The sequence below is a fragment of the Cydia strobilella genome, chromosome 1 (assembly GCF_947568885.1).
Source record: "Cydia strobilella chromosome 1, ilCydStro3.1, whole genome shotgun sequence".
NCBI classification, from domain to species: domain Eukaryota; kingdom Metazoa; phylum Arthropoda; class Insecta; order Lepidoptera; family Tortricidae; genus Cydia; species Cydia strobilella.
In genome coordinates this window covers 17640011-18793443 of record NC_086041.1, presented here as the reverse complement: position 1 = coordinate 18793443, position 1153433 = coordinate 17640011, and the positions used below count along the sequence as shown (strand labels likewise).

The following is a 1153433-nucleotide window of genomic DNA, read 5'->3' as shown; positions in this document are numbered from 1 at the left end:
TAATGATGGTCGAAATACAAATTTTAAGCGTGCATTTACCTTTATTTGCTATCTAAATATTTTAAAAGAACTCCATTTTTAAATTAAAAGATAGTCGTTTTCTTTTTAAAATGTGCTTTACAAATAGTCTCCAATATAATAATTCAGTTGCCAAATAAATAATTGGTATAGATGGAATCATATCAATTGAGCTATGCACTTACCTGTTTACTCAAAGAGTCTCAAGAATACAATGCCATTAAGTGGTAAACCACAAATTAGGATAACTACCTCGTAGTAAAAGCAGATGATAAACGCCTTGAAATGTTAGTATAGATTAACGACTCTATTTTTTAACAATAGGCTACAAAATACACTAACTATATTTAGCCATTATTATAGCTAACATAACTTTATTTGCATTTTACAACCGTCGACACCCAAAACGAATGCACTCTGTAGAAAACCATTTGTTACAACATGTTTTTAGACCATTTTAACCCCATTCAACAAGGAATAAGGTTAAAAATTAAATATACATGCAATGCACTTCTAACTTATTTTGTAAGTAACTAGTTGGCGGCTACGAGAACAAAAGCAGATAATAGTATTGTAATAATACAATGCCATTGTTAGTACAGGTAAGTGCATTAGCTCAGTTGATATGATTAGATCTATAAAGCTGTAACGGCATTAAAATACTACTCATATTTAAATAATTTGAGGCTCCGCTTTAGGTACCAATTTAAGCTATTAATTTTAGTATCTATTTCTATTTTTTAAGCTACCGAAGTCCGATGAATTAGTTAACCGGTTTAATACGTGCCATTACAAATAACCCACTCTTCGACTGAATGACTGAAAAGACTGACTGAAAAGCTCTGAGTAAATACAAGCTCAGTCATTTCTCAGTCTCTTTTCCTTTATTGCACTTCTACTTACAAGGGTTTATAAGGATTACAGTACAAAAAAAACTGGTCAAGTGCGAGTTCGTTTAACTCGCGCACCGAGGGTTCCGTGCAAATTTTCAATTTTCTTATGTAAATAGAATCACGAAAGACTTGACCAGAAGTATACTTAGCGTTATTGTGTACAGCGCTATCTATCGGCAAATTGGCTAACTAATTTGCGCGACCTGTATGTATATTGGTTTTTCAAGGATAATTAATTATTTATCATGTGAACCGATTTCGACAATTTTTGTTTTATTTGAAAGAAGGTATGTATTTTTAGTGTAATCTCATAGACATTTCAAGTATAACAAACATCCGCAAATGGGCTTAAATTGCGATTAAATTAGAAAATTTTAGGGGGGGGGGTTATTTTTTTCACAGTTTCCTTCAAAGCCAATTTTTTTTTCACAATGAAAAACAAATAAAAAATTGTTTTGTAATGTTCAATTCGAGCTCTTTCAAATGATATCCCAATCAACCTAGTAACTAGACTGACTTTTTGCCCCCTCTTTATATTGGCCATGTTTCATAATTAATAAAAAAAAATAAAAAAAATTACACTTCCAATGTGTTGAGGTTAGCGCTGTTCATAACTATTCCAAATTTCAAATCGATAGCTTTAGTAGTTCTCGAGATATTTAGCAATGTGACAGACAGACAGACAGACAGCGTAAAAAAATAATACGATAGGCCATTTTAGGGCTAATTTTGCTTATTTCTACTAAACGGCTTAATCGACTAAAATTATTTTTAAACTAACAAAACTCTAAAAAAATCTAATTTTAACACGATGATACCAAAAAAAGAAATACAAAGTGACGGCCATTTTTACAATGTTTGACTACGAATTCATATTAAGGTACGTTTCGGATCCTCCAGATGTTAATTTTTATCATGATTAGAGCAAATTTTCCGTCGGACGTACATTTTTTGAACTACAAGCAAAAAACTGAAAAAGAGCAAAAAAATTCCACAACTGGAATGGAGCAAATCGGATTACACTAATTTTGAACCAAAAATTTCCAGCTTGCTGGCAATTAATTCCTAGAAATAATCTAATTTGCCTGGCCTATCTGCTAATACATTTATTATGTTTATGTGTATGTACATGTGCAGTTCTAAAAATGTAATTAACTTACTTAGTTTATTAGTTAAATATTAATGGCATTATTTATATTTATTTATTAAGGAGATAAAAAACTTAACTGTATAAACGCACTATACGCCTCAATTTAGTACCTGGCTCTAGATATTAATCTTAATCTGTCGTTTTGACTTAGGTATTTAATTGTAAGAAACGGATAAAACACAAATTAACTAATTGAGGCTTATAAAGTATAATGCATAGGGGAATATATTTTTATTATAATTTATGACCTCCACTAAATGCATGATCTACATGAGTAGATCATGCATCGAACGACCAAATATCTGCAGAAGATACTTACACAAATACGAGTATAGCGCCAACTGCGCGCCTCTGGCCTGTATCTTATTCTTTGAACCTCGTGGCGGTGCAGCGATACAAAATTCACGTACGATCGCAGTGAGCGGGGTAAGCGGGTGAAGCGGGTTACATTTGCCCAGACGCTCAAGGCCAAATGACCGAATAGCGAATAGCGTCTTAACGCATTCACTACCAACGTTTTCGTAGCGCTACGCTCGTATCCCAGCGTTTTCCCGCTTTGTAGAGGAAAGCGACTACGAAAAGAGAACCCGTGATTTTCATATTATTTTAGATCCGACCTTGAACATAAGCACGAATAAGCGTTAGCGGCTCACGCTGATTGGTGCGGACGAAATGGAATCAGGGAGTCGTCTCATAAGCATTGCGCTCAAACTTATTGGAGCGCGTGAGATGCCTGACTACACGACTCAAAGTCGTATCGAAATGGAATCAGGGAGTCGTCTCATAAGCATTGCGCTCAAACTTATTGGAGCGCGTGAGATGCCTGACTACACGACTCAAAGTCGTATCGAAATGGAATCAGGGAGTCGTCTCATAAGCATTGCGCTCAAACTTATTGGAGCGCGTGAGATGCCTGACTACACTTGAGTCGTATCGAAATGGAATCATAATTCTATCACAATATCACATTGTTGAAACAGAATCAGAAATATATCGCATTTATTCGGAGCTCAACTTATAGTAGTCAACGGGCAAAGGACAATGGGCCATCACTTGCCATCTTTATGACAATTTTAGGTCTCGGAATTGCTGAGAGATTGTTGTAAACGTTTCTCGTTACTCGGTATTTTTACGGTAGGTACTTACACTACTTACCTCGAAGAGTTACTTCACTTCGAATGAGGGGTAACATTGTTTGTCCTTGTACTACCTATGATCTAGTCAATTCTACGCTCATTTGTTATTTAATTCAAACCAAGACCCAAACGAAATCTTAGATACTATACTAATATTACTGATATTATGCTAACGCCGGGCTAGCACATGATTGGCGCGAGAGTATCTCGCCGCGACATAGACTACCCGTCCCTTTTTAATTCATACAGTTAGTAAAAGACGGGTAGTCTATCTCGCGGCGAGATACTGTCGCGCCGAGCATGTGCTCGGCCTACAGCTAGTATAATACAATATAAACAGATAGTATAATATACTGTTTCCCGCGATACAAAATGGCGCAACTATATCTCTTACAAAAGTGATCCACTGTGTCCCGCTGTCCCCTATCAGTTTATTGGCAGCTATTTTAAGAGTCCGCAGCAAGCTCGGCCGAATTTTACCTTCCCATAGAAACGGAGTGATGTCGTTCTCATTTTAGAACTAAGTGTTGTATTGTAATTAAACTTTGCACATACAATGTCATGAGGTATATCTAGGTCTGTAAGTAGTTTATATAGCTCCAGTTAATAAAACAAACGAAATAGAGCAAAAACAAGTTTTGTATGTAAAACATTTTTTTTAATTATGGTATCTGAAGCTAAATAAACTCAAATAAATAAGCGTTACATTGCCGGTCTGCTCCGACTTCAAGTACCTCGGTTCGCTCGTACAGTGCGATGGCGATATTGACCGTGACGTGAAAAACCGGATTAGCACAGGATGGATGAAATGGCGACAGGTTACGGGAACCATTTGTGACGCCCGTATGCCCCTTCGGTTGAAGGGTAAAATTTATAAAACGATCATAAGACCTGTCGTCATGTATGGATCAGTGTTGGGCCCTAATGGTGACGGATGAAAAGAGATTGCATGTAGCGGAGATGAGAATGTTAAGGTGGATATGTGGCGTGACGAGAATGGATAGGATAAGGAATGAGTATATAAGAGGAAGCCTGAAAGTTGCACCCATAACAGAAAAAGTAAGGGCAAATCGCCTAGCATGGTACGGGCATGTGATGCGGAGGGATGAAAGTCATGTGACGAGAAAGGTATTAAGAATGAATGGGGAGGGAGGTACGAGGAGAGGAAAACCGAGGAAAAAGTGGATGGACTGTGTGAAAGATGATATGAAACTAACGCAAGTAAATGATGAGATGACGGGTGACAGAGAGGTATGGAAGAAAAAGACATGCTGCGCCGACCCCAAGTGAATGGGACAAGGGCAAGCGAATGATGATGAAGCTAAATAAACTAATTACAGGACTAGATATACCTTGTCCTATTGTAAGTACTAATAGTAAGATATCTTAGATCCCGTTTTCTAAGGGGACCTTGCATTTTTGAGACAAAGCAAACCGCTTGGAACAGGTGTTCCTGGGGGTGATCTGAGCTGATTTAGCCCGGTTGCCACGAGGTTACGGGAACCATTTGTGACGCCCGTATGCCCCTTCGGTTGAAGGGTAAAATTTATAAAACAATCATAAGACCTGTCGTCATGTATGGATCAGAGTGTTGGGCCCTAAAGGTGACGGATGAAAAGAGATTGCATGTAGCGGAGATGAGAATGTTAAGGTGGATATGTGGCGTGACGAGAATGGATAGGATAAGGAATGAGTATATAAGAGGAAGCCTGGGGGGGGGGGAAGCGTATTTACAAAAGCTAAACTATTTCAGTCACGCCTCAGATTATAATCGGGGAGCTTTTGTTTATGCATATTAGTTAACAATATCTATACCGTTTCGGTAAAAAGTAGTCACTCAAATGGATTAGCTTTTAGCTTACATATTTTCGAATATTATTCACGACAAAACCTAGTCGAGTTTAGTAACGTCAGTATCGTTTGAATATGATATCTAAATTTTAATAATACTTATTTAGTCAAATGGATTAGCTTTTGTCGCGATAATATTCAAACATTTTGCTCTCACAAACCTAATAAGAAGTGCGAGTACCCTTTAGTACCGTTTGGTAACTAAAAATTGGTAACCGGCTTCGAAACGGGAAAAATAAATCCCGGGATGTAACTGGTTACAAAATAGGGCTTTTGAATTACCGATTCCTAGCCACGGTTGGCAAATGTTTTGTAACTGTCTACAAAATGGGAATCTAAAATTACACTAAATCAGTAGGTAGGTTAGTTTCGTTAGGTAGCTTTAAATGCCCGAAGGGCAAACCGCCTAGAAATAGGAGCCCCGCGAAGCGGGGCTCCGTCTAGTTAGCTAGAGTTCGTCGGACTGTTTCTTTAAAATAAAATGACTTCACAGCGTAGCTAGACGGAGCCCCGCTTCGCGGGGCTCCTATTTCTGGGCGGTTTGCCCTTCGGGCATTTGAAGCTACCTAACGAACCTAACCTACCTACCTATTGATTTAATGTAATTTTGTATTCCCATTTTGTAGCCAGTTACAAAACTTATTTACCAAACGGTTCCACTCTGGCCCAATTCGTAACTGGCTACATACAAGGAATTTTAGATTCCTGTTTTGTAGCTAGTTACCAAATTTAGTTACCAAACGGTAACACGCTGGCCCAATACGTAACCGGCTTCAATCTTGATTCCCATTCTGTAGCTGGTTACGAAATTTTGGTTACTCGTACCTATTAACTGAAATAATTCTAAAAGATAGAGAACGGTAATTTATTTAATACAATCGGAGTCGTTACTAAAATATTATTCAAATTTTAGATCGCAACAGACTAGCATTTGTATTAACAATATCCGTAATTTAGTTAATAAAGTCTATACGATTTCAGTAAATTTCTATACTATAATAGATTAGGGTTTTGTTAAGTTTTGTCCAATCAAAAGCTAATCTAGTTCAGTTCGCATCTGAACCATATCAGTATAGCCTTTGTAAATACGCGGGGGGGAAGGGGGAGTGCCTCCCTCCGGCGCGCCCCACTCTAAGCTTTATATCTGCATACATCTAGCAAATATATCAAGTTTGGTGTCTTTTTCGTATAATTCGAGGATGAATAATTCATTTCTGTGACTAAATTTTCACTCACACATACAAAAAATTCGAGAAATACAAAATTAAAAAAAAATCATTACACTTTTTTTTTCGAAAATCCTCTATAGAATTAAAATATGAGAATTTTCTCTAGAAAAAAAATACCCGTGAATAGCCCAGTTATCCTTCTATATAAAATAGTAAACTTGTCAAACATTTTTCTTTTATATCTCTGTTAAAAAAAAGTTTTGTGTCGCGCGGCGTACCCGCGTTGTAAGAGCGGTGTGCAGCTTTTAGGACTTTTAAGTATGTTTAGATGATTTCTGATAAGTTGATATTCGTCTGGTTGTAGATTACATTAATAAATTACTTCTGGACGTGATATATAGTTGGTCAAGCAAATCATGCTAGCAGAAAAAGGCGCGAAAATCAAATTTTATATGGGACGATATCCCTTCGCGCCTACATTTTATAAATTTTCCGCCTTTTTCTACTATATATATATATATATAGTTAGTCAAGCAGTCAGACGACCGGTCTGGCCTAGTGGGTAGTGACCCTGCCTGTGAAGCCGATGGTCCTGGGTTCGAATCCCGGTAAGGTCATTTATTTGTGTGATGAACACATGCAGATATTTGTTCCTGAGTCATGGATGTTTTCTATGTATTTAAGTATTTGTATAAGTATTATATATATCGTTGTCTGAGTACCCACAACACAAGCCTTCTTGAGCTTACCGTGGGACTTAGCCAATTTGTGTAAGAATGTCCCTATAATATTTATTATTATTATTATTATATATATGTCGGAGCGTGACTCCAGAAGGACACATTGCAGCGTTACATTTCAGTTTTAGACGCCTGTATACAATCGATTAGCAAAGTGTTGCTATGTATTACTTAGTTGATAATGTAATTTATCGAGTTATGTAGAGAGTAACGGCATCTATTGGCATTCTTGTTGAAATAAGATTAGGTTCAGGCTTCGGAACGTCAAGTGGTTTAGCTTCTACATTCATTTTGGTGGGAGCGATTAGGCTCCGCCGCTCCGCGGCATTCATTCCAAGATTCTCGATCGGACCGTGCTAGATATCGGACGTTAGCCAACCTCGTGCCTAAACTCACTACGTTCCTGAAGGCTTATACCTGAAGGATTATTCTGAAAGCTTATAGATTCCAACGTTATTTAATCATTTAGCTAAGTGTTTTATTCCAAGTGTTCATTTGATTTCTTATGAGTCATTAGAGGTTTACTATTGTAAAAATTAGAAAATAAGTGTTGTTTTGAAAAGATGTGTCCCGCCGAGTTTGTTGCCGGTCCCATATAGGGTTAAATCTTCTCGGGTCAAGAGGTGTACGGTTGGAACCGGAATAGCTTTGTTTGACGTTCATAATCGCATTGTAATATGCCCACCTACTTGAATAAAGATTTGAACGTTTAATTGTAATTCTTTTATTTTAAATTAAATCGATTTCCGTTGCTAGAGTAACTAGTTATTTTATCATTCAGTACGAAAGTATAGTAGGCACTAGGTTGATGAGTCCGTAGTATTATTTCATACACTGGTAGCAGTGGTAGTATACTATTTAGCTGTGTAGGCATACATCGATGTACTGCGCCCACTACCGCCACCGCTATAGGCCACCACACGCCCCCATCCACGACATATATATATATATATATATAAGAACTATATATACAAATATAAATTAAATATATAAATAAAGATGTTGCGAAAACTTTCGCCAGTAGTTATTATAAATGTGATAAAATTAACATAGTTAGATGTTTGACAAAAAATGCGGGTTAAAATTAGATATCTATTAGATATTTATTTCAGTTTAGATATCTATTGTTCGCAATTGCCACTACATGCACATAGGTCCGTACATTTTAGTTTTTTTAACGCAGTTGCACCTCCTTGCTCATTTTGTTTTGCAGCGGCAACGAATAATCTCCAAACAAGCAGCAGCCGCCGCAGGATATGGGCTCCCAATAACCATTTTGTTTGGACCAGCCCCAAACTCCTCCATGGTAAACTGCACGGAGAATATGTTTACGTAGGGCATCTTCTGTTGGAGGCAGATTCTCTAACTGGAGATTTCTTATTGTATAAAGTACTCTTCGGCACTCATTTACACTCGTACTTCGTACTTGTACCTGATCTGAAATCAGTAACAAAATGCATAGTGGTCAAATACTGTCTAGGGATCAATTTACACCTCGTAATTCAAATCTGTCCAGACTTAAAAATGTAAGACTCTTACTTGTAATACAAGACCATAACAAATTTTTCCAATATTGGCAACGCCTGCTCAATATTGCCTTGTTTGTCGTAATTAAAACCCTCCGTTACAGCAGGATATATATGCCCTCCAAGCTTGAAATACGCTTGTTTTCACCTTTCCACACAAAAAAGAAACAGTGTCGCAACCTGAAAAGGCGTGGAAGAATGCCAAGACTACTGTCCTTTCTGGTCCTGTGAAATAAATGGCACGAGAGGAACTGGTCATTCTTTCCTGTGCCAATATGCATTCAACTGCGAGAACAACAACATCAGTATCCACTGTGCGTAGCATAATTTTTGTGTGACCTGGGGCTACAGCATCAGCCACATAATGGACCATCATGCGCATGTCTGCTTTCTGTACGAGGGCAACTGGTCACGTGCTGCAAACTTCCTTTAAATATATGATTTTATGTGTCTTGCCATTCTTCCACACCTTTTCAGGTTGCGACACTGTTTCTTTTTTGTGTGGAAAGGGGACAAAAAGCGTATTTCAAGCTTGGAGCGCATATCCTGCTGTAACGAAAGGATTTAAATTTGGCAAACAAGGCAATATTGAGCAGGCGTTGCCAATATTGGACAAATTTGTTATTGTCTTGTATGACAAGTAAGTCTTACAATATTAAGTCTGAACATATTTGAATTACGAGTTGACCTAGACTCATTTTAACATTATGCATTTTGTTACTGATTTCAGATCAGGTGTAAGTACGAGTGTAAATGAGTGCCGAAGAAATCTCCAGTTAGAGAATCTGCCTCCAACGGAAGATGCGCTACGTAAACATTATTCTCCGTGCAGTTTACCAAGGAGGCTATGTTTGGGGACATATTATAGCCGCTCAGCAACAGGTTATTGGGAGCCCATATGGACAAGCCTACCTGCGGCGGCTGCTGCTTGTTTAGAGCTTATTCGTTGCCGCTGCAAAACAAAATGCGCAGGGAGGTGCAACTGCGTTAAAAAAAACTAAAATGCACTGACATATTTATGTGCATGTAGTGGCAATTGCAGACAACATATATATTATTTCAACCCGCATTTTTTGTCAAACATCTAACTATGTTAATTTTATGACATCCATACTAATTTATTTTTATTTTTATTTAATAATTTTAATCAGGCAACAAGGCCCATATTACGGCTACCTTACAGACTATATTATTACAATAACTTAAATAAATAAAACTACTACTTAAATAACTAACTTAGCCCAACAGCACTCCTGTTGTCCATGTGCATGGCATTCCATTTGTTTACTATTGGACAATCTAACCTGTCCAAAACAGTATTCAGAAGGCTGCTGGGGCTGTCCCTAACACGGCCAATCCTAATCCATACTAATATTTTAAATGCGAAAGTGTGTCTTTTTGTCTGTCTGTTACCTCTTCACGCTTAAACCGCTGAACCGATTTACTTGAAATTCAGTGTAGAGATAGTTTGAGTCTCGGGGAAGGACATAGGATAGTTTATATCTCAGAACTCACCCCTTAAGGGGGTGAAAAGGGGGATGGAAGTTTATATGGGGAATCAAAAAAAAGGAGATTGGATAAAAGTCGCGGGCAAGAGCTAGTATTATATATGCGAAAGTGTGTCTGTCTGTCTATCTGTTACCTCTTCAGGCTTAAACTTTAGTTGAAATTTGATATAGAGATAGTTTGAGTCCCGGGGCCGGACACAAGGTAGTTTTTATATCAGAAATTATTTTTTAAGGGGGTGAAAAGGGAGGTGAAAGTTTGTATGGGAAATCGATAAAAAGCATATTGGATAAAAAATAAGCTACCCAAATTACTAACTCCACGCAGACGAAGTCGCGGGCAAAAGCTAGTTAATAGTAAAGTTTTCCCAACGTCTTTATTTATATATTTGTATACATATATATCACGTCCAGAAGTAATTTATTAATGTAATATACGAACAGAAGAATAACAACTTATCAGAAATCATCTAAACATACTTAAAAATCCTAAAAGCTGCATACCGCTCTTACAACGCGGGTACGCCGCGCGACACAAAACATTTTTTTAACAGAGTTATAAAAGAAAAATGTTTGACAAGTTTACTATTTTATATAGTAGGATAACTGGGCTATTCACGGGTATTTTTTTTCTAGAGCAAATTCTCATATTTTAATTCTATAGAGGATTTTCGAAAAAAAAAGTGTAATGATTTTTTTTTAATTTTGTATTTCTCGAATTTTTTTGTATGGGTGAGTGAAAATTTAGTCACAGAAATGAATTCTTCATCCTCGAATTATACGAAAAAGACACCAAACTTGATATATTTGCTAGATGTATGCAGATGTATGCTTAGAGTGAGGCGCGCCGGAGGCACTTTTCCCTCCCCTCCCCTGCCCACCTGCTGGGGGGGACCTCGTGGCAACCGGGCTAAATCAGCTCAGATCACCCCCAGAAACAACTGTTTCAAACGGTTTGCTTTGTCTCAAAAATGCAAGGTGGTGGACCTAAGATCTCCTGCTATAAGTTTCAGAGCAATCTAGCTAGTCGTTTTAAAATGAGAGCGTAACTACGTTTGTATGGAGAATCGAGCTTGTTATATACAAATAACTATATAACAATAATAATCGAATAAAACAAGCATTTAAAGTTTACAATTAAAAAAATAATAATATATGTATTCAAATTACTTATATATTTTTGTTATTTAAATTAAGCTGTCTATTTACTACCCAAATCTACACTATCGAGTTGACAGCGCGACGAGATTGCGGACTACATATAAATGTTACTTGATGTGCATATTTCAACTTTCTAGCTTTTGTAGTTTCGGCTTTGTGTTGATCAATCATCAGTCAGTCAGGACATACGCATTTATATATATTATAGATAATAGAGTCAAATTCAGAAAAAACGGTACCCAAATGTGAGTAGGTAGGTATTTAATGCTTGATTGAATTATTTTACTGCTACAACGACTGACGTCAGATATTACCCGTGTAACCCCTTTTTGTATGACAGCTATTCCATGACAGTTAACGAATACCTACGCAAATAGGTAACCGTGTAAGCTAATTTGCTCCCGGAACGAGGTCGAGATAGCAACTCTAACCATACCTGCAAAACTGCTAGAAAAAACTTTAAAGAATCCACTAAGCAAGGAGTACTTAAATTCAAAAAACATATATCTATGTGAAGTTATTTTGTTACCATTCGCCCGTGCGTCTCGCTCGTGTCAATATAAAATGTACGAAATGCACGAGCAAATGAGATCATTTAGATATAATTTCGATGTCAATCAAAATGTACCTACGTTCGATTTTTTCTCCGGGACTGTAAACCAATGGGGAGACTGCACAGTTACATCGTGGATGATGACGTCAGGTGTTACCCGTGTAACCTACTACCGCGGTCGCGGTCGCCTGTTCACTCTTTAAATAACGACTTGTCAAGCGTGACTGGCTCGGAATGATTCGCAAAAAATATCTAGGCAACATTGCGTTCAATAGAAGTGCTTAAGCACAATTAAATATTATATTTTTAAGTAGCTTCGACAGTTCCTAAGTGCTTTTCAGTATATATTATATGGACGAGCACAATACACAGTTACTTATTCATTGTTGACAAAGACGTAATTGTGTTGAATGTGACGTAGGTACAGCGCGCAGTGTAGACTGTAGGCATACCTAGAGTAAATATTTGTTGAAGCGAATTTGTCTAAAAACGGTGTGTGGGGCCTCGGGCCTACTATCACTACCTATCACTTTTATCGCTAAATATTCTGCTTAGCAGCAAAGTGAGACAGGGATAATAAGTGAGCATTTAGATTTAATAATAATAATATTAAATAAAAAAACATTTTTTGCATTCTAAATTGGTAGCGCTATGAAACTTTAACACCAAGCCAAGGGTGTAGACTAGATAATCTAAAGCAATGCGAGATGACTTTTCTGAGACAGCTGAAGACTTTATTAGTCTCTGTCTGTCCCAATGACCAGGTCAGGATGTTAGTTCTCTATCATAGAGAGACAGCGACGTCCGTATCGGTGATCGTATATTGCCTGAATAAGCCACTTGCTCGCATGTAATCAATAAAAAAAAATACGCTTTAAATTCTTTAACGTACCTATATTATGTTTTTCTTTGTCTTTATAAATACCTAATTCAAATTGTTATTTATGTAGTATGTACCTAAATCTAATGATCCTTCAGTTAAATTAAAACTGATTTTTTTAAAGAATAATTTGCTTTCTTTTTCTTGATAAGACTAACGTCGCGATTCGGGAAATTAATTAGAGATTCACTACCACGGGTAAAGGTACCTTATGGCGGTTGGCGCTTACGCTATTATTAACGCCGCTCCAATTAATATTGGATGGCGCTTACGTCGCATAGCGTCCATAAGGTACCTTTTACCGTGGACCGTCACATATCTTTACTATTTCATATCTAGTGAATTTCTAATTCATTTCCCGAATCGCGCCGTAACTTTGCCTGCCTCTATCAACAGTGTATTTATAATGAAACTATTCGAATTTGGAACGTCGCGATCTCTCCCACGCCACAGAATAACCTAAATGTGCTAATCAGAGCGGATAAATTAGGCTACCGCCTTCATGATCAGTTCTTAGAAATCCAGTAAACGACTTGTTCTTTATTTCAGTAATCCTAATCGCGGGCACGGTAGTGCTCCCGCCAAGACGAGCAAAGCTAAGCGCAACATACCCTTTCTCGAAGCGTTTCGTCGTTTTTTTCGATCCCTCATAACTTGGGTTTGGATTATTGGGTATTAATTCTCGGGATATGATGTCAATAGCGGACTTACAAAGCGTAAAAATTTAAACTAATAATGAATAATTATTTATTAGTAAATGGTACATTTACACGTCAATACTCAATAGCAGGTACGTATTATGATACCTATTATATTATACATAGATGTAAACATTTTAATCTTACATAAGTACTACAATTTAACTTGCATAACATGTTATCATAGAGTAACTTATACTAGAGCGGTACTGTCATAGTAAATTTTGTAACCCCAGTAAATTCACTGCCATCTGTCGATGTCGACACACTTTAAAACTAAAAATGAAGATTTATAAAAATACGATAGAATGTATTTAAATATAGATAAATGATTTTTTTTATTTGCATTAATTATGTTTATGATTTTGACCCATGTTCTTTCACTGATATGCGTTAAAATGGTTAAATAACAAACGAAACCGTCAACGCCATCTATACGACTGTAGGCCAAAACTAGTAGCGCCCTCTGAACGAGAATCAAATTTTCTTGATTTTCGAGGCACGTTTTTTCCTTAGACTGTATCCATCTATTACGGAGTTATATCTATCTTTGATGTTATTAAATAACGTCAGTTTTCATATAGAGTTTTTTATTTCCTAATTATGATTGGGTGGGCCAATGATTTGTAGTTGGAGAAAAATCCTCAATTTTATAACAAGCTAATTGTATTAATATAGGTAGTCTTCAGTTTCCTAACGAACATGTTATCGGTTGGTGTTTGTTTTATATCATCATTTAATGTGTTATATAGTTTTATCCCGAGCGCATCCAGGGTTTTTTTGACTTGGCGAGCCGGCGCGGGGGCACCCGCAGTTGGTCGCGGCGCCTGCTGCGGGTCATACTGCCCGTCGTCTGCCCGTTGGTAGTTGGTAGGCAGCCAGACAAGTTTCCGTCTTGTGTATTTACATGTTTCAAGTATATACCTGTACACTAGGCAAAGTTAATATTTCAAATTTAATGAACAATTCCTTCGCCGGGTGGTCGAGAGGTTTCTGTGCACGTTTTTGTAACAAACATTTTATCGTGATCTGCAGCAATAGGTACCCCATAGGTCCACTCCATAGATGAGTATGGAGTGGAAATATCCAAAGTATGCTTTTTTTAGGTTTTCCTCGGAGAGGCTGTGTGTCAGTCTGAATAACGCATAACACGCCGAGGAGAGCCTATTACAGTTATTTTCTATATGGGCTGCCCATGATAGTCCTGAATCAATAATAAATCATAAGTACTTGACCTCGTTAACCTGCGGCACAGGAATGTCATTCATAAATATATCGAGTTTATCTTTTGTATTCTTTCTAAGTGTGTACTACATTTGTGTTCTCAATATTAAGTAGCATGCCATTCACAGAAAACCAGTTAGAAATATTTTGTAAGTTTCGGGCTAGTTTAGTTTTTAAGGCAGCGAAATTATCAGCTAATGATAAGCCCTTTCCAGAGTATGTGCGTGAATCGCGGCCACAGACCACCCCCGCGGCAGGCGGACAGGCGGTTTTCTGTGATCGCGGCGCGACTTCCCGGAGCGAACACATCGCGTAGTTGACTATGACTCCACACTCGCCCAACTTCACGGCGATTTCGCAGTTTGGACTGCGGCAAGATGGCGGAAAAGCATCAGCTGATCGAGTATAACTGTTATCTATGGCATCATACGTGATTTAGTTTAGGTTTTTCCATTTTGTTTTGTTGTAAACCGCAAAGTCCGGTTTCTTTTCCGTGGCTCGTCTCCCTGCCTCCCTCTACCCTCGAGCCCATCATTTACACTCGCGTCTCGTGGCGCGGCTCATGGCTCGGCTCGTGGCTCGCACGCGAATGTAAACCGGGCTTAAAGTATAGCTGCTTAATGTAATATAATCATAATAAAATTAATATTTATCTTGCTACTGAGGAGCCAAAATAGTGTGTAATGTGGAGTCTGGCAAGTTCGCGCTTTGCGTCTCCTTTGACGCGGGCCGAAAAACCGACAAAAAACGGAGAAGGCACGAAGGCGTGAACAATCTGCGAAATCGACGCCACACTCGCGTTCGCGGCTTCGCGCAGTGATTCGCGCACGAGTGTTGAGGGCCCTTTATAATGCACGTATCGTTTGCGAACATGACATAGGTATTCCGAGTCATCAGAGGCGGAGGTGATATCATTCACTTAAATAAAAACCGGCCAAGTGCGAGTCGGACTCGCGTTCCAAGGGTTCCGTATATTACACTATTTAAGAGCGCTATTACATTTCGGCGTTGAGCGAGTTTAGGTATTTTACGCGCTGCGGCGGGCTGTGCGAGCTCAGTATGCCGATCCCTTCTACCACGTTTTCCCGCTCGCTCGCACTACAATGATGGATTAAATAATCTTGATCCTTCGTGAAGCATACTGAAAACAATTATAACGACACTAACTGTACTTAAATTTTAAAATCCTAATTATTGTTATTTGGTACGAAAATACTAAATCCAGTGCAAATGTACTTACTTTTGTATTATAAAATAATTATTTTATAGTAGAAAGAAATTATACTCGCTTGTTTACATGTTTCGTCATTACATTTGGTACAGGTACAGGGTAACCGTACCGCTTGGGTAGCGAAACTATTTTAGCTATATGTAGCAGTGTTGGCCGTAATTGTTAATTTTAATTAACCATTGATCAATTGCATTAACCATTAGTTCCGCCATTAACCAATTGCATTACGCACCAATTGCATTAAAGTTAATTCGAATTAAATTTTTGAGACGTTAATGGCCATTGAAGTTAAAGTTTTGTTTAGTGTTGTTTGACATATCAGTCAATTTTGACAGATTGACAGTTTTTGTCTTTTTTTGTGAAAATGAACATGGTTTGTTTGCTAAATTATATCCCAAAAAGATAATTTTCACTGAAAATGACAAAAACTGTCAATCTGTCAAACTTGACTGATATGTCAAACAACACTAAACTGTCACTTAGTACCAAACTTTAACAAAACGTAAATTTTCACAAAAAATTACAAAAACTGCCAAACTGTCAATTTTGACAGTTTTGACAGATGTGTCAAACTACATTTTACATCCCATGACTAATGATGAAGGTCCTATCAAAATCGGACAAGCCGTTTCGTTTTGGGATCCAAAACTGTCAAAATGTCACAAACTGTCAATTTTGACAGATAGTATAAATCTACACTTAACAATGTCACTGGGTGCTAAATTCTATCCCAAAAAGATAATTTTCACTGAAAATGACAAAAACTGGCAATCTGTCAAATTTGACTGATATGTCAAACAACACTAAACTATGTCACTTAGTACCAAACTTTAACAAAACATGTTAATTTTCACTAAAAATGACAAAAACTGACAAACTGTCAATTTTGACAGATGTGTCAAACTACATTTTCCATCCCATGACTAATGTTGAAGGTCCTATCAAAATCGGACAAACCGTTTCGATTTGGGATCCAAAAATGTCAAAATGTCGCAAAATGACAATTTTGACAGATTGTATAAATTTACACTTAACAATGTCACTTGGTGCTAAATTATATCCCAAAAAGATAATTTTCACTGAAAATGACAAAAACTGTCAATCTGTCAAATTTGACTGATATGTCAAACAACACTAAACTATGTCACTTAGTACAAAACTTTAACAAAACATGTTAATTTTCACTAAAAATGACAAAAACTGTCAAACTGTCAATTTTGACAGTTTTGACAAATGTGTCAAACTACATTTTCCATCCCATGACTAATGTTGAAGGTCCTATCAAAATTGGACAAGCCGTTTCGATCTGGGATCCAAAAGTGTCAAAAATGTCAATTTTGACAGATAGTATAAATTTACATTTAACAATGTTACTTGGTGCTAAATTCTATCCCAAAAAGATAATTTTCCCTGAAAATGACAAAAACTGTCAATCTGTCAAATTTGACTGATATGTCAACCAAACCTTAGTTCCACTAGGTACTGCCAGGGTTCAGCATCAGCTCTATAGGTATTATGGGTACTGCTCTCCTAAGTGCTCATCAAGACGAGTCGGATGACTAAAACAGCGTGTGCCTATGTTGCACCAAACCTTAGATCCACTAGGTACTGCCAGGGTTCAGCATCAGCTCTATCATGGGTACTGCTCTCCTAAGTGCTCATCAAGACGAGTCGGATGACTAAAACAGCGTGTGCCTAAGTTGCACCAATCCTAAGTTCCACTAGGTACTGCCACGGTTCAGCATCAGCTCTATCATGAGTACTGCTCTCCCAAGTTGCTCATCAAGACGAGTCGAATGATCAAAACAGTGTGCGCCTATGTTGCACCAAACCTAAGTTCCAGTAGGTACTGCCAGGGTTCATAAGGAGGATGAGTAATACCAAAGATAGATATAACTCCGTAATAGATGGATACAGTCTAAGGAAAAAACGTGCCTCGAAAATCACGAAAATTTGATTCTCGATCAGATGGCGCCACTAGTTTTGGCCTACACTCGTATAGAGGGCGTTGACTGTTTCGCTTGTTATTTATAATTTAAACGCATACCAGTGAAAGAACATGGGTCAAAATCATATAAAAATAATTAATGCAAATAAAAAAATCATTTATCCATATTTAAATACATTTTATCGTATTTTTATAAATATTTATTTTTAGTTTTAAAGTGTGTCGACAGATGGCAGTGAATTTACTGGGGTTACAAAATTTACTATGACAGTACCGCTCTATTATAAGTTACTCTATGGTAATACATACTCAAAACTTATACAAGTTCAGTCTTAGTTATAACGCCATCGACAATAAGGTCCCTTTTTATAGGAAATACCACATTTTATTCTGTTTTTAGTATTTGTTGTTATAGCGGCAACAGAAATACATTTGTGAAACTTTCAACTGTCTAGCTATCACGGTTCATGAGATACAGCCTGGTGACAGACGGACAGACATACAGACAGACAGCGGAGTCCTAGTAATAGGGTCCCGTTTTTACCCTTTGGGTACGGAACCCTAAAAACAGAATAAAATACATATTTAAGTGGTGCTCCCATACAACAAACGTGATTTATTTACCGTTTTGTGCGTAGTACGGAACCCTTTGTGCGCGAGTCCGACTCGCACTTGGCTGTTTTTTTTTTTAATTTACTACCTATAAAATGTCAGGTAATTTCAAATATTTTTATTGTTGTTCGGAAGTTTGTTATGTTACTATACTATATTATAATACTATAACAACAAATACAGTACTCGGATCAAAGTTTCTCAGTCGCAGTTACACGCACACAGTATAGCGTTTTACACGGCGCCTGCCGCACACAACGATAAAAAACCTCGTTGTCGCCGTCGAAAACGTGCGGAGCCGACCGACACAGGTCCGACCTCTTCAAGCTTCGCCGCGGTACTGAGATCGCCAGCGCGCGTCATCGGCAATATAGAGTAGTTTTCAAAAAATTGCCAAAAAATTAAAGTAGAAATTGATAAACACAAATGTATACCAACAGTATAAGCAAACGTTGTAGATTGCTCGTGTATAAAAATGACTTCGATACTAAGTAGATTTTCGTAGGAATTTACACTTGTTTCGAAGAGAAAATTCAATTCGTTTAACATTGATTTTCTCTTTTTTAAAAGCATGTAGGAAGAATATCGTTCGATATTCCTAAAGTACAGGATATTAGTAATACAAAATATCCAACTTTAGCAGAGTAAACTTCTCAAAATTTACAAATAAGAGCTCACAATTCAGTGCTTCACGCGGTTTTTCGTAAACGACCATCAGAAAAAAAATCATTACTAATTTAATTAGTCCTTTTTCTAAAATGTACAACGATATTCCTAAAGATAAGAAGACGCTCTTACTGGAACAAGTACTCTTTATTTCTAATAATGAGCGTAAAATCTTAAATCTTGTCGGGAATATCATCAATTTTACATTATTTCGACTTTTCTTGTAAGAACGCTCTTAAACAATGTATTTTTTATGTGAAACGTAATGTGAAATGTCTTTTAAACCCGTAGGGGGTCGGATCAAAAACTAAGTAAGTAAGTCCGACTCACGCTTGACTGCAATTTCTAATAGGTTTTCCTGTAATCTATAGGTAAAGATCTATTTTGTTTATTTTTTTTCAAAATTTTATACCCAGTAGTTTCGGAGATAAAGAGGGGGGGGGGATGGTCATTTTTTGTCTATTTTCTTGAATAACTTCTAAATTGTTTATCCTAAAATTGTAAAAAAAATATATTTGAGATTCTCACAATGAGCTCTTTCATTTGATATATATAACATGATATAGTTTGAAAACCTTTATTTTTAAATTTTCTCATTTACCCCCCATAAGTGGCCCCCATGTTTAAAATTCATTTGTTTGCGTTACATGTCCGTCTTTGGATCACAAACTTACATATGTCTACCAAATTTCAACTTAATTGGTCCAGTAGTTTCGGAGAAAATAGGCTGTGACAGACGGACAGACAGACAGACAGACGCACGAGTGATCCTATAAGGGTTCCGTTTTTTCCTTTTGAGGTACGGAACCCTAAAAACAGTATTTCCTATCGATGAGCCTTGTGGGACTGCGCTCGAGCCTATAGTTATCCTCTATACACGAATAGATTCTTTAGATTTACACGAATTAACAAAAGTACTTTGTTTACGATCTGCCAAAAGGATTTAATTTTATTGTGTTTAAAAAACCACCATTTACACCGTACTGACATCTTGCGATCAGCATATCTCTTATACTTTAGATTATATTCATATCTGAAAAACCCCGATTTCGTTACTGACTCACTCACTGATGATCATCAAAACCTTTAGTAGACCTGTACCAATAACTTCTGAGGTTATAAGAATATTAATGTTGCTTATTTTTTATATATAGTTTCCAGACCATATACTAAACCTAAAAATAATATTTTGTGTCATCCTAGGTATTTGCTTAGGTAGAAATTTTGGTATTTCTTTTTTCAATCAGCATTCTGTAAAAAAAATATTCGAGACGAAATTCTTTGTTTCCCTGTAAAGGCAAAGTGGCTTCCGACGTACACACGCATTTTGTGTCATTTTCATCCACGGGTATAATGGCATTTAATAAATACCTACTATTGATCCTAAAACGCCTAAAAAAATATTAGAGTCGGTAAGTGAAGTGTTGTACTTTACAGAACATTGTTATATGTTATTCAAACAAATCTGTGTCAAATTCATCCACCGCTTTTATTTAAAAAAAAATTTTTTCTAATTAACACCCTGTATCTGCCACAAAAAAAAAATCATATTATTAAGTTTACGTCTACAATATTATAATACCACATTGAGACATCATTCATAATTTGGGTCATTTTGATCCACGGTTTTTTTACTATCTGGCAAAATAAAACTCAATTGAGCAAGAAGGGCGTGCGCGGGGAAGGGTACCTACGCGGGTGGGGTGCTTATTATACTTGCCGCAATATCAGCTGGCGACTGAGATCTTAATACTATCTCTTTTACCCTTGTTAAGACCAACCAAGAGATGGCATTATGAGCTGTCTCGCCACTTAGTTTTGCGATACAGTGGATTTATTTCATTCGGAGGCATAATTACATTGTCTTATCAATCTTACCGTAGTAGGTATATAAATATAATTAAAAATAAACTGTAGGCTGCACTCCTCATACTGACCAACATTTGTGACGTTCCTAATCAAAAGGTACCACTTTCTCTGACAGGTTATTTGTATAAAGATATAATCAAATTTCGTCTTTATGGTAAACGACAAAGTGGTACCTACCTTTTGATTGAGAATGTCACATCAGCGACTTAAAAATTACTTTTGTTTCGATTTTTAGTAGAATTTTTAAGTTTATTTAAAAGACGCAATTTATTGTGATTTTTGTTATGTTTAAGCGTGGCAAGCAACATTAATTACATTGATGATGATGTTCATTAAATACAATATTTTTTCATACTATACTGAACTGTCACCCTATACATGAGAATGAACAGCGCCCTCTTGACAATGATCATATATTACTGGTCAGGCTTTAATATGTGTCATAATTTAGTAAAGTCCCGTTTGTGGATTCTAAGTTTCCGAGTTACAGCAGTTTAGTGAAAGCGTTTTTTTTTTTAAATATAAATTAAGGGTTGAATAAAGAGGAAAGAAAATTTGATTATTTTTGCGCTACGACGCACGGTTTAGGAGATACAGCCCTATAAAGTTTTTTTTATTGTTTTTTTCTTTTTTTCTTTTTTACATTGTGTTTTTTGTATATTACTTTGGGGTTTCATAAAGGGGAACGAAAATTTAATTATTTTTGCGCTACGACGCATGGTTTAGGAGATCAAGCCCTATAAAAAAAACTCTTTTTTTTTGCGTTTTTTTTTGTATAAATTAATGGTTACATAAAGGGGACCGAAAAGTTGATTATTTTTGCGCTACGACGCACGGTTTAGGAGATACAGCCCTATATAGATTTTTTCTTTTTCTTTTTTACGTTTTTAAATCTTAATTAAGGGCTTCTTAAGGGGAACGAAAATTTGATTATTTTTCGCTACCATGCACGGTTTAGGAGATACATCCCTAAAGTTTTTTTTGTTGTTTTTTTTTCTTTTTTTTGTCATTGCGTTTTTTGTTATTACTTTGGGGTTTCATAAAAGGGAACGAAAATTTTATTATTTTTGCGCTACGACGCACGGTTTAGGAGATACAGCCCTAAAATGATTTTTTTCTCTTTTTCTTTTTTGCGTTTTTAAATCTTAATTAGGGGCTTCTTAAAGGGGAACGGATATTGATTATTTTTGCGCTACGATGCACGGTTTAGGAGATACAGCCCTATAAAGTTTTTTTTGTTATTATTTTTTTCTTTCTTTTTCTTGTGTTTTTGTATATTATTTTGGGGCTTCATAAAGGGGAACGAAAATTTTATTATTTTTGCGCTACGACGCATGGTTTAGGAGATACAGCCCTATAAAGATTTTTTTTTTTAATTTTGCGTTTTTTTAAATATAAATTATGGGTTGCATAAAGGGGAACGAAAATTTTATTGTTTTTGCGGTACCACGCACGGTTTAGGAGATACAGCTCTATAAAGTTTTTTTTCCTGGTTTTTTTTTGTTTTTTTTTTTAAGTATTAATTACGGGTTTCTTAAAGGGGTTTTTTTAATTATTTTTGCGCTACGACGCATGGTTTAAGAGATACAGCCCTATAATGATTTTTTTTTAAATTTTGCGTTTTTTTTTAAATATAAATTATGGGTTGCATAAAGGGGAACGAAAATTTAATTTTTTTGCGCTACGACGCATGGTTTAGGAGATACAGCCCTATAAAGATTTTTTTATTGTTTTTTTTCTTTTTTGCATTGTGTTTTTTGTATATTACTTTGGGGTTTCATAAAGGGGAACGAAAATTTTATTATTTTTGCGCTACGACACATGGTTTAGGAGATACAGCCCTATAAAGATTTTTTTTTAAATTTTGCGTTTTTTTAAATATAAATTATGGGTTGCATAAAGGGGAACGAAAATTTTATTGTTTTTGCGGTACCACGCACGGTTTAGGAGATACAGCTCTATAAAGTTTTTTTTCCTGGTTTTTTTGTTTTTTTTTTTAAAGTATTAATTACGGGTTTCTTAAAGGGGTTTTTTTAATTATTTTTGCGCTACGACGCATGGTTTAGGAGATACAGCCCTATAATGTTTTTTTTTTAATTTTGCGTTTTTTTTTTAAATATTAATTATGGGTTGCATAAAGGGGAACGAAAATTTTATTATTTTTGCGCCACCACGCACGGTTTAGGAGATATTATATCTATATATATATAGCTATAATAGCTCTATAAAGTTTTTTTTCCTGGTTTTTTTTTAAATTTTAATTAAGGGTTTCTTAAAGGGGAACGAAAATTTGATTATTTTTGTGCTACGATGCACGGTTTAGGAGATGCAGCCCTATAAAGATTTTTTTTTTGTTTTTTTTTTCATTGTGTTTTTTGTATATTAGTTTGGGGTTCCACAAAGGGGAACGAAAATTTGATTATTTTTGCGCTACGACGGTTTAGGAGATACAGCCCTATAAAGTTTTTTTTGTTTTTTTTTTTTTCATTGTGTTTTTTGTATATTACTTTGGGGTTCCGTAAGGGGGAACGAAAATTTTAATATTTTTGCGCTACGACGCACGGTTTAGGAGATACAGCCCTAAAATGTTATTTTTTCCTCTTTTTCTTTTTTGCGTTTTTCAATCTTAATTAGGGGTTTCTTAAAGGGATTTTTTTAATTATTTTTGCGCTACGATGCACGATGTAGGAGATACAGCCCTATAAAGTTTTTCTGTTATTTTTTTTCTTTTTTTTTTCATTGTGTTTTTAGTATATTACTTTGGGGCTTCATAAAGGGGAACGAATTTTTTATTATTTTTGCGTCACCACGCACGGTTTAGGAGATATTATATCTATATATATAGCTATAATAGCTCTATAAAGTTTTTTTCCTGGTTTTTTTAAAAGTTTTAATTAAGGGTTTCTTAAGGGGAACGAAAATTTGATTATTTTTGTGCTACGATGCACGGTTTAGGAGATGCAGCCCTATAAAGATTTTTTCCTCTTTTTTTCTTTTTTGCGTTTTTAAATCTTAATTAGGGTCTTCTTAAAGGGGAGCGAAAATTTGATTATTTTTGCGCTACGATGCACGATATAGGAGATACAGCTAATACAGCCCTATAAAGATTTTGTTTCTTTTTTTTTCATTGTATTTTTCATGTATTACATTTGGGTTACATAAAGGGGAACGAAAATTTTATTATTTTTGCGCTACGACGCATGGTTTAGGAGATACAGTCCTATATATTTTTTTACAATGCATGTGCTCGAAAAGTGCGTTTCCTACGGAGCCATATCGTGCGGAAAGTACTGCTTTTCCGCACTAGTGCTTTTTGTTTTCAATTTTTTTTTACAGTACATATGGTGCTACTTTCTCGCACTAGTGCGGAAAAGAGCACTTACCGTGCATATGTCGAAAGTTTAAAGGGCCATATGTACTGTAAAACGTACGATACACGTGCGAATAGGTAATTCGCAACTCGTGTCGATTTAAAACACTCCTTTTAATAATTAAACTTATTTGCCATGACATGTTTTTTTATTTACTCGCACAATGCATAGTAAAACATTGTATGATACACGTGCGTAAAGATGATTTCCGCACTTGTTGCATAAATAGCAATTTTTTTTATCAAAGAATGAAAGAAAGTCACGGTATTAATAACCAAATTTTACTTTAGTGGTACCTTTTCCCTATCACTGTCACAAATGTATGTGGCGTTCACGTAAACGCGATATTTTTAAGATTTCCCTGCGCAATGTTGCCAGCTCGCTCGCAAATCAAACATGTACTTACAGTTCTTTTGCATAATGGTGACATTGTACAATATCTATGAGTTTTAAATAGGTAAAAGATAATTCGACGCATTCTTTGCTTGCTTGTTGTTGTGTTGTTTGCGTAACTTCTTTGAATAAGTTGCGTTAATTTGGCGCACAGGCGAAGTAAACATGCGTTGCGTACGGCAAGGTCACGCCGCGGCCCCACCCTGCACGGCCTCCGTTGCCCATTCAGACCGCCCGCTAGCTTCGTTTGAACGCAAATAATATTTTTGTAATATTTGTTTATGCAGTGGATGCAAGTGACACAAATTCATACATCTTATTTATCCCGCATTTCAAATTAATAAGATGTAAACTCTAATATCTTTAATATTCTTTTGTAACGGTGACAGCCTGTTACAACAAAATCATCAAATATCTTATGAAGCTATGCCTTAATAAGACACAAAATCATTTAATGTACCTATTTAAATTTGTTGCTTAACAAACATAAAGAAGAGGACTAATCGCCAAACGTAAACTATGCGTCATTAAAGAGTTCCATTCTGATCATCATCAGCAGTTCCACTTCATCAAATGTCACTTTTTAAAATGGAAGTGCTGGATTTGTTTATAAAAATACAAAAATCACTATATGTATGCCTTTCACATTTGAGGAGTTCCCTCGATTCCTCATGGATCCCATCATCAGAACTCGAGCTTGACAAAAATGTTTCTTGAAAACCTTACTTGCTGAACAAACATAACGAAGAAGACAAATCGCCAAACGTGAACTATGCGTCATTGAAGAGTTCCGTTCTGATCATCATCAGCAGTTCCACTTCAACAAATGTCACTTTTTAAAATGGAAGTGCTGGATTTGTTTATAAAAATACAAAAATCACTATATGTATGCCTTTCACATTTGAGGAGTTCCCTCGATTCCTCATGGATCTCATCATCAGAACTCGAGCTTGACAAAAATGTTTCTTGGAAACCTAACTTGCTTAACAAACATAACGAAGAGGACAAATCACCAAACGTGAACTATGCGTCATTGAAGAGTTCCGTTTAGATCATCATCAGCAGTTCCACTTCATCAAATGTCACTTTTTTAAATGTAAGTGCTTGATTTGTTGATGAAAATACTAAAATCACTATATGTATGCCTTTAACATTTGAGGAGTTCCCTCGATTTCTCATGGATCCCATCATCAGAACTGCTTTTTGACAAAAACGGGATCAATCTGTATGTATATACTTACAATCAAAAAAAGAATTTTCAAAATCGGTCCAGAAATGACGGAGTTATGGAGTAACAAACATTAAAAAAAAACAACCGAATTAAGAACCTCCTCCTTCGAAATCTTGAAGTCGGTTAAAAATCAAGATTCTACATACAAAGTTAAAAAACGCATCAACGGACGCCGCTGCGAGATGCGGAGCGTGACGACCGCCTTAGTTCACGTTCAGAATTCGATGTCATTTATAATGTCTCTGCGTATAAAATTAATTTCTGACGATTCAATGCAATAAATGTATTGTGTTTTCTCACGTCGGTTTTACAAAGACATAGAGTTAAACCAAGAAAAGTCTGCAACGATTTTGATAGCACGCGCAATGCAAGTGTTATTTTATACGCCATAATTTCATAGAAGTATGACGTTTAAAATAACACACAACCACACTATCAAAATCATTGCAGACTTTTCTTGGTCTAACCTAATCCAGAATTAGCCATATAAGGACCCGGATTTGGCAGTCAATGTCATCACATCCGACCAATGGGGCATAACAATCTGACTTCACAACGCTGTTCGAGAATGCTGTTCACAAGGGTTATAACATTTTAAAACTTTCGCGTTTTGAACACATATTAAATTAAACGCGAGTGAACATCTTGCTCGCGCAATGATACACGCGCGGGCAGGATGTACTGGGAGTAATATCAAATCAAGATAAGATTTTTGTTCAAATGCCGCTCCAATCTAAGGGGTCTTTTAAAGTTTACCGAGCACAATAGCGAATAACCACTGTCTGGCCTCGAGATCCGTAACAACTATGCGTCATCGGAGATCACATTTAGACTGGTTCTGTCGAGCCAAGTGTCCCGTAAGGAGGAAACATAGCAGCCCTGATCTCCGAGTTTAATTTTAGCAATTTGGGGCGTTGAACTTTGTTCCACTCTCAGTTTTTGCACTACAAGTGGCCGCAATTGATAATTTAAACGACGTCAGTTAACAATTAACATGGACATTTTCCAAATTTATACACGTAGGGAACTCTCTGCCTCTCTTTGCGCTAATTTACGTGACTACCTACAAGGGCCAGTTAGACTAGGGATCAGATAAATAATAATTTGTCGTAAGTAACTCACATACGGAAAAGCGTTCGTATTCTTGACTGTCGCCTTAGGTAATATTCGACTACTTATAAAGTTTTCATGAATGTAACTTCAAAAATTGATATCCATTTTGGCGTCCAAGATGGCGGCGCTATGTCTATGTCTGTGTCATATTTACTTATATAGGTCGTGACTGTTGTTGTCAGTAACTATCGAGGTTTCCAAAAGTTACTAAAAATGACATTTTCACATCACCTATTCGAAAAGGGAACTTTTCTTCCCTGCTAGGAGGGATCAAAGTGGCACTTTTCTGTTCAAGGACATTTTGTTGCCAGTATGAAATATTGACACAAAGACATATGAAATTAGTATGCAGATAATCGATTACAATTTCTTTATAATCGATTACGTGCATACAATTTTTCTAACTTAAATAATATTTTGTTGTAATTGTAAACAAAAAATGTAATTATGTAATTAACGTATTTTTAATTAATTAATATCATATTTAAATTAAGTAAATTAATTAATTAGCGTAATATTTACAAAGAAACGTAAAAAAACTTTAGTTTAATAATTTAATTTTCATTTTGACATTTTAGGTCTCCTTAAACGCAGCCATACTTGTCTATGCAATTTAAAAAGTTTATATTTAAAAAAAATTGTACAAATATTTCACAAAGCATTATGCGGTTCTGTATTCTGTATAAATTTGTAAATACTTAGTTTAAATCAATAATAATAGGCCTTTTCATCTGTGTCAGATGTTTTAAGCAGCATCCTGGTAACGACACTAATAATAATAAATATAAGTGATATCAGTCTTCATAGTGTTCTTCCGAAGATTTGGTTCAAAGGGGTAAGAGCTAATTTGTTATCAGAAAAATCTACAAAAATAATGTACTTGATTTTCATTGTATCATTTTAGTTGTTTGCTGCTGTTTTTGAAAAGATATTAGGTACATAATTATGAGCTGTAGGTACTTTTAATTTGTCACTACAGTCACGTCTGAAAATATCGATACGGACAAAGTGCCAGAAGTATGTACCTATACTAAGGTCGTGTACACATATTTTTGGCACTTTGTCCGTATCGATCTTTGCTTAAAATAATAATGTTTTGAAACCTAATGTTAGTATGTAATTTCCTCATAGGTGATGTGAAAAACAGTATGTGTCACATGGTAGCAAAATTATTTTCACCTTGGGCGATAACACTTGAATCCCTCACTACGCTCAGGATTCTATGTTAGAATCCCTCGCTACGCTCAGGATTCTATTATAGAATCCTTCGCTTCGTTTAGGATTCAATTGTACGCCCTCGCCGTAAATATGTCATTTTGCTCCCTTGTGACACAATCTACTATTACAGATTACTGAAAAAAATGTAAGTAACTACAGTCAACAAGAAAAACGTCAGTTGTACGATACCCCTCGGTCCAGCTTTTATTATAGTTACCAAGTATCAGAATTATCTTACGTATTTAGTAATTTGCGCCAATATTAGTTCTAAGTGCTTACTGCTTATAAATAATTATTTTATGATGACATCAAAATTACTGCATTATAAATAACTGTCTTGTTAAAATGACCCGTCAAATCAACGTCCAGCGATTGCTTTTTGCGTCCTAGTATAATTTCCTCTAATCTACTGAGACAGTAAAACAGACCTTTCTCCGCGTCCGATGTTCGCGCTATATTTTAGTACTATAATATATAGTATCGTACTATATTTTAGTCACTTGTACTATATATTATACAAAAACAATATAGTATGAAAAATACTATATTTCATCACTCAAGAATGGGGTATACAAATGTCACCGATATCGCATGGTATGCAACTTGGATTTTTAATTCGTCTCAAATCGCTGCCTTTATTTCCCAGTAAATACTATATTTTTTCAATATTTTGACAAAAATACTATTATGTGTATAGAAAAAAGGTGGCAACCCTACTATATTTAGCAGGCCGGGGTATCGGGGCTATGCTTTTGAAACACCTTGGGCCTCTTGGGAGGGTCAGGGGTCTAATGCACTTGATACTTGTGATTCTATTAAGGATTAGCAGCTTTAACGAATTAATAAGGAAAGTTAATGTCCATTGGAAATTGCGTTGAAGAATAGTTATTTGTTATACAAGGGTGCAAAGTTGTATTTTACCCGCGAGTGTGGAATTGAAACACGAGCAAGCGAAAGGATTCTATACTTGAACCACGAGCGAAGCGAGTGGTTCTAAAAGAGAATCCTGAGCGTAGCGAGTGTTTTAACACACGAGAAGTAAAATACATTTGCACCCGTGTGTAACACAAAACTTTTCCCCTCACTATAGCGAGGAAAGTGCAACATCCACAGGCGTTAGATCATCTTCATCAACTGGAATCACTCATTTTTTTACGATATTATAACAAAAAACTCTCGAAATTCTGTACTTTTACGTAAGAAGTTTTAAAGCAAAATATTTGTTGTCAATGTTGACATTTCTGACGTATGAAATGTCAATGATGCGTTTTGAAATTGCATCGACTTAACTTGTGCGTTCAGAATTATATTTAACATAATTATTAAAAAACAAACGTTTATTATGGAATTTTAAGGTTTATGACTTAAGATCATTAAATAAAGCTAAATCTGGTATTTTTTATTAAATTTTCAAATCATTTATCTAATGATAATTAATATCGAACGAACCATTATTATGAGCGTTTTACGTTTTGTTATCTGTCAAGCTACTTAAACACGCTCTATCCAAGGTCAAATTACTTTCCCCACTAGTGGATAAAATGCGTTTTTCCCCGCTTGTTTTAAAGGATAAAAGACGGCTTTCCGAGCTAGTGAGGGGAAAAACATTATACCTAATATACCTATCGCTGTTGAGTTTAGGTACTGTAAGTTACATGTTTAAATAAATAATCGTAGAATTATCTGTTAATTTTAATTATTTACGAGACAATATCTAACCATCTAGATTTGATATCCTGTGCCTATCTGAAAGATTACAAAAAATGCTGCTTTCTGTGAAAATATTTATTAGGTAATTCATGAATCAGGAGTAACTTAATAGTTCGCAGTAAACTCGGCCAAATTTCACCTTCCCATACAAACTGAGTTTATCATTTAACTACGAGTTGAATTGTAATGAAACTTTGCATATACAATGACATACGGTACATAATTAAAGCCTGACCAGGAATATATGATCACGCGCCATGTTGCGGAATTTCACTGGAACTAATTTTTTCATACTATTCTGAACTGTCACCCTATACATGAGAATGAACAGCGCCCTCTTGACAATGATCATATATTGCTGGACTGGTCAGGCTTTAGTTTATATATATAGCTTCAGCTTATAAAACAAAACGAAATAGAGAAAAAGAAGTTTTGTATGAAAAACGATTTTTTTTAACTGTGGCAACTGAAGCTACATAAACTAATTACAGGCATAGATAGGGTTAACCAAGGGTTAACCCTCCAGTGAATGAATACCACCCACACATGATACAGGTACATACATACAGGTCGCGCAAATTATTAGTTAGCCAATTTGCCGATAGATGGCGCTGTACACAATTACGCTTATACTTCTGGTCAAGTCTTTCGTGATTCTATTTACATGAGAAAATTTTAAAGTGTGTACGGAACTCTCGGTGCGCGAGTTAATCGAACTCGCACTTGACCGGTTTTTTTGTTAAAAATGTTTTTTAGTGCTGATTAAATAAATCAAAATAATGTTCATTCACTGGTTTTTGCGGTGTTTATTCATTAGTTTTCATGTGCAGCAGATTAAGTTATTTAAAAGCCTTTTCGGGTGACAAAACAGTCTAGCGGTCTGGCCACGACATTGCGCGACTGGCTTCGGCTAAGGCGAAAACCATAGGTGGGAACGAAAGGTCCGCTCGCTGTGTCTCTCTCCAATCTATGGTTGTCACCTTAGCCGAAGCCAGTGGCGCAATGTCGTAGCCAGTGCGTAAACTTCACTTCAACGCGCTCGCTTTTATGTAGATCTTCATACACAGATGTCATTTGTAATTTTAATTTGGCTTTATGTGTAAAGTTCACATTTTACAAAACTAGTGACCTACGAGGAAAACTGCAAGTTTATTGATAGTTCGACGACCGACTGAATACCAAGAATAGGTACTAAGATACGCGATGAGTAAGCCTGACAACTGAGCTTTACTTCTCCAAACTTACATTTGCTAACCACAAACAAAATAACTCAACTTTCCTCGCAAAAGACAAAAATAGTCTCGATCTTATTCCTACTGCAAGGCATCCTTGTTGATGAATTCTTTATCATTTGAACTGTAGAAATAAGTTTGCGTGAGTGTCGTAGTAAATTATGTTTTACTTAGTGCATTCATTTTTGATGCAAAATTTATTAACGTTTGTGTTTTGCGCATGGTTACACTTTCGATATTGTTTGTTGCGGAAAATGCGGAGTTTCGTTTCCCACATGCGTGCTATACGGTGCACCAGGAGTCACCAGCAGGATAACGGTGAACTTCAAAAATCGAAATTGGTCTATTCCCGTCTTTAGCTTTTGTGATAGATAGACGAATTTAGATACTTATGTTTTGCGGCAGACCCCCCGTATAAAATATTAAGGTGGCATATATAGCCCCTAGACGATTAATTCACTATAGTGAGTCCCCGGCAAGCTCGGTTCTCCATACAAACGTAGTTACGCTCTCATTTTAAAACGAATAGCTTGATTGCTCTGAAACTTTGTACTTACAATAGGATAAGGTATATCTAGGTCTGTAATTAGTTTATGTAGGCTCAGATACAATAGTTAAATAATTTTTAAGAAAAAAAAAACCGACTTCAATGGGGGATGCCGCTGAAAGTTCACTTATTGTTGATGGTGCACTCTTAGATTCCAGACAATGAAATAAAAAAGGCAGCATCTTTTGCCTAATAATGTAGAAAAGGAGGTAAAACCACCCACTTTTCTAGTAGCATTTCGTTTCTGTAAGGGTCGCAGTTCTAACCTAACCTAACCTACTTTTCTGATAGCATTTCGTTTCTGTAAGGGTCACAGCTCTAACCTAACCTACTTTTCTGATAGCAGTTCTGTTCTGTGAGAATCGCAGATCAAAACCCAACCACCCACCTAACCCACTTTTCTAGTAGCATTTCCGGGTCCGGATCAGAGTCCGGGTCCAAGTTTGGGTCAGAGTTCGGTCCGGGTCCGGGTCCGAGTTGGGGTCCATGTTCAGACCCGGGTCCGGGTCCGAGTCCGGGTCCATTTTTAGGTCTGGGTCCATAAGGAAGAGAACAAATCGCCAAACGTGAACTATGTGTCATTGAAGAGTTCCATTCTGATCATTATCAGTCATCAAATGTCACTTTTTTAAATGTAAATGCTGGATTTGTTGATAAAAAAACAAAAATCACTATAAGTATGCCTTTCACATTTGAGGAGTTCCCGCGGTTCCTCGTGGGTCTCATTATCAGAACTCGAGCTTGACAAAAATGTTTCTTGAAAACCTAACTTGCTTAACAAACATAACGAAGAGGACAAATCGCCAAACGTGAACTATGCGTCATTGAAGAGTTCCGTTCTGATCATCATCAGCAGTTCCACTTCATTAAATGTCACTTTTTAAAATGGAAGTGCTGGATTTGTTTATAAAAATACAAAAATCACTATATGTATGCCTTTCACATTTGAGGAGTTACCTCGATTCCTCATGGATCCCATCATCAGATCTCGAGCTTGACAAAAATGTTTCTTGAAAACCAAACTTGCTTAACAAACATAACGAAGAGGACAAATTGCCAAACGTGAACTATGCGTCATTGAAGAGTTCCGTTCTGATCATCATCAGCAGTTCCACTTCATCAAATGTCACTTTTTAAAATGGATGTGTTGAATTTGTTTATAAAAATACAACAATCACTATATGTATGCCTTTCACATTTGAGAAGTTCCCTCGATTCCTCATGGAACCCATCATCAGAACTCGAGCTTGACAAAAATGTTTCTTGAAAACCTAACTTGCTTAACAAACATAACGAAGAGGACAAATCGCCAAACGTGAACTATGCGTCATTGAAGAGTTCCGTTCTGATCATCATCAGCAGTTCCACTTCATTAAATGTCACTTTTTAAAATGGAAGTGCTGGATTTGTTTATAAAAATACAAAAATCACTATATGTATGCCTTTCGCATTTGAGGAGTTCCCTCGATTCCTCATAGATCCCATCATCAGAACTCGAGCTTGACAAAAATGTTTCTTGAAAACCTAACTTGCTTAACAAACATAACGAAGAGGACAAATCGCCAAACGTGAACTATGCGTCATTGAAGAGTTCCGTTCTGATCATCATCAGCAGTTCCACTTCATCAAATGTCACTTTTTTAAATGTAAGTGCTTGATTTATTGATGAAAATACTAAAATCTCTATATGTATGCCTTTAACATTTGAGGAGTTCCCTCGATTCCTCATGGATCCCATCATCAGAACTCGAGCTTGACAAAAATGTTTCTTGAAAACCTAACTTGCTTAACAAACATAACGAAGAGGACAAATCGCCAAACGTGAACTATGCGTTATTGAAGAGTTCCGTTCTGATCATCATCAGCAGTTCCACTTCATCAAATGTCACTTTTTTAAATGTAAGTGCTTGATTTGTTGATGAAAATACTAAAATCACTATATGTATGCCTTTAACATTTGAGGAGTTCCCTCGATTCCTCATGGATCCCATCATCAGAACTGCTTTTTGACAAAAACGGGACCAATCTGTATGTATATACTTACAATCAAAAAAAGAATTTTCAAAATCGGTCCAGAAATGACGGAGTTATGGAGTAACAAACATTAAAAAAAACCAAAAACAAAAAAACAAAAAAAAAACATACAACCGAATTGAGAACCTCCTCCTTTGAAATCTTGAAGTCGGTTAAAAAATACAGCGAATATAAGTTTTTTATACAAAACTTGTTTTTGCTCTATTTCGTTTGTTTTGTATACTAGAGCTATATAAACTAATTACAGACCTAGATATACTTCATGTAATTATATGTGCAAAGTTTCATTACAATCCAACATATAGTTTTAAAATGAGAACAAAACTCCGTTTGTATGGGAAGGTGAAATTCGGCCGACCTTGCCGGGACTTAAATTACGTGAGTCCGTTTACAATCTCGATTGAAGCGATTGTCTGTACGGCTACCATGAGTTCCGTAAATGATGGTAAATGACAGTCGAAAGTGAGAAAGTTAAGGAAAATGTATGGAGTAATTGTACAGTGCCTCTACCGGTCACGTAAAAAACTAAAAAAATCAACTGGCACCATGAGTCACAAACGTTTTAACGTGAGTTTTCTATACATGCCTAACTTCACACCTAAAACGTTCTCTTTCTAACTATATAATGAAAACTGAGCCAGAATTATTCTAGGTAAATCTTCTTCTTCTTCTTTTAAAATTATGGCTTCAGCCCAGTGGGACTATTTCGCCAGTATCAAGGTATTGAGAGGTTTACAAACGACAAAAATTGTACGGTTGTACAAGACAGTGTACGGTGATTTGTTAGCTCTTGTAAATCGATAGCTAGACTTTACAAGAAGCACGTGGACTACCGGCCGTTGACTCCAAGATGGTGGTTAAACGCGCTTCAAAATTAATTCTCCATTCACTGCACACTACCACATTAGTTTACTGTATAATAAGCTATCGATATTACACTTTAAACAATATTAATAAGCAAAAAACAAAGTAATTAATCACGATGCTAACTATCAAGATGGCGCTCGAACCGGAAGCTCTAGGTAAATACTTTACGCCGTTTACGCGAATAAACGTGACAGATGTCATCGAAAAATACGTGCGTTTTCGATGTGACATTTTCTGTCAACTTGGAAACAACAATATTTGAACGAAATATTTTTATTCGGATGTTTATTACCGTTTTGTATGTGACAAATGCATTTCCGTTATTAAATTATCATTTAAATGCTTAGTTAATCATTGTAGTTTTATCACGACTTACCTAAAACACACGAAAAAACAGAAATATTTGAACGTACGCTAAGAGTGTCAAACAGTCAAACAAGAGGCAAGTGCTCGTTTAGAAAATAATATTAAAATAAATAACTACACTGTGTAAAGTTCGGTCGAATTAAACGCCTTATAGTAAAACTTTTGTTCCTCCAAGAAAACAACCCCACAAATATAATGATGGAGTGTTATTGTAAGGCCTAATCCTATCAGACAACCTGCGATGTCTTTATGATGTCTCGATACCTTTTCAAAATGCAAGGTAAATATACCATATGATTAGTGACTAATGTATAAAGTATGAATGTGTATAATGCTTAACGTAGGTAGCAGTAAACTTACTGAATAACCTATAAACTTATTCTTTTTCAGGAGTATAACAACAATGATAGTAGCTGATGAAACTTGGTAACTTAAGTAACAGCTATGGAACTGTATGATCACAGCCACATCATCTGATGTGGCCGAATGTGCAGTATTCTGGATGTGACTTGGCCAGTAAACATCATTACACATTCAGAAATTATAAAAACAGGAAGATATCTGAAGGATATAGTGTTATACAGTGCTTTTTAAAAACTAAATAAGAACTAAAAATATGTTGGTAGTGAAAGTTTGATGTATAGTTCATAAATCACCTAAACCTGAGTAATCTTTAGGTACTTTAACCGCTTCGAACTACATATCAATGCAATTTGTAAATAAAATAGGCCACAGGCAACTCTGGAAATTCTAAAAATGTTATATAGTCATAGAGAAAGATTATGCTAGATATTTAACTTTGTGAACACTCGCTAGAAAAATGATGTACCTTCTGGAACGCAACAATATTTCCAAGGTTGTAATAAATAAAAATAAAATGAAGTGGTATTTTTTGTTTAATAGGTTTGTAGCATATTTGGTAAGTATGTACAACTAACAGTAATAACTACATCTCATACTAACTTCATATATAAGTATATAAATAAGATTATATGAGATTTGATAATTTAGATTATCATAGTAATACCATTTTTTTGCTTTTGCGTGGATCTAATCTGCTTGTCATTAGACCCAGTTCACACATACAGTTTCTGATACAGAAAATCATGTGTAATCAAAACAACACTATGGTTTAGCAAGAGGTGCATAGGCATATATATATATGTATAACATTTAATACTCGCGTTTTGAACACATATTAGATTAGGCCCCATTCGCACGCGAGCTTAAAAAGCGTCGCATTAAAACCCGACGTTGGAGCTTTTTTACCGTTTCTGATATTTGTGTTCATATGAACGCTTAAAACTCACTTGTGAGTCGTACTCCCTGTAGGCCGAGCACATGATTGGCGCGACAGTATCTCGCCGCGAGATAGACTACCCGTCTTTTACTAACTGTATGAATTAAAGAGGGACGGGTAGTCTATGTCGCGGCAAGATACTGTGGCGCCAATCGTGTGCTAGCCCGGCAGCAGTCCCTGCCTTGTGGAAGTGTAGTAATAAAAACACGCTTCATTTTTTAAGAAGTTTATTTGCGTATTCCGGTAAAAATGGTCGGGACTCGACTTCTTGAATTTATAATTCGGGATCGAGCTCCCACATAGTTATTTGTTACGAATGTGACGATATGCGTCGAAACGCGTCTCGGCAGAGCCATGACGATTGACACTCGAAAGCCATCTGACAGCAGCGCCGGCGCTTTTATAACGCTTGTGAGAACAGATACACGGAGTTCCGTATGCTCAATTCAATTTACGGCCAACGCTCAACGCCGAAAATCGAACAGTGCTCGATAAAAACCGGCCAAGTGCGAGTCGGACTCGCGCACCGATGGTTCCTTACATTACACAATTTAAACAATGGTTTTTTTTATGTGAAACGTGAGTGAAAGGTAAATTGCGGTTTACGATTTGTGACGTATTAAAAAAAACTACTTACTAGATCTCGTTCAAACCAATTTTTGGTCGAAGTTTGCATGGTAATGTACATCATATATTTTTTTTAGTTTTATCATTCTCTTATTTTAGAAGTTACAGGGGGGGGGGACACATTTTACCACTTTGGAAGTGTCTCTCGCGCAAACTATTCAGTTTAGAAAGATATGATATTAGAAACCTCAATATTATTTTTTAAAAACCTATCCATAGATACCCCACACGTATGGGTTTGATGAAAAAAAAAAATTGAGTCAGTTCTAAGTAACCTCTAAAAATTTTTTTTTTTTTCTATTTTTGTGTGAAAATCTTAATGAGGTTCACAACATACATCTACTTACCAAGTTTTAACATTATAGTTTTTATAGTTTCGGAGAAAAGTGGCTGTGACATACGGACGGACAGACAGACAGACAGACAGACGTTTCCGTTTTTTGCCATTTGGCTACGGAACCCTAAAAAGCGCCGCGCTTAAAAACCGCCTTCGTGTGAATACATACATGGTTATCCATTTGTCATTTAAACGCTTTTTTAACGCGCGTTGAAAAAACTCTCGTGCGAATGGGGCCTTATTTACCGACTATAGTTGGTTAAACCAAATTGGCAGTAAATAAGAACAAAAAACTATACTCATCCTTTTCTTTTGGGTGCAAAGCCAGTGAAACCAGTGAAAGACAAAGATAGTATGATTCTCTGTGTGTTTGAAATGAGCATGAAACTAGATTCATGTTTGACAAACTATAGCAATTTTATTTGGTATGAAGTTAGCTGCATAGTTCGTACGAGCGCGTGTTTAATAACCAACTTCAAGTATATTATTATTTAGTCGATGTGGCCTTATTCAGTTACGCGTTTGTACTTACAATTTGTCCTCTAATTTGTTTGTAAAACTTATGAAAGTGGCTACATTAACTATGGATGAAGTCGTTTCTTGTGAAGGGAAGGGATGTGTCCACGTATTACTCAACGAAGGCAAGGTAAAATCGTTAAACTTTGTAGAAAAACGGGATATCATTTCCGCGCCAAAATACACGACTTTTGTATTCTCAGATAAGTCAGTGACTGACTGTCAGTGTGACTGTCAGTCGCATAAGAGAAAATTCTGTACGGCCGTTTACAAAACACTTGGGATTGTTGTTTTACTTCAATTAAGGCGTAAATAATTAGTGTGACAGAGAAAAATGCCTGCAACTTGCAAACTTCGGTGTTCGCGGTAGGCCCTGATATGTTTGTAAAATTCTATCTAGTAGTAGTATGAGTATGCCCTGTGCGCTATGATTAGCTCGCCTCGATACGCTAGGAAATTCATTTGAGTACAAAGAGTAAAGATTGGACAGTTATTACGAAAACATAATTTTTCGGCTTGCCTTACTCCAAAACTCTAGGCACGCCACTGATGATTTAGCCCAGAATTTTGAATTCAGAGAATTATAAACATTATATGATAGCTTAAATAATATTATTAATATTAAATTAACAATAAACACATACATATATACAAGAAAGTAAATTACGTTGACCGCGTAGACGTGAGTAAATATGTCAATGTCAAAACTGGTAGTTTGCTAAGGATTTCGATAGGTAATTGACCGTTTACTCATACGTTTGATATTTAGTTCTTTAGGTGACACCTAGAGGCGCTGTACAATACTCCGATATAATTCTTGCTCTGTTTTTTAGTATACTTAGAAAGGGACAGCATCGTTTGCAGTGGAGTGAAGTTGGGCACATAATACGTAAACAGACGTAAATATGTGACGTACGCCGCGTTTATTCACTTGAAGTAAGTGAAATTTACTCTGGCAACTGATGGTAGAGGTACTGTTGTAGTTTGCAGTTACGTGATTGAAGTAAACAAAAACTGGATGGTCGCCACCAGTTGATCTTGTCGCTATTTGATTGACAATCGCTTTCTATTGTTCCGTTTTTGTATTCCCTCAATTTGGTCGCGGCAGGATTAATAATAATAAAGCCATTTATTCCCACAAAAACATTCAATCAAACAATTATAGTTAAAACAACAAAAACGAAGTAACTTAAATATATTAATTCGTCATTCAATAATTATTTAAAATCAATCATAATCAAATATTTAACTACTTAATCATAACTTACAAAATCCATACAAGTAATTAAATATATTATTCTCAATTTTATTAACAATTTTATATTTCTAAGTATAAATAGAGAATTATACAAATGCAATTTATTGATTAAACATTTTTATTTTCTTGCGCATATACTAGTTAGATTTTTAGTTTTATTAATTCGTTTGTAATATATATATATATTTTTAATTTATTTATATATTCTAATTTACAACTTAATTACTAAACATTTATATTCTCGCCAAATTTAGTTTATTTGTGTAAATAAACATAAGGCTAGACATAATGTAAACTAATTAAATAAAATTAAATTATAATATTACAAAATTAAAACTAAAGTAAAACCTAGAAATAAAATAAAAACACAAACTAAAAAAAATTAGTTAAGGATTTAAGTATAACAAGTATGGAAATTGAAATTACATTCTCTAACTACTACGTAGCTTAAAATTAAGATAAATATTTATTATTCAATTTCAGTTATAAAGTTATAACATTACAAAATAATTGAAATAAATTGTCTTCAATTACAATTTTAGGTATATTTGTATGTTATTACTAACTAGGCAGACTCAAATAGAGTTAATATTCATTTACTTAATTAAATTGCATTTTTAATTTACAATAAGATAAGACTAACGACTGCTTTTGGGACCCAATTCTGGGTAAAGGCCTCCTCCATGCATATATGTTTTATTTTATTTTTTCTCGTCATATTTTGTGTTGAGTGTTGAGCGCGGCAGGATTAAGGAAACCAAAATTTTTGATCAGATTTTAAATCCCTTTGCTGGCTTTGCTGGCCTGCTACCTGCTACTCTGTCCGCCATTGATAACCAGGATCCAGACGCTCAAAATTGTACAGATCTCTTTCCGACTAAAAGACATGATGTGATCCAATCCAAGTGAATGCTACAAATTTTTTGAATGCAAAAAAAATACATTTAAGTATATTGTTAAACTATGTATTTTTATATTGCAAAAAAACTACTTTCTAAATACGTCTTTTTCTTTCTTTAACTTCCCTTTCCATAAATAACGATATTAACTGGTACCGGTATTTAACTGTGTATTTCTTCTGTTTGTAAATTGATTTCTAAAGTTGTGTGTGTTTGCAGAATTCAAATAAATGTCTTATCTATCTATCTATCTATATTTTTACCTAAATTGTTAATTGAAGAAATACCCTCAAGAAATACTACTGTAGTTTATACTTAGTCGTGTTGTTTAAATGCACATCTATTTTACTTTCCTCGTATTCGAAATGAAAAGTAGAAGTGCTTAACTACCTCGACAGTAACGGCTGCCTCTCATCCCTTGGTATATACTACTGGAAAGTATTTGATATGTTTTACTTCGCCATCGAAGGTATCGAATATCGCTTTGTGTCTCTCTATCAATCTTCCATATTAGTGTGACAGTGACAGTTGCGTTTCGTTCACTACGTAGCGTTAGCGATCGGCATGTTGTCTACTACAGGGCCAATAGAAGTAAGAACTTAGCCGTCGAATCTAAATCCAATGCTGGTTGTTGTTAAATACGCCGTCACAGCATGGACTCTATCAACAAGAAAAACCCGGCCAAGTGCGAGTCAGACTCGCGCACGAAGGGTTCCGTACCATTAAACCGACAAAAAACACGTTTGTTATATGGGAGCCCCACTTAAATATTTTTTTTTCTGTTTTTAGTATTTGTTGTTATAGCGGCAACAGAAATACATCATCTGTGAAAATTTCAACTCTCTAGGTATCACGGTTCATGAGATACAGCCTGGTGACAGACAGACAGACAGACGGACAGCGGAGTCTTAGTAATAGGGTCCCGTTTTTACCCTTTGGGTACGGAACCCTAAAAACTACGAAGGTAACACCTAGGTACCGACGCCAAGGTTGGCAAGGTTACTGAGTTTTCGTGTGATTTCCGCCCGCAGCGAGAACGCATATTTAACATACTTAGGTACTTAGGGTCAACCAAGCTAACTCTGCATGGCACTTGCTATGGCAATGTCATTATTAAGATCAAATTATTATGAAAATATGCCGTTTACAACGACACTCCCTCACTTTGTTTAATTAAAGTCGGTGCAAAGTTAGCTCAACCGGACTAGGTATTTCTGATCCTTTAATTATTTATTGCCTATTAATTATAACTACCTAATAAGGTAGTCACTGTGAACTCTCTGAAGTGGCCTAAATATGCAAACGTTCGTGTGCGTCACACTAAATAGAAACATAAAACACAATTGACTTTGCATGTCTGTGTGACAATACGTTCATAGATTGGCGAAGTTTTGATAAGCGAAATTTTACCGTGATCAGCAAAGCTCTTGTAATTATTATTTAAGTACTATTGTAAATAATAAATTCTTAGAACGTTTCACATTGCAATAATATGATAGGTGTGTTACATACAAGACACTTTTTGATACTGCTTAGGTTTTTTAATAGACGTTCGATAATAAAACTTCTCGCTCCATTAAACTCAAAGCGATTCAGCGATGAATGAGGTATTTCGATATACATATTTAACAATAATTACCTATATATTAAATCACATTTACAATCGGGTCTACCGCGAATTACCTATATGTTAAAATACCTCATCCGTTTCACGCAGCTCCATGCGAAGTCGATGAACTTGCCCTGTGCGAAATTGGCGAGCGAACCAGTGGCGCACACTAGCCGTCTCCCCGTCACCTTAACACCTTACACGCCTCAGTTTTAAAATACACTGCATCCATTGCGCATTTAAAATTACTTTCGTAGACGGCTTTAGTGTCCAGCGCGCAATGAAAATCGCGCACATGAACAGTGATAAACATGTGTTAGGCCAAACGTTGACTTGTGGTACGTGAACCGTCTCCGACGCAAGGTCGCGCCGCCCGACGCCCACTGTTATAAATACACGCAGACATGCGAAAATGTTATACATTATAAACATTATGTGCCCTAAGATGTGTGACAGACGGGCGAAACCTTCACTTGCAAAATCGTTGATCAGTTGCAAATGCAAGATTTTATTTTTACGGTATCAAAGAATCCATCTGGATAGGAAATGTTCAAATTTATAGTTACCGGATTATGGTAGGTAAAACCACTACCACTAGCTTTTTGGTGAAGGAAAACATCGTGAGGAAACCTGCATACATCTGCAAAGAAATTCAAAGGTGTATGTGAAGTCCCCAATCCGCATTGGGCTAGCGTGGGGACTAAGGGACTATAACCCAAGCCCTCGCGCGCATGAGTTGAGGCCTGTGCCCAACAGTGGGACGTATATAGGCTAATTTATTATGGTAGGTAAAAATGCTCAATATACATTACATATGTACAATCCCTAATGTTATAAATACGAAAGTAATTTTATCGGTCTGTCTGTTACCTCGTCACGCTTATACTGTTTAACCTGATTTAGACGACATTTTGGTGTGGATATAGTTTGAAGTCCGGGAAAAGACATAGGATAGGAGGTTTTTTTATATCAATCATCATTATCATCATTCCGCCCACACTGACGGTTTCGAAGGCAGAAGCTAGTAATTTATAAATATCTATTTTTAAGCGGTGGTAAAAAATATCATTGTACATACAAAGCGACAAACTTTAAATCTTTAAAGAATGAAATGATCTGTAGATATGTATGGTGCACTTGTCTCTTTTTTTAAATGCCTACATCCTGTAATCGCTGTTGGCATTTCTTTATAACAACTATATTTTTGACAGACACAAACAGCGATTACGGGTTACATGCCATTTTATAAACCGCGTCCCAAGTTTTCGTTTTCATATAGTAGCGTGTCATGCCGGGGTGCCTAGCCAAGGTGGGGTCGCTTGCGCTACGACAACGAATCGCTGTCTCTCTATCGTTCTTCCATATTAGTGCCACAGAGTCAGTTGCGTTTCGATCGTTACGGAGCGTAAACGATTGGCATGTTGGCTACGCGCCCTGGCCATGTTTAGTTTAGCGCTGGCCAGTATAATCAGCAAAGCGGGTATCGCGGATCGCGGACAAGCAAGGTCGCGGGTGAACGCACTCCGCTTCAGGTAAATATCACACAAGTCACAACATAAATAATAGGCTTATATATACCTACTGTAACCTCTGCAGATAACCTATATATACAGGGCCTAGTTTTCAGCAATAACTAATTTTTATATTTATATCTGTCGATAGGGTTCATCCATTAATTACGTCACACGAATTTCGAGGTTTTTTGACCCCTCCCCCCTGCTTGTCACACTTGGACACATTTGGCAAACCGGGAGGGGTGTGACGTCACATTTTTTCAATGAAATCGGCAAATCGAATTAAGTATTATTAATATTTGATCAAAATATTTTTGACAAAAGAAATATTAGTGATTTTATGTAACCCAAAACAGATAAGGAAAGAAAATTAAATGATTAAAAACGATTATCGTTCCAAAAACTTGTTATTTAACTGTACAGCGAAGAAAATAATTTAAATAAATTAAAGTGACCTCACAAAGTTTGTGACACCCCTCCCCCTTGTCACATGTCACATTTTCGTGAACCCCCCCTAAACGTGTGATGTAATTAATGGATGATCCCATACATGCGTATAAAAATTGATAGCGGTTACCGGCTCTAAACTATCTCTTCGACCGTTTCCCGTAAGGCATATATTATATATTATGAGTTGGGTTATGACTAATCAGTAATCATGGTCCAAGTGTCGTTGTTTTGTATTGTAGAGAGTAGTAGTTTATGTGACTGTTACATACATAATGAAAGGCATTGAAAAACGATACGAGTGTGAGGTTTATGAAACGAATAAAGAGTTACATAATAGGATCGCACGAGTGTTTTAATGCAATAATTATGTACAGTTACATACACTGTTTTATCTACACACATATTATAAGCTCACTATGTGTTTAGGAACCGCAAGTTACGACCGACATTGCGGCGTTGCTCTGTCCCGGACATCAGGTTATTAGGTAGCGTTATTGTGACTTTCGACTCCACGCATTTGCAAGACAAAACCTAAATCCGTTGTCCATCGACCATCGGCTACGGCGAAACCCATAACATACATACCTCTACCACTATTCTTAACCCTTGCCTTTGAAGGGGGTATGCCAGTATGTTAGGTATCACTAAAACCGTTGTAACAGGTACAAATAAGAGATATATACATACATACCATTTTTATTCTTAGAGTATGATTACATATAATATGTTTCACGGTTGAGACTCAACCTAGGTAAATTCACTGATCAATTTGTTTTTTTAACACATAAAATACCCAAAGGTTTAAATTAATACTCCGTGCCCTGTCCGGAACTCACTTGCTTGGACCGGATTTTCAAATTGAAATATCTTTCAAAGTTTAAAAATATTGGCTTCATTATAAGGCCTGTACCGAAAAAAAACTAAATTTCAAACGGCTGTAATTTTATTTCCAAGCAAGATGACGACAGCTTTCAAACCACAGTTAATAGTCCTGTCCAGTTATTAAATTATATAGTTTGTCAAGGGACTGTCTCATTTCAAACATAGACAGAGAGAATCATACTATCTTTGTCTTACACTAGTACCAGCATCCAAAAGAAAAGGATGAGTATAGTTTTTTTTGTTCCTATTTTCTGACAAGATTTGCTTGACCAACTATATATTCCAATATAAATAATTCAGATTTTTACGCCATGCGACGTTACACCGGTGAACAGAAGAGATCACTGAAATTTAATCTTTTCCAAATGGCAAGAAAATTTTCAACATCCTCCATGCTTGCTTTCGATAGTTTCGATACACTTAAAATTACCTCGAAGTTTCGTGCATTTCATAATATAAATAAATAATTTTGTACGTTGTCTCTTGAACAGAGGTCTCGAAGCGGCGGACCTCTAGGAACAGGTGACCCTAGGACCATCAGAAAGATTGTTAGGTAATATAATTTGCGCCCGCCCCCGCATGCCGTCACATTTATCGCGAAAAATTGGGATACGTATGCGGCTTAAGTGAAACGAACTATAAAGAGACATAGTATATAGATTCGTACAAAAGTTAGGATAGCTAAAGTACCCGAAAATTGGCGTTATTAATTTCTGGGCCAAGTTGAAAATCATACAATTTCCTTCGTACAAATAGTCGCATTTTGTAATAGACGATGAGCAAAGTAAGACCACCATACGTCCTGCAGTGCCGTTCTCTCGACTATTCATGGGCTCAAATCAAGAGTGTATTAAAAGAGAAGGATAAAACAGCCAAAAAACTTTAACAACTCCAACAGGCAAATATGAAAAGCAGCTCCGGACATAGCTGCTACTGAATGCGCTAGGAAAAAGCTTCTTATCACTCCTGCAGAGACTTACTAATAAAAAAACTGATAATTATTTAAATTAAAAGTAACTTCATATTCTAGTAATCCTAAATTCAATTGCATCAGTTTTTTTCATTTAAAGTTTACAGTTTTTTTTCGGTATATAAAACCAGTTTCATTAAAATTAAACAAAAATGCTCGTTTGTTTAAACAAAAAATCTCACTAAATTCATTTATTATACATTCCGGCAGCTTGAACGTGTCATGATATGTCTTTGCCCTTTGGTGGCGTCGTTGATCAGGTCGCCACTTTCCCGAATGAAGGTTGAGGGAGGCGATGTCTGAAATACGCGTCATACTCGTGAACGTGGCTGTGGATACATGTTGTGTGCTTAACAGTACTTTCAATAAAAACTATAGCCAACAACGGTCCAGCCGTTTTTGAGTTATCGAACGAGCTATGGAAGCAAAGTGAAATTCTTACATTCAACTTGGAACACGGCTGGCTAGGGGCACGTCCCGGCATTTCGATGTTTTTAACACATTCACTGTCTAATAACTTAAGTAAATTTGTTATTTTAATTTAAATGAAATTCGGCAAACGTGTAGATGAAGGCATTATATTTTAGTCATTAAATTATGAGCAGGCTCGATCAAGGGGTTATGGAGCTAGAAGAGCCTAGAAGGCCAAAAAGCCATTTGTGGGGGTCTTCCTATTCTGGTAATCATATTCTTACTGATATATAGATATAATAATTGTAATAACGAATAATAAATATAACAATTGTAATAATGAACTTTATCAATAGAACTACGAACACAAATTGTATATTGTAACGTAGTATAAATTTATTATAATTATATGGTTGATATTGTATATTATAGTATGGCTGAATTGACGTGTAAAATTTGTACAATTTTATCAATAAATGTATCTTATCTTATCTTATCTTATTTGCAAGAAAGCATACACCTAGCACAGACCTTGCAATAAATTGCACACGGTTTTCGATCCTTTGCCGACTAGGTTGGTGGTGGTAGGTAGGTGCATTCAATTGATGTAACTTTTTTGCAAACCGTGGTTCGGGGCGAACTACTAGTTGTAAAAGTCTTCTCTTCTTAGTAAAAAGACAAGCGCTGCGAAGGTACTTCCTTATGCATTGTAAAATTGTAATGAATGTACCTACATGATACTTACTAATAGCCGCCCTTTAGCCTATTCTGACTTCTGACAGAATGGTAACTACGAAACCCTAATACACAACACTGTGATTTTTTAAATAATTAGTTTGCCCGAGTTTTCGCGGTAGCCTTGTGGGTATTATGGGCCCCAGGCCTGAAACAAACAACCCCCTGAAACATAAGACGACATGCCGACCGATCGGGTTAACAGCGCCCGAATTTGGCAGTTTTTGTTAGGTGGGTCGGAGCCTAGTCAACTTTGGGAACCGCTGTGATAGAGTCGTGGGCGGTGCGGTGTGCCTTAGACTAGGGAATAATCTTAGGACCAAACAGCTGTCCCATGTACCTACGAGATTCGTTAGAAGCGACGGAGAAACAATTCTGCAGGCGTATTATGGAAGGCTTTATCTACGTGATAAAATAACTGTCACTTATTAACACCATGGGATTGAAAGCGACCGACACCGTCTTATCACGTTGTTACGTAGACCAGAACGACCATCATATCCGTACTGTTTTACCAATTTGATACAGTTTTGATCTTATTTTGACATGACTTAAATGTCATGTCATCAGGCGTCTCATGAGTATTAATAAATGCGATCAAAATGCCTCCTGATTGCATTTCGCGAGGACTAATCAGCGTAAGGTCACGCTGATTGGTGCAGCGCCGCACGCTGGCTCAAGGTCGTATCAAAATAAGGTGAAAACCGATAAACCATATCTAATGATTGAAACAGAATCGGCCTACAAGTCTGCGAATGCTGGTCGCGGTATCGACCCGCCAGGTCACCTTCCCGATCTCGAGACGTAATAATAATACGTAAATAGACGAATCAGACGAATGTGATTTGTAAATTTGACCGGAGTCGGTCAACTCTACAATAAGTGTGTGTTATTTTGAGACCGCGTAATTCAGCTTACATCTACAAACTCAATTGTATATTCATATTCAGCACCTAAATAGGCCACTCTACTAGTTGAATTTGTTTTCTAGCCAGCTTAAAGCTCTCGTAACTATATAAACCATAAATAATTTAAAAAAACTTTAGGTATACCGTACGACTACGTACCTACCATCTTTTGCACAGCTGTAAACAAATATAAGTATCTACGAGTACATACACATTTTCGCATAATTGGAGTGACAACACTAATCAATGTTAATTAGTTTCTCTCGCAAAAATATATAAGGTACGTAGACTTAATTTCAGATAACATTAGACTTAAGAAAGTAATATCACAAAATCAGAAAATCTAAACCTTTTCAGTGAAGTTATACTTGATTTTGATACTACGCAGTGAACGAATACAAAATAGACTGACAATTGAATAACGATACCTGACATCGAGCGATGTTGACCTCTGCCTGTAAGGGCCACTTAAACCACCCAATATTTCGACAATTATAGAGGGCGTTCCAGTCACTCGGCCCGATTCGGGCTTTAAGACACGTCAAATATTACGTCTAGATACGATATGGTCTAGATATGTCAATGACAAAAGCGACGTTTTTGTTTGAAGTGACAATAATTTACCTATTCATATTTGTGTATTTTTGCATGCGGGTTTCTTTTTCCTTTTTTTCTTTTTCTGTATTTTTTCTTATTTACTCGTAATGCGTGTTAATTATAAGATGTATCGTTTTGAAGAGATGTGTCCCGTCGAGTTTGTTACCGGTCCCATATTGGGATACTCTCCTCCAATTGAGGGAGGATTTAAATCTTCTCGGGGCAGAGGTGTAGGGTTAGAGCCGGCGTAGCTTTATTTGACGTTCATAAGCGCATTATAATATGCCTACTTGAATAATAAATATTCGTTATCTTTATCTTTACGAGATGTTGTTGGCATAGATATTTTGTGTTCTTTGGAACCAATTTCAGTTTCAATTTGGATGGAAGCAGGTTTTTTCCTTTTTGCCCAAAAACATTTTTGGGAGGCCATGGAACTATTTGAAACTATTGGCCCGAAAAATGTGCCATCCTCATAAAATTAAATAAATAGTACCACGAGTTGTTACCTACTTTATAATTAATTAATTATGATATACCTATATAACAAAATTTTCCAGAACGAGAACATAGCACAGAAACAATATCTTTTCAATAACAGACTCAACCGTATTGAGACATTTTTGCGAAAAAAGCCGAAGGCACGTCTGAGTCTATAACTGACCTTGCTGACAAGGTTGTGTAAGGTCGGGTAAACCAGCCCCCTAGCCACCCGGCCCCGGGTGTTACCGGGCCCTTTCGACCCCCTCGCGCGCCAGGGTGACGACGCGCCTGTTGCCAATCTAAGATGCCGCGCGAGTCGTGATAGCGAGTTATACTTAAGCTTCAAGATGTAGGTACTTATACAAGTTATAACTTGTGGTAGGTTAAATGATATACAGGGTGGCTAAAAAATAAGTGCATTCCCGTTGCCAGGGAGGTTTTAGGATGATACAGAGCAACTTTTACTATGGGACCAAATCGCGAAAAAAAATTTACCATCCCATAGAAAATGGACCAGCCAAAATATATGAAACTGACAATTTTTTTTTCACAATTTCGGGGTTAGTCCCATAGTAAAAGTTGCTCAGTATAATCTCAAAACCTCCCTGGCAACGGGAATGCACTTATTTTTTAGCCACCGTGTATAATAACTGTTATAACTTCGATTTAGAACATCGTTTTTAGGGTTCCGTACCGAAAGGGTAAAAACGGGACCCTATTACTACGTTGTCCGTCTGTCCGTCTATCCGTTTGTCTGTCTGTCACCAGGCTGTATCTCATGAACCGTGATAGCTAGACAGTTGAAATTTTCACAAATGATGCATTTCTGTTGCCGCTATAACATAAATACTAAAAAGTACGGAACCCTCGGTGGGCGAGTCCGACTCGCACTTGGCCGGTTTTTTTTTAGATTTTGGGCTAAAATATTAGTTTGTTTACAGTTAGGTTCTCCATTTAGTTTTGGGCTAGTAGGTACTCTAGTGTAGGCGATGGCCAACCCCGATAATTATCCGCGACGAAACTCGTGCTAAACGATTTGTAAGATTTAGTTTACCCAGTCTTAGTCCGACTCGGACTCCAAATCCAACTCCGACTCCGACAGCCACTGCCACTCCCACTCCCACTCGATAATCGCGAACAAACATCCGGGTCAAACTGAGAACCTCCTTTTTTAAGGCGAGTAAAAAAAAGTTCATCGATCCACCTAACTCGGCAACATAGGCACACGACGACGAGTCGGTTAACCAAAACAGTAGGTGCCTATGTTTTCCCAAACCTGAGTTCCACTAGGTACAGTCAGGGTTCAGCATCATAGCTCTATCTTGGGTACTGATGCTCTCCCAAGTGCTCATCAAGGCGTGTCAGATGTCCAAAACATAGTGTGCCTATGTTGCACCAAACCACTCAGGGTTCAGCATCAGTTCTATCTTGGGTACTGCTCTCCCAAGTGCTCATCAAGATGTGTTGGATGACCATCCAAAACAGCGTCTGCCTATGTTGCACCAAACCTGAGTTCCACTAGGTACAGTACAGCCAGGGTTTAGCATCAGCTCTATCTTGGGTACTGCTCTCTCAAGTGCACATCTGATGTGTCGGAAGACCAAAACAGCGTGTTCCTATGTTGCACCAAACCTGAGTTCCACTAGGTACAGCCAGGGTTCAGCATCAGTTCTATCTTGGGTACTGCTCTCCCGTGCTACTCAAGACGTGTTTGATGACCAAAACAGCGTGTCCCCATGTTGCACTAAACCTGAGTTCCACTAGGTACAGCCAGGGTTCAGCATCAGCTCAGATCTATGTATACTATAACCTCCAGAATGTAACAAACACTTTTCTGAAAACCGCATCAAAATCGGTTCAGCCAAACACGAGATAATCGCGAACAAACATACATACAAACATACAGGTCAAACTGAGAACCTTTTTTTTTTTAAGGCGGTTAAAAATAGAATGTCAATTCGAACACTATTTAGTTAAGTTTTTTACCTGGGGCCCATTTCTCGAAAGGTATTATACTAATATTATTAGTCCACGAACTGTCAAATCGTATGAGTTTCCATAGCAACGCACTAATAATATTAGTCTAATATCGTTCGAGAAATGGGCCCCAATAGGTACTTTTATGATCGCTGAAAGTATAAAAGTGTCAAATAGGATTTTTTTGTGCATGCCCATGGGTATTATCCAATCCGATGGATTGAATCCTTTATCATGGGTGAACCTTGGATGAACCTACCTATGATTTAATCGATGAACGAATAACTAACCGTTAATAACTGCCATTTAGATGAATTTATTAGAATAAACATTCGCTGCAAGTGCGAGCTACGCGCTACGAGCGTAGCCAATAACACGTTTTTTCCAGTTTGTAGCGAAAAGTGCCTACGAACAGACAACCCGTTTAGCCTAGCGGGTCGCTAACAGTATCCTAAATTTAATAAATGAATTCAGCAATAATAATCTAATTAAATTAAGCTAAACCAATTAAAATTTTCTCTTTCTCCTAATAGCCTAGCTAGTTCGTTCGTTGCCTTTGCGTGCGTTCCATGACTTCCATGACATGACACGGGTAAGGCATCCACTCGGTGTACCCATTCCATCTCATTAAAGTGTCAAAAAGGCCTCTTCATGTTGGCTTTGGCTCCGCCTCCCAAATGACCGGAACACGATTGCTCCGTGATGGATAAATAGAATATAATAGAATAGAATAGAATAGAAATAATTTATTCGTTAGCACACACAAATAGAAAATTATACAAAACAGAGAAACATAAATGAAAAGAAAAAGTGCCACGAAATGGTCTCACCTCAGCATGTTGCTGGCGACTTCCAGCGCTGATCTTCCGGTGAGACCATCCGGTGAAACAATCACGACAGGTAACAAGAAAAACAACAAAATTAATATATAATATAACATACAAAAGACAGAGACAGAGATAAGTATACATATTACAATAAACGCTATCACCACGTACAGCTGTCATATCCGGCCGAACTCAGCTTGGCCGTACATTATAACTAGCGCCATGCGGCAGATACGTAAACTAAACTAAAATTACAGCTAAGACAGGTCGATTTTATCAGAACTTCTCTTTGATTAGATACATAAAATAATGAAATGACTGACGTTATTTGTATAGTAAATATAAATAATTTTATATTAATTTACAAATACAAAAAATACAAATACAAATAATTTATTTCACTACTTTTTACAGCTGTTCTTAGTTACTTAATTAATTATTTAATTAGTGTAGTTAGTTAATTTACCTACTATCATGATCTATTTAAAAAAGGTTTCTATTTGTAGGCTACCGTTCGTCCTTTGGCCGACATCACGACCTCGAGGGTAACACCCTCCGTAGCTATATTTATTTACCTATTGTTTGTAGAGCTTGGGAATTGCTTGAACACATCGGACGAAGTCTCCTTAGGCTAAAACTTACATTGTTAGCATAAGTATACAAATACTATTGTAAGGGATAAAACACTGATGTATTGTGGGTACCGTCATACTGCATAATATTTAATGTCTTTGTTATATCCGGATTCTACTTACTGTACATACCTACATGAATCTAGAGTTCTTGAAATTTTCTTTTCCTGTACATCAGCAGAAGAATTTTCCTGTACATCATTAGAAATCTATATAGCTTGTCTTGTAATGTACCCTCTTCATTTTCCATTGCTTTCAGCTTCCTTTTTACTGTCTGTACGTATCTTTCAGCTTGGCCATTCGTCGAAGGATGAAAAGGAGCAGTAAATTTAGCCTGGATTCCATTTGATTTGAGAAATCTTTGCATTTCTTCTGACCGGAACTGTCTGCCGTTGTCTGAAACTTGCGTAATTGGTAGGCCAAGTATATAACTTTTTAAGAATATTTATTGTTGCTGTTGATGTAATTGAATTTGTTGGTGATGCTTCTAACCACTTTGTACTATATGCATCCACCACGATAAGAAAGTAATGGTTCATAAACGGTCCGGCATAGTCTATGTGTACTCGGCTCCATGGCTCTTTCGGATATTCCCAAGTGTGTACTGGTACTTTGGTAGGATTCTTCTGCATCAAACAACATACTTTGCATTTCTTTACCATATTTTCAATGTCCGTTTCAATATGTTTCCACCAAATGTAGCGCCTAGCTAAAGTTTCCATGACAAAAGGGCGTTTTGTAGTTCACTACGGCTTTCAGAGCAAATAGCCACATCGTCGGCGTATATAAACGTCCACTTTGCTGTATCTTGTGCCTCCTCGGTAAGTGAGCCTAAAGCCAAGCAAAACAGGGACTTAGTACTGAGCCTTGGTGAACACCTTCCGTGACCGCTACTGGTTTTGTCTCACCCACCACTGTCCGCACCATCGATCATGCATCCCTGTACATTTCGGCAATGACGTTGACATAGTGCTCGGGGACGTTCTTCTTGCGAAGGCTCCACCAGATTGTGTCCCTCGGGACACGGTCAAATGCCTTTTCCATGTCCAGGAATGCAACGAACAACGGTTTCTCTTTGGAGCGATATTCTTCAGCAATCGTACTCAGAGCAAAGCAGGGATCCGTAGTTGATAAGCCAGGTACGAAGCCATAGTGATGTTTTGATAGTGAGCACTCTGATCTTAACCGACTATCAATCACTCTCTCGTAAAGCTTCATAGTATGGCTCAGAAGCTTGATGCCACGGTAGTTATTGCACTCGTACTTGCTTCCTTTTCCCTTGTAAATCGGAACTATAGGTATAGTGCTCAATCTCCATGCCTCTGGCATTTTGGAAGAGAACAACCTGATTAAAGAGATAGGTAAGCAGTAGAACTCCATGTTCTTGTAGGCATTTCCAAGCTTCTACTGGGATACCATCAGGGCCTACTGCTTTCTTGTTGGACGTTTTTTGCAGCGCTTTCTTAACCTCATGTGGCTGTATTGAAGGTATAAGACCTACATTTGCTGCCATTTCTGGCAGCAGTGCAGCAGCTGGCGAAGGGTTTAGAAGTTGTTTGTAATACTGATGCCAGGCTGTTATGACATCTCTATCCCTATATAACAAGTCACCATTGGGACCCTTAATGGTTTTACACCTAGCAGGATCTTTTGTGCTCCGACATCGCTGTTTCGCAAGCTTATAAATGGACTTCTGGCCTTCTTTGGTATTTAACTGCCTGTAAAGGTTTTTCTGTGAGTTCGCCTGTTCGATGGCTATTACTTTTTTAGTACGCTTTTTTGCTATTTTGTATGCTTCTCGATCTTCATGGGTTTGGATGGACTGCCAGGTTTTGAAGGCAATTTTCTTGGCATGAATGGCATTCTGCACATCTTGTGTCCACCACCAGGTTTCTCTGTCATGTGCTCTTCCCCCTTTTGTGCGACCGAGAGTTTTATTTGCTGCCGTTATAATGGACTTGCTAAAAAGCTCCCAAAAAAGTTTTTCTGTTGTTTTTAGGGTCCCGTAGTAAACTAGGAACCCTTATAGTTTCGCCATGTCCGTCTGTCTGTCTGTCCGTCTGTCTGTCCGCGGCTTTGCTCGGTGTTCGTTAGAGCTAGAAAGCTGCAATTTGGCATGGATATATAAGTCAATTGACTAGCAAGCCAATAAAGTGGTAAATAAAAATTAAATAAAAAAATTAGGGTACCTCCCCTTACTACACGTAAAGTGGGGATGTTTATTTTTTCGCTTCAACCCTATAGTGTGGGGTATCGTTGGATAGGTAATTCAAATTGTTTTTAAATATATTAAATATTCCCATATATTTCGCTTTTAATAAGTTTAATAACATAAGAACTGCTGTGCTGAATTTGGACGATTAGTGTAATAAATCTAACGAAACAAGTCATCCCGATTTCGAAACAACGGGAAAAATGCTTCACGTAAACTTTCAAAATATATCAAAACTAGTTTTTGCCCGCGACTTCGTCTGCGTGAAGTTAGTAATTAGGGTAGCTTTAACAAGTTTTAGGATTTCGTCTAAAATCATGATTGATTTATTGAACTGTCACCCTAGCCAGTACAAAAAAATACCAAAGAATAAATTTGATTAGATAAACCTAATAAGTACATACATTATTTTTATCAACCGATAAAACTCATTTTAGCCCAATGCATTAAACTTGCAACAAAGCTTAACTTTCTTTAGACCAAGAAAAGTCTGCAGCGATTTTGATGGCACACGCGGTACAAGTCTTTTACTCATTTCGCTTCCTTTGGAATGATTTGTTTTAAAGTTTTATTGTATGTAAGAGTTAGGTTACATTGCAGGTGGAATTAAAAATACATATACCTACATATTTAGATAAACCGAAACTCTACCTTTTCAGGTGTACTTACATACATTTGCAGTATACATTTTGACGACCGGTCTGGCCTAGTGGTAGTGACCCTGCCTGTGAAGCCGATGGTCCTGGGTTCGAATCCCGGTAAGGGCATTTATTTGTGTGATGAACACAGATATTTGTTCCTGAGTCATGGGTGTTTTCTATGTATTTAAGTATTTATATATTATATATATCGTTGTCTGCGTACCCATAACACAAGCCTCCTTGGGCTTACCGTGGGACTTAGTCAATCTGTGTAAGGATGTTCTATAATATTTATTTATTATACATATAATAATAATACGTATTTAGTTAGGTACATACTAGGAACACTCATGAGAAACTTAAATAATCATTTATACAGTAAAATCATTTTTCTATTTGCTTTAAATAGTTGTAGATCCATGTCTTTAAAACAATTGTGAAAGTTATGTCATTCTCACAAATTACTACTAACTATACGGAATTTTATCCTAATTGGTTCAGTGATCAGGGTTTGACCGATGACAAACTCATTTACAATTTTAATTTTACTATATTAGTATGGATTAGAGTAGGTGATATTAGGGTCTACACTAATAAATACATCGGTACTCCTTAACAATTTTTTTTTATAAAGTTAATATTTTTAGAAATAACCGCTCCGAAAGAAAAAAATTGTCCCCCCCCCCTCGCCACTCTAAACTTTTAAACCATGGGTCCAAAAAAAATCTTAGAAATAGAACTTAAGAATGACATTAAATGAAAACTATAGTGAACATGATTAGTTATATTAGGCCGTTTTTGAGTTGTCGGAAAGTCTCCTCTTCATAGTAAAAAGACGTACCTACAGCCACAGTTAAAGGTAATTACGATATCAAATGGGTTTTTAAAGTTATTTGGCATTTTTCATATAAATAAAGTAAAATATAAGATAAAATTGCTTATTGTACTAATGAAATTGTTATTTTATAGTTTGAAAAAGTTTTTCTGTTGTTTTTAGGGTCCCGTAGTAAACTAGGAACCCTTATAGTTTCGCCATGTCCGTCTGTCTGTCTGTCCGTCTGTCTGTCCGCGGCTTTGCTCGGTGTTCGTTAGAGCTAGAAAGCTGCAATTTGGCATGGATATATAAGTCAATTGACTAGCAAGCCAATAAAGTGGTAAATAAAAATTAAATAAAAAAATTAGGGTACCTCCCCTTACTACACGTAAAGTGGGGATGTTTATTTTTTCGCTTCAACCCTATAGTGTGGGGTATCGTTGGATAGGTAATTCAAATTGTTTTTAAATATATTAAATATTCCCATATATTTCGCTTTTAATAAGTTTAATAACATAAGAACTGCTGTGCTGAATTTGGACGATTAGTGTAATAAATCTAACGAAACAAGTCATCCCGATTTCGAAACAACGGGAAAAATGCTTCACGTAAACTTTCAAAATATATCAAAACTAGTTTTTGCCCGCGACTTCGTCTGCGTGAAGTTAGTAATTAGGGTAGCTTTAACAAGTTTTAGGATTTCGTCTAAAATCATGATTGATTTATTGAACTGTCACCCTAGCCAGTACAAAAAAATACCAAAGAATAAATTTGATTAGATAAACCTAATAAGTACATACATTATTTTTATCAACCGATAAAACTCATTTTAGCCCAATGCATTAAACTTGCAACAAAGCTTAACTTTCTTTAGACCAAGAAAAGTCTGCAGCGATTTTGATGGCACACGCGGTACAAGTCTTTTACTCATTTCGCTTCCTTTGGAATGATTTGTTTTAAAGTTTTATTGTATGTAAGAGTTAGGTTACATTGCAGGTGGAATTAAAAATACATATACCTACATATTTAGATAAACCGAAACTCTACCTTTTCAGGTGTACTTACATACATTTGCAGTATACATTTTGACGACCGGTCTGGCCTAGTGGTAGTGACCCTGCCTGTGAAGCCGATGGTCCTGGGTTCGAATCCCGGTAAGGGCATTTATTTGTGTGATGAACACAGATATTTGTTCCTGAGTCATGGGTGTTTTCTATGTATTTAAGTATTTATATATTATATATATCGTTGTCTGCGTACCCATAACACAAGCCTCCTTGGGCTTACCGTGGGACTTAGTCAATCTGTGTAAGGATGTTCTATAATATTTATTTATTATACATATAATAATAATACGTATTTAGTTAGGTACATACTAGGAACACTCATGAGAAACTTAAATAATCATTTATACAGTAAAATCATTTTTCTATTTGCTTTAAATAGTTGTAGATCCATGTCTTTAAAACAATTGTGAAAGTTATGTCATTCTCACAAATTACTACTAACTATACGGAATTTTATCCTAATTGGTTCAGTGATCAGGGTTTGACCGATGACAAACTCATTTACAATTTTAATTTTACTATATTAGTATGGATTAGAGTAGGTGATATTAGGGTCTACACTAATAAATACATCGGTACTCCTTAACATTTTTTTTTTATAAAGTTAATATTTTTAGAAATAACCGCTCCGAAAGAAAAAAATTGTCCCCCCCCCCCTCGCCACTCTAAACTTTTAAACCATGGGTCCAAAAAAAATCTTAGAAATAGAACTTAAAAATGACATTAAATGAAAACTATAGTGAACATGATTAGTTATATTAGGCCGTTTTTGAGTTGTCGGAAAGTCTCCTCTTCATAGTAAAAAGACGTACCTACAGCCACAGTTAAAGGTAATTACGATATCAAATGGGTTTTTAAAGTTATTTGGCATTTTTCATATAAATAAAGTAAAATATAAGATAAAATTGCTTATTGTACTAATGAAATTGTTATTTTATAGTTTGTCAAAGGACTGTCTCGTATCAAACATAGACAGAGAGAATCATACTATCTTTGTCTTACCCAGAAGAAAGGGATGAGTATAGTTTTTTTTGTTCTTATTTACTGACAATTTGGTTTGACCAACTATATATTTAAATTTTCTGAAATAATTTAATTGTCTGTACGAGGAATGCTGTTGACAATTGGGCAGTTTTAGAACGAAAAAGTAAAAAATTGAAAAGTAAGAGGACTGCAGTTTGCTAAAATATGTGTTTTCCATAAATATTGGAATCTACATATTTTCGCTATGGGATATTTATCTACAGACATGCAGTCTCCGATTGCAAGTAAGTCCTAAGAAAAAAAATCATGGCCAGCTGCTGCAACTGCTGTTTGCACCCAGCAACTGTTGTTTTTTCTTACTCTGACTTTTATAGGCAAAGATCTACAATAGTTATTTACAGTACATATAGTGCTACTTTACCGCACTAGTGCGATAATTAGCACATTACGTAACTATGTCGAAAATTTAAAGGGCCATATGTACCGTAAAACGTTGTACGATACATGTGCAAATAGGTAATTCGCAACTCGTGTCGATTTAACACACTCCCTTCGGTCGTGTTTTAATTTATCGCCACTCGTTTCGATTTTCCTATTTTTCGCACTTGTATCGTAATGTACTATTGTGCAACAAGAGAGGAAAGTTGGTTTTTCTTGCGAGTGTTTATTTTGAGTCCCGAGAAAGCGAAAGATTCTATAATTGAATCACGAGCGAAGCGAGTTATTCTAAGTTAGAAGCTTGAGCGTAGCGAGGGACTCAAAAACACGAGATATAAAATAACTTTGCTCTCGTGTTGCACACATTATTTTTCACCTCAGCAGCTCGAACAAGCCTACTTTCGTCACTCCCTGGAGTGAGGAAAGTGCGACTTTCCTCACTCCAGGGAGTGAAACAATGTAGCTTTTTAATTTAGTGAAGGCCATGAACTTCATACTTTTATTACATTTTTTTTATGGTACGGTACGGTACGGTATGGTCCGGTCCGGTACGGTACGGTACGGTACGGTCCGGTCCGGTCCGGTCCGGTCCTGTTCGGTCTCGTCTCGTATCGTATCGTATCGTATCGTATCTTATCGTATCGTACATATTATAATACTTTTTTTTCTGTTTATTCTGTGTAATTCGAAATACATTTTAACCTTTAATATGTTCTCACTACTGAGGTGAAAAATTATGTGTGCAACACGAGAGCAAAGTTATTTGACATCTCGTGTTTTTGAGTCTCTCGCTACGCTCAAGATTCTACCTTAGAATCTTTCGCTTTCTCGGGGCTCAAAATAAACACTTGCAACTTGCACTTAAAGGCAAAGTAAGTAGCAAACAAAGAGAGTGCTGGGTAGAAGCTTGGATGGAAAACAGAGAGGAACAAGGTGCATTTTCAAATATCGTTTTTTGTATTTTGTAATGTGGTCAATGAAATCCGACGGATTTGGAAATTTTGCTTGTAGGTAGATAGCACTATTCATTTCAAAAAAAGTACAACATTTTGAAAGACAGACACCAGGACTCCTGTCCTGATTACATTTTGAAGTTGGAGTTTTAGCTATGGGCTATATATTATCCTCTGAAGTTGTGCAGTTTATTCACAATTTCCTCCGGAGTTGTATTATTGTTTCACTTAAGAGGAAAGGGCACGACTTCTCCGTACAAGGGTAGTCCTCATTTTCCTCTCTGGACATCAACAGGATAGAAATATTTACACAATTTGACGAACATTAACCACAGTTATGCCTCCTCGATTGATTAATTTTTTGGTTATTACAAGAGTTTGGAGCGTAAAACAAATTCCATACAACATTCCAACATTACAATATTCCAATATTACAACATTACAACATTACAACATTCCATATAACAAATTTCACAGCAAAGACCTACGTAAGTAACTTATCGATCCAATTCGATAAGTTGACAAATGCTTCCGTGAGCAACCTCAAGGCAGTTTACACTTATAATTTAATACAACTACACATAATGCCGCCTTAAGGAGAAAAACCATAAGTGACAATTTTTGCGAAATTGAGTTATTGACACCCTCGAAATCAGGAAGAAAAATGTGATTTTTCTATCTAGCAGTTATTTCTTTATCTCTAACAGGTCAAGATTTAGACAAGCATAACTACACGCCATTTTGGTAAAGTTAGTTCCTTTTTGAGAAAGAAAAAGCATAAGTTTATATTCATAGACAGAAAAGTACTAAAGTGACGACTTGTGTTTTTTTTCCCTTTTGTGTTGAATTTAAGCCCAACATCTATTTCATAAGAAGAAAAACCATAGTTTAGTATTACATAAAATTTCTATGTAAAAAACCCTTAAGTTGACAAAAATGTTCATTTTTGTTAGTAAAAAAATATTATTAGTCATAACTCTTGGAACCTAAAAAAACATAAGTTGCACATTATGTTTTTTCTGTCTCGTATGACTCTTCCTTATGCTTTTTCTGCTTAGTGTCGGTTTCAAAAACAGTGAACTTGTGGTTTATTTCTTAAACATTGTTGTCAGTTATGCTTTATCAGGCTAGTAGGTAGTCCCCCTCCGGTCTCCTCAAAGACAGATTTCGGGCGGTTCACTTGGCGCGCGCGGCTTGATCGGTTTTTTTCCTTTGGAAGAGGTTGCGAGTACGACGCAGTACGCACGTATTCATACTCCTGCCTATTTTGAAAAACATGAGAAGTGTTAACGTGTATTGGTGTACCGCATTCTGTTTCAACCTTAGATTTTACTACAAAAGGACATTTTTGCAGGTAAAAATTTTGGCTTGGCATTTGGTTTCAGTTTCAGGGTTATATTTGCCTTTTTAAAACTACCCCAGCTTGGTTCAAATACAAAAGAGCTCTTTTTTTATTTTCTCTAGATACGCCTAGCTGTTTAGTTGGAACATCTAGACATGCGGCAGCGTGTCCAGCCAAGTTAAAAGAAAAAGTAGCAACCGTGTGTAATATTACACAAACCATTTCGAGCTACTTTTGACCCCTTCATAACTTCAAACCTTTATATAACCTGCACATATGAAAATTGGCACATTTGTTCAAGCCTATTATATTTAGCTTGTCTAGAATACGAAATTTGGGTTAGGTATATTTGTAGCACCTAATGGCAATGTGTCATAAATGTTACTATTTAATTTTGTTATCAAGAGAGAGACCTTTTTTTTCCGAAATGTCATGTAATAACTTGTAATTATAACAATTCAGTTGTTCATCGTAACTCCTCCAATTTTCACCACAATTTTTTTCTAAACTCGTAATACGGAGCATGACTGGTGAGACATCTTAATGTTTTTGGTTTTTTCTTATTCTGGAAGCAATTTTCGTAAGTCGACGATACTCTGATTTGAGCCTGGCGATGATCGTAATTGTTTTATGAGTTGCGATAATGTATCCTTTTTTAATTCTTGTATTACCACTTGCAATTTTTATTTTAAATTCCTCTAGTAGTGACATTATCGATCTTTAGATTGTACCTCATTTTCATTACATTATTACCTAAAGATCTCTAAAAGCATATGTACTTAGTGGAATCTAATTGTAATAAATTTGAGTTTTGTATTACATTATTGCTATTATTAAGGGTATCTCAAAGAATTAGTAAGTACTTAGTGCAATCAAATTGTGGTTAATTTTAGTTTTGTGTTACATTATTACTCAAAGATTTCTAAAAGTATCTTATTTGTTTTCTTTTAATAAATAATTTTGATTCCTCATCGTATTTTTATGAATTCCTTTAACGAGATAAATCATAATTTGATTACTTTAACTAAGCAAAAAAACCACAAAGTACCCAATTGTGCTTTTTCAGCTTCTAGATCGATTAGTAACATAAGCACAACTGTGTACTTGTGCTTTTATTTCTTAGACATCATAGTGCAAAACTAACACAAAAAACATAAGTACGCACTTATGTCATTTAATCTTAGTAAAGATATTTTAATTCTATTTGTTTTACGAGGTAGTAACTATTTTTTCTAAATAACTTATTTAAATAAATAGATAATCGAATAATTTATAATGCATAAAAATTCTACACTATTTCTTTGTTCATTAACAAAAGTTTCAACTTTGTACTTAGAATTTAACCTATTTGAACAGGAGCGCAAAGTTTTTTGGCTTTTTCTCGAAACTTACTTTTTGTCAGTTATGGTTTTTTTCCTTGAGACGGCAGAGTCAACTACCGTAACTAGGAAAAAAATGATAAGCGACATACGAGGGTGTTTACATTTGCAAATTCACCATAAGTTACTCGCGTATGTTGCTTACTTGAATAAAACTTACAAGGTGTAAATCCGGCCTAAGAGGAATTTTCCTCCCGCGGACGCTCCGGCTGTGGAATGAGCTTCCTAGCGAGGTTTTCCCGAGGGTCTACACTATGGGGTTCTTCCAAAAAGGAGTATACAAGGTTTTAAAGGGTCGGCAACGCGTATGTAACACCTCTAGAGTTGCAGGCGTCCATAGGCTACGGTGACTGCTTAACATCAGGGCCTTATGCTTGTTTGCCACGGACGTTGTATTAAAAAAAGAGGGCACAAAAAGTAAAAAAATACACATAATTATTTATATTCTTTTACCAATTATCCTCCTACTCATAGAGGCTGCAACCAGTCCCTTACCCAATGAAAATGTAAATAATATTTTTTAAGAAAAAAACAACCGACTTCAATGGGGGATGCCGTTGAGAGGTTACTTATTGTTGATGGTGCACTCCAGACAATGAAATGAAAAAGACAGCACCTTTTGCCTAACTAAAAGGAAATAAAACCACCCACTTTTCTAGTAGCATTTCGTTTCTGTAAGGGTCACAGTTCTAACCTAACCTAACCCAATATTCTGATAGTATTTCGTTTCTGTAAGGGTCACAGTTCTAACCTAACCTAACCCACTTTTCTGATAGCAGTTCGGTTCTGTGAGGATCGCAGTTCAAAAAAGTTCCACTTCATCTTCACGGAGTTATGGAGTAACAAACATTTAAAAAAAACATACAACCGAATTGAGAACCTCCTCCTTTTGAAATCTTGAAGTCGGTTAAAAACCTCACAAACGGATATAATGTCATTTTTAACCGACGACATCCTTCGTGCTTAGCCGTCAGTATTCAGTGGGCAGGTATGCTGATAACTCTGTCCATCGCCGATTTGCGTGAGTAGGTAGGTGTACTGTTTTTCGAGCTTCGAACACTTTTCTCCCAGTAACATCCGCTAACACAACGCACTATTTAGCATTCCTTGGTAACGTCATGCAATCTAAATTTATTTTCACGTACACGAGCATCGGAACGCGTAGATAGCGTGCGCATAGATGTAATAAAATGGACCAATCATATGCGGGCGTTTTTTACTTTTTTCTAAACATAATGGCTTTCTAATTCCTGAGCGCTAGCTAGCCATAGCTTGCTGTCTACAAACTTCATTCGACAATACTGTGCGCACGTACTACACCGATATGGTATCGATATATACGGTAGATATAAAACTACACGCTTAAAAGCTAAAATTGCTTGTTTATATTCTCGTATATAAAATCCACAAGGAACTGAAGAAAATGAAAACTTCTGACAACCATAGATTTTTGAGACAATACTTTAAACGTCTTACGTTTCTGAAACAATAGGTACGAGAAAGTGTAATTGTGACTGTGCCAGCAGATAATAAAAATAAGATAAAAAATATATATAATAATGATTTTTTTTAAGAGAATTTGTAATATAACTATTGCAAATTATGCGTAATCTGATACGTAGCGCTTGATTCATTTAATGATTATTGGAAAGTAGATAACATAGAACACTTACCCAGAAGTGTTAATACTAACGCAATCTGTTAAGTTTGTCATTATCATAATTAGACAAAATTAGACAAAACGGTACAACATACCTTCCACAAGTGACAAAACACTTGGCAGATTTCGCATGTCACAAGTAAAATTGAGCCCTTGCTGTTTAGACAACTGCTGGTAGTTAGATTGGATTGTCCTGTGCTGGGTGAATTTCTTTTCTTGTGGTTTAATATTTCTTTCGAGATAGATCTCACTAACTGCTTAACACAAAACGAGTGGATTTTATTCCATTGAAATGACACAGTCAACAATCGCCTAGAAACCACTGATCAATCGTCTAAATAAATCTAAGACAAATATAAGATAAATCAAAAACTCTAAGACAAAAACAAAACGCAAAAAATACCCAGGTGGACTTTTTGTCCCTCCACCAGCTCAAGCCGAAAACTTCGCCTGATATTAGTTCTATTACACTAATTTTCGCCTACATTGCGCTAGGCAAACTGTATTGAATATTTTGAGCCTAGCACATTTTGGCAACGACGGATGTGACGTGTCTGCTAATGGACGGGAGGCCCAAGCACCGGCGTGACCTCGTCCTTGCGCGCGCGCCGACCCGCGCTGCTGGCTGAACCGAATAGCCGTATGTCACACTGAATCTTGTATGAAAAGACGACATTTTGACTTGGCACGGCCATCGCGCTTCCATTCAACTCGCCGCATACTGGCTTTGCCTGTGCTAATTTGCGAGATTACTCTTTTACCGACCCGCCCCGCCTTCACACGGATCACGGGTTACACAAAACCTTAACAAACCTTACCTCAAGATTCATGATATACAGTAGGTATACCTCAATACTGTATTCGACAAACAGAACTCCTCTTTGTCAGTTAAGTATGTACTTACAAACAGCTACAAACCTAGAAATAATAAAATATATGAAGTTCTTGTGACAATTTTGATCAGTTCGCCCTTGCAAATATCTTATTCCGTGTTAATTTTTTCATGGCTCTTGACTTAAAAATCAATATAAAAACTACAAATTTGCGTTAGCCCCCTCTTAAGTAGTGAGGCAAAAGCTGTCAATAAATCAATAAACCCTTTTAGGAATCCTCTCCCACTCTAGTCGTAAAGATAAACATTTCCAATGAAAGCAAGTGACTCTCAACGAAACAAAACAAGCCAAGATTTTTTACTCGAGTTCCTTGTGTTTCTGTGGACATTAAATACTTGGTCCGACAAACATCATAATATGAAGTCAAACGTGAACTTTATTTTTCCTATTAGTTCGATTAATCGGACTACAAGGAATTGTTAGTCCGCTTCGTCGTACCGATCGGACCAAATGAACTCAATTATAGCTAATATTGTCTTCGGTTACCGCGATAGTTACTCATGAAATAAAACTATGAAAACGGATTATATCGCGTATATTGAATTTATAATACATCCCGACGTTTCGAACCCTTTACAGCGTTCGTGGTCAACGGGTGACTGAGGAAAAATTACAAAGTGCAAAAATACCCACATACTAAAATAATGAACAATCATAGACTACAAACTTTAAGGCTGGTTGTACATGCAAAATCGGTTCATAAGGCTACAATATACACTACAATTATTTTCAAGTAAATCATCATTCGCTTGCCCTTGTCCCATTCACTTGGGGTCGGCGCAGCATGTCTTTTTCTTCCATACATCTCTGTCACCCGTCATCTCATCATTCACTTGCGTTAGTTTCATATCATCTTTCACACAGTCCATCCACCTTTTCCTCGGTTTTCCTCTCCTCGTACTTCCCTCCACATTCATTCTTAATACCTTTCTCGTCACATGACTTTCATCCCTCCGCATCACATGCCCGTACCATGCTAGGCGATTTGCCCTTACTTTTTCTGTTATGGGTGCAACTTTCAGGCTTCCTCTTATATACTCATTCCTTATCCTATCCATTCTCGTCACGCCACACATCCACCTTAACATTCTCATCTCCGCTACATGCAATCTCTTTTCATCCTTCACCTTTAGGGCCCAACACTCTGATCCATACATGACGACAGGTCTTATGATCGTTTTATAAATTTTACCCTTCAACCGAAGGGGCATACGGGCGTCACAAATGGTTCCCGTAACCTGTCGCCATTTCATCCATCCTGTGCTAATCCGGTTTTTTCAAGTAAAGATATATATATATATATATATGTATATCTTATTATATATATATATATATATATATATATATATATATATATATATATATGTATATATGTATATATATATGTATGTATATATATAAATTCAATATACGCGATATAATCCGTTTTCATAGTTTTACTTCTTCAATTATAGCTAGTCTATATCATTCATAAAATTTTGTTTTCCCCTCACTAGTTCGGAAAGTTGTCTTTTATCCTTCAATACAAGCGGGGAAAAACGCGTTTTATCCACTAGTGGGGAAAGTAATTTGACCTTGGACGGAGCGTGTTTAAGTAGCTTGACATATAACAAAACGTAAATCGTTTATGATAATGATTCGTTCGACATTAATTATCATTAAATAAATGGTTTGAGAATCTAATGAAAAATACTAAATGTAGCTTTATTTAATGATTTTAAGTCATAAACCTTAAAATTCCATAAGAAACGTTTGTTTTTTTATAATGATGTTAAATATAATTCTGAACGCACAAGTTGAGTCGATGCAATTTCAAAACGCATCGTTGACATTTCATACGTCAGAAATGTCAACATTGTCAACAATTTTTTTACTAAAACCGACTCGCGTAAAAATACACAACTTCCAGAGTTTTCTGTTATAATATCGTAAAGAAATGAGTGATTCCAGTGATGAAGATGATCTCACGTCTGTGGATGTTGCATTTTCCTCGCTATAGTGAGGTGAAAAGTTTTGTGTTATACACGGGCGCAAATTTGGAGGACGCTTGTGTGGGACGCCACCTGCGTTGACACGCTCGCGCCGTCCTACCTACAGGCGACCTCCGTCAAGGCGGGTGCTGCGGCCACAACGGCAGAACTAAACAAGCGGCGCAAATATGCTATCCTCGGCGAGGGCTACATATTTGCGCCGTTCGGAGTCGAAACTCTGGGACCGTGGGGGCCCAGTGCCAAATCATTATTTAAAGATATTTCAGAGCGCCTTGTAGACGCCTCTGGTGACCAGAGGGCTGGCAGCTACTTCGGCCAGAGACTAAATCTGGCCATCCAAAGAGGTAACGCTGCCAGTCTTCTGGGCACCATTCCACATGACAGCGACCTGGGGAGCATTTTTTATTTATAAGTTTATTTTAAGTTTTATAAGTTTAGTTTAGTTTTAGAGATTAGTTTATTTAATTTTAAATTTATTACATTATATAAGTTACCTGTACCTAAATAAAGGATTAATTTTACTTCTCGTGTGTTGAAACACTCGCTACGCTCAGGATTCTATTTTAGAACCACTCGCTTCGCTCGCTGTTCACCTATAGAATCCTTTCGCTTGCTCGTGTTTCAATTCTACACTCGCGGGTAAAATACAACTTTGCACCCTTGTATAACAAATAACTATTTCCCCTCACTAGCTCGGAAAGCTGTCTTTTATTCTTTAAAACAAGCGGGGAAAAACGCATTTTATCCACTAGTGGGGAAAGTAAATTGACCTTGGATGGAGCGTGTTTAAGTAGCTTTTGACAGATAACAAAACGTAAAACGCTCATAATAATGGTTCGTTCGATATTTATTATCATAAATGTAATAAAAATACCAAATTTAGCTTTATTTAATTATTTTAAGTCATAAACCTTAAATTCCATAAGAAACATGTGTTTTTTTAAATGATGTTGAATGTAATTCTGAATGCACAAGTTGAGTCGATGCAATTACAAAACGCATCGTCAGAAATGCCAACATTGTCAACAAAAATTTTCTTTCCGACTCCGACACGTAAAAATACACAACTTCCAGTTTTTTGTTATAATATCGTATTATCGTACAAAAATGAGTGATTCCAGTGCTGAAGATGATCGAACGCCTGTGGATGTTGCACTTTCCTCGCTATAGTGAGGGGAAAAGTTTTGTGTTACACACGGGTGCAAATGTATTTAACTTCTCGTGTGTTGAAACACTCGCTACGCTCAGGATTCTATTTTAGAACCACACGCTTCGCTCGTGGTTCAACAGTAGAATCCTTTCGCTTGCTTGTGTTTCAATTCCACACTCGCGGGGAAAATACAACTTTGCACCCTTGTATAACAAATAACTATTTCTTATTTTAATGTAAAGTACCTAAATCAATATCGTACAATAAAATGTCGGTTACGGCGCTCGCCAGCCGCTGCCGCGGCACACTCGCTTCGCTCGTCGTCGCACCTATCTAGGCTTTATGCAGTATGCATGTCGCGTTACTCATGTCTAGAACGCGTGATCCGATTAGTAGGACGACGTGGTCTAAGAAAACGACAGTTTCTATACTCCGATTCATTAACCGGACCAACAAGAAATCAAAGGTTCACGTTAAAGCATTCGCCCACTCCGTAAACAAAAAAAGGTAACAACTTCCTATTATTAGATAGTCCCATTAAAAATGAAATAATAAACCCGAAAAATAATACCGGTATATATTATAAGAAGCAAAAACCGGTTCCGAGTCTTGTATGTAACAAATGGCAAAGAAAGAGCAGAATGTTTTAAGAGGTAAGTAGAAAGTAAGTAAACAAATATTAAATGAAATATTCTTATGCCTAGTAGAAGCACTTAATTTATACTAAATAGAGACTGTACAATTTTGGCTCAAATATACATAAGTGGAGGTAAAAAGGTTGCTTTGGCCCCACAGTTGTTTAACCTACGGATCATACAACTCTTTTCAGTACTAGCTTTTGTTTGGTACAATATTTAGTTTTGAAAACAAATTGTGTAGCCCCACTTGTGAATTCTCATAAATTCTCATAAATCGGTGCAGCGGCTTAAGCGTCAAGAAAATTCATTTTTATTTTAAAAATATACCTTACTGTTGGACACATTGTTGTCAATTCAGGATCTGATGGGATGGGAATGTTAAGGCGCTAGTCGCTATTGTTGGCCGTAAACTCTTACTTTCTAGAGTATATATCTGCTTAACGGTTCAACAAAAAATTATGAAAAAAATATATATTAATCTAAATTTAATGTACAACATTTCTAACGTTTGACTTTTTCCCTGTGACTTTTAGTTTCTCCATAAAAGGAACATTACGACAGGCCGTTTTGCGACTAACTTTGCTTATATTTTTTAAACGGTTTATTCGATTAAAGTTATTTTTAAACAAATAAATGTTTTAACAGGCACTACAAATGCAACGTTTCATAATATTAAAAAATATTTTTTTTTAAAGAAATCGAATATTATTCAACATTTCGTGCGTATGTAGTTCGAAAAAGGCGTGGCCGGCAGTCGTGTGCTAGCTTTGAGACGAGGAGGCTGTGTCGCTCGTCGCTCCGTGCCTTCCTTGTAATCTGTATGCTTGTGCTGAGCCTAAGTGCAATAAAATTGGAGTTATTGTTACCAAAGACTAAATAACTGCAGAAAGTTGATTTGGTTCTGACGCGGTTTAGCGCGCTGAACACCGTGTTTCGCAGCCTATTATTACGAAAATAATGACAATATTTCCACTTATGTTTGAGAAAGCTTCATTTGAAATATAAAAATAAAAGTTTTCTAACATGCGCGGACATATTGCCATTTTTACGTTTTTAATAAAGTTCGATTCCTAACAAAACAATAATTTATAGGCTATCAATTTACGTTGTATACAGATATTTATTCATTTCAAGTTATTTTTTTTTTAATTGTGTTGGGAGATTGGGTAATCTCCCATTGATTGGTGGTGGTTGATGATGAAAACGAACAGTGACAAGTAAGAGTCAATTGATATTCTTTTATAAGCTAATCATAAATGAAGGTAGGCATAATCCAAATATAAACTATTTAATAATAATGACCCTTACAATTGTAACAGATAAAACACAAATTAACTAATTGAAGCTTGTAAAGTATAATGCATAAGGGAATATATTTTTATTATAATTTACAACCTCCACTAAACGCATGATCTACTCATACTCAAACGACAAAACATCTGCAAAAAATACATAAATACGAGTATAGCGCCAACCGCGCGCCTCTGGGCTGTAGCTTATTCTTTGAACCTCGTTGTGGTAAATTCACGTACGATCGCAGTGAGCGAGGTGCAGGTACAAAGACGCTGAGACGCTCAATGACACATCAGCGACTATCGGCTCAAGCCCGCTCCAGACTACGCGGCGCGAAGCCGCGAACGCGAGTGTGGAGTCGATTTCGCTGATTAGCGGACTAGACTCCACACTCGCGTTCGCGGCTTCACGCCGCGATTCGCGCACTAGTGTGGAGAGAGCTTTATTTTATGTTAAATTGGTCATTAATACACTTTGAATCGTGGTTCCAAAATAAAAAAATAAATAAATAAAAATAAAAAAATCATCTTGCATGGAGGGTCCAAATTTTCCAAGTGCGGTAGCGACCCCTAAATGTATTTAAAAATTCAGAAAAAAAAAACATTTGTATTTGAGTGGTAGATTTTACATTAAGCGGTGCCCCGTAGAAAAACATAACATCGACAAATAATGCACGTTTCTCTAAAGAGTTGTTAATCGATTAGCTTGAACAAACGGGTATAGAAAATGTATAGCGAAGTATTCAATAGGGGATATTACTGCAATGTTCTGCCACCAGAATGCACGACTAGCGTTTTTAGTAAACAATAGAGTAACTTATACATTATACTTATACGTTTTTGACAAGTTTTCAGAGATAATAAATATGACATTGATGCATAAGGCGGTTTGTTTACAGAGGACCTACCTGGAAACGCGAATCCGAAATTTCGCTATCTGCCTCTTTATCGCTCCAATATGCTGTAGCTCATTAAAGAGGCTAGCTTTGATGAAAAATTGGAGCGGTCTCTGAAGAAGTCTCTGAATTTCAACTTTTCGGGTACCGGTTCTGGTAATGAAAATCCCGGTTCTTCGGTACTTTTCGGTACTGAAAAGTTAGTAAAGTAAACCTCATTATTCACTTTAAAATTTGGCGCGTAATCTCCGTAGCACCCGTGTAGTACTCTCGGCAGTCTCGGCTGCCCAAGGTTTGTCCCGCTCGGTATTTTCCGGCTACGATAATAACCTTGACAGTCCGGCTCGAGTAGTCAAATAAATACTTATTATAAGTATTGTAGCTGTTGTAGTTTGATGGTCTATATATGTGAATGAAAACAAAGAAGTAAAGATTAGGGGGCCAATCCGAACGTACTTTTTGATATTTAAATTATTATTTTATGATTAGTTTTGACCAGTGATATCCGAATCAAACACGCGTAGTGACACCGTGAGTGTAGTGTGTTTGGACAGACCAACGAGTGTGAACGCGACCGGACCAACAAGTGTGAATGCGACCGTTGGTAACGTTGAAAGTGAACGCAGCCGACGCGCAAGAATGAGGGTAGACAGAGCGCTGTCTACACAACTTTGACACCCACCCGTTATCTTCAGTCACCCGTGAACATGATGCATGTAACTGCGTCGAAATATCGGGAGCTCACAAATAATACAAAAGGCGGTCTATATCCCGGTCAATATAAGTCTATTATTTTATGTGAAAAAGAAAAAGACAAACTACACACATCAGTGCGGAAAAGTTTTAAAAACGTTAGGTGGATCAACTTAGTGCTAATGGATTACGCAAGCATTTAAAAAAATGTTCATTTAATTGTCCTTGACGTGCAGCCAGACCCACAACCAGGACTCAGTACAAGAGATGATTCTTTGCACACAGACGTTTTCCCAACGCCAACTACTCAAGAACGTGAAGCTTATAGTCTACTTAATGAATTTGATTGTAAACCCAAAAATAACAAAAACGACAGAATTTGTCGCATGGTTCCATGCTTGTACTCGACAGAGTTCCTTATATTTCTCGATTTGACACCGCTGTTCGAAGCTGGTCAACCGCTGCCTAATAAATCTCCCAGCACAATCAGGGAAATTCCACTCAAGGAATATGACACAAAAAGAGAACGCCTTCGTGAAGGTCTACGAAAGTTAATGAGTGAAGAAAGAAAATATACTATTTCTCTTGATTAGTGAAAGGTTATGAAACTGTCGATTGTTCTTATGAGTCATTAATTGCTTTTCCATTTATTGATCATTAAAATAATAGTTTATGACATATTTTTTTATAGATCTTGTGCATAAAATGCCGCATTTTACGAAAATTATTGAATAAAGTAAGAAAGCTTAAGTACATAATTGTGATTTTTTGCTAGTGTCGATTTTCATCATTTTGTTCTTTTCTAGGTTGTGTTTGTACTGAATTACACAAAATTGAATCTTAATTTTCAGTTTCATATAAGTAATTCATCATATAACAAAAAATACAACAGTAAATACTCAGTACCGAAAAGTACCGAAGAACCGGGAAATCCCGGTTTTTTTCCAGTACCGGAAATGTCAGTCCCGGTTCTGGGAACAGTACCGGTTCCGCATTCCCTACTCTGACCTAAAAGTACTTTAAACAAAATTGAAAATTTTATTTGTATTTTTTTCGTATAGCAATATATCCAATAATTGATGTCATATAATTGTCATTACTATACGCACAACATACGTGACGCACGTCAAAATCGGCTGGCTAAAAAAAATATCGAAGTAAAATCATAATTCGTTTTTTTTACAAAAAACTATAATGTCTTATGGGATCTGAAATTCTGCATACTTGTTACTAATAGAAAGCCACATCATCAAAAAAAATTACAAGCCAAAACTCGCTGTGGGCAGATTCACTTAGCTTATGGCCTTTCATTCGATAGCGTGGAGTCCCTAGCAAGCTCGGCCGAATTTCACCATCCCATACAAACGGAGTTTCGTTCTCATTTTAAAACTACGTGTTGATTGATTGGATTGTAATGAAACTATGCACATACAATGACATGAAATATATCTAGGCTTGTACTTAGTTTATATAGCTCCAGTTTATAAAACAAACGAAATAGAGCAAAAAACTAGTTTTTTATGAAAAACTTAAATTCGCTGTATTTTTTTAAGTAAGTATGTAAATATGTAACTATGCTTGTACGGGTTAAATCTTGCAAGTTAAATTTGACCCACTTCCCGGTTTCCGATGAAGCTGAAAATTTGCATAGGTACGTGTGTAAGTTGGGTGACAATGCAATATTATGGTACCATCGAGTTGATCTGATGATGGAGACAGGAAGTGGCCATAGGAACTCCGTGATAAAACAACGCAACCTCATTGTGTTTGGGTTTTTTAGAATCTGTCTTGATGAGTATTAGTTGTATGTGGAAAGAAAAGTAGTCAGCGATAAAAGCTTGTACCAAAAATGAAATTTTTGCCAAAAACTTTTAACTATGGTGTATGATAGGATTTTTAACATCTGTCACTATGCCTGTCACTTTCGCACTTACATACTTGTTAGAACGTGACAGGCGATAAAAGTGCGACCATGCTACAACTGGGACTAGATATACATTATCCTATTGTATTTAAGTACAAAGTTTCAGAGCAATCTAGCTAGTCGTTTTAAAATGAGAGCGTAACTACGTTTGTATGGAGAACTGAGCTTGCTTGACTCTTTAGTGTCATTTTGTATGGGATTTTAACTTTCGAAAACGTCCCGCTTGGCGCGCTGTTCACAATTCCATACAAAAATATTGGGCTATGGGATATAACGCAAACGCAAATGCTCGTCACGCTATCCAATGAAATTTACACTAGGGGTTCAGAGCATGATTGGAATATTTTACAATGTATTCGATTTTTCTATTATGATTTTATTGTTTTAATAATAAAAACTAGTTACAATGTCAAGTACCTACCTACCTAAGTATATTGTGCTAGTTAAACCAAGAAAAGTCAGCAGAGATTTTGACAGCACACGCAGTGCCAGTGTTATTTATGCATCATAATTTAATATAAGTTTGACGTTTAAAATAACACCTGCACTGCGTGTGCTGTCAAAATCTCTGCAAACTTTTCTTGGTTTGACTATACGTGTATAACGTGTACAAATCCCACTGTAGCCTACCTATTTATAAATATTATAATTTTGTTATTTAAGTATCAACTTATTATACACGTGAACATCTTCAAGGCCGATGTAGGAGTCGTATTTTATTTTTTCCCTAAAAAATCAAGACCTTAATATTCTGAACGAGGACTTAAATAAACATAGGTAATATTTTCTTACTCATTGTTACAGCCAAGTAAGAGCGCCTGTTTTTTAACCGACTTCAAGATTTCAAAGGAGGAGGTTCTCAATTCGGTTGTTTTTTTTTTTTTTTATTATGTTTGTTACTCCATATCTCCGTCATTTCTGGACCGATTTTGAAAATTCTTTTTTTGATTGTAAGTATATACATACAGATTGGTCCCGTTTTTGTCAAAAAGCAGTTCTGATGATGGGATCCATGAGGAATCGAGGGAACTCCTCAAATGCCAAAGGCATTCATTGTGATTTTAGTATTTTCATCAACAAATCAAGCACTTACATTTAAAAAAGTGACATTTGATAAAGTGGAACTGCTGATGATGATCAGAACGGAACTCTTCAATGCCGCATAGTTCACGTTTGGCGATTTGTTCTCTTCCTTATGGACCCAGACCCAAACTTGGACCCGGACTCGGACCCGGACCCGGGTCTGGACATGGACCCCAACTCGGACCCGGACCCGGACCGAACTCTGACCCAAACTTGGACCCGGACAGCCGGACACGGACCCGGACTCGTATCCGGACCCAGACCCGGACCCAGAAATGCTACTAGCAAAATTGGGTTAGGTGCGTGGGTGGGTTTTGAACTGCGATTCTCACAGAACAGAACTGCTATCAAAAAAGTAGCTTAGGTTAGGTTAGAGCTGTGACTCTTACAGAAACGAAATGCTATCAGAAAAGTAGGTTAGGTTAGGTTAGAACTTCGTTATGTTTGTTAAGCAAGTTAGGTTTTCAAGAAACATTTTTGTCAAGCTCGAGTTCTGATGATGGGAACCATGAGGAATCGAGGGAACTCCTCAAATGTGAAAGGCATACATATAGTTATTTTTGTATTTTTATCAACAAATCCAGCATTTACATTGAAAAAAGTGACATTTGATGAAGTGGAACTGCTGATGATGATCAGAATGGAACTCTTCAATGACACATAGTTCACATTTGGCGATTTGTTCTCTTCCTTATGGACCCAGACCCAAACTTGGACCCGGACTCGGACCCGGACCCGGGTCTGGACATGGACCCCAACTCGGACCCGGAACCGGACCGAACTCTGACCCAAACTTGGACCCGGACAGCCGGACACGGACCCGGACTCGTATCCGGACCCAGACCCGGACCCAGAAATGCTACTAGCAAAATTGGGTTAGGTGCGTGGGTGGGTTTTGAACTGCGATTCTCACAGAACAGAACTGCTATCAAAAAAGTAGCTTAGGTTAGGTTAGAGCTGTGACTCTTACAGAAACGAAATGCTATCAGAAAAGTAGGTTAGGTTAGGTTAGAACTGCGACCCTTACAAAAACGAAATGCTACTAGAAAAGTGGGTGGATTTACCTCCTTTTCTACATAATTAAGCAAAAGGTGCTGTCTTTTTCATTTCATTGTCTGGAATCTAAGAGTGCACCATCAACAATAAGTGAACTTTCAGCGGCATCTCCCATTGAAGTCGGTTTTTTTTTCTTAAAAATTATCTTATAGGTATTTATATCAATGTTTTGGTTGAAGCGAATCGTTGTCTCATTTGTGGGTTAAAAATGGTATTGAGATGAGACAGCTAGTCGTCGCTCGATTTGGTTTCACCTTAAGGGTCACCCATAAATTGATTTTCCAGACTAACGAAGGTTATTTTGTTAACAATAAAGTTGTGGATATAAGGGACTAGTCCAGGGGGCTAGCTAAGGTGACAGTCGTTGATAGAAAACGCTAATCGAAACCTAAATATTGGATGGAAATAGTCACATGACTTGTCGTAGCATTTCTCATCCCGATACGTTTTTAAAGTGAAACTTATTCTATCGCTCCAAATTTATTTTACCATTAGTTAAATTCTTCTTTATTCGTAGTACTTAGAGTTCATAGTCTCTAAAATAAGCATACGACTTTTTGTTTTTGAACATCACGGGTACAATACTACTACTTAATACTTAATTCATTACAATGGCTAATATTTGCTTAAATTTTCATATGTTGGGCTTATGTCAAATTCAAATAGAATCAGTCAAAACAAAATATATAAATAATAATGGGTATGTACGTTAGTAAAATTCTATTTTAAATCTAGTAGTTAGAGTTCATAGTCTTTTGTCATTATTCTTTATGTTTATCTAAAATATTCGATATTCTAAATGTGAAACAACATTCGCTACTTAGATTCTGTTGTACTGTGAATGGCAAATAGTCACCCTGGCAGTTGTAACTTAGCAACTGTTGTTTACTCTTCTTTTTCTAATAATTTTGTTCACAACAACCATGTCCGATGACATTCTGCAAAAAATAGTGCGATTTGAATTCGCTAAAGGCACGTGGGAGGAACTAGCGCACCTGCTTATACAAGAGATAAGAACTACTTATGCCTGAAATTCTTCAGCTACAACATGGACCCGAATCATGACATCATTACTCATGTGTTAATTTGAAAGAATTTCTGGAGCAAACTGTGTACGGAGCTACAGAGCGTGGCGTGGCGATACTACCCGAAATTCTCCTAATGTTATACCAAGAAAATGGATATAGAGTCAGACGCTGCAAGCGGTGGATTCAGCCTACTTGGTACTTACACCTCTTATTAGTTACTATATTTGTATAACAAATTGAAAGCAATAAAAATACTTACTGTACTATTATGTGTCTGTTATTTTCATTCCACTCTTTAAAACCTTTAAATTTCAGTTAAATGCCTACAATCCGAAAAAAAGTTTCCTAAAACCACAAAATTAATTTTTGCAGAACTTTATTATGAAACCTATTAACTTTTGTTTAAATAACTTTTATTCCAGTTATTTAAAAAAACTCCATAGCATATACCAATACAACTTTAAAAAAAGTTTGCTCTAAACTATATTATTGTTTTTTCATTTCGTTTGTCGTTTGTTTGTCGATCAACGATTGTCAGCTTGGCTGTGCCCCTAGATCGGAACAGATTGTACATTGTTGTAGAAGCTAGAAAGTGAAGTGGTGTGGTGGACGAGTTCCACGCCGCTCCGAAAATATTATTTTACATAGTCAAATCCTGCTCGTCCTGAAAATTTCCTTTGTCCGGATGATTCACGTCCCACTCAGTGACAGTATTCAACTAAAGTGATGTATTATAAGTTTTGACTAATTTAGAAATTTGAAATGAAACTGACGCTTCGTTACCTTCACAGTAACAATTAAGACGCATTCCACTGAATCATCCACCCGAGACTTGTATTTTTATTGGCTGTTTGCATTATTACTTAGGTGCCTGTCTCGACAAAGATATATTTCACAGATAAGCAGAGGTAAATGAAACCTTATCTACTCGGTATAAAGTCTGCAATTAAATGTGTACCCCAGAACGGCATCGCTCTCGAAAGCGTTTTGAAATCACCTCGGTAGCGCTTGAAAAATGGCAATGCCTGACGTCACATGAAATTTGCCTACCAAACGGAAAATCTAATAGAGCGCGTAATACGAAGCAAATGTCTCCTTATTGGGGACAGCGACACTAGTTTCGCGCGTGGTTCTTAATTCTTTGTCTAGACGATTTTATGACAGCTGAACGTCGAGTAATATATTTTTAATGGATTCAATACCCGCTCCTAACACGAATCTCACTAGAATAATGAGTTCACAGACTAAATGACCGCAAGAATGCCACAGGAAAACGCCGGCGGCCTGTCGAAAAATACACAATAACCAGTTTGAGCTGCTTTGGTGCAGATTCGGCAGTTCGATGACTTGCATGTGTGCGAATTTAGGAGGGTGTGGCAGAGAGGGGGTGGTGCAGTCATCAACCGGTGATTCATTCCTTTGTTCACTCACCTGGTCCACGTGGTGCACTAACACGTGTTCTGCACTTGCCGAGAACCGCCGACACGGTAAGTGTACTCCAACAAGCGCCTGGAACGGTCATCACCAGAGCACCTGATGAAGTACAATGGGCGTGCGGCGGTGGCTTCCGAATCTTGGAAATATTCCATGTGGTTTATCAGAGAGGCTCCGCGCGCTACTTCAGGTACCTGACTCGTGAGGACAGCCCTGGCGCCTGGGTAGCACGCGGGGACGCTCCTACAGTATGGGGCTACATGTGTCGGAAACGCGCGGTGCGTGCACTCGGGGCGGAGGCCGAGGCTCGACTGCAGCTTCAGCCCGCCGACTCGCCCCCCGCGCGTCGCCAGACGTCAGCTGACCGCGGTTGCACCGGCCCTGACATTGGCGCGCCCGCGCCGAGGGGGAGGGGACGAGGTCGCTGACCCCGCCCGCGGTAGCCTCTTCGCGAATCTCCCCCGCACCGCCAATCCCCCCCGCCCCCGCAACGTCTGTCAGCGAACTGACATTCAACTTTTGGGACGCTGAACGATTTTAATGGGTTTTTTAGGTCTACATTTAAACATCACGATAGTCAGACGGCCAGGCTTATTCGCAAAATTTGTAGACATTAGAATCTAAACCAGTCTCCCATGCTTCAGTGGTATTCAGATATGAAATCGATAAATAAATAAAAACCGGCCAAGTGCGAGTCGGACTCGCGTTCCAAGGGTTCCGTACTTTACACAATTTAAACAATGTATTTTTTATGTAAAACGTGAGTGAAATGTCTTTAAAAACCCCGTAGGGGTCGGATGAAAAACTAAGTAATTAAGTCCAACTCACGCTTGACTGCACATTTCTAATAGATTTTCCTGTCATCTATAGGTAAAGAACTATTTTGTATTTTTTTCAAAATTTTTGACCCAGTAGTTTCGGAAATAAAGTGAGGGAATGGTCATTTTTTGCCTATTTTCTTGAATAACTTTAAAACTGTTTATCCTAAAATTATAAAAAATATATATTGGAAATCCTCACAATGAGCTCTTTCATTTCATATATAACACAGTATAGTTTGAAAAACTTTATTTTTTAATTTTCTCATTTACCCCCAAAAGTGGCACCCATGTTTAAAATTCATTTGTTAACGTTACATGCCCGTCTTCGGGTCACAAACTTACATATGTATACCAAATTTCAACTTAATTAGTCCAGTAGTTTCGGAGAAAATAGGCTATGACAGACGGACAGACAGACCGACAGACGCACGAGTGATCCTATAAGGGTTCCGTTTTTTCAAACAAAGCTCCAGCTAAAAATAGTAGCAGTATTTTCTGATAAGAGTTTTTAGGACAAGATAGTTATTTTCAGCGCCACATACATAGTACTCGTGTTGGCAAGAAGGAAGTAGGTAATACCTGTAATCGAAATCGGCCTCTACCGTCACATTGTATATATTGCATAATTCAACACAGCATTCAAGTACTTCTACAATACTAAGTAATTGAGGTAATTCTAAACTAAATACTTCTTAATACTTACTAAATTCAAGTAGTACCTCTCTACTATTGCTATAATATTTGTTGACCCAGTTCATCCTCTCCCAAATGTAACTAATTAATTAAAATGTAGGAACAAGAATAAACTCCAAAAATAGCCAAGCTACAGGAGTAATGGGCAGAAAAATTATCGAGTTTCGAAAATATAAAAGAAAAATTAGCGCCTAAAACTCTTGGTGACCTACTTATGGCACCGAGTATCTAAGATACGAGAGAACCTATTTCAAAATTATCCGCTTGATGCGTCAAAATGTTATCCGAAACAAATTGAAAGCGCGTGCCGCGTGCCTCCTTGCGCTAAGGGTTGAAAACAAAAAATAATATTAATATTCTTTACCAAATCGCCGCACTTATAGTATACTTACTTATACGCGAGTACGGGTGGCATTGGTGTTACCCTGTTATACATATTATTATATTAGTATCAAATTTAGAGTGTCTGCATATGCCCCACGCTGACTCCGATCATGCCTTTGACCTGAATCATGACAAAATGTCAAACGCCTTATCTTATCATTCCACAGAAATTATTGCTGAAATCATGCAATTCAAAGTTGTAGAGATGAAGTAGATAAAAGGGTAGCGATAGCGTCCTAAAAAACGTTAGGCAAAAATGCTTTAACTCTACATGTCCAGCTGTTCTCTTTCACAGGTCGCACTTTTCAACCGATTCTCGCGAAATTTTGTGAGGTGGTTCGATAATTATGTGTTTTTTTTAACAAAGCAGTATTTTTAAATGCAGGTCTACGGCTGACAGCCACTAATTAATCGTATGTTTTAAAGAGAACAATTGGGGATATATATATTTGTTTTGTAAGTAATTTTAACAATAGCTTTGGCTAGATATAAGAATAAAATGGGTACCTAGGTATATAACTATCTACCAGGTATTTCTTCAGTGTAAGTAGTTTGTTTTCACTGATTTGTGGATATGAACGTGAATTGGCCAAAAACATTGAAACATTATATAAATAATTATGTCACGGATTTAACAATGGAGCTTAAGATAACAAAAACAAAAAGAGCCTAAAAATGACGCAAACTAAAAGATAAACATATTCACAGTTATCTGAACAAGATAACATATCCAACGTCATGCTTGTTTTAATATTACGGCGAATGAACGACTATTTTCGCTTCGGTAATTTTAAGGCGGAAATACCTACACAGTTTTTGACGAATCCAAATTTGAATAATCAATTGATTCCGCCCACGCAAGACACATTATTGTCACTGCGTGTGTCACTGCTAACGCAGCGTATTAGGTACTACGTAGGCGAACAACACGCGAACGCGAAGCGAAGCGATGCTGCTCGGGGTGAATCGATCCAGATATATCGCCCACTTAGGACACTGCTATACTCTTACAGGTAGGTATCAAAGGATTGATTTACCCCGCGCCGCATCGCTTCGCTTCGCGTTCGCGTGTTGTTCGCCTAAGTAGTACGCTGCGGAAGTGCCAAGTCGAGTCGGTGGAAACTTAACATTTAATTTAAGTACGTTCAGAATTGAAACTGGCTTACCGGGCGATCGACGAACTGATATCGAAATCTTATTCAACGTTTCATAATACGCCTCGTCGTGACTGTAATCATCAATATAAAACAGGTAGCATCGTCAATATTAATATGTAGCTGGTACATCCAGCTGCAAAAGTGCATGGCCACTTTATGATTGAATTTCATTTATAATGTGTCCATGCAATTTTGCAGCTCGCTGTACAAACATTGGCATGTCTTAGACGGGTTTAATACAGGTTTAGGTTTTAATTTGGAAAGAAGAAGAAAAATACCTATAGGTAATATTGCCACAACTATAAAGTCTGTTCGGAAAGAGAAGCGCCGTGGCAGAAACGGGAACAAACATTATCAATTTTATATGGCAATCAAACCTTTGACGCCTGTCTTGTAAAAAGTAAACAAACTTCTGTCATTGTGTATTTTCATTTACAAAAACTGCAAGTTTTATGCATAAAATATTATCAAAACAGGATAAATCCGTACATAAAACCACAAAGGAAATTATATTCATTATTGTTCAGTTTTGTCAGCGGAAAGAAACGGCTAAAAGCCGACTATGTCGACTTACAAAGAGTAACACAACGTGCTTCGGCTATGACGGGTATTCGTGTTGTATTTAATATGAAATAATTACCTATTTAATAGTCCCCTGAAGTAATTAGTCTCCGGTACATAATCGGTAAATATATTCATTAAAAATATATTAATTAACGTAAATAATGAAGGTCATTCGTGATCTTAAAATAACAGACAAATAGTTTTGATACTTTACCATTTTAGTCATATTTAATATTTGTATAATTTATTTTCAGGACCGAGTAAAAGTACCTACGGTATCTCGAATAAGAGACAATTTTGTTAGATTGTATGCAATAATTTGTAATCCACATGTCAGATTCAAGCACATCCAGTTCAGATGAAGACAGCTCGATGAGTGTCTCGTCTGGTTATTCTGAAGCTAGCTCAATCATAAGTTACGTTGAATATTTAGATTCAGAGGGCCTACCGCGAACACCGAAGTTCCCGAAATGCGGGCATCTGTCTCTTTTACTCCAATCAAGACGTAATTAGAGTGACAGAGAAAGATACCCGCAATTTGCGCTTGTTCGCGGTAAGCCCTCAGAGTTCGATTTAAATAAAAGTTTTTGTTGAAAATATTTCCTTATTTTTAGTTATGAAATATTATTTCATATTTTGCAGAGACTTTCGACGAAGTAAAATATCGTGATTCGAATAATCCCAATAAGACCAACCTATCCACTGTTTTTATGTCCCCGATACTAAAATTACAGTTCAATTACCTACCCAATCTACCTATCCAGGTTTGTGCTAAAATAACTGTTGGACTGGGCAGATTGGAGTTTGCAAATGTTTATTCAATTCAATTCAATTCAATTCACTTCAATATCGACTGTTGAATTATGAAAGGAGCCTAATAGAATAAATTGCATTAGTCTTGTTCAACTTATGGTGGTCTTGCTTATGTATAAAGACCTTTCTTTCTGATTTGCCAGACTGTGGGATACTTCTGAGAGAAGACAACACAGTTGTCGCAAAATGAAATACCTACAGTATTTTTACCACAGTATTTCTGTATCTGGGAACATCTGGTAGTGGTGTGAAAAGAAACATTGCAATGTTCTCCTTAAATGCTGTATGTGTTAGAAGTGTCATGAGCAGATTGAGAAATAATAACGTAAGATTGCGGAGATTTAACGCAAATCGAACAATGAATATTTTGAAATTTCCTGCATCATTTTGAAGCTCCATATACCTACCGATGAAACATGTGAACGCTTGGTGATGCCCAGATGTTTTTTCTACATAGATGCTTTCACATTTTCAGGGATATAAAAATTGCTTTATCTATGCTTTCCTTCCATTTGAAATGAAATCTAAGGTATCAAAGTTCTAGGAAAAGAAGAAAGCACGGTCATTCGGGTCATTGTACCTACTCAAGTTTGACAACTTATATTTTTTCTCTGTCTGTCAACATGACAGTTTAGTGTTGCCGTGGTTATTTTGTAAAGGTGGCTTCACACTAATGTATGTGGTCGCCACACATAGGAATTGTATAGTTTGGAGCCCCAGCTCTCATTTACAAAAAACTTATTCCATTAACTGATTTCAAGTTTCAACAGCGTCCTATCCTGGTCATCCGGGAAGTGCCATCAGCCATGGCACGGAAGAGCGGTGGAGCGGCAGAAGGCGCGGAGAAGAGGAGCTTCCGGTTAGTGCGGCCAACAGTATGGTAAAATCCCTTGTGGCCAACACCATTAAGCAGTATGACAATAATTAAAACACTGGTATATGTTTTTTGTGGAAATAATTACTTTAATTATTTTATGGCACATGTTCCTGAAGTGCTTGCTGTTTTAAAAGCATTATGTAATGAGGGAGCTAGGTATATAAATGTAAACTTTTGTGAATTTGCTCTAATGGTTTTATTGGGAAAAAAGGATCTCCTCAAATGATAGAATGGAACGCTTTATCAATAACGATTTTTCGATTACACCCACCTCAACCTTAAAGTGTAAACTGGTACCCTTAATCAGTGTTAAATTATTTATCAACAACGTCACAAATTAATTAAAATATTTCATCACAGACATAAGGTCCGCTCCAGATTACGCGGCCCGAAGCCGCGAGCACGAGTGTGGAGGGACCTTAAGAAAAAGTAAAAAATTGCTTTATTACTTTAATTAGCTATTGTGATTGCACACAGAGTGTAAACCCTGTTCGTGATAAAATATCAAATTTTTACTAGTATTCTGATTTACTGTCTATATAGAAATTTTAGCAATCTTTGCTATCCTTAGCATTCATTTTTCAAGGGAAAAAAGATCATTTGAAATAAGGTTTGCGCAGGCCAAATATTGTTTAGCTATTATATACATGACGATGATAATATTCGTGATGGTAGTTGATAGTGATTACTTATTGCCCTCAAAAACCTCATAAGAAAATCACTTCCCAAACGATTTGGAAATGGATTACTAGTCAACTCTTAAAGATAAGTGTTACATATTGATGTTTTTACTTATTTATTATTTTCACCAGTCATTTAACCTGTTATGCGTTGATGTCAGCCGCAAATCATTTAGAAATATTGATGAAAGGAAAACATCAAAGTGGAGTGACACCTCTAATGTTTTTGCTCAATTTCATAATAGGGCCATAGTGCCATCCAATAATTTTGCTAGATCCTTAGTATCTAGTAAATGAGAAAATAAGTATTACATAGATTGTAAAAAATTGCATCTCATGCAATCCTTTGATTTCTTTGATAGTCCTATAATAATTAAGTTTTAATGTGGTACTTGGTAGTACTAATGAAATACCTATATAAGGAACAAATTATTTTTTGTTTCAACTATCATATGATAGGTAGTTTGATGAAATAATGATCTCGCTAGATCCCTAAATAATGTTGTAAGAACTAAATATCCATATTGGAAATACAGTTAATGATAACTGAAAAGGTACTTACTTTTTATAATGAAATCATAAATCATTGTTAATAATTGATTTCATTGTTGCAATACAAAGCCATAACAAACTTTGAATACTTATCTCTAAACATCTACAAGTTATACATCATTGTAGAAGTTTGTGCGGCGAAATATAATTAGGAATTAAACGAACTTACCTGTAAGTGAAGTTCGATTCTAATTATATGAGCCGCACAAACTTCGAAATGATGATCCTTCCCGCCCAGTACCCGCGTTGTCCTGCGACAACCAGGGATTCTAACAGTGTAAATCCCTGTCAAAGTTTAAGATATTATTGGCTTTGCTGAGTTGTGGGCCAGGCTGTTATGTCTGGTGGTATGTTAACTGCCAGCGCGAGCTACGAGTGAAGCTGATAACATGTGTTTTTTCCGCTTTGTAGCGACAAGCGCCTAAGAATAGAGAACCCGCCTAGCGGGTCACTGGCAGTGAAAGTGTTATGACTTGGCTTGTACTCTAAACTAAATGAGGTGACACTGACAGATGTCTTAGGCGGGAAGTAGGAAGTGTACATTCAGAAATCTGATCTAGTGTGAATTATTAATCGTTGATTTTTTTTAATTTTTACTCTGAATTACTCTGAAATACTCTGAATTATTGCTCTAAAAGTCATGATTAAGCACCTATCTACTTTTGTACTAATACGACAGTTGGTATGGGCATGTATTTTCCATCGAACTGTCACTGAGATATAATAAAAACAAGTTGGTTAACCTTTGGGTAAAAGGTGAAAAGGCTGTGCTAATTCATAGAATTAGGTCGCCGAGCCGACACCGGGCTCCCTTTAGTGAGCTGTGGCAAAAAGGCCGAAAAAAAGGATTCAAGTATCTAAGTACCTTTAGTGTCGTACTATAATTACGTCAAAGTGTTGTCAGCATAGCAAAATCCGTAAAATAGCACCGGCACGCCCTCAAATCCTACGACGCTTCTGTTTCCTTCTACGAGGGTTGATCCGTATGCACCACCCCTAACCCTCTTACAATGAAACTACATTCAAGATTTATTTTTATTTTTCTACATAGTCTCCCTCAACACTAATACACTTATTCCATCGGTGCTCCAGCATTTCAATAGCCTCCTGAAAAAAAAAATGTCCTACCTCTGAAAACCACTCCTCCACAACAGATATCACCTCTTGATTATCAAAAAAAGTTTTTCCACGTAAAAATTCCTTTAATTTTGGGAATAGCCTGTAGCCGCTGGGGGCCAAGTCAGGCGAATACGGTGGATGCTCCACCAATTCGAAGCTTGCTTGGTGTGTGGCAGCCTTAGCGACACAGGACGTATGGACGGTAGCATTGTTTTGGTGGAAGACGCCACTTGTCAACTTGCCCCGGCGTTTTTCTTTAATAGCTTCTCGCAATTTTACAATTAAGTTTGCATAATAGGCCCCTGTAATAGTCTCTCCCTTTTTCAAATAGTCAGCCAGGATTATTCCTTGAGCATCCCAGAATACAGACAGCATAACCTTTCCTGCAGACGATGCCACTTTAAATTTACGTGGTGGCGGAGAACCACTGTGTTTCCACTGCTTACTTTGAATTTTAGTTTCGGGATTATAGTGATGTACCCAATCGTCCATGGTTACGTATCTATAGAGAAAATAATCTTTATTAGCTTGGTACATATCCAACAGACAACTCTCGACACCAACATTTCACTATGTAATAGGATACTGCACGCTCCCCTACAGTTGCCACAATATCTTGATGGATTTGAGTTGGTGTAAAATATTTTTTTTGTAGATATATTATTACCGCCCTCTGCTCAACAAAATCCATTTTCATACAAAAAACCACGACTCAACAATTACAGTAAGCTGTAGCTCAATAATAGTTCGACATTTAAAAATGTTTTTTTTTTTAATAACCTCTAAATGTCTATAAACCTACAGCAAAAAGGTTTTAATAACCAAGTGACAGCAAAGAGGTCAGGCGTGGTGCATACGGATTACGGATCAACCCTCGTAGTAGAACGTAAATGATAATTATACGGCATTTACACAAACGTTAAAAACTACTTCAAACAAATGTATACCAAAACGGAAACTTAAACTAAAATGTAACTACAAAAAGTACTGGGTCACCAAAGGAATAAAATTATCTTGTACAAATAAGCGCTTATTAAAAATATTAGTAACAAAATCAAATAACCAAGTGCTTCGTAATTACTACAAAAACTATGAATTTTTTTTGAAACGATTGATAAACACAGCAAAGAAATTACATTACGTAAATAAAATAAAAAAATCAAATAATAAAGTAAAAACGATGTGGAGTGTAATTAACGAGCGGACTAACAAAAAAACGAAAAAAACTAAAACTAATATCAAGTTACAAATTGGTGACAACGTAATATCAGAGCCTAAATTATTAGCTGACACATTTAATAGTTTCTTTTCATCCATAGGTAAAGGTCAAACTGGTATTACACCTGTCACAGGACGACCTGTTGAGCAGCAAATCTAAAACTCTATGTTTTTAACACATGTAACCGTTCATGAAATAACTAAAATAATAAGAAATTTAAAAAACAAATTCAGTTATGGAATTGACGAACTTCCACCATCTTTATTTCGATACTGCGCTGAACAACTTGCATATCCGCTGTGCTCATTAGTGAACCAATCTTTTGATGAGTCATCATTTCCGGATCAGTTGAAAATGGCTGTTATAAAGCCTATTCACAAAAAGAACTCAATGTTAGACCCAAATAATTATCGCCCTATCGCTTTGTTACCAACAGCATCCAAAGTGTTCGAAAAGGCCATGTGTAACCGTTCCGTGTGTGTCTGTTCTGTGAAAAGTATAACATATTTAACGACCAGCAAACGGATTCCGGAAGCATAGATCAACAGTCTTGGCGGTATTCAAGTATGTTCAAGAAATCTTAGAAATTTTAAACTCGAAACAATATGCCATTGGCATACTTTTGGATATGTCCAAAGCTTATGATAAGGTACAGTACGACATATTATTAAATAAAATATATGGGATAGGAATTCGCGGAACTGCTTTCATCTTACCTAAAAGATAGAAAGCAACTAGTTGAGATAGAACACTTTAACTTTGCAACTGGACAAATAGAAAATGTTTAATCGAATTATGAAACTCTTAACGCCTCTATCCCGCAAGGAAGCGTTATTGGATGTTTGCTTTTCCTTATTTACATCAATGACCTCCCCAAAATCACAAATGATCCCTGTGTGCTATTTGCCGATGATGTGTCACTAATTACAGCTTGCCAAAACCCTGAAGACGTCAATGAGAAACTTACAGCTAACCTAAATGTAATCAGTTCCTGGATGAGAGACCATAACCTCGATATAAATTATAAGAAAACCAAAATAATTGCATTATACCCATACCAGAAAACGCCACTAGATATAGATTACACCTACGAAGATACTCAGCTAGAAGTCGTGCAAAGCGCTACTTTACTCGGTTTAGATATAGACAGTCACATGAATTGGAAATCTCATGTAGAGAAAATTAGGAAAAAAATATCTCAATTCGTCTATGCGCTTCGGGAGGTTAAAGTAACGACAAATTTAGAGACAGCCCTAACAACATATTACGCGTATGCATATGCCTGGCTAAATTACGGTATTATTCTGTGGGGTAATAGTACCAACGCTCCATTACTTTTTACCCTTCAGAAAAAGCTTGTTCGTATCTTAATAAATAAAACACTTGACGAAATCGAAACCCACAAACCTTATTTTTCTGAACTTGGACTGCTGACCCTTACATCTATGTATATATTAGAAATGTGTAAGTTCGTTCGAAAGCACAGGGAATTCTATATAAAACGAGAGGACCTACCTTCTACACGACCCATACGTAACAAGAATAGACTAATCCCACCACCTTGTAAACTTAAACTACTGTCATCAGGCCCTTTAGTAATGTCTATTAAAATATATAATAAACTCCCGGACTCAATAAAAGAAGAAGAAAATGATAATATATATATATAAATAAAATTAAACAGTTATTATTAGATAAGTCATATTACACTCTAAGCGAATTTTTTAATGACATATTATAATTCAATAATATCTATAGATTATTTGTTCTTGTTAATATAATACTTAATGTTTTGAATAATAAATGACAAATGACATTGCAATTAAAACTTTCGACACGAAGAGTGTATTTTTGACATTTTAATTCTTATTTTTACATTTGCTTATAATGATTGTATGTTAAAATAACTAATCATAAATTCTCCTCTCCTTGGAATTGTAAATTATAGTTATAGTTGTAGTTATAGTCAGGGGTCGGAAACCGGTATTTGCTCCATACAAAAATACCGGTATTATTACGTTCTTTTGTTTATAATTTCATTTTTAATGGGACGTTTTAATAATGCAAAATTATTTCCTAAAAACATGATTCAGTCCTACGTAATGAGCATAAGAAAATTCAAAATATTGGGCTATTTCGGGGTTTTAAAAAAATACCGGTTCCGAGCCCTGGTTATAGTATATTGCAGTGCCCAACAGGGTTCACAAAGACCTAGCTTATAAGTTTACCACCTGTACAATTACTTTGTGAATTTGCAATAAAATATTGAGTATTGAGTATAGATTGTTAACCAAGGGATGAAATGGTGCCTTTCACCCGAGTTAAACAGTCTACTTTTCATTTCGAATACGAGGAAAGTAAAATACATGTATATTAAAAAAAAGTGACTAAGTAGGTATAAACTTGTTTAGTATTCAATAACATTTATAATCTAATCGGGTCTATCGCGAATTTATTTTGTTACCTTTATTTACCGACGTTTCGTTCGACACAGGCACAGCCGGCACAGGTTTCAATGGTCGTGGTCGCGGCTAACTCTAGTATTTCTTGAGGGACCTTTAAAAGTATTGTTAATTATGGAATGGGGAGTTAAATATCAGAATGGAAAATTTACAATAAATCCATTTAATACCAACTATTAATTGCTAATCGTAAAAATAAAATTAAAAAACGTACTTGGGAAGTAAAATCACTTCCTGCACCCTTTATAGAACAACAATGACCCACTTTCAGAGCATGAGAAATGAAAAAAATATTAATTACTTACATTAAAATTTTACACATTTTGTCCTTTCTGATCCCGAAAGAAAAAAGGCCCAAAACTGCGTCAGCATGGGTTTTGGCCGATATAAGTCCCAATTAGAACTTATATAGGCGCTAGTGGCTTAGCGGTAAGAGCGTGCGACTTTCAATCCGGAGGTCGCGAGTTCAAACCTCGGTTTGTACTAATGAGTTTTTCCGAACTTATGTAGGTACGAAATATCATTTGATATTTACCAGTTGCTCTTCGGTGAAGGAAAAACATCGTGAGGAAACCGGACTAATCCCAATAAGGCCTAGTTTCCTCTCTGGGTTAGAAGGTCAGATGGCAGTCGCTTTCGTAAAAACTAGTGGCTACGTCAATTCTTGGGATTAGTTGTCAAGCGGACCCCAGGCTCCCTATTATATATATTATATATAAAATATTTAGAAACGCACTATGTTGGAAAAAATAATGTGAAACAAGTCATTGCTTCCACAGGTACATATCCTACTGGATTTTAATATATTAGCTTACTGGGTGGTTCCATCCCCTAAGATCATTTTGTAAAACTAATTTATTAAATAAAGAATTTTGTATTTGTATAAACCACTGAGCAGTCACTCGTAGAGTATCACTGTAACTATTCCTCTCACGATTACAGGACTTATTAAATATCAAATGTATGAAACTTAAAAGACAAGACATAGATAGGGAGCAAACAGAAAATCAGCACTGCGATAGGGAGCTGTTTTTGACGCCACCATTGTAGGCACCTTAAGTTCATGCACATTTGCACAATCTGATTTAATATATTGGTATTTAATGGTGACAACAAAAATTCTCTTATAAAATAGAGACGATTTAGAATATAAACAAACAAGATGGCGATCCACATTTCACAGATGACACGCGATTTTGGAATTATTCGAACACAGTGTTGCTAACCCGCGATTTTTCAAATTTACCGACTTCAAGATTTTAAAAGGAGGAGGTTCTCAATTCGGTTGTTTTTTTTTAATGTTTGATACTCCATAACTCCGTCATTTCTAGACCGATTTTGAAAATTCTTTTTTTGATGGTAAGTATATACATACAGATTGGTCCCGTTTTTGTCAAAAAGCAGTTCTGATGATGGGATCCATGAGGAATCGAGGGAACTCCTCAAATGTCAACATATAGTGATTTTAGTATTTTCATCAACAAATCAAGCACTTACATTTAAAAATAGCCACAACCGAATACAGAACCTCCTCCTTCTATGAAATTGAAGTCGGTTAAAAAAGTGACATTTGATGTAGTGGAACTGCTGATGATGATCAGAACAGAACTCTTCAATGACGCATAGTTCACGTTTGGCGATTGATCCTCTTCGTTATGTTTGTTAAGCAAGTTAGGTTTTCAAGAAACATTTTTGTCAAGCTCGAGTTCAGATGACGGGATCCATGAGGAATCGAGGGAACTCCTCAAATGTGAAAGGCATACATATAGTAATTTTTGTATTTTTATCAACAAATCCAGCATTTCCATTTTAAAAAGTGACATTTGATAAAGTGGAACTGCTGATGATGATCAGAATGGAACTCTTTAATGACGCATAGTTTACGTTTAGCGATTTGTTCAATAGTCAATATATTCTTTATTCAAATAGGCCTAGCAACAAGCACTTTTAAATTGTCAAGTTTTAAATATTACCTTAATCTAAATATCAGAGCAATTTATTGATACAGTTATTATTACCTATTCTTAAAAACCTTGAATTATTATAGATATGTCAAACTTAATAATAAGAATTCACAAAAGGATCGTCAAACACCAAAATTGTATAAAAAATTCTAGTCTAGAAACTTTCTAGAATAAAAATCTAAATGTCAAAAATACGGATTACCTAATATAGGTATTCATTGAATTATCAATTTCATCATTATTAACATAATAATAAATAATCAATTATTTACAATCACAATCCCACGGTGTTTCATCATTCATGTAGTTTTGTGTGCTATAATAGGCTTTAGAGATAAGTTTACGTTTTACATATTTTTTTAAATTTATTAACAGATAATTCAGTGATGATATTTGGAAGTTTATTATAAAATCTTACGTTCTCTTTCGTATGGACCCAGACCCAAACTTGGACCCGGACTCGGACCCGGACCCGGGTCTGAACATGGACCACAACTCGGACCCGGACCCGGACCGAACTCTGACCCAAACTTGGACCCGGACAGCCGGACACGGATCCTGACTCGGATCCGGACCCAGACCCGGACCCGGAAATGCTACTGAGAAAAGTGGGTTAGGTGGGTGGGTGGCTTTTTAACCTGCGATTCTCACAGAACAGAACTGCTATCAGAAAAGTAGGTTAGGTTAGGTTAGAGCTGTGACCCTTACAGAAACGAAATGCTATCAGAAAAGTAGGTTAGGTTAGGTTAGAACTGCGACCCTTACAAAAACGAAGTGCTACTAGAAAAGTGGGTCGTTTTACCTCCTTTTCTACATAATTAGGCAAAAGATGCTGTAATTTTCATTTCATTGTCGGGAATCTAAGAGTGCACCATCAACAATAAGTGAACTTTCAGCGGCATCCCCCATTAAAGTCGGTTTTTTTTCTTAAAAATTATTTCAAATGATTTCTAATCCCTAATCTGTTAAACAAAAGCCATTGTTTCTTTTGTGCGAGCGGTTAGCTCCCGTATTAGCCACGTTGCAAAGCAACAATGTCCTTTAAAAAGCAACTGTATAGTGGTGGGTGGTGGGTGGTTTTAAGGTTCAAGTCTATGTACATCTGGTAATGTAGGACGATCGACTACCTCCATGTAGGCGAGCGCTCATATTATTATATAGATTTGATATGTAGGTACCTTAAAACCAATACGATACAGCGCAGCTTTTTGTTGCTTTGCCACGCGCTTAAAACGGGAACTGACCGCTCACATAAAAGAAACAATGACTTTTGTTTAACAGATTAATAGGGTCTTAGGCGTAATAATCATTTGAGAAAATTCATACTAGTAGAAAAAGCGGCAACAATACATGACTACCGCGAAATTCCAAAATCGATAATTCTACTATTTGTTTGTTACTCAAGCGATAGAGAAGAGAGGCCAATTTTAAGGAAAGTACTCCACAGAATTTTTATATCAGAATCGCGAGCTATTTTGATCCTTTTGAAAAAAAGAGCACACCGTTTGAAAATATTAAAACAGGGATCATTTAAAAACATTTATTATCTACTGTTTAAACTTTAGTTACCTCGTCATGCCTCCGAAAAGATTACCGTTGCAGTCGTCCCTCTAAAGGTCGCACCCGTACCTACCCTTTAGCAGGGTTCGGGGTTCGAAGTTCGCGCCGCCAAAGTGAACTCGACCGGCTGTTCACCCCGTGAAACATAATTGTCTTAATGTGATAGGTACTTTAAAAAACTTATTAGGTATACTTACTTATTACAAATATTAGTTTGCTTTAAACGTCGTAATCAACATAAAAACCTACTGTTAATGTAAGAATACGAAAAATATGCATATTTTATTACTTACCTCTTCATCATTATAAGTATTACACGTTTATTTTTTAATGTTGAAAAACCGTTCTTAATAAGTTGTCTGAATGGAACGGAACGCCTGTCAAAGAAGAGGCGTATTTTCTTACTGTAAGAATTTTTTAAGTTTCCAAAGGCAACATTCGATATTGTTTTTAAAAATATAATATACGATACACAAATAATCGTAAATAACGATATTTAGGTAATAATAGTACAATGTTTTAATATTTACAATTGTTTCTGTTTTATAGAACATGCATTTGAAAAAAAAACTCATTGAAGTGGGTTCAATAATAATAACAAAATCTATTCTAGTCGAATAAAAGCTAGAAAAACACCTCTTCATAATGCCAATGTCAATGATGTCAGTGTCACAGAATTAATAATATAAAAGTTTCGAATGACTTCCGGTTCGAGCGCCATCTTGATAGTTAGCATCGTGATTAATTACTTTGTTTTTTGCTCATTAATATTGTTTAAAGTGTAATATCGATAGCTTATTATACAGTAAACTAATGTGGTAGTGTGCAGTGAATGGAGAATTAATTTTGAAGCGCGTTTAACCACCATCTTGGAGTCAACGGCCGGTAGTCCACGTGCTTCTTGTAAAGTCTAGCTATCGATTTACAAGAGCTAACAAATCACCGTACACTGTCTTGTACAACCGTACAATTTGTGTCGTTTGTAAACCTCTTAATACCTTGATACTGGCGAAATAGTCCCACTGGGCTGAAGCCATAATTTTAAAAGAAGAAGAAGTTTCGAATTCATTCGAATTCCATTCCTTACTTGTTGCTTTTCTTATTTTTTCGCAACTGTATTAAAAAACGTCGTTCGATACACGTGCAGATATGTCATTCTTCACTCGTACCGAGTAATGACATACTTTCCGCACTAGCATCGAAGTGTATGTACTATTGTAGTGAGTGTGTCTGATGTGATATTTTACATAAGCTGCATAACATGCATATAACAGGTAAGGTATATACAGTTGCGTGCAATAAAATAGCAGTCAATAGGAAAATAAAAATTAGGGGATAACTATAACTTTAGATCAATTATATTGGATCTTTTTTTATAATTCTTCTGCATTACTTAACATTGTTTCAAAATTAGCTGTAACCTTTACTTAAATAAGGCTTTTTTACTACCTCGCGGAACTTCTTATAAAAACGTAATAAATAACCTACGAAAAAACTACAATTGTGTACCATAATTGTATTTTAGTATCTTGTCTATTATTTCCAATTAAAGCTTTACATCTAAACCCATGTCATTCAGAAAAAAAATAAACTTTTCTATAAGACGATCTTCGTCTCAGCTTAGTCCTTCATTCGGATTTTTTTATTAATTTTTGACCATGTCTAATAAGTTTTTAGGGTTCCGTACCCAAAGGGTAAAAACGGGACCCTATTACTTAGACTCTACTGTCCGCCTGTCTGCAGTCTGGAACATCAGTCGTCCCTTTTCACCCCCGTTGCGTCCCTATTAAACCTCGTATTTTTTTCGAAATTTTCATGGATATATTAAATATGCTAATAACGGGTCACTCACGTATTTTAAGTCGAAAACCGCTTGACGTCCTCCTCGGTACGGAGTGAAACTTGTCGAGCGTTTTTCGACTTAAAATACGTGAGTGACTCGTTATTAATATATTTAATAAATCTGTGTCTCACGGAAGTTTTGTTATTAAAATTTTCATGAATCTCTATTTTCACACTTATTGCTGAAAACAAAGATTATTTATAATTACAATGTAATTAATAAGTTCTCAATTAAATGCCAAACCAATTTTTCACTATCAAAAGTGTCGCAAACAAGTAAAACCTTTGCTTTTAAATGAAGTTTTGGAGCTCATATCAACCATTCGTTGACAGACTCAATTTTAAACTTTTAGTTTGTCAATATATCACGAGTTCACGACTTTCATGCTTTTCCAGTCTTTCTATTACAAAAATAATATAATTTACTATTATTTTCAATCACGAGATACCATTTGTGACACATATTTTCTTAAAATTTATTAGGTAAATGTCATTCCCGGTTCTGGTCCCTATTCCCCCCGCCGTCCCTATTCACCCCATTTGACGGTAATTCAAATATTCTTTGTAGATAATAAAATTGTGGGAAATAGGTACCTAAGTGTCCTTAGCTGCATTATTGTATTATTAAAATGACAGTTCGATTGGCCCGTTTACTACTCCTGATTTTTTCTATACCACGTCGGTGGCAAACGCCTGATGGTAAGCGGTCACCCCCATACCCTCGAGAAAACCTCTGCAGGGTCCAATCGAGCTGATATTTTATCATACCATACTTATCATAGATAAAAATATTTCATTTCATGTCATAGTCAGGATAATTATCATATTTATCATATGATGCACACCTACAAAAATGTACCTGGCTGGAATTCCCTATTAGTCTTATAGTTATGTACCTACATGACGTCGGTAGGTCGACGCGCTGTGGTGACACGGGCGGCGCGACCTCTAAGCTAAGGGTCTACGGGCGAGTTCAGCTCAAAGGCTACAAGGTCAACACAACAATGCAACTGACCTGGAGGCTTATTCTGATTGTAATAGCAGATTATGAATTTGATCTGAATTTGTTAAAGATATGATCTGTCACCTGCCAACAGTGACATTTCTTTAACCAGAAATTGTGTAGGTACAGAGAGATCAGCTCATCGGACAAAAACAAAACCAGATTAAATTCGCAACCTGTTCTAACCAGAATAAGGCTTCTGAACTGTTGGAAAGAAATGAGCAGATGAACACGCTTATTCATTTCAAACATCGAATATTTCAATGGTGGTTAGCTTAGGATCGCTGACCGCTCCTAAGCTACGCTGACCGCTTGCTAAATTATATTGTACTAGCGGCTTCGCACCGGTAGTTCAACTAATTTACACAAAACCTTTACAAATTATACCTTCCTCTTGAATCATTATCTATTAAAAAAACCGCATCAATATCTGTTGCGTAGTTTTAAAGATCTAAGCATACATAGGGACAGATATACAGACAGCGGAAAGCGAGTTTGTTTTATACTATGTAGTGATGGGGAGTTTCATAGGTAGTTCTTTGTTGAGCGATGTTGATCAGTCCCCTAATATTGTTGTCGGTACAACTGGCCCTTAGTGAAGAGTAGGTACTTACATTTTCCTAAAAGTTACATTTTAGTAGGGTAAGTAATGACACTAAATGTATGGAACAGTATGCACTTTAGTCTCAGGCGATGCCGCTTGGCACAAATGTTCCTTAGGTCAAACAAAGCTGATTTGGCCCGGTAGCCACGAGATCGCACCGTGCCTACCCCCCCAAAAAGAGGGGGGGAGGGGTCGCCTCCCCAGGTCTAATTTCTCCAGGTCTTAGCAACTAGGGCAAGTTATATATCATTGTCGGATCATTTAGGGACGAGGAATTCATTTTTGAAATAATTGTTACATAAATATGTGTTCATACAAAAAAATGATTTTTGTGCAAAAAATGAAAATGTTATGTAATTTTTGTGACATTTTTGGCTGTTACAATCATAGTGTGGCGATTAACACTAAATAAAAAATTGGACCATGTTTTTATTCTTCATTCTATCATACATCTTTTCCAAGGAGGCATTCATACATTTTTTTTGTAGGAAAAAATAATTTATAGCGCGTGGCGGTGACGATTTTCATACAAATGGAACTATGGCCAAAGTCAAAGATTAAAAATGTTTACAAAAACATTGAATTTGGCGTTTTTAAAGTATGATTATAATGTTTTACCCACTTAGATATTTATTTTATTGTTTTTAGTATTTATTTTTATAGCGGCAAAAGAAATACATCATCTGTGAAAATTTCAACTGTCTAGCTATCAAGGTTTCTGAGATACAGCCTAGTGACAGACAGACGGACAGTGAAGTCTTAGTTATAGGGTCCCGTTTTTACCCTTTGGGTACGGAACCCTATCAAATACAGTATTAATACGACGTATAATTTATACGTCGTAGTACAGTCAGTTGGACAGTATTGCATGTTAACAATTTGTTGTCCACTAGGAGCCTAGCTTATGGGTCTTGATATACCGTAACTGGGTTTAGTGGGTTGCCAATAAGTATGGTCAATTTGCTATCTAATCTACCAGTTTTGTATCTCGCTATCAAGATTATTGTTGGAATAATAATAAAAACTATATAATCTTACCTACACTCTTGTATGTTTTATTTAGTTACCAAATTACTGTTTTATTTTTTATCAAACTATTGCGGATTTAGGTACAATTCAATTGCCCAAAGTACCCACAAGATACTTCTCGCATGAATCGCTCAATCAAGACTAATCTTGAAATAATGACCCTTGAATATACATAAAGGCTTATATACAGACTTTTAGTGTAGGTACGATTCTCGCGGTTAAGTAGGTACTTATTAAGTTTTTAGTTTTTCAACTCAATTGGGGAGTGTTGACGTCTATAACTATAAGAGTGCTATTAAAGAGTTATTCTTGGACGAAAGTTGCGGGCTCGCGATAAAAATGCAAATGATTTTTTTTTCTGCTGGAAGCAGTTGGCAAAAGCGGGGTTTAACGTCACGCCACAATATGGTCGGGCCAGTAGCAGCCGAGAGGCGGTAAACATGGAGTGGTGCATTTTATTAACGGTCGGCTATGGCTGTAAATCTCAAAGTGGGCAAAGTATATGTAGAAACAGTAGCTGGTTGCTTGATCGAATTTTTTGAAAACGAAGCAATAGAGAAACACAATATCCTGTTCTTTGCAGTTTCAATGATAAAACATAAATGCTTTAAGACTAAGTACCTAGTATTATTTAGTAATCACATTATTATGCACAACCTAACTCAAAACACAATTTACTTAAATTGAGGTATACAGAGGCTAACTTATCTCTATACGGGATTTCTTAAAGATAATCTTCGAGCAGATGAGTGTAAGGGGTGTACCGAAAAAAAACTGTAAATTTGAAATGAAAGAAAGTAATACGTTTCTGCTCTAGTGCAGAAAAGTGGTGTACTCCTCTAACGTCCCCGTCCCACGAGCAGGGTAGGTAGCAACAAAATGGAAAAATTGTGTCTTTATTTCCCCGCCTAGAACAATTGGTGATTGTTTTAATTTTACTAAACCCGCATTGAATCTCTTTTAATCAAAAATGATGTCAGTAAATTGTTAAAATAAATTATTCTTGATTTCTTTTGTTGAATTGTATTTACTCGGTTTCATAAGGCGGGAACCAAAAGGAATACACCAAAAGTATTTTTTACAGTACATATGGTGCTACTTTCTCGCCCTAGTGCGTCAAATAGCACTTTTCGTGCATATGTCGAAAGTTTAAAGGGCCATATGTACTGTAAAACGTTGTACGATACACGTGCGAATAGGTAATTCGCAACTCGTGTCGATTTAAAACACTCCCTGCGGTCGTGTTTTAATTTATCGCCACTCGTTTCGAATTTCCTCTTTTCCGCACTTGTATCGTTAATAACTATTTTAAACCTTACATTTGCGTAAATGAGCAAATGCAGAATCTTATACAGCCACAGTTAAACGTTTGTACGATATTAAATGTAGGCCAAGCAATAAGAAGGTATACAATTTTTAACTTCGTAGCTTTGTTTGGACTAGTTAGGAGATGAACATATCAAAAGTCCCCGGCCGTAACCCTGGTGCTGGGGGGAGGGGGGTTTGAAGGTTCCATTTTTCGGTTTTTCGATTATATCTCGGAAACTATGCGTCTGAGCGACTTGGCCATTTATACAAAACTAGCTGTTGCCCGCGACTTCGTACGCATGGATTTGTATGTTGGTGGTTATATATGAGCATAGAACACTATGCAGCAAAAGATATCAGTAGGGACGGTTAAACATTTGTTAATAATTATACAGCGCATGAAATTTGTCTTTCACAAAGTACGAAGTTTCAAGCCCCTAACTGAAAAAATTGTTCTCGATATAATCTTAGATTTTCAAGTCCACTATTTAAAAAAACGTTCGCTCCCAATGCAAACTTTATTAATACAAACTTTTCAAACACGGTGCAATCAGTTTTCGTCTATTTTAATATAATGCCCTTTTACCAAGTTTCATGTTCCTAGCTAAAACGAAATCTTGTACTACATATAAACTTACATCCCCTTTTTAACACCCTTGGGGGTAGAATTATTAAAAACGTTGAAATAACTTTTTTGTAATATTATACAATGCCTTTCTAAGAAGTTTCAATAAGCATTTGTAATGGATTTAAACTTTCAACCCCTTTTTAACCCTTTTAGGGGATGAATATTTAAAAGAGCTTAAATTACTTTTCTTGTATTCTAATAATATGCCTTTATACAAAGACTGAAGTCCTGTACTCAAAATTGGTTTGATCTCCATACAAACTTTCAACCTCTTTCGAACTCTGAAATAAGTTTTCTTCCCTTTTTAACCGACTTCAATTTCATAGAAGGAGGAGGTTCTGTATTCGGTTGTGGCAATTTTTTTTTTTTTTTTTATGTATGTTCACCGATTATTCCGAGACCCGTGGTCCGATTTGAGTCATTATTTTTTTGTTCGAAAGGAGCTACTTCCAAGTTGGTCCCATATTAATCTGGGTCTGATCTGATGATGGGATCCCTGAGGAATTGAGGGAACTCCTCAATTTTTAAAGGCACATGTATGGTGATTTGGGTGTTTTCATAAGCAACTTGAGCATTTTCTCTCGAAAACGACCAATTTGATGAAGTGGACCTGATGATGATGATTGTTTTGAAGGTAGTGATGATGATTTTTTTAATGTAGGATGTTCAGCGATTACTCCGAGACCCGTTGTCCGACTTGAACAATTCTTTTTTTTGTTTGAAAGGAACTACCTCCAAGGTGGATCCACATTAATCTGGTGCTGTTCTGATGATGGGATCCATGAGGAATTGAGGGAACTCCTCAATTTTTAAAGGCACATGTATGGTGATTTGGTCATTTTCTTAAGCAACTTGATCATTTTTTTCTCGAAAACCACCAATTTGATGAAGTGGAGCTGATGATGATGATTGTTTGGATGATAATGATTTCAGCGATTACTCCGGCACCCATGATCCGATTTGAGTTATTCTTTTTCTGTTTGAAAGAAGTTACCTCTCGAAGGTGTTTTCGTAATATTTTTGGTTTTGATCTGATGATGGAATCCGTGAGGAATTGAGGGAACTCCTCAATTTTTAAAGGCACGTGTATGGTAATTTCGGTGTTTTCTAAAGTAACTCAAGCATTTCCTCACCAAAACCACCAATTTGATGTAGTGCAACTGTAGCCTAACCACGAGTTTGGCACTAAATATTCTTCGTAACTTACTTTGTACACTAATATGCCAGTACGAGCGAGATGCATAAACAGTAAGTTACGCACACGATAGCAAATATATCAATGTCAAACTCGTGGTAAGGCTACTGATAACTTCCCTCGTATGTGTATTATGATTTTTGATGTAGGTAGTGTTGGAAACAACCAAAGAGACTGAGAGGTGAAGGTAGAGGGTATTAGTGTTTGGGGGGTTTGAGGTTGGGGGTTGAGGGGAGGTGAGTTGATGGGTCGGAGACTGAGGGGTTGGGAGTGGGATTGGGGGTTAGGGTTAGGAGTTAAGGGGTCTGGGGTTAGGGGTCGGGGAATGGCGGTTGAAGGGTTGGTGGTTTAGGGTCGAGGGGTTCAGTGATCAGGGGTTGATGTGTTGTGAGGTTGAGTGATCGGGGGGTTTGAGGGATTGGGTCAGTGGCGGGGCGGAGAATGGATTTACTGACAGGAATGATTTCCCAGACGGACTCGAGGAAAATTCTGATTATTTAATAAAGTTTACGAATTTACAGATAAACATGATTATGTTTTTCATTCATGCGTCACGCTCTTAACAATGTCTTAAAACAAAAATGGAAAAATAAAAACTTTTATAAAAAAAAAGATAAACCGACTTCAAAAAGGATGAAATAAAATATTATCCTTTTTAGGGTTCCGTGTTTAAGTATATGCGTTACCAACTGATATGTTTGAAGTCGGTGCCAAGCCAAGTACTCCAAGTAGTAACAATACCAGTCAAAAATAATCAGCTTTATGTCTATAAGTCCCATTACAACTGTACAAATGTTATAAACGTGAAAGCAATTATGTCTGCCTCTTTGCTACCTTTTCATGGCTAAACAACTGAACCGCTTTAGCTGAAATTTTGCATGAAGGTTCCTTGAATTGTTTTATATTTTGAAATGTAGTCCTCTGGATAAGCGACAGAAAATAACTCAGTCCCAATCCCACACTTGCGTGCTATGACTGTTTAAGAATTAGTAAGAAATGCTCTTTAAAAAAATACGACGACAAAACGTATTAGATTTACACTAACGTGCCGACAAGCATGGTACGAACTGCGGCAAGAAGGTTCAACCGTGTGTTCTGTTCTGAGGTGTACAGGAAGTTCGTTTATTGTCGTCGTGTAACGCTGCGTCTTACATAGGCGAACACTCGCGAACGCGAAGCGAAGCGACGCGGCACGGCGCGGCCGGCCCAATGCGTTCGCGTTCGCAACGAGATCGCCCACGTAGGACACTTCTATATAGGTATCAAAGGATTAATTAAGGCACCGTGCCGCGCGCGCTTCGCATTCGCGTGTTGTTCGCCTACGTAGTACGCTGCATTAGGTAATCCAACGTACATACTTATATAGCCGCATCATTATCGAATTGCACCAAAATCCCTGGTTTAAAATTTGGCTTGGCACCGACTTCAAACATATCAGTTGGTAACGCATATACTTAAACACGGAACCCTAAAAAGGATAATATTTTATTTCATCCTTTTTGAAGTCGGTTTATCTTTTTTTTTATAAAAGTTTTTATAATTAAATACCTTTCTACGAAGCTACCTAGCTTAAAATAAAATTAGGACCCCTACAAATTTTCTACCTATTTTTAAAAATGCTGAAATACTTTTTTGTATTCTAATAATATGCCTTTATACAAAGATTCAAGTCCCGCATTTAAAGAAATATTTGATCGCCATACAAACTTTCAGCCCCCTTTTCATCACCTTGGGGGATGAATTTTCAAAAACGCTAAAATCAGTTTTCTACTCTTTTAATGATACCTCTTTACGAAGTTTCTAATTCCTAGCTTAAAAAAAAATTGCACCCTATACAAACTTTTAAACCCTTTTCAACCCCTTTAAGAGGTGAATTTTTTAAATAGCTGAAATTATTTTTATTTTTATATTAATACAAAGATTCCAGTCCCGCACTCAATAAAATGTTTGATCTCCATACAAACTTTCAACCCCCTTTTCACCACCTTAGGGGATGAATTTTCAAAACCGCCGAAATTAGTTTTCTTGTATTTTAATAATATATCTTTTAACGAAGTTTCAAATTGCTAGCTTAAAATAAAACTTGAACCCCATACAAACTTTGGACCCTCATTTCATCCCCTAGAGGATGAATTTTGAAAAACCCCTTCTTAGTGGATACTAACGTTATAAAAACTACCTATTGTGAAAAATTCAGCTCTCTAGGTCCAACGGTTTGGGCAGGGCGTTGATTTAAGAGATAGATGAAAAGAGATTTAATTTGTTACAAGTTTTATTCAGTCAAGTTTCTCGATATCTTGTATAGTTTTTTAACCGACTTCAAGATTTCAAAAGGAGGAGGTTATCAATTCGGTTGTGTTTTTTTTTTGTATGTTTGTTACTCGATAACTCCGTCATTTCTGGACCGATTTTGAAAATTCTTTTTTTGATTGTAAGTATATACATACAGATTGGTCCCGTTTTTGTCAAAACGCAGTTCTGATGATTTACATTTAAAAAAGTGACATTTGATTAAGTGGAACTGCTGATGATGATCAGAATGGAACTCTTTAATGACACATAGTTCACGTTTGGCGATTTGTTCTCTTCCTTATGGACCCAGACCCAAACTTGGACCCGGACTCGGACCCGGACCCGGGTCTGGACCCATGGACCCCAACTCGGATCCGGACCCGGACCGAACTCTGACCCAAACTTGGACCCGCACAGCCGGACACGGACCCGGACTCAGATCCGGACCCAGACCCGGACCCGGAAATGCTACTAGAAAAGTGGGTTAGGTTAGGTTAGAACTGTGACCCTTACAGAAACGAAATGCTATCAGAAAAGTAGGTTAGGTTAGGTTAGAACTGCGACCCTTACAAAAACGAAATGCTACTAGAAAAGTGGGTGGTTTTACCTCCTTTTCTACATTATTAGGCAATATTATAATAATTAGGCAATTAGGCAAAATTAGTCAAAAGATGGATTAGGATAATTACGCAAAATATGCTGTCTATTTCATTTCATTGTCTGGAATCTAAGAGTGCACCATCAACAATAAGTAAACTTTCAGCGGCATCCCCCATTGAAGTCGGTTTTTTTTTCTTAAAAATTATGAGATATCCGTTCTTGAAGGTTTATTTAGGGCTCTCATTTTTATCTTGATTATCTACATCAGTAAAGCTGCTAGGCCGGGTTTGGTAACGTTTTCGTATAAATCGGGGGTGCTGAATTCATTTATGGTATCAACAATACACCTTTCCGAAGTAAAAATATATAACTTAATATAATATATAACTTTAAACAAATAACTTTTTTTTAACTCAATTTTTAATTTAATTTCAACTAAATCGGTTCAGCGGTTTAAGCGTGACTCGTCTTGGTAAATACGTGTTTTAAGTCCCGACACAGGATATAATATAGTTTTTATCTCAAAAATCATACTTTGAAGGTGTGAAATTTGGTGTGAGGGGAATTTGAATTCCTCGACTCCAAAGATATCAGTTGGTAACGCATATACTTAAACACGGAACCCTAAAAAGGATAATATTTTATTTCATCCTTTTTAAGTCGGTTTATCTTTTTTTTATAAGTTTTTATTTTTCCATTTTTAGTTTTAAGACATTGTTAAGAGCGTGACGCATGAATGAAAAACATAATCATGTTTAACTCTAAATTCGTAAACTTTATTAAATAATCAGAATTTTCCTCGAGTCCGGCTGGGAAATCATTCCTGTCACTAAATCCATACTCCGCCCCGCCACTGCTGTCCCAATCCCTCAAACCCCCCGATCACTCAACCTCACAGCACATCATCCCCTGATCACTGAACCCCTCGACCCTTCAACCGCCATTCCCCGACCCCTAACCCCAGATCCCTTAACTCCTAACCCTAACCCCCAATCCCTTAACTCCCAACCCCTCAGTCCCCGACCCATCAACTCACCTCCCCTCAACCCCCAACCTCAAACCCCCAAATACTAATACCCGCTACCTTCACCTCTCACACCTACCCCTCACTTCTCAGCCTCTTTGGTTGTTTTCAACACTACCTACATCAAAAATCATAGTACACATAAGTACGAGGGAAGTTCCACATTTCGTCTGTGGTCTTCATCATCAGTAGCCTTACCACGAGTTTGACATTGATATATTCGCTATCGTGTGCGTAACTTACTGTTTATGCATCTCGCTCGTCTGGCATATTAGTGTACAAAGTTACGAAGACGCTAGCGAATATTTAGTGTCAAACTCGTGGTTAGGCTACAGTTGCACTACATCAAATTTTTGGTTTTTGGGAGGAAATGCTTGACTTACTTTAGAAAACGCCGAAATCACCATACACGTGCCTTTAAAAATTGAGGAGTTCCCTCAATTCCTCACGGATTCCATCGTCAGATCAAAACCAAAAATATTACGAAAACACCCTGGAGGTAACTTCTTTCAAACAGAAAAAGAATTACTCAAATCGGATCATGGGTGCCGGAGTAATCGCTGAAATCATTATCATTAAAACAATCATCATCATCAACTCCACTTCATCAAATTGGTGGTTTTCGAGAGAAAATGCTCGAGTTGCTTAAGAAAACACTCAAATCACCATACATATGCCTTTAAAAATTGAGGAGTAGCCTCAATTCCTCATGGATCCCATCATCAGAACAGCACCAGATTAATGTGGGACCACCTTGGAGGTAGTACCTTTCAAACAAAAAAAGAATTGTTCAAGTCGGACCACGGGTCTCGGAGTAATCGCTGAACATCCTACATAAAAAAAATCATCATCACTATCATCAAAACAACAATCATCATCATCATCAGGTCGACTTCATCAAATTGGTCGTTTTCGAGAGATAATGCTCAAGTTGCTTATGAAAACACCCGAATCACCATAAATGTGCCTTTAAAAATTGAGGAGTTCCCTCAATTCCTCAGAGATCCCATCATCAGATTAGAACCAGATTAATACGGGACCAACTTGGAAGTAGCTCCTTTCGAACGAAAAAAGAATTACTCAAATCGGACCACGGGTCTCGGAATAATCGGTGAACATACATAAAATATAATAAAAAGATAAAGATAAACCCAAACCGAATAAATAAATAGCCCAAACCGAATACAGAACCTCCTCCTTCTTTGAAATTGAAGTCGGTTAATAAAACAAAATATAAGATAAAAATTGCTTATTGTTTCATTAAATTGTTATTTAATATTTAAATTTAGTATAAAATACTTTTATTATGTTGGCTAAATGAGTAGGATGCCATTGACTATTGGGAGTTTTAAAACGAAAAAGTAAAGAATTCTAAATAAGAGGTAGTCCCGCTGATTTTCATACTACATATAATGAACAAATTTAACAAATCATTTTAAAATTACTGCAGTTTATTAAAATATGTGTGTTTTCGTAAATATTGCAAAACAAATGTTTTTCGCTAGGGGTTATTTATCTTCAGACCTGTAGTCTCCGATTGCAAGTAAGTCCTAAGGAATAAAAAAATCATAGCCTTAGGTACGTACGTAGGTGGTATGTACTTTAATCACTGATTTAGCAAATTTGCCTCGTCTTGTTTGGTTTCCTCGTGTTCGATATGAAAAGTAGAGTGTTTAACTCGGGTGAAAGGCACCATTTCCGTCTCGGACTATTGGCGCTCTCACTGCGTAAGAGCGCCGAACTACCTCGACAGAAATGGGTGCCTTTCAACCCTTGGTTAACAATCTACTATTAAATTAACGAAATTAAGTTGATCTGTATACAAAAATACAGTGTCGTACTGTTGTCTGTGTTGGCTGTGCCTGTGCCGCATGAATATTCGCTAGGCGGCGCGGCGCGGCGGGCGTGGAGCAATTATCAGTTCTCGTTAACCGATCGCTTTAACACCCGTTTATTGAACTTGTAAACTTTTACCGTCTAATTAGACGAGATTAGCTCCACGATGAATAATTGACCGTATATATAATATTATACAGTTGTGACTAACAAAACAAATAAAAAAATAATAAAAAAATAAAAATAAAAAAAACCCGACTGCACACTAAAAAGAGGAAAACAAGCCCGACAAGAAATATTGTTTAATCAAATGCTAAAACCAAGCTATGGAATGTAATCGATAGTTAAATAAATAAAAACTTATTGTAAATAGTAACTAAATATAATTTATAAATGTTGATGGTAAGTATCGCAGGCGGGGACCAACACAGGGTTACTTATAGTCATTTTGGTTGTTGGTTGTTAAGTTCACTATTTAGCAGAATGTTACTTATGTAGGTATTTTCGTTGGTGGCGGTCAAGTTGGTCCCCGCCTGCGATACTTACCATCAACATTTATAAATTATATTTAGTTAGTATTTAGAATAACTTTTTATTTATTTAACTATCGATTACATTCCATAGCTTGGTTTTAGCATTTGATTAAATAATATTTCTCGTGGGGCTTGTTTTCCTCTTTTTAGTGTGCAGTCGGGTTTTTGTTTTTTTATAATAATTATTTTTTTATTTATAACTTTTTAGTTGAAAAAAGAACAAGTTATTACTTTACAATTTTCGATTCGGACGAGGAAGTATCAAAAAAAATCACTTGGAAAAGTCGACCGTCAACGACGTGTGCCCTCATGTCATGCGCGATGCGCGTGTGCCCGCGTTGGGCACTCGAGAATATCCCCCTCCGTACCGCACCACGCGCCACAAGGCAGGCCACGCCCTTCTTTGCCCGCTACCAGCGGGCGCTACGCGAGAAGTGCGCGGGAGGTGCAGAACAAGTTATTTGCTCATTGCTTGCTGACGCGTGGGTGGCTTGCGTTTACGAAGAATTAACATGTTCATGTAGGAATTTCGGGGTAAAAAGTCCTATGATACTCCCGTGATCAAGACGAATCTAATGATACCTCATACATCAAATTCTTTCAAAGTGAAAGTAAAGAAAATATTATCTCTGTATCCCGTAGGACTTTCGGGATAAAATGTATCCTACGACACTCCCGTGATCAAGACGAATCTAACGATACCTCATACATCAAAATCCATCAAGCCGTTTAGGCTACAGGAGGCCACAAAGAAACAGACATACATACATACATACACTCGAAAAACATTACCCTCCTCCTTTGGCAGTCGGGTAAAAAGAGAACTTGTGAAAGAGATATGAATGATGGATAGGTATGTAATGTATTTATACAGTATGGAAAAAAATTATGGGCCCTGGAGGGAAAGTGCCTTAAAACCTTAAGTTAGCTCATTTTACTTAAAGGAAACTTTCTTTTATTTTTAAAAAGAAACAAAACTGCATTCAAGGATTTTTTAAATCGCTTGCCTCGCCCGGGAATCAAACCGACTAAAAATTTCAAAAAATAAACACTCGCTATTTTTATTTTATTCTACTATTCGATACAGGTAATGTTAATAATAACATTTCTCCAATAAAATGAAAAATATTTGAATGCAGTTGTTTCTTTATAAAAATAAAAAAAATGTTTCCTTTAAGTAAAATGAGCTAACTTAAGGTTTTAAGGCACTTTCCCTCCAGGGCGCATTTTTTTTTTCACCCTGTATACAATATGTAGGTACGAACTGGCCACATACATTAGAGACTTTTTATAAAAGTTGTAGAACATTATCTACATGCAAAGTACTTATAGGTACCTAATAACGTAAGTAGGTACCTACACGAGACAGTTGTCGAAGCAGAGTACCTAAAGCAGAAATGTTGTAATGTTTTAAGTATTTACATTGTCAACGAAAATCAATAATTTATCATCATCACGAACATAATAGTTATTTGTTATACAAGGGTGCAAAGTTGTATTTTACCCGCGAGTGTGGAATTGAAACATGAGCAAGCGAAAGGATTCTATAGTTGAACCACGAGCGAAGCGAGTGGTTCTAAAATAGAATCCTGAGCGTAGCGAGTGTTTCAACACACGAGAAGTAAAATACATTTGCACCCGTGTGTAACACAAAACTTTTCCCCTCACTATAGCGAGGAAAGTGCAACATCCACAGGCGTTAGATCATCTTCATCACTGGAATCACTAATTTTTTTACCATATTATAACAGAAAACACTAGAAATTCTGATTTTTACGTGAGTCGGTGAGAAGAACAGTAAAAATTTTGTTGACAATGTTGACATTTCTGTTCTGACGTATGAAATGTCAACGATGCGTTTTGAAATTGCATCGACTCAACTTGTGCGTTCAGAATTATATTTAACATCATTATAAAAAATCTAACGTTTCTTATGGAATTTTAAGGTTTATGACTTAAAATCATTAAATAAAGCTAAATTTGGTATTTTTTATTAGATTCTCAAACCATTTATTTAATGATAATTAATATCGAACGAACCATTATCATGAGCGTTCTACGTTTTGTTATCTGTCAAGCTACTTAAACACGCTCCATCCAAGGTCAAATTACTTTCCCCACTAGTGGATAAAACGCGTTTTTCCCCGCTTGTATTGAAGGATAAACGACAACTTTCCGAGCTAGTGAGGGGAAAACAATATTTCCGAATATGTGGAGGAGTAATGTTTTGTCATATACAAAGATACCAACTAATTAACTATTAAAATACTTTAGATACAATACGAATCTAACACGATATAAAATTTTGCAATTAAATAGCTGTAGCGAGTACGTACCTAAGTACCTATTCCAGCAATCTAGGCCACAGCGAGATGGACTGGAAAGTAATTAATTTTTAACAAGCAGAAACGTCTGCGAACGATGCTATTAACCCTTAAATGCATAATGATGTATATATGCATCGTATATTTGATGGTTTTTTTTAAATACTATGATTTTTTTCTTTATTTTTCCCTCAATCTATACAACATGACACATCTATTTCAATTTATTAAAAAGTTATACAAAAAATCATGCATTTAAGGGTTAAGCTTAGAATAAATTTAAAAGTGGAAAAATTGCTGCCTTCGGTGAGACTTGAACTCACGGCCTCTGGATCGATACTCCAGCGCTGTCACGCTCTTACGGTAGATGTCGCTAGGGTCCCTAGACCCATATAGTGGGAAGATTTGCTGACTATGCACGAGGTCTTGGTGGCTTGGGTGAGTTCAAGTCTCACCCAAGGCAGTAATTTTTCCACTTTTAAATTTATTCGAAAGTAAGTACTTACTCGGGCCTCGGCAGACGTGGCCTAAAAGTTATTGAAGCTGCCTATAGACGGAGAACTAGTCGCGGGAAAACGATGACAATTATAATTTATAACGCCACGAAAACCCCTTAGTTAATAGTGTGCCATCTTTATTACGTTATCTTATCAAGCTCCTGACCTGACTGCTGTTCATTTGTTGCCGTCAGAGTAACAAGACAGCAAAGCAATTGTAAAATGAATTGAAGGTAAGCGTGCCATTTATGGAATTACATGTTAGGTGTACTTAAAAGGAATATTGACACATCTAATTTTAAAACAGAATCTAGTTAAATGGTCTATCCAATTATCCATACAGCGATCTATAAAATGGAACTTAAATATCGGTCTCTAACGTTTTTTTGCCATATTCATTATACCATGGGGGGTGATTAGATACAGCAAAGGGGTGAAAAAACACGTTTTGGGGTTAAAAGACACGACAAAATCATTTTATGCCAAAGAACTGTTTAACAGATGTATATACTATTTCCAATGGAGTATCAACATAATAATAACAAAATTCGATGTCTATGACAAACTGAACATTTCTATTCACTCCTTTATTGTCTATCGACCCCGTTTTAAGGTGGTTCGATTTTCATACAAAATTCAATCTGCTTTAATTAAGGCACTACACACTATTACTACACAAATATTTGCTCATTTATCTACTTTCGAATATTCGTTGCGCTAAATTAATAGAAAAACTTTGTTTCATACAGAAATCATACATAAATCAACGTAATCTTTTCATCAATTTTACGTATGTGTGTGTCACAAATGTCGTGTACAAATACGTTGCGTGCGGCGTTGCCACTCTATGACATTAGCGACGTTGCCTGGCCGACCTGGCAGGATTTGCAGTGCCGTCATGTTTAGTGCATTTTTTGTTGACAGTGTTGACACTGACACATAGGGTCATGTTTATTGTGACTTATCAATTTGTTTGTGTAAATTGAAAATGATAGCAACGTCTAAATCAAGTTACAAAAAGTATCGGTATTCTGGTCCGCGAAAATCCAGGAAAATTCAGACTCAATTGAAGCGGAATTCATGATGGTAAAGTTTCGTAAGGTACAGTTTCACTCCTTCATTGCACATTGTAATTTTCTCGTGCCGATCTTTTTAGAAAATAATTCTCACTTCTTCCGTAATGGTAGGATAATAAGCAGTGAACAATACCTGTATAATATAATTATTACTGTTTTGGTTGCCGAATAGTCAATGTGTCACTAACTAGGTTTTTTTAGGTATTGTGCAAAATGAAGAGGCATTCTTGGAAATAAAATGTTTTCCTTCATTAGCCAGAAAAAATCAGGACATCTTCACTGCAATAAAATATAAACTTTCCTGGGGTTGAAAATGATGGAATTTTGTATATGAATGAAAAACACAATTATTACTACCAGGTAAGTAAGTGATAACTTTATTAGAATCCATATTGTTGCATCATCTTTCTTCCTATAACATTAGAGATTTTGTGCTATCATGATATTATTTTACTTTCAGGTACAGGGACAACTACGGATAACAAATATAAAAAAATGTTATTTCATTTGTTGTGTGAATCCATCTACACCAACAAGACATCCACTGCTGGACATAGGCCTCCCCCAGGGATCTCCACAACGACCGGTCTTGCAAGACCGGCAAAAATATCGAGAAAGAAATAATATAAATAAACATGATAAATATCCCGTTTTCTATAATAGTTATAATTAGAAGGCCATGCAATGTTGTTACTCACTGTACTTGAACCCAAAAAAAAATATATAAAAAAGTTTTAATTTTATTTTACAATTACTACTTTATTATTAGTACATTACGATACAAGTGCGAAAAGTAGGAAATTGGTAACGAGTGGCGATAAATTGAAACACGACCGAAGGGAGTGTTTTAATCGACACGAGTTGCGATTTACCTTTTCGCACATGTATTGTACAACATTTTACAGTACATAATTATGGCCCTTTACATTTTCGACATATGCACGTATATGCACCATATGTACTAAAAAGTATTTTACAGTACATATGGTGCAACTTTCTCGCCCTAGTGCGTAAAGAGCACTTATATGTACTGTAAAACGATGTACGATACACGTGCGAATTTCCTCTTTTCCGCACTTGTATCGTAAATAACTATTTCAAGCAAGGGTACGATTCAAATTTCCCAGAGATAAGACCTAGCTATATCGAACCCCTTACAGCAAATTTCATCAAAATCGTTAGAGCCGTTTCCGATATCACTGAAATATATTTCGGTTATATCGGAATCGAACAAGAATTCGAAGAAGAAAAGGTATAAGAAAGATAAGATAACACAAAAAGAACAAAAAAAAGTACCCCTGTCGTACCAGTCTTGAACCCGAATCCTCTTGCACGTATTTCTACGAACATACCGCAACGCCATTGCAGCATACTTACACTGCATGAAATTGTCTACTACAAGCATCACGGAAACACTGTTTGCATGTGTGAGTAATAGTAGGAAATAGCATGACAGAAACACTCTAGTCGACATTAAAGGTGGTTTTTGCACAATGAAGTATTCAATGTTTATTATAATAGTTCAATATTTATGTAAAGAGTGCGCTAAACATACTTTTAAGTATACAGATACCAACACTATTCCACAAAAAAATAAAACCTGAAAATTTGCGAAAGTGACGCCATCTAGCGAGGTTTAAGCTTTGGGTAACCTAGTCGAACCACCTTAAGGATATGGAGAAAACCGATAGTTTTCTTTGATTTGATTTTCTCTGAATTAGGCGGGTAAAAATTGATTTCACAAATGTAAATGCATCGCATTCTTTTTTGAGTCGACTCAAAAAATGATGTCAACATTTTTACTTTTATCATTTGTATTATTGGTAAAAATCGTCATTGAAGTTTAAAATCGTGTCATTTCACCGCGGTTTACGGTACTCAGTACTCAACACCTTGACGATAGGAAAACAAGCACCTCGTTAGCTCCACCATATCAGATCTGATGGCATTTAGACTTTAGACCAACAAAAACGACATTCACGAGCGATTTTACGAGGTACGAGTAGAGGTAGGTATATGTGGAATTGTGGATATGCGATTCTGTAATAACTAATGAAATAAAAGTACAATTAAAGATTCAAACTGTATTAAACATATTAAATAAGTAGTATAATATTTACACCAGATTAAGATTAACAATCAATATATTTGAAATACAGTACAAAAAATAATATCTTCCATAAATAAAACGCAACTTTGTACAGTTTGTAACTTAGTCTAAATTGATCTATCTACCCTACACATTTCACTAAGTATTTACAACGCTGATAAGGTATGTAATTATTTCGCTTATTCAGCTTATTTACTATTAGTACTAAAACATAATTTTATGATTCGTGAGATTGTCTTCCAGTGTTTATTCCTATAATGTAAAAAAGTAGAGCGCATAAGGGGAAGGCGAAGACATCCAGAAACATATGCCTAAATGAAAGATTTTGGTCATCCACCATGACCTACAAATATTTTATTTTATTTTTACTAAACTTCATATGTCTGTTTCATAAAGTTCGGCCTAGTTGTATAAGCCCAATAAGATTATTCAGTATTATACATTGAACAGGCCCAATTATGGAACCATGAGGTCGAAGGTTGAGGTTGAATTTTGCAAAATATCAAGGCAACCTCTTCGAGTTTGAGCTTGTTGAACAGTAAAACAAGACAGATCTTTTTAACAAAGAAGATTAACGTTAACAACTAACAAGACCCTTAAGTAATAGCCGAAGTAGCATACGTTATGGCGGCGCTAGTATAGAAACTTGGTGGGTGAAAGGTGAAAGTAAACTAATCCACAAACAGTTTTGGGTTTCTTAGCCGAGATGGCAAATCGAAATCCTTTTTTTGTTGTCCTTCTGTCTGTCTAGCTGTCCGTCCGTATGTAACGCGCATTTATTTAGAAATGATTAATACATTTGGAATATATGCTCTGTACGCCGCCACATACTTTTGTGGTCTAACTACTGAGAAAGACCATTCTCAAACTCAAGTCTTATGTTATGCAAGGGTTATCTCTACGCAATACATACATACAGAACAACACATATACCGTATACTTTAAAAAAAAGTGACACTTGTATATAGGTAACTTATTATATACATAATTTCAATGATATAAAAACTGAGGACCTACGCTACAAGACCACACTTATTATCTAGTCATAAGGTTCGAACTTTTCAGTTCTTTATTACTGGTAGGTACTGAAATGTCATCATTAGGCATAAGTAGGTACAAATTCATAAGACCTGCCGCGCGATTTGTGCTGAACTGTCAAAATCCTCTTATATAAGATCCGCGCCATTTTTCGTGAATTATCCTACGTATATATATTCATATTACAAGTGCGTGTTTTGTTTTGACATCTGAAAAGTGCCCGGTACAACTGCGCTCACATTTGAACAAACCTTTTTAAACTTAAATTTTATAATTTGCAGCATAAAGTTGATTTGACATATGAAGTTGATTCTGATACATTTCATTTCAGTACATTTTATTATTACCTACTAAAGTTATACTTAAATGCGAAAGTAAATCTGCCTTAACCACAGCAAATAAATAATTAATACGTAGATGATTTAATAAAATTTGTTGTTTTTTCTTTCAGTCTTATTTTAGTACTTAAAATAATTAAGCCTTACATGGGTCCGGTACCTTATAGAGATCAATTTTATTATTATTACAATCGCTGCGGAGTGGACAAAACCAATACAACTCAAAAAACGTTGTATGTATTGACGTCTGCATACTCAGCTAAAATACCGTATAGATCACTTACGATGCATTGGATACAATTTAAAAATATACTAAACAACAAATTCCAATTAAATTCGCATTTTAGTAAAAAAAAATATATATAATACATTTTCCCGGTTTAATATATTTGAATCATAAGGGCCACTTGCACTATCCCACTAACCCGGGGTAAACCGGTTAAACCTGGAGTTACCATTGTTACCTACCAGTACAATTTGACACTGGGTTAACGGTTTAACCGGTTAACCCCGGGTTAGTGGGATGGTGCAAGTGGCGCTAAGAGGCAATTAAGTTTTATGAATGGCCGCGTACTTGCGGCTCTTGCAGCTACGCGGCACGTGACATTCGATGTCCAGCAAGAATCATTGTGAGATCTAAATAACAGCCAATCAATATGCAATCAATGATCTATTAAGGCAAAGCAAGCTGCGTCCATGGCATTGCTAAATCCACAGTCAACATAGAAAAAAGCAAAGATCTCACAGTGAATATAATCCATCAGCATGCGCAGCGCAGCAGGGGCAGACTTATTATAGCAGGCTGCGGGCCTGGCTGCTGCGGCTGCGCGGCATGTGGCGCGCGCGGGCTCTGGGCGCGAGTCGCGCGCGCGGGGCGCGGCGTCAGCGCGGCGGCGGCGCGCCCGGCGGCGTCCAGCGCAGGCAGCTCGCCTCCACGCAGCGCGCGCGCTCTGCCCGCCGAGACAGCTCCTCCAGGACGTCCTGCACGACCACGGCACACTCAAACGATATCAAATATCGGTCAATTTACATTAAGAATATAGGCCTATTTCGTCAGGTGACAAGCAAAACTCACTAATTACTGAAAAATAATTTTATACCACGTCGGTGGCAATCAAGCATACGGCCCGCCTGATGGTAAGCAGTTACCGTAGCCTATGGACGCCTGCAACACCGAAGATGGCGCGTTGCCGACCCTTTAAAAACCTGTACACTCCTTTTTTGAAGAACCCCATACTGTAGCCCCTCGGGAAAACCTCGGCAGGGTGCTCATTCCACAGCCAATGCGTACGCGGGAGGAAATTCCTCTTAAACCGCACAGTACGCGACCATTTAGGTGCTAGGGTGTGAGGATGAAACACCCTGCCGATGGCGAGCGGTGCGGTGATAGAAAGCGGCCGTTGGCATCATGTCAAACAGTTCTTCAGAGCACAGCCCATTGTACAAGCGGTAGAACACGCATAAGGAGGCGAAGTCTCTCCTTAGACTTAAAGGTTCAATACCGCTTGTGATTTTGGGATCGTCGACGATTCGTACAGCGCGCCTTTGGACTGAGTCGAAGGGTCCAAGCTGGCACCCGGCTAGCTGTGGCTGGCTGGCTGGCATAATTAAACATAAATCAACCTTATGCGGATAATAATACGGTTCACTATGGCTATGAACTTGTAGTGGTACTTAGTGACTTTTGCTTGTCACCCGACGATTTATTCTCAAGGGAAGCGCAACAACTTCACATCTCCAACAATGGCGTCCGCATGTCGTTTACCTACATTATACTAAACGAAACTGAAAATAAAAAAATTTTATACTCTCGAATATCGTGAGGTGAGGGCAAATAATAAATAAATGTCTGTTTCGTCCACTCACCTGTTTCTTCAGTACGATGTGCTTCCCCTTCCAATACTTCATGAGACCTCTCTCCTGCAACGTCGACACTATATCCGAGGATGCAATGGCGAGGTCCTTGCTCAAATCCCTGATGCACAGAGTAGGTCCGGGCGCGGAGCATAGTCTTTTCAAGAGCGCTTCCTTCCAATAGGAGCGGTACGAGATGAGACCCAAATCTGAGAGCGGAGTTTCTGGAGAACCGACTTTGCCTTCAACTTTGGTTAGAAGGTAACCTGTGGGAATAAATGTGTTGTAATACTTGTAATACGCACTACTTACACATAATAATATTTGTCTTGGTAAAAAAAATATAAATCTAATTGTTTTTGCAACTACCTTTAGTTAAGATTCAATTCTCTACAATGGTTGATTTTTAAAACCAAATATGCGAGAACTATTATGTTAAATACGGCTAATTTATTGTTGGCTGCTTAAATATGAACGGAGCAAAATATAAAGGCTTTAGAATTTTTAAAGAATAATAAAGAAAACTATATAAAATTTCACATTTGGTTGCGAAATGCTATGTTTATTCTTATAGTATGTAGTAGTATGTAGCATGAAGTTAGCAAACCGCGGTCCAAGACGACGGAATCTTAAATAAGTAATCAATAATCATAGATGATTTATGATTTTTTAGAGCGCTGGTGGACTAGCACTGGTGACTTGCAATCTGGAGGTCGCGGGTTCAAACCCCGGCTCTAACCAATGAGATTTTCGGAACTTATGTACGAAATATCATTTTATATTTACCAGTCGCTTTTCGGTTAAGGAAAACATGGTGAGGAAACCGGACTAATCACAACAAGGCCTAGTTTCCCCTCTGGGTTGGAAGGTCAGATGGCAGTCGCGTTCGTAACAACTAGTGCCTACGCCAATTCTTGGGATTAGTTGCCAAGCGTACGCCAGGCTCCCATGAGCCATGGCAAAAATGCCGGGACAACGAGAGGAAGATGATGATAAGGTGCGCAGGTGGGTATGGTCTTTCATCATCATCATCGTGGTCGCCTTTTGGTGATCCAATCTTGGATAGATAGATAGATAGAGAGAGATTTATTATTCCAAAATTATACATACAATTATACAGTTTCCTGCAAAACTGTTGTTCACAGTTTGCCTGCAGGTAAGATACTGAACTAAATTATTCTACTTGCTATGCTACTTAACTTATTGCTTGTTATGCTAAATGTCAATTATTGGTACACTTAAGCGACATCCTGTTTGTGATACAGGTGTCACTTAAGTGTATCCAGTAGGTATTTCTTAAGCTGTTTTTTAAATTTAGATTTGTCAGGCTGGTGTCTTATCTTATACGGTAGGTTATTGAGGTAGTACGGTAATTTTTTCTTTAGGGTTCTGTCACCGAAATAGTTTTGTACTCGTGGTACCTCATATTTGCCAGCAGACACTGATTTTGTGCTATGCGAGTGGTCGATCAGTACTCGGCTATGCGCTCAATTGCTATGGTTATTTACTGTTAGGAGATATTTGTGTTTTAAACTAATTGGCAAGATTTTGCAGATTTTGAATAATTTGAGTAATTATCTTTACAGCTGGTTTTCGTTTTATTATTGACCAATAATTTAAAAAACCTTATCTGTAATGGTTCTAGTTTATCTATGTGGGATTTGGATGCGAGTCCGTAGTAATCTAGAGCATAGCTCAGCGTAGAGTCTACCAAAGCAAAATATAGGCATTTCAATATATTACACGGTACTTTGTGCGTAAGTGATAAAATTTACCTAAAAGGATTCGAAGCTTATTGCTAACATAGTTTATGTGCTGGATCCAGGAGAAACCAGAGTCAACCTTAACTGATTCCAAGATTTGTCACACAGTCTACTTTTTCTATGGGTTCACACTGGCAATTACTTACATTATTGTGGAAACAATTGTAGCTGTGAGTATAGAGTAATGGGGGCCATCCTGGTGTGCACATGTAGGGAGACTGTATAATAATAAATTTAGTTTTTTCAGAATTTAGTGTGATCCCATTATCATGGGACCATTTCACTACTGCATCTATGTCTTGCTGAATTAAGTGACAGGCCTCGTTAAGATTGGTTCCTGCACGTAGCGTACATAGATCGTCAGCAAACATATATGCAGAACTGTTTCGCAATGCTCCACACAAACTGTTGACGTGCATGAGATAGCATAAGGGCCCACATACGAAGCCTTGGGGAACTCCCTATCGCACTTGTATCTCGTCACTTAAGCAGTTACTTATTTTGACGCGATATGAACGCGATGTGAGGTAGTCACGAAACCAGCAGTTTAGTGGCTGCCCCACTCCGCATTCGTCCATTACATTTAAAAGGGTGTTAGTTTCTAAGGTGTCAAATGCTTTTTTTTTATGTAGAATATGGCTACAACGAACTTTTGATCTAGATTAGTTTTTGTTTCATCTGTAAATTTCGATAAAAGTGTAGTTGTACTTTTATATCTTTGAAAACCATGTTGGCAGTCATTTAGTATATTATTTTTGTGTAGGAAAGAATTTATTTGATTAATGATGCATTTTTCAATTACCTTGTCTAGACTTGATAGAATGGATATTGGTCTATAATTGGAGTGTTCTTTGCGATCACCTTTTTTATGAACTGGGCGAACAATTGACTTCTTCCAATTATTAGGATATTTTTGTTGAGCTAATGATAAATTAATCAGTTTGGCTATCACTGGGCTAACCTTATCTATGATTTGCTTTAGATCAGACATACGCACAATATCACTTCCCGGTGCTTTATTTGCATCCATTTGACGAATGGCAAGTTTGACAGCTAAGCTATCCACGGGTTGCCATCTTATGTATACGTTCGTCTTACTTACATATTCATTTCGATCCAGCCATTTGTCGTTACAAGCATGCTTAATCTGATCTATTTCGTTTGAGAAAGTAAATGCGAATTTATCAGAAATTTATTTAGTGCTACCTTGTTTTTTCATATTATTCATGATAAAACTATCTATTGATGGCTTTTTGCTACCTAATAAATCGTTAATTTTATCCAAAATCTTTTTAATATTATTGTTACAGTTCAATATGCTTTTATTACACTTATTTCGGTATTTTGTATAGTTAAGCCTTTTTAACATATTCTTTGGGTCATTGCACCATATGTCAAACAACCAATCTCGTTCCAAAATATATTTTTTTTTAATTTTTAGTGACCCAGCTTTTATTATTTGGATGTAGGCCTCTTCCCTCTTCTTCCACCCCTTTGATCTTGTGCCCGATTCATCCAGTCCCGACCTCCGTGTCGTCGGATGTCGTCCACCCAGCGCTGCGGTGGTCTAGCGTTCCCTTGGGTGTCCGCTCTGGGCCTCCATTCAAGGACTCGTAATGTGCCTCGCCCATGTCCACTTTCTCTGCGCTATGACGGCCATGATGTCTCTAACTTTGGTTTTGCTACGGATCCAATCGTTACGTTTCCAGTCTCGTAGGGCGATCCCGAGCATCGCTCTCTCCATGCCTCTCGGCGGACTTCTGTGTAAGTGTCATAGTTTCCGTACCATATGTGAACATGACACACTGTTCGAAGACCTTGACTTTTTTTTGTAATACTACGTCGGTGGCAAACAAGCATACGGCCCGCCTGATGTCACGCAATCTCCGTAGCCTATGTATGCCTGCAACTAGCGATACACCTTCTGTCCTTTGGCTAGTCTCTATGTGTCGGGAGTTCGATAGCCACTTGCAGTCTTCTCCTGACCTGCCTAGGTTTTTAGCTAGTGCCTTGACGATAGGTTCCCGACAGTCCCTTGGCAATTTGCATCGGTAGTAGACGTGCTCAACCTTGCCGTCTAGCCGTCTACTACACGATATTACTTTAGTTAGGAAGTAAACCAGTTATGAATGTTAATGTATGCACCTGTATATTATGTATCAAAGTCAACAATAGTTATTTGTGCAACAAGAGAGGAAAGTTGGTTTTTCTTGCGAGTTTTTATTTTGAGTCCCGAGAAAGCGAAAGATTCTATAATTGAATCACGAGCGAAGCGAGTGATTCTAAGGTAGAATCTTGAGCGTAGCGAGGGACTCAAAAACACGAGATGTAAAATAACTTTGCTCTCGTGTTGCACACATAATTTTTCACCTCAGTAGTGAGAACATATTAAAGGTTAAAATGTATTTCGAATTACACAGAATAAACAGAAAAAAAAGTATTATAATATGTACGATACGATACGGGACCGGACCGGACCGGACCGGACCGTACCGTACCATACCATAAAAAAAATGTAATAAAAGTATGAAATTCATGGCCTTCACTAAATTAAAAAGCTACATTGTTTCACTCCCTGGAGTGAGGAAAGTCGCACTTTCCTCACTCCAGAGAGTGACGAAAGTAGGCTTGTTCGAGCTGCTGAGGTGAAAAAAATATTGTTGACATTGGCGTTTGAGTGAGACTCCTACCCTACCCTACAATTCTATATTACCATAATGTTTTGTGGGGTTGCACGCCAAGTGTAACCAAAGATAGATATAACTCCGTAATAGATGGATACAGTCTAAGGCCAGGATTACACTTGTAAGTTTTACTTACGTAAGTAGGGACAAAGCTATTTGCTAGAATGAGATAACGATATTCATATCTCATTCCGTAGTATAGCTGTGTCCCTACTTACGTAAGTAAAACTTACAAGTGTAATCCTGGCCTAAGGAAAAAACGTGCCTCGAAAATCAAGAAAATTTGATTCTCGATCAGAGGGCGCTACTAGCTTTGGCCTACTGTCGTATAGATGGCGTTGACGGTTTCGTTTGTTATTTAACAATTTTAACGCATATCAGTGAAAGAACATGGGTCAAAATCATAATAATAATTAATGCAAATAAAAAAAATCATTTATCCATATTTAAATACATTTTATCGTATTTTTATAAATCTTCATTTTTAATTTTAAGGTGTGTCGATAGATGGCAGTGAATTTACTGGGGTTACAAAATTTACTATGACAGTACCGCTCTATCTTATTATATCCTCTTTGGTGTAACTAACCTCGCCTAATACAGGTCCTAACGCACGCGATTCTTACGCCTATCCCGGCCCCGTAGATAACATGCCAATCGCTAACGCTATAATACGTAGCGAGCGAAACGCAACTGTCACTGTCACACTAATATAGAAGAGTGATAGAGACACTAAGCGATTCGATAGCGAAGCGCAAGCGATCGTCACCTTGGCTAGGCCGCCAGGTATGAATCATTCACTAACGTTTAGACTTGTGGCCGAGTAGTGTATGGCCTTATGCAGACTATAGACTTTATCCTCTTAAGGCCCTACCCGTAGTACTAGTTATTTCAATGTAATTTAAACCATTTTGAATTGGAACGTTGCTTTCGTTTTGTTTCGTTCGGACGCAAAACAAAATAAATGACATTTTTTGTATGGTGGGCCTTGTGAGATTTCAGATTATAAACGGCATAATAGCACAACCTCCACTCAAGTGTAGTGTCTGAGCAGAAAGTGATCTGTTATAATTGTTCTTTAGTGTATCTTGTAGATCAAGGTGATGACAAGTACTTCAATAAAACTTTGTAACATTAACTCCGTTTTATATGCAATATGCTTCATTGAGCAGTATGCTTTATTAAATCTTGTTTAAATTACTAGTATGTATTATTTATGGTGTTCCATAACAGTACTCGGTTGCAGAAATCGAGTTGTTAATTGTTATCCGAATGGCGAAATTTGTTTCCACCTCAGTACGAGTATAGTTGTTCGCAAAAATATGCAATAACATTAACGTGGAGTTTCTCCATTTCCGGTAGTTACTAGTTACGCTTGAACTTACAATTAATATTTAAGAGGAAAGGGGACGGCCGCTTCTCCATACAAACATAGTCCCCATTTTGCTCTATGGATATTGCCACTATGGAAAATATTGTTATATGATTGATGTATATTAACCATAGCTATAGGTTAAAAAAATTACTAAAACCCCTTTTACTTGTATGAGACGTTCCATATTTGAATTTTTTTATATGACGTAAGGTTTGCAGATTCAGTAATTAGTTAGTTAAGATTTTTGTTATTTTTTTTAATTTAACATTTAGGATTTGGAATAACTTTTAGTAAAAAAATGACTAGGCGAAGTTGGGGACGGGTGGAGAACGATTTTTTTTTATCTACTTTAAAACATATTTTACGCAACTGTTAAAAAAAATATATATTTCTGGGCGTAGTTGGGCCTGGTTGGTGAAATTAGTGTTCCCTACGGTATGTCTATTAAAACTATCTGGTTTTGCCGACCCTCGTATATTTTGAATGAATTCCAACATTAATAACGGGGTCTGTTGATTAATTTAGTTCACTCATAATTTAATTTCATAAAGATGATTGAGGAATAAATGTCAACGCTGAGTAATATATTTAACGCGTTCTTGTAAACTGTACACAACTACATGCAAGAGGGGCTTTAGCTAACTTTTTAGGGTTCCGTACCCAAAGGGTAAAAACGGGACCCTATTACTAAGACTCCGCTGTCCGTCTGTCCGGCCGTCTGTCTGTCTGTCACCTACCAGGCTGTATCTCATGAACCGTGATAGCTAGACAGTTGAAATTTTCACAGATGATGTATTTCTGTTTATTTATTTATTTAAACCTTTGGGAAACAAACAGCCAAAAACAACACACATAGTAAATCAGATAACACATTCACAAGCCACACCGTTTCCACTAATGAATGATAACAGTTATGTTGCTCAGAAACTAACATTAATAATACAATTGAAACTTAATTTAACATTAATACAATTTACAACATGCAAAACTAAAATACCTAACTCGAATTGTTGAAGACAGCATTTAAACGTTGGCAAGTAGATGATGAATAGATAATGGAACTAATGGATATTATTTTTATTATTAGCTGTATTTTTTATTACAGAAACAAACTGTTGTAGTGATAAATGGAAACATTAACTCCGTTTTATATGCAATATGCTTCATTTAGCAGTATGCTTCATTAAATCTTGTTTAAATTACTAGTATGTATTATTTATGGTGTTCCATAACAGTACTCGGTTGCAGAAATCGAGTTGTTAATTGTTATCCGAATGGCGAAATTTGTTTCCACCTCAGTACGAGTATAGTTGTTCGTTAAAAAAAATGCAATAACATTGCATGTGTTTTGCTATGTAACTTAGATGTAAATAGTTGTAAATATGAAATACTGTATTTGACATGTAAAACTATGTTTTATAAAGGAATAAATGAAATGAAATGAAAAATTAACGTGGAGTTTCTCCATTTCCGGTAGTTACTAGTTACGCTTGAACTTACAATTAATATTTAAGAGGAAAGGGGACGGCCGCTTCTCCATACAAACGTAGTCCCCATTTTGCTCTATGGATATTGACACTATGGAAAATATTGTAATATGATTGATGTATATTAACCATAGCTATAGGTTAAAAAATTTGCTAAAGCCCCTTTTACTTGTATGAGACGTTCCATATTTGAATTTTTTTATATGACGTAAGGTTTGCAGATTCAGTAATTAGTTAGTTAAGATTTTTGTAATTTTCTTAATTTAACATTTAGGATTTGGAATAACTTTTAGTAAAAAAAATGACTAGGCGAAGTTGGGGACGGGTGGAGAACGATTTTTTTTTTATCTACTTTAAAACATATTTTACGCAACTGTTAAAAAAAATATATATTTCTGGGCGTAGTTGGGCCTGGTTGGTGAAATTAGTGTTCCCTACGGTATTTCTATTAAAACTATCTGGTTTTGCCGACCCTTGTATATTTTGAATGAATTCCAACATTAATAACGGGGTCTGTTGATTAATTTAGTTCACTCATAATTTATTTTCATAAAGATTAATGAGAAATAAATGTCAACGCTGAGTAATATATTTAACGCGTTCTTGTAAACTGTACAAACTACATGCAAGAGGGGCTCTAGCTAACTTTTTAGGGTTCCGTACCCAAAGGGTAAAAACGGGACCCTATTACTAAGACTCCGCTGTCCGTCTGTTCGTCCGTCTGTCTGTCTGTCTGTCACCAGGCTGTATCTCATGAACCGTGATAGCTAGACAGTTGAAATTTTCACAGATGATGTATTTCTGTTTATTTATTTATTTAAACCTTTGGGAAACAAACAGGCAAAACCAACACACATAGTAAATCAGATAACACATTCACAAGCCACACCGTTTCCACTAATGAATGATAACAGTTATGCTGCTCAGAAACTAACATTAATAATACAATTGAAACTTAATTTAACATTAATACAATTTACAACCTGCAAAACTAAAATACCTAACTCGAATTGTTGAAGACAGCATTTAAACGTTGGCAAGTAGATGATGAATAGATAATGGAACTAATGGATATTATTTTTATTATTAGCTGTATTTTTTATTGCAGAAACAAACTGTTGTAGTGATAAATGGAATATATCTATATCAAAAAAATTTTTCATTATAATTTCTACACGCTCTAGCTAAGAACCAATTTCTAGCATATGTAGTACGACCAAAGTGAATTGCAAAAAGGTTTGTGGAGCGAGTTCGCCGATCGGGACATCGAATCGAAATTTTAGATAAAAGATCTGGTGAATCAATAAGGCCATGTAAGATTTTGAACAAAAAAATCTGATCTCGAATTTCTCTACGTGTTTGAAGAGACTCTAAATTGTCAGTGCTAAAAGATTTTAATTTATATTTCATTGTTCTAATAAATTTGTTTTGAATTTTTTCAATTGTGTAAATGTGAACATTGAAATGAGGATTCCAGACTGTAGTGGCGTATTCTAAGTTTGACCTAACAAATGCGTTAAAAAATAGAAGTTGCAGAGTCTTAGGGTTTGTATTGTAAAATTCTTGCTTTGTCGAAAAATGAATCCCATCATTTTGTATGCTTTCGCTGAAATTTTGTCAATATGTGAAATGTATTGTAATTCACTATCAAGATTTAAACCCAGATCCTTCACTTCAGACACAGCCCTTAAAATTTTGTTGTTTAAAGAACAATTATACTCTATCTTATTGCGTTTTCTTGTAAATGTAATGCCACAGCACTTTTCGACATTCAAGTACAGTTAATTCATAGAACAATATATAAACTCAGTCTATCAAGATCAGCTTGAAGTTTTATGCAATCATCTCTAGATTTAATAATTAGGCCAAGCAATAAGAAGTTATAGAGGGAAATGCTAGGAACACAATTTTTGACTTCGTAGCTTTGTTTGGACTAGTTAGGTGAACATATCAAAAGTCCCCGGCCGTAACCCTGGTGCTGGGGGGAGAGTGGGGTTTGAAGGTTCCATTTTTCGATTTTTCGTTTATATCTCGGAAACTATGCGTCTGAACGACATGGCCACTGATACTAAATGAAAAGTGATTTAATTTGTTATAAGGTTTATTAAGTCAAGATTTTCGATATCTTGTATAGTTTTTGAGATATCCGCTCTTGAAGGTTTATTTAGGGCTCTCATTTTTATCTTGATTATCTACATCAGAGAATCTGCTAGGCCGGGTTTGGTAACGTTTTCGTATAAATCGGGGGTGCTGAATTCATTTATGGTATCAACATTGACACCTTTCCGAAATAAAAACATAAACTTTAAACAAATAACTTTTTTTTAACTCCTCTTTACGCTTAAACCGCTGAACAGATTTAGTTGAAATTTGGTAAATAGATGTTTTAAGTCCCGAGACAGGATATAATATAGTTTTTATCTCAAAAATCATACTTTGAAGGGGTGAAATTTGGTGTGAGGGGAATTCAGCTTCTCCGCCGAAGTTGAATTCCTGAGGTTAATACTGTTTAGATTTAGGTTTGAAGTCATGTTTGGTATCATTTTCAACTAAATCAAACATGTAGACCATCCCAAATATTATTTAAATAGGTTCAGCGGTTATTGATTTCCCATACAAATTTCCATCCCACTTCTCACACCCTCAAAAGATGATTTTGGTTATAAAATCTATCCTATGTACTGTCCCGGGACTCAAACCATCTCTACACCAAATTTCAAGGAAATCGGTTCAGCGATTTAAGCGTAGATAAGTTTAAAAAAAATATCATTTTTTTAAATTTTGTTTTTACTTAGGAATGGTCTCAATGTTGATACCATTAATAAATTCAGCACCCCCAATTTATACGAAAACCAAGCCTAGCAGCTTCACTGATGTAGATAATTAAGATAAAAATGTGAGCCCTAAATAAACTTTCAAGAGCGGATATCTCAAAAACTATACAAGATATCGAAAAACTTGACTTAATAAAACTTGTAACAAATTAAATCACTTTTCATATTGTATAAGTGGCCATGTCGCTCAGACGCATAGTTTCCGAGATATAATCGAAAAACCGAAAAATGGAACCTTCAAACCCCACTCTCCCCCCCAGCACCAGGGTTACAGCCGGGGACTTTTGATATGTTCACCTCCTAACTAGTCCAGACAAAGGTACGAAGTCAAAAATTGTGTTCCAAGCATTTCCCTCTATAGCTATTTTGGGCATTCATTTCCTACATTTTAGTATCGTCGGCATATAATAATAAATCAGAAAATTTGAAACATTCAACAACGTCATTAATGTAAATATTGAATAATAATGGACCGAAATGGGAACCCTGAGGTACGGGAACAAAACTAGAAGTGTATCCCTTTATAGCAACTGCTTGCGTTCTGTCGCGCAGGTAGGAAGTAAGCCATCTCAAAAGATTACCGTGGATACCAAAAGTTTGTAATTTTTGAATAAGCAGAGAATGTGAAATTTTATCGAATGCTTTGGAGTAGTCGGTATAAATAACATCGACCTGATAGCCCTTATCCATTGCATTCGTCGCATAATCAATCAACTGACATAAATTGGACTCAGTGGAACGTCTATTGACAAACCCATGTTGCTGATTTACCAATTTCGGTCGAACTGCGTAAAAGAGTGTCGTAGATAATTTTTTCGAAGCGTTTAGGGATAACCGACAACTTAGAAATACCCCGATAGTTTTTTATATCATGTTTATTGCCACTTTTATAGATTGGAACTACGATCGATCTCTTCCAACAATATGGCAATGTCCCGGTTCTTAAAGAAAGATTGAATAGTAGGCATATGGGAAAAGCTAACCTCTCCCGACAGTTCTTTAAAAATATTGGATGGATTCCATCTGGTCCACAGCCTTTAGAAGTCACCAATCCTTTAAGGTAGCTTTCAACTAGAGAGGTAGTAATATTAACATTATTTATTAGGCAATTCGAAAACGCAGTGTTATTTAATGCAATTGAAGTAGATTGGCATGGTGGTTGAGAGGTAACATTTTTCACGAAAACTGACTGAAAATATGTATTAAATAAATCGGCGACCTCTTTGCCACTATTGCCAACACTGTTGTCCAAGAAAAGTGTGTTAGGAATTCCGTTTACATTCATTTTAGACTTTAAAAAGGACCAAAAAGATTTTGAGTTATAACGAATATTATTTTCAGTTCGTGAGATGAATAATTTGTAGCATAAATTTTCCATGGATTTAATTTTTGCTCTTAATTTTGAAAATGCTATGTAATCTGCGATTCGTCCATAAATTTTTTGTGAGTCTTTGTTTTATTTTTAATCATTTTTATTAACGGTCGGGAGTACCATACGGGATATTTATCCTGGCTAGAAATAATTATTTTAGTGGGGATCAGATCATCTATAATTCGGTTAAGAATATCATAAAAAGTATCGACAGCTGTTTCTATGTCATCTTGTGGATGACAAAGTTCCCAGTCCACTTTATCCAATTTTGCGTTTACAATGTCATAGTCTGCTGCATAGAAACGCCGTACTATACGATGCGCAGCTTTTAAGTAATTATCACTCGACCCTATACAAATCTTTACACAAAAGACCGGGTGATGATAGTCTATAGTAACCAAGGCTTCAACGCTTGATACACTACAATCAATATTAGATAAAACTAAATCTAATTGTCTACCATTCTAATTGGGAATGTCGTTGAATTGATACCAGTCGGTAAAACACATAAACGCAGATAACTGAGTCGTTAAAATATCGTGATTTGGAATCTCCAACATGAACTTTTTTTGGCTAGAAATATTAGGTACGAGTACCCAGGAGGCTCCCGGAATGTTAAAGTCACCTAACACTACGAAGTGATCGTTAAGAAAGTCAGTGTAAATGTTAGATAAAAATTCAAACAACGATGATTGGGACTCTATCTGGAACTTACTTTGCGGAAAATAACAAGTTAACAACCTTATTTTCTTACTAGTAGGTCCTTGAGAGATAGATACTGTTGCCGCTATAACAACAAATACTAAAAACAGAATAATATAAACATTTAAATGGGGCTCCCATACAACAAACGTGATTTTTTTTCTGTTTTTTCCGCAATGGTACGGAACCCTTCGTGCGCGAGTCCGACTCGCACTTGGCCGGTTTTTTTACCTATATGCCCCTACCCCACGTTAAACTTTTTTCGATTTGTTGATTACTGTAAAAATGATGAGCGAAAAACAGATTTTATACAATTTTTTAAATGCTTCTAACTCTAATAATAATTAAAAATTCTAAAATCAAACGTAGGGGCATAGCTGTGGCTGATAATATACAACAAATTGTGTCAAAATATTTTTAATGATGTTAATATCCAGAGATGTTAATATCCGTAGTACTCATTTTCCATGAGGACTACGTTTGTATGAAAAGGTGATTTTGCAAGGGCCCTCCACTTTCGTCTTAACCCTTAAGTGCATAGTGATGGATGCAACCTACCTACACAACAAAAAACATATAATTTTATGCATAAGTAGATAAAATCGATTGGGTCATTCATCATGTTCGTAATTATTTTTATCGTAAATTAATACACTTTCCGATGTTTTGTTCATGCGCAGTATTTTAGTTTAAAAAACCGGAAAAGTGCGAGTCGGACTCGCCCACCGAGTGTTCCGTACTTTTTAGTAAGTATTTGTTGTTATAGCGGCAACAGAAATACATCATCTGTGAAAATTTCAACTGCTTAGCTCCGCCGTGACCGTGATCGGTTGATGAGATACAGCCTGGTGACAGACAGACGGACAGACAGACAGACAGACGGACAGAGGAGTCTTAGTAATTGGGTTTTTACCCTTTGGGTACGAAACCCTAAAAATTACATTTGTTTAAAGACGAAATAGCGGTGGAAAAGTTGATAATTTTTAGTATGAAATCTAGGCGGTTTTTTTTCGGGGTTTGCAGTTATTTCTTTATTATAGGTAGGCATATTACAAATAGTGTACATTTGTAATGGTAGTAAGATTTTTTGATATATGTTTTACCAATAATTGTATACCTATTTTCATAAATTATAATCAGTAAACAATAATGTAAAAAACATGAATTTAAGAGGTAACAAGTGCTAGATTTTTAGCAATTTGCAAAAATTATTACTTGACTAGCTGATAAGGTAAATAATGAAAATGAAAATGAAAAATGAAAATGAAAATGAAAAATTGTTTATTTCGTTTAAGAATTACTTATACGGGTAAGTGTTGGTGCCTCTTTTTAAGTAAGAAAATACCTGTGTTAAGAGGCACCGCTCTTAATAATATCTTATAATATTATTACTTGACTAGCTGATAAGGTAAATATTATCTCATAATATTATTACTTGACTCGCTGATAAGGTAAATAATATCTCATAATATTATTACTTGACTAGCTGATAAGGTAAATAATATCTCATAATATTATAACTTGACTCGCTGATAAGGTAAATAATATCTCATAATATTATAACTTGACTCGCTGATAAGGTAAATAATATCTCATAATATTATTACTTGACTAGCTGATAAGGTAAATAATATCTCATAATATTATTACTTGACTCGCTGATAAGGTAAATAATATCTCATAATATTATAACTTGACTAGCTGATAAGGTAAATAATATCTCATAATATTATAACTTGACTCGCTGATAAGGTAAATACTAACTCATAATATTATTACTTGACTCGCTGATAAGGTAAATAATATCTTAAAATATTCTTCACATACCTTGGGTACGGTGACAGCTGTCATCCAATACATTTTGCAAGATTTTAGTTTTAAGGTAACATCTGGAGATGACAGCTGTCACCGTACTCAAACCATTGTTTTGTCAAACTTGTCTGGTGTGCTTTAACCCATGGAGACTGTATAAAGGAGCCAAATCTCTATGTATGAAAAGTGTCCATCAAAAAACAGTAATTAGGCGGCGCCACCATACACCGAAATACTACCAAAAACACCCTACGTAATTTGGTCGGGTTATTTGTTGCCTTATATGGTTCATGTTATACTCATGTCCCAGAGCCTAACTAGCGCCACCGGAGAGATTAGGAACTATTATTTAAAGCTTAACGCGGTCACTTTTACAACAATTCTGCCATAAGAGATTGCGATCCTTTCTATACCATCCATACTTTAACCTTTTCGACGCCGTGTCAAACACAAACGCTGTCACTCAGACGCCACGCCACCGAAGTTGAAGTCAAAACTGAAGTTGAACTTTATGCATATAGGTCTATATTGCTCTGTGGTTTGTGACGGATTAATCCATCTGCGGCGTTGGACCTATTGTAAATTGTAAATGTGTGAAACGTAGTCAAATTTATGTTGTAATCGGGTGCTTCAAAATTAATTTGTTTTGTTTGTAATGACCACTGAGTTTTGTCATGCAATGTCTAAGTAACGTTCGACTACCCCTGGTTCCTGGTTCAGTACGCAGAACGATAATTAACCGTAGCCGTCAGAACGCGCATCTACAATTCGTCGGTCGCGTCTCACGCCCCCCACGCCCACGGGGGGGTTGTCTAGACGCCAGACCGATCTATACTGCAGCCATCGATCCGGGTCGACGACCTGCCGGCCCAAAACAAACCTACGTAGCCGCTGCCCAGGGAACTCGGCGCCGATAGTTTTTTTTATTCTTGAGATAGGTCACGGTTTACAATGAGAAAACTGCTAATCGAGAGCATTGTCCAAGTATTTTTTCGATTCTGGGTTTAGATGTGTTTCTTCTGTTGAGCTCCACTGTTGCAATAGCCATGAATAAACGTTTGATTTATTCTACGAATCAGGAAGAAACGGGCTATACGGACTAAGTATTGGAAACAATGATGTTGTTATGTTGTTTACCTCTACATCTGCTGCTGTTTTCTTTCTGTATTGTTTTTTTATTGAGGTGTGCAATAAAGAGTACTTGTATTGTATTAATAAGCAATGTGGTTGCATACTCAATTCTAAATAACATTAGCAGAAGATGACAAGATGAGGTGTTCTAAACCTTTTCTGTGAAGTAAAGGCAATAAAAAAAGTGAATAAATTGTAAGTGAGTATTAGCGATTACTTCCGAAAATATTTACTTAATCCAAAATTATTACTTATTTAAAACCCCATATATTATTCTTTTTTAAACGCCTGGGCATCGTTACCCCACACCATGGGGTTGAAGCAAAACAAAATCATCCCAGAGTTCAATAGAAACGTAGATAAATTTTCCGAAAGTATATTCATCTTAGATATTTCATTTATAAATGGAATCATTTCAACTGAGCTAATGCACTTACCTGTACTAACAATGGCATTGTATTATTACAATACTATTATCTGCTTTTGTTCTCGTAGCCGCCAACTAGTTACTTACAAAATAAGTTAGAAGTGCATTGCATGTATATTGAATTTTTAACCTTATTCCTTGTTGAATGGGGTTAAAATGGTCTAAAAACATGTTGTAACATATGGTTTTCTACAAAGTGCATTCGTTTTGGGTGACGACGGTTGTAAAATGCAAATAAAGTTATGTTAGCCATTATTTAGTTAGTGTATTTTGTAGTCCATTGTTAAAAAAATAGAGTCGTTAATCTATACTAACATTTTAAGGCGGTTATAATCTGCTTTACTATGAGGTAGTTATCCTAATTTGTGGTTTACCACTCAATGGCAACAATGCCATGAGACTCTTTGAGTAAACAGGTAAGTGCATGAGCTCAGTTGATATGATTCCATCTATACAACTTGGTTTGGAGCGTATGAAAAGAAATTTTAGTTATTGAAAGATTTTTTATTAATGGACATGTGGACATTGTGGACATGAAAATTTCGCTAAAATAAAAAGAAGCACTTTTTCTTCTGTCCACTTTATCCATTATTTATGAAGCTTATGTAAGTCAAGACTGGAGCCTATGATATATTTCTATATATTTCACAAAAATTCTATAAATAATTTTTAAGAAAAAAAAAACCGACTTCAATGGGGGCCTTAGTTCACTTATTGTTGATAGTGCACTTTTAAATTCCAGACAATGAAATGAAAAAGACAGCATCTTTTTCCTAATTATGTAGAAAAGGAGGTAAAACCACCCACTTTTCTAGTAGCATTTCGTTTTTGTAAGGGTCGCAGTTCTAACCTAACCTAACCTACTTTTCTAATAGCATTTCGTTTCTGTAAGGGTCACAGCTCTAACCTAACCTACTTTTCTGATAGCAGTTCTGTTCTGTGAGAATCGCAGTACAAAAACCAACCACCCAAATAACCCACTTTTCTAGTAGCATTTCCGGGTCCGGGTCTGAGTCCGGATCCGAGTACGGGTCCGGGTCCGAGTTGGGGTTCATGTCCAGACCCGGGTCCGGGTCCGAGTCCGGGTCCAAGTTTGGGTCTGGGTCCATAAGGAAGAAAACAAATCGCCAAACGTGAACAATGTGTCATTGAAGAGTTCCATTCTGATCATCATCAGCAGTTCCACTTCATCAAATGTCACTTTTTTTGTAATGTAAATGCTGGATTTGTTGATGAAAATACAAAAATCACTTTATGTATGCCTTTCACATTTGAGGAGTTCCCTCGGTTCCTCGTGGGTCTCATCATCAGAACTCGAGCTTGACAAAAATATGTCTTAAAAACTTAAGTTGCTTAACAAACATAAAGAAGAGGACAAATCGCCAAACGTAAACTATGCGTCATTAAAGAGTTCCATTCTGATCATCATCAGCAGTTTCACTTCATCAAATGTCACTTTTTTAAATGGAAATGCTGGATTTGTTGATAAAAATACAAAAATCACTATATGTATGCCTTTCACATTTGAGGAGTTCCCTCGATTCCTCATGGATCCCATCATCAGAACTCGAGCTTGACAAAAATGTTTCTTGAGAACCTAACTTGCTTAACAAACATAACGAAGAGGACAAATCGCCAAACGTGAACTATGCGTCATTGAAGAGTTCCGTCTGATCATCATCAGCAGTTCCACTTCATCAAATGTCACTTTTTTTAATGTAAGTGCTTGATTTGTTGATGAAAATACTATTTATTTATTTATTGTATGGCTTCGTTATATGTCACTGGATACAAAAATAAACTTAAAATTAAATTTCGCCCTACTCAGGTAAGCAGCTGCTTCTTCAGCCAGGATATTGAAGTCACTCACATGGCCCGTGTATTTTGTGAGGGGACATTCCAGCACTATGTGTTCGATGGTCTGGTCTGGGTATCCACAGTCGCAGGCAAGCGAGGCGCTCCAGCCCCATTTGTGCCAGTGGTGTGCACAGTTACCAATTCCGGTAACCCTACACGTGATCCCCGGGTGGTGCTAAAAGAGTAACAAACTTGGCAGCTGCACTGTCCCATCAGGACCTCGCAGCGCTCACTGGATTCCTTCATATGCTTTCCCACTACTACCCTCCGAGAAGATGAAAATACTAAAATCACTATATATATGCCATTAACATTTGAGGAGTTCCCTCGATTCCTCATGGATCCCATCATCAGAACTGCTTTTTGACAAAAACGGGACCAATCTGTATGTATATACTTACAATCAAAAAAAGAATTTTCAAAATCGGTCCAGAAATGACGGTGTTATGGAGTAACAAACATTAAAAAAAAACATACAACCGAATTGAGAACTTCCTCCTTTGAAATCTTGAAGTCGGTTAAAAAAGGCGGTTTAGGAAATCCAGGATCATCGATGGCGTCAAAAAATACTTTACAGCATTTCTATGACCTAGACCCCCGTCGTGCTTAAAAATATACTAAGCATGTACTTACTGAAGTCGATGAGTAGTCTTCCATAGCCTTGCCTTTGGTACGGAGGAAGCGTCAGGATGCACGAGACGTTGTAGTTCAGGAACGAATTCTTTTCCTGTGCAGAAAGAAAATGTAGTTTCAAAAAAGTGCTGGGCCTCATTTACATTGAGGATTAAGTCGGAGGAACTACCTGATCCTAAGGGCATAATGTTACAATCGCGTGGGTTAAATAGTGACATAATGTCTTGCAATCTCAACTATATAATAAAATAAATAAATAATCGGAAGGAAATAATCGTAATCTTTCTTTACGGGAGCTAGAAGCTAGGAGCTAGGTAATTTAATTATTTGCCACCAAGGATTTTATGATAAAAATCACTATGAATTTTATTAAGGAACTTGTAACAAAATGAGTCGAACGTGGTCTACATACTTCTCATATTTCCCAAGATGAAGCAGAGCTGTTCAAAGTTGCTTATAAATATTTATTTCAATATCTTGATTTGATCGACCAGAACAGTACAACCAAAGCTAGTTCAGCAGTTCAGCACTGTATGTGCCAAATTAGATAGCCAAAATAGCCGTTTCCGTGCAAATTGGACAGTAATTTCGGTGATTGACAAATAGTGTTGGGTTTCAATATTAGGCATTGTAATAAGTTCATTATTAATTTTCGTTGTACTCGGCACCTCCATCACATATCGCACCCCAAATCCAGATGTAAAACGAGCAGCGAGTTCATGTTTAATTTGCATCTTTGCATGTTGTTATGACACGATTATTCCTAAACGTATATACGTGTACAGAAGTTGATGACGTGGTAGTTTAAAATCACATCTGAATTTGACCGCTTGGTCAACACAAGTCATACCGGTATAATTTGACCTGTGTTACATGTGGCAGATTAATCTGTGTATTTTTAATTGCCTTCCATTCCAAATGCAATAATTCCAAATATACAAGGATAAGAAATGGTCCCAAATTTGAACTCTGGGCACTCCAATCTACAGTCATACCACTAGACTCGGTTCCATTTACAACCAAGGGACGCACCACATTACAATCTATAAATTGTATATACAGATGTCAATTTCGCGAAATTGGTAACGCATTGTTGGTTCGAGTACCACGTTGGCCAGAGTTGATCATCGTTGATTTTTCATTGTGATTGACATCTGTATATACAATTTATAGATTTTCTGGGTTCTTTGGTTTAAGTAAGATTTAACCAGGCTTAGAGTTTAAGTTGACAGCACACAATCAAATGCTTTAAAGAGATCGCAGAAGACACCTTTCCCAGTAGTTACCAGTGGTAACTACTGGGTATTTATTTTCCCACCTTTTAATAGTGGTAGGAACGACTAGGAAAAATAAAAAACTGGCCAAGTGCGAGTCGGGCTAGCGTTCCAATGGTTCCGTATATTACACAATTTAAACAACGTATTTTTTATGTGAAATGTATTTACAAAACCCGTAGGGGTCGGATCAAAAATAAGTAATTAAGTCCGACTCACGCTTGACTGCACATTTCTAATCGGTTTTCCTGTAATCTATAGGTAAAGATCTATTTTGTGTATTTTTTTCAAAATTTTTGACCCAGTAGTTTCGGAGATAAAGGGGGGGGGATGGTAATTTTTTGCCTATTTTCTTAAATAACTTCTAAACTGTTTATCTTAAAATTATAAAAAAAAATATATTTAAGATTCACACAATGAGCTCTTTTACTTGATATGTAACACGATATAGTTTGAAAAACTTTTTTTTTTATTCTATCATTTACCCCCGAAACGTGGCCCCCATGTTTAAAATTCATTTGTTTACGTTACATGTTCGTCTTTGGGTCACACTTACATATGTCTGCCAATTTCAACTTAATTGGTACAGTAGTTTCAGAGAAAATAGGCTGTGACAGACGGACAGACAGACAGACGCACGAGTGCTCCTATAAGGGTTCCGTTTTTTCCTTTTGAGGTTACGGAACCCTAAAAATCCTAGTAGTTACCACCAAACCAAACCAAACTGAGTTGATGGTAACTACTGGGATTTTTTTTTCCCAGTAGTGACCGCTAATATTTTTTTAGAGTTCAATACTAATAAAAACAGTATAAAAAGTATTGTATACAAATATAGAGTACTTTAATAAATAATTGTGTATAAGTCGACTAGTGTTTCAGTAAACTGCCTCAAAAACAGGTTTACCAGTATAAGTGCAAAAACTAAAATAGTCAAGAAGAAATTAACGTTTGGATAAAATTTATCTTATTAATTGCAATATGAATTAATAATACGAACGAACATAGAAATCAGTCAAAAACCGACTATTTTTGATTTAAAAAAATCCCAGTAGTTACCACTGGTAACAACTTGGTGGTAACTAGTGGGAATAACCCATAGCCCATCTAGCGAGTGTTCAGGGGTCGTATATGTGCAATCTTTGCTGCCTAATTTACATAGAGGGATGACCTTACACACCCTACATCAGATTGGGAAACACACATTTTTTAACACAATGGCTAAATACGATGCCACGACGTCAATAATAGATTGCCTGACTTCACAAAGCTATTAAATATGCACAAACAAGTGGGCAGCCTGATCTATTCTGCGCGCGCCCCAAGTGACAATTTGCCAATGCAAACACGCGGGGAGTCTAGACGACGCACACACCTAACGAAATAAATCTGCTCCAGCCAGTGTTCACGTCTAGCTAAACTCACTTTATGAACTTTATGTAGGTACCTACTAATGTACCGCTTGTACTATCTCAAACGAAAACCCAACAAGTGTCAAACTTTTCAGATGGTTGATTGCGTTTTGTTACAACCCAGAAGATCGGTTTAAAATAGCATAAATTGCAATAAATTGAATGGAGGCTTAAAAACAGCACTGTTAATCCTTCATTCAACTGGACTGTATTGGACTGAAGGTAAACCTAACAAAAATACAAAACCAAAAACAATATTGACGTTGCGGGTTTTTTGTTAAAATAATAAAACCATTGTATTATTCTTTCGGGAGCAATAATGGGGCAGACCGTTAGATAGGTATTTAACGAAAATGAATTTTCATTTCTGCTTTACGATGGTATATTAATGCCGAAATCATGGGACCTGCTGTTGTAACTGAATACCTACCTACCTACAGGCACTGAATGTGAATTAGATTTGTTTAAAATAGTTCTTATATGTATACTCGTATATAGGATACTAAGTTGATTATGTGTCTCTTCATCCTCTTACCAAAAAAAAGGGACGGACATTTACACTTTTATAATAACTTGAAAGTGGAAACCTAATGTCTCGCTTCAGACATAAAAGCCTTTCTCTAAGGAGCTTATTTATCAAGAAGCTTATACTTTCTTAGGGGATTTTATTTTTAACGATTTGGGAAGTGGGGGGGGGGGGGGGCGGCTAGTTCAATAACCTGGTACAGACAGTCTGTGGTCACATCCTTTGTCTGGATTTAGGTGTACTTAACTTGTAAACTCGAGATACCTTTTGGTCGCGACACTTGTGTGGTGCATGAGTTATATTGTATCATGTTCATAGAACGTGAGGAAACATAGTCGTGTGGGGAAGAAAGTGGTAACAACATGTATGCCCTATATTTTATTGATGTTGACTAAAGCCTTCTGCTGACCAAACTTCAACATTATGTGGATTTTTTGGTTAGGTACTGGGCAGCCGTTTAGCAAGGAAAAGGTCATATGCATACCAAATACATGTCAAATTTAACCAGTTTTAGATATGGCTTCACATTATTACTTATGGTAAGATGGTGAACTTAATGTCCATCTAACCCTAATTCAATTTTAACAATGACACGAAACTTATTAGGACAATCCATATAATTAAGCGGTTTATTTTTGTTACAAGTGCATGTAACGGTAGGAGTCGAAACCCGGCAGCAACGCTGGGGGCTGGGGGAGGCTTACTGCTGGTGCTGGTACTGGTGCTGGACCGAGGTTATTGACCAGACGCCGTCTTTCGCCTGCTGAATATAAAACACTGCCGAAATGGTGAGCATGAGACTAAGAGAGATATATACTTAGCTATTTAATTCTTATAGTTTATTACATACTTATACAAAAAAAAGAGTCTAACGACACTACGTTTGTTTTGACATCTATGTGTCGTGTGGGCCGGAAAGACATTTTAACATGTCCTTAAAAGCCCGACTACGACTACCTTTAGTTTACAAGACTTAAAAAAAAATTGACAGTCTTCTTGCATTTCTTCCTTGAGCAAAATCACTAGGTACTTAAGTCAATAGATAGAGCATCAAAGTGGCTTGTGCAAAATTAAGGATTAGACAAGATTACCTTTATTCGTATACCTTTACCATAGGGTTAAAAATAAATATCAAGTTTACATTATACTCTTAGGTACTTTATTTTGTGATCACACCAAAGACCTATGTAACTCCGTATAAGATGAATAAAGAAATCCTTCCCATCTTATCCTTATATAAAAACCTTATATTTGGATATTTTTATACATTTTTAGTTTTATTCGTGTCATAGTAAATTTACTGTGGCTACAAAATTTACTATGACAGTACACTCTATCCTATATATTCTCTTTGGATCAGACCTACGAATAAATCACCGGTACCGTCACGTGCCTTTGCCGCATCTCCGAACCTCTTAAAACGCTGTAGCTCCTCGAAGTATATCGGTAAAGGTCTATGAGAGCGCTAAGAACATCATTTTGCTTCAAAACTGAAACGCAAGGCCCTCGACTTACTACGTCGTAGACGCTACGTCACGTAGTTTACGTTGAGAGTGCTACGGTGCTACGCCGTAGGCCATAGTAACTGCCGTGTCGTGAAATGGTTGCAGAAGAAAGTGTGCTTTGTTAACAGGGAATAAAATTAAAATTTCTTTAACGCTTTGTAGTGGTGGGTTATTCGATAGAAGTGTGAACGTATTTTGAAGTGGGAACAATCAAATTTGAGCCTTATTTCATACGCAACATGGTTTGTATTACCTAATATTATAATTATGCTACTGCAACATTGAAGTGAAAATACAAATGCTGCAGCATACAAAACTGCAACACGATTTAACTTTGAGACAAATTGTATAAATAAGTATCTACAATAGCTTACCAAAAACAGTAAAAGAAGTAACTACTTTATTTAGTTTTAAGAAAAAACTCAAAGCCTACATATTACAAAATATTCCGGTTGCCTAAATGCGGCCCTGTCCTGCACACTTGATTTCGTTGTCAAGCGTATACTGCAAGCATGGAATGCGTCAAATTATCCTTCTACCCGTTTTCATTTAATCATTGATACGCTGTACAAATCATTATGTTTAAATTAGTAGCATTTATTATGTAAATAGATTTAGTATATATGAAGGCTTTATTGCTCAATAAAGTTAAATAATAACAAACTAAACTAAAATAGGTATTATAAATTTAAAACTAGAATTAAACCTAAAAATTAAGTTAATTATAACACACTAACTGTATAATTAAGATTTAGCGTTAAGAATTGTAATTATGCTTACTGGTAAAAACCACTATGTACATATTCTAAGTTCTCGTTAAGTGAAATGTTAAATTTCTTATGAGAAAATAAAAATTCTTTAACCCGAAGTAAATAAGGTAATAAATGCAATAAATAAATTATGAACCCTAATACATAGGTCTACCACTTAACTGAGACGGTTCGTGGCAAATTGTGGCTGACTTCGGTGAGGATGTAGTTGCGACTTGCCTGTATTGTGCTCTATCAGTCAAAATCAAATATTAAACTAGCTGTAGCTCCAATCTAAATTATCTTCTACTAGGAAATCACTGCGGCAGTACCTGACAAACCGTCTGATTTAAGTGATGATTTCGTAAGGTTACTGTAATATAAACTGTTTTTAGTGAAATAACCTACTGTTTTCATGAAAATATAACATTCTAGCTACCTACGTTACATACTGAATATTTTAACAAATATAACAAATACCCAGTTGTAAGTATTTTTTGATCGGCCCGTATCTTGATCTTTTCAGCCTAAGAACCCGTAAAAAAGCGAAGCTATCCGCGTTGCGATAGATCGGCCCGACAATCGGACGCTCTGCCAAAACGGGATTAAATCCCCGACCAGCCGTGTAATTGAATCCAGGTACAACCAGACACAGCTTACACACACAACTTTTATACCCGGCCACATATTTCATTGATTGTGTACAGTATATTAGAAGCGTAAAGTCTAAGACAAATTGGTGCATCGAATTTGACAGGAAATGCAGATTGGGCTGTACGGTTCCGTAGATAATGCGGTAACCGGGAACTCTGGTTGTTAAAAGTTGACGATCACAATTCAGTCACCACCGAACACGGCGCCGTACCACAATTTGGGGGCCGCGATTTTTTCTTAAACTTTACTTATATTATACAATCAATGAATAGTTGTTGAACTTTATGACAAAAATCTGATACATTTTATTGCCGGTCTGTGCTTCTATTTTGACAATCATCTTAGTCGTCTCTATTCAAAAATACGAGCTTCTGCCCGCGAACTCGTCTGCGTGGAATGATGATGATGAATTATAAAAACTACCCTGTGTCCTTTTCCTTTACCGGGCTTTAAACTAATTGGTTAATGGTTTAAGCGTTAAGAGGTAACAGACGGAGACACTTTCGTATCCATACTAATATTGTTAAAGGAAGTCTGTCTGTCTGTGACCTCTTCACGCTTAAACCGCTGAACCGATTTAGTTGAAATTTGGTATAGAGATAGTTTGAGTCCCGGGGAACGACAAAGGGTAGTTTTTGTTCAAAAAATCACCCTTTAAGGGGGTGAAAAGGTGAAAGGTGGAAGTTTGTATAGGGAATCAATAACAGCTGAACCGATGTAGATAAAATTTGGTTTGGAGATAGTTTTAATCCTGGGGAAGGACGTAGGGTAGGTGTTACCCCAAAAATCAACCCTAATCTTATCTTACCTCTTCTCTTTGGACTGGACTAGACTGCACTGGAGAACAGAAGAGAAGAGTAGTGCGCTGGACTGGTTTGGACCAGACTGGACCGCTGAACCGATTATGATGAAGTCATTTATACGACTTCTCCATCTACTTTAACTTCTTCAAATTCTCCAACTTCTTCAATTTCTCCGACTTCTTCAACTTCACCAACTTCTCCTTCTTCTCCAACTTTTTTTATTTTTTCCAACTTCTTAAACTTATTTAACTTCAACTTCTTCAACGTGGACGTAGAAGTAAAGTGAAGAAAAATAAACGTGTAAATAAAATTATAATATTTCTTAAAAAATATCATCCCTTTTGAGGGTGAAAAGAAGGGTGGGATAAAAAGCAGATTTGTTTTAAAATGAAGTATCCCAAATTACTAACTCCACGCAGACGAAGTCGCGGGCAAAAGCTAGTTTATAATATTAGTAGGAATACCTATTATTCCCTAATTAGAAATATTGCGTTGCTAAACAAAAAATATAAAAAGACGATCAACATATAAATGAAAGACGCATTTCAAACAGAGTTTAGATTCTACGATGACTTGCATGTAAATGACCTCGACAAGGTGCATTACCATTTAAGGCTGAAACAAACATTAAACATTAACACCAAAACCGTCGGCGGGCACGTTAATTCACGCCCATACACATAGCCACCTACTACCGACCGCTTACTACCCCATTCAGCGTCGCGTCAGCTGTGGGGGCAACGACCTGAGGGGCTGCACTCCCTGCACCCCCCTTTGAACGTACACCGTACGTCGAGATTTTAGTAAATAACGCTTCGTGGATTTTGCGTTAATTTGAATTTCTGCGACTGCGTCGTATACCGGGATTTGATTTTTGAGGGTAGCGAAAGTCTGAGCCATGTCAAGTATAATAACGAGCATACAGCCGTACAACACAAGGGCTTACATTTTATTTTATTCGAAAGGGAGTATTTCATTTTTCGTTGACGTCATGATAATACATATTACACAATATTATAAATTGTAATTAATTTACAACATAAAATGGGATTCAATGTACAGCCAGTAATACTATTCGCCCGGGGGGTCCTTTTCTCTGCAGCTGACTGTAGATTGTACATCAGAACAAAAAATACTACTTAAAATAAAATCTTATCCGAGCTTTAGGTGGCACTACAACAATTCTCAACAACAAACTATGTGGGATATCTATAAAATATTGTATTACTATTTTTTATGAATTCTAAGGTTGCCAGAATTTTGTCATCGCCACGGCGGAGCAACTAGGAACATAGATAGATAATTTAAGTCTGTGTATAGATATAGGAGGTAATGTTACGTCTCCTCTACGGGATCAAATACTAGGATTGCTAAGAAAGTTTTTAGCTGCTCCGGCCCTACTCATGCAATTAATATTATTTATACCATTGTGAGGGATATTTCAGTACTTATAGAGGTGACGTCACTTCATTTTCAGCAAACGCAGTTTTTTTTTACCTAGACTAACGAGCTAAAAACTCAAACAATAGCTCTTGTTGATGGTAATTAAGACTATGTGATTGATCAGCTGATGATGATCATTGATCACTCCTCCTGCCGTCTTGCGATCAATGGTTTCTAGGGTAATTGTAACGGTTACCAAACGATCATTCTACGAAAAGTAAATCTATACTTAGTAAGTGTATGAGTATGAGACATATCTTTTTGTCTAATTTGACTAACTCTCTTGGCTCAATTTTTAGGGTTCCGTACCAAAAAGGTACAAAATAGGAACCCTTATGGTGCGACTCTGTCCGTCTGTCACATTCAAATTGCTAAATATCTCGAGAACTACTTAAGCTACCGATTAGAAATTTGGAATACGAGTAGTTATGAACAACGTTAACCCAAACACATTAAAACTGTATTTTTTTATATATTTTATTAATTATGGAAAGTATCCAATATGAAGAGGGGGCAAATGTTCAAAGTCTAGTTACTAGGTCGAGTGGGATATCATTTGAAAGAGCTTAAATTGAACATTAAAAAACAACTGTTTTTTTTATAGTGGGAATTTTTTTATGAAGGGAAATGTAAATATTTATCCCTGAAAAACCATCATACATACAGGTCGCGCAAATTAGTTAACCAATTTGCCGATAGATGGCGCTGTACAAAATTACGCTTAGTATACTTCTGGCACAGAATAACTAATAGTACTACCGTACAGAAAATTCACTCTTTCACAAAAGTCAGATTTAGGTATAAAATTATACCTATACTCGCCGCCTGCAAGCAAAATTGAAACTTATAACCGCGCACGAACCGTGAATCTTCTTTGCGCGCCGCAGTTTTATGACCGAGCTGTGAGTGTCGGCACAGGGTTGTCACGCGACAAGTTTTTGTACCTATACCTACTGATTTATTATTTTTAAGATAAATATGTAGGAATTACAAACGTTGATTCTGTAATTATTATTTTTTATCCGGAATTAGGAAGATAGTATGTCTGATTCTCACGGAAGTAGGTATGCCACAGAAGTACTTATTCCTTTGAAAATATGTCGGTCAATATAGTCCGGAATAAAAAAAAAAGTTATTTCTGCTTCCTTGTTCTTCCGTTTATTCAGACATCCGTAAACAGAACAATATCTATAGATTTAGGTTTCGAAGGCATTATGTGTTTTCAATTTTGCGCGAGTCGAGCGGCAGCCCATTGCCATACGCCTGCCCGAGAGGCGCGCCAGCCAAATGTACCTAAACTGTGAAGTGACACCCCCCCTGCTTCTGGTCAAGTCTTTCGCGATTATAGTTACATGAGAAAATTTAAAGTTTGTACGGAACCCTCGGTGCGCGAGTTAAACGAACTCGCACTTGACCGGTTGTTTTAAAATGATAATATGAAATTATGATTTTAGCTTTTTTAGAAACAACGCACACTTAATCAAAATATTGACCTCACCAAAATTGTTATCATAGAAAAGTCATAAGTCATAAGTCATTTATTCATAAAGCTAATTTACACGTTATAAAAATGAAACATATTTACATATGCCGTTAACAAATACACAAAATCAATTTGAAATAAACATAACATCACATAAATCACATTATTCGTAATAATATAGGAATAAAAGAATTAGCTCGTTAACATCCCTTTTGTGGAAATTTAGGTACTCGTCATAGTCATAAAACGGATGCTCAACAAGCCAGCGTTTGAGGCGACATTTAAAACTGCCCAAGCTCTGGGCGCTGGTGATGGTGTCGGGCAGCTTGTTATAGACGGCGGGCCCCATGATGTGGGTGAGCTTGGCCGACTTGGCCATTTTACAGCCGACGCCGACGAGCTTGTGGGCGTTACGAGTGTTGTAATTGTGTACCATGCTATTCGTTTTGAGTCGTGTAAAGAAAGGTAGATATTGGTTTCAAAGACATTTTCCCTGTACATATATTTATAGTTTTCCCTACATTTTTCCCTCGGTCAGCGTGGATTACACTGTGTTTGCCTGTATAGTGCATAGGGATCACTACTAGCGACATCTCGTATGAAAAGAAGGAACATACAACACTGAACAGACTCCACACTCTCCACAGTCCACACTGCAAATCCTGGCGCAGTTCATTGAAGCGTTAGGGTACAGATGGCGCTTTTTGTATACAACCCGTACTAGAAATGCAGTTTACATCAAATAGTGTTCCAAAAGACTCGAGCCTTTTATAGTCCGTTAACTCTCAGAATGACATTCGTTTTTCGGGTAAAATCGGACGTAATCGCGTAATAGAAAATGACAGCGTCTTACTGATTTAGTTGCAATCCAACACCCAAAGACTGCAGTCGTCTTTTCAGTCTTAAACTATATATAGTAGTTAATACCACCATAACTAGTAGATAACGACCATATTTTTTTTAATTTAAGCAATCATTCAATTTGAGCATATTATGCACACAAATTAGCAGGCACTTCATTAATTATCTCATTTCATTCCACCCCGCTTTTTACTTTCTTAAGGGATGATTTTCGGGATAAAAACTATCCTATGTCCTTCTCAGGGACTTAACTTATCTCAATGCCAAATTTCATCTAAATTGATTCAGTGGTTTAAGCGTGAAGAGGGAACACACAGACAGAAAGACAGACAGACTTTCGCGTTTATAATATTAGTATGGATTAATGCTATTATATCATAAAATAGATGTTCAAAAGTGTATACATAGTTTTGGCGTTGACTGTACCTATTGAAAGAACATTAGCGTTGTCAATAATATAATTGATTACTGACTTTACTGAAGTACCCGAAGACGTGACAGCCCTCCTCGTCAGCGCACGTCATGACGTAGAACAGAAAACGTTCCACGTTGTAGTATAACGTCTGGTGGCCGAAGAACTTGGCGAGCAGACACAGCTGCTGGCAGTATTGGTTGTGCCTCCGACCGTCTACCTGATAATTGATTACTGACCTTACTGAAGTACCCGACGACGTGACAGCCCTCCTCGTCGGCGCACGTCATGACGTAGAACAGGAAAGGTTCCACGTCGTAGTATAACGTCTTGTGGTCGAGGAAGAACTTGGCGAGCAGACACAGCTGCTGGCAGTATTGCTTGTGCTTCCGACCATCCACCTGCCACACGCTGAGTTTGTCCTTTCTGTACACCTGTCGGATAAATCGTACTTAGCCAATGATTACGGAGAAATGAGAAATGGGGTGGCAGCTGTCATCGCAACACATTTTAGCCCTTTTAAGGTTATAAATTGTATGCCTGTATGGAGATGACAGCTATCGCCGTACGCAACCTATGTGAAATATACTTTAGTAAGTTTTGCTCAGTTTTTTCTAAAAAACATGATTTAAAATAAACGACAATGAAAACGAAATGACAGACTAATATTTATTCTTGCCTACTGAATTGTCATCGTACACATGGTTTTCTTTGCAGAAATATTTTTTAATTCATAATATAAAACATTTTATTAGCATATTTGAAGGCGCGTAAAGTTATCTCAAGTGTTTGTGAACACTGCCCTCATCGATATTCACACATCCTAGGAGTTAAATAATTCTAGTGATTGAAGCAAAAATCGCACACGAATAGCCGCGTACAGACATCCGACAACTTACCGGCAGCAGCAGGCGTACAGGCATGAGCAAAGTTTAAGTAGAATTAAAGGTAGACGTCCACAGGGCCGCATCGCACGCCTGCGGTGCGGATCAGTGGACGCACTTGTGTGACTTTCTATACAAAGAATAATAAAATCCGTTGCGTGCGATGCGGCCCTGTGAACGTCTACCTTGTGATGATTTAGGGTTATTACGGAAGGGGTTGCAATTAAAGAAAGATCTTGACACTGCTTAAAATTAAAATTTATATATTAAAAAACACTGATACAAGAAATTTCATCCGAGAGAACACAATGAGAGGATAACAGAGGAACAAGGAAAAATAAACTTGTAAAAATTTAAAACTAACATGCAAATACAAAAATATAAAATACAACTCAAACATAAATACAAAAAAAGAACAAAAATAAAAAGTCAACTTCTCAGTTCTCCGTTGCTCAGGATCGAACCCGAACCCTCTTGCTTGAGAAGCAAGCGCGCTACCACGGTGCCTGGAATCGGTTTGCAAGTTACGACGAAATTAGCCTAGACACCCGGAGTATAACTTGCGCTTATTATCTGTGTATTGTAAAAAATGTCCAGAATCTTGGTAACAACTATGTAGCATTAATGTAAGTACGTCTCCTAAGACGTCAATGTGCAGAATATCGGAAAAGGGCGTCTCCACAGGCTGTGGACAAAATGAGCCATTGTTTACATCTCCTTTGCAAACATTAAGCTGAAGGACTACTCGTACATATTTATTGTTACGACTTACCCCGTGTCCTTTCTTTTGCACGCACACACACTTTTATGGCACAGTAACTGGCACTCTTTTTAAACTATCTGCTCCGTGATCCGGAGTTATTTACTATTTCTGCCGACATCCGTGGCCGTCCTTTGTTTGCACCGGTCCCCGCTCACATTTTTCTCCCTACCCCCAGATTGGGCGCGCGGTACCCTCTTTTTGACAAAGCAACGTTCCGAAACGAATAAAACGAATCACTACAACCTTAAAGCAAAGTTCGCACCTCGTCTCCAGGCGGGTGGCGCCACACGCACTTGGCGCGGTGTCGTTCGGCGCCGGTGGCGCTCTTGTGGTGGTTGAGGCAGAACTCGCACACGAACAGACGAGGCACGCGCGCCGCGTCGTTCGGGTACGGCGACTGGTACCACACCTCCATCATGTACTTGCCCATCACCACGAACCTAACGATAGAAGATAGATAGGGAGTTATAGTTTGTCAAAGGACTGTCTCATTTCAAACATAGACAGAGAGAATCATACTATTTCTGTCTTACACAGTACTAGCACCCAAAAAAAGGATGAGTATAGTTTTCTTTGTTCTTATTTACTGACAATTTGGTTTGGCCAACTATATATGTTAATATTTTTATTTAATTTTTTATTGTGGGACGTGCCACATTACACTCCAATGCGTTGAGTAGAATGCGTTCGACCGGCAATAAAAAATGTGGGTTCGAGTCCCACGTTAGCCAGAGTTGATCATCGTTAATTTTTTCATTGTGATTGACATCTGCATATACAATTTATAGACAAGGAGTTATTTACTTGAGAATTTATTACCAGTATTCGTTAAGCATTTTAAGTTTCCGATTATATTATGTATAACTTAATTAGATCGTAGTGTCGAAGCTATTATCTAGTGCAATCGGAAGTAGTGAATGAAATGCCTAAATCTAAACTGCTGTCGCATACTATTCTCGGTTTTGGCTTACTATCGTCGTCGTTAGTGTCAACGCCAATCTATAAGTATATCGGTCCCGCACAATTCTTCTTCTATAGTGAGGCTTCCAACTGAACATCTACTAACATTCACCAAAGAAAAGTTGCGGCTGAAGGATGACAAGTTTTAAAGGTTCACTGACACCGTAGGGTTGTATAAAGCATCGCACTCTTCTAATTTTAAGTTATTTTACATAATATGTATGCCATTTCTAAGCGTCTCGTCATCAGGTAGGGTTTCAAGATCTTTAAGCTTCTGTTGGATGATAATAATGACATATTTAATTTCATTCATTTCAGTAGAATTGTCCTCTGTAGTAATCATAAATACCTAGTTCCCTTATCAGTGGGGATGTCCCCTAGTTCTTCCTCTATCTTAATAGCAGCAAGCGCTTGAGCCTCCCGGAACAGCCGCAAGTCGTAATCCGGCGCAAATCCCTCCAGTATTGGCTCTCGTTCTTCGTTCATGTCGTCTCCGCCTGAAGCTGCCAGCTTCTCACGTAGCTCTTGGCTGCCCTTCCATTTGGAGCGCATATCCTGCAAAAAATGGCCTTGTAAGTTAAGGATTTCTATGGATAGGTATTGCTTTCGTTTTCATTATCACACACCACGCACGCTAACAAGTCCCAAGGGCCTAAATTTGCCAGCCGTGAAACGACTTTGAGACTTGGAATTTAGAATTTTATTTTGATTGTCATTTCAGAGTAGACACGATTTCGCGTTCGTGGTACTCATGTGTTTAAATAAGCTCTAATTCAAGCAAGATCTCATCGTCCTATTCAGCCATTCCTATCTTCTTCTTCTTCTACCTAGCGAAATCCCGGCCTTTGACAAGGTCCGCTTTCCTACTTGCCTTCTATAGAACTATATTAAATTTTATTTATTTATTTTATTTTATTTATTTCGAGATCCAACAGCTGTGACATTAACATAAAACTTATAGTAAATACAGGACGCCAATTATAGGAACTCACAGGTAGTGACATGATACTAAACTAATAGGTACTATAGTGGTACTATACTAAGGTTGCGCACTATCGCAGCCACATATGTGAACAGAGCGTATACAAATGATAACTAATAAGGGAGTAACTAAAATACAAATTAACTTAGCAACATAATGAAGACTAAAAGGCAAGAAAAAAAGAGAGAATAATACATAAGTAAGTAATAGGCATCCAAGAAGGCGTCACTTAAAAGACTCAAAATATCTCTGCACTAAATTACGTCTCACGCTAGGAATTCTACAGTTGAATATATCTACATCAAATTCTTTAGACAACTCATTTAGGTTACGACTGGCGCGCGTTAAAAAACTATTCTGCCTGTATTTAGAAGATGCATTTTTGATTGCTATTGGGGGATGATACCTTTTAGAACGAGAGGGGGTTTTGAAACACAGCTTACTTAGCAACTCAGGGCAATCGATTACACCATTAGTAATACTTAGAAGATAGGTAATATCGGCTATTTCACGGCGTTTTTGCAAAGGGACAATATTTTAAGGTTGTAAAAGTTGTGATATTTTAATTTAAAGCAAAGGTGTTTCATGAATTTTAGTCTTGACCTGAGTGAAGTGAACAGAATTGCGCATTATGAAACCTAGTGCTTTATAAGCGCCACTAATAAGGTTATTAATGTGGTTATCAAAAATCAGTTTAGAGTCGTGTATGACACCTAAATCTCTCATACGAGTACATGATAATTTCTGAAGAGTTTGACCCTTTAAAAGGCATAGGTAGTGTCGATTAAGTTGCGTTGGCGCGAGAAGGTCATTGCAAAACATTTAGAGGGATTCAAATCTAATCTGTGTAATTGACAGTAATCGTCAAGGCGTGCGAGGTCAGACTGAAGTAACTAAATACAATGATGGTCGCCAATGGAACTTCGAAATGAGGGACGTTGCGCGTTGTTAGAAACCAAATACATAAATTATACTTAGGTACCTTTCAGCATAGATACTTAGAAAGCATAGGTATGAAAACTTAAATATAAAACCAAGGCAGAGCAGGATAGCCTTACGGAACATTCAAGCGTGGCACAAAAAGCGCTAGAGTTAGACCAAGCTAAGCCTAGATTGAGAGGAACAAATAATAACCCGAGTAAATGATGCCTACGATCTATCCCTCAAGAGAGCACGTGCGTTGCGGCGACTCACCTTGACCTTGAACTGGTACGCCCGTTGCTCTTTAGTGGGCATGGCGCGCGGGCGCTGCTGCATGTTGGCGAGCGCCACGCACCACGCGCCCGCCACGTGGTGGTACAGCACGCTACTCACCTTGATCTTGAGCTGGTACGCCCGTTGCTCTATAGTGGGCATGGCGCGCGGGCGCTGCTGCATGTTGGCGAGCGCCACGCACCACGCGCCCGCCATTTGGTGGTACAGCACGCTACTCACCTTGACCTTGAGCTGGTACGCCCGTTGCTCTATAGTGGGCATGGCGCGCGGGCGCTGCTGCATGTTGGCGAGCGCCACGCACCACGCGCCCGCCACGTGGTGGTACAGCACGCTACTCACCTTGACCTTGAGCTGGTACGCCCGTTGCTCTATAGTGGGCATTGTAGTGTATTGACGCTTCGAGCGCTTACGTCATGGTGACGTCACTGACAGTTAGAGTCAGTCGATATTATACCGTGAGCAGAGCCGGACGTACCGCGTGATGTTTGTGTTGGCGAATCGTTGGAAATACATTACATCGTATGATATACTGAGGTAAATACAGTACATTACATGTGGCGACGAGGAAAACAAGAAAAGAGGAAAGGGAAGACAAGTCAGTCGATCTCGATTAATTATCAAGTTTTGTCAGTGTGCAAAAAAATGGTTTAAAATCGAATCCACTGTTTCAAACAAGTAATAAGTGAGAGTACGCACTGGTGGTACTTCTAAAAAACAAAGAAAACAATATTTCCATTCGGTAACGCCATCTAGCAATATGATCTTTGAAGCGTTGAACGTTACAATTATAATTGTAGTTGGATGTGCGACTAACAACAATAAAAAAATAAAAAAATCATCTCGGAGGCAGCCAATGTTAATAGCACTGTTTAAAGCTTATAGCCTGCCAGGCATCAACACTGCAAATAATTGCATGTTGACTTCCACTTTTAAACGTAGGTAGGTAGGTACAATGACACTACATTCATGGTTGACATGTTCACACTGGAGCTTTATTATTGCAACTTAGTTCCATCAGAACGCAATTGTGTGATGCAAATGTAATACATAGTTGGTTTATTTAAACATTATTGTAGTGAGAGGAAGAAAATATTTACTTTGCTACGAGTGAATATGTAAGGTGATTCCCAATCAGGAGCCCAAGTGACTTGATTATTTTGAAACAGCAGATTACCGAATCTGAACATTAAATTGTCACACGTAACATTATGGATGGCATAATGAAACCCATTTATGAAAACATAGCAGATAGATTTATCTGGTCATTAGATTGACATGTAACAGCTGTAGCTAGCAGATTACCGAATCTGGACATTAAATTGTCATGATTTATGAAATCATAGCAGATAAAGTTATCTGGTAATTAGATAGACATAAAACAGCTGCAGGTAGCAGATTACCGAATCTGAACATTAAATTGTCACGCAAATAACAGTTACGATAAAATCAGTTACGAGCGATAATTTGATCTGGTCATGAAATTGACATGGCGGGTTACCGAACCTGGACATTAAATTGTCACGTTAATAACCAATCTGATTACAAAATCAGTTACGACAGATAATTTGATCTGGTCATGAAATTGACATGGCGGGTTACCGAACCTGGACAATAAATTGTCACGTTAATAACCAATCTGATTACCAGATCAGTCACGACAGATTATTTGATCTGGTCATGAAATTAACATAGCGGGTTACCAGACCTGACATTCAATTGTCACGTAAATAACAAATCTGATAACAAAATCAGTTAAGACAGATAGATTGATCTGGCCATTAAATTAAGATAGCGGGTTACCGTACCTGGACATTACATTGTCACGTAAATAACAAATCTGACAACAAAATCAGTTAGAACAGATAAACTGATCTGACCATTAAATTGAGATAGCAGGTTCCCGTACCTGTGCATTAAATTGTCACGGAAATAACATATCTGATTACAAAATCGGTTAATACAGATGAATTGATTTGTTCATTAAATTGACATAGGTGCTTAGTACCCTAGCAGGTTCCCGAACCTAGACATTAAATTGTCGCGTGTATATTAAAATCTGATTACTAAATCGGTCAATGCAAATAGGCATATCTTTTGTCTGCTCATTAAATAATATAAATATAGACTGAAAACACCAGGTTTTAAAGCCAGGACTAAATAGTCATGCTGTGTATAGCAAAATTGATGTCAATCGACAGGTTCATTAAATCGGCATCGTACTATAGTACGGCCTATTGTTTAATACATTGATGTTGTATGATATCGTCATACAATTGACAGCAAGGTCACACGTTGTATTAAAATAAATGGGTATACCCTGTAATAGGTCATCCAATAAAGCGTTTCTAATATGACGCGAGAAATCGCTTGAAGACCTCAAGAGCGGGGTAAAGTTATAATCCAAACGAAATTATATATATATATTAAAAAAAAAACAATAATAAGTGAACTGTGTAGATATAATAAATTATCAGCGAACGCAAATAAAGTAAAATGTATCTGGCTTATTTATAGATTTGATTTTGAGGTACTGGCATGACCATCCATCCAGTTATACTAATAAAAAAAACTGGATAGTCTACAATCTAGTCAGTATACTTTTGATTAAATTTTTAAATAAATGAGGTGAGGTAAAATTTATTTGTCTACCCCGAACATTTATATAAACTAATGTCGGGTAGTTTAGTGTTGTTTACCAATATCTCAAATCTCAATTGACATTTGTGGGACGTCAGTCTTCCGTGACCACAGCTAGTGCAACCTAGTTGAAACGTCGGAAAAAAGGTGAAATAATGAAATTTAATCGCGTTAGACCTGGTATAGAAATTAATTATGTGTACAAAACGCGAGAGTTTAAAGTGTTAAATGAGGTTAGCTAATCAAACAGCTAAAGATATAAAGATATAAATTAATTAAACAATGAGTTAAGTAAGCTTATTCCATAATCTAGTGGATATCAATTGCAAATACTTTAACTTGGCTGCTAGTCAGCGACATACAATAATTATATAAAAAAAACGGTTGCAGGAAAACACTTACTGGTCATTCGTGACGTTTATATTACATAGCTAATAAGCTTCGAAGATTTAAACGAAATTCGCAGAACTTTACATGGACACTGCATTCATTTGAAAAGGAAGGGATGAAGGTGTCTGCTTGAAGTCGTGATTATTTAGCAAATTCATAATATTCACTATAATTAGTTACTAGTGGCTCTGTGTGTAACACTTGGTTCGTTGAGTCATTGTCATTATCATAGTGAACTCACAAGGGTCTTAAGCGCCATGGACGCTATTGGCACTAGTTATTTAATGCCAATCTACGCAGTTTGGAAAATTACCAAAACCTGGATCGGAAAAAATATATTTAATCTAGTCACAAAATTTCATGATAATCGGTCGAAAATTGTGACCTATAGAGGAGAAACGAAAGCATTTGGCTCAAGTTAAAACGGAGACCTTCGCTAACGCTTCGGCCAACTTTTGAATACAGTGTATAGTAAAAAACTAAATTGTGAACGTTTCATAACACAACTACGGTACATAAATGGATACTTGTAAATAAGTACCAGTGATATTAAAATAACATTGTGACTTCAGACCAAACGTCACATGTCACACGACTACTATAAAAAAAAGAAATTATGAAATAATAAACATCGAATGTTTTATTAGTAAATCTACGTCCGATATCTTCCATAGGCATATTGTTAGCTACCTACGGGTTGGTATGTCAAAGGTTGAAAATGTGAATATATGTTTAAATTTAAGTAGATAGCCATAAAAATAAATCCAACTAATAAATAAAATAAAAACTAAATAATTAAGCTATGCAGCTAGCTTATGTATGTATGTAGTTCGTAGTTTTAACCGTCTGCACGCGCATACTAGACTACATGCGGGAAAGTAAAGAATTCTAGAGAAAACATGAAGTCCATTTTAGTGGTGAACGATACCACACGATACCATGTACAATATATTTATATGTATGTACAAAGAACATAGCGAACAGTGCAGTCATTATCATATATAGGTATGTAATATGGGTAATGAATAAGCAACTGCCTGGTTTCACATTACCAAAAGTATCTAACGAATTTGCTCTCGATTGATGGACGTTGCGTTGTATTGTAGATATATATATATATATACACATAAACACATTTGCAAGTCTATAGATACTATGTATATAACTCGTAGTTAATGGACGGGACTCATACATTTGAAAACCGATTTATAAAGCATCTTGTGTATAAAATATAAGATTACAATAAATAAATATTATAAAATAAGTTTTTATTGGTCTAAAATGTAGGTATACATGTTATTTGAACATACACAGAAAATTGCACAAGCTAGCAATTATCATTGACCTTCTGAAAGTGATAATAAAAATAAAACTAATGTTGGTTCAATAGTTAATACTGTATCACTGACTCAGCACAAATTGCATAGGAAGCTTATCTTCATGAATTTGTATAAATGTTGCACATAATAAAGTAAACAAAAAATGTACGTGCACAAAGCGTATGTAACTAAACAATCACGTTTCAAAATAAAAAAGGTAAACATGAATTTCACCAGAATCAATGTGAGATTGATGTAAGTGATACTGATGGTTGTCAATTAATAATTAATTATATGTATTAAAAAAAAAAGAGATGTGCTACAAACAATCACATATGGGTTCTTGATTTTCTGAGAGACAAGGAATTTAGAATTTAAATAGCTAATCCGTAGCACTGAAAGAAAAGATACAGCTCCGTAGCTCCGTTCTGTATTCACTATAAAGATGAAAGTAGCAAGGTAATTACACTGCACTGTGGGTACTGTGTATCTTGTAATGTGGTTATAATATCTCATATTATTAGTGTAAGCATAATTAGATCTTTTATTCGGATGATTTGTCATTCGCTTCTGTAAGACTGTTAATTGTGTCAGAAGTTCAAACATGCAGTTAGAAAAAGGAGAATAAAAACTAGAAGTGGCTAGCGTAAATGGAGTCCTGTAAGGCCTCTTTTACTCACACAGAAGTATAAGAGTGACCTTGCCTGCTTGCCTTTCTTATAAAAAACTTCCAAGTCTTGTGGCCCACTTGAAAAAATGAACTTTTGACATACATATAATCACGCCTATTTCCCGGAGGGGTAGGCAGAGACCACGGATGAACTTTTGAATTTTGTAATTATACTGTTTAGTCCACAACCCTACCTTGTCAAATCAAAGTTGGTTGGAGTTCTGTATATTGTATTAATAATAATGCATTGTATATAAGAACAACTTGGTTTAGGTTGGCAGTGTAGCTTATAGCTTAAGTGGCATTGTAACCTGTAAGTACACTTGAACAGTATTGAAAGTTGAATATAAGCAAAAGAATGAGATAAGATAGTGAGCCATTATCGAGTACTCAAATAGGATTCGTTAAATCACTTTCGGGTCGTAGAAAGCTACACAAGGTGTAGAAAAATTAAATTTAACAATAGGAAATGTAAATAAATAACAAACGGACCAGAGATAAACCAAAACATGATCATCATGTCAGCATTCAATCGTCATGGGTTATAGAAAAAAAAATGAACCGTCATTGTCACCAAAATTGAAGAATGTCATTAATACTGTAATGATTGTTCAGCTCTTATTGTCTGGCTAATCAAATATAAAGAATTGGGGCCACAGTTTTATTTGGTAGAACTGTTTTGGACAACTAGGGGAAGAAAAATTAAAGGCCTTGCATCATAGTATTTCCACACAGACCACTCCCGGATGATAAGCTCATTAGCTCATGCAGTGACTTAGATGAGAGGTTTCTAGAGGGAAACTACTAACTCTTGGAGCAGTTGGAGCTTCATGAAATCATTTCATAATTAATACAGATAATAAACTCAGTACCTAAATAAGTTAATTATCACAGACTGAGTTGGCTACGAATTGTTTTGTTAGGCATTACCCAATGATGTAGTCCACTATCCATATCACGAACATTTTAGGAACGGTTTTGACGATTATAAAAACAAGGGGATTAAGTATAAGCACTTAGACTTTACGGAAAAAGGGGGAAAGGAAAAGGGATTCAGGTATCAGACTTACAGGAGCTATCGACAATACAGTAGAGAAATTGAAGATTACAAAATTCCCAAGTGGGGTAAGTCATAGATCTCGGAGTCTTGGAGATATCCACCCAAGGCAATGGTACCAGCGCATTCATAGAACGTTGGGTATGTAATTATGTATTGTTATGATTAACTTAGTTCTCGAAAAATAAACAAAGGAAGGGATGTAGTGTATTGAGTTACAGTTAGAGTCAGTCGATATTATACCGTGAGCAGAGCCGGACGTACCGCGTGATGTTTGTGTTGGCGAATCGTTGGAAATACATTACATCGTATGATATACTGAGGTAAATACAGTACATTACAGGCATGGCGCGCGGGCGCTGCTGCATGTTGGCGAGCGCCACGCACCACGCGCCCGCCACGTGGTGGTACAGCACGCTACTCACCTTGACCTTGAGCTGATACGCCCGTTGCTCTATAGTGGGTATGGCGCGCGGGCGCTGCTGCATGTTGGCGAGCGCCACGCACCACGCGCCCGCCACGTGGTGGTACAGCACGCTACTCACCTTGACCTTGAGCTGATACGCCCGTTGCTCTATAGTGGGTATGGCGCGCGGGCGCTGCTGCATGTTGGCGAGCGCCACGCACCACGCGCCTGCCACGTGGTGGTACAGCACGCTACTCACCTTGATCTTGAGCTGGTACGCCCGTTGCTCTATAGTGGGCATGGCGCGCGGGCGCTGCTGCATGTTGGCGAGCGCCACGCACCACGCGCCCGCCACGTGGTGGTACAGCACGCTACTCACCTTGACCTTGAGCTGGTACGCCCGTTGCTCTATAGTGGGCATGGCGCGCGGGCGCTGCTGCATGTTGGCGAGCGCGCGGCGGCGCGCTGCGGCGGCGGCGGCGCGCTCCTCGGCCGCGGCCACGCACCACGCGCCCGTCACGTTGTGGTACAGCGGGCACGCGTCCCAAGTGAAATGCCGGCCCGCTTTGCCACCTGCGTGACCAGTTTTTTTTATTAGGGTTCATGAAAGACTAAAACACGTGTGTATATTACAAAACATAGGAAAGTATGATCTTAATGAGCCACTTTCAGAGCATGAGAAATTTAAAAAAACCGGTCAAGTGCGAGTCCGTTTATCTCGCGCACCAAGGGTTCCGTACAAACTTTCAATTTTCTCATATAACTATAATCACCAAAGACTTTTGACCAGAAGCACAATTGCAATATACAGCGCCATCTCAGCCAGTATAATTTTTAAGAAAAAAAAACCGACTTAAATGGGGGATGCCGCTGAAAGCATTCTTAGATTCCAGACAATGAAATGAAAAAGACAGCATCTTTTGCCTAATTATGTAGAAAAGGAGGTAAACCGACCCACTTTTCTAGTAGCATTTCGTTTTTGTAAGGGTCGCAGTTCTAACCTAACCTAACCTACTTTTCTGGTAGCATTTCGTTTCTGTAAGGGTCACAGCTCTAACCTAACCTAACCTACTTTTCTGATAGCAGTTCTGTTCTGTGAGAATCGCAGTTCAAAAGCTACCCACTTTTCTAGTAGCATTTCCGGGTCCGGGTCTGGGTCCGCATCCGAGTCCGGGTCCGTGTCCGGCTGTCCGGGTCCAGGTTTGGGTCAGAGTTCGGTCCGGGTCCGGGTCCGAGTTGGGGTCCATGTTCAGACCCGGGTCCGGGTCCGAGTCCGGGTCCAAGTTTGGGTTTGGGTCCATAAGGAAGAGAACAAATCGCCAAACGTGAACTATGAAGAGTTTCATTCTGATAATCATCAGCAGTTCCACTTCATAAAATATCACTTTTTTTAAATATAAATGCTGGATTTGTTGATGAAAATACAAAAATCACTATATGTATGCCTTTCACATTTGAGGAGTTCCCTCGGTTCCTCGTGGGTCTCATCATCAGAACTCGAGCTTGACAAAAATATGTCTTAAAAACTTAAGTTGCTTAACAAACATAAAGAAGTGGACAAATCACCAAACGTAAACTATGCGTCATTAAAGAGTTCCATTCTGATCATCATCAGCAGTTCCACTTCATCAAATGTCACTTTTTTAAATGGAAATGCTGGATTTGTTGATAAAAATACAAAAATCGCTATATGTATGCCTTTCACATTTGAGGAGTTCCCTCGATTCCTCATGGATCCCATCATCAGAACTCGATCTTGACAAGAATGTTTCTTGAAAACCTAACTTGCTTAACAAACATAACGAAGAGGACAAATCGCCAAACGTGAACTATTCGTCATTGAAGAGTTCCGTTCTGATCATCATCAGCAGTTCCACTTCATCAAATGTCACTTTTTTAAATGTAAGTGCTTGATTTGTTGATGAAAATACTAAAATCACTATATGTATGCCTTTAACATTTGAGGAGTTCCCTCGATTCCTCATGGATCCCATCATCAGAACTGCTTTTTGACAAAAACGGAACCAATCTGTATGTATATACTTACAATCAAAAAAAGAATTTTCAAAATCGGTCCAGAAATGACGAAGTTATGGACTAACAAACATAAAAAAAAAAAAAAACAACCGAATTGAGAACTTCCTCCTTTGAAATCTTGAAGTCGGTTAAAAAGCGACAGTTTTGTGCGGGTGTGTTTCTAAAAGGCAACGCCTGGTGGATCTGGTACCGTGTCTTTTGTGAAAGGAAGAAATGTGTATTTTTGAGTGCAGATATTCAGGTTTTTTATCATTCATGACACCAAACAAAAGACTTGCAAGGTGTAGGTGTCTGCGAGACGAAATATTGAGTATAGAGGCCTTATTTAAATGTGGCGTTATGTGACTCCTAGGCGGGATTGAATAACAAAAACGGTAGCAGGCATTCTGCACTTGTTGTATAAGACAACGAGTTTTCTCTAGTAGACGTGGCCGTGGCCCAAACACTATGTCTGTCCATAATTCAGTTTGGATACGGTCCGGTGTCAAACGTACGGGGCAGCGCTGTTCGCTGGGTTGCATTACTTATCGCGAGCAAAGCGAAGTGAAGTTTTTACATTCAACTTGGAACACACGGCCGGCTAGGGGCACGTCCCGGCATTTCGATGTTTTTAAGCTGAACTATCAGAGGATAGTTTGATGGACAGTAACTTAAGTAAATTTGTTCTTATTTAAATGAAATTGGATAAACGTGTAAATGAAGGCATTATATTTTAGTCATTAAATTATGATCAGGCTCGATCAAGGGGTTATGGCGTTAGAAGAGCGTAGAAGGCCAAAAAGCTATTTGTGAAAGGTTTTGCTTTTCTGGTCATCTTATTTGCAAGAAACAATGATCGAGTTTGGTAGCAAATGAAAGTGCTCGGTTTACACATTTATAATATTGTTTTTTTAAATTACGATATTAAAATAATTGGCAAGATTTATAAAAACGAAATTTGACAAGTAGATTACGGGTTACCACAGATGCAGTTTATTTTAATCTCTATGGGGACTTAAATCTATCAGTTAGGCGGTCGTCACACTGCTCCGCGTCTCTCAGCGGCGTCGGTTGATGCGTTTTTTAACTTTGTATGTAGAATCTTGATTTTGTATAGAAAAATCGCATGGTACGACACACTGGCTCCGCCTCAACGCGCGAAGGAGCGAGACGCACGGCGACTCGCGCGCTCGGACGAAGACGCGGTGCGCGCCGCAGGGTATGTCACACCGAGTTCCGCAGTGCCGTACGGATTTTAGTACAAGAAAGACGTAGGCGCAATGGATATCGATATCGATAAGTTTATTTTTGAAATTGAAAGTCGTCCAAAGTTATTTATTCGAAATATTGTTTTTATTTAATTCCAAATCTATTTAGTTTTATAGTATCAGTTTTAATCATAATCTAAATATAAGAAATTCTTATAAAAGTATAATTAAATATTGAAGTAGTAGATAATTACTTACTTGAGTGTAAGCCAAAGCTTTTCTTCCGCTGTAATAGAACGTCGAAAATTTGTGTCCGCGCCAGTAATAATCACTCGAATTTTGCTTAGCAAATAATCAAATGACGCGGTTGACATTAAAAAACTATTCTTCGTATTACCTTAAATATTGGTAATTTCTACCCATTTATAGGTCTGGTTTGTAAATAGGGATGTACCCAGTGTCTTCTGCGTTTTATGACTCTATTGTACAAAAACCAAACTGAAAGTATCACCGCAGCGTTCCGAATAAGTTCCGTTTCCATTTTATCGACAAATAGGAACTGTTTTCACCTTAACGTTCGAATGTGAAATGAACGCGAGACGGAAGTAACGCGGGACGGCGCGCATCGCAGCTCCGGACGGAGATGCGGAGAGTGGTTGTCATTGTCACACTGCCGCGAGTCTCGTTGCGAGACGCGGAGCAACGGACTCGCATGCGGAGACAACGCACCAACGTCCGAGTTTTCTCCGCATCTCCGTCCGGAGCTGCGATGCGCGACGTCCCGCTTCCCGCGTTACTTTCGTCTCGCGTTCATTTCACATTCGAAGGTTAAGGTGAAAACAGTTCTTATTTGTCGATAAAATGGAAACGGAACTTATTCGGAACGCTGCGGTGATACTTTCAGTTTGGTTTTTGTACAATAGAGTCATAAAACGCAGAAGACACTGGGTACATCCCTATTTACAAACCAGACCTATAAATGGGTAGAAATTACCAAGATTTAAGGTAATACGAAGAATATTTTTTTAATGTCAACCGCGTCATTTGATTATTTGGTAAGCAAAATTCGAGTGATTATTACTGGCGCGGACACAAATTTTCGACGTTCTATTACCGCGGAAGAAAAGCTTTGGCTTACACTCAAATAAGTAATAATCTACTACTTCAATATTTAATTATACTTTTATAAGAATTTCTTATATTTAGATTATGATTAAAACCGATACTATAAAACTAAATAGATTTGGAATTAAATAAAAACAATATTTCGAATAAATAACTTTGGACGACTTTCAATTTCAAAAATAAACTTATTGATATCGATATCCATTGCGCCTACGTCTTTCTTGCACTTAAGGCGCTTCGCGCAGTTTTTAGCCAAAAACTGTTACTTTTTAGAGCTTATAACTTCTAAATGAGTCAACCAAAAATTATGAAAAAAAATATATATGCATCTTCACTCTATGGACAACAATCGCAACATTTGACTTTTTTCCTGAAATTTGTAGTTTCACCGAAAAAAAATCAACACGACAGACCGTTTTGCGACTAACTTTGCTTATAACTTCTAAACGGCTTAATCGATTTAAATTTTTTTTTAAACTAACAAAAATGTTTTAACAGGTTCTACAAATGCAACATAGCTTTTCTTAATCAAAAAATATTTTCTTAAGAAATCGCACGTTTTTCCACATTTCATGCGTATGCAGCCTGAAAATGGCGTGGCCGGCAGTCGTGTGCCAGCTTTGAGACGAGGAGGCTGTGTCGCTCGTCGCTCCATGCCTTCCTTGCACTATGTTCGCTTATGCACAAGCAAAGTGCTATAATATCGGAGTTATTGTGGCCAAAGAATAAATAACTGCAGAGCGCTGATTTGGTTGCGACGCGCATTAGCGAGCGCAACACGGTATTTTGAGGTCTATTACCTATACAATGAATGTAATGATAATATCCGTATATATTATACTATATACGTATGTTTGAGAAAACTTCATTTGAAATAAATAAATAAATGTTTTCTTCTGGATTTCAGTAATTATTTCATTGGGTCAACTTGGTGTATTATGTCTTCTAAATGGGTAAACAAAAAATTATGAAAAAAATATATATGAATCTTCATTTATTGTTCAACAATTATAAAATTTAACTTATTTCCTGATATTTATAGTTTTACCGTAATAAAAATAATAAAACAGGCCATTTTGCGGCTAACTTTGGTTACTTTTACTAAACGGCTAAATCAATTAAAATTATTTTTAAACTAACAATAATGTTTTAATAGCTGACGGTCTTTCCACCGCGATACAACCGGCCGACGATTTGCTTTATTAACAATATCATCTAAACCAGAGATGGGCATTAATCGATTAATCTTTTAGTTAACTAATCAATCGATTAAAAATATCAATCGTCATTTTTTAATCGCGATTAATTTAGTTGCGATTAAATTAGTTGTGAGAATGTTCGACTAACAACTAAATTAGTTTTAGTTTCAATCGACTAAATTTCACGATTAAACCTATATTAAAACTACGTAGTCGCCCGTTTTTGCATTTTTTATCTTGCAATATGTAACTACAAGTACGTATGTATGTAACATACGGATGTACTCGTATGTTGTAACTATGTTAGTTTGGGTAGAATTTTGCGACTTATTTTGAAGCAGATATCTTCATCCGATTGAGCTAAAATTATGTATACACGTTTAATTTGAAATGCTTGAACGACAATGCAAATAATGCCATAATATTATTATAACGATATATTGGTAATAACGACAAATAGCGAAAAACTGCATTGTTTACAAATCGCAAACAATAAAGTAGGTTGGTGCATTATTAATACTTTGAATTATACGATACTGAGTAAATCTTAGACATAGAAACTATCAATATTTTGCTGTCTCTGACAATAGTAAAACTCTTTTTAGTGTCACGCGGCGACAAAACAATGGGATAATCCTACTTACCTGGAACTGGAAGTTGTTTGTTGCATTTTGGTGCAAGTGCCGACGCATCTTCTAAAAATAACACGTTCTATTGAATGACACATCTGCATGTTGTTTATTATCTACGCGGTCTATTTTGTTTTCAACGTGTGGTCATTAAACTTACTTACTTTAGTAGCAAAATAATAGTAAGAACAGATCTCACTCCTTAGAAACGGTCAAAATATCGTAAGTAATACATGACTATTTTATTTTTAAACATCCGTTAAGATGTCCTAATCAGCCTGTCAACATAGCCATACCGAGGTATTCTATTCAATTTGCTTCTAACATTAGTCGCGAGAAAATAGTCTAACTAATTAGTCGATTACAAAATTTAGTTGTCCGAAATCAATCGGCAACTAATTTAGTTGCAACTAAATTAGTTGCACTCTATACAACTAAGATTGATCAATCGTCGTTTTCAATCGTCAGTCGCAATTAATTCTTGTAATCTTAATCGTTAATCGTTAGTCGATTACATTTTGCCCATCTCTGATCTAAACTACCATCTGACAAAGTATAAAATGGGATGCGATGACTGAAAAGATTTTTTTACATGTTCATGTGACCAGTTGACGGTCCACCGAGATACAACCGGCTGACCATTTTTGTAATTCACAATAGCATCTAAACTATCATCTGACACAGTATCAAGCGGGAGGCGATAACAATTTTTTTTGCGTGTTTCGGTGGCTGCCATTCCTCAACCCATCAACGGAGCGGCAGCTGACGTCCACAGGGGTTCATCATACATAGCCGTTAACCACTAAAAAAATAAATGACTGCAAAGCGCTGATTTGGTTGTGGCGCGCTTGTAATAAAAACCGGTCAAGTGCGAGTCGGAGTCGCGTTCCAAGGGTTACGTACATTACTCAAATTGACCAATTTATTTTTTATGTGAAACGTGCGTGAAATGTCTTTAATAAACCCGTAGGGGTTGGATCAAAAACTAAATAATTAAGTCCGACTCACGCTTGACTGCTCATTTCTAATAAGTTTTCCTGTGATCTATAGGTAAAGATCTATTTTGTGTATTTTTTTCAAAATTTTATACCCAGTAGTTTCGGAGATAAAGGAGGGGAATGCTCATTTTTTGCCTATTTTCGTGAATAACTTCTAAACAATTTAAAAGTGATTGTTGCTAGGCCTATTTGAATAAAGAATATATTAAATTGAATTGACTGTTTATCCTAAAATTATAAAAAATCCTTTTGAGGTACGGAACCCTAATAATGATGATATTCCCACGTAATGATTGAGAAAACTTCGAACTTCGAAAAATAACACATTTGTAGTAGTATATGAAGCTAGTAGGTACTTTAATTTTTAAGTTAACTATTAATGGCATTATTTATATTTATTTATTACGGATAAAAAAAACTGTATAAAATAAACGCACTGTACGCCTCAATTTAGTACACACCAAGCTTTAGCTATAAATCTTAATCCGTCGATTTGACTTAGGTATTTATTTGTAAGAAACAGATAAAACACAAATTAACTAATTGAGGCTTGTAAAGTATAATGCATAAGGGAATATATTGTTATTATAATTTACGACCTCCACTACACGCATGATCTACTCATACTCAAACAACAAAATATCTGCAAAAGATACACAAATACGAGGTATAGCGCCAAATGCCGCGCGCCTCTAGGCTGTAGGTTATTCTTTGAACCTCGTTCCGCCGCAGTCGCCGCACCGAGACGAAATTCACGTACGATCGCAGTGAGCGGGGTGCGGGTACAGAGACGCTGAGACGCTCAAGGCCAAATCAGCGAGAATCGTCTTAAATCCGTACGGCACTGCGGAACTCGGTGTGACATACCCTGCGGCACGCACCGCGTCTCCATCCGAGCGCGCGAGTCGTCGTGCGTCTCGCTCCTCCGCGCGTCGAGGCGGAGCCAGTGTGTCGTACCATGCGATTTTTCTATACAAAATCAAGATTCTACATACAAAGTTAAAAAAACCCATCAACGGACGCCGCTGCGAGATGCGGAGTAGTGTGACGACCGCCTTAAGATCTCCACAGACCGTGCAATAAATCGCACGCGGTTTACGATCCTTTGCCGACTAGGTAGATGGATTCAATTGATCTAACTTTTTGGCGAACCGCTAGTTCTCAGTTCGGGGCGAACAACTAGTATATATAAGGTGTTTAGATTTCAAACAGTCCCCTTACGGCTTATCCTTTGTCTATTGTTAAATGAAACCGCACGTGCTACTTACTAGCATAAAAAAATGGTAGGGCCGTTTTAACCGGTTATTGAATTACCACTCTATGAAGATTGCAATAAGGTTTAAAATGAACTAATGGGAAAACATATTCCATAGCTGTGTGGTCTTTGCGGTTACTGAGTGCCGGCAAGTCGAACGCTACAGAACCAGTCTAAAATGTGTCATCGATATGCGTAACAAAGGCGCGTTATCGGAGAGCGCACTTACACTGGTTTTTTTTAGCGTTGGACTAGCCTGCGCTCAGGTGCCATTTAAAATTATGCACGAACCAGGTAAGGGACAGGGACGAATTGCGATTAAAACATTTTGATGGATTCATGACAAGTATGTATAACGTGATCCATGTTCTTTACCGAGGTGTCCGGTGGAGTCGCAGCCGCGCACGGGGCAGCGCCGCTCGCTGGGCTGCGGCGGCGGCGGCGTGAGCTCTGCGATAGGAGACCGAGAAATGGGAGGACGGCCTTTCTTCTTTATCTCCTTACTGAAAAATACAAAATATCATCATAAGGCTTGTTTTAATCGTAAGGAATGTCCAATGTCGCTTGCAAACTGATTTTAAGAAAGATGAAGCTTCTTAGACTACTTAGTAGTGACCCTGACCCTGCCTACGAAGCTCCCGAAGCTCCGAAGGTCCCGCTATAAGATTCTAATAAGCCCTTCAAAATTACCTACTAAAGCCTAGGTTATTCACATTCACTGCCACTAACGCGATAAGTATATGCGATCACCGCCCTACAAATTTATTCCTAGGCCACGCCCCCTGACAGTGAACGGGTTAACAAACGGGTCAAAAGGCACTCGAGAACAAATTTAAAATACTCAAAATATGTCTCATCATGTGAATAAAGACAACGGGATGCCGTAATCTGGGAGAGTAGGTACTTGGAATTGATGAATTTTATGGAGAATTGAATGTTGCTTGTCACAACATAAACATATTAAAAACCGGTCAAGTGCGATCCGGACTTCCGGACTCCAATTTTTAACAATGTATTTTTTTTATGTGAAACGAGAATGAAATGTCTTTAAAAAACCCATAGGAGTCGGATCAAAAACTAAGTACCTAATTAAGTCCGACTCACGCTTGACTGCACATTGCTAATAGGTTTTCCTGACATCTATAGGTAAAGAACTATTTTGTGTATTTTTTTTCAATGTCCGTCTTTGGGTCACAAACTTACATATGTGTACCAAATTTCAACTTAATTGGTAGAGTAGTTTTGAAGAAAATGGGTGACAGACAGACAGACGCACGAGTGACCATATATCGCTACGGTCACAAATTAGCGGCAGTGCCACGTAGCTTAGCCAAAACGGCTAAATCTATACAAGTCATGGGCCCCGCTGTCTACAATAACTTACCAGCATCCATAACTGATGCGCCTAGTCTGGTGAGTTTCAAGGCAAAACTCAAAAATTGGCTTATTGAGCGGCCGTTTTATAGTCTCGAAGAATATCTGACCTCAAAATATGTATAAATAAGTTAATTATGTAACAAAACTAAATGACGTTAATAATAATAATTATAATAAATATTATAAGTAATAATGCTGTAATAATGATATAATAATAATAATTGATTTCATCCATTTATATTTCCGAAATGAACATATGTAAATCTTGACATGTAATTTATATTAGGTACCAATAAAGTATGAGTATGAGTATAAGGGTTCCGTTTTTTTTTTTTGAGGTAACCTAAATTTTTAGGGAAAAACTTTCTAAATACCGAATAATTACCAAATGTTCGGCCCATCTCTACGAGAAAGCTATGTTTGAATTTCGTGGCGCGTTTAATTTACGAGTAGAGTAGGTATGTCTGTACAGTTTCACCACAAATCAACATCCATTGTTACCTTTTGTCGTTTGCTTTTTCATCAACATCAGAGTCGGTGTCTGTGGTTCTGGGCCTGGTGGCCGTAGCCATGCGCGACACGCGAGCTGACAGGGAGCGTGTCAGCTTCCGAGGCATGTTGTTCGCCTGAGACTCGCCCGAGTCGCTTTTACCTTTCTCAACCTAAAACAGGATAATCATTGCCATGAGCAGCATGTCCAACACAACTGTTGAATTGAATCACATTATAGTTATACTATATGGAACTATAAATGTTACTATCATTATATTAATCATCAAATTAAGCCTTAGTATTAGTATAAGTAAGTACGCAAGTACTAAAACTAACAGTATATGGACCAAGGTCTGAAATAAATGATTTTTATTTTATTTATAGTATTTAGATAAGATTTGCCTACATTATTTTCATTGTCAGTAATATTGACACAAAATTTTATCAAGAAAGGCAATAAATAGAGTATAATTTGCAATACCAAAGCAACAAGCAAAATGCAAATGACAAAATGCATACGCATTTATCATATAACAAAGCAAAAAATATTTCAAATAAAGAGAGAGCTAATTCTCCTCAGAATAGATAATGTAATAACTTACTTTATTAACTGAAGAAGGTGGTTTTGTTTTTCCAGTTTTAATTGGCTCCTTTTTAGGAGTTGGCTCACTATCACTTTCGGAAGAAACTGTTTCTGCTGAAGATTGACTTGAGGAACATGAAGAGGCGCTTTTATTGTCCACAACTTTTTTGGAGGGGGGCCCACTGGGTCTACTTCCACTTCTACGTTTTATATTGTCTTTGGAATTTGAATCATCATTTTCTGCAGCTGTCAATGGTGATGGAGGAGATGTGTCCTTGTCCTCACTAGATTTCCTAGTACCTCTTTTATTTTTCGGTGAACTTTTAGGACTCTTTGATGATTTGCTCTCTGATTCAGATTCCGAGCTGTTGTCAGGAGAGAATATACTCTTCTTTTTTTGGTAATTGTTTGTTTGCTGTTTAGTCATGGTCTTAGGTATTGGTTTAGGTGTTTTAGCTCCTGCTGCTGCTTGAGGCGGTTTCCCCTTAGCCAGGACACTAGCTGCTGATTTAGGTTTGGTAGAAGAACGTCTACGGGGTGGTGCAGGTTTTGGTGGCTCTGGCTTGGGTACATCATCATCGCTGGATGATGATACTTTTTTATTAGTTGTTTGCCTAGGTTTTGAATCATCCTTCTTTTTTGGTGGGTGTTCATCAGGCTTAGCGGGTGATTTAGGGGCAGGATGTGCAACTGCAGGTGTGTCAGAGGTAGTAGATTCAGAGTCGGAGCTGCTTGACCCAGACCCAGAGCTGGTGGAAGAGCTGCCGCTGCTACTTGAGTCTGAGGAGGACCCAGAACTACTGTCTGTGCTACTGTTGCTAACCTTAAAATTATTATTTTTTATAAATGATTTACAATAGTTGAAATAAATATGGTTATAAAGTGTATGGCTGGTATTTAACTGATCACCAGATATAGTAAAATGATCACCAAAATATTTAACATCACATTATCAAATTATATTAAATTAATTAATCATCTTCGTCACCTTTTTCTAATAGCATTTTGTTTCTGTAAGGATCACAATTCTAACCTTACCTAACCCACTTTTCAGATAGCAGTTCAGTTCTATGATGATCACAGTTCGAACATAACCTAACCCACTTAATGGCGCGTGCGGTGCGGTGTACGGGGGGTTGAGTGGGAGGGGCTAGTAAGTTTGGCATCATTATACTTTATTTGGTGAAAGTGGTTTATTGAGGTGAAAATAGCTCATTAATTTACTCTTCAAGATTTGGTGGTCGTTAATTATAGTTGGTGATCACTGATCATTAATAATTATATTTGGTGTTTGAACACAATTAGATGTGCAGTCATGATTAAATCAGGTAGAACTTGTGTAAAATATTTATCAGTACGGTTTTTACTCACTATTATTTTTAGTCGCTTTTGGCGACATGTTTCGGATTCTTTGGGAATCCATCCTCAGGCACGAGTGTCCGCGGCGGTTGTAGGTCGTGCACTGCCACAGTACTGTGACAGTGTAGGGCAGTGCACGACCTACAACCGCCGCGGACACTCGTGCCTGAGGATGGATTCCCAAAGAATCCGAAACATGTCGCCAAAAGCGACTAAAAATAATAGTGAGTAAAAACCGTACTGATAAATATTTTGAAATATGTCTCACGATAGTTTAAGTGCGATTAGAACTTGTGTAAGTATTTAGTACATGTTTTGGTAAGTGATATTTTTTTATTTCGGGTACCAAGCTATTTTTTGGTGGTCATTATATTTGTTGCCAAAGTTAATTTGAAATAAGGTCATAAAGTTAGTGTGTTGTCTCAATTCCAATAGAGGTTAAATGTTTAGTTTGGCCTAAATGGGCCTATGTTTCACATGTGTGCTTTTCATGGTATCCTACCTAAAACATTTATTATGTACCCTAAGCAATTTTATTAAAAAAATTACTATCCTTTCAATACTGAAATATTTTATTAAAGCTTACTCCATGTAGTCCTCTCATCTTGAGTAACCAAGTTCATTTATTTATATCAGTTGTTATTATTTGAGGTGGGCAATAAAGAATTATTGTATTGACTGTATTGTATTATAAAATATGGCTTATATTTTGCACCAGCAATCTTATTATGTTAGACACTGAGATTTACTAATGGGTATTACTAAATTTATTGTAAATCAGCAAACAGGGAGCTGGAAGAGGTAAATAAAACTATGTAGGTACTGATCATGAATGTATATACTTATACACAGTAACATTGTCAAGTGGAATGTATAAATGTGCCTGCATTATTTGTGTTTTTATTGAGTTGATTCAGTCTTCATTAGATTACTTGCTAAATTAACTGTGGCACGTTTGTATTACATTCAGATATTTATTGCATTAATAGGAAGAGCTAACGCTCAGGGCATTATATAGGTATAGACTATTGTATTGTTGTTGGTGTTGTATATTTCAAGATAAATCAAACATTTTTACTATACATTCGGCAAAACAATAAAAAACAAAACGTTTTTACTCACATCAAGATTTGTCATGTTTGTAGAATTAAATTTAAATCGTATAACACTAGACACAGTGAGAAAATGTGCCGAGAATGGCTTAACACTGTCTTTCAATGAGCAAACTTTTATATGGCCATTGCAAAGCTAAATTCATAAAAACAGAACAGACTCCTATATCGCCTGCAGTATTCCCAAAAATACTATAATTACTATATCAAGATAGGCATGAAATGTAAAATAACAATAATGTCAATAATTGTACGTGAGGTACGTAGCAAAACAAACTGTCAATGTCACTGTCAAATGACTTACTTTTTTTTCGTCCATCTGGACAAGCTAAAGCTCTAAGCCATACTGCCTTGTCGTGAGTAGATGTTGGTATTATAGTTGGTCAAGCAAATCTTGTCAGTAGCAATGGAAAGCAAACTAAAGTAGGGCAACACTCAAAGAGCAATATTCATGCAGTATTGCGCTAAGAAAAGCAGCAATGTACATCGAAGTCATAGAACCACAAAATGTTTTTTTTTCCGCCGAGCCGTATCAATATAAGTTACTCTATGCTTCGTATATACGTCACAGTGTTGCCAGATCGTACCTTTTAGTACGGTTTTACGTACTTTTTGAATAGCATACGTACTTAAAACGTATCCCGCCCAAAACCGTACTAAAGTCGTACTTTTTGGCTAAACCGCACATTTTAGTACGATTTTACGTACTTTTCGTATGAGCGGTTCAAAAATATACTAAAATGGCGTAGAAATAATAGTGACAGACCAAAAAAGTACGATTTATTTGCGTAAATATTTGTGACTTTTTTGTTTTGGTATTTTTGTACCTTACTATTTTGCGTATTTTCGTGGATTATCAGTTTTAAAAAAATCACCCGTTTCTAAAACACTTCTGCTGTTTATATTGTTTTTTGGAACAAAAAATGAAATTGTACTTTTTTAACTTTTTTTGGTAAAATCGAACCTTTTTTATCAGGGTCGTATTTTAGATTTCAGTGCTCTGGCATCACTGATACGTTTACTGGTCAACTTAAATTGCCGCTCGCGGTTTATACTTTATTGAAACATTTTGAATTGTTATTATTATGGAGTAAAAACGATGTTAATATTGTTAATTAATATGATTAACAGGTTTGACAAGATCAAAAAATATTTAGAAACGGACTATGTTGGAAAAAAGAATGTGAAACAAATCATCGATTCCGCAGGTACATATCCTACTGGATTTTAATATTTTATTATGCTTACTGGGCGGCTCCATCCCCTAAGATCATTTTGTAAAACTAATTTATTAAATAAAGAATTCTGTATTTGTATAAACCACTGAGCAATCACTGTAACTTTACAGGACTTATTAAATATCAAATATATGGACTATTGACATTTTGATATAATTTTGTTTTAGAAGACATAGATTCTCGGTATATATAAGTTACTCTATGACATAGATAGGGAGCAAACAGAAAATCAGCACTGCGATAGGGACAAGATAGGGAGCTGTTTTTAACGCCAGTTCAGGAACTGAAGGAGCTCGGTGAGAATAATTGTACTTTTCCTGAAGAATGTCACATACTTGTGTAAATTTTTTATACGGTTGTATATTATACATATTAAAAATAAAAACAAACAATTTATGTGTTGGTGTTTATTTATTTTAAAGGTAAAATAGATATGGGTCACTTTAGCTTACACTATAATTCAGGTGATTAATTGAAAGAATATAATGAAGAACAGTTACCAATATTACAAGAATAATCTAATCCATTGATCTCAATATTTTTGTTAAATTTCAAATAATTAGTTTATTTTTCGACTTGGTTGCATTGTACACGTACATAAACCGCCGTAGGTAAGTTGTCTGAAGAGAAAATACCACGAACGCCTTATATTGAGCGAGTTTTAATCTGTGGTAAGTGTAGAGAGAGAGAGTGAGAGAAGTTGAGTGCCAGGCATAGGCATGAATTTTACAAGATAATTACAGGATATATACAATGTACAGAACTGTACAGAGGCATGCAAGGTGGCACACAGAGAGGAAACTGTTTTTGCTGCGAGGCGGCGTCATCAGGATCTTGAGGTCTTCATAGCTGTCCAATGTTGGAAGGTCACCAATGTGGAATGTGTAGAGAGAGGGCCAATAGAGAGTACTCTCTCCAGGCGGGTGTTATGCCTGGGGACCGAAGTCCACTGAGAGTTAGTCAGAAGTATATATAGTAAGTGACATTTGAAACTTCGTAAGCGCGATGTAGGTTTCTAGCTAATTGCGTTCTAGCTCCCTAACGCCATCTGTTAGATGACGTCGACAGTGGCAGCTAGTGGGGACGCCACAAATCCTTTGTAAAAAGTCGAATCAGTCGCTGAAAATATTAGACATTTGGGCCTATGGACGGTTTCCTCAACTCCATTTGTGGTCTTATTGGATAGATTTAGGCATACTTTGTAATTTTATTTATGCCTTTTGTGCTGTTTTTTTGTTTTAGGGTTCTAAAACAAAAAAACAGCACATAATCTTAAAATTACTGGAAGAATTTCTTCCAGTAATTATCATAACCTCAAATTTTAGAAATGTTTACCATCAATGAGCATGATTATACATTGTAGGCACCTTAAGTTCATGCACATTTGCACAATCTTATTTAATATATTGATATTTAATGATGACAACATTGACAACAGAAATTCTCTTATAAAATAGAGACGATTCAGAATGTAAACATGCTAGATGGCGATCCACGTTTTTTTTTTTTCATTTATATTGGCAACACGGCCATCAGCTCAAACATCAATACATCAGTACAAACTACAAACACATCCTTAACTACTTAGAAAAGAGCGATCCACATTCCACAGATAAGACACAGATGACACGCGATTTTGGAATTATTCGAACACAGTGTTGCTAACCCGCGATTTTTCAAATTTGCCGCCTTTTTCTACTGACAAGATTTGCTTGACCCACTATAGATATAAATTTTGTCTTTTCAGTATGAAACAAGGTTGGACAGTACGAACGTAGCGCCGGGCCGTGCTTGTCGACGTCACCATCCCCCATGATGAGAATCTCGTGAAGGCCGAGAAGGACAAGTCCAGCAAGCACCTAGACTTAGCTCACGAGATAACTGCCATGTGGGATGTTGACTCGACCATCATTGTTCCTATAGTCGTGTCAGCGGTCTCATAGCGAAGAGTCTGGACCAACACCTAGATACTCTCGTTGGGTGGTTGGATCAAGGGTCAGATGCAGAAGGGGTGCTACGGGCAGGAAACCTCCTAGAGTGCCGAATCCCTTCTCATTCCTCTTGATCAGCTGATCCGGGGGAAAGGGAAGGGCTCTCGGACGGTGCGCCCCGGGGAACGGTAAGTAATTGTGACGGTGCGTGTAACGGAACGTTACACTACCAACTTTTGTATTATTCCTGGCACAATACAATTCCTAAATTCGCCATTCAAATTCAAATCTTTCTTCGAATCCATTTCGTTGGTAATAATTTTCAGTTCAATACAAAACTTTGCTGAGTAAACATCTATTTCCTGCAGTCCATAGTATTCAGTTTAATGTTATATTGTGATCTATAGTATAGTGAATTCATACTGCAAGTGCATTGTCTATTGTGCACGAGTTATCGTAACCAGCGCATCTGGTCTACCTACATTCAAAGGCACATGAAATTGTAAGTTTTATAATAGTTAAGTAATTTAGGAAAAGTGTTTTATCTCTATTTGTTAGCACATCAGACAGCTAACTCGCTTGTATTGTTGCAAGTGCCTTTTTATTTACCAAATAAATACACACGTCGCCCTGGTTCCCTGCCTTTCATTTACTGTTCCATCCTGTTGAGGGAGGCTCACCGACCTAGATTACTGTGAGGGCACAGTAATCTCTTGGTTTCCAGGTAATTGCTTACCGGTGCTGCCAATGTCCTGTCCCGGGGGTTTAGGGGGGTTCCGCACAGGGTGTCCTCTCAATGAGGGAGAGTTTGCCTGAATGCGTGCTGGAGAGGGGCCTTTGGGCCGGGCGACTGCGGTCGTGGATGGGGCCTTCGGGCGCGTGACGGCACAGGAATGCCGCTGACCTGTATAAAACTGCGGTCCCCGTAACTGTCTAGGCAGAGGGCCTATGATTACGGCCGGGGGGGTTGCCACTGCTGGCCGACGCCGGCGTGGTGGCCACGAGGATGACCACCTCTATAAAAAATCGCTAAGGCAACCAGAGGGTGTGGAACCCGGGGTTTTTCCATCTCCTCCCGGCGTGGAGGTTGTCATGAGGGACCAGTGTGTGGTGTCGCCCTGCACACTACCTTCGAGAGGGGGAGCTTCGGCTCCAGGGCCTTCGGGTCCAAGGAGGGGACAGCTTCGGCGGTTCGCGGTGGAATGCTCTGCGATCCCGTGTTCACCGCCACCATTGCTGCGAGACGGGCATACCGTGGAGGGTTTAGTCGGTATTTGGCCCCTTGGCCACGAGTCCGACATATCCGTCCTAGTTCCCTGGCTAGGCGGAATGCCTAAATGCATTACTCCACGTAAAAAAAAAGGGTCAGATGCAGAAGGCGGTAATTGTGGACACGGCGCGTATAGTACGTCGCTTCCTCACTCTGCGGCCCTGACCACCGGCAGCTTGGGCCTTGCCCCGCTGCCGGCGGCACCTTAGGTTAGGTTTTTTATAATGTGTTTATTTGGTGTTTATATATAGTTAGTCAAACCAAATTGGCAGTAAATAGAAAGAAAGAAAATACATTTATTTAAGGCCACAACAGATTACGTATATGTATAAAAGAGGAAACATACAGACAGAAAACATTGGAAGCTAAAATAGGACCCCACTCAGCATAATGCCGCGGTAATCCGCGGCGCTGATTTTCAGTGGGGACCTGACTTTAAAACAGTTAAAACTATGAGTTGGCGGCGACACATACGCCAACGACACAAAAAAAAACAATAAAGTAAGTAACTACCACTAAAAAACTAAACATACTAAACAACAAAGAGAAAAAATAAAAAACAATAATGAAATATAAAATACACAATGAATTATATATAAAAAACATAGAATGAAAACTTACAAAAATTTACAAAAAAAAGAAATTAAAACTGTAACCTAAAAACTTAAAGCTAGCCACAAAACAGATATGGACAATGCTAGGTGATCATTTCAGCCATCAAACAATAGAATGCACGTGCACGTGTGTCACTCATATTGCACTGACGCTTCAACCTGTGCTTGTATAATAATAAGTGTGAACGACGGCTTCAGCGAACGGATTTGTGGAGGCAGGTCATTCCAACACTTCGTGGCAGCGTACCGAAAACTGCCATGACAGGCCGCTGAATCACAGATTAATAAATAGTTACTACGTAACAGATACACCATTCCCATACAAAAGCGAAAATACCTACGCTATGATAGCCTACAAATCTTAATAATAATACCTGCTGCTCAGGACGAGAAGAAATGTACCATAAGTACGCGCACAAAGAGTCGAGACTGCCTTGCTCGCCGTGCGAGTCACGTGCCAACGCGTCATCGTAAGAATGCGCTAGGGTTGTACTGTTACTTATGTTATTATTGTAATAAAACGAATGTTGCGAATCAACCATATTTTTAACCGACTTCAATTTCATAGAAGGAGGAGGTTCTGTATTCGGTTGTGGCTATTTTTTTTATTTTTATGTATGTTCACCGATTATTCCGAGACCCGTGGTCCGATTTGAGTCATTATTTTTTTATTCGAAAGGAGCTACTTCCAAGTTGGTCCCATATTAATCTGGTTCTGATCTGATGATGGGATCCCTGAGGAATTGAGGGAACTCCTCAATTTTTAAAGGCACATGTATGGTGATTTGGGTGTTTTCATAAGCAACTTGAGCATTTTCTCTCGAAAACGACCAATTTGATGAAGTGGACCTGATGATGATGATTGTTTTGAAGGTAGTGATGATGATTTTTTTAATGTAGGATGTTCAGCGATTACTCCGAGACCCGTTGTCCGACTTGAACAATTCTTTTTTTGTTTGAAAGGAACTACCTCCAAGGTGGTTCCACATTAATCTGGTGCTGTTCTGATGATGGAATCCATGAGGAATTGAGGGAACTCCTCAATTTTTAAAGGCACATGTATGGTGATTTGGTCGTTTTCTTAAGCAACTTGATCATTTTTTCTCGAAAACCACCAATTTGATGAAGTGGAGCTGATCATGATGATTGTTTTGATGATAATGATTTCAGCGATTACTCCGGCACCCATGATCCGATTTGAGTTATTCTTTTTCTGTTTGAAAGAAGTTACCTCTCCAAGGTGTTTTCGTAATATTTTTGGTTTTGATCTGATGATGGAATCCGTGAGGAATTGAGGGAACTCCTTATTTTTTAAAGGCACGTGTATGGTAATTTCGGTGTTTTCTAAAGTAACTCAAGCATTTCCTCACCAAAACCACCAATTTGATGTAGTGCAACTGTAGCCTAACCACGAGTTTAGCACTAAATATTCTTCGTAACTTACTTTGTACACTAATACGCCAGTACGAGCGAGATGCATAAACAGTAAGTTACGCACACGATAGCGAATATATCAATGTCAAACTCGTGGTAAGGCTACTGATAACTTCCCTCGTATGTGTATTATGATTTTTGATGTAGGTAGTGTTGGAAACAACCAAAGAGACTGAGAAGTGAAGGTAGAGGGTATTAGTGTTTGGGGGGTTTGAGGTTGGGGGTTGAGGGGAGGTGAGTTGATGGGTCGGAGACTGAGGGGTTGGGAGTGGGATTGGGGGTTAGGGTTAGGAGTTAAGGGGTCTGGGGTTAGGGGTCGGGGAATGGCGGTTGAAGGGTTGGTGGTTTAGGGTTGAGGGGTTCAGTGATCAGGGGTTGATGTGCTGTGAGGTTGAGTGATCGGGGGGTTTGAGGGATTGGGTCAGTGGCGGGGCGGAGAATGGATTTACTGACAGGAATGATTTCCCAGACGGACTCGAGGAAAATTCTGATTATTTAATAAAGTTTACGAATTTACAGATAAACATGATTATGTTTTTCATTCATGCGTCACGCTCTTAATAATGTCTTAAAACTAAAAATGGAAAAATAAAAACTTTTATAAAAAAAAAGATAAACCGACTTCAAAAAGGATGAAATAAAATATTATCCTTTTTAGGGTTCCGTGTTTAAGTATATGCGTTACCAACTGATATGTTTGAAGTCGGTGCCAAGCCAAGTACTCCAAGTAGTAACAATACCAGTCAAAAATAATCAGCTTTATGTCTATAAATCCCATTACAACTGTACAAATGTTATAAACGTGAAAGCAATTATGTCTGCCTCTTTGCTACCTTTTCATGGCTAAACAACTGAACCGCTTTAGCTGAAATTTTGCATGAAGGTTCCTTGAATTGTTTTATATTTTGAAATGTAGTCCTCTGGATAAGCGACAGAAAATAACTCAGTCCCAATCCCACACTTGCGTGCTATGACTGTTTAAGAATTAGTAAGAAATGCTCTTTAAAAAAATACGACGACAAAACGTATTAGATTTACACTAACGTGCCGACAAGCATGGTACGAACTGCGCCAAGAAGGTTCAACCGTGTGTTCTGTTCTGAGGTGTACAGGAAGTTCGTTTATTGTCGTCGTGTAACGCCGCGTCTTACATAGGCGAACACTCGCGAACGCGAAGCGAAGCGACGCGGCACGGCGCGGCCGGCCCAATGCGTTCGCGTTCGCAACGAGATCGCCCACGTAGGACACTTCTATATAGGTATCAAAGGATTAATTAAGGCACCGTGCCGCGCCGCTTCGCATTCGCGTGTTGTTCGCCTACGTAGTACGCTGCATTAGGTAAACCAACGTACATACTTATATAGCCGCATCTTTATCGAATTGCACCAAAATCCCTGGTTTAAAATTTGGCTTGGCACCGACTTCAAACGTATCAGTTGGTAACGCATATACTTAAACACGGAACCCTAAAAAGGATAATATTTTATTTCATCCTTTTTGAAGTCGGTTTATCTTTTTTTTTATAAAAGTTTTTATTTATTAGTCAATCAAATATTTAAAAACAACAATTGTATTACCTGACTCAAAAAACTCCTTCATTTACGATTTACCTCGATGTTCAAAGAAATAAATGGTGACAAAATTCATAAAGATAGATTTAAAATACTACTCGGTAAATACGACAAATTTTTCTTTGTTTTTTGACTTTTACACCCATCTACTGCACAATAATTACGTGGTTTCGGCATTTCGAAACGTAGGCGCGGAAAAAGTGCGGTGCGAGCGCTCAGGCGGGCGTTCGGCGGCCTTCTTGTATCGTCGACGATACGCCGAGCGGTAGGCATATAGCGCGTGGCCTTGAGCGAGTGAAGGAGGCCTGGCTGAATGGTGAGGAGGGCAAACAAGTTGCAGATACCTGGATGATCTGACCTCTGAGGATCTGGCGTTATAAGCCCAGGTTAGCTTATTGTAACGGTACGAAGGCATCTGGTAGTGCACAATTCCAAACATAAGCGACGCTAAATGGACCTTTTGACGCGTATCATAATGTGGTTTTTATTCAAGTAGGGTGTCACATGCGAGCGTGGAGGGATATCAAAACAAAATAAGAAGTATAAGAACCAAAAAACTATACTCATCCTTTTCTTTCCGGTGCTGGTACTAGTGTAAGACAAAGATAGTATGATTCTCTCTGTCTATGTTTGAAATGAGACAGTCCTTTGACAAACTATATACTTATTATATTTTTTGTAATGTTTTGTAAGTGTTTTTATTGGTTTTTATATTATACTTTTATACTCACATAAAACCCTAACCTAAGCCCCAAGTTAAATAAAGGAGATAATAATAAATATTCTTTATTGTGCACCATAACTACCTACAACAGGCGGTCTGGGTGGATATGGGTTACGGGATTTTATATGGGTCGCTTTGATCATATCTGCCAATTTCTCTCCAATCATAATACAAGGGGCATTAGTGTTACCACTAGTGATGGTCGGCATAACGCTAGCGTCACCTATTCTTAGCCTGTGAACACCTCTCACCCTCAATTCAGCATCTACTACACTGTGGCCCTCAACACCCATCGCACAAGTTCCGACTGGATGCCAAACGGTTGTAGCTGTATTCAGAATGTGACATTTCCAGTACTGAAGAGTGTTGAAATATATATTCTGACATTGAGGAACTCTCAGGTTAACAACCGTAGAATTGAGGCTCTTTAAATAATGTCTTTTAGTGATAGCGATGTAATTCATTACACTTTTTGCATGTGTTTCTAGATCTTGATCGTTGGAATAGTATCCTGTAAATATTTTTGGAGTCGCTTCTGGATTCTTGCTCCTCAACTCTACGCGTCCCCTGGACTGTGGATGCAGCAATGTTATCAACGTAAAAAGCGTTTCTTGTTTTTGGCCAATCTCTGCCACAGCTGTGCAAATTCTGTCATCGAGATCTATCACGTAGGAACAAATCATAGTCGAAATTAGAGTTGCCGCTGGGAGCGGAAATACAAAGGTTTGATAATCTGGGATCCCAGTGCCGTCGTTTAGAGTTTCGAAGCCCATTATAGTAGGAGTAGGAGATCGGTGAAGATTCGCTAACAATTTAAAGTTATGATATGCAGATTCAATGCCTTTTTTGCCTGTCAGTATTACAATTGTTGCAGCATGGTCTTGCAAGTTACTACCCACTAATGGTAAATCAACCGACACAGGAATACCCTTTTCAGTCAAATGACCTCTGGGACCGATTCCTGATAACATCAACAATTTGGGGGTGTTAATAGCACCGGCAGATAAAATAATTTCCTTTGTAGCATGGGTGTGGATGATTTTTTTACTGGGTAATTTAATCTCCACACCAAACGCTGTTTTATTTACATCGATAAGTACCTTAGTGCATAAGGAGTTCTTGAGAACGTATAAATTTTCCGGACGTTTGGCACGTCGGAGAAAAACGTTAGCAGAACTTTGTCGAATTTTGTCCCACATTGTGTACTGAGGGAATGAATACCCCAGCTGATCGAATTGATTCGTATCAAGGTGAACGTCATAACTCTCAAATGCTAAGAGGAATTTCTTAGTATACTGGTCCCAGGGAATCCATGTGACTCCCATAGGACCTTCTGTGCTATGCAGTTGTGGGGACGCCCTTACGATATCTGGACTTTTCATTGATTCGCTCTTCTTGAAATAGTCTGTAACGTTACGATAGTCCCACCCTACAGCACCTAATGCGCTCCACATCTCATAATCCTGCGAATTCCCTCGCACGTAGTACATGTAGTTGGCGCTACTGGAACCCCCGAGCATTTTGCCTTGGGTGAAGCGGATGTTTTTCGTCCTATGAGCCTGGCTGGAGTATCCGTCGTCTTCAGTGTAGTAGTTCCAGTCAAATTCTGTGTTAGCCACGAACGGAGTGAAGCTGGGAAGCTGTAATAAGGAAAAGGGCTTCTATTATTCATGTTGCTGCACATTTACCGTCAGTAGACAAGACTTTACGTCAAAATCTCGATGAATATGTTTAAATATTTTATTGTCGATTTATGGGCTCTAGCCCATTTAAAGTTGTGGATAAGGTGAAATATCTGGGGCAAATGAGCGCAGAGCGTTGGCGGTTCGGCATGGTAAGTAGGTACATATTACAAACAAATATATAGTCACATTATAATAGGTACCGTAAAATGAGGTGAGTAGGAGCAAAACTGACATTCAAACCTCGATAACATTTTATTTTTACATATGCAAACCGAATGATATATATAATAAGTGTTCCGGACGTTTGTATTTTAGTTTTTATTTTATTTTAGGTAGTTCCATTTCATAGCTTTGACGATAAACAGGAAAACCCACCTCACCCCGTAGTCCCTCGTAATTGGGGTGAGATGGGTTTTCATACAAAGGTGATTTTGGAAGATTGTTGGATCGATTTTTTTTTGAGTATTACTTTAGCTCCATTTTAAATTGGAATAGGTACATTATTTTTGTAGGATTTATGGGCTCTAGCCCATTTAAAGTTGTGGATAAGGTGAAATATCTGGGGCAAATGAGCGCAGAGCGTTGGCGGTTCGGCATGGTAAGTAGGTACATATTACAAACAAATATATAGTCACATTATAATAGGTACCGTAAAATGAGGTGAGTAGGAGCAAAACTGACATTCAAACCTCGATAACATTTTATTTTTACATATGCAAACCGAATGATATATATAATAAGTGTTCCGGACGTTTGTATTTTAGTTTTTATTTTATTTTAGGTAGTTCCATTTCATAGTTTTGACGATAAACAGGAAAACCCACCTCACCCCGTAGTCCCTCGTAATTGGGGTGAGATGGGTTTTCATACAAAGGTGATTTTGGAAGATTGTTGGATCGATTTTTTTTTTGAGTATTACTTTAGCTCCATTTTAAATTGGAATAGGTACATTATTTTTATAGCAGTAGCCTTAAAAATCCATCTCACCCCCTTTCAATCCTTCTCTCCCCATTCATAACCCAACTCTCCCTGCGAATCCTACTCACCCCAATTTACGGTACTAAGTCATGTGAGATGTAGTCCCAACACGACGACAATGACATGTTTTCTATCGACGACATTCATTGCTATGCAGACGACGGATATATTTTTTTGGAAGGCGTGCGTGGGGCCGAAGCCAACACGCCCCTGATAAAAAGATAGTTTACTCAAAAAAGTGATGTGACACCAACCGACGATATCCTTGTATGAGTTGTATGCACTATAGTAGTGCACCCAAGGTCAAGCCCCGGTTAGCGTAGGACTATTGCAATGAAAAGAAACCACAAGAAACAAAAGAATCTGGGCTATAATGTACTGGTAACCGGGTCTAAACACCTACCCTAATCAATGTTTAAAAACACGAAAAAAATGGGCGGGTGAATCACCAACTGATTAAAATATGGGAGTCCTGCGGCCCCTGCTCAGTGTTCAGTACAGCCGGCCAATCAAGGCAAGCCCCGCAAGCCGGAGAGAGCGGCCTGACCTGACCGACTCTAGGGGGTGTAAGACACAAAGAGGAACGTCACTTCCCATTCAGGACGCCACAAGCTGCCCTGGGGGCTTATTATTATTAAGTATTATTTCGCCCCCGGCCCCAACGATGAGCACCTCGCCCACCTCGGCTACCCATACAGCAACCACGGATCCCGCTGACCCCGCAGTCGTCATCACGATGAAGTGAAACTAGTGTCCACCAACTGCTAGTACTTACTCTAGAGTACTTATAAACCTCATGTGTCAAGAGGCGGGTCGCCTCTGCCTCGATAAACAGTACCCGCCATTCAAGCAACTTGGCTAGTCATACAGCAACCACGTATCCCGCTGACCCGCACTCATCACGATGAAATGGAACTGTTTACTAACTGCTAGTTTAGAGTAGATATATTTATACATATACCTCAGTGCTAAGAGGCGGGTCGCCCCCCGCCTCGATGAGCAGCACCCGCCACTGGAGCATCTCGGCTAGCCGTGCAGCAACCACGGCACCCGCCGACCCCGCACCCACCACGATGAAGTCAAACGATTCTCTATCTAGCAGATGATACAAAAATGTTAAAACCACTAATACTGGGGTAAGTAAGTGCAGAAATGTATGGAGAAATTGGAGAAGTATGCATTTTTTTCTCAGGCGATGCTAAAAACCTCCCAACACAAAAAACAAACTCGAAAAACTAACAAATAATAAATTAAAAACTGTAATAGATGTCATATATTAAAGAAAAAGTGACGAAGCCCTCCAGTGGCCTCCAGTGGTGAAGGCCGGACCACTGGAGGGCTTCGTCACTTTTTCTTTAATATATGACATCTATTACAGTTTTTAATTTATATATAGTAGTGTGACTACTTAAAAAAAAAAAAACACAAATCAAAATATTTAATAAAATAATTTGATTTGTTCCCAAACTTGTTAACAAATAATATTTTAAACCTATTTTAATTAATATCGTCACATTTATTATGTAAGTTCAAATATTTTTATTTTCCAAGCGTCGTCGCGTCGGGGACCGCTAATAGTACATTTCGATGCTAGTGCTGAAAGTATGTCATTACTTGAAGTATGACATTTCCGCACGTGTATCGAACGACTATATTTCATTCCTATTCCAATTAATTAGAAGTCTAAACACGGCTTCTTTTTAAATGGAATAGGAATGATGTAGTATAAGTTTTTGAGTGTTAAAAACTAAATCTATTTTTACCCGTGTCTTATATTTACCCCACCTGACCTAACCTATCTATGCTACTTGAATAGTGGAGCATCAAGTAGTGTGGTAGAGTTCTACACATGTTAAACTTACCGAAAACTTTAGCGTGATGCGGCAGGTAATAGGTATCTGTAGGAATGTAATATCTCAGAGGTAGCCAGGACATGCCTGCCAACGCTAGCTGCAGTAACCACATGACGGGCCTCATGACTTTAACTTCCGCTATTGCCACGTACGAATCCAGTATGTTCCACCAAGCCATCTTGATTCTTGTCAAAGGAGCGAGCGAAACGAAGTTCTTACATTCAACTTGGAATCACCTGTCAGCAAGTGGCATGTCTGTAAATTTCGGAAGTTTTTATTCATTTTTTCATTCATTTTTTATTTATCGAACGAGCGAGCGAAGCGGAGTTAAGTTCTTGGAACACACGTCTGGCTTAAAAACATCGAAATGCCGGGACGTGCAGGGGCACGTCCCGGACTTTTCGATGTTTTTAAGCTGAACTATCAGAGGATGGTTTGATGGACTATTATAAGTTAATTTGTTTTAATTTAAATGAAATTCTGTTAACGTGTAGATGGAGGCATTACATTTTAGTCATTAAATTATGAGCAGGCTCCATCAAGGAGTCATGGAGCTAGAAGAGCCCAAAAGGCCAAAAAGGTATTTGTGAGGGGTCTTGCTATTCTGGTCATTTTATTTGCAAGGAAGTAGGTATGGTCGAGTTTGGTATCAAATGAAAGTGAACGGTTTACACATTTATAATATTGTTTTTAAATTACGATATTAAAATTACAAGATTTATAAAAACGAAATAACATAATAGTATTTTTCCCCTCACTAGCTCGGAAAGTTGTCGTTTATCCTTCAATACAAGCGGGGAAAAACGCGTTTTATCCACTAGTGGGGAAAGTAATTTGACCTTGGATGGAGCGTGTTTAAGTAGCTTGACAGATAACAAAACGTAAAACGCTCATGATAATGGTTCGTTCGATATTAATTATCATTAAATAAATGGTTTGAGAATCTAATAAAAAATACCAAATTCAGCTTTATTTAATGATTTTAAGTCATAAACCTGCAAATTCCATAAGAAACGTTTGTTTTTTTATAATGATGTTAAATATAATTCTGAACGCACAAGTTGAGTCGATGCAATTTCAAAACGCATCGTTGACATTTCATACATCAGAAATGTCAACATTGTCAACAATTTTTTTACTTAAAACCTTTTCTCACCGACTCGCGTAAAAATACACAACTTCCAGAGTTTTCTGTTATAATATCGTAAAGAAATGAGTGATTCCAGTGATGAAGATGATCTAACGCCTGTGGATGTTGCACTTTCCTCGCTATAGTGAGGTGAAAAGTTTTGTGTTACACACTCGTCTCGTCGTCGTCTCGTGTGTTGAAACACTCGCGGGTAAAATACAACTTTGCACCCTTGTATAACAAATAACTATTATACAATCGTGATATAATAGGGAGCTTTTCAGTCGAGTACCGTGTTTAAGCAAAGAAGCTTGCTGAGTTGCTTAACTAAGGTACGAGATTGAAAAGCTTGATTATATCACTATTGTATACAATACTTTTTCTACGAGACAAAAAAATAATACATTCAACTAGTAGAATCATACCACCAAACCAAACCAAAACCAAAAGTATACAGCTAAGATACGCGAGCTGCCGCAGCCCGCGATACCTTCATACTCGTGCGCGCCCCGGCCGCCGGGCCCGGCGCCCCAGGCGGGTTTGTTTACGACACCTCCCTCGTAACTCATGAGGGCCTGGTACCTGCTCCTTGTTAAATTCAATTTTAACAGTTTTTTTCTCGATTTTGGCCACCGTAGCCTATGGAGACTAACAAGCAACGCTAAGCGGTTTTCGTAGGGTATGGATTGCTATATTTGCTACATGAAGATTATGAAGGGTGTCACATGCGCGTTTCTGACTTATGAAGTAATTGTTTACATATAACAAAATGTTTTTGTTGGCCAACCAATCACAAAGCAGATGCGACGCAGCGTGTTTAAGTAGGCTAATTTGCATTGAATCGAGTCTCCTTAAACAAGAAATATTTTATCGAAATGTATGAAGTTCTATTTTCAAAATTTTTATACTTGACTAAACCGTATCGATAAAATTCTTATGCTTGAGTCGGAAGTGCCATAGACTATCCAACGTTGAAAAGAGTAAGGTTGTGTAGTGTTGCATATGAAGTTGTAATACACAGATTATACTCGAAGAGTAGAAAAACATAATATAGGTATATTTGGGATTTCACAAGAAAAATTACGGCTTACCACAGATAAAGTTTATTTTAGTCTCTATGGCGACTTAACCCTTTACCTGAGTGAGTATGGAGGAAGAGGAGACTACTCCGACAGAGGACGAGTGGCTACAGACACACGAGGTAATCAGCCTGCAGCGCACGCAGTGGGCCATAAACAGCTTTGACTCCTTCAAGTCTTGAGGAATGGACGGGATCTTCCCTGCGCTACTTAAATGGGGCGGGGAACATCTCACCCTGAGGCTTACCAACGTTCTGCGCGCCTGCCTGGCTCACAGATACGTGCCGAAACGATGGAGAGAGGTCAAAGTTATCTTCATACCAAAGCCAGGTAAAAGCGACTACTCGGATCCTAAATCCTTTAGGCCCATCAGCCTGACCTCCTTCAAACTGAAAACCTTGGAGAGGTTGTGCGACAGGTATCTGAGGGAGAGGGTGCTGAGTAATGTGCCCCTACATCCCAACCAACATGCCTACAGCCCTGGCAAATCGACAGAGTCGGCACTTCATGCAGTGGTAAGCAAAATCGAGGTGGCGATCAAAAGCAGGTCCATGTGCTTAGGAACCTTCATTGATATAGAGGGAGCTTTCGACAGGACCAGGTTCAGCAGCATAACAGCAGCACTGGTAAGGCACGGAGCGAATGCAGTTATGACCAAATGGATAAACAACATGTTGAGCCAGAGAGTCATCAAACTGGGACAGGTGAGACACAACAGGCACTAGTGGAATGGAACCTAGTGGTGAACGACCTGATCACTACACTAAACAATAATCACTACTACACAATCGGCTATGCCGGCAACATAGTGATACTAACGAGCGGCAACCATTCAGGTACGGTATGCGAGGTTACCCGCTCTGCACTAGCCATCGTGGAGCGCTGGTGCAATAACAACGAACTTACAGTCAATCCACGCAAGACGGAGCTGGTTATGTTCACCAACAAACGCAATTTGGGAAACTAACGCCTTCCCAAACTGTTCAATACAGAACTCCAACTATCTGCAGAGGTAAAGTATTTAGGGGTAATACTCGACAGCAAATTAAGTTGGAGTAATCACTTAAACGTCAAAATTGACAAAGCTATACAATCGCATTCTAGTATTGTCGTAGAATGGTGGGTAAAACCTGGGGACTAACTCCCAGGATAACTCTTTGGCTTTACCAGGCAATCATACGACCAATAATAAGCTACGGCGCGATAGTATGGTGGCCACGCACCAAACTATCCACAGTGGAAGCTAGACTACAACGACTCCAGGGGCTGGCCTGTGTGGCGGCCACGGGCTGCATGATGAGGACAACACCAACTGCGGCCCTGGAAGCCCTACCGGGCCTGCCGCCGCTGCACCTCTTTATACAACAGGAAGCGTTAGCTGCGGCGGTACGTCTCAAAAAATCTAATCTCTGGAGACCGCCTAGGGTGCCACACACCGAGATCCTCTACGAGGCCATAGGTAAGGAACCGCTAATTGAGGCGGTGACTGACAGGATACCCAGGCAATTCGTCTTCGACAAAAAGTACAAAATACAATTATACGAAGAACCCCATGAAGGACTCAACCCAAGGGAGCTGAGAATCTTCACGGATGGATCAAAGACAAGGTCAGGCACTGGCGCTGGGGCATTCTCAGAGGACCTAAACATACACATCTCGACACCACTTGGTACACATAACACAGTCTTCCAGGCAGAATGTATGGGCATCATAGTGGCAGCACACGCAATCGTCTCAAGGAAAGTATTGGACTACCCCATCCGCATACTCTCCGATAGTCGGTCGGTACTACAAGCCCTGCAAAGTTATACTTTGACCTCAGGGCTAATCTACGAATGCCACAAAGCTCTGTCAGAGGTATGTACCATACATACATACATAGCGTAACTCTGCAGTGGATTAAAGGACACAGCAACTCGCGAGGTAACGATGCAGCCGACATATTAATAAATAAATAAAATAAAAATGTTATTTATTTAGGTATCAACCCATTACATTAAGAATTATTATTATTAATCTAATTTATACATTCTAAATATTATTATTATTATTCATTACTTTCATTTATATATTAGCAAGAGGAGGCTCGGAACTGAAGGTGGCAGGACCGGAGCCTATCCTACCTCTGCCATATGCCTGGCTCCGGAACATGCTGCGACACAACACCAATGTAAAACACCAACACTACTGGACTAACCTAGGTACTTGCAGACAGGCGAAGGAAGCCCTCCCGACGATCAACCCAGGTCTGTCACGGAGGCTGCGACTACTGAAGAGGCCACAGCTCCGGCTACTAACTGGAGCCATAACTGGCCACGCCCCACTAAACAAGCACTTACTAACCATGCGTCTTACAGATAGCCCCCTTTGCAGGGCATGCATGGAGGCAGAAGAGACAGCCGCCCACGTCAACCTCGAATGTCCAGGGGTGGCAGAATACCGGGCACAATACCTCGGTTCGCCGGGGTCTCTCCCAGAAGTCGTCGGCAACATCAAGGGTCTGCTAGGCTTCCTGGATTGGCAAGAGTAGTGCCGTCAACCCGTCACGCAAAATAGGCGCATTATATGACGTCGAGTTGCGGAAACCAAGCCCGCGAAAACCTATAATCTATTTCCTATATATTATACTACTCTTTGCTCTAAATCTATCAGTTAAGGGCATAAATCGCACGCGGTTTTCGATCTTTTGCTGACTAGGTAGGTGCATAACTTTTTGGCGAATCGCGAGTTCTCAGTTTGGGGCGAACTACGAGTTTTAAACTAACACGGGACTTAATTGCGTAAAAACTTACGTTAATTTATGGCCTGACGTTTCCCTTAGAATTTTTTATTGTTAGTTCTGTTTAGTATACACAAACTCCCTTTAACTGGTGCAATTGTGTAATCTACAAGTATGTATCATGTGTATGTACCTACATTTAATTCTAACTATTATGTATTTATGTTAATACTTTTAACTCTAAACTAAGGTTAAACTGCAGTTATTGCGCTGAACCCTAACACTCGCGACATTGAACAAATTTATCACTAACCACTTTATACTTTACATAGTTCCAATAATTCCCCAATCCGAACGTCTCACTTGAGTCATATTGTACTGTTTTTACTGACAGTTGGTGACATAACCCATTTTATTTAGTCATAGAAACTTACATGGGACAGTATATGAAAAAATTCGTTTAAACACAATGATGATGATGACTCAAGATTTGCGATATCCCGAACATCAAAAACAGAATGTAGAATTTTGCTGCTGTTAAATGTTTGTAAATTTCATGAAAACTGTTATTCAACACATTGTGGCTATGGCCATACCGATGATTGTAAAGAAAATATTTTTAGTGTAAACAGAACTTTATCCTGTTTAGGTTTCATTGTTTCTTTTTTCAGTCGTAACATACACGTATTTCTATTAAGTATATTATTTACACTTTACCTTTGTTGATTCCAAAACTCTTAAATATAAATGCATAATATAATCATTCTTGTTAATGCCCGGTCGGTGATAAAGACAAAGCATGGCACTATTTTCTCTTTCCTCTTATAGGAATCGCAATAAGACTATCTTTCTCTATCAAAGAGTGTCAGGCCCTTGCTTTCACAGTTCAATACAAGGACCTGACACTCTTTGATAGAGAAAGATAGTCTTATTGCGATTCCTATAAGAGGAAAGAGAAAATAGTGCCATGCTTTGTCTTTATCACCGACCGGGCATTTTTTCATGGTCGGGTTATGGCATCATAGTAAGGAGAGGCGGTGGCGAAATACCGAAATTTATAAGAATGAAAGAGAAAAAGGATTATGCTGCCATACATGAAACTTATCAGTACATGAATATGTCTTTCTGTTACCCCTGGTCGCTCGGTTTCATACGGAAGAAGGACTGTCTATAAATTCTTTGGTCTATAACAACACAACTACTTGTATATACTTGATACTATGTCTATGGTATCGAACGATATGGCCGAAAAAAAACATACAACCGAATTGAGAACCTCCTCCTTTGAAATCTTGAAGTCGGTTAAAAAGTGACATTTGATGAAGTGGAACTGCTGATGATGATCAGAATGGAACTCTTTAATGCTGCATAGATTACGTTTGGCGATTTGTCCACTTCTTTATGTTTGTTAAGCAACTTAAGTTTTTAAGACATATTTTTGTCAAGCTCGAGTTCTGATGATGAGACCCACGAGGAACCGAGGGAACTCCTCAAATGTGAAAGGCATACATATAGTGATTTTTGTATTTTCATCAACAAATCCAGCATTTACATTTAAAAAAGTGATATTTGATGAAGTGGAACTGCTGATGATGATCAGAATGGAACTCTTCAATGACACATAGTTCACGTTTGGCAATTTGTTCTCTTCCTTATGGACCCAAACCCAAACTTGGACCCGGACTCGGACCCGGACCCGGGTCTGAACATGGACCCCAACTCGGACCCGGACCCGGACCGAACTTGACCCAAACTTGGACCCGGACTCGGATCCGGACCCAGACCCGGACCCGGAAATGCTACTAGAAAAGTGGGTTAGGTTAGGTTAGAGTTAGAACTGTGACCCTTACAGAAACGAAATGCTATCAGAAAAGTAGGTTACGTTAGGTTAGGTTAGAACTGCGACTGCGACCCTTACAAAAACGAAATGCTACTAGAAATGTGGGTGGTTTTACCTTCTTTTCTACAATTATTGGGCAATATTATAATAATTAGGCAATTAGGCAAAATTAGGCAAAAGATGGATTAGGATAATTAGGCAAAATATGCTCTTTTTCATTTCATTGTCTGGAATCTAAGAGTGCACCATCAACAATAAGTAAACTTTCAGCGGCTTCCCCTATTGAAGTCGGTTTTTTTTTCTTAAAAATTATCCTTTTTGAAGTCGGTTTTTCGTTTTTTTTTTTTTTAAGTTTTTTCACATTCAACTCATTAGCCAGACTCTACACTGCTTTATCTACACACATATCACATATTATAAACTTTCTATGACATATTCACTAACCTCATATTACAGCCGACATTGGGGCATAGTTGCTCTGGCGGAATTGCCATGCCTTTCACATTTGAGGAGTTCCCTCGGTTCCTCATGGGTCTCATCTTCAGAACTCGAGCTTGACAAAAATGTTTCTTGAAAACCTAACTTGCTTAACAAACATAACGAAGAGGACAAATCGCCAAACGTAAACTATTATGCGTCATTAAAGAGTTCCATTCTGATCATCATCAGCAGTTCCACTTCATCAAATGTCACTTTTTTAAATGTAAGTGCTTGATTTGTTAATGAAAATATTAAAATCACTATATGTATGCCTTTAACATTTGAGGAGTTCCCTCGATTCCTCTTGGATCCCATCATCAGAACTGCGTTTTGGCAGAAACGGGACCAATCTGTTTGTATATACTTACAATCAAAAAAGAATTTTCAAAATCGGTCCAGAAATGACGGAGTTATGGAGTAACAAACATAAAAAAAAACATACAACCGAATTGATAACCTCCTCCTTTTGAAATCTTGAAGTCGGTTAATAAAATAATAGCAGAGGGGCCCCGGGCGCCATACAAGGGGGGCGCCAAAATGGGCAAAAGGCAGCAGCAGGGAAACTTTTGTCAGTCGTCAGGGGGCGAAAATTTGGTGACTGCCCCGGGCGCCATATCCTCTAGCTACGCCCCTGTATGGAGTTTAGCATTTTGCTAAGACTTTTCTTGGTTATTTCTTGTAGGATTCTATTGGCAAAACACTTTATAGCTAATATTTAAGTAAATACACTAATTTTTAAAATTTTCTTTAGATGGCTATATAACATGCACTATTGGGTATATATTGATTAAATTTCAACATGATACGTTCATAAACTAGGTGTTACACGGGCCGAAGTGTTTAAACATTTAATCGCGTTTTTCTCAAAACTATGTTTTTAGACCTGCAGCGTTCTACCATTTGACGCGGTGCGGTAGTCTGTTACGGCTATTATGTTGGCTAACTTGCTAACATCTGACTTTAAAATTACCAAATGTAAGTGAGTGGGTGTTGACTAAGTTGACTTTTTAATTGATGTTTATGTTTAATCTGTACATAATGAACGACAACGACGAAGTAAATCTAAACTGTCATGTTTACCTTTTTGTTGACAAAATTTCCCATATGATTATGGTGCAATTACTCTGATTTAATTTATATTTCCTCGCAACATTCATGAAAGTGTATAGCTTTACCACCTGCCTTCATCTCGTTTAAGAGAAAAATGTCTTCAAGCTCTGTAGAAGACATTCCGGAGCAGTGTAAGGTGAGCGTAATATCTAATGCCAGCACCACACTTCGCTGTATTTGGCGAATATTCGTGTTGCATCCCTTTTGTTTTGTATGTCAAAGGAAAGAGATGCAACACGAATATTTGCCAAATAAGGCGAAGTGTGGTGCCAGCATAAGGCCTTGCCTATTCTTTGTTTTGGTGTATATTAATACGACCTTGGATTAACTTTAACTAGGCCTAATCAAACATATTAGGGTTCCGCACCCAAAGGGTAAAAACGGGACCCTATTACTAAGACTCCGCTGTCCGTCTGTTCGTCTGTCACCAGGCTGTATCTCATGAACCGTGATAGCTACAGTTGAAATTTTCACAGATGATGTATTTCGGTTGGACTAAAGCAAAGGGGGTGCCGACACTTATTATTTTATCGTAGAGAATACGCTAAAATAAGCATGTTTTGTAGGAAAAACTTTTCTCTAAAATCAAAAATGGCCAAGATATTTGACCCTCAAGTTGAAACCACTACTTGACAAATTAAAATCAATCATTTGGAACAGTAAATTTAAGTAACAGAGACAAGATAGGTGCGACGACGAGCGAAGCGAGGAGGAGTGTGTTAGGTTGACCGCGATGATCGCGATCAAACAGAGCAGACATGTTATTGTACCTACTAAAAAAATTCTAAGTATTTTTTTTTGCACCCCCTTTGCTTTAGGCCAACCTGTATTTCTGTTGCCGCTATAAAAAGAAATACTAAAAACAGAATAATATAAATATTTAAATGGGGCTCCCATACAATAAACGTGATTTTTTTGCTGTTTTTTTCCGTAATGGTACGGAACCCTTTGTGCGCGAGTCCGACTCGCACTTGGCCGGTTTTATTTCACTTATGATTCTTCTTATTGCTTATTTAGATTTTTTATACTACCTCTTAACTTATCAGCACAGTTTGATACTATTTGATGATTTGTAGCTGTCTAACCGTGTAGTGAAAGTGTGGAACAGTTTGCCCGAATCCGTAATCAGTGCGCCTTCAGTGAACTCCTTTAAAAACAGTCTCACCAAACATTTTACGAATGGACAAAACGCAAGTGCAGGACATTGATATGCACGTATCAGCTATTTTAAGCTGCCTGTGCATTCGTATATAATAATAATAATATATGACGAAATTATAGCTATTTAGTACTATGCCTTATAGGAAACGGTCAAAGAGATAGTTCAGATCCGGAAACCGCTACCAAATTTTAGTATGCTGTTGGGCATGGTACTGGGTCTCCAAAACTGCCGGGAGACAGCGGCGCCGGCCATCTACTTCAGCGGAATGACGTCATCAAAATGACTCCCGCCTCGTTGCGAATATTGCATTTTGCACCCAAAGTATGCATTGCACATACACGTGTGGGGTATTAAACGAAAGCCAATAAAATATTATACTATATTTTACTAATACACTATGTACCAAAATATACAATAGTTTAAGAGAAATTTGTAATTAAATCAAAATGATGAAAAAAAATATTCGATTATTTGGGTTTTTCAACCAAACCAAAAGTCGGACGGTGAAGCAATGTACTACAAAATTAAAGCTGATGTCTCAAGCCATACACTGATATCGAAATAATCAAAGTCAGACCAAAAATGTGAAAAATGTATGTTATAATTCCACTCCAAAATATCGTTTTCATGTGTTTTATGTAATGTTCTTTCATTTAATACCCGATAATTAGGACTATTCTTTGCATAATATGAGCGCATTAAGGTAGAATTGTTGGCACGCTTTAGTTTTTTTTGTACAACTTCCACAGTTTTTGTCGGAAATTAAAAATTTAAGCTGTGACGTATAGTTCAATAACTGGTTTCTTTTATATTACTTATACGCAACATTGTTATAACGTTTTTAGTTGAGCTATAAAATATATATACACGAACTTTTCTCAAAAAAGTGGTTTTTCTTTGTTTGTAGCTCCTAAAATATACATTGTTTTTATAAATAATCATAATACCTATATATTTAATAACCTTTCGACACATGTATGTATGACTCATGGTATAGTTATACTTTAGATTTTGCAAATTTCGGCAGCGGTCACATGTATGACGCCATTATTTGTCACTCAGGCACTATAGAGATTGTCTCCCAGCAGTTTTATGATCCTTTTTATATTGCTAATAACATACTAGAAGCTTATGCGGATTATTCTGAAAATGACCAATTTCGATTTTTTTACTTTCATGCATTTGTTCTAGCAAATACCTAGATCTTGATGCATAATTTTCACATTTTTGGTCTGATTTTGATTATTTTGATATCAGTGTATGGCGTGAGACATCAGCTTTAATTTTGGTGTACATTGCTTTAACGTCCGACTTTTGGTTTGGTTGAGAAACCCAAATAATCGAATTATTTTTTCCCCTCACTAGCTCGGAAAGTTGTCTTTTATCCTTTAAAACAAGCGGGGAAAAACGCATTTTATCCATTAGTGGGGAAAGTAATTTGACCTTGGATGGAGCGTGTTTAAGTAGCTTGACAGATAACAAAACGTAAAACGCTCATAATAATGATTCGTTTGATATTAATTATCATTAAACAAATGGTTTGAGAATCTAATAAAAAATACCAAATTTAGCTTTATTTAATGATTTTATGTCATAAACCTTAATGTTCCATAAGAAACGTTTGTTTTCTAATAATGATGTTAAATATAAGTTGAGTCGATGCAATTTCAAAACGCATCATTGACATTTCATACGTCAGAAATGTCAACATTGTCAACAAAATTTTTACTTAAAAACTTCTCACGTAAAATACAGAATTTCCAGAGTTTTTTGTTATAATATCGTAAAAAATTAGTGATTTCAGTGATGAAGATGATCTAACGCCTGTGGATGTTGCACTTTCCTCGCTATAGTGAGGTGAAAAGTTTTGTGTTACACACGGGTGCAAATGTATTTTACTTCTCGTGTGTTGAAACACTTGCTACGCTCAGGATTCTATTTTAGAACCACTCGCTTCGCTCGTGGTTCAACTATAGAATCCTTTCGCTTGCTCGTGTTTCAATTCCACACTCGCGGGTAAAATACAACTTTGCACCCTTGTATAACAAATAACTATTTCATCATTTTGATTTATTTATAAATTTCTCGTAAACTATTGTATATTACTCCACTGGGGAGGACCTGTGGATTTCTTTGACTTTTGCTGGCGTCGTCTGTTACTTGTGTGTGGTTTACATTCCTCCTGGTGCTACAGACGATAAATACATGTGCTAGTTCCAAACTGTAGAACAAATGTTTGACAAACTAAATGGGATGGTGATCTTATTTGGAGACCTAAACTTAAATCCCATTTATACGTCGCAAAGTATTCAATGTTATTACTCTTATTTTCTAGCAACGTGTGGTTTGTATGAGATGAACGAAGTGATGAATGCGTATGGCGGAAAATTAGACGTTGTGCTGGTGTCAGAGCGTATCCGTAATGTTAGTGTCTCTGAAATCGCGGGCGGTGGATTGGTACCTAATCGGGATGCATATCACCCGCCGTTGGAGATATTAGTCCCTTTAAGTGAAGCTACTCTGCGACCGACTTCGGAGCGTATTAATGCTAGTAATTTAGACTCCCGCCAAGACTGGAATTTCACAAAAGGAAACTATGAATCGTTGTATAAACTAGTGTCTGCAGAAAATTGGCAAGAAGTTCTTCAGGCTAAAGATGTTGATACGGCAGTAGACGTCTTTTATAGGATAATGTATGGTTTTTTTGACATCTGTATACCTAGAAAGGTTCGCGCAAACAAGACTGGCAGACGCTATCCAGTATGGTACACAGCTGACCTGATTGCTGACATAGCGCGGAAAGCTAGTGTCCACCGGACCTGGAAGGCTACCAATAATTTGGATACATACAACGAGTTTGCCCAGCTTAGGAAAGATATTAAACATAGGATTGCCTCGGCGTATGATAGCTACGTGGATCAAGTTCAGAGTAAGGTGAAAAGTGACCCTCGCTCGTTCTGGCAGCATGTTAGTACTCTTAAGTCCAGGGGTGGATTTGCTAATGAAGTCGTGTTAGAAGGGCAGCGATTTACTGGTGTCGAAGCAGCTGAAGCTTTCTCTAAGTTTTTCTCTAGCGTCTTTCTGTCTGATTACCCTCGACTAGATGTAAATTCGCTTCAAAACTATAGCCAGATCGGTTCGGCGCAATGTATTAACATTACAAACATATCTATTCAGGAGGTGATTGCTGGTATAAAGAGACTTAAAGCTAGTAGTTCTATTGGACCTGACAAGATTCCAGCGTATATAGTCAAAGGATGCATAGACCAGCTAAAAGTTCCTATTCATTTTATGTATAATTTATCACTCTCGACTGGAACATATCCGAAGCTGTGGAAGACAACAAGGGTTACGCCAATCCCGAAGACTAGTGACATTGCCAGTGTTGACAACTATAGACCTATAGCTGTACTGTCAACATTGGCGAAGTTATTTGAGTCTATCGTCCATAAAATATTAGCAGTTCAGTTAAAACCCTTTTTGTCCAACTCCCAGCATGGCTTTAGAGCAAATCGCTCTGTTAACACCAACCTCTTAATATTGACAGACACTATCTCTGAGTATCTCGACAGGGGTAACCAGGTGGACGTCGTGTATTTCGATTTTAAAAAGGCTTTCGATCGCGTAGACAACGACGTGTTGATGAGTAAGCTGGATGCTTTAGGCTTCTCGCCAAAGTTATTAGCTCTTTTCGCCAGTTATCTGCGTGATCGAAAACAGTATGTTCGACATGGGTGTTTTATTTCAGCTCCGTACCATACCAGATCTGGCGTAAGTCAGGGCTCGATACTGGGTCCCTTCTTATATGGGATAATGATTAACGACTTGGAATCGGTCGTCAAGTATGCAAAATGTTTGCTATATGCCGACGACTTGAAACTTATTTATGAGGTTAAGAGTAGCGTAGACTGTGCCTCTTTGCAAGACGATATTGCTTCGGTGGTCAACTGGAGTATTGCAAACAAGCTTCTTTTTAACACAGCGAAGTGTTGTGTATGTACATTCAGTCGTTCCTCTACCCCTCTTCTTGCCCAGTACACACTGGGGACCGAGACTATTGATAGAGTTTTCTCTGTCAAAGATCTTGGAGTGGTTTTTGATGAGCGCCTTACTTTTCATGAGCATATGCGGACACTCGCTAAAGGTTGTTTTCAAAAACTTGGGTTCGTGATCCGCAATGTCAAGGATTTCCGAGATACTGGGGCCATTGCGATGGTTTTCAACGCCTTACTGAGGAGCAAGCTTGAGGCTTCATCTATTATTTGGAACCCGTACGAGTCCTCGTACGCCTTACTTCTAGAGAAAATCCAAAAGGCCTTTTTGAGATTTCTGTACAAAAAAAGATATGGGTACTACCCCTTTTTGTACCCAACAAAATTCTTACTAGGCTGCCTTGGATATAATTCTCTAGAGGTAAGGCGCAACAACATCTTGCTGACTACGGCTTGTCGCATATTGCGCGGTGACTCGGACTGCCCGGAACTGGTAGCTGGAGTCTTGAGGTTGTACGTCCCGGATATGCCTCGAGTCTGCTTGAGGCCGCGAACGCGTCCACTATTGTCTGTGCCGGCAGCGCGCACAGTATCGCACAGAAACTCGCCACTCCTCCGCGCGTTATCGCTGCTCAATGCACTCCTGACATCAGCACCAGAGTGCGACTTGTTTGCGTGGAGATGGGCGAATGTGTGCCAGGAGTGTCTGAGGTTTTGTGAGATGAAGGATGATAGGCTTTCCAGCACTTGCATTTGACTTGACTATTTGTATTTTACTTTATATATATTTTGTATTTGTAATTTGTATACCTGTAACTAGTTTAATTATTCGGTGTATTGGCCTATGCTGTGATGCCGTGTAAATAATTTAAATAAATAATAAATAGTGTATTAGTGAAATATATAATATTTTATTGGCTTTCGTTTTATACCCCACACGTGTATGTGCAATGTGCAACGCATAGTTTGGGTGCAAAATGCAATATTCGCAACGAGGCGGGAGTCATTTTGATGACGTCATTCTGCTGAAGTAGATGGCCGGCGCCGCTGTCTCCCGGCAGTTTTGGAGACCCAGTACCATGCCCAACAGCATAATAACATTTGGTAGGCGTTTCTGGATCTGAACTATATTCCCATAAGGCAGTGCACTAATTGTAGGAAAAATAATCTTAGTTTATCAATTATCCACGTCAGTTCTGTAATCCTTATTACAATGTATTGCCATTTTCATATACATTTAAAAATGGTTTACTTATTCTTTATAAGAAAAACTTTTTAAATTGTAATGTAAATTTTACAATAAGAGGCCCTATGTCAATAAAGTATTCGGAATTATGATATTAAAAATACAGAATTCAGATTCAAAGAATTTTGTTTCATAGAACACAGTTATGAGGTGTTAAAAACAATCTGTGAAATCCATAAAAGAAATGACAATCTTTATAAAATAAAAAAACATTTAAAATGTGCTAATAAATGACCTTCCTCCCAATTATAATTCTTTACTGGATATATTCTTAGCATTAGGCAAGCTAATTCCATTCATGCACAGACTACCCTACTTCTAACTCCTGTAACTGTGATTCAATACAAAATACTGATGAAATAAAATATAGTAATGTAATGTAAATAGTAAATATAAAATAAAGTAGATGAAAAACTGAATTTCAAAAACCACATTCACAAACTCCGCTAGAATAAGGAAATCCATATTTATTTTCAAACAGCTCCGAAACACTGCCGATGATTCTGTACTTAAATTAGTATACACCGCGCTCTGTCAGTCTGTGATTAGCGACTGCATCACAGTTTGGGGAAGTGCGGCTAAGACCCCTATGCTGGAAATTGAAAGGGCTCAACGCTCTGTTTTAAAAGTGATGCTTAAAAAACCCTTTCGATTTCCATTCATCGATCTCTATGCCGAAGCAAAGGTCTTGACCATACGTCAGTTATTTTTAATGAAAATCTCTTTACACACACATACATTCTCAAAATTGTTGCCTTGCTGTTCTCTAATCAAAAAACGCATCTTTAACTTACCAATTCCTGAAGGCTGTTCCGCCTTTGGGAAACGTTTCGGGGAAAGAATCCGAGTACTTTGCTTAAACATTGTAACTTTAAAGACTGCACCATTGTAAAAGCTAAGATACTCTTATTTAAATTTTTACATTTACTTTCTTATGCTGAGACAGAAGATATTAGAGCTAAAATATTTTAGTTTAGTTTTCAATATTGTATTTGGTAGTGCCTTTATACCAATATTTAAGCGGAAAAAAAAGATGCGGGGAGATATGTATGGGAGCCCTCAAGACACCAGAAGGGAATTGAAATATTAAGTGGACTGTATCTAAAATTAACGAGAAGTACTTGTTTGACGCTTAGAATTAAGGGTGTTAGAAGAAATGCCTGCGCACATACCTTTGGAGCTCGTTGTGTGTCTCTTCGGCTGGCCAGCACTTCATAAAACTTTCACCAAGACTTCAGCGTCAATCACGTGTATCACATTCACTCCAGTTCAACAGTTTTTTCTAGTTTTCACACATTTTGATTTATTCAAATTAGAGACGATGCTGTTAGTCAAGCATCAATTCGGGAACTGACTTCGCCAAGATGGCGTCTCATATAAGTGCCGTAAAACGAGACGGCGATACGGCTTTGTGCGCGTTGGCAAGGGATAGGTAGCTTGGAAGGGTTTAGAGCGTTTTCACAAGTACCTACATTTTTAAAGTATTAAGAAAAAAAATAGCTACCTTAAACAAAAAATATCAAATTTGAAACTCAACATCCCCCCGGCCTTGAAGGAACCCTTCAAAGAAAAGGAAGGGGAGAGCAAAAGTGCTCAAACTATAATAATATAATCGCGGCATATGGTCATTGTGCCAAGTTACTTGCTAAGTTCGTAATAAAAATTCAAACAAAAAATTTACCGAACACCACAACCAAAGAAAAAAGGTTTAAATAACAATGCACAACAATCGTGCTAATAACTAAATAAGTTACGTAAAACGCAAGTATAAGCTAAGCTAACTTAAGTATTATATTTAATTGGTCTATATTAGACGTGTACTAATCCTAAGATTCTTAACTAAACATAAGACTACTATTGAGTCGGTAACGGACATAACCGTATGACGGGACGTTTATACGTTCCAGTCTTCGTCTTAACTTCCGCCACGCGTACGACTCCGTCTTGGCTATTAGGATAGACGTTGGTTATGATTCCTAATGGCCATTGTAAAGGCGGGGCGTTATCAACGCTTAATATTACTACGGTACCAATTTTAATTGGATTTGAGGGAGTATTCCACTTTTCCCGTTGCTGCAAATTATGTAAATACTCCGATTTGAATCTCTTCCAATACGACTGCACTAGCGAGTCCATTAATGAAAACCGAGACAGTAAGTCGGGGCGTTCATCAGATAAATCAGCCGCGGGTAGAAATTCCAACAGAGACGTGGTCAAAAAATGAGAAGGGGTAAGCGCGAGCGGTTCGGAAGGGTCCGAGCTTAAAGCATACAAAGGTCGACTGTTGAGCAAAGCTTCTACCTGAGTAAGGACGGTTTCCATCTCCTGAAAGGTTAGGATCTGCTTTCCTATGACTCTAAACAGTAAGGTCTTAGTGCTTTTTATATTAGCTTCCCATATACCTCCGAAATGGCTAGCGGTAGGAGGATTCATTTTCCAAGTGATACGATGTTTCGCGAGCTCGTCGCTGAAAGACTTATAGTAGTCGTCCGATTGCAAAACATCGTGAAGCTCTTTAAAATAAGCTTTTGCGGATACGAAATTCGTCCCGTTATCCGAGTAAACAAAATTACAGGGACCTCGTCGCGATAGAAAGCGCTTGAAAGCGTCTATAAAACATGCAGAAGTTAGATTTGAGGCCAATTCTATATGAACGGCTTTAGTTACAAGGCAAATAAAAAGGCATATATAAGCCTTAACGCTGCGTATGCCGCGCTTCCGGTAAGGAGTAACATACAGGGGTCCAGCAAAGTCTATACCTGTATGCATAAAGGCTTTGCATTGCTCTAAGCGACATTTCGGCAAATCTGACATAAGAGGAAAAGTAGGTCTAGGGTTCAACCTAAAACAACGGTTACATTTTTGAGTGCGGTGCCGAACAATGCGACGCGAGGAAATAATCCAAAATTTAGTTTTTAATATAGCAACCAAATGCTGAGGCCCTGCATGCAGGTTTTTGTGGTGATAGAAATCAATTATTAATTCTACTATATGACCTTTTTTAGGTAAAATTATAGGGTGCTTAGATCCATAATCAAGCGATGAGTTCGATAAGCGACCTCCAACGCGTAAAATCCCATCAGAAAGGAAAGGAAACAGTTTCTATAACTTTAGCGAGCATTTACGTCCTTTAGAAATGGATTTGATGTCAGCTGAGAAGTGTGCATCTTGTACCGCTTTTATAATTTTAAGTTCAGCGGTATTTAGGTCATTAGCGGTAATTACATCATTTCGCGGTAGCTTCTTCAGAAAACGAAGCACATAAACAGTAGTTCGAAGAAGTTTGTTCCAAGTAGAACAACGGAGGGCGAGCGTTAGTAGAGGATGTTCAATTTTAGTAACCTCCGTGGTCACGTGGGACAAGGTTTTCTCCTCGGGCAGGTGTGACCGATTCGGAACGAATCTTTGTATGGGCCAACACTCTGTAGGTTGTGATAACCAAGCGGGTCCTTTAAACCAAAGCTCATGCTGGAGCAATTGGGAAGGAGTAAGACCACGTGACACGCAGTCACCGGGGTTTTGCGAGCCTGCAACGTGATATAAGTTGTCAGGTGAAATATTGGTTTGAATTTGCGAAATGCGATTCGCAACGTAAGTGTCAAATCTATGTGGAGAGGCGACCGACCAACATAAGGCGACCTCTGAGTCTGAAAATGCAAAAATATTATTTATTTTATGCCTATTCGACATGGTGTCGTGAACTTCCTTAAGAAGTTTAGAAAGAAGTAATATCCCGCAAAGTTCCAAACGAGCAAGAGTAATTTTAGGTTTAGCGGAAGCTATTCTCGATTTCGAACAAAGCAACGTGACCACAGGCGGCTCGTTGCCATTCACGACGTGGGAATATATTACGCACCCATATGCGGATTCGCTGGCATCGGAAAAACCAACCAACGAAACTTGAGACCTCATCTCAATGCCTAAATGTCGAGGAAAACTAAGGCGAGATATTTGCGGTAGCTCGGCTAAATATTGTTGCCACTGCTTAACAATATGCGAGGGGGGCTCTTCGTCCCAATCGATAGAAAGAAGCCAAAGCTGCTTAATTATCAATTTGGCGTACAAAATAACTGGGCCGACGAGTCCTAAGACATCGTACAGGCGTGCGGTAGCCGAAAGAATGGCGCGCTTGGTACAAACGGACGGAGGACTCGAGATATCAAAAACAAAGCTGTCTCGTGCAGGTAACCATTTCAAACCTAAAACCTTAAAAGTACTTCCATCGTCGAAGGAAATAGATTTAGATTGTCGGTGCGACTCAGGTATGTGTTCGAGCAATTCGCGTGAATTGGAAGACCATTTGAGTAAATCAAATCCACCTGCTTTGAAAAGGGCGATCAATTCGTCTGCTATCTTAACAGCTTCCTCGGGTGAAGAAGCAGAAGAAGCAAGGTCGTCCATGTAGACATCTCTTTCGAGCACAGAGGCTGCCTTCGGCCATTTGTGCCGCTCATCGGCCGCTAACTGACGTAACGTCCGAATTGCCAAAAAGGCTGAAGGTCGAAGTCCAAACGTCACTCTCGTGAACGTTAACACTTCGAGCGGGTCGGTATCAGAAAACCGATATAAAATCCGTTGGTATTTGCGGTGCGAAGGGTTCACATAAATGCATAAGTACATTTGTTTTACATCAGCGAAAAATGCTGTTTTATAAATGCGCACATTTAATAAAATGTGAAAAATATTAGCCTGTAGGTTACATCCGGTATGTAAAATATCATTTAAAGATAAACCTGTATCTGTCCTTGAACTTCCGTCTAGGACAGGTCTCACTTTTGTACTTATTTTATCGCTGCGTAATACAGGGTGGTGCGGTAGATAAAATCCACGAGTATTAGATTCGTCATCAGTTGACGCGCGGGTGAGTATACCTTTATCAAGATAATCGTGAATAACTTCGTCGTATCCAGACTTAAGATCAGGATTTTTAGCGAATTTCTTTTCTAAAAGTAAAAAACGCCTTTGTGCGGTATTAAAGGAATCGCCCAATGTCTGAGGATTGTCTTTAAACGGAAGGTCCACCGTATAACTGCCGTCAGTATTACGGACAGTGGTAGAAGTGTAAATATTTTCACATTTTTGATCTTCTGGACTCAAAAAGGTACGCGAAGGTATCTCTTCTACTGCCCAAAAGTTCTCAACGAGCCTATGAAGCGGATCGCTAGTAAACGCGCAAAGCGTGCGAGAAGCGGTGGGCGGGTTAGCTATAGCGGCGTCACCCATTATTACGTACCCTAAGGTCGTTTCTAGCGCGGTAGGTATTGTAGGATCCGAACTCTCAATTTTCCTAGACAGCAATATTTTGCAATAAATATTAACCCCTAAGAGTATATCTATGGGTCCAGGTTCCGAAAAGCCACCGTCGGCGAGCGGTAAGTTGCGAGCAAAATCAATAACCTCTTTATTTACGCGCGAGTCGGGTAACTGTGAGGTTATGCGATTTACTATCAACGGACGGATCGAATATTTATGTGAATCATCTAATAAAGATGAAAAGGTGAGCGCGGTATTGCCCTTTGTCTTGAGAGCTATTTCTCCCAAGCCAGAGGCTTCAGTAGCGTGTAGCGGTTTATTTATAGCAAGCGCAAGGCGATTGCAACAAGCGAACGTAATATAATCCGACATTGATCCCGGATCAATTAATGCGCGAAGGATATGCGTGCGGTTTAAGGAATCAATAACCTTAATTTTAGCGGTTGCGAGTAAAGCGGTAGTTAGGCATGGACCACTATTGTCCTTACATGCCATTGTGCGTATGGACGCGGAAATTACCTCACGAGGAGGTGGCAAGCTATTTTCGACCTTAACTGCGGCAATTGCAGGGTCTATATTAGCTTGAGCGGGGTTATCGGCCCGTACAGCTGAAAAGGCTGGGGTCGAGTCATAAGCGGTAGCGGGTGCGGGAGTAACAACATTATTTGTTATTGCGGGAAAACAATTATTAGAAGCGGGTGCGGATACCACTGCACTAACGTTGCAGTGAGATTTCTCTTTCGTATTAAAATGTAACATCGTATGATGTCTTAACGAACAATGAGAACAATGATGCTTGGAAGTGCAAGCTAATGTCTTATGTTTCACACTTAAGCAGTTATTGCAAAAAGAGTTTGATTTTATGAAGTTGAACCTATCGTGCGGTGTCATTTTATTAAAAGATTGACATGAATATAAATGCTCATGTTGTTTATTTTTACACAATGAACATTTATCGCTGGCGCTTGTGCTATTGGCCGCATCTGTGTTTACAAACGACTTAGATTTTTGTAACAAGCTTTGTTTAGCAGAATTATCAACCGGTTTATTAATTGTCGCATTTGGCGAACGAGATAAAACTTTATTTTGTTCTTTAACAAATTCAATCAAATTTTGATAAGAGGGGATTTTCTCTTTGCGGTATGTAATTTCGAACAATTTAATTGTATCGGAATCCAACTTTTGCAGCGCTAAATGTAAAAGCATGAAGTCGGTTAAGTCATTCAGGTGCAACTGCTTAAGGGCTTCTGCAGACGAGTTAAATTTATTTATAAATAAATCCAAGCCGGCGGCGTTGGTTGCGGTTAATTGTTTAAATGTTAGCAGCTGATTAAAATACGCTGACGCTAACGAACGTGGATCATCGTATTTTTGTATTAATGCGTTCCAAATTATTGGATAATTTTCCGCGGTTGTGGGCAAGCCGGAGCAAACATTTGCTGCATTGCCAGTTAATTTGCCAACTAAATAGTACACCTTTTCGCTGTCAGTCAGCGATGCGTTTTCGTGAATAATACTTTTAAACTGTTGGTAAAACAAAGGCCAGTTTTTGACATCTCCGTCAAAAGAAACTAACTCCAATTTAGGCAGGCGGCATTTTGGTTTCGACGAATTTGCCGGTTCAGAGGGAACCTTGGATTCGTTATCTATCAGAACTTGCTTGATATAACAATACATTTCCTCAAAGGCCGTCCATGACTCGTAATCTATTTCTGAGTCAGGATGCAATTGTAATTGCGATAAATTATATGACTCCAAAACGGCTTCGTAATCTTCATGCAATTTATCTAAATTTAATGCACTCGTGTGAAATGGCCTATATTGAGTAGCATCGGTTTCCGCCTTATAAGCAAGTTCCAAGATGTTTTCTACGCGCTTGTATATAACATCGCGCCGAACTGTATAGAGGGCAAGCTGATTTTTGTTTGTATCGCTATGAGCGTCCTCGCTGCCTTTTCCATTCTTTGTTTGTTTTGTCATTCTTATTGGGTATGAATAAGTTTTGCAATAAAACTAAATTAAAACGTCGTAAATAAATAGTGTACCTACGAGTTATTTGTATGCAGGTGTAGTGTACTATTTAGTATAGCAATTTGACTAAACGTATTTATGTGAATGGAATATAATATATGCGGTTTAAATAAATGAGTTCCCTTTAAAAATAGGTATACCTAACGAATACAAGCCGCGAGTCAACGACGTTATATAGCGAACGGAATATTTTTCTACCCGAAATATTTGAGCGAGCGGTGTGACGTTAACTGTGCCGTGGAACGTGCAATCGTATAGGTGCGAAACGAGCGGAATAAATGAACTAGCCGAACAAATCCGAACTATCACGAATGAATTGAAATAATTATTTAGACTATTTCCAAGATGGCTAACAATTATGGAATGTGAACAAAGAAAAAGTGGAACACGTGTATAAGTATGTTTGTCATAAAATTAAAATAAATTAGGAAATAACCTACGATCTGTCGTGCTTAGCAACGCGGAGCGGAAACAAAACGAAATAACTGCCGATGCGGGAGATATAATAGGATAAATGACAGTATATTTCAGTTACGTAAACACAATGACCATATAGTTAGCGGTATATTTATGACAAATGGATATAGATCCGGCTCGAATGGATCAAAAAATATGGTAGTGCCTTTATACCAATATTTAAGCGGAAAAAAAAGATGCGGGGAGATATGTATGGGAGCCCTCAAGACACCAGAAGGGAATTGAAATATTAAGTGGACTGTATCTAAAATTAACGAGAAGTACTTGTTTGACGCTTAGAATTAAGGGTGTTAGAAGAAATGCCTGCGCACATACCTTTGGAGCTCGTTGTGTGTCTCTTCGGCTGGCCAGCACTTCATAAAACTTTCACCAAGACTTCAGCGTCAATCACGTGTATCACATTCACTCCAGTTCAACAGTTTTTTCTAGTTTTCACACATTTTGATTTATTCAAATTAGAGACGATGCTGTTAGTCAAGCATCAATTCGGGAACTGACTTCGCCAAGATGGCGTCTCATATAAGTGCCGTAAAACGAGACGGCGATACGGCTTTGTGCGCGTTGGCAAGGGGTAGGTAGCTTGGAAGGGTTTAGAGCGTTTTCACAAGTACCTACATTTTTAAAGTATTAAGAAAAAAAATAGCTACCTTAAACAAAAAATATCAAATTTGAAACTCAACAGTATTATTTTTCTTTTTTCTTACTTTCAAGTACTTCATTTAAGTTTGTTTTTCAATACCTACTTTGTTGTGTAGTACTCTACATTTTAACTGTTAATAATTTTAATCGTACCTGGTTCCCCGCGATACAGGCGTAGCCTAGTGCAGAGACCCCTGACGTTCTCTGTTATGTATTTCATTGATAATAAATTTATTCTTATTCTTAATCTTTTATTAAGGGAAGTTTCATAGAGTTAGACCAAGATAAGTCTGCAACGATTTTGATCCCACATGCAGTGTAAGTGGTATTTATATGTCATAATTTCATAGAATATTAGCATTTAAAATAACAATTGCACTCTGTGTGCTATCAAAATAGTTGCAGACTTATCTTGGTCTAACTTTAGTTCTCTGCTGATTTAATATCATCAATAGATCTTGTTGTGGTTGGTGCAACCAATGTCAAGACAACCCCTCTTTTTTTTTTGATGCAGGGGTAAATGCATTTACGCATCTCGCCCCCCGGGCAATGGGGAAGCCCATTGGGTGGTATGTGGGACTCGCTCCTCCCAAGGCTCCCTCTGTTAGTCAGAGAGAGAGGAGGAGAATACCCACTAAAATCCCCTGTGGCGTTTCCGTCACCTGCCGTTGACGGGAGGCGCCATGTGATCGCTAGCATTCTAACCACGACGCCTCCCCATAAGACAACCCCTCTGGGTTGAGTAGCTTGGGTGGAACTTTTGATGATTGTCAGTTTAAATCAGGGGCATCAGGGGTCTCTAAATTTATTTACTGGAAGGCAAAGCCTCCAGGTCCCCCGCTTCCTACTTTTCACTGCTTTCTTACCATGGACTAAAAGTAAAGGCTTGCGGTTGAGAATTGGCCCCAAAACAGGGATCTGGGTTTATGTAAATAAATCAAGCCCAACTGTTCTTTTTGTCTGCCACCTGCCATGATTATTCTCACTTGATGGCCTCATTGGCAGATCAGCACTGGAAGTCGCCAGCAACATGCTGTAAATGAGACCATTTCGTGGCACTTTATGTTTTGTTATATGTAATTTGTCTTGTTTGTGTTTATATGTTACATAACATAAACAACTATTTTCCTTGTTTAGAACTGTGACATGTTAACTGTAGTTGAAGAGTAGTGTTTGACCAAAGTTGGTCAATTTGTGCCAAACTAATCAAACTATCTTATCTGGAATATGCTGATGTAATTACCAGTTACATTTAATTAGCCATTTCACCATAAAAATTATTTTTTATTTCGCAAATCACTTTTGACAACCTCAATGATAATTTTAAATAGGAATTCAATGCAATAGGTACAATAAAAAATATTATTTATTGCTCACCTCAATAAAAGAAAAAAAGAAACACAAATTTATTTACATACACGATATATACAGTGCTACTACGTAAACGAAATTAATAACTAGCTTAAATCTAAAATAGGCCCTTGGGGCATTGTACCAAGGATGCTGGCGGCATTTCCCCGCTGTATCGCAATGCTGATACGTTGTGCGAGAAAGCCGCCAGCTCTTCGGTCACCAGTTACGTCAACCAGACGCTTCGCGATTTCTGCAAACAACTTATGTGCGCTGGGACCCCATGGACCTAGAGTTTCAACTCCAAATGGAACGAAATGATACTCTGATAAAGAAAATAATACAGACAATACAGCATCTCAAGTAGAGATAAACAACAAGCGGTCTTATCACTAAAAAGCGATCTCTTCCGGACATCCATTAGGTTGCGGAATATGCATAGTATACTATCATTTATTCCAGGATCTGTTTACGCAAGATGGCGTGCTCCTCAAGGCGTGCATGGGCCGTCCGATCACAGACCTCAACTCGATCGGCATGCTGTGCGTGGTGCTCAACCCCAACGGCAGCAAGTGCATCGAGTGGCGGCCCAACGACCTCATCACCATCGACTCCGACACGCAGGATCAGGAGTGGGCCGTGGTCAACACTATAGGTGGGCTATACTGAAACCTGGGCCATGGTCACGTCACAGACCTTGACCCCAATGGCAGCAATTATTTTGAGTTGGTTATAGGCTCCGGTTTCGTCACTTAGCCATGTGCGGCATGTAAGTTAGAAGTCTAGCCTAACTCCGTTCAGAAGTGCAGGATTTTCCTGGTTTCTCCGTAAGCTTCCTGTAATGACCTGGGTGCGTCGACGATTCGAGCCCGTTGTGTACCTAGTCTTCGCATTTAAATACACAAACTTATTCAGACCATTGAAAAAGACGTAATCTAAACGTTACGTGTACTTTACTAGTTGGACCGCCTACGCCTATAGTTTGTCGTTTTAGTTTTGTATTCCGAGTGACGTAGAACACGATGCCATTTTCTGTCCACTTACAAATCCCTTTACAACCTTCGTTTACGTCTCAGGTCGAAGACAACGCACTCTCAGCGGTAACATAACTTCCGACTACGCAAACGCTCGCTCCAGGATCATAAAAATAGCCCTCGACGACCTGAAAACCTTCAGAGTCACTCGCAACAACCAGCAGATGCAGTTCTCCACCAAACCCGGCATTTGGCAGACCACTTTTTACTTCCAACATGGGAACGCAGAAATATTCGTAGCGAATTTGAAAAACCACATTAAAACAGCCAAGACAAGACATGACAGAAACACATATGTAGTAATCGAGCCAAATGTGGAGACGCAAGTGCTGAATAAGAGTTTTGCAGAACTAGATATCTTCACGGAGAACACTACAGATGTTGTTTGGAATCTGGTGTCGAATTTCAAGCAGAGGCCTTATGAGACCACTATGACTGCTTTTTCTAAGCTTACGGATATTGGTATGTCTATGCTTTACCTACTTCAAAACAGGAGATTCCTACTAGTGTTGTATACCTAAAAGGTCAAGTAAATTTAAAGAACGCCTACCACTTGTTCGGATACAATAAAAAAATTCTTGTGATCGGCACTATGTACCTACGCATGGCAAAATAGTGTCACAGGTCACAATATCTAATTATGTAAGTAGGTATTATATTTGTACATTTGATCTTAATTGCACAAAAGAAAACATAACACGCAAGATGGGAAATCTGCACGCATCCTTCTATTACTTTATACATTTATCTGTGTAGGTTTCTCGATGTGTTGTTCTGTACCTTATATTATGAATTTTCTGGTGCTGATCAGGATCGAATCCACAACAAGGTTGCTCTACAATTGACCTCGAGAAATGTATGTATTGTTGCTTAGCTGATAATGATAAAATGCACACATACTATTACATACATAGCTAGAATCCAGCATTTTATTGTAAGGCCTGTCATTGTCTTTATAGAAGAACAGCCTTCCTGTTCCTTTTTAGGGTTCCGTACCTCAAAAGAAAAAAACGGAACCCTTATAGGATCACTCGTGCGTCTGTCTGTCTGTCTGTTTGTCCGTCTGTCACAGCCTATTTTCTCCAAAACTACTGGACCAATTAAGTTGAAATTTAGTATACATATGTAAGTTTATGACCCGAAGACGAATATGTAACGTCAAGAAATGAATTTAAACATGGGGGCCACTTTTGGGGGGTATATGTGAAAATAAAAAAATAAAAATTTCAAACTATATCGTGTTACATATCAAATGAACGAGCTCATTGTGAGAATCACAAATACATTTTTTTTAAATTTTAGGATAAACAATTTAAAAGTTATTTAAGAAAATAGGCAAAAAATGACCATTCCCCCCTTTATCTCCGAAACGACTGGGTCTAAAATTTCGAAAAAAATACACAGAATAGATCTTTACCTATAGATTACAGGAAAACCTATTAGAAATGTGCTGTCAAGCGTGAGCCGGGCATCACATAAAAATTAATTTTTTTTAAATTGCGTAATGTACGGAACCCTTGGAACGCGAGTCCGACTCGCACTTTGCCGGTTTTTCATTTTTTAAAATCTTTATTTATTTCTAATGTAATCATAATGAATGTAATAGTGCAAATGCAAGGTAATATCTTATCAACATATACATATCACATCACATACACATATCATATACATATCATATCACATCAATATTATGTATTTGTTTTTTTTAGTATATTATGGCAACGAGGCTAACGGCAAACGCGACGTGTCCGAAGAGGTGGCAGACTTGCTCACAAAGAGCATGAGTGCGCTGGAAGATGCCACCACGGTCACTAAGTCCGATGAGTACGAAGTCATCAGCGTCAAACCAACGCTGCCGCCGAGACCTATCATACCTAGGTAGTTATTCATTTACGATTATCATTTAGTGATTCTATGCCTCGCTTACGACGCTTTTTTAGGGTTCCGTACCCAAAGGGTAAAAACGGGACCCTATTACTAAGACTCCGCTGTCCGTCTGTCTGTCACCAGCCTGTTTCTCATGAACCGTGATAGCTAGACAGTAGAAATTTTCACAGATGATGTATTTCTGTTCCCGCTAAAACAACAAATACTAAAAAGTACGGAACCCTCGGTGGGCGAGTCCGACTCGCACTTGTTTACTTTTTTACAAATGGCCTAGCTATTCCCGAAATTCTCTTCTTCTTCCTTCTCTTTGCCTTATTCCCATTATTTGGGGTCGGCTCTCCTCGTTCTCATGCGCCAGGACCGTCTGTCCTGAGTTGTCCTTGGGGTAAGTTGGCCTTGTTCTAAGTCGTGGGTCACTGTAGACCACCACGTGCCTTTAGGTCTTCCTTGTCTGCTCGCTTCCCTGTTCCGCAATGCCAAGGCTTGCCGAACTACGTAGTCTTCGATTCCCCAAATTCTCTATTTTATTATCTTTAGAACAATAACTAAGAGATTAAGAAACCTCTTAGAACAATACTGGGAGAGCTATATATACTTATCATACATATTTAAATGACACAGTTTTAACGCCATGAAATTTGCGAACAGAAGATTATGTAAACTGAAGAAGAACAGTTTCTCTTTATGTGAACACAAGAACCTATATCGGTTTGCAGAGGAACTCCACTATCCACTGAGAAATGGGAAGGTCTGCAGGACACGGAAGGCAGGGTCACGGAGGTCGACGGAGTCAAACAGCTCATCTTTAGAGGGGTAAGGAACCACACGTGTTTAAAATTGTTGCCCGTCCCACGTGGAGGGGTCTGCTCGGAAGCCTGGGACGGCCGCGGACCAGGCACAGACACTGAAGCGCCGCACGTTAAGAACGAATACGATTTTGCGGCGCTTGCGGTGGAAACGTTGGGTCCGTGGTCAACCGACACCAAAAAGTTTGTTAAAGAGGTGTCGGTTCGACTAGTAGGCGTCTCAGGCGACCATAGGGCGGGCTCCTTCTTTGCGCAGAGGCTGGGCCTGGCGATTCAGAGGGGGAATGCCGCCAGCATTTTGGGGAATTTTCTATACTTAGTTTTTAATTTGTATTGTTTTAGGTTTAGCTTGTCTAGGTTTAATTAGTAATAATTAGTTTTAAGTTTTGTTTTTTTTTATGTATTGTACTTTATTAATGTGTGTTGACTAAATAAATAAAATAAATTGTATCATATTATAAAACTATGAAAACGGATTATATCGCGTATATTGAATTTATAATACATCCCGACGTTTCGAACTCTTTACAGCGTTCGTGGTCAACGGGTGTCACCCGTTGACCACGAACGCTGTAAAGAGTGTTTATTTCATGAGTAACTATCGCGGTAACCGAAGACAATATTTTGTATCATATTATTAACTTCAAATATTTGAATATGGAAAGACGTCCATGTATACAAATATGCATGCAGGGGTACTAAGCTAATAGTATTACTGTATACACGCTCCCTCAATTTTATAATACTCACGTAATCTGCTCACGTAAGCGAGGCCTAAGTTCCAAACTTCGCATCTTCTCTAGTGTAGTTTTATATCTATATATAATTCATTTAGGTGGCAAATGAGAATTTGAAATCGATTCGTCATTTTTATATTAAACAAATCCGACCCGAAATAATCAATGTGCTGCAGTCGTCCAAAATGTTAAATAACACTATATTTATATTCCCAGGGCGTAGCCCATTCGATACGTCAGTGGGTCTGGAAATATTTACTAGACTACACCCCCTGGCACATGACGCATGCAGAAATACGATCCTTACAACGCAAACGCACAGAGGAATACTTCTCCATGAAGCTCCAGTGGCGCTCCATGACCGAAGGCCAAGAGTCCAGGTTCTCGGAGTACAGAGACAGAAAGAGTCTAGTGGAGAAAGATGTTGCAAGGACAGACCGGACCCATCCGTTTTACGCTGGTGACAATAACCCGAATCTGGCGGTGCTGCAGGATATTCTGATGACATATGTCATGTACAACTTTGACCTTGGCTACGTGCAAGGCATGAGCGATATTTTGGCGCCGTTGCTGCTACTTTTGGGGAATGAGGTGGACAGTTTTTGGTGTTTCGTTGGCTTCATGGAAAGAATTGTAAGTTAGAACCATATTATTACCTTGATTCCAAGCACAGAAGACTCCGTGCAACTGTAAATACAGTCAAATCGTTATGCACGTGGTTTCCAGATTTCCTTTGTTGATGTAATCCTAAATAAATTTAATGAGCTACAATATAATGATAATCATAAAGTAGTTCATATCTAGATGCGACTAATGAATATTCACTACCAAAATCTTATTTGTTTTGTTATTTACTTAGGGTAGAGCGGGGCATGTTGAGCAGTCGGGTAAGTTGACCAATTGAAAAATCTTGGACCCAATACACCAGGCTGGAACTTTAAATTACAAAAAGATGTGAATGGTGAATATGAACACATTGACCCATCGCAAATTCCTATGTGGCGCACGAGAGTGTTTATTGATTTAAAACACCAAATCTAACATAACTCTATATATTTTATTAGAATCTATTTACCTATTGATAGAAAGCAAGGGGCTAGTTGTGCAATTTGTGATCTAGTTGATCAATGGAACAATGGAATTAATGAAACGTTTGGTCGCCGGAATGTGATGTAGCTGGAGGTTATTTGTTACCTATTTATAAAAAAGACATCGCAAAATAAAGTTTTTTTTTGTATTAATCAATATCGGTTATTAGGGTTCCGTACCCAAAGGGTAAAAACTAAGACTCCGTTGTCCGTCTGTTTGTCTGTCACCAGGTTGTATCTCATGAACCATGATAGCTAGACAGTTGAAATTTTCACAGATGATGTATTTCGGTTGCCGCTATAACAACAAATGCTAAAAAGTACGGAACCGTTGGTGCGCGAGTCCGACTCGCACTTGGCCAGAAATTCGTTACTCAAACAACTTTCCAAAATTATGTTGAATAGTCTCGTTGATTCCATATATTTATTTTCGCCTTGCTCAACTATACCCGACACCCATGCTCAACTTACCTCTGTCGAGGCAAGTTGAGCATAATATCTAACTTTTCATATTACTTGAGAACATTTTGCTGTTTATTTATACGTTAAACAAGGATTTTATCTGATGACGTTTTGTCCCAAATAAATGTTCTATCAACTTCAGTAGATTTGATTTTTTTAAGAACCACTATACAAGTACATTACAAGTACTTTAGGCATTAAGTACAAAGCTGTGAACTTAAATGTGCTGAACATTGCCCGCTCTACCATACTCAAAGTAATTATTTTATTGCCATGTTTGAGTCATTATTTGAATGATGGTCCGCATCACTTTGGCAGAAGTTTATTCCAAATATTTGACAAAATCTACAGCTACAGTGGATTTCATTTATCTTAGTTGACCTTGGTTGTAGCGACCGTTCGGCTATAGGTAGCGATGTAAAATCTGGGTCCCATGAATTTAAAGCATATTTTAGTACAAGATTCATGTGGATATAGCGACTTCGGGTGTAGCGACGGTTTTTGATGAACCATTTGTAGCAAGTTCTTAGAAATCCCATGCAGATATTGCGACCGGAGTCGGTCGTCAAAGGACAAAGAGCTTTATAGTCTAAGATACGTTATATATTATTATAGTCGACCTTCACCGATACGTCTAAGGTCTAACGGATGAAACTTATATTTTATGAAAGAAAATATGTTCCTGAACATAAATAAACCGGGTTTCCTAAAGAAATATGGTCAAGAAGGCTATTTTTAATTAATTTTTGTTTTTTCTTCAAATTTCACCGACTTGTCTGACGAATGAAATAAGTTCCAATGGAAAATATTTAAAAGCCTGGCAACCCTTATTTGTAACCGGATTTTCGCAGGCAATCACTGTATTCGCAATAAAATTACCATCATTTTGATATATAATTCAAGCGTCAGATTTTTCGATATAAACTCACCTGTTTAAATACGGCAACCACATAATAGTGACCGGAAAAAGATAGGCAACCTAATTGATTCATGTTGTACCTATACAAGTTATATATTTCCCATTGGAACTTATTTCGTTCGTCAGTCAAGTCGGTGAAATTTGACGATAAAAAATATTTTTTCAAAAGTTTATTAAAAATAGCCTTGACCATATTTCTTTAGGCAACCCTATTTATTTATGTTCAGGAACATATTTTCTTTCATAAAATATAAGTTTCATCCGTCTGACGTATCGGTGAAGGTCGACCATATATAACGTATCTCCTACTATTACTTTCTTATCTTTGATGGTTAGCAACTGTGGTGACCTTTTGTTTATAGGTAGATATTAACTAGGTTGGGGTATAGCGTGAACTCCCATTCGAAACGTACTCACGTTTCGGATTTAAATTTATACATTATATGTCTTTATCTCTTTACCTTTGCCTATAACGATTTCCGACTGTAACGACGAAATTTCTGTGGTCCCTTCATCGTCGTTATATCTGAAATCCACATTAGCAAAAAATGTGTCTACTCAAGTGAAGCCGAAAACAAGACTGTAACGGTCGAATGACAAATTTTCGTCAGCGGCATCAATTTACATTCCAGGCGTACAACTTCGACATGGACCAAGCAGGCATGAAGCAGCAGCTCCTGCAGCTGCAGCAGCTGCTAACGTTCTGCAGCCCGGAGCTGGCGCAGCACCTGGCGCAGAAGGACTCTGGCAACATGTACTTCTGCTTCCGCTGGCTGCTGGTTTGGTTCAAGCGAGAGTTCTCCTTCAGGGACATTATGAGGTAACTTCGACATGAACCAGGCAGGCATGAAGCAGCAGCTCCTGCAGCTGCAGCATTTGCTGATGTTCTGTAGCCCGGAGCTAGCGCAGCACCTGGCGCAGAAAGACTCTGGCAACATGTACTTCTGCTTCCGCTGGCTGCTGGTTTGGTTCAAGCGAGAGTTCTCCTTCAGGGACATTATGAGGTAACTTCGACATGAACCAGGCAGGCATGAAGCAGCAGCTCCTGCAGCTGCAGCATTTGCTGATGTTCTGCAGCCCGGAGCTAGCGCAGCACCTGGCGCAGAAAGACTCTGGCAAACATGTACTTCTGCTTCCGCTGGCTGCTGGTTTGGTTCAAGCGAGAGTTCTCCTTCAGGGACATTATGAGGTAACTTCGACATGGACCAGGCGGGCATGAAGCAGCAGCTCCTACTAGTCCTACTGCTGAGAGGGGGGTTTAAAGGTTCCATTTTTCGGTTTTTCACTTATATCTTGGAAACTTTGCGTCTTAGCGACATACGAAAGTTGATTAAATTTGCTACAAATTTAATTCGGTCAAATTTTTCAATATCTTGAATAGTTATCGAGATATTTATTCTCTATTGAAAGTTTATTTGGGGCTCAATTTTATTTTGATATCTACGTTGATGAAGCTACTAGGCCATGTTTGGTATCGGTTTCGTATAAATCGGGAGTGCCAAATTAATTCATGGTATGTATTACATTGACACCATTCCGAAGTAAAAACATATAAACAAATACCTTTTTTATAAACTTCTTTTCACGCTTAAACCGCTGAACCGATTTAGTTCAAGTATAGAGATGTTTTAAGTCCCGAGACAGGACAAGATAGTTTTTAGCTTAATACTGTTTAAGTTTAGGTTTGAAGTCATGTTTGGTATCATTTTCAACTAAATCAAACATGTAGAGTTTGTAGACCCTCCCAAATATTATTTAAATCGGTTCAGCGGTTATTGATTCCCCATACAAACTTCCATTCCACTTTTCCCACCCTCAAAAGTTGATTTTGTTTATAAAAACTATCCTATGTACTGTCCTGGAACTCAAACCATCTCTATACCAAATTTCAACGAAATCGGTTGAGCGGTTTAAGCGTGAAGAGGAGTTTAAAAAAAAGCATTTTTTTAAATTTTGTTTTTACTTAGGAATGGTGTCAATGTTGATACCATAAATGAATTCAGCACCCCCGATTTATACGAAAACGATACCAAACCCGGCCTAGCCAAGAGACCTAAATAAATTTTCAAGACCGGATATCAAAACCTATACAAGATATCGAAAAACTTGGCTGAATAAAACTTATAACAAATTAAATATTTTTTTTCATTTTGTATAAGTGGCCATGTCGCTCAGACGCATAGTTTCCGAAGATATAATCGAAAAACCGAAAAATGGAACCTTCAAACCCCCCTCTCCCCCCCGGCACCAGGGTTACGGGCGTGGACTTTTGATATGTTCACCTCCTAACTTGTCTAAAAGGTGCTCAAAACAGTCCATGGATAAATGGATAATCCAATGTATGTAGGTACTTCCTTCTTTTGTTGTTTTTTTTTTACATTTAGATTTTATTCTAGTAACATTCTAGACTAGTATTTTTTATACAATTTTTTTACGTTTGACGATCTTTTTGTGAAATTCTTAGTATTAAATTTGATCTGTATAATAATTCAATATTATTATGGAATCTAGAGGCACGGCAGTGCCCCCGCCAAGACGAGCAAAGCGAAGCGCAAAGGCACTACCTACCTTTTCTCGAAGCGCTTCGTCGTTTTTTTGAACCCTCATAACTTGGGTTTGGATTACACCAGATAAACAAAATTCACTTAATTATTAGTGGACTTATTATTTTTATTCGGATGTTATATCATGTTAAATCCGTCACACACTACCGCACCGCACGCATTGGTGCGCCGCACCCATAAGTGAGAGCGAGAACGAGATCTGTTTGTGCGGCACCAAGATCGCGGTGCGGTGCGGTAATGTGTTACAGCCGTAACATGATATAACGGTAACAAACATCCGAATAAAAAATATAGTTGGTCAAGCAAATCTTGTCAGTAAATAAGAACAAAAAACTATACTCATCCTTTTCTTTTGGGTGCTAGTACTAGTGTAAGACAAAGATAGTATGATTCTCTCTGTCTATGATTGAAATGAGACAGTCCTTTGACAAACTATAGCAATTTTATACGACGATTTAAGCCTGGCTTTGGTATGAAGTTAGCTGCATAGTTCGTACGAGTGCGCGTTTAATAATCAACTTCCAAGTGTATGTATTATTATTTAGTCGATGTGGTCTTGTTCAGTTACGCGTTTGTACTTACAATAATTTGTCCTCTAATTTGTTTGTAAAACTTATGAAAGTGGCTACATTAAGGCGCTTCGCGCAGTTTTTGGCCAATAACTGTTACTTTTTAGAGCTTATAACTTCTAAATGAGTCAACAAAAAATTATGAAAAAAATATATATGCATCTTCACTCTATGCACAACAATTGTAACATTTGACTTTTTTCCTGAAATTTGTAGTTTCACCGAAAAAAAAATAACACGACAGGCCGTTTTGCGGCTAACTTTGCTTATAACTACTAAACGGCTTAATCGATTAAAATTATTTTTAAACTAACAAAAATGTTTTAACAGGTTCTACAAATGCAACATAGCTTTTGTTAATCAAAAATTATTTTCTTAAGAAATCGAACGTTTTTCCACAATTCATGCGTATGCAGCCTGAAAATGGCGTGGCCGGCAGTTGTGGGCCAGCTTTGAGACGAGGAGGCTGTGTCGCTCGTCGCTCCGTGCCTTCCTTGCACTATGTTCGCTTATGCACAAGCAAAGTGCTATAATATCAGAGTTATTGTGGCCAAAGAATAAATAACTGCAGAGCGCTGATTTGGTTGCGACGCGCATTAGCGAGCGCAACACGGTATTTTGCGGTCTATTACAATGAATGTAATGATAATATCCGTATATATTATACTATAGGTATAATATACGTATGTTTGAGAAAACTTCATTTGAAATAAATAAATAAATGTTTTCTAACTGACATATTATAATGTCATTCAAGTTTTACGTTTTGAATAATGTTCCATTCCATCTCGAAACAATAAATAATTGATTTAACATAAGCTACCTATTACCTATTACCTGTTTAAAAAAAATGTTTTTGTAGTTTAAAAATATTTTAATCGATTAAGAACTAGCAAAACGGCCTATCGTATTTTTATTTACGGAAAAACTTACTATTAAGCTCGTCACAGACGGAGCGATAATCTGTCGCGCGTGTAAAGCGCCAAGTCGAGCTAAAACAAAGAGGCACGGCCGTACCATCCTTTTCTCAAAGCCATTCAGGCCATTTTCAACGTCCTGTAATTTTGTGTTGGCTAAAGCTAGAACCCGGAATTTAGTGACACATATGGCATAATATGGCTTAGATATATCCCCAAGAACATTCCATTTAAACTTGTAGTATAAGAATTATTGCACGTCAAAGCTGCTTACTTTGGTCACTGACACACTCACTCACTCACTCACCAATCATCATAATTCTAAGGTACTTCTAGCAGACCCACAAGCTGTAAATTTTAATCATAGTAAGTAGTTTTTAGCTTCTCAAGCCATAAAAAACCTAAAAATATTGCAAGATCAGTCACGTTTTAAAGATTTGAGAAATGCATAAGTTACTTTGTAATCCCATATAAATATATGCTACTACAAAGTTACTTTTGCAGTTCCTACAAATAGTAGGTGAAGGTCTACGATGTACGATGTGAGTATGAAGATGTGTATAGTTATAAAATGTGTATAATATGAGTATCGTATGGCTATGAGTATGGTAAGGATATGAATATTGTATAGGTATGAGTGCGGGTATGGTGTGGGATGGGTAAGGGTATGAGTATTGTACGAGTAATAGTTTGGTATGGCCATGAGTATTGTATGAGTACGAGTACCTATAGTGTGGGATGGGAATGAGCTTTGAGAAAAGTGGTAGCTGGCGTACAAGAAGTAGTACCCGAAAACAAGGACTGCCTACAAAAAGAGATGAGATCCCATCAAAAACATTACATGTAAAAGATGTAAGTCTCGCAACGCAATTCTTCAACTACAAAAAAGTTTTGAGATGTAATGTGAAACCAAGTCGGTATTTTAGTCAGTGCCAGGGGGTGTTAAAACATTGTATTTACAGAACTGTTAAAACATTTTTTAGTTTAAAGATAATTTTAATCGAATTGCCGTTTAGTAGAAATAGGCAAAAATACCTAGTAGCAAAACGGCATCTAGTAGTGTTTTTTACGAAAAAACTAAATCACAGGAAAAAAATAGTTCCGACTATAACTAATAGTTTGAAATTGATTAACTATTTTATTTATCAACAAACTACTCGAAAAAAACCATAGTTTAATAGTAAGGTAACGATTCTAAAAATGTAGTAATTAGTTTACAAGTTAACTATTAATGGCATTATTTATATTTATTAATTAATATATTTTTCTTATAATTTTCGACCTCCACTAAATGCATAATCTACTCATACTCAAAGGACAAAATAGCTGCAAAGCAGTCTTTGCAGTTAAAATATACACAAATACGAGTATAGCGCCATCGGCGTGCCTCTGGCCTGTCTTATTATATTCTTTTCACCTCAGCAGCTCGAACAAGTCTACTTTCGTCACTCCCTGGAGTGAGGAAAGTGCGACTTTCCTCACTCCAGGGAGTGAAACAATGTAGCTTTTTAATTTAGTGAAGGCCATGAACTTCATACTACGGTACGGTACGGTATATTTCTAGAAGAAAGCTCCGTTTAAGGGACATGGTGTTTTATACCTTTTTTGTGTAGAACTTAATAAGCTTTTGTTTCGCCATACGTGCGTATTCACATTAAACCCAGGTATTCCGAGAAAAACAGAAAAATCATAAAAGATTTATACTTTTTAAGATGGCGTTTGTTCCCCGTGGTCCCCGAAGCTCCAATTTTATGACACGCAAACAGGGATCCCTGAAATTGTAGGTGTCAAATTTCATTACTGTCACTATTGTTTAAACCCCATTTAAGACCTAAAATCTGTTTTTGCAGTCACATTTTTAAGTCCTAAATATTTTTCCTCCATTTATTTTAGTAAATCTGTATTGCATAACACTCGTGTACCAATTATGGATCTACTGATGACTATTTCATTGAAATCCACTCAATAGTTTAGGCGCCAGAAGTAAAAATATGATTTAATATTCGGCATCCTCTCAAGGCGGCTGTATTGATTTTTCTTTAATAAAACAAGTGTAAACAGGTTGTGAAAGGCGAGAGGAATCTACCGATACGTCATTTTAAAAAAATCCGTCCAGTATCCTGAGCTACAGGGTGTACTGATTATCAGTATTTAAACCCAAAACCCTACTTTCCGTTTAAGTCGCAGTCGAGTAAAATGTTGATATTGGGGTATAACGTGTACAAATGTATAGGCAAAAGTGGAATTCATATTCCTACAAGTTTCCTATTAAGAGAATATCCCCTGATAAATAAGCGTTCAGTTACTATTTTCTATAACAAGATGTATTTTTTCCGCATAGATATTTAGGACTTTTTTGTGTAGAATTTAATAAGCTTTAATGTTGCCTTACACCATATTTTCACAGAGAATGTAGATTTAGAGTAAAACGCAAATTTCTCCAGGATGATACACATTTTCCAAGATGGCTGCGATTCCTCGAGGTCCCCAAATGTGAAATAGTGTGGACATGAAAAAGAGACCTTTATTTAGCATACATACCAAATTTCATAACTTTGGAAGGATTTCGAGGTTAGACCTAATCCGATTGTACTATAAGTTATTTAAGTTAATACGTCTCACAATAGTTTAAATTCGATCAATAAATTGCTCTGATAATTAGCTTAAGATAATACCTATATGTGTACATATTATTCACCATTCATAAGTGCTTGTTGCTAGGCCTACATGAATAAAGTACAGGGTGGGCCAGTGATAAATGCATTTTAAAAAAATTAGTAAATAATCAATTTTTTTGTTTTTAAATAAAAATTATAATTATAATTTGGGATAAAGAAATAAATTTTACGTTTTAAAAATTAAATCATCAAGATGTCGTCCGTAGCGGTTGCGGCACTCTTCCAGTCTTGCATGTAAATTTTGAAAGACTTTCGTTAGAAGTTGCGGAGATATTGATTGGATTTCTTGACGAATATTCTCCTTTAATTCTGCTGTGGTTGTCGGATTATTGGAGTACACTTTACTCTTCAAGTAACCCCACAAAAAGAAGTCTGCCGAAGTTAAGTCAGGGCTCCTGGGAGGCCAAGCAATGTCACCTCGCCTCGATATCAATTTTTGAGGAAACATTTCACGCAAAACTTCCAGGGTCACGTTACTTGTATGGCAGGTGGCCCCGTCTTGCTGAAACCATGTGTTGTTGTTGTAACCATACGATTCGTGAAGTTTCGGAGCCAGGAAATCTCTTAACACGAAAGTCTTGTTAAGTCTTTGAAAATTTACAAGCAAGACTGGAAGAGTGCCGCAACCGCTACGGACGACATCTTGATGATTTAATTTTTAAAACGTAAAATGTATTTGTTTATCCCAATTTCTAATTATATTTTTTATTTAAAAACATAAAAATTTATTATTTATTAATTTTTTTAAAATGCATTTATCACTGGCCCACCCTGTATATTTGAAAAAAAAAAAGAAACAAAGCTACGAAGTCGAAAATTGTGTTCCAAGCATTTCCCTCTATAACTTTTTTTGAGCATTCATTTCCTGGCCAGATTGAGTCAGTTTTCAAGAACCATCTTTTGTCTTTTTGACTTGACGACATAGCTAGGGACCGTGCGCGTCTATCACGTTGTGGACCTTGTGGGTGTGTGTTGATAATGTTGATATTGACTCTAGCTTTTAATACCTACAGGGCTCATGTGCCGACCCCTTACTCCACGGTTCACGCATGCTTCCTGCAGTTGAAACATTCAATGTTTGATTCGAATCAAGTGGCTTTTTGCACCAAATCGTGATCACAATAAAATAGATGTGCTCTCACAAAAAAGGCACCTTTTCTAAATTACATAGCCTCTGAATCCTATGAATTTTATTCTAAATTTTTGTCTAAAAATATACCATTAAAATTCTTCGGGTTTATAACTGCTCGAAAGAGTGCTCGAACTGTTTATAAAATGTATAAGTTGACTTATTTTTGTGTGCAGGCTATGGGAAGTCCTGTGGACGGGGTTGCCGTGTGCCAACTTCCATCTGCTCATTTGTGTCGCTATACTCGACGCCGAAAAGGACACGATAATCAACAACAACTATGGGTTCACTGAAATATTGAAGGTAAGTTTGGAGAAATGCACATTTAAATTTTTTGTTTACTAAGTATACTTTTAGTTTACTAATGGTGTAAAAGACAGATGTATTGTGACTTAAACACTATTGGTCTATTATAAAATTAGTCGCTCTGATTGGCCGTAACCATGCCGTAACACTGTCACTTGAAAATACATGACAATGAAAACTGTCTGTTAGTAGACGGTTTCATGCAATATAGAACATGTTTTATATGCAATATTTTTGTATGATAATTTATTATTTTATTGTCACGTGAATAATGGGATAAATAATTAATTATTAGCCATGTACATTTGTCGCACGTGTTTATCATTATCATGTGTATATCATTTCAATCCTATAGATTGAAATGATAGCTGACCGAGTGACCGGGTCGTGGCCTGCGGCTATAATAATTGGCTGTTTACATTTTTCTTACTAAAAAAGCAATACAGTAATAACTTCCCGTCCGCTAAAACAGGACCATAATGTTTCTCACCATTTTAACCGTCCCCGTAGGGCTAGCACATGATTGGCGCGACAATATCTTGCGGCGACATAGACTACTCGTCCCTTTTTTTAGCATAGAATAAGACGGGTAGTCTATCTCGCCGCGAGATACTGTCGCGCCAATAATGTGCTAGGCCTACTGGTCTTCCACAAATGTGTCGTTTTCAAGCAAAAGGTACCACATCGTCGCTTGCCATAAGGACGCTCTGACAGGCTTTCGTATAAAGATACAAGCAAATTTCATCCTTATGGTAAGCGACTATGTGGTATTTTTTGATTGAATACGTCACAAATATTTATATACCAAAATTAGCCACATACACATACTCAAAACAACTCAGGGACATATTTAAAATATACACATTAAAAAAACGCCGCCTACAACGGCGATTAGTATTTATTATCACTAATTTAAATTGAACGGACTATATCAAAACAATAAAATTAACAAATTTAAAATAATAGGATGTTAATATCAATGGCTGATGTTTAAAAAAATGCATAACATCATCCCCATATAAAATCTGTCATGAGCAAAAGTAATCAAAATAATTTATCATGGCCAAATTATACGTGAAAGGTCCCATTATAAATCCCATAATATTTTCAGTGTTTGTTGGAACGGCTAGCACATCAGTTAACCGCACAATAGGGCATATTTTTTCCTAAAAGAAATAATCTAAATACTTCTTACTTCGACTGTGACAACGGGCTGCCATTTGCAAACTAAATAGCGCCGTGGCGCAATATTTATGCCCCACCCACCGTGGCACAAAATGTGTGGGGTCATTTTGCAGAGCTAGTTCGTCATCTATGTTTATTATCAATCGCTGCCTTAATTAGTTTCATGTCAAAGTGATAGGTGTCTAGATTTACTATTGGTTTAAATACATTTCATTTTCTACCTTAACACAATCGAAATAAAGTTGATACTTTAAAGACGCTGCCCAACCTCACATTGAGGTAGAAAATCAACTTGTCCGTCACAAATTTAAAATACCTAAACGTATTGTATATAAAATTATCATATAATACTTTCGAATATTTTTGTCATGCTTTTAGCAGCTGTTCCACTCCACATCAATTAATATCGGTCTGATGTTATAATAATACTGTAATTTTCAGCATGTAAACGACCTATCGATGTGCCTGGACGTCGACAAAATATTAAGCACAGCCGAGGGCATATACCACCAAATAATATCAGCCCACCACCTAACAGACCAAATCAGGATCATACTCGGAATGACTCCTCTGAACGTTTCCGTGTCAACGAATTCGGACGACGAGCCAATGACGAGCGGAGCTAATGGTATGGAGAAATGTGAGAATGCCCGGGACCCTCTCTTGAGACCAGGGATGGATGAAGTTATGTATCAAATAGGATTAGACATGAATTTTTGAGCACGCGGTGAATATTATATGTATTCATATGTAGATTAGACATACTGTTGTGCAAATAATTTAGATCAACTCCGATACCAAACCATTTAAAAACAGTGGTTAGGAGTTACATATTGTGACATGTCATTGTTTTTTTTTTTTGTAACAATGTAACAAATGAATATTTTTACAGTAGATGCATCATGTTTGCAGACGTACGAGTAATATGCTTTTTGAGTTGATTTTATGTTAAGGCGTTTCTAGTAGTAAAAACTACCACAGGTTACCTAAATATGCTACATTCTCAAACTCTAATTATTTGCATTGATTTAGCACAATATATTCACTAAACTTATAATGAAACAGTCGCCGTGGTCGAAACCGGCCGGGAAAGTATATATATATATATATACAGGATGATCAATCCAAATGGGTCAGTATGGAGAAGTCAGAAACTATGAGAGATAGCGAAATCTGTTCTTAGGAACCATGGCGTCGATTTTAGATTTTTTAACCTTTTCGACGCCGCGTTAAACACAAAAGCTGTCACTCAGACGCCACGTCACCGAAGTGTCAAAACTGAAATTATTTATTTATTTATTGATAATAACGATACAGCTATCATAACAGTTGCCCAATGCGATAGTGTAGCAAAATGTAAACTAGACATAATAAATTTTTAATAAAACTATTTCTAAGTATAACATAACACAAACAAAGTGACTTTGATGAAGTCATTCTCATAACAATGGAACACATCAATCCGGGTAGCAACTTGATTGAGTGTACGCAAGGCTCTCGTCCACGGCGCCTCGTGCAGTAGATCGGTGCGCGCGCGCGGCACGGCTAGCAGCTGCGGTTGGTGTCGGCGCCACACCGCCATACCGCGAGGGCGCGCACAGGTTCACCATGGCCAGTACCTCTGTGTTACTGATCTTATGCACATGCACGTAGGTCTATGTTGCTCTGTGGTCTGTAACGCATTAATCCGTTTTTGGAGTTGGACCTGCGGTGCCGATATATCCGTCATTGGCGTCCAAAAGGTTAATAATAATGACATTTAAACTTTTTTTTAACTCATACATAACCGGGAATCGAACCTGGTCAATATTCTTTATGTAATCGCATGTAGTATTTGTTTGTATAATTGAGCCAGAAAATTTGAATAAAAAAATTGGAAAAAATTGTTTGCCATCATAATTTTCCTCGCGTTGTCCCGGCATTTTGCCTCGGCTCATGGGAGCCTGGGGTCCGCTTGGGAACCAATCCCAAGAATTGACGTGGGCACTAGTTTTTATGAAAGCGACTGCCATCTGACCTTCCAACCCAGAGGGGAAACTAGGCCTTATTGGGATTAGTCCGGTTTCCTCTCGATGTTTTCCTTCACCGAAAAGCGACAGGTAAATATCAAAGATATTCCGTACATAAGTTTCGAAAAACTCATTGGTACGAAGCCGGGGTTTGAACCCGCGACCTCCAAATTGCAAGTCGCACGCCCTTACCGCTAGGCCACCAGCGCTTTAAAAATAAAAACAACTGGATGCCAATGAGGCCTAGTGTCCCCTCTGGGTTGGAAGGGCAGATGGCAGTCGCTTTTGTAAAAACTAGTGCCCACGTCAATTCTTCGGATTGGTTACCAAGCGGACTCCAGGCTCCCATGAGCCGTGGCAGAATGCCGGGACAACGAGAGGAAGATGATGATGGCTTTAAATTTTTTCAATTTTTTTATTCAAATTTCAGGATCAATAATACCAAAGATAGATATAACTCCGTAATAAATGGACACAGTCTAAGGAAAAAACGTGCCTCGAAAATCACGAAAATTTGATTCTCGATCAGATGGCACCACTAGTTTTAGCCTACTCTTGTATAGAGGGCGTTGACGGTTTCGTTTGTTATTTATAATTTTGACGCATATCAGTGAAAGAACATGGGTCAAAATCATATAAAAATAATTAATGCAAATAAAAAAAACATTTATCCATATTTAAATACATTTGAACGTATTTTTATAAATCTTCATTTTTAGTTTTAAAGTATGTCGATAGATGGCAGTGAATTTACAGTGGTTACAAAATTTACTATGACAGTACCGCTCTATCTTATTATATCCTCTTTGATAATACAAAAATACTCACGCTATTACAATAAAGAATATTGACCAGGTTCGATTCCCGGCTATGTATGAGAGTTTAAAAAAAGTTTGAATGTCATTCGCTATCTCTCATAGTTTCTGACTTCTCCCTACTGACCCATTTGGATTGATCATCCTGTATATACATAATGAATATATCTCAGTTATCTATATGTATACTGTACACTAAATTCAGTCAATTATATTCTAAACACAAGCTAAACACATATGATTTAAATACGGTTTATGCTTCCTTACGCGTTAAAAAATATCTTAAATTAGTAGTAGTAGTAGTAGTAATCACTTTATTAGTGTTATGACTATTAGTGCACGTGTCTTCCAGTGTGATAACAAGATGTGTTGTATTTTGAATTACTATCTGTATGTTGTAGTTAAGGCCGTTCCATCGGTTTGCCGCTGTCTTTGTCACATTTCGCAAGAAAGAACGGGAAAGAACATTCGCGCCAAGTGTCAATTTTGATCGAATTTTGTCGGTTTTTATTTATTTTAAAAACGTTAGCTTACAACATCGAAATTCTAAAGCTGTGAAATTACTATTTACGTTAAGATTGTTTATTCTTCTTTTTTTGTTTATAGTATCACATAATAAATAACCGAGTAAAGTAGGATTAAAAGTCCGAGTTAGAGGTTACTTTGGGAATTAATTGTATCGAGCGAAGTGTCATAATTCGTGTTTCGGATATAGTCAAGAACTACATATATTTTTTCCACGTCTACGAATATCAACGCCTCTTGGAAAAACATGATCATATAAGGAGATTTTTCGCCTTCTGGCTCAGGGAACCGCCTTAAGTTATAAGCGACGGCTAGTTTTTGAAAACTCGTATGATTGCTCTATCTATCATATCTATTAGATTTATTATATTTGATTAATTTATCAAAATGATAGTTATGCATAAATTGAATTATTCACAAAAGGTAACATATGCCCAGGCCCTCATTCATATCGAGTTCCTTTTCATCAAAACTGTATCCCTTGGATATCAGAGAGATATCATCCGTAATGCCCATTCTATTCTTAGGACCAGATAAGTGAAATATCGACCCAGTGTCTTGAAAATAGGACATTTATTTTAAATTTCCCGATATAAGGTCTGATCTTGCTAGAAAAACTTTATTTTGCGTACTATTATGACTACATATTTTCGCCCTAAAATTAAACCAATAGGTTTTACAAGGATATTCGTATGGTGTCTGCAATACGGCAACATCTCAAAATGTATGATTTTTGGAGTTTACAACTTAATGCCGTTCCCTGAGCCAGAAGGCGAAAAATCTCCTTTTATGATCATATTTTTCTAAGAGACGTTGATATTCGTAGACGTGGAAAAAATATATACATATAGGTAGTTCTTGATTATATTATCTTTAATAACATAGTTTCCGATACATGAATTATGACACTTCACTCGATACAATTAATTCCTAAAGTAACCTCTAACTCGGACCTTTAATCAAACTTTACTCGGTTATTTATTATGTGACACTATAAACAAACAAAAAAAGAAGAAAAAAAACCGACCAAGTGCGAGTCGGACTCGCGCACGAAGGGTTCCGTACCATTACGGAAAAAAACAGCAAAAAAATCACGTTTGTTGTATGGGAGCCCCATTTAAATATTTATATTATTCTGTTTTTAGTATTTGTTGTTATAGCGGCAACAGAAATACATCATCTGTGAAAATTTCAACTGTCTAGCTATCACGGTTCATGAGATACAGCCTGGTGACAGACAGACGGACAGCGGAGTCTTAGTAATAGGGTCCCGTTTTTACCCTTTGGGTACGGAACCCTAAAAAAAATCTTAACTTAAATAGTAATTTGACAGTTTTCAAATTTCGATATTGTAAAGCGAGGTTTAGACTAGCAAGAACTTGCATGCATTTTTCATTACATTGCGATGTTTGATAATCATTTTGAATGCACTTTACCTTAGTAGTCAGCAATGTAACGTAAATTGCATGCAAGTAGTCTAAACCTCGCTTAAGGCGACGTTTTTAAAATAAATAAAAATCTACAAAATTCGATCAAAATTTACACTTGACGCGCATGGTCTTTCTTGCGAAATGTGACAGTGACAGTGATAGCGGCAAACCGATGGAACGGCCTTAATTAAACATTTCCTTTGAAATCTTGAAGTCGGTTAAAAAAGGATAGCAAGCAGCCTTTAAAGAATTTGGTGCCCAAGTGGCCGTATTGCAGCCACTATATATATATATATATATATATATATATATATATATATATACTATCACATGTATCTGCACTATCTAATATATTGTTTCAGTGTCTATTCGGTATTAACAAAAAACCTTGGATTATATTATAGAGTTTACAAAAGTTATCCTCGGTAGTGGCTTGTTGTTTTAGTGTTGTTGTAAATATACAATTAATTTTTGCCTCACTTAAAACTATTTCTTTATTTAAAATCAGTTTTTTTTTACAGGAACTCGAATATAACGGATTAAAAATATCTGTCGTAACCACCAGCGTCTGGGCCTTACTCGCCTAAACCACGAAATCATAATACTACAGAGAGACTGGTGAAAGTGATAATTTTTCTATTTTTATAAAGTACTCGTGGTACTCCTTAAACTAAAAACAGCTGTCCATGATTGTGTCATAGTACTTGAGTAGGTCTCCAAAATATCGCGTTAAAATTAGCTAGTGAGGCTTATAAGCCATATAAGGTTAAGGCTTTTATATTAATGGCGCAATATCAAGTTCATAGGCTTTCTTATTGACACGTTGTAATACCCTATGAATTTGAGTTTGTCTTATCCGGATTGACGGGTTATTGGTTTAAATGGTGCCTTTAAATATAATAGGTGTCTTGTGCAGTTGGTCAATGAAAGACGAAGGATCGCCTAAATGATAGGATACTGAATAATTTGACTGCAATTTGATTTATTTAACACCAGGTGCTTGTATCGTGCTCTAGATCCAGATTAAAATTAATATTTTTGTGCCATAGACTAGTTTTTTTTATACCACGTCGGTGGCAAACAAGCATACTGCCCGCCTGATGGTAAGCAGTCACCGTAGCCTATGCACGCCTGCAATATCAGAGATATTACATGCGCGTTGCCGACACTAAAAACCTGTACACTCCTTTTTTGAAGAACCCTATACTGTAGCCCATCGGGAAAACCTCGGCAGGGAGCTTATTTCACAGCCGAAGCGTCTGCGGGAGGAAATTCCTTTTAAATCGCACCGTACGCGACCATTTAGGTTCTACGGTGTGAGGATGAACATCCTGCCGACCGTTGGCATCATGTCAAACAATTCTTCAGAGCACAGCCTATTGTACAAGCGGTAGAACACACACAAGGACGCAAAGTCTCTTGTGAGTTTGGGATCGTCGACGACCTTTGGACTGAGATCGAAGGATCCAAGCTGGCATCCTGGTGCTCCTGCCCAAAGGTGACAGCAGTACTGCATATGGAGTCTGACTTGCGATTTATATAGCAGCAGTCTTTGTCCCGGAGTAAAGTATCGCCTCGCTTTAGATTTAAATTTAGATTAGATTTTGAGTCTTGGTGGGGTGGAATCAGACTAAATTGTCCCGGCCCCACACCGAAACTCTGGATAGAGTACTCTCAATATCCGACACAAGCTTTTCACGACTCTGCAGCACCACGGAACGTGGGATGTTGGCACGGCCCACAGGTAATAGGCATCCCCAGTACTGTCGTCTGCTTAGCAATGAATGTCGTCGATAGACAAAATGTCATTGATGTGCAGCAAAAACAGTGTTGGGGACAGCACAGAACCTTGCGGAACGCCAGCGTTAATGTCCATGCTATCGGAGCAGCTTCCGTCTACTACGGCTCGTATGCGTCTGCCGGACAAAAAGTTAGCGATCCATTTGCATAGTTCCTCCGGCAATCCATAATAGTGTAAGCCCTTCGCATAAAAAAACTGCAAATCGATGTACAGGTTAGCCGTTTGGCACACGCATACTAGAGGTGAAAACAAAATTTTTGACCCGCAGTTCCTAAAAAAAAATCCCTGTGGGGGGGGAGTGGTAAAACATTTTTTTTTTGCATGGAAAAAAAATTACATACATACACCGGCATGTCTCATGAACGTCTTTGTGTTCAAGTCAAGTTCAAGATTCGAATGTTGACGGACACGTGCTTTGAGGACAAGAGAACGAAACAGATCTGCCAAAAGGTTATGTAGGATAGTGCGGTCTACAGGCGCGACGTACGGAAGGGCCCCCGGTCCCCCCCTGTTGCAGCAGCCGGGTCCACTCCGGTCTCCTTCTCCGGCACGGATCGCAGCATGGATTTTGCGCGAGGTTGGTTGTTCAGCCTCCCAGGGCGGAGATTTAAGTATTCCCTGGGTTCGGGAACCCTACTGACCTGCGGGCGACCAGCGCACAGCCGTTTCACTGGGTCCCCTGATAGTCGGACCTGTATTCCGCGCCTACCAATGGCAGTATTAAGAGTTCCCTAGGTCCCCCGTCGTCAACACGCCACATCCTCATTGAGCTCTGGCGACCTTACTTACCGGCAGAAACACAACACTATGAGTAGGGAGGGTGTAGTGTTATTTGGCTGCGATTTTCTGTAAGGAGGAGCTACTTCCCCAGTTGGGCTCTGTGCCCTACCACACAAAGCGGGATGACATTCACTGTGCCCATACCTCTCTTTTGGACGTGCGTAGTTTAGGGACATACCCGGGTGACCCGGGTCCATACATACATTGATAATTAAATAAGACACGAATTCAGTTGTATTCCGTAGACAAATTTAAATTAAATAACAGTTTTATTTAAAATAGAAATGGTGTTTTTTAAGGTAACAATAACGATATGTCAATTGTCAATTCAATTTATGCAGTTGGTTTCATACATATATGTTCGTTATATGTAATATTTATTCTAGTGTTAGCAGTTAAGTTATGTGATTCGACTTTTATCTTGCCCCTAATTGCAAAAATAAATAAATATAGGTATTCTGTGCACCTGGGTATTTTCCACGCTTGTAATGTTCTCTTAATTCCAACATTTTCAACTGACATTGGCACAGAAGATACGGTTATTTGCGGGAATATTGTACGAGAAACTATGAGATAGCGAAATCTGTTCTTAGGAACCATGGCGTCGACTTTAGATTTAATAATAATGACTTTTTTTATACTCATACATAACCGGGAATCGAACCTGGTCAATATTCTTAATGTAATCGCGTGTAGTATTTGTTTGTATAATTGATCCTGAAATTTGAAAAAAAAACAAAATGAAAAAATTGAATGCCATATCATCTTCCTCGCGTTGTTCCGGCATTTTGCCTCGGCTCATGGGAGCCTGGGGTCCGCTTGGCAACCGATCCCAAGAATTGACGTGGGCACTAGTTTTTACGAAAGCGACTGCCATCTAACCTTCCAACCCAGAGGGGAAACTAGGCCTTATTGGGATTAGTCCGGTTTCCTCACGATGTTTTCTTTCACCGAAAAGCGACTGGTAAATATCAAAGATATTTCGTACATAAGTTTCGAAAAACTCATTGGTACGAAGCCGGGGTTTGAACCCGTGACCTCCAGATTGCAAGTCGCACGCCCTTACCGCTAGGCCACCAGCGCTTTGAAAAAAAAAACTGCCATTATTATTTAATCTAAAATAGAAGCCATGGTTCCTAACAACAGATGTCGCTATCTCTCATAGCTTCTGACTTCTCCCTACTGACCCATTTGGATTGATCACCGTGTATATATGTATATATATATACATATATATACATATATATATACTTTCCCGGCCGGTTTTGACCACGACGACTGTTTCATTATAAGTTTAGTGAATATATTGTGCTAGAGTGAGAATGTAGCATATTTAGGTAACCTGTGGTAGTTTTTACTACTAGAAACGCCTTAACATAAAATCAACTCAAAAAGCATATTACTCGTACGTCTGCAAACATGATGCATCTACTGTCAAAATATTCATTTGTTTCTTTAATTTCTTTAAAAACACCAAAAGTTTAATGTTTAATTTTGTATCAACAACCAACCTTTGTTTGTAATTCCCAAGACATCAGAAATCATCCAAATGCTACCTTTTAAATTAGAAGTTGTTTTACCTATGAAATTTAATGATATAATTTTTATTAAATATTTTGGTTTGTGTTACCTATTCGAAGTAGCCACACGACTATACAAGGTTCGCGTTCACTACGGAAACCGGAGAATTCATGGTTTCGGAAAAAGCTTAACATTGTACTTCACGTCAATAAACAGAGGGCTCAATTGTGCCCCGTACCACAGAATAAATAATAGTACTACTGTACAGAGAGGAAACTTCCTACAAATCCGAAATTTGACAGCGGTTCAGGGTCGGTCGAATCATGCTATCCCTTTCTAATATATGGCAGTATCCCTTCCGGCTATTTAGGTTTGTCAAAAAATTGTCGTTATCTTATCTGTGGTCGGGAACGCAAAGGGATGTCAAGTTGTGGCAACCCTAATAATTGCTCGGAGCCGAGTTTTCCTGAAGCGAGGAGTTTCGCACCGTACATTCCCTATTGAATTATATGTGCTGAATGCTAGATAAAGTTTGTCCCATGAATGTCAATGTCAGTGTCTTGTCTAAGCATTCTGTTTACTCATAGCTGGCAAAATTGTCCCAATGGACAGATGCCATAAGAACCAAAAACTGAACTGTTTACTCATATCAAAATTGTTATTGTAAGATGTTTTTTTTTAGTTATTGTAATTTCTGTACAAAAAGTTTGTTTTAATTAAACAGCAGTAAGTTTAAAGATAAAAAATTATTCCTTTTTTAAAATGTAAATTTATTGGAATATATAAGCTTTTTGGTACCTTGCAGTGTTTTATTCTTTAGAGCTTTAAGAAAAGGGGACGGCCGCTTCTCCATACAAACGTAGTTCCTATTTTCCTTTTGGGATAATGACATCATGGAAAATATTTTTTCCTAATTTCATGTAGGTAATTAGGTATATACATTTAGATTTACCATATAGTAGGGTGGCCGAACAGGCTTTAGGTTACTTTGCGCTCATGTCGTCTCGGACATGGGTATATTTGGTATTAGTACATTCAGTAAGATGTCCAGAATACAAATATAGGAGAGGACAAGCTCGAAAGTGGTGGGGGTAGTTGCTGTGACGTCATAAAGGCGGCAGTACAAAGTTTTTTACTTCTTGTAAACATACCATGTGGGGTACCAAATGAAAGGGCTTTGAAAGTAGATCACAAATATACAGGGTGACCTTAGCCATTGGACAAACCCTGAAATCCCACGTAGGGTTACTTCTCAGGAATGCTCTAACGTTAATATATTTTAATTAGAAAAGAAAAAAAAAATTTCAAACAAATTTATTCCAATGATCGACAACAAAAAGAAACATACTGTATTATTATGGCAGTGTTTTTGAACTTGTTCGAAAATGTGCGGCAATGATGACATTTGTCAAAAGTCAATCTTATTAATGTCATAAATAAAAAAGATAATTAATAAGGTCGAAGAAGGTTTCATACTATTTATTACCTCAGGAGCTATTAACACATACAGGCTGCTCGAAAGTAAAAAAATGGTAATTTGTTAATTTCTTCGTAACTGCTACACCGGTTGTTATGATACTTGGTATACTGATTCTAAATAACCTAATTCATATGTACATTTCGGCTTTGTCCAATGGCTAAGGACACCCTGTATAACATACTTACTGTAACATTTTCACTACTTGGTCTAATAAATTATTAGCAAACGTTCAAAAATTTCACAATCCACAGTTGACTGAACTGCTCTAAATAGGGGATATTACTGCAATGTTCTGCCACCAGAGTGCAGGACTAGCCTTTTTATTAACCATAGAGTAACTTATACATACTGTCTGTACCTTTAACAGGTTTTTGACAAGTTTTCAGAGATAATCTCAGAATAATGACTAAAGGAGGAGATAATAAAATATGACATTGATGCATCAAAGCGGTTTGTTTACAGATGACCTATGCTACGCTATCTGCCTCTTTATCGCTCGAATAGGCAAGTGAGAGAGATGTTAGATAACGAAATTTCGATTTTTTTGTTTCGCGATAGACCCTCAGATTCTGGTAGTGGCGCGAAACTCTGCGTAGGGGCAGAGTTTCGCGTAATATTCCCTATTGAAAATGACTGAATGGATTATTCCAAAATACATACCAAGTGACTGTGAATATCTTCTATATAATGTTAAAAAATAATTAACCAGAACAAAGATAGATATAACTCCGTAAGAGATGGATACAGTCTAAGGAAAAAACGTGCCTCGAAAATCACGATAATTTGATTCTCGATCAGATGGCGCTACTGCCTTTGGTCTACTCTCGCATAGAGGGCGTTGACGGTTTCGTTTGTTATCTAACAATTTTAACGCATATCAGTGAAAGAACATAGGTCAAACAAAATCATATAAAAATAATTAATGCAAGTAAAAAAAACATTACTCCAAATTTAAATACATTTTATCGTATTTTTAAAATGTTCATTTTAAGTTTTAATGTGTGTCAATAGATGGCAGTGAATTTACTGTGGTTACCAAGGGCCTGACACTCTTTGATAGAGAAAGATATAGACCTGTACCAATAACTTCTGAGGTTATAAGAATATTAATGTTGCTTATTTTTTATATATAGTTTCCAGACCATATACTAAACCTAAAAATAATATTTTGTGTCATCCTAGGTATTTGCTTAGGTAGAAATTTAGGTATTTCTTTTTTCAATCAGCATTCTGTAAAAAAAAAATTAGAGACGAAATTCTTTGTTTCCCTGTAAAGGCAAAGTGGCTTCCGACGTACACACGCATTTTGTGTCATTTTCATCCACGGGTATAATGGCATTTAATAAATACCTAATATTGATCCTAAAACGCCTAAAAAAATATTAGAGTCGGTAAGTGAAGTGTTGTACTTTACAGAACATTGTTATATGTTATTCAAACAAATCTGTGTCAAATTCATCCACCGCTTTTATTTAAAAAAAAATTTTTTCTAATTAACACCCTGTATCTGCCACAAAAAAAAAATCATATTATTAAGTTTACGTCTACAATATTATAATACCACATTGAGACATCATTCATAATTTGGGTCAATTTGATCCACGGTTTTTTTACTATCCGGCAAAATAAAACTCAATTGAGCAAGAAGGGCGTGCGCGGGGAAGGGTACTTACGCGGGTGGGGTGCTTATTATACTTGCCGCAATATTAGCTGGCGACTGAGATCTTAATACTATCTCCTTTACCCTTGTTAAGACCAACCAAGAGTGAAAGAGATGGCATTATGAGCTGTCTCGCCACTTAGTTTTGCGATACAGTGTATTTATTTCATTCGGAGGCATAATTACATTGTCTTATCAATCTTACCGTAGTAGGTATATAAATATAATTAAAAATAAACTGTAGGCTGCACTCCTCATACTGACCAACATTTGTGACGTTCCTAATCAAAAGGTACCACTTTCTCTGACAGGTTATTTGTATAAAGATATAATCAAATTTCGTCTTTATGGTAAACGACAAAGTGGTACCTACCTTTTGATTGAGAATGTCACATCAGCGACTTAAAAAATACTTTTGTTTCGATTTTTAGTAGACTTTTAGAGTTTATTTTAAGACGCAATTTATTCTGATTTTTGTTATGTTTAAGCGTGGCAAGCAACATTAATTACAATGATGATGATGTTCATTAAATACAATATTTTTTCATACTATACTGAACTGTCACCCTATACATGAGAATGAACAGCGCCCTCTTGACAATGATCATATATTACTGGTCAGGCTTTAAATGTGTCATAATTTAGTAGTCCCCTTTGTGGATTCTAAGTTTCCGAGTTACAGCAGTTTAGTGAAAGCGTTTTTTTTTAAATATAAATTAAGGGTTGAATAAAGAGGAAAGAAAATTTGATTATTTTTGCGCTACGACGCACGGTTTAGGAGATACAGCCCTATAAAGTTTTTTTTATTGTTTTTTTTTTCTTTTTTTCTTTTTTACATTGTGTTTTTTGTATATTACTTTGGGGTTTCATAAAGGGGAACGAAAATTTAATTATTTTTGCGCTACGACGCATGGTTTAGGAGATCAAGCCCTATAAAAAAAATTCTCTTTTTTTTGCGTTTTTTTTGTATAAATTAATGGTTACATAAAGGGGACCGAAAAGTTGATTATTTTTGCGCTACGACGCACGGTTTAGGAGATACAGCCCTATAAAGTTTTTTTGTTATTATTTTTTTCTTTTTTTTCTTGTGTTTTTGTATATTATTTTAGGGCTTCATAAAGGGGAACGAAAATTTTATTATTTTTGCGCTACGACGCATGGTTTAGGAGATACAGCCCTATAAAGATTTATTTTTTAAATTTTGCGTTTTTTTAAATATAAATTATGGGTTGCATAAAGGGGAACGAAAATTTTATTGTTTTTACGGTACCACGCACGGTTTAGGAGATACAGCTCTATAAAGTTTTTTTTCCTGGTTTTTTTTTGGTTTTTTTTTAAGTATTAATTACGGGTTTCTTAAAGGGGTTTTTTTAATTATTTTTGCGCTACGACGCATGGTTTAAGAGATACAGCCCTATAATGATTTTTTTTTTAAATTTTGCGTTTTTTTTTTTTAAATATAAATTATGGGTTGCATAAAGGGGAACGAAAATTTTATTATTTTTGCGCCACCACGCACGGTTTAGGAGATATTATATCTATATATATAGCTATAATAGCTCTATAGTTTTTTTCCTGTTTTTTTTTTTAAGTTTTAATTAAGGGTTTCTTAAAGGGGAACGAAAAATTGATTATTTTTGCGCTACGATGCACGATTTAGGAGACGCAGCCCTATAAAGATTTTTTTTTGTTTTTTTTTTTTTCATTGTGTTTTTTGTATATTAGTTTGGGGTTCCATAAAGGGGAACGAAAATTTTGTTATTTTTGCGCTACCACGCACGGTTTAGGAGATATAGCTCTATAAAGATTTTTTCCTGTTTTTTTTTTTAAGTATTAATTAAGGGTTTCTTAAAGGGGAACGAAAAATTGATTATTTTTGCGCTACGACGCACGGTTTAGGTGTTTAGGAGATACAGCCCTAAAGTGTTTTTTTTCCTCTTTTTCTTTTTTGCGTTTTTCAATCTTAATTAGGGGTTTCTTAAAGGGTTTTTTTTTTAATTATTTTTGCGCTACGATGCACGGTGTAGGAGATACAGCCCTATAAAGTTTTTTTGTTATTTTTTTTCTTTTTTTTCATTGTGTTTTTAGTATATTACTTTGGGGCTTCATAAAGGGGAACGAAATTTTTATTATTTTTGCGCTACGACGCATGGTTTAAGAGATACAGCCCTATAATGTTTTTTTTTTAATTTTGCGTTTTTTTTTTAAATATAAATTATGGGTTGCATAAAGGGGAACGAAACTTGTATTATTTTTGCGCCACCACGCACGGTTTAGGAGATATTATATCTATATATATAGCTATAATAGCTCTATAAAGTTTTTTTCCTGGTTTTTTTTTAAAGTTTTAATTAAGGGTTTCTTAAAGGGGAACGAAAAATTGATTATTTTTGCGCTACGATGCACGATTTAGGAGATGCAGCCCTATAAAGATTTTTTTGTTTTTTTTTTCATTGTGTTTTTTGTATATTAGTTTGGGGTTCCATAAAGGGGAACGAAAATTTGATTATTTTTGCGTTACGACGGTTTAGGAGATACAGCCCTATAAAGTTTTTTTTATTGCGTTTTTTTTTAATATAAATTAATGGTTACATAAACGGGACCGAAACGTTTATTTTTGCGCTACGACGCACGGTTTAGGAGATACAGCCCTATAAAGATTTTTTCCTCTTTTTTTTCTTTTTTGCGTTTTTAAATCTTAATTAGGGGCTTCTTAAAGGGGAGCGAAAATTTGGTTATTTTTGCGCTACGATGCACGATTTAGGAGATACAGCTAATACAGCCCTATAAAGATTTTGTTTCTTTTTTTTTCATTGTATTTTTCATGTATTACTTTTGGGTTACATAAAGGGGAACGAAAATTCTTTTATTTTTGCGCTACGACGCATGGTTTAGGAGATACAGTCCTATATTTTTTTTACAATGCATGTGCTCGAAAAGTGGTTTTCCTACGGAGCCATATCGTGCGGAAAGTACTGCTTTTCCGCACTAGTGCTTTTTGTTTTCAATTTTTTTTTTACAGTACATATGGTGCTACTTTCTCGCACTAGTGCGGAAAAGAGCACTTACCGTGCATATGTCGAAAGTTTAAAGGGCCATATGTACTGTAAAACGTACGATACACGTGCGAATAGGTAATTCGCAACTCGTGTCGATTTAAAACACTCCTTTTAATAATTAAACTTATTTGCCATGATATGTTTTTTTATTTACTCGCACAATGCATAGTAAAACATTGTATGATACACGTGCGTAAAGATGATTTCCGCACTTGTTGCATAAATAGCAATTTTTTTATCAAAGAATGAAAGAAAGTCACGGTATTAATAACCAAATTTTACTTTAGTGGTACCTTTTCCCTATCACTGTCACAAATGTATGTGGCGTTAACGTAAACGCGATATTTTTAAGATTTCCCTGCGCAATGTTGCCAGCTCGCTCGCAAATCAAACATGTATTTACAGTTCTTTTGCATAATGGTGACATTGTACAATATCTATAAGTTTTAAATAGGTAAAAGATAATTCGACGCATTCTTTGCTTGCTTGTTGCTTGTTGTTGTGTTGTTTGCGTAACTTCTTTGAATAAGTTGCGTTAATTTGGCGCACAGGCGAAGTAAACATGCGTTGCGTACGGCAAGGTCACGCCGCGGCCCCACCCTGCACGGCCTCCGTTGCCCATTCAGACCGCCCGCTAGCTTCGTTTGAACGCAAATAATATTTTTGTAATATTTGTTTATGCAGTGGATGCAAGTGACACAAATTCATACATCTTATTTATCCCGCATTTCAAATTAATAAGATGTAAACTCTAATATCTTTAATATTCTTTTGTAACGGTGACAGCCTGTTACAACAAAATCATCAAATATCTTATGAAGCTATGCCTTAATAAGACACAAAATCATTTAATGGACCTATTTAAACGATTAAATTCGACCTAAGTAATTTTTTTTAACTCTAATTTTTTTTTGTGTCATTTAGAATATTATGACATAGTATCAGATTGCAGTGGACGTAATTGACACAAACTATGTTTTCACACTAAAAACACTATCCTAAATGCAACACAGTTACATGTTTTCTCTCGAATATTTTTTTCTCCAAAATAATTCAAAATAAAAAATAATTACCACAAAGTAACAAATTACTAGAAAAGCAAATTATATATATGACACAAAACAAAATGTAAGATTTACATCTTAACAAAGTATTCATAAGCGAAAACAGAATTGACTTTAATATTTTTATAACCTAGGGGTCAAAATATAGCCAGCGGTACAGGTCTAAGTCTTATTGCGATTCCTATATAAGAGGAAAGAGAAAATAGTGCCATGCGTTGTCCTTATTACCGACCGGGTTTTTTTTCATGGTCGGGTTATGGCTGCATAGGTAGGAGGCGATGGCGAAATACCGAAATTTATAAGAGTGAAAGAGAAAAAGGATTATGCTGCCATACATTAACCTGTCAATACATGAGTATGTGTTTCTCTTACCCCTGGTCTTGCCCTGGTCGCTCAGTTTTATGTCTATAACTACTATACTATACTATGTCTATGGTGGTTACAAAATTTACTATGACAGTGACAGTACCGTTCTATCCTATGATATCCTCTGACCAGAAATAAAAAAAGTACATCAAGTTCAAATAAAGTATTATTTTGTGTTACATTAAATTGCAACTATTGTTAAAACAAACAAAAACCTGACTGTTTACATATATTTGAAATGGTCTTTTTTTCAATAGCATGCATTCGGTACCCATATTGCTACAGTAAGAAAAAAAACCGGCCAAGTGCGAGTCGGACTCGCGTTCCAAGGGTTCCGTACATTACACAATTTAAATTTATTTTTGTATGTGAAACTTGAGTGAAATAAAAGTTAAGTAATTAAGTAAGTCAGACTTACTCTTGACTGCACATTTCTATTAGGTTTTCCTGTAATCTATAGGTAAAGAACTATTTTGTGTATTTTTTTCAAAATTTTAGACCCAGTAGTTTCGGAATGGTCATTTTTTGCCTATTTTCTTGAATAACTTCTAAACTATTTATCCATAAATTATAAAAAAAATATATTTGAGATTCTCACAATAAGCTGTTTCATTTGATATGTAACATGATATAATTTGAAAAACTTTATTTTTTATTTTTCTCATTTATCACTTAAAAGTGGCCCCTATGTTTAAAATTCATTTGTTTATGTTACATGTCTGTCTTTGGGTCACAAACTTACATATGTATACCAAATTTCAACTTAATTGGTCCAGTAGTTTCGGAGAAAATAGGCTGTGACAGATGGACAGACAGACAGACAGACGCACGAGTGATCCTATAAGGGTTCCGTTTTTTCCTTTTGAGGTACGGAACCCTAAAAAACAATCCCCCTTCCCAATCCCAAACATATGGCCCTTCAAATTACCGTTACGTAATGTGCTTATTAGAGAACAAGGTGTCGTAATGGAGCACCAGATATACTGTAAATCAAGTATTAGATCCTGCAGGATGTTACATAAATAAAGGATTGAGTAAATGAGTGATCATTATTATACACCGCCTTACTTTTTTCTTAGTAAACCTTAATAGGATCTTTATCACAATTTACATATTTAGCACATTCATAGACATTTGGGAGTGAGACTTCAAATGTACATTCAACCCATAGCGTGTTTGGTATGACTTGTCACATAGATGACAATGAAAGTTCTTGACTCCTGTATGAGTTAGAGAATGCCTCTGTAACTCGGATTTAGAAAAAAATCTCTTTCCACAACTTTCACATCCATATTTTTTTTCCTTTAGGTGATTTTTACGTATATGAGAACTACGAGAACTAGAAGAAATGAAAGTTGCATTGCACACTTCACATTTGTGATTTCTAGTTCTCTTATGATTCCATAAAACATGTGAATGAAGGCCTCCGGGTACTTTGAATTTCTTTGGACAGAATTTGCAGCTGTATGGACGATCATTGCTGTGTGTCAACATATGAATTTTTATATATCCAGGTGGATATGATTTTCCACACTGATCACACTGTCTTAGCATTCTATCGGAACTGTTTTTTTCTTTATGATGTCCGTTGGGTTGACAAGAATGGGCATTTAATTCATTTTCAGAGTAAAACCCTTCCCAGCAGTTTTCACAAAGATATGGTTTTAAATGAAGTTTTCGATGTAAAACAAGGGAACGGAAATCTTCAAATTTCTCATGGCAATAATCACAATCACGTCCTGTGGAGGATTTAAGAGGATGATTATTAGTACAGTGTGCGCTTAATTCTTTTGTAGAATGAAATTCTGCTTTACATTCAACACAAAACATTAGTTTAATTTCACTTGCTGTGTCTTCTATAGCTTGATGTTTTCGTCTTTCATATCTTCTCATTTGATAAGTTTTTCCTTCTTCTTCCGATCCGTAACAGTAGTCAATGTCATCAATCTCAGTGTTTGAATTTTCTGATAATGTTTTAGCACTTGATTCTATTAGGTTTTTAAAGGAATATGTCATGGTAAGGTGATAAATACAGTTCATGCAGATACTTTCTGGATATTCCTCATCGGAAGAAACCTACAAACATACATTTTATAAGAGAAGACAGATTTATGTTTATATTATTATTGGACTATAACGAATTATATTCCAGATACAACGCCAATACATTGCAAAAAATTCAATAAAATCACGTTTTTATAGATGAATGTTTATTTCATACCTTATAGTTGTAAATATTCGCTAAAATATCAGACATCCTTACGTCTTCACCACCAATGGTAATTGTTGTATGGATATACCGCATTTCCTTGCCGCTGGCTAAACAGGTACGACAGTTGTCTTTATAACTCATTTTTATAGATGCTTATTATCTTCTAATATTGCTCAATTTAGATATTTAACTGTATTAATTTAATTTAATTATTATATCGAAACTCCTAAGCCTAACAACTTAATGTTTATTTTATAATTATGTAGGTACCAAGTAGGTACTAGTAGGTACTTATACATAGATAGATAAGATATACCAGGGGGGGGCACTAGGAATATCAAGGAATAGTATTCCTTAGTAAGACTACATTACACACTATTTTGGCTCATCTGTGGCAAGATAAATAATAAATATTATATAATATATATAAGACCCCAAAGCACGAGCGCTTTTTCAACGAGCGTTGAAAAAGCGCTCGTGATTATGAGCCCTAAAGCGGCTATATTTTAAACCCCTCCACACTCGTGCGCGAATCGCGGCGCGAAGCCGCGAACGCGAGTGTGGATAGAGTTGGTCACAGGACCGCTTCTTACACTGATAAACACGTAGGTACACACAACACACTTCACAATTCATCACACTTATATCTAGACACTTAAATCTTTCCCGGTTCACACAACTACACACCCAGAAACAACGCGTATACCGATAGCGCCGAGTTTCTGGCAACAAAACGCTTTACACGGTGGAGGGGTTTAGTCCGTAGCCGGCTAAACCTCCAGAGCAGCCGAGTCGGGCATGCTGCCGTATACCGGGCGGGCAGTATCCCATGAGGATTACCTCCACCTCTGACAAAAAAAAAAGTTCGCTAATCAGCGAAATCGACTCCACACCAGGGACGTAACGGATGTGGCTTTATCGGAACCGAAAGCGGAACCAGATGTTTTAAATTTATTTTATCGGAACCAGAAACGGAATCGGAACCGAAAATGGGACCAGAATCCGAGCCTGAGACAGTACTGTCAGTAGGTACACATTACACAGCACAACACATACGAATAGGGTAGTTTATACACAATAACACGAATAAAACAAACAACAAATTAGTGCAGCACGTGACAAGCGGGGCGACGAGCGAATGACTGGTACTGGTATAAAGCTGTTTGTTTTTGATGTACGCCGCTCATGTCCCGCCGCCGCGCTAAGCATTGACATCCGTTATAACGTCCGTTTCAAAAGTAACGGAACCGGAACAGAAACGGATGTTTAATACCAAACGGAAGTTCCGACTTAACGGAAACGGAAACGGAGCTCGGTAACATCCCTGCTCCATGGAGCTTTACATGTTTAGGCCGCATAAGCACGAGAGCTTAAAAAGCGTAGCGGTTTTAACGCACCCGTAAGAGCGAAAACGCGATATCTCTTTCTCACTTTTTATAGGTGCGTCACGCACGCAACGCTTTTTAAGCTCTCGTGCGAATGGGGGGGCTTTAGACCCTTTAAAGCGTAACGGACTACCGCACCGCACCGCGACCTTGGTGTGCCGCACCCATAGATATCTCTTTCTCGCTCTCTTATAGGTGCGGCGCACGTATCGATAGTATGTCAGGTGGTCGCCGTACGTGCGTTAGACACAGCTATAAGTTAGAGCAAGAGACAGATATTTTGACCGCACCAAGGTCGCGGTTCGGTGCGATAGTCCCTTATGGCTATAATTTGGGAGGTTTTTATTTTATTATGTTGGTAATGGTACAATTTATTTTATTTGTAATATTTGTATTTGTATGATGCATATCTACTTAGTAATCTGTGGTATGATGTGCTACAGACTAGATATTCTAGTTATTAAAATTGAGAAAATGTCTTCTATAATACCCGGTAGCAATTCTCAAAATATTAATAATTCCACTATATCCTCAAAACAAAGCAAGAAACGGAAACGTAGAAACAAAAATAAGAATAAAAACAAACAGTCTGTCTCGAAGAAAAAGGTTTTCAAGTACAAATCTGTGAACAATAGTGCATTTAAATTGTCTAAATTAATGTTTACCATGTCGTCTTGGGCAGAGCATTTTACTTTTGCAGCTACTTGGCAATTGAAACACCAGATGGCTTACTGGAAAGCAAAAGCAAAGTCTTTAGAGTATGAAAATAGTGTTCTACATGACATAATTCGCAAAAATCAGTATGTAACTCGTGGTGAAAACTCGTCTACTACATGTAAAATTTCAGGATCTGATGTAGACAGAGAAAATCATGAAGATGAAGAAGAATTTAACGTGAATGATAGGCATAGTCCAATAAGAGAAGGTAAACTGGGAGAATGGCAAGATGCAGGAAGTACTAACTCTCAAACTATGTTGGTGGACATGCAATCAGGAAGTGGGGAAGAAGAAGACAGTTCAGATGATAATCAGGATTTAGAAGTGAGTGAAGAATTCATACAGTTTTTGATGATAAATGCCAAACACAAAGAAGAACTGAGGTTAGAGCGCGAACAACAAAAAGCAGCACAAGAAAAAGCCGAGTTAGAAGAAAGAGAGGCTCAGCTGAAAGCCCGACGGCACTACGGTTTATCAGCCCAAGATCTTTATGGAGAAAGATGGCAGAAAACTGCAGCAATAGAGATGTCAATGAAATGTGATTATATGTCAGATATAGACAAAAATACACCTGCATTCTGGCCCGTGATACCATTTAATTTTAATTCACATTATTCACTCTAATCAAAACTTAAGTTAATTTCTACTTGTTGGATTTATTAGATCTATTCTGACACCAGACGCTTTCTGATATCTTGCTGCTAAGATTGACAGGGAAATAACGTATATCATTCCCTGTCCCTCTCAGCAGAAAGTTCTCAGTGACCAGATAGATCTAAAAAACCCAAGACGCGACGCAGCGCCGCGGTCGCGCGGCGCGACTGCCGCCCATGCTAACAGGTTGGCGACGTCAAACAGACTGCGTCCCGCTGGCCCCTTGCGTCCACGCGCCGCGGGACGCGGCGCTCCGTCTCGCCGTGTGTTTGGCCAAGCCTTTAATGTAGATTAGAGCCAAAATTTATCAGAGGTAAATAGGAAATTGCAATAGTTATTTGTTTTACAAAGGGGCAAAGTTATTGTTTAACCCCTCATGCTAATATTGATACCTGAGCAAGCGAAGTTTCCAAAATTGATAAAATTTCAAATTCGAAAATGGCATCTTGAGCACTGCAAGCATTTCAAGACACGAACCAAATTTTCCCACCAAGGGAAAACAAAATTTTTCACCACACTAACGCGAGGAGAATACTAAATTAATCATTCAAAGTCATAACTTAGAAGTCAATTCCATCAGGCCAAATGAGAAAACAACTCAAAATTTGCATCAAATTACTTAGTGATACCATTCTTGTGGATAAAATGCAACTTTCTCATCAGTTTTTGAAGTATCAAGAGAGCCTTTACCAGCTGGTGTGGTGAAAACATCTTTCGTGACCAGTGTATAGTAGTCAGGCTTAACATAATGAGTATTTCTCATAGAAATGTTTTTTTTAAATAATAAACTGCAATTGTATTTTTCTAATTAGAATTGTGTATTTATTTGCATAACCGAAGGAGGGAACATAGCTAACAAATTTAAGGAGTTGTTCACTGTGTCGTCCGTACACACGTCCATGCTGAGGGAGATTGATGCTGAGGCCAACGTGTGAGAGAGTACCATATATTTTTCTGCAAAACAGGTAGCTAAAGTCATTCAAAATATGCAGAGGGGAAAATCTCCAGTACCCGTACCATGAGTCACTGACAGTGTCAAAACTGACATATACTCTAACGTCTACGTAATACATCTCGCTCACACTAATATGTCAGTACGAGCGAGATGCATAGAAAGTGAGTTACGTTTACGCTCGCGGTCATGTCAGTGCCGAACTGATGGTAGCCGTATAGGTCACGATGGTTTCAGTATCGAACACCTAAAATATGCGGTGGTACATCTGCCTCGCGTTTTAGCTATATTTTTAACCGACTTCAAGATTTCAAAAGGAGGAGGTTCTCAATTCGGTTGTATGTTTTTTTTTATGTTTTTTACTCCATATTTCCGTCATTTCTGAACCGATTTTGAAAATTATTAGGGTTCCGTACCCAAAGGGTAAAAACGGGACCCTATTACTAAGACTCCGCTGTCCGTCTCTGTCTGTCCGTCTGTCACCAGGCTGTATCTCATGAACCGTGATAGCCAGACAGTTGAAATTTTCACAGATGGTGTATTTATTAAAAACAGAATAAAATGAATATTTAAGGGGGGCTCCCATACAACAAACGTGATTTTTTTGCCGTTTTTTGCGTAATGGTACGGAACCCTTCGTGCGCGAGTCCGACTCGCACTTGGCCGGGTTTTTTTTATTGTAAGTAATACATACAGATTGGTCCCGCTTTTGTTAAAACGCAGTTCTGATGATGGGATCCATGAGGAATCGAGGGAACTCCTCAAATGTTAAAGGCATACATATAGTGACTTTACTTACATTTGATGAAGTTGAACTGCTGATGATGATCAGAACGGAACTCTTCAATGACGCATAGTTCACGTTTGGATTTGTCCTCTTCTTTGTTTGTTAAGCAATCTGATTACCTATAGTCGATTTACCTAACATAGATACACCCACACCTGATGCTTGAAATACCTAAAGCCGATTTACCTAATACACGAAATACCTAATATTGACATACCTAATGCACGAATAACATAAAGCTGATATACCTATTGCTCGAAACACCTAAATCTGATATACCGAATGCACGAATTAACTACAGCGGTTATACCTAACGAACCAAACACCTAAAGTCGATATACCTAATCCACGTAATACCGAAAGTCGATATACCTAATAGACGATACCCCTAAACTCGATTTACCTAAAGCTAATATACCTAATGCACGTATATTGGTCGTTAACGTTTACCCTCGGCATACCAGGTGGAAAATACTATTGTGAATGAATCTATTGCTGTCGAGCAATGTGTAATTATTTTGCAGTTTTATATTTTTTCCCTTATTTTTAAGGATATATTTGTAGGAATACGTATTTTTTAATACAGTTGCTCAAAAAGTACTACTTTACGTAGTTGTTTAGCGTTCGCAAAGTTGGTTTTTGCGAACTAGTGCTTTTTACTTCTCCAACTTTTTTAAAATTAATTCCGATCGTAATCCATACGTCCACGTCAAAGAGTATGGATGTTCAAATTGTTTATTTCGGCATAAGACATTTATTAGTATTATTACAGGTTATAAAGTAAATATTTATTGGTTATTATATAAATAAATCGTTACATAATAACATAGAGTAATGTTGGAATGTATGTACACCCTTTTTCAAAAATACAATTGTTTAGTCTGTTAATCTATGAACTCTATGATACATTATCTGTCACTGTCAAACTATACTGTTCTTTTTGACTTGCTCTCCGTCTCTTGCCGTCCACCGGTTAACACGTGTATGTAGCTTAATTATAATATAATAAAAATGTGTGCTCCATGTCTGTCTCATCTGTCTTTCTCTCAATCAACCACTCCGCCGCGCTCTGCCTCTTTCCAATTTCCAATAAGTAACTTATACTAGAGCGGTACTGTCATAGTAAATTTTGTAACCCCAGTAAATTCACTGCCATCTGTCGACACACTTTAAAACTAAAAATGAAGATTTATAAAAATACGATAGAATGTATTTAAATATAGATAAATGATTTTTTTATTTGCATTAATATTTTTTTTTATTTTGACCCATGTTCTTTCACTGAAATGCGTTAAAATTGTTAAATAACAAACGAAACCGTCAACGCCATCTATACGACTGTAGGCCAAAACTAGTAGCGCCCTCTGAACGAGCATCAAATTTTCTTGATTTTCGAGGCACGTTTTTTCCTTAGACTGTATCTATCTATTACGGAGTTATATCTATCTTTGATATTAAGATATATTTGTTAATAATTTATTATTTGGCAGAATAGAATTATCATTGCCACGTTGGCTGTTAAAAACAGAAAAAGTGAAAAATTAAAAAGTAAAACCGGCGCCCGCTATTTTCACTCAAAATTTAGTTGTATCAAAATAATTCATCTAAAATTGCAGCCTTGAGTGTTTTTGTGTGAAATAAGTTATTGTGATGTATTTATAGGTAGATAGCTATAGGTATTTCGTTCATTAATAGGTAAAACAGGCTTAGGTATTTCGTGCATTAGGTAATTAGGTATAACAACTTTAGGTGTTACGTGCATTAGGTATATTAGCTTTAGTTATTTTGTTCAATAGGTAAATCAAGTTCAGGGGTATCGTCTATTAGGTATATTGACTTTAGGTATTTAGTTCGTTAGGTATAACAGCTTTAGGTAATTCATCCATTAGGTAAATCAACTTTAGGTATATCGTTCATTAGGTATATCAGCTTTAGGTGTATCGTCCATTAGGTATGTCAGCTCTAGGTGCTTCGTGCATTAGGTATAATAGGTTTAGGTAAAACGTGCATAGGTTATATATCGTGCATTAGGTGTTTCGTCCATTAGGTTAAATGAAATTAGGTATTATGAACTTGGGTCATTCAATGTTTAGGTATATGATCGTTAGGTATTTTAAAAATAGGTTAGTGCTCATAGGTGATTCGACATAAGGTAAATCAATTTTCGGTATTCTGATATGTAACCGATAGGATAGTTTATCATTTCAAAGGCTTTATTAAATAGTAAATAATAGGTACATAGTTTGATATTGACACATAGGTAATGATGTTAAATAAAGATTAAAGGTATGTATTTAAAATAGTTATTTTCCCCTCACTAGCTCGGAAGGCCGTCTTTTATCCTTTAAAACAAGCGGGGAAAAACGCATTTTGTCCACTAGTGGGGAAAGTAATTTGACCTTGGATGGAGCGTGTATAAGTAGCTTTTGACAGATATCAAAACCTAAAACGCTCATAATAATGGTTCGTTCGATATGAATTATCATAAATAAATGGTTTGAGAATTTAATAAAAAATACAAAATTTAGCTTTATTTAATGATTTTAAGTCATAAACCTTAAATTCCATACGAAACATTTGTTTTTTAGGGTTCCGTACCTCAAAAGGAAAAAACGGAACCCTTATAGGATCACTCGTGCGTCTGTCTGTCTGTCCGTCTGTCACAGCCTATTTTCTCCGAAACTACTGGACCTATTAAGTTGAAATTTGGTATACATATGTAAGTTTGTGACCCAAAGACGGACATGTAACGTAAACAAATGAATTTTAAACACGGGGGCCACTTTTGGGGGGTAAATGAGAAAATTAAAAAACAAAGTTTTTAAACTATATCGTGTTACATATCAAATGAAAGAGCTCATTGTGAGAATCTCAAATATATTTTCCCCTCACTAGCTCGGAAAGTTGTCGTTTATCCTTTAATACAAGCGGGGAAAAACGCGTTTTATCCACTAGTGGGGAAAGTAGTTTGACCTTGGATGGAGCGTGTTTAAGTAGCTTGACAGATAACAAAACCTAAAACGCTCATGATAATGGTTCCTTCGATATTAATTATCATTAAATAAATGGTTTGAGAATCTAATAAAAAATACCTAATTTAGCTTTATTTAATGATTTTAAGTCATAAACCTTACAATTCCATAAAAAACGTTTGTTTTTTATAATGATGTTAAATATAATTCTGAACGCACAAGTAGAGTCGATGCAATTTCAAAACGCATCGTTGACATTTCATACATCAGAAATGTCAACATTGTCAACAATTTTTTTACTTAAAACCTTTTCTCACCGACTCGCGTAAAAATACACAACTTCCAGAGTTTTCTATTATAATATCGTACAGAAATGAGTGATGAAGATGATCTAACGCCTGTGGATGTTGCACTTTCCTCGCTATAGTGAGGTGAAAAGTTTTGTGTTACACACGGGCGCAAATGTATTTTACTTCTCGTGTGTTGAAACACTCGCGGGTAAAATACAACTTTGCACCCTTGTATAACAAATAACTATTACTTCTCGTGTGTTGAAACACTCGCGGGTAAAATATAACTTTGCACCCTTGTATAACAAATAACTATTGTGCAACAAGAGAGGAAAGTTGGTTTTACTGCGAGTGTTTATTTTGAGTCCCGAGAAAGCGAAAGATTCTAAGTTAGAATCTTGAGCGTAGCGAGGAACACAAAACACGAGATGTAAAACAACTTTGCTCTCGTGTTGCACATATAATTTTTCACCTCAGTAGTGAGAACATATTAAAGGTTAAAATGTATTTCGAATTACACAGAACAACGCAGAAACAAAAAAAAACAAATTGTAATAGAAGTGTTATGATTTTTAATTAATAAGGTAATTTTAGTATGATTTTCAATGATAAATTAATAAACTAATCAGCCAATCACAGGCGAGTATTACAAAACGCCAATCCGACTCGTTTCCGTTCCGGTTTGAGGAGCGATGTAGATCGAAAAAGGGGTAGATAGATTGGTGACAGCGTTTGATGAGTGCACGGGGGGCGAAACTTAAAAGGGGGGTACCTTATACATGGAAGCCAGCGCCGTCGGCATCAGATTCCCAACAAAATTTCCTCACCTGATGGTTCCATATAGATCAACTAGATGGTGTCACCGCGGAAAACATGTTTACTCCTTTATCTGTGGTGGCTTAAGAAACTCGCATCCAGGCCATAATTGTTAAAAATTAAAATTTATACTGCATTTTTAACACAAATTCCGTTTCAAGTATAAGACGTTTAATTTTTTTTTGTTATTAAGGTACCTCACATTTTTTTAATATAGCTGGTCAAGCAAATCTTGTCAGTACAAAAAGGCGGCAAATTTAAAAAAATGTAGGCGCGAAGGGATATCGTCCAATAGAAAATTTGAATTTCGCGCCTTTTTCTACTGACAAGATTTGCTTGACCAGCTTTAGTTTTAATATAATTTAATGAGGGCTATCGTTGTTTTGCTCACCAGTTGGCGCCTTTGTTAATGGTAAAGTAAATCGTCACTGAATGTGAATAGGTATTACATATTGGCGCCTTTTTCCTTGACCGTGTACAGTGCACTACAATGAGGTGTATTCATTTTTCACGTGATTGCTTTGCAATAAGGTGAAATAATGGAAACCTCATTGTAGTTCACTGTAAACGGTCAAGGAAAAGGCGCCATAGTTTTTATTAGTATGCATGTGTGCCACGCACACATACGTAAAGGTTAGTTGATCCAGTATCCGCTTGGGGCGTTTGTGTAAACGTTTTTTGACATTTACTCGCGAGTTGGCTCTCTTTTACTATACATATACTATTTATATTCTTTGGAGTGCACACGCAGTGTTGAGAGCTGAATACTTGTATGTAGCCATTTTGAATGCAATAAAACCAAATACGACTATTACGATTGAGTTTGAATTAAAATTATTTTTCATTTATTATATACAACACATAGTTCATGATCAGCAACGCAGGCTTCGTCAAGTTCTTACAACAATAAATCAGCTACAGGCTTCGTCACGTACTAACAAATGATATAATCCGCAACAGGCTTTGTCAATCTTAAACACTAAATTAATCTAGGCCAAGTCCCCACTTCGGACCGTAGCCGGTCCAAAAGTCCCCATGACACTGGCAGCGTTGCCCCGTTGAATTGCCAAGAAGCTATCTGTTGGACCAGATACGATCCGGAGCGAGGTTCGCAACCCCTTTCTCTCAGTCGCCGACCCAATTGCCACACAAACTCCTTAGCCTCCGCACCCCAAGATCCTGCAGTCCTGCAGTTTGAATTACGAAAGAAGTATGAAGTGGCAGTTCATGGCCTTCACTAAATTAAAAAGCTAGTTTGTTTCACTCCCTGGAGTGACGAAAGTAGGCTTGTTCGAGCTGCTGAGGCGAAATAGTTATTTGTTATACAAGGGTGCAAAGTTGTATTTTACCCGCGAGTGTAGAATTGAAACACGAGCAAGCGAAAGGATTCTATAGGTGAACCACGAGCGAAGCGAGTGGTTCTAAAATAGAATCCTGAGCGTAGCGAGTGTTTCAACACACGAGAAGTAAAATACATTTGCGCCCGTTGTAACACAAAACTTTTCACCTCACTATAGCGAGGAAAGTGCAACATCCACAGGCGTTAGATCATCTTCATCACTGGAATCACTCATTTCTTTACGATATTATAACAGAAAACTCTGGAAGTTGTGTATTTTTACGCGAGTCGGTGAGAAAAGATGTAAGTAAAAAATTTGATGACAATGTTGACATTTCTGATGTATGAAATGTTAACGATGGGTTTTGAAATTGCATCGACTCAACTTGTGCGTTCAGAATTATATTTAACATCATTATAAAAAAACAAACGTTTCTTATGGAATTTTAAGGTTTATGACTTAAAATCATTAAATAAAGCTAAATTTGGTATTTTTTATTAGATTCTCAAACCATTTATTTAATGATAATTAATATCGAACGAACCATTATCATGAGCGTTTTACGTCTTGTTATCTGTCAAGCTACTTAAACACGCTCCATCCAAGGTCAAATTACTTTCCCCACTAGTGGATAAAACGCGTTTTTCCCCGCTTGTATTGAAGGATAAACGACAACTTTCCGAGCTAGTGAGGGGAAAAAAATATTGTTAGCACTATAACTTGACAACTATCAGAAGGATACATCGTGCAACTGGTACCTTTACTGCCGATCAATTACGCGATGCCTTTATATATGTACGAAACACCGTTTAAGATGTAATAACTGTATAGGTGGTGAAACCGGACTAATCCCTAAAAGGTTTCGTTTTTCCTGAGGGTTAGAAGGTGAAATGGCAACCGCTTTCACTGGCAATCCGCCATGACATGACACAACCGGAAAAGCGGTAACTACGTGCGATAAAGAGGGGACAAAGTGGGAATCGTCTAGCCACGTGTCCGGTTCTAAGTACCGATCATTCGTGTCTACTTCTCTATTAATAGGTACCTATCCCGACTAGATGTTCCCGGCGCTCGCACAATGCGAGTAAACAAACACGCTACCGCTCTTGTCGATGACAACTCCAATCCTATAAAATCCGACCGCGGAGCTAGGAAGGGAAAGATGTTGCAATAGAACTATGGATGGTATAGAAAGTCTCCATGAATAGAACTATTAGAATCTTCCGGACGGGACCTAGTGGCACCAATACCCTCAGAATAATAACTAAAGCATAGAAGCCGGGCAAAAATGCTTCGCAAATATGTATACCCGTCCTTTACTTCCTTACGAATTAGATAATGTGTCGAAAAGAGATGCATATATATTTGTTATTCCTCATTTGTGTAGGGTGTCACAAGTTTGATAATTTGCTAGACATGTAACTGTGTCGACTTTTTATAGTCTGGCTAATGAAAGTTGAACCTGAAAAAACGCGGCAATTTTAAGAAATCTGTAGCAGGCGGCTCGTTGAATACAAGGATTGCATAACTTTTATACTTTTTGTAATTATCATATTCTAAAAATCATAAAAAGTAAAAAAAATATGCAATCCTTTTAATCAAAGAGCCGCCTGATATGAGGATTAGTTAGTTAGTTAGTTTTGCTGGGCATTTTCCGCAACTCGACATCCAATGTGCCTATTTTGCGTGAAACGAGGTAGCGCTACTCTAACCACCCCAGCTCCTCCACGAAGCCTAGCAAGGTCTTCAGGTTGCTAGTTGCTTCCTTTAGTGTGCATGGATTCCCTAGGTATTTGCTCCTATATACTTCTACCTGTTTACAGTCTAGGAGAATATGTTTTGTTGTTTCTTCTTCTGCCATGCACGCTCTGCACATGGGGCTGTCCGTTTTACCCATAATATGTAGGTGTTTGTTTAGTGTGTTATGTCCTGTTATTAATCCTACTATTTTACGTAGTTGGCTTCTTGTTGTTTTCAGTAATATTTTGGTAAGTTTGTGGTTCAGTTCCGGTAGAATTTCTTTGGTTTGCCTGCATGTCTTCATTTCATTCCAGTACTTGTTGTGCAGTTGTCTGTGATGTTGTTCTAGCTGGTTGTGTATGTAGGATATTGGTAGGGGCATGATTGGCTCGGGTCCATATGCCGGTGTTTCTGAACCTTTCCTGGCCAGTTCATCCGCTGCATCGTTTCCTCTTGATCCACTATGCCCCTTTATCCATTGTACTGTTACTTTGTTGCCTTCTTTGCTCACTTCAGTGAGGCTTCGATGACATTCAAGTATAAGCTCTGAAGTAAGTTTGTCGCTGCATAGCGCTTGTAGTACCGATTTACTGTCTGACAGTATTAGTATGGTTTCGTGTTTCACTTGTCGTCTTGTAATAGCATTGCAAGCTTCTATTATTCCTAAACATTCAGCTTGGAATACCGTATTGTGTTCACCAAGGGACTTTGTGATGTGTATGTTCAGGTCCTCTGAGAAGACACCACGTCCTGTCCCTTCGTTTGTCTTTGAGCCATCTGTGAATATTCTTAGGTTTATTTGGTTTAGTCCTTCTTTCGGATCTTCTGTTAACGATATGGCGTAATCTTTCCAGAAGATCATAGTTTTTGGTATTTTGTCGATGGGCGCTTCCAGCATGGGCAGTTTTAAGATCGTATTTTCATAGATCTTCTTGTGCGATGAGCTGAAAGATGTCCATAGGTTTAGATTTTTCAAACGAAGAGCTGTGGCAGCCGCTTCTTTCTGTATGTATATGTGTAGTGGCAGGAGTCCTAGCAGTCGGAGTAGTTCTCATGCAGCCCGTTGCAGCCACACATGCTAGTCTTTGTGTTTTATTTAGTTTGTCTATTACTGTAGTTAGCTGGGTGCGGGGCCACCATACCACCGCGCCGTAGCTGATCATTGGCATTATTACCATTTTGTACAGCCACAGTATAATGTGAGGGGCAAGTCCCCATCTTTTTCCCACCATCCTCCGGCATTGCCAAAAGGCTACTGTTGCTTTGTTCAGTTTATTGTCCAGGTGTTTGTTCCAGTTCAGTTTATCGTCCAGGATTATGCCTAGATACTTTACGTCCTTTGAAAGTGTCAGTTTTGTGCCAAAAAGTGTTGGCATTGCATATGTACCCAGTTTTCGTTTGTGTGTGAAGAGAATTGTGTCGGTCTTTTTTGGGTTTACCGATAGGTCATTCTCCTTGCACCATTTCTCTACTATTCTCAGTGCTGTCTGTGTAAGATCGCACAGTGTGCTTATTACTAGGCCGCTGATTAGTATTACTAAGTCATCTGCGTACCCTATAGTCATAAAGTGTTTGTTGTTTAGTTTTGTTATCAAATCGTTTACAACCAGGTTCCAAAGCAATGGTGAGAGTACTCCTCCCTGGGGGCATCCTCTCATGACTAGTGCCTGGTGATTTTGATTTTAGGTTAGTCTTATTATTCTCTGTCTTAGCATATTCATTATCCATTCGATTATGAGCGGATTGGTTCCATGTCTATGTAATGCTTGTTGAATGCTGCTGAAATTGGTCTTGTCAAAGGCTCCCTCTATGTCGATGAAGGTGCCTAGACAGGAGTTTTTCCTCGCTAACGCATTCTCTATGTTGCTTACTACAGCATGGAGAGCTGAGTCAGTTGATTTACCTTGACTGTAGGCGTGTTGGTTTGGATGGATTGCTATGTTTTTTAGAGCCGTGTCCTTCAGTTCTCTGTCACATAATCTTTCTAGTGTTTTTAGCATGAAGGACGTTAGGCTGATTGGTCTGAAAGACTTAGGATCCGAATAATCGGATTTTCCTGGTTTTGGTAGGAAAATCACTTTCACTTCCCTCCATTTCTGTGGTATATACCTAAAGGCTATACAGCTGCACAGTAGATTGGATAGATGTTTTATTAGTGTGTGTCCTCCCCACTTTAGTAGGGCTGGGTAGATTCCGTCTGTTCCCGGCGATTTAAAGTTATCAAAACTATTTACCGCCCAGGTCGTTTTGCTATGTTCTGTTATGCGTTCTGCTGTCTTCCATTCTCTTTCAGTTGGATTGTTGTTCGTTATGTGTTGTTCCGGGTCTTGCTCATTTACTACCTTGCATCCTGGGAAGTGGGTCTCAACCAGTAGCCTTTCTGTCTCTGCTGGGCTACTGGTGGTGCTATTATCCTGTCTCCTCAGGGTGCCCAGTAGTTGCCTTGGTTGGTCTGCAAGGATTTTCCTTGTTCTGTTTGCCTGTGTTACAGTGGATATGTTATCGCAGAAATTCCGCCATGTGGCTGATTTTCTGTATCTCAGTCTTTTCTTATAGTCTGCTTTAGCTGTTTTGCTAACTTATCCCAGTCCTCTTCAGCTCTTGTGTTCATTGCTCTGTTAAGTAACCTTCTCATTTTTGTTCTCATTCGGTCCAACTCCGGTCCCCACCAGCTGTTGTTTGAGGATTAATGCATGTACCTAATATAGCTTTTATCTCATTTGCAGTCTACCACTCAGAACCGTCTAACTATACCTCTCGTTTTTTTTATCATTAGAAAGAAGGCGAGCGATCTTAACGTGTCGTTTTATCGAAAAACACTTTGAAAATAAGTCACAACAAATATAATATACGATCATTTACATACTTTTTCTTTCATAAGTCAAATATTGCTATATTTATAAAAAAAAAACTTGTCAATAAAAAGACACGTGGAAATGGTTTTATCTTTTTTTCCAATGCTAAAAGACTAAGTACTTATAGTTTCTAGTCAGGTGCCAAATAGGAAATGGAAAAAAAAACGTACGTGTAATATTTTTTATTTATTTAATAATAGGGAATATTACGCGAAACTCGGCGTAGGTGGCGCCACTACCACAATCTGAGGGTCTATCGCGAAACAAGAAAATCGAACTTTCGTTATCTAACATCTCTGTCACTCTTGCGTATTCGAGCGATAAAGAGGCAGCTAGATAACGAAATTTCGGACTCGAGTTTTCCGGTAGGTCCCCTGAAAACTTGTCAAAAACCTGTTAAAGGTACAGTATGAATAAGTTACTCTACGGTGCACTAACAAAGCTAGTGCTGCACTCTGGTGGCAAAACATTGCAGTAATATCCCCTATTCCTCGTCCTTTGGAAATCTGAAATAAAAAGTTGAGTTTTGTGAGATAGGTAAACCAACAATATTAATAAAAGGAACATTCATCAATGATCATTAAAGTTTTTTTTTTATTAGGGTTCCGTACCCTAAGTGTAAAAACGGGACCCTATTACTAACACTTCGCTGTCCGTCTGTCTGTCACCAGGCTGTATCTCATGAACCGTGATAGCTAGACAGTTGAAATTTTCACAGATGATGTTTTTCTGTTGCCGCTATAACAGCAAATACTAAAAAGTACGGAACCCTTGGTGCGCGCGTCCGACCCGCACTTGACCGGTTTTTAGTATTAATACTATAGTCTGGCAAACACAATCTGTCAGTAAGTAAGAACAAAGAAAACTATAGGTACAGTCGAAGGCAAAAATATCGATCCAGACAAATGGCTCAAAAATATGTGAACACGACTTTATTGTCTGAGCGTACACATATTTTTGAGACTTTGGGAATGTATATATATTTATGCCCTTGACTGTACTCATCAATTAAAATGAGACAGTCCTGGGCCAAACTATAAGAAAGCTGTAAATGTCGATAGGTTATTGATCTGAGGTCGATACATCACTATGCCAAAAATAAAACCTTTCATAGTTAGTAGAAAATTTCGAAAATATATGCAAAAATCTATACAGACTTGAATACAAGTAATAATTACATAAACAACATATCGATTTCAATGTTTAGGGTCAGGTCCTATAAATTAATTTCTTCAAAATTGAACAAAACACCGATTAAAGGTTACCGGTTCGTGCGTATTTTCTTTTCTTCCTGTATGCGATTTACAGTCCTCGATCACACAAGACATTATCACATAGGGAACTTCAAACCATTACAAATAAAAACTCAGCACGTTTTCCAACAATCTTTCTGAAATAGCAACCATATAATTAAAATAAACCAAGATGACCGCTGAAATTCCCGAAATAATTCAACTAAAATAATACGACTATGTCAAGTTGTTACATTTGACACCTCGACCTGTGAAATAACGAACATATATTTTATTTGGCTGGATTATATTAGAACCAATTAGAACCATTTGACATTTTCCTCAGTTCATCTTATGACAATACTGAAAAAAAACGTTAGAACTTGCGGATTGTTGTCTTACTCACCCATAGACAAAAAGTGATAGCGTGTTGTGAATACAATACCTTTTACCAAGCTTTTATTTTTGCCCGGCTTCTATGCTTTAGTTATTATTCTGAGCCAATACTTACGAGCATTATGGGTCATGTCATGAGATTAAACCCGCTGAACGACAACTAAAAACTACACCAAAAAATCACATTTTTAGGGTTCCGTATCCCAAAATCCGCGGACAAACAGACAGACGGATGGGCTGACGGAAAGCCTTAGTGCTTAATAGGGTTTCAATTATATATGTATATCGTTGTCTGAGTACCCACAGTACAAGCCTTCTTGAGCTTACTGTGGGACTTGGTCAATCTGTGTAAAAATTTCCTATAATATTTATTTATTTATAATTTATTTATTTAATTGTGACTTTTCGGGTACGGAACCCTAAAAAACTCTATCCCACTACACATAACCAGAGATCGAAATTATTGTGGCGTTTTTGAACTGTCATAGAGAGTTCTCATCTATCGACTTACGATGCATGTATATAAATATAATGTAGAACAAAATATTAAAAAGGTATAATAGTCAATGTATATTTGACTATAAAAGAAGTAATTTAAGCAGATACCTATCATGGAAAAAAAAGGTGCGCAACGAGCGACGAGGCGGGCGGCGCGGGCAGTGCACGACACACGGACACTCGTGCCTGAGGAAGGATTCCCAAAGAATCCGAAACATGTCGCCAAAAGCGACTAAAAATAATAGTGAGTAAAAACCGTACTGATCTAAATATTTACTATACAATTAAGAGAAGCCATTTACTAGCCATAAAAAAAGATAAGTAAGTAGATTTTATAAAAGAGAAGTAGTCATATTTTTTTGTGAGCGTCAGGATGGCGGGTGGACCTCGGCGATTTCAACGAAATATTTATAAACATATTGTACGTTCAGTGTACCTCAGTGTACCTTTAATAAAAACCAGTGTACTTCTCTCTGAAACGAAATATTTAACAAAAAAAGTCCACCCGTCATTCTGACGTCAGGATGGCGGGTGGACCTATGAAACCTTACCGCACTAAAAGTATGCAGTTATATTGTACCTTCAGTGTACCTGTGTAAACTCATTAGAAATCGGTATATATATATCTATTCACCCGCCATCCTGACGTCAGGATGGCGGGTGGACCTTTTTTGTTAAATATCTCGTTTTAAGTTGCCGATTTCTAATCTGGGGGCACGGTATTGCCCCCGCCAAGTCAAGCAAAACAAATAGGCACGGCCGTACCATCCTTTTCTCGAAGCCACTCAGGCCATTTTCAACGTACTGTAATTATGTGATAGCTAAAGCTAGAGGGCTGAATTTTCAGTGACGTATAGAGCATAACATGATTTAGATATATTCTCAATAACGTAATTTGAACATGCAGTTTAAGAATTATTGCATGTCAAAATTCCTTAGTTTTGTCACTGACACACTCACGATAATCATAACTCTAAGGTACAAGTCTAGCAGACCTACAAGCTTCAAATTTGAAACGTAATTATGATATGTGTATACATCGTATATATTTTTTTTGAACCTGACTTGGGCTCTATTGCACCTAGGGCAATTAGAGCGGTAGGACTGTGTGGGGGGATGGTAGCCTGGGGAAAATCCAGGACCCTTCCGCATCACACGAGTCGGTTTTGCTACGCTGGAATACTCCTAAAGAGTTTTCGCTCCAGCGCAGATCGGTTGAGCGGTCTCAACCTGATCTGAGGGTGTAAAGGGAATCGAGCTAATGGGAGTTTTGTCGCTGGTTCGCTACAACCTAGCACCTTTTATGTTAAATATCTCGTTTTAGAGAGAAGTACACTGGTTTTTATTAAAGGTTCACTGAGGTACACTGAAGGTACAATATGTTTATAAGTATTTCGTTGAAATCCTTGAGGTCCACCCGCCCTCCTGACGCTCACAAAAAAATATGACTACATCTCTTTTATAAAATCTACTTACTTATCTTTTTTTATGGCTAGTTATGGGCGCGGGGCAGTCCGCAGATGGAGTCGTCAAGTGAAGGTCTGGTAGAGCGGCTGTATCGAACGAAGTCAAGCACACTGCACTCACTATGTCCTCGCGATCGTCACAACACACTTGCCGCTTGACCCTAGGTATTATATATAAGCTTCCATGCAGGTGGCAACATCCAGCCTCCGTCCCGATTGAAATTAGGGCGGCGTGCATTTTTCTGATCTAAATATTTTGAAATATGTCTCACGATAGTTTAAGTGCGATTGTATAGTAAATGATGTAATTAGACTAACAATTAGTTTATAGGTTCCCTAGTTTAAGTATAACTAACAAAATATGGATTTTTTAAAGTTGAGTTAAATAATTTTTATTTTTAACCGACTTCAAGATTTCAAAAGGAGGAGGTTCTCAGTTCGGTTGTATGTTTTTTTTTGTTTTTAATATTTGTTACTCCGTAAGTCCATAACTCCGTCATTTCTGGACCGATTTTGAAAATTCTTTTTTTTTTATTGTAAGTATATACATACAGATTGGTCCCGTTTTTGTCTAAACGCAGTTCTGATGATGGGATCCATGAGGAATCGAGGGAACTCAAATGTTAAAGACATACATTTTATTTATTTTATTTTATTTTAATTTTATTATTCAAATTAGTTACACAGCATTACAGTATTACTACTAAGGCACTGCGAACTACAAAGCAAATAAAAATACAAAGATACGAGAAAACACAAACAATAACAAAATACAATTTAAGTAGATTTGGGGCGACGTAGTGATTTTAGTATTTTCATCAACAAATCAATTTAAAAAAGTGACATTTGATGAAGTGGAACTGCTGATGATGATCAGAACGGAACTCTTCAGTGACGCATAGTTTACGTTTGGCAATTTGTCCTCTTCGTTATGTTTGTTAAGCAAGTTAGGTTTTCAAGACACAAGCTCAAGCTCGAGTTCTGATGATGGGATTCATGAGGAATCGAGGGAACTCCTCAAATGTGAAAGGCATATATATATATATAGTGATTTTTGTATATTTTTATCAAAAAATCCAGCATTTCCATTTAAAAAAGTGATATTTGATGAAGTGGAGCTGCTGATGATGATCAGAAATATCAGAATAGAACTCTTTAATGACGCATAGTTCACGTTTGGCGATTTGTCTTCTTTTTTATGTTTGTTAAGCAAGTTAAGTTTTCAAGACACATTTTTGTCAAGCTCGAGTTCTGATGATGGGATTCATAAGGAAGCGAGGGAACTCCTCAAATGTGAAAGGCATACATATAGTGATTTTTGTATTTTGATCAACAGATCCAGCATTTACATATAAAAAGGGACATTTGATGAAGTGGAACTGCTGATGATTATCAGAGTGGAACTCTTCAACAACATATAGTTCACGTTTAGCGATTTATTCTTTTCGTTATGGACCCAGACCCAAACTTGGACCTGGACTTTTTTTTGAACTGCGATCCTCGCAGAAACGAAAAGTACTAAAAAAGTGGGTGGTTTTACCTCCTTTTAGTTAGGCAAAAGATGCTGTCTTTTTCATTTCATTGTCTGGAGTGCACCATCAACAATAAGTAACCTTTCAACGGCATCCTCCATTGAAGTCGGTTTTCTTAAAAATTATTATTTTATTTTTTATTTATAAAGAAACTAATGGAATATTTGTTAGCACTAAAACTGAACTGAAGTTATTAAATGTGAAATTATTAAGATTTCATTGTTTTTATTGCACATCTCTATTTCATATTTTCAACTACTCAAAAAGTTATCTGGATAGGATCGCTCTTTAGATAATATAAGACCGCTTGTTATTTACGAGTACCTATACTTTTAATTATTTTTAATATGTTACATTGTATAACCTGCACCCTGCACCTACAGTACCTACACCTATTAAAATTGATTATGTTGGTAACTTCAATTATGCAATGAAGCTTCTATTAACAACAACACATTTTCTATGTTCTTCTCTAGTCTATCTTCTTTAGGTACAGTTATAATTTTAACAATCTTACTACATACCTAACATATTTAACATGACCAGTTTCCATCGCAGAAGCCGAGACATTAACTTGAGCTTAAAAGCACAACGTGGCACAACCTCATCCAAACATTCTAAGCTCCATCCTTATCCGAGAGCTACAAAATTGGCGCTCAAACGGTATGCGAGGCAACCTGTTCTCAGGGGGGCGAGTCCCCCCCTCCCCACTGCGCTCCCCCTTCCCGCTGCGTCCAGTGGCAGTGCCTTCCGAGACTCGGGCGCAAGTGAGAGTACAGCGCACGCGCGACAGTGTTTGACAGTTTTTCAGTGATTTTAAGTGATAACCAGTGTCCGGATTGCAGTGGTTCTTGTGCAGATTCTGATTTGATACTGTGTTTTGTGAATTGATTTTCCTTTGATGTTGTGTTAAACTTTGAAGGTTTGTTTAAGTTTCATTTAGAAAATTATTATCAGAGCGTTCTGTTAGCGTTATGCACGTAAAATAATAACAGTGGCTAGTGAATTGTGAGTGTTCATTAGATAAATGCATGTAGGTAGTCTAAATATAATAATATTTATTGTCAAGAAAATGGTAAAAGTCGCGGGAATCAAACCCATAACCGCAACCTTTACAGTTGAATTGGATCGGTCATTTCAATAGTCACTCCTAGTGTACATCTCTTTTGATTAACAAAATTTGATTAAGTAAGTAGTTCAGTTACTGTTGTTAGTGTTATACCTATACAAAATATTAATTTACTAAACCTATGATTATTCCTGTTACTGAGGCAAAAATATGTCAGTATTAAGCACAGTCACGGAAAAATATTAAAGATAAACTAGTAGATTAACCTAATTATAATGATAATTGATACCTAGCACGAAGTGCTACTTTCTGGGTGAAAAATTGAAAATACGAGGAAAGCTTATTTTCCTACGAATGAAACCTAGCTTCCCCTAATTTGTTTTACGCCTTTCTATGCTACCTAGTTTCATTAAAATCCTGATAAGTTTTGAAGAATCCTACCTACCTAAAATATGCAGACTATGTAGAGTAAACATACTATACACAGATGTTTGTAGTAAGTATAAGCTTTAAAAGTGTTTTATAATCATGAGAAACTCATGTTTAAGTAGTTAAATGAGAAACCATCAACTGGTTTCTCTATAATTTTTCTGCAGTAATTCCTTAGGTAGTTAGGTAAGTAATTTTAGATTTGAATGAAGGAAAGCCTGCTCGTGCTTTTGTCGTCTGAACTGAAAAGCTCGTAAATAGTTCGGCTTTATTGCCGATACTGATATTTATAGGTAAATAGGTACCTGTACCCTATAGGTACCTACCTACTTAATCAAAGGATACTGGGGTAAACGCGCATGTAACTCCTCTGGAGTTGCAGGCGTACATAGGCTACGGAGACTGCTTAATTTCAGGCGGGCCGTATGCTTGTTTGCCACCGACGTAGTATAAAAAAAAATACTTTAGTTTTCATGTATATAGTCTGTAACTTTAGGTATTTAAAAGAGTGTAAACAAACAACAGTTAGGTATTTAATTGGGCAAGAAAATTCTTCAGGTCAATGAATTTTACTCGATGTGCCAAAACTTACAGAATTTGTACTACGATACCTATACTACTTACTTCGCAGCTTCGCTTTTGTTACTTCGTAACAACGAAGCTGCTATAATCGTGTTATTTTATTAATAAGAATAAATCGAAATGATTTGATTAATCAATAGTAATTTAGTTTTGTAAAATTTGCTATTACTTCGCCCTAGTAAAGAACCTAAAACGAGATCGAATATTTAGCCATTTGAGGGTAGATGAAAACATAACTCGATTAAATGAAATAGGTTAAAAGCCAGAACGATGAAGGAACAGATCCGGGCAGTTTTCTATTTGGTTGGTTAACTGATAAATGTTTCATGTACCCGAAAAGCTAGAAACACATTGTTTACATTTAACTACCTAAAGATACAGTCATAGGTAGGGAGCTGCGAAATTGCATGGAGAAATTATGAATGAATTCATTGATAAATTCGCCATGCACTTTTGCGGCTGATAGTACTTACTTACCTACTCTGTCTAATAATCTAATTATTTAGCGAGGCAGGTCAACACTATTATATTGGTATTTTATTTAACCCATTATCTTATCGCCCACTGTATACGCTTGGGCATAGGACAACTAAGTTGGAAAGTTTAATTTTAGCCTCGACTTCAAATGGAAACGAGACAGTGCCTAGGGTACCTGTAATAAAACTTTTAAGTAAGGAGGATACCTACCTATTAAGGTTTAAAAAGAAAAAACTTTGCTCTGCCTACCTAGGTGTAAAAGTAAAAGCTGTATTGGTAGCCTTACGTAGGTATCGAATAATTAATGAAATGTATGATTTTCTCACTTTTATTTCACCCTAACATCGTCTAGTGAAAATGAAACGCCCGGATGTCCACATTATTCTCTCCTTAACCTTAACACTTTCATGATTACCTATGTTATTTATGTTGCTGACGTTGCTGCAACGAATATTGTTTCGTTTCGGACATACTGATAAATTGAACCAAGTCCTATTTATATTAATTATGTTAATTAAATTAAAAAGAACCCGTACGCTATACGCCAATAAACTCCATTTTATGCCAAAACTGCCTTACATAACTTTGGCATTGAGCTGATATTCTTCAAACCACTTTTCACTTTTCAATTTTTATGAAACATAGCTAAGATCCACCAGAAGAAAACTCGCTTTCACGTAAAAAAAAACGGACAAGTGCGAGTCGGACTCGCCCACCGAGGGTTCCGTACTTTTTAGTATTTGTTGTCATAGCGGCAACATAAATACATCATCTGTGAAAATTTCAACTGTAGCTCGGTTGATGACATACAGCCTTTTTACCCTTTGGGTACGGAACCCTAAAAAACCGCATTGAAATCGGCTCATCTGTTGGTGAGCTACGTCGCCAGGTCGCCATAAATAAACAGACACTCTTTTTGCGTTACGTAGGCGAACAACACGCGAACCCAAAGCGAAGCGATGCAGCGCGGGGTGAATGAATCATTTGATTTATATAGAAGTGTCCTACGTGGGTAGGGTTGCCGTAATATGGAAGAATTAAATGTCCTGATAAAAATCCTGACATTTCTTGTACTAGAGATTTGGCGTAGCTTGAACGACGTCCGGCGCTCCGGCGGCGGGCTGCGCTCTTTATATGAGGTTATTCCTAAAAATCCTGACACTTGCCAAGTCCGGCCGCAATCCGGACAAAGTCAAAAATCCTGACATGTCCAGACAAATCCTGACGTATGGCAATACGTGGGCGATCTCGTTGCGAACGCGAACGCCTTGGGCCCGCCGCGCCGCGCCGCTCCGCATTGCTTCGCGTTCGCGACTTGTGAGCCAAACGTAGACTCTGCGTTAGAGCGCTGTTGGTGCTAATGCCAGAGCGCCCGCGGATTTGGCCAATGCTACTTAGATTCGAAATTACTGCAGAAGTAATTCGATTAGCCGTAGCTGATGGAAAAATTCAATAGGCAGACTTCGTATTTAGTCCTTCATGAAGGACGGTCGGCGGTTTGCCCCTTTTCATTTCTAAATGAGATGCTTTCTTGGCCCCTTTTTTAGGGTTCCGTAACCAAAGGGTAAAAACGGGACCCGCTGTCTGTCTGCCCGTCTGTCACTAGGCTGTATCTCACGAACCGTGATAGCTAGACAGTTGAAATTTTTACAGATGATGTATTTCTGTTGCCGCTATAACAACAAATACTAAAAACTGAATAAAATTATTATTTAAGTGGGGCTCCCATACAACAAACGTGATTTTATTGCCGTTTTTTTTGCGTAATGAAACGGAACCCTTCGCGCGCGAGCCCGATTCGCACTTGGCCGGTTTTTTATAGACCGTGTGGTGTTATATTTTATTTATTCTATAATTAAGCTAACTGAAGGGCTACAAAACGGGTAGACGTATCCGATGTTAAGGTGTTCTGCAAAACCTTAAGCTTTATTTCTAATATATTATCAGTTAATAGGCTTGGTAGCAGTCTATTAAACGTCCGATATACCTATAGGTAGTTCTTACCAGGCCTATACAACAAAAACTAGTTCACACGAGCTGTTGGACTACATTTTTATTCTTTTGAATAGATACCTACCTAATTATAGGCGGTTCAAAAATATATTAAATAATAATATATGTCGTCGAATTCTTAAAAAAACCAGACATATTTCTAGCAGACAAACAGACCTTAGACTTAATGAATATAAATTAGAAAAAAAGCGTGAAAGACGGGGACCAGTTTGCGTACACTTAACATAAAACAGGTATTGACAGCCAAAGTGGTCAAAATATATCGCAACCTATTCTTATTACTATGGTAAGAAAAATGTAATATAGACGATTTACTTCCAGGTAAAAAAAAAACAAAATACATTGTTAGAATTGTCCGAATATTACATAAGAGTTGTTCTTAAGATTCGGGCTTACACTTTGTAACTAGGTCTGTGTACCTATAGCTAGAGTAGCTAATAATCTATCTTAATATAATTTGAAAGTAGAACGTGTATAGGATCTTGATAATTTATGCAGTTCAGTACTTAGAGTAGATGTCATGTCATAGAGAATACTTTTCTATGACATGACAGGTGATCACGTGATGCTTTCCATAGAAAACGAAGCGCCGGAAGCTCCGGCCCGGTCACGGCCCGGTCTAACGTGAGTCATCCTTTATGCGACTACCTAGTTTAGAGCTACCTTTTAAAATTGAAGTTTTAAAGTAAAGGCCGCTTTAGACAAGGCTTTGGTATGCGTGGCATGGGAATTAAATAGCAAAACCATCTTATTTCACCATGTTAATTTAAGCCATTGAGTAAAAAGTTGATTAAACTTTATTGAATTTTTGTCAGGTTATTTTGATATTTGCGGTGGACTATTCCTAATTCGGACTAGACAGTATCGGTAATTCGGGTAAATTAGATTACTATTGACAGCGTAGCGATTAGCGTGAAATAATATGAAAATTGATTGAAACAGAAATGTCAATATCATTGATATCATTTCTACTGTGGTGACAGTGGCTGGTCGGTATAAAAACATAGGAAACCCTGATTTGGAATTCAGTTAAAAATAATAAAAGTAGGTATACCTACATACAATACTTTCGACGCTTCAGTTTGTGAATAAAATTAAATAAAAAGACACGTGTGAGGAACAAACGCCAACTACCAAATAATTCAAACCCTCCTCTTGATCAATAGAACTCAAAATCAAATAAGTACCATTTCACAGTGTCCAAGTGAATTTAAAATACTGTTAACAATGTTCCTTAGGATGCGCAGAACTTGTTTGCGCCGGGACCAAACCTGCGCCAAAGGTTGTCAGGGAATACATATTGCATTAGCCGTATTATGTACCAACAGTACATTGAACGTTCCTATATAAAATGAAATACAATCAATGCGAAGATGTTCAAACTCATTAAATGGTCAGACTGAAGGCCAAACTGGGTAACTGGACAGTAAGTTGATAATGTATGTAAAGAGATAATCTAATAGATAGATGGCAATGGATACATGCATTTGATGGTCATATTATAATATTTGTAGTTTTTTTCAATTTTTGACATGCTTCTCCGGAATGATCAACGCCACGATGAGTAAAGATTTCTCCGCGTGGTTCAAATCGATAAGATGGCGATTGAATGCAAATGGTCCAAATGCATCCGTAACGGATTTACTAAAGTGCCCATTATGCAGCCCAAATCTGTTTCACACAGAACAACCTTCAAGAAAAACGGCTCCAGTCGACAATAGGGGTCAAAATGATGTTTACTTTCTCAGCCAAGCCGGTTTCTAGTCGCATCAGTGAAATAGAATATTGACAAGAGCATGTCAATTTAAAAATAAATATAAATGCTTCCTTGATGTTAATGGAATTGGTGTTTTAGAAAAATGCTTCGTCTGATAGTTCGTAAAGATGGTTCCACCGAAAGATTTTGGCTAAATTTAGGTACTATTACTGATACTTTTTCTGACTGTTATTGTAATGGTTATATAGGACAGTTGTAGAATTTTTTGTTTAGGTGCCTTTTTTATAGAAATTTAATTTAATAGACTCACCTAGTATGCAGATCATAAAATTAGTTAAAAAGTGAGCATAAAACATTTTTTAAATGCTGAATTTCCACCAAAAACTCAGAAGTAACAAAAAACCCGCCAAAGTTAAAATTTGGAATTTCGTCTGTGAAGATCGTGCAGTAAAGTAACTCAGACCCGCGCGCGCGCATAGCGCGTTGACGTTCGACTTGGGACATTTTCGAACCCGGCCGCGGCGGGGCGCGCGCCGCTGGATTCTTGGCGATAATTTGCTTAGAAATTGCTTTTATTCGGCGACACTTTTGGTATCAAAATTTCATAATTGCCCATTTACAGAGTTGGTTTTTGTGTACCTAAATCATTAATTAGTTAATTAACGAGTCGTAATTACTGAAATTAGACTACCCTTCATAAATTGTTCACGTGGAGTTGCTAAAAAAATTTACTCAATACTTTAAATTCAGTCCACATCGATATTTCACAAACGTCTTCCTCATACCCTCATAGATGAATCCGTATCTCTTACACCAATACTCGTTGTACTTGTTGGAAAGGGGTAGGTATATATATTTGTGGTTTGTGAGAATAATGTGCATTCATTTCTACTATATAAATGCTATTCAGTCATAGGTGCTTACTATTACATGTTTAAAATTAGCTTCCGGAAACACGAAACGACTACAAGCTTTTATTCCATGTAAGAATTACTTAAATATATTATGGTCGGATTGGTCGGTTGTTATTTAAGGTTATCTGTTCTATCGCGGCATTGCGGGGCAGATCACGTACACAAACGTATTATTTTTGCTCATAAAAAGCAGATTTTATTGGCACAAGCCATCCAAGTCTTGACCAGGGCTAATTGAGCTTCCATCTCTTTATTTATATTGCGTAGTAATTAGAGGAGTTAATATCCGCTCGGTCGCCCGCAGATCTTACTAAAATGGAGACTTTGCTTAAAGCAATGATCATACATACACATGTAGATTCAATGGTTTAATGTTGTTGATACCTACATAAATAAGCATAAGTTTAAAATAATATAGTTCTCTTCGATACAATAAGTACTTCAGTATGTTTCAATATGAAAGTTAAGGGCACTAGATAGGTACCTGGTATTTAAATACAGCGGTCCCGACGGAATTTTTGGCAGTACCGACATCATGGGCATTCATTCCCGTAAAGTTTGTAACTAGTACATAAGGAAAATTAAATTAAATTCTGCCTATGGTCCTTTTAACTACGTACATTATAATATGGTCAAGATTTGATTAATAAAGTCAATTCCGTTCGAACAGTCAGAACTCAAAATCAATTAAAACTTAGCCTTAAAATGGTTGCATATCTTTAAACTGTATACATATATTAAACATACCGAAAATAAGATATGCATGATAATTTTATAAAGTTAAAAGCTTATAGCGAAATTCAGCTGTCATTTTTTTGTTAGGCGGGACGTTTATTTTTTCAATCTCGACCTACCTGCCGCGGATAATGCGGAATTTCAACAAAGACAACACTTTTCTCTACCCTAAATGCTTTTTAATACCTGAGCTGTTTGTGTTACCTCCCACGTGCATTAACATTAATTTAAAACGCCGGCAAATAATAGCCTATTCGTTCAAAAAAGGTAAGGGACCAAATTAAGTAGGTATACCCTACTTAAGATTATCTAGACTGTCAGAAATCTAAACGTTCAAATTAAGTTTTATACTTAAAATGACTAAAGATATGTTTACAAGATAACAATTGTCCAAAATTTTTGATGAGATTCAACACTATTCTTTCGAATACCTAATATGAAATTTGTCACATTTAATATACTTACCTAACGTGTCAAATCGAATACTTATGTATTAAATTCCGTCAGGCTGAGTCGAGCTTGAGCCCCTTGAGTTATCAGTGATAATAAAAACCGGCCAAGTGCGAGTCGGACTTGCGCACCGAGGGTTCCGTACACTACACAATTTAAACCAAGTGTTTTTTATGTGAAACGTGAGTGAAAGGTAAATTGCGGTTTACGATTTATGACGTATTAAAAAAAAACTACTTACTAGATCTCGTCAAACCAATTTTTGGTGGAAGTTTGTTTGTTTGTTTGTTTTTTTAGTTTTATCATTCCCTTATTTTAGAAGTTCAGGGGTGGGGGGGGGACACATTTTACCACTTTGGAAGTGTCTCTCGCGCAAACTATTCAGTTTAGAAAAAAAAGGTATTAGAAACCACAACATCATTTTTGAAAACCTATCCAAACACTTATGCTGGGTTTGATGAAAAAAAAATTTTTGAGTTTCAGTTCTAAGTATGGGGAACCCCCAAAATGTATTGTTTTTTTTTTTCTATTTTTGTGTGAAAATCTTAATGCGGTTCACAGAATACATCTACTTAGTTACTTACCAAGTTCCATCCATTTGGCTACGGAACCCTAAAAAGTAAGACCAGTTGAAACAACTTGGTCGGTCGCCAACGATAAACGATTCCTATGCAAATATGTCGCGTATTTTTAATGGACAGAGGCCTTATTCTCAAAAATGTGCATTAGATGACGATATTTAAAACGGGTTGATTGCGTGCGCTCTCTCGCTCTCAATCACAGCTGTATATGCACAAGCGGAATACATTCTTATTATTGGTATTGGACTTTCGTTTCAGAATATATATTTTACTTAAAAAACAGTTAAAAGTCAAACAATACTATTTCTGTCTGAAAGAGGACTTGCTAAATCAGAACATTCCATTAATGTCAATACATATTTTTTAATTTTTTGGCTTATAAATTGCTACGTTATTTGTACTGTTTTATATACACACTATTACAGTTAATCTTTATGAAAAAAAGATTACTATACTTCTTGATTCGATTTACAGTATGTATCTGTGGCAAATGACATAAGAATTATAGGTATTAATAATAATAGGTAGATGCCGCGCGAGATTTTCCGATGTAAAGGTAGCGCAAACAAAAAGACATGAACGCGTCGTTCCCGAGGCGGGGCATATTGACGTTGCACTGCTCTTTAAATACGCTATGATCTTACTCATTTAAATCAATATAACTTTTCAGCATATGAATTAATAATTGATGAGTATAAACGAAAAAAATACTAATCAGGCACTATTAAATCACATATTCGTTTATCTATTTCAGAAATAAATCTTACATAAAAAGTTAATCCGTTTCGAATAAAGACCGGTTTTTTACCGATGACAAGAGAGCCGATTATTATGAAACCGTTAGATTTTACTTAATATATCCGCCTACATATCGCACATTTATTAGGGTTCCGTACCTAAAGGGTAAAAACGAGATTTTTAAGACTATTTCTAAGACTCCGCTTTCCGTCCGTCTGTCACCACCACCAGGCTGTATCTCATGAACCGTGATAGCTAGACAGTTGAAACTTTCACAGATGATGTATTACTGTTGCCGCTATAACAACAAATACTAAAAACAGAATAAAATAAATATTTAAGTGGGGTTCCCATACAACAAACGTCATTTTATTGCCTTTTTTTGCGTAATGGTACGGAACCTTTCGTGCGCGAGTTCGACTCGTACTTGGCCGGTTTTACCTTTATGAGCTAAGTCATAATATGTGCAGCGTAACATCCTGAGATAAAATATAAAGCGGAGATCCTAGATGACATTTCTTTTATATACGCAAAAGGAATTTTATAATTAGACACCATTCATATGAATGACATTATTATTAACTATTCCAATTAACATAACATTTCATTTAATTCGAATCACTTCTTTACTTACTTGTAGTGTGTGTATCTTACTTACCATTAAACATTGAACATATCTTACGTTATTAGTTACGATTTTTTTTCCCACACCAGCTTGTAAGGTTCTTTTTATTCGCTAAAATCTGATTCTTGAGAACTCGTGGTTTGCCAAAAAGTTAGATCAATTGAATGCACCTACCTAGTCAGCAAAGGATCGAAAACCGTGTGCGATTTATTGCACGGTCTGTGGAGCCCTTAACTGATAGATTTAAGTACCCATAGAGATTAAAATAAACTGTATCTGTGGTAAGTCGTAATATTTCTTGTCAAATGTCAAAAACCTACCTTTATTATGTTTATTTTATTTAGTTTTTAGGGTTGCGTGCCCAAAGGGTAAAAACGGGGCCCTATTACTAAGACTCCGCTGTCCGTCTGTCACCAGGCTGTATCTCATGAACCGTGATAGCTAGAGAGTTAAAGTTTACACAGATGATGTATTTCTGTTGCCGCTATAACAACAAATACTAAAAAGTACGGAACCCTCGGTGCGCGAGTCCGACTCGCACTTGCCGGTTTTTTATAAATCTTGGCAATTATTTTAATATCGTAATTTTATTTATTTATTATAAATGTGCAAACCGAGCACTCATCTGATACTAAACTACGATACCTTCTTGCAAATAAGATGACCAGAATAGCAAGACCCCTCTCAAATAGCTTTTTGACCTTCTAGGCTCTTCTAGCTCCATAACCCCTTGATCGAGCCTGCTCATAATTTAATGACTAAAATATAATGCCTTCATCTACACGTTTACGCAATTTAATTTTAATTAGAACATATTTACTTAAATTGTTGTCCATCAAACTATCCTCTGATAGTTCAGCTTAAAAACATCGTAATGCCGGGACGTGCCCCTAGCCAGCCGTGTGTTCCAAGTTGAATGTAAGAACCACTTCGCTTCGCTCGCTCGTTCGAAAACGCTTATTAAGAGTCCCCGGCAAGATCGGCCGAATTGCACCGTTTCATACAAACGTAGTTCCGCTCTCATTTTAAAACTACGTGTTGGATTGTAATGAAACTTTGCACATACAATGACATGAGGTATATCTAGGTCTGTAATTAGTTTATATAGCTCCAGCTTATAAAACAAACGAAAGAGAGCTAAAATAAGTTTTGTATGAAAAACTTAAATTCGCTTTATTTTTTGAACTATGGTATCTGAAGCTACACAAACTAATTACAGACATAGATATACCTTATCCTATTGTAAGTACAAAGTTTCAGAACAATCTAGCTAGTCGTTTTACAATGAGAGCGGAATTAAGTTTGTATGGAGAACCGAGCTCACAGAATAACTAATAGTACCCGAGCTTGCCGGGGACCCTTAAGACATATGTATGTTGGTTGTACGTTGTTTTATAGACTACATTTTTATAGAATTTCGCTTCATATAAAATGATTCAAATATTATTAGTTCATTGAATAATCACTTCGCAGAATACTTACTTTGTAGAACTTGTAATCGTAGATTTTTGTTGCAAAGAAAATTTAAAGTTTCGATATTCATTTCATAGAATTTCTAATCATAAATTCTTTACCCTTATATTATTTAGTTCATGTAATTTTTTTACCAAGACATATGTTTTATAGAATTATATTTCTCATAAACAAAATCGCATATTATCATTTCATAGAAAAATCCATTCGCAGAATACTTATTTTGTAGAAATTTTTAAGTATAGATTTTTGCTGCTAAGAAATTCTAATTTTTGGATATTCATATTATACAATTTAGATTATTATTTATTTATTTTATGAAACTTACATTATAACGTCACAATAAAAAAAACCGTAAATTCCGATTATTATTAGATAGATTTAGATATGTATTCTTATACTAATTAAAATATAACTTCTGTTTGTAAATCAGTATCGTACAATAAAATAAGTCGGTTCTGGCGCTCGCCGGCCGCTACCGCGGCACGCTCGCTTCGCTCGCTCGGCTTCGCGCGCTGTTTTGCTCGCAGTTCTGACCTAACCTAACCCACTTTTCTTAGTAACATTTCGGTTCTGTAAGGGCCGCAATTCTAACCTAACCTAACCTTTTCTGAACGATTATATCGATGAATAAATAAAACAAAGACAAACAGTTTTCTTTAAAACATAATCCTACTGTTTGATAATTTTATTTAATAAAATAATAAGATTTTAAAATTCATTGAATTGCGTTTCCATGCATTGTAGTAAATAGGTGTTGAAACAAGAATATTCGAAATAAAAATACAGGGACCAAATATTATATGAAACAGTTTCTTGTGAAACGAAATTCTGTGAAATTTGTGTCTGGGAAACAAGAATACCCCAAACATAATTCTACTGTTTGAAAAGTTTGCTAAATAAAAAAATGAGATTATAAAGTTCATTGAAATGTGTTTCTGTGACATATGTTTCATTCAAGTAAATAGTCTTTGAAACAAAAATATTCGAACTAAAAATACAAGGACCAAGTATTATACGAAACATTTTCTGTGAAACAAAATTATATGAAATTTCTGTCTGCGAAACAAGGGATCACCATGTATGTTATTTAATTACGATTATACTATTAATACAGATGAATTCCTTTATTCGCCAGTGAAACATAATCAGAAACATCAACTTCACAGGCAAACCTACACGCTTTTTGCGTATAATAAATTAATATACGAATTGATGCAATTCCATCTTTCAATACTAGTTTCCATTTAAACGTTGATGTGGCATGCCTCAGTTTTTGTAGTTTGTCCCCTCCGTTGATGTCTCGGATATTTGTAAGCATTCGTAGACAAGTACGTGCGGTTCATAAGTTGTATGGGTTTATAAATATAATTATGTATACACAATGCATAATAATAAAATTGCCTTGCTGTTATTTTTCTTCGTTTCTTGAGTAGGAAAATAAGAAAATTAAAAAAAAAGTTTTGCATACTATATTGTCCATATTTGATATATCAAATGTGACTAATGTGAGGCTCATTGTGAGAACTCAATTTTTTTTATATTTTTTGTTAAATCGTTTTGAAGTGTTAAGAACAAAGCCGTAAATTGACACTATTTATTTACCCTAAACTGCTTGGCCTAGATTTTGCAAAAAAATGCAACAAATAGTTACCTACAGAAAAACCTATACGAAGGTCAAGGATGCTCTTATGAAAACAAAAAACTTTTAAAAAATGGTGGTGCGAAACTCTTGGGGCGCGAGTTCGTCTAAATATTATGGTTACTTCGCTTGGTCGGATTCTGGTCGTTATTCGCCATAATTGCCACATTTATATAGTTTGTCAAAGGACTGTCTCATTTTAAGATCCTTATCCTTAAATTCTGTCTTTTCGTGCCAAAATTAACATACATGCTTCGGTACAGTCCCTTCTGGAAACATCAAAATTTGCTGACGCCTATCGACTCCTTAGTTCAAACACACCTGGAAATTATACTAAATTTAAAGCTCACCGAACAATCCTGGCTCCAAGCATCCCTGCCCGTCCGGTACGGTGGGCTCGGAGTGCGCAAAATTTCGAGTGTTTCACTGCCCGCATTTCTATCGTCTGTCCACAGCTCTGCTGGCCTCGTAGGTAAAATCATAAGGGCTTCGCCCACAAACTACGAGATCACAGGCTTGGATGACGCTAGAAATGCCTGGCTGTCTACCTGCCCGGGGCAAAACATACCACACAACCCATGTTCACAAAGGGGGTGGGACGATGTTTTAAACAATTTAACTTATACCTCCCTCCTAAACAGCAGCGCAGGTGCAGAACGAGCCCGGCTGTTGGCTGTTGGCTGCAGAGAGGCTGGCCACTGGCTGAACGCCTACCCGTCACCCAATATTGGTACCCACCTAGACTCCGAAACACTCCGATTGGCAATGGGGCTACGCTTAGGGGCCCCAATCTGCGCACCGCACAAATGCTCCTGTGGCATTGAGGTGGACCAGCTGGGGCGCCACGGGCTTGCTTGCCAACGTAGCGCGGGTCGCCTTTCGCGCCACGCTGCACTTAACGACATAATCCGTCGGTCACTTGCCACCGTCAACGTTCCAGCTGTACTGGAGCCTGCCGGTATAGCCAGAGACGATGGCAAGAGACCCGACGGGATGTCTTTGATCCCGTGGAGGATGGGACGTGTGCTCGTGTGGGACGCAACTTGTGTTGACACGCTAGCGCCGTCCCACCTCCACGGTACTACACACAAAGCCGGCGCGGCAGCGGAGGCGGCCGAGGCCCTCAAAAAGCGCAAATACGGGAGTCTCGACACCAACTACAACTTTGTTGCATTTGGAGTCGAGACTCTTGGTCCGTGGGGCCCCGCAGCACAGGGCCTATACTGGCAATTGGCGAAACGGCTGGTGGATGGGACTGGAGATAAGAGAGCTGGCAGCTTCCTCGCCCAACGCTTGAGCATAGCGATCCAGCGCGGAAATGCTGCCAGCATCCTCGGCACCATGCCACGGGGGCCGATTCTATTAGATTTAGATTTTTAGTTTTATAGTAGTTTTAGTTTAGTTAATTGTAGTTTAATTTTTTCTGTAAGGCTTTATTTATTGTTTCTATTCCAATTGATTTTAACATAAACAGAGATAATTATACTATCTTTGTCTTACTCTAGTACTAGCACCCAAAAGAAAAGGACGAGTATAGATTTTTTTGTTTTTATTTACTGACAATGTTAAGTTCACAGTTTTAGTAAATAGCATCAAATAAATACTGGCAACACAATTTGTTTCAAATGTAAAATATATACAAATATTCCAAACCAAACTATCTAAGATCGAACTTAGGCTTTTTCTCAATCACTTTAGATGCAGATGCGTCACTACAAACGTATTTTTGCCGGTAGTTGTATCGCTGTCATTGCTCGGAAGGCATTAAATTTGTACGTAGTTACGTATAATTCCTGTTTTAGCCGACGACCGAACTAACTTTGCGATAGAGTAGCTAAATCGAATCGCTACCATTCTGCTGATAGAGATCTGGGCAATTAACTATCAGACTCGTTTAACCGGCGAAAGTTTAAGTTTTTTACATGTATAATTTGAATAGCTAAAGGCCTTTTAGGTGACGTAATGGTTTCAACAGTATTATAATTATCGCACTCTGTAATTAATGTACATCAGAGAATCGAGTAATAAACATACGGCCCTAATTAAAAAAAAAACTTACGGCATCGATATTGATACCTAATACATACCACAGACCAATAAATTAAATTAAGACTTAAGAGTGCCGGAAACTTTCTTATCGGCTTTTATGCGTAGGCTTGGCTTAGTAATGTTTATAATATAGTTCTTAAATGTAGTTAATACGATGTTTCTTTATTACAGGGGCAAATGAAGATGTGCACGCGGTAAAGCCAGCGCGATGTGGGTCGCATATGCAGTGCTGCTCGTCGCCAGCGCGGCGGGCGAGCACGTGCGCGAATTCGTCGTTCGCGAAAACGCACGAACAGGCACTTTCATCGGCCATCTGGGGGACGAGCTGCCCGACGCGGCGCCGCCCTACACCATCGTGCCAGTCCCGGGCTCCGCCGTAAACGACGATCTCAGAATTGACCCCCACACGGGAGAAATCAGGACTAGAGTCCCGCTGGACCGGGAGAATAGAGACCACTATGCGTTGGTGGCTATTCCGGCAAGCGGCGACAATGTCAGAGTCGTCGTTAGAGTTTCCGATGAAAACGATAACGCGCCAACTTTTCCTACACCGGTCATGAATGTCGAGTTTTCAGAAAACACTCCGCGGGATGTTAAGAGGAAACTGAATCCAGCTAAAGATCAGGATTTAGGAGTGTTTAATACTCAAAGATACAATATCGTATCTGGGAATACTGACAACGCTTTTAGGCTATCATCTCATAGAGAACGAGATGGAGTTCTATATTTAGACTTGCAGATCAATGGATTTTTAGATAGGGAGACTACTGACCATTATGAATTGGTCATTGAGGCGCTAGATGGAGGTACACCTCCGTTGCGAGGAACTATGTCTGTAAATATAACTATTTTAGATGTTAATGATAGCCCACCTATTTTTACTGAGAGCGCGTATTCCGCAAGCATTCCGGAGAATGCTACTGTTGGCACACCCATTTTAAAAGTATCTGCAACTGACGCTGATTCTGGCGAAAACGGGCAGATAGAATATTCCATAAATAGAAGACAAAGCGACAAGGAAAACATGTTTAAAATAGATCCCGAGACGGGTGAGATTATCGTAAATAAAGCCCTGGACTTTGAAACAAAAGAGCTACATGAACTGGTAGTCGTAGCTAGGGACAAGGGCGCGCAGCCTCTGGAAACGACTGCATTTGTTTCTATCAGAGTTACAGATGTCAATGACAATCAGCCTACTATAGACGTTATTTTTCTGAGCGACGACGCTACTCCGAAGATATCAGAATCGGCGCGTTTAGACGAATTCGTAGCCAGGATATCCGTTCACGACCCAGACTCCAAGACTGAATACTCGAACGTGAACGTAACGCTCAGCGGAGGCGACGGTCACTTTGATTTGCGGACTCATGACAACATAATCTATTTGGTAGTGGTGGCATTGCCACTGGACAGGGAATCCCAGTCATCATACACTTTGAACGTTGTAGCTACTGATAATGGCTCACCGCCGCTGCACGCGTCGAAAATCATAAGCCTCCGTGTAACAGACGTGAATGATAACGCTCCGGTATTTCTGGAATCAGAATATAAAGCGAACGTTCTGGAAGCCGCTACGCCTGGAACGCCGGTTGTCCAAGTTTCTGCTACTGATGTGGACGAAGCTGAGAACTCTGAGATTCGTTATTCTTTACTTCCAACGCTGCAATCTGACTGGTTTGCAATTGATGAGCGATCAGGGCTGGTGACTACGAAGGCTAGGGTTGACTGCGAGACAAACCCGATGCCCCGCTTAACAGTGGTCGCAAAAGACCGGGGCCACCCGCCGTTATCGGCGACAGTGACATTGGTAGTGACAGTGTTAGATGTTAACGACAATGAGCCAATCTTCGACCAATCCTTCTACAACGTGACTGTCCAGGAAAGCGAAGCTGTCGGCAGCTGCATTTTAAAGGTGAGTGCCCAACTGTGAACTGACTATTCTACTCGTAACTATTCGCGTTTGATCTGATGGTTTAAAGGGTTTGCGCACCTATTTCTCTACACAACTACCTACAGGTATGACCTATTACGTGCTAAAACTTTTACTGCGCGGCTTGACAGGAAATCAATTTGCAATTAATTTCTGTTAAGTTTGATCGATACTAATTAGTATATGTAAAAGCAGACACATCGCAACGGTTACCTGATTGACTGACAGATTATTGCAATTTTATTGCCATGATTTTTCCGGTGTCCTAGAAGCCGATAATTGTTTTTTTAATAATTGTTTTTAATGCTTACCGGTGATAGGATAGAAATCATAAAGATAAAACGTTGATCTTGGTAAATATATTTTTATTACACCCTATATATTTTTTGTCTGACTCCGAAAGCTATTTATATTAATAATAAATTATATAATAGAATCATTCCTTAACGTACTCTTTATTGAAATAACTTATAAATTTATAAACAAGTTGTTTACATACACACAAACATAATTCCCGAAACAATCTACCAACAGTACCAACCCAACAATTACCCCGGCGAAAACTTTCATTAACTCTTATCTCCCCCATAACTCGCGGGATAATTTCTTTTAATATATTCCCGCGATATTGAAGTAGTTATAAATAAGGAGCATAAATCTATCGGGAGTGATGCCAGTTTGGGCGCATCGCATATTGCGATCTAAATTGAAAATTAAACAGTGCCCGTGAGCCGCGGGCGCGCTTTTGGCGTACGCGCCGTTTCTATCTTGCGCGGCGCGTTGTACCGTCCCGCGCGACAATCTTGCGCACCTCACATAAACTATAGTATTTTCAGGCCATCTGGCTGCTGTTAGTCTTACTTTGTAACTAAATTTGTGCTTAGACGGCAGGATAAGGTTAAGTAGGGCAAAATAGACATGACAACAAATTATTACAAAGCTTTTGTTTTACGTGCAGACCAAAGACCAAATATGCCGTGAGCTGAGCATTATTAACTGTAGTACCTATATATTCTGCGGACAATTGGGCTTATCGTGTACATATGAAATATATAAAGTCGTGTTTGTGATGAAGATTGCCTTATGACTTATGAAGTCACGTCGCCATTTTTTCACTATACTATTAAGATACATAATATTCATCTCCATATTTTATAATGCAAATACATATAACACCTAATAAGTTTCAACAAGCTCAAACAAAACGATTATTATATTATAATGATCATCAATCAGTATCAAACTTTTTTTGCATTATAAAAACTATGAATTACATAACAGGCGATGTCCTATCTACTTCTTATCCAAGAAATTTAAATAATGGTTCAAATAAATAAGCTAATTATAAATTGGATATCGAATAGGTTACGTATTGTATTAATCAAGTTATTGGCGTTTTTAATATCGGTTAGCACTAATTATTATACTTGTAGGTACCGGAAATTAATTTCATAATTTGATGTCGGACTTGAATGGTGGGACTATATCGTGGTTAGTGGGTACTTTTCTTTATTATGTCACACAGCCCTTGAATCTATATCCTCCTTGAATTTCTTCACTCGCTATGGGCCATGTCTATTATGGTAAAATTAGAGTTTTGAATGATTCACGGTTAGTTTCACTAGACTTATATTGACCGGGATATAGACCGTGATTACCTTTTGTGTTATTTGTGAGCTCCCGATATTTCGACGCAGTTACATGCATCATGTTCACGGGTGACTGAAGATAGCGGGTGGGTGTCAAAGTTGTGTAGACAGCGCTCTGTCTACCCTCATTCTTGCGCGTCGGCTGCGTTCACTTTCAACGTTACCAACGGTCGCATTCACACTTGTTGGTCCGGTCGCGTTCACACTCGTTGGTCTGTCCAAACACACTACACTCACGGTGTCACTACGCGTGTTTGATTCGGATATCACTGGTTTTTACACAAACAAATCACAGGATTCCACACATTTGACAGTTTAAACCCATCTTCACGATTAAAATTTTTGTATTTGTGAATTTCAACGGCTTCTCTTACCAATCTTGGTATATAGTGGCGTTCTGTCGAAAATTAAGGGTGGTAAACAGGAAGCTGAACTGATGCTAGGACACCTTAATAGCATGCATCGATCTATGTCGTTTACATTGGAAATGGAACAAGAAAGGAGTATTGCGTTTCTGGATGTGAGACTGAATGTTACAGGTTGTGGCATGCTGGGACACTCAGTCTATAGGAAACCGACTCACACGGACCGCTATTTACACGCGAGCTCGCACCATCATCCCAGACAGTTAAACTCGGTTGTGGCATCACTGACTAATCGAGCACACGCTTTGTGTGACTCGCTACATCTAAACCAGGAGCTGAACCATGTTCAGAGTGTCCTGAGGATGAATGGCTACAGAGTTAACATTGACAAGCGGGACACAAAAACCAAGCGCCTCACTCATCGCGTTGAGAGACAGCCAGCGTTTATGCCGTACGTCAAGGGTGTGACAGACAAGATATCAAAAATACTAAATAACTACTCTGTAAAAACTATCTTCACCCCGCACAGGAAAATTGCACAATTTCTGCGGTCGCCTAAAGACAATTTTCCCCTGGAAAAACCTGGTGTATACAAAGTTGAGTGCAGCTGTGGTAGTTCGTACATTGGGCAGACCAAACGCACTATTGCCTGCAGAATTTATTTTATTTATTTATATTTATTGATATATAAATGATATCCGAATCAAACACGCGTAGTGACACCGTGAGTGTAGTGTGTTTGGACAGACCAACGAGTGTGAACGCGACCGGACCAACAAGTGTGAATGCGACCGTTGGTAACGTTGAAAGTGAACGCAGCCGACGCGCAAGAATGAGGGTAGACAGAGCGCTGTCTACACAACTTTGACACCCACCCGCTATCTTCAGTCACCCGTGAACATGATGCATGTAACTGCGTCGAAATATCGGGAGCTCACAAATAACACAAAAGGTAATCACGGTCTATATCCCGGTCAATATGTCTATGGTAAAATTGGTAAAGTATGTATAAACTAAGGCGTCGTTTTGTTGTGTCGCTTTATCTGAATTAACATGATTGCTGAAAAAACACAAGTCATTTGAGCATTAATTCATACGTTACGATAGTCTACCACTTAATGAGGTGGTGCCACCTCGACAATGTTGCAAATACGAAACAAAACTTATAAACTAAACGTAACTAAAATATACTACCTATCCTAAACCTTAACTAAAATAAAAATTCACCCCTCGGTAAGGTGCCGTAGATACTGGCAGCATTACCCCGCTGAATTGAAGAAGATGATGGGTTGATGAGGTGGTTGGTAAGAAGTTTATCATTGTTAATTACGGACTGGTTAAATGGTTTGCTGCGTGCGACTGATTAATATTTGGTTAAGTAAGTTAAAACTAAATACTTAAACTAAGATTTAGCCCCGAAATAAAGCCACGTTCTACTAGAAAACCATCACGCAAGTACTGTACCCAACCGCCTGAGACCAAACGACAACGACAATCAGTGTAAAATGTCAGCAAATAAAATACATACTTAGTTATAGGTATATAACTAAGTATTTTATTTGCTGACATTTTATACTTTCACAGTAGCCAGATATTTAGTATTGGCAGATTTATTACTTTTAGAGTGTTCGGTCGCTTTAATTTGACCATGTGGTTAAGTATACAAAACGCATACCTGATTATAGCCGAAAAGAGAAGAAAAAAATTAAAGTTCCTGTGCACGTTTAAAACCAGTACGTAAGCAAAATGCCGTTTAAAAAAGCGTACAATTGAATTGTAGTGTCGACACCTGACGCATTGCGGTGTCACGAACTCACGATTACGAGCGGCGAACATAGCTAGTGATAGCTATACAATATAAAGTCTTTGTGAGCTATAATGTAATACTCTATCGTATTCGCTGTAGAGCCTGTAGACAAATGTGCGGCGCATCGCGAAGTCCGCGCACTAGCTTGGCGAGAAAATTTGGTAATACAGGGACTAAAATGGGAGGTTTTCCCGAGGGGCTACAGTATGGGGTTCTTCAAAAACCGGCCAAGTGCGACTCGGACTCGCGTTCCAAGGGTTCCGTACATTACACAGTTTAAAGTGTTTAAACAATGTACTTTTTATGTGAAATGTCTTTAAAAAACCCGTAGGGGTCGGATCAAAAACTAAGTAATTAAGACCGACTCACGCTTGACTGCACATTTCTAATAGGTTTTCCGGTGATCTATAGGTAAAGGTCTATTTTGTGTTTTTTTTTAATTTTTGACCCAGTAGTTTCGGAGTTTGCTTGAATAACTTCTAAACTATTTATCTTAAAATTATAAAAAAAATATATTTCAAATTCTCACAATGAGCTCTTTCATTTGATATGTAACACGATATAGTTTGACAAACTTAATTTTTTAATTTTCTCATTTACATGTCCATCTTTGGGTCACAAACTTACATATGTGTACCAAATTTCAACTTAATTGGTCCAGTAGTTTCGGAGAAAATAGGCTGTGACAGACGGACAGACAGACAGACAGACAGACGCACGAGTGATCCTATAAGGGTTCCGTTTTTTCCTTTTGAGGTACGGAACCCTAAAAAGGAGGGTACAGATTTTTAAAGGGTCGGCAACGCCCATTAAATATCTCTGGTGTTGCAGGCGTCCATAGGCTACGGTGACTGCTTACCATCAGGCGGGCCGTATGTTTGTTTGCCACCGACGTGGTATAAAAAAAATAAAAATCGGAGTTAAAATATGTACTTTCACGCGTCGCGTTACCAAATCTAGGAAAGCTTCGACATATTTGCATTTACAGTCTTCGTTGCCTTTGTGATGTTACCGGTCTCTCCAGATCTTAAATAGTTTCTCCATTGCAGACCTACTGATGGCTATGCGTCGCTTGATTTCATCTACGGATCCTCCGCTGTCTGATGAGACCAATGACCCCAAGTATAAGTATGATGATACAACTTCACAGTTTCCAATCGCTTTTGGTTTCACTACGTTATAACGGTTCACGACCATCATCTTGGTTTTCAGTCGGTTGATCTTCAAACCGAATTCGAGACTGACTATTTCAACGCGACGCAATAGTGCTGCTATAAGATGTTCGCTTGTTGCTAGGAGTGTGGTGTCGTCAGCGTAACGCAGATCCGTCCAGCCTTCAAGCGCTATCCTAATTCAAGCGCTATTCTCCTTCAAGCGCTATCCTTACTTTATCTAGTAGAGTGGGCTGTTAACAAATTACGCATTATGACATAGTGAGATATTATAGATAGACTTATAAGGAACAATGTAATATAGCAATTATCGAACGATTGTTTGTCCGTGTTCTCATTTCAAATTTAATATATCCAATTAGATTTGACCTACACGTTAGGTTTAAACTGAACAATTTTTTATTTCCTCAATTTTATTGTATGAAATGTGCAATAAAGTTTTATTATAATTCGCTTTATTTACATACAAGATATATACAGTGGTACTACGTAAACGAAATTAATAACTAGCTTAAAGCTAAAATAGGCCCTTGAGGCATTGTACCAAGGATGCTGGCGGCATTTCCTCGCTGTATCGCAATGCTGATACGTTGTGCGAGGAAGCTGCCAGCTCTTCGGTCACCAGTTACGTCAACCAGACGCTTCGCGATTTCTGCAAACAACTTGTGCGCGCTGGGACCCCAGAAAGTTTTAGTTGTATAATGTAAATAGGCCTTTAGGGATAAATGATATTGTTAATTTGAAAATGGTTGTTTTTTTTCGTACATGACATTTCTACATTTATTTAAATAGGTACCATAACGCATATAACGCGCACATGTTACTAATAAAACTTACTATCCGCTTTTTACCAATAGATTAACTGAACGTATCGTGAACATAATCTTAGATCAAAATATGTACATTAAACTACAAACTCAAATTGACTGTCCACTTGATCGACTTAAACATAATGGTTAATCTAGTTCACTTCCTCCATGTTTACTGTCGTCATACTGTATCCTTCAGTCCGGTAGCTTAAAGAAGCCGCCATCTTGGAATTCCGCCGGCAATGTCGCCATCGCCATGGTTACGGCGGCGAAGGCGCGCGAATACGGTAATGGCAGTTATTATTTGAGGCGTTAGGATACTGCTGGTAATAAAATCTTTGTCTTTGGCATTTTCTACAATTTCTACTCTCTACTTACAAACAAAGGGAGAAGCTAACTCCAAATGCATCTATTCTAACTATTTTGAGTAATTATTATGGGATTCGTAAATTGTGTTCTTTTAAACAAATGCATTGATGTGTTGAGTGAGACTAATCGAGAAAATATGTAATTAAAAAACTATTACTTCAAATATATTATCTTTCATGGCCATAATAAGCATGGCACCGTGCGAAGCATGGTGGGGGTAAGTAAAACGATCGCAGCGCATAAGGTGGTAAAAATTGACAACTAACGGATAAGCGTCTTTAACATTTCATACAAGTTCTACTCCTTATATATTCATTTAAATTGTATGGTGTAAGGGATTTGATAATTATTATTACTGTACCTGTGTAAATTTTTGTACTGTACTTGTAATGTACTTTTTAGCTGGTTATCAACACTTGATTATGATGAGACTGAGACATTACTTTTGAAAATTGTTTAACACAAAACTGTAATAAATACAAAACTAACTAAATTAGACTAAAATATTGTAACTTTATAAAATTGTTTAATACAAAGCTGTAATAGATATAAAACTAACTAAATTAGACTAAAATATTGTAACTTTATAAAATTGTTTAACACAAAACTGCAATAGATATAAAACTAACTAAATTAGACTAAAATACCGTAACTTTATAAAACTGTGTAACACATAACTGTAATAGATATAAAACTAGCTAGATTAGACTAAATATCATTCGAATATAATTGAACTAAACTAAAGTTGTACCTAGAAACAAATTTAATAGCAATAATGTAATAACTAATAACAGAAATTGTATTTATCTTATTCCAGGTATATAAACCTGAATCTCATTTTTGTCCTCAATTGTAAAAATTCTTAATCCAGGTATATAAACCTGAATTTCATTTTTGTCCTCAATTGTAAAAATATTATTCTAGTTAACTCGCATGACATAAAAATGTACATCTGGTCTCCCGCGATACAGGCCTAGCCTAGTGCGGGGACTCCTGGAACCTCCGAATGTCAATTCAGTTATGCACCAACTCTTTTCTGTAATTTGTGATATGTACCTACTATGTACTACAATTGTATTCGTTCTGTGCAATAAAAACATTTTTTATCTTTTATCTTTTTTATCTAAATAGCTTTGCAAATACCACATACAGTGGAAACTGGATAAGTGGAATTGCAAGGGACCGGCTGTTTAGTTCCGCTTATCCAGGTTTTCCATTTATCCAGTTTTCCACGTTTTCTCACTTACAGAGGCTCTCGCTAACAGAGGTTGTGGGTGCTAGTAATGTCGCTTATAGAGGTCACGTATATGGTCAAATAATAGATCAAGACTTAAATAATCGTCTTTTATTATGTAGATATGTAATCCTGATTTAAAAAAGCAATACTGTAAATAAGCCACAGTACTCGTATACAGAAATAATATCTGTCCCTTGTTATGAAGTAACTTTTATTTAAATAAAATCACTCCTAATATTTATTTATGCAAGAGAAACCAGTATGGTTAAGGCGCTAGTCGCTATTTTTGGCCGTAAACTCTTACTTTCTAGAGTATATATCTTCTTAACGGTTCAACAAAAAGTTATATATATATATATATATATATATGAATCTACATTTTATGTACAGCAATTCTAACGTTTGACTTTTTTCCTGTGACTTATAATTTCTCCATAAAAGGAACATTACGACAGGCCGTTTTGCGACTAACTTTGCTTATATCTCCTAAACGGTTTATTCGATTAAATTTATTTTTAAACCAGAATAAATGTTTTAACAGGCACTACAAATGCAACGTTTCATAATGTTAAAAAATCATATTTTTTTAAAGAAATCGAATATTATTCAACATTTCGTGCGTATGTTGCTCGAAAACGGCGTGGCCGGCAGTCGCGTGCTAGCTTTGGGACGAGGAGGCTGTGTCGCTCGTCGCTCCGTGCCTTCCTTGTAATCTGTATGCTTGTGCTGAGCCCAAGTGCAATAAAATTGGAGTTATTGTGGCCAAAGACTAAATAACTGCAGAAAGTTGATTTGGTTCTGACGCGCTTTAGCGCGCTTAACACGGTGTTTCGCAGTCTATTATTACGAAAATAATAACAATATTTCCACTAATGTTTGAGAAAGCTTCATTTGAAATATAAAAATAAAAGTTTTCTCACATTCGCATTTTTACGTTTTTAATAAAGTTCAATTCCTAACAAAATAATAATTAGTTGATTAATATAGGCTATCAATTTACGTTGTGTATAGATATTTATTTTAAAGTTAACTAACTTAGCGGTGTCACTCGCGTATGTTTAGTCACTCGCGCGACATGTTTCGGAGAGCCTAGGTCTCCATTTTCAAGCACTAACACTGTCCCCCGTCCGTCCGTGCCGTCGTGACCGCTACTCACTCAGGCACTGTTAGTGCTTGAAAATGGAGATCTAGGCTCTCCGAAACATGCCGCGCGAGTGACTAAAAATACGAGAGTGAAACCGCTAAGTTAGTTAAGTTATGTCTCATGATAGTTTAAATTCGATTTATTTTTAAGTTATTTATTTTTAATTGTGTTGTGAGATTGGGTAATTTCCCATTGATTGGTGGTGGTTGATGATGAAAATGAACAGTGGCAGGTAAGAGTCAATTGATATTCTTTTATAAGCTAATCATAAATGAAAGTAGGCATAATCCAAATATAAACTATAATATTTATAAGTAATGACTTTTACAATTGATCAAGCCGTTTAGTAAAAATACAAAAACGGCTTGTATTTTTTTGGCAAAACTATAAATTAAGGCGAAAGGAAATAATCAAACGTACTGACAAAGTATATGAAATGGGATGCGATGACTGAAAATATATTTTTTTACATGTTCTTGTGACCAGTTGATGGTCCACCGAGATACAACCGGCTGACCATTTTTTAAATCACATTAGTATCTAAACTATTATCTGACAAAGTATCAAGCGGGAGGCGATGACAATTTTTATTTTGCGTGGTTCGCTGGCTACCATTTCTTATCCACTAACGGAGCGGCAGCTGACGTCCACGAGGGTTCATCATACATAGCCGTTAACCACTATATCGGAGTAAATAACTGCAGAGCGCTGATTTGGTTGTGGCGCGCTTGTAATATAATGATAATATGATATTTCCCACGTAATGTTTGAGAAAACTTCGAACTTCGAAAAATAATACTAGTTTAACACTAATAGGTAGGTAACTAATCCCGAAATTTTATATGTAGGTAGATAGTAGGTACTTAATTTTATAAGTTAACTATTAATGGCATTATTTATATTTAATTATTACGGAAAAAATGACTATAAAATAAACACACTGCACGCCTCAATTTAGTACATACTAAGCTCTAGCTATAAATCTTAATCTGTCGAATTGACTTAGGTATTTATTTGTAAGAAACAGATAAGACACAAAAGTATAAAGTATAATGCATAAGGGAATATATTTTTATTATAATTTACGAGCTCCACTAAACGCATGATCTACTCATACTCAAAGGACAAAATATCTGCAAAAGATACACAAATACGAGTAGCGCCAATCGCGCGCTTCTGGGCTGTAGCTTATTTTTTGAACCTCGTTGTGGTGCCGCGAAACGAAATTCACGTACGATCGTAGTGAGCGGGGTGCGGGTACAGAGACGCTGAGACGCTCAAGGACACATCAGCGACTATCGTCTTAAATAAATCAATGTACCGATTGTCCTTTAATGAAAAAAATCCGTCATTTTATTATTTATCTTATCTCAGCACGGCACCGCACCACGGCTAAAAGAACCAAACTGAACGATGTCTGATCTCATACAAAATACGTAGCTAAAACACGAACCATAATGTTAACGAAACAAACTACTACTCTCGTTGTGACGGTTTATTAAAAATACAAATTTTATAACGCCGAGCTATTCCACTCATAGAGGTTTCGGAGACGGCTGCTTCCAGTTACAGAGGTAAAAATAAGAAATTTTCGAAAAAATGTATTCCGCTTATAGAGGTCCCAAAATTCCACTTATAGAGGTAATTCGTTGCCAAGGGACTGGAACCGAGAACTTAGGTCCACTTAAAGAGGTTTTCCACTAACCCAGGTTCCACTTATCCAGTTTCCACTGTACTATGAAATCTTTTTGTAGAAGATAAGAATGAGTATAGTAAAGTTATCCTTAAAAGATAGACATACACCATCACGGACTTTTTTGTAGAGCAATGAAAGAGAGATCTTTCCACCATACATTGTTTTGTTATATCTCAAACGGGTTGGGCAGCGTTTTCGATTAAAGCTCTTAGCCAGCGTGATTTTTTTCTGACTTCATTACCAAATATCGTCATATTTCAACCGATTTACACAAAACCTTAACAAATTATACGCCTTTACTTTCCTCAAGAATCACTCTATTCATAGGTGAAATCCGCATAAAACTCCGTTCAGTAGTTTTCACTGAAATTATTACGATTTACTTACTTCTTGCTTAATAGTTTTGACAAAATACAAGCCTATAGTTTCAACCGCTGTGTGGCGCTGTCATCGTGCACGGTCCCATGATATAAATAACATTCAAATCGCACGAGTAAAGCCGGAGCTGCTAACAGCTATCATTCCGACTCGTTTTTAATTTCAATATTTTATTAAAACCTGTAAATATGAAATTAATACGAGTAAATCACACATCTTCTCATCTGATATCGCACCCGCGACTGCGATGAAGCGGATGCTCTGGCTAATACTAGACCAGAAATATAACAGTTTATTTGAATGCCCTAAGGTTGGCCAGGCTGCCGCCGGGAGGTCTTTCCTTTCAGGCTGTGCAATGATAGTGATCATTTATGAGCTGCGTTTAATCGTTACAGCGCGCTGTTTTCCTACAAATGCGTTACCACTTATACTTTTACAGTTATTTTAAATACACTTTTATGTATGTGTAATACTAGCAAAACCTTGATATTTGAGAAATACTTTGGCCGTAAATGGTCATTTTTTTAGGTAGTGTATTTTTTTATTGTCGGAGGGAGACGTCAATTTTAAATAAATTAAGTGATATAATACGAATAATGTATGCATATTACTTGTAGTTTTTTGGGGCAATAGAATATTTTATTTCAACATATATAAAATAAATTAAAATCAAGATTTAAGTTTATTAATTTAAGTGAATTTGGAAAATAGTTAACTAGAACCAATCGAATAGTATAGATACGAGTACTCGTAATATAAGTTCCATTCATCCTTTTCTTAGAGTAAAATAAACAATATTTTATAATGCCCCGTTCACATTTATTCCAGTAGCATTCCAGTCCAGTGATAGAATCCAGCATTGAACTGGATCGAATCGAAATAAAACTATGAAAACGGATTATATCGCGTATATTGAATTTATAATACATCCCGACGTTTCGAACTCTTTACATTTCTTTACATTCTCTTTTCATTTTCTTTGGATCGAATCGTTTACATTCCAGTCATTTTCATCATCCAGTGAATTTATGGCTCGTATTGTTCTCCATACAAACATAGTTCCGCTCTCATTTTAAAACGATTAGCTAGATTGCTCTGAAACTTTGTACTTACAATAGGATAAGGTATATCTATGTCTGTAATTAGTTTATGTAGCTTCAGATACCATACTTAAAAAAATACAGCGAGTTTTTCATACAAAACTTATTTTTGCTCTATTTCGTTTGTTTTATAAACTGGAGCTATATAAAATAATTACAGACCTAGCCTCCTGTCATTGTATTGTTGCGTTACGTCCTCCACGTATATGGAGGAGTGCGTAACGGAGAAGGGAGTGTGAAAGAGTGTAGAGAAAAAGAAAAAAGGTAGATGTAAGAGGGGTAGGTTCTTTATTTAACGGCTTTAATGTCAATATGACACGCTAACAAGACGATTTTGGTAGAAATTTAAGAATACGAGGAGTCTTCTTGGAGAATGCGCACGTATGGAGTGGCGCGCAGTTAACACGCGTCTGGAGTGGCATGCCGGTAAGGCGCGCTGGAGCACGCGCTTGTATAGAGGCGTGCTGATGGCACGCGCAAGGTAGGGCGCGCTGGTAGCACACGCTTGTAGAGGCGTGCTGATAGCACGCGCAAGGTAAGGCGCGCTGGTAGCTCGCGCTAGTAGAGGCGCGCTGGTAGCTCGCGCTAGTAGAGGGGCGCTGGTAGCGCGCGCTTGTAGAGGCGAGGCGCGCTGATAGCACGCGCTTAGGAGAGGCGAGGTGCGCTGATAGCGCGCGCTTAGGAGAGCCGAGAGCGCGCGCTTGTAGAGGCGAGGCGCGCTGATAGCGAGCGCTTAGGAGAGGCGAGGCGCGCCGCTGATAGCGCGCGCTTTGGAGTTGCGCGCTGTAAGGTCACCCGCGAAGAACCACCAGACTTTAGGCGCGTGCAGAGAGCGTTCGTCAGACTTCGCCAGTAGTGCAGGAGCTTTTTTGGAGCGCGAGCGAGGGATTCTTGATAGTGCGGGGCCTGGCTTGGCCCCGCACGGACCCTTTTCACCGTTGTTCCTTGGTTGGGAACTGTAGCAAACTGAATTCCAGATGGCCGCTGGACCGCTTATATAGATAGCTCTAAGGGATTCTAGAGTAACAGTTGAAATTTTAAAAATAGTTATTAACCAGTAAGAATTTTGAGATAAATTTTGAATAAACTACTTGAAAACAATACGACCTAAACTTCATGCTAAAGAATTTGGAATAAATTAACAGTTTGACGGATTATGTCACTCAAAGAAAATGAAATTTAGGTCAAATAGCTTCGAAATAATAATAAAAACATGAAATAAATAGAAAAAACAGCAAGGTAAGTAACCGGATGGATCAGGGCCGCATTAGGGTAGGAGTTTAGGGAGAATTTAGAAATAGTAGCCATAAAGTAAACATTTTAAATCAAAAGTTTCAGGGAGTAATTTGGAAGACGAGAATCAGACAGGAAGACAAAGCAAAAGCGTTACGGAATTGGAGAATCCAGAGGATCAGCCCGTGGGAGTAAGGACTGGGAGTTAGGACCCAGGTATGAGATGATATAATATGTGCAAAGTTTCATTACAATCCAACACGTAGTTTTAAAATGAGAGCGGAGCTACGTTTGTATGAAAAGGTGCAATTCGGCCGAGCTTGCCAGGGGCTCTTAACGTTTGATCCAGCATTAGATTAACGGTCTACATTATTCCAGTGGCGCTGGATTAGGCGAGCTGGAATCAACAGGAGACCATCATTCCAGTCACGCGATTGGAATGCTTATTGGAATGATTATATTCCAGTGCCGGTTCACATTATTCCAGTAGTATTCCAGTACTGCATTCGATCACTGGACTGGAATACCACTGGAATAGATGTGAACCGGGCATTAGGTACAATTAGAGTTGCGCCGTTCCCGGTAACATTCCCCATTTTGTATTTCTCGCTCGGACAAAATGGGGAATTTTACCGGGAACGGTACTCGTATAACTTTAGGTACAATACAATAAACCTTTTCATCTCTCCTGTTCGGAAAGTTCACGTTTTATAGGCGGATAGCCGGGTGGAAAATTGCTTTTCCCACCAATCCCACCCGGTGGAAAGGAAAGTAATTCTAATACAAATATGCCTGGCAAAACTTTAAATTTTTCGAATGGTTTAAATTTTACCATAATCTTCAACTAATTTAATTTTATTGTTATTATGTGGTTTACCAATAATTTGTTCTAAGAAATATACTTAGCAATAATAAACAATTTGTTTAATAATTTGTTCTAAAGAAATATATGTACTTATCAAGAATAAACCTACATTTCTTGTGTTTGACTTTCCTCATAGTTGAAATGAAAAGTAGTGTTTAACTCGGGTAAAAGTAACCATCTCACCCTCGAACTATTGGCGCTCTCGCTTCGTTCGAGCGCCAAAATATCTCGGGTGGGGTGGTTCACTTTCCACCCTTGGTTAACAATCTACTATTAATCACTGACTCAGAGTTTTGTTTTGTTTCTTTATCATTGATTTTTAATTTTCACTAGTTAGGTTGTCGGGGTTTTCGACAGAAGCCTCCTCTAAACCTTTTCAGTCTCTGTTTTGAGCGGTTTTTATCCACTTTGGTAGGAAATCGTCCTCCCATCTCATTTTTGAGTGTCCCTGACCTCTCTTGCTTTGTATAGGGAACCAATTGGTTATATTTTGTGTCCATTTGTCTATTTTCGATCTTGACATGTGACCTGTCCACCTCCATTTTCTTTTTCTTATTTCTCTGGCTGCGTCTCTGACTTTAGTTTGTTCCTGATTGTTGTTGTCAGCCTCTAAATACCTGTCATTTATTCTTATTCCTAGCATGCTTCTTTCCATGCCGTGTTGACAAACCGCAATTTTTTAAATGTTTTTCTTAGTGCATGCCCAGCATGCCCATGTTTCACAACCGTATGTCAAGCATGGCAGTAGACAGGTATTGTAGAGTTTGCATTTGATTTTCATTGATACACTTTTGTTTTTCATTATCTATTTCATAGACCAGTATTTTTTCACACATACATACATAGACATGTGAGATTAGACGGATGGATTTTAAACCAATATCACTATAAATTAAAATAACAAAAATGTAAAATAAATTAATGTGAAAGATTTTTCTAGGTCTCGTTCTCCAAGATTAATAAAATTTATTTTTGTTTAACTATAATCTTTGATCAATTGGATCAGGAAAAACCTAAACAGCCTCTAAACACCTCGGGACAAGTTCTCTTATGGGCCTTGGTCACGCGATTGCTAATGATGGTAATGATGTAACGAACAATTTATGAGGTTAAATGTGGCCATACCGGAGCCTGTCAGAAATTTTGACGAAAAAACAACACTGAAGTCATTTCAGTTGTTTTACTTGAGCAACACTTTTGCATTGATCGTTAAATGTTTAACGAGAAAATTAGCTTTTGCTCGCAACTACTTCCGCGTAAGCTGCTCCCACCCTCTCCTCTGATTTCTGTTGCACAAAATGTTAATCCCAACAATTGCACTCCCTTAGGCTTAGGGCGTTGATTCAGGGACAAAAAGTTTTGTCTTTTTTCAGGTCATGAATTATCTGTGTGGTAAATTTCACATTTTAAATGTTAGTAGAATTTAGAGATGCCATGAATATTTGGCATCTATTCGGTATTCGGCCTGTTCGGCCACTTTGACGAATATTCGATATTCGACCGAATGTTGCCTGCTATTCGGCCGAATACCGAATATCTCTTGCACCTACCTTATAAGAAAAATTACACAATAAAAACAACCAAAAACTATACTCAATACTCAATACTCAATATTTTATTGCAAATTCACAAAGTAGTTGTACAGGTGGTAAACTTATAAGCTAGGTCTTTGTGAACCCTGTTGGGCACTGCAATATACTATAACTACAACTATAACTATAATTAACAATTCCAAGGAGAGGAGAATTTTTGATTAATTATTTTAACATACAATCATTATAAGCAAATGTAAAAATAAGAATTAAAATGTCAAAATGTCACTAGGTATATTTAATATTCAAAATGTATTCTTGGAAAGTTGTTAAACACGAAGACCCTTATTAAATCACATTTATAATCGGGTCTATCGCGAATTTATTTTGTTACCTTTATTTACCGATGTTTCGAGACAGGTTTCACTGGTCGTGGTCGCGGCTATCTGACGTCCCATCAAAATGTCAATACAGAGATTTGTGTGTGACGATGACCCTTTTTTGAGCATTTGTTGATTACAAAATATTTTATTTTTATCATTGGTCTGATTTGATTTGATTGACTCTAACTACATTCATTAACAAACAATATGTTTTTACAAACGTTGTGCTTTGTTGGCGAACAGTTTTCATAATAATTGTGACTCAAAATGTTCGCCTGTCAGAATATTCGGTCGCCAAATATTCGGCGCTTCGGCTGAGAGGGGCCTAATATTCGGTATTCGGCCAAAACCACTATTCGGGGCATCTCTAGTAGAATTATACAGGGGCTTCATTCACATTAACCTTGCAAAATTTATACCGGCTCTGTAAATATGGGATCACACTGACATGCCGGATAAAACAACATAAATAGTTTAAAAAAAATCATTTTTTTGCTTATACTTTAGGCTGAACGTTTCTTTAATGTTTTCGTTAATAATATTAGTTATCCAAACAAAACATTAATATTTATTATTTAGGAAATAATCGAAAAAAGTGCGACTGATCAAATGAAATAGTAACAACAAACACGTAAAAAAGATGTAATAACGATTCCGGGAATTTTCATACGCAGCCTACGCATATATTTTTCAGTGTAAAAAAGTTGTATGCAACATTGAAATTTAGTTTTCTATTTCAAGATCGGCATCCGTTAAATTGCATGCAATGAAAGTATTGCACGCGACCGCAGAATGCATCTGCAGCGCACGTAACATGTTGTGTAACTGTGCACTTGTAAATATGCTCGTAACTTCGGGGGATGCGGCGTTATAACGTTAAGAGAGAACCACATTAAGGAGCAATATGAGGCCAGATATTATTAAAATTGAGACATTTTAACCCAAATTTGTTCCCGGTTACATAAGTTATTATATTTTTACGTAAAATGTTTATTTTTGTTCTTGACGATGACGAATAGCTAAGTTTGCCCGTAAGCAGCAAGAAAGTTTGTGTTTCTCTGCGTGTAGCAATAAAGGAAGATAAGAAATAACAACCTAAAGTTCCTAAACACAATGTTAACTTTGTAAATTGTGATAAGGTATAGTCTGTCCGATTCAGACTATACAACTTATTTGGATTTGTTCAACTATTAAATGGATTGAAATCGAATACTCAAAAGGCACTTTACTTATCTCAGAAGATGACAAATAATATAATGAATCCTCATATCGGTAAGAACTACTCTAGTTGTCTACCTTTATACGCGTGTCTATGGTAATAATACAATTAATCCTTATATTGCCGATTTATGAATCGAAGTGGGTATGTACAGTATGCTGTACATACCCACTTTATTCTTGTAAAAATAAATACTCATTTACTTTGTTCTGTTTTAGAATATATTTTATTCGTGCACTCTGTAAATAATGTATATAATGTTTGTATTTCTCTATGTAAGTGAATTGTAATATACTTTTGGAGAAATAAATTCTTAATCCATAAACCATATCGGTAAGAACAACTCTTGTTGTCTACCTGAATACGCGTGTCTATGGTAGTTTGTTTAAAAAGAAGAGCGTTTAGTTTCTCACGAAGGATTAGATAGCTATTATTAAGTACTTACGTTAAGAGGATATTGTTACGGAATACCTTATGTACACACAATATTAAATATTAATCATAATAGTGGGGTAAGCTGGCAATAAAATAAAAATAAAACCGCATCAAATCGGTTCAGCCAAACGCGAGATAAGCGCGAACAAACATACATATTTACATACATACATATACAAGCATACGGGTCAAACTAAGAACCTCCTTTTTTTGAAGGCGGTTAATAAAACCTATTCTTAAATCTATTCGCATTATGAATATAAATAAAGCATTCTTATTTCTATAGATTTTTCATCTTTGAAAGTAAGATGTAACTAGTACTTAGTTACCTGAATTTATACCATAGACAAAGCAAAGTTAAAGGAAAATAGTACATTACGATACAAGTGCGGAAAGTTGGAAATTCGCAACGATTGGCGATAAATTAAAACGTGACTGAAAGATGTTGTGTGAAATATAGAGGTTCTCGTTAACTAAGGTTGCGTTTGACGAATTTATTTTATGGAGGTGCAAATAACCATTGAAAGTAATTTCATAAGTTTATATTCTGGTTTTCTGGTCTATAATAAAATTTTATCATGCACTCAAAAGTTACATTAAATACTACTTAGTTTATCTTCTTATAGGTAAGTATTTACTTTTTTCTCGGGAATTGTTGACTAAAGTTTTATTGAAGTGTAATATCGTATGCTGTAGGCAGACTATGTAATTTATTCGATTTAAACGAAACTCTTTCACCTAAACGCGGTGATAGTTACATATACCGAATAATATCTGAGAGACCGAGCTTTGCTAGGAAAACATAAAAACTCAAAAAATCGTGTTTTACCAGAGATCCTTAGCTAGATCGATTTTTCGCCCCGAAAACTCCCATATAGCAAATTTCATCGATATCACTACATAGTATAAAACAAAGTCGCTTCCTGCTGTCTGTCTGCCCCTATATATGCTTAGATCTTTAAAACTACGCAACGGATTTTGATGCGGTTTTGTTTAATAGATAGTGTGATTCAAGAGGAAGGTTTATATGTATAATACATCAGCATTGCACCCGTGCGAAGCCGGGGCGGGTCGCTAGTAGAAATATATATACAAGAATTTCTCGTTTAAAGGTATGAGAAGAAATCATAATATAGCCTCGTATTCATTAAATATTTTATCAGTTTTATAACAGATAAAGTTATTGCTATAATAAGGAACGACCCATTTCTTTAGTAAGAGGTAACAAAAACGACTAATATAAAGGAACTCATTGTTTCCATAATAGAGGTCTTACATATATGCGATTTGTTGAAGTACAGAGGTAAAATGAAGAAAAACAATCTGAATTTCATTTAAAGAGGTTCCATAATTTCAATTGTAGAGGCCTTTGAGCCCAACGGACCGGGACCGGATCTTTGGTTGCAATTATTTCCCGTTTATCCAGGTCTCAATTAACCAGGTTTCACTTTATTTATTAGGCTCGTCGACGTAGCGTAGATGTTTAAATTGAGTACTTCATTCGCTATAACAGCATTCTGTCCCATTTAGGTTTATCTAAAACTGCACTATTCGAGAAGCGACTTAACTATCGATAGACCAAGAATTGGCTCGATAGTATCGATTTCCGTCGATTTATCGAGCGATAGTTAAGGCTAGCAATTCGTAAATATGCCATTAAACGTTAGTTCTGTACATTAGACCCGAGTCGATTAAGGGTATAGAGATAGCAATAGATATATCGACTGAAGCTTTAATTAGTTGCCTTTACAGTTTTACCATTTCTTTTATTGGATTCGCTTACCTTCTTGCATTAGCGATTTAAGTGTGGACTTACTTGTATTTTGTCTACATGTAGTTTAGTTATAATACCTAAATATCTATAGCTTACCTTTTATCATGTCGTGTAGAAAAGGTACCTCTGTAATGGAACAATCGTATCCAGCCAAATACGTAAAATAATTATTTTCACGTCTCAGGCTTACCTACTAATTCAATAGGCTAGATGACAAATTTTCGTTAATAGTATCAATCGATCGGGTTTGTTGTTAGGACCAAATGTCTACATGGGACCCATTGCATTAAAGGAATACAAAAGTCAGAAATGATAGTCAAAGTCCGACAGTCGTACTTCACTCGCGAAACGCTCCTAACAAAACGATCGATAAGTGAACGTGACGTCAAGGTCACTGAGAGCCCACCTTGAAGTATGGACAAAACAAGAAAATTGCGTTTTTGTCGGTGAAATATTGCGTTTATGTATATAGTTGCTATACAATATTTTTTTGAATAAAATGTAAGGAATCGAATAGTACCCTTAGTTTTTTCCTTTTTGGAAGTTAAAAATAACTTAAATTTTGAAACTTTCAGATCCTGTGTTTTACGTATTACATATTTCCATATATTATTTTTGTATCCACATTATTGTGATAAAATGCTCATTTGCTATCTATTTTACTAGATTTTGTTATAAAATTCAACATGTGTCATCATCCCTATTAGAATCGAGACGGTGAACGACTTTGTAATTTTTAGATATATGGACGTATACGCAATAAAATAAGGTTAAGCCCTGGCATACGTAATACCTCGGCCAGACTGCTCATCGCTCTGCAGTGCTCCTCGCTCTGCTCCTCGTGCTGCCACACACTGCTCCATACTTCATATTGCCAGTCCTTTGACGGTGAGGGATCGGTGGGCATGATATGACGAGCGGCATGATGAGTAGTTCGGCCACTGTACGTTTCTGCCTACTTCCCTCGCGACTTCCCATGCCACTAGTCGAAGTATGTGGCCGAGGTAATTAGACTTTCCTGCCTGCAATGTCTCGGATAAAATATTGTTACAACCCTATAAACAACTTAATAACTTAAAAAATAAAGACGCACTACAGCTTTACTCGGGTTTACGCTTTATGACCGAGAGGCGAAAGTTAATTTACATAATTGACCCTAAAATATAGGTATAGGGTATGACAGATACTGTCCAGTGCCAGTTTCCGTCCACTTGATGGAGTTGCCACAAAAAATTGCGTTTCAATATAAAATATAAACCTACCTTACCGCACAATTTTGGACTTATTTGCAATTAAGGGTCCCCGGCAAACTCGGTTCTCCATACAAACGTAGTTCCGCTCTAATTTTAAAACGAATAGCTAGATTGCTCTGGAACTTTGTACTTACAATAGGATAAGGTATATCTATGTCTGTAACTAGTTTATGTAGCTTCAGATATCATAGTTTTAAAAAAACCGGCCAAGTGCGAGTCGGACTCGCGCACGAAGGGTTCCGTACCATTACGCAAAAGACGGCAAAAAAATCACGTTTGTTGTATGGGAGTATAATTATTTAATTTTGTTTTTAGTATTTGTTGTTATAGCGGCGTATATAAAGACAGACAGACAGACACACATACAGCGAAGTCTTAGTAATAGGGTCCCGTTTTTACCCTTTGGGTACGGAACCCTAAAAAATACAGCGAATTTAATCTTTTCATACAAGGCTTTTTTTGCTCTAATTCGTTTGTTTTATAAACTGGAGCTATATAAACTAATTACAGACCTAGATATACCTCATGTCATTTATGCAAAGTTTCATTACAATCCAAAACGTAGTTTTAAAATGAGACCAGTACTACGTATGTATGGGAAGGTGCAATTCGGCCGAGCTTGCCGGGGACTCTAATGTCTAAACTTAGTAGATTAGAACTAACATGACCAATTTTATGAAGTATTTAGTTTTCGTCCACGGGCGGACGCAAAACCAAATAGATAGCTAGGCGAATATTTAGTATGGTGACTTTATTTAAATACAGTGTGGAGTTTTTTTTTCTATTTATCTACTAAATAAATTTGTTTTTCCTCAATATGATCTGTATCGCCTATTAAAGCAGGCATTTAGTTTACATTTTAAAAACGATTAATATATAATGATTTATTTATAAGTAAACAAGCTAAAATAAGAGTTGTATAGATTGCATATATATATATATATATATATATATATATATTCTAATATGCTTATTACGCATGAATAAATATCATTCAATAATTGATTGATATTAACAATAAAACAAACTAAAGAAAAACAATATCAACCCAAATTTTCATTATTTTTAAATAAGCATAAGTTGCTTTGTCCAAGTAAATCTGTTTGTAAGGTAACTTTTTATTTTGTACTTAAAAATCCGCCATCGTTCAACACAATTAACTTTTAATTCCGCGTGTGCAAGCGAAGGTCTTCGAGCCACAGATAGTCTTATAATTAACTCGGTGTTGCTATGAATATTCGCTGCTCTATTAAAGGATTTATCGGATAAAATATCCATTTTTAATCGCGTGATAATCGATTACGCTCGCTATTTTTAATTTATTATTTTAATATGCATTAACTGAAATACTAAAGGATATGCGTGTAATTTGTAGGTGCCTAGACGGGTGAGTGACGGCTTACTCCCTTAAATTCAGTTTATAATTTACGTTAATAGTATGGCTTTGCGTTTACGATTAAAATCCATACATGACGCATCCTATGGAATTAATTATGGTTGGTTATTATTATTACACTTATTATCCTCTTGCAAATCTCGAGTTGGAAAATACTAACAACACCTGTTTGTGTATGTGTGTAACTGTGCTAGAGTGCTAGCACTATAGCCTGACAATTATTAGTAGTTTATGTGACTGCTACATAATGAAAGGCATTAAAACTCGAGTGTGGGTTTATGAAACGAACGTAGTGAGTTTCATAATAGAATCACACGAGTGTTTTAATGCCTAATTATGTACAGTTACATACACTGCTTTATCTACACACGTATTATAAACTTTCTATGATATATTCACTAACCTCATATTACAGCCGACATTGGGGCATAGTTGCTCTCTGGCGGAATTCGCGGATATGAGGTGGCGTCTCCGAAATATCTTTATCGCACATTTTACACGAAACTTCACTAGAGCTACTTTAAAAACAACAAAACAAATTATTTTTTACTTACAAACTAATTAAAAGATAAACTGCACGTCAAATGGCGGCAAAGAAACCTTTTTTAACGCATGTCACGCATCCGTAGTTTTTTTTTAATTCAGAGACAAACTAGAGTGGGGGTCGATTGCCATATCGTTCGATACCAACTAACAAGCGAGATTTGTCAAATTTGTATGCAATTGACATTTCATTTCGAATAAAACGTCATCTCGACTCATATTAGAATAGAGGTCAAATCAAATTTCTTTGTTTTTCAGAGATGTTCGAAATTTGAATAAAATAATGTTATCGAAATCGATGTTATTATTTAACAATATTCGTAGTGATATCAAGCTACTAAGATATTGTGATATAGGTAATAATTTTAAGTCAGATCAAGACTATTTTATATATGTATGTATATTAATGAGTAGGTATGTAGTAGTTAAATAGTAACTTGTTGAGACAATCTTGACAAAAGTAGAATATTTGAATGACCATCTTCGTATGATGCTCACTGTAAGCTCAGTCGCTACAGTAGGTACAGACACTCGTGGCATGTATAACCATTAACGAAGCTACCAATAAAATAAGCAACCATCGTCGTATCAAATTACTGCATTAGTAATTCAGCTGAATTTTCCGTATCCTTTAAAATAAATCCAGATTCACATTTTTTTGACGAATGTTATTTCGGTTTTCTTTTTTTAGCAGTAGTTACATATATCTATCAAAAATATGACTACCTATTGTTAAAGTGAGTCGCTTAACTTCAAACTCGGGTAAATCCATCTGTCAGATTATGCGATTTTGGTATTAAGAAAAGGTATTAGGGTAGATATTTGCTGAGAGGGTCGAATCTATTTACCTGAGTTTGAAGTTAAGCGACACAAGTAGTCTAACGTAGATATCTTTAAGACGGTTCACTATAAAATAAGGCAAATGTAAGGCTGATCGAGTAGGTAACCCAACGTTGTTAATGAATCGATGTTCTTAATTTAAAATTCAAAACTACAAGCCACCGACGGTTGCATTTTTCATTTTTTTTTGTACGCCGACCAACTAAGAAAGGAATCATAGAGTATCATTTCCCTTGTGGTCGTAATACGTTTTAACATGGTTAGTTGTCATTAGTAAAAAGATTTTATTACGAGATGTATTCCCACAGTTGTGTAGGTACTATATAATATGTGTATAGAGTTTTTGCGGGCACGGTCTAGGGATGAGAGATTTCTTATTGTTGATTAATGCTCTAATTAGTGAGATATGCTGTTGATTGACTTTAGTTTTGTAAATTAATATGGTACTCGTAAATCATCAATAAAACTTGTATAATTGACTTTGTTCAAAATTAATGCTTGCTACTTACAGGTAACATGGTTAGATTACCCTTTTTTTGACTATTTTAACTATTTATGGGCTTGATACTTTCTCAGTGTCATATTTAATAATGTGCTTTTCAACACACTTGCTCAAAACGACGTTTTTATTCCACCGATTTTTGGCTCATAATCCTAGATATTAAACACGCGTGCTCTTTCAGTGTATTATTCCACTCGTGCTTTTTCATTATATTATCCGACTGAGTTAAGAAGCTAACTGATTGCTAATAATATGCATGGAAAGGGAGCCTGCTTTAATTGGTCGGACTGGCGGGCACGGGCGCGCCTGACCGCCTGCGCAGTGCGCGGCCGGGGCGAGCGAGGGCCGGCCGGCAGTACGAGTATGACAGATGAAACACACAATACTAACTGTTTTAACTATTAAAATTAGATTAATATGAAAGTTTCTATTTTTTCTCGCAAGTGTGTTGAAAAACGTCGTATGAAACGAGTGTGCATTGGTCATTACACACATCGGCTTTCTTATTGCGCGCTCGCTTACAGCTCGCGCGCACAATATCGCCTCGTGCGTAATGACCAACTTAGCACACTTGTATCATAATGTACTATTATATGATGTTATAACAATTAATAAAATACCGTTACGTAAAATTTACCCCCAAACACAAACCACGCGATGTAACTTAAAAACTCCATATAATAGTCTACAAGGTCTATAAAATAATCGGCTAGTTTAGTACAGTCCGTTAACTCTGAGAATGACCTTCGGATTTTAGAAAGATACATCGGGTATCGGCGGTAACACGCGAACGTGATACTGCTGTTCTGCTTTCTTATCAACTCACAAAAAGTTTTAAACTTACCGCAAAAAGTTAAGGATTTTTAATGACATTATGCTTAATATTCGCAAAGATAGATATAACTCCATAATAGATGGATACAGTCTAAGGAAAAAACGTGCCTCGAAAATCACGAAAATTTGATTCTCGATCAGATGGCGCCACTAGTTTTGGCCTACTCTCGTAGAGAGGGCGTTGACGGTTTCGTTTGTTATTTATAATTTTAACGCATATCAGTGAAAGAACATGGGTCAAAATCATATAAAAATAACTAATGCAAATAAAAAACCATTTATCCATATTTAAATACATTTTAACGTATTTTTATAAATCTTCAGTTTTAGTTTTAAAGTATATCGATAGATGGCAGTGAATTTACAGTGGTTACAAAATTTACTATGACAGTACCGCTCTATCTAATTATATCCTCTTTGATATTCGGTTGATGACTATATAGCGATTTGACTTTTTGTCATAATCTAAATAAAACAGAATCAGAATTTGAAATTTGTCCGGAGGTAATTTGAAAACAGAACGTCACACCGTCATTTACTACTTCTGGCGGAAATTATATAGATTTGTTAATACCATTCAGATATTTCAATTCATATACTTAGTAAAATTATACAGCTTTTCAAATTCGGGAGATCTTTGAATCTTAATATTTTTCTTAATGTATTTTTTGAAATTCCTGTTACTTCTATCACCCGGTCTTAAATTTTATTAAAATTTTTACAATTATCACTTTTCTTAAAAGTTTCTGCTTCTTTTCAAAAATATTTATATACTTTATATATGATTTATCGTGATTGCCGAAATACCATTTTTGAGATGAGTCCCCATTAAATTAATTGCCGAAAAATATGAAATTAAATATTTACCTACTAGTTATGGTGGTACTAACTACTCTATATAGTTTAAGGCTGAAAAGACGACTGCAGTCTTTGGGTGTTTGATTGCAACGAAATCAGTGAGACACTGTCATTTTCTATTACGCGATTACGTCCGATTTTACCCGAAAAACAAATATCATTCTGAGAGTTAACGGACAGTAATAGCCCTTGCTTCAATCGCACGTGGCGAGCCGTGTCCGACGTTGACAGCTTAGTCGCGTAGCGTTGGCTGCTCGGCAGCCATCTTGAAAAAGTTGTCCTGTCAGATGGTCGCTCTTTGAATACCGCTGACATAAATAGGTAAGAAGCGGTGTGGTTTTGATGGTATTTAGTTTTTTGGAGAACATGCATACTTAATGTTCTACTTACTCGTGAACATTTTAGTCATCAAAAATGTTATTCTTTAAGGATCAGGTGATTCTTGGTACATACTTCAAATCCTTATAGTAGATAAATTACACAAGGCTTAGGTTGCGTTACCTCTGAAATATATTTTTAATAAAAGTCGGAATGGTACCAACTACCAACACAGTAAAATCTACATTACAAATACAAATTCTAACATAAAAACTTTGACGATCGCTTGTCATCGTTTATGTTACAACTTAGCAAAGTTAACTTTGCGGATAGATGCATCACTGACGTCGAATAAAGAGACATCATAAAGAGATAATATATCGTAGTTTCTGTTTTTTCGGCTGCGAACATAATATTGTTTCTAGTCTGATTTTGTAAATGGCTTTACCAACTTTAGCGTTCGGGTTGTAGTACCATGGAAGTTGGTAAGTCTGTTGTAGAAAAGTAATTCCCATTTTGCTCGAGTGTATTTATAAGTTTGCAGGGCGTAGTGATGTGCAGAATGAGAAATCGATTATTGGAAAAGAATGCGCGACACCGATCTGCGGGGTGCCTCCATTACTTCGATTACATGTAGCGTAAGGGTGATTTATTTTTGTTTTAATTGTAAGGGTGTTTTAAAATACTATATAGATGTTTAAAAAAAGTTATATGTCGTGGTATTGTAGTGCTTTTATATTTTATACATACCTGGGTAACGTTCAGGCTGAAGTATTGAAACTGGATAGAGAATGCTTTTGGCATTAAGTCCGCCCTTTGTGCGATAAGTTTTTCTTTTGTGCAATAAAGATTAAATAAATAAATAAACAATTGTTTAGGGTTCATTCAGAAATCATTTGATCAAATTTTGCCTTTGCCCCATTTTTAATGTATGTCTACTCTACTTGTATTTATTTATTCGATAGCACGCATCGCATCTATAAGGGAAACGCCAAAAAGTTGATGATAACCAGTTTTCGTCTTATAGGGGGTTGGACTATGGATGGACTTATAGAGGTTTTTATTTGTCTTAAAGAGGTTCCGAGTTAGAGAGGTAAAATGAATGAAAAATACGGGCTTATTATTAGCTTTTTAATTTTTTGAATGGAATTTGTTTTCGCTCCTAACTCTTGTAATAATCAAATAACCGAAAAAAGTCAAGCGAAGGGGCATAGCTATGGTAAATATACATATAATGGAAGCAATAATTGGTTTGTAAACTACTTAGTTTAAGATTTATGTAAGCAATTACTTTCATATGCATGTTGTGTTTGCCTGTTATTGGGTGAATACTCGAGCAATTTGTTTTTATTGTCACGTTTTCAATAAATTTATATGTATATGTATTATACCTGTTGGCAAACCTTAATAAAATAAAATAAAACCAAAATAAAATAAAATACAAGATTTTCCATAATGTCACTATCTAGGGAGGATAGGGACTACGTTTCTATAGAGAAGCAGTCGCGGTCGTCCACGATAGGGATGATGACACACGTTGAACTTTATAACAAAATCTAGAAACAAAAATAGCAAATGAGCAATTATCATTGTGTTTTATTGTTGTGTTGTATATAAATGTACTTTGATGATTATAATTAACCTGATGAATTTGTACTTTAATCATATGTTGTGAAATAAATTACATAATCAAATGATAATAAAACTTGCATATCTTAATGGGCAATTTATCACAAAAATGTAGATATTAAAATAATATATGGAAATATTACAAAAATACAGGACGAAGTTTCAAAATTTAAGTAATTTTTTAACTTCCAAAAAGGAAAAAAGTAAGGGTACGCTCGATTCCTTACAGTTTATCCATAAAAAGATTGTAGTGCAACTACATACATAAACGCAATATTTCACCGACAAAAACGCAATTTTCTTGTTTTGTCCATACGACTGTCGGACTTAAATTCTGACTTTTGTATTGCTTTAATGCAGTCGATCCCATATAGACATTTGATCCAAAAAAAATGAAAATTTGTCATCTAGCCTATTCGCTTAATTTTATTTATCTTCTATATATATAAATGCACGTGTCCTGACTGATTGACTTATCAATGCAGAGGCGAAACTACAAAAGCTAGAAAGTTGAAATTTGCACACCAGGTTAAATTTATAATGTGTACAAGAGATAAGAAGCGATTTTGAGAAATTCAACCCCTAAGGGGGTTAAAAAGGGGATGAACGTTTGTATGGGGTTCAAGTTTTATTTTAAGCTATGAATTCGAACCTTGGGTAAAAGATATATTATTAAAAAACAAGAAAACTAATTTCAGCATTTTTGAAAATTCATCCCCTAAGGTGGTGAAAAAGGGGTTGAAAGTTTGTATAGAGATCAAAAACTTTATTAAGTGCGGGACTTGAAACTTTGTACATGGGCATATTATTAGAATACAAGAAAAGTAATTTCAGCGTTTTTCAAAATTCATCCCCTAAAAGGGTTTAAAAGGGGTTGAAAGTTTAAATCCATTACAAATGGTTTGAAACTTCTTAGAAAGGCACAATAGCCGCTAACAAAAAAAAAATTTCGACGTTTTTGGAAATTCAACCCCTAAGTAGGTTAAAAATGGGATGAAAGTTTGTCCTGGGGTTCAAATTTTATTATAAGCTAGGAACTTAAAACTTTGCAAAAAAGTATTATATTAAAAAAAAAGAAAACTAATTTCAGCGTTTTTAAAAATTCATCCCTCACGGTGGTGAAAAGGGCATATTATTAGAATAGAAGAAAAGTAATTTCAGCGATTTTAAAAATTTACCTCTTAAAGGGGTTAAAAAGGGGTTGAAACTTTGTATAGGGTTCCAATTTTATTTTAAGCTAGGAATTAGAAACTTTGTAAAAAGGTATTTCATTAAAAGAGTAGAATACCGACTTCAGCGTTTTTGAAAATTCATCCCCCAAGGTGGTGAAAACGGGGTTGAAAATTTGTATGGAGATCAAACATTTCTTTGCGTGCGGGACTTGAATCTTTGTATAAAGGCATATTATTCGAATACAAGAAAAGGAATTTCAGCGTTTTTAAAAATTCATCCCGTAAAGTGGTTAAAATTTGTAGGGGTCCTAAATTTGAAATTTTGAAACTTCGTAGAAAAATATTTAATTAAAAGGGAAGAAAACTCATTTCAGCATTTTTCAAAATTCATCCCCCAAGGTGGTAAAAGGGGGTTAAAAATGGGATGAAATTTGTTTTAAGTTTCAGTTTTTATTCTAAGCTAGGAACTTGCAATGAAACTTTACAAAAAGGTATTATATTAAAAAACAATAAAACTAATTTCAGCGTTTTTTAAAATTCGTCCCCCAGGGTGGTGAAAAGAGGGTTGAAACTTTGTATGGAGATCGAACCTTTTTTTGAGTACAGGACTTCAGTCTTTGTATAAAGGCATATTATTAGAATACAAGAAAAGTAAGCGAGCGAGTAGTTAAGCGTTTTTATATATTCATCCCCTAAAGGGGTTAAAAAGGGGTTGAAAGTTTGAATCCATTACAAATGCTTTGAAACTTTTTAGACCTAAGGCATTGTATGATATTACAAAAAAAGTTATTTCAACGTTCTTAATAATTCAACCCAAATTCAAAGAGGTTTAAGAAGGGGATGTAAGTTTATATGTGATTCAAGTTTTCATTTAAGCTAGGAACATAACTTGGTAAAAGGGCATTATATTAAAATAGATTAATAAAGTTTGCATCGGGAGCAAAACTTGAAAATCTAAGTGTTGAGAGGGATTATATCGAGAACAATTATTTTTAGTTAGGGGCTTGAAACTTCGTAGTTTGTGAAAGACAAATTTCATGCGTTGTATAATTATTAACAAATGATTAACCGTCCCTACTGATATCTTTTGCTGCATAATGTTCTATGCTCATGTAGAATATATAACCACCAACATACAAATCCACGCGTACGAAGTCGCGGGCAACAGCTAGTAAATATATAAATACATAAGTCATTACAATGCATGATGAAACTTACTTCAGACATTTTATAAAGCCATTTATGTATTTTACGGTAACCAAAGAGTAACAAAATAGTAGTAGATACATAACAAAATACATACTACGTTCATATTCCCATTTGTTTATTGTATTAATGATAATTTATACATATCTATTATTTTTCGCTCAATGATATAAACACAAGGTAGGACATTCAAATCTTTTATTCTGAATTAAATATTTAATCGTCATACAGCACAACAAACCGTCCATTACAACACTAATAACAAAACGAAACAGAAGGTTTTTCATCGAAACTCATTTCGTTGCGTCTTCTTTTAATAAAACTCAAATTTTCTTCTCCTTCTTACCTCGTGCATGTTGGAAGGTGTGAGAGGGACGGGGTAGGGGCGCAGGCGGGGAAATTATAGGGCTGCCCGCGGACGGATAATGACGGACGCCGAGCGACCGCTTCGTTAATGAGAATTGTGGTGGCAACCCTGCGTCTTCTATTTTCGAATGTTTTTTTATAACGGTCGGAGGAAATTGTTCTATCTAATGATAGTGTGTTGGCTTACTATGATAATTTAGGAGTCTTATGCCTGAGTGTTAAGGACTTCTTTCGACTAGCACTGCATTGATGTTACTCGTAGGTACCTTAGGTGAATGCTCTACGTGAAATGACAAAATTGTTGAGATTAAGTACATGCATAAGTTAAGATTTGTTCCAGCGTAATTTTGAGCAGTTTCTTCCACTAAAGTTGTGGCTAAGATATTAGCCAAGAAATGACTGATTTATAGTCGCTTACTGAGGAAAACCTATAATTTTTTTAATATGTTACTGATACTTTATTACAACTTACACCAACTCTATAAGCTGGTGGTCTGCAATACACATTTTATTTTTACATTAGCAGTGAACACCAACAGTCTAACACGTAATTATAAGCTATAGCAAGCTCTTAAATTATAGGTACTTCCTTATTTATGAAATCTAAAATACTTTAATTTTGTCTTCGGTTACCGCGATAGTTACTCATTAAATAAAACTATAAAAACGGATTATATCGCGTATATTGAATTTATCATACATGGGGATGTAGTATTATAAATTCAATATACGCGAGATAATCCGTTTTCATAGTTTTATTTCATTAGAATACTTTCCTAATATAAATAGGTATATTATATAGGTATATAGGTAACATAAAGTTGTTTAGATTGTCGTCTTACTACAATGGAAAACGCGCAAAAGTGTAAACAAGACATTAACATGAAACGGTAGTCTGCACCCGCAATGCTTAGGCACCCACATAATTATGCACTTTTTGTATTTCTCACGTTTTCATTTATATGTACTTGCATATTTGAATGAGCATTGTCTTTAATTACATACAATGTTAATAACATAGTTGTTGGCGTTGTTGCCTTCTGCATAAGTGCATAGTTTTCACGTCACGTGAATATACTTAATCATTCGCGATATTCACAGGCATTGGATCACATAATATCTTATTACGGTTCCGTACCCAAAGGGTAAATACTAAGACTCCGCTGTCCGTCTGCCTATTACCAGGCTGTATCTCATGAACCGTGATAGCTAATAGGCAGTTGACATTTTCACAGGTGATGTATTTTTGTTGCCGCTATAACAACAAATACTAAAATGTACGGAACCCTCTCGCACTTGTCCGGTTTTTTATATTCTGGTTAATGCCCTATGAATAGAAGAAGAAAATAGAAGTGCTTGCATATAAAAAAATAACTGTTGGTAAATGTACCTCAGTTTTTTAAAGTTGATTAAACTGACCATGTCAAGGTCTCTATTTCTCAGAATCTTAATTGTGCTGTAAAGGGAGTTATGTTCTTGGATTTAGGCTAAAATATTCTTTGCATTCAATCGTGTCGTTACTGTTTCAAAACTTTTTGGGAAGGCCAAGCAGCAGGTGTTTGGTATTATAAATATTCGATAACTTTACTTAAAATTATACAGTGTATTCAAGCTTTATGCATTTCTCTGTGGTAGCTGCGAAAGTTGTCATTTTGGTGAAATGCCCCTATACAGGGTGTCCCTAAAACCAACACCAAGACTTAAGGGGCCTATAGAACAGCTGATGGGCATTTTTTTGAGATATCGATACTTTTATAAGAATCCTGGTTATGAAAGGTGTATTGCTCTGATATTTAGATTAAGGTAATATTTAAAACTTGACAATTTAAAAGTGCTTGTTGCTAGGCCTATTTGAATAAAGAATATATTGACTATTGACTATAAAAATACCGATATCTCAAAAACTATGAGATTTTCATAAAGGGTAAAAGCCCTTTAATCAAAGGATGACTCACGCTAGACCGGGCCGGGTCCGGGCCGAGGCGTCAGACATGTCATTTTCTATGACGGCTGATCGGCGATCACATGGTGATTTCCATAGAAAACGAAGCGCCGGAAGCTCCGTTCCGGCCCCGGCCCGGTCTAGCTTGAGTCATCCTTAAGTCTTGGCGTTGGTTTTAGGGTAGGGACACTATATAAGTGTTGGTGTCGAGACTGTTAAGTTTAAACAGCATATTAGTGTCACTGTTCCGCTATGTCAATAAAACATTTATGGTGGCTGTGAAACGCCATCTATTATTACATGCAAAAACGTTTTATTGCATAGGTAAATATGCAACGTCGTAAATCTGGACTTGATTATACGATGGACAAGTAACAGTTATCAGTTTAGCTTCTCAATGGCTACGTTTATACATACAATAATACGATAGAAGTGGTTAAAATATCAAGCGTTATGTTGTATGAGTAGTTTAGGTACAGCTATTCCAAACGTCTGTATTATGGACCATGGGCATTCACAGGATTATGGTCCTTTAAATTTAATCATAGGGACCTATTAACTTTAACTCTTTATGTTTTAAGAAGTTTGATAATACGTATATGCTTTGACAGTTCAGACGTACATAATAATAAATATTAGGCCAAACTGTGGCCAAACTAGAACGGATGGATAGTGAATACGAGAATCAGGTATGGAAATACTAAAAGTGAAATTATATCTGCGAAATGTATCACCAGCCAGGACTGGTACTAATTCACCCGACGTATCGCGTCGATATTGCTTGCAGTTTTATCGAATCAACTCTGTTAGTTATGCCATGCGGCTATCTGGGCTCCAACTTTCAAAAGGTTTTGTCATGCTTGAACTTATCCAGAATGTGAACCTAAAAAGCATTAAAATACGGTTCAAATTACAAGTGTATGATTTAATGAGATGGGAGTTTGGGAGGGTAATGTTCATATCGTGTTTCGATAATGCCATGGTTGCTTTTTGCTCACGAATATGTCTGCTCTATGTATTTTGGTGTGTGGCTGTGTGGATTTGGGTAGCACGAGTGTGATACGAGGGGTTTTGTGATGTGGGAAAATTAATCAAGAAATTGAGGGTCCCCGACAAGCTCGGTTCTCCATACAAACGTAGTTCCGCTCTCATTTTAAAACGATTAGGTAGATTGCTCTGAAACTTTATACTTACAATAGGATAAGGTATATCTATGTGTGTAATTAGTTTATGTAGCTTTAGATACCATAGTAAAAAAAAAATACAGCGAATTTAAGTTTTTCATACAAAACATGTTTTTGCACTATTTCGTTTGTTTTAAAAACTGGAGCTATATAAACTAATTACAGATACCTTATATCATTGTATGTGCAAAGTTTCATTACAATCCAACACGTAGTTTGAGAGCGGAACTACGTTTGTATGGGAAGGTGCAATTCGGCCGAGCTTGCCGGGGACTCTTAACCATAAAATGTTGTGTGCGTTTTAAAGTGCAGTGAAAATAATCTATTTGATATTTTCTATTCACGCGTGACGAGTCATCTATGACTGATATCGCGTTTACAAGATCAATGACTTAAATTTGACACCCCGATTACACATAAACATGCAATACTGTGAAATTATTATACCTTTTGAGAGTGACGCCAGAATACTTAATCACGTAGGAAAATATAGTTAGGTCAGGGACTGTCTCATTTAAAACATAGAAAGAGAATCATACTATCTTTGTCTTAGGCCAGTACTAGCACACAAAAGAAATATATGAGTAGTTTTATTTGATCTTATTTACTGACAAATTGGGTTTGCTCTCCGGGTTTGACGCTCTCTTTTTCGTACCTATCATTCTATTAGTTTCCTACCTTGCTCTGTGATATGGCTCAATATCGTAGAGTGTTTATCAGACATGACTATTTTGACGTTACGTATACATTTGACGTTCCCCTTCCCCGCAAAACTTTTTTGTACATCAAATTACAGACAAGGCGTCTCCGATGGTTATATCCTCCAAGCTCAATATACATAGATTAGCAAAAAAAAACACAGTATCATCGGGGTTGTTTATCAGTGGGTGTAATAACTCCTTAGAACGTAGTGGTTATGTAGCTCGATCTTATCATCTTATTATGACCTTTATGGTGTTAAACACCTCCTAGGAATACAGAAGTCTCCGAATACGCCTTATCCGTTTAGAATTAATTGACGGCCGCTGTACAACTGGTCGCAATAAAGCGTATAAAAATGAACAAACGTAACCACTTGCCAAACAAACCAATAATTTACCACCCGATATTCCCGCAAGACGGATCGAAGCGAAATTGTTGCCGGCTCGTTTCGATTTCTCGATAAAATTTTCGTCTTTAATTTTTCACTCGATTCATTTCATTCGATTCTGTTCCATTATCAGCAATGTGATTGTTGGTTGCCAGTGTCGAAAGTCGATTTATGATTTAATTACAAGGTTACAGGAGTACTTTATTTTATTACGGAAAGAGCCTATGTCCTTATACATTTCAAAGAGTTTCAGTTACTTTTGAAAACATTTGGTTAGGGAGTCTTATTTCGCAGTGAGTAAGAGAATATATTCAAGTGAACAAATTGCCTGTATGTCTTTAGTTTTAGCAGGTTTAGGGAGCAATGCACAGAAGAAACTATTATTTTAAGTGTAGCGAAATTTTACATAATGACATTAATGACGCAAATTGCGTTGTAGTTATTCATGTGATCACGGCGTTGTGTTACTATGTTGAGATTTGTTTAGCTCTATTTTTGAGCAGTTTATAATATGAAGGGCGTATCTTTTTAATTTCTTCGGTTTTCTAAGCACAATTGTTTTACAACTAATTATATCTATATCTATAGGTCATGACAAACCCTTCTCATAACCAAAGATAGATTTTAATAAAAATATATATTATATATTTTATAGATATAACTCCGTAATAGATGGATACAGTCTAAGGAAAAAACGTGCCTCGAAAATCAAGAAAATTTGATTCTCGTTCAGTGGGCGCTACTAGCTTTGGCCTACTGTCGTATAGATGGCGTTGACGGTTTCGTTTGTTAAATATTAACCTATTTTAACGCATATCAGTGAAAGAACATGGGTCACAATCATAAAAATAATTAATGCAAATAAAAAAATCATTTATCCATATTTAAATACATTTTAACGTATTTTTATAAATCTTCATTTAGTTTTAAAGTATGTCGATAGATGGCAGGGAATTTACAGTGGTTACAAAATTTACTATGACAGTACCGCTCTATCTTATTATATCCCTCTTTGTCATAACTTACGTTATCGCTATAACGGCGCTAATGTACCCAAATAAAAATTATGCATGATGCATAGAATTGATTTATAGCATCAAGAATCTAAATGTTCTTAACCCAAGTTTGATGTTCCGTTAATTAGCATGAATATTCATAAAGAGACGTCATTTTATATTTATAAAGAATCTATAAGGTTGAGAGCAAAATGTTTGGAATGCTATTAGATAAACTTTGAATAAATAATTTGGATAGCTTTGATCGGAGTTCAGGTGCTACTTATTTTTGGCTGGACCACTTACTTCGTCTATTATAGTGTTTCTCTGGGAATGACTTCTATCCTTATCGAGTTTTCAACAAATAAGCGTAGTAGTCTTACCCATAAAATAAATATAAACCCACAGACAATAACGTGAAATTTTAGAAACTACGTAATCCAAAAATAACCAGATCAAATCTAGCTCCATAAGCAATAGCGACAATTCCAGCGGATCGACCCGAAGACATCCGAAGATCGAAAGATATGCAAATGAAGGGTCAATACCCCCCTAAGTGACCCATATACCCTGCGTCTTAAATTTGGTTTTGTTTGTTTTTTTTCCGCGCCAGAGGTTACCCCTGTCAATAAGTATTAACGATAATATTGCTAGCTTTAATCTGTTGCGATTAATATTGTTGTGGTTTTTTTAAATCCGGTAAAAGCTTTTATTAAAATCAAGTTGTTAAAGTTCGGTCTGATTAAGAGTGATGACATTATACAAGTCAGCATTATCAAATCCCGGAAATGTAACTGAAGCATTTCTTTCTAATGCTTTCAAACATAATATGAAATATTTATTTACATACAAGATATATACAGTGGTAAGTACTACGTAAACGAAATTAATGACTAGCTTAAATCTAAAATAGGCCCTTGAGGCATTTTACCAAGGATGCTGGCGTCATTTCCTCGCTGTATCGCAATGCTGATACGTTGTGTGAGGAAGCCGCCAGCTCTTCGGTCACCAGTTACGTCAACCAGACGCTTCGCGATTTCTGCAAACAACTTGTGCGCGCCACTATGGTCAAGTTTAGTTAGTTGCCAAGCGGACCCTAGGCTCCCATTAGCCGTGGCAAAAATGCCGGGACAACGCGAGGAAGATGATGATAGTTGGTCAAGCAAATCTTGTCAGTAAATAAGAACACAGAAAACTACACTCATCCCCTTCTTCTGGGCGCCAGCACCAGTGCAAGACAAAAACAGTATGACTCTCTGCGTCTACGCCCGAAATGAGACAGTCCCTTGACAAACTATAAACTGAAAACCGGCCAAGTGCGAGTCGGACTCGCGCACGAAGGGTTCCGTACCATTACGAAAAAAAAAACAGCAAAAAAATCACGTTTGTTGTAAGTATGGGAGCCCCATTTAAATATTTATATTATTCTGTTTTTAGTATTTGTTGTTATAGCGGCAAGAGAAATACACCATCTGTTAAAATTTCAACTGTCTAGCTATCACGGTTTATGCGATACAGCCTGGTGACAGACAGACAGACGGATGGACAGACGGACAGCGGAGTCTTAGTAATAGGGTCCCGTTTTTACCCTTTGGGTACGGAACCCTAAAAACTACTTAAATAAAACAAACCGGACAAAGGCGAGTTGGACTCGCCTACCGAGGGTAGTTTTCAGATTTTTCCCTGTACTTGAAGTGTTAGACGATATTACTTGCCAAATTTTATAGTTCTAGGTCAATGGAAACTACCATATAAATTTTGATTCCGTTGAGAGTGTCAAAATATGCGTTTTTGCGACATAAACGGCCGTATATTTTTTTTTACGTTAACATAGAAGTGTGATTTTTTCACAGCCTCTAGGGATTGTAGACCTGAGTATAACCACAGATTATATAATATGGTTTAACTATGGTTTTAATTTAAAGTCGATACCTCCACGCGTTCCCGAGATAAAGGGTCTCTGATATCGCTCTACAAAATTTCAAGTATTCGGTTCGCATTCTGCAAAGTAGGTCTTCTGGGCTCTTTTACATGTTCGAATCTAAAATCATTAAGTATCATAAAAAATGCAATAATGACTTGCCATGAAACCACAGCTCATGACTTCTTCCAAATTCAAACCATTTATGATTCTACCGTTTATGATTCTACGTTCCTCTTATTCATTCTTGTAACGATCGAAGGTATTAGATAAAAAAAACATACACAGGTATAATAAAGCGACATTTCTGCATAATCGATTGTCAATTTTGTGTTTTATTTAATATTTATTTAAAACATGGCTCAAGATACAAATTCCGAGATGTTATCAACTTGTGACGATACTAATAGTTATTTTTCGAACGTTAATTTTCAAATTATAAATTGGTAGTTTGTTATAAGGAATCCTTATCTGTAGGCACAATATGTAATATATATAATGTAAATTATGCAAGTCTAATGACCCTAGATCCTTTTGATCCTTATAATTTGATTCCTATAAAATAAAATAAAATAAAAATAACTTAGTTTTAAAACTATGCCAATCGTTTCCGCATTTTTTCACGTTTATATTAAATACAAACATATACAAGTTTATTACTAAAATCTATTAAGTCTAAATAAATAACAATAGCACCAGTTTTAAGGAAAGAAACAGTAAAATTACGAACATTTACTTATCCAAACGTATTCACTTATCCAAACCTCATCTCGAATTGCCTCAACGCACTTTACTTTAAATATACAAGCATCTTATCATAGAGTAACTTATACTAGAGCGGTACTGTCATAGTAAATTTTGTAACCCCAGTAAATTCACTGCCATCTGTCGACACACTTTAAAACTAAAAATGAAGATTTATAAAAATACGATAAAATGTATTTAAATATGGATAAATGTTTTTTTTATTTGCATTAATTATTTTTATGATTTTGACCCATGTTCTTTCACTGATATGCGTTAAAATTGTTAAATATTAAACGAAACCGTCAACGCCATCTATACGACAGTAGGCCAAAGCTAGTAGCGCCCTTTGAACGAGAATCAAATTTTCTTGATTTTCGAGGTACGTTTTTTCCTTAGACTGTATCCATCTATTACGGAGTTATATCTATCTTTGATCTTATTATAACTTCCTCACTTTATCACTAACCACATTTGTTAAAATAATATAATAGATACTGGCATACTGCTAAAAACGCCACAGAGGCGATATCGTCAATATCAAACGCGGACCTGGCTGCTAACAGACATGCTTTTTCCACAATAAATAAACATGACGCTGCTGCGTAAAAGGGTGCTCAGGCACTGATCACAGACAACACTGTCCAGAGGATCTACTCTTATTATTTCTTTGCACTAAAATATGTAAAATAAGTTTCATTATAAATAATTTTTAAGAAAAAAACCGACTTCAATGGGGGATGCCGCTGAAAGTTCACTTATTGTTGATGGTGCACTCTTAGATTCCAGACAATGAAATGAAAAAGACAGCATCTTTTGCCTAATTATGTAGAAAAGGAGGTAAAACCACCCACTTTTCTAGTAGCATTTCGTTTCTGTAAGGGTCACAGCTCTAACCTAACCTAACCTACTTTTCTGATAGCAGTTCTGTTCTGTGAGAATCGCAGTTCAAAACCCAAATCCAAATTTGGGTCTGGGTCCATAAGGAAGAGAACAAATCGCCAAACGTGAACTATGTGTCATTGAAGAGTTCCATTCTGATCATCATCAGCAGTTCCACTTCATGCAATGTCACTTTTTTAAATGTAAGTGCTTGATTTGTTGATGAAAATACTAAAATCACTATATGTATGCCTTTAACATTTGAGGAGTTCCCTCGATTCCTCATGGATCCCGTCATCAGAACTGCTTTTTGACAAAAACAGGACTAATCTGTATGTATATACTTACAATCAAAAAAAGAATTTTCAAAATCGGTCCAGAAATGACGGAATTATGGAGTAACAAACATCAAAAAAACAACCGAATTGAGAAGGCTTTCCGAAAGGAGGAGGCTTTGAAATCTTGAAGTCGGTTAAAAAATATTATTTGAATAGGTTTGAATTTGGTAGATTGTAGACAGGTTGCAAAGTTGCAAATTTTTTTTTTGATCACTCGTGCGGTGTTTTTATCTTAAAAGAATCTTATTTTAATCGATTCCGAATCATGAATGATTTTAACTTTTACCTCAAATGCTTGCGCCTTTCAATCCCCGTCTCTTACTAACGCCTACTACTACTTAAAACTAGCGCCTACGCCCATTCTTGTGGTTAGTTGCCAAGCGGACCCCAGGTTCCCATGAAGCGTGGCATTAAGTCGGGACAACGCGAGGACGATGATAGTGATGAAGCGATTTCGAGTACTTTGTCACAACAGACCTATCAGATATTGCGATATTTCTACTTATAAATATAAATGATGTTTTCAACAGAACCACTTTCTCTGTAAATGTTCACTCTATGGTACATATAAAAAGCGTTTGCAGCTCTGCACTCCACATGAGGCAAGGGTTTAGGCTAGACTGGTTTTTAGCTACGATTATACTACGACTGCGTCTTAACGATGTATTGATTTCAAATGTTTGTACTTCTTTTTTTTTTTCTGTAGAACTCCCTTACCAGCTATTGGCTCTACATAGGAAATGTAAACTTGTATATGTTTTTATACTACATAATACGTCATTTAAATGCATATACACTTATTAGAATCCTTGCATAAAATTATTTATAAAAATTCATTCATTTCTTTATGTCATGCTAGTAAGCTGTAAATCATCCAACAAATCATTATAAAGATTTAGAGATGAATATTTTACAAAAGATAGTGACAATACAATTTTAACAAAATCTTATCAAAATTAAATGCAGATAAAATAACACAAAGAAAATATGTTTAATAAATGCAAATTAGTTTCTAATGACATGAAATCAAAGCTTTCATACTAAGTAATTTATCTGAAAGTTTACTTCGACCCAACCCAACAAAACCACAAAACCACATATTACTCTACCTTTTACAACCAAACGGTATATAACCTACTGATTACCTACCTTGTCAAATACTCTCTTTGTTTGTAGGTGACTCGCAGTTTTCTGTGTCATCCAATTATGACCGTAGATCTGAAGACACCATGGTTTTTTTTTTATAATGAATATATTTACGACACGTTGAATTTAGTAAGCAGTCTAATACAGGTTTCATACGAACGCCTAGCGAAATGCCATTAATATGCAAAACATCGAAATACCAAATTAATCAGACCCATCCTTTTATCTCTACTGCTACCGTACCCTCTTTACAGAAGGTACACTTTCGCATGGCATTTGTTTCGAATATATTAATATATCATTTAGTCGGTTGTGTTCTACTTTCGCCGGCGTATAGCCGTTTGATGTTCTTTAAATTACGTGTAATTTTTATAATTTGCGAACATTACACCAGCACCGTCTGACTGTTAAGATAAGGAATACAGCATTGCTTTAATGGTATATAAATTGTATTGAATTACATTTATATTATTTACTTTAACTTCTCGAACAGTAACAGTAGATCTAACTTTTTTTTTTAACTGACCAGTAATTTACCTAGGTATTTTAAAAACTTTTATTTGTACTTAACTCCCGTAAAATCAGGTGACTATAGTCCTTAAGTACAACTATGGTCCAGTTTTTAACGTTGATTCTTAACGAGCCTTTATGATTTGTACTCGTTACATTTATTTTGGAGCTTAGATACACTAATGCTCTTTCTGTATTATATACTCAACATAATTTGAAATATACTTCCCTATACATATTTTACTGGAACTTGAATTTGGACCATAGTTGTAAGTTGTGGACTACAGTTACCTGATTTTAAGGCACTGAAAGTGTTGCCTTTGGGCGTCGTAGCGAAGCGAACGAAAAAGAGAACAGAGTATCAAGGAAAGAACGGCATGGTGCATAGAGTACGGTCGAGTTCTTAAACATCTTTACGAGCCAATGTTTCAAATATACAGGGTGGAAGATTTCTAGCGACTGAGCTGAAAGGACAGTGTTATCTAAGTGATCTACAATCGAGTTATTACAATCGCAAAGCTGGATTAAAAAGTAAAACAAAATCATTAAGCGCGTAAATATTTTTTTGGAACGTTGGCTTAGAAATATGTATGCTTGTGAACTGTACATGAAGAAATAGGTTTGTTGTGACCTAACATCGATTTTGTTCGACAGTGTGCCTTCTTTCTCTAGTAACTTTTATCTTTTATGTGACTTCACATCTTAGCAACCGTTATTTTTAGTGTTTAAATTTTTTTCGGGAAAATTGTCAATGTTATTTACATGCACAAAATGTTGATAAATAGTCACTTTGTATATTAAGTATTTAAAGTTGATTGAAGTATGTTTAGATAGGGCGGATACATTTAAAAAAATGCTCTAATGTATATTGTTAAATTTGTAAATTTTTATTACCATTTACCTTTAATTCTACGTGTAAGCCAAAAATATGAATAAAATGTTACACGTATGTAGGTTAAAATTCTCGTGCCTAATTTGTCTTCGTATCGGTATCTGTGTTTAACTGAAGTAGGTACCCATTTAACTAATGACATTTTGCATGATTCTTAAATTGTACAGTTTACATTTTCTTCACCATGATTGCTTGATTAAATATTGCAAAGATGGAACTCTTTACATCGTAAGGTTCAGTTAAATTATGCCACTTCTTTTATATTTGCGAACCGCATTTTGCTGACCATGTTAACAGGAATATCGACAAATTTGCGTTTCAAAATATTTATCAGTACGGTTTTTACTCACTATTATTTTTAGTCGCTTTTGGCGACATGTTTCGGATTCTTTGGGAATCCATCCTCACGACCTACAACCGCCGCGGACACTCGTGCCTGAGGATGGATTCCCAAAGAATCCGAAACATGTCGCCAAAAGTGACTAAAAATAATAGTGAGTAAAAACCGTACTGATAAATATTTTGAAATATGTCTCACGATAGTTTAAGTGCGAAATTTGCGTTTATTGGCCTCATAAAGCCTTAACTAGACGCTTGAGAGTTTAGTTGGAAACCTTTAGATACATTCGTTGTATCTAAATAGGTCAGTCTTAGTAATTTATTTATTTATTTATTTTATTTATTTGGGGCATCAACAGCAATACAAAAATTAATACAAATCATAGTGAGCAGAAAACATAGCCAATAAAAGATGTCCACAAAAGTACAATTAACATGCAATAACTAAGTGGAAACACAAAAAAAAGAAGGGAGTAAAAAAGCATTCTATACAAACTAGATATGGCTTGCATAACATGAACACGCACGCAAGAATGAATACGCACTACTAGTAGTAGGTATAGTTAATAATCAAAATGAAACTTAACTTTCAAAAGCATGATATTTGAAACTCATAAAAGAAGTCACATTTTCGATTTTAGCCCACTTTCCTATTTCATTTTCCTTTTTTTCTAACAGCGAATAATTACGTACTTAAGGAAACACAGAAAATACGTACCAATTACTAAACTTAATAAAAATCGGAAGATATTAGTTTAAGGGCCTGTTTCACAATGCCCAAGTAAAGTATTGGATAGCTAATTAACAAATAAATTAACTGCCAGATAAAATTTCCTACAAAAAAAGCACTTTATCCAGCAGATAAAGCTTATTTGGAGATTGTGAAACGCCAACGATGATTTTATTCGTCAGATAAGTGGCAAGTTGCTTATTCAGGACTTTACTTGGACATTGTGAAACAGGCCCTAAATAAAATGTGGATGAATTCCACATTCTATTTAAACTAATACGTGTTTATTTTTACTAAGCATATTTACGTTAATAATTACCTACTTTTACTATTCTTGCTGGCGCCGCATAACTCTAGGAGATAAGTGTGGCGCTTCTAATGTTATAAAATAATATGACAAGGTAATTTGTATACCTAACATCGCTAAAATCATGTTCTAGTAATTAACCAAGATAAGTTAATACCTAATTAATAGATTTCTCAAAACATCCGTATTTTAACGCCTCTATTAACTGTCGATAATTTGAGGTTAGCGAAATTTTAAAATTTATATATGATATTCATGCAGATTTCTATAGACCACTTTGTTTTAACTATCAACGTTTTCTTAAAACCTTGCTTATCTGTAGCTAAGAATCCGATACGATACATTTTTTAAAGCTACAATGCTTTAAGCGTCAAACATTTGCCAAAATTATAAAGTTATAAGTTATAATGCATAAATGCTCCACAATTTCTTCATAAATCGTACTAGAACAATCTACCTGAAGTTTCTGTTGCCTCACAGCACAGCATTCCATCTAACACCGCGATCATTTATTAAGCCAGCTTATTATACCTACACCTCATCGCCCGCAAGCTAAATTCAAACTTAAACCCTTGTAGTAAAGTTCATGTTTAATGATAACAAATTTTCTCAGTTGGTAATTAAGGTCCGGTGAGATGGCTATGCGTCGACATGATATTGTTTTTTATGGGTGAATAGAGACCCATACATCGGTTGATCTAATGGCGTATTGAATGCCACAAAGTTGCCTAGTTGGACAATTCCTGCAATGGAAGGTAATTTCTCACGGTACTTGATATGAATTAAATGTTATTGTTTGGAACAATAATGCAGTAAATCGTTTTTATTAGTAATGTGAAGTAACGGATTAAGTTAAGTCAGCGGTTCTCACACTTTTTAGGTGACGGAACCCTTTTGGAAAGCGGTATATTTGACGGAGCCCCAAATTAAAAAATTACGTTCGTCACTGTGGACTACCTATACATATACCTATAGAAGAGCTGTTTTTTTTCTTATTATCACAAGTATTCTCGCGGAGCCCCAACAGAGGCTTTGTTGAGCCCTAGGGGTCCGTGGAGCATACTTAGAGAATGGCTGAGTTAAGTAACCGCGTAAAGCAAGAGTTTGTTATTGCATGCATTGTTAATTTATGAAAAAGTTCAAAAGGGAAGAAGTAAAGCGTATTTTTACCTTGTTGTATGATAATAACGTCACGCATAGTATGTTATTTCATGGGAAATAAAATCATTACATTTCTAATGGTAACAAAGTAGAACATCTTGAAATACTACATATATTGTACTTCTGTATTTTATGAAGCTTTTATGAATTAGGAATCTATGGTTGATTATAAGAACATCGTAAGCATATAAATACTATCTACGCTATGTATTTAGCGGAATTCATTAGCAAACGTCCTTGTCAACTCCATAACTTAGATAGTGTTATCGAGAGTTTAGTTATAACCACATTGTTGCCTATGTACTGTGAATTCGTAATTCAACTAATCTGTAAATTTATGCGTGAATACATTTGTGAACTGCCAGTTTGTTAACATGAAACTTGGCTTGTACTACTGTGCGTGCTGGTCATAGAAATCGGTTACGCTAACGCGCAACAACACCTCAACTGTTAAAATCTTAGTCAGGAAAATAAACGTTTAATCGAACGAGCGAGCGAAGCGAAGTGAAGTTCTTACATTCAACTTGAAACACACGGCTGGCTAGGGGCACGTCCCGGCATTTCGATGTTTATAAGCTGAACTATCAGAGGATAGTTTGATGGACAATGACTTAAATTTGTTTTAAGTTAAATAAAATTGGGTTAACGTGTAGTTGAGGGCATTATATTTTAGTCAATAAATTATGAGCAGGCTCGATCAAGGGGTTATGGAGCTAGAAGAACCTAGAAGGTCAAAAAACTATTTTTGAAGGGTCTTGCCATTCTGGTCATCTTATTTGCAAGAAAGTATGGTCGAGTTTGATATCAAATGAAAGTGCTAGGCTTACACATTTATAATATTATTTTTAAATTTACCATTTAAAAATAATTAGCAAGATAAAAACGTAATAAAATTAACAAAATGTTCGACATGTGACAAGAAACATTACGGCTTACCACAGATACATGTTTATTTTAATCTCTATGGTGACTTACAAGATCAGTTAAGGGCTTCACAGACCTTGCAATAAATCGCACGCGATTTTTGATCCATTGCCAGACGGCTGCTTATAGCACAGTGCAACAATAGGACAATCGGATTAAGTCTCACCTCGAAATCCTTCCAAAGATATGAAATTTGGTATGTATGTTAATTAAAGGTCTCTTTTTCATGTCCACACTATTTGACATTTGGGGACCTTGAGGAATCGCAGCCATCTTGGAAAATGTGTACCATCCTGGAGAAATTTGCGTTTTACTCTAAATATACGTTCTCTATGAAAATATGGTGTAAGGCAACATTAAAGCTTAATAAATTCTACACAAAAAGTCCTAGATATCTTTGCGGAATAAATACATCTTGTTATAAAAAATGATAGCTGAATCCAGATTGAGCGCTTGTACACTTTCAGGGGATATTCTCTTAATATGTAACTTGGAGGAATATGAATTTCACTTTTGTCTATACATTTGTACACGTTCTACCCCAATATCAAAATTTTACTTGACTGCGATTTAAACAGAAAGTAGGGTTATGGGTTTAAATACTGAAAATCAGTACACCCTGTAGCTCAGGATACTGGACGGATTTTTTAAAGTGACATATAGGTAGATTCCTCTTGACCTTCGCAACCAGTTTACACCTGTTTTATTAAAGAAAAATCAATACAGCCGCCTTGAGAGGACGCCGAATAGTAAATCATATTTTTACTTCTAGCGCCTAAACTATTGAGTGGATTTCAATAAAATAGACATCAGTAGATCCATAATTGGTACACGAGTGCTATGCAATACAAATTTACTAAAGTAAATTGAGGAAAAAATGTGTAAAACTTAAAAATGTGACTACAAAAACAGATTTTAGGTCTTAAATGGGTTTTAAACAATAGTGACAGTAATTAAATTTGACACCTACAATTTCAGGGATCCCTGTCTGCGTGTCATAAAATTGGAGCTTCGGGGACCACGGGGATCAAACGCAATCTTAAAAAGTATGTCTTTTTGGTTTTTCTGTTTTTTCTCGGAATATCTGGGTTTAATGTGAATACTGTGTATAGCGAAACAAAAGCTTATTAGGTTCTACACAAAAAAGGTCTATAACACCATGTCCCTAAAACGGAGCTTTCTTCTAGAAATATGGCTCAGAAGTCAAAAGGTATATTTAATTATCTCCTACTAAAATTTTATTTTAAGACGGGTCAGAAAAAAATACTTAAAACTAAAAAAAATGTGTGGAAACTTGTAAGCTTCCCTTGTAACTTGTAAGCCCTATTTCTAGAAAAAGGCTTCGTTTTTGGGACATGGTGTTGTATAACTTTTTAGTGTGGAATTTAATAAGCTTTCGTTTCGCCATACACAGTATTCACATTAAACCCAGGTATTCCGAGAAAAAAAGAAAAACCAAAAAATTCCTCGAGGTCCCCAAATGTCAAATAGTGTGGACATGAAAAAGAGACCTTTAATTAACATACATACCAAATTTCATATCTTTGGGAGGATTTCGAGGTGAGACTTAATCCGATTGTGCTACAAATTCAACCGCTCTATATAGTTTTTGGCAAACCGCGAGTTCTCAGTTCGGGACGAACTATTAGTTATCACATTTCACATACGATATTAAAGTATATTGTAAGTGTGATGGATGTACTATATGATTGAAGGGGTTATAAATCCGAGAAGTATCTCGTTCTAAGCCATGTAATAACTATTTAGTACTACGATAAATAGAGATTAGCGTTCTGCCACCTTTTACATTAAATATCTACTTGAAATTGAAGTCAAGCAAGCACTTAAGGTAGATAACAAGAAGTTAAAGGAACTGAAGTTCTATCAGTTCTATGATCAGTCACATTATGTATGTATATTATTTAAGAAGATGATTATATATATGTATTTGGTTTATAAACAGTTTTGGGTCTTATAAAAATAAACGTCTAAATTAAAATGAACCTAAAGTTTACGGGGAGCCAAGGTTCTGCGATCGTGTGGCTCTCGGACACTGTAATTTTTATTTTTTGTCACTGTCACAATAAACTAAATAATAAATATACTAAATAGTATCTACCCAAATAAATTGTGTAAAATAAACGTTAACTTTTCTTTAACATAATCATATAATTAATTAATTTTTCTGGTGCCAAAACAGTAAGCAGGGTCGAAATAGCGCATCCGAATAGGAGATTTGATAACTTTGACGTAGTAGCAAACTCACCAGAACTGGGCTTTTCATTTCACCATTGTTATCCAGCAGTTGCGCATCAGGTGCCATAGTTCAGGAATTAATTATTCGCGAGATAACCACCCGTGGTTAGATCTTATCGCCTCTATCCGACCTCCGCGCGATTTCAATTGCAACATTGCTCTGAGGCTCTCAAAACTTCATACTGTTATTGTACCTATACACTACATATATGTAGCTTCGGTAACGCTTAGGTATTTGACAATAATACTATCATGTAAATATTAGTCTAAAGTTAAATAGTCAATATTTTTAAATGATATTCAGATGTGACATACTTAACATAATATAAGTCACTCGCATTCAACAAAACAATTATCATTATGCGAACGCCTAAACAACATTTCCGTGACATTTACCTTCTAACCGATTATACATAACATTCTGCCAAACTTAAGTTTGATAGGCGCTGGTTACATAACTAGGTCAATAATACGAGCTGTCAGATAAACATCTCGCCATGCAAATACCGTGACTGATTCAGCGACACTCAAACTCTTGAGCGGTGAAAGTGCTACTGCGTATATTAATTTAAGCACCTCGAAATTAATCCATGCCAATTAGATTAGACGCCTGTTTAAAAGGGCCGATTGGTATCTAAGAGGCGGTTACACGCATCTCTAATTTCATTAAATTCGAAAGTTAATTAAGTTCACTACTCATCAAAAAGTAAAAGCTGTATATTGTCGTCAACTCATCGATCACTATCCCATGCTTTGTCGATGTTTAGACTTATTTAAAACGCTGCCTCGATTTTACCAAGAGGCCAATTCAAATTTACATTTGACATCAAAATGATATCATATTGTCGTCAACTCATCGATCACTATCCCATGCTTTGTCGATGTTTAGACTTATTTAAAACGCTGCCTCGATTTTACCAAGAGGCCAATTCAAACTTTACACGCATCTCTAATTTCATTAAATTCGAAAGTTAATTAAGTTCACTACTCATCAAAAAGTAAAAGCTGTATATTGTCGTCAACTCATCGATCACTATCCCATGCTTTGTCGATGTTTAGACTTATTTAAAACGCTGCCTCGATTTTACCAAGAGGCCAATTCAAATTTACATTTGACATCAAAATGATATCATATTGTCGTCAACTCATCGATCACTATCCCATGCTTTGTCGATGTTTAGACTTATTTAAAACGCTGCCTCGATTTTACCAAGAGGCCAATTCAAACTTACATTTGACATCAAAATGATATCTAATTGATGTAATTTTGTTATCCGTCATGTCCGTATAGCCTGTTGCGCTAATATATTTACAGGAAAGAAATATAAAAACATATAAAAATATAAAAACTCAAAAATGCGTTTTTTCCCAGATATAAGACCTAGCTAGATCGATTTTTCGCCCCCGAAAACCCCCATATAGCAAATTTCCTCCAAATCGTTAGAGCCGTTTCCGAGATCCCCAAAATATATATATAGATAGATAGAGAGATATATACAAGAATTGCTCGTTTAAAGGTATAAGATTCGTAATCATTATTTTTTGAACCATATGGCTTCCCTAATTGTGTACTAACTAGCCACGTCAAGCATCGAAATCGCCATCGGGTTTCGTGGATTAGGTATTTAGTTTTATTAACAACATATTATATCCGTTAATACATACCTATATACATACACTGCGACAACGACGATATGCTGTACTTATAGTAAAATAGAACCAGGTTTTACGGTATAGTATGAATATGATAGTAAATCGTGACAATTTACGACTGAATTTATGAATAGTCTTTTACAGTTAAACTTTTGTAAGTATTTAACTGTAAATTTCAGACTTGAGCTTTCAAGCGGAGGCTTTTACGGGCTATTTGACAATCACGAGGCTTTATGAATTGCGATAATAATTAATAAGTAATCGTCTTTTGTAGTTAATTGACTATTACAGGGTGCATGCTGTGAGTGTTCGTTATTACAGGGTATATGGGTCCGAATGTCTTCTGTAATATAAATGATATTTTACAGCATATTAAAAGCGCACAGTTTACAACAAATTCTATAACCACTCCGTTATTAATCATGCGCCACATACCTACTCGTAAAAATGAGCTCTGACTTTTTGGACATATAAGTACTTATCAACACGAGCGCGTATACCTAAAATGACAGATTCCATAATTGACAGACAATTAATAACTATTAAACTGCTATTGCAGTAATAAATTGAATTTGTATATGTCTTGGTAAACAGCACAGGGCTCTGACAGTGGAAGGCCAGGCTAATGCATAATGGTCGCTGGAAACAAGTTGAAATTAATATTATTTACCTGCAATTTCAACCTAAATACCAACGTATTTAGTCCGATATTATACTAAACAGTTATTATGAACTGACAAACCTAACTGTCGATAATTCGTGATTCAGGTAATCGATTTTGAAGTCAGTAAAAACGACATTAAGGCTTATTTTCGAGTTAGTTCCAAGCTATTCAACTGTTTTTTTATTGGTAAATTGCATTGATTGATTGTATTGGTTTACTGTCGCGAACAATTAGGGGGTTATTTAACTTTGAAATATGGTGACTGTTACCGAGGTGCGTTGGTATTTATGGAAATCTTCAAATACGAATGCTGTTCTAGTTGTAAACAGCCGTGGCTCAATTCATTTAGTAGTGTCATTTCTGTGTTCATTAAATTTGATCAATTAATTTTAGAAAGAGTCGTAATTCGACTTCGGCATTCAGGTTCACAGTCGTGTAGATTACATGACACTTGATAGATTAGATACAGAAACAAAGAGTGAACACTTACTGTGAGTGGCTAGTTGTTATGCAGCGCGCATTTTGCAAGGCCGGCTAGCCCACGTGGGATGCAGTACTTAGCAACCTTAGAGGCATAGTACTTGAAACTTAATGCGACGTATTTACCTATCAATTTAATGGATAGATCGTGGTAACCTCGTAACTCCCCAAGGACATTAAATAACTCGTGCACAACTGCACACTCACATTTTTAAGGTTACCAATAAGTATCTGAATGCATATCTTAGACGTTGCGTAAAGTAGTCGTAGTAGTAGTACATATTAAACACTTTATTGCTCAAAACAGGTACCAACATAACACAGAGAAAGTACAAATTACAATAAATGTGTACAAACGTATCCCTTTATTTAAGAGATCTCTTCCAGCTAACGTTCAAGCAACTGAGATAAATAAATACGAAATCTTAGTCAAACCACCATTATATTGGTGGTTTATAGTAGCTATAGTCTGATATTTTGGGAAATTTGGCGATTTAGATGCGATAAAAGTCATTGAGCCGTATCTTATTACACATGTTTTACCTATAATTACAATCAGATTGTATATTAGGTATAGATAGTCTTCGAGTGGTCGGCTAGCCTTAGCTTCGCCTTAGCAGGGTAAAAAGCCGCTCATTTGGCGGCGCGCGCGCCGCTCGGTCTGCGCAGGTCACACTGATTACCCAACTTTATTGCGTCCCCAGTTATTTAAGACCGATTGTGCACAGCCTAACGTACCCCATTACGGATGCTCCGTTTGACGTGAATTCTATACTTTAATGATGTCGTGATCTATTTAAACGTTTAAACCCTTTCAGTGTAATGGGCCCAGAATTGCAGTTGGATGGGAAATATGTTGGTTATCGGTGTGTGATATCTACACATGGTGTGCGGTAGCAGTACCAACATCTTTTTGACCCACTACCAAAAAGGAGAACGTATTCTAATTGTGTGTATGTTACAGTAATATGTCGGTAGAAACTCATTGAACCGATTTGACAAGTTTTGTGCTACATAGCACTTTGGTGCAGATTTCGAGGTGGGGTTTAATTTTCTTAGTTCACTTCTTATTCTAAATCTTTTTCAGTTTTTCGTTAGATTAAATTTCACGTGCACAGCACGTTATCCGCCCTAACTCATGTCCACGCCCTAACGCACCTCGCACCCTCTCATCTCATCTCATCTCCACTATCTCCAGTCTGTTCTTTTTATTTCGCATACATAAACTAGCTACCCCGCCCGTGTATGCCTACGCTACGTATGCTAATGAAATTGAGGAACATGACGCGAAAACGATGGATAAGGCAACATTGTTATTATTATTTATTGTAATTTATAGTTACTGAATTTTTGTCCTTCTTTGATTATTTTTTATACATTTTATGCTGCTACCTAGAACCACACATAGAAGTTGCTCCGTTGCGTAAAGACTTCTTTGGCATGCAAGGGTGCATACAGCAGCGCTTTTAGATTGGTACCAGACAAGACTATAAATTAATTTTGATTTGCTTTTGGAACGGTAATGTTCGTAGCTTATTTAGGTTACCTGAAATAAGATTTTTATTTAGGTAGTTCCTATAGGTACCTAAGCTGCGTTGCGCCGTCGTAGACCTTATTCTATAAATTGATCTTGTTGTAAATTAGGGTCAAACCGTATTGGTCGATGCATCGATAATCGTCCTCAAAATACTGTGGAGAGAACTTCCTATTATATGTACAAAGCAAGTGCAGTTAGAAACTATGTACTCATAAATATTATATATAAGTAGGTAAGTATACAGACTTGATGATACATATTTAACCAGGCAATAACATAATTCTACCTTTTTGTGCATTTTTTAACTAAATCAATATGCTATTGAATTGCAAAAAGTTAAAGACGATGCGCGGTAACAAGTCAGGTGGCACCTAACAATTACTTCAAAATCCCTTAGGCCTTTCATATGTAGAATAAACCTAGAACAGGGCAGGGCCTGCAAAAAATACTAAAATTATCTGAATATAATATAAATAAGGTGTCCGAGTATCACACTCACACATTAGGTTAGAAGTTTCAATCCAATCACAACACGTCATATTATATGTCGTTTAGAGTAGAACACAACTATACATTGTGTTACTATTCACAAGATACTTGTTTAGTGTTCAAACGTATTTTGTAAGCTCACGTCTGCGATCAGCTGATTTGTATCTTAAGCCGCATTTCTAATGCCAGAGCGAGTCCAGGTTATATGCCGTCCCTTTTACGCTACGGCTTAAGAGCTATTGATCCATCATTAATACAGATTGAAGATGTATTGATCCAGTTTTCCGACTTTACTTTGTATTTTGCAGGAATTTACTGTTTTAATTGAAGATATTAATATCTGGACGTTATTTCTACGAATTAATAAGTATGATATCCCTTTAATTATAAAACTAAACCAACCCTACATTTATTTGGGTTAAATTAGAAGGTTAAAGGAATCCAGACTAAGGTACAGTCGACAAAGTAGTGCATAGTTCATAGCTGAGTATTATCTTAAAACCATTTCGTATAATCCGACAGTTTTCAAAGGTACAATAAATTTCAAAACTATAACGAAGGAAGTAGAATATAAAGTTAAAGGGTATTACATATTATACATGATGGTTTAAACCTCCCACACTTATTTTGGCAGTGGAATGAAATACAATTAAAACAACTTACCGACATACTACAAACGACTAACACCCTCCACTGAGGTAAAGACCTGCGTCCCTTCAGGACACAGGCATCTCTTTCTTTCCCCCGGGATGTCCCTTCGGGACATCCCGGCGTCAAACAATGAGATATCATAAAGGCAATCTCTAAATTCCCAAAAAAACGATTTAAAAAAAACGATGTACGTGGTTAACCGTAGCTTGTCAAGCATTTGAAGGTACCTTTACATTTGGTTGGGTTGGCTTCATTAAGCCCGGGTTTCACTGGCGCGTCTTTTTTGCCGTCGCTCCTCAATCACGCGCCCACGTCGCCCGGCGGTTGTTAATTAAAATAAATTACGACTGCGATCGATGACGCTGCCGATGTGAGATTAGAAACGAGGCTTAAGCTGATGCCGGGATTCGCAGTAACGGTTTTTAGTTTTTGATGGCTGATGCACGGTACGCCTGTGCTTTGCCGTTTTTCTTTAAAAAAACTTTAGGTTTAAGGTACTCTCTTAAGGCATAAGTATTTTGATTCATGTTATCCTGAATTTTATTTATTTCACTTTCTACTTTTATATTCCCTACGCCAATTCAAATTCATGTGACTATCTAAACTATCTTGCGTACCTCGGCTTCATTAGAATGAATGCAACTGCGAAAAGATGAGCAGAGAAAGCTAGATCTAGTTGCTATCTAAGCGATATCTACACTTAATTCTTCTATTAGAGAGAACCGGTGCTAGGAAATGAACTTCTATTAACATAAACCTTTAGCGAACTAGTCTAAATCCATTTTTCCGGCCTAGTGGAGCCGAAGTGGCCAATCTAGCTAGTTACGACGCGAGCATGAAACCTCGGTGCCTGTTTACCCGAGTTATCTTAATCCGTAGTTAAGTCGAACGCCCACCGCTACTGACAGAGCTATGGAGGGTTACTATGTTTCAACCAACTCGAGGATAGATTCATCGAACATATCATTTGAAAGATGAACTAGGGTAGACCGAGGCGAATCAGATCACAAGGTGAATCGAATCATCGTGAATAATCCGTTGATATTTGAAATATTGCATTGATATGACGAGTGCACTACAATAACGCTGTACATGTCTTCATAGCGTGCGACGACGGTCAAAAGCAATATATTTTTCAATATCAACTTTTTTTCTGACCCGATTCGCCCTGTGATCCGATTCTCATCGGTCTACTATATATGATTGAAGGTTAGCTTCCTCGAAAAAGTTCTGAGATATAAGCATAGATTTATAAGGCATAGATGCCTAGTCCGTACATCCCTAGTGAAGCCATTTCAAGTGCGACGTCACGTCGCACTCGTGTCATCTAATTCGAACGGCCCTCGCAGTACTTAAGGTCAAATCGGTTTGTGTACACCTCCCGTTTGAAAATTAAAAACTACTGGAAATATGGTTGTTTGTGCAGTGAATGGATGTCACAACGCATCATATAATAAAAACAAACCGCCTGATATTACATTTCACGCGTAAGTATCGAGTTAAATGTGATATTTTTACTTAATCGTAATTACAAAAATCCAAATTTTCGTCAGCCGCCATTTCTTATAAATGTTGCCAGTGTAGTGAATATTTTTTCCTTCTAAAATGAAAACGCTTAATTGAAGTTCCTTGTATAATTATAGAAAATTATAAATTTTAACATTATTCATTATTTTATTTCAAAACAATGTTTTTTATCAAATAAGATTATTTATTTATTTAATTTTTTTCTTATTTTTATTTTGTGTAATGTTCGTTTTAGATTTAAATTTCGGAAAATTGCCTACAATCCGAAAAAAGTTTTACTTACATCGTGGTTTCCTAAAGCCACATTTGTTAAATAAATAATTAGTAAAAACGTATCAGCTTATTTATTTAAACCTTATTTCACAAAGTACAGAAATGCAATAAATCCCTAAAAGAAACATAAAAAGCTTTTTCTGCAAAATCAAGTCTACACACTTCTAAATTATTAATCCCCTACTTTGAGGAAAATAAATATATACTGGCAACATATTTTTGTATATATGTGTTGCTGAGCGTAAAACACGAGCGTTCCACGCACACATCAATCGTGTTTCGGCTTCACTTTTGGCCGATTAGCCGTATGGGGACTACCTGTCTATGTGTTATTAGTCTAAGGGCCTGTTTCACAATATCCAAGTAAAGTATTGGATAGCTAATTAACAAATAAATTAACTGCCAGATAAAATTTCCTACAAAAAAGCACTTTATCCAGCAGATAAAGCTTATTTGGAGATTGTGAAACGCCAACGATGACTTTATTCGTTATATAAGTGGCAAGTTGCTTATTCAGGACTTTACTTGGACATTGTGAAACAGGCCCTAAGGATATAAGTATGAACACTGAAGGGTACCTGTTCGAAAAAAAACCTGCCAAGTGCGAGTCGGACTCGCGTTCCAAGGGTTCCGTATATTTTAAACAATTAAGTCCGACTCACGGTTGCCTGCACATTTCTAAAAGGTTTTCCGGTGATCTATAGGTAAAGATCTATTTTGTGTATTTTTTTCAAAATTTTTGACCCAGTAGTTCGGAGATAAAGGGGGAATGGTCATTTTTTGCCTATTTTCTTAAATAACTTCTAAACTATTTACTTTAAAATGATAAAATATATATATTTGAGATTCTCACAAAGAGCTCTTTCATTTGACACAATATAGTTTGACAAACTTTTTTTTTCTCATTTACCCCCCAAAAGTGGCCCCCGTGTTTAAAATTAATATGTTTACGTAACATGTCCATCTTTGGGTCACAAACTTACATATGTGTACCAAATTTCAACTTAATTGGTCCAGTAGTTTCGGAGAAAACAGGCTGTGACAGACGGACAGACAGACAGACAGACGCACGAGTGATCCTATAGGGGTTCCGTTTTTTCCTAAAAAAAGTGAAACTGAAATAAGAAATGAGTAAGCCAGCATTTTATTTTATTTTATTTTTCTTTATTGGGGAAAAAAACAGACATAGGAAGATAATATAAAACGAAGAGAATGGTTTTTACATTAATAGGTGCAACCTACATCCTGAGACAATTCCCACTAAGATTTATAAATCAAGAGTGTATAAGTGGCATTGTCATCGGATTGAGGTACTTATAACATGTGTGGTAGGTATAGTAGATAGGTACTAAACTAATAATGATACACTGACGATTATAGTAGTAATTACAGTGCTGACAAGATTCAATCACATAACATTTGAGAACTACACATTTATTATGATGAATGTAAGGCTAAGTTTGTATTGGGCCAAAATTATTTCGTTAATATGATGAACCAAAGTTTAAGGAAGTAGGTACATAATGCTTCATAACAGTAAGTTTACTTTACGTTTGAAATTTGCACGATTTTCGTTAAAAATGTCAACCGAGACCAGGTCGTTATTGTACATTTGACATATTCTGCGAAGCGGAGCACGGACTCCAGCGTTGTTCGATGCAGCAGGCAACGCGAACAGGGCTTTCGTTCGTGTTCTATAGGTAGGAGCACGGAAACCAATACAATCTAGCAGTTCTGGACAGTTATAATGACCCCTACATATGTTGAACAAGGCAACAGCGTCCTGGGCGTTACGTCTGCTAGTCAGAGTTTTGAGTTTGTAACGTTCGAGGAGCTTGTCGTATGACAATGGAGCATGGGTCATTCTATAATGAAGAGCTCTCAGGAATCGTTTTTGAACGGCTTCAATCGCGTTTTTGTAAATTTTGTAATGGGGGTTCCAAACTTGCGAGGCATATTCAAGGTAGGGGCGGACTAAGGAGTTATATAACAACAAGTAGGATGAGGATTTTTTTAGTGGTTTGGCTGCCCTAAGAACGAAACCTAACATTTGATATGCTTTGGTTGTAATTTTATGAACGTGTTGATCGAGAGTAAGTTTTTCATCTAACGTAACCCCTAGATCCTTAACATGATTAACTCCCTGGACAGGTTCTCCTCCTATGTTGTAATTTGTTAGTATTTTACATTTGTTTTTTGTAAAAGTTATATGTACGCACTTATCATAGGCTAGATACAGTTTGTTGGTTAGACAGTAGGCATGGAAGCGGTCCAGATCATCCTGGATAAGTTTGCAGTCGCTTTGGTCTTTCACAGCTTTGTAAATTTTCAAATCGTCTGCAAACAAAGCAAAGTTACAGTTCAAAAAGCACTCATTAATGTCGTTAATAAACAAGGAATACAGCAACGGCCCCAGTATAGATCCTTGGATTACCCCAGATGGCACCAGGGATGCTCGAGATTCGAAGCCGTTTATGGTTATTTTTTGTGTGCGATTATCCAGGTACGAAGCGAACCATCTTAGTAGGTTACCTTTGATGCCATTATACGCTAGCTTACGCAGTAGCAAGACATGGTCGACCTTGTCAAAAGCTTTACGAAAGTCTGTGTAGACCACGTCAACCTGAGTCCGCTTGTCCATAGAGGTAAAAAGAAAGTTCGTATATACAAGGAGGTTCGTTAATGTCGATTTTTGTTTCATAAAACCATGTTGTTGAGGTATAATGTTATTTTGCACCAGTGGATAGATTACATCGTGGATTAGGGATTCTAGCAGTTTGGGGATACATGATTGTATAGAAATAGGCCTGTAGTTGTTTATTTGAGATTTAGACCCGGATTTGTGAATAGGAGTAACATAGGATATTTTCCAGCATTCAGGAAATATTCCCTCTATTAGGCATTTATTGAACAAAATTACAAGTGGGAGTATTATTGCTGGGGATGCATGTTTGAGAAAATAGGGGCTAATTTTATCAGGACCTGGGCCTTTGTTGGCGTCCATTTGACGGAGCTTGCGCTTGATATCTGCGCCGCGTATGAGTATGCCGGGGATAATATTAGCATACGATGAACATGGAAGGTCGTCGAAATCGGATATATTATATTTACTTTTATTTTCGAATACTGAGCTAAAAAACGTCGAAAATAGTTCGCATACATCATTCGGGGTGCTGGCAGAAATATTGTTCAAAGACATGGTATGAGGGTAGTTTGATTTAGATTTTTTTAAGGATGAAATATATGCCCAAAAAGATTTAATGTTAGTCTTCATCGCGTTTTCAGTGTTATCGGTATAATTACGGAGGCACGTTATCATCATATTTTTGCAGCGTGTCCTTAACAGAGAGAATTCTCTATAATCCCTAAGGGACTGGTACGTCTTCCACTTTAGCCAAACCTTTTCCTTACGTTTGAGTGTTTTAATAAGTGCTTTTGAGAACCATTTGGGGTAAGCAAGATTTTTATTTTTACAGAGAGGGACATAACTATCAATTATTTTATTAATTATGTTATAAAATTTGGTAACAGCATCATTTGTTTGTAATGCATTTAATTCAGCCGACCAGTTTGTGTTATTTATTTCGTTAATGATTTTCGGGTAGTCAGCTTTGTAAAAATTATATTTTGGTACGTTCGTTAAGGACAGTGTGGGAGCAAGTGCCAGACTAATATTAAATTGAAAGGGTGGATGGTGCATATCCATATTGCTCAAAACTACATCTGGAGGGGAGAGGTTACAGTCCATATTTGAAAATAGCAGGTCTAGTGTTCTATTATTCTGGTTGGTCAGATAATTGTATTGTAGCAGGCCGAGGAGATTACTTGTATCAAGCAGATGTTTAGAGGCTTCACTAGGGGTAGACTGTAACTGGGCCCTAACCGAACCCTGGGCCGCAACCCATTTTAAATCAGGTAAATTATAGTCCCCTACTATGCAAATTTTACTGTTAGGCTCTAAGTCGCATATTCTTTCGAGATTTTTGAAGTGTTCAAAGTATATATCTTTATGTGACGCGGGAGGGATATAAACAACACATAAAATCAATCTAAAGTTAGCGGTAGGTATGACTAAAAAGAGATCCTCGGCGCCTTTTGATTCATAGTTCGCGTATCGGGTCGCCTGCATGGATTTCCGCACTCCAATAAGAACCCCACCACCGTCCTTTTTACGGTGGGTACAAAGGTCGCGGTCCCGCCGGTGAACAACGTAGTCACTACCTAGTACCTCGGCATCTAGTATGCCAGATTTTAACCATGTCTCAGTTAACAAAATTACATCATATGAGGAGTTTAATACGTTGAGTCGTAGGTCCACCAGCTTAGAACGCAATCCACCGCAATTTTGGTAGTAGAATGATATTGCACTTTTACCGTTTATTATATCTATATGTATATAATTTATAAATCAAAGCAATTTCTAATAATAAATGCGCGGTGGTTTTTGCGTAGCTGGGACCCTCGTAGTGACACAACAACATAAATGTGGTACAATAGGTATAATATGTTATTTGTGCTTGGTAAACATCAAAAGTATATTTGTACATATTTAAATAGCAATAAGCAATATTTAATTTTTTAAGTAACAGTTTTGTTATATACGAGTATAGTGCATTATTACAATATTTAGTGGTGGCCAGTGTGGTTATATTTATTATAAACTTAAATCTATCATAACTAACATTCATTCGGAGGCTTTTGGGCCAAACAACAAACACAGGTGAATGTAAATAGACGCGTCACAAACGATCTAGGTCTGATTCGGTTTTAATTGCAAGTATACGAGAATCATCGGTCTTACGCATAAGTATTGTTGCATTTTTAACCCAAATCCACCTGTAGTTTTTGTTTTTCCTTATTTCACGGGCCTTAGCGTATAGAATTTTGTTTTTTAAGGTTAAATGTTCGTTAATGTATATGGGAGATGCAGCCGCCACCGTCTCAGCTGCTGACGATGCATCGCTGCTGCAGCCGGCGGCCTCGAACAGTTGCCCGGCCGTCAGTCCACGGCGTACCCTTGCAGCGGCCACAAGGTCGTCACGCAGGCGGCGTGTGGTTAATTGAATTATAATATTCTTAGGCCGGTCCATATCTTTGTTGTGGGGGACACGGTGGACATCTTTGATGTGATTATGTGTTAGTGTTGTGCCCAAAACATTACCTAGGGCGACGGCGATGTGCATAAGGTTTTCGCTTTTTTTCTCCGGTTTTTTTCTCCATTAAACATATTATTATTTTTGCTTCCACCAAAATATACATTATTGCAACATGAACATTTTGCAATGTCCTAAATTGGTAAACACCTGTTGGTACATCATTTTGGATTGGTCTTATTATTAAGTACCTAAATAACTTCTTTCTAACCGTAGACTACTCTGTACACATGTTATTAGGACGTGCCACGTGCCGTTAGTTGCGTTCAACTTTGCAAACAAAACACCGAAGAGAAATGCACCTGTCATTACCATAATTCTAGTTTTAACGGGCGCGGGCGGGGCGCTTCACAAATAGATAGAAAGTGTTAATGACGCTTATTGATTCTGCAATAAAAAAACATGTTGCCTTACAAGTACAGGGATGCAAATTAGTAGGAAAATTGAATTGATTAGGAAATCGGTTTTCTTGGTTTTAGGGAGGTTAGGATTGATAGCGTTTTTAGTACGCATATAGTGTTATAAAATAGTTGACGTAATTCAGCGGGTAACCAAAATATACATTTTTATATCGTTGCTAATGTATTTTAATTTGAGGTTGCCTGGTTAAGTATTTTGTTCGTCCCTTTAAATGATTGAATGTGCGACACACATGGTTACCCTACTATTATAAACACTAGAACCTAAAGTTCTGCGAATTTGAACAATCGCTTCTATCTAAACTAACACCTACACCAGACACTATAGAACTCAGTTGAGCTGCTGTTGGGCCGATTTATGATAATTTAGATTATGACGTTTATGTATGAAGTAATTTTAGGTAAAGCTCCAGGCACCAGATAAGTAACTTATCTGTACAAGGCGTGATTAAGTACAATTAAGTTTATATAAGCTGTGACATTGAAGTTATGTTATTTAACTTGTTAAGTTAGGCGGTACGTGCTCTGTACTGTGTAGCTATAGTAAATAATCTTGTCTGTCGTTAGTTTATCTTTTGAAACCATTCTACTGTCAGTGAAAATAACTAAAACTAGGTGTCATTTGATTTGCTATTACAATGTGAGTGATAACAGGCTACGTTTTTACCCAACTGTGACTTATAAGAAACTGTTTTTCGAAAACTGGAGTCGAGTTAACATTTTTCAAACTAAAATGAGTAGATTATGTCTGTTTTAGCACCCTACGGAGAGCGTTAGTAGGAGTATGTTACTTACCTTCCTATTGTAATATCAAAATAGAAGGAGAAAGGCACAATCTGTCAGCTATTGTCTAATCTCAACACGCGAACTTTATCCACATTTAATACAACAATACAATTTATCATACAGACCACGCTTAAAATTTGCATGTAATTCCTATTGGCCTATTACACGTCCTATTATCCACAGACGTAACTTGGAACCTCAAACAGGATATACCGTTCCATCAACCGCACAATGTTGAGGTCAAATTACACTGGACGGTTCCCAATAAAGTTGTCAGTCAATCTGATAGACAAGTAAGGTCGTACTTTCGTAATTTGGATGATTTGTGATCTATTATGTGAATGTCGAATCGTTAAAAATAAAGTGGTAAAGTATTCTATCTACACACATATCATAAACCCTTTATGATGCCTTCAAAATCCGTAAATAACGGCTAACAAGTTTTGCTACAACTTATTTCTTATCTGTGAAAATGTTGTAACAGCTTCATTACTTTATCAAAATCGATTTTGTAATGACATTCAAATTTCGAACATTACTTTAAAAAAAAGCAATTTGGTTTGACCCACCTATTCTAATATCAGTCGAGATGACGTTTCATTTGAAATGAAATATCAATAGGGGATATTACTGCAATGTTCTGCCACCACAGTGCAGGACTAGCCTTTTTAGTAAACCATAGAGTAACTTATACATACTGTCTGTACCTTTAACAGGTTTTTGACAAGTTTTCAGAGATAATAAAATATGACATTGATTCATCAAGGCGGTTTGTTTACCTGACCTGCCTGAGAGGACCTACCGGAAAACGCGAATCCGAAAATTATCTATCTGCCTCTTTATCGTTAAAATATGCAAGTGACAGAGATGTTAGATAAAAACATTTTCTTGTTTCACGATAGACCTTCAGATTGTGGTTGTGACGCCCTGGCGCCCCCTACGCAGAGTTTCGCGAAATATTCCCTATATTGCATACAATTTTGACAGACCTCGCATGTTAGTTGGTATCGAACGACATGGCAATCGGCCCCCGACTCTAGTTTTCTCTGAATAAAAAAAAAACCCGGCAAAGTAATTACACATAGTAATTACATTACAATACTATTCTAAATTGACATCATTTTTCATATCCTTACATTAAATTATTAAAATTACAAATATTACAATGCATTCAATGACTATTCATTTTATTATGTTTTTTTTTAAATATATATTTATATACATCTTATTAATATTTACATGTCACTCCCTAAGGCCTTGGCAGAATAACAGCGTTGGAATTTGCCTCGCTTGCAAATTGCAACAATATGCTGAGACAGGGCCTCTTCCCTACTGCACACATTGCTGGACCCGTGTGTAATTTTTATGTTTTTAATGTGTAAATAATTTTATTTTTGTTTTTGCTATTATTTTTATATTCCCTTTTTTAAGCATCTTTTTTCTTTCATTGTATTGTCCTGTGTATGTGTGCTTTATGGAATAAATGTCTTTCTTCTTCTTTTTCTTCAAAGTGCGAGTCGGACTCGCGCACCGAGGGTTCCGTACTTTTTAGTATTTGTTGTTATAGCGGCAACAAAAATACATCATCTGTGAAATTTTCAACTGTCTAGCTATCACGGTTCATGAGATACAGCCTGGTGACAGACAGACAGACGGACAGCGGAGTCTCAAGTTTTCATGTAGGTACCGCCATTTGACGTATCTTTTATTTGGTTAAATATTTAATTATTACGATAAAGGTATTGACATAACAACAAATTTCAAAACTCAAATTTAATTAGTTTGTAAGTATAACTTTAATTTCCTTTGTTGTCCTGTGTGTAAACTAACTATAGCAAAAGTTTCATCTAAAATGCGCGATAAAGATATTTCGGAGACGCCACCTCATATCCGCGAGTTCCGCCAAAGAGCAACGACGCCCCAATGTCGGCTGTAATAATAGGTAGGTGAATATGTCATAGAAAGTTTATTATATGTGTGTAGATAAAATAGTGTATGTAACTGTACATAATTAGGCATTAAAATACGAGTGTGGGTAAAGATACGAACGAAGTGAGTTTCTTAAAAGGACCACACGAGTAGTTCGTTATGTAGCAGTCACATAAACTACTAATTTAGCATTTACCCATGAGAGAAACGAATTTGTAGTGCCGTCGCGTGGATTTTTCGAAACTTCTCAGTGCTATTTGAAATTTAAGGTAAAGATTGGCTTAAAGTCCATATATGTGATATCGTGATAATTAATAAAAACCGGCCAAGTGCGAGTCGGACTTGCGCACGAAGGGTTCCGTACCATTACGCAAAAACGGCAAAAAAATCACGTTTGTTGTATATGAGATCCACTTAATTATTTATTTTATTCTGTTTTTAGTATTTGTTGTTATAGCGGCAACAGAAATACATCGTCGTGAAAATTTCAACTGTCTAGCTATCACGGTTCATGAGATACAGCCTGGTGACAGACAGACGGACAGCGGTGTTTTAGTAATTGGATCCCGTTTTTACCCTTTGGGTACGGAACCCTAAAAAACGATTAGTAATACGAGTATGTCAATCGTATGGTGCACATGGTTTAGTGAATGACGTTTACCTACTCACTTGTTTAGTACCTAACTACAAGAAATCCACGTAAATACTTTTGTTATTTGCTTATTCCCAAATTAAATAAATAAATAAAACAAATTCAGTTAAATAAGGCTCACTGCGCAATTCGACTCCAAACAAAACTCATTTCAGAGGTTAAACGTGAAATAATACCGACGTTTTCATTCGGTCCGGATTGTATTGAAATGGAATCATTAATCAAAGCTTAACGTTGGTGTGAAGCCACCTTTAGTTATGTGAGAATTTTAATACTCTCTTACGGATAATTTTGAAGAGATGGTGTGAAATTGTTTACGTGTTTGTGAAGGTATTTGTACGAGGGGATTATACGCGGTGATGTGAGAAATGTTTCTATGTTTATAATTGTATAGTGGTCATCACATCATTTTTATCACGATTTATTTCGTTCTGATTATTATAAAATTAATAATAAATCATTCTATTTTTGGAAGTATTATACTAAAATTGTATTTTTCTCTTGTTCCAGGTATGGTTAAAACATCATTGGCAAATCGCAAAGCGAATTATGATATACGAGTCTACGAGTATGTGATGTAGATAATATGTAAGTAATAATAAGTATGGGGGTGCACTATTAGTTCATATTCTACAAAAACTAACGAAATAGTCCTTAAACATCTCCGTCGGCATTCGTCACACGACAAAGTTCTGATTTGTCAAAACGTAATATGTATAAGTCCGAGCATCCACTGGAGGTAACTACCTACCTGCGGTAATAATGGCAATTATTTCGGGTACAATTTGAGACGCCAGGTAGGGCAGTTGTATTAGGACTCAGGCTCTCAAACCGTTGATGACTGGGCTTAGACCGAATTCTTTTTTGTACTTCATTTTAGAGATAACGTTTACGTTATTAGGTTTAACTATTGTTTCAATAAATACGTTTTACGTTATTAAGGTAGTTGACGTTGAACGATGTACGTACAAAAAAACCTACACTATTATCGAAATCAGGAAATTGTTTACATATGGAAAACGGCATCACCGGCAAGTCTACAGGAAAATATTACTCAGAAGTTAATAATAAGTTTACAAAGCTACAATGTAACTTCATAAATTGTAACTCCGTCTCTTGGTCGTTAAGGTGATATTCAGATGGCAACTGCAGTTGTATTACTGTTGCGACATTGCCGCTGCAGCGTTCATGCCGCCGCTTGATAACTTCCCTGATAAAATGAGTGACGGATTGACATCAACATCGTGACATTAATGTGGAGGCGGACGTCACCCATATTATCAAGCAAATTAAGGGGCTCCCTGCCGCCAATGACCTTCGATCTGAATCCCTTAATTTTCTAATGTTTTTTGTAGTTTATCAATTATCATATTAAAAGCAACGGCTTTAAGTAATATAGTATCCCATATTTACTTCAAAGTTCATTGTCTTCGAGATATTTGGCATCAAAGTTGAACAATTTTAGGCCTACAAACTGGTTTTCTGGCCATAACTTTTGTGTTAATTAGTTTAAAGTTAAAATCTCTGACCAGTTTTTAGTGACGTAAAAGACGAACCCAAATATGTAGATTTCGTATATGTAAGATCCTTTACAGAAATCGAGTTAAAAAAATGTATTTTTTTTACCAATGTTTAAAAAAACCGGCCAATCGGGATTCTGATTCGCGCACGAAGAGTTCCGAAAATCGCGTTTGTTGTATGGGAGCCCCACTTAAATATTTATTTTATTCTGTTTTTAGTATTTGTTGTTATAGCGGCAACAGAAATACATCATCTGTGAAAATTTCAACTGTCTAGCTATCGCGGTTCATGAGATACAGCCTGGTGACAGACGGACAGACGTAGACGGACAGACAGACAGACAGCGGAGTCTTAGTAATAGGGTCCCGTTTTTACCCTTTGGGTACGGAACCCTAACACATTTAATAATAAGTATTAATTTCTTTCAAAATCCGGCAGACAAGAATGGAGATAAAAGATTGAAGAACCGATAGCCGTTTGTCTTATATCTGTAGTGCAAACGTAGGAGTAACAGCTCAAAACTTGTCAAAAATCGATGAAAACCGCGGGGAGCCCCTTAATATTATACGGCGCCCGCGTCAAGGTGGCATCAGTAATGTTGCAACAGTAATGCACCTGCATTTGAACGTCAGCTTTATGGACATTGGCCAATCATTATCATTAACATGTCAACATTTGAGAACCGCAGGCCCGCAGATAGGAATCGCCGGGCTCGGCGCCAGGCACAGGTTTTTTTCTATCCCTATCATTTGACAATCCCTTTGTGGGAATCCAACAAAGAATGGTATAATGTAAGGGATACGCCTACATCACTAAGCTCCAGATTTGAGCTGGCCACTTCAATATTACTACTATGGGTTATAATATGTCATTTTGTTGGTGATACATATCTACTAATAAAATAACTGTCTTTCACATCTGGTACGCTCTACTATAAAAAAAAACGATCTGTGACAGAAGTAGTGAAATAAGAATACCATATCAAATTCTATGTGAAAGTCATAAACACAATTCTAACGTTTTTTAGACATCAGACAACATTGTGGTATACTGCATTCACTTAATTATAATTTGTAAGTGACTTACACGATAGAAAGATTATGAAATAAATGATCATGAATTGACTTACCCCAGTTTGTAATACTTCAGCTTAAACTATGCAATAGTTTTTCACAACACCAGCTCATAAAGGCTCTGCTCTCTTTATTCTTCAAAAACGGACGAAAAAGTTTTACTTTATGCACAAGAGTGAGATTTTGAGTTGTTTCCTCCTATTGACTGATAGAATTGACATTTGTAAGTGAAAATCTTTAATGATAAATATATAATATCGTTCATTTGGATTTGTTCTGTAATGTTTTACTAAGTATTTTCCTCGCGTTGGTGTGGTGAAAACTTTGTATTTCACTCGGTAGCAAAGTTTGTTTAAGCTTCGTGCCTTGAAACCCTCGCAACGCTCAAGATTCTACTTTTCGAACCACCCGCAACGCCCATGATTAAATTTTAGAATCTTTCGCTTGTTCTGGTGTCAATATTAGAACGAGGGGTACAACAAACAACTGCCTCATTGTAAAACAATCAGCTATTTTTTCTTTCACTTATGTTGCTAAACTGAAAAGAACCTATTAATTTAAATATAGTATGCGATGCGACTATGACGTGTGTATAATGTAGAAAATAAGTTTAATGATCATGCAAAAATAAACAATATAATTAGTCATTAAACTCGGCTAAGCAAATAATTTAATACTTCATACTTTGTTAGGCCTCTTTTTAATAGCGATAGTATAAAGGCACCGCCCATTAAGCATTATAAACAAATAAAGTATCGCTGCTTTAAGGCTGTTGTAAAAGTGTTATAAAGCCTTAAGCATCGATTGTTGCTGTGTTAGCGGGATTACTCGAATTCCCGCTCTATATATGCCCGCCATTTTGTATGCAAGTGTGTTGCATTTACAGCCCGTTTTAAGTGTCCTATATTTAGATACGTAAATTATTTAAGTACTTTATTTTATGAGCCATACAAAAAGATACCCTTGTGGTATGTCTAGTTTTAAAGCCCTGTCTCCATTACAGCAATTTTTGAAGAAACAGGTAGATCAGGCATGCATTCAAAATTATACTTACAACTTTAAATAGGGATCTACTATGTGCTTTTTTGTTCGTGTTCATGTTCAAGTTGCGGATTTGTAACGTTTTTATCTAGGAGAACCCAACCCAAAATAACATGGTTATTACACTGCACAATTTGAAAACTCTGGTATCCTTAACTTTTAAGACCAAAATATACCATACTTAAAACAAAGTTTTTGTACCCATGTCTGAGAGAAACATGAAGCGATTTATTGACGTAAAAACATAATAGTGCCTAGGCTAGATCACTACGGCGTTTCTCTTTGGATCTTTGCAAAGTTTTTACCAGAAAAAGCATAAACACTCCTCAGCCAAGTCAATAGAATTAGCATTGAAATATGTAATAGCATAATGTTACCTAGAAAAACATGTAAAGCACTTTAGCTGTCAAACTGACGCGTAAATGGTAGCAGAGAATCTCTTCATTGCCGGCTGATGGTATAAAAGGATGCCGTAGTTAGGCACAAAAAGATAATAAGTTTTGAAGTTTTCTAGTAATATTTTGTGTACCTTACCAGTTAACGCTACGCTGTTACTCCATGTCGCAAACTGTTTTATTTGTACCGTATAAAATCATACATTAAAAAAATGCAGGCAATAATACTTATCAAACACTATCTGTATCTTTGAATAATAAAAATATAACTTATCCAACAAAACTAACGAAAAGAATTAGATCCTTTTGAGCTCAAAGGAGAATGTTACTTAAGGGATCGAATTTTAAAGCATAGTAAATAGCGTACAAATTATCACCTCGCCTACCGTCTTACTCGATAAACAACGGTATAATGCCATGCAGCTTTACCACGTCGTCGTAAAGGAATAAAACTTGCCTTTATGGGTTAAAAAATGTTTAACCCCATTGTCCTAAGGGGTAAAACATTAACACGTTTTGGGACAGTCGTGCTTAAAAGGGTTTGACCGTTCAGATTTCTGTCATATCTCTGTCTATCATACATATAACAGATATGTAAGATTTGTGATTGATTGTTTCTATATTGCTAAGAATTTAAGATTTTTTTATTCAGATAGGTAACGTGTTTAGTGTTGATTATACGTTGATCTACACCTAAAAATACTGTACCTAATAAGACCTAACCTTACCATACCAAATTAAAAATCAATTTAAAAATCACCCACCTAATGCATTTTTAAACGCATAGCTACAATTTTGTATTCAAGTGTACATTCCAAAACGTAGCCCCGCGGGGTCAGGTCCTAGCTTCATTGGAAACTTCTCGAAAAAACGGAGCCGGCGCAGGTACAAAGCCCGTGACGAATAGGCAACAAAGGATGAAAAAACACCCGCCATTCTGAAAGATCCGCGAAATTGTGATGAGATGAGTCTATACTTTACTAAATTGATTTTTTTTACGCTACTTTGATTGTAACGGTACTTATATTGTCTACAGAGATACAGGAAAACTTGTTCTGTTAACTAAGTATGTGGAGATTTTCTTGTCCTGTCCTGAGCTTTTTATATTATATGGGGTCGCCTGTTTTTGTTTACCTTTTGCCAATTTCGAGACACCTACTCTGACGTCAATTTGTGGACTGCTATCTAACGGGTTAATATGTATTTGTAAGTCTTTTTATACCAGAGGTCACAGTCGTTACAGATCCCTTAATCTAGTTGCTCAGTCTAAAAATAAGTTGAACTGATATTGACCATTCGACGAAGTTTTTTTTAATGGCGTTACAGTGCAGTATAGTAGCACCTTAATATTTAAAAAACTAGACGCAAATTAAGCTGCGTCAACACATTTGTATCTCGTAGCCAACTTCTCATCTATAGGCAATCTCCAAAATCAAAACAGATAACACTAAAAAGCGACCGTGAACCCAAATTAGACGCGTTCGGTACGAGTTCCCGAGAAACAATCTACGCACGTGAGTAGAAACCTTTGCCTTTGCTATTAAAAATCCCTCAAGCCGCTCTATATAAGTCATTAACTCTGACTGAAGATAATTGATGAACGTTACAGATTACTGCCTTGCTCTCAACATGGAGCAACCAAACAAAAAACAACTCTCAAACACTCGGCTTTAGGTTGGAATTTGAATGATTGTTATATTGAACATGCCGTAAAAGTTCCGTGTTGGGCGTTAGGCCTGTTTTTTTCTCTCATAGCATAGAACCTCCGGTATTATTATAAAATCGTCAAGTCCAAACCCTATTTTTGTTCCGTATATGAAGTGTGACTGTGTGAGTTTAGGGCCGCAGGCTCGTTTTGATGTTAGAGATATAAAAAATGGAGTTGTTGATAGTCTTAACATGCTTACGACTAATGTCCGACGGTAGGATAGCCAGGGATGACAGACAAGTCGAATTAGTAAGGTTATGTTTAAATACATTCTCCGAACGCATAATGAGTAGCCGCAAGTATATATGCCGGTATGTACCTCTACATGATGAGGTCGTTCCACAGGTTGTTTGAGACACGTTAAACCAAGCTTGCGTGACGCTGACGTGAACACTGATCATGCGCTTCGTCTTACATGTATTACATGTATATATATCGTATCGTGATAGGTTTGAGACCTGTTTGAGACAGCTTCGACAGACTCCAACTTCAGCAAAGGATTTAGGGTAAGTCGCCTAATGAATAAGTTATATAAATTCTTAACCGGCCCTCGTTCTTCGAGATATAGACGCCTAACGCATTAGCCTCTCAGTTTGAGAGATGTCTTTAGACAGGCGAGAACGGGATGCCTGTATCTACCCACCCATCCCATCGGATTATACCCACCACAAGGACTCATTATCGTCACTGCGCTCCACTGCCCTAATCTCGACCGGATGTCCTGTTTTTTATCCTTATACGCTTTGAGTCAACTGAATAAAAGCGTCCGTCTCACTTCCTCACATGAATTATTGACGGCTGATGAGTTGTACTGTTTAACACAATCAGCATGGCTTTTAAAATTACATATTACTTAATTTAGAAAAGATTTTAAGTGAAATTTTATGCATCATCACTTGTTTGATCTCCTGATTTGTTTTATCTTACTGAACCATTTTTCTAACTGCGACAGGGACGATTTGGAATACAGCTGTCACTGTAAATTTTCTCTGATGTTTTCCGTACGTCACGGTATAATAATACCGGGAAAACATAAACAATGTTTTCCCGGTAATATTGAATTTAGGTACATTGGTATATATATACCTACCATTGGCTAAGAGAAACCTGCTAACGCAATTTGCCGAATGATTTTGGCGGTTAATGTTTTGATACTCGTAGCCGAAGTTGTTGCTAGTAGTGCCATGAAATAATCCAAATTCATTCATAAGTGGGTATGCACTTTTGCTTCTTGCAACTTCTTTGTATACTTGCCTAATCACCGTTCATTCGATTGTATTCTAGCCTCTCCGTGTCATTTATGATACATTATACGTATAGACTAACATCATTGTCAATTGAAATCAAGTAACAGTTATTATTTTTAGCAAAATGCAATGCTATTATTGAATTCTTCCTAACAATGTGAACCTAGAACAATGATAGCCAATATGTGTGCCAGTGTAGCTTCATTCATTGAAGCGTTTACTCGATCGCTCGCGTCGCGATTTCTCGTCGGCGATTAGTCTTGCGCAGATATGTGATGAACTTACAGGTGCGAAACGTGGATGTGCCAATTTATATTTATTACCTTTGTATTAAGATAAGAAATAAGTAGTGAATATAAAACAATATACAGAAAGCTACTTTACACATAGTATACGTAATTCCAACTATGTCCATATTTGATGGTTTTAATACACACCATATGTACGATATAAACTGATCTCTAAAAAAATACGGTTAACAGGCTGATTTGAAAGCAGTTTTAGTTCGCTGTCACTTTGGGGTACCCAATATGAAAACTTTTACGATGCGTGCAGTAATTGCGTAAGTTTCCTGCCAGAGACAACAAGTTTGACATTACTGTCACAAGGTGATAAGGTACGGTTACCAAGGTCCCTAGGCGACTTTCTTATTGATTGTCACTGTGACAAGGTATATGGTACAGAAATTAAATTCGTTGACTATGCCTTGTCGTGCAACCACTTGTAAAGTGTAGGTATGTGCTGTGGAAATTTATGTAACCGCATAATTTGTATAGGGATCAAAATCATTTTTGTTGTATGGCGTGTATACATTATATACCTTCTCCATTGGCGTCTCTGCGTCGTCGAGTTTCCACTGTCAAGTGCCGACAACCAATTTGCGGTCGTTATTTTAGTTTCACCGCGGCTATTAGCCCGCGCCAGTGCCACATGCCTAGGAAATGAAAGCTTTGATCTGTGCTTTTCTTTCAATGTTTGCTATGAACTCGGTATCTAGAGATAATTTTATTAAGCCCATAATGTTCATAAAGTAGTCAAACAGAGCAAGTTAATAACATATATGTTTGATAGATAATAACATTAATAATTTCTGTTATTTAACTACTGTTATTCATTACAAGGTTAAAGTGCACCGTTTCTATAAACACAATTACCTACTTCCGCCATCTCTGTTGAAATGTTAACTGTCAACTTATTACGGCTCACGAAATACAGTCCTCTGACTGCAGACATACAGACGAAAGGTGGTAGCGGAGGACTTGTTTAGCACCCTTTGAGTACCTACATTTAGTACAAATAAATTAGAATTAAAGATGCCCAATAATGTGTAAATATTAAAATTTTCGATTTTTCTTACACATAAATTAGAGTCAGACCAAGCTATATTTAATATTTTTTACACGCAAAATTGTATCGAGATGACAGCTGTCAACGTACCCAAGGCATGTGAAAAACACGCAGCAACTTGGCAAGCGTCGGAGTGGTGCATGGTGTCACTTTGTCAGAGTGGTGCATGGTGTCACTTTGTCAGTGGTGCATGGTGTCACTTTCGGCACTTGTTGGTGGAACTTCCGGCATAAACATCAAATTATTATAAAAATACGGGGTTTATAGGTAGTGCGACCTCCTATCGCTGCAAAGTCGGCGCATCAGAATAGGGTATTTGACTGTAAGTATTTAAAATAAATTCTTTTACACCATGCATGATGAAATAAAGCACCAAAAGATTAATAGAGAAACGTAGATAGCAGTTATTTTTAAACACAATTTCTATTTTAAAACCCGTATAAAACTATAAAGAGTAGGTAATATGATCGTGACGTCACATGCTAGTGTTTCGTATACATTCCATAGTAGCAAAATCGTTTTGACAGTTCGAAAAAAGAAACTGATTTGACTAGTAGTATTAGCTTAGCACTTAGGACACCTAGATAGATGGACTCTATCTCTATAGACATGTTAGTTAGTTAGTTATTTCAGACATACTGCACATATTGTGTACATAAAGCCATAACTAATTTGCATTATTTCTCATAAAACATGCTACACATTATTTTGTGGTGATAAAATGCAAGACCGCAATACTAAAGACCATTTGAGGTTCAAAGTCATTATTTTGTGAAAATTATGATAGTAACATAACGCACATGTTTATGGTCGTATAACTAAATTGCAATGGAATAAGTTGAAGTATTGGAAAACAAAGATGATTATGTACTTATTATTTCTGAATATATTTTTTTTTTAATCTTTTTAATATAATACATCACAAATAAAGGATTTTTAACAAGGGTTATAATAGTGGAGCAAAACTTCTCGAACAAAGTATACTGAGCAAAAGCTACACGTACAAGCATGAAGCAATATTCAAAAGATCATAATATTTTATGTATTTAGAGGATGCGCGGAAAGCTTTCGAAGGCCGGGTGATTATGGTTTGTTCCATTAGTAGCGCACAATTGTAAAACTTTGGCCCTTTTACTACAAACTTCCGTGAGACACAGACATATTCAATATATTAAGAACGGGTCACTCACGTATTCTAAGTCGAAAAACGCTCGACATGTTTCACTCCGTACCGAGGAGTGTCATCAGGAGCTTGAGTTGACGGTGACGGACCGGCCCTTTCACTACTTTGACACATTCGTGCTGTCGTAGAATCGTTACCTTACTGCGACAAAGTACTAAACTGATCAGGTTCTTTTAAGGCTGCCTATACAGTGAACAGGCGCATTAGGTAAGGCAATTTGCAAGACAACAATATGCAATTTAAGGAAACTTCATAAATTTCCCACCGGACTACCACTTCGGTACTGAAAATTATGATCCCTATGCGTTTTCACTTAAAAATTTGCATGAAGGTTTCATGAAACAATAGCTATTTTAGTATGCTCTTAGTTTAAATGAAAATAATAAGTTTCTTTGCGTGAATGCAGTTATTTGGAGTTTATGAAACGTATGGAATTTTAGATAATTAAAACTTCTAACAAATAAAAATCAATCCAATTTACCATTATCGGCATTCTTATGAATCAGTACGAATACGTTATAACACTTATAACAATTAGTGGAACCCCAGAATGCTGTTAAATACATGTCCACTGTGTCCAGTAGCTGTTATATTTAACGGTATTGCAGTATTTAGTGCTCTGGTAATATTATAAACTAAGGTTTCTACCCATAGAGGAAGGCCCTGGGGCTCGATCAATCGATCAACTAGTCGAAGTGTGGAAACTGTAAAGATTTGTAATTAGATGCTAACTATACGAATAAATATACTGTGGTAATTGGCAATCACACTTACAACTTTATTGGTAGGAAAAATAACTAGGGGAGACCGAGATAAGTTAAAACAGAGGATAAACATAAACACCGCATATTTGATGTTGTTTTAACTTACCTCTGTTTAAACTCACCTCGGTCACCCCTACATAGGTACATGGATTAGGGTTGATGATATTTGATGTCAATGCAGATGTGAGACTTGTTAATAAAATGTAAATAGGCTTTCATTAATTTCTAACCCATAGGACAACACGTTTACCAGATGTAAGGTTGATTTTTATCAAGGCAAAATTAATATTATAGAATCTACCTCTATAATAAGGTTATGCTTGACCAAGCCAAGACAGACTCTCACAGATAACGATCAGCAAATAACACAAATGCGGTGGCATGGAGACTGTGTTTAGACTTTGACAAGCCAGGCTATCCGTCAGGTGCATACGCCATTTAGATGCCAATGAGAGGAGAATTAAATTTGCCGAGAGCGGAGCTAGTGGTCCAATACTGTACAAAGACTGGCATACGATAGGTACTAGGTTCGGTAACGTTCCATCTTGTGGCGTACCCATGATTGTTTTCAATATAATACTGTTTTGATTTTGTTACTTTAACTTGTAGTGACTTTTATTTTGAAACATTTAAGTTTAGAACAAAGCAAACTTGTAACTAATAGCTTTACCGATTATTAATTCAGAAGGTACGTAATGTTTTATAAATAATAAATCAATAATTGGGGACAATATTACACAGATCGACACAGCCTCAAATTAAGCAAATCTGGGTACTAGGCGATGATACAATATTAAAGATAAATACATACTTAAATATGTACAGAAATAACATCGATAACTCAGGAACAAAATATTCGTGATAATACACAATAATTTTTAAGAAAAAAAAACCGACTTCAATGGGGGATGCCGTTGAAAGGTTACTTATTGTTGATGGTGCACTCCAGACAATGATATGAAAACGACAGCATCTTTTGCCTAACTAAAAGGAGGTAAACCACCCACGTTTCTAGTAGCATTTCGTTTCTGTAAGGTTCATAGTTCTAACCTAACCTAACCTAATGTTCTGATAGCATTTCGTTTCTGTAAGGTTCACAGTTCTAACCTTCCCTAACCCACTTTTCTGATAGCAGTTCGGTTCTGTGAGGATCGCAGTTCAAAAAAAAGTCCAGGTCCAAGTTTGGGTCTGGGTCCATAACGAAGAGAATAAATCGCCAAACGTGAGCTATGTGTCGTTGAAGAGTTCCATTCTGATCATCATCAGCAGTTCCACTTCATCAAATGTCACTTTTTTAAATGTCAATGCTGGATTTGTTGATGAAAATACAAAAATTACTATATGTATGACTTTCACATTTGAGGAGTTCCCTCGGTTCCTCGTGGGTCTCATCATCAGAACTCGAGCTTGACAAAAATATGTCTTAAAAACTTAAGTTGCTTAACAAACATAAATAAGAGGACAAATCGCCAAACGTAAACTATGCGTCATTAAAGAGTTCCGTTCTGATCATCATCAGCAGTTCCACTTCATCAAATGTCACTTTTTAAAATGGAAGTGCTGGATTTGTTTATAAAAATACAAAAATCACTATATGTATGCCTTTCACATTTGAGGAGTTCCCTCGATTCCTCATGGATCCCATCATCAGAACTCGAGCTTGAGAAAAATGTTTCTTGCTTAACAAACATAACGAAGAAGACAAATCGCCAAACGTGAACTATGCGTCATTGAAGAGTTCCGTTCTGATCATCATCAGCAGTTCCACTTCATTAAATGTCACTTTTTAAAATGGAACCGCTGGATTTGTTTATAAAAATACAAAAATCACTATATGTATGCCTTTCACATTTGAGGAGTTCCCTCGATTCCTCACGGATCCCATCATCAGAATTCGAGCTTGACAAAAATGTTTCTTGAAAACCTAACTTGCTTAACAAACATAACGAAGAGGACAAATCGCCAAACGTGAACTATGCGTCATTGAAGAGTTCCGTTCTGATCATCATCAGCAGTTCCACTTCATCAATTGTCACTTTTTTAAATGTAAGTGCTTGATTTGTTAATGAAAATACTAAAATCACTATATGTATGCCTTTAACATTTGAGGAGTTCCCTCGATTCCTCATGGATCCCATCATCAGAACTGCTTTTTGACAAAAACAGGACCAATCTGTATATATATACTTACAATCAAAAAAAGAATTTTCAAAATCGGTCCAGAAATGACGGAGTAATGGAGTAACAAACATTAAAAAAAAAAATTAAAAAAACAACCGAATTGAGAACCTCCTCCTTTGAAATCTTGAAGTCGGTTAAATAGCACTTACCGACATTCTAACCTGGGACCTCCTGCTTCTTAGGCAAGGTCACTACCGTCTAGTATTTAGGCTAGTTAGGTCGTCGGCTTAGGAGGCCTTTACGGCCTTAAGTCCCCGTTACGGCCGTCGGGACGAGGTGTTGTGTCTTGAAAATGTCAAAAAACTTAACTCTAGGTACAAGTCCTTTTGTACGCAATCTTAGCATCAGCTCATTGTTGCGGATTCCCAAACTTAGACCTTTCACCATATCATTGTTTACTATGTTCGAATAATATAATGCCATGTTTTTGCCATTTTTCACATCCACTTCTCACGGAGAATGCTATAATAAATAATATTCAAGAAAGGGTGATTAATTTGAACCCATGGGAAAATTAAAATAGTCTTGGCGATTAAGTTACAAAGAAATTGCAATCTGGATTACATGAAACTTTAAATGGGATTCCGGCTAATATGTTCCTGTAACTATCATTAAGTAATTACACATGACAGTTATTATAACGTGTAATTACAATTGTACTCGCGTAAGTGGTTGCCTATATTATTCGTGATTTTAAATTAATAATTAATTAAATTATAAATATATTTCTTAAATATTTTAACAGTAGGGTAGTTGACATTTTTTTAATGGTATCAATCGATCAGGTTTGTTTTGAGGATCAAATGTCTGTATGGGACCCATTGTCTTAAAGCAATACAAAAGTCACAAATGATGGTCAAAGTCTGGCATCGCCACTATTGAGCAAACGTTCTAACACAAATGGCAACACATCGTGACACACCGTGTCACTTTGCTTAGAAGCCGCTTTGCTTAAAAGCCGTTTCGATGTATGGAAAACAAGGTTGCGACAAGAAAATGTTGCGTTTATGTATATTGTCGCTATACAATATATTTTTTTAATAAAATGTAAGGAATCGAATGGTATTGTTATTGTTTTTCTATTTAAAAGTTATAAAAAAAGTTTTTTTTCGAAACTGAGGTCTTGTATTTTTTTATTATTCCCATATATTTTTTAAGTTTCCAATTTATTGTGATAAATTGCTCATTTTCTATCTATTTAAAAGAGGCCGTAGTCGATTTTGGAGCAAAAATGTAAAATTGATAGATTTAGTCGTTGAAATTATACACGTTTTGTTACGTAATATCTAAATAACAAGTATTGATTTCTATTAGCACGTCTTCTCATCTTGCCTTTTAATAATGAGGTCGCGAGCGTGCGTCACCGGTAATGCATGAAGAGAAGGGGCAGTTTTTAAAAATTCATCAAAAAATCATGGTGGTAAATTATACAAATTGATGTATAAGAATAGTTTCAGCAAATGTTGTAGATTGTTTAAGTATCAAAATTACGTTGAAATTAAGTCGATTTTCAGAGAAATTGTCACTTGTTTTGAAGTAATTTCCGGAGAAAATTGATTTCGTCTAACTTTCATTTACACTACTTCAAAGTCATAATAATAAAAATGTAGTCTGATAAACGTCAAGTACAGGATATGTGTAATACAAAATTACCATGTTTAGCAGTCCAAACTTTACGAAATTTACAAATAAGAGCGACAAAATCAGTGCTTTACGCGCGTTTACCTAAACGTCCATCAGAAAAGCAAACATTACTAATTTAGTGAGTCTGTTTTCAAAAAAATTATCTGATAAAAGGTAAGATAAGAAGACGTGCTAATAGAAACCAGTACTTGTTATTTTAATTAGGTAACAAAAGGTGTAAAATTTCACGGACTAAATCTATCAATTTTAAATTTTTGCGACTAAAATCGACACCGGCCTCTTAACTTCAACATGTGTCAACTACCTTGTTGAAATCCTTGATTAGCGCTTTATTTTATTGGTTTCATTTTAATTATAATTTTAATTACAAGTTTCTCTAAGACGTAGTAACATACTGAACATGATTATATACTCTGCGTTTGTACAACATATACCTACGGTAGTTATTTTTGCTCTTCATTGTCGTGGTCATATAACTAGATTAACTAGTCACAGTGTTAAGTTCAGTAAATATGTATGTTACATCACAGCAATTAATTGACAGGTTTGACTTTGCTCGGAGTTCTCAATTGACTTAGAATATTCCATTTCGTAATATTCAATCTAACCGGCATTACGGTATCTCTATGTGTATAGTAATGGAGCTACTTTTGTCTGTTTGGTCATAAGACATAGATAAAGTAAATAAATAACCGTACCTATTCCACTATGGTCGCATAGAAACGACATTATTTCCTCTCGTATTCTAATGGTATATTCAATCAACTTTTATTTCTTCGAATGCGCGTTTTCCATAATGTTAATGACAAATGAATGAATCACGTGAAAGTCGTATATAGGTAAAGAACGGCTGATACATAGCAAAACTAATACTCTGTAGTATAACACTTTAAACTCTCGCGTTTTGTACACATAATTAATGTCATTACCGGGTCTAACATGATTAAATTTCATTATCACCTAGTTGAAACGTCGGAAAAAAGGTAAAATAATGAAATTTAATCGCGTTACATATTTAATGACATTAAATATGTAATATTCTGTGACTAAAATTTGTATTTAATTCAGAATATAAATAATATGATATTAACGTGGCAACTGTTAACCGCCTAACCGGTGAACTTCGAAAGAAAATCGCAAGAAATTTAATATTTGTAGGCAAATTGGTTTAGACACACACACCTATACATATAAATACATACATTTTAGATTAAAGGAATAATTTGTACTGCTTGTATAGTAGCTACTTAACCGACTTCTAGGGCATAGCAAGCTTTAATAAGGCGTTGGGAAGTAGTTACAAGAAAAAAAGTGGTCCTATAAGAAGTTAATACACTGCAATTTAGACTTATGGGACCACATAGGACGATTGCCCTAGTTTCTAGGGCGGATGCAGGTATATTGATTATTAGTTGGTTGTCAATGCCCTGAAAAGTTTTATAGGAGGTGGTAATTGGTTTTTCCAGTGTGTCATTTGCGATTTATTACTATAAACGGTTCATTATGGCGTGAAACCTGAAGTTAACTGCGGCCCGGCGTTTTCAAGGAAAATCTTAATGCGGTTTGCAGATACGCGATTATTTATATAACCGGTGCTCTGCTACAAATTACGACGAAAGCGCCCGACTCCTAAGCCCCCCCCCCCCTTTATAAGCACCTGAGAATAACATACATAAAACTGACTATAAGTGAGTGCATAAACTTTTTTGGTTGACTGGTAAAGAATGCCTTAAGGCATCAAGTCCGCCATTTGTACAATTTTATACCGTGCAATTTATACTTTATCAATAAATGAATATATGTGGAATAGTAATTGAAACTTATAACGCTTACGTGTTATAATGATTACTGAGCTCACTAATATAAACTTTTAAAACCGACTTTTATACTTTCGTAATTTTGTCACATCGTCAAGTGTCATGTCATTGCAGCAAGCGCACTCACTCAGTCAAAAAGCTCATACGAGCTTTGCCTGGAGCTCTATTAGAAACCCACGCTATCAGTTAGAAAGCTCGCCACTATCAGACCGTTTTTACGGCTTATTTATGGTAAACGGTGAATATTGAGTCCATGTCGCTCATGCTCGGGAATCGGTTATGTTTTTCAAACTATGCAATGATCTGCGACCGAGTAGCCAGATTTAACTGTAATTTTACTTACATTATAGTGAAATCGGCTACTCGGCTAAAATATCGTTGTAAAATTAGCATCGACAAACGCCAAACGAAAAGAAATCGGGATGACAGACACTACAAAAAGTCACATGACTATTTGAAACTTATAACTGGATTATATAAGTTGGATCGATTGGCGTACGCCCCAGGTACGCTATCAAAAGTCGAGTAATGTCAATAAATACGATAAATGAAATTGGCGTTTTCTAACAACGATTGTCATCTTGGGCCCCCAGGTACGCTACCAAAAGTCGAGTAATGTCAATAAATACGATAAATGAGATTGGCGTTTTCTAACAACGATTGTCATCTTGGGCCCCCAGGTACGCTATCAAAAGTCGAGTAATGTCAATAAATACGATAAATGAGATTGGCGTTTTCTAACAGCGATTGTCATCTTGGGCCCCCAGGTACGCTACCAAAAGTCGAGTAATGTCAATAAATAAATGAGATTGTTGAATCTTCCACACACAAAATCGTGTGTTCAATGTAATTGTTCTACGTTCAGTATAATTTAGGCGATAGTGAGTCTTATCAGCCTCTTTATATGCGCATTCATGATTGCTTATCATTGGTAACTAACTAGTATTTGTGCTGAAGCCTGTATTAAGTTGTTAGGGAAGCAGACAGTTGCAATTGAATTTACTTTCTAGCCCGTTGCTTATATTGTTTACATTGGATAGAACTTGCGTTTTATGTCATTCTATCGATATTTCTTGTTCAGTGATGATTTCACAAGTACGAGTAAAATATAGGTGTTTACGGACTTTGTAATGGAGTACTAAAGGCCGTTCCATCGGTTTGCCACTATCACTGTCACATTTCGCAAGAAAGAAAGGGAAAGACTATGCGCGCCAGGTGTCAATTTTGATCGAATTTTGTGGTTTTTTATTCATTTTAAAAACGTTGCCTTACAATATCGAAATTCGAAAGCTGTCAAATAAGATTGTTTTTTTTTTGTTTATAGTGTCACATTAGTTATTTGTGCAACAAGAGAGGAAAGTTGGTTTTTCTTGCGAGTGTTTATTTTGAGTCCCGAGAAAGCGAAAGATTCTAAGTTAGAATCTTGAGCGTAGCGAGGGACTCAAAAACACGAGATGTAAAATAACTTTGCTCTCGTGTTGCACACATTTTTCACCTCAGTAGTGAGAACATATTAAAGGTTAAAATTTATTTCGAATTACACAGAATAAACAGAAAAAAAAAGTTTTTTTTATTTTTTATTATTTATTTAAACTTTATTGCACATAAAATTATAAGTACAAATGGCGGACTTAATGCCATAAGGCATTCTCTACCAGTCAACCACTGGGCTAAAAAGAGATGGTTGTTAGGTGCAGGATTAATAGGTACTCGAAAAATTAAAACGATAATCGCTACCAACTATTTACAAAATAAGTATTTACAAAATAAATACTAATTAATATACTATGAATTCATAAACGTAAACATATTGTTTATATGATATACTTATATAAATATCTAAATATATACATACATTATACATGTACCAACTCTGAAACATTATTTATATTTCGCAGATAAATGCTTACGCAGCATGCGCTTAAAGGTAAATTTACTCTGGGCTTTCCGGATGGTTAGTGGAAGGTCGTTCCATAGGCGTATCGCCTGAACAGTGAATGAGTTGGTCAGGAAACCGGAACGGTACATACAATACCATACCATACCATACCATACAATACCATACCATACCATATCATACCAGGAAATTCGCACTTTCCTCACTCCAGGGAGTGACTAAAGTAGGCTTGTTCGAGTTGCTGAGGTGAAATGGTTTTACTCTTTAGGTACGGAACCCTAAAAATCCTGTATCCTATCGCTTTCCTTACTTATTTATTTTTGACCGAGCGTTAGCGATTATCTACGTTCCAGCTTGGGAAAAAATGCTTTCGTTAGTCCGGATGTTCTCTACAGAACCGATTCTCATGAAACTGTGTGAGTAGGTTCTATGATTAAATAGATTTTTTTGTGGATTCAGTTTTTGTATTTTTGAAAAAGGCGGAGCCATACATTTATTTAGTTTAAAGTTATCCTCGCGAGGTCTATGGCTCACAGAGCCACTAGTAATACTTTGCGTACGTAAATATGGATTGCTCCTTTCTGGATACTTCCTCAGTATATAAAATAAAACACGTCACATAAATATATATAAAGATGAGAGAGGACTGCATGTAAAACCGCTCATACAGAGTAGGTAAGCGTTGACAACCACAGTTTAGTGCTTACCTACGCAGACAATGTGGCTCGATATTTAGTACCCCATTCAACGGTTTTTAATTATTTACCTTCTGTGCAAGGCCTTATAACTTAGATAAATGGCCGAGATAGAATTATGAAGCATTCTTAGCTTCAGATTAAGTTATTAGGGCAGCTTGTGAGCTTGTTTCTTACTAGCGATATTTACTATGTATACTACGAGTATAATGCTCCTACTTACAATTAATTTCTACGCAAGGTGAACGAGATAAGAAAGCTGTGTCGCATCTATAACTATCTAGTTATAGATGCGACATATCATCCCCTTATAGTGGATAACCTCTAAATGTTTACTTCAATATGTATGAAATGGGAAGTAGATACAATTTTATTACTTTTAAGAGGTACCCTCGAAGTGATCAGATATTTTTCTTGTTCGCTACTTGGCTTTGTCAAGTGTGTGTCACTGTTGGAAGCTCAAGCCTCACTAAGGGCGTTCATTGGGTTATTAAAAAAACTAAGACGTGACCAGTGAGGATTCTGCAGCTAGCCCGGAGAGCGGGTCTCCCGTAACCCCACATACTGCGCGATAGCGATCGCGCACAGTTAGGTACGTGTGCCGTTCCGTGCGGGCCTTTAAGCCAACTAGTTTTGGTGACTTACGAATGGTAGTATTAGAACCTTCCACATAAAATTTACGCTTCCCTCGAACGGAACATCCGAAGTACATACTGCTTCTTGACCAATAATTGACGGTTGGCCACTGTAGATGTCAATTGTCAAATAAGTAATACTAAGCATCATTGAAAAAACACTCTTTTCTTGTTCGCAAAGTTATTGGAAATGTCTCCCCACAGTGATTATACCCCGAACGTGGCATCCGAAGAAGAAGAAGCTGAGTTTGACCAGTAATGGGCATATTAGGCGCCCCGTTTTAAGAAACCAGGACCGTGCCTGACTTGAGGCTACATTGTCATGATACGCGGACAGCCATTACAGCTATGTATTTTTGAAGCAGGTATGAAGTGCATGGACTATAAATCTAATTTGAATCTTTGCTTTTATTTCGTTCTTCTGTGTCGTAGCCTCTCATTAGTCCCATTTGACATTATACTCTAAGACACACTCAACATTAACCCAATTCCCGGTCCAGGAAGCTACGCGTAGAACCGCTTAACTGTAAATCGGGAACGCTCCTATCGCAGCATCGGCCGGCGCACAATAGCGGCGAGTATGTTATCCATTCGCATTTGCGTACTTATACACGTCGCCCGACGGCTACGTAACTGTATAACATTTTTGACGTTGGCCCCTTATTTATGACCTTCGCAAGAAGATATAGATGTCGTTCGTATTGGTTGAGCAAGAGCATGCAGAAGTTCTGTGAAACAGGTATCGCGTTTTGATACATGCTTATTTAATATAAGATTGTATTGTTTAAGAGTTATTAGTAAGTAAGTAAATATTCTTTATTGTGCACCATACTGTTAAAAATACACAGAAAATTAAATACAGTATTAGTTCAATTGGATCGCATAACAATAGTTTCAACAAATGTTTACTTACCGTAAACTAAAAGCGACGAAATTGATGATGAGTTCCCTTCAAAATCCAATAACGATTTTGACCCTAGTGTACTCGTAATCCGATCCATTTGGCCTAATCTCAAACTCTAGGTCGCAGATGCAGCACTTTAAAGCTTGTTTCAAATTATCGAGTTGACGTGTAGATTTTTGGGTTTTAAATTTGAGCAACTAGATAATTGGCGCTACAGATGAGGACAAAATAACTATCACACAAAAACTCTACCTTATCACTCTAATTTACCCTCAACATTGACATATTATTCGTCATTTTTATTGGTTACTAATCTGTATATGTATTTATACATTCACAACTTTGGCCACAGGGTGGAAAGGCGGATGTATTTATTTACTACCGTCGTCATCAACACAATAAACTGGTGTAACTCACAAAAGTCGTAATACCCTAGGATTCTTGGCATCCGCGATCACAATAAATGTCGTATCCTGGAATAAGCTCGCGATCCATAACTACCAGTAAACGATGACGGCGGAAACTAACTTCCAGAATTATGGACTTTTGAGGTACTAAATACGGTTTATTTGAAGTTATGGCGGTCCGTCCGTCTTTATTATGATGTTGATATATCTTAACCATCTTCCAGAGTTAGTGTAGCACTTATTTCTATTACGAGTATTTAAGCTGAAATTAATATTATAGTTTCTCTCATCTAACAAGAAGTAATAATGTTTTTATTACTTGTTAGATGAGCAATAACAAAATACATATGTTACAGAAAAGTAAAAAAAGTAAATTCATACACGCGAAAAGAAAAAGCAAAACCAAGTAGGTATTTTTTATCTTATATGGGAATGTGAAACGGTGGTGTCTTTTATTACTTAGTTGAAATCGTGAACATAGTTTACTCGTATTTTGTTTTAGGGATTGTTGCGAAGACACAACAGCAATTAACATAAAATCATTGTAAAGTCGACCCTAAAATACTTTACTTACTTACTTACTTTTACTTAAGAAGAGTGAGTGAAAGAAGAGCTATTCTGAACACTATTGCAAATAGACGCGGGAAAATGATTGGACACTTAATACGACACGACTACTTCTTTAAAACTATCCTGGAGGGGCGGATAGGAAGGAAGCGGGGTAGAGGAAAACCCAGACGCAGCTTTTTAGATCAAGTGAAAGAAAAAGTAGGGGTCGTGTCGTATCAAAAAGTCAAAGAGCTGGCGCGGGATAGGGAAAGCTGGAAGATACTCCACCGACAAGAGAATAACTCTTAAGTTAATGATGATGACTTACTTACTTACTCCTCTGGCGCAGCGACCCAAAGTGTATCTTGGCCTCCAACACGACAGTTCGCCACTGATCCCGGTCCTGTGCAGTTTCTCGCCAGTCTTGGACCTGGAGCTCGCGCAGATCAGCGTCCACCACATCCGCCCATCGGTACCTAGGTCGCCCGACCGGGCGGCGTGCTGTCGGTTTTCCCTCAAACGCTCTTTTCATCGCCCGATCGTCTCCCATTCGCTCCAGATGGCCGAGCCACCGAAGCCTTTGCGCCTTTGTCACACCAATGATGTTTGGTTCAGCAACTAATTGTTCAATTTCGGTGTTTTTGCGGATTCTCCAACTGCCATCGGGTCTCTGCGTTGGACCGAGAATTTTGCGGAGAATATTCCTCTCAGCCACCAGCAGCTTACTTTCCTCCTTCAAAGTTAGTGTCCAGGCTTCACATCCGTATGTTAAAATAGGTCGGACTAAAATACTTTACCTATATGAAACATATTAGAACATTTCGTCTGGCATTGTTAGGCCCCATTCGCACGAGAGCTTAAAAAGCGTTGCGTGTGTGACGCACCCATAAGTAAGAGCGAGATAGCGATATCTCTTTCTCGCTCTGACTTATGGGTGCGTCACACACGCAACGCTTTTTAAGTTCTCGTGCGAATGGGGCTTTAGTGTACACTTTAAGTTGTCCTCACCTACAGTAACACAATACACGGCAGTAACGGAGCCGGCCCCTTGCACTCGACTGGAGCCGTAAGGTTTCCGAGGAATTTTTGGGCGAGCTGAGCTGTGAGGGCGAATCAACCTTCGTTTTTGTGTAGCAAAAGGAACTACTTTGAAAGTAAAACCAAATTTCGAGTCACACATTTAGGATTTTAATATTTGAACTTTATATCGTCCTATACTATAAACTGAAATAGATGTCATACACGAAAGTAAGTGACCAAGGCCTCCAGTGTCCAGGGCTAATAGTAATAATTTGTACATGTTCCTATTCTAACTCATTTTTAAATAGCGCGGATACTGACCCATATTGGGATACCCTCCTACAATTTAGGAGGGAATTAAATCTTCTCGGGTCCGTGGTGTAGGGTTGGAGCCGGCGTAGTTTTTATCGCGTATATATATATATCTTTACTTGAAAATAATTGTAGTGTATAACTAGCCTTATGAACCGATTTTGCATGTACAACCAGCCTTAAAGTTTATAGTCTATGATTGTTCATTATTTTAGTATGTGGGTATTTTTTGCACTTTGTAATTTTTCCTCAGTCACCCGTTGACCACGAACGCTGTAAAGGGTTCAAAACGTCGGGATGTATTATAAATTCAATATACGCGATATAATCCGTTTTCATAGTTTTATTTCAATTGTAGTTTATCTTATGTAAAATTATTTATTTGTATGTTATCGTATTCGATGTTATCAACTCTCGAATAAATATCCGTGCTAATCACACAAACAAAAATTCTCTTTCCAGATACTTTCGAATCTATCGAAACCAGGACCTTTAACTTTGTAGGCAATTAAACTTGGTTTATAGACATCGTTGCCTACGAAATCATGGAAGGTAATTAAAAAATGTCATTCTTACGAGTATCTACTAGGATGGTTGGAAGTTTCGCCGGCCATTTACACACATTCGGTAGCCGAACAAATGCGTGTCGTGCGACTCGTGCGGTAACGCCAGCACCATGCGTTAGCTGAGTGGCTGCAGCGCAGCGCGAACAAATGGACCCTAATCCCTCACCGGCGCGGAGATAACAGCAAATATCCAACGTGCAAACACATTTAAAATGTAAAATGTTGCCAAGACGAAACCATAAGGCTCGCACTGTCAAAAAGTTATCAAATCTCTTGTAGAGCCAAGCTTCTAACTCTACAAGCCCTAACTTCACAAACTACACCTTAGTCAAATTATGTGGCGTGGCCGTTTCGTTTCTACAAGAACAACTTTTCACGGTCTTTCAACGCATGTGACGGTCAAAAAATTTACGGTTTAGAACGGTTGAATTAGTACAACCGTTCTAAATCGTAAATTTTTTTGTTTCCCACAAATACCAATTATCAAAAAATAATTTAAGATTATTATATTAGATTAAAACTTTCAAATTTCTGGAATTGTGAACACATGTTTGCATTATGTGGCGTTTATGTGAATGCAATATTCCGGTAAGCTAAACTTCTACCATTAGCCAGTTATCTGCGACCGCAGCATCAGCTCGTAACGGATGAAGGTAGCGGGCAATTGATGATGCTTTCTGCGAGACGGCCGTTCACGACGCCGATACCAACCTAATGGAGCTCTTACCATTTCGGTGAGAAATTATATTAATATGTTAGTTTGTGTCTAAGTGCTATTTTAAGGACATCGGAGACGTAAGTTACAGGAAAAAAATATCATTTTTACTTTATTTTCAAAAAAATCAAAGGCATGTTAGAACGTCTTTAATTTTGACCATTGAAAAAATCTGCTAACACTTGCGACTAAAAATTAATGTTTGGTTTAGGATTTGTGGTCTATTCAATACGGGCTAGTCTGACGTAAGTATTGAAATTTATTAATTGTTATATTAGGCTGCGTACCTCATTTCAGATTTATGTATATTGCGTTTATATTATTATTTTTGCATTGGGTAAGTGTGCAGTACAACATGATCCGCAATAAATACATACGCCCACAGTAGTCTTCGAGCGTAAGATCGGTTTGGAATTACCACGAAGTACGTTGATGTCTTTTACTTCGGAAATTTTCTGTACACTTATATTCCCTCCAAAGCAATATGCCAATGCCTTAACATTTTAACTTAACATAAACTTGGGGGGTCTCTTCCCTCCAAGGGAAAATAAATGGGGGATTTTTTATTACAAAATGTCAAGAAATTGATCGTAATCGTTCTTTAAAGTGTCGATAGAAACAAAAATATAAATACCTAACACATTGGTTGAGTAAAAGCTTATTATGACATGTTAATGCTATCGCGATGTTAACCCAAATCATCTGGGGGCACGGCAGTGCCCCCGCCAAGTCGAGCAAAGAAAGAGGCACGGCCGTACCATCCTTTTCTCGAAGCCATTCAGGCCATTTTCGACGTCCTGTAATTTTGTGCTGGCTAAAGCTAGAAACCTGAATTTTCAGTGACATGTAGGGCATAATATGGCTTAAATATATGCCCAAGAACATTCAATTTGAACTTGTAGTCTAAGAATTATTGCACGTCAAAGTTCCTTAGTTTTGTCACTGACGCACTCACTCACTCACGATCATCATAATTCTAAGGTACTTCTAGCAGACCCACGAGTTTCAAATTTTAAACATAAGTATTTTTTGACTTACCAAGCCATAAAAAAACCTAAAAATGTTGCAATATCAGTCGTGTTTTAAAGATTTAAGAACTGCATGAGTACGTTTGCAGTCCCATATAAATATATGCTATTACAAAGTTACTTTTGCAGTTTGCAGCAGTAATACAAAAAAGTTTTGAGATGTAATGTGAAACCAAGTCGGTTATTTTAGTCAGAGCCAGGGGGAGTTAAAACCGTATCGATATTAGATATCTTAAATTTTTAATACATATAATGACTTGGCAATCGCACATAATGCTTTACTCGTACCGTACTCATAGGCAGGTAATGTTGAGACTGCATGTGATTAGCGCTAGCGTTATGTTCAATTAGAATTATTTTTAATAGTTGACGATGATCCTTATGTCATTATGCAGCCGTGCGATGGCCAAGTCATTATACGTATTAAAAATTTAAGATATCTAATATCGATACGGTTTTAACTCCCCTGGCACTGACTAATATAACCGACATAGTTTCACATTACATCTCAAAAATTGCGTTGCGTGACTTGCATCTTTTTAAATGTAATGTTTTTGATGGGATATCGTTTTTACTAATTAATACACTTACGAAGATTGACGAATAACCAAATTTGATGAAACGCTGGAAATATCCACACTTCATAAAACAGACTTAATGGGTGCCACATCAGATTTCCGCCTAGTGGAACAGTTTGCTACTTTGATTATCTTTGTGCAGTCATCATTTGGTGACGGCTAACGTGGCCAAATGTTTCGGAACACATACTTATTTCTATGGTAACTAAACTAACAAAGATGTATTACGGTATATTATGTGTCCACTTTGGCCGTCATTATTTATTTGATCTTGACTGTACTTTAAGCATTATATTATATTTTTTGACCCAGTGTTCTTGTACCTATATTATAATAACCCATATAACCGGAATGCGCTAAAGCTCGAGGCGCTGATTCGTTTACCTCACTGACCGCAGTGTCGGGTGTCCAGGGTTGCGGGGTCGCGGGTTCGACGATATCGCTGTTTGGTGTCGGTTGACACTTTACCTACATCACACCTCCGCCTCGGCTGTCGGTGTACGTCGTATTGATACGAGAACTTAAAGAAAGCAACATCGACAGATATTAGGTACTTGATGCAATTTTATAGCTGCTGTGTTATTTGTTTTAACCATAATGCCAGTCAATTAGACAAACTATACTGAGATTGCTTCAACGAAAACCTACACTTCGGCAGAAGTCTTTTATGTTTAATTTTTAACTGATCGGGCCTTTCAAACCCTAATTGATTTGATCGTGCAAGGTCACATCGTTAGTCCCATAACGATGAATTTCTGTTAAGAGATTATAACCAGTTTTTTACTCCGATATGGAACCTTATATGAATGGTGTTTCAAGTTCGACCAATATTGGAAGCGAGGCCGACGAGAATCAATCAAAACGCACAATATTTCCGGCTAAATCGTAACTAAGTCAAGTGTCTTCCTCCGAACGTTCCTTGCCTCCACTCGCACAGCCTTTTTTCGCTTTTTAAGCCACCCTCGTACGAAACACAACCCTAACAGGAAACCTGGAGGGTTGAAAATACAAAGACAACTTTATACAGGCACAAGCGCTCACTCTTATTTAAATAAGGTAGTCGGCGTGCGAGCGAGGTGAGTGGATTTAGTGCCGAGTGAGAAAGGGATGGGCAAAGCGATGTTGCCGCGTTTTGAACTAGTGATGGGATATATATCGATTGTCTTGTGTACTTAGTTGTTTTTTTTTTTTTTAATTTAGCTGTTGCACTATTAATGATATTGAGCTGTTGTTTTTGTTTTATAAATCTTCATTTTACGTTAGATATTAATGTCCAATGTTAGAACATAGAAAGGAAAAGCTATATTAGCTCCAACATTTCTATAATTTTTTTTCATGAGACGGGATATAATATAAAATATTGTTTGGTTCGGGTATTGAGTCAAGCCCTTCTCACATTTTTTTGTCTTGTCATATCATATGCTTATGATGAATAGTATTGCAGTTCGAATTTGATTTTCTGCACTTAAAGTAAAGTAAAAAATTCCGTTATCCTCTGGTAATGATCGATTTAGATTATTTTTGACAGTGTAGGCGCGCGTAAAAATATATTAAAAGTGTGTGAGATTAAGATAATATCTTCATCTGTTGTTGAAAGTTGCATATGAGCATCCTGTAGATAGGTAGTATTATTACGTTGTCCCGTATGTGCTTTATGTTTAGTGTATAGTACTCGTATCGTCGACAGTGTAGCATCCCTAGCGACCAGATGGCGTCGACAGGCCGCGAGCCGACAAGTCGAATTCGTTCGGAATTCCTCGCGCCTCCGCCTTCGTGACGCATGCGCCCGCGCACCCATGGATTTCGGGGATCTATAGCGATCTACCTCTATACTATACGGCTTGTTTTGCGAAATTGAAAGTTCTTTTACTAAGATTTGGTGGCTTTTGAGAAGGGAAGTAAACAACGTAAAACTTATGAGCCGAACCTTGTAAAATAAAATAAAAAATGTAAATCCTAAATAAATAGTTAAATAATTTTTATAATTTCTCCGCTACCTAAAGATTGTCTGTAAGAGATCACTCTTTGGCGATAAGACCGCCTGTTGTTACCTCCGTCTTTATGGATTATGTGTGTTTCTCTATAAATGTTATTTCGAGGTTACGCAATTATGAGGATTTGTATTGTACAGGCAAGGGCATAAATATATATGCATTCCCAAAGTTTCAAAAATATGTGTACGCTCTTACACCTTAGACAATAAAGTCGTGTTCACATATTTTTGAGCCATTTGTCTGGATAGATATTTTTGCCTTCGACTGTATTGTATAAATTTAGATGTTTTTATTGCATATTATGTTGATTTTTTTAGGAAGTAGAAATACTAATAAAATGAAATGAAAATAGATGTCATATAATAAAGAAAATAAGACAAAGGCCTTCCGTGGTCACTGGCCAATGCTTATATGAATCAGCGTCTTCAGCTTTTATTAATTTCAAATTCAATCTCAGCCTCGTTATACATTATTTTCTATTTATTTATAGATATATTGGAGGAGATATACTTTTGCCTATCTTGTAATTGTATACAGGGCGTCCTATCGCTTGTCGCTATCCAACACGGAGACACGGTACCTTAAATTTTGAAGATTGAGTATTGTGCTTTAAGTAAAAAAAAATCTAATTCTGTAAAATAGAATTTATTTGACTAGGAAATATTTTATAAAAACATTTTTATTAATGTTATTTTATGTGGAAACACCACTACAAAAATTATAAGGACTGGGATTCCCAGCCCTGGGCACTGGAGGTATTTGGTCACTTTGAGTATGACATCTACTTCAGTTTAAGATTTATTTGCCTCACCCCTTACCTACCCCTTAATTCGTTTAAGTGATGTATAAACTTACCGAATAGCCGATTGGCAGATTTCGATCATCAACCGGAATAAGTTCTATACAACTCAATCTTTCTGGTAAAGCTAATAATCCGTTTAATTATAATATAAATTTTTTTTGACAGTTTGCCATAATTATGATAAATAATAATACATATTACCGGTAATCCGTAGAATTTTGTTGCTCAAAGTGTGTATAATGAGTAATGAGGCAGCTGAAGTAAACATTAGCGGTTAATATTGTAATGTAAAAATACCCTGTTTTATTATAGGATTACTTAATATGTTAGTCTTAACTTCAAATAAAAATGTCTAGTGACTGCTACCTTCTCCTGTAAATGCATCTTTAATTGAATTCAGCTCATTAATATGAAACTTTATATGAATGCGTCAATGAAATTAATTGATTCCAAAAAAAAATCCATATAAGATTAAAAATAATTACAATAAAATATAAGTAATTTAAATTAAGACGCATACAAACACAATATTATAATAATTAATATGAATGGACATTTTAAAAATATGTCTGTGCAGCCGCAACCTTTGCCTCACTTAAGCACATACTACCTCACGACAATTTTCAACAAAAAAAAAACCTTAAACATATTGCATATTTGAACTAAAGCAACGCTTTAAATTTCATGTGTTAATTGTTTCCCTACTGCATACGGCATAAACTTTTCCAGCGTCACCGGTCGCTATGAAATAACAAACCTTACGTGTTTTTATTACGGTTCAAACTTGTGTTCATAACGTGTACGCTCTTGCATTACATCCTGTTCAACGAAACATTACTTTGACTGGAAGTTTTAAGGTTTGATATCGCATAAAGTTTTGGCCAAACAGTGAGAGCGAGATTGCTGTACTAATTTGAGTGTTTAGGAGATGGAAGATAATGGTTCAGTTTTGGACCTGGCAGGATTGGGCTTATTAAAACAATGCGTAATACGCTTACATATCACGCTTATAAATAGTACCAAAAAAGGGTAAGATAATATGTACTTATATAATAGTCGCAAATACTGCACTTTTTAAAATTGTCGAAAACTATTAAATTTTCTCGATTTACGTCTGTTGATTGTGCCTTGTGCAACCCGCCCTTAATCCCTTAATAAGTAAACTTTTTTACCTCAGCAGCTCGAACAAGCCTACTTTCGTCACTCCGTACCGTACCGTCCCGTCCCGTCCCGTCCCGTATCGTATCGTATCGTATCGTATCGTATCGTATCGTATCGTATCGTACCGTACCGTACCGTACCGTGCCGTAGTATGAAGTTCATGACCTTCACTAAATTAAAAAGCTACATTGTTTCACTCCCTGGAGTGAGGAAAGTCGCACTTTCCTCACTCCAGGGAGTGACGAAAGTAGGCTCGTTCGAGCTGCTGAGGTGAAAAAGTTTACTTATTAAGGGATTAAGGGCGGGTTGCACAACGCACAATCAACAGACGTAAATCGAGAAAATTTAATAGTTTTCGACAATTTTAAAAAGTGCAGTATTTGCGACTATTATATAAGTACATATTATCTTACCCTTTTTTGGTACTATTTATAAGCGTGATATGTAAGCGTATTACAAATAACTATTGTGCAACAAGAGAGGTAAGTTGGTTTTTCTTGCGAGTGTTTATTTTGAGTCCCGAGAAAGCGAAAGAAAGCGAGTCATTCTAAGTTAGAATCTTGAGTGTAGCGAGGGACTCGAAAACACGAGACATAAAATAACTTTGCTCTCGTGTAGCACATATAATTTTTCACCTCAGTAGTGAGAACATATTAAAGGTTAAAATATATTTCGAATTACACAGAATAATACAGAAAAAAAAAACGAATTTGTAATAGAAGTATGAAGTGGCTGTTCATGGCCTTCACTAAATTAAAAAGCTACTTTGTTTCACTCCCTGGAGTGAGGAAAGTCGCACATTCGTCACTCCCTGGAGTGAGGAAAGTCGCACTTTCCTCACTCCGTGGAGTGACGAAAGTAGGGTTGTTCGAGCTGCTGAGGTAAAATAAATATTCAGGTACAATCTTACACAGATCGACCTAGCCCCAAACTAAGCAAATAAAAATCAAATCCTGGGCCTCACTTCCTTTCACGAGAAAGCATGGTTTGCAACTACAAGTTTTTGGTGTGCTTCAGGATTTTTGCTTCTTGCAACGTAATTTTGACATTACATACATTAACTTCATAGATTAAGAAACATATGTATTCTTACAAAAATCATATCAATAGGTAACGTAACTGAACAACAATTAAAACTATAAAATTCCAAAAAACACGACACATTCTACCACATATCCGACCGTTTCCAAACAGTAGTCGTGTTTGCGTAGCCATTAGCAAGTGAAGGCACTAAATGCTTGGTCTTTTCTTTTTTAGTCCCCACGTTGGAAAGCATTGTCTTACTTAATTTATTTTTCAAGCTTTGCACTCATTAAAAGTGTGTGCTTTGATTTTAGGGAGCTTAAGGCGGTTGAATTAAAAGCTGGACCGTTTTAATGGTTCGGTTTTAAAATTGTGGTGGATTTTATAAGCGGTTTTGATGTACGTTCAGCCTAGGAAGGAAGAGGTGTTCTCGTGTCGGGAGTGTCCATTTCTTGTTAATTCAATCTTAGGACCATCACAGACGGACTTCTTCCCGACTGCAACTTATATGGGAGCTGCCTTATTTGGACGTAGTCGGAGGTCCCGTACATGAAACCTGTTGTGTTTGATAGTTTATTAACTCATTAAAGACTTCCAGCGACAAGTTAAGGTTTCTCGTTATATTCGTAATAGCAATTTTTAGTGTTCCGTGCAAAGCTTTGTTTTGACAAACGGAACACTTATGGGATCACTTCGGTCTTGCAAATCAGTTAAATGCGTTTTTCTCAGAGACCGTTTGTTGTAGTATATTTATTATATTTATATTTATTTAAGTAATTACAACAACAATATCTAACTAATTTACAAAGTATCGTTAAACCCGTAGGGTTTGTCTCGATACCGCATGCCAAAACATGACATCTTTTTTTTGCTTTGGACACTAGGTGAACATGTCAGCCTCTTAGGTGCTTTCATAGTTCCCTACTCAAGGGAGAGGTCAATAAAGTGGTAAACACTGATTGCTTTGTCCGATATAGGCTCTGCCAACCAACAACATGACATCTTGTACAAAAACATAACACTGGTATGACACTGGGTATCAATAATTAAGGCACCTGAACACTTTTAAATAGACAATCGTTTATTTTTATCACCAGTACAATGTGAATCATCAAAACAATTCTAACAATCTATCTCTCTCCGTTCTGTCACTGTCACATCAAAATACGGCCAAAAGGACTGCTACCTTCCGACTGCATCATCAGAGCAGCTAGCATATTATTGCATTGTCATCGGAATTTAGGAAGTACTAAGTAATTTATTTTTCGCCATATTTTATGTTTATTTTCTTTATGTTGCTTTCTTTTTGTCTATTACCTTCCGTGATTCTCACTTGATGGTCTCATCGGAAGATCAGCGCTGGAAGTCGCCAGCAGCATGCTGAGATGGGGCCATTTCGTGACACTTTATTTTCACTATGTTCTTTTAATGTATGTCTATTGTCTGTGTGTTTACGAATAAAAACTATTCTATTTTATTCTACTTCAAATTTCGACTTAATCGGATAGGAAGTGGATTTACAAGATTTGAAATACACATAATATATAATACAAATACACGCAGTGAAGCTAAATAAACATGTGTAATAAAAATAGCTTTCCCTCTTAGATTATGTGGCAGTCGCTTAATTAAAAACTAAACTGACATTGGTTTTTACAATGCAACCGGCAAAGCGCTAAGAGGTGAACCAAGTTATAAATATAACAAATTAATTTTACCAAGAAATGTGACTAAAACACAATATTTCAGGAAATCAAAAAATCGTTCCACGTGTGCCGATGTCGGAAGAGACACGTAGCTCGGAATTACGATTCACCACAAATGTGGCAGACGTCGTGTCATGCCACTAAAACGTTTTTATTAAAAATACTTTTTTGTTACGTAATTTATAAGCGTTAGCGGGACTACTGCTCCTAATAATTGCAGCTGTAGTACCTAATGTGCAGATATAAAACTTTTCCTGGCAATAACGAGTGATTGACAACATGAAATAACATGTTAGATATAGATATCACCATACCGGCGTGAATGAAAAGGGGCCGGCCCACTGAATATCAGTCCGCCGGACGATATCGGTCTGTCAGTTGTTCGGAACTGTCAAATTTTTCGGAACGGATCTTGTCCCGCGGACTGATAGTCAGTGGCCCCATAAAGAGATAGATAAATAGTTAAACAATTTCTAACATTATTATAGAATTATTATTATTGGAGACCTAGGCTCTCCGAAACATGTCGCGCGAGTGGCTAAAAATAAAAATACGTGAGTGAAACCGCAAAATTAGCTTAAAGTTAAGTAGTATGACTCACGATAGTTTAAATCCGATTATTATAGAAAATAGACAACGCGAAATACAGGACACATCCGCTATATTATCTGATATGTTAAGTACTAAGTATTGTGTAATAAGAAAAATATGTATCAAATAATTGATTGCGCAGTTAGATAAATCTGTGGCTGACTTACCCATATTAACAGATTTATAATGGATGACTGACCAGAGTATAGTAACAATACCTACACTACAAATCGCTGCCTCGTCTGCGTTGTCCACGCCCTGTTGAAACAGTTCTCAGTAAGCCCTATCAGTTCGTTTATCGTCCACGTTCATCTGGCGTCGTGTACGTCCAAGTTAAAGATTTTGTGGCTCCTAATGCACATCCAGTTGGCTGCAAGACGGGGAACTTACAGGCTAAAATACTATAGGTGTTACTAATAGTGCTTGTTAAGAAAATCTTTAAATCATTGATTATGTTTAAGGTTTATTATTGATTTATGAAATAATTTCCTCAATTTTATAATTTTCCGGCACTTACTATCCACAACTTCATATTTTACAAATTTATTCTAATATCGCAATCAGAGTAATAGACTCCTCGTAACTTTGAAAATCTAGTAGTTGAAAAGTGGTAAATGCCGGATACGCTGTCCTCAATTCGACATCTAGATTTTTTCTATTTACTTCTATTCGACACACGTTAAAGACATAATTGATTAAATAATTACTTTAAGATTGACATGACTTAAGAGTCCCCGGCAAGCTCGGCCGAATTGCACCTTTTCATACAAACATAGTTCCGCTCTCATTTTAAAACTACGTGTTGGATTGTAATGAAACTTTGCACATACAATGACATGAGGTATATCTAGGTATGTAATTAGTATATATAGCTCCAGTTTATAAAACAAACGAAATAGAGCAAAAACAAGTTTTGTATGAAAAACTTAAATTAGCTATATTTTTTTAACTATGGTATCTGAAGCTACACAAACTAATTACAGACATAGATATCCTTATCCTATTGAAAGTACAAAGTTTCAGAGCAATCTAGCTAGTCGTTTTAAAATGAGAGCGGAACTACGTTTGTATGGAGAACCGAGCTCGCCGGGGACCCTTAAGATCTCTCTTAACACACCGTTTATCTGAGACGTAAAATGCAACACTTCCCTTACATTTAAAACCTTATAATATGCATGTATGTATAATATATTTTAAGTTGACAACATGTTTTTTAGTAAAACTCCGTTAACTTTTGTAAAACATTGTAATACTCGTTACCATCAAGCCCACGCAAAAAAAAACAAACGATAATAATGTCACCGGAAAGGGTTATCAACCAAATAACTAGATAGATAAAAGTGCCGTTATGTAATGTCGTGGTTTTAGGGCAAAAGTTGCCTGTCGTTTGTCAGAAAGCTCTACTCTCTCTCTACTGGCATGAAAATGCAATTAAAAGTCGTATGCATTGGTGGCTGACAATGTTAAGGTGCAGTAGGTTCAGGGAACGGAATTTTTAAATCCATAGCGTTTTTTTAGATCACAACACGGTTGTCAAAAAGTCTAGGGACTTCAGCGAATCGAAATCTGAGTTTATGACTAGCGCTCGGTAGAAAAAAATCACGAACATGTCCAAAATACATTTTAAACAATTATAATAAACTAGCTTTTGCCCGCGACTTCGTCTGCGTGGAATTAGTAATTTGGATACCTTAATTCTTAAACAAATCTGCTTTTTAATCCATCCTTTTTTCACCCCCAAATTGGTCCACACTATACATTTCCACTCCATTTTTTACACCCTTAAGGGATGGTTTCGGGGATAAAAGTTATTCTATTCTATATCCTTCCTCATTGCCCTGAAACTCTTAAACCCCCACTACCTAATTAATCTAATTGTAATGACCAATGAAATAATTATAGTCCGTTGTGCCACCTACACTACAAATAGAAAGTATGCATACAATATTTATTGAATCGAATAAACTCTTCGTTTGTTTACAGGTAAGCCGTGATACCATCTCAAAACAGGTAAACTTATGTTTTTTTTTGCCTAGGATTCAACGTTTGGTGAATCTAGTCACGTGTTATTTAACCATGGGAGAGCTTTATGATTTGCATTTTACAAGCAAGAAACCCTTTTCTTTATAACTGTCTGTAATAATACAAGACCGAGTTCAAAAAATACCTCCACTAATGCCTCCTGCCTGCTTCCTGGCGATACCTCTTCCTTGAATATAAGAAGTCAATCCTCAGTCTTTCCAGTTCAATAGGTTATAGTCTATAAAATAAATTTAATGTATTTAATGGTTTGTAAAATATTAGACTTACCTACAGGTGTTGGTGCCGGGAACCAGACACTGCGATAATATTTACAATTTTAAAGCTAAACATTGGTGCGAGAAGGGCGAATGATTTATTTCAGACATAAACGCTATAGGTACTAAAGGTATAATAGGTGCTAGATTCAGGAAATCTATAATTATCACTAGATACTTATTTGCGTTTTAAAAATATGTAGTTACGACAAACTAGTTAGGTACGTAAACTTAGTAGCTTCCCAAACAAATTAAAGAACGTTTCAAAATAAAATACAGTATGTATCGATTGGAATGAGAGACCATAAGCTTTAAGTACTAACATTCTAGAGAAAGAAACCAGTTTAAATGAGCTTAAAAGCTTGTATAGCTTTGGACGCTGCAGTAGGTTGACAAAAAAAAACACAATAGTCGAACGTTATAGCGTTAATTTGCAAAGAAAACGCATAAATGCTTATTCCGATACTAAAGAATGTTAATGAAAGATCCAGTTCGACATTAACATTAAGCACTATATTGCTTACCTACCTTTACCAGTTCATAAACATAAATTAAATCAGAAAAGTCATATTTATAGTGTGTAATATCAAGGAATGAAATTTAAAGAAAGATTCGATGGTTTTTAAAGAGTTTTTCTTTTCGGATATTGCTATGGCCAGCTCCGCCTCGAGTATTAAAGAAGCATTTTAAAATTAGTAATTCATGTCATTCTGGCAATCCGTGTAAGAATGTCCTATAATATTTATTTATTTTATGTAATTTCTATTGCAGTGCGTAGTTCTAATGCATGTAGTTTTCCGACTTCAATCATACTTAGGTATTTGGATCAGTCACATAATTATAACAATTAAATATTTGGCACAAGAAAGGCAATCAAAAGTAACGTACAATTGAATTTCTTCGTGCATAATCTTAATTCTACGGGTATCAAGTAGCATTAAGGCGTAGCTAAGCCTTTGATGCAAATGACTTTTTAAAACCGACTGTATTTCTTATGCATGATATCAACGTATTTTTTATCGTCCTGCCAGACGTTGATGTCATATGTATTACATATTTACCTACATATATGCGATAAAGATCGTCAGTGCAATGCCGACTCCATAATCTTGTATAGTTTGTTGGCAGGCGCCGCTAAAGGTCGTATTTGTATCATCACCAGCAATCATGTAAACCTACTCGTATTGAATTAAGCTTTGCCCGCGAATCCGCAGTTAACTCGCGGTTTACATTGTTACTGATATGATATCATTAACAATGTAAACCGTCATTGATATCTCTTCTACAGTCACTTTAACTAATACGAACATCATACGCATTTTTTAACGAAATGACAATTGAAACGTATAATATGAAACCTAGGAAAAGGCTTGTAAAGTATGGTAAGGTATGCCTGCGCGGTTTTGCCGACTTCACAGATAAAACGTGTGTGGCATTCGACTGCGCAGTTTTCTAACCAGCTTTACCTGTGCAGTTGGACTGTACCCTAGTGTGTATGGCCAGCTTTAGTGTAAGGCATGTGAACGAACACATTTTAATTTTAATGACACAGTCAACCGGGGTGAATAGGGATGGCTGGGGTGAATAGGGACAAAACTTAAAATGTGATATACCCGACAATTTCTTAATAACTACTCACACAAATTGTATCATTCAAAATCGACTATTCTTTTGATTTTTGAATGATATAATTTGTGTCAGAATTTTTTAAGAAATTGATATTTTAAGTTTTGTCCTTATTCACCCCGGTTGACGATATCTGTATTTCTGTAACGCCTCGTCGACACATGTGCTTTGTTCGTTGCTGCCGTGTTGACCGGGGTATGAGGAACTGTTGTCGCCTTCTGTACTATTATCTTCTTACACTTGAGTAAACAATGTTTTATTAGCTATATAAATGTCATAACACCTCCATCGCAGTACGGTCCCTTATAAATCTTTTATTTACCGTTTTGTAGTTCTATTAAAAATGGTCATTAACTATTTTCTATAATCGACCGAAACCTATTCGTCTCGGTTGCGTATCAAGAATAATAATTTTCTGTTTGTTTGTTTGCTTTTAGCTGTTGAAGTGTTAATGTCCGTCTTAGCACGTTTGGCATATGAATTATTGAGTAGACGTACTTACTAAACAGTGACGTGACAAATCCCTTTGTATCTTTGTCGCGCCGGTGGTATGTTAATTTATATAATTTTAATATGGCTTGTTTTCGGTCTCATCATCTCATGTGCTTTAATGGAATATTAAAACTTTATCGTCCAAGAAGCAATAAAGAGGTACTCCTACAACGTATATAACAATATTCGAGTTGGCAATGGCATGAATTGTCTAAAGCTTTTCAACTTAGTATTTAAGTAGTCCAGTGACCAAAAAAATCTCTAAGAACGATATGATTCGGAACTATCACTTAGCTTTATTTGACCTGTTACATGTCAGGGTTATATTAAAGAGGCTATTTCGACACCGATATTTAAAATCGAGTGACGGACATGACACATACACTGCTCTACATTGAACAGTGGTTGCGTATGCGTTGTTTTAAATCTATGCCGCCCCTTCTATTACTGCATACCAACATGACACTGTGTAAATAAAATTTATCTGTTTATCTATCGAATTTAATCGATATCGATTTTTATCTATTTTATTTAAAGTTAACTTTTATTAATTTTTTAACAGCATTTTTACGTCCTAAAATAATATGATCTTCTTTTTTTTACAAATCTCAAATTCCTATTATTATATGTAGGTACGAATGTAACGAAATAGGTTCCTACTTACCTATTCCTTCTGATCTTGAATTGAAATATCGTCAAGCGTAAAATTAAAATAAGTAAAAATACAAAGCTTTTAAGAACCAATTGTTCGGTTAAAATGAAAAATTCTTATTTAAAAAAAATTGTATTTTGAGTTTTTAATAAGAAATTTCTTAATTTACTTTCTACTCCACCGTTTTATACCTTACTTACATTAAGACAGCACGTTTTCAAACACACATCGCATCTGACAGAACACTCCAGAATACTGTGTAAATTGGCTATAATCCTCGCATTAGTCTATTATTAAGGTGTCACCGTGCGGGAGGGGCGGCCACTTATCGGGATGCCTGCCAGGGCTGCCCAGGAATCCTGTAATCTAGACATCGCTGGATAAATATTCTAGCCCTACGATAAGAATTAAAAGTCTAGGAAGTTTTCTGTATTTAGCTACGTTAGATACAGTCTTCATGTAATAAAGGGTTGGTTTTTGTGGTTTCAAGTGTACTGCGTCTGCGTCTCATCAGGTAGGCCCTAAGATTGTTTGCAATTGCCGTGAAATAATAAATAGATTTAACTTTTGCTAATGTTTAATTGTATAGTTTTAAAAATAGCGACTGTTAATTATTAATTAACCTCATGAAGCAATTGTTTTGTGTTTGAATTTGGAACCTTGTATGATTTCATTTTGTATATGTACTCGTACAATGTAACTAAGCAACACATACTTTACTTCAGTAGGTATATTATGTACATTGTACATGTAAATTGGTTTTATAAATAAATTAATATGATTATGATTATGATTACATAGAGCCTCACGAGTCTAAATTACTTAGCTAAATATTGTTATTTGATATTGGCATCATTTAACATTTAATTTAGTTCATCGCACAGCTAGCAACCGTGCAGTAGTTCGAAGAACCTCAAGTTAATTTTACATTGGGAAAGTTAAAGTAATGCATTGAATTCCGTGGAAAAACAAAATTAAATTCCATGTTTTATTACTCTGTATTCCGGATTCAATTGTTATTGTCAATATTTATTAGTTATGAAAGGTAACAAGTACGGTTTCTTGTAAAATAAGATATTGCGAAATATTATCTACAAGTTCAAATCATATTTATCAATTCTGGTTAAATAAAACCTTTTTCTTTATAATTCAAAGCTCAAATGCGTTATAACGATCTTAGTTTTCGTATAGTATCGTAAATAATATGACGAACCTTTACCTATTTACGGTTTCTCATAATTGCATTTCGTTTATGGTTCCTTTTAATAAAAGGTAAAATAGTCTTGTTTTAATACGAGAAATCCAGTTTTTAAGGCACGAAGTTATAGATAATGTGATTTTACGGTAGATGTCCATTAAATGTAAAACTATTAGCAAATTCCAGTATTTATCAGTTTTTAATTATTGGTTTGGTCAACGATGTGTTTTGAAATTCCATTTAATTGAATATCTGACAATTAATTTTATGCGTACATATTCAGTTTTAGTCGTTTCTGCAAAGTAAGGCAAAAAGTAAGCTGTGGGTACAATCCAGCAATGCTATATAACAAAATATATAACGTAAGGTCGGGGTACTTTAGCCCTCCAAGGTTACTTTGCCACCCATAAAAACCTATTTTATTGAATTGATAAATTCTTAAAAACGACATAACGTGATTAATCTGTTTTTGTATAAACGTTTAGTGTCGTTTTTAGGAATTTAATAATTCAATAAATGAGTTTTTCTACTCGTCGAGTATAATCTGTGTATTACAACTCTATAACATAATAATATGCAACACTACAACCTTACTCTTTTCAACGTTGGATAGTCTATGGCACTTCCGACTCAAGCATAAGAATTTTATCGATACGGTTTAGTCAATTATAAAAAATTTGAAAATAGTACTTCATACATTTCGATTAAATATTTTTTGTTTGGAGACTCGATTCAATGCAAATTAGCCTACTTAAACACGCTGCTGCGTCGCATCTGCTTTGTGATTGGTTGGCCAACAAAAACATTTTATTTTATGTTGTAATAGAAACAAATGCTTCATAAGTCAGAAACGCGCATGTGACACTCTTCATATAGCAACATCCATACCCCACGAAAACTGCTTAGCGTTGCTACGGCTCTCCATAGGCTACGGTGGCCAAAATCGAGAAAAAAATTGTCTTAAAATTGAATTTAGCGCGGAGCACGTACGAGGGCCTCATGTGTGTCGTTGACCAACCCGCCGGGGGCGCCGGGCCCGGCGGCCGGGGCGCGTACGGGTATGAAGGTATCGCGGGCTGCGGCAGCTCGCGTATCTTAGCTGTACCTATACTTTTGGTTTGTTTACCTATATGATTCTACTATTGAGTAATTATTTTTTTTGTCTCGTAGAAAAAGTATTGTATACAATAGTGATATAATCAAGCTTTTCAATCTCGTACCTTACTTAAGCAACTCAGCAAACTTCGTTGCTTAAACACGGTACTCGACTGAAAAGCTCTCTATTATATCACGATTGTATAAAATACTATTTCATGGGTGTACAAAGTAATCTTGTAAGGGCTAAAGTACCCCGACCTTACGGTACGACGAATCGAAATGTACAACCATAACAACCAAAACCATAACAAAAAGCGCTACCATTATGCAACGAATCTTCTATAGAAAAAGTATTTGAATGCTGCGGTATAGACATACCTTCACTCAATTGTATTGTTATTTGCATATATAGAGTACCACAAAATAATTTAACTCAGTTGTTTTTCCAACATTTGGAGAATCTTCTTCATAAAATTTCCGGTAAATCAAAAAAGAAAATAATAATTACAGGAGACTTAAATATTGATATTCTAAAAGAAAATACTGCGTCATGCGCACTAAAGGGACTATTGAAAAACTTTAACTTAACATTGCATATAACTCAGCCAACACGTTTAAAATCATGCATAGATCATATAGCAAGTGACATCAGTGATGCTAAGGGGTATGTCTTCCCTGTCCAGTTATCTGATCATGATACTTGTCAAGTCATTGAATTTCCGATAAAAGTTAACACATTGAATCACGTGCAGGAATACTGGTATGTGATTAAACGAGACATGTGTAAAGACAATGTGCAAAAGTTTAAGGAGTATATATCCCAAATTTCATGGTTTGAAGAGTTTTCCGTTACTAATTTAAATACGGCGTTTAATACATTTCATGATACCTTTATGTTGTTCTACAACCTTTGCTTTCCTGAAAGTAAAATAAAAATTAAAGCAAACAGCTCTGGCCCTAAATGGATTACAAAAGGACTTATAAAATCTAGCAGGACGAAACGAAAACTTAGAGCCTTGTACTATAAAGAAAAAACTACCCAAAGTAGGCTAGAATTTAATTCATATTCAAAACTGTTGAAAGCATGCGTTATTATATCCAAAAAAAATGTTAACAATAAATATGTACATAAATCGAAAAATAAATGCGGAGCAGTTTGGAATATCATTAAAAACAAGCATGATGGCAATACATCTCGACAAGAAATCGACTCCATCGAGTTCGATTCTAAAACCATAACCAACCCAGCTGAAATTGCCAAGGTATTCAATGACTTCTTGATTGACTCAACGAACGTCAACATTAATGCTAAAACGACAGCACACGGTCAAAAGCCATCATTGAAGGTTGAAAGACTTCGGGATAGTTTATTCCTAATGCCATGCACAGCAGATGAAATAGAGAAAATTATTAAATCATTAAATAATACAAACTCTGTAGGCTTTGACGGTATAGCAACTAGTGTCCTCAAAGAGTGTGTTTCGGAGATCTCTCCAATTTTGACTCATCTAGTCAACCTATCCTTCATTGAAGGTACTTTTCCTGAACGGCTTAAGAAATCCATAGTAAAACCTATTCACAAGAAAGGTAGTAAAACTGACGTAAGGAATTATCGACCTATAACACTGGTTCCGATTTTTTCTAAAATATTCGAACGAGCGTTCCACAATAGAGTTACCCAATTTTTGAATAAATTCAACATAATTGCCCCGGAACAAAATGGGTTTCAGAAGCAAAAATCGACTACGCATGCATCATACTCACTTGTTCGTAGAATTACTCAATATATTGATGATAAAATACCAGTAGTAGTAACATTTTTTGATATGACTAAAGCATTCGACTTTGTTGATCACAAACTGTTGATTCAGAAGTGCCAACATTATGGACTTAGAGGACCTGCTCTTAGCTGGATCGAGAGTTATCTGAGCAATCGTATGCAATGTGTCGAATTAAATAAACTTGACAATTCCAACCTTAATGCCGCTTATCGATCGGAGTACAGATGCAATGGGTACGGGGTCCCTCAGGGAAGTATTCTTGGTCCACTGTTGTTTCTTTTATACATAAATGACCTACCTAAGGAGACACAGTACTCGATGTCCCTGTTTGCTGACGATATAGCCGTTATAATACCTGCTGATGACACAACAGTTTCTTATACAAACCAATTGAATGAAACAATAAACGCAATAGACTCATGGTTAAACAGAAACAACTTACAAACTAATACATCAAAAACATGTTATATTCAGTTTCGGAACTACAAAACGGAACCAATGGACTTAGAACTACATTGTCGGAATCAGATAATTGAGGGAGTTAACGAAATGAAGTTTTTAGGCATTATCGTAGATCAACACTGTACATGGAAAAATCATGTAAAACTAATATGCGACAAACTCGATAGGTTTGTCTACGCTTTAAAACAGCTTAGGACCGTAGCTGGAGAAAAAACAGCATTGCTTGCCTACCATGGCTATGTTGCATCAGTGTTAAGATATGGCATATCAATATGGGGCAATTGCACAGATGTTAATAAAGCGTTCTTGATTCAAAAAAAGTGTGTTAGAGCGGTATGCGGAGCTAAGCCGAGAGACTCTTGCCGACCTTTGTTTAGGAAACTTGGACTGCTAACCTTATTTGACATGTACATACTAGAATTAGGGTGCATTGTACGGAAACTTCCACTTTATTTTAAACCGTCATCTACTAACAATAGATTAAGAGCCAGGGATGAATTTAAGCTACAAATGCCCCTATGTAACACCTCTTTATTTAAAAAAAACTGCTATGTAATGAGTATTCTTGTGTACAATAAGTTGCCATATGAAATCAGACAATTACCTGACAAATTATTTACCACCAGATTACACAAATGGCTAAAAGACAAATGCTTTTACTCATTAAACGATTTTCTGACTGATTCTGTTTACTAGACACTAGACTAGATATAATTATAATACTTAATGGATTATTAAATAATATACTTGAATGTATGTACTATTAAACTTTATGTGATTTGTTATAAAAAAAAATGTGACTTGCATGTTATATTAATCATTTTAATAAATTTGTTTTTCAATATTAATTTTGAAATTGTAATAAAAGTTCTTATTTAGTTTTAAATTTGCATGCCATTTTTTGGCTTAACATGTGATACTAAATCAATTAATTTATAACATCTGTATGTAATTACCATGTTTAAGCAAATAAATATTTCATTTCATTTCATTTCAATGACAGTAGGTAGACTGATATTCTATAAGGAATTAACAATATTAAACTGCAAAATATGGGAGAGAAGTTTAATTAACAATTTAACAGTAAAAATAGCCTCTATAGCCTTTTTTGTCACCTGACACCACAGGGCCGCCGCTTAAAAGGGAAATCCAGTAATGCCTTCACGGTAGTCGCATCGTATTTACATCAAGAGGGAGGAGTTATCGACACTTTTTTATCGACAGTTTTTACCGACACTGGTGCGACACTAGTTTTAATTGGCGTTAGACTTGTCGGACAAGGGGGTGGGAACGTTTTTAATGACTTTATTGTTCGTTGTTGCCACTTTTTGCAGTTTTACGGAGCAGAAGTAATAGATATGCTATCGGTGACTTCTCCCATGAAGGGTTGAGTGCATCATTATATTTGGATTTTGTTTGAAAAAAGTATGTGTAGATGCCTAGCTGCAATAAGAGTGGCTTAGTATGAATATAAATTTACATTTTGATACAAGTCGTTGACATATTACCTATACCTTATTGGTTATATGCCACTTGGTTTAAAAATATATAGCTATCCGGAAAATATTGAGGAAAATCAAGCATACGCGACCATGTTTATATATAATGCTTACTGTTATTATATATTAATGTTCCACCATTTGTAGTGCACATTATTATTGACAATTATTATTTAATCATTTAGTTAATCAGAACTGTTTGTACCTAATAACTATATCACTATTATTAGTAAATCGCTGTTATTAATTATTTATTATTGACGTGTAAATTGGTTTTATAAATAAATTATTATGATTATGATTATAAAACCTTAATAATTTATCATCATCACTTTAGTTGTTTATACTTGAAAGATTCATTTCAGCAATGCCGATAAGCAACAAAGTTGTATGTTGTGTTACCCTTGAGTAACCTCTTAGCGTTTTGCCCGTCACGGGTTCAGCAAATGGCATTCTGAGGCTTCTTGCTCGGGAAACAATTTGGGCGAGTTTGCGGCGCGGACGCAATCGTGCTTTATTATTTCGAAGGCACTGCGGTGCTGCGTAGAGTACAGTCTGCGGTTACTGTTTGAGCCTAAAGTACGAGCGACGGCGGGTAACGTGTATATACGGTAAACATGCCAGAGCTGCAACGGTTCCTACACATATGTCCGCGAATTACATGGTTTTTTACAAGTTACAACTGAAATGCAAGCCATATGTCTATCCTAAAAGAATATTCTTAAGAATTTTATATTTTTTTCTCTGGTTCTGGACTCAATTAACATAACACAAATAACGTAATAATCGGAAAGATATCATTTATTATCAGATATTATTTATTTAGTAGATTTAATCCGCTTCATATAGTACAGTAGATGTAAGTACCTACCTACGAGAAAATGTATGAAAGGGGTAGGACTAATATCCGAGATAATCGCGTAGCTTGGGGTGCTAGATCGACTTATTCGTTTGATACCAGAAACAATAATTGTAAATGGGGTCGATATAATTATAAATAAGGTAGATATAATACCTACTAAAAAAAAATTTTATATATTATATTTATTAGATATTTTCCTAGATTTTTAGTATGTTAAAAAGACGCCTAAGGCAGAACTTAAATAAAATAACAAAATTTGTCTCTGTGGGAATTAGACCTACCCCAAAGCCTATTCCGACTGTTTGATTAGACTGCTTTATAAAATGAACATACCATTATATTATTATTTAGCTAATAATATAATGGTATGGTATGTTAATTTTATCGAGATAATAGTACATGATTGTCTAAAAAGTCTAATAATACGTAGTTATAATCCAGCGAATATATAAGATATTTAACTAACTTTATACAATATGTATGTTCCAAATTTGTGGTTGCATCTTGCACCAACCACAATTGGCGAACCAAACAATGACAAAACAATATAAGATTATGCGTTAGGCCCGGCCCGTCTGTAAGCTGTAAGGTATCAATGCGCCACATTTGTGGTATTATTTAATGGAAAGCCGATGTTGATTGCTCCGTCATGTCTGAAGCGATGTTATTCAAAGCTTCATTCCATTACATTCGCTTCGGTTTTCGCCAACTCCATTCTGTTTGTATAATAAATAATTATTACAATAATTTTATTACATATGAAAACTAACAGCTGTGCTCTTTTAAGATATACCTACCTGATATATGAAAATTATTAACATCGCTTACGAAATTATTGTACTGTCCTATTTAAGTGCGTTTATTTTTTGTTATTTTTTGCAAAACAAATATAGTAGATTGTTAACCAAGGGAAGGGATGAAAGGCACTCATTCCTGCCGAGGTATTTTGGCCAATAGTCTGAGGCAGAAATGATGCCTTTCACCCGAGTTAAACACTCTACTTTTCATTTCGAATACGAGGAAAGTAAAATGCATGTGTTTGTTTTAAAACATGACTAAGTATACATTTTTATAGTATTTCTTGAGGGTACTTTCAATTAACAATTTAGACAAAAGTATCGTTATTTATGGAATGGAGAGTCAAATATCAGAATGAAAATTGTATAACAAATCCACTTAAACTCAAATTTCAATTGTTTATCTTAAAAAAAAAACGTACTTCGAACGTAAAATGCTCTAGTGCAGACACATATCATTTTCTGCACACTTTTTAGAACAACAATGACCCTCTTTCAGAGCATGAGAAATGAAAAAGTATTTTTTAAAGCCAACGTTGTAGGATGTGTACCAACACAACACACAACACAACAACCTAATATAAATTCCTTTAAGTATTCATTAAGTTAGATTACCTTGTTTTGCGTTAATTGTCGGCCACTTCCAGTAAAGTTTAGACGTTTAATAGTAATTTAGCTGGAGCATATAATTAAGTTGCCCATGTGCAGTAAACCAAAAATTAACTCCTAACTTGAATTGCTTTCGTTGATTCTAAGAACTTTTGCTCTGGGTTAAAATGGAAAGGAGTATAATTAGGAGACCTAAAATGTCTTTTGTAGTCAAAATCACTTAAACTTGTAGTGTTCAGTTTTGGGTACACATGAATTATAAATAACTAGCGACCCGCCCCGGCTTCGCTCGTTTGCTATGCTGATGTATTATACGTATAATAAACCTTCCTCTTAAATCACTCTATCTATTAAAAAACCGCATCAAAATCCATTGCGTAGTTTTAAAGATCTAAGCACACCTACCTATACATAGGGACAGACATCCATCCACACAGCAGGAAGCGACTTTGTTTTATACTATGTACTGAAATTTCGGTCGCTCGGTATGCACGCTTTTTATTGGTGAATAATTAATGCAAAGTGTATACGCATTAGCTACAGTTTAATATTCACTTAGAGCAATTATTTAGGTATCTCTGTATTTACTTCAAACGAAAGGAGTACAAAAGTCGTACGAAATTTAATCACCATACTGTGAGCCAACGACATAAACATTCCTACGCATGTTATCGGTTGAAACTTCGCAATTAATCTGTCGCTTAAGAGGCACACGAACCTCGCCGCCGCCATACACTCGAATTTACGCTCTCATTTTAAAACGACAATCTGAAACAACATGAAGTTGGAAACGAACATTTAAGTTACAACATGTATAGATATATATGTCTGGTATTAGTTTTCCTTGCTAAAAATTGTTATACGACGCTCTATTTTCTTTGTACTTATAACAATTTTTAGCAACGAAAACTATTACCAAACCAGAAACGTGCATGCCTAGTTTCATGTAGGTATAAGTAATTTAAGCATGTCGTTTTCAAATGAGAGCGTAACTACCATTGTATGGGAGTGGCTATTTGGCGGCCGGTTCGAGGGACTCTTAATAACAACAGTCCTTATACAAGGGTCTCCTAATAAAGCCGCGTAAGTTTAAAGCATTCTGTTCCAGACTAACTTCTCTTATCTGACTGACAAATACTTATAAAACATTCGCATACAAATGGAAAACCAACGTAACATAAATGTTTCGAGTTAAACCAAATCAGTAGTAAACTTCGTTATACTAGAACGGCTAATGGTTTTAAAATTGTTGATGTCTTTTAATCGAAAACTGAGGTCATTTCCAGATCTGTACAACCTGCAAACCTTCAAGAAAAGAGGCCCCATCTTAAAGGTCGGCAACGCACTTGCAACCCCTTTGGTATTGCAGGTGTCCATGGAAGAGGGTAATTACTTAACATAAGGCAATTCGTCTGCTCGTTTGCCTCCTATATCATAAAAAAATAACATTTAATCAAACTTTTGCATTTCGACGTTGGTAAACAAAACCAAGGGTAGGTGGGATGAACGAATGTCATCTTCAGACATGTCTATGTTGCATAATAAACGTATAATTTGTACGCACGAAAATATATACGAAGAATTGGCTACAAAGCTAGCGATCTTAGGTTCGAATACTGGTAATGACATTATTATATCGGTGCATTGTTGACGTTGCTATTGTTGAAGTTACTAAATTAATTTATGAGACTAACTAATAGGTTACTAAACCACTGATACGCTAATATGTTAATTTTATTATGTTACCTTAATTACAATATGTAGATTAGAATTAATAGAATAGAAAAACTGTACTATTGTGTGCCCTTACAGGGTGTCATGAACTGGCTATATGAAATGTAACACCTTATCATGTACATGACAATGCAATATTGAATAAATGACTAATATTTTTGTAACATGATATTTGATTTCGGGGATTTGAAATGTTACATATATTTAATATGAATTAAGTTTCTATGGATATACCCAATGGTTGTTTGGAACTACCTATCGATCGACCTGTATAAGATCGTGGAACGAATGTAGGGAAAGGTTCCGGCCTCGGCCACTGGAGGGCTCGGTCACTTTATCTCTAGTATCTATTTCAGTTTAAGAAAAGGTTGTCAAGTGTCAGTTCCACAAGGAATGTGTAGAGTGGCTAAATCCCCACGATGCCGCGTGTGGCGAAGGCTTACCGCTAGGCAGACCGACGATCCTCGGGCACGCACCAATTAGCGCACTCGTCGCGCAGGAACAGCATCATAAATCTGATTGGACCGTTAGTATGGGGCCGCGAAAACAGCGACTGACGCTCTTCGATATAGAGATTTTGCATATACGCGCCTTATGTTTGCCATATTTAATTGTCTGATGCTCACAGAATGTGGTAACGCGCAATAGCGGCTTCATGTACCGATGTTCAAGAGCAGCGAGGGTTCCCTTCACATTTTTTCTCATCATTTCGTCTCACGCTTGCCCGGTTTTTATTATTTGTGTGACGGCAGCAGCATTATTGTTGCAAAGTTACTCTGCAGCGTTGGCGAAAAGAAAATGTGAAGGGACCCTCATTACTCTTTCTCCTCTTCAAGCTACTGCTGCTGCAGTCGCCATTCGAATGTCACCTTTTACTACTTAATAATCTTAATATGCAAAGTAATTTTCTTTATTATCATGTAACAAGTCCCACATGTTGTCTCATACGTTGACGTGTGGGACCGTATTTAATTGTAATTAAATATATTTTTATTATTTGTTGTTTTATAGCTCATGTTATACACAGACACACAGATATACATCAGACAGAAAGCGGAGGCTAAGTAATGAGCTTCTTTGTCACCCTTCGGGTATGGAAACCTAATATAAATGGATAATATAATACAATATACGCGATATAATCCGTTTTCATAGTTTTATTTCATGAGTAACTATCGCGGTAACCGAAGACAATATTAATATAATACACTTTAAAAAGAAATTTCAAATCCTAATTAAAATGCAATGCCCATTTTCATTCCCCTTAAATAATTTACAAATAAAATTTCAGTAAATTCGGTGTATGTAGGTACGCTACGCTATTAGATAAAGTCAGTTAGAACATCCATCTTCGCAGCATCACATAAATTTCATAAAAGCTATGACTAGTAGCGTACAATGGACCGATATTTATCAGTTAATAAGTTTATCACGAACCGCGCTTCTAATGGCCTCACGCCCCCTGCCGCTCGAGAATCTCCCGAGCAGATCGCTTGAAGTTTTTCCAAACGCAAACTTTAACATTAACAATTGGCCTATTAATAAATTATCTTTATTTATAAGAAGTTTGAGCACGCGTTTGTTTTTTTAACTGAAAATTTTGACATTCTACAAAATTGTAGGTAGATAACCACTTTATTCCGGCGGACTGATAGTCATTGAGCCCCTTTAATTGTAGAGCGCATAAAATAGGTTTTATGTATGAAATAAAAATATTATTAAGACCTGTGAAAATGTCGATTGTCCGTGATATACTGGGTACAGTCCGCTGACATACAGATGGATATACAACGTTCATCGCAGGCTTAGCTATAAGTTTCTGTTTGTCATCATTCGGATAAGGAACGCTAACATTTTCGTGGCATATTATCGTGAACTTAAATCCAACCATGAATATATCCTGCCATAAGAACATCATCATTTCCATTAAGACAATCGATATATCTTAGAGACTGTTTTCCGAAAACAATAAGGGCTTACCGACACGATAACTAGCGTCGCTGTAGTGCGTTGTCAGAAACTGATATGGCATTTAAGTGACAAGTGCTCAGCGTTTTACATAAACATTATAAACAAGTTAACAGTTATTTGTTATACTAGGCTGCATTTGTTGTTCACTTGTTTAAATAAACTAAATGCTCTGTTGCCAGGGCAAGTGGAGAAAAACTTGGTCGTAAAGTATATTCAGTTCACTTATAAAATACGAAAAAAAAAATACGTACTTGCAAGGTAATCGCTTTTCGCTTAAACTGTTTTATAGGGGTTGTAGGGGTTTTTGTATGAGAACTAATTATTAATGTCGGGCAAATTTCGTAAACACAAACAAGTGTGACGTTGTCGTTAAAATTGGCAGGATAATTAAAAAGGAAGTGTCCAGCGTTGATTGTAAAAGTGGCTTCAAATGTTTTACTTACGTAACTAGATATACATACGGGTTTAAATAAGTCCTAGGCTTCCGTGCCAAACAGAACCATTCCTTTCCTTGTTTGTCCGTCTGTCTGTCAGCGGGGAAACGTATATAGCCATAGGTAGACAATTACAACTGTGTATTTCTTTTCCCGCTGCTTTTAACAACATACAAATATTAAAATTAAAATAGTTTTTATGTTTTAGTTTTACTTATTTGTGGTCTACAAATAAATGAAATAATAAAAGTGTAAACTTCTTTCTGAAGTTTTAAACTTCTTCCTAAGTAAGCTCCAGTTTTAATGCACAACAATTAAGTTTTACGATTTGAAATGGAATGTCATTGAAAATTGGAGCCATGGAAGCTAAAACATTTTATTTTATGATACCCGCATGACTTAGGTGGCTTAGGTTCACAAAGTAAATAATATCTCGTGTCATAGTTCACTTAAACCAAGCAGTTAACTTTTAACACGGATAACACATTGTCTGAGTAAAAATAAATTAACCAAAGATCGTAAATTAACCTTATTTACAAAAGAACGAATTATATAAATTCTGACAGATACGGTCTATAAAAATTGATGGACATAAAACTACAGTTACAATACTATGCTTCCGTTGCACTGTCTCTTTTTCTTAGTGGATATATGAGAGTAACAGAACTATTGTAATAATTTTTAATATGCATTTCGAATAGGATACACAAAAACGGTCGTTGAACTCTAGTCACGAAATCCTTTAAGCCGTAAAGGTTATAGTTTTATTTCAACCAGTAACTCCGAACTTGACCGATTTGATTGTCTTGACTTGATTGTCAGTGTCACCTTTTTATCTGTGACCTTGAAACGTTTCTGTAGCCGTTGCCGTAGAAAAATCGCGTTTTCCGTTTCAGTTGGGGGTATTGTCGTGTAGGGGTGTCGGAGTGTGTTTGTGTCGGGGTGTGGACAAACACTCCGACAACGACGCAACAGTGACAGAAACGATGTTAGAGAAATGTGTATGTCAGTCGACTTTCGTCTTCAGCTAACGACAATGGGTACTAAGTAAATGAAAACACTCGAGCAAGCGAGCTTTGTTCAATAAAGTTCGCTTACGCTTGGCGAGCGTTTGTTTTCAGTGAAGACTTCGTTATACAGGGTGGAAATAGATTTTGGGTCAGTGAGGGCAGCTACCAGATCCCGTGTTGCTAGGCAAAAATGGTCTTAGGAGGAGACCTTCCTTCGATTTCAAATTAATGAAGATTGGCGTTTACAGATTTTGGAAAAAACATATAGGGTGCGAGAAAACGGTCATTTTTTCAAACTTTTTTTTGATGCAAATCGATTCCATTCCTGTCCAGGATCAAAAGCTTGTATGGGACCAAAAAGAAATTTCCGGCTAGAAAAGCCATAAATCGAGAAAAACTTTCCCCATACAATTTGTATGAAAATGAAAAAAGTTTTTTTTACATGTATTTTTTTTGTGTCAATCGATTTCATTTCTATCCAGTATCAATAGTTCCCTTGGGGTCAACTTTCGGTAATGTACAAAAAAGCCAGAAATTAAAGAAAACTGTTTTCATACATTTACTATGGAGAAAAAGTCAAACTTTATTCTCATTTATCTGTCACCCTAATTCGTCCTCCTATGCTGAATGACTGTATGAAAACAACTAATCCTTCAATGAAACCGAACTGATTAGCGTGACAGAAAAATGTAAAATGTAAATACTTATTTATATACATAGAAAACATCAAAAACTCTAGAACAAGTATTTGTGATAGACAGAAATAAATGTCCTTATCTAATTCGAACCCATAATTATAATTCAGGAATTTCATATTATTATCCATTTCTATTTCCTAACTAAGATTGGATATTTATATTAATACTGGTTGGAGCGGACATGACAGCCCTTTTAGTACACTCGAGATATTCTATCAAGATTTAATAAGTAGGTAATAACTACTATTTTGTACCTAGAGTCTTCAAAACCCATATATATTATAAGTTTTCATAATTGCCATTTGTACTAATAGCATTGTGATAGATAAAATAATTAATTATATAAGTGCTTACAGGAAAACGAGAGATTTATAAAACTACTTTATTAATTTAGCCAGATATGTTCATATCAATCATTCAATAAATGTGGGAAGTATTTAGCAATAAACAGCCATTTTACCATAAAATAATACTTTTCTAATTGACTTCAGAAATCCAAAAGGAGGAGATTCTCAATTAATTGTAATATTTGTTACCTCAGAGCTTTTTGTGTAAATAAAAATGTATGGGTTCGTGGTGGTTCTCCAGTGAAATTGGTCTCATCATCTGCTTTCGATTGTACGTACAAAGGAATCTACTTTATCCATATGAAAGGAGATAATTACGGAAATGAATATTAAGAGGAGGTATTCAAAAAATAAAACACATTTTTGGCGTCTTTAAAGAACTTTTTTTAAATTTGGACCAGCCTGCATTACTTACAGCCGTCAAAAAACTCTGCGAACATGGAATAGCCCTGTTCCAGAAGTTACAAGTTAACAGCACAGCGCAGCGTGTAATTTTTGAGCAGACGCGTTTCTGCTGCTTACAATGGACTGTTACGCGCTAGTTACAGGTACCGTTAGCAATAAACTTCCCTAACTATGCAGCCATTCCTATTCCCGAGGAAGTTGTTTCAGTTTAGCGACGAAATCTTTACCAGGAACTAAGGCAGAATTTATTTTAACAGATTCGAATGTATCGCTATGTGCGTTTAGAATGTACAGGCTTAGCAAGGGCCAATAAACGAAGGTAATAAAGTAATAATAGTAGGTGAGTACAGTAAGCACAAACCTTTTTTCAGGTTAGTTCAACTTCGCACTGCAATCCGACACAATGCAACTTCAACGTTTACAGCGCGCATACGCAGCCGTAGCTTTATTCATATTTCTCGTGTATTAGGTATTGCCAATTAGTGTGATCGTAAAGCTGCCCATTACGGGAGGTCTTTGATACAGGCAGATGGCGGAATGTTTTATATAGGTAAATCTACCTTTCGTTGGGTAAATATTATATTATTGTTTTCGCCATACTTACTTACTTAATGGCGCAGCGACCCAAAATGAGTCTTGGCCTCCGACACGAGTATACGCCAGTCGTCTCGATCCTGTGCCATCTCCCGCCAGTTATCGGCATGGAGAGCGCTCAAATCTACTCCAACAGCATCGCCCCAACGATACCTGGGACACATACATACACAGAAAAACCAAAGTTGTTTCTTCTGCTTCCGAAAGTTAAGGAACTAAGTATGCTGCAGCCTGATTTATATGGTTGTGCCTTTATACATTTTTTTTAAACAGTTAAATGAAAACCGCCTATATCGCTTTATTTGGCCTATGTAGCATCTTATCAGCAGAAACTTTACTTGATTGTTATTGAACCCTCTGATCTAGCAATGTTTAGTTCTGTTAGGTTGGTGGTATGTTTGATCATTTCCATGAGACTCGGTGTGCAATAAAAGCTTTGAATCAAATACGCGTCTATGCGAGATTTGGCAACAACTTCACATACTTGTAGGATTGTTTTATTGGTCCGTAATACTGCGTTCATCGTGTTTTATGGAGCTCTAAGATTTTTAGTCTGAAGAAACGGCACTTATAGTAGCACTGTCGACTGGAGCACAATACGTACACGCCCAGTCGCCCAATATAGTGATAGGTATGGTAGTGACGGGTTTCTTTGTCACTAAATCACTTACCTACACTATTTTACTAGCATTTATTTTACCGGTTGTTCTTGGAGCTTTCTTTTATGACTTACAACCTCTAGTTACAGCATACTAATAAGTAAGCTTACGGGACAATTCGAACAATGATCTAGATATCGACTAGATATCCACTAGATATGAAACAGAAACGATAACGAGATATTTAAGAAAGTCGTGTCAAATTTGACATTTCTGCGATTCCGAATGTCCTCTTGAACGATCTCTTAAGATTTGCTTAAGATATTACTTAGACATCCAATGGATATCTAATGGATACCCCAAAACGTCACAATAAATTGTAGCGTGAAATGACAATTGGTTTCTCGAATCAAACTACAAAAGTTGATAACTAAATTATAACGTTTCTATTAGATCTCGTATTGTTCTCGTGTCTAGTAATTATCACGTTGGTCGAATTGACCGGTTAGTGCTCACTCTATACAGTTTCCATACTTAATAAATAATAAGTTGTATGGGGCGTATGGTAAGGTGGATGTCTAGGGAGGGGACACCGATTATCAGCCAAAAGATGGCGAGACCCTAAATAAGTATAACACGCTTTGTGCGAGGAAAGGCTTCACACGCAAAGATTAAATATCCATCTATTGAGTATAATAATACAAAATACACAGGTAACCTGTGTTCCAGTTTTAAAGTGCCATCTTTTACACTTTAACTATTAGCTAAAAATCAGTGCTTGTCAAATGAAGACGCCATGTTACAATTACACCTACTATAAATAGGCATCATTCACACAAACAAGCAATGGGGTGAAATTTTACCAATTTTCTTAGGGTTTTTTCTTAATAATATTAATCAATTTCTCGTATTCTTTTTGTGTTGGCGCAAACAGGGAAGCAAGCAAAACTCTATATTAATAGGAGTTAGATGCCAAGAAAGTTTGTATGAAATTTGCGCAAGAAGATCCACCTTAATAAGTTTAAAACTCGCTTAAAAGTTAATAATTATTAAGCTTAAATCTTATTAATAATACATTTTCGCAAAGCTCGCTTAAAACGTATTATAAATGTGTTTTTGTTTTATCTATGTATGGACTACATAGGCACTCTAAGCTTACTTATTGCTCTATGGTTACAGAGAAATGTATTAGAAAACACTTCCTATTCCATAAACTTAATAGAGGAAAACCACTCTTAAATGTGTGGGAATAAGAAATAATGAGATCTGCTTTGCCTGCTAATTTGTATGTAAAATATAGAATACGCTGATGGAACTGTTAACGCTGTGCTGCTTCGTGTATGGTTCCAGTTACCTACACAGTGTAACCAATATTTGAGACTATATAATAGATGATTCATGTAAGAGTATGAAGAAGTAACCATTTAGAGCTCAAATAATTAAACTGAATTTTAGATTAGCAGACGCCAGGACGAGTGTGTATTCAGCGTTAATGTTTTTTTTGTAACGCAACATTGTATTCAGGTTAAGATGTAACAAACAAGTGGTTTTCGCTTTTTGTATTTCTCATTTCTGTAATTGTATTTACTACACTATTAATTTCTGCTAATTTCAAAACTTTCATTAAGTACATATCATCTAGTTTAAAACAAAGTGGACATCAAAAACAGCAATACTAAAAATAAGGCTTCAAACTACAAATAGATTTAATAAAAACCCCACCATTTTAGATTTCGATCTGCAGTTGTAGCTGTTTTATGCGATATAATAATATGTAGCAACAAATACTTAAAACGTTGAAAGTAACTTGTCCCGTTCGCAATAAACATAAGTGCTAGAGAATGCGTCGTTAATGCGATACCTACACGTTCCAGGGTTGTCGGTTTGTACATTTGGTACTGTTTATATGCCAATGTGGTTGCATGGGACACACGGGCGGTGCGGAATAGAAGAACCAACTGTATGATTTTCGGTAAGAACAGATGAAACAAGTACGTATTTATCTAGTTTTAAAGTTTACGAATCTTTCTATATAGTGTTCATTTACATTTACTCAAAAGACAGTTTATTTATTAAGTCCACAATACATACATACATGTCATACAAAATAAAACATTACAAAAATCTTAACCTAAACAGTATTTTATATTCAGTAATTTCGTTAAGTACATTGAAGTGTCATAATCTTAACAATACAAACATCTCGTTATCATCATGTATGAGTGTTTGTGGAAGCAAAAATAAGCTTGCATGCGGTCTGATTCATTACAATACAAAGACAATACTTTTATCTAATATTTTATAACTACTTATTTACTTATCAAATCAAAATCACCTATACAGGGTGATCAACCCAAATAGGTCAGTAGGGAGAAGTCAGAAACTATGAGAGATAGTGAAATCTGTTCTTAGGAACCACGGCGTCGATTTTAGATTTAATAATAATGACATTCAAACTTTTTTTTTAACTCTCATACATAACCGGGAATCGAACCTGGAACCCAATATTCTTTATGTAATCGCGTGAGTATTTGTATTATTAATCCTGAAATTTGAATTAAAAAAAATATTGAAAGCCATCATCATCTTTCGTTGTCCCGGCATATTGCCACGGCTCATGGGAGCCTGGAATCCGCTTGGCAGCCAATCCCAAGAATTGACGTGGGCACTAGTTTTTACAAAAAAAATCACATTTTCGAAAATGTTACAGTATGTTATATATTTGTGATCTACTCACAAAGCGCTTTCATTTGGTACCCCACATGGTATGTTTAAAGGAAAAAAGTAAAAAACTTTGTACTGCCGACTTTATGACGTCCCACCACCTACCCCCAACACATTCGCGCTTGTCAATCAAACTGAATAAACTGATACCAAATATACCCATGTCCGAGACGACATGAGCGAAAATCGATTTCTAGAAGACTTCTAGACAAAAAACCGACCCTCTATATTCAGTAATTATAAGTACACGTACGTATGTTTTATTGTAGGTATATAAAAACACAATTTAAGGTATACACAAATACTGTCACAAAGAGAGTTCTAACAACAAAGGCAAACTTAGACTTTATATACGAGTAATTCCTTGGGAACCGTGTGTATAACGGCCTTAGATCCCTATAGATCCAGAAAGTGCGATCCCATCGCGCGATTCTTACAATAGTTGTCGTCTAAACACAAACCCTTGTTATTGGGACGCCCACGGTCACATTTTACGCTTCGCGGGACTCTTAAACTGGGAATAGAGCAAATTGAAAGGAAAATGAAATTCAATTGAGCCCGAGAATTGTGTGGAAATGTTACTGCAGTTAGAAGTTTTCAGGTCCGTTTTATTCAAGGTAAGATATTGTATTGAGGGCTAGCGTTGGTTGTAGAAAAAATCTTGGATACAAAGTATGCATGAGGTCTGTTCTGTTCAGACGGTAATTTCTTGTTATTAATTTGTAATCAACCAGAAATATCAGATAGCCGACAGATCATATCCTCCTTGGATTTCGGTGATAATCATTTAGTGCTAATGTCCACTCGACGACATTTCGTTTCTGTCAAGGTTCACCAACTCTTTAATCAAACATGAAATCAAAATCTAACAGTAGTATAAAAACTGACCTGCAAAATAATTGGATCTAGGTACATATATCATTGTTTTGCATGAATAAAAGCTAAAATTATTACTATTTTCTATCGTCAAACCAAAGAACCAAACGTTAATTGCAAAGTTTGTTTTTATAATACCTATAGGAGGAAAACGAGCAGACGTATCGTTATATTACCCTGATTTAAACTTTCACGATTTTTACTCATTATTATTTATCTCCACGGGATTTAATCGCGTAAAATAACGTAACGGGTAACGTTCAAGTTAATAAACAAGACCAAGTGCGGGTAGTTCGAAAAACTCGCGCGCCTAGAAGATGTTGATGTCAACTTTAGCCAGTCTTCTCCGAGACCACGGGGACAACGCCGCCCTCGAAACGTCGGAGGTAAATTTGAAACTATTTTACGCGATTAAGTCCCGTGAAGATAAATAATAATGAGTATCGTTATATTGTACTACAAAAAAAAATCTTACCGAAAAACATTCAGTTTTCAACGTTTGTTAGACTACCTACCGGATTTCGGTATTAATAAAAATGTATTTATTTAGAAATGGATTCTCAGTGTATATTATGTATTTGTCCTTCTGGTATTTTATAAGTACACGCATCCCCTGTTAATCCTCCGGCGCTCGGCGCTGTTCGCACGGCGCGGCACTCGCGCACTATTTCACACTTTATCAGCGAGCCGATGCCCGCGTACGCATAATTCAGACCTACTGCAGTGCACACCTAATAAACAGTACGACTACAATATAAATAAATGTAAATAAAGATAGTATCTTTGCATACCTCATACTAAGTAAACAATAAATATGTTTTGTATTAAGCAGAGACGACTGCAAGCGATATTATTAAAAAAAAACCGCTTTGAGCAAGTTTTGCGACTTTTCGGAACACCTGCCCGTTCGCTCTAACCAACTTTGCTACCGAAGCTTGCCAGACCCACTTTTTCTCCCACCCCTTCCTGATTTTTGTATTTTTTGATCTAAAATTTTATAACACATATCCTACGTTAGTTGCTACCCAAATTGTCTCCTTATCCATTTCATCTAATCAGTGGTTTAAGCCCTTCGAAGTTCCAAATCAGAAATATTTTTTGGCATATAAGTTAACACTAAAGTAACCCGTTGAAGTAGTATGCAATTAATTCTGTGTACTGTGTCGCGACCCAGGTTGCCATGTCGCTGTATTAAATGCTGTGATTTAGTTCTCTAACATCGTGTGTCTCTTAAACAAAGCAAGGCTCGCTGTGTGTTTTGTTCAGGTATTTTTCATTTAACTGGACCGTCGCATAGTGCATTTAAATTGTCTTATAGACACAGCGCTGTTTAAAACGTTGTATTGGTTTTATACCCATATACACGCTTCTGACTTTTTCTAGTGAGCAGCGTCATCTGAGCAATGCTAGGAAAAACAAACTATCTATGTTGTCTACCAACAGTACTTAAAATAAAGATAACTAAGAGAAAAGTTGTGTTGCCTACTATACGCATCCACCATTTTGAAATAAGAATTATTGTTTCTCAACGTGTTTCGTCAATATCCAAAAACATGTCAAAATATTTGTCGCGTCATTACAAACGAAACACCTAAAACATTAAACAAAGTCCCCAACATTTATCCATTATACATTTTAATGGGTACCCATTCAAAAACGCAGAACTAAAGTGAAAGCATGTACACATATAAGGGTAGGGTCACACAGCCAAAGGTCCTACACAATGACCTTACAAGTGTCAAATCATACAAATGCGTTCCAGTATATCGTGAACCGTGTTAGAAACTGGCCGTATGCGTTTTCTTGTATTATTATGAGCCCCGTTAAAGAGATGGGGTTCATGTTAAGATGGTTATTTGTAGTTTGTTGATATAGGCTTCCTTGCGTTGGTTCTAAAATTGGTTGGGTATTGAATATAGGAACAGATTGTGGCGGTTATGTATACATTCGAGATGAGAAAATCTTAATAGTAAGTAAGTAAATATACTTTATTGTGCTTTAAGGACTGCGTAAAGCGCGATATGGTTGCGTTTAACATCAACTGCGACTCATGGGAAAACCTAGCAACAAACCGCGCTGAGTGGAGGAACAGCCTGTTAAGAGGTCGCAAAACCCACGATCCTGGTTTCAAGACTTGACCCGAAAACGCGCAGTAAGACACATGCGCGATGAGGGTCGCCTCGCTGTGGACCCTCAATGTACTTTTGCTTGTCATAGATGTGGACGATTGTGCCGTTCAAGGATCGGGTTATTTAGCCACGAGCGACGCTGTCGCTACATAACACAACTCATGGATGCTGCTTAAATCATCTGTAAAGATGGGCAAGGCCTAATGAAAGAAAAAGTGATCGTCTCATCGCTATCAAACTTGCATTGGACAGCCAGCCTGTATTAAATGTCATATCAGCCTACGCCCCGCAAACAGGCTGCCCTGTGCCAGAGAAACAGCCATTCTGGGAAGACCTTTGACGAACTAATGCAGAACATCCCACAAGGAGAGAAAATACACATAGGAGGAGACCTAAACGGGCTTGTGGGAGCGAAAAGCGACATTTACAGGGGCGTGCACGGCGGATACGGCTACGGAACTGTAAACCAACAGGGTACTGAAATACTTAACTTTGCTTCGAAACATAACTTAAAAATTATCAATACACAATTCCAAAAAAAACCCGAACATTTGATTACATACAAATGTGCAAATCATGCTACACAAATAGATTATGTACTATCCACAACAGACATTTCTAAACGTTACAATGACTGTAAAGTAATTCCCGGAGAAGCCATCACAGCTCAACATAGGCTTTTAGTAGCTGTGCTTAATTTGCCTCATCCCATTAAAACCCATCAAGGCAAAACTAAAAGAATCAAATGGAAAGAAATACACAGTCCTAAAGGTAAAATTCTTATTGAAGCAATAGAGGATTATCTTAAAAGCGACGTTTGTAACAATAAAAATGTTAACACAATGTGGGCTAACTTCGAAAACTTCTGCCAAATGAAAGCACAACAAACCCTTGGAGTATCACAAGAGGGATTAGCCACAAACAAAGATACAACTTGGTGGAACAACGGCGTTAAGGATATCATAAAAGCTAAAAGAGACGCCTTTAAAGTTTGGCAAGTACGGACTCGAAGAAGATCACATGGAATACAAGAAAATTAAATCGATAGCTAAAGCCTTTGCCGCTCAATCCAGAGCCGCCTCTAGACAAAGTTTCTATGACAGACTCGAGAACGCAGAAAACGAGAACGACATCTACAAGATAGCAAGACAGAGGCATAGATCAACCTTGGATATCCGATGTAACAAGTACATAAAGAACAAGCTAGGACATCTACTGACATCCAATGATGCTATAAATAACCGATGGAAGGAGTACTTTGAAGAATTGCTTAATGAGGAGTTCCCGAGTGAGAACCAGCCACACCTACCACCAGTATATGGGCCAATCAATTATATACAGCCCGGTGAAATCAAAAAGGCCATCAGTGATATGAAATGCCATAAAGCCATGGGACCAGACAATATCCCGGCTGACCTATGGAAAAAACTTGGCACCACTGCCATTCCATGGCTTATGGAACTTTTCAATAAAATATGTGTAGAAGGCACAATCCCTGACTTCTGGCGCTCTAGCTTTCTTTCCCCAATTTACAAGAACAAAGGGGACGTCTCACAGTGTAACAACTACAGAGCGATAAAACTCACATCACATACGCTCAAACCGGGGAGCGAATAATAGGTTTACGTATTGCAGCGATATCCAAGATAACCGAAAACCAGCTAGGATTTACAGCGGGAAAGTCTACTACAGAAGCCATTCAAACTATTCGGATACTTATGGAGAAACATCGCTGTAATAAAGAAAACTTGTACCTCCTTTTTATCGATCTCGAAAAAGCGTTTGACCGAGTTCCCAGAAAGTTGGTCTGGCAGTCCCTACGCGCTCAATGTATCCCCGAGGCGTATGTCACTTTAATTCAGGACATGTATAACAGGATCTTCACACAAATCAAAAGCCCAGCTGGATTGAGTGGCCCATTTCAAGTTGGAGTAAGCGTACATTAAGGGTCAGCACTTAGCCCGCTGCCCTTCAATCTGTCAATGGACTACATAACACGCAGTATCCAGGCGCCAACTCCGTGGTGCATACTATATGCAGATGATATTGTGCTGATCACCAAACGCGCTTCTGAGCTGCAGGAATCTCTAAACAAGTGGCTTAAACTGACCAAAATGTTATTTATCCTTTCAGTTAATGTTGTTATTAACCATAGACCTACCTACTTACCTGTATCTTGGTATGTTATGTACGTCTGAATAATATACGTTTTAAATAAAAAAACCGGCCAAGTGCGAGTCGGACTCGCGCACCGAGGGTTCCGTACTTTTTAATATTTGTTGTTATAGCGGCAACAGAAATACATCATGTGTGAAAATTTCAACTGTCTAGCTATCACGGTTCATGAGATACAGCCTGGTGACAGACAGACAGACGGATAGACGGACAGCGGAGTCTTAGTAATAGGGTCCCGTTTTTACCCTTTGGGTACGGAACCCTACAAAGGTGGTATTTTGATACTTGTCGTACTTCAACGTCGTCTCCAACCCTATTGCGATCCTGAGGGCATACCGGCAACATTGAAACTTCGGAAATCGTTATCTGTCTCTCTATCGCTCTTGAATATTCGAGCGACAGAGAGGCAGATAACGTTTTTCGATTTTTTGATGTTCGCGGTGGTAGGCCCTCTGGACACGGTATTGTTCTCTGTGTACACAAAAGTCGGAGCTCTTTCCATTTTGTCCCCCGGACCTAACAGAGCATTGTTCTCCGTATTTTTATAAATATGAGTAGCGGCATTCCGGATTCGGGACGGTGTTAACATATTTTCTAATATGTCAACTTAGTATTGTTCTATATGTTTCTGTCATTATACCGCACATGCTGTGTAATACGTCGCTTTTTGTTATGTAGATAACATAAAATGTATTATATCGATAAGCCTTTGTGTACCCTCACGGTTTAAGACGGTTTTTTGTCGTTGAAACTTTTAGTAAGTGTACATAAATACAAACATAAATTAGGATTATCCAAATAATTAAATAAATTTGAATATAGGTTTACTATTTACGTCAAAACTGTAGGTTTACTACGAACATTGCAAATCGCTAGAAGGCGTTATTAACCTTGTTATGAAATAAAATATTTGAAATTCATATCTGTATTGTTGTCGTACTATTATTTTTCAACAAAAGTGAGTTCTACTATATATTCGGTAGAATTTTTTTAAATAACGCCTTTTTTATTTTTCACACAAAACAATCTCCCACCTTGAGTGACATGAAATTACCTAAAGAAAAAAAATGTAGTTCCGTACGAGTCCTGCATTCTTACAGCGGTCTATTATCTTGGTCACTAATGATCACAGCAAAATAAGTCGTACTCCAATGTTCTAAAACTGAAATTAGCTCGGCTCTAAGGATTGATGCTCGCAATCAGCTTTTTGTATCGGTGTTCAGAGAATGTGATCATTTTATGTCGACGGGACGATTATCATATACCTACACGACTTAGGTTTTGTTGGGTATTGTGTTATTTTGACTACAAAACTCTAATTATGGATATCAGAAAATCTCCATACCTAAAGCCTGACCAGTAATATATGATTATTGTCAAGAGGGCGCTGTTCATTCTCATGTATAGGGTGACAGTTCAGTATAGTATGAAAAAATTAGTTCCAGTGAAATTCCGCAACATGGCGCGTGATCATATATTCATGGTCAGGCTTTTAGTTGATGTAGCTGCAAGGTAATAATATATATTGACAGTTACAATTATAATTAAAATACATGTTTTAAGAACTATTTTTAACAGTGCCTTACGAGTGGCTTCGATGTGGTTAATCGGGTTCATTTTGTACGTCAGGTGTAAAAGGCAAATAAGTTAAAAATATTTCAAGTATGTAGCGATTAATTTACGCAAATTGAAACTGACCACATCATAAGGGAATTGAAATTTTATAGAATGGAAAAAAATATAGCTTGATTTGCAAAGACAAATCTATACCTATTATATGTGATTTTAACCACCTTGATTATGAAAACAATTTAAAAAAATCCTTAACTCTTGGAAGCATTATGATTTTTTACAATTTCATATTTTATGTAATAACCGTTATTGCATTTAAATAAAAAAAAGAGTAGTAAACAGACGTATATCTGCGTGCTAAAAATAAATCGTTATTATGTTTTTGTTGTGTTTGTTGTTGTTAAGTGCACACCAATCGTACTCGTGATCGATTATTATAAACGGTATTATTTCTTTAACTATATCTCAGAACAGAACCGAAAAAATATGTATCATTGCCGGATTAATTTATATCACGACACGTTTACGTCACGAGCAGTTACACAGTTGCTACTAAACGTCTTCGTTACCTTCGCAAAAACGGCCGATGAGCTTCTGCATTCCTTGGGCTGTTTAGATCCCAAGCCATGTAGTTTATATGAGACGTTCCCCTATTAAACGCCTTCAAATCTTATGCAGTTTGATGAAGAGCTTCATTTTGATGATGAAAACCCTTTCATAAAAATGAAGTAAAAACTTTTAATATATTTATCAGTACGGTTTTTACTCACTATTATTTTTAGTCGCTTTTGGCGACATGTTTCGGATTCTTTGGGAATCCATCCTCAGGCACGAGTGTCCGCGGCGGTTGTTCGTCGTGCACTGTCGCCAAAAGCGACTAAAAATAATAGTGAGTAAAAACCGTACTGATAAATATTTTGAAATATGTCTCACGATAGTTTAAGTGCGATAACTTTTAATAAACATGTCGCCAAAAGCGACTAAAAATAATAGTGAGTAAAAACCGTACTGATAAATATTTTGAAATATGTCTCACGATAGTTTAAGTGCGATAACTTTTAATATTTCAGTTCTGGGGCAGAAAAAATGTCTCATTACATGTTTACGAATTAAAGTCTAGCATGAACACACACTAGGGATTTTCAGGTGCGAAATGAGTTACATACTTTAGCTTAGGTTGTATATAACAGAAACAACAGTGTTATGTTTATGCTAGGCCGATTTACAGTTTATCTTCTGTTTTTTACGAGATATTAATGTTTGTTTTTACAGTTCCGTACCCAAAGGGTAAAAACGGGACCCTTATACTGTACCTATTACTGTCTGTCTGTTCGTCTGTGACCAGGCTGATGTATTTCTATTGCCACTATAACAACAAATACTAAAAACAGGATAAAAATAAACATTTAAGTGGGGCTCCCATACAACAAACGTGGCTTTTGCCGTTTTTTGCATAATGGTACGGAATCCTTCGTGCGGGAGTCCGACTCGCTCTTGGCCGGTTTCTTTTATTTACTACACATAGCTCTTCCAATCCTTTTAAGTTGTGGGGCCTCTTCATACTTTTTTGATAGTTGAATACGAAAGTCTCTGGGAATATTGTTAGGCACTGTGACAATTTGGTACAAAGTAGCCCAAACTTTAAATTAGTTGGCTGGTTAATTTATACAAAAAAATACAAACAGAAATAAACTCACGTTAAATTCCGGTAAGATTTTTCTAAGTACAGTGCATATAGGTAGTGCAATTTCTTTATATGTACAAACCAAAGGTTGATGTAATTTATCATTTAATAATAAAAAATGAAACATATTTGTGCCATTTTCAACCAAAAGGGTACTTATTGTCGGTTGTCAATAAGGCGCTATTTCCATATAGCTTCAATTTGAAATCAACCTTATCGACTATCGACAATGTGGTACATTTTTTATAAAAAAACGTTACACTGACTGAAATTCTGATAAAGTTGTACATGTTTCCTTAATACCATATTATATTAAGTCTGATATAAATGTTATAATATAATGATCCTTCCGGCCGATTTCGACCATGGCGACCACTTCGACTCCTAGTAACTAAGCTAACTGTTACAGTTAGCACGGCGCTGTTGCGCCCGAATATGGCTGACGTAGCCGATCTTCGAGGCGAACCCTCGCGCACATTGAGAGCACGTGAGGACACCAGCCACATAGTGGTAATGAATGGAAGCAGGCTGGCGTGCTTTCCGCTCGTAGCGTTTAGCGTCGAGGTGAACTAAGCGTTGCTCCTCGAAATCGCGGACTTTGTCCTGCACCAGCCTGCGCCACTCAGGACGCTGTGCTGCCAAACCTTCCCACTGAGAGGGCTCGATGTTGCATCTTTTCATGTTTCGTTTCTGAACATCTTTGTTTCGGAGGAGTTGTCCGCCAGGTTTCCGCTTACCCTCCTCTAGTTCAGAAAAAAAGATGTGCTTCGCCACTCTCTCCTCCGCCATACGTGATACGTGACCGCACCACCGAAGCTGTCGACGCATTAGGTAAGCCTCTATTCCACCGACCTTGGCTCGTCGCAGAACTTCGGTATTTCGCACTCGGTCATACCATCTGATATTCATGATCTTACGTAAGCATTTGAGGTGGAACCGGTCTAAGGTACGAATGTGATGACGGTACACGCACCACATCTCGGAAGAGTATAAAAGGTTTGGCAACACGATCGCCATGTACACAGAAATTTTGGTGGCCAGTTTTAGGTCGTGCGAGCAGAAGACCTTGGAACACAGTTTTCCAAACGCTGCAGCTGCAGCACCGATCCTGCTGTTGATCTCAGCGTCAAGGTCATACTTTGATTGTATAGTGCTCCCCAGATAAAGGAATTTGTTGACCTGCATCAGCACATCCTCACCAAGCTGTACGGCTAGTGTCTCGTGACCATGTGAGTCCTAAGACATCACCTCCGTCTTTTTGATACTAATTTTAAGGCCGAACTTGCAGCAGGCTTGGTGAAAAACAGACATCAGCTGTTGCAGGCCATCTGGGGATTCTGCAAGAAAGCATAGGTCATCAGCATACATGATCTCTGTGATCAATGCATGTGAAACTTTCGTTCGCGCCCTAAATCTGGCCAAGTTAAAAACACTGCCATCGGTACGGAAGCGTATGCGGACACCTTCGGATACTGTTTGTAAGACTTCCTTGACTACAACTGCAAAGTATAGAGCGAACAATGTTATAATATAAATAAGTTGTCACAATAATAGTTGCTTATCCTGGTTCAAAACACGTGGGAGGGAAAAAATAAAAGTCTTCACAATTGCGCCCATGTGGACAAAATATATAAAAGTTTCATATATTTTACCGAAATAACCTTAACGATGGACCAAATTGTTATTACTTTTGTAAGTGCTATTTTTTTATGTTAGCTAAAATGTCCATTCATTTATATGCAGGATTATTCGCTATGGAAAACATATGAGCCGATTTAATTAAATAAATAGTTACAATTGATGTTTTGCATTATCAGATAGGAATCGTTTATTTTTTTATTTTATTTCAAATCTCTTTATCTACATACAAGATATATACAGTGGTACTACGTTAACGAAATTAATAACTAGCTAGGGCCAATTTTAGATTTAAGCTAGTTATTAATTTCGTTTACGTAAATACCACGATAGGAATTAGTAATAAGTACTTAGATATATCATAATTCTTCTTATTCTCTCTTATTTTTAGCCTTTTTCAATCCTTGAGATGTAGGCCTCCTTAAATTTTTACCATTCTGATCCATTTTGTGCTTTAATCATAATTAAATAACACATATTTAAATTAAAAAAACCTACAAATGAACAGATATTTCATATTAACTTTTCTTAATTTTTTATGTATTTTTTTACAGGTACGTTCTAAAACCAGAGCTTTTAGCTGCGTGATTCAGGTATTATTTGTTATTTATTGATATTTAGGACAACAACAGCCGTAAATAAATTTTTTACATAACAGATGGCCAATAACAGTTATCCATTAATTACATTTTACTTCGCATGAATTTAATTACTATAACTATATTATGATAATTCTTTTATATATTTCGGGGATCTCGGAAACGACTTTAACGATTTCGATGAAATTTGGTATATGTGGGTTTACGGGGGCGAAAAATCGATCTCGTTAGGTCTTAACTCTGGGAAAACGCGCATTTTTGAGTTTTTATATGTTTTGCGAGCTCTCCCAGATATTTATATTATGATGACTTAAGAGTGATAATGATAAGGTTTTATTAAAGCTGTCAATTTTATGCATGGATGTTATAAAATACTTAACTTATGGTGTCTTGAATCAATTTCCAAAAAGCACAATACGGTACATGTTTTAGTTTCCTCGCCTATCGTTGTTCATGTAAAAACTTTTAAATCTCCTGTTGTGCTAGAAAAAAATAAATGTTCATTTTTCTTCTTTGTTAGCCAGCAAAGTTAAACCATTGGATTTTTTTTCACGGTGCTTTCATGTTCTTTACGTGAAATATACAGGCATATTATACTATATGAAACCTAGATTAAGCTATTCTCGAAACGTTATTTCTTTTTTTTTTGTAGAAGTAAACCTGCAGGCAGAAACTAGAGCTGGTTTCATCCGATCCGAGATTAAAGCCGCGTGTATCACACTAATAGAGAGGGCCGATAATGTGCAGTTACGGTACGGGCCTCTCGAGCCCGTGTTGAAATTCTTACACGGGACTTGAATTAAAACTTGAACGGAGCGTCAGCATAACAACATGTTCTCGACATAAAAGATTTATTTAAAAATATGTACTCCTTTAGAGTTATTTTCAATTATATATTAGTTTCATTAAATTGTGTGTTTAAAGCATAGACATATATATTACTTCGTAAAGACCGGGCTTGCGAGCACTACAAATGGGGCCGATACATTGGAGTCAAAATCGCATTTAGTTACACCAGCGCGCTCAGTCGTGTGGCAAATTGCGCGGTGTTAAAAAAATGCCTGTGTCGTGAAATTGTGTAAAAACTATTACAGAAAAACCGGCCAAGCGCGAGTCGGACTCGTGCACGAAGGGTTCCGTACCATTACGCAAAAAACGGCAAAAAAAATCACGTTTGTTGTACGGGAGCCCTACTTGAATATTTATTTTATTCCGTTTTTAGTATTTGCTGTTATAGCGGCAACAGAAATGCATCATTTGTGAAAATTTCAACTGTCTAGCTGTCACGGTTCATGAGATACAGCCTGGTGACAGACGGGCAGAGATTTGTTAGCGTCCAATACGCAGTTCGTCTAAATGATAATCCGTAAATAATTTCAAATTACAATACAATACTCTTTATTGCACACCTCACATAGTTTACAATAAATACAAATTACATAAATTTCTTGCTTAAAATAAATTTTAAGCGATCGTTTTTGTTTCATTACGACGGTCGGTTGACCTTGCTCGGCGCACGTAAAAACAGAGACACATATCAAAGTAGACTGCACTCTCGCCTCCAATAAACGTGCCGAGCGAGATAACTCGAGGGAGACCTCTGCTATTACCTTATTTATTGAAATAAATGTAATTTTACCTAACTAGGTAGGATAGTTTATTAACTCACTAAGTCCCTTTCTAAATGTTGACATTCAGTTAAAATAAAGTTTCCTCGGTTATGAATTTTTTAATATGTAACTCCCACTTATTCCTACTTAATATTCTTAAGTGAAATGAATAAACTAACACGGTAAAATCTACAATATTGACATTTATATTATAAAAAATAGTAGCATGGCTTGTTTAGCTGTGGCAACAATGAGAACATTTATTCAATTATCACTTTATCGTCGCGCTGAAGAAAGAAAGGGACTAAGCTCTCCCTCGAGATATTTTTCTAGACACGTTTTTGGAGGCGAGAGTGCAGTCTACTTTAACGTATGTCTGGCCAAAGTGAATTGATTGTATCTTTGCTCTGACTATCGGCCACGTAGATAACACAGTATACTAACAGATGGCGCTGTGTTTTGCTTAACGAAAATGTTCGGTCGAAATTGTATGCATTAGCTTATCCTTTGTTTAGATCAATGGTTTAAAAATAAACATGCAAATTTTAATTGAAAAATATAAGTATCTCAAACAACACCAAATATAAACTATTCTTATACAAATTGATGTATAAGAATAGTTTCAGCAAATGTTGTAAATTGTTTAAGTATCAAAATTACGTTGAAATTAAGTCGATTTTCAGAGATATTGTCACTTGTTTGGAAGTAATTTCTTCATCTAACTTTCATTAAAAAATTGACTTCGTCTAACTTTCATTTACACTACTTCAAAGTCATAATAATAAAAATGTAGTCTGAGAAACGTCCAGTACAGGATATGTGTAATACAAAATTACCATGTTTAGCAGTCCAAATTTTACGAAATTTACAAATAAGAGCGACGAAATCAATGCTTTACGCGCGTTTACCTAAACGTCCATCAGAAAAGCAAACATTACTAATTTACTGTCTGTTTTCAAAAAATTGATCTGATAAAAGGTAAGATAAGAAGACCTGCTAATAGAAACCAGTACTTGTTATTTCAATTAGGTAACAAAAGGTGTACAATTTCACCGACTAAATCTCAATTTTACACTTTTGCGACTAAAATCGACAACGGCCTCTTAACTGATAGCCTTAACGTATTTATAACTGTCAAATATATGTATGTGATGTTAACTACGCCGACTATAACTTCGCATTCTTTACAAATAAGTAATAGCTCCTAAATATTCTTATTTACGTAAATTAACTGTATATTTTTTTGTTGACGGTACAATAACTTGAGGTAAAACTGTCACAATGGATTCAACTTAACACCGCTGCATAACAGATCAGATAACTATAATGATTTTGATGATAGAAAAAACCTTTTTTAACAATAATAAGCAGAGATGGATTTTGCTGTTCGTTTATTATTGTACCTATTGAATGGGGTAACAGCGTGGGTACCGCCATTTTAGTTATACGTAGGTACCTACTTGCAGTTTGCAGTTGCATCTTAACGGACAGGCTAATAAAAATCGTTTTGAATACTGTATTTTATCTTACTCTTATAATATATTAAATTTAAGAGGCCGGTGTCGATTTTAGTCGCAAAAATGTAAAATTGATAGATTTAGTCGATGAAATTGTACACCTTTTGATACCAAATCGAAATAACAAGTACTGGTTTCTATTAGCACGTCTTCTTATCGTGCCTTTTATCAGATCATTTTTTTGAAAACAGACTCACTAAATTAGTAATGATTTTTTTTTCTGATGGACATTTAGGTAAACGCGCGTAAAGCACTGATTTTGTCGCTCTTATTTGTAAGTTTCGTAAAGTTTGTACTGCTAAAAATAGTTAATTTGTATTACACATATTCTGTACTTGACCTTTATCAGATTACATTTTTGTTATATGACTTAGAGTTCGAGGAAATGAAAGTTAAACGAATTCAATTTTCTCCAGAAATTACTTCAAAACAAGTGACAGTTTCTCTGAAAATTTACTTAACTTCATCGTAATTTTAAACAATCTAAAACATTTGCTGAAACTATTCTTATACATCAATTTGTATAATTTACCACCATAATTTTTTGATGATTTTTTATAAACTGCCCCTTCTCTTCATATATTACCGGTGACGCACGCTCGCGACCTCATTATTAAAAGGCAAGATGAGAAGACGTGCTAATAGAAACCAATACTTGTTATTTAGCAATACAATACTGCAATACTTTTTGTTAATGCAATACTTTATATTACGTAACAAAACGTGTATCATTTCAACGACTAAATCTATCAATTCTACATTTTTGCTCCAAAATCGACTACGGCCTCAGGTACTACATAAATAATAAATTTGATTTGAATTAGGTATACATATAATTATGTAGGTATGTGTAGTGAAGTTAATACGTATATTACCATCTTACATTAGGTTCGATATGCACGAATTGGACCTTAATAGGGTTCGAATATCGACTTACACAAGATTAGTGCATTTATTTTGTCGGTTCCAAAAATAAAACTTTCGCCAGACTCAAAAAATAATCCGAAACCCAAACATTCGGGTCCCTTTCATAGATTGAAAAGGGCATCGAATCTAAAGCCTTCGCAGCCTTATTCTGCCCCACGCTTTTTCACAGGTTTTTATCGATTCACACCCGTAGAACAAAAGCGAACAAAGCAAAGTGTTGCCGCTGGCGACACCTGACGAAGTGAGAATGAAACTTGATACCGACTATAAACACCTACAATCCAAAACCAACTTTAATTCGACCGTTTACATTTCAATTTGGCGTAACACATAACGATCGAGACATATTTTTGGTTGACATACAAAAAAAAGTTTTGTGGTATTGTTATAAGGTTGATTTTCGAATGGCGATCCGTTTTATTAAGATTCAGTGTGTACGTGATACGGTCTACATTTCGTTTGGTACCTAGTTTCATATTGGAATAATTTTATAGTTATTATGGTATTGTATCGATATGTTTTTGATATTGCAATCGCGATAGGTTGCGTTTTAAATGGCTAAATATTAAATACACCGTGCAAAATACAATAGGCAATTCCTAAAACTAAGTAAATATACATATAAGCACTTGACACACTGCAAGAGTCAAGTCAAGAACCTGAATACTATAAACAATGGCATAAATGGCTTAAGAGTGGTTAATACGGTGGCCTAAGCTAAATAAATATTATGTGCGTTGGGCATGGTGTAAGTATAATACCTTAATTATCAATCATTTAAATTTCAACATTATTTCGTGCTAAATTTTTGGAGATGTTAAAGGCAAGGAGAAGCTTGAGTTCTGTTTGTCAAGATTCCGAGTAATCTTAGGCCAGTGTTTGAGAAATACTGAAATACAAGTACCTACATTCAAGCTGACCCTTACTAATATATAGTTATTTAGCCCTCCACTATTGACGCGTATGAGAGAAAAGGACTGGAATTGACTGCATAATATTATAGTCCCACTTCAACCTTTCGGTTCATCCGAATAGCTTCAAGTGTTCTTTGTTATAAAAATCCGACAGTCCATTAAAAATATGTAAGATGCTTAATAATCTCCACTGCATAATAAGTTTTAATAACAAAACTTCCGTGAGACATAGACATATTAAAATATATTAATAACATGTCGAGCGTTTTCGACTTAAAACACGTGAGTGACCCGTTATTAATATATTTAATATGCATAATAAGTTATTAACTTTTTGGTGTGGATAGATTAATTACGGTCAGGAAAAAAAAGGAAAAGGACTAGTTTGCAAAAACGAACTTTGCGAACGCTAAACAGCTATGTAAAGAACCACTTTTTGAGCAACTGTATATTAAAATTGTTTCTGTGTATCACCCTTCCCCGTCATTGAATCAGACCTTACGTCGTCTAAATAAGACAAATAATTAAGATAATGTACATTACGTACGTAATTTAACGAGTTTGCGAAAATTATTCTATATGGCGCCATTACTTTTAAAAGCTATGAAATTTAAGTAAGAATGGCAATAAAATTAAGCTTATAAAATACTCATGTTTATATTAAATGTACGCATAAAACTAGAATTAGATTTAGATAAGGTTTTATTCGTTAATGCTGCTACTGTTATGGAGTCAAGGCAATTAACTGTCGTTACTGTTCCATGTCAAGTTCGAAGCTCGATATAACCTGACTTACAAGTTTGTAACTTATCGACCAAATAAATATTCGAACAATGTTTCGCCAAGTAGTCTTCCAAGTGAACGACAGCAACAAGTAAGGTGGTGTAATACTGCGTGATTCCACTTTTCAATTTGTGACACTACCAAACCTAAAATAAAATTTGTGCCTAACCTTAAATATTTCCAAGTCTTGGCTATACCGACCTAATAATTTGCAAATAGTTAAACTAACATATTATAGACCTACTTACTAAGTATCAGGTGCCCTGTGTCCTCGTTTGCCTGTAGGACTGTCTGCACATATCGCTTTGCTGTGTGTAATCTAAGGAACACGTCGGCACCCACAGCACTGTGCTGTGAGCCGTTGACCCGAACCGGCTCTAGGTATAATAAAGCTTGCTTTTGCATGCTCTTAATGACTACTTTCGAAGAACTAAAAGCGGTTGATGATGTTAATTCTATCGAATTCCGGCAATTTCTGAATCAAGGATTTAGATATCTTTTGACTAAGCATACTTATAGCGATTATTTGTTTTTTTCTTTATAGAAACCAAGCATTTGAATTTAAATTGCGTTATTTGGTGAAATGAAATTGCTCATGAAGACCTAAATTGAACTTCTCCACGACAAGTTTTCTACGTCTTGGGGCTAATTGTTATGAGATGCACTATGGTTGTAAATAATTTAAATGGCGTTTCAAACTGTTTCATTTGTCAAGTCGGTTTTTAGAGTTCCGTACCCAAAGGGTAAAAACGGGACCCTATTACTAAGACTCCGCTGTCCGTCTGTCCGTCTGTCACCAGGCTGTATCTCATGAACAGTGATAGCTAGACAGTTGAAATTTTCACAGATGATGTATTTCTGTTGCCACTATAACAACAAATACTAAAAAGTACGGAACCCTCGGTGCGCGAGTCCGACTCGCACTTGGCCGGTTTTTTTCCATTAAATATTATGCTGCCAAGAATACAATAAATTGTGAACAACTGTAATTTGTATGTAATTAAATATGTGCAGGTATACATATGTGATCCCGTTTATAGCACAGTTAAAAAGAAACATTGCAACCATTAAGTTCTCAAGTTGTCAATGTATAATGACAATCATAAAACTTTCAATGGCTTTGCATACAAGATCTTGCACTTATGTTTTGTCGATCTCCATTTTAAATTAATGACGAATTGATCAAAAGGATTTTAACGTGCATTTCCTTCACCAATTAACCATGTTATGTCCCATAAGCCTTAATTAATGCTTTAAAAATGATCAATCCTCTATAAGGAATCAAATAATGATTCACCTTAAATTCATTCACATAATTTCTCCTAAAATTAACTGCATTTGTTCCGCTAAGCTTAATTTGCATTTAAAGTTATTTAGTCATAAATTGACTTTGCGATGAAATAAAGTTACATAAGTAGGTTTTTACCTAAGTATACTTTATTACCTATACATGTATGCCTTTGCTATCTTATTTCAGATATTGTAATAATTTATTGTTGTACAGCAATATATTTTCCAAAACTAGTTTTTTGTTGGTCTTAGGTAGTATATTAGAACACTATTCAATTATACTTGTGAATCAATAAGTAGCTTTTTAAATATATACATTACATTATATGTATAGTAGGCCAAAGTGGTAAGTGATGGTGTGTCACCAACCAGCATATTTTAAATTGTTGTAATTGTATGTAATTGTAACGATTATAACTTTTGTGATAATTTGTATATTGAATAAATTACCTATAATAATCGTATGCGATGATGCTATTGATGCCCTGAGCCGGTTTTTGTGGCTATAAACAAACTGAAAAAATCATATGTGGTGGGGATGTACCCAGGCGCGGCTTCCTCTAAGGAGCGCTTGTGCAGTGCACTCCCATAAAATTATAGTGCCTAATTAATATATTACTCTTTAAGATCTTTCGTACAAAAGTCAATACCAATTAAATAATTACCTTTATTCATTATAAGTTTATAGACGGCCTATACTACTCGGCCTACTCCTATAATTTCATAGGAATCATAGGTAACGCGCGAAGCGGAGCGCTTTGGATTGCGCTCCTATGAAAAAGATTTAGTACATAAAATCAATAGGAAATTCAATGAGAGCGAAAGAGAAGTTTCGCTACAGTTCCGCACGTGAAACAGAAGATTTTCTATGAAGAAAGAGGTAAAATTGGAGCGGCGCTCCGTAGCCCGTTTGACCTTGCGCCCTCTCGTCGAATGCGCGCGCATTGTGTGCGCCATATTGTCACTTGTTTGTAAACAGACCTTAGTTAGTAGTCAATTTTAAAGTACGCGCGTGAATGGAATTTTGGCATTTTTTTATTATAAATAATTAACCAAGAGTTTAAGCAGTAAGTGCACATAATTTGTTTGTTGTGAGGTGTTTAAAATGAATGAATTTAACGGGAGAATGTGAAAAAAGTTTACAAAATCGACTCGAGTTCAATATAAAAGGAAAACCTTGAACTTTCGTAACAATGTTCGTCAAAAACAAAAACTTATATGTCATTAAATAAGATCAATATGAAAAAACACCGTGGTTGTGTTATGTCGCTGTGATAAAAGTAACTAGGTGTTTTAGTTTATCGTGTTACCTACCTAAGTACATGTATGTACCTAAGTATATGTCTTGTTTGGAGCGGGCGCGGGCGGGCCGGGCGACGGCTGTGCGGTGAGTTTGCTTGGACCGAAACCGATGTGTTAACAATTTAGCACATATTTCCATAAAATTTGAAAACAACATTCACAACCTAGAATCCATTTGTAAAATGAACTGCAGTTAGCGTCTATCGGTCGTCAAGATATTCGTAATAGCGAAATTCTATAAGAGAGTTCAATGACCGTATTTTGTGTCGGTTAATTCAATGTGTAGTTTTTTACTGTGATAGTGAACACCCATAATATAGAATCACCAGCCGCCGCTGGATGTACCTACAGTCAGTCGTTGTTTGGTGTACACTACTTCGTACGAACTTCTGCATCACATGGTATACGGCGAATAACCTGACTAAAATAAATTATACTTAAAGAAAAACCATGACTAGATGAACCTGTGCGCGGATCAAATAGTGAAATCGACCCACGCCATTACCGATAGGTACTACACACAAACAGTAAACACATAATGTTAACATTTAATTTACACAATCCCCATACCAGTACAGTACCACGAGTAAGGTACAGAAGTGTCACACAAAGACATGTACAATACTTATCCCCTAAAACATCTCTTCTAGTTAACCTTTCATCACCAGGACTACATAAACGTATACAATTAGCCCACTTCGGCTCCCGATAACTCACGAACAGTAGCGTTTGAACCGACGATAGCCTCCGTTGCCGATACCATCGAGTCAATACGATGGTTATGCACTTTATTTAACACTATGGTCTTTGGCGTAAGATTCCAATTGGTATAGTCTGAATCGTATTGAGTGTCTATCCTCGTCCTGCCTAATGTGATTTTTAAAGGACATATTCCATTTTTACCCGACTGCTAAAGGAGGAGGGTAATGTTTTTCGAGTGTATGTGTGTATGTATGTGTATCACGGGAAAGTCATAGGATACATTTTATCCCGAAAGTCCTACGGGATACAGAGATAATATTTTCTTTACATTCACTTTAAAATAATTTGATATATGAGGTATTCATCTTGATCACGGGAGTATCATAGGATACATTTTACCCCCAAATTCCTACAGGAACATCAACCTTATTTTCTATAGTTATTTGTTATAGAAGGGTGTAAAGTTGTATTTTACCCGCGAGTGCGGAATGGAAACACGAGCAAGCGAAAGCATTCTATAGTCGAACCACGAGCGAAGCGAGTAGTTCTAAAATTGAATCCTGAGCGTAGCGAGTGTTTCAACACACGAGAAGTAAAATACATTTGCACCTGTGTGTAACACAAAACTTTTCACCTCACTATAGCGAGGAAAGTGCAACATCCACAGGCGTTAGGTCATCTTCATCACTGGAATCACTCATTTTTTTACGATATTATAATAAAAAACTGGAAATACTGTATTTTTACGTGAGAAGTTTTTAAGTAAAAATTTTGTTGACAATGTTGACATTTCTGACGTATGAAATGTCAATGATGCGTTTTGAAATTGCATCGACTCAACTTATGCGTTCAGAATTATATTTAACATTGGAATTTTAAGGTTTATGACATAAAATCATTAAATAAAGCTAAAGTTGGTATTTTTTATTAGATTCTCAAACCATTTATTTAATGATAATTAATATACAACGAACCATTATTATGAGCGTTTTACGTTTTGTGTTTTTACCCGCTTGTTTTAAAGGATAAAAGACAACTTTCCGAGCTAGTGAGGGGAAAAATATGTAAGTAATTTGGTTTAAATTTCAATGGCTTACACTGAGCATGGTGGGCAGGACGAGGCTATATATTCAAAATTATGAATTATGATGTAGGTAGGTATTTTTTTAAATACTTCATTTCTTACTCGTATTTTTTTTTTAATTTATTTCAACTAATTCCCCAAGCCAAAACTAATCCCTTACCCCATAAAAACCCGTTTACCGAAATTCTGAATTTTAAATCATTAATTTATTCGAGCGGGCTTTTCGAGACCGGCAATAAATAGGCGCGGGACAGACGAAAGCCGGCGTACACGACATAAATACTACACTTACAAAACAACAACATCATACGTGCAAAAAACTTACAGCCAAAATCTTTCTTTAAGCTTTAAAACTCAGGGTCTTATATTGTCTGAAGGCTTCACGGTTGTTATTCTGAAGCTGCACGATAGTGAGTCGAAAGACAATGCCATATCGTTTTTGGAGACAAGCGGAGGTGACAGCCGGCCTCTGGTTTTCGGGATTTAATTCGCGAAATTGTGAGTCGAATTTTCACGACAATGGCCGCATCGCATTGTAATGGGCCCCTGACACTGACTGATGTGGGCCTATACTCGTAGATACCGTTTTTTACCGCCTTTGTGCCTATATATATATATATGTCGCACTTTCTAACTGATCCATAAATTTAAATACTTATACCAAATCTTTGTTTTGTATCTCATAATTAAAATTTATATTATTACCTATGTATTTATATTAGTAAACACTAAAGATTATAAAGAAAGACAAAACAAAAAAAAGTCATGTTGTAAATTAATATATTACGAGTAAGTAAATTCTAATGCAAAATCGTTTAAACAAAGTTCTATAATAAAACTGGATGATTAAGATTTAAATAAGTTGTCCTTTTCTCGTCAATCTGATCAATTCTGATCAGTGTGAGGTGTAACAAAATCGTTGCTACATTAAGTTATCCGTTTATGCCGTTTGTTTTGGGTTATTATTTATATTATTTATCGTATGGCATGTATATACATGTTACTGGATGTATATGTATATCATCAAATATTACATACAAAAGAAAAACTAAAAGGTACAATTAAGCTCTTCCCAGGTAAGCAAATGCTTCGACTGCTTTGGGTAACTTTGTGGAAAGTATGTGCGAGCTTGACACGTATTATAATATGTATATTTATTTATTTATTAAAAAAAAAGCAACATTTATAAATAATTCACATGTGATCATATACTCATTGTTACAGTACCTATTCAAAATAATCGTAACAAAAGTTGCCTAGTTCAAAACTTGACATTTAAGCCCTTCTTTGCCTCGTTACCATTACCTTCTTTATGAATAATGAAATAAGGTTTTAAATTCTTTGCACTTACATGAATTTGTCATAAGAACTTTGATATGTTTATGAGGTTGTCATTGTATATTATGTTTTAACGGGTTATTGAAATATTACAACGACACGTTGTTTAATTTACGATTCGCCAGTATTATTTAAAGCTCAAAATGATTTATAGTTCGCCTGGTTCATTATGTACTTAAATAAATATACTCGTATCATCGAAACAGTTTCGAATATTACCCACTTTTTCAGTTTAACCTCTATTAACAATAGTTATTTGTCTTACACTCGGGGGCAAAGTTGTTGTTTTACCTCTCGTGCTAATATTGATACCCGAGCAAGCGAAAGTTACAAAATTGAACCACGAGCGTTGCGAGTTCGAAATTCGAAAAATGGAATCTTGAGCGTTGTGAGTGAATTTTGCCACTGAGTGAAACACAAAAAATTTCACCACACCAATACAAGGAAAATACTAACTGTAAAATGTTAAACAATATCAAAGCAAATCAATTCAAAATAAATATTATTAAATATTTATCACCATTATCAGCCAACATAAGGAAACAACTCTAAATTTGCATTTTTACTTTGCCCCACATGTGAATAAAATGCAACTTTCTCATTAGTTTTTGAACAATTAAGAGCGCCCTTACCAGCTGATGTGGTGAAAATTAACTTGATATATTCAACATTTTGATAACAACAATAGAAATGAAAAGGATCCACTTTAGTCCTTAGTATGTATAAGTGATATCAATATATTTAAGTCAAGTGTATAAACTAAATTGTTTTTTCTAGCATTTAACTGTTCTCTACTTATTTCGAAGATAGTACCTTAGAAAATAAACTATAGTAGTATAGTAACACATTAATTCACATTATAGACTGAAAAAGCACACATGATTTAAACAAAAGTACACCAAAAATACTTATTGGGTCAACACGTAAATGTAATATAAAGAAGTTGTTTAAATAAGGCTTCATTTCCCGAGGCCGAGATTACGTGCGCGCGCAGGCGAATTCACGAAGTACAGTCGCGTGCGCTGGTAGTACACACGAATCCATTTGATCAAAAACTCAATTACGAATACTACTAGGAAAGTATATTACCGAGTTCCAAGGTACCGAGGAGCTACCTGTTTGTTCATTTAAGTTATTTAATAAGATAATATTTAATGGGACTCGTTCTGACAAAATTACTTCTGAATTTGTCGTGTTTCTTACATCTTCTCAACTTTCGTCTTACATCTTCAACATAACAATACATACAATATACCCATTAAGTACCAACATAGATGGCGAGTATAGCATGCTTTTTCAGCATGCTGTCTGGGGAAGGAGGAATAGCAGCAAGACTATGGATATGATTGTTGAAGGCTTATTACAGAGTCGAGGACTACTTGACAGACAAACATGCATGGTCCCAAGCAGAAACTGTAATAAAAACAAGTAACAATTAAAATCATTATATTATGGCTATGGGTATTAGAGTTATAGGTGACACAGCTCAGGTAAGAAAGCACAACAAATATTTTATGTAGACAGCGGCGGCTGGTGATTCTATATTATGGGTGTTCACTATCATAGTAAAAAACTACACATTGAATTAACCGACACAAAATACGGTCATTGAACTCTCTTATAGAATTTCGCTATTACGAATATCTTGACGACCGATAGACGCTAACTGCAGTTCATTTTACAAATGGATTCTAGGTTGTGAATGTTGTTTTCAAATTTTATGGAAATATGTGCTAAATTGTTAACACATCGGTTTCGGTCCAAGCAAACTCACCGCACAGCCGTCGCCCGGCCCGCCCGCGCCCGCTCCAAACAAGACATATACTTAGGTACATACATGTACTTAGGTAGGTAACACGATAAACTAAAACACCTAGTTACTTTTATCACAGCGACATAACACAACCACGGTGTTTTTTCATATTGATCTTATTTAATGACATATAAGTTTTTGTTTTTGACGAACATTGTTACGAAAGTTCAAGGTTTTCCTTTTATATTGAACTCGAGTCGATTTTGTAAACTTTTTTCACATTCTCCCGTTAAATTCATTCATTTTAAACACCTCACAACAAACAAATTATGTGCACTTACTGCTTAAACTCTTGGTTAATTATTTATAATAAAAAAATGCCAAAATTCCATTCACGCGCGTACTTTAAAATTGACTACTAACTAAGGTCTGTTTACAAACAAGTGACAATATGGCGCACACAATGCGCGCGCATTCGACGAGAGGGCGCAAGGTCAAACGGGCTACGGAGCGCCGCTCCAATTTTACCTCTTTCTTCATAGAAAATCTTCTGTTTCACGTGCGGAACTGTAGCGAAACTTCTCTTTCGCTCTCATTGAATTTCCTATTGATTTTATGTACTAAATCTTTTTCATAGGAGCGCAATCCAAAGCGCTCCGCTTCGCGCGTTACCTATGATTCCTATGAAATTATAGGAGTAGGCCGAGTAGTATAGGCCGTCTATAAACTTATAATGAATAAAGGTAATTATTTAATTGGTATTGACTTTTGTACGAAAGATCTTAAAGAGTAATATATTAATTAGGCACTATAATTTTATGGGAGTGCACTGCACAAGCGCTCCTTAGAGGAAGCCGCGCCTGTATGTAGATATTTCATAACAATCAGTTAGATTTATATAATATATATTCTCATTTCTTTTATTAATTTTCTTTTCTTTTCCACTTTTAAGAACTTGATATGTTATCTGAAAGAGCTACGTATTTGTATGATTTGATGTAACATATACATTTTTAAATCAAATTTCTATAAAGAAAAGTATATACTGTAGGTAATTGCATGAATTCTATAGTAATTTAAATTGTATTTTTTCTTATTTACTCTGCATGTTAATTGAGAGTTTTGAAAAGATGTGTCTCGCCGAGTTTGTCACCGGTCCCATATTGGGATATATATATATCCTCCAATTGAAGGGGGATTTAAATCTTCTCGGGGCAGAGGTGTAGGGTTAGAGCCGGCGTAGCTTTATTTGACGTTTATAAGCGCATTGTAATATGCCTACTTGAATAATAAACTTTCTTTATCTTTAAAGGAATCATGCTGATAGACGGAACAACGTGTGAAAAAAGTGAACGCTCGAGATAAAATCGCTAGTGCAAATGTTAATACAATCTTTCAAATAACTTGCATACTTACCTATTAATCGTTAAGGCGCTACGTAACTCTGAATAAATAAATTATTAAGCACTACCCGCGAAACTGTATATCCTTTGGTAGCCCTTCCCGGTAAAGTTATCTGATGAACGAATATTTGGCTCCAATATCGCCTGCATTCAACATTCAATGCACCCACCGTAGGTACTTACCCAAATTGGGCATTGACGTCCGATTCGCCAGAACATCTCGTTAATTATGACATTACGGAGTTTTATTTCAACTTCGAAGTTTATTGGTTCAAGGAGCTAAAGTTAGTAAATTAGCTTAGCTTTTAATGTTGTGGATTATTTTTGACCTATTTAGTATACTTAACACTTTTTTAAACATTGTCTATTTATTTCTTTATCTCGTTTTGTAACTGTAATATTCAACCTCGAATCATATAAATCTAAAATAAGATTTCTAACGCAGTATTTTTTTATAATTTTCGTGTATGTATTTAGCGACAATTAGGGTTTATCTATTCAAAAGTAGTCGAAAAAGGCAATTGAAATATTTTTTTCTTAATTCTACATCTCATTCATATCATGTTTACTGTCTTGTCTGTTTACCTTTATAAATTGCCCCGTGATGTTTATATCGCATTTTGGTATTTCTATGACGAAGTTCGTAGAGGAGCCTCATATTTTGTGAGCGGTTATACCTATATTTACCTATTGAAGCCTTTTCTCATCGAATGTACGTAGGGTTAATAGTTTATCTCTGTTAGTACATACTTGTATTTGATTTTGTTGAAAGTTTCTATTAGCTAGTTAGAGAGAACGGATTTATTATAATTTGCTACCGTTCGATATAAGTTTAAAACTATTTATAGGTATAGATAGACTGTTTGAATGAATACAATACCATGGCTTAGGTTATTTTTTATTTAGTTGAAATTTTTAATATCTATATTACGATTATGATAGTTCGGTTTTCTCATCATTAGTCCTTCGGGCAAAACATCGAAAACGAGCGATAGATGGCGCTGAGTCCTAGACTAAAAACCTTATTGCGCTTTGTTTATACCGTGTGTGTTTTACTTACTTATAATAAACACAAGAAAGGAAAAAAAAAACGATTATTAATAAGCGAGTGAGAGAAATGTGAAAAATAACATATTTTACTTCAATATTATTTTTTATCAACCAAACATACATAAAGGTCTTCTTAATAATATAAAAAAGTATAGGTAACAATTTTAAATAAATGACACAAAATCAAAAATCTTACCCACCACACCTCATTAGACTAATTAGCTCAAAAGAAATGATCGTGAAAACGTCGATCAGCTCCCGTCGATGCGGCGCCGTATCTAGATGGCGCCGCTAATGAAAAGCACCTTGTAGGCTTTATTAACCCTAATGTATGCAGTGATGGGCTAGGAGATAGCTGAATGTCAACGTTTGTTTTGGCTTAGATTTAGTTTTTTATATGTATGTGTGTGGAGTTGGGTGGCTGAGTGTGTGCTCTTGATAAACAGGCTTTGAGTGAACGGGTAGTTTTTAAGCTTTATTAAAATTCTGTTTAGGAGGTACAGACCTCCCACTCACACAAACTGTTTTGGGAAAAGTAACTGAGACATTTAATTTGACTTTATTGCAAGTAACTATTTATTTCTGTAATGTGTCAGTGGCAAGTTACATGACTGTAAACAGCAATTTGGATTTAATTTTGATTTAATATGTCTGTGTCTCAAGGAAGATTTGTTGGCAATTTTTGCATTATGAAAAATACAGGATGAATAATTATTTACGTAAAGAGAAATCCTTCAGGTTGGACTATCGTTAGCTGCCTTTCTCACATTTTCCTGTAGTAAATAACTGCTATATTATGCAAAATAATTGTTTAGAAAGGATCCCGCAGGCCGCACTTAACTTTTGTGTTCATTCAATTTGAATCACTCACGTCTATGTGTCACTCGCGTTAACTGTTCGTATCGAGCTTTTTACAACTCCCCGGAATTATACATCAATTTATTCTCGAGTTACTTCCTACCGATCATTCTTTAGGATATCTACTGTGCTATTATTTCATCACTGTGACCCCAAGCGAGTATTCGGCTCGGCCTATCCAGTACAAGCGTGTACAGTACTTTTGCTAATCTCGAGGTCACAGTTTCGCTGGTTTGCTCAAACCGAATGTCAGCTAAGCAACAGCAATATCAGGCCTCTTCCCAGAAGTCACTTGCTCATATAACGCGAATTTATGTTCCTTCGCCATCATAAACCTATTCAGCACCAAGGGCATTAGCTTAGAATACGGCCATCTGTAATAGAGAACTTGGCGATAGTACAATGGCGGCTACAAGTATAATATATACAGGTACATTACATCTTCGAAATTGTTGAAGTTAACTACATTGCTATACAGTGCATCAGTATAGGTAGCCTGTTTTAATTTAAACAGCACACATTGAGTTAATTTGAATCCGTTTACACTGCCCTATCACGATTACCATAGCAGTGTCAAACTGACATATTCGCTAACGTCTGCGTAACTTACTTTCTATATATCTCGCTCGCACTAATATGCGAGTACGAGCGAGATGCATACTAAGTAAGTAACGCACACGCTATAGCGAATATGTCTGTGTCAAACTGGTGGTAGCCGTAAAGGTAATATCGATCTCATAAAAAAATTCATACCTATAATTTAATAAACTGGCTGATACATAAATACCGGTCAAAATCAGAAACCACCTTTTGCTTCTCCGTAGTTGGGTAATAAGTCTCCTTTGCCTCGGTTCTTATGTTGGTAACTCGCTCTCTAACTAAAAATAGCATACATTTATTAAAAATGTATGTAAAATGTATTGTTTGTATGGTAAATATTTCCACAGCTAATTTCTCGGCTACAAAAAGAAAACCTCACATTTATCTAAGTGTTACCGCTTTTGTGAATAACAGAATAGTTTTTCAACCGGCCACATTAAGAAATTACCTTTAACAAGGCGGTAAAAACTTAACGCAGACTAAAACAGACAAGACATAATGTGACGTGGGGTAAGAGAAAGTATAGGCAAAGAGAAACACTTGTAGGGAAAATAAACTGAAATGCTTACTTACAAATATTAAAAATTAAATTAAATTGTACTAAAAATAAAACTATGCATAAATAAAATTAACTTAAAAATACAGAGGACTTTCCTCATACCTAGGTACGGTTTTTCTTGCCTCGGACAAAATGAACCATACTGTTTCTCTTACCCCACCTGACCACCTTAAATAAAACATACGAGTAAGTATACCTATAATTTAAACATGAGATAAAACAACCAATGAGTAGCGGATTACTAAATACGTAGTTATTATTAAATCGGATATTGTTATTTCTTGTTGAAACTATTGCATATGCCATCGTAAGGGGATATTATTGCCGTGCCACAAAATAAATTTCAATTTTCTCTTTGTGATATTATTTAAATTATAAATAAATTAATAATAATAATTTTATTGTACAAAGTATATAGGTATTTTATATTATTATGTAGGTAGGTATTAGAATATTTTATACGAAGTAGACAGTCTGTTTTAATACTCTTTGTACAAGATTGCGACAACAGAAGGATGGCATTAGTCAATCCCTTTAATGTCGCTTATTACGACTACCACCTCTAATGTAGCTTAAAGGTATTTATGTGGAAAAGTTGCATTTTACTTAGTTTAAGGCCCAGTAGGTTCGTTTTCTTCTCTCACTCTCACTGAGCGTATAAGCGTGAGCGAGATGGATGCCCGTGCTCGGGACTGCGGTTATCATGTTTTTGAATTGATTTTTTTGTGTTTTAATAATAAAAAACCGGCCAAGTGCGAGTCGGACTCGCGCACGAAGGGTTCCGTACCATTACGAAAAAAAAAACAGCAAAAAAATCACGTTTGTTGTATGGGAGCCCCATTTAAATATTTATATTATTCTGTTTTTAGTATCTGTTGTTATAGCGGCAACAGAAATACGTACATCATCTGTGAAAATTTCAACTGTCTAGCTATCACGGTTCATGAGATACAGCCTGGTGACAGACAGACGGACAGCGGAGTCTTAGTAATAGGGTACCGTGTTTACCCTTTGGGTACGGAACCCTAAAAAGTTATCGCTGGGTTCCCTCAAGCATAATATTAGAAATAATTTTCTTATTTCTAGTTATAGTTTAAATTTTATTATAATTTTTTAAAGTGCTGTTTAGACTTATGTGCGTGTTTATTTTCTATCGAGCGAACGACAGAAACTCAGGATTCGAATCGCCGAAGTCCCTAGAGAAAGGCCTCAAGATTGCTAATTAATCTTTTTGTAAACGTATAAATATGTATTGATCTAAAAAAGCGCTACGACTTTTCGAAAACTCCGTTCTCTGAGCCTACTGCACCTCAACTAAATAATGAACTCTATTTTCAAACTGACATCGATGTATATTTTTATTAGATACCTATGGTAACCTATGCGTCAAATAATTGTAACCGACGATGCCAGCACTCAGATCTTTTCATATATGTAATTATTTTGTAGTCATATTTAATTTAATTAATAAAAGTATATGTGTGTGCTGAATTCACCGCAGTAGCCTTGCGATCCACCATCTTTATTACCTACATGCTTAATTGCAGACATAATTTTTCTTCTGAGAATAATAACATTTAAGGTTGTCCGTGAGTTTGCTTTTGTTTTTAGGTACTTTTATGTTAATTAATATTTCATGAAAGTTTTTTACTGTAATCAACTGAGCGACTAAATATTATTTAGCCGAGTCCAATAGCCATTTCCAAGATTGAAAATTGCATTTCTATTTAAAAGGGTTAACATTAAAAATAAATTCAATCCATTACGATCATGGACAAAAATCTATATACCTGCTAGGTGCATACGGTGGATTGTTAGCCATCTTGAAACAAATTCCACACATGCAGAAAACAAAAATAGAATTGGAACATAGTAGTTGCCAATCAATATGATTAGGTACCATGCTGGATGATGGTTTTGCCATATGGTCGCCGTGTCAAAGGATATCATTAAAACAGTACAATTTGCATTCAGTCACCCTGTAAGGACGCATTATAGAACGCACGGCCACTGCCACACTGTGGCAAGTATACTTTGTTACATTTACAAGAAACATGCAAAGGCCAATAACGACGTGCAGTAGGCAAACTATGGACTCAATGTCTAAGTAATTAGGCACAACTTTGCATAACAAGTAAAGTACATATTCCAATACGAAAAGTCTCATGTACATTTAAAATCACAACACTTGCGCTGTATTAGTTTAGAGTTAATCTCGCAGAAAACAATTACCGAGTCAAATGCTAAAGCGAGCAGTCGGTCTCACGGCCAAAGGTAATAAATAATAAACACAATTTCTTACAATAGAAAAACATAAAACTGAAAAATGTCAACAAAACCTTTAAGGGCACACGTTTACCTCAGCCACAGCGCAGCGGCCGAATAAGCAGGGGCCAAGTGCAAACTCTATCCTGTGGGCCATAACGTTCAGTTTTCTCTTGGTGTAAGGAAGGAAAAGGCGCATAAGCCGTAAACCCTACTGTGCGCGCGCGGTGTAATGTTCCTATTTTAAAATATTTTCTTGAAAGTAATTTGTTTCATATACGTTTAAATGTGCAAGAGCTGGAGTAAACCGTGCCTGTGTTTTGTGAAATATGGAACACTAGTTCATAATTCAGTCCATCAAGTCAGTATTTCAGTGAGTGCATTAGTTGCTGTTGAAGCTACCAATGTAGGTTTATCTATCTGGCTATTTACTTAGCAGCATCGAATCCAAATACATACATATTAAATCAATAAGTTATAGTTTAGGTAGATATAAAACTTAATATTGACAGGGCAAGTAATATTCTGCGTTATACATTATGTGTTGTTAATATTAATTACGCACCTAATTGTATTGTGGCGAGTTGTATAAGGGCAGCAAGCACCTAAATGGGCTCGGTGTACTTGTCGCATTAGCGTGGTATCGCTCGCACATTGCCCTGTAATAGCTTGCATTCCCAGGATATTCCAATTACTGCCATATCGGGAAGAGCGCTATTGTACCCTGCTGGATGGCTGAAAAAAGCTGCTGCATAGGTTAAAGTTCTATGGAGGGCTACTATGCAGTTCAGTCGCTATGCAAATTTGGTAATTTTTGATTTGTAACATTAACAGCCTCCTCCTAGGTTCTCACTTTGACTGTTGGTTTTAATCAGTTACCTCACGAGTATATCTGTCATTTCCGCAACTTTAATGTGGATATCCTGAACGGTTTCCTATTTTGTTAGAACTAAGGTCTAATAATGAAAATGAATAAAAAGTCGACAAAACTTCTCAATCTTTTTAGGTTTTGCGACTAATTTGAAATATGTCGTAGATCGTGCTGGAGTTTAATTTTTTAGTGCCAAGACTCGAGAGTTTAAGAAATACTGCGGGATGCTAATCTTCTGTGGCTATATTTTTTTATCACTAATGCGACCATTTACAACTTAAATGTATCCATAAACGATGTTTTCGAGGCAGCCCGTGGGGCAGGTTTCTGAGGATACAGGTAGTTGGGTTATGATAATTATCAACAAAATGTAGCAGGCCCTATTCGACTGAATATTTTAAAGAGCTGCAGTGAGGTGAAACATGACTAAAAGACTAACATTCTTGACAAATGAAAAACTAAATAATAAACAAAACAATTCTTATATTGAAAGAATAGGAATACCTGTATCATTATTTAAAACGAGTAGGAAAGCGGCAGCTAAAGCACTCCTGGGATTCGAATAACGACCTATAATGTGTTCGAATCTATAAACTCCTACGTCGTTCTACATAAACGCGGGGGCAAATCCTGGAGTTTGTATTAAAAAGGCTTACGTGTGCATTGAACGCTTAGTGCTTTAGTCTTATAGTGGTTTTCGGGAGTCAGGGCGTGACTGCCACCATACGGAGCGCCATATTAGGTCCTCGCGGCGCTAGTTGGGCCCTGTGCCTTAGCTGGTGACAATTAAACGTATCACGATCTGCAGCAGATTAAGTGTTGGGGGTTTTATTGGTTGGGAAATTATAATACTCTGTTGCCTTTTGTGTCCTGTGAGGATCTTACTCTGTGTTGGAGCTGTTAAGAAAAGCTGTTAGATTACGTATATACCTACTTGGTGAGTGGAAAGAACAATGACAACGTGAATATATTCTTACCATTTGCACTTGTGCATTAGTTTTCTATTTGCACCATAATTAATGGTCGGCTGATAGAGAAACAGTTAGGCATTAAACGAACGTAACGTCCTAGGCCAAATAATAAAAGTGCACTTCACGTGATTAAGCCCCGTTTGTTTTAAATTTTTTAATTTCACCATTTCACGATTATTTGTGCAATAAAGTGAATATTTATAAATATTTAATACAAATGTTTAATATTCTGTTATATTTGTTATAATGTCAGCACTCCAGACAGGTAATAGGTGGAAAATCTGAATTATAATGTAATTGATCAAGGAAGTTGACGAAGTTTGCATTCTAAGTAAAAATATTTAAGATAAATAAAATAACTTGTAATAGTGTATATGGCATTACATAAACCCTGACTAAAAATATTGATCGTTGTATGTTTTAAGTTTTACTCTGACTCTACTTGCATTATTATTAATTTATTGGTATCACTTTACTTTTAACTCTATTACGAGTTAAATGTAAAGTAATGTATGTATACCTCTTGTGGGAACTTCCACGGGTTCTTTATCAGAAAAAATACATCCCTAGGAGAAAAACCACCGGACGGACAAGTGCGAATCGGACTCGCCCACCGAGGGTACCGCACAAATTTAACTCATTTTTTATTTTTTTACAAATTTATAGTTTTGAAATTTTTCCCTGTACTTGTATTATAACTTTATAACCCCCTTATTCATAAAACTTTACGGGCCTGATTTAGTTAAATTATGTTTTATCGCTTTCTTACAAATACATTAGTCAAAATGACAGATAAAGACAAACGATTCATAGCTAATTCAGGCCATTAACGCGTCTATGAATAACGCCACACGAAGATATAATTACTTGCCAAATTTCATAGTTGTTGCTTTCATGAGCATAGAACATTATGCAGCAAAAGATATCAGTAGGGACGGTAAATCATTTGTTATGAAATACTGTATTTGATATGTAAAACTATGTTTTATAAAGGAATAAATGAAAGGAATGAATGAGTGAACAATTATACAGCGCATGAAATTTGTCTTTCACAAAGTACGAAGTTAAAAGCCCCTAACTGAAAAAAATTGTTCTCGATATAATCCCTCTCAACACTTAGATTTTCAAGTCCACTATTTAAAAAAAATGTTTGCTCCCTCCCGCTGCAAACTTAATTAATACAAACTTTTCAAACAAGGTGCAATCAGTTTTCGTCTATTTTAATATAATGCCCTTTTACCAAGTTTCATGTTCCTAGCTAAAACGAAAACTTGTACTACATATAAACTTACATCCCCTTTTTACAGCCTTAGGGGTAGAATTATTAAGAACGTTGAAATAACTTTTTTGTAATATTATACAAAGCCTTTCTAAGAAGTTCAATAAGCATTTGTAATGGATTCAAACTTTCAACCCCTTTTTAACACTTTTAGGGGATGAATATTTAAAAACGCTTAAATTACTTTTCTTGTATTCTAATAATATGCCTTTATACTAAGACTGAAGTCCTGTACTCAAAAAAAGGTTTGATCTCCATACAAACTTTCAACCTCTTTTTTACCACCTTGGGGGATGAATTTTCAAAAATGCTGAAATAAGTTTTCTTCCCTTTTAATTAAATATCTTTCTACATAGTTTCAAGTACCTAGCTTAAAATAAAATTAGGACGCCTACAAATTTTCAACCCCTTTTTAACCACTTTACGGGATAAAAAGGGGGATATTATACAATGCTTTTCTAAGAAGTTCATTAAGCATTTGTAATGGATTTAAACTTTCAACCCCTTTTTAACCCTTTTAGGGGATGAATATTTAAAAACGCTGAAATTACTTTTCTTGTATTCTAATAATATGCCTTTAAACAAATATTCAAGTCCCGTACTCAATAAAATGTTTGATCTCCATACAAACTTTCAACCCTTTTTTAACCTTTTTAGGGGATGAATTTTTAATAACGCTGAAATTACTTTTCCTGTATTCTAATAATATGCCTACATACAAAGTTTTAAGTCCCGTATTTGATAAAAATTTTGATCTCCATACAAACTTTCAACCCCGTTTTCACCACCTTAGGTGATGAATTTTCAAAAACGCTGAAAGTAGTTTTCTTGTTTTTTTCATAATTATATCTTTTACCCAAGGTTCGAATTCATAGCTTAAAATAAAACTTGAACCCCATACAAATTTTGGACCCCCATTTCACCCCCTTGGGGATGAATTTTCAAAAACCCCTTCTTAGTAGATACTAACGTTATAAAATCTACCCACTGTGAAAAATTCAGCTCTCTAGCTCCAACGGTTTGGGCTGGGCGTTGATTTAAGTGAGTCAGACAGTCAGTCAGGACTTTTACGTTTATAGATTAGAAACCGAGAAAAGTGCACATTTCAGCGTTTTTGAAAATTTATCCCCTAAGGTGGTGAAAAAGGGGTTGAAAGTTTGTAACGGGAATTAATATTTTTTTAGTAGGGGCTTTGTACTCTTTGTAGAAATACACAATACTAGAAATACTGAAAAGTAATTTCAGCGTCATTGAAAATTCATTCCGGGGGTAAAACATTGTATTACCAACGAATTAAGTACGAAGTCGCGGGCACCAGTTAGTAAACAAATATATGTGTCCTATATTTACGTAAGTAAAACGAGTTTTAACTGAAAGTGTTTTAAACTCTTTCTTTTCCTTGTGTGATTCAAGATCATCTCAATAAACCCAGGCATTTTGGGTCTAAAATTATTTCATCATTACGCTTTGATGATTCGGCCGTTCCTCGTAACAAAGACTTGAGATGATTCAATTTCAACTGTATGATAGGGAAGTAGAGTCGACTTTGAATTGTTGTAGATACAATTCCGCCATTGGTTGTAAAGCGAGATATGGCTTTTTTCTCTGTAGTTGGTTTTTACGAGCGGCTAGTGGTTGATGGTTGCTGTGGTAATTTGGGTGGGGGACGGGGTAATTACAGGGCTGCCTGTGTCATTGTCGGTATCTCGCTGGCAATTCTAATTCTGAACGAAATTGAATAAAAAATTATGTCGATTTTTGATGGAGTCTCAAAGTTTCCGTTTATACTCGTAGTTACGAATATTAGTTTTGTTGGATAAAACGAATAAGACAGCCTCAGTCAGACATGTGCATCTTTAACAACATTCCAATTGTATTTAACCGATTTTTTTTCAACAAATAATATGTAATCGTAATATTAGATCTTTTACTAGTGACAATACTGAAAAGTTACACTGCACGTTTTGATAAAATTTCTCGACAAAAACATTTCTTGTCTCGAAAAACAAGTCCAAAGCAAGTGAAACCCTCTAAAAGTATACAAATACATACAAACATACATATTGAAGTAGATCACTCAACTTGTACCTTACCTACTCGTAATATGCTAAAGGCGACTTGCTTTAGCATTTCATATTTGGTAGCATACAATTAAAGTTCAATTATGAGAGAAATTTCTTTAGTTTTACATATTAATATTAACACATTATGAGTATTTTAATATTACGGCTTATGTTTAAAAAACCCAAACTTATCACCATACTCTAACCTTTCGTATTTATCAATCTTATACTAGGGGATTAATCATCATTACTCACTCTTGATGGCAATAAGAAGTTAGTATTAGGCGTTCATTGGAAATGCTGTACCTACTGGTAATGTTTTGTCATTAAAGAAATATTTGTGGCAGCTACCCATTTGACTGGCCGAAGAGAAGAGACAGTGCAGTCGGTGAGTAGGTTGCTCAAGTATACAGTTTCCAAGCCAGTTACATCTGTAATCCCTCGTTTAAGTCCTTGTTATAGTGAGCTTATAAACTTTCGGATATAGTTAAATGAAAAGATTACCGTGGTTTGCGTTATTATTGCTGGTATATTCGTAAATCATGACAAGTAATTGTAAAATAACAATATTCATGTCTTATACATATACTTAATTATAGAGAGAGATACGTGGGAAACATTGCATTTCTAGATGTGGAGTTTTGACTAAAAATGCTGTATTCCTGGGAACTATATCACACATTATATATACTTTCAATCATACTTACGAAGCGACCTTTGGACATTCCGGAACGTTAGAAAAAAAAAAACGCCAAGACTTATACGAAACCTACACTTAGATCCATTATTTCACCAAATTTCAAATGATACACAAAATACACCACTAGCCACTCTAATAGGCCTCGAAGCCCGGGCCTTGTAATTTGGCCTGGCATTATTACGCTGGGCCCGGCGGAGTAATGTCTACAAAAAACGGTCAATAATGATAGATAATAAAAAATAAGCCGCTGTTCTCGTCTAGCGTTGGGTCTATTTTAGAATATTTGGTGGTCATATTTTAAATTTGAAAAGATAAATTGTCTATCGTCAATTGTCTGTTTCCACTTGTCGACAAAAATATTTATACACTTTTAAAGATTTGTGATGTCCGTTTCCGTCCGTTGGTCCGTTTTTTTCTGTACGTAGGAGTACAAAATATATCAAGATTGTAAGAATACTGCACACTAGTAGGTAATTTTACGATGATATCTAATATGAAACAATATTGGTGTCTTTGACACTCATTTTCAGTCCTTTGTCCTGTACCTTGTTATTTCCGCGTAAATTAAGATAAATAAAACAAAAGCTTAATAACGAAGAACCCTTCCTAATCACCGCACCCACGGCCGATCGACGCTTTTTGCACGAAAAAGGATAAGATCGTTATGAGGACACGTAGCACCAACATAATAATATACTAATTCTTATCTAATTGTATGGGAAGGAACAGACGTCTGGGAAGACTAAGATTATTCTGTCGCAATATAGTCATTAAAAAAAACGCTTTATTTTTAAAACATCTATGTATGTATATGTATAATAGTTGTGCATCACATTTAATAACTATTATGAATATAATATTGTCTTCGGTTACCGCGATAGTTACTCATGAGTTTTATTTCATGAAATAAAACTATGAAAACGGATTATATCACGTATATTCAATTTATAATACATCCCGACGTTCAGAACCCTTTACAGCGTTCGTGGTCAACGGGTGACTGAGGAAAAGCTACAAAGTGCAAAACTTTACTTTAGTACTTTGTAGCTTTTCCTCAGTCACCCGTTGACCACGAACGCTGTAAAGGGTTCGAAACGTCGGGATGTATTATAAATTCAGTATACGTGATATAATCCGTTTTCATAGTTTTATTTTATTACGAATATCTTTGGTCTAAATTCGGATACTAAACTGAACTCATTTTTATAAACGTACAAATGTAAATGTACATGTATATACAATACAAGTACCTACCTATAATTAGAAAAAACATAAAAAAGACTAATGGAGCCTGTACATGCCTGTACCATTTAGACTACTTATTCTTTGTATATAAACTCATTTCTATTCGTAGACTTAACTACTTTAGACATTACATCCAATTTATAGCAATTTACAGGTAACTTACTAAATGTGGTGACATCTGTCGTGACTAATTTAGTAATTATTATTAAATTACATTCAAGTGTAATACGCAGTTCGCGTGATCCTAAATATACGCGTCTTGATTCCGGTCGTTTATTTCTGATGCAATTAACTGGCGTGACATCGATGGTAGGTAATAATATAAAACTGCGCGCAACATAAATACCTATAGTAAGGCGCTGCCATGTTGGAGTCTTCCTTCGGATTCAGCCGTCAGATGTTCTTCTAACTATCGATTCCTGCATCTTGTTTATGCAAGAAACAGGGAGGACACTGATAAAGTTTACCGACTGATGTACTGTTACTGTACCTATATAGTAATGTACTATACTGTATATATATATATATATATATATATATATATATATATATATACGATACGTAGATGGGCCACCAGTACCAACCAGTTACGAGCGCTTTTGGTACTTTTAATTAGACTTTAGAAATCATTAGGGTGTATTCAAATTTTAAAATCTGTTATGGTTTTGATATTGTTATGATATGATCACTAGCGCTTTCTAGTGCACACACTGCGAGTCGTGTCAAGGTCTTATCAGAACAATATCAAAACTGGTATGTTATTGATTTATTTACCATGTTTTGTTATGGTGTCGTATTGTTTGTGATTTGTAATGCTGCCTTAATATTTAAAAAAATACTTCGTCCTCTTCTCGACCTCGTCCTCTTACGACATATTGTATAGCCGTCAAGCAGTCATTGCAACTGCAACCAACTTGCATCCAACGCTCACGGGCATTTGACCCCATATCAATATACATTAAAAAAAAAACAAATTACAAACAAATGTATGGCGATTACAAATTATTTTTTCAATTACTCCCGACGCAAGCATCATGGCCCGCGGGCGAGTTAAAATAAATATTCGCTTTTGTAATTGGCGCAATTAATTTAATATTATTCGATGCGATTTTTAATTAGATATTGGAAGTGTTGGTATAAAAGTAATACTTTTAGACTATTAATAAACACTGATTTAAACTTTCACGATTTTTACTCATTATTATTCACAACGACGGGACTTAATCGCATAAAATAAGTTTTAAATTTACCTCCGACGTTAATTCGTCGTCCGTATTATTTAATAATAATAATATTAAAACCAAGACTTGATGGTGCTATTGAAAACCACAGAAGTTTTCAGTACCGCCATCAGAATGGAGTTTGGTGTCGATAAGTGTGCGGTTATGCATGTACAGCTGGGGGAGGTTGTAAATTCAACAAATTTACAACTTTCTGAGACAATGTCTTTCAGATCTATCTCGGAATCAGAAACCTATAAATACCTTGGTATGTCACAGTCGTTGGGTATTGAGGGCGAGGGTATTAGACGGTCGATGAAGGAGCGCTTTTTCAGTCGGCTCACAAAAGTCCTTAACAGTCTTTAGTCAGGAGGCAACAAAGTGCGCGCCTTCAACGCCTGGGTAATGCCCATACTCATATACTCCTTTGGCATACTAAGGTGGACTCAGACCGCGCTGGACGCCCTGGATCGGAGGGTCCGTCTAATGCTCACCACACACCGTATGCTACACCCACGCTCGTCAGTTATGAGATTGTACATCTCACGGAAGTGTGGAGGTCGAGGCTTCCTTAACGCCAAAGATCTCCACAACCGCGAGGTGTGCAACCTCAGGAATTATTTCCTTAACAACGAGTGTGGTATGCATCGTGATGTGGTGGCAGTGGACAGAAACTTCACGCCGCTCTCCTTGGCAAACGAGAACTGGCACAAACCTGTGGTACAAAGTACTGCGGGCCGCATGGCGGTATGGGAGAGTAAGGTGCTACACGGGCGGTTCTACAAGGCCCTCATGGGACCCGATGTAGACCTGCTCGCGTCGGTGAACTGGTTACGATTCCGGGACCTCTTCGGAGAAACCGAGGGTTTTGCCTGTGCAATTGCAGACGAAGTTATGATGACGAACAACTATCGGAAATATATCCTGAAGGACGGTACGGTCGACATTTGTCGGGCATGCCGCCGTCCCGGAGAGTCACTCAGGCATATCATTTCCGGTTGTTCTCATCTTGCTTACGGCGAGTACTTGCACAGACATAATCTCGTAGCCAGGATTATTCACCAGCAGCTTGCTCTTCTATACGGCCTTGTGGACCGCGAAGTACCGTACTACAAGTATTTACCTGTGCCAGTTCTCGAGAATGGTCGTGCCACGCTCTATTGGGATCGATCTATCATCACTGACAGGACTATTGTAGCCAATAAGCCTGACATTGTGATAATAGATCGATCGCAGCGCCGGGCCGTGCTCGTCGATATCACCATCCCCCATGATGAGAATCTCGTGAAAGCCGAGAAGGACAAGTCTAGTAAGTACCTAGACTTGGCTCACGAGATAACCGCCATGTGGGATGTTGATTCGACGATCATTGTCCCGATAGTCGTTTCAGCGAACGGTCTCATAGTGAAGAGTCTCGACCAACACCTTGAGAGACTCGCTAGGTGGTTGGATCAAGGGTCAGATGCAGAAGGCGGTGATCTTGGACACGGCGCGGATAGTCCGCCGGTTCCTCTCTCTGCGGCCCTGGCCACCGGCAGGTTGGGCCCTGCCCCGCTGCTGGCGGCACCCTAGGTTAGGTTTTTTATAATTTGTTTATATGTATTTTGTATTGTTTTGTAAGTGTTTTTATATTTTACTTTTATATGCATATTATAAAAAACCTAACATAAGAAAAATAATAAATAAAGAGAATAATATTAATAAATATTTAATAATTTCTTTTTGTTTATAGCAATATCTATATTGAAAATTACATTTGCCATTTAAAATTTTATAAATTAACGTAAAAAATTAAATTTTATATATCCATATTCATACCTATATAATTATATTGTTATTAAATATTTAATAATAATAATGTTAATAAGTATTTAATAATTTCTCGGAGGAGAAAAATCGGAGGAGCAGGTAGATTTAAAACTTATTTTACGCGATTAAGTCCCGTCGTTGTGAATATTAATAAACAGTTTTCTTAATACTGTATTTCTTTATGTTTATGATTTAAAAAAGCGGTGTCACCGGACGCTTATACATACTATATATCTTATTTTAGTTTTTGGCATTTCGATACCATTGCGATTGGCTATAATCGTGAATCTCTTCGTTCGTTCGTTTATTAGGTTTAAACTGGCAACAGAGTAAGCGACTGCCCCCAACGCGCGCCGTGCATTTTGCATGTAGCCTATTGGCTTATTGGCTATATTAATTGAAAGGAATATACGTAAGACCGCAATAGTACTCGTAAATGTGCGAATAACCATTTTTGTTCCATTGAGGCCGGATTCGAACCGGCGTCTTCAGCCTAGGCCTGGTTGGGTATATTACTACGTGTAAGCCACAAAAATACAAATCAAAATATTTAATAAAATAATTTGATTTGTTCCCCAAGTTAGAAATGTTAGAATTAATTCTAGTCATTCGTTCACATCATACACACTATACACAGTTTATTTGACATTATCATGCAAAACCGTTCAAAACCTTTTCCACATACCGATAAGGGATCACCATCTCATCTACATACAAATGGTCAAATGTCACTCTCATTGACTTACCTTTTTTGTTTTTGCAATTTAATACAGTAGACTTTAATGTAGCCGACTCGTAATATCAGGGACGAGCACTACGAGCAGTGTTGCCATATTTACAGACATATATAGAAATATATCAATCGATTCATAACATAAGTTATATTTTCATCCGATTTTCATCAAATGAAAGTTATATGTATACAAAAATAAGTAAACAGTATTAACAGTATACATATCAAACTGAATTTAAATTTTACGAAGTCAAGTAACGACTTTCACGATACTATCGGTTGCTCAACTTTTAGGCTATTTTTGCTGCATTTCTTGTCTACAGATTTCACATAGTGTGTCACAGTTCACAGTTGGCGTAAGAGATTCTTTTAGCTTTGCATAATGGCAACACTGTGACCGTAATTTGTTTAATATTCATACAACGTTGCCAAGTATTATTAAACCGGCGTTTACTTCAGTATCTTATTCCCTTCGATGTGAGTGGCAATGCTTGGAGATAATTTCGCTGTATCAAATCAGCATAGCAGGAATTTGTAACCTACCTATATCTGTACGTAAAACAAATTGTATTTATCTCTGATACTTACTGCAACTTTCGAAATAATTACATTGTATCTATGTTGAATATGGGAATACCCAAATATTCCGAAATATGTTTTCCTGATTTTTATAACCACGATTTTCATCCCGATTTTTATAATCCCGATTTTTTATACGTCCGAAATATCAAAATTATGATTTTTAATAACACGATGGAAGAAAATCACGACTGTGCTATATATATCCGAATACTTAAAATCCGATTGTCATTTGAACGAAAGCTTAAAGTTCTGATAATTTACACTTTTCCGAAAATATTTTTTCCGAATTCTTAAATTCCGAAAAATTATTGACCGATCGGAAAAGTAATTCGGTATTCAGAAATTCGGTCTTTTGTAAGGTGGGAAAAATGAAATTCGTGATATTCAAATGAAGACTCACGTTTTATTAATTCAGTATTCAGAAATTCGGTCTTCTATAAGGTCGGAAAAATGAAATCGCGATATTCAAATGAAAATTCACGTTCAAAAAAACGAACTGTCGTCAGAAAAGTGCGTAATGTTAGGTTAGAAATGCGACTCCTAAGAAAACTAACCTTTTTATACGGGTCGAGGTCGACACATTTGTTCAGTTAATAAGAAATCACTAAAAAGCAATTACTGTTTAGTGCTCTTCCTTGTCCTTGATATGCCTACGTCGTAATATTGTTTATTTAATACAGTGCAAGCTTACAGTACTACATCAACCCACTTACACCCTAGAACAATAGATATATAAATGTCAGGAAAATTACAAAAAAAACATGCAAACAGATAAAATGTCAAGAAAGATATTTACAAATTCAGTCAAATAATTACAATATTAAGTTTATAAAATGTCAAGAAAGATAAAATGTACAATTCATTACAATCAATTTAATTACAATATTTAGAATTTAGAAAATGTCTAGCAGTATTGCATAAGTATGCTAAACTATTAGCGAACATGTCGGCATCTGTGTACTGAGCGAGCATTGAATGCAGACTCAATAGAGCGCGCGAGGTAGGAGCGTGCCTCGCGTAGCATGTGCGAGCGGAAGGCCGCTGCAACAGGCATGGCCAGCGGCGCGGCGCTACCGCCCCGTCCACATCCTGGGCTATCCTCTTAGGAACTACCAATCCCAACCTCTCCAACACCTCTGGACTGTCGACTCGATGATGCACGACCGAGAGATAGTGAACCAAGAGTAACAACTTCCTCCTCAGTTCGAGTGTATCCAGACCGACCATCCCCGAGACAAAGATGGAGGGATATAGGTACGAATAGTACCCATAGGCTTTTTTATATAACCAGCGAGCAAATTTGCGCTGTATCTCTCCAACATTAGAGAGTATTTGTCCTCGTAAGGGTCCCAGACAACAGCACCGTACTCTAGTTTGCTGCGCACATATGCATTATATAATCTTTAGCCACTCCAACATGAAATTATTTACATATTCGCATAACAAATCCTAAAATTTTACTAGCCTGCTTACTAATTTTAATGACATGTGTGTGAAAGTCAAATTTATCGACAAGAATTAAGCCTAGGTCGCGGATTTCACTAACTCGCTCCAGGGTGACACCAGCTAAACTGTATTGAGTTAGGAGTGGCGAACGTTTGCGTGAGAAAGTTATCACCTTACACTTACTCACATTAAAAGGTAGCCGATTTAACACACTACTCGGTTGCAGCATTGATATTATGCCTGCAATGTCGCACTGTCAGCCATACTACTGATACCTCGAAACAGCTTCAGGTCATCAGCAAAAAGAAGGCATTTAGCAGTGCGAGTTACGTCAGGCAAATCATTTATCATAAGGAGAAACAGCGTAGGCCCCAGAGTACTGCCCTGACTTACTCCAGATCGGGTGTTGTAATCGTTTGATTCAAAACCGCCCACCCTGTCATACTGTTGTCGGTTGGACATGTAACTAGCGAAGAATTTTAAAAGTTTTGGCGTAAAACCAGCTAGCGCTAGTTTCCTCAACAGAATGTCGTTGTCGACCAGGTTGAAGGCCTTCCTGAAGTCGAAGTACGCAGCATCGACCTGGCGTCCCTCATCCATCTCTTTGCAGACATAGTCAGCGAGAGCTAAGAGATTAGTTGTTGTAGACTTGTATTGTATTGTATTGTAGTTCGGGCGATTTTCCGCAACTCGACGACTTTCGCCTATTTTGCGTGACATGGGGGTGGGCTAATCCTGCCAGCCCAGCTCCTCGAAGAAACCTATCAAACCTTTGATGTTGAGTAGGACCTCGGGGAGGTCTCTCGGGGATCCGAGATGTTTTGCCCTGTATGGGGCCACTCCGCTGCACTCCAGCACCACGTGAGAGGCTGTTTCTTCTATCTCCATGCATCCTCTGCATAGGGGACTGTCTGTGACACCTGTTATAAAAAGATGTTTGTTAAGTAGTGCATGACCTGTTATGACATTGGTTACCATGCTCAGTCGGGTCTTTCCTAATTGAAGGAGCACCCTTGTGAGCTTTCCGTTGATGCCAGGCATGGCTTGTTTGGCCTGTCTGCATCCAGTCTGGTTTAGCCAATGTTCTGTGTGTAGTTTCCCTGTATGTGCCAGCAGCATTGAGCGTACCTTGCTAATCGGTATCGGGAGGATCGGTTCTGGTCCAATCGCTCCCGCACTCGATCCTTGCCTGGCAAGCTCGTACGCAGCATCGTTACCCCGGGATCCGCTGTTGTAGGGTTATCTTATTGTTATGACATACCTCCATTAGTCGTTCGTGGCATTCGTGTATAAGTTTGGATGTGACTATATGGTTTTTTAGAGCCATCAAGACTGCTCTACTGTCGGAGAGTATGCGGATGGAGGATAGACTTGTAGACTTACGGAAGCCGTGCTGGCTTGGGTGCAGACGATCAGCCACCTGACGACTTATGTGACGGGTAAGTATGATTTCGAAGACTTTTCCGAACACTGGTAGAACTGCTATAGGTCTAAAAGAGGTAACATCAGTGTCCGGTCCTCCCTTAGGAACTGGCTTAACTCTGGTGGTTTTCCAACAATTTGGATAGATGGACTGAAAGTGCAACAAAGGAGTCTTTAAGGCAGAGGCACAATCTTTAGCCAAAAATACAGGGATACCATCTGGCCCTCCAAATGAGCGAGGTTTAAGGCACTTGATAGCCATCATGAAGTCAGTCTTACAAACAAAGGGAATTGAGGTCGACCTTGAGTCGCCCGAGGAGTAAGCTACACGCGCCGCCGCTGCAGCGTCTAGGCATGGCTTGTCCTGTTGGAACACTGAGCTGAAGTACCTAGCGAATGCATCCGCAGCAGCCTGCCCTCTCACTATCTCACCATCAAAACGAAAAGATATGTACCGAAGTACCGAATTATCAAGTTCGCTCATTTAATTACTCCGATCTTTTTTCAGGTACGTACTCATGGAACTATGAGGTTAAGGTCTACCTTAAAAAGCAACAAGCATTATAAGAAGAAAATGACAGTCAGGACAGTTATTTATAGTTATTTTAGTTTTTTTTATTATATATAAATATAGTAATCGCTTATGTACTGGTAGGAGCTTATTATGAAGCTTTATCTATTTTTCAACGAATTCAGTCCAACTGTTCGAAGCCGGGATTCGAAATATTTATTAATTAGGCTTAATTACACACTTCACTTCATCACTGTCAATAAATCGTATACTAATCGTCAAAGCTGGTACTGTGCTAAATACTCCACTGATTTATTACAATTCAAAACAAAACCAGACATTATTATGTCATTAAACACAAAAATGTGAACTTAAATTTCGCTCAGCTAGCCATTAATCAGTATAATGTATGTAAATTAAGTTTTGGAGACTTGTATTTTCCACTATTTCTTTGTAGGCTAGTACCTATTTAGAATACCAAACATTTTGCCATAGTTTTTTTTGTCATAATAAAGATAATACTTTAAATTTAAGAAAGCGTGAACTTTTACCGTAACGTGATTGGGTGAGGAACAGAACACACAATCTAATTTTATAAACAGTGTGTGTCTTTTCTTGAGTCCGCTTGATTTATTGCATTTACATGCAATTTTTTCTGAATGCGAAATCTTTATACTTATATTTTGTTTGGATAAACAAATGAAGGCGCACTTTATCATAGGACACACTTGGATAAAATCCGCTGAAAATTTTATTTTCATGAATAATTTGAGCAAAACCCAGTGGATCTTCATTAAGAAATAATAATGTCACATTTTTCGAACTTAAGACAAATGTGGATAATTAAATATTTATAATTGGGCTTCTTTCCATAACCGGTATGTTTTATGGCATCAACTCGTCTATTTATTGCCACTAAAATATTAATAAGTTATTGCCCATCCGTTAGGATTTTTATTTGAAGTCAATCGTAGTACTTACCGCGTTCTATTTTTCCTAATTTTTATACCTATTGTGTCGTATAATATCAGAAGTCATACTATATCTCAAGTATCGCTGAACATCTATCCATGAAATGAATGCTAAAAATTCTTTTTTGCATTTATTTATAGAGGTATGTTTAAATGTTTTGGTCTCATCGAAAGATCAGCGCTGGAAGTTGCCAGCAACATAGTGAGATGAGGCCATTTCGTGGTACTTTCTTAATCGCTCTATATTTTCCTTATTTATAAATTGTATCGTTTGTGTTTACGAATAAAAATATTTCTATTTCTATTTGTTATAGGTATATTAGTATACACGTTTCTATCCGGTAGGTAGTACTGGGAGGCATGGGCAAAAATGCTAGGATACTTACGTGACTTGTGACTTGTGACTTCTAATGGCAGTAATTATAAAATGTCATTTTGTGCATTTTCGTCGAGGCATGAAACCGGTTGTTGTCAAGTAACAATGAAGTTTAGGTTTTGTACAAAACTTCAACAAACATAGAATTACACAATCAGTTCCGCCAGTTTGGTTAATATTTTTGTATTAACTAATTGTTTCATGGGAACAGAGCTAAATTGGCTGCCGTCAAACTTGTATCGACCGGATTAGTTTATTTTACAACGAAATACAACGACTTTTTATTTAAGGCGAAGTAATAGTAATTTGTAATAAGACAAGATGTTTAGTTGTTGTTAGTACCTACCTATAAGAAATGAATTTCCTATTATTATTATATTGTTCTTAAGAATATTATGATATTTCCTCCACTTACATTAACTGGATTTAATTTTGAAATTATTTACTTACTTGTTATTTTCTTTTCACTGTAGGTATAAATTTATGGGTGTCATTTAATCGATCTGCAAAATATTTATATTTTGATGAACACAAATATATATTTGGTCAGTCAAAAATTTAGACTTGGTCAGCAACTTAAGGTTAGCAAGTATTTCTAAACCAGTTCGCAATTAATGTCATACTGAGCTGCTCTAAAATGATTTAGTTAGCAAATTAATTATTTGATTGGCAGTAAGCGATCCGGCATTCATCAAATTTTGTTAAGCAATCAGTGGGTAAGCGGATTATTTCATTTTGGATTACAATTTAACTGATTCGCAATAATTGGTTAGCTGGAAAATCACTTGATCGGCAAATGTCTAACCACCCTAACCTACCCCCTTTGCTGAACAGCTGATTTTTTTAACAAAAAAATTATTGGCTATGATTTGATTACTTTCCTTTCATTTTGTCCTTCATAAACTTACGGCCCACTAACTTTGTTTTCTAGTGACAGTTGGTTTCTGTAAAGGTCGCAGTCTAACCTAACCAAACACACTTTTCTAGTAGCAGTTGATTTCTGTGAAGGTCGAAGTTATAACCTAACCCACATTTCTAGTAACAGTTGGTTTCTGTAAAGGTCGGAGTTTTAATCTAACCTAACCCACTTTCCTAGCAGCAGTTCGTTTTTTGTCAAGGTCGCAGTTCTAACCTAACCTACTTTTCTAGTAGCAGTTGGTTTCTGTAAATGTCGCAGTTCTAGCCTAACCCACTTGTCTAGTAGCAGTTGGTTTCTGTGAAGGTTGCAGTTCTATCCTATCCTAACCCACTTTTCTAGTAGCAGTTGGTGTCAAACAAGTAATCATCGAATGAAACGCACGCACACGATTGGCTGCTCGTGTCACATGGACTGTTTATGCTCCGCCTGCAACTCTGCCGCTTTTTGAAATCAAACGTAACCCACCTTATTTACATCAGATTACAATTCCTTTAATATGCATACGTCTCAATCAATTAAATCTTGTTGACCGCGAGCCAGGCGCAAATTTCGTCAGTCATCGCCTCCCGGGCGAAAACTCGTATAGCGGTTAACGGCTATGTATGATGATACCTCGTGAACGTCAGCTGCCGCTCCGTTGGTGGGTTGAGGAATGGCATCCAACGAAACGCGTAACGCGGTCTTTCCACCGCGATACAACCGGCTGACGATTTGTTTTATTAACAATAGCATCTAAACTCATCTGACAAAGCATCAAACGGGAGGCGATGACGCCGATGACTGAAAATAATTTTCTTTTTCTCATGTTCATGTGACTAGCTGACGGTCTTTCCACAGCGATACAATCGGCTGACGATTTTGTTTATTCACAATAGCATCTAAACTATCATCTGACAAAGTATCAAGCGGGAGGCGATGACAATAAAAAAATATTGACTTTTTTGCTGCCATTCCTCAGCCCACCAACGGAGCGGCAGCTGACGTTCACGAGGGTTAATCATACATAGCCGTTAACCACTATACGAGTTAACGCCCGGGAGGCGATTGGTCATGGAAATCTGTTCCTGGCCCGCGGTCTATTCCTCACCAAATAGTAATTTTGCAGCTAAACTATTTATTAAGCAGATAAATTATAACAGAAGCAGATTGATATTGGTTATAATGTTGACCGTTTGTGAATTATTTGCTGAACAGTTGTGGCTCGATTTTTATTTATTGCCAGCAAAATTTTTGCATTCTGTCCAAATGATAATGACTATTTTTCTTTCGCAGATTAGTTTTAAAAACGGCTGATCATTGAATTACTCCCCTCAATTTATTGGAAACTATAATTGAAAGCGAAAATCATAATTTATGTTAAATAGTCTGGATATTCATCGTGCACAAGACAAACAAACAATCATAGTGTAAAAGTTATACCATAGTAATATTATTATTTACAACGACGGGACTCGAAACGTCGGAGGTGGGTTTAATACTTATTTTACGCGATTAAGTCCCGTCGTTGTAAATAATAATGAGTAAAAATCGTGAAAGTTTAAATCAGTGTTTCATAGTAATATTATTTTAATTCTTCGACTTTTTCTTGTGACACGTAACGGCTGGCCAAACTATGCGGTAGTTAGGGCCGGTACAGGCGGACTGCTACCCGTAGACTATTTTTATGGGAACCGCACGCTGTACACTTTCCATGCAAGCCGTCCGTTCCTTATTTCCTCATATAAGGAAATTTAAAAAAAATTGGGGAAAATCTTACAATACATTATTGTACATATCCTGTTCTAAAGCCCGTCACAGACGGAGCGATAATATACCGACAAATACCGTAAGATACCGACAGATATCTTAAAGTATAGTTAAGCACCACACACGACAACAATAGGTACCAAAATATATATCGCTCTCTGTCTAGCACCTACATTGTAAGAGGACGAAATATCCCAAAATATATCGTAATATACCGAGCTATGTCAAATAGTATGTAAAAGATATCGTAAGATGCCTTGCTATAAGATATCTTACGATATATTATCGCTCCATCTGTGACGGGGTTAATTAAAACCTTACAGTAATAAGATATTTAGTAAGGCTTGCCATGTAGTTATCTTCCCCTTAATATGTGCGGGCAGTTTAATCAAAAGGCCAACTATTACCGATTCGTTCACCACATAGAGTATATATAGGTATTTATCGAAACCAATGTAACTGTGTGCTGAATTTTACTTAGCCTATTATTTAATTGCTTCAAATTGCCTTCACTGTCTCAATTTCTGATAAACCTTAAATTGACAAAAGTAAGAGACAGATTGCTTTGTCTAAATTATATTTGGGAATAGTAATAATTGTGGTCACAGTTAAACATGGTTTTTAAGTAAAAGTACCTATACAGTGTTATGATGTGACTTTTTTATGAATTTGGTAAATCATATCCTAAATTGATTGTTTCGAGCATCGAATTAAAAACTAGGTATATTTTTAAAAGTCAGAGTGGATCTGAGTTTTATGAACAAAACTTCCGTGAGACACAGACATATTAAACATATTAATAACGGGTCACTCACGTATTTTACGTCGAAAACGCTAGACATGTTTCACTCCGTACCGAGGAGCGTCATCAGAAGCTTGCGTCGACGGTGACGGACCGGCGCAGACTGCGGGCCGCAGCCGCAGCTGAATTTTATGATTTATTTTTTCATTTGGTGTCATCACGCTGCGCGTAATATTTAAAATTGCCAACAAACAGTTAAGAAATTAAATGTAAATAATTATATTTTTCCTTATTTATTGTGGGGTGTAGTGTATACTAGACATAGTTATGTATGTAGCTCATAGGATATATATATAAGGACCATTTACATAAGTATGCAGAGCAGTAATAAAGCATCGTTTAAGCTGAACACTCGTTTCTACTCAACTCCGAATCCTCACCTTACATGGCGACCCTGCCATATACGGTGTCGCGCGTGCGGTCAGTCACCGAGTGACGATTATTACAATGTAAAAACATAGCTCAAGTGGACAGTTATAGAACAATAAAATAACGTAATGTTGCTTCTCACGGTTAAATGTTGCTGATTCACCTTACGTCATGGGGGCTACAAAATTAAAATAAGAGGTTATCATCGCCGGAGGTGACAATAAGGCTTCTGCGGCACCGACGAACTTCGATTCCACTTTAGGAACTTTCATTGGAGGAGGCTACGCCCTGTATAGAAGGTGTAAGAAAACCCACAAGAAATGGATGCGCCAGGAGGTCGCTCTAGCTGAGCTGCAGCGTGCTGCTCGTACGGCTCCTATAAGTGTTTGAGTGAAGTGTTAACGGATAACGTGTATCGTGTCGTGTGTGTATCGGTTATTTTTTTTTGTGATAGTGGTTCAACGGACAGAAAATTAACTGCTACTAAGTAATATAGTGAACAAAGTTTCACATGAAGCAAACTAAGAACAGTAATGTGACACCAATGTAAGTTATAATAGGTACGTATTAAACTAGTAGTTATAATTTTGTAATGGCAGATGAATTATTGAAATGTTACGAAGAATTAATCGCAATAAGAAAATATTTAGTTAAAAAAGGGAAATCAAGGTTTGAAGGTAACATAACAAAAAATCAACTGTCAAAAGTTCATGATATTATAGAACGGTGTAATAGCTTTATCGCACAATTTTCCCTACTGAAGGACGTAAAACCAGGAGTTATTGAGGAGACCAATAAATTGTACGCTAATATTACTAGTTTGCATAACGAAATCTTACAGTTATGCTCAAAGCCTGAGGTAGAGGAAAATATAAGTAGCGATAGCGAATATTGTGAATTTGACACCATGGAGTTCGATTTGAAATCAGCGTGTAGTCTTATACCGCTTATGGATGGTACTGAGGAAACAACAAAGAGATTAATAGATGCTGTTGATATGTATTCGGGTATGTTGAACGAGACAGGTAAAAAGTCGCTAATTACATTTGTGTTAAAAGGAAGGTTGTCCGAAAGTGCGAAATTACGTATGTCAGCTACTTATTCGACCGTAGAGATACTTATAAGGGATTTACGTAACTCTCTTTTACCTAAAAAGTCTTTTACAGCAATCCATTCCCGACTTCAAAATATAAGTCAGGGTTGGCGTAGTATAGATCAGTTTGGATCCGAAATAGAGAAACTTTTTTCTGAGTTGACTATAACTCAGGCAGAAGGTAATTCGGCGAGTTATGATGTGCTAAAGCCTAAAAAAAGGATGTAAACCTTAAAATCACTAGTGACGTTGCTCATAGTTGCAATGACTAAATTCGCGTTCATTGGCGAATGGCCAGCTGGCGAAATTGGTAACGCATTGGGCCGGCAATCCAGGGATGTGGGTTCGAGTCCCGCTAGAGTTGACCATATCTGATCATCGTTGTTTTTTTAATTGTGATTGACATCTGTATTTACAATTTATAGATTAGTAAAGAAATTATTATTTTCTTACGATCCGCTTTAATTTCCTGTAGATGTACTTAGCTATATATCCTTTCAGCAGACTGCCATTTAGCATATTTTCAGTATGCTTTCGACGGAGACAACGTTATTTGAGTCGTCTTATTTCTACCCTAATAACAGTGGGGGCACTACCAACTAATTTGCTGGTCCTGACTTTTTAATAGCTGTCGTAAAAGATCGTAAATCCCTGGTTTATAATACTAGCTCTGCGGCCCTCGTTTCGACTGAATCAGTCTATAGAACCTTTTTAAGAAGAAAGGCATTTTTTGATGCAGCAAAATCCATCAGCAATCACTTCAGAATATAACCTATTTCGATACTTCGAAACTCATAATAGGGTACAACACATCCTAATAATTCTATTATCATACTATAACCATGCAACGAAACGGTAAAAAAATTTCAATCTCGCATCAAAAAAAGTGATCGGCTTCCATCGGGTTTAAAAAAGGAATTTACATTGAAAACGGTCTGTGATTGTCTCTCGGTACCGGCGTGTTATTTTAAAACGGCCGTACGTGTATTCATGTTAGGACCGGATTTACGTCCTTCTTGGCTGTCTCTGGGAGTAGAATGGTCCGAGATAACACATTTGCGCCGCACACCGTGATACTGTATATCATCTGCCCGCGGCAGCATAACAAATATCGTAGAATGGAATCAACCTCGTCGTAAGATCCCAGATTCATAGAATTCTTGACGAGTGAGATCAGTAGTGCCAAGTATCAACTTTACTGCATTATTCTCGTCTTAGACATATGTATCATTATTTTAAAGTGGCCAAATGTAATATTTAATAGCAAAAGTCAATAAAAAATCGATCGACATATATTTCATTTCACCCAGTTAAAAAGGAAAAAGCTTATATAGGTAATCTTTACTGTTTTAGGTTTTCTTATATTTTTTCGGCTTCATGACATTTTTATATACCAAAAAGATCTAATAGGATTGAAAGAAAACAATGAAAATAATTATGTAAATAATGCACGTCGAAGCAATGCGGCCTGCTTATAGGTAACCTAATATAAAATATGAAAACCGTGAAAATTTTGAAACTAAGTGCCAAAGGAAGAAGCAAGAAACATATTTTATAGGTACCACTTTCATAACAGTTAGAAAGAATTGGTCCCACGAATACTAATTGTAAAATATTAAGAAAAAGTTTTCGACTCCCATAGTTCCAAGTTCCAAATAGGTTCTTCAAATAAAAACACAATACATTCTTGGTTTTTGGCTCCATTACTTACATACCTAGGTTGAAACCTGAAAGTAGAACTAAGTACTACGAAAATACCAAATATAGCTAGTAGTTATAATATGTACCTAATGACAAAAAAATCAAAGTCTGCCGTAGATAAGACGTGGCAATTTAATAAATGAGAAGTCATCAAGTCATGCTGGCTATAGAACTCAACGCAATAATCATTAACATTTTGCCAGCTAATATTCTACTGTAAAAAAGTGTGACATTAAATATAAAGTACCAATACGAGTTTGATTTAACTTTATCATACCAGGTGAATGTTTCAACTATATATGTTTGCAACAACTTATTGAATGCCCGTTTCCTTCGTTATATTTTTTTGTGTTTGAAAGTGTTGGAGCCTATTTATTACTTTGTAAAGTTTTAAGACATTGGTAGCTGCGACTTCTTTTACTGCGAGTATGTTTATTAATACCTAAATCATTAAAAAAAACCTTTAATTTGCGGAAACTTCTAACTCTTCATATTTCTACACACAAAGGTCAACGCACCATCGGAATGCCACACCCCCCGTGCGCTCACCATAGAAACATAATTAGTGTTCTCATCTCATTCTCACCACGGCTACATCGCCTTACACAGCAGCCATTGAATATGTACAAGTTCCACATAACCCGGGATGGCTAACTAACCAAGCAATGGACACTTAAAATGAATGGGTCTTGGACTACTCGTTGACTAGATTGAACAGTGCTCAATCATAGTGGAATCATCCATTAGATGTTGACAACGCCTTTAATTAATTCCTGTTAATTTGATAGGCAGGTTTTTGTAGCGAGCTACATTTTGATTGAAGTAAGAACGATACTCAACTTTTGCAACATATTAGACACTTTTTTTCTAGCTTGCGATGTCCTTCAAAAAGCTTTTATGAAAATGATTAATTATTTCCGACTTACATTAAAATAAATACAGAGCCTCAATGATAGTTTGGTGATAATGGGTGATCTATAGTGTATAAGTATAATATCTGTTTGTGTATTATGATACCTCAGTTCGGATCAATTTGCTCTTGGAGTCTTTATGCACAGTCATCATCGTATACGTGTATAAATATAGGAATAAATAGACGTAATAAACATACACGACCGTGTCAATAATGCTTAAGAGTAGGTACATGTTCATTGTTCAGCCAGGTGTAACATATAAATTTGATGGGGACCATACATATTGACTAAGCTTATTAAAGCCTAGGAAAAGTTATTTTAGCGTTTTCAAGAATTCGTCCCCTAACAGGGTTAAAAGGGGGTTGAAAGTTTGAATCCATTACAAATGCTTTGAAACTTCTTAGAAAGGTATGATAGACGATTACAAAAAAACTAATTTTGACGTTTTTGGAAATTTAACCCCTCAGGGGGTTGAAAAGGGGATGAAAGTTTGTCTTGGGGTGCAAATTTTATTTTAAGCTAGGAACTTAAAACTTTGCAAAACGTTAATTATATTGAAAAGCAAGAATTTTTTTTCAGCGTTTTTAAAAATTCATCCCCCATGGTGGTGAAAAAGGGGTTAAAAACTTTATCTTGATAACTATATCAATTTAGCTACTAGGCCAAGTTAGGTATCGTTTTTGTATAAATCGGGTATGCCGAATTCATTTATGATATCAAAATGACACCATTCCCGAGTGAAAACACAAAAATTATGAAAAAAACTTTTTTTAATTTCTCTTTACGCTTAAACCGCTAAACCGATTTAGATAAAATTTGGTATAGAGATAGTTTGAGTCCCGTGGAAGAACATAGGGTAGTTTTTATCCAAAAAATGGAGACTGCGTTTGCATGGAGAAGCGGCCGTGCCCTTTCCTCTTAATAATGGTCACGAAGGTGGGTACTTTAAAAAAAACATTTTTCAGTAAATGTCAAACGATTTGGGACTTATACGCGTTACCATGCCTTCCCGAAAAAAATCGAATCTTTCGCGAAAGTCTCGCAATGCATTGCGGCCACAAGGGGCACGGTCTCAGGAGTCTGAGAAAAACCACGGTGAGAGACTCAGTGCCGCTCTAGCCAGGCAGGTCGCTTCGCTTTCGGCTGAAACGGCAAGCCAGCGCGAGTCTCGATTGTGATCCCAAATACATCGTACGCAATACATATGTAGGCGCAGATCCTGACGTTCCGCTTCAAGCGCCTACAGGTCCCTGTGAGCGTCTGCTTCGCTATGACCATCAACAAGTCGTAGGGGCAGACGCTACGCAGTTGCATTTCCCACTCCGAAAACAAAAAAAAAGGGGCAGACGCTGCCCGCCGCCGGCGTCATGCTTAGACTGATTTGACTGGAGGACCGATTTGGATGACATGATTTTGATGGTAACACCCAAATATTCTGAAATACGTTTTTCCGATTTTTATAACCACGACTTTTATTTATAAGTCCGAAATATCAAAATTACGATTTTTAAAAACACGATGGAATAAAATCACGAATGTGCTATTTCCGAAAACTTTAAATCCGATTGTCACTTGACAGAAAGCTTAAAGTTCCGATTTTACACTTTTCCGAAAATATTTTTTTTCCCAATTCCTAAATTTCGAAAAATCATTGTCCGATCGGAAATAAAATAATTCGGTATTCCGAAATTCGGTTTTTTACAAGATCGGAAAAATGAAATCCGTGATATTCAAATGAAGACTCACGTTTTAGTAATTATTACGGGTACCTGTCGTGCCGCGTCATGTTAAATTCGGCATAAAATATTGTTGACATAAAAATTCGGCATAAATAAATTAGACAGAACTGCGAACCCGAACTGTTGCTAGAAGTGGGTTAGGTTAGGTTAGAACTGCGACCCCCAAGAAAACGAACTGTTGCCAGAAGTGGGTTAGGTTAGGTTAGAATTGCGACCCCCAAGAAAACGAACTGTTGCCAGAAAAGTGGGTTAGGTTAGGTTAGAACTGCGACCCCCAAGAAAACGAACTGTTGCCAGAAAAGTGGAAATTTAAAAATTGGGATATTTAAAATAGGAATCACGTTAATTCGGAATAAGGGCAATTCCGAATTCGTGATTTTGAAAATCGTAAATGTTAAATTCGGTGTTTGCCACCATCGGAATTGTTATAGTCGGAATTATGTAGTTCGGAATTTACAATATTCGGCTTTTTGGGTTTTCGGAAATATAAATCTTCGTGATTTTCGTCATTCGTAATTATGACAGTCGGAATTTTGATGGGTCGAGCATTTAAAAATCGGAATGATAAAATTCGACATTCTAAAATTCGGAATAAAAAATTTCGGAATTATGTAGTGTACCCGATTTGCATGGTACAGTCAAGGACGTAAAAATACAAAAATGGTACTGTATCGTTCGATATACACCTACTATCCCATCTATGCCGTTTAAATCACGTCAAAAATTTGAATAAGGGCAAAAAAAATATTCATTTTTAATTTTATTTAGTGGTAGCAAAGAGGATATAATATTATAGAGCGGTACTGTCATAGTAAACTTTGTAACCACAGTAAATTCACTGACATCTATCGACACACTTTAAAACTAAAAATGAAGATTTATTAAAATACGATAAAATGTATTTAAATATGGATAAATGATCTTTTTTATTTGCATTAATTATTTTTATTATTTTGACCCATATTCTTTCACTGATATGCGTTAAAATTGTTAAATAATAACAAACGAAACCGTCAACGCCCTCTATACGAGAGTAGGCAAAAGGTAGTAGTGACATCTGATCGAGAATCAAATTTTCGTGATTTTCGAGGCACGTTTTTTCCTTAGACTGTATCCATCTATTACGGAGTTATATCTATCTTTGGTGGTAGGTAATGATGGAATTGTAAAATATTTTATCTGGACTACAGTCCTCTAGCGTATCCATCTGTCAACTTTACTTTAAGTTCTGTCTCCAGGGGACAGGGAGATAAATTAGGGGTGAATTAGCCGCTTACTGACACAGACTGAATTCCACGCAGGCGAAGCCGCGGGCACAGCTAGTAATATAATATCGGTCACAAAACGCGCACCAAATCGGACAATGCCGATCGCAATACATTACCGAATGGCAAATCACACATCCGTGAGTTATGTCCAAGACCACTTGGCACATCGCAAAGGCTTCATTCACAGACAAAAATTCGATACCGAAAAATAACTTGGGCAAGAGTATCAGCGCGTCGCTCTCGCACACCAGCAGCTGCTAATTTCAGCACGGAACCAATTCATTTTTGATTTTATTTTGATATGTTAAAAATGCATTGGAGAATACGGCCCTTGGGCCCTGAATAATCGCCGCTTTGATAAATTATTTTTGGCAACCTTTTAAATTTGCTGCTTAAGATCAGCCATGTTTAAGTTACGACATTTAACCACCCAATGTGTATTGAAATTATTAAATTGCGTATAAAATATGTCCGTTTGATTTCTTGTACATTGTTGATTACGTCTTAATAATACATAGTTGAGTTAGGTGCCTGCCTGATGCTTAAGAATTTCATATTTGAATAAAGAAAATCATTGAAGAATCGGATGTTCGGACGAAACACATAATGTATACGAGTGCCGGCATGGAATCAATATAGGTACCTAATTATTAATTCAGAGACATTTACTATTTCATTAATATACCTACTCACTTAATTTGTGAATATATGGATACATACTTTCTGCTTCTTGTACTAACACAAATTATTAAATTGTAAACCGAGACTTAATCGTGTATTTAAGTTTTAAAATTTATCTCCGACGTTTCGAGGACGGCGTTGTCCCCGTGGTCTCGGAGCCCTAGCCTGTACCTGTACCTGTGGCTGTGGCTGGTGGCCTGGCGTTTATAAAATTGATTGCAGTTGTGGGAGTTCCTATATCGGAGAAACAAAGCGCACCATAGCAGAAAGAGTTAGGGAACATATCGCAGCTATCAAAAAACGTCAGGTGAATAAGTCTGCCGTGGCTGAGCATTTACTGGAGTCAGGACCAAACCACTGGATTTAGCTGCATAACCCTAAAATCCTTTCCACGGATCGCCATTTCTACAGTAGAAAAGTACGGGAAGCTATAGAAATTAAAAACATTGCAATTTCAGTCGGGACGAGAGTTTTAAGATCTCATCCACATATATGGAATCCAGTCATTAGTAAATGTAAGCGGAAAACAATATCGACAGTCGATAAATCCAATATCGTTAGTGTTGTGTGTCTACAGAGTAACATCCCTAGTGCGCAAAACGTTCAAGCTGATAAACAAGACCAAGTGCGGGTAGTTCGAAAAACTCGCGCGGCTAGAAGATGTTGATGTCAACTACAGCCAGTCTTCTCCGAGACCACGGGGACACCGCCGTCCTCGAAACGTCGGAGGTAAATCATAAAACAAATACGCGATTATGTCCCGTTTTACAATTTAATAATGTGTAGAAATCGTAAAAGCTTAAATCAGTTTGTAATGTCAAATTATACAAAGTAAATAGGTACTTCGTTAATGAATAATCATGATTATCTACCTATCCCACAATCAAAATCAATATAACCACCGTGTGTTTAGATTAAACTATAGACAACAGGTATTGCGTTTTCGCCGGTGGAGCAAGGCCCTTGCAGTCGACACTTCATAAACTACATGCCGCGCGCCGCGTCGCGTCGGGCACGCGCGCATGCGCCCGCGGCCACAAGCGCGCATCCACGACGCTTACGCTGGCTAGACCTTGTTCAATTCAGTTGGGTTTTGGGTATTAAACTTACTTAAGCAGTGACATTGACACATGAGAGCATACGGTAATAACACAGCATTACATAACATTAGGGTCGGCAACGTGCATGTAACACCGCTGGAGTTGCATGCATCCATAGGCTACAGTGACCGCTTAGCATCAGGCGGCCCGTATGCTTATTTCTACCGACTTGGTATATAAAAAAAATGGTCACATCCCTTGTTAATATTTATATATCAGTCAAACAATAAAGAAGCTGCCTACCTATTTGAAACCACAAGTGTGGCGAGACTTAATTAGTTCGTTTTAGTTGAGCTTTGTGTACTTAAGCTTCCATAACTATTAGTGATATATACCCCATTACATCATGTCATTTGACATATTCGTAGTCAGATTAAAGGTAATGTTGTCCATAGGGAGTATAAACGCTGTTGCTTCTTCTGTATGGTCAATTTATATTAAAATACCTACATATTACAGTCCTTTACCTTAGAAGGCTTCATTTTCCAATCTAACAGCTTGTTACATAGGAAGCTGAATTCATTAATCCCGGAGCGTCAATTTGACTGACAGACCAATAAGGCAAGTAACTGGTGGATTGTGGGATGAACAGCGGCTGTTACTTGTATTGGCCAACGTTACAATACTCGTGTAATTGCTGTTATGAGTGCTATGCCACTTCATTGATGCGCTAAGTGGCCCTTGGGTACATGTTCATTGGATAATTTGTTTAACAAGTAATTGGCATTATGAATAAGACACCTACTTTATTGTCTATAGATTATCTATGATGATATATACCGGTAAGTACCACTACGCTGGAGGTATTATTATTATTATTATTATTATTGTTGGGGTGTTGTGGGCCTGTGAGTGTCACGTCGACCAAGCAGTGATCTATTGTGACGGCCCTTTAAAGTTCGTTACTAATGCCCGTTGAGTCCAGAAAATTCCAGATTCTTTGGGCCGTAATGTTCTGTACCTCATAGGGTTGCAGTATGTGCCGCCCTAAGTGGATACTTCTTTTTGACATTCGAACACACCACAGGAACAGAGAATGTGCATTGCAGTCTCCTCTGACTCCTGGCAGAACCTGCATGTCGCATCCTGTTTCTTCCCAATTCGGAACATGTGTTTGTTCAACTTACAGTGTCCAGTCAATATTCTAGTCACTGCGCAGGTTTTATATCTTTTGAGCCTTAGAAGCTCCTTAGCAGTTTTGCCGTTGAACCCTTTGATTAGAGCTTTCGAGTGTTCTTGTCCTTTGACGAACTTCCACCAATCGATTGCTCTCGTTTTTTCTATGTTGCTGAGCAGAGAGTATGCATCCCGTTTTGTGATTCCACAGAACGGTTCTGGGCCGACCAGGGGTGTGTCTGCGCCCTTTCTAGCAAGTTCGTCCGCTTCTTCGTTTCCGTTAATGTCGGAGTGCCCTGGTACCCATCTAAGTATGACTTTGTTGGAGTTAGCCAGTGCATTTAGGTTTGTTTTACAGTTCTGGACTAGTTTTGAGTTTGACGCTGGAGGTAACATTGTTACTAACTCCCTATAAAATACTCTATTTTGAAGTCTTTTAAATGCGTACATATAATAAAAGCAATGTGATTACTGATTGCAAATCGTTTACAACATCGGTTTCTATTAAGCTGTTTAATATTTCCGACTAAAGATTCTAGAAGAAGAGAAAGCCTCAAACCATTTAAAAACGTGTCTTATAAACTTTAATAGCTGGCAGATGACACTCTGTGATGTTATTTTAATACGAATAGTTGACAAGCGGAACTCTGCGGAACGTTGGCGCCTGAGATTTTAAGGTCGGTTTTTAAGTGGCCTGACGCATTTTATGACTGGCTGCCGCGAAGTTTTGATAAGGATATTAAAACTGGCCACTTGTAAAGTAGCTTCTGATAAGTGAAGTGAAGGAAATTAAAAGGGAGATGGGTGCCAAGGATCGGAGCAGGTTAGTGACAATAACTAGGATGTTTTAATACAACACATCTAAAAAGCCATGTTAGAACGTACCACCATGTAACATGTCATTAAAACCGTAAGTAAGCGATAGTTTTTTCTAAAAAAGTCTTCTTAATTTAGGACGTCAAATATCCAATTAACGTTCTCTAACTAATTTATGTGGACTATAAATTCTTTAAGTAATATGACGATATCATTCATAATTAGAATATCACCGCCTTTTGAATTAAAAAGATTCATCGGATCAAATTAATCGATTAGAATAAGAATTCACTTTAAAAACAGTAAAAATCATCATTCACAATAGATTTCCCAAAGCCCGCGATTTAAAGATAAACCGTCGACGCACATGCGGTCAGACCATAAAAATTGTTTGAGTTTTATTACTTTCGATACATTTATAGCTTCTGCTATCATGATTATGATATGCAAAGGTCTAAGTGATAATGATTATTACATATGTATTAAAAACCAAGAAGTATTTTTTTCCATATTTTTATTACGTTATTAGAGTAAAACACATATTGATTGATCATTCAAACCATTGAATTTCAGTTTTTGTAGATTGCTTTTACTGTGACTTTTACCTTAAAATACTTGGCTCCATTATAAATTTTATAATTATTAAATTGTGATAGGTATATGTTGATATATGTGCCGATTTAAAGTAGACTATCATGTTGTAACACTTAAACAAGGTTGCGATATAGTTATCATATATAAAAACGGTTAGAGCACAATTACCTAGTAGGGAGTAAAGTAGGCAAATTGTACGGTACATTTCTGTATCGATATGTACTTACATCTGGCGGTCTAGCAGTAGAGACGTCTAACTCCCCTGTATACTTAGAAATTTATAGTCACTATATAGAAATGGGGAGCAATGGACCTTTTTATTTTAAACTGAGAAAATTCGTCTAGCTAGACTAATACGTAGATAATACCTATCTATTGCGCTACACTTGATGTGATTTTATTTTGTACTTGCGCCTGATTAGAGATCTGTACCGAAATTTAAAATTAATTATTACTCTCTTAATATTGTCTTCGGTTACCGCGATAGTTACTCATGAAATAAAACTATGAAAACGCTGTAAAGAGTTCGAAACGTCGGGATGTATTATAAATTCAATATACGCGATATAATCCGTTTTCATAGTTTTATTTTATTACTCTCTTATTAAATGGGTGTCATTTAAACGATCTTCAAAATATTCCTATTTTGATAAACAAAAATATATATTTGGTCAGCCGAAATGTATACTTGATCAGCAACTTAAGGTTAGCAAGTATTTATAAACCAGTTCGCAATTAATTTTTTTTATTGGTTCAAACAATTACACAGCATTACAGTAGGTACTAATGCACTGAAAAATTTAGGACTGAAAGTAATACATACAAACAAGGTAGAGTATAAAATCTGGAACTGGTATGACAATATTATTATTATTATTATTTTTTATTATATATCAGTACACAAATTCAAACAAACGAGGTATATACACAAAATAAAACAATATACAAAAGAAATATTAATAACTAACTGAGGACGGACGGTCATCCATTGCCTCACAAAGGTGTTTGCATTTCTCACCAGCAAAAACGTCGCAGTCAGGAGCCGACTTGAGAAGTGCGTTGATGTAGTGCAAAGCGCGAACCCGTGGTGATTGCCTGGTACTCCGCAGTGTGCGCGCATGTTTTTGCAGATCAGTTTTAAAAACGGCTTATCATTTAATTACTTCCCTTATTAAATTAAAATAGAAGATTATTATCTCCAGTTGACGATCTCTAATATGCAAAATGGCTGCTATCAGCTGTCAAATGTGAATGCCAGCAAAAAAGAATTGACACTATTTGAAATCTTTTAGTATCACAAATCATTGTCAGTTTTAATAAGATGGATTTGTACTTTAGCTATGATAATCATTTATAAATTTATTCTTCATCGCAAATGATAGACTTCAATCAATATGTTACTTTTTGCTTATTCCATTAATATTTCGATTTTTTTACTAATATTTAATTTTTTACTAAACTTATGAAGTACGAAACAAGATTGAATTAGCGTATATACAGATTATACGTACGAATTAGGTCCTTATTTGTAAGATTTATGTCACTCAGTATGAAATATGCAGTAACCATAAAATCTACTTAATATCCGAATTTAAACTGTTGTGAGACATACTAACATTAAATCATTTTACGGTTTAGACTCACTTGTTTTAGTCACTCGCGCGACATGTTTCAACACACAAGAAACAAGTGAGTCTAAACCGTAAAATGATTTAATGTCTACTTAATATATTTAATTAGACATGTGTTATAAAACTTATAACTGCCTACGTGATTTAGGGCACATTTGCACCTGTCGTAGGTTATGCGGTAAGTCATATGTTAGCTTTTAACTCTCTTTGGGGTTCAGTATTGAAAAATAGGTTTACTATCATATAGATACAAAAGCATACGGCTTAAAAACTTCAATGTACTAAAATGCAAGCAATTAACTATCTTATCGTTAAAGACCGATCGCTTCAAGTCAACTTTTTGGGGTTTGAATATAAGTACCTATCTGTTGTGTTTTGGCCCTTCAACTTTCTTGTACGTTTTGGCAGGCCCTCTTTGATATAGATAAAGGTACGTACGTAGTACATTACATGTAACAAAATGCATATTCTTCGTACTGGCGAATGAAAAGCACTCGCCTAAAACTGAAATGTGCCGAACAATTAATTCAAATTTGTATACGGAACCGTTTGCATAAAATTACCATACAAAACTGCCTAACAAATTTTTTGCTCATTCATTTTTTACGATTACCTTTTTTTGCTGACGTTACTATTGATTTGTATGCGAATAAGTAAGTATGCAAATTTTTGAGGCTCCGTTGTGAATGAAGAATAGGGTCCTTTATGCCCTTTGAAATGTTTGTTGTGTCGAACATGGGTTCAACGCACAGATGATAATAAAATGTCATCACGACCTTGGTTATTAACCATGTGTATGTAAATTTTATTTTATTGTTTTAATAAAAAAATGTATAAATGTGTTATGTTGTAGGTATATTGTCTTTGTCTTGCAATTGTCTTTAGCCGTATTTGTAGGTACATATATAGTTTCGAGTTAATTTAAAAACAAGACACTTGTAACGTAAGTATCCAGTAATAGGTACATGTGTATTTGACAATGCTTTTATATCTAAACGTGTAAAATACTTGTTAATAATATTTTATAACAATTTATTTATGAAAGTTATTAGCTATATTCTATGAAATAGTATCTGATTATGTTTCACACTTAATATCAAATAGCGTTTCACTAAGACGTATTTTTTCCCTATTTAAAAGTCAGGTCACCAAACGTAGATTTCAGCGATATAAATGAAAAAAAAAAAACACCATTACCAGTGTTTGAAATTGGAACCTCATACTTTATACATAAAGTTTAAATTTCAACGGTAGCTTTTCTGATTTGTGATCTTGTCACAAAACTACGCTCCGATCCAAACTTTCGTTACTTCCCACAACTTGCAGTTCCCAATCATTAATGATATCATTAATATCACTCGCGAGAACTAATCAAAAATGGCAAGAATTTAATCGCCTCGTATAAACTCAGTCCAGGGCCGTATTAAGGGACTGCCCGGGAGTAATTATTTAAAAGAATTAAAATCAGATAAAGGTGGATTGCCTGTTTATCACTTTTTGAGGCTGCGCCGGAGTCTGTTCATTTGGTTGAGGGTTCACGGTACGAGGGATAAGCGAGCAGCGTTTAGAATTGATCACATAATATGTATAGGTAGCATTCATAGCATAAAAGTAAGTTGCTGATGGCATTAATTAGTAATATGCTAATTTTAAGGAACACGTTCAAAGAGAGATTACTTAATTATTACATACCTAATATAATTCCACAGCGCGTATTTTATAGGCAGCCTTTCGCATCATAACAATTGAGCCTTGATCTCACTACTGTGACACTGATTTGTTTCAAAGACCGATTGTGCAATATTTATCGCTGGGTACCGTACGTAACTCTTCAATCCAAAAGATTGGTTTTGACGATATTTACCAAGGGCAGTTTTGCTTTACATCGCATAACAGCCGTAAGTCATTAGTAAATCAGTATGATTGTGGAATTTATTCCCCGAGAATACGGTAAACAATTGAATGCATTTTCCAATGGCTGTTCACCTGGTCCCTATTTCACCACGGTGACAGGTGCGACAATTGTCGACATCACTGTTGCTGACGTCACAAGCCTCCATGGGCTACGGTTACCGTTTACCATCGGGCGGACCGTATTCCTGTTTGCCACCATCATTGTATTATTTAAAAAAAAACTATTATATCGGCACAAAACAGGTAAGATTAAAACGATGATGATGACAATTGTCACAAGATTTAAAATAATTTTCGGTAATTCTTGACAGGAATCACCGAAGGAAAGGAAGGAAGGAAGGAAGGAATCGGTATTTCGTGACAATTGTCATTAGCTTCGTACATATCGCGATATAATGTTTTTTTTTAAATTAAAATCATCATCTCCCTCGCGTTGTCCCGGCATTTTTGCCACGGCTCATGGGAGCCTGGGGTCCGCTTGGCAACTAATCCCAAGAATTGACGTAGGCACTAGTTTTTACGAAAGCGACTGCCACTAGACCTTCCAACCCGGAGGGGAAACAAGGCCTTGTTGGGATTAGTCCTTCGATTGCGTCTGTCATGAAACATTGATCAGGAAACTGCACTTTTATGGAGTAAGAGGATCGGCACTGAACTTAATTAAGTCCTACTTACACGGTAGAATACAAAGGGTCGATGTGAATGGACAACGATCACCGGGGTCATTGTGGTCTCTATGGGTGTACCGCAGGGATCAATATTGAGGCCGTTCCTGTTCCTTATCTACATTAATGACCTGCCATACCTTGTAAAGATCCACCATGATATAGTATTGTTTGCAGACGATACCTCACTTATTTTCAAAGTCAAACGACAGCAATAAGCTTACAGTGATGTAAACGATGCTATTTCAGAAGTAGTAAATTGGTTCAATGTTAATAACTTATTGCTAAATGAGAAAAAGACTTAATGTATTAAGTTTGTCACTAGTAGTAACGTAAGGCTTGTGCAAACAAGTGTCATTGTGAAGGACTAGGAATTGGAATTGGTTGATAGTACAGTTTTTCTTGGTATAACTTTAGATTCTAAACTCCAATGGGGTCCCCATATTGATACTCTTTCGAATAGACTAAGTTCTGCAGCTTTTGCAGTGAGCAAAATCCGTCAGTTAACTGATGTGAAAACAGCTCGATTAGTATATTTTAGTTACTTCCATAGCGTTATGTCATATGGTATTTTACTGTGGGGTGGTGCTTCAGAGATAAATACTATTTCTGTTCTGCAGAAGAGGGCTATTCGAGCAATATATAAAATAAACCCTAGAGACTCACTTAGAGATAAATTTAAGGAAATTGACATAATGACAGTGCACTGTCAATATATTTATGAGAATATTCTGTATGTACATAAAAACATTGCCAGTTTTAAGAAAAACTGTGACATACATAACATTAATACTAGAAAAAAGCATAAGCTTGCAGTACCCTTCACTCGGCTCCATAAAATTATAAAATCAACTGGGTAAGATTTTATAATAAACTTCCAAATATCATCACTGAATTATCTGTTAATAAATTTAAAAAATATGTTGTTGTTGTACCCTCGGTGGGCGAGTCCGACTCGCACTTGTCCGGTTTTTTTATCCCTTGCACCCACGTGCAACTTTTCAAGGCCCAACCAATAAGCTCACGAACACTCGCATTACTTATAGCAATCTTTAATCGCCGTACGATGGTTTTAATTATCGGCTAACAGAGGTTTAAGACGAGGGCCTATTCTTATTTTTAAGATTCCGTAATAATCAATAAGTAATCCCGGTAGCACAGCGGCTTAGTTCAGAGACTTAATAATAAAAACTGCAACTGATAGTGGCAGATACATATAAAATTATGTATGTATGTGTGTGTAGGATGTAGGTACTTATACGTATTACTCGTGAAGACAGTCGTAAAATAACAATCATTGCGTTCCGTAACTCCGTATGTCTATTTCAACGTTTTATGTCTTGAAGCGTTTCCAACAACAATATTAAACTTAAAACCGGTCTGGCCTAGTGGGTAGTGTCCCTGCCTGCGAATCCGATGGTCCTAGGTTCGAATCCCGGTAAGGGAATTTATTTGTGTGATGAACACAAATATTTGTTCCTGAGTCATGGGTGTTTTCTATGTATATAAGTTTGTATTTATCTATATAAGTATATATATCGTCGCCTAGCACCCATAGTACAAGCTTTGCTTAGTTTGGGGCTAGGTTGATTTGTGTAAGATGTCCCCTAATATTTATTTATTTATTTCCACACTGTTCAAAATAAGTTACCAAATGGTTTCTAGGTCAGAAATTGTATATAAAAGAAGTATTTTATCCTCCTGTAACTTTATGAGTAGAGGTAGTCGTGTGTTTAAGACATCAACGCGTGCATCGTGATTATTCGAAACATGATGGCATGGCAAAAATCGGGACAATGTTAGGAAGGACAAGAATAAGTTAGCATATTTGTGATACAGTTTTTTCACGGTCTATATATGTATTAGCATCACTATCGCTAACTGTGCTTGTACGACAACACATTGTCATCAATCATAAGACTCATAAGCATTTTTATATATTCGACCAATCAACGCTTACAAAAACCACAACAAAAAGGTTTAAAGTATGTTATAGATAATGTTTTTAGGAAGCATTATCGCTTTGTGAACGTTTGTTAGCGATGTTTTAGAGAAGCATACGTAATTGAAATGTCAACTCTGAAAGCCCTTCGTATAAATTGAGGACGCAACGTGCCAATACTGGATGCGAACCGTACCCATTACCGAAACGTAATGCCACTTTATTGTGTTGACGTCCTAGCTTCGTTTCTGGACTAAAGACTTACTTACCACCACGATAAAATGCTGGACATGGAGGGTTGTGTGATGAGTGTGTACCTACGTGTCATTCCGTCCGATATTTTGTGTCTAGTCATAGAATTGATATTGATCAGATTCAGCTTTGCATTTTGCCGACATTGCACACATTGCGTTTTGCCGAGTTTGTGGCATTTCAATGAAGTATTTGCAATTGCACTAATCTAAATAAATTATTTGTGTTTAATATTTCTGTTTTACTAATATTGGTCATTTAAAATTACACACAATTAGGTAACTTGTGTATCAATCTTCTACTTTGTCAAATACTGTACAAACATTGTTTGCGATTTAGAATGTAAAATAGCGAGCGAAACATACATTGTAACCTCCATTTTATGGCTAATCTGATAATTAATGAACAGCAACCCGGCTGTAAAAGCTACCCATGTTTGCCTATTGATTTATTATTTATATTAGCCATTACATTGAAATTATTGCTTATTTATTAATTAATTACAAGTTAATATGCTTGTAAAACTATGAGTATTTTTCTACATTTGTCGAAGTTTTATGGGCAACCGGATGGTGTACCGGATACCTGATAAAGAAAGGACTGCACCGGAGTCCGTAGTGCCTTAATTTACCAAGTTTAAACTTTTCAAATTCAATACCTATACCTGTAAAATCCATAACTGTAGCGAGATGAATAGTTTGTTACTTTGACGAATAAATACATGTCATTTTAGTCGTCTACAAAATAAAATGATAGATTTACTTACGTGCAAAAGGCGCTTCCCTGCATTCCTTATAAGTTTCAAAATACTTAAGCTGATAGAAAAAAACCATTCACACAGAGTATGCGCAGATGAGTAAGTAACTGTAAGTTTATCTATGGATCACGCAATTCACGCACGATACCGGCCGCGTCCAGTAGGCGACCCGCCCTCGCTGATTATATGAATTACGGAGCTCCGGCAAAAAGACGTGCTATGCTGTGCGTGCCACTATGTAGCCAAAGTATGTTCTATTAAAAAGCCTTAACCTCTCGATCGTTTCTCCTTCATTGCAAAAGACGTCATCTCTATCTATTATGGTTTAAAGTTCATGTTACATAATTAAATTTCCCATTCATCTCCTGTTCACATTCTACCTGTTTTTAGAATAATTCAAATTTTGTTTTTTGCTGGCTATTATTTTTAACACTACTTGCTCCGCATTGTTTTTTTTATTATCTTGTAAAATATTTTGTTTCTAAATTTAAGGTTTAGGTTTTAAGTTTAGGGTCCACTGAAAATCAGCGTCGTCGTCGCGTTGCGTTTGAGACAACAAGAAAATTATGTCGTATATGTAGGTATTTAATATCTGTTAATTTTAAGATTTTTGTTTCAAATAAATTATTTTCATTTCATTTCATTTCATTGTTTTTAACTCGATTTTATGAATATTTTAATTCATGTACTCTCATTATTAATTATATATTTTTACAAATTTTATTTGACCATTTTTTTGTTGTGTTGTAGGGCAAGGACACGCACTAAGCACATGAATATTAAAGTGGTTTTCGACCATAAAACCGTCGAACTTTGGATCATGCACTAGCAGCTGTGTTTTTTTATTTAGGCTACGAAAATTGTGACGTATGTTGCCAAGTGGACCTATTTTGAAATATATTTTAGATAAGTAACTTCACATAGCCAGGATAGCCTTTCACTTCAGGTAATTCATTGAATTCTTGTTAGTAGGTTTGTACATAGTCATAGCTAAAATATGTTTTTTTAGGCAATAACTCTTTGGGTTATGTGGTCTCTTTTAAAGTTGTTGTAGTGGTTTCACTGCTGGGGCCGGGCACTAGGGCTGGTCCTGTAAACCTACTCTCAGCCCAACCTTACCCGGGTATTTGAAGCTGACCCCACAATGGGCGTTCATTAATAACCGCCCGGGTGTAGCGGTAACGGACAGACGTCTACCCGCAGAAATTAATTAGATACGCAATGCGCGGCGGACGCTGTAAGTGTACACTCGTACGTGAATAATTTCATGTAATACATTTACCTTAGTACAATTTTGTGAGAATAATTGTTCAGTTGCAGGTTTCTGCACGATCCTTCTTTTTAATGAAAATTTGTGATTAATATCAAATGCCTTGCGGTGACGGAAGACATTGTAAGCAAACAAGCACAAATCCAAATTGGACAGACGCGGAGCCCAACCTAACCCTCGAAGACCTTACGGAGAACCGCCTAACGCTTAACACTCATTTCTATAGGTATATTTAGCTATGATTTTATTGCTATTTGTGTATTACAGCTACAATATTTAGAGCAGATAGGAGTGACCTGTTTGATTTAAGTACGTTGGAGGTAAACTCCCTCGGTTTTATCCACCTCTCGAAATGTGTTTGTCAGGATCTCGCAAAATATGCATTTTTGTGTGCAAAAGCACCTTATCTTAATTGTTAATCTGAACGGAATGTAACCACAAAAGTAGACTTCTTTTTACCTATCTCACTGTACCAAGTGTCAGCGGAAGATCTCATGTTGTTATTACGTACTAAGATAATCTTAAAACTAAATGCGCAGTGTCTTTGAAATAACAGTATCCTAAGAGACTAGACCGTTGAAACAAGAACCAGGAGGCTTATTCTGATTGTAATAACAGGTTATGAATTTTATGGATGTGTCAGTGTCAAAAGTGACATGTTTTCAACCAGAAGCATCACTTTTGACACTGAGAGAATCCTTTATCCAAAAAAATTGCTATAGTCTAGCACAATTGGTTAGACTTAATCCGATTGTGCTACTATAAAAACATTACATAATTAATACAAAATTAAATAACTAACCTATAAAACTTAGAAACTAAAACTAAAAATGAATAAAACTAATATTAAAATAAATAACTAAAAACAGTAAAAACTATTCCCCTGCGGCATGGTGCCGTAGATGCTGGCAGCATTTCCTCGCTGTATCGCAATGCTCATTATTTTGTGCGAGGACGCTGCCAGCTCTACGATCATCGGTAGATATTGGTGGATTTGACAGATATCAAACTTTTTGCGGAGTAGACGATACGAGTATAATGATGAAGTAGATGTATTCATTATAATAAACTGAAAACAAAGGTAGGTACAGTCAATTACAAATGTACATCTGGTCTCCCGCGATACAGGCCTAGCCTAGTGCGGGGACTCCTGGAACCTCCGAATGTCAAGTCAGTTATGCACCAACTCTTTTCAGTAACTTGTGATATGTACTTACTATGTACTACAATTGTATTCGTTCTATGCAATAAAAACATTTTTTATCTTTTATCTTATCTTTTAAGTGTAAAAATATGGCACACATCATACTCAAAAATATGTCACATAGCTCTTATGTCAGCGATTTAAGAACTATGGGACATATTTTTGAGTAAGCACCCATATTTTTACACTTGACTGTACCTATTAGACTGCGTTTCCGTTTTATAGTGATACGTTTTAGCACTTTATAGTTAATAATTTTTTAAACTCCAATCGCCCTGAAGTCCCTTTTTGTACGAACAATCCGAATTTTATTTTCATATGAACTAAAGAAACAAAAAATAAAAAAAGCTTGTACATACCTAGTGTAACCAGATATCATAAAATAAATTAATCTTTATTTTGGCCAATGTGTCCGACATTAGTGCTTTCCTTTCCTTTTTTCCCCTTTTTCCTTTGTCCTTTAGATTTTAAAATTTTGGCATTACATAAATTTATGTCAATAATCAAATAAGTCGTTTAAAACGGGATATGTGTATTATGTAACTTAGTTAATTTTATTTTTAAGTAATGTAAGTGTTTGACGTCATAAAGTGATTCCGAAATCCGATTATGAACATAAATGATCTGATATGATATGGTATAAACGTAAAGTATAATTACGGCTTACGGTAAGTAAGGCTGAAATTCTTACACGGGGTGTCGCTTAGCGGGATCGACGACACGAAAACTTCATCTGCGCGTGCGTGCGCGCACCGCGGTCGCCTTGTCCCTAAATACTTGCCTGCATGTTTATTTTGTTTGGAAAATGATTGCTGAACCGAATCACGATTAGGTAAACTTCGTGGGTTTCGATTGAGATGATACAGGTTGTCCAGCGGCAGATTTCCGATTTAAAATATTCGAACTCTGATTGCGAGGGAGACGCGGGTGTTTTAGTTTAAAGAGAATGAACGGATTAATACCGCAAGGTGTAAGTTTTGCATTAATTTGAGTGCGTAAACCGCGACGGTTTACGTTTACGGTTTTCACATTCAGAAAATGTGATACTCAAAAAATAAAATCCACTTTCACCTACTTTCCATAAAAAGAAATATGGTTTATATGTTATAGTATTTTTAATCAAATATGGAAATTGGAAATCTGCCGCTGGACAGCGTGTACTAAGCATATATGCCACTTTGGTAATTACGCATTATTACCTATATAGTACCGCTAAGCTGATTTCATAAAAGAAATTTATTTTACGAAACCATGTTTATGTTCTGAATACAACATTTCGAATCGAACATTTAAAAAAATAGCTTGGTTTGCAACTGAGCTCAGGACTAGCTGACTCTGCACCGTCTTAACAAACGGCAAAGTGTGGACTGCCACCGTAAACGTCCAATTTATATTATGAAAATATGGTTTATATTATAGTGGGACTTTCGCACTTGCAAATCGTGGTGCAAATTATATATCGTGGCATAAACAATGGAACGTGGCACAGAGGGGAAGAAAGCCTTGCTTTGACTCAGTGTCAAACGGGTGTGCGTTGGCAGGTTGGCACACAAACATAAGGAGTGGCCAATTTATAACCGTAACTTAAATTTATTGTGCATAATTTGAAAATATGTATAATACGTTAATTACATTAAGTAGTCTTCTATTTTATTCCATTTATTTTTAATTTTCAGGTAAGATCATGGAGTTTATGTACTTGTAATGCTGGTTTCCTGGTAAGTTCATATTATAATTATACATGTTAAACTTGTGATTACACGATGAAAATAGGAAAATTCTAGTACCTAAGTCTATTATTACTTCAAATACCTTCTGTGTTATTAAACAATAAATACAACGTGAAATCGCTCAGTTTAGCCAAACGAGCACGAAAACAGGTTAAATACCAGGAAATATTACGGATTACGGATAATGCATGTGATCACACCTCATGTCGAGCGGTAATGGGGTTATGTGAACCCAGCTTTATGACGCTTGCATTGATGAGGTTGTTAGGTCGGAACACACTGGATCTATATTAAAATAAGCATTCTAATAACTAGTAATAAATACCTAGTTTTGCCAATATAGAGAAGAATCTCGAAGTTATCTTTTTCAATAAAAACTCATCAACATCGGACTTGTGCATAAAACATGTGTGGGCTTGCGGGTTACAAACGTGTAAAAAAATTAAACTAGACTCTCCTGCTTTCATTTTAGTCAGTAGGAAAGTGCAGAGTAGTTCATAATAAAACGTGACTGCCAGACTGCATTTACCCGAACTGTAATCTTTTCTAGGATTAGAAGCGTGATTTCATGAGTGAATTCGTATTGGACCATATATCAGTGGTAACAAGAACTTCCTCGTACCCAAATCCCATTAGGAATAAGCGCTAGTGCTACCGACGAAAGCTGCCATCAGTTACGGAAGATTAGCATTAGGTAACGTGCGGCGCTGACGACTCTTTCGGAGCGGCACTCCTGAGGGAGCTAAGCTAACAAGTAGCGTGAACGACTGGGCATAGTGGGCATTCAAATGCATAGCTAAACTAAACTAAACAGGGTATAAAAGTAGAGACGTCAACCTCAAGACAAGTTGAAAATGCGTCATACTATCCATTGCACTAAATGACCTTTATTTAGGTATCTGAGCGGCTAGAGGAATAACATTTTTATTTTCTTATAACTGCTAGAGAAAGAGCAGCTGGAAGATGTTAATATTGTTAATGTCAACTTTAGCCAGTCTTCTCCGGGACCACCGAAACGTCGCAGGTAAATTTATACGCGATGAAGTCCCGTTTTTGTAAATAATTCAAAATATAGGTGTATATACCTTAAAAAAAATTTCAGAAAATCCCACATGAAGGTGACAATGGGCTTGGAGTTTCCTTTTTCATATTGTGAAAACTTCAGAAAAATATATTGTTTTTCCTTGTTATGTTACTAAGAGATAATTGGCAACAATACTTTATGGCTCGATTCACGATTTTAATTAAATTGATGTTTTGGGGAACATCGTAATCTTTGTTGGCTTTTTAGAGCGTTTGGTTATACATATTCACCATTACTTTGTATTCTTTTAGTCCTCATTGTGTATACCTCTATGTTAGGCCCCTTAAAAAAACACATTATTACGATTGGTGTTTCTCTTGGCTCTCCCCACTCAATTATTTACCAGTGCCTAAGCATATTTCGCCTTAAAGCTGAACTACCTACGTGAATAATAACCGCGCAGGATTATCTCGGGAGCCCTCGACAGTAATGGCGTTCGTTTCCCGGTGCTCTATCGGATGCTCTTGACATTGTCCTCTGTCAATTGGACAGATTTACTTTAACGATATTGCTTACATGAAGCTTGTCTATGTTTACTCTTTTCTAAGTTATGCCGTTTTAAGTAAATTTCATTTAAAATTTGTGTAAGTAGACTGTAGAGAGTAGTACTGTATATTATTTCTACTTTGAATTCGCTTTTATGATTAACCATTGTTTCTCAATGAGTGTGTCGGAGAGACAAAAAAAGGACATTGTTTAGCGTTAGATATACTTCAGAAACCTAGGTACATATTTCGTTGTTAGACTTTGTTAGTGTCCTCACGTCGTGTCGTACATTTCTGTCGCCTACCCAAACAGCGAAGCTAAAACTTATTAATTTAAGCCGTGTCGCTCAAACATGGGACACGGCACTGCACTCCATCAGGACCACAGACTAGCAAAATGCAAATTCTTATCGAGCCCCCCGCGTGCTGTTTATGACGTACACGCGACAAGATACATCTGTGATGTTTATGTTATTGCCCATTCTGTGGGCCGTGCTGTATGGAATCTGCGGAAAATATGACATCTGAAACTGAGACTGAAAAAATGTACGTGTGAGCAATTTCCTTTGCATTACGATCGGGCGAACGTGAATGTGGTCTACCTTTTTTTATCACCGTGATCTTACACGCATCCGAAAAAAAAACAAGTGGTTGCGTTTGCATGGAAATAGTACATACATTGTGCAATAAGGAAGGTATGGGCAAAATTGTTAACGAGAGTCAATAGAAACACGATGCGCGTAGCGCTGATTGTTTTTATTATAACTCAAGTTACCATTTCCGTACCTCCCTTGTTACTTGTTACATTGTTTTTCATCACACATGCGAAGAAAAAAAAAGTAGTTTTAAGCGCAATAATTAGGTAAAACTATGATAGGTACCGTCCGAATATTGGAAATTGAAGCGAATCTATGTAACGACACCTCGCTTATCAAAAATCGTCAAGCTAATTGAGGAATCTACCATCTCAAATACGAACATAAAACTTTATTCTACTCGTACTTGAATCGGATAAAAGAACTAATTTCTAGTTTAGTCTTCTTCTCTGTCGTTTCGCTCTTGACAGAGCGGTCGTGGTCACGTTGAGGCGTCCGCATCGGTAGTAGAGGCGGACACAGCTCTTCGCACGATCTGGCTTAGTGGTAGACTATAAATTCGCTCTTAATAGCTCTGGCTCGTATATACATTAAGGTATTTATAGCTAATCATTATTATTAACTTATAACGCATTGTTGTTTCAATCCGTATTGATTGTGCGTGTTTACATTTTTTTTCTAACAATACGTTGCCGCTAGCACTACACCAATGTTTACAACACAACATCCTATAAAACACATACATTATTAATGATCGTTGCAACTATTAACTCGCCATCAAACGTACACGTATCACTTCCGTAGCGTTACTTATGGGGCTTGTGAATCATTTGTTGTGGTTGCGAGTTATTGTCAACTGCATTAATAAATTTGTGATCGCGCCGGTTTGTTGACTTGACTAATGATGGGGAGATATTTCATTGCGGTTTTGATAAGCTAACTACGGTCATACATGTATTTGCAGTTACTTAGTGCGCCAGTGGTTTGGTGCAGGTTTGGATATAATCCATCGGTGTGGGTACTCTGGCGCAAGATAAGCCAGAGCCGCCGGAAGGAGTCACGGTAGAATCTCAGGCATCCCATGGCTCCTCCAAACGGTAAGACGGGTGATGCCGGAGTGGGTATGCCTCCTCTTCTCCTCTCTATAGGAGAGGATGGCTGCAGGAGGGAGTCCCACATATCCCCCAATGGCTCCCCAGGCCGGGGGAATGCGTAACGCATTTTACCACTCCGTCAACAACAAAAAAAAGGTTTGGATATAACGTGTTCACACTAATATTTAATACTTAGTATTTTTTTTACATGAGTTGTAAAGCTTCGTTGGCTCGTACACGCCGGCTCGTACCAGCGAATTTCTGGGAACTACGAAATGTGATTTGAAATTTCCCAGCATCTGGTAAAGGATACAATCGTGAGAAATGACAACTAAAAAAGCTTATTTTAGAGCTTTAGGAGGATTAATCTTGTGGCCCTGTAATGGTCTAAGCGGATACAGCATGCGTCACTCTTGCACTTGCAATATTTCTTAGAACATCACAATTGGCATGATGTCAAATTTTGAAATTCGTTTTAATATTGTCGGTACACTTGTATTGGTTCCGAAAACCACAATATTTCAGCTATACTCATAAGTTTTGACATAAATAATTTTATTTTTTTATAGCTAGTTTAAAAAACCTCGCGCGAAAACGCCTCGCGTCCATTTGTGACGTCACGGTTTAGTTGGTGCGTTAGACACCACCACCCTACGGTCGACATTATTTAAATACATAAGTACTTTACTCAAACTCTACTCTTTATTGCTCAAAGGTTAACTGGAAGAGATCCCTGAAAAATATAAGTTCGCCTTTGTACAAATGATGCGTTTTTCTCTTGATTTATGTTTATTTTTGTACAATAAAGAGTTTTACTACTACTACTACTACTTTACACACGAATATATTACTTTACATACTAACAGTTACGAATTTTCCCTTGAACCCTAATGATATTGTTAATTCGGCCGTCCCATCCACCAGGGAATAAGGGTCATTCCGTCGGGCCTCTTTCCGTCGTCGCGCACAAGACCTGGAGGCTCCAACACGGATGGCACGCCCACACTGGCAAGGGCCCGGCGGATAACATCATTAAGGCTGGCGTGGCGGGAAAACCGACCAGCGCTCTTCCGGCAGGAAAGGCCGTGGTAACCGCGACTATCAACCTCCACTCTGCAAGGACAGCGATGAGGGACAACTAACTCAGCCCCTATGCGGAGGCCGACCGCCAATCGTAGGGAGTTATTGTCCAAAAGGGTAGCGCAGTTACTGGAGGGATACGCATGAAGCCAATACCCTGACTCCGTTGAGCTATAAGACGGGCTTTCTCCTCACTTGAAGCAGCAGTGTCAAGGAGTGAAGCTTGAACCTGGCGACAGAGGGGTTCATCCCACATCCTCTGAATGTGTGCTTTGGAAGGCAGGTCCACGTTCGGGCACGCCAAACGCCAAGTATTTACTGCATCCGACAGGTACGCAACCTCGAAGTCAGGTATTGATGGAGTGAGTATCTTTCCTACGAGGGATAGCGTACCATGGACGGATGACAAAAACGCAGGCAACGCAACACTAAGTAGAAATGCTCCTTATACCCAAACCGCCGAAGCGGGTCGGTAAAGTTCCTTGTAGAAACTGCCTAACATCGAGCTTAATATTAAATATATTTTGTGGGTGAAAATACCGGGCGCCGGTTTTACTTATTAATTTTTAATTTTTTCTGTTTAGGACAGCCAACATGGCAATGATGGTTCCATTCTACCAAATAATTAAAAAAGTATTGGACATTTTTTACACACATTGACTAAACTCCACTCCACGGTAAGCTCGCTCGGGTAAAAATAATAATAATACTCATTTTGAATTAAGTAATTATTTACTTTTAGACTTTAAACCTTCATCAAGGCGGTTACATATTTCATATCCGAAAACTTTATATTCGATGAATCTTTCCACTTTTTTGGTTGACCTAATGTTTGCCCGAAGTATTCTTGCTTACATTTTCAAGAGCCCAATTGATTGCAGGTTTACATATTTCGCAAATGATTTAAAAATACAACTTTTTGAAATTCTATTCCAATATATCTAAAAACTGATATGTAAATAAATGACCTTCCTAATAACCCACTTTTCTGGTAGCACTTCGGTTCTGTAAGGTATAGTTTCTGGTGGCCTAGCGGTAAGAGCGTGCGACTTGCAATCCGGAGGTCGCGGGTTCAAACCCCGGCTCTTACCAATGAGTTTTTCGGAACTTATGTACGAAATATCATTTGATATTTACCAGTCGCTTTTCGGTGAAGGAAAACATCGTGAGGAAACCGGACTAATCCCGACAAGGCCTAGTTTCCCCTCTGGGTTGGACGGTCAGATGGCAGTCGCTTTCGTAAAAACTAGTGCCTACGCCAATTCTTGGGATTAGTTGCCAAGCGGACCCCAGGCTCCCATGGAGCCGTGGCAAAATGCCGGGACAACGCGAGGAAGATGACTTCGGTTCTGTAAGGGTTGCAGTTCTAACCTAACCTAACCAATTTTTCTGGTCACAGTTCGGTTCTATAAAGGCCACAGTTCTAACCTAACCGAACCTGCTTTCTTTTTGCATTTCGGTTTTGTAATGGGTCGTAGCTCTAACCTAACCTAACCCACTTTTCAATCTCAAAAGAGGGAACCCAAATTTCTTGTACCCATCATGTGAAACTGAAACTAAAATGAAATTATGACTACAATTTCATCTCATTTGGAATTATGAGAAGATGATAAAAGAATTGGTTGTCTAAAGGTTAGAAATGGGTTTTCTGGGTATAGAATTTCGGTAAAGCTTAATGAACACACAACGCATTAAGCTTAAAATGGCATTTCGGTCATCTAAATCACAGACCGGTCGTCAAAACTCTATACATATCTATATCTAGCAATATCTAGGTATACGTGTTAGGTTAGCACAGATTCAAACTTTTTATCTTACTATGTGTTATATACGATATGTGCATGCACATGATTGTTAAACACAAATTCCTGTCCTGTCTTCGGATTCCTATCAAAACGTGAGAAGCGTACACATTATTGTATTGTTTTAGTGAGCTTCAATAGGTACCTTCTGCTTCGAAACTACCTTCGAGACAAACTACTGCTATTTGCTAATCCTTTATGTGTTATTTCGTAATAAGTTATTAACTACAACTGACTGTCACATAATTAGTTTGCTAATTTGTTCCGTTTTACTTTTACTTGCGCAATACTCTTCATGATGTCCAAATAAATTGCAGGAGTTAAGTTATTAATCGGCCATGTTTGCAACGAAACCTTAGTCGTCTTTATTGCACAGCCGAGCGCCTCACCCCTGACGTACCAGTGTAAGTCTGGTCCCTGATAACACATAGTTGTTGCGGATCTTGAGGTCACACTCTCACGCGATGTGCTCTTAGGCTATGAGAGTAGCAATTCAGGTAGGCTAGCTAGCTAGGTAGCTACGTACGTCTAGAAGATATCGGTGTAACAAGTTAATTGCTCCTAACACGGCTGGGCATAGCGTCGTGAAGAATGATGAGCTTGCTGGGTCGTCTGGCTTTAGACTTTATTACTTACTTTCGTGATACCTATTACTCGTGTAGCGACTTGACTTGCATTGCCTACTAGAATGTTTAGGTAATCCTTACTGAATTACTTCATCTAATTTTCCAAGGCATTTATCAATCTGGGGTATATCTTTTCGCTTTAATTACATTTACATTGCCGGTAAAAGTAGTTACTAAATTAATTACCCTATATAATTTTTCACAGCATTTCAACTCAACCACCAAAGACTATCATACTCGTACTTATATATATTAATTACTCGTTGAGGGTGCACAACGTGACATATTATTCAATGTTGTTAAAACGGCAACGGTTTTATAGGTAATGTTTTCCTGGACTTAAAAAATATGTTAAATCTGGTCTACTGCATAAGGCATATTACACAGTCGAAGAGTATATTAATGATAAAGATGCATGGCCTTCTATAAGTAAATGAATGAATTATGAAATGTATTTGTATTGTATTTGAAATTTTAGTTGTTGAATTTTGTGTTTTGTAAGCTGTTATTTATTTTTTAATTTAGTTGTAATGTACTTTTGACGATTCAAAAGAGATTATAAAATCCTACTTGATTAAATGAAATTCTAACAACAAATGTTTGATATTTGATTTGTAACTAAATACTACTAATTTAGTCTTTTCATTTAGGTCTTTTTTGCCAGTTGTACAAGCGATTATGAGCGATATCGCTGAACCATGACTATTGTATTTTCTCAGCATCTTCCAACAGTGATTCAGCAAGTATTGATTGCTAAATTAGGTAAGGAACAACTGAATGTTCTATAATCGTAATAACCTTCTGTTGACAAAACTTACTGACGCTATATTATCTTGGTCCAGCAACTCTCATTTAAGGCTCGACGCGACAATTATTTATGGCACTGCCGATACGTTACTCGAACGTCACTTTCGCTTTAACCTGTTTTAATCGATTACATAAACGGAAGGCTTCCACGGAATGGCGAATAAATTATGAGACGGCGGAGGGATCGCAAGGATTGTAATCGTTAGTAATATGTCATAATAATAATGGGTAGTGCATCCTTTTGATGGATTGGAAAACAGATAGACCTCCAATAAGAGAACCATCGTATTTACCTCTACTTATATGACTTGATAAATGTCTACTAGAGAATAGCCGGTACTAACAAATAGTAATACAATGCGCGTTGTTTCAATTACATACCAAAATGGTATTTATTAGGTATTTGCTTCTCATGCTAATTAGGCAACGAAGGCAATTTGATTGTATTATAGTAGAAGATGGTAAACCTGCAATGGAATGCGACAAGTTACATTGCTAACAAACATCTTAACTCTGCCTTCGAACCGTGGGTTCCAAAATTAGTTGCAAAGCAAAGATACGAGAGATGAATCCTAGGGATCAGTACTTATAAGATTAACCGCAGTGATACTTATAATATGAAAGCAGCTATCGATATGGTAACTCCAGAATAATCGAAGAAGAACTGAAGTCGCTATAGAATCAACAGTATTTTAAGTTGTGTTTGAAAGAACCGACGTAGAATATCGGAAGCTCAGGTAAGATACACTTAATGAATGTAGTCGGACTAATCCGAAACTCGGTTAGCGGCGGAGATAAACTAGGGTTGGTAGGGATGAAATTAATAACTAACCTAACCTAATGTGTATCCAATACCTAAAACTCGTATTAATAGGTATTGTTTTTCAAATTTGCTCGAAGCAACACGAAAGCGCGTCACAAATCAAAAATTCTGTTCTATTATCAAAATATTTTGTACAAGTTTTGTTATAAAAACACTGTAGGTCACCCTATTTATGTACTTAGTATTTTAAAGGGTAAGTTAGTGGATACCTACAAGTGGCGGGACGGCCAAAAAACTAAATTCATATAGGTTTGCCTAGTTTTAAGACAATTTAACACTTGCTTTACAGCTTCGGTTTGCCTGAGAATATTTAAGACGCGCTGCCGCCGAAACACACCTAAAAATTACTACTAATTACAATTTTTTTTTGTGTTGCAACACCATTACCTAGTAAGTTACGTCGACAACCCTGTCCCGTGGACAGCTGGAAACGCTTCCATCGGCGCTTTGATCTCGTATCACAACATCCACGGTGCGGCTTGTTTCCTCGCCCGCCATCCTTGGCCTCTCATCAGCTTCACCGACCTGTAGGTAAATCCGCGGCTAAGTAAAGCAAACATGTAGGAAAAGCTAAACTTTTGAGGAGTATTTTAGAAAGAATAGGTATTAATATTTGTGATCACGGTGATAGAAGACAAATTTCATGTCTGTAATTTAAATGCATTTTAACATATTCCTCCTCCTCCTTGCGTCGTATTCCTCGATATTGAGGGTCGTGACCTCCCTTTTGTATCACTTTCTCTCTAACGATCTTTCTCCATCTGTTTCTGTCTTTGGCGGTGTGGAGAGCCATGTAAACTGTGGAGTCAAGAGCGCTGCGGATCTGGTCAGACCAACGTATTGGACTGCGTCCACGTCCAGGCCTTTTCCCTTCCACTTTACCGGTCACAAAAAGCTTTTCGAGGTTGCCACCAACACACACAACATATCACCACAAATAATATTATTAGGTTTTGAGCTGAAACCTTTCAATTCAAATAGGAGATAAATCATATTATTGTTTTCTGTTTGAATAAGCAAACCGTGTAATAAAATATTTGAACGGAGCTGTCGACTTTGTATCATTTTAATTACAATCACACCCACAAACCCTCTCACTCGACACTTTTTTACACCACTTTGATATAAAAACAGGCGTCAAAATGACACATCCTTACATGACATTAATTAAGGGTTTCAATGAGGCTTTGTATAAATAAATACATCAATTTACTCTGTAATCCAATCAAGATAAGAGTCAATTTTAAATGACAGTTGCTTTTACGCTGTGTCCTCAGTAGGTACGCCATTGACGACGATTCCCGTCAATCGAAAAACGGTTTTAAAGGTTTTAAATACGGTTGTTTTTAATGTGATATGTTTGCATGAATACTCGGTTGACAAAGACCACCGATTGAGCGATCCGATCGTTTTGTGCTCGATAACAGATCGAGTCGATGCAGCATCGATTGAGGCGATTTGGCTCGTTATTTCAGACGTTGATTAGTAAACGTATACCATTCATTGTTTTTCTAGTCGACAAAAAAGAGCGATGCTTTCAGAATGCAATGCGACAATCTCATAGTCGTTAAATCCTGCCGATACAATCACCAGAGCTATTTAGTAACAACTGATGTAAAATTCGTGTAAATAACTCGTATGTTATTATTAAAGTGTAGTTTGCATCACACATGGTATATTGAGCATACGGCTTCCCTTTTTTATGCCAATTTTCCTTCCTTTTCTATGCCTTTTATTTTCTTTTTCCTATTAATTTCCTTAAATTACAACTTACATTAATTTTTCGGTTATAGCGGTTTTTAAACATAAACAATATAATTATAAGAAGTATTATTTATAGTTTATTTTTGTTTAGTTTTTAATTTGAGTTTGTAGTTTTTATTTTAAAGCCCTTTATTGTTTATTGTTACACTACTTGTTTTTAATAATAAATTAATTTTATTATGAGAAGACTGACAGACTTCAAGCTCATATTGAGGAAAACAAAAAACATTATTAAGATACTTCCCAGAAAAATACAATCAAGTAATAAATGATCAATATCAGATGAAGAAATTCATGAATACCTAGCTAGTCTCCTCAAGTCGAGTCCACTTTAGCGGAATATAAAAGTATTTGGGATTTTAAGAACCCAAAGCCCTGATCCATTTTTTTTAATGATGAATTGGTAGGCGTTTGACCACGATCCCAATTCCCACCTGATGGTAAGTGATGATGCGGTCTACGGTGGAGAACGCTTACCTATGAGATACCTATAAACTCTTGCCTTGTAGAGACCCAGATTGTACCCATTTACATCATCACGATAGTTAATAAATTCCCACATTTCCTACGTTTTAAAAATTAACAATTGTAATTAAATCATCATAGTAATGTCTTATTAGACCAGTGGAAATAATATCCTTATGCACTTAACGGTTAACGGCACATACTTACCTAACATATAAAATATTGGTTCCTCTGCTTACGGTGCTGATGATGATGATGATGATGATGCTCTCCTGACCGATTTCGGCAACAGCGACTGTGTGCTCTGGAGTAGGAAATTTTTAATTCGCGTTATTAGCGTGTAGCTGATCCGCTCTCTGGTGCGCCCTTAGGTGGCTCACGTACCCTATCTTCTTGCTAAATACTCGAGCGCATTTTGGGCACGTCAGCGCACCACCTACATAGTTGTAGGGAATCGAGGTTGGCGGCCGAGCCTTAAGCTCATCTCGTTTCCTGTCGAGCTCACTGCGGCGTTCAGTCTCGAAATCGGTGACTCGATCGTGAATGAGGCGCCGCCACTCGGGCCGCTGCGCTGCCTTCCGCTCCCAGACCGAGGGTTGTAGTTTGCATCTCTTCATATGTCTTTTCAGAACATCCTTGTATCGTAAGTGCTGGCCACCACTTTTACGCTTACCATTCTGGAGTTCTGAAAAGAAGATGCGCTTCGCCACTCTGTCTTCTGACATCCGAGACACGTGCCCACACCACCGCAGCTGCCGCCTCATCAGATACACCTCAATGCCTCTGACATTTGCGCGCCTCGGGACGTTTGTATTTCTGACTCGGTCCATCCATTTGATGTTCATGATGTCTCGGAGGCATTTAAGGTGGAATCTGTCGAGTGTACGTATATGCTTACGGTAAAGGACTCATGTCTCAGACGAGTACAGAAGATTCGGCAGCACTGCTGTCATGTAAACACTAATTTTAGTGGAGAGCTTCAGGTCATGAGAGCGAAAATACCTTTGGCCGGAGTTTCCCGAACGCCATAGCTGCAGCACCAATTCTTGCATTTATTTCAGCATCCAGGTCGTACTTTGCTGTTATGGTGCTACCTGAACCTCTCCACCTGCTTCAACATCTCGTCACCGATACATACACTCGCATTTGGCGCGTTATCAGGGACGTTAGCCATGACTTCCGTCTTTTTGACATTTATTACATTACGTATTTGACATTACGGTGCTATAAAATATTTAGACCCACTGAGGGCACTGAGCCTATTTACGCAGTACCTATTTTGTTTATGTTTTCATGTTGTAAAAGGTAGTCAGTAGTCACCTGCAATAGTATGCTACCAAAGAGGATATAATAGGATAGAGCGGTACTGTCATAGTAAATTTTGTAACCACAGTAAATTCACTGCCACCTATCGACACACTTTAAACCTAAAGATGAAGAATAATAAAAATATGATAAAATGTATTTAAATATGGCTAAATGTTTTTTTTTTATTTGCATTAGATTTAGATTTAGATTCATTTATTTCATAATACAGATTACATTATAAATTGCAGGCATGTCAATTTACAAGAATTCATATTATGATCGTCAAAACAAGGATGTCATAAGAATATAATCAATAAAATAATAATTTAAAAATTAAATAATTACAGAATAATAAGATTTCAAAATAATGTCAAGATAGTATCTCCTGTGGTGGATCGTCAAAATACATCATACATCGTTCATAAATTCACTAACAGAATACAACGGTTTATCCAACAAAAAATCTCTTAATCGGCGTTTGAATGTTTGGTCACACAGTTCACTTCTTATAACAGCCGGAAGTCGTTCATAATAGGTTGGTCCTATGACACGAGGGTTTTTCTGGGCTAGGGCCATACGGCGAGGAACCGTTCTTAGCCGTCCCGTGGAACGGACGTTTATACCCTCAACATGAACCCGTTTAAATTGAGATATATTGTTTCTCACGTACATTATGATTTCAAAAAGATATAAGGAAAAGTGCGTCATAATGCGATATTCTACGAACAAATCTCTACACGAGTGTCTGGTATTCACTCCGGCCAAAATGCGTAGCGCGCGTTTTTGATTAATTAAAACGCGTTTTGCATCTGTCGAGTTTCCCCATATTATTGTTCCGTACGATAATAATGAGTGGAAATGAGCATAGTACACAGATCTTAAGGCGTCTTGAGATATAAGGGGTTTTAGTTTTCGCAGTGCAAAAGCGGCGCCACTTAATCTAGAACAGAACAGAACAGAAACCCAGAAACCGATTTTCATCGCACATTGTCATTGGGGTACTTGCAAAACAAGGAGGCACTTCAACGCAACGACCCGAGAAAAGCATTATGTTAGACTTAGTTATGTTCAAGAGTAGTCCATTTGCGGAGAACCACTGCTGCAGTTGCGCACACGCCTGGGTGACCCTTGCAATGAGTTCTTCATATGTCTGGGCACCAGCAATAACCGTGGTATCATCAGCAAACAGCACAGATAGACCTGTCGTAATGGCAGTCGGAAGGTCATTAACGAAAAGTAGAAATAAGGTGTTGCCGAGCGCTGACCCTTGAGGGATGCCAATATCGACAGTTCCGTCAGAATCATATCGTTTACCATTTGCATTTAATTTGACAGTTTGTATTCTGTTGGTTAAAAAAGATTTTATTAAATTGTAGGTGTTATTAGTGATTCCATAACGGTATAATTTGGTTAAAAGTAGTTTATGGTTAATTATTTTTATATGATTTTGACCCATGTTCTTTAACTGATATGCGTTAAAATGGTTAAATAACAAACAAAACCATCAACGCCCTCTATACGAGAGTAGGCCAAAGGTAGTGGCGTCATCTGATCGAGAATCGAACTTCGTGATTTTCGAGGCACGTTTTTTCCTTAGACTGTATCCATCTATTACGGAGTTATATCTATCTTTGTATGCTACATAACGAAGGTCGCAAAAATATCTGACACGATCTTATTTGTAGAGCCATAAGAGCGTGTCACATATTTTTGCGGCCTTCGAAGAGTAACATATTATTGCAGGTGACTGTACCTAAGAACTACTTTCAAACCATACTAATAGATCTTTGATACCACTTGGTGCAATTCCAGTTTTTGTACTCTCTGCCGCACCAACTACATAAAAATGAAGAAATAGTAACCCTAAGTTACCTGGAGAGTCCGAATTAATCTGGCGACGTTTACAAATTTCCGCGCTGTACTGTCCGACCGCCATGATGTGTGAAAAAAGCGTCCTGCGCATACGCACCCGGCGGCTGGCTAATTGGTCGCGCGCGCTCCCCATTGGTTGGGGGGCGGCGCTTAATTATTTAATAACTCCACCCCTTTTTTAATTAAAGACAGTTGCACATTGACGTTCGCGATAATCGCAGGTGAAATTCGACATATTGTACCAACTTTTGGGCGTTTGTTTTGCGGTGTGGTGTGGCTACATCGCGCCATATTAACCGTTTTTAGGGTTCCGTACCCAAAGGGTAAAAACGGGACCCTATTATTAAGACTCCGCTGTCCGTCTATCCGTCCGTCTGTCCGTCTGTCCGTCTGTCTGTCTGTCTGTCTGTCACCAGGCTGTATCTCATTAACCGTGATAGCTAGAGAGTTGAAATTTTCACAGATGATGTATTTCTGTTGCCGCTATGACAACAAATACTAAAAAGTACGGAACCCTCGGTGCGCGAGTCCGACTCGCACTTGGCCGGTTTTTTAATAAATTAGAGCGTATCAAACACTTGTTTGTGACTGCAAAGCATTTAAATACTTCGTTAGATTCATAATAGGATAACACGACTGTTTTAATGCCTGATTATGTACTTATGTACCTAGAGTTATATAAACTGATTGATCGAATGATAATTGATAGCTAATTTTACGCGAAAGTGGTGCGATAGTTAGTTTGTAAACAACAAAACACACACATTTTTGCGACAACCTAAACTGTACATCAAATGGCGGTAAATGAAAACTTTTCACGCATCACGCAACCGTAGTTATCACTAGCGATAGCGACTAATATTCTAGTCTACCCGCGAATTTTATTTGTAAATTGAAACTGATTTGTTAGAAATGGTATATCGTATATAAGGTATTATATTGAATAAGACAAATTTTAAGACAATATTAGTTACTTGGTTGAATTTACTCAGATAGGTACGTACTTTTATTTTAATGTATAGTTTAACAGTTCACTGGGATGTTAGAAACATTTAAGGACAATGGTCCTTACTCCTTATAGCGGGTTGCAACAGCAAACTGGTCAACGTGAAGGGTGTGCTATCCCATAGAAAACTGTAAAAGTTTGCATTCCAGCAAAATGGTGAATGTAATTACAATTTTCCGTACTTAGTCTCGTGGGTAGCTGCCCTTATCCTAGTCTTGGCCCGGGTGTGGTAACATTGCGGGCAAACCTGTATCGGCACCGGCTCGTATCGTATCGCGGGATGATCTGTGGTAATCAGTGAGTCGCGAGAAATGTAATATGCTCACGACTGTACCCTCTGCGGGGAAGTCGCCACTACGATAATGAATACGGTAGACGTCCGAATGCTCGTCACTGTCCCAGTACATATCATCTTTTACAACTTCGTCATGTTATTAGTATTATCATACAGGCTATACTATGTTATTAGAATACAGGTGACAACAGTTTGTCAACTATTGGGCATTACCGTGTCGAGCACTGGGACGTATACCTTGCTACGATTTGGTGTTTTTTTTTTTAATACCCGCCAAGGGTATTATTTATACAGGAGGTTATATTCGTTTTGCTTGTGCTACGCCGTTTAAAGTAGGAAAAAGAAGAGCGTGTTTAATGTTTTATGGATCTTGGGTGAATAAAACGCATGAAGCATCATTATATAATTTCAGGACAAGATCATATGTAAAAATACGCAAAAGGTACCTTATGAGGGTTTCTAGTTTCGAAGATATTAAAGGTTTTGTAAAAAGGTAAAAAATGCTATTTTTTTATTGTGTGATCTGAAACCTTAATGCTGAACGTTTGTTTACCTGTTTGTTTTATTTTTGGTTATAAGTAAGTTATAAGCCTAGTAGCAATGTCCTCTTAAAGTTTACCAAGGACCTTATTACAAAAGGCATAAGGTCCACCGATGTACAGTTAACAGTGTGGGCGATAGTACTAAAAGTGACGTACTCAGAAAGTGACGTACTCGGTAAGTGACTTACTCGAAAAGTGACGTACTCAGAAAGTGACGTACTCAGAAATTGACATACTCAGAAAGTGACGTACTTACTCCGCCCGAACTCTTATTGCGGAGTGATTGAAAATTCCCAAAAATAACTAGTCAATACGGTAAAAGAAGTTTGGTAGAGAACTGTATTAGCATTCTGAAAAACAAATTTGATAATTTCAGTTCTGGTTGGGGGGCCTTACTAGCCAATATTAGAACCGAACATCGACCGACATTACAAATAGCCACAATCGTGAAAATGAAAAAAAAAACCTTATTTTTATAGATTGGTCAGTATACACATAAATCAGTCGATATCAAAGGTTTCTATTTGTAGTACAGAACATGTCGCAACATTTTTTTAATCTCAGGAGTCGTAGGTATTACTTTTGCAGTAAACTATGTAACTTACTTCAGGAACAATTTTTTAGGTGGCTAAACTTAAAACGCCTCTATCGTAAAGTTGCTCATATTACAACATTATTTTCAAAAAATTATATATCCGTAACTACACAACTTAGGAGGTTTATCTTTTGTGTTGTCGATAGCTTATTTATTGTAGATTACTGGGCTATACCAGCCATAAGGTACCTTTACCCATGGGACGTCACATATTGATACCTACTAACATGTCAGCATGTTACCAAAAGTAGTATAGTATTATATAATCTGTGCCAAAAGCATATATGGAAATTTACATAAACTACATACTATTCACGTTGATCCCCACTAAACTAAGAATTTTAATGTTATATAAAAATGTCATAAAACGCCTGTTAGTATTCTAAACAAGTGTTCAATGGAATTCTCAGACAGTGACCCACAGAATTTTAACGAACGCGGTAGGTATTCCCAGTCAAGAGTCGTATTTTTGAAGTTTTGATCGTAGGTATTTTTAAGACAATTTTATATATGGTTCTCGTAATTATTAGACAAGAGGCCATAAAGTCACGTTTCTTAATGCGGAAGCAAATTCTATATTAATATATTTATTTAACTACATGGGTATACACTATTCGCTTGGAATGTATATATTATGTAGACCGTTTCCGTGTGACATTACAAAAACAATCTTCCATGTAGTAAATAGTTATTTGTGCAACAAGAGAGGAAAGTTTGTTTTTCTTGCGAGTGTTTATTTTGAGTCCTGAGAAAGCGAAAGATTCTATAATTGATTCACGAGCGAAGCGAGTGATTCTAAGTTAGAATCTTGAGCGTAGCGAGGGACTCAAAAACACGAGATGTAAAATAACTTTGCTCTCGTGTTGCACACATAATTTTTCACCTCAGTAGTGAGAACAAATTAAAGGTTAAAATGTAATTCGAATTACACAGTTTTTTTTTTAATAAAAGTATGAATTGGCAGTTTATGGCCTTAACTAAATTAAAAAGCTACTTTGTTTCACTCCCTGGAGTGAGAAAAGTCGCACTTTCTTCACTCCCTGGAGTGAGGAAAGTCGCACTTTCCTCACTCCAGGGAGTGACGAAAGTAGGCTTGTTCGAGCTACTGAGGTGAAAAATATTTTTTCTACTCGTCGAGTATAATCTGTGTATTACAACTTCACATGCAACACTACAACCTTACTCTTTTCAACGTTGGATAGTCTATGGCACTTCCGACTCGAGCATAAGAATTTTATCGATACGGTTTAGTCAATTATACAAATTTTGAAAATAGAACTTCATACATTTCGATAAAATGTTTCTTGTTTAAGGCGGTTCCCTGAGCCAGAAGGCGAAAAATCTCCTTACATGATCATGCTTTTCTAAGAGGCGTTGATATTAGTAGACGTGGAAAAAATATATGTAGTTCTTGACTATATTATCTTTAATAACATAGCTTTCGATACACGAATTATGACACTTCGCTCGATATAATTAATTCCCAAAGTAATAACTCGGACTTTTAATCCTACTTTACTCGGTTATTTATTATGTGATACTATAAACAAAAAAAGAAGAAAAAACAATCTTGACTTAAATAGTAATTTAATAGCTTTCGAATTTCGATATTGTACGGAAACGTTTTTAAAATAAATAAAAATCGACAAAATTCGATCAAAATTGACACTTGGCGTGCATTATCTTTCCCGCTCTTTCTTGCGAAATGTGACAGTGACAGCGGCAAACCGATGGAACGGCCGGAGACTCGATTCAATGCAAATTAGCCTACTTAAACACGCTGCTGCGTCGCATCTGCTTTGTGATTGGTTGACCAACAAAAACATTTTATTTTATGAGGTAGTAGAAACAATTGCTTCATAAGTCAGAAACGCGCATGTGACACCCTTCATATGGCAACATCCATACCCTACGAAAACCGCTTAGCGTTGCTTGTTAGTCTCCATAGGCTACGGTGGCCATAATCGTGAAAAAAACTGTCTTAAAATTGAATTTAGCAAGGAGCAGGTACCAGGGCCTCATGACTTACGAGGAGGTGTCGTTGACCAACCCGCCGGGGGCGCCGGGCCCGGCGGCATCTTAGCTGTATACTTTTGGTCTGTTTACCTATATGATTCTACTAGTTGAAAGTATAATTTTTTTGTCTCGTAGAAAAAGTATTGTATACAACTGTGATATAATCCAGCTTTTCAATCTCGTACCTTCACTTAAGCAACAGCAAGCTTCGTTGCTTAAACACGGTACTCGACTGAGAAGCTCTCTATTATATCACGATTGTATAAAATACTAATAAATTTCCTGCTAACAGACAGAGTCACTGAAAACCACTAGTGAAGATTCTAAAAAACGACGAAGAAACAAAAGAATCCGAAACGCACCGCGTAATGGGGATCACGTAGGTCGCGCATCCTACTCTAATCAACGGAAGTGTCTGAAGTGCGAGCGAGATGCATTTTAATAATAACCTAACCACAGCTATCATTATGTTTCCCGGCTTCAGTCACGCTATACTGTATTTGAGGTTTTGTGCGGAAAAAAAAAGTGTAATCATATGCTGTCTCTTTCGTCATCACCTTTAATGTCATTGCGTCTCTTTCCTCGTTCTCAAATTATAGTATTTGGTGCTGTAGGTATAGACTGAACCATGCGCAGTAGCTCAGCCTTGATCACAAAAATGTTCAATCTACGGTACTCATAGCTGGATCAGGAATCAGGAGTAAATACTTCTGGGAATCAAGTGTGTAGCGGCTTGGGATACTGCACGACATTAAGCTATTCATTCTACATCTGCTCTCTTCGCAAACTAAAGCAAATGTGTAAATCATCCTCAAAATGAGAGCATCTCTGACTTATTGTTTCAATATTAAACAAAACATCAGTAGCACAATACTGTTATTTAGCTTGTCACTTTGTGTAACTAACATATTGCAAGCATCACTCATTTGCGCTTGAGTATTTTTGCCGCCAGCATTTACCAAATTGCTTTTGCTATCTTAGAAATAAAAACGATCTTAAAATCCGACCTTATCTAGAAGTCATAAGATTCAAAAGTCAGTGAAACAATAGCAAAGGTTAAAGTAAGACGTTTTAAGTTTATAGTAGTTAAGCATTCCACAAACTGACTGGAAGATATTTTTCAAGCTAAAGTTATGGCTTAGATATTTCTTTATAGGGTTGCTAGTTTGTATCTGCTTAACTATTTGCTAACCTGATTCAGGTATTTGTTCTAGCTTTATTACTTTAGTTATTGTTAAATTGTTCTACGTCTTGCGTTTATCGTGATTTTGCAATTCGGAAATATTATTTGGCACTTCGAAACAATTGTATTACTTAATCCATTAAAGCTTTTACTAGAAATACACTAGATGGGATTATTTTGTATAAGTAGTGGCATTGGGAGACAGCACTGACAATGTCAAATTTTTTTCTATAGTTCTATTACATAATATATACGCATAGTTACCTAAGCTAAGTAAGATCGTAACGTTACAATTGAAACCATACCTTTGGTATTTAGACAGTGTAATCTTTGATTATGGTTTAGGTACTTACTTGACTTCCGGTGTGGTAGATTTTTGGCAGTTATCAACAGCAATTGCTAGGTTGCCTTATTCCGAAAAGTACTTTAAAATTTATGTCAATTCCAATAACTCATTTGATAATTTTCTCATGATAATGTAGTTTTTTTTTTATATACTCCGACGGTGCCAAACAATAAGTGAGGCCCGACTGATGTGAAGTAGCCACCGAAGTTTATGGGCGACTGGATATCCAGTGGAGCACGCGTGTTTGCTGCCGAAACTTGCCCGACTCGTGTTGTAAGCTTATAAGTACCGTCAACCGGGGTGAATAGGGACAATCTTTATCTTTGTGTGTGATGTTAAAGGAATATTTCCATGAGCGCCACAAATGTTAAGGTTTAAGTAATAAATTTTACGTTATGTTTGAGAATACCTATACTTAGTCTGTATATTTGTTTATAAAAATAAGACCCGACTTGCATGTAAAAACAAAAATAGACACCCTAGATTAAGACATAAATTTGACATATAATTACCAGAATCTAAAAATTATTCACATTTCAAAAGTAGTCTGAAATACATGGGAATTAAAATTTATAATTTTTTAAATGAGGACATAAGGCAATGTGATAATATTATTGACTTTTCCAAGAAATTAATAGTACATTATGATACAAGTGTGCTAAGTTGGTCATTACACACGAGGCGATATTGTGCGCGCGCTGTAAGCGAGCGCGCAATAAGAAAGCCGATGTGTGTAATGACCAATGCACACGCGTTTTATACGACGTTTTTCAACACACTTGCGAGAAAATAAAGAAACTCATATTAATCAATTTTTAATAGTTAAAACAGTTAGTATTGTGTGTTGCATCTGTCATACTGCCGGCCGCCCCTCGCCCCGGCCGCGGGCGGCGCGGCGGGCGGGCCGGCCGGGCCGCGCACTGCGCAGGCGGTCGGGCGCGCCCGTGCCCGCCAGTCCGACCAATTAAAGAAGGCTCCCTTTCCATGCATATTATTAGCAATCAGTTACCTTCTTAACTCAGTCGGATAATATAATGAAAAAGCAAGAGTGGAATAATACACTGAAAGAGCACGCGTGTTTAATATCTAGGATTATGAGCCAAAAATCGGTGAAATAAAAACGTCGTTTTGAGCAAGTGTGTTGAAAAATCATTTCTACTAATAAGACCATTTTATAATCTCAATGAATATTTTGATAACTTGACATTTTAATTGTAATTAGATTTTTTAGATTATTATTTTAATTTAGTCTAAGATTTTGCATGCCATATTGTGGTAGTAGACCATACATGCATGTAACACTTAATAGCTACAATATGTACCTATAACATCCCAATGACATGTAACCATAACAACTGTGTATGTTCAAGCGAAATAAATAAATTGAAATTGAAAATTGAATCGATTTATAATATTATATTACTTAATAATTTCGTCTAATGTCCTTTTAAGAGCCCGTTAACGATTTTGGAGCAAAAATGTAAAATTGATAGATTTAGTCGTTGAAATTATACAAGTTTTGTTACGTAATATCTAAATAATGAGGTCGCAAGCGTGCGTCACCGGTAATATATGAAGAGAAGGGGCAGTTTTTAAAAATTCATTAAATAATTATGGTGGTTAATTATACAAAATGATGTATAAGAACAGTTTCAGCACATGTTGTAGATTATTCTTAAGATGGCTCTTAAGTTTAAGAATCTATCACGACTTTCATAGCTTTCCAGTTTTTTTCTTACCAAAAGCATAACCTATCATTTTCAATCACTGGATACATTTGTTTTTTAAATAATCTCGAATTCCCGGTTTTTGTACGCCTCGTCATCCCTATTCACTCTGGTTCACGGTAGTTACAGTTATACCTTACTGAAGATCGTAGTGACGCCGCATTCATCTGAAACATGCGTAATTAGTTCCTTTTTAAATAGTAATTGGAGTTTTTTTAGTTCGTGTGTAACGAGCAAAACCCGTGGCCGGCCCAACTTACCCGATCGTACGTCGTGGGCGCTGATGGGTGAAAGCATGTCACCGCTCAAGTTTCCGGCAAAGGGAATATCGAATTAGGCCAGCATAAGTCGAGAATAATGAGGCGACTAGTTTTTGTTTAGGGTCTACTGCGCTAGAGTCTGGTAATGATGGAGTCTCGTACGTGTGTCGGATTATAATACTAACTAGCGACCCGCCCCGGCTTCGCACGGGTTACACAAAACCTTAACAAATTATACACCTAAACCTTCCTCAAGAATCACTCTATTGATACATGAAAATCCGTTCAGTAGTTTTCGAGTTTATCGCGACATTACATACACACAAACAGACAGGCGCGGCGGGGGACTTTGGTTTAGGGTCTCGCGATGCGACAGATGCTAGCCGAGCGACGACTTTTTCGCTCTTATTGCGCAGACGTAAAGATCTCCTATCGGCTTTTGCCGATTTCGCGTCGATATATCTGGGGAGACCCTTATCTAGTGATAGTACAGACATGTGTTGAAGAATTTTAGGTGATAAGATGAATTTTAAGTGATAATTGTATATATTTGTCGTAGGTAATATTTTGTGACATTTGTAAAAACTGGTTATGAGCCTTGCAGCTTGAAATAAATGGATTTTATTATATTAATTTATTATATTTATTAAGAAGATCATGCAAAGGCATCACAGAATTCCATGGAACACATTCCATGCAATGCATTGTATTTGCGAAAATGTTATTTAAAAGCAACTTAATTCGAATATCTAAGTTTTACATAGTTATAAATTAGTAATAATTATAACCCCAGAGACATTATGTACATAATTTGACTTTGACATAAGTACTTATTTTTTAAATAAATAATAGGATGGCCCAGATTTTTTTTTTAATTTTGGTCTCCACATGGTTCTTTTTAGTCAATAATGTATAAAAATTATGTAAACCAATTTTGAGAAGAACCAAACATTATTTAGAGGTCGCTCAAAATAAAGCAATTCTGCCATACTAAAATGTATGAAATGAACTTGACCAAAGAAAATAAATACTTGGAGGCGTTTTAATGGTTTTATTATATTTTTCCCTGTTTTGTTACAACTAAATAAAATATAAACCGGCCATTTTGTTATTTTTGTATTAATGTGTTTTTAATTTATTGCATGAGGTATCAAATTTTAAAGCAATGTTGAGCGACCAGTAAATAATGAGCAATTGAGTCAAAGTTTGGCACAGATAACTACTTCATATTAGAACGAAGGGTGCCTTGTCGAGAAAACATTGCAAATATTTTTTTAATTCCATACAAACGTGGACCACTCTAATAAATAATGGCACGTGTACATCATTACCTTTACAATATTAATAATACATTAAAAATACAGTAACTATACACCCAGCCGCAAAATTGCAATGCCACTTTTTGAATGAATTCATTCATAATGTGTCCATGCAATATGCTGTGCATCTCTCTGTACATGCGATGTTTGCATGTCTCTATGATTAATAGGGATCCTTTTTCTTTTTAGCATTTAGGCAACACTGTGATGGTTTATTGTTACCGCGCCCCCCAGACGCTGGTAACAGTTTTGATCGGCCAGTAATTATAATTATGCAGGTGGCTATAAATAAGCCGGTGCGGGCCCGTGTCACGGAGCTATTAATCCATCAGTTCCATCACGGCGGAGCACGATCGTGAGAATTTGCTAAATATTCCATATTGCTCCTTTTATGGACCTTTTTGACGTATCAGGGAAAATATTGGAACATTAATAAACTTTCTTGGGCTGGTATTCCTATCTCTACAATATGTCATCCTCGTAGGGTACGCTTATAGGCTCGAGGTTTAGCTGATGAGAGACGGGTAACGGGTAAGGTCGGTCAGACTTAAAGGTAATTTTCATTTCTAGGGTTCCGTACCTCAAAAGGAAAAAACGGAACCCTTATAGGATCACTCGTGCGTCTGTCTGTCTGTCCGTCTGTCACAGCCTATTTTCTCCGAAACTACTGGACTAATTAAGTTGAAATTTGGTATACATATGTACGTTGGTGACCCAAAGACAGACATGTAACGCAAACAAATGAATTTTAAACATGGGGGCCACTTTTGGGGGGTAAATGAAAAAATGAAAAAATAAAGTTTTTCAGACTATATCCTGTTATATATCAAATGAAAGAGCTCATTGTGGGAATCTCAAATATATTTTTTTTATAATTTTACGATAAATAATTTAGAAGTTATTCAAGAAAATAGGCAAAAAATGACCATTCCCCCCCTTTTATCTCCGAAACTACTGTCTAAAATTTTGAAAAAAATAAACAAAATTGATAACAACCTATAGATTACAGGAAAACCTATTAAAAATCGCAGTCAAGCGTGAGTCGGACTTAATTACTTGGTTTTTGATCCGACCCATTAAAGACATTTAATTTCACTCACGTTTCACATACAAAATACATTATTTAAATTGTGTAATATACGGAACCCTTGGAACGCGAGTCCGACTCGCACTCGGCCGGTTTTCAGGAATGTTTTCTAGGTTGATTATGCCGATAAATTGTCTACACCATCCAACTGACCTTAGTTAGATATATTAGAATGTGAAACGCTGATTTGTAATTCTTATTGTGTTATGTTTTGTCCTACTATTTTTAGATACGAGCTTAATAGAATTTATTTAAATAACAACTTTTTTGAATCAACGATTTACTATGTAAAGCTTCACGGGTACAATTGCCTTCGAGGAAGATAAATTTAATGATATATTATGTCATTTATGTCCTATAAGTGGGTAATAATAAAAATATGTTGTTATCAGAAATGTAGTTACAAATATAACATTAGCGTTCAAAAAGTCGTGATTCCAGAGCACGGTGAGATCTGTCTTCACGCCGAGATATATTGCGCGGAAAATGCTACATTGAAAACTTCATATTACTGCCCGTGCACACTGCATGCTAGGACAGAACGTGGACAGAACGTAAGGACGTGTGTGTTGTGTTTGACGCAAGGACGTAACTCAATAAAAACGGCTAAAATTATAATATCACCCAATTATCCTAACAGCTGAAACACGTGCACTAAAGAATTTCCGCCTAGGATCACCACAACAGTCATTCGTGAGATACACTCATCGAACGGTTCCCTGCAATCTCTAGGTACTAGATCAGGCAAAACAATTCACAACAAAGAGAGGCCGGTGTCGATTTTAGTCGCAAAAATGTAAAATTGATAGATTTAGTCGATGAAATTGTACACCTTTTGTTACCAAATTGAAATAACAAGTACTGGTTTCTATTAGCACGTCTTCTTATCTTGCCTGTTATCAGATCAATTTTTTGAAAACGGACTCACTAAATTAGTAATGATTTTTTTTCTGAAGGACGTTTAGGCAAACGCGCGTAAAGCACTGATTTTGTCGCTCTTATTTATAAATTTCGTAAAGTTTGGACTGCTAAAAATGGTAAATTTGTATTATGCATATTCTGTACTTGACCTTTATCAGATTACATTTTTGTTATATGACTTAGAGTTCGAGGAAATGAAAGTTAAACGAATTCAATTTTCTTCAGAAATTACTTCAAAACAAGTGACAATTTCTCTGCAAAACCGACTTAATTTCAGCGTAATTTTGATACTTAAACAATCTACAACATTTGCTGAAACTATTCTTATACATCAATTTGTATAATATACCACCATAATTTTTTGATGAATTTTTAAAAACTGCCCCTTCTCTTCATATATTACTGGTGACGCACGCTCGCGACCTCGTTATTAAAAGGCAAGATGAGAAAACGTGCTAATAGAAACCAATACTTGTTATTTAGATATTACGTAACAAAACGTGTATAATTTCAACGACTAAATCTATCAATTTAAAATTTTTGCTCCAAAATCGACTACGGCCTCTTAATTCACTTAATTTTGGAAGGCTTAGACAGAACATCTCACATAAATAGTATGTTGGTTATGAAAACCAAATTGTTAAATTTAATGTTTTCTATGCGATTCATCTTGAATACTATGAAATAGCCCCTTTAGGGACACGTTACAACAACCTCCAGCTAGTATATTATTGGTAAAATGTTACAACTAGTGTACCGAATGGTTATGAGCCGACGCTGGCGAATGCTATGGCCCTGTTTTGAAATATTAAATGCCCCAAGCATGTTCAGTTGTGGGTAATTATTTACGCACTTTCATAGCTGTCCAGTTTACGGGGGAAACTGTTAGTTGCATGTTCTAGTGCTTGCTTTATGCCTTCAATGCATAGCGAAAGTGGATGGATGGGTGTAACAACGGACAGTAAAACGGCACGGTGTAGGAAACGCATAACTTCATCAAATATGATAAATGATAAATCATGTTAGACCGGAAAAGTCAATATTTATGACCGGAATCTTAGAAGTTAAATTAGGTACAAATGGTGTATGGGCTAGAAGTAACCAAATTGAACTAAAAAATCAACGACATTCACATTTTCAACCAGTTATTGCTTGGAAGAAAAATAATCGTTTTGCGAATAAATCTTGATTTATGGCTTTGCCGAGCCGTGATTGGTGGCTGTTTGCTGCCACTGTTACAAACCACAAATCCCACAATATGTTAGATAGCACCGATTTAATATTATTTTAGAATATCTTACATGACCTCTCCCGCTCTCATACATCGGGACATCCATACGTTATCCACGGTACCGTCCATCCACTGTCACGATCCGTGTTCCCAGGGTCCCGTTGTATTTATGAATCTAGTAATGTAAGCACGTAACGAATATTAAAGTCAGTTTGAGGACAATGATTTTGGATGACTCACGACTCACTTTTGAGGGGATTGAGATGATGTCTGTGTCCCTCGAAAGCGCGAATATCTAGGTCTTCAGGTTATCTTATATTAGTCAGGAAAATATTTCCCTCTGCATTATAATCAAATATAAGTAGGTAAAACAGTTTAAACCACACATTTTTTTTTTAAATATCTATTTTAAACGTTTCTACGATCCAAAATTACTGAAAACCGAAATCGCTAATGTACATTTTGGGTTATATACTTTTATGTTTTGCATATAATTGATACGCCTACGGAAACCCGATTGTAACTTATTCGTCGTACTTTGCACCAACGGAACCTCCTACGTAAAATCGTTGTTGGCCAGAAATACCTCCTACATCGCATTAAAACCGAAAAGCTCACCGCAAAAAGCTCGCTTGCTTGTTCCGTTTCGTGTTCAAAGCAAGACATTGCATTTTAACGATATTATAAGTGGTGAATAAAGCTTTGGTATCATTAAACGGAATACGATTCCACGATTCAGGTGCGTGCGAAATCCGTTTCACTCGATAAGAAACTTTAGCGGTTTAGATGGAGGTAACATAAATCCGTTTCACTCGATAAGAAACTTTAGCTGTTTAGATGGAGGTAACATAAATCCGTTTCACTCGATAAGAAACTTTAGCGGTTTAGATGGAGGTAACATAAATCCGTTTCACTCGATAAGAAACTTTAGCGGTTTAGATGGAGGTAACATAAATGCTGTACGTTCTTCATTTATTATTATTATTATTTTTTCTATGTCGCAAGACGTAGATGGCTTACAAGCATACTGCCCACCTGGTGGTTAGCGATTACTAGAACGATTACCGAAGCCTATGGGCGCCTGCAACTACAGGGGTAGGTATTACATGTGCATTGCTGACACTAATAACTTGTACACTCCCTTTGAACAACCCCATACCTACTTTTAGTCCTTCGAGAAAACTTCGGCAGGGAGAGTATCTTTCAGCCGGATAGTTTTATATTTGACAGCGACATCCAGTAGGTACAGCTACATATTTGTACATAGTTTAGTAATGTGCCCAAACAGTATTATTAATGTCCTGTACTGTACAAATTAAATGGTCAGCGTTATGGAATAAGCGATCAAGCGACAATCAGTTAAGGCGGTTCCCTGAGCCAGAAGGCGAAAAATCTCCTTATATGATCCTGTTTTTCTAAGAGGCGTTGATATTCGTAGACGTGGAAAAAATATATGTAGTTCTGGACTATATTATCTTTAATAACATAGCTTCCGATACACGAATTGACACTTCGCTCGATACAATTAATTCCCAAAGTAACGTCTAACTTGGACTTTTAATCCAACTTGACTCGGTTATTTATTATGTGATACTATAAATAAAAAAAGAAGAAAAAACAATCTTAACTTAAATAATAATTTCATAGCTTTCGAATTTCGATATTGTAGGGTAACGTTTTTAAAATAAATAAAAATCGACAAAATTCGATCAAAATTGACACTTGGCGCGCATGATCTTTCCCGTTTTTTCTTGCGAAATGTGACATAGACAGCGGCAAACCGACGGAACGGCCTTAAAACCATGAAGTTATACCCTAAACAGGAGCGAGCTGTCACTTTTTTTGCCATACTAAATTGAACCTTATCACCGAGCCAGAAAGGTGTTCGTACCAGACTAGAGAAACCGGTCCACATGAGATAGCAAAAGTGGGTCGCGGTGTCCCACTCGCACATGTTGCCAATGTTAAAAAAATACCATTTTGGTAGTATTTATATCAATAACTACTAAAATTAAATACCTTCTTATATTATTTAAGTGCTATATTCAGAGTGCGGTTCTGATATCTTTTACGTAATTTGTAAATAGTTATAATGTCAATATTATTAACTGATTTAACCAAGCATGTGCACAACAAAAATACATTAATTGTAATATGGTAGACATTGTAGTAACTTTGAATATTAATTGGTATCCCCAACTTGATAAAGAAATTTTCAAAATACATGAATGGCGGCGCTCAAGATTTATTTGCGAAATAAAGTATAAAATGGGTAAAAGATGTTGTGTGAAAGGCTGCAGAAGTGAAAGTTTTTTTGATTGTGGTATATCTTTTCACAGGTAAGCCTCAACTATTAAAGTTTACGATAAAAATACAAGAAAACATTGTCAAACTCATTAGGGTGACTATGATGTCGGCACGATGTGAATCGGCCTTACAGAGTTCTTATTACCTACGTACTTACTTAATGTAAAAATAAGTTTACCTAAATAAGTATATCTTTATTTCGGCATGTTTAATTATTTGGTTGATAGATAGATAGATAAATGATTTATTTGTGCACGTAATGAGAGCTATATAATTGCCAAAATCCTTAAATATTACAGACACATTTATACATAATATTCTATATAGGTTGAACACACATTTCCGTTAGTACACAAAGGCGGCAAATTAAAAAAAAATGGTGCAATTAACTACGATGACGCTTAAAGAATAGCTGAAGTGTGCAAAAGAGAAGCCATTACGTATATAAACATGAGTGCGAAAGAGGCAGACTACAAATGAAAAAAACGTGACCATTTTTAGGGTTCCGTACCCAAAGGGTAAAAACGGGACCCTATCACTAAGACTCCGCTATCCGTCTGTCAGTCATCAGTAACAGCTTTTATAACGACTAAATTAAGTAAGCTTTTGTGAAGCGTTTTACAGAGGAGAAAAAAACTATATCCATTCTCTCCGACTTCCTATGCATGAATGAAAAAAGATCTTGGCCAAACTATACATTCCAACTTATCCTAATATCCCACATACATGCTGCCGTCTCAAGGAAAAAAACCATAACTGTCAAAAAGTAAGTTTCGAGAAAAAGCCAAAAAACTTTGCGCTCCTGTTCAAATAGGTTAAATTCTAAGTACAAAGTTGAAACTTTTGTTAATGAACAAAGTAATAGTGTAGAATTTTTATGGATTATAAATTATTCGATTATCTATTTATTTAAATAAGTTATTTAGAAAAAATAGTTACTACCTCGTAAAACAAATAGAATAAAAATATCTTTACTAAGATTAAATGACATAAGTGCGTACTTATGTTTTTTGTGTTAGTTTTGCACTACGATGTCTAAGAAATAAAAGCACAAGTACACAGTTGTGCTTATGTTACTAATCGATCTAGAAGCTGAAAAAGCACAATTGGGTACTTTGTGGTTTTTTTGCTTAGTTAAAGTTATCAAACTATGATTTATCTCGTTAAAGGAATTCATAAAATACGATGAGGAATCAAAATTATTTATTAAAAGAAAACAAATAAAATACTTTTAGAGATCTTTGAGTAATAATGTAGCACAAAACTAAAATTAACCACAATTTGATTGCACTAAGTAATTACTAATTCTTTGAGATACCCTTAATAATCGCAACTCATAAAACAATTACGATCATCGCCAGGCTCAAATCCGAGTATCGTCGACTTACGAAAATTGCTTCCAGAATAAGAAAAAACCAAAAACATTAAGATGTCACACCAGACATGCTCCCTATTACGAGTTAAGAAATTTTTTGTGGTGGAAATTGGAAGAGTTACGAGGAACAACTGAATTGTTATAATTACAAGTTATTACATGACATTTCGGAAGAAAAAAAGGTCTCTCTCTTGATAACAAAATTAAATAGTAACGTTTATGACACATTGCCATTAGGTGCTCCAAATATACCCAACCCAAATTTTTAATTCTAGACAAGCTGAGGGGCTTGAATAAATGTGCCAATTTTCATATGTGCAGGTTATATAAAAGCTTCAAGTTATGAAGGGGTCAAAAGTAGCTCGAAATGGTTCGTGTAATATTACACACGGTTGCTGCTTTTTCTTTTAACTTGGCTGGACACGCTGCCGCGTGTCTAGATGTTCCAACTAAACAGCTAGGCGTATCTAGAGAAAATAAAAAAAAGAGCTCTTGTATTTGAACCAGGCTGGGGTAGTTTTAAAAAGGCAAATATAACCCTGAAACTGAAACCAAATGCCAAGCCAAAATTTTTCCTGCAAAAATGTCCTTTTGTATTAAAATCTAAGGTTGAAGCAGAATGCGGTACACCAATACACGTTAACACTTCTCATGTTTTTCAAAATAGGCAGGAGTTAATACGTGCGTACTGCGTTGTACTCGCAACCTCTTCCAAAGGAAAAAAACCGATCAAGCCGCACGCGCCAAGTGAACCGCCCGAAATCTGTCTTTGAGGAGACCGGAGGGGGACTACCTACTAGCCTGATAAAGCATAACTGACAACAATGTTTAAGAAATAAACCACAAGTTCACTGTTTTTGAAACCGACACTAAGCAGAAAAAGCATAAGGAAGAGTCATACGAGACAGAAAAAACATAACGTGCAACTTATGTTTTTTTAGGTTCCAAGTTATGACTAATAATATTTTTTTACTAACAAAAATGAACATTTTTGTCAACTTAAGGGTTTTTTACATAGAAATTTTATGTAATACTAAACTATGGTTTTTCTTCTTATGAAATAGATGTTGGGCTTAAATTCAACAAAAAAGGGAAAAAAACACAAGTCGTCACTTTAGTACTTTTCTGTCTATGAATATATACTTATGCTTTTTCTTTCTCAAAAAGGAACTAACTTTACCAAAATGGCGTGTAGTTATGCTTGTCTAAATCTTGACCTGTTAGAGATAAAGAAATAACTGCTAGATAGAAAAATCACATTTTTCTTCCTGATTTCGAGGGTGTCAATAACTCAATTTCGCAAAAATTGTCACTTATGGTTTTTCTCCTTAAGGCGGCAGCATATGACTTATGGTCACCCTAATTAGAAAGAGATGCAACCGCCCACTTTGACTTCTCATGTGGACACACTTTTTGGCCCGTGGACTCCATCCGGTTTATTAAAATCTAAATCCGTGCTTAAAACCGAGAAAATGAGCTGAAAAGATTTGAAATTTGAATTGGTTGTTGTATGTAAGTGAATTCTTAAAGTAAAAAGTTTATTATTTACCTGTGAACCTGTAAAAGTGTTTATAAATTGTATATCAGTAAAAAAATACTTTACATTTTAAAGTTTTGAAATCATTAGCGTTTTACCTCTTAATTCTTTTTTGCACGAAATCTACGATGAGGGTAATTTATTTCATAGTAACGTACTATGCGACATATTGTCGCTTGATTCTTTAAAAATGCGATTTGTTTGAGGTGCGGAAGCGAAAGATAGTGCGATTTGAGATAATGATATAACGAATTAAACGACACATGTGGAGGCGGTCAAGTCGATATTGCGTTTATAAATCATTGAAACTAAAAGAATTAACGACAGATTTTAGGCGTTTAATTCGTTTTAGCAATTTTAAATCTATGGTTAATAGCATTAATTTGTTAAAGTAACTTTAGCGCTTTATTCTTTTTTACGTAACAAATTAGTGCATAGGCCCTAACATATTTTGATGTGTCGCTTGATTCTAACCCTTATAATACCTAAGGTTATAAACATGATTGTTGATCACAGAAATAGTCGAGCACATAGATTTTCATACCGAATTAATGCAGGCCGAATCTGCCTGCATTAATAACTTTTTTTTTCGATTTAGTCGCTTAGTTCGTTATTCCATAACGCAGTCCAAATGTTCTAGAACCGTAGCTAGGCACCTTACGGCCCTCAAAGGGTAGGTAAGTAGCTAAGTAGGTTCATACACCTTACCTATTTATTTTCCCATATAGCTTCAAGGAAAAGGGAATTCTTAGTAAAACATTGCAAGAAGTACAGTCAGCTGCAGAAAAAAGTTAGCCCCCACTTGTACCCACTTGCTCAATGCGTTTTTATTTGAGTTAATGAGCGGTTGTCTTTGGGGGTTTTGTATTATTTTTTACATCCGTTGTTTCGCGCTATAAAAAGCATTATGGTGAAATGATACTAAAACGTAGTGTGGTCTGGTTTTTCTTGCTGAAATGATTTGAGGGACTTGTAATTTTGGGGATTACGTTTAGGGCTAATTTGGCTATAATGGTGCTGTTTATGGGATTTTTGACTCAAGGGTTTAAGGATGTGGTTCAAGCACTATTATATGTAGAAAATGAGCTTATATGTGTTTCATCTTTTCGGTTTTTGCTTTTAAATAAAAAAAATCTTATTCTATTCTTATTCTATCTATTTATGAGAATGATCATTAAGTATATTATTATCACAACGCGACGTTTTAGTGATGTACTTATCCTGAATGATATCTGGTTCTCTAGTTCCTGATTCTGAATTATTTATCAACTCTCTTTTTAAGATTTTCTCAGTTGAATTGTTGGTATACCTCTCGCGTCGTATGACAGTTCCTTGAAGTCTCTTTTAGTTGGGCTTAATTTGAAAAATATTGATGAAACATGTTGTTACCGTATTATTATTGCTTATTAGGTAAATGTTTCCAAATAAATGAGTATGGTGTCATAGGGACCATCCTTCGACGCGAGAGGTATAATAGCAGCGTTTTACCTTACAATAAAACGCTTATTAAGCGAAATACCTTATTTGAAGCCTATATTTTAATATTTGAGAGAGCGATGCAGTTTGTCAGTGACGAGCGGTTCCGGTTCATGATTGTGCTGACATCTACCGGCATGTTTCCACTTTAACAATTTCAGTTTTAACCCCCTCCAACTCCACCAGCGACCGTGGCGTGCGGCCTCGGATTTAGTTCATTGGGTCTCAAAATATACCATAATAAAACAAAGTTGCAATATACCACTTACCCAAGGGTTGAGTTCATTTATTATTCCGATGTGTAATAAAACAAAGACATACACTGGTATCACTGGTATGCACTGGCATTGAACTGTAAAGACAGTAGATGTTGCTATTTGCATATTGCATGGTATAGGTTAAAATGCAGCGTGCCAAAAGTACCCTCAACGGGCATAATAAAATAAAAGTGATGTGGTTTATTGCAACTGAGTGTTGTAGCCACAGGCGAAGTTAAAAATATAGGCTTCAAATAAGGTATTTCGCTTAATAAGCGTTTTATTGTAAGGTAAAACGCTGCTATTAAGCTTCTGTACCGTTATTTGAAGCCTATATTTTAATATTTGAGACGTGTCTGTGATCGCCTGGTGGTCAGAAAACGCCAATGTGACTTATGTGACTCATTTATACTCATAAGTGAAACTGGTGGAAACAACTAGTACAAGTGCACTTAACAATCCGGGTACATGGATGAATGTGAAATAGACTAATGGGCTAAGTGTGAAGTGACATATTTTACTACACCTAATTATTTATAGGTGGGTAATTAGGGTTGTCAAAAACTGAATGTATATAGATATCAGTATGTTTATTAAAAATTATTTCTGACAACCTTATTATATTTTATTTCATCCATCCCACAAATGTATTCAGGCCATAATTTGTGTTTGTATTCTTTTTCAATATTTATTATTGTATTCAACGTATTTACCTTGCAACGAGGAAAATAAACCTTGATTGTTGAAAATTTTAAGTGTCCTTTACCCATGTAATAATACCCGACATTAGTAATGATAAGGCAGGATACAATTTATTTTACAGGCACCCAAAAACGAGTTTTCAATACATTCCTCCGAGCCTCACTTGTTTCTTTTTAAAAGTCTTAGTATTTGAGGCAGGTAATTAACATGTAAAGTGCACTTGTCACCACAGTGTAAACGTGATCAGGGCTTTCGGTCAATCAATTAAAGGATTAACTCATTAGCTACCATTATTTTCTAGCTATGGTACAATCTTGAATAACAATTAGATCGTGAATGATATTATGTTGACAAGTTAATTTCGGTAGGGCTATAACAACTTTCTGTTGCCCATCTGAAGGAGTTACCTCAGCCAGGTACCCAACATGAACTCTCTGTCGTTGTGTAGGTACAGTGCTCAGCAGCTGAGCCTCAGCTATTCATAATGGGAATGCCCTTGTTATAGGTATATACATTTTGTATAATACTAAACTTTTCTATGATAGTCGCTATGTTGGTAAAGCCTAACTCCACAGAGTATTCCAAAATATTCTAGGGCCTAAGCCCATACTAACCAACCTATTATGTGGTTTTATTTTATTACACGAGCAATAATTAGAGCCGGTATGGTAAGTATAATATTAATCCGAGAGCTGTATTACCGCAAGAATAACAGTAAGATGTTCCTCTCATTACTATAGGTATTTGTGAAAATATGTAACATCCTGCAAGATGTATATAATATTAGTATATTAGGGCGTACGACATATATAACTTAACTTGGCCTTTGGTTTTAGATTAAACACGTAGTGACCGTATCTGATCAAAGTCATAAGCAAGTGCTGTATTATTGGTAATAAAAACCCCGTAAATTCCGGTTAACCAGCTACAACAACTGAATCTAAGCTCTGTCCAGAGAATTGCTCTTCCGCTTGGTTCTTTGTGCCGTTTGATATTTTACACATTAGGTACTCTGTTTGAGTTTCTGTTTAGCCAAGGTTTGGCCCGTGCATAGACGACAGATCTGCGTAGTGTTTCAAAACAAATATTTGCATTCGCATAATTTCAACCTATAACAGCCATGCTACCCGGAAGACGGCTACAAAGCTAGGGCGTTTTGTCTACAACAGCACCTAATTTCGGGATTACTTGTACTACCCGTAGTGCAAGCTCAAGAAAGAGCAAGATATATTTATATATAGATTATAGATTTAACTGATGTTATTATCTGGCGGGTTAGGTAGGTAAGGTCAATGACCTTCGCGTGTGAAATGATCAGCCTTCAATCATTTGGCATTTGAAGAGAAACGAAAGAAAGATAGTGATGTAGCTTTCAAATGAAGTGCCTCAAAGTGTCAAACGTGATTTGAGCACCAATTCAACCTGCCGCCTGGGCTATGGCGCAGCACCTAGCTTTAAATCTTATCAACCCTCTATATTAGGATGATTTAAATAATAGTTATCTGAGTGAGCTTACTGATTCGCGCATGTATTTGTACCATTCTCACAAAGCTAATACTGTTTTTAAAATATTGTTACCAAAAACAATAAATATGGGAGGAACTTCACCGGACACCATTAATGAGCATTAGTACAGTAATAACCATCGAGATTACCTTATTACTGCTTCCTGAGTAATTTTTAGCTTTTGATATTTAGAAACAAACTGACCGTTTTTTATATTGTTGGATTTTAACCCAGCGATACATGTATGTAAATTCTTTCAGCTTATTAACTTAAGGGATTGGATCAGTTTTCCAGAAAATGACCTTTGTCCCCATTCCTTAAAAACGTGCGAGCCTGCGAGGGCTCTGTTGTTAACCTGAAGTTGTCTAGGGAATCTAGGACATTTATATCATTAACGTGTGTTATTCATCTGGATTGATAAACAAAATGCCTTTGTTTCATTTGGACTGATACTCTGAGTAGATGAGTTGCAATGTGAGAGTCATACACATTTTATACATATAGTAATTTGATTACCTCGTTCACGTCTTTCCTGAAGACAATGCAAAGTTAAGGGAATCTAAAGTTAACTTCTTACAATGCACCCTTGCAGGTGGGATACATTGTATCAAACATTTATAATTATATGCAGAGAAGGAACCTTTCTCTTAATGTTTTGACCCACATGGGATTAATCCCATCATTTAAATGATGAATTTTTGGCCTGAGCCAGTCAAGAGTATTTCTACCTTTTAATGAATGAATAAACTGAAAATGAATGAAAAAATTAACAACTTCAGGCACTAGTGGCCCATTAACTTGCAATCGCAATGACTTGCATCATATGTGGCGCCGGGGCGGCCCGCTGGTTATGGCAAACAAAATTAAATTTTAAAATTTTAGTTCAACGATTAGTATCATGAACTTTATAAAATCGTGACCTTGGCCCTGGCATAGGAATTACACAATTATTTGCTTGATTGAATGAACCGCGTCTGAACCCACTTCTAACCTAATCGATTGGTTTGTTAAAAACGGGGTTCATGGTGCTTATGGTGATTTCTAATCTTACTGCCCTAAAAGCCAGTTAACCCACTCAATGCCAGAGCGAACTACGCGTTGCTAGCGTAGCTAATAACACGAGAAAAACAGTATGTAGCGAAAAGCGTCTACGAAAGGGAACCCGCCTAGCGGGTCGCTGGCAGTGAGTGTGTTACTTATTTTATCTTTTTAGGGTCTTTTAATATTAAGACTTAGGGTCTCCCCGGGAGAATTTAATGTTTATTAGTGAGGTGTGTTTTTGCAGCAAAACGAAAGTGTAAATAATTTCTCAAATGCCTTGCGTAGGCAGAGATTTACATGGAGGCGAATCATTTTTACACATTGAAAAACATTTATACTTGTATCATATTTGCTTTGTAGTAGCAATATTTGGTTAATAAACTCCTGAACTAATTGCTACGCGCTTGCACAGCAGGCTAATGTATATTGCACGCCTTGCGCAGGCATGTTGTATGATATTAATATACCTAGCTTAAACAGTTTTAGTGTAACTGTAACTACTAAAAACCCAGTAACAACAGTTCCAGAACAATGTCCAACTATTAGCTTTTCGCCCAATGACTAATCATTTTTACACGCCTTACGCAGGCTTTAATAAAAGGTCTTGGCGTTTGGAGCCATGTTGATTGTATTATACCAGTGTTATAGTATTTTGCTTTATCTACTAGCTTCTCATGATAATGAAACTCGCACGCCTTGCGCAGGCGACGGGTCCTCAGCTGGCTAAATAATAATATTCACACGCCTTCCGCAGGCAGGAAATTTTAAGTATGTTATTTGAATTCTAAAGCATAGCACAGCATAGCTTATCAGCACATATTTTAATAAACTTTCCGGCAATACCCGCTTGCGCAGTGGGTAATTGCTGTAGTATTTAGGGCTTGGCGGATATCCATTATATAAGTTACGTTATGGTGGTAAATTTCTCCACACCTTGCGCAGGTGGGAAATCTTAGAGTATGCTAAGTCAACAGAACATAATGCACCATTGTACTACTCTGCTTATGCAGCAGGAATGTATGCCTTGTGCAGGCAGCGGCTCCGTAACCACCAGACCTCCCAGCCTCAATTACGTTACTCAGTTTTTTCACAAGAGTTATTGTTATAGCAAAGGGTAAAATAGTGCCCCTCCTGTATGCTGTTATACATATACATATATATACGAAATCAACATTTTGTATGTATAAAAATACTTATTAACCAAAATTCATAACAACACAACTGGATAGAGATACCTCAGTTTTACATACAAGAGTTTCACTTTCCAATCCCTTGCTTGAACTAGCAGGCAGCTTTTAACAGCTAAGTATTTATTGTTAGGTACAAAAACCTTAATTGAAAATAAAATTCAAAGGTGCTGACGGTACCGTGACTACCGTGCAACAAAAGTTGGCAATACTTAAGAGAAAACTTTCCAAAGACTATAGACACAAAGATCGAAAAGGGAGGTTTTCGATGTAGGTTTGTTAGTTACCTCTCGCTCTTCAGAGCGGAAATAGAAGCCCAGCGACAGCTGGGCTTCGTCGACTTTAAGGCAGATAGGACCCTAGTTTGGAAGCGACTAGAGTAACTGTTTAATGGTGCCAATACCAAATATGGCATTTCTTTATTTTTGTGATATTTCGATTTCAATGCAAAGGAAAATAATTTTTATTACAGCAGCACAGTACCAGAAAATGTGGAAATGCACGGAAAATATCAGGTCATAGGTATATCTCACTATCATTAACACTGTAATTACTTTAGCCTAAAAATACTAAATGCAAACACACAGTGATTACTTAGCATAAATTACGACGTCATAGAGCGCGTCTGTTTAAGACCTTTGAAATTAGGCAGTTCTATTTTGAAATAGAAACCGTTATAACCTCCCTTTCGGAGGACACTAAAACGGAGGCCTATAAATTGCCATTTTCACTTTTTCAAGGGCCTGTTCCGTGCCTTAAGACGAATCGATTCACGGTAAACAAAATAATATAAAAGTCGCTTACTTACGGCGACCGCTGCGCTGCGCTCGCGATGTGAATCGATCACGTGTCAGCTTCTCTAAACACGTTAACGAACCCGAGCTGTCCGTCAAATGTTTTAAATTTAAATTATATTAATAATCGAACGGTAACACCGTTTAAAAAAAAATACTTTTAATTAGTACTTACAAAAAATTCTAAGAATTTAAGAATTTCTAAGAATTTTTGTAGTGAACCGAACGTTCCGACAAACAGAACGCCAATGAACTAAATCCGAGGCCGCACGCCACGGTCGCTGGTGGAGTTGGAGGGGGTTAAAACTGAAATTGTTAAAGTGGAAACATGCCGGTAGATGTCAGCACAATCATGAACCGGAACCGCTCGTCACTGACAAACTGCATCGCTCTCTCAAATATTAAAATATAGGCTTCAAATAACGGTACAGAAGCTTAATATAACTTATTCATACATATTAGTTTTCGTTAGAGCCCGCATGGTAATAACGCACCGTAAATGCTTACATCAGGGTATTGAATATCAGCAGCAATTAGACCGCATGTAGTTTACTAAGTTATTACATTTCTAATATTCCTTCTGTGCATTGTTTCCCTCAGTATGTTGGACAGTAAAATATATTTGTATTGAATGAGCTTTACGGTTGACTAGGGTTTACAATCGGCCATATTTATATTATACAGACCATAATTTTCATAATAAATGCGAAGCGCACGTAAGCGCAACAATGCGAACATCAATTTTAGGAAGGAACATGCTTTTTATATTAAATAATAGCGACGCGTGCAGCGTATCGTCGGTTTTTGTTACTTATCAGTCATTAGTGCCGGCTCTGTCCAGCCAGGAGGCCAATTAGAACATAACGTAAAAAACGCATCTATTAACTTTATTACTATATGTCATTTAATATCTTAATATTAGTGCAAGTGAGATGCACACATGTGTGCCCTATCCTATGTGTAATACTTATCAGTAACATATAAAAATGAATAGATCACTATTTTTAGTGCATGCAGTGCTGCCCCTGCACAAGTTGCACACACAGCCACTGGAAACTCATTCAATTGTTTATCGTGTTACGATTATCACGTAACAAATTTTATTAAAACTGCCAGGGTAGTCAAGCCAGAATGTAGGTGCTCTGGAATCGTTTATATGCTGAAACTGATCGGATTCGGATTTGTCTTAATTAGACTACCTTTAGAAATGTTGCATCTAGATGACAAAATTCTGAATTAAGTAGGTATATTTAAATTGTATGATTATGTAATAATGATAAAGTTCAGGCAATCAAAATGTTCGCGGATTTACTATACAACCCATAAAAACAATCCACCTGGCTGAAGAAATTATGAACTCTATTGGAATGTAATACGCGCTATTAATTCCGCATTATTATATTGGTATCACATGACGTAACCGGTGGTCACGCGAGTCGCATCACGTACTAAATTATCTCGTACGATGCGGCGTGAGGGTAATTTCAAAATGCACTAGGATGCGCGCCGCTTCACACCTGCCATACTCGTATAACACGATCAGTATAACCTAACTTTTGCAATAATATCGATATACAGAGTGAGTAAGTAATAAAATGTTCTTAAATTATAAAAAAAACAACTAATTATAACTTCAGAACAGAAATAATTATAGTTGCGTAACATAGCATCACATTGAAATGATATTAAATGAAATGTTTGGGTCCTTGTTTGTGTTATTACATACTTTTGAGAAAAAAAAATAACATCACACGGCCCTTCGTTATTGATTTACATAAAAAACCCTCGCACAATAATTTATGTCAACAATAAAGGGTGTTTCAGTCTGAATGAGTGACTAGCTGTCAATATCCCGGTTTTTAATACATCTCGCTGTGGACAACAATCCCACACTTCAAAAATCCCAAAAAAATCATTTACAGTATTCCGCTTAATTTAATTAGTTACCAATAACGGTGAGCGTGCACGTCCGCCATTTCACGCAAGCGTTAAACAAAATGGCGGCGCCCATTTCGGTTACAGGAAACGCGTATCTGTCAACGCGGCCGCATCGCAAGTGGGCATTGTATGATAATCGCACCGCACCGACAAAGTTTAGGTGGGGGGCCAAGAAACTGGCGGTTTAGTTGAGGATTGGTACGGGATTTGAAGTCGAGATTAAATTATTTATTGTTTTTGCAGATACTTCCTATGATCAAAATGTTGGAACTTGGAACGTCCATCAATTCAAATTTGCTTATCATAACCTTAATCCACAGAACCAAATTGTTTCGGCCAAAATTACATTATATCCTTATTTTAAACTTTTTTACACAAACACGTATAATATTGCCAGAATATAATTTAAATTTCTGAAAAAGAAAGCTTTTTTACAAGAGTGATCCTTGCTTATTTGTCTGAGCCATACGGCATAACGTTGCATGAATATTCATTTTTTTATAACTTAATTTGAATTGAATGTAGTTTTGTAAATATAAACCTAATAATTATATCACAACAAAGAGTTTTCCTATATCTCGCCAAATCTGCCATGTACGTATGGTATGGACAGCGCGTCCTTCCTCTAGTTTCGTAGCCCTATCCTAATTCGCTTCTCACCGCGCATTATTCCCTTATTTGCTAGGAAATATGGATATTATTGTTATTACGCTTCGTGACGCGTCGTTATTGGTCGGCCCGTAACAAGGTGCGCGTGAGCGTTGATTCCACTACGGCTGCCATTAATCCTAATGCTGCGACTTGCAACCATAGAGGCATCCATAGACACACGTAGAGGGGAATAATTGCAGATGTTTTCCTGGTAAAGCTGCGTAATGCAAAGGATCCTAAAATGTATGTAGATGTTCGACTGTTACATGACTCGCTGAAGTCACTGGACGTGGGAGTTTAAAGTCGGGAAGTGAACCCGGCGATGACATCAATGTTAAGTGGCTGCTTGTTGATACGTGACAGAATTGTTTTTATAACATAAGCCAAAATTTGTGGGCTGCTCTTACAGTGATAGTGATATTTATGAGATGTGACGGGATTTGTTAAAAAGATGCGATAACTTATTATGTGAAGTATGCGATTATTGACTAAGGGCCACTTGCACCATCCCACTAACCCGGGATTAACCCGTTAAACCGTTAACCAGTGTCAAATTGTAATGGTAACCACGGTACCTCCACGTTTAACCGATTCACCCCGGGTTAGTGAAATGATGCACGTGGCGCTAATGGCTTAAAAATAAATGGGATTTTAGCCTTTGAGACGTGACATGCCTAAAGTTTCAAAGCCATTTTCTGTTTCTGACAATGATTTAGTATAAAAGTAAATAATTTATATACAGGGTGACTTCAGGGTCGTGTAGATGAGCCTAATGATGTTGCTAATTATTTATTGTTCATCACAAATAATGATGATTATTTTTCAGATGACAAGACGAAAAAAAAACATTTTTGTGACATCCTGTCGCTTTCCATACAACGTATGTCAAAAGTCATAGGGTGACCATGATTACTTAGTTTATGATTAAGGAATTCTAATTATTAAAATTATTCAGAAAAATTAAACTGATTATCTTTTAATCAAATACTATCATATGATAATGATGTATGATGATATATCATATGATGATGATAATGTGGATCATTTTCGGTCAAGTAAAGTGGTTTTGGATTACGACCCAGAAATAACCCTGTATAGATTGAATGCTTTTTTTCTTGCTTTTTCTACTAATAGAAATGAGTGATGTGATGTGGATATTACTGGCCACCCATAAAACGGCATCATGATCAGTTTGACGGCATCCACATCCACTTTATCTTTAGTCATGTGGTCTACAGTGTTCACAGTCCAAAAATTGTTGTTTGTTGTTACTTCTGAATACATGCATAATTTTATCCTGCACTTGCGAAATAAAAGTAATAAGTAAGTAGGTACCTCTGTAAGTATCGAGTAATTAAAACGTTCATAAATAAACAGGAGCAAGTCGCTCGAAATAGAAATAATTGTTTGTATGAAAATAAATGGTAAAACACTTAGGGTATGACATCCGGCGCACCGCCCCGTGCGTGGTCGTTGATTTGATTTGCAGATGGATTTGCTTGTGCCACAAGCTGCAGATTTTTAGACTTGTTCTTGTTCAAACAATATTTCATACTAGTAGGTATCATTATAAAAATCTGTACTATTCTAATATACAAGCCAAGTATATTAGGCTATTTTTGGTTTATTTCTAAAATTTTGACATATCACTAGTTTACCTTAAATACGCGATTAAGTCCCGTTTTACAATTTAATAATATCACGTTTCACTTGAAGGTACATAAAAATGAATGTACAAAATATAAGAAATACTTAAATATGTAACATGGTTAGTAAAGGACCATTTGCAAGGTATGTTACTGCAAATCGCTCCATTCTCTTAACAAACGTACGAGTATCAAAGCTGACACAGAACAAAGGCGGGCTCGCCCCAAGATTAATTAGCACAGATATGAATTGCAGATCGCCTCTCGTTTGTAATTTCAACATCCGACTTCATTTTTGCATCTAAAGTTATCCTGAAGGAACCTTTGAGTTAGCGGGCAGAAGGTACCTACATGTACATTCTGAGATAGATATACACGTTATAGGTTTTTAAATTATCGGTGAACGTTTTCTGAGGAAGCATGCGGTGACTGGCAAAACAAGCCTATCCAATCTTGTTCCAATCGTACTACTAGGTAGTCAAAAAATTTTGAACTCAGCTAATGAATATAATCTATTCAGTATTGTGTTTAAAATGACAAACGGTAGGCGCAATAAAATAAAAAATACCTACATACTTTCCTCCGAAGTTTTATTCCCACATGGTTTTGATCTAGATACTACACAGCCTAAATTTTCAGGATAAAATTTAGGATGTATATTAGGGTACTCATATAACCTAAAAGCTGTTATGTTTCTTTTTAAACAATATAGTTTTAATAAATTTTTCGTTTAGTTCCAACTTAATGGTGATTTTAATAAAAGTAAACCTTTTGTTTCAGGTACAAAACTGCGTGCAGAGCTAAAAATTATTATAAGATTTTAATCGACTGCGACGCGACGTATTTTAAATTACGGTAAGAAAGTATTTCTGTGCACTTTCCTAATTACATTTAAATAAAGATGGATGTATGATGTCTGGTTCTCTTGCTTCGCGACCCTGAAATCATCTGACTGACTGATTCATCAACGCAGAGCCGAAACTACGAAAGGTAGAAAGTTGAAATTTGCACACCAGGTTTCATTTAAATAAAGTGTATAAGAGATAAGAAGCGATTTTGAGAAATTGGTATATGGTTCTGGGTTCTGGCGGCGAGTGCTTTATGAATAGTTTGTTATAAGTAAGCATACATAGGTAATATGTACTTGTAACACATATACATATTTATGCTATATATCATTATATGTCATCAACGCGAGCTCTGAGCGTATGATAGACAACGTTGCAAATAAAATGCTAAGAAAATGCAGACAAAAGGTATCATGATGTCATTATAACGTAATGGTAACGTGGGTAACTTAGATTTTGCATATTTTTCCCGAGCCTTCTATTCCACAGCCTTAGACGATAAGACAGTAACTTTTCCTCTACTTATTGTAAAGGGTTTAATAAAGCTTGTATTGAGAAAGATAAAAAACGGTCAAGCGCATTCATTGAGTCTCAAATGTCTTGCAATAATTGCACGTTATTGCCGCACACAAGGCGCGGTGTGCGCGCGCATTTAGTTATGCTAATATTGATGCGTGTGCGACTGTGCGCCCTTGCCGGCCGCCTTACACATGCTGGAGATGGCCAAAATGATGAACTTCTTAGAGTTCCATAACCGAACTGTGCCAATAGGATCGTCCATTCCCGTTTGGGAACTTCCTTGGCCTTCATCTTCTGTCTGTCCAAGCCTGTCTGGGTGACTTAGTTTTGTCAGTCAGTCAAACAAATCAAAACAAACGTTTTGTGATGGCACGAAGTTCTCAGTGCGCGAGCCCGACTCGCATTTGGCAAAATTATTTTTGAGATATTCTGCATAAGTAAGTTCATTTAAACATTTGTTTTGTATGTGATTTTGATTTGGGCTTGTTTTTGTGAAACAAATGTTTTTTTGTACTCGTAACTATATAAGATTTTAAGTAATTATATAGGGCGCCTGTTTTTCGTATAGGCATAATCTATAAGTACCTACCTTCATCTCTACTGAAAACTAAATAGAGTATTGGTCGGCGTAGGTAAATATATTAAATATATATTTATTAGGTATTATGTATTTGCAAATCGTATATTTTTCCTTTAAAGTGGATGCGGTACGGTTATAAACATCTTATTATTAGTGAAGTAGCAAAATATTGAATTAATGTTTCATAAATGCACTAAAGCTGAATCTAAGCGGTATCGTACGGTGCAGCGCAGCGGCAGCATTGAGAAGTCGCAGACAAGGGTATATACGAGATAACGGTGGGACAATAGGAATATGCTTGTCTGCTCTTGCTTATCTAATTGCGTGCATACTAGAATTCTTCCTGAATTTCTTGCTTACAAATCATGTATCCAGAGTATCCAGACCCGTATTAATGAATTCGTTTGATTAAATCACTGAAAGCCAGAAAATAAATTATATTCTTAGATTTAATTGAAGTACAATTCACTTTTTGTTGGATTTTGAACCATTGTTCATGCTTAATAGGTATATATTAATAAAAACTTCTATAAATATGTAATAGAGAATGATATAATTTGGTATACATTTGGTGTTGAAAACACGGAGTTATTATTACTACGAGTATGGAGTCGACATACCAAGCAATGAAATTGTCGCAATCACAACCTGTACTATGCGACCAAAACGTCGTAAGCGCCGTAAAAATTCATGGCGTTTACGCGTTTGGGTCGCAAGATTCACGTTCTGCTTTTATGGTTTGATGCCAATACGGCAGCAACTCCGCAAAATACTGGTTCTCTGTAGCGGTTCTATACGTTAGTAATAATAGTTCAATGGTTGGAAACTATTTCTTTCTACTTATCAAGTAATGTTATGTATCCAATTAGTTATTCATGCATACAGCCTTCCTTTGTTCTCGTCTTGACGTTGATAAAGGTAGCTAATATTGACGGCGTCTCATAAAATGAACTCGTTCTTCTTTTAATAGAAATAGAGTTTAAAATCGAGGAACTGGTCAAAGCGTCTAAAACACTCGTAAAACATAAAGGGCACGCACTCTTTGGCAACTTGTGGAGATAGAAGGTGAGAAGGTTACCTACTGATAATTTAAGGACTGTATAGTGTAAAAACACTTCCTTATAGGTTTATTTAATTATTATGAACCATAAATATATTTAAACAAAAATACTGCATTTATCGCCGTAAATTAGTGCACCTTTCTCGCTTTAACATACAAGTTCGAGATGGATAGCTTTTAATGATGTGGCTGAAAGGCTCGGACATAACCTTTTGATCGAATTATGACGTTTGCCGTACAACCTCTCATGTGTGCAGCTTATTTCTATTAAGCAGTCCGTCCACGAGCCAGTAACTTTTTGTTACTGTCCATCGTTTGTCACTGGGTTTGGCACTGAGCCGAAGGTATTTTGTTGTTATTACTATTAGATGTTTACAGGTATTTTTGTTCATAGGTATTATTATATGTATTTATTCATATTTAATTAGGACAGTAATTAAAATCAAAATGCATGCCAATTTGCTATAAAGGTTCTCATTTATTTATTGAGAGTCGTCTTGCAAAGCAGTACCTACTCCTAATTATCATATCGACAAATACAAATCTTGCAAAAATATCAATATCATAATGTTAATTATTATAATTTATTCTATTTGGTGAATCATAGGAAACTATAATGTACCTACAGAAAGGACATAAATAGACAAAGTATTCTGTACATGTTCAATGGTTCGTGGTATTGCATAATGTGTCGTTTTATTGGCAATAATAGCGCTAACGTCACCGAAGTTGCTTAGGCATTTAGTTTTAGAACACTAGAGATTATTTGCATATTGGAATCATAAAGTTTATGGGCCATTTAACGGTAATTGGGTACGTATAAATGTAGTGATAGTTTTGTTTAAAGCGAAATATACATAACACAATATACAGGGTGATCAATCCAAATGGGTCAGTAGGGAGAAGTCAGAAACTATGAGAGATAGCGAAATCTGTTCTTAGGAACCATGGCGTCGATTTTAGATTTAATAATAATGACATTCAAACTTTATTTAAACTCTCATACATAACCGGGAATCGAACCTGGTCAATATTCTTTATTGTAATCGCGTGAGTATTTGTTTGTATTATTGGTCCAGAAATTTTAATAAAAAATTTGAAAAAATTGAATGCCATCATCATCTTCCTCGAGTTGTCCCGGCATTTTGCCACGGCTCATGGGAGCCTGGGGTCCACTTGGCAACCAATCCCAAGAATTGACGTGGGCACTAGTTTTTACAAAAGCGACTGCCATCTGACCTTCCCAGAGGGGACACTAGGCCTTCATAAAAGATCATTATAATTATAGAAACTCAATTCAACTTTGATGCATCTATCAAAGTTGAATTGAGTTTCTATAATTATGATGAACTTTAATAACGTACTAAAACTATGGTTTAGTATGCCCAAGTCCTGTTAATTTAAAAATGTCCTTAAACCAATTATTATATAACTTAAGATATGTTATAGGCGTTCCAAAATTAAAGCACTTACCTTGTGACAAATTGTACAAGTTGCCTTTAGTCGCATATGGGCAAGCGTGAAATGTGCACGTGATAACGAGCTCCCGCTCACCGAAAGAGAAAGAGACAACCTCATGTTTAATAACCAGTATGACAAAAATGAATGTAATGCGAAAATTTATCAAAAATAACAGATTTCTTCGTTGGTATAGAAATAAATATGGAAGTATATTTTGTGCACCTTGTGTATGAGTATAACCTATGTAAGTTATATAATTTCATTGCCTTGAACTTGCAAAATACTTAATATACTTATAATTTTTTTCAGTTTCTTATATATTACGCTATGGCTAATATGGTGACATAGTTTATTTAGTTGCTTAAACGTGAAACCGTAACACAAAGTAAATAGTTTATACACTTATACTTATTTTAAGTATATAAATAAGCGTTGATGGAAAATATTCATGACTGCATAAGAAAGGCATTACTGCAGGTACATAATAAGTCTGGTATTAATAAATATTTCCTATAAGCCGCATTATTTAGATGTTGTCTAGTGTCTAGTGTCTAGTGGACAGATGTTAAGTTTCGTTTCGTGAGTGCAGTAAATCCGCGCAGTCGTTTCGAAAAGTTCAAAGAAAACTGACGAAACCACTCATTGAATGGTCGTGGTTTCTAACAATTACTCTGTAACACGAGCGTCTAACCGCGAAACTGATAATTCATATTTAGAACAAGCCTTTGCCTGCGAGCAATTATGTGTAGAAGTAATATGATTTTTAAATTGTATGTATTTTAACTATGTAGATATGTCTTGAGTAGTAAAGTCTACATAATAGTAGGTATTTGCTGCACCCTGCAACATAGCGGGCGATAAAAAGGGATCGGCAGAATATGTATGTAGATACACAATTTTCCTATTATGACCGGGAAGGTACTGCCTTAATTTTTTGTCCAAGTAAGTGACTTTAAATGCAAATACGAGTATGTATAATTTTTACTTCTCATGCTCGTAAAGTTCGACTTTACTCCGAGTAATATGTACGTAAGCTCAATAAAATTGTAGTAATATTTTATATGAATTTAAATTGAATTTCGCCTATGGTCATTGGATTTCGTATTATCTACTCGTAATACCATAAGATACTGTCCGCCAGGAAGTCGATGCTTACACCTGTCAGGTTTTAAGATAATAGGCGTGTTGATGTTTGTTATGTGGCACTCAAAACTATCTAAAATACAAGGATAAAACAAGACGATTTTGTCATTATTATCAATAATGCCTCATAAGTCGCTGATATGCTGACGAAGCAAGCAATGAAACATCAAGTTGAAGAAATCCCAACTGCTCAAAAAACATCGTTTAATAGTCATAAAAACACTTACATTGATGTAGCCTTTATTAATATGCTAAGCTGTTCGATAAAAATGCAATTACAATAATAGTGTGCAATAAAAATTAGGTGTTTATATTCGGACAGACAGACTAATCAGCGACGGCGAAAGTGAACGACGGCAGCTGACACTTGAACTTGACAGACTTATTTGAAATTTCGAACTACTGGACACTGACTGGAATTTATTGATTCTATTTTCGCAATGTTTGTTCACGAGTCTAATTTCAAAATGCCAGCCAGCAGTGCCAGCAGTACTAAAACAGCTGACAGCAAATATATAGATTCTATTCCCTTTGCCGTGAGTTCACCTGATGAAGCCAAAGGTCTTCGGCCCTGTCACTTGCTGGTAAGCGGGAGGAGAGGTGGTGCTTTGTTTTACCAAACACGATACAGCCGTATCATTTAGTTGCAATTGCCATATGTTTTACAATTATATAAGGAATTAGAATTAGAATTGTTTTATTGCATATCACATTACAAACATGGATGGAATAGAACATAAAGGTATACATGTGACACCCAGGATTTTTATTGAACTTAAGAAAATACATTTTAATAACTATTTGATCGTAAAACACCTGCATTAGTATGAACTGTGTTGCAGCTATTTACGCCCACCTCGGGACACAGGAGTGTTTATGATCTATATCTAGCAGATACATAAGTACACAAGTTTAGTAACCTTAAATTTACTTATAATTTATGTTAGCTTAAATTTTATTTTAATATAATATTAAACATGCGGTATGGTTAAGGTTATGATAATTATTATAGCGCATTTACATTTATGAAATCATTCCAATCTATAAATATTTATGGACAGATTGATCGTTCAAATAGAGTTTAGCCGAAAGATAGTTATAATTACATCTAACAAGAGCAATATGTGTAGGTTTAAGATTGCAGATGCGGCCAGCACATCGCTTTGTTTATTCTTTAGCAAAAGGTATGTCATTATGCTTACGTAGAATGACTTTAAGGACAAATAATTATCTGACAGTTGACAGACCTTAGGCATTGCGTATAATTCAGAAGTAGGAAATCGGATAGGTTTACGAAGCATAACTTTATAAACACAGCCCTTTGAGCTCTCTCCAAATGTAGGAGCCTAGTTTTCCCCGTCCCGCCCCAGTATGTATTTAAAGTATTATTGGGTTGTGTCTGATTTAGGTTTAGTTGTGTATAAATTGCTCATGTTGTGTAGGGCGCTGGTATTAATAATTTGGAAAGATACCATTGTGGTGCGGGTCGCCTAGGGATTAGGGCATCAGCAGTAAATGCCGAAGATGTCGCGCCGGTTCGAATCAGGCCTCAGGCAATGGAGGCCCTCGTCACTATTAAGTTTATCGTCTAGAAAGTAGTAGTTTAAATCTTAAATTTTCAGCCCCCCTTTTCACCAGCTGTCACTAAGAATAGGTATATTTCATAAAACATTCCATATGGCTGCAATATAACAAACCATCAAAGAACGAAATCAAATTCCGCACCTGTTTCGGTAAAGCACCCGTTTTCCTGGTGTTATGACGTGCGTACGGAATAGAAAGCGAGTTGGAATTGTGGCGCCATTTTCACACGGAGAAAGCCCAGGTCAAGTGGGAAGTATCGGAGATAGTCCGGCCAATTTGCTACAGGCTGAATCGTGCGCGTGTGAACCATCAAGCTTATATGTTATGAAACTTGGCCATATTTTTCATCAGTAGTGTAGAGTTGTAACTAACTACATGTAAATGGACATTGCAGCAGAACACACCACAAAATAACTCTTTCTTTACGTACCAGTTAGAGGCATGTGACAAATCAGTTACCTGTTGTTTAAATAACTATATTAATACTGTCAGAAATACTTTCGTCTTGTAGAACAAGATCTAGCCTATACCCTAGCTTTGGATCTATCTACGGATGCTAGCCTGATAGGATAAGTCTCTCGTTTTCACTACACTAATAACATCCTAACCACAAGTGTAGTCTCAAATGTCGCGTGCTGACTGCTATGATAGACATCATTACAACATTATGGGTACGAGTAATTATATCAACAGTAGTTATGTCTCCATGGCCAACATGTAAGAAAATTTGCTACTTATAAAGCTAATAAACTTTTTACGTAAGTTTACACATAGGTACCTACATAAAATTTTTGTATGGTCATCGAGTAGGATAACGGAGGCGGCGAAACCCATACCGAGTTTTGTATGTAAATAAGTCAAACTTAACAAAATTACGCCCGTTACAATAATTTCGATGTTGACTGTATAAACGCTGAAACGCTGATGTGAGCTTTTGCCAACTTCTATTTATACAGTCAACATCGAAATTATTGTAACGGGCGTAATTTTGTTAAGTTTGACTTATTTACATACAAAACTCGGTATGGGTTTTGCTGCCTCCGTTATCCTACTCGATGACCATACAAAAATTTTATGTAGGTACCTATGTGTAAACTTACGTAAAAAGTTTATTCGTATAGAAAAAAAAAATATCTACATTTTTTTCGGATTTTTACTGAAGCACAAACAATGAAAGCCAGTACCTAATCAAAATAAACTAATCGCACTTAAACTATCGTGAGACATATTTCAAAATATTTATCAATACGGTTTTTACTCACTATTATTTTTAGTCGCTTTTGGCGACATGTTTCGGATTCTTTGGGAATCCATCCTCAGGCACGAGTGTCCGCGGCGGTTGTACGTCGTGAGGATGGATTCCCAAAGAATCCGAAACATGTCGCCAAAAGCGACTAAAAATAATAGTGAGTAAAAACCGTACTGATAAATATTTTTAAAATAAACTAGTTCTAGTAGTAGTCTACATACTGAAGAGTTCACTGATTGTATATTTTACATGGGCCTTTGTGTAATATTGACATTAATAAACATTAAACAAACATATTGATTAAACAATCAAAGTGCCCAATTATAACGGTAATTTAATTTCGACGATTTTGACATTGATGCAAATTTATAGTGTAATTTTTATCCTAAAATAAAAAAAATCTAAATCTAATCGTCAAAAATACTTAAAATAAATGGTTTTCATAACGATTCCTGCCTACCCTATACTATAACTATAAGTAGATCTAGGTAGGCGTGAAAGTGATGCTCGAAACGGTTCCGCATATTCCGTAATGGGTTATCTTGGCATAATGAAATGCTATGCGTTGCGGTGCTCCAGGGTTGCCAGACGTTAGGAATTTTGGTATTTTAGTGACTAGGGGTACGGAAAAGTTATTATTGCTACACTTTGTGATGTCTGTAACCAGGAATATTTTAGATGCTAAAGATGGTAGACCAATCAACGTCAGCAGGTGCCTATTCAACTCGTCAGACCAAGGTATCGCAATGCAGCTACCTACTGATGAGTCCATTTTTAAATTTAGGTTAAACCTGGAGTCACCATGGTTACAATTACGATTTGACACTGGGTTAACGGTTTAACCCGTTAACCCCGGGTTAGTGGGATGGTGCCAGTGGCGCTAAGAGTACGCGTGGCTACGTTACGACCTGTCACTGTAGTGAGTGTTATAGGCTTTGGGAATTTTGCTAGGAGTTTAGAGTTAGTTTTCTCGTAACCCTAGACGGAGCTTGCTCAACCCCAGAACTAAATGGTGTAGTCGTAGGCTCTAACAGGTTCCATAGGTTTTATTTACATACTGAATAGGTGTTAAATGAGTAGTCATTTCATCAGGTAAGCACTTGTAACTGATGCAATATCCACTAACACTCTACCAATAACTCCAATAATGTTAAAGACATTACAAAAACCGGCCAAGTGCGAGTCGGACTCGCGAACGAAGGGTTCTGTACCATTACGCAAAAAACGGCAAAAAATCACGTATGTTGTATAGGAGCCCCACTTAAATAAATTTTATATTCTGTTTTTAGTATTTGTTGTTATAGCGGCAACAGAAATACAAAATCTCTGAATCTGTGAAAATTTCAACTGTCTAGCTATCACGGTTCATCAGATACAGCCTGGTGACAGACAGACAAACAGACAGCGGAGTCTTAGTAATAGGGTCCCGTTTTTACCCTTTTGGGTACGGATACGGAACCCTAAAAATGGCATAAAAAATATTTACATGTATTTTTTTAAGTAGTTAGAATACGTTATTAAGTTAAGAATAAAATCACTTTTTTCTAGTTTTAAACGTTTCCATTTCATTTCTGTTTCAAATTATTATTATTATTATATAATTAAATGGCGTCAATCAAAATATTTTTCTACGTCGAGTCTTGAGTTTTTAATCATTTGGCATAATTACCCTTTTAGGTAATAATTGAAGCATTCTAATGTCCTTCATACGATTTTGTGCACGCTATGCCGATACGATCGAAGGCATTTGTGAATGGACGCAGTTGGTAAAAACGTTTCTTAATTAACGTAATTGGCATTTGCAGACTATTTCAACGATGTTTAAAGTTTACTAAATACTGAAATATACCTGACTAGATAAATATCCGAGGGTTTAAATTTATGAGTAGGTACCTATTTACTTACTAGAATGAAACTCAAGTAGTACTTTGGTCAACAAAGTTGAATTTGGTATTCCTACTAGTTACCACTGGTATCAACTTCGTGTCAACTAGTGGGAATAAGTTTAATTATCTTTTTAATATCACTATTTCAAACGCCTAAAGGCTCTGATACGGCTATTCACGAGACTGTTTTTATATCGCAGTGATTTAAGAAAAGGCTTAGGTACAAAACGTTTATATAGCATTTGTACCTACACTACCCAAAACTTTAAAATAATGTAATCTATCTCATGTAATTAAATGTAATTAAATTAATTTTTTGACGTGTAATATGTAACAATATTATTAATAAATGAGTATGAGTATGAGTATATTTAGATATTTCAATTATAGTTGACCGAGCAGGTGAGTAAACACAGTTGATTAGATCACACGCGAATGAATGACATTACTGGAAGTTCTAATTGACCATAAATCTGTACACACCCTTAGGAATATTTTAGTATAATTTCCAAGCGGCACTATTGATTGATTTTGCTCGAATGTTCTTGCCTCACTTTGTGCTGACGAAGGGTCTAGGTACACCCACCAGCTGCTGTATTTATCATGGTTGCCTTAGTGTTTTACCAATTTGAAAATCGCTTGACTTAAGTATTCTTTAGTCAGTGACAGACAATATACCAGATCAAGACAAATTGCGCAACATACCTAACTTGAAAGACTTGTAGTCAATTTAATTATTATTTAAATTGAAAATTATTGATTTAGGTAAAAACCATGAAATCAAAATACATTGAAGTTATTTTATAAATTTCATGTAAATTAAAATTAAGTCCTTGACATTTTCATACGTACATAACCGAATCAATAAATATACGAGTAGCTTATTCGTATGTTTAAACGCACGTGCTTAACAACGTTTTAAGAATAGTATAGGTCACAGTATGGGATGGGTCGGTGCGAACCCGCCTAATTGGCAAGTTAAATGCCGCAGGTTCATTACGACACAGCGTAATTAGGTGAAAATTAATGTTAGATTTAACGTTATTTATTGAACATTAAAGGCTTAAGGGAAGCGGCGTTGATGAATTTAATTGAAGGCAGTACAGGCAGATATTCAGATACTATAGTTATATTCAAGTTGAATTTCAAATTTTTTTTTTGTTAGGAAAACATACAGCTAGAGAAACAAGTACGGTAATGAGTGTAATTACATATAAACAGTGAGCCAATTACTACTAACCTGTTTTTTTTTGGGAGGGAAAAATGCATTCCGCATACCACCCGGGTGCGGGGGGTGACCCGAATGGTTAATATGTGGGACTCCCGTCTCTTAGGCTAATGAGGCCCACGGTGTACCCACTAAAAAAAACCCCATATGCCGCCTCGCCGCCCTATCGGTGTGGTTACAGGAACGCTTGCGTACTCATCCGCGACCCCACCGGCGGCAGCCGCCCACGAGCGGCTCCTTCGCGAATGCCCGAAGGCCCTTCACTCTAGGCGCGCCAGGTGGTACGACGCGCCTTTCTCCTCGGCTTCCGGTCTCCATTGTAGCGGACCCCCCCCGAGCCCGCCACAAGGAAGCCACGGGCGCCAGAAATTTCCCCGGCGCCCGGCGACAGATCAGGTCTATGGTTCTACCGCATAACTACAACTCGGCTGCAGAGGACAGGGAGAACGGCACATCTTAACACCGACACTCCTCTTCCTCTACAGCCCCACCGACGCCGCTACTACCAAATTTCTGAATAACGAATTATTCTATTTCCGATCGGACAATGATTTTTCGGAATTCTAGAATTCGGAGAAAAATATTTTCGGAAAAGTGTAAAATCGGAACTTTAAGCTTTCGGTCAAATGACAACCGGATTTTAAGTATTCGGAAATAGCACAGTCGTGATTTTCTTCCATCGTGTTTTTAAAAATCGTAATTTTGATATTTCGTACGTATAAAAAATCGGGATTATAAAAGACATGATTATATAAATCGGAAAAACATATTTCGGAATATTTGGGTGTTCCCATATTACCGATAAAGTTGAGGTAAAACGGTAAAATCATGTAATAACACAATGGGTACAATTAAAAAATCCGTATAATTTTTCCCATGCATAAAAGGTAGATAAAAGCAGGATTAGTTATCTAGATCTATACAATTGTAGGTTGTCTGTCGACACTTTATAATCAGGCGAGGAAAACGAACCAACATTATGTGGTAGCGTTGGTAAATTTGATGTTTTTAATCCTTCTTAGGCTTCTTGGTCCCATGTGGTCGGTAAATACATATAACCTTCTACATACCTACTACATATTTTTTTTTATAATTGCTTTTATAATTTCGTTTTAAGATTTATCATTATTTTAAACTTAACACAAATCCGTAAATTTTAATTCAAATTGCTTTCTTAACACCTTCGACGGTTAAACGCGTATCTGACATAGATTTTAATCTGCCGATGCCGTTAATAAGTTAAACCCTAATAACGTATCTGCCAATTAACTGACGTTTACATAAACTGAAGTAAACTAATCTTAGAAAATAGATACAGGCCATAGCTTATGCGCATACTAGTAAATATCGAGTTATCTCGCTTGTTGTCGCTTTTCAATTAAGTTCAGATTAAACTAGAATTGCCGGGGCATACAAAATGTGTGACATTTTAAATGGAATCCGCCTTCAGTTAGTTTCTCATTACATTTACGATCGCGGTGTAGTGGGGTAGATATTGTTTAGCCATTTAAGAATAATTGCTAGATCTGTTTTTGAAATATTCATTATTCCAAATAAAATTGGAAAGTTAATGTAGTAGGTATTCCCGCTATAAATACTTACGTATGTCATACGGACAGAAATAAGCTAGTAAAATTAGAGCATCCCAGTTCCGTACATCGTCCTACTGTCCTGCTTCAGACCACATCTCATCGGTCCTTGCTTCATCTAATTATACATCGCCGGAGGCATCTTTGAGAAAGCCCATTTATTCAACATTTGCAATTTTATGCTTTTACTTTGCATAATACGATCCGTTTTGCTTTGAATAAGTATAAATACTAAGTCTTATATAGGAATGTTAAGTGAATGTTCGATATTAAGTGGCTCATTTAAATAATATGTCATTCAAACTGAGCAGTCATGTGTAATGCCCTTAAAAAATAGTTTATTATATAGAAAGTTACAGTTTCAATGTCTGAATGAAGTTTCTTCGCCGTAAGAGGCTAGATTTACCATTTACCTTTATTCCGAAAGTTTAGTATTGTTATAAACTATTTCGAACGAAATTTGTCTTTACCAATTGTAGGTAGCCAAACTAGAACCCAGTAATAATAAAATAATCCAGGCTCTATTCTTCCCACACGTCAGGTAAGTGAATTTAAGCCTCCTTATGACTGAATAGTCCATAGTCTCCGCTTAAAGTTGGAAACTTTACTTACACATTTGATTTACAACGTGGGTATTTGCCAAAGATTGTTTGTATAACTGATCAAAACAATGGAGTTTTTACAATTATAAGCTTACTTTTATAGCATCGATTTGGATTAAACGGTGCGCTCTGCTTAAACTTGAGAATTAATAGTACCAATCGATGACACGGTTCTAAACGGCCCTTCCACTAGTTTAATCTATCCATTAAATCACCGGCTTTGATTAAGTGCTTTCATCATTCAATCATTAATTCAACTTTCGCTACTATCTCCGGTATAAATCCAATGCAAAGCAAAACTTACGGTGACAACATTTAACCGGTGTTTATCGATAAGATCCCAATAAATCAGTCTCTTACCTATTTGATTAATGTTGTAGATCATTACACCTTTAATAGTAAACATAGTGTTGCAAAAAGTAGACCAGTTGATCGATCAGAACTTTAACGCTGCGACAATTGACAGCAGCCTTATTGCAGTAACTTAAGAACTATTTTGTTATAAAAACACTACCACTAATGAAATCAGGTTAGTTATTACCTAAGTATCATTATATTAGTACTATATATGCAGTGTGACATACTTGATAAGAAAAAAAAATTATTTCATTTACGGTAGCAATAAAAATATTATGAAGTCTGTTTATTACTGCTCTTAATTCTAATGAAGTAGGTATGACGTTTATGTATTTAATATGAACTAGTTCCTCAATTGAAAGTAGAGAAAAACTTATCATTATGATATTATGGATGTAGGAATATAAAGAAAAGTGTGTCACGTTGTGGGAAATCTATAAACTTCCCGTCAAGTCCAGTCAGAACGGTTTCTAACCGCGCCAAGACCCATTGTAAATCAAACACGAGGTCTACCGTATCCATATCCATCAGCTTTGTCTGTAACTATAACGCTAGGAAAGACTCCAACTACGCAAGCGAAATTACTTTCTAGTAATTGCTATTTATCACTCTGTTTTGTACCTATTTGATGCTGCCTGCTACATTGCTAAAATGTCTCAGGCACTCTAGACGATGAAACACACATACACATAACATAATAAAAATACTATTTTTAACATTCAGCGATTCGTCGATTTTTTACTTATAAAATATGAAAATTAGTACTCGTATCGTATGCTCTGTTTTTTAATAGCTTCTACATAAAATGCAATTTGGACCTAAGAGAGAACTTAGAGAACTTACATTCTTATTATAGCAATTTTTTTGACGATTGCCATACTAAGTTTAGGCGCTGGCATTTGTTCTGATTGTCGTATATAATCTATTGCAAGAGCCATATTCACTCGAACATATCCCAAAGAGAAAATCTCAAATGATCAATAAATTAGGCTCTCCTGTCATAGGCCTCTCACCATGAGCACTTGCTATCGACTGCTTTCCCAAGCGCGAATCTTACGTGGTTCTTTCATTCTAAAAGAAATCATAAGCTGCACAAAATAAGGTGTATTATAGTACTACGGATAAATAGATATTACAATAACTTGGAGGGATAAACAGTGACTATGTGGTAAACGTTCTACTGCAATAAGATTAATTTCCTGGATCAGATCGCTTCTCTATAATTATTCCAATTATTTGCGTTTACTTGCACTTGCATAACGTTGGGAAAGTCGAATTGAAATTATCGACATTTTAGGTGCAACTAACAAAGTAATACATTTTATAGAGGCAATTATTTAATCAAACTACTTATGTAACAAATCAAGTGAGGCTTAATTAGCTAACAACTTGATAGAACTGCATTGTTTTATCAAAGTAAGTTTTTCGTCCTAACCTACGGTGCTCAAACATGGTCACTCACAGAGAGTCAGAAGTCCAAGTTGAAGGTTTGCCAACGGGCTATTGAGCGCAGCATTTTAGGTGTGAAGAGGACCGATCGTATCCGGAACACCACGCTGCGCGCAAAAACCCGCATTGCTGACGTCGGTGAGAAGACTGCTAGGCTTAAATGGGACTGGGCCGGTCACGTTTGCCGCATGCATCCAGACAGATGGGCTAGCATAGCTACCAAATGGATGCCAGAAGAGGGGCGCGGACCCGGCAGGCCCTGACGGAGATGGCGGGATGACCTAGACACCTTTCTCAACAACTGGCCGGAGGAGGCACTATATCGGGAGTCGTGGAAGACAAGGGGAGAGGCCTTTGCCCAGCAGTGGGACACCATAATAGGCTAGTAAAAAAAAAAGTTTTTCGTCAAACTAAGTTTTAAATTAAAACTACTTAAGTTTTGTGTATATTGTCAATCCTCACTTACGTAGTCGTTTAACGAGTTTCAAGAGCAAACCGAGGGTTTGTCATAGAGCCACGGAGCGCAGCATGCTTGAAGTGGAAAGGATTGACCGGATCCGAAACAATACGTTGAGCACCAAAACAGGCACTGTCTACGTTGGAAAGAAAACCGCCAGGCTAAAGTAGGACTTGGCGCAGGCCATGTATGACGATGAGAGGTGAACCAGCCACGAGATGGCGGGATGACCTGGACGCATTTCTCAGCAACTGGACGACTACTGCACTTAATCGGGAAGATTGGAAGTCTAGGGGGAAGCCTTTGTCTGGCAGAAAAAAGTAATTATTTGGTTTCATTATTTAAAATTCAAAAAATATAGGATATACTTAATTCACAACTTACGACTAGATTAGAATTATTAATTTAATGAATACCTTACATCAATAATATAATTGTATTTATATTTCATCTTCCTTCACACGTAAACTTAGTTTAATTGAACTTTACTTGAATAATGACTAAATTAATAATTTGGTTGACTAACTAATTTGTTTAGCTTAACTGGTTTGCAGATACTGCCGCCGGCCACACTTTCATCGAAGTGACAACTCGGCCTACACATTTATTTGCATGTTTTTAGAATTGCAGAAATGCCTGTGCCTATTAGTGAATTTTATGCTAAGTTTTTGTCGAGACTGTCTCACAAATCCATAACACAGAATACTTACTGCCAATTTGATTGGAACTGACACAGAAATGTTTCATTTGGTTCCTGCTAATGCGGGGTGTACCGAGAAAAAACTGTAAACTTCAAATTACGCCGTAGTAAGCCGCCCTACCAGACCTTCACTTGACGACTCCATCTGCGGACTGCCCCGTGCCCCCCGCCCCCGCCCCATCTGCGCGTGCGCAACGAGCGTGCGACAGTGCACGACGTACAACCGCCGCGGACACTCGTGCCTGAGGAAGGATTCCCAAAGAATCCGAAACATGTCGCCAAAAGGGACCAAAAATAATAGTGAGTAAAAACTTAGTACTGATCTAAATATTTTGAAATATGTCTCACGATAGTTTAAGTTCGACACAAAATACTTACTCTACCCTGCCTTTACATTCTGGAAACTTGCAAATTTGTCCATAAATACACAGAATTTTACACAAAACGAGGAGACATACCCTCGTCCTACCTATCTAGACACAATTCAAGATTAATGCCACCATCCTCCCGATTGAAACTACATTCGTCTGGCCCCTTAAAAATGTCAATAAAATTGTACTATAAATTGCCTGAAGAAATTAAAAAAGAAGAAAAAGAAACTACTTTTGCGAAGAAATTAAAACAAATGCTTGTAACAAAAACCTACTTTTCTGTAAATGAATATTTAAACGACCAACTCTAAAATGTAATTTTTTGTTTAATAAGTTAGTTACAGTTGTTACCTTGTGTATAAAAAACATTAGTTTAAGTTAGCTTAAGTTCCTTTTAAGAATTGCCATGCCCTAACGGGGCTCATGTTTGATACTTTTATCTTATAAGAACCTATGTACAACAACATGAAAGCAAATAAACTACTTGAATAATTTTAAGTGTATCGAAAGCAAGCATGGAGGATGTTGAAAATTTTCTTGCCATTTTGAAAATATTAAATTTCAGTGATCTCTTCTATTCACCGGTGTAACGTCGCATGGCGTGGCGTAAAACCAGAATTATTTATATTGGAATATATAATTTAATAATAGGACTTTTAACTGCGGTTAGAAAGCTGTCGCCATCTTGCTTGGAAATAAAATTACAGCTGTTTGAAATTTACAGTTTTTTTTCGGCACAGGCCAGTAAATAATAATATACACAAAAACAATTAAATATTTTAAGTCGCTGTGTAAGGAATTAATCTATACACTTATAAGTAAAAGTCCTGACTAGCTGATTGACTGACTGACTAACTTATCAACGCCCAGCTCGAACCGTTTGTTTGACCTAGAAACCTGAATTTTTCACAGTAAGCTGTTTATATAACTTAAGCAACCACTAAAAATATTAAGGAAAATTCAAACCCTTAGAAGGTTAAAAAGGGGATGAAAGTTTGTATGTGGTACAAGTTTTAATTTATAATACATAAAAGCTTTACTAGCGTTTTTAAAATTCATTCCCTAAGTTTTAAAGTTTGTACGAAGAACAATTTTTATTAATTTATCGTTTGGATATTAGAGTACAAAACAATAGTTTTTAGCGTTTTTCCTCCCCTAATCGTCGTAGTTGAGTTGCGGGCAACAGCTAGAGTTAGACCAAGAAAAGTCTGCAGCGATTTTGATAGCACACGTAGTGCAAGTGTTATTTATACGTCATAAGTTTGACGTTTAACGTGTAACGATCTAACTTCAGTAATCTCATGATATCAACAGACTCATGACAAAGACATATAGAATGTTACTTATAGGTCCCAAAGTAAATAAACAATACCGCTATCAATTTACTAGCAGTTGATAGGACTTACAACTTAAAAAAAACAACGTGACTGAATAGAACTAGAGATTAATGCAAAAAAGCGAATGTGTCCTACAATTAGTCCGGTATTCTTCGGCGGGCACCTGACGCGACTGACCCACATTCCCGGCAGATTTATAGTGTAGGGCTCCGTACGCAGGGCTACGGTTCCGAGAAAATACTAGCATTCCTATTCGAACTCAAAATACGAACGATAAAAACGTAATAAATCAAAATAGAAACCGGCGTTCTAATTATGAGACACTGGAATATCTCCTCTAATGATGTCTGTCATGTCACCCATTTCGTACAGTGGTATATTTCTTAACTCTTCTGTGGTAATAATTTATTTTTTCATATTTGTGACACCTCTAAAATGCACTCATAAACTTATAGTAGGCAATCTACAGAAATACGTTTTGGTTGACTTGGCACAGGAGTAATATTCATTTGCTATAGAAACTTGATTTAGTTTATTTAAAACGGCGGGCATGCACTTCTTCAAAACTTAGACATGCAAGTAGTTTATATATATACTGAAAATTATAGATTTTATTTACGCAGATTTTTACTAGCTTTTGCCCGCGACTTCGTCTGCGTGGAATTAGTAATTTGGAAACCTTATTTTTTAAACAAATCTGCTTTTAAATCCATCCTTTTTATTCACCCCCAAATTGGTCCACTATAAATTTCCACCCTATTGTTTAAACCCTTAAGGGATGATTTCGGGGATAAAAATGATTCTATATCCTTTGACACAGCTCAAACTGCCCCCATACCAGTTTCATCAAGATCGGTTCAGCCGGTATTGATTGCCCATATGAATTTCCACCCCCCTTTTCAACCCCTTGAGGGGTGAGTTCTGGGATAAAAAGTATCCTATATCCTTCCCTGGGACTCAAACTATCTGTTTACCAAATTTCAACTAAATCGGTTCAGCGGTTTAAGCGTAAAGAGGTGACAGACAGACAGACACACTTTCGCATTTATAATATATATATATATTTTTTTTTACTAGCTTATTATGGTGTCCCACTGCTGGGCAAAGGCCTCTCCCCTTGTCTTCCTTTATAATATTTAGTATGGATATATAGGTGTGACTACTTAAAAACACAAATCAAAATATTTCATAAAATAATTTGATTTGTTCCCTAATTGAATTATAGATCTCTTTATTTTTGACTACTTAGTAAATAGGCATGATGACAGATTTTGAAAAACTGTCCTATAATGTTAAGAAACATAAATTATTTACTATGAATATCATATTTCTGCATTTAATAAAGGATTAGTAGGAAAAAACTACATTTTAGTTTTTAGATTTAAAATTCGCTCCAAAACGCTTGTAAGTGTTGTCCCTAGTGATGTCAAGGTCATATAAACAAAACGTACCCTCTCTAGACGTTCCTTAGAAGCTTATTAGATAATTTGTTTATTTCGTATTATTAAATATGAATACCAGTGTATAAATGTTGTGCGGTTCCTCAGTGTAATAACACATCAATAACAACTCCTAATAACAAGTTTGGGAACAAACCAAATTATTTTATTAAAAAATTTTGATTTGTGTTTTTTAAGTAGTCGCACTACTATATATAAATTAGAAACTGCTAAGCTGGTTCAAGCGCGCACTGCTTGCCCTTAGAGCTGTTCAAAGACGCCTAGTCTTACTAAGATGGCATACTTATAGTCTAGAAATTGGGAGGGGTACCGCCGTGGCGAGGTGGCCTAGGGGTTTATGGCGTTAGCCGCGATAGCTAAAGACGCCGGTTCGAATCTGGCCTTCACCACTGTAGGGCTTCGTCACTTTTTCTTTAATATATGACATGATCTATTACAGTTCTTAACTCCTGACAACTTTTAACTATAAAACTCCCGTGAGACTCAAAAACCGTGAAAAACCGGGACGGCCAAAGCTCCGCGGTGACAGAACACGTACTGGATTCGGATGCGACGCACTATATTAGGTTTGATAGGGTAACCGTTCTGGCGCGAGAAAAGTTCTTCGTTCAACGAAAAATACGGGAAGCTATTGAGATCAGTCGTTATCCGAATTTCAATCGTGACAGTGGCTGGTCGGTGCCGCCTAGTTGGAAAACGGTTTTGGGTACTGCGTCGGTGGTCAGTGTGGAGCGGCCTTTAGCAAGTGACTCAGTGAGTGTTGTGTGCGATCCGACATTTGACAAACGCAATACGGAGGGTAGAGCTATCCTCGCAACGGTGATGTCGCCGGCACCGCCGACGCCGTCTGTCGTGAGCGGCCGGGCGAGTCGGGCTTCGGCCCGCAGTACACGCCGCGCCCTCGACCAGTGAAGACGTGTCGTGTCTCCGTGAAGACGGTCCTCGTAAATTGGACCGAAACATGTCGAGCTATTCGTCCTAACAAGTTATTTGTGCATGTTCCACACAATAAAACAACACGAAACAAGTAGCTTAAACTTGCAAGGCGAGATAACGGCCGTATTGCCTAGACACATCTTTATTTTTGTGAAGATCAGTTCGATGTGAGTATTTAATTTATTTTTTTCTTTCTACCAAAGATAGAACTCCGTAATAGATGGATACAGTCTAAGGAAAAAACGTGCCTCGAAAATCAAGAAAATTTGATTCTCGTTCAGAGGGCGCTACTAGCTTTGTCCTGCTGTCGTATAGATGGCGTTGACGGTTTCGTTTGTTATTTAACAATTTTAAGATAAGATAAGATAAGATATATTTATTTGCAAAAATGTAGTGGTAAACATAGTTGGACAGTGGGTAATTTTAAGTGCGTACATTTTACTTAAAGAAGCATGCAAACATTCCTTATTAACTAGGTACTATAACTAAGTATACAGAACAATAAACCATGCATTATTGCAAACCAATCATATAGTATCAGTTAACTTTACATCAGTTAGAACACATATACTAATTATTAATTTCTATCTAAGATATACAATATACTATAAGCATTATTCATCATCATTCATTATTTCCATTATTAATTGTTTATTATTCATATTCATAAGCGTAAGCATGTTAAATATTCGTCGATTCTGTAATAACATTTATCCAAGCAAAATTTGTATAATTTATTTAACGCATATCAGTGAAAGAACATGGGTCAAAATCATAAAAATAAATAATGCAAATAAAAAAAATCATTTATCCATATTTAAATACATTTTATCATATTTTTATTATTCTTCATCTTTAGGTTTAAAGTGTGTCGATAGATGGCAGTGAATTTACTGTGGTTACAAAATTTACTATGACAGTACCGCTCTGTCCTATTATATCCTCTTTGGTAGCATACTATTGCAGGTGACTACTGACTACCTTTTACAACATGAAAACATAAACAAAATAGGTACTGCGTAAATAGGCTCAGTGCCCTCAGTGGGTCTAAATATTTTATAGCACCGTAATGTCAAATACGTAATGTAATAAATGTCAAAAAGACGGAAGTCATGGCTAACGTCCCTGATAACGCGCCAAATGCGAGTGTATGTATCGGTGACGAGATGTTGAAGCAGGTGGAGTGGTTCAGGTAGCACCATAACAGCAAAGTACGACCTGGATGCTGAAATAAATGCAAGAATTTGTGCTGCAGCTATGGCGTTCGGGAAATATTTATTTTTCGCTTTTTTATAAATATTTATTTTTAGTTTTAAAGTGTGTCGACAGATGGCATTGAATTTACTGGGGTTACAAAATTTACTATGACAGTACCGCTCTAGTATAAGTTACTCTATGCTTTCTACCTAACAGTATCTTCTATCTTGTTTGATGCGTAACTTTGATATAAAAGTTGCATGAGACTAAGGTCAGTTTTTTTATTCCGTAGACTAAAATAACGTTTCATGTATGAGACATGACATTTCTTAGTACCACATGAAATATCATTTTAGTCTACGGAATAAAAAAACAGAATTATAGATTTTTGAGGTTGATTTCACATTAATATTAACCTGCTATGGTATACACATAAAAAGCGATTTTACAGGATTTGGATTTAGTTAATTACTTAAATTAGTATGATTTTTATATAATTATAAATATTGTTTATTGTAAATTACAACTTACAAGGAACTTTTGACATTTCTAATTCTGCTGAACAAAAGTCTTCGCTTGATTGTAAAAACTCTCCAAGCATCATCACATCGATTCTAGGCAAATTAGCACTGTTTGCCTTAGTAAATACTTGTTCCATGACTCGTTATTAGTTAATAAAACTAAATTGAATCCGTGAATGGTAAAAAAAATAGCAGAACCAAACCTAATATTTTGTGTAGACTCAATGTGGTAACCCTGCGGCATATATTCGTAGTTATTGGTCCCAGTTCACGTGAGCCCATTGCGCTTGCGTCGAAGAGATATCACTTCCTATCCAGTGATTTATTCGCAAAATCGCTGTTATTGCCTACATGCAGCTACGGTTATTAATCGCGCCGTGTCGTGTCGTCCCGTATAATGGCTTCTGGGACTATTAAAGAAATTATTATATTACGTAATTAGCTGAATGATTTTCTCTCGCCTCCTGATTCAACGAGCAGAACTAAAAAGTACCACTAGCAACACAAAGGACAGCGAACATTAGCCATTTATTAATATTTTTTACCATACACACACTGTTTTTAGTAGAATCCATTTAAGGTATGTATATACAATTTAAAAGAATGTACTTATAGGTAATGTAACTAGTTTTATAGAATGTAGGTAATTAGTGTGAACTAAATTTCGCCACTATCATTGAATTGACACTTACCAAACAGGCTAGATCCTTATTGATTATCAGTATTTATCAGCGACAACTTGTGCAATTACCCCTTTTAGCTGTAAGTGGTTCAGATATAGCACTGATATCTCAGGAGCTTTATTAGTGTTATCGGCCGTCCTTATATGTATGCTTTGGACCAGTAATAAAATTATTGTTAGCTAGAGCACTAGGCTTAACGCTAATTCGATTTATTAGGCGGAATCTGGATCGATTAATGTACAAGTTTAATTTATAGCGGTGTATGACAGTGTTTGAAATTTTGTTTAGTCTATTTTATGTGGTTGTTAGCATTTACGACTCCGAATAATCCATACTATATTAATATTATAAATGCGAAAGTGTGTCTCTCTGTCTGTCTGTGTCTGTCTGTTACCTCTTCACGCTTAAACCGCTGCACTGATTTAGTTAAAATTTGGTATAGAGATACTTTGAGTCCGGGGGATGGACATAGGGTAGTTTTTATCCCAGAAATCATCCTTTAAGGGAGTGAAAAGGGGGGTGGAAGTTTGTATGGAAAATCGAGATCAGGGATCGCAGACGAAGTCGCGGGAAAAAGCTAGTATGTTTATATTTACAAGTTTCAAAATAAGACTAACCAAATAATACCTGTACTAAAGAAGTACTTTAAGACGTTAAGTACTTTAAGAATATAACACAGCAAAAGTGCATATTGTGAGACCGGTCTGGCCTAGCCGGTATAGTTACCCTGCCTATGAAGCCGATGGTCCTGGGTTCGAATCCCGGTAAGGGCATTTATTTGTGTGATGAGCACAGATATTTGTTCCTGAGTCATGGATGTTTTCTATGTATGTATTTAAGTAGTAGTAGTAGTAAACACTTTGTTGCACAAAACAAGAACATAACACAGAGAGGATACAGTAAATGTGTACAAAGGCGAACTTATCCCCTTAAGTATTTGTATATTTTATATATGGTTGTCTGAGTAGCCACAAAACAAGCCTTCTTGAGCTTACCGTGGAACTTAGGCAATTTGTGTAATAATGTCTTTTGTATTAGCCTATACTTTGGTCAGGGGGGTGTCACTACGCAGTTTAGGTACATTTGGCCGGCGCGCCTCCCGGGAAGGCGTATGACAGTGGGCTGCCGCTGCCGCTCGGCTCGCACGAGCGAGAGTCGTGTCACGTGGCGCTCGCGCAAAATTGAAAATACACAATGGCTTCGAAACCTAAATCTGGATCTAATCCGTATAAAAGATATTGTTTTGTTTACGGATGTCTGAATAAACGGAAGAACAAGGAAGCAGAAATAACATTTTTGTTAAATCCCGGACGATATTGAAAGGTAAGTCATACTATCTCCGGATAAAATTTTTATGTTTACAGAATCAACGTTTGTAATTCCTACATATTTATCTTAAAAATAATAAATCAGTAGGTATAGGTACAAAAATTTGTCAAGTGACAACTCCGTGCCGACACACACAGCTCGGTCATAAAACTGCGGCGCGCAAAGAAGATTCACGGTTCGTGCGCAGTTATAAGTTTCAATCTTGCTTGCAGGCGGCGAGCATAGGTTTAATTTTATACCTAAATCTGACTTGTGAAGGAGTGAATTTTTTGTACGGTAGTACTATTAGTTATTCTGTGCTTTGGTGTCCCACTGCTGAGCAAAGGCATTTTTTCCACTCGACCCTGTCATCGGCATTTTCCCACCATTTGGGGTAGAATGCGTATAAGTCGTCCTGTCATCTCCTTTTCGGTCTGCCTGAACGAACCCCGGCCTGCATCGTCTATGGTGTTCCGTGGGTCCCACTCAGTAACCATTCCAGCCCACCTTTCCACTGCATGCGACAGACATGTCCAGCCCAGTCCCACTTAAGCTTAGCGGTCTTGACGCCTACATCTACAACTCTAGTTCTGGAGCGTAGTTCCGTGTTTCTGATTCGATCATTTCTACGAACACCTAATATTCTACGCTCCATCGCTCGCTGGCAACCCTTTAGTTTCGATATTAGAGCCTCAGTTAATGACCAAGTTTGTGCAGCGTAGGTTAGGATGGGCAAGATGCACATGTCAAGGTATTTGCGATTAAGACACAAGGGAAGGTCACCCTTAATTAGCGCTTGGACTAGAAGCTCTTCCAGGCGTTCTCGATACGTCTATGGATTTCGATAGACCCACGATAGACCGCCTGTTCACGAAGTATGCTATCTGGCCCAAGTAAATGTACTCGACAGATTGTATATCCTGCCCATCTAAGAATGTCCCTATAATATTTATTTATTTATATTTATTCTTCAATCATTTTTCGTGTTAGATATATCTAATCGTAATATGTGTCGTTTTCAAGCAAAAGGTTCCACATTGTCGCTTGCCATAAGGACGCTCTGACAGGTTTTTCGTATAAGATACAAGGAGTTTTCGTCTATACATGTTTATGTATTCATCTATCATATATGTATTCATCTATACAAATTCAGGATATAAATGTTAGAAATTTTATTACAACCGTTTCCGTTTTATTTCGTTTGGAAACTGCATTTCAAAACCGTTCTAGAAATTATAATGACTATCTTATTATTGCTCTTATGTCGTGTTTATGTAAAGTATTTCATTCGATAATAAACAAACGATTAGAGTGGTTTCTTGAGAAAAATGAACTATTCTCTGACTATACCCTGGACTTCAGGAAGTCTAGGTCTTGTCTAGATAACCTAAGTTTTTTATTGACATTAATACAAGCGAGTTTCGCAAGGAAACAGGTATCCTTAGGTTGTTTTATTAACATAAACAATGCCTACAACAACGTTAACGTTAGGGAGCTGCTATTAATTCTGGATAGACTTGATGTGGGTAAGTCAATATGTAGCTACCTGTGGAACTTTCTTACATATAGGAACTTAAATATAAAACTAGAAAATTCCATTGTGTGCAGAAGGTCAGGCCAGGGATTAGGACAAGGGGACCCGCTGCTCGCTCCGTTGCTTTTTAATGTTGCCACAATTGACATTTGTAAACGTATAAACAATGTATATATTTCGCAGTACGCAGACGATTTTGTGATATTTACTAGTGGGGCCAACTTACGCGATTTGATACCTACACTGCAATCAGCTATTAATACCTTCATAGTTATATTATGTAATCTCGGATTAGATGTATCGTCAGAAAAAACTAAATTATATTTGTTCAATTCTGGTAATAAGCCTATAAGACACTGTATTGATATTAAAATTAATGACACATGTTTAGAAGTTGTGAGCACTGTTAAATATCTAGGTCTCTGGCTTGATCGTTCCTTACGATGGGGTAAACATATTTATAACAGAGCTATGCGAAAAATTAACTAAGTACATTAATTTATTTAAAGTACTAGCGGGCGCGGGGTGGGGTGTTACATCATAAACATCTTAGACGATTGTACATTTCTTTAATACGAAGCCGGATGGATTACGCTAGTTTCTTATATGACAGTAGCTGCAAAAATAACCTTATTAAATTAGACAGGGTGCAGAATCAAGCTTTGAGAGTGATAGGAGGATATATAAAAACAACCCCGATCCATGTTATGGAAGTGGAATTACACCTCCCGCCCCTTGAGATCCGTAGGAAATACTTAGCAGGAAAATTTTGTCTTAAAATTAAATCCTTTAATAACAGTCCCGTAAATACAACCCTAAATCAGTTACATCTTATACAAAATAGCAGGCACTGGAGGCGGAAAAAAATACCGTTACTCGTTACGTCGCACAATCAATTAAAAGAAACACCTATACACGCAAGTAGACAATTAGAAATGTTTACATTTAATACCTGGATAAATAGCATAGATTTAAGTGGCATTATAGACTTCATTGACCCATTTAAAAAAGCTAAACGAAAGTACGATAGGTTTGAAATAAATAAAATCTGCAGCGAGGTAATGGCGAAATATTCTACATTTCATAAAATTTTTACAGATGGTTCTAAAGAAATGAGTCAATGTATCGGGGCAGCGTTTTTTGATGAAATAAATAGTTATCATATAAAATTGAAAATAAACTGTAATATATCCTTAATGCATGCCGAACTGATTGCCATTTCGGAAGCCTTATCTTACGCGAAATCCATAAATTCCAGTCAAAATTGTAATTTGTACCGATTCTAAGAGTGCTTTGCAACATGTGGCTCGTTGCACCTCGACTTTTCGAGGAGTACCGATAGCCTACACAATAATAAATTTAATTGTAGAATTGAAGTCTATGTCAAAAGTTATAATTTTACAGTGGATTCCGTCTCATGTAGGCATAAGTGGCAATGAGACAGCTGATGCATTAGCAAAACAGGCGTGCAGCGATGGCATCGAATTTCACCTCCTACCCCCATATAATGATTGTTTATATTTAGTCAAAGTAAAGTGTCGCGAATTGTGGAAGGAATATTTTGACGAGAGGTCTCGGGACAAAGGTATTTGGTATAAAACAATTCAGCCTCAACCCTTTAAGGCGCTTCGCGCAGTTTTTGGCCAAAAACTGTTACTTTTTAGAGCTTATAACTTCTAAATGAGTCAACCAAAAATTATGAAAAAAATATATATGCATCTTCACTCTATGGATAACAATCGCAACATTTGACTTTTTTCCTGAAAGTTGTAGTTTCACCGAAAAAAAAATAAGACGACAGGCCGTTTTGCGGCTAACTTTGCTTATAACTTCTAAACGGCTTAATCGATTAAAATTATTTTTAAACTAACAAAAATGTTTTAACAGGTTCTACAAATGCAACATAGCTTTTCTTAATCAAAAAATATTTTCTTAAGAAATCGAACGTTTTTCCACATTTTATGCGTATGCAGCCTGAAAATGGCGTGGCCGGCAGTCGTGTGCCAGCTTTGAGACGAGGAGGCTGTGTCCCTCGTCGCTCCGTGCCTTCCTTGCACTATGTTCGCTTATGCACAAGCAAAGTGCTATAATACGGAGTTATTGTGGCCAAAGAATAAATAACTGCAGAGCGCTGATTTGGTTGCGACGCGCATTAGCGAGCGCAACACGGTATTTTGCGGTCTATTACAATGAATGTAATGATAATATCCATATATATTATACCATAATATACGTATGTTTGAGAAAACTTCATTTGAAATAAATAAATAAATGTTTTCTAACCGACACATTATAATGTCATTCAAGTTTTACGTTTTGAATAATGTTCCATTCCATCTTGAAACAATAAATAATTGATTTAACATAAGCTACCTATTACCTATTACGTTGTATGTATGAATAGTACCTGTTAAAAAACATTGTTTTTGTAGTTTAAAAATAATTTTAATCGATTAAGAACTAGCAAAACGGTCTATCGTATTTTTATTTACGGAAAAACTTACTATTAAGTTTATTGTAGGTTTAGTTAAGTAGTAATTAGTGTTAAATAGTGTAATTGTAGTTATGTCTGTAAATTTTTCATGGGTGATCCTTGCCTGTTAATAAACGTTTTATTATTCTATTATTATTTGTATCTCCTTCTGGATTTCAGTAATTATTTCATTGGGTCAACTTGGTGTATTATGTCTTCTAAATGGGTAAACAAAAAATTATGAAAAAAATATATATGAATCTTCACTTATAGTTTTACCGTAATAAAAATAATAAAACAGGCCAATTTGCGGCTAACTATGGTTATTTTTACTAAACGGCTAAATCAATTAAAATTATTTTTAAACTAACAATAATGTTTTAATAGCTGACGGTCTTTCCACCGCGATATAACCGGCCGACGATTTGTTTTATTAACAATATCATCTAAACTACCATCTGACAAAGTATGAAATGGGATGCAATGACTGAAAAGATTTTTTTTACATGTTCATGTGACCAGCTGACGGTCCACCGAGATACAACCGGCTGACCATTTTTTTAATTCACAATAGCATCTAAACTATCATCTGACACAGTATCAAGCGGGAGGCGAAAACAATTTTTTTTGCGTGTTTCGGTGGCTGCCATTCCTCAACCCATCAACGGAGCGGCAGCTGACGTCCACAGGGGTTCATCATACATAGCCGTTAACCACTAAAAAAATAAATGACTGCAAAGCGCTGATTTGGTTGTGGCGCGCTTGTAATAAAAACTGGCCAAGTGCGAGTCGGAGTCGCGTTCCAAGGGTTCCGTACATTACTCAAATAAAACAATTTATTTTTTATGTGAAACGTGCGTGAAATGTCTTTAATAAACCCGTAGGGGTTGGATCAAAAACTAAATAATTAAGTCCGACTCACGCTTGACTGCTCATTTCTAATAAGTTTTCCTGTGATCTATAGGTAAGGTAAAGATCTATTTTGTGTATTTTTTTCAAAATTTTATACCCTATATAATTGTATACTAGTGTCGGAGATAAGGGGGGAGAATGCTCATTTTTTGCCTATTTTCGTGAATAACTTCTAAACAATTTAAAAGTGCTTGTTGCTAGGCCTATTTAAATAAAGAATATATTGAATTGAATTGAATTGAATTGACTGTTTATCCTAAAATTATAAAAAATATACATTTAAGATTCTCACAATGAGCTCTTTCATTTGATATGTAACACGATATAGTTTGAAAAACTTTTTTTTTTTAATTTTCTCTTTTACCCCCCAAAAGTGGCCCCCGTGTTTAAAATTAATTTGTTTACGTTACATGTCCGTCTTTGGGTCACAAACATATATACACAAAATTTCAACTTAATTGGTTCAGTCGTTTCCGAGTAAATAGGCTGTGACAGACGGACAGACAGACAGACAGACGCACGAGTGATCCTATAAGGGTTCCGTTTTTTCCTTTTGAAGTACGGAACCCTAATAATGATGATATTCCCACGTGATGATTGAGAAAACTTCGAACTTCGAAAAATAACACATTTGTAGTAGTATATGAAGCTAGTAGGTACTTTAATTTTATAAGTTAACTATTAATGGCATTATTTATATTTATTTACTACGGATAAAAAAACTGTATAAAATAAACGCACTGTACGCCTCAATTTAGTACATACCAAGCTTTAGCTATAAATCTTAATTCGTCGATTTAGGTATTTATTTGTAAGAAACAGATAAAACACAAATTAACTAATTGAGGCTTGTAAAGTATAATGCATAAGGGAATATATTTTTATTATAATTTACGACCTCCACTACACGCATGATCTACTCATACTCAAACAACAAAATATCTGCAAAAGATACACAAATACGAGGTATAGCGCCAAATGCCGCGCGCCTCTGGGCTGTAGGTTATTCTTTGAACCTCGTTCCGCCGCAGTCGCCGCACCGAGACGAAATTCACGTACGATCGCAGTGAGCGGGGTGCGGGTACAGAGACGCTGAGACGCTCAAGGCCAAATCAGCGAGAATCGTCTTAATTCTCCGTGGATTGATAACAGTGTGTTGTGTAGGCAGGATCTAGTTTTACTGTTAAGATTGCGTTCTGGACACATTCCATTGAATAAGTTCGCCTATCTCATGCGTAAAGTGAATTCGGAATTATGCACCTTATGTAATCGCGTCGCAGATGTGTATCACATTTTAATGGAGTGTGTCCGAAATGAGCGACCTAGAAGACAAATATTTCATGACAATGACAGTTCCATTGGGTTATGTAATACCTACCTATCGAATCCCATGTCCGATGTAGTTGGAAAGGTATTAAATGTTGTTAAGTGCGGTCTGAGGGACAGAAATGTGTGATGTACATACTAGATTTGGCTGTTTAATTTTTTTTAACTTTGTTAATTGTCTGATGTTTTATGGGGCGACATATTCGTTCACTCGAAAAAGCCCTTTAATAAAGATTAAAAAAAAAAACAGATTTGCCAAGATTAATAACAAAACAACTGTTTTCGATTTACCTTCAAAATTCTTTTCTTAAAAATCCTATATAACTTAATATTACATCCGTTCATTTATTGTGGATTTTTTAAATTAAGTATTAATGAATATCCTACGGCAATAATAGTTACACAACTGATAATATTTATCACATCTGTTTAGAAACTTACGTATATATGTAATTGAAGATATAATAATAGCGACATCGTCAACGTGCATAATACACATAAAAGATAATTTGCTCGGGCTGTACAACCGGCAACATTCGTTCCACGTAGGTGTTACTACATACATCATTATTCTAATCATTGCTGAAGCGGAAATGACATGAGCGAAAGGTTTTTTGATTTAAGCCACATTAAATATAACGCTCTGTATCATTAACATTGATTCAACTTTAGATTATTCATTCAAATATTTCAAACAAAAACTGCGTGTGGCGGGGGCCTAATAGAAGAATATGTAAACAACTCAAGCAACTACATTATTAAACACAATTGTGGGAAATAAAATAACGATAATTATAAATATGAAATGGGCCTCTTATTGGGTAACTAGTAATACATAATAAATAAATAAAATAAAAAAGCAATCTTACAGATTTTACAATTACAAAAAGTACTATTGTTAGTAAGTATTATGAAAAAAGAGTGTAGCCATTTTAGTGTTAGAAAATTAGAAGATAACGAAAAATAAATTGAATTATTATGATTAGCGTTATTATTGTTATTATTTGTTTCTTTGTCCTGTGAGTTATTCTGCAAGAACCCCTCTGCAGGTAAAGGACTTTACGAGTACCGTAATACATAGTATACATTTTTATTAAGATTTAAGGCTCAATCCTGTATTTCGGTGTTGACTTGAGTCTTCATCATGTATTTTGGTCTATTTTTAGGAAATATCATGCTAGTGCATCGAGTTACCTAGATATGTATAAGCGTAGCGTTCTATTGTTCGACATGCTACTTAATACCCTTCTAATACCCAATATATGTTTGACACCGAGCTATGACCTGTCAATAGAGGTGGGTACATATTTACTTAAATTTAAAGTTGTCATTTACTGTAACAGTGACGAGCACTCTGATGTCTAACTTAAACCTTTTAGAAACGTAGTCTTTAGAACAAGACGTGCATTTTGCGACTATTTTTATACCTACTCAAGCAAGCTTCTGATTGGAGTGGGTATGCATCCTCAATTTTTTTGCTAGTTACTGTTTATTTCTGATTAACAAGTGTAATAAAGTTTTGATAAAAGTTATAATATTGAACTCCGTTATACTCCATATAACTATGGGACAATAGGGGTAGCAATGACTACCGCGGCTGAAGAATGTGATGCGGCCTTCATGATGATTTACTCAACAGTGAAATATGGCGACATGGTATAAGGCGGGCAGGTGGGCGGATACGACGATAATTTACTTTGCTTGCGTTATCCGGTAATGGATCCCGGAGATACTGATCTACCCCGATTTTGCATACGCCATTTGCGATTTGATTTTCCTAATGGGGCTTTTACACATGTGACTGTGCACTGGTAATAAGGATACTGGAAAATATCTCTTAGGCGTAAAGTCATATACAAGTAATTTTTGAGAATATTAAAAAAAAACGTGTATTTTATGAAAGTTATCCTAAAGCTGCTTTTACAATATTATTCTTTAGTAATACCTATGCAAAATTTTATTGATCGTCTTAACTTATTAGTTGTAGTTTGATATTTCATCTACTTTACGCTTTACGTTTATTTTTTCTTGAAATATTTCTTTGTAGTTTTACATGTATGTAAAATGTATAATTTTGGTGCAATAAAGAATATTTACTTACTTACGGCCTTAGCAAAAGGAAATTTTCTTACGTTTTTTTAAATAACATTTAGTCGGAAACAACATTGCACATTGCACCCGAAAACATCTATTTCTTTATTCAGAAACGGAACGACATATGTCCCTTATAAATTCACATTCACATACGATTTTCTTGATCAAGTTTAACACTATTAGCATACAAAGTCTACGGTCGTGACGAAAAAAGAGAGGGAAAAAAGACACTTTGTTAGAAACCTCTCGTTCGGTGGCAAATATATGCAAGATCATATCGGGCTAAAGGCCTGGGAAGATTTTAGTTGTCTCGTGATGATATTTTATTGATATTTGTTAATACTCAAATGTCTGAGGCGTTAGCTCCTGGAGGTGAAACACGCTTAAGCAATCATAATGCATTAATAATGTTGTACTCATTCTAGGAATTTAAGGTTAAAATAAAAGTTGTTGTAACATTTTTAGACCATATTAGGTTTATATTCTATAGGTATATTCAGATTCAATCATCATTTTCACTATTGCATGCTCCGTATTGTTTTATTTTTTTAACTTTGGGGCCATTGTGTAACATTGTTAGTCTATCTATTCTGTTGTTTCTAGCCAGATATCCCATCAAACCACCCGAGAATTTCCTCAATTTTAATTGTTTGAATTATTGTTAGATTTGGCAGTATATATTTAAAAAAACCATTGCCATATTCGTGGCAAATAAGCAGAATTGTGTAAACAAGAATATTTCAAGAGCCAATAGTTGTTTAACATTGTAACCAGGTAAAATGCACTGTAATGTAGAAACCTATGATTTAAATATCAAATCCAAAGTCACAGGTTAAAATATTATATGCAATATTACACTGGAAGAATTAAAGATCACAGAATCCATTGAATTTGTGGAGTCAATGTTATCAGCGTGATTTAGTGCTTCGGTTGAAATATTTACAATGACAGTATTAAAATGTTATACTACTATTTTTCCACTTAAATAACACATTTAACCCTTTTAAGAATATGTATATGTAATAGGTACCCTTTTATAACATGGGTCCAGCTTTAATTCTGACAGAACCTAATTTGATATAGACCCGGTCGAACTAACTAGCACTCACTAAAACTTCTTTCATATTGGTTCAAAATAAATTATCAGGCCAATTCGAACGCGCACCTAACATCAAACCGATATTTGAATAATGTTGGAATCATATCAGTTACTCGTAGCTGTCATTCGCGCGGGCGTCTTGCGCGTTTGCACTAATAAATGTACGGACAAATCAGAGCGAAATGAACGCGGGAATGACAGATTCAAATATCGGTTTGAGGTCAGGTCCACGTTCGAATTGGCCTGTATGTTTAACAAAATGCCGTATTTCTCGTATAAATCAGAAACAAGTGTGTGACTGTCCATACGAAAACCATTCCGTTTTCAAATTTCGAGTACCGTTTTTAATTAAACGCAGAGTTGCGCGCGTCGGGGCGCGTTATCACTGCGAGCTGCCAGCGTGTCATACAATATAGCGGTCCATATTCTATATGTATGTATTATGTATTTACAAATACACAAAAAATGCGTGACATATAGCTCATTTGGTATCTACTTACTATCTTCACGTGTGAAAAATTTGTCACATAGTAATATTCGCCGAAGAACTCTACTATTCATCGATTATTCAAGTTATTTATTTGCTTTTTTGACAATAACGTGGTCTATTACAATAATTTTGTAATGAAAGGTTAAAAATTAAGTGTACATACTCCTAATAACTATATTTATCGTATATTTTTCTGATTCATAACGTGAACTCAATTTATCCATTGAATCATAGGTATTTTTTTATATTCTTGTCCTTTTACGGCGATACATATATATGTCCGGTAATTAACAAGTACGCTGCGGACGAAGTCGTAGGGTAAAAACTAGTTTGAGCGTTGTGCGACTTGTGCGGCAGCCGATGTTCGCCTACTTACAGTTTACTTTTAACCGGTGAGGCAAATTGCAAGCTCCCTTGAACTGTTCTCGGAAGACTAAAATATACCGTTTAAATATTAACTTTAGATTGGACGAGATACCTGATCGATAACATTTTTATAACACTTTGGGGAAATTGATCTGTAATGGAAACGATATTTTAATTAATTTCGGTCAACATTAAGGAGAAAAAAATCTCGTTCATTTTTGGCCAATGAGTGATCGTATTCAGTGGTTAAGCGACGCTTTGCGGTGTGGCTACCACCAGTTTGGCACTGACATAAACGCTATCGAGAACGTAACTCACTTTCTATGCATCTCGCTTGTACTCGCACATTAGGGCGAGCGAGATGTACCTATAGAAAGTAATTTACGTAGACGTTAGTGTATATGCCAGTTTTGACACTGTCAGTGACTCATGGTATAAGTGGGTACAGGAAGTTGCTTCTGATTAATTAACAATTGGTTTTAGTTTACATTGTGTTTTCGGACTGATACGACTTTCATTGCATTTCGAATGCACCGATCAGCGTAAGCAATTTTCGCGGTCGTGTCTAAAGAAAACCGTAACAAATTGTTGACTCAGAATATGCCTGCAGGTTGCTGATATTTTATTTGCTTGCACTACGCAGCTGTAACATGACATGCTGTTATTTTTTTCTTGTGATTTGCTGACCAATCACTGATCGTCGGTTGTTGCGGGCTAACATCAAAACATTTTGACCCGCGGTAAACGGCGTATCTATCTGACTGACATCTGACAGATTTACTTTCTAAATTCTATGATGGATCACACGCGTAACATTACGCTCACTTGTTGCAAGCTATTCCAAAATATTGTTTTTCATTCTTTTAATTAATCAGATAAAGATTCCGTTTTCAGAATCCGTCTAAACGGCCGTCCGTTGACGTGGCATATTAAAACGTAAGTGGCCAGACAGCCAGTTACCTCTTGACATGTAATTTTCGGGCGCTCATTTATCAAGTTGGCTGCTAAGGATGATGGTTTATCGATATCGATGTTGCATACTGCGTACAAGTATGTGTTAGTAATTTTTGGGCACAAATCTGGCACAGTTTCAGGTATTATGTTTAAATGTTAGGTTTATTGACAAAACGCCTTTAGGCTGAGCTCTGTGGCCATTTGCACCACGTGGTGGAAGCTGAGTCTAGCCAGGTTGCATATCCGGGGAACGGGCCTCCTAGCGCGCCTAATTAGAAGTGACTGTACTCATTAGTAGTCCCTTTTTTCTTCTTTACATATATTCAACTACAATCCTTATTTTTACTGCTGTCATTCATCATTTTCGGCGTTGTTTTTAAATAGGTAAAACTGATACATACTTAGTTCTCGTCATTAACATGATTGAAATTTCATTGGCTTAATTTAATGTTTTTGAAGATGACGAAAACATCGATATCGATACACGCCAGTACACTAGCTGTGATCCTTCAGGTCCCGACCGGGATCAAAACAATTAATCTTTTACTTACAAGTCTGACTTAACAGGGATGCTCAAGTTTATCAATTTGCACATACTGGCTTGTTATAATAAAAATATTATAAAATATGGTTGGCGTTTAACGAAAACATGTATAATGGTCTACCTTGCCATTAAATAAAACTTAAAGGAAACAAAGCACATTTAATCAAAAAGTAAACTTACGTGCCCATAAGAAAAAAATATATTTTATTGAAAAAAAAAAAAAAAAAAAACAATTGAACGACAAATTAATTAGTTTTTTTGTGTATTATCCTGCTTGTGTAAACGTAGAGCAAATCCTCTAAACCTTTAAGCATTTTGAATTATAAATTCTAACCCTTACGGTTAAGGTTTCATGTCACGAATCTGTCATTGATCTGACAGTGTATCTACAGCGCAAATACAAGAATTTCCATAGCAGTCAATCGGATGTAATATAAATACAGCCAAATTAAATATATATTAAAATTAATTAATAAACAACTAACTTAAAAAACTAAAACTAAAAATAAATAAAACTAATTTTAAAATAAATAACTAAAAACTATTCCCCTGCGGCACGCGGCATAGTGCCGTAGATGCTGGCAGCATTTCCTCGCTGTATCGCAATGCTTACTCTTTGTGCGAGGAAGCTGTCAGCTCTACGATCACCGGTGACGTCTTTATTTTTTTAGCCAATTGCTTAAATAATGAAGACGCATTCGGACCCTACGGGCCAAGGGTCTCGACCCCAAAAGGTACGAAATCGTATTCGGGGCCGAGACCCCTATATTTTGTCTTTTTTAATTTCTCAGCCGCCTCTGCCGCCGCGCCAGCTTTTGCAGTAGTGACGTAGAGATGAAACGGGGCTAGGGTGTCTACACATGTGGCGTCCCACACCAGTCAATTAAATTAAGTGTTATTTTATTAATCGAAAACTAGAATGTTCGTTGTTCCACTTTGCTTACACTGCTAACATAAATTGTTCGACATATCGACTACACATCGTGAGAATAAATACGTTATCGCATAAATACTTATATTCTAATATTCAATACCACAATAATGAGACATAATTCGTTGAGATGTTACGTGGTCCTGTGAGACATACTGGACTTGTGTTCAATCGTTTTAAATTTGTAAACCTAAATTATAATTCTAACGGTTACAAACATTATAAAGTAAAATTGATATCATACACCAAAGAAAAAGTGACCAAGTCCACCGGTGGCCGAGGCGGGAATCGAACCCGCGTCTTCAGCTTACGCGGCCATCCTGACCACTAGACCACCCGACCAGGAAGGTAGTGGTCAGGACGTTAGCCGCGTAAGCTAGTGTATGATATCTATTTCAATTTATAATTTATATATAGTAGTGTGACTACTTAAAAACACAAATCAAAATATTTCATAAAATAATTTGATTTGTTCCCTAGTTGGTTACAAACATATTTTTTTGGTATGTTGTATAGACTCCGGGTTCCGTTTGTTGTTGTAGTTGTCGGTAATAACTAACTTACTTATTAATATTCGTAATATTAATGAAATTATTGCCAAATTTAACCATGTTTTTATAGTTATGTTCGTTAGGCATCTAATGTGGCCTGCTATATTTTTTACCAGCAATCAGCTCGAAAACAATTTTGTATCCTGTATGATTATGGGTAATTTTGAGACCGTATGGAACTATTATTAGTATATTACGAGTCATTATGTTTTAGTTACAGTCGTTTTTACTTGGTTTGCAAAAATGAATGGCATCCTAAGTTTTCTACACTACTATTTAATTATGGAATTTATGTTATACAGTTAACTTTGTGGCATGTAAGAATATACATTTAAAAATAAATAACTTCTCCAACTAGGGTCATTAAATAAAAAATAAGAAATTTTTAACTCAAAGTATCTGCTGATATTGCATTAAATGACGACGATTGCAGCTTGCCCTATGTTGTAAATAAAAAAAACTACTTCACTTTTTATCCGCTGCTGAGATAATTGAAAGTGTTGGAGATATTTCCAAGTCACTGTGCCGAGGCCTATTGTTACATTTGTTATTGCCTTCACGAAGACAAAACTACATTAGAGCCACTGCGCTGCTCATATCCACAAAAAGTTTGATAAAAATCGGTACACGACCTAACTGTAGCATACAAAGATAAAATTCTTTCTCAGAAACCAGTATGTGAAGTTGTGAACATGTTATGTTGAATTATTGTAAAGATTTCCTCAGAAATCCGATTCTAATCGCTTAACGTACTTTTTGCTTTAATCTAAACCCACTTGTTGAACACCACCCCGTTATATAACGAGACGTTTAAATAAAATGCTTGATTTTTTACTATCCGTTTTATAAGTTTTTACTTCAGACAGGATTGAGTATCAGTCACATAACTTTTTAATGTAAAGTGTAAGGAGCTAGCAGGACCATATTTGCTTTTTATTTTAATTTGCAAACATGTTTCTTCGTGCGAGTACTTTCATTTGAAATGAATGAATCTAAGATATCGAATGACCTTAATCAGTCAATTCTTCATTTGACGGTATTGAACTCTAACATATTTACGACGTGCTTCGAAAATCAAAATGATCATGTTCTATTTGTGAATGTAAATGCTTTCACAAGTAAAAGGTCAGTGTGTACAGATATGGATCGGTGGGCTGAAGAAAGGCTCCATTGGGGTCATTCTATAGAGAGGGAGTTGCTTCAGACGTACGAGCGTTTGATAATAGACGGTTGTTGTACATTTGAGTACAGAAGTGCTCAGAATTTGCTAATACATCGTAACAATATTCTAGATTTCTGGCTAAATTTTGTTTTGTCTACTACAGTTTCTCACGTTAACAGTACTAGCTGGTTTCAATATTTATTGTTTTCAAAGACCTTCCTGTTAAACTGTTCAATGTTTATGTTTTCACTTTTATCAATGAAAGTGAAAATAACTATAAATAAATTGGTAGAATTAATTGTAATTAAACATAATTTGAAAATGTGTTAGCTGTACCTTCCTTTACCTACCACGGAACTAGAGATGTGAATGAAGTAACGAAACATCGATACGCCTCTCATTGTTCGATTCATCGCGGTTTTCAATAGACCATATTGTTTATCCACTATGCCCTTAATATAGACATACGTATGTACCTACTCTGAGATCTGTTCTCATTAGATAGTGGGCTTATTCATCAACAAATATATTTGTATTAGAATGCTTGTACTTTGTACATATAATCCAGGTTACGTGTCTCCAATACGTTAGTGAAATTAAAGTAGGCATGCCTGTAAATGTACCTATTACTATATTATAATTGTAATAAATCATAAATCATTTACTTGCTTGACAAGGGTTCAGTTACAGATGTTCACGATTGTTGTTGTCCTCCTTATTCAGCTGTCAACAAACCGCATGCAAACAATTCAATTACAACAACAACAACAATATAACAATTTAGGCACTGGTTACATGCCTAGTTCTGCTAAAACCAGCGATGTTTTTGGGTGTGTAGAGTATTTTTCTTTTCTGTCTTGGTTTTAGCTTAATAATGAATATGAAGATTTGATATTTTAATCAGGGACCGGACAACCCTTTCCGCGATAAAACCCTTTCAATGGGTGACACTTAAACACGGCTAACACATTGAAAGACTTTCCCTTTTGAACTGCAAGCCTATTCATGCCCTTATCTTTGACTAACCCTTACCGAAAAGCTAACCAAAAATAAGGCTAGGCTTATCTTTAAGCGCTTTTTATAAAGGTTTCCCTTTGCGTGAAAGAGACAGGATTAGTATATATCTACGGTAGTGTATGAAAAGGAAAGAAAATACGTGCCTAGTCAAAGAACGCCGCCGTCGCCGCTGACGATCGCTCGGATTCGAAGTAATGTGTGCTTTATGAACAAGGTAGACGACTTAAATTAGCACGCTTATATGCTAAAAGGGAAGCCCTTTAGAGGCTAACCCTTATAAGCAATATGCAAGGTGTTGGTGAGCGGATGATAAGGGTTTTGTAAGGGTATTTGGGCTACCGATTACTCAAATGTGGTAGCTTTATATAAGGGTTTTTAAAACCAAAACAAAGGGTTTCGTCTGGCAAAGGGTATGGTGAGTTAAGCCTTATGCAATACCCTTATAAAACCCCGATAAGGGATAGCGGGCCGGTCCCTGATTTTAATCAATCTAACACTTAAAACAATATAAACAAAATTTAATTATACTAGAAGGTTAACTTGCAACATAAGTACATTTCATAACTATCATACTAGATGATTACAAAGTTTGCATGTGATCTTCTTTGCGTAGAAAATTATGATAGAAAAAAAGGCCGAGTAATATCGATATTATTGTTCATCACTACGCGGCCACCCCGCCGAGTCGATCACAAGTCTACAAATTGTGTATGAGTCGGCATTTCTCAGCTATTCAATAACTCCTTTACCACAGATTGATATCAGATTCAACCGTTGTTATACACTTAGATAAATCTTAATATCAACGTGCTAAGAGTCGTGTAGAGCGCAGAACTACATTGGTTTTCAATAAAACTCAATATCTATGCATAATAACGAACACTATCTTAGTACAATGGTAAACTGGCGTTGTTAGATGCAAAGTAATTCAAGTAATAACTTTACATTTATGACATGTCAACATCTATTATATTTCTACAGGGTAAGACAAAATTAAAAGTGTAGATACAATTTGCTCATTTCTGGGTCCATCATATACTGATTATAGCAGCAGGTATTTGTTTTTCTACTCAGTGTTCTTGACTAAGTGCTAAACACTTTGTCTAGTCGCATGTTTGAAGGTAGTTAATTATTTTATGAATTGAATTATAAATTATAAACAACAGTAAATTAGATTGCATAGATTTGAATCAAGAATTTTCTACCACTATTTTATCCAAAATTTCGCGTGCAGAAAGTTCGTTCGTTCTAATGTAAAATGCAAGTATGATACAAACTTGAAGAAGTCATTTTACTACGTTATAGTAAAGCCTACATTCGCCATGAACTGGCAAAAAAACTCAGTTTGTTTTTTAAACGAAACACGTTTTCCAATTTGAAAACCACATTCCGTTTTTAAAAACAACGACGCGTAGTGTTGCACGTAATATCGACAATGCTTCCGAGTGCGCTGCCCTAAGACCATGGTTCTTTTATAATGTGCCATCGTGAGCATCTTTAATGCGTTTGTTTTAAGTTTCATATTCGACTGATTGGAACGTTCGGTCCTGGTTAGGATTATAACGGTTAAAGACGTCCATCTTGCATCAAGCAAATTACTTTTGCTTTGCCATATTAGGTACTTAGACATTAATAGCACTCGTAATTTCATGGAATAAAGTTTGAATCCGCTTGACAGTTTGATTTTAATAGTTTTCTTAGTTTGTATGTCCTAAGTGTCCGGCAGTTTGACATATCGAGAATCGATGACTGAACTTTTATTTGTATGGTTAGTTAATATATCGACCGAATTGTTAACTTGAAGAAGTAATTTCTTAGTATTATCAAAGATAGATATAACTCCGTAATAGATAGATACAGTCTAAGGAAAAAACGTGCCTCGAAAATCAAGAAAATTTGATTCTCGTTCAGAGGGCGCTACTAGTTTTGGCCTACAGTCGTATAGATGGCGTTGAAGGTTTCGTTTGTTATTTAACAATTTTAACGCATATCATTGAAAGAACATGGGTCAAAATCATATAAAAATAATTAACCATAAACTACTTTTAACCAAATTATACCGTTATGGAATCACTAATAACACCTACAATATTAATGCAAATAAAAAAAAAACATTTATCTATTATTTAAATACATTCTATCGTATTTTTATAAATCTTCATTTTTAGTTTTAAAGTGTGTCGACAGATGGCAGTGAATTTACTGGGGTTACAAAATTTACTATGACAGTACCGCTCTAGTATAAGTTACTCTATGGTATTATCTCATAACATTCATAAGTAAAAGTAGTTGCTTATGATTAATTTTAGGCATAAATATCTTGTAGGTTAATTTGAACTACATATTAATTTTTATGACCAGATCTAATATATTTTACTAAAAATTATAGATGATCAGATTTTTAATCATTTATGTTTAATATTAGAATGTAAGCTTGTAGGTACTTATCAACTTGGACGGTCAATAATTGCGAAAATGGCCTTGGTTCGGGTACTTTAAAAACATAACATGCTGTATAACAATACATTTTATTTTTCCAACTTGTACACCTAATTCAAGGCATTATATGTTTAAACAAAGCGATTGCAAAAGTGTTTGATTGCCCATAGTGAAATGCTTGTTATTTGTTGTCATCGTGATTGCCAATTTTCTATTACCCTCTGCGCAGTGATTTCTGGTTAAACATTGTATTTATGTAACGAGGTACGATCTTACAGAATAATCTCATATTTTGTACAGGGTGCGGTAACATTGATAGTTGTTTATTGATAAAATGCATGGATAAATAAAAGTGAGATCCAAGTATATGTACTCGTACATCTCGTAATTAGGTATATCTCGTAAATAGGCTATTTGTAAAGGTCGTAAGTATGTCGTCGCAAGAAATCAATAATGCTGTAACTCACAAAATGTAAACTGCGAGCAAAAACAAATAAAAAAACATCATAACTTTACTTCTCAGCGGTGGCGTTCCACGCAGTTTGACTGCCTTTGGAAAGTATGTGTAAATAAATAATATCTTTCAAATAATAAAAAAATAGTAATTTGATAAAAAAGTTATTTTAAGCACATTTTTGTGGGTTGCTGCATTTTAATATTTCTTTTTTACCCGCAAGAATACTGTAACTCACAACAAAATAGTATGAAGATAAAATGTAGAAATCAAATTTAAAGTAGTTTTTAATTGTTGTAGACAAGTTATGGCCGTTTACAACACTTTTGGTAAAAAAATCTCATTCAGTCAAGGTCTATAGATAGTATTTTTGATGTAACCAGATTTTGGAAAAAAATATCAGACAGTAAACTGATGTAAGTATGAAATAATTAGTGGTTGGTGTTTTTTTAATGTGGTTAGTAATAGTTAAGAACATTTGTAACTAAAATAACATCATTTTTCTATTTCTTTCAGACGAGGCTTAAACTCACTTTTTTTGAGAATAAGAATAATTTTTTTATCATTAGTCAATAATGTTTTTTTTTATCATCGTCAACTTTAGGAGCCTGGCGCTTCGTTTTTATGTCAGTGTCCATTTTAGCTTACCGTTGTTTTTATTTTCAAGTATGTATGGATACAAAAGGTTATTCATCTGTGCTATGTCAAATAACAGTCTATGTATGAAGGCTATGTAAGTACCCTCATATTTGAATGCACGTCAAATTTTGTTTTAATAGCCCGTTATAGTGTCCCACTGCTGGGCAAAGGCCTCTCCCCTTGATTTCCACGACTCCCGTTGTTGACCTTTTCCGGCCAGTTATTAATGAAGGTGTCTAAGTCGTCCCACCATCTCCGTCTGGGCCTGCCACGTTCACGTTTATTCGGGTACCTATCCGGATGCATGCGACAGATGTGACCTACCCAGTCCCACTTGCGGTCTGGCGGTCTTCTCCCCTACGTCAGCTATGCGTGTTCTGGAGCGCAGTGAGTGTTTCGGATGCGATCCGTCCTTGTGACACCTAGAATGCTGCGCTCCATTGCTCGCTGGCACACCTTCAATTTGAAATTTTGACTCTCGGTGAGCGACCAAGTTTGGGCACCGTAGGTTAGGACGGGCAGAACACACATGTCAACCTGTTTGCGCTTTAGTGACATTGGAAGGTCGCCCTTTAATAGTTCCTTCACGGACCAGAGTAGCTCTTCCTGGCATTTTGAACACGGCGCTCAACTTCCTTGTCTTGCCTGCCGCTGAAAGAGACTAACATGACTATAACTAACAACACGTTTCCCCTAAATTCTAACTTATAGTCATTGATAAGGCTTTTAAGTATTTTAATCTTTTGAGTATTTTGGTTAAGAATAAGTATTTTGTAGAAGTATCTAATTAGTTTGAAAAACCTAAAATTTCGCACTCCCCTGCTTTGCCTTGCTTAGAAAGTGTGATCCTAATTATTTTACTAGCAATCACATCTGATTGACTTACTTGACTTATGGTCCTATATCCCCTAGATGGGGCAGAGGGCATCCACAGTGCTCCGCCATCCCGTTCGGTCTTGAGCTTCGCGCTTCATTTCGCTCCACGTCTTACCAATGGTCGCCGCCTCTGCGCATCACTCTGATTGGTATCACATCTGATTGGTATAACGAAAAAACAAAACTATTATAATTTTATTTTATATGCAATCATTAAAAAATATGGTAAGTATCTACTACCTACTATTATCCATAGGAATAACAAACACGCACCTGAAAACCCTTTAATCTATGTATTGACGCTTACGCAGTCACCATAAAATCGTAGTAGCATTAGTACTAGACAAGGGAAACACACGTAAAAACATATGTTGCTCACAAAAAATTCCGTTTAAAATGTCATAATTGTTGGTAGTTGCTAAAAAGATACCATTTAAATTGTCGTAAGTATCCACACACACCGTACTCGCACAGTGCGTCTTACACATTAAACCCCAAAGAAATGCTGTTAATTACATACTTCTAAAAATAGGGAAAACAAAAATGCAGTAAGTCTCATGCCGATGAAAAACATCGGATTTTTTGTGGGTTACTACAACATTTCTGTTATCACCGGTAATTAAAATGTTATATACTACTTATGTTGTAATGATTTAATTTTTCATCGAAGAACCACGAGCTATAGACCAATCGACACAGGAAAATATTGTAACAAGAATATGTCGAAAAAAAATTTCGTGTATGTGCAGGCTACAGCATTATTGCTATCTGAATCTGTTTATTTAGGTACAAGTACATAAATACCGTATCGTTAATTATGGGTACAACTTTACTTAGCCGTTTTTTTTTTGTTATAATATATTTATTTAAAAATTATACATGTGTTTAATTAGTGCTTTAATAAGGTACACATTTCGTCCTGGGAGCTCGACGTAAAGGATGGTGTGGACATATTTACCCAATCCTCCCGAGTAACAATAACGATTGTGGACAAATACTACAAGAACATTTGCGGTTTGCGAACAAAACGATATTAAACATGATTCGTAAAGCGAAACATCTGGGCATAGTATTATCATTTCTTTTAGTTAAAAAAAAAGTTTTGTATCTGTACATGGTGGCCATTTAGAGAATATGGCATGTTTATATTATATAGTTACGACAACTCCGACTGTGGTATCCAATATAACTATCATGGAGCGTTTCTATCGACCTGCTCTAGCCATGGTTCAACGCCATTCTGAATGTCCGTTAGGCTTAGGATTTTGGTAGATTATTTTAGCTGCCTCCCTCATTCCGCTTGCGTCAGATATTGACGGGAATCCAAAATGTTGCGTAAAAACTCGTTTTTATTAATAAAAAGTCACCGCATTTATTTTGTGGATGCTCAATTGAGCAATCATGAACTCACTAGCACTAGCAGCTTAATAACCTTTTGTTTCTTTAAATCGTACCAAGGAGTCGGTGAAATAGTCTCAAATTAAGCTCGATAGGCTTGGCCAAATAATATTTGCTAAACGGTATTGAAAGCATCATGAAGTTTCTAAAATAAAATAAAAATAAACCTTCTTATATCAGATATCGCTTAAAAATATCTTCAGATCATACCCTTAGAACATAGTAATACAAAATAATACACGTCAACAATTAGACCAGGTTTTATCTGTACCCATAGTTAACGATATGCTCTTTATTCCTGTACTATTACGGTATTTCAAGTGGAATAGCTTAGTGCACCGTTTTACTATCATTAATAGTTTATGCTATTGTAATGACTGATAATTTTAATGATACACTTAAATAATGTTTTCTAAAATATTATTGAAAATGTTGAATTTCCGACATCCTGTACACTGCTCGTCACAGGAATCGGCTTGTTACGGCGTAAGCAAGTCCGCTCAAAGTGTGATAATATAGCACAAATGACCGCTCCTCAGTCCGCGACAAGCGCGAAGCCCGCACATCTAGCTTAGGCTGCCGTCAGCTGTGCGATTATGACGCGACTTCTTTCATAACAGTCTCTGAATCAAAGATAGATATAACTCCGTAATAGATGGATACATGTAGTCTAAGGAAAAAACGTGCCTCGAAAATCACGAAAATTTGATTCTCGATCAGATGGCGCCACTACCTTTGGCCTACTCTCGTATAGAGGGCGTTGACGGTTTCGTTTGTTATTTAACAATTTTAACGCATATCAGTGAAAGAACATGGGTCAAATCATATAAAAATAATTAATGCAAATAAAAAAAATCATTTATCCATATTTAAATACATTTTATCATATTTTTATAAATCTTCATTTTTAGTTTTTAAGTGTGTCGATAGATGGCAGTGAATTTACTGTGGTTACAAAATTTACTATGACAGTACCGCTCTATCCTATTATATCCTCTTTGCTCTGAACACACTTTAGCAATATAGTCATTTTGAGGAGCACGGCAATCGCTTAATGATATCGATGGACATGATTAAGTTCCGTTAGATGAGGGTTCAAACTAGTGAAGTGAATGTAGACAGTACAAAAATGTTGCGGTCGTCGGTAGTGTGTAAGGAAATTTATAAACATTTCCCAAAAGCGATAATATTTCTATGTGCAAATATGTAAGGATAAAACTGTCCCTCTCATTTATATTGGATTAACTACCCTGCAGGGTTATTTCACGTCGATAAATCTTTTCTATATTTATTTCGATAATTACAACCTACTATTTACAAAAAATCGTTCAGTGAATAAGCCCTTATGCAGCCACCCTTAACCGCGTGGGTCTTACCGTTAATGTCGTATCTACAATCGCACGCTTGTAAGCGGCCTTAGACAATGCCGATGAATAATGTTCCTTGTACTGCAAATGTCAGGGCTTGTTATGACGTTTGTTAGTTTGTTCCTTCCTATATAGCTGGCTAATTTTATCGATGGAGGCTGTTTAGAAAGTTCCACACAGTATCCATTCTGACGTCTGTAGGATTTATATAACGGGTCTATTGAAAGGGCTTAAGGTAGTTATTATACTAGGAAAATTGACCATTTATATTTGTATAATGATATTGCTGGGGTTATAAAATATTCAACTACATCAATTTGCAAAACGATATGCGAAACAAATTATTTTTACAACATAGTTGACCTTTTTGTGTCTTTACTTCTTAAGGTAGGATGTGATTGGATCAGCTTCTATGTATATTTACCCTTTAACTAACATCAGGTTATATTAGACCTAATAAATACCTAAGAAACCACCCAGGATGTCGTTACCTAAACTACTAGGGATGCACCTGCGAATCGATATTATAAATAATCGATTCTAGTCGAACAATTATCGATATGTCATGCGGTGCAGCCCTTTCCTTGTACACAGCTCTTCCTTGTAAACGGTGAATATATTGTGGATTTAATTATCAGCCTTGTTAATTATGGACGTCAAGGAAATACAGCTAACAGGTATATTTATGGTAGTAGATTTAGGACATTCAAGGGGCCTATTGATTTGGATTTATAACTTGTAACTTTTCTATAGTGCCACAAATTATCCCATACTTTCTATTCAATTTTCAAATAAATAAATAAATAACTATTATAGGACATTCTTACACAGATTGACTAAGACCCACGGTAAGCCCAAGGAGGCTTGTGTTATGGGTAATCAGACAACGATATATATAATATATAAATACTTAAATATATAGAAAACACCCATGACTCAGGAACAAATATCTGTGCTCATCACACAAATAAATGCCCTTACCGGGATTCGAACCCAGGACCATCGGCTTCACAGGCAGGGTCACTACCCACTAGGCCAGACCGGTCGTCAAAATAGCTTCTAACACTACATTTTCACACCTAATCGGTGACATAGACACATTTTATTAACTTGGCTATCTGATCGTCATTATTACAAGCTGTCTATAATAAAATTGTATCTTCTTTAACTGTTTTTGAAAAAAAAAAAAAACTGTTTATATATTTATTTAGTATTTATAGATAGGATCTTAGTTAGCAATAATAAATTCGTCTTTTTAATGTGTGGTCTTGAACAAATATGTTAGTTATTATTATTTATAAATGATTAATTAGTGCATACATAATTAATTAGTTACAAAAACCTACTTCTCGTTTCCTTAATTGCTAACATCAATTCAGCTATCTTACAAGCACATCTGTCGTAAGCCCTAACCTCCAATCAAAATTATACTCTATTTTCATTAGTCAAAGTCCAAAAGCATACAACGACCCGTCCGTTTTCCACTGACACCACTCCGAACATTTCAGACAATTGCAATTATTTCCATAGTACATTTCCGTTGCGAAATTGTTCCGCCGTAAATAATATTAACACATCGCGATTGGGCCGGTGTATTGTGTCGGCATTTGTGGAAAGCACGAACGCGGTATTTGGGTAAGGGCTCGGGGCTCTGTGGCAGCGGTGAGCGATTTTGTTGCTTTTGTGAATTTTATGATATTTGTTGTCTTTGTTAATTTTCGGCCACATGAAATGTTATAGGTTTTGTAACAAGTAGTTTATAAGTTTAAATTATAGTATGAAACCTTCTTCGACCTTATTGATTATCTTTTTTTCCGTTTTTTTCACTTTGAGGTACGGAACCCTTATAGAATCACTCGTGCGTCTGTCTGTCTGTCTGTCTGTCCGTCTGTCACAGCCTATTTTCTCGGAAACTACTGGACCAATTAAGTTGAAATTTGGTATTTATATGTAAGTTTGTGACCCAAAGACGGACATGTAACGTAAACAAATTAATTTTAAACATGGGGGCCACTTGGGGGGTAAATGAGAAAATTAAAAAAAAAGTTTATCAAACTATATCGTGTTACATATGAAATGAAAGAGCTCATTGTGAGAATCTCAATTTTTTTTTTATAATATTAAACAACAATAAACAATTTAGAAGTTATTCACGAAAATAGGCAATAATGAGCATTCCCCCCCCCCCCCCCCATTTATCTCCGAAACTACTGGGTCAAAAATTTTGAAAAAAATACACAAAATAGATCTTTACCTATATGTAGATCACAGTAAAACCTATTAGAAATGTGTAGTCAAGCGTGAGTCGGACTTTAATTTAATTTTTGATCCAACCCCTACGGGTTTATTAGACATTTCACGCACGTTTCACATAAAAAATACATTGTTTAATTTGTGTAATGTACGGAACCCTTGGAACCCGAGTCCGACTCGCACTTGGCCGGTTTTATATTTATGACATTAATAAGATTCTGACTATGGATGGTATAGAAAGGATCGCAATCTCTTATGGCAGAATTGTTGTAAAAGTGACCGCGTTAAGCTTTAAATAATAGTTCCTAATCTCTCCGGTGGCGCTAGTTAGGCTCTGGGACATGAGTATAACATGAACCATATAAGGCAACAAATAACCCGACCAAATTACGTAGGTTGTTTTTGGTAGTATTTCGGTGTATGGTGGCGCCGCCTAATTACTGTTTTTTGATGGACACTTTTCATACATAGAGATTTGGCTCCTTTATACAGTCTCCATGATTCTGACTTATAACAAATGTCATCATTGCCGCACATTTTCGAACAAGTTGTCAAAAACACTGTATACAGCATGTTTCTTTTTGTTGTCGATCATTGGAATTATTTTTTGTTTGAAGATTTATTTTTTTATGTTTTGTTATAATTAAAAAAAAAATAACGTTAGAGCATTCCTGAGAATTAACCCTACGTGGAATTTCAAGGTTTGTCCAATGGCTAAGGTCACCCTGTATAAATAAATTAAAAATTAGAACTACAAAAAAAAAATGAAACGCTACTATTCAGACTCGACCCTTCAAGAATTGTTTTTGTTTGATTGTAGAGGAAAGAGGTCTGCCCTTTAGTTTAAAATACCTATATGTATTAGCAACTACGGACCCCACACAAAGCCACGCTCTAAAACGACTTACGATTATTAAGATTGTAACAACACTTATAACCTTTTCCTGACACGGTGCAACACACGCCACCTTACCCCAATACGACGTAGGTATACCATCGCTCGGAACAGTCGGAACGCAGCTGTACTTAAGACCAATAGCTTTAACGTAACCATAGGCCAAATATGACAAAGTATAACTCATAATAATGTCTTGTTTGCCAGTTCTGTTATTATGCAAAGTCGTAAAACAATATTGACTGTTAGCTTAACGCTTTTACTTAATGGAAAGTAGGTAATAATTTGTAAAACTCCAATAAACTCAAACTCCATTTTTATACGAAACTAATGGCAATGGATTTTACTGCGATCCTGGAAAGATTAAATGCTACTTAAAGCATATCTATAATTTCCTGTAAAAGTGGGTAGTGTTTTTCAGAGTTAAACCGTGAGTTGGTCAGTGTTAAAACATAACCGGCCTTTAGGCGTCGGCGTCGTATTTTATTTTATAAGTATATTCTGAAATATTACTTTTGCCGCATACTTACTTAATATCCATTTTTTACTATCGGACAAAACGTGATGCGGGCTATTATTTGTCAAAATCAATGGCCAAGTTTAAAATTGCTCTGGTTCTAAAATTTAACTTTTAACAAGAGTTTTGTGTTAACCTTGTCAAGAATGTTGACAAAAAAAGTATCATTTGAACATACAAAACACAGGGACAAAAATATTGACGTATAGTTATTGAGTTACAATTCCTTTCCGCAATAAGTGTGGCCATAGCCTACTCTCTAGTTTACTCTGTTGTCATATTGGCGTGAAATTTCTATACCCGCGTTCCTACTGTTCGTAAACAATTCGCTTCAATAAACAAAAACGTATGTATAAAAGCAGTCAACTGTACCCATCCTGGACTCTATATTGCAAAAATTTTGGTTAAATTTACATCCCTGAATGTCCACAAATTGGTCCATATTGCTTCTGAACATGCGACAACACTCTTTCTCTGCTACGAAATGTAGGTACGCTACAAGTAATAGAGTCTTGAAAATATACATACTTTAATGTTTCATATTTTAATGAATATTATACTAATACTTTTTTTTTGTTACAGGTAATATCCGAAATGAGTACTATGAGTCTGAATGAGAGGTAATATAAGGCAATTATGATTCCTTACCTAATTACTTTTGTACGGAGATACCGACATATACGCTTCTGCTCGTTTTATAAAAGTCTCATCGTAAGTAGGTAATTTTAACTTTAAATAAGTGTTAACCAATGACAATTCATCTTTAACCCAACATCTTACACCTGCCTAAGGATGAAATTATTTTAAAAGTGTAGTGAAGCAAGTGCACATCTTAAGACGAACGAAGCCTCAAGTCGCAACTAGCATTACAATCGTGTCCATAATTAAGCACAAAAGTCTGTTATCACAGCTTTTCAAACCGGACAGGTGAGATAAAGGCTGAATTATAACATATCGGCGTCTTTGACAACAGGCCTTATCGGTGATGCGTTTCCAAACGGTCTCAAGTGTTGTCGGGCCTTTATAAATGTATCACGGTTTGAAGTTGGCACGTCGGTATCTCCCGCTGACACGATGCGAGTGTTTATGAAATGTTTCATTTATTGCACTTTGGTATCGCCCGTACAGGCTAACACTGTAATACTCATGCCTTTATCGTTACAAAATACTAAGCTAATACATAATACATATATTCTTAATTTAAATGTTTGTATTATGGTAGTAAGTTAGTACCTACATCCCCACTAAAACTTGAAGACAAGTATATAGGTATATATGTATATAATGTCTGCTAGCATGTAATTCGCAAGTCTTATTACTGAGTTAGTTTAAGGTAAAAGGACATAACGCATAAGTATAGGTTGTCTATACAAATAAACGTTTTAGATACGAGTATCTCCTATCACCCAGGCTTGCCAAATGCGAGAATTACTCGTTGTGAATTACTTATGTATTTCCTTTAATTATTACTTACTTTGCCATTTCCTTATTATATTTACATTAGTTTAAACATCTTCAAAACATGTTTATTTTTATATAAACTTGTTTAGCATACAGCCTTTAAGATAAGTTATAAAAACAAACCCGCGAGTCCTTACACAAATTCTTTGCCAACCTATTACCATAATGTATTCGTCGGTTTGTCAACTCGGCTAACTTGTGGTTAAGTTAAAACAAACAAAAGCTCACCTATTCATGCGCGGACGCAGGTAGCGCAGCTCAGGAGCGATTCCTATTCGAAATGTAGAAATCTAAACGTGAATTGATATTAATGGGATTAGACACACTTTTTTTAACTATTACACTATTTAATAGTATCAATCGAATCAAGATCAGATTTTTAAGTTTCAGGCGTATACTAGTTTGGGCGAATGTTGTTTAGTTTTAATTATAACTGTGTGAATTTATTCGTGGGTGTACAATAATTCTGAACTGCACTAATCACTATAGCGTTCAACTCTCTTCAAAGCAACGGAAATACACTATATGAGTACATCGAAGGTTCTTAGAAATTAAACGAACTTACCTGTATGTAAATTATCTTTAGCTCATGGCGGCTTTTTATTTTTAAAGACCTTCTGTTTTTATTTAACAGACTGTGAGATGCTTCTGAAAATAGATAACACCATAGCTATCTAATACGTAAACCGCCTAGGGGGAACACGTTGTTACACTAATTCAATTGCTAGGCCAATTTGCCAGTGGTGTGAAAAGATGTCACAATATTTGCCTGTTTAATCCGAACTCAATCTCATATCTGATAGGGATACTTACAAGGATGAATGAATGTTTAAATGAATTTAAAAACTGAAAATTTTGTGCAGCGTAATAATGTATATATTAGTTTTCTTTTGGTGCCCAGTAAAATCATGCCCAGTAATTTGTTGACTAACAATTAAGAAGACCACTTAATTGTTATTCAATCTAATAAAAAAATGGTCCCAACCTTTATTTATTTCAATAAACGTTTTTTTTCCTTCGATTAATTTCGCTATCGGCATCTTAGTCATATTTTCACGTTGATATCTGAATATTGTTGTAAATTTACGATGATTTGGCAAACGGATTTAGGTTGTATACCAAGCAGTTTTTTTTTGCCTGAAATGATCTCCACTCGGCTTCATGTCAAGGAACTTTTGAGGTCCCCGACGCTGATCTTCCGTGAAAACCTTTCCGAGAGAGCGCAACAAATACAACGCACGATTTAGCGCTGTTTAGTTAGTTACTTTAAAAAGAAAAGGTATTTGAGGACTGTCTAGCGGTCACGAAACTCAAGAAGTTCTATTTATATACTAGTATATAAATCCCGTGACTCACCCGTTGACCACGAACGCTGTAAAGAGTTCAATTCAATATACGCGATATAATCCGTTTTCATAGTTTTATTTCATGAGTAACTATCGCGGTAACCGAAGACAATACTAGTATTATATATATTTACGCAAATGATTAGGGAAAAATCCTGTGTGATTAATACTCAGTTACGAGCCCAATGCAAATTAGTTCGTCTAGTTCCACACAACAATTTTGTTTATTCTAATAAATTTTACACATGAAGATAAAATGACCCAGCAATGGGAACCGTAATAGTAATGTTTAATCTAGTTTATTTTGATCGTATAATAAAATTGCATGAGACTCTTATTGTTAAAAAATTTACTTTTCAAAAACGTTCTCCAAATCATATTGTCCTCTCGTATAGCACTGCTGCATACATGGGCTCGAAATAAAATTGTCAGTACATTGGTAGAGCCGTGTTGCTTTCCCTAGTAATAGCCCTTTTGACATCTGTTATATTCCTACCCGTCAAATAAATAAAAAAAACGTTATTTTTTTTCTTTCAGTTCAAACGGTATTTTTTATATTTGGATTTAGTTATTGGAGAATATTACCATATAAAATTAAACTACATTAGCATTAAATGTTAGTGATTTTTAAACTTAAACATTATTTTTGTACAAACGCGAGAACCGCAAAAAATGGTCTGACTAGACGAAAACATGGACACAACAATACATATCGTAGACATTAAGACATTATGGTATGCTGTGCAAGTGCATAATGAAGGGTTTACTGACAAAGTTTGAGGACGGGGCCATTTCGTGATGTCACAGTCGCCCGCGCTTAGGGTGCGGCTATAATGATGGGTGGGAGAGGTTCGTTTATGTATTGGTTATTGATCTCGACTTTTTGGGTTCCGTACCCAAAGGGTAAAAATGGGACCCTATTACTAAGACCACTGTCCGTCTGTGTTTGTCACCAGGCTATAGGTATATTATGAGTCGTCATAGCTAGACAGTTGAAATTTTCACAGATGATGTATTTCTGTTGCCGTTATAACAACAAATACTAAAAATTAAATTTGTACGGAACCCTCGGTGGGCGAGTCCGACTCGCACTTGTCCGGTTTTTTCTTAAAGATAAAGATTCTTTATTTGCAAGAATACTTAATTCTAAAATACAGGTGTTGTTTTGTTAAAATATGGTGTAAGTATTCAGTCGCATAACGACATGCAAATTTACAAAAAAAAATGTTATCTAACATAAGTAATAGATTATCTAGTATAAGTAATAGATTAAAATTCCAATATTAAAATTCATAATAAGTAATTGATTGATTAATTAATAATAAGAACACTTAACTTAAAATAAATACATTTTTCAACCATTAATTCCTAGGTACTACTGCAAATTACATTCCAAATATTCCTTCACGCTATAGAAACAGTGCTCTAACAGAAAACTAGTTAGTTTTTTCTTGTATTCCATAGCGTTTAGTTGTTTTATACTGTTGGGCATATTGTTGTATAGAACTATGCACATTCTTAACTATTGACATAGGCGTGGACAACGCCGTCCTCGAAACGTCGGAGGTGGGTTTAATACTTATTTTACGCGATTAAGTCCCGTCGTTGTAAATAATAATGAATTCTAACATATCTAAATGATGTCATTTAGTTATCGTGCATTTAGCTCGTACTTGTCCGTATATATATTGGCGCGAGGGAGACGCACAATAACTAAATGATATGACATTTGATTTATAGGTATGTAACTCAATGAGCAGCGAAGAAAAGTAATCCAAGTACATTGGTACCTTAAATTTATTTTTTAACATATTCCAATAATAATACCTTCTGGCCATCTTCTTTCAATGGCAACCAAAGAGAAACGTAGTGGCCTCAGTAAACATAATGAAACAAACTCAGGTGGGCTACGATTGTCATCCAATCAGTTTAACACCTCGCTATCGCTTGATACTGTGGTATGACCCAGCAGCAGCAGGCCAGCTCGTAAATACTCACATTTACAAGTTAAATATAGAATCCCCTCTTTTACCTTTTTTCACCTTTCCCATTCTCACGTGCGGAATGAATTATTGCACATGAAGCGCACCTTAAGCCAACATAACGTTGGCCAACGAGTATTCCCATCCTTTTCTAATGTGACGAAAATTATAGGGATAGCTAAACCAATATGTTGGTACAAACATTCGTTCGTTTTTTATATAAGTTGCCGATATGTTTGCGAGTATTTTATTTCAATTAGTACACAAGAGTGATTTACTGACAATTGTTATGTTTTATAGTTACAATGATTTATGTATGTAACCTGAACTAATTTTACTGTTTTATGCTATCCGTAGATTGTATGGTAAAAAAATTAATGGCAACAATTGTTTGCCTTAACAGAAGTTATTATGTTGTTTATGGCTGTTTTTATCGGTCATTCAAAATAATAAAGATATTTTCACCACACCAACGCGAGGAAAATACTAATTGTAAAACATTACAAATCAAATTAAAATGAATGCTAGGTATTAAATATTTACCAACCAATATGAGGAACCAACTCAAAATTTGCCACTCTTGTGGACAAAATGCAACTTTCTAATTAGTTATTGTCGAATAAAGAAATCCTTTACGAACTGGTGTTTAATTCTGAAGCATTTAAAGTTGCAGTTTATAATAATGTATTAACACAATAATTGTACAGTTCAGTTCAGTTCATTTATTTAATTAAACATAGGTTACATGAAAGATGGTAGATACATTAATATACGTTAGATCTCTATGTTTTACCCACTTTGCAGGTGTACAAAATTGTCTCGTGCGGTTATCAAATAAACGCATGCTTATGTCTAACCTAATTACAATTACAATTTCCCATTTATATTTATTTCAATTGCTAAATCAGAACAGATGAATATTGTGCTTAAGTTAATCTTATCTAAAGTAAAAAAAAAACCTAATTCAATCACGAACAGATTATTGATTGGCCGATTTTTCCCTCTGTAACCCAAGCTATTATCACCTTTATGTCAATGGCTTAAGAATAAGACACATCCCGTTTAACTTGGTTGGCCCTATACTAGCATAAACGTAGCCGACATCGAAGTTCCAAATATGAAAAAAGAAAAAAAAAACAACGTTCGAAAATCTTGATAAAACCCGCGTGGGGCGGTGACATTGCCGAGTAAACAAATAAAACGAAACTGACAAATGCGTGTAGGACCAAGCGTTCATTAGGGTTCCGTATACATTCAAAATATATTTGAAATTTATTGCAGTTTATCCGTAAAATTATTTTTGGAACTAAATCATGCTAACTCACAAAACGCAATTTCATTTCATTTTTCAAATTTAGGTCGGAGGTAAATTTGTAAACTAAAGAACGGGTTATATAAGAAAGAAATAGTGATCAAGTACTCAGCGCCCAGGGCTGGAATCGAAAAAGCGCTTTCTGCATTCGCAGCAGACGTAATAATTTTATGAATGTCATTTTAAATTACTAAAAGTTATTAACATTACTTTAATCTAGTTTCATTCGTAAACATACAAATTCATTACCTAAATAGTTATACAATATTTTTTTAATGTATCAATACGTAGATCCAATAAAATAAGAAAAAATAATTTTATTAAGAAGGAAATAACTATAACTACTTGCTCATTTGTTGTTGCATATTATATTTATGTGACGTGCCACACGACAACTTCATAAAGCTTTCTTTGTAGTCCACGGAACCCAAAAACGAATTTAAAAAAGGTGAGACTAAGGTGTCGGGCGGCCGTGTCGCGTTATCTCCGCTTATGAACGCTGATCAATCAAAGTTGGAAATTAAAAAGTTAAAACAATGAGGGTTGCTCGCTGGTGAGAAATGATGTCTTTTTAAACGTGTTTTTTTATTTTATTATATAGGCTGACATGACCAGTTACTTTGAGGTGGGAATTTAAAATTGAAATGACCTTTGCTGGTGTTTTTACAAGTCAATTAATATAGTGACAAGCAGCAGCAGCAGGCAAGGAATCATTTAATGCTTCGAAATAACCGAACAATAATAACTAGCCTTAGCCCGCGCTTATTATTTCAGACTCGTCACACGTGATATCTGCGAAAACAAGTATCATAGTTAATGTAGTAATTTTTGGTTATCTATGGCTGTTACTTGACTTCCGTAATATGTCCTGGATAATAAATGAATGCACAGACTGTAGGTACCTCTTCAAAAAGAGTTGTATGCAATGATGTTTTTTAGGGTTCCGTACCCAAAGGGTAAAAACGGGACCCTATTACTAAGACTCCGCTGTCCGTCTGTCCGTCCGTCTGTCTGTCTGTCACCAGGCTGTATCTCATGAACCGTGATAGCTAGACAGTTGAAATTTTTACAGATGATGTATTTCTGTTGCCGCTATAACAACAAATACTAAAAACAGAATAATATAAATATTTAAAAGGGGCTCCCATACAACAAACGTGATTTTTTTGCTGTTTTTTTTTTCGTAATGGTACTGAACCCTTCGTGCGCGAGTCCGACTCGCATTTGGCCGGTTTTTTATAGCCTATTTTGTTTCCCACTGTTTATTATGGCCCTGTTCAGTGTTCATTGCCGCTCCGACTTCAAGACTTGCCGTGCTAAGGTCTTGTAGCATTTGTTCTAGAATTAAGATTAGATTTTTTACTAAACCAACTACTTACATTTATTTTAATATCAAAATTATCTTTAATTGCACTAAATGCTATGATCAACTGAGCAAAAAATAGTTTCCCGTGATCCATGACAGTGTAATACTGGCTGCATAGTCTTCGTAATAAAGCGTTAAATTTTAATTGAAAATTGCTCGCGCCGCCGCGACTTGGGCGCAAAAAATACCGGCGTGGGCCGAAAATACCCGACGCTCCCCGGAGATTGCCGAACGCGATCCCTATTATACGTAATTACTCAATCGGTGAAATGATTTTTTCTCAAGACACACATGGATTTGTTCCGTAAAAAAACACCACAAAGTTGACTAACTAACGAGGTCACCATTTAAAGGCTTGGAATGATTCTTTAAGCAATGCTATTTGTTAGTACGAAACCAAAAACCGGCCAAGTGCGAGTCGGACTCGCGCACGAAGGGTTCTGTAACGTTACGCAAGAAACAGCAAGAAAATCAGTATGGGAGCCCCACTTCAATATTTATTTTATTCTGTTTTTAGTATTTGAAGTTATATTTAAGCGGCAACAGAAATACATCATCTGAAAATTTCAACTTTCTAGCTTGATAGCTAGAAACCGTGATCGGTTCATGAGATACAGCCTGGTGACAGACGGACAGACAGACAGACAGACAGCGGAGTCTTAGTAATAGGGTCCCGTTTTTACCCTTTGTGTACGGAACCCTATGTGCAACAATTGGACTACAAATTATCATGTTTATTTACGTTTATTTTTGATTATTTTCATGACATTTTACGAGTAAGATGAGTGGCGGTACATTTACATTATATAGCTCAATCCCCGTGCTGGAATTTATATACCTATGATGTGACTAAAGTTGTGGCAGACTTATTTTTGTAGCACCTTTGGCTTCTTCTCCCTTGTTTGCAGATTATTTTGGCATGTATTTAACAGATCACCGAATTTAGTAAAATTTAACACCAAAAAATTCGTTTTTACCACCAAAAATAATGAATGATCACCAAAATAAGAACTCCTATTTAATGAGAAATGATTCCTAAATTTGTACCATATTTTTATCCTTTTAAAACAAATAACACCAAAATAATTATTTTTAACCCAAAAATTGTAAACGATCACCAAACTTAGAACTCCATTTTAATGTGAAATTATAACCAATTTTTTTAATCTTGTTATCCTATTAAAGCAAATGACTCCAAACTAATCATTGTAAACCCAAAAATAGTAAATGATTACCAGAATTAGACCTCCATTTTAATGTGAAATTATAACCAATTTTTTTTATTTCGCCATCCTATTAAAGCAAATTACTTAATGTCGGTTAAAAATGTGCAAATATTTATCACCTTGTTATTCCATAAAATAAATTAATCCACTTAGTCACTTTTTTCTAGAAGCATTTTTTTTCTGTAAGGGTCGCATTTCTAACCTAACCTAACCCACTTTTATAAAAGAATTTCGTTTCTGTAAGGGTCGCAGTTCTAACCTTACCCACTTTTCATGTAGCATTTTGTTTCTGTAAGGGTCGCAGTTCTAACCTAACCTAACCCACTTTTCTTGTAGCACTTCGTTTATGTAAGGGTCGCAGTTCTAACCTAACCCACTCTTTTTATAGCATTTCGTTTCTGTAAGGGTCGCAGTTCTAACCTAACCTAACCCACTTATCTGGTAGCATTTCGCTTCTGTGACGATCGCAGTTCTAACCTAACCTTATCCACTTCTCTAGTAGCATTTCTTTTATGTAAGCGTGGCGCGTGACTGAATTGAGGACTATTGGGTCAGGCGAGCGCGACGCGTGCGGGCGCAGTTCTAACCTAACCCACTTATCTGAAAGCAGTTCGGTTCTGTGAGGATCGCAGTTCTAACCTTACCTAACCCACTTTTCTTGTAGCACTTCGTTACTGTAAGGGTCGCAGTTCTAACCTAACCTAACCTACTTATCTGGTAGCATTTCGTTTCTGTGACGATTGCAGTTCTAACCTAACCTTACCCACTTCTCTAATAGCATTTCTTTTCTGTAAGCGTGGCGCGTGACTGAATTGAGGATTGGGTCAGGTGAGCGCGGCGCCTGCGGTGCGGTGTACGGGGGATTGGGCGGAAGGGGTAGGTAATTTTGGCATCATTTTACTTTATTTGGTAATATGTATACATTGTTTGGTAATCATAGTGGTTTATTTAAGTGAAAATATCGCATTAATTTGCTCTTCAAGATTTGGTGATCATTAATTATATTTGGTGATCATTCATGATTTTTGGTGTTTGAATACAATTTAAAGTGCAGTCGTGATTTAAACAGGTGGTCATTTTGTAATTTTAGACCTTATTTTTTGCTGTTTAGTATTTTTTTTTGGTGAAAGCAATTTCTTTATTTAGGGTACCAGAGTATTTTTTGGTGGTCATTATATTTGGTCCCGATTATTTTTTCAGATTACAACATGAGTGAAAAGTCAAAATGCGCTACTTATTTAATTACATCTGTAATGGGTTAATATTTAATATCTCAATATATACTTTCTACTTTACGACATTAATTGTGCCATATGAGTTGTAAGATTGAATAATGAGTAAATTAATTATTTTGTTCAGTTACGTGCAATACTCACTCGACATTGTTTTATTATCGCATAGTTATTGCGAGGCTGAGTCGCTTAAATTAATTCGTGCATTGTGTTTTTATAATAATTAGCTGCTTACTTACAACAGTCTATAATAATTATATCTTAATCCAATTAAAATTAAATTTTCAGTTCGGCGATATAATACTAATAAGTAAAAAACCGGCCAAGTGCGAGTCGGACCCGCGCACTAAGGGTTTCGTACCATTACGCAAAAAAGGCAAAAAAATCACGTCAGTTGTATGCATGGGAGCACTTTTATATTTGAGTTGATTGAATAAAAGTAAAATTGCGGTTTACGATTTATGATGTATTAAAAAAAAACTACTTACTAGATCTCGTTCAAACCAATTTTCGGTGGAAGTCTGCATGGAAATCTACATCATATTTTTTTAGTTTTATCATTCTCTTATTTTAGAAGTTACAGGGGGGGGGGGACACATTTTACCACTTTGGAAGTGTCTCTCGCACAAAGTTTTCAGTTTAGAAAAAAATTATATTAGTAACCTCAATATAATTTTTGAAGACCTATCCATAGATACGCCACACGTATGAGTTTGATGAAAAAAAAATTTTGAATTTCAGTTCTAAGTATGGGGAACCCCCAAAATTTATTGTTTTATTTTCTACTTTTGTGTGAAAATCTTAATGCGGTTCACAGAATACATCTACTTACCAAGTTTGAACAGTATAGTTCTTATAGTTTCGGAAAAAAGTGTCTGTGACATACGGACGGATGGACAGACAGACATGACGAATCTATAAGGGTTCCGGTTTTTGCCATTTGGCTACGGAACCCTAAAAAGATATTCCATACTCCAGGAATGGCATTCGAATTTTGAAAGTTTGATTTTGATTTAATATTAGTTTGAGTATTCGTAAGACAGGCTGCAAGTAATGTCAATTTAAAATATCAAATTTGTAAAACCTAAAGAGAAAAAATAAGTCAAAACCTAAAGTTGGTACCTACCTTATAGTATTTATATCAGGTATAACAAAGTACAAGGAAGCCAAGCCTTCAGCCAGAACTATATCAAATCTGTCTCAGAGCTGTAATTCTCTGCATTTTTGTACCGTAATGAAATGTTACAAATCGATCGGCGATCGGGTATCGATACAGGCTAATAGGGACCGATGCTAGGTACAGGCGATGCATAAGTTATGTCCGTATCGCACTTACATTACCAGTCAATGTTTGCCTGATACTTAATAAATTACGTATTATGTCATACGGTTAAATGTCTAAAATAATTATGAAAAATCTCGGGAATAACCGTTACAAATATTGCTATCTACTAGTTGGTCAAGCAATGCGTCCAATATTTAACTATATTTTAAATATCAAAATTTTTCTATAAAAACAAAATGTTTTTAAGCTGAATTGATGTTCAATATACGCGATATAATTAGTTTTCATAGTTTTATTTCATGAATTGATGTTGTTAGGTAGGTAATACTAAAACCTTTTGAAAAAAAAAACTTCGTAACTAAAATTGAATTTGAAACAGTAAGTACCCTTTTCTGTGGAAGCACACAGTAAAGTTACGAAAAGAAACAAATGACGTCCGTTACATAGCTGCTTATTATAATTTATCATGGCATCTCACCTGACTCTAACTATCTTTAAGAGATGGCATGATTTATCACTTTCAGGGTTCTGTGTTATTATCGTTTTAAAATCAATTAATTTGGTATTGCAATTCTTAATTCTACGGCTGTCATTCCTGCATTTAAAATTATAAGATTTTTTATTGAATAAGTTAATTCATTAGCAATTAATATTTAAGACAAGGTCTTCTCAGAAAGGTAAAATTTATTATGAAATTAGGTAACGACACCTAACATGAAGTTTTCACAAGGCCGTGTTACTACTATACCTAAACACATAATTATTGATTAGTAAATCGATTTGTTCTTCCTCACCTAAAATGCACTTTTTAGAAAATATATTATATTTAATGAATGAGGAATACATAGGTTGCATGGCAAAGTACTACACGCAATCAAAGAAGGGGAAGGCGGGTGTTCTAGTCTCTCAAACATCCCCATACCCATAATACCCAAGTGGTACCCCCTAACATACTAGTACCACCACAATTTTCCTTTCCAAATTATTTATCCAGCGGAAGCTTTAAAGAACAAACAATCTCATATTCAGACAAGTCATCTAACTAAGTCTATAATTTACTGCCTAACTACACCTTTCCTCAGAGAGCCTTAATTGAAACAGCCTGCCTGGCTGGCCATAACTTGGCTTCGCTGAGCTGTCAACGTCCCTATTATCGACTAGATAGAACGTTGAAACATCGAAAAGAGAGTAACTAACTGTACACATTTGTAGCCATTGGAAATTTATCCTTATTTGTAATGGTGGAAAATCTTTGTAAATTGTAATATGTGGAATGAAGTATAAATAGGTTATGCTGACGTTCTCTGCTTTATTTCTTTAATAATACACTTCTGTGTTAAGGGTAAGTGCAGCGTGCTTGAACGGTAGTAACCAGACACAGCACACAGGTACCTACTGAACTGACGCGTAGCTTACAGTTTCGATTAAAAGTTAAAACAACCGCATTGGAACGGGTACATTGATGAAAACAATGTGCACATTTCATATTATAGAATAAATTTTAATAAATCTCGAGTAATAAACTACCTGTTTAGGATAAGAAGTTGTTTATTACAGAATTACATATATTGCATATGAACATTTTGTTTTCTGGTTCTAACGAGTACACAAATGTAATAGTTTGCAATCGAAAATGGTAGTCTTGGTAATAAAACATTTTATTTAATAACATTAAAATATTGTCAACTTAGTTGTTGGTTTATGGTGGTACCACACTGGCTGAATCTTATACCTTCAAACGAGCAATAATTCTTGTATATATATATATATATATATATATATATATATATATAGGTATATTTATATATTCCGGGGATTTAATAAAACACTTTCAATACTATCATGTTGTCCCTGTCACGCGATGTTATATAACAGTATTGTACCTAATGGTTATATACTGTTATATAAAACTAATGAACTAATGTGTGTTAGAACTTTAAAGGATAATTCCTTTAAAGTTCTGTTAATTTCAACCATACCATTCGCCTTAAGCACGTATTTCATTTACAGTACATCATTCCACGCGAAATTGAATTGTAATGCTTTAAGTTAGAGTCGGATTCACAGTGTCTATGATAACATCTGCAAAGGGGTGTATTAGATAAGAGATATTATTTATGCCGAGGCGATGATACCATCGGGTGGGAATGGTTTTTAAATAAGATCGCTTTCATTAAGGATTACTCGCGATTTCTTAGGTGATAATGAAAATGGTAATTAAGTATAACGATTATAGAGTACATTTTATTAACACTTAAGTATAATGTTCATACAATGGTCAGAATCTAGTACCTTATGTGTTTCTTTTAACAAATTTCGAATTACCGCAGTTGATTGTACAGTCAGCTGCAGAGATAGTTTACCGAGCAAGCAAGCAAGCAAGCAAGTTTCTATGCAGAGGGGTCACTTATGTAGATATATCTGCAACTGACTGTAAATAATATTATGAGTAAAGGATATTAGAAATTACTATAAACCGGGTTGAACCGGTTAATTAAGGGTAGAGTGTCACAGCTTGGGAAATTTATCACGTCCTTGTGTTAAATAAATTTTAATATAAAACAGCGATAAATATGGAAAATTACATTATTTGCTTCAAATTGACCTGGTTTGAGCAGAATATTAAAATTTTTTTTTTTCATATTACAACGCGACTGGGAAATATAATACCTGCCTAAGTAATTATTAAATGCCTTACAGCTAATTTCGATATACCTACACTGTATGGTAACACAGATAAAAAAATATAATTATGCGAAAGATACATATACACATGAATACATCATAAGAGTAAAGAACGAATGAAGGTATTGACTGAACGGCGCGGCGGTGTCTATATAGAGAGAGTGAATAGATGGTCTCCATTAAATAGGAACAATTTGAGAACGCGTAGGACAAAAGCGATGCCGTGCGTTAAATTGGGGTGACCACGCGATGGAATTATTTTAGGTCTGGTTTTCATTTTCGATCATATTTTGTTCCAATAATTATTTTTAAGAAAAAAGTGACAAAATGGCTTGAACAAAATTGTTTATACAGCCTTAGTGAGTATTTTAATTATATTACGAATTGATTATTGAATATTTCTATTATGTACGATTCAAAATTTGACATTGTAATAATTGACTTATGTAATATTACTTTATTTTTCAATACTTACTTTATTTTTTCTCTTTCTGGAGTTCTGATAATTGACATGTGTGTAATAATGTTATCTCCTTACATAAAAATATTTGTTATTTAGTTAAGTTTAGTGTAAGCGAACCTTCTTCCCATGCTTTGTTAAGCAGAATGTATTGGACATTTTATGTTGTAAAAACTTCTTTTGTGGACTACATTCTTGCAAATGAATAAATGATTTATGAATTGTAATAGAAAAGTACTATGTTTTACATTTCGATCCGATTAAAAATGATAATATTGAGTGATAATCTAAAAGATTTATTTCGAAGTTCAACCTACCAACGTAAGTGAAATTATGCGTATTAAATATGTTCCCGAAAAATAATCACAATTATTTTTAATAAAGCACGCACTGTCACGTCTATACCAATGTCAGCATAGTTTAGTTGAGTTACATGTTACATGTTTATTTAGCTTCGACACGTTTTTCAGTCATACATTTAATTGATATGATAACACTTTTCTCTGAAAATTGTGTAGACGGTCTATTCAGGCACATATTTTGGCTTAAAAAGGACAGCCCTAAACAATGTCTTTATTATAGGCACCGTATAAACTAATGCAAGTGCAACCGACTACCGCCGACCGGTCCGCTTTCTACACAGAATAATGGGTGCCAATTAATAATTGTGCCTACTAGAAACCCCAGCGCCGACCATTTTATCTTAAGCCGTGAACCCGATGGTTCAAGAACTTGTGAACTGTATTCAGTGTTTAAAGAAATAGTTAAGTTGATATGTTACATGTGGTCTTGTTAAACCATTCTCCTCTTCGTATTTTAATTCGGTACATAATAGGTACTACTGGCAATAAGGTCGCGTCTCTTTTACTAGTTCTACCTGACGGTAAGTAAGCATATGATGAAATGCATGGATTTGTAGGATTATGAAAAAAGTTCCAATTCGTACGTTAATATTTTATCAAAAAATCGTTAATTTAAGGTTAGGGTTAACTACATTAGCGAACAATATCAAGTTTATTTACTGTGAATAATGTTACGTATATTCACCTTAATATTATGTCCAAGGTATCGTGCGTCCTTTAATTCTAATCCTCTAAAAGGAAAGGAATGCACGATAATTTTGTATTTTATATTTGTAGTTTAAATACGAAACCCACAAATATGAATACAACAACCATACCCCGCAACTGAGCTTTCAGGGTTATCACTACTACGAACAAATTAAAGTACAAAAAATAATATATATGTATTCTCTTTGTTTTAAAACACACTAATAATTTCAAGCAATAAAAAATCCATATTAATATTTGAAAGAAATATGAAAAAAAAACCGGCAGACAGCAAATTCAACCATGTTATATTGGAAGAGGGTCAATAAGGTTCTCGTTAAAATTTATTAATCTTACATACAATAAAGTTAAAACAAAATGGTTCATCAAAATCGCCAACCCTGACACAAAAATGTCATATGCTACGGATTTGCTAGCTCCGTTGCGGGGCTTGGCAATAGGCATATATGTAACTTTTTTTTATGTTAGTAATGTAAGTACATTCAAGGGCATAAATATATATACATTCCCAAAATTTAAAAATATGTGTACGCTCTTACACCTTAACCAATAAAATCATGTACACATATTTTTGAACCATTTGTCTAGATCGATATTTTTGCCTTCGACTGTACCTACATAAAAAAAAGTACATATAAGGGAAAATGTTAAATCGTGTTGTATTTATCTATTCACATATATATCGGCATGTCCTTGCACCTGGATTTGTGTACCATCGTTAAGACAAGTTTATACGTATGTTCTAGTATCAGGCCCATAGATTAAATTATATATCCAAGGACACATTTGAATGTTAGTTTAATTTAATTTAGGTAGATAAGCTCTAGAGCTTATTGGACTTACTTGGCTTCGCTGATTTACCGCCGATGATTTTAATTAAAATATTTGCTCTTAATTGTTTGTAATAACACACTTCCCTTGATTTATGAAACTGGTCACCGGATACTTAATAAATAATTGTATGTTAATGCTTCATTATTTTTATTGCTAAAGTTCTATTTAGTTTGACCTTCTAAACTGAGATCAGAGAGACAAACTATAGTCGATCAAAGACGCCTCGTCGTTCTAAGATGGCATTTAGTCGAGAAATTGAGATGGGTACCTACTACCATAGAGTAACTTATACTAGAGCGGTACTGTCATAGTAAATTTTGTAACCCCAGTAAATTCACTGCCATCTGTCGACACACTTTAAAACTAAAAATGAAGATTTATAAAAATACAATAGAATGTATTTAAATATAGATAAATGATTTTTTTTATTTGCATTAATTATTTTTATGATTTTGACCCATGTTCTTTCACTGATATGCGTTAAAATTGTTAAATAACAAACGAAACCGTCAACGCCATCTATTCGACTGTAGGCCAAAACTAGTAGCGCCCTCTGAACGAGAATCAAATTTTCTTGATTTTCGAGGCACGTTTATTTCCTTAGACTGTATCTATCTATTACGGAGTTATATCTATCTTTGCTACTACCTACCGCTGTGATGGAGTATCCAGGTCGTTAGCCGCTATCGATAGCTGAAGACTCCGGTTCGAATCCGGCCTCCGCCACTGGAGCGCGTGGTCACTATTTCTGTAGTATATGACATCTATTACAGTTTATAAAATTATATATATGTAGTAGTGTGACTGCTTAAAAGAACACAAATCAAATATTTGATAAAATAATTTGATTTGTTCCCAAAGTGGTAAGTTTGACCTTAATATAATTTAACTAGGTAGGTTCCTGTTTCATAAATTAAATGTGTTAATGACTCAAAGTTTTTGAAGGACAAAAATATTGTTAAAAATACGAATATCTTACAAATCTTAGGTAGATATTTCTTATGCAAAAATATGTTTCGACCTGTCTTTTTAACTTGAAAATTCAACTCTTATTTTTTCCTATGTATGACTTCACTTCAGCTTTTCTCGGTACTCTTCAAGCCTAAGTATCCGGACATAGAGGTATGACGTCACGATGTAGATCTTAACCATACTTAGTTGCAAACCGAACCCAGCTCACGTACCCATCATTTAGCTAGCGGCAAAAAAGGCCCAGTCCCACATCATTAGTGGCCGAACGAACAGACAGACGTCTCACTCAGTGCATAAACAAGATGCGCCCAGTGAAATATTAGATGCAAACGAACACGCAAAAATGTCGCGGGATTAACATAGGGATATGGTGCGCCGCGAGCGTAGGTTTCATGGGAACAGAGAGCGCACTTCGTGTCTTTAATCTTCTTCTTAGTCTTGTCCATCATGACTGATGGCCCAGGTTCCCTCTGTCGATTATGGTCGATCGCATCCCTCAGAGCATCTAGAAGGTCGCATCCATCGGTTTTTTTTAAACAGCGACTGGCGTTTCCAAACTTAGCTGATTAATGTGCCTCATTACATATTAATTTATAAAACACATTGCATAGGAATAATCACATTAGAACTTTATTCTCACTGTCTTCCATATTTGTAGTATTTGACAGTGACGGAGAAACCAGTTTCACTATTACGAGTATATGGTCCCATGGAGCATAATTTCAGATTAACTTGGATTTACCGTTTAAAACATGTTTTTGAGGCAGTCTGTAAGATTTACATATTAAGATGCGTTTATCTCGCATACTCAATAAAGAACTCGTAATAATCTAATTTATGATAAAACTTAAGTCGTTTCCTTTGTGATATTTTTGACTACAAAATCTACCTACTTTTATCATTAGTAATAAGGGAAACTGTTGGTTTAGTAAAAAAATGTGAATCATTAAATACGCGATTGGACAAAACGTAAATTACCGGAATACAGACTCAATCTGAGAATATGACTCAAAAAGATATTGATACAGGTACACGTTTTGAAGAATTAACACAAAATGGGATTGTCTCTAAAAATTTCAACATCAAATGTACTCTCTGTTGTTGTCTTGTATCTGCGTTTGCGACGCAGAGGTCTACCGCGAAATTACATCAGCGGGATACGTGGTGGGTTTCCTCACGTCAATACTAAACGGATTTATACGACTATACAAGTTTTGTTGCGCGGTGCATTTTGTTGTCAAGCCATCATTACCATTCCGATACTCTGGAGATTTTTGTATGTTCTTTTACTAGCTTCGATCTGGGTCCTACTGCAGGGCGAGGAATTTGCTCAAAGTAAGTAATAGTAAAACCAGGTGCACGGAGTTATGCGACTGTTAATCTCACTGAAAAGGTTATGTAAGTACAATATAAACTTTGGAAATTGGAGCAACTTGGACCATGCTGAACTAAACGCTTAAGGGTTATATATTTCATGTACCGTTTCAAGACAAGGGCGCTAATAATGTGCATTCTTCTAATATTGGAACAGGAAAGGCGTGATAAAGCCGCTTCCTCTACAATATCTAACCTGGTTGAGGATTCCTTCGCGGATTCACGTGTGAAACTACAAGTGAACCTACCTATAGGGTTTGTAAATGTGCGCCTGCGCGGTGTAGGCGATAACGCGCCGTGTTAACATGGCGGCAGACAGCAGGATAGATAAATGTGCGAGCAGCGTGGGGAAAAGGGACCGAGATAGTTTTCGTAAACGTTGGTATTAGCACTTTAATATAATTCATTCAAATGGTTTTTGTACAAAACAACGTTTTTGCGAAACATGAGGGACAAAAATAACGGTTGTTATAAAAACTATGGAATCCTGACTGATCTATTTTAGGTAGGTACTGGTAAAATTGACTACAAAATTTAAAATTAACTCATTGTGGCTTCTAAGAACACACACACTGTGACACACAAAATTGAATGCCATTTTGTGTGACACATATAGCAAATTTATGTAGGTACCTACTTTCTGTTTCGACCGCGTCCTTCATGAATTGATTTTCGGAGATTTTAATTAGACTGGCGTAAGTTTCTGACACCGTTTTCTTCCAACCAAAGAAATGGAAGCGTAAGTGTGCCATTGAAAATACAGGTTGGTAATAGAAACAAATCAATTCGCCAGGTCGAGTCAGCCGCGGGTATCGGCGCAGGCGCAGTTAGCTTTTATTAATAACGTTTCAACAGCTAGACCCAGAAACGCGTCCTACAGACCTTTACTGCCAGTGCCAGCCAGCCCCCGGCGACCGGCTCTGGCTTCGCTCTGCTCGACAGAAATTCAACAGTACCCTATAGAAATACAACAGTAAACCTAAAAAAATATGCTGATAAAAGAGTGGACATGTTTTTTGAATTTTTATAAGTGTAAACTTTAAATTAACATTTTTTTTTCGAATTGTTTAAAAAAGCTTTCAACGATGTATGTACATCTTCCATTGTAAGTAAAAGTGTAAGTAATATGTAATATGTATTCCAAGCACGTCCATCCTTTTACGATGATAGCTTCTATTCGATTCAATTTATTTATTTAAAAGACAACAACCCATAATGGTTAGTAACAATTATGATTATAAACTATTTCGAAGGTTCCTTAGATCCATGTATCCTGTCTGTCTTTTTCGCAGTACTATTTATATTAAATGAACCTGAACCCTAAAACAATAAAAAATAAACCGGCTAAGTGCGAGTCGGACTCGCGCACGAAGGGTTCCGTACTATTACGCAAAAAACGGCAAAAAAGTCACGTTTGTTGTATGGGAGCCCCCCTTAAATATTTATTTTATTCTGTTTTTTGTATTTGTTGTTACAGCGGCAACAGAAATACATCATCTGTGAAAATTTCAACTGTCTACCTATCACGGTTCATGAGATACAGCCTGGTGACAGACGGACAGACGGGCAGACAGACAGACAGCGGAGTCTTAGTAATAGGGTCCCGTTTTTACCCTTTGGGTACGGAACCCTAAAAACATTTAAGACTAGGAATACCAATATTTACCAAACTATAAATAATAGTGCGTTCTCAAATTATTATAAGTACTCTATGTGTTATAACTACATGTAGGTATCTACAGGACAAACTGTATTTACTTAGGTTTTAGCAAGTTAGTTACGATTTATAATACCGTAGAGCTACTTTGTGTACTTACTTTATCTCATGACGGCAATGACCCTGAACCTTGTTATTATGTTATTACCTAAGTTTTATAATAAAATTGTAAATAGGTTGCATTCGTGAGATGGAATATCTACACATACCCCGTCCCGTTTTTACCCTTTGGGTACGGAACCCTAAAAAAGGGTATTTCTAGTACACGTATAACTGGGTTGATTTTTTAATCGCTTTAGTTTTGGGTTTTAATAAATTTTCGTTTAAAGAATAAAACAGTTGCTTTGAATGTATGCGTACTGCTCTCAAAATATTTACTGTCCTCGTTGTAGTCGTTGTCGGAAGAGTCAGAGCTACTCGTACACGGAGAATTGATAGCGCTATGAATTCTTTAATTTGTCGCACTCAATCCAATCCCGACAGTTTATGCTCTAGAATTATACTTGTACTTCTAATTACTTTAGCTATTCATTATGTTACTTTATTGCTACAACTTCATCTTACGCTAGATCCGTCATCCATTGCAAAGTGTGTAAACGAGAACTAGAATTAAAAAAGTCTGAACTCTGGTTGTAAAGCAACATTTTATAAGTAGTATTTGTTTTATACTTCATCACAATATTTAGGCATTTTTAGCGTTTCAAAAGAGAAAAGGGTAAAAACAGAGAAATATTTAGTAACAAATTGACGCAGATGAATAAGAAAGTCATAATAGCGAAAACAGTATTTCGCAATCCATGTTATGATAAATTTCATTGAATAATAAATTAAGCGTAAATGAAAATTCGATTAAATCTGGTCATCCAATTGAAAACGGCCTTTTACTCGAGCGACAATCTACAAACTGGGTCAGCGCTAAGCGACAGAAATTATGAATATCGTGAAAGTATATATTTATAGGCAGATTTATCTGGAGCCTAATGTTCTGTCGTTTAAACTTCCGCGGCCTAAGTGTCGCTTATTCCGGTGATACTACTCGCGAGTCGCGATATGTCACAATTAGAGCGGGAGCTTAGAGCCAGAATAGCGTAAGGAAGGCTTGATATAAAAGCGATACATCGAATCGATTATGATCCGTTATTTAGGCATCTTACCTATTGGAGGTTCAAATATTGTGAAGTATCGCAATAATAGTCTGAGCCTGCTATACATTATACATGAAATGCTATAAATTTAAAAAAAAATTTTTTAATAAATGTCACGTCAAACACTTTATTTGAAGCGCTTTTGTGGATTTCTATTTTCTATTCCTAATAAAATTCCTAGAAATTGTGATATGCGTGCCGTTACATTACGATATTAAATATATATATAATAGGAAGAATGTAGAAAGGTTTTAGTGTACATGGCACATTATTAAAGCCTATGGAAACAAAAAGTATCTAGTGTTGTGGGAAGTGATACTCACAGGCGTCATTACATTGAAAGCTGTGTTAACGAGCAACAATAGGTGCTTAGCACATATTGTCAAGTTTTTCCTCCTACTGTGATGGGCCTTTGTAGATTGGATTATTAATTGATTTCAATACATAGTTCCGTCGTTAATTAGTACTTATAAATAAATGTATGTTTCGCGACGTAACTTAGGATACTGTTAGAGAGCTATACAATTAAGCATAAGTATAAAGTGCTCTTGAGGCCTTACTTACAAAATACAGTTTTGACTTTCGAATTTATATGTTTAAAACAAATGTCACTTGAGTAGCTACAACAATTGCCACATTGTCAGTTTGATTAGTAGAAGATACATTAAAATAAGAATTGGTATAGCATTTGGTAGAATCATAATAAACAACTTTCCTTATCTCAATAATATTTTGTAAATTATAGCTATAACATTTCTCTGGTAAACGCAAATGGTTCTTAATGTTTCGAACCTCTGAACACTACTTAACCAATAAACGTAACAGGTAAGTGCTTACAACTTTCTTTGCCTATATAGATAAAGGAATGTATGAAAATAATCAATAAAACCAAGCCAAGATAGTTAATGGAATGAACTTGTCGTTTACTAGAAATCTGCGATTACTGCCGTAAACGTGAGATCAGACGCTGGTACGTACGTTACGTACCTACTCGCAGGTGCACTACGATTGATATATAGTATTTTATACAATCGTGATATAATAGAGAGCTTTTCACTCGAGTACCGTGTTTAAGCAACGAAGCTTGCTGAGTTTCTTAAGTAAGGTACGAGATTGAAAAGCTTGATTATATCACTATTGTATACAATACTTTTACTACGAGACAAAAAAATCATACCACCAAACCAAACCAAAACCAAAAGTATACAGCTAAGATACGCGAGCTGCCGCAGCCCGCGACACCTTCATCTTCATACTCGTACGCGCCCCGGCCGCCGGGCCCGGCGCCCCCGGCGGGTTGGTCAACGACACCTCCTCGTTAGTCTTGAGGACCTGGTACTTACCTGCTCCTTGCTAAATTCAATTTTAAGATAGTTTTTTTCTCGATTTTGACCGTAGCCTATGGAGACTAACAAGCAACGCTAAGCGGTTTTCGTAGGGTATGGATGTTGCTATATGAAGGGTGTCAAATGCGCGTATCTGACTTATGAAGGAATTGTTTCTACTACAACATAAAATAAAATGTTTTTGTTGGTCAACCATTCACAAAGCAGATGCGACGCAGCAGCGTGTTTAAGTAGGCTAATTTGCATTGAATCGAGCCTCTTTAAACAAGAAATATTTTATCTAAATGTATGAAGTTCTATTTTCAAAAATTTTATAGTTGACTAAACCGTATCGATAAAATTCTTATGCTCGAGTCGGAAGTGCCATAGACTATCCAACGTTGAAAAGAGTAAGGTTGTAGTGTTGCATATAAAGTTGTAATACACAAATTATACTCGACGAGTAGAAAAAATATATTTCATAGATTTTTCCGAGACATTTTGTTATTTTAACAATTTAATATATTTGTTATTGATGTATTTATTTTAAAAACCGGCCAAGTGCGAGTCGGACTCGCGCACGAAGGGTTCCGTAGCATTACGCAAAAAACGACAAAAATATCACGTTTGTTGGATGGGAGCCCCACTTAAATATTTATTTTATTCTGTTTTTAGTATTTGTTTTTATAGCGGCAACAGAAATACATCATCTGTGAAAATTTCATCTGTCTAGCTATCACGGTTCGTGAGATACAGCCTGGTGACAGACGGACAGACGGACAGACAGACAGACAGCGGAGTCTTAGTAATAGGGTCCCGTTTTTACCCTTTGGATACGGAACCCTAAAAACATTTAAGACTAGGAATACCAATATTTACCAAACTATAAATAATAGTGCGTTCTCAAAATATTATAAGTACTCTATGTGTTATAACTACATGTAGGTATCTATAGGACAAACTGTATTTACTTAGGTTTTAGCAAGTAAATTAGATTTTTAATAACGTAGAGCTACTTTGTGTACTTACTTCATCTCATGAGGGCAATGACCCTGAACTTTGTTATTATGTTATTACCTAAGTTTTATAATAAAATTGTGGGATGGGATGGCCACGGTGTCAGTTTTTCGTTCGCACGTCAAAGGTAGCGATGGTGCGCACCTACACGTGGCCCATTCCATAGTGCGTGCTCTCCACCATCGCATGGCCATCTCACTGGTCCAGCCCTGGGCCATCGTGTAGAGGAGCCGTAACCATCGCATGGCCATCTCACTGGTCCAGCCCTGGGCCATCGTGTAGAGGAGCCGTAACCATCGCATGGCCATCTCACTGGTCCAGCCCTGGGCCATCGTGTAGAGGAGCCGTAACCATCGCATGGCCATCTCACTGGTCCAGCCCTGGGCCATCGTGTAGAGGAGCCGTAACCATTGCATGACCATCTCGCTGGTCCAGCGCGCTGGGCATTAGGAAGACGTGTGCTCTTCTATATTGGCGTTTATCTCTGTTGGCTTAGCCCAGAATTCGTCTATTTTGAAGCACTATCAAGCAAAAAAAGTGTGAAAAATTTAAAAACTTTGTACTAGTGTTTTATGATTTGGAATATTTTTTTACTATTTTTAACCAAACAAAATTGTCGCAATAACTTTTTGACAAATAAAACATAATTTAACAGTAGCTGACCGGTTTTTCAGCATTTGAAGTTTATTTATATCCGGTATTACCGTTAGCCTAGGCTATTGATCAGGCTATGGAATAGGAAGTGTTTGAATGGTGTCTCGAACTGGCGTTCGCGCAGACTGCCGACCAGATATAAATATATAACGAGATGCTTCTTACAATACTAATCTTTGGTATAGGTTATGATTATAAGTCAAATATGCATTAGCAGATTAGTCATTACTATTCAAATTAGCACTTAGTCACATATATAATATCACATAAATTTTACAAAGTAACTCAAATAAGTAAACCTACTTTTATTACTTGCACCTAAGTGTTGCTGGTTAAAATACTTATTTTGAATAAAAAATAATATACATATATATGTATATATACCTATATACCTACTCTATTTCCAGTTTAGGTTGCTTTCACCTCGATTGAAAATGTTACTATTTCATTATCGATAGCTATTCACAGAAGTCAATAGCTTTAATCAAGTTCATCCGTCTTGCGTTATCTTAAAGCAAGGCGGTTTCTTCCTAATGAATCAAGCTTGAAACCATAGACTAAATATTCATACTTCCCTGTAAATTAGTCACCAATCTCGTTAATAGTAGGTATAAAAGTAAAGACAGAGGAATTGAGGTTATTCACAACCAAAAGTAAATTTTAGGTGGGTTACTACCTAAATTTAGTATTTTTCTAAGAAATCACGAACGTACTGGAAACGATAGCAATGCAAATGCGAAATTTTGAAAGTTTATTATTATTGTGTTATCGATTTAGTTGTATTTCTTTGGTTTGTTATTTTTTTTACGAATAAGGATAACCTAGTTTTTGTGTTACAAAACAATTTTAATTGAAGTAGTTAGAAACAAACATCAGCTACTGAAATGTGAACAATGGACACAAGTTTGTTACATTATAATTAATATCGCAATACAAATAGTATTGAATGCCATTATCTCGTGTCGTGACTAACAAGTCAATGAATAATAGTATCATGTGGGTTTTACAGCAGTAGACAGTCAGTAATACTGACTAATCATGTTATCTTACACTACCTCCAGATTTCCTCTTCTCTTCAACTGTTGTATCAGTTGATGAACAATTTTTATTTCAATACACAATTAAATACATATGTACATCAATCGGCAATGACAGGCAGGTCAGATATCTATGCAGTTGACTTGTTACATTAGATGTGTATTTATTATTATTAATGTTGACATTTAAATATTATATATTTTACTATCTAATATAAAATGTAAAAACAACTTGCAATGTGATTATAATTACATAACATACACAACATGTTTGGCCATGCATTGGCTATGTAAGTAGTTTATACAATTTGTGCATTAATTTTTGGTGAAGTACCCATGATAATACCTATTTTAAAGTGCCTTACAGAATGGTTATGCAAAATAAAGACAGTTTTAAGGGCAAAATACCATTAATAGCATCAACTGTAACCATACATCAAATAAATAAGACAAAACATAATGTGGGTTTTTATAATTTCGTCACCGACAAATAACCGAGTTGGTGAGTGGGTATGAAACGTTGGCTGATATAATTTTGCATGTCATAACTTGATTTTATTCATGACGACGCCTAACATATTTATATATTACGAGTTAATAAGTGTATTTGTTAAGCATATGCATTAAGTTAGTATAAAAGTTCTGTAAATAATATGTTATAACTTTATTTTCATAATTACACATTTTCTGCAATACGTAAATATTCATGTAGTTATTAGTTTTAATTCAATTGATTGTAATAATATATTAACATTCGCTATAGCTGGGGCCAAGAATTCTCCGTATCTTTCTGATTGTACGATTATCCTCAGAAATGAAGTCCACATTAGACATAATAATTAGTATGCTAAACGGCAATGTCTCACATAAATTAAAACCTCTTTTTCATTTCTCATGCTCTGAAAGAGGGTCATTGTTGTTCTAAAAGGTGTGCAGAAAATGATACGTGTCTGCACTAGAGCATTTTACGTTCGAAGTACGATTTTTTGAAATTTTATACGATAAGCAATTGAAATTTGAATTTAAATGTATTTGTTATACAATTTCCATTCTGATATTTGACTCTCCATTCTATAAATAGAGACACTTTTGCCTAAATTGTTAACTGAAGGTAGGGTACCTAAAAATACTATAAAAAAATATACTTGGTCATGTTTTAAAAAAGATATGCATTTTACTTTCCTCGTATTCGAAATGAAAAGTAGAGTGTTTAACTCGGGTGAAAGGCATCATTTCAGCCTCGGACTATTGGCGCTCTCACTGCGTTCGAGCGCCAAAAATACCTCGGCAGAAATGACTGCCTTTCATCCCTTGGTTAACAATCTACTATTTTACACCGATGAAATACGGGCCTCCAGGCCAATTACTCCTGGCGTTGTCAGATACAGACTGTGTGTATTATTTGACTATTTATTACGCAAGTAAGACTTACAGAACTGCGATTCTATTGCGAACTCGTCTAGCATCCGATTCATGCTTCCTTGTAATAAATATGTAAATTAGTCGTAATGTTACTCGCAATACATAACGCTCTCTAAACCTGTTCACAAGCAGGGAGCTGTGCATAGAGGAATTACTTTGAGCTTTAAAAAAACCCTGCAAATCTCATTTCTTGAACGTAAACAATTAACCCATAACAATTATTGGGTTGAAAAGGAGGAACTTAAAAACCTGAAAATAATATTCAAGATCAATACACTATTGTGTATTGAGCAGGCAAGCAGTAATATTTAATAATCTACCATATTATCAATATCATTTAGAAAATCGATTAATTACCTCTTATCCCGGACACTGTATCACATTATTCTGGGATTAGCGACGCGTATAGCTGCGGCTGGGCAGCCGCCATCTTTCATACGCTTTCAATGTAGCGCATTAGTGCACTAGGAGAAATGTAGATGCGGTAATTCTATAACATTTTTAAGTAGCAGGCAATTTAATAGTTACTCACTAGTAGGGTAGGACGGGGACAATTGAAACACGTTATGATTGAAACAAGTCAAATTTCTTGAAAATTACAATACCTACATATGCATGTGACGCAATAGGGTATTTGACAACATTAAAAATATATAACGAATTGCTGTCATCCTGAAAGATATTAAACTAATAAAGTATATTTCACTATATTTGAATGTAAATTATGTTTATTTTTTTGGAAAATAAACGAAAAAATTTAATATTTTTTGAAATTTCGTCAGGGACGTGAACGCTCTGTGATTGGTCAACGCTCGGATGACGTCACACGCGGGTAAATTCTTGATTGTCTTGAGTGTTTTAGCAGTTTTATTTGTATTTAGTTAATTTTAGTTATTGTTCCACAGTTTTCTGATATATTCCGATTTATCCGTATGTCGGTTTATTCGTATATTTATCGTGTAGTGGCACAATATTCATAAGAATCTCAAAATGGAGCCGAAATATGTGAAAGCTGATAGCGGCAACCTACCAGACATGACGCATCAATGGTTGCACTTTTCTTTTAAGATAATCCGGATTACTATGCTGCGGAACTTAGAAATGTAAAAACAGCTGTGTGGGTATACGTAGAAATTGTTTATTTACGAACATTTCGATTTCGATGATACGAATACGACGACGATATATATATAGAATACGATGACGAGAATAAGTATCTCCATACTGCACTTTAGTTTGAAAGAAAAAGTACTCTACTAACTACCTACTAATACTGAAAGAGTTATGTTATGAGGTTATGTAGTAATACATAAAATACCTAGATCTTGTTTCGTTAAATAACAAAATCCGCTGCTTTAATTACCATATTTATTTACAGTTAAATATTACTTACATCGAAGTGGTCTTCACACATAAAAACATTTGTATGCGCTAAAATGCTCTTTGGGGTCGCTTCGCGCTAGTTTTAAACACATTTTTCTTTTTTTGGGATTCGTTAGAATGGAAACAAACGATTTGTCTGGATTTTTTATAGTCGTACTTGAACATTGCGGCACTATACACCATTTATATACCATTTTACAGTGAAATAATGAATTCAATCCACATAAACCATAAGATTAACTAAGGTCATTGATGAGTTTACTTGCGCGTGACGTCACACGTGTCACGTGATTAGCCCCTTTGCAAAAACAGCGTTTAAGGCGCGTTCAAAATAAATAAACTTTAACATTGTTTTTTTTTTTATATTTAATACAGGAAATTTCACGGAAATATCAATGTAGTGTAATTATTAAGTCATAAACAATCAATTAAAACCATTTTCAAAAAATAGTCAAATAGCCTATACTCAGGCTATGCGGCCAGTCATTCTTAAATCCTGGACCAATAGCGCTCGAGCGCGCGAGCAACGCAGTAGTCTTGAGCAGCCGTTCAAACATTTCACGGCATAAAGTGAAGGACCTGTACTCGCATACTTTTTCGTTTAATTTTTTAACTTAATTTATTTTGACTACTTGAATTCTTTTGGTGTTTTGGATGGGAATTATGGAATATTTTAACTACTATTAAACAGCGATGGAGTGTAGATTGTAAATAATATTAATCTTTGAAGTAAAACATGTGACGTTGATTATTGATATTTAGACTTCTTTTTTTTAAATAATACATGCTTCGTGAAAAAGGGAGTGACAGTGATTTTATTATGGTCATGATTGAAACATTGTTATAATTGAAACTTTTGACTTTTGTATTAAACACAATTATGTATTTCTACTAAAATTCCTATCGTCATATCTTGCTGTTGCATTAAAATACGTTTGATTAAGCTATATGTATAAGGTAATAACAGGGTTTTCATCGATTTATGACAAGTTTTGAATCGTATCTCCTACTTTTGCACTACATATTATAGAATTATTAGACAATCGGCTATCGGTTCTTCAATCTTTTATCTCCATTTTTGTCCACCGGATTTCGAATAATAATACTTATTTATTTTAGATTTTTTTAAACATTGTCTTAAACAACACTATTTTTGTATCTCGATTGCTGTGAAAGATTTCAATGTTGATGCCAAATGTCTCGAAAACCATGAACTTTGAAGTAAATATGGGACACTATACTATATTGCTTAAAGCCGTTGCTGTTAATATGCTGATAAGCTATAAAAAATATTAGAAAACTAAGGTATTCAGATCAAAGGTCATTGGGGCATGGGATCCCCTTAATTCCCTATCATTACGTAACCGAGGGCAATAGTCTTTACACCACATTTTATTTAAAAACTAAATAAATAACCTTTTTAATACAGTTGCCCACAAAGTGCTACTTTACGTAGCTGTTTAGCGTGCGGAAAGTTGGTTTTCGCGAATGCTTTTTACTTTTCCAATTTTTTTAAATTTATACTTGTTCCAATTCATGCCTAGGTACTTATTGATGAGTGTTAATATTAGTTTCCTTTAAACGTCGTAATCAACATAAAAACCTACTGTTAATGTAAGAATACGAAAAATATTCCTACATATTTCATATTTTATTACTTACCTCTTCATCATTATAACACGTTTATTTTTAATATTGAATATTGAAAAACCGTTCTTAATAAGTTGTCTGAATGGAACGGAACGCCAGTCAAAGAAGAGGCGTTTTTCCTTACTGCAAGCATGTTTTAAGTTTCTAAAGGCAACATTCGATATTGTTTTTATAAATATACGAGACACAAATAATCGTAAATAACGATACTTAGGTAATAATAGTACAATGTTTAATATTTACAATTGTTTCTGTGTTATAGAACATGCATTTGAAAAAAAAAACTTTTATTGAAGTGGGTTCAATAATAATAACAAAATCCATTCTAGTCGATTAAAAGCTAAAAAAACACCTCTTCATAATGTCAATGATGTTACATAATTAATAATATAAAAGTTTCGAATTCCTTACTTGTTGTTTTTCTTATTTTTTCGAACTGTATTGAAAACCGGCCAAGTGCGAGTCGGACTCGCACACAAAGGGTTCCGTACCATTACGGACAAAAACAGCAAAAAAATCACGTTTGTTGTATGGGAGCCCCATTTAAATATTTATATTATTCTGTTTTTAGTGTTTGTTGTTATAGCGGCAACAGAAATACATCATCTGTGAAAATTTCAACTGTCTAGCTATCACGGTTCATAAAATACAGCCTGGTGACAGACAGACGGACAGACGGACGGACGGACGGACAGACGGATAGACGGACAGCGGAGTCTTAGTAACAGGGTCCCGTTTTTACCCTTTGGGTACGGAACCCTAAAAACGTCGTTCGATACACGTGCGGAAATGTCATTCTGATGACATACTTTTCGCACTAGCATCGAAATGTACTATTAAATTACAGGCACATACCCTTCTAACTGTAAAAATAAAATAGTTACAGGCGGTTAAACATAAAGTTTTTTAAACGTCCCCATCCTTTTTTTTTGTTAGGAGGGAAAAATGCATTACGCATAACACCCGGGTGCGGGGGGTGACCCGAGTGGTTATGTGGGACTCCCGTCTAGGCTAATGAGGCCCACGGTGTACCCACTAAAAAACCCCCCATATGCCGCCTCGCCGCCGCCGCCGTTACAGGAACGCTTGCGCTTGTCATCTGCGACCCCACCGGCGGCAGCCGCCCACGAGCGCGGCTCCTTCGCGAATGCCCGAAGGCCCTTCACGCTAGGCGCGCCAGATGGTAAGACGCGCCTTCCTCCTCGGCTTCCATTCTCTATCGTAGCGGACCCCCCCGAGCCCGCGACAAGGAAGCCACGGGCGCCAGGAATTTCCCCGGCGCCCGGCGACAGATCAGGTCTATGGTTCTGCCGCAAAACCACAACTCGGCTGCAGAGGACAGGGAGAACGGCACATAGTAACACCGACACTCCTCTTCCTCTGCAGCCCCACCAACGCCGCTACAGCGGAACGGCCCCGCCAAGTTCGCAGGGGATAGGGAGAGTGGCGCATCGAAATACCATCACTCCTCTTCCCCTGCGATCCCACCTCGGCCGCCGAGGATAGGGGGAACGGCTTACCGCAATACCGACACTCCTCTTCCTCGACGATCTACCTTCAGCGCATCACAAGCGGGCTAAACCAGCCCACTTGGAGCGTCCTCTTCGGGCCAGCCCGCGACCCAAACAGGCCGGCCCTGGTTGCCTCTTCGCTTCACCGTGGGTGACCAAGCCACGGTTACTAAGCCCATCCACCACGACAAGGTGAGCAACCCGCGGGGGGAAACGTCCCCATCCTACCCTAACAACGTACTAGTACCTAATGCTGCTCAGAAGTAGTATCTGCAAAAAAAAAAGCCTAATTGCTATCTATATTTTGTTACACTTTTTATCAGTATTTGGGTGACACATATAATGGTCCAGTAGATTAATCAAACAACGAATTTACACACACATTCACGACAGTTTTCTCCGTCCTAGACGTTACCACAGAGTTACTATCACCACCAACGCCGCTACATATAATACGATAAAAAGTATGAAGTTGGATACTCTTTTCTCGACTGACAAGTGAATATATCCTTTGGGATTAATAAAGGGCTCTCATCTTTCATTTTGCAGAGCTATGGGAACTATTAGAAAAAACCGCATCTACATTAGTTGCGCGCCCAGCCCATTCTAATTAAGCAACGAGGAGATTTATAAGATATAGAGGCATTAGCGAGATTTATCCCAGCCTCGGAATAATGAGATAACACTAATGGCGCGGTGTACTCCGCCATTTGCTATTAATTGTTATAATACCAATTAGTTACTGGCATTTGCAAATAAAATAATTTCATTTTTATGAACGAGTGGACACTGTAGCGTAGTACCTACATAACATGCATTATAATTTATAAGTAATTTCCTGACATTTTTATTCATTTACAGTAATTTACTTGTCTTTAGAATCTCCCATACCACTTAAATAATGAGCATTATTATTACGAATCATTTCATGGTACAAACATTGATATTTGATTTATGTTTTTTTTTATCTAGGTACCTACTCGTACTAGATAGACTAACCGGTCAATTCGAACAAGGTGATAATTACTAGATACGAGAACAGTACGAGTAATAGATACGTTAATATAGTTTAGTTCTCAACTAGTTCTCTTTTGCAGTTCGATTCGAGAAACCAATTGTCATTTCACGCTACAGTAAAATGATCTTTATTCTTAATTATTGTGACGTTTTGGAATATCCAATAGATACCCATTGGATGTCTAAGTAATATCTTAAGCAAATCTTAAAGAGATCGTTCAAGAGGACATTCGGAATCGCGGAAATGTCAAATTTGACATGACTTTCTTAAATATCTCGTTATCGTTTCTGTTTCATATCTAGTGGATATCTAGGTCATTGCTCGAATTGGCCCGATAATATTTTGACTTATTATAATAAAAATAATATTGACGAATACACTAAAAATAAACAGATATTATTTTAAGTACTACCCACCTATCCACTCCATAAGGTTCAAATTCACGTTATAATATTCTGCTAGTAATCTTTTGTTATATAAAGCAACTATCCGTGTGGGCCCTGTTACAAACAACGACATTCTCATAACGATCTTCAAATCTTAGTGTACAGTTAATACCAGTTCCTAGTGATTATCCATTGATGGCAATCGTATTAGTGTCTTGTTTATCACTTAGAGGATTATTCTCATCGCATTGGACTTAAAATGCTACGTTCTGAATTGAATCTTATTATGTACAGTGAAAGTTTATTTTAAATTGCAACTCAAGAATTGTCTGTTTGCATTTTATCTAGCCCTTTTTAAGCTTATCGCATAATGGTTACGCACATAGGCATTGTTTTGTCGAGATTGGTTCAATGGTTTAATAAGAGGTGCTTTAGCTGTTTTGTTCATAATAAGTATAATTTTTTTTTTTTGGGAAATTGTAATGAATTTTTATGACTAAATCGGATAAATTACAATCATGATAACCTGATAGATATTATAGCGTTATTTTATTAATCTTGCAATAATACTCATACGAAAGGCGTGAGTCAAAATATCGCGAGTTATCTAGAACCAGGTTCAAATAACCGCAGATCATTGGCATAATTAACCGACGCTGATTATTTGTAACTTAATTAATCAAGTTCAATGAACCTTTACCTTTTTTAATGTACTAGGTTTTAGACATGATCATTTTGATGACAGTGTTGCTTTATTGGCACTTAATAGGAAAGCAAGCAAATTGCATTACATTCTAAGTTTTAAGTATAATGAATGCCTGCAGATGAAACAGTAAACATAATACTGATGTATTAAATATATTAATAACGGGTCACTCACGTGTTTTAAGTCGAAAACGCTCGACATGTTTCACTCCGTACCGAGGAGCGTTATCAGGAGCTTGCGTCGACGGTGACGTCGGTGACGGACCGGCGCAGACTGCGAGCCGCAGCCCTCCGCGCCCGATGACTCGGCGCGGGCGCCGGTGGCGGCAGGGGGGGCGAGAAACTACCCTCGTTTACGGCATTATTGTCAAATGATGGGTTGCACACAACACTCACTACGTCATTCGCTAATAAATAATAATTAATAATAATAAAACGTTTATTTATTTAGATAACAAGATCCATTTTTGTTAGTAATCTACAAACTAAACCTAAAAACTATGTTAGTATTCGTACCTCACTAATGACAACGTATTTTTAACCGATTTCATAGAAGGAGGAGGTTCTGTATTCGGTTGTGGCTATGTTTTTTTTTTTTTTTTATGTATGTTCACCGATTATTCCGAGACCCGTGGTCCGATTTGAGTAATTCTTTTTTTGTTCGAAAGGAGCTACTTCCAAGTTGGTCCCATATTAATCTGGTTCTGATCTGATGATGGGATCCCTGAGGAATTGAGAGAACTCCTCAATTTTTAAAGGCACATGTATGGTGATTTGGGTGTTTTCATAAGCAACTTTAGCATTTTCTCTCGAAAACGACCAATTTGATGAATTGCACCTGATGATGATGATTGTTTTGAAGATAGTGATGATGATTTTTTTATTGTAGGATGTTCAGCGAATACTCCGAGACCCGTGGTCCGACTTGAACAATTATTTTTTTGTTTGAAAGGAACTACCTCCAAGGTGGTCCCACATTAATCTGGTGCTGTTCTGATGATGGGATCCATGAGGAATTGAGGGAACTCCTCAATTTTTAAAGGCACATGTATGGTGATTTGGTCGTTTTCTTAAGCAAATTGAGCATTTTTTCTCGAAAACCACTAATTTGATGAAGTGGAGCTGATGATGATGATTGTTTTGATGATAATGATTTCAGCGATTACTCCGGCACCCATGATCCGATTTGAGTTATTCTTTTTCTGTTTGAAAGAAGTTACCTCTCCAAGGTGTTTTCGTAATATTTTTGGTTTTGATCTGATGATGGAATCCGTGAGGAATTGAGGGAACTCCTCAATTTTTAAAGGCACGTGTGTGGTAATTTCGGTGTTTTCTAAAGTAACTCAAGCATTTCCTCCCCAAAACCACCAATTTGATGTAGTGCAACTGTAGCCTAACCACGAGTTTGACACTAAATATTCTTCGTAACTTACTTTGTACACTAATATGCTAGTACGAGCGAGATGCATAAACAGTAAGTTACGCACACGATAGCGAATATATCAATGTCAAACTCGTGGTAAGGCTACTGATAACTTCCCTCGTATGTGTATTATGATTTTTGATGTAGGTAGTGTTGGAAACAACCAAAGAGACTGAGAGGTGAAGGTAGAGGGTATTAGTGTTTGGGGGGTTTGAGGTTGGGGGTTGAGGGGAGGTGAGTTGATGGGTCGGGGACTGTGGGGTTGGGAGTTAAGGGATCGGGGGTTAGGGTTAGAAGTTAAGGGGTCTGGGGTTAGGGGTCGGGGAATGGCGGTTGAAGGGTTGGTGGTTTAGGGTCGAGGGGTTCAGTGATCAGGGGTTGATGTGCTGTGAGGTTGAGTGATCACCGGGTTTGAGGGATTGGGTCAGTGGCGGGGCGGAGAATGGATTTAGTGACAGTAATGATTTCCCAGACGGACTCGAGGAAAATTCTGATTATTTAATAAAGTTTACGAATTTACAGTTAAACATCATTATGTTTTTCATTCATGCGTCACGCTCTTAACAATGTTTTAAAACTAAAAATGGAAAAATAAAAACTTTTATAAAAAAAAAGATAAACCGACTTCAAAAAGGATGAAATAAAATATTATCCTTTTTAGGGTTCCGTGTTTAAGTATATGCGTTACCAACTGATATTTTTGAAGTCGGTGCCAAGCCAAGTACTCCAAGTAGTAACAATACCAGTCAAAAATAATCAGCTTTATGTCTATAAATCCCATTACAACTGTACAAATATTATAAACGTGAAACCAATTATGTCTGCCTCTTTGTTACCTTTTCATGGCTAAACAACTGAACCGCTTTAGCTGAAATTTTGCATGAAGGTTCCTTGAATTGTTTTATATTTTGAAATGTAGTCCTCTGGATAAGCGACAGTCCCAATCCCACACTTGCGTGCTATGACTGTTCAAGAATTAGTAAGAAATGCTCTTTAAAAAAATACGACGACAAAACGTATTAGATTTACACTAACGTGCCGACAAGCATGGTACGAACTGCGCCAAGAAGGTTCAACCGTGTGTTCTGTTCTGAGGTGTACAGAAAGTTCGTTTATTGTCGTCGTGTACGCTGTGTCTTACATAGGCGGACACTCGCGAACGCGAAGCGAAGCGACGCGGCACGGCGCGGCCGGCCCAAGGCGTTCGCGTTCGCAACGAGATCGCCCACGTAGAACACTTCTATATCTATGTATCTTTATCGAATTGCACCAAAATCATTATGAATATATGGTTTAAAATTTGGCTTGGCACCGACTTCAAAAATATCAGTTGGTAACGCATATACTTAAAAACGGAACCCTAAAAAGGATAATATTTTATTTCATCCTTTTTGAAGTCGGTTTATCTTTTTTTTTATAAAGGTTTTTATTAATTAAGTGTTGCATTATTGAGCACTCATTCCTTACAGCTATTGTGTTCAGGAGGCTAATGATTCGGTAATGGAGGGCTGCGGCCCGCAGTCTGCGCCGGTCCGTCACCGTTGACGCAAGCTCCTGATGACGCTCCTCGGTACGGAGTGAAACATGTCGAGCGTTTTCGACTTAAAACACGTGAGTTACCCGTTATTAATATATTTAATATGTCTATGTCTCACGGAAGTTTTGTTATTAAAATAATACTGATGTGCAAAAGTAGAGTAACGACGGAAATAAAGCGGCTTTATTTGTAAAAAAATAATTGCTAAGTGTGCAAGGTGGCCAAAATGGTTTGAGCACAACTATATAGTTAAGAGAGTAGGAACGTGTGCAAATCATTATAACCTCATGCTCAATAATTACAGTGTTTTAGGAATCGAAAATTTCTTAATGAGCGTAATGTTCCCAATTACCAATATTATTATTTAAACGTTTTAATTCAGCATATAACGAGTCGTTTTTATCAAGTTTATTACTCCCTCGCAATCTCGATTTAGTTATACAGCCGCGAAAAAGCACCAGACATTTACACAAACAGACTTAGTTACTCTCGAATTTAAAATGGATTTATAGCCAATGTTCTCATTGGCTTTTACCAAACGCCCTTTCCCAATCCTGCCACAAGTATCCGCGATGCAAGTAAGAGACAGTATGCTAGCACCTCACTTGTGAAATGATAAAAATTACTTAATGAACATGATTATTTAAATAATATGACTTTCTGCTATTTACTCCGTTTTCTACAGGTCTCTTTTATCATACATGTTTCAATTGACACTTTTAAGAACCTGAGTTGTATTAGTGGGTTGCTACTACTAAAGGTAAATAGAAAAGATTTATGCTCTTCTCTGGGTGATTTCGTTTCGCAGAACTACGCATATTATACTTATAAAGTAGATCGGAACATGTTTTAGACACGATTGACATTTTAATCCTTAAAATAAATTCTAGCTACCTAGATGTTTCTAAGTTTGATTAATTAAATGCATTTAATGAAAGCTATTTAGAAGATGCCACATGAGAAAACAAATGGAAGCTTGTAATTATATCATTAAGTATCTATATTCCAGGTCTAATATTGAAGCTACCAAATCTTTTTTACCGTAAACTGATTTAAATCGTTTCATTTTTCGATATGTACTTCTATGAATAAAGCTGCAAACTGTTTAAAATTTTCCCAGAAACTTCTGATCAACATCAGAAGTTTCTGAGAAAAATTTAAACAGTTTCACGAGCGTGCTTTCTCGTCATTGCCTTTCATCAACGCGTAGCAATAGAGGTGAGCATCAAAACTTAATTTCGGTTAAAACGTCGGTTAACAGTTAAACCCGGAGTAAAGGTCAGAGAATCTGTATTTAATAGCACCCAGATTCGTAGCGCTCCCACAGAACGGGTATCAACACTATCAACCGTATCATTGCGCTAGTTGGTAACGGTGTAAATTCATCGAGGTTACGTAGCACTTATGTCGTTTGGTGTAGCCATGAGTTCGTAGAAGCCTGGCGCAAGTTAGGAGGCGGTAGCGGTTTTAGTTTGTTAGATTAGAGTTAGAATTTAATACTGAGAAGAATTGATATAGACAATTTTCATTGAATACTGCAACAAAGCGTAGCTGGTACGTGAAATGTAGCTCAAATTATTTTAATAAGTTATTAGGAACAAGTATTTAATCTTTATATAAGTACCTATGCCTTTTTAAGTTTATTTTTAATTGAGTAATTTGGCATACATAAATAACAATAGTTAGCTTTTGAGCAATTAATTTTAAAGAGATCCGTAAAATTAAAAAAAAGATATAGTGCATGCCAAAGTAATAAACTTACATACAGGGAGCGTACAGTTCATGCCGGTTTCGTCATAATGACGTATATAAACACACAGGATGTTTTTAAATACGTAATGATAGATAAAGTCTACCAACGTTCCATTGTAACGAACGTTATAGTTTACGAGTTAGAAACAAAATGCTTTATTGTGTATTAAATTGATGTTTAAATGAATGTCTCCGTTTTTATAAAAATTAACTGAAATCTGTTGTTTCCGCACGCTTACAATTTGGCAATGGTAAAAAATTTAATCTGCTCTGTTGACTAATGATATTATTTCCTGCGATATCAGCAGTTAAAATGCAGCGATCTCTATAAAATTGCATTTGACTTGGACCCACGGAGCAATTTGAGAAATGGGATCTTCAATTAGACAGTCTCACTTTTGAGATTCATTACTCGTCCAATTTCGCTAATGGCGGCGGTGGCCACCGTTATGTTGATACACTATGTCAAATTGGCGGAATGGAGTCTATGTGGGCCGTGTCCGGAATGTCTTAGGGAAAACGAATGATGATCTTCATTTGTTTACTACCGTGGCGGAGTAATATTTAATGTCACCTTTATCGTTGAAGTATTGACAATAGTTATTTACGATACAAGTGCGGAAAAGAGGAAATTCGAAACGAGTGGCGATAAATTAAAACACGACCGCAGGGAGTGTTTTAAATCGACACGAGTTGCGAATTACCTATTCGCACGTGTATATATCGTACAACGTTTTACAGTACATATGGCCCTTTAAACTTTTGACATATGCACGAAAAGTGCTATTTGACGCACTAGTGCGAGAAAGTAGCACCATATGTACTGTAAATGATGTTTCTTTCCGTTATTATGAGTAAGACATCAAGGTAGCTATTTTTAAAATAAAATGTAGAAACATATTCGTCTCTGGTTATAGAACGTATAATTATGTGTCGTTCGCCGGATTGTACACCATTTGTATGATTACATTACATATGACATTACATCGCATAGGTATGTAATGCAATATATGTACAATGTTAAAAACTTTTCAACTGGTTAAATAGCCAGAACTAGCATGAAACTGAGCAAATAATGAAACGAGTTGTCTAAATTATACACCATAATAATTGAAATTGTAAATACAAATACAATATAATAATTTGTTAGTTAGTAAATAATGTTAGTATTAGTTTTGCATGCATCTCATTTCATTTCATTCAATGTAAGAATTGTAAGATAAGAGACTTTAGTTTAGTTTAGACTTTTAGAGTATACCCCTAAATTGTATGTAGTAAATCTGTAGAGCGGTCACCACGATACAGGCCTAGCCTAGTGTGGGACCACTGAGCCTGTTGTGTAATTTTAAATCCTTTTTTTAATAAACAACTTTTTATTTATTATTTATTTATTTAATAACGTTGGCGGGAACTAGTTGATTACACATACAAATTATTTGAAAAAAATTCGGAATATATATATATAGGTATATAACTGAGCTCTTTGTTTTGTTGAGCTGTGTCATAAGAAAAAAAACACAAAATGATTTCATTTTCACGGTTATTGACCTCCGGTTTAAATATCACGATTGTAACAGTTGAATTAAATTAAGAAATTATATGAATACAAATCATTTAAAAAATATCCAGAATATATATATTTATAACTGAGCTCTTTGTTTTGTTGAGCTGTGTCATACGAAAAAAACACAAAATGATTACATTTTCACGGTTATTGACCTCCGGTTTAAATATCACGATTGTAACAGTTGAATTAAATTAAGAAATTATATGAATACAAATCATTTAAAAAAATATCCAGAATATATATATTTATAACTCTTTGTTTTGTTTAGCTGTGTCATACGAAAAAAAAAAACAAAATGATTTCATTTTCACGGTTATTGACCTCCGGTTTAAATATCACGATTGTAACAGTTGAATTAAATTAAGAAATAAGAATAAATCGAATTGCCTTTTATTTCGGTCACACGTCAACGAGTCCTAAAGTGAAATCCGATCCTTGGCCCGCCAATCCTCAATCAAAGGGCTAACGCGTGCTCGCTAACGTAGGTATTTAAGACATGACTCGCACTTACAGGATAAAGTCAGCATGCGATATGCATACCTAAGGAAAGGTAAGGATTTTTTTTATTAAACTAAAATTAGTTACAACTAGAATCGGTTCTATATAAAAGGCGTCAAGCACGTTTGAATTGATCAGATATAGGATATAATATTCCTAATTGCTCAAATTTCCCTCGTCCTTAAATTATTAGTTGAAAGTATTTTTAGTTATACAACTATTGCTTTCATTCCTCCGGGACACACGATGTTTAGATTAGATTTTAAAAAAAGTCGATGATATTTATAAGTAAAAAACTTGCATGGAACTGAGTATTTTATACGCGGTGCAATATTACTTACAGTGTATAGCACAATACGCTTTAATGCTATCGTTTTTTAATAGGTCCTTATTTTTAATTATGCATGTGTTAATTGCAACAACTAGTCATAGTGCATATTAGAACATACTTCTAATCAGCTAACCATGAAGGGTTTGATTACAAAAACGACTAAGCGCGGTAAGTTTTTAACAAAAGTAAATCGAAAGCGCAGTCTACCCAAGGGGTGCGCAAGAGCATGTACTCGCAACCGCAGCGTATCGGGTGACCTTCCGCAAATACTGACATCTGTCGGCTCGAGAGAAGCAAGACACCGTTCAAACAGAACTCCACACTTGGCGCGGACAACACAATACAAATATCCTTTCACGCACATCTCGAAGAAGAATTTAATTGACATTTCTTAATCTATAACTATTTATATTTAATTGAAAGTTTATAAATCTACACTACACCTATTTCTAGGTATATCTATGTCTGTAATTAGGTAGTTTATGTAGCTTCAGATACCATAGTTAAGCGAATTTAAGTTTTTCATACAAAACGTGTTTTTGCTCCATTTCGTTTGTTTTATAAACTGGAGCTATATAAACTAACTAGCTGTTGCCCGCGACTTCGTACGCGTGGATTTGTATGTTGGTGGTTATATATTCTACATGAGCATAATATAGAACATTATGCAGCAAAAGATATCAGTAGGGACGGTTAATCATTTGTTAATAATTATACAACGTATGAAATTTGTCTTTCACACTACGAAGTTTCAAGACCCTAACTGAAAAATTATTCCCGATATAATCCCTCCGACCCTCTTAGAAGATTTACAAGTCACCTATTTAAAATAAATATTCGCTCCCGAAACTATTAATACAAACTTTTCAAAAACGGTGTAAGTAATCAGTTTTCGTCTATTTTAATATAATGCCCATTTTACCAAGTTTCAAGTTCCTAGCTTAAAAGAAAATTTGTACCACATATAAACTTACATCCCCTTTTTAACCCCTTTAGGGGTTGAATTTTTAAGAACGTTGAAATAACTTTTTTGGAATCTTATACAATGACTTTCTAAGAAGTTTCAAAGCATTTGTAATAGATTCACTTTCAACCCCTTTTTAACCCTTTTAGGGGATGAAGATTTAAAAACGCTTAAATTACTTTTCTTATTTTCTAATAATATGCCTTTATACAAAGATTCAAGTCATATATTTTCAATAATGCTGAAATAAGTTTTTTTCTCTTTTAATTATATATTTTTCTATGAAGTTTTAAGTACCTAGCTTAAAATAAAATTAGGACCACGACAAACTTTCAACCCCTTTTCAACCACTTTAGGGGACGACTTTTTAAAAACGCTGAAATCACTTTTCTTGTATTCTAATGACATGCCTTTATGCAAAGATTCAAGTCGCGCACTTAAAAAAAGTTTGACCTGCATACATACTTTCTACTCCTATTTCACCACCTTAAGGGATGAATTTTCAAAAACGCTGAAATTAGCTTTCTTCTCTTTTAATGAAATACCTTTTTACGAAGTTTCAAACTCTTAGCTTAAAATATAATTTGGACCCTTACAAACTTTCAGTCCCTTTTTAACCCTTTCAAGCAATGAATTTTTAAAAACGCTGAAATTACTTTTCTTGTATTATAATAATATGCCTTTATACGAAGATTTAAGTCCCACACTCACAAAAATATTTGATCTCCATACAAACTTTCAACCCCTTTTTCACCACCTTAGGGGATGAATTTTTAAAAACGCTGAAATGAGTATTCTTGTTTTTTTGTTATAATTAATAAACATTTATATTATAAAATTTGAATTCCAAGACAAACTTTCATTCCCTTTTTAACCACCTTAAGGGATGAATTTTCAAAAACGCTGAAATTAGCTTTCTTCTCTTTTAATGAAATACCTTTTTACGAAGTTTCAAACTCTTAGCTTAAAATATAATTTGGACCCTTACAAACTTTCAGCCCCTTTTTAACCCTTTTAAGGAATGAATTTTTAAAAACGCTGAAATTACTTTTCTTGTATTATAATAATATGCCTTTATACGAAGATTCAAGTCCCACACTCACAAAAATATTTGATCTCCATACAAACTTTCAACCCCTTTTTCACCACCTTAGGGGATGAATTTTTAAAAACGCTGAAATGAGTTTTCTTGTTTTTTTGTTATAATTAATAAACATTTATATTATAAAATTTGAACTCCAAGACAAACTTTCATTCCCTTTTTAACCCCCTTAGGGGTTGAATTTCCAAAAACGTCAATATTACTTTTTTTGTAATCGGCTATTATGTCTTTCTAGGAAGTTTCTCAGTATTTGTAATGGATTCAAACTTTCAACCCTTATTTAACCCATTTAGGGATGAATTTTTAAAAACGCTGAATCACTTTTCTTGTATTTTAATAATATGCCTTTATACGAAGTTTCAAGTATCTATATGTCAGTCTCTAATCACATACGCCATCTCAGTATGGGGTAGTGCCGCCAAGACGTTTATCATAATGGCTGAAAGAGCTCAACGTTCGGTCTTGAAGGTAATGCTCAAAAAGCCCTTTCGATATCCGACAAACAGCCTTTACCAAGATGCTAAAGTACTTACAGTCCGCCAGCTCTACATACATAAAGTCTGTCTTTCCATTCACAAAAAAGCCGTTAAGTCTGAAAATTATGAGAAATTACTTGCTAAACGCGTGTTTAAGTTACCACAAGTTACACGGCTTTTGGGAGACGATTTGGCGACGTCCTCTGCTCTTCGATCTATAATACGGCCGTAAAGCTCCAGAGCAAATTAATCGGTTGCACTGTGCAGGTGGCTAAGAAGTTACTTTTTAGCTGGTTATCAACACTTGATTATGATGAGACTGAGACATTACTTTTGAAAATTGTTTAACACAAAACTGTAATAAATACAAAACTAACTAAATTAGACTGAAATATTGTAACTTTATAAAATTGTTTAATACAAAGCTGTAATAGATATAAAACTAACTAAATTAGACTAAAATATTGTAACTTTATAAAATTGTTTAACACAAAACTGCAATAGATATAAAACTATCTAAATTAGACTAAAATACCGTAACTTTATAAAACTGTGTAACACATAACTGTAATAGATATAAAACTAGCTAGATTAGACTAAATATCATTCGAATATAATTGAACTAAACTAAAGTTGTACCTAGAAACAAATTTAATAGCAATAATGTAATAACTAATAACAGAAATTGTATTTATCTTATTCCAGGTATATAAACCTGAATCTCATTTTTGTCCTCAAGTGTAAAAATTCTTAATCCAGGTATATAAACCTGAATCTCATTTTTGTCCTCAATTGTAAAAATATTATTCTAGTTAACTCGCATGACATAAAAATGTACATCTGGTCTCCCGCGATACAGGCCTAGCCTAGTGCGGGGACTCCTGGAACCTCCGAATGTCAATTCAGTTATGCACCAACTCTTTTCTGTAATTTGTGATATGTACCTACTATGTACTACAATTGTATTCGTTCTGTGCAATAAAAACATTTTTTATCTTTTTTTTATCTTTATCTTTAAGTCCCGCACTCAAAAAAATTTATGATCTCCATACAAACTTTCAACCCCTTTTTCACCACCTTAGGGGATGAATTTTGAAAAACCCCTTTTTAGTGGATACTAACGTTATAATAAACAAGTGCGAGTCGGACTCGCGCACGAAGGGTTCCGTACCATTACGGAAAAAAACAGCAAAAAATCACGTTTATTGTATGGGAGCCCCATATAAATATTTATATTATTCTGTTTTTAGTATTTGTTGTTATAGCGGCAACAGAAATACATCATCTGTGAAAATTTCAACTGTCTAGCCATCACGGTTCATGAGATACAGCCTGGTGACAGACAGACGGACAGACGGACAGCGGAGTCTTAGTAATAGGGTCCCGTTTTTACCCTTTGGGTACGGAACCCTAAAAACTACCTATTGTGAAAAATTCAGCTCTCTAGGTCCAACGGTTTGGGCTGGGCGTTGATTTAAGTGAGTCAGTCAGTCAGTCAGGACTTTTACGTTTATATATGTATATATATTACAAACCTAGATGTACCTCATGTCATTTTATATCGACGCTGGAAAGGAGAAATGGGATAAGCGACAGTTTTAGAGATATTGAGTTATATACATCGTTGGAATCGCCAAATTTTTCTGCATCGAATGGACTAGGTTTCGTACCAATCTGACGACTTCAGTGTCTCTTATCCAGTCGGTCATTTAGAGAATCACGGACACATTTCAATCATGATAGTTTTTGACGACTTTTTAAAAAGTGGAGATTAGATGAAAAGTTATTCCACATAATGATCCTTAGTTTTTTTACTTATTTGCCAGTACAGTTTAATCTTCACTTGGATAATTTTACCTTATGACAATTTAACCTTTCAATGTTGGTTAGATTATTTTACCTGCCCTAATAATAACTTTTAATGTCGTTTGAGACATTTCACCTAACTGTCAAAGCTGAATTATCGGCGTTTATCTTTTACATTTACATTTAATACTTTTGTCGTTTATTCTGTTTTTCCTGAAATTACTTGGAGATACTAGTATTTTTTTTATTACTTTCTTTTTGATATTATTTTTCATATTTTCAGAAAATACCAAGTCAAGTTTTCAAAAATTATATAACCTAAATTCATACATACTAACAAAAATTAGTGTTCGTGCTTGATAACTAAAAAAATTATAGGATGTACCTACCCTAGGTTGAATCTGAATGTGTCCCATAAGTTTAGTAGCTTATCAAATTAAATAGTTCCTTGAAAAGTGATTAGATAATTTATCTTGATTTTTTCCATGTCGATTTTTACATCTATATATTTTTACTTGACTACAATGAGCATCTTTCGCAATAAGATAATTTTTACCCGATTAATTATTATGCCAAATTTAGCTTGGACTCTTTTACCTGAATAATTTATTGTGAAACATGTCGGTAAGATAATTTTACCTAACTTCATTTTTACGATCATTTTGCTTAAGCGACACTAAATTCTAAAATAACCCATTTAAAGGTAAAATTATGATAGAAGAATATAGAAAACATCACTATAACCATATAAAGTTACTCAGTTAAGATATTCGACTTCATTACGAATTTTAATGATTTTTTTTTCAGAAAATATCGCAGTTTTTTGGCTCTCTTGTAAAGTTAGCTACGTGTCGTTTATCCCATTTCTCCTTTCCAGCGTCGATATGCAAAGTTTCGTTACAATCCAACACATAGATTTAAAATGAGAACGAAACTCCTTTTGTATGGGAAGGTGAAATTCGGCAGAGCTTGCCGGGGACTCTTTATTTTTTTTTAGTTTAGAGACTTTATGATGCTTTTATACCGTCTATAGCAAATACATTTCGGACAAACCTATTGAGCTTAATTTGAGACAATTTACTGACTCTTTGGTAAGATTTAAAGAAACAGAAGGTTAATATGCTGCCAAAACATGTTATCTAAGTGTCCCTCTTCATGATTGCTCAATTGAGCAGCTGAGAAATAAATGTGGTGAATTTTAATTTTTACATAAAAACTAATTTTCACCGCACGTTTTGGTTTCCCTTCACTTTCTGATGCAAGCGAGATGAGTTTGACAGCTAATAGAATCAGCTAAAAAACAAAGCCTAACGAACGAAGAAACGCTCCATGATAGTTATACTTATATTGGTTATCAAAGTCGGAGTTGTCGTAAGTAACATGCCATATTCGGTAAATGGCCACCATGCACAGATGCAAAACTTTTTTTAACTAAAAGAAATGATTAGATTATGCCCAGATGTTTAGCTTAACGAATCATGTGTAATTGCGGTAAATTTGCATAGTACTTACGATTTTTTTGTGTAAGTAATATCGTTTTGTTCGCACACCGTAATTTTTTTTGTAGTATTTGTCCGAAATCGTTATTATTACTCGGGAGAATTGAGTAAATTTTATCTAAACCATATGCTTTACGTCGAGCTCCCAGGACAAAAATCTGTACCTTATTAAAGCACTAATTATAAACGATACAGTCCTTATACTATAACTTGTCATTTGTCAAAGATCAAAGTACCTATTAAATAATTAAAGTCTCCCTTAGGCGCCAGGCGGCTTGACTTTCGTGAGCATAGTCCAATATTATTTATTGAATTTGCTAACCTTCAAGATGTAGAATTATATTCAACTCTTGACAACTATACTAATAAAACATGTGAAAGACAGACGCAAATAAATACACACGGTGCCTGCCTGCTGTTTTAGCTCATACCAAGTCAAACTATAGTTGTTCAACAACAATGGAACATTAAACATTGGTTTTAGGTTGAAAGGGATGAGTCGAGACTTAAATGATGGAACAGTAAGCACTTGCAATTCTCTAGGTTACTGAAACTGCTAAATTCATTATTTCTTAGAGCCCAAGGCATTCCACTCTCTACGACTGTGTTTGTCGGAATGTCATAAAATTGTACTATACACAAAAGTACATTTGTATTCCTCTTTCCTAAATATGCCATTAAATATATACTTATGTATATGTATTTATATCTCATTGTGGCGTGTGAAAATCATTCCCGTACCATAATATGTATGTGTAACATACATCTTAGTTATTTTATTATGTTTTTAAAATGGAGTGGATTAATATGGCTTACAAACCGGTGCAATACTGGAATCATAAATGCATGAAATAAGCAAAGTGGGTTGATTCTTTGTTCATTTATGAGCCATTTTACGATTTAAGGCAGTTACGTAATAAATGTTAACAAAACAAATGGGCATTACTCAAAGAATTAAATGACATTAAACTTTTACCAGCCTTGAACGTGCAGTCAGTCAGTTCGTTTAATGATGATATAGATAGGTCAGTAGCATTAGATCTAAACCTAGTAAATCAAAACTTCATATTACCTACATTCGCAAGTCAGAAAAAGGTACCTATTTATAATATGTATAAGAACAAATTAAATTACTTTCTTAAGAAAATATTTTCATTTATGTTTTTTACAAGTAGTCACACTACTATTTAAACTATAAACGATATTAATATCATATACCAAGGAAAAAATTACCAAGGCTTCCAGCCCCGGGCACTGGAGGGCTTGGTAATTTTTTCCTTGGTATATGACATTTTTTTTACCTATTATAATGTAGGTAATATTCTTACATTACCTACATTATAATAGGTGAAATAAATGTCCACAATGTGACCATAACTATTACTGGGAACTAACTATTACATATATGTACATATAACATATGTACATATAACATATTTGATGAAAGACACTTATTCTTTCTACCTATCTTTCTATTTCCTGACGATAAAAACACATGGGCATGTATCATAAATAAAGATGATAGAAACAAATCAATCAATGCAACGAACATCTGAAGACCATTTCAAATATATATTACATCAACGATAAGTTGCAAAAACTATTACTTGTTACAACATAGATGCATAAAACATTAAACAAGCGTATAATTATCAACCTTCTACTGAATTTCATTGAACTTTTACTTCTTTATGGTTTCAAGTCGTTTAACACACATTGTTGTCATATTGTATTAGAACTATTAGAAGATAACATTCCCAGAAGCTGACACTCCATCGATCTATTTGCAGGCCTCGTTCACTTAGTTACAAAGTAAAATGAACTTTAGCTTATTATAATAACAGTTAGTCATTTTATCTCGTGGAGTTTGTAAGCACTGAAGACAAGTTTATCTGAAGAGTCACCACATCTCAAATGTCGCTTTATATGTAGAGCTAAGCCTTTACCACGGGTGATATAATACTGTATACATATTGGATACACGAAGATTGGATTTCTTGAAGGATGGATTGATTTAGGTTTATATGCGTTTTAGTGCCTATAAACGTGAATAAGCATATAGAAGTGATTTATCGTTGGTAAACACATAGCTTAAGTAAAATGGTTTTCGTTACAGAATTAATCTTCCGGATGAAGGAATATTGGCTTTAAAAAGTAAAAGTGTAACCTCAAACATATTCCTTATAAGAAACAATTTAGTAACGTAAGAAACAATAAAATTCCTGTCAAGTTTCCTACACCCGTTGAAACAAAATCCAGTACTAAAGGTAGCAGTATTTAATTCGAAAAGTAAAATAAATTGTGCATTACATTGACACAGCTAATGAACAAAAGGAAGCAGGAATGCAAAGGTCAGCCTCGGCTTCGGCGATGTACAATCAATTAAAGAAATGCGATACTGTAAAGGTACAAACAGTTCAAGATATTTATTTTCAACCCACAATTCATCTATGGCGTGCATACATGAGCTATTTTTAATTTCAAAAAAGAATTAAGAAAAGCTACGAGTTTACTGTCCGACGGTCCCTAAAATTGCAGTTGCTTTCAAACACAATAGTCAATAAGAAACTAATTAGAGATGCCATTACCATTATGTAAGTTAGATAAATTAAGGTTGTCGTAATTGCGTTATTGTTTATGGACATTACGACTTAGAGATTTAAATGAATTTAAACAGCTTTATTTTTGGCTTTCTCAATAACATTTTCTATAAATAAAGATAACTACGGTTGGGGGTCACAATTCCGAATCATTTTTTAATTACCCGGTAGCATTTCTAAACTCATTTTAGTCTGTCACGGTACGAGATACGGTCTCTTTTAGCTTGTAGGTCTCAGAAGCTGTTCAACTAATGACACTACAAATCCTTCGCAGTCCGGCCCAGGTATTGTCCTCTTCAGTTTTATTTGCTCTTCTGTCGACTACCTTTTTCTTTTTAATTCAGACAATTTTTAAATGGCTTACCTTTGATACCATTATTGTGTGCCAATCAGTTTGAATTACAATGTCCTTTAGCAATGGCCGAACTGAGTAAGAATCTTTATTATTTTTCTTACAAATCATTTTATTTTACGTTTTTTGTTTCAAGTAAACAAGGCAGCTGTTCGCTTTATTTAGATGAGACCCGAGTTCGGATGCATCTTGAATTTAAATTCGATTTTGACGTTCTGAATACTGGTTTTATGTAAACGTGCAATTGTTATTTTCGTTATTTATTGATACAGTTTTAACTGGACGTTGTCAGTTACCAAGATTTAAGGTATTCTTTCAACATATCTTGTATTCAATTCAATATCAAAAGTTAAAACGATTCCAAAAACAAGAAAAATCTGAAGCTGCTAATATTATTTGCACTGGGAAAAACCAACCAATATTAGTCTTGAATAGACTGTGGATGTGTGGGTTTTACAAGTATGCATCATTATTGTCATTAAAGAAAATTGATTAACATGTCTGTTGTCAAAATGAGACGTGAACCTCTGTAAAATAAGATACTCGTACATGTATACAAACATTATAGTATAAACTTCATTACTCTTTCCTTTGTCGCTCCCAAAAAGGCTTTATCGTAGCCGTCTGAGTGTTAATCTAAAAAAAATCATGCGAAAAAAATATTACCGACTCCATTAAATCTGCCTAATTGAGACGCGACAATTTTAAAGTAACACTTTAAACGTATTAAGTACTAAGATGTAAGTGAGAGTGAGTAATAAATCTCATTCTGACCACTCTTATCTCTATACTGAGACTGAGGTAGCCGATATTACCAGTTTCAGGGCGCTTGGAAATTTAAATGTAAAACAGCTTTAGTATTTCATCGACTTTGACCGCTCGCTACTATCAGCAGTCATATTCGAAGTTGATGATTTATTCCAATGATCACTTAGAAATACCAGGTGTTCACGAGGAAACCGAAAGCTTTAACCACGCCTTTCTGAGGCCAAAAGAAGGAAAAAATGTAATAAGTTTATGTCAAATTCGCAAAAAAAAATTTTTTTTTTTTTTAGATTTTTTAAATGTATTTGTACATAAAAAGTAAATGTTATTGGTAAACTTGTCACTTAAAATGGACTTTTACTTTTGTTTTCGTAAAACCTAGTTTTTACAGTGTTACGACTTGTTACTTTTTGACATCTATCAATAAGGATACTTAGACTACGTCCCATAGTGACAACATCGCCATCAAATATGTGTTTTGCACTATGTAACAATAAAAACTTGTTTTTTTTTTAATTGGTATTAATTCTGAAACTAGGAGAATTACAGAAAAGTTTATAGGACATTTTAGTGTTTAAATATGATCAGGAATATGCTGTTAAATTTATTCGGTTTCCTCATGTTACACCGTGTATATATTTATTTTAAATAATTTTCGTGTCCAATCCTTACAAAATAATGTACATAATAGCAAATCTAAGAAAGCAATTCACTTCGTATGTTTGTACTTAACACATTTAGACGAATACGAAAATAGTGTTTTGTGAATGATTAGAGATTAATCCTGTCTAGTTAAGTACGTCTCTTATGCCTAAAGCCAAAATATCTACATAATTTTTAAAAGGGCCTCATATCTGCTATGTAGTTTCAAAGTCAGATTTCAAAAGTTGCATGTAATTTTGAGACATCATTTCAAACATATAAATTTGTGAGATTAAAGTAATTAACGCTGATTATTGAACCATCGTGTGTGGTTTAAGTAAACTCGTTGCTTATCATAAAGTGTGGAAAGTTGGAGTTTCGGGTCTTATGTGGTAAGGTATACTCGTAAATTAGTTGTTGAAAAATAACCTATATAATATGAAACGAGTAAGGGTTGTCCTCTACCTAGGCATCGGTTAGGATAACCTTTGTCAAGTACATAATTAATAAAGATAAATCATTTTATTAGAGAGGTGGGACATAGAATTAGGGAGAGGACCTCTGATACCCGCGCGGGTTCGTACTTCGTACCTGGTGCAAAGGTTGGCCATCGCTATCCAACGTGGTAACGCGGCAAGTGTGATGGGCACCTTTGCACCCGGTACAGCTCGCGGAGGTCTTTTTGAATAAAATATTTTAGTTAGTTTTGTAGTTTATTGATTAATTTAGATAAGTTTAAGTTATTTTTTATGATTGTTAATATATTTTTCCCCTCACTAGCTCGGAAAGCCGTCTATTGTCCTTTAAAACAAGCGGGGAAAAACGCATTTTATCCACTAGTGGGGAAAGTAATTTGACCTTGGATGGAGCGTGTTTAAGTAGCTTGACAGATAACAAAACGTAAAACGCTCATAATAATGGTTCGTTCGATATTTATTATCATTAAATAAATGGTTTGAGAATCTAATAAAAAATACCAAATTTAGCTTTATTTAATAATTTTAAGTCATAAACCTTAAAATTCCATAAGAAACGTTAGATTTTTTTATAATGATGTTAAATATAATTCTGAACGCACAAGTTGAGTCGATGCAATTTCAAAACGCATCGTTGACATTTCATACGTCAGAAGAGAAATGTCAACATTGTCAACAAAAATTTTACTGTTCTTCTCACAGACTCACGTAAAAATCTGAATTTCTAGTGTTTTCTGTTATAATATCGTAAAAAAATTAGTGACTCCAGTGATGAAGATGATCTAACGCCTGTGGATGTTGCACTTTCCTCGCTATAGTGAGAGGAAAAGTTTTGTGTTACACACGGGTGCAAATGTATTTTACTTCTCGTGTGTTGAAACACTCGCTACGCTCAGGATTCTATTTTAGAACCACTCGCTTCGCTCGTGGTTCAACTATAGAATCCTTTCGCTTGCTCATGTTTCAATTCCACACTCGCGGGTAAAATACAACTTTGCACCCTTGTACAACAAATAACTATTGTTGATGGCCTTATTGGCCTTTGCCATTTATTATTTGTATTTTTATGAGTTTATGTTCTGTTTTATTGAAAAGCGAGATAGTTTATATTTATACCAGATCTACTGCGAATATATATACTGCGTATATCATTAATACGATTTCAACTGTAGTAAATTTAATGTTGAAACGATACGTATCAATCAGGGCAGTCGAATCGGACCTATAATAATAAAGTAAACCGCATCTGATTGGAGCATTCGGCATTGTGCGAAATGTTTCTCGGTATTTCGTAGCGTGCTTAAAACTACTTTTGGACGTAATTGTCTTGCATTCAGGTATTTTTCAACTGCAACATACCTATATTGCAACAAAAAATGTGAAAAAAATATTTGCATACGACATTTTGGATTTCAATCTACAGCTAAATTTTCAAATAAAAAAGTTGTTTCGTCTTTAAACTCCTTCTGAATAATTTTTTAGTACCTTGATTATTAACACTGGTGAGGTATAGCCATATATTACTCTTCATTAGATTACACTACCGAGTTTAACTTCAAAGAAGACATAATTAGTACCATTGTACCGCTACAGTAATTTTATGTGTCTTAATCTCAGTGTACAAAAAAGTAAATACCGGGACGTATGTATGTAAGTACCATCGAATGAAGTAATAATGAACGTAGATAAAATGGACATTGAGCAATATAATACACGTTCAAAGTTAATGTGAATAAATGGTGTTTTTACCAATGGCCAGTGTTGCCTCCTAAATGAAAACAAGAACAAAATTACACTTCATATCGGCAAGACTAACATAGTTAAAGCTTGCAAACTCTTACAGAATAAGAAACTGTGTGTCCTTCGTATTAGGTTGTGAATTCGTTCGCAAGATCTTGTTCGCTTGTGTTTCCGTTTCTTCACCATTTATCTTGGCTTTGGACGGCAATGCAATTAATCAAGCGTCGTTGTCACGTCCATAATATGTGGAAGATAAAGAGAAAAAGATGATTTCTTACTAATTACCCAAGCGTTTTTGGTTTTAGGATCAACACCTACTTTATCGTTCTTATCTTTTACACGTTTTATTTAAAATTTTAATTGTTTCGTAATTTATTTAGCTACTCATTACTAATTTATATTATGTAAGTAGGTAGATTACTAGTACATACCTAATCTAAACATCTATAAGCTTTCATGATTTAGATGTTAATCTATTTACTGTAAAAAATGTTTTCTGTATTCTTGCGGTTCAACGATTCAAAAACTTATGTTATATGGTTAAAATTCTTAGGTAATAATTATGTTCTGCATGGCGCCAAGAATAATAAATATTCAGTTTCTATATAGTGTGTTACAAGAATATGTTAAATTACATTTACCCACACCTTTAACCGACGACCACACAGATCAAATAGAATTAAATGTTGCTAATTAATTACCCAGACAATCAGATAGGTCTAGGTTCCTAGGCAATTAGTTCTGGCTCCTAGGCTGATACGCGAGAATTGATAGTCCTACGGTACTAGGTATTAAAGATATTTGTCAACTCGTAGAGTTGATGCCATTGTGTTTGGCAATGGATGTAAATGAGCGGCTTAGTGTTCGATTAATCGTGAAATATTTAGTGCTACTGAGGAGCACAATTAGGTGCATGATGAAATGAGGACGCATGAGTGATGAGGCTTTTCATATATAATAATTAGAGGATTTCGCGATATAAGAACGTTATGTATATTATACAGTCGTATTTTACAAGACCTGTTTACTTCTATGCATATAGCTAGCTCTATGGGTAATTTACTCAGTTTAATAGTAGTAATGGTAATTTTGTCCTCAGATGTCAGCAATCGACCCAGACTGCGGAGTGAACGCTATCGTGAACTACACGCTGGGCGACGCGCTCGCGCGGCCGCAGTTCGTCGTGAAGCCGGACAGCGGTGAGCTCTGTGTGGCCGCACCCTTAGATTATGAGGCTAACACTGATTTCGAGTTCCCTGTTATTGCTACTGATAGAGGTAAGTGGGATTTTTGTGTTCGTTCGGCAACAATTACACTTCGTGGTTTGTTATCGAGTTGCGCTAGTTGCTTACCTTGCTAGGCCAAAATAACAATCGTTCGCAGAGAAACGAAACGAAACGCTTTCTGTCTCTATCGTACTAATGTGGAAGAGTGATAGAGAGACAATAGCATTTCGTTTTGTTTTCTGCAAACGATTGTCATCTTGGCTCCCCCAGTATTGAGTATGCCAAACAAAAGTGACGTAGCGACTATAAACAGACCTCGAAGTGAATTATATGTGCGTTTACGGTCTTTGCACAAAAAAAATATATTAAGATTCAGATTGGATCACTGTTACTGCTGCAGTATTGCAATACATCATTGCTGCGGCAAATGTCAACATCCAAACATCAATATTCGTTTTCATATTTCGTGCAGTAATGCTGGATGCTGGACATATGGATAAACACTACAGCAGCAGAAGCAAATGTTGTCTAGATAATATTATTGTTAGTGCATCATCATTAACCCTGTTTATAGCCCTAAATGCTAAATTGTAATATTTACAATAAAATATTGTAAAGTTTTTGTCTGGTTGTTGTTAAAAAAACCTAGCTAAGATGCCACCGACCGACTTCGCCTAAGGGTGTGTATTTGTAAACTATTGAATAAAGATGATATTATACCGACTAAAGGTCCAGTATTTGTGTGTAGTAAGGTCACGAATTGCATATAAATTAATGGATTAAAGACATTATCACCCATGGGCCGGTAAAAGGATATTTTTAGGGTTCCGTACCCAAAGGGTAAAAACGGGACCCTATTACTAAGACTCCGCTGTCCGTCTGTCCGTCACCAGGCCTCATGAACCGTGATAGCTAGACAGTTGAAATTTTCACAGATGATGTATTTCAGTTGCCGCTATAACAACAAATACTAAAGAGTACGGAACCCTCGGTGGGCGAGTCCGACTCGCATTTGGCCGGTTTTTTAGTATGTTATATATTTTTAAGTGTGTCGTATTATATTATTAACTACTCTATTAGGAACCGAAGTAACAGGAATTAGTCTAGTGCCAAGTCCAATTTAGGTTGACGTGTTGTCTATAAAAGTAAACATTTTATGTTAGTTAAGCAAGAAATCCACCTTACAAGGGTATGGTGACCGACAATGATGTTAACAGAACTATTAGCTTGAACCGTCACATAAATACAACGAGTTCCTTGTTTACAAACTATCTACACATTATTATAGCCGTTGTATTTGGTGGTGAGCGTGAGTGTATTCACATAGTTACGTAAATACACTAAAATGGTAAACCGTACAATTGTGCGGCCGAGTTGACAATTAAGTCATTTCCTCACTTACACTAACGATCAATCCTCAAAGCGCGTTGGTCAAAATACACTCGTCCGCGAAATTAAATTCCGCAAGTGTCAGGCATCCGCTGATTTATCGTTGAACCAACTATCACTCTTTTTGTTTCCTCTCGTCTCACTTTATGTTGCCGACGGCCTGAGAACTGGAATTTGGAAATTCTCAGTCTTAAGTAGATAAACACTATCCTGAATTTAATGCCATCATGGCGGAAATTTTGTAGGACTTTCAAGACTTTTTGTTTTCAATTGCACGGAAATTCTTGTTTTTTATTTTATTTTATTTAAACATATAATTCAATTCTTACTTTGTAATTTCAATCTTAAAACCGTTACTTGAAAGTTTTCTAAATCAACAACTTACATCCACCCTTTTATTTTGTATAGAAATGATCATTTCTTAATTATAATATGTACCAAATACATGCAGTACTATCAGTACATAGATGAAGAAGGTATTACATTGTTGCTTTTCATATAACACATCCATAAATAAAACAGTTGTCTATAAACGCTAATGTAACACTTGCAAAACAAAAGCAAATGATTTTAGTATCGTACAGCACGTTGACATCGGTATAAATCAAGCCGCTGTCAATTAAACATAGCATTACAACAATACTCAAACAATCAAGGGACCAATTATTTATTTATTCACAGGGGGCCTGTCCACAACCGCCGTGGTGAAGATCCAAGTACTCGATACGAACGACAACGTCCCCGCATTCACTGTTAAGGACTACAACGTCTCGTTGAAGGAAGGAAGAGTATCATCTGAGCCTATTGTCGCTGTGACCGCTACAGATGCGGACTCTGGCCGAAACGGAGCTATAACCTATAGAATCGTGAACGGAAACGACAATGACGTCTTTAGAATTGACAGATCAACTGGAGAAATGTTCGTTACTAAGCCGTCATTAATTAGGGCGAATGGAAAATTTGACTTGGAGGTGTCTGCCACTGACGGGGGTGGTTTGGGTGCTCCGCAGACAGCCGCGGTGCATATCATTGTGATGCATGCCGGAGTTAGTTCGGCACTGTTTGATAAACCGCGATACAACTTTCACGTTAAAGAAGATGCCAAGATTGGCCATGTTGTCGGGACCTTGAAAGCTACTGTCGCAGAAAGAGGTAAGTGCAAATTGTAATTGCTATTGGTAAGGTGGAACATGGATTTTCAAATCTCCGTCGAGATAGCTGCGCTTGAAAGGTTTAGCGATCTAAGTAATATAAGAAGCGAATTATGATGCAAAAACCATTAGTGGGTAAATAACATCGTGATAAGTCTAACATATGACAGGCACTAATAGCATACGACATATAAATATCCCTTGCCTTTCTTGTGTAAGACCTAGACAGGCAGGTTTGTATGGAAAATTATATTATGTGCATTTGCTCGTGATATGGCTTTCATTTTATTTATTTTAACTTTCTAAAATCAATGACACATATTAAATATCAAATTTTGAGAAAAAAGTAATATTAATATTAGTGATCTGATAGCATTCCTCGAAAAGAAAGCTAACAGAGACGTTTAGGGTTACTTACATCGAAAACTACTTTAGGATAGAGTCAACATTAATGCAGAAACAGAGCTTCTGTGGAGTCGAATAACCTTATGGCTTCATTTCGTTGAACAAATTTATTGAGTTCGTGCCACTGCACTGGGAGTGGAGGTAAGGCAGGAGCGCCGGCGTCCGTCCTCATATTGAGTTGATAATCGTAGCTGATCGGAATACCTCAACTAAAGTGATGTATTCTATTCTTCGTTATACGATAATGTATCGCTGCTCTAAACAATAAATTGAAGCATATAGATTAGATCATTCACTTAGATCAATAGTCCTACTTTGAACTGAATGACCTATTATTTTCATTAAATGTCATTAAATTACATTTATTTCTTAAGGTTTTTGTTATTGGTATTAAATAAGTAGGTAACATGTATGCAACTGTGCCTATACGATCGATTAATGTAAGTTACATAACTGATCCCTACATAATCTTCAGTTTTTGGCTATGATTAATAAATAATTGTTGCCCACGCACAATTGTACAGTCAAATATTTTGATTTCAGTACCATTTTGTACCTTGTCACAGTGATAATCAATATGAAAGTCGCTAAGGATCTCAGACAATTGTCACTGAGACAAGGTACGAAATGGTACTTACTGAAATTAAATTCCTTGACTGTATCTATACATGTTATACTGTTCTATTTAGATAATTAGAAACCTATCTATATAATACCAAGTATATATCCAAGATTTTTGGCGATATTTCGCATCAGCGCTTTTATTACACCACAAGGATGCCTCTATGCACAAATCCGTAATCGTCCATTGTCTGCTGCGATCACGATCCCGTGATTGGCGGCCTTCCCCCAGCCTTTAGTGGCATTCAGTATTCTTATGACATACTCACGCCCTTCTGTCCTAATATTACACGATTTACACGCTAGGAACCTGAGTATGCAAATTTAAACATGTTCCAATTAAAGGTACAAATTGCTGTAATAATATTTTTAAACGCTCATTGAATTACTTCAACACCAGTCTTCGGTTTTTTGTACTTCAATTAAATTGTTACCAATAATTAATACTACCATACCGTTAATCCGTAATTATTAGATTAATGTTAGTATCCGACAGTTGTAATCCAAATATTTAAATAGATATGCGTTTAAGAGGTTAAATATTCTTGAGGTCTCGAAAGTTAAGAAAAAAATAAAATTTGGACAAATTGTGTGAGTAGCATTGGACTCCCGAAAGGGTTATAAAAGCAGCACAATAAAATACTGGGCTCAATTAAACGGGCCGATTCGAGCGGAGCGGCTTTGATGCACCGCGGCTGCCTGTCACACCGACGCACATAAAGCAGCGACCACACCAAAACATGACAAAAAGTGCATACACTCTATGTTTATTGGGTATTGCGTTTTTATCATTCAGTTGTCTGTTTACTGCCGAGCTATTCATTGTATTTTCAAATGCCTTTATTTCGTGTACACTTAGCGTGGTTGTAGTGTGATTGTAGAATGAGCATTTTCCACCACGATTTTGGTTGTTGTTATTATTGATACTATTTGTGTGCATAATAGTTTTTAAGCCCACTGCGTAAATACTGAGTTGAACGTATTTGCTACGCTTTGGTGTAATAGGAGGAATCACTGCTATCGGCTTAGAATTCCTTAGGTAACTAGGTATTTCCTTTTGATACTAGGTAGAGTAGGTATATTAATGAAACTTTCAGAGATTCATATTTGGAGTAGATATACATAATATTAACGGGTTGTGTTTGTCAGATATTTAAAATTTAAGTTAAAATGTAGGTATGTACCTATTTTACAATACACATCATCATCTTCATCATCTTCCTCGCGTTATTCCGGCATTTTGTCACGGTTTGAGAGCCTGGGGTCCGCTTGACAACTAATCCTAAGAATTGACGTAGGCACTAGTTTTTACGAAAGCGACTGCCATCTGACCTTCCAATCCAGAGGGGGAACTGGGCTTTGTTAGGATTAGTCCGGTTTCCTCACGATGTTTTCCTTCACCGAAAAACGACCGGTAAATATCAAATGATATTTCGTACATTTCGTTTTTCGTTTTCGTTTTATATTGATCTCTCCTTGACATTCAAATATGCATTATCTCTGTTATTTTAAATTATTTTAATGTTACTTAGTCATTATTTTCTCGTTACTTAATATTATATGCATACAATTCTTGTATTTTGATCAATTTATATATGCATGAATTGTAACTTATAATATAATTATGCATGATAAGCATTATAAACCTATCGTACGCCTACAGGCAAAACATAGTGTTCCACAACATGTTTATTTATAAGACCAAATGTTTGTACCTATTTTTACGAATAAATGATTTATTATTTACATAAGTTCCGAAAATCTCATTGGTACGAGCCGGGGTTTGAGCTCCGGATTGAAAGTCGCACGCTCTTACCGCTAGGCCACCAGCGCTTATTTAATTAATTATACACATATTTAATTAATTATAATATTTTAATTATAAAAGTTCAAGTTGCTAAATTTAGTAGGTTTGGTAAAACCAAATTCATTAATAACAGACAGACAGGTCTACATTATTTTTTGTTCCTATAATTGCAATTAAATTTCTCCGTGCTCCATTTGTATCTCCAATATGGTCCCATGCCTGTAGTAATGTAATGCTTGCCCAATCCCTTTATTAACACCTCGCGTAAGTCAATCCGCGGAACAACCCTACGCAGCGCTCGCGCACAAGACACTCGTTCAAAACAAAACCAAAAGGTCCTAACACTAGAGGCGCTTACGCTGTTACTACCGCCACTTATACGAATACAACGTCGTGTGAGTTAAATGCCTTGTAGATTTGAAAGTACATTTAAGTCAGCAATATTGCGACTTTATTCATTGATATGTAGAATTATGTAATTGAAGCAATTTGGCAGGCAAACCGATTAAGCATTATTCGTCCGGCGTGTTTAGGGTTCCGTATTTATTTTTCGAGCAGTGAAAATAATATGCACTTCAAAAAGTTTTATCATCACCATATCAGCCGAAAGACGTCCACTGCTGGACATAGGCCTCCCTCCCCCAGGTATCTCGACAACGACCAGTCTTGCGCAACTCTCATAAGTTTTATAGTTGACTCTATTATAATGTGTTTACATGTATGTTACAACAATAATTTTAATCGACTTTGTTAATAATTTTAAATTGATTTTACATGTAAAATGTGATTTTTTCGGTGCTGACTTTAAATATATGTGGTTTGTAGGTAGTAAGAGGTTTCATGTCGTCGCTTTGGGCAGCAAAGAAAAGTGGTCACTGTAAAAATCTGGGGTTTTCCTGCATATTTATGAGCTTATTGGCATGGTGGATTTATTAATTAATACTAATTATTTGTACATATTTATAAATATAGCTAGGTATTGAATATACTGCGTACGCCATAAGGTCGGAGCATCGCTGGTAAATCAAGGCTCGGCTAATAAAGCACGGCTATTTCACCGCAATGCGTTGCATTTCACTAATATTTATACAACAAGGCGAGTTCTACGGCTGCCTGTTACACTACCGTGTAATAAGATATCACGCTTAATGATGTTCATAAGGAAAGGAAGATGCATTGATGATTATTAACTCTACGTTGTATGTATACTGCTGCGACATTACTGCCGCGGCATTGATGTCGCCGCTGTACCTGTCAATTTAACTGATAACATGATTGACGTTGCTTAGTTGATTACTGGCGCGATTATGACATCCAATCCGTCACTCATTTTATCAAGGAAATTGACAGATAGGTACAGCGCCTTCGTCAAAGCCGCACCAGTAATACCGCAACAGCAATGACACAGTTAAATGTGTACAAGTGCGACGTACTTATACTATATTGACATCACTATTACAAACTTTCCTCACTCTAGATAAGAACTATTATATAATCTGTGCTCTAGATGCCAATTTCAGCATGGTGTGAGCCGCGCCCGCTTCGACCACGATTATTCTGCTGTAACGCGCATACCTCTAAATCACTGAATTGCCGTCGACCGTTAGCGCACTTGTCTATGGGAAACGCTGTTGTCCGACAGAGATAGCGGATGCTTTTGTGCGTGCATAAATAATACAAGTAATAAAACTATCACTAAACTGGGACAACCTGCACCTGGGACCAGTAAACAGATCCCGTCTTAAAAACGCGAATCAAACTAGTGTCTCTCTACTTATTGCTTTAGTAAACTTAAAAAAAAATATTGATGAACATTTGCTACCTGCAAGCACTTGTTTAAGAACTAAACTAGATATACCCAACCAAATATGCAACTTTGTAATTACAAAAGCAATAAAGTAAGCGAAGGAACCGATATAGAAAATGAAATCTTTAGATTTGAGAAGATATCTCTTAAAAATTATATCACATTGTACACCCAGTGCATGGTCTAAAGGAAAAACTTAAGTATATTGGAGAATTGGCATATGTACATACCTATTATCCATACATTGTTTTCGAGTGAGTGTTTAGTTATATATGGCAAATTTATATAGGTTAAACATCAGTAAACACTGATGATGTTATTAAATTTCTGTGTTAGCTAATAAATAGGCCACGAACAATCAATCAAGCACCACGAGCAATCTGACAAGTCAACCTAGACTTACAGTCTGCTCATTAAGACTTGTCTTGTGGTAGCATGTTTGTTTGTTCATTAGCATTACTTAGTACCGTGCTATGGTCAAAGGCCACATTAAGAGGAAAGGGGACGGCCGTTTCTCCATACAAACGTAGTCCCCATTTTTCTCTCTGGATATTGACATTATGGAAAATATTCTTACATAATTGCATGTATATTAACCATAGCTATGCCCCTACGTGTGACTTTTTTTAGATTATTTGATTATGGTAAAAATAAGGAGCGAAAAACAGATTTCATACAAATGTATAAATGCTCCTGTATAAATGTGTCAAAATATTCTCAATAATGTTAATATTCAGAGAGGAAAATGAGTACTACGTTTGTATGAAAAGGCGATTTCGCGCGAGACCTCCAACTTCGTCTTAAGGTGTAGTAAAAATCTTAATACTAATTTCGTACTTGAAATTTATAAGTCAATAAGTTACGAGTACGTTACACACAGTGGACGGTTACTATCCGGTCATAAAATAATCTGAATACGAACTTGGTAAATAACAATAAAAATATAAATCAAATCAAGCATATATATAGACAATAGACATATACTTACAGATATCTCTTATAAACATATATCTGTAAGTACATTTTTAATAATGTGTATTAAAATTGTTGTTTTTGTGTGTCATTTATCGTTACTTATTTTCTACTCATTTCCTCAAAGGTTGACTGAAAGAGATCTCATATAGGGATGTTCGCCTTTGTCTCTTTGTAACTGTGTTTCTCGTATTTGTTTTTCTATGTACAATAAAGAATATACATATTATAACATATATTCACTTTAGCCTGGAATGGAACAGGCCTTTTCCCACCATTAGACTAAGTATCTTCACGATACCTATCTAGGACCACACAGTTGTGGTGGTGTGGCTATAACCGCGAAAATCGAAGTTCGCAAATTGCGGGAATTTTTCCCTGTCACTCTAATTACACCTTCATTGGAGTAAAAGAGAAAGATCCCCGCAATTTGCGAATTTCGCTTTTCGCGGTAGCCCCTCTGATTTCAACTGAACTCGAATAAGTAAATCGCCATATTTTGTGTGTTAAGCCAGCTGGGCCAGCCTTGAGTTTAATTAGAAAGAGCTCCATAACATTTATGTTCGATGTTCCAGCACGCCCCCGCCAGATTTATGACTAACTTGCCCCGAGATAAACATTCATTAATTTAATAAAATTAAAATATTGTAGATCCGGATTTGTAGCGTGTTTTGACAATGTCCAGCGAAATTCCAGACATTAGGATTCGTAATCGTATTAAATATGTTTTTGTACAGTTTTGGTAAATATAAATCATAATAATTTAATACCACTAAAACATTCTTATTTAATGATTACGTGGCAACATAAAGCAAACATTTTTGCAATTTCATAAGCACGCCGTTAGATTTTTTTTCAAGATCTAATCTAAAAAAGATTACCTCGGAAACTAATAAAAATTATTGCATTATATACATGGAGTTGGGAGGGCCAAGTAAATCGATATTTGATTAGTATGATTAATGTAGTGACTAATGATTCAAGCTTAAAGAGACCTTGCAACAATAACACATACATGCCTACTATTACTAACTAGTACAAGTAAGGTATTTCCTAAAACTAGAAGTTGGAAAATATTGCGTAGAACCGCGTGTTCTATTTCTTTTACATTATCGATCAATCTATGAAATGAGCGGTATAAGGAAATATATTTTGGACTAGGTATTTAATTTAATTTTCACCACACCAGCTGGTAAGGGCTGTCTTGATTGTTCAAAAACTGATAAGAAAGTTGCATTTTATTCACATGTGAGGCAAAGTAATCAAATGCAAACTGTGAGTTGTTTTCTTATGTTTGCTGGTAGAATTGACTTTTAAATGATGATTTTTAATGATAAATATTTAATAACATTCATTTTGAATCGATTTGCTTTGATTTTGTTTGATATTTTACAGTTAGTATTTTCCTTGTGTTGGTGTGGTGAAAATTTTTGAGTTTCACTCGGTGGAAAAATTTGTTTAACCCTCGTACTTTGAAACCCTCGCAACGCTAAAGATTCCACTCGCTACGCTAGTGGTTTAATTTTGGAATCTTTTATTTTTCTCGGGTATTAATATTAGCACGAGAGGTTTAACAACAACTTTGCCCCCTTGTAATACAAATAACTATTTTTAATTTAAAAAATCCAGCAGCGAAAATAACGACGCCTGTGTTTGAATAACTTCATATAAATTCGCACAGACCCGATTCTTACGGAGGCGAAATTTAAAATTCGAATCCCCATTGCCCAGAAATCCAAGGATACGAATCGTCTGCGCCCGCTTCGAATAAATCCTGCGCAGGTCAGCGACCTCGCCACGGCGACAGTTTTTGCTCTCAACATTTTAGACTTCTTTTTCAAGCGTACCGCAATTATTTTCGACTTTTTCCCGACGCTATTTGGCCGAATTTAATCTGAAGATGTTTTGCACGTAATTGTTATAAAAAACATTTAAAATACAATACAATTACAACATTCCGCTTTAGGAATTAACCTCAAGATTTTGGCGAAGCTATAACGAAGAATTGTAAGATCTTCAAGGTGCATGTAAACTAATTGTGATGGCACCTATATTGACTTTGTGCAATTGAAATTAACTTCCACGAGATACCTGTAGGCGTATCCTGATTATAATAACATTTCTTCAACCAGAAACATAACAAATCCAGATCAAATTCATAACCTGTTATTACAATCAGAATACGATTCCTGATCTGATATAAAAAATGTTATTCAATCTTTCCTATGTAAACATAGGTTAGGTACCTAAAATGTAAATAATTTAACTTATCTAGAAAAAGCAGTAGTTTAACATCGAGTGGTTTAATATTGAAAGTCAACGCAGTATACATTTAACAGTCACCATTAAGCAAAAAAATAAGTAATGTTAATGATAAAGTATTTTGTAGGTGTAAAATTACAAAATACAAAATAATCAAAGCGCAATAGAATCATTGTAAAAGGTCTTATCATATAAAACCTGCATATCATTGATTTTTTCCAAACAGTAAATTCCATACTGGAAATATACATTTCACGCAACTACTGCCAAGAAGAAGAAAATAATAGATCTTTTTAACGATTCATAGAAGTTCCTTTGTTAAGTCCAGTTCCATCAGATAAAAAAGCTTATTCCCGCTGACGATAATCTATCTAGCTTCTATTTGATAATTAATTCATTTAAATTGATTCAGTAAACAATTCCTAAGATCCTTAATTGAGCTGCCTTCGTGAGCAGATAATCTTCAGTAATGGAGTCAATTTAGAAGGGCAATGCAAATTTTGTAAAGGTATGGCACGGGATTTAATGAATCAAGAGGTTCGAAGGTTAGCTTTTGATGGGCTGGCTCTGATTACAGATACAACATAAACGAAAGACAGGCCTTGTTTAGTTCTCACAAAACAATTTAGACTCCTTTAGCAAACTCAAGATTAAGCGAAGTTTATCATTAATTTAAAATTATTGAAGAAATAACTGTTAAATATCATACTCAACCGAACAAAAAATCACGGTGTTAGTGCATGGAAAATCGTTTAGGTCACTTTAGGTAATCGTACACTTATTTTTTGGTTCAATAAAAACAAATAGATATGAACGGACACCTTAACGATCTTTGCCTGTTGTTGTTCAGGATTAATAATAGGAATTCTACAGAATTATGAATTCTACAGAGTATTTAGCTGACAGACAGAATTCTAAAGAGTGGCTACATTTTGCAATCACGTCTCTGGCTTTAAATTACGCATTTTAAGTATTCCGTTTTGAATCATAATAAAATTATGGATTAAGTACAGTAACTTAAGACTAAAATTCACTCTTAAATATATGACACTGAGAAGCTTAAACTTCAATCGAATTAGCGGACAGGTCTCTTAAATTTAATTTATTTTTGACAAAGGTCAAGATTAACGCATCTTTATTATAATCATGTTTGACAAAACTGCAATATTTCGTTACAGCAAAATATGCATAGGTATAGATTTCAGCCGAAATGACAGTGCAGTTGTACCGAAAAATACAAATACGGCCGGCTTGTCTATATGAAATCGATTGAGCACTTTTTATTTCAGATCTGTAGTACTGTTAAGAGACTAAGAGTCGTGGAATGTATTGGTTACCATACATTCCACGACTGTTCTCTTTCCGCGCAGACTCTAATTATTAAATTAAAAGTTACAGTATATCACGAGATGGATTTTAGTACCATTTTCAGACCTTTAGCAACTTTCTTTCATTATCATACCTTTATACAGTGCTAAAACATCCTATAAAGAAGTCGTATTGAAATAATAAAAGAAAAACAGCTACCTGGCACCAGGACGAATTCTGTAAAATCAGTGACCGAAAATAAGGGACGACGTTTCGCCTGAGCGGCTGCATAAACAGAGAGGAGACAAAGGGGTATCGCGGGGGTGCAGGCAGAGTGGGGAGGGAGAGGTATAGGGTTGACACTTTTACTTATTTACTTCACCTGATCATTTGACTTTTAGTGGTGATAAATGAGTGTTTATAGCAATAGTTGTTTAAAATCGTACCAAATCTGACCATTGTTAAATGAAACAGTTCTTACATGTTGTCCTAAGTGAGTTTCGATGTAGTCAACGGTTTAAATTTTATAAAAAAGAATATTCAGTTCTTGTTGCCAAATAAGGCTCTGTACAGACGTGCATATGGAATCTTCAGCACCTATAGGCCTTTCTCCCTGTTAAATACTTTGTGGCTAGCCTTTTTTGTTGTCGTCATTCTTTAAAATTTACAAAGTAACATAACTAGATCCTGAAAGTCGACAAAACACATAAAAAGTCTTAGCACAAAAACTCGTAAAAAACGTTCCAATAAGGTTTTTTTTGGTTATTTGCGAATTTCGCAGCCCTATATCCCACTCGCAGAAACAAAGACCGTCGCCATGTCCCCAATAAGACGGTATATCAATCTGAGCGTCAAGTGCCCAAACTGGCCCAAAAACGACCACAAAAAGCGCCAAAAAAATGTCGACAATGAGCGCCTTTAAATCGTTGCGAGAGCTGCCAATTAAAAATTGATAGATATAGGACGTTTTTTCGGGGTTATGAAAGAAATTACAGTGTTACCTAATAAACGTAACTTATTCACACATATTGAAGCAAACCTCGCCTGGGTTTAGTAATAATATATGGACCTGGCATAGGTACATGTACAGATAAATAAATACGAGTTTATTTAATAAATGGAATCAATTAATTCTGCGTTCTATCTTTGTATAAGTAATCTCAGAAATTATATTACTGATTAAGTAGTGTATGTAAGTTACTATAATTTGAGCTTTACATGAAAAAAGATTCTAATTATCAGCGATTGTACGCCTCGTAGCCTAGATGAAAGAAACGTAACATTATAGTGGCTTGTACGTATGTTTTCGGGAACTTTGTAAACCAGCAATATCTGAATAGTATCACGTCTTCCCATAATTCACAGGCTATAGACAAGCAAACTTATCTTCCTAGAACCATAGACGATTGATCGAAAGTAACATAATAGGGATATAAATATTTATGGGTGACCGTACTCGTAAATTGCCTGGTCAGTCAAAGCTTTGGTCGGTTAATTCGAGACGGGTAGATATTCCAGATTCTGGGATATTATGCTAAACAACCATAAGTTAACTATAACATCCAATACCTACCTACCTAAAAATATAATATGTTTTCTTCTAAATATATTACAAATAATCACTAATTAGTACTTCAATCACCAGTTATATAGTGCCTGTCATATTAAATTGTTTGACTTTCTTATTTTATGTGTTGTGTGACAGATTATCTACCTTTATCTATTTGTTAATCTTTTTTTATTGAGACAAAAATCGTTTCCAAGTTTTAATATGAGCCATAGCCATCGTATTTTATTCGCGGTGGTTCATAAGTTTCTGCTATTTTTTTTAACTCTCGTGCATCGCGATGCTCAAAATTCTCCATTGTACACTTATTTTTCGCTTCCTCAGTTTTCAAGATAGGAACGAGCGGTAACAAGACTACTTTGCGTCCTTGCAAAACTATTAGTAGGTATTGTAAGAATAACCCAATCATAAATTTGTTATCCAGGCAAGCAGCCGCGCTACAGCATCATATCCGGAGACCCAGAGCGCCACTTCACCGTGGAGCCGCTGACTGGCGCCATCAGGACCGCGGGCCTGCTGGACCGGGAAACCAGGGCATCGTACCTGCTGAACGTGAGGGCAGCGAGCGGGAATTCTGCCAGTTTTGATCAGACACAGGTAGGTAATAAAAACGCTGTAGATAACGCAAAAAGCATATTTTCGACACGTTATTTAGTGAGAAAGACCACTGCGTTGCGCGCTTTATGTTAAGTTACCGGTTATAATACATTGTGCAACGTGGGGGGTAAGTGAAAATCTGTACAAGAGTCGATATATTCACGACAGCCGCAGGCTGGAGTGAATTAAAGACGAGTAACAAATATTCATACCCCTAGAGTTACAGTGTTTTTCATCAGCATCACACTTGCGAAGAAAAAACTAAATTTTAAGCGAAATCATTCTTAAATACGGTGACATTTCAAACGTTCGTCCACCATATTGAAATTTTTTGTCAGTTTAGGCATCGAAGGCACAGATTCATTGACATGCAGCCACAATAGCGAATATTACCTGAAACTCTGCGTTGGGGGCGCCACTACCACAATCTGAGGGTCTATCGCGGAACAAGAAAATGAGAATTTCGTTATCTCTGTCACTTTTGCATATTGGAGCGATAAAGAGGCAGATAGTGAAATTTCGGATTCGCGTTTCCCGGTAGGTCCTCTGTAAACAAACCGCCTTGATGCACCAATGTCATATTTATTATCTCTGAAAACTTTCCAAAAACCTGTTAAAGGTACAGTATGTATAAGTTACTCTATGGTTTACTAAAAAGGCTAGTCCTGCACTCTGGTGGCAGAACATTGCAGTAATATCCCCTATTGAAAATTGTGTAAATATATTTTAAGCGGCTATTAAATTTCAGCTATAAGTTAATTTTGCGGTTTCACACGTATTTTTAGTCACTCGCTAACTAAAAAGCGTAAAGTTAGTATGTCTCACGATAGTTTAAATTCGGCTATTACATTAATCAAATTAAATATGTATTTTTAAGCATACCTAAACACCAAGAATAATTTATATACGTCATTATTTTCAAAGTAAAACTCATTTAAACCTACTTGGTTCGTATAAATTAGTGACATTAAACAAAAAGTATAACTTACGAGTGAATTAGGGCTTTTTTTTTTCAGAATCCATAACTCCCGCGGGAACAATATAGGCTTTTGTCCTTCAGTACACCTGCATGAAATAAGATCTTTTTCGAGCAAGTGTGATGAAAAAACTTTTATATCACGTTGGTGAAAAACAAGCATACGGCTCGCCTAATGGATTGATCCTTTTCAGCATCGCCTTAAATCGGAGTACCTAATGATAACATATGGTATAATTCTCTTTCTATAAGATAAAGAAGAGTAGGATAAGAGAGTCTAAATAAAATTAAAGACGTAAAACTACATGTAATTCTTCATTGTTCCATAGGTCCAAATAACCCTAGAAGATGTAAACGACAATACCCCCGAGTTCGGTACGTCGTCGGTGCGCGTGTCCGTGGCGGAGTCCGCCGTGGTCGGGTCCGTGGTGTACGCGGCGCGCGCCACGGACGTGGACGAGGGCAGGAACGCCCAGCTCACCTACCAGCTGGTGTCCGCTACTGGAGCCCCGAATACGTTCGCTGTTAATGCGCACCATGGATTGGTTACTCTTTTGAGGTACGTTATGATTCGTTTCAATACCTGCTGCCATTTCATTGTCGTTTTTATACTTTGTATGCTACGCTGACTTTAAGGATTATTTATTATATTATCTTTATTTTGCTTTTAATAAGGAGGTATATATACCTTCACTGTCATTAACGATCATTTTGTCCGATTTGATTAATATTTTGCGCTTAATAGAAAAAATCCCACCAAGAACACAATTTCAGTGTCTTAGGCCTAATACTTGTGTATATCGGATATAATGTATATCCGATATACATAAGTTACTCAATTGTGAGTTATTTCTTACCCAGTTTTTTTGGAAATCAGATTTTCCAATGCGATTATACTCACACATCAATATTTTGTTGCAGGCCGTTAGACTATGAAAACCTGGTGCGTCACACTCTAGTGATTTCGGCTAAAGATGGCGGAGTGCCATCTCGTAGCGCCAACTTGACTTTAGCAGTGGATGTGCAGGATGTTAACGACAATACACCGGTGTTCGAGCATGAGTCTTACAGTGCAAGTGTGCTAGAGTCTGAAGCTATAAATACAAAGGTATGTTTTGAAAAATATTAATTAAATTTGAAGCTGAGTCTAGTAAATAGAGAAGACTGTCAGCCACACAACGCCGCGAGAATCGTCAGTGTTGTAGATGACATTAAATATTATATTTATCATACATAAATAACTAAAAAGTTATTTGTGTATGAAACGTGAAACGCTACTGCTATTTAAAAACGTAAAATTGGACTTGTCTGAGCGCAGTTAGAGTCAGATTTAAAGCATTTTAAGTTCTTATTAGAAAAGTTTTAAAAAGATGTTTAAAAATAGTTTAACCTTTCAAGTGGCATACGTCATTTTCGAGTTGAAGGAATTTCGATTTTATTTTAATCGCCATTAAACAAGAATATGCTTAAATGCCTATAATACGCCTTAGTTTTACCAAAGATAGATATAACTCCGTAATAGATGGATACAGTCTAAGGAAAAAACGTGCCTCGAAAATCAAGAAAATTTGATTCTCGTTCAGAGGGCGCTACTAGCTTTGGCCTACTGTCGTATAGATGGCGTTGACGGTTTCGTTTGTTATTTAACAATTTGAACGCATATCAGTGAAAGAACATGGGTCAAAATCATAAAAATAATTAATGAAAATAAAAAAAAAATCATTTATCCATATTTAAATACATTTTATCGTATTTTTATAAATCTTCATTTTTAGTTTTAAAGTGTGTCGACAGATGGCAGTGAATTTACTGGGGTTACAAAATTTACTATGACAGTACCGCTCTAGTATAAGTTACTCTATGGTTTTACTTTTGTGCATATGACGGCGGCCAGAAAAGTCGAATTTTACGTTTAGAAGTCAAAAAAGCAATAGGTGACAGATTTTATACGTATAAAATAAAATGTTTTTTTTTTTTTAAATGCATACGAGAAACACCGTTTTTGTATGGAGGTTGTTCGTCTTGAATAATTACTAGTCTCTGGTTGAAGGTATTTCTTCAGAACATTTTACTAACTCGACATTTATTTATGAGTGAGCTTTACTAATAATTTATGACCTTAAAAATAAGGTTGGCGAGTGAAATGTATTATTATTTATTAACTTATTTACAGATTTTAGAGATTCAAGCAATAGACAAAGATACAGGCAACAATGCCCGCCTAACTTATCGGATCATATCATCTGACAACACCACCAACGAAGGATTCTTTCAAGTCCAACCCACAACGGGCTGGGTCTACCTCGCCAAGGCGCTTGACAGAGAAACCGCAGCGCGGCACATGATGACTATAGCTGCCACTGATAACGGCATGCCTCCTCTATCAGCAAGTGCAACTTTAATCATAAACGTCATCGATGCCAATGATAACGAGCCTGTATTTTCAAAAGCGGCATACGAATTTAAAGTAGAGGAAAATATGAACGTTGGAGCATTCGTAGGCAAAATAGCCGCAACAGATGCCGATCTAGGCGACAATGCACTGTTAAGATACAGCTTGTTTCCTACGAATACTAGTTTTGCTATCAACCCGGTGACAGGTGAGTCGATAGTGATCCTTATTCAAGGTAAACGTTTCGTTAAGGTTTACGTGGTTTGACTCAGGCGGAGTTTGTTTATAGAGGATTGAAGTGCGTAAACGCAAATAAATCTCAGCTTGTTCGTTTTTAAGAGATAATACTTAGGGTCTGCCCTTACTATTTTTTATAAGAAGCTTGGGTTACACAAGATAGATGGTAAAATAATTTACAAAATTACAAATAATTTGCATATTATGTTTTAATGAACTTTAACGAAACACTCCAACTTTTTAAAACAGACCTAATGATCTTCAGCTAATAATCTTATTTATACATATGTAACAGTCTAACAGTTAACCAATTAGTTGTTTTGTTTAATTGATTTAAATGTTAAAAAAAAGTTCAAGAGCAAGAGCACATTTCACACATTTGAATGTTACTTTTAGATAATATTGAGTATTATATAACCCGAGTTCAACTTATTTCCAAAGCAATAATTCATAAACAATTCTCATACTCATTCATAATGCAACTTTACCGTACGCTCAACGAGCCGAGGATCCTATCCTCTATTTGATCAGCTAAAGAATAATTCCTACCACTCAACGCATTGTTTAGATGGCCGGGGCTTTTGAAAGCTAAAACCCGAAGTATGTTATGCCTTAAGACCCATCGACTCGGCAAACAGCCAGGACAAACAAACCACAATAATACCTGCACACTTTTTAGGAAATGAGAGCAGTTCTTCCCATGAATATCATTACTGTGCCATTTTAGATTTTACTTAATGTGTTTTAAGTAAAATCTAAAATAGCACAGTAATGATATTAAGCAAGTGTATAACGAATTGCATTTAGTATTTTATGTTTTGGTAGTTTTTTTAAATTCAGTTGAAGCAATTTGTGCCACTTGACCATGATGCAATTTCATATTAACAATAATATAATTAACCAACTAAATTACAAAAGGATTTCTAAACTAAATAATACTCCAATTCATATTTATATATATTTAATCTAGGTTAAAATATCATTAGAAAATCTTAAGCTTACAAATAAGTTTGAAAAGTAATGTATTGTAAGGTATTGACCGAGCAAAAGCGAAGGTCTCCGTTTCAGCTTGGTTAAAAAAAAGTTCATATGTCTGGATGTTCTCGTCTACAGGTCGCATTTTTCAGCTGATTCTCGTGAAGTTTGGTCAGCAGAGTCAATAATTGTATAGATTTTTTTTTGTCAATTTGGTTTTAGAAATTTTTCAAAATGGCGGAGCCATGGGGGTTCGCGAGGTTTACAGCTCACAGAGCCACTATAGTTTAGTGTTACATTACATCTAGTATAGACTTAAGGGTACCCAAAACAACTATATATCACGTTAGCTCAATCCGTCATGACATACTGTATTCCAGTTTGGGGTGGAGCAAATAAATCTAAGTTTATTGATACCGAAAGGGGACAAAGATGTTTACTTAAAGTTATGTTCTCTAAATCATATAGATACCCAACAGATGAACTATACAATAGGACCGATTTTGAAAATTATTTTTTTGATTGTAAGTATATACATACAGATTGGTCCCATTTTTGTCAAAAAGCAGTTCTGATGATGTGATCCATGAGGAATCGAGAGAACTCCTCAAATGTTAAAGGCATACATATAGTGATTTTAGTATTTTCATCAACAAATCAAGCACTTACATTTAAAAAAGTGACATTTGCTGAAGTGGAACTGCTGATGATGATCAGAACGGAACTCTTCAATGACGCATAGTTCACGTTTGGCGATTTGTCCTCTTCGTTATGTTTGTTAAGCAAGTTAGGTTTTCAAGAAACATTTTTGTAAAGCTCGAGTTCTGATGATGGGATCAATGAGGAATCGAGGGAACTCCTCAAATGTTAAAGGCAAGTGATTTTATTATTTTCATCAACAAATCAAGCACTTACATTTAAAAAAGTGACATTTGATGAAGTGGAACTGCTGATGATGATCAGAACGGAACTCTTCAATGACGCATAGTTCACGTTTGGCGATTTGTCTTCTTCGTTATGTTTGTTAAGCAAGTTAGGTTTTCAAGAAACATTTTTGTAAAGCTCGAGTTCTGATGATGGGATCAATGACGAATCGAGGGAACTCCTCAAATGTTAAAGGCAAGTGATTTTAGTATTTTCATCAACAAATCAAGCACTTACATTTAAAAAAGTGACATTTGATGAAGTGGAACTGCTGATGATGATCAGAACGGAACTCTTCAATGACGCATAGTTCACGTTTGACGATTTGTCCTCTTCGTTATGTTTGTTAAGCAAGTTAGGTTTTCAAGAAACATTTTTGTCAAGCTCGAGTTCTGATGATGGGATCCATGAGGAATCGAGGGAACTCCTCAAATGTGAAAGGCATACATATAGTGATTTTTGTATTTTTATAAACAAATCCAGCACTTCTATTTTAAAAAGTGACATTTGATGAAGTGGAACTGCTGATGATGATCAGAATGGAACTCTTTAATGACGCATAGTTTACGTTTGGCGATTTGTCCTCTTCTTTATGTTTGTTAAGCAACTTAAGTTTTTAAGACATATTTTTGTCAAGCTCGAGTTCTGATGATGAGACCCACGAGGAACCGAGGGAACTCCTCAAATGTGGAAGGCATACATATAGTGATTTTTGTTTTTTTTATCAACGAATCCAGCATTTACATTTAAGATAGTGACATTTGATGAAATGGAAACTGCTGATAATGATCAGAATGGAACTCTTTAATGACACATAGTTCACGTTTGGCGATTTGTTCTCTTCCTTATGGATCCAGACCTAAACTTGGACCCGGACTTGGACCCGGACCCGGGTCTGAACATGGACCCCAACTCGGACCCGGACCCGGACCGAACTCTGACCCAAACTTGGACCCGGACAGCCGGACACGGACCCGGAAATGCTACTAGAAAAGTGGGTTAGGTGGGTGGTTGGGTTTTGAACTGCGATTCTCACAGAACAGAACTGCTATCAGAAAAGTAGGTTAGGTTAGAGCTGTGACCCTTACAGAAACGAAATGCTATCAGAAAAGTAGGTTAGGTTAGGTTAGAACTGCGACCCTTACAGAAACGAAATGCTACTAGAAAAGTGGGTGGTTTTACCTCCTTTTCTACATTATTAGGCAAAAGATGCTGTCTTTTTCATTTCATTGTCTGGAATCTAAGAGTGCACCATCAACAAAGGGAGAACTTTCAGCGGCATCCCCCATTGAAGTCGGTTTTTTTTTTCTTAAAAATTATGTAAATTCAATTGTTTTGAGTGCACTAATCTCTCAACATTATATATAATTTTGTTATCAAACTTAATTTTACTTAATTGTAATATAAATTGTATGTTAAACTTTACTTTAGATAAAGTTCATAAGTACTAATTAATATATGATATGTTCGGTTACTATTTATAAACCCTTAATAGTTAGTAGCGGGGTCTTCTGTCACAAGTATTTACAATACTTACAAGGAGATTCCAAGCATAACTAAATTGTAAATTGTGAAATGTTGTAACCAAAAATAAACAATTTTTTCATTTTCATTTTCAAGGGTTAATTTAACAATGTTTAATTTTAAATACTATGCTCATAATAGGTACGATACAATGTTCTGTACCTAAGGAATAATTGAACCACAGTATGGGTAAAGCTATTGTTATAAACTGACAAGGTACCGATCCATCCCGCTCCCATTGTCCATTGCTATTTAACAAGTTTTATGTTACGATAAGTAGCTCTTTTTTCGTAGTTTATCGCAGAGGCTGATTATCGGTACAGCAATGATATCATTGGAATCGCAGTTTTTCGCTTCTCAATATGGGAGTTCGCAAAAATGGGGGATGGCAGTTCGTTATCGCTCGATAACTGACTGATGAATGGCCTCCCGTACCATCTCAATTCGGCTTATCTCGGATCGACACCCCGCGAGCTAGTTAGCGAATCTCTACCCTCCTGTCCCCCACAAATTCGTAAATCATTCCGAATGACGTCTGTATGTGGACCCGATTGGCTATGACCAGGAATCAGATCCAAACAGCTGCGTATACAATGTTTTCGGAGGCAAAAACTCCAGCCTTTTATGTGCATAATCACATCGAAAACCTGTTGATTTTATTCGTCGGCACCTTCAGATCCGCGAATCGGTTCCGAGAGCGATCCGAGTAATCGAATTACCCACTTAGCAATTGGCAAGTTTGCTCGATTGTTAATCAATCGTTTATAGCAATTTTTATCGGAAAGGTCGTGGCTAGCGTCGCTACGGGAGGGAGCCATAATGAATTTATGCGTGTCAATTCCGAGTTATAAACGTCGTCGCGCGCGCTTGCGTCATGACCCACCATTAACTATTATTAAAATATTACTATGTAAGTAGAAGCCTCGCTATTCTCTGCTATGTTTTATGACCGCCTCACTAGGGCCAGATACTGTCGTCGAGCATTAAAGCTCATACGTTACAAATGTACGTGTAGGACGTTGCACGGCCGTACAACTCGTTCGGTTGACGGATACCTTCTTTTTTCATATGCTTTTGAAATGAGTAATAGGTGTAAAATGTTGCTGGAATCCCACTCTCTAAAGGGTGACTATAAATTAAAATAATGACGCTTATATTGCGGGGGAATTAAAAATGTAATTGTGACGCTGAGAAATGTTGGGTTGTTTTAATAAATTCGCCTCTCTCAATGAAGGATAGGATAAAGGAATATATTCCTATCTGACTCATGTCTTATATCATCTATACAAAATCCGGCTCCAGTGTTTGCGCGCGTTGGAATAACGATGCGCATTTTTTTAGGAGTTTGCTTTCATCGCTCATTACGCCAGTCCCTGGCATATCTTATTATCGGTCGACAGCTTTACCAATAACCAAATCGAATTCTACCCAAAATATGAGGAAATAAAGTTGTGTTTAGGTTGTGTTGGCTCTACGAAATCACGTTTATCGTCCTTCCCCGTTTCTGTCATCACGATTTTTAGGATCCCTATACGGAGTTGGGCCTCGGATAATCATAGTTATTCCGCCTCAGGCGATCTCTTTTATGAATGCCTAATTTTGGGTCTCGCCGTTACTATAATGGAATTGAAATTGTATTTTTTTTTATATAAGACTTATTGAGGATGTTGAATTTATTAAAATATTGAAATTGTATCCAGATTTAGAATCGCAATTGCTTCTTTGACTGTTTTAAATGATTGATGTTGTTTTTACAGGAATCATTACAACAAAGGATTTCCTAGATCGCGAGTTTAAGGCTGCATATTCCTTATTCGCTGAAGCCAAAGACCTAGGAACTCCTGCTCGCTACAGCAAAGTTCCAATCTCAATTAAAATTACCGACGTTAACGACAATTCACCTGAGATCATTGACCCCAGAGAAGATGTTATCAGTGTTAGGGAAGAACAACAGCCTGGGGCAGAAGTAGCCAGAGTGAAAGCTATCGATAGAGATAATGGGGCCAATTCATCTGTTACATATTCCATTGTCAATGAGAGAGATTCGGACGGATTTGGAGTATTTGTCATTGATCCCAAAAGTGGTGTCATTAAAACTAGCACTGGTAAGTATAAATTAATTTGAGTACTTAACTTACACATGTCAAGGTCCTCTTTTTACGTAGGTAGGTACTGTAAATAATAGTCTTTTGATTGATGTTAAATTCATTACTATAATTACAGTTCTCGATCATGAAGAAAGGTCAATTTATCGATTGACTGTGGCAGCTACAGATGGGGGTACACCACCTAAGCAAACAGTCAGGCAATTAAAAGTAGAAGTTTTGGATTTAAATGATAACAGACCGACATTTACGAGCTCCAGCTTATCTTTTAAGGTAAGACAATATTTTGATTTTTACAACTTATATGACTTTTAAAACCTTGTATTTTCAAGTGTTTTCAGACTTTTTAATAGACATATGATTATTTAATTTCAGGTCCAAGAAGATGCAAGTATTGGTCACATCGTTGGTACAGTAGCGTGCTGCGATAGTGCAATCAATGAAAATCTTATAAATGGAGAAGAGAAACAAATATCTTACTTACTAATGCCTTTAACTACTGATTACTCACCGGGAACCTTCGAAATTGACATACGTACGGGGTCTTTAGTTGTAGCAAGGCAGCTGGATAGAGAAGTGCAGGACGAATATAGGTTGGAAGTGAGAGCTTTAGACACTTCAGCTACAAATAATCCTCAAAGTAGTGCCGTAACAGTAAAAATAGAAATTGTTGATGTAAATGACAACGCGCCTCAATGGCCACAAAATCCAATAAACATAGAGATCTCAGAAGGGACTCCTTTAGGAATGACTGTTTTTAATTTTACTGCTAAAGATGACGACGCGGGGCCGAACGGAGAATTAAATTTTAGAGTCGTGTCATCATTGCCTCCATCTTGTAAGACATTTGCTTTAGACCCTCTGACAGGGTCATTTACGCTTACGGCAACTCTTGACTACGAGGTTTTAAAAGAGTACTGGCTCGTTGTAGAAGCTACGGATATGGCAGTCAATGAAACAGAAAGGATGTCAACGTTAGCTACTGTGCACATATCTATAACTGATGCTAACGATAATGTTCCTAAATTTGTATCTAAAAACAAAGCATATGTTGCCTTAAATACTCTTACTGGAACGTTGTATCAAGCGCTAGCTATAGATGCTGACTCAGGAGATAATGGAAAAGTATCTTATTATATCTCTAGTGGAAACGAACTTTCATATTTTGCAATGGAATATGACACCGGAAGACTAACTCTATCAAAGAAATTTTCTTCTGATATTAATAAAATCCGGTCCGGTCAATATAAAATTAACCTTACTGCATCAGACCACGGCATGCCGTTCAATAGACAAAGCCACATGATTCTGCAGCTAAATCTCCAAGAATCGACTAATGTTCCCCCGAGATTCACTGAAGCATTTTACAAAGCTAATATTAGTGAAGATATTCGTCCTGGTAGCTTTGTTACAAGGTTAACTGCTAAGTCATCAAGGGGTTCTGCAGGTAGGTTCAAGCTGAATTAAAAAAATACTTGCTGCTCATCAGTCATCGTTCGTGAACTTAATTGTTTTTTTTTTTAGGAAATTTGACATACATCATTCCACTAGGCGTTGCCGACGATAAATTCGTCGTTGACCCTCGTCGAGGGACAGTTACAATTAAATCAAAAATCGACCGTGAAGAGAAAGATCAGTATATTTTCCCAGTCTACGTTACAGATGCTAGTACATTTCAATCTACTACAAATTTTGATGTCACTACTGTGACAATAACTGTCCTAGATGTAAATGACAATCCGCCCACGTTTAAAACTGGTTCTTGCTATTCTTTAGCAGTCCCTGAAAATAATGACCCGGAAGTCATTCATACTATTGCTGCTACAGACAAAGATATTGGTGCTAATGGGGTCATAACCTATAGTATTACATCTGGTAACAATGGAAACAAATTCACAATTGACCATACAACTGGACAACTAACAGCTAGAACTTTGGATAGAGAAACGCAGTCAAAATATCAACTTACTATAACTGCTTTCGATCATGGCTCACCAGTAGCGTTACAAGGATCTTGTAATATTTCAATTATCGTTGAAGACCAAAATGATAACGACCCCATATTTGACACTGGGCACTACTCTGCTGCGATACCTGAAAATGCTCCTTTAGATACATCAGTTATAAAAGTCAGGGCAACAGATGCTGACCTCGGTTTTAATAAACGTATTGTGTATTCATTAGCAAATGAAAGCCAAGGATTATTCAGAATTGATAACAAAACCGGAATCATCTTCACTACCGGGTAAGTTTAGTAATACAAATCTGACCGATCTTCCCAGATTTTTTAACAATCATTTTATTTATGTAATTTATGATTTCAGGCTATTTGACAGAGAAGAAAGAAATCTTTATCATTTCGAAGCTGTAGCTACAGATGAAGGACGATACGTGGCTCGCTCTCAAAGAGTATCTGTGGAGATATCAATAACCGATGTAAATGATAATAAACCTATATTCACAAAATATCCATTTAAAGAAAAAGTCGCTACTTTAACTCCACCAGGGCAAAGCTTACTTCGAGTATCTGCAACTGACAATGACATCGGTACGAATGCAGAAATATTATACGAACTAATTGATACGTCTAACAATAAATTTCGTATCAACCCGACAACAGGCGTGTTAACAGCAACGCAAAGCTTAGCTAGCGAAAATGGAAAACTTATTCACTTAAAAGTAATGGCAAAGGACAAGGGGAACCCACCTCAAAGTTCCATAGGACTTATAGAAATCAGGGTAGGGGACTCTTCCGATCAAACACCATTACTTAATTTTCAACACGCAAGTTACAACGTCACCATCGAAGAAAATCTGTCTTACGGAAAAGACGTGTTACAAGTAACGGCGGTTCGTAGCGACGGCCGACGCCAAAGGGTTATTTATGAATTCGGCAATGGGGATGACCAATATGCATTTGAAATTGATTCCAACTCGGGACTCATACGAGTAAATAACTCTGCTAATTTAGATTACGAGTCTCACCCAGGCCCGACGCGGCATATCGTCGTGGTCGCCCGAACAGAAGGTACGCCGGTTTTATACGGCTACTGCGACGTAACAATAAATCTGTTGGACCAAAACGACAACGCTCCCAGATTTACGCAACAGCAATACATCGCAAACGTGCTCGAAGGGAACACTAAGGGCGAGTTTGTCGTGCAACTCGCCGCAAAGGACAGCGACCGCGGAGTGAATGCGAGGATTCTATACCACATAGTAGACGGCAACCACGATAACGCGTTTATTATTGAGCCAGCATTCTCAGGATCGGTCAAAACAAATATAGTGCTGGATCGTGAGATAAGGGAGACGTATAAACTGACAGTCATTGCGACGGACGAGGGCGACCCGCAGATGACCGGTACGGCCACGTTGCGGATCAACGTAGTGGACGTTAACGATAACCAGCCGACGTTCCCTCGGCCAAATGTCATTGCAGTATCAGAAGGTTTGTTTTCCAAGTTTTTGTACTCGTTTACGTATTCGGTTTTAAATTGCTGTAGGTCGGCCTATCGACTTTTCGAAATAAATTGGTAGAACAAAAAGCGTCTTACAAAGAGGGAGGCATTTTACATAATTTGTATTCCCAACTCCGCGAGCCCGCGACGTTTCGATTCCAGCGTCGAGATTAAATAAAAGGGACTCCTTAAGGATCAATATTTATTGGACGCTATTACATTTTTTCCAGTGCATGTTTTAGCGGTGCCTCCCCCAAAGATGCGCGTTGGTTTTTTGTTTTCTTTTTAATCATTGTACGTCGACAACAGTTTTGTTTTAGACGTTATTTTGCTGATCGTTAAACCGGCAGCCGTTTCTTAAAAGCGAGAGAGTATCGTGGACGTCGTCTTTTGACATTTCGTTTTGTTTTTGCAGGAACGGAAGTTGGGTCAGTGCTGACATCCGTTACGGCAAACGACGTTGACACATATCCTGCTCTAAAGTATTCTATAACTCAAGAGGACAATAGGTTTTCGATCGACAGATATAGCGGAAAGATTGTTTTGAATAAAGCGCTGGATTTTGAAACGAAGAAGGTGTACGAGGTGAATGTGAGCGTGTCGGATAACGAACACGTCGCCAAAACGACTTTGACAATCAAGGTGTTGGATGTCAATGACAATGCACCAGTGTTTGATGAAATATCTTACAATCGGATTTTACCAGGTTAGTATATGCCTAAAATACTCCCATAAAATATTATTTATCTACACACATAATATAATAAACCCTCTGTGATGCGTTCAAAAACCGCTAATATTTTTTTTTATCTGTAAAAACGTTACTATTGCATAATTATTACATCAATCGATTTTATACCAACTTGTAATTAAATTCAAATCTGAAAAACAAAGCAACTTGTTTTGCCCTGTATTCCTTTTTTAGGGTTTCGTACCCAAAGGGTAAAAACAGGACCCTATTACTAAGACTCCGCTGTCTGTCCGTCTGTCTGTCTGTCACCAGGCTGTATCTCATGAACCGTGATAGCTAGAGAGTTGAAATTTTCACAGATGATGTATTTCTGTTGCCGCTATAACAACAAATACTAAAAAGTACGGAACCCTCGGTGCGCGAGTCCGACTCGCACTTGACCGGTTTTTTCCTAAACACGTCATAGAGAACTTATAATATGTGTATAGATAAAACTGTGTACGTACCTACATAATTAAATAATATAATTATGTAGCAGTCACATGAACTATTATTTTAACCCCAAAACAAAAGTTGAAAGTTTGACTTTGTTCTTTAAATAGTAGTAGTAGTAGCAGTAGAAATTCTGTATTGTACAAAAAACACATAATAAAAATATCTTACAATTATAAAAAGTTAAGTACATAGGAGAACTTGTCTCTTCTAGTTAACCTTTGAAATTATTTGTTTATTTTTTGATTTATAAATCATTTTGTGTGATCAAGTCACCATAGTCCTCAAGTAAAAAGCACTGATATAGTTGGTCAAACCAAATTTTAAGTAAATAAGAACAAAAAAAACTATACGCATCCTTTTCTTTTGGGTGGTAGTAGGTACTAGTGTAAGGCAAGGATAGTATGATTCTCTGTCTATGTTTGAAATAAGACAGTCCTTTGACAAACTATAGTTTTGTTTAATAACGGACTTGCTCGAAAATTTTCTTAGTATTTTTTTATTGGTTTGGTTTTTGGCGAGTTTTAAAATTTACATTAGGATAACTACTTTTCTTGTGATCTTTTGTATCTGGGAACGTAAATCCGTTCAGTAGGTATTGAACTCAAATTCATTTACTTTAGAATTTGATACCTACTACCAGGATCCAGGTTATACGAGTATATGAAAAGTAAACCATTTCGTTTGCGGGTTGCACCAATACATTTCATTACACATTTCATTTATATATATATTTTTAACATTTCAGAAGGTGCTGGTAATGTTGAAATCGGGTCCGTTAGTGCCAAGGACAGAGACAGTGATGATAACGGAAAGGTGACCTACTCCATCCTTGGTGAAAGCAAGGGTTACTACATAGACGCTACATCTGGGGCTATATTCGTTAACTACAGTACATTGCCGAGTCAACGAGACAGTCAGTTGGCTGTTATGGCTACTGACCACGGCAAACCCAACAAGAGCGCTGTAGCCGCCGTCAGGATCAGTACGGGTGCGACATCTGAAATAAAACCGTATATTGGACAGAATACATACAGGTAAGAAAATAGTTTGATTTATATTTTAAGAGCTTTTTCATCAGCTATTTAAGTATTGGTAGCCTGTAACATCACAAGGAAACTAGAATTCAAATTAATAACCCCTTTCGGTTGGAAGACTGTGCCCTTGCCCTTACTGTGCCATTTTTAGGGTTCCGTACTACCCAAAGGGTAGAAACGGGACCCTATTACTAAGACTCCACTGTCCATCTGTCTGTCCGTCTGTCTGTCACCAGGCTGTATCTCATGAACCGTGATAGCTAGGCAGTTGAAATTTTCCATCATGTATTTCTCTTGCCGCTATAACAACAAATACTAAAAACAGAATAAATATTTAAGTGGGGTTCCCATACAACAAACGTGATTTAATTGCCGTTTTCTGCGTAATGGTACGGAACCCTTTGTGCGCGAGCCCGACTCGCACTTGTCTGGATTTTTTAAGATTAAATTGCCCGATGGACCCCCAGAAACCCCTTGTGAGCCGTGGTAAAAAGCAACGCTGATATTCCGATATTCTAAACTATTTTAAAATTCCAACTCTCGCCTGACTGACTGACTCTAAATACAAACAAATACATCATCATTTTAACAATTTCAGGATCACCGTTAATGAGGATACAGAAAGAGGGTCTTCGCTGCTCCAGATCGGCGGTATCAATGACGTTCTTAAGAAATACAGCCTGGAATTCCTAATTATATCTGGAAACGAAGGTGATGCTTTTGATGTGAATCTTGACGGAGCACTGATTTTAGTAAACAAGCTTGATAGAGAAACTCAAGATTCATACGTTCTTGGTTTAGCAGCCGTAGAGGAAGGAAAAATGATTTCGTATAGTCAAAACAAAACTTCAATAACTGTATTTGTAACTGTAGCGGATGCCAATGATAATCCTCCACTATTTTCGTCGGGTGATTTTGAACTAACTGTCAGCGAAGATGCAAAACCTGGATCCACTCTGAGCAAACTAACAACCACTGATGCTGATTTATATGGAACTCCCAATTCTGCTATAATTTATAATATTACATCTGGAGACGATGATCACTTATTCTTTGTTAACCTGGTAACCGGTATTTTGACAGTGAACAAGAGTCTTGATTATGACATCGGCTTAACGAAATACAAACTTATTATAGTTGCTTGTGATCAAGGCATACCATCACTTTGCAATAGTATTAACGTCCACGTTAGTATAATGGATGAAAATGACAATGTCCCGGCTTTCCCAGTAAATCAATACTATGAAACGGTAGCCGAAAATGAACGAGTAGGTACTTCAGTATTCATAGCAAGAGCAACTGATTTGGATAAAGGCAAATATGGAATATTAAATTACACCATAGTACCCATATCTCTAAGCTATAATAAAAATGATGACTCTTGGAAAATGTTTCAAATAGACTCGTCAACAGGATTGATTAATACGAATGCTGTTTTTGATTATGAGCAGAAGAATAAATACGAATTTTCCATCAAAGCCTCAGATGTAGGCGGGAAGTCTTCAACTGTGATGGTCAGGGTTGATATTGAAAGTCGCGATGAGTTTTACCCTCAGTTCACACAAAAAACATACAATTTTCCAATTCCAAAGAAAGGTCCGCTTCCTGCTGGATATATGATTGGTCAAACGACTGCTACTGACAGAGACAAGGGAGTTGATGGAAGAATAGTATACCAGTTCTCAACGTCGCACCCTTACTTTAAAATTAACCGGACAACGGGTGTTATAATTCTTAAGAAAAGAATAGAGTCTGTGCAAAGCTTGTTTGGGAATCATAAAGCTATAAGCTTAGTCATTACGGCAAGTTCTGGCCGACAAGGTTCTTTAACAAATAAAACCGCGGTGGAAATATTGCCCGATTCGTTGGCGGTTGTCTCGGATATAAATATTATTACCGATTCAGCAGTGCCAGCAGCCGCCAGTGGACTCTCAGACTGGGCATTAGGTCTTTTAATCGTATTTATCTTTATCATAATAATATTTGCAGCAGCATTTCTGTTCCTACACATGAAAAATAAGAGGCACAAAAAGGTCAATAAGCCTGGTCTGAATTCTGAAGGAGTAGGTGCAACGAACAGTTATGTAGACCCAAGTGCTTTTGATACTATTCCTATTAGAAACACGGGTGCCGTGAGTGGTGGTAATCAATTCGCTCCTCCAAAATACGACGAGATTCCTCCATATGGGCCTCATACTGCTAGTTCTAATTCAGGTGCTGCTACAACATCAGAATTATCAGGTTCAGACCAATCTGGCTCTAGCGGCAGAGGCTCCGCAGAAGACGGAGAAGATGGCGAAGATGAAGAAATAAGGATGATCAATGAGGGACCATTGCAAAGGGATTCTGGTATTCATAGACAAACCGACGGAGTTGATGATGACAATTTATCTGATGTTTCCGTACACAATACACAAGAGTATCTCGCACGTCTGGGAATAGTGGATACTGTTACCGGCGGTGGAGCGTCTACTTCGTCCAGGAGATGTTCTGAAAACGTATCAAATAAAGATAACATGCTCCATCATGGGTCTATAGACCCAATGCATATTTTTGATGAAGACGGAAATCATGAAAATGATATAACTAATCTTATTTACGCCAAATTAAATGAAGTAACTGGAAGTGAAAGAGCAAGCAGCGCTGATGAAAACAGTGCTGCAGTAGATAGAGCCATGGCTTTAGGCGCTTTTCCTAGTGCTCCAGGAGAAAATACAGCTGTTCCTACAGCTGGGCCATCCATGACTGGAAGTCTTAGCTCAATAGTACATTCAGAAGAAGAATTGACTGGTAGTTACAACTGGGACTACCTTTTAGATTGGGGACCTCAGTATCAACCCCTAGCGCATGTGTTTTCTGAAATTGCGCGTCTTAAAGATGATGCAGTTTCGTTGCAAAGTGGTAACAGTGGCGCGTCTAGTGCTAAGAGTAAAGGGACATCGATATCCGGTGGGAAGAGTGTCCCGCCTCCTTTACTAACCACCGTTGCTCCTAGGAGTTGCCCGGCGCCGTCTTTGTCTTGCAGACAGCCTCAGCATATGTTACCCAGGTCACCAATTAGTCATGATGTGCCCGGTGGCTTTTCGGCCGCTGCGGCTATGTCTCCTTCATTTTCACCATCTTTGTCACCTTTAGCCACTCGGTCACCTTCTATGTCTCCGTTGGTAGGACCAGGGCTTCCACCAAATCCTGCTAGTAGAAAAACTCATTCCACAATGAGGATATGAACTTTAATATAATTTAGCGGTTTGTAAATAACAGAACGACTGTTTTGCCTATAAGTATTAAGTAATATTTATTCAACCGATCTAATCGGTTTAGCTTTATGTTCTAATTTAATCATTTTGTGCATGTCGTACATCCTTATGCCCTGAATATGCTCAAAGTGATGTATTAAGCGCTTATTACCGATTTTCCGGTAAATGTAAATATATCCATTCGGGTTGTAACTTTATTCTTGTACATATTAGTTTGTATATTTTAGTGCCTTGTAAAATATAAACTGAAGACTGCCATGTTATTATTATATTATGTAAACAAACAATCAGCTTTACTGTAAGCTATAAGATAATTCTTAGATATTGCAATTGATGTTGAGCAAGAGGTGTACGAGTATGTTGTAAAACGCAGTCACAAATTTTCAGTAGGTAAATGATAAAATCTGCTTGTATAGGTATCGGCACCAGAGTTGAGGTCACGCACACCACTACATGTCTGGTTATAGCAGCTGGATTTTAAAATTAATGTTATTTTTTCGTACCAATAATACCTGTTCAGAAACTTCCCGCCTTCCTTAAAGGCCGGCAACGCATTGACAACCCCTTCGGTGTTGTGGGTGGGCAATTGGCTACTTGACAGTTTTTTGAAAATAAGGTCAATCGATCTTGCCTTCCTGAGGATCAAATGTCTATAGGACTCATGGCATTAAAGCCACACAAAGGTCAGAAATGAGAATAAACTCTGTGAGTCTGACGCTCGCACTCGACAATTGAAACGCCTCTAACTAAATAATATTGTAATGTGACGTCACATTACACTATAGGCTGTCCTAAATCCTAAATCTATAAAGATCAAGAAAATTGCTATTTGACCCTGAAATATTATTGCGTTTATGTATAGGTAGTTGTCATACAATTTATTTTTCAATAAACTGTAAGGAGTCGAGTGGTACCATTTTCTTTTTGAAAGTAAAAAAAAAAAACTTAATTTTTGAGTCTTCGGAGCCTTGTATTTTTTGTAATCTCAATATCTTTTTAAATTCCACTTTTTTTATAATGGATGACTCATTTTCTGTCCATTTAGCTAAATTTTGTTATAATTTTCAACATGTGTCAAGTATCCAATTCACCTGCTCGTTTGCCTCCGATATCTTTAAAAAAAACCAAGTGCAAAAATTACCAAAAAGTTTATTCAAGATACACCTGGTAACTTAAACAACCTGTACTCACTTGTGCTTCCAATATCAACCTTTTTGCAATTAGTAGTACTTAGTGATATACATCTGGGGTATCCGTCGACGGCGACTTCCGGATATTGAGGTGGTCTGTAATTTTTAATCTAAATGTATTAGTAAGTACTCGAAGTAGCTGTGTGTGTGTGCCGACAACTATAACTTAAGTCAATGTGCCGTTGTTTCAAATTTCTAACCGGATTCACAAATCTTATAACAGTCAAGAAACAATAGGTATTAGGCAAAAATGCGTAGAGGGAGCCTAGCCTAGTCTAGCACAAACAGGGCCTACCGCGAAACGCGAAAACCGATATTTCGTTATCTGCCTCTATCGCTCGAATATGCAAGTGATAGAGAGGCATATAACGAAATTTCGATTTTCGTGTTTCGCGGTAGGCCCTTTGTAAATTAACCTTGATCATAATAATCATAATCATTTATTGCACCATGGTAAAAACAAGTTATTACAAAATAGTAGTATCTCATGGACCCTAAAAGGGTATGGCAAACATTTCCTTAAATTAACTAGCTTTATAATTTTAAGAGATCAAAACTATCTTTACTTAACAAAACTATCAGCATAGAGTAACAAATACTAAAGCGGTACTGTCATAGTAAATTTTGAAACCCCAGTAAATTCACTGCCATCTGTCGACACACTTTAAAACTAAAATAGAAGATTTGTAAAAATACGATAAAATGTATTTAAATATAGATAAATGTTTTTTTTTTATTTGCATTAATTATTTTGATGATTTTGATCCATGTTCTTTCACTGATATGCGTTAAAATTGTTAAATAACAAACCAAACCGTCAACGCCATCTATACGACTGTAGGCCAAAACTAGTAGCGCCCTCTGAACGAGAATCAAATTTTCTTGATTTTCGAGCCACGCTTTTTCCTTAGACTGTATCCATCTATTACGGAGTTATATCTATCTTTGCTATCAGTGACAAAATCGGTGACTGAATAATATGCTTTTTCAGCAAGGAACGATTTCAACTTCTTTGCATACATCGTGTCCCTTTCCTCTGCTTTTAAGTAATTTGGGAGGTGATTATAATATTTTACTGCTGCATAGTATAAGGGCTTTTGCGGTATATTTCTAATGTCACATGATGCATAAATGTCACAGTGAAAACTTGTCAAAAAACTGTTTAAGGCATAGTATGTACTCTATGGTTTACAATTTGTGCTAGTGCTGCACTCTGGCGGCAGAACATTGCAGCAATACTCCCTATTGAAATATTTTATGTCAATAAAAATAACCAATATGTCGGTGCCTCTCCACCATCATGGGATTCATGGGTGATGACTTTTTACAAAGAATATCATGTAAGATCCATGTTTTTCTACTTATGTATTTTTAAACGTTTATGACCTTGATAAGATTTGGGTTTGATTTGGATTTGAAAATCTTTGGAATATTATTGTTCTGTGATTTCATCTTAGAAACGAATATACCTTAATATTTGATATGCTCGGTTTTTATTATTTTGTTACATCATTTTCAATGTAATAAAAACAAAGCAATATGAATGTAAATAAATAATAAAATATTTAACTTTAAGCCAAAATGTCCTGATGTTATAAAGAAAGTAAATAAAACTGTTAAAAAATTAATTATTGGTTTTATTTATCAATGCATTATTAGTTAATGAAATTAATGACAAATTACAAAGTAACGATATCACAGTTGGACATTGATATACTAATAATGATAAGTTAAGAACTGAACACATATTTATAAAAACGTGATTCCAATGTCTTTACGATACTATAACGTATACCTAATAAAAAATGATATTCCAAAACATGTCATACAGAAATAACACAATAAAATACATATAACGATGGTTATTTTGTCTAAGGCCATTACAATAATTGAATTATTGTGAACAATCCTACTTACTAATAGTAGTAATAGTAAAACACCTGTTTAGGACTTATACCTAGAAATGCCTATATCACTACACGTTTAAGTATCAACTCGATTATGGTGTCGCGTACATTAGTAGGTATGATTTTGTTAATATGGGGGTAGTTTACTTTGACGGCATTACGTTTTTCCGTCTTCTATTGATTAGGTACAATTGCTTTAAAAGTTTATATAACTGTCATTTGTGTAACGTAATCTGAAACTGTCTTAGAGACAACTTTTCCAATTGGCATGAAGATGACTTTTCCTTATTTAAGACTAATCTTTCTCGCAAGCAAGTAATATCTGACGGTTCCATCAGTAGCTATTCATACGTTGTCTATAACAATCAATAAGTTTATTATAGGTATAATATAATTCGTTCATATCTCCGAAGCACATTTGGTTTTAAAAATAACAATTTGCGTGCTATTTTTATTTGTTATAGTACGAATTATCTCAAACGATTTTTTCGCCCAAACCCTAAGCTGTGAAACAAAAGGCATTGTTTCTTTTGTGCGCCGTGGTGGCTACCTCATTTCTCATCAGTGAAAAGGATCACGCCCGTTTTAAAGACAATTTTAGCGTCATTCAATCATTTGAGATAATTCATACTATACATATTTTGCACCCGTATTTAACTACCTTTTTCACTCACATTCATTCAGTTAGCTCATGTGTATGAATATAACAGTCTAATAGTACCTAATATCAATTTGTACATACTAGGGCCTAACACGTGATTTATCCGTTAAGTTGTAAAAATATTAATATTGTATTTTCAAATAAAGATCTGATTATGCGCAGGTATCTAGAATAAATAATACCTTTTGAAATTCAAACATTGAATTATTGTCGAATGTTATATTGTTACGTTGCAGCTACCTAATTAGTAATTAAGTAGGTAGGAAGTACATATGAGTACCGTTAAACCACCCAACTGGAGTACAAAAGCTCCCAACTATGGTCCAAAATTAACTCAAATGTCTTCGTTCAGCAGGCGTATTACCTATGGATGGATTTATCTACGTGATAAAATAACCGTCACTTTTTAACACCGGGCGATTGAAAAGTGACGGACGCCTTTTTATCATGCTGTCACGGAGACAAGAACGACCATCATATGACATATCCGTGCAGGTGTGACTTTCACTTGAAATTATATTATTCAACATATTTTTACAAATAGAAGAAAAACCTCAGACAAAATCAAAATGAACATTGATTGATACTTAATTACGTATTGAACTTGTAGACTTTGTGTGTGTGTGTGTGTGTGTGTGTGTGTAGGTAGTAATGGACTATAGTTGGGTGGTTGGACGGTAGGTATTTTCTAGTATCTATTGCGAATCATTATATGCTGTCGTTTGTGATGCTGAAGAACAGTATGCGCCGAGGTATCTACGAAAACTTACTCAAGGTATTTGAGTTTGGCGCAAAAGCTATTTCGGAATGTTTTTGCTTGTGGCACAAAACTCATTCGAGGAACTGTGAGCTGCCAGGGGTGCGAAACTCCTCCTTTCGGGTATTCTCGGCTCCGTTCACCTCGGCATTGCTCCGAGCAATTATTAGGGTTGACGCAACTTGTCCTCCCTTTGCGTGTACGACCACAGATAAGATAATGACTTGAATTTTTACATCCCTAAAAAGCCGAGAGAGATAGCCATATAATTAGAAAGACAGCATGATTCGTCCCTGAACCGTTGTCAAACTTCAGTTTTGTAGGAAGTTTCCTTTCTGTACGGTAGTACTATTATCGGCTACTATAGTCAGTCAAACCAAATTCTCAGTAATATGGGTGCTAGTACTAGTGTAAGACAAAGATAGTATGATTCTCTCTGTCTATGTTGAAAATGAGACAGTCCTTTGACAAACTATAAGAACATAACCAACTTATCTGCTGGATTATTTGACAGTTATTATCTTGACTCGGTCAATTCAAATCAACCGGGCCACCTTTTTTCATCGCTGAAACTATTTGATTCCAACCAAATCCCAACCATATTTAGAAAGTATTAACAACGACATATTACCTATATCAGATCATACTTATTTGATAAAGTAGGATCTACATTCTCCTTTTACATCTAAAGCGGATTAGTTTATAACCACAATGATCATATGGGAACACTTCACAATGCTGGTGGCGGTCTCGTGTTATCAACAGGGATAATACTGAATCGAACAATGTCAAAACTTTGGATACAAAATCGCCATATAAGTACCCAAACTTAATTAAGATGCTAAGATTTTGGTTTTTCACGGCCATCGTAAGTGGATAGATATTATAATCTCTTCATTATTTACCTAGCCATTTTGTGACTAATTTACGTACAATTTTCTTTATATCTTTAAATACCGCCCTATAAACCTATAATATAGACGTCCGTACAAGTCAGCTCCAAAGATTCAAAGATTTATTTGTTTAACATTGGTAAGTTACAAGATGTTAAATAAATATTTCAGTATCACTATGTCGTGCCTATTGGCATACAAATTCAACCGTTCCGTTCCGCTCGGAACCATTTTTATCTCCATACAATAAATACCGGTAATATTAGGTACGGTCTTTTTTCGTGCTTTGGTTTATTATTTCATTTTAATGGGACAATCTAATAATAATAAGAAGTTGTTACCTAAATACATGATTTAGTCCTACGTAAAGAGTATAATATATTTAAATAAAAATATTGGGCTATTTCGGGGTTTTGAAAATTAACCGGTTCCGAGCCCTGCTTAAGAGTCCCCGGCAAGCTCGGTTCTCCATACAAACGTAGTTCCGCTCTCATTTTAAAACGACTAGATTGCTCTGAAACTTTGTACTTACAATAGGATAAGGTATAGTCTGGTAGGTAAGGTAGGGTCTGTAATTAGTTAATGTAGCTTCAGATACCATAGTTAAAAAAATATAGCGAATATAAGTTTTTTAAATAAAACTTGTTTTTGCTCTATTTCATTTGTTTTATATACTAGAGCTATATAAACTAATTACAGGCCTAGTTATACCTGATGTGCAAAGTTTCTTTACAATCCAACACGTAGTTTTAAAATGAGAACGATACTCCGTTTGTATGGGAAGGTGAAATTCGGCCGAGCTTGCCGGGGCCTCTTTAAGTAATTGTCAATAGAGGTGACAGCAGGATGTCATCTAATGGGCATTAGCATAACGAGTACTGGGACGTTTACCTTACAGAGAACTTCATATATTGCCCTTCCATCACCTTGTCTATCACTATCACTACACCTTATAAAACAAAGTCCCCGCCGCGTCTGTATGTTTGTGTGTATGTATGTTCGCGATAAACTCGAAAACTACTGAACGGATTTTCATGCGGTTTTCATCTATCAATAGAGTGATTCTTGAAGAAGGTTTAGGTGTAAGTAAGTATCATTTGTTAAGGTTTTGTGTAACCCGTGCCAAGCGGAGGCGGTTCGGGTAACTAATAGTTTTCTATAATTATATATTCAATTATTCAGTCTTTCAAACTATTCAGAAGGTGTCATATTTCAAAGATAAAATGAAAAATAGGTAAGGTATGAATGAAATAGTATTAAAATAAAAATCTGTTGTTAAATAAATGAGGTCAATGCGGCCAAATCCTTACTGAAACTTAAAGAAATCGCTGCTTTGTCGAGGAAATTACCAATTGCGTACTGTTTTAGAAAAAAACGCTCGTTGACGAAATTTTCCGTATGACGGAATTGGCCGCATTGACCTTATTCCCATTTGTCCCTCACCTCCAAGTAATCGCCGCCATACATGAGGCGGGGACAAATGGGAATGATTTATATGAAAACACCTATCCCCATCTGTCCCGCCGACGGGGACATATGTGACACCAAAGTCTTAGCATCGCGAATTAAGTAACAATAATTGGGACCACTAATGGAAATATTTAACAATTGAAAATCAATTCTAAAATCCAGACAACTTTGATATTTGTCTATTTAGAAAAATGGTTTCAAAACACAGTCTGTTTGGTGATTTTATAAGCTAAATTCGTTTGACAGGACTACTGCTTGCCTGGGTGGATAAATGCATATCGATGATAATGTCATCGGATGTTATGGATTTTTTCCCTGATGGTGTATCTAATCTTTCATCTTCAGTATTTGGTGTTGGGATGAGACCATTGGCGACCACTGGTTCCTAGAAACAAGTTTATTTTCGGTTAATATAATTATAATAGGCACATTTTCTTTCGGGGGTTATACATAAGAAGCTTACTTTTTTATTAGGGTTCCGTACCCAAAGGGTAAAAACGGGACCCTATTACTAAGACTCCGCTGTCCGTCTGTCTGTCTATCACCAGGCTGTATCTCATGAACCGTGATAGCTAGAAAGTTGAAATTTTCACAGATGATGTATTTCTGTTGCCGCTATAACAACAAATACTAAAAAGTACGGAACCCTCGGTGCGCGAGTCCGACTCGCACTTGGCTGGTTTTTAAATAATAAATATCTAGTAAATAAATAAAACCCGCATACATCCGCGAAGAGATTCAAAGGTGTATCTGAAGTCCCCGACTCCCATTGGCCCCGCAGTGAGACGTATATAGACTGAATTATTATAAAGAAGTAATTAAATAAGTTTTAGTCAAAAATTTCATTTTTGGTACTACGGGTACAAGCTTTTATCACTGACTGTACTTTTCTTTCCACTGGCAACTAATACTGATCGAGAAAATTCTAAAAACCCCAAACACAATTAGGTTGCGTTGTTTTATCACAGAGTTCCTATGGCCACCTCCTGTCTCCATCATCAGATCAGCTCGATGGTACCATAATATTGCATTGTCACACGACTTACATATGTATACAAATTTTCAGCTTCATCGGAAACCGGAAAGTGGGTCAAATTTAACTTGCAAGATTTGACCCTTACAAAAATGTTACATACATATTACATACATACATACATAGGTACATTGCAAGTTAAATAAAAGCTTGTAATGAAAATCGTCCCTTCTCATGTTCGAATTTCGAAAAAAGATATGTATAGAACAGTCAAGGAATTGAATTTCCAACCCACCTAAGGTACAAATCGTACAGCAAACTAACACTTTAAGAAGTTAAGAGCTATAGTCAAACCAAGAAAAGTCTGCAGAGATTTTAACAGCACACGCAGTGCAGATGTTATTTTAAACGTCAATTTTCTATAAAATTATGACGTATAAATAACACTGGTACTGCGTGTACTGTCAAAATCTCTGCAGACTTTTCTTGGTCTAACTCTAGCTAGAGCACGACGTTGCTTTGACATGTCGCATGTATTGTTTTATGTTAGTAACTAAACTATTAGGCAACAGATCAAATACGTTGACATGATTAACTGAAGGATTTTCTATAGACGGGACATACACGTGAGCCCGTCAGGGACAGAACATACGCAATGCGACGAAATTAAAAACCCACTAATATTCCTGACAACATACCAAAAACAACCTACGTAATTTGATCGGGTTCATTGTGACCCATCAGGATCCGGTGGAAACAACAATCTCATATTATATCTACCGTTTTGACGTGGCCCTTAGTTAGGACTTTAGTAAGACTATGACAAGGACGAAAAATAATATCGCTTTTTCTGCTACTCCTACTGAAAGTTCCATAAGACCATCTGACTTTACACAGGACTGACAACATGTCCGTAATTAGTTAGACCAAGACAAGGCCTATTGACTTCCTTAGAAATATATGACCCGCCAAAAGCTTCTATGTGTTGTCCGTTCTCAAACAGTTCAGAAAAAGTAGTATCTATTTCAGTTTGTATTTGTCTATGTTTATAAAATCTGCAGAGGGTTGAGGTGCCTCTTGCACTTGGGTCTGGCTGGTAAGAACTAAGAACATAGACGAAATCTTTAAAGTCATTGAACGCAAAAAAATCAAAGTTTTCATATAAAACGTCTAACTAACGATTTATTTGCTTAAAATATTTTTATTTAGTCGTTTTAAAAATTAAAACATCATATGCGCGAGCAACGTATGCTACATGCGTCCTCGCACAGACTCGGTTAAATTTAAACCGTTGTAGTAATTAGTAATAAACCAGAAACAATGATTATTTCAAGGTAAGAAATATATAAATCTTTAAAAAAAATAAGCGTACTACTTATTGCCAAATTCTAATATAATAATTTAAAATCACTAAGTCACGCGGACGCTACCTATATATTGCGTCCGAAATTACAATCATAGTTCATCATAGATGATAGATGCAAAACCTCATATTGTTTAAGCTCAAAGCTAGCAAATTTAGACCCCTGGTAGCAATTTAAAGCGAGGTTAGTTATAGGGAAGTTAGGTAATATTGATTAATTTGCGACTGTTTTGGTTTAGAGAGTAAATCAATCAGATGGCTTGAGCGTGAGATGATAGTATAACCCTGGACCGTCTTATATAATATCTTTGAAAAAGCTCAAAGGGTAAGGGATCTGCCGCATATCCAGACTAGTTTCCCGGTGACCAAGACCGCTGCGCTGAGCTGTGGAGTAGAACATGTCCCATAACCGGATAGATGTAATAACAACTTTAGTTGCCATTTGCAGAATCAATGTATTTATTTTGTTTTGGACTGATAGATGTGATATGATCACAATTTGCATGAATTGCAATTGTGGTGTGTGATCATATGTTCCAAATATACTCAATACTTTTATTCGGACATTAAATGGCAATGTAGGTACCAAATAATAATATTTTTTAGGTAAATATATAAAAAGCCATATTAAAAGCATTATTGTACTTGACAAACTCACCATTTCAGTGTCAATAAGTTTTTAAATAAATATTATAAACAAGTTCCACAGTTAGTTCAACAAGCTCCTTCCGATGCATAATTTTGTATATAATACTACTTTTTTTCTGCCTATTGTATTTTTTTCGAATTAAGCTTTTGTGATCCTACGTAATAGGAATGAAAATATTTATTTATATCATAATTAATTACTGTTTGTCTTTTTGTATTGTAAGAATTTCTAAATATAATAAAAATCATTATCTCTTGACATATTTATTTATTTATTTGAGAAATAAATTAACCCCAACAAAAAACAAAAAAGAAAAAATACAAAAAGAAATTCCCTCGCTGGGATTGAACCCAGGACCATTAGCTACCTGAATTTGATTACTGCTAATACCCGCTAGTATGGATGGTATAGAAAGGATGCACATCTCTTATGGCAGAATTGTTGCAAAAGTGACCGCTTTCAGCTTTAAATAATAGTTCCTAATCTCTCCAGTGGCGCTAGTTAGGCTCTGGGACATAAGACATAAAAGGCAACAAATAACCCGACCAAATTACGTAGGTTGTATTTGGTAGTATTTCGGTGTATGGTGGCGCCGCCTAATTACTGTTTTTTGATGGTCACTTTTCATACATAGAGATCTGGCTCCTTTATATAGTCTCCATGCCCGCTAGGCTAAACGGGTTGTCAATTTTAGTTTATGCTGTACAACCAGAGCGCCACTAGTATAAACGTGAGTATAAACGAACTTTTGAAAGGGTCATTTTTTTGTATGGAGTTATCGTTCTTCTCCTAGTGAGTATTATATTCTTTGGACCAAGATAAGTCTGCAACGATATTGATAGCACACGCAGTGTATGTGTTAATTTAAATATCAAACCTCTATGAAATTGTGACGTTTAAATAACACTGCGTGTGCTATCAAAATCGTTGCAGACTTATTTTGGTCTAACTCTAGAAAAGCAAATGATAACTTTTCGCAAAGAGGTTATCTGTAATTTGAAGTGACAAATAATACGTATTGACATTTCAATGCTATTCATCATCATCATATCAGCCCTTTATCGCCCACTGCTGAGCATAGGCCTCTCTTCCAGTACGCCACTTGTCCCGGTCCCGGTCAATGCTATTACTGAAATATAATTTTGGACCTTAACGCACTGCTGTCTAACAATATTTCAACGAAATGGGTAGGGAATTAAATTCCTTGACTGAACTATTCGACTACGGGGAGGGGTTATGATAAAACTTTTAAACCTTACACACTAACACTTAAGTGTTAAGAGTCCCCGACAAGTTCGGCCGGATTTCACCTTCCCATACAAACGGAGTGTCGTTCTCATTTTAAAACTACGTGTTTGATTGTAATGAAACTTTGCACATACAATGAGTACAAACCACATTTTTATCACTTAAATGTTACATTCAGTTAAATTTACAATGACAACAATGAATACAATGAGTACAATGACATTAGGTATATCTAGTTCTGTAAGTAGTTTATATAGCTCTAGTATATAAAACAAACGAAATAGAGCAAAAACAAGTTTTGTATAAAAAAATAAATTCGCTGTATTTTTATAACTATGGTATCTGAAGCTACATAATTATCCTATTGTAAGTACAAAGTTTCAAAGGAATCTAGCTAGTCGTTTTAAAATGAGAGCGTAACTACGTTTGTATGGAGAACCGAGCTTGCCGGGGACTTAAGTGTCAGTATTAGTGTGTAGGTCTGGTATCGCTATTCGGCATAACGAACGTCTTTTCGTATTATCGAGTATACCATGGTACGTACCATGGTCACGGCATCGCAAGCCATCAGCTCCTTCTTGGACAGGTGCTCCACCACCGCGGCCGCGTAGCAGTCTCCCAGCATGTTGTTTGTGGTGCGTATCCGGTCACTGAAACGTGTTATACAACCTTTTATTTTATTGAATATACCCACTATACCCAGTGTTCCATGTCCTAAGTGCCCCAATATACCCACTTCCCCATACCTACTAACGGTAGGCAAATTATAGGCCGTTATATAACTATACGCCATTTATTTTATCTACGCTCCGAAACGTAAGTAAAATGCCCCAGACCCATTTTTAGTAACATGACAATTAATATCACCTCAAAATGACATTCCACCGTGTATGTCTAAATCGATAAGTAGAGATCGTTGCTATTTAGAAACTATCGTGTAACGATAGATAATTTACAGTCAGCGAATTGTCAAGGTTAGTTATCAAAAGTCAAGATTCTGGTATATTAAAGTCCATGGTAATCAATTTTATATCTACTTTTGTGCAATGAGAAATGTGAGCATTTGGCGGCCACACCACGACTTGCAACTCTGGCTTGCAACGAGGCGAATCGACCACCGATCACTTTGATTAGTTTCTTGCAATTCCACGGCTAGCCACAAAATAGTTAACAAGTATTTTTGGCGGTAAGTGTAGTGTTGTAGGTGGCGGCACCCCACCGCACACGATACTCACACGAGCCAATCCACGGCGAACAGCAGCGACACGTCGTGCGCGGGCGCGTCCACCGCCGCCAGCACCACGAGCAGCAGCACCATGGCAGCCGACGGCACTGACGCAGACGACACCGACGCTGCTGTCGAAGTCAAGCTGAAATGACAACATTGTAACATTAGGAAACCTGTGGCCAAACGTAGCTTGAATGCTTGCAATGGCTGAATAAGCTTGTGATTTATAAGGTCACATAAAAACAATAATACCAAATGCCTTCCCAAAAAATGCCTTCCACTTCTCTTGTATAATAGTTCTGACAGAAATCATATTTTTAATTAAACTGCAATTACAAATTCTCGTTCGTTTGGTACCCATTCGAACATAAGTATTTTTCTTGTAACGATTGCAAAAATCCTTATTATCTAGTTATCTCAGGCGGTTGGTTAAGCAGTTGCTCAGTGATTTTCTAGTAAAACGCAGCTGAGTTACGGTACTAGTTTATATAAGACATATGTACTTACATATAATACAAATCATGTTCATGCAAGCAAGCCTTCAAGCACTTCGTACTCTACGTAGCTGGAGCATTCCACTGGCTGTCCCGTATAAACGCGTTTTTTATTTCATGTATTACAACTTTTTAATTGGCGTTCAAAGCCGACGGTTATTTTTATGTGCATTTCTGAACATTTGTCAGAAAAACAGAAAATCCTACAAATCTTCAGAAAATTCGCGTTTGTTCGGGACAACGATACAAATACAAATACAACAAATACAAACACAACACAACAGATAAATAACTAAATGGAATGCTCCAGCTGACGATAATAACATCCTACCAACCGCTTCTGTTAAACGCTACCGTTGTTTTGTCAATCAACAAATACTTACAATATGGTAGCGAGCTGCGCGAACCCTAGATGCAAGTTGTTCATCTGGCAGACGAACACGCTGGCCGCAGCCAGGAACAGGGCCGTGCCGTCCATGTTAATGTTGCAGCCGATCGGCAGCACGAAGCGTGTGATGCGAGGGTCAATGCGGAGCGGGCCTTCCATAGCGCGAAACGTAACTGGGAGGGCTGCAGCACTGTAAATAGCAAAACGTGATGCTTGAAATGGAGCTGATAGTTGTTATCGTGTGCGAGAAAACGCTAAACTTGCTGACCAATGAAACAAACATCATCACAATTCTGTACCTACCATATGTTTCAGTGATTTGTCAAACACTGGCCTGCTTTGATATACGTAGTTATGAGAATTTAACTAAGTAGTTTATGAGAGCTGAACCGCGTTACGTACTGTAGGTACTCATACAAGTCATACAAATCATAGAAAATCTTCGAGAAACACGGAAGGGAGACGGCATTCGTACTATTTCCCCTCTGTCGAAGCATAGGCACAACTGCTATGCCTATGGCGGTGAGTGTTGTGACTCGTCCGTACCTACACAAAAAGAGATCGAGGTGTGCAAGATTTTTCTTTGACGTGTGCCGTTTTCTATATATTGGTGTCGATGTCGTCATTACAGATTGGATTTTGTATGCAGTGAGTGAAGAGTGCGCCTGCGTCGCACGTTTCCCCCCGCAAAAAATGGCAGAATGATTTACACGATAAGACATGGCTACGGCTCCTCTCTTCTGACGTGTCGGAAGCCGGTGTTGCTCGAAGTAGAAAATGGTCAAAAAAGATTTTGCTGATAATTTCATGCAACAAGCAGGTAGGCTTTATTAAATGATAGGTGTTTCATGAACCTAAGTATAAATACTTACGTGGAAGCAGTAGCGGCAGCAGTCAACATTGCGTGAGACAGTCCCCAATAGAACTTGTAGGGGTTCTTCCGTAGGAACACGAAATAAATGAACTGCATCACCATCAGCTGATACAGGAACACACCCACCGCCACCGTAGCGATGAACCAGGCCAGCTGGGACATCACTTGAGCTGGAACAATGGAGTTTAGGATTGTTCACACCAGTTTGCTTTATATTTAACTGTTTTTTTTTCAAACGCAACGCATGCGTCGAGTGACAGGCACATTTAACACATACCTACATAAAGTCAGACCAAGCTAATTCGGGAGCGATTGTGATAGCATAGACTGTGAAAGAGTTATTTTAAACGTCATAATTTCATATAAGTTTGATGTTCAAAATATCACTTGCACAGTCTGTGCTATCAAAATCGCTGCTGAGTTAGCTTGGTCTGACTCTACATGTGCAGCATGAACTTAACGCGAGAGAAATTTAATCTGACGATCAATATGAAAGGGGACTGGTGAGGTTAATAACGTTACCCGAAGAATCACAATGCAAAACAATAAATACATAATCGACTCAAAGGGCTTGAGGGACAAAATGGCAAAAATGAGATAAATGCACCTACGTGTCATCTACGTCGCGATAGCTTGAAAAAGTTGTCCGTTAAGCCCCATGAAAAAAATAGTTTTTTCATGCTTCAACACATTTTTCCAACGCATTTTGCTGTATCCACCAATTTAAAATAGTTATTTACGATACAAGTGCGGAAAAGAGGAAATCCGAAACCAGTGGCGATAAATTAAAACACGACCGCAGGGAGTGTTTTAAATCGACACGAGTTGCGAATTACCTATTCGCACGTGTATCGTACAACGTTTTACAGTACATATGGCCCTTTAAACTTTCGACATATGCACAAAAAATGCACTTCACGCACTAGTGCGAGAAAGTAGCACCATATGTACTGTGAAAACTATTGTGAGACATTTGGGCTTAACTCCCAACTTCGTGTACGATACGCCCTTATGCATCAGAAATTCCATTAAATCTGTACTATTTTTATGTCCGTTACGCCTTTTTGCTGAAGATTTTCGTGTGCTAAATGTACGTTCGTTACGACCAGGAACACAACTAGTGGCTATTTATACGACTGTCAGAGAATAGGCCCGACCATACGCCTTTTTAGGGTTCCGTACCCAAAGGGTAAAAACAGGACCCTATTACTAAGACTCCGACTCCGCTGTCCGTCTGTATTTCATGAACCGTGATAGCTAGACAGTTGAAGTTTTCACAGCTGATGTATTTCTGTAGCCACTATAACAACAAATACTAAAAACAGAATAAAATAAATATTTTTTATTTTTTATTTTACGTAATTTTTTTTGCCGTTTTTTTCGTAATGGTACGGAACCCTTCGTGCGCGAGTCCGACTCGCACTTGGCCGGTTTTTTATTACTCTGTTATGTCATAAATAATCTATGAAATAACTAGACTACTATTATTTAATTTTATAAAAGTAAAATTTAATATCTTATATGATATGATAAGAAATTCAAACAGAAAAAACGCTTAAATGCTTTCTATTTATATACTAAAAGCAATGGTCTTTCTATCAATAGATTACATTTTAATGATTTGGGGCCCGTTTATCAAAAGCTTGTAGCTTGAAATACAAGTGGAAGTCCCTTTTTGACAGATTTTGTTAGAAAGGGACTTCCACTTGTATTACAAGCTACAAGTTTTTGATAAACGGGCCCTAGGTTGCCAATAATTAGAAAAGTTTCAGTATTTAAACTATTATACTTACATCAATATGTAAAAATCGAGAACTAAATTGATTGATTGATGACAGATATAAATTGATATAGACGGTAGAGCAGCACTGATAGCAGTGACTTTGTTGAAGCAAAAAAAAAAAAAAATGTATTAATGGTAAGGGTTTAGAACAAGGGTCTTCAGAATGGGTGTATATTAGTGTTTACCTGATTCGGTTGGATCCTAACATGTCCCGGAGTCAACTTTATACAGCATTATATCACAATATAACACTTACCAACATTGCTAACATCAAGAATCTTCCCAGCGATGACGCTACTGACTCCCACAGGGGTGAACCACATGACGCCCGTAACCATCTTCATGATGACTTCGAAGATGGCCTGAAAGAAGTCGATGACGACCTGGCCCTTGGGGCCGAGAGTACCGAGCAAACTCCCGAACACGAGACAGAAGAAGACGAGGCCGAGTGTGTTGGTGCCTGATCTAAAACAAAAACATGCTGCATGTAAATAAATAATTAATATCGATATAGGCACATATTCGGATTATTTAATTGGGAGTATACTATTCAAACAACATCGTTGAAAGGGGTTGACGTTGGCGATATCATAACGCATAAACTCCATAATCATTGACACATGAAACTAAATTTAAACGTCCCTGACCAACTGAAAATATATATTTGTTGAAACTATTATTATCACGCATCCGTTAACGCTTAAGCACTTTCACTTTATCCTAATGAAATGTGATGTGGCTAAATTACGCGTGCCTGCATTCCCATTTAATTGATCAATTCCGGACACACATTGTACGAGACAACATGGATAAGGGCGGGCAACGTAACGAAATCCGTCAGCCGTCAGGTCGCTCGCTGAATGCCACGGCGGTCGGGGTATACGAGTAAGGTGTACGCTTGCTAAAACTGATAGGTTCACGATGTTGTTCAGTTAGAATAATAAAGCCTAGTAACCTAGTTCATAAAACCTGTTAGTAAGTGAAGCATACTACAATGTATAGATACCGTGTGGGTGCAGTGCAGGTTACATGGCTTCACTACTGTAGCGGGGGCTGCGGGGGGATACCTTCTATTCTTTATTATTTTATGGTTCTTCCAATATTCCTTAGCAAGTCACTGGGTGAGATTCTTACCTGTAGGATACGACACGCACTAGAGCCGGCGCCGTGTCGTTATCCGTGAGGTTCCTGGCAAACAGCGACGGCTGCTCCGCGTATACGGTATGCGCCTGCTGGAACGCGGCCTGCACGATGTTGTCCGGGAAAATGTTTCTGTAACCAAAAATTAGGAATAGCTATAACATGATCTGGTGAAAACTAGGTGACTATAATAAAAGTTCGCATTTTATTTTATTTATTTGGAAATCCAACAACTGAGACATTAACATAAAACTTATAGTAATTACAAGAAGTCAATTATAGGAACTCACAGGTAGTGACATGATACTAAACTAATAGGTACTATACTAAGGTTGCGCACTATCGCAGCCACATCATGTGAACACAGCGTATACAAATGATAACTAATAAGGGAGTAACTAAAATACAAATTAGCAACATAATGAAGACCAAAAGGCAAAAATTTATGAATAAGAGTGGGAGATTTTTTTGTTTCCATCATTTAGTTTTGAAATTTGAATTATCATTGCGACTACCAATCACATGCGCTTACTCGTCACCGACTCAGCTGTTCTGACAATCAGATATTTCGTAGTTCCCACTACAAGGGGTTGATAAATATCATTTATATTGTACTTATGAAAAAATCTGGCAAATCTTATCAATTCTAAAAACTCTTTACCTTGTATTTAGTCCATGATTTGCAAATGAACTCACCGACCAATATCCAGAAGACTGTCAAGAATACTGTGATCTCTTTTGTTTTCAACGGCCACGACAAAGTCCTCTCGTAGTTCCGGTTGCCCAGGGTGTATCATCATTGCAAGTAGTATCCCCAGAAAAGCGTTAAACATGGACGTAAGTATAAAATAGAGTAGAGTCCGGACTGCAATCTTCCCGCTCATCTTAGCGTTCAGGCTTGCAGATCCAGCGATCAGGCTCGCTATGATCAAAGGAAGGATCATCAACTTCAATAGCCTCATGAAGAGCTCGCCGGGGTACGAAATGATCATTAAAGCATCGGGACCGAGATTGTATGGACGCAAGCCGAAACCTGGAAAATAAATGAGTCGATATTGTCCTTATGTCCACCCTAATAATAGCTCGAATCAATTTGGCCGAGTCAGCGTGTGCCAGCCGCTTGTTTTCCGGAAAGTCAAGGTCAGTCACGCGATTTCTACTTTAAGTCCGGAAGGCTTAGGTCTTAAATAAATTACATAAGGCACTTTTATTAAATGTAAACAAAACTATGTCTGTATTTCACTTTTGTCATCTATTTAACGAATATATGATTGTAGTCATTATGTGTGTTAAAAACCGTGTGGCTAAAACTTTCTAGTTGAATACAATAAGTATTTTGAAATCGTAATATTTTGAAAGTCATCAAATTATTAATTTACTTACCGATAGCGATGCCAGTAAGCACGCCAATTAAAGTGACGACCAGCATGGTATTGTCCATAAACCACTCCCTGACACCGGTGGGGTCGACCGGCGCCGCCCGGTCCTCTGTGGTCTTCGGCCCTCGGTCCCCTGGCCCCATCTTCGCGAACAGATACTCTGAAAACCGTTCACCTTTCTCCATCACAGGCAAAATAAGACCCTACAACCCAGATCTAAAGATCTGGTTTCGTTCCCACGCCCACTTTCCTAATAACCTATTTTTTTGAGTTCTGACTGAAGTGCACCGGTCACAAAGGTTTTATGTTTATGCACGTTTTTACTATACACTTGGCATGTTCGTCACGTGTTAGAATTAGTTTTTATGAATGAAACTGTTCCTTTTTTGTTATATCTGATCGATTCCATTAAAGGGTTCTTTAATAAATTTTCTATTTCTTAATTTTAACTGCAATGTCATCCCTACACTGCACTTCGGATGACTGAACTCGATATGTGCTGAAGCGGTTAGATCACTTGCTACATTGATACTTCCTACTTCCTTTGATTGGAGTGGAAATAAAATAATATGATATCTATTGCGGTCTTCCTTTCAATAAATCATAACAATAGATGTTAAAACTCGGCAATGTATGTGAAACAGAACGATCTACGGTTGTCGACTTTTAGATAAGGAAGCCATATAAACTGCGCGCGCAGACATCGATTACTAACGGTTAACTTAGTTGTATTAAATATCTATAAATAGATTATTAAATTGTGGGCATTATGTTTTACGTTAAGAACTATACTTACTTATGTAAGTATACATTGATGTACATTACGTAAAACTAAGCTAAAATAGAGAAATTGGTTTGCACATGCGCATTAGTTTAGTCGATAAAATGTGTGTCAAGTTTGTAAACAATGTTCGTAAATAATAATATAGGAAAACAAAAGTGGCTTTGCCGGATTAGGGCCGATACGGACGGACTGCAACGCAACCCGACGGCAATTTGTATGGGAACTGCACGCCGCCTGCACGCCAACTGTAACTTCGGCGTGCAGTTTCCATACAAGTTGCGGTCGGGTTGCAGTCCGTCTGTACCGGCCCTTGTGTAGATGTAGATGTGTGCGTAGCTGCACTGGAGAGGGATTTAAAAACCGGCCAAATGCGAGTCGGACTCGCGCACGAAGGGTTCCGTACCATTACGCAAAAAACGGCAAAAAAAACCACTTGTTGTAAGGGAGCCCCACTTAAATATTTATATTAGTCTGTTTTTACTATTTGTTGTTATAGCGGCAACATAAATATACATTAAATTTCAACTGCCTAGCTATACATAATAGTAGTTCATGAGATACAGCCTGGTGTCAACAGACGGACAGACAGACGGACAGCGGAGCCTTAGTAATAGGGTCCGGTTTTTACCCTTTGGGTACGGAACGTTAAAAATGGAACGCATGTCTACTATATATTATGAATATTTATAAATACAGTACCTAGGTACAAGTAAAATATTATGTTTATTCATCCAACACGTTTCTGAACAACAACACCAAATTAATTCAAAAACGTGAAATCAGCATTTATATTGTGACATTTTACAGGTTCCGTGTTCAAAATGGCAATAACGGAACCCTTATAGATTTGTCATGTCCGTCTGTTCGCCCGTCCGTCCGTCTTTTTGTCTGTTCATATGTCACAGCCATTTTTCTGAAAAACTGTAAGGTGTATTACAGGGTGAAATTGTTATGTTTGACCATACGCTGAGGGGTCGATATATAGGTCATAATGAACAACTTTTACTGTGGGGCCAACACCGGAATGGCGAAAGATAATCTGCTGTTCCATAGAAAACATTTACATGTGATTCACCGAAACGTATGAGCCAGCAGATTTTTTTTCGCCATTTCGGGGTTGGCCCCACAGTAAAAGTTGTTCAGTATGACCTATCTATCCACCCCTTAGCGTATGGTCAAACATAACAATTTCACCCTGTATAATGAAATTTGGAATATCGGTGTATTTTGTGAGCAGCTACATCGCTAACGAAATCAATGATCTTCTTTGTCTTCGATTTCCAGCATGATTCCGCTTCGATTTATTGGCGTCCGCCGGCCGATATCAGCCTGTCAGTTAGAACAAAAATTTGACAGTTCCGAACAACTGACAGTGGCAGGCCGATATCGTCCGGCGGACTGATAGTCAGTGGGCCCCTTTACAGACACATTTACATGTACAGTCGGTATCAATCGTAGCGGATTAAATAATGCGCCAAAAGTATCTGCCACCCTGGAATACTTTTCTAAATTTATTACGTATCTAAATATATATATCTCTCTAGGGTTCGAGTTCAAAAGTGTCTGTAACAGTCTCTCAACAACATGATTCAAGTATCATTCTAATGTCAGTATGTAACGTTAGTTAGTATATAATGGCCTGTAATTGTTCTTCATATATATCTCTATTTATCAAAATGTATGAAGTCATTAGAGAATTGTAAATACTTATACTTTTGACGCGTTGTCTAATCCGCTACTTTTGTTGCTATATACATCCCGAGAAGTGTCTAACCTAACCGTCAATTAAATAATGTTGGGTACTTTGCCAATCTTCTAAAATTGTAGTCCAGTAGCTCAAAGTGTGTATGCTAAAATAAAGATCTTAGACTCATATTATTACCCGTAGTAACTTATGCGTAGCAAGCATTCTTTCCCTCTTAACCGGACCAAAGTTCACGTTCAGATGTTTACTTTTGCATCTGAATCCATCGTAATACAGGAAAATATGTAGGTGTATACGAGATTGAAATTTCTGCTGTACCATGCAACGACGACGTCTGATAATCTCATGCCAGGAAAGTTAAATATCATAGTACGCATGAAAGCCAGAGGAGAAGAGTTAGGAAAATTAGCATGCATTTTTATGAAAATAACCTAACAAAAAATATGCCAGTATACCAGTTGTCCCACTTCATCAAACGCAACTTTATATCAAACTGAATAGGGACAATGACCAGCCAAATTTTAAACAGAAGTATTATCCAGCACGAAATTTCGGATGGCTTCGAGAAAAGGATGGTACGGCCTTTTTGTTTCGCTCGATTTGGCGGGGGCACTACGCACTACCGTGCAGTAAAAACCCGCGCGATGATAACTTTCACGTTGCAAGTTACGCACGGTGTATAGCTTTTGTCCCCTTCTAATTTCCTGACTTTACGTTATGTTACTTTACTTTACTTTACTTTGAGTAAAGAGCATAGGAACGTTTTTTCTAAAGCCCTCTGCAGAATCACTATTTACGATATAATATGATAACGTACCCAATCGCAGTCTCAGTCTTCACGATGCTAATTTAACACAAAAAATAAAAATGTTGGCTAAATATACAGTGCATTTGCATGTGTATCTAAATTTAGTTGCGGCGAGCGAGCTAGACGGTGTCGCGGAGTATCATTATTCGATCATTGATCTTGACAAACTTCATTGTTTGTTATAATATTGTTATTTAAAAAATCAATTGACAGTGACATCGCTCATTTCCCCGCTACTGCATGGCTGCTCCAGCAACGCTGCATACAGCAGTAACGTTGATGCAGTCATAATCCGAATGTAACCTTTATATCATTTCATACATGAAGGTAATCATGTTTCCGATTCCGGGGTGCTAACATACTTTAACTATTAGATTAGATGGATTAGAACTAAACTGACCCATTTATTCAAATCAGTGAGTCGCGTCGTTAATGCCCTATAACAATATCTACACTAGTTAGACTTATCGATACTGCATGGAACCTCCACAGAACAAAGACGAACATAGTAACCATGTAAGCTAACAACTACCTCCTTGTTCTACATATAGAAACATTATCTCTTTTTTTTAAACTACCTATTAGAAAATGGTAGGAATGGTTATACTTTTGACGCGTAGTCAAATACGTTAGTACATTTGGTGACGCGAGAAATCTATGATTACAGTAGTCGTACAACCAATGCTCAGCTATTTCCGCATGTCTTCTCTCATCTCCGCCGCAGTGGAAAGCAACCTTACGAACGTACTGACGATTATTTCCACGTATGTTTGAGAAATGTACTATTGTGTTCAAAATATCTGAAAACGCACCTAGCGCCTTGACAATAGAGGCGTGTTCAGATATTTGTGAGCACCTTGGCCGCTCCGATATATCTGATGGCGACTGTGTACGTACCTACCTAACCTAAATTATTGTGTAACATATCGCCATAGATGTAGGTATGTTAGTGTGATGTTTTTCTCTGTTATGAAAAACTTAGGATAGATAATCTTAAAAGGTAACGTAACAGCGGTAATGAAATACGAATAACAAATTTGATGGCTAATTTGTGTCACGTATTAAAACTGTGTGTTTTTTACGCAAAATAGGCGCCAGTCTTGGAGTTGCGGAAAATCGCCCGAACTACAATACAATACAATACAATACAACTTTGTGTTTTAACCTTTTCCTTTAGTTATTTGCCTGTCTATGAAATTCAATAATTCGCTATTGTTCCTTCACACGATGTTTACGTTAAACAGGCGAATTGTGTAACTAAATAACGATTTTGCCAAAGGCCGTGCCAGGATAGGCTTAGTGATTATGTCCCCACCGAGTTTGGGCTTGTATTTTTTATGGGTGGTGTACATTAGTAATAAAAATAGAAAATTTCAGCCCCCAAAACTTTAGTTTTTAGCGAAAGAAAAAATGAAATATAATTTTTATTGTTTTTTCTAGCCAACCTTTTTTAGCGTGCGTCACATATATTGTACATGTACTAAAGATGGATATATGACATAAATTACATTTTCATTGTGTATTAGAAAAAAAAACTAAACTTTACAAAAAAAATATTGTACTTTCATGTTAGAGACCGCTCAAGTGTTTTCACCAGTGATACACCCACCGATGAGCTATAATATGTATTTTTTTTTTCAAAAAATGGAGGAACATGAAGTTATCTTTACATAAAATATTGTAATTACATATACTCGTATGTTCTACAAGGAGTTTCGTGAGTCAGCCGACGCCTCCTACTCCTACGACCACCCATAAAAATTACAAGCCTAAACTCGGTGGGGCCAGAATCACTTAGCTTATCCTGGCACAGCCTTTCCTAACTTACTAAAGAGTAATTGTAACCAGTTAAGTACAAATTTACATTTAAACAAATGAAAAATGCATGCTTACCCTTTAGTTGTTTAATTTTGGTAGTTGTAGGTCCGTCCAAGAAAATAAAAAAAATATTGATTTTATTTAAATTAAAACACCGATAAATATTCACTGTCTTCAAACGACAGATTTAAAATTTAATGCGCTCGTAAGTAAAAAAAACTTTTATGTAGATAATTTAATCTATCAAGAACGCGCTATTTATTTTACTGTTAAATTTGTTATTGTTTGTATATGTCACTGGTAGTAAATACCACTGGGAAATCTGCTTTCAAAGTTTTTACTATCACGATTTTATGTGATTAACACTGGTAATCGACATTATTTTGAATTTGAAAAAATATTACACTAACTTCTAACAATGGTAGGTAAATAATTATATTTTCAGTGAATAATCGCAGAGAAGCGATGTCGTTCGATTGCATTTGGCAAGTGCAGTGCGAATGGTAAGGTTTATTTTAATCTCAGATTGCTGTATTGTTTGAGATTGAAACTATTGTACCTGTATTGTAAGACTTCTATTTGAATGACGTTCTTGATGGATCTGTGAATTAAGTACCTAGTACATATTATATATCAGAGCAATCTCTTGTGTATGGAATATTTTAATTAATTATGTAACGGATTTATTGACGTGCTTATGTGAACAGTGATATAATATTAGATTATTACTCATTTCGTTACGACTCGAAACTTGTAAAATTACTAGTAAGGGACCAATTAAATAAGACATTTACTATTTATATACTTACCATGAAACTGCTTCTGTGGTATACACGGCGGATCCATTTCTGATTTTAAAACTATGGTTCACTGCTGTATATTTACTTTAATATATTTATATACCAATCATGTATATCAACCTACTTTAGTATGTCTTTTAAGTTAACTAGCAAAAATGATTTTATTTAGAGCTAATTTGGGTAGGTACTCAATAAATATTTACTATCCAAAACTACCCACTAAATGTTAGGTATTATTGCTATGAGCAGAAACTTAAAAATATGAGAAAAATTTATGTAAAAATGTTACTGAAAAATCTATAGTTATATTTTATTATTGATTAATTAAAACAATAAACACTGTTAAAAATGACTATTGGACGAAGATTGAATTATTACTAAACCGACACAAATTGTACATGGCATAATTTTTATATAGCCTTTGGTCCTTTCCGTGTGGTACCATGGATACAAGTAACGATAACGCCGATGAGCACTTATAATAAATTGACATGTTGCTTTAATTTTGCAAATACGGCTATTTTTGCAAACTCTAGGCTTTGACGCTCTGAGAATAAAGGTGATGGAAGATTCATTTGTATGATGGTAGAGTTCCACACGAGGTTCTCAATGATCACTTGACTACATTGATCCCTATAAGCGATGTTGTGTAAGTAATCAGACAGTTAATGAAAACGCGTCCCTTTTTTACTGAACTAATTTGTTTTTATTAATTTCGACATGCAAGAAATAATGTAGAAATTCCAAATATTTTTATGTGCCCTTAATTAAAACAATTGGTAGGAAAAGTAAGATGCATTGGGGTAGCTTCGACTGAGATAATTTTGAATATTGTAAATATGTAGCTACTAAACGTGAAGTAGGTACTTACCTACTTTCTACTGTAGATGCCTCGGTAAACGATGTAGTAGCGTAAGTGCTGCCAAATTATGAAATGCTAATACCTACTTGTTTAGTAGATATCAGCAATTTTTAGGGTTCCGTACCCAAAGGGTAAAAACGGGACCCTATTACTAAGACTCCGCTGACTGTCTGTCCATCTGTCATCAGGCTGTATCTCATGAACTGTGATAGCTAGACAGCTGAAATTTTCACAGATGATGTATTTCTGTGGCCGCTCTAACAACAAATACTCGAAACAGAATAAAATAAATATTTAAGTGGGGCTCCATACAACAAATGTGATTTTTTGCTGTTTTTGAGCGTATTGGTACGGAACCCTTCGTGCGCGAGTCCGACTCGCACTTGCCCGGTTTTAAAATTATTCCGCATACGAAGTTATGCTAATGCACCTTGCCTAAACTGAAAGCAGGTTTTGGTTCAGTTGTATTTATGTAAAAATATGATCACGTGAACAAAAGTAACTAAATCATAAAAAGTGAGTACTTACTTATGAAACAACTCTAATTCTTATTGGAGTTCGCAAGTATAATTTCAATTTTCGGTAGTGCCATAGTTATTGTTAAATAACTTCGTGCTGGACGTTAAATATTACCAATTCTTATCTTATTTTAGATTACAATATGCTGCCATCTATGCTACCATTCGCACTCTTAAAAGAAGACCTAGAAAAGCTTTTACATGGTATACTGAAGATTGAAATTCATCGTACATAGTAGAGATGGCGCTGTTTTCAATAGACCGGAGTTTCTATCGGATTTAATGGTAAATTGCCTTTAGAGAAATAATGGAATAGTCACTATTTTTGATATATTGTACTTAGATACGTTTTTAAAATGAACAGAAATAATGGATTAGTCACTATTTTTGATATATTGTAGATACATTTTTAAAATGAACGAAAGATATTGACGTCATATACTCGTAGAAACTTCTTTAGCTACACTTGAATTGAATGTAATGAGGTGTTAGGTACACCTTTTACCTTCAAAGATAACCCCCAATAAAGAAAGCTACCTATCCTTACAGAGTTTAGAACTCGCTTATTCAGCCTTGTTACTATTTTCCAAAAAATTGAATCAGATTAATCAAAGAAAAACTGTTGCTAAAAAGTAAAACTCGCGCTGTTTAATTTTATTTCATTGAAAATAAACTTGTTTTTTTCTGGTTTCAAAGAATTTGTTAGCTTTGTATGTAAGGCCTCAGCGAATCCGTTTAAGCTGAAAACTCGGTCTATAAAGGTTTTTAAACGAAAGAGGGAAGGAAATCTCCTAAATGCCTCCCGCGCTTACAGACGCCCGATAAATGCATTTAGTGAGCGACACAGGGCGCGTGCCCTTGGTCAGCTATATTATTGTAAATTATTATTGACACTTAAATATAAATAAAGGTGTTTACGTGCTATTAAACCAAAATATTTCCTCCTGTTTTTTGCCACTTCTTGCCACTTCTTAGGTGATTACCTTTTTATATTCAATCTAAACTAATAATGTGGATTGAGATCAGAACTCAAAATGAAGTCGGTTAATAAATTATATATATATTTGTTTAAAAACGGACACTTCCGAACAAGATCAATTTATTGACGAACGTTTTTAGACAAGACAACTGCTCTCCATTATTAACCGACTTCAATTTCATAGAAGGAGGAGGTTCTGTATTCGGTTGTGGCTATTTTTATTTATTTATGTTCACCGATTACTCCGAGACCCATGGTCCGATTTGAGTAATTCTTTTTTTAGTTCGAAAGGAGCTACTTCCAAGTTGGTCCCATATTAATCTGGTTCTGATCTAATTATGGGATCCCTGAGGAATTGAGGGAACTCCTCAATTTTTAAAGGCATGTATGGTGATTTGGGTGTTTTCATAAGCAACTTGAGCATTTTCTCTCGAAAACGACCAATTTGATGAAGTGGACCTGACAATGATAATGATTGTTTTGATAGTAGTGATGATGATTTTTTTAATGTAGGATGTTCAGCGATTACTCCGAGACCAGGGGTCCGACTTGAACAATTATTTTTTTGTTTGAAAGTAACTACCTCCAAGATGGTCCCACATTAATCTGGTGCTGTTCTGATGATGGGATCTATGAGAAATTGAGGGAACTCCTCAATTTTTAAAGGCACATGTAGTAGTAGTAGTAGTAGTAGTAAACACTTATCCCTTAAGGGAACCTAACTAGCTAACCTACACTAACATACGAAATGGTAGTCAAACTAAGACAATATATATGTACATGAAGGCAAAACTTTAAAGAAATAGCTCACCCTAGAAACATAACTAAATACAATACACACACACACGTGTATGGTGATTTGGGTGTTTTCTTAAGTAGCTCGAGCATTTTCTCTCGAAAACCACCTATGGCGGTCAGCAAAATATTATCGGCGCGTGTCGATAACTTAGTATAGGTTAGAGCACGTGCTGATTCGGTTAAGATAATGTCTGTACCGCCGTAGATTAGAGATGTATAAAACACTTGATTATGATTTAATAAATCAGTCTAAGTCTACCCGTCAACGGTACCTTTTACTCACCCAACTACGTTCCTCTAAAGTGGTGACCCCGAGTGGGGTCCCTACGGGGACCGACGTGCACGGTTGCCACTTCGCTACAGTGGTAACCCGCCGAAGGAACACGCACCTACTGAGATGTCTACACGAAGAGCTCCAGTAAAGAAGCCTGGGAAGTAAGTGACTGAGACACTCAATTGCTGGTCGAGAAGGACTGACAAAGTGATCTCGTCTCAATTTGATTTCGCCACCCTTCCATCAAATGACATCACCGACACTGCCAAGTAACATCGCGGGAAAGCAGCGGCTACTCCCATTATATTCCGGTTTCCGGATTCTTGGACCACAGAATATCGTCAGAAGGGAGAAGAGATAATTACAACGAGCTTGACATGACCTCACGATGACACCAGACATCCACCAACGCTTTATGGCAAGAGGATCCTGATTAATCCTGATGTGGCACGCAGCAAACCTAGCGACCCGACTACTTTACTCAGCGCTCCACTACTAGTCGTCGCCCTCTACGCTCGCCTTGTAGGCTCTGAGCACCCCGCTCGCCACAATGGCTCGAGATTCTCCGCTCGCCACCCTGGCTCGAGCATCTCCGCTCGCCACGCTGGCTCTGAGCACCCTGGCTGCACTCTTCATACGTCCGCCCAGACGTATTAGAAGACATCGGCACGTCTCCGTTTCTTCCAAGAACGACAAGTTTAAGGAAAGGATACAACGGGGAGGACTGTCACAACGCAACAAGAAAATATTCAAGGAAATTCACGCCAAATAGCAAATTAATAAAAATGAAGTCATGTGACCAGCTGTGATGTGTGAAAATGCAAGCAAGCACAATACGCGACACGCGCGAGGAAATTATTGTCAACGCAGCATGCGTCGAGACATGCCGCAGCGATTCATTTTCAAATTCACGGTCGCGGGGCCGTGATTGAAGTTATAACGTCGTGGAAGTGAAATAATCGTATCGTAATCGTATCCTGTTCAGGACAGCTCCTGCGAGAGACCTGGTCGTCAACCCTACCGGTTGACTAAGGGGGGAGTATTATGGAGGTCAGCAAAATATTATCGGCGCGTGTCGATAACTTAGTATAGGTTAGAGCACTTGCTGATCCGGTTAAGATAATGTCTGTACCGCCGTAGATTAGAGATGTATAAAACACTTGAGTTATGATTTAATAAATCAGTCTAAGTCTACCCGTCAACGGTACCTTTTACTCACCCAACTACGTTCCTCTAAACCACCAATTTGATGAAGTGAAGCTGATGATGATGATTGTTTTGATGATAATGATTTCAGCGATTACTCCGGCACCCATGATCCGATTTGAGTAATTCTTTTTCTGTTTGAAAGATACCTCCAAGGTGTTTTCGTAACAGTTTTGGTTTTGATCTGATGATGGAATACGTGAGGAATTGAGGGAACTCCAATTTTTAAAGGCACGTGTATGGTGATTTCGGTGTTTTTTAAAGTAACTCAAGCATTTCCTCCCAAAAACCACCAATTTGATGTAGTGCAACTGTAGCCTAACCACGAGTTTGACACTAAATGTTCGCTAGCATCTTCGTAACTTACTTTGTACACTAATATGCTAGTACGAGCGAGATGCATAAACAGTAAGTTACGCACACGATAGCGAATATATCAATGTCAAACTCGTGGTAAGGCTACTGATGATGAAGACCACGGACGAAATGTGGAACTTCCCTCGTATGTGTATTATCATTTTTGATGTAGGTAGTGTTGGAAACAACCAAAGAGACTGAGAGGTGAGGGGTAGGTGTGAGAGATGAAGGTAGGGTTTAAGGTTGGAGGTTGAGGGGAGGTGAGTCACGCTCTTAACAATGTCTTAAAACTAAAAAGGGAAAAATAAAAACTTTTATAAAAAAAAGATAAACCGACTTCAAAAAGGATGAAATAAAATATTATCCTTTTTAGGGTTCCGTGTTTAAGTATATGCGTTACCAACTGATATGTTTGAAATCGGTGCCAAGCCAAGTAGTAACAATACCAGTCAAAAATAATCAGCTTTATGTCTATAAATCCTATTACAAATATTATAAACGTAAAAGTAATTCTGTCTGCCGCTTTGTTACCTTTTCAGGGCTAAAGAACTGAACCGCTTTAGCTGAAATTTGGCATTAAGCTTCCTTGAATTGTTTTATATTTTTTAATGTAGTCCTCTGGATAAGCGACAGAAAATAACTGTCCCAATCCCACACTTGCGTGCTATGGACTGCTCAAGAATGAGTAAGAAATGCTCTTTAAAAACTACGACGACAAATAACCGCATTAGATTTACACTAATGTGCCGACAAGCATGGTACAACCGTGTGTTCTGTTCTGAGGTGTGTTCTTAAATACCTACAGAAAGTTCGTTTATTGTCGTCGTGTAACGCTGCGTCTTACATAGGCGAACACTCGCGAACGCGAAGCGAAGCGACGCGACGCGGCGCGGCACGGCCGGCAAAGGCGTTCGCGTTCGCAACTAGATCGCCCACGCAAGACACTTTTATAGGTATCAAAGGATTAATTAAGGCGCCGTGCCGCGCCACTTCGCGTTCGCGTGTTGTTCGCCTACGTAGTACGCTGCGTTAGGCAATCCAACGTACATACTTATATAGCCGCATCCTTATCGAATTGCACCAAAATCACTATGAATGAATATATGGTTCATAATTTGGCTTGGCACCGACTTCAAACATATCAGTTGGTAACGCATATACTTAAACACGGAACCCTAAAAAGGATAATATTTTATTTCATCCTTTTTGAAGTCGGTTTATCTTTTTTTATAAACGTTTTTATCTAGTACAGTATTTACTAGTAGTTTTTTAATTGGATTGCAAAATTATGTAAGCAAACTCAAATCCTATTTCTGCAGCTCAACAAACTCTGCAGCTCTATTTACCCAAATGGCTTCGTGTATTGCACCGATTTTCCGCTTGCGCTCGCGATTCGCTCGCCAACCGAAATACAGAGCTCTCCGCTTACCGTAATAGCCGACAAGCGATGGTTCATATTTGTAGTTTATGCTAGATTTGTGCACGTCAATCGAGTGCAGAAATTCATGGACTCATAAAATTATTAACTCTTTACCAGGCCGCGAAGAACAAGCGTGTTTTATTTACATTAAGTATATAGATTTGCAACCGTATTGAACGTCTTGTACAAAATGTATTTACAAAAGTCGGATATGTTCCTGTAAACCAGAAAAAAAAAACGTGGGATACGGTAATCCCGTTGCCTGTCTAAGTAATGAACTGCCATATAAATTTAGTGTAATTGTATACTTTACCAGGCAAAGGGTATAGAATACAATTACACTAAATTTATATGGCATTAAAGGGTATAAATCTTTAAAGGGAACTTTCAAGACTACAGAAATTCCCGAGTTAGAGGTTTAACACAATAAGGCTTTTATTAAGTACATGATACGACAAGATGGTTAGTCGTCTTGGGCTATGGGCAGAATAGTTCCCACATAGTCAAACTCAAACAAGGCAATGGAATAGCGTCATCCCACATCCTAATTCTGGTCATATTACAAAAATGTATGAATGTTTAGCAAAGTATTAGATTAGATAACCTTACAACACACAAAATCTACAAAATATCAAAAATTTGTCCGACCTATCTGCTTTTATTTCTTTGAAGTGTATCGTTTTCGTCATAAACCACCGAAATTACTGGTCACGTGAGTTCAAACGACTGCCAAAGAAACATTATTTAATTTAGAAGCATGTTGTCAATGAAGATCATAAAATAATAATAAATAATATTTTCAGGAATCGATATAACGTTTTGTAGGAGATTTAGAGCTAATTAATATTTGACTACGGTAAAAACAATAGGTATACTATGTGGGTGGGTACATATCACCCTTTGCCTGGTAAAGGGTTAAAAAAAGTTAAAATATAAATGTTAAAATATTATTATTTGTACGTCTGCCTAATCCTATGCAAATATTCACCTATAGCAAAATACGCGTACCAAGAAAACATTAGATAGGTACTTAATCCAATTTTGACCTGGTTTATTAATGTTTTCGGTATTAAGTAACGGACAGTTTTTTAAAGCACCCAGGTACTAAGGATGATATAAAATTGATAATAACTAATGACACTTACAATTTAAATGAATGTACACGAGGCCTCACTTTCACAATTTGCATTTACACTTCATGAAGGATTTGTTTACACTGAGGTACGTGATTGTATGATAGCACGTGTACCTACTTAGCTGGGGCAACTGTGTTTGACTTCAACAGTCAAGGACCGTGGGGGATATTCTGCAAAGTTATTTAGGTTTTGAGCGAATCATGCTACTGTGAGAATTGGTGAGTAATGGTTGTTCTCGTCCTAATTACGCTAGCACACTCTTTTCGTAGATCAGAAAGTCCGAAACATTGACCCATTAATCCCATTATATACTACTTACGTGACTGTATTTATTTATATTGAATAAGTCAAATATGGTGATAAGTTTTAAGTTTTCTACGCAAAATTTCGTTTGAACTTAACATTATGATACCCTATTGTTTATGTAAATTAAAGTATAAATTTAAATGTCGTAGAACTCGTAGTTCAAGGTTTTTGTTTGGTGATTAGGTAAAGCAGTCAATTTGGCAGCCTTATATTGGTTTGTTTTGTTTGGTTGGTGAGTATGTACAGGAAAAGCTAAACAGGAAAGTCCGAAATGAAAGGACAAATATTGACGTAACATAAACACTGCTGCTGGCCAATTCTCTGTGCAACCAATTGTACTATCGTGAAAATTGTATGATGGGACAGTTACTCGTTTTTCTTGCTGACCCTAATTGAAGCAATCGCACGATAATAAATAAGACGCCACACGCGAACACAACGTATATTCTTAATATTTTTCTCAAACAAATATATATATTTTTTCCTAGCCCATTTGAGTGTCCCACTGCTGGGCAAAGGCCTCTGCCCTTGATTTCCACGACTCCCGATTTGGTGTTTCCTCCGGCCAGCAGTTCAGTAACAATCGATTGCGCTTCGCTATCGAATCGCTTCGTGTCTCTATCACTCTTCCATATTAGTGTAACAGTGACAGTTGCATTTCGTTCGCTACGGAGCGTTAGCGATTGGCATGTTGTCTACGGGGCCTGGTCATACCGCCGACGTTGTTTCAACTTACCTCTCTTTTATTTCACCTCGGTCTCCCCAACCTATTTGTATAACTACAGGAGCAGAAGCCTTAATAATTCATGTTTATATTTAAAGGAAATGTTACAATTTCAATACTTAATACAAACACACGATGGCACAATTACCATCATCATCTTGCTCGCGTTATCCCGGCATTTAGGCACGGCTCATGGGAGCCTGAGGTCCGCTTGACAACTAATCCCAAGAATTGACGTAGGCAATAGTTTTAACGAAAGCGACTGCCATCTGATCTTCCAACCCAGAGAGGAAATTAGGCCTTAATAGCATTTGCCCAGTTTCCTCACGATGTTTAATTCCTTCACCGAAAAGGTAAATACTAAATGATATTTCGTACATAAGTTCCGAGAAACTCATTGGTACGAGCCGGGGTTTGAACCAGAGACCTCCGGATTGAAAGTCGCACGCTCTTACCGCTAGGCCACCAACGCTTACGACGGCAATGAACATTCAGATATATGGTACTCGTATTAAACAAAGGTATCAATTCCAAAGTACTTAATAACCTAAGATACGTTATATATGGTCGACCTTCACCGATACGTCTCACCGATGAAACATATATTTTATGAAAGAAAATATGTTCCTGAACATATATAAATAGGGTTTTTTTAAAGAAATATGATCAAGGCTATTTTTAATAAATTTTTGAAAAAATCTTTTTTCTTTAAATTTCACCGACGTCTGACGAACGAAATAAGTTCCAATGGAAAGTATAAAACTTGTACAACATGAATAAATTAGGTTACCTATCTTTTTCCGGTCACTATTATGTGGTTGCCGTGTTTAAACAGGTGAGTTTATATTGATAATTGTACTCATCTGTCTGACGCTTGAATTATATATAAAATTATGGTAATTTTATTGCGAATACAGTGGTATAGGGTTGCCTGCGAAAATCCGGTCACAAATAAGGGTTGCCAGGCTTTTAAATAAAATAAGAAGGGAAGACTTTTAGGGATAACTTAAAAAAGGCTTAACTGATCACGATTGTTTCAACTGTTATTCAATTACCATTCTGTTACCATCATTTTGATATATAATTCAAGCGTCAGACAGATGAGTGCAATTATCGATATAAACTCACCTGTTTAGACACGGCAACCACATAATAGTGACCTGGAAAAGATAGGCAACCCAATTTATTCATATTGTACAAGTTTTATAATTTCCATTGGAACTGATTTCGTTTGTCAGACAAGTCGGTGAAATTTGAAAAAAAAAAAAAATTTTTTTCAAAAATTTATTTTAAAAAATAGCCAACCGTATTTCTTTAGACAACCCGATTTATTTATGTTCAGGAACATATTTTCCTTCATAAAATATAAATTTCACCCGTCAGACGTATCGGTGAAGGTCGACCATATCTACGTATAATATCTCCTACTATAAGGATACTACGTATACGTACTACGTATTTCTGAATAACACCAGCTCACTTGCATATTTTAAAAATCCTCGAATAATAATTGTAGTCATCTAAATATTCGGTTTTCGCTGTACCACACCACATGTATTGTTAGTTCTACTTAGCAGGTCCTTGTGCAGAATGTCCCCAATGGCGAGAGGGATCCCCCCTCGTGTAGTCACGATCACAATATTGTGAAATTGACGACGCATTTCCTTCCATTTTTAGTCTGACGAAACGGGATTACAGAAATTGTTTTATTACTCATGCATTGTCGCCTCACACTTCCGTCCAACTATTTATGTCATTAATTTTCACCACACCAGCTAGTAAAGGCTCTCTTGATTGTTCAAAAACTGATATTAGTAAGAAAGTTGCATTTTATTCACATGTGAGGCAAAGTATATTTAAATTTTGAGTTGTTTTCTTATGTTTACTGGTAGAATTGACTCTTAAATAATGATATTGAATGATAAATATTTGCTTTGAGTTTGTTTGATATTTTACAGTTAGTATTTTGATATTTTCCGTGTGTTGGTGTGGTGAAAAATTTTGTGTTTCACTCGGTGGCAAAATTTGTTTAACCCTTGCCTTGAAACCCTCGCAATGCTCAAGATTCCATTTTTCGAACCACTCGCCACGCTCGTGGTTCCATTTTTTTAATCTTTCGCTTGCTCGGGTATTAATATTAGCACGAGAGGTTAAACAACAACTTTGCCCCCTTTTAAAACAAATAACTATTGACCTGTAGCAAAATTATCAGTACTTACATAAAATTATTTTTTATATTTTTTAAGGTGGTGGTCGCATGGATGAACAAAAAGGGATGCCCGAGTATTTGGGTCATACCCAGATTTAAGTTCCAATTTGTTTCTTCTGTTTTAAAAAAATGAGAACATTGGAACAAGAATGCTCCATTTTGGTTGAGGCAGGTTTGATTGAACCGATAAAAATCATAACCAGAGATTTGAAAGCAAAAAAAAATTGTTATTCTGTATGCCCCTTTTTCACATGTCAACAAGTCTAACGAAGTGATTTATTAAAGCAACCATTTCAGGATACAGCGTGAAATCCGGTGTATTCGAGGATGGTGGTAGGACTCTATGTTGTCGGGGGTCCGAGGGCAAAACGAGGCTTGGTACTATTATCGACTTAGCGCCACATGAGCCATCCCACTAACCCGGGGATAACCGGTTGAACCTAAAGCTATCATGGCTACAAGTACAATTTGGCACTGAGTTAACGATTTAACCGGTTAACTCGGGTTAATAGGATGGTGCAAGTGGCGCTAACGCATCAGCGTCTTACGTAAGCGAACAATTCGCGAACGCGTTCGCAACGAGATCGCCCACGTAGGACACTTCTATAGGTATCAAAGGATTGATTCACCCCGCGCCGCATCGCTTCGCTTTGCGTGGCGTGTTATTCGCCTACGCACACAATTGAACCCGAAACAAAATACAATTCAACCCGATGTGAACTGTGCAACACACGATGCCACAACAGTTTTGCAAATTCATCGTGTTTCACTGTATGTTTGTGCGTTGGCGCGTGGCTTTGGGTCTTGACTAGCAAAACACTGCGGTATACCCATACATATACCTAATAGTACCTATGTTGCGAGTTCCCGGCAAAGCTCGGCCGAATTGCACCTTTTCTTAAAAACGTACTTCCGCTCTAATTTTAAAACTACGTATTGGATTGTAATGAAAATTGCACATAAGTACAATGACATGAGGTATATCTAGCTCTGAAATTAGTTTGTATAGCTCTAGAAATAGAGCAAAAACAACTTTTGTATGAGAAACGTAAATTCGCTGTATTTTTTAACTATGGTATCTGAAGCTACATAAACTAATTGTAATGTCAGACATAGATATACCTTATCCTATTGTAAGTACAACATTTCAGAGCTACTCGTTTTAAAATGAAAGCAGAACTACGTTTGTATGGAGTACCGAGCTTGCCGGAAACCCTTAAGACATATTCATAAAATTCATAAAAGAATCATTCATTTTGGCATAAAAAATGATTGATTTGATTCAACCAGCAGACACATCAGACACATGTTTCGTTGGGTTGCGTGGCGTTTTAATAGTATGATCCGCCATAACATTGAACAAGTATAAATAAGATGCTTTATTTTATAACTTCTAATTATATACCTACTACATACTACATTTCTCAGGTCCTAGTGATTAAGCCCGCAACTACAGAAGTGGCGCCTCTCAATATCCTTGCCAAACTCGAAGGCCCTCAACTTGGTGCTTATTTTGGCGCTAGTCTCAGCTGCTTAGACATTAACGCCGATGGCAGAATATACCTCCTTGTTGGGGCTCCCAACTATGTAAAGCAGTTTATATGACCAAGGAACAGTGTTGGACTATAATAATTGTAATGGTAAATATGAAGAAATATGTAATACCTCTCAAATATGTACTAAAATTAAGTACAATTTTAAACTACATCTTTTTAGACCTGGATATTGGAGCTTACAAGACCAATGCAGTTTACATGTACAGATGTATTCCTACAGTGAAAGTTGAAGCAACTATTATGGTACCGAAGGCATTCAATTTGCCGCAAAACACAATTAATTTCACTGCTAAATTCTGCTTGAACGTGCAGCCGCTTAAAGACTATAATCAACATGGGTCAGTAGAAAATAAAGACGATTTTAACTTTATATCCTGCGCCAGTAACTGCAGTATCTATAATGATTCATTAAAATGAGTTTATTCTGGATTCTTCTCTTCTTCTTCTCAGCATATTTGCGTCCACTGCTGAAAATATGCCTCTTTCATGGATTTCCATGTTGTTCTGAATGCAGCGGTTCTATGCCAGATCGGCCCTGCCGTCTTTCTAATTTCGTCCGACCATATGGCTCGTGCTTTTCCATCCCTTCGGCTTGCCAGTCGAGGTCTCCAGAACAGTAGTCGCTGCTCCCTAATACATCATCATCATCATCATGTCAGCCGCTAGACGTCCACTGCTGGACATAGGCCTCCCCCAAGGCTCGCCACTCCGACCGATCCTGTGCCTCTCGCATCCACCGAATTCCCGCGACCTTCACCTGGTCGTCGCTCCATCTCGTTGGAGGCTTACCGGCAGTTCGTCTTCCGGTACGCGGACGCCACTCCAGAACCTCCCGGCCCCACCGCGACCATCAGTTCTGCGAGCAATGTGCCCCGCTCACTGCCACTTAAGATTCGCAATTCTGCGAGATATGGACCCCCTAGTACCTAATGGAATCTAATAGTCGAATATGTGCACTGCCCAGCTATTCATTTATAACAAAAAAAAATCTTTCTGTATATAATCAAATTATAAAAAACTTATAAAAAAAAGATAAACCGACTTCAAAAAGGATGAAATAAAATATTATCCTTATTAGGGTTCCGTGTTTAAGTATATGCGTTACCAACTTATATGTTTGAAGTCGGTGCCAAGCCAAATTTTAAACCATATATTTATAGTGATTTTGGTGCAATTCGATAAAGATACATAGATATAGAAGTGTCCTACGTGGGCGATCTCGTTGCGAACGCGAACGCCTTGGGCCAGCCGCGCCGGCCGCCGTGCCGCGTCGCTTCGCTTCGCGTTCGCGAGTGTTCGCCTATGTAAGACGCAGCGTACACGACGACAATAAACGAACTTTCTGTACACCTCAGAACAGAACACAGAACACATGGTTGACGTTAGTGTAAATCTAATACGTTTTGTCGTCGTATTTTTTTAAAGAGCATTTCTTACTAATTCTTGAACAGTCATAACACGCAAGTGTGGGATTGGGACTGAGTTATTTTCTGTCGCTTATCCAGAAGACTACATTTCAAAATATAAAACAATTCAAGGAACCTTCATGCAAAATTTCAGCTAAAGCGGTTCAGTTGTTTAGCCATGAAAAGGTAACAAAGAGGCAGACATATTTGCTTTCACGTTTATAATATTTGTACAGTTGTAATGGGATTTATAGACATAAAGCTGATTATTTTTGACTGGTACTACTTGGAGTATTTGGCTTGGCACCGACTTCAAACATATCGGTAACGCATATACTTAAACACGGAACCCTAAAAAGGATAATATTTTTTTTAATCTTTTTTGAAGTCGGTTTATCTCTTTTTTTTTATAAAAGTTTTTATTTTCTATTTTTAGAGCGTGACGCATGAATGAAAAACATAATGATGTTTAACTGTAAATTCGTAAACTTTATAAAATAATCAGAATTTTCCTCGAGTCCGTCTGGGAAATCATTCCTGTCACTAAATCCATTCTCTGCCCCGCCACTGACCCAATCCCTCAAACCCGGCGATCACTCAACCTCACAGCACATCAACCCCTGATAACTGAACCCCTCGACCCTAAACCACCAACCCTTCAACCGCCATTCCCCGACCCCTAACCCCAGACCCCTTAACTCCTAACCCTAACCCCCAATCCCTTAACTCCCAACCCCACAGTCCCCGACCCATCAACTCACCTCCCCTCAACCCCCAACCTCAAACCCCCCAAACACTAATACCCTCTACCTTTACCTCTCAGTCTCTTTGGTTGTTTCCAACACTACCTACATCAAAAATCATAATACACATACGAGGGAAGTTATCAGTAGCCTTACCACGAGTTTGACATTGATATATTCGCTATCGTGTGCGTAATTTACTGTTTATGCATCTCGCTCGTACTAGCATATTAGTGTACAAAGTTACGAAGAATATTTAGTGTCAAACTCGTGGTTAGGCTACAGTTGCACTACATCAAATTGGTGGTTTTGGGGAGGAAATGCTTGAGTTACTTTAGAAAACACCGAAATTACCATACACGTGCCTTTAAAAATTGAGGAGTTCCCTCAATTCCTCACGGATTCCATCATCAGATCAAAACCAAAAATATTACGAAAACACCTTGGAGAGGTAACTTCTTTCAAACAGAAAAAGAATAACTCAAATCGGATCATGGGTGCCGGAGTAATCGCTGAAATCATTATCATCAAAATAATCATCATCATCAGCTCCACTTCATCAAATTGGTGGTTTTCGAGAAAAAATGCTCAAGTTGCTTAAGAAAACGACCAAATCACCATACATGTGCCTTAAAAATTGAGGAGTTCCCTCAATTCCTCATGGATCCCATCATCAGAACAGCACCAGATTAATGTGGGACCACCTTGGAGGTAGTTCCTTTCAAACAAAAAAAGAATTGTTCAAGTCGGACCACGGGTCTCGGAGTAATCGCTGAACATCCTACATTAAAAAAATCATCATCACTATCTTCAAAACAATCATCATGATCAGGTGCAATTCATCAAATTGGTCGTTTTCGAGAAAAAATGCTCAAGTTGCTTATGAAAACACCCAAATCACCATACATGTGCCTTTAAAAATTGAGGAGTTCCCTCAATTCTTCAGGGATCCCATCATCAGATCAGAACCAGATTAATATGGAACCAACTTGGAAGTAGCTCCTTTCGAACAAAATAAGAATTACTCAAATCGGAGTCGAGTCTTGGTATAATCGGTTAACATACATAAAAAAAAATAAAAAAATAGCCACAACCGAATACAGAACCTCCTCCTTCTATGAAATTGAAGTCGGTTAAAAAGTAGGCGATTACCCAAACATAAGTAGGTAATTTATGCACCGGACGTTGGAAATTAATCACAGTGTCTTCCCCTATTCATTTTTTTACCTATTTCTACAATCAGTTTGTATGAATAATCATTAGTTAATGAGAATTGTATGCATTAAAGTTTACTCATGGACAAAAGATAGTTATCGGCATAATACCTATACGTTGTCGGATAGTACAACTGAACAGAAACAATATTTATGAGTCAGACATTATCAACCAACAGGAAAGAAAGATAAGGGCAAAAATTATTATTTAAAATATTAATATCTATTCATGAACGCGTTGTTAATGTTGATCGAATTGGAGTCATCCTACAATAAATATAGTGTAAATTAACCTACTACATTTAGGTACAGATTTTTTTTGCAAGATTTTATTGGATTACTTATCAACAAAGCTTAAATCATAACCGATGTAAAATTTCCGCTACACAGGCTTCGTCAATCGTCAACACGCCTCATCCTTAGCAAACCAATGATATCGTAACAGGCTTTGTAATTTTTAATCAATAATTAAAATAAAATAAAAGAACCGTAGCGAATCATGCCTGGTTGAAAATGTATAGTCGACGTCGAATATAAGTTTACACGTTTGCATCTTACTTACTTTGTACGTAACACTGGCAGCGTTACCGCGTTGAATGGCCAACAAGATCTGTTTGGCCAGGTACGATCCGTACCGAGGCTGACATCCCGCCAAATCTCACAAAATCCTTGGCCTCCAAAGCCCAATCTCCCGCGTCTTCAATGAATCAGACTACCTTTTCCTACATTATGTCACGTAAGAAAAAAAATACCCTTTTCATCCTGATTAATATATTCTACAGTATTGAACGATCCATCTAGTGTCGAGCGACAGAGATATAGGTATCAACTATAATTTTAGCCTTCTCTGAGGGGAATTATGGCGAAAATCGTGCAATACCTACATAATACACTACATCATTTATTGATCATATAGGAAGATGGATTGATTATGATCCCTACCTATTATTCACCTCCTTACCTACAAAATTCAATCAAAAAATATCAAATAATAACTTACTTAGTAGGTACAGCAGCCATAATCATAATCATTTATTTGTCGCAAACCATGGTATTACAGATGTTATTAAAATTAAATAAGTACAGTTATGGACCCTACTAGGGCGTGGCAACAGTTTACTTAAGGTACTTTTACACACTTTTCTGTGGCACATAAAAATAGGTAGTAACAAACAGAAAAAAAAACCGGCCAAGTGCGAGTCGGACTCGCGTTCCAAGGGTTCCGTACATTACACAATTTAAACAATGTATTTTTTATGTGAATGTCTTTAAAAAACCCGTAGGAGTAGGATCAAAAACTAAGTAATTAAGCCCGACTCACGCTTGACTGCACATTTCTAATAGGTTTTCCGGTGATCTATAGGTAAAGATCTATTTTGTGTATTTTTTCAAAACTTTTGACCCAGTAGTTTCGGAGATAAAGGGGGATGGTCATTTTTTGCCTATTCTCTTGAATAATTTCTAAACTGTTTATCTTAAAATTATGAAAAAAATATACTTGAGATTCTCACAATGAGCTCTTTCATTTGATATATAACACGATATAGTTTGACAAACTTTATTTTTTAATATTCTCATTTACCCCCCAAAAGTGGCCCCCGTGTTTAAAATTAATTTGTTTACGTTACATGTCCATCTTTGGATCACAAACTTACATATGTGTACCAAATTTCACCTTAATTGGTTCAGTAGTTTCGGAGAAAATAGGCTGTGACAGACGGACAGACAGACAGACAGACGGACAGACGGACAGACAGACAGACAGACGCACGAGTGATCCTATAAGGGTTCCGTTTTTTCCTTTTGAGGTACGGAACCCTTAAACTAACTTAATGTGATTATATTTGTTGTCTATACTTGACGCGGCGAATGATGATCCCTATGACAGTTCATTTTTGGAGGAACTGTCAATCTCTAATGTTTTTAGACTTCTTTTAGTACTTTAACACATTTTTTATTTAGAAATGTAACAAATGAGTAATATAAATTGGTAAAAACCTGTTTCGTCGATTGTTTTTTTTACCCGACTGCCAAAGGAGGAGGGTAATGTTTTTCGAGTGTATGTAAGTATGTATGTATGTATGTTTCTTTGTGGCCTCCTGTAGCCTAAACGGCTTGATGGATTTTGATGTATGAGGTATCGTTAGATTCGTCTTGATCACGGGAGTGTCATAGGATACATTTTATCCCGAAAGTCCTACGGGATACAGAGATAATATTTTCTTTACTTTCACTTTGAAAGAATTTGATGTATGAGGTATCATTAGATTCGTCTTGATCACGGGATCAAGACGGGATTCGTCTTGACTCTGGTCGTCGTTGTAGAACTTTCAAATGGTACTTACATAATAATCTACAAAATTTTCGTTAAATAAAAACAATTAAAAAGTTATAAATAAAAAATAATTATTATAAAAAAACAAAAAACCCGACTGCACACTAAAAAGAGGAAAACAAGCCCCACAAGAAATATTGTTTAATCAAATGCTAAAACCAAGCTATGGAATGTAATCGATAGTTAAATAAATAAAAACTTATTCTAAATACTAACTAAATATAATTTATAAATGTTGATGGTAAGTATCGCAGGTGGGGACCAACTTGACCGCTACCAACGAAAATACCTACCTAAGTAACATTCTGCTAAATAGTGAACTTAACAACCAACAACCAAAATGACTATATTAAGTAACCCTCTGTTGGTCCCCGCCTGCGATACTTACCATCAACATTTATAAATTATATTTAGTTAGTATTTAGAATAAGTTTTTATTTATTTAACTATCGATTACGAACACATTTCATAGTGCATTTTATATTGTTTAAACGGTATTCCATAGCTTGGTTAATGCTAAAGCATTTAATTAAACAATATTTCTTGTGGGGCTTGTTTTCCTCTTTTTAGTGTGCAGTCGAGTTTTTAGTTTTTTTATAATAATATTTTTTTATCAATTAAGTCTATCCAAAAGCTCAAGTTCGAGGTACTGTCTTAGGGATCATCAGTCGGCGCGTCAAGTAGTTTTATTGTGGCGCCTAACTAACTTGAGACAAAGTTATCGAACTATGTACATAATGGAACTACATTTGGATTAGTTAAAATAAATACTTAAGAAATCTATGTTTGTATACTGTTAACCGATTAATAGCTAAGGCCAGTTAGGTACCTATTTGTGGATTATTATTTTATTGGTCTATCTAGCAAACTAGTAAAATACTGGATTTCCCAATAACTGATTGCATAAAAGTAGCTCTATAGAAAATATAAATCGAGAATACAAATCGTCTAAATAAAATCGCTGCTACGCGGTTTTATTTGGCCGCAACCAAGGGTGCAACACTAAGTAACAAGCTTTGCGGTATAATTTTAAGATACAACATTGTAAACTAATAACTAAACTTGATACACTTAAGTTGCAGCAGTGTCATTATCAGAACAATAATTGTAAGTTGGCGGTAATCAGTATGTATTTTAACTCGGTCGGAGCGGGTGCTCTCTAATGACGGTACGAGTGACGGGTGATATTAACGTAATACTATAAGAAATAGATAAAAATATATAAGTAGAAATGAGTGTTAATGTGGTTTTGTGCGTATTGTTAATTAGTTTATGTGATGGCGGTGATGTATTTCATGAAGGAAGCAAAATTACTTTTCATTCCAATAATCAAGAAGATTTCTTCGGCTATAGTGTCGTTTTTGGTGAAAATAGGTAAGTTTACAGTTTGACAAAGCGTCTACATTTAAGTCTGTTAAAAACCGGCCAAGTGCGAGTCGGACTCGCGTACGAAGGGTTCCGTACCGTTACGAAAAAAAACAGCAAAAAAATCACGTTTGTTGTATGGGAGCCCCATTTAAACATTTATATTATTCTGTATTTAGTATTTGTTGTTATAGCGGCAACAGAAATACATCATCTGTGAAAATTTCAACTGTCTAGCTATCACGGTTCATGAGATACAGCCTGGTGACAGACAGACAGACAGACGGACAGACGGACAGCAGAGTCTTAGTAATAGGGTCCCTTTGGGTACGGAACCCTAAAAATTAACCTATACCTAATTACACATAGGTATTTATAATTTGTTAGAAAATACGCTATTGATAAGTTAAATATAGGTACATATCCAAAACTACTGAATAATATTACGATTAAGTATTAGGTATCATGACGACGTAGGTAATAAACAAAGACCTTGATGTTTTATTGCCAATTAGATCAGAATTATTAAATAAATACTAAATAAAACATTACACAGCGCCAACATAATTTTGGTTTTGACTTGCTGATAATATAGGTATAAAACTTAATCATGAGCAAACAATTTGCTCCAAGCACAATAAGTTCCTTATCAAACTTTATGGAAGTTCGATGTCAACGTACTAACCAATGATCTTCATTCACTTCCGTTACAAAAAACCAATAAAACAATCAAATGAGGATTTCTAATTACCTAAAACATTCGTTGTCGGACAAAATCACGAAATTAAGAATATTAAGATATAGGTACTTAACAAGTTTTAAGTGAGAACTGTTAAGTTGCAATTGGTAGGTATATAATCTAGCTATTTTTTCAGTAATTTACTAGTAGGTGCTCCTAAGGCAATCAGGCCAGGATCGAGGCACATGGCGACTGGTGCGGTGTTCAACTGTTCGCTTTCTGACCTGCATACGACGAATATCACCTGCTCACCATTGAATCTGGGAAATGAAGGTATTTTTACACCTACCATGCTCTTAGTACCGAACTTATACATAACAAATTACTTTTCAAACTTCTCATATTAGTTCATAGAGACGAGAAACTAGTAGTTTTACGTTAATAATAATGTGGTAATAGTTTCAGCTCGTATCAGCAGCACCAGAGATTTCTACCGCGACGACATGTGGTTTGGCGCAAGCATCGCAGTGGTGCCGACGGGAAAACTGTTGGTACGTGCTGCTAGAGTTGACCAAATTTATTTGTTGGAGAGGATGACGTTTTGTACGAGTATGTATCTAACAAGCAGGAAAAAAAGTAGTATCTTTTGTTAGTTATCGGTACTTTCATACCTTAACATGTATACCTAATAGTTACAGCCGTTACAGGGACGCTTTTTGAAAAGAGGTAATACCTTTACTATTGATTATTTGTATCTCATATAAACTCACGGGTATATACATCCCGGTCATTTGATAGGCGTGCGTGGGGATACAGATCCAACACGTAGAGGCCCTTTGGAGAAGTTTGCTGTTATGTAATACACCTGCTAGAACCCATTCACGGGTACAAATAGATACCCGTAAATCGGTTCCAACAGGCGTAGGGGCTATTATAAACACAGTGGAAAAGAGTGCCGGTTATGGTGTTGAAGTTTGGCTGGTCAAAAGATTGGGCTATTGCTGAGAGGTCCGGACACCTGCCATAACAATGTTGTACACGTTATCGAGGCAGGCGGTGACTCGCCGCTGACTAGATGGGCCCCTGAAACTGCCGTCGTGAAGACGACCAGGAGCAACACCGGTGTGAGCGGCTTAGGGGTGTCGAGAGGTGTGCGCCGCTTTCTACCTAGTGGCTGTTAGCAGCCACTGTGCCAACTCGCGTCTTATGCATCTTTCACTTCCACCCCTGGAGCATATAGCTCTAGCGACTCCTCTCTGGACAGCCAACGAAGGCAAGCCAGAGCTGAGAGTCCTGCGGGTCCCCTTGGGGTCCACTCCGACCGACGAAGACACGCCGGAGACGGAGACCCTGACCGACTCTCGGGAGCACTCGGATCCGTGGGGTCGTTACTCCCCAACAGCTCGCCACAAGCTGCCCTGCCCATTTATTATTATTATTACATCACTAATAAGGAAGTGTTATTTAATAACATTTTAATATACTATAGCGCAATTTAAGTAGGTACTTATTTACTACACCTACTCCCTATAAATCTCAAAGGCGGCACAAATTTGGCATGGGTCATTAACCGCCTTTTCATTTTATAGGCTGAGAACGCACTGCGATTATTTTTTTGCGGTTTCAGAACCGTGTGTGAAAAGTGTACCGTACGGCATGCTTCATAAAGTATGCGGAGTGAAATCTGGACAAAGTTTTGAACATGTAAAAAGTAAACAAAAAACTAAACTGAAATTATATCCAACTGCCAGTTTAAAGTTTATATATCTGATATATAGATTTCTGTCAATTAATCCGGTAAGTTTCATGGGCATTGGATTCTTTCTCTTGAAATAAAATTGTGGTCAATCTAGAAGAACACCATCGCGAAACTGTATGTAATTTCTCCAGTATATTTCCCTATGGCCGAAAGAGGAGATAGTGGAACATTTTGTGGAAGCGAGTTAGAAGTAACGATATGTTTATAATATTTTTACATCCTTGTTCTTAAAAAAAAAACTACGGCTATAAAGTCTGGTTCAGGTAAACCTTCCAGCATTAGCCAGTTTCCTGGGAGAGATCGATTGAAGAAAATGACGGCACGCTGAGTCACAAAATCTTACAGAGGTCATGAGATTATTCAAATGTGGCAGTAAAACTGTTTAAAAATATCTTGAAGATATGGGCATCGGCAAACATCTAAGAAAAGTTAAGGTCACCGTATCCGAAAATAAAAATAAATAACTGAAAATTTGGGTACGTCATACCGACCACAATCTGTAAAAAACTGCTGTTTTTGCGTAATGGGATTTTTAGGGGACTAATCATATGTCACTTAAAATGGAAATTTATGGCAAGGTAACTATTATTTTGAGAACACCAATGGTCCATCGGAAGAGAATGTGAAATATGTCGAGCATACGAAGTTTCTTAAAAAAGGAAGATGTCAACATGTGTGTTTTCGACGCCGATGACTTTAAAGTACCACAACTTCCGTTAAAAATCTCGCATTTGAGTAAACTTTATCTTGCATTTAACGTTGTTAAATACATTATTAAAATATATGAAAATTTATGAAAAGTAACTACGTTGTTTTATTTAATACGACATTGAATTTTGTCCAGATTTCACTCCGCATAAGTTAAGCGCACGCACTTTAAAGACTGAAACCGCAAGAAATTAATCGCAGTGCGTTCTAAACCATAGACCAAACTTCAAACGATCACGATCGGGGCGTTCGTGTTAAGTTCCTTCTCACACTGATTTTACCTATAGTATAATAAATAAATAAATATTATAGGACAATTTTACACAGATCGACCTAGTCACACAGTACCTAAGCTCAACAAGGCTTATGTTATGGGTACTAGAAGAGGATTACTTATATGTAAATATATATATATATAACTTATATTCCATTCGTGTCCAATGCGCGCAGCGACATAGACGCATTGATATGTAATTAAATTATTAATTGCGAAATAAGCGCGGTTCGGCCGCAGCTCGGAAATTGACGCGATGAGTGACTCCGAACAGACTCAACCCATCGTGAATGAGTTTCTCGCCTTCCTGCAACTAAAAAACAAGCTGCTGCAGGAAGAAGCGATGGATGCGGTGACTGCTGTCCAGATGAATTCGTGTGCGTCGAGTTTCACCGTGGAAGACATCTGTGCAGCGAAGCAAGTGCTGTGCCAGTCCCTTGGGATCGTGTACCTCGCCGGAGAGGAGATGAAGCCGGGAAGAAGTCCCTTGAGGACATAATGAAAATCCTGAGGGAAAACAAGGATCGCATTCCGGAGTTTGTGGCGACGGGTGCCCCAATCCTGCCGTCGTGTGCTCCGGATAATGTCGACGTTCGCCTCTTGTTTAAGGAAATCGTGGCCCTAAATACAAGATTAGCCGAAGTTATTATGAAGTTTGAAGCTAGTCTAATCACTATCGCCGAGTTACGCGACGAAATTACATCTTTGCGGAATGCTCCAACTCGGTCGGCGGTTTCAAATTTCAAGAGCGATTATCGACCCGACACTGGTGTCGAGTCGGTTAGTTTACGTGCTGCTGACACTGTAAAATGTGCCGCACGCGCCGCTGCACCGCCCGCGCACCCCCCGCGCGTGCGACCGCCTCCTGTCTCCTCCAAGTCACGTCAGCGTGCTTATGCTGACGTCGCCGGTCAGTCTGTCGCAGCTTACCGGGTCAACGCGCCTTCTAATAAGGCGTGTAAATCACGGGCTCCCCTTTCAGAGAAGTCCTCCCGCACCGATGTGGATAAGGAGGGATTCACACTGGTGGAAAGGAAGAGAAAGGCACGCAGGTCGCCCCGTAAGACTCTGTGTGGCACTGCGGAGCCGGTTAATTCCGGTCTACGGATTGCAACACCGAGTAAGGCGCTCTACGTGTCTCGACTGCATTACTCCGCCGGAGCCGACGAGGTGGTGGAGTACATCCGCCGGAAGACTGGCTATACGCTGAGGGTGCATCAGCTACAGTCGCGTCACTATGTGCACTTCAGTTCATTTGTGGTGCGCGTGCCGCGGTCGCTGCAGGACCCCATCGCTAGCGCGGACTTCTGGCCGAAGGGTGTGGTGTTTCGGTGGTTCTGGGGCAACTATTGTGATTACAATATCTCTACTATTTAGGCGCTCATTTGTTGAATGTAACGTCCCTTCGATATGGAAATCAGCCTACATTACACCCGTTCACAAGAAAGGCCCTAAAACAGAAGTAACCAATTATAGGCCAATCTCAAAACTTTGTATACTTGCTAAAGTACTTGAAAAACTAGTTCATACTCAAGTATATGCGGCAATCAAGAATTATTTTAGTCCTTTCCAACATGGTTTCCTGCGATGCAAATCTACCGTTTCAAATCTGATACTCCTTAATGATTATGTAACTAAATCCATGTCTGAAGGTAGTCAAGTAGATGTAGTTTACACAGACTATAGCAAAGCGTTTGATAGAATTGACCATAAACTACTAATCCTTAAGTTAAAAAGCATGGGCATTCACGGTGATCTCTTGCGCTGGTTCACGTCTTATATCGATAACAGGTGGCAAGCTGTTGTCATTAACAACTATATGTCTGGGTGGGTAACTGTTCCCAGTGGCGTCCCGCAAGGGTCGTTGCTGGGGCCTTTGCTTTTCAACATATTTGTGAACGACATCAGTGATTGTTTCCACTCTTCCAAATTACTATGTTTTGCTGATGACATGAAAATTTTTACCAAAGTCAATTCATTAGATGATTCTGCTCTTCTACAAGATGACCTTACGCGTCTTGTTGCTTATTGTCAGACCAATAAATTAGACCTAAATGTATCTAAATGTTTTACATTAACCTTTACGAAACAACAAAGTAGAATCCCAACTACGTACAAGCTTAATAATCATGTGCTCAAAACTGTGTCATGCATTAAAGACCTGGGAGTCACCCATGATTCAAAGCTTTTATTCGATACTCATATAGATAATATAGTAACTAGTGCTACCAAAACATTGGGATTCATTATGCGTAGTTCTTTACATTTCACCCAAAGTAAAACCATAAAAGTTCTTTATTGTACATATGTCAGAAGCAAGCTTGAATACGCGTCTCAAATTTGGAACCCACATTATAATATTTATATTAACAGAATATAACGTATACAGAAAAAGTTTGTAAAATACCTCTACTTTAAATTGAAAACCCCCTATAATTCATCAAATTATGATAATGTTTGTAAAAAACATCACCTTCTCCCACTACATAAACGTCGACAGATTGCGGATATTACATATATACTCAAAATTTTAAATGGTAACATTGATTGTCCTGAATTGCTCGCTAAGCTCTCCTTCAATACTCCATCTAGACCTAAAAGATACTTCCCTCCCCTCTCAATTCCATTTTCATCACGTAATTACAGAAAGAATAGCTTTCTATTGCGAGCTGGTAAAAGTCTAAATGAACTAACGAAAGAGTGTGATATTGACGTTTTTAATAGTAACATCACAACTATAAGACGGATTCTGGCAAACAAATTACCTAAGTGAGCGAGTCGTATGCGATAGCATACTCATAATAATATCATTGTATCGATTGATGTATTTTATTAATAAGTTTTGTTTTTCTTAGCTCAGTATATTAAGAGTATTGAATTGTGGGTATTTAATAAGTAAGTATTCACATTTTGAAATTAGTATTAGTTGAATACGTTGTAAAATTTTAGTGCTAACCACCAATTATGTGTTAACTTGTTGCTATTGGTGAGAACCTATAATTGGCTTTTTGTTATTTACTTATATAACTATTGTATAATTGATAGCTATTGGTCCTCCGAAAATAAATAAATAAATAAATAAACTTGCCGAATTCTACACCAAGTCAGACGACGCAACGGAGCCACGCTGTTATGTCGTCGCCCAAATTTACTTAAATTGTATTTTGTTATTAGAATAGAATAGAATAGAATAGAATAGAATAGAATAGAATAGAATAGAATAGAATATAATAGAATAGAATGGAATGGAATGGAATGGAATAGAATAGAATACAACTTTATTTTATATAATTTAAGTTACAGAATTATGGCCCGCCAAGTGCAAGCAGTATTATTTTACATATATGTCTTATCAAAAAGATCTGATGTAAAGGAAATGGGGCTTTGTTATTATTTGTGTTTTCTCGTATCTTTGTATTTTTATTTGCTTTGTAGTTCGCAGTGCCATAGGGTCCGAGACATGGTAGAAATTTGGAGTAGGTAGGTCCTTGAGGCAAGCTGAAAATTTGCCTGATGCTTTTCCTATCTTACCCTACCTCAGCACTATTACAAGTCTGGCTGCAGGGTAGTGGGTCTAAATCCACCTATAAATTTTTTAAGATTTTTTTTTGGTGCCCAAAAAAGGTTCTTGAGGCAATCTGTAATTTCTACAAGTGAAAATTGAATATCTAAATAGTCATAAAAAAATTATGCCAGACGATTTGGCCGGGTCTTTAACCTTGCCAGACACGTGCAAAATATTTTTTTTTTAATTCAAAAAAGGTTCTTGAGGCAATCTGTAACTTTTACAGGTTAAAGTTAAGTATCTAAATAGTCAAGACAAGACAACAAGACAAGACAAGAGACGCCACACCCAGCCAGGAACATGCCTGCTCCGGACTAGCCGGCATACCAGGGGACGTAATTTTATGGGGAGTGACACGCTCTGGGATGGGAAATGGATAGTTATAATCAGCCGGCTATGCAGCCTTAAGCCAATATTGGGAGGTAGGTGGGGTAGGTTATGTCGTCGAGGGAGAGCGTTGGTCATATGCTTCTCATCGTTTTCGTTTCGGTCTTCGTAACATCTTGTGCCAAGCGAGGCCAATATCATCTTGAGATGCCGTTTGCTCGTCGATTCGAGGTGTTGGGTCTCCGCACTTTTTAGTATTTGTTGTTGCAGCGGCAACAGAAACACATCATCCGTGAAAACTTCAACCGTCCAGCCATCACGGCCCACGAGACACAGGCCGGCGACAGACAGACGGACAGACGGACAGCGGAGCCCCAGCAACAGGGCCCCGCTTCCACCCCTTGGGCACGGAACTCCAAAAACCACCGAGCGGACCCCCATGCGGCCCCCACCCATCAACAGGGCGACTCCTGAGGAAGGCTCAAGCGTACAATTTGCAGCCCAATAAGTCGCTTGCCCTTAAACCAACTTAACCCCAACAATACCTAATGTAGCTGCACCTACAAACACTGTCAAGAACGGACCGTTATTTAAAAGACGTGAAATGGAAAAACCGGTAAATTGCACTGTTAACATTGCCACTCACTGCTTCATATTCACACACAACCAACCCACGCCCCTCGAGATAAGCAGATATTCTAGAGAAACGTAAACTGCATATCCAGACGCTCGCGTCGGCAAAAACTATCACGGTCCGGTCAACATCCGGCGACAAGATGCAACTGCGAATGCCATTGCAAAGGGCCCCCGGAACACAACCGACCCCGGCCGCGGTCAGAACCAAACTAAATTAAAGTTAAGTATCTAAATAGTCATAAAAAAATAAGCCAGACGATTTGGTCGGGGCTTTCTACCTGCCAGACGATCTAGAAAGTTACGTATGGCACTTACTCGCACGCAAAATTAAGTTTGTTATCCTGTATTTAAATGTATGCTAATACAAAGTTATTTTTGTAGTGCAGAAAATTAAAGATAGAAAGGTACAAATTAGGATATACGATGTGATTATGATTGTAAATATTATGTGTATATTTATGATATTTATGTACAGTATGAGTATTAGTAGGGATATAGTTAACTTAATATGACCGAATTTATAATAATGTATTGTAATTTTAATAAAACCATGTATATGTAAAATAATACAATTTAAATACAGAATAGTAATGTGTTGTATTATAACGTGTGAATTTGTTATTTTATTATAAATGATTGAATAATACAAATAAAATGAAATAATAATACAAATATGATGATGATAATGATTGTTTCATGTCCTGATGTGATAGGTTATTCACTGCGTAGGGTGTTGAAAGGGGGCGAAAATTTTATTATCTTTGCGCACGGTTTAGAAGCTACAGTACAGCCATATTTTTTTTATTGGTTTTTTAAAAATTTGGTTTAAGAGATACAGCCCTATAAAGCTTTTTTTTTCTTATTTGTGATTTTTTTAATAGTAATTCCTGGTGGGGAGCAATATTTTGATTATTTTTGCGCTACGACGCATGGTTTAGGAGATACAGAAATCATCGCATTTTTATCGCATTTATAACAGATATCGCAGATACAGCCCAAAAAAGATTTTATTTGTTCTTTTTTTGTTTCTTTTTTTTTTTATGTAAATTAAGGTCACCTAGAGGGCAACGAAAATTTTATTATTTTTGCGCTACGACGCATGGTTTCGGAGATACAAGTTTTTTTTAGCGTTTTTTTTTAAATATAAATTAAGGGTTGCTTACGGGGGAACGAAAATTTGATTATTTTTGCGCTACGACTGAAAAAAAATTTACATTAAAATTAAAAAAAAATTACTTCCCGGCCTAGGCCTTCAATTTCGTATGAAATTCCTTTACAAGTTTCGAGTTGCTCCGCCCGAAACGTGATACTTTGAAGCCTGTTTTGACGCACATAAGGACGATATTTCATTGCATGTTTGAGAAGAGAAAATTAACTTATTATTGAACTGTACAGCGAATAAAAATATTTCCAGGCCTAGGCCTTCGTCATAACTAATAAACTACCCATGGATCTACAATAGAGATAAATATAACCGGACATATTGTCGCTAATTTCATATGTAATATGCCCACACCCTATTCATACCCATAATTCTATACACATAATTATCATAAATATACACCTTCATACTCACAACCACATCGTACATCCAAATTTGTACCTTTCTATCTTTAATTTTCTGCACTACAAAAATAGCTTTGTATTAGCATACATTTATACAGGATAACAAACTTAATTTTACGTTATACGTAACTTTCTAGATCGTCTGGCAGGTAGGAAGCCCCGACCAAATCGTCTGGCATATTTTTTTATGACTATTTAGATACTTTAACCTGTAAAAATTACAGATTGCCTCAAGAACCTTTTTTGAATTTTTTGAAAAAATATTTTGCACGCGTCTGGCAAGGTTAAAGACCCGGCCAAATCGTCTGGCATAATTTTTTTATGACTATTTAGATATTCAATTTTCACTTGTAAAAATTACAGATTGCCTCAAGAACCTTTTTTGGGCACCAAAAAAAAATCTTTAAAAATCTATAGGTGGATTTAGACCCGCTACCCTGCAGCCAGACTTGTAGTGCTGAGGTAGGGTAAGATAGGAGGGGCATCAGGCAAATTTTCAGCTTGCCTCAAGGACCTACTCCAAATTTCTACCAGCTCTCCGTCAATTAGTAGTAATACCTTGCTGCTAATAGTATGCTGTGTAACTAATTTGAATAATAAATAAATAAATAAATAAATATCCATAGGAAACATCGATAACCCAGGACCTCCTACTTCGTAGGCAGGGTCACTACTGACTAGGCTAGGAGGCAGTCACATAACAAATAAGGGTTCCTTTTGTAACTTTTTGGTACGGAACCCTAAAAATTCTTCTGATACTCGTATGTCTGTTTCCTAAAGATCTGTGCACCACGCTGGGCCAGGCCGTATGGGGACCGGCATCTTCTGGCGAACGGGGCGTGCTACCTGCAAACCAAGAGACGCAATATCCCGCTATACCCTCTCGGTGACATGAGTGAGTACCTATTTAACCGCGATTAGTTGCTACACGTTAAGGTATTTTTTTTCTTTCTTCAAAAGTTGAAAGCTTGGACATTATTTAAGCGTTCAAGTTATAGCGAAATAATATTAAATTTCGCAAATAATATCACTTTATTCATGAATTCATTCTTATTCGCATTTTTTAAAACTATGAAAACGGATTATTTCGCGTATATTGAATTTATAATACATCCCGACGTTTCGAACTCTTTACAGCGTTCGTGGTCAACGGGTGACTGAGGAAAAATTACAAAATGCAAAAATACCCACATACTAAAATAATGAACAATCATAGACTACAAACTTTAAGGCTGGTTGTACATGCAAAATCGGTTCATAAGGCTAGTTATACACTATAATTATTTTTTTCAAGTAAAGATATATATATATACGCGATAAAAAAAACGTGAGTAACTATCGCGGTAACCGAAGACAATATTACGCATTTTTTAAAGTTTTTCAGACTCAGATATAAGTAGTTGAATGAAAATATAGCCTTCCATTATTCAAGTAGTAGATACACACCTTATACCTACATAAAAATGGTATCTTATACATAACGATCAGCTCAGCTTCGTGCATTTTTGGGAAAACAATACGAGTACATATTTTGGTTAGGAATACGCTCTCTAAGGCAAGACAACAGATAACAGAAGACATATACATTTTAACGAAAAAACTTGTTTTGTCGCGAATTTTTTAATAACATGAAAGAGGGCATTGACATGTTTATTTTTTCTTAGGGTACACGAAATAGAAAATCAGTACAAAATGTCCTTGTTTAAAAATAAAACATTCATGCGAACAAATCCATACGGCGGTAAAAACGTAGTTGCAGCGAAAATTCACGTCAAAATGTCAAACAATTGCGGTTTTCGGTTCACGGCATTTGGGCTTTTTGAGGCTATTGTGTTCTGCGGCTTTCTGGTCAAGTAGTGATCTACAAATTTCACATAAACCTAGCTAGGCGAGCCTAACGGCTGCCTAAGCGGGGAGATGATTTTTATATGATGCAAATAACATGTTAAAAGATGAACTCTATCTATTTTTATAAAATCTTATAAAACTAAAATTTATTCGAAAGAATACCTATTGCAAATAACAAATTGTTTCACACAGCACAAGCATAAAAAAGTACGTCTGAGCTAACTTTGCACCGACTTGAACACAACAAAATATGAGAGTGCCATTATAAACATTTATTCATAGAAATTTTACATTAATGATGACAGTGCCACACTTTAACATTGCAGATGCCATTCAGAGTTAGCTTACTCCTACTCTATTTATTTTTGATTGCGTAAATTTAAAAGCACACACTATCTTCCCGGGCCGCTCAGTATTCAATCTGTCATTTTAATATATTTTCAAAGACTGTCTGGTGTCAACATTAACTTCTTAGCAGCCAGGATATGTAAAAACTCAAAACATCATTTGGAATGAACTGTATTTAAATTTTATGACATTTTCAGAAAACCAAGCTTTCATGACGGTTGGATCGCGTAAGGAATACGGACAGTACGGCATGCACCTCAACTACTACGCATATGCGCAAGCCGGCATGGCGGTCAAGGTCACGGGCAACGGCAGCATTATCATAGGAGCACCGGGGCTGCTGCAGTGGACAGGTTGATTACAACTCACACCATCTAGGGTAGCACACATACACGCACTACTAAGATGGTCTTCTCATTGGACACTGATCCGCGCGCTGCTTCGGTGTACATATCAGCATCAATATGGTAACCGCATAAGTGTACACGCAAGCCGACTTGGCCATACATGGTAACGGACAACGGGGCTGATGTAGTGGACAGTCTGTTTCTACTCGCTCCATGTAAGATAGGTACACAAGTTTAGTATCTCATCATCATATCGATATGGCTTTGAAGGTCTTGCCCGTGGGCACCGGAAGCATTCTCTTCGGAGCGTTAGTTTATTAGGTATGACAATACAGAGATTACAGAGGATTCCATATCAAAGGTTACTTTTATTTAAGGCCACTGCATGATTGTACCTTACATATTGACAAGGTGAGCCAAAATTATTGTTTAATTTTGTACCTAATAGTAGGCTTACCTTCATCATGTTATTTCATTTAAATGTTATCTTGAAAAAATATTTTTTTTTTGTTTACAGGAGGAATTGTCGATTACATGTACAGTCCCGACGTTAACAGTGTATACTTGAGCAAGAAGCCGACAACCAATCCGTTCTACACCCCTGATGTTGGTCCGGACGATTACTTAGGCAAGCTATATTCCCTAACAGTCTAAACAACTAAAGAAAATACCCTTACCACCACCATTGACAGCCGGCATCATGGGCGGGACGGGGACAGCATTATAATTGGCGTGATGACATTGATGACAAATTTTGAAATCCCTTTTAATATTGCAGCATAGACATAGTATATACAAGTAGTTATAGACATGAAACCGAGCGACCAGGGGTAAGGGAAAGACATATTCATGTATTAACAGTTTCATGTATGGCAGCATAATCCTTTTTCTCTTTCACTTATAAATTTCGGTATTTCGCCATCGCCTCCTTGCTATGATGTCATAACCCGACCATGAAAAAAATGCCCGGTCGGTGATAAAGACAAAGCATGGCACTATTTTCTCTTTCCTCTTATAGGAATCGCAATAAGACTATCTTTCTCTATCAAAGAGTGTCAGGCCCTTGTATTGCAGGTACACTTGTATTGGTTGAGAACGACGCGGATGATCTTTGTTTCCAATTCTGCGGAATGTCTACAAAGGTTAATGTCAAGTCTTCATGATGCTTGCACTACATTTGGCCTTAAAATAAATGTCAAAAAGACGGAAGTCATGGCTAACGTTCCTGACAACGCGCCAAATGCGTATGTGTATGTATCGGTGAAGAGATGTTGGAGCGGGTGGAGAGTTCAGGTATCTTGGTAGCACGATAACAGCAAAGTACGACCTAGATGCTGAAATAAATGCAAGAATTGGTGCTGCAACTATGGCGTACGGGAAGCTCCGGCCAAAGGTATTTCGCTCTCATGACCTGAAGCTCTCCACTAAAATTAGCGTGTATATGACAGCAGTGCTGCCGAATCTGCTGTACTCGTCTGAGACATGGGTCCTTTACCGTAAGCATATACGTACACTCGACAGATTACACCTTAAATGCCTCCGAGATATCATGAACATCAAATGGATGGACCGGGTCAGAAATACAAACGTCCTGAGGCGCGCAAATGTCGGAGGCATTGAGGTGTATCTGATGAGGCGGCAGCTGCGGTGGTGTGGGCACGTGTCTCGGATGTCAGAAGACAGAGTGGCGAAGCGCATCTTCTTTTCAGAACTCCAGAACGGTAAGCGTAAAAGTGGTGGCCAGTACTTACGATATAAGGATGTTCTGAAAAGACATATGAAGAGATGCAAACTGCACAGCAGCCCTCGGTCTGGGAGCGGAAGGCAGCGCAGCGGCCCGAGTGGCGGCGCCTCATTCACGATCGAGTCACCGATTTCGAGACTGAACGTCGCAGTGATCTCGACAGGAAACGAGATGAGCTTAAGGCTCGGCCGCCAACCTCGATTCCCTACAACTATGTAGGTGGTGCGCTGACGTGCTCAAAATGCGCTCGAGTATTTAGCAAGAAGATAGGGTACGTGAGCCACCTAAGGGCGCACCAGAGAGCAGACCAGCTACACGCTAATAACGCGAATTCAAAATTGCCTACTCCAGAGCACACAGTCGCTGTGGCCGAAAACGGTCAGGAGAGCATCGTCATAATTATCATCATCATTGGTTGAGAAAAACGCAATATTTCAGTTATACTCATAAAGTGCTAACATAAATATTTTTTGTACGTAATAAATGTTTAATGGTAAAATAAAAAAATAAAAAATTTTTTTGAACATCCAACATTTTTAGTGTGGACGTAATGGACGTATATGGATTACGATCAATGAGGTTGTCTATGCTGATCAATTCAAATAAATATTATCATGATTGGTGATTCAGTTAAATTCTATTAAAATATTTAAGAAAAGTCTTAAATAACATGTTCATAACAATGTAGATATAGCCTAAGTATATTAATATGATAAATAATAATAATAATAAATAAATAACAACATTTATACTATTTGCAGTAATGTCATAATATTATATAATGTCAATAATGTTTAATAATGATGATGATGAGATGAAAGCATGTTATACAATACACTATAGTTAGAACTTATTCATAAGCTTGTAAATAAATTCACTATGCTGCATGTTGCTTGCTGCTATTAATGTATTTACAATAATGAGAAAACCTGTATGTTCTCATTTAAGTGAATATGTATTATATTCTTATGGGAATTAATAACTTTAAACCGAAAATGGCCGATTGGAGGATTTTGCACTTTTATTTTATTGAAAATATTAATAATCCTAATGTTTATACTGAAATTGGGTATATGTTTCTTTGAAACCATTATTTCCATGATTCATTGTTGCTGTTATCATGCCAATTATGTGCGTACAATACCTAGAGATAGCACCCAGGCCGGTCAGCGTACGAAAATCCTTGTGGTAAGCGTATTCTCTTTAGGCTTATTATTGAATGGGAATCTAAAATATTAAACAGAAACTTTCATTGGGCATATAATAATATAATTTGGCTGTGTATTAATATTTTAGCGCTAATAAATTTATATCAACCTCAAATATAAGCATCATATTATTAAAAAACTGACAGCAAAATCAAGCCACCCAAATTTTATTGTCATGTAGTTGTTCACGCCTATGTATATTGAGCATATCGTTTCAGGTAGTATATTGTAAGGTGTACGCAAAAAAAAACCCGCAAATCGATGTACAGTTTAGCCGTTTAGCACAGTCATACACATAGTTTAAACAAAGTTTTTGATCCGCAGTTCCTAGAAAAAAATCCCTTAGGACGAGTGCTCAGTAATTCTTTTTGTATCGGAATTTTGTCTGGAATCTCGTACCTTACTTAAGCAACTCAGCAGGCTTCGTTGCTTAACCACGGTACTGAACTTAAAAGCTTTCTATTATATCACGATTGTATAAAATACTATTTCAAAACATAGTTAAAATGCGTTTAAAACATCTTTTAACTTTTTCTCAAAAACGCGGTTTTAGCATGTGTAGGTTTGATGATTTAAAAAAAAAAACCGGTCAAGTGCGAGTCGGACTCGCGTTCCAAGGGTTCCGTACATTACACAATTTAAACAATGTATTTTTCATGTGATTAAGATTAGTGAATGAGGAAGAATGCATCTTAGAAAGATGGAAAGAGTATTTTAAAAGTTTGTTTGATAAAGAGCTAGGAGGCAAGCACGTCAATTTCGGAGTTGAATGAAAGCATTGAAAACGTGTCGGAGAACGAAAATAGTATTAGCATGGATGAAATTGTGAAAGCGTTGAAAGGAATGAAATCAGGGAAGGGTATCAGGGGTATGATAGAGTTTCTGTCGAGATGCTGAAAGCTGGACAAGGCATTGTAGCAAGTCAGTTGTACCGCCTTTTCAATATGTGCTTCAGAACCGGTCAAGTGCCCAGGCACTGGTGCAAGGCCGTCATTGTACCTCTTTACAAAGGAAAGGGATCACAACTGGATTGCAAAAACTACAGAGGCATTAGCTTACTCAGCGTCGTCGGCAAATTGTATGCAAAGATATTGATTGAAAGAGTAGTGAAAGAAACCGATGAGAAAGTATGGGATGCACAAGCGGGATTCCGAAAGGGTATGGGATGTACGGATCAAGTCTTTTCCTTGCGATGCATAGCCGAAAAGTATTTGGCCAAAGGTCAGAAGGTCTATTGCGCTTTCGTGGATTTGGACAAGGCTTATGACAGAGTGGTGAGGAATGAACTTTGGTCGGTACTGTCGGTGTATGGATTGAGCGGCCGTCTCATTCAGGCACTGAAATCGCTCTATGAGGGTTCCAGTGCTTGTGTGAGAGTAAACGGGTCGTACACTGAGTGGTTTAGCATCGAAAAGGGTGTTAGACAGGGATGTGTAGCGTCACCGTGGCTGTTTAATCTGTTCATGGACAGTAGTTTGCATGATTTGAGAAATGATGAATGTGGGCTGAGAATGAGTGGGTTACCCGTCAAATGTCTTCTTTACGCTGATGACCTGGTATTGCTAGCGTCATCGGGTGAAGAGTTGCAGGAGATGGTAACTAGAATGCTTGGATCTTTTGAAAGGAAAGGAATGAACATAAATGTAAGTAAGACGAAAGTTATGGTATTTGAAAAGGAAGAATATATGACAAACTGTGAAATTTTGATTCGTCAAGAAAGAGTGAAAGAGTTTATGTATCTGGGAACATTATTCACTAGGGGCGGTAAGCATGATAAAGATATTGAAAGGAGAGTGAGTGCTGGAAATCGCGTGAATGGGGCACTTAACGCTTTTATGAGCAGCCAGAAGGTGTCGCAAAAGGCACGGTTAGCTGTGCATAGAGGGGTGCAGTGCTGGTGCCTACACTTATGTATGGTAGCGAAAGTTGGGTATGGCAGAAGAGGCATCAGAACCAAGTGAATGCAGTGGAAATGAGAGCGTTGAGAAGTGTGTGTGGTGTGAGATTACAAGATAGAATTAGGAACAGTGTGATAAGGGAAAAGTGTAGACTGAGCGAAGATGTAGTGACAAAAATTGAGAAAGGTATGTTGAGATGGTTTGGACACGTGGAAAGAATGAGTGAAAGAAGGCTATCAAAGAGACTGTATAAGGGAGAGGTAGAAACGGGAGTTGGAAGGGGCAGACTTCGGCGGACTTTCTCTGATCAGATCGGGGAAATCTTGAAGAAAGGCCAGGTCAAGAGCACCCTAAACCGGCGAGCGTGTATGAGGAATGTTATGAAAGTGAAGGAAGCGAAAGAGGTATGTCAGGATCGTAGCAAGTGGAAAGCCGTGGTCTCTGCCTACCCCTCCGGGATATAGGCGTGATTATATGTATGTATGTATTTTTCATGTGAAACGTGAGTGAAATGTCTTTAAAAAACCCGTAGGGGTCGGATCAAAAACTAAGTAATTAAGTCCGACTCACGCTTGACTGCACATTTCTAATAGGTTTTCCTGTAATCTATAGGTAAAGATCTATTTTGTAGATTGTTTTTCAAAACTTTAGACCCAGTAGTTTCGGAGATAAAAGGGGGGGGGGGAATGGTCATTTTTTGCCTATTTTCTTGAATAACTTCTAAACTGTTTATTCCAAATTTATGAAAAAATATATTTGAGATTCTCACAATGAGCTCTTTCATTTGATATAGTAACACGATATAGTTTGAAAAACTTTGTTTTAATTTTCTCATTTACCCCCAAAAGTGGCCCCCGTGTTTAAAATTCATTTGTTTACGTTACACGTCCGTCTTTGGGTCACAAACTTACATATGTATACCAAATTTTAACTTAATTGGTCCAGTAGTTTCGGAGAAAATAGGCTGTGACAGACGGACAGACAGACAGACAGACGCGCGAGTGATCCTATAAGGTTTCCGTTTTTTCCTTCTGAGGTACGGAACCCTAAAAACATGGTACTTAGGGTCATGATTTTTTATTTATTAGGTAGCTAATATAACTTAGGTTTAGGATCCATGCGTAACTCCATATCGAGCCTCCTTTAGCCATGGAACGCGTTTCTGAGTAGGCAGATATCGTCTGGCCAGGTTATCTATTTTGCTCGGGTCAGTTGGGTCCACTGACTCAGCGGTCCGATTTTAGCATTACGTGAGTCATTTTTAGAGCTTCCTGGCCAGTGATAACACTATCATTACGATATTTTATTGCTTATAGCGCAGCGTAAATCAGATACTTAACAAAATAACCGATGGGGATTAATGAATAGACATATTATTGGATAATTCCGTGAGCTATAGATAAAGAAAAGACTGTACGAGGAACAATATACATAGGAACAAGCGGGTCAATGTACGAAATTTACTCGTGATATTAGTCTAATTACTAAAGAAAAAACTTATTTAGATAATTAAATAGGGAAAAATATATGGATTACCAGCTATGATACTCAGACGTCCATAATCTTAGGAAATTGTAAACAAGGTCTAATATAGGTACATATTTACATGAGTAGGTAAGATATCTATATTATACCTTTAGATTATAGAATATGTATAGTGAAATTTAATTTGAAATGAAATTTAATTTCAGGATACAGCGTGGAGTCCGGTATTTTTGAGGATGGTGGTAGAATCCTCTACGTAGCTGGCGCACCCCGTGCAAAATTAGGCTTCGGACAGGTAAAACAACAAATAGGTACTAAAAATATTGACACATTTCGAATAGAAATTGGAACGTTTCCATTGGGATACAAGCTAATTTCAAAATATGCAATATTTATTAAATATAAATGAACCAATTTTGAGATTATAAATTCATTTTACCTAAAATGTCTTTGAGTTAAGGAGTTTACACTGTTTACAGTTTACGTCTGACTATTTTTTTTACCGAAGGAAAACCTAATACCTTGAAAATTTCCAGGTTCTAGTGTTCGAACCTGCAAGCCGGGAAGCAGATCCTCTCAGAATCCGAGCAAAAATAGAAGGGCCGCAACTCGGCGCTTACTTTGGAGCAAGTCTTACCTGTCTTGACATCAATGCTGATGGCAGAACAGACATCTTGGTGGGAGCCCCTAATTTCGTCGGCAAGGGAGAAAACGTGTACGACCAAGGAGCTGTGTACATTTATTTAAATAAGGAAGAGGTAACATACATTAACGTTTTAACATATAGGTACCGTAAATACGAACTGAAAAAGTGATACGATTTTCACAATATACAATCTAAGTTTCGTTTTGATTTTTTACTACTGACGGACATTCGAACTCAATGTGATTAGTTTATCATAAAATGCTTTTTTTTATTGTGAAAATAATTAACTATAAAATATTCCACATATATGCTAGCACGACCTTAATGTCACTGTCATAGAGGCGTGTAAATATATTTTGGGCGTGTTGGCTTGTAAAGATGTTTGTCTAGTGCACAAACAAAGTGCACTGTACAAATTTAGTTAGAAGATTATATTCAAGCATCATCCAATTTTCCATTCATGAGTTTCATGACAGATTATATTTCATATTATTTGCTTTTTGTATATCATCTGTATACTTGATAACGTTTCAGGCCACTGGTTTTATTGTCGACTACGCAGGTCATGTGACCGGCTCCAGCACTAACGGCGCGAGGTTTGGGAACGCCATCGCCGATCTTGGAGACATCGACGGCGATGGATACAGAGGTACTTACTATACATATAATGAAATTAAACAGGGTGAAAATGTAGTTGTATCATTTATTCATGACACATGGACGGATGGATTCCAAATTGCATGGACCATTTTTTTAATAATGTATCCGTGTTATTTCGCAACCTACTGTGAATTGGCATTTTTGTTTCTTAATTTTAACTAATAAAATGCCATTAACTTTTGTGGACATACCTATCGTTTTTTGAGTTACTTAGACGAACTAGCAAGAAGCTTTATAGTTCTTACATGTAACATTTGATATCACATATCTTAATTTACTTACCATAAAAAACTGACATATGATCAGGAGGAAACAAAAGCTTTATGTCGGCTATAAAGACAATCTTGGTTATATGGATGTCAAGCATTACATAGTAATAAGGACAACTTACAAGCAAGCAAGCTTACGAGTATAATCGCAGCTGATACAAACGTCCCCACGGCATAGCAGACCTTTATCAGGGTGAATAAAACATCTTTGAATAAATAAGTTTGAATTGGTTTAATTTGAACTTCCGCATTCTACGGAAAATCAGTTTTATTGTCTGTATTATAATATTGAATTTGACAACTTTGATTATTTATTAACAGACATTGCAATTAGTGCCCCTTGGGAAAACAATGGTTCGGGAGCTGTATATATCTACCGAGGCGACAAACTTGGGGTGAAAAATCAGTATGTACAAAGGATTGTGGCAAGTGAAGCCAGGAACTTCGGCATAGCTATTGCGAAAGGACATGACGTTGATGAGAACCAATGCAATGGTAAGGCCTATAATGTCATATTTCCATTTACTCTTTCCTATTTTTGGCAACTTAACGATGACACGGCTAGCTTAATTAGAGTGCGTGCTACTGATTAATGATCCCGAGTTGGAACCGTACAAGTTCAATCTCTTATGTCATGTAATAAGCACAAACAGTCTTAAATTTCCTTTAAAAATAACCTTAAACCAATAATTAGTTAATTTGTGCTATCTTTAATTTATTAATGACAACAAATTGCTAGAACAGAACAGTAAAAATTTGCATAATTTATTTTAGATTTAGCCATAGGAGCGCACGCGACCGGCTCAGCTTACGTGTACAGATGTATCCCGACCCTGACGGTGCACGCTACCATCAAGATTGATCAGGCACTGGACTTGCCGCAGAATGCGACTAATTTCACTGCCGAGTTCTGTATCTACGTAGCACCACAACACAACTGGTCTCATTCTTACATAGGTATTGAAATACATTCTTGATCGATCTGCACGTGTAGACTACATCTCTCCCGTCGCGGCGAAAGCATTGCGGCAATATTGCAAGTTGCGCTTGATGTATCGCGACTTTTGACATGATATGCTAAACGTGCAAATGAGTCGTCAGGTCAATGTGAAGTTTTCTATATACATACCTAAGTCTCTGAATAGGGGATTGGTATCAACCTAAATACAATGCATAATAAAAATACTAAACAATGTTTTTAACAGTAAATAAAATTAAAAATAACATTAAAGTTATAATTCTGATAAATTTATAAAATAACTATTTATTACAGATCTTAAGGCTATAATAATAGTAGATCCTGAGGCCAACAGAGCAATGATTAGTGGAGACTCTGAATACACATATAAAGCCAGACCTGGTATTAGCAAATGCGAGGAACAGGTGGTTAAGGTTAAGGTAAGATTTTTATTTAACAACTACGAATTGTGGTCATAAGGACAAAAAATGTAATATGAGCTTTGGTTCAAATTTTTGGCCGAAAAATTTTTTTTTGCGTTTTTTGCACACACGTTATTGAATTACACCTTGGCGAAAAAAAAAAAAAACATTTCAACGCATAAGTATTGTTTTTTCTTTATTAGGGTCGGCTGTTCATCAGTTAGCCACTAGTACACAAATAGCCAAGCGAACATCTGGCGAACGCGACGTTGCCGCTTGGTGCAACCAAGGGCATTAGATACCTAAGCAAGCACTTGCCTGGCTCACTCCCCAGTTAACAGCTCGCTCGCTCCATCTACGGCCGAGTGATACAAGAATTTCAATATTTTGTAATAACTTTTTGGGAAATAAAGGTTAAAAAAATCGCTCCATCCCTTTTAGTTTTAGAATAATATTTTTATTTTAACTGCTTAGATGTGTTCTTCGTGCCTCTTTTGACGTAGGCATTATGGTTCTGTTCATCTGTAAACTATCAGTTATCTTAAACTGATAGTGACAGAACCGCGTCGGGAAGGAGAATATTTAGCCATGGCTAGCCATGGCTAGTCATATAAAAAGTCATATATAAATGTAATTTTTGATGAAAAATAAGTTGCAATCATAGCAAAAATTATACATATAAGTTTAGTGCCATACGCCACTTACATTGGTTTGCAAGAGAGTGAAAAGAAGCAAAAAAAAATATTTTTCGAAAAGTATTACATTTAGGAAATATGAAACTTATTTATCATTAAAACACATATGTTTACTATTTATATTTTATAGTATCATACATCAATATAGCGGCAATCATGAAATAAAAGCATTTTTATTATTGCCATATCCGTTTAAATGAATAAATGTTAAACCTACAATGTATGATATGACACAAAAGTTTTGGATACTTTTGTGATAATTTTCTGTTAACAGTATAATTATCCTATAGTAAAATGCGGGTACCTACATTTTTGTAAAATAAGTTTTTTCAAAAACCGATTAGTGTCAATTTATAGCACATTTTTTGTTATTTTAGGAATCATTAAAAACCGATTTTGCTCAAAAATGGATATGGCACAAACGTATGCTCAGCCATATGTTAGAAACTTGTAGTTTTTACGGTTTATCACCATGCTACAAAATGATGATTTTCGAGGATATATGAGTAAAAATATTTTCTTTTTTTTTGTATTATATATCTGTAATTAATGATCAGAGAGCGAAACTTTGGTGCCGATGACAGACGTATGACGTCAAGCTAAATACAGTGTGTTGTTATCTAGATACTTAATCAAATAACAACTGATTACTTAGCCTCTTTAGTTTACTGATATTGAACCTTGAGTTGAGAATTTTGATACGTACTGGCCACGTATAAAAACATAACTAACTGTCTTTGTCATGTTAAAAACAAGATTGTTGGAAAAGACAACCAATTTCTGTTTACTTATTTTTGTGTAAATTACCAATCATTTTTATAAATAAACATCCTATATGCGACTTAACGTCATACATCTGTCATCGGCACCAGTTTCGCTCTCTGTTAATGATTAATGCGTTCTTAAATTTGTGGAGCTTATTCATTTTAAATAATAAAAACATTTAAATTAGTGATTAAATGTGTACAACTTGGTACTCTAAAACACCCCCCTGTGGTTAATACTGTCCTATATAGGGTGGACACTATTATACAAATAGTAATTTTTTTTCTAAAAGTCATAATAATGTCAACTCTTGAATGCAAATTTTTTGCCAATTAAATAGTCTATCGATTAATGTTCGCAATAATTTATTTTAATTGAAAATTTGCGAGATGACTGCTCGAAAAAAGGGTGGTTAACTGATGAACAACTCACCCTACGCATAATAATTGCGAGTTTCCTTTAAAATTTTAATGTCTGTCAGTAGCTATGTCTAAACCAAGTCACATAATGACAGCGAGCGTCGTAGCCCAAAAAGGCGTTTTTCACTATGGTATTACAAAAATAAATTTTCATAAGAATTGTCAGTATCTCTAAAACAAGACCGATTTCAGAAAACTTTGACGTATGACATTTTAATCTCTATATAAATGAGGTCAAGAATACACCTTTAAGATCTGTTGGGTTTTACCAGCCCACGGTGTATGTATATGTGAATTGGTATTAGCTTCTGTCCCCGACGACGTCTGCATCTAATTATTACGGTACTTTCATATCCTATTCATTGTAAATTGCTCCCCCCTTTGGGATGGGTCACCCCTCAAGGAATGATTTCCGGGATAAAATTTATTTTAAACGTGAAGAGGTAACATATATCGCAAGTATTATTAGTAGGGATAGTAGGGATGTGTGGTTCAAATGTTGGAACTAAAATATGCCACTTCAGTTGAAACTTGGAGTAGGTAATTCCGTAATTTCGATGACAATGCAACTATATGCTAATATGAAGATGACCTGATGATGCAGGCAGAAAGTAACCAAAGGAACTCCACGATGGAAAACATAAACACATCGACTGTTGGCTTTATTAGAAAGTACAGTCAGCAATAAAAGTGTGTGTCACAAAAACAATGTTGACATCAGTAACTTGTTATCTGAAGCACCCAGGAGATACTTAAGTCCTTAAGATTATTGAAAAAAAAAAACATGCATCATGTTGCTGTTGCCGAATCAATAATATCAAAACGTATAAATATCGACGGATTGGTCATAGCAACTTTTATTCTACATTTCAAAATCATTAGCTGCATCATTGTTTGTATTTTTTTACTCTCATTTTATATTTTTTACCAAAAGTTTTTTTTTCAGCCCACGGCAGATTTATCAAGACCGATATCAATTAAATTTGACGTGGAACCTATTGAAGTTATGCCAAGTAAGTTTAATAAAAGTATAAAATAACTTTCTAGACAGTCGAGTAGGTACATTACTAGTAAATTCGTGTACACTGCTCAAAATCAGTCACTGGAGGTTTAAACTTCGAGGTGTTATGTCAAATCTAATCAGCCGTTGATAAACCCCGCCGTCAATGATATCAATGTTAGCACGAGGGGTTAAACGACAACTTTGCCCCCTTGTAAAATACATAATTATTATAATAATATATTTAGAACTTATCAGTCACTATGAATGATCATATTATAGTACTTACTCGTACTTAAGACACATAATACCGAGTAGAGGTATATCAGCTACTCTTTAAAATATGAATATTTTTTAAATACCGTTACTTGTTTCGCGATATGGGGTGGTAAGTATGGAAGAACGATTTTTTTAACATTTTAAATAATATTTATTTCCAGAAAACTCTACAACGTTTACCACTGAAGCCGTAAGATTATCGGATGACTCGACACTGCACTCTGAGTTTGATATTCAACTTACACGGGACTGCGGCGAAGATCTGATCTGCAAGCCCTGGCTGGATGTGACCTTGGAGACGATGTCTGAGTAAGTTCTAAGAAGGGAACATATTGATACTAACTACCATAAGGTTGCATGAGGTGCACGTGACCAAGCGAACCCCAATTGAGTTGCTTACAATACATCCGTTCTACATTTCATCCTCTAGCTTTTAACGGATTTACTTACAATGAACCTGTCCAGTCCTTACGTTCCAGGAGCAGATAACAAACTGGGCGCCATCATCACAGTGCTCAACAAGGAGGAACCAGCTTATGGTGTTCGAGTTTATTTGATCTTACCAACTCAACCCAAAAGGGTGCCAAACAATTGTAATTTGCAAGGTAAATAAATGACTAAAGAAAGTACATTACAATTTCAAACATAGAAACTGGAAGAGTAATGCATGCTCGATTGCCATTAAACATAGTAAGATACATGCGATCGAAGGTTTTCTTCAATTGGCCCCCATGGAGAGTGCTATATATAGGTATAATTATGTACAAATACCACTGCTTTAATACAGTTACGAATTTCTAGGATTGAACATGAGTTGTGATGTAGTCTCACCGCTTTACCGCAATCAGTCAAAATCCTTTGAAGTGGAGATAGAGTACACGCAAACCACTTTCGAGGAGGATATGCTGGTCATATATGCCAGTATCGAAGACCCGCTCAACAGAACCGTCAGTGACGATCCTACGCAGGAATTGGAGTTGAATATTTTTCCTGAAGCTAATATTAGTGTTAGTGGGTAAGTTAAGATTATATATACGAATTTTAAACCACGTTATTACAAAGAAAAACCGCTTATTGGCATTTTATTCATATAACCTACAAACATTTTTGAAATTTACAGTATAGAGACTTACGTCGGGATTATTATATTAACTGTTACATAAATAAATATTATAGGACATTCTTACACAGATTCATTAAGTCCCACGTGACGGTACATAAAAAAAACTCTTAATAATGAAAAACTATATGTTATTTTGAGACATTCAATTCGCTATTTCAATTGTGCGGAATTCGGAGAATAGATTAGTAATTAATAATTATGCGTACAGTCAAGGGCATATATATACATTTCCAAAGTTTCAAAATATGTGTTCGCTCTTACACCTTAGCCTTAGACAATAAACTCGTGTTCACATATTTTTGAGGCATTTGACTGGATCGATATTTTTGCCTTCGACTGTACATAAATGCATTGACTAAATGGTCTTAAATGTATTATTTTTATAAGAACAAGTCTTTTTTTTTCTTCAGAAAAGCGCTTCCCAATGCCACCGTGCCCGTGACCAGAGAGAAGCTCAGTACAGGCAGCCTAATTCCCTTTGTGCACTACTTTGAGGTCAGCCGCTTGTGAAATATCGGATGAGACATTAAACATGGCATTCCTTTATCAAAACCACATCAAACCACATTTAGGAAATTTTCCGCAACATGCACCGGGTGTACATTTCAGAAGATTTGTTTCAATCATTTTTGATCACGAAAATTTTTGAAAACGCCCAACTACCTATTCGTAATCTCACTATTATCTTTTTGATGCAGGTGACAAATACTGGCCCATCTGACTGGCCGCTTTTGGACGCAAGTATAATCCTGCCAGAAAAAGTAAGTACTTAAATTGATTTTTATAATAATAATCAGTTTCCCGTGTTCAAGACAAAGAATATTCTAGATTATGTAAGGTCACATGGACCTTCCATATGACTATATTATTTGATTCGTAATCATATCAGACATCTAGTTTGACCTCACTTGATTGAAAAAAGAGGGTCCGTTAAAAAGGGGGCGTTGCGTGTCTGAATACTATGATTGTGATTCATAATCATGTGAGATGCTTCAAGGAGATGAAAACATATAGTATTTTACGTTATGGCGTCTGATATCGAGATGTCATAAAAAGGTAGTTAGAGTAACTACAACTGGTGTAAAACATTTGATTTTTATTTTATTATTAGTATGAAATGACGAAAAATAACACGACCTTCACCCATTAAGAAGTACTTTTGACAATTTAATAATAATAAAACTCAGTAAGTAAGTGGAGTATTTAACATAATATCGTAAGAATGGTTTATATGTCACCTAAATCATATATCCGAATGCTTTTATAGGTATCATTATCGAAACCGAAGGAAGGTTGCGTGGAGGATGTGAACGGCATCGGAAATGCGACGGTACTTGAGTGCACTTGGTCGATCAGCGCCAAAGTTTCCCTACCGGTGGTACTGCCGTTGCGGTACGACTTGAAAACAAATGGTAATAATACTACAATTTTGAAGTTATTTCTAACTACAGTGGTTATCGCGAATTAGGGTGGATATGATGTATTTATATTTTATGAGATTAACGTGTTAATTATTATGACAGACCATATTATTTTCGTGATTTCAGGTAGGACATACACCTTGTAATAATTTACCTACATATAGGTAATTATTACGAAAACAATCCAGCATACCAAAATATTTTAATTCGAGACTTTATTTTTTTGAATTTTTTATTTTTTTTATAGAGAAATTAACTTAATTCGAGATACTACTTACTGGTATGTACAATCAATTAAATTTAAAAGCAGCTGAACGGATTTGAATCAAAAATTTGGTACTGTTTTTTTTTATTTTTTATTTTTATTGAGAAATTAACTTAATTCGAGATACTACTAACTGGTATGTACAATCAATTAAATTTAAAACAGCTTGTGTAATATTTAAGTGGCATTGTCATCGGATTGAGGTAATGAAATGTGTGGTATAATAGATAGGTACTCAACTAATCAACCAATCAATTTAATTGAATTCAGACATAAATATCCATGAGATTGTTAGTAATTACACGTTTACAAGACTTATCAAACTAATATTATAAATTGGTACACTGACGATAATAATAGTAATTACAGTGCTGCCAAGATTCAATCACATAACATTCAAGAAGCGAAATGAGGAACTATTTACACTTATATTATGATAAATATAGGACTAACTTATATTGGGCCAAAAATACCTAGTTAAGATGAACCAAAGTTTAAGGAAGTAGTTTCATATGTAAACTTACTGTAATGCTTCATAACAGTAAGTTTAGTTTACATATGAAACTTGCACGATTATTAAGAGTTTTGAATGATTCACGGTTAGCTTCACTAGACTTATATTGACCGGGATATAGACCGTGATTACCTTTTGTATTGTTTATGAGCTCCCGATATTTCGACGCAGTTACATGCATCTTGTTCATGTGTCTTGTTGTGTTGTTGTTTTGTTGTACAAAAGGTAATCACGGTCTAATATCCCGGTCAATATAAGTCTAGTTGCACGATTATTGTCGAAAATGTCAACCGAGACCAGGTTGTTATTGTACATTTGACATATTCTGCGAAGCGGAGCGCGGACTCCAGCTTTACTCGTCACGGCAGGCAACACGAACAGGGATGTAGTTCGTGTTCTATAGATAGGTTGGAGCACGGAAACCAATACGTTCTAGCAGTTCTGGACAGTTATAATGACTCCTACATAATTATGTTGTACAAAGCAATAGCGTCTTGGGCATTGCGTCTGCTATTTAGTCAGTTTTAAGTTTGTAGCTGTGTTTGTAGCATTCAGGAAGCTTGTCGTATGACAATGGAGCGTGAGTCATTCTATAATGAAGGGCTCTCAGGAATCGTTTTCGAACAGCTTCAATCGCGTTTTTGTAGACTGTGTAATGAGGGTTCCAAACTTGGGATGCATATTCAAGGTAGGGGCGGACTAAGGAATTATGTAACAACAAGTAAGATGAGCATTTTTTTAGAGGTTTGGCTGCCCTAAGAACGAACCCTAACATTTGATATGCTTTTGTTGTAATTTTATGGACGTGTTGATAACTTGATAGAGAGTATTAAGCTTTTCATCAAGCGTAACCCCTAGATCCTTAACATGATTAACTCTTTGGACTAGTTCTCCTCCTATTTTGGTGTTAGTATTTTATATTTGTTATTTTTTGTGAAAGTTATATGTACGCACTTATCCTAGGCTAAATACAGTTTGTTGGTTAGACAGTAGGCATGGAAGCGGTCCAGATCATCTTGGATAAGTTTGCAGTCGCTTTGCTCTTTTACGGCTTTGTAAATTTTCAAATCGTCTGCAAAGTTACAGTTCAAAAAGCAAAGTTACAGTTCAAAAAGTCATTAATATCATTAATAGACAAAGAATACAGCAACGGCCCCAGTATAGATCCTTGGATTACACCAGATGGCACCAGGGATGCGCGAGATTCGAAGCCGTTTATGGTTATTTTTTGTGTGCGATTATCCAGGTACGAAGCGAACCATCTTAGTAGGTTACCCTTGATGCCATTATACGCTAGCTTACGCAGGAACAAGACATGATCGACCTTGTCAAAGGCTTTACGGAAGTCCGTGTAGACCACGTCAACCTGAGGACGCTTATCCATGGAGGTAAAAAGAAAGTTCGTATATACAAGAAGATTTTAGCTATCGATTTTTGTTTCATAAAACCATGTTGTTGAGGTATAATGTTATTTCGAACCAGTGGATGGATTGCATCATGGATTAGGGATTCCAGCAGTTTGTAGATACAAGATTGTATAGATATCGGCCTGTAGTTGTTTATTTGAGGTTTAGACTTGGATTTGTGAATAAATGGGAGTTACATAAGATATTTTCCAGCATTCAGGAAATATTTCCTCTATTAGGCACGTATTGAACAAATATTACAAGTGGGTGTATTATTGCTGGGGATGTATGTTTGAGAAAATGAGGGCTAATTTGTCTGTGCTGCGTATGAGTATACCGGGGATAATATTAGCATCCAGCGAAAATAGGAGGTCGTATAAATCAGATATATTCTTCATCGCGTTTTCAGTGTTATCGGTATAACTATGGAAGCGCGTTATCATCATATTTTTGCAGAGTGTCCTTAACAAAGCTAAACAGAATTAATAGAGCATATACGGCTTCCACTTTAGCCAAACCTTTTCTTTTCGTTTGAGTTTTTAATGAGTGCATGTGAGAACCATTTGGGGTAAGCCAGATTTTTATTTTTACAGAGAGAGACATTACTTTCAATTATTTTATTAATTATACTATAAAATTTGTTACCAACATAATTTGTTTGTAATGCGTTTAATTCAGCCGACCAGTTTATGTTATTTATTTCGTTAATGATTTTCGGGTAGTTAGCTTTGCAAGGTTTATTTTGTTACATTCGTTGAGGACAGTGTGGGAGTAAGTGCTAGACTAACATTGAATTGAAAGGGTGGATGGTGCATATCAATATTGCTTAAAACTACAGCGGAAGGGAAGAGGTGGCAATCCATATTTGAAAATAGCAGGTCCAGTGTTCTATTATTCTGGTTGGTCAGATAATTGTATTGTAGCAAGCCGAGGAGATTAATTACTTGTATCAAGCAGGTGCTTAGAGGTTTCGCTAGGTGTAGACAGTAACTGAGCCCTTACCGAACCCCTGGGACGCAGCCCATGTTAAATCAGGTAAGTTATAGTCCCCCACTATCCACATTTTACTGTTAGGCTCTAAGTCGCACATTCTTTCGAGTTTTTTGAAGTGTTGTATGTGAAACGGGAGGAATATAAACAAGACATATAATCAATTTGAAATTATATTATTATTTTATTTTTATTTATTTTATAGCCTTTTATCAGAATATGTCGTTTGTTTAATTATCTTCCATTGCTAATTCTGTGTGCCCTTTGGCAAAGGCCTCCCCCAACATTTTCCACTCTTCTCTCTTCTGTGCCAGTCTATTCCAGGTTTTGCCAGCTGTCTTTACCAGATCATCCTGCCATCTTCTGAAAGGTTTTCCTCTCTTTCTCTTGCCTTCTCTTGGGTACCATAGTGTTGCTGATTTGTTCCATTTGTCTTCTCCTCTAATTACATGGCCAGCCCATTTCCATTTAAGTGTTCTCAGTTTTTGCACCACATCTTGGGTCTTTGTAGCTTTCCTGATTATGTTGTGGTTGATTTTATCTATTTTCCTCTTTCCCATCATGCTTCGTTCCATGCTTCGTTGGCAAGTACGAAGTTTGGTTTGTTGTGATTTGGTGAGCGCCCAAGTTTGGCATCCGTATGTTAAAATAGGGAGTATGCAGGTATTAAATAATTTTCCTTTAACTGAGATGTTCATTGTTTTGTCTTTCATTATTTCTCTGAATGACCAATATCTCTTCCAAGCATAACCTATACGTGTCTCAGTTTCTTTACTTGACATATTATCTATTTTAATTATTTGGCCTAAATATGTATAGTCATCCACATAGTCAATGGGAATGTTGTTCACTGTGATTAGTTCTTTCTCTCTGTTCGTCATTGCCTTAGTTTTAGATGCGTTCATGTTTAAGCCCACCTCTTTGCTTTGTGTATCAAGGTCTGTTAGCATTGTTTGGAGCTCATGAGAGGATTTTGCGAATAAGATGATGTCGTCAGCGAATCTTAAGTTTGTAAGGTACTCGCCATTTATTCTTAGGCCACAGCCTTCCCATTCAAAACGTCTAAAGACATGCTCAAGCACTGCGGTGAATAGTTTCGGCGAGAGTGGATCTCCTTGTCGTACGCCCTTTTCTAGATTGATGATTCCTCCTTCTTTTTCTAGCTTAACCGTAGCTGTACCCCCATTATATATGTTCTTTATTATTCTAATGTACTTTTCTTCCACTCCCTGTTTTTTTAAGGCATTCCAGATTGTATTGTGGTCCAAGGAATCAAAGGCCTTGCAGTAGTCTACGAAGCAGCAGTACACTGGTAGGCGGAATTCCTTATACTTTTCAAATATTTGCCTTACCACATGGACATGATCGACAACTGAGTAATTGCTTCGGAATCCTGCCTGTTCCCGTGGTTGGTTCTCGTCAAGCACTTTAGTTATGCGGTTTAAGATGATCTTTGCAAAGATTTTATATATATTTGACATTAGACTTATTGGTCTATAGTTTCCCACATCGTTTCTGTCTCCCTTTTTGTGTATCAGAGTTATAGTAGAAGTGGTCCATTGATGTGGTATGATTTCGGTTTCTAATACATCATTAAAAGTCGAAGTTAGAGCCGGTATGATAGCATGCTGTGTTGCTAACAGGAGTTCGTTAGTGATGCAATCAGAACCAGGAGATTTGCCCCTTTTTTGGGTTTTTATAGCCTGTTCGACTTCTCTTTCTAATATTGATGGGACCTCATTACGGTTTTCTAGTGATACGTCGTCTGTTCGCCGTGACTTTGAGTATAAGGCCTGGAAGAACTCTGTTGCTGTTCTGATTATGTCGGGTCTCTTTTTTTTGACTATACGTTTTGTGTTTTTAATGCTTGGTATCCAGTCCTTTTTTGAGGTTAAACATTTTATCGCTTGCTTCGCTCCACCTGATTTTATAATGTGTTCTTCAAATATTTTGAGTCGGTGAGCCTGCCTATCTTTCCTCATCATAGTTCGAAGTTGTTTTGAGATATCTTGTATTATATTACGGCTTTATTTATCCATACACTTGGTTACAAATTTGAAATACTAAGTTCATATATATATATTATTGTATGGCCCCTATAGGGTAAAAAGCCTCCTCCATCTTATTTCATGTCTATCTGTCTTGAGCTGAGGTCATCCAGTTTTTACCAGCTTGTTTTTAATTTGAAATTAGCGGTAGGTAACACTAAAAAGAGATTCTCGGCGCCTTTTCATTCCCAGTTTACAACCTATCATGTGATTCTCAACCGATGGTTGTCATTAAAATCACCCGAAATGGTTACAAGTCACTTAAGAACCACTGACCTAATAAATTAACAACCCGTAGGATAGGGTAAACTCGCATTATTTGGTGACACGCCTAATTCGGTGATACGAGTTTTGAAGCATGACACACAAGAAAGCTAGTGAAAGTAGTGAATTAGGGCCTTTTAAATGGGACTCACGGCTTCACGGCTTTGGCGGCTTTGCCGTGAGGCCTATTTAAAAGGCCCTAATTCACTAGCTTTCCTGGGTGTCATGCTTCGCTTAGGCGTATCACCAAATAATCCGAGTTTACCCTACTTTTATTTCCGGAAATTATGCCGAAAGGGGTGAAATATGGGGCAGATATTTGTATTGGAGCGACACGGCATAAAGGATATCCACGCGAACGAAGTCACGGGATGTTGCCCGTATCTAATGCACATTCAATACAAAGATTAAAATAAATTCTCAAGTCGGAATTCTTTATATTAAAATACTTGGGAAAATAAATATTTTTGCAGATTTTGTTAGTGGGGAATATTATTTATTTTTCAAGAGAGGACCTACCAAGTAGAATGCAAATTAGTAAATAAAAGTGTCTAAATGTATCCGTTTTACATGACCTTGAAACCTTGATATGCATATTAGTGTTATATCTTCATCGTTGTCACTGTACATCGTCATACAATTATTTTTAAACGAAATATTAGAATATACTTAAGAAAAATAAAACAAAACTGACAGAATTGAGAAATCCATGCTTAGGAAAAACAATCTCCACTGTAAACAAAATTAATCGGATAATAAGTAAATGGGCTGCTTACGGATGCTAATTATCATGTTATGGTAATGCTAGACTGACATTACTTATAATAATGTACCTAATTTTTAACTTGCATCCAACTTGTATGGAAAGAAGGTTGTATTCCATTTTTGCTAGTGAAATATTTTCTCACCGAGAATGCAAAAATACTTTCTACTTGAGAATAATAACAATTCATTGATATTCACAGGCAAATTGCTAGAAGAGGCCTCCGAGCGCAACATTACCACAATCTTACACCTCTACGAGCACAATAAGTAAGTTAAGGATACTTTACTGGATTTTCCACGGCTTTGACGATATTAAATTCCTGCCTTTCGGTGCCCTATTTATTTATTCTTTGCGCGACGAGCGCTTTTATATCAGCCGTAACGTAAGTAAAGGCCTACGAAAAATACTACCTTTCACAATAAACTTGCCAACCTAGTAGGTACGGCGAAACATTACAGGAACCATATAAAACAGGTTTTCATTTTCAACCTTTACTATAGGTAAGGAAGGATTTTTACATTAAAACATATTATTTGTATTTATTATCTTTGCTTAATTAAGCCTCTTTACGGGTGTTTATTATATTTGAAATATCTATGAGATTACACTAACAACACCTTCTGCCAAATAAAACAAAAATTGCTGAAATCTGTTTACATGATAAAGTATTATCCCTGAAAAACCAACATACATACAGGTCGCGCAAAATGAGCCAATTTTCCGATAGATAGCGCTGTACACAATTACGCGTAGTAAGGTGAAGGGGGCGAAGTGCGCCTGCGCCTGCCGTGTAAGTGCGCCTACTCCTATATATCTATATATATTATATAGGTAGGCTCACTTACACGGCAGGCGCGCTTCGCCCCCTTCACGGGGAAGTGCGCCTGCCGTGTAAGTGCGCCTACTCCTATATATCTATATATATTATATATGTAGGCTCACTTACACGGCAGGCGCACTTCGCCCCCTTCACGGGGAAGTGCGCCTGCCGTGTAAGTGCGCCTACTCCTATATATCTATATATATTATATAGGTAGGTTCACTTACACGGCAGGCGCACTTCGCCCCCTTCACGGCGAAGTGCGCCTGCCGTGTAAGTGCGCCTACCCCTATATATCTATATAGACTAAATTAAAGGTAGGCGCACTTACACGGCAGGCGCACTTCGCCCCCTTCACCTTATACTTCTGGGGCCCGTTTCTCAAAAGCTTGTAACTTGTAATACAAGCAGATGTCACTTTTTGACAGCTTTTGTTAGAAAGGTACTTCCACTTGTATTACCAGCTACAAGCTTTTGAGAAACGGGTCCCTGTGCCCTATTTATCAAAAGCTTGTAGCTTGTAATACAAGTGGAAGTCCCTTTCTAACAAAAGCTGTCAAAAAGTGAGTTCCGCTTGTATTACAAGCTACAAGCTTTTGATAAACAGGGCACTGGTCAAAAGTCTTTCGTGATTATAGTTACTTACATGAGAAAATTGAAAGTTTGTACGGAACTCTCGGTGCGCGAGTTAAACAAACCCGCACTTGACCGGTTTTTTTATCTAATTGCAATCATCGATGCAGACACCATACAGTACTTGGCCCCTTTCAATTTTTATGTTATCTATATGAAGATTATCCCATTGATTTCAGGACTATATCTATTACCACCAGACTAGTGTTGAGTCCTGTTTCGCCCCTCTGGCCCCTAATAGTTGGCATTGTCACTGGATTGCTACTCCTAGCTGCTATTGCCTATGGATTATATAAAGTGAGTCAATCAATAATACGTTACTTACATTATGATGAGTAACATAAATAAATAGATTTGGATTTAATAAAATGTATAAATGCTTATTATATTATGTGCCTGTTACTCGTACTTTAATAACATTGTTGTGTGGTCGATTTTTTTTTTCAATTGAATTGACTGAAAGTAATATCAAATGTATGTTCCATTTCAGTACGGCTTCTTCTCAAGAAATCGTATCCCGGATTTCAATAAACTACAAGAGCAAGTAGCTCAAGAGGACCCTGGTAGTTCCAACAGTCCGCCCTCAACGCCCCCGGAGTCCATGCTTCCCAATGACTCCACTCAAGAGTTATTGTACGAATCCGACTCGGATTGATCTCGTAGTGCTCGTCATTATTGGAGTAGAAAACTAATTAATATATTCATTATAATTCAACTATCAAGCTACAGGTCAATTGTTTCAGAAGAAATTCTCATTTTAGATAGAAGATAGAGAGTGAAACTTTTCGCTGCTTCGTTCAATTTGGTTTATGCATCCGGCCCTAATTGTGGAGTTTCTAAAAAGGTGGATGGAAGTATTTGGATTGCTGGAAATTTTTGCATCTTTGGAAACTTTCCGACGTGAAATGAGTAATTTTATGCAGTGCTCGGAAAGTCAATACCTATTACTTATTGCGTGGATCGATCCAAAATATAAGACTGAGAAGTGAAAGGGTCAAATAATAATACTATGTTTACATTAATTTTATATCGTAATAATAAGTAAATCGAGCTTTTACATATATAAAGTATATCTGTGATTAATATAAAGTATGTAGTTTTTATTACCTACAATAAGCAAGAAATATTGTTTTTTTTTTTAATTTATATTTTACTTATTAACCCACAATAAAACAAGAACCAAATAATAGTTTTTTAGTAATAAGTTTTGTCAAAAAAATATGTAGGTGTTCTGAAGTGTGAAGTCTAACTCGTTGTATATGTACCTTGTAACAGTTTAATCGTCAATGAAATCCAAGGAAATGTGCATTTTTAGTTTTCTTGTTACCTAGTAGGAACTTGATATTTAACTAACTGCATTCTTGGCATTAAGAAAGAAGAAGGAAAAAACAAAAATACTTTATCAAATTATCATATGAAATGTAAGTAATCCGTAATAGATAAACGTAGGTATAAAATATTGAATCAAAATATAAAATTTTTTCTACAACATGTTATTTACAAGCTACGTATGCTAAATTTTTCCCTTTCTTGACTGTCAAAGATAATTTCAGGCACAGTTGAAGGGGCCGTATTCGACTATTTACGCTTCGCCGGATCTCTTTGTATGCTGCAATCAAACGAGAAAGGCGTTCAATATTTCTGTTTTCCGCGGATTCCTTTATTGTCGCTACTGGTCTTCATGCCGATGTGTTTGTTTTTTTAGAAACGTTTTTAGTTATTCATGTTTTCGAACCCTTTTATATAATATAAGTCCCCGGCAAGCTCGGTCGAATTTCGCCTTCCCATACAAACGGAGTTTCGTTCTCATTTTAAAACTACGTATTGGATTATAATTAAACTTTGCACATACAATGACATGAGGTAGTAGTAGGATGGAGATGGCAAGTGGGCGTTCCCGTGTATTGTCCCGTGTACTCATTTTATGGACAGACTATAATCAGTAGTTTAGTCAACTACATACATTGAATGACTTTCATGTGACACGTATGTTCATGTAACAAAATTATGTTTATTAAATTTAAAATGCTGTATTGTGCAGTATTAAGCTGCGAAAATAATAGCTATATAAAAATCTTTCTAGAGGAGGTATTTTCTATAACCAGAAAATATATATATTATTTTAGAATATAATCTGATAAACACAAGAATACAGTTTTTTGGCATTATTTACGTATACAGGGTGTCCCAAAACTATGGGACATGAAGGGAAAGTACCTTAAATATCGTAGATAGGATATTTTGCTGAAATAAGACTATGTTATTTTTAAAAGTTATCAATACTGCATTCAAAGATTTTCTAAAAATTACTTGCTTCGTCTGGGAATCGAACCGACTTAAATGTGAAAAAAAATCATCCGTATTTTTATGATGCCAATCGAAAGAATGGACAAAAAATAATAATTCTTCTTGAGTAACATAGTAACTTAAAAAAAGGAATAACGTAAAATTTTTGATACAAATTTCAAGAATAATTATTTATTGCCCACGACGACGTTCGAAAAATAGCGATATTATCATTCCATAGTAGCATTGATTATTCACAAATAAGTACCCACTTAAACTACTTACTTCCTGGCATAGTTTTTCTTACTATAAGTGCACGTGCAGATAAAATGATAAATAAAACTTAGTATTTGAGCATTTAATTAATTAATTTTCAAAAAATAGTCAATTGACTTCGGCAGTTTCAAGTATGTTTTTAATTTGATTAGAATGATTTTACGTTATTCCTTTTTTTAAGATACTATGTTACTTAAGAAGAATTATTATTTTTTGTCCATTCTTTAGATTATTTTCATAAAAATACGGGTGATTTTTTTTTCACATTTAAGTCGGTTCGATTCCCAGACGAAGCAAGTATTTTTTTTAGAAAATCTTTGAATGCAGTATTGCTAACTTTTAAAAATAACAGTCTTATTTCAGCAAAATATTCTATCTATGATATTTAAGGTACTTTCCCTTCATGTCCCATAGTCTTGGGACGCCCTGTATACTTTAATAAAATTCTATTTTATTTCTAAGAGTTCATACTCTTTTGTCATTAAACTTTACATTTGTCTAGAATATTCGATATCCTAAATGTCAAATAACTTGCTCTACTCAAATGCTACTGCGAACGGCAAATAGTCATATCATGATAGGAGGCTTACAGTCACATATGACCTTTTGTTTTCGGACGTCACTGCCGTCACTGGTGTGTCAGACAGTTCACAACAGCTGGCTACTCGTAGGCGTGTAGATATCTCGGACCCACCAGTGTAACGTGATCGTAAGCTCCGTTACAAAATATGCGTAATCGGAGAGCTTACTTATATACCGGTATCTTTAGCCCTTCACTCGCGTATAATAAGTAAGCTATTTTAATATTTTTTAAATAGTCTATTACGGAGCCATCCAGTGTTGAGTAGCTGTATTAGATTAGTGTTAGGCGAGCTATTGTAAAATAATTAAATAATAGATTATGTTTCATAACTTTGACATTATATTTTAGACCGTGGTATATGTTAACTACAGTTGATATTCATTCTAAAAATGTCAACCGGTAAAACCCTATTGGAATGAAAAGTTGCTATTGATGTATGCCGTGTTGTACGTAACTATGAATGTGTGAGTTTGGCGATACTGGTTTTCATATTAAAAAGCTGTTGTTTCATATCCACTAGTTTATGAATTCGTGCTAATTACAGACATAGATATTACCTTATCCTATTGTACAAAGTTTCAGAGCAAGCTAGCGAGTCGTTTTAAAATGAGAGCGTAACTACGTTTGTATGGAGAACCGAGCTTGCCGGGGACCCTTAACCCCCGACGCAAAAAGAGGGGTGTTACATGTTTGACACCTATGTCTATCTGTCTGTCTGCCTGTGGCATCGTAGCTCTACAACTGATGGACCAACTTCCAAGCGGTTTTTATTACGTGAAAGTGAGTTTCCTTCCGGTGATTCTTTAGCTATGTTTGATATAGAAAACGATCCAGCAGTTTGACGAGCATCAGCTCTTTTCCAAAATGATGTAAGGCATTTTTGGCATGAAATGGATTTTTTTGGCATATAGCGTTGGGGGGTTTGAGAATTTTTAATTTAATAGTTATTAGTATTACTAATGGGATCCTAAAATATATAGTTGATTTAAAAGGGCAGGTATAGTTTTTAGGTCAACTTGGGGAATTTATTAAAAAAAAATACTAATAGGTATCCGATTTATCTATGCAATATTAAAAACATATTGCCCATTGCCCCTTCAGTATGTAAATTCATCGAGTAGCAGAAAGGCATTTTTACACAGCATAATGCGCCCTCTATCACCACATCGTTTTCATTGGGAATTATTCTTAAAATTTCGTGCGTTGCAAAACTGCGGGAAATGTCCACATTAGAGGAACATTTGTAGTGTTCTCATGTTTGCATTGTACTTGTATCTCCCATTGTTTCTCTGAAAAAAACTTTGACAGCGTGCTGCTATGATTGTTGGAGTAGGTGATGGGCGGACGCGGATTGAACATAGTTTTAGATTTAGAGTTATCGAGCACTAAGGGAGAACAATCTACACATATAACAAAAAAATAATATTATGCAAATACATAAATATTGGACACTCTTATACTAGTCTCAAAAAGGCTTATATTGTGGGTTGTGGGTACGTACTAGACGACGATATACAGGGTGGCCAAAAAATAAGTGCATTCCCGTTGCCAGGAAGGTTTTGGGATTATACTGAGCAACTTTAACTATGGGACCAACCACGAAATCGCGAAAATTTTTTTTACCTTCCCTTAGATAAAGGACCAGCCAAAATGTATGAAACAGCCAAATTCTTTTTCGCGATTTCGGGGTTGGTGCCATAGTAAGGTAAGAGAATATAGGATAGTTAAAGCTGGTGTCCCTCAGGGCAGTTTACTTGGACCATTATTATTCCTCCTCTATATCAACGATTTGCCAAAAGTTACCATCAATCACAAAATTCTTCTGTTTGCTGATGATTGTTCAATAATAGTAAGAGATGTTAATACCGCACAGTATAAAGAAGATCTAAATAAAGTATTTACAGATGTCAACAAATGGCTAGAAATAAACAAACTTCAAGTTAACCTATATAAAACTAAATGCATGGAATTTTACGCTAAACAGGGAAAACAAAATCAAATTAGTATAAAGTACAAGGATACAGAGATAGAATATGTTAACTCCACAAAATTTTTAGGTATAATGATAGATTCTAACTCTAATTGGCTTAACCACTCAGAACACGTACTGTCAAAATTAAGTAGGTTTGCCTATGCTATATACAACGACTTAGAGAAGTATCAACAGAAAATACAGCTCTTCTAGCTTTCCACGCTTATGTCATGTCAAATCTACGCTATGGTATTATTTTATGGGGTAATGTTGGGAATAAAGACCAAGTCTAGATTACAGAAAAGATGCCTCCGCGCTATATATGGTCTTAATCAAACTGAGTCATGTCGTACGCTATTTCTCGAGAATAAAATACTAACTTTTCCAGCCCTTTACATATTTGAAGTCAGTCTGTTTGTAAAAAATAACCCAATTATGTTTGAAAGTAGAAATGCAAGACCACGTCTTCAGTCAAAATATGGTTATGATATTGGATATCCTACATCAACTTCGGCATTTTTTTTTTTCAAAGAGTGTTATAGTTATGTGTCAAAAAATATATAATAAATTACCAATCCACCTAAAGAAGTTGATGCCTATGGAGTTCAAAAGAAAACTTTTTCACTGGCTTGTGGAGAAATGTTTTTACAGCATCTCCGATTTTTTAACAGAATAATATAAAACACTATGTTAACCAATTTTGTAATGTGTAGCTTAAGTTAATATATTTACATAAATGATCTCATTTAGAATTAAGTTTCCATATTGTAAGCCTCTCTGAGGCAGGACATGAAGACCGTTGTACATTAATTTAGAATAACATCTCTGTAACTCATGACCAACAATAAATATTTTGATTGATTGATTGATTGAGAAGGTGTAGCTACTTTCGAAGAAGCTCGACTTGAACACCTGGACCAAAAGCGCCTTCAACGGAAGTCTCGACCTAAGCCGTCCTACGCATACACTTATAATGGACAAGGGAAGCTTTATTGTGCACAGTGCGACCGGATATTTAGAACAAAGTTCGGTTTTGCGAGCCATATACGTGCTCATCAGAGGATTTTGTAAATGACGACTATATATACTATATAAAAGTAGCTCAGTATAATCCCAAAAACCTGCCTGGCAACGGGAGGGAACTGCCAATGATTAATACAGCATGTTTCTTTTTGTTGTCGATCGTTGGAATTATTTTTGGTTTAAAAATTTATTTTTTTATCTTTTGTTCTAATTAAAAAAATATTAACGTGAGAGCATTCCTGAGAAGTAACCCTACGTGGGATTTCAGGGTTTGTCCAATGGCTAAGGTCACCCTGTATAATAAGTACGAGTAGATAGTTATATAAGTATGGATACATAGATAGCATCAAAAAATGTACAAAACAAACACAAAACGACAAAATAATTATATTTAAATAAATATTTGCACTCGTGTGTCCCTTTTCTCGATATAAGGCGCTTAGCACACTGGATATAATTCGCACGTCGTTCCGATGTGCGAGCGGGATGTCGCTATAATACGTGCACAGCGTTGTCTCGCTTAAACATCGGAACGACGCGCAAATCTTATCCAGTGTGCTGAGCGCCTAAAACGCCTACATTCGTAGATGCATACGAGTGTGTGATATTTTTTAAAACTGTCTTGTATTCAAACCTGATTACAGTAATTAAATGTAGTAATCATAATTCATAACTGGTTTTACCAAAATGTAGGTAAATAAACCTATGCAGATTTCAAGTTTTTTCCCTTGATGATATACAAAAGTGTCATTTTTCATTTTAAGAACCTACGAAAAAAATTAGGTAGGTAATGGATTTCTGCAAAACCAAAAACATAAATGCGAGTTTAAAGCACGATATCTGTATTTACCATTAGAAAGAGCTTGAGTAGTGTATGTACATCCAATTCAAGATTTTTTCGACTTTAGATTTTTTTCAAGGGTTTGACCTCCTTAGTAACAATATTTTTACGAAAAGTATTACCTAAGCGTTGGAAGTTATAGATACTACCTTATGTTACCTACTAACATAATTATTATTGTGTTTGTAATTAATCACGTCTTTCATAGTTTGCGCTGCCCAGCCTAGCGTATGGGCAGACCGGAAAATTTCACTTCATTTCGCGAACTTGCCTATTGTGTCCGTCGGCATTATTTCTGTAAAAACAATGTTCCATTGTGCCAGGCATTTCCGTCACCAACCTACTGTATGCAATTTTTGCCGACACATGATATTTACATGCGAATATTGCATTTTATTTTAAAAACAAATGCTTACGCATTGCATTTGTTTTTAAAATAGAATGCAATGTTTAAAGTATGAACTAGGCTAACTACTTGTATACATGTACACTCAAGAGCAATGCAAATAGGTCACATTTGTATATAAAGTTACAAGTCTTCAACTTAAAGGAACAAAGCAACTCAAGGGAATTATTTATTTCACTCCTGAACCATCGTATCCTTTTTAGGGTTCCGTACCCAAAGGGTAAAAACGGGACCCTATTACTAAGACTCCACTTGACTGTCCGTCTGTCTGTCACCAGGCTGTATCTCATTAACCGTGATAGCTAGACAGTTGAAATTTTCACAGATGATGTATTTCTGTTGCCGCTATAACAACAAATAGTACTAAAAACGGAATAAAATAAATATGTATTTAAGTGGGGCTCCCATACAAAAAACGTATTTTTTTTTCAGTTTTTTTTCGCAATGGTACAGAAGTCTAGAGTTGTGCCGTTCCCGGTAACATTCCCCATTTTGTATGGGGAAATTTCTCGCTCGGTAACATACAAAATGGGGAATGTTACCGGGAGCGGCACAACTCTATACAGAACCCTTCGCGCGCGAGTCCGACTCGCACTTGGCCAGTTTTTATACACGTAGGGACGTGTATGAAAAAAGATGATTGTTTAATTGAATTCGTAGGCTATGCGATTGCGTATGCACTTCTGTCTTAGGCGATGTCGCTTGGCGAAGTTGATTCACACACGCAAATCACGCTTAAGACTAACACATAAATATAGCAAAAGATAGAGACACCTTCACCACTTACATATCCCTAGAACTCGTACGGAGTAATACGGAAAAAGGCAACGCATAACGCATAATGGTATAACGCATGCAGGGGTAAATTATATAATGAGCTACCTACCAATAAATATTAAAACTTTAAATTCTATTAAAATGTTAATAAAAGTCTTAAATTACATGTTAATAACAATGTAGCCTAAGTATATTATTATGACAATTAATAATAATGATAAATAAATAATAACATCCAGGGCCGGATCTAGGGTAAAGCGAGTGGAGCGGCCGCTCTAGGCGCCGGATGGCAAGGGGGGCGCCAAAATGGCAAATGAGAAAAAAAAAGTGTGACGCGGGCCCAAAATACGATTCGTTTTGCTTTTGGGTAAAAAACTTCAACGAAGGGCGCCAAAACCCGATTTCGCTCTACCCTGATCAAGGCCTCGGGCCGGCACTGATAACATATATTTAATTTTATACTGTAATAGATGTCATATATTAAAGAAAAAGTGTCGAAACCCTCCAGTGGTGAAGGCCGGATTCGAACCGGCGTCTAGCTATCGCGGCCACAGAACTAGGATGACAAAGAACATCTGTCAGGCTTTAAAAGTGCGACCAAAAATGAAATGCAAGTGTGTGCGTAAATTGTCTATGTGAGATCAAAACTAGTGATGTCAAGTTACAACATATTAATAATCTATCGGTGTTTGACTGCTTTATCGATTACTCTTTCAATGTTTCTTTTTTCTCGCCGTGAATATGTCATTTTGCTCCCTTGTGACACAATCTACTATTTCGAATTGGTGAAGTGAAAAGATATATATGTAACTCCGTATAAGATAAGTAAAGTCTAATGAAAAAAAAGCAAGCAAGCGTTGACAATAGCCGTAACATACTACCGCACCGCACCGTTACAGCTTTAAAGCAGGTTTCTCGTCGTATACGTGTGTGTGGTGCAACGTCGTTAACACAAACACATGTTACACATGCTAACAGTAGGCGCAAAGAGTTGACTTACCACAGAAAATATGAAATTCGCCACAGAATAAATAATAGTACTACCGTACAGAAAGGAAACTTCCTACAAAACCGAAGTTTGACAGCGGTTCAGGGTCGAATCATGATGTCCCTTTCTAATATATGGCACTATCCCTTTCGGCTATTTAGGGTTGTCAAAATTCAGATCATTATCTTATCTGTGACCACTGTGTGCACGACCGTGCACGCAAAGGGACGTCAAGTTGTGCCAACCCTAATAATTGCTCGGAGCAATGTTGAGCCGAACAGAGCCGAGTTTGCCCGAAGCTAGGAATTTCGCAGCCCTGATTTCGCGCCTTTTTCTACTGACAAGTTGGATTGGGTGTGTATACGCTGTGTGCAAGTATACGCTGTCTTGTGTTTCCTGTGTTGGCGGCAAAGTCGTGGAAAATTGGCTAAAATGTAAGTAAGTACCTACTGTGTTGGAAAGTGAAGTTTATTCGTAAATTTACCGCTAAACATGGGCACCTTCAAAAAAGGTATTATAACAATCGTTATTATTTTAACTCGGTTATAAAGGCCAATATATTAATGATGTGAAAAAATAGTTAAATATATATTGTACCTATTATACCGACAAGTTATCATAATCATAATCATAATCATTTATTTAGCTTCAGACAACAATGGTCCACCACAATGGTACAAATTAAACATTACAATTAGAATTGGTTATAAATAAAATTATGATTACATAAATTAAAAATAATAATTACACACTAAATTATATATGTACAAGTAATCATTTACTTGCTGGAGCCCGTACATGAACACTTACACAGTGACTCATATACGGGCAATCCAGCCGGTCTGCGATCATGGCCAGGACGCTGTTGCGGCTAGCGCGCACTCTGCTGAGCATCGCCGCGCACCGCTTGCGCACGCGCAGAATGGCGTAGAAGCAATCGATACAGTCATATGAACATTTTGTCAAGCCCTAGCGTATAGTAGCAGTTTAAGTTTTTACACAAAATATTCCAAATTATTGACTAATATGATAAAATATTAGCACACAACTGAAGAGAAATGTAATAATTAATTATATACTTAAACCGGCTTTTTACACTTTTTATGCTGTTAATTTGACAAAATATCGTTAAGAAAACTTCGCTCGGAAAATCATAATTACTACCTGTGAAATGAATGTTTGCCTGGGTTATTTCGCCCTGTGATACTACAATCCGGCACACTACACGACACCATTTTCACTACATTACTTTATGGTACGTTTTCTTCCCGATTTCTTTTTTATTTTCAACATTAAAAAATACGGCAATGCGCTCCGGGTCGACTTGGGTTGACCTGTCAATCAAAAATGGTTACGTTTTCTCATTTGTAGTCTGACTCTTTCGCACTCATGGGATGTTCATATACGTGATGGCTTCCCTATCCCACACTTCAGCTGTCTTTATGCGTAAGCATACATTTTAGGTCTGTGATCGCGGCTAACGCCATGAACCTCTAATATTTAATAAAATAATTTGATTTGTTTCCAGAACTTGTTCAACATTTATACTATTTGCAGTAGTTTCATAATATTAAATAATGTCAATAATGTTTAATAATCTTGTATGCTAGTCAAGGCCAATAAAAGCATGTTATACAATAACATAAGCTATTTATAAGCTTGTAAATAAATTCACTAAGTCTCTCATTGCATGTTGCTTATTGCTACCAATGTATTTACAATAATAAGCATACCTGTATGTTTTCATTTAAGTAAATATGTATTATATTAGTTAGTTTATATCGTCGATCGATGCCTTCTTTAAAAACCTATTTACAACTAACTACCAAGTACCAACTCACAAATATTTATTAGTTATTGTATTTCATAAATTTAATTATTATTTATTTATTCGATTTTATGTATATATATGTTTATTTAATCTTTTTTGCTCAATACATAATGGTACAAATGGCGGACCTAATGCCTTAAGGCATATATGCTCCACTATATATTAAACTAAATACATGCCTGACTTACACCTCTTTATATATATTTTTACATATTCCCAAACCACTCACTTCCACATCCACTCTCAAATTTTTCCTTGTATATTGTTTCTAATTTGTGTTAATTATTAGTTAGTAGCCTTTACTGTTCTGAGCTATCTTCTTGCCCTGGGCTCCATGGAAGACCAGCGCTGTAGCATATACCTATATGTTAGAGCATATGCTGAGTGGTGTCCATTTGTAGCCTCTATAGCAGCATCAATATTGTAATTATTGCATGTTAGTATAAGCTACTTGTAATTTTACGTGTTAGTCTATAAGGTCTTCTTCTTTTAAACTTGTATGGTGCTGTATGTAGATTTATACAATAAACGTTTTCTGAACTATTCTATTCTATTCTATTCTAATATTCTTATGGGAATAAATTTTAATAATTTTAAACCGAATCCGAACTATACTCATTTAGGTATTGATAATATTCTTAAAATATTATCTCAATATCAGAAAATACATACTTATATCATATAAATATCTCTCTGATTGATTCTAATAACTAGATGGCACAGAGTGACTTTTGCTACAGAATCAGACTGCTGTTCCTAATGTTCCTAACGGACCAGTTATTTCACGACACGACTAATGCTCGTTGGTGCATTTTCGGTGCCAAAGCGGAAGCCCGGCACGACAAATATCCAGTCCTGACCAGCGATATCTGAACGGAAGTCACATGTAGACGGGGTCAGCGTTATGTTACTACTTAGTTACACCTACTGCTTCTTACTCTGATATTTTATGATGCTTCGGAAAGTTTTGTCTTGAAGGATCGTGAACGAACCGGCTCCGCGACTGAAACGTTCACAAGGCTTATTGATAAATTTATCAGAATTTTTTTATGAGTTATCGCAGATAACACATAGTAAGTATACATACGTAATAAGTTATACAATAAAGTAAAACAATAGTTATTTGTGCAACAAGAGAGGAAAGTTGGTTTTTCTTGCGAGTGTTTATTTTGAGTCCCGAGAAAGCGAAAGATTCTAAGGTAGAATCTTGAGCGTAGCGAGGGACTCAAAAACACGAGATGTAAAATAACTTTGCTCTCGTGTTGCACACATAATTTTTCACCTCAGTAGTGAGAACATATTAAAGGTTAAAATGTATTTCGAATTACACAGAATAAACAGAAAAAAAAAAGTATTATAATATGTACGATACGATACGATACGATACGATACGGGACGGGACGGGACCGGACCGGACCGGACCGGACCGGACCGGACCGTACCGTACCGTACCGTACCGTACCGTACCGCACCGTACCGTACCGTACCATAAAAAAATGGAATAAAAGTATGAAGTTCATGGCCTTCACTAAATTAAAAAGCTACATTGTTTCACTCCCTGGAGTGAGGAAAGTCGCACTTTCCTCACTCCAGGGAGTGACGAAAGTAGGCTTGTTCGAGCTGCTGAGGTGAAAAGATACATGTTACATATAAAATATGATTTTTTCACACCTAGCCTGTGGAAACGATATCTACATACCAGCCAATCACAATGCAAATACTACTTAGTTACCACTTTACTACGCCACTCGCACGGCGCGCCGCGGTGAGCGTTAGCCGGAAATTCATCCGCGTCTATATTTCCGCCCTTGCCACTGTCGGCTGTGGTTTTAAATTAAGTCCCTGCAACATTTTTTGTACTGACTGTGATTATAAAATACCTAACGCAAATGAATATCGACACGAATACTAAAAATATCGCGCATCAGTTTAGTCGAGTTTTAAACAAGACGAGGTTTTGGCTTAAAAACACACACACATCAAGACACAGATAACTAGTCTAGAGGTACTTATATAAGCTTAGCTGTTCTTATTTTGGAAATAAGGTTACATAATAATTAAATAGAAGTTACACGCAAACGAAGTCTCGGCCAGATGTTAGCATTATCTAAGTCCTTTTTAATTAACATTAACTTTTAACTTTCTTAGAACTGAATTAATGAATACCAACGAAATTTTGTATACGAAAAAACCTGTAGCTATTGACGTTCGAGAGAATGATTAGCTATTGCTTTATATTCGTTTGCACATTTCATGTTCATAACTACTTTATTTATGTAGGTATAAGTCAAATAGGCAAATATAAGGCAAAATATAAAACAATATTTTCACAAGGCAACATATGATCGACGTGCTATGTTTAACGGAACATTGGCTTCAACAAACCCAGCTTTCTACTTACGAATACGATCAACATCCTAACTAGACTATTACAGCCCAGTTACTCGAGATAAACAAAGAAAGGTAGTGGAGAGTGGAGCCTATATCCTCATTGACAACTCATCAGCTATGTGACATATAAAACTATTTATAATGTTATCAATAAATATCTGTTATAATCTCTATGGTCGTAAGAATAATGGTTACTTATTTCACTCTCCAACTGGACTACTACTTACTCGAGCAGGTGTTGAAATGAAGCTTATACAATGTAAATAAATAAGTAAGAGGCTAATTTAGGCTGACAAAGTATTCGTGAACGGGAATTGCTAAGTCTAGTCTCATTCTCGTCTTCTAACTTTACCAAGTCCAATAAATTTTCGTCTGGGAAATTATGCGATAGCATTAAATACACAGCTAGGCATCGAGTAAGAAAATAATATGATCGTGGACGGTGTACCTAAGCGTTTATGATTATGACCAGAGGTTTCTATAAGTCTTTGTTCTCTAAAATAATTTGAACGAATTACTATACCTTGTACACAATAATATTTGTGTTACTACAACAAAGATAGTTAAGCTTTTTGGTCGAAACTCACTACCTAGCGCACTTCTATATTTTTGTCGGGAGATGAATTGTAAATGTAGATCATTAATTCAGGCATTGACTTACCTACGAGCCCCGATGCAAATTAGTTCGTCTAGTTCCACACAACAATTTTGTTTATTCTTACACATGAAGATAAAATGACCCAGTAATGGGAACCGTAATAGTAATGTTTAATCCTATTTATTTTGATCGTATAATAAAATTGCATGAGACTCTTATTGTTAGACTTGTACTTTTCAAAAACGTTCTCCAAATCATATTGTCGTCTCCTATAGCACTGCTGCATGCATGAACTCGAAACAAAATTGTCAGTATATTGGTAGAGCCGTGTTGCTTTCCCTAGTAATAGCCCTTTTCACATCTGTTATATTCCTACCCGTCAAATAAAAAATAAAAAATCGTTATTTTTTTCTTTTAGTACAAACGGTATTTCTTGTATTTGGATTTAGTTATTGGTGAATATTACCATATAAAATTAAACTACATTAGCATTAGCATTAAATGTTAGTGATTTCAAACTTAAACATTATTTTTTACGCGAGAACCTCAAAAAATGGTCTGACTAGACGAAAACATATGCATCGGGGCTCGTATTTACGAGTACACGTACGAGGTATTCAATCTTTATTGCACAAAGGAAAATCTTAACATACCTATATAACGTGCCAGAAAAAAAATACCATCAATTTTTTTAAATTTAATCATCATCATCATCATCATGTCAGCCGATAGACGTCCACTGCTGGACATAGGCCTCCCCCAAGGCTCGCCCCGATGGGCCTCATAAGAAGGCTCAAGGACACTCAGGAGAGAGCTATGCTCGGGGTTTCTCTGCGTGATAGAGTCAGAAATGATGATATCCGCAGTAGAACTAGGGTCACCGACATAGCTCGCAGAATTGCAAACCTTAAGTGGCAGTGGGTGGGGCACATTGCTCGCAGAACTGATGGCCGGTGGGGCCGGAAGGTTCTGGAGTGGCGTCCGCGTACCGGAAGACGAACTGCCGGTAGGCCTCCAACGAGATGGAGCGACGACCTGGTGAAGGTCGCGGGAATTCGGTGGTTGCGAGCGGCACAGGATCGGTTAAATTTAATACTTAAACTTAATTAACAGAAATTACATTAAATAATTTAATAAAAAAGTTATCCTACTCATACTTACTACCTACCTATCGGTATAAACGTAGGTATATGATTAAACGTTATTTAATCTTCATACTTATGCCCCTGAATTAGAAAGTGTAAGTGACACTGATAACTATCACTTGAACTGATTTTGACAGACAAAAGAATGTTTAGTGTTATTTACTCAATTTCCCTCCCAAAATCGATCGGGAATGATTTTGGAATTTAAAGAAATGGTAAAAGTAGTTTGGCTATGCTACTTTTCCTTTTTAAAAGAATTATTTAGCACATATTTCTTGAATGTCTGAACTCAACACCTCTTGAACGCTTGTAATTCATAAAGTTATTTAAATAATGAAAAAGTGGGGTATTGTCTCGGTAAACTATGTAGGTAGTACAAAAATCATTTTTTCATTCTTATTCAGGGTCAAAAAGTTTAAGATTGGGTTTGTGTCAAAAAATTCCTGCTCATTTGCCTACCACCTTTCCATCCGCAACTACCTATTTATTATTGACTAACCATGTTGTTTTATACTTTTATAATAAAGTATAAAACAAACGTGAACGTCGAATGTGAACGTGACTTCGTTATCAATTTAGAGCATTGTACTAAATAAAACCGGCCAAGTGCGAGTCGGACTCGCGCACGAAGGGTTCCGTACCATTACGGATAAAAACAGCAAAAAAATCACGTTTGTTGTATGGGAGCCCCACTTAAATATTTATATTATTCTGTTTTTAGTATTTGTTGTTATAGCGGCAACAGAAATACATCATTTGTGAAAACTTCAACTGTCTAGCTATCATGGTTCATGAGATACAGCCTGGCGACAGACGGACAGACGGACAGCGGAGTCTTAGTAATAGGGTCCCGTTTTTACCCTTTGGGTACGGAACCCTAAAAAACAATTTAAATTAATTAAACATAAAATCCTGGGTATTAAAATACTAACGAAGAGGCCGCGGGCAGGTTAAGCTCAACGATTCCAACTTGCCTTCAGAGTACGTTGCAAATGGCTGTTAGTACAGTAAACACTCTATAATTAATTAACAGTAGACGAGATTTACAAAACACTAATAAAATACATTTATTTTATCACAATACGTCGTCGCATGAAAAAAAATGTCATTTACATGCCAACATTATAGATTATATATTATTATAACTAGCGACCTGCCCCAGCTTCGTACGGGTAAACTTTAATAAATTATACACCTAAACCTTCCTCAAGAATCACACTATTGATAGGTGAAAATCGCATGAAAATCCATTTAGTAGTCTCAAAAGAGTTTATCGCGAACATCAAGACAAAACAGAAAGACGCGGCAGGGGACTTTGTTTTATAAGGTGTAGTGAAAAGCGAATATAACTAAAAAGGACTTGAAGGGATGAAAGTTATTCTAACAGCGTAGGTACTTATGATGCACACACATTGCCCTTCTTGGTGCTGTATGCTGTTTTACTGTAGGGTAATTGAAATATTATAAAAGAAGAAATAATTGGTTGAAAACAAGTCCAGCTTTGCAAGTTCAATACGGGCTCATCAGAACAAGTAATACTCGTAGGTAGGGGTCGCCATTTAATTGTTAACTATGACAATGGGGGACTATTGTATATTCAAATTAAAGTAAGTGTGAAGTCCCCAATCCGCATTGGGTAAACGTGTGGACTATAATCCAGACGTTTTTGTAGAGTGAGATGAGGCATGTGGTCAGCAGTAATAATGGTGTAAATAGGCTGATGATGATTTTAAGCCTACGAGTATAACTGTAATCTTATTTGGAGATTTAGACTATCACGCCTGACTGCGTGCCTGCCTGTAAAACTCTACAACCTCAAAGCTCTACCTACTCTAACTGTCATACCTTACAGATTGCTATGTTATAGGCGTTATAGCGTATCCATATGAGTTAATTTACTGTTTTCAATAAGGGCAGTGTGCTTTAATCCTCGTATTTAATTCGTGCCTGCCGCTACCAAGCGCTGATCCAACACATGTCGGTATACTAGTACACGAGCACCTACTAAATCCCGGCCTTATTTGTGCTATGAATATGCTAACATACAGAGGACAGCCGTTCTAAAATTATAATAATATTGATATTTTAAAGAGCTGGTGAGGAAATTGGGCCATTGGTGGAGAACAGACGTTTAATATGAGCGAATGGAGATTGAATTCCTTTTGAAGTATAACTTCATAGGCGGCATTCGATTACCGATGAATTGCAAGGAATTAAATGTGAAATTAAGGACGCGTCCCGTGTAAGTAGGCACTTTTGTTACATTAGAGGGAAGTAAGATAAGTATGTACCTACATATCTTTCTCGCTGCGACATCTCCAAAGACGGACTTCTATTTAAATGCACGATGCTGATGCTTCTTGTTGAATTTTTATGTTACGCTCTCATATTTGATTATTAAATCAAGGTGCAATAGGCACAGAGAACGGAGTTTTTGAAAAGTCGTAGCGCTTTTTAAGGTCACATTACGTTTGCCAAAAATTTATTTAGCAACCTTGAGGCCTTTCTCTAGGGACTTCAGCGATTTTGATTTTCGCTCGATAAAAAAAAATCAGGAACATAGGTCTAAAATGCACTTTAAAAAATTATAATAAATTTTGCACAAAAACTAAAAAAAAGAAAATCATTTCTAAAAGTGAGCAATGTTATGCTTGAGGGAACTCAGCGAGGTACTTTTTAGGGTTCCGGGTATTACTAAGACTCCGCTGTCCGTCTGTCCGTCTGTCTGTCACGAGGCTGTATCTCATGAACAGTGATAGCTAGACAGTTGAAATTTTCACAGATGATGTGTTTATGTTGCCGCTATAACAACAAATACTAAAAAGTACAGAACCCTCGGTGGGCGAGTCCGACTCGCACTTGGCCGGTTTTTTTTAAATCATTAAATCACACAAAATAAATAAATTCAAAAACATGATATCCGCGCTCCCGAGCACGCGCATCCGGCACATCCATCTCGCTCACGTTTACGCTCAGTGAGAGTGAGAGAAGAACATGAACCTAATGGGCCTTAAAGGTTTTTTTAAATCCCTCAATCGCTACGCTAGGTATTATACAAAAAAGTCTTATGATGCTTTTGTCATATCGAGGTTTGTGTTTTAGGTATCAGTTTTTGTTGCTTTACATAGTCTTACAAGCTTTGTTTGCTTTTGCTTGCCTGCATTCAAAATTCAAAGTAAGGTCAGCAAGTCAAGCGCAAAGAAATTTAAAACTCCTAAAATTTGCATAAATATCAATAATTGTAATAATGAACTTCGTTAACTGTCCTTAATGCGCATAATTATGAGACTTCATTGTCAATATTAATTTAAAACATTTAACTATCTAACGTTTCCCAAAGTTAGCTAACGTTAGGATTCAAAATGCATTTTTTATCAAGTTGCTAAGTCGAAGTTTAGAAACTTCTGGGCTTGACGTTAAATTACCGAGACAACTTTTTACTGTTTACTGTTCTGCTAGGTTAGTTAGAAAGAGATGCCAGTGTAGATCTATCTGTGGCAGCCATTTACGAGTTGAAGTTTAAAAGAGAGGTGGATAATGTAGTTCTTATATTAGCTATTGTAACCGAGGATATTAACAATTTCAAGAATACTTCATTTTGGTTTGCTGACAAAAATAGCAGAAATCGTTTTATAAATTTATCTAAAAAGAAACAAAGGTTTGTTAAACTATGACACAACTATATTTTGTCACATAAAAAAGCCTCGTCCTATTTCAGGTCGGTTAAAACTGTAGCATTTATCACCTGCTTCATAGAAACGAATGGATTCATTTACCAAAATCGGCTCAGTAGTTTTGACGCTGCGAAGGAACACACGAGTCAAACATAGTAACCAGTTATATTTAGATAGGTACTATCTTGTTCTTTAGTTCCTGCTTCGCGTTTCGGTGAAGGAAAACATCACGAGAAAACCGGATTGATCCCAACCTCTGGGTTAAAAGGTCGGATGGCAGTCAATTTCGTAAAACTAGTCAATGATTTTTTTAATTAGAACAAAAGATTAAGTCCAATGATCGACAACAAAAATAAACATGCTGTATTAATCATTGGCAGTGTTTTTGACACATTGTTCGAAAACGTGCGGCAATGATGACATTAGTCGTAAATCAAAATCTTCTTAATGTCATAAATAAAAAAGATAATCAATAAGGTCGAAGAAGGTTTAATACTATTTATTACCTCAGGCACTATTAACACATACAGGCTGCTCCAAAATAAAAAATCGTAATTTGTTAACTTCTTCGTAACCGCTACACCGGTTGTTATGATACTTGGTATACTGATTCTAAATACCCTAATGCATACGTACATTTCGGCTTTGTCTAATGGTTAAGGACACCCTGTATAAATCCTGTACAATATCATTTCGATTATAGGCGATTTCAGACAAGCGTTTTGGAAGCGCGTATAGACCAAATGTAGCGAATTATAGCACGCGTGAGCGAGTAACGGCGAAACGACCGTAGGTACACGCGCAGAAAAAACGCTAGTCTGAGCCCATATCGGGGCGGCTTTTTGGTGGCGGGTTCTTGTTATTCTTAATTAAAAGATCTGTATCGAAAGAAGTAGCAGCTGTGAGCAACTATTATTCAGGTATACAATACAAGTCAAGCTGGTTCGACTCTCAGAACCTCATTGATGTGCTGCTCTTTTGTGCGCAGCACTAGCTTACAACTTGGGAGTCAGTAATTCTATTACGGCGCCGGAATAGTTTTAGTAAAGTTAGCTCGCCAATTAACCTGGCCTGTTTGAGATGTCTGGTTTTACACCAGGCGAAGTTATAATATATGATTATCGTGTATGGCAAAGTGAAAGCTTATTAAACTCGACACAAAAAAGGTTTACAACACTATGTCTCTAAAACGAAGCCATCTCATAGAAATATAGTTTAGAAGTCAAAAAGTTGTACTAATTCATCTCCTACTGACGTTTTATTCGTAATTCGTTTATTCAAACAAAACTCAGAAAAAAACTTGTACTAGTTAATTCGCTGAATTACTGAAATACACGTAGGTACAATATCAGCCCAACCGTGGTAAATTTTCTGGCAATTGCAATTAACTTAAATACATTTTATTAATTTAAGTAAGGGCGCTCAGGTCAGCTGGTGTTCCATCCGTGCTTGAGCTTCCGGGTCTAAGTCGAACGGATGGCAAGCGGCCTGATGGCCTAACTTTGGTACCGTGGGAAAGAGGACGGTGCTTGGTCTGGGACGCCACGTGCGTCAGCGCCTTCGCCGCCTCTCATATCAGTCGCACAGCACGCGCGGCCGGAGCGGCGGCCGAGTCTCAGGCGGCGGTCAAGCGCCAAAAGTATGCTCCATTGGGCTCGGGGTATATTTTCGTCCCTTTTGCGGTGGAAACGGCGGGCTGCTGGGGTGCTGACGCGAAGCAATTTGTGCGTGACATAGGCCGTCGACTTAGACAAAAGGGAGAGGACCCCCGCTCCGAATCGTTCCTGGTGCAGAGGCTGTCCATAGCCATCCAGCGGGGTAATGCCGTGAGCATTATGGGCACTTTTGCACCGGGAGCGATAACGAACGGGGTTGACTAATAGTTACCTCACGTAATTATGCAATTATTTGTAAGAAATAATTTAAGTCATACAAATATATCAATAAAATAAATTTATGTGTATTTCAGTAACTCAGTTAATTAACTAGTTTGTTTTTTTTTTTTGAGTTTTGTTTGAATAAAACGTCAGTAGGAGATGAGTTAGTACTAATATTTACTTCTGAGCCATATTTCTATGAGGTGGCTTCGTTTTAGAGACATAGAAGTGTTTAACCTTTTTTTTACGGAATTTAATAAGCTTTCACTTTGCTATAAATTATAATCATGTAAAATCCATAGCTACAGAAAAAAAAGTATATTGTTTCATATTCCGTCTGATCCCCGTGGTCCCCGAAGCTCAAATTTTCAATAGTCACGGAAACAAGGATCCCAGAAATTATAGGTGTCAAATTTGATTACTATCATTATTGTTTAAACCCCATTTAATATTTAAAATCTGTTTTTGCAATCACATTTTTGGATCACGTCGTGGATTCGTCATGTCTGTCTGTCTGTCCGTCCGTATGTCACAGTCACTTTTTTCCGAAACTATAAGAACTATAACTGTTGAAACTTGGTAAGTAGATGTATTCTGTGAACCGCATTAAGATTTTCACAAAAAATAGGATAAAAACAATAAATTTTGGGGGGGACTGAAACTCAAATTTTTTTTTTATCAAACCCAAACGTGTGGGGTATTTATGAATGGTCTTCAAAAATGATATTGAGGTTTCTAATATCATTTTTTTCTAAACTGAATAGTTTGCGCGAGAGACACTTCCAAAGTGGTAAAATGTGTGTCCCCCCCTGTAACTTCTAAAATAAGAGATTGATAAAACTAAAAAAAATATATGATGTACATTACCATGCAAGCTTCCAGCTAAAATTGGTTTGAACGAGATCTAGTAAGTAGTTTTTTTTAATACGTCATAAATCGTAAACCGCAATTTACCTTTCACTCACGTTTCACATAAAAAATACATTGTTTAAATTGTGTAATGTACGGAACCCTCAGTGCGCGAGTCCGACTCGCACTTGGCCGGTTTTTTTAGTTCTAAACTTTTTTCCTCCGTTTATTTTAGTAAATTTGTATTGCATAGCACTCGTGGACCAATTATGGATCTACAAAATAGACATCATATTTTATTGAAATCTACTAAATAGTTTAGGCGCTAGAAGAAAACATATGATTTAATATTCGGCGTCCTCTTAAACGGCTGTGTTGATTTTTCTTTAATAAAACAAGGTTGTGAAGGGCAAGAGGAATCTACCGATACGTCATTTAAATAAAATCCGTCCAGTATCCTAAGCTACAGGGTGTACTGATTATCAGTATTTAAACCCATAACCGTACTTTCTGTTTAAGTCGCAGTCGAGTAAAATGTTGATATTGGGGTAGAACGTATACAAATGTATAGACATAATAATTTTTAAGAAAAAAAAAGCCGACTTCAATGGGGGATGCCGTTGAAAGGTTACTTATTGTTGATGGTGCACTCCAGACAATGAAATGAAAAAGACACCATCTTTTGCCTAACTAATAGGAGGTAAAACCACCCACGTTTCTAGTAGCATTTCGTTTCTGTAAGGGTCATAGTTCTAACCTAACCTAACCCAATGTTCTGATAGCATTTCGTTTCTGTAAGGGTCACAGTTCTAACCTAACCTAACCCACTTTTCTGATAGCAGTTCGGTTGTGTGAGGATCGCAGTTCAAAAAAAAGTCCAGGTCCAAGTTTGGGTCTGGGTCCATAACGAAGAGAATAAATCGCCAAACGTGAACTATGTCGTTGAAGAGTTACAATCTGATCATCATCAGCAGTTCCACTTCATCAAATGTCACTTTTTTATGTAAATGCTGGATTTGTTGATGAAAATACAAAAATCACTATATGTATGCCTTTCACATTTGAGGAGTTCCCTCGGTTCCTCATGGATCCCATCATCAGAACTCGAGCTTAACAAAAATGTGTCTTGAAAACCTAACTCGCTTACCAATCATAACGAAGAGGACAAATCGCCAAACGTGAACTATGCGTCATTGAAGAGTTCCGTTCTGATCATCATCAGCAGTTGCACTTCATTAAATGTCACTTTTTTAAATGTTGCCTTACACCATATTTTCGTAGAGAACGTAGATTTAGAGTAAAACGCAAATTTCTCCAGGATAGTACACATTTTCCAAGATGGCTGCGATTCCTCGAGGTCCCCAAATGTCAAATAGTGTGGACATACCCAGGACTGTTCTAGATATTTATTTCGAGGTTAGTCCTAATCCGATTGTGCTATAGGTCTATTAACGAATTGTATCTAAATAAAGAAAACATTACTGGCAGGCTTCTTAGCTTCCTTTGTCAGACCGGCAGACTTAATTTCTAATGACATCACTGACATACAAAGCGATACATTTTTCCCCTAAGATGCGCTATTTAAAATCTATCATTTTGACAAAAGAACATTATACCTGTAGTGAAGTATATTTCAAATTTCCGGTATTTCGGAGTCTTTAAGTGTTACCGGAAATTTGACAGAAAATGTTTCGGTATTTCCACTGAAATAGTAACAATATAATATATGTATAAACTGTATACCTACCTAACAATTTATTTATATCTTGTACCGAATATCCAACTCCACTTTAAAAGATTAGGTAAAGCTTACGATTGAAACCGTTGTTTTCAAGTAGCTATAAATATTGTAAGACCTTTTAGAAAAAAAAACAGATACCTGCCAGCAGAAAAAAACATTCCTTTACCTTAACGTTGGCTGGCGTAGTCCAATTTTAAAGTTAAAGTAATGCAAGTATTTTTTCTTACGACTGAATTTATCGCCATCGTTTTGGCAAAAAAGCCTTTCAGGGGAAAAGTTCGTTACGCGTAACGAGTGCCGTGATAAGGGTTGCCATGGGCAATTTGTTTCGGATACGTTCGTTCGTTGGGCAATTTTTATTATTAATATGCGATTAGCATCATTCAGCGAAAAACTTAGTTTAATAATGACTTGATATGATGACTCAGATCTCAGTGTCAGAATATAAGTATATTTAATATAATACTTATGTTCTTTATTTCGCATTCCAACTATTAAAAAGTAACACAAAATAAATTGGAATGTGACGTGTTATTTAGGTATCTTCCTACCTAGCATGTCACACTCCAATTTGTTTTAATAGTTGAAGGCAAAAGATCGATCCAGACAAATGGCTCAAGAATATGTGAACACGACTTTATTGTCTAATGTGTAAGAGCGTACACATATTTTTCAAACTTTGGGAATGTATATGCCCTTGACCCCTTTGACTGTACTTATCGCTACTACTATCGCTTAACAGGGATCTCTTAGACCTATTAAATCTAACTTTTTTTCTCATTTTATCAGTAAGGTGATACTGGACCTTTCTGTCACTCTCGGCTCCGTTCGGCTCAGCCGCTCAGCGTTGCTACGAGCAATTATTAGGGTTGGCACAACTTGACGTCCCTTTGCATGTACCACCACAGATAAGTTTATACCCTGAATTTTGACAACCCTAAATAGCCGAAGGGGTAGTACTATACATAAGAAAGGGACATCATGATTCGTCCCTGAATGAAAACAAAACCGAAGGGACATCATGATTCGTCCCTTCGGTTTTGTAAAAAAAGTTTCCTTTCTGTCAAGGGCCTGACACTCTTTGATAGAGAAAGATAGTCTTATTGCGATTCCTATAAGAGGAAAGAGAAAATAGTGCCATGCTTTGTCCTTATCACCGACCGGGTGGCATCATAGGTAGGAGGGTGGTAGGAGGCGATTGCGAAATACCGAAATTTATAAGAGTGAAAGAGAAGAAATCCTATGCTGCCCAAATTTTATATGAATATACTTTCTCTTACCCCCGGTCGCTCGGTGGCGCGTCTATAACTACTTGTATATACTATGTCTATGCTTTCTGTACTCTGTACGGTAGTACTATTAATTACTTATGGCGTTATTCATAAGCTCGTTAATGGCCTGAATTAGATATGAATCGTTTGTCTATATCTGTCACTTAGACTTATATTTGCAAGAAAGGGATAGAACATAAGTTAACTTAATCAGGGTCGTAAAGTTTTATGAATAAGGGGGTTATTCTGTGACGGTAGTACTATTATTTATCCTGTGATTCTACAGAGTTACCGTCGTTCCCGTCCCCCCTTAATTTCTATATTACGGTCGGCGTACACAGTAATATCAGAGAGTTAATTAATGTCACCGTCAACAAGCGCTTGTCAAAAAGGTAATTTATCACGTATCGTCGTTTAGGCCCGTCGTTAAGCATAATATAATGCGTAGATATTATCCCCGGAATATGCATACAGAATCTTAGTAAGAATCACTCTAACTCTCTTCTTTCTCGCGTTATCCCGGCATTTTGCCACGGCTTATGGGAGCCTGGGGTCCGCTTGACAACTAATCCCAAGAATTGACGTAAGCACTAGTTTGAGTGACGTAAGAATCACTGTAACTATATACCTAAAGTTGGAGTCTCTTTACTCAACAAAAACAACAAACTTAATTATCGACATGTATCAATTAAATCACGTATACCGTAAACACGAATACACAGGTATGTAATTACCGTTCATAGTTTTATCTATTTACGAAATCCTATTTGTTCATGAAAACAACACTACCTACACATAAATATAATTAAATGTATGATCATAATAAATGCAGCAACTAAACATATTCATATTCCTTTATTGATAAAATTATAAATTGTAGTACATGTCATAGGATGTCAGGGCGAGAGAGAGAGGTATGGAAGAAAAATGGAATAAGGGCAAGCGAATGATGATGATGATGATGTCAGTTTAATCACAATTCATTTAAAATAACTATCATCAATTGAAGTAAAATAAAATAAAACAATAAATAACACGTAATAATAGGTAGTCAGTACAATTTACATATTCAACAATTCTGACATATTTAAAAACTTTCTGACTTATTTGGGTCTGCTGCTGAGAATTTCAGAGAATTTGTCTAGTATCTTAAGTTATATATTCAGGTTACAATCTACAAACTTATAACATCGACCTATATAGCTCCAAACTTAACTTAGTTTTGGTTGGAATTATGGATATAGACTATGATTATTTATTTTTATAAATCCTGACTAGTAGTAACTGAGAGGTTTTTTAAATAATAAATCAGAGGTTTTTAATACTTGAATACTTATTTATTTTATATGAAACATTATTTCGTGTACATTGAAAAAAGCGGAGACAGAATGACAGGCAGATTCTACAGGATTCTTTCAGAGGATTCTTTCAATAGGTTGCGTTCAGAAACTAACTACAAATACTACAATTATCAAAATAAAATGTTTTTAACGTTTTACAGACTATTATTTAACATTCCCCCTTAATTGTAGATTAGTTCACAAACATTTTTAAACTTAACAGGCTCTAATGGCTGGGTTAGAATGTCAGCACAGTTATATGAAGTAGGTACATACTCTACACATAAATTACCTCTTACATCATTTTCATGAATGAATTTATAACGAACATCTATATGTTTAGAGCGTCTGTTCAACACTCCATTCTCTATCAGTTTTATAGCACTTTGATTGTCCACTTTTAAATTCACATGCACTTTTATTTGTAACATTTCTTCTATTAAGCTTTTTAGATACAGCACTTCTTTACTGCATTCTGCAGCAGCTATATATTCAGCTTCGCAGCTTGAGAGTGCGACTATAGGTTGTTTCCTTGCACACCATTGCAAGGGACCTCCGCAGTACATAATAATGTATCCGGTAGTGCTTCTTCTTGATTGCAGGTCTCCAGCAAAGTCGGAGTCGCTGTAGGCTTCTAATTTGGTAAGGTCTGAGTTTGTGTCATAGCCGATATCTATATTCTTACTTCCTTGTATGTATCTTAGGGTTCTCTTTACGTTTTTCACATCAGTGTTGGTAGGTTTTTCCATGTTACGACTTTCAATATTAACCGAGAATGCCAGATCCGGTCGAGTCTTGCTACTTAGGTACATTAAAGAACCTATAGCTTCACGGTAGGGAAATCTCACATCTTCTGTATCTTCGTTGTCTTTTTCCTTCAGATCTTTTACTAATGGTGTCGGACATGGTTTAGAGTTTTCCATCTTAAATTTTTCCACTATGCTTTTGGCATATTTTTCTTGTCCAATTCTTATTTGTTTTTCTGTTCTAACTATCTCCATTCCTAGAAAGGAAGTAGGACCTTCTACAAAAGTCATTTCAAAGTCTTCTTCAAGTTTCTTCAACAATGAGAGCATCTCTTCTTTATTTTCTCCTATCAGCAATCCGTCGTCTACATATATTCCAAGGATAACATCTCCATTTTCTGTTTTGAAAATACAGTGATCTGTGTTAAGTGGGCATAATCCCTTCTTCTTTAGGGTCATTGAGAACTTTTGGTTCCACTTCAGAGGAGATTGTTTTAGTCCATATAGGCTTCTTTTCAGTTTACATATTTTTCCTTCTTCTTTTTCATAGCCTTCCGGTATCTGCATGTACAGATCTTCAGTTATCTCTCCGTAGAGGAAAGCAGTTTTTATATCCAGTTTCATGATATGGTATTGCTTATTTGCAGCAATAGCTAGCATAGTTCTGATAGAACTGTTATTAATCACAGGACTGAAAGTTTCTCCATAGTCAATGCCAGGTTTTTGTTCACATCCTCTCACCACCAATCGAGCTTTGTACTTTCCATCACTTTTTTGTTTCAGGACCCATCTGTTGCTCAAGATTTTTCTTGTTCCAGCTTCAGCTCTATCAACAAGTTCCCATACTCTGTTGTCTTTCAATGATTGTTTTTCAGAGTTGATGGCTTTTATCCATTCTTCTTTTTCAGAACCGGTTGTGGCTTCGCTGTAGGTAAGGTAAGTGAAATAGTCGTTTAGTTTTGCTGGCTGTTTTCTTATTCTTCCAGACCTTCGAATTGTTTCAGGTGTTTCTTCTTCGTCAATGGTTTCTTCTCTTTTCTGGAGGTTTTGAGTTTTGCTTTTTTCTTCTTTGTTTGGCATTTCTTCTCTTCTTTCTTGGTTTAGAGTTTCTTTTCTTTCTTCTTGTATTAGGTTTTCTTCGTTTCTTTCTTCTTCTCTTCTATCTTGGTTTAGAGTTTCTTTTCTTTCTTCTTGTCTTAGGTTTTCTTCGTTTCTTTCTTCTTCACTTCTATCTTGGTTTAGAGTTTCTTTTCTTTCTTCTTGTCTTGGGTTTTCTTCGTTTCTTTCTTCTTCTCTTCTGTTCTGGTTTATTACTTCCAGTTCTACCACAGGTTGTTGTTTTATATTTTTAGGTTGGAAAGATCTTTGTATTAGATTTGAGAAAATTACATCTCTTCGCTCTACGATACGTCGCTTTTCTTCATCCCAAAGACGGTATCCAGTAGGGGAGTATCCGACCATAAGGAATTTCTCAGATCTTTTGTCTAATTTACTCAGGTTTCCAAGTATTTTACTGTGAGCTTGACTTCCGAAGTAGCTCAGATTCTTCAGATCCGGTCTTTTACCAGTCCATAGCTCTGAGGGTGTAACCTCTTTTCCATCTGTAGGTAGTCTGTTGATTATATATGTCGCGGTTCTTGTCGCTTCACCCCATAGATATTTAGGTACGTTATTCTCATACAGCAATGCTCTTACTTTTTCCAGAATTGTACGGTTTAATCTTTCACTCTTCCCATTAAGTTGAGGTGTATATGGGATTGTGTAATCCAGTAATATTCCCTTTTGTTTGCACCATTCTTTTATATTATTAGAAGTGTATTCTCCACCATTATCACATCTTATCATTTTTACTTTCTCGCTGTGGGTTCTTTCCGCTTCTTGTATATATTCTTTCAGGTATTCAAACGCTTCATTTTTACTTTTCAGCAGGTATATTTTTGCAAAATGGCTATAGTCATCCATCACAGTGAGTATATATTTCTTTTCATCCCAGGTGTTGGGTGTTATGGGACCACATATGTCTGTATGTATAATTTCCAATTTTCTTTCAGCTCTTTTTCTCTGGGTATTAAATGGTAAACGGGTTTGTTTGGCTTCTAGGCAAACTTCACAGTTGATGAGTTGATCTATGTCGTTTTTAGTTATATTTATGCCATCTACTTTGTCTAGCATTTTTTTCATTGTTTCTTTGCCCGCATGACCAAGTTTTATATGCCAGTTTAATGCTGTATCATTTTTATGTGTTAATAAAGATGTCTCTTCTTTTTTAATTTGCAGTTTTATGAAGTACAGGCCATTTTTATTTTTCTCACCGGTTAACACTTCTTCATTGTTTTTAGAAATTATTACTTTGTTTTTAGTGAACAATACTTGTCCATCTTTTTCGGTGATTTCATTTACAGAGATCAGGTTTTCTGGTAGTTCAGGAACATATAGTACTTCTGTCAGGTTTACATTCTCCGAATTAATTACACCTTTTCCAGTGGATATTATCTTCTCATTTTCTTTAGCAATTTGGATGCTGGTTTCTTCTTTTTTAATCTCGGATAACATATTTTTGTTTTTAGTCATGTGTGAAGTACAACCTGAATCAACGACGAACTCTTCGACGTCAAGGTTCCTTGTTTTATTAAATGTTGTTAGAAATGCTACCTTTTCCTTAGTCTTATTTTTCTTAAAGAAACAGTCTTTTTCTTCGTGATTTGTTTTTTTACAGATGCTGCATTTCTTTTTGTAAAAACAGTCTTTTTCTAGATGATTTGTTTTTTTACAGATTTTACACGCCTTAGTTTTGTTTTTAAATGCTTTGAAAGCCACTTTTTCGGATGAAGACGAATCAAGCTCGCTTTTGTTCAGTCTCTTTTCTTCACTCAGTATTCTGGCTTGTAGATTTTCTAGAGTTTTATCAGCAAAAGAAGTACTTTCCCACGCAGTTATTAAGTTGTTATATTCGATAGGTAAACTTGATATGATTTTTGAGATAATCATTTTTTCTTCGATTTTTTCACCGAGCCCTCGTAGTTTAAATGACAGATTTTCTAAATTACCCAAGTGTTCTGTCATTGAAGTGCCCTTTTTATAATGGCATTGAAAGAAATTCTGCATTAATTTGCACCTTTGTTGTTCATCAGATTTTTCGAATAGGAAACATAGTTTCTTATACATGTGGTAGGCACTTTCACATGTCATAATTAAGGTTAAGTGTTTTTTATCAATAGTTTGCATAATAATGCGTTGAGCTTGCGCATCTTTCAGGCTTTGTTGGGACGAACCGGCACTTTCGACGGCGTTTGTCGATGCGCACACAATTTCGTACAAACCGTAGCTTTTAAATAGGATTTCGACTTGAAATTTCCATATCGGGAACGATTCGGCGTCCTCCAGGCGTTGAATGTTGGCTAATTCCGCTGCCGTAATTGGTATCTCCATCGTTTTTCTTTATTTTAGCTTCTCTCAACACTGCCACATTTGTCACAGAGAAATCGTATTACTGTTGTACTTGTTTTTACTTGTTTTACTCGTGAAGAACCACGGACCTCTGCTACCATGAGAGGTTTTTTAAATAATAAATCAGAGGTTTTTAATACTTGAATACTTATTTATTTTATATGAAACATTATTTCGTGTACATTGAAAAAAGCGGAGACAGAATGACAGGCAGATTCTACAGGATTCTTTCAGAGGATTCTTTCAATAGGTTGCGTTCAGAAACTAACTACAAATACTACAATTATCAAAATAAAATGTTTTTAACGTTTTACAGACTATTATTTAACAGTAACAAGAGAGGAAAGTTGGTTTTTCTTGCGAGTGTTTATTTTGAGTCCCGAGAAAGCGCAAGATTGTATAATTTAATCACGAGCGAAGCGACTCAAAAACACGAGATGTAAAATAACTTTGCTCTCGTGTGACACATATAATTTTTCACCTCAGTAGTGAGAACATATTAAAGGTTAAACTGTATTTCGAATTTGTAATAGACCTCGAATTATGAAGTGGCAGTTCAAGGCCTTCACTAAATTAAAAAGCTACTTTGTTTCACTCCCTGGAGTGAGGAAAGTCGCACTTTCTTCACTCCAGGGAGTGACGAAAGTAGGCTTGTTCGAGCTGCTGAGGTGAAAATGTTATTTACCTATATATAACGGTAAAACGGGATGGCTCCATGAAAATTTGGAGTTACTTTGATAGTTTTGAAATGGCTACAAAATTACCATTATTCATTATTTACTGAAACTGTTCGTGTAACTAGTTAGATTAATATATTGATGGTCACCTACTGTAAACAATCCTGCATAAAAATATATTATGGCTTAAAAACTGAAATTTCAAAGTCGCCCCTGCATTTCAAAGCCACCCCGCTTTACGGTACACCTCGAATATCCTAGGAGAATCAGGAGGTTACAACATAGCGGAAGGAGTCGTAGAAAAAGTTTGTAGATACTTTTACCATAAAGTTCCCGGATTTAGTGGCGTAGGCATACATATTTCTGTCACCCAAGGAAAAAGTTGTACGAACGCGCAATCATTTTGCATCGTATGAAAACAAAAGACTTACTGCACCAGACAACTTGTTTGATACTGGACAATACTGGGGCCCATTTCTCGAAAGATATTAGACTAATATTATTAGTGTGTTGCTATGGAAACTCATACGATTTGACAGATCGTAGATCGTAGACTAATAATATTAGCCATTCGAGAAATGGGCCCCTGCTGCCAGTGCTGCCTTAGGGTCTGGTGACATTTCTATTTCTATACTTAAAATGAGTATAGAAAGGGCACAGACGCTTCTCCATACAAACGTATTCCCCTTTTCCTCTCTGGATATTGACATTATGGAAAATATTTTAACCATAGCGACTACGTTTGTCTTTTTTCGATTTTTTTAAAGTTGTAATTTGGTGCGAAAAACAGATTACATACTAGTTTTTAAATACTCCTAAACTCTTATAATAATTAAAAATTCGAAAACAATTCGAAATACATAGGGGCATAGGTGTGGTTGATATACAAAAAATTATGTTAAAGGATTTTCAACAAGTTTAAGATCCAGAGAGGAAAGTAAAGACAACGTTCGTATTAAAAGGCGATTTCGCGCGGGACCTCCACTTTCGTCTTAAAACATGAGTCTTCAGGTTTGTTGTAAGAGCATATCCTTCAATCTATTTTTGGCTTGTCTACTTTTTTGCTTGCTTGCTTATATTATGCTTAATGAAATGTGTGAAGTTGCGAGGCTCTGTCAATTTAATATGATTTAAATCGTTTTTAGAATGGGGTTAGCTATCGTTAAATACCTACACGGAAATAGGAGAAAAAAAAGCAATTTGCTAGAACTGAAGCTGGGCATCTCGGTAAACAGTTGGTCTAGTAAGTGATTGAACTCTATGGTCGCAGGGCATCTATAAAAACTCATGAGCTGTGTCAGGGTCCTCTTATTGCCATACTACGGTCACAGTACGGGCTTTTACAACCCTATTAAAAGTGTAAATGGGCTGGAAATACACCCTTTTGGGAACGAAAGGTCCGATCACTGTGTCTCGCTCTAACCTATGGTTGTCGCCTTAGCCAAAGCCAGTCGTGGCCAAGACGTTAGCCTTAACCCTTAATTTGACGCTGTGTGTGTGTGGTTAAGCAATTTGAAAAATTCTAGCCATCAAAAACACTCATAAGATCTATTTTTATTTAATAAACCATAATGTCAATATACAAAGAGGAAAATGGAGACTACATTTGTATGTAGAACCGGCCTTCCCCTTTCCTCTTAAATCAATACTCAATAAACTCAAATAATCATAATAAGTATATGTATCTAGTCAAATGGAGAGTTCGTCGTGTGTTTTCCGCCGCAATTGCGTTCGATGCTGAAGATCCAGTGGCGCTGACGTCTCGCGCACATCCATTGTGCAAAGTGATTGGACGCAGAACGCAGCCTGCATCGCGGGTTAGGGCGTGTGCTTACTGCCTTAGAATAGGATAAAGTAACTTCGTAACAAACCGCACTAGCTAAGGACAACGATGGGGTACTCTGTCTCACTCATATACTAAGATGTGATCTCATTTCAGAATGAGATTTCTGAAATCTAGTTTCTGTCTAGGAATAATGAAAAGACATTTTCTGATTCTGAAATGCGTATTTTATAACTTGAACTAAACAGAAAAGGTAAACTGGAAGAAATCCCTTATAGGGATAAGTTTACCTTTGTAGTTTATACATGCATGTATTTTGTTTTTATTGTGATGTTTACCTGCCTCGTGTACAATAAAGCGTTTACATACATGTACACGTGGCATAATTATAGTAAGTGATACAAAATTCATTATAGTTTTTATTCTATGTTCTTCACATCGCATGAAGCATTAGAACATTAAGAAATGAATAGGTTGTGAGGTTTTAAAAGAATTTACATAGTAGCAAAAGCAATAGTTTTAAGGAATAAGATGATTTCCGTTTTTGTAACTGGTAATGGGGTTGGTAACTGTCAAAGGTTTGCATAGATGGCGCCATCATAGCTTGCCCCTTTTTCTATGAGATTTTGCTTTAAGGGCTAGCATCCAGGGCATAAAACTCTTTTAAAAAACATTCTGCAAACAAAAAGCTTCTGCTATCTGCTAAATACTTCAACCGGCCAACCCCATTCTTATCAGATTATGAAAACCTTCTTAAGAATTGTTCAGATCGATTGAAATAATACTACGACTTCTACTATTGACGTTCATATTTGTGACTGTATAAAAGATAAAAGCCCCTTAACTGTCAAACGCGGATGCTCTCGTCACGACGTCACGACGTCACGACGCTTTGTGGTCTCGATTAGCAGCGACATCTGTCAGCGACGACATGTTGCATTGCAAACCATCAGCGTGTATTGATAATTAGCAAGCCTGAGGGACTATTCGAAAATGTTACTCAAGTTTAGTTAAATAACTATCTATGTATTTCAATAGGATCCGGAACGTGTTGGTAGACTTTGTAGGATCGCAAATGTGAGGGTGGCAGTAGTATACTTTCATTACAGCACCTACTCTTTGTCAATATTATAGAAAGGTAAAAATGTACGTTTTGAGAATTTGTACATATATCTGACAAAATAAAAACAAATTTTATCTCTTTGTTATTTATAAGCGAAACTATATTAACCACGCTAGAACGTGGATCTGGATCACGACCCAGAAATCACTCTGTATATCTAATGTTAAAGCATGAGGTTTTTACCGCTGTTTGAAGTAATCTAGTTCTTTTAAAAACAAGAATATAAAAAAACTGGCCAAGTGCGAGTCGGACTCGCGGACGAAGGGTTCCGTATCATTACGCAAAAAACGGCAAAAAATCACGTTTGTTGTATGGGATTCCCACTTAAATATTTATTTTATTCTGTTTTTAGTATTTGTTGTTATAGCGGCAACAGAAATACATTACCTGTGAAAATGTCAACTGTCTAGCTCTCACGGTTCATGAGATACAGCCTGGTGACAGACAGACACCCTGGGCCCCGTTTTTACCCTTTGGGTACGGAAGCCTAAAAAGCACAACGTACAGACATAGATACTGGTAATATTGAACTCACATAAAAAAAAAACAGCTAGGGCCAAAATCCAGAGAAGAAAATGTCGAGAACGTTTGTATGGAAAAATTACCACTAATGTACGCTCTCATATTTATTAACAGGTACTACTAAGACTAATTACATGATAAATAAAACAATATAAATAAATATAGGTAATAAATATTATAGGACATTCTTACACAAATTGACTAAGTCCCACGGTAAGCCCAAGGAGGCTTGTGTTATGGCTACTCAGACAACGATATATATAATAATATATAAATACTTAAATACATAGAAAACAGAAACACCCATGACTCAGGAACAAATATATGTGCCCATCACACAAATAAATGCCCTTACCGGGATTCGAACCCAAGACCATCGGCTTCACAGGCAGGGTCACTACCCACTAGGCCAGACCGGTCGTCAAAAATGATGATGATGAGACCAGGAATTTGCGAAAATCCTCCGAAAAAAAAAACACATTAATTCTTTTGTTGTCACAGGCTTTCACGATTTAAATGTCAGTATGTCCTAATTCTGGCCATAATAAACTTGAATACTTAATGTAAAATATAAGATTGCATAATTAAATATACAACATATATGGGAGACATGTCTCCCTTAGTCGGGTTAAGCTTAAACTTTATTAGTAAATATTATTTGAAGGTTCTGCGCGCACTAAAACACAGCACGGAAGGGACCTAAAGAGCCCTTGGCAAGCACCGCAAGGGCGCCATCTTACGCAGCGTCTTACGTAAGCGAACAACTCGCGAACGCGAAGTGAAGCGGCGCGGCGGGTCCACGACGTTCGCATCCGCAACGAGATCGCCCTCGTAGGACACTTCTATAGGTATCAAAGGATTGATTCACCCCGCGCCGCATCGCTTCGCTTTCGTGTTGTTCGAAGTGACTGCCGCGGAAGTCGATAGCGCGGCGCCTTCATGCGGAAAATGTACGTTAGGCTAGATTAACTACGGTCCTTGTGAAGCTGTTTCATACAATTATGAAAGCTATGTTTTAGCAGCCAAAACGACGTGAGAAGGCACCCCACAGTCCCCGCAAGCCCTGGAGGCCAATTCGAACGTATACTTTGAAATCAAAAAGACATCATTTAATTATCATTCGCGGGTGCATTTCGCTCGTACTTGTTAGTGTTACACGTTGTATTGGCGCGAGCGAGCGATTTTGATGTCAAAATGTAAGTTTGAACTGATCTCCCGTACTCGTACCATAAGTCACTGACAGTGTCAAAACTGACATATGCGCTAACCTAACGTCTACGTAATTTACTTTAAAGTAAGTAACATTCTCGATAGCGTTTATGTCAGTGTGAAACTGGTGGTAGCCACACTGGAAGTAAAAATAGTTCAGTGAATGCGCTTATAATTACAAAATTTGAAGCTAATGGCCGACTTTTGAGTGATGAACAATTAACTATGAAAGTATAGAAAGGAACCACTTAAAATCATTTTCTGATCGAAAGCGATTATCCTTAGCTCCCTTTCCTTCGCCCCTTAAATACATTACAAACTCTAATTTCAGGTTACAATAACGTACGAAACGTACATAAAAGACAGACAAAATCCCCGTATATGGAATGGCCACTATTCTTTGTTATCCCAAATTTATTGCGTCTGTATATTCTCAATCTGCTACTGTTGAAAAGACACAGAAAGCTTTTATGTGTAACGCCTTAATTAAGAGTAATTGTGCTCATAATAGAGGAAATGGCTGAGGTGTCGATAGGGACTATCGGGAGAGTCTTTTAAATAAAAATAAAATAATTTATAATACAACACTGCTGCACTGCCGTGTCAGACGTATCTCTGCTATCTTTAGATAGCAGAGATATGCCTAACCAGTGCAAAATGAAACTAGACACTATGCTTTATATAATACTTAAACAAAATTTCAAAAAATGGCTTTAGTTACTGAGATATTTCATGTTTTAAGATAGACGTTTTCGAATTTTTGGACATTGAGTTATGCGTATCTCTTCTAACTCAAGTTAGAATAATTATGCGTAACTCTTCGCAGTTTTTTTACGGCAAACTGGATATCTACTATCTCGAGTTATCATAGTTTCGCGTAACCACACGCAGGTAGTACGGCGATAGGCGGCTCGCGGTGAGGCGGGGGGCGGGGCGCGGAGGGAGCGGCTCGTCGCTCCTTGCCACGTGTATTTGTTTATTTGTGTCATTTTCAAGCAAAAGGTACCACATTGTCGCTTATCATAAGGACATTCTGACAGGTTTTTCGTATAAAGATACAAGCAATTTTCGTCCTTATTTTACCTTAAAATTTTTACTAGGTATCTTCGAATCATCATCATCATCATCATCATCATCATGTCAGCCGATAGACGTCCACTGCTGGACATAGGCCTCCCCCAAGGCTCGCCACTCCGCCCGATCCTGTGCCGCTCGCAACCACCGAATTCCCGCGACCTTCACCAGCATCTTTCCGTATCTTCTAATACCCACAATAAATTTACACCAAACCTGAACCAAAACCTGAGTTCCACTAGGTACAGCCAGGGTTCAGCATCAGCTTTATCTTGGGTACTGTTCCCCCAAGTGCTCATTAAGACGTGTTGGATGACCAAAACAGCGTGTGCCTATGTTACACCAAACCTGAGTTCCACTAGGTACAGCCAGGGTTCAGCATCAGCTCAGCTCTATGTATACTAAAACCTTCTCCAGAATATAACAAACACTTTTCTGAAAACCGCATCAAAATCGGTTCAGCCAAACGCGAGATAATCGCGGACAAACATACGGGTCAAACTGAGAACCTTTTTTTAAGGCGGTATTTTTTTTTTTTGTAACTGACCTGCCGTTAATTCCGCCTTTTACACTTACTGGGATTAAATATTAAATAAAGTACATACAAACAAACACACACATACATACACACATACATACATACATACATACATACATACACACTGACATACATACATACATGCAATACATGCATACGCTATTAAACATAAGGCTCTTTCCACCAATCGATTGATCTACTTTATAACCAATGATGTAAGGACTGATGGAAATCGGGCTCCTTGTATGTAATGTGAGTTAGCACATTATAAAATGGATTATCTTGTGTAGTCTGGTTACGCGTTTTACTAGGAGCACTAATACAACGAACTCTTACAACTTAAGATAAAAGAACTACGCGTGACCACCTCAATATTCCCCATGTCCTGGTTACACGTTTTACTAGAAGTTGATACAATTTAGTCTTCTAACTTTAGATAAACGAAAACCTCAATAAGCCCGCGAGCCGTGGCCACGCGAAATATTATGAGCGCTCATACAACGAACTCATCTAACTTTAAGTTAACATAGTTACGCGCAACCACCAAATGTATGAAACAGTGGTTACGCCAAACTATGTTTATGCGTTTATTTCAAAAACTATGTACTTTTACAAGAAAAAAGTAAAGAAATATTATTCTTCACGTCTATTGAAACACAAAACACATATTAAAAATGACTTAACTCAATAAACTCACGAAATATATGAGTTTATTAGTTTTCACGCTCACCAAAAACTTTAAAGTCGATTTACTCAAAACTGTGTTTTTTGAGATAGCAGAGATACGTCTGACACGGCAGTTAAGCTTTTATATTTACATTTTGTTGTTTAATTTAGTGGTTAAGATTGACAAAGCCTGTTGCGAATTACATCATTTGTAAGTAGATGACGAAGCCTGTTGCTGATTTGCTTTTGTGTCCACTTGACGAAGCCTGCGTTGCCGATCACGATCTATGCATGGACTTTCTATTTACTGTTTTATTTATTGTGACGTTATAGTAGTGAAAATGTTAGACTATGTTATACTAGCTGTTGCCCGCGACTTCGTACGCGTGGATTTGTATGTTGGTTATATATTTTACATGAGCATAGAACATTATGCAGCAAAAGATACCAGTAGGGACGGTTAATCATTTGTTGATAATTATACAATGCATGAAATTTGTCTTTCACAAACTACGAAGTTTCAAGCCCCTAACTGAAAATAATTGTTCTCGATATAATCTCTCTCAACACTTAGATTTTCAAGTCCACTGCAAACTTTATCAATCAGTTTTTGTCTATTTTAATATAAGGCCCTTTTACCAAGTTTTATGTTCCTAGCTTAAACGAAAACTTGAATCACATATAAACTTACATCCCCTTCTTAAACCTCTTTGAATTTGGGTTGAATTATTAAGAACGTTGAAATAACTTTTTTTGTAATATTATACAATGCCTTTCTAAGAAGTTTCAAAGCATTTGTAATGGGTTCAAACTTTCAACCCCTTTTTAAACCCTTTAGGGGATGAATATTTAAAAAAGTTTAAATTACTTTTCTTGTATTCTAATAATATGCCTTTATACAAAGACTGAAGTGCTGTACTCAAAAAAAGGTTTGATCTCCATACAAAGTTTCAACCTCTTTTTTACCACCTTGGGGGATGAATTTAGAAAAATGCTGAAATGAGTTTTCTTGAGCTGAAATATTTTTCTACGAAGTTTCAAAATTTCAAATTTAGGACCCCTACAAATTTTCAACCCCTTTTTAACCAGTTTACGGGATGAATTTTTAAAAACGCTGAAATTACTTTTCTTGTATTCTAATAATATGCCTTTATACAAAGATTCAAGTCCCGCACGCAAAGAAATGTTTGATCTCCATACAAATTTTCAACCCCGTTTTCACCACCTTGGGGGATGAATTTTCAAAAACGCTGAAGTCGGTTTCTACTCTTTTAATGAAATACCTTTTCACAAAGTTTTTAATTCCTAGCTTAAAATAAAATTGGAACCCTATACAAAGTTTCAACCCCTTTTTAACCCCTTTAAGAGGTAATTTTTTAAAATCGCCGAATTTACTTTTCTTCTATTCTAATAATATGCCTTTATACACAAATTTAAGTCTCACACTCAATAAAATGTTTGATCTTCATACAAAATTTCAACCCCCTTTTCACCACCCTGGGGGACGAATTATAAAAAACGCTGAAATTAGTTTTTTTGTTTTTTAATATAATACCTTTTTGTAAAGTTTCATTGCAAGTTCCTAGCTTAGAATAAAAACTGAAACTTAAAACAAATTTCATCCCATTTTAACCCCCTTAGGGGTTGAATTTCCAATAACGTCGAAATCACTTTTTTTGTAAGTAATAGTCTATTATGCCTTTCTAAGAAGTTTCAAAGCATTTTTAATGGATTCAAACTTTCAACCCCTTATTAACCATGTTAGGGGATGAATATTTAAAAACGCTGAAATTACTTTTCTCGTATTCTAATAATATGCCTTTATACAAAGATTTAAGTCCCGCACTCAAAAAAATGGTTGATCTCCATACAAACTTTCAACCCCCTTTTCACCACCTTGGGGGATGAATTTTTAAAAACGCTGAAATTCATTTTCTTGTTTTTTAATATACCTCTTTGCAAAGTTTTAAGTTCCTAGCTTACAATAAAATTTGAAATATTTTTTTTTGTTAGCGGCTATTATGCCTTTCTAAGAAGTTTCAAACCATTTGTAATGGATTCAAACTTTCAACCCCTTTTTAACACTTTTAGGGGATGAATTTTGAATAACGCTGAAATTACTTTTCTTGTATTCTAATAATATGCCCATGTACAAGGTTTCAAGTCCCGCACTTGATAAAATTTTTGATCTCCATACAAATTTTCAACCCCTTTTTCACCACCTTAGGGGATGAATTTTCAAAAACGCTGAAAATAGTTTTCTTGTTTTTTTAATAATATATCTTTTACCCAAGGTTCGAATTCATAGCTTAAAATAAAACTTGAACCCCATACAAACTTTCATCCCCTTTTTAACCCCCTGAGGGGTTGAATTTCTCAAAATTGCTTCTTATCTTTTGTACACATTATAAATGTAACCTGGTGTGCAAATTTCAACTTTCTAGCTTTTGTAGTTTCGCCTCTGCGTTGATGAGTCAGTCAGTCAGTCAGGACACGTGCATTTATATATATAGATAATATATACTTATTAAATTTTGTTATTTGATGTTCATATAATTATCTGGACGAAATTTCTTTAAATACAAAACGAAGGTTTGGTAAAAACCTATATTAAATACGAATAAATAATAATTTTTAAGAAAAAAAAAACGACTTCAATGGGGGATGCCTTTGAGAGTTTACTTATTGTTGATGGTGCACTCCAGACAATGAAATGAAAAAGACAGCACCGTTTGCCTAACTAAAATGAGATAAAACCACCCACTTTTCTAGTAGCATTTCGATTCTGTAAGGGTCGCAGTTCTAACCTAATCTAACCCAATATTCTGATAGCATTTCGTTTCTGTAAGGGTCACAGTTCTAACCTAATCTAACCCACTTTTCTGAAAGCAGTTCGGTTCTGTGAGGATCGCAGTTCAAAAAAGTTCCACTTGATCAAATGTCACTTTTTTATGTAAATGCTGGATTTGTTGATGAAAATACAAAAATCACTATATGTATGACTTTCACATTTGAGGAGTTCCCTCGGTTCCTTATGGATCCCATCATCAGAACTCGAGCTTGATGAAAATGTGTCTTTAAAACTTAACTTGCTTAACAAACATAAAGAAGAAGACAAATCGCCAAACGTGAACTATGCGTCATTAAAGAGTTCCATTCTGATATTTCTGATCATCATCAGCAGCTCCACTTCATCAAATGTCACTTTTTTTATGTAAATGCTGGATTTGTTAATGAAAATACAAAAATCACTATATGTATGACTTTCACATTTGAGGAGTTCCCTCGGTTCCTTATGGATCCCATCATCAGAACTCGAGCTTGATGAAAATGTGTCTTTAAAACTTAACTTGCTTAACAAACATAAAGAAGAAGACAAATCCCCAAACGTGAACTATGCGTCATTAAAGAGTTCCATTCTGATATTTCTGATCATCATCAGCAGCTCCACTTCATCAAATGTCACTTTTTTAAATGGAAATGCTGGATTTGTTGATGAAAATACAAAAATCACTGTATGTATGCCTTTCACATTTAAGGAGTTCCCTCGATTCCTCATGGATCCCATCATCAGAATTCGAGCTTGACAAAAATTCGTCTTGAAAACCTAACTTGCTTAACAATCATAACGAAGAGGACAAATCGCCAAACGTGAACTATGCGTCATTGAAGAGTTCCGTTCTGATCATCATCAGCAGTTCCACTTCATCAAATGTCACTTTATTAAATGGAAATGCTAGATTTGTTAATGAAAATACAAAAATTACTATATGTATGCCTTTCACATTTGAGGAGTTCCCTCGATTCCTCATGGATCCCATCATCAGAACCCGAGCTTGACAAAAATGCGTCTTGAAAACCTAACTTGCTTAACAAACATAACGAAGAGGACAAATCGCCAAACGTGAACTATGCGTCATTGAAGGGTTCCGTTCTGATCATCATCAGCAGTTCCACTTCATCAAATGTCACTTTTTTAAATGTAAATGCTTGGTATATTGATGAAAATACTAAAATCACTATATGTATGCCTTTAACATTTGAGGAGTTCCCTCGATTCCTCATGGATCCCATCATCAGAACTGCGTTTTGACAAAAACGGGACCAATCTGTATGTATATACTTACAATCAAAAAAACAAACATTTAAAAAAAAAAACAACCGAATTGAGAACCTCCTCCTTTTGAAATCTTGAAGTCGGTTAAAAACAGGTTCTTAGTGCAGGACAAGCATAAGTTTGAATAGTTTTCTTGTTCCTTTGGTTAGACCTCCCACTGGGTGTGTAACGTTTAATATAATTATAGAAAAACTATCATACAATTGCCATAATGCCATTTCACATATTATTGTTTGTTATAATTTAATTATTATTATATGTACGTTAATTAAATAATTTCACGGTTTAGACTCACTTGTTGACATGTCGCGCGAGTAACTAAAACAAGTGAGTCTAAACCGTGAAATTATTTAATGTTAGCATGTCTCACAACAGTTTAAATTCGATTGAGGTACGTTAATTTTGTTATATTATGATGCAAAATAACGATATATCAAATTATAATATATGAAAAGTAATTATACAAAACGTAGTGCGTTCCCGGTTACCTCCTTAAAACACCGCAATTATTTTTTCTTAAAACATAAGTAGGCAAACTATCTAATTTAAGGGTTAGGTCCGATAACCCGTCACGCTATATTGTTATTATCACTTTTATATAAAACTGCGGAAAGAAGAACGTAATAAATTTGGAAAGCATCACAAAATTTACAAATGAGAAACGTCGCAAGAATCGCGACGCGAATACGACGCAGCTAGAGGCGTGGCGCATGTAGATACCAAATTTGATTTGGTTAGTCGACTGACATTTGATTTTAATAGGTTTTACGTAGGGAAAAGTAATAAATAAAAAAATCAAATGCACGGAAATTGGCATAAAAGACTTAAGCGCCAATAAGTTATATGGCACTTACGACTATTGTGAGTTCGCTGTGACAATGACTTAACTAAATAAGATTTATTATTTTTACATTTTTAAGCTTATGAAGCATATCGCGAGGTCTACAGAAGCTCACAGAGCAACTAGTTATTTTATTTTTATTTCTTAAAATTCACGACAATGCACACAATATAAAAACTAACTTTATTAAATAAGAATAATGTCGATATCTTTCTAGTATCAAACCCGTGCACATGTATTATAGACGCGCCCGCTTCGGACGAAGCCATCGCATTCGCATCACGCCGCGCCGCGCCGCTTCGCGTTCGCGCGAAGAACGCTCACCTAGCATACTTCTATATAAGCAAAGATAGATATAACTCCGTAATAGATAGATACAGTCTAAGGAAAAAACGTGCCTCGAAAATCAAGAAAATTTGATTCTCGAACAGATGGCGCCACTACCTTTCGCCTACTCTCGAATAGATGGCATTGACGGTTTCGTTGGTTTTTTAACAATTTTAACGCATATCAAAATCAATGAAAGAACATGGCTCAAAATCATATAAAAATAATTAATGGAAATTAAAAAAAAACATTTATTTATCAATAAATACATTTTATGGTATTATTATACATCTTAATTTTTAGTTTTAATCGTGTGTCGATAGATGGCAGTGAATTTACTGTGGCTACAAAATTTACTATGACAGTATCGCTCTATCCTATTATATCCTCTTTGATATAAGCATCAACGGTTTGTTTTTTCCTCGCCGCATCGCGCTGTTTCGCTTCGCTTCGCGTTTGCGAGTTGTTCGCCTACGTAAGACACTGCCTTATATCTCTCGTAATAGACGCGTTTTGTTAGAGAGTGAACCTTCTCTACCTAGTAATATTATTTATTTTGTTCTGTGACTATGTGTACAGATAGTTAATTCACAAAGTTTGAACACTTGCGCCCTTGTGTCTGCCCTTCGTTTAGACATTGTTCTAACAAATTTAGCGGTCAAGTTATGCTAGTGTCGAGCCAACAGTCGAGATAATTATTATGTTTTGTGAATTGGTAGATAGTTCTTTGAAGTATAATGGACCCTGTGTCGCAATTAGAGGAAATGTGCGGAGGGAACTAAACCTGTTACCTGCACTCAGAATATTGAGTGCCAACCACTACAAGACACCCCTATTACATAGCTGCCCAAAATGAATGGGAACTAAACCTTACTTAAGGTGCAGTAGGCTCAGACAAAGATAGATATAACTCCGTAATAGATGGATACAGTCTAAGGAAAAAACGTGCCTCGAAAATCACGAAAATTTGATTCTCGATCAGAGGGCGCCACTAGTTTTGGCCTACACTCGTATAGAGGGCGTTGACGGTTTCGTTTGTTATTTATAATTTTAACGCATATCAGTGAAAGAACATGGGTCAAAATCATAAAAATAATTAATGCAAATAAAAAAAAACATTTATCTATATTTAAATACACTTTATCGTATTTTTATAAATATTTATTTTTAGTTTTAAAGTGTGTCGACAGATGGCAGTGAATTTACTGGGGTTACAAAGTTTACTATGACAGTACCGCTCTAGTATAAGTTACTCTATGGCTCAGAGAACGAAGTTTTTGTAAAGTCATAGCGCTTATTTAAATCACAATACGGTTGACAAATATTTAATAAGCAATCTTGAGGGCTTTCTCTAAGGACTTCAGCGATTCGAATCCTGAGTTTTTGACTTTGGCTCGATAGAAAAAAAACGTGAACATATATGTCTAAAATGCACTTTAAATACCTTAATATAATAAATTTTGCACAAAAACTAAAAATAAGAAAATTATTTAAAAAAACCGGCCAAGTGCGAGTCGGACTCACGTTCCAAGGGTTCCGTACATTACACAATTTAAACAACGTATTTTTTATGTGAAATGTCTTTAAAAAACCCGTAGGGGTCGGATCAAAAATAAGTAATTAAGTCCGACTCACGCTTGAATGCACATTTTTAATAGGTTTTCCTGTAATATATAGGTAAAGATCTATTTTGTGTATTTTTTTCAAAATTTTTGACCCAGTAGTTTCGGACATATAGGGGGAATGGTAATTTTTTGCCTATTTTCTTGAATAACTTCTAAACGGTTCATCTTAAAATTATAAAAAAAATATACTTAAGATTCTCACAATAAGCTCTTTCATTTGATATGTAACACGATATATTTTAAAAAACTTTATTTTTTAATTCTCTCATTTACATTAAAAGTGGCCCCCATATTTAAAATTCATGTGTTTACGTTACATGTCCGTCTTTAGGTCATAGACTTACATATGTCTGCCAAATTTCAACTTAATTGGTCCAGTAGTTTCGGAGAAAATAGGCCGTGACAGACGGACAGACAGACAGACGCACGAGTGATCCTATAAGGGTTCCGTTTTTTTCTTTTTGAGGTACGGAACCCTAAAAATGAGCAATATTATGCTTGAAGGAACTCGGCGATTACTTTTTTTATTAAGTATTTAAACACACACTACTACACATTACTGGGCATAAGTTGCGACCGCGAACCGGAGGACGCATCAGACTCCCCAACAAGTACGATGACAACGGTACGGTGGCAGCGCACGACCGGCCGTTGTGGCTTAAGATTCTACTTTGGACTAGTAGCTAAGCGGCTGAAATATTGAGATTATCAATATGACGTAATTACTTTTTACTTACAATATCATACAAAGATATACAGTAATAAATATAAAATATAAATATACAGCAAGTAAAAATAAACGAAAAACTTCCTAAGCTTTTTTGCCGTTTAAGTTATAGATCAAATCAAATAGAGTCAAATTTCTTACTTTAATAAAATAATGCAGTAAATATTGAGTAGTTTTGGAGTTACCAATGAGCTTTTGCAGTATGAGGTATAACAATAGAAAAACATAAAATTTGTAGTGACAAAATAAAAATAAAAAAAATTTTATAGTAAAAGAAGGTACCAATAACAATGTTGTTTCATTTTGTATCATAAACTGCAATAACCAAAGCACTAAAAGTAAGAACCAACTTCCCGTATACTGCAACATATTGGAGAGTAGTAAAAATAACCGTAAACTGCATTTTCTGAGTCCTTAATACGATCGCTTATGGACTTTATGCCGACGGTCAGGCAACGTAAATGCAACAAAATTATTTGTAATAAAAATGTCGCAGCAAATTTACTACAAGAACAACCAATGACCAACGACTTACGGGCCAATTCGAACAATGATCTCGATATCAACTAGATATTCACTAGATATAATCAACAGAAACGATAACGAGATATTTAAGAAAATCATCAAATTTGACATTTCCGTGATTCCGAATGTCCTCTTGAACGATCTCTTTAAGATATTACCAAAGATAGATATAACTCCGTAATAGATGGATACAGTCTAAGGAAAAAACGTGCCTCGAAAATCACGAAAATATGATTCTCGATCAGATGGCGCCACTAGTTTTGGCCTACACTCGTATAGAGGGCGTTGACTGTTTCGTTTGTTATTTATAATTTTAACGCATACCAGTGAAAGAACATGGGTCAAAATCATATAAAAATAATTAATGCAAATAAAAAAATCATTTATCCATATTTAAATACATTTTATTGTATTTTTATAAATATTTATTTTTAGTTTTAAAGTGTGTCGACAGATGGCAGTGAATTTACTGGGGTTACAAAATTTACTATGACAGTACCGCTCTAGTATAAGTTACTCTATGATATTACTTAGACATCCAATGGATATTTAATGGATATCCTAAAATGTCACAATAATTTAAGTTTATAGTTTTATTTTAATTTAAGATTTTACTCGTAATAGTTACATATTTTAAGGAATCTTATTTTATAATACAAGAAATACAAAAAATTAGATTAGTTATTTTATTTTAAATCTTATTGTATATGAAATTTTTATTGGGCACAATAATTGTAACGTGAAATGACAATTGGTTTCTCGAATCGAACTGCAAAAGATAACTAGTTGAAAACTAAATTATAACGTATCTATTAGATCTCGTATTGTTCTCGTATCTAGTAATTATCTCGTTCGAACTGACCGGTGAAGCAACTGACCTAACAATGTAATTGTGTCGTACTAAAAATACTTACGTGATATCATTATAATCATTGTTAAATTAATTTATAAGTTACTAGCTATTGCCCGCGACTTCGTACGCGTGGATTTGTATGTTGGTGGTTATATGGACAGCGTTGTGGAATAAGCGATCAAGCGACAATCAGTAGAAATTTGAATAAATTTTGCACAATTCCTTAATTCTGTCACAAGTGGGTGCGCAGCAGGGAGATCCACTTGGGCCGCTTGCCTTCAGTCTTGCTATTCATGAAGCGGTGTCGTCTCTGAAATCTCCTCTTAATATTTGGTATTTGGATGACGGCACCTTAGGGGGGGGGAGCCTGAAGTCGTACAACGGGACTTGGCTTTTCTTATCCCCCGTCTTAGGGATATGGGTCTGGAGGTAAATGCGGGGAAGTGTGAGGTTTACTGCTGTGGACCTACCTCTTCTTCTTCATTGTCTTCTTTAAGGTATTTGCTTCCTGGGCTCAAAGAGCTTTCACACGAGACGTTTACCCTCTTGGGTTCTCCGATATTCCAAGAAGCCATTTCCAGCGCAATAGAAACCAGGACGCGTCTCCTTTTGCTCGCCCAAGAACGCCTTAAATATATAAATGCCCATGTTGCCTTGACGCTTCTACGCATGTGTTTTGCGGTTCCAAAAATTACGTACCTGTTGAGAACCACTCCCACATGGTTATGTCCGGGTGACGTGGCTTCGTTTGACGGCGCTTTGAGGGATACGGCAGAGACTATTGTGAATGTGTCTTTTTCGGATGAGCAATGGATTCAAGCGTCTTTGCCGATACGTCACGGCGGTCTCGGTTTGCGGTGTGCGGGGGATGTGGCCCTGCCAGCCTGCCTAGCGTCGGCACATGGAGTTGGTGACCTGGTCTCTAAAATTTTAAATTGTCATGGAGATAGGGTTACCATTCCATTTGTGGAGGATGCACTGGCAAGGTGGACGGCTCGTTACCCAACTGCGTCGCTGCCCAAGGCTCCACGCGTACAGCGCGTTTGGGACGATGTAGGGGCCAAGGACGCTCTTGCAGGGCTTGTGGCTGTGGCCACGGGAGTGAAGTTTGCTAGGTTGAAGTCGGTGTCAAGAGTCGAGGCCGGAGCATGGTTGCAAGCTTTGCCTGCTCCTCATCTGGGAACACTCCTAGACAACGACTCATTGCGGGTGGCAGTTGCTCTCCGCCTGGACTGCGATGTTTGTGTACCTCATAAATGCATCTGCGGCGCCATGGTGGAGGCGAATGGCCATCACGCTTTAAGTTGTTGTCGTTGTTCGGGGAGGTTTCCGCGTCACCACGCTCTCAATGACATCGTGAGGAGGGCCTTAATATCCGCCAACATCCCCTGTGTCCTGGAGCCTCCGGGCCTCTGCCGCACCGATGGCAAAAGACCGGACGGCTTGACTTTGGTGCCGTAGCAGAGGGGCAAGTGCCTGCTGTGGGAGGCCACGTGCGTTAGCACCTTCGCGGCCTCACACCTCGGCCGAACTGTGCGGACAGCTGGAGCCGCGGCAGATTTTGCCGCGATCAAAAAGCGGGATAAGTACGCGAACCTGGCAGTTAGCTATTATTTTGTACCCCTGGCGTTTGAGACTACTGGGTGCTAGGGGACAGAGGCTATTGCCTTTATTAGGGAAGTGGGACGTCGCATTAGGGAGAAGGGGTCTGACGCCCGCGCGGGTTCATACCTGATGCAAAGGTTGTCCATCGCAATTCAACGTGGTAACGCGGCTAGTGTGATGGGCACCTTTGCGCCAGGGACAACTTGGGGGGGACTTTTTGACTAGGCTTAAGTTTAGTCTTAAGTTGTTATTGTCAAAGATAAATATAACTCCGTAATAGATGGATACAGTCTAAGGAAAAAACGTGCCTCGAAAATCACGAAAATTTGATTCTCGATCAGATGGCGCCACTAGTTTTGGCCAACTCTCGTATAGAGGGTGTTGACTGTTTCGTTTGTTATTTATAATTTTAACGCATACCAGTGAAAGAACATGGGTCAAAATCATATAAAAATAATTAATGCAAGTAAAAAAAAGATTTATCCATATTTAAATACATTTTAACGTATTTTTATAAATCTTCATTTTTAGTTTTAAAGTATATCGATAGATGTCAGTGAATTTACAGTGGTTACAAAATTTACTATGACAGTACTGCTCTATCTTATTATATCCTCATTGTTATTGTATTGTTGTTTTTTTTGTTATACTGACATTTGAATTGGTTGTTATTAGTGATTTTTTAAAGTAAAAAGTTCAATTTCATACTGTGTACCTGTAAAAGTGTTCATTAATTAAATTAGTGTACACTGCGTTAGTTCGGAGTAAACTTGAAGCTGCCTCGGTCGTTTGGAGCCCGCATGAAGACAAGTACGTCCTGCTTCTGGAAAAAATCCAAAAAGCCTTTCTGCGGTTCTTATATAAGAAGATTCACGGGTATTACCCATATTTGTACCCATCAAAGTTCCTGCTTGGCGTTTTGGGGTTTAATTCTCTTAGAAACCTCTTATATTTAGCTGATTAGTGCTTTAATTAATATTTAAGGGCTTAAGGAAAAACAAAATGAAACTCACGGATGTAAGACATAGACAAGAAGAGTTTATTTTTTAAAATAGTGCCGTGACACAAATTGTGTTGCTAGACTCGTTTGCGTTTAATTCTTCCAACATCCTCCCTTTAAGCGCAAACCCATGGCACTGGAACATTTCTGAATTTTCACTTTTGAAGTGGATTTGGTCAGGATATCAGCCACCATGTCCTCGGTTCCAAGGTAGATGACTTCTATTTCCTTTCTGGCTACTTTCTCTCGAACAAAGTGGTACCTGATGTCTATATGTTTGCTGCGGGCACAATAGGATTCTGTACCTGCAAATTTAATGGCACTTTGATTATCACAATATATAACAGTCGATGATGTCCCAACATCATGATGTAATTCGGACTCCAAGTGTCGGAGCCACATCGCTTCTTGTATGGCAGCAGCAAGCGACATAAATTCTGCTTCCATGGTTGAAAGCGCAATGGTGTTTTGACGTTTAGAGCACCATGATATTGCTGCACCCTGAAACAAAAAAGTGTAGCCGGAGCAAGATCTTCGGCTGTTAATGTCTGAAGCCCAGTCAGAATCACAGTAGCCAGATGTTCTTGTTTCTTCAGTATTTTGGCTATATATTAATTTCATTTCCTTAGTTCCCTTAATGTATCGCAGCACTCTAAGCACTCTAAGGTTAGCTGGAAGAAATCCCTTATAGGGATAAGCTCGCCTTTGTACCTAAATTTATATGAATTTCATGTTATCAATTTTTGTTTTGTACAATAAAGTGATTTACTACTACTACTACTACTACTCTTTTCAAAGCTAGCCAGTGCTGCTGTTCTGGCTTGTTATTAAAGCTACTTAATTTGTTTACTATAAAACATATATCCGGCCTGGTCCCTTGGGATAAATATAACAGGCTTCCAATTGCTTCTTGGTAAGGTATGTTTGTAAGTATATTTTTCTCATCTTCTGTGCTGATCAATTTGACGCTAGGGTCACATGGTGAATGCACCGGATTACAATCTGTCATCTTGAATCTTTGCAGAATTTTTTCTATATAAGCGGTCTGATCAATATAAATTTCGCTTCTTGACGAATTTTGTTCAATTCTCCAACCGACAAAATGATGTATGTAACCAAGCTCCTTCATGTCGAATTTACTTTTTAATTGTTTTTTTATTTCTTGACCCATGTGTTCATTGTTATAAAATATCAATATGTCATCAACATAAATGAGTACAATCAAAATATTTCCTTCTAATGTTTTGTGAAATATACAGGGGTCCACTGATGAACTTTTCAGTCCCAATTCCTTTAACACAGATGTAAGTTTCAAGTTCCATTGTCGACTCGCCTGCTTCAGGCCATAAATAGATTTATTCAACTTGCATACTTCTTCTCCATGTTCATAAGACGGTGGTTGGTACATGTATATTACTGTATCTATATCCCCTTGTAAGAAGGCCGTAACTGCATCCATTTGTTCAATGAATAAATTGTACTTGACTGCCAATGCTAATAAATATCTGATTGAAGTATGACGAACAACCGGAGCAAATATTTCATTATATTCCATTCCTTTTCTCTGAATGAAACCTTTAATGACCAGTCTTGCTTTGTATCGTAAAATCTCGCCTTTGGCATCAGTTTTTATTTTTAAGACCCATTTACACGAAATGGCTCTTCTGCCTTCTGGTAAGGGTACTAAAGTCCGTGTATTATTTTGCAGGAGTGACTCATATTCATTACTCATGGCATCTTTCCATTCTTTTGCATTTGGACCTGAAAGAGCTTCCTGTAGTGTTTCTGGCTCTTTTGCAAAAAATGCTACTGCTTGGTTTGAACCACTCATGCTTTCTTGACATAAGTAGGTAACAGGCTTATTATTTCTTGGCCTTAGCGTAATTTTATGAGATACATCACTTAAATTTTCATAATCATCTGGTATGTATTCCTCATCATCATCAGTAAAGTAAGTATCCTCATCCTCAGTTAATTCTTTCTTAAGGCTCCCATTTAGAGTTGTATCAGCTGAACTTGGAGGCTCAGATGTGTCCGGAGATTCACTGGAAGTATCAGCTGTCTGGGACAAGTCTTCGGTCTCCTCTTCCTGCAATTGTGATAATGGTACAATAACGCTATTATTTTGAACTGTGTGCTCAAGAAAAACAGCATCTCTGCTTTTGTATATTCTTCTCTGCTTTAAATCATAAAATCTGTACCCCTTGGTGTATTCACAATATCCGACAAATAACATTTTCACTGCCTTAGGGTCCCATTTTTGCCTTTTCTCTTTAGGCACATGAACCATGGCTTGACAACCAAATATTCGTAAATTACTAATATTAGGCTTCTTACCTGACCACATTTCATATGGTGTTTTGTAGTCCAAAGCTTTTGTTGGTGACCGATTAATTATGTAAGCAGCCGCAGATACTGCCTTGGCCCAAAAAAAATTTTCTAACCTGGAATTTAGAATCATACATTTAGCTTTTTGCACCAGATTTTGGTGCATCCTCTCGGCCATTCCATTCTGTTCACTGCAGTAAGGATTACTTGTTTGGTGTTGTATGGCGAATTTATTCAAAAAAAAATTAAATTCCTTATTAATGTATTCTGTTCCATTGTCAGAACGGATCATTTTTATTCTTTTTCCAGTCTCATTTTCTACTAGATTCTTAAAATCCTTAAAGCTCTGTAAAGTCTCAGATTTATTTTTCATAAAATAGACATAAACTTTTCTACTATAATCGTCGATAAAATTGACATAATATTTGGAACCTCCTATAGAGCTAGTTTCCATCGGTCCACAAACATCGGTGTGAATTAGTTGCAAAGGTTCAGTAGCCCTGGTTCCAATATTTTTAAATGGTTGTCGTTTCATTTTACCTGCCATACAGGTTGTACAGACTTGGCTGCCCTTCTTTGATAATTTAACACCCTCTGTACAATCAGCTATTCTCTGTAAATCTGTGAAGTTCAGGTGAGCCATCCTAAAATGCCAAATATTTATATCTTGTTCTTCCACAGTAGATAAAAATGCCGGTGCTACAGAAATTTCTTTCATAAGGTACATGTTATTGCACTTATAAGCTGTCATAATCAGTCTTTTGTTTTGATAGACTCTACAGACATCTTTTTCAAAATGAAGCACACAGCCATTATTTGTCATCTCACTTACAGAAAGTAAGTTGGTTGCCAGAGTAGGTACATATAACACATTTCTAACCTGAATTGTCTGAGGGTTGCCTTCGGAGTCTTTTATTTGTAAATTCACATTGCCACATCCTTCCACTTTTAAAGTCTTCTTATCTGCCACCTTAATGCTACTTATTGTTGCCGAAGTAACATTGTACATCCAGTTTCTGTCCCTACACATGTGGTAAGAGCAGCCAGAGTCGATATACCAGCGGTTCTCATCCAAAGTGTCTGCAACAGAAAAGGCGGCAAAATAACCATTATTTTGGGTATTCGTTTTATTTTTCTTCTGGAAGTGACAGTTATTGCTGAAATGGCCGTATTTATTGCAATTGTAACATCTTGGGCCCTTCTTTTGTTGATTACAATGTGAACTTTTCTGAGACTTAGGTAAATTTTTTGTTTTATTATAGTTTACATATAACGCTGCAGAATCTGAAGTTTTCACCTCCTGGAGCAGCTTTGTTTTTACAAAATCAGCTGTAATGGACACACCTGAGCTCTCAATAGCCATAATCATCGGTTTGTAGACATCAGGGAGGCCAGCGAGCAGCAAAGTACCGAGCCACTCATCTCCGACTACAAATTGAATATTTGTAAGCTTATGAGCTGTTGTCATTACTTTATTAACATACTCTTCAACACTAGAGCGATCATCCAGCTTGGTTGAAATCAGATCTCGTAACAAACCTACTTTTCTACTGAGCCCGGAGTCGTCAAACACTTGACCCAATTTTGACCATACCTGTTTCGCCGTGGTCGCATCCTGTACATGGACGTAGTTAATTGGGTCGAGCAGAAGTATTATTTTCGACCTTGCTTTTGTATCCTTCTTGTTGTCCGCTACATAACCCGCACTTGGTTCGCTAGTGTCCCACAAGTCTTCATGTTCCAAGTAGTTTTTGACCGCAAATTTCCAAGTCGGGTAGTTTTCCCTACCAATTAACTTCTCAATTGTGCCCATTGATATTTGTGAAGCCATGATTTAATGATATTTTAGGCTGAAATTGCTGAAATATAAAAACTTGCCACACAGCGCGTGGGCACTTTGAGGTTAAGTTAACTTTTTTTCGCAAAACTTCGGTAAAACACTAATTTTGATTATTTGAGGTAAAGAAAGCCCATAACCTCTTAGAAACCTCTTATATTTAGCTGATTAGTGCTTTAATTAATATTTAAGGGCTTAAGGAAAAACAGAATGAAACTCACGGATGTAAGACATAGACAAGAAGAGTTTATTTTTTAAAATAGTGCCGTGACACAAATTGTGTTGCTAGACTCGTTTGCGTTTAATTCTTCCAACAAATTCCTTAGAGGTAAGGCGTAACTACGGGCTCTTGACTACTGCATGTAATGTCTTACGGGGGAACTCGGACTGCCTTGAACTGGTTGCACAGCTCGTACGCCTGTTCGTTCCATCTATAGCTAAGGCCCAATTTAATTTACGACCGCGAAGTCCTCACCTATTAGCTGTGCCTAAAACGCGCACTATTTCTCATAGCAAATCACCACTTGTCCGCGCTCTACAGTATATCAACGCGCTCCTCGCATCAGCACCGGAATGTGATTTATTTGCAAGTAGTTGGATGGATCTGTGTAAAGAATGTATGAAGTACTGTGAGGCGATGGATAAGCGTGAATCAACTGTTGTATTAGTTTTTCTTTCTTACATTTGTTCTGTTGTCCTTTCTAGACTGTATCATGTACCTAGTTGTATAAATACTTTCTATTATATATTTCTCAGTGTATTATTTCGCTGTAATGCTGTGTAAATTTTTTGAATTAATAAAAAAAATATATATGTATCAGTAAAAAAAAACACTATACTTACCTTTTAATGTTTTGAAATTATTAGCGTTTTTCCGCTTAATTCTTTTTGCGCTAAATCTACGATGAGGGTAATTTATTTCGTAGTAACGTACTATGCGACATATTTTCGCTTGATTTTGAGGTATGCAATTTTAAATGTATGTTTATTATTTTTTGTAAAAGTAACAATTCTTTTTTACGTAACAATTTAGTGCATAGGCTCTAACATATTTTAATGTGTCCACTATTTAACGGGTATAATAAGGCTATAAACATGATTTTTATCACAGAAATAGTCGAGCACATAGATTTTCATACCCAGGTTCGGCCTGCATTAATAACTTTTTTTTTATTTTGTCGCTATGTTCGTTATTCCATAACGCAGACTCTATATATTCTACATCAGTTTAGAACATTATGCAGCAAAAGATAGCAGTAGGGACAGTTAATCATTTGTTAATTATTATACAACGCATGAGATTTTTCTGTCACAACCTACGAAGTTTCAAGCCCCTAACTGAAAAAAAAATGTGTTCGATATAGTCCCTCTCAACCCCCTTAAAAGACTTTCAAGTCCACTATTTAATAAAAATGTTCGGTCCTGATACAAACTTGTAAACCATTTTAACTGCCTTAGGAAATAAATTTCTAAAAACGCGAAAATCTCTTTCCTTGTTTTCTATTATTGTCTTTTTATGACATTTCAAGTTCACTATTTATTTATTAACAAACATTTTCGTTCCTGATGCAAACTTTCAACTTTCAACCCTTAGGAAATGAAATTATGGAATGAATATAACTTAGGGAACAAACTTTTTAAAAAGGTGATATCAGTTTTCGTCTGTTTTAATTCGAGTATAATGCCCTTTTAACAACTAGTTATAAGTTTTACGTCTTGCACCTGACTCAGGGTCCCGAGCCATTTTAGATTACCCACCATAATCACACCATAACCACATTATCTCCAATCGCACTATCTTTCGCAAATATGTCGCATAGTACGTTACTACGAAATAAATTACCCTCATCGTAGATTTAGCGCAAAAAAAATTAAGCGGAAAAACGCTAATAATAACTTTAAAAGGTAAGTATAGTGTTTTTTTTTTACTGATATGCAATTTATGAACACTTTTACAGGTACACAGTATGAGATTGAACTTTTTACTTTAAAAAATCACTAATAACAACCAATTCAAATTTCAGTATAACAAAAAAACAACAATACAATAACAATGAGGATATAATAAGATAGATTAGTACTGTCATAGTAAATTTTGTAACCACTGTAAATTCACTGACATCTATCGACATACTTTAAAACTAAAAATGAAGATTTATAAAAATACGTTAAAATGTATTTAAATATGGATAAATAATTTTTTGCTTGCATTAATTATTTTTATATGATTTTGACCCATGTTCTTTCACTGGTATGCGTTAAAATTATAAATAACAAACGAAACAGTCAACGCCCTCTATACGAGAGTTGGCCAAAACTAGTGGCGCCATCTGATCGAGAATCAAATTTTCGTGATTTTCGAGGCACGTTTTTTCCTTAGACTGTATCCGTCTATTACGGAGTTATATTTATCTTTGACAATAACAACTTAAGACTAAACTTAAGCCTAGTCAAAAAGTCCCCCCCGAGTTGTCCCTGGCGCAAAGGTGCCCATCACACTAGCCGCGTTACTACGTTGAATTGCGATGGACAACCTTTGCACCAGGTACGAACCCGCGCGGGCGTCAGACCCCTTCTCCCTAATGCGACGTCCCACTTCCCTAATAAAGGCAATAGCCTCTGTCCCCTAGCACCCAGTAGTCTCAAACGCCAGGGGTACAAAATAATAGCTAACTGCCAGGTTCGCGTACTTATCCCGCTTTTTGATCGCGGCAAAATCTGCCGCGGCTCCAGCTGTTTGATAAGAAAAAAAAAATAAAAGAAAAAATATCCACCTGCAGGTGGAGATTTGTCTGACATTATTTTCCATGTTTAACTGCCGGCCCTAAATACTACACATATGTAACAAGGAATACTTAATATTTTTTACTATAAGCCATAAGTACTATTTTTTTTATTTGGTTATGTCTTGATTTAAAGCGACGAATGACATTAAAAATAATATTAACGTTACTAACCGTCTAACTTTTGACCAAGGTTACAAAAAATATGAAAAAAAGTCAAAAATTAATATTACCACTTTCCACGAAAATTATTTTGAACATGATTGATTGAGCCCATTAATGAGTTTTTCAAAAAACTTATCTTCTTATTAAAATTTACTTGTACGGCTTTTTGTATCGTGCATTCAGGAATGGAACTCACCATTATGCGTGGTCCGACACGCACATGGCTATCCAGCTTAGAATTATATGTTGTTTAGAATGTGTAATCTTCTTTAATGCCACAAGAGTTCTAAATACGATTTGAATTTGTCATTTTAAAAGTACTGAATCGTAGAACCGAAGGACACACAAACACCAGTCGTGTATAGACACAATTTTACGTGTCTACTTTTAAATTAAGAATTCTTATTTTTGCCCGTTTGAGGGATTGAATTTATCATTTATATCAATCACATATATAAAAATTTCAATGTACATATAAGATAACCAAATTATATTCATTTAAGGCTTAACCAGTGCCCAGTGCACAAGGACGCCACAATCTCGATTGGGGCATCGAAACAATTATCTTGAACTAAGTCTATATCGTTTGCGATAAAACTAGAGTGTGACTACCAGCTCGCACTTTCAAGGAGATAAGCCGGCCCGCATCTGAATTATTCATTTGTCAAGACTCACTGGGTGCCTACTAGATTTTACGTTTTATTCAACATGATAACAAGATTGCAATCCCTGAAGTCCAAAGATTACATACCTAATAAAAAGTTACCAGAAGAAACTATACTACGAGTAATTATGAGCAATTTAGGCATTTGTAAAATTAGACCACATCTCCAATTCTGGACGTAGAAATGTCACTGTTGACAGATGACAGATCATATCCATATCAAATCTGGATCAAGTTCATAACCTGTTATGTTATTACAATCAGAATAAGCCTCCAGGTAAGATTAAACAAATATTTAATGGTGGAAAGTAGTAGACCATTTAACCACCATACAATAAAAAAACCGGCCAAGTGCGAGCCGGACTCGCGCACGAAGGGTTCCGTATCATTACGCAAAAAACGGCAAAACATCACGTTTGTTGTATGGGAGCCCCACTTAAATATTTATTACTAGCTGTTGCCCGCGACTTCGTACGCGTGGATTTGTATGTTGGTGGTTATATATTTTACATGAGCATAGAACATTATGCAGCAAAAAATATCAGTAGGGACGGTTAATCATTTGTTAATAATTATACAATGCATGAAATTTGTTTTTCACAAACTACGAAATTTCAAGCCCCTAACTGAAAATAATTGTTCTCGATATAATCCCTCTCAACACTTAGATTTTCAAGTCCACTATTTAAAAAAATGTTCGCTCCCGATCGATGCAAACTTTATCAATCAGTTTTTGTCTATTTTAACATAATGCCCTTTTACCATGTTTTATGTTCCTAGCTTAAACGAAAACTTGAATCACATATAAACTTACATCCCCTTCTTAAACCTTTTTGAATTTGGGTTGAATTATACGTTTGGGTTGAGAACGTTGAAATACCTTTTTTTGTAATATAATACAATGCCTTTCTAAGAAGTTTCAAAGGATTTGTAATGGATTCAAACTTTCAACCCCTTTTTAACCCCTTTAGGGAATGAATATTTAAAAACGCTTAAATTACTTTTCTTGTATTCTAATAATATGCCTTTATACAAAGACTGAAGTCCTGTACTCAAAAAAAGGTTTGATCTCCATACAAAGTTTCAAGCTCTTTTTTACCACTTTGGGGGATGAATTTTGAAAAATACTGAAATGAGTTTTCTTCCCTTTTAATAAAATATTTTTCTACGAAGTTTCAAAATTTCAAATTTAAGACCCCTACAAATTTTCAACCCCTTTTTAACCACTATACGGGATGAATTTTTAAAAACTTTGAAATTACTTTTCTTGTATTCTAATAATATGCCTTTATACAAAGATTCAAGTCCCGCACGCAAAGAAATGTTTGATCTCCATACAAATTTTCAACCCCGTTTTCACCACCTTGGGGGATGAATTTTCAAAAACGCTGAAGTCGGTTTCTACTCTTTTAATGAAATACCTTTTCACAAAGTTTTTAATTCCTAGCTTAAAATAAAATTGGAACCCTATACAAAGTTTCAACCCCTTTTTAACCCCTTTAAGAGGTAAATTTTTAAAATCGCCGAATTTTCTTTTCTTCTATTCTAATAATATGCCTTTATACACAAATTTAAGTCCCACACTCAATAAAATGTTTGATCTCCATACAAACTTTCAACCCCCTTTTCACCACCCTGGGGGACGAATTTTAAAAAACGCTGAAATTAGTTTTTATGTTTTTTAATATAATACCTTTTTGTAGTTTCATTGCAAGTTCCTAGCTTAGAATAAAAACTAAAACTTAAAACAAATTTCATCCCATTTTAACCCCCTTAGGGGTTGAATTTCCAAAAACGTCGAAATCACTTTTTTTGTAAGTAATCGGCTATTATGCCTTTCTAAGAAGTTTCAAAGCATTTTTAATGGATTCAACTTTCAACCCCTTATTAACCTTGTTAGGGGATGAATTTTTAAAAACGCTGAAATTACTTTTCTCGTATTCTAATAATATGCCTTTATACAAAGATTTGTCCCGGACTCAAAAAAATGTTTGATCTCCATACAAACTTTATTGACGCCGGACTCCTTTGCGCTACTCTGCCGTAACCCTAACAAACTTTCAACCCCCTTTTCACCACCTTGGGGGATGAATTTTTAAAAACACTGAAATTAATTTTCTTGTTTATTTTATATAATATCGTTTTGCAAAGTTTTAAGTTCCTAGCTTATAATAAAATTTGAACCCCAAGACAAACTTTCATCCCCTTTTTAACCTACTTAGAGGTTGAATTTCCAAAAACGTCGAATTTTTTTTTTGTTAGCGGCTATTATGCCTTTCTAAGAAGTATCAAACCATTTGTAATGGATTCAAACTTTCAACCCCTTTTTAACCCTTTTAGGGGACGAATTTTGAAAAACGCTGAAATGACTTTTCTTGTATTCTAATAATATATGCCCATGTACAAAGTTTCGAGTCCCGCACTTGATAAAAATTTTGATCTCCATACAAACTTTCAACCCCTTATTCACCACCTTAGGGGATGAATTTTCAAAAAAGCTGAAATTAGTTTTCTTATTTTTTAATAATATATCTTTTACTCAAGGTTCGAATTCATAGCTTAAAATAAAACTTGAACCCCATACAAACTTTCATCCCCTTTGAATTTCTTGAATCGTTGAATTTCTCAAAATCGCTTCTTATCTCTTGTACACATTATAAATGTAACCTGGTGTGCAAATTTCAACTTTCTAGCTTTTGTAGTTTCGCCTCTGTGTTGATAAGTCAGTCAGTCAGGACACGTGCATTTATATATATAGATATTCTGTTTTTAGTATTTGTTGTTATAGCGGCATCAGAAATACATCATCTGTAACAATTTCAACTGTCTAGCTATCACGGTTCATGAAATACAGCCTGTGACAGATGGATAGACAGGTAGACAGACGGACGGACAGCGGTGTCTTAGTAATAGGGTCCCGCTTTTACCCTTGGGTTACGGAACCCTAAAAATCGACTTTACAAAACAGTATGCCAATATTATGATATCAGATCCTGAACCGATGGCACTGGGCCGAACTGTAACGGGTTTTAATAAAACAAATGAATTTTCGGAATCGGTTCAACCGTATTAAAGAAATTGGGGAACACAAATAAAAAACAGCCTCTTTTTAAAAGTTGCCAACTAATAATAAGCTGCACTGCTCTTAATGGCGACATGTCACAGTAAATAAAAAACGGAGAATAGGTCCAATCTTATAAATACGTCGATATTATCTGAACATTTGGATCGGTTCCAAGAGAAAGGGTACAATACAATTTAGATAAAAGGATTCATCGACTTTGACGACCTGTAATGGACTCATTGCTCGAAATCTATCGTCACAGAGTCAGCAATATCCTCAAAATCCGTTGTGCATATATTTGAGTAAAATACGTTAATTTTTCTGCTAATTTATTAGAATATATTTAAATGACCTGCAAACTCTTTACAGCCAAATAAACATATATAGGTATATGACCTGACAGGACAGATGTCATAAGTTGTAGACCTCATAACGCCAAGGACGAAAACATTCTCCTGTACAATGTGTGCGATTTAAAGTTACTATGTTATGCAAGTTGATGCAAGTAAGTAAATGTCAGTGCGCATGGCGGCACACGAGACTGGAAACAACGCAATTAGCATGCAATTGCAAACTTTGCGGTTTCTATTTTGATTAGAAACTCGGTTACATAGCGGATATAGCTACGAAAGATAAGTTTGCTAGCGCTTTATACATGCTAAATGCAAATGCAAATAAGTATTTGCTTAATTCCTTAATTTAAAGCAAGAAGTGACATAGTCTAGGATTTTATTTTCTATCGACCGAAATTTGAAGTGGAAAAGGCACCAATTACTTTGGTCATATGTACCTCGCATTAAAATTTAACATAACTTTATTTATACATGCAATAATTAAACTGAAACTTATTCTATCGCCTTAAATTTTTGGTCTTTTTTAGCATGTCGCAGTACAGAATTACAGCATTAGTAAAATTTTACTTTATTTCTAGTACTTAGAATTCATAGTCTTTAAAATAAGGTTCATTATCGGACTAAGGTTACAATACTTAATTCACGAAGGCTGATATTTGCTTGTAATTTCATTCAAAATTTTAAGGACAGTAGACCTTATTAACCTCAAATACGGTATGGTTTAATACGTCAAACTCTCTCTATCTGTCAAATTCTACGGCGAATGGCAAATAGTCATATCATAATAGGAAGTTAATAGTCACATACGACTTTTTGTTTTCGAACGTCACGGCTGTCATGATTCCGTCAAACAATTCCCAACGGTTGGCTACTCGCAAGCGTGTAGACATCTCGAAAACCCCAGTGTAACGTGACCGTGAGATCCTTATTAACAACCTATGCGGAATCGGAGAGGTTTCTACCGGTTTTTTTAGTCTTTGACTCGCGTATGATAAGTAAGCGATATTAATAATTAATCACAGCGCCATTCCGTGTTGAGTAGCTGAATTACATTGGCCGTTGGCCGAGCTTTTGTAAGATAATTAAAGAGGATATTTATTCAAATAAAATTAAAAACGCGATTTTAATACCCTAAATCGAACAATTTTCCGAAAATTTTCAGTGAAATGCCTACAATCCGAAAAAAAGTTTCACTTGCATCGTGGTTTCATAAAACCCCACAATTACTTTTATTCCTATTGAATTATTTTTAAATACATACATATTTTAAGTTTATTTACGACCCATTACACTTACTGATAATTTGATAAGCTGACATCCTCAAACTACAGATAGGTAAACAAAATAATACTTAGTAAAGTCAATTGGTCATTGTTTGGCTGAATTATATAATAACATTAACAACGTTCAATGTTTTATCAAAAAGGTCAATGGAACTGATAAGCTTCATAATTAGCTGAATAAATCAGTCTCAAATTGTCTTAGCGCAAAGCTAATGTATTATATGTATATAGTCTTGTAATATAAAATAAAATAATGAGTCAAAGATAGATCAAAAAGAAAAAAATGCTAAACATGTGTCTTAAAATATTTACCGTTATATATTTATTAGCAGTAGTCTGTGCAAATATTTTGTCGGCAAATAATGATGTCGAATATCTGGATTCGGTTATTAACATGCTTTTAAACGGTGATACTTTTGAAATTGAAGATTCACAAGAAGTCGTTAAAGGTAAAATTTACTACAAATAAGACAATTAATTATACTTACCTATATGAAGGAACCGAATATCGGTTGTTTACATTTTAAAAGTTGTAACTATTATATTTCTCAACTAATCAATAAATACATATTATACAGATCTATATACATGCTAACGAAACAAATTTTATATTTATTATATTTTTACTTTTGTTTTAAAATTGTAAATGCATCGGTTAATAGAAACCTACTCGCAACTCTACAAAAAGACATTGTTTTTTACAGAACAGGACGTAACCCTAATCGGGGGTATATGGAAGTGCGGAAACTGCGCGGACGTTGATGATTCAAAGCTTGTTTACAGCGAGGTCAATGACCTAGAAACAGAAGTTACCGAAGACCAACCAGTTGAAGTGCAAGTTAGAACTTAATTGTTAATTATGTACTTAATTGTTAAGTCAGTTCAATTAGACTGTCTTTAACTATTGGAAAATTTAAGGACATCTGCTATGCGTCTATATATCTATCTACTTATTATTTTCTTATTTTTAACCCTTTTCGAGTACTAGAATAAATAGGTAATTGTAAGTTCAAACATTGTTTGCGTTTTACTTTCAATTTTGTATTTTCTACCAAATCTTAGGGAAACATAAGATGAATACAGTTCAAAGGCTACGTGTATTATTTCAGATAAGCATGTCGATTCCGTCGATGTCGTGCGTAGCGGTGGTGGGTGAGCGAGCAGGCATCGTGCGACGCGTCACGGGCTCGTGCGCCGGCGCGCAGGTCACTCTCAGCATCGCGGCTGCCAACCACTTCACTGTTAACGTCTACGCTGACTGACCGTGTGGAGGTGAAGGGAGAGTGGCTAGGTGTAGCGTCACGCTTCCGCAGCGCAACAAAGTAATAGAACATTACTACAGAAGTAAGGGGTTGCCGACCGAATGCATATATATAGTTATGGGCTGACAACCCCTTTTCACGCTGATGTATGTATAGAGCTTTTCTCAAAAAATGCAATGAAATAAATAAATAAATCTCCACTAAATCAGTTTTATTTCTAAAGAAACTAAAAGCAAACTAGACACAAAATATAATTAACACTTATACCTATCTTTATCACACGTATATTTTACACATGTAGTTTTTCAATGTATTACACGTATTTATGTATATTTGATTTTTTCGCAAGCAACAAGTCAATTCTACTTCCTCTCTCAATTTCGAAGGAGTACAATTAATATTCATTTTTGTGTTTCTTACGGTACCCATGCTATCCTTGTCTAACTCGCTACCTATTTTTGGGCGCTAGAAGAGCGTAACTATACTTAAAAGCGTTCAATTTCAACTCTAAATCAGGGATGTTGCGAATATTCGCATCCGCATCTGCAACCGCGGAACTTCTGCATTATTTTCAACATCCGCATCCGCATCCGCATAAAATCGATGCGGAGCTTAATGCGGATGCGGATGTGGAACAGGTAGGTACAGGAACGTCTTAGCGGCGGCGTAAGTGCTAGGTAATTTCGTCATTAACCAGTAGGAATCTCGTTTCGTTTTTGTGATTCGTCGATCGAGCACTTTAGCCTATGACGGACAGCGACAAGAAGTGAAAAGTTTGTTTTATTTGGACTTTAGTATAGTAATGCGATTGTGGGGCACCTATAACAAGACTATAATAGTCAAGTTCAAATACTAAAAATTTCGTTTTTTTAAATAAAAATTACTACATTGTAATATTTGACGTGTTTAATGTGCCTAATGTCGACATCCGCATCCGCGGATGTGAGCCTTTAAAAATCCGCATCCGCGGATGTCAAAAAATAGGCATCCGCAACATCCCTGCTCTAAATACGGCAACACGTCTTTGACCACTCACTGGTGGCCGACAGTTTACTGGTTTTTGCATCGACCCGTGCGTGGTGGGCCGCCAGTTTACTGCTTTTCGATCCGACCATTCACGGGTTGGCCGCCACTTGAATATTATATGATTTATTTGCTACTTAATAGTCAGTTTAGGTATTTTATTTAGTAAACTTGTTTCTCATTTATAATATTGATATAAGCATGAAATAAGACTGAAACCCACACAATACTTGGTGAGAACTTAGGTACTTAGGAACAAAACAATGCACTACCTACCTATGTAATTTTATGAAAGGTATTTCGCACGAAGACATTAAAATCTTATGCCTAATTACTTAAGTTTACTTTTTAAACATTTGTCGGTTTTATAATTAATATATTTATACATACATAATATATAGACATATGTACGTGGCTGGCATTGAGCTCAATATTAGTGCATTAAAACACACAGTTCTGATTTAATTTTAGAAAAGGTTAATATAATTTAGATTACCTATTTAAATAATTAAAATATTATTTATATGCCTAGTAAATACCCACATTAACTATATTAAAAAACAGATAAATTAATACATATAAGTAGTTAATGTTAAAAAAAACTTTAAATAGTAAATAAGGCATGGTAATCCCTTCATTTCTCAAATTGATTACCATTCTATCATTTCCCTCCTAATGACCCTTCAAATAGTTCGCATTATGTTCGCGGCCAAATCTAGAGGTACTCCACGAGTCCACGACTAAGGGCCAGTTGCACCAACAACAATTAACAGACTGATCAACGTCAAGCAGCAGAGAACTATGAAACTTCCCATACAATAAAATTTAGCGAACGCTAAAACAGTGACAGACGGTTTGGTGCAACCCGACCTAACCGAACTAACTTTTAATTGTGTACGCGGTCGACGGTCCGACCCTTAATTAATAACAAGATGCACTCGTGTTTAAGAGGCACACGAACCTAGCCACCGACATGCAATCGAAGTTATGCCCGGTTCACATTTGTCTAACGTGTCGTGTTGTGTTGTGTCGTGACGCATATCATTTTCATACATTTAATATGGTTGCGTTCACATTTGTCTGATGCCTGATGCATTAGAGAAATGTGAACGCAACCATATTAAATGTTTGAAACCGATTGCCGTTCTGATGCGTCGAGACGTACACAACACAACACGACAGACAAATGTGAACCGGCCTTACTCTCATTTTAAAACGATATTCTAAAGTAACATGAAATTTGACATGAACATTCAAGTAACATATAGAGTATGATACTAGTTTTCGTTGCTAGAAATTGTAATATAAAGTAATTATCGTATTATTAAGAATATTTTCTTTGCTGTGTTGAACCCGCCCGAATAAAACGGAACCATAATTGTTTTCTCTCAAAGGCCGAGACTACTGAGAGGTATTAAGACGAAAGTGACGTTCAAGGACGCGCGTGAAATCGCCTTATCTCACAAACGTAGTCCTTATTTTCCTCTCTGGATATTGTTGAAAATATTTTGACACAATTGGTATATCAATCACAGCTATTCCCCTACGTTTGGTTTTTGTCGAATTTTTGATTATTATAAAAGTTAGTAGAGCATTTAAAAATTTGGATGAAATCAGTTTTTCGCCCCTAATAATAGAAAAATCGAAAAAAGTCAAACGTAGGGACATAGCTATATGGTTAATGTACATCAAATTATGCAAAAATATTTTTCATTGTGTCAGTACCCAGAAAGGTAAATGAGAACTACGTTTTTATGTAGATGCAGCCGTCCCCTTTCCGCTTAATGGAGTGGTTAAGCGATCAAGTGGGTATTATGTTACACGGAATCAAATAAATATTTTCTGTCATTAGTATGACTAAAAATACATTAAAATTGTAGTAAGTCATGAATGCTAACGCTGTATACATTTAACTTTCTATTGTTTTTAGGGTTCCGTACCGAAAGCGTAAAAACGGGACCTATAACTAAGACTCCGCTGTCCGTCCGTCTGTCTGTCCGTCTGTCACCAGGCTGTATCTCATGAACCGTGATAGCTAGACAGTTGAAATTTTCACAGATGATGTATTTCTGTTGCCGCTATAACAACAAATACTAAAAACAGAATAAAATAAATATTTAAGTGGGGCTCCCATACAACAAACTTGATTTTTTTGCCGTTTTTTGCGTAATGGTACGGAACCCTTCGTGCGCGAGTCCGACTCTGAGTTTTTTTTTTTTTTAAGTGGTATCCAAACGAGCAGATTTTATTGCATATATGAATCCTAAAGGAAATTTCCCAAAGACCTGCGGTAGAGTGAATAAAAATATTTATTATTTATTGATTTTAAACTTTATTGCAAAAAAGGTACAAATGGCGGACTTCATGCCTTATGGCATACGCCTTAACCTTCCTCAAGAATCACTCTATTCAGAGATGAAAACCGCATAAAAATCCGTTCAGCAGTTTTCACTGAAATTATTATGATTTGCTCACTTCTCGCTATTAATACCTAGTTTTGACAAAATACGAGCCTATAGTTTCAACCGCTGTGTGGCGCTGTCGTCGTTCACGGTCCCATATTGTACCTACCTAAAACTAACTGTTTTTGTTGAAGGTACTGTAAGTTTGAACTAACTTTTATTTTAACTTCTATTGTAAATATTTAGCTATAAACTTATTTACCTTATCTAGAGCCCAGGGTTCGTCCCGCTATGTATTGCCATAGAACTGCTGATGCTGACTAATCATTTTACTGGCCACCTAACCCGATTAAAGTCAGGTTTAATTTACGTTTTTTTCTTCACCGAGAAGCTAATGGTAAAATCGAATGAAATTAATTAGGTACACAAGTTTTTAGAAACCCGTCGCCACGTGCTAGGGCTCCATTTCAGGCCCTTCCGTTTGAAAATTACACGCTTGAATGACTCGGCTACCACCGCTTTGTAACTAAGGTCTGTTTTTTATTCCGTAGACTAATATGACGTTTCATGTGTAAGACATGACATTTCTTAGTACAGTCGCCATCAGATATATCGAAGCGGCCGAGGTGTTCATAATATCTGAACACGCACTCTAACGCCTTGACAATAGAGGCGCGTTCAGATATTTGTGAGCACCTCGGTCGCTTCGATATATCTGATGGCGACTGTTCCACATGAAATGTCATTTTAGTCTACGGAATAAAAAAACAGAATTATAATTAGGTAACTAACATTTAGTGATATTATATTTTAAACAAACTTTTGTATAATACCGAGATATTGTAAACAAATATTAAAATGTCAGAACAAGAAAGTTAGTAAGAGTGTTTTTTGGGCAAACTCTAATAATGGACCGTTATTATATGACAACAATCTAATTGGAAAATAATTGGCCAGGAAAGTAATCGAGAAACAATAGCGTAATAAATAACAACAAAGACTCGATCGTTTATCCACAATAGGTATTGCCAATGACAGCTTTTCAACATGCAAACCAATCTGACAACTCTAATTCTAGACCACATACAGATTTAAATAAAGCCTGACCACGAATATATCATCACGCGCCATGTTGCGGAATTTCACTGGAACTATTTTTTTCATACTATACTGAACTACGAGCCCTATACACCTATACATGAGAATAACAGCGCCCTCTTGAAAATGATCATATACTTCTGCTCAAGATTTATATTTCAAGTACCTATACAGATGTAGTCAATAAACATTCCATCGTATTTTCTCGGAAACGTTCGTATTTGCCATGTCAACCTCAGTACTTTTTGTAGTGAGGCTGACTGAAATAAAATGATATGTTCGTACGTCTACGTGAAAAAAGTGGGCAATATGGAAATGCTGTTGCTCCTGAGATGGGGAATTGGGCGACAAGGTGATACATTCTGCGAGTGTGGAGTCCCCCAAACAACAATACACATGTTCCTTGTCCTGAACGATGTGCACAAGAAGATCTTTTGAAGGCTACACCCCGAAAGGATTGGCAAACAAAAATTTAGTTTTAATAAGTTTGATCCCTTTACACGCAGAAGACGTTTACGTGAAAATACCAATTAATCTTGCACTTGCACCGGACTCAAAATAAGCATTCGAAGAAATATCAAACTTTGCTCTCTTGTTGTACAAAAACTATTACGCAGCGTACTACGTAGGTGAACAACACTCGAACGCAAAGCGAAGCGATGAGGCGCGGGGTGAATCAATCCTTTGATACCTATAGAAGTGAGCGAACTCGTTGTGAACGCGAACGCCGTATGCCCGCCGCGCCGCTTCGCTTCGCGTTCGCGAATTGTTCGCTTACACACTATCACTACATCGGAACCTACTGTATTTTTAAGCAACCATCGACTTACATAGAATATAACAAAGTAGAGAATGTTTAGAGATGAAAATGGTTTTATATAAATTAGGTATGTTGGAATAAGTGCGGACTATTTTTCGACAAGTTGGCAAGCCTTCACGGTTTATTTTTTTTGCTTCTCTCTTTTAAGGATGTTCCGAAAAGCTAATGCTTGTTATTATTAAGGATGAATTGTACTTTGCATGTATATTTATAATGCATTATACAATATCCCGTTTTAACTTTATACAGTATACTCAAAGTTAGTGTTTGACTTATTTTTGGCAGGGAAAGTGCACTTTCCCGGAATAAGTGCGGACAACTATGTTCTAAAATCGACACTGTTCGCTTTAGAATAGGAATTTGAATCCGCCCATGTCTGTTAAAGCTGTGAAAATCAAAGAAACGAACTAAAAAAAAAAAATTTTTCATAAGATATCCAACTCATAAGCGAAATAAATCGATTGATATGAATAACACAAACAGACTGCTCAAATCATAAATCTAGCCATAGCCGTAAAAAATACGAACAGTATATATATATGTATGTATGTATATTAAATATATTAAAAACGGGTCACTCAATCGGAACCCGGTCGGTTATCGGGTCGTTAATATGTCTGTGTCTCACGGAAGTTTTGTTAGTATATTATGTATTATATATCCTTTTATAATTTACATTTAAATGGAGTGGGGGAGTGAGTTTTATAATTTTGGTATATAAATACTGTTCTTATATGTTTCCTACTCGTTTCCATTTGTTTTGCAGCATTCTCGTTTTTTTCCTTTGTCCTTAAATCAATTCAAATTAATTCTCTAATGTACCATTCCTGTGATCATTCGTGCGAACCGGTTAGTTCTTTGAACCACAGACTACATAATTATTCTAAAAGCTCTTTGATCCATCTTTTATCACATAGATAGGTAACTAAATACAGTATAGAGTTCACAATTTCACAGTTGGTTTAAACCCACCCGAGGTTATAACCCGAGGTCTTAGAGTGCCACTTTGAACTTCAAATAACAAAATAAATGTGAAATGTGCGATGAACGGTTGTGCGACAGATCGCTATAGCGTTAAACTTTTGGTCGACATAACGGCTCCGCAACGAACGTTTTTTGAAAGGTCGGAATCGTGTTACTGTTGCTCATCAGAATATTTTTGTGATGAACGTTGTAAAAACTAAAGGAAACTTTTGTAAGAAGTTTTTATTTTTCCCATTTTTGTAGCCGTATCTACCACCAGTTTGACACTGACATATTTGCTAGCGTGTGCGTAACTTACTTTCTATGCATCTCGCTCGTACTTGCATATTAGTGCGAGTGAGATGTATGTAAGTTACGAAGACGTTAGCGAATATGTCAGTTTGACACTGCTAAGGCAGTCGTGCTAAGCTAAGGCTAAAGGTAAAGGTATTGTTAAGAGCTTATAAGTGACACGTGATGCATGAATGAAAAACATACTGGTATGTTTAACACTGAATTCGTAAACGTTAAAAATATGTATTCGGGATTTTCCTCGACTCAGTCTGGGTATCCTTTTAGTGCCACTAAATTTATCCTCCGCCCCACCGTTGACCCCATTCCTCAACCTCCCGATCCCTCAAACTCACAACCCCTCAACCCTGAACTGCTCGACCCTGAACCTTCAACGGCCAATCAACGATCCCTCATCCCAACCCTCGACCCCTCAACTCCCAGCCTCCCGACCCCTTAGTCTCCAACCAGAGCCTCAAAAACCGAGACCCGTCAAGACACCCAATCTTAGACCTCTGAAACACCACCCTCTGCCTTCGCCTCACACGCCTACCCCGTACCTCTCAGTCTCGTTAGCCATTTCTACTAACACCTATAGTCAAAATCATAAAACACCCACTTACCCTACCCTACCTAAGAGAAGTTCCACATCATCATCAGATCCACTCCATCAAATTAGTGGTTTTCGAGAGAAATGCTTAAGTTGATGAAGAAAAACCCCGAATCACCATACATGTTTATTTTTATTTTATTTGGAAATTCCCTTGATTCCTCATGGTTAACAAGTCAAAACCAAATTAAAAAGGGGCAACCTCGGATGTAATTCCTTAAAAAAAACTTGGAAGAGTTGGAATAAACAGTGAACATAATAAATAAATAAAATAGCCACAACTAAACACAGAACCTCCTTCTTCTTGGAATTGATGTCGGTTAAAAATAATTCACGTATTCGTAATAACATCAGAAACACCTTTTCATTACTAACTTAGGGGTGTAAAAACTACGTCAATTATAAATACCTACCAAGTGTGAAATTTTCTTAACATGCTGGAATTATTAAGTGAAAAGAAATGACGAAACGCATTTTTATTTTTTTCTAAGCAGTGTATTTTACACGTAAAAACTCCATTTATTATTCAATTACTCTTGTACGCCCTTCTTACAAAAGTAAAAAAAAAACCTACAGATCAATAGGTAATGCCTTCGCACCCTTTGGTATATTTAAGAAGAACGTTTGAACATTTGAACGTTGAATCAGACATGGATGAAGAAGATAATAGGGTATTTGACATTTTTTTACTAATGGTATCAGTCAATCAGGTTTGTTTTGAGGATCAAATGTCAAACCCTATAATAACCGATGATCCATGAAATAGTATTTTATACAATGGTGATATAATGGAGAGCTTGTCAGTCGAGTACCGTGTTAAGGCCACGAAGCTTGCTGAGTACTAGCCTTTTTAGTAAACCAAAGAGTAACTTATACATACTGTACCTTTAACAAGTTTTTGACAAGTTTTCAGAGATAATAAAATATGACATTGATGCATCAAGATCAAGGCGGTTTGTTTACAGAGGACCTACCGGGAAACGCGAATCCGAAATTTCGCTATCTGCCTCTTTGTCGCTCGAATATGCAAGAGTGCCAGAGATGTTAGATAACAAAACTTCGATTTTCTTGTTTCGCGATGGACCCTCCGATTGTGGTAGTGGCGTCCCCTGCGCAGAGTTTCGCGTAATATTCCCTATTGGGTACGAGATCTTGATCATATCACTATTGTATACAATACTTTTTCTAAGAGTCAACAAATAGTACATTTAGATGCTAGTGCGGAAAGTATATCATTATTTCACGAGTACCGAGATATCTTGCCACGAGCGGCAGGCGAGTGGCAAGAGTCGGGACGAGTGAAGAATGACATTTCCGCACGTGTATCGAACGACGTTTTTTAATACTGTTGCGATAAAATAAGAAAAACAACAATTAGAAACTTTTATATTATTAATTCTGTGACATCATTGACATTGACATTATGAAGAGGTGTTTTTTTAGCTGGGTGTTATTATTATTGAACTCACTTCAATGAAAGTTTTTTTTTTAAATTTATGTTCTACAAGACAGAAACGATTGTAAATATAAAACATTGTACTATTATTACCCAAATATCGTTAATTACGATTATTTGTGTATCGTACATTTATAAAAACAATATCGAATGTTGCCTTTGGAAACTTAAAGCAGAAATAAAAAACGCCTCTTCTTTGACAGGCGTTTCGGAAGCTATTCCGTTCCATTCAGACAACTTATTAAGAACAGTTTTTCAATATTCAATATTAAAAAATAAACGTGTTTTAATGATGATGAGATATAATATTTTTTCGTATTCTTACATTAACAGTAGGTTTTTATGTTGATTACGACGTTTAAAGGAAACTAATATTAACACTCATCAATAAGTAGTCATGAATTGGAACAAGAATAAATTTAATTAAATTTGAAAAGTAAAAAGCACTAGTTCGCGAAAACCAACTTTCCGCACGCTAAACAGCTACGTAAAGTAGCACTTTTTGAGCAACTGTATTAAAAAATAATACTTTATACTAGTAGAATCATATAGGTAAACAGACCAAAAGTATACAGCTAATAAGATACGCGAGCTGGGAATCCATACATGAAAATAACCCAATTAAGGTTTGGTATACGAAATCTTAATTCAACAATTACAGTCGACGAGTAGAAAAAAATTTTTTCACCACCAGCTTATTGTATCTCAAATGTTTTTTTTTATAATTTTAGGATAAACAGTTTAGAAGTTATTCAAGAAAATAGGCATTAAATTACCATTCCCCCCCCTTTATCTCCGAAACTACTGGGTCAAAAATTTTGAAAAAATTACTCAAAATAGTTCTTTACCTATAGATGATAGGAAAACCTATTAGAAATGTGCAGTCAAGCGTGAGCCGGACTGAATTACCTAGTTTTTGATACGATCCCTACGGGTTTTTTAAAGACAATTCATTCACGTTTTACATAAAAAAATGCATTGTTAAAAATTATGCACAGTACGGAACCCTTGGAACGCGAGTCCAACTCGCACTTTTGTTTGATGTTTTGCAGTTCGTATTTTCCTTGTGCTGGTGTTGTGAAAAATTTAGTTTTTCACTCGGTGGCAAAATTTGTTTAACCCTCGTGCCTTGAAACCCTCGCAACGCTCAAGATTTCACTTTTCGAACCACTCGCTACGCTCGTGATTCAATTTTGGAATCTTTCGCTTGCTCGGTTATCAATATTAGCACGAGCGGTTGAACAACAACTTTGCCCCCTTGAAAAACAAATAACTACCTATTAAAGTTTTTGCGTTATTTATTTGTTTCTTTAAGCGATATTTTGATAGATTTTTTTTTTCGTATAATTTTGTACTCCTCTAAAAATATACTTTCCATCAATTTAGATACTTTTGTGGAGGCCTACTAACACATCTGTAATCGAAATTTGATAGATGCAATAATAAAAAAATCTGTGACATATGAGCAGATATATGAATTTACTGACGGGCAGAAGGACATGACCAAACGGATTCAGTCTGTGTCATTTTAGCCATAAACCCTTAAAATGGCAGCTATAATATCGAAGCTATGTTATGAGCGCTAGAGGCAGCCCTATATTTTATTCGATTTAAAGTATAATTTCCCTGGCGAGAACATGCAAGATTAAAGCAGTTTGAAGCGCTCCGCACTGGCTTTCTCTCAAAGAAACTAGCAGTAATGCGCCTGATTGCAATTTAACACCCAGTGAATTGTGAATCACACAGGTATAAAAAAAATTACAGAAATTATTTTTTCTATGAGAAATATTTTGAATTAAGCCGAAACTTATATTGCAACTTATATATACATACATACATACATATATTGCAAGTTAAGGCGGTTCCCTGAGCCAGAAGGCGAAAAATCTCCTTATATGCTCATGTTTTTCTAAGAGGCGTTGATATTCGTAGACGTGGAAAAAATATATGTAGTTCTTGACTATATTATCTTTAATAACATAGCTTCCGATACACGAATTATGACACTTCGCTCGATACAATTAATTCCCAAATTTACCTTTAACTCGTACTTTTAATTCAACTTTACTTGGTTATTTATTATGTGATACTAAAATAAACAAAAAAAGAAGAAGAATTGTAGTTTATGTGACTGCTACATAATGAAAGGCATTAAAACTCGAGTGTGGGTTTATGAAACGAACGTACGAGTGTTTTAAGTTTTAATGCCTAATTATGTACAGTTACATACACTGCTTTATCTACACACATATCATAAACTTTCTATGATATATTCACTAACCTCATATTACAGCCGACATTGGGGCATAGTTGCTCTCTGGCGGAATTCGCGGATATGAGGTGGCGTCTCCGAAATATCTTTATCGCACATTTTACACGAAACTTTTGCTAGAGTTACTTTAAAAACAACAAAACAAATTATTTTTACTTACAAACTAATTAAAAGATAAACTGCACGTCAAATGGCGGCAAAGAAAACTTTTTTCACGCATGTCACGTATCCGTAGTTTTTTTATCTTATTCAGAGACAAACTAGAGTGGGGGTCGATTGCCATATCGTTCGATACCAACTAACAAGCGAAATTTGTCAAATTTGTATGCAATTGACATTTCGTTTCGATTAAAACGTCATCTCGACTGATAATCAAATATTTCAGAGATGTTCGAAATTTGAATAAAATAATATTATCGTAATCGATGTTATTATTTAGCAATAATAACATTTTCACAGATAAAAAATTTGATGTAACAAAACAGTAATCCTAATGTTGGCCATTATTTACGGATTTTGAAGGCATCATAGAGGGTTTATGATATGTGTGTAGATAAACAATCTTAACTTAAATAGTAATATCATAGCTTTCAAAATTCGATATTGTAAGGTAACGTTTTAAAATAAGAGCTTGTAAAAAGACGTACAAGGCGATGCGAAGGTACTTCGGCCCTTATGCATGATGTACATGATACTTACTTATTTTAGCCTATTCTGACAGAATGGTAACTATGGAAGCCAACACTGGGCATGGCCCGACATGTTCTTGGCCGATTTTTTACTATTGTTTTTAGACGTAGTAGTGTAGTCTTTAGTCATGGTTAACTTACAACCTGTTTTTTTTTTAATTTGTAATACTTAATTAACTTACTTAATATTTGTAATCGCAATCGCAAAATAACGATATACTTAAACAAAACTTTTCTCGTACCTACCTATTTTACGAAGTTTCAAGTGTCTAGCTTGAAATACGAGCTATATATAATAATCATAATCATAATAATTTATTTATAAAACCAATTTACACGTCAATAAAAAATAATTAAGTTTTGTTATTAAAATTATAAATGTAGCCTAGTGTGCAAATTTCAACATTCTAGCTTTTTTAGTTTCGGTTCTGCGTAGATATGTCAGTCAGCCAGGACACGTGCATTTATATATATAATATATACACATGGATTAAATAATATATATATATATATATATATATATATATATATATATGTATATATCACTCAATCCATTTATAACTATTATAACTTAGGAACGGCTGCACCGATTTGAATAGTTTCTGATTTGTTGGATTCGTCACTACCCCGATTAGGTTAGCAGCAGCAGAATAGTATGAAGTGAAAAATACACAAAAAAGGCGGTGAAAAAAATCACGGCTGACATGGACCTAGTACGGCCACCACCACTTAACTGCCTATATGATTAAAAATATTAGAAACAAGCATCGAACTGGTATTTTTAGAATCTGAATTCGACGCAAATCAAAACCGCTGAGTACCTGAGTGGACGGAGCCCGCACGCCTCGTGACCCCGTCATTAACAGATGCAATAAACTTGTGCCGATGTCGAGCAAACTGCCACGTGAATAGACAACCCACTGATGAGGATCCATAGTGCTCCGTACTGACTATACGTACGGAAATCTGAGTAGGGTATGTCTCGCGTAATTTTCTGCGAGATTCTTATTTTGAATTTATAATCTTGTAAAGAATTGAAAAAAAAAGGGTCTTCTCATTATTGATAAATAAAATAGGTAATTTTTAAACGTAAGTCTTAAACAACGGCTAAGGCGAACGTGGAATTAATCGATCACTTTTGTAACTTAGGCCATGATGGATAAACTAACAGCATCTATATCAAACGGATGCATTGTATTCATTGGTAAGTCTGACGCTCGGCTTGCCGACAAAGTGGGGCGTTATTTATTCGCCTACGGCTCATAAAATACATCTCACTTGAACACAATGACATACTTTGCAAACTTGCAATAAAATTTACTATTATAGTACTTTTGTACCTATTCGGTTTTGTAATGACCTGTGTATATCGGTGGTCTATACAGTTTTTCCCATATTGCCTTAGATGGTGTATCCCTACCGGTCTGCTCCGACTTCCGGTACCTTGGGTCATTGATCCAGAGTGACGGACGCATCGACCGTGACGTGAAAAATAGAATAAATGCGGGATGGATGAAATGGCGACAGGTCTCTGGAACAACTTGCGATCCACGAATGCCTCTTAAACTTAAGGGGAGAATTTACAGGACGATCGTGAGACCTGTTGTAATTTATGGATCAGAATGCTGAGCGACGAAAGTGACGGATGAAAGAAGAGTGCACGCAGCGGAAATCAGAATGTTGAGATGGATGTGTGGAGTGACGAGAAAGGATCGGATTAAGAATGAGTATATTAGGGGAAGTTTGAAAGTAGCACCAGTAACGGAGAAGATAAGAAGTAGTAGGTTAGCGTGGTATGGGCATGTGATGAGGAGAGATGAATGCCATATAGGCAAAATAATGTTAGGGATGAATGTTGATGGACGGAGAGCGTATGGTAGACCCAAAAAGCGATGGATGGATTGTGTGAAAGAGGATATGAGAAAGAAAGGAGTGAGTGCTGAGGTTTCGAAAGATAGAGGAGAATGGAAGAGAGAAACATGTTGTGCCGACCCCACATAAAGTGGGATAAGGGCAGGAAGAAGAAGAATGACCTGTGTATATTACATATAACAAAACACATCTAAAAGATAAAGATAAATATAATAAACATTACATCGGAACATTATTATTTAATTATTTAAATTTACCTTTACATATATTTTGACTAACATGACCACACTGAATGTACCTATAGTTACACAAACGGGTCACTGACCGATTGAGACCAGACGGAAGTGAAGACTCCTCTCCCTCGAGCTCTGGCAACCTTACTCACCGGCAGGAACACAACACTATTAGTAGGGTCTAGTGTTATTTGGCTGCGGTTTTCTGTAAGGTGGAGGTACCTCCCCAGTTGGGCTCTGCTCTAGATCTGGAATGACATCCGCTGTCCTGTGCCCTACCACACAAAGCGAGATGTCATTCACAGTGCCCATACCTCTCTTTTGGACGTAGTTTAAGGACATACCCGGGTCCGGGCTTGGCGCCTTATTCTTGATACTCTTAATTAAGCATGTAAGCTAAAGAATATAATTTTATAGTACTTACGTCAAGATGTTCCATTCTATAATAATTCCTATGCTTAGCAAGAGCACACTCGCAGCCTGCTTTCATGGTTTTATTGCCGAATGCTCCAGGGACCTCGAGCGCCAAATTTACACGAGTCACGAAATGAAACTTGTCTGTAATAGGTCAGATTAATTGTGTTTAGTATATTAAGCATGACAGGAAATCAGGATTTGTAAACTATACAATACAAGGTGGCGTTTTCTAATTGTCAAAAGTCATGTTTCTGTTTGAAGAAATATCATTGACACTAACAAATCATGTTTACAGGGGCACTCGCGCGGGCAGCTTTCTCGCGATCAAGACTTGATATCGCGATACAGCGCATGAATGCTGCCTGCGCGCTGCGTGATGAATAGCTTGCCGAGAGACCTTAGTTTGGAGGGTAGGTACCTATTAGGTATTTTTTTAATAGTTTAGTTTTAGTACTTTTATTTTATAAGTAGCCATAATTTTGTTTTATTCAATCTAGTGTTGGAAATCTATAACAATAATGTAAGTTCTATATCGATCGTATCCATCACAGGGCGGACACGCCATACATCAAAAACCGGCCAAGTGCGAGTCGGACTCGCGCACCGAGGCTTCCGTACTTTTTAGTATTTGTTGTTATAGCGGCAACAGAAATACATCTGCGAAAATTTCGACTGTCTAGCTATCACGGTTCATGAGATACAGCCTGGTGACAGACAGACGGACAGACGAACAGACGGACAGCGGAGTCTTAGTAATAGGGTCCCGTTTTTACCCTTTGGGTACGGAACCCTAAAAAACATAATATATGCGTTTAAATGTGTGAACGGAACGTCTGTACACGCGTCATTGTGATGTGAGTAAGTCGCTTAGGCCTGACTCTCGTGCGGCGCCATTATTAAATTTACGTTATTGTTGTTATTGAGTTTACATAAAATACTTAATTAATAATTAAATTAAAAACAAACAAACGCGAATGTCCCGAGTAACAAGTTCTTTTTTGTGAAAAGAGTGAAAAGGAGAGGTTTTCATTCAGGAACAGAAAAATCGGTAAGCATGTAGGAATGTGACGTATGACATTATCATTTATATGCAAAAGTTTAGCCTTGTTTACTTATATTTCGTGTTTTGAATATTGGAAAACTTGATTATTTATTTCTACTAATTGATAAGAACATATCCGAACATAAATACCGAACTAAGAGTACGCCAGAAGTCCGCCAGATTTCTGTCACGGGGCGAGGTAATTCGAGTCGGGGCGGGGCGGTGCGTAGCCGTTCTGTATTATAATACTATTTATTACTTATTCTGAGGTATCCATAACAAATCCAGATCAAATTCATAACCTGTCGTTACAATCAGAATACGCCAAGGAAAATTTTAATGAGGTATTCTGCCACCAATTTAGACCTCGTGTATTTTGAGAACAAATTTTTAATCATCAAAACTCAGTGCTTAAATTTCCCTCCGTATTATTTATGAAACATCCAGACTCTTGCGTCACGCAAGTTGCGTGCACACTTGCATTTGTCATCGGAACCGTGGCGGGGGTTCTATACAAAAACTAAAATTGTATTTCTGAATCATTTCTGTCACGTTATTTAATAAATTCTTGTATACACTAAAAGGCTCAAAATGTTTCTTTAATACTTCTTGCATGCTACTGCGGCTCCAGAGGCCTCATACCGGATCGAGGAATATACTCGCGGCGGATATCCACCATTACGCTCTTTTCAAACGAAGTTACGAACGCACTTTTCATTTCACATACCTACTCGTATCATAATTCATACGTTGCATGTTTTTGTTATTAAAACTTTTTATTGGAAATATAGTAACTAAATTCGATCCAACTAGCTCAGTGTTCTAGGTATTTAATAGCAAATTCAAGCAAATTTTTATAGGCTTACCGATGACACCAAGGTGACGCTGACTTACTATATGACATTTTATACTCTTTGACACTGACATTTCTGTCGTTAAAGATTTCTCTGAAGTTTCGTATTCCACGCCATTAAGGTTTACTTAGTCAGATTTCATAAAAATATGATTATAATATTTATAATATTCATTATATGTTACATTTAAAGTCTGTGCGGAAAGAGTAGAGTCGTGGAATGTTTGGGGACCAATACATTCGACGACTCTTCTATTTCGGAACAGACTTTATAATATTTTATATATGACGCAGTGAGTGGCCGGTGTGATAAGAGATGCGCTCACTTGTGATTCTTTGCAATCATTATGTTGTTTACGAATTGCATGTGTACCTAAGTATTGTATTGTATATTTGATTATGTAAGTACTGCGGAATGGAGTATCGAGACAAACCATTCTGGTTTAACGATGCTTTTTATCAAATATCATGTAAAATTTGTGATTTATCTCTAATAAATAAAAATAAATAAATAAGTTACTAATTTCACTTATATTTTGTGAAATAAAACTATGAAAATGGATTATATCACGTATATTGAATTTATAATACATCCCGACGATTCGAACCCTTTACAGCGTTCGTGGTCAACGGGTGACTGACACTGAGGAAAAACTACAAAATGCAAAAATACCCACATACAAAAAATAATGAACCATAAACTATAAACTTTAAGGCTGGTTATACATGCAAAATCGGTTCTTAAGGCTAGTTATACAATACAACTATTTTCAAGTAAATATACCTATATATATACACGCGATAAAGCTACGCCGGCTCCAACCCTACACCTCGGACCCGAGAAGATTTAATTCCCTCCTTAATTGTAGGAGGGTATCCCAATATGGGACCGGCAACAAACTCGGCGGGACACATCTTTTCAAAACATATTATACTCAGAATGTCCAACATCATCCAACACTAAGGTCTCACAGTCTATGTCTCGCTCACTCCTTTGGAGTCAGATCAGATGGACTACCGGATCCCAAGCTGGTGGTAGAGAAAAGCCATATTCCCTATTAAAGTTTGGATATTCCTTAATATATATAATCCGTTTACATAGTTTTATTTCATGAGTAACTATCGCGGTAACCGAAGACAATATTATTCACTTATATTATTGATAACATTATTTATTTTAGAATAATTATGAATAGTTATGATAAATATAGTAACCCAGTTTCACTTATAGTAATTTTCCGCTATTTAAAAATTTTAGTCCAATGAAGAAACTTAATTGTCCGTACTAGTATTGGCATGATATTAGCGCGAGCGAGACGCACGTTTAAAATGGCCTTTGAGTGCTATTTAATATTAATGTTATGATAAAACCTTTTTTTAACCGACTTCCAAACCTCAAAAGGAGGAGGATGTCAATTTGGTTTTAATGTTTGTTACTCCATATTTCCGTCATTTCTGGCCCGATAATGAAAATTATTTTTTGATTGTAAGTTTTGAATTGCGATCCTCACAGAACCGAACTGCTATCAGAAAATTGGGTTAGGCTAGAACTGCGATCCTCACTGAAACGAAATGCTACTAGAAAAGTGGGTGGTTTTACCTCCTTCGGCAATAGGATACATAATTAGGCAAAAGATGCTGTCTTTATCATTTCATTGTATGGAATCGTGCACCATCAATAATAATCTTTCACTGGCATCCCACATGGAAGTCGGCTTTTTTTTCTTAAAAATTATCTTTAAAAAGTTTACATTTGCTGAAAGTATGTTTGCCTCTGACTGCTCTGACCATATACTTACTTTACTCTTTGGCTCTGACTGTCTCTGACATTTAGCATTTTATTAGAACATTATTAGAAACAAGTTAAAGCGAAAGAAATTCTAAGGGCTCTAAGGGTCTAAGTTCATAGAAAAGTGGATTAGTTTTTATTCGGGTTCGTTTGCCTGTGTTGCAAGCATGTTGCAAGTTTTAATGAGTGTAGTAATTCACAAGCTACAAGAAAACTGTGGCCTGGAGAGGCGCCGTCGACGTCGCTTGTCGTACAAATAGATCCAGCGGAACTGTACAAGGTGAGCTTATATTTGAATGAAATATTTGATTTGAAGATTCAGTAGGTCAAGTGTCGACCCGAGAGTTTAGGAAACAACCTAAGAACCCAAATTATGTTCCCGATGTTTCCATTTATTGGAAAACGGGTTTATTGGATTTGGTCGTAATTTAGGGGAAAGGATCCAACTCACAAATATCTGTCAATGATATTAGTTTTCGGTCTTTTGTCTTTTTAGAAAAATCATTTATTTAATTGACAATTTTTTGTGTGTGTGCCTTTAGCACTAGTGCTCAGTCATGCACCAGTGGTCAGCCTTTCTTGCTTATTTTTCGGTGTTATTATCAAACCTTTTCTAATTTTCATGTCAGAAGTAGGTGATATTATAGATTGATAAACTATTAATTGAAAAATTAGTTTCATTTTGAAAAGAATTGTCTAGCATGATCCACAACACTACTTCAAAAAAGTGCTGTCTTCTGACATGAAGGATCATATGATATGCGCCATTTTTTTGTAGTTTTTTTTTATTGAATAAATTACAATTACATTACTGAAAATAAATTGATTACACAAAAATTAAAACTAAATCTAAATACCTACTAAATATAAAATACCTCTCCCAAACTACCCGCCTCTGGAATGGATCCTAGAATGCTGGCGGCGTTGCCCCTTGCACCGCCAGACTTAATCTGTGTGCAAAGAAGGAGCCCGCCCTGTGGTCGCCCGAGACACCTATTAGTCTGACCGACACTTCCTTTATAAACTGTCGGTCGACCATGGGCCCAGTGTTTCTATGGCAAGCGCCGCAAAATCGTAATGGTAAGTTAGGAACGCATATTTGCGGCGATTTAGTGTCTGGGCCTGGTCCGCGGCAGTCCCGGGCTTCCGGGCCGATGCTTTAACGTGGGACGGTGCTAGCGTATCGACGCAAGTAGCGTCCCACGCCAAAGGGCGGCCAAGGCCCCAGGGCACAAGAATTTTTTTTGGAGTGACACATGGTATTTTGACAAGTCGTTAACAGCCAAATTATGATATTTTCTTAAAAGAATTTGGACTGCATCACATGATCAATACTTATTCTATCTGAAAAAAGTAAAAAATGAATATAAATCCATATAAAAGTAACATTTTTAAGGCGGCTGAACTACTTTTTTGAACGAAATCCAATAGTCAGCCTCCCTTGACTGACTACTGGGTTTATGGCAGTAATTTTGAAAAGGTCGTAAACCCAGAAGTCAGCCGGGGGAGGCAGACCATAGGAATCAGAACTTTTATTTATTTTCAAATGTAATCTAAGTCCTTAAGCCAAGCACCTTTAATATTTACATTACTATGATTTTATTTGATTGAAATAAGTAACTATCCAGTATTCAGCCTGTGGCTGACCAGTGGATATTGACATCGCGGAACTCAGAACCCACTAATCAGCCGTTAAAATGGGATGGCTGGGCACTGGGTACTTAAAGGCTGTCTATTGGTACACAGGGGTCTGATTACTGGCAAAAACGCACTTTCATTATATTTAATGAAATATTTCCAAAAGCAACATTTAAAAACGTTTTATTCTTTACAAAACGGCCAAGCCACATAATTTGACTAAGGTGTAGAGTTTGTGAAGTTAGGGCTTGTAGAGTTAGAAGCTTGGCTCTACAAGAGATCTGATAACTTTTTAACAGTGAGAGCGTTATGGTTTCGTCTTGGCAACATTTTACATGAAAATGTTTTGGTAGCATTTCACTTCTTTTTTTAAGTTGCTTATGACAATCTTCCGTCCCCTAATTTAAAGGGTTGGGGGTAATTTGCTATAAAATTCCTGAAATACGTTATCTGGAGGCATCTTTTACACAATCTGCTTTTTACTGATTCCCCATACAAACTTCAACCCCCTTTTTCCCCCTAACGCTATTTTCCACCCCATTACGGGATGATTTTGGGATTGAAAACTATTCTATATTCTTCCCCATAACAAAAACTATCTACATACCAAATTTCAACTAAATCCGTTCAGCGGTTATTAATTCCCCATACAAAATTCCACCCCCCTTTTCACCCCTAGGGGCTAAAAATTTCTAGTTTTTGAATTTTTCTGTTGTTTGTGTTAGTACACAGTCAGTTAGTATAGTCTTAGCAAAGATAGATATAACTCCGTAATAGATGGATACAGTCTAAGGAAAAAACGTGCCTCGAAAATCAAGAAAATTTGATTCTCGTTTAGAGGGCGCTATGTAAGAGACTGACATCTACACTCATTTATTTACCCTCTCGGAACTATTGAATCAGTTACGATTCGATACAAGTCGGGCGCCATCTAGTTCGTTGAGAGTGAACCAGTAGGTAGGTTAGTTTTTATTCACGCGTTACTACCCTAAATACATACATAAATAAATAAATAATACATAATATAAATCGCTGAAATGCATTTGTTAGATTATTTTAAAAACGCGGCATGCTGTCGATTTAAAATAATCTAATATGTTTGAGTCTCACGGGAGTTTTATAGTTAAAAATGCATTTATTGTTTAATTAATTAAATACACTAAACTACTTTTGAGCTTTTTAATTTATTCATGCTGTCTTTAGAGACGCCATCTGCTGTAAGGCAGGTGAATCAAAATACGCGGGAATAAAGACAACCAATGACATGCAAGGATAATATAGGTTATCCAATCAGATCTCTTGATTTTGGTTGAACCAATAGGGAATTGGATTAACACGGCGGTTGTTAGGGGTTCTCATGGAAGCGGGGAGCGAGGTTATTTAAGTGACCGTAAGGAGGATTCGAGGCTTTTTCCATCGGCAGAGCGTCGTGTCAAAGGATATTTGTGAGTGCTAGTTGTAAGGTAAACCCCGTGTTTGAGTTTGTTCGCAGATGCGTATTATGGCTGCCATCTTCTAGAATTGCAAGATGTGGAAGTGTGTGGCGACAATGGGCGTGACGCTTCTACAACGAGTCGTGTTAACCAGAGCCACGGGCATGGATCGGCAGAGCGTCGTGTCAAAGGAGATCAGTGAGTGCTAGTTGTAAGATAAACCACGTGTTTGAGTTTGTTCGCAGATGCGTATAATGGCTGCCACCTTCTACTAGTACAAGATGTGGAAATGAGTGGTAACTAGAGTTGTGCCGTTCCCGGTAACATTCCCCATTTTGTATGGGGAATGTTACCGAGCGAGAAATTTCCCCATACAAAATGGGGAATGTTACCGGGAACGGCACAACTCTAGTGGTAACAATGGGCGTGACGCTCCTACAACAAATCGTGGTGTACCAGAGCTACGGGCGTGTAGATCTACGACTGCCACGACGCTGCGACGAGGGCGGCACGCTGTCGGAGCTTCACCAGGACCGTGGGCATGGAGAACTACATCAAACCATAACGGGTCAGCAGCCAAACAATATTCTGTCACGGTATGTTAATTCAATATGTTAAATTGCTTGTGAGTTATTTTACATCACGAAAGTACCTGCATACATATTGTGTTCATACATGTACGATAATTCAACATACTAATTTAATTGCGTGGAGTTAGTAATTATCTTACTTTTACCTAATCTGGTTTTTTTATCGATTCTCCATACAAACTTCCAGGCCCCTTATCACCCCTTTAAAGGGTGATTTTAGAGATAAAAGCTACCCTATGTTCTTCCCCGGGGCCCAAACTATCTCTATACCAAATTTCAACTAAATCTCGGTTTCGCGGTTTAAACGTGAAGAGATAACAGACAGACAGACACCCTTTAGCATCTATAATATTATTACGGTTTATGAGTTGTGATGTGTGAATTGCGGGAAGTTGGCGCATTGTACGGTGGATTGTGGAAAAAAAAAATAACTTGTATTCGAGGTTAACGTAAGACGTTTGTGTTATTTTTAGCAATTAAGGCAGTAATGATTTGAGTTTAATATGTTTTGTTTCATTTGATCTATAAAATCTTAATCGTGAAAAGGCTTGAGTGTGGTTATATCAAACTAGTTTTATCAGTGTTTTGTGTAGACTGTGAGTATAGGACACCTAAGTATTGGTAATTAGATAGTATTTGACCTGTGAATCTTTAGTCGTACATGTATGTAAATAAACAAGCTTGCTCGTGATAGTGATTTTGGACAACAAGACTGTGTAAGGCCGTACTTCCATCCTAAGGGCCGTCAACACGCCTGCAGTGTATCTGGTGTTGTAGACGATACGCCTGCTCGTTTGCCTTCATATCATTAAAAGACCTACATTATTGTAAATATATCACAGTATAATTAGATTGCTTAGTAGGTACCCTTAATTGAATTATAACTTCCATAAATAGATTGGGCGTAAAATTAATAAACGTTGTAGGTGGTTTGGATTATGGCTTGTTTTAACATATTTATTTTACTATTTGTATATTTGTAGAATTTCATGACGAATTAATCTGTATAATTATTCATTATTATTGTAATCGAAATGACCTCATCAATTTTAATTTATTGGGTATCTATATTTTTGACATGTATAAAATTAATTGCTTATATATATTCAAATTGGTTTGATACTGTGTATCCACTACTGCATGGATTCGTCCTTATTAGCAATAAAGATATTGAGTATTGAGTATATAACTTAAATTGTGTATTTCTCAAATTCTCGGTTCACGTACGAGGAGCGTCTTCTAGTCCTGCCAATGGCTTCTAAGGGCTCCAGGCTCCAGTTTTCCAGAGCATCCTCGCGACCCAGGGACTGGCTCCAAGGAACTTAGAGGCGAGATGCAGACCTCGCAGAAGCGGCTACAAGGCGAAGCTAAACCCATAGGCTAGATGGCCGAAGCTAGTCGAAATGGTGCGTTGGTTCTGATTTAATCTTATTTCAATTATGATTCGACATATTTACATATATAGTAAATATATCTTATGCTTTCATATTTGAGTGTTAGTGAGTTGCATAATTCTGATTAATAATGTGGGTTGGTAGGTTGAGTGTGTTATAATACTTTGCCTACATAATTTACCTTATAACAATAATTCAATAAATAATTGGTTGTTTATTTGCAAATTTGGTTGTGTAACTATACCTATATGTGCGCGCTATATGGGTATACCGTCATGTTTGTTTTAATTAGCAACCAAGTTCGGGTGACTAATCTTAAAATATCTTGTTTTGGGAATGAAGTTTAAAAATACCTGTTAATTTATGCTGAGTTATCTGGGTAGCGTCAATGTTCACTTATGCTATTTTAATTAAAAAATAACATTCCCTGTCTGATTTAGAGACTGGTATTTACCAGACTCGTATTTTAAAATCCAGTCATTGTTTTATTTATTAGTGCGTATGGTATTTATTTAGGACATTATATTAACAGGTTAATAGTGTATTATTTTGTAGCCATAATTTATAGGTTATTTCTAGTCACGTCATAGTTTCTTATATACTAATTTCGGTAGGTACGTCAGTGAGTTGACCCTTAACCTTCATTATTTCAGTTCGTTAATGGTATAGAATATACTTGCAATTCCAATTAAACCTCTCAAATTATAGCTTTTACAGTTGAAATGTTTCTCTATAAATGCCTATTTGTCTTGTCCTTGTAAATCATTAGCTTTATATTTTCCATATTGCGTAAATGTTTTAGTTCAATTAAAATTAGGTACCTACTGCAACCATTGCTACAATACTTTGTTAAACACTATGTATTTTCTAATTTCCGGTTACGAGCGGATGCGGGCGAGCCTTTTCCCATTTGCGGCTTTGAAGGGTATCCCTGAGCAACATCACCTGCGAACCTGATCAACCTCACTGCTACGGCGACTACTCATCACGATGTGATAGCGTTGGAACTCTGCCAAGCAGAATCTACCTAAACGGTGATGTAGACCATATTCATGTATTTGCCTAAAATATTATTGTTCGTCGTTTAAATAATTATGTTGGCGTACTAAAGTGGTTGAATACTATTATTGATTTATTATGGGATGACGTAATTATCTGTAGGCAGAATTATGTAGTACGTTTGCCATTTAATTTTATTGTTATACCTTTGCGGTTTAATTATATAAATAGGTGGAAATACTCTTACGGATTCAGGTTTTTCAGTCAGGTCAGGAGAATGTAGGCACGGATTTTAGTTCTTGGCGTTCATTATTGGTTTAGTCTATGATTCTTATGAGAATTTGAGATGATTTAGCTGAATGTAAATGATCTATGACAATGTGAGGTCTCTATGAAATCGGGTGAAGCCATCTGTGTGATAATTGATACCTATTTAATGTTGTGATTATACATTCATAATTTAATATAGGAGTTTACAAATTCCAGAGACACCTATCTTATTATATTACGTATTCAATGTTGATGCGAGAATTCACGAGTACTATAGGTACATAAATACTGAATATATAACTTTATACAACTGGTTCAGCTTTAGTTGATTGCGAATCATTGTATCATTCCAGTTACATTGCTAAGTACCGTTGTTTATCATTACTGATAATATTCGGTAAACAGATTGATATATTTCTTATGGTCTTACATTTTATACTTTAACTATGAATCTGAGTGATTTGCAAGCAACTATCTGCTCTATAAGTTCAAGAGCCATAAATTGCTATTGTGGGTGTATATTTTGATCATTTGGTATATAGTTTGACCTATATTTATCCAATATTTTATACTTGCCCTAAATTCATTTGTCATATTGAATCAAGTCAATTTCACTAGTGTACATAGTACATAGTAACTTCCATTTTGGTTTACGTCCAATTGGAATCCTTTTATATTTATTTACTAACCAATGGTAGTTGTTAAAACCGGTCACAATGGTTATAAGTACATGTGGCTGTTTTAGCAATGAGGTATTAGGTATTTAGTTATATCTGGAATTACTGTCACATATGAGTTTTCCAGTTATGACAAAAAGGTTCTTGACTACCCAGAATTCAATTATTTTAGATATCGCTAAGCGATGGTTTTATCCCAGGTTGATGAAATACGACCTTGTGTTTTACTATAGGGCCCGTTTGGTCACACCCACTGAAGTCGATCTTTGGAGAGGGATTGCTTCAGTGTTGTAGCACGTTCAGTAGAGCTAAGCTAAGTTTATTGATTGTATTAATCTTATGATTCATGCAATACGTTTACCCACCTCCCCTCACATAGAGGTTCGTGCATCTTGGAGCGCCAAATTGCTGCTTATCGAAATCTGTTTGGATGCGTATAAAAGACGCATATATCCTTTTAGATTTTTATAAGACGTCTATTCACCTCCCTGGCGAGAAATCTGTGTTTGTCGTTTGCTGGTACTAGCCATTAAAGACTCCTTTATATATTAATACTGATAGGTCTATATACATTTATAGAATAAGATGGTTATGTATCGGAGTCAACAATGATACAGATTATTGGTGGGGGCGCGCTTACCCCATTGCCCTTCATAGGTAACTAAATCCTTATTGGGTCTTACTTAGGTAAGCTCAGTAATGAGAACAACTTAGATTATGAGTGATCTTTTTTAGTATGATTCAACCTGGATATAACCCTGTACTGTGAATGCTTGGCTTTTAACTACTTAATTGGGTAAAGGTAAAGGTAAGGAAAGGTAACCCTAATCCACCTGGCCTTTAAGTAACAGTTGTTTTTTACCCTTTGAGTGATGTACCTATGTGCATATAATATGTGTAATGAAATGGCTGATCTCATGATAATAAGGGGCAACGCTTATATCATTGTTTTGTATATGGTCGTTATTGGGCACTCATGTCAATTACTTACTAGATATGTCTCGGTTTCTGTACTCGATAGTATAAACCATTACGTGAAATATTCCATTTAAGCGTCGGGGTTAGAAGGTATTGTAGACGGTGCAAGTCCTAGTGACATACCTATGGAAATATTCTCGTAGAGACTTGCGGCTCGACATATAAGGAGTGGTCCATAGTGCGGCGTATGCATGATAGTTTTATGAGATTCAAAAGGTTGCCTTATAATGGATTGCAAGCAGCTATTTTATTCTACAACATACTTAACTAAAATAATAAAACCCTTCGAAGCCAGACTTCACCCACCGATCCTGACGTATATATTCATAAATACGTCAGGCACACCATAAACTAACGTATCGTTATATATTAAATCTGAACGTATTAGTTAATCTTATATATTATTAATAGATCGTGTTACAACCTATTTTCATATCTAAACATTTTGACTGAAACACATTTAATTATTTTAGATTGTCTGCATACATTTCAGGCACCTTCTTATTTTAATTTAGAAGTATCCCACAATAGCATTTTATAGGAAGAAGGTAGGGTTTATAATAGTCGTATTAGTAATAATATTTAATAACTTTGATGGGATTTAACCAATTCTTATTGATTCAAATTATTTTAAATAGCGTTTTATTCTATGGACATGTTTTAATTTTACTTTACTTTGGTTTATAATAGTCGTTTTGGTAATAATATTTAATAACTGTGATAGGATTTAACCAATTCTTATTGATTTAAATTATTTAAAATAGCGTTTTATTCTATGGACATGTGTTAATTTTACTTTACTTTAGGGAGCGTTAACTGTTATTTCCCATTTCTTGAAGCTTATTTATTAGGCAATATTTATGATTTATTGTGCTTGTTGGAACATATTTCAGATGTTATCTTATCGTGTAACATGTCTCACACCTCGAAGAGCTTTGGTTATTACTTGTCATGATGTTAGTCCTTACCTACCACTAGACGATCTTGCCATATTTTCTTATGTATTAATAGGTTTTAATTCTTACTATGACATATTTTATTATGTTTGTGTATAGGTTAAACTTGTGCAGTCAGGTTTTTGTTCCGCCTTGTTTTCCTGACTTAGGTTTGGCCCTAGCAATCAAGGCGGTGTATCCAATGTAGTCCTTACCAGACTTAATTGGATATAGTTTGTAAAATTTTGAATTAATATATCTTACAAACTTAATCAATTTAAATGCAATAAATCAAATTCGTTAGTATTCACAATCTTGTTATCAGTGCTACTACGTAAACGAAATTAATAACTAGCTTAAATCTAAAATAGGCCCTTGAGGCATTGTACCAAGGATGCTGGCGGCATTTCCCCGCTCTATCGCAATGCTGATACGTTGTGCGAGAAAGCCGCCAGCTCTTCGGTCACCAGTTACGTCAACCAGACGCTTCGCGATTTCTGCAAACAACTTATGTGCGCTGGGACCCCATGGACCTAGAGTTTCAACTCCAAATGGAACGAAATGATACTCTCTACCGAGGCTCTTATATTTATTACGTTTTAAAATTTCGGCGCTTTCCGCCGCTCCGCCCGCTTTTACATTAGTCCGTTGGAGGTGGGACGGTGCCAGTGTGTCTACGCAGGTAGCATCCCACACCAACATCCGTCCCAAGCTCCAAGGAACCAAGGACATCCCATCGGGCCTCTTGCCATCATCTCTGATAATACCAGTCGGCTCAAGAAGAGCGGGTACATTGATGGTGGCAAGAGACCGACGGATTATGTCATTAAGCGACGCATGTCTTGAAAAACGGCCGGCACTTTTTTGACAAGATAATCCATGGTGTCCCAGTCGGTCCACGTCCGTGCCACAAGAGCATATGTGTGGCGTACACACCGAAACCCCGAGTCGCAAACCAGTCGCCAGTCTAAGGGAGGCCGGATCCAAGAAAGTACCAGTATTAGGCGAAGGATGGGCATGTAGCCAGTAACCCGCTTCCCGGGCTCCGACCGCCAAAAGCCTCGCGCGGTCTGGACCTGTACAGTTGTTTAGGAGAATATTGTAAGTTAAATCACAGTAAACATTATCCCAACTCCTTTGTGAATTTGGGTCGTCTGGAAATTGTTTTCCCGGGCAAGCAATTTTAAAAGCATTTTTGGCGTCCTCAAAGCCCGCAATCTCACAGTTTGTGGGCAAAGCCCTTAAAATATTTCCTATGAGACCAGACGTGCTATGAGTGGACGCCAAAAAGGCTGTGGAAGCCACACTGGAAATTTTGCGAATCCCTAAACCTCCAAACCGAATAGGGAGGGACGCTTGAGACCAGGAAGGCTCACTTAGCTGAATGTTTAGAATCGTCTCTAAACTAATTTTGATCAAATCATCTAAAGGCGACAATAAATTTTGATGTTTCCAAAAAGGACAGCAGCGGAGCACATATGTAAATTTAGGGACAAAAAGACAAAATTTAAGAATCACAAGAGCATAATGAGGGCTAATTTCGAGTAAGCGATTCGTGTGACTTTTGAATTTAGTTATAGAGTTAGAAATATAACCGGGAAAAGATTCTTCGAATATAGGAGATCCCAGGAGGCAAAGAGAATACTTGTCTACTGATTTGATATCAGGAGCCAGATCGTCAAATTTGGGTTGTAAGTCTGCCAAAGAACAAGAAGATTTTTGAATAAAGAGTTCACATTTGCCGAAATTCAGTTCTAAACCAATATTTTCGAAACTACTCTTAATAAAAGACAAATCAGAGAGCACAGTATTCACGTCGCCTCCTAGGGTTCCGTCATCTAAATACCAGACATTGAATTTTGATTTTAAATTTTTAATAATTGGATTTATAGCCAAACTAAAAATTGCTGGCCCGAGAGGGTCACCCTGCTGACAGCCAACCTCAGAAGATAATTCATGTGACTTGTACATTAATTTAGATGAGTTTGAATAGCAAAAGAAAAGGTAATTGTATAGCTCTGGAATTTTGTCCTTTACTTCTGTCAGCAAGGTGTCCCTACTAACCGAATTAAAAGCATTTTTAACGTCAATTTTGACTACAATTTCGCAATCATTGAGTGAAAGGTAGGTCCTTAGGGCATGGACGGCTGCCTCGCACCCACCTTTCGTGCCGAAACCTAGCTGTATTGGTTCAAAAAGGGACTGCAATTTTGATCTAACGTGTCTAACCGCAATTTTTGATGCCAGACGTCGTAAAGTAGACCCCACAGCAATGGGTCTCACCCCTCCGTCCTTTTTGGTTAGGGCGATCAGGTTTGCACCGTATAGAATAGGGAGGATTTCAGTGTTAATTTTGCCTGAAAACATAAAATTTACTAATTTAGTAAGGGAACTGATAAGCTGCACACCTGCGTCGCCCACGGAATGAGAAATTAGATCCTTCAAATGTTGGGGCGAGATCCCATCCAGGCCGGCCGCCGAACCGTTTTTGAAAGAAAATATGGCGTCAATAACGTCTTTGTCTTCGATTTGGAGGCAGGCCCGGTCAGATGTAGGTGGGGCAAACAAGTGTGGTACTGAAGGAGCTGGGGGATGTTTAGAACGTAAAGCCGAGAGGGTATCAGGAGTATCTGGCGATAGCACGTCATTTGTGAAAAGAAGACGAGCGGCACCTTTAAGATCGCCGTCGCTAATTTTACTTTCAATTAATTTAGTTCTATTGAAAGTGGATGAGGCGCACCCAGAAGGTCGAGAAATGTGTGGAATTGTATTCGAAACGCAATTGTTTTTGATTTTTTGTGTTAAAGAAATTGTCTTATCCTTTTTGGCATGAAGGGTTTTGAATGAAAAAAGGAAAAGATTATGCCAATCATCAATTTGATTATTTTCCACACATTTTATAATTAGGCCTGAAAGGTGATTAGCGACTGTGATCCTGGCGCCGCGCGGAACTCTTTTAACAACGGGCACATTATTTTTAAGTTCGCTAAGGTATGAATGGAAAGGGATGGAATTTGGTTGGTCTGAAAGGGGGGTGGTCAAAAAGGGTGGGTCTAAATTTAAAACGGCATCATTTTGGCTGATACATAGACGGTGTTTTTTGGAAATATGAATATTGAGGCCTCTCTGCGTTTTAAAAGAGTTGTCGCATTGTACACAATTAAAATTTAGATATGGTGTGCCATCGCCTGATTGAGTTGCGGCATGCATCCACTTACCGGAACAGTATATACAATAACTAAAGCACAAAAAACTTAAACACAAAATAACAATATTCACTAAAAATACAATTTATAGTTCGTAATAGACGTTGACGTTGGCCGTCAGGACGACACGACGTAGCCGTACAAGACCGCAACGTCTGAAACAAAAAGATATGTTATTATTTGTTTAGTATTGGGCCTGCCCACACTATTGCACAGTAATCTGATGTTTTTAGATAAGATAAAAGCAGTTTCAGGCATCTAGAGCCATGTATAATTTGAAAAATAAGCCAAAAATATCACTGTGCAAAGTGACAGACAGAAGGTTGACAGCTTCAAATCTTGTTTATTTTATACTTCACCCCTATAGTATAGATCCTTATTTACTAAATTTCAGTATTACTTTCCAAAGGTTCAATAATAGAGTAGGTAGAGGAAAGTTTCATTATTTAAGATTATAAGCTTCAGTAGTAGAGCTACTTGCCCTGGCAAAGACTTTACAGCTACTAGCTTTGGCCTACTGTCGTATAGATGGCATTGACGGTTTCGTTTGTTATTTAACAATTTTAACGCATATCAGTGAAAGAACATGGGCCAAAATCATAAAAATAATTAATGCAAATAAAAAAACATCATTTATCGATATTTAAATACATTTTATCGTATTTTTATAAATCTTCATTTTAGTTTTAAAGTGTGTCGGCAGATGGCAGTGAATTTACTGGGGTTACAAAATTTACTATGACAGTACCGCTCTAGTATAAGTTACTCTATGGTCTTAGTAGACTATCTAACATAATTTCAGCTTCCTAGGATTTCAGGAAGTACCCTAAATGTATTGATGATCATCAGTGAGTAAGTGAGTGAGTGAGTGACTAAATCGGCGTTTTTTAGATATGAATACAATCGAAAGTATAAGAGCTATGTAATTGAAAATTGTTATACTTAATAAGTCTACTACTGACATCATATACCGAGAATTTTGTTTATCTGGTATAATCCAAACCCAAGTTATAAGGGTTCAAAAAAACGACGAAGCGCTTCGAGAAAAGGTAGGTAGTGCCCTTGCGCTTCGCTTTGCTCGTCTTGGCGGGGGCACTACCGTGCCCCCAGATACCATATGTACGATTGCATGTATTAATTACATACACAAAATTATCCTCTAAATCCATATCAATAGTATTTCGGCCCAATTCGAACAATGCTTTATAAGATGTCACAGCGATACAAAAGCGATTTTTTTTTAACCAAAAACGTCACTTTTGACACTGACAGATCGGTATCTTACGGCTGTGACATCTTACAAGCATTGTTCGAATTGAGCCGTTTGTATCATACCTATAATGAGTACCTTCAAGTATTGGTTAACGGCAAGTGTAGCGCTCGTAGCCAGTCGAAGCACAGCCTTCGTAGCGAGCGCTACGCTCTTACGAGTCTTTGAGCTACGCGCCAAACTTACTTCACGTAAACTCATTAAATAAGGAGCTTGCAATAAACTGAAAATTTTCAATATATACTTACATAAATAGTTCTCCAATTGTTTTTTTCATACGTAATATTAAAAAAGCTCGACAGCTATTAGAATGCCCGTTTGAATAAATCAGTTTGGGACTAAATTCAAGTGTATTATCGAGTGATAATTAGTGTACTGTGAAAAATAATGTAGCAAAAATGTGATATTTAAAAAGAATTTCGTCATATACAGGTACGTCTTTAAAAGCATAGTATGTATCTATACAAAACAAGCAGATATCGAGGGCTTAGCGGTGAAACCCGATAAATCGAGGCGAGGTTTTTGAAGTTAGAACTAAATGTAACGTGCGGGGATTTCTTCTACATGTATAGATTCAAAAATATCTTGACATCTTCTTTATTTGGGATTCACCGCTTAGTCCTCGATATCTACTTGTTTAATATTATCTAGTATAAAATCATTAACCATTATTATCTAGTATATATAACTTTATCTAATATGTTTATTACTGATTTATTGAAAAAAATGTGTCATTGTAAAAAAATAAAATCCGTTTTAAAACAATAATCTTTGTCCCTCGGCCGAATTTCACCTTCCCATACAAGCGGAGTTTCGTTCTGATTTTAAACCTACGTGTTGGATTGTAATAAAACTTTGCACATACAATGACATGAGGTATATCTAGGTCTGTAATTAGTTTATATAGCTGCAGTTTAAAAAACAAACTAAATGGAGCGAAAACAAGTTTTGTATGAAAAACTTACTGTATTTTTTTAACTATACTAACTATCGGTGCGATTCGGGAAATGAATTAGAGATTCACTAGGTATGGAAAGATACGTGACGTCCCACGGGTAAAGGTACCTTATGGCGGTTGGAACTTACGCTATTATTAACGCCGCTCTTGTTCTTTCGCAAGTTGGCGCACAGCAGGGGGAACCTCTTGGCCCGCTGATCTTTAGCCTCGCAATACAGAAAGCCGTTTCCGGGCTTCAATCCCCACTCAACATCTGGTACTTGGATGACGGTACTATCGGGGGTAAGCCTCTTGAGGTTCAGCAAGACTTGCTTGCTCTTCTTCCGCGTTTTCGTGACTTGGGGCTAGAAGTGAACGCTAGCAAGTGCGAGTTTTTTCCATGTGGCGTCGAGTCTCAACTTTCCTTCAGTTTATTTAGGGAGTTGCTTCCCGGGCTCAAGGAGTTGTCACCCCAAACGTTTAATCTGTTAGGCTCTCCCATTTTTTCGGAAGCCATCCCGGAGGCCTTCGAGGTGAGAAGACAGGTTCTTTTGAGCGCCGGGGATAAGTTAAAGAACATTTCTGCGCACGTGTCACTGGTTCTGTTGCGGTCCTGTTTCGCCGTTCCCAGAGTCATCTACTTTTTGCGCACCGTGCCCACCTGGCTTTGCCCCGGCCTTATTGACTCGTTTGATGCAGTGGTGAAGGACTCGGTAGAGTCACTGCTGAACGTCTCCCTCAATGCGGACCAGTGGGATCTGGCCTCCCTTCCCATTCGATCGGGTGGGTTAGGCGTAAGGCGCGCAAGGGACGTGAGCTTGCCGGCCTTTCTGGCGTCGGCGGCGGGGGTCGTGGATCTTGTCACTCAAATTTTATCTCCATATGGTGACAGGGTATCCATACCTTTCGCTGCGGAAGCTATGGAGGCTTGGCTGGCTCTCAACCCGGAGGCAGCGCCGCCGGAGAGACCGGATCGTCAGCGTTTGTGGGATGACGTGGGGGTTAAGCGGTTGCTGGGGGGCTTAGTGGAGAGTGCGGTGGGCGTGGACAGGGCGAGGGTAATCGCAGTGTCGAAGCCGGAGTCTGGAGCGTGGCTTCACGCGCTTCCTTCTCCGCACTTGGGTACACTGCTTGACAACGACTCGACGCGGATTGCAGTTGCTCTTCGCCTGGGCTGTGCGGTGTGTGAACCCCACGTTTGCATCTGCGGTACTATGGTGGAGAGCAACGGTCATCACGCGTTGAGTTGTGGTCGGTGTGCGGGGAGGTTCCCACGGCACCACGCGCTTAATGATATCGTGCGGAGGGCGCTAGTATCTGCTAACGTCCCGTGCGTCTTGGAACCTCCGGGTCTCAGTCGCTCTGACGGGAAGAGACCGGATGGGTTAACTTTGGTTCCCTGGGAGAGGGGGAAATGTTTAGTGTGGGACGCAACGTGCGTCAGCACTTTCGCGGCGTCGCATATTGGCCGTACTGTGAGAACGGCAGGGGCAGCAGCCGAGTTGGCTGCAGTTCGCAAGCGGGAGAAATATGAGGTCCTGGCGAACTATTTATTTGTCCCTCTTGCAGTGGAAATTACGGGCTGCTGGTGTACGGAGGCCAAGGGCTTTTTCGGGGAAGTGGGGAGACGCATGCGGGAGAGGGGTTTGGATCCTCGCTCTGGGTCCTTCCTGATGCAAAGATTGTCCATCGCGGTTCAGCGTGGCAACGCGGCGAGCGTCATGGGCACCTTTGCATCGGGGGGGTCACGGGACGATTTTTGGGACGGCTGAAGTTTGACTTATTATTATTAGTGTTAGTTTCTAGGATAGTATAGTTTAGATTTTTAGTTGTAATTTTTGGTTGTAATTTGTAGTTGTAATTTTTAATTGTCATTTTATTATTAAATTTATTCGCAATGGACTTTCCCAATATAAATAAACAGTCACGTTATTTATTTGGTGGGTATAAACTATTTAGAGTGCTGACACTGCTGACAGGGTATAGAAATCTGAAATAAGGTGTATTTTGTACTGGATTTAGTAGTCCAATTAGTAAAAAATATATTTTAAGAGGGGCGTTCCATACATGTAACTAAGTGTCACAATAAAAAAAATCTGAAACCACCAACGTGTGGCACATCATTAAATTGGTCTTTAAAAATAACTTCAATGTTATTATGCACTTTTTTCGATAAATTTAATACTTTTGGGAAAAAACCGTTTCCAAAGGCCAAAATAATGTTCATCCCTTTATAACTTTTGGAACAAAGTTTAATAAAATATAAAAAAATATCGGGAAAATAGACCCTAGAAAACACTTTGAGAAAAAAATACTTTAAACATGATCGGTCAGGTCATTTTTGAGTTTTCATTAAAAAACTCTTCATAAAAGGACGTAAGTGCCGCGTAAACACGTAATTTGGCGTGTACGGGGATTTAGGATTCTAAAAGGCGGACCTGTGGATTCTATTCCAGTCCTCAGTCACTTAGTTTTATGGGAGAGTGGAACCCAGCGTGGAACGACGCTTTCTAAGCAGCAGTTGACCGCAACTAGATGGGTAGTTAGTAAAAACCCACCAAATATTTACCTAAAATACCCGTATTTGCCGTATACCGTAACTATGTATTTAGTGTGGTTAAAATATGATTTTATTATAGTCGTTAGTTTTCAGGCTGGCCCTTTCGGTTAACTCTTTGTCTATTGTAAGTAAAACCGCACGTGCTACTACCTGCAAAAAAAAGAATCGCTAACTTTATTTACTAAGTACGTTTTCGGAACTTTAGTCCCGGAAAAAATGTTATCGCAAAGCAGTCACCACTTTATGACTTTGTTCCACCAATATTAAATCACATTTACAATCGGGTCTATCGCGAATTTATTTTGTTACCTTTATTTACCGACGTTGGGTCTCTATTGTTTCCCATATAGTTTTAAGTCATGAGTCATAGTTTGTCTACATTTTCGTTAGTCATAATTTGGTTTTTCTCAGAAACGCGTAACTTTTCAGGATTGCCATAATACAAACCTAACCTAACATAACCTATCTATAGGATAACCTGAGGAAAATCCTTAAAAGTTAACGGTTACAGAATTATGACTAATGATAATATGACAAACATTACATTATGACTTTCAATAATTATGTCAAACAAAGGGACCCCACCAAGGTTTCGACACAGGTTTCACTGGTCGTGGTCGCGGCTAACTGACGTCCCAGCAAAATGTCAAAACAGAGATTTGTGTGACTACCCGAGGAAAAGTGTATTTAAAGTTTCTTTAATGAGTATGTCTTTTGCACGCTTTAGAAGCGGCGTCCAACTTAAAAAACCGGCCAAGTGCGAGTCGGACTCGCGCACCGAGGGTTCTGAACATTACACAATTTAAACAATGTATTTTTTATGTGAAACTTGAGTGAAAGGTAAATTGCGGTTTACGATTTATGACGTATTAAAAAAAACTACTTACTAGATCTCGTTCAAACCAATTTTTGGTGGAAGTTTGCATGGTAATGTACATCATATAGTTTCTTTAGTTTTATCATTCTCTTATTTTAGAAGTTACAGGGGGGGGGGGGACACATTTTACCACTTTGGAAGTGTCTCTCGCGCAAACTATTCCGTTTAGAAAAAAATGTGATATTAGAAACCTAAATATCATTTTTGAAGACCTATCCATAGATACCCCACACGTATGGGTTTGATGAAAAAAAAAATTTTTTAGTTTCAGTTCTAAGTATGGAGAACCCCCAAAATTTATTTTTTTCTTTCTATTTTTGTGTGAAAATCTTAATGCGGTTCACAGAATACATCTACTTACCAAGTTTCAACAGTATAGTTCTTATAGTTTCGGAAAAAAGTGGCTGTGACATACGGACGGACAGACAGACAGACAGACAGACGGACATGACGAATCTATAAGGGTTCCGTTTTTTTGCCATTTGGCTACGGAACCCTAATAAGTAATATCTATTGAATCTACTTATCAGTTTCACAGCGCATCTTTTTCGTGCATTTCTTTTTGAGATTATTCTCATTGCGAGATGCTTTTGATCTCTTTGAGCATAAGTTCTTACATCTTTGGTCCGTCCAAAAATAAAGATCAGGTGATATAGATTTTATACAAGTATATTCTGGGTGATATAAATTTTATATATGTAGGTATAACACAAACGTGTGGGAATTACTTATAATTACGGCAACCGACGAGTACGTGCCTACGTTAACCGCAGTTTGCAAAGTACTCACGCCACGAAATCAGAAGTTGTAGATAAAACAAAGCCTCAATGTCTGTTCTGTGTATTTTATCTCGATGCTGGCTGTAACGAATGAAAGTAAATTTGATCGGCCTCGAATAATTGCTATATTTATCATTTTCCAGTAACAATGAGCACATGCCATTATTTTCGTTTGTGAATAAGGTGTTACTGACCTTATATTAATATTTTTACAATAATTAAAAATATGGTACCCCCCCCCCCCCATATGATAAAAAATGGACCAGTCAAAAAAACAGCCAAATTCTTTTTTCGCGATTTCGGGGTTGGTCCCATAGTAAAAGTTGCTCAGTATAATCCCAAAACCTCCCTGGCAACGGGAATGCACTTATTTTTTAGCCACCGTGTATAGGAGTAGATAGATAACAGAAAGCGTCACTAGTTATATAGCAAATAGGTATTTAGTCCAAATTCCCAAATTCCAGCAAAAAAAAAACATTGATTTTTACAGGCTTTTGTTCACACCTTTTCCGGTGTCCGGTAATTAAATCTTGCAAATTAAATTTGACCCGCTTCCCGGTTTTGATTAAGCTGAAAATAAAAGGTACCTTTAGTGACAATGCCATGTTATATGTATTACCATTCAACTAATCCGGTGATGGAAAATAAGTAATATGAGGTGATCTTAAGAAAAGCACAATCAACAAAATCACTATGCTTTTCTGATTGAAACCATATTCGAATAAAAAGGTACACCTTTTCTATTAACCAGTATCATTACTTATTTTATTATACAGGAGACCGAGCTTTGCTCGGATAACATATAAAAACTCAAATATGCGCGTTTTCCTAGAGATAAGACCTAGCTAGATCGATTTTTCGCCCCCGAAAACCCCCATATAGCACAATTTCATCGAAATCGTTAGAGCCGTTTCCGAGATCCCCCGATATATATAAAATAGATAAATAAATATATAGATAGAGAGTTCACAACCTGGCTCCATTTATAACATAAAAATTCATACATGTAATAACAATATACAAAACTGTGGATGCTCTGTTATAAATAAAGTTGAAAGCGTTAAGTATTTAGGGATATTAGTCGACCAACGCCTAACATGGCACTTGCAAATAGAGCTGCTCATGAGCCGTGTCAGGAAGCTTATATGGGTCTTTAAAAATTTAAGACATATCGCTACTTCACAACTTCTTAAACAAATATATTTAACCTTAGTTCAATCAATAATTAGTTACTGCATACCGGTATGGGGAGGCGCTACTAAAACCAAATTTTTAGAGCTCGAAAGAGCTTAAAATCGCTGTATTAAATTTGTTTATTTCGTTAAGTATATATTTACCTAAAGGGTAGCTGATTTAAGTATACAGCCTGTTACCTAATAAAGATATGATAAAGACAAAAGGTAAGCTGTAATAAATATTAGGTTTATACTCTCCAGGTGAACGGTTTATACCTACGCAACCAAAAACAAACTATATTGTACAAATGTACATACATATAATATTACGTAACAAGTGTGTTTACATATATGGAACCTTATCTATCTATTCACCCGTTGACCTACACATACTACACTACTTTATTAACCACATAAAGTTCCTTTTTAAGCATGTAATATGCCATTCAACCCTTTTTACTCCGACTAATAAAGTGAATAGGGAAATTTGGGCCAATAAACACCAGAGAGGGATTACTCGATCACGGCTCAACCCACCCCATGAGGGTAGTAAGGCGTGAAGACAAATTTACATTATCTTTGGCATTATATTGGCAATGTAACTTAATTGGAAATTATAAATGTATTTTTGTGATTAATTTACATTATCCAATAAATTATGACCTGCGCTTTTTTCTGGTTTAAGGAATAACCCATGCCGCGTCTAGGGAAGGTAGGGGAGCATTGAGCAGTTGGGAAGTTCGGGCACCACCTTGGAAATCGGGATGTGTATAAGATACTTAAAATTGTATACTGTGGTATTCAAGACTAGTTACTGGCGTGATAGCTCAGGATAATCTCATTCGTGATATTGTTTAGTGTGAAGTTTTTTGATGTGAATTAAAAGGAAGTCTATGTTAACGAATAAATTAACGTACTTAATTCATTTGACTGTAAAAAACATACTTGAATTATTAGTGAAGTGAGCGTGTGGGCAGCATTGAGCATTAATAATTATAGAGGAAGGTTTGGGCATGCCCAATGCTCCCGCCCCTTCTGTTTATTTTGGCAATCGGTGAAAATCGGCAATCGTCTGTCTATCACTTTGTTGGCCAAATTGAAGTAGTTCGTCACTATTAAATTAAACACGGCTACTATTTATTTATTTATTCGTATGGCGTATATCTACAGAGTCGCTAATTATTGAATTACAATACGATATCTAAATTATTCACCCATTGGGCAGCATGTGCATTAGGTGAGTGAAGGTCTAGGGTCTCTCCGACAAATTTCCGTACCGGGCAATTATGTATAATGTGGTGTATAGTCTGTACCGGGGCCCCGCAGTCGCATGCTGGTGAGACTCGCCAACCACACTTAAACAAGTAGTCCGCACAGCGTCCATGTTCCACTACTACCACTATTAAATTCATGTGTATGAGTAAGATACGTATTAAATTTACGTTTCCCGAACTTAAAGATATATCAAGGTATCCCAAAGATATGGAGCAAACGGGGAAGAACTTAGTATACTTTAGGTAAGCCTATATGGGTAACATCGAATCTTAGATCCATTTTATTACTTAAAAAAGATTACTGAGTATTTAGTTCTAAATCCTTAGTATCTGCTTTTCCCGTACTTATAGTTTAAAACAGATAATTGCTGGGCGATTTCATTGCAAGTTTTATAGTTATATATTACTTAATATTCAACTAATTTAATATAAAAAGACGCATTTAACACAGTGCCCCAACCTCCCATTGGGGTACCCAAACCAACCGACAACAGGGCGGTTTGGGCACTTTTACATGGTTTAAAAATTGAATTGAGCATACGGAACTCCGTGTATCTGTTCTCACAAGCGTTATAAAAGCGCCGGCGCTGCTGTCAGTTAGCTGTCAAGTGTCAATCTTTGGTGTCAATCATCATGGCTGTGCGCGATCCCGAATTGTTAATTCTAAGTCTAGTCTCGACCATTACCCTATTAAATCATAACCGGAATACGCAAATATAGTACTTAAAAACGTAGCGTGTTTTTATTACTACACGTCCACAAGGCATAGCAGGGAGTACGAGTCAAGTGATTTTTAAGCGTTCATATGAATACGAATATTAGAAACGGTAAAAAACCGCCAACGTCGGGTTTTAACGCGACGCTTTGTAAGCTCTCGTGCAATGGGGCCTAAAAGGGAATCTTTCATGCATGTAACCGCAAAGTGGTTGCCATCGTCACGTGGCATTTGTTAACGTTAGGCTATTTCCCGTAAGCCCTAGCGTGGTTTGTCGGCGTGACAGAGTGATTAATGATGCCTCTAAACTCTAACCAAGCAACATTTCCGCTACCTATAAATATTGCATGTTTTTCGCTTTTCGGGAAAATAGAAAATTATGTTTAAGGTATGCTCGCACTGTTCTATTTGTTATACGAGTATTATTAGCATAATTATAACGGGGTTTTTGGTGCGGGAACGATTTCAACTGAATCTAAATCAAATTATTTTTATGAAATGAATGATTTCGTATATTTACAAATTTGTTTATTGTAAAATATTACAAACTATGAATTAAAAATAGGTAATAAGCTCCAAATGTGCTTAGAAATATTAAAATAGTACCTATCTGTTTTTACAGTTTTTGTCTATTTTTCTTCTTCTTCTTCTTTTAAAATTATGGCTTCAGCCCAGTGGGACTATTTCGCCAGTATCAAGGTATTGAGAGGTTTACAAACGACAAAAATTGTACGGTTGTACAAGACAGTGTACGGTGATTTGTTAGCTCTTGTAAATCGATAGCTAGTCTTTACAAGAAGCACGTGGACTACCGGCCGTTGACTCCAAGATGGTGGTTAAACGCGCTTCAAAATTAATTCTCCATTCACTGCACACTACCACATTAGTTTACTGTATAATAAGCTATCGATATTACACTTTAAACAATATTAATAAGCAAAAAACAAAGTAATTAATCACGATGCTAACTATCAAGATGGCGCTCGAACCGGAAGTCCTTGTCTATTTTTGGCTAGTGTAAAACATTTCCACACCAAAAACCTCGATGTATGATTAATAGCACCTACTGTATCTTTAATTTTCCTTTACATCGGACGCAAATAAGTGAATAACGAAACAGAGAATACAGTCGGGATCAAAGTGGACAAATATATCGTAACCAGGCATCGTAAAATGCGAGCGAAATCCATTAAAGTACTAAGGTTTTCATACGTCTAACTGGTTGTCATACGTCATTTCAATGGATTTAGCTCGCAGTTTACGATGCCTGATCGTAACACACCTTTGTTATCATGGAATGATGTGCTCCATCATGTATTTGCCCACTATGGGCTTCACTATATAATACTACTAATACTTCCCAGGAAATAAATCAATCATCGTAGTTTAAATTTATCGTTAAACACAAACGCATCTTTGAAAAAGTGAGACAATCGTTGTTATTTTAAGTCGGGTATGAAAGTAAATACTTCTTGTGAAGAAATAATTCTATTTTAATATATGGACTAGTCATATCATACGACTCATTTAGGTTTTTACACAAAATAATCTTGATTATTGACTTAAATGATAAAATATTAGCACACAACGGAAGAAAAACTTACAATTGACTGTGTAAGCCGGTTTCTTACACTATTTATGCTATTAATTTAGCAAAATATCGTTTGGAAAATTTCGCCCGGAATATCATAATTACCTTTTTACAGGTAATGGGGTTGGCAACTGTCAAAGGTTTGCAGAGATGGCGCCATCATAGCTTGCCCCTTTTTCTATGAGATTTGGCTTAAAGGGCTGGCATCCAGGGCATTAAAAAAACAAAAATTTGACAATTCTAGGGATTGACAGGGCAAGCTATGCTGGCGCCATTTGCAAATTATTTCGACCGGCCAACCCCATTGCTTGGATTATTTGGCCCCGTGACAATGCCACTGCAATCCGGCACACTACAAGACAACAACATCTTCACTTTATTACTTTATTAGTTTTCTTCCTGAATTGTTTATATTTTTAAATTTAAAAATTTCCATGATGTGATACGCTCTTGGCCATCCGCGACCGTTGTCAAACTCAAAATTTGTCACGTTTTCTCATTTGCAATCTGCCTCTTTTGCACTCATGGGATGTTCATATACGTGATGGCTTTCCTTTCGCACACTTCAGCTGTCTTTAGCGTTAGCGAAAATAACATGTCTGTGGCTTAAGTTATGGGTTGTGTCACATTACAAACCCATCAGCGCCGATATTGACGTGCTGTCGCGGCGAATTAGGAATAAGACTTCTTAGATAAAACGCTTTCCCGTTTAGGACAGGGTTATTTTTTCGCCGGGAACCGTATTACCTCGCTAATTATTTCGTTTATATTCTCGTACGGAGCTAAATATTGTTACGTTTAGTGTTTGTACCATTCTGTACACTGGGGAAATTGGAAGATTGTGTGTATTTAATAATCTCTATCTTCTTTACATTGTAATGGGCTGGAGTAGGGGATGGGGAAGTTATTCCGGACAAAAGAAAAAAAATGCCCAATTAGTCCCTAAATTTAACAAGTGGGCCAGAGGTCCCAATAATCGACTAACCATATATGGGATTTCTCCCTAAATGAAATAAAGTGCACCGAGCTAATATGAGACGCGTATAGGGTCGTAGGTATGCCACCCTAGGAGCAAGGAATCCAGATCTAGTATTTAAAAAGGACGCCTTAGATCTAAATCCTCATCAATCGTATGACATGTTTAAATAAACCACCATTTACAAATTAACAAGCATGTATTTATTATAAGCACACTAAAGTTCGGTTACATACGTAGTACACTTGTTCTCGTCTTAAATAAATAAGTTTATCTAGACTTATGATCTAGTATTTAAATCAAAGATAGGTTTCTTGACAATTATGACCCCATTCCGGAGTACCTTCGTGAAGCAAATGCAGTCTTCAAACGAGGACGGTAGATGTAAGATGTGAAATATGATAATAGCAGCGTTTTACCTGAAATAAAACGCATATTAAAATACTTACCTCACTGGAAGCTTTATAATTGAGAGAGCATATCTGTTTCCGTCGAATTATTACCAGTCTAGTGCTTTATTTGACTCTTGTTTCCGGCAACAGTGGCGACACCTGGCGGACCGCGCCATTTTTACACCAGGTAAAAGATGTCCGGTGAACTGTTTGTCATTGGCTCAATTTCACCAGGCAGAAATTAAATGAAAGCTTCCAGTGAGGTAAGTATTTTAATATGCGTTTTATTTCAGGTAAAACGCTGCTATTAAATTACTTGACCGTCACTGGAAGCTTTATAATTGAGACCTGTTTGTTATCGCCTGGTGTCGCCCCTTATTAGATTAATTCTAATGTATTATAGCGCCAATGTGATTGATTAGTCTCTGAATTTATGATGACTAAAATATATGATACTGAAATATCGATTTCAATTATTTCATTCTTCGAACAGATAATTTTACACTTAGTAGTTCAAATGTAATGATTTATAGTTATTCCTTATTATAATTTATTTATGTACTTATTTTAATTGTACAATCTTGCCTGAACGATCAGGTACAATGATTGCAACCAGGCACAGTGCCTAAGAAATCAAATTTACTTTACTATTACTATATTATATAAATCAATGATCGTAATACCTATACAGGATTAAACAATTGTGTGACATTTGTAGAAGAAATACTTGTTCTTGCTACCTGTCTCCTGTAAAATTGCTGGAAATGTGTTAGCTGATTGCCAGTTTCCACGAGCCATAATGTCATCAAGGGAATGATTTTCCCACCAACTTTTTGAAACTGCAGCTAGTCTAATACTACCTTGGGCAGCTGCTATGTTCGCTTCTTTAAACAAAGTTTTTATCTAATTAGCAATGATCGTCCGTGAGGCTGGCTGCGGCCGATTCTTGACACTTGTCGTGAACAAATTAAATGATTTATTTAGCAGCATTACGTCTGTCATTTACAAGTGATATGGTTCTTTCTATCCAAAAAAGGGGGATTTAGCATACTATTACTCGTATTTGCTAATAGTTTCTAACCTGACTGCCTGTAATTACTAGAGTCTATTTTTTAAACCAAACTGTGGCCAAAAAATGATACATTTATTCTGATCTTATACAGTTGTCATGGTCAATCGTAAGCAAGGTTAAATTATGTATGCGCCTACCAGAGCAAAGAAGTAGTAAAGTGGCAGTATGATGCATTATTTGGAAAGCATTGTTAAAGAATTATCAACCAACATCCCAAAATGGGGGTTTAGTCGTTTTAGGACACGTTAAAAAATCGACTTAAGAATATGTTTTATCAGAACATGTGAACTCAAACAAATTGATGTTTCAGTGTTACACAATGTAGAAACGACTGACTTGTGTAAAAGTATGGTATTATACTGATAATTTATTTATTTGATGTAAATCCGATAAAAATTGTGCTAGTTTATATATATATATTTGTACATGCCAAAGAAATCCAACGTTGCCAAGCTCAAGCTTTTTTGTAAGTTCTTAAAGTCATTTTTCTGCAAGAATTTTTAAGCTATGATAATTGATCTGAGCTCCATCACTAGCGCCTTAGAGTATATTTATACAGAGTATACTTCCAAACCACGAGAATCATTTCCTCGACTTAGGGAGGTGGTAACCCTGTCGACGTGTCGATGAATTTGAGATTCTTCCGCAGGTGTCTCAGAGTAAGCGGCCTTGCTAGCGCTCGGGCTTTGAGATCTGCCCACCAGAACATTTTTTCCCTAGCAAGGCATCATTACCAGAAATATCCCGGTCGATTGGTTCAAGTGAGCGAGGACTATGGGCATCAGAAAAGGTGGTGGGAATACCCACGCGAGTGGATAGTTCCACGGAATACTGAATGCGTGGTACATCGCTTGAGGGTCTTTCAGGTCTCGGGATACATAATATTGTGTACCATGTGGGCTGTTGCCGAGGCGAATAGATCCACCACCGGTATTTCCCACTTCGCAAAAACTGTATCCACGCAAGCCGGTAGTAAGTGCCATTCCGGTGGTAGGTGACGACGCGATAATTGATCGGCTTGACAATTGTACTTCCCCGGTAGATAATATATTTTAAGGTGTATTTGATTTTGATCTAGAAGATCTAAAGTCCGATGGGTTATGTTTACCTGGGCTAATGATTTCGATCCCCCTTCTTTCATTAGACGGGTTACGGCCGTCCTGTTGTCGCATTGTATAGGCATCAAACTGTGATGCAACAGGTGAGCGTAACCTTGAAGAACATGAAGGATCGCTAACATTTCTTTCTGATTGCAATGAAGGTTCCGAAGCTCCCGAAAGAGCTAGGTCGTTCAACTGCGACCCGGACATCGGTTTTAGAAAATTGGTGGGGAGGGTGATGTAGAGTTGTTGACGCCTGGCAACTTTATACCCACCAATTTAATCGCTCGACACACTTTGCGGTATTAGGAACGATGTGTTCGATGGGTCTGGCAGGGTGAAATTTACTTACCATCGAGACTTATGAGGGTTCGAATAAAGATTTTGACATGATCTAGTAGTATGGCATTTTGATGGGCAATCAGAAAATCGTCTAGGTAAACTACAATTCTGACATTCCATTGTTGCCGCAAGGTCTGAGCTACCCAATTTGTCAGTATTGACAACGTTTTTGTCAAATTTGTCAGTATAGAAAATACACTTGGCGTACGTGCAAGAAACGTGAGACTTGTACGTGAAAGTATATTATGATTATTATGGCATATACTTGCACACCCCGTCATTTGGTTGAGGAAGTCGGGTATCCGATGCATGTTTATGTGGTGAAACGGTTCGACCAGTATATAAACCGTTTAGCGCTTTCAAGTTGAAAATTGGTCGAGCTGATCCGTCCGATTTTGGCACAAGGAAAAGAGGAGAAATGAAGCTTGGTGACGGTTAGTGCTACACTTAGAATGCCTTGAGCCTTCATTTTGGGCACGGAGCATCATTGACATCATTAACTATATATTGACGATCGGTCTGCAGTGGGTAGTGACCCTGCCTATGAAGCCGATGGTCCCGGCTTCGAATCCCGGCAAGGGTATTTATTTGTATGATGAACACAGATATTTGTTCCTGAGAATCCTGAATCATGGGTGTTTTCTATGTATATAAGTATGTATATTTCTATATATGTATATATATCGTCGCCTAGTACTTATAGTACAAGCTTTGCTTTGTTTGGTGCTAGGTCAATCTGTGTAAGATTGTCCCCTCGTATTAACTTTAATGCAATAGCAAATGAGACAATGGGAGCACCAGAAATACTGGTGCTCCCATTTTCTTCCACTGTATGAGGAAGTGCGCTACCGGTCTACTTGAAACGGTTCCGAGTCATGGTTTCTGCCGTTTCTGGTTGCCTTTGTAACCTCTACTGGAATTTCCTCATCCTCTAGTACTTACCTCCACGACCGGGCCGCGAGCCTCGATTTTGAAACTACGCTCTTCCACTTGTGTGGTAAGCAAGGTGGTTTTTTGAAGGTTGACCCAAGGGTAATTTGGTTGTTGACAATTTTGGCAATGACATACACCCCGCGAGGGTGCGTCGGTACAGGTTTGCATATGCGTACTTTGCGAGGAAAAGTACCCTGAGCTCGCATTGCACTGAATTCCACGCGATGGAATTGTAGGTTTTTGTATGCCTTGCCCCCGCGAGGGGCGGCTGTTAGGCTGATTTGCCTTGGTAATATCACCCCGCGAGAGTGCGTCGGTACAGGTTTGCATATGCGTACTTTGCGAGGAAAAGTACCCTGAGCTCGCATTGCACTGAATTCCACGCGATGGAATTGTAGGTTTTTGTATGCCTTGCCCCCGCGAGGGGCGGCTGTTAGGCTGATTTGCCTTGGTAATATCACCCCGCGAGAGTGCGTCGGTACAGGTTTGCATATGCGTACTTTGCGAGGAAAAGTACCCTGAGCTCGCATTGCACTGAATTCCACGCGATGGAATTGTAGGTTTTTGTATGCCTTGCCCCCGCGAGGGGCGGCTGTTAGGCTGATTTGCCTTGGTAATATCACCCCGCGAGAGTGCGTCGGTACAGGTTTGCATATGCGTATTTTGCGAGGAAAAGTACCCTGAGCTCGCATTGCACTGAATTCCACGCGATGGAATTGTAGGTTTTTGTATGCCTTGCCCCCGCGAGGGGCGGCTGTTAGGCTGACTTGCCTTGGTAATATCATTATGGAGGCCAAACATGTTTCAAACTCCTACTGCCTTTTCAAGAGGTGATGTAAAAGAATCAGCATCCAAAATGTTAGTTGTGGAAGGGGGGATTTTGTTTACTAATGCCTTGACAAGTGGCTCTTTAATTTGGCTTGTAATGGCCTCTGCGTATTTCAATAGCTTCGGCGCGGTAACCACAAACTAATTGCAGAAGATCAGAGGAAATCTTTTGTAAATCGAGCTCATCAACCAAAGAAAAAGGATCCAGTTAGAGATATGTTGCAATTTAATTATTATATTAATTATTATGGAAATCATAGTGTAGTATGTGTGTATGTAATAGACTTACCAGCTTTAACTGGGTTTTTCTTAATTGAGAACACGTGCCATGCACGATGTTGACGACATGAACAACATGGCGGCGTTAGAATTGAGATGCTGGAAATGACAAAATGATGTCTTAGCTTATTGAAAATATAATAAAAACTACTTTCGACACGATCCCTTCGTGATGATTAACAAGATGGACTTACCAAATTAATGTGAAGGTCGTTTGAGACGGTGAAAACCCGTGTAAGCCGACAGCTACGCGGCGGTGAAGTTAAATTGTATTAATGCCCGGAGCGGCTATAAAATAACACACAACTGATTAAACACTGGCCCACATATGGAAAACAACAATTCTTATTCCCAAATACATACCATTTCCGATTGATTGACCCTCACTTCACAATATATTGTTCAAGTGACCATGTCGAGAGGTAGAGGTTAGAAGGCCAATGAATCAATCGCAATCCGAGTTGAACGTCATGAACGAAACGAATGATATCTGAATGACAGTATGTTTTCTCCTTAAAAAAAAGCGTAGTGGTATTTATGTATGACGCACTTTAGGGAAAGTAAGCTAACGTTTTGTGAGAACATCGCTTTATGTTATAAATCTTATTAGTTTAATAAAATTAAGTAATGTTTCATTTCTTTTTCGTTCTACTCCCTGTATCAAACTGCAGTAATTTAATTTAATGTTTGTTTTTTATGTGGTTCCTTTAATTAGTTAGTTACATAGGTATATATAACAAACGTCGTCTGTCTAGGGCTACAACCGCGAAAATCGAAGTCCGTAAATTCAAAATGAACTGTCGCCTGCGGTATTTCCGGACCGATATGACCTTCAAACCTTCAAGAAAAGATCTTAAGGCCGGCAACGCACTTACAACCCCTCTGGTGTTGCGGGTGTCCATGGGCGGCGGTAATCGCTTACCTTCAGGTGATCCGTCTGCTCGTTTGCCTCCTATTTCATAAAAAAAAAACAACTATCTCCGTCACTCTAGTTAGGTACGTTTTAATTGGAATAAAAGGGAAATTTTCCTGAAATTTGCGAACTTCAGTGTTCAAAGTAGGCCCTCTGACTATTATATCTTACTAGAGACCTGTTGCGGCGTCAAAACGCCGCTAGAGTATGGTTCTAAAAGTTAGGTTGCCTGTCCACTGAAGCGGAGCGGTAAGCGGGGAAAAAATCCAGCAATAGAATTTCATTAAAATTTCAGAGCGGAGATTTTATGCCATTCACTCGGTGGATTTTTTCCTCGCTCATCGCTCCGCTCCTGTGGACAGGCAGCCTAAGACTGAACGCTTGATGAAATCAGGAAATGTGACGTCTTCAGATGAATCACTGGCTGTTACTATCTATTTTATGCTGACTATACCCACAGAATATGAAATCTTACACATAATTATTTCTTATAAAATGGCGACACGTTTGTATAATTTTAGCGTATTATATTTCGGTCGCGTAGCACCTACCAGCATGTTTTGTGATCGTTAGTTTTGATGCAAAAAAAACATAATTATTGTCTATCTTTTCGCATCTTTCTAAACTAAAAATCACGATACGCGACCGCGATATGATACGGTAAATCAAGATTTCGTGGATAGGATGCCTTGTCATTTGGCTTTCATGCCTAAAATTTCATAGGGCTAGAGTATAATTTATATTTAATTCTCTTTTTCCTATTATTCATGAGACTGAAGTTTACAAACATTTTACAAACATTCCGTGACATTCCGTGTCTGGGCTATATCGCGAAAATCGAAGTTCAAATTGCGGGCATCTTTCTCTGTCAGTCTAATTACGCCTTCATTGGGGTATAAGAGAAAGATCCCCGCAATTTGCGAATTTCGGTTTTCGCGGTAGACCCTCTGACCTAATAATAGACATAGTATATACACGTAGTTATAGACATGAAACCGAGCGACCAGGGTATGGATGGTATAGAAAGGAGAAGCAGAATTGTTGCAAAAGTGACCGCTTTCAGCTTTAAATAATAGTTCCTAATCTCTCCGGTGGCGCTAGTTAGGCTCTGGGACATGTGTATAACATGAACCATATAAGGCAACAAATAACTCAACCAAATTACGTAGGTTGTTTTTAGTAGTATTTCGGTGTATGGTGGCGCCGCCTAATTACTGTCTTTTGATGGACACTTTTCGTACATAGAGATTTGGCTCCTTTATATAGTCTCCATGGACCAGGGGCACAGACCACCCCCTTTTTCTGTGACCAGGGGTAAGAGAAAGACATATTCATGTATTGACAGTTTCATGTATGGCAGCATAATCCTTTTTAGGGTTCCGTACCCAAAGGGTAAAAACGGGACCCTATTACTAAGACTTTGCTGTCCGTCTGTCTGTCACCAGGCTGTATCTCACGAACCGTGATAGCTAAACAGTTGAAATTTTCACAGATGATGTATTTATGTTGCCGCTACAACAACAAATACTAAAAAGTACGGAACCCTCGGTGGGCGAGTCCGACTCGGCTCTTTCACTCTTATAAATTTCGGTATTTCGCCATCGCCTCCATTTCATTCGGCATTTTTTCATGGTCGGGTTATGCCATCATAGCAAACCCGACCATGAAAAAATGCCCGGTCGGTGATAAAAATAAAGCATGGCACTATTTTCTCTTTCCTCTTATAGGAATCGCAATAAGACTATCTTTCTCTATCAAAGAGTGTCAGGCCCTTGAACCTAATTTAGTTTTTTTTTTAATTTACTTTTTTGAAAGTCTGTACAACGACTGGACCGCGACCTTGGTACCGTCAAAATATCTCTTTCTCGCTCTCGGCGTACGGACCCCACCTTAAGCGCCTAACACATTACCGCACCGCACCGGTCATTGTGCGATGCACCTATAAGTAAGAGCGAGAAAGAGATATTGCTTTCTCGCTCTTACTTACCCATAAGTAAGTCACACAATGATCTTGGTGCGGTGCGGTAATGTGTTAGCCGCTTTATAGCCGTATTTAATAGACTATCGTAAAAGCCGTTAGAGACTACCACACCTCACCGCGACCTTGGTGCGATGCGGCGCACGTATCGATAGTGCGCAAGGTTGTCACTGTACATACGTTAAGGACGCTCTATAAGTTAGAGCGAGTAAGAGATTTTGACCGCACCAATACGGCTTTTCGAGATATTCTCTTTCTCGCTCTCACTTATGGGTGTGGCGCACCAAGATCGCGGTGCGGTGCGGTAGTCTGTTACGGCTTTTACATACGATCGCACATACGCCGCACCGCACCAAGGGCGCGGACCGATGCGGAAAATGGGGTTGGCCGGTCGACATAATTAGCAGAGGGCGCCAGCATAGCTTGCCCTGTCAATCCTTACAATTGAGACAATTTTTTGTTTTTTTAGTTCCCTGGATGCCAGCCCTTTAAGCCAAATCTCATAGAAAAAGGCGCAAGCTATGATGGCGCCATCTCTGCAAACCTTTGACAGTTGCCAACCCCATTGGCTGACCGTTTACCTTAAAGATCCGACATCATTTAACATCCTCATAAGAACAAATCTCGCCGTACGTGCTTTTTGAAGTAAATATAGGTGCTTTTCCCCACCGTTTTGTATGGTTTATGGTGGGCTGGTGGCTACAAATTCTGTCCCTCACGGGCACACGCGGTAAGCCACTTCTATAGGATCCTACCTTCTATGTGCCAAAGCAACAATAAAATAAACATGTGTCATCTTGATGAGTACGATGTGGATGACACATGTCTGACATGTTGTCAAACACAATAATAAAATTTTATGGTGTTTTAATATAATTTTTAGTGTGGTGTATGCATGTTACAGTCTCAAAACAAATATTTGAATGGATTGGATACCTTACATACATTGGATATAGGTTTGAGTTCAATTCAATCTCAAGTCAGAACAAAGGTCACGTGGTACATTTTTTCAAATTAACTTTTTAGTACTTTTTCGGGAAAAAATCAAAAAACTAAGAGCTTATTGCAAATTTGTAGCATGAGACGAATCAAATGACATATAATTTATTAAAATCGGACCATAACTGTAGATCTGATGGGATGAACAAAAATCGGCCTCGCGTAATATATATATAGATATCTGACGGGAATTTTATTTTATTGAAAAAACAGTAAAATAAAATACAATGAATATTCAAATAGCTCCCACACCGTGCTCGAGATGGGGTAAACGTATTACTTTTTTCTTCCTGGGGATTCTATTATTGTAATACAGTTGCGGCGCAGGGCAGGCAGGGCTTCCATGCATTCTGATAAAACGGGAAAAGTATACATTTACTATATATATATAGTCCTCCTCATCGGTTTCGATGACGGCGACCTCAGCAATTATGGATTACGCCTATTATGGGCTCGAATGTGGCTGACCAGGCCGAACTTGGTCTTAAAGACTCTATTGCAGGTGCTACAATAGAGTTGGCCAGACGCGTTATACGTATACGCGTACGAGGGCTTCGGTCTTTCTTTACGTTGTTGGCGTTTGACATCTAAGGTATTGAGGCGGGTTTCTTCAAATAATTTGATGCGGTTAAAGATGGTCGACCGCCAAGATGACTGTAGCAAGCTCCTCCCAACGCTCAGGATCGATGTTGCAAGCGTTCAGGTGTCGTTTGAGCACGTCCTTATAACGCAGATGCTGACCGCCGTGCTTCCGCTTGCCTTCCACCAATTCAGAGTAAGATACGGTTTTGGCCAAGCGGCGGTCATCCATACGGAGGACATGCCCACACCACCATAGCTGTCGCTGCATTAGTAGAGCCTCCATACCATAGAGCCCGGAACGACGCATGACCTCAGAATTTGGAACTCGGTCTTCCCATTTGATTCTGAGTATATGTCTTAGACACCTTAGGTGATGTGTGTGTGTTTGAACCTCGAGATGTCGAATACACTTCTCCCAGTCCTTACGTTTACTAATAGGTAAACGACTGACACTTACTATTTTTACTCACTATGGTTTAGGAGCAATATGCAAAGATAAATGTATAAGGTGTATTTATTACTAACACTCACTTTATGCCATGAAAAGTGCATTTCACATGGCGGAAACCAATTTGCTGTTTAACTAACGTACATAGTTTCTCTAAATATAATATAATGTGATTAAATAACACGTTTTTTTCTGAATCGACTGCCTAAGAAAGCTTATTTCAGTATATTTCACAACAATTCAAAGATATTATATACTGTTTGATTTGAATAAAAATGGCAATAAACGATCTTAAAATTTTATCTTGAGCTTAGATGATCTCTTCGGAATGTGCCATAGGGATGCCGTCATGTCATGAGTCATGACGGATGGTCGCCCTACGTATTGGATCGTCACTGGAAACGCTTTATTCAGATATTCCGAAATGATGAACAAATACTTAGGCTGCGCAGCTTGTGTCGGGAAAGTAGGTTTTTACTAGAGATGGGCCGAATAGTCGGTCATTATTCGGCAAGTTTCCCTATGTTCGTATACAGCCGAATTATCCGTTTAATTGCCGAATATTTGACAAATACTTATTTTTTTTTATTTCGGTTGTTGCAATAATAACTGGAAAATATAAGCTCCTCCGGTTTACTATAGGTAATGTGTTGCATAAAGTTTTTTGACATATGTTTGTATTGCTTAATGTTACTTGGCAGAAATGTCGTTTGACATAATTGCCTTTCGCATAGTATCATTTAGCATTAATTTGTACGCTTAGTGATTGTTCACTTCGCAGAGTTTGATAATCCAGAACCATATTTTGGCACACTGCTGATGATCATACCTAATAGTCTTTTAAACAAATATTGATTTCGTAGATTTCGTACTGCATAATATTTAGGTGGCATAAAGTTATCTAGTTGAATTAAAGTTGATTTGATGAATTTAAGTGTTTTTATTTATTTTTCCCTATGGGTATTTTAATGCTATGCTCTAACCTAATCTATTTTTCTGGCAGTCGTTAGGCTCGTTAAGAATCAACGTTACAAACTGGACCATAGTGTCAATAGTTGTACTTAAGAGTCCCCGGTAAGCTCGGCCGAATTTCACCTTCCCATACAAACGGAGTTTCGTTCTCATTTTAAAACTACGTGTTGGATTGTAATGAAACTTTGCACATACAATGACACGAGGTATATCTAGGTTTGTAATTAGTTTCCAGTTTATAAAACAAGCAAAATAGAGCAAAAACAAGTTTTGTATGAAAAACTTAAATTTGCTGTATTTTTTTAACTATGGTATCTGAAGCTACATAAACTAATTAGAGACATAGATATACCTTATCCTATTGTAAGTCCAAAATTTCAGAGCAAACTAGCTTCTCGTTTTAAAATGAGAGCGTAGCTACGTTTGTATGGAGAACCGAGCTTGCCGAGGACCCTTAAGGACTATATGTAGTTACCTGATTTTACGGTACGTCAAATGGTAACAAAATCTGTCATATTTGTTTACAGTCTGAATGGGCATAAAAAACAAACCGTAATGGTTTAGAACAAATAGTCGTCTATATAAATATGTACGCACCACTTTTCTAAAATTTAATTACTACCCAACAAACAATTAGGCGACACTTAGCACTTAATTTGTAACTAAAAGACGTAAAACGACGCTATATTAACGGTTTTATAGGTCACAGTTGTAAAAAAGGGTTTACAAGAGTTAGTTATCTCATAGAGAGGTATTGTAGCTATTTTGACGTTATAATACAGCCTAAGCAGTTTGTGTTATAGCCTTAAGCAAATTTTACAACCTTAAGAGCTTTATAAGCAGTAAGCACCTGCATTATGCACTTAAGGTTCTTGACAGACGATAACTAACTCTTTTATAACCCTTTTAGTCGTAACAAGGTAGCCATTAACTGCTCAAGTTATTTAATGGTGCTAACTAGTGATTTTTAACGCCGTATGCCGCAAGTGTTAATTGACACGCTTTTATGATTTAGGGTGGAATAGCGGAGTTATCCGTTTACGTTGTAGAACCTCAAGTCTCAAATAGTACCCGTATGTTACCTTAGGTTCAGTAACACAATTAAAGGTCACTTCTATATCTCTAATTGATTGCAACAAAAAGTAATATAATAACAGAAAATAAAACCTGAAAAATGTTTCGTTCCAATTTACCGATCGTCCTTTATGAGCAGGGGTCTCGTACGACCAGTACGGATCCCTAAAATCAGTGCGCTTACTAACAGCTGCCATTAACTATCTTTAAACTTTTAAGTCGGTAAACAAATCTCTTATACCATTATTGTAAATATGTAAGTGGCAATAAAGAGTTGGTGTAAACTTCAATATATCTTCAGATGTTAAAAAAAATCCAACTTAAAGGCTAAAGCTATAGCGCCATTTTTTGGTGTCTAAGTGCAGAATAGAAATTTAAAATTAGGACAAAACCATTACCTAAAATTCATAATTTAATCACTCTAGTTCTTACACTATTAGTATTGTACTAAAATCACGGAATAACCTAAATTGTATTTTTTTTTTCATAAAATAAATACGACGGAACACATATTATAGAATAATTGACTTAGGTAAATACGCATCAGATAACAGGCCCTTCAATTATTTGTTAATAATGTATATAGTAATTCACAGTGTAATTATTTTCGCAACCATGTATCCACGCATGTACAAGTTATATAAATAGTCCCAAATTCACTTATGCGCATCCGCCATTAGATATTTCATTCTATGTTGTTGTCTACATTTAAGTTCTAACAGGCATAACGAATAACACAGAAAAAGAAACAGATGTAACCTAAAGATTTAAAATCAAAGGCAAATAATGTGTAATTATCTCCTCGAGTGTCACAGATGTCGATAAGAAACCCTGATGTACCGCCTAAAGCCGAAAGTATCGTTTTTCTAGAGCTACCCTACAACTCAGACAGTTTGTAGTCACTTATATGCAACCCATTTAGCTCCTAAAGAATTAATTACCACTATTGTAGCTCCACTATACCGCTCATATGTCTCTTTTTTTGTCCGCTAACCCTACTGTAGCACTGTTATAAATCTTTAGGTGATAAAAATTGTGCCCAATCCGGGGTTAAAACGAGGTTATAGTCGGCTATAACTCCTATTTTTAGAGCACTAAGAACACCTAAAGAGTAAATAGGCGCTTATATAAATCTCTTCTATCCCTTAAAATTAGTTCTTAATGTTACTTGGGTAAGCAGTTAAAAAATTTAAAAAATCAAATGCATGTGTGCGTACAATTTTAAATAAAATCGTCCAATATATGTACGATTATTTTTGTGCACTAATTTTAAATTTGGATAATATTGTAGATAAGGTTAAATTGAATCAAATTATTGACATATTGCACTCTAATATTAATCCTTTTTCTAAAACATTTACATTCTTATTATTTTAATACTTATATAATTTGACATCACTTAATAATTATTATTTGCCCGTTTATTTTGTATTTAAGACACTGACAATTATCTGATTCAATTCGGCTTATATGTATATAAACTACTAAATTGACCTACTTTTATATTATACACATAGATTTAAGATAAGATCCTAAGTATGCATGTAATATTGCTATGCCCCCACGAGGTCCATGTGGAACTACCAAGAATTTGTAATACCTATAAAACCATGGTTGCAATAAATAAATATGAAATATCAAGTATGATTACGAACTAATTCCACTTAATGTAAGCTGGAACAAGTTCGCCCATCCCATGCCAGGAAGTGTTTCTATAGAAATGATTCTTACCAGTTTCACAGGTATTTACTAAAATGTATCATAAAATAAACATCGCTAATGTTATTCTGACACAAGCATACTAGACAGGGACAGTTTGCATTGATCGTTATTACTAGTATGGCTAAAATGCCCGTCGATTATGGCACGCTGTCGGGATTAGATAGCTTTGAGCCCACTTATTGGAAGTCGATGATACAGCGCTCATGACGCTCATGCATATTGCATGGCTGAAACTAGTTCCGTGGTAAACTTTGATACACGTACCTACTTATAAATAGTTCTGTGCAAATAGGTTCTTGGTAGCGTTGCAAAGAATCAGATTACCGTAAAATAGTCCCACTCTGCTCCAATATTTGCTGCACTTTAAGGAAATTTTGAATAATTTTTTAAACTGTTCATTATTAAATATTCAGACGAATTAAATATTAAGAAGAACATCTTATCTAACATATTTTATCGGTAAATCAACTTTATGAAATGTTCGAATTTAAACTGTTGTGAGACATACTAACATTAAATAATTTCACGGTTTACTCACTTGTTTTAGTCACTCGCGCGACATGTTTCGGAGAGCCTAGGCCTCCTTTCTCAAGCACTAATGGTGCGAGCAGCGTTCACGACGACCGTGTATTACATGTCGCGCGAGTGACTAAAACAAGTGAGTCTAAACCGTGAAATTATTTAATGTTATGTAATGTTGTTTAATATAAAACGAAGCTATGAATAAGGAGCACAAGAGACCCATTGTTTGGGGTATTTTTGCTCTTACCTATAGTTTACTTAGGGGTGCAAAGTTACCCCATAGTGCGCAAAATTAATAGGCCCCGCAAAAAAAGAGAGATTAATTTTATGACTAACGTATGTAGCAATTCATAATATATATACAATGTCGTTTATTTGAGTATATAAATAATAATATAGAAATATTATGTTTGAATATATTAGATGTGAAGCCCTTTTTAGGGTTCCGTACCCAAAGGGTACAAACGGGACCCTATTACTAAAACTCCGCTGTCCGTCTGTCACCAGGCTGTATCTCATGAACCGTGATATAAATTTTCACAGATGATGTATTTCTGTTGCCGCTATAACAACAAATAATAAAAAGTACGGAACCCTCGGTGCGCGAGTCCGACTCGCACTTGGCTGGTTTTTTTAATTGGAGCATAGTTACCAAGAAGCAAAGTAGGACAATTTTACGGTAGCTATAAATATAATGTAAAAAAAAACAAAAAAATGTGTAAAAGATGAATCTAAAATAGGTTTCTAAAATTACCTTTAAAGTGCATTTAAGATTTAAGATGGATAAGACGACTTTTACCATAAAACTAACATCACAAGATTGTGAAGATAAATTAATAAATTAAGAACTCAATCGGCTGAAAATTATTTGCAGGTAAAGTCTGTGTGAAAAGAGACTCTACCTAATTTAGAAGTCTATAATGAAATACCTACACACGAAAACCGGATCGCATAGGTAGACAGTGGCAACACTCGCAACATCACCTCTTTAACTCAAAATTTACAATTATTAATACCTTTCAGTATTGATCTTAGTTAGTAAACAGTACGACAGCTAGCCGTGTAATCTTATTGCTTGCCGAGCTAGGGTCAACAGCACTAATGCAACTGTAGGTAAGAGTTTTGAATGATTTACGGTTAGTTTCACTAGACTTATATTGACCGGGATATAGACCGTCGATATCGGGAGCTCAAAAACAATACAAAAGGTAATCACGGTCTATATCTCGGTCAATTAAGTCCAATGCAACTGTGATTTCCTGCTCTGTAACAACTAGGTATTCATATTTGGAGAGCACAAATACATACACTGGAAATAGTAGATTGTTAACCAAGGGTTGAAAGGCACCCATTTCTGTTGAGGTAGTTTAGTCCGAGACGGAAATGGTGCCTTTCACCCGAGTTAAACACTACTTTTCATATCGAATGCGAGGAAATCAAACAAGACAAGGCAATTTTGCAAAATCAGTTATTAAAGTAACTAATAGACCTACGGCCATGGTTTTTTCCTTAGGACTTACTTGCAATCGGAGACTTTACATGTGTGAAAATAAATAATAACCCCTAGCGAAAAACATTTATGTAGATTGCAATATTTACGAAAACACACATATTTTCAACAACAAACTGCAGTAATTTTAAAATAATTTGTTCATTATTAGTGCATTGTGATACAAGTGTGCTAAGTTGGTCATTACACACGAGGCGATATTGTTTAATAAGAAAGCCGATGTGTGTAATGACCAATGCACACGCGTTTCATACGACGTTTTTCAACACACTTGCGAGGAAAAAAATAAACTTTTCTCAAACATGCTATGTAATATTGATATTACGTTCTTTATATTAGGCTGGGAAGTATCACGACTCCGGCGCGGCTAGACGAGGGGCCTGTAATGAAATTTCATACAAAGTTGCAGGCCTAGGCCGGGAAGTGGCTCTTTTTTAATTTCCATTTCACATATATTTGTGACACAGCATCATGGCATTCAGCCAAAAAAAAACTATAACCAATATTTGCTTATGGTTCGGAATGACATTCTGCCAATACCCCTTTAAAAAAAAACAATAAACGATAATTAATATATTTTGCAGTTATATTTGTATCGAATTTACAAAAAATATATAAATAAAACATTATTAACAAATTCCAATAATATTGAATTGCAAATTTACCTATAAATACAGATTTAAAATATAGTTGGTCAAACCAGTTTGTCAGTAAATAAGAACAAAAAAACTATACTCATCCTTTTCTTTTGAGTGCTAGTACCAGTGTAAGACAAAGATAGTATGATTATCTCTGTCTATGTTTGAAATGAGACAGTCCTTTGACAAACTATATTTCATTTAAATATTAGCGGTAAAAATGTCTACTCAAACACGCATTGGTGTTTTTTTAATCGTTTTGGAGGTAAAGTTGAACATTTTTCATTGTGTATCTGTAATTCTATTTTATTGGATTTATTGTGCGTTGTTTATTGTGTTATTTAATATGAGTTCCGACGAAAATATTAAATAAATACCTGTTAATTATACTCCATGTTTAAGGCAACGATGTATGTGAAGCATAATATCAACATAAAAAACGATGTAATCTTAGTTATGTGGCTAAAACTACAGTCAGAAGGATGCAAGGCGAAAAATCAAAGATACATAAATATACCTTTGAACATTTGTGTAATAAATTGATTAACTACATGTGTAAAATATACGACACGTGTGATAAAGATAGGTACAGGTGGTAGTTATATTTTGTGCCTAGTTTGCTTTTAGTTTCTTTAGAATTAAAACTTTGATTTCGTGGAGATTTCTTTATTTATTTTTATTGCATGTTTGAGAAAAGCACTATACATACATCGGCGTGAAAAGGGGTTGTAGGCCTCATAACTATCCGGCCTCACTACGTTCGGCCGTATATATGCATTCGGCCGGCAACCCCTTACTTCCCGGCCTTTGTAGTAATGTACTATTCATGTGAATCAAATTTTAATAAAACAGTAGAAGTGTAAAATCTGTCATACTGCCGGCCGCCCCTGGCCCCGGCGCCGCGGCAGACGGTCGGGCGCGCCGGTGCCCGCCAGTCCGACCAATTAAAGAAGGCTCCGTTTCCATGCATTTTATTAGCAATCAGTTAGCTTCTTTACTCAGTCGGATAATATTATGAAAAAGCACGAGTGTATACTGTATAATTTTTAAGAAAAAAAAACCGACTTCAATGGGGGATGCCGCTGAAAGTTTACTTATTGTTGATGGTGCACTCTTAGATTCCAGACAATGAAATGAAATTGACAGCATATTTTGCGTAATTATCCTAATCCACCTTTTGACTAATTTTACCTAATTGCCTAATTATTATAATATTGCCTAATAATGTAGAAAAGGAGGTACAACCACCCACTTTTCAAGTAGCATTTCGTTTTTGTAAGGGTCGCAGTTCTAACCTAACCTAACCTACTTTTATGATAGCATTTCGTTTCTGTAAGGGTCACAGTTCTAACTTAAACTAACCCATTTTTCTAGTAGCATTTCCGGGTCCGGGTCTGGGTCCAGGTCCGAGTCCGGGTCCGTGTCCGGCTGTCCGGGTCCAAGTTTGGGTCAGAGTTCGGTCCGGGTCCGGATCCGAGTTGGGGTCCATGTCCAGACCCGGGTCCGGGTCCGAGTCCGGGTCCAAGTTTGGGTCTGGGTCCATAAGGAAGAGAACAAATCGCCAAACGTGAACTATGTGTCATTGAAAAGTTCCATTCTGATCATCATCAGCAGTTCCACTTAATCAAATGTCACTTTTTTAAATGCAAATGCTGGATTTGTTGATGAACATACAAAAATCACAATATGTATGCATTTCACATTTGAGGAGTTCCCTCGGTTCCTCATGGGTCTCATCATCAGAACTCGAGCTTGACAAAAATATGCCTTAAAAACTTAAGTTGCTTAACAAACATAAAGAAGAGGACAAATCGCCAAACGTAAACTATGCGTCATTAAAGAGTTCCATTCTGATCATCATCAGCAGTTCCACTTCATCAAATGTCACTTTTTAAAATGGAAATGCTGGATTTGTTGATAAAAATACAAAAATCACTATATGTATGCCTTTCACATGTGAGGAGTTCCCTCGATTCCTCATGGATCCCATCATCAGAACTCGAGCTTGACAAAAATGTTTCTTGAAAACCTAACTTGCTTAACAAACATAACGAAGAGGACAAATCGCCAAACGTGAACTATGCGTCATTGAAGAGTTCCGTTCTGATCATCATCAGCAGTTCCACTTCATCAAATGTCACTTTTTTAAATGTAAATGCTTGATTTGTTGATGAAAATACTAAAATCACTATATAAGCATTTGAGGAGTTCCCTCGATTCCTCATGGATCCCATCATCAGAACTGCGTTTTGACAAAAACGGGGTCCTCCTTTTGAAATCTTGAAGTCGGTTAAAAAGCACGCGTGTTTAATATATAGGATTATGAGCCAAAAATCGGTGAAATAAAAACGTCGTTTTGAGCCAGTGTGTTGAAAAGTATTAAAATCAGCGGGATTGCCTCTTATTTCTTAATTTATTACTTTTTCGTTCGAAAACTCCCAATAGTCAATGGCATAATAAAAGTATTTCAAAGAATTTAAATATTAAATAACAATGTAATGAATAAAATAAGCAATTTTTGAATGAATGAATGAATGATTTATTTGCATATGAATATTGGGTTACATATGTAGGTGTTGGGTACAATATTTTGAGTTTGTTTTACCAAGGATCTACCTATACAGGTGTACATGCACTGTATATTGGCTTGATTCGCTACTAACAATAGTAGAATTTCGCCAAATCACAGAAAATTAATAATACTACTTAATAATAATAATTATCTTACAACATAGTTCAATTTATACAGTTTATACAATGTCCAGTTATAAAGTTACGCCATTTCGAATATAAAAGTCAAAGTAATTACAAAATTAGAAAGGATGTCATACATACATAAGCTTAAGAATTAACATTAGAAATTAACATAAGATTAAAATTTATGATTAAGAAAGTCATCAATATTATAAAAACAACACTTACATAACAGTTCATAGAGTTTACGTTTGAACTCCGGAGTTGATAAATTTTTTAATGCCACAGGAATTTTGTTAAAGATTCTAATGCACATAATGTATGCACTCTTTTTTCTGACTGCTAGACTGTGTGGCGGTATTGGCATTTGGTATTGTCTTATGGACCTGTTGGAAACGTTCCCCGGTGTAGGAAAGAGGTCTGGATTTTGCTTAACAAATAGTGAAACCTCGTATATGTAAAGGCAGGGCAGTGTAAGTATATTTAGCTTAGGAAACAAGGGTTGACAGGATTCCCTGTAGCGGGCACTGCATATAGCCCTTACACATTTCTTTTGTGCTACAAAGGCTTGGTCAGCATGTACGGAATTCCCCCACATAATGATCCCGTATCTTAGTACAGATGCAATGTATCCATGGTAAGCCATAAGAGCTGTTTTCATGGAAACTGTTTGTTTAAGTCGCCACAACACGAAACAGAATTTGTCAATTTTTTTACATACTACGGCGACCTGGTCTTTCCAATTACAATATGTATCTAGAGTTATTCCTAGAAATCGCGTACTATCAACTTCTTCAATATCGGTGTTGTCGTGACTAACTTTTATATCTTGTTTTATGGCTTTATAAGATTTGAATTGCACAAGTTTCGTTTTACTGAAATTTATTTTGAGACTATTTTGACTTAGCCATGTAACTATATCCTTTAAAGCAAGATTTAAATCTAGTTTATAATTGTTAATATTTGTTTCCTTAATTATGACAGTCGTATCATCAGCAAAAAGGATGCATTCATGCTTTGTTGTATCAGGTAAATCGTTAATGTAAACAAGAAATAGGAGAGGGCCCAGGATACTCCCCTGAGGAACGCCATAAGAATTTAGTTTGTACTCTGATTTGTAAGACATAAGCTCATTGTTTTCCACTCTTCCTATCTGTGTGCATTGTATTCTGTCAGTCAAATAGCTTTTGAGCCATGAGTGGGAAAGACCACGGATTCCTGTATTTTCCAGCTTTTGCAGCAACTTTCGGTGACACACAGTGTCAAAGGCCTTTGTCATATCAAGCAACAGTACCCCCACAGGAATACCTCTGTCAATGCATTCAGTGATTTTATTGTTTAATTGAAAATTTGCCAAAGTTGTAGACTTATTTTTTCTGAAACCATACTGCTCTTGTTTTAAAATATTGTTTTTGTTTAAGAATTTTTCTATCCGGTTATACATGGCCCTTTCAAAGATTTTTGATATAACTGGAATAAGTGTTATAGGCCTGTAATTACTTACGTCTAATTTGTCACCCTTTTTAAAAATCGGTTTCATTATTGATTTCTTTAGCGACGTTTTTATCTTATATTTTAGGTTATTTTCATGAATATAGTGCTAAATAACTTTAAAAACCAAACGTTTAACTGTGGCTGTATAAGATTCTGCCTTTGCTCATTTACGCAAGAGTAAGGTTTAAAAAATATTTTGGTGTATTCCTTTTGGTTCCCCCGCCTTATGTAATCGAGTAACTACAATTCAACAAAAGAAATCAAGAATAATTATATTTTCACTTCACTCGCTCGGAAAACCTCAGTTTATAGCGCGGAATCTGCGTGCAAAAGTCAGCTTTATCCACTAGCGTGAAAAAGTCATTTGAATTTCGAACACGATGAATAAGTGCTTTTTGTTTGTATTTGAGTGTGTTATGTCTTAAATTTGATATGTTAAATAGAGGGCAAAATTTAATATGATTATTTTTATATATTTTTTTTTTTGCTTATTTTTTCTTGCATCTCGCATTTTCCTCGCTGTAGTGAGGTGAAAAGTTGTGTGTTCCGCACGGCTGCAAAATTATTTAGCGTCTTGTGTCTTGAAAGACTCGCTACGCTCAGGAATCTATCTTTGAACCATGACCGAAGCGATCGATTTAATCTTAGGTTCCTTCGCTCGCTCAGCTTTCAATTTCAACACTCACGCCAAATAACCACTTTGCAGCCTTGCTTAACAAATAACTATTAACAATTTACTTACATCATTTTTGAAAAAAAAAAGATTCAATGCGGGATTAGTAAAATTAGAACAATTACCAATTGTTCCAGGCAGGGCAATTAAGACACTATTTTTCCATTTTTTTCCACCCAGTTGCTCGTGGGACGGGGACGCAGAGGAGTACACCATTTTTCTACACTAGAACAGAAACGTATCACTTTCTGCGCACTTTCTAGAACAACACCCACCCACTTTCAGAGCATGAGATATGAAAACGTTAAAGCTTGGCTCGCCTGCGTAATGTAAGCGATTTCAGTAGCACGCCTAAGCCGATTAGATCCGTATACTGCTAATTGATAACACAGTATAACGTTATGTGATATAGATTACAGTGTTATACTATATACAGAGCAGTAACAATTAAACCTGAATTCGAATAATTCTGTTTCAGTTGGCGATCGCGAAAGGCAAATGGATTTCGGACGTGAGTAAACTTTACTTTATTATTTAGCAGGCAGGGGTATATAACCAACCATATGCCAACTCCCGTATTAATCGGAGGCTCTGCGCTCGAAGTTGTTGACGATTATGTATACCTGGGACAAACAGTCCAGTTAGGTAGGTCCAACTTCGAGAAAGAGGTCACTCGTCGAATCCGACTCGGTTGGGCAGCGTTCGGGAAGCTCCACAGTATCTTTTCGTCCAAATTGCCGCAGTGTCTTAAGTCAAAAGTCTTTGACCAGTGTGTGTTGCCAGTGATGACATACGGATCTGAGACGTGGGCGCTAACGATGGGCCTCATAAGAAGGCTCAAGGTCACGCAAAGGGCAATGGAGAGAGCTATGCTCGGGGTTTCTCTGCGTGATAGAATCAGAAATTATGATATCCGCAGTAGAACTAGGGTCACCGACATATCTCGCAGAATTGCAAACCTTAAGTGGCAGTGGGCGGGGCACATTGCTCGCGGAACTGATGGCCGGTGGGGCCGGAAGGTTCTGGAGTGGCGTTCGCGTACCGGAAGACGAACTGCCGGTAGGCCTCCAACGAGGTGGAGCGACGACCTGGTGAAGGTCGCGGGAATTCGGTGGATGCGAGCGGCACAGGATCGGTCGGAGTGGCGAGCCTTGGGGGAGGCCTATGTCCAGCAGTGTCAGCAGCTAGACGTCTAGAGTGGCGTCACCCGTGGACACGAGATGGTGCCATTTATGTGCAGAGCAGCCAAAAAGACCCCCCCCGCCGCATCCGCACGGAAGCTGAACTGCACCAGGTTTTTGGTTCGGAGCCCTCTGGGAGTGTTTAATGTGTTTAATTTTGTATATTATTATAACAATAACAATAGCTACTCAAACGATAATTATTATAACGACTATAGTCTGCTATATGTTTACCATTTTAAATTAAGTGCTAAGAGTACTAAAATAGTTACGCATGTATTTTGTAAACCTAAGTTTATTTTTATGGCAGCCTATGTATTATTGTTGTGGACAGTTCACTGGACGACATATTATCTATATAACACTATCTATACATTGTACTGCACTAGCATGCTTATCGAAACGTATATTTACTTTAAAATAATTATGGCATGGTATACTTATTTTTGTTTTATGTATTCACTTATATCCTATTTAAAATACTTTATGGACCCGGCAGCGCATAAAAGGTTACTACGCGATATTTGTCATTTCTCAAGTAAACACAACCGGTTTTTACTGTTTAATCGCATTAGTAGTAAGGATACATACATGAATACGGCATGCAGGTGTGCGCCCATATACTCGTTATGTCTTGACATTTATGACTGGCGACATGCCTCACACTTAAGACTGTACCAACTTCACTGTAAATATTGTGAAATTTTATTCTCTTTTGTATTACAGTTTATTACAAATAAAAAACTGACCCTTGGGCTCTTAAACCCTGGTTCACTCGGTACTCGACATAATGAGTTTCTTGTTGCCATGGCACGCTATGATGTAGATATAATGGCCATATGCGAGACCTGGTTGAGAGCCGGGCAAGAGGCCCGCGCTCCAGCGCCGCCGGGGTACCGGCTGCGGCACGTGCCGCGCGACGCCGCGGGCGAGCGCGCGCGCGGCGGCGGAGTCGGCATGTACCTGCGGCGCGGCATCACCGCGCGACGGCTGCAGCACCCCGAAGCGCCATTAGTTGAGCAGATGTGGCTTAGCCTCAATATCAGTGGTCTCAGACTAGCTGTAGGTACTGCGTATCGACCTCCCTGGTTTGACGTTGACACATTTCTGGATGCACTTACTGATTCCTTAACCACTTTTGCCATGTTCGATTACATCATTTTATTAGGCGATTTTAATATTAATGTTTTGAATAAACAGGAGTCCAATACAAAGAAGCTAATCAATTTTTTTAATTATATGCAGTTATCGCAGTACGTAACCCAGCCGACGCACTTTACAGAACGCAGTGAAACTCTCATTGATGTTATCTGCTGCAACAAATCGGTGTCTAATGTGTCCGTAAATCACATCCCCGACCTCAGCAGTCATGCTTTTATTACCTGTCAACTAAATATTAAAAAAGTTAAACCGCCGTCGAAAATGTTTTTATATAGGCCTATTAAAAATATTAATATGAGCGATTTTAATAATACTATAAATATTGTTAACTGGGAGGAAATAGTGAAGGGCAGCGTCGATGAAATGGTAGCTCAGTTTAATTACTGTTTGATAAATATTTTTGATACCTACGCGCCCTTAAAAAAAGCATACATTAAAGAAAACAGTTATCCTTGGATCACTTCAAATATTAGGGAGATGATGCGCCTACGGGACCAGGCTCACACGAAATATCGCCGTACTAAATTGGATAGCCACAAAAGTTACTACAAAGATCTGAAAAGCCTAGTAAATGTTTCACTCCATTATGAACAATCTGCGTATTTCCAGCATCATATAAATAAAAATCTTAATAATCCCAGCAAACTTTGGAAAAATATCAAACATAATCTAGTTAATTTCAAACCACAACACTCAGAATTACCGACCCATCTCAATGATCCTAATTGTATCAATTCGCATTTTCTAAGTATACCTGGCAATAATAACATTGACTTATCATACATAATCTCCCTTGAGTCTAATCGCCATGGCCCTTCTGTATTCAACTTAAAGCCTGTAAATGAAACAACGGTTGCCAAAATTATCAAATCAATATCGACAAACGCTACTGGGGTAGATGGTATATCTCTGGACATGGTGATTCTGACCCTTCCAAGAACTTTATCGGTAATCACAAACATCGTAAACAAATCTATAGAATCTAAGGTCTTTCCGGAACTGTGGAAAATTGCGTCAGTTAAGCCCATCCCTAAAACATCCCACCCATCCGATTACAAAGACCTAAGGCCAATAAGCATATTACCACTCCTATCTAAAGTACTCGAGAAGGCCGTATGCATGCAGTTAACCGAATTTCTTGAGAGTAACAAGATACTACCAGAAAGGCAATCTGGCTTCAGAAAAGGACACAGCACCTCCACAGCCCTGTTGGATGTAGTTGATGAAATCCTAACTGCACAAGATGAAGGCAAGGGATCAGTATTAGCACTTTTAGATTTTTCTCGAGCGTTTGATATTATTAACACGTCCATTCTCCTATCTAAATTAGCTTATTATGGTTTTAGCAATAGTTCAATAAGCTGGTTTGCGAGCTATCTAACTAATCGATCACAATTTGTTGAAGTACGCGGCGCTGACGGTTCTAACGTATCGTCGGAACTACTCCCAGTGTCTAGGGGAGTTCCTCAAGGCTCTATTTTAAGCCCCGTGTTATACAGCCTCTACAGCGCAGACATTGGAAAGAACATACGTCATTGCAAATTCCATGTATACGCCGATGATATTCAGATTTACATATCTTTTAAACCAGAAGATACACAAATGGCTGTTGATAGACTGAACGAAGACTTGCACCGTATTGCTATTTGGTCAAAAATGAATAGTTTAGTACTCAATCCTACAAAATCGAAGTATCTGGTGTTAGGTTCAAAAAAACAAGTAAACCGAATCAATACTTTAAATCCGAGCGTAAACATTACAGGTCAAAATGTGGACATGGTGGCAGAAGCCCGTAACCTAGGAATCCTTATGGATAGTTCCTTGCATTTCGAAAACCATATCATTGAAACGGTTAGAAATTGCTTCTATAGATTAACAGTTCTTTACAGGGTGCAAAACTATCTCAGTGTGGACATGCGCGTGAAATTATGTGACACTCTTATCCTATCCAAACTTAATTATGCGGATACGGTATACGGGAACTGTTTACTGGCTCGCACCAAAAGAGTTATTCAACGACTGCAAAATGCCTGCGCACGCTTTTGCTTCCCGATACCACCTCGGTCGCACATAAGTCCATACCTGAGTACTAATAAACTCTTAAACATGAATAATCGACGCATTCTACATTTTGCTACGCTCCTCTTTGGTATCTGTAACCGTAAAAGGCCGGTGTACTTATTTGAGAAATTGACCATCTATCAACACATCAGACGTGGTCCCAGACTACTATGCCCAAGGCACAGAACCGCTGCATTCCGTGGCAGCTTTCGCTACGCTGCCACGAAGTGCTGGAATAATCTTCCGCCACCAATCCGACAGAGCAGTACTATAGGTTCCTTTAAATCAAGACTCAAAGCGTACCTAATGGACCAACAAAGTTTTGCTGCCTGAAGCTAAATATTTAAAAAATCCGGATCCCGTCATCGTCATTATTACCTATTCTGTTCTGTTCTTTAGTTATTCACAAGTTAAGTTATGTATATTTGTATATATATATATATATATATATAAATTCGATGTATATATTTATGTTAGTATATGTTATTATATCACGTCGTCCACAACGTGTCCCGTCCCGAACTATGCTGTCCCGCATACTCCGCTGGCTCCACAGAAAACCAGCGCCGTTGACCACGCTAGTCGTGCCAGCTGCATTGCTGAGTGGAGACCATTTCAGCTTCACATCTCTATTTCTACTGTTTCGTTTATCTTTGTCTTGTATTTGCTATATATGTGTTGTATTGATGTGTTGTCTGAATAAATGATTTCTATTCTATTCTATTCAGTGGACGTCTATCGGCTGACATGATGATGAGGGGTATATAATATTTCGTAAGATCATTTATGATCGGACAAATCTTGTAAGTGCTTGTCTACTCCCTGACCACGAGTGCTAAAAAGCACTCTAAATGTATAGGTAGGTACCTATTTTACCTCAGGATCCATTCAAGTCATCGTTGCATTGATATAATAATTTTATTATATCTATGTCTTAGGAATATAATTATAATATACTTACTAAGGTACGTATTTATATAATATTAAGTCTTCGATTACCGCGATACGAGGCTAGTTATACAAAACAACTATTTTTCAAGTAAAGATATATATACGCGATAAAAAAAATAGTTGTATTGTATAACTAGCCTTATGAACCGATTTTGCATGTACAACCAGCCTTAAAGTTTATAGTCTATGATGGTTCATTATTTATAGTATGTGGGTATTTTTGCACTTTGTAGTTTTTCCTCAGTCACCCGTTGACCACGAACGCTGTAAAGGGTTCGAAACGTCGGGATCTATTATAAATTCAATATACGCGATATAATCCGTTTTCATAGTTTTATTTCATTACGTATCTATAATTGAAATTCCATGTGAATATGCTTCCAAAGCTACTGTCAAAGCGTCGATATCCAGAACGTGACAAAAGAATAATCCGTAGCGAAATTGGTTTAAACTTGTAATTTTTCGTTTTGCATTTTGCTTGGAATTGCCACAGGGAAAAGTAAGCCACATAAATGAAGAATAGTTTGTAGTAGTGACGTCCCTTGGGTTCCATACCGCCAAAAGTCAGTCAGGCCCCTATCTCCTGGCTCTACACGATGGTCCAGCGCTGGACCAGAGAGATGTCCATGCGATGGTTGAGAGCACGCACTATGGAATGGGCTATGTGTATAGGTAGATGCGTACGCACCACTGCTGGCCCACTACCTTTGATGTGCGGACGAATAACCGTGGCCATCCCATCGCGCCATATTTTTTTTACAAATATTACCTTAATTTAAATATCAGAGCAATTTATTGATGCAGTTATTATTGTTCTTAAAAACATTTAATTATTATAGATATGTCAAACTTAATAATAAGAATTTCACAAAAGGATCGTCAAACGCCAAAATGATATAAAAAAAATACTAGTCTAGAAACTTTTTAGAATAAAAATCTAAATGTCAAAAAATACGGATTACCTATTAGGTGTTCATTGAATTATCAATTTCATCATTGTTAACATAATAATAAATAACTAATTATTTTCAATCACAATGCCACGGTGTTTCATTATTCATGTAGTCTTGTGTGCTATAATACGCTTTAGAGATAAGCTTACGTTTTACATAATTTGTAAATTTATTAACAGATAATTCAGTGATGATATTTGGAAGTTTATTATAAAGTTTTGCATAATTACCCATGAATGATTTTTTAATTTTATGGAGCCGAGTGAAGGGCACTGCGAGCTTATGCTTATTTCTAGTATTAATATTATGTATGTCACAGTTTTTCTTAAAACTGGCAATTCTTATATGTACATACAGAATATTCTCATAAATATATTGACAGTGCACTGTCATTATGTCAATTTCCTTAAATTTATCTCTAAGTGAGTCTCTATGGTTCATTTTATATATTACTCGAATAGGCCTCTTCTGCAGAACAAAAATGGTATTTATCTCTGAAGCACCACTCCACAGTAAAATACCATATGACATAACGCTATGGAAGTAACTGAAATATACTAATCGAGCTATTTTCACATCAGTTAACTGACGGATTTTGCTCACTGCAAGAGCTGCAGAATCAGTCTATTCGAAAGAGTATCAATATGGGGACCACACTGGAGTTTACAATCTAAAGTTATACCAAGAAAAACTGTACTATCAACCAATTCCAATTCCTCGTCCTTCACAATGACACTATTTTGCACATGCCTTACGTTACTACTAGTGACAAACTTAATACATTTGGTTTTTTTCTCATTTAAATTCACTTTGTACCTACCTTCGAACGAGTAAGCTCAGGCAATTATCTTATATATAATATTATGTACGTCACATTACTGGAAAAAGACCGGTCATGCACGAGAGGGATATGAGGGTTTTGTATTTTTCACAGACATGCAGTTTTTATCGATATGTTTTCCTTCAGCGAAAACACGCGGTAAAAATCGTACGAGCCAGAATTCGCATCCACGACCTAGTTCAATTAGTAGAGATTTGCATATCTGAACTGAACCACTTTTTGTCGTGATTTTCCGGGACCGGATTTGATTAGTTACACTGAAATATCTACTCCTACTAAATTTGCACTCCACCGAGATCAGTTGAGCGATTCATCCTGATCTGGGGTATGAGTGTGAAAATCGAACTAATAGTAAAGCAGCACCACTGAACCGCTACCACACATGATATTGCAATGGCTACGGGCAAACCCTATGCTATGGTAGGGATAAACGGTAACAGCGTGAGTAGTGGCAGTAATGTAAAAATGCGATACCTACAATACAACAATTTTTTCCCCTCAGTAGCTCGGAAAGTTGTCTTTTATCCTTTAAAACAAGCAGGGAAAAACGCATTTTATCCACTAGTGGGGAAAGTAATTTGACCTTGGATGGAGCGTGTTTAAGTAGCTTGACAGATAACAAAACGTAAAACGTTCATAATAATGGTGCGTTCGATATTAATTATCATTAAACAAATTGTTTGAGAATCTAATAAAAAATACCAATTTAAGCTTTATTTAATGATTTTAGGTCATAAACCTTAAAGTTCCTTTAGAAACGTTTGTTTTTTAATAATGATGTTAAATATAATTCTGAACGCACAAGTTGAGTCGATGCAATTTCAAAACGCATCATTGACATTTCATACGTCAGAAATGTCAACGTTGTCAATAAAAATTTTACTTAATAACTTCTCACGTAAAAATACAGAATATCCAGAGTTTTTGTTATAATATTGTAAAAAAATGAGTGATTCCAGTGATAAAGATGATCTAACGCCTGTGGATGTTGCACTTTCCTCGCTATAGTGAGGTGAAAAGTTTTGTGTTACACACGGGTGCAAATGTATTTTACTTCTCGTGTGTTGAAACACTCGCTACGCTCAGGATTCTATTAACTATAGAATCTTTTCGCTTTCTCGTGTTTCAATTCCACACTCGCGGGTAAAATACAACTTTGCACCCTTGTATAACAAATAACTATTATGTTATACAACTTCAAAATTGCTTTACTGACTTGTAATGAGTATTGCATTTTTTTAAATGGATTATTAACAGTGTTTTGTGATTTGTGTGTTCTAAACTTCAAAACCGACAGGATATATTGCAGGTCTTTAACGTCTAATATGTACGTGACCAGAGGGCTGGCAGCTACTTCGGCCAGAGACTAAGTCTGGCCATCCAAAGAGGTAACGCTGCCAGTCTTCTGGGCACCATTACACATGATAGCGACCTGGGGAGCATTTTTTATTTAGAGGTTAATTTTAAGTTTTATAAGTTTAGTTTAGTTTTAGAGATTAGTTAGTTTATTTAATTTTAAATTTATTACATTATATATGTTACTTCTTCAAATAAACAATATGTACGTATAAAATGTACATTCTAAAAAAATTGGTTGGCCCTATCAATATCTTGATAGTCGTAATGAAGCATCTTGATTCCATACGAGCCTAACAAGGACTTAGACACATCAAATAAGGTAATTCTGATTGCTGTTACTATTGCTATATATATAACTGAGCCAATTAAGATCTGTTCAATATTTACAAGCAAAATAATTATGCCAACTAATTGATCCTATCCTATTGATCCGATTCTAGTACTTAAGATCAACTAAGCGCTGTTAAGGATTGAATCAACCTTTTATGCCAACAAGTTAAAAATAGATGCAATGTATACAATTGTTAGGATTAACAATACATACTTTATTAGTTCAATCACAAATACACTTATTGTTCTTAAGTAATCAGCTTTCTTTGATTTATATAAGATCGTAATTGTTGTAAATAACTTAACGTCAACTAAGAGTAAACTGCTCTTACTTGGTCTTAATTTTTTAGTGTAGGTACAACTTTTTCCTTTCATGAATTTTTAGTCAGTTTGTTTACATTACAATTTTTCATTGTATTGTGTATAAAACTTTTTTTAATTCTAATGTGTATAAAATGAACTGACTACATTACATTTAAAGCCACGGATAGACACGTATCGCCAGCGACGTTGAGTGAAGTGACGTCGCTGGCGACGGCGTGGCGACACTTGTCGTGAGACAGTTGTCCCTGGTTAAACCGTGGCTTAATATTGCACTTGTCCATAATAACTATCATCGCTAGGTGGCTGAACACAATCCGAATGCGGTATCATTTTCATACCATTGTATTGTAATACACCAAATACACGTTTGGGCCGGATTATTCCCACTAGTTACCACCAAGTTGTTACCAGTGGTAGCTATTTACTGGAATTTTTTTCCCACCTTTTACCACTGAAATAAAAAAATACCAATAATTAGTAAAGTAACCACCAACTCGGTTTCGTTGGCAAAAGGTGAGAAAAGCTATTTACTGGAATTTTTTTCCCACCTTTTACCACTGAAATAAAAAAATACCAATAATTAGTAAAGTAACCACCAACTCGGTTTCGTGGGCAAAAGGTGAGAAAAAATTCTCAGTGTTACCACTGGTAACAACTTGGTGGTAACTAGTGGGAATAACCCTTTGGGCTTTATCCCTAGTTACTAGGTAAATAGTTTTTGACTTCACCTGGTTAATCGTCACTTTTGCGCTATCTCCATATTCGTTCGCTACAGATTTGACACCCAATCAATAGTGCATGCATAAAACTCTTGATTATGCAGACGCAGCTGCAGAGATGATTCGATTGCGGTGTGCACTGTGCATGCAACTTCGCTAACTGGATCAGGGAACGACTTGTTTCAGCGACATGGAAATTACGCTGCGGCATGCATCCGATTATGAGTAAATCCTCGAAACGGATATCGCGAGTTTTAAACAAAGGATTTGAAAACGGCTGCATGCGAAAATGTTTTGCAGTAAATATTTAAACCGAGGTTAATGTCCACTACGCGTGTTTGGATTCCACGAACAATTTTCGCTACAATAGCCGGAAACGTGCTGTTACGAGCTACGGCGTGGTACACGTATATATAAGTTGTTGGTCTGCCCTGCTTATCCAAAACGGTATTTGATTGCAAACATAAGTACCTATAGGTATACTTCTTACCTTTAAATTATGCGGTATATTAATTAGCCGCCATTAGGCGTATGAGTTTGTGCTCAACATCGCATTACACATAGGAACACATTGACGTTTTTAATTTTAGTGCATCTCGCTACCTATTACGCTGCGTCTTACGTAATCCTTCAGATACGATATAAGTACCTTACTGTTTTTTTTGTATAATATACCACACATGATACCTAATATCATGATATCTAACCCCAAGACAGCAATTTTGAAAATAATTTCATTTGGATTTTTATTTATATCGTATCTGAAGGACACGATACAACCTTGATATTTTGTGTCAAAAAGTAAACAAACTATACCAACTGATGAAAAGGCGCAGTAAAAGGGTTAAGGAGGTATATGGATATTACGTATCATTTTATGATTAATATGTACCGTATCTGCAGTATAGTTCCATAAGTCTCGTAAAATATGTATTGTAGTAGAACTGTGTCACTTTGTAAAATTTAGAAATAAAATTGTTAATAATATTATTTTCAAAATTGCTTTCTTGGGGTTAGATATGAAGATATCACGTATCATTTGTGGTATATTGTACAAAAAAATAATCAGCCATATCGTATCTGGAGGGGCCCAAACTTGGTATATTTTGAAAATTCTTTTTGTTTTAATTTAAAAAAAATGGCTGAAATGTAATGATGTGGTATATTTTTAGAATCGCCTCAAAAAAAAGCAATACGAGCAATACGAAATGTGAACCCTCTAACCAGCTGCAGGCCTATCTTTCAGCAAATGAAGTTGTTAACACTCCCATGTATCTATATTATGGAAATATGCATTTTTGTTAAAACCCATCCAATTTTTTACAATAAAAGGCAATATACATGTAACTTTAATACAAGACACCCAGATAGATTAATACTGCCTAGAACAAGAACGAGCCTGTACAGCAAAAATTGTTACGCGATGTCAGTCAAAATTTACAACCACCTACCAGAGGACATAAAAAAATTACCATTTAATAAATTTAAGGCCAATCTGTTCGCCTGGCTCTTAAGAAAAACATTTTATTCAGTAAACGAATTTCTGCGAAAACCACGGTGAAGCATGGAAATAGTACATTTCGATGCTAGTGCGGAAAGTATGTCATTACTTCACGGGTACCGAGATATCTTGCCACGAGCCGTAGGCGAGTGGCAAGACTCGGGACGAGTGAAGAATGACATATCCGCACGTGTATCGAACGACGTTTTTTAATACAGTTGCGAAAAAATAAGAAAAGCAACAAGTATTAAGGAATGGAATTCGAAACTTTTTATATTATTAATTCTGTGACATCATTGACATTGACATTATGAAGAGGTGTTTTTCTAGCTTTTATTCGACTAGAATAGATTTTGTTGTTATTATTGAACCCACTTCAATGAAAGTTTTTTTTTTCAAATGCATGTTCTATAAGACAGAAACAATTGTAAATATAAAAACATTGTACTATTATTACCTAAATATCAGTATTTACGATTATTTGTGTATTGTTTTTATAAATATACGATACACAAATAATCGTAAATAACGATATTTAGGTAATAATGGTACAATGTTTTAATATTTACAATTGTTTCTGTCTTATAGAACATGCATTTGAAAAAAAAAACATTCATTGAAGTGGGTTCAATAATAATAACAAAATCTATTTTAGTCGCATAAAAGCTAGAAAAACACCTCTTCATAATGTCAATGTCAATGATGTCAGTGTCACAGAATTAATAATATAAAAGCTGTACTTGTAGACAGATAAAATCCTTTTTCGATAAAAATCCATTTGTACATAACGCATCTGCCTACAGGACATATTTTATGTATAAATATTAATACATAATATTTTTACTTACATAAAAACTGAGTCCGGTAACCTAACCGTCGTACTTCTGAGTGGCTCCTTATTACTTTATTAGTTTTATGAGTCTGCCGCAAACAAAACTATATCCACATAAATCTGCCGACCAATTCAATAAGGAGTTAGCGAAACTTATTCCCAATCGGGTTTACTTATCGGGTAATAAGAATGTTGCTACCTAATTGGATCCTAAGAGAATATCTACCTAACGCAAAACTCAAATAGAGGAGCACGTACGAGTGTGCCTGCAGCCAACGAGAATTAAAAAGACATAGAGACACTCCATGAAAAAATGAAAATGAAAATGAAAATATTTTATTTCATTAATAAAATGTTACATTACAAGGTAGTAGGTTGGGACTTCCTTTTAAGTATATTATACCTGTATCAGGAAGCCCCGCTCCTCCGTAGCAACAAGTAATTTTTAGTTTAACAAAAGCAGAAAGAAAACTTAAGCTAATACAATTTTATCTACATTAAATGTGTATATGTGTGTGTGTGTGTGTGTGTGTGGTGAGGTGATGTACTAATCGGCACTTCTTATATATAGGTACTGTAAAGCATAGAACTATGTATCGTACTTTTCTTACACAATAGGTATTTTCTTATACAACATCCATACATCAGTTTTGTTACCAAAACGACTATTATTTTCGTAATCGGCATCTCGCGTAGCAGCGGAACTATCAGTAGGTACTGCTACTCGACAATAGATTTCGCGGCGAACGGAAAGTCTAATGCTCAACTATTTTCAGCTAATATTATAACCGGATTAACCGGAACTCTATTTTCAACTCCTTCTGCTTATAATATTAGTTATAAATTGTTCCGCAATACACTTTTCGTCAGTCGCGACACATGTGGCATCTAGTGTCGAGTAGCAGTACTGATAGTTCCGCTACTTGACGCTAGATGCCGACTACGAAAATAATAGTCGTTTTGGTAAATCTAAATCTATACGCCGCAGAGAAGAAAAAACCGGCCAAGTGCAAGTCCGGCTCGCGCACGAAGGGTTCCGTACCATTAGGCAAAAAAATCACGTTTGTTGTATGGGAGCCCCATTTAAATATCTATTTTATTTTGTTTTTAATATTTGTTGTTATAGCGGCAACAGAAATACATCATCTGTGAAAATTTCAACTGTCTAGCTATCACGGTTCGTGAGATACAGCCTGGTGACAGACGGACAGACGGACAGACAGACAGACAGACAGACAGGCAGACAGTGGAGTCTTAGTAATAGGGTCCCGTTTTTACCCTTTGGGTACGGAGCCCTAAAAAAACCTCACTATTTAATTACATGGATACATGTCGGCGGCCGATCGTAAAAGCCATATCATGAAACGCCGCCATTTCATAACATGATTAACTTTTGTCGGCTACCTAAATACTACGGCATCGGCAGATCAATGAGAGCAATGTAATCGTCGATATATATTCCTAGTTAAATACTGATACCCGTATGTGTATCCATACATCTGCCGAGTTATTCTATTTATTTCAATAAGTTTTTGGAAAAAAAAACAAACATTTTTGGTAAAAGCTTCTATCGTGGACTGTACTTTTCTTTTCACGTGCAACTAATTATCATCGAGACAATTCTAACAACCCCAAACACAATTAGGTTGCGTTGTTTTATCACAGAGTAACTATCGCCACTTCCTGTCTTCATCATCATACTAGCTCGGTGGTACCATAATATTGCATTGTCACCCGACTTAAGTAGATTATGTATGCAATTTCAGCTTCATTGGAAACCGGGAAGTGGGTCAAATTTAACTTGCATGATTTGATTACAAACAGACACACAAAAATACAACGGGACAGGTTTAAAAGCTTGTAAAAATGCCTATTAGCGCCGATTGAGACTTCGTGAAAAATCATAATAACTTTTTATTAACAGTGAGTTACACCGCAGATATAATTGTAGCAATTCATGTTTACAGTAGCAGCAGCTGAGCAGTTTACTCAGAACAGACTTATCTAATAACACTACCTTTTCTAAACTACAAGCGCGGCATCGGAACAACTTTGATCATTAACACTTTTGTCTCCGCCCATACTTCAGCACGAAGTACTGTCGAGCGCGAAATCGAAACAGCTAAAAGGCATCCGGCTGGTAATATTTCTTTATATTTACCATCGTAATCTTTTGAATAAAATAGAATTTCGTATCGTTACTCGGAAATGATCAATTTTACTGGTAGAAAATTGCTTGTTAAAGAGAAGTATAATTGTGGTTGGAGAGCCGGCAGTAAAGTTTCGAACCAACGTGATACCGCGATGAGATGCACAATGGTTTCCCATAAAAGTGATGCTAAGTCCGAATTTGATAGTCTGCCACGGCGGAACTGGCCGAAAGTACAAAAAAGATAGCCATTTCCGGTGCGAAAAAGGGGGGGTCATTTAACTCATCTGATACTGCAATAATAGCTATGGCATCAGTTAGAAATTTACTGGTAGATACAGAAAAGCGAAATCTGCCAGTATGATTCCTGCCGGAAGTGCTTGGCATACGCTCTCAAAGGTGACCATCGGGACCCCTAAATTAACCCATCTGATACCAGCATGAAACCAATTCCAGTCGGTAGATATGAACCTTCTCTTCAGGAATATACTATAAGTCTGCCAGGGCGTTTTCTGCCGAAACACCTTGACATACGAGATTTTGTGGCGCAACATCCGTGGTACCCGTATTTTGGAATTGTACATATTACGGACATTTCAAATACTGCAGGCTTATTAATTTATTACTCTATGCTTATATTTGTATATTATTACGTTATTAATAACATATATTTATAATAAATTAAGTTAAAATACATTAAATAATGTGATTAATATGATTGATAGTCATTGAATTAGCTATATGAATCGTTTGTCTATGTCTGTCATTTTGACTTATGTATTTGTAAGAAAAGGATAAAACATAATTTAACTAATTCAGGCTCGTAAAGTTTAACGAATAAGGGGGTATAGTAACGGCACCAGTCATGGGACTTGTAAGAGGAAATTTGGAGTATTTGTGATATTTTCCTGATACATGTAAAATGTTACCGCCTTGCGTGTTAGAAGTTGAATGTCCCATCCGTCTTTTATGTTTCAGGCGTGTTGTATGAAAAATTCAGCAATTAGTTTCCACATAATTAACAAATTAAAACTATGTGTTTTTTCTCCAGTCATGGTCGGCAAAGCTCCAGTAATGGTATCCCCGGTAATGGGCGTGGATCCAGTAATGGGGCCTCTATTATGGGCATCCCTATGAGTTTAAAATATTGGAATAGGAAATAAGATTTGGCAAATTCATCTTCCAAAATTTGACCCACACTAATAGACCGGGAGCCAGGAACAGATTTCCATGACCAATCGCCTCCCGGGCGAAAACTCGTATCCACTCGTATGTACATCGAATAATTTTGTCTCGATTAATTTTAGGAATAATTATGATCATGGTTGTTTTATAGGTTTTAGGGACAGGATTTCGAAAATGATGACCATTTTGGAATCCAAGATGGCGGACATGCACTATGTCATAAAAGTCGTCATGGATGTCGTTTTATGGGTTTTAGGGAGTCTAGTTTCGAAAATGATGACCATTTTGGAATCCAAGATGGTGGACATGCACTATGTCATAAAAGTCGTCATGGATGTCGTTTTATAGGTTTAAGGGAGTGCAGATTTCAAAAATGATGACCATTTTGGAATCCAAGATGACGGACATGCACTATGTCATAAAAGTCGTCATGGATGTCGTTTTATGGGTTTTAGGGAGTCTAGTTTCGAAAATGATGATCATTTTGGAATCCAAGATGGCGAACATGCACTATGTCATAAAAGTCGTCATGGATGTCGTTTTATAGGTTTAAGGGAGTTCAGATTTCGAAAATGATGACCATTTTGGAATCCAAGATGGCGGACATGCACTATGTCATAAAAGTCGTCATGGATGTCGTTTTATAGGTTTAAGGGAGTGCAGATTTCAAAAATGATGACCATTTTGGAATCCAAGATGGCGGACATGCACTATGTCATAAAAGTCGTCATGGATGTCGTTTTATAGGTTTAAGGGAGTGCAGATTTCGAAAATGATGACCATTTTGAAATCCAAGATGGCGGACATGCACTATGTCATAAAAGTCGTCATGGATGTCGTTTTATAGGTTTAACGGAGTGCAGATTTCAAAAATGATGACCAGTGTGGAATTCGAGATGGGGGACATGCACTATGTCATAAAAGTCGTCATGAATGTCGTTTTATAGGTTTAAGGGAGTGCAGATTTCAAAAATTATGACCATTTTGGAATCCAAGATGGCGGACATGCACTATGTCATAAAAGTCGTCATGGATGTCGTTTTATGGGTTTTAGGGAGTGCTAGTTTCGAAAATGATGACCATTTTGGAATCCAAGATGGCGGACATGCACTATGTCATAAAAGTCGTCATGGATATCGTTTTATAGGTTTAAGGGAGTGCAGATTTTGAAAATGATGACCATTTTGGAATCCAAGATGGCGGACATGCACTATGTCATAAAAGTCGTCATGGATGTCGTTTTATAGGTTTAAGGGAGTGCAGATTTCAAAAATGATGACCATTTTGGAATCCAAGATGGCGGACATGCACTATGTCATAAAAGTCGTCATGGATGTCGTTTTATAGGTTTAAGGGAGTGCAGATTTCAAAAATGATGACCAGTATGGAATTCGAGATGGGGGACATGCACTATGTCATAAAAGTCGTCATGAATGTCGTTTTATAGGTTTAAGGGAGTGCAGATTTCAAAAATTATGACCATTTTGGAATCCAAGATGGCGGACATGCACTATGTCATAAAAGTCGTCATGGATGTCGTTTTATGGGTTTTAGGGAGTGCTAGTTTCGAAAATGATGACCATTTTGGAATCCAAGATGGCGGACATGCACTATGTCATAAAAGTCGTCATGGATGTCGTTTTATAGGTTTAAGGGAGTGCAGATTTTGAAAATGATGACCATTTTGGTATCCAAGATGGCGGACATGCACTATGTCATAAAAGTCGTCATGGATGTCGTTTTATAGGTTTAAGGGAGTGCAGATTTCGAAAATGATGACCATTTTGGAATCCAAGATGGCGGACATGCACTATGTCATAAAAGTCGTCATGGATGTCGTTTTATAGGTTTAAGGGAGTGCAGATTTCAAAAATGATGACCAGTATGGAATTCAAGATGGGGGACATGCACTATGTCATAAAAGTCGTAATGGATGTCGTTTTATAGGTTTAAGGGAGTGCAGATTTCGAAAATGATAACCATTTTGGAATCCAAGATGGCGGACATGCACTATGTCATAAAATTCGTGAAGTCCGAGCATACCTCCTGACAAATTTCAATACTACATTTAATTGTTTAAACATGAAATGACGGCATGGGAAGCATCATTATGTAAATTGTCCCATCATAGGAGGCATGTAGTTTTACAGCTCCTATGATGGGATTGGGCAAAATACTACTATTTTTTTACATCTCTGGAGTCAGAAAATAGTGTGTTGTATACTTTATCTCATGGTGAATGCAATTAACAAAACACATTCAAGTTTACACCAACTAATAATTAATTAAAATTAAATATATGAACTCGCCTCTCTTAGCAAAGTTGTTAAGAATTCTTAATGGTTATTTTTTTCAGTGACACGACAACTTTTGGGTTGGCGCCAATTTCTTAAATAATAACCGAATTTCATAAAAAGTCAAATTTAAGCAGCTCTATGACTCTTGTTTATGGTCAAATATTACCAGTATTTATAAACTAGTTTAAGATACTTATTTTACAAGATTTGTACTTTTATGACCCATTACCGGTTCCACGCCCATTACCGGGTCCACTACCTTATTAGTATTCATAGCTAAATCAGGCTTGTAATGCGACATAAAATGATTTTTGGTGGTTTCTTTTACGCTTGAGGCGTTTTTTTACCTATATGGTGTATCTAATCACTATCTTATGTAGGGGAGAGAGGGGCAAGACGAGTAAGAGGGGGTAGCGGCTTTATATGGCGACACGACTGACCAACCATCAGAATTCCGTTAGTGCATGACGATGCGTCGCCATCATGGCAATCAGTTCGCACAGTGACCGGCTAGACAAATGTTAATTATTTATTTGCAAAAAAACTGTTTTTGCCATATTCCTTGTTATTTTTAGGGTTCCGTACCCAAAGGGTAAAAACGGGACCCTATAACTAAGACTCCGCTGTCTGTCCGTCTGTCACCAGGCTGTATCTCATCAACCGTGATAGCTAGACAGATGAAATTTTCACAGATGATGTATTTCTGTTGCCGCTATAACAACAAACTATAACTAATTGTTTATAACACCTGTATTCATTACCTGTTATGCACAATTGATGAATAAATGATTCTAAAAACATAATAAAATAAATATTTAAGTGGGGTTCCCATACAACAAACGTACGTAATAGTACGGAACCTTACGTGCGCGAGTCCGACTCGCACTTGGCCGGTTTTTATGATTTATTTGGTTTGCGTTTGTTTCCTTATTATCACCAGCACATATATACTGTTAATTTATTCCTATGGCCCAGCAATCACGCCAACAGTAAGGACTTGTTTGGTTTCAAGTACGGTTTATTTTACAAAAAACTTTCGAATTTCATTAGGCACATGGGGCAAGATGGGGTACATCTTGAAGGCTGTAGTTTTAAAGTAGATTTGAATTTATTTATTCTTCAACATCAACATCAACATCAACATCAAACATTTATTCAGCAAATAGGCCACAGGGGCACTTTTACATGTCAATTTTTACAAACAATAAAATTAACAAGGGAAGATGAGGTACATGTTAGCTGTAAACACATTTTCTGTCTCTCAGACGACTTAAGAAATAAAAGTAAAACAGTTCGTGAGAAGTTATCAGACGAGGGACCCAAAAGCCAAAAATTTAAGTTTTGTTTAGGCCCTAAATATAATATTTATATGAATCATTCTTATCTTGTCCCGTAGGGGTTCCCCATCTTACCATACTTGGGGGGCAAGATGGAGAGAAGGCACTTTTGGCCATTTTAATTTATTTTTAATTTAATTATCTAACTAGAGAGTTCCTAGTAAGTGTTGATTATTTATTTATTTATTTATTATTCAAATTAGTTACACAGCATTACAGTATTACTACTAAGGCACTGCGAACTACAAAACAAATAAAAATACAAAGATACAATTATACAATACAATTTAAGTATTTAAGATTTGGGCGACGACATAACAGCGTGGCTCCGTTGCGTCGTCTGACTTGGTGTAGAATTCGGCAAGTTGCCCCGGAACCGCCGAAACACCACACCTTTCGGCCAGAAGTCCGCGCTAGCGATGGTGTCCTGCAGCTGCCGCGGCACGCGCACCACAAATGAACTGAAGTGCACATAGTGACGCGACTGTAGCTGGTGCACCCTCAGCGTGTAGCCAGTCTTCCGGCGGATGTACTCCACCACCTCGTCGGCTCCGGCGGAGTAATGCAGTCGAGACACGTAGAGCGCCTTACTCGGTGTTGCAATCCGTAGACCGGAATTAACCAAGAATTAATTAATTATGAAAGACTGATTACCAAAGATAAAAATAAAAATAACAAAAACTTAAAAAAATAGCATTTTCAGTTTTATTGGACTTGAAACATTAAGTATCCCGTCATGCCCACCTCTCCCCTACATTTCTTGACGTTGACGCAAAACTGACGTAGTTTAACATTCAGGGTGTTGTTTTATAACACTACAAATTGAGACAACTAAGGTCTGTTTTTTTATTCCGTAGACTAAAATGACGTTTCATATGTAAGACATGACATTTCTTAGTACCACATGAAATGTCATTTTAGTCTACGGATTACGGAATAAAAAACAGAATATAATCTATTGGAGTCTTAGTAATAGGGTCCCGTTTTTACCCTTTGGGTACGGAACCCTAAAAATGATTTAAAATGTTCATATTTGGATTATTGGTAAAAATCGTCCTAGACGTTGAAAATCCTGTCTTTTTACACCCGTTTACAATAAGTATGTAATAATAATAATTTTGTTCATTTTGGTAAATAAAGGATATTGTAATTTGAAATTATTGTATGATTTATATATAAGGTGCTAACAAATTAGCTACAGAAATTTTACGAGATGGTTGGTACTTTACACTAGAACAATTAACTTTTAATAGAAATTAAGAAAGTTTCTCATAATTTTTTATTTTATTTACCGAACAAAATAAATAAACTATAATTCTATCTAAAAAATAATCATCTTGTATTTAACTGCTTGTTTGTCTTAAATGTAATTGTCAACGTGTCATTTGATTTATCAACGTGAAGTGGCCAGTTAAGTTTTATATTTAAAAGAGGTTTTAGAATCTGTTCATTGAGGTCTCATTTAATTATCTCATTAACAGAGTTTTTTTTACAAAGCAAATTTGTTTTCCAAATTTCTCAAAATAACATCATAAAACCTATAATGTTTCATACTTACATATACTTCAGGAGCCGAGTACTATCAACTGTAAAGATATCGGTAGCTAATTTGTTAGCACCTTTATCAGGCAAACGAAGAAGTACAAAGCCGTAAGCAGGTCCTGGAATTAAATTAATGCCCAAATTATATTGTGTATATTAATAAATTTGAAATATATGTTATTAATGACATAAAAATATACAAATATAAGCATAAGTTATAAATCATAAACCTGCAATAATTAAAATGTCTGTAATCTGTACAATTCCAAAATACGGGTACCACGGATGTTGCTTACATAATCTCGTATGTCAAGGTGTTTCGGCAGAAAACGCCCTGGCAGACTTATATATTCCTGAAGAGAAGGTTCAGTTTTATTGGACTTGAAACATTAAGTATCCCGTCATGCCCACCTCTCCCCTACATTTCTTGACGTTGACGCAAAACTGACGTAGTTTAACATTCAGGGTGTTGTTTTATAACACTACAAATTGAGACAACTAAGGTCTGTTTTTTTATTCCGTAGACTAAAATGACGTTTCATATGTAAGACATGACATTTCTTAGTACCACATGAAATGTCATTTTAGTCTACGGATTACGGAATAAAAAACAGAATATAATCTATTGGAGTCTTAGTAATAGGGTCCCGTTTTTACCCTTTGGGTACGGAACCCTAAAAATGATTTAAAATGTTCATATTTGGATTATTGGTAAAAATCGTCCTAGACGTTGAAAATCCTGTCTTTTTACACCCGTTTACAATAAGTATGTAATAATAATAATTTTGTTCATTTTGGTAAATAAAGGATGTTGTAATTTGAAATTATTGTATGATTTATATATAAGGTGCTAACAAATTAGCTACAGAAATTTTACGAGATGGTTGGTACTTTACACTAGAACAATTAACTTTTAATAGAAATTAAGAAAGTTTCTAAAAAATAATCATCTTGTATTTAACTGCTTGTTTGTCTTAAATGTAATTGTCAACGTGTCATTTGATTTATCAACGTGAAGTGGCCAGTTAAGTTTTATATTTAAAAGAGGTTTTAGAATCTGTTCATTGAGGTCTCATTTAATTATCTCATTAACAGAGTTTTTTTTTACAAAGCAAATTTGTTTTCCAAATTTCTCAAAATAACATCATAAAACCTATAATGTTTCATACTTACATATACTTTAGGAGCCGAGTACTATCAACTGTAAAGATATTGGTAGCTAATTTGTTAGCACCTTTATCAGGCAAACGAAGAAGTACAAAGCCGTAATCAGGTCCTGGAATTAAATTAATGCCCAAATTATATTGTGTATATTAATAAATTTGAAATATATGTTATTAATGACATAAAAATATACAAATATAAGCATAAGTTATAAATCATAAACCTGCAATAATTAAAATGTCTGTAATCTGTACAATTCCAAAATACGGGTACCACGGATGTTGCTTACATAATCTCGTATGTCAAGGTGTTTCGGCAGAAAACGCCCTGGCAGATTTCGCTTTTCTGTATCTACCAGTAAATTTCTAACTGATGCCATAGCTATTATTGCAGTATCAGATGGGTTAAATGACCCCCCCTTTTTCGCACCGGAAGTGGCTATCTTTTTTGTACTTTCGGCCAGTTCCGCCGTGGCAGACTATCAAATTCGGACTTAGCATCACTTTTATGGGAAACCATTGTGCATCTCATCGCGGTATCACGTTGGTTCGAAACTTTACTGCCGGCTCTTCTACCATTGGTGGAGTTCAGCCACTCTTACAAATGCACGCTTGTCTGGTTTTACGGCAGGTAATATACCTAATTAAAATTTAAAAGATTAAATAATATTTGAAGAATGAAATGTTTTCTTGAGTTTAAATTGAAATTAAAATAAATCATATAAATTTTACTTTAAACCAGACCACAGACACGGTTTTCTGTGCTTTAAACATATATAATATATATTTTAAATTAACAATTTAATCAAATATATTTATTTTTTTAAACCTCATTGCACATATAAGAGATACTAAATCGGACTTAATACCTCATATTATTCTCTACCAGTCTATATTTAAGTATATGACTTAAGTATCATCCACGAGCGGGATTTTACACGCAGCACGTCGTATAAGTACGAGCGAGATGTCAAAATGAGTTAAAATTTACATTTTGTAATTTCGAATCGACTGGAATTTACAAAGTTTACTGCTGGGACTCGCAAGTCAAACACAAAAATGTACATGTTTGCACTGAAATGGAGCTCGGAAAGCTTCAAACTGGAGTTAGCTGGTGACTCCGTTGAAATTCATGTCACGTGGTTTTAAATAATAAGATTAGTCCTCATTTTCCTCTCTGGATATTTATTTTTCACCTCAGAAGCTCGAACAAGCCTACTTTCGTCACTTCCTGGAGTGAGGAAAGTGCGCCTTCCTCACTCCAGGGAGTGAAACAATGTAGCTTTTTAATTTAGTGAAGGCCATGAACTTCATACTTTTATTACATTTTTTTAATGGTACGGTACGGTACGGTACGGTACGGTCCGGTACGGTACGGTACGGTCCGGTACGGTACGGTACGGTCCGGGACGGTCCGGTCCGGTCCGGTCTCGTCTCGTCTCGTCTCGTCTCGTCTCGTCTCGTATCGTATCGTATCTTATCGTATCGTACATATTATAATACATTTTTTTTCTGTTTATTCTGTGTAATTCGAAATACATTTTAACCTTAATTATGTTCTCACTACTAAGGTGAAAAATTATGTGTGCAACACGAGAGCAAAGTTATTTTACATCTCGTGTTTTTGAGTCCCTCGCTACGCTCAAGATTCTACCTTAGAATCTTTCGCTTTCTCGGGACTCAAAATAAACACTCGCAAGAAAAACCAATTTTCCTATCTTGTTGCACAAATAACTATTGATTTTTTTAATTAAACATTAAATATTAACATTATTTAAAATATTTTGACACAATTTATTGTATATCAACCACAGCTATGCCCTTATGTTTGATTTTTTTCGAATCGTTAATTATTATAAGAGTAAGGAGTATTTAAGAATTTGTATGAAATCTGTTTTTCGCTCCTAATTTTTACAAAAATCGAAAAAAGTCAAACATAAAGCCATATACCTATAGCTATGGTTAATATACATCAACATATGTAAAAACATTTTCCATTATGTCAAGATCCAGACAGGAAAATGGGGACTACGTTTGTATGGAGAAGCGGCAGTGGTGTATCCCCTTAATGAAAATTTAAAAAAATCTATAAAGGCACACTAAGTACCTACCCACGGTGGTTTTAATTAGTTTTTTATTTTCCAAAATTATATATTATATAATTATATAATTTTCGAATCTTTGCTCTGGTCTCAATATAAACAACGTTTTCCCCTTGTAAAACTAATTAGTAGATTGTGTCACAAGGGAGCAAAATGACATATTTACGGCGAGGGCGTACAATTGAATCCTAAACGAAGCGAAGGATTCTATAATAGAATCCTGAGCGTAGCGAGGGATTCTAACATAGAATCCTGAGCGTAGTGAGGGATTCAACTGTTAACGCCCAAGGTGAAAATAATTTTGCTACCATGTGACACATACTGCTTTTCACATCACCTATGAGGAAATTACATAAGTACATATATTAGGTTTAAAAACATTATTATTTTAAGCAGAGATCGATACGGACAAAGTGCCAAAAATATGTATACACGACCTTAGTATAGGTACATACTTCTGGCACTGTCTGTATCGATATTGTCAGACGTGACTGTACTGACAAATTAAAAGTACCTACAGCTCATAATTATGTACCTAATATGTTTTCAAAGACAGCAGCAAACACCTAAAATGATACAATGAAAATCAAGTTCATTATTTTTGTAGAGTTTTCTGGTAACAATTTAGCTCTTACGTACCCCTACCCCGTACCCCTTTGAACCAAATCTTCGGAAGAACACTATGAAGACTGATATCACTTATATTTATTATTATAAAGTTATTGATTTAAACTAAGTATTTACAAATTTAAATTTATACATAATACGGAACCGCATAATTATGCTTTGTGAAATATTTGTACAAAACTTTTTAAATATAAACTTTATTAATTGCATAGACAAGTATGGCTGCGTTTAAGGAGACCTAAAATGTCAAAATAAAAATTAAATTATTAAAGTAATGTTTTTTTACGTTTCTTTGTAAATATTACGCTAATTAATTAATTTACTTAATTTAAATATGCTATTAATTAATTTAAAATACGCTAATTACATTTATTGTTTACAAATACAACAAAATATTATTTAAGTTAGAAAAATTGTATGCACGTAATCGATTATAAGGAAATTGTAATCGATTATATGCATACTAATTTCATGTCTTTGTGTCAATATTTCATACTGGCAACAAAATGTCCTTGAACAGAAAAGTGCCACTTTGATCCCTCCTAGCAGGGAAGAAAAGTACCCTTTTCGAATAGGTGATGTGAAAAACTTTTTCCGTTACCCGTTCAATGCCTGAAGACTTATAAAGTAGGCACCCAAGTCATATAATTTCCACTTGTCCTTATTTTGTTTGCTGAGCACCTACGTTTCCCCTGGGTAAGTAGTTACTTCGCTAATCAAGTATTGAAAAATCAAGCTTATCTCATTCCGAATAAAGTCAACATTTGAAATAAGGATACAAGGTAAGCAAACAACGGGAATCTCAGAGTTAGGTACCTTCATTACCTACCCGGCAAATATATTTGCCTCATACTACATGCTTCCAGTGTTTTATTACATCCAGTCCAGTCGTAATAATCTTAAGAGGTAAAAACTTTTCAATTCTGTGTCTACTTTGTGTCGTATGTCTTATTGGTTCTCTCAATGTATCTCTATACTGGGGGCTTAGCCAAGATGACAACCGTACATTACGTACACAGACAAACGCCAAATGAATAGGAAAATGTATGAGAACATTCAGAACGACAGATGCTACGGAGAGTCACGTGACTCTGTTCATACATTACTGAAGTTTCCATTGACGTTTTGTATCAATGATCGTTATCTTGGCTAGGCCCCCTGTGCAGAATACTGTCTATCTATATTTTCAATGCTTAACTTATAAATAGAACACAGTCAACACAGACCTGTTTACTTTTCAGGCTAACCAATGCAATGTAACTTATTTTGAGTTCAATGAGGGCTATCGTTTTTTTGCTCACCAGTTGGCGCCTCTGTTGATGGTGGTCCAAAAGACTATAGAACAGCTGTCAGTCATTGAAGTGACAAGTGACATTTCACATTTCTAACAATGGAAAAGACCACCATCTACACTAGCGCCCCTAGCGGCGAATTCATACGCGTTAGCCCTCATTACACCTAACATACTTCTTAAAGATTTTCCATCAAGCGAAATGGCTAAACAATTGCATACAGCTCGCTCAAAAAGCTCCGGCTCGAAGGACCATTTAATGTAGCAGTCTGTTAGCCACTACACTAGTAGTGCAGGCTGATAACTTTAATACTTACTCGTAGTTACCCGTGAATAAAAATGTGTTAACCATGGTTAGGCCTCAGATTTTGACAGTACTCCTTTCCATTGCTCTTGGGTATGTTTTCGTGGTTAGCGTAGGCCGCAGTGACATTTCCCGCCTCAAGCCGGCTTTTATGGTAGGTAGGTACAGCATATTTTAGCCGGGCTAAAATGCGAATTAAATAGAACTCGTTCAAGGAGAGCCGTCAGATAACGCCTCATAAATTATGTACGCTGTTCCTGCCAGTCACTCGCGTGAGATCTGGTAATCTTTTTTACTTAATCTAAATTAAATATACTTTCACTTTTCGCAGTCGAGCGCAGCACGTGACACATGAATTTAACCCATTTATCAAAAAGAAACATTGAAACTATGTAGCAGATAACTAAGCTAGGTTGTAAGTAGTTCGTACTGTGTACGTTTCATTGAATCAGTTTCTTAATTATTTATTTGCAAATTTTCTTTACAATTGAGTATATAATGTTACCTACACTTGCCTACACATACAGGTAGGCAGTTTATCTGCTATGTCTGAAAGTTGATTTTTTGAAACTGCCATCAAACATTACATCTGCCTTGCTTTTTAACTATAAGGGAAAACAATTAATATCAATGCAATATGTATTGGGTGGGTCACTCGTGTATGGAGAAAATAGTACGCTTCGATGCTAGTGCGGAAAGTATGTCATTACTTCACGAGTACCGAGATATCGGGACGAGTGAAGAATGACATATCCGCACGTGTATCGAACGACGTTTTAATACAGTTGCGAAAAAATAAGAAAAGCAACAAGTATTAAGGAATGGAATTCGAAACTTTTTATATTATTAATTCTGTGACATCATTGACATTGACATTATGAAGAGGTGTTTTTCTAGCTTTTATTCGACTAGAATAGATTTTGTTATTTTTATTGAACCCACTTCAATGAGTTTTTTTTTTTTTCAAATGCATTTGAAAAAAAAGTTCTATAAGACAGAAAAAATTGTAAATATTAAAACATTGTACTATATTACCTAAATATCGTTATTTACGATATCGTACGTATATTTATAAAAACAATATCGAATGTTGCCTTTGGAAACTTAAAACATTCTTGCAGTAAGAAAATACGCCTCTTCTTTGACAGGCGTTCAGTTCCATTCAAAAAACTTATTAAGAACGGTTTTTCAACATTAAAAAATAAACGTGTTATAATACTGTTATGATTTTTAATTAATAAGGTAATTTTAGTATGATTTTCAATGATAAATTAATATTTAGCGATCTCCTGGTCCTTAGCCCGCTTCTAATTAGCCAATGACAGGCGAGGATTACAAAACGCCAATCCGACTCGTTTCCGGTCCGGTTTGAGGAGCGATGTAGATCGAAAAAGGGATAGATTGATTGGTGACAGCGTTTGATGAGTGCACACGCAGTGTTGAGAGTTGAATACTTGAATGTAGCCATTTTGGATGCAATAAAAACAAATTAAGACTATTACGATTGAGTTTGAATTACGAAATCTCAGAAGTGGGATGACCCACAAGTAAACAAGGTACGTAATTTTTAAATTGAGATATTTTTGATGATCGTGAAAGTGAATCGTGCTGCAGTTTTAAAACAAGACATGTATCTAACGATAATGTTAAGGACATGTTTGTCTATAACAATTTATTCAGATGAGTAGCTAGCATGTGAACATGAGTGCAATGCAGTTAGAAGTAGTGTTGGTTAGAGCTCGAGTCCTTTGAGTCCTCTTCCTCAGGACTTGACTCAGTTTTTCACTCTTATAATTAAGTCTAAACTCGAGTAGTTTTCAACTTGTTAAGAGACCAGTTTTTTCTGAGTTCTTCAAATTCAGACTCGGGGAACTGGAGTTCATACCAACACTAGTTAGGAGGCCACGTGTGTCTTGATATTTTAGTGGGTTGGTTAATTATTTTGTAGCTAACCAAAAACCATGTCCTAGTGCTGTTAGTATGTTTTTAAGTTTATCATTGGATTAGAATCAGATAGTACGCGACCATGTGTGTTGCTACTAGAGGGCCAAGTGTGCCTTTACTATAACGAGGAATAGTTAGCGAGTACCTGGCCATGTGTGTTGCTGCTCAAAGGCCATGTGTGCCTGTAGTAAAACAAGGAATAGTTGACTAGTATGCGACCATGTGTGTTGCTGCTAGAAGGCCATGTGTGCCTGTAATAAAACAAGGAATAGTTGGCTAGTATGCAACCATGTGTGTTGCTGCTAGAAGGTCATGTGTGCCTGTAGTAAAACAAGGAATAGTTGGCTAGTATGGGACCATGTGTGTTGCCGCTAGAGGTTCATGTGTGTATATATATTGCTGAAGAATTAGAACTAGTACGCGACCATGTGCGTTGCTACTCAACAGACATGTGTGGGCCTGTAATGTTACAATAAACCAAAGATAGAGATAACTTCGTAATAGATGGATACAGTCTAATTTGATTTTCGATCAGATGGCGCCACTACCTTTGGCCCACTCTCGTATAGGGGGCGCTGACGGTTTCTTTTGTTTTTTAGGAATTTTAACGCATATCAGTGAAAGAAAAAAATCATTTATCCATATTTAAGTATATTTTATCGTATTTTTATAAATCTTCATTTTTAGTTTTAAAGTGTGTCGATAGATGGCAGTGAATTTACTGTGGTTACAAAATTTACTATGACAGTACCACTCTATCTTATTATATCCTCTTTGTAATAAACAAATAGGTGTTAGCATGTAACCATGCGTGGGTCGCTGCTAGTAGACTATGTGCGCGTATTGTTGATTATTTGGATAAGTCAGACTCGACCACGTGTGTTGCTATTATTATTATTAGCTAAAGGTTGGGTGACTGTGATAATGTGTATTATGGATACCAGAGGGCCACGTGGGTAGGAATTTGTCGAGTTCGTGTTGAAGTTGTTCGAGTTGGGACTCGATGGTAGATTCGATGGTAGACTCGAAGGTAGACTCGAAGGTAGACTCGAATGTACTCGGAGGAGACTCAACTGTAGACTCGAATGTAGACTCGAAGGAGACTCGACGGTAGACTCGAAGGAGACTCGACGGTAGACTCAACTGTAGACTCGAATGCAGACTCGAAGGAAGACTCGAAGGTAGACTCGACGGTAGACTCGAATGCGCTCGAAGGTAGACTCGATGGGAGACTCGACGGTAGACTCGAATGTAGACTCAACGGTAGACTCGAATGTACTCGAAGGACTCAACGGTAGACTCGAATGCAGACTCGAAGGAAGACTCGAATGTACTCGAAGGAGACTCGACGGTAGACTCGAATGCAGACTCGAAGGTAGACTCGATGGAAGACGCAACGGTAAACTCGATAGCACTATGGTAGACTCGACTAGACTCGAAGGTAGACTCGACGGTGGACTCGATAGCGCTCGAAAGTAGACTCGAATGTACTCGAAGGGAGACTCGACGGTAGACTCGAAGGTAGACTCGACGGTAGACTCGATAGCAGACTCGATGGTAGACTCGATAGCAGACTCGATGGTAGACTCGATAGTAGACTTGATGGGGGACGATTTGGGAATCGAGTCTTAAACCGAATTCTGGTTCTGATTCGAGCCAGAAATTGAACTGTGACTTATTTAAAATTTTATCCCGAGGTTATGGCGTCCGATACCGAAGATGAGACATCGGACGGTCCACGGCGCGAGCACACCCCAGTTACACGGAAAAAGCGGAGACTAGAGATGCAGTCTTCGCGCCAAGTATCAAGGAAGAAGACCCGCAGGACTGTTCCATCGGCAAATTGGACTGTCGAGGAAGTTGTCCCCGCCGTTGCCGCCACGCCGGTACTTGAACAACCTACGGAGGCGCCAGAAGGACGGCCAGCTCCACCAGTTGAGGCAGTCCCTCCACAGGGAGTCACGTTAAATGAGGTACTCCAGCTTATCAATTCTTTGCAAGGAGGGAACAAAGACAAGGCACATCAATTGAATAACAGTCAATTAAATAATGTGGTGCCAGAATTTGATCCCTCCAGTAAAGCACAAAGCATAGATAGCTGGATTCATAAAGTCAACGAATGTGTTAAAATATATGACTGGAACGAGAAGCAGACCGTACATTTTGCACTTCAAAAACTCGCGGGACTTGCAAAAAAATGGTTCGAGTCCTTACCGTCCGTGGTATATAGCTGGGAGGATTGGCAAAAGAAACTTAGGAAGGCTTTCCCCAATGAGCAAAATTATGGTCGGCTTCTCGAAGAAATGCTAGCTCGGACCACACGTGCCGGTGAGCATTATCGCGAGTATTTCTACGATAAGCTAACTTTACTGAACAGATGTGAGATCAGAGCAAAGAAAGCTGTACAGTGTATAGTACACGGCATATTAGATAAGTCCGTTAGGAACGGTGCCCAAACTTTAAATTGTGAGGAACCAGAAGATTTATTGGATTACCTCAATTCGCAACGACCGCCTGACGTGTCTTTTAATAGGAAACGTAGTGAAGCCGGGCCCAAGCAGAACTCTTCTTCGGGTCCTTCGGGCGAAACTTCTATGACTTGTTTCAATTGTCGTGGAAAAGGGCATTCTTTTGGTAAATGTCCTCGACCTATAGTAAAATGTCAGAAATGCCACCGGGTAGGTCACGATTCTGCATCTTGCAAACTTAATCCTGTACAGCCAAGGAATGATAGCAAAAATAGCACGGTCGGTGAAGAGCGCAAGGTCCTTAGGATCTACACACTCCGCAATACCAATGATAAGTTTTTTAGAAAGATTTGTGTCAATGGGGGCGATTATGTAGCGTACGTAGACTTTGGAAGCGAGTGTAGCTTGATACGTGAATCCGAGGGTGAGAAACTTAATTTGGCAAAATGTTATTCTGAACTACCTGCGATAAAAGGGTTTGGTGAATCGTTGGTGTTACCTGTCTATAAGAGCTTTGTGACTGTAAAAATTGACGAAGTTGAAGCTTCCGTCGAAGTACTAGTGGTTAGTGATGAGTTGTTACAGACGCCCTTACTGATCGGCCAGAATTTCACAGAGTTACCTTTCGTAACGGTATTGAAGGACAACCGTAAGTTGTTCTTTTATAAGAGCCCGTTAACTGAAATGCAACAAGATAATTCTGTGAAGTTGTTGACCTTTAACTCTACCAAGATTCAGGGGGTGAACCTTGTCGAAGTGTATTCAGAAGATTCCTCTTTTTCCGGTGATGTTTATGTTGAAGGGTATAGTTGCGGTGAACCTGGAAAAGAGTATCATCTACATCAGGGTGCTTATAGAATCAAGGATGGGAGGGGTCATTTAGTGCTAACCAATTTAACTAAAGATGTGTTGACATTGGACTCCAATGTTCTTTTGGCCAGGGCGGCATCGTTTATAGAAAAGAAAGTTCTCCATGTCAATAGGATTACCTGCGACATTTCGTCATTAGAGCCAATTGAAAAAAACGATATCAAGGTAGGCAAGGACGTCAGTACAGAGTTCGTCGAGAGGTTACACACGCTTCTTCAATCCTACCGTGATTGTTTTGCGTCAAATCTGAGCGAATTAGGATCGGCTAAAGATGTTGAGATGACGATAGACTTATTAGATGACCGGCCAGTAGTCTACAGGCCTTACAGATTGTCGCATGTTGAGAGGGAGCAGGTACGCAACACTATTGAAGAACTTTTAAGTAATGATATTCAAGAGTCGAACTCGGACTACGCCAGCCCCATCTTAATGGTAAAGAAAAAAACGGGTGAACAACGATTATGTGTCGACTTCCGGGCTTTGAATAATAGAACTAAAAAAGATTGCTTCCCGCTCCCTCTGATCGAAGACCAGTTGTCAAACTTAAGTGGTAACCGTTTTTTTACCACCCTAGATCTCGCATCTGGTTATTACCAGGTGCCCATGGCGGAAGATAGTCGACGTCTCACAGGTTTCATAACACCAGATGGCCACTATGAATTTAAAAGGATGCCGTTCGGCCTTGCTAATGCGCCGGCAGTCTTTCAAAGGCTTATTAACCGAATGCTTGGATCGAAGCGATTTGAATCTGCATTGGCATACCTGGACGACATCCTTGTGCCATCTGGTGATCTAGAACAAGGTTTTGAGAGATTGGAAGAGGTCTTGAAACTCATCAGGGAGAATGGTCTTACACTTAAACTGTCAAAATGTCGCTTCTTTGACAACACGATTAATTACCTTGGCTATGAAATCTCTGCTGATGGGATTAGGCCCAATGAAGATAAAATATTGGCAGTCAAGACATTTCCTATTCCTCAGACAGTGCACGAGGTTAGGCAGTTTTTAGGCTTGGCTGGGTATTTCCGGAGATTTGTGAAGGGTTTTGGTGAGATTGCTAGACCACTCACAAATCTACTGAAAAAAGATGTCGCATTTAAATGGTCCGAAGTAGAGCTTCAAGCTTTCACCACGTTGAAAAACAAGTTGGTCGATCGTCCAATATTAGCTTTATACAACCCTAAACTTGACACCGAGCTTCATACGGATGCAAGCTCTCTTGGAGTGGCCGGAATACTGCTACAGTGGCAAGAAAATCCTCGGGTGTTGAAACCGGTAGCCTATTTTAGTAGGCAGACCACTCCGGAAGAGCGTCACTTGCATTCGTATGAGCTAGAAACTTTGGCGATAGTGAACTCTCTAAAAAAGTTTAGAGTGTACCTATTAGGGATTAATTTTAAGGTTGTGACAGACTGTAACGCTATCAGAACAACGTTAACCAAGCGCGACTTAGTACCTCGAATTGCCAGATGGTGGCTCCAAATTAGCGAGTTCACCTTCGATATAGAGTATAGGCCTGGTACACAAATGACCCATGCTGACGCTCTAAGTCGTAATACTACGTTGACAGACACCGAAAATGAGTCACATATTTACACTGTTTATAACATAGAAAAAGATGATTGGCTTTTGACCTTACAGCTGTCCGATCCTGATGTAGCACGTATCGTGAAGATTCTTAAGCCGGAAAATGACGAGGAAGCTAGGGACATTAAGAAAAACTGTGTATTCAAAGATCATAAGCTTTATAGAAGAGTAGACGATAAATTGCGTTTGGTAGTGCCGCGAAGCGCGCGGTTTCAAATTTGTCACGCGAACCATGACGATATCGGGCACCTAGGCGTAACCAAGACTATTGAGAGGATTCAAGGGCTATACTGGTTCCCAAAACTTCGTCGTTTTGTAAAAAAATACGTGGGCAACTGTATAGCTTGCGCCTATAATAAGGATAGTTCTGCTAAACGAAAGCAAGGCCAATTGTATCCCATACCAAAAGGCGACAAACCGTTTCACACGATTCATGTGGATCACTTAGGTCCATTTGTAAAGAGTGTTAGGGGTAAAACGTATATTTTGACGATTGTAGACGGATTCACTAAATACGTTTTTGTGAAACCGGTAAAGAATACTAAGACAAAAACCACAGTGAAAATATTAGAGGATGTTTTTCATGATTTCATTTATCCCTCTCGAATCATTTCCGACCGAGGTACCTCTTTTACATCAGCGGCCTTCAAAAGATTTTGCGATACTAATGGTATCAAACATATCCTAAACGCAGTGGCTTGCCCTAGGGCAAACGGTCAAGCCGAAAGATTTAATCAGACCATATTAAATTCCATGATGAGGCATAATTCAGGTCAGGACGAACGTAGTTGGGATGTGTGTCTGAAAAAAATTCAGTGGGGCATAAATAACACCATAAATACCACCACCAAAAAGACTGCATCGGAGACTCTTTTTGGTATTAAATCTCAAGATGGTCTCGCAAACAAGTTGGGTGTTGAAATCGACGTCGCTAACAAATCCATGATGGATTTGAGGAGGGAGGTCGATGGCAACATTCAAATGAGCCAGACAAAACAGAAACAAAGATTCGATTTTGGAAGAGTTCCCGCTGCAGTTTTTAAGGAAGGGGATTTGGTTAAATTAACTCGCACAAATTTTTACAACAAGGGAAACAGCACAAAACTGTTGTCTAAATTCATTGGTCCCTATAAAGTCGTAAAGATTTTGGGCAACGATAGGTACCAAATAGCCGACATTCCTGGATTCGGCAAAAAGAAAAGGCTATTTAAGTGTCGTTGCAGCTGATAGGTTAAGACCTTGGATTAAGATCAATTCACTCAAACCTGATTCAAATAAGTCTCTCTCTAGTAGTAGTTCTAGTGACACCTCGGATTATGAAACCGAAGATAATATTCCCCTGTCAGAAGTTAAAAAGCGATCTCTAAAGAATTAGAGGATAAGTATGGTTGTTTGTAATGTGTAATGTAATCGTTATCTTAAGTATTTTTTATAAGGACAGAGTGTTATGATTTTACTTAGTATTTCCTGATATAGTATCAGGTTCCAGAAGATAATACAAGCCATTGTAAAAATACAAAAATATAAAAATTAAAAAAAATAGAAATATAAAAATATAAATAGTAATAGTTCATTGCCATAAAAAAAAAGCACTGAAAATATGTAATAAATTAAATAATTAATTAGTCATAAGTTAGATTTAGATTGCACTTATATGTAAAGTCCTTACCTAATGTGTTATTTGTAGTCGAAACTTAATAAGATTATCGAGTTTAGTATGTGTAAAAATGAGTGTACACCGGGACGGTGTACGAGTGGGATGGCCGAGTGTTATGATTTTTAATTAATAAGGTAATTTTAGTATGATTTTCAATGATAAATTAATATTTAGCGATCTCCTGGTCACAATTATTATGGCCAGCAACACTAATGTCAGTTTTGTTAGCCCGCTTCTAATAAGCCAATGACAGGCGAGGATTACAAAACGCCAATCCGACTCGTTTCCGGTCCGGTTTGAGGAGCGATGTAGATCGAAAAAGGGATAGATTGATTGGTGACAGCGTTTGATGAGTGCACACGCAGTGTTGAGAGTTGAATACTTGAATGTAGCCATTTTGGATGCAATAAAAACAAATTAAGACTATTACGATTGAGTTTGAATTACGAAAATACTTATAATGATGAAGAGATATGTAATAAAATATGAAATATGCATATTTTTCGTATTCTTACATTAACAGTAGGTTTTTATGTTGATTACGACGTTTAAAGGAAACTAATATAAACACTCATCAATAAGTAGTCATGAATTGGAACAAGTATAAATTTAAAAAAATTGGAAAAGTAAAAAGCACCAGTTCGCGAAAACCAACTTTCCGCACGCTAAACAGCCACGAAAAGTAGCACTTTTTGAGCAACTGTATTAAAAAAAAGTATCAGTTATCCTTCGGTAATAGTTACAAAAAGTAACGTAATAATACCAATAAACAGTTTAAAATTATTTTGCAATCGAAATTCATTTTCTGCCTCCGGATCTATTTCAAAGTTTTCATATAAATATTGTTACATTTTGTATGGTCTGCGGAGTATATAGAATAGAATAAAATTTTATTCGTATTAATTTTATATCTATGTATTATCTCTTTATTCAAACTTTAGCTAAAGAGATATGCTATTATTGTTTCGAAATAGCATGGTAAAGGTTCAGAGCGAATCAATTGAAAAAAAAGTACTCAAAAAGAGATTTTTTTTTTCACGATGACCATACATCTTACGAAAACTTCAACTCAAATCCGGAGACAGTAAAACTCAAGCTAAAAATAAAAATAAAATAAAAATTAAATGAATTACCAAATAGCACTCTTTTTAAACTATTATCCCTAATATTTAATATAAAAAAAGTAAAAATGACCCAGCCTAATGTATGTTTAATATACTTTTCTCAAACATGCTATGTAATATTGATATTACGTTCTGCAGCATAACGCTTTAGGAGAAACCTTTTTTTCTTTACAAGTGAATGAATTCTTTGATTTGCTTTGACAACTGCCAAAAGAATGAAAAAAAGATGAAGGTGTGAAAACTGTCAATGTGAGAAGGAATTGGATGTGATGGTGAAAAAGTGAAGTTATTTTGTGATCTTTTCACAAAATAAAAGTAATTCTGCCATTTCTGCCCATCTATAACAAGTACCGGGTTTATCCAGGATCACGGAAGTTTTTTTAACGTGAATAGCCGACCCTTTAGAAATAAGGAGAACCGCTTTTTGTCGCGGGTAAGTCCGTTCCATATTATATTTTATTATTTTATTGTTTTCATTTCATCACTTTATTATAGCGTGGCCCTTCTCTTCGTCCGCAGTTTTTCATTTTATTTGGAGAACATATTGCTCCTACTTTTTCTGGACACGGATCACGGCGCACGCCATACCACAGTGCCCGGCATAGATCCCTGGTTGCGGCTCCGACATCCGCCTGACCGGAACCGGTATAGACCTGGGCCTGTTTCTCCAAGGAGCTCACTCTCCTCTCTCAAGGGAAGTGACCAACCTATTTCCTACCTACCAATTTTAGGCAATCTACTCAACGTCTTCCTTTTTATATCTTTTATAATTTTATACCACTGTTAAATATTTATTACTCGCAGCCTTCACTCCTGGCTGATTCCCACTGGTACCAGTAGGCTTTAGCCATTTTTTATTTAATAAGATTGATTTCCGTGGCATTTTTATAAAATTGATTTCCGTGGCATTTTATTTAATAAGGTTGATTTCCGTGGCTTGTAAATATCAATATATATATCTTGTAGCATTAATATTTTTTATTTATTCCCAAAATTGCTACAAATTTGGCGCCCGAACTAAAAAAATAACTGTTTTTTTTATTAAATAAACTTTCGATATTAATTTTTTTGTTAAAGAAGGGGGAGGGAGTACGGTCAAACGGCCTTACTGTAACGCTTAGTTTCGTGCCCAAGAACAGTAGTGTTATAATGTCAAATCAAGGTGAAGGATCCATTGGCGACAGTCCACACCGATCTCTAAATCCGTTTGCTGACCCGAATCCACGTCTGCTAACCATGGATAGCGGTGACGTGCACTCAAGTCAATTCGCAGAACCGCCACCGCAGTCTGGGCCATCTCCGTGTCCGATGTATACGAGTCACCAATGGAAACCAGAGTCGCTGACTAAATGGTGTCTTACCTTTTCGGGTGAGAGCTGTGTTCGCGCTTTTTTCGGTCGGGTTGAAGAGGAGGGCATTGCGCGCGGCGTTAAACCATCCTACGTTGTACAGAGGTTTCACGAGCTACTTTCCGGCAGCGCTCTGAAATATTTTCGCGCTATTCGCCATCCGAGGCTTTCGTATGTTGAACTAAAGTCAGCCTTTATGCGCACCTTCGATATTGTTGATTTTGATTTTAAAACAGAACGTCAACTGCGAGAACTGAAACAGTCCGATACTCAGACCGTTATCGATTTCGTCATACAGGTCCGTGACCTTAATGCTAAATTACGTGCCCCAGTCGGTGAAGACGACTTATTTACTATCGTCAAATACGGATTACACAAACGATATCACCCATGTCTTGCCACAAATATTATAAGAGACATGGACGCTTTGCTGGAGGTAGCTAAAAATTTTGAATCATTCCAACCACGACTGGTTCCGGCTACTACAGTGGCTCCGATTAACGCCCTAAGTCCAGCATGCCTTAAGTGTGACATGTTGGGACACGACTATAGGGGGTGTCCAAACGTTCGAGGGGTGGTGTGCTTTCAGTGCAAGCGGGCAGGTGCTGTGACCCGGAATTGTTCCAACTGTAACCCTCCCACGCCACAAAAAAACTAGATGTTGGCGGCACCACGCTCAATCCTTCGGTGTCGCCGATAGTCATAAACAACTCTCTTGATAATAGATTATTTGTCGAAGTTTCTGTTTCTGGTATTCCTGTTAAAGCTCTTTTAGACTCTGGTGCTATGAGGTCTCTCATCGACCTCTCACTTCTTAGGGGTTTAGGTTTAAATTATTACACGGGTACAATGCCAGTAGTGGTATCCGCGGACAATTCACCGATCGAGATTCTTGGTGGAGTAGAACTTACCATTTTTTTTCATGGAATGTATATTACCCACCCATGTCTCGTAGGTAGGAAGTTACCTACACAATTTATCCTCGGAATGGAGTTTTGGGATGTGTGCGGATTGACATCGGTCATCAAACAGTTTTTTGAAGGTGAGAATAGCGGTAAGCTTTTTGTGCCGTCTACTCACGTTCCTGTCAGCGGACGCATCGAGGCTAGTGATACTCGATATTTACATCCGAGAAGAGTCCTTTCTGCCGATCAAGAACTCAAACTCCAGTCCGTTATAAACACCCTGGAAGACATCTCTTCTGACAAGATAGGTCTGGGATGTACATCTTGGTTATCCCATAAAATCGAGACAACTGGACCGCCTATTCGTCAGCGTTATTACCCACTGTCTCCTGTCAAATTGAAGGTCCTCAATGAAGAGATTGATAAGATGCTTGCGATGGGGGTCATACGCCCTTCTCGGTCACCGTGGGCAAGCCCAGTTGTAATGGTGACAAAAAGCGACGGAAGTGTGAGATTCTGCGTAGATAGTAGGAAATTAAACAGTGTTACTATCCGCGATTCCTACCCGCTTCCGCGAATCCAAGACATCCTGGATAACTTACGTGGTGCCAGATACCTCACATCGCTTGACCTCAGGAGCGCCTTCTGGCAGATTCCGCTCGCCGACAAGGACAGCTGTGAACGTACAGCATTCATTGTTCCTCAACGCGGGTTATTTGAATTTGTCCGTATGCCTTTTGGGCTCACGAATGCTGCGTCAGAAATGCAACGGCTAACTGATATGATAGTCAACTATGAATTTTCAGCTGAATCAGACGACTTTGTATTTGGTTACGTGGACGATTTAATTTTAGTATCTCGCGATTTTGATAGTCATCTAAACCTCATCACCAAAGTCCGCGATCGCTTAAGAGAGGCCGGTCTATCTATCAATCTAAAGAAATGTGAATTCTGCAAATCGGAACTCAGATATTTGGGGTACATTGTCAATGAACGCGGGCTCCAGACCGATCCAAAAAAGTTAGAGGCGATTAGTAATTTCCCGACGCCTACGACGGCAAAATCTCTACGGGCATTTATTGGTATGTGCTCATACTACAGACGTTTTGTGGATAATTTCTCATCTATCATCGCGCCTTTAACGTCTCTTATCGGAAAAAAGAAAGGCAAAGATCCCATCAGTTGGACCAGTGAGTCTGAATCTGCGTTTAAGCGATTAAAAACGGTCCTTATTGATTCTCCGGTTATGGCATGTCCAGACTTTACAAAGCCATTCGTGTTGCAATGTGATGCCAGTTCGGTTGGTCTTGGTTCGGTTCTAGCCCAAAATATTAATGGAGAGGAGCATCCAATTGCCTATTACTCACGGTTGTTTTCAAAAGCGGAACGCAATTACTCAACGACAGAACGGGAGCTGCTCTCGGTTTTGGAATCTATTAAACACTTTCGCGGCTATCTCGATGGAATAAAGTTCAAGATAATTACAGACCACATTGCCCTAAAATGGCTCATTACCCTAGACAATCCAAGTGGCCGACTAGCTCGTTGGGCTACTCTAATATCCCAATACGATTTTGAGATCGAGCACCGAAAAGGCGCATTAAACGTTGTCCCAGACGTTCTTTCTCGTCCCCAGATTGGTTTGATTTCCTTCAGACGGGGTGACAGCATAACGACTGACCCCTGGTTCGAGAGGGTGTTTACAGGTACAACAAGATCGCCACAAATATTTCCGGCGTATGCAATACGGGATGGGGTTCTAATGCGTAAGATGGCGGTTAATAATCCTTTAGAGACTAACTCCTGGCGGACGGTTTTGCCTAAAGATAAAATAAGAGAGGCTATCGCTGAGATTCACAACGGGTTCCCGAATGTTCACCCTGGGGTCATGAAAACTTATTTAAAATTGAGAAGTTTATACTATTGGCCAAATATGTATCGCGATGTAACCGAATACCTTGGGGAGTGCCAAGTCTGTAAAGCATACAAGATTTCTAACACACAACCGCGTGGGCACCAGCTTTATCCAAGACCTGTATACGCTCCACTAGATTTAATTTCCATAGATTTGGTGGGTCCTCTTCCGATAGCCTATTACGGATATAGATATATTTTAACCATAGTTGACGTTTTTACAAAATTTGTATGGTTGGTACCTTTGAAGAAGGCTGATACGAGATCTATCACAGTTGCTTTGGAGTCGGAAGTGATATTGCGCTATGGAACGCCATTCAACGTTCTTTGTGATAACGCGACTGTTTTCCGTAGCATAGCATTCGTAGATTTTTTAAGGTCCTACGATATTCCCGGTCCGTGTTACACGCCCTATTACACGCCTCAGGCCAACGTCGCTGAACGTTACAATCAAACCGTAATCACGACTCTTAGTATTCTGACAGGTAATGATAATCGCACTTGGGCAAGGAATTTGCCAAAAGTAGCATTATATTTAAATTCATGCGTAAACCTCGCAACTTCATATACCCCTAATTTTTTAATGTATGGACGTGAGGTGGAGACTATGCGACAACGTGCCCATTCTCAGACTCCAGGCCCAGAGTTGGTCCGTAGTCGGAGTGATCGCGCCTTGTGTCTTGTAGCACTCCAAGACATCTATGCGAAAGTTGCTGATTCCTTGTTTTTTGCTTTTCAACGGAACGCAAACACCTATAATGAGAAAAGGAAGGCTGTTATGTTTCAGCCAGGTGAAATAGTATGGCGGAAGAATTTTCAACGTTGCCCTGTCGGAGAAGGAACTGGCGGGAAGTTCGCTCCGCGGTTTGTCTCGTGTCGCATAGTCAGACGTATTTCGCCGCAAGTTTATGAACTGGCTGACGTAAGCTCACCACACGTTGGTTTTTATCACGTCAAAGACATCTTAAAGTAGCTTTCGGGAAAGTTGCGATAATTTAGTTTTTTTTGTTGTTTACATAATTCGTTTCGCGAGTGTCATAAGGTACCGTTTGTTTGCGCCTGGTTGCATCTTCATAACAATCATTTGTTGTTAGTGTTTAAAGTTTTTTTTATTGGTTACAAAGAAAGGACACCTTGGTTAAGGATCAATTGTTTGCGGGTTCATTTCCCATATTTGTAACATAACTATGAAGTAATACTAGAAACTTCAGTCTGACCTTTTTAGTTGTTGGAGGTGCTTTTTTTTTGGTATTTGTGTTGAGATACCTTTCATAACAACCACCTTTTTTTTGTGTATGTTAGAGGATGTCTGCAGCATAACGCTTTAGGAGAAACCTTTTTTTCTTTACAAGTGAATGAATTCTTTGATTTGCTTTGACAACTGCCAAAAGAATGAAAAAAAGATGAAGGTGTGAAAACTGTCAATGTGAGAAGGAATTGGATGTGATGGTGAAAAAGTGAAGTTATTTTGTGATCTTTTCACAAAATAAAAGTAATTCTGCCATTTCTGCCCATCTATAACAAGTACCGGGTTTATCCAGGATCACGGAAGTTTTTTTAACGTGAATAGCCGACCCTTTAGAAATAAGGAGAACCGCTTTTTGTCGCGGGTAAGTCCGTTCCATATTATATTTTATTATTTTATTGTTTTCATTTCATCACTTTATTATAGCGTGGCCCTTCTCTTCGTCCGCAGTTTTTCATTTTATTTGGAGAACATATTGCTCCTACTTTTTCTGGACACGGATCACGGCGCACGCCATACCACAGTGCCCGGCATAGATCCCTGGTTGCGGCTCCGACATCCGCCTGACCGGAACCGGTATAGACCTGGGCCTGTTTCTCCAAGGAGCTCACTCTCCTCTCTCAAGGGAAGTGACCAACCTATTTCCTACCTACCAATTTTAGGCAATCTACTCAACGTCTTCCTTTTTATATCTTTTATAATTTTATACCACTGTTAAATATTTATTACTCGCAGCCTTCACTCCTGGCTGATTCCCACTGGTACCAGTAGGCTTTAGCCATTTTTTATTTAATAAGATTGATTTCCGTGGCATTTTTATAAAATTGATTTCCGTGGCATTTTATTTAATAAGGTTGATTTCCGTGGCTTGTAAATATCAATATATATATCTTGTAGCATTAATATTTTTTATTTATTCCCAAAATTGCTACAGTTCTTTATATTAGGCTGGGAAGTATCACGTTTCAGGCGCGGCTAGACGAGAGGTCTGTAATGAAATTTCATACAAAGTTGCAGGCCTAGGCCGGGAAGTGGCTTTTTTTTAATTTCTATTTCACATATAATTGTGGCACAGCATCATGGCATTCAGCCATTTTTTTTTAACCTGACGGGCTCTATGGCACTATGGCCATTCGAGCGGTAGGACTGTGTGGGGGATGGTAGCCTGGGGAAAATCCAGGACCCTTCCGCATCACACGAGACGGTTTTGCTACGCTGGAAGCTGGAATACTCCTAGTTTAAAAAAAAAACGATATTTGATTGATATATATAGTTGGTCAAGCAAATCTTGTTAGTAAATAAGAACAAAAAAAACTATACTCATCCTTTTCTTTTGGGTGTTAGTACTAGTGTAAGACAAAGATAGTATGATTCTCTCTGTCTATGTTTGAAATAAGACAGTCCTTTGACAAACTATATACCTATATTAAACGTTTGAGAAAAGCACTATACATACATCGGCGTGAAAACGGATTGTCGGCCTCATAACTATCCGGCCTCACTACGTTCGGCCGTATATTCTATTCGGCCGGCAACCCCTTCCTTCCCGGCCTCTGTAGTAATGTATTATAGTTGAAAATCTGCAGTAACCCTTTCACCACCAAGAAATTTAAAGGCGTCGTAAGAATCGTTGTACGTATAGTTTCCAGTATAAGGTATATTATGTACTTATTATTTACGTGCTTGTTTACGTAGAGAATGCCATTCGGTATTAAGTCCGCTATTATTTGCACAATGTTGTATATATTTTGTGCAATAAAGTTTAAATTAATAATACTGGTATGAAACAGTAGCTCATAGTATAGTATAGCTCACCGAATGTGTAGGTTTGATCCTGCTCACGTCTACGTCTCCTGAATAGTTGTATATATAGTTGCAAACTTTCTTTTTGCTTAAATAGCCCCCTCGTTTATAATCCACTGACTTACATAATTATGTGTGACAGACACACAAGTGATCCTATAGGATAGGAGTTCCATGTTTCCTGTTTGATGTACAGAACCCTCTAAATGAAGTTTATTATCAATATATTTAATTTCGTAAATTATTAGGTATCTAAGTCTGTAAAATTACTCCTAGTTGTAAGGAAAATTTGTTATATCCAGGGAATTGTGTTTTGAATCTTAATTTTAACAAATTAGAATTGCATTTGTCTTGGCAAGTTGGTAAGAAGCTACTGATTAAGGTGTACATCTGAAGTATAGCCCTTTACGGAAGTGAAACGTGGACAATGACCCTAGGAGATAGAAAGAGAATAGAAGCATTTGAAATGTGCTGCTGGAGACGTATGGAAGGTATTAGTTGGAGAGACAGGATAACGAATGAGGAAATAAGAAGAGTGAGTGAAAGAAGAGCTATTCTGAACAAATAGACGGGGGAAAATGATTGGACACTTAATACGACATGACTACTTCTTTAAAACTATCCTGGAGGGGCGGATAGGAAGGAAGCGGGGTAGAGGAAAACCCAGACGCAGCTTTTTAGATCAAGTGAAAGAAAAAGTAGGGGTCGTGTCGTATCAAAAAGTCAAAGAGCTGGCGCGGGATAGGGAAAGCTGGAAGATACTCCACCGACAAGAGAATAACTCTTAAGTTAATGATGATGATGATGGCAAGTTTTGATCCATGGGAGGCTACATGATAAAGGTATTGCTTGATTAATACTAGGATTAGTATACATTTTTTTATGACTTAAAAAAGTTTTACAGTAAAAATATTATAATTCATGAGTATATAACACATATCACATTCAAATAATATTCAATCTTATCACCTACTTAAAAACAAAAAAATTATAAAATACATGTTTTTATTATTTAAAAAAATCATAACTGTGCTGAATAGAATAATATAATGTATGTCAAAATGGGGTACTTGCAACATCATCTGTAGAGCTGAAACCTGACACAAACAGTGTGAATTGTACATATAACTGGGAAGTCCCTTCATTTTATTTATATTGCATCATTGTTTGAATAACCTTCTTTTATCTTCAATATTATGAATCATTTTGAAGCGATGGCACATATCAATTTGAGTGTTGCAATGGTACTGTACTTACCTAAAACAACATGTTTATACTTCAACTTAAAATTACTAATTATCAAATACTCGTATTCCTCCTTCTGTCCTTTTTTTAATTTTATTGTTTTTCTTTACTTGGCGATCCAGTTTCATCTTGACTCTTATCTTCATTCATCACTTCCCAATACGATGGTGGTGAATCACTGATGCTTGCTTCTAGGCCAGTTTCAAAATTGTCTTCTAGTTCTACGATCCCAGAACAATCTCCATAATGACCCTCTCCAATAACTACTGGTATAACAGATGTTGCGTTTCTATGTGGAAACGGTAAATTAATGGTTACTCGAACATAGAACTCTTTGCTTATTATTTTACAATGCTGAATTGAATATAAGTATGGTGGTGTTGGAACTACACATGCAAAGTTTGCAGTTTTGTATGCTAAGACCGGTGGGGTGGTGCATGTACACCCACCGATTGTATTATCAACAACTTTTGTATTATTACTGAACATCCCTTCTGCTGTGTATGTTGTCCTGCTGCACAGCTCAGTTGTGAGGTAAGGTATTACTGTATCACTGTCATTAGTCACAGACAAATCCAAAGTAGCATTCTCACCAGGTGTTAAAAAGGACTTTGAAATCCGCACTTTCAAATCCACAATATGATCAGTAGAAGAAAATAACTTAAACAGTTTCTTTTGGAGCCCATACGTTAGTGATTCTACAGGAATAGTGGGGTTAACATTTCCATATACAGTGATTTGTTTCTCAAACCTCCTTGCAAGACTAAAAAAACTTGGCTTCTCAAACTTCACCTTTACCTGGTAGGTGATGTTGCTGTGTTTATCTTCAAAGCTGGATGGTATATCATAAGGCATGATAAACTCGAATCGAAATTCATACGCCCCAACTGGCAACGTCATTGTTTCATCCGACGGTTTATTAAGAATATTCACATGCATTATCAAAAACACTTCTTTGCCGATGTAGGTGTATGAATTGTTACCGTCGTGTTCTGTCCATTTGCATTTCGCCGTGCCGATAAGGGATAGAACAGCCGTCTGGTATTCGGTTGGTTCGTCAATTGCGTAGCTAAGTATCCCGTTGATAGGTTGACCGGCCCGGTGGATACCTTCCCGAGGTTTCCGTATATATATCCGACACGACACACCCATGTTTGTTTTTAAGACAATTGACACATGAAATTTTAATAATTTAATGCTGTTTGACAGCGTACTGCAAGATTCAAGTTTCCAAACAAAAATAAACAGTAATAAAACTAATAAACACATGAATGTCATTGCCGCGCCGGGTGTAAGTTGGGAGGCTGGTAGTCAAGAAAAAACTTTATTCCAGGGTAATAGTCGCTATTTTAGAGTAGCTGACACGTTTGACACAAAACGTCATTTTTGACATGCCATATTGCCATATGGAGCTATAGTGCTCACAGACGGGCGTACCGGACCGCGACCTAGGTCTGGTCAGCTTATCTCTTTCTCATTTGGGGTCATCCATTAATTACATTACACGTTTAGGGGGTGGGAGGGGGTCAAGAAAATGTGACATGTTGTGACAAGGGGTGGGGGGGTCACAAACTTTGTGACGTCATTAACTTTATCAGTAACCGAAATGTGACGTCACACCAGGGGCGAGGGGTTTGATAAATGTGACCAAGCGTGACAAGGAAGGGGAGGGCCAAAAAACCTAGAAATTCGTGTGACGTAATTAATGTATGACCCCTTTTCACTCTTAGCTGCGTCCTTGACAGACGTACGGCGAACAACCTTCCACTCGATCGAACAAGCTTCGGAACGTACCAAGGTCGCGTTATAGCTTTCACTACACCTTAAGCCTACTCCACACGTACTCGAATCGCGGGCGAGCGGGCATCGCAGATCTGCGAACTTGACTCCACACTCGCGTTTCGCGCACAAGTGTGGAGGGGCTTGACAAATTATACAAGGACGAAGCTATAAGTTAGAGCGAGAAAGAGATATTTTGACCTCACCAAGGTCACATAGGCGGACACGCTATACCGCTATACATCAAAAATCACTTGCATTTCAATGTGTGAATGACACGTCTGTACACGCGTCATGCGTCATAGTGTGAGTAAGTTGCTTAAAAATAGTACTGAGCGGCCGGCAAACGGCCGTCAATCTGCTGTCGCGGGGCGAGGTAATTCGAGTCGGGGCGGGGCGGTGCGTGGCTGTTCTTTATGATAATACTATTACTTATTCTGTGCTAAGGTCGCGGTGCAGTGCCGTAGTCTGTTACGCTTTAACGCAAAATCGCATCTGGGCGTATGTGAAAGCCTTTTAGTTTACTAGCGACCCGCCCCGGCTTCGCACGGGTTACACCATGAATCTAGTATAACTGGATCGGTCATGAGGGGTGGGGGAAAATGACCGAACGGGATAGTCTTATCTATCTTTCAGTAGGAGTAGCAGAGAAAGCGCTGTTATTGTTTGTCCTTGTCATAGTTTCACTTTTCCACCGCTGCCACAACCGAGGTTGTGGCAAACAAATAAGTACGTGACATGTCATGTTTGTTCGTTGCTTGTTTAATTATCGTTGTTTTGTATGAAATTGTGCTTTCTCTTACGAAATATAGTGATGGTTAGCGTTTTGAATGCTTGAACTTTGATAAAATACTGGTGAATTGTTCTGTAATAGTCGCTCTGAGCAAAAATATGAGATCATAACCTTTCACACGTAAGTACGGTATTTTACACCTTCCTCTTAACGCAATATGTGAGAATAACATCGTAAAATTACGTTACACTCAAAGCAATGTAGAATCAAACGATTTCAATAAAAATATCACAATTATTTACGCAAATGAACAAAACATTATTTGTAAAATTATCCGCCCAAATTACGTAGGTAGGTAGGAGTCTGAGGTCAGCCATTTTTAAACTTCTTCTTAATTTAGCTGCATAACAATCATGTTAGGGATACCAGATGAAAATATCATAATTTTATGGGTAATTTTGACATCGAAGTTTTTTCGTACTTCTAATTCCAAAAAATAAATAAACAAATGTTGTGAAGATTAAATGTGGTGTACATTAATTGGTGTGATTGCGATTTGTGATTTCTTTAAATTAAAACCCATAATACATTTTATTTTACGTTTTATTTACTAAACATGTTTAGTTTTGTACCACCTGCGCGAATTATAGGAGGTATTTCATTGTTTATACGCCTAAAAAGAAAGGCCCATTGACATTTTATTTAACAATTTTTTAATACCGTCAAACAAGCTAACTTTGCCTCCAGGGTAATCGCCCCAACGTGATATCAAATATTGGGGTAATTTTTACCAATATGGTATCCCCACGTTTATGACGTCATCTATGTCTATCCCTTACGGGCGCACGCGTATAGCTGGTCTATGTAATGCTAGGTCTATGGGTTACACAAAACCTTTAAGCGCCCTCCACACTCATGCGCGAATCACAGCGCAAAGCCGCGAACGTATGTGTGGCGTCGATTTCGCAGATTGTTCACGCCTTTTCGCGCCTAGTTCTCCGTTTTTTGTCGGTTTATCGGCCCGCGTCAACGGAGGCGCGAAACGCGAACTGGCAAGACTCCACATTACAGACTATTTTGACTCATCTGTAGCAAGATAAATATGAATCATATTTATTATATAAAACGGCTATATATTGTTACACAACAAAACAAAATGGAAAAATAGCTACAGCACGTATGATGCCGTAGATAAATGACAGTTAAAGAGAGGCTGGCAACCCGAGCCAAGTAAACATCTCATACGCGAGCTCCGTCAATTTTTATATCCGAATTCCGTACAAACATCGATAAAAAAAGAAGATTTTGTGTGGAAGGAGTGCTATGCTCTGCCTACCTTGGAATTAATAAGTCAAACATTCCAACTGCCGCGCACTGGACACTAAACAGAATGGTGAGAAGACCTATTTGACCGTTAATACATTGTTTTTGAACCACAAGTATCCTTTCACACCACAATTCTCCAAATAAAGAACGGTACTGCTAACAGCTGATTGGAGCTCAGAATAATGACTAAAGCATAGAAGTCGGGCAAAAATGCTTCGCAAATATGTATACCCGTACTTTACTTCCTTACGAATTAGATAATGTGCCGAAAAGAGATGCATATATGCTTGTTATTTCTCATTCACGTACGGTGTCATAAGTTTGATAGTTTGCTAGGGATGTGACTGTGTCGACTTTTTATATCGATAAATTATGCATAAGTTTATGTGCCGTGTAAAAGAATAATCACGAAATTGGCAAATTGATAATAGTCTGGCTAATGAAAGTTGAACCTGAAAAAACGCGGCAATTTCAAGAAATCTGTAGCAGGCTGCTCGTTGAAATGAAATGAAATGCGTGGAATACAAGGATTGCATAACTTTTATACTTTTTATAATTTTCATATTCTAAAAATCATTAAAAAGTATAAAAATTATGCAATCCTTGGAATCAAAGAGCCGCCTGATATGAGGATTAATGCATGTACCTAATATAGCTTTTATCTCATTTGCAGTCTACTCAGAACCGTCTAACTATACCTCTCGTTTTTTTATCATTAGAAAGAAGGCGAGCGATCTTAACGTGTCGTTTTATCGAAAAACACTTTGAAAATAAGTCACAACAAATATAATATACGATCATTTACCTTTTGCTTTCATAAGTAAAATATTACTATATTTATAAAAAAACTTGTCAATAAAAAGACACGTGGAAATGGTTTACCGTTTTTTCTAATGCTAAAAGACTAAGTATAGTTTCTAATCATGTACAGTCAGCTGCAGAGAAAAGGCACCCCCCCTGCATACAAAGTTCTGTAAATTAGTATGGACGTGGGGTACCTTTTCTCTGCAGCTGACTGTACCAAATAGGAAATGAAAAAAAAAACGTTCGTGTAATATATTTTTTTTATTTAATAATAGGGAATATTACGCGAAACTCGGCGTAGGTGGCGCCACTATCACAATCTGAGAGTCTATCGCGAAACAAGAAAATCGAACTTTCGTTATCTAACATCTCTGTCACTCTTGCGTATTCGAGCGATAAAGAGGCAGCTAGATAACGAAATTTCGGATTCGAGTTTTCCGGTAGGTCCCCTGAAAACTTGTCAAAAACCTGTTAAAGGTACAGTATGAATAAGTTACGATACGGTGCACTAAAAAAGCTAGTGCTGCTCTCTGGTGGCAGAACATTGCAGTAATTAATATCCCCTATTCCTCGTCCTTTGGAAATCTGAAATAAAAAGTTGAGTTTTGTGACCAACAATATTAATAAAAGGAACATTCATCAATGATCATTAATAAATCAATGTCTTTTTTATTAGAGTTCCGTACCCAAAGGGTAAAGACGGGACCCTATTACTAATACTTCGCTGTCCGTCTGTCTGTCACCAGGCTGTATCTCATGAACCGTGATAGCTAGACAATTGAAATTTTCAGATGATGTATTTCTGTTGCCGCTATAACAACAAATACTAAAAAGTACGGTCCCCTTGGTGCGCGCGTCCGACCCGCACTTGACCGGTTTTTAGTATTAAACTATAGTCTGGCAAACACAATTTGTCAGTAAGTAAGAACAAAGAAAACTATAGGTACAGTCGAAGGCAAAAATATCGATCCAGACAAATGGCTTAAAAATATGTGAACACGATTTTATTGTCTGAGCGTACACATATTTTTGAGACTTTGGGAATGTATATATATTTATGCCCTTGACTGTACTCATCAATTAAAATGAGACAGTCCTGGGCCAAACTATAAGAAAGCTGTAAATGTCGATAGGTTATTGATCTGAGGTCGATACATCACTATGCCAAAAATATAACCTTTCATACTTAGCAGAAAAGTTCGAAAATTTATGCAAAAATCTATATAGACTTGAATGCAAGTAATAATTACATAAACAATATATCGATTTCTATGTTTAGGGTCAGGTCCTATAAATTAATTTCTTCAAAATTGAACAAAACTCACCGATTAAAGGTTATCGGTTCGTGCGTATTTTCTTTTCTTCCTGTATGCGATTTACAGCCCTCGATCACACAAGACATTATTACAAAGGGAACTTCAAACCATTACAAATAAAAACTCAACACGTTTTCCAACAATCTTTCAGGAATAGCAAGAATATAATTAAAATAAACCAAGATGACCGCTGAAACATCCCGAAATATTTCAACTAAAATAATACGACTATGTCAAGTTGTTACAGTTGACACCTACCTGTGAAATAACGAACTTATATTTTATTTGGCTGGATTATATTATAGAACCACATAGGACCATTTGACATTTCCCTCAGTTCATCTTATGACAATACTGAAAAAAAACGAAAGAACTTGCGGATTGTTGTCTCACTCACTCATAGACAAAAAGTAATAACGTGTTGTGAATACGATATCTTTTACCAAGCTTTTATTTTTGCCCGGCTTCTTTGCTTTAGTCATTATTCTGAGGATTGGAGATACGACTGACACTGACAGCGCGCCGACGTGACAGGCACAATAAGTGTTGCCATACCAAAATAACTGAAAGCTGCGTTCAAGTAATTTCTGCGTTTACGAAGATAGGTGTTAGACCGTAAATTACCGACGAAACTTTTACCACCACATACATACACGGAAAAAGGAAAAGAAAAAAGAAAAAGAAAAATGATCTGTTATGAGTGTAAGAGGAAGATTGAAAGGGGGGAATTATTGGGTTGTACCCTCTGTCAAACAACTTATCACTACGCTTGCTTCAACTATACCACAGCGTATGTCAGAGAACATGGCAATGAGCTCAAAAATAATTGGAAATGTCCCCCGTACGCAGCCACTGCCCGCAGACCACGTGATGATAACACGCCAGCGTCCCCAGCGTGGTTGAGGCAACCGCAGATAGTCGACGCAAATAAACCGTTAGACGACAGTAATGTCTCGAAGGTGATGGAGGACACCAACATAATGAATACTCCATCTCCAAATCATCAGGCAAACAACCCTCTTGTCGCGGAGGTGATGACTACTGATGTGGAAAACATATCTTTTGACAAATTCAGGCTTTTAATTAAAACAGAATTTGAAACTATGAAGGAGAGCCTTTCCGAATCTATTACCAGGAATATAAAACAAGCACTATTAATCGAAGTGAACTCAAGAATAATACTTAAAGAAGACATATCTCGAGATTCATCTCTATTAACTCAAGAACAGAAGCGACTCCAACTAAACATAAATATCACGAACGAAAACATTAAGCAACTAGAGTCTGAGAACTCAAAGCTACGTGCGGAAGTAGAAGCTCTAGCTAAAAAACTTGACGACAAGAATCAAATGGCAAATGAAGAAACGAATTATAATAAAAGTATTGTCCTCTACGGAGTAGAGAAGTACCCAGGCGAAAATAGCTATGTACTTATAGAACGCGTTACTAATGTATTCTACGACATGCTGGGCACAGATATCAACGGGTTTATTGAGGACATAAGAAGGATAGGAAGACGTGGACATCGTAGACCTGTACAGATCGAACTTATAAAGCAAGCGGATGAGGAACTACATTCTAAACAATAAACACATCTTTAAAAATACAGGCTTTGCAGTCTCGGAATTCATGGACACGAAGACATTAATACAGAGACGAGTACTCAGAGAGACTCTACTAAATGCGCGAACGCGCGGTCTTCGCCCTATAGTGAAAAATGGAAAGGTATTTGTAAATGGATACGAATACTGCAGTGACCTGCCACTAGACATGGAGCAGCAACAAACAAGCGGGCCAGACCGAAGCTTCAGTTCCCAAGAAAGCTCCAACCCAAATAACGAAACACACATATCTGGGACAAAAGAAACACCATAAAACTACCTTTCGGGCCTAATAATTTGCATATTGTATTCCAAAATATGCAGAGCTTATGGAACCAGACCCACCTGCTCCAGGCGTTTACAGAAGAAAAACCTCAAACACAAATATTAAGCATCTCGGAAACCTGGCTCAATAAGGCAAAGGAAGAGCTATTGGAAATAGAAGGATATAGTGTCAGCTCGTCCTTTTGCCGTACGCAACACGAAGGAGGAGGAGTGCTTATAGCAACGAAAAATGGATTAGAATGTCTTGACAGACCAGATATTACCTCAATTTCTCTGGAAAAAAATATAGAAATATGTGCGATTGACCTGCCACAGGCAAACCTCTTAGTTATAAATATGTACTGGCCAAATAGTAAGCGAGAAATAGAACTATTCTATACAAGTCTAGAAAAGCTTCTAAAATTAATAAGTCTTAGACAAGAACAAAAATATTGTAATAGGAGGCGACTTCAACGTGGATTTCCTTGCAGACAATAGCGAAATAAATAGGCTGTCTAGTTTAATGCTATCCTTTAACTTTCACCAAAAAGTCAGAGAGCCAACTCGTGTTACACCCACTTGTTCCAAATGTATTGATTTAATATTCACCAACTTTAACACCAATGATTCCATATTGCATTCCACGAATACGGGTTCTCATTCTCAGATCACAAAACTATCTTACTTTCTATACCCATATCCACTCCAAACTTGCGAACCCTAACGATTTATAAAAGACATTTTAATAACGAAAGTATCACGAAGTTCCGAAATGAAATTCAAAATATAAATTGGAATGCACTATTTTCTTATAACAGTAACGCCAACGAAAACTACAACAAATTTAATAAAATATTAGAACTAGCTCTTAATAAATGTATCCCTAAAAAAATCGTGAAAATTAAATTAAAACCTAAAAACACATTTTTAACCCCGGGGATAAGAATTTCATGTAAAAATAAAAGATTGTTAAAACTTCTTGTATCTCAAACCAAAAGTGAGGTACTACGCTGCCACTACAAGCAATATTGTAAAGTATTAAAAAAAGTTATAAGCAAATCAAAAAGAATAAACAATAAAAATAAACTAGAAAAATCAAATAACAAACCGCAAACTATGTGGAAAATCGTTAACTGTGTAACGAACAAAAATAAACCACAAAGGAAAAATAATCTTCAAATTAAGAACCCAAATGAAACAGTAATAAACGAACCAACACAAATAGCTAACACCTTCAATAACTACTTTACGGCCGTACGAAGCACTCAATCAACAGCTAAAATCAGAGGGCCATTAACGAATGCAATAAATAAATAATTCTTTCTCAGTCCGACAGAGCCTAAAGAAATACAATTAATAATAAAAAATAAAACCTCATTCGGCATAGATGAAATTCCCTCCTCCTTGATTAAATCGTGCGCGGATTTTTTAACTCACCCACTGACGTGGCTTATAAATCAATCATTTTCGGAAGGATTTTTTCCTGATGTTCTTAAGACCTCAGTAGTAAAACCTATTCATAAAAAAGGTGACAAACAAGACATAAATAACTATAGGCCCATTTCACTTCTCTCAACAGTAGCAAAAATATTTGAAACAGCAATGATAAACCGACTATACTCTTATTATGAAAAATTTAAAATACTGCATGATAACCAAGATGGATTTAGAGAAAACCGCTCTACTACATTAGCTATTTACAAATATGTTCAGGGTATTATAAATGAAATAAACAATAAAAAATACGCCGTGGGACTCCTGCTCGACATGAGCAAAGCTTAGGATAGAGTTAACTACGACATCCTATTAGATAAATTGTACAATACCGGAACGAGGAGTGGCTCACAAATGGTTCAAGTCCTACCTCAGTTACCGTGTTCAATTAGTCCAAATAGAACATACAAACTTCGAAACTGGCCAAATACAACATTTCAGATCCGATAGAGTAACCCAGACAGGCTCGATCCCCCAAGGTAGTGTCTTGGGATGTTATTTTGTTCTTAATCTATATAAACGACTTACCAAATGCAATTGAGGACCAATGCGCACTATTCGCAGATGACGTTTCGGTGTTGTTCTCGTGTTCTGATAAAAATGAAGCTGAAAATAAACTAACTGTAACAATGAAAAAAATTGAAAGCTGGATGGATATTCATAATCTTCAACTCAATCTAGAAAAAACCAAAATAATCCAATTTAAGCCCTACCAAAAATCAGCATTGCCAATTACTTTTAATTACAATAATACAACATTAGAATCTGTTGATTCAGCTACCGTACTGGGTATCGATCTAGACACTAACAGGAATTGGAAAGCGCACATCCAGAGACTGTCAAAAAAGCTGTCCTCCTTTTTATACGCACTACAACACATCAAACGGGCGGCCGACTTCCAAACTGCCATTTCTGTATACTATGCATACGCGTATTCAAGAATGACTTACGGTCTCGTTCTATGGGGTAATAGTACTGACATGGATAAGATCTTCATTCTCCAAAAGAGATGTGTCAGAATAATAACAAATTCTGATCAAATGGAGTCGTGCCGACCTCTTTTTAAGAAACTCCAAATACTAACTCTACCGTCAATGTACATCCTTGAATCATGCAAATTTGCTAGGAAACATACGGAGTTGTTTACTCCGACAGCACCAGAAATCAAAAGAAACAATAGAAACTTAAATAAACTTCAATTACCCCTCTCAAAACTAAAAATAGTCTCATCGAGCCCTCACTACATGCTAATTAAAATATACAACCACCTACCAAACTCCCTAAAAAATATTGAAAAACTGCCGATTTTTAATAAACACTTAAAAACATTTTTAGTCAACAAATGTTATTACAATGTGACTGAATTTTTAAACGATAAACATGATTAACAATGTTAATTTAAATGCATGTTAGTTCTAAGTATATTGCTGTGCCCTTGCAGGGTGTCACATGTTAACCCACCTACTTATAAGCTCCCACCTAATAATGTGTAATGTGATATGCAATAAACAATTTTGAATTTGAATTTGAATTTGAACTCGATCAGCTGATGCTTTTCCGCCATCTTGGCGCGAACCAAACTGCGAAATCGCCGTGAAGTTTGCGAGTGTGGAGTCATACGTGACCATCGCGATTTATGTTCTCTCCGCCAAGTCGCGCCGCGATTCACGCACTTAGTCTGGAGGCTATACATTGGTGTGTACTGTGTAGTCATATCTGGCAGGTCATTAATAGCTAATGTGATACAATAGTAGATTGTGTTACAAGGGAGCAAAATGACATTGTTTAAATTGTGTAATGTACGGAACCCTTGGAACGCGAGTCCGACTCGCACTTGGCCGGTTTTTTAAGGTATATTTTACACGAAATACCTACTGATAACTAATTCAGTTCTAAATGATGACTGATCGCGAGTCGCGACACGATGTTTTTTGTTTCATTCACAAAAAAATACTAATTGTGAGGTCAATTAACTAACATATACATTCCGTGCAAAGATAAAAATATCACTTTGTTTTGTTTTGGTTTGTTTTATAATTTGTACAGATGAAACGCCATCTTATATCACTGTTATTACGATCTATTTACGATTGAATATAATATATTCGGGATTCTCTTGATATTATCAAGAGAATCCCTCATTTGACAGTGACAGGACAACATGCATGCTGAGATCGTTCAAGCAAAATTTAAAAGCGACGTATTTATTATAACGCTTTAATTTTCTAATAATTTATCATATTTTAGAATTACATTTTATCTAATCGACGATAACGCGCTATCAGTTTAATTGTAGGTAATTGAAATTTTACTGATATACCTATCCAAGCAGTAAGGTATTATGTTATTTTCCTGTCTCGTTATAGAGTATGTACAACACCTTGGCTTTGATAAGGAAAACAAATGAATTAGTGTGTATCCCGTCCCATAATGTATCTTACATATTGCTGAAATCTTTAGAGGTAAATATTTAAATTATTAGCTTGTTTAGCGCCGCTTGTATCCCACTAACCCGGAGTTAACCGGTTAAATCGTTAACCCAGTGTCAAATTGTCCTGGTAACCATGGCAACTCCAGATTTAACCGGTTAACCCCGGGTTAGTTAGTTAGTGAGATGGTGCAAGTAGATACAGATGTAATGCATAATTGTTTTCCATCGTATTTCGTATTTGACATGCTACTTTAGTCGACCTCAGTAGTACTTTTTGTACCAAGACTGACTGAATAAAATAGCAAGACACGTTTGTATGTTTCCGTGAAAATACGATGAATAATAATTTTTAAGAAAAAAAAACCGACTTCAATGGGGGATGCCGCTGAAAGTTTACTTATTGTTGATGGTGCACTCCTAGATTCCAGACAATGAAATGAAATAGACAGCATATTATCCTAATCCATCTTTTGACTAATTTTGCCTAATTGCCTAATTATTATAATATTGCCTAATAATGTAGAAAAGGAGGTAAAACCACCCACTATTCTAGTAGCATTTGGTTTTTGTAAGGGTCGCAGTTCTGACCTAACCTAGCCTACTTTTCTGATAGCATTTCGTTTCTGTAAGGGTCACAGTTCTAACCTAACCTAACCCACTTTTCTAGTAGCATTTCCGGGTCCGGGTCTGGGTCCGTATCCGATTCCGGGTCCGTGTCCGGCTGTCCGGGTCCAAGTTTGGGTCAGAGTTCGGTCCGGGTCCGGATCCGAGTTGGGGTCCATGTCCAGACCCGGGTTCGGGTCCGAGTCCGGGTCCAAGTTTGGGTCTGGGTCCATAAGGAAGAGAACAAATCGCCAAACGTGAACTATGTGTCATTGAAGAGTTCCATTCTGATCATCATCAGCAGTTCCACTAAATCAAATGTCACTTTTTAAAATGGAAATGCTGGATTTGTTGATGAAAATACAAAAATCACAATATGTATGCATTTCACATTTGAGGAGTTCCCTCGGTTCCTCATGGGTCTCATCATCAGAACTCGAGCTTGACAAAAATATGCCTTAAAAACTTAAGTTGCTTAACAAACATAAAGAAGAGGACAAATCGCCAAACGTAAACTATGCGTCATTAAAGAGTTCCATTCTGATCATCATCAGCAGTTCCACTTCATCAAATGTCACTTTTTAAAATGGAAATGCTGGATTTGTTGATAAAAATACAAAAATCACTATATGTATGCCTTTCACATTTGAGGACTTCCCTCGATTCCTCATGGATCCCATCATCAGAACTCGAGCTTGACAAAAAAGTTTCTTGAAAACCTAACTTGCTTAACAAACATAACGAAGAGGACAAATCGCCAAACGTGAACTATGCGTCATTGAAGAGTTCCGTTCTGATCATCGTCAGCAGTTCCACTTCATCAAATGTCATTTTTTTAAATGTAAGTGCTTGATTTGTTGATGAAAATACTAAAATCACTATATGTAAGCCTTTAACATTTGAGGAGTTCCCTCGATTCCTCATGGATCCCATCATCAGAACTGCGTTTTGACAAAAACGGGACCAATCTGTATGTATATACTTACAATCAAAAAAAGAATTTTCAAAATCGGTCCAGAAATGACGGAGTTATGGAGTAACAAACATTAAAAAAAAAAAAAAAACAAAAAAAACACAACCGAATTGATAACCTCCTCCTTTTGAAACCTTAAAGTCGGTTAAAAAGAATTATGCAGTGCACTACTTACATCTGTACTTTTACATTTAAATTTTAATAAGTAACTAGTTAACTACTAGCTATTATTGTTTGCGCTGTGTTTATTAGAAAATTTACTGTTTCATTATCAAATTATATGAAATATTCAAATTATAAATCAAATTTTTATTATTTAATTACTTATTATGAATTTTAATATTGTAATTGTAATCTATTATAGTAATTATTAGATAACATTTTTTTCGAAAATTTGCATGTCATTGTGCCACTGAATACTGTACACCATTTAACAAAACACCACCAGCTGTATTTTAGAACTAAGTATTCTTGCAAATAAAAAATATTTATCTTATCTTTATCATTTTTACGTTAATCGACTTTGTGACTCGTCTAATATAAAGTTACAGCAATAATACATATTATTTTTCTTATATTTCACTTGTGATTTATTTTAAGATTACTATAAAGATAAAGTAATAAATATTTATTTACCCAGGTATTGACTATTGTATCTATTTACTGACGTTGCTATGTACGTATTTTAAATGTCACTATTATGATGTCATTGTTAATGTTATACCTATTGACTTGTGAAAGAGCTCTTGAGGCCTACTTAGAGAATATTTTTTTGAATTTGAATCATTTAACTATATACATATTTTGTCCTTTAAAATTTAAATTGGAAAAAATGTTTGCTATGTTTTTTATTCACTTGATTTCAGGAGCCATCTTCACGAAAGGACGGAGGAAAAGGGCCAATTAACATCTTCAGCAAATTTGGACACAATCAATTTGCCCCTGTAATTGCTATGGGGATCCACTGTGGCATCAATTTGCGTAAATCATTCGATGGAAACTTTGTTACTGGAGGCACAGTGTCAGGCGTCGCTAGGTATACTCTAGACGAAGAAATAGTTTATACAAAGATTTCAATTTCACTAAACGGCAGAGGATATCTAGAAGTACACAATACTAGGAAGAAAGATGAAGCAGACGGATTAATAAAAGACGAAGAAGAATATTTAAATGAAGATATTACAGTTCTGAATGACCAAAATGGGCAGGTTCTGCCCATTGACACCTATGATACACAATTCCACTTTCAATTGCCACTAGATATACCACCGACACTCGACTTTGTTAAAAGTTCTGGCAGTCATACAGTGCGATGCAAGATTATTTATTATTTACAATTAAAATTTGAAAGCCCTCGAGGTTGTAAGCATTTTAGTGCAATAATTACTGTTATACCCGGCGTCAATCCGAATTTATCAACAGAACCGAGAATTTACGATAAGCAGAGGAAACTAATACAATTACTAAGGGACAGCGTTGTTACTTTAAAAGCTACAATTAACAATCCTGTAGTAACGCCCTGCAATAAAGCTGATTTAGTATACGAAATATTTAATGATACTAATATTAAGTTTAAATGTGTGGAAAGCAAATTAGTGGAAGTAATATCTTTACCAAGAGGATATTATAATTCCACTTTTGTTTATGAAATAGTCACTGATATAAAGACGACCGGAGTGAGAAGTGGCGAAACTCAAGCTATTAATGTAGAAATACCGATACCTAAAGACGTCAACTCTATTGAACATTCTCAACTTATTGCTCGTGATTATTTTGTGAAGATAACTGTCTATCTACCACTACCGTACCGTAACGTCACTCTGAAGGTACCGCTGCAAATAGCAGGTGTTTCTCAAGAACATATAATAGATGTTGATAAAGTGCTCACCCTTTGGGAAGCATTGAATGAAGATGACATTCTACCTGATCAATATTCATGAAATATAACAACTGTGAGTAAGTAATAAATAAAGACAATCATTTTTTATTTATTTGATAATTAGGTAATCATTTGTCCTAAATCAATTAATAATCAGCCAACAACGCTATCGCTTAAGCAATTATTAAATCCGGTGGGATATCTCAAATCAACTTAGTCGTAAATGAGCTAGGATTGTTCTGCTCCTCCCCTTTGTCTTAGCATTTTCTGATTGCATTTGTTATATAGGAACCTCGTCAGATCGGCTACAGGACCTCAAGATTTGTATAGACATTAGTTTATTAATAGGTACCATTTAACTCTTGAACCCAGAGCCTTGTTGAGATAGACTGTATTTTCTCACGATGATATCTTGTATAAATATATGTTATCTTTCAGCTAAAACCAAGTGGTATGCATATATCAGACGATATTTCAATAAACCCATAGGTACGAGAGCGATTTTTTATGCCCACCACGTCTTTCTACCACTAAGCTACCACTTCCACTGCATACCTAACATACTATAATCACTACGAAAGTTTTTAGCTGCTCTGGTTATTAAAAAAAACCGACCAACTGCGAGTCGGACTTGCGTTCCAAGGGTTCCGTACATTACACAATTTAAACAATGTATTTTTTATGTGAAATGTCTAAAAAACCCGTAGAGGTCGGATCAAAAACTAAGTAATTAAGTCCGACTCACGCTTGACTGCACATTTCTAATAGGTTTTCCGGTGATCTATAGGTAAAGATCTATTTTGTGTATTTTTTTTTTAATTTTTGACAGTAGTTTCGAAGATAAAGGGGGAATGGTAATTTTTTGCCTATTTTCTTTAATAACTTCTAAACTATTTATTTTCAAATTATAAAAAAAAAATTTGAGCTTCTCACAATGAGCTCTTTCATTTGATATGTAACACGATATAGTTTGACAAACTTTATTTTTTAATTTTCTCATTAACCCCCCAAAAGTGGCCCCCGTGTTTAAAATTAATTTGTTTACGTTACATGTCCATCTTTGGGTCTCAAACTTACATATGTGTACCAAGTTTCAACTTGGTACACATATGTTGGTCCAGTAGTTTTGGAGTAAATAGGCCGTGACAGACGGACAGACAGACAGACAGACAGACGCACGAGTGATCCTATAAGGGTTCCGTTTTTTCCTTTTGAGGTACGGAACCCTAAAAAACAAATCACATGAATAGTCCTGTGATTTGTTTTTTATTTTTATTTAATTCAAGCAACAAGCTAGTTACTACTACATACTTATACCTTATTATATATGAGGAGATTATATGTATATTGGATGAGGCGGGGGGAGGGCGCGCGACACGGCTGATGCTACACTTTTTACAGTGTCAGCAACACGCCACATTGATATATGCTCGTATATATATACTCAGACTCACTCACTTTTTCAGTAGATAAAGGCGCGAAATTAAATTTTTCTATGGGAAGTCAACTCATTATTAAAATTTGCCGCCTTTTTCTACTGACAAAGTATGTGTGTGAGTATATTTCAATACAATTATTATGGTAAATTTTAGGGTTCCGTACCCAAAGGGTAAAAACGGGACCCTATTACTAAGACTCCGCTGTCCGTCTGTCCGTCCGTCTGTCCGTCCGTCTGTCTGTCACCAGGCTGTATCTCATGAACCGTGATAGCTAGACAGTTATAATTTTCACAGATGAAGACGACTAATAAATTTACTTGTAGAGAATGCTTGAATAGGTAACCTTCCGAATTTCTCCGTGTCTTCGGGCTCTTAGAAGTAATTTGTTCAGACTTTTAATTATAAATGGAATATAGAAGTGGAAGGCAAATATATCGTGGTCTAGATTGATCTTTGTATACCGGGTGGCACCTGAGGGCCTACCGCGAACCACGTTCGACGTATTGCCTCCCTGTCACACTTACGTACTAATTTACAAGTGCGACAGAGACGCAACACGTCCAACGTGGTTCGCGGTAGGCCCTCTGTAACTTCTGTAATATGTTTTTGATATAGCAGAAATAGCCAGGTACATGCATGCACACACAAACAAATACTTATGTTTTCAGTTTGCCAATATACCTATCTATATATACCTATATTAGAATTTGATTTCTAAAAGTGACTACAATATTTATTCCAATAGACACTACGAGCATGTACGTGTTTGTCTATTTTATAGAAGGGAGCGCTATTGGAGTGTCACGGGGAGACCAATTCGACCTTTCATTTTGAGATCAAAATGATGCCTTTTGTTCGCCCGCGTGTCTCGCTCACGTCAATTAATGTAAGTACGAACAAGTACGAGCAAAATGCACGCGCGAACAGTGGCAGATTAGCCACGTGGCTAGTAGCAAATGCCACGGGTCCCGCGCGTTTGGGGGCCCCGCGCACCTATACGCATTGTGGCCGTAAAAATCCAGTTTCACTTCGTCCGACAAAATTAAAACAATCCATGGGCCCCATTATAGAATTTGCTACAGGCTTCGCGCTGACTTAATCCGGCACTACGCGCGAATCATAATAACAAACTAACATTATGAAGATATCAGAATGTACGTTCGAATTGGCCTCCGGGAACCTAGTGTATTTATTGAGACCTAGATACGTCCGTGTAATCCCATGCCACCGCCTGCCACCGGCTCTCTCTATCTAGGCTAAAATTATCATTCAAGTTTAATGAAATAAAATGAAATAAAAATAAAATAAATTGAAATGAAATAAAACGTTTAAAATTTATGATGTAGGTTTACCTATTGTTGATGTAGGTGAAAAGTAATAGATTTTTCTCAAACATGCTATGTAATATTGATATTACGTTCTTTATATTAGGCTGGGAAGTATCACGACTCCGGCGCGGCTAGACGAGGGGCCTGTAATGAAATTTCATACAAAGTTGCAGGCCTAGGCCGGGAAGTGGCTCTTTTTTAATTTCCATTTCACATATATTTGTGACACAGCATCATGGCATTCAGCCAAAAAAAAAACTATAACCAATATTTGCTTATGGTTCGGAATGACATTCTGCCAATACCCCTTAAAAAAACAATAAACGATAATTAATATATTTTGCAGTTTTATTTGTATCGAATTTACAAACAATATATAAATAAAACATTATTAACAAATTCCAATAATATTGAATTGAAAATTTACCTACAAATACAGTTTTTTTTTTTTTTTTTTTTATGTGATGTTCAGCAAACGAGCAGACGAGCCGCCTGATGGGAAGCAGTCATCGTCGCCCATGGACGTAAGCAACATCACAGGAGCCACTTAAGCATTGCCGACCCTTGAGAACCCTAAATACCCGCTTCTTGAAGAATCCCATGTCGTAGCACAAAGGAAATACCTCAGGAGGCAACTCATTCCACATTCTGCACGTTCTGGGAAGAAACGAGCGGGATGCCCGCTTATTCATGGTGTGCCATGTGTCTAAGAAGTGAGGATGAGCTTTGCTCCTTTGGCGGGAGGTGCGGTGATAGAAACGAGACGATGGCACCAGATCAAAAAGTTCTTCGGAACATTCCCCATTGTACAGACGGTAGAACATGCAAAGAGAGCCAACGTCTCTCCGAAGACTAAGAGGTTCTAAGCCGTCAGTAAGTTCGGAATTGCCGACAATACGAACTAAGATTTAAAATATAGTTGGTCAAACCAGTTTGTCAGTAAATAAGAACAAAAAAACTATACTCATCCATTTCTTTTGGGTGCTAGTACCAGTGTAAGACAAAGATAGTATGATTATCTCTGTCTATGTTTGAAATGAGACAGTCCTTTGACAAACTATATTTCATTTAAATATTAGCGGTAAAAATGTCTACTCAAACACGCGTTGGTGTTTTTTTAATCGTTTTGGAGGTAAAGTTGAACATTTTTCATTGTGTATCTGTAATTCTATTTTATTGGATTTATTGTGCGTTGTTTATTGTGTTATTTTATATGAGTTCCGACGAAAATATTAAATGAATACCTGTTAATTATACTCCATGTTTAAGGCAACGATGTATGTGAAGCATAATATCAACATAAAAAGCGATGTAATCTTAGTTATGTGGCTAAAACTACAGTCAGAAGGATGCAAGGCGAAAAATCAAAGATACATAAATATACCTTTGAACATTTGTGTAATAAATTGATTAACTACATGTGTAAAATATACGACACGTGTGATAAAGATAGGTACAGGTGGTAGTTATATTTTGTGCCTAGTTTACTTTTAGTTTCTTTAGAATTAAAACTTTGATTTCGTGGAGATTTCTTTATTTATTTCATTGCATGTTTGAGAAAAGCACTATACATACATCGGCGTGAAAAGGGGTTGTCGGCCTCATAACTATCCGGCCTCACTACGTTCGGCCGTATATATGCATTTGGCCGGCAACCCCTTACTTCCCGGCCTCTGTAGTAATGTACTATTACAATTGCGTAACATAACCCATTTTGACGGAGGCAATTTACCAGTCCGAGCGTAAGCGAGGGCCTGTATAATTCAAGGAAAAAATGGGCATTTATTCCCGAGTTCTCTCTCGACTCTTGAGTTTAATTTTCACTTCGATTGCGAGGAAAATATGCAGAAATATAAATTATTTAAGATAATTTTTACCGTATTACCGTACCGGGACCAACCCCAAAATCGCAAAAAAAGTTTGGCTGTTTCATACGTTTTGACTGGTCCATTTTCTATGGGAGGGTTAATTTTTTTCGCGATTTCGTGGTTGGTCCTATAGTAAAAGTTGCTCAGTATAATCCCAAAACTTCCCTGGCGACGGGAATGCACTTAATTTTTAGCGACTCTGTATAAAAACAGCAGTATATTAGTAGGTGTAGGTACCTAATGTTCAGCCAAATGTCCGCTTTGCAAGCTTATCCTCTTAATAATTTACGACATAATACAACCTTAGGATTGCACGGCAGCAGCGGGTAAACAACTTTTCCGCGTGGTTTGAGTTTAAACAGAATGTTCACAGCTAACTGCGTCCGTAAGTTATGGCTTTCTTAAAGCCCTCGTGTAGAGTGTGACTGTTTATTTTTCTTTTCGTATCGCAATAATTAGGTACTTGTGTTGGAATTAAGCGCGTTGACGAATCTAGGAAATCCCATATAGGGATAATAGGCCAATCAAATTAGATCCAAAAATAACGCTTTGAGGAATTAATACCCAGCAGGCTAGAAAACGTTTTATTTATTATTATTCGATTAGCGATGTAAATATGCTCTAAGAACAAATTAAATTATTTTCTATGAAAATATTTTAATTTGTGTTTTTTTCCAAGTAGGCACACTACTATTTAAACTATATACTGAAATAAATGTCATATACGAAGGAAAACATGACCAAAGCCTCCAGTGTCCAGAGCTGGAATCGAACCAGCGTCCCCCGTTTACCGGACAGGGGCAGGCTTTGGTAATTTTTTCCTTCGTACCTATAGGTATGACATTTATTTCAGGATATAAATATGATCATAAAACTGCCGGGAGACAATCTCTATAGCCTGAGTGACAAATAATGGCATCATACATGTGACCACTGCCGAAATTTGCTAAATCTAAATTATAACTATACCATGAGTCATGCATGCACGTGTGCTACATGAAACGAAAGGTAGGTATTCATAATAAATTATGAAATAGAATATGCATTCAATCAAATAAATGAGGCTCGTAGGTAAATTATCTTCTACGTCGTAAAATCTATGTAGGGACCAAAACGTCTAGCGCCGGCGTTATTCATGGCACTTACCACGTTACGAAAGAGGGGCGTTGAAGCACGCGGCCTAAACGTGTAAGCGCTGTGAAATTTCACGGCGCTTACTACCTACGTTTTGGTCGCGTGATTCACCCCCTGCCCTCGCCTACAGATTGTGACACTTTCATTGTTTGACATGACGTCTCTATAGGTATATGAAATACTTAATAATAACTCAGTGGTATAATAATAATAATATAATAATAATAAAATAATTTTATTTCGGACATGAATCCATAGTTGTTAGTTACATATTACATTAACTTATAAAATAGTGTTAGAAGAATTACAAAACTAATCTTAACCTACATACCTAAGTATAAATTAACCTATTTTACTGCAGTGTGGAGTTTTGTCCACTGCTGCAGCAGAGGGGAGTCCCACCTATCCAACAACGCCATCATGATACTGTTAGCGCTGCCCCGCCAGCGGCTAAGTAAAGAGGCGCACCGCTTCCGCATGATGGCCGCAAAGCCGTCGACTTGCGCCTCCGCAAACATCCCGGCGGCGCTACAGTGACGAGGCAGCCCCATTAGCATCCTGAAAGCGTTGTTGTATTGCACTCGTAGGTCGCTGTACGCCCGCTGCGTATAGCTATAGCTACCCCACCGGCTGCACGTGTAGAAAGACTGGCAGTAAGCTTTGAAAAGCGTTACTTTAACTGCGTAATAAGTCACCTCACCGATTTTTAATTTCTGCGACAGGTGGTCATCCATTAAGGATGTCCGGCAAGCTCGGTTCTCCATACAAAAGTAGTTCCGCTCGCATTCTGAAACGACTAGCTAGATTGCTCTGAAACTTTGTACTTACAATAGGATAAGGTATATCTATGTCTGTAATTAGTTTATGTAGCTTCAGATACCATAGTTAAAAAAATACAGCTAATTTAAATTTTTCATACAAAACTTGTTTTTGCTCTATTTCGTTTGTTTTATAAACTGGAGCTATATAAACTAATATTTCAGACCTAGATATACCTCATGTCATGTATGTGCAAAGTTTCATTACAATCCAACACGTACCTAGTTTTAAAATGAGATTGGAACTACGTTTGTATGGGAAGGTGCAATTCGGCCAAGCTTGCCGGGGACTTAAAGCAAACCATGAAGACTTATACATCCGATATCATAAGCGTCGCATGTCGCATTGCCTTCGATATCGAAGTACACAACAACGATATGTCAGCGATCATGTAGATTACCTTTGAGCTATCCAATCACTAGTGTCTGTCCTATGTGAATTTCCGGAACAGGACTCTTTCGCCTATTGCCTAACTTTATAGAATATTTAATCAGCTTTTATTTGATACTCTACACATATGTACAGTCAGCAGTACTATTCGCTTAGCTCTTTTGCATACAAACTTCTGTGCACGGGGGGTCACTTTTCTCTGGAGCTGACTGTACCTATGTGCAATCAACTTTTCGGATCCAATTTGCATTGTTGGTAATAAGGCGCCAGGCATTTGATGACGTTAATTTCTTCACCAAATTATACTTTGCGAGAGCAAATTAACCATTTTTGAAGTAGGAACATACAATATAACATTTAAAACTCGCTTTTTGAACACATATTAAATCACATTTACAAATGTGATGTCTACCCCAAACTTTTTCATACACTTTTCGTCGGGTAGTCACACAAATCTCTGTTTTGACATTTTGCTTTGTTTATTTGATGAAAATTTAAGGTTTAACATACATTGAACCCGGTTATATGGTAAATACTTCTTGGGCAAGACCCATAGTGTTAGCTTTAAACCTTAATCACTTGCTTTTAGCGATATTTCGAACATAAAACTTACCTTGACGGTAAGATAAATCACACATCTCAAATCTCAACATTCATACTCCTGCGCACATTTCTCGTTCTAGCGAGGAATTATAACACGGACACACCCCTTTTTGATTAAACATTTTGCCTAAAGAAGTGAATCCCAAATAAATAAAATTAAACTCAAATATTTTAAAATAAATTAGTATTTGACTGGGTACATTATTTTGTTCCCAGGGTTTTTGGTCGGGAGTTCAACATCCCGTTATAATTTTTGGGTACGGTGACAAGGTCCCGGCTCATGTCCTGGATACGTTGGAAGATCTAGGATCAATGTTGTTTTCAAATTACGGTTAAGTATCATAGAGTACTGTTATTTGCTGGATGCTGCCCCACATCTGGTACTAAAAAAACTTTTTATAACCACAAATTTTTCTACCAACATGGGCCGTTGTAGTTGTAGCAGCGGACTCTCCGATGCCCGCCCTGTGACAAAGCGAGGTGATATCCTAACATTATATTGTTATAACTAACCGACCTTATAAAGTAGGTTTAATGTGTTAATATTAAATAAGGAGATTTATATATTTACCTAGTTATTGGTTTCCAACCTGGCTCATGTCTAACTCCTGTAATAAACTGATTATTGTTTAATATTGGTAAGGTAACACTGGTTGGCATCAGTACCAGAAAGTAGTACCCTAAGCTTATCTCATAGATTTAATAGTGTATTTTGTATAACGATTCTCAGTGTCGTGCGTTTCAAATCTAAATAATAATATTAAGTGAGACCTTACAGCATTTCAGTGAAACCTCAATACGCGGGTTACAGATATTTCAATGTAACAAATAATTTTTGCGATAGACCCGATTGTAAATGTGATTTAATAGGTACTTACAAACAAACAAATAAATCCAAATCGTACCATACAACATTTTTAATATTTACCTAATATCTTTCGAGATGAGTTTTACAAGCCAAAGTTATTAGGCAACTATCGTACTTATTAGTGTTTATATGTATGTACTTTTGCCTATCAGAGTAATCAGTCTGAACTAAGTGGGACCTATTGTGGTTTGCAAGGCCTCTTTGAGTGTTACTTAGAAAAAAGGAAAACCAACGCCCAACTTTTGCTAAAATAACTACAGAGTTACGTTTCAGAGCAATTTAATAGGTGCATACCGCATACCTACATAGTATATATGTACTTAGTAAAAGAACGTAAGGAATGACGAAGACTCAATTTTGTTTGCAAAGGCCAAAATAGAAGCCAGACAGAGTTGAAGCGTCCAATTCGCAAACATCTTGGACAACTCTGCTCCATCCAAAAGTGTACCTTAGTACTGTGCATATATGTAATGTAGTAGCAGGTCTACGTCAGTTAAGCGGCTACCCAATATTGGAACATCACGTAGCAATCTTGTTTCTAACAGCGGAGGATATATTTGGTAGGAAAGCGCTTGTGGCACCGAATTCAAAGTTGATTGGTTTAGTTTAGTTTAGTTTAGTTTCATATCATAATACTTGCTTCTGCCCGCAACTTCTTCTGCGTGGAATGATAATGATGTTTGATAAAAACTAAACTATAATATCATTTCCCGGGCCTACAATCAATATCAAATTTCATCTAAATCAGTTCAGCAGTTTAAACGTGAAGAGGTAACTGATAGACAGACAAACAGTTATTTTAGAATTTATTATATTAGTAGGGATAATTTTGTAACATTGTATCCTACAGTAAACGTCAAAGAATGTACGAGTATGTAAAGGTACCTAAATTTATACAGTCGAATAGTTACGGAGCAAAGGTGTTATCGTCTCGTATTAACTATTAATAAAGATAAAACTTCTTCTCATTTTAAAGGAAGTAAATTGTTATACACTTAAGTGAAATGCGATGTTTCAAAAGTAACCACTTATAACGTTCAAATTTACACGTATCACGGATAAAACATACGTACAGTACGTTTATCGATACCTATATGATGGAAGTAATCTGATTGTAGAGCGACATGCATGTCGTAAATAATTTAAAACTTTGTGTTTTCAACCCTAAAACAAGAATGTTAGTCTCATTAATACTGGCAGGAAACCGAAGCTTGTAATTTACTGAATGCTCAGGGTTGATCATGCTCACATCTGAATTACCACGTGATTGTACACTAATAAGTATGAACGAAATCGGAGTTCGTGTATAACGTCTATTTGATTTCGTGTATAGTAATCAATTTTGATTGTCTTCGATAATGTGAAATCAAAGTAGATTTATATAGAGTAGTTTATTTATAGCAAATGTATTATTAATATTATATGATTATTAGGCCAAGTAATAAACGTAGAGGGAAATTCATAATCTTAGACTCCGTAATTTGGGACTGGTTAGGAGGTGAACATATCAAAAGTCCCCGGACGTAATCCTGGTGCCGGGGGGAGAGGGGGGTTTGAAGGTTCCATTTTTCGGTTTTTCGCGCGATTATATTCGTATTTAGTCCTGGATAATTTTAACAGTGTAGTAGTCTCGATCGCTGGCCAATCTGACGCGAATTTAGAGTCGCCGAGATGAAAGAAAAAATTACTAACTGTCACGATGACATTCATATCTTTTTCGCGCGCCATATAACGCACATGTCGCTTTATGAACAATTTATGTTTTATTGAGTAATTCTTAGTTTTTCCCGTAATAATCAATGCAGTTATACCTAAAAAGACGATATGCGGTGCAAAGTGCACATGGAAAGTGAAAGTTATAAAATATCGGAACGTAAGTACATTATCATCAGGAGATAATTGAAGCAGTCTTCATTTTCCAAATTCTTGCTACTATAAGGTGCTAAGTGTTCCCGTGGGGAAACTTGGAGGTGTGATACAATAGTTTATGTACTTATCCTCACTTTATTATAAAATACCTATACAATTTTGTATCTAGTTCTTATACATTCTCGTGTGACGAGTTTGTCTATGTCCTTGTGGGACATTGTTTAAGGGTTGACTTGAAAATACCCATATGTCGCGTGGCGACATGGTGTTATGTTATCTTTGTCCGTGCGACATTCTGGGAGATGTTGGCTTAAAAATATCCACATGTCGCGTTGCGACATTGTGCCTCGTTCGTGGAACGAGGGTCAGATCTTTTTAAAATGACTTCAATTACTATGCTCATTGCATAGCAAGAAGCCCTTCGTCCGTGGGACAAGTAAGAGAACCGACTATTCAATAATAAAATGGAATTAAATATATGACCAGAAACACGTCATCCGTGGGATGATAATACACGAAATGTCTTTTAATAGCTAATTAATTTCTTATAATGACATTAGCAGCTGAGATTGACCTAACAAGAAACCCAAATATCTGGATCAAATTTAGCGCATCTTGTCACAGTCATGGACGGGGTCCTGTGTCACGTACATAAATATCAACTAGCTTATTCTAGTATTGTATGCTAATTAAGTGCTGACTTATTGTTTACAAATAATAACATTATTCTGGAAGCTGCTGGAATAAAATATTTGGATTAAGGTCTGTACCAAACACTTATAATATATGCTGAACCCTTTTGAGGCATGTCATTTTTATTATTCCTTTGCTAATCAAAAATTCTGTAGCCTTATCCAGAAGAGAGGCAGTGAGTCTGCTAGCTGCATTAATACAATAAAATAAATAAGTGACTCAGTAGTGCACTTCATAGTCTTCATACCTACTCATATTATACTAATATGCAAAAGAATGCTATCAGCCTTTATAAGGACAAGATCCAGACAGCTGCCTTATTATGAAAATCAAATCTGGGGGTTCATGGCATATACTATTTTCATTAACACTTCTTACAAGCTTCCTATAGCTTAAGCTTGTTTCATAAATTTCATAATATCATATTGTTAGAACGAATTTTTTTTTCTTTTGCAGGCAGTTTGGTAAATTGCCATACATGTTGACTAATACATTCCTTCTAATATCATAAGGAAAAATAACCCTTCAAGGGTTACTCAATTCAATTCAATTATAAATATAAATACTAATTTATTTTAGCCACTCTCACAAGAAATATAAATATCACAACAAATTATGATAATATTTCTTATTCTTATTCTTGATATGTTCCCGGATAGCCCAGTCAGTTGTGCATTAAAATTTTTAAGTTCTCAAAGCCCAATTGCCTTTGGTGAAAATAATCAAACATGACATATTTTCCATTTCCTTCAGAAATATGAATTATATATTGAATTAAATCAAGAGTTTATTCCTCCTTCAAATTACAGATAATGAACAGTAAGTTGTATAAAATACAAAACTGTAGGTGAACAAGGGTACTTACAATACCAAAGACTATACATAGAAAATTTTAATCAGTCAGCCATTGGATGGATGTCTAATATCAATAAATTATAAATTCTGAGCAAGTCCAAAGCTCCAAACTCTTATTTATTTAAATTTTTTACCAAACTTTTGGGCCTTTTATAAAGGCAAGGCAAATTGTGGCAACATTTTTCCTACAATTGCTTGGAACCCTTTCACAAAATGGTAGGGTTCAATTTAGCACGAGCTCAGATTTCGATACATTTGTGATAAGGAAATAGAAATTTAATGGATATGTAAGTAATATTAAATAGGTAGGTAGGTTATATAAGTAGGTAGGTAGGTAGATAATAATGTAGGTTTATAGGTATTATGCAATAGTCATATCACATTTCCCAACATTTAAACATTAGTGTCCCCGTTACCTGGTATTGTTTGGTTTTGAAGGGTCTACTAACTTTAAGCCTAAGACATTAAATAAAACAACATTATTAGTTAGGTATGTACTAGAAAGATTCTTATCCAAAGTGTTCGAATGTTTGATACCTCTTGGTACTGTAAAATGACTTTAAACGGTTGGGGGATGATGATGATGATGGACCTGATGAAGACAATTATCGATAATAGAGCTGAAATGGAAAAAAGAATTGGATTCCAAAAAGAAAAATATGCTTTATGCCATAATGAGCAATTCCTATATATTTTTATTAATCAATTATATTTATATAATCAGTAGTGAATTGAAATAATTTCACAAATACAATAAAATTCACAACAGATCATATTGTTGCATTTCATTTATATCGTTTTTTATATACTTTCTGTATGAATATGTTCAGTATAGATCAAACAGAAGTTGGAAAGACCTTTTAGCAGTAAGACTGTCCAAACTGATCTATGAAGTTATTTGTGACATTTAACAGAGCATTTGAGACAAACTTTCTGTTCATAATAACTCATAATTATGATATGTAATGAGAATAGTCATTTTCTGTTTTTCATTGTATTTCGGATTCTCAAGTAGTAGGATTATGTTGTAATTGATTCATGGTTTTTATTATGGAATTATGCAGGAAACGCCACAGACCGATTCACATACATATGTGGTGGTAATTTCTCACATTTTCAATATAATAAGAATTTATATTATCTGAACCAAATTATAGGTTGTTTCGTTTCAAATTGCTTACTTACTAACTCATTTAGAATCTTTTGTCAGATTCAGTAGGTAGTGGTTGAGAAATACTAGAACAAATAATTGAAAGATATGATTCTTTATCTCTAACAGCATCACCTTTTTATATTCCTGGATGTATATAGACATTAAATAAAATATATTAAAAGACAACGTGAAACTTGTTTTAGATAGGGAAGCAATTTAGAATATTTTAAGTGTAGGATGTATTATTTATATTACCCCTTATAGCATAGTAAGTGACTATTACTTACTTAGCTTAGTTAAGTGGTTACTTAACAACTTTTTAAATAAGGATGCTTAAATCCCTTCCAACATAAACTATCTAATGTTTAATCACCATGTACATTTATTAGTACTATTGTCGAAAGTTGTTTAAACAACTCCGAGCATGTCCTAATCTCCCAAGATACACCAGGTCTGGGAAAAGAAGAGTGGTATTCAGACTTTAAAATATGGACATGATACAATCTATTACGCTTAATTGCGTGAATGTGAAGCAATGAGTGTCTTCTTAAGGGTGTATGTTACAAATAATAAATCAACTTGAGATTTTGAAAGTAAAATTACAGTCTTAGATATTTCATGTTTCAACAAATAATACGGTTCCTTTTATTATTATGTTTATTTAAAACAGCAATACTCTTTAAAATCTTTAGAGAAGAAAAATTAATAATAAAGACTGCCACGCCACGTTTTTCCTTTACTGGGTGATGCCCCGAAAATATGACTGTCTAGACTCAATTTATTATTGTTTATGAATAAATAAATGAAATGAAATATATATTTATTGGAATAAACAAATATAATATAAGAGAAGACTATAGCATCATAATGTCTTAAAACCTTGTCTGATGTGTCTTAGACAAGCAACAAGAAAATAAAGGGTAGATAAATAGTAACGAATAAATATCTTTTATCTTTATCTTTGACAGTTCTCATGTATTCTTTCTTTTATGGAGGCTTTATATTTAAAGGAGGGTATATTGCATATACCGCAATATAGGTACATTATTACATATTTTCTTTACATTTTCTAATTATGATGTATCACATTGGTCAAGATAAAGATCATAGTATATGGGTAGGTCTCACCAGTGAACATAATGTTTTAAGCATAAAGGGATGCTCCAGATAACTACTCTGTTACTGTCTGCTGCTCTTGTTAGATATGAATTATCTTTACATCAAAACTCAAAACTCTTATCTTTACATGTTCAAAACTTTGAACGCAGTAAGTAAATCTCTGATTCTCAGAGTATTTACCCATTAAAGTAGTATAAGTTCAAAACCTAATTTTATTATTGGTAATTCTCATGTAATTGGTCGGAGAATTTTTTAAAATTTCTCTGTTTTTTTTTTTTTTGCCAGGAAACTCAAAAGCCGATTTTGATATTTTGAGATTTCTCATAGCGACTTGTTTATTTTGCCTTAATTTTAATTTTTTTATGGAATATAGAGATAGGTATAGGTTTCCATGATAGATAATATATAGATATACATATTCTTGCCAAAAATACAAGTGCTTGTTTTTGGGTAGATTTTTGGGACATTTATTTTTACAAATTATTTAATTATCTTCTCTAAACATCTACACTGTTAAAATTATCCAGGACTAAATACGAATATAATGATAGGATTAAACGAACTTACCTGAAGTGAAGTTCAATCCTGATTATATGAAGTATTTAGTCCTGGATAAGGGGTATCCCCACCCTCCTCGAGTAACCATGAATCCATGGTTACTTCCCATTTAGTGCATGAATACTCTAAACTATATGAATGTCATCGTGACAGTTAGTAATTTTTTCTTTCATCTCGGCGACTCTAAATTCGCGTCAGATTGGCCAGCGATCGAGACTACTACACTGTTAAAATTATCCAGGACTAAATACTTCATATAATCAGGATTGAACTTCACTTCAGGTAAGTTCGTTTAATCCTATCATTATATCTCGGAAACTATGCGTCAGAGCGACATGGCCACTTATACAAAATGAAAAGTGATTTAATTTGTTACAAGCAGGGACCGGCCCGCTATCCCTTATCGGGGTTTTATAAGGGTATTGCATAAGGCTTAACTCACCATACCCTTTGCCAGACGAAACCCTTTGTTTTGTATTAAAAACCCTTATATAAAGCTACCACATTTGAGTAATCGGTAGCCCAAATACCCTTACAAAACCCTTATCATCCGCTCACCAACACCTTGCATATTGCTTATAAGGGTTAGCCTTATAAAGGGCTTCCCTTTTAGCATATAAGCGTGCTAATTTAAGTCGTCTACCTTGTTCATAAAGCACACATTACTTCGAATCCGAGCGATCGTCGGCGGCGACGGCGGCGTTCTTTGACTAGGCAAGTATTTTCTTTCCTTTTCCATACACTACCGTAGATATATACTAATCCTGTCTCTTTCACGCAAAGGGAAACCTTTATAAAAAGCGCTTAAAGATAAGGGTAACCCTTATTAAGAGCTAGCCTTATTTTTGGTTAGCTTTTCGGTAAGGGTTAGTCAAAGGTAATGGTATGAATGGGCTTGCAGATCAAAAGGGAAAGTCTTTCAATGTATTAGCCGTGTTTAGGTGTCGCCCATTGAAAGGGTTTTATCGCGGAAAGGGTTGTCCGGTCCCTGGTTACAAGTTTTATTAAGTCAAGTTATTGATTTATCTAAACTCTAAACCCTCAAAGAAGCAAAATTAATTAAATCGGAAACGCACATTTTTCGTGATAATTAAACTGTACCTATACTAGTATTTTATACAATCGTGATATAATAGAGAACTTTTCAGTCGAGTACCGTGTTTAAGCAACGAAGCTTGCTGAGTTGCTTAAGTTAAGGTACGAGATTGAAAAGCTTGATTATATCACTATTGTATACAATACTTTTTCTACGAGACAAAAAAATAATACTTTCAACTAGTAAAATCATATAGGTAAACAAACCAAAAGTATACAGCTAAGATACGCGAGCTGCCGCGGCCCGCGATACTCGTACGCGCCCCGGCCGCCGGGCCCGGCGCCCGCGGCGGGTTGGTCAACGACACCTCCTCGTAACTCATGAGGCCCTGGTACCTGCTCCGCGCTAAATTCAATTTTAAGACAGTTTTTTTCTCGATTTTGGCCACCGTAGCATATGGAGACTAACAAGCAACTAAGCGGGTTTCGTAGGGTATGGATGTTGCTATATGAAGGGTGTCACATGCGCGTTTCTGACTTATAAAGCAATTGTTTCTACTACACATAAAATAAAATGTTTTTGTTCGCCAACCAATCACAAAGCAGATGCGACGCAGTAGCGTGTTTAAGTAGGCTAATTTGCCTTGAATCGAGTCTCCTTAAACAAGAAATATTTTATCGAAATGTATGAAATTCTATTGTCAAAATTTTTATAATTGACTAAACCGTATCGATAAAATTCTTATGCTTGAGTCGGAAGTGCCATAGACTATCCAACGTTGAAAAGAGTAAGGTTGTAGTGTTGCATATAAAGTTGTAATACACAGATTATACTCGACGAGTAGAAAAAAAAACTTTTCAACACACTTGTTCGTAAGTAAATATTGCTTAGTTTAAAAAAAAAACAATAAACGATATTTGTTTGATATAATTGTTGGTCAAGCAAATCTTGTCAGTAAATAAGAACAAAAAAACTATACTCATCCTTTTCTTTTGGGTGTTAGTACTAGTGTAAGACGAAGATAGTATGATTCTCTCTGTCTATGTTTGAAATAAGACAGTCCTTTGACGAACTATATACCTATATTAAACGTTTGAGAAAAGCACTATACATACATCGGCGTGAAAACGGATTGTCGGCCTCATAACTATATTCTATTCGGCCGGCCTCTGTAGTAATGTACTATTACAACACGGACTGGCGGGCGCCGGCGCCCCGCCGACCGCCTGCCGCTGCCCGGCTGGCCCGCCCGCGGTCGGGGTGAGGGGCGGCAGGCGGCAGTATGACAGATTAATAGACAAAATACTGTTTTAATAGTTAAAATTAAATTAATATGAAAGTTTCCTTTTTTTTTCCTCGTAAGTGTGTTGAAGAACGTCGTATGAAACGTGTGTGCATTGGTCATTAGGTACACACATCGGCTTTCTTATTGCGCGCTCGCTTACAGCTCGCGCGCACAATATCGCCTCGTGTGTAATGTAACGACCAACGTAGCACACTAAAGATCTTATTTCATGCAAGTGTACTGAAGGACAAAAGTCTAAATTGTTCCCGCCGGAGTTATGGATTCAAAAAAAAAGCTATAACTCACGAGCAAGTTGTAGCTTTTTTTCTATTGTCACTAATTTAATACGAACCAAGTATAAATAAGTTTTACTTTGAAAATACTGAGGTTTATATTAAATATATTAATAACAGGTCACTCAGGTATTTTAAGTGGTTTATAAATTATTTTTCAACACACTTGCTCAAAACGACGTTTTTATTCCACCGATTTTTGGCTCATAATCCTTAATATTAAACACGCATGCTCTTTCAGTGTATTATTCCACTCGTGATTTTTCATTATATTATCCGACTGAGTTAAGAAGGTAACTGATTGCTAATAATATGCATGGAAAGGGAGCCTTCTTTAATTGGTCGGACTGGCGGGCACCGGCGCGCCGCGCGCCCGACCGCCTGCCGCGGCCGGGGCGAGGGGCGGCCGGCAGTACGAGTATGACAGATGCAACACACGAGTCTTTTTTTTTCTCGCAAGTGTGTTGAAAAACGTCGTATGAAACGCGTGTGCATTGGTCATTACACACATCGGCTTTCTTATTGCGCGCTCGCTTACAGCTCGCGCGCACAATATCGCCTCGTGTGTAATGACCAACTTAGCACATTTGTATCATAATGTACTAATATTTGTTTATGCTTTAAAATATTTATATTTCATTAATTTAATAGCCGTTTCATATATTTTACACAATTTTCAATTTTGGCTGAATGCCGATGGCTCTGTGCCTTCGATGCCTAAACTGCCAAAAAAATTCAAAATGGCTGACGAATGTTTGAAATGTCACCGTATTTAAGAATGATTTCGCTTAAAATTTAGTTTCTTCTTCGCAAGTGTGATAAAAAACATTGAGAGTAACTCAGGACGTAAGAATATTGTTACTCGAGTCTTTAATTCACTCCAGCCTGCGGCTGCCGTGAATATATAGATTCTCGTACGATATTTCACTTACCGCCTACGTTGCACAATGTACTATTGCATCTATTTCTTACGTGTAGGAGCCATAAACGTGTCTCTTACACATTCAAATGATCGTGCATTAAGAAAATCAAAGTAGACTTAATTTTCCGAAACTTGTATATCCCCACTGGATCTGGATGAGGTATCCTCTAATAGTGTCGGATGGGCGCGGCGTGCAGTGGATGCTAATTGGGTTGTCCGCTATAAAGTCAGCGCTTGTGGGGTGCACGGCTCAGGGAATTTATTTCCAATTTCTACGGCTCTTTGTCCACGACACACCTGCCACGCTGCCGTTTTAGTTTAAAGCTTTCTTACTAAATGCTATTTAATCATGTCAAATACCGCAACCTTTGTAATTTAAAAAGTACCAACTAGACTAAATGAAAGTAAACCCAATGGATGAAACAAAACCACTTAGGTAAAAATCCGACAGCCCATTTGTGTTGTGGCCGCTGTGGGGCGTAACAAACCGATACGTACCTACAATCAATAATGCATATTCATTAAAACATATTACTCTCGACGAAGAAGCATATTAAATAATAAACATAGACGTACTTAATATTTAAAACACCACTTGCATTGGTTTTGACAATAAAATTAAACTAGTTATCTCGAATATAAACTACTTATAAATTCGCTTAAAACTATTTTACAAGCTGTTTTAAAATGTGATACACTAAAAGTTAGGTATTAAGTACAACATTTGGTAGCAAGCCAAATAGCAAGCTTAACGAGCTTACGAACTGCACAGCAGTTAACAGGCTGTTAGCTTACGCTAACGAAGGTATTTTTAAGCGTTTTTATTTAACCCTTAAATGCATAATGATATATATATGCATCGTATATTTGATGGTCCGTGGCTCAATATGCAGCTATCCAAAATCACATTTATTACTTTTATACAGCATGACACATCTATTTCAATTTATTAAAAAGTTATACAAAAAATCATGCATTTAAGGGTTAAGAACGAAGACGTACCGTATTCTATCTGATTAGTCAGTCGAAAGATAAATATTTTGGCACCGTATTTAAAATAATGTTTATCCGTATTTAAAAATTTATATTTCATTATAAAAGTAATGAAATATAAATTTTGAATACACATTATTACAAATAGTATACTTAAATAGATATAAAAATAAAATAATGCATACCTAAATAAATATTAACGTAAATATAAATAAACAAATACTCAATACACAATATAAATAAATATATACGAAATCGAACTGGAAAACTAAAGGAAATTGAAAAAGTAGGCGCCTACTTATCAAATAGAGAGGAACAGAATTATGAGTCTGGAAGCCACAATTTTTTAAGCCTGTCCTTGAGCGATGCTACATGGTATCTCATTCCATAACTTAGCGGCGTGGACAGTAAATTACTTTTTGTATGCGCGTGTCTTATTGGATGGAATTGTAATAGAAAGATTGGTCCTTGATCGCAAACGATGACCACTACCAGCAGCCAAAAAACTATATATTTCGGAAAGGTAAGGCGGCGAAGCAGGATTGAATAAAACGTTGAAAATCAATGACAGGACATGTACATCTCGTCGACTAGGAATCGGAAGGCAGCCAAGCTGAGTTCGGAACTGGGATACGTGATCGAACTTCTGCAGGCCGAAACTGTATCTGATACAAATGTTTTGTAATCTCTGGAGTTTGTCAAGCAGCTCTTCATTGAGGTACATAAATGCAGTATCGCCGTAATCAAATAAGGAAAGTGATAGCGAACAGAAAAGGGTTATTTTAGTTTGAGAGAAAGGAAATTTTGCATACGCCTCATACGGGGTCCCTTTGTTTGACATAATTATTGAAAGTCATAATGTAATGATTGTCATATTATCATTAGTCATAATTACGAAACCGTTACCTTTTCAGGATTTTCCTCGGGTTATCCTATAGATACATAGAGAGGTTAGGTTAGGTTTGTTTTATGGCAATCCTGAAAAGTTACGCGTTTCTGAGAAAAACCAAATTATGACTAATGATAATATGACTTTCAATAATTATGTCAAACAATAGAGACCCGCCTCATACGCCTTTTGTGAGTGGTGGGACGCAAAAAGTTTATTACTGATGCCAGAAACATGAGCTGACCAGGACAAGGTCAAGGACAAGGTTATGTGGACAACCATGTCTTGAAGTTAATTTTGGGTGCAAAAAATATCAATAAGAATTACATGATACCTACCTACTGTCGTCATTTATATGTTCCATTAAAAATCTTAAATAATTTTATTTGGTTACAATTACAACAATGTCAATAGTACATTACCTTTAAGTGAACTCTTTGAGGTCTACAACGAAATGTTGAAATAGGAATAATAATCACGAAGAACCGCTAGAAATTTAACTACTTTGATCATATGATAAGTTACTGATCAAGCATGGATATCTACTTCAGAACTTCCGAAAGAAAAACATTTTAGTTCTGAATCCCTTGAAATCAAAGTTTTAGTACGTAATTACGTAACATCAAATAGCAAATACAATACTACGCATCCCACAGGTTCGTATTCTAGACGAACGCATTTCTTGCGTGCCAGAAGCCAGAAACCTGGGAGTATTAATGGACCGAAAACGGAAAATCACGTTCTAGAAACCATACGTACCTACCTAATTGTTTTTCCGGCTGAAACTTGTATAGGGTGGGCCAGTGATAAACAGAGTTCTGCGGTAGCAATGTAGCAAAAACACATAAAAACGGTCAAATAGATAACCTCCTTTTTCGAAATCAGTTCAATTTAAAGTCATTAAAAGCAATTACGGGAGCACTCAGTCTCGAACGACAGTTAGTACAAAATAATGTTTAGCGGCCCGCAACTTGGTCGCTCGGCTAAATCTTCATAGTGATACCAGTGCAATAAATAAAGTACCTACCCGACAAAAACAGCTTTTTATTTTCCATTAATATACCAAAATGTTTTATGTTATAATTTAGTTTTCTTATAATAAAGTCATTGTTTCTGTAGTAGAACAAAAAAAAAGATTTCTAATAAAAATGGAAAATTTCCACAGTACATATATCTTGAATGCTGGAAAAGTTTTTTGTCACCAAACAAACGACGGTATACGCGGATACTGTAATTGAAAACTGCTTGTTATCTCGTAAAAAAACACAACTACATAGGCTTCAGAATGCTTGTGTCAGATTCTGCTTTCCGATTTCACTAAGGGCACATGTATTTAAATAGCAGCAAAAATGGAGGCTCTAAGAAAATTACATTTTGCTCCACTCTTGTTCGTGATCATGTAGACCAAACAACCATCTTACCTCTACGAAAGAATAACGTTTTCCCATAAACATAAGGCAAGCCCTCCGCCTCATCTGTTCGAGACACAGGTCGGCCAGTTTCCCTGGCAGCTTCCGGTACGCAGCCACCCGGTGCTGGGATAACCTCCCGCCACTAATTAGAAATGCCAGTTCACTATACATACATATATATATATATATGTGTTCAAAATAACCTAAACATATGCACCTACTCAAGGAACAAACGATCTCCACCTAGCTCATTTATATCTATTTGTACAGTATACCTACTTCTGTGCTTTAGTTTATATATTTATTTATGTATTGTGTTTATCTGCCTTGGTTTTCGTATAAATAAACTACAATTCACACTGCACATTCTGTTGGATTCTGCTTCAGTACTGTTTTTTTATGTTAATGGTTAGGTACACTGAAAATTAGCGTCGTAACACTACTCAAGTGCTGCGACCCATGCTGAGTGTTATCCTTTTCTGGAACCACCCGCAGCACTGTAGCGTTCAATTTATTTACTTAGATTTATACCTATTTTAATTTAATGTTGTCGTGTGTGTAAGTAAATTCCTTCATACATTCAAAAATACTTAATTCCCCTTCGATCTTAACCTATAAGATTCCGACTAAAATAAACCTGGCACTACGCAGATGTATGTAAAGTATCGACAAGCGACACAGATTTGACACCCACATATTTCTGTCTATTGATCTGCCAATAAGGGGGGTCGTCTTTTTAGCGAGCGTGTTACGCTTCTACTTACTTACGCTAATACTTAAACTATATTTTTACAACACGACTGTTTTTTTACAACACGACATTAGCATAAATATGATCGCACGACCCCATGGTAAGCGGGCACTGTGAACCGCTTGCAACTCCAGGTGCCTTGAATGTTGACTAAAGTGACAAATAGAACTCACCGACTCGCCGCAAACACAGAGCAACCCTTAAAGATCTAGCGACTTTATTTATCATCAGAAACAAGACACTACACATCTACAGAAACTAAGGTAAGTATGTAGTAGATGTACAAAAAAAAACATAGTTAAAAAACGGAAGAGATTATGTTGCGTATATTCTTATAATGAATTTCTATCCCGAATCCCGACATTTCGAGCCCTTTACAGCACTTGTGGTCCTAGTGGGCGTGGTTGGCGGCAACGGTGACGATTATTTGATGAGTAACTATCACGGTAACCGAAGTCAATATTATTAGTTCAGAAAATACCTACTTAAAATCCATATTGATTCATTTTTATATAGAATCAACGACAAATTAACGTGCTAAAAGCTGATTTTAATAATAAGTATTCGGAATTCGGATACTAAGTTGTTCAACGACCAAGTCGTAGCGCTACATTTTTAAGCAAAATAAAGATATTCTATTTTATTCTATTCTATTCTATTCTACGTCAAACGCGTAGCTTGTGATCGGTAGGGAACATTTTTGTATTATGCCTTTAAGAGGTTAATATCAAGTGTTTGCTTTCTATATCTTAAAATAAAATAAAAAACCGGCCAAGTGCGAGTCGGACTCGCGCACGAAGGGTTTCGTACAATTACGCATAAAACGGCAAAAAAATCACGTTTGTTGTATGGAAGCCCCACTTAAATATTTATTTTATTCTGTTTTAGTATTCGTTGTTATAGCGGCAACAGAAATACATCATCTGTGAAAATTTCAACTGTCTAGCTATCACGGTTCATGAGATACAGTCTGGTGATAGACGGACAGACAGACGGACGGTCTTAGTAATAGGGTCCCGTTATTACCCTTTCGGTACGGAATCCTGAAAAAATATGTGCACACTACACAAGGTATGGTAAGGTATATAAATAGACTAGTGAAAGAACTTTCTCACTCGTTAACATTGCTTTTATGCATACTTATATATTTCCCTTGTCTCATCATTACAAGGCTGGTTCCCATTTCCACCAAGCTTATTAAGCATAAAAGGTGAAGCGCCTGACCACAGCTAGACGATGACGTTATAAAAGGGATTTACGAGGCACGGTTCCATTTATCAAAGGATTCTATTTATCGCTAATCCCTGTTAGGGGTGGGAATATTAGATTACCGTTTAATCCAGAAAGTTTCTGGTGTTTTTAGGTACTATTTTTATATTTGAACCTTTTTGAAAGGACAGTTGTGAACAATGTGAACATAAACTACTTAGTTTATCTTCGCAGCCACGAACATTTAATAATATAAAAAAACCGCCCAAGTGCAAATCGGACTCGCCCACCGAGGGTTCCGTACTTTTTAGTATTTGTTGTTATAGCGACAACAGAAATACATCATCTGTGAAAATTTCAACTGTCCAGCTATCACGGTTCATGATATACAGCTTGGTGACAGACAGACGGACAGCGGAGTCTTAGTAATAGGGTCCCGTTTTTACCCTTTGGGTGCGGAACCCTAAAAATATAAAATTCATTTATTTCAGGCAACTGAGTCCATATTTCTTAAATTAATATTAAATAAAATTTGATTAATATTAAATTAATAATTAAAAATTACAATTAAAATAACATTAAAATTAAAATTAAAGTTAAATGTAAGATTAAAATTAAATAACATTTACATGTACATCACAACAAATTAAGTTAGTTTATTTAATTTTAAATTTATTACATTACCTATATATATGTTACTTCTTCAAATAAACAAAATTTTACAAATTAATACAATTAAAATTAAAAATTTCTATTAAAATTAATAAATAGCATTAGATTAAATAAAATTTACAAAGTTATTAAAACTAACATGCAAGGAGGACCAGTGCTTTAGCAGGCCACTGTCCCACCTGTTAGCCACTATGGCCAGGAAGCTGTGACGACTGTCACGCACCCTGCTAAGTATCGCGGCGCAACGCTTGCGTCCGCAAACATATTTGCTCCGAAACTACTGGACCGTTTGAATTGCAATTTGGCACAAATACGAGTACTTACTTTCAAGAATTTTTATGACCAGATTATTAAATTTCAAAATGTATGCCATTTTCGTAATTAACGTCCCAAAAAACCATAAAAACGACACCCATATTGATATTTAGATCTTTCAACCCCATTGCATCCCAACAGGGGAGAAGCTTTTTTCACGTTCGTCACGTTGGATTTTAAACTCGTTGTTGTTTTCGTAATCAGCGACCCGATAAACCATAGAAACAATACCCATGTTGATTTTCAGACTTTGTCACCACATTTCCCCATTTTAGGGGTTGAATTTTCAAAACACCTGAAACACGTGTTTATACATTTATCGCTAGGAATACTCCTGTGAAGTTTGAAATAAAATAGTCTAACTAATCTTGTTTCCCCATACAAACTTTGGACCCCCATTTCACCTCGGTGAAGTTTGAAAAATCCTTTCTTGGTACACTCCTAGACCTTATTAGAAACCTACGTGCCAAATTTGGAATTTGTAGAACCAGCGGTTTGGGATGTGTGTTGGTATGTTAGTCAGTCAATCAGTCAGTTTCTTCTTTTATATATTTAAATGGTACGAAACCCTTCATGCGCGTGTCCGACTCGCACTTGGCCGGTTTTTTATTTTATTTTAAGATATAGAAAGCAAACACTTGATATTAACCTCTTAAAAGCATTATACAAAAATGTTCCCTACCGATCGTGCTACACAAGCTACGCGTTTGGCGTAGCGCTACGACTTGGTCGGTGAACAACTTAGTATCCGAATTTCGAATATTATTAAAATCAGCTTTTAACACGTTAATTTGTCGTTGATTCCATATAAAAATAAATTAATATAAATTCTAAGTAGGTATTTTCTTGACTTGAAGTTTAACCTTTTAAAGGCATAATACAAAAATGTTCCCTAGCGATCGTGCAAGACAAGCTACACGTTTGGCGTAGCGGTACGACTTGGTCGGTGAACAACTTAGTATCCAAATTCCGAATATTATTAAAATCAGCTTTTAGCACGTTAATTTATCGTTGATTCTATATAAAAATAAATTAATATAAATTCTAAGTAGGTATTTTCTTGACTTGATATTAACCTCTTAAAGGCATAATACAAAAATGTTCCCTGGCGATCGTGCAACACAAGCTACGCGTTTGGAGTAGCGCTACGACTTGGTCGGTGAACAACTTAGTATCCGAATTCCGAATATTATTAAAATCAGCTTTTAGCACGTTAATTTATCGTTGATTCTATATAAAAATAAATTAATATAAATTCTAAGTAGGTATTTTCTGAACTAATAATATTGACTTCGGTTACCGTGATAGTTACTCATCAAATAATCGTCACCGTTGCCGCCAACTACGCCCATTAGGACCACAAGTGCTGTAAAGGACTCGAAATGTCGGGATTCGGGGTTGAAATTCATTATAAGAATATACGAAACATAATCTCTTCCGTTTTTATAACTACGCTTTTTTTGTACATCTACTACATACTTAGTTTCTGTAGATGTGTAGTGTTTTGTTTCTAATGAAAAATAAAGTCGTTAGAGCTTTTAAGGGTTGCGCAGGATGCGCTCTGTGTTGGCGGCGTTATTTCCGACAAAAGTGTCCATATACATAGTTAAATTTAAAATAAATAAGGAACTTCATAACGTATTTTCAAAATATAAACACACCAAGTCGAATAAATTAGAGTAACATTTAAGTCCCACCAAAAACATTTCATGTAAAATGTTGCCAAGACGAAACCATAAGGCTCGCACTGTCAAAAAGTCATCAGATATTTTGTAGAACCAAGCTTCTAACTCTACAGGCCCTAACTTCACAAACTCTACACCTTAGTCGAAATATGGGGTTTGGCCGTTTCGCTACTGTCACATGGGCGTAAGGTGAGAAATGTAGGTATTCACTATAAATTATTTAGTATGTAACAAAACGGCCAAGCCACATATTTTAACTAAGGTGTAGTGGCTCACCCTAAAGACCTACTGTCACTACAAAACCATTCAACTCTGGAGGGAAAACCCAGGTTTGAACCATTCCAAAGCGCTTATCAAGGCCTTCAGCAGAAAGGCGTCTTCGAACGCCTTAGCGCTGTCTAGGAACCAACTGCGCAACTTGGTAAGGGTGCTTACCGGGCAATGCGGCCTAAATAAGCACATGCACATTATGGGGAAACGTGACATGGGGCGGTGTAGACTCTGTATGGAGACAGAGGAGACGCCCCTACACATCCTCACAGTGCCCCTGCCTAATGCGTACTCGTGACTTAATACTAGGTGGACATATACTGCGCCCGGAGGAGTTAAAGTCTCTCGAAATCAAAAAGATCCTGCAGCTGTTTGAAGTTGCAGGTTTGGATCGAGAGTTGTAGTAAAAGTGGCGATCACAATAGATCAGGGATGGTCGCAGTGATACATAGGTTTTGGAGCCTTATATAGCCCCTAACACAAGAAGAAGAAGGTGTAGAGATTGTGAAGTTAGGGCCTGTAGAGTTAGAAGCTTGGCTTTACAAAAGATCTGATAACTTTTTGACAGTGCGAACCTTATGGTTTCGTCTTGGCAACATTTTACATCAAAAGTTTTTGGTGGGATTTCACTTCTTTTTGTAAAATCTTCCATTCCCTAATTTAAAGGGTTGGGGGAAATTAACTATTAAAAATCCTGAAATTTCGCATCTGAGGGCATATCAATCTGCTTTTTGCTGATTACGCCCTTTTCCACCCCCTTTTCACCCTTACAGGGTGATTTTGGGGTTGAAAACTATTCTATATCATTCCCCATAACAAAAACTATCTACATACCAAATTTTAACTAAATCGGTACAGCGGTTATTGATTTTCCATACAAAATTCCACCCCCCTTTTCACCCCCTTGGGGGTAATTTTTTTTGTTGTTGTTTGTGTACTAAGACTATCTTACATACCAAATTTCAGCTTCCTAGGACTTCAGGAAGTACCCTAAAGGTTTTGATGAGTGAGTGAGTGAGTGAGTAACGAAATCGAGGTTTTTTAGATATACAATACAATACAATACAATCATTTATTAATAAAATTAAAATTTTACACGTCATAGTAATTTACAATGCTATTCACATACATTAAATTATTAAAATTACAATGCATTATTATAAATTCGGTACACAATTGTTAACCAAATGTTTATTATATATAATATTATAATGTTTTAAATATGCAGGACTCATGTGACATTCTATTCCGCCATGTGACATTCTATTATTTAGAGACTAGGTATTTTTTAAGTTTGAGTACGAAAGAATTGTAGCTATTCGCAGTTTTTATGTCTTCAGAGACTCGGTTATAGATTTTAGGGCCAATTGTGTGCAGACATTTTTTAGATTTAGCCAGCCGTGTGCGGGGTGGACGAAGTTCGTGGCGGCGCCTTAAGTTGTATTTGGGTTCCGCAGCGTTAGACTGGAACTGTTCGTAATTAAACCTTACCTGTTTAGCTACCTCTAGGATATAAAGGCAGGGTAGCGTTAGTATTTTGTTACTAGTGATATAAATAAAATCTAAAGTATAAGAGCTATGCAATTGAAATTTTTTATGCTTAATAAGTCCACTATGTCCACTAATCATATCTCGTGAATTTTGTTTATCAGGTGCAAGCCAAACCCAAGTTATGAGGGTTCCAAAAAACGACGCAGCGCTTCGAGAAAAGGTAGGTAGTGCCCTTGCGCTTCGCTTTGCTCATCTTGGCGGGGGCACTACCTGCCTGGTAATAATCCGGAAAACGGACTCTTCTACCTTATCTGGTTCTGGTGACGTTATCATTAATAGACGGCGCTTGTTGTACATTAGGTGAGGTGATGTAGCTGTACTCGTATGGTTGTTTGCAGTGCAGGTCGTTGGCTTCACAATGCACTGTGCTGAGCCGTCTTAGAACTCGTGCGCCGGTTCTTTGTTATCTGCTAGTGCGTAGGCTGGCTTTAGTCGGTCCACTGAAATGGTTACATGATCTGCTCGTCTGTTAATGACGAATGTTTTATCGAAGAGAAGAACAAATAATATTCATCAAAACTTACAAGTAGGTATTTATAAACCCACATCATCATTTAGCACTTTTCAGGAGCCTTGGCGTCCTCTTGATATAATGATAGTAGGTATAGTTTGGTAAATCGACATACAAAAAATAGTATTAATTCGCGAAAAGGTAAAAACGGGACCCTATTACTAAGACTCCAGTGTCCATCTGTCCATCTGTCCGTCTGACTGTCACCAGGCTGTATCTCATGAACCGTGATAACAACAAATACTAAAAAGTACGGAACCCTCGGCGGGCGAGTCCGACTCGCACTTGGTCAGTTTTTAATAGTGAGATAAATATTACGGTCTAAATATCGTAATATTACTCGTAAATGCTCATATAGTCTAGGTAGTATAATACCAAAGATAGATATAACTTCGTAATAGACGGATAGAGTCTAAGTAAAAAACGTGCCTCGAAAATCACGAAAATTTGATTCTCGATCAGATGGCGCCACTACCTTCGGCCTACTCTCGTATAGAGGGCGTTGACGGTTTCGTTTGTTATTTAACAATTTTAACGCATATCAGTGAAAGAATATGGGTCAAAATCATATAAAAATAATTAATATAATAAATGAAAATAAAAAAAATCATTTATACAATAAAATACATTTTATCCTATTTTTATAAATCTTCATTTTTAGTTTTAAAGTGTGTCGATAGATGGCAGTGTATTTACTGTGGTTACAAAATTTACTATGACAGTACCATTCTATCCTATTATATCCTCTTTGATAATACCTAATGCGTAAGAAATTGTGACGCATTAGGTAGGTAGACCCTACATACTCGTATATGTAAACAAATATTGACATATTAACATTTTAGTACGAAGTCTTTGAAGACTGTGACGGTAAGTATAAAAAATATATATATCTAATCAATGAGGAATATTTTGTAGATTCTTCAATGAGATGTGACAAGATGATAACACGCTTTGTATTATTTATTTACAACTCGCTTTTCAATTTAGAAGTTTGCCTAATCGTTTCTATTAACCCTTTAGAAACCAGGCATTTATGTTTATTTCGTAAACTGACGATTTACGAGTCTATAACGACATCATAATATTATGATGGCACTGAACACCAAAGGGTTAAAATTTATATTCAATATGCATCATAGGTAGTAAGATTTTTATTGAGCCCGAAAAATTTTCTCCTTCATGAACTAAATTGGAGCATTGTTCTGTATCTAATCATAACACGGTAATAATCGTTCTGAACCATCATTCACACTAAAAGAGAGCAAACTTGAACATTAGTTTTGTAGCAGGAGAATAGGTAGGTCGGGCCGACGCGGGTTTTTGTCAGCGCCGGACACGTGCCGCTTCCCACGATCCCTTCTTGATGAACTGGAAAATAGCTATCTAAGGAACTTGAATAAAAACGCTATCTAATGTTTTTTATGCTACGAATCGCACCTTTAAGACTTACAACAAACAACATTTTGATGAAGTAGGGAAAAAGTTGTACCCAGTCAGCTTATTTTAGGGTGGAGGTAAAACTGGGCTCCCCTGCGCCCAGGGACCGGCCCGCTATCCCTTATCGGGGTTTTATAAGGGTATTGCATAAGGCTTAACTCACTATACCCTTTGCCAGGCGAAACCCTTTGTTTTGGTTTTAAAAACCCTTATATAAAGCTACCACATTTGAGTAATCGGTAGCCCAAATACCCTTACAAAACCCTTATCATCCGCTCACCAACACCTTGCATATTGCTTATAAGGGTTAGCCTTATAAAGGGCTTCCCTTTTAGCATATAAGCGTGCTAATTTAAGTCGTCTACCTTGTTCATAAAGCACACATTACTTCGAATCCGAGCGATCGTCGGCGGCGACGGCGGCTTTTCTTTGACTAGGCACGTATTTTCATTCCTTTTCATACACTACCGTAGATATATACTAATCCTGTCTCTTTCACGCAAAGGGAAACCTTTATAAAAAGCGCTTAAAGATAAGGGTAACCCTTATTAAGAGCTAGCCTTATTTTTTGTTAGCTTTTCGGTAAGGGTTAGTCAAAGGTAAGGGTATGAATGGGCTTGCAGTTCAAAAGGGAAAGTCTTGCAATGTGTTAGCCGTGTTTAAGTGTCGCCCATTGAAAGGGTTTTATCGCGGAAAGGGTTGTCCGGTCCCTGTGCGCCTGCGATTCCTCTGTGACGTGATCCTTCCTTTGCCCGACTATGGGATTACCCGGGGGAAAACCACGCACAATAATGTTATTGTACAGTCGCCATCAGATATATCGGAGCGGCCAAGGTGTTCACAATATCTGAACACGCACTCTAACGCCTTGATAGTAGAGGCGTGTTCAGATATTTGTGAGCACTTTGGCCGCTCCGATATATCTGATGGCGACTGTAAATACAACTCTGCCAAAAGCACATTAACGTCTCAAAACTTCAACAAAGGTGCTAACTAATTATTTCCATCAGCTATTCAGGGTTATTGAAGGATATGAAAAAAAACGGAGTGGCTTGGGGGAGGCCTTTGTCCAGCAGTGGACGTCTATCGGCTGACGTGATGATGATGATGATGATGAAAAAAAATGTTAGTCTCACAAAGACTAACATTACTAAACAAGTGTCAGCTTTAATGAACTTCATAGATCTTAATAAAAAAAGACTAATGATGGAGGTTGTTAAGGGCCGACCTTAATCGTATAAGTTCACCGTCAAGAAGCACGAGTAACTTACCTTCATCATCATTGAAACGACCGTTTAATCATTACACAACGAAATTTCAAGAACTCTCGTCTACCCATTTAAAGAAAGTTCCTTTCAGCTCTTTTTTGCGGGTCACTTTGAAATCAAAGGGTTCGGAACACATGCCTTTGATGACTTGTTAGTGGTCGGTTAAGAATACTTTTCTAGGAACTTTTAAGTAGAAAAAAACGAGTTACGAATAGGTACTGGGTATCCATATACATTTTGTAGGATTCGTAGCACGAGTTATTAAAATGTGCTATGATTTCATAAGTTTACAAAGGTGTAAGTCGTAATGTTTGAAATGAAGAGTTTAAGTAGAACAAGTAGAAAACGGATTTTATCGTACTAAACCTCCATTTTAATTAAGGCTCGACGCAGTTTGAACTCGAACAAACATAACCACATACCTATATATAATTTACCTACATTAACGGATTCCCTTCCCGTCCTCCGGTAAAAAATGTGTGGAGGGTTTGATTTCATTTCATGCGCCTGTTTGTTTAACTTTTTGACATACGGCTTGATTGATTTAAATCAAGGGGCGGATGACAAAATCGTCTCTCTTACAGGGGTGACATATTTAGAATATAAGTGGATCCTGACTCGTGGAGTTTTGTAAAATATACTTTGTTATATTATATTTATATTCCTTGTTATATTCCTACCTTAAAAAAAAGACAAAACAGGTACCCGTCGAAAGTGAAAATGAAATTAGAGTTGGTGGCCAATTTAAGGAAATGCCAGCCAACCATATGACTCTAACTGTCAGACCAGAACATATCTTTAAGATAGGTACGCCTCAGACTTAACGACAAAAAGTTTTAAGCAGAGTCAGAACTCAACAAACAGGTGCTTCGGCAGTGCCGGGTCAAAGCAGTAAGTGGCCCCATTGTTAGTTACGGATCAGAAAAAATCCCAAGAACTTTACAATAGACGCCTAAGTTTTCGGGATAACTTGCCTTTTCGATCGTGTTTCTTTCATCGTAGCCGAACACTTAAGAAGTTGCTGATCGATTTAGTTGGTTAACTTCATATTTTTATGGAATAGAGAGAAAAAGAGCATGACAACGTTGTGGAATAGTTCTGTAACTAACATGTTTCGTAAGTGTAACAATTATCCAATTTTCATTTATTTTCAGTTGTATATTGTTGCGCTGCATAATGCATACCACAGCAGTACAATAATTTTAGTATAAAATAGCTAGTGATATAGCCGAGGGAGCTTTAAGAGGAGGAAGAGACCAGTTTTTTTCTTTATGTAATGTGTGGCCTGTAATAGGAGCAAAAAATTAAACTGTAGGCTGTACTCCTCAAACTGACCAACATTTGTTCTGCGACTTTAAAAAATAATGAAGATTTTAAACTTCGTATTTTTCATACAAAATAAATATTATCTTCAATGTACGCCATTATCTTTGTGATTGACATTGCCTGTCACACCTTAAACATAACAAAATTCGCAATACATTGCGTCTTGGAAAAAACTTTAAAGTGTATTAAAAATCAAAACACAAGTTATTTTTCAAAAGTCGCTGAACAAATGTTGGTCGGTATGAGGAGTACAGCCTACAGTTTAATCTTTTGCTCCTATTACAGGCCACACATTGTATAGGTATATATAAGTCGCAGGCATTTGTAAGAATCCGCCGTTTAAAATGCCGAAGGACAATTATAAAAAGTTCGCATTTTATAATAAGGTTTAAATGTAAACAAATAGTAGTAGTGATATGACATGCACTAGAGACGACCTTGGATTTTATAATAAGGTTTAAATGTAAACAAATAGTAGTAGTGATATGACATGCACTAGAGACGACCTTGGATTTTATAATAAGGTTTAAATGTAAACAAATAGTAGTAGTGATATGACATGCACTAGAGACGACCTTGGATTTTATAATAAGGTTTAAATGTAAACAAATAGTAGTAGTGATATGACATGCACTAGAGACGACCTTGGATTTTATTTTATACATAAAATTGTTGTAACGACTGCTATGTAAGCAGACTTTGTCGCCAATGATGAAGATGTTTGACTGTGTTATATAATATCAGATTAACCATTCAATACGTCATTTATTGGACTCGCAAATTTTATGTCGGGCATCTACCTAATTGTTATAAATACATCCATGTTTCGTCGTTTGCCAGGATGAGGCAGATGCTCTTAATAAACCCTAGACAGGTATCAAGTTGATGTTAAGGTAAATACTTAGTCCAATTTGAATATTCATTACAACCTAGGAGTGTTATTATCAGAAACTTTTTATTTTTTAACGAGGTGATCTTTTCTTTACTTCAATTATAATTATTTTGAGAAAACGTAATTTTCGACTATATTGCATTGTACCGGTAAACTTGGGTTTGATAATTTGATTCATGGGGTAATAAGTATATGAAATAATTTTGAAAATAACAAATACCTATCCGATATAAAACCCTAACATAGGCCCTGTACTATTATTATTTGAAAAGTTTGTTCCATCTCTTAATGTCTGAGCCTCAATACCATTGGGTTCCTATTACTATGTGAAACGTACGCAGTCTTTGAAATCTAAAACTATGTTTACGCGACTCCAAAACATTTGTTCTATTTGATGTTGACCGTCCTGGAAGGCACCTAAGCCACATCCATTTTAGTTTAAACATTTAACTCGATATTAAAACGAGGTGAGTTCGAATAAAAGCTCATACCTAAGAAAACGCGACCGATATCCTGTTTAGGGTTCTCGTGAAAAAGCCAGGAATTTACATGATACGTATTGCGTTACATTATTATTCTTTAGACAACTTCGTATCATCTTCTTATAGTTTCCCTTCAACGCCCAGATCTAACAATTGCGTCCGAAAACGTCAACGATTTGTTCGTCAACATTGATTTCGACTGGCAGTGAAGCAGCAATGTCGCGGCACAAAACTACAGCAGGAATGCTGGTACAGTTTGAATAGAAATGGTAACTTAAGCCTATCTACTTATATATATCCGTTCACCTGTGGCTTGTCAAAGATATTTTATTTAATTAGTGACCTTGAACTTCAAAAATTTGAATTTAAAATTGTGCAAAAACTGATGCCTGATTCGGGTCTCGCCCACAGATGAAAGGATATAATATTAGCAATTTTCATTCACTTTTCAAAAGGCATGTATTTAATTAAACAGGTATCTACATTTAAAACATAACATTGTGGAACTTAAAGATGAAGTTCATGAGGTAGGTAAGTATGTCTATACCTATTAGGTGTGTTCAATTTGCTGTGAAACCCTTATCTAAACCAATATTATATTATATACATATGGTGCAAGTATTAAGATGTTTCATTCCACTTACCCGTCATCAACTCCAAATATTGTAAACATTGCCTTTTTTCAGCTTGAATAGCCTCGTGCTGATTTTTTATTATTGTAAATTTATTTATCATGCGAAAAGTAGCTCCCGTACGCCGCTTTTATAAGGTTTTACCATGGTGTCCCCATTTATTCCAAAACACAAGTAACACACAATTATACATTTATACGATTCTGACAAAACACATGCCATGTGATGTGAATGACGTTTAGTGACTGCTAATAACATTGCCATATATGTATATTAGGGTTCCGTACCCAAAGGGTAAAAACGGGACCCTATTACTAAGACTCTGCTGTCTGTCTGTCTGTCTGTCCGTCTGTCACCAGGCTGTATCTCATCAGCCGTGATAGCTAGACAGTTCATATTCTATAACAACAAATACTAAAAACAAAATAAAATAAATATTTAAGTGGGGCTCCCATAACCTGACCTACCTAACCTAACCTGATTTTTTTGCCGTTTTTTGCGTAATGGTACGGAACCCTTCGTGCGCAAGTCCGACTCGCTCTTGGCCGGCTTTTTTTAATTGAATGACAGCTGCAGTTTTTTCTTGGTTTAACTCTACGATAAAAATATTACAAAATATTGCACTTACTTATAGCAAATGTCACAAATCAGACACTTCGGAATCATCGACCCAATCCCCTCAATTTCACTTGATAGCCCTCCAGTCTCCTTTAATTTATAAAATTCAATTTTCACGTCTCAACGCAATGCTTCTTGACATCAAACTCAAGTGTAAAAAATCCATGAGTCAGATTTATAAAGAGCTCTCTAACCCTCTTTTATTCGATGCTAGTCGCCTCTTAAACTGCACGAGGGGTCTCGACTCCTGGCCTATTTTATTAGAAGCTACACAGGACAATTAAAATGAAACCCTATGTTCTTTCACAATGGTTGACATTCCGTTGGAGGTATCGACTTGTTAATTTCAAGACGGAAATTTCGAGGGATGATTTTCACCCGGTCTTATCTCGTTTCACATTTTTTTCGCAAAATCAACTTTATGACATTCTGCTAAAAGTTATAATACAGAGAAGGAAAAAATATGATGAAAGAGTTATAAAGCGATACAAATGTGGCAAGTTCTGAAACGTTCAAAGGCCCTCTGAAGTCTTGCAAGTCGATACTCGGCGAGTTGGACGCTTGACCAAAGTTCAAACATACTTGCTTTGAGAAGAACCGATTTGATTTGATGACAATGTTGCTATATATACAATACTCTAATAAAGTTTATTATCACACCTAATTTAATTAATATTTATTTAAGCGATTCAACCAAATCGGAAAATGGCTGAATAATTGATTTGACACTTTATTCTTTATTTCACGCATTATTTATCACTGCATCTTTTAAAAAACTTAATCTTTAGATTTTTTTTTTTGAAAAATATCAATATTTTTTTTGGGGAAAATTTTACACATACATTCACAAAATAGTGTTCTATTATATTCCAAACACAAATATACTGTAGGACATAATTTGATGTTCTCGAACAATTCAAAGTTTAGAAGACACCGGCCTAATATATTATATCAATGACTTATTACGTAAGACTACAGAAGGTACTACCCCGTACCATGAGTCACTGACAGTGTCAATACTGACATATACGCTAACGTCTACGTGATTTACTATCTATATAGGTACATCTCGCTGACACTAATATTTTGTACTTACGTACTATGGATGCTATAGAAAGGATGCCAATTGCAGATGCCGATGGCAGAATTGTTGCAAAAGTGACCGCTTTCAGCTTTAAATAATAATTCCTAATCTCTCCGGTGGCGCTAGTTAGGCTCTGGGACATGAGTATAACATGAACCATATAAGGCAACAAATAACCCGACCAAATTACGTAGGTTGTTTTTGGTAGTATTTCGGTGTATGGTGGCGCCGCCTAATTACTGTTTTTGATGGACACTTTTCATACATAGAGATTTGGCTTCTTTGTATAGTCTCCATGGTACGTACGTTACGTTAATGTTTGTACGAGCGAGATGCATAGAAAGTAATTTACATTCACGCTAGCATTTATGTCAGTGCCAAACTGGTGGTACCTGGCCTTAAAGATGCAAATATGTTTATTAATTAAAGCATAGGTTTTGACGTGCGATAAAAATCCTACCATGCTACCGCCGCAGGGGACCAACATGTATCAGTATCAGATTATCATGTAAACGCTTTTGTACTTACTATCGTCACCGATATCGTCCCCGATTAGCCTATCTATTATCAATTACGAACATCGAACAAATCAAAAATGATACAAAAACAAAGGATACAAAACCTTAGGTCAACAGATTCTACTTGGACTTGACCGAATTTATATCAAGTAACCTTGAGACTCTCTTATTGGGAAATTGAGATGGGTCAGCAAGGACAGCTTCCTTAAGAGTCCATGGCAAGCTCGGTACTCCATACAAACGTAGTTACGCTCTCATTTTAAAACGACTAGCTAGATTGCTCTGAAACTGTACTTGCAATAGGATTAGGTATATCTATAGGTCTGTAATTAGTTTATGTAGCTTCAGATACCATAGTATAAGAAACAGCGAATTTATGTTTTTCATACAAAACTTCCTTTTGCTCTATTTCGTTTGTTTTATATATTAGAGCTATATAAACGAATAATTACATACCTAGATATACATCATGTCATTGTATGTGCAAAGTTTCATTTTAATCCAACACGTAGTTTTAAAATGAGAACGAAACTCCGTTTGTATGGGAAGGTGAAATTCGGCCGAGCTTGCCGGGGACTAACATTTACTGTCGTGCGGAAATGGCATATTCAAATATTCCTGTAACCTCTAAACACTAACCGACCGGCTGGCGTGTGCGTCGTGCATAGGCACTCGGCAAATCGTGTTGGCGTCATCCGAGTGTGTTGTGTCTTCTTCGTCTTGCCTCTCGCTGGACTGGATGTCGTTCGATACCTCCCCAAGGGGAGGTATGAGAGGCCGTGTCCGCCTTCCGGCTGCGACGGCTGTTGCGGGTCGCTCCCCACCGATGTGAGGAGGTCAATCTTCGTCATTTGGGGGACGAATTGGCTGCTGTTGTGGGCTTTGCTACCGTCTCTCGCCGAGAGTCTCGGCACCGCTCCGATCCACTCGGAGAAGCGCCTGTCTCGGGGTCTCTCGCCGACAGTGTCGACACCTCTCCGATCCAATCGGAGAAGCGCCTGTCTCGTGGTCGCTCGCCGAGAGTCTCGGCACCGCTCCGAATCACTCGGAGAAGCGTCTGTCTGGGGATCTCTCGCCGAGAGTCTCGGCACCGCACCGATCCAATCGGAGAAGCGCCTGTCTCAGGGTCTCTCGACGAGTGTGTACAGCCCGCATAATGTCCGACAGGACATTATACAATATATATATACTCAATACTACTCAATATGTATATATATGCTAATATATTATTATTATTATAGTCCAGCAAAATATCTCTATACCAAATTTCAACTAAATCGGTTCCTACAGCGGGTTAAGCGTGAAGAGAAGTTTAAAAAAGGTATTTGTTTAAAGTTAATATGTTTTTACTTCGGAATGGTGTCAATGTGATACCATAAATAAATTTCACACTCCCGATTTATACGAAAACTAACCAAACATGGCCTAGTAGCTTCACTGATGTAGATATTAGGTAAGATAGAATTGAGAGCCCCAAATAAACTTTTAAGAGAGGATATCTGTAAAATTATTCAAGATATAGAAAAACTTGACTTAATTAAACTTGTAGCAAATTTAATCAGCTTTCGGTTTGTGTAAGTAGTCATGTCGCTTAGACGCAAATTTCCAAGAAACCGAAAAATGGGACCTCCAAACCCCACTCCCCCCGACTCAAGGATTACTTTTGATATGTCCACCTCCTAACTAGTCCAAACAAAGTTACAGAGTCAAAAATTGTGTTCTAAGCATTTCCCTCTATACCTTCTTTATGCTAGGCCTAAACGGCAAAACCAGGCCTATATTGATAGATATTAGTTGGTCGTGCCGTCGCGCCTACCCTTTATACGTAAGTACATTGTATTTTGTGACTAGAACAACGGTCGTATATCTGGCTCTAACTCGACCATGAAGGCACTATGTAATATCTAGGAGATAAATATATACATATAACGTTAATAAAATACACACAATATGAGAGTGTGGAATTACATAAATCGCGATGAGCTGTACAGGGCTGGATTGGGTGGAAAAACGTACTTTTAAGGAAATGTCTGGGGAAATCGGAAGAAATACATAGGTATGTGGTGGAGCAATTCACTGAAGGTACATATAAAAATAATAGTCATAAGGCAGAGTGTATACCATCAGTAATCATGGTTTTCGTTTATATAATGTGATTAAACGCATTATCGGTTATTATTTATATTAATAGATGTGTTGTTTATTTTTAGAAAAAGTACATTCATTGCCTACAACTATTTTCACCACACCAGCTCATAAAGGTTATTTTTATTGTACTTCAAAAACTGATGAGAAAGTTGCATTTTATCCATAAGAGTGGCAAAATGTAAATGAGAGACACGAGATGTAATAAATTTAGTGTTGTTAACTCATGTTGGCTGATGATGTTGACATTAAAGTGATAATTTTCTAAAGAAGTTTCGCCTTAAAATCCTCGCAACGCTCAACATTCTACTTTTCGAACCTTTTCATTTTTGATATATTTTTTACTTGCTCGAGTATCAATATTCACACAAGGAGTTAAACAAGTTTGCCCCCTCGTAAAATAAATAACTATTAGCCGTTCAGTTTGATACAACAACATCAAACTAGAATATTGGGCGTATTCCCATTATTTGTCTCCGCCCCATGTGAACGCCGCCATAGGTACATGAGGCGGGGATAAATGGGAATACACCGAATATTGTACCAATTTCAAATCGGTTACAGGGAATACAACTTGCAAGCTCTGAATGTGCCTAAATTAAAATAAGTTAAGTAAAGTTATACCGCAGTCCGAATGGAATATTAGTCTGAATGTGCCTACCTATATTAAAATAAGTTAAGTAAAGTTATACCGCAATCCGAATAGAATATTAGTCTGAATGCCAAGCACATTGCTCGTTAAAGTAATTGAATGGAATATTTTTCAAGTGCACACTCTGGCGAAATCTGTCTCCCGCGGTGCGGTGCGTGCCCGTGAGGCCCGTGCCGTGCCCGACAGCCATTACGCAGCGGAGTATCTAATAACAACACCGGGGATTACTGCTCGCCATCGCCACAATGAAAGAAGACCTGTCCTGCCCACCAAGTTCAGGGTTGCCACTTATCTTAGCGATCACACACACGAACACACGGTTGCTGCGTCGCCAGTTCCTTTTTTAGGGTTCCGTACCCAAAGGGTAAAAACGGGACCCTATTACTAAAACTCCGCTGTCCGTCTGTCCGTCTGTCTGTCTGTCTGTCTGTCACCAAGCTGTATCTCATGAACCGTGATAGCTATTAGCTACACAGTTGAAATTTTCACATATGATGTATTTCTGTTGCCGCTATAACAACAAATACTAAAAACAGAATAATATAAATATTTAAATGGGGCTCCCATACAACAAACGTGATTTTTTTTGCTGTTTTTTCCGTAATGGTACGGAACCCTTCGTGCGCGAGGTCGACTCACACTTGGCCGGTTTTCTTTGGACTTGGCTGGACACGCTGCCGCGTGTCTAGATGTCACTACAAATACGATTTTGCAAAAACATTCATAATGTACCTAATAGGTGAGTTGAATGTGTGTAAATTATTGTTTGTTAATTTTGTCTTGAAATTGTTGAGACACTTTTAATCACGTTTACGCAATTTTTGAAAACGTACCATTATTCTTAATTTATTAAACGTAATCTGCGTGCGTAATCGTAACTTTATTGTAACCAAATTTAAAAGTGGGAAAATTACTGCCTTGGTTGAGACTTGAACTCACGGCCTCTGGTGAGTTCAAGTCTCACTTAAGGCAGTAATTTCCACTTTTAAATTTATTCTAAGCTTAATAGCATCGATCGCAGACGTTTCTGCTTGTTAAAAATTAATTTATTGTAACCAATTCATTAATTATTAAGAATTCATACTCGTACGTGTTTTGGATCGATGCAATCTGACGTTTTTAGGGGGTCTATTATAAACCGTCAATATACCGTTGAGTGTCGTTTGAACTTTTTGTCTTTTTCTTTTTGCTAACGACGTGAAAGGGACAGAGAGAATAGAATCCAAGTATTTCAAACTGTATTAGGCCCCGCATGTTGAAATGACATAGAGTATAAATGTCACTTGAATATAATTTTGTCTCACTCAGTGAGCAAAATGCGATTTTGCTCACTGTTTTTAAGTAGCAAAGTACCCTTGTTCGAGCTGCTGAGGTGAAAAAGATTAATTCTAGTTCGTTGATTATCACAACGATTGACTATTAGTGTATAGTAGGTAAATTATTTCAATATAGTTATTGTATTCTATGTTCCTTTTCTTAAACCTGTGAACAATTCGAATAATAAAGATTAAAGTTGAAGCAGATTTTAACGAACCGGATTTAAATTTAAAATGCCGGTAATTAACGCTTTCGATTCCAACAGAACCGTGAATCCAGAAATTTGGAGATACCGGTCTATGAACGAGGTATACTTACAATGACAGTGTATTTTTTATTCGATGGTTTGTTCATTGTTTACTAACTTTGGCGGGCATTATTCATGCCAAAAATATCGTTTTCCGGGACGCAACGCCTATCCTCAACAAATTTTGTCCAATTAGTTTATCAGTTTAAGCATAGGTAACAAGTAAACCTTTATATTTGCAACATGCAAGCAATGGTTTATTATAACTCAAGATATGTTATAGGCGTTCCAAAATTAAAGCGCTTACCATGTGAAAAATTGTGGAAGTTGCCTTTAGTTAGTCGCGCCTGGGCAAGCGAGAAATGTGCACGTGCTAACCATTGCTCCCGCTCACCGAAAGAGAAAGAGACATAATATGACAAAGATTAATGGAATGCGAAAATTAATCTAATATATCAGATTTCTTCGTAGGTATAGAAATTAATATGGAAGTATTTTTTGTGCTCCTTATGTATGTCTAGACAACACAATTAGCGACGCTGTCACTAGATAACACAATTCGTAGATGCTGCTTAAATCATCTGTAAAGATGGACAAGGCCTAATGATGATGATGATGATGTATGAGTATAACCTATCCATAGTTATACAATATCATTGCATGCAAGGCTTGTCTTGAGTAACCAAAATGTACTCAACCTTTGTGGATATTGGCCTGAAAACAAGGGTTGAACGCTCACAGTTTGTGACGTCCAGACGACAGCAGCGCCCGACTGGGACGACTGATTTGTCGTATTATAAGGAATGTTCTACTAACTTAGTATGCTAACGGCTACATGAGCCAGAAACTGTGAGCCTGATGACTGTGTTCTATGAATAGGCACCCATTTGTTTGAAGAGATATTTCTAATCAAATTGCTTTGCCACTCTTGTGGATAAAATGTAACTCATCAGTTTTTAAACAATCAAGAGTGCAAAGGCTCGTATGGTGAAAAAATATTTTCCCCTCACTAGCTCGGAAAGTTGTTTTTTATCCTTTAAAACAAGCGGGGAAAAATGCATTTTATCCACTAGTGGGGAAAGTAATTTGACCTTGGACGGAGCGTGTTTAAGTAGCTTGACAGATAACAAAACGTAAAACGCTCATAATAATGATTCGTTCGATATTAATTATCATTAAACAAATGGTTTGAGAATCTAATAAAAATACCAAATTTAGCTTTATTTAATGATTTTATGTCATAAACCTTAAAGTTCCATATGAAACGTTTGTTTTTTAATAATGATGTTAAATATAATTCTGAACGCACAAGTTGAGTCGATGCAATTTCAAAACGCATCACTGACATTTCATACGTCAGAAATGCCAACATTGTCAACAATTTTTTTACTTAAAACTTCTCACGTAAAAATACAGAATTTCCAGAGTTTTTTGTTATATCGTAAAAAAATTAGTGATTCTGGAATCACTGGTGATGAAGATGATCTAACGCCTGTGGATGTTGCACTTTCCTCGCTATAGTGAGGTGAAAAGTTTTGTGTTACACACGGGTGCAAATGTATTTTACTTCTCGTGTGTACTCGCTACGCTCAGGATTCTATGTTAGAACCACTCGCTTCGCTCGTGGTTCAACTATAGAATCCTTTCGCTTGCTCGTGTTTCAATTCCACACTCGCAGGTAAAATAAAACTTTGCACCCTTGTATAACAAATAACTATTTTGTAACTAGTTCGCATAGTTCCGAACAGCTCGATAGATTGTAAGATCCAGTATTTTTTGTCATAAGTTCATAACGTATTGTTGATTATTGAAGATTTATTAGTAGTATTTTAATTATGCGTAGAATTTCCAACAGTCAATGATAACATTAACATTGATTGATTTTCACGTCACTTCGTTAGTAAAGTACTTAGTTAAAGGGGGGTGATTTTGACCTTTACGGGCAAGCGTTATGTCACAAGATAGGTTATTCTAAGTTGTATAATTTTTACTATGGCAGGTAGTCCCAAAGGTTTGTGTAAAAAAAAGTTATCGCCGCAAAAAGTAGTGTTGAAAGGTCACTAGGTATAGTAGGTATGTAGCTTTTTTCGATCTAAGTTCCTGTGTCGCAGATCAGGTTTTGTTATTTAATTTTGAGTCACGATATTTTAGTTTATTATTCGTTTTCTTCTGTTGTTTTTGTCATATTTTTTTTAAACAGAGATTTAACAAATCTCGCCGTACAAAAAAATGGAGTATATAAAAAAACCTTTCCGATGGTACCTATGTCACTTATTCTTATTTGGTTCATGGGCCAGAGTCCATACAAATCTGGCCATCCTGCTTTCGCCGTTGAGAGTCGTTGAGAGTTGAGACCAAGATTTACCGCAACATGTCGTCGTCGTCGTCGTCGTCGTCGTCGTCGTCCCCCCGTAATGTTTCTCGGCTTTAATATTTATTACCAAGCTTAATCAAACAGCGTATCATGCTCTCACCCGTGTCACATTAATGTCAGGGCACCATTATTCCCGTAATGTATTATTTTCCAAAAACAATGGCATAATATTCACATTGATAGTCTCCTTTGGGTAGGGTTACCAGACGTCAGGAATTTTGGCCGTTTGTCAGGAATGCAGCCGGAATACGGAAATTTCAGGAATTTACATGAATTAATAGACTTTTGTATAATCTAATCAAAACCAAATTTAAATAAGAACTGAAACAAAATAACAAACGACATCAACGCAATTAACATTTTCAGACACGTTAACAGCTGTTTCTTGCTTTGTCAATGTCTGAAGTATCAAAAGTTTTTTAAGGTTACACTTTATTATGACCCCGTTATTAATTTTTGCAAATTTACCGAGCAGCAATGTAGTGCAAACATTACGAGACATAACATGACATTACGAGATACGAGCTTTTTATAGTAACTGCCAACAAGCGTTGACAGTTACTATGTAAAGCTCGTATCTCGTAACTTGTGTTGCTTTACATTGCGGGCCGAATTATTTTGTATGGGAATTATTTTCATTGTATTTCTAAGCAAAACTTATCTGAATATACTTCTTAGGTCTTATGCTAACCACCGTTTAAGTATTCGCCCGTATTGGATTTACACACTGTATAAAAAACAGCTATTTTGGCTATGCGTGAAGTTGTTGGTGGGGGTAGTACAACTTGTACTAGTACAAGCGACGCTACCGCACGACGTGGTGAAAATATGAAATTTCGTGGGGCAACATCTTCATACTATTTGGCAGCTGTCAACTGTCAAATAAGCAATATGTCCCACACCCACTAGGGCATCACCACACGTACGGAGCGAATATAGGTAATATATTATATATGTCCAAAGCTAACGATAGAGATGTATGGAATAATATGGAGGAGGCCTTCACTCAAAGAGAGGTCCTTAACTCAAACTCTACTACATAAATAATTTAATTAATCTGCATGACATAAGTATACATTATTTGGATCACTAAATTGGCCAAATGATCATCTAGTGTTTATGCAGAACCCTTCGTAATCCTGAAAAAAGCCTTCGACACCGTCTCTATTCCTATTCTCTTATGCAAACTTCAAAAAATCGGTGTTAGGGGAACGCCACTCTCTTTGTTTAAAAACTATCTAACAGAAAGGAAGCAGCGGGTAAAACTCACACAACACTCCAGTCAGGAAGAGGAACTCTCTTACGGCGTATCCCAGGGAAGCGCTTTGGGTCCTACGTTATTCCTGGTTTACATTAATGACCTATGTAACATGACTGTCCCTAATACAAAACTGTTCTGAAAAAATCCGCACTTTTTTACAGAATTGTATATGAATTCCGTTTTATTTCGTGATTCTGTTTTTACTATCGCAATCTAGAGATTATGACGATTAATAAGACGGTCGTTTCAATCCGAAACGCTCAACTTTGTTCTGGGTCCTAATGCCTAACAAAATCGACGACCTCCTTTGTTTCTATTTCACAGAGACCAACAGCATAAATGAGGACAATGCTGCGATGTACTTTTTGTTTTGTAAATAAGTGTCATTTGAGAAATCGCTTTTTTTATTCAAATAGGTACCGAGCGCCTCACAGAAAGAATAGGAGGACAAATCTAATAGCCATTAGACTTCATTAGAGAGAGGTACAATACTAAGTTGGTGTATCTGTATACCAGATGGTATACAAATACACATTATTCGAAAATAATGTGTTCGATAAAAGTAATTCGGTATTCAGGCCCATTTTTCTCTTCTAGAACCTCTATCATCATTATGGACGTGGTGAGACAAAAAACTTGTTTACGCAAAGTGCCTTGGTGAAAACTATTACCTATTGTAGTAAATTCTACGAGATTGTTCAATCGTTTTGTAGTAAATTTGGAGTTAAAACCTGCCTATAGTATTTAAAATGCAATGCTTGCAATGTTCGAGACATATTTACTTCCATCAGGGTTTAATGCTAGTAAGTACTTGATTAAAAATCACTTGTATAAAAATAGATGGAACACAAACAGAGCCAATCACTCAATTTTTTGTCTTTCAATAAAATACACTTTATGGTGACATAAATACGAAGGTGTGAATGCTTCGGGAATAGTTTTATGTCTCCAAGTTGAGAAGGTCGAGTGAATTGGGTCATAAGGACCTTTTTATTTTACCAACTATAATTAGAATCTGTAGAGCATTCATGTTATAGTTCCAATTATAAGAACGGTAGAATATAGAAGCAGCGCGGCGCTTTTAAGTTTGGATATAATATATTTAGTTAATTATTTCCCACGAAAATTATTACTACTACATACTAAAGAGGAAAATATTTCTTGCTTAATTAAAATCACTAAAAATCTGTTAAGACCGTAAACCCTGTTTTCTCCAATCTAACAAGCCAATTCGAACGTACACCTGCCAACAAACCGATATTAGAATGATAATTGGAATCATATCAGTTCGCTGTCATTTGCGCGTTCATTTCGCTCAGACTTGTCCATACAAGTACTAGTGCGAGCGAGACGCCCGCGCGAATGACAGCTTGACTTGAGCAACTGATTGGCCTGTAAGTTTAACCGCGTTTCGATCAAGGTGTTTAGGAAATCAGAGGCCTATTGCATTATAAAATACAAACTAATACTGTTAGTGATTTTATATACAAAATCATTAGTATTAGCCTGTTTTTCAAATGCAGGAGGTTAAGCTTTGTGGAACTCCGTTAAAGAGAGTGGATAAATTTAAGTACCTGGGCCACTGGGTCACAGACACACTGTCTGACGTCGAGGACATCGAGCGGGAGCGCCGAGCGCTGTGTGTCCGCTGTAACATGTTGGCCCGCAGGTTTGCACGTGGTAGTAAAGAAGTAAAGTTAAGTAACTTAATATTGTTCAAAGCTTTTTTTCAAACTTTCTACACGTGCGTTCTGTGGGCTAACTTTAAGCAGAGAGCGTACGGCGCTCTGCGTGTTTAATACAATGATGCATTTAGGATGCTGTTCAGGTTGCCGCGGTATTGTAGTGCCTCAGCGATGTTTGCTGAGGCTCAAACAGACTGTTTTTTTGCCATCATGAGGAAGCGATGCACGTCAGTCCTCAATCGCAGCAGCCGAAACAGCACGAACAGCATCCTAAGTACGCTGGCGCAGCGTTGGGACTCGCCCCTAGTCAAGCGGTACATGCAGCTACACGCACCTGTTGCTGCTACGCCGCGAAAGTTATAAATGTAATGTTATGTTATGTAATGTTTTGTTCTATTTGTTTTGTCCAATTGTTTGTTTTGTCTAATTAATTGTAACACTAACTCTAGATTAAGTTATTGTATGACGTAACCCTATGAACGTCAAGTTCGAAATAAAGAATTTCAATTTTAATTATACTTGTGAAAAACAAGTTTATAACTAAAAACAAGTTATAGATACTGTAATATCGGGTTTATGTCGAATAGGCTAAGAACAACAGATCCTTAGGTAATACCTATATTCATTTAATAACTCCAGATCAAAGATAATGTTATTACAAAAGTTTTGGGGAAGGCAGTCTCTTAGGACTTCATATGGGACCCTCGAAATCTTACCTAACAATTATTGAAAACACGGTTAAAAGTTTTAACCCAATATTATGCCTATACCCAATACGTGATCGTGAGTCCCACTGGGCAACAGTTTCTAACACATGTGCTCGCAAGAGAAACATGGTTGAGTATCAAGACGTAAATGAGGTTCGTACCTATAATAATATGTTTAAAATCAGCTTATAGGTACATACATTCATTATGTATATTAGATAGGTAAGTATAGATGGAATCGTTCGTGGTGTCCAAAAGTTACTTGCAATTCCTATAATTCGGAAATCTAAAATAAATCGAATGAGTAATAAATCATCATATTAAATTAAATTCGTTTCGCCTGGGTTCATAACTCTATTGGTTCGTAATACATAGCATAGACGGGTATGACAATTGACTAGGCATATTAAAACTGATACATGTTTATAAAACAAAAAAATCATGGTGATTTTAGAAACGGACAAACGGTATTACAGTCCTTTATGTTTTTTCAGGACTTTAGTTTAATAATGTACAGTCAAGGGCATAAATATATATACATTCCCAAAGTTTCAAAAATATGTGTACGCTCTTACACCAGACAATAAAGTCGTGTTCACATATTTTTTGCCATTTGTCTGGATCGATACTTTTGCTTTCGACTGTACCTACACGTTCTACCATCCTTGTTTATGTTTTTAGATAGGTGTTTAATGAGTAGGTATATGAAGAGTAATAATATCGTTATGTAAATAATTACTCGAGTAAACAAGTTAGGAAGAGACGCTATTTCAGAGACCCCCTAAATGAGTAGAGCTTCGCCCTCGGGCTTGCATCGTGTAATATAGTAAAATTTTGTATCTTAAGATTCTTAAGCCATATTAACAAAAGTAGGTATCTACAGGTACCTACTACTTAATTAGTTACCATGAAAATTACACCTTCGTCTTTCTAACCAGGGATGTTGCGGATGCCGATTTTTTGACATCCGCGGATGCGGATGCGGATTTTTAAAGGCTCACATCCGCGGATGCGGATGCGGATGTCGAGATTAGGCACATAAAAAACGTCGAATATTACTCTTTACTCATTTTTATTTAAAAAAAAACTAAACTTAATATTTGAACAAGAATATAGGTGCCCCACTATCGCATTACTATACTAGTCCAAATAAATTTACGGTAGATGTCGCTAGGGTCCCCTAGATCCATATAGTGGGAAGATTTGCTGACTATGGATGAGGTCTTGGTGGCTCAGTTGGCAGAGCGCTGGAGTATCGATCCAGAGGCCGTGAGTTCAAGTCTCACCCAAGGCAGTAATTTTTCCACTTTTAAATTTATTCTAAGCTTAATAGCATCGATCGCAGACGTTTCTGCTTGTTGAAAATTAATTTAGTCCAAATAAAACAAACTTTCCACTTCTTGTCGCTGTCCGTCATAGGCTAAAGTGCTCGATCGACGAATCACAAAAACGAAACGAGATTCCTATTGGCTAATGACGAAATTACCTAGCACTTACGCCGCCGCTAAGACGTTCCTGTACCTACCTGTTCTACATCCGCATCAGCATTAAGCTCCGCATCGATTTTATGCGGATGCGGATGTTAAAAATAATGCGGAAGTTCCGCGGTTGCAGATGCGGATGCGAATATTCGCAACATCCCCGTTTCTAACATTACTTTGCCAAACTAATGAAATTTCAGTAAAAATCATAAAGCTAATAGTTGAAGGTACATTATCTTGTTGATCTACGTGTGAGAGCTAATAATGTAATAACAGTAATAAGTAGGTATAAGTCAAACCTTATGATTGACTCGTATTAGTTGTATGACTGAACCTAGAGTCACGTGTGAGTGGATGAGCGTAAATAAATGTGTATTCTTGCGGGCTAAAGAAGACCCAAACACTTCGACAGTATATTGGTATAGGTAGCCTACCTATGAAAATCCCACAAGGATGTACTTAGTAATTTTTATTTACAATTTCTGTTTTATTTTTTTTGTTTTTGTTGTGAATTATTATGAAACTCTTATTCTGACTGTATTTAACTTACATAAAGTTAAATACAGTCAAACTCTTTATAAACTTTCTTATTTAATACATGCATAAGTATCAGTGTTGGGCGCAATTAATTACTTCCGTATTTTAATTACTACTTAAATTGCATGTAATTAAATTGGTTGTAACTGAATTACATGAAAATTCAATTACATGCAATTCAATTTGCCCTATAATTTGTAATTGCAATTACAACAATTGGTAATTAAATTACTCAATTACTTTATGTTGCCAGAAGACTAATATAACAACAAACAGACGAAAAAAATTATTTCAATAATAATTATGTATTACAAACTCTTACTGTAATTTTTTATACATTAACTGAAACCCGATGGTATAAAAATTTAACATTTTAATCCTTCGATTTTCCATACATAAAACGGTATTTTATTTATTATTTCCCCTTGTACAAAATCTTGCAAAAATACTCATTGCAAAGTAAGTCAAATTTAAAGCTTATTCATAATTTTAATATGCATTTACAATTGTCAATTAGTAATTCAATTACTTTTTGCCCAACACTGGTAAATATGATCGAAATTAAACTATCGTGAGACATATTTCAAAATATTTAGATTTGTACGGTTTCACTCACTATTATTTTTAGTCGCTTTTGACGACATGTTTCGGATTCTTCGGGAATCCTTCCTCAGGCACGAGTGTCCGCGGCGGTTGTACGTCGTGCACTGCCCGTGCCGCCCGCCTCGTCGCTCGTTGCGCGCGCGCGTTCCCGAAGAATCCGAAACATGTCGCCAAAAGCGACTAAAAATAATAGTGAGTGAAACCGTACTGATCTAAATATACTTATAAATATGTATGTTTTACCTAAAAATATGCAAATATGAATATGTATATTTTTAAGTACCGCGCCAAACAACAATAAAGTTATAAAGTGTTGAGGATTTATCCGCGTCTGACCCGAGCATTATATTTACATTCATATGAATATATGAATACTTTATACTTATATTACTATATACTTAAAAACTTTATAGGTGCTGGAAGAAATCTGGGCGTATATCATTATTATATAAAATAAGGAATAAAAGGAGGATAAAAAATAATATTATTATAAAACATTAAGGTGGACATCAATGGAGGCCATGTCAACTAGCAACCAAAAGATGGCATGATTTCACGCAACTTACGGGTTTTCACCGTTTTTAGCAAAACCCAAGCAATTTTACAAGATGTGTTGATATTTTTTGTAGGAGAAAACATTAGTGCCCGGGGCCGGAATCAAACAGGATTTAGCTCATTTGTAGGGTTTCTTAGGAACTAGGAACCCTAGTTTCAACATGTCCGTCTGGCTGTCCGTCCGTAACAAGAACTAACTTAAGGATAATTTTTTTTGTATATTGATTTAATAATCGTGTATCAAGTGCCATAAAATTGTACCTATAAGTTATCTTCAAAAAACATAAAAAGAAGAAACATTTTCGTTTTTTGTAGTTTTGATGAAAATAGGTTAATATTTCCAAGCTCTATTTTATCTCACTCAGAACCTACTTCACTTTAAAATTTTCGGTAAGATTATATAAAAAACGGTACCAAATGTTAGTATTACGTTAATTATTTAATGACACTTCTCATGTTGAATGCTTTTATATAATTTGTACGTTTACAAGTAGTCTCAATAGCATCTCATCCGTAAACTTATGAGCTATACTCGTACAATACAATATACAATACAATCATTAATTAAAATCTGCGTTCTTTAATATTCCTAAGATAGCAGAACCAATTGTAACGCTAAATTGACTGATACCTACGCAGCTTCGCAGCGAAACATCTGTTGCCAACATCTGACTAACAAATGACTGCTAATCAAGGATCGCGATCACTGACTTAACGACGTAATATCCCACATAAAGTTCCGATTCGAAGAATGTTATTAAATCAAATGCTCCTGTGGCAAACAACTTTGTAGATTTTAATGACCTTCACGGGCCCCAAAGTACCTACTTATTCCGTAAATAATATTTAAAATATCGCACGTTTATGTTTTCTCCTTTTTGAAGGTAAATTTACATTTTATCATTATAGCTAGATATATTTTGGCCAGGGATTGTCCCATTTCAAACATAGATAAGAGAGAATCATAGAGTTAGAAGACCAAGCTAAGTTGACAGCGATTTTGATAGGCCAGACTGTGCAAAGTATTAAAACGTCATAATTTCATAGAAGTTTAAAATAAAACACACACAGTCTGGGCTATGAAAATCGCTGCCAACTTAGCTTGGTAGACCACTCCCTACTGTATTTGTCTTACGCGAGTCTCTATTGTTTGACATAATTATTGAAAGTCATAATGTAATGGTTGTCATATTATCATTAGTCATAATTTGGTTTTTCTCAGAAACGCGTAAATTTTCAGGATTGCCATAAAACAAACCCTTTTTTTTGTTAGGAGGGAAAAATGCATTCCGCATACCACCCGGGTGCGGTGGGTGTCCCGAGTGGTTATGTGGGACTCCCGTCTAGGCTAATGAGGCCCACGGTGTACCCACTAAAAAACCCCCCATATGCCGCCTCGCCGCCCTATTGGTGGGGTTACGGGAACGCTTACGTACTTATCCGCGACCCCACCGGCGACAGCCGCCCACGAGCGGCTCCTTCGCGAATGCCTTAAGGCCCTTCACGCTAGGCGCGCCAGATGGTACGACGCGCCTTCCTCCTCGGCTTCCGTTCTGCATTATAGCGGACCCCCCCGAGCCCGCCACAAGGGAGCCACGGGTGCCAGAAATTTCCCCGGCACCCGGCGACAGATCAGGTCTATGGTTCTGCCGCAAAACCACAACTCGGCTGCAGAGGACAGGGAGAACGGCAGATCGTAACACCGACACTCCTCTTCCTCTGCAGCCCCACCAACGCCGCTACAGCGGAACGGCCCCGCCAAGTTCGCAGGGGATAGGGAGAGTGGCGCATCGAAATACCATCACTCCTCTTCCCCGACGGCCCACCTTCGGCGCATCACAAGCGGGCTAAACCAGCCCACTTGGAGCGTCCTCCTCGGGCCAGCCCACGCCTCAAACAGGCCGGCCCTGGTTGCCTCTTCGCTTCACCGTGGGTGACCAAGCCACGGTTACTAAGCCCCTCCACCACGTCAAGGTGAGCAACCCGCGGGGGGGCCATAAAACAAACCTAACCTAACCTATCTATAGGATAACCCGAGGAAAATCCTGAAAAGTTAACGGTTTCAGAAGTATGACTAATGATAATATGACAATCATTACATTATGACTTTCAATAATTATGTCAAACAAAGGGACCCGTCTTACGCTAGTACCTACTTAGTACCTACTAGCAGCCAAAAGAAAGGGATGAATATAGTTTTTTGGTCTTATTTGCTGACAAAGTAATTTTTTGTTCTTATTTGCTGACCATGATAGTAGTTGTTTATTTACATCACTCAATATTTATTATTCAGTTTAAGGTTAAAAAAATGTTATACATTAATTGATGTTAGACATTTAAAATAATAAAGAAAATTCTAAACCCAAGCCATAAAAAAAACTATATTTTTGAAAACCATGCTATTTCTTAATTCACAACTAGGTACTTGATAGCTGATGCTCACCACTGCGAATATTTTTTCTTAAGAATAGAATAGAATAGTTTATTTGTGCAAAAAAGGGTATAAATTGTTGTTACATAATATTGTTTCCAGTCCTTGATTTACCATAATACATGGCGTACAAATATTCTTAAATTACTAACTAATATTAAACCTCCATTAAAATAAAATGTCACATTGAAAAACAATAAAAGTACAATTAATAATAAATAATTAATAATAAATAATAAAACCATAAGTTGTTAAGCTGGGACAGTAACCTTAGTTAGGCGCATGGAGGAGCATAAAAGCGGTAACGTCGATACAGGTAATTGTTTTTTAACCGTCTTCAAGATTTCAAAGGAGGAGGTTCTCAATTCGGTTGTTTTTTTTATGTTTGTTACTCCATAACTCCGTCATTTCTGAACCGATTTTGAAAATTCTTTTTTTTGATTATAAATATATACATACAGATTGGTCTCGTTTTTGTCAAAAAGCAGTTCTGATGATGGGATCCATGAGGAATCGAAGGAACTCCTCAAATATTAAAGGCATACATATAGTGATTTTAGTATTTTCATCAACAAATCAAGCACTTACATTTAAAAAGTGACATTTGATGAAGTGGAACTGCTGATGATGATCAGAACGGAACTCTTCAATGACGCATAGTTCACGTTTGGCGATTTGCCCTCTTCGTTATGTTTGTTAAGCAAGTTAGGTTTTCAAGAAACTTTATTGTCAAGCTCGAGTTCTGATGATGGGATCCATGAGGAATCGAGGGAAGTCCTCAAATGTGAAAGGCATACATATAGTGAGTTTTGTATTTTTATAAACAAATCCAGCACTTCCATTTTAAAAAGTGACATTTGATGAAGTGGAACTGCTGATGATGATCAGAACGGAACTCTTCAATGACGCATAGTTCACGTTTGGCGATTTGTCCTCTTCGTTATGTTTGTTAAGCAAGTTAGGTTTTCAAGAAACATTTTTGTCAAGCTCGAGTTCTGATGATGGGATCCATGAGGAATCGAGGGAACTCCTCAAAATTGAAAGGCATACATATAGCGATTTTTGTATTTAATTACCAAATCCAGCATTTCCATTTTAAAAAGTGACATTTGATGAAGTGGAACTGCTGATGATGATCAGAATGGAACTCTTTAATGACGCATAGTTTACGTTTGGCGATTTGTCCACTTCTTTATGTTTGTTAAGCAACTTAAGTTTATAAGACATATTTTTGTCAAGCTCGAGTTCTGATGATGAGATCCACGAGGAACCGAGGGAACTCCTCAAATGTGAAAGGCATACATATAGTGATTTTTGTATTTTCATCAACAAATCCAGCATTTACATTTAAAAAAGTGACATTTGATGAAGTGGAACTGCTGATGATGATCAGAATGGAACTCTTCAATGACACATAGTTCACGTTTGGCGATTTGTTCTCTTCCTTATGGACCCAAACCCAAACTTGGACCCGGACTCGGACCCGGACCCGGGTCTGAACATGGACCCCAACTCGGACCCGGACCCGGACCGAACTCTGACCCAAACTTGGACCCGGACAACCCGGACTCGGATCCGGACCCAGACCCGGACCCGGAAATGCTACTAGAAAAGTGGGTTAGGTGGGTGGGTAGCTTTTGAACTGCGATTCTCACAGAACAGAACTGCTATCAGAAAAGTAGGTTAGGTTAAGTTAGAGCTGTGACCCTTATAGAAACGAAATGCTACCAGAAAAGTAGGTTAGGTTAGGTTAGAACTGCGACCCTTACAAAAACGAAATGCTACCAGAAAAGTAGGTTAGGTTAGGTTAGAACTGCGACCCTTACAAAAACGAAATGCTACTAGAAAAGTGGGTCGGTTTACCTCCTTTTCTACATAATTAGGCAAAAGATGCTGTCTTTTTCATTTCATTGTCTGGAATCTAAGAATGCTTTCAGCGGCATCCCCCATTGAAGTCGGTTTTTTTTTTCTTAAAAATTATTGTCTGTTTTTTTTTATCTTTAAAGTTTTGTACAGTCAGCGGTGGAAGTGCATGGTCACTTTATGAATGAATTCCATTCCTGATGTGTCTATGCAGTTTTGCAACTGGCAGTACACACTAACCTTGGCTTATGCTGTAGGTACTTGTGTGTGTAACTGAATTGTAGTTATATTGATTTTTGTATTTAAATTTTTAGAAGTGAGGACCTGTAATTGGCTCTGTAATTCTATTGTAGCTTTAGAAATGTTTATAGCTGTTGGTTTTCCATGTATGAAAAATATATATATATATATATATATTAGCAAACTTATTGCAAACGATCCACTGTGGCCCACGACTCACTGTACCCCAGTCTCCCCTACACTTTCTTGCGTATATAGTATTTTTCGACCACGAAGGGGAATGGTGACAGGTGTCATCTCTTTATAATTTATAACCTTAAAACGCCAAATCTCGCAAAATTGTACTGGGATCGTAACCTTCCTGTTTAAAAAAACTGTTTATTGTTAAAAAACAATCATATATTTAAGTAACTTAGAACTAATCTTATATTTTTACTAGGTTAGGGTTAATAGTTTTATTGTTTATACTTTCAATTACATCGATGGGAAAGCTGTTTAGAGCCTTTTGTATTTAAGAGGACCAGATCCTATATTACCTGTTGGGGAAATGTAGTTGATAGTCTAGCATAGACCGTAATTTGGGACTAACCTGATGACGTGTTAGACTTTCTCCAGGGGCCCCTGTTCCTTCGATGATGAATGTAGCAACCTCATAGGCTGGAGTCGACAGACGATCTTCTATTTGTGCTGGACACTTGGTATGGTTTGATTTTGGGTTTTGAGCTCAAGCTTCGGAGCGAGCGATGCGACGGCGTTTTCGTGTTTTTAGATCGTTGTGTAGAGAGAGTATGGCAACACTCGAGTTTCGGTGTTGCGCGCTTTGAATAGCGTTCCGTTTTAGGCTTGTCCCGTTTTGGACTATGCTAGTTATTCGATTAAGTATTAACCGATTTAGAAATAAGAAAAGAAAAATACGTAGTATTTGTGCGTACATATAAAAGTACCGAACATGCCGCCGGCCATAAAATAATGCTTATTTTATTTAAGAACTATCATACAGAATACTATGCTAACTTAGGGCTAAGACATGTAATGCTATACCTAAGAGATGCCTATTCAACAGGCAGTGGGCAGACCTTAACTACAGGTCGCTTGGTAAGAGTATTACCGATGCGTACAGTTACGACTCTGGTAATACCGTCGGCGCCGGGATGCAGTTGATGCACGCGCGCGAGACGCCATTGTAGTGGTGGCAGTGTGTTGTCTATCAACACAACTACAGAACCCTCCCGAAGGGGTGTGTTATTATTGTCGTGGAACCATTTACCTCTTGGTTGTAGCTGGTGTAAATATTCTACGTTCCAGCGTTTCCGAAAATGTTGAACAGCTTGTTGAATAACCTGCCATCTAGCGAGGCGGTTTGGGTTGTCGTTAGACAAGTCAAATTCAGGTAAAGACGTTAATGGTTCCCCGATGAGGAAATGTCCAGGAGTAAGGGGTAATGGATCAGTAGGATCATTACTAAGTTGACAGAGAGGTCTTGAATTACAAACCGATTCAATTTGACAGATCAAAGTATTAAATTCGTCTTGAGTCAGTTTTAGTGTACCTATGACACGATGTAAGTGTCGTTTCAGACTACCTACGGCTCGTTCGACGAGACCGGCAAAATGCGGAGCATACGGAGGATTAAACTGCCAGGTGATTTGCATGTTTGTCAGCTGGTTGTTTATAGCAGTCTGATTTGACTCGTTTCGCAGAAACGTGTAAAGTTCGGAAAGGTACCTGTCACAACCTACAAAGTTCCGTCCGCAATCGGAACGGATTGTTTTGCAATACCCGCGTCGGGATATGAACCTACGCAATGCGTTCAGAAAAGATTCGGTTGAGAGATCGGGAACTAATTCCAAATGGATTGCTTTCGTTGATTGGCAAACGAACACGCATACGTATGATTTGTAAACTTTCGCGTTACGAAGTTTACTTGATTTAAGAAAGAAGTGTCCCGCAAAGTCAACGGACGTATTTAAGAAGGGACGAAGTGATCGAACCCTAGTAGTAGGTAACTGAGCCATCGATGGCTGTGGTGCGACAGGTCGTGCACGAACACAAGATACGCAGCGTCGTGTGCGCATACGCACAGCGTCGCGAGCACTCAGGATCCAGTAGGTCTGTGCGAGGGCAAACTGCAAAGTTTGAGGTCCCACATGTAAATGTGTTTTATGATAAAAATCTATGAGAAGATTCGTGAAATGGTGTTTCTTGGGTAACAGAATCTGATGCTTGGCATCATACGGTACGTTGGCCCGATTTATTCTGCCGCCGACCCTGAGGAGTCCGGCATCGTCCAAGAAAGGTTTCAGTTTCTGAAGACGTTTTGTACATCTGTCGTCGTCCTTAAGACGCGAGATGTCTTCAGAAAAGCATTCACTTTGGACAAGTGATATAATTCGACTGAGAGCTTGTTTTGTCTCAGGAACTGTGACATGTTTAGTCGTAGGACTATTGGCTTTACGACATTTATTTATGAATCTAAACATATACGAAATGACGCGTAGCATCCTTGGAAGCGATGAGAATCGCTCAATGAACTCTAAGCTCTTAGGTTCATTGGTTTGTGTGAGAAGAACATGCTTGCGACGTTCTTCGTCGGTGTGGCATACGACGTTAGTCTTAGGCCACTCAGACTCATTTTTACGGAGCCAAGCAGGTCCCGTGAACCATAGTTGATGGTTCAACTGAGATGGGAGAACACCACGAGACGCGGGGTCTGCGGGGTTGTCTGCGGATTGAACGTGGTTCCAATGAGAGGCAGGCACGTTGCTTGTTGTCTCCGCGATGCGGTTAGACACGTATGTCCGCCACTTGTCTGGAGACGAACGTAACCAGGCAAGAGTTATAGTGGAATCGGACCAAGCGTAGACTTGGTCGAAAGACAATCTACTGCTGTAAGCAGTGAGGACCTTTTTTATCAATTTTGACAATAGATGAGCACCGCATAGCTCCAATCGAGGGGTAGTAAGCCGTTTCAAAGGCGCAATTTTTGTTTTACCTATGAGAAGGTGGGTGCTGATGGCACCGTTCGAGTCAACGACACGAATGTAGACGCAGGCGGCGTACGCCTTTTCAGATGCGTCTGAAAAGCCATGAAATGACACTTGATGTGTGCTAGGAAGCACGTGACGAGGTAACGCAATGTCTTGTAGTAGCGGCAGTTCGTCGATGAACCGAAACCACAAGTCACATATACCCTGAGGAGGGGCAGCATCCCAACCTGAGCCTGATACCCATAAAAGTTGGATTAAATGCTTCACGAATACGGTCACTGGACTTAGAAATCCGAGGGGATCGTAAATCTTAGCGATTTCTGCCAACATTATACGTTTCGTACATTTGCGTGAGTTAGCCACTCCATCCGTTTGATAGGAAAAGACGTCGGATTTAGGGTTCCACTTAAGCCCTAAGACCTTGACAGAAGCATCAGTGTCGAGTGCTGACAAAATGAGAGCGTCATCATGAATGGAAGCGTCATCGCTTAAATGCGATAAAAACTCAGAACTGTTACTGGTCCATTTGCGGAGTTCGAAGGTTCCTGCTTTACAAATGGAAGTTAGTTGATGCTGAAGAGTGATAGCATCTTCAACCGTATCAACTCCAGTAACGACATCATCAACGAATACTTCGTTAAGGAGTACTTGCGAGGCAAGTGGGAAGTTAGCAGCTTCATCAATTGCTAATTGACGAAGTGTTCGCAAAGCTAAGAAAGGCGCGGAAGCGACGCCAAATGTGACAGAGCACATACGATATTCCTTTACGGGATCATGGGGAGAGAATCTCCAAAGAATCCGATGGAAGTCACGGTGTTCTTTACAAAGACCGATGTAGCGATACATCATTTTGAGGTCTGCCGTAAAGACTATTTTATGAAGTCTGTACTTCAGTAAAATATCAGAAATATCTTGCTGCAATTTCTGACCAGTGAGAAGATTATCGTTAAGAGAACGACCTGATGTAGTCTTGCATGAAGCGTCATACACAATACGATACTTCGTACTCTTCGCAGTAATCGTAGTGGATGTGGAACTCTTCACCACGACGTGGTGAGGTAGATAGTAGGGGGGAGTGCCAGGACTCGCTGAGTCAGTGACTGGCTCCATATGTCCCAAGTCTAAGTATTCTTGGATACATTTATTATAGTTCTCACGCAAGGCAGGGTCGCGAGACAGGCGTGCCTCTAGTTTAGTTAAGCGTGAGAGAGCTATAGCACGAGACTCGCCCAAGGGCGGAGCATTCTCCTTGAATGGTAGGGAAACTGTATATTTCCCATTTGCATCTCGTGTGTGAGTATCGACGAAGATCGACTCACAGCGTAATTCATCTTTTGTAAGATGTGGATGTTCTGGTATGGATTCCAACTCCCAGAACCTTTGAAGTTTCATGTCAAGTTGGCAAGTACTCAAGTTGACACTTAATCGTTTCATACTTTCATATGAAATTGGACCACCTATCAGATAACCAAAAATGCTGTTAATGGCCACGGGTGTGCCCGGTGGACCCTTGATATTATCCAGTAGCAGTATGCTATCAAGATACTCAGATCCCAGTATCAGTTCAACAGGCCGCGTTGAGCGCAGTTCTGGGTCCGCTAGATCAAGATTTTGAAGGTGTTGAAACTTATGAATATTCCCAATTGATTTAGGAATATAAGCAGTGTAGCTTGTCAAGTCAGCTAAGATATAAGCTTCGATGTGAAGCTTCGGCTCGGGTTTGTTGTGAGGTGTGACCTCGCACAACACGTAACCACGTGGCTGGACTTCGCCACCAATACCGGTGAGAGTGGTGCCCGTGGGAGCGGAGTACCGCGGCAGGCCGAGACGTTGGACGCACGACTCAGAAATGAGCGTGGTCTGCGCACCTTGATCCACAAGGGTGCGAACGGACCGCGGCGTGTAAGGCCCCTGGTTCAAGGGTCGTAAATTTACAAGCGCAGTCGTGAGTAAGACCGTACAGTTCTTACTAGAAGGATGCCCCGTAGCTCCATGTAATGGAGTGGGTGAGGAGGTTTCCGCTACTGAGCGCAACTCAGGGGAAGAAGAAGACTCCGTAGTCAGTAAGACGGTTGGAGTAGGCGCATCTTCATGCAATGAAGAATGGTGCCTTTGAGTGCAGACGCGGCAAGTATGGCGCGACTTGCAATCTTTTAGTTCGTGGCCAATGAATAAACAATTGGTACAAAGTTTATTTTGTTCCACGAAATGTTTTCGTTCTTTTAGAGCGAGTGCATTAAACTTCTCACATTTATATAAAGGATGAGAATTGTCCTTACAATACGCGCATTTAAATTTATTTAAATAATCCACCGCAGTTGTAGCATGGACGCTCATAGTACGCGAGTTACGCGCAAACGAAGAGTTATTATTGCGCGGTGCATTATATTGCACATCGGAGTGCGCGCGAGTAAGCGACATCGCACGTTTTCCCGCCATAGCATGGCGCGATGACGTCACCGCAGCTGGGCGGGCCGAGCCGGCCGCTCCGCCAGCCGCAGCGAACGCGGGCGCCGCGCGCTGCGCAGGCCCCGCGGAAGTACCTAAAGTACGCGCGGACGCGGTCATCACTTCAGATGCCGCTAATTCCTTATCGAGGAAATCGAGTAATTCGGTCACGTCAGGAATTTCACATGAAGTTTTTAATGATAATTCGAAACGCCTACGAATATTAGGTGTAATTTTGCGTAGCAAAATATTTAAAAGTACGAAACTCCAGTCGTCAACTGGTAAACCCAATGATTTCAAAGCAGTAATATTCTCGTGATAACAATTCATCAAGTTGCGTAAACTTGATTCAACATTTTTCTCATTAACTGATTCACAGTCATAAATGTTGTCAAAATGTTTTGTTGAAATAATTCGTTTATTTTCATAACGCGAAATTAATACCTGTAAGGCATTTTCGTAATTAGCATCCGTAACAGGAATAGATTTGATAAGATTATACGGTTCATCTTTTAAAAACAATAACAAATACCGGAAGCGTTCGACATTTGTTAAGATGACGTTGTCATGTACAAGTGATTTAAATAAATCGTAGAAAGCATTCCATTCAGTTAGAACACCTGTGAATGTTTGAAGCGATAAGCGCGGTAAGCGAATATGCGATTGATTTGATTGCTGAGCGCAGCAACTCGCATGTGACACCCCATTAAGTCCGCCGCAGACAGACGTAATGCTTTGTTTACGCTCCTCCTTAAGCGTGTCCAAGGCAACTTGGACCTTAAAGTATAAAGAATCGAATTGATTTCTCACAGCTAAATTATCATCGCGGTTGAATGACTCATTCTTTGCCGATAATTTCTCAATTTTCGCTTGAACTTGGAAAAATGATTTTTTGATTGAAGCTAATTCCTTAACTCGAACTCGAAATTCCGCTATATTATTCGAACAGTCTACAATTTTTTGAATATTGTTAATCGCTAAATCACGTTCGAATGTCAATTGTTCAATCTCCATAGCGGTCATTTTATAAGAAATATAGTTAATTTACTGTGGAAAATAATAATATTATCACGAGGTAAGAGACTAAACTTGTGTAAATATATTTGAACAATGTATGTATGTATAGTGTATACGTTATGTTAAGTTTTTAAGATCTCTAAAATGGCTAGGTACTAGCAAAAATGTTAGTTAGTTAATAAAATAGTTATATAATCTGTCGCAAATTAAAAGTAAGTTGCAATTAAACATGCAATGTTAATTACAAAGATAATAGTTCCCGTCGGTAGAACCCGAGCTAAAGAAATCTGAACTCTGTGCCGTACGCAATACGGGCGACAGTTTACTCGATACTGTAATTATGACAGCAAACGATAACTTGGTTTTGGTATGTTATACCTGAACCTTAAAAATACACTTAAGTACGTAAATACTAAATGTAATGTAATGTACGTTGTACAAAATAAAGAAATGAGTTGCGACAAACTATATTTAGACCTAGAAGTATGTACTAGGCAAGTGACTCGCGCGCCGCTGTAGGTATATCTACCGCCCGATTCCGAGAATTATAAACGAATATAATTTCGCTAAAAGTGCTCAAAACCATATGAAACTATATATAATTAGAATGATCTCGTTGAGATCTAACTGTACGTATCGGTATTTTTGAGAAATATTGCACGACGTTGTCGGAAACTCGATATTTGTATTTGTAAGCGGAGGTAGGTTCTCGCTAACTTACGAACAAAGAAAAGGGAATTTAGTTGAAATAACTATTGTACAGCACAAATAATACGCATAAATCGATACCAGATAGTGGAATCCGGTTCGAAACACAAGTATGTTGGGGAAATGTAGTTGATAGTCTAGCATAGACCGTAATTTGGGACTAACCTGATGACGTGTTAGACTTTCTCCAGGGGCCCCTGTTCCTTCGATGATGAATGTAGCAACCTCATAGGCTGGAGTCGACAGACGATCTTCTATTTGTGCTGGACACTTGGTATGGTTTGATTTTGGGTTTTGAGCTCAAGCTTCGGAGCGAGCGATGCGACGGCGTTTTCGTGTTTTAGATCGTTGTGTAGAGAGAGTATGGCAACACTCGAGTTTCGGTGTTGCGCGCTTTGAATAGCGTTCCGTTTTAGGCTTGTCCCGTTTTGGACTATGCTAGTTATTCGATTAAGTATTAACCGATTTAGAAATAAGAAAAGAAAAATACGTAGTATTTGTGCGTACATATAAAAGTACCGAACATTACCATATTCATTATTATTTTTAGTATTATGAAATTAGGTTCATTGGGTAGACTGCGCAGGTTATTTGGTCTATTATATCTATTCAGCTCTCCCAAACGATGCTTGTATTTCAGTTTGAAAAATACTATAGTAAGAATGAAGTCAATTATGTCTCCATGTACGATCTATTTATAATAACTATTTTTAGGGTTCCGTACGGTACCACTAAAAGAAAAGAGGAGTAGGAAACACCTAATATTGCTATAAATATATACTGCCTGTATTGTATTTAAGAACAGCCTTGAATTAAACGTAATCCAATTTATATCGCCAACTCTTTTCAGCATATAAATGGCTTTTAAACAGCCATATAAATCTCAGCAATTTTTGAGACGGCTTTGATTCCGGAGCTTTACGCTGGCTGGCTTTCATTTTATGCTTCAGAGTTCTGAGAGAGTAGATAACTAAATTGAATGACTGCAAACGTTCAAGCCAGTGCTGGTAAAATAGCGCATGTAAAGGTTAAATTTCAGATATTCTATATATTTGAAACTAGTAACTTGAAACTTCGTACCTAAATAGAAACTTGTTAGGGTGCGTTCGGAATTGCTGATACCACTGTTTGACCACTAAAGCAGACATCGTTACAAGAAGATTTATTTGAGTTAATTAGGTATAACGAATTCATACTCGAAGGCGTTTTTGAACGATGCGTTCTGACTTTTTTTCTGGGATCTATTAAAAACCGTCAATATGGTTGAATGACGTTTGAACGTTTTTATGCCTCATGCTTTTTTGCTTACAACAAAGCGAATATAATCCAAGTACTTATTGCAAACTTGTATTAAGCATATCATGAAGAAATGACATTGAAATGTAAAGGTCACTTACACGTTATTTTGTCTCACTCGGTGAGCAAAAACGCATTTCAGGCACTGTTTTAAAGCATCAAAGTACCCTTGTTCGAGCTGCTGAGATGAAAATAGTTATTTCTACAACAAGAGAGCAAAGTTTGATATCTCTTCGAGTACTTGAATTTGAGTCCCGTGCAAGCGAAAGATTCTATAATATCTTTAGAATCTTGAGCGTAGTAAGCGTAGTAGTTAAGAAGTAAGGGACAGAACAGAGATAATAGACTCCAAGTATTTCGAACTTGTACTCTATTATCTTGTATTCTATTATCTCTGTCCCTTTCACGTCGTTAGCAAAAAGAAAGAGACAAAATGAGGTTCTAACGACATTCAACGGTATATTGACGGTTTATAGACCCCCAAAAAACATGAAAATGCATCGTTCCAAAACACGTAATAATATGAATTCTTAATAATTCATTAATGAAAATAAAGTTTAAAATTTGATGAAAACACTATGTTTTACGTATTTTATTGTACAATTAAAATAATTAACTTAAAACTACACAGATTATCACGCAAAATAAATAATGCTACTTTAAAAATTTATTATAGAATCTTTCGCTTGCACGGGACTCAAAATAAGCACTCGAAGCAATACCAAAATTTGCTCTCTTGTTGTACAAATAACTATTAAACATTCTTCATTTTTGTTTCCAGGGTAGCTGAAGCGCCGTGGTGGCATGCAGCGCCCACCGCGCGGCTTCTCCCACTTCCACTGCTCATCCCTCTACGAACCAACCTTGACGATATCCAGTCTCCCACCCTTGCTCCTCATTCTTATTGTTTTTCCTTTAACGCATACACAAATGACGAATAATTCAACACTGCCTGAGAGATATTTTCAAAATGAAGAAATCCATAAAGAAAACAATTATACTTTAAAGAAAGACAATGAAAGCAATATAACATTCAAACACAAAAACATTACTACAGCTGTAAGTAAGGAATATCAAATTTTATTAGATAGGTTTAGAAGAAAAAAGATTAAAAATATGACAAGCGAAGAAATCTTTTACGATATTGGCAATTTAACTGATAATTTAGATGATATTTCGACAAACAATACTTTTAACGTAAGCCCACATATAAATTATTTACATTATCATCAAAAACACTCATTTAAATTACAAAATATTGATTTACTAAATGCAAATGACGCTGATGAAACTAGCGCTATCGAAAAATTAAGGATGGATGATGAAACTAGAACAAAAATATTTCACGATTATTATTCTACAGTAAACAAAGTCAATGCAATTAATGAGGAACACAATACAAATGAATCAATTACAATAGATGTTTTGGATTATAATGAAACAATCGATATATTATTTAATGAAACCGAAATTCCACAAACGGTAACTGATCCGAAAATCCGCAGGCGATTTTCTAACCACTCATTAGTGTTCCCCGATAACCTTTCCTCTCCTCGCGTCCCGACGATAATGCAGACACCACGTCCGGGATTTGTTGAAGGTAAGACAGAACCTTAAGAGGAAAGGGGACGGCCGTTTTTCTATACAAACGTAGTCTCCATTTTCCTCTCTGGATATTGACATTATGGAAACTATTTTTACATAATTTTATTATGCAAATTAACCATAGCTATGCCCCTACGTTTGACTATAATCGATGATTTGATTATAGTAAAAATTAGGAGCGAAAAACAGATTTCATACAAAATTTTAAACGGTCCTAAGTCTTATTTAAAAATTCGATAAAATCAAACTTAGGGGCATAGCTGTGGTTGATATTCAACAAATTGTGTCAATATATTTCCAATAATGTTAATATCCAGAGAAGAAAATGAGGACTACGTTTGTATGAAAAGGCAATTTCGCGCGGGTCCTGCACTTTCGTCTTAATTTAAAAATATTAGAATTCACTTTGGAATGTAGTGCGTTTAGAGAATTACCTTAAAATGAAGGCGATTTTAAAGATTTATGTGTTTCGTGCATTGAGTTATTATTTACTATAGAGTGCAGTAAAACAAATACTTCTGCACAACACGTATAATTTGTTAAGCACTTCACTAAATTTAACATAAAACACCAAAAAAAAAATCTACACATGGAATTTAAAAATTATTATAACCAAAACAAATTATTTTTCTGACTGTCCGCTTTCCGCACTGGCGTGAACTGTTGTACGTGCGAAAGATAACGGCGTATAAATTTAGCTGTAGAAGGAAAGAAATGGATTAATGAGATGGAGATTATGGACGATAATGGCTGTTTCAACGGGTGATTGGTGCCTAAATTTTATGCCGAATATTAGTTTCGCCTGACAATTAGGGGCAATTAGAATTTTGAAAATGCCGTAAAGAAATGCGGAATACGGATAACAGCGGCTTTACAGAATTAAAAGAAATATGGCACAAAAAATAACAATGAACAATTATAGGGTTATTAAACGGGAACCGATCCCTTAACGTTAAAAAATATTCAAGCTCCGTAGACAATTACAATTTGCTAGTTCCTTTCCAAAGAAAACGTTCGGCCAACCAACGCTGTACCGTGACCTATCGAAAACCACGCAGTATGCGGGCTCATGTCCTCCCTGGGGTCTGATACCTGACCGCCGGTCGACGACCATCCACTGCCGACTGCCCGTCGGCGGCTGTGCCTTGTCGTTGATACGGCCACCACGTACCACCGGAGCACTGCTCGACGGTGGCCTTAAAAGGGTCCTGGTGCAGGCAACTACGGCCAACAAGGCCGCGGATACGGCCACCACGTACCACCAGAGCACTGCTCGATGGTGGCCTTAAAAGGCTCCTGGTGCAGGCAACTACGGCCAACAAGGCCGCGGAACGACGGGAAGAAAAGCGCACTCCAAGTTATTATTGGCAACTTCCGAAGAAAACGTTCCTCTCAATTGACGGAAACAAGGAAAAAATTTAAAAAATATTCGCGGACCACAAACAGACCTTTCCACGTCAATCTCAAAATCTATCTGAAGTCCTCCGAAGAAAACAAATTTCTTCTTTCCGAATCAGAATTGAAATTCAAAATTCAACGCAATTGTAACCTGCCTACATCGAAAATATCTCAGTCCAAAAAAGGTTCCATGTGTTTTGATAAAGCGCCATCTAAGAGAATTCCGCGTAACGATAGCCCACTAGCCCTCGCATAACAAACAACAAAAAAAACCCGAAGAAATACGCAAACTACGTTGATATGGAAGAAGTTCCCAAAACCGCCGATAGATGGCAAAAAAATAAATATGTAGCGAACGCTACAAGAGACGATATACCAATCAATGAAATTGTCACAATCACAACCTCTACCACGCGACCGAAACGTCAAAGGTTAAGGTCGCGAGATTCACGCTCCGCTTCTATGGCTTGATGCCAAAACGGCAGCAACTCGTGGCGCAAAATACTGGTTCTCTGTGCCGGTTCTATACCTATACGTTAGTAATTAGTTCAATGGTTTCGTGAGACAACTTGGTACGACACGATATTCATTATTTCAAAGACGCTAATAGCGTCACTAGAAAAGATTTTTTTTTTTTATAAAAATGAATACTTACATTATTTCATACATCAGTAGTTACACTTCAAATTGATAACAAATATCATGCAAGTATGGGTTGTGATGTGTCCTACTGGTATGTCCCAAATATTTATTTTATATGTGTACACATTTTTATAGAACTGACATTTTTTAGCAGTGAAGCAAAGTTATTGGTTTACAATAACAGGAAATTACCAGTTAGATTCAAACTAATAATTTCATCGAATGGATAAGTATTTATTTTATATAAAACAACAGTTGGAAGGGTTCTACAGTCCCATTTAATTAATTATTAATTACTCATACTTTAAAAAGATGATTTTCTTTTTCAAAGCAGTAGGTATTTCTTGAAAAAGAAAAGAAAAAGTTCTGAACGTCAAAAGTATCTTACTTTTAATAGGATTCCTAATAATGTAAAGTTAGTTGATTTTTATTCTGTTTCGTGTTAGTCTAGAATTTGTAGCGTGTGCCGTGTACAATATACTTATAGAGATTAGCGTCATCATTTTACAAATATTATGGTCTGAGTCCGATTAAATATTTGTGACTTTATTAGGCATAATTTTTAAGAAAAAAAAAGCGTCTTCAATGGCCGCTGAAAGTTCACTTAGCTGTTGATGGTGCACTCTTAGATTTCAGACAATGAAATAAAAAAATCTTTTGTCTAATAATGTAGAAAAGGAGGTAAAACCACCCACTTTTCTAGTAGCATTTCGTTTCTGTAAGGGTCGCAGTTCTAACCTAACCTAACCTACTTTTCTGATAGCATTTTGTTTCTGTAAGGGTCACAGCTCTAACCTAACCTACTTTTCTGATAGCAGTTCTGTTCTGTGAGAATCGCAGTTCAAAACCCAACCACCCACCTAACCTACTTTTCTAGTAGCATTTCCGGGTCCGGATCAGAGTACGGGTCCGTGTCCGGCTGTCCGGGTCCAAGTTTGGGTCAGAGTTCGGTCCGGGTCCGGGTCCGAGTTGGGGTCCACGTTCAGACCCGGGTCCGGGTCCGAGTCCGGGTCCAAGTTTAGGTCTGGATCCATAAGGAAGAGAACAAATTGCCATACGTGAACTTTGTGTCATTGAAGAGTTCCATTCTGATCATTATCAGCAGTTTCCATTTCATCAAATGTCACTTTTTTAAATGTAAATGCTGGATTTGTTGATAAAAAAACAAAAAACACTATATGTATGCCTTTCACATTTGAGGAGTTCCCTCGGTTCCTCGTGGGTCTCATCATCAGAACTCGAGCTTGACAAAAATATGTCTTAAAAATTTAAGTTGCTTAACAAACATAAAGAAGAGGACAAATCGCCAAACGTAAACTATGCGTCATTAAAGAGTTCCATTCTGATCATCATCAGCAGTTCCACTTCATCAAATGTCACTTTTTAAAATGGAAGTGCTGGATTTGTTGATGAAAATACTAAAATCACTATATGTATGCCTTTAACATTTTAGGAGTTCTCTCGATTCCTCATGGATCCCGTCATCAGAACGAGAGCTTGACAAAAATGTTTCTTGAAAACCTAACTTGCTTAACAAACATAACGAAGAGGACAAATAGAGCTGTGACCCTTACAGAAACGAAATGCTATCAGAAAAGTAGGTTAGGTTAGGGTTAGAACTGCGACCCCCCGCGGGTTGCTCACCTTGTCGTGGTGGAGGGGCTTAGTAACCGTGGCTTGGTCACCCACGGTGAAGCGAAGAGGCAACCAGGGCCGGCCTGTTTGGGTCGCGGGCTGGCCCGAGGAGGACGCTCCAAGTGGGCTGGTTTTGGGTGGGCTTGTGATGCACTGAAGGTGAACCGTCGAGGAAGAGGAGTGTCGGTATTGCGGTAAGCCGTTCTCCCTATCCTCGGCGGCCGAGGTGTGATCGCAGGGGAAGAGGAGTGATGGTATTTCGATGCGCCACTCTCCTTATCCCCTGCGAACTTGGCGGGGCCGTTCCGCTGTAGCGGCGTTGGTGGGGCTGCAGAGGAAGAGGAGTGTCGCTGTTACGATGTGCCGTTCTCCCTGTCCTCTGCAGCCGAGTTGTGGTTTTGCGGCAGAACCATAGACCTGATCTGTCGCCGGGCGCCGGAGAAATTTCTGGCGCCCGTGGCTTCCTTGTGGCGGGCTCGGGGGGGTCCGCTACAAAGCAGAACGCAAGCCGAGGAGGAAGGCGCGTCGTACCATCTGGCGCGCCTAGCGTGAATGGCTTTCGGGCATTCGCGGAGGAGCCGCTCATGGGCGGCTGCCGCCGGTGGGGTCGCGGATGAGTACGTTAGCGTTCCCGTAACCCCACCAATAGGGCGGCGATGCGGCATATGGGGGGTTTTTTAGTGGGTACAAACCGTGGGCCTCATTAGCCTAGACGGGAGTCCCACATACCCACTCGGGATACCCCCCGCACCCTGGTGGTATGCGGAATGCATTTTTCCCTCCATGAAAAAAAAAAGGGTTAGAATTGCGACCCTTACAAAAACGAAATGCTACTAGAAAACCTTTGGTTTTACCTTCTTTTCTAGATAATTAGGCAAAAGATGCTATCTTTTTCATTTCCTTGTCTGGAATCTAAAAGTGCACCATCAACAATAAGTGAACTTTCAGCGGCCCCCATTGAAGTCGGTTTTTTTTTCTTAAAAATTATTTTATTGTCAGATTTTGATAAAAATTGGTAGTTAGGTTTGAGGAGCTCCTCATTCTGGTCGGATTCAACACGAAATCCAAACTTGGGACAAAAAAATGTATGAAAATTCCCATAGAGTAATAAAAATACCAAACGTTTTCGTAACTCAGTCGCAGATTTTGTAGGACATACGGTAAAATTAAGTTTATATTGTGCAGAATAGGCAACTATCCATTTCACAAATTTTATGAAAATCTGAAAAAAAACGACAGCAAAATAAAAAATTGCCCTAACAGTAAAAATTTCGTATATAAAAAAGCGTGTTCTAATACACTCATAGACAAATTTAGAGGAACGCACAATAGTTATTTGTTATACAAGGGTGCAAAGTTGTATTTTACCCGCGAGTGTAGAATTGAAACACGAGCAAGCGAAAGGATTCTATAGGTGAACCACGAGCGAAGTGAGTGGTTCTAAAATAGAATCCTGAGCGTAGTGAGTGTTTCAACACACGAGAAGTAAAATACATTTGCGCCCGTGTGTAACACAAAACTTTTCACCTCACTATAGCGAGGAAAGTGCAACATCCACAGGTGTTAGATCATCTTCATCACTGGAATCACTCATTTCTTTACGATATTATAACAGAAAACTCTGGAAGTGGTGTATTTTTACGCGAGTCGGTGAGAAAAGGTTTTAAGTAAAAAAATTGTTGACAATGTTGACATTTCTGATGTATGAAATGTCAACGATGCGTTTTGAAATTGCATCGACTCAACTTGTGCGTTCAGAATTATATTTAACATCATTATAAAAAAACAAACGTTTCTTATGGAATTTTAAGGTTTATGACTTAAAATCATTAAATAAAGCTAAATTTGGTATTTTTTATTAGATTCTGAAACCATTTATTTAATGATAATTAATATCGAACGAACCATTATCATGAGCGTTTTACGTTTTGTTATCTGTCAAGCTACTTTTTTATTTTTATTTTTTTTTATTCACTTTAAATATTCATACAACTTTTGCCAGTATGCCACTATTGTAAACCTCTTTGGTTTATGTAATAGACTTAAACACGCTCCATCCAAGGTCAAATTACTTTCCCCACTAGTGGATAAAACGCGTTTTTCCCCGCTTGTATTGAAGGATAAACGACAACTTTCCGAGCTAGTGAGGGGAAAAAAAAGTTTCATTACTAATTTTGAAATTACTTTGGGTGCTGTAATCCAGTAATTAAACCTTTTTTTGCGTTTCTCTAAATTTGTCCATGAGTATGTATAATATCATTTATCAATAATTAATCCCGGATTTTAAGCTTGACTTTCAAAGATTTAAATACGAAATTCGTTTAATTGTGACAAAAATTGCCGTTTATAATTAACCCAATAAAAAGCTGTCAGTAAAACAATATAATAAAACTATTCCCATTACTTAAAATATCTTTCATGGCCATAATTAACATTGAAATGTCTCTTACAATGGTAATAATATTATTTTAACAACTTTCGGACCACGTAGCCTAGCCAAGATTACAATCGTTTGCAGAAAACGAAACGTAACGCTATCATTCCAACATTATTTACGTTTATCTTCTTAGCGTTTCGTTTTGTTTTCTCCAAACGATTGTCAACGTCTAGGCCCCCAGCGCTCGTATTGCATCAGTGTCCTATTGACAACCGGCATCTTGATACCTTTTGCTTGAAAACGCCATCGTTTCTGACAGTGGTAGCGCCAAATTGGCTCTAAGGTTTTTTTTACTATTTTTTATTATTAATCAACGTAACGATACGTCTTCTGTAACGTCTTTAAGTAGTTAAAATCATCGCCCCCATCTCATCCTTGAATTTATATCTTGCACATCAGGTATAAATTATAATTAAGTATAAATTAAGTATAATAAACACCACAAACGGACACCTTATCAGTTCAAGTTTTATTTTTTCACAGCTTCAAGGGGCTGTAGACCTGAGTTTATGGTTTTAATTTCAACTCGATACCTCCACGCGTTCCCGAGATAAAGGGTCTTGACAGACAGGCAGACAAACGGACAACAAAGTGATCCTATAAGGGTTCCGTTTTTATCCTTTTGAGGTACGGGGTACGAATAATTAATGTGAAGTTCGTTGTTAAAAAATTCTTTTTTTTTGGAAATTGTAGAATTGTCCCAATTATTTAACATATATACCTCAAGACAAATTTTGTAGTCTACTCGTATTTATAAAGACTATTTATGATTCTGACTGAACAAAATTATTGAAACACGATCACGATTTACAATATACGATCTCATTTCCCAGGAACAGCAGCAGATTTAGCCCATTTATCGCGATTAATCGAATTAAGAAGCGGATGTAAAGGACATTAATCCAGACTAAACCGGATAAAACAGGCTCCGATATTAATGTAGGTACCCTGGGCATTCTACGCGCGTCTTTTGAGAATGCGAAATCATTGTTAATTTACTTTTTAATTCGATTTGCTTGAACGAAAATCTCCGTACCTATATTACCTGGGACTTGGAAAAATGCATTTAATCCGTAAAGCATATACCATGGTTGTACAAACAGCAACGCTCTTAACTGTCCATCCGTGGGCCTTATGCCTTTTGTAATAAGGTTTATGAACTGTCAGTTTACAGTGTAGGCGATGGTACTTGATTGGTGGCCCTTCCTGATATGAAGTTATTAGAATAATTCTTAGTATAGGTAACGCTTTTCTCTAAATACGCGCCGTTGTAACTACGTGTAACCGCAATTACCTACTCGGGCGACTACGAGTTCGAGCAAATAGTATGAACGCAAAAAATATCTCAAGTTCAACAACGCCACATTACCACTAATGAGCCCTAAACCTTAACACTTCCCTTTACGGACCACGGGATCCATGATGCGAGACGACGAGGGTTTCCTAACGGTTCATTGGACTTCGGACAATAGCTTTACCTATCGGATAGACGTTTATCTTACACACCTACAGCTATATGGTGGCGCAGCTAAGGGTCGTTTTGGACGTTAAATTAATTAGTGAATTACACAAGTCACAAGCAATCTGGTTTCCATTATATTTGAGGTGCATCTCTATAGCGTTCATACTGTTCATAGGCACCTACTTGTGCATACCCTAAAAAAATGGTACTTTATTACCTGTTTATTAGGGTAGGTACAAGTAGATAATTGTGGGGACGGTATGGGTAAAGGCACGAGCCGACACGTTTGCTTCAGAGTAGCGAAGAGAGTAAATTTTTCGAGTATTACTCGTATTAGTACCTGTGCCCATGTGTTTGGAATGTTTGGATGTTAGTTCATTTAATTGGTGTTTAACTTTTCAACTTTCAATCACACAAACTACTTACTTTACAACTTCTTCTACTATCAACTGGACAGATTTGAAATATAAAAATAAAAATATTCTAACATGCGCATTTTTACGTTTTTAATAAAGTTCGATTCCTAACAAAATAATAATTAGTTGTAGTAGTTGTATAGGCTATCAATTTACGTTGTATTCATTTATTATTTTTAAAAAAAATTTTTTAATTGTGTTGGGAGATTGGGTTATCAATCTCCCTTTGATAGGTGGTGGTTGATGATGAAAATGAACAGTGACAAGTAAGAGTCAGTTGATATTCTTATATAACCTATGCTATATTGCAACAGTTAGTTCGTATTTTACATATGTTTTCTTGTTCAGATACGAATAGACCTTGCATTTCGTGGAGGTGGTAAATTATTATATTAATGGTAAATAATACCTCTTTAATTTAGAAACTATATACTTACTTACTGTTACGGTCTAGAGCATATTTCTTCTAAATGGGTAAACAAAAAAATATGAAAAAAACATATATGAATTTTTAATTATTGTTCAACAATTCGGCCTCCGGCCCTCCTTATCCTTCTCTTCCACTTCCACACCCCGGCGCGCTTGTAATATAATGATGATATTCCCATGTAACGTTTGAGAACATTTCGAACGTGGAAAAACAATACTAGTTTAACACTAATAGGTAGGTAACAATTCCCAAAACTTTATATGTAGGTAGACTTGGTAGTAGGTACTTAATTTTATAAGTTAACTATGAATGGCATTATTTATATTTATTTATTACGGATTAAAAATGCTTATTCTTAGAACCTCGTTGTGGTAAATTCACGTACGATCGCAGTGAGCGGGGTGCAGGTACAGAGACACTGAAACGCTCAAGGACAAATCAGCGACTATCGTCTTAATCGACAAATAAGAGTGCTGGAGTAGGAAATAATAACATAACAATACTGTTTTATAATTTTTATAACAAAAACAAGTCCATTTCAATGTAAATGACCATTGTAATTAACTTGAATTAATTATAATTTTATAATTGTAAGTTTTAGTCCGGACATATAGTAAAAAATGTTTTACTAAATGCTATATGATCTTACTATATGATCTATCTGCACATACATTATAGTGTATGTGCAGTTAGATCCCTGAATTCTCTGGACATAGCTTAAATATAATGAATTTATTAAACACCAGTAGCATTTTACTGTATTTTCACTTACCTACATCAAAATGTTTCCTAGAGGGTTATGCACTTACAGTAAAATACATTTGAAAAACTTGGAATTGGTGGTATCACTGCATAGTATAAAACAAAGTCGCTTTCCGCTATCTGTCCGTCCGTCTGTCCCTATGTATGCTTGGATCTTTAAAACTACGCAACGGATTTTGATGCGGTTTTTAAAAATAGATAGTGATTCAAGAGGAAGGTTTATATGTATAATTTGTAAAGGTTTTGTGTAAATTAGTTGAACTACCCGTGCGAAGCCGGGGCGGGTCGCTAGTTATCGATAAATACTTATAGTTTTATGGATCGATGGAGCATCAGAAACTATGTACGATTCTGTAAAAATCCGAAAATCACAAAAATTTACTTACAGTGTTATGCCTCTCAGGTATGGAATAATTACTTACATTATTTAACATTTGAATATATTCTGAATCCCCTTTGAACCAAAGACCACAATCGAAAACTCCATTCGAAGTTGATGACATCCTGATTACTTTTGATTGAACAAAAGTAATTTCTACAATGGAAAGTTTGCTGTAAGGTGATCCTCAATTAAAATTATCACAATGATTGTTTCCGCATATGTCGGTGTCGCCTGTCCTTCCAACCACAATCATTATTATGGTATAAAAAATATTATGGTTATTAAGATACCTCTATGCATAATATTTAACCATACTTTTTACAATGTAAAGCTTGTCCCAGAAAAAAATGACGCATTTTAATTTTCACAAAATCTTACACAACAGTTAAAAATCAACTGTTTGATGGTAAATTCTTGTTACTAATTTTATAAACAACATGTATGTACGCATGTTTTGAGTATTTGACTTTATAAATCCAGAAATTTCGTAATTTTATTGTAATGGCTGCCATCCGGTTTTGTACATAGGACTCTGTTATTAATTTTTAAGCTTTTTCCATTTCGACTTGAAGTTTTCAACTGATATGGCGTTAGTTTTATAGTTAAAGAGTTTCTGCTTCATATGAGCCCATTATTTTTCAATGGATCGTAATTCAGAGCAGTTGGGAGGAATAAGGTGTTTTTCCACAAATTCGATATTGTAGACTTAGTCGCTTTATCTCTTTCTTGGATAGTGGTAGATGTGGTTTTCACTTCAGTTTACTATTTTGCATTTTAGTTAGGTACTTTAGTTTCTTTGTAGGTCTCTATAGAGTAATTTTTAAGGACTTTGCACTGTTCATTTGTACGTTTTGCACTTTTGGCTAAATAAATATAGTACAGAACTACAGACAGGGTCATAGGCGTTTTTTGCAACGCAGCTATGATGTTCTTCTCTGTATTCTTTATTAGAAAACCCGGACTATTTCCAGTCCGCCATCGTCTACCATCAGTTTCTTAGAATTGTTTTAACACCCTTTGAACAGGTCTTACTAACTATATACATAGATTAACTTCACTGCTAGTTTTTCGTGGAAATGCCTCGATTTTTTAAGTGTTTGTGCAACATTTTTTGATGTTGTCTTTTCTGTGATGGCGATATCTTCGAAAATGTAAACGAAAGGAATTTCTTTTTCCCCTCACTAGCTCGGAAAGCCGTCTTTTATCCTTTAAAACAAGCGGGGAAAAACGCATTTTATCCACTAGTGGGGAAAGTAATTTGACCTTGGATGGAGCGTGTTTAAGTAGCTTTAGACAGATAACAAAACGTAAAACGCTCATAATAATGGTTCGTTCGATATTAATTATCATTAAATAAATGGTTTGTACATTTAATAAAAATACCAAATTTAGGTTTATTTCATGATTTTAAGTCATAAACCTTAAATTCCATAAGAAACATTTGTTTTTTTATATGATGTTGAATGTAATTCTGAACGCACAAGTTGAGTCGATGCAATTTCAAAACGCATCGTCAGAAATGTCAACATTGTCAACAAAAAATTTCTCACCGACTCCGACAAAAATACACAACTTCCAGAGTTTTCTGTTATATTATCGTAAAAAAATGAGTGGTTCCAGTGGTGAAGATGATCTAACACCTATGGATGTTGCACTTTCCTCGCTATAGTGAGAGGAAAAGTTTTGTGTTACACACGGGTGCAAGTGTATTTTACTTCTCTTGTGTTAAAACACTCGCTACGCTCAGGATTCTATTTTAGAACCACTCGCTTCGCTCGTGGTTCAACTATAGAATCCTTTCGCTTACTCGTGTTTCAATTCCACACTCGCGGGTAAAATACAACTTTGCACCCTTGTATAACAAATAACTATTTATAAAGAATAAGAAAACAGGTATTTTTTTACATTATAAGTCTCCTTAAGCCTTTTGGTCAAAAGTCTGATGTGCAACCTGTGCGAATACAAACGTAATTTTTTTCTGGGACAACCTTTAGTCGCTAGTTTTCGCTGCTTTTAGGTACATATTTACTTTTTGTATCAGATATTCGCTATACATAATTATACCTACGGTAAGCACTAAAACAATGCCTTTGTAAGGTGTCCGAGTTCTCTCTTAAACGATACCTACATTATAGTTGCAATTTCATTCATGCAACGCCTGTATAAATAAAGAACAAATTCCATTTAATATCACTACGGGATTTCAAAGCAAACATGCATTGTTTTATAATACAATATGAACTCGTGATGTTGTACCCTAACTCAGCTCCAGGAAAATCGTTTGTTTACCAACGTTTGATAATGAAGTGATTGTGATGTATATTAATTAAAGTAATTAACATTACATTTCCTTAGGCTATATTTTCCTTAAAATTACACAATATTTATTTCATAAAGGCTCTTAAGTAAACCTTGTTAGTGCTCCTCTTCGTGTAAATATACTATTTAAGGTAGGTACGTAGTAATTATATTTAATAGCACTTGAAAATATGTATGTGAAACCTATTCTGTTAGGTATCATATTTTCTGGCTGCCTACACGGGCACAAAAAAAACCCAAAAAGGCATTTGCTTAGTTGCTTTAGGGTATTGGTTTTCATTTTTAGTTGCCTTCAATAGCGGCATCGGCGGCCTGAGTCACTTTAGCTTATATGTATATTATATGGCTTTAGCCTACCGAAGGAAATATATGGAAGCCAAATTAGATTCGGCCACTGACATATAATTGATATAATAATCTTCTTTCTTTCATTATTATTTATTTATCCTCCGATCCACCGACCACCGGGTTTGATACTAGATACGTATCGTCAGAGCGAGTGGCTAATGCTCGACATGTCTCACGTTTCACGTAAATAAAGTAAGGCTTCAAACAAGACTGCTACATTTGTAACGGAAATTCGTATTGAAATTGCTACAATCGCAGAGCCATTTGTCAACCGGTACCCTGGTTGAGCGCCGCGCCGGCTAACATCAAATTTATCATAGCATAATCTGGACACCGGGGCCGCTCGTAAAAAAATTAATGGTTGGCCAGCGAACAGGATAAAGAACAAATCGCACAGCTAATATGAAACAAGTCTTACACGTCTCTCGACCATGTTTTTTATACCACACCTGTGTATAAGGGTAAAGGTAGCAAGAAGGAATTCAAAAACTATCGTCCGATATCGTTGGTGCCCGCCATCTCAAAAATATTTGAGACGGGAATTTGTGATAGGCTGATGAGCTTCTTTAGGTCGAATGAATCGTTATGCTCTCAGCAGTATGCTTATCAGGCTGGTCGATCTGTGCTAGGTTAAACTCTGCTTATTATGCCGTAACCAGACTCAAAGGCTCCTTGTCTCAAAAGAATCTACTAGCCGCCTACTACGCTTATTTTCACTCCCATCTTTCCTATGGAATCGATATTTGGGGTTCAGCTGCAGACCGTGATCGCCCTTTTATTATTCAAAAAAAGTCGTCCGGTCTATATGCAGAGTACCACCTGACGAACCAGCAAGAGAGCTTTTTATTAAATTACGCATCCTAACGGTTCCCTCGCTCTTTATATTTGAGGTGGGAAAACTTATCCGACGGAGCAGGAAACACCTTTCCATCTCTACTATGCGTGAGTCGTCAAGACGAACGCAGGTACTAGTAATACCTAGGCACAGGCTTGCAAAAACAGGTAACTGCTTCCAAATTATAGGCCCACGCATCTATAACAGGTTACCGTCTGATATAAAGGATGTTGCATCAGATCCCATTTTTATAAGAAAACTCAAGTGTTTCCTGATCCAAAAGGCGTATTACTCGGTTAAGGAATTTCTGGAAGGCTAATTGGGATCACTCCTAACGTATTGGAACGGGGTATGATTATTTTATTTACAATTGAATTATTATTATTATTTTTTGTTATTATTGTTATTCTAATGTTTAATGAAACCCAATTTTAATTGCACATATTTCTGACATATCTATTGTAAATAATAATATTAATAATGTAAATTACGCATCCATGACAATGTATGATTAATACTAATAAAAAATATGAATATGAATATGAATATACATATAGTATGTGCGGAAAGAGAAGAGTTATAGAAGAGGAGAATGAGGAAGAGGAGAGTAAAGAGGAAGAGGGATTTAGAAGAGGAATTTCGATAGTTATGGAAAAGTAACACAAGCAGTTGACTTATTCGCACCAGGTTTAATAAAGTACTGACATAAAAACATGAATTACAGACATACGTCAAGGGTTTAAAAATAGAGTTCTAGAAAAAGAACTTAAAACTAAACATAGACAATAAATAAGTATCAAAAACTATACAAATACAAATACAACCTTAACAAGAGTAGCATTTTTTATTGGAATAGTTGGCCATGATAAAACAACACACATTGCTTTTTTCCAACTGAAAAGTCTTGCTAGCCTGTCATTCTGACATCTGGATCCAGTAATAAGGATAGTATAACAAACTAAATTGTCAAGTTCCGTTGCTCTCATTATCATGTACATGTCAATTTATCCGGGACTGGCTCTCCGTCTAATGCTTTAAAGTATCATCCACATAGCATCCTTTGCGCCAAACACTACTCGTTGAATCTATCTGTCTGTGCTTTACGATAATTAAGTCCAATAGAGCACCAACATAAATACGTATTAATCTGTTCGAATGTTGATTACGGCAATGGTACACAAACGAAATAACCACAATATACCAGGCATTTTTTTGACCGCCAACCCTTTCCACCCGCAATAGAATAGCAGCAGTTAGCCCTAATGTCCCTTGTACTGTAATGTAACCTGTAACGGTTTGCTTTGTCATGCAGATAATAACGGTCTAATCTAACATGTCGGGTAACACTTTTTAGGGTTCCGTACCTCAAAAGGAAAAAACGGAACCCTTATAGGATCACTCGTGCGTCTGTCTGTCTGTCTGTCCGTCTGTCACAGCCTATTTTCTCCGACACTAATACTGGAGCAATTAAGTTGAAATTTGGTACACATATGTAAGTTTGTGACCCAAAGATGGTTATGTAACGTAAACAATAGTTATTTGTGCAACAAGAGAGGAAAGTTGGTTTTTCTTGCGAGTGTTTATTTTGACTCCCGAGAAAGGGAAAGATTCTATCATTGAATCACGAGCGAAGCGAGTGATTCTAAGGTAGAATCTTGAGCGTAGCGAGGGACTCAAAAACACGAGATGTAAAATAACTGCTCTCGTGTTGCACACATAATTTTTCACCTCAGTAGTGAGAACATATTAAAGGTTAAAATGTATTTCGAATTACTCAGAATAAACAGAAAAAAAAAGTATTATAATATGTACGATACGATAAGATACGATACGAGACGAGACCGGACCGGACCGGACCGGACCGGACCGTACCGTACCGTACCGTACCGTACCGTATCTTTACCTATAGATCACCGGAAAACCTATTAGAAATGTGCAGTCAAGCGTGAGTTTTTGATCCGACCCCTACGGGTTTTTTAAAGACAATTATAATACATTGTTTAAATTGTGTTATGTACGGAACCCTTGGAACGCGAGTCCTTGGCCGCACTTGGCCGGTTTTAAGGTAAGACTTCGGGTAACGGTTTTGATTTATATGAGTAGAGGTACCACCAGTTAACATTTGACGTTTACGTTAGCGACTGCGTAAACTATATCGCAGTCCATCTCGCTCATACTGATGTACTGGTGCGATAGAGAGGGAATGCGATCGAGTTCACGCAGACGCTGACGTAAATGTCAAATGTCAACTCGTGGTAGTCATGTAGATCTACTAGACTACTAGAGAAAGATTCCTATTGTTACTACAAATGCAAAAGCCTCATTTTTTTTTCAATGATACCTGCCTACTAACTAAATATAATTTTTAATAGAAAGTTTTAGGCAAAAAAATGATTTTTGCACTAGCTTTTATCGCGGACTGTACTTTTCTTTCCACTAATACTCAATCGAGACAATTCAAATAACCAAAGCACAATTAGTTTGCGTTGTTTCATCACAGAGTTCCCATGACCACCTCCTGTCTCCATCATCAGATCAGCTCATGTATGCAAAATTTCAGCTCAATCGGACATCGGAAAGTGGGTTAAATTTAGCTTCAGATTTGACCTACAGTAACTAAGTTAATACACGGCAAGTTAAATAAAAGCTTGTAATAATACGAGTAAAAAGGTTGTAATAAAAAAAACCGACTACAGAAAACAGTTTGAAATGTCTTTAGTATGATTTACTACTAAGCATAGTGCATGTTATAAGTTTATAACAATTACAATTATCCCCAAAACCTAAAATATTTGTCGTGTAGGAATTCCTTTCTAGTCTTCCTAAGCAGTTCCATTTCACCCTTGAAATGCAAATGAATAGAATAGAATAGAAATCATTTATTCAGACAACACATCAATACAACACATATATAGCAAATACCTAGGACAAACAGTCCAAGAGTCCAGTCGAGAAAGAGGTCACTCGTCGAATCCGACTCGGTTGGGCAGCGTTCGGGAAGCTCCACAGTATTTTTTCGTCCAAATTGCCGCAGTGTCTTAAGTCAAAAGTCTTTGACCAGTGTGTGTTGCCAGTGATGACATACGGATCTGAGACGTGGGCGCTAACAATGGGCCTCATAAGAAGGCTCAAGGTCACGCAAAGGGCAATGGAGAGAGCTCTGCTCGGGGTTTCTCTGCGTGATAGAGTCAAAAATGATGATATCCGCAGTAGAACTAGGGTCACCGACATAGCTCGCAGAATTGCAAACCTTAAGTGGCAGTGGGCGGGCACATTGCTCGCAGAACTGATGGCCGGTGGGGCCGGAAGGTTCTGGAGTGGCGTCCGCGTACCGGAAGACGAACTGCCGGTAGGCCTCCAACAAGATGGAGCGACGACCTGGTGAAGGTCGTGGGAATTCGGTGGTTGCGAGCGGCACAGGATCGGTTGGAGTGGCGAGCCTTGGGGGAGGCCTATGTCCAGCAGTGGACGTCTATCGGCTGACATGATGATGATGATGATGATAGCAAATACAAGACAAAGATAAACAAAACAGTAGAAATAGAGATGTGAAGCCGAAATGGTCTCCACTCAGCAATGCAGCTGGCACGACTAGCGTGGTCAACGGCTCAAATGCTTGGTTTATTAATGATAAAAAAAAACCCGCTATAAGTAATCCTTAATCGCTAAATCCTCATGGAACATCCTAATACATCCTCATCATCAGAACTCGACCTTGATAAAAATGTTCGTTAAAAACATAACTTGATGACGTAAAAGACATGTCGCCAAACGTGAAATACGTGTGTCGTTGTGGTGTTCCGTTCTGGTCTTCATCAGGAGTTCCACTTCATTAAATGTCACTTTTCTGAATGTAAATGCATCCTTGAAAATACAAAAATAACAATACCTATGTACTCCTATAAGATTTGAGGAGTTTCCTCGATTCCTCTTGGATCCAATCATCAGAACTAGATTTTGACAAAAATGGGACCAATCTGTAAGTATATGTACATACATAAGTATATCTACGTATATGTAGTTGAGAAATGACGAAGTTCTGAGGTAACACACATAATTTAACTATTGCACAATAAAACATAAGTACAAATGACTGGTCAGATTTAATACATTTTACAATTACAAATACAAAATACTTTATTTCATAAAAGTCACCTGAATGTATTCGGTTAGAACCATACTGATACTGCATGATAGGGATGGCCAGGGAGCGCCACAAGCCCCCTCCCGCAACAAATTGCATATATATATGTACATACTTGGAAAAATTCGGCCCATGCCGCCGTGACCGCGGGATCTGCTGCGATTGCAGAGGACGCTGGTTCGATTCCAGCCCTGGGCACTGCAGGCCTTGATCACTCTTACCTTCGTATATGACATTTATTTCGGTTTTTAAATAAATTATCAGTAAATAAACTTTGAACAGCTCAAACATATATACCAGCAAATACGTTATTTTTTGCCACCACATAAAAACTCTTTGATACCCCTGTAGTAGACGGCCATGTAGGAGGGCCAGTGCACATGCGCGGGGTGGCAGGGGAAGAGGCGCGCGTCGGCGTCGGTCAGCGCCTCCGCCAGCGCGCACGCGCCGGCGCTCCGCATCACCCAGTTGTGCGTTGTGAAGAACTTTATGTTATCCTGGAGGATATACAACTGTCTGTTGAGCCGTCTGTACCTACAAATAAATGCTGTGTTACAATGATGTGGAGCCAAGCATCCACTGGATAAGCTTCATTGTACTCGTAAGTTACATCGGATACAGTTAAATACATAGTGTAAGACAATTCACTAGATAACATTTCAAAGTCTAGTTACTACGAGTAGGTCAAATTAGGTATCATATGACAGGACTTTCAAATAATATAGAAAAAAAATTGAAACCGGACAAGACAAAGAAATATCCCTGAAAAACCAACATACAAACAATAAGTTGTGCAAATTAGTGAGCCAATATGCCGATAGGTGGCGCTGTACACAATATACCCTACATACAATTACTTACATTACCTGAACTGGGTGTGCAAGTTAAATGAACTCGCCCTTGACCGGTTTTTAAGAATAGAAATTGCAAGACTGCCTGACCTTTATTCATGAACTTTCATGGTGTCATCTGCCACTTGACCATACCACTGCGTAATGTCAATATAGGATAAAATAAAATAGAATAATGATTTATTGCCACATAATTTTCAACCAAAATGAGAACAGGATTCGTAAGTACCTACCGTTAGCACAACAGTACTTACTTATAATCAGTGGCCGGAATTCTTGTGGCAGTTTGAATTGTCATTAGCGACTTCTCATTTATCGACTTTCGATATACCGATATCGATATAATGTAAAATATAACATATTAAGAAAGATTAAAATTAGAAGTAAATAACAAGCTATCTTATCGCTAAAGAGCGATCTCTTCGAGATAACTTAATTTTGAGTAATTGATAATGCGAAATATAGATGTGCAATATAAATAGTTAATAGTTTCACACTTAGTTACTTCAGTTCCGTTTTTTTTTTAATTTCATGTCAAAGTCTGTTTTAGTCATCATCATCATCATCATGTCAGCCGATAGACGTCCACTGCTGGACATAGGCCTCCCCCAAGGCTCGCCACTCCGACCAATCCTGTGCCGCTCGCAACCACCGAATTCCCGCGACCTTCACCAGGTAGTCGCTCCATCTCGTTGGAGGCCTACCGGCAGTTCGTCTTCCGGTACGCGGACGCGGTTTGTTTTAGTATTAACAAATAATCCATTAGTTTCTTTATTAAAGAAATAAGTACTCATCTTTTTTCCATATTATCTGCTTAAATTACTTCTTTTACAGTCAAATATCCATTCACTATTATAACTTTTTAATATTTAGTATTCTACCTTGTATTGATATACCCGTATATTAGAAGTCGAAAAATGAGAACTCCCTATGACAGTTCATAAATGCCACATTAATTCCGGTATCTGCTTATAATTATTTATCCATAACATTTTCATGAATACTATATATTCATTACTAGTCAATTAATGATATCTTGTCAAATGTGAAATTGTGAATATATCGTCTAAGATACGTTATATATGGTCGACCTTCACCCATACGTCTGACGGATGAAACTTATATTTTATGAAAGAAAATATGATCCTGAACATAAATAAATAGGGTTGCCTAATGAAATATGGTCAAGGCTATTTTTAATAAATTTTTGAAAATAATTTTTTTTCTTCAAATTTCACCGATTTGTTTGACGAACGAAATAAGTTCCAGTGGAAAGTATACAACTTCTACAACATGAATAAATTAGGTTGCCTATGTTTTTCCGGTCACTATTATGAGGTTGCCGTGTTTAAACAGGTGAGTTAAAATCGATAATTGCACCCATCTGTCTGACGCTTGAATTATATATCAAAATAATGGTAATTTTATTGCGAATACAATGGTATAGGGTTGCCTGCAAAAATCCGGTTACAAATAAGGGTAGCCAGGCTTTTAAATAAATTAAGACGGAAAGACTTTCAGCGATAACTCAAAAACGGCTTAACTGATCACGGTTGTTTTAACTATTTTCGAATGTGTTTATTAATCACTATTTTTGTGGTTTTTCTCATAATTTGTGGATCAATGGTTCAAAAGTTAGAAGGAAAAACCCTTTTTTTTTTCTAAATAATTATTTCCGAAATGATTCACTTTATCAAAAAATGTTGTTCAAAGAGCCCTATTTATTTTGAAAGACCTATCCAACGATACCCCACACCATAGGGTTGAAACGATAAAAAAAATTTCACACACATTTTGTTTTTTTCAAAGCGATTATTTCCGAAAATATTCACTTTATCAAAAAATGTTTTTCTAAAACCCGTATTTATTTTAAAAGACCTATCCAACGACATCCGACATCATAGGGTTGAAACGTAACAAAAAATCCTTACATACATTTTGTTTTTTTCGAGGCTATTATTTCCGAAAATATTCACTTTATCAACAATTGATTTTTAAAAACCTGTATTCATTTTAAAAGACCTATCCAACAATATCCGGCACTATAGGTTTCAAATGAAAAAAAAAATCCTTACATACATTTTGTTTCTTTCGAAGGGAATATTTCCGAAAATATTCACTTTATCTAAAATTGATTACTAAAGATCCTTATTCATTTTAAAAGACCTATCCAACAATATCCGGCACTATAAAGTTAAGTTAGAGTTGAAACGAAAATTGTTCATATATTTTGTTCTTTTAGAAGCGATTATTTCCTAAAATATTCACTCTATCCCTATGGTGTAGGATGTCGTTGGATAGGTATTTTAAAATGAATAGGGGTTTTGAACAGACATTTTTTGATTAAGTTACTATTTTCGAAAATAATCGCTTCTCTAGGAACAAAATATATGTAAAAAAAATTTTTTCGTTTCAACCCTATAGTGCCGGATATTGTTGGATAGGGCTTTTAAAATGAATAGGGGTCTTCAATAATCAATTTTAGATAAAGTGAATATTTTCGGAAATAATCCCTTCGAAAGAAACAAAATGTATGTAAGGATTTTTTTTTCATTTCAAACCTACAGTGCCGGGTATTGTTGGAAAGGTCTTTTAAAATTAATAGGGGTTTTCAAAAATCAATTGTTGATAAAGTGAATATTTTCGGAAATAATCACCTCGAAAAAAACAAAATGTATGTAAGGATTTTTTGTTTCGTTTCAACCCTGTGATGTGGGATGTCGTTGGATAGGTCTTTTAAAATAGATACGGGTTTTAGAAATTTTTTTTTGATAAAGTAAATATTTTCGGAAATAATCGCTGAAAAAAACAAAATGTGTGTGACAATTTTTTTATCGTTTCAACCCTATGGTGTGGGGTGTCGTTGGATAGGTCTTTCAAAATAAATAGGGCTCTTTGAACAACATGTTTTGATAAAGTAAATCATTTCGGACATAATTATTTAGAAAAAAAAGTGTTTTTCCTTCTAACTTTTGAACCATTGATCCAAAAATTATGAAAAAAACCACAAAAATAGTGATTAATAAACACATTCGAAAATAGTTAAAACAACCGTGATCAGTTAAGCCGTTTTTGAGTTATCGCTGAAAGTCTTTCCTTCTTAATTTATTTAAAAGCCTGGCAACCCTTATTTGTGACCGAATTTTTGCAGGCAACCCTATACCATTGTATTCGCAATAAAATTACCATTATTTTGATATATAATTCAAGCGTCAGACAGATGGGTGCAATTATCGATTTTAACTCACCTGTTTAAACACGGCAACCTCATAATAGTGACCGGAAAAACATAGGCAACCTAATTTATTCATGTCGTAGAAGTTGTATACTTTCCATTGGAACTTATTCCGTTCGTCAGACAAATCGGTGAAATTTGAAGAAAAAAAATTATTCTAAAAAAAATACATTAAAAATAGCCTTAACCATATTTCATTAGGCAACCCTATTTATTTATGTTCAGGATCATATTTTCTTTCATAAAATATAAGTTTCATCCGTCAGACGTATGGGTGAAGGTCGACCATATATAACGTATCTACTACATGCACGTATTTTACTTTTTTGGTAATGAGACAAATAAGTGATTGATTTTCGGTTAAGTTTGTAAAAGTCAATTGTACCTACGTGCAGTTGGCCGTAATGGTTAATTCTAATTAACCATTGATCAATTGCATTAACCATTAATTCCGCAATTAATCAATTGCATTACGCATCAATTGCATTAAAGTTAGATAAGAATTACATGGATCGTCAATGGCCATTAAAGTTTTAAATATTAATTAGAATTACTCTCAATTGTAATTAAAGTTTAATGATATTTTTTTTCACAAACTAATAACTAATGTTACTAATGCTTGGTACTACTAAAATTTTAAATAGAAATAAGCATATTAACACAAGCCTCACTGACATATTATAAGATCGTGATATTTTAAAATGAGACAACAAAATGACCCTGAACCCTGGCAGTACCTAGTGGAACTCGGGTTTGGTGCAACATAGGCATACGCTGTTTTAGTAATCCGAAACGTCTTGATAAGCATTTGGGAGAGCAATATCCAAGATAGAGATGATGCTGAAGGCTAGCAGTACCTAGTGGAACTCAGGTTCGGTGCAACATAGGCACACGCTGTTTTGGTCATCTGACTTGTCTTAATGAGCACTTGCCCATGATAGAGCTGATGCTGAACCCTGGCAGTACCTAGTGGAATTCAGGTTTGGTGCAACATAGGCACACGCTATTTTGGGCATCCGACTTGCCTTGATGAGCACTTGGGATAGCAGTACCCAAGATAGAGCTGATGCTGACCCCTGGCTGTACCTAATGGAACTCAGGTTCGGTGCAACATAGCCACATGCAATGTTCTGTATTTACCACAGTAAATCATACGACATAATGTATTTCCAACGGCTCGCTAACCCAAGCATCACGTGACACGACTGCTCTGCACGCGGTCTGTCATCGACTGACTCCTGTCAGTGACATCACTATGACGTAAGCGCTCGAGACGCCAATACACTACAGTATTGTATATTTATTTATTTTGGATGGCGATACTTAAGACGTAGGGGTTGTAGACGTCTGGAATACTTTCGAGCAAGTATTACCTACGCGTCTCTTATTTGCACAATGTTCACGTTCCTCGCGGCACTAAATGTCTGCTTCAAGTCGCAAAACTCTTTGAATGCGCTTTATTTACGATCCCGAGGAACGTAAACTGCTTTGCTTAGGAAATAAGTCTTGTATTACAATTGTACGTGTATTTACGACCTTGGAAATTAACTTGTGTATGCCAGAAACAACGATTTACTGTTTTATCTATGTTCAAACTTTTGTAAGTGTCGAGTCAGATCATAGAAGTGATCATTTGTAGCAATCATTTCATGAAATGATCGGTTGGTCACGAAGTGATCAATTCTGAAATGGCATTTCATGAAATGACCAAATTCTATGATCTGGCTACATAGGGCATAATTTTTAGCCTTAATTCTATTAATTAATAGGCTGTTCTAAAGATCGAAGGCTGAATAACCCTATTTAGATACAAAACTCCACAATGATTATCCGCAGACCCTGAAATCACTATGGAAATGCAGACCAAGTGCCCAGCATCTACAACTCTTCCAATTGCTCATCAAGACAAGTCAGGTGAGAAGAACAGCGTGTTCCTATGCTGCACCAAACCTAAGTTCCACTATGTATGTATGTATGTGTGTATGTGTTCAGCATCAGCTCTATCTTGGGTACTGCTCTCCCAAGTGCTCATCAAGACGAGTCAGATTATCAAAACAGCGTGCGCCTATGTTGCACTAAACCTGAGTTCCACTATGTACTGCCAGGGTTCAGCATCAGCTCTATCTTGGGTACTGCTCTCCCAAGTGCTTATCAAGATGAGTCTGATTACCAAAACAGCGTGTGCCTATGTTGCACCAAACCTGAGTTCCACTATGTACTGCCAGGGTTCAGCATCAGCTCTATCTTAGGTACTGCTCTTCCAATTGCTCATCAAGACGAGTCGGGTGACCAAAAGAGCGTGCGAGAGGGCGGAATTGCTCATGGCAAAAATCAAACGTTAATAGAGTTGGAACGTTGAATTTTATCGACTCTTTCAGCTATCGATAAGTTCAGTCACCTGACTTTAACATTAACCTCTTTGATTAGCTAGGTGGCCATTTGACCTCTTTGATTAGATTAAAAGTAAATTGCATGGCAGTTAACTGTAATTTCTGCCACTAGTCTTTTTGCAACTAATTCAAGTTTAAAAAAAATGGTAAATCCAAAAAGAAAAACAATTAACAAATGGAGAAAGACATATCCTTGTCTTACTTACAACGAAAACAACTCAACAATATACTGCTCTAAATGTAAGGTTCACTTAAAGCACCTAAAAAAAATATTGCGTTGAAACTCACATAACGAGTAAAACACATTCACCTGAGTTTAAAGAGGTAAAGAACGATAATAGTTTTTATCTAGATTTGATAATATTTTTCGTTTGTTGCAACATTCCATGGGAAAAAATTAGTAATCCACATTTCCGGATTTTTTTAAGGTGACTGAACTTATCGATAGCTGAAAAGTCGATAAAATTCAACGTTCCAACTCTATTAACGTTTGATTTTTGCCATGAGCAATTCCGCCCTCTGCTTATATCTCTCATCTTTATAAAATTACGATATTTACGAGTATTCTTGTTAATTGTTAATCATCACTCACATTTGTAATTATGAAATAAAACTATGAAAACGGATTATATCGCGTGTATTGAATTTATAATACATCCTTACGTTTCGAATTGCACCGAACCTGAGGACTAAAAAGTACGGAACCCTCGGTGGGCGAGTCCTACTCGCACTTGCCTGGTTTTAATAGTTTGTGAAGCAATAACCATTAATTATTTTTAATTGTTAGTGGTTCGAAATAAATTAATGTTAATGGCAATTATGTTCAATGCAATTGATAATTAATTTTCCTTCAATGGTTAATGGCAATTAACCTGTTCAATGGTTAACTTTTATTTTTTAATGGTCAGTTGCATTAACGTTCGTCCAACACTGCCTATGTGTACGATTTGTATGTTACTTAATTATTGTATAGTAGGTTTTAATTTTATTCCTTGCGTTGGAACGTCATTGTCATGAATAAGTTTTTGTCAAAAAAATTATTTTTGAAACAAGCATATATCGCTGACTGTACCTTTCTTTCAACTGTGAACTGATACTTATCTAGACAATTCAAACAAATCCAAACACAATGGGGTTGCGTTATTTAATCATAGAGTTCCTATGGCCACCTCTGGTGTCCATCATCAGATCAGCTCTATGGTACCATAATATTGCATTATCATTATCACCCAACTTACGCAAGTACATACGTGAAGTTTCAGCTCAATCGAATAATGGGAAGTGGGTCTAATTTAGAATGCAAGATTTGATCCGAACATACGTATGTAAGTACATACAAAGTATACAAACATGGAAATTAAATAAAAACTTGAAAAAAAGTAATTTTAGTTTTCTAAATACTCTACCGTTGAGAACGTCTCAATTCCATTGTAATCGCGGTTTGATATTATTAATCGTGTTCAGATAATGTTCATCCTTTAAACAGTTACTTCACTATCATTACATAGTATAAAACAAAGTCGCTTCCTGCTGTCTGGATGAACGTCTGTTCCTATAGTATGTATGCTTAGATCTTTAAAACTACGCAACGGATTTTGATGCGGTTTTTTTAGTAGATAGAGTGATTTAAGAGGAAGGTTTATATGTATAATACATCAGCATTGCACCCGTGCGCAGCCGGGCGGGTCGCTAGTATTTTTTATATTAAGTATAAAGGAAGTTGGGTTTCTTTGTGGTTATAGTTTTCGGTATAAGTCCGGCTAAGTGCAAAGCTAAGCCTTGCCATCATTCCATTAAGAATACGCTTCTCATTAGTCATTATAGTACGTTGAGGTGTGTTTTTTTTAACACCGAGTAGCAGAAACTTGTGCACGCATTCTGTTGTAGTTGTACAAGCAGTTCTAGTCAATATGGTCCGTAGACTATATCCGTATCGCAGTTAAATAACTGTAACAGGATAAGGGTCTCCACCGGCACCAATCTGCCTTTACCTAATGTTACAGTTAGGTACAGAATTTTTAACTAGTAGTAACGCATTTCTTATTTTTGCATTAAGTTGCTCGATGCAACGCAATTCCTCGTCAGCCAAAAGAACCAAATTGTTTGCCTAGAGTGTGACGTACTTGCTTGGTTTCCTTTTGACCATTCGCCACGCGTCCAAGACATAAGCTGGTACAGTCATGAGGCAGAAACTGCCTACCGCTAACTTTACAGGAGATCTGGTCATCACTACTCCCGGGAATGGCACCTTATCTGAAAAAAGAAACCTTTTTTGTCCATTGCTTTTGCTAAGTGCTTAAACTGCCTATGCCTATGCCTACTAATGAAACTGGACAAGTGGACAATGTCAAATAAGTCATAGCTCACTTGAGAACACCTTTTAAGACCTAACTAATGAGCCTCAAAATCAGCATGTTGCTACAAGGCATAATTATTATGTATTTTTAACATGGAAACCAATATAAAAGGCAAAAAGTGTTGGTAAACACGGATTTAAGGCGTTATTCATAAACGCATCACAACCCTCAATTAGCTATTATAATATAACGTTTGTCTTAGAGAAAGGGATTATTTTTATTTTATTTAGCCAAGTTTAGTGTCCCACTGCTGAACAAAGGCCTCCCCTCCTTTCCTCCACTCAAACCTGTCGTTTGTACTTTCCCGCCAATCCGGATAAAATGCGTCCAAGTCCCGCCATCTCCTTTTCGGTCTACTTGAACCCCGCCCTGCACCATCGATGGTGTTACGTGGGTCCCACTCCACTCGGTAACCGGATTCGAATTCGGTAACTCGGTAAGGGATAAAACATAAATTAACTAATTGAGGATTGAAAAGTTTTATGAATATATGTTATAGTTTGTATACTTTCAATGTAAACAAGTGGGGATGGAATGGAAGGATCAGCCTTGTGTAAATGCGGCGAGGACATCCAAACCATAGAACACATAATTGAACGCTGCCCTCTGCACTCATACACTGGAGCTAAAGAGTAGAGAAAACCTGCTGCAACTCACACCCGATGCAGCAGCGTGGCGCAATAGCTTAAATGTTGACATAACTTTTTCGATTTGTATTCTTTTGGACCCGCTTTATTATTTCGCGATAAAACTGTAAAATGTTATCTATGTAATTGGCTATATTGTAAAATATGCCATACGACTAAATACTTTTAACTTTTAAAAACTTACGAAAATTATCTGCCTTGCTCGCCCTGAGAAATAATTCGGACATCATTCTCCATGTCATTGGGTTGACTTCGCTTGTACAGCAATTGTAGACCGACACCTTGCCTCTAAAATGTTACAAATAGTTAAAGGTCTACTACGGTTTTTTGTGTAGACGTTTTCTAGAAATCGATTTTCGCTCATGTCGCTTTGGACACGGGTATATTTGGTATTAGTGTATTCAGTATGATGTCCTGAACACAAATGTATGAGATGAAAAGCGCGAAAGTGGTGGGGGTAGTTGCTGTGACGTCATAAAGTCGGCAGTACAAAGTTTTTAACTTTTTTCTTTTAAACATACCATGTGGGGTATCAAATAAAAGGGCTTTGTGAGTAGATCACAAATATATAACATTTTCACTACCTGTACGCCGAGCACATGATTGGCGCGACAGTATCTCGCCGCGAGATAGACTACCCGTCTTTTACTAACTGTATGAATGAAAGAGGGACGGGTAGTCTATGTCGCGGCGAGATACTCTCGCGCCAATCATGTGCTAGCCCGGTTGGTCTTACAAATTATTAGAAAACGTTCAAAAAATTCACAATCCACAGTTGACTTTGAACTGCTATAAATTGAAAATGACAATATATAGGTATATGTAAAAAGTCAGGTTTTTTGTCGACAAAGTCCGGAATGAATAATTATGTCCGTGGTAGCTTAAAAGTGGCCCCTATCCCCGAAAAACGAATAGAAAGTCACTTAAGGTGGTATGGCCACGTAATGCGTAAGGACGAAGAACATGTGGTCAAAAAAGCTGTCTGCCTCCCGGATCGTAAGAGAGGCCGCGGATGCCCTTTGAAAGAAAGAAAGAAAGAAAAGAAAGAAAATACATTTATTTGACGCCACAACATAGTACATAAAAAAGAAACATGCTTTGCTGACATGGTGGACCAGAATGACCAAACTAACTAATAAATTGAATTTACCCGACCTGACAATCCAAGATAGGCAGTCTTGCCACCGAAAAATTAGGAGAGCCGACCCCACCTAAAGTGGGATGGAGCAAAGAAAAAGAATAAGTACTTTCCTTATTTTTGAACGTTTGCTAATAATTTATTAGACCAAGTAGTGAAAATGTTACAGTATGTTATATATTTGTGATCTACTCACAAAGCCCTTTTATTTGGTACCCCACGTGGTATGTTTAAAAGAAAAAAGTAAAAAACTTTGTACTGCCGACTTTATGACGTCACAGCAACTACCCCCCACCACCTTCGCGCTTGTCATTCATATATTTGTATTCAGGACATCATACTGAATGTACTGATACCAAATATACCCATGTCTGAGACGACATGAGCGAAAAGTAACCTAAAGCCTGTTCGGCCACCCTACTATAACTGAAACGGTTAGTAAGAAGTTATTATGGTCAGCTAACGGTGGGAGCAGACGGTTCACTCGAATGAATGTTCACTTGAGTGAATGTTTCATTTTTCTTTCATTGCATGTTCACACGGCTGCTGGTAAGATTATTCACTTTTTCTTTTCTTTTACTATTGCGTCGAATGAAGTTGTGCGTCTTGGGTTAATTTTTATTTGTGATCATTTAATAAAGATGATAATAAAGATGATAATACACACTTGTTAGAACGTGACAGGCATGGTCACAGGCGATAAAAATGCGACCGTTCTCTACTGGTTATTGTTTTACTACAAATACCATATCCTGCTTTTTTCAAGAAGTCTATGTTAAGTTCTAAAGTTATGTTTTCTTTTATTTATGTAATGTCTTGTTTATTTGTGCTTACGAATAAATCTTATTCTATTCTGTCTATGTGCGAATAGATAATTCGCAACTCGTGTCGATTTAAAACACTCCCTTCGGTCGTGTTTTAATTTATCGCCTCTCGTTGCGCATTTTCTATTTCTCGCACTTGTGTCGTAATGTAGGTACTATTATTACAGTATATATGGTATAATATATGGTTTATGGTATTACTTTACCGCTCTAGTGCGGTAATTAGCACCTTACGTGCCTATGTCGAAAATTTCAAGCACTATATCAGCTATATGTACTGTAAAACGTTGTACGGGACGCGTGGGAATAGGTAATTCGCACTTGTATCGTAATGTTCTATTACTGTTTAGAGTGAACGACGGACACGATAGCCATATTGACCACGCAATCCAGCGGAATTAGATCAGCAACTACTTTCGCGTCACAAAAAAGGACCCGGAGGAAGCCTCTCGCCACATTAGTCTGTAGTATAGTATTGCCTTGCCACGCGTCCACCCAACCTGCCAGCGGTTCACTACGCGCTGCTCCTACTGTAACAACAAAACAAACACATTATTCAGTCGTACTTAACAAATATTAAGAAGGGTTAATTTAATAGGTTATCTGTTTTACTCTGTAGAGGGTGTAAAGGAACTAAAAATATGTTAAATTACGTTAGGTACTTTTATATTCGAAGCATTTAGAAAATGTAAAAATGACGGTGGTCATGTATTTACCAATAGATGGCCTCAAAATGACTGTGGGCACATCTCCGTGGTGTTCTGCTAGGTACGCTTCAGCTAGGGATTTGCTGAAAGAGTAAGTGTTTGGCCGTCCATCTGCAAACACAGAGAACCCAAATATTAGAAAAAAAGACAAACCAAAGAAATTCAAATTGAACACAATCTCCCAAAGAAAAATGAAAGCATATGCACGTGTTAGTTTAAAAAAAAAAAACCTACAAATTTATAGTTTTGAGTTACTTAACCCTTAATAGCGTTGAAAAAGTTCGGAAAAATTCACGTTTTTTTCCATTCTATTCGTTTTTTTCAGAAATTTATAGAAAAAAATCACGAAAGTTTCCGCTCTTATTTTTCAGAAATAAACGATTAAAACCGAAAAAAACTAATTGAAAAAAACGAATCTTGTTTTCAATTTGAAAGTTGTACATAAAATTGATAAGTATAATAGTTATTTGTTATGCAAGGCTGCAAAGTGGTTATTTGGCGTGAGTGTTATAATTGAAAGCTAAGCGAACGAAGGAATCTAAGATTGAACCCTGAGCGACGCGAAGGGTTCAAAGATAGATTCCTGCGCGTAGCGAGGCTTTCAAGACACGAGACGCCAACTAATTTTGCAGCCGTGCGGAACACACAAATTTTCACCTAACCACAGCGAGGAAAATGCGAGATGCAAGAAAAACAATAAAAAGATACATGCACCACAGACAATTACAATCATCGTATTCGAAATTCAAATGACTTTTGCACGCTAGCGGATAAAATAGACTTTTGCACGCAGATTTCGCGCTATAGACTGAGGTTTTCCGAGCGAGTGAAGTGAAACTGTGAGACCCGTGCAACGTACATTTTAAAAGGTATTGTTTATGTTATTATATATCATGATACTTTAGTAACATCAATTGGTGCTTATAGAATCTAAAGAACTAAAACTGTAGGAGCGATGCATTTGGACAAGACAGATTACAGTAAAAAGTGATACTCTTTATTTATTTTTCAATATAAGTATTAAATTTAAATACAAATAATGACTTTGCCTCGATAAACGTTGTTTTTATTTATGTATAAATATATTTTTTTAATATGAAAAACAGAAAATAAGCATACATTCAATTCAAAAACTCGATGACAGGTTAAGATGCCACTCTTTTGAGAATCACTCGAAGACATTTTATCATATCTTATCGAACATCGAACACATTCATTTCTAATTAAAAGCTAAACATAGACTGATATATTTGTTGTGGGATTGGTATTGATAACGATTATTATTGTTCTACTATTTGGTAAAAATGCCGCGTCCAAAGAGCGGTGTTTGGGAACATTGGAAACAATCAATACCAGAGATAGAAATCGATTATTGCCAGAACGTAATCTTTATTTGGGCGAATTTGCACATACAAACGGACTGCAGCGACGACATGGAGACAGAAATGATTGAAGTATATGATGACAGTGAGAGTGATTAAAAATAAATAAAAAAAATTGATTTATTAGTTTTTTTCTTTAAAATCCCGAAAAAAGGGAATAAAACGAAAATTTCATAAACTTCTGAAAAAAACATTAATTTTTTCCGGTTTTCTCAACGCTAACCCTTAACCAGGTGGTGATTTCATAGAGCACATGGTGAGCTCAATTTAGTCGTTATGGCGTCACAGTTCCTACCCCCACCATTTTCGCGCTTATCATCTCATATTTTTGTGTTCAGGACACCATACTGAATGCACTGATACCAAATATACCCATATCAGACATGACTTGTGCAAAATGCAAATCTACTATTAAGGGTTAATACGGTACTCAGAAATATTTTGGTTGCTTCCTTGTCGTCGCCGTGCTCTCTGAGGAACTTATAGACCGCGTCGATATTCGCTGGAGGGGGGTAAACCCTCTCCTCCACCACTTGCTGGTCCGTGTTGGTGTAGGCTGTGGATACGTAGACAAATGCCTGAAAAGATAATTTGTGAAATACGAGTACCTACACACATAGGTAATAAATACATCGTACGGTCATCTAGATAGTTTAATTTTATTATTAGAAAAGTGAGTACGGTGCGATTTATTCTCTATGATTAATTCATAATAATTGTGTCATGGAACGGAAACCATGTTTAAAGTACATAGGTACCTATTATATATATATATATATATATATAGTTTTAAGTCGGTAATCCCTTCCGGTATCTTATCTGTCCCAGGAATAGATAGAAGATAGCCATACACTCACGGATTGGTCCGCCGGACACGTCTCGGATCTGATCCGGGTGAATTGCAGAAAATATGTGTACCTTTTGTATTTCGTAACTAAACTGAGAATAAACGAAATTGATAATTGCTGTAACGAAACTGATAACGTAAGGCGTGGGACACATGGAACAAAATCTGTTGCCCGGTTTCATAAAGCAGAATTATTAATGAAACATTAATTATAATTCCAATCAACAATATTTACTCGTATTATAAACTTTGATTTACATAATCACAGTGAGAATAGGTAGGTTAACTAATTAACAACAAATGTGATCTAAATTTGTAATCACTTAATTTCTTACAATTATTATGGTTTCTATAATTGTACCTTAATTTTATGAATAAGTTGAATAATAGACCGCGGGCCAGGCGCAAATTTCGTCAGTCATCGCCTCCCGGGCGAAAACTCGTATAGTGGTTAACGGCTATATGTATGATGAACCCTCGTGGACGTCAGCTGCCGCTCCATTGGTGTGTTAAGGAATGGCAGCCACCGAAACACGTAAAAAAATCATCGCCTTCCGCTTGATACTGTGTCAGATGATAGTTTAGATGTTATTGTGAATATATTTTTTAAGAAAAAAAAACCGATGCTTGGAAAGGCTTGGAAAGCTATCAGGGCCAGCAGCGGAGTTAACATCCAAGGTGTTTAGGACATCAAAAACTTGCTTTGATGTGAAAGGTATGTCACAATATAGTACGGTCTAAACACGACCCACCTTATCGACTATAGGATGTACAGTAAAATCCGGTTCCTGAGAGTATGCTTTATGAAACTCAACAGCAAAAGCATTGGCAATGTCTATGGGGTTGGTAAGTATCTCCACTGGGACTTAATTGCAGGCGGAATTTCCACTCTAGATGCACTGAGCCTGCAAATGTGGGCATAGAATTTCTTGTCACCATTTGATAATATGTTATTTTTTTCATACCGACCCTTACTTTTCTCTCCACCAGTCTCTGTGACACACCGGTTGTTAATTGCTTTGAACCGTTCATAATCCTCATCCGTCTTGCTTACTTTATAGGAGTCCCATCTTAATCGTTTTTCTTGCCACTATGTCTTTATTAATCCAAGGTTTGTTGTATTTATTCTGTTTTACTGTGACCAGAGGAGCGTGGTTTTGAATAAATTCTGCAAGAGTAACTTTAAATTCTGTCCCTAATGTAGGTATCTAAAACAGGCAGTCGAGACATGTAGAGCGCCTTACTCGGTGTTGCAATCCGTAGACCGGAATTAACCGGCTCCGCAGTGCCACACAGAGTCTTACGGGGCGACCTGCGTGCCTTTTTCTTCCTTTCCATGCACCAGTGTGAATCCCTCCTTATCCACATCGGTGCGGGAGGACTTCTCTAAAAGGGGAGCCCGTGATTTACACGCCTTAGAAGGCGCGTTGACCCGGTTAGCTGCGACAGACTGACCGGCAACGTCAGCATAAGCACGCTGACGTGACTTGGAGGAGACAGGAGACGGTCGCACGCGCGGGGGGTACGCGGGTGGTGCAGCGGCGCGTGCGGCACATTTTACAGTGTCAGCAGCACGTAAACTAACCGACTCGATCTCTCGACTCGATGTCAGGTCGATAATCGCTCTTGAAATTTGAAACCGCCGACCGAGTTGGAGTATTCCGCAAACATGTAATTTCTTCGCGTAACTCGGCGATAGTGACTAGGCTAGCTTCAAACTTCATAATAACTTCGGCTAATCTTGTATTTAGGGCCACGATTTCCTTAAACAAGAGGCGAACGTCGACATTATCCGGAGCACACGACGGCAGGATTGGGGTACCCGTCGCCACAAACTCCGGAATCCGATCCTTGTTTTCCCTCAGGATTTTCATTATGTCCTCAAGGGACTTCTTCCCGGCTTCATCTCCTCTCCGGTGAGGTACATACGTGCCTACGATCCCAAGGGACTGGCACAGCACTTGCTTCGCTACACAGACGTCTTCCACGGTGAAACTCGACACACGCGAATTCATCTGGACAGCAGTCACTGCATCCATCGCTCCTTCCTGCACCAGCTTGTTTTTTAGTTGCAGGAAGGCGAGGAACTCATTCACGATGGGTTGAGTCTGTTCGGCGCTAATTTCGCAATTAATGATTTAATTACATATCAATGCGTCTATGTCGCTGCGCGCATTGGACAAGACTGATATTACTGACTATATGATGATAAAGCAACTTCTGCTTAATCCTAGGGGCATTTCGTTGAGCCAACAATAGAATTTTAAATGTCAGTACACAGTGGTCACTTTTTTCAATAGGAGGCTGATGAGTTATAGTCTTATAGTAAAACAAAGAGAGCTTTCATTGGTCATAACAAGGTCAAGCAGGGAAGGTGCATTATTGACGCGGAAGCGAGTCGGTTCAGATACAAACTGGTGGAGGTTACTGTCCAGACAGCTCCTGACAATTTCTGCACAGCGCACAGAGGCCAGACAATATTCAGGGTAATTTAAAACGCCAGCAATAATAAGTGTTGTTCAGATGCTAAACGCAGATTTTCAAGTAGATTTGGAGTCCCGCGTCTACCATTCAGGTTCGTTGTCCGAGCGATACACACCAACTACAAGAAAGTGGTATGAGTCAAATCTAACATCCAAGTAGAGAGCTTCAGCTTCATCACAGTGGCGGTACTTCCATACAAGCCCAAAAGCCGGGCTTGCCTTAGATGCCTTACCGAAATTACGTAGTGATATTTAAGATCAATATACCTATAGATTATTTTTTAAACCACGCGCCACAAAAATACGTATTATTAAATTCAAGCCACAGCCCGCGCCGCGGCTGTTTATAAGTGTCTAATTCGTTAACAATGGATTAAGTTGTTCCTTGTGACGGTATGAGATGCTGTCGTGTATAAAAAAGCTGTGTCGTAGTAAATAAAAAGGAGATTGTAAAGAATCGAAAGAACCTATGGTGAATTTAGAATAAAGCCTAGATATGCCTGCGGCAGAGTATTGTCCTATTGGAGTACAAGGACCTCTTGTTACATCTAAACCGGTGCTGGAAGCCTAGCAGGGAGATTTCAATTGACAAGGCCAGATAAGTGACATGCAGTTTAATATTGGTCAGTACGAGGGTCCCTACTATACATGGCCGCTAGGGCAGTGGTCAGTTTACACCCTTATTTCTACACTAGCGGTCGCGAGGTAAAATGGGACGAGAAATTCCGGCCGGAATAAGGTACAAAAGTTAGTGCACTCACGAAACCTTCATGGGCGTCGCTGCTGGCACAATCCCGATGTCGGTAGCGGCGACCAGAGCGCCGGCCGAAAAGTGCGGGCGTCCGTCAAGCCGGGCTTAGCAAAGCCGGGCTGAGGACAGGCCGCAAGGGCTGGCCCTTTGTGTGGGGGCTCGCATTAAGAGCGCCTTGGCATCGTCCTGAGACACGCAGCCTGCGAGCCGGAACTGCGTCCTACGGCGTAGATTATGGCGTCACTGCGCCACGCCGGAAAGCTGGCGGCGGGCACCTGCGCGCTGAGGGGCGCGGTATTCCATCCTGCCGTGGCGGGTGGTGGCGATAACGAGTCCGTTTCTCACGCGCACCACAGTAAATCACACGCGGAATTACCCGCACTTAACATTTAAGAGGCTCCTCCCGGCCTAATCAGGCGGCAGGGAACAATGGTTTGTCCGTTCTCCGAGCTTCGCTAAAACGTTCCGTCCCGGGCCCACCCCGTCGGCCCCGTATCCAATCTGTCTTTCCTCCAAGTAGACATGAGTAGTTCGCGAATGAAAGATTCAAATGAAGTACTTCACTTGATGTCACTCTTTCATTCACTAGTTCAGTTCGGATTTATTTAGTTCTTTACTTCAGCAGTTCAGTTTAATTATCGTTTTATTTACTTGCTCATTCGCTTAGAGTGACAAGGACGCCACGTTTAAACTTTCGATTCATAAATTCATTTATTTGAGTCATTCATATTGAACGAAATTATCAATCGAATCCTTCATTCAACTCAATATATCCGCGAATGAGAGATAGAAAACCAGTACTGTTGATATAGATGGATCTTATGAGCTACTGAACTAAACTGAACTAGTGAACTAAAAGAGTGAAGTACTTCACAGCGTATGAAAGATGCATATCAATCTTTTCTTTTTAGTGACACATTTTGCGCATGTCTACCTCCAAGAAAAAATATTTTTTTCGCAGATAGCATTACATTCAATTACATTCCAATACATTCCATTCCCTTGCCTTCCGAACGTCAAATCACCTCGAACTACTTTCTAATTCGAATAATGCTCAAATAAAATATATATTTGTTAACATTAATACTACTTTACAAGACTAATGTTTATTACTAATAATTATATACTTAATGCCATTCTTTACTTCGTTTTATTTACAGTCGTTTATCTGTGCGTAGAACTAAACCGTGAAAATTGTCACTTCAATTTTTGACAGATAAACGTCATTGCCTGATGTACCTACAATTCTCGTTTTTAAATCAACCAATTGGTAGAAGAGCCGGCAGTAAAGTTTCGAACCAACGTGATACCGCGATGAGATGCACAATGGTTTTCCATAAAAGTGAAGCTAAGTCCGAGTTTGATAGTCTGCCACGGCGGAACTGGCCGAAAGTACAAAAAAGATAGCCACTTCCGGTGCGAAAAAGGGGGGGGTGATTTAACCCATCTGATACTGCAATAATAGCTATGGCATCAGTTAAAGATTTACTGGTAGATACAGAAAAGCGAAATCTGCCAGTATGATTCCTGCCGGAAGTGCTTGGCATACGCTCTCAAAGGTGACCATCGGGACCCCTAAATTAACCCATCTGATACCAGCATGAAACCAATTCCAGTCGGTAGATATGAACCTTCTATTCAGGAATATATAAGTCTGCCAGGGCGTTTTCAGCCGAAACACCTTGACATACGAGATTTTGTGGCGCAACATCCGTGGTACCCGTATTTCGGAATTGTACATATTACGGACATTTCAAATACTGCAGGCTTATTAATTTATTACTCTATGCTTATATTTGTATATAAGTATTTATTAATAACATATATTTATAATAAATTAAGTTAAAATAAATTAAATAATGTGGTTAATATGATTGATAGTCATTGAATTAGCTATATGAATCGTTTGTCTTTGTCTGTCATTTTGACTTATGTATTTGTAAGAAAAGGATAAAACATAATTTAACTAATTAAGGCTCGTAAAGTTTTACGAATAAGGGGGTATTAGTATTCATAACTAAATCAGGCTTGAAATGCGACATAAAATGATTTTTGGTGGTTTCTTTTACGCTTGAGGCGTTTTTTCACCTATTTGGTGTGTCTAATCACTATCTTATGTAGGGGAGAGAGGGGCAAGACGAGTAAGACGGGGTAGCGGCTTTATATGGCGACACGACTGACCAACCATCAGAATCCCGTTAGTGCATGACGATGCGTCGCCATCATGGCAATCAGTTCGCACAGTGACCGGCTAGACAAATGGTGTCGTTAATTATTTATTTTCAACAAAACTGTTTTTGCCATATTCCTTGTTATTTCTAGGGTTCCGTACCCAAAGGGTAAAAACGGGACCCTATAACTAAGACTCCACTGTCTGTCTGTCTGTCTGTCTGTCTGTCCGTCTGTCACCAGCCTGTATCTCATCAACCGTGATAGCTAGACAGATGACATTTTCACAGATGATGTATTTCTGTTGCCGCTATAACAACAAACTATAACTAATTGTTTATAACACCTGTATTCATTACCTGTAATGCACAATTGATGCATAAATGATTCTAAAAACATAATAAAATAAATATTTAAGTGGGGTTCCCATACAACAAACATGACTTTTTGCCGTTTTTTGCGTAATGGTATTATGGTACGGAACGCGACTCGCACTTGGCCGGTTTTTGTGTTTTATTTGGTTTGCGTTTGTTTCTTTATTATCACCAGCACATATATACTGTTAATTTATTCCTATGGCCCAGCAATCACGCCAACAGCTAAGGACTTGTTTGGTTTCAAGTACAGTTTTTTTTTTACTTTCGAATTTCATTAGGCACATGGGGCAAGATAGGGTTGACGGCCGTAGTTTTAAAGCGATAAACTGATGAAGAATTCCGGATTTGAATTTATTTATTCTTCTCTTGTAGAACGGTGAAAAAGTATAAAAGAAAGTCAAATAGAGGAGAGTGGTTAGAGGCCAAGAAAAAAGCGGTGGATGCTGTTATAAAGGGAAGATGGGGTACATGTTAGCTGTAAACACATTTTCTGTCTCTCAGACGACTTAAGAAATAAAAGTAAAACAGTTCGTGAGAAGGTATTAGACGATGGACCCAATATCCAAAAATTGAAGTTTTGTTTAGGCCCTAAATATAATATTTCTATGAATCATTCTTATCTTGTCCGGTAGGGGTTCCCCCATCTTACCATACCTGGGGGGCAAGATGGAGAGTAGGCACTTTTGGCCATTTAAATTTATTTTTAATTTAATTATCTAACTAGAGAGGTCCTAGTAAGTGTTGATTATGAAACTGATTACCAAAGATAATAATAAAAATAACAAAAACTTAAAAAGAATAGCATTTTTAGTTTTATTGGACTTGAAACATTAAGTATACCGTCATTCCCACCTCTCCCCTACATTTCTTGACGTTGACGCAAAAATGACGTAGTTTAACATTCAGGGTGTTGTTTTATAACACTACAAATTGAGATAACTAATCTATTGACGACCGGTCTGCCCTACTTACTGCCTGCAAAGCCGATGGTCTTGGGTTCGAATTCCGATAAGGGCATATATTTGTGTGATGAAAACATATATTTATTCCTGAGTCATGGTTGTTATCTATGTATTTAAGTATATATTTATCTATATAAGTATGTATGTATATCCTCGCCTAGTACCCATAATACTCCCAATATTTATAAATAACAACAGAAATACATCATCTGTGAAAATTTCAACTGTCTAGCTATCACGGTTCATGAGATACAGCCTGGTGACAGACGGAACGGACGGACAGACGGACAGCGGAGTCTTAGTAATAGGGTCCCGTCTTTACCCTTTGGGTACGGAACCCTAAAATGATGTAAAATGCTCATATTTGGATTATTGGTAAAAATCTTCCTTGACGTTGATAATCCTGTCTTTTCACACCCGTTTACAATAAGTATGTAATAATAATAATTTTGTTCATTTTGGTAAATAAAGGATATTATAATTTAAAATTATTTTATATTTATATATAAGGTGCTAACAAATTAGCTACAGAAATTTTACGAGATGGTACTTTACACTAGAACAATTAACTTTTAACAGAAATTAAGAAATTTTCTCATAATTTTTATTTTATTTACCGAACAAAATAAATAAACTATAATTATATCTAAAAAATAATCATCATGTATTTAACTGCTTGTTTGTCTTAAATGTCATTGTCAACGTGTCATTTCATTTATCAACGTGAAGTGGCCAGTTACGTTTTATATTTAAAAGAGGTTTTAGAATCTGTTCAATGAGGTCTCATTTAATTATCTCATTAACAGAGTTTTTTTACAAAGCAAATTTGTTTTCCAATTTTCTCGAAATAACATCATAAAACCTATAATGTTTCATACTTACATATACTTCAGGAGCCGAGTACTATCAACTGTAAAGATATCGGTAGCTAATTTGTTAGCACCTTTATAAGGCAAACAAAGAAGTACAAAGCCGTAAGCAGGTATTAAATTAATGCCCAAATTATATTGTGTATATTAATAAATTTGAAATATATGTTATTAATAACGTAATAATATACAAATATAAGCATAGAGTAATAAATTAATAAGCCTGCAGTATTTGAAATGTCCGTAATATGTACAATTCCGAAATACGGGTACCACGGATGTTGCGCCACAAAATCTCGTATGTCAAGGTGTTTTGGCTGAAAACGCCCTGGCAGACTTATACCTATATATTCCTGAATAGAAGGTTCATATCTACCGACTGGAATTGGTTTCATGCTGGTATCAGATGGGTTAATTTAGGGGTCCCGATGGTCACCTTTGAGAGCGTATGCCAAGCACTTCCGGCAGGAATCATACTGGCAGATTTCGCTTTTCTCTATCTACCAGTAAATTTCTAACTGATTCCATAGCTATTATTGCAGTATCAGATGGGTTAAATGACCCCCCCTTTTTCGCACCGGAAGTGGCTATCTTTTTTGTACTTTCGGCCAGTTCCGCCGTGGCAGACTATCAAATTCGGACTTAGCATCACTTTTATGGGAAACCATTGTGCATCTCATCGCGGTATCACGTTGGTTCGAAACTTTACTGCCGGCTCTCCAACCAAATGATTTCATATATGATTTTGAAAATACTAAATAACTCGAAACGTGACCGATCTAAATAGCTTCAGTGAACTGCGAGGAATATTTTGATATGCTTTTGGCTAAGTTCTGTACAGTGTTTGTGTTTCGCCAAGATCATGTGCTTTTCTTAACCTGTTCTTCGAAGTTAGCTGATTAAGAGGCTGGATATACTCAACCTACAGCTGAGAAGGTATGCTTTAGTTTTATATAAGTGTTATACTGGAAAACATGTTATTTTGTTGAAAATCCGACATTGATGTTTTGGAGGTTTAATGGTAGGTTCTCTTGTATATCAATTTGTATATCAATGTATGTAGCATCGCTACAATGCGTCCAGGTATTACTCAACGAAGGCAAGGTAAAGTCATTAAACTTCGTGGAAAAACGGGATATCATTTCCGCGCCAAAACCAACACCCGACTTGTGTGTTTCTTGCATGTTCATTGAAATTGCTGATATGTTTGTAAAATTCTATCTAGTAATAGTATGCCCTCAGTGCGCTATGATTTAGCTCGCCTCGATATGCGAGCAGATGCATTTGAGTCCGAAGAGTGAAGATTGGGCAGTTATTACGAAAACATATCATTCGGCTTGCCCTACTCCAAAACTCTAGGCACGCCACTACTTCATCACACATGTAATTGAGGTTTTTCCGCGCTATAATTGGAATGCCGTTCAAAGAGTCTCTGGCATAGATAGCCACCACCTCGCGTTTTGCCACCCAGCAACCTAGGGCGCCTTAGCCTATCCCGCCTATACAGACTATAATTAGGAATGGCAAAAGTGCAATTTCTATCTCCACCGTGCAGCCAAGTCTCTGATACGATTACGATAGTTGGATTGGTCCTGTTCACTTGCAGTAAGAATAAATCAAATTTGAAAGGAAGAGAGCATAAATTGGTATACATAAAGGGCAGGTCGTTGTATGGGTTGCGGCTGGCTAGTTTTTAGGGTTCCGTACCTCAAAAGGAAAAAACGGAACCCTTATAGGATCACTCGTGCGTCTGTCTGTCTGTCTGTCTGCCTGTCTGTCTGTCTGTCTGTCTGTCTGTCTGTCCGTCCGTCTGTCACAGCCTATTTTCTCCGAAACTACTGGAGCAATTAAGTTAAAAATTTGGTACACATATGTAAGTTTGTGACCCAAAGATGGACATGTAACGAAAACAAATTAATTTTAAACACGGGGGCCACTTTGGGGGGTAAATGAGAAAATTAAAAAATAAAGTTTGTCGAACTATATAGTGTTACATATCAAATGAAAGAGCTCATTGTGAGAATCTCAAATATATTTTTTATATAATTTTAGGATAAACAGTTTAGAAGTTATTCAAGAAAATAGGCAAAAAATGACCATTCCCCTCCCTTTATCACCGAAACTACCGGGTCAAATTTAAAAAAAAAAATACACAAAATAGATCTTTACCTATAGATCACCAGAAAACCTATTAGAAATGTGCAGTCATGCGTGAGTCGGACTTAATTACTTATAGTTTTTGATAAGACCCCTACGGGTTTTTTTAAAGACATTTCGCACAAAAAATACATTGTTTAAATTGTGTAATGTACGGAACCCTTGGAACGCGAGTTCGACTCGCACTTGGCCGGTTTTTTTTGTTAATGATGATTGGCACACCGCTGCTAACATATTTTATAGTAAGGTTAGCCTCACCTCGCTCTGTCCGTTCCTTAAGCTTTTGCCGCAGGTTCGCAAGCTCTGCCCGCTGCAGGGGTGTTTTATCATCGTATATTCTCACCTGCGACTTCACTCGTTGCCTCGCTTAGAATCTCCCGCACAATAGAGTTGTCGCTTGCGATACTGGCGTTGTTCGCAGCTCCTCTTCGAAGTGTATGTCCGATCCATCTCCATTTCCGCAGCGCTACTTCTTTGGCGATCGGAGGTTGTCGGCACATACTCCACAAATCCTCATTCCTAATGGTCCTCGGCCAGAAAATGCGGAAGATCTACCGGAGGGACTTATTGACGAACACTTATAGCCTGTGTGTCAGCCCCTTAGTCACTCTCCATGTCTCACAGCCGAAGAGCAGCACGGATTTGACGATGGATTCGAAGAGGGAGATTTTAACGCGGCGAGTAAGAACATTTGAGTCCGAAACAGGCTTGAGTTGGGCAAATGCAGCTTTTGCCTTCTTAATTCTACTCTCGACGTCTTCGTCTGCACCTCCCCCACATGTAAGTGTACTACCGAGATATACAAACTTGGAGACTGATTCAAGGCGATCGTTTTTGAGCAATAAAGGTTCCGTGCAATCTGATTTTACTCGAATGTCATAGTCATAGTCATTTATTTTATAAAACCGGTTTACATGTCAAAAAATAGTGATAAAGATTAGCACCAGATTACAATATTGTAAAATGAATAAATTAAAATTAAAATTAGATCACATATTATAAAAATCAAACATCAGTAATATTTGCAATTATACAACCATAATTAGCCATTTCAAAAATTAATCCAAATAATTATGACACATAATCACATGATCACTCGACTGAGATGAAAATGCTCAGGTGGGATGGAGGGGTAACTAAACTGGAGAAAGTCAGAAATGAGTATGTAAGAGGTAGCTTCAAAGTGGCACCAATTCCAGAAAAACTGGAAGAAAGCCAATTGCGGTGGTATGGACATGTCTTGCGCCGGGACAACGACCACCCAGTTAAAATCGCATTAAATATTGACACAGGTAAACAACCTAAAGGACGCCCAAAAGCAACTTGGTGGAGAAACCTTCAAAGACTGACAGAGAAAATCCCAGCTGACCCGTGTGACAGAGCCGAATGGCGGAAAAATATTCAGAGGGCCGACCCCAAATGAAATGGGAAAAGGCACGAAGAAAGAAGAAGAAGAAGAATTATGACACGTAATAATAGTAATATAGAAAACTGTTCACAATAATAAATAAATAAAAAATTGTTGATAGTCATACGTCGGTTGATTCGCAGGCCCACGACTTCAGCTTCTTCTTGAAGGCTCTCAAGTTTCTCTTTATTTTTATTGCGAAATCAGCATGATGTCATCGGCGTAATCAAGATCCTCCAGTTCCTTGGTATCCCAGTTAATTCAATGCATATTGCCAGTGTTTTTACACTTGTAAACTTTGGACAGCTTTTCGACGAAAGTCGTACAGCAGCATGAGGGTGCAATACAATAATGCATTTCGCGCCCTCATGAGGCTGCCACGCTGCTGCAGCGCGTCCGGCATGTTTACCGATGCGCGTGTGCCGGACTTAAACGCGGTGATGAGGGCACGTGTAGCTTCCTTTTGGGAGAGGCTGGGGCGCTCACAGAACGAAATTTTGAAAACCATTTTTAGGGATCCGGATAGCCTATTTTTCCGATATTGGCTGTCTGTACACCGAGATGAGAATCGGAAATAACGTCGTATGATGTACTTGTGATATATTTGCAATTTATTTATTGTAAGCTTAGTTAAGTAGTGATTAGTGTTAAATAGTGTAATTGTAGTTGTCTGTAATTTTTTCATGGGTGATCCTTGCCTGTTAATAAACGTTTTATTTATTTATTTATTTAATGCCTCTTGGTGTTTCGGTCACTTTTCTCATCACGTCGTCGAGAAGAATTATGAATAACAGCGGAGACAGGAGGCATCCTTGCTTCACACACACGATCAATTCTACGAAGAATTTACATTTTTCGACCAATTGATTGTAACCTTGTTGTTTAAGATCCTTGTTTAGGTACAATTTCTTGTCCTTGAGGTTCCATAAATATGGTAAAGACCTATAAAGCTCTATAAATATGTCCAAAACACTGTGTTGTGAGTAAACTGAGGTGCGATCCGGCGAACACATCCGTTACTACGCACACGCGCGCAGTTCGCTCTCGGATCTGTCTGCTCCGTGGCCGATCGGTTTTGAGCACATATCTGTGTCAATTTTTCGCCATATATTGACGAATGTGTCCGCCGGACACATCTTTCTCACAGATCCGACGGACAAATCCGTACGTGTATGGCTAATAGCTATAGTTTTGATTTTATATCCTAATATAGGTACCTATATAATAAAATCGTTATATTATATTGGGCTATACTTGTATATAGTTATTAATCCTAGATTTTAAAAAATACATACAAAATAAAAGAAAACCTACACGTATGTTTCGCATGCGTTTGCACAGTGCCAGCACTTTGATGGTGCCCTCCAGGTTGACGGCCAGAGCGACTCGGAGTGGCTCGTTCATTTTTACCGTGGCTGCGGAGTGGAATACCACCGACACCTAGCATACATAATTTATTTTTAGACCTTGGAGTACAAGTGAAAAAATAATGGCAAGACTTTGGTTTAATCTTATTATTCAAGACTATGACCCAAGCTTGTTGTCGTTGTACTTGGGGACTTCGCCCAACGACAGTGAAAATAAGTGAAAAGCGATAGGTCTGTAATTTGATGGGTCTGATCTATTGCCCCTTTTAGGCACAGGGAGCACAAAAGGCTGCTCTTTGTTGCTTGAGAGCGTGAATAGGCTCCGTAACACGGGACACAGTTCAAGAGCAAATTTTAGCACAATATGCCGTCTGGTTCGCTTGACTTATGAAGGTTCAAGGATAGCAACTCCCATCAAACATCCTTCTGCATGATACAGATTTCTGTATAGGAGATGGTGGGCGTTACGGCGCTACAGGACCTCCCCGCGTGGTCCAAAAGCCAAGAGCCGGGTCCAAGAGCCAAGGTGACCGAGAGCTAAGCCGCTCAACATGGTGGGCGTTGAAGAATAAATTAAAATTAAAGAGCACGGATAATATTTACGTTATTGAGCAAATCCTCTTCATCTTTGGCGCTGAGACCTAAGCCGGGTGCACTCAGATCGCCCGTTACGGGGATGATTTTGTTCATATCTTCCGGTCTGTTGCTCTTTAACCTTTGAAACACCTGAAAATTTAATAAACAACTTGAAAATAGCAAGAGTGTGTCATCATAGAATGCTTGCATCGTTATAGGTACGCATCCCGAAATCGGCTAATAAAGTTTATTAATCTATATACCTATGTATGTACGTAGTACGTAAGTTTGTATGTCACTTTATTGCACATAAACAAGTTTACACATAAGGCAAGTAACGGATGTAAGTATATGTACAAAGGCCAGCATAATATCCCGAAAAGGGATCTCTTCCAGCTAACTTTTGAGAAAATGAGAACGGAACAAATATTAAAAGGTGAAAGGCAACTTAATATAAGCACATAACAATATTAAAATATAAATATAAGGGAAAAGTGTGGACCTAAAGAATATGTAGTGACAAAAATTGAGACAGATATGTTGAGATGGATTGCACACGTGGAAAGAATGAGTGAAAGAAGGCTAACAAAGAAAGTGTATAAGGTAGAAGTAGAAGCGGGAGTTGGAAGGGGTAGACCTCGGCGGACTTCCTCTGATCAGATCGGGGAAATCCTGAAGAGAGGTCAGGTCAAGAGCACCCTAAACCAGCGAGGGTGTATGAGGAAGGTTATGAAAGTGAAGGAAGCTAAAGAGATATGTCAGGATAGTAGCAAGTGGAAATCCGTGGTCTGTGCCTACCCCTCCGGGAAATAGGCGGGAAATAAATAAATAAATATTATATATTATTTATAAGTTCCGCGATAATTGCCGTATAACAAGATATGTACGAGTAGGTATAATCCATCGAGTAGGTATAGGCTGATGGTAATCCAGGAAAAGTGAAAGTAGCTCTACTGTTTTGTATACTTACTAAGCTATTACTGATGTTCTGTACTCTTTCGGTTAGACTGAGTCCTTTTTTAGGGCGCATCAAAACGTAAATCTTGTCAATGCCTATGCAGCTGTACAGCAGCTTTTCCAAGAGTGCCTGCAAATAAACAAAATTGTTTCAACCAAACATTCATTGATTATAGAGCAGGCCAATGAGAAGTTCGTTTGCAAAAATTGCGGACCACAGTTTGACTTCTGATCCTTGTAGGGGGTTCCTGCCGTTACCCCCACTAGCCCTTTGAATTTCCCCCTTACAATTCTCATAGATTCGCTATCGAAAAAATCCCACCTTTTGCACAAATCGGACTAATTTGAGTCTAGCTCTTAGCCTAATTCAACTACCTAATTCAAATTGGTATCGGTTTAAAGAACGTTTCATTACCTCTACATTGACATATTTCTTTTTCCTAAAAGTATTACTTATATGAGGTTTAAACTTAAAAAAAAGTTGCAAATACAAGTTGCAAAATCCCACCTTTTGCACAAATTGGACTAATTTTGGATTAAATTTGGGTCTAGCTCATAGCCTAATTGACCTTTAAAGAACGTTTATTTACCTTTACACTAACGTATTTTGTGGTTACAAAAAATTGTATTCTTATGAGTTTAAAAAAGATGTAAGTAATTGTTTGACGGGTCGCGCGTTTTCATTACCGTAAGAATGGTTTTAAAATAGTCAGATAATACTTATCCACTTACCAGATCAGGGTTCCTTAACAACAATCTGTGTTTAATGCTCGTCTGATAACTAAAGCCAGAAAATAATCATCAATAACGGAAACGACTGTTACTGTACCATTTAAAGTTAAAATCGCGCACTATAGTTCTAATATGAGTTTGGTTAGGTATTTATGCCTAGTGAATTCAGCCATTTTGCCATTTATCAGGTTTTACAGTGGTTCAAGATAATTAAAAAGTACATTTAATAATGCTAAAATATGTTAATATGTTGCACAAGTGTTTTTGCAAACATGCATAACCTAGGGCCTTCAACTTGTATTTGCAACTATTTTTTAAAGTTTAAACCTCATATAAGTAATACTTTTTGGAAAAAGAAATATGTCAATGTAGAGGTAATTAAACGTTCTTTAAACCGATACCAATTTTAATTAGGTAGTTCAATTAGGCTAAGAGCTAGACTCAAATTAGTCCGATTTGTGCAAAAGGTGGGATTTAAAAAAAAGATTATGTGAAACGTCTTTGCTGACAATTTCGTTCTTCGAATTTGACAGCTAGACGAGATGTTGTCAAAAGTTGACGTTTCACGATTCGGTTACCAAAAATATATGGTGCAGACCAGCGCCATCTACTATAGGCTGTAAAACTAGCATTATGTTTTTTTTTTAAACTTTACTTCTCTATTACAATCAGTAACTCTTTGGTTTCATTTCAACTAATTATAGCCAAGTTTGTCGACCCCTAAATACTCTTGTTTAGGTATTAATATTATACATAGTTTGTGTTTTGGATGGGATATTCTAGTTTTACATACTTAGTTTTGAATAAGGTATAACTTATTGACCGAGCGTTAGCGAAGGTCTTCGTTTCAGCTGGGGCAAAATGCTTTTTCCCTCACTAGCTCGGAAAGCCGTCTTTTATCCTTTAAAACCATCGGGTAAAAACGCATTTTATCCACTAGTGGGGAAAGTAATTTTTTTTATACCACGTCGGTGGCAATCAAGCATACGGCTCGCCTGATGGTAAGCAGTTACCGTAGCCTATGGACGCCTGCAACACCGGAGATATTACACGCGCGTTGCCGACCCTTTAAAAACCTGTACACTTTTTTGAAGAACCCCATACTCTAGCCCCTCGGGAAAACCCCGGCAGGGAGCTCATTCCACAGCCGAAGCGTACGCGGGAGAAAATTCCTCTTAAACCGCACAGTACGCGATCAATTAGGTGCTAGGGTGTGAGGATGAACACCCTGCCGATGGCGAGCGGTGCGGTGATAGAAAGCGGCCGTTGGCATCATGTCAAACAATTCTTCAGAGCACAGCCCATTGTACAAGCGGTAGAACACACACAAGGAGGCGAAGTCTCTCCTTAGGTTCAATACCGCTTGTGAGTTTGGGATCGTCGACGATTCGTACAGCGCGCCTTTGGACTGAGTCGAAGGGTCCAAGCTGGCATCCAGGTGCTCCTGCCCAAAGGTGACAGCAGTACTCCATATGGGGTCTGACTTGCGATTTATATAGCAGCAGTCTTTGCCTCGGAGTAAAGTATCGCCTCGCTTTATTGAGCACACCGAGTTTTATGGATGCCAGATCAGCCTTCCCTTCCAGGTGGCTACGGAATTGGACGTCACTGGAGATGTCGACACCGAGGATTCCAATACTCCCTGACATGGTAAGGGCTGTGCCTTCGAACTGTGGGACCACAGTAAATGGGGTTTTCTTGGCGGTAAACGCGCAAACTTGTGTCTTAGTGGGGTCGAATCGGACTAAATTGTCCCGGCCCCATTCCGAAACTCTGGATAGAGTGCCCTCAATATCCGACACAAGCTTTTCACGACTCTCCAGCACCACGGAACGAGGGATGTTGGCACGGCCTGCGTAATAGGCATCCCCAGTGACAGTACTGCATAGCAATGAATGTCGTCGATAGACAACATGTGTTTGATGTGCAGCAAAAACAGCGTTGGGGATAGCACAGAGCCTTGCGGAACGCCAGCGTTAATGTCCATGCTATTGGAGCAGCTTCCGTCTACTACGGGTCGTATGCGTCTGCCAGACAAAAAGCAAGCGATCCATTTGCATAAACCCTCCGGCAATCCATAAGATGGTAACATCGACAGGAGACCTCGATGCCAGACCCGATCGAACGCCTTCGCTATATCTAGGCTAACTGCTAATGCCTCACCTTGACTCTCAATGGCCGAGGCCCAGCGGTGAGTGTGATACATAAATGTATTTTACCTCATGTGTTGAGACACTCGCGGGTAAATTACAACTTTGCACCCTTGTATAACAAAGAACGATTTCCCCTCACTAGCTCGGAAAGCCATCTTTTATCCTTTAAAACAAGCGGGTAAAAACGCATTTCATCCACTAGTGGGGAAAGTAATTTGGCCTTGGGGCGTGTTTAAGTAGCTTTTGACAGATAACAAAACGTAAAACGCTCTTAATAATGGTTCGTTCGATATTAATTATCATTAAATAAATGGTTTCAGAATTTAATAAAAAATACCAAATTTAGCTATGTTTCATGATTTTAACTCATAAACCTTAAAATTCCATAAGAAACATTTGTTTTTTTTTATAATAATGTTGAATATAATTCTGAATGCACAAGCTGAGTCGATGCAATTTCAAAACGCATCGTCAGAAATGTCAACATTGTCAACAAATTTTTTACATAATGTTATACTATATTGATGATGATTATAATTAACCTGATGATGATTGTAATGTGTACAAATAAAGATTTATTTTTTTAAAGGGCTGTTTTTTGCATGTTGCACTTTCCTCGCTATAGCGAGGTGAAAAGTTTTGTGTTACACACGGGACACGGGTGCAAATGTACCTATTTTACTTCTTGTGTGTTGAAACACTCGCGGGTAAAATACAACTTTGCACCCTTGTATAACAAATAATAAATTTTCACCACACCAGGGAATTAGAAAAAGAGTTCCGCGTGTAATAATATTAGTTGTAGTTTATTGTGTAAGTTATGTAACACGGCCCAGCTGGTAAAAGCTGGATTGTTTAAAAACTGATGAGAAAGATGCATTTTATCTACATGTGTGGCAAAGTAATCAAATGCAAATTTTGAGTTGTTTCCTTATGTTGGCTGATAGAAATGACTATTATATGTTGATTTTGAATGATAAGTATTTAGTAACATTCATTTTGAATTGATTTGGTTTGATTTTGTTAGATATTTTACAGTTATTATTTTCCTTGTGTTGTTGTGGTGAAAATTTTTGTGTTTCACTCGGTGGCAAAATTTGTTTAACCCTCGTGCCTTGAACCTCTCGCAACGCTCAAGATTCCACTTTTCGAACCACTCGCTACGCTCTTGGTTCAATTTTGCGATCTTTCGCTTGCTCGGATATCAATATTAGCACGAGAGGTTAAACAACAACTTGTAAAACAAATAACTATTGAACATCACTCACCTTTCCGAGAAATCCTGTTACTCCAGTAATAAAAACAGATTTTCCTTCAAAAAAACCTGCCACCGATGTACGCTCATTGGTAGTTGAACCCATATTTAAGTATGCTAATCAGGACAAAATATTCAAAGTCAAATATATACAATATAGCGTATACATATACTAAACATACTTCAATTATGTTGTTGTTAAGAAAAAACAGTACCCAGCAGTGGCAGTTTCACTATATATATAGATACTTGTTATTTCATTACTATTACACACTCATACTAAGTACTTGGTTAGCTATTTGTCAGACTTTATATCATTGCAATGACAATAAAGCCATCAATATTTTTTTTATGTCATATTTCTTTACGACCGACTACAATGGCTTTTACTAGGGTTCAATTTACTAGGAACCCTTATTGTTTTTATTTGTGGTTAAGTAGTTATGCTGCCCTCATAAGCCCGAATAGCGGTATCTCTAAAACAAATGATGTTGAAAATAGAATTTTCAAGATAAAGAATGTATATCTGTGCATTCAATTATGATTTAAAATACCGCTAATTGGCTTATGAAGGCAGTTTGTCTTAGTTTTTTAAGGGTCGGTTGCACCACTTGCACCAAACCGTCTGCCACCGTTAAACTGTTCGCTAAATTTTATTTAGCGACTGTGTTTGGTGCAACTGGCTCTTCTTTTTATTTATTTTCAAGGGACTTAGGCCCACTTGCACCATTCCACTAACCCGGGCTTAACCGGTTAAACCTGGGAGCTACCATGATTACCAGTAGTTGTATGGATTGTTTTATTCCCAACACGGTAATAGCTGCGGGAGCAAAGCGACGTCCTTGGTTTAATCGGCCTTGTAAAGAAGCTACAGTTCGCAAGCAAGCCGCTTACAGGGCTTGGAACAAGGCCGTAGCTAATAAGGATCCGAGCGTTTTTGATGTGAAACGCAAATTAAACGCTGCCTCGAGGTCCAGTAAAAAAGCCATTGGCAGGGCTAAATTCGATTTCGTCGGCAGAATTGGTGACAAGCTAGCGGGCTATCCCTCTGGGAGTCGCGCTTTCTGGTCGCTCGCCAAAGCTGCCGAGGGGAATTTTTGTCAGTCGTCTTTACCACCTCTGCGAAAAGCTGATGGTGATCTGGCCCACTGTGCAAAAGAGAAAGCCGATCTTCTTGGTACTCTTTTTGCCTCGAACTCGACCCTGAACGACCACAATAGCGCCGTGCCGCCCACCATCCCGCGGTGTGCATACTCCATGCCCGGAATCTCATTCACGCAGAGGGATATTCGGCGGGAGTTGCTATCCCTAAACGTTCATAAGTCGAGCGGGCCAGACGGCATTCCAGCACTTGTGCTTAAGCAGTGTGCTCCTGAGTTGTGTCCCATGTCAGCGAGTCTTTTCACACTCTTTAGCAACAAACGGCATGTTCCATTTTAGTGGAAGACGGCCCTTGTGCACCTTGTGCCTAAAAAAGGCGATAGATCGGACCCATCGAATTACAGGCCTATCGCTATTACCTCCCTTTTCTCTAAGGTCATGGAGCGTATATCAACACAAAGCTCCTGAGACACCTAGAAGAACACGACCTGATCAGCGACCGCCAGTATGGTTTTCGCCACGGTCGCTAGACTGGTGATCTTCTAGTGTATCTCACACACCGCTGGGCCTCGGCCATTGAGCGTCAAGGTGAGGCATTGGCAGTTAGCCTAGATATAGCGAAGACGTTAGATCGGGGCTGGCATCGGGGTCTCCTGTCGAAGTTACCATCTTATGGATTGCCAGAGGGACTATGCAAATGGATCGCTAGCTTTTTGTCTGGCAGACGCATACGAGCCGTAGTAGACAGAAGCTGCTGCAATAGCATGGACATTAACGCTGGCGTTCCGCAAGGTTCTGTGCTATCCCCAACGCTGTTTTTGCTGCGCATGCATCGCTAGCAGTTCTACTCAAGACTTGTTAAAAACAGACAGATAAGTACTTTGGAATTGAATACCTAATTTAAGATAAAGTACCCTTCGGCTGAAATCACGAATCTATCCTACAATGTTGACCAATATAGCAAGACCCCTCACAAATAGCTTTTTGGGCCTTCTAGGCTCTTCTAGCTTCATGACCCGTTGATTGAGCCTGCTCATAATCTTAAAAGTCCTGACTGAATGACTCACTTAAATCAACGCCCAGCCCAAACCGTTGGACCTAGAGAGCTGAATTTTGCACAATAGGTAGCTTTTATAACGTTAGTATCCACTAAGAAGGGGGTTTTCAAAATTCATCCCCTAAGGTGGTGAATCAGGGGTTGAAAGTTTGTATGGAGCTCTTTTTTTTTATTGCGGGACTTGAAACTTCGTATAAAGGCATATTATTAAAATACAAGAAAAGTTATTTCAGCGTTTTTAAAAATTCATTCCCTAAATGGGTCAAAAAAGGGTTGAAAGTTTGAATCCATCACAAATACTTTGAAACTTCCTAGAAAGGCATAATAGCCGATTACAAAAAAAAGTAATATTGACGTTTTTGGAAATTCAACCCCTGAGGGGGTTAAAAAGGGGATGAAAGTTTGTCTTAGGGTTCAAATTTTATAATACATATAAATGTTTATTAATTATAATAAAAAAACAAGAAAACCCATTTCAGCGTTTTTAAAAGTTCATCCCCCAAGGTGGTGGAAAGGGGTTGAAATTTTGTATGAAGATCAAATAGTTTTGTGAGTGTGGGACTTGAATCTTTGTATAAAGGCATATTATTAGAATACAAGAAAAGTCATTTCAGCGTTTTTAAAAATTCATTCCTTAAAAGGGTTAAAAAGGGGTTGAAAGTTTGTATAGGGTCCAAATTATATTTTAAGCTAAGAGTTTGAAACTTCGTTGAAAGGTATTTCATTAAAAGAGAAGAAATCTAATTTCAGCGTTTTTGAAAATTCATCCCTTAAGGTGGTGAAAAAGGGGTAGAAAGTTTGTATGGAGATCAAACATTTTTTTAAGTGCGCGACTTGAATCTTTGCATAAAGGCATGTTATTAGAATACAAGAAAAGTGATTTCAGCGTTTTTAAAAATTCATCCCCTAAAGTGGTTAAAAAGGGGTTGAAAGTTTGTCGTGGTCCTAATTTTATTTTAAGCTAGGTACTTCAAACTTTATAGAAAGATATATAATTAAAAGAGAAAAAAACTTCTTTCAGCATTATTGAAAATTCATCCCCCAAGGTGGTAAAAATGGGGTTGAAAGTTTGTATTTAGATCAAATATTTCTTGAGTGCGGGACTTGAATCTTTGTATAAAGTCATATTATTAGAATACAAGAAAAGTAATTTAAGCGTTTTTAAATATTCATCCCCTAAAAGGGTTAAAAAGGGGTTGAAAGTGAATCTATTACAAATGCTTTGAAGATTCCAAAAAAGTTATTTCAACGTAAAAATTCAACCCCTAAAGGGATTAAAAAGGGGATGTAAGTTTATATGTGGTACAAATTTTCTTTTAAGCTAGGAACTTGAAACTTGGTAAAAAGGGCATTATATTAAAATAGACGAAAACTGATTACTTACACCGTTTTTGAAAAGTTTGTATTAATAGTTTCGGGAGAGATTTTTTTTTTAAATAGTGGACTTGTAAATCTTCTAAGAGGGTCGAGAGGGTTTTTTTTTTCAGTTAGGGTCTTGAAACTTCGTAGTTTGTGAAAGACAAATTTCATGCGTTGTATAATTATTAACAAATGATTAACCGTCCCTACTGATATATTTTGCTGCATAATGTTCTATATTATGCTCATGTAGAATATATAACCACCAACATACAAATCCACGCGTAAGAAGTCGCGAGCAACAGCTAGTTTAATGAATAAACAAGTTATTGCGTTACAAACTACCCTCCGATATTTCAGTTTAAAAACATCTAAATACCGAAATATCGAAATAAAACCATGCCCCTGGCCCCTAGCCAGCCATGTGTTGCAAGTTGAATGTAAGAACTTGGCTTCGCTTCGCTCGCTCGTTCGATTGCCTAAGCCAATTAACATAACAGGGAAATAAAATTAACACAATGGTATCATTTAACTCATTAAGACGACCACGATCCCACGCTCGTGGGTCGTGTTTCATACAAAATTCAATCTGCGTTAATTAAGTCACTACACACTATTACGACATAAATATTTTACGTCGTATTATCTACTTTCGAATATTCGTTTGCGCTAAATTAATAGAAAAACTGTTTCATACAGAAATCATGCATAAATCAACGTTATCTTTTCATCAATTTTACGTATGTGTGTGTCAAAAATGTCGTGTACAAATACGTCGCGCCGTCCCGCCGAAGTGCCGTCATGTTTAGTGCATTTTTTGTTGACACTGACACATGGGATTGTGACTTGTCACTTCGATTGTGGAATTTGTGGATTGAAAATGATAGCGACGTCTAAATCAAGTTACAAAAATCATCGGTATTCTGGCGCGCGAAAATCCAGGAAAATTCACTCTCAATTGAAGAGAAATTCATGATGGTGAAGTGTCGTAAGGTACAGTTTCACTCCTTCATTGTACATTGTAATTTTCTCGTGCCGATCTTTTTAGAAAATAATTCTCTCTTCTTCCATAATGCTAGGATAATAAGCAGTGAACAATACCTATATAATGTAATTATTACTGTTTTGGTTGCCGAATAGTCAATGTGTCACTAACTCTAGGTTTTTTAGGTATTGTGTAAAATGAAGAGGCAATCTTGGAAATTAAATTTTTTCCTTCATTAGCCAGAAAAAATCAGGACATCCTCACTGCAATAAAATAAAAACTTTCCTGGGGTTGAAAATGATGGAATATTGTATATGAATGAAAAACACAATTATTACTACCAGGTAAGTAAGTGATAACTTTATTAGAATCCATATTGTTGCATCATCTTTCTTCCTATAACATTAGAGATTTTGTGCTATCATGATATTATTTTTCTTTCAGGTACAGGGACAACTACGGATAACAAATATGAAAAAAATGTTATTTCATTTGTTGTGTGAATCCATCTACACCAACAAGACATCCACTGCTGGACATAGGCCTCCCCAGGGATCTCCACAACGACCTGTCTTGCAAGACCGGCCAAAATATCGAGAAATAAATAATATAAATAAACATGATAAATATCCCATTTTCTATAATAGTTATAATTAGAAGGCCATGCAATGTTGTTACTCACTGTACTTACTTGAATCCAAAAAAATAAAAATATAAAAGTTTTAATTTTATTTTACAATTACTACTTTATTATTAGTACATTACGATACAAGTGCGAAAAGTAGGAAATTGGCAAAGAGTGGCGATAAATTGAAACACGACCGAAGGAAGTGTTTTAATCGACACAAGTTCCGAATTACCTTTTCGCACGTGTATTGTACAACGTTTTACAGTACATAATTATGGCCCTTTACATTTTCGACATATGCACGTATTGTACAGTGTACTAATTACCGCACTAGGGCGGTAACGTATATGTAGCACCATATGTACTAAAAAGTATTTTCCCCTCACTATAGCGAGGAAAGTGCAACATCCACAGGCGTTAGATCATCTTCATCAACTTGAATCACTCATTTTTTTACGATACTATAACAAAAAACTCTGGATATTCTGTACTTTTACGTGAGAAGTTTTTAAGTAAAATTTTTGTTGACAATGTTGACATTTCTGACGTATGAAATGTCAATGATGCGTTTTGAAATTGCATCGACTTAACTTGTGCGTTCAGAATTATATTTAACATAATTATTAAAAAACAAACGTTTATTATGGAATTTTAAGGTTTATGACTTAAAATCATTAAATAAACTAAATCTGGTATTTTTATTAGATTCTCAAACCATTTATTTAATGATAATTAATATCGAACGAACCATTATTATGAGCGTTTTACGTTTTGTTTCTGTCAAGCTACTTAAACACGCTCCATCCAAGGTCAAATTACTTTCCCCACTAGTGGATAAAATGCGTTTTTCCCCGCTTGTTTTAAAGGATAAAAGACGGCTTTCCGAGCTAGTGAGGGGATAAGTATTTTACAGTACATATGGTGCTACTTTCTCGCACTAGTGCGTAAATGAGCATATTTCGTGCATATGTCGAAAGTTTAAAGGGCCATATGTACTGTAAAACGTTGAACGATACACGTGCGAATAGGTAATTCGCAACTCGTGTAGATTTAAAACACTCCCTGCGGTCGTGTTTTAATGTATCGCCACTCGTTTCGAATTTCCTCTTTTCCGCACTTGTATCGTAAATAACTATTACAGTACATATGGTGAAATTTCTCGCCCTAGTGCGTACAGAGCACTTTTCGTGCATATGTCGAAAGTTTAAGGGGCCATATGTACTTTAAAACGTTGTACGATACACGTGCGAATAGGTAATTCGCAACGTGTCGATTTAGAACACTCCCTGCGGTCGTGTTTTAATTTATCGCCACTCGTTTCGAATTTTCTCTTTTCCGCACTTGTATCGTAAATAACTATTTCAAACTGCAAGGGTACGATGATAGATGTCAATTCAATATAATTTTGCAACGTTTGGCATTTTTAGGTTATAAATTGTATGGAGATGAAATCTATCATCGTACCCTTCCAGTTTGAAAAATACTATAGAGGCTGGGCAGTAAGGGATTGCTTTACTTGTAGAACTATATTTAAAGCTTTAAAAAAAACTGATACCTGACAATTACAAACCTGGACTTCCTTGGGCTAGTGCTACTAAGAATCGTCAGTATTCTCCATCCTAATCCTAACATAAAAAGATATCCTAAAATATCGATTCCATCACGTCATGTTTTAGTATCAACAAATTTTCCCAGTTTGCGTGACGTAGTACAAAGTAAAACATCTATACAAAAATATTTGGGACATGTTTTATATATTAGCATCAGGATTCAATATAAATATGCTAGTTATTCTGAGTTGGAAGAACCCAAAAAGGTGAGATTTGTGAAAGTCAGGTTTTCAATATATGTGGCGTTTTCAACCAAACTTATTGTTGTCAATAAGACGCTATTTCCATAAAGCTTCAAAATGAAATCAACCTAATCGACAACCGACAATGTGGTACCTTTTAGTTCAAAACGTCACATATTTTTATAAAACGTTAATAAACTAATTTATTAATAATACTGAATACCTGGGAGACCGAGCTTTGCTCGGAAAACATAAGTGAAAACTCAAAATTTCCCAGAGATAAGACCTAGCTAGATCGAACCCCTTAGAGCAAATTTCATCGAAATCGTTAGAGCCGTTTCCGATATCACTGAAATATGTTTCGGTTATATCGGAATCGGACAAGAATTCGAATAAGAAAAGGTATAAGAAAGATAAGATAACACAAAAAGGACAAAAAAAAGTACCCCTGTCGTACCAGTCTTAAACCCGAATCCTCTTACACGTATTTCCCCGAACATACCGCAACGCCATTGCAGCATACTTACACTGCATGAAATTGTCTACTACAAGCATTACGGAAACACTGTTTGCATGTGTGAGTAATAGTAGGAAATAGCATGACAGAAACACTGTCGACATTAAAGGTGGTTTTTGCACAATGAAGTATTCAATGTTTATTATAATAGTTCAATATTTATGTAAAGAGTGCGCTAAACATACTTTTAAGTATACAGATACCAACACTATTCCACAAAAAAATAAAACCTGAAAATTTGCGAAAGTGACGCCATCTAGCGGGGTTTAAGCTTTGGGTAACCTAGTCGAACCACCTTAAGGCTAATTACAGACCTGTGTTACAGGCAATATAACATATAAAATTTTCTTACAATTCACCCAACAATCTTCGATTGACACGTTATTAGTATTATGTATATTACTATAGCCACTATAGGTTCTATAAATTGTAAATACAGATGTGAATCACGACGAAAAAATCAACGATGATCAACTCTGGCCAACGTGGGATTCGAACCCACATCCTTGGACTGCCGATCCAAAATTCCAAATGGTAACGCATTACAAGTAGATCGGCAGTCCAAGGATGTGGGTTCATGTCCCATGCACGTTGGCCAGAGTTGATCCTCGTTGATTTTTAGGGTTCCATACCTCAAAAGGAAAAAGATTTTCACAATGAGCTCTTTCATTTGATATGTAACACGATATAGTTTGACCTTTATTTTTTAATTTTCTCATTTACCCCCCAAAAGTGGCACCCGTGTTTAAAATTAATTTGTTTACGTTACATGTCCATCTTTGGGTTACAAACTTACATATGTGTATTTCAACTTAATTGGTCCAGTCGTTTTGGAGAAAATAGGCTGTGACATACGGACAGACAGACAGACAGACGCACGAGTGATCCTATAAGGGTTCCGTTTTTTCCTTTTGAGGTACGGAACCCTAAAAAGGAAAAACTATTTACATTTTTATAGGTTGTTTGGTTAGATGACATTAGGTTAGATAAAGGTACATCTTAAAGACACACAAAAAAATAAAACTTCATTTAAGATAATCATGAAGTAAACATGTTTTAGGTAGGTATCTGATGATTAGATTCTTAAGAATTCTGATCCAATCTACTTTTTTTATTCCAAAGAAATTATGCTTTAACAGTACTCAACTCACTGTGCGAATCTGACAGGACAATTCGAACGTGCACCTGATATTAAACCGATATTTGAATAATATTAATTATACAATTTGTATGTTAGTATCTATTCATTCGCGTTCATCTTGCAGTAAGATCCTTATACATACTAGTCTAGTAGGGTAAACCCTCCAGTGAATGAACATCCCCCAGTGAATGAACAAATTCACGTTTTTTGTCTAAAATAAGAAATATAGCAATTTTTACCACTTGTCGTATGTTTTTTCTTATAAACAACTATATTTCCTATGCAATGGTAATCCGTGATAAATTTATTTTCAACCAGTTTGAATGTGACTGGCGTTTGAAGTTTACGTGTTTCTGGTTTTGAAGTTTTGTATGGAAAAATTAGATCCCAGATAAGAACAGTGTACGTTTGGAGCAACATATGAAGTGCTTATTTAATGTTTACCCGTACAAAGTTTAGTTATTTGGATAGATTAAGAGTTAAACCTTCTATTTAGGTATCCTTGCCTCCCGCTTGAACCACATATGAGATAACACCCTTGTAACTCAGCCCTAATTAAGGGAATTTATCAACTTGCAGCGCCATCTAACGCGCCACTCAAGTACTAATGTCGCCCGGTTGCTAGCGCTCGGCTGCTTTCTCGTCAGTACGCTTTTGTAACTCAGCCGAGCAACATGTTTACAAAGCAAATTTACAAAGCAAGTTTAAAAAAGATCGAGAAATTTCAAATCGTGAAAATGTTTTGAATACCTTCGACTTCGTGACATTCTGCTCGGTGCCCATGGCCCAGCGACGAGACGCAGTGACCTTCCTATACTTCCCGTGTGACGACATGGCGTCGTCCCTTGAGACGACATGGCGTCGTCCCGTGAGACGACATAGCGTCGTCCCGTGAGGCGACGTAACGTCGTCCCGTGAGACGACAAAGCGTCGTCCCGTGAGACGACATAGCGTCGTCCCGTGAGGCGACGTAACGTCGTCCCGTGAGACAGGTTTTGATAGTCTTTTTGGGGATACTAAAGCATCTCCTGTATCCTCTTCTAATGTTGACTATAGTCTATAGCTACAAAATAGCGGCCTGTCACAAAGCGAAACCTTTGCGCTAGTCTAGAAATTATATATATTTCAAAACGTCTACTAAGTAGCTGTCACACAGAGACCACCGAACTAAGAGTAACACGTAGAAAACATACCTTCTATCACATTCCGTTCAAAAGGCCGAACTAACAAAAGCATTTATAATGCTCTATTCACATCAATCAGATAGAAACTTGTGAACTCAGCTTCAAATGCTGTAAGTAAAGAGCTCCACTTTGGAAAATTATCTTAGCAGCGGGTTTTAAATCATAATACGTTGACCGCAAACGTTATAGTTAATAACTATCGGAAACGGAATGGTATTTGTAGGAGGTGCTTTCACAGAATGACTAAAAGGACTACAATACTAATTTAGTATGGCCTTCCGCATTGTTACCCATGATTGATCAATAGAAGTGGAAACATGGTTTCGTTAGTGGTAGATGTTATATTTCTGACGAAGCTTCCCTTTATGTAAATAAAGAAAGAATTTATGAAAAGATTTTTCGGTAGTTCAGTTAGAGTGGACTTACTGATCCTGTGTACCGAAAAATCACGAATTAAATTAGTGAAGCCGACTAAGGGAACTAAACCGTCGAACCAACAGCCACGGTCCACGGCTTTGTATCTAAATGAACTTGGAAGTCTTTAACTCAAACGACTACACATGAGAAAACAATAAAACTCGTTAATTGCTCCGAGGGTTTGTTTGATTTTCTAATAAGACAAATAAATGAAATCACTTCAAAAACTTTGAAACCATGTGGACTGCGGGGCAAGCCATTATTATGTACATACAAAGGTACAACGTACGCAAACGTACATACAAGAGTAATATTTGCAGGCAGTCACCGATAGCAGATACCTGATTCGAAAAGAGCACGGATCGGAAATACAAACCCTTCTTTCGATTTCTAGATGAGATGTTTCCCTTCCAGATAACGAAGTAGTCACATGCTTTTACAAAATAACATACGGCATTTTAGGCCAAAGGCACCCAAATTCAAGATAATATGTAATAAATAAATAAATAAAAAAAAAAAACATTTATTTCGGACAATAATACAATCCATATTTTGTTAGTTACAAATATACTTAAATTACTATGTTAGTACCTAAACTAAGATAATATAACTAAGGTTCTTAGAGGAATACCCGAAAGAGAACATCCTTAAAAAGACGAGTCAACTAGGTCAAATCCCAAATAGATACCAGTGCATGGAATCAGAGGCTTGATAATAACGTTAGAACGCTCATCAAAGGATCGCGCAAGATCTAAGCCGAATATGATTCTAGTAGTGTCTCATGACTACAATATGCTCGCCGGTTAAATGGAGTGCAATATACTCTAAAAATCAACACTAGTTCTGTTGTCATTGCCAGATCTAAGTACTACAAGCTTAACTGAAAGGTGGAAATCCAGGGCTTACAGCAGTCCAGGGCTTACAGCATACTGTTGTAACAGGTCTCGTATGGCATGTACTCGCAATTGTAAACATCATCGTCAATGCAATCAAGTAGTGTTGTAGGTTTGTAGTACCCTACAAAATCATTGTGTCTTGGATATAGGGCAGACGCGCTGCTAATCGAATTACAGCATTACTTGTGAAGACAACTACAATTCATATATTTATATATTCATGATACATTCATTAAATATACTAAATATGAGATGTCTAGATATATATCAGCTTTACGTCAACGAAGTGACAAATAATATGTCGCAGAAAGGCCTAGATCATCAAATAATTGTCTATTTGGGGGCATCATGATGACTTTACGTCAACGAAGTGACAAATAATATGTCGCAGAAAGGCCTAGATCATCAAATAATTGTCTATTTGGGGGCATCATGATGACTGATTAGTCCTAGGGTTCCTTCAAGATAATAAAAACAGTCTAAATTCAACTGATACACAAAGTTCAAAGTCTTTTTATTTGTGAGTATATGTCAAACTGATTACAGGGGCGGTAAATAAATATTTGTAGCACTATACTCTGCCTGATGGCACTATTGCATGAACGTCAATAAACAACATACAACTTCCCCTTGCATTGCTAAATCTCTAATCAAAATTAATATTTGGTAATGAATGCATCTACACGCGTCAAGGGTCAACAGGAACTGTGCCACGGCACCACACGCGTGACGGCGCTAGCGCAGCACTTGAGATTAGATGACGTTATGAAGCTCGACCCGTGGTTTGTGCGGTGGGTTCCCTACATAAACAAATAATACTGTAATGTAATGTAATTTGTCTTAGTCTCACGAAAGTTTCGCAATTGGTTTTAATAGGTTGCACTACAATCTAAAGTGGATATTTTCACCTCGTCTATTCTTATTCAAGAAGTCTTCCGTGGCCAGTCAAGAGGTGTTTACGCTCTTATTAGAAGATCGTATGTATAGGTACGAAAGCACAAAAAAAAAACACAAAGTGTGCTAAGACTAACAATAAACTTGTACAATCCACTACCAGCGCGCGAACTGTGGCGAACCTCTTTGGTCGGCTTACGTCCGCCTGCGAACGCAGGCCGCTAAACCGATTATGTACTTCTCGTTTATCAAAAACTGACTGATGTAAAATATTGTTCTTTGATTTGTCACAAGAAAATATAATTAGTTTTCTTTCTTATTTGTTGATTGATTATTTATTTATACCAAAAATAGAAGTCCCACAGAACCATAAAATCTTCATTTTGGGAATCAATTCGCCACCAGAAAGAGTGAACGTTAAACAACCTAAAATTACAAACCTAAAGATTATAGGTGAACGCATTGGAATGATTCAATGATTAAAATATCTTCTAAAATATTCTACTTGGTAGACGTATCTTCAGATAAAGTAAGTATCATGGAGAGATGCCATCCACAACAACTGGAGTTGTCAGCATCACTTTAAATTTACAATCATCGCCACCATACGATTGTCACCTGCGTGTCAGTACTCAGTAATTCTGTTCATTCGCCATTTGTTACATTCGCTTGCATGACTGTCAAGTATATAATATAAGCTCAGTTGAAGCGGTACCAGCCTAATGGCATGTTTTCAGTTATCTGTGGATAGTAAATTTAGCAGCATAATTGACACTTAAAATAAGTAGGAGCCTACCATTTCATATAAGAATTATTAACTATTCATAGCTTAACATTAATATGGTTGTTTTTAAAGCAACCCTCACCTAAAACCAATCAATAAGGATGTATTATCGGCTCAGTTGAAACTACTACTAGCTGAGAGTTGTTACTAGATAGTAAAGTGCTAAATCGTGAACTGATGTATTTTCTTCTTCATTTTCTGACGCTACTTTCAGGCAGAGCAGTACTCGATTTGAAATAAAATTCAATTATTTCCGCAAATAAACACATTATGTAGGTATACATATAATTTTCAACACATTTACGGAATTTGTTGTCATTATGTAGTGGGCTATGTACAAATGAAGCCGGTATAGTAAATAACTATTAATGTCTAAAAATACAAACATTTGGTTATTCGTGCATATTAAAATACATATTACATTACATCTGACCTATACTTACCAATTTACATTTAATTGATAGAAAATAATATTGTCTTCGGTTACCGCGATAGTTACTCATGAAATAAAACTATGAAAAATGCAATACCCCTCTACAGACTGCAGGAGTGTACAGGCTGGACCGTGAGTGTGGCCTATCATATGTCGGGCAGACGAAACGGAGCATTTCCACTCGGGTGAAGGAACACATAGCTGATGTCAAGCACCGTCGACCTAGGTCTGCTGTCTGTGAGCATGTCATGGATAAAGCCAATCACTCAATCAAGTTTGATAAGCCTCTGGTTCTTGCCAAGGAGAAGCGTTACATACCCAGAATGCTGCGCGAGGCCATTGAGATTAAGAAATATCCAAACTTTAATAGGGAAGATGGCTTTTCTCTACCACCAGCTTGGGATCCTGTAGTCCACCTGATAAAGGAGCAAGCGAGACATAGACTGTGAGACCGTAGTGTTGGATGATGCTGGACATTCTGATGTTTTGAAAAGATGTGTCCCGCCGAGTTTGTTGCCGGTCCCATATTGGGATACCCTCCTACAATTTAGGAGGGAATTAAATCTTCTCGGGTCCGTGGTGTAGGGTTGGAGCCGGCATAGTTTTTTTATCGCGTATATATATATATCTTTACTTGAAAAATAATTATAGTGTATAACTAGCCTTATGAACCGATTTTGCATGTACAACCAGCCTTAAAGTTTGTAGTCTATGATTGTTCATTATTTTAGTATGTGGGTATTTTTGCATTTTGTAATTTTTCCTCAGTCACCCGTTGACCACGAACGCTGTAAAGAGTTCGAAACGTCGGGATGTATTATAAATTCAATATACGCGATATAATCCGTTTTCATAGTTTTATTTCATGATAGAAAATACTTTAAATCAGAGAGGACCCAGGGATTTTTCAATTAGTTACGAATTGAAACGACGAAAAGATTTTTGGATGGATCGGCAGTTCTATATTTCATTGTGTTAAGCAGTAGACAAGTAGTATTCTTTTTTTTGTAAAATAATAATTATCATTACATTATACAACATAACCTATTTATCCTTTTCACTTAGTGGGGTGTTGTAAGGAAAGCATCAGAGGTAGTGTGAACGGGTTTGATATAAAACTCACTTGATGGGGTTCACTTTGCAAGCATCACAGCTCGCGTAGCTACAGATGTGATTCAGCATACTTACATAGTCGCAATGAATAACTTTAGTTATATTGCCAGTCAGTGCTAACGATTGTCGTATCTATCGATAATTACAAATGAGGAAATTCTAGTCATTAAGGTTTGACGCAAACAATCTTTTAGTACAGTTTAAACAATTTTTCAAGCCGATATTCTTATTATGTGATTTTTGCATTAATATTATCACTATCAGTCACAGTACGCTCGGGCCAGCGCCGGCAGAGGTTTAAACACGTCTCATATGTGGTTCAAGCGGGAGGCAAGGATACCTAAATAGAACCGTTTTTCCCCGGAAGGGTAAAAAACGGATATTTAGGTTCCTGCCGAAGCTTGAACCACGCCTAAGGGCCTTGCCGGATTATATATATGGTACGGACGAGAAAGCAGCCGAGCGCTAGCAACCGGGCGACATTAGTACTTGAGTGGCGCGTTAGATGGCGCTGCAAGTTGATAAATTCCCTTAATTAGGGCTGAGTTACAAGGGTGTTATCTCATATGTGGTTCAAGCTTCGGCAGGAACCTAAATATCCGTTTTTTACCCTTCGGGGGAAAAACGGTTCTATAAATGCACACTTTGTCGGCGTATTATGCGATTAAGTCTTTATGTTTTAGAGTTCCATTACTGGCTTATCAAATGTTCTGAAACCAGTAAATGAACGGTGTGTTCATTCACTGGTGTCGTCTAGATTTCATATTTTTTCTAAATTTATATGTAAACGAAATGGAATTGAGTTTGTTTTTTGTGATTCTGCATAGAAAACGATTCTGATTCATTCAGCCAGTATTGGAACAAACCAAATTTCTATAGTCCATTTACTAGATTTTTCATGCCTATGTATGAACAGTACAAAATTTGGCTTGTTCATTCATTGGGTTTCTACTAATTCTATGTATGAACAATGTAACCACGAACAACGGAATGAAAAGTCTATTATTTTAAGCATTATTTGCTGAGCCTGACCTTTTCCATCAAAATATGCACGTTGTGAGAAAGAGAATGAGAGAATGAGAATGAGAAATTTATTGATAAAATTATGAATAATTTTACACGTCACACAGCATACACATCATTATTACAATAATACATAATAGAGGTAATTATCACAATATTAAATTATTCAGTTATTTTACATTGTTTTAATTTATTTTTTGAAATTACATCAGTTTGGGACATCAGCAGTTCTGAATATAAATTCGTTTATTGTGTAACAAGCTAAACAAATTAGCATTTTTTTAAGTTTGTTTACAAATATTGCCTCACTAGCTGAGTCAATGACCTCTTTCGGAAGGGTGTTAAAGATCCTTACACCCATGACACCGAGTGACTTCCGAGCCTGTTGTTTCTTGTTTTAAATATTGATCTCTTTTTCTTATTAATATGTAACAGATTTCTGTGTTATTGGTGAATAACCATGATTTTATTACATTCTTATATATTTAATATCAAATAGAGGGGATAAAAAGATATGAACGCTTTCGCTATACCTACTAGAATTGAGCTGGAAACGGGTTTTGTGTTTAAATGTCTTTTTAATGATGATTAAAAAGATCGAAATTATGTTCATTCACTGGATTTTGCGGTGTTCATTCACTAGTTTTCATGTTCAATCATTAGGTTTTTGGGTACTTTTTGATAAATAATGTTATAACTCAAAAACTATGAAAGTAATAAAAAATCGCAGAAATTACTTTCTTAATTATTAAATGAGGGTTGATTAAATTGCAATTAATTATTCAAATTATTAATGAATGCTGAGAAATGATTTTTCAAACTTGGATAATTGCTTAATTGTTCATTCACTGGAGGTCTTACCCTATACCTATTTTAGGTACCTAACCCGGTCCGTCCATCGGTTAAGGGACTTCCAATCTAAGATATCTTAAGCCATCCACTTTTCCAACCGCTGCCCGCTTATATCTAAGTTTCTGGTTTACGACGGGCTATGTGTCAGAAATAACTGAGAAAACTTATATAGCAGATGGCGGACAATCTTGTCCAGATCCCAATATGCTTTAGAGGAAAGGGGTCGGTTGCTTCTCCATACAAACTTAGTCCTCATTTTCCTCTCTGGATATTGACATTATGGAATATATTTTTGCATAATTTAATGTATATTAACCATAGCTATCATACGTTTGACTGTTTTAGATTTTTTGATTATTGTAAAAATTAGAAGCGAAAAACAGATTTTATGACTCGTGATGTCGTGATTGATATACAACCTATTGTGTTAAAACATTTTCAATAATATTAATCAGAGGATAATGACGACTACGTTTGTATGAAAAGTTGATGAAAAGGCGATTTCGCGCGGGTCCTCCACTTTCGTCTTAACAATGAACATGTTTACTGTCCTCTTTGCCGCAATTGGAATCCCCAAAAACATTATCACTTAAAATGTTGCCAAGACGAATGTTGTACATAAGGCTTGCACTGTCAAAAAGTTATCAGATCACATGTAGAGCCAAGCTTCTAACTACAAGCCCTAACTTCACAAACTCTACACCTTGGTCAAAATATGTGGCTTGATAAAATATTTTGTAAACTATAAATACCACAAACTAAATTGGAGATAAGTGTACCTGTAAAAAATTAATAATTATATTCACTCAGTAATAAAGGGTCGCCGATCACGATATTTAAAAAATGTTGGGACCGTGACAAACGATGCCCTAGAGACTAAGTCGCGTACAAAAGCTAAACCTGCAAAATATAATTAACATCAGCCAGCGCTGAGAGGAGCAAAGGTCATTAGGTGAACAAACCCGACCCCTAACCTTCTCTCGTAATCAAATCCAGGGTCGGTTAAAAGGTTTCAACTACCCTTACCCATCTACAGATTCGAGAGCCAATGAAACGTAGTTTCGCCCGAGACAAACACTTAGCTGCCGACCGAATACGCTACACTTAACGCTTTTAGGTAGCTAATTAGTCACGTGTCTAAATACCTACCTACCTAGCCTTAAAAAAACTATAAGTAATTGTTCAGGAACGTGTCTGTAGGAACTCTTGGTGGCGCTGGACATTACGCTGCATATGATGGATACTTTTTAAGTAACTTAGCTTTTTTTAAATTCGAGTATGTTTGTCGCTTTCTCGAAGCCCCTCGTATATTCACCTTGACACTGTGCTAGAGATTGAAATAACCCTTTAAGTATGTACAAAATCAAACTAATGTCTTTTATACATGCATATGTATGTGAATAATGTCAGAAATGTTTTAACAGGAGGAGGAAAGTTGATTAATAGATCTAATATTATCCCCTTATCAAGATATATACATACCTACCGAACTGGATTTAACCATGCACAAAGAGCATCCATGCGGCAATATCGGACGAATGTAAAAGTTCATCGGATGGACGGAGCAAATAAATCGGCTCACCACGTATATAGTAAGGGTAAGTAGGCGCATTGAGTATGCACTTTTGTCTCAGGCGATGCCGCTTGGCACGATTGTTTCTCATGTCAAACAAAGCTGATTTGGCCCGGTAGCCACGAGATCGTACCATGCATAACAAACATTTAAAGCGCGTGGCGGTGACGATTTCCATACAAATGGAACTATGCCCAAAGTTCAAGATTAATAATGTTTGAGACAACTTTCAAAGTATTATTAAAACAAAAGGAAAGTTTTGGTATCGTTGCATCTACGATTTCGTTATCTGTCATTTAAAGCGGGAATTTCGATATTGCATATTAGTTTTTCAAAATGAATGATCAGAATATGAAGCATTTGCTAATAGGATTATTCAGAATTGCCTTTATTTTACGAGTCTCATACTAAAAAGGATATAGTTAAACACTTTCTTTCTTCAAGGAAAAGCTAGACAAACTAGTATATATATAGACTTTATGAAGAAACGGGTGAGGTTAGTTTTAAGAAGGTTCCGGTTAGAAATAGGACAATCATCGAAATATAAACCGAGTTAAATCTATCTTTGATAACACTACTTTAACGTCCGTCAGAGTGGCAGCGGATAAATTAAAAGTATCAAAGTCGTCTGTCGCCAGAATGATAAAAGAACGAACTGGGTTTAAAACCATATGTGCAACAAACTGCTTCTAGATATGTAAAGGACCAAGAGGAACATGCCAAAAGGGGTAACCAATAAGTTTATAAAAGTTAGCTGAATAAAATACTCAAAGATTTATTGACGATTGAACCTATGTTCCGGCTAAATCCCAATGATGTTCATGAAGGACACATTTCCGTAAAACCATTCATTAATTTCCATTCAGTCCAAACCACCACCAGTAGGACCAAAAAATTATACCAAAAGCCAATTTTTTTACGATATACTTTGTATGACCAAACGAGACGGCTGCAAAATCAGGAACAGCCGTAAAGGGGCCCACTGACTATCAGTCTGCCGGACGATACCGGCCTGTCAGTTGTTCGGGACTGTCATAATTTTGTTCTAACTGACAGGCCGATATCGTCCGGCGGACTGATAGTCGGTGTGACTGGCCGCGAACAATCTAAGATAATTAAAAAAAATAAGTTGTCGTGGGAGCAATAGAAATATTATAATGAGTGCAAAAGAGCAAGTAATAGCTAACATACATCAATCAGTGTGACATATGTGTCATATATATGGCATAATCTGTGGCAATGACACTTAGAACATGGCGTCAAGAAATACATTTTCGTGAGCTTAATAAACTATCTTTTATTTAACACAAATCTGATATTTCATATAAAACATGGTGTCAGGTGAAAACAGAGAATAACAAGAAACCTAAGTGGTAAATATATAAGTCTTAGTGAAGAAAATAAAACCTTTGTGGACCAGGCAAAGGGGAGAATGATACGCCCGTATTAACCCTGGGGTTGCAGCCTCCTAAAGGATACAAAATTGAAGATGCGGAGGCTTGGAAAAAATATAAACAATTATTCAATTTATACATACAGGCCACGGAGTTGGAACAGGGGACAGACGAAAAAAGGTGGCGATTTTCTTAACCTGCGCGGGAGAAGATATTTTAGAGATTTACAATGGTATGAGTGGCAATTCTACATTAAAATGGGTTGGGTTGCTTGGAAAGTTTGACGAACATTTTAACAACAAAACTAACACCGTCGTGAACAGCTACAGATTTTATAATTTACGACAAGAGCCAGATGAACCGGTGGAACGATTTGTTTTAAGATTAAAAAATGCTGCCAAAACATGCAACTTCAAAGAAGAAGACAGAATGGTAAGAGACATGCTGGTGATAGGGGTAAGAGAAGCAAGTATTAAAGAGAGATTGCTGCGAGAAAAAGAACTGAGTTTAGACACTGCAGTGGAATTGTGCAAGGCTGCTGAGTACAGCAAGAAAAATGTAAAAGAGCTGGAAGAAAAAGTACAGTCAGTAAATATGGATGTACATATTATGCAGGGTACCACAGCTCCACAAGTTATTGAAAAATTATGTGAGACGTTTGCTTTTATAGGGATACCAGCCGAATTAGTTAGTGACAATGGTCCACCCTTTAACTCGAGGGAATTTGTAAGTTTTTTAAAAGCTAATGGATGTGAAGCACTCAAGACTCCTCAATACCACCCTCAATCCAATGGATTAGCGGAACGGACCGTTTATACCATTAAAAAATTCTTACTTCGATTAGAGAACCTTAATCCTAAGTTATCTAGAGAAGTACGTTTGCAGAACTTCCTTTTTACTTACAGGAACTCACCTAATGCAACTGGAATGTCGCCTAATGAAATTTTATTTAAACAAAAACCTAGAACCAGATTTGATTAAATGAAGCCACATAATATAATTTCTAGAAAATCTCATAAAGAAAATAGAGAGCAAGTATTAATTAACTTTAAGGTTGGGGATAGAGTATGGTGCAAGGAGTTGAGTAAAGGAAAGGGTTGGGTCAAAGGACTTGTTTTCAAGCAATTGAGTGCTGTTAGGTATGTAGTAAATGTTGAGGGTATTCTTAAATATTACCATGCGTCCTCCCTGAGGCCTTGTTTTAGCCCAAATGTAGAATACGAATCAGACATACCTGTAGAAAATGAAACAAGTCCTGAAACTTTGAGTGAGGAGCCATCAGGTCAGCCTTTTACCGAGGAGAATTTTGATAATAGAGAAGCACCTCTAGATTCCGACTACAATAGTGAAAACGCTAGAAGTGCAGTACCAGAGTGTAGTCCAGCTGCTAAAGAAGAGGAAGAGGGAAGGGACGTTAATGTGGAGCCTGTGGAGGTAACAGCCAGCCCAACGTTAAGAAGGTCAGCTAGACCGCGAAGAGCGCCGGATAGGTTAAATTTGTAATTAAGTTTTCATATAAACTTCTTTTGTAATTAAGTAAACTTTTGAAAAAGGGGACTGTTACCGCTCGATTTTATGTCATCTGTGATTAGAATGATTATGGAGTAAAAGTAAGCATTTTCCCTAAGTTGTGTTTTATTTAAAAACTTATTACAATGAAGCAACCATTTTCGTTGCTCTTCGCTGTACCTTTTCCAGCAATGTGATGTCCTTTTTAAAGTAGGGGGACCATATCTGAAAAGCATACTCAAGTAAAGGGCGAAGTTATGACTTGTATATTCTAATAAATAGGTCCTTAGTAATTACATGGAATGCTTTCCGGATCATATACAGCATAGAATTTGCTCTCTTGGTGATTTTAGTGATATGCGTGTCCCATTTCAAGTTTTGTGAAACAATGATGCCCAGATCTCTTTGACTAGCTACTGCTTGAAGGGGAACAGAGTCAATGTGGTAATTTAGTTTAGGGTTTGTATTACCTATGTGTAGAACTGTGCACTTGTCAGCATTTAGTGATATGAGCCAGTCTTTAGTCCACTGAATTATGCGATCTAAATCACTCTGGATAATATTATGAGTTACTAATGGATTACCCATAACTTTGGTGTCATCAGCAAATATTGACAGTTCCGACTGTACTACACTCTTCAAATCTGTTATAAATATGCCAAACAGGATTGGTCCAAGCACTGATCCCTGAGGAACACCACTATAGACGTTGTGTGCATTCGATAGAGTTTCCCCTACTCTTACTTTAAATATCCTGTGGGTTAGAAAGTCCGATATCCATTCAAGGAGCTGACCACGAATCCCAAAGCGCTCCAATTTCGCAATAAGCCTTCGAATACGTACACGATCAAATGCCTTTTCGTAGTCTAAATATATGACGTCCGTAGGCTGACGATTGTCCCAGTCACGTGTCCACTTATCAAGACATACAAGAAGATTTGTCACTGTGGATCTTTTTGGTATGAAGCCATGCTGCTTGTTGATAATTACATTCTCTTTACTTATGAAATTTCGCAATTCAGTGACTATAATTTTTTCCATGGTTTTGCAGACTATACTTGTGAGGCTGATCTGACGATAGTTAGCAGCAACGAACTTATCACCCTTCTTGTATATGGGAGTGACATGTGCTTCCTTCCAGTCTCGAGGTAGGGTTCCATTCTTGAGGGATAAACTCATTATATAAGCCAGCTCATGGACAAGCACGCTACTGCACTTTTTAAGAAAAATAGAGGGTAGAGTATCCGGGCCCATTGAGGTGGAGTCGCTAAATGTTGCTAACGTTTTTGCCACGTTCTCAGACGTGAAGCATACTGATTCGATTGAATTTTCTACACGAGGCATCTGAACGTCCGGAATGTCCATGTGTGCTGGTTCACGAACAAAGGATTTCTCAAATTGATGAGCAAAAAGCTCGGCAGCAACTTTCTGATCGTTCGTGATATCCCCTTTCTCATCTCTCAGTGAAGGAGGCACGGATACCTCAGAGGATAGCTGCTTACGAATGTAACTATAAAACGATTTTGGACCGCAGTTCACTACTCCTCTTTCAAATTCAGCTCTTAATTTTCTGACTAGTGTCACCAGTTTATTATTTTCAGCTCTATATGCTTTATATGATTTTTCACAGCCATTTGATTTATACTCTTTCCAAAGTTTTAATTTATTTTCGACCTGTTCTAGTACTTGCTTTGTTATCCATGGTTTATTTACATTTATCTTTTTGTTTTTAGTTGACAATGGTACATGGGCCTCGATAGCAGTGTGTGATTTTGACCTAAATTGTTTCCAAGCTTCGTCGATGTTGACCGTGTCTGTGCAATCTGATGTGTTTATAGTGTTCATAATTTCCTGACAATCAGCTTTAAAAAAGTTTCTTCTTACTTGTTGCGTACAGGTACTTCTGTTTGATTTTAGCTCAATCTGTAATGTTGCTAGGAGTACTAGGTGGTCGCTTTTTCCTATATTAGGGTAGTATTGTACTTTAGTACAAAGGTTTTCTTCGTTGCACATAATTAGGTCAAGTAAAGATTCCTCGCTATTTCGCTTCCTTGTTATTTCGGTCACTAGTTGGTTTAGGTTACTGTTTACAAACATATCAAGAAAGTTAGCATGTAGCGTATTGTACTTATCGGTATCAACATCATCCAACGGCCACTTGAGGTCAGGCAAGTTAAAATCACCCATTATTATCAAAGGGTTGGGATCCATAGAAGCTTGATTAATTGTTTCAAATAATATTCTATCAGTTTCTTCAGACGTGTAATGTGTTGGGCGATATATTCCTGCAATTGTAATTGTATAACTTTCATATTTCAATTTTAGCCACAATGCCTCGACCGGGGGGTGAGAGATATAAATCGGGTGCGGGATTAGTTGTATGGGTCTGCCGTAAAGCGTATGAGATATGTATATAGAGACTCCTCCCCAGCCCGTTCCTTTAATTCTATCATGTCTGTATAAAGCATATCCTTTAATATCTACCAAACTATCACCTATGGTTTTAAGTGTGTTTCAGTAATGATGATACAAGTTGGTTTCAATCTATTAACTTCTATAATAAGCAAATCTCGTTTAGCCGTTAGGGATGCCAAGTTCGTATATAAGAATGTAAATTCTAATATCCCAGTATTATTAGTTATAACTTTTTTGAACTAACAATCTTTGAGGAATTATTCACATATTTTATAGTCAAGTCGGTTTCGCCACTATCGATTCTGCGTTGTAATTCCTCACGCAACTTGTTCAAATAGTCCCGCTGATAGGGTGTTTGATCATTTTTGGCGGACACGTTGTTCGGGAGCTTACTGTTATTTTTCAAAACCTTAAGGGCAGCTTTTTTATTGGTGAAAATGACTTTGAGTGGGCGAGCCACGGCGTCAGCTCTGGGTTTACCTAGACGGATTACGGCCACCGGCACCTCTGCCTCCGGCACGCCTGTCAGAGCTGCTTGGTCCTGTGATAAATCATGTGCAACACGTACCTCCTTGTCCCGGGCGACGTCGCCAGTCTGCCGCGAACACTCACCAATACCAAACATAATAACGTTCGCACTGCGTTTTTTCCTCTCTGCTAACTCTGCTAAAATGCACTCCATGCTTGAACCTTCACTTTGTTTGCTTTTCAGGTCCTCAATTTCAATTTTCAGTTGGGTCACCATATTCCTTAAAGACGGCAGAGAATTGAGCACGAGTTATTGTGTATGTACCAAACTAATGTAATTTGTTTAAACCACGCTCATTGTTTATTACAATTACTCTAGAATTATCATATTTCCGGGCATGAATTTTGCAGTGCTTCACCCAAATATAAAAATAGCCTTTTAGTTTCAGCGAACTTTTAGTTAGTGTCTAAAGTTTCTTATTTTCGGGGGTCAGGTGGTCATTAATAAACACTCTGCTCGTTGCCTGGGAAGCCAATTTCTCCAGCGGATCTATGAATAAGAATTTAAGAACTAATATTGTTGCTGCACATGTGCGAACTTGACGAGTGCGCGCACTGGACTGGACTGAATCGCCGGAACTTAACACCCTTCGTCCAAAACGTCTCCTACTATGCTTTAACTTTACACGCGTTTATACGCTTTTTGTCCGCAGAAATATCGAAATCAAGCTCCAACCGTATCGTGTCGATCCTGGGCCTGTTCGAGCTGTCAGTGGGAGTAGCGCCGCGGGCCGAGGGCGCGTCGGAGCTGGCCGCCGCGCAGCTGGCCGTGCAACACGTCAACCGGCGCGGGCTACTGCCCGGGTACAAGCTGCACCTCTTCACCAACGACACCAAAGTAAGACCATCGTGCCAATCCCGGGCCTGTTCGGTCCCGAGGGTGAACGTCAAAGTAAGGTTTTGGCATAGATAGGCACATTAAAAAGAAAAAAACTAATTTAATTTTATCATGAATTAAAGTAAGGTATTTTAAAACTTCATCCGAAACCACTTATTGACTTTCGAAGGTCGACGTCACATACTTAAGTACTTATCCCCAAATAGAGAACCCGAAGCCGCCAACTGGCGCGAATTTGTACTTTTAGGTACGTAACTAGCTACCTACCTTCAAAAACCTGACATCTGGGTTCGACCTAAAACTAACTTATGACTTTACGTCAGTTCGAGATATTTCGGGTTGGAATATGTTTTAAATACTTACTCTGAAGGCAGTTTAAATATTTTGTTATATTTATAAACAATAGCCATTATAACATTAGGATGACCATTTCTTTCTGTAGTAGGTAGACACATTATGAATGAGTTTATTCATAATAGAGGGTCGGTTTTTGGTCTACAAGTTTTCTAGAAATCGATTTTCGCTCATGTCGTCTTGGACATGGGTATATTTGGTATCAGTGCATTCACTATTCAGTATAATGTCTTGAACACAAATATATGAGATGACAAGCGCGAAAGTGGTGGGGGTAGTTGCTGTGACGTCATAAAGTCGGCAGTACAAAGTTTTTTACTTTTTCTTTTAAACATACCATGTGGGGTACCAAATGAAGGGGCTTTGTGAGTAGATTACAAATATATAACATACTGTAACATTTTCACTACTTGGTCTAACAAATTATTAAAAAAACGTAAAAAAATCACAATCCACACCACCACCACCACCACCACCACTTTGAACTGCTCTAAATTGAAAATGACTGAATGGAATATACCAATATACAAACCAAGTGACTGTGAATATCCTCTATATAATGTTAAAAAAAATTTAACCAGATATACCCAAAAATTAAAAAAGTACATCATGTTGAATAACAGTATAATTTTCGGTTACATAAAACTGCAACTATTATTATAACAAATAAAAAACCTGACTGTTTACATATATTTTTGAAATGGTCTTTTCACTAGCTTTCATTTGGTACCCATATTGCTATAGTGAGTGTGACTTCATGAGATTATATAATAAATGGAATGTCAGTTAGCACTCGCCCGAGAATTCGTCAGAATTGTGGTACTGACATAGGCTATATATAAATTTAGAAAATGGCGCCCGCTAATGAAAAAAGGGGGGGGGATTGTTTTTTTTCTGACTATAGCAATATGGGTACCAAATGAATGCTAGTGAAAAGGCCATTTCAAAAAATATGTAAACAGGATTTTTATTTGTTTTAATTATAGTTGCAGTTTAATGTAACAGAAAATTATACTGTTATTCAACTTGATCTACTTTTTTAGGGTTCCGTACCTCAAAAAGAAAAAACGGAACCCTTATAGGATCACTCGTGCGTCTGTCTGTCTGTCTGTCTATCCGTCTGTCACAACCTATTTTCTTCGAAACTACTGGACCAATTAAGTCGAAATTTGGTACACATATGTAAGTTTGTGACCCAAAGATGGATATCTAATGTAGACTAATTAATTTTACCCACGGGGGCCACTTTTGGGGGGTAAATGAGAAAATTAAAAAATAAAGTTTGTCAAATTATATCGTGTTACATATCAAATGGAAGAGCTCATTGTGAGAATCTCAAATATTTCTTTTTATAATTATGAGATAAATAGTTTAGAAATTATTCAAGAAAATAGGCAAAAAATTACCATCCCCAAGGGGGGAGGCCTTATCTCCAAAACTACTGGGTCAAAAATTTTGAAAAAAATACACAAAATAGATCTTTACCTATAGATCACAGGAAAACCTATTCGAAATGTGCAGTCAAGCGTGAGTCGGACTTAATTACTTAGTTTTTGATCCGACCCCTATGGGTTTTTTAAAGACATTTCACATAAAAAATACATTGTTTAAATTGTGCAATGTACGGAACCCCTGGAACGCGAGTCCGACTCGCACTTAACCGGTTTTTTTATTTTTGGATATATCTGGTTAATTATTTTTTAACATTATATAGAGGATATTCACAGTCACATGGTATGAATTTTAGAATAATTCATTCAGTCATTTTCAATTTAGAGCAGTTCAAAGTCAACTGTGGATTGTGAAATTTTAAACGTTTTCTAATAATTTGTTAGACCAAGTAGTGAAAATGTTACAGTATGTTATATATTTGTGATCTACTCACAAAGCCATTTGGTACCCCACATGGTATGTTTAAAAGAGAAAAGTAAAAAACTTTATCTAAGCACATATCGTTAGTGCTCTAAAATGCGTCCAGAAACCGTAGGAAATGACCAGCATTATTACAACCAATTTTACTATGAAAACTTTCTTATATGTGGTCGTAGGTAAAATCTGTACTTTAATGTTATTATATTATACATTTTTGTAAGGTTATGAGTTTAAATTTGTAACAGCTGTCGGAACTCAAGCGGGTCTCTATTCCAGTGTTCATTGGCGAGAGAATGGACTGTAAAGGGGGGCGATAAGGGATGAGATCTAGGGGCCGGTTGAGCAAGAAAGTTGTGCTATACTAAAATTAACCTATGAAGTGAAACTAAAGTGCAAAATAGTGTAGGGCGAAGTTACCTTGCAATCCGGGGTTGTGGGCTTGAACCGTTGGCCTCCGTTGTAGACCCTGGTGTTGGTCCCGGGCTGCCCTTGTCGCAAGCTAGAGGTAAGCTTAGAACCGTTACCTTGATCGTCCAACTTAGACCGCGGATTCTCCACTTCACCGATGGGCACGGCGTACTTCGGCTACACAGCACTGATTTTAAAAGTAGTCTAAATATTAGCAGTAGTGCTTTTAACAATTGCGAGAAAATTAGCGAGAATGGCGAGACACTGTGTTAACTGGTAGTAGGCTTATAACATACTGGCTCTGACAGCTTGTGACAGAGCAATATTCAAATTCAAACTGTGACTTTGGTGTTGCCACAGTAATTACAACAAGAAATCTAAAAAATACAAAGCCAAAGCTGAACATTCCGCCTACCAAAATGCAATTGTATTTTAACTAAGCGAAAAAGATAAGAAAATAACAAAAAAGGTAGTGCGATAATATTAAAACTAAACGAAAAACGGACAGCACAAAGGTAGCGCTCTAAAGCGGCTACGCAGGCAGTGGGCACAGCTTGACCACAGGCCGTTTGTACAACCCTGTGGCCGTGCGCACAGTAACCACACGACAGATCCCGTCAGATCCGGGGTGTGTATCGGTGATGCGACCCAGGGGCCACTTCATTGGGCTCGTCTGCTCGTTCACAACGAGCACGAGTGCGCCAACTTGGATGTTGGGCTGTCTGTCGTGCCACTTCATCCGCTGCTGGAGAGTATGCATGTACTCCTTCGACCATTTGTTCCAGAAGTCCTGGTGCATCTTCTGAAGCAGCTTCCAGCGTTGGAGAGGGCTAACCCGAACGTCTGACAGGTTTTCCTCAGGTACGACCGACAGGGGTTCCGTGGTGAGGAAATGACCCGGAGTCAAAGCCGACAGGTCGTTGGGGTCAGTGCTGAGAGGAGTGAGTGGCCTCGAGTTGAGCAAAGCCTCAACTTGGGTTAAAACCGTCGAAAATTCCTCATACGTCAGCCTTTGGTTCCCGACGACACGCGCCAAATGTGTTTTCACGGCCTTAATTCCAGCTTCAGCGAGTCCTGAGAAATGTGGGCTACCTGGCGGGTTGAATTCGAAGGCAATTGTATGGTGTGCGGCAGCATCCTTCACTAGACGTTGCAAGATGTTGTTCGCACCGACAAAATTTTTTCCTTGGTCAGACACTAACCGGCTGCACCGACCACGACGAGCGACGAAACGCCGAAGTGCGGCGAGAAAAGCATCCGAGGACAACTCGGTGACAAGCTCGGTGTGAATGGCCTTTGTTGCGGTACAGACAAAGACACAAATATAGCCCTTGTACGTTTTGTTACCGCGTCCGCGCCCGAGAGCGATGTCGAAAGGCCCGCCAAAATCGACCGCTGCGCTCGAGAAAGCCTTAAGTTGGGATATTCGATAGGACGGCAGGTCGCCCATGAATGGCGCAGGGGCACCCAGTGGCCGCACCCGAAAGCACTTCATACATTTTGATACCACTGCGTAGATTGCCCGTTTTGGACACATGATCCAGAAGTGTTGTGACAACAAGTTATGAAGCGTTTGGATGCCTGGATGCATGAACCGCCTATGATAGTCGTCGACAAGAAGGAAGGTCAGACGATTGTCGCGAGGTAGAAGCAACGGATGCTTCACGTCGAAGTCGAGAGAAGCTCGCGACAGGCGACCGCCCACCCTTAAGAGACCCGCGTCATCCGTGAATGGGGACAGTTTCCGGAACGCTTTTGGAAGAGAGTTCCAATGGTTGTTCGCAATCTTTTCGATTTCTTGAGCGAAGCTGCGCTGTTGCACGGAGCGCACAAGAAGCATCAGTGACTGCTTTACTTCGAGAGGTGTCAAAGGTCCGCGTAACAACTTCGCGGTCGTCTTTTGGTTCTTCGCGTTGTTCGCGAAGCGGCGACAATACGCTAAGACACGTTGAATCGTTCTTAACGACGAGAACTTCTCCAATAAATTGTCAATGAAGGCGTTGTCATTGGACACTACAAGGACCGTAATCTTTTGTTCTTCTTGAAGAACATCCCTATCAGGCGCCAGTGCTGACTTGGGCCAGCTTTCGGAAGGGTCCCGGAGCCAACCAGGTCCGTTCCACCAGCACGTTTGGTTGACCAAGTCTTGGGGAAGCAAGCCTCGAGATCCGCAATCGGCTGGATTGTCAGTGGTTCTGACATGATGCCAGGAGTCGGGAGGAATGACGTCTTGGATGTGACTCACACGGTTGGCCACAAACGTTTTCCACCTGGACGGACACGACTTGATCCAGGTTAACGTCACACTTGAGTCCGACCATGCGATGATTCTATCTACCAAGTGGAAAGGCTTCAAAGCCTCCACGACCGAAGCCATCAAGTCCGACAGTAGAACCGCTGCGAGCAATTCAAGACGCGGCACGGACAATTTACGTAACGGCGCGACCTTGGACTTAGCACACACCAGCTGGACGTCGACGTCACCCTCCTCAGCTACTGTACGGCAATAGATTACGGCACAGAAACCGCGTTCTGACGCGTCGCAAAATCCGTGGAGATGTAGGACGTCGAATTTCCCGAACAAACGGCGAGGCACAGCTACAGCACTCAGCGAAGAGAGTTGAGTTTTAAATTCCTGCCATTCCAGTCTGATGCTTTCCGGGACATCTCCATCCCAGGAAACGCCCGAAACCCAAAGTAACTGCATCAGATACTTGGCGAGAAATGTTACAGGCGAGAGGAAACCCAATGGATCGAAGATTCTAGCTATCTCCGACAGAATGGTGCGTTTCGTGCATCGACCGTTAGGAGTAGATGCTACACGAAAGCGAAAGGAATCAGATTGTGGTTGCCATAGCAAGCCCAATATCTTTAGAGAAATGTCAGTCATTTCTTCGAAATTTTTAAAATCTTCCGAGTACAGGTCAGAAGACGGAAGATTCTCCAGGAACTCACTACTATTAGAGGTCCACTTCCTCAGATGGAAACCCCCCGACGACAATATGTTTGTAAGTTCCAGCTGGAGTAAACGCGCCTGCTCGACAGAGTCCGCTCCGGTGACGACGTCGTCGACGTAGATGTCACGAGCGAGAACAGTTGAACCACCTGGGTATTCGGCTGCAGAATCACTGGCCAGTTGAGCCATTGTACGAAGCGCTTGGAATGGCGCAGCAGAAACCCCGTAGGTTACCGTTTTGAGACGGTAGTCGCGCACAGGACCGACAGCAGAGGGCCGCCACAAAATGCGCTGGAATTCTGCGTCCTTTTCAGAGACCAGGATCTGCCTGTACATCTGTTTCACGTCACCTGTGAAGACAACAGCATGCCAGCGGAAGCGTGTGAGCAGGTCGAAGATGTTGGTCTGAAGCTTGGGCCCAGCGAGAAGAGTAGCGTTCAAGGACACCTCGTTAGCGTCCTTAGCGCTTGCGTCGAAAACCACGCGAAGAGGAGTGGTGACGGAGTCACGCAGAATTCCATGGTGAGGTATGTAATAGAAGTGGCCTTCACTTGTGGAAGGAGGTTCCACTTCCTCCAAATGACCGCGAGACTCATAGTCAGCCATAAATTCTATATACGCCCTTTTGAACTCGGGGTTGGAATTCAATTTGCGTTCCAACGACGTGAACCGCTTGAGAGCGATTTCGCGTGAATTGAGGAAGGTAGGTTTGTTCGCGGGATCGACAAATGGTAACGGAACTACGAACCGGCCTTCCTTATTGCGATAATAGTTTGTACGGAAGTAGTCCTCGCAGCGTTGGTCCTCCTCCGAGACGAAAGGTTTGGTCGGAGAACTAACGTTTTCTAACTCCCAAAATTTCTTGATGGAGTCATCGAGCGACAAGATCTGCGAAGGACTCGACACGAAAAAACAATGTTTATTATTGTTGCGATAAGATACGAGAGCGCTTGTTGTGAGCTGACCCCCGTCACACTCACCCATAACGACCCATCCATAGATGGTTTTCAACAGAGTAGGCTGTCCAGGCTCCCCGCGCCGTATACCGGGCAACAACGACGAAACGAAGACCTGTGCATTAAGCAACAAGTCCACCGGCGCCGGACGGGCAAACTCAGGATCAGCCAGCGATAAATTCTTGGTGTGCGACCACCCCGACGAATCGACAGGTTGTGGAGGTTGGTCGGCACACACCGGCGACAAAACGAAAGCTTCGAGTTTAGTACTCAGCGAAGAGGGTTTATTACCCATTGGCTTGATCTCACATGAAAGTGAGCCAAATGTTTGACAGGGCGAATTGCCAATGCCAAACACGGTGTGTTGGCCAGACGTTTCAAACCCTAGCATGTCTGCACAGGATTTTGACATAAGATTGCATGCACTAGCACCATCCAAAAGCACACGCACTGGGCGGAAGACACCAGAACTGTCCCGAATTAACACCTTGGCAGTAGCGAAAAAGACTGTATTCTCTCCCGCCATAGCAGTTAAAACCGTGCTACTACTACTACTGCTCGTGCTACCGCTAGGTGGTGTAGTTGTAGTCTCTGTGCCCGTGGGTGCTTCAACATTCTTGGTGAAGTGTAACAAATTGTGGTGTGAGCGATGACACACACTACAGCGAGAAGCCCGACAAGTCTTCACTTTATGTGCACTTGAGAAGCATAGAATGCACAGACCCTTCTCCTTTACAAAATTAAAACGGCCATCGTTGCCAAGACTTATAAACTTGCTACATTTGTCAAGACTGTGCTGACCGGAACAACAAACACAGGTCGGTGTTGCCGGAGTCGACACAACAAGAGCCATTTTATTTTTTGTTACCGGTTTAACACTCTGAGATGGAGGCCTGACACTTACACTTGAGTTCTCCAACGCCCTGCTCCGCTTCTCGATAAAACTTTTTAATTCTTCAAACTTCGGAACCTCAGTGCTGGAAGTGAGTTGTAACTCAAATGCTTCCCGAGTCGCAACATCTAGCTTTCCCCACAGCAAATAGTACAACATAAAGTTCTTATCGGGGAGGTTAAATTTGGACAAAATATTTAAATTTTCATTAAAAGTTCTAAAAACCCTTTCCAAATCTGTTTTGTTTTTGACCGACTCACAGTTAAGCAATTTTTCATAATACATGACAGCAATTTGCCTCTTCCTGTCATAATAGTTGGACAGCGTCTCATAAGCACTACTATAATTGTCACCCGACAAAGGAAAAGATTTTATTAAATCATGTGCGGAACCCTGAACGCTAGACAATAGGTAATGCAATTTTTCCACGTCACTAATTGTGCTCCGACTATGTATGAGGGAGTCATAAAGCTCCTTGAAGGACACCCAACTTTCCAATTTTCCATCAAAAGGTTTAATCGCTATTTTAGGAAGCTTGGCTAAATTATTTTCAAGCGTTAAAGGTTTCACATCCGACTTATCACTCATCTCACTTTTGGCCATTTGTCTCAACCTACATTTTACCGATTTCAACTTACTTTCGAATTCCCTCGTAACTTCGTACTCTTCCACACGTCTTTCAGGTTTCAGCGGACGTAAGATCCTCAACTGAGCATTGTGAAAGTCTTTTTCTAAATCTTTTATGTCCGATTCATCATAACCTTTTAAGTCGGAACTCTCGATGTTTTCCAAACGAAAAATAGCGTACCCTCGCGCGACACGGAACATGTCCACGGTCGCGGGTTCCGGATCACTATCACCATGTACACTCATATTGTTTTAAATGCAAATAAACACACTAAAACGGCGAAAAAAACACAAAACTAATTGCAATGCAAAATAATAACAAAGTACCGAACCTATATGTATATAGTGACACTGACAGCTAACGTCAACACTTGACAGCTGTGACAATGTTGCCGACAGTATTAACCACGAGTGAACGAATGGTTTAGTAAAAGCACTACTACACTACCAACAACTTTCTTGCTTTACCCTCGACTTTTTTAGAAGTCTACCTTCAACTTTTTGAATTAAACAAATGATATGACGATATGTATGACCAAGCGAATTTGAATAAGCAACACAGAACGACAAACGAAAAACCAAAGGTCACTTTTCAAATTATCCGGTTCGAAGACCAAAATGTTCATTGGCGAGAGAATGGACTGTAAAGGGGGGCGATAAGGGATGAGATCTAGGGGCCGGTTGAGCAAGAAAGTTGTGCTATACTAAAATTAACCTATGAAGTGAAACTAAAGTGCAAAATAGTGTAGGGCGAAGTTACCTTGCAATCCGGGGTTGTGGGCTTGAACCGTTGGCCTCCGTTGTAGACCCTGGTGTTGGTCCCGGGCTGCCCTTGTCGCAAGCTAGAGGTAAGCTTAGAACCGTTACCTTGATCGTCCAACTTAGACCTCGGATTCTCCACTTCACCGATGGGCACGGCGTACTTCGGCTACACAGCACTGATTTTAAAAGTAGTCTAAATATTAGCAGTAGTGCTTTTAACAATTGCGAGAAAATTAGCGAGAATGGCGAGACACTGTGTTAACTGGTAGTAGGCTTATAACATACTGGCTCTGACAGCTTGTGACAGAGCAATATTCAAATTCAAACTGTGACTTTGGTGTTGCCACAGTAATTACAACAAGAAATCTTAAGAATACAAAGCCAAAGCTGAACATCCAGTATCCATATATATTAAAACAGTTATCGATACGAAACGTCAATTCAGTATGTTTTTAATCTCGAGTGACATGAGAATAGGGACTTCATTCGTTTGCCTATAATTTAAAAAAAAAACATTCGCCTTGACGGAGGATCGAATTGCCGCCGTTACTGTTGTCATTTGTTTGTTGGTTTTTTGCTGTTAAGGGGCCCACTGACTATCAGTCCGCCGGACGATATCGGGCTGTCAGTTGTTCGGAACTGTCAAATTTTTGTTCTAACTGACAGGCCGATATCGTCCGGCGGACTGATAGTCAGTGGGCCCCTTTACGAAAGTAGAATTGTGAAAAGTTGTTTGTAATTTACATTTTAGTTGAAAATATGAGTAGTTTGTTTCTGTATTGGTTCAAATTATTTTTTATCGCATTATTTTAATATCTATAGTCTATAGATATTTTACAGGCAGCACTAGTAGCAATGCAGGTAATTTCCCTACGGGTTCTGAACCCATCTTAGAGTACTTATGATATGTGTGTAGATAAAGTAGTGTATGCAACTGCACATAATTAGGCCTTAAAACACGTGTGATTCTATTATGAAACTTGCTATAATAAATAAAGATAAAGTCTTGAATTGTTACCAGTTTATGGAGTTATGTAAATAGCGAATTAAAAATATTTAAGCTGCATCATTCATATTGTTAACAGTGTGACCCAGGTGTGGGCGTGGACCGATTTTTTCACGCATTGTACACGGAGCGTGACTTCAGGATGGTCATGTTACTGGGCTCCGCCTGCTCGGAGGTCACCGAGAGCATCGCCAAGATCGTGCCCTACTGGAACATTGTTCAGGTATGTGATCCGATAGGTCCGTGGATAGGTCCTTCAACGCGGAGCGCGACTCCAGGATGGTCGCGTTTCTGGTCTTGCTGGCCTATTCTGAGGTCATGGTGAACATCGCCAAGATCGTGCCCTACTGGAACATTGTTCAGGTGCGTCACCCGAGCGTGGATAGGTCCTTCAACGCGCTGGACACGGAGCGCGACTCCAGGATGGTCATGTTAGCTCCGCCTGCTCGTAGGTGACGAAGGACATTACCAAGATCGTGCCCTACTGGAACATTGTTCAGATATATGGCCCGAGCGTGGATTCAACGCGCTTAACAACGTTAATTGTTAGGAAGGAGGGGCAAACAGATATTACGGTTAAGCTGCTGCTACAAGAAGCTAGCTGAATGAACAACTAAATAAGTTTTCCAGTAGCTGTTTTACGGCTGTTATGCGTGGTGGGCCAGAATATGTAACTTACTTTGTTATAACATGCAATTAACTGATAAATTAACCCTTTACCGGGCTACGGGATATATATTTCCCACATACGGCACTTCAAACATGTGTTCTATTTTCGATGAGTAAGATTCGATTGTAATTTTTGAGATGTCAGCCTGGTAAAGGATTAATTAAGCATAATCGAGGGGCTAGTTAATAAACTTCACTAACTTAGTTATTAAATAAACTAGCGGTGCTTAGGGTTTCATTCAATAAATGAAACCCTAAGCACCGCTTCAGCGACTAGACTAGGTAATCTCGGGTTAAATCAAATTTACCTACCACCTTCAATACGCAGCGAACAGAGTGAATCCGCAAATTTCAGCCTTGATGGAATTTATTTTAGTACATCTGAGCCTCGACAACAAGCTGTGGGAAAGTGAGCCATAACCTGTAGTGGATAAGATTTTATATAAGTCAAATAAAGGGGTTTTGAAGGAGTGTAAGACCGTAGGTATTCGATTTGTTTTTGGAATCAAGTTAGTGAGGACGTTTGAAGATGTAGGGGGTAGGTAGGGGGGGGGGGGGGAGTAAGGTGGGTTGTGACAGAGGGGAGTGGTGACAATGAAGATTTCTCGGAAACTATGATTGTTAGTGAGCTGGACCCAGCACTCTTAAGCCCCTTTAGAAATGCGCATTTTGACGTATTACCTGCCAACGACGCATATAGTGGTTTTAGGTGTACAACATTTGAGTACAAATAAACGCGAAAAGTAACTTGTCCCCAAAAATTTTGATTGTATCATAAAGTATTACGTTTACGTTGTTGTAATTTATTTTTTAATGCAGTTGCTCAAAAAGAACTACTTTACGTAGCTGTTTAGCGTGCGGAAAGTTGGTATTAGCGAACTAGTGCTTTTTACTTTTCCAATTTTTTTTAATTTATACTTGTTCCAATTCATGACTACTTATTGATAAATATTAATGTTAGTTTCCTTTAAACGCCGTAACCAACATAAAAACCTACTGTTAATGTAAGAATACGAAAAATATACATATTTCATATTTTATTACTTACCTCTTCGTTATTATAACACGTTTATTTTTTAATATTGAAGATTGAAAAACCGTTCTTAATAAGTTGTCTGAATGGAACGGAATAGCTATGGAAGGTAGAGGTAGGAATAGCTGCCGAAACGCCTGTCAAAGAAGAGGCGTTTTTTCTTACTGCAAGCTAAGTTTCCAAAGGCAATAACATTAGATATTGTTTTTTTATTCCTTACTTGTTGTTTTTCATATTTTTTCGCAACTGTATTAAAACACGTCGTTCGATACACGTGAGGAAATGTCATTCAAGTAATAACATACTTTCCGCACTAGCATCGAAATGTACTATTCTTATATTCCTTGGGTTTTCAAGTTTTGGAATTATGGATTATTATTATAACGAGTTAGTGATTTCCTGTACCTAGGCGAGTTGTGACAGCTTATCACAACTCTCCTACTTAAGTTGTATTTAAGTTTATTGTGCTGATTAGGTGTTTTTTGGTCTTTTGGTGTACTGTCGAATTCTAAAACATTATTTCTCGTTTCAAATAATTATCAACTACTTATTCAAAAGAGACAAAATAACCAACCCAATTGCCAACATGTTGAATTTGGTGCGATGACCACATTAAGACCTATGAAGGATAAAATTGCGGCCCTACAAGCCAAAAGTATATAGTCAAGAAATTCGTAAAGTTAGTTTTAAGCAAAGCAAAATAGATAGGGACGAAAACAAAGCAGAAAATATCCGTTTTTGCTTGTGTTGCCTTGAATGGAAGAGAAGTAAGTTCAATTTTATGAACTCCAGGGCTAGCCTCACTAAACTTGCACCGAAGGTATGCTGGAATTGGTCCTTAATAATTATATTTATGATTAGGATAAGATTTCAGATTATTTTTATTACGGCTGGCCCTAAAAGATGCCACAATTTCGTATTAAAATACTTATTATTATCCGCTAAGTACCTACTGTATAATATCATATTGTTTTGGTTGGTAAAAATGATACAAATCTGCTATAAAATGATAGTAAGTAAGTAGTACATTTTTAGATTATTAAATATTAGTTTTAATTTTTTTTTATTTTTTATTCATCAAATAAATAAATAAATATTATAGGACATTCTTACACAGATTGACTAAGTCCCACGATAAGCTCAAGGAGGCTTGTTGTATGGGTACTCAGACAACGATATACCTATATAATATAATAAATACTTAAATACATAGAAAACACCCATGACTCAGGAACAAATATCTGTGCTCATCACACAAATAAATGCCCTTACCGGGATTCGACCCCAAGACCATCGGCTTCACAGGCAGGTCACTACCCACTACGCCAGACCGGTCCTCAAAAATCCGGTCGTTAATAGTCAAAATAAAGGGGTATCACCACCTACCTCGGACGCTGTCACAACTTTACCTCGATGTTAAAGTTACACACAACACGGGGACACGGGGAGTTGTTCTGGTTTTTGTAGATTTTCTTAAAAACTTTAATACTTTTATTCGTGTTCGTAACAGATTTTGGAAAAGTATGAATAAAGCTACACATCATTATAAACTTCATAGCGATGTGCTGTGTTGCTGAGATATTTTGTCACAACTCTCCTTAGTCTCCCCTAAAATAGGCAGCAGTTTTTAAGGAAATTTACTTTAGTACGTATCTGGGGGCATGGTAGGGGTGCACTAACGCCAAGACGAACAAAGCGAAGCGCAACCTACCTTTTCTCGAAGCGCTTCGTCGTTTTTTTTTTGAACTCTCATAACTCGGGTTTGGATTACACCAGATAAACAAAATTCTCGGGATATAATGCCAATAGTAGACTTATTAAGCATAAAAATTTTCAAATGCATAGCTCTTATACTTTAGATTTTATTCATATCTAAAAAAAACGATTTCGTCCCTCACTCATCAAAACCTTTAGGGTACTTCCTAAGAAGCTCTAGGAAGTCCTAGGAAGCTGAAATTTGGTATGTAAGATAGTCTTAGTACACAAACAACGAAAAAAAAATCAAAAAAATGAAGTTTTTAGCCCCTAAGGGGGTGAAAAGGGGGGTGGAATTTTGTATGGAAAATCAATAACCGCTGTACCGGTTTAGTTAAAATTTGGTATGTAGATAGTTTTTATTATTGGGAATGATATAGAATAGTTTTCAACCCCAAAATCACCCTGTAAGGGTGAAAAGGGGGTGGAAAAGGGCGTAATCAATAAAAAGCAGATTGTATAAAAAATGCCTCCAGGTACGAAATTTCAGGATTTTTAGTAGTAAATTGGGTACAACCCATTGGGTTTAATTTCGCTTCATATAAAATGATTCAAATATTTTTAGTTCATTGAATAATCACTTCGCATAATACTTACTTTGTAGAACTTTTAATCGTAGATTTTTGTTGCAAAGAAAATTTAAAGTTTCGATATTCATTTCATAGAATTTCTAATCATATATTCTTTATCCGCATATTTTTTATTTATTATAAAACTATTTATTAAGAAAAACAATTTATTGAGTGGCAGTTTCTAAACGTTTAATTGACAAAATGCATACCCTCTTATAAAATTACAACATCGCGTTCAGAATAATAATGATGGTAAATTCTACGTAAACGGGAAAACAATCTTGTTATTGTCATAAATAATGTCTTCATAAGCACGTACTGTATTTATTTTCTATTAAAATGAGTGATACAGAATCGAATAATTCTTATTATAATATACGAGACACTAATTAAAATATAATTTCTGTTTGTAAATCAATATCGTACAATAAAATAAGTCTGTTCTGGCGCTGTTTTGCTCGCAGTTCTAACCTAACCCACTTTTCTTAGTAACATTTCTATTTTGTAAGGGCCGCAATTGTAACCCAACCGAATCTACTTTTCTGAACGATTATATCGATGAATAAATAAAATAAAGACAAACAGTTTTCTTTAAAACATAATCCTACTTTGATAATTTTATTAAATAATTTAGCCCTTTCCAACTCGGTTTTGGATCCAAAAGCGGTTGTGAAGCCGCCGTCCACGCCGTGCGTACTTACGTGGAGCGTCGGGCTGGTGAGGTGCTGCTGAAGGTGGATGTGGCTAACGCTTTCAACTCCGTGGACCGTAGCGCCCTGCTGACCCAAATCAAAGAAAAAATCCCGGAAACTTACAATTATCTATGGCAATGTTACAGCTCACCTACGAAACTTTTATATAAATCAAACCTTTTGGCCTCCTCCGTTGGTTGTCAGCAGGGTGATCCTTTAGGCCCAGCCATTTTTAGTCTCGCCATTCATCCTATCATAAAAAATCTAAATTCTAAATTAAATATCTGGTACCTGGACGACGGAACCCTTGGAGGTGAAGCCGATACTGTTTTAGACGATTTAAAAAAACTAACATCCGAGTTGAAATCTATCGGCCTAACTCTGAACTTTTCGAAGTGCGAACTCTTCATTTTGAACCCTTCTTCCGATCGCAAAATTATAGAGGACAGCTTAGTTATTAGTGAAAATCAGCTTCACCTTCTTGGCTGCCCTATTTTAGATCAATCTTTCGACGAATATGTCAATACCAAAATCCAAAATTTCAGTTCTGTTTCGGAACGCCTACTGAAAATTAACATGCATACCGCCTTTACCATCATTCGATACTGCCTTTTCGTACCCAAATTTACTTATGTTCTCCGCTGTAGTCACCTCTGGAAGCATCCCACCCTACTTTTAAAACTTGACTCCATAAGTCAGGATACTCTGTCATCTGTACTCAACGTACGTTTTGAAGAAAGGTCCTGGATCCAGGCCACTCTACCTATTCGGCACGGTGGCCTGGGTATCCGAAAGATTTCCAGTGTGTCGCTGCCTGCCTTCTTTTCCTCGGTGCATAGTGCTCAAAACCTGATTGGAGGTATTTTATCTCGCTCTCTCGGGGCCATAGAGGCAGCACATTGCACCGAGGCCAAGAATGTTTGGTTACTAACCTGTGGCAACACAGACCCGCCTGCCAATCCTTGCTCGCAGAGGCAATGGGACGAGCCGCTCTGCCGTCTAGTACGGAATAACCTTGTTGATACGTCAACTAGTACGGCGGATCGAGCTCGTCTTCTTGCCACTGCGGAGTGGGAGTCGGGTCTGTGGCTGCAAGCTCTACCCTCCCCGTCCATAGGTACCCTATTGGACAACTCCACCTTTAGACTGGCGACTTGTTTGCGCATAGGGACTGTAACCAACGTCCCCCATCGCTGCCGTTGTGGTGCCATGGTGGACAGACATGGACATCATGGGCTTTCCTGCGGCAGAAGCGCCGGACGAATACCTAGACACGCCAGCATCAATGATGTCATCCGAAGGGCCTTTGTCAGCGTCAAAGTTCCGGCCATACTCGAGCCCGTAGGTCTGGCTAGGGACGACGGCAAGAGGCCTGACGGTATGACGTTGGTGCCTTGGAGGATGGGACGGCCTCTAGTCTGGGATGCCACATGCGTTGACACCCTCGCGCCGTCCCACCTTCCGGGCACTAGCAGTATTGCTGGTCGTGCCGCGTCCATGGCAGAAGACCTCAAACGCCGCAAATATGCCACCCTTGGCAGCAGTTATATTTTTGAGGCGTTTGGGGTCGAAACGCTGGGGCCGTGGGGGCCAAGCGCGCGCCGGGTATACAAAGAGATAGCGACGCGCCTTATAGACGCCACAAGGGACCAGAAGGCTAGCCAGTATTTTGCTCAACGCATTAGCATTGCCATTCAACGTGGCAATGCAGCCAGCCTTCTGGGCACACTGCCCATCGGCAGTGACTTGGAGGACGTGTTTTATTTATAGGGCCTTTATTTTAAGTTTATTTATACCTAGTTTGTATTATTATTTTTACTGTCTTAATAAACACAATTTTAGATATGTAATAAAATAATAAGATTTTAAAATTCATTGAATTGCGTTTCTATGAAATATGTTGCATTGTAGTAAATAGGTGTTGAAATAAGAATATTCGAAATAAAAATACAAGGACCAAATATTATATGAAACAGTTTCTTGTGAAACGAAATTCTTTGAAATTTGTGTCTGGGAAACAAGAATACCCCAAACATAATTCTACTGTTTGATAAGTTTGCTAAATAAAAAAATGAGATTATAAAATTCATTGAAATGTGTTTCTGTGACATATGTTTCATTTAAGTAAATAGTCTTTGAAACAAAAATATTCGAACTAAAAATGCAAGGACCAACTATTATTCGAAACATTTTCTGTGAAACAAAATTATATGAAATTTCTGTCTGCGAAACAAGGGATCACCAGTAAATTACCCCCAACCCTTTAAATTAGGGGATGGAAGATAAGCAACTTACAAAAAGAAGTGAAATCCCACCAAAAACATTTCATGTAAAATGTTGCCAAGACGAAACCATAAGGCTCGCACTGTCAAAAAGTTATCAGATCTTTTGTAGAGCTAAGCTTCTAACTCTACGGGCCCTAACTTCACAAACTCTACACCTTAGTTAAAATATGTGGCTTGGCCGTTTTGTTACATACAAAATAATTTATATTGAATACATTTTTCACCTTACGCCCATGTGACACACGTAGGTCATTTCACGTAGGTAAACGTGGGAAATAAAGGGGTATCAAAGCCTTGTCGGCTGCCGCTCCGGTAGTGGATTGCCTACTTGACCTAAACACGTCACCATCTGCCTGGCGCTATCTGGGCTTTTTGCCACTGCTCAATTGGCAATTAATTCCAAGTATTGGCAAAGGCACTAGTTTTTACGAAAGCGACTGCCATTTGACCTTTCAACAACTAAACACCAACCTAAACACGTAGAAATCATAAATTTAAAATATAAATTTATATTTTGTTTTATAAATTAAGTAATTAAGCTGACACGTAATCCACAGCTTTATAGTGACTTTTTTTATCAAGACAGCGTCTTCTCTTCGATTCCTCTCCGCTAATCGCTAACCAGGTTTTTAAATCTGCACATAAGTGCTTGTTTTGTTCACGCAACGTTAGACGTCCGAAAAGAATACGTCATACAAATCTGTGGCTGGTTTGAGGTCTAGAGTAGATTATTATGTTTAGGTTGCAAAGACATGATCAAAATGTTGTCTAAAATATCTTGGTCAAAGTTGAAACTTGCCGTACATGTCTACAAAGCTTGTACAGTAAACAAGATAGGGGTACCTATATTAATTGTAATATAAACAGGGCAGTGTCGTTATCATATCATCCAATCCAAGCATTCTACGTGCAGCAGGAAACTCCGCCCTTAATTAAACGCCGGTATGCGCGACTCCTGGCGCCTCGGACCGCTCTCACTTAGGTACCTACTAACACAGTTAACAGTAAATAAATACATACCTCCCTTAACTAAGTTTCATTTTATATTAGTGCAGGTCCATGTGTTTGCTTTACATTGTTAGAGCATATTTTGGAAAGAAATAAATACAGATATCATCATTACAGTTTTTACGATATTTTTTTATGGAAGGTAAACTTAAGACGTAAGTAAATCACTAACATAATTATATGTATGTATTTTTAACGACCCAACCTTTATCTGTCCGCCGTATCGGGAATTAATATTTCAAACTTTTGCTATTCGATGCCAGTGTTTATTTATGTTAAACTGTTGCCAATCAACAGGTACTTATTCTAAAAACAATGTATTATTTTGTCATGAAAAGGTTTTTAGGGTTCCGTACCCAAAGGGTAAAAACGGGACCCTATTAATAAGACTCCGCTGTCCGTCTGTCCGTCTGTCACCAGACTGTATCTCATGAACCGTGATAGCTAGACAGTTGAAATTTTCACAGATGATGTATTTCTGTTGCCGCTATAACAACAAATACTAAAAAGTACGGAACCCTCGGTGCGCGAGTCCGACTCGCACTTGGTCGGTTTTATTGATATTCTTTGCCATGCTTATTCCTCGGTAATTTTTGGGGTATGTACAAAGTTTACACTTTTTCACCTTACTCCTTTGTGATGAGGCAAAAAATGGATACATATTTAACATATCTCTGACGTCGACTGTACCCTACTAGTAAATCACAATAAGTTAAAATGTTTTTTAAAACTAATGCTCGTCTCTAAATAAATAACAAATGCTTTTGGTTGCCTTAGAGTATTGATAACTATATGATAGATCCAAACATCTGTTTACACCTACGTCTTAACTGTATAAAACGTGCCTTGTCTTAACATCTCTCGTTGTAGTAAATCCTACTCATTAATCATTATTTATATTGGTAAAGATACTTATATCTAACTCCGTATAAGATAAGTAGTAAGTAGTCTAAGGAAAAACGTGCCTCGGAAATCAAGAATAAGTTATGCTCGAATAGATGGCGCCATACCTTTGGCCTATACTCGTGTAGATGGCGTTGGCGACACCGTTTGATATTTAACAATTTTAATGCTAGCTACACACGAAACGATTTACTTGCGCAAGTTCAGACTTACACAAGTATACTCACGTGTGCTGGAAGATACTTGCGCAAATTTTGGACTTGTACAAGTTTTGGAAACCTGCTCGATTTTCGATTCCGAAATTACCGAAACGTGTGTGGCCGCTTGCGTACAGGTTGTAGCCGACGTATCCGTCCACTACAATATAATAAGCATGTAGATATAGAATAATTTATTAATAATTAAAAATAAATTTGTGTTAGATTTTTTATTAGTAAAGCAAAAATAATATAATAATATAACTGGAAAGCCACTGGTTCAGATAAAATCCACAACTACTGGTTAAAAAAGTTCACTTATTTTCACCCAATACTGCTCAAACAAATTAATGATTTCATTGACGCTCCAGAAACACTACCGAAATACATCACACAGGGCGTAACATATATGTTAATTAAAGATAAATCAGATAGAACAAATCCCGCTAAATATAGACCCATTACTTGCTTACAGACCATTTACAAAATTATTACATCATGTATTAGTAAACTTATTTACCGTCATGTAGAAGCACACAATATATTGGCCGATCAGCAAAAAGGGTGCCGCCAAAACAGCCAAGGCTGCAAAGAACAGCTTACAATAGACGCCGTCATCTCTAAACAAGCTAAGAATAACAAGAAAGATATCAACACTATGTATATAGATTATAAAAAGGCCTTTGACTCAGTACCACATACTTGGTTAATCCATATCCTTAAGCACTACAAAATACACAGCTCTATCATACTCTTCCTTAAAAATACTATGTTACATTGGTCAACTGTTCTGAAAATAATTAGCAATACCACTAATGTCGAAACGGAACCCATTAATATCCGCAGAGGAATTTTCCAAGGGGATGCCCTGAGTCCGCTTTGGTTTTGTCTTGCGCTCAACCCGCTATCTACTTTACTGAACAACAGCAAATCTGGATATAAAATCTGCTATGATAATACTTCGCACACAATATCGCATTTGATGTATATGGTCGACATCAAACTATATAGTAATAATATATACAATATCCATAACCTCGCTGATATCACACAATCGTTTTCTTCAGATATACACATGGAATTTGGCATTGACAAGTGTAAAATCCAATCAGTTCGAAGTGGTAACATAGAACGTAACAGCTACACCCTCAACAATGGAGAACAAGTAGACCCTGTCGACGAAGAAACTGGTTACAAATACCTCGGTTACCAACAAACACAGCAAATCCACCATAAAATAACTAAAGCTTCACTTAAACAGAAATTTATAGGCAGGCTGCACAAAATTCTCAACACTTATCTTAATTCACATAACACCATCAAGGCAATTAATACATATGCAGTACCCATTCTAACCTACTCTTTCGGTATTATACAGTGGTCACAAACAGACCTTTGTAATCTTCAACGAATAATTAACACTTTAATGACCAAATATCGAAAGCACCACCCGCGAAGCTGCATCCAGAGACTGACCCTACCAAAATCTGAAGGCGGAAGGGGCTTAATTGATATTAAAAATCTTCACAACAGACAGGTAAGCTCACTCAGGAAATTTCTTCACAACCGCGCTATTAATTCCGAAGTACATCAAGCTATTGTAACCGCTGATCAAAAATGTACTCCATTGAACTTAAACGACCGCAGGACGCAGAAAAGTGAGGTAATAGTAGATCACCAGCAAAAACAACAAGCATGAATCCAAAAGTCACTCCACGGCAGACACCGACTCGACCTGATCAACCCTAGTGTCGACAAGCTAGCGTCAAATATGTGGCTTAAGAGAGGTGAGTTGTTTCCAGAAACCGAAGGATTTATCATAGCCATACAAGATCAAATAATAGATACTAAGAACTACAGAAAATATATAATCCGCGACAGTAATTTACAAACCGACTTGTGCCGACGCTGCCATGCTGCGTCCGAGACAATACAACACATAACAGGAGCATGCCGATCCATAGCCCGGACCGATTACAAACACCGCCATGACCAAGTTGCAGCTATCATTCACCAATATCTTGCATTTAAATACCACCTCATTAATAACAGATCCCCTTACTATAAATACACCCCACAAATTATTTTAGAGTCTACCGACTACAAACTTTACTGGGACAGAACTATCATCACCGACAAAACAATACATTACAATAGGCCTGACCTTACCCTCCACGATAAAGTTGCAAAAACTGTGTATCTCATTGACGTAGCCATACCCAACACACATAATCTCACTTCAACTCACACTGAAAAGATAAGTAAATACGCAGACTTATCAATAGAGATAAAAACCCAATGGCGGGTGAATACCGTAAAGACTATCCCAATAATAATTTCATCTACCGGTGTTATCCCTCGTACTCTGCATACCAGCCTCAAAACCCTCGATATACATCCACTCACCTACATTCTTCTTCAGAAAGCTGTTATAATGAACACATGTAGGATAGTACGCAAATTCTTAGCTTTAGAAAATTAGGGTATTACATATCCTTCTATATTCGTTTGGCCAAAAGCCCGCGAATATGGAAGTAAAATCACCTCCAACCGGAGAGAAAAACAAATTGAAACAAATAAATAATAATAATAATAAAATACTTTATTGCACACTACAAAATAAAGGTTACAGAGAATACATTGGAATTTAACGGCGTAGGTTACAACAGGCGGTCTTATCGCTAAACAGCGATCTCTTCCAGACAACCTTCAGATAGCGAAACGGCGAACATAGTTAAGTGTACGGGTGGCGCAAAAAAAATATAAAAAAATGAAATTAGCAAAATTTGTGAAAACAATTTAGACAAATATAATAAAATACATAAACTACAACTATCCAATAAATCATACACTACATAAATTAATACATACATTTTATATATAACTTATACCTATATAGGTATATATATATACGGGTATGTCGAGGTAGCCATAACAGTGAGTTTCATAGAGAGCATATACCTGCCTTTAAACGAGCAATTCTTGTGTAGGTTTTTTTTTTGGGTATATAAAAACTATTTTATGAAATTTGCTATATGGAGGTTTTCGGGGGCTAAAAATTGATCTAGAGGTCTTATCCCTGGGAAAACGCGCATTTCTGAGTTTTTATATGTTCTTTGGGTGCAAATTTCAATTCGTTAATAAATTAGTGCGAATATTGCTCTCTTTTTCTTAAGACGATTCTCGCTGATTTAGCCTTGAGCGTCTGGGCAAATGTACCCGCTTCACCCCGCACTCCGCTCACTGCGATCGTACGTGAATTTTGACTCGCGGCACGGCAACGAGGTTCAAAGAATATAATAAGACAGCCCAGAGGCGCGCCGATTGCGCTATACTCGTATTTGTGTATCTTTTGACTGCAAAGAGTGCTTTTTTTGCTGCAAAGAGTGCTTTGCACTCTTTGCAGCTATTTTGTCCTTTGAGTATGAGTAGATTATGCATTTAGTGGAGGTCGAAAATTATAAGAAAAATATATTAATTTTATTAATAGTGCGTTTATAGTTCTTTTATCTCTTTAATAAATTAATAAATATAAATAATGCCATTAATAGTTGTAAACTAAGTACTACATTTTAAGAATTTACCTTACTATTAAACTATTGTGTTTTTTTCGAGTTATTGGTTGATAAATAAAATAGGTATTCAATTTCAAACTATTAGTTACAGTCAGAACTATTTTTTTCCTGTGACTTATAGTTTTTTCGTAAAAAACACTACTATATGCCGTTTTGCTACTAGGTATTTTTGCCTATTTCTACTAAACGGCATTTCAATTAAAATTATCTTTAAACTGAAAAATGTTTTAACAGTTCTGTAAATACAATGTAGCTTATAGCTTATGTCAATATTTTTTTTTAAGAAATTGAGCATTATTCAACATTTCCTGCGTAGGTAAAACAAAACAGGTATGGCGTGTGGCCGGCACCCGGCAGTCGCGTGCTAGCTTTAAGACGAGGAACCCCTACAAACTTTCAACCGCTCTTTAACCACTTTAGAGGATGAATTTTTAAAAACGCTGAAATTACTTTTCTAGTATTCTAATAATATGCCTCTATATTTATTTATTTAAGCGTATGGCGTAATATTGTAGGCAGTATATATGCTAATATTGTAACTTATTTTCAACACACTTGCTCAAAACGACGTTTTTATTCCACCGATTTTTGGCTCATAATCCTTATATGGCTCATAATATTAAACACGCGTCTTTCAGTGTATTATTCCACTCGTGATTTTTCATTATATTATCCGACTGAGTAAGGAAGCTAACTGATTGCTGATAATATGCATGGAAAGGGAGCCTTCTTTAATTGGTCGGACTGGCGGGCACGGGCGCGCCCGACCGCCTGCGCAGTGCGCGGCCCAGCCGGCCCGCCCGCCGCGCCGCCCGCGGCCGGGGCGAGCGAGGGCCGGCCGGCAGTACGAGTATAACAGATGAAACACACAATACTAACTGTTTTAACTATTAAATTAATTAATATGAAAGTTTCTTTTTCTTCTCGCAAGTGTGTTGAAAAACGTCGTATGAAACGCATGTGCATTGGTCATTACACACATCGGCTTTCTTATTGCGCGCTCGCTTACAGCTCGCGCGCACAATATCGCCTCGTGTGTAATAACCAACTTAGCACACTTGTATCATAATGTACTAATAAGTCGACATCCAACGCAGCCATCCGATCGCGTCAGGTGTCAGATTGGTAGGTATGTCTTCCGGGCTGCCTTGGAAACGTCTCTTTTGGCATCGTTCAACGATGTGCTGGGTAGTTTGGTCTTCAAGGCCGCACTCACACAACGGGCTCTCTTTCCATCCCCATTTGTGTCGCATATAATTGCACCTGCCATGACCTGTGCGGATTCTGTTGAGGGGGCTCCAGTATTTCTTCTGCAGCGAGAAGCCCTTCGGCTTCTGAGTAGCATGTTGGGTACTTTTGTGGTGACAACTCGTTGTTGTGCCTTTATATAAAGATTCAAGTTCCGCACCCAAGAAAATGTTTGACCCCATACAAACTTTCAACCTCTTTTTCATCACCTTTAGGGATGAATTTTCAAAAACGCTGAAATTAGTTTACTTCTCTCTTAATGAAATACCTTTTTACGAAGTTTTTAATTCCTAGCTTAAAATAAGATTTGAACCCTACAAACCCCTTTTTACCCTTTTAAGGGATGAATTTTTAAAAACTCGAATTCAGTTTGCTTGTATTCTAATAATATTTTTTTTTTTTTTTTATTACAAAAAGGCAAGCACTTGACCGCAATCTCACCTGATGGTAAGTGCCGATGCAGTCTAGGATGGATCATGCTTACCTAAAAGATGTCTATTCACTCTTGATTTAAAAAGATCCAAGTTATAGTGGACTGGGAATATATTTGCAGGAAGTGAATTCCACTCCTTAGCCGTTCGTATGATAAAGCTGGATGCATAGCGCTTAGTACGAATCAGTGGCAGAGTAACGACGTAAGGGTGAAACGCAAGTCCGCGTCTAGTCCCACGGTGACAGAATGGAGATGGGGGGATTAAATTATGTAATCCCATCGCACACTCCCCGAAATGTATCCTGTAGAACACCGATAAACAAGCTACCTTTCTACGGTGTTCAAGGCTCTGCAGTCTAGCCTCTACTAATCCCGCATCTCCAATAAGCTTCCTAGCGCGTTTGTCTATGGAATCTAAGGCGGCTAACTGATATTTGGCGGACCCATCCCAAAGGTGGCTGCAGTACTCCATACACGACCGGACTTGAGCTACGTAAAGCTGAAGAAGCTGCCCCGGTGTGAAGTACCGCTTGACCTTAGAGAGGACGCCCAATCGTCTAGCTGCAGATTTGGCCAGAGATTCAATATACGCCCCAAAGCTCAGGTTAGACGAGATACTCGTGCCAAGTAGCTGGCTCAGGTTAGACGAGATACTCGTGCCAAGTAGCTGGCTCAGGTTAGACGAGATACTCGTGCCAAGTAGCTGCTCAGGTTAGACGAGATACTCGTGCCAAGTAGCTGAAGATACTCGTGCCAAGTAGCTGAATATACAAAGATTCAAGTCCCGCACTCACAAAAAAAAATCGATCTCCATACAAACTTTTAACCCCTTTTTCACCACCTTGGGGATGAATTTTAAAACGACTCACGTTTTCTTGCTTTTTAATATAATACCTTTTTGCAAAGTTTCAAGTTCCTAGCTTAAAGTAAAATTTGCACCCCAAGACAAACTTTTATCCCCTTTTCAACCCCATTAGGGGTTTAATTTCCAAAAACGTCGAAATTACTTTTTTGTAATAGTCTATCTATGTGTTTCTAAGAACATTCAAAGCATTTGTACTGGATTCAAACTTTCAACCCCCTTTTAACCCCGTTAGGGGATGAATTTTCAAAAACACTGAAATTAGTTTTCTTGTAATTCAATAATATATATTTTTGCGAAGTTTCAAATTGCTAGCTTAAAATAAATCTTGAACCCCATACAAACTTTCATCTCCTTTTTAACCCCTTAGGGGTGAAATTTCTCAAATTTTTATAGCCTATAACCTGGCCGTGGATTTTTTCGCCAGATTAGTAAAATTTGCATCAAAATCCGTTCAGCCGTTATCATGTGATGCGCGGTCAAATAAACAGACAAACAGACAAAAATTCCAAAAACTATTGGAACGAGTTCTGTTATCGATTCTAAGTATCCCCAGCCAATTTTTTTTTTTCGAATATCTTCCATGTACTGACTTTCGACCCTCTTCCGCTTTATTATATGTATAGAAGAAGATCAATTATTTATTGTTTCGAGATGGAATGGAACATTATTCAAAACGTAAAACTTGAATGACATTATAATATGTCGGTTAGAAAACATTTATTTATTTATTTCAAATTAAGTTTTCTCAAACATACGTATATTATAGTATAATATATACGGATATTATCATTACATTCATTGTAATAGATCGCAAAATACCGTGTTGCGCTCGCTAATGCGCGTCGCAACCAAATCAGCGCTCTGCAGTTATTTATTCTTTGGCCACAATAACTGCGATATTATAGCACTTTGCTTGTGCATAAGCGAACATAGTGCAAGGAAGGCACGGAGCGACGAGCGACACAACCTCCTCGCCTCAAAGCTGGCACACGTCTGCCTGCCACGCCATTTTCAGGCTACATACGCATGAAATGTGGAAAAACGTTCGATTTCTTTAAAAAATATTTATTGATTTTCAAAAGCTATGTTGTATTTGTAGAACCTGGTAAAACATTTTTGTTAGTTTAAAAATAATTTTAATCGATTAAGCAGTTTAGTAGATATAAGCAAAGTTAGTTGCAAAACGGCCTGTCGTATTATTATTTTTTCGATGAAACTATAAATGTCAGGAAAAAAGTCAAATGTTACGATTGTTGTGCATAGAGTGAAGATGCATATATATTTTTTTATAATTTTTTGTTGACCCATTTAAAAGATATAAGCTCTAGAAAGTAACAGTTTTTGGCCAAAAACTGCGCGAAGCGCCTTAACCATATAAGCTTAGAATGCACTGCGATTCATTTCTTGCGGTTTCAGAACCGCAAAAAGTGTAACGTACGAAATGCCTCATAAGCGCACGCACTTGCAAGACTGAAACCGCAAGAATTTTAAATAAATAAATAAATATATATTTTTTTTATCATAGCATGTTTGTAAATAATTTAAATATACTTGTTAGTGTGTAGATTAGGCATTAAAAAAAAATTGCATGCTTATTATTAGCTAAGTAAGTGTGTGATCTAATTTTACATATTATGACCATGAATGTTACCACACTTAATGCAAATAAATATATTTAATTTTGTAGAGTAGTTTACTCCGAGAGGGATGGGGCGTGCGGGGTGAAGGTGAAAGCAAAGATGATTTACGATGTAGAAGTCTATTCCAGTCGGCACTAGTTACAATTACACTAACTATACTACTAAACTAACTGCCTAAGGCCGAGCGGCGTCCTAAAGGACAGCAGTCGAGCGCCTAGGTGATGTGAAGAAATTTACTGGGTTAACTATGTGAGTCAAGAAGGCCGGTTAGGTCCCAGATGGTACGCTACCGTTCGCTTATTTGACTCCTAACTATTTCTCAACATTTACAAAAATCACTTCATCGGGTCATTATTCTAGGAAAAATCTTAACACCGCGAAGTAGAAACGGCGTGCACTAAGCACAGTGACATCTAGTGAGATGGTTTGGTAAACAGTTAAGTTGTACAAACATGCCCATTGTTTTCATATGTTAAACTATTTGGATACATTCAATATATTTTTAGGAACATGTTACATGATGTTCCGTATTTTTTACAGGGTTTCAGAAGTCAGTAATGACGAGATATAATGGCGTGCTAACGCCATCTCTGTGTACATAGACGAATGATACATATGTATGGGTCGACAATGTTACATTAATCTATATCTATGCACATTCGTATTGTTTGCATAAAAACTAGTCAACACTTAACACAAGTTACACAAGGTTTTTAGAATTTTAAAGCTACGGGAAAGGTAAAATATGCCCAAAGTTTAACTCGAATTCGGGGCCTACTAGCGCCATCTAGTAGTCTCATGTGAACTAAACATGGCTTATGTTTTATTTGAGAAAGAGTCGCGTTACAGTCTCCCCCTCTGGAACTGCAGACGACCCGGCGCGGTGACAGGAGAGATGCGTTGAGTTTATCTTCGGGATCGTCCACGACGTCTCGTGTTTGTTACGGTATCTGCGTTGGGAATAGGGGTGGTTTTCTTGGGTCTCCCCCTCTTCCGCAAAGGTTGCACGGGCATGGGCAATTGTGCGTCGTCGCTACTCCGGTATGGGCTCAGATCCTTCGCGTGGTACAAGCCTACTGCTTCGGTAGGGTTGCTGGGTGAGGCGAGGATGTAATTGGAAGTCCCGATCCGTTCCTTTATGAGGTAAGGCCCGTCTCGCCGCGGTGCGAACTTAGCGCTAACTCCTTTAGCAGCATTGCTTAGGGTGTGTGTGGTTACTAATACGAGATCGTTATCCCTATAGGTCGGGGTCTCTCTCCGATCCTGGTCGGCGGTTTCTTTTCTTTGCTCCTCCTTCTGTTCACGAGTTTCTCTTGCTTTCTTTAGCGTGTCTGCTAGCAGTAGCAGTTTTGGAGTAATCTCTGGGACGAAGTTCTCGGATATTATAACTTCACGCAGATCTTTCTCGTTATCGTCAGGGGTTTTAAGTTCCCGGGCGAACGTTAAATACGCTGGGGTATATCCGGTAACGAGACTGGTTGCAGTGTTCATGGAAAATCTTATAGCGGTTAGCTTCTCATCCCAGTTAGTATGGTCTTCCTGGACTAGTATGGCCAATTGCACTTTCAGGTCTCGGTTTTTTCGTTCCACCGGATTAGCTTGTGGATGGTAGACGGGAGTAAACTGGTGCTTAACTCCTAAACAGTATGTTACTTGCTGCATGGTTGCGCTGACAAATTGCGGTCCATTGTCGCTAATAAGCCTTCGTGGCATTCCGTATCGGAGGAAAATTTCATTCACTAACAGTGAGGCGCAGTTTTCAGCGTTCGCTGTTTGCAATTGGAACAATTCCACCCAGCCCGTAGCTACGTCTTCCACAATGAAGATCCATGTGTTTCCTTTCCTCGTCGCCGGCAGGGGTCCAAACAAGTCGAAAGCTATCACCTCGAAGCGCTGGTTCAAGGGAGTTGTTTGGAGCAGTCCAGCGGGTTTCAAGTTAGTGGGCTTGTATCTCTGACAAGGCAAGCAGTTCTTGACATAGGATTCTATGTATTTCCGCATGGCCTTCCAGTAATACCTACGGGCAATCCTTTGGTACGTTTTTTCTATGCCGTAGTGTCCAGCAAGAGGATGATCGTGATATGTTGCCAGGATGTTTGCCCATTCATGCTGGGGTACCACTAGCTGTGCATCTTCGCATTCTTCACTGGGGTTATACCTATACAATAAGCCATTGTTTAGGAGGTACCCTTTGTTGCTCCAGTAAGCAGCATTTTCGGTATCGGTGCTTTCCAAAGCGTGCACGATTTTTGCTATGAGTTCGTCTTTCAGCTGTTCATAGCGTATCTCAGCAGGGCTACGTGTGACAGCGTCGGTAACCATGACAGTACATATCTCGCATTTCTCTGCGCTTTCTTGATGACAGAAAGGTCGGGATAAAGTGTCAGCTGTCACGTTAGTTTTACCTGGCAGGTACTTGATCGTGACATCGTACGCTTGTATTTGTAAGGCCCACCTCGCTAGGCGGCCTGTTGGGGACTTCAGCGTCATTAGCCATCTGAGGGCTTGATGATCCGTGTAAACAGTCACCGGGAGACCCTCGATGTACCCTCGGAATTTGCGGATCGCCCAAACCACAGCAAGTGCCTCTCTCTCTGTGGTTGTGTAGTTCTTCTCCGCTGGAATCAAGAGGCGGCTGGCGTACTCGACGGGGTGCTCGTCTTGCCCCTCCCCCTGGACCAAGACTGCCCCGAGCGCGTAACTACTCGCGTCAGCCTTGATTATATAGGGTTTTGTCTCGTCTGCTTGCTTTAGGACCGGTGCAGTTGTGAGGCAAGTCTTCAGCGTGCGGAAGGCTTCTTCTTGCTCGGCATTCCACTGCCAGGGTTGGTCCTTTTTGGTCAGACGCGTTAGTGGTTCACTTATTTTCGCAAAGTTTGGTATAAATCTTCTATACCAGGAACATGTTTGTAAAAACGATAACAGTTGCTGCAGGTTCCCAGGCGCTGGCATCTGTGTTATGGCAGCCACTTTCTGTGGATCAACCTGTAGACCTTGAGGAGTTATGTAGTGTCCCAAATATTTCACAGTTGCACAACAAAAGCTACATTTATCCAGGTTCACGGATAGGTTGATTTCTTTCAATCTCTTAAACACCTGGTCTAATTCCGTCAGGTGATTTTCGAAAGTTTCCGAAAAGATGATCAGGTCATCCAGGTAGGCCAACATTTTGATTGTCTGCAGGCTTACTCGCACTCGATCAATAAGGCGTTGGAACGTCGCAGGGGCGTTGCGAAGGCCAAAAGGCATTCTTTTGAAGCGGTAAATACCGAATGGGGTGATAAAAGCCGTCTTGTCCTGGTCTTCATCTCTGACTTTCACCTGCCAGTATCCTGCTTTAAGGTCAAGTGTTGTCATGTAGGCGGTGGGCTTGGCAGCGTGCAGCAGATCATCAATCCTAGGGATCGGATATGTGTCCGGGACCGTGATGGCGTTTAGGCGTCGATAGTCAACGCACACCCGAGTACTACCATCCTTCTTGGGTACCATGACGACGGGAGCTGCCCATGCAGAACAACACGGCTCTATAACCTTCTCCTCCAACATCTTCTGTATCTCTTCCTTAAGTATTTTCTGGCGTGGTGGTGACAGTCGATATGGCGGGATAGAGATTGGGCCATGGTCCACAGTTTCTATAGGATGTTCTGCCATCGTGGTTGGTTCCTTGCTAAATTGGAACACTTGTTCGTTGTCGCGCAGTAGTAGCTCCAGCTGGGCCTTCTGGCTGTCATCGAGCAAGGTAGATTGTGCGGCCTTTACTTCAAGCGAATTTATGCCAGTTCTGCTCGGTTCTGGGAATAGAGCAATCGAATTTGGTGATAGCTCGACTTCTGATGCTAGAAAAGTCTGCTGAGCGTCTTCGTACATACTGTCCACAAACCTCGGAGAATAACCGTCAAATAGGGGTTTCGGTCTTTTGGGAGCGGGTACTTCTGGCAAATCAGCGATTGTAATCGGGATCAGTTTATAGGGGATGGCAGCACTCTCGGAAGGTAGATCGGCGTCGAATGGCAAGGCACGTTGAAGAAATGATCTTCTTGAGCAGCGCGTTGAAGAAATGAGCTTCCCAGGAGCGCTCTCTGACACCGCCGATGCTGCTACGCCATGACTTATAGCAGGGCCTGACCAGTAGGTCGACGAGGCCCCTTCTTCATCCTCCTCTCCCAACTCATAAACGTTCGTGGGGTTGTCAATGAAGTGCCACGTCATCTGTGGTACATTCACTACCATGCCGGCATCCTGTAGGAAAGGTATTCCCAGGAGTGTTCGTGTATCCCGCTTGCCAGGGAACACAATGAATTTCGTAGGGACCGCACGGTCACATACTTCGACTACGCATTTAAGTTTTAAAACTTCTTGTAGCTTTTCGTCGCCATCAGCCAGTGTCACTCGTGCTGGTTCAGTGCTGATACGGTAGCCACGCATTTTCAAGCAAGTGTACAGTTGGTAAGAGGCCACATTGCTCCTGGCACCAGTGTCAATGAAGGCTGTCCCCGTGATGTTATCAATGCCAATTCCAATCATAGGCCTCTTGCGTATATCCATCGAGTCATCTTCAGCTATCCCAGCGGCGCAGAAATCGACGCGTTCTGTCTTGGTCACTTTCTTACTTTCGGTACACTTCGGGCATTTGCTTCGAACTACGCCTGGCGTTCCGCAACCGTAGCAAGCAAAAAGAGGTTGAGATGGAGATGGCGCTTGTGTAGCCGTTGCGGTAGTGACAGCAGCTGAAGGTTTGGCTTTCGAGGTATCTCGGTTTGCCTCACGTGCGGCTGCTTCTCTCGCCTTCTTCCGGCAGACATCTTCTGTGTGGCCCATAATCCGACAATGGTTACATCGGATGCGCTCCTTACTCTTTGCTGGTAGCGGTGGCTCGTCGTTAAGTAACAATTCCGCTGACTGCGCTGCTTCCAGGAGAGAGTCAAAACTCAAGACAGTTTCCCTTGGAACCTTCTTTTTTATACGTCTGTGTAAGTTCCCGTATACTATGTCGAGTTGCTGCTTTTCCGAGAGTGGGTCTGGTAGCTGAGCAAGCAGGTCTCGTTTCTTGGCTACAAAGGTCTCTGTCAGCTCACGAGGACCTTGATCAGTCATGACGATTTCTTTGTACAGCATATGAGCTGGTTTTTTGGGTGCAAATGCTCTGCGTAGTCTGCTGTCGAAGTCCGTCCAGGTTTTGACAGAATCCTTTATGCCGTTCCACCAAACAGCTGCGGCGTCCTTCAGGATGAGAGGAAGGCTACTTAGCGCGTCGCTGTCGCTTATGGTCCCGACGTTTTTAAAGCACGTAGCTGCCGTCAGAAACGTTTGCACGCAGGCTGGATCCCTTGTACCGTCGTAGGAGAAGGTGGCCTTGGCGAAGGAACTGTGTTTCGCCGGAGGCGGAGCAGGTCGTGCAGCGCTGGTAATTGCTCCCAATAGCTGCTGGAATTGACTCTCTGTCATATTGACCGTCATCTCTTTGCTTTGCCGCAATAGTTTCGCTCTTCGTGTCTCGACAGGCATAAACCTTGCGACGTCACAGCACGGCCCTCACGTTGTGCGCCAGATGTAGAGTAGTTTACTCCGAGAGGGATGGGGCGTGCGGGGTGAAGGTGAAAGCAAAGATGATTTACGATGTAGAAGTCTATTCCAGTCGGCACTAGTTACAATTACACTAACTATACTACTAAACTAACTGCCTAAGGCCGAGCGGCGTCCTAAAGGACAGCAGTCGAGCGCCTAGGTGATGTGAAGAAATTTACTGGGTTAACTATGTGAGTCAAGAAGGCCGGTTAGGTCCCAGATGGTACGCTACCGTTCGCTTATTTGACTCCTAACTATTTCTCAACATTTACAAAAATCACTTCATCGGGTCATTATTCTAGGAAAAATCTTAACACCGCGAAGTAGAAACGGCGTGCACTAAGCACAGTGACATCTAGTGAGATGGTTTGGTAAACAGTTAAGTTGTACAAACATGCCCATTGTTTTCATATGTTAAACTATTTGGATACATTCAATATATTTTTAGGAACATGTTACATGATGTTCCGTATTTTTTACAGGGTTTCAGAAGTCAGTAATGACGAGATATAATGGCGTGCTAACGCCATCTCTGTGTACATAGACGAATGATACATATGTATGGGTCGACAATGTTACATTAATCTATATCTATGCACATTCGTATTGTTTGCATAAAAACTAGTCAACACTTAACACAAGTTACACAAGGTTTTTAGAATTTTAAAGCTACGGGAAAGGTAAAATATGCCCAAAGTTTAACTCGAATTCGGGGCCTACTAGCGCCATCTAGTAGTCTCATGTGAACTAAACATGGCTTATGTTTTATTTGAGAAAGAGTCGCGTTACAATTTAATATAAGAAATTAGACTGAAACCACAAGAAATTAATCGCAGTGCGTTCTAAGCCTGTTCGGTTTCTTTTGTGACTTTTCAAGTTTTTTGTGGCATAAATAAAGCGAACTAATGCCAAAACGTCATTCATCGTACAAAACAACACACCTCGATGCTCACTTCGACAGAAATGATATTTGCACAAGCGTACTGAAGCAGTCTGTATAATCACTTCAAAATAACTCGTATTTGCGCAAGTCTAGACTTGCGCAAGTAAATCGTTTCGTGTGTGGCTAGCACACCTCGGTGAAAGAACAATATGGCGTCAAATGTCAAAATAATATGGCGTTCTAAAAAAAGACATTTATCCATATATATATATATATATATTTTTTTTTTATATTGTCGATAGAATCTGATGGTAGTAAATTTACTGTAACTACAAAATTTACTACGACAATAACTCTCTAGACACTATTCTCTTTGATATTGGTGATACTGTAGGACCAGTAACTATAAGTAGGTACAGAGTTCTTAATCCACAACTCATAAAATAGCGCAGCCTAGTTTTTGATTTTGAAAGCGTAAGTAGTCAGGTATAGCCATCACAACGATGTATAAACGGTGTTAAGTTTTTACGTAAAGCTTATGCTTTACGTAAAAACTTAACACCGTTTATATAACTTACGCTTATGCGTAACGAGCGTAAAGCGTGAACATGAAAATATGACCCATAAAAAGGTAATAGATTTCGGTGTTTCAGGTATCTTTCGGTTCTACGTCCCCTGCGCTCAGCGACCGCTCCGAGTTCCCGCTGTTCTGTCGCACCGTCGCCCCCGACTCGTCGCACAACCCTGCCAGGATCGCATTCATCAGGTACAACGCTGTCCTTAATGCGACCAAGAGCCGATATCTGATGACAGTGATGACATATTAATATTATTTGCCGAAATTGCGTCTCAAACATATAGGTAAGTACTGTAAAATATGCCTGCTTACTCCTCTCCAAATTTAGTTCCGTAATACGAAATTTTAAATATTTTTTTAAATTATTATACTGTGATAAGTATGTTGTGTAGCAATACTCAAATAACAAAATCAAACTCAGATTGTCACTCATTTAATAGGTTAAACTGGTTAAAGTGATGAAATATGAATATGGCAAATATGTAACAAAAATATTTTTTTAACAATCAACAAAAATGGTAATTTATAATAATAAATTGAATTTCAATCCCCTTTCTTTCCAATCCCAAAAATAAATTCCATCCCCTTAGGATATGAATTTTCAAAAACGCTGAAATTAGTTTTATTGTATTGTAATAAAATACCTTTTTAAGATGTTTCAAATTCCTAGCGTAAACTACAATTTGAATACAAACTGAATTTGAAAAAACGCTGTAATTAGTTTACTTGCATATTAATAAAACACCTTTTTATAAAGTTACAAATTCCTAGCTTAAAATATAACTTGAACCCCATACAAACTTTCACCCCCTTTTCAACCCGTTAGGCGTTGAATTTCTCAAAATCGCCTTACATTTCTTTTACACGGTTTAAATGTAACCTCGTGTGCTAATTTCAACTTTCTACTTTATGTAGTTTCGCCCTGGCCCCAAATATCCTTTCATCCCCTTTTAACCCCCTTCGGAGATGAAACGCTGAATTTAGTTTTCTTGTATTTTAATAAATTACCTTCTTATAAAGTTACAAATTCCTAGCTTTAAATAAAACTTGTACCTGTCGGCGAAGTTCTACTATTCGCATGGTCTGCATGGTCATCGGGTGGCACGTTTTCATGACCATCCCTTAGGATAGAGATAATAGAGAAGAAACAGACGTTTCACTTAAAAACTCACTTTTATTTACGACACGGGTATAGATAGCTCTTACACAGTCGAGGCTTAGCATAAGAATGAATCAAACAACGGCATGCAACCGCTTAAATAACCTTTCCAACCCTACCCCTCCAGGTAACACCTGCCACCTGCTATCTGAGATCACGCCACACCACCTGCGGTATGGTTGTTCTATCAATACCTATACAATTCCCAATTATTCATATTTCCGAGATCGTCTAAAAATAACAATTAATTTAATAATAATATTTATTTAATACAGTAACCTTGTGATTATTTTAATTAAACACATTCAATTTATCATTTCAAAATTATAATTAGTCAGTCAATTGACTATGCTTCCTTTGAATCAAATATTTTTATTTTTATTCGTAACTATCGACTTAAATAATAAAAATCTAATTAAAATTATTTAAAAAAACACGCATGTAAACAAACATCAAGGATTGCCGCCCACACGGCCATTCTGCTCCAGCGCGCTCCCTGCGCTGACCCTGGCATCACCCATCCTGGGATCTAGCCCACATCGGCATCACTCAACATAGAGATCTAGCCGCCAAGACCGGGAAAAAGGAAACGCGTGGTGGCCAGCCAGCGTTATAAGGAAGGTGTTGTGGATAAGGTGGAACAATGCATACACATAATTATAAATTTGTTAATACAAAAGAAAACACTTACAATAATATCTAATGAATAAAACCACGTTTGTTGAGTCTCGGTCTGTGAGCAGTTTTCATTTTGAACACTGCTACTCGTCTCATCCACCGCCCACACGGTAGACTCGTCATCATCAGTAATTCAGTATTAAATGGATCTGTCTGTCCCGTAGGAGTAGGTCTTAATAAATCATGGCTGGCGATCTTTTCAGTACTTCCACGTAAATTAACATGTTTTAATTTATAACGATAGTTTAGTAATATTTCTAACATTTCCATGGGACCTCAAATTTTGCACCCAATTTGGTAGTATGTCTTTCATGACGACGCATCAAAACAAAATCTCCACTTTGTAAGGTTTGACTCGCGCTTTACCTATATCAAACCTCACTGTCTTGAAAAGATCGCTCGTCCATCCTTTGCTTACAAACATTTCTAACAAAAGTAAGGTTTCTATAGGCTCATCATCGTCAACTTGAAGAAGCTTGGTAATATACTCTGCTCTGCCTGACCATTTGCTCTACTAGCGCCTTTAGCCACAACGTAATGCTCAGTACGAAAATTATTACAAAATCTTTAAATTCTAGCGACGTCATACTTTTATCTTGGTCTGTTATAATAGAGTTAATAATTCCTTTTTGTTTTTTTTTGCGGAATCTATTGTACGGTCGTCAGCATAAACTAGATGAACGTATTTGGTGAATGCGTCTATAAAAACTAATGCAGACTCGGTTTCAGTTCGGGTCCCATACATACGGCCAGTTATGTCCGCATGGGCGGTACGAAAGGAGCCACTTTATCAATAGGATATAGAGATATTTGCCTAGTGCTTTGTTTATGGCGTAAAGTAACGCACCTTCCCTAACCTATCTATCTGGTTAGCAATCAAAGGCAATGGAAACTTGGAAAGTGGGCTCTTAAAGTGCTAGCATCCAGCTCACGGAAATCTATGCAAAATCGATCTAAACCATCCTTTTTCTTAACTATCAAAATTGGACTACTAAAAGGAAGTGTTGTTTTCAATTTACTGGTATTTACTTTGGAAACTAGATTTTGAAAGCTGTCTTTATATTTATCAACAATGCATGCATGTAATATTTTTTTTTTTTGTAAATCAGTATCTTTTACGTCAGTATTTAAATCAGGCTCAAGACATGATTATTTTTGTATGCATTCGCTTACTAAGAAATTGCGTTTTACAGAAATATCATTTTTTTGCTTGGATGACAAAAAGTCAAATCCAATTATGATATCATGTTGTATCTCAGTATCTTTAACAACATAAAACTCCTAACTCAACACAAGTACCAGCTATTTCCACCGTATTAGTAACGGTCTGTCTTGAATCAAATGGGTGTTCACCTGCACCGAAAACGTGGCGTTAACAGCCTTTCTCTTCCCGGGAATCGAACCAAAGAAGTGATTTCGCATCAGTGAACAATCAGCACTAGTATCAAACAAGCAAGGATAAGTAACGTTACCTATTTTAACTGTAGTAATACTACGGGCCTGGCGGTAAAAATTACCTACTGCAAAGGATTACTGACTTGACTGAATTCGACCGCTCATTTAACATTTTACGAAAACAATTATTTTCAACATGACCCTTTTTATTACAATATTTGCATTCCACTGATTTAGTATCATTAGGGGCTTTAGACTCGCTTCCGACAGTAGTGGAATTATCAGATCCGGAATAATTAAGCGCCTTGCAATCGCGAAAGCGATGACCAGGTTTATTACACCTAGAGCAAATAGACAAATAGTCTGGTTTAATACCTACTTCATCTTCAGTGGCGCGAGCTTTCTGAGAATTGTTATTATTGTTTGTTTTTTCTAATGTATCGAATTTACGTTTACGGTATGTCTTCAAAACAGGTACTAGTTTAGGCAAAGAGTCAGGCGTATTTCGTAACAATTCAGATCTAATATGTTCAGGATAAATACCTGTGATAACCGCATCCACAGCATCGGCATCATTAGCTTCCGGCCGCACGCGCTTGAATAATGTTCAAGCTGTAATGGCGTATTCGGCGTAGCTCGATGCTTGGTCCGACGTGTAGTTGCGCCATTTCTGTACATCATCAGCATACCGGAACTCCTTCGAGAAGGTCTTGATTAGATCTTCCTTCACCTGGTCCCAAGTAGTTGAATGTAGAGACCACGTGTCGGCCCACACTTTTGCTCTTCCTTTTAACTGAAGTATGGCTTTCATCCGTGCTTCTTTAGGTGATATAGCGAAAACGGAAATGGTTTCATCGACATTAGCGCACCAATCTCGAATATCATGAGATCGTACATCCGGGTCGAACGGAGGTAGGTAAAAATTTCCTCGTTCAAGGGGTAGCGCCGGCTGTTGTGGATTAGCGGCGGTGGCGGACACTGCCGCATTAACAGCACTTGCTGCGGCTTGCTTGGAGACTGTTGTTACCAGGCTCATCACTTGGTCCATGGTAAAAGTAGGCTCAAGTTGAACAAGCGATCGGCGGCGCCCGCCTAGTATAGGGGATTGTGATCCCACCGCTGCTGTCGGCGAAGTTCTACTATTCGCATGGTCTGCATGGTCATCGGGTGGCACGTTTTCATGACCATCCCTTAGGATAGAGATAATAGAGAAGAAACAGACGTTTCACTTAAAACTCACTTTTATTTACGACACGGGTATAGATAGCTCTTACACAGTCGAGGCTTAGCATAAGAATGAATCAAACAACAGCATGCAACCGCTTAAATAACCTTTCCAACCCTACCCCTCCAGGTAACACCTGCCACCTGCTATCTGAGATCACGCCACACCACCTGCGGTATGGTCGTTCTATCAATACAATTCCCAATTATTCATATTTCCGAGATCGTCTAAAAATAACAATTAATTTAATAATAATATTTATTTAATACAGTAACCTTGTGATTATTTTAATTAAACACATTCAATTTATCATTTCAAAATTATAATTAGTCAGTCAATTGACTATGCTTCCTTTGAATCAAATATTTTTATTTTTATTCGTAACTATCGACTTAAATAATAAAAATCTAATTAAAATTATTTAAAAAAACACGCATGTAAACAAACATCAAGGATTGCCGCCCACATACCCCATACAAATTTCCATCTCCTTTTTAACGCCCTTAGGGGATGAATTTTTAAAAAAGCTGAAATTATGTTTCAAGTCCCGCACGCACTCAAAAAAAATATTTGACCTCTATACAAACTTTCAACCCTTTGGGGGTGAAATTTCGAAAACGCTGAAATTCGTTTTCTTTTCTTATAATCAAATACCTTTTAACAAAGTTTTAAGTTCCTAGCTTAAAATATAATTTGAACCCCATACAAACTTTCAACCTCGTTTTAACCTTTTTAGGGGATGAATTATGAATTTTTAAACGATCGGCAACGAGCGGCATTATATTTATATCGGAGCATCGTTAATAATGGCGTAAGCGCCATCGACAATAAGGTCCCTTTTTATAGAAAATACCACATATAATAGATAATGCAGTCCATCCTGTACCTACATCATCGTTATTAATTTCAGCCATTTATTGCCTACTGCTGAGCACCTACTAAATATTTAATTTCTAGGAAACAACTCATCTCTGTATCAATACCTATATAAAACTAAATTTGCTATAGGGAACGTGCATTAACTGTAGGGGCAGCACAGGATACCCCTGTTTATTGGCGCGAAGTGTAAATATCAAGTTTATACTTCCAATATAGCCCACAAGATGGCAGAACCTACAATGCATAATAAAACGTACATGAACTATAGAGGGCATCACTTTCTTTGGCGTGAAGTATCAATGTCACAGTCAATGTATAGTTTATGTTTCCGATTCAGGCCACAAGATGGCAGACCCTCCAACGCGCACGGCCCCTATAGGTACTTAGGAAAAACTGTTCCTATAAAAATATACAGGAAAGCCAAATACTGTATGTAGTAAACACCTACATATAGAGCCATACACTCATTATTAAATTCGTACGTGATGTGATACAATGTGAATTTGTACAATGAGATTGCAGTCAATTTTGTATTCCCGACGCGTTTATTTAAATTAAGTACATACATTTCGATATTAAAATATCTGTACTATCGAAAGTGGAGCAATTTGGATAACGTAGGTACAGTACAGTCAAGTCAACATCAATATATATAGTAGCGGATGAAACAAGGCGCCAAATAACAAAATAGGTATAGGCCTAGGGATATATATTTACCGTTCGTGTTCAAAAGTAGGTATATGTTACAGTCTAATTCTTCTACAAATAAAAACATTTATTTTTGTGTAAGTTATTAAATAATCGTACAGTCGACTACAAAGAGATTTATCCACTTTTCACCTTACTGCATTGTAATAAAGTAAAAAAGTGGATACATCTCTTTGTAGTCGACAGTACATACTTATGGCGCTAAGTCTAATATGCTGACTGTACCGACTAAAATTATCGTACCTAGGTGCTTTTTTACGAACTAACATTTCAGTGCTTCTTAACGATTTTCTCATTTTATCCTACATAAGCGGGGTCAGGCTTTCAAACTTAATACAGCAGGTGACACCATGGTTGAGAAATAGAATAGAATAGAATTTCATTTAATCAAGTAAGATTTTACAATCTCTTTTGAATCGTCAAAAGTACATTACAACTAAATTAAAAAATAAATAACAGCTTACAAAATACAAAATTCAACAATTAAATTTTACTACCAATACAAATGCATTTTATAATTCATTCATTTACTAATAAAATGGCATCTAACATTTTAATTCAATTAAAAAACTTATTTATTTATTATATACTTTACAAAATAAACTAAAATTAGACCTAAACAAATTAAAACTAACAGAAATTACAGAAATAAATAAGACTATTAATAACCGATATGAGGCTTTCGCGAGTGCAGCTATACAATCGGTATTGGAAATGGATACATCACTATAGCGCAGCAAGGACTTGACAGATGAGTATCGCCGTAATGGCGTCGCCTAGTGGAGTTTCCCAAGTTGTTAGTTTTTATTGTATTAAATTCTTTATTTGATGATGATGTCAGGGAACTTACCATTATGCATGTCTAGGAATACCTCAAGATTGCTATAAGCAAATCGTTCAAGATATCGAGAGCAGCGGATGGCAGTGTCAATCTTTCAATAATGTTTCGAAACGTCGTAGAGGCGATAACACACCTGTGCGAAAACATTTTGAGCATTCGCCACCTACAACAACAGAAGCCGACATGTCAATATGTGATGAGCCGCGGCAGGCCGAGCTCGATTACAGCACAATCAATCAAAGCTACTCGACGGAGCTAAATCTGGAGGTGCTATCAAGATTGCTCGACATAAAATTAGGTGACGTAAAAAATGAAATCCGGGGGTTAGACTCCAAATTAAGTACAACAAGAGATCAAATTTTTATGCAAATTAACCAAGAAATGACTGTTGCTATTAGCCGGATAAAAAAAGAATTTACGGATTCTACGGACCTACTAAACAATCGAATAAATGCTATTCAAACAGATGTAGTATCTATGAATGATAAAATAAGAGCGTTAGAATTGGAGAATTCGCGTCTTAACGCAGAATTATTTGCCGCGAAAAATACCCACATACAGCAGACTAACACTGCAGAGCTCACGAGCGTAATCGCCGAAATACGTCAAGAGTTGAACGATAGAGACCAAGCCTTACTAAAACGACGTGGAAATCACAGGGATACCGGAACAGCCTGGGGAATCAACCCTGCACATTGTGCAAGCCTTATCGTCAAAGATAGGCATGTCATTGGAAGATCGAGAAGTAGTCAGTGTGGAGCGTGTAGGACCGCAGAGATCAACAAATGCTGGTACAGCTGGTAACACTAGACTGCACCCCCGCCCCCTGGTCCTGCGTCTCGCAAGAAGGTCGTCGAGGGACAATCTACTGCGGAACGCGCGGATTCGTCGAGGTCTGGACACGAGTGGCATAGGATTACCAGAACACAGCCCATGCCGTGTTTATGTCAATGAAAGGCTGACAAAAACCAACCGAAAACTTTTCTGGCAGACTCGGCAGGCGGGCGGTGCTGCCGGATGGAGGTTCATATGGACCAAGGACGGGTGCATATACGCTAAAAAAACGGACGGTAAGGACAGCAAAACAGTCCGAATACGGACGGAGTGAAAATGACATTCGGCAGGTTTTTGGTGTGGACCCTATTATTATTAAAGTATAACGAGAAATGTGTTTACGTTTATAGTTTATTTAGATAAGTCAAAAGAGAAAATTGTAAATAACAACGTTTCATAGCAACATCTAAATCAACGACAAAACACTTTAGTGTAAAGAGGATGTTCATCCTTAATATTCCCTCTTCTTTTTCAAACCGAAGGCTTCGCATAGTTTGAACAGTCTTGGTTTGTAAAGAGGTTTCGTAAACATATCAGCAAGTTGATCTGCTGTCGGTACTTGCTCAATTGTTATATCTTTTTCAGACACACACTGTCTCACATAGAAGTGTTTCAGTTTTATGTGTTTCGTCTTCCGGTGTTGCTCATATGGAGGATTGTACGCAAGCTTGATTGCAGACTCATTGTCAATGCGCAAAATTGGCGTATCTAGTTTTATTTTCAGGTCTTGGAACAATCTCCTTAGCCAAACAATCTCACGGCTGGCTTCACTAGCCGCTACTATCTCCGCATCTGTAGATGATAGTGCAATGACAGTTTGCTTCGAACTTCGCCATGATATTGCTGAACCAGCATACAGGCATACTATTCCACTAGTGGAGCACCCCGTCGCGTCGTCTCCACCGTGATCGGCATCGCTGTAGCACACCAGACGCTTTTCACCTTTCTTATACTCAAGCCCTGTATCGACAGTTCCCTTCAAATATCTAAGTATTCTTTTTACTTGTTGTACATTACTTGAGGTAGGTTTATCTAGGTTTCGTGATACAACTCCAACTGCATACGCAATATCCGGTCTCGTCCCAACCATTAAGTACGATAAGGACCCAACGGCTTCCCGGTAAGGAAAGTCTAACTGGTCAGGACTTTGATGATCCTCCATTACTCTTTCAGGCTTTAGTATGGGTGTTCCAACCTCCTTACAGTTATTCATTCCATACTTTTCAAGCAATTTTATCGTGTAAGCCGTTTGGTGGACTTTAATAGTACCATCTTTGTGTTGATCTATTTCAAGCCCCAGAAAATAGGACGGTATCTTCGTGGTGATTTTAAAACGTCCTTTTAACTGATTGTTCATGAAGTCATCAGCCTCTTTTGCGTCTGACGCGGCCAACAATCCGTCATCGACATATAGTGCGAGCAGTATTTTCTTCTGTTCTCGTTCTCTGACATAAACACAAGGATCTGCTTCACTCTGAATGAAACCTGACCCTATAAGAAAGTCATGGATGCACTCGTTCCAACACTTAGGCGCCTGTTTCAACCCGTATAGGCTTCTTTTCAGTTTGCATACTCGATTCGTTCCATTGTCGTATCCCTCTGGCTGTCGCATAAAGATCTCTTCCTTGACAGTACCGTAAAGAAAAGCAGTAGTGACGTCAAACTGTCTAAGTACTAAACCTTCATTAGCAGCAATACTAAGTAGCATCCGGATTGTGCTCATTTTTGCTACAGGGCTAAATGTTTGGTCATAATCTATACCCTTCTTTTGTGTATATCCAACAGCGACTAATCGTGCTTTGTACTTATCGACTGTACCGTCAGGGTTTCTTTTGATTTTAAAGACCCATTTGCATCTTAATGCTTTTCTATTTTTAGGTAGGGTTGTCAATTCCCAGGTTTCGTTCCCTTGTAGGGATTGTACTTCATTGTTCATGGCTTCTATCCACTTATCTTTTTCAGGGCTTCTTAGGACGTCTTGGTACGAAGTGGGTTCAGAGATAGATATAGCCTCATTAAGAAATTGATAAAAACTAAACCACTTCGGAGGTTTTATCTGGTTCCGATCGCGAAGCTGTCGTGTCGGAGGTTCAATATCTGCTGTTTCTTCATCTTCCATTGACTCGTAATCCTCAATGACACTTGCCTCTGAAGGTGGATGAGCGTGACTTTGATCGCGATAGTCATCTTCGACGCTTGCCTCTAAAGGTGGAGGAGTGTGACTCACCTCACGAAATTCCTCTCCCACACTTGCCTCTATAGGTGGAGGAGTGTGACGACTCACCTCGCGGCAACGCCCTTCAATGGTACCCTCTTCAAGTCGATGAGAGTGACTCTTCTTGCTAGCAGTTTCAGATTCTGTAAGAGACAAAGGAAAGTCATAGGTGTTTGTTTTAGGCTGAGGCTTTATCGAGTTTCTATCTATCTTGGTTTCCTCAGCTAGAGGTGCTTCATTAAAGACAACATCTCGGGATCTGATAAGTTTTAGTTCCTCTATATTGAAAACTCTGTAACCTTCATCGCCGTCATACCCGATGAGTATTCCTGTTTGTGCTTTTTTGTCCAGCTTACTAGTCCTTTTCTGCTTTGGGAGATGGACGTAGCAGTCGCATCCTATTACCCTTAGGTGATCAATTCTTGGCTTCTTGCCATACCAACGTTCGTGCGGAGACATTCCTTCTACAGGAGTAGGCCCTGTCCTGTTTAGGATGTACACCGATGTATTTGTTACTTCAGCCCATAGACCTTCTGGGATCTTATTGCGGGCGTGCATCAGTGTCCTTGTCATCTCTACGACCGTGCGATTTTCTCTTTCTGTGGACATATTCTGCTCAGGAGTGTATGGCATGGTAAACCTTTGTTTGATCCCATATTTTCTCAAAGTATTCCTTACTAATTCATTGTCAAATTCTCCTCCATTATCGCTTAACAATTCCTGTATTACGTGTCCGGAAGTTTTCGCTTCAGCAAGAAAGTCCTTTAGCCGTGCGTGGACTTCAGACTTCTGTCTCAGAAAGTAGATCCAGCGATACTTTGAGTAAGCGTCTTTGAACAGAACGTAGTATCTACACTTCGAGATCGAGTAAGGAAAGGGACCGCATACATCAGTGCTGATTATCTCTCCAGCCTTTGTGGCTCTTGGTCTCATACCAAATTTTTGCCTATGGCTCTTTCCAAAAACGCAGCCTTCACAAATATCTGATGAACTTGACGAGTTTAACTTTACTCCTAGCTCTTGCTGTATCAGTTTGGCCACATGTCTCTTGTTCTGATGTCCCAGGCGTTCATGGTAGAGTTGAAGATTCTGAGGTGCTGATAATTGGTTCACTTTCACTTCAAGCTTCGGCATCAATACCTTGACATTAAGTTTATATAAATCGCCATATTTGGCTCGATTTCCAAGTAATAGCACTTTTTCATCATCCTTCAATATACAAGACAAGCCATTTGACTTAAAAGAACTATTTTTCAGCGTATCTTGCGCGTACAGCACGGAAAATAAGTTTCGTTTAATGCTTGGTATGTACCATACGTTTGATAGGATTACTTGCTCTTTGTGGCCGTTAATGTCAGCTTCAAGATGGATTGAGCCTTTTCCTAGGGCTTGTATCTTCTGTCCATTGGCTGTCATTACTCTCGTAGAGGACTCATCAAAATTTTCAAAAGTTTTATATATATCTCTTCTGTTAGAGACGTGACTTGTCGAGCCATTATCTACATACCACGAGTATGGATCCGTATTCTTTGTTTCGCAGGTAAGAGCAAGGTCAGTCAGTGTCAATGTTACAATATTATAGGTTTGCTTCGGAGGTTTAGGAGGTCTACCATCCGCAATCCACTTCTTGCAGGCTGTGACTTTGTGAAAGCCTTCTCCACAGTAATTGCATTTCTTGAACTTCTTATTTCTTTGCTTTTCGTACTGTTTGTTCCCTCGTAACATAAGTAGTTCGTTACTTCCTCCGGCTTCTTCATTACTTTTTTGATTCAGAGACCTCTCGTGTGCGCATACTTGCGTAGTCAAGTTCTCTATGTTCCTGTCACTTTTATTCATTAAAAGCCAACTCCCTCAATTTCTTTGTTCAGATCATACCATAGAGTTTTAAGATTTGAAATATGCGTAGCCATGTCGTGCTCTTCACTCTTCTGGTAGCGGAAGAACCTTATGCACAGGTCGTAGCTTCGGTCTTCTTTTGCCCCGTCATAGAGTCTATGGAGCTCTTTCCACATTTCGCTCGCTGTTTCGCAACGCATCACCTTTTGTAGTGTCTCCTCTGTCATGTTAGTCGTGAGGATTAGCAGCGCCTGACTATCTGATTTTTGATACGCTTCCATTTCCGTCCTATACTTTGTTTTCTCCTCAGATGTTGCTCCTTCATCTGGGGTTTTAGGTTTCGTTAACGTACCTTGTATTGCTTCCAACGTACCTGGGGTACTTTTTAGCAGCAGTAGTATCTTATACCGCCAGGTTTGCCAGTTTGTGGCTCCGTCAAGACGACCAATCTCAATTTTTATACCCGACGAAAAAGTCGAATGCATTTTTGGGAATTTCGCTTTCTTCACCACAATTGCAAATAGTGTAACATTAATTTAACATTACGCTCTGCTACCATATTAAAGTATAACGAGAAATGTGTTTACGTTTATAGTTTATTTAGATAAGTCAAAAGAGAAAATTGTAAATAACAACGTTTCATAGCAACATCTAAATCAACGACAAAACACTTTAGTGTAAAGAGGATGTTCATCCTTAATAATTATGTCTACTGAAAAATGACTATAGAATGTGTTTTGGTGGTTTTTTGTATATGGCAATATATTTTAAGATATGCGTCTTTCTTTATAATGTTAAAATAATACTATACAATATTTATTCAATGTTTACATGCGGTTTAACTGTAAATACAAATACACTACACATGTACACTTTTAAATACACTACACTTGTACATTATTATTACTCTAGAAAACACTCGCATCTAATACTTTGTAAATCTAAGTTTATGTCTGAAGCGGTATATTATGTAATGTTTTTGTTGATGGTATTGGTTGGAGAGCCGGCAGTAAAGTTTCGAACCAACGTGATACCGCGCTGAGATGCACAATGGTTTCCCATAAAACTGATGCTAAGTCGGAATTTGATAGTCTGCCACGGCGGAACTAGCCGAAAGTACAAAAAAAATAGCCACTTCCGGTGCGAAAAAGGGGGGGTCATTTAACCCATCTGATACTGCAATAAAAGCTATGGCATCAGTTAGAAATTTACTGGTAGATACAGAAAAGCGAAATCTGCCAGTATGATTGCTGCCGGAAGTGCTTGGCATACGCTCTCAAAGGTGACCATCAGGACCCCTAAATTAACCCATCTGATACCAGCATGAAACCAATTCCAGTCGGTAGATATGAACCTTCTCTTCAGGAATATATAAGTCTGCCAGGGCGCTTTCAGCCGAAACACCTTGACATACGAGATTATGTGGCGCAACATCCGTGGTACCCGTATAACCCGTATTTTGGAATTGGACATATTACGGACATTTCAAATACTGCAGGCTTATTAATTTATTACTCTATGCTTATATTTGTATATTATTACGTTATTAATAACACATATTTATAATAAATTAAGTTAAAATAAATTAAATAATGTGATTAATAGTCATTGAATTAGCTATATGAATCGTTTGTCTTTGTCTGTCATTTTGACTTATGTATTTGTAAGAAAAGGATAAAACATAATTTAACTAATTCAGGCTCGTAAAGTTTTACGAATAAGGGGCTATTAGTATTCATAGCTAAATCAGGCTTGTAATGCGACATAAAATGATTTTTGGTGGTTTCTTTTACGCTTGAGGCGTTTTTTCACTTATTTGGTGTATCTAATCACTATCTTATGTAGGGGAGGGAGGGGCAAGACGAGTAAGACGGGGTAGCGGCTTTATATGGCGACACGACTGACCATCAGAATCCCGTTAACGCATGACGATGCGTCGCCATCATAGCAATCAGTTCGCACAGTGACCGGCTAGACAAATGGTGTCGTTAATTATTTATTTGCAAAAAAACTGTTATTGCCATATTCCTTGTTATTTTTTAGGGTTCCGTACCCAAAGGGTAAAAACGGGACCCTATAACTAAGAATCCGCTTTCTGTCTGTCTGTCTGTCTGTCCGTCTGACAGAGATGAAATTTTCACAGATGATGTATTTCTGTTGCCGCTATAACAACAAACTATAACTAATTGTTTATAACACCTGTATTCATTAACTGTAATGCACAATTGATGAATAAATGATTCTAAATAATTCTAAAAACATAATAAAATAAATATTTAAGTGGGGTTCCCATACAACAAACGTGACTTTTTTGCCGTTTTTTGCGTAATGGTATTATGGTACGGAACCTTACGTGCGCGAGTCCGACTGGCACTTGGCCGGTTTTTGTGTTTATTTGGTTTGCGTTTGTTTACTTATTATCACCAGCACATATATACTATTAATTTATTCCTGTGGCCCAGCAATCACGACAACAGCTAAGGACTTGTTTGGTTTCAAGTACGGTTTTTTTTTTTAACAAAAAACTTTCGCATTTCATTAGGCACATGGGGCAAGATGGGGTACATCTTGACGGTCGTAGTTTTAAAGTGATAAACTCATAAAGAATTGCGGATTTGAATTTATTTATTCTTCTCTTGTAGAACGGTGAAAAAGTATAAAAGAAAGTCAAATAGAGGAGAGTGGTTAGAGGGAGAAAAACGCATCATTTGTACAAAGGCGAACTTATCCCTTTCAGGGATCTCTTCCAGTTAACCTATGAGCAATTGAGGGAGAATTGGAGAACGGTAGACATCAAAGCTGTACTAAACGGCATAAAAGAAAATATTTAGTTTCCTAAAAGACAGGTAAACCTATAACCTACAGTAGACATTAGATGTTCTAGTTGAGCTGAAGTTTCTGCAAACGCCGCGATGTCGTCTGCAAATCGTATAAAATGTATTTTCTCCCCATTTAATTTTACCCCTCCCTTGTCTATTTCAAATGTAAATTGGAAACGGGACTTAATCGCGTATTTAAGTTTTAAGATTTACCTCCGACGTATCGAGTACGGCGTTGTCCCCGTGGTCTCGAAGAATAATGTGTAAAAATCGTGAAAGTGAGATATATACATATATGTATATGTTTTCTTCAATTGCATTTATGGTTTGTTGTTGGCAAATACTAGTTAATAAATTCGATGTCTATGACAACTAAAACTACATAATTCTATTCACCCCTTTCTTTCTTTTCTTATGTATATCGATCGACCCCGTTTTAAGGATGGTTATCAAGAAAATTGCTGGTTTTGATTTTCTCTGAATAAGGCGGGTAAAAATTGATTTCACAAGTGCACAATTGAAAAACTAACAAGGGACTCAAATAAAAAACCGGCCAAGTGCGAGTCGGACTCGCGCACGAAGAGTTCCGTACCATTACGGAAAAAAACAGCAAAAAATCACTTTTGTTGTATGGGAGCCCCATTTAAATATTTATATAATATACAACAGGCATCATAAATACATCATCTGTGAAAATTTCAACTGTCTAGCTATCACGGTTCATGAGAGATACAGCCTGGTGACAGACGGACAAACGGACAGACGGACGGACAAACGGACAGACGGACAGCGGAGTCTTAGTAATAATAAATGATGTAAAATGTTCATATTTGGATTATTGGTAAAAAACGTCCTTGACGTTGAAAATCCTGTCTTTTCACACCCGTTTACAATAAGTATGTAATAATAATAATTTTGTTCATTTTGGTAAATAAAGAATATTGTAATTTGAAATTATTTTATTATTTATAAATAAGGTGCTAACAAATTAGCTACAGAAATTTTACGAGATGGTACTTTGCACTAGAACAATTAACTTTTAATAGAAATTAAGAAAATTTCACAATTTTTATTTTATTTACCGAACAAAATAAATATACTATAATTCTATCTAAAAAAGAATCATCATGTATTTAACTGCTTGTGTGTCTTAAATGTCATTGTCAACGTGTCATTTGATTTATCAACGTGAAGTGGCCAGTTAAGTTTTATATTTAAAAGAGGTTTTAGAATCTGTTCAATGAGGTATCATTTAATTATCTCATTAACAGAGTTTTTTTACAAAGCAAATTTGTTTTCCAATTTTCTCAAAATAACATCATAAAACCTATAATGTTTCATACTTCAGGAGCCGAGTACTATCAACTGTAAAGATATCGGTAGCTAATTTGTTAGCACCTTTATAAGGCAAACAAAGAAGTACAAAGCCGTAAGCAGGTATTAAATTAATGCCCAAATTATATTGTGTATATTAATAAATCTGAAATATATGTTATTAATGGCATAAAAATATACAAATATAAGCATTAGGTAATAAATCATAAGCCTGCAACAATTAAAATGTCTGTAATTTGTACAATTCCAAAATACGGGTTCCACGGATGTTGCTCACATAATCTCGTATGTCAAGGTGTTTCGGCTGAAAGCGCCCTGGCAGACTTATATATTCCTGAAGAGAAGGTTCATATCTACCGACTGAAATTGGTTTCATGCTGGTATCAGATGGGTTAATTTAGGGGTCCCGATGGTCACCTTTGAGGGCGTATGCCAAGCACTTCCGGCAGGAATCATACTGGCAGATTTCGCTTTTCTGTTTCTACCAGTAAATTTCTAACTGATGCCATAGCTTTTATTGCAGTATCAGATGGGTTAAATGACCCCCCTTTTTCGCACCGGAAGTGGCTATTTTTTTTGTACTTTCGGCTAGTTCCGCCGTGGCAGACTATCAAATCCGGACTTAGCATCAGTTTTATGGGAAACCATTGTGCATCTCATCGCGGTATCACGTTGGTTCGAAACTTTACTGCCGGCTCTTCTACCATATATTGCGCGACCAGCTATCTATGTTATTATACTCGTATTTATTACCTTAACCACAATGGCATGCTTATTGAAAAGTGTATTTATTTAATAATAATTCTGGCACGGGATTTATATCTTGGTTTTATTTATTCACGTATAAATCATATACAATTAGTCATTATAAATATAACAGTTGGTGTAATGATCTTAAGTGTTAATTGCTGTTGCCCAAAGGTACGCCACTCAATTAGATTATTAGATCCGACAAGTAGTAAAGGTATATACACGTATAAGCCTATAACTTTCTCTAGTTCTACCATCTTTGACTGGCGACATGCCTCATTCCTAAGACTGTACCAACTTCACTGTAAATTTTGTGAAATCTTGTACTCCTTCGTTGTGCAGTTTATTAAAGATAAAAAAATAACCTTTGGATTTTTAAACCCTGGTTCACTCGGGACGCGTCATAACGAGTTTCTTGTGGCCATGGAACGTGCTGATGTGGATATAATGGCCATATGTGAAACATGGCTGAGAGAAGGACAGGAAAGGCGCGCCCCAGCGCCGCCGGGGTACAGGCTGCGACACGTGCCGCGCGATGCTGCGAGCGGTCGCGCTCGGGGCGGCGGCGTAGGTATGTACCTTCGGCGCGGCATCTCCGCGCGGCGGCTTCAGCACCCCATTGCACCATTGGTTGAGCAGATGTGGCTCGGTCTTAATATCAATGGTCTCAGACTAGCTGTAGGGACTGCGTATCGGCCTCCCTGGTTTGATGTTGATGCATTTCTGGATGGTCTTAGTGATTCATTGTCCTCATTTGCGATGTATGATTATATTATTTTATTAGGCGACTTCAATATAAATATTATGAATGATCAGGAATCAAACTCAAAGAAGCTTATCCACTTTTTGAATTACATGCACTTGTCACAGTATGTAACACAACCAACGCACTACACTGAGCATAGTGAAAGTCTGATAGATGTTATATGTTGTAATAAGGCTGTCTCTAATGTGTCTGTTACTCATATCCCTGACCTAAGCAGCCATGCATTCGTCACTTGCCAAGTAGATATCAAAAAAGTAAAACCTCCCCCCAAATTGTTTATATATAGGCCTATTAAAAATATTAATATTAACGATTTTAATCACACTATTAATATTATTAATTGGGAAGAACTTATTACAGGCAGCGTTGACGATATGGTGACGCAGCTTAACTCATGCTTAATAAATATTTTTGACATGTATGCACCCTTAAAAAAGTTCACATTAAATCGAGCTCGTATCCTTGGATTACTTCTAATATCAGAGAAATGATGCGTTTAAGAGACCTAGCTCATGCCAAATATCGCCACACTAAACTGGATAGCAACAGGCAGTGTTATAAAGATCTGAAACATTTAGTAAACGTGTCACTTCATTACGAACAATGTGCATACTTCCAGTATCACATTAATAGGAATATCAATGACCCCAGAAAGCTTTGGAAAAATATTAAAAACAATTTAGTCGACTTCAAGTCAAAAGATTTAGACTACCCCCACATCTCACTGATCCTAACTCTATTAATACCCACTTTCTAAATATACCCGGCAACGATACAGTGGACGTATCTTATATAACTTATCTCGAGTCCAATCGATATGGCCCTGCAGTATTCAACCTAAAAGCTGTCAATGAAACCTTGGTTGCCAAGATTATTAAATCCATATCAACTAATGCTGCTGGAGTCGACGGTATATCCTTGGATATGTTGATATTGACACTCCCAAGAACATTAACCATAATCACGAACATAGTTAATAAATCAATAGAAACAAATGTTTTCCCTGATCTGTGGAAAATAGCTACAGTTAAACCTATTCCTAAAACGCCCCATCCTGCGGACTACAAAGACCTGAGGCCAATCAGCATACTACCTCTCCTATCAAAAATACTTGAGAAGGTTGTATGTATGCAGCTTACTGATTTTCTTGAAAGCAATGACATACTCCCATTAAGACAATCTGGTTTTAGAAAAGGTCATAGTACCTCCACTGCCCTTCTGGATGTGGTAGATGAAATCTTGTCCTCACAAGATGAAGGCAAAGGAACAATATTGGCCCTATTGGATTTTTCCCGAGCGTTTGACTGTATCAATACATCTACCCTTCTATCTAAATTAGCATATTATGGTTTCAGTGATAGCTCGATAAAGTGGTTCGCAAGCTATATGAGTAATCGATCGCAATTTGTCCAAGTGCATGGCACAGACGGCTCAACCGTCACGTCGGGATTACTTCCAGTATCTAGAGGGGTGCCGCAGGGCTCTATTCTGGGGCCAGTGTTGTATAGTCTCTACAGTGCAGATATCGTACATAACATAAAACATTGCAAATTCCATATCTATGCCGATGACCTACAGCTTTTCATATCATTCAAACCAGAAGACATGCAACAAGCTGTCGATAGACTAAACGAAGACCTGCACCGCATTGACAGTTGGTCAGAAAAGAACAGTTTGGTACTTAACCCGACGAAATCTAAGTTCCTCGTTTTGGGCTCAAAAAAACAAGTAAACCGAATTACAGCTGCTAATCCTCATGTCAATATCTCAGGCAAACATGTGGAGATGGTTTCGGAAGCCCGCAACCTGGGCCTGCTTATGGATAGCTCTCTGCACTTTGAAAACCACATCTTAGAAACTGTCAGAAACTGTTTCTATAGACTGACAGTCCTTTACCGGGTTCGTAACTATCTTAGTGTAGACATGCGTGTGAAATTGTGCGACACACTCATCCTATCCAAGCTTAACTACGCGGATACGGTGTATGGTGTTATAATGGTGATGAAGGAAAGACGAACAAACTTTCTTATATAATTTATTCTTATAATATATTTGTGGAGCTCAGTCTCAACACTTGTACAGCGACGCCATCTTGGGTAGAAGAGAGAGTTGCCATAGATAACACTAAATGTCAAACCAAACTAGTGATGTTATTACCAACCTAACATCCCTTTCCTTAAATTTATATTATAATTACATTGATGACCAGTCTCTTATTTAACTCATCTTTACAACATGTTATGTTAAAGTCTTTCAGTTACCTAAGTATTAACAATTAAATAATCTTCACATTTAAACATGACAGTCTGTTCCTTTAACTGGTCTCTATGGTCATTACTAAAATCAATGTATTTATGTTTATAGTTAACAATAAAATATTCTACAAATTATGATACAGTCTTTTCATTAACTGGTCTTTACAGTTACACAATTTAGTTTACATTTTATGAAATAGCTTAATTGCAAAACTACATTTACATTCAGTTGACTTAATTAAATTATATTATATCTAAATTTCCGTTATATAACGCTTTGGAGGTTTAACAATACGTCCTGATCTCGTCACTCTGTGATCAGTTATTACTGGTGCTGGAGTACCCGTCTCCTGTCTTGCCTCTGCCACTTCCATACTTCTTTCCCTTCGTGGTGAGCAAGATCGCATGGGAGACGATTGTGTCAAGTCACTATTCAAGATACTATAGTTATGAATAAGATGAATCCTATTTCTTACATAAGTTACATCATTACTAGTTTTTATCACATATGACCTATTATTACTTAACCGTTTAACAATTACAGCCTTTTCCCAAGTACTGTGTGGATTTTTCTTATAATACACCTGGTCTCCTGGATACAAAATGGACATTGATTTAGCATTCCTATTATAATATCTAGACATATCTTCATTATTTTTAACAGCTGATTGTTTGTATTCCTTAAATGTCACAGCTTTAGGTCTGAGTTTGTTAAAGTTTACTGGTATCTTACTTCTTAATTTTCTAGACATTAATAACTCAGCCGGTGATAACATATGATTTTTAGCTGTATTTCTATACTGTAATAATGCTAAGTAAGGATCTGATCCATCTTCCTTACATTTTTTGAACATATTTTTTAAAATTTTCACAGCAGTTTCAATTTGGCCATTAGAGTTTGAATGATAAGGAGCTGTTACTATATGTTCTATGTCCCATTCATATAGAAGTGATTTAAATTCTGATGACTGAAAGGGAGGACCACCATCTGACACTAATGTCATAGGTATCCCATGTCTGGCAAATATTGACTTTAAATTTATTATGACATTTTGAGCCGTACTATTATTTTTTAACAATGCTGTCTCTATGTACTTTGAGTAATAATCAGTTACTACAATGTAGGTTAAGTTATCAAAGTGCATTAGATCAATGCCAACTCTTTGCCAAGGATATTTGCTAATTTCATAGTTTTTTAAGGGTTCCTTTTGATTACATGGCTTGAACTTGGCACAGGTGTCACATTGTTCCACTACATTTTTTATATCAGCAGACATGTTAGACCAATATAATGAATCTCTAGCTAATCTTAGACACTTATTTATCCCTTGATGACCTTCATGCAATTTATTTAATATTTCTTTTTGCATGGACTTTGGAACAATTAAATTTGACCCTTTGAACAATAAATCTCCTATGACATGAATTTCACCCTGCATGTTCCAATATGGCTTCACTAATAAATTGATTTTATCTTTACTACTTGGCCAACCTTCAAAATAATATTTTTTTAACAATTGAAGGGTTTCGTCATCAATGGTTGCCTGTTTTAATTTATTTTTGTACTCTTGACTGATCGCTAAATTTGACTCGACTAAATTGACATGGTAAGACATATCAGATTCATTTTCTGGAATAAAATGGTCTTTCATAGCTGCTCTAGACAAAGTATCAGATATATACATTTCTTTGCCAGGTATGTGAATAACTTCTAAATCATACTTCTGTAAAGTTAGCATCATACGCTGCAGTCTTGCTGGTACCTCATGCAAAGGCTTTTTAAACAGATAAACCAATGGTTTATGATCCGTGTGCACAATGACTTTACGTCCATAGACATATTGATTGAATTTACAACATCCGAACTGAATTGCAAATAGCTCTTTTTCAATTTGTGCAAAATTTTCTTGTGACTTAGTTAGTGTTTTTGAACTGTATGCAATTGGCTTATTATTCTGTAAAATTACAGCACCTATCGCTGACTTTGACGAGTCTACTGATAGAATCAGTGGCAAATTTACATCATAGTGTGCTAAAACTGGCGTGTTACATATTATTTCCTTTAATTCACAATATTCTTTTTCATAGTTACTGTCCCACTGCCAGGGCACGTCTTTTTTTAACAAAGTTCTCATGAGAGTGGTCTTTGCTGACAAATTATCAATGAAACATCCTACAAAATTTACCATCCCGAGAAATCTTTGTAATTCTTTAAGATTACTGGGACTTTGCATCTCTTTGATCGCCTTGACTCTTTCTTGACTGACTTTGACACCATCTCGGTTAAAAATATATCCTAAAAATTCTACCTCCGACACTCCAAATTTGCATTTCGACTTATTTAATTTTAAATTGACTTGTCTAGCCCTATCTAGCACTTTTTTAAGTCGTTGATTATGAATCTCTGGGGTCTCACCATAAACTAAAAAATCATCTACAAAAATGAGAACGCCCTCTATGTCACCAAATAACTCATTAATGACTCTATAAAAAATCTCTGTTGATGCATTTATGCCAAAAGGTAATCTAAGATATTTATATCTACCAAAGGGAGTTTGGAATGTGCAAAGTTCAGAACTCTCCTCATCAAGTTTCAAAGACCAAAAACCTGAGAACGCATCCAGATGTGAAAAACAAGTAGCACCTTTCAATTGCGACCTAATCTCATCAATATTTTTTAATGGATAATGTTCTCTCATAATATTTTTATTCAAATTTCTAGGAAATAGACATATTCTAAGCTGACCTGTTGACTTGACGGTGACTACTACAGAGTTGACCCATGCCGTTGGCTTGGTGACTTTTTCAATGACTTTCATGCTCTCCATGCGATCCAGCTCATCCCGTAGGTCCTTCAGTAGCGCAAATGGTACCTTCCTCGGAGGATCAATGCATGGCACAGCATCAGACTTCAGTTTCAGATGGCAGACAGGAGGTAGACACCCCAGACCCTGGAAAACATCATTATATTGTGTAAGAATTTGACAATTATTTTTTTCTATTACTTCCTCAGTTAGCTGATAAACATGTTTGACTATACCAATTCGATCACATGTATCTAGACCTAAAATGGTTTCACCATTTACAGTTGTCACTGCAAAGGTTATTTTCTCTACTCTGTTATTGAAATGACATTCCAATTCTGTTTCCCCTATTATTGGAAGTTCACACCTATATGCCTTAGCAGTAAGAGTGGTTTCAACTATATTGTTGAGCCCTAAAGTTTTGTAAGTTTGTAACGACATCAAATCAAGCTCGGCCCCAGTGTCTAAAAGGCAATTTATATCTCGACCATTGACATTGACATTTAAGTACCAAGACTTTTTATTTCTGTTTTTGTTCTGTACTTGCCCCACAAATAACCTCTCAGCGCAGTAAGCATTATCATCATCGAGGTTTTCTAGCTCTAATTGTCTTACATTTTTATTTTTAAAACAAAATTTTGCAAAGTGACCATAAGAGTTACATGACCTGCATTGTACGTTGACTGCTGGACACTTGAAGCGATGCACCTGCCCACAGCGCGTGCATGTAGACTGCTGACCTCTCTGCCATGGCCTCGACGGAGCTGACTGGTAGTGTGGTCGACCCGATGACTGATATTCTGATGTTGACTGATTTCTTGACGTTGACTGATTTCTTGATGCTGACTGACTTCTTGACGGTGACTGACTTGACGTTGAGTATCTTGACTTTGATCTGTGATGACTGTTACTGCGGTTGTTGCTTCTGCCCCTCAGTTGCAACACATTCTGTGTGCCGGTGCTCTCCTGTACTATTCTGTCCGAATCTTGTTGAGCCGCAATGACAGCTTTTGCAAGCTCACGCATCCTAGCATATGACAAATTGGGCTCTTGTAACAACCTTTGTCGAACATGTGACAGCTCAGAACTCATGTTTGCAATAAAAATATCCCTGATAAGAGACTCTCTCAGCTCTTTAAATTCACAATCTTTGCTCTTGTTCTCTAAATCAGTTAGGAAATCATCGATGTTTTCAGATTTACTCTGCTTCCGTGTGAAAAACATATAACGTGTCATGGTAAGATTTTTTTGAGGTTCAAAATGAGTGTCAAATTTCTTTTTGATTTCCTTTAATTGGCATTTGTCGAAGTCTACGTTGAACAAGCTCAGGTTAGGTGGCGTCGCTGTACAAGTGTTGAAAGAATTAAAGATTTCCAAACCTTTAACGCCCATGGAGTGCAGCATGATTGCAATTTTTCTTTTGTCGTCCGCCTTGTCAAGTCCCGATGCCAATAAATATATGTCAAACCGCTGCCACCACCTTTTCCATTCTTCCGCATTATTATTTGTGGTGTCCGACGAAATCATGAGCTTCGGTAAAGATGTACCAAGTCCATGCGACTTGATTCCGACATCTTCACTTCCCTCCGCCATTTCCTTTGTTGGAGGTGCAAGTTCGGCGCGTGTGACTTTTTCTTGTTTCCGTTTGACTTCTGTCTGATCTTCTGAGTCACTCATCACGACACTTCTGACACCATGTTATAATGGTGATGAAGGAAAGACGAACAAACTTTCTTATATAATTTATTCTTATAATATATTTGTGGAGCTCAGTCTCAACACTTGTACAGCGACGCCATCTTGGGTAGAAGAGAGAGTTGCCATAGATAACACTAAATGTCAAACCAAACTAGTGATGTTATTACCAACCTAACATATGGTAACTGCTTACTCTCTCGTACTAAGAAAATCGTTCAACGGCTGCAAAACGCCTGCACACGTTTTTGTTTTCCAATACCCCCACGATCCCATATTACTCCGTATCTCAATATGAACAAGCTTTTAAATATGGATGGTCGACGTACCCTACATTTGGCCACACTCTTATTTGGTATTTGCAACAGCAAGAAACCCACATATTTGCATGATAAGATGGTCTTCTACCAGCGTCGTATTAGACGTGTACCCCGACTGGTTTGCCCAAGGCACAATACCGCTGCATTTCGTGGCAGTTTTCGTTATGCTGCCACGAAATGCTGGAACAACCTTCCACCTCCTATTTGGGAGAGCATGACTGTTAGTAGGTTCAAGTCTAAACTGAAAACACACCTAATAGCTCAACAAGGTATTGCTGCCTAAGGGCATCATTCTACATAGCTCCAGTTCCTAAATATTACTAACCCCCAAGTCTATTTCTAGTTACCGCAATATAATGAATTTATATGTATAATACGTGTACCTTTGCTGTAATATACAAGTATTTATATTTCATATTTACTATTGACAAATGTTTATTTATTTATTATTACCTAACACACAAGTCGCGCAGTATGCCGTTCCGCACACCTCCTCTCCTCCTGGCTCCACAGAAAACCAGCGCCGTTGACAACGCTTAGTCGTGCCAACTGCATTGCTGAGTGGAGACCATTTCAGCCTCACATCCTTATCTGTTAGTTTTGTATTTTTCACCTTTGTTTTTTTTTCTTTCTTGTTGTTGTTAATGTATCTTTGTAATGTAATAATGATGTGTTGCCTGAATAAATATTATTCTATTCTATTCTATTCTATGATTGGTTTATTAATAACCAGGACTCTTTCCACTTTTCTATAATAGCTCCCAATGCCTGCTGAAACCGGTTTACGGGTATCTATTTATGTACCCGTGAATGGGTTCCAGCAGGCGTTCTACATGACATCAAAACACTCCAAACGGACTCTACGTGTTGGATCTATATCCCCACGCACGCCTTATAAATGACCGGGCCTGAAAACCCGAGTGTTTGTAACGGAGATACAAATAATAATATTGTTTATTTCAAGTTTTAAACTCATACAATACAATAAAATAAGGTAACATAAAATTCAAAAATACAATCCAATACAATGATGCGGAAGCTATAAATAGATCCTTTGTTAATTATATAGGTACATATAAAAATTATACCTTAAATAAGTACATATTGTTTTCTATTTTCGTCCAGGTGCACGGCCGTCCAGTGTTTTAGGATGTTATTGCTCGGGTTGACAGTAAACAGCGCCAGAATATCATTTGCTGCGCTGCGAGTTTTGCCATACGTTTGCCCAGACCGAAGCTATGCGGGACCGCATGATTGCATAAAAATCAGGTACTCCCGCATTAGCAAACATGGTCTTAGCACTGCAGTAACGAGGTTGTTTCATGAGTATTCTGAACGCATCGTTATACTGAACCCGAAGCGCGTTATATGAGCGATTGGTGTAGTTACACCAAAGTGAGCATGTATAAAAGCACTGACAGAATGCCCTAAACAAAGTAATTTTTACGTCAGTGGTGCACTTGGAGAATCATCGCGACAGCATGTTACAGCGGACCGCGAGCGCGCGGCGCTCTCGCTCCATGTCCCATGTCCATTTCGTCGCGAAGGTTCTCCGTTAGAAAATGGCTTAAGTACTTGAAAGATGCTACGACCCGAACCGGCGAACCATTCAAATAAACTGGCGGAACTACCTCCGTCCGTCCTTGCCGTATCTGAAAACGAGCAGTTCTGTTTTTAAAATATTATATTTTAGATAATGCTGTTTTGAGAATGTTTCGCAGATAGTAAGCAATTTTTGGATACCCTGGCTTGAGGGGCTGAGAAGCACCATATCGTATTACTTTAACACTATGCACTAAACAAAAGTAAACTAAAAGTAGGTACCTAAAAGTAAAAGACTACAAATAAAAAAATGGCCCCAGGTCTGTGCCAATTATTTCCGGTAGGGTGCCCAGAAGGCTGGCAGCGTTGCCGCGCTAAACGGCATAACGCCAATGCGCTGGGCGAGGTATGCCCCAGCCGTCCGGTCACCCGTCGCATGTCGCATATATGAGGCGCTTGGCCAATTCTTTAACACATTCACTGCCCCCAACGCACATGTGCGTTCACCGTCATACAAGTTTGTTCCTAGGCCACGCCCCCTGGCATTGGCAGCGTGTGCGCCTTATGGCCCCACAGCCCAAGCGTCTCCAATCCAAACATGCAGCCGGTGTCAATGTCTGCATATCCCGCGTCCCAGACGTGGGGTCGACCCAGCTTCCAGGGAACCAGTCGGTTCCAGAACCGACGGTGCTCCGGCGGTGACGAGGACCTGGCGCAGAAGCCGCAGAATGTCATTAAGACTGGCGTGCCGTGCCGTGCGGCCGGCGCTCTTGGTGCAAGAAAACAAAAACTATAATCGTAACATTTGCCGCCTTGTTGTAATTAATAGTAGGTACATTATGAATACAAGTGTGCTACGTTGGTGCTACATCAAATAATTGCACCAAAGCGTGCTGGGCCTGTAATAGGCACTTATTCGCCAGTTCATTAAAGTAAGGCTAAAAACACGTTTTCCAAGAAAGACTGGGTCTTTTTGCTGATTTTCCATTGTACAAAAGTTTCATATGCCGCCAATTATTTTTAACAGGATTTTGATGGTTAAAGGCTATCGTTCTCGGCTCTTGCCTCTTTTATTATTACTGGCTTAGTCAATTTTATGTGTTCTTCATATTCAATGCTTGAAAATTACATTTTCGTCAATATTTAAACTAAAAACATGCAAAAATTCCAATTTTGTAACAAATTCGGAGAATGGCTGGCGCGTTTTTTTTTCTATGCACGATTCCAATTTCCAATGCGCGGGCAAGGCAAAGGCGCATACGAAACCGATATATTTAAAAAATAAAAAGCTAATATTTTCGTATTTATAACCGACGGATGGAGACCAAATCGATAAAATGTTATGTTTATTCATTAATGTAATTTACGAGAGAATTAAATCTATAAATAATGTTTGGCGAGATAAAACCTCTTTGAACTTTGAAAACCTCATAGTTGGTATAAAAAAATGTATATTACTCGACCAAACGAAGGCTACGTTTCCATATTTATTGTTAGCAATCAGTTACCTTCTTAACACAGTCGGATAATCATTCATTACACACAAGTGCACTAACTTATAATATAGTGAAAAAGCACGCGTGTTCTAGGATTATGAGCCTAAACGTCCAGTAACTTCCATGTTACGAGCAAGTGTGTTGAAAAATGTATTAAGTTAATAGAGGCCGTTATTATTGTTATGTGTTGAAGCCGCCGGCGGTCTAAAATAATTCAGCTGAACACATGGAAGTGTCCAGTTAATAGCTATTCAAAGCAGTCATCTATTCAGTGTCCGGCTGTCCGGGCACAGCCGGCACAGGTAGCTTAGCTTAATCTGTCTTAATCTCGCAGGCTAGGCTACCTAGGCTAAAAGCATTTAACGCGTTTTGATTTATGTACCCTATTTTTTTTTATGATTCTGTTCATATTATAATTTGATCCAGACAGTTCGGCTGGGACACCGTGACAGCGTTCTCGCAGAACGAGGAGGTGTACTCGTTGGCCGTCAACGAACTAGTGACGCAGCTGGAAGCCGCCAACATCACCTGCGCGGCTTCCATCACCTTCGCAGAGTCCGACTTCAAGGAGCAATTGAAACAGTTAAAGGTAACAGTTAATACTTATAAACTGAAATAAATGTCATATACCTACTAAGATTTTTTTTTCTTAGTAATTTATATGACATTTATTTCAGTTTATAATTTATATAGTAGTGTTTTTACTATAAATAAAAACAAATTAAAAGATTTTCCGATAAGCGAACGAACGAGCGAAGCGAACTGAAGTTCTCATTTCGACGTTTTTTTTTTGTTTTTTGATACTTTGTTCCGCGATAACTTTTCTACAGTTGTTTCTAATTTAAATGAAATTGAGTAAAAAAGTGGTTAAAAATCCAAAAGCGACTTGATGGGGGGATATTAAGGAGGTTCTCCTTATCCGAATTTCATACAATTGTATTTACAGTTTTTCTCTTAATACGTAGATTTTCTCTTAAAATCAAAATATCACGTAGCATTTGAAATATTTCTTTGATATGGTATTTAGGTGAGGACAATGGGTACACTACATAATTCCGAAAAACTTTATTCCGACTTTAGAATGTCGAATTTTATTATTCCGAGTATAACAATTCCGATGGTGAAAAACACCGAATTTAACAATTACGATTTTTGAAATCACGAATTCTGAATTGCCCTTATTCCGAATTGACGTGATTCACGCAATTCATTCCGAATTGGCGTGACAAATAAATACATTTCATTTCATTTCCTATTTTAAATATTCCAACTTTTAAATTTCCGAAGAACGATATTCCGAATATATTATTAAAGTTCGTTTTCTTGAGGGTCTCAGTTCTGACCTAACCTAATCCACTTTTCTGGCAACAGTTCGTTTTCTTGTGGGTCGCAGTTCTAACCTAACCTAACCCACTTTTCTGGCAACAGTTCGTTTTCTTAGAGGTCCCAGTTCTAACCTAACCTAACCCACTTCTGGCAACTGTTCGTTTTCTTGGGGATCGCAGTTCTAACCTAACTTAACCCACTTCTAGCAAGAGTTCTTTTACTTCGGGGTCGCAGTTAAAACCTAACCTAACCCACTTTTCTGGCAACAGTTCGTTTTCTTGGCGGTCGCAGTTCTAACCTAACGTAACCCACTTTTCTGGTTCGTTATCTTGAGGGTCGCAGTTCTACCGAATTTATTTATGCCGAATTTTTATGCCATAAATATTTTATGCCGAATTTAACGTGATGCGGCACGACAGGCACCCGTAATAATTACTAAAACGTGAGTCTTCATTTGAATATCACGGATTTAATTTTTCCGACCTTACAAAAAAGAACACTACAAATTTAGATAACTAATCTGTTGTCGCGTAGAAAATAAATACTTATTACTTAAAATATACTTAAAAATAAAAAAATATGTATTTAATAAACTAACCATCTATTAGGTATTTAGTTGAGTGACAATAAAATGAAAGTCAGACGTTTCTGTACTGATTGTCAAGAATCTGATATGAAGGAGGTTGACAAATTGTTAGTTATTACGAAAATACTAATTGGAATCATACTCTATGTAGCGTGACGTCATTTTTCCATCAACGGCATGACATCTACGGGCCCTGATGATCATATATTTCTGGTCAGGCTTTATGTATACACACATGTATACAATGTGTCCAGAATACAAACCTATTTCCGTAGTCTAAAACGAAAACAAGACATTCCAAAAGGTTCCATTAGCTTGTCCCCTATAATATTCTCCAATTTCCAAACACAAATTACAAAAGTTGATAAAACAAATTGAGTAAAACAGTGAGCAGACCCTTAGCGTACCTTTTATTACTTTGAATTGATTTACACAATATGCCAGTACATACAAACAATAACTTACGGTAATGTATTATCAATTTGGTCCCGCTTGGTAAAGTTTTGCTCAATCAGTGTTTGGGATGATTAGAAAACTTTAAATCACCTAAACTGGAAAGTTTATGCAAAAAAACATTGAGCCTAACACCACCTACATACGATGACAACTCGTAATGATTTATTTCTGGTCAGAAAGCAATATATTTATAAAGTTATCTTTTGTATGATTCTACAAGTAATAATATAATTATTTTACACCTGAATTAGATGCATTACCTGTGTAAAAAGTGTATTTTTATTATTTGCAGGAGCTGGACACCCGAATAATCATTGGTAGTTTTTCTCAGGAGATGATTCCCAAAATATTTTGTGAGGTAGGTGCGCTTAATTACCCACAGTGTTGTAAGCAGTTAAGTAGTAGGTACATAGTATATGTACGTACATAGGTACATGTAAGTACACATTTACTAAACAAATGTTTCAGAAACCTTCGCTCATTTTTACCTTTTAAATACGTTTTTGAAACGTCACTTACCCAGACAATAATTCATCCTGTAGCTAGGAGGTACGACCGCGAGTTAATAAAGGCACTATTAATTTTGAATTAAATTATGCAATATCATCATACGGCAATAAACTTTAGCTCCAAATTTCATTTACAAAAGATAGCAATTTATTACAATCGTGGAAAGTTGCCAAGCCGTCCTCAGTTAAATTGAAACAAACGTTTAGAGCATTGAAACAATTCCCTTTATTCCAAATGGGTAAGTAAATACTACTGAATTGTAATAATCCACCTGAAAATAATTCTTATAAGGATTGCCGGTTACTTCTTTGTTATCTAAATCTCTTGAAAAAATAAATACTCTATTTGGGACCTAAGCGCCATGTGCTCTTAGGTGTCTTATAATTTTATCAAATACAAATCAATTGTATCCTAACATCGACCGACTGATAATACGGTAGTTAATTAACGTAACGGCGGCTATTAACCTTCTCGACGCCGCTCCAAACACAAAAGCTGTCATCCAGACGCCACGTCACCGAAGTCTCAAAACTGAAATTGAACTTTATGCATTTATGCATGTAGGTCTATGTTGCTCTGTTGTCTATGACTGATTAATCGGTCTTTGGCGTTGAACCTACGGTGCGTATATATCAGTCATTGGCGTCCAAAAGGTTAACGCGGGTGTCAAATTCGAGGTCTAACACCGCGGTGTTTACAAATACGCATTTTGCAAGCAAACAGATCTATTCCCTAAGAAATAAAGCATACACAAAAACAGCTCATTTATTGGTATATCGTGCCCGTTAGTGTGGATGTGTGTAAGTGAAACAAAAAACTCGCAATTCGTCAGTTTGTGCGACGTCGGCGCAAGAACAGGCTATGCCATACTGACGCGTAACGCCACACGTAAGTGCACTCCAATCTTAATTAGTGTTTTAGGTAATATTTATGGCAAATAAACTAATGCAATGCCTTTTAAGAGGTTGTGTTTTGTTTTATGCACGATTTTGAATTACTTTTGACTTAGTTTTTGACCGGGAAATACGTTTAAAATGAAAAATAAATTACTTCTGTGGTAGGTAGTTCCGTGGTATGCCATGGTAATAGAAAAAATAGTATTTGTGTTATTTACTCTTTAGTTTTGGTACAAATTATCAGTTTTATAATTTCTTTTATTTATTCCAACCTTGATCTATTCACGCTATTAAAAAGCTATTTCTGTGGTATGGAAAGTATTCAACTAACCCTTAATTTATAACAAAAACTTCAGTACCGATTTCCTTGTATCTATGGGAACCCTTAATCTGTCAACTTTTTTTATTAAAATTTACTTGCCAGTTATGTGATTTTGTCTTTACAAGAAGGTTGTGATATACGTGTTTGATTTGATTTGAAAAACCATCTGTATTTTATTTATTCTTTATATGGGTCGGAATTAGGTTTAATAAAACTCCAAATTAAGCCTATTACCGATGGTATGGTCAGATTACCCTCGGTAATAGATTGTATAGAAATCTATTACCGACCCAGAGAAACAGCTAATGGGTCGGTAATAGGCCCTTAAAGAGTTATCTATTACCGAGTATTTGATTGTGCCAAAGTGTAACCGAATACATCTTATTCTTAAACATACTCCTATAGTTTTATTTTTCTTAAAAAACTTAATGACACAAAAATAATATACAGAACCCAAGTCGTTATTATTGTTTTAACCCTCGATATTAGGTTTTGAATTTTGAGTCTGGTTTCTATTAACGAGTGCAGAAAAATGATGCCAATTGTACCCTCGGTAATGAAAGCTCAATTCGCGATAATAGAATCACAGCCTGTCCATTACCACGGCAATAGATGATTTGGTCATTTTGGCTTCAAAAATTATTTGAATACATATAAAAGCCCAAAATAAATCCAAAAACGTATGAAACAGAAAGTTCATTAAATGCTCTGATGAAAAAAAAAACCTGGCTGTTAGGCAGCATTGATACCCCTAATTTTTGGAACTCTTTTGAAAAGTTCCTTAAGTACCACGGTAATAGGTGCCTTTACCTTACTTTGAAATTGCTAAATTAAATGGGTATTAAGTAGGTCTGTTACAGTTATGTGAATAGTCTTAGTTGATGAGACTGCGGTGGCTTAGATAATAGTTCCAAGTTTATAATATGTAACGGTAGATACCGAGTTATAGTTTGAATCTTCTCGAATGATTTTTACGTCTAAGACCCTAATCTGTTAAACAAAAGCCATTTTTTCTTTTGTGTGAGCGGTCGGCCATTGTGTGCCATTGTGGCTGATCGCGTGCCTCGGCGCGTGCCATTGTGCCACAATGTCCGACCGCTCCGCCCACACAAAAGAAACATTAGCTTTGTTCAATAGATTAGGGACTAACCCCCTTATTCATAAACGTCTACTAAAGTTAACAAGCCGCTAATAATCGTGTGTCCCTTTCCGACGTATTGGTATGATGGAAAGGGACAAACGATTGTTGGCAACAATGAAGAAATGCCACTAACTGCAGCTTCCGGTGGCGCTATGGCGCGCAAGCGGTGGTTCCGGCCGACAGAGCCGACAGAGGGCGCCACTCAGTCGAATAAAACCGGCCTGCTTGGCGGGGCGCGCTCTCTTGCGGGGTTGGCACTCGACACGAGAACATCGTCTACGGCTAGAATTGCTATTGTACCACGTGATTTAAAAGTATAATTGTAATTAATATATTGTACAATAAAATAACTTTATACATTGGGGTTCTTGGTTTTATTAAGTTTTCTACCGGTAGTTTTCATCAGAAGTGTTTATCCACGCGTCATGGGGAAGCATAAGAAAAGTCGTAAACATAAACGCGCTCGATCAGTCAGTAGTTCTAGTACCGTCAGTAGTTCTGACAGTGAGAGTGCCCGAACCCCGTCACCTCTGCCTCCGAAACGCACCAAGAAGAGCAGGAAACGAGAACGGTCAAGTAAGCCTTTACGCATAAATGGACCCGAAACTGTAAGTTACAACAAAACTCCTACTTTGTACAACATTATACCCGAATTTGACCCTCTGAAAGATGACATTAATGCATGGCTTAGAGTGATTCAATCTTACGCAAGTACATTCTCATGGTCTGACGAGATAACCCGCTATCAAGCTTTGAATAAACTTAAAGGATCAGCTAAAGTGTGGTATGATTCTTTGTTACGCACTGATCACCAATGGCCATCATGGAAATGGTCTGATTGGCATACTAGGTTATCCGTTAGCTTTCAAATTCAAAGGAACATGTTTGAACTTTTGAAGGAAATAATAGAACGCAAACCAGCCGAAAATCAATCCCTGTATGAATTCTATTTCGATCAGAAATGTAAAATCGACCGGTTACGTTTAAATTTTTCGGATCAAGACGTCATTTCAATAGTTCTCGGAAATATAGGCGACGGAAATATAGAATCCAATACGTTTAATTCGTGTGATCAGTTTGCAAGTTATTTGCATAGTCGGACATATAAAGCAAAAAAACAAACTAGCGTTTCATTTTCAAAGGCAAATCACGTTCAGCTACCCGTCGTTAACACTACTAGTAACGCAGGCTCAGCTGCAACGACAAGTCGAGCGGTTTCGTCAGGTTCTGCCGTTTCCGGTTCAAATGACAATAATTCACAGGCGCGTAAAACAATCAAATGTTTCTTATGCGGCGGAAATCATAAGCGAATGCATTGCGACATAAAGTGTGAGTTTTGCGGGATAAGAGGTCACATTGAATCGACATGTAATCGAAAGAAAAATGTTAAAACGGAACAGAAGTCGGAAAAACCCGAGGTTAAGTTTGTGTCATCTTCAAATTCTCGAAACAAGTTCGTGAAGAAGGTAGTGCTAAACAATGTTTTGGTTCACGATGCATTCATAGATCCGGGAAGTAGCTGTTCGATTATATCGCAATCATTAGCAACGAAACATTGTTTACAGACAGCCGAGTTACCCTCGCCAGTGACTTTGAACGGGTATAAAGAACATTCGTCAAAAATTGTTACCACGGCTTTCAAGGCAAATTTAAAGCTTGACTCGGTCGAAGTAAACAATGTACAGTTTTACATTATGGATGATTTGGTAGATTGTGACATTTTGATTGGACGGAATGTGACGGAACGGCCCGACTTGATGTACTCTCGGATAGGTGAAGTTTTAAAGTTTGATTATGTTAAAACGTTAAATGAATTTTGCGATAGTATTGGTGAGACTGAACTTGATGCCGATTCTAATCATGTAGAATTAATGACATTGTTTCGAAAATATAGCGATTGTATAGCTAGGAATGTGAAGGAATTAGGCAAAGCCAATAATCATGAAATGGTAATCAATGTAACAGACCCGCGGCCAATTCAATGTAGGCCTTTTAGATCGTCGCCATCAGATAGGCAGGTTATTCGTGATATGGTCGATGAGTTATTAGCTAACGATATAGTGCGACATAGTGATTCTCCATATGCGAGTCCCGCGCTGTTAGTAAATAAGAAAAATGGAGAAAAACGTCTTTGCATAGATTATCGCGCTTTAAACAAGGTCACAGTGAAAAACAAATACCCTATGCCCCGGATTGAAGATTTAGTGGATAGGTTACAAGGAAATGAGTGTTTTACCAGTCTCGATTTAAAAAGTGGATACTACCAAATACTAATGAGTCCCGAATCAATACCTAAAAGCGCTTTTATTACAGAAGATGGCCACTATGAATTTCTTAGGCTCCCGTTCGGTTTGGTCAATGGTCCGTCCTGCTTTCAGGAAATGATGAATAAGGTGTTAGGAAATTTGAGATTTGGAAATGTGATTGTTTACCTGGACGATGTATATTTAGTTACCAAAACCGTCGAAGAGAATCTTAAATTACTTGAGGAAGTTCTAGAGATTTTCCGTAAAAATGGATTAACGCTTAATTTAAAAAAATGCCATTTTCTTAAAACACAAATTGAGTTTCTGGGTTACAAAATTAAGCCAAACGTTGTTATGCCGAGTGATGTCAAATTAGAAGCGGTGAAATGCTTTCCAACACCCAAAAATATTCACCAACTTCGTTCATTTTTGGGATTAACAAGCTATTTCCGAAAATTTATTAAGAATTTTGCAATGATATCGTCACCATTTACGAAGTTGCTGAAAAAAGATTCTGTTTGGGTGTGGGAAAGCATTCATGAGCAAGCATTTCTCACTTTAAAAGAGAAATTGATCTCTGGCAATGTTTTGTCCATTTTTGATCCGTCAAAAGAAAAAATTTTGTATACGGATGCTAGCCGAGAGGGTGTAGCTGGCATTCTTATGCAAGTGACTGATGAAGGCGAAAAACCTATCCATTATTATAGTAGGCAAACTTCAGACGATGAAAAACGTTATCATTCTTTTGAACTTGAATTGCTCGCGATTATTTCGTCATTACAAAAGTTTAGGCTGTACTTACTGGACTCTCCATTTAAAATTATAACGGACTGCAATGCTGTTCGATATGCGCTAACAAAAAAAGAAATAATTCCTCGTATCGCACGATGGGTATTGCTAACACAAGAATTTGCTTTTGAAATACAGCATAGGGAGGGCTCGCGTATGCAGCATGTTGACGCGCTAAGTCGAAATCCGGTACCATCCGGCAAGAGAGACGAATCGGAAGTAGTGCTATCTATAACGGAGGCCGATTGGTTAATGTCTGTGCAATTACAGGATCCGGAGTTAGTTAAAATCAAAGCGATATTAGAATCAGGACAGGCCGAGGAAAATAGGGATATTTTTAGTAAATATGAAATGCTAGGTAACAAAGTTTACCGAAGAACAACCCGAGGTCGTCGGTGGGTGGTACCAAAAAACTGTATCTGGCAGATTATAAAAAGCAACCACGACGATTTGGGTCATTTTTCGGTAGATAAAACGGTGGAGCGTATCGAAAACTTATACTGGTTTCCAAGAGCACGACATACAGTAAAAAAATATATTAAAAACTGTATCAATTGCATCTATTATAAAATAAAAGGCGGTCCCAAAGAAGGAGAGTTATATCCCTTACCGAAATATGCCCAACCATTTCATACGCTCCACGTCGATCATTTAGGCCCCTTTGTAAAATCAAAACGCGGTAATAAGTATTTATTGGTCATGGTAGATTCTTTTACCAAATTCGTTTTTATATCTGCAGTAAAAACAACGAATTCAGCTGACGTAATAACGGAGTTAGATCAAATTTATAAGCATTTTGGAAATCCCAGGCGTATTATAAGTGACGCTGGTACGGCGTTTACTTCTAAAGATTTTACGCAATATTGTACGTCTAAAAATATTCGGTTGCATACAGTTGCAACCGGTATGCCTCGCTCCAATGGCCAGGTTGAAAGATTCAATAAAACCATTCTAGACGCCATGAGAACCTTGGGTGCCAATAGCGAAGAGGATTGTTGGGATCAGTACGTTACGGCGTTACAACAGGGCTTAAATAGTACAGTTCACAAAACTACGAAAGCTGTTCCAAGCGAAGTTTTCTTTGGGTACCGCTTGAGAACCGATACAGATAGTATTATAGGATCAGAGCTTGATAACGGGGACTTAACGGATGTGACCAATTTGCGTAAGAATGTGGATGAACATCTAAAAGCTAGTGCAATTAGTCAGAAAAAGAGGTTTGACAATTCACGAATAAGAGCAAGAAGATATTCAATTGGTGACCTTGTACTTATCAAAATTCAAAGTAAGAATAACGATGGACAAAGTACAAAATTGATGCCAATTTTTAAAGGGCCATTTCAAATAAAAAGCGTACTAGGCAATGATCGATACGAGGTGACGGATCTACGAGGGTCTGAGCGTAGTAATAAAAACTATACGGGCACGGCAGCAGCCGAAAATATGAAGCCATGGATCAGAATCGATGATTGGGCTTCTGAATAAGTATTGTGAGTATTCCGTGTTGGCAAATAGGTATTATATCCGCTTACATAGGTATAACATTTTAATTAACAAGTCCAATAAAGAAAATAATATTTAAATCTCAATGTCATTTATTATTTATTGTATTATGAGTACATGATTATGGGATACAAAATCCAGGTTAACTATATTACTATTGTATTTGCTACATAAATAGGTATCATTTTGAAAATGTATGCTTTGCGTATGAGACAGTTATGCTATATGTATGTTAAGAGTGTTCATGAGATGCTTAAGTGAAGCGGTTCGCTCTTTAGGTGTGTATGAAACTCTCAACATGTATATTCGAGATTAAGCAGCTATGGTGGTGCTACTGGATCAACTCGGTCTCTCAAGTGAAGCATCTGCTCTTTGGGTGCGAGGGTTCGGTATTCAATATAGCGCTTGTTGGCTCATACGCAAAACAACACATGTAAGCATAATCATTCATCACTGTAGTTTTTTTTAACATTCCATAATATGTTTCAGAGTCATATTATTGGCATGTGTGGTGTCAGGCGCTGACACCGTGCAGCATGGCCGTGTTGGCAACAATGAAGAAATGCCACTAACTGCAGCTTCCGGTGGCGCTATGGCGCGCAAGCGGTGGTTCCGGCCGACAGAGCCGACAGAGGGCGCCACTCAGTCGAATAAAACCGGCCTGCTTGGCGGGGCGCGCTCTCTTGCGGGGTTGGCACTCGACACGAGAACATCGTCTACGGCTAGAATTGCTATTGTACCACGTGATTTAAAAGTATAATTGTAATTAATATATTGTACAATAAAATAACTTTATACATTGGGGTTCTTGGTTTTATTAAGTTTTCTACCGGTAGTTTTCACGATTATTAGTGGCTTGTCAACTTTAGTAAACGTTTATGAGTCAGGGGGTAAGACGTAAAAATCATTTGAGAAGATTTAAACTATAACTTAATGGTAGGCAAGTGTCATAGTTGTCAAGAAATTTTAACGTAAATGGGGTGACTTTAGAAAAAAATGGGGTTACTTTGATAGTTTTAAAACGGTCACAACAACAGCATTATTCCTTTCTTGCATTAATTGTTCATATAAATAGTTAGATCAATTATTAATTCATGTTTACGTAACTACCAAAAAACTTATGTAAAGATATCATGGCTTTAAATTAAAATTTCAAAGTCGCCCCTGCATTCCAAAACCACCCCGTTTTACATGTAAATTAATCTAGGGCCGGCAAAGCGCATGAGTTTATATTTTATGTATAATATATGTATATTGAATTAATATTTTTAATAACTGAAATCGTCGTATACCCACTGCTTAAAAACCTGATGTTAGTTACCAAATTAAAGAGACGATATTTGCCTTTTTAAGCCTTTTTTAAAACTTACTGTCCAAGTAATCAAAGATTACTAATTGTATACCTATAGTTGTGAGCAGCTGGAAGCTATTAAAATGCGGAAAAGCCGTCTAGTAACTACTATCATGGATAGCACATCGCTTTCCTAATAGCCTTGCCACTTCGAGATTTTTTTAACCAACTGCAGAAGTGCCGCCTCGAGCTTCAACCATGTATTATCATGTTAATGGAAAAATTGCAAACCAGACACTGTCTGTAATAATGGAACTCTAGAATAGGAATTCACAGAAAATAGGTTAATGCGGTTAGTAGCTTTTGCTTGTTTGTTCACCTAGCTAGCATACTAGATTTTTGCGGATCTCTAAAAGCTTAAGGCCGTTCCATCGGTTTGCCGCTGTCTCTGTCACATTTCGCAAGAAAGAACGGGAAAGATCATGCGCGCCAAGTGTCAATTATGATCGAATTTTGTCGATTTTTATTTATTTTTAAAAATGTTACCCTACAATATCGAAATTCGAAAGCTATGAAATTATTATTTAAGTTAAGATTGTTTTTTCTTCTTTTTTTATTTATAGTATCACATAATAAATAACCGAGTAAAGTTAGATTAAAAGTCCGAGTTAGAGGTTACTTTGGGAATTAATTGTATCGAGCGAAGTGTCATAATTCGTGTATCGGAAGCTATGATATTAAAGATAATATAGTCAAGAACTACATATATTTTTTCCACGTCTACGAATATCAACGCCTCTTAGAAAAACAGGATCATATAAGGAGATTTTTCGCCTTCTGGCTCAGGGAACCGCCTTAAATCAAAGACTTTTTACCGAGCTTACTATTTTTTTTCTTCTAAAGGAAAATTACAATTTATAAAGTAAGGTAAAGGGATATTTTGGAGAATAATTATTGTATATAACACAATCTACTTTAGTAGTGTGTAGTTTTAACTCTCCAAATAGTTTATTTAGAATCGAGAGTACAGTCGATTAGGCGACTATTTTGATTAAATGTTCTTTTTACTTCTAAAAAGAAAACATTTTAATCAAGGCTGGTTTAAGTTAAAATTTTAAACAAACCGAATAAAAAATTACTTTTAAAATTATTTACTAAAATACGTTAGGTACATTAGACAGTAGAAGTTATTAACTGCCGCCGACAACTGCAATTTAATTTATCTAGCACAGCTGCGATACATCGTATCTTCGCAAACTGTTTTCTCATTACAGTGTGTGTTAGTGTACTCGATACGAAACTATTTATTCACTCTGCTTTTAATTTCAAGTAGGTTTCTAGTCAATTTCGAACTGATGGTGCCTATTATTTAACCTTAATTTTTAAATACAATGGTAATTTTCATCTATCTTTTCTATATATATATTTCTATGGGCCAGCCGCATTCGAGGGAAGCCAGTGCTGTCAAACTGGTTTAACTTGGCAGATATTCTGAATCATCAATTTATTAAAATGCAGCAATACATTAACTATAACATACCATACTTATTCTATAGTTCTAACACGATTTTGAACTAAGACGCCTAATTTTATTCATTTACTAATACTATCCATACTTAACAAAACAACCAACATATCATATATAATTTATGCTAAAAATTGGTTAGATTAGGTTAGGCACTCGGGAAATCCTGATTATTTTCTAAGTTTCACCGGTGTAAAAGGGCAGGGACAAAGGTGTTGCGATCTGTTTTTTTTTTTTTTTTTTTTCCAAGTAAATATTTACTTTTACTTAACCAGGGTACCTACTAGTGTAGGTACATACCAACCAGGTATTTCATAATAAAACTATAGTATGGATTATCTGAAATGATTTTTTGGCCTCAACCCCAAAGCAGTTAAACAAAAGCCATTGTTTCTTTTTTGCACCGCGGTGGATACATTCATACGACAGACGACTTTGAACAACCATTTTATTCCCAAACAAAGTCAAGTCAAATAATGGTTGACTGTAAGACATTATGTTTGGGACTATGTCTCGACTATTGTTTGTTAAAAAGTTATAGCTTTTTTTTATGTCACTAATTCATACGAACCAAGAAGGTATAAATGAATTTTACTTTGAAAATACTCACGTTACAACTAATACAATTTTTTTTGTTTTTTTTTGTTAATACAATTTTTTCTAGCCGTTTCAAATATTTTTACACAATTTTCAATTGTGGCTGAATGCCGATGGTCTGTGCCTTCGATGCCTAAACTGCCAAAAAATCTCTAAATGGCGGACGAGTGTTTGAAATTGAAATGTCACCGTATTTAAGAATGATTTCGCTTAAAATTTAGTTTTTTTTTACAAGTATGATGAAAAACATTGTGTGTACCTCCGGGGGTAAGAATATTGTTCGAGTCTTTAATTCACTCCAGATTGCGGCTGGAGTTTTTTCGTATGTACAATATTTCACTTACCCCCCACGTTGCACAATGTACTATAAACTTTCTAATTCTGAATATAAGTAAGAATAAAGTGGTCACTTTTCACAGGCTTTCAAGCTAGGGATGTGGGGCGCGGAGTACGCGTGGGTGGTAGCGGGCGCGCCGCCGCGCCTGCGCGCCACGCCGCCGTGCGCGCGGGCGCAGCTCGCCACCGCGCTAGAGGGGCTCGTGTCCGTCACCGCGCACAGGGGCATTGTGGGGGACGCCGTGTCATATTCCGGGCTAGTAAGTAACTGTGAGAACACAGTATCGATTTTAAGAAATAAGAAAAATAAAGTTTGTTATCCTGCAGTTGTATCCCAGTAGTACAATCTTAAAGTACCCTGAACAAATCTTTCCAGTTAAATGTCATCTGAGGACACTGCATTTCGCTTGTTATTGTTTGTTTGATATTTTATCACTACCATTGCATGTTGTTTCTATTGACGCCATGTTTATGTTTAACCTATTTCTAAATTCAGGTGTATCCATTTGTATTACTTATTCCGAGAATAACAATACGAACATGTAGACAACCTTCCCCGTCAAATTTAAAAATGTGATGGAGGTCTCCCTCTAAACTCCTAAATAATAATAAATAAAAAATGTAGATAACCTATTACTCATTGGCACTGACTCTCAGCCGTACCTGATCTTAACGCTCCGTATAATGCAGGTGTACATGTACATTCGATCGCTTTCTTATACATAATGCATGTAAGGCACCTTGCGCTAAAGGCTGAACAAAACATCCACGTTCTCTAGAGTAGCTAACTTTCTATTTTAACAATAGGGTCATCACTGATTGTACGAGATGCGCATTAACAGAAATTATGTTCATGTATTTATTTCATTCGCATAAATATATTTGGTCAGTAAATTGAACTTGGAAGTACTTATAGCGGCCAGCCTACACATGTTGTACAGTCATCAGTATCAATAGTAGCGGATGAAACAACGCTCCAAAAGTATCTGCCATCCTGGAATTATTTTCCAAATAGACATATTATATTCTACAGTTCGCGGTCTAAAATATCTGTCATACTCGTACTTAGTCTAATTGTACTACATACAGGGACTTTTATCTTTTTGATAAGCAATTGAAAACAGGTCGAAAAAACTAACATAAGTATGTAGAAATCCGATGCAAATACGATACTATACTCGACTTATATATGTATTGGCATACCTAAGCATGCAAGACGGTATTTATATTGTTCTGTACTACAATCGTAGAATTTCAATCCTCCCACGTCCGTAAAAGAATCGTAAATCCCATGGCAATTTGACGTAGCTATCGTCATAGTGGCTTAACTGGGGTTTAACAATCAGGAATAAAAGGTTTAAATCTGCGTGTGACCTAGTTGACAGCCCTACATTTATGCTCTACGGTCTAATCCAATAGCGATAGCGGGTAAAGAGCGCAACCACAGAACAAACCGCGCTCCTTCGTCCGTCCATATTTTATTCAGGCCTAATCCGCGGTAAATCATAATCCCGCCTTGTCGACAACTGCCATTTGTCTCACTGATCCGACTATTTAATATTTATGCTGTTGAACTTTTGTACGTGATTTCACACAAAACTAATGAATAGGAGCTAAATAAGTAACCAACTATAATAATAGCAAAAAACATACATACATTCCAATAATAATATATGTTCATCTATCTATTTATTCTATATCTTCTTATATATAATGCACGTGTCCTGACTGACTGACTGATTCATCAACGCAGAGCCGAAACTACAAAAGCTAGAAAGTTGAAATTTGAACATCATCATCATCATCATCATATCAGCCGAAGGACGTCCACTTCTGGACATAGGCCTCCCCCAGGGATCTCCACAACGACCGCTCTTGCGCTGCTCTCATCCATCGGCTCCCCGCGACCTTAACCAGATCGTCGGACCATCTTGTTGTGGTTCTTTTACTGCCGCGTTTTACGGTTCGCGGTCGCTACTCAAGAACCTTTCTGTCCCATGAAATTTGCACACTAGGTTGCATTTATAAAGTGTACGAGAGATGTGCGATTTTGAAAAATTCAACCCCTAAGGGAGTTAAAAAGGGGTTTTATTTTATGCTAGGAACTTGAAACTTAGTAAAAAGGTATTATATTAAAATAAAATAAAAATAATTTCAGCGTTTTTGGAAATTAAATCCCCTAAGGGGGTTAAAAAGGGGATGAAAGTGTGTATGGGCCCCATACTATGGGGATCACGTTACATATTAAGTTAGGAACTTGAAACTTCGTAATAAGACATTTTCATAAAATATGAGAAAAGTAATTTCAGCGTTTTTGAAAATTCAGCTCTTAATAGGGTTAAAATGGATTGAAAGTTTGTAACGGGAACGACTTGAATAGGGACTTGAAATTAGTAGGAAGAGAAAATATTAGAAAGGACAAAAAATATTTAAATGATTTAGAAATTCAGCCCCTAATAGAGTTAAAAAGGGGATGAAAGTGTGTTTCGGGAAATAAATCCATGCGGACGAAGTCGTGGGCAACAGCTAGTTATGTATGTTTGTAGTTTCGTCTGATCGGTACACTACTTTATTTGGTGCCAAAAGCCAATAATAAACGTAAATGAAACATGGATTAACATATGTCGCATCAGAAAATATTCTCAGTGAATTTCAATAGGCATCTTTTTTTTATAAACAATTTGCATAAAGTAATTCATTTTAAATTTGATCACCATTAGCCTCCGATAACATTGATGTGTCTTATTATGTGTCTACCAGAAAAATGATCAGAAGAAAAGAAATTAGTAAATAAAGAGGCAAAAGCTGGAGTCAAGATCATGCAAAGCAAAACTTAGAGGTTTCGTGGTGTTTGTTAGCTAACATTACACACACTACCATTACCATTTTACCATAGGTACCATTAGACACACTATAACATAATATTTTCTTCAGTTACCGCGATAGTTACTCGTGAAATAAAGCTATGAAATCGGATAATATCGCGTATATATTGAATTGTCGCGTGTATTGGGTGGTCACTTCAGTCAGTCACCCGTTGACCACGAACGCTGTAAAGGGTTCAAAACGTCGGGATGTATTATAAATAAATTCAATCGACTTGGCGGGGGCACTGCCGTGCCCCACAGATTTATAATACATCCCGACGTTTGGAACCCTTTACAGCGTTCGTGGTCAACGGGTGACAGGAAAAACTACAATGTGTAAAACTACCCATATACAAAAATAATGAATCATAATAAATTATAAACTTTAAGGCTACATGCAAAATCAGTTCATAAGGCTAGTTATACATTACAACTATTTTCAAGTAAAGATATACGCGATAAAGCTACGCCGGCTCTAACCCTACACCTCTGACCCGAGAAGATTTAATTCCCTCCTAAATTGTAGGAAGGTATCCCAATATGGGACCGATAAGAAACGGCGGGACACATCTTTACAAAACATATTACCTATATACTCAGCATGTCCAACATCATCCAACACTAAGGTCTCACAGTCTATGTCTCGCTTGTTCCTTTATCAGATGGACTACAGGATCCCAAGCTGGTGGTACAGAAGAGCCATCTTCCCTATTAAAGTTTGGATATTTCTTAATCTCAATGGCCTCGCGCAGCATTCTGGGTATGTATCGCTTCTCCTTGACAAGAACCAGAGGCTGATTTAATCCGATTTCATAGCTATATTTCACACTTCAACAATTAATAATAGTTATTGTTAAAGTGTGTCTAATGGTAAAATGCCATTAGTGCACAATTAAGAGCAAGTGGTCAACTTATTCTTCATAATAATGTAGTCCCCATTTTCCTCACTAGTGTGTGCATTGAGTAAGTATAGAAAATATTTTCCCTCAATTTGATGTAGGTAGGTATAGTAGCGAAAATTCAAAAGCTCCTAACTCTTATAATAATATTAATTTAAAAATCGAAACAAAAACAAAGGGGCATTGTTGTAGTTAATATTCCTACAGCAAATATGCATTGTACAAGTAATTTTAATATCGATCGAAATGTATAACTACTACGTTTGTATGGAGATCGATCGTATCCGTATCGTACACGTTCCGCGTCCTAATTTCTATTGATGTAATTATAATGTCTACTGTATTTTAATGTATAAAGATGTTTATGTCCTGTAACCTAAACATAAATAGGTATTTAATTGATTTTCAATTCAATTTCAATTTAATTATTTATTTCAGGCAAATGCCCATATAATTTGTTAGTAATACAATTAAATTAATCTTAATATGCTAATGTTAGTAAACACACATTAAATTACAAATAAAAATATACATCACATTTAACTATTTACATAATGAAGACTGCCACATTCCAAACACTACCGCTGTACATGCAACAGCATCCAGTGGTGTTGGAACGGGCAGTCTAGCCTCTCGGCCAGCACACGCAACAGACTGTTGGAGCTACCGCGCAACCACCGCATCAGTGAGGCAGTACGCTTACGCATTATGGCCTGGAATCCATCAGTTCGAGCCTCCGCAAACATACCTAATGCACTGCAGAAGCGCGGCAGACCCAACAGTACCCTAAACCCATTATTATATTGTACTCTCAAGGTGTTGAGAGTACTCTGCGTATATCTTACCCACAGGCTGCACGTGTAGAAGCTCTGGCAGTAAGCCTTAAACAATGTTATTTTGACTTCTTTTGTACACCGTGGAGCGTCTTTCCCTTTCCACGTCTGTGCCATCTGAGAGGTCCGCAGTCACCCAATAGCCCAGGTATTTGAACTCTGACACTTGTTTGAGTTCACTGCCGTACAAGTAGACGGGGGGTACTGTCCCAACAGTACCACCACGCGGCTTAAAAACAAGGAGCTCGCTCTTGGTTATATTATACTTGAGCCCATGTGCAACTGCGTACCTCTCACATATCCCGCGCAGCTTTCTAAGTGCACTAATCGATGGACTCAGCAACACCATGTCATCAGCATAACTGATGTTATTGAAACTTACGCCATCAATTGAACAACCGATCTTAGCATTGCTGAGCTCACCGATTAATCCGTTCACATGTAGGTTGAACAGCTTTGGGGAAGTTAACCCCCCTTGAAGAACACCGCAACAGTTTGTTTGGTTGGCATACCAAAACTTAAAAAGTTGTATTATTTCAGACGGCAGATCTGTCTCACGACGCATCTTGTGCCACAACACTTCATACGAGACCATATCGAAAGCCTTCGTTAAATCTAAGAAACACGCATAGCCCGGCGTTTTTCTATCCGTGTAGTACCGAACGGCGAGCTTGAGGCACAGCACAGCGGTTTCCGTCGATAGCCCGGGTTTGAAACCGAACTGAGCATCATGGAGCTTCAGGTGCTTAGTTAAAAGACCATCAAGCAAGCCGTCCAGCACTTTGGCAACAGTGGTGGCTAACGATATAGGTCTGTAGTTGCCTCTGTCAGACAAATCTCCCGTCTTATTCTTCACAAGTGGGACAACTATAGTGTGCATGAGGTCCCCAGGCAGATACGCATGTCTCAGATAAATGTTGAACAGCAGAGCTAATACCCTAGGCAGATGAATCCCCGCATGTTGAAGGTGCTCGATGCTCAGGCCGTCATGCACCGGTGATTTACACCGGTCATGTTCTTAATCACTGCCGCAACGTCACTCGCAGTAAAAAGGTGAAGGTGACGACTTTGGCTACCAGGGGCGGTATGAGCATCGCGCACCTCCCCAAGCGACAGCACCGCTGGTTCGACCTTAATGAATTTATTTTGATGAATTTATTTTTATTACAGACTAACGAAATGTTTCATCGCGAGATGGCGGCCGCAGGGGTCGCCGTGTCGCCGTACGCGCCACAGACCTACGACGCGGTCTGGGCCATCGCCCTGGCGCTCTCGAAGGCAGAGCAGCTCTGGCAGAGCCTGGACATGACGCAATACAACGGGACCCTGCTTAAAGGAGGCGCTAACATGGCCTTGAGCCACTTCGATTACAATAGAAAGGATATGGCGGAAGAGTTCTTGAATCAATTGGCGAATCTTAGTTTTCTTGGAGTTTCGGTAAGTAGTAAAAAAGAAACGCATTTAACTGATTTGCAAGACCGAAGTGATCCCATAAGTGTTCCGTTTGTCAATACAAAGTTTTGCACGGAACACTAAAAATTTTATAAATACATAATACGCATAAGTAAACAATTAATGTATCCATCTCAAAGGCACTTTATTTGTCAAAAAAGAAATTTGGTATTTTGCTTTCAGGGACCAGTTTCATTCAATGGGGCAGACAGGATTGGCACTTCTGCGTTCTATCAAATACAAGGTAGGAAGCGTGTAATATTTTTAAAATGTACCATGAAAAGTATAGACTGGGACAACAGAAAAAACGCTATTGATCAGACGTATTTTTACAAGCTTTTATTTAACTTGCCCTATTAGTAGTAGGTATGTAAGTTTGTTTTCATCACACTTGCGCAGTAAGCGTGCTATTTCACGTAAATGCAACGGGAGCTAAAGTTAATTTTACTCCCACGGGAGTTATAGCTTCTTTTTAATTATCTCATTAACTCATACCAAATACCTATGTAACTCCGTATAAGATGAATAGTCTAAGGAAAAAACGTGTCTCGGAAATCAAGAAAATTTGATTCTCGCACAGATGGCGCTACCACCAATACCACTTTGGTCTATTCTCGGCTAGATGGCGGTGACGGTTTCATTTGTTATTTAACAATTTTAACACATATCAGTGAAAGAACATGGGTCTAAATCATATATAAACAATAAATACAAATAAAAATTGTTTTGTGTTTAAAAATATTTCATTTGATTAATTTAATAGCTGTTTAATATATTTTTACACAATTTTCAATCGTGGCTGAATGCCAGACGGGTCCGTGCCTTCGATGCCTAACCAGTAAAAAAATACAATATGGCGGTGAAATGTCTGAAATGACACCGTATTTAAAAATTATTTCGCTTAAAATTTAGTTTTTTATTTGCAAGTGTGATGAAAAACATTGTGTCTAACGGGGGTAAAAATATTGCAAACTCGAGTCTTTAATTCACATTGCACAATGTTGTGGGTCAAATCTTGGTAGCTAAATTTGACCCACTTCCCGATTTCCAATTGAGCTGAAAATTGCATAGGTACAATCGGGGACATTCGCAGTGAACCACCTTAAGGGTAATAACTGATTTGCAAGACCGAAGTGATCCCATAAGTGTTCCGTTTGTCAAAACAAAGTTTTGCACAGAACACTAAAAATGTAGGTGTTGGAAAAAAAACCAGCCAAGTCGGACTCGCGCACGAAGGGCTCCGTACCATTACGCATAAAACGGCAAAAAAATCACGTTTGTTGTATTGGAGCCCCACGGAGCAGTGAGAATTTTTAGGAACAAAAATAAGAAAAAATGTTTAATGGTGCATTTAAGACCTATGTTCGTGATTATTTTTTCGATCGAGCCAAAGTTGTTTCGAATCGATGAAGTTAGTATATATATGAGGAAGGCATTAAGATTGCTATTCATATTTGGCAGCCGTGTTATGATCTAAAAAAGTGGTGCGATTTTTCAAAAACTGCTGGCTGAACCTAATGCACCATGTTTTCATCTTGTTATGATACGACCTTGACGGTCGCTTACACTGATTGGTGCATGATAAATGCAATAAGAGACTTATTAGGCATCTCGCTCGCACTTATTGGTGATTGTGAGACAGTGAATAGTGTTAAGGTCGTATCATAAAAAACTCAAAACTTTAACAAAATTTTAAATAACTACCGACCGACCATGCTATTTTTGGCAACTTTGTCTCCCTTATTGTAATGGATAAAATCGAATGTAACATAGGTGGACGCCCAAAGACCGTAGCACTGTACACGCAAGGCCGGGCGATGGCGTGCGCGGAGTGCGCGCGCGCGGCGTGGGGCGGCGGTGTGCCGGCCGCGCGCCGCGTGCTCGTGCTGCGCGTCGAGTCTGTGTGGGCGCCGGCGCGCCTCGCCGTCGCAGCGCTCGCCACTGCCGGGGTTGCGCTCTCCACGGCGTTCCTAGCGTTCAATCTGCACTACAGCAAGCGGAGGTTGGCCTAAGTTTAATTATAAAGGCAAGGGCGAATTATTGCTAAATTAGCTTGATTCAATACAATTATCAGTGACGAAGATGCAGTCTAGAATTGCAAAAATCTACGCGTAAGTACTTATGAAAAATAGAAAAACAATCCTGAAACCACACCCCAAGATGTGCACTGTGCGCCATAATGGCGCGCGAAAATAATTTTGCAAATCTGAGCTGAGCATATTGTTGTAGGTACACTGAAGAAATGGTCCACAAACTACACAAATAAAGCATGCACTTTCAATTTTTCCAGATCAATAAAGCTTTCGTCGCCTCGTCTAAATAACATGACGCTAATTGGCTGCGTGTTGGTGTACACCGCGGTCGCTCTACTCGCCGTTGACAACTCTAACCTGCCGCCCTACGTGTCTTTCTCCGCCATGTGCATTGTAAGTTAACATTACTCGACATGCTCAAACCAGTCATGTCCAAATGATTGCTATGAAAAAAGAATGTATCTATTAGCGCTTGAGGCGTGTCACGTTTCACAGCACCTTTTCTACCTTGTGAGCTTCACTAGATATATCGAGCTGATTTTACTTAAAATTTTCTTCAATTTTGCTCTACTTTTTCTGTCTGTACTAGTTAATAAAGTCACACTGCAGAAAATGACTACCTACTTATATTGTTTTCAGGGTAGAGTATACATCTTATCAGCGGGTTTTTCCCTCGCTTTCGGCTCCATGTTCGCAAAAACCTACAGGGTGCACAGGATATTTGTCAGGTAAGACAGTTTTTAACCGACTTCAAGATTTCAAAAGGAGGAGGTTCTCAATTCGGTTGTTTTTTTTTAAATGTTTGTTACTCCAAAACTCCGTCATTTCTGGGCCGCTTTTGAAAATTCTTTTTTTTTATTGTAAGTATATACATACAGATTAGTCCCGTTTTTGTCAAACCGCAGTTCTGATGATGGGGTCCATGAGGAATCAAGGGAACTCCTCAAATGTTAAAGGCATACATATAGTGATATTAGTATTTTCATCAACAAATCAAACACCCGGGTATGTCCTTAAACTACGTCCAAAAGAGAGGTATGGGCACTGTGAATGACATCTTGCTTTGTGTGGTAGGGCACAGGACAGCGGATGTCACTCCAGATCTAGAGCAGAGCCCAACTAGGGAGGTAGCTTACAGAAAACCGCAGCCAAATAACACTAGACCCTACTAATAGTGTTGTGTTCCTGCCGGTGAGTAAGGTTGCCAGAGCTCGAGGGAGGGTGGGTGGGTGTTAGGGTCGGCAACGGGCATGTAACTCCTCTGGAGTTGCAGGCGTACATAGGCTACGGAGACTGCTTAACATCAGGCGGGCCGTATGCTTGTTTGCCACCGACGTAGTATAAAAAAAAAACTTACATTTAAAAAAGTGACATTTGATGAAGTGGAACTGCTGATGATGATCAGAACGGAACTCTTCAATGACGCCTAGTTCACGTTTGGCGATTTGTCCTCTTCGTTATGTTTGTTAAGCACGTTAGGTTTTCAAGAAACATTTTTGTTAAGCTCGAGTTCTGATGATGGGGTCCATGAGGAATCGAGGGAACTCCTTAAATGTGAAAGGCATATAATGTAGTGATTTTTGTATTTTTATCAACAAATTCAGCATTTCCATTTAAAAAAGTGACATTTGATGAAGTGGAACTGCTGATGATGATCAGAATGGAACTCTTTAATGACGCATAGTTTAAGTTTGGCGATTTGTACTCTTCTTTATGTTTGTTAAGCAACTTAAGTTTTCAAGACACATTTTTGTCAAGCTCGAGTTCTGATGATGGGACCCATATGTGAAAGGCATACATATAGTGATTTTTGTATTTTCATCAACAAATCCAGCATTTACATTTAAAAAAGTGACGTTTGATGAAGTGGAACTGCTGATGATGATCAGAATGGAACTCTTCAATGACGCATAGTTTACGTTTGGCGATTTGTTCTCTTCGTCTGGACATGGACCCCAACTCGGACCCGGACGCAGACCGATCTCGGCCCGGACTTGAACCCGGACCCCGACTCGGACCCGGACCCGGACCGAACTCTGACCCAAACTTGGTCCCGGACAGCCGGACACGAACCCGGACTCTGATCCGGACCAAGACCCGGACCCGGAAATGCTACTAGAAAAGTGGGTTAGGTGGGTGCATGGGTTTTAACTGCGATTCTCACAGAACAGAACTGCTATCAGAAAAGTAGGTTAGGTTAGAACTGTGACCCTTACAGAAACGAAATGCTATCAGAAAAGTGGGTTAGGTTAGGTTAGAACTGCGAGACCCTGGGAGACAATAAAAGCGGCACTCAAATATCACAACGTGCCCTATTATCTGCAAAAAACAGTGGCGGATTACTTTGCCGGGTGCGTTGTGGTATTCCCAACTAAGGATGGCTGGGGGAGGCGGGAGATGGCGTGCGGTGTTCCACAGGGCTCGGTGCTGGGCCCGCTCCTGTGGAACATCGGTTACGACTGGGTCCTACGCGGGACCACTCTACGGGGGGTCAGCATTACCTGCTACGCTGATGACACCCTCGTCTCGGCCTGCGGCAGGACCTACAGGGAGGCCGCCTATATAGCCACAGCAGGGGTTGCACACGTGGTGCACAGGATTCGGGCGCTAGGTCTGGAGGTCGCACTGCACAAATCCGAGGTTCTGGTCTTCCACGGGCCTCGGAACAAACCACCGGTGGGAGCCCAAATTACCGTGGGAGGAATTTCCATCGCCGTCGGATCGACGATGAAGTACCTAGGACTCGTTCTCGACAGTAGATGGAAGTTCGAGGAACATTTCAAGCGTTTGGCTCCGAAATTGCTTTCTGCAGCCGGAGCGCTTGGGCGGATCCTCCCAAATCTGGGCGGACCAGGAGGAGCCTCCAGGCGGCTCTATATGAGCGTGGTGTGCTCAATGGCGCTTTACGGGGCACCAATATGGGCGGGCACCCTGGGAACTCGAAGTGCGTCCCTATTGCGTCGGCCGCAGCGGGCCATAGCTCTCAGGGTGGCCAGAGCGTATCGCGATAACTCGCACGCAGCAGCCGGCCTGCTAGCCGGAAGCCCGCCTCTTCCGAACTGAACCTTGAAGCCAAGGTTCAGTCCGCGGTCTATTGGCGGGTGCTGGCAGCAAGGAGGGAGGAAAACTGGCCCGCCCCTCAAGAAGTTCGCAAGTGGCGGGAAGAAGCACGAGAAGTGCTATATGAAAAATGGTCGGAGCGTCTGGAGATCCCGGGAGCTAGCCGGGACCTGGTGGCCGCTGTTCGACCCGTTCTGAAAGAATGGGTCGAACGCAAGCACGGTGCACCCTCCTTCCACCTCACACAGCTCCTAAAGGGGCACGGCTGCTTCGGCTGGTACCTGTGTGAGAGGGTGGGAAGAGAGCCGACGACAGCGTGCCACCACTGTGATGGAGGAGCCGTGGACACGGCTCAGCACACGCGCGAGGTATGCCCTGCATGGGCAGAGCCTCGCGCTGCGCTGTGCGCGGCTGTGGGAGGAGACCTCTCACTGCCGGCGCTAATACGCCGCATGATCAGCAGTGAGGAGGCATGGGCGGCAGTGGCTTCCTTTAGCGTCACTGTTCTAACGCAAAAGGAAGCGGCAGAGCGATCGCGCGAGGACGACGCGAACTCGCTCCCTCAGCGCCGAAGGAGACCAGGTAGGCGGCGAAGAGCCTTCGCATCAAGGATAATGCCGCCTTAACGGGACCCAGCGGGTGATGGGTCGGGAGTTCCATCACCCGCATGAACAGGTTCGAGCTGGAAGGCCCTCGAGTGTTCCGAGGAGCCTTCAACGAAGTAAGCTGCTAGAGCGGCCGCAAAGAATGGGTTCGCAAGAGCAACGCCGACGGGGTATCGGAGGTCTACAACCGAGTTCCCGAAACCTCGTCTACAAAGCGCGCGGCGGAACACCCCAGGGGGTTTAGTCCGTGGGAGTCGGACATACCCACTAGGCTTCTCCCGGGCCAGTGGGATCCATAAAGGATTCCCCCTGGGTCATCAAAAAAAAAAAAAAAGGTTAGAACTGCGACGTAACGTAACGTGCGACGTAACGTAAACGTTATCATCATCACCATCATCATGTCAGCCGATAGACGTCCACTGCTGGACATAGGCCTCCCCCAAGGCTCGCCACTCCAACCGATCCTGTGCCGCTCGCAACCACCGAATTCCCGCGACCTTCACCAGGTTGTCGCTCCATCCCACAGAAACGTAATGCTACTAGAAAAGTGGGTGGTTTTACCTCCTTTTCTACATAATTAGGCAAAAGATGCTGTCTTTTTCATTTCATTGTCTGGAATCTAATAGTGCACCATCAACAATAAGTAAACTTTCAGCGGCATCTCCGATTGAAGTCGGTTTTTTTTTCTTAAAAATTATTTCCTAAGATGTTTCAGTTGCGTATATACATTGTCTCATCATGGCTAAACCGCTTGTAAAAAAAAGCACTTAGACATTTTATTGTAACATTGTAGCAACCGAAGCGGCGTGTGCAAGACGAAGCTCCTGCAAGACACTCCACTGATCTCGCTGGTGTGTGCTCTACTGCTGCTGGACGGCCTGCTGGTTACATTGTGGGCCGCGCTGGACCCCATGCAGCGCCAGCTCAAGAACCTCACGCAGGAGATCAGCGCCGACGACCGCAGCGTCGTCTACCAGCCACAGGTAATTCCCCGATAAACTCAAGACCACACACATGATCAGCTCGAATTACTTTACGAAGAATCTGAGTAGACACTTCCATAGTCTGTTAATCAACAAGAATATTTTCATTTTTATAATAATAATTATGTTAGCCAACAATAACCATACAAGATTGTATGATTATTGACATTAAATTATAAACTTGTTTTTAAATTTCAGATAGAAGTGTGCAAATCTCAAAACACGGCTGGCTGGTTATGCGCGCTTTACGCATATAAAGGACTCCTACTATTAGTGGGCGTATACATGGCCTGGGAAACTAGAAACGTTAAAATATCAGCCCTTAACGACTCCAAGTACATCGGCATCAGCGTCTACTCCGTTGTCATCACCAGTACGAGTGTAGTCGTCATTGGAACGATCATTTCTGAGAGAGCTACGTTAGCCTTTATAACGATTACAAGCCTCATTCTTATAACAACGACGTCAACTTTGTGTCTGCTGTTCTTGCCGAAGATTGTAGCAATAAGGAGTAGTAAAAGTAAGTTGCTTTTGCTATAGGCAGGTCGCGAACTAGCCCCGTTTTATGAAATGACCAAATCTGCGAATCCTGAACCTGATAAAGAGCCATCAAATAAATTAATTTATAAAAGAAGTACCTAATAGAACCTATCATACTCGTATTAATGTCACACCGTAATGAAACACCGTAATGCCAACATCTTCCCACGTTTCCAGCTGAAGACGACCCCGTAATTGAGAGCTTGGGGCTAAGGTTGGAGTGTAAGACGCGGCGCTTTGTCACCGACGAAACGCAAGAGCTGCACTTTCGTATTGAGATTCAGAACAAGGTACGGTATTCGCCACGTTTTAGCTACAATATGGAACATGAATCTAACCTGTAACTTAACAAAAACTAAAACATTACGTACTTTTCCACTGAAATTCAGAAAAACAGTAGCTTAGAGAAACTGGTTATTTTTAGAAAACGAGGGGTGAATATAGTAGATAAGTATGTGCTGTATCAGACAGTAGTAAATAATAGTGTTAACATAAATACAGGGCACATACAATTGGATCTGCCTATGATAGCGATTAGGCATGTCCAACTTTACGTTTCAAAGTTATGGATATTAGTTTTCACACGCTCATAGCTAAAGTAGTATATGCACGTCGTCAATCTTATATATTTACTGTAGCCTTTTGGTTCTATGATTACGGTGTGAAGCGCCCTTTAATAATAGAACAATTAATTGCGTTTAAGGTGTACAAGCGCGAAGTGGCCGCGCTGGACAAAGAGATTGGTCGCCTGGAACGGCTACTAGCAGAGCCAATTGAATCCGCCACCAGCTCCAACGCTTCCATTGCACTTCACAAACGGGTAAGTATATTACAGAAACATGGCATGCAAGCCATTATACTATTTTTGCAATTGCATTAGGTACCCGCTGCCCCTACGCAGAGGATGATTCTACCTACATTGTTTCAGACCGAATTAAACACCGTAGAAGAAGAAGACCGTTGTCGTTCAGATCCAGGAAAGAGGACACCGAGCATCACTGGCGGCTTGCCCATGCTATTACTGTCTGTGTTACCGCCAGTCATCCCTCGCGCCAGCTGGCCCTCCGCCGAGCACTGCCGGGGAAGAAACTCCGTCAGCTTCAGCTCACAACCTAAACTAAATTATCGCAAATCTCAACCAGCAATAGACCTATACAGCCTTTGCTTAAACAAACGAGAAGAACATCACGGTTTTCTCAGCAGAATAAGAAGCTTTTTCGGAGGCAGCAGTAGACCGACCAGCAGAAAAGCCTCAACCATGTCTATCGCCGACCCTACGGGACAGAGCATTGCCGCTGCTCTAAAGATGCATGTAGGCATGATCGCTGGATTAGTTCCAGGAAACAGAAAACATTCAATGGTCTTATCCTGCAACACTTTAAATGTACCTTCCTACCCTGAGTTAAAACTAAGACGGGAATCTTATGCCAAAAGTGGTCCAATTATTCGTATAACAGACGATGAGCCTTCCTGCTCCAAGTATGAACGACCTCCTCAGAAATACATTGCAGAACCAGAGACGAAAGTTAATTTTGTATTACCAACTATCCACAAAAGTCCAATGTCTCACGAGAACTCTTGTGAAAAAATAAAAGGGTCACCAAGATTTCCACATAGAATCTCACCTGCTGCGTCTAGTTTAACTACTTTGAGCGGGAGGAAAACCAGCGCTGATAGCGTCTTTAGCATAACAGGAAGGACCTTTGACGAGCAAAGACGGTATAGCCATCAGAATGTGACCAACCAGGAGCCTAAAGGCAAAGCCGTGCTAGAGAGCAGGTGGAAGTCAACGGAGGACGCAAGACCGGGTCCCTCGTCAAGGGATTAGATGTAAATTGTGCCAAAATTGTGCCAATTAAACATTATGTTTTTTCTACTTATAGCAGGAATGGTATGTAAAATTAATAATATTTAAATATTTTTCAGTGGCAATGTTAAAAGACACTGCAGTGAAAATATTCTTGTCGTGGAAGTTTTAAAACATAAGTATTTTTGACCTGCTCAAAACATCATTTCATTTTCATTAAATATTGCATAATATAGGGTGCATTGGGGTAATTACGATAGAAATTTTGACGAGTTGAGTTAACAACAGCATTTCAGTAAAAAAATATTTTTTTTTAAATTGTACTGCCTATATTTTCGTATCTCTTGAACATTGATGAATCAGACTTATGATTTGTGGACATTACATACAAAAATACACTGTTGTTTCTTTTTTATGCATATTTATTTTCATGTCTCACTTTTTTGGACATTTGGGGGAAATACGAAATATGCCCGGGTAATTCCGAAATAGTTGAAAAGTAGATCTTACTACTCATAGACTGATGGTTTATATTTATTTTTCATTTGTAATTGCCCCTTACTTATAATATTGTAAACTTTGTTAATAGTTTCGCTTTTACGGTCATTTCGGATTGGTTACTTCGGATTTATCCCTGTAAATTGCCAAACAATTCTTTTGATAGAATATTGCAAGAAAATATGAACCTCACATATTTAAATCAACATTAAGAAAACTAAAATACTTGTAGCTTCAAAACATACCTCCAATAACCTGCAAAGACAAAAACCAATCAACTTAAATAATAGTCCAATAGAACAGGTAAAATCGTTTAAATATTAAGGCAGCATAATTACTAGTGATTCCAGATGTACACAAGATATTACTACTAGAATAGCGATGGCTAAAAAAGCTTTTAACACAAAGAAGTGCCTATTGAAAGCCCGGATATCAGACAATATACGCAAAAGGCTTATAAAAGTGTACATCTGGAGTATTGCACTGTACGGAAGCGAAACGTGGACAATGAGGCAACGTGATAGGAAGAGGCTGGAGGCTTTTCAGATGTGGTGCTGGCGTCGAATGGCAAAGATCAGTTGGACTGAAAAAAAAATTCCAATGCACCCTACTAATGATTTAAATGTATTATATAATTGTGGATATAATTGACAAAGGAATATTAACACCAAATAGTAGATTAGAATTGTGTTTTAAGTAGTTAGTTTGCGTTCCTGTAGGTATTATAGGCCTATATATCAGTATTTTATTAGACTAGATTGGCCTTATTTTTTTATATTCCGTGTAGGAATCAGGAATTGCAGAATACGTACAAAACGTATACGTATACGTATCGATAGATAATTATTTAATGCTGACATTAAATGGCTAGTTTTATATACAATAATATTTAACGTAGACTTTAATATCTAATGATTCTCTTAGATATTAATAATATCTTCCATGGGAAAAACCCCATACATTCACACAGTCTATCTAGTTTTACTTAATATAGTATGAATTATCTCAGATGATTTGTTCGGGCTCGGGCCCTAATCTGTTAAACCTGGCCCTTGTTTCTTTTAAGAGCGGTCTTCAGCACGTGCCAAAGCAACCGTGTCATTAAATAAGCAACTATCGTGGCATTAAGGTTCAATTTTATGTGACAGCTCAGAGAACAATCAGAATGGTATTTTCTTTGGAGATAACAAAACGTGTTATATCCGAATGGGCTGTTTCATGAATTTGAACCATATAAATAGAATGGTGAATTTGCTTTTTAAACGGGCTTATTCCCGTTACTTATGTCGGGGCTATTAGCAGTGAGCATTGTAACCACTGCATAAAGGAAACAATACCTTTTGTTTAACAGATTAGGGCCCGAGCCCGAAAAAATCATCTGAGATAATTCATGCTATCTATAGTAATATGTATTGTGGCAATCTGTGTTACTAATATAATGAACTTAGAATTTTATTACTACCTACTGTAAAAATGATTTTGTAATTGATGTAAGTAGAATATTGATTAGTTAAGTCAAAATATTTTGTAATTTACTTATTTAAAAATGAAATGATAAGCAATATAATAGTAATGTAAGAAACCTTAGGGGTGAGAACATATCATAAAGCACAGCATACCTCCATAAGTATCTGTAAATCAGTAGGGAACAACGGGCTACAGTGGATTACCTTTTTTATTGTAAGAGATGTTTGAATTGTATCATTTTCTTATATAAGCCAAGAAAATGTCTAACACATAATCTCATGATTCATGAACAAGAGTAATAAAAGTGGAGCAAAATCCACTGTAACTGATGTGTGGGTAACAAGTTGATATTATACCCGTACTATTAAACGAATGAGAGAGAACATCTGCATTTATTGGGGCGTTAACCTGTTAAGTTTATGATATATATATATATATATATGGAAAACTTTGAACTGATGTATTCTATCATGATTTTTTTTATCTTATTTTTACATAAGTACTTACAGGGTACATTTTGAATGACAGGCATTCATTGACTTATGTCTGAAATAAATGTTTTTGTTTTCTTTTTTTTTTACTTCCCTCTTCGCATTCAGACTTACATAGGTACATTAGTGTTTTGCTTCCACTTTGAAGACTGTTTTACTTAAGCTTTTTTATTTGTTTAATAGCAGCGTTTTACCTGAAATAAAACGCATATTAAAATACTTACCTCACTGGAAGCTTTATAATTGAGAGAGCATATCTGTTTCCGTCGAATTATCACCAGTCTAGTGCTTTATTTGACTCTTGTTTCCGGCAACAGTGGCGACACCTGGCGGACCGCGCCATTTTTACACCAGGTAAAAGATGTCAGGTGAACTGTTTGTCATTGGCTCAATTTCACCAGGCAGAAATTAAATGAAAGCTTCCAGTGAGGTAAGTATTTTAATATGCGTTTTATTTCAGGTAAAACGCTGCTATTAAATTACTTGACCGTCACTGGAAGCTTTATAATTGAGACCTGTTTGTTATCGCCTGGTGTCGCCCCTTATTAGATTAATTCTAATGTATTATAGCGCCAATGTGATTGATTAGTATCTGAATTTATGATGACTGAAATATATGATACTGAAATATCGATTTCAATTATTTTATTCTTTGAACAGATAATTTTACACTTAGTAGTCCAAATGTAATGATTTATAGTTATTTCTTATTATAATTTATTTATGTACTTATTTTAATTGTACAATCTTGCCTGAACGATCAGGTACAATGATTGCAACCAGGCACAGTGCCTAAGAAATCAAATTTACTTTACTATTACTATATTATATAAATCAATGATCGTAATACCTATACAGGATTAAACAATTGTGTGACATTTTTAGAAGAATTACTTGTTCTTGCTACCTGTCTCCTGTAAAATCGCTGGAAATGTGTTAGCTGATTGCCAGTTTCCACGAGCCATAACGTCATCAAGGGAATGATTTTCCCACCAACTTTTTGAAGCTGCAGCTGATCTAATACTACCTTGGGCAGCTGCTATGTTCGCTTCTTTAAACAAAGTTTTTATCTAATTAGCAATGATGGTCCGTGAGGCTGGCTGCGGCCGATTCTTGACACTTGTCGTGAACAAATTAAATGATTTATTTAGCAGCATTACGTCTGTCATTTACAAGTGATATGGTTCTTTCTATCCAAAAAAGGGAGATTTAGCATACTATTACTCGTATTTGCTAATAGTTTCTAACCTGACTGCCTGTAATTACTAGAGTCTATTTTTGAGCCAAACTGTGGCCAAAAAAGGATACATTTATCTGATCGTATACAGTTGTCATGGTCAATTGTAAGCAAGGTTAAATTATGTATGCGCCTACCAGAGCAAAGAAGTAGTAAAGTGGCAGTATGACGCATTATTTTTAGTCGTTTTAGGACACGTTAAGGAAATCGACTTAAGAATATGTTTTATCAGAACATGTGAACTCAAACAACTTGATGTTTCAGTGTTACACAATGTAGAAACGACTGACTTGTGTAAAAGTATGGTATTATACTGATAATTTATTTATTTGATGTAAATCCGATAAAAATTGTGCTAGTTTATATATATATATTTGTACATGCCAAAGAAATCCAACGTTGCTCAAGCTTTTTTGTAAGTTTTTTTAAGCATTGATAATTGATCTGAGCTCCATCACTAGCGCCTCAGAGTATATTTATACAGAGTATACTTCCAAACCTCGAGAATCATTTCCTCGACTTAAGGAGGTGGTAACCCTGTCGACGTGTCGATGAAATTGAGATTCTTCCGCAGGTGTCTCAGAGTAAGCGGCCTTGCTAGCGCTCGGGCTTTGAGATCTGCCCACCAGAACATTTTTTCCCTAGCAAGGCATCATTACCAGCAATATCCCGGTCAATTGGTTCAAGTGAGCGAGGACTATGGGCATCAGAAAAGGTGGTGGGAATACCCACGCGAGTGGATAGTTCCACGGAATACTGAATGCGTGGTACATCGCTTGAGGGTCTTTCAGGTCTCGGGATACATAATATTGTGTACCATGTGGGCTGTTGCCGAGGCGAATAGATCCACCACCGGTATTTCCCACTTCGCAAAAACTGTATCCACGCAAGCCGGTAGTAAGTGCCATTCCGGTGGTAGGTGACGACGCGATAATTGATCGGCTTGAAAATTGTACTTCCCCGGTAGATAATATATTTTAAAGTGTATTTGATTTTGATCTAGAAGATCTAAAGTCCGATGGGTTATGTTTACCAGGGCTAATGATTTCGATCCCCCTTCTTTCATTAGACGGGTTACGGCCGTCCTGTTGTCGCATTGTATAGGCATCAAACTGTGATGCAACAGGTGAGCGTAACCTTGAAGAACATGAAGGATCGCTAACATTTCTTTCTGATTGCAATGAAGGTTCCGAAGCTCCCGAAAGAGCTAGGTCGTTCAACTGCGACCCGGACATCGGTTTTAGAAAATTGGTGGGGAGGGTGATGTAGAGTTATTGACGCCTGGCAACTTTATACCCACCAATTTAATCGCTCGACACACTTTGCGGTATTAGGAACGATGTGTTCGATGGGTCTGGCAGGGTGAAATTTACTTACCATCGAGACTTATGAGGGTTCGAATAAAGATTTTGACATGATCTAGTAGTATGGCATTTTGATGGGCAATCAGAAAATCGTCTAGGTAAACTACAATTCTGACATTTCATTGTTGCCGCAAGGTCTGAGCTACCCAATTTGTCAGTATTGACAACGTTTTTGTCAAATTTGTCAGTATAGAAAATACACTTGGCGTACGTGCGTGAAACGTGAGACTTGTACGTGAAAGTATATTATGATTATTATGGCATATACCTGCACACCCCGTCATTTGGTTGAGGAAGTCGGGTATCCGATGCATGTTTATGTGGTGAAACGGTTCGACCAGTATATAAACCGTTTAGCGCTTTCAAGTTGAAAATTGGTCGAGCTGATCCGTCCGATTTTGGCACAAGGAAAAGAGGAGAAATGAAGCTTGGTGACGGTTAGTGCTACACTTAGAATGCCTTGAGCCTTCATTTTGGGCACGGAGCATCATTGACGTCATTAACTATATCTTGACGATCGGTCTGCAGTGGGTAGTGACCCTGTCTATGAAGCCGATGGTCCCGGGTTCGAATACCGGCAAGGGTATTTATTTGTATGATGAACACAGATATTTGTTCCTGAGAATCCTGAATCATGGGTGTTTTCTATGTATATAAGTATGTATATTTTTATATATGTATATATATCGTCGCCTAGTACTTATAGTACAAACTTTGCTTTGTTTGGTGCTAGGTCAATCTGTGTAAGATTGTCCCCAAATATTTATTTATTTATATATCTCACCACTAACCTCTGACAGGATTGACTCGTTATCAGGGAAAGCAATTTTTGAGGCAACGTTTGTTTCTAAAACAATTATTATCTTGGCAAAGAGAGTTGACATTGCCAGCTGCAATATGCTTGCGAAGCTCACCCATTTACTGATCACTATCCATTTCTTAAAATAGCAATGCAAATAAATAAATATTAATTCTAGTGCACAATTGAAGAAATTTTCTTTTGACACAGGAGTGTGATGAAAGGGGCCTGATTTTAAATTGGCATACACCAGAAGTGGTTTTGCAAAGAATGGTATGCGATACCCTCGTATTAACTTTAATGCAATAGCAAATGAGACAATGGGAGCACCAGAAATACTGGTGCTCCCATTTTCTTCCACTGTATGAGGAAGTGCGCTACCGGCCTACTTGAAACGGTTCCGAGTCATGGTTTCTGCCGTTTCTGGTTGCCTTTGTAACCTCTACTGGAATTTCCTCATCCTCTAGTACTTACCTCCACGACCGGGCCGCGAGCCTCGATTTTGAAACTACGCTCTTCCACTTGTGTGGTAAGCAAGGTGGTTTTTTGAAGGTTGACCCAAGGGTAATTTGGTTGTTGACAATTTTGGCAATGACATACACCCCGCGAGGGTGCGTCGGTACAGGTTTGCATATGCGTATTTTGCGAGGAAAAGTACCCTGAGCTCGCATTGCACTGAATTCCACGCGATGGAATTGTAGGTTTTTGTATGCCTTGCCCCCGCGAGGGGCGGCTGTTAGGCTGATTTGCCTTGGTAATATCTACCCGCGAGGGTGCGTCGGTACAGGTTTGCATATGCGTATTTTGCGAGAAAAAGTACCCTAAGCTCGCATTGCACTGAATTCCACGCGATGGAATTGTAGGTTTTTGTATGCCTTGCCCCCGCGAGGGGCGGCTGTTAGGCTGATTTGCCTTGGTAATATCATTATGTTTAAGAGGCCAAACATGTTTCAAACTCCTCCTGCCTTTTCAAGAGGTGATGTAAAAGAATCAGCATCAAAAATGTTAGTTGTGGAAGGGGGGATTTTGTTTACTAATGCCTTGACAAGTGGCTCTTTAATTTGGCTTGTAATGGCCTCTCTGCGTATTTCAATAGCTTCGGCGCGGTAACCACAAACTAATTGCAGAAGATCAGAGGAAATCTTTTGTAAATCGAGCTCATCAACTAGTATTTATTCATAAGAAAAATTTCATACTTTTAGCCCACGATAAAAGACTACGAAATCTATCTTGAATCGCCTGTTTGTTTCCAGGTCTATGAAACCTGGAGTATGATTGTAAAATTTTTGTATATCAGAGTATCTACCCTCAGACCATGCTGCGCTTCCCAAGCGTTGAACGTCAAGAAGCATTTTTAGATAAAATACTGGTCTTAGGGACCGAAGGTTCCTTTATCTTATCTTATCTTATAGTTTCGGGGGCCCTTTCGGATACACTTCGACCCATAGGGATCTTTTGTGCAGTTACCCCCTAGAAAAGATCCGTCCGCTACTCAAGAGCCTTCCCCACCATCTCCATATGCCGGATGATGGACCTTATGGGTAGCTTTTTGAATTCCTTTGGTACCAGGTAGCCTGTTCCAAAGTCCTTCATTCTTTGTCTGGCGAGGGCGTGACATTCACACATAAGGTGTTCTATTGTCTCTTCCTCTTCGCCACACATACGACAATCGGTGTTGTCAGCGTGCCCCATCTTGGCCAGGATTCCCTTGACCCCGTAATGGCCAGTAAACACCCCCGTTATTATTTGGAGTTGCCGTTTGCTAAGTTTCCAAAGCTTTTTGCTCCAACCAGAGTCTACCCCTTGTATAAAGAGCTTTGAGTGCTTTAGACCCGTCACACTGTCCCATTCTTCCTGGTGTTTGGTCTTAGTAAGGTCTTTGATAGCCGTTGTGATGGTTCCCTGTGAGAGCCCCACGAATGGTTCCGGACCTATAAGGTTGTTTGCAGATCCGGCTCTGGCAAGTTCATCTGCATTTTCATTGCCCATGAATCCCTCGTGCCCTGGGATCCACACCAGTTGCACTTTGTTTTGCCTTCCAAGCTTGTTCAGAGCTTGGATGCCATTGTATACCAGTCTAGAGTCCACTCTAGGCGCCTTAAGCGCTTTGAGTGCAGCTTGGCTGTCGCTGAGAATATAGATATTCTTCCCTTGGGTTTGCCTAACTATATTCTCATGTGCACAGGCAATTATAGCGTATG

At 37.1% G+C, this 1153433-nt stretch overlaps 13 protein-coding genes and 1 pseudogene across 19 annotated transcripts; 7 read left to right on the top strand and 7 right to left on the bottom strand.

The window, feature by feature from the left end:
- Window positions 1-112159: 112159 nt before the first annotated feature.
- On the bottom strand, window positions 112160-169458 carry LOC134745751 (histone acetyltransferase KAT7). Its single transcript, XM_063679830.1, has 11 exons — window positions 169251-169458; window positions 166789-167592; window positions 166196-166356; window positions 164693-164820; window positions 156267-156460; window positions 147561-147766; window positions 146514-146691; window positions 144844-145038; window positions 133486-133579; window positions 115421-115674; window positions 112160-114535 (listed from the first exon to the last, which is right to left on the bottom strand). The coding sequence occupies exons 1-11, from the start codon at window positions 169263-169265 to the stop codon at window positions 114437-114439; spliced, it is 2328 nt and encodes a 775-aa protein (XP_063535900.1). The 5' UTR covers window positions 169266-169458; the 3' UTR covers window positions 112160-114436.
- A 2957-nt stretch (window positions 169459-172415) lies between these two features.
- Window positions 172416-182716, bottom strand: LOC134747846 (ecdysone oxidase-like). Its single transcript, XM_063682493.1, has 5 exons — window positions 182548-182716; window positions 181647-181780; window positions 178138-179662; window positions 173539-173645; window positions 172416-172673 (listed from the first exon to the last, which is right to left on the bottom strand). Exons 1-5 carry the CDS (start codon window positions 182714-182716, stop codon window positions 172416-172418), a joined length of 2193 nt encoding a protein of 730 aa, XP_063538563.1.
- Window positions 182717-190839: 8123 nt separating this feature from the next.
- On the top strand, window positions 190840-228793 carry LOC134745922 (TBC1 domain family member 15). 4 transcript variants are annotated; one of them, XM_063680069.1, is made up of 11 exons: window positions 190840-191031; window positions 207508-207700; window positions 208122-208541; window positions 208891-208935; window positions 209789-209957; window positions 210683-210779; window positions 211726-212142; window positions 214611-214798; window positions 222012-222138; window positions 223768-223954; window positions 228627-228793. In XM_063680069.1, the coding sequence occupies exons 1-11, from the start codon at window positions 190990-190992 to the stop codon at window positions 228638-228640; spliced, it is 1899 nt and encodes a 632-aa protein (XP_063536139.1). In that variant the 5' UTR covers window positions 190840-190989; the 3' UTR covers window positions 228641-228793. The 4 variants fall into 4 exon arrangements, with proteins under 4 accessions (XP_063536139.1, XP_063536111.1, XP_063536119.1 ...); XM_063680041.1 differs by having other exon boundaries at window positions 223768-224010; XM_063680049.1 differs by having other exon boundaries at window positions 223768-224053.
- Window positions 228794-240900: 12107 nt separating this feature from the next.
- Window positions 240901-242314, bottom strand: LOC134741648 (zinc finger protein 39-like). The gene is made up of 2 exons (XM_063674506.1): window positions 242058-242314; window positions 240901-241912 (listed from the first exon to the last, which is right to left on the bottom strand). The coding sequence occupies exons 1-2, from the start codon at window positions 242187-242189 to the stop codon at window positions 240944-240946; spliced, it is 1101 nt and encodes a 366-aa protein (XP_063530576.1). The 5' UTR covers window positions 242190-242314; the 3' UTR covers window positions 240901-240943.
- A 1583-nt stretch (window positions 242315-243897) lies between these two features.
- On the top strand, window positions 243898-245620 carry LOC134746450 (gem-associated protein 8-like). The gene has a single exon (XM_063680837.1). It carries the CDS (start codon window positions 243908-243910, stop codon window positions 244772-244774), a length of 867 nt encoding a protein of 288 aa, XP_063536907.1. The 5' UTR covers window positions 243898-243907; the 3' UTR covers window positions 244775-245620.
- A 16616-nt stretch (window positions 245621-262236) lies between these two features.
- On the top strand, window positions 262237-654869 carry LOC134745573 (protein dachsous). Its single transcript, XM_063679649.1, has 16 exons — window positions 262237-262602; window positions 277346-279086; window positions 619977-620154; window positions 622174-622644; window positions 633817-633989; window positions 635295-635524; window positions 635887-636073; window positions 637139-637565; window positions 642775-643122; window positions 643241-643395; window positions 643498-644569; window positions 644647-645367; window positions 645447-646573; window positions 646999-647289; window positions 648515-648803; window positions 649402-654869. Exons 2-16 carry the CDS (start codon window positions 277383-277385, stop codon window positions 652028-652030), a joined length of 10002 nt encoding a protein of 3333 aa, XP_063535719.1. The 5' UTR covers window positions 262237-262602; window positions 277346-277382; the 3' UTR covers window positions 652031-654869.
- Window positions 648631-676536, bottom strand: LOC134746050 (excitatory amino acid transporter). Of its 2 annotated transcripts, XM_063680279.1 has the most exons (11): window positions 676382-676536; window positions 670462-670617; window positions 669775-670111; window positions 669073-669210; window positions 668195-668403; window positions 666154-666325; window positions 665277-665471; window positions 664407-664541; window positions 663716-663821; window positions 659198-659323; window positions 648631-648766 (listed from the first exon to the last, which is right to left on the bottom strand). In XM_063680279.1, the coding sequence occupies exons 1-11, from the start codon at window positions 676416-676418 to the stop codon at window positions 648749-648751; spliced, it is 1629 nt and encodes a 542-aa protein (XP_063536349.1). In that variant the 5' UTR covers window positions 676419-676536; the 3' UTR covers window positions 648631-648748. The 2 variants fall into 2 exon arrangements, with proteins under 2 accessions (XP_063536349.1, XP_063536343.1); XM_063680273.1 differs by lacking the exon at window positions 648631-648766 and having other exon boundaries at window positions 654875-659323.
- A 19050-nt stretch (window positions 676537-695586) lies between these two features.
- Window positions 695587-731590, top strand: LOC134745652 (integrin alpha-PS3-like). 3 transcript variants are annotated; one of them, XM_063679790.1, is made up of 22 exons: window positions 695587-695789; window positions 696656-696792; window positions 696925-697010; window positions 706075-706189; window positions 707688-707843; window positions 708355-708465; window positions 714379-714467; window positions 714709-714930; window positions 715353-715467; window positions 716069-716242; window positions 716522-716704; window positions 717021-717145; window positions 719953-720019; window positions 720447-720594; window positions 720751-720890; window positions 721087-721300; window positions 721819-721903; window positions 722107-722169; window positions 722676-722820; window positions 729282-729348; window positions 730715-730832; window positions 731026-731590. In XM_063679790.1, exons 1-22 carry the CDS (start codon window positions 695647-695649, stop codon window positions 731188-731190), a joined length of 2868 nt encoding a protein of 955 aa, XP_063535860.1. In that variant the 5' UTR covers window positions 695587-695646; the 3' UTR covers window positions 731191-731590. The 3 variants fall into 3 exon arrangements, with proteins under 3 accessions (XP_063535860.1, XP_063535848.1, XP_063535855.1); XM_063679778.1 differs by having other exon boundaries at window positions 696919-697010; XM_063679785.1 differs by having other exon boundaries at window positions 696919-697010; window positions 708355-708470; window positions 714384-714467.
- A 61041-nt stretch (window positions 731591-792631) lies between these two features.
- Window positions 792632-793571, top strand: LOC134747228 (uncharacterized). The gene is made up of 3 exons (XM_063681835.1): window positions 792632-792735; window positions 792991-793124; window positions 793396-793571. The coding sequence occupies exons 1-3, from the start codon at window positions 792681-792683 to the stop codon at window positions 793546-793548; spliced, it is 342 nt and encodes a 113-aa protein (XP_063537905.1). The 5' UTR covers window positions 792632-792680; the 3' UTR covers window positions 793549-793571.
- Window positions 793572-824925: 31354 nt separating this feature from the next.
- On the top strand, window positions 824926-1145463 carry LOC134748947 (gamma-aminobutyric acid type B receptor subunit 2). Its single transcript, XM_063687384.1, has 19 exons — window positions 824926-825200; window positions 857296-857328; window positions 980428-981246; window positions 1055304-1055488; window positions 1065401-1065544; window positions 1089298-1089410; window positions 1117200-1117362; window positions 1119434-1119499; window positions 1130381-1130578; window positions 1135839-1136333; window positions 1136532-1136603; window positions 1138136-1138350; window positions 1138639-1138774; window positions 1139021-1139109; window positions 1142840-1143029; window positions 1143228-1143549; window positions 1143747-1143859; window positions 1144273-1144389; window positions 1144498-1145463. The coding sequence occupies exons 3-19, from the start codon at window positions 980451-980453 to the stop codon at window positions 1145395-1145397; spliced, it is 4314 nt and encodes a 1437-aa protein (XP_063543454.1). The 5' UTR covers window positions 824926-825200; window positions 857296-857328; window positions 980428-980450; the 3' UTR covers window positions 1145398-1145463.
- LOC134747221 (uncharacterized) lies at window positions 915342-916479 on the top strand. Its single transcript, XM_063681823.1, has one exon. It carries the CDS (start codon window positions 915417-915419, stop codon window positions 916401-916403), a length of 987 nt encoding a protein of 328 aa, XP_063537893.1. The 5' UTR covers window positions 915342-915416; the 3' UTR covers window positions 916404-916479.
- LOC134755521 (uncharacterized) lies at window positions 972243-976745 on the bottom strand. The gene is made up of 3 exons (XM_063692420.1): window positions 976638-976745; window positions 973426-976088; window positions 972243-972669 (listed from the first exon to the last, which is right to left on the bottom strand). The coding sequence occupies exons 1-3, from the start codon at window positions 976743-976745 to the stop codon at window positions 972243-972245; spliced, it is 3198 nt and encodes a 1065-aa protein (XP_063548490.1).
- LOC134746221 (putative fatty acyl-CoA reductase CG5065) lies at window positions 994987-1031319 on the bottom strand. The gene is made up of 10 exons (XM_063680551.1): window positions 1031069-1031319; window positions 1026929-1027045; window positions 1025986-1026108; window positions 1025330-1025455; window positions 1012423-1012570; window positions 1010620-1010721; window positions 1010247-1010433; window positions 1008126-1008229; window positions 1007061-1007190; window positions 994987-998995 (listed from the first exon to the last, which is right to left on the bottom strand). Exons 1-10 carry the CDS (start codon window positions 1031159-1031161, stop codon window positions 998770-998772), a joined length of 1356 nt encoding a protein of 451 aa, XP_063536621.1. The 5' UTR covers window positions 1031162-1031319; the 3' UTR covers window positions 994987-998769.
- Window positions 1092283-1094573, bottom strand: LOC134747836 (uncharacterized; annotated as a pseudogene).
- Window positions 1145464-1153433: the final 7970 nt, after the last annotated feature.

Coding starts and splice junctions, on each gene's coding strand:
- LOC134745751 (XM_063679830.1), bottom strand. Junction 164,821..166,195: donor GAAAAAGCAAACGACAAAAG/GTAACAATGGAT, acceptor TGTATTTTTCAG/TAAGGAGATAAAGAAGAAAG. Junction 146,692..147,560: donor CCCACTGATAAGGGAACTAG/GTATTTATGATT, acceptor TTCTATCGTTAG/GTTCGTGGTGATGGGCAAGT.
- LOC134755521 (XM_063692420.1), bottom strand. CDS start 976,745: ATGACCGCGTCCGCGCGTACTTTAGGTACTTCCGCGGGGCCTGCGCAG. Junction 976,089..976,637: donor GCTCGGCCCGCCCAGCTGCG/GTGACGTCATCG, acceptor CCCTTGAACCAG/GGGCCTTACACGCCGCGGTC. Junction 972,670..973,425: donor ATAAATCGGGCCAACGTACC/GTATGATGCCAA, acceptor TTGTAATTCAAG/ACCTCTCTGTCAACTTAGTA.
- LOC134745922 (XM_063680041.1), top strand. CDS start 190,990: ATGTCTTCAAGCTCTGTAGAAGACATTCCGGAGCAGTGTAAG. Junction 191,032..207,507: donor ACATTCCGGAGCAGTGTAAG/GTGAGCGTAATA, acceptor CATTTATTCCAG/GATCTGTTTACGCAAGATGG. Junction 222,139..223,767: donor GGTTCACTGAAATATTGAAG/GTAAGTTTGGAG, acceptor TGTAATTTTCAG/CATGTAAACGACCTATCGAT.
- LOC134746450 (XM_063680837.1), top strand. CDS start 243,908: ATGTCTTCTATAATACCCGGTAGCAATTCTCAAAATATTAATAATTCC.
- LOC134747228 (XM_063681835.1), top strand. CDS start 792,681: ATGCTTTTAAACGGTGATACTTTTGAAATTGAAGATTCACAAGAAGTC. Junction 792,736..792,990: donor TTCACAAGAAGTCGTTAAAG/GTAAAATTTACT, acceptor TGTTTTTTACAG/AACAGGACGTAACCCTAATC. Junction 793,125..793,395: donor ACCAACCAGTTGAAGTGCAA/GTTAGAACTTAA, acceptor GTATTATTTCAG/ATAAGCATGTCGATTCCGTC.
- LOC134748947 (XM_063687384.1), top strand. CDS start 980,451: ATGCAGCGCCCACCGCGCGGCTTCTCCCACTTCCACTGCTCATCCCTC. Junction 981,247..1,055,303: donor ACGTCCGGGATTTGTTGAAG/GTAAGACAGAAC, acceptor TTTTGTCCGCAG/AAATATCGAAATCAAGCTCC. Junction 1,130,579..1,135,838: donor TAAGTAACTGTGAGAACACA/GTATCGATTTTA, acceptor CTAATACCCTAG/GCAGATGAATCCCCGCATGT.
- LOC134741648 (XM_063674506.1), bottom strand. CDS start 242,189: ATGAGTTATAAAGACAACTGTCGTACCTGTTTAGCCAGCGGCAAGGAA. Junction 241,913..242,057: donor CGAATATTTACAACTATAAG/GTATGAAATAAA, acceptor GTATGTTTGTAG/GTTTCTTCCGATGAGGAATA.
- LOC134745573 (XM_063679649.1), top strand. CDS start 277,383: ATGTGGGTCGCATATGCAGTGCTGCTCGTCGCCAGCGCGGCGGGCGAG. Junction 645,368..645,446: donor GGAATCATCTTCACTACCGG/GTAAGTTTAGTA, acceptor TTATGATTTCAG/GCTATTTGACAGAGAAGAAA. Junction 647,290..648,514: donor TTACAATCGGATTTTACCAG/GTTAGTATATGC, acceptor TTAACATTTCAG/AAGGTGCTGGTAATGTTGAA.
- LOC134745652 (XM_063679778.1), top strand. CDS start 695,647: ATGAGTGTTAATGTGGTTTTGTGCGTATTGTTAATTAGTTTATGTGAT. Junction 695,790..696,655: donor GTCGTTTTTGGTGAAAATAG/GTAAGTTTACAG, acceptor CTATTTTTTCAG/TAATTTACTAGTAGGTGCTC. Junction 706,190..707,687: donor ATACCCTCTCGGTGACATGA/GTGAGTACCTAT, acceptor TGACATTTTCAG/AAAACCAAGCTTTCATGACG.
- LOC134746221 (XM_063680551.1), bottom strand. CDS start 1,031,161: ATGGGTTCAACTACCAATGAGCGTACATCGGTGGCAGGTTTTTTTGAA. Junction 1,027,046..1,031,068: donor TAACAGGATTTCTCGGAAAG/GTGAGTGATGTT, acceptor GTTTATTTGCAG/GCACTCTTGGAAAAGCTGCT. Junction 1,007,191..1,008,125: donor GAGCAAGGCAGATAATTTTC/GTAAGTTTTTAA, acceptor TTCTTTTTTCAG/ATAAGGTGCCATTCCCGGGA.
- LOC134747846 (XM_063682493.1), bottom strand. CDS start 182,716: ATGGCTTGGTGGAACATACTGGATTCGTACGTGGCAATAGCGGAAGTT. Junction 181,781..182,547: donor GCATCACGCTAAAGTTTTCG/GTAAGTTTAACA, acceptor ATCATCTGCTAG/ATAGAGAATCGTTTGACTTC. Junction 172,674..173,538: donor CGAAGCTCCCCCTCTCGAAG/GTAGTGTGCAGG, acceptor TGGCGAATTTAG/GAATTGTATTGTGCCAGGAA.
- LOC134747221 (XM_063681823.1), top strand. CDS start 915,417: ATGGGGATCCACTGTGGCATCAATTTGCGTAAATCATTCGATGGAAAC.
- LOC134746050 (XM_063680273.1), bottom strand. CDS start 676,418: ATGGATCCGCCGTGTATACCACAGAAGCAGTTTCATG. Junction 669,211..669,774: donor AGTCTTCTGGATATTGGTCG/GTGAGTTCATTT, acceptor TTTTGGTTACAG/AAACATTTTCCCGGACAACA. Junction 663,822..664,406: donor TTCGCCGTGGATTGGCTCGT/GTGAGTATCGTG, acceptor AACACGTTTCAG/TGACCGGATACGCACCACAA.